This window comes from Homo sapiens, chromosome 2, assembly GCF_000001405.40.
Source record: "Homo sapiens chromosome 2, GRCh38.p14 Primary Assembly".
NCBI classification, from domain to species: Eukaryota; Metazoa; Chordata; class Mammalia; order Primates; family Hominidae; genus Homo; species Homo sapiens.
Genome location: NC_000002.12, coordinates 63071704 through 64225136, shown reverse-complemented (window position 1 = coordinate 64225136; position 1153433 = coordinate 63071704). Strand labels below are relative to the sequence as shown.

Sequence of the window (1153433 nt, the reverse complement as noted above, 5' to 3'; positions counted from 1 at the left end):
ATGTGAGGAATTGGCAGAGATAGTGCCAGAGTACTTATAAACTCTCAAGAAAAGGGAGGATTTTTATTAGTAAGCAGAGTGGCCAAAGAGAAGCCAATAAGAGACTAAATTACAATGTTCAAAGGTATTAGCAAACTTAGATTTCAAACTAATGGGTGGGCAGCAGGAGGTACTCCTGGAAGGAGTCCTGGTTGAAGACAGGTGGATGGCAGCTCATATTTTGGCTCCCTAGCTAACAATTAAGAAGAACAAAAATTCCAATTTAACTCCCAAAGAGAGGGAAGAAGGTGCAAAGACAATTCAGTGAAGAAAAGATAGTCTTTTTGATAAATAGTGCAGGAATAATTGGATATCAGTATGCAAAAACAAAATTGAATCCTTACTTCTCACCATTTAGAAAATTAACATGAATCACAGACCTAGATACAAAACTTATTAACTATAAAACTTGACATTTTCTTTAAAAAATTAAGGTATTTAATTTCAAAAGTGAGTCCATTTAAAGACAAATATAAGTAAATAACAGTATGTACAAGTGGTATACAGATATGCAAAAATGATGAAGTTGGCACTCCCCAACTGCCCTTTAACACACTGCCTCCGAGGGCTGAGAGGTATCATAGCCCCAGCCAGGCAGGATGGTGTTTAATAAAGAATTCAGTTTCAGGAGGAATGTCTGTCAAACCAGGAAACTCTGCCAGAACCTCATCATATGGGCATGGGAGACTGTTGGATGAGGATGTGGAGAAGCTGCCATTTGCAGCCCAGCGTTTCCCTAGACTCCCAGGATCTCAAGTTTAGGAGACAGGAACATGAATTCTAGTTGTCACTAGCCATCACTTGTGCAGCTACTTTTCGGCAGCCCGGCCTGAACATAGTGGGCTCAACTGGCCAGACAAAAACCTGAAAAGTAAATGTATCAGCACCTGCAACTAATTGAGCTGAGTAAGGCAGGAGGAAAGTATGTGCTTCTCATCTCATGTCTTAAATTCTTGGACCTTAAATTATTATGTCAGTTACAACAGCTTCCTTTATTCAGATCAAACTCCACTCTCCAATATGTCAAGAATTCTTTCTTTTTTTTTTTTTTTTTTTTGAGACCGAGTCTCACTCTGTCACCCAGGCTGGGAGTGCAGTGGTGTGATCTCAACTCACTACTACCTCTGCCTCCCTGGTTCAAGCAGTTCTCCTGCCTCAGCCTCCCGAGTAGCTGGGATTACAGGTGCTCGCCACCATGCCCAACTAATTTTTGTATTTTTTGTAGAGACAGGGTTTCACCATGTTGGCCAGGCTGGTCTCGGACTCCCAACCTCAAGTGATCCACCTGCCTTGGCCTCCAAAGTGCTAGGATTACAGGTGTGAGTCACCGCACCCGGCCCAATGTCAAGAATTCTAAAAGAAGGTATGTAACAAATTTTTTAAGAGATCTCCTGACAATTGATTTTCTAAGAAAGTTACAAAATATTCCTTCCTTCTTTACCCATAAAAGTCTTAGACATATAAAGGCAACATAAAGCTTAAAAGCATTATCTATGGTGTCAGGTTGTCTGGGCTCAAGTTCTAGCTCTGCCTCCTAATAGCTGTGTAAGCTTGGCCTGGGTTCCTAAGCTCTCTGAACCTTAGTTTCCTCTTCTGTAAAGTGAGGATTCCACCGCGCAACACACACACACAAAGGAAGTGTTTATTTCAAGGTGCATTTAGCACATAGCGAACCAGAGTTACAGAGCAGGAGGGGAGTTGAAAATCTTCTAGAATTTCTCTCTCCTCTGTTGTACTAGTAGAGCAAGGCCCAGAGACATTGGTAACTTACCCAACATCTCATAGCTAAATTAGGGGCAGGCCTGTTTTTCAGAAATTGAAGTACTATCATTTTTCATTTCAGTTTCCTTTCCTCTCTTGGTGTTTGGTACAATTTCCTCGGTACCTCCTCTTCTTGTGCCAGACTGACAACAACTTGCACCATATTTTACTCTAGGATTTTCCACGGCTTTTCTGTGACCCCACATCCTTTAGCACTCCTACATTGTGAAAGCTGAACACCATCTGTCATTGATCAGCACACAATGGTCCCTCAAGAGCTTGGTAAATGTCTTTTCTGTAAAGCATCCTTCTCCTTTATGCATAATGCAATGTTATAATTTAACTTTCAAGATCCACTCAGGGTAGAAGGGATGATAAGACAGGTCCATACATAAACATTCTCCCCACTGGACAGTATGACTATAAGTATACCACAATGTGCTCTTCTTGAGCTAACAACACATTACCTAATGATCTTCCACTTCCAGGCTTTTAAGAGCTCTTCTCCCAGAAAGAAAAGATAATGCATTGGTTTCTACATCGTTTCTTTAAATTATGGGCAGAAGCTACTATTCTAAAAAGATTAGCTAGTTAACACAAGCTAATTCAGGTGGGAAATCTCCATTGCTTTCCTGATGATTTTCCCGAAGTCTATAAGGTAGAGTCATAAACTACAGCAGGTTTTACTAATAACAGCTAACCAGAAGGACAAGCTATTTGGAAATTAGGTCACATCTTAGGGCTTTCTGCCAAACTCACACACAGGAATAGTAACATCTTTGCCAGAATATCTCTGAACACAAAGAACAATGATAGATAATGTTGTTCTGCTGGGAATGCTGAACGGCTGGATTCCTTGTGTGTAGGGTGTCTTGGAGTAAGTTTCCTGACCAAAAGAAAAAGGTTGAGGGGAATGCTTTCAGTATCTGCATTTCCAAAATAGACTTTTCTATACCACTTTTACTATATTTTACATTTCCTGCACCTAAAATGCCTGGTATGGAGTAGGGGATTCAAATGTACAGAACAGAGGAATGAATGATTGATTTTCTTTCCCTTCTTCTATTATCCCATTCACGTACTGCCTCAGAGATACACATAAAAATGAACAAGCTTTATCAGTGAAGAGCTCAGACTCTCCTTTTTGGTTCTATTGCTGGTGTTTGTGGGACATTTGTTCAGGGCTCTGTGTCATCAAGTGGCCTTTGAGTGCCTAGCACTCTGCCCTTGTCTCACACCTGTCCTTTCTACCTTGAAGAGGAATTCTGTCAGGGAAAAGAGTTTAAAGTCCTGCCACAGGTAGCACCTGGGAGCCTGTTGAAAATGTAAAATCTGAGACCCCACCCCAGAATCAGAATCCACATTTTAAGGGGCTCCCCAGGAGAGTTTGAAAAGCGCTAGGTTAAGCCTGCTTAAAAGTGGATCCTCCAAACACTGCTGCCTGCTAGTCTCTGAAGATGTACAGCCTAAGATTGTATCCCAGGTTGACAATGGTTTTTAGAAAGGGAAGAAAGACAAGAAGCCCACCAGACTTTGGAAGTTTGCAAATTAACAGTAGTCCTTAGATTCATGGCAAAGGACAGAGCATCTGCTTCAGGGGACAGAGGTACACTGTTGGCACAGGCAGGCAATCGAAATTCGCTTCTGTACATCTTCGCAAGACTTTGAAACTATCCAGGGCCCCTTCTTGTTTTTCTTCTGTGTGTTTCATAAAAACTGTTGCCAAAGCATTTCAAAACCTGAAATTACAACTGATTGCCTAGTTGCTTATTAAAAGAATAAAGCTCCGTGGAGTGTGCAAATTCCCATTTCAGAAGAAATCAATAGAAATTGCTAATCTGTCAGTGATAAATGATTGTATGTATTGATTTTGGGGCTCTTAGCATCAGCGAGGAAAAGGCTGATCATTCCGGAATGTGTGTGCACTTACAGCATAGCCCCAGGGAGCAGAGAGCTTGCCTGTTAGCCCAGAATATGTTATAAACAAATTATAGGCAAAAAAATTCCTTTACTGTGGTAGAATTCTCGGTTTCAGCTCTCTTTAGCATTTACAAGGCAAACAATACCAGGGATGGAACAAACATTTAACAGCCATCTGCTTTGTATGCAGAATTAGATAGACAGAGTCACATGCAGTGTGACACTTTAATCTTTCTTTTAAAATACTGCCAGCAGCATTGTTCAATGAAACCCTGTCCTTCAATGCAAACTCTAAAAAACATGCCATAACTATTCTACTGGTTATGTCATAAGAGACTGCCACATAACTGATAAAGGATGAGAGAAACCACTGGAAGCATCTATATGTCCCTTTGTAGATGGAATTTGTTCATGGGGCTTCCACTGTCTGCATGCTTCCCTCACACATCTCCACTGGTTAAAATCTTGTTTATTCTTCCTAGCTGTCTATGGAACCTTCCCAGAGCCTACAAACTAGACTTCTCTTTGCTTCCTCTGTGTTCTCTGTGTTCTTATAGCAAGTTATGTGATCTTCTAGTACACCACAGGACTCTTTCTACCTTACAGTCTAGCTGCTTGGCATGCTTCATCACTATTGCTACACTGTTTGCTTCTTTAGAGCTGCACCCTTATTAATCTGTGTGGCTTTCCATCTAGCACAATGCTTGGGATATTGTGTGCCGTCCATTAGTAGTGATTGATTTGAACAACTGAGGATTTATTGTGTTCTCATTATCCAGTATTTCATATCCCAGTTCAACCAAAGAGCAATCAATATGGAAAAGCAAATATTAGGGGAAAGGCAATGGGACTCCACTAAGGTCTTAATTCTCTTTGTTAGCCAGTCAACAAACAAAATTAGCACCTATCATGTACTTGGAAAGAGGAAATTACAAAATGAGGAAGAGGAAGTTCCAATCAGATTATGAAGTAAAAATTGGGGGGTGGGAGCAAGTACAAAGCAAAAACACGAAGCAGGCAGAGTTTCATCCATCATCTTTCTACACCATCTGTCCTCCTCCCTCTGATTTCCTGCTGTCTGCAGTTTCTTTGTTCCTTTCCCATGTCCCTGTATGTGCATCTAGTATAGCTCTTATCATGCTAACTGGTAATTAAGTCAGGAGATTAAGTTTGAGCCTAGGCCATACTTGGGGTTCAAGTATGTCTGTTTCCCAGCAGTTACTCAAAGACCAAAACTGTTCTTACAAAAAGGAGCTGATGCAGAATTTGAAAAGGGCTATGATCATCAAGGATTTTGGAAGAAGAGGGGCCCAGATACCTTTGCATTGGGACGCAGAAAACAAAATGTTGCAATGAGCAAGGGGAGAGTCATTCTCCCCATTTCTGCGTAGAAGATAACTGGGTCACAGTGAAATGTGGATTGAAGGACTAACCCTATTTTGACATTTGTTCATTCAACGTTCACATATGTATTGAGCAGCTAGTAAGTGTCGGGCACTCTTCTAGGTCTGATGAAGACATGAAGAAAATGGACAAAACTTCTGCCCTCATGGGGTGTGTTGCTGCTGTGTGATGACCAGGGACCACTATCTGTAGCAGAGTATTTATGTTCTTTTAACCCCTCACTCCAAAAGAGGGGGCAGCTTGCTGAGCTTCAGTAGAAAATGTCTGTTACTCTGCTGTCCCTATTTTCTTCCTGTCTTTTGGCTCCACATTTGCTCACTGGGTTAAACTAGCCTCTTCCTTTTTACAGCAGATCAGTTTAGAAAACAGTAAGCATTCTCTACGATAAGCTATTCGAGAGACACTGGCTGCCAGTCAGGCTGCCTACTGCAGCGATTTCTCCCCTGTAAAATGTTTTCTAGAATTTTTTGAAAAGCTTTAAACTAGTATAATAAGTAGTATTTTTTCTTCCATCATTTAATAAAAGTTTTAAAAGTAAAAAAAAAAAAAAAGATGAGGAAGAAGTACCAGATACCTGGAATCCTTGAGGCTTGAAAGCAGCAGCTATGAACAGGGGAGAGCTGAACTAGAGAAGCCTCAGGGGTCAGTGTGGGAGTCTCTGTGAAAAGGCTGGCAGGAAGCTAAGTTCCTATATACGTAAGTGGGCCAAAGCCTGTGAAATCTGGGTTATTTTTCTTATGAGGACCATATTTGCACTCATAGACTGGTGAAGCCTGGACAAATTTAGGTTATATTATAACTTATTTTGTTATTTTCTCCCGTATTAAAATATGAACACATTGATGATAAGGACTTTATCTTGCCAGCATCTTGAAGGGTGACTGGCATAGCTAGGTGCCTATGAATTATGTGAGAAAGGAAGGAAGGGAAAATATTCAATGATTTATAAATATTAAGATAGATCTATTTTTTAGGCTGGGTGCGGTGGCTCACGCCTATAATTCTAGCACTTTGGGAGGCCGAGGTGGGTGGATCACCTGAGGTAGGGAGTTCGAGACCAGCCTGACAAACATGGAGAAACCCATCTCTACTAAAAATACAAAATTAGCTGGGTGTGGTGGCACATGCCTGTAATCCCAGCTACTCAGGAGGCTGAGGCAGGAGACTCGCTTGAACTCAGGAGGCGAAGGTTGCAGTGAGCCGAGATCGCACCATTGCACTGCAGCCTGGGCAACAAGAATGAAACTCCGTCTCAAAAAAAAAAAAAAAAGAGAGATCTATTTTTTTTTTTTTTGAAATGGTAGGACTCTATCCAGAGCCAAGCCTGATGACGATGTGATATATCTTTATCAATATCAGATGTTAAAATAAAGTGAGGAGATTGGAGGAATTCTAAAGATATTTTGAGAAATGGCAGCATTACTGGGATATGAGTCCCAGTTGTGACTTCATTTCACAAAACACATTGGATTTCTGAACTGTGGCATGTATGCTAAAATCTTTCTGGTATGTTATGCTCACACCTCATCCTGTCAAGTGGTAGCTTGTGTTTTTGATCATAAGGTCTGCAGAGATTCATTATCGGGAAAAGTTTTCACATACCCATTTTGTTATTGTTGTTGTTGAGACAGGGTCTCACTCTGTTGCCCAGGCTGGAGTGCAGTGACACAATCATGGCTCACTGTAGCCTCCAACTCCTGTGCTCAAGTGATCCTCGTGTGTCAGCCTCCTGAAAAGCTGGGACTACAGGTGTGTACCATCATGCCTAGGTAATTAAAAAAAATTTTTTTTTTGTAGAGATGGGGTTTCACTGTGTTGTTCAGGCTGGTCTCAAACTCCTGGCCTTAAGTCATCTTTCCACCTCAGCCTCCCAGAGTTCTGGGATCATAGGTGTGAGCCACCACACCTGGCCCAGATACCCGTTTTTAAAAAGAATCAGTAATGCCATCCTGGCCTTGAAATTACTGAACTAAAGAAATGGAGAACCCAAAAGAAGAAAGATATAAAACTGATCAGCATTTTAACCAAAAAAATAAGTGAAATGATTAAAGTAGTACCCAAAAAGAAAATCTAAAAAGAACAGGGAAGGATGCCTTTGTTTAAAAATAACAGAAATAAACTCTGACTAGTTTAACTAACAAAGAGGACTTGTTGGAGGGATAACAGCAGAGTGATATTTAGCTGATTCACCCCAGCATGGTTATCCTACATGTTTATGGTTGGTTGGTGTTTATGCTCTACTCTTTGTTAAATATCTTGCCCAGCAGCCGTGAACACTGGAGTTCCTCATATACTCTAAGAGCTAGATGCAGCCGGACCCCGAAAATGAGCAAGAACCAGTGTATCGTATCTGCTAGTTTTGGCAACAAGTCATGAAAACTCAGACTTAAACTGGCTTATAACACGGGTTGGCAAATGATAGCCTGTAGATTAGCTACTTGTTTTACTGGGACACATTCACATCCATTCATATATGTATTGTCTAGTACTGCTTTAGAGCAAAACAGAGGACTTGACTAGTTGTGACAAAGACCTTACGGCCAGCAATCTTAAAATATTTACTCTCTGGCCCTTACAGATAAAGTTTGGCGACCCCTGGCTTCTATAATGGGTCATTTACTATCTAATATATTGGCTTGAGTGCCAAGGTGGACTCAAAACTGCCATCAGAGGTCCAGGCTTTTTAGAATTCTTGCTGCCATCTTCAGTGTTGCCCTCAAACAAGCATGGTCACGTTCATGATGGCAAGAAAGCTGACAATGGCAATCAGAACTATGCACTTCCTTGTTCACGTCCAGCATAAGACTAATTTCTCCCCTAGGAATGGAATACAAATCTTCAATCAGATGATTGGGCCAATTTAGGTCACATGTCCATCACTGGATCAATACAGTTGCCAGGGCATTGCCATGCACATAGTGTCTTGGACCAGTCTGCAACCCTCTCTAAGGATGGATGGATCCAGAAAAACATCAACATTAAGAAATGAAGAGTGGGCCGGGCATGGTGGCTCACACCTGGAATCCCAGCACTTTGGGAGGCTGAGACAGGCAGATCACTTGAGACCAGGAGTTTGAGATCAGCCTGGCCAACATGGTGAAACCCCGTCTCTACTAAAAATACAAAAATTAGCTGGGTATGGTGGTGCACATTTGTAATCTCAGCTACTTGGGAGGCTGAGGAAGGAGAGTGGCTTGAACCTGGGAGGCAGAGGTTGCAGTGAGCCGAGAGCATGCCATTGCATTCCAGCCTGGGTGACAGAGCGAGACTCTGCCTCAAAAAAGAAATGAAGAGTGATTGTTAAGTTAAGTGAGCAACAGTTCCCACACAACCAGGCACTGGAGGACTATGGAGGAACCTAGGAATGGTTTCTCTCTTCTGTCTCTAAATCTTTGCTTCTCTCTTCGACTCTGATTCATTTTTTTTTTTTATATCACAACCTGGTTTCTGCTACTTCTCCCAACATGGTGGCAAATACAGCTACCAATAGCTCAGATATTTACTATTACAGTCTTACGGCTCAAAAAAACTAAGCTCTCTTTTTCTCCGTCTTATTTTCAAGTACCTGGGGAAAGATTTTGACTGGCCCAGCCAGGGTCAAGATTATCCTTTAACCAAAAATGGGGTCATGTTCTTGAGTTTGGAAACTCCCACTATAACCACCTAGACACTAGTACAGAGTCAGTTAATTCTGAAAAAGAGTGTTGGCAGATAAGCCAATAGGTGTCTGCTACAGTATGTTGGTTTCTTCATGTCAGATAAAATCTATCTTTTCCATTATTCGTGATTGTATACATTAAGATTATTTTTCATTTTGAGAAACATAGACACAAAAGAACAGTCATTTAAACAAGACAGTTTATCTTTCATACAAAGCTGCAGAGGTAGACAAGCTTATTACATTTCTGTCCACTCATCTGCACTGTTACCCTTGTCTTCATGGTCCAAGATGGCAGCCAGAGCTCCTGCTTGCATGTCCATATTGGAGGCAACAGGACAGAGAAGTTGCCATATACTTCCATTAGTACTTTGCAAGGGAAATTGGAAAACAGCTGCTTTTTTTTTTTCTGAACAGCTACATGCCTAGCTTAAAACTCAGGGGTTCGGCCGGGCACAGTGGCTCACGCCTGTAATCCCAGCACTTTGGGAGGCCGAGGCGGGCAGATCACGAGGTCAGGAGATCGAGACCATCCTGGCTAACATGGTGAAACCCCATCCCTACTAAAAATACAAAAAATTAGCTGGGCCTGGTGGCGGGCACCTGTAGTCCCAGCTACTCAGGAGGCTGAGGCAGGAGAATGGCGTGAACCCAGGAGGCGGAGCTTGCAGTGAACCGAGATAGCGCCACTGCACTCCAGCCTGGGCGACAGAGCGAGACTCCGTCTCGACAAAAAAAAAGAAAAAAATCAGGGGTTCTATCACTATGGAAGAAAAGAACACATATTAGGGGACCAATAGCAGTCTCTGCATTTTGATTGTTCATTTTTAGAATACATAAGGCTCTTAAGCTAGAATAGTTTCTTATTTATTTTTAATTGACAAAAATTGTGTATATTTATGGGGTACAATGTGATTGTTTGATCTATGAATACATTGTAGAAAGAGTCAATCAAGCTAATTAACATATCCATCACCTCATCAACTTACCAATTTTTTTGTGGTGAGGATGTTAGAAAGCTATTCTTTTAGCAATTTTGAAATATACAATACATTGCACTGAATGGTGACCACAGTTAAAAGAGTTTCTTTTTAATACAGAAAGAAAAAGAGTAGTCATCATCAAGTAACAGAGTTTAAAAATACAACTCATGTTTTATACCCACATAATTGAAATTGAAATACATTAAAGTAACAGAAAAAATATACAAAACACTGCCATTGTTTACTTATGTCATGTGTGGCCTTCAAATAAAGGCAATTTTGTGTCATAGTGAGGAGCTATCTGCCAGACAGTGACAACCAGTTCATGTCACTTTTGACAAAACTCTGTGTAAATTCTGTAGGTTTGTGGTATAAAAGGAGACAGATTAACATTCCTTTAATTCAGTCTCAGTCTTAGAAACATGAAATGCTGAAAAGTTATTTTTTAAGCCCAGGAATCTTCTCCCACCCATTAAGCTATCAAAATGGAAATGTCCAAAATGACCAGGTGTGTTTGCTCAACGAAAAAAAAAAGTGTTTCAGTTCTGCTTACTGCAATGACAGCTTGTAAAGCCTTCATCAAAGGAGGCTTTACAAGTTACAAAGCAAGCCTTTGTAACTTGCTTTTTCAAATTATGATTAATGGGCCTACTCTTTTCACAGCCAGTTTCCGATGGAAAGAAGATTCAAGTAATATTCTCCATGCTACTGTGGTCTGTTCTTAGTGGTGACTACTACAAGCCTGACTCAGTCAATTTAGATTTAGAAAAAATAATAAAGCTCCAGTCTCATGCCTGTGAATGAATGGGGAGTAGAGAAAGGGATTTTTTTTAGTACCTGAAAAGTTCCAGCAAAACTAAGCTTCATTGCTGAGGGTGTGTCAGCTGTTCAGGGCAACACCCTTCCTGCAGTTCGGGAGTACAAGAGCACAGACGTCAAGTATTATTTGGTGACAAGAATAGAACATTATTCTGAGCAAAAAAGTGTTATTCAAATTCTACCAAAGCACACAGATGCTGTGACATGGTAATTATTCTAAGAGTGATTAATTTAGAAATTACCTAACCTTTTTGGTTTCTATTTTCGATGACATTTGTAATCTAAATGAGCAACAAACCTGTGCCTCTCCAGCTTTTACATCAAACTCCAAACCTGATTTCCACTTTTATTTTAGGATCAGCAACTCATTTATTAGCGTCAGTCTGTATCTCAGAGATATAAGGCCATTCTAGGGCCAGGTGATCTGCAGACAAGGAATGGAGAAGTAAGAGAAATTACTGCTATCGTTTTCGAGCAAAGCAGGAGAGTAACACATCACCATTTGACTGTCCCCTTCCTCTCCCGTGCTGCCCCTAGAGATCTGAGCAGAAGAGGAGGTCATAGAATGGCTGATCTTTGCTGAGGGTTGGGACTTTGGCCTCTTCTTGTGAATCAACAAAATAATCAATCCAGCATTGGTTGTACTTAATTAAGTTTTAGATCCTCAGCAGATCTGCTTATTAATCCATTCTTTTGCAATAATTTTTCTAGCATCTGCCTCTACTGGGCTCTGTGTTAAACTACGGGTATACACAGAATCATCAGAAAGGGGCCCCATTCTCAAAGAACTTACCATCCAGTGATACTGGTATTAGTTTCAGTTATAGGAATAAGCAGCATGCATTTAGGAAATGACTGACAGGAAATATGTACAAATGATCATAATGGTTAGATGAAATTATGGGTAATTTTTAAAACTTCCCCAAATTCCTACAATGTTATCATATTCCTATAATTATATTCATCTAATGGTTTGAATTTAAAAATACAACAGTAATCTCAAGCCCTAGTATTGAAATTGAGTGATGAATTTTTATTTCTTCAAATAAAACTACTTTAAGTAATATAACCTCCATTATAAATTGTAAAAGTTACTTTTTATAAACAGACGTCAACTATTTAATCATAACACAGATTCTATCTATCATAGCATAACACAGTTATTACAGCAAATCCACTTAAGTCTTCCTGGGACAAGGGAAAAGGGCATAGGTGAAAACCACAGAATAAAATATCTTGGACTATTTTAGGCCTTCCAATGAGGGCAGTGAGATGAATGGCCCTTTTTAACCTCTATACAAACCATGTTGTCATTTACCATGCACCTATGATGTAGTGGCTAGGCTTACCAGAAAACACTCTTAAGCAGCCTCAGAAATGTTGAGTCATTCGTACATGTAATCTACCTCATAATACTGAGAAAAGTACTTGAAATGTCTCAAAAAGAGAAGCATTAGTACAAACTTGTAACAGCTACAGTGGTCATCAGACCCGGACCAACTGTAGTCAATGGTTTTACCCACAAGCCAACTTGTGAGTCAGAATCCCACTTGTTTTCAGCTGAAAACACAGGTGATAGGAATTCAAGCCCTCTACCCAGTGCTATGAACACTGTGAGTACTCTCCAGATGGGAGCTATGGGTATTGTCCTTCAAAGATACAGAATAAATGTTGAGGTGTCGTTTTGACCATGAAACCTGATCAGTTCTATGCTTTAGCTACATGCCTTTCTGATGCCTTCAGAGTACAAATACCCAGATGGTTTGAGTATTTAAAAGGAGGCTTATCAAAAAAAAAAAAAAAAAAAAAAAGAAGGGTTGAAAAGAAAAGGCACTTATTGAGTTCTTCAAAAACAACAGTTGAAGTGAATAAACTGTCATGGGTGCTTTTAATATGTAAATTTGCAAAGTCATATGCTTATTTCTGTTATCAGGAAGTAAGTGAAAAAATTCCTTTTAAATTCACTGAATCAACACAGATATGATGTGTTTTGTTTTGTTTTTTTTTGGGGGGAGTGCGGTTTTTTTGACACAAGTTCTTGCTGTTGCTCAGGCTGGAGTACAGTGACACAATCATAGTTCCCTCTAACCACAAACTCCTGGGCTTAAGCAATCCTACCACCTCAGCCTCTCAAGTAGCTAAGACTACAATGCTATGCCACAAAGCCCAGCTAACTTTTGTATTTTAATTTATTTTATTTTAATTTAATTTTATTTTTTGGTAGAGATGAGGTCTCACTATGTTGCCCAGGCTGGTCTCAAATTCCTGGACTCAAGCAATCTTCCTGTCTCGGGCTCCCAAAGCACAGGGATTATAGGCATGAGCCCGCATGCTGGGCCCACAGATATGATTTTTATAGACTTTTCTCATTTTTGTCGTTCCTGTCTCTGAAGTTCTGAACTTTCATTTATTCAAGCATATTTACTGATTTCCTACCATGTGGCAGACATTGATCTGGTGCTTAGAATACATCAGTGAACAACAACAACAAAAGATCTCTGTCTTTATAGAGGTTACATTCTAGGTAGAAGACATAAAACAAACTATAAACACAATAAGTAAGTAATTTCAGTAGGATATTACATGCGATAAATGCTTTGGGAAAAGGAAATGTTAGACCAGGGTAAGGCATCAGGAGTGCCAGCTGTGGAGAGGGAAGGCAAGTTCAGTTTCAGCTAGGCAGCAGGGGAGGCCTTGCTGAGAAGGTGAGAACTGAGTGAACAGGTGATGAGGATGAGGGGTGGGTCATGTGCTGTGGGGGAAAGTATCCCCGTCTGAGGGAACAGACATAGCTGGGGCATTTGAGGAACAGACATAGCTGGAGTGTTTGAGGAACAGTCAGGAGACCAGTGTGGCTGGCATGGAATGAGTGAAGGTGAGGTTAGCAGGAGATGAAGCCAAAGAGGTAATGAAGAGTTGGTCATCTGAGTGGTGTAGGCCTTTGTAAGGACTTGTATTTACTCTGAATGAAAGAGGGCACTATTGTGAGTTTTCCAGCAGAGGCGTGATACGATGAACCTACACATCTGAAGCATCTCTCTGACCAAATCCCACAGTGTGGCAAGGGTAGAAGTGGAGAGACTTGTGAGGAAGTGAATGTGATCATCCAAGAGAGAGATGACAATGGCTTGGAACAGATTGGTAGCAGCGGAGGTAGTGAGAAGTGGTTGGATGTGGGATATATTTTGAAGAGGAAGCCAACAAGATTCGGATGTGAAAAAAGAAAAAAAGAAAGAGGAGTCCAGAAAGACTCGAAAGGTTTTGAATAGAGTCACCATCGACGGATGGGGTGCAGACTGGGAGTGGAGCCAACTTCAAAGGGAAGAACAGAAGTCCAAGTTTGGACTTGTTAAGTTTGATATATGAAGCAGGCAGCTGGATAAAGCTCTGGAGTTCAGGAGAGAAATCTGAGCTGGAGGTGCACATTTGGCAGCTTCTGATGATATTTAAGGCTATGAAACCAGGTGAGATCACCAAGAAGGTGAGTAAGGAAGAGAACAGGACTAAGATTATGAGGTCAGAGGGAAAAGGCGGGACCAGCAAAGGAGTCTCAGAAGGAAGTGAGGAGGAGGAAAATAAAGAAAGGGTGTGTGCTGGAAGCCAAGTAAAGAAGCTGTTTCAGAGACAAGTCAGTCATCACTGTGTCGGATGCTACTGACACACACCTCAGATGTTGCCTGAGAAGCGAGCAATGGGCTTAGAAAAGTGTAGGTCAGGCCAGGCACAGTGGCTCACACCTGAACTCCCAGCCCTTTGGGAGGCCAAGGTAGGCAGATTGCTTGAGGCCAGGAGTTTGAGACCAGCCTGGCCAATATGGTGAAACCCTGTCTACAAAAACATACAAAAATTAGCTGGGCGTGGTGGCGCATGCCTGTAATCCGAGCTTCTTGGGAGGCTGAGGCAGGAGAATCACCTGAACCCGGGAGGTGGAAGTTGCAGTGAGCCGAGATCGTGCCACTGCAGTCCAGCCTGGGTGACAGAATGAGAATCTGTCTCAAAAAAACAAAAGAAAAGTGTAAGTCATTGGTGACTTTGAAAAGACAAGCTTCAGTAGAGGATTCATGGGAGAAAAACTTGTCTGAAGAAAGATTAAGAGGTGATAAAAAGAGAGAAATTAGAGGCAGCAAATATCGATAACCATTTAGAAAAATTCTGCTTTCAAAAGGAGATGCAAAGAATTGGGGCTGTAGCCCCATTTTTCTTAAGTGTTTTTGTTAGGCATTAGTATGTAAAATTAATACTTGCTAAATGAATGTCCTATTTTTTCAGACAGGCAAACATGTCTAATAAGTGTCTACTAAATACTATGTAATTACTAGAACATTATTGGAAAATTAACAATTTACAATGGAATTAACAAACTATGAATTTTCTTTTCTGTACAAGGTCTTTTTAGAGATTATAATATCATCTCCATTATAGAAGAAACTGTGCAGGCCAGACACAGTGGCTCACGCCTGTAATCCCAACACTTTGGGAGGCCGAGGAGGGCAGATCACTTGAGGTCAGGAGTTTGAGACCAGCCTGGCCAACATGGTGAAACCTTGTCTCTACTAAAAACACAAAAATTAGCCAGGCGTCTTGGCATGCGCCTGTAATCCCAGCTACTCGGGAGGCTGAGTCAGGAGAATCGCTTGAACCTGGAAGGTGGAGGTTGCAGTGAGCTGAGAATGCCACTGGACTCCAGCCTGGGTGACAGATCGAGATTTCATCTCGGAAAAAAAGAAAGAAGAAAGAAAAGAAGAGAGAGAGAGAGAAAGAAAGAAAAAGAAAGAAAGAAGAAAAAGAAAGAAGGAAGGAAGGAAAGAAAAAGAAAGAAAGAAAGAAAGAACGAAAGAAAGAAAGAAAGAAAGAAAGAAAGAAAGAAAGAAAGAAAGAAAGAAAGAAAGAAAGAAAGAGAAAGAAAGAAAAGAGCAAAAGAGGCCTTCTCAAATTGATATATGTTTTAGGATCTTCACTCCCATCCTTCTCAAAATGCTACCATTTATCTCAGCAAGAGCACCTTGTGAAGCATAAGCACAGCAACCTTTGCCACTTATACCCAAGACCTTGCAGCTCTTAGCATCCAATGTCTTACTTCCAATAATACTGTACGATGGGGAAAGGCAGTGAGTTGGTATGTGGGTGCTGTGGGTGTGAGGAAGATAAAGACAGAGGAGGAAGCATGTCTTAAAAGTCAGATATAACTCCAGTGACTAATTTTGACTGTAATTTTGGTGTTTTGTGCTAATAACAAAGGCTAACTTCAAACCCAAAGGTGCATGTGTGTTTGTTTGTTTTTAAGACTTTTCTTTTTTGGAGAGGTGAGAACAGCAGGAATTTTTTGCTATTTTGCTCTTTATTCAAACTATACCTAAGCCATATCATGGTATCTAAATCACTGGTAATATCCTGAAACTTGCATTTTAAAAATCTGATTTAATTTAAATAGCTCTGAAAATATCCTCCAAAAGAGATAACATTTATTGCACCCACAATCATAGTAAAGATCATCTCTAAGTAAAAAGAACATGTTCTATCTTATGCCTTTCACTGACACAGATCATTCCTCACCTAGCTGTATAAGTAGTTTCCTTGTGCAAGAATAAATGTTGAAATTATGTTTAATATACTATGGAAAAGAATGTATTGCTAATCTCTGTGTGAAACTTATGTCTGTGTTAGCAACATTCCAATTGTAATATAATATAGCAGAATGGTTAAGAACACTAGTTTTGAGACCTGCAATGACAGTGATGGCCCAGGAAGTGCCGATGAAGGGGGAGGCATGCCCTCCTGAGTTCATCTGGGCACTGGAGAGACAGGTACTGCGCAGGGTTGGGTCTAGGATGTGGCAGAAAGACAGAACATGAGGAGGATGCAGGGCCTCCTGCTCCCATGCAGCGCTGGCTACCATGGGGGCAACAATGCCTCCATGCAGCAGAAAAAGTACTGCAGGGAAAGCTGCATCCTCAGGCCCTGGTGACCTGCAAGTTGGAGAAGTTCCAGGACCAAACAACCCAATGCACCTGCAACAACACAGTCAAAGAGTTGATGGATACGGGGAGCAAGAGTGTGGATGAGCACATAAACCATATCTATGATCAAAAATATAAAGGGTTCCCTCTCATCCACTGGAAAATAAGGATCTTTGCCCATGACCATCAGGGTTAAGAACAAGAACTATTTAAAAGAATGAAATATTTTGTCTTTTAAGAAAAATTAAGGAATGAAGCAATCAAGAATTGTATTAAGTTCAAATAATACGTTAACTTGCCACTGGACATTTGGCTCCATCTTACATTTTGATCCATAGGAATAGAAATTGAAGAAAGTGATGATAAATTTTGGGTCAGAGCCTGGGCACAGTGGCTCACACCTATAATTCCAGCAATTTGGGAGGCCCAGGCAGGCAGATCACTTGAGGTCTGGAGTTCGAGACCAGCCTGGACAATATGGTGAAACCTGACTCTACTAAAAATAGAAAAATTAGCTGGGCATGGTGGCGGGTGCCTGTAGTCCCAGCTACTCAAGAGGCTGAGGCAGGAAACTCGCTTGAACCCCGGAGGCAGAGGTTGAAGTGAGCCAAGATGGTGCCACTGCACTTCAGCCTGGGCGATGGAGTGAAAGTCTGTCTCTAATAAATAAATAAATAAATAAATTTTGAGTCAGTAGTAGTGCAAGATTTTTCTAGAGCCAGATTTCATGCAGTAAGAGCTTATTTTAGCAGTATGGGTTTCCCCTGTCACACCAAGCCAGAGCCCTCTGAACCAGTTGTTCTTGGTACACAGGTAGCAATGAACTAGAAAATTCCCCTAATCTACCTGTGGTCTGATAGAATTTGAAGAGGGTAATTCTGTTTGTTGCCAAACTCCCATATACCAGGATGTGCCACCACACCATTTTCCATAGGCCATGAAGAAACCTACATGATGTCATTTCTAATTTGAAAAGAAAAAATATTTTCAGAGTATTTTTGTATGGTTTGGTTTGATTTTTATGTTTGTTATGGTTTGAACGTGTCCCATAAAGTTCATGTGTTGGAAACTTAATCCCCTACCCAACAGCATTGAGGAGTGAGATCTTTAAGAGATGACTTTAAGAGACAGGCCCCCTTCCTCACCCTCTCTCCTTCTCACACTGTCTTGCTCTTCTGCCTTCTGCTATAGGATAACACAAAACACAGGCTCTTGCCCGGTGCAGGCCCCTGACCCTGTACTTCCCAGCCTCCAGAACTGAAAGAAACCTGTTCTTTATAAAATACCCAGTCTCAGGTATTCTGTTATAGCAGCACAAAATGAACAGGGACAACATTCAAGGGATTGAAATTGATTAAGATGTGGCACTTGGAGAGAAGGGTAACGATTAGAACTTGGACAGACTCCTGATAGAAGTGCCTTTCTTTCCACCAAGACACAGCTGTGCTTTTCTCGAGGTTCTTGCACATTACATCTTTCAGCCTGGACCCCATGTGATACATGAGAGGCATACATCATAGTGGGCATGGGAAGCAGAACTTTTCTCTTACCTCCATGATGGACCCTGGTGCTTCCTTCCCCTGCTCTTCTGCAGGAGAATAGTGGGAAAGGCAGTGATGCTCTGCTTTGAAGGGAAAAGGGATTTTGATTATAATGTGTACCAGTGACTGGGCACAAACACTGAAAGACAGATTCTTGGCTGCTTAATTATGAAGTGTTGTAAAGTACTAGATTTGGGAAGACTTGTTTTTTTCTCAAGCACAATGGGATGAAAGCCTAAACCTGGCGTTGCTTGTTTAGCCCTCTCTAGTTGCAGAGCCACCACTAAGAAGATGCCTTGGAAACAGTGAAGATAAGAAAACCATGTCCCCTTTAGCACAAAAGAGGATCGGTGCCCCCTTTTCCAAATACCACTTTTGGTCAAGCCAGGGTCCTCTGGGTCGCGCCACGTTCCTTCCCTGGCCTGGGCATTGTGCTGATTAGAATCTTGCTCTCTTTCTACCACCTGATTATTTGAAATGATAACAGCCTGTATATTTGCAACTTCAAGGCTAGGATATAGTTTCCTAGTGATTAAAAAATAAATAAGATTTACTCCACTCACCCACCCCTGGCCATAATAAAGCTACAGCTATGAATCAGACCCACCAATATTTGAATCTCAACCCCTTGACTTACTAGTTAGGTAGTTTGGGCCATTTTTTGTTTGTTTGTTTGTTTGTTTGTTTTTTCAAGACGGAGTCTCACTCTGTCACCCAGGCTGGAGTGCAGTGGCGTGATCTCGGCTCACTGCAAGCTCCACCTCCCAGGTTCACGCCATTCTCCTGCCTCAGCCTCACGGGTAGCTGGGACTACAGGCGCCCGCCACCACGCCCGGCTAATTTTTTGTATTTTTAGTAGAGACGGGGTTTCACTGTGTTAGCCAGGAAGGTCTCGATCTCCTGACCTCGTGATCCGCCCGCCTCGGCCTCCCAAAGTGCTGGGATTATAGGCGTGAGCCACCGCGCCCGGCCGGTAGGTTTGGGCCATTTTAACCTTCCAGGGCCTTGGTCTTCTCACTGTTTTTGTTTTGTTTTGTTTTAAACGGAATCATTTTGCCTACCTTCATGGGTGAGGATCAAGTTAAGTCAATGCAGGTAAACTATTAGGCAACTAGTCAACTCTCAACATTTGGTGGTTATCAGAGTTCACTATGTGGATGAAGACAATACAGCTAGGAGCCCTCCTAGACAAACCCTGGAGAGGAAGAGCTGCTGCAAAGTGTGCAGGAAGCAGGGGGCACCAATGCAGATTTTGCACCCCCTTTCCTCAGGAACTCCCAGGAACAGCCAGGTCACTCCCCAAGCTGCTTCCAGCACCCCCTCGTGTATGCTGATCACTCCTCCAGTGGAAGTGAAAATATTTAATACTTGGAGAACTTTGCAAAGGTCAACTGTGGCTAATAATCCATCCCCCAAGAACCTCATACCACAAGAACACAGACACACGTGCACACATGCATGCACAGACACTCATCTGGCTTAAGAGCATCAAGAGTCAAGGAGGTAGAGCAATTCCAGAACATTATTTTCTCTAGATGTCAACTTCCACAGAGCAGGGCCAGAGAGATTCTGGGACCTGTCCCCAGGGGAATTATTTCTAATACCCTTGATAAAATGTACAAAGCTAGGGTAGGAAGTAGCAAGGTGACAGCAGTGGTTAGGTGGAAAGTTTCTCTAAGAGAAAGAACTAATGAATTCGTTCAATTGAAGCTTTTTAAATATATTTATTCCTGTCACCTTTCAAGTCAGCAGCTTTTTCCAGGTGACATGGCAAAAGGGCCTGGCAAGTGCACAGGGTTAAGCCAAGGACTATCAATACTGCTCCCTAAAATATTTTCACCTCTGGTTTTGGGGATCTGCTTCTTCTCGGGGTCTCTCCTGCTGCTTTCCTGGTAATAGCACCTAAGAGACCCATGAAACAAATCCCCAGTTCAATACAAATTTATAGCTGAGTAAATATGAGCATAGGCTTTAGGAATCCACAGAATTGGAGCTTTGCTTAATACCAGCCGGGAAAATGTGGTTGTCAGTTAACCTCTCAGAGCCTCTTCGAGGCTTGGTTCGCTCATCTATTAAATGAGTCTGAATAAGCCCTACTCCTCCAGGTTGTTGCTAGCATCAGACGAGAAATGTATGCAAAGCCCCAGTGCCATGGCTGACACACAGGAAACATTCAACAAGTGGTAGTGCATTTTCACTAAGTAAAAGGAGTAATGATTTCTTTAGTGGTTTCTTTTAACACAGGGGTTTCTATCCATCCCAAATAGAGGATAGATATTCTAATAAAACAATCATTTATGTGATTTGTGATTACACCGTACAACTCAAGTTCCTGTGGAATGTTTAGCGTAATCAATCCGAAGCTCTCAGCAAGCTCCCTGGGCCTGATTTTCAAATCCAATGTTACTGTAGCAAAGAACTAAAGGAGGGGAAGAAAAGCACCACTGTATTAAATACACCCTCCTCCCCTTTTTCCTAAAGGCTGTTTGTCCCCTTCTCTTGATAAATCTTCAGTTCCCAGAGAGCAGAGACTCTTGGGAAACAGGAAGTAGCAAAATGCCAGTGAGAAAATCCCCAGATGAAGAGCAGCAACAAGTCTCCGGGCAACAGTGTGGTCAAAAGGGGGAAATTCCCCCATCAGCGCTCAAAAACAGTCCCTCAGGAAAGCTTAGTGAAGGTTAATTTGGGAAATTCCCTCAGAGGCCATAGAACAGAAACGGAAAACTGCTGTTTAAGAGAAATCTGAACGGAGCAAGCCAGTTCGTGGCTGCCTGGGGTGCTCTCTGCGTGAACCGCGCTGCTGCTCCAGCCTGACTTCCCCCTTTTCATCCTGATCCTGAGGGCAACCCCGAAGGGGTCCAGTTGCCAGAGCCACTTGACACCCACCCTGCCCAGGCTCCCAACCCAGGAGAATTAATGCCGCAACACCCAGCCTCTTGAAACGAGCTGCTGCTAAAGCAGATTTGCCTCCCCGTTAGGACCTCCTGTGACCCACCCTCATTCCTGTCCCCATGGTAGACTAGCAAGCCACAGTCATCATACTGTGAGTGTCCCTCACAGTCACTTGCTATAACAAGTCCATCAGGTTTTACTGGGTTTTAATCTAAATGTGACCTTAGGATGACATTTCTTAGTGCTGCTAAGCTCCAAGAGGCAGGGAGGAATCCTCCCCACAAAGAAGAAGAAAAAAAAAATCACATAAACATTGTCCCATGAAAGGCTTAGAATGGAATATCCTCTGATCAGCTGAAGCAGAGAAAGCATATAAACACTGCTGGAAAGGGGGCTGGGTCAGGGGCAAGTACTGGCTCTACAGAGCCCTGATCTCCAGATGCAAGCGAGGCCCAGTTCCCTGCTGCAACCAGCTCTCCGTGAATCATTTCCATTCCCATAAAACTTCTATTTGCTGTTTTGTTTTGTTTTTTTATGTGTGACTTAAAATGACCATTTCAAGAAGATGACAAAAAGGAGATTTCAGTAGAAGAGAGAGGAAAGTAGACTCCATCATGACAGCCTAAATTTGTTTTACTGTACACTTACGCAAAATAGGTATCAAATTTTGGAAAAGAGATTTTAAAGGAGAAAGTACTCTGGGTTTAAAATTCTATTAAAAAATATGCTCTACTAGAGCGTGTGTGCCTTTTTTATGTAATCAGGACCCACTGCTGTATGAGTCACAATTATAGATTCTACTTTCAAATATTTTTTGACTCCTAGAAAACAGCCCTGACAAAAACCACTTTTCTGATGTCTTCAAACAAACAGGTTCTTATTCACTTTCATTCCTGTGGTTTTGTTAAGATTCTTTTCTCCAAAAATTGTAAAGATTCTCAGCCACCTAGTTTTTCCTATGCTTGAAAAAAAGCAATAAACCTCCTTTTTAGGTTTGCATGTTTCCTAGCAATTAGAATAGTCCTTAAATTCATTTTGTATACACAAATAGTAATTACAATCGTTACATTTAAGCTACTTTCAAAGTCTCCTACACTTGAAAATTCTAGACAGACTGTCAACATACTCTCAAGAAGTATTCTTTCCATTTTTCTTCTGGGAAAATAGCAGGTATTCAATTCTTAATTCCTAACAAGGAATATTTTTTATTTCGGGGAAAATTTTTCACTGGCTTTCAGCGCCACTATAGTTGTGAATGTGAAATCAATTAAACGAATATGTGGGTCAGCAAAAAAAAAAAATCTCTTTAATGCAGGCACAGATGAAACAGATTCCAACATGGGGCTGAGAGTAATAAATAAACTAATAAAAAAAGGAAAGCATGGAGCAACTTTGATAGAAGTAAGCTGTTTGCCTTTGCCCTGGAAAGTTTATAGTGTTTTAAGCAATTGTAAACATGTCAGTATACGTGGATACCGTTTCCATAGCAGCATAGCAACAGTTAGGAGTTTCTCCAAACATATCCAAAGGAAACTAAAAATAGTCTGTCTTCAATATCAAAATACATACGTATACATATTCAGACAACAGTACATAGAATGATGTGTAATGAGAAGTTCTGCAAACACCAACCTTTCACAAAAGTACATTGCGGATAGTTTTAAAAACCATTGAGTTGGGTGTTTTTAGAAATGGAATAGAAACCAGAGTCTGAGGGAAAGCCACATGCCACATTGAGTTCTAAGATCAGAGGTCCTTGACAACAACTGCCTTCAGCCATTGCTTTGGCTGCTCTACCTGACACTGCTTTTGCCCTTAAAGACCTCTGTGCCCTATTCATCTTTGGCCTGTACCAAAACTGGAGTTGAGTATATGATATGATACATACTCTGATCTCCATTTATTGCAGTATTCTCTCATCTTCTTAAGTTTTCTAGCCATTCATTTCTTCCTCCCTATAGAGATTGGACAGCAGCTGCATTTTGTAAAATAATGTAAAACCACAACAAAAATAATGTGAACCAAGTTCACATTTTCCCAATGAACTGACTTAAACTGACGCTCAGTGACAGAAATAGTGATTCCAAAATGAAGACAGAGTGTCAAGTACATTTTTGGTCCTTCGCTGTTTGTACTTTTTATTTATATCCAAGAATTACAAGTATTTTAAAAACATCATCTAGTGGGAAATATTATTACTAGGGTATATATAATTTATCATCTAAAAAGGAACACTTGAGAGTGAAAGGGGTTGCTATTTATACTTACATTGGGAAAACAGGTGTAAACCAAGACTGTCTCAGGAAGGCCCAGATGAATGGTCACACAGTGTTACACATAAGAGTGTAAGTGTCTTGAGGGCAGGAATGTTTTATTTATTTTTGTATCTTCAGAATCTACTGCAGTGCTTGACACCTAGAAAGAATTCAACAAATGCTTTTTAAATGAATAAAATTTATCATTGGATTATGTTTTTGTAAAACTTTGAAAAGTATTTCTTATACATAATACTAAGCTGAACATATTTCTTTTTTTAGGTCCATAGTCCACATGTTAGGGTAAAATAAAATCTTATGTAGCACTACAGGGTGAATCTTCTTCATCATCTGATCTTCTCCCTCAAAGTAAAGAGGATAAAAATGGCAAAGTAAAATATATCCATGAGTCATAAAAAAGATAATTCTATCAGTCTGGGAGGGGTTTATGAAAGCACTAAAGAAAGGTTAGAATATGAATTCAGATAGGAAGCAATTTTATAATCTGATTTCTATGGCTATGATCCTGGTTTTATTTTTCTTTGCCAGGAATTTTGGCCCCTAGGGAGAAATGCAGAAGGAGTAGCAAATGAGCACACTGACTGGAAAGAATGCTATTTGTCTTTCACTATGTGGAGTTCAGAAGAGCACTGGCCATTGGCGAAGTCCCAGAAGTGAAGGTAAGAGCCTCTTCTCTTTCTGCCCCTATCTGCCAGTTTTGCAAGGAGTGCCTTAACACAAATCATTTTTCCATTTGATGGGCCTCTAGTCAGTTCTTGGTTTTGTTCATTTGTTCGTTTGTTTTGTTTTGTTTTTAGATGGAGTCTCACTCTGTTACCCAGGCTGGAGTGCAGTGGCGTGATCTTGGCTCACTGCTACCTCTGCCTCCTGGGTTCAAGTGACTCTCCTGCCTCAGCCTCCCAGGAAGCTGGGATTACAGGTGCTCACCACCACGCCCAGCTAATTTTTTTTTTTTTTTTTTTTTTTTTTTTTTTTTTTTTTTTTGTATTTTTAGTAGAGACAGGATTTCCTCATGTTGGCTAGGCTGGTCTCAAATTTCTGACCTCAAGTGATCCGCCCACCTTGGCCTCCCAAAGTGCTGGGATTACAGACATGAGCCACCACATCCAGCCTAGTTCTTGGTTTTTAAACCACACCAGGCAGGGTGCAGTGGCTCACACCTGTAATCCCAGCTACTCGGGAGGCTGAGGTATGAGAATCCCTTGAACTTGGGACACAGAGGTTGCAGTGAGCCGAGATGGCATCACTGCACTCCAGTCTGCCAGGTACGGTGGCTCATACCTGGAATCCCAGCACTTTGGGAAGCCAAGGCAGGCAGATCACTTGAGGCCAGGAGTTTGAGACCACCCTGGCCAACATACCAAAACCCCATCTCTACAAAAAATACAAAAAAAATAGCTGGGCGTGGTGGAGCATGTCTTTAATCCCAGCTACTTGGGAGGCTGAGGCAGGAGAATCGCTTGAACATGGGAGGTGGAGGTTGCAGTGAGCCGAGATCACGCCACTGCACTCCAGCCTGGGTGACAGAGAGAGATTCTGTCTCAAAAACAAAACAAAACTATAAACCACACCAAAGGATTGCTGGGGGAAGTTATCATTACATTCAAGCAAAGCACTTAGTGATCCTCCTATGAAAAGGTCTTGCTATCAATCTGCTACCCCTTAGTGGAGAGGCAGCAGAGTTTGGGAGATGGTATTACCTGTCCTTATCATCTCAGACTCTGCAGTCATTCTGTTTGTTTGGGTTTGCAGCCAGATTATTCTACAGGATGTTGCCTAGCATATCTGGATCCCAGTTTCTTTATCTTTCAAAGGGGAAAATAATAATAGTATCCCTTCTGGGGTTATTTGTGAGGGTTAAAAGATATCCATGTAAAACACTTGCGACATGAATCTAAGCTATTATTATTGTCTAGCTCTATATTTCTTTGGACATTTAGCAAGAGTACTACTGAAAAAAATATGTAATTAAAGGCAAAATTTGTACTTTCATGTTTCTAATCCAAATCAACCCAAATGTATGTAACCTAAGGCCAGAAGGAATCTGCTAGGCCTTAGGCCACTTAAGGACTAGATCCTATTTTCATCTCTTTCCCAAGAATTTAATTGTTTATTGCTCTCACACCAAGGAGACCTGGCGTTTTATTATTGTTGTTGTTGTTATTCATTAAATTCCATCAAACTCTAGCCAGTTTGTATTCTGGGCCATACCTAGCCACTACATTTTAGGGAAAGCCGAAGGCCTGTCCCAAAAGAATGATATCTCTTCTTTAATACCTAATTTAGAGGCTAGGAACATTCCAGATAAGTGAGTTTATTTACAGAATTATGTAAGGCTTTACATTTAATGAATTTCTGGTGTCTAAGGGTAGGAGCAGGGGGAATAGGCTCTTTATAAATACCAAATCATGCTGTTATCTACAGACTATGTGCCCGTTGGTTAAATAGAGCCAAAGTCTGTTCAGTTTGATAATTACTAAATTTGACATTCATAGAGGTTCTTTTTAATTCTGGGAGTAAGAAAACCACAAACTCATTAAATTATGATATGTTTCAACCCTATTATCCTAATACAATTACCCCACAGACTACATTGCCACAGGAAGTCTTTGGGACAGCTCCTAAGGGTTAGAAAGTCTCAGTAAAAGGGATTTGATTCACCTAAAAGCCACCACCGTGTGTGTGTGGTTTTTTTCTTTTTTTGACAAGGTCTTGCTCTGTCACCCAGACTGGAGTGCAATGGCATGATCTCGGCTCACTGCAACCTCCACCTCCCAGGTTCAAGCAATTCTCGTGCCTCAGCCTCCTGAGAAGCTGGGACTACAGGTGCACACCACCAAGCCCAACTAATTTTTTGTATTTTTATTAGAGACAGGGTTTCCCCAAGTTGGCCGGGCTAGTCTCGATCTGATCTCAAGTGATCCACCCACCTTGGCCTCCCAAAGTGCTGGGATTACAGGCATGAGCCACCACATCTGGCCTGGTTTAAAAAATAAAAGTGAACATTAATCCACTTGATATAAAGTTATGGTTAATGATTCTAAAGAAAGATATTTTTACTCATGCCCAGCGGAGTCTTTATCCAGTACATCTACACTGGCATTCAAAGTGACAAACAGCAAAGGAAACAGGATCCAACTTCTTTAAGAATATTTGGGGGCAGGAAACTTGGCCATACATCTGTTTCTTTTGAGTAACAATAGCAATAATTTACTTATCTAGTAGTATTGCCATTTATTCTTTAGCCACATCAAGGGAAATCTAATTATTTCCCACAAAATGAGAACTTCTAATGAAACTTTTCTTATTCAATTCATTTAATAAACTATAAAGGTCTAAATAGCACCTAGATTTTCTTAGCACCCTGACTTCTCCAAACCTCTCCTGAAATGTCCATGTACTATGAATGGGACAAGTGTGGCCGGGTGGAAGTGCATGAGACTGAGAATAGGAGATATTGCTTCCTACCACAGTCACGGTTCTGTGACTTAGTCGCTATGAAACTGGGTAAATCTTTTGGCATTAAAATGTTGTCAGAAAACAGGAAATTCACATAGCTTCAAAATGTCACCCCAGGCCGGGCGCAGTGGCTCACACCTGTAATCCCAGCACTTTGGGAGGCCGAGGCAGGCAGATCACGAGGTCAGGAGGTTAGCCATCCTGGCTAACACAGTGAAACCCCGTCTCTACTAAAAATACAAAAAATTAGCCAGGCATGGTGGCGGGCGCCTGTAGTCCCAGCTACTCAGGTGGCTGAGGCAGGAGAATGGCATGAACCCGGGAGGAGGAGCATGCAGTGAGCCGAGATAGCACCACTGCACTCTAGCCTGGGCGACAGAGCGAGACTCCGTCTCAGTTGCAAAGAAAGAAAGATATCTACACAATGGAGAAATTTGTCCTTCAAAATTAAAGTTTATTCCTGTAAACACTCCCAGTGGTGGCAAAGATACCTCCTTTAAGGTTGAATTTGTGCTTAAATGTCACCATTCCCATTCCAACCCAGCCTACATTTCTCTTCTTGTTATTTCTCTAGCTCAGTCCCTTATCTGTTGCCTTCATACCTCTTATCCCAACTCTGAAGTGTTTTATTAATTTGTTTGTTAGATGTTGTGGCGGGGGTGGTTTTGGTCTGTCTTTCTTATTATATCAGCTCCAAGAGAGCAGGAACTGTATCTGTCTTATGCATCACAGAATCCTCAACTTCTAACACAGAGCCTGACATGCAGGGGCATTCAATGAGTACTTATTGAAAAAATGAATCTATGGATGAAGGAGTAAATGAATAGATTTAATTTTTTTAAATACCCCAAGTTATTTGGAGTTAAATCTAGAAGGGAGAAAAATAACTAATCAACCTTCTGTGTCGTGGCTAAAAATTGAAGTAAAACACTAAGTATTTAGTCCCGAGTGGTCTGCAGACCCTAACCTTGGTTCTGAAGGCAACTCTAAGATAAAGAGTTCCAAAATGCTTTGCAAAATGGTGTCTTTACTAGGATAAGTTCATATCTCCCACTATGATTCCTGGAAGAATAGCACTAATTTGAATGTATAAGCTATGCCATTTTTTTTAGTTGTGTCATTTTTTAAAGCAAACTGTATTCCTTACCTCACAGTCCTACATACCCCAAATATCTCACATAACACCTGGAGAGGAATTTTCTCACTGTAAGTCTCACTTTAGAAAACTCCCTGGTCATCAGCTGACCCCATGAACAAAGCGTCCTTTCAATGCCGAGAGCAACCACAGCTGAATAGCAGATCGGATGAACCCATACTGCCATGGCTGTAATGACATCCTTAGAAACGCAAGAGTCCTCACTGAAAGAACAAAGATCAATATTTAGTTTCTTGCGTCCCTACAGGCTGTTCATCAATTTTATAGCCTCCTGTTTTGCCACTTCCCTCACCTCTAACTCCAATTTGCTCTTCTAGGAAAAGAGAAAGGTCAGGCTGGAAGTACATAATAGTAATACGAATGCAAAAACACTTCCAACAAAATCCAAAGTTTGAATTACAATAATTGTGCTATGTTGACACCAATATTTGGTATTTAAAAAAAAATAAATCTTTTGCTGTATTTTAAAACATTTCAATGCATTTTAAAAGAATAAATCTTTGGCTGTAGTTTAACACTTTTAAATGCATTTTTGGTAGTAACTAAATGGACTTTATTAACTACCTTACAAGTGAAAGAACAGAAAGAAAGGGGCAAAACTATTGCCTAGTTATCTTTTTTTTTTCTTTTCAGACAGAGTCTCACTTATCGCTCAGGCTGGAGTGCAGTGGCAATCTAGGCTCACTGCAACCTCCACCTCCCGAGTTCAAGCAATTTTCGTGCCTGAGCCTCAAATGATTTTCGTGCCTCCGCCTCCTGAGTAGTTGTGATTACAGATACCTGCCACCTTGCCTGGCTAATTTTTGTGGTTTTCTTTAGAAGAGACAGGGTTTCACCATGCTGGCCAGGCTGGTCTCGAACTCCTGACCTCAAGTGATCCACCTGTCTTGGCCTCCCAAAGTGCTGGGATTATAGGAGTCAGCCACTGTGCCTGGCAGCCTAGTTGTCTTTATATCCGTTTTATTCCCTGAAATCCGCAATACTAAGCATTGCACGGTCTGACTCTTGGCCTCAACCATTCCCAGACATAGACTTTACATGCTGCTGCCACGGTTTCAACTCCCATGATACACTAACCTCCTAATTTTCATACATTTAATTTCTTAATAAAACAAGGAAGAAATTAAGACTAGTCTCGTAGTAATATAGTTAACTTTCCATATAAATTTCTTCAAATAAACTTTGGAGCTGATGGCATGGTTCGGGAGTGTTTTCGATGATCAGCCAAAATGGGATGTGATATGATATGCAGTGAGGAGCTAAGCCAGGTCCTTGTCACCATCCACCTTTCCTGTTTAGAAAACAACCATTAACATCGCAAAGAGGCTGCCAAGTTAAGTAATTGTAAAAGACTGTCACTAGGGTAAAAATGGAAGATATCTGCCAAATGGAATATGTTGAATGAATGGTCAGTGTCACCCAAGGGAAACCACAGCCAGAGTATGATGTGACAGAGCCAACCAGATTTTTAAAAGAGCTGGGTAGCACCGCGTATGACAAGACCCCCTCATCCCACATTCCTGTGGTGGAGAGCATGGAGGTGACTGAGCTGTTGGTGGCAAACTCATGCCTTCTGCAACTCAATCAGACATCACCAAGGACATTATTATTCTCTAGCTTATGAATAACTATTTTTATGTCTTCACTATTTTTTATAAACTTATTGTTTGTGGAAATAAATTCCCTGGTCATAATGAAATAAAGGAAAAAAGAAAACAATACAACAGACTTTTTTTCAACCAGCGGAGCATATTTTCATTTTTTTTTCTTATGACAACATTTTTAAATTATATTTAAAATTACTCATCTCTTATTCATAACCATCCTGTTGATCAAGTGAGGGACAAGAGTAACCTGCCCAAGGTCCCCAGGTATCAGCTGATTAGGGCCTCTGGGCAGTTGTATCACTTTGGTTCCATCACAAGCTTTTCTTTCTACCCCTTCCCACATCCCATCTCCAGACACTCACCAGGTATGCCATCTCCAGGTGTCCTGGAGCTCCAAAATGACCCTGCCCTTTTCTTCAATAGTTAGTCCCTGTGAAGGTTTCAGTCTTGTGCAAAAATGACAAGTTTAAATGCATCTTTGTTGCATCACCCTATCTGTACCCTTCTGGTATCCTTCTCCTATGACATTCCATGAAGGGAGTTGTGGGCAGAGTCAGGTTGTACTGGGGTTGCAGAAACAGAGGAATCTTTATAGGATCATCTCTATGTTTAGGCATCAATCCACCCACCTCTTCAGATTCTGCCAAGAACTTTCAATTGGCAGAAGTCAGATAGCTCCATGGAGCCAGAGAGTGGTCCATTACCTTAATGTTGCATTATTCAATTTGTGTTTGAAAATGAATTTATTGGTCTGCCGTTTTACCAGGTTGTGATTTGTCAATTAATATTTAATAATTTTTTTGAGACAAGGTCACACTTATTGCCCAGGCTGGAGTGCAGTAGCACAATCAGGGTTCACTGCAGCCTCAACCTCCTGGGCTCAAGTGATCCTCCCACCTCATCCTCCTGAGTACCTGGGACTACAGGTGTGTGCCACCACACTTGGCTAAATTTTTTGTGTTTTTTTGTAGAGATAGGGTCTCGCCATGTTGCTCAGGCTGGTTTACTATGACTTTTAATTCCATTAGAGTATTTTGCATTTAATTGTACTTTAAAACAGAAATGTTTTATGATATCTTGTTCACTGTTACCCACTTCCCAGTTTACCACACACTTAATCCTTCTAGTTTGGTAGGGTAACACCAAATGCTAGCCTAGATAACTATTAAAATGTCAGTGGTTTAGCACAATCTGTTGGTCAGCTTTTGCTAGGTTATTCTCCTGTGACAAGCAATCCCCATATCAACCGCAAAGGTTTATGTTTTGCTATGGAATATGTTAGCTACGTGTCAGTCGCTCCTCTGCTCCACTTGTCTTCTTTATCTGGGATCCAGCCTAAATGTCCCTTCTGTATATGGGATCCAGGCTAAATGCTGTTCTAGAACAGGAGAAAGGATCATGGTGGAATCATGCAATAGCTCTTGAAGCTTCTGCTGGAATGTGGTCTACATCACGTCTGCTCACATTCCACTAGCCAAAGCACGTCAGATGACCAAGCCCAACATCAGTGGACAGGAAGGATGCTCTTCCTCCAGAGAAGCTCACCACAGAAGACCCCTGTAGCTCTACAGGTAGCAGATAAAATTTACCTAAAACTAGAATTCTGTTTCTCATTCACGTAATACTTCAATGCAAGTGTGCCTGGTTTGTAGGCAGCTTTCCTTCATGTGATTATTAAAAAACCCAGGCTATTTCCATCGTGTGGTTCCACCCATCTGCATTCAGCCAGCAGATGGGGAAGAGAAAATGAAGATGCCCCCACTCATTTCTTAAAAGTCTGGGCCTAGAAAAAGAGACATGCACACCTTCTGTCACATTTTATCGATGACCACCTGGATGCAAGGAGTCAGGAAGGTAGGACATGCTAAAAAATGTAGCCTCCATCTTAGAAGCCACCTCCCAGCAATAACTCCACTATGAAAAGAGGAGGGTAAAGTTTTGATGAATCATTGGCCATCTCTGCCATACAAAACCTCAAACTCGCTATCCGGGGTGTGCCTAGGTTTTATTTCTAGACCCATTTATACTGAAATGGAATGGCCAAAAATATTCCAGATCTTGTGATTTGGGTTTTTGTTGTTGTTGTATTTTTTCATTTTTAATGTAGACCCTACTGAGTCAAATAACAAGGCATAAGCGACTTAGAAAATCACCATGTCCTGGCCAGGTGCAGTGATTCACACCTGTAATCCCAGCACTTTGGGAGGCTGAGGCAGGCGGATCACCTGAGGTCGGGAGTTTGAGACCAGCCTGACCAACATGGAGAAACCCCATCTCTACTAAAAATACAAAATTAGGCGGGCGTGGTGGTGCATGCCTGTAATCCCAGCTACTTGGGAGGCTGAGGCAGGAGAATCACTTGAATCCAGGAGGCGGAGGTTGCGGTGAGCCAAGATCGCGCCATTGCACTCCAGCCTGGGCAACAAAAGCAAAACTCCATCTCAAAAAAAAAGAAGAAAAGAAAATCACCATGTCCTTTGCCTAAGGAAACTTTCTACCCCATCTATCATGTTCCAAAAACCAAATAAATAATTTTATTTCTTGATAGTTCAGAAAGAAAACGTTAGTAATGATTTTCACAGTTGTCTCTTAGTTTTTCCATTTCCCAGTTTGGAGTTACGCAACCACTAACACCGCACCGTTGTGTTTGTCTCCAAACCCCTGAATTTGCACATGCAATCCTTTTGTTGCTTAACTGCCCAAGTGAAAAGAACAACTGGTCATTTACAAGCACAAATTTGTGAGTAGGAAGAGGGATTTCACCAAAACTAGGAATGCAAATACATAAACTAAAATTGAAAATTGACCTCGATGATGACAAATGACTACTTAGAAGTAGCTGCTTCTTCAGTCAACGGAAAACCTCTCTATCATCAAATCCCCCAACTACTTCCACCTACTCCCTAGCATAGGCCCTTCACTTCTGCCTTCTCTAACATCTGATAGTGGCCCAAATGCACAGGATACTGGCTAAGAGCTCATTTGCAGCCATAGCCTCAGGCTTCCAGAGAACTTTGTTTTTAACTTTTTAATAGCACAGTCACATTCTGTCTTGTATCTTTGTAGTTTGTATACAGCTCTCTCTCTGTCTCCTAGATAATAATAAATCCCTTGAAATCAGAATCCATGTCATATTTGTCTTTCTATTTCCTACAACACTTACCTGGCACATAATCAAAGCTTACTATTTTTTTATTTTGAATTAGGTCAAGTTACAGCTTAATCTGGGCTCATACCCTGCAACTGAGTCCACCTTCAGATGGTGCTTCCACTAAGAAAGCTGTGGGATGCCTACGCTGCATTCATTAGGTCAGGCACGTCAAGGTCGCTAATTCCTCTCTCGTAACCCCTCCACTTCTGTCTGCCTTTTCACCAAAGATGCTGATGTCATTGAATCTTGCTTCTAGAGTTTCACATGCTAGAAGAGGAACTCGAGAAGGAAAGGGAAATCTGTCCTGCCCTCACCCCTAGCTTCCTTTTTTCCTTACTTAGTTTTCATGTTGGCCATACGGCAGCCATAGGAAGATGTTTTGGGGTTCTCACTCTGAGGCTCTTGAAAACATAGGAAAGCTGTCCTAAACTTCCGGGTCTCCTTTTTGGTCTCTCCTACCCCCACTCCAATTCATAAGCCAAAAAGGTCATCCTGCTTCTTTTAATTCTTCAGGAAATTGGAGCCTAAACCCAGACAGACCTTTCAGATTTTTCTGTTGTAGATTTAACACATCTCAGCAATATCTGTGAAGAAACCATAATCCTGACTTTACCACAAAGGAAGAAGGAAATGGAGGAAGTGTCCTGGTGTGGTAGAAAGAACCATCCAGTAGCCTGGGCAACATAGCAAAACCCCATCTCTGCAAAAAATAAAGAAAAAAATTAGCCGAGCATAATTGGTGTGTGCCTGTAGTCCCAGCTACTTGGGAGGCTGAGGTGGGAGGATCGCTTGAGCCCAAGAGGGAGAGGTTGCAGAAGGCTGAGATCTCACCACTGCACTCCAGTCTGGGCAACAGAGCAAGAAAGACCCTGTGAAAGAGAGAGAGAGAAAGAAAGAAGAGAGAGAGAGAAAGGGAGAAAGAGAGAAAGGGAGAAAGAGAGAAAGAGAAAGAAAGAGAGAGAGAAAGAAAGAAAGAAAGAAAGAAAGAAAGAAAGAAAGAAAGAAAGAAAGAAAGAAAGAAAGAAAGGAAGGAAAGAAAGAAAAAGAAAAAGAAAGGAAGGAAGGATCCACCCAGGTAGGAATCAGATCTTAGTTTTGAGCTCTGGCTCTTTTCCGTTTCACCTGGCTGACCCTGGACAAACCATGTTATGCCCCTCTGGATCTCACTCCTCAGTATAGATGAGCAAGCTCAATTAGGATACCTTTAACATCTTTCCTAGGCCTGGAAGTAGGAGTCACTAACATGGCAGGTTGACGTTATTGTAATAGAGCCACCGTTTCCGATCTGCTAGAGATATGATTTTCAGCCCAAGCATTTGCCATCTGCCTCTTTTGAGTCTTGGCTGGTAATCCATCAACTGTGCTAGATATAAGATCTTATCCAATGAATTAAGTGATATTTCTTCCATTTTTCCATTTAGAAGAGGCACAAAAGTACATATACCATCCTAATAAAACAGACTTCCATTTTTTAAAAAATGTGACTAGCAGCACAATACTTTCCTAGCACACCACCTGCCATTATCTCTCCAGGTGTTTACTGTGGGCAGCAGGCTAACAAGGCCTAAGCTTCCTCTTCTACTTTAGAGCTCACTGAAGGAAATAATGACCCCAAGTGAAGAAAAAGCTCTAATTTCCAGCTCCAGTTCTAGTTGGGGTAGAGGGTTCTGTTGTTTGTCAAGATGTTCTAATGGGCTTCTCACAGCAGGAGTTAGGGTATTATCTGGCAACAGGAGAAAGGAAATGAAAGTGTTCTGCATAAAAAAATGTAAAAGTCTGTCTCCCTTGTGGGCACAGGAATTTGGACAAATACTCCCAATTGTATTTAGGAAAAAAAAAAAGGTTTCTATTCAGTCTCTGAGAATTGTTGCTTTTTCTTTGTGCATGCTTGCATGTGTGTGTTTGTGGTGTCTGTGTGTGGGGAGGGAGGGTGTGTCGGGAGAGGGAGGTGAAGGAGATGTTCTCATATTCACCCCTACAAAGCTTGCAGGGAGAATGAGAAACTTCTGCACATCTCGGCAGTGAAGAAACCTTGAGGGGACCTTTCCTGAAGGGTTGGAGGTTCCCATTGACTGTCCTGATAAAGTCCCTATGGGGCTATTCTTGATTGAATAACTCAGACCTCGGGCAATGCTGTTGTGGTATCATTAGACTACCTGGTCAGACAAAAGGAGGAAAGCATCTGGTACTGATTTTAATATAATTTCCCTCTTTGGCAGAGTTTCATCCCTGAAGTCAGTTGGTAAGGAACTAAGAAGGAAAACAGAGAGTTGTAGATCTCTTAGGTGGCTTTATTCTTCCTCTATCACTTTCTAGACCTGAGGGTAAAAGAATGGGATGGAGTTTTTCTAAAAACTAGAGCAGCAGAGAAGCAGCACTAAGAAAATTGAAGAATAGGCCATTCTCAGACAGAAGAGGCAAGAGAAGCCTTGGTAACATTGGAGCAAGGTTGAGAAGGGCAGTGTGCCTACAGAGGAACCCATGAACAGTTCCCATTGTTTACTGATTTTACCTTGCTAGACTAGAAAATGCATTTGTCAATAGGAATGTTATCATCTCCAAGGGGGCAAATATTGGTTCTCAGTGGATGAACAAAATCTTAGATATTATAATGGCTTGTGGCCTTCCCAATGGCCACAGTAAATAAGCAAATATACAGTGTATCTGTGGAGTTTAAATTTCATGAGTGGAGTAAAGGTTGGGGTGGAGTACAATTAGGAAAAAAAAATGTCTAAAGGTCTCCTTTGGGGGAAGGGTGATAAGGAAAAAAAAAAGGTTGAGGAACAGTGTTCCAGAGCAATTATATTTAGTTTCAGCTTCAAATTATTCACTCCTGCTTGTAATTCCCTTTTGTTCTCTATCCTTTCATTTAAAAACATATAAGTTATGTGTTTGAGGGGGTGTGGGGAATTAGGCCTCCTGCACCTTACCTCCCAGCTGGGAGCTCCCAGGGAGGCCTGGGATCCACGTGGAGACAGGCAGTGAAGGAAGCAAGAGCCCAAGGCAGAGATGAAGGCTGTGGGTGGATCCACGGCCACGGGGGCGATTCAGAAACTGACAGGAGGCCAGTTCCGTCTGTGGGTCTTGAACTGTGGTGCCTGGACCAGCAGCAGCGGCGGCATCACTGGGAACTTGTCGGAAATGCAAATTCTCAGGTCCCACCCCAGACCCGCTGAATCAGAAACTCTAGGGGTGGGGCCCAGCCTCCAGGTGAGTCTGATCCTCCCTCAAATTTGAGAGTCATTGGTTTAGAAGTGAAACAGGTGACTCAAGGAAATGAGGAGGTACGCTTTGGGAGAAAGGAACAAGAAAGCAGAGTTTCAGTAAACTAAAATTTCCCACTCTCTAGTTTTTTAATCATCTTTAAAAATTTTCTTTTAGACCCTAGCAATATAAATATTGCTCGTTTCCACTAGGGAGGAAAACAACTCTGCTGTCAAATTTGCTGAGCACAAAGTGAAAGGAAGTCTGCAATCTGTTGGCTAATTAAGACCCATGTAAGTAATCAAGGCAGACAAGTCAAGGACAATGAATCTCAGGCTTGTCTTGGCTGATTCTGCCAACTTCACCGATCACCTAAACTAAATAATCAGCAATCACTTTATTTTGTGTTGTGTAAACACAGTAGAAATGTTCACAAAGTATTCCTAATGTGTAGCAGAAAGATTGTTACTTACTCAGCTTCCTATGTAGGGAAGCTAACATATCTATTCAGGATCACACTGTCACTGATGGCAAGATCCAAGCTCCCAGGTTCTGACTCTAAACTTTCAAATGAAGAGTTCAACTTCTTTTTCTTTTTAATTCTCTCCTTCCTTATGAACTACAGCAATTTGATTTGTAACTTTATTTTTTTTTCTATTTATGAAGCATTAGCAATTATTTGCCCTGAAAACATTTTTAATAAGAAGAAAACTAAGGTTGAATGCAAACAATTTAATAACAACCCACCTCAGTTTGGTCCTTCTGCGCCTTAGGCCACTGCCAGGTGCATGAACTTGCAAAACCCTAGATTAAAACCCAGGTTCTCCACAGCGCTTTTTGCAGAGTTAATTTCTGTCAGAGACATATTAATGACAGACTTTAGAAGAAACACCAAATAACAGTGACTTTCCAGTAACTTCAGTACTAGTCCTGCCCCTAGGTTACCCTATGAAGCTAGACTCCAGTGAAAATACGCCAACGATTCTTTTCCTGACCAAAACCATAACTGAGTCTCTAGAAAAATTTGTTTGCTGTGATTTGTATTTTTGATATAATAATTATGCCTCCATGCTATTTCTGGTTTATATCTAAAATGACCTTGTACCAACTCTTTTGACTACTCTGGCAAGGAGACACCTAAGATTAACCCTAAACAGGTTAGCTATCTCATAAGGAAGTAAGTCTTCACTCCCTTATGATTTAATAAATCCAAAATACATTTTTTAAATGGTATTGCCCTCCGTCTCTTACTGAACCAGTTAATGTATCACCTTTACAATAACTTTTGTCTGTGTTTCTCAAAAGCCTGTGCTGGCCTTGATCACATGTCAAATTTCAGGTCCTATGAGTTCTTGACCGTGTAGTTATTTGGAAGCTCATAGCATCTTTCTCCTTCTGGTGGGTTTTTAGATCATCTCTCTTTGCAGATTTGTACAGAGAGGTCTGTTTCAAACCAACACCCTCCCAACTCCCAGATGCAGGCTGAACTAAGAGCTAATGAGAAGGCATTCCTGCAGAAGAAAGGAACTGCTCTCAAGATATGCACAGCCTCAGTGTTGTTTTTTTTTTTCTTTTTGAAACTGAATGTTTTGTAAAGTTCTTTAATTGCCTTTTTATTTTTGAGCAAATCAGAGAGGGAGACCCTAAGTGTCCTATTATATTATCAAGTGAGTACATATGTAAGGAAAGTCTTTTCTTCTATTGTTTTTTTTTTTATTTGAAACACTGAATTAGACAAATAATTTACACTTAGTGGCAGGTGTAATCCTTCTTAAAGACATTTCTTAAGGATCTCCAAGCTTTCCCTGAACAAGCATACATTTTATTCAAACTATGAAGTAATACCCACTAGAGCCTCTCTGGGTATTGCAAAACACTCTCTGCATGTTCCAAAAGAGCCTTCTTTTAGTACAAACTGTAGGTAAACTAATGAAACCACATCATAAGAGCAAGCCTGAGCCACAGATACTAAAGGCTAATGTTTATTGAACACTTACTATTTGCCAGGCACAGACCTGAATGTTTTACATGTATTCATTTGGACTTCATTAAAAATCTGATGACCTAAGTAGACTTATCATCCTCATTATACAAATGAGGAAAGTGAGGCCCCGAAAAGTTAAGTAACATGCCCAAGGTCACCCTGCTGGTGAGTGGTCAGGCCAGTAAACAAGAGCTCTCATATATGGCTTGGAAAGATCTTCCCCACCCCCAACCCCCACTCTTTTATCCCACTGCCTCCCTTTCATCCTCCTTCCCACTTGCCTCTTTATGCATTTTATACTGTGGGGTTGGTTAAGCTGGAGCTCTGGTTGCCTTCAAATTCCTTTCTTTCCCTAAACCCTGTCTTAACCTACCCACAGCCCTGCCCCTGACTGGAGTCACACAGAAAGCCTGAACATCTGACACTCATTGGTCATGCTTCCTCCCACTAGGGACTCATTTCACGCTGTGCTTAGAGATGCATGCAAAAGCATTATCTTCTGCTGCAAGCAGCAGCCCCTAGGATGTACATGTGCTCTCTGCTGATGGCTAAATTTGGGGAAACTGAGACACTCTAACACAGCAGGAGCAACTTAATTTCTCAACTGCTTACATTAAAGATGAGACCAAGGATGAACATACTTGGACTTTTTCAACCTGATGTTTCATCTATCATGCTGCCCCTCCTCCCAAGACTTTCTCTTCCTGAGGACCTCTTGGTGAGAAGTTGCCCACCCCATACCCAAGCCAAAGTGGAATGGCAGAGCCCTGCCAGAAAACCAAGCAACATTTCTACTAAAGGCAGGTGGCTACTGCTCCTTCCTCTTTCTCCTTATCTGAGATGATTAGAAGTCCAGGTACAGAGGAACTGACCCATGTGTCCTACCTTGAGGACCCTGCAGTATTAATTAGTTATCATTGTCTGCAGAATGAAAAAGAAAAGAGCCTGTGCATGAATAGCAAACAACACCCTGTCCTCCTCCCCACCCCACCAAATACTTGTGTCAAGAGCAACTGGAGGCAGCAATTGTTCTATTCAACATTTGTCTAGTTGAGACCATTTTGGGGTCTGCTTTATCTCTGCCAGAGTTCAAATCCATGGGAAGTTTTAGGAGATGCAATAATAATATTGGAGATTTATATTTGCTGCATACAACTTAGATCATATCAAGGTTATCATCCAAAACTTATTTGAAGAATGTTTCATGTAACATCCAGGAATTTGAGAGCTTGTTAAGGAAAAGTTTTCAAATGTAAGAACAAACACAAAGCCAGACTCCTGGTATGGCTGAACCGTGGCAGAGATAATTTCCCTCTCATTTCACAGTCAACATGGGTTTATGGTGAGAGCCAGAGACAAAGATTCCTGTCCTCATGAGACTTTCCAATGGCTTATTTTGGGAGATTCTTGGATACCAGCTATTTACTTTCAAAAAGTTCAGTGGGAATTATTTTAATGTAAGAAATACTCATGACAGCCGGTTCGGGGGCAACTTTTCCAAACATGCTGTAACAAAATTGGCACTTTTAGCTAAATCACACCCTGTTCTTCAGACATTTGACTCAGATTTTTCTTTACTACAGTAAATCTGTACTTGGATCATGGAAGCTTGTAGGGACTAGCCATGTCAGTCCCACCTTGAAGACAGAGTTCCAGGCTGGATTGCATTTTCTAGAACAAATCCTTTAAATATTTTCATTCAAAGAGAACAGTAATGACAGCTTCCAACAATCAAACTGAATATTTTAGTAGAAGCTTTTCTAGACATTTGTGTTGGGATAACTAATGGAACTAATAGATTTAAGAAATTTCAGAACTCCTAATTAAGCCCTGGATACTGCCTCAGATTCTGAATGACTGAATATATTGGGCATTTTATGCCTCATCCTTCATGTAGTCCAACAAACACCTATTCTATATTTATTCTAAAAAACTTTACTAAAAACTTTACTAATATTAAATTTTCTAAATACTTTCTAAAACTTTACTAATATTAAATTTTTTACTTAAGATCTTCAGAAAATTTTCCAAATTTTATAAATTGTATACATTTTTGATGCTGCTATTGCTATAGATGTCTTCTGGAAGTTGAGTTGTGCCTTTAGGAATATTTTCCCACTACATCACTGTAATGAGTGTTACAAAAAAAGTCTCTGTACATTCTGCATGCCTTGATTAAATGTATTAATTTTCTACCAAATCACTATTCCTATAAGTGTTTAAAATAAAAATGAATATGGTCTTCAAACATTCATTCTAATACTATTTACTCTCCCCGTTTCAAAAACTCCCAAATACTCAAAGTTGCATATTTCTCAGATTCTGTTATATATGATTGCAACAGCAGTGAGTGATTGAAAGACATTTTCCCTAGAGTTTTAAGTCCTTTTCTATGCAAAGTTTCAACAACAAAAAAATTTTTTTTAAATAGAGACAGGGTCTTGCCATGTTGCCCAGGCTGGTCTCAAACTCCTGAGCTCAGGCAATCCACCCGCCTCAGCCTCCCAAGTGCTGGGATTACAAGTATTAGAGCCACCGTGCCAGCCAGTTTCAAAGAAATTATAATGAAAGAAAGTTAGGCAGCACAGTAGGAACAAGAATTCCACTTCCATGTCATAAAGACTCAGGATCAAGTCTTCTAGAGCCCTAGCTCTAACTAGCTGCGTGACCTTGAGCAAGTTACTTAATTTTCTAGACCTCAGTTTCCTCATGAGCAAAATGAAAATATTAACACCATCCTCAAAGTTACTGTGAGGACTAATTAAAATAATACTTGTATCCTGCTTAATCCAGTGCCAGCACATAGTAAGCTCTGAATAAGTGGTTGTTAGAATTATTACCAACACGTGGGAGGACCAACTTTACATGAGAGACAGTGCTGGGTGGTCTCACATATGCTACCTCATTTAATCCTTCACAATCCTGAGAAACAAGGAAAAACTCTTCCCATTTTTATGGATTAGGAAAGTAAGGATCAGAGAGGCTGAGTAACTTATTCAAGGTCATATAGCAAAGTGACAGGGCTGGAATTTGCAACCAGGTCTGCCTGACCCTAAAGTTCATTTTTACATGGAAGTTCATCCTTTCCAAATTTCTTTTACTATTTCATGCAAAAATAGAGATTTCCATTTTCAAGTTTGTGTCCTTTAATACATAGCTACATGAAACTGCTTCTTTTATATTATCATAAATAACAAATATATCTTCTGCCATATTTAGTTCTTTATTCAATTCGAGATAAACATATTTTGTCTAAAGGTTTTATTGGCATTTGGAAGAAACTCAAAGTCTGTACTCAATTAAGATCTGTAAACAGAAGCCAGATCAAATCACAGAAAAAAGAGATTCCCAGTGCTGGGTATGGATCTGTCTTGATCTAAATTTGGATTTCAATCATTGTAACCCATCTTTATATATTCCTGTCTTCATTCAATAAATATTTATTGAATGCTGTATGAGTTAGTCATGGAGCCTGCCTTCAAGGAGCTTAGGGTTCAATAGGAAAGAGAGATATACAAAAAGACGTATAATTCCAGGCAAGAAACAACGGTAGGTGCTAGAAGAAAAATAGGGAGAAAATGATGGGGAGTCTCAAGGGTGGCCGTTACTTCCTACTGGGGAGCAAAGGATCAAAGAAGGCTTTGGGGGAAAAGTGGCCTCCTCTATTAATTGCTCCATCCATCTGTAAACTATTCACGAATTTGTTTTAAAATGCAGCAAGTCCCCGGATAATGCTGTTTCGTTCAACATTGTTATAACGTTGATGAGAAAGAAAAAATGGCCTCTGCGCCAGGGCCCCTGTCTGTGTGGCATCTGCATATTCTCCCCATGTCTGCATGGGTTTTCTCTGGGAACTCCTACTCAACTTTCCTCCCACATCCCAAGATGTGCACATTAGGTAAACGGGTGCATCTAAATGGTCCCCATATGAATGAGTATTGGAGTGTGATGCACTCTGTGATGGGATGGTGTCCTGTCCAGGGCTGGTTTCCATCTCTGTGCTCTGAGGTGCTGACATACGCTCCAGTCACCTGTGACCCTGAACTGGAATATGCAGGTTGGAAAATGAATGAATGAATACAAGTTATTATAAAATAAAAATCTGAAAAGTGTTCAATAATCACACAAATGCACAACAATAAATGATGCAGCACAAAAGCACTTAGCAAGCCTACCAGATTTGTCCTTGTTTGATTTTGAACCGTATTGGTGGGAGAAGATGCTCCTTATGATTTGTACTTTGCAAACATTTATTCTTTGATTTAACCCACTACCTTTATGCCTACCATCACTCAGTGATTCACCAAAATTGGGTAATTATCCTGTTTATATTAATCTTCCTTAAATGTAGGTATAACTCACGTTTATTTCAGTGTTTAATATTATAAGTGTTTAGGGTCTTTATTTATAAGTCTGGTGATGTTTCTGTGATCAGAAATATGCCATAGAAACTTAATTCTTTTTAAAAAATGTTATTTTCATACATTTAGGAGGTACAGGTGCAGATTTCTTACATGTATATAGTACATAGTGGTGAAGTCTGGGCTCTTAGTACATTTTCAACCCTCACCCCTCTCCCACCTTCCCACATTTTGGGGTCTCCAGTGTTTGTTATTCCACTCTGTATGTTCATGTGCACCCACTGTTTAGCTTCCACGTGCAAGTGAGAACAGGTGGTATATGACCTTCTGTTTCTGAGTTATTTCACTTAGGATAATGGCCTCCAGTTCCATCCATATTGCTGCAAAAGACATGATTTCATTTTTCTTTATAACTTTATTCCATGGTGCATCTACACCTCATCTTTATCCAGTCCTCCATTGTTGATTCCCTATGTTTGCTATTGTGAATAGTGCTACAATAAACATGTGAATGCCGGTATCTTTTTGATGTAATGATTTATTCCCTTTGGGAATATACCCAGTAGTGGAATTGCTGACTGGAATGGTAGTTCCATTTTTAGGGATGTAACTCTTGTTTATATATCAATTACCCTATGACAAAATTGGTTTTCTTACACATTGTTTCTCAGTTTCCAAGAACCTATGGATGAAGTTAAGTGAAGACTTGTTGTGTAATACAGAAAGTGGTGAATAGGTGGGGCTGTGAATGAAACAGGACTGGCCATGAGTTGATCATGTGAAAGCTGAGTGATGGCAGTACATAGAACTTCATTACACCAGTGTGTCTGCTTTAGGATATGTTTGAAATTTTGCATTATAAAAAGTTAAGGCCGGGCGCGGTGACTCACACCTGTAATCCCAGTACTTTGGGAGGCCGAGGCAGGTGGATCACGAGGTCAGGAGATCAAGACCATCCTGGCTAACACGGTGAAACCCAGTCTCTACTAAAAATACAAAAAATTAGCCGGGCGCGGTGGCGGGCGCCTGTAGTCCCAGCTACTTGGGAAGCTGAGGCAGGAGAATGGTGTGGACCTGGGAAGCAGAGCTTGCAGTGAACTGAGATCGCACCACTGCACTCCAGCCCGGGCGACAGAGCGAGACTCCATCTCAAAAAAAAAAAAAAAAAGTTAAAATATTCTACAAGCTAACTTACCTGTAGGACTTCCACAAGTCATTTACATGTACACATGTAAGTGGCTACAGAATGTATGATAATGGTTTGGGCCTGGAAGGACATTAGTGACCACCAGAGTGAAATGAACTGAATCTCCCTGCCTCCCGCTCCATACACACAAGCCTACTCAACAAGATCTCTTTAATGTAAAGCCACAAGTCAGAAAGGGTGAACACAGGGTAATAACCCAGGGACTTGCCTAGAGGCAATGCTTACCTCTGGGCAAGGACTGAGCACATATCCTAATGAAAACAATTTGTGTGTGTTTGAAAGAAAATTGAATTCAGTACAATCGATAACGTTCAGAAGCTTCAGGGGATCTGCAGATGTGGACTCATGGAGCAGCATCCTATCACTCCTATCACTCATGGAGATTTTACACATAGGCCTAGGGAAAGACATGGTATCAACTTGTCTCGTGTGGGTGAGACAAAAGCATCCAATACTGCGTCGACCCAAGAGTTCTCACTGGCTCTATGTAGCACATATCCCCAGAATATTCAGGTGTGTTATGTAGTGATTTCTATTGAATGCAATAAAATTTTGTTATAGTTATTACGCATGTCACTTAATTCACATACTCTCAGGCATACCAAGAAGGGAGAAGAAAGGGTGAAGGATAGAGTTCAGCCACCTGGCAGCATTCCATAAAAACTGGGCAGATTCATGAAATATTACAGTGGGAGAGGTGCTCAAAATAGTTTTTGCACACTTTTGAAGATAAGAGAGTCTATCTGTCTTAGATATTCTGCCTGGATATGTTACTAGCATCAGGATGTTTTGAGGAGGCCATGCCACCCTGACTCCAACCCCAAATTAAAATTACAGCAGTCAAAATTAGAGTGTCACACGGCCAGGCACGGTGGCTCATGCCTGTAATCCCAGCACTTTGGGAGGCCAAGGCGGGTGGATCACGAGGTCAGGAGATTGAGACCATCCTGGCAAACATGGTGAAACCCTGTCTCTACTAAAAAATACAAAAAATTAGCTGGATGTGGTGGCGGGTGCCTCTAGTCCCAGCTACTTGGGAGGCTGAGATGGGAGAATGGTGTGAACCTGGGAGGCAGAGCTTGCAGTGAGCGGAGATTGCACCACTGCACTCCAGCCTGGGCGACAGAGTGAGACTCCATCTCAAAAAAAAAAAAAAAATTAGAGTGTCACATGCTACTTTAGTTCTGTGTTGTGGTACTTCAGTGGCTTCTCATTTGAAAGTGTTGTGGTACTTCAGTGGCTTCTCATTTGAAAGTACATAATTATTTTCAAATTATCATATATCATTTCATGGTTAAATTAGATTATCAGCTAGAACTTCCAGGGGGATTGGAATTCTACATGCAAACTAGATTTCAATCCCTATTTATGATCATTTTGGACATCTTTGTTTCCTAAACCCTCAGATCAACTGTTTCCCTGGATAACCCTAAGGCACTGGGAAAAATCTGAATGGAAGAGATCAGCGCTGTTTTTTATGGCATGTTTGCAAGAGACATATTTTGTCTATGTCAGAAACCTAGCTATTCAGTAGGGATATATTTTTCCAAGAACATCTCAAAATATTTCTTTAAGAAAATGTAATTCATCTGACCACTTTCCTCTTAATTAAACCCAGCTGCGTGTGTGTGTGCGCGCACGCGCACGTGTGTGCGTGTGTGCGTATATGTGTTTTCTGTACCTTATTTCAATAACAGAGAAGGAAGCTCTTAAGGGCACCTCTGCCTTACACACTATGAGTCAAAATGACTTGGAAACTCCCTGGCTATACTGTGATCAGTTGTTCAACTTTCAGTTTTGACAGCTTTAATAATTCTAAGCCACCACGCTCCTGATATTCTTCTTTCTAAAGAGAAACAGTTGTTTTGTTTACATATGTAGTCAGTATGATAATTATCTAAATTTGTTCCTACAACCTTGTTTGATCTCTGTAGTGTCAACTGATAAAATCCATCCATTTTGTAGAGCCAAACATCTTTTAGATCTCAGGTCAGAGGTCATTTCCTGGGGGAAAATCAGAAGACTTTAAAGAGGTTGCAAAGCCTGGACTTCCTCACAGAAATCACCACACAGGATAATCTTACAACCTTCAGTTCTTCTAATTTCTACCAGCTGTGTGATTATTTGATTGGTATCCATCTATTCCATGAGACTATATAAATTCCACAAGAGTAGGGCCTTGGTCAGTTTTGCTCACCATTATGTTCTCAATGCCTGGAACAAAGAAGGCCATCAATAAATATTTGTAGAATGAATAAATGAACGTAAAAATATATAAATGTGTCCATGAATAAGTGAGTAAATTACAGAAATTTCACAAAGCGGTTTTATCAATAACACTTTAGAACTGCACTGTTCAACACAGTAGCCACTAGCCATATATGACTATTTAAATTTAACCTTAAATTAATTAAAATTAATAAAACTAAAATCCAGTTCCTCAGTTGCACTAGCCACATTTCAAATGCTCAATAGTCACACATTGCTGTTCACTACTATATATGACAGTGCACAATATACAGCATTTCCATCATTGTAGAAAATTCTACTAGCACAACTCAAGCAATTCTAAAATTCAAGGCCAAAGACAGCATTATTTTTTCCAAAATGAGTCAGATCATTATTATTGGTGCCATTGATAATATTAATTGTGCAACTTAAACCTCTTTCCCCTAAAACTGTTCCCCCTTGATGACTGAGCTTAAACCAAGTATTTCACCTCTTTTTCTTTCAAAATATATAACAAATAATTTGTATTTGTCTACTTTGATTTGTAAGGCTCTATATATAGTTTTATATACTTTCCTGAGTACTCAAAAGAATCCTTGAAATTGGGAATATATACTTTTCTACAAGTGCATTTTTTACACAGGCCAGGCCTCTATGCACTATACGTTGGATAAAAATGGGAAAGATATGTGTTCTAGAAGCCATCATTAGTATATGAGGAATTGGGATTTGTATTAATTTCCCTAATTATGTTAAGTGCGTGATTGCACACATTCTGGAATTGTAATTATGTGTAAATTGATATAGTTTTCCAAATGAATAATATTCAATATGTTTGGTGAGATCCTTTAATTTCAACAATTAAGCTTTTTTTTAAATCAAAGACTCTAGTTACAGTCATCTTATTCTGTAAACTATAAACAAGCATTTTGTTTGTGAAAGCAAAGATCAGAACATTGCCAGAGTTAGGAAAACAAGATTATACATTTATACTTAATTTAAAGCAATAATTTGATTTAAATACCCATACAAGCAAAAGCATCTTTAATTATATAAGTTTGAGAAAAAGCATAAGAGAATAGTGAAGATATAAAGGAATGGGGCAGATCCTCAGATTCAGGTACACATACTGGGAAACTGAGCACACCAGGAGAAATTCACAAATGTAAATTCCTACAAGGCTTCTCTTATAAAGAGCAAGGTTTTATGTCTCCTTTTAGCAAGTTAGACTCTATAATCCCATTTATCTCCATATCTTCATAAAAAAGGAAGATTCTATTCAATAAATCTATGGCTACCTTAACTACACCCAGGTGTTTTAAATTATGCCACAAATTTTTGTCAATCTTTACCATAAAATACCAAATCCAGCTTTTGCTTGTCAACATAGCTAAAACATTATCATTTATCATATTCTAGTACCTTCAAGTTTTCATACCACGTGTGTTCCAAACTCTAGGAAATTAAATATTTGCCTAATACCACACTTTAAAACTTCAAGCCCTACAAATTAAGAAGTACACAATTAACCCATTTTCAAGTGTATTTGCAGAGATTGCACCTGTGCCTACTTATGAACAAATCCTAAGTTTTCTGTTTCCCTCTTTTGGTGCTTAGTCAGCCTTTATATCTCAGGACTTTTCATTTACAAAATGCATGTCACATTTGACAAAGGTGAAATTGTATGGTTTCAGCACTTGGTTTTTTGAGCAATTCAGGTCTTAATTCTTAGAAGGTAAACGTAGCCGTTGTCAGAATGCCACACAACAAGTTTATCCATAAAGAACTTTCAGGAATGAGCTGGGAGGGAAGGGGTCAGATGAGTAGAAAATTGAATTGGGAAGGTTCATGCCCCTTGTCTCTGTTGATTTCCATGTGGAAATTCAGGACCAGCCAATCCCTTTGAAATCTGTCCTAGAAATCATGACTCTGCAGGAGCTGGAAGCTCACATGCCTTCTAGATTGAGGCATGTAGCATCAATAAGTGAAGGAAGGCTGGGAGACAGATAAGGAGAGATGATTAGAAACTGTGATAAGCCCCATCTGAAAACATTTAGATAGGCTTTTTTTTTTTTTTTTAAGTTTTAAAAGATTGCACAAGCCCATTCCATGCAATCTGTAGAGCTGCCAATTTGGAGTTTCTGCTTTAGGAGACAACTCGAGCTTAGGGCTAGGGTAAGAGAACTACTGGCTGTAATAATTTAAGGAACTTTTTTTTCCAGTAAAAGTCACAGGCCATGCTTTAAAAGGGCCTAGGAGTCTATTTAGAGCAAGTTTTTCATGTTTTATGTTGTAAAACTGTATCTAATTATGAGCCAACTTTAACCTTTCTTCAACTTTTCTCCATCTCTCTTCCCAACTACTTCTACGTTTTGTTGGCTTGAGCAAGGCTACTTTGTTAAACACTGCCTCATACCAAGTTCTTTCCCACCACTGGTCTCATTGCAAACCATAGAGGGCAGATTTATAATTTGCCCAGATTTTGTGTGAAACTATAACAACCAAAAAGGAACTCTAAGATCTGTTGTAAGTTTTGAAGGTGCTGTATTTCTGAAGATAATCTTCCTACAGGAGGTATTCCTGTTAACAGAAACAGATTATTTGAAATGGTTGGGTTTACATTACTCCAGAGTAAACTGGCACTGTGTTTAATCCTGTGTAATTTGGGGGCAAGTAAATAATCTCTCTACTTCAATTTCCTCATGTTTTAATGTGAATGATGATGGTCACAAGATTGCTATAAGTATCATGTGTGCTAAAGCATGTAAAAGTACATTGTATGTTACCTACTAAGTACTCAATAAATATCTATTTTATTGTTACACATCCCACAATCATTCACTAATTATCCTGAACATTGATGATACATACCATGGCAATGACACTGATAAATTTGGTAATAGTGCTTAAGTAGAAGAGTATCATGAGAGGAAATGGATTGAAAGCAAAGCATAAATGACAACATTTATTGGGTGCTTACTATGTGTCAGACTGTGAATAGTGCTTTCTTTGCATGTATTAAATCTCATTTACTTTTCACAACATCCCCATGAGCTATGAACTCTGAATAACTACATTTTTAAAAACGATTCACGTGGTGATATTTACTCCTTCAATCAGCTAAGCTAGACCTTCTCCAGAAGGTTCTCCAGAATCCTCTCCCCAGTATGATTCTGGTGTTGATTTTGCCAAAAGTAGAATTTGCAGGAGATTTGGAAGACAGAAGTAAAGCAGCAGCCATTACTCTCTGAAGATTGTCATCTTTCGATACAGCAGTGGACAGACATAAAGGTGCCAGTGGGCTCCAGCTGTCTGCTCTCCTCTACTCCACGTCCTGCCATTTTGGGAGGCCTCTGGCATCAATGATTAATTGCAGTGCCACCTTATACTTGAATGTGACCCTTCTGTGGCAACAGCCCCCCATAGATTTCTCCACCAGCTCCCTATTCACAATCCTATTTCAGCAGCTGGGCGTGTCTGCCTTCTCAGGTGAACTGATGGGTGGCCCCTCTGATCTTCTAGCTCCCCCTTCAGACCCTCTCCTCCCCAGTGCCTCCCATAGTAGCGGCTCTGTTTTTCTGGTTGAACCCTGATTGATACACATGTTTAAGATGAAGTAGCTTACCCCAAGATCACTCAGTCTGAATGGCAGAACCAACATTAGAAGCCTTAATTAGCTTCCAGAACCCATGCTCTTCATAACCACAAGGCAGCATTGTCTGAAGGAGAGGGGAAGAAGAAGGAGATAAGGAAGAAAGAAAAGAGAGAAAGCATGAAGACTATAGAGAAAGAGGAAAGAAGCAGAAAAAAAAGAAAAGGAGGATAGAGAAGGCAGGAGGGAGGACTAGATGATAAGCAATGGGGAGTGGGAGAAAAGCGAAGAGGAATAAAAAATAAAGAGAGGTAGGATAGTGCAATGTCAGCTCTACTTGCTCTGCCAATGCTTTAGCACAAAGCGGGGAATTTCAAGCACAGCTAACATATGCCACAGGACTGCAGAGTTCTAGCACTCGGGTGTTGAGGAAGCAAGTTCCCTTTTGGTTTTACTCTTCTATTAGGAACTAAATCTAAATTTTCATAAAAGTTTGTTTTCTTTTTTTAACAGAAGACCTAATAATTTCTCTAAGTATTCACTCTTTTTTTTGGCCATTTTTAATCTGTTTTTTACAAACTTACATAAGCCAGTGATAAATAACAACTTGCAAAGCAGCGATCGTTACTATAGATTTTACCCCTGAGTTGAAAAATCAAATATTTTTATGCAACAGAACAATGGCTAATAACTTAATTATAGATCATCATGTTCAACTGGGGTAGTTATCAATTTAACTCTGTATTATTCAACAACACAGATGTGGCAAATTTTGCACATAATTCCAAAATAGAGGTGTGAAATATCATTTTCCCATGTGACTATTTGGTTTAACCTAGATATTTACTAAGTATAATATTACAGCTGCCAGGGAGACATAGAAATTAAAAACAAGATAAAATCTTGTTGAGTTTTATTTTCTACTCTGAGGCAGCTAATTTTTAAAATATCCTGCCCAGGGTACAGGAAGTGCTCCTCAGATGTCCTGATGTGCATGGAGGCAAGAGGACATTATGCCTGATTTAAGGACAAACCATCTCACCCACTGTCATCCTGCATGACTGCTCATGCACTGCTCCTGACTTGCATTTTAAGCACTGGTCAGTTTGCTTTTGGCAAGAGTGTGCTAGAGCAGGTTTTATGAGAGGACAGTGATAGAAGATGTGACAATCTTGTCCCAAAATGCCCCTTCTCTCCTTAAGGACTTATCTCTCCTTGAAGCTCCAAGATGCCACAGTCCCTGACCAAGGGATCAAGCTATAGAGGGAGAAGGGGACACCAAACTTGCTCTTACAATGGGTTACCTTCTTGCTTTCCCAAGATGGGGTTGGGTAGGGCAGGCCTGGCTCAATATATTATTCAAAAGACAGTTATTTTAAAAGACTCTCATCTAAATTTACTTCACTAAATGGCAGTGAGTTTTGCCCCTTAAGAGGCTATTCCAGGCTCAGAATGGTATCAGAAGGCAAAAATTGGATTTTTAAAATTTTTATTATAAATAATATAGTGACAAATTATGATTATTATATATGCAACACATATAACTAAATATATAGTTATAGATAATATATACTATTATCTGTAACTATAATAGTAATATATACTATTATCTATGACTATTTTTATAATATATAAATATATTTTTATAATATGATATATGTAACATATATCATTATATTATATAAATTATAACAAATAATTGTTAATTATTTATTATCACTGTGAATCAGAAGAGGCACTGTTAGTTCCCTGAGACATCTGGGGCTGGGCCTGGAGAATCACCCTCAAGTCCACTCCCTCAGCCATCACCACATGTAACTGTGCCCATGGAGTGCTAATACCCTCAGCCTTTGTCTTACTTCATAAACACCTTCCCACCCTCCTTTTCCTACTGGTTCTCAGTCCTCCCAGATTCTGGCCTCCTGGTTTATTTTCTTCTCTGTCGCCTCGGACATGACTCAGGTTACTGCTGCTGGAGCCCAGGCCTTTCACTACCCTACTCTGCCAGAAGGCTCTCTCTGACTAGTGATGACTGGGGGTGAGTTCTGTTAGGATTCTTATCCTTTATCCCAAAAAGAATGAAGGCTCCTCAAGCTTCAAACCAATTTCAGAACCACTTGGGGCAGAGATGACACATGACAGCCACTTGTTGCTTCTTTAGCACTGACTTCACACCATCCCCTGGCTATGAAAAGGAATCCAGATATGCAAATAACCTGTAATTATTATGTGGGTGGATTACCATAGCAATGGGTCTGGGTATTTTAGCTGCCTTAGATTATCCCCTAAGGAAGCATTTTACCCTTTGTTGCAACCAGCCTTCTCACTCTGGTTCCAGCCTTCTGCCATGAGCTGAGGTTTTGGTTTCTGTGAGAAGCTGAGTTGAAGAGTGTGTCTTCAAGACAAGAAGTGGTTTGTCAAGGCAAGGCCTCAATCACGAATGGATATTATCTACACATTTTCGTCTGGACCATCAACATATTTACTGAGGTCCTCTCCTTTACCTCCTCCTCAAGTCTCTGACAGCTTTGACCTCAGATTTGCCCCACACTGTGATTCTTCCATTTGCCCTATAGTAATCAAGATTCTTGTATGCAGACAACTGAAATGGACTTTGTCTTAAGCAGATAAGGAATCTATTGGCAGACTAATAAGTAGCTCCTAGAATTGATGAGAAGCCTGAAGAACCAGCTGCAAGAAATGAGCCAGAACCAAGAGAGATTAAGAGATCAGAACAGACGAATCTACATGTCTGGTCAGGGTACACTGGACTGCTATCACTGACAACCTCTCCCCTACCTCCACAAGACATAGAAATGACCCTGGAAGCCCCATAGACGCTGTTGTCACTAGACATTGGATGCTGCTGCCACTGTCACTTCTGCCAAAATGAGTTATTTCTAGACCTTGCTTCTCCAGTCTAGAGTTATTAGTGGTCTAGATCACATGGCATGCCCTTATTGACAAGAATATGGAAACTGAGTCACTGGCCTTGCACTTTAGTGATGGAAAGTGGGTCCTATAGCTACCAATTGAGAAAAGGGTTCGACATTGAATACTAAAGACAAAACTACTATATACCTTTACTCAGACATTCTATTTTGGCCCAATATTTAGCCCCAGAAGACTGCAGACTCCGATTTTGTGTTATGGATCAGGTTTGGGCATTCCACATTCCATGAAGCTCCAACCTGTGCCCATCCTGGTTTTCAGGGTTTACTACTCTAGCTAGACATTTATAGCTTGTAATGACTTTGTCCCAGTAGGCATCCCAAGTTAAGACTATTTTAGTTTCTGCTTAAAATGATCAGGTCAAATTCTGCCCCTAATATACACTTAATTTATATTGAGGCATTTGAGTATTTTGTACAATTACCTAAGGGTTGATAAATTATTTTCTTTTGTGTTCTAGGGTTTGAATAATAATATTTATTAAAGGCCTATTATGTATAGACATATTATAATTGTTACTATAATCTTGTATTATCACTCGTTTTTACAAATGAGGAAACTGAGGGTCAGTGAGGTTAAGTGATTTGCCCACAAAACTAGTAAAGCCAAAATTTAGATTATATTCTGATTCCTCAGCCTGTATTTTCCCCACTGTACCATGCTGCCTCACCAGAAAAACTAAGAGTTCTATAGATACATTATTCCATATGCAGGTAGAGCTAAAATTATGCCTACCAATTTTGCTTCAGATTTTAGATGTGTGCTTACTGTTTCTTGCCTGACAATTTACTTTCCATACTTGCCTGACAGAGAAGGTAGTAGATGCACTGTGTGAGCAGAAGAAAAACAAAATGTGTCCTCATGCCAAAGTCAAAATTAACTCTAACGAGAGGGAAAAGTTGAAGGCAATTTGCTTTGTGATAGGGTTTGCTTTAAATCGTCCATGTTTCTACAACATTTTACAAATCATAGATGCTATAAGGAATCTACCTTTAAAAAATTGTTTATTTAATGAAAAGGTTTGCAAATTTTTTCAGAGTAATAGTTAACACTTCTTACTTATTCGCTTACACTTTTTCTTTCCCTACTTGACTCTGTGATCCATGGATACCATGTATCTTATTCATCTTTTTATCCCTAATACCTGACAAAACGTAGGAACTCAAAATTTAATGATTTAGTGAAGGGAAGAAGGAATAACAAGCAAACTATTATCAAGGCAATAATAGTATAAAGGAGATTAGGCAGTCAAGGCTAAGATCTTTTCTCTCCCAACCAGAGTTCTTTACAGTCCTCTGTCAATCTCCTTAATAGGACAGGAGTCTCTTTCCTGAAGTGTAAAAGGATACTTAAAAGGAGGTAGATTCAAATTCAGCTAACACCCACTGAGCACCTGCTGTGTGTCAAGAGCTTTTCATGTACGATATCTTATGCAAAACATCTAATAAGCTCATAGCTATTATTATCTCCACTTTTCGGATGAAATCGCTTGGGCTCAGAGAGGTTAAATGCTTTGCCCAAGGTTACACAGCTAATTAAGGGCAGGGTTGGAAGTCAAACCTGGTCTCAGTGAAAGCTCAGCCCTCATTCTACTCCCTCACTGCTCCGTCCCCATAGTGCATCAACCCATGTACAGTCATACGTTGTTTAACAACCTGAATACCTTCTGAGAAATGCATCGTCAGACAATTTTTTCATTGTGTGAACGTCATAGAGTGTGCTTACACAAAACTAGATGGTATAGCTTACTATGCACCTAGGCCATATGGGATAACCTGTTGCTCCTGGGCTACAAACCTGTACAGCATGCTACAGCCTACTGAATACTGTAGGCAATTGTAACACCATGGTAAGTATTTGTGTATCTAAACATAGAAATGATACAGTAAAAATATGATATTATAATCTTATGGGACCACCGCATATATGCAGCCTGTTGTTGACCAAAATATTGTTATGTGGTGTATAACTGTATCATATTTCAGTAGAATTTTTAGCACATCTTTTTCACAGCTTAGCAGCCCTGCAATAGAGATGAGTTTTATAAATAATAGTCTCTTAAATTATATGAAATATGGTCATGGTTTCCCAAAACATAGTAAGTCCACCATCCCTATTCTATACCATTATCTCTAACCAAGAGTTAGTGTTGGAGACCACCATTCTGTTTGTACGTTAAAAGAAATCAGGAATGACCTGTAATAACTTAAAGACTGTTAGGAAGATATCTCTGATTTACAAAAAAAAAAAACTGGTTTTTTTTTTTTTTTTTTTTGGATAACTACCAAAACCTGTAGCTTAGTATATAGTCATTTAATTGGCTTATTCCCTGTAAACCACCTAATGGAGATCACTTCAGAGGCAGCAACGGCTTTGATTGAGAGTTAGATGCAGATCAATTGGGGCACTGAAGCCATTTGAGAGGACAATGCAGTACTTTGGAAAATATAAAAGGTGCCTTAAAAGAAGGTTAAATGAGAAAGGATTGGGTTGAGGAGTGGAGTTTAAAATGGTAGTAAGCATTTTAAGAAGGTAAATAAATAAATATACGCCAAACACAGACTAACTTAAATTTTAAAAAGTATTCATAAAGAGACAATAGCCACTAGGATGGTGACATTAAGAACAAAGGGAAGCTCTAATTTCACATTTATGAGTTAACCAAATGCCCAAGGTAAAGTGAAATAGTCCATAAATTATATTTTAACATCAAAACAATGTTAAGTCACTGATTATTACATTGTCCTAAGAAAAAACTATTGCCTTTTGTGCATATTATCAACCAAAAACATTCTCAAAGTTGACTATTTAGGTCATGACCAAGAAGTATCCAAAAGGCAAGAAATCTGCATTTGACCCTGGGTCATTGGGCCCAGTTCCTGTCTCATCTAGGAAGACTTCTCAGTTCAACAAAAATTTTGTCCCGACCCAGAAGCCACTAGCCAATTTCCAGGTCAATACCAAGACATTTGTATAACCAGTTCTAGGCCCAGCAGTTACAGTGACAGAATAATAGCCTCTCTGTCGCTGACCTGAAAAGTCTGTATCCCAGTTTACTGAACAGGCCAATATGGTGCCTACCATATTGACAGCTCCTGTCTAACAGGACTCCAACTCACAGCTCCTGTTAGGAGGAAGAGGCCCCAAGGTTTCCTCAAGGATACATGGCCATGTTTTGTATTTCAGGACCCAACTCCATGGTTGTTGCTAATTGGACCAGGGGAAGGTAACTGAAAGAGCATTTTCGGTTCCCCAGTAGCCTACGAAGTAGTCTGGTTCAAGAGAAATTTCTGATTCAGTATCCAAATTGTACTTACTGGGTTGTATCTGTCTGCAAGATATGTAAAATACAACGATGCAGAAAAAGACAACTGGCAATTGGAAGTGGAAGCAGAAGTAGACACAGAAAGAAGCAGATCTAAAGGGAGAAGCTAAGTTACTTTAGTGGTGGAGCAGTAAATCAACAATGATCCTAAATAACCTTCCAGTTCTATTTTCTGAGACAGCTGGCTGTGTTTCCTGTTTTTCCTGAGATATATTATTTATTTAGATTTTCCTGAGTTCTTCTGAACCCAATGCATCAGTTAGAAGTGCCTAATTTTGTGATGGTAATAAGTAACATGAATATTTCAGAGTTTAACACAACAAAAGGTTATTTTATTTTTGCAGAAAAATCTGCCCCAGGTCTGGGACAGTGTCTAGGGTTTACATCCTTCAATATCACAGACTGTTTCTAGCTGGGAACTGATCACTGGCTCTTAAATACTTCTTTCTACATGTGATATATTACTTCTACTCCCAGCCAATTGGCTGGAGCTCATCATGTGGTTCACCCAATTGCAAGGGAACTAAGAAATGTGATTTTTCCAAGTACTGAGAAGAAGAAAACTGGATATATGGCTGAATCAGTGGGATAACTTGCTACCATCCCTTTAACCCTTCATTGTGACCTTATGTTAATCATTTTAGCTCCTCCTACACATCAGTGAAACCCATCAGGTAGTATTACATTCATGTGATTTACTCGCCTTTGATTCACTCTGAGACACACCTAGACACATACCTCTTGCCACTAGCAAATTTGATGCCTCATGATAAATAAAATTTATAGCAAGAAGGGACTTGCATTGTTGAGTAGATGATTTCAGCTGTGTTTTTTTTTTCCTTCTAAAATCAGAATAGTAACAGAGAATGATGGATTTCTGCCATGTGGGGGAAAAAAAGATTATGAGAGCTATTGAGATCATCTCAGCAGGACCAAACTACTATAATTTATTTCTTTGCAAGTTATTATAGATGGGTAAATTCAATCTAAAAAGAAGAAAAAGAGGAAGGAAGCTAAAATTTACTGACTATCTACTATGTGCCATCACTTTACACAGATATTATCTCATTTATTTGCCACCAGGCAGTATCTGTGGGCTAGATAGTGCTGTTTTTCAGTTAATTAAACTGAGACATGAAGAAGTTATATGATTTGGCCAAAATCACACAACTAGTACATGGTGCTCCAAGAATTCAACCCAGGTTTCTAAATCCAGACCTCCAAATCCATGCTTCTCATAATTTCATGAAGCATGAAAAGCAGCAAACCTAAAATACACCCTAGGAGAGATGACCCAGATTTTCTGGGGCTATTCCAAAAAGAAATAATGTTCAGGAAGGGCTGAGCTGATTTTAGGAAAGCCCCCAAAGCTTTTGAAGATGGAAATCTCTCTTGCATTCATTTATGCTTTCATTTATTCAAACAGATTTAATGAGTCAGGGTAAAAAGGAAATAAGGATAAAAAGACAAGATTGAAATCCCTGTTCTCTAGTTTCCTCACTATATTTAGGCATAGACCCATAAGTAAACAGACAATTATGATATGGGTTGGCAGCGGGGGGACAAGTAAGAGCTGTGATAGGAGTAGGCAAATGGTATTAAGGGTCCTGGCCCAGTGCTGCTCTTCAGTTCCCTGGGAAACAGACTCAGAGGGATATTTGTGTGCAGGAGGCTTGCTTTCAGAATTAGCACCTATAGGGTGAAGTGAAAACAGCTGAACTGGGCAAAAGGCGAAGTGGGATTATGATGTGGTTGCCACAAAGTCCTCAGCCTTTCTATGGGAGAATTATGGAGTTAGGATGGCCTACAGAGTTGTCCCCACTGAAGCAATGGGACCAGGCTTATAAAAGTATAAACTTCTGAATCAATTAATAATTGTAGTCATTCCTGGGCTGGCTCTAGGAAGGAATGCGTGATCTTAAGCTCTCTTCAACCAAGGGCAATCTCTAGAACAAAATGTTGCCAAGATCTATCCGTTACCAACATTCCCAGCAGTTAGTGAAATCTGTGCTTCAGTCCCAAGGACATAGAGAAATGCAAGCAGCATACCATAGCATCCACTACACCCATCTCCAAGGAAGATTTCCTGGAGAAGATGGCCTTGGAGCTGAGTCCTAAAGGACTAGCAGGAGTTGTTCAGGAGAATGCCACATACAAAAACATGGTGGGTCTGAAGAGACTGTGTCCAGGGAGGTTTATCACACCTGTGGAAGCACGTAATGCATAAAGGAAAGTAGCAAGTGCTGAGGTTGAAGAGGTGAGCAGAGGCCAGGTCCTGCAGAACCATGGCATGTTCTGCTAAGAGGTTTGGATTTTTTCCTGACGGCAAAGGGAAGGCATTCAAAAACTATTCAGAAAGAGACATAATTGGATTTGTTTTGTAGAAAGATCATTCTGGCAGCAAGTGGGGATTATGTTCGATGGGGATAAAACTGAAAGAAGAGAAGCAGACTCATTAGGAGGCTGTGACAGTAATCCCGGAAAAAAAGAATAATACTTGAGCTGACAAGTAGCAGTAATGGTGAGAATGGATGGATAGAAAAGGACAGATTCCAGGGATATTAAGTGGGTAAAACTGAGAAAACTTAAGAAATCAACTGCATGTTATGGGTAGGAAAACTTAGACTTAAGAGTGACTCAGGTTGGTTCCAGCCATTTGTTGATACAAATCTGGAGGGAAAGACGGTAATTTCAGTTTTGAACACCTTGTCTGTGGAAACTTCATGTAAAGATCTCCAGCAACCCTTTCCTGAAGCTAAGGAGAGAAATAAGAGTTGGATAAAAAGTCAGAGTCAATACATAAGTGGTAGGTGGAAGCCACAGGAATGGATGAGATCATTGGAGGAACATATACTTTTGAGTGTACAGAGACACAGGAGAAAAACAATGTTTAAGTTGGAGAGGAGTCCACAAAAAAGTACTAGAAATGTACAAAAAAGTGCTAGAAATGTAGGTAGAAAATCAAAAGGAGGAAAATTAGAAGTGAGAAGAGAGAGTATCAAAAAGTACTAAGTGCAGTTAAATGCCACTAAAAGAAAAAGGAAGACAATTTTCCAGAATATTGAGGAAGTAGAGGGTCACAAGTGACCTTGGCAAGGAATGTTTCAATGACATGGAGAAGACAGGTCATAATAAAGAGAATAAAGAAAACATAGACGAACTTTGAAGACATTCTGCTAAGTGAAACAATCCAGTCACAAAAGGACAAACTGCATGATTCCACTTTTAAGAGGCACTGAAACTTCTCAAACTCATACAGACAGAAAGTAGAATGGTGGTTGCCAGAGGCTGGGCAGAGGCGGAATAGAAAGTTATTGTTTAATGAGTAGAGGGTTTCCATTTGGGAAGATGAAAAAGTTCTGGAAATGGATTGTGGTGATTGTTGCAGAGCAGTGTGAATGTACTTAATGCCACAGAACTGTACATTTAAAAATGGTTACAATGGAAAGTTTTATGTATATTTTAGTACAATAAAAGAAAGATACTAAACAAATGAAAGAGAGATAAGAAAATGGAAGGACTGAATGTAGCCCCCTCTCAAGAAACTTGAATGGGAAGAGAAGGAGAAACAGACTAATAGCTAGAGAAGGGGATAGAGTCAAGGGGTGCATTTTTGGGAGACAGCCAGTGGAGAGGGAGATATTAAATGTACAGCAAAGAGAGATGCAGTACTGTGGGCTGAGCAAGACAAAATGATGTTGAAACAGGGCCTTGAGAGCTGCCTCTGAATCCCTTTCTAGTGAACACTGAGGGAGGTAGGATGACATAATGGAAGCATGATCATAAACAATGGCAAAAGGTCTTGCTCTGCCTAGATGAACTTAGGTTGGAAATATTTAGGAAACCACTAATGCTCTCTTTAAGTTTAAAAACAATATCCCGTTCATTGTGACTGTTTTAAACCCTGATAAGTCACCCACACAAGTCATTTAAAGATAAAATTGATCAATCACATAATGTAGTGCCTCATGTACAATGAATACAATGAACAATATTATCATTGTTTCCATCGCAATATGTAAGTTTTTATTTTCCAATTACATGTTAGATGATGTTTTATTCAAGAAAAGGAAAAAAGAATTTATGAATTTTGAAGCTCACTATCAAATTTCAAGAGAAGAATGCTGTGTAAACGTGGCATTTTTTTTTTTAATGGAGTCTTACTCTGTTGCCCAGGCTGGAGTGCAGTGGCGCGATCTCCGCTCACTGCAACCTCTGCCTCCCGGGTTCAAGCTATTCTCCTGCCTCAGCTTCCGGAGTAGCTGGGACTACAGGTGCCTGCCACCACACCCAGCTAATTTTTGTATTTTTAGCGTAGATGGGGTTTCTCCATGTTGGCCAGGATGGTGTGGATCTCCTGACCTCACGACCCACCCTCCTCAGCCTCCCAAAGTGCTGGGATTACAGGCGTGAGCCACTGCGCCCAGCCAAAACGTAGCATTCTTAATTAAATATTTTTCGAATTAAATTTGAATTTACTGCGTGTTATTTTTATGGTATATTATTTAAAATACTTACAAGAAAAATATATACAAATCATGGAATCCTTTAAGTCAAAGAAAAAAAATATTTAAATAAAAGAGTAAATTATTTTTTCCAGAGTGAGAAAAGTGGGAAGGAGTTTCTTTAGAAGCACCACATCTAATTCACGTATTTTAGGTCTGTCTAAATGGTCCCTGCAAATTATCATCACACATATGAAAAATAATGCTCAAATACTGTACTGTATTTTCTTCTGTCTAGACATAAAAGTTTAGGAATTACAAATATAGGAATCCTTAACATATCTACTCATGAACATGCACATACACTCAAAGTGCCTGTGGAAGATTTGGCTGTTGGTTATGGTTAAATGAATTTGCATAATTTCTTAGTTATATAAAGATACAAGACCAGGAAATCAGATACAAGCAGAAATGCTCTCAATTTTAGAGCCCTTACATGAATTGAGTGTTGGGCTTTCTCCAGCAACCTTTAGAATCCTGTTTCAGATACATGTATGATCTCATCATTAAAAGAAACCTTCAGAGTCATAATATGAGTCCATAATAATGATACTAATATACACATAATCTGTGCAACTATATACATTAATCCCAAAAAATAGGTAAATTTAAAAATCCTGATTTTATATATAAGAAGTATGTTACAACCACCACAAAATATATGTAACCCAAGTATTACACAAAAGCAAGTATGTTTTAGGAGCCACCACCTATATTGTACCAAAAGAATAGGCATTAGGGTATTAAGGATATACCACATTAAAAATGAAAGCTGGCATTGTCCTCTGAGGTCTAAAACATATGAACCAATTAAAAGTTGTAAGAAAAAAAGAAAGGAAATTAAAAGACTGGTCTTTGCTAAGAGGATGTCAAGCAAGCGAAGATAAGGTCTCCTTTCAGCATTTTCTTTAATAAGCAAGAAATAGGGATGTCCTGTATTTACACCATTACTGCTAAAATGCTTCCTTTTCTTTAAAGGAGTAGAAAACAAAACATTATGTTCTTTTAATGAGTCTACTATCTGAGCTTCATCAAGGTGTGCAAAGTACTATTCTAGGCCAATTACTTAATTGTTGCTTTGACAAGGCCTGTCATACCGATTCAATATTTAAATAATTACTTTCTTTTTCTTTTCTTTTTTTTTTTTTTTTGAGACAGGGCCTCATTCTGTCACCCAGGCTAATGTGCAGTGGCATGATATCAACTCACTCCATCCTTCACCTCCTGGGCTCAAGCAATCCTCCCACTGTAGCCTCCCAAGTAGCTGGTACTACAAGCACATGCCACTACACCCAGCTCACTTTTGTTTTATTTATTTATTTACTTATTGTAGAGATTGGGTTTTGCCAAGTTGCCCAGGCTGGTCTTGAATTCCTAGGCTCAAGCAATCTGCCTGCCTCAGCCTCCCAAAATGCTGGGGTTACAGGTGTGAGCCACCATGCCTGGCCTAAATAATTTCTTAGAAAATATAATTATAGGCTGGGTGCGGTGACTCACGCCTGTAATCTCAGCACTTTGGGAGGCCAAGGTGCGTGAATCACCTGAGGTCAGAAGTTCAAGATCAACCTGGCCAACATGGTGAAACCCCATCTCTACTAAAAATACAAAAATTAGCTGGATGCGGTGGCGCATGCCTGTAATCCCAGCTACTCAGGAGGCTGAGGCTGGAGAATAGCTTGAACCCGGGAGGCGGAGGTTGCAGTGAGCCGAGATTGCACCACCGCACTCCAGACCGGGTGACAGAACGAGACTGTCTCCAAAAAGAAAGAAAGAAAGAGAGAGAGAAGTAAGGAAGGAAGGAAGGAAGGAAGGAAAAAATAATTATAATAAATGTTTTTTAAAAGGAGAAATATATTCTACATTGTTGAAATACTGTCCTAGTAATAGATGATAAACTTTTTCTAACTTACATATTAATCAGTATATATGTGCTATATGAAGCCTTAAGTTGGAAGAAAGAACTTTCAAAGTAGTTCTGGCACAATGAAGCTTCAAAAATAGGTCTCTCTATGGTTTTATAAACCCAGACCATATCTCATAAAATTTCTGAGGCCAATGAGAAGGCCTATCCAAAGTCAATTACTCTTTGTTACTTAAATATTCTAAATTTTTTGGAATCCACCTTTGGAAACTCTCTGATATTACATTTGGAATCAAAGTAAAAGTAAGATTTTCCTAAAATTGTCAGACTGTTATCCCCCATGGTGTCCAAACATTTTGAAACAAAAATGAGAGTGAATGGTTTAATATGGTCTCAAAATGTAATATTAAAATTTGAACTGTCTTGAAAAATCTGGAAAAAGTAGTTGTAGCTATATAGCCTCCATCCATCCACCAGAAAAGTGCCTAGGAAGGAAATAATGTTTTTCTTTCTCTTGTACTTTAAACTACACTCACTTCTTTGATTTTTTTAAAAAAACTTCCCACAATTAGCAAATAGGCTTGGTCAAAACTAAGCCTATTGCCTAATTACATTTTTGTAATCAACATAAAGTGCCACTTTCCAGTGCACATATATTCGGATCTAAATTAAGTAATTATCTCCAACACAAAGTTTTCTTGCAATACAATTAAAATGTTAGAACTATTCAGTATCAAATGGTATTTTGCTTGAATGTTGTCTATGATCATTAACCAATTGAAAAATTCTTACTATTTTTAAATCGTTAAAATTTTTTGGCCATGCACAGTGGCTCATACCTGTAATCCCAACACTTTGGGATGCTGAGGCAGGCGGATCACCTGAGGTCAGGAGTTCGGGACCAGCCTGGCCAATGTGGTGAAACCCCATCTCTACTAAAAATATAAAAATTAGCCAGGCATGATGGCTCCCGCCTGTATCCCCAGCTACTGGAGAGGCTGAGGTGAGAGATTGCTTGAACCACAGAGGCGGAGGTTGCAGTGAGCCGATATCAGGCCACTGCACTCCAGCCTGGGTGACAGAATGAGACCCCGTCTCAAAAAGAAAAAAAAAATTTTTTTCATTAAAAATATGTCAAACTCCTAAGCAGGACATAGGACTTTAAAGTCAATGGAAGTCAGTACAAGTAACTGTGCAATCAATGAAAACATGGTTTTCTTATATTTCTAGGAAAACTTTCCAAAAATTTTTTCACAAAAATTTTTAATCCCAGCACTATGGGAGGCCGAGATGGGTGGATCACAAGGTCAGGAGATCGAGACCATCCTGGCTAACACGGTGAAATCCCGTCTCCACTAAAAATATAAAAAATTAGCCAGGCGTGGTGGCACGTGCCTGTAATCACAGCTACTTGGGAGGCCAGCAGGAGAATCACTTGAACCCGGGAGGCAGAGGTTGCAGTGAGCCAAGATCACACCACTGCACTCCAGCCTGGGTGACAGAGTGAGACTCCAACTCAAAAAACAAAAAAAATCTAAAGAATTAATAATTAATATTTGAGTTATCTGAAAGCTACCAGATAAGCAATAATTGACTAATTTTTAAATATGGAAAACAAGGCTGAGCTCAGTGGCTCACACTGGTAATCCCAGCACTTTAGGAGGCCGAGGCGGGCAGATTACAAGGTCAGGAGATCGAGACCATCCTGGCCAACATGGTGAAACCCCATCTGTACTAAAAATACAAAAATTAGCCAGGTGTGGTGGCGCGTACCTGTATGCCAGCTACTCGGGAGGCTGAGGCAGGAGAATCGCTTGAACCAGGGAGTCGGAAGTTGCAGTGAGCCGAGATGGCACCACTGCACTCTAGCCTGGTGACAGAGTGAGACTCCATCTCAAAAAAAAAAAAAAAAAAAAAAAAAAAAAATATATATATATATATATATATATATAGAAATCAAATATATTCTTCTTCAATTGCAGTGAATGTAGTTTATCTTTTTGTTCTTTTGTAGCTTAGAGAACAGAATGTATATCATGATTATCATTACGGGACCAATCATCAATACAGTAATATAGATGGGGAAAGTGTAGGAAATGGAGTTAAACATGCATTAAAGATGTAAAATATACATTGTTCTTTTAAGTAAATGATTTGTTTACTTGGCTGAATACCTGAATTTAAAGTTTGGAGGTTTTCTGAAGAACATCTCATGTCCTTTCTTTCTCACCAAAGTATACTGCAGGGGAAAATCCAATTATTTTACCTTTCTAATAGTTTGAATTCCTGATAAATTATAATTTCTTATAATTTGTAAAAACATTTAAAAATACTGTATGAATCATCATTAACACATAATCTAAGTTGTTATTAAAGGGCTGGGACTACTGTTGTTTTATTTTTTATTTTTTCTAGGAAAACATGAAACAAGGAGGGACTATTTTTTATTGGGCCCTTATTTATTTTATTAAATAAAGGTTATTTGGCCTTTATTTTTATTGGACCCTTTATTTATTGTATTAAATAAAGGTTAACACAAAATAGCATAAACCTTTATTTAATATGTCTATTTCTACTGTTTCTCTGTATTGAAAACTTTATCTGGTATCATTAGAAAATAGATATTCCACATAGAAGAATTTTCTAAGTACTTGAAACTCATTCCTTTAAATCCACAGATTAGTTTTATTTTAACCATATCTATTTTTAGACTTTAAAAATATACCATACATTACCCTGTTTTCTTAAACGGAGACTAACCAACAGAATGCAGTTGTTTCTCAATTATTAGAGTCTTAATTTTACACATTCATTATAGTGCCATTTTTATATTCAACCATTTATGCATTCAACAAAGCCCTCAATGACTAGCATAGTATGTTCAGTACTGTTTCCTTCTACACAGAGTGGCCCAGACTGAAATGTTTTTTAAGCGCCTGTGTTTGTAGTTTTTTGTTACAGCAGTGAGGTATAGTGAGAAAAATTAAGCTTTGGTGTCAGACAGACCTGGATTCAAACTCCAGGTCCACTGTTTACTAATTGTGCAATTTGGGGAAATGTATTTGACTTTTTAAAGCCTTAATTTCTTCATCTAAACAATGATGATGGTAACTTGCAGAATGGTTGTAAAGAGTAAATGAGGTAATAACTGTAAAGAGTCCAGTGCTCCCCAGTCTTCAGCTCCCATCCCTGTTGTTCTGCTCTTCACAGTTCTTGCTCCTGCCAGTTCACGGCTCTCTCTGTCTTTTTTTTTTTTTTTTTTTTTGAGTCGGTGTCTCACTCTGTCGCCCAGGCTGGAATGCAGTGGTGCGATCTCGGCTCACTGCCTAACAGGTTCAAGCAATTCTCCTGCCTCAGCCTCCTGAGTAGCTGGGACTACAGGCATCACCATGCTGGCCAGGCTGGTCTCGAACTCCTGACCTCTTGATCCACCTGCCTTGGCCTCCCAAAGTGCTGTGATTACAGGCGTGAGCCACCGCACCCGGCCATGGTTCTCTTACTGTTCCCTGTTGCTTCTCAACCGTGAAAACAGGAACCTCTGATGCTCTGTTCGTTGCTGTGTCCATAGACCCTGCTGTTTGCCAGTAGTACCTGAAAGTGTGGACACCAGTAGAAAACTTGTGTTTGAATCCTGACGCTACTACTTTCTACTGTGTGATCTTGGCTAAATTAATCAACCTCTCTCCACCTCAGTTTTCTCATTTGTAAAATGAGGGGAGTCATAATACTTACCTCAGAGGATAAAATCAGTTGCTTGTGGAATTATCCCTCACACATAGTTAACACACAATAGATGTTAGAATCTGTAATGAATGGAAAATTTTTGTTGTTTCTAATCTTCTATGGCCCGAGGAATGAAATAATCAGGTTTCTTTCAATGAGTTTAAAACATAATAAATTTTTCTATTAATCAAGTTTCTGAGCTTCAGTATATAGCTTTTTAAACCTTTTCTTTTTTTTTTTTTTTAAAGCAGCTCAGAGGTTTTACTTTGACTTCTGGGTTAGTGAGTCCTATTTTGATTGCTGGATAAAGATCTCAAGGTAATTGGGATTTTTACCACATAGAACTGCGAGATAGCCTTTTTTTCTTTCTTTTCCTTTTTGTTCTGTTTTGTTTTGAGACAGTTTCCCTCTGCTGCCCAAGTGGGAGTGCAGTGGCATGATCATGGCTTACTGTAGCCTTGACCTCCCAGGCTCCAGCAATCCCCTCACCTCAGCCTCCCAACTAGCTAGGACTACAGGCATGTGCCACCACACCCAGTTAATTGTTTTTCTTTTTTTTTAGAGGCAGAGTCTCACCACATTGCCCAGGCTGATCTGGAACTCCTAGGCTCAAACAATCCTCCTACCTTGGCCTCCCAAAGTGCTGGGATTACAGGCGTGAGCCACCATGCCTGGCTCTTTTTCTTTTTTTCTTACTATATGATTGAACTCCATTTTTTTCTGTTCCACTTGTAAAGATAGATTTGCAGTTTTATGCTAAGCCAACCAGTTTGCCTGTGTTTCCATGTACAAATGTTTGCCTTTTATTCACGGATAGCCAACCGTATCAATAGCCAAGTCCATAGTTCACCATGTTATCAGTAAAGCCGTGATATTTATAAATCTTAACACCTAACTCATTTCATAATCTACTAAAACATCAAATATTTATATTATGTATTCCATTTCCTTGTGTCAATTATCACCTATTTATCTTCAACTACTAGCCCAGTCTAATCCTCTAGCTGAATAATCTGTTGGAATTTGGAAATGGAGAGTAAAAGATGAGGGTAAATAGCTATTGTTGAGTAGTGAATAGCAACAACTTTTTTAGGATAGCAAAATTATCTCATAAACGTTACATATTCATGGTTCTAATTGAACAATGAAATCTAGCAATTGAATAAACAAATGTTTTAACTGAATCTCAAATTACAAAAGGGCTTATTTTCTTATTTTGTATCAGTTTCACTGCTCTATACCTATAGAACAAGGTTTCTATGGTTCCTTTTTATGCTTATTTATCAAGACATAATATGACCATTGATTCCAACATTAGTAGCATTCTAATGGCAATTTTTTCTCTCTGTTGTGTCAAAAGTCATACATAAGCATATGTATCTATGCTGTCATTCTCTTCTGTTCCCTGGACATTTTTGGTTACCCAAGCAATCTAAGGGACTGCTTGAATTACACATTTGTTAGGGTTGGTTGGCCAGGATTTAGGTGTAGCATGCTAGAGACTAGAAATTCTAAAACTTTCCCACACAATGGAAGACAGCTTGGGGGTGAGGGAATTCTTGGCAGTATCAGACTTTCCCAGAAGGCATTTGGCATTTGCTCAGTGATTGCAACATAGCAGACACTTTTCCAAGGGGAAAGGTGAGATGCAATAATGACTGCCAGCTAAACACCATTCCCAAATCTTAACATTACACACAGTCACTAATCTGGCCCTTTGTTACCTCTCAAAGCTGTACATGGGGACCTGTCTTCAGAGTAATTTGACATGTTCTGATTTTATTATTAAGTATCAACTAACAATGGTCTGCAACCCCTAGCCCAGGCTGATACTCCAGTTGAATAATCTATAGGAATTTGGAAATGGAGAGTAAAAGATGAGGGTAAATAGTTATGGTTGAGAAATAAATAGCAACAAATTGCTCAAGATAGTAAAATAATGTCACAAGTGGTAATATATGATTGTAATAGAAGAATTAAATTTAGAAATTGAATAAACAAAACTTCAAGCTGAACCTGAATTTATGAAAGGGCTTAGTTTCTTATTTTATATCAATCCTACAACTTTTATGAACAAAACAAGTTTTTCACTGAATTCTGTTTTATTCTTATCAATCAGTAAAACTACTTCTGAATGATGGGGCTTTCTTGGATGTCTAGTCTTCTAAGAGAAAAAAAATCACTTCTCACAAATTTCCTAAATATTAAGTCTGGTCAGTGAGAAACTAAAATGTAGGTATATATCATAGTGATGATAATCTGATTAGCCAAGTTGTTTTCTTTAAAAATACATACTCGTGGGCTTTTCAACACCTTTTCTCCCTCCATATGAAGGGACTTTTTAAACCGTCTTCGTATAGTCTTTGAAATTCTTATATCCAGATAAAACTGGTGAGTGCAAGCAAAATATCCAATAAACAAAGAATTGAGACCCAGGCTATGGCTTAAGGCATGCTGTTATAAGTTCTCAATGTAAGAACATCTTAGGAGTGGGGATGATAGGAGAGCTTTATAGGAATTATGGTTTGAGGTTGGGAAGGAGACTGGATTCTGTCAGCATAGAGATGTAAGTATTGTGGTCAAGGATCCCAAGATAGTGGTAGGATAGCTCTATGACTTGACTCCAAGAAGTATCTTAGGTTGGGTATCTGAGCTAGAGGGAAATTTTAAGGGTGAGAGTGGAACAAAAGTCAGGTGACTTATTTTCTGTTGTCATCGTCAAAGAGAATAGTAGTAGAGGTTAGAGGTTGGAAAAGGTAATTGTGATGCTAGTATTTGGAGAATATGATCTTCATCTTATGCATTTCTTGTAGTATCCCTGATAATGTTCTTCAGTCCAGCTCTTGCTTAGTAAGTCAAATACAGAGCAAAAATATATGACTACAATTTATAAAGATCTTGGGGGGCATAAAATCTATTTTCAAATGTAAGTCACAGATAATTCGTTTTTTTAATACAAATTTGATGTTGATAAATTAATTCTTCAGATCCTTAATAAATTGTTCTCTAAGGTACACAACCAGGTTGAGACAATTTCCTTTACCCATATTCTGGAATCACTTAGTCTGTTCTTACTAGGCCTTCCCATGCATATACCTTCAATTCCAGGTCAGGACTATTTTCCCTTTCATTGGTGAGGCAACGTCATTTCTGTTTGTGCCCCATCTCTACCTCTCAGCTCCCAGGTAAAACTGATTCTTGCAGTCACCTGACATCTGTATTAGGCAAGTCTCTCATTTTCCATTCATTGAAATACCTTAGAACTGCATCCTTTATCTTTATTGAGTATACAACTATCAGTCTCCTCTTTTTTTCAAATCAGGTTTTTAGTTAAACACTTTTATATTTCTCTTTCTAGAACACATGTCATTCCTACCTCTATATATTTTTTTCTCACTTTGGCAGGAATCTTTGTTAGTAAAAATGTTAGCATATCTAAAACCCAATTTATTTACATTTTCTCCTCTCACAGTGAGTTATGGTTACCCTTACATCCACACATATTTTGGGGTAGGATACCCCATCAAGCCCAAGTCTTCTGGAATATAGTCCCATCAAGTTTACTGAAGGTAGGAAGCTTATTCTTCTTTTTAGTTCCCAAATTTCAAGGCAATAGAAATAGATGATAACCTTGTTTCATATCTATACATATGTGCAGATGCTTCTTGACTTACAGTGGGGTTATGTTCTGATAAACCCATTGTAATTTGAAAATGCAAGTCAAAAATGCATTTAATACACCTAACGTACTAAATATCATAGCTTAGCCTAGCCTACCTTAATTGTGCCCAGAACACTTACATTAGCCTACAGTGGGGCAAAATCATCTAACACAAAGCCTGTTTTGTAATAAAGTGTTGACTATCTCATGTGATTTATTGAATACTATACTGAAAGTAAAAAACAGAATGGTTGTATGAGTACTCACCATTAACACACACAGCTGAAAGTACACTGGGCCTCAAGAATGTTTGAAGTATTGAACTAAAATTAATTGCTGGATGATGAGGATGCTACATCAACAGGGTCATCAATTTGTCTCTCTTCTGATGAGGCTGGAGAATCATTGGTAGAAGGCACTGGGGCAGAGACACTTGTTGATATTAAATTCAAAGTATGGTCTCTACTGAATGTGTATAGCTTTCACACCACCATAACGTTAAAAAATCATGTGTTAAGCCATCATAAGTCAGGGACCATCTGTACATATGCTGATACACATATGTACAGTTGCTACTCATCATTAATGAATTCAGTATTCGTGAATTTGCCTGATCGCTAAAAGGTATTCATAACCTCAAAATCAATACTGTTGTGGTCATTCATGGACACTCACAGAGTGGCCAAAAATTGAGTCACCTGATGCATATGTTCTCAGATGAGGTCGTGCTCTCTACCCACTTGTTTCAGCTCTCATACTGTAAATAAACATCTTTTTTGCAGTCTATTTAGTGCCATGTTTTTTGCTTTTTGTTGGTGATTTCACTGTTTAAAATGACTCTCGAGCGTAGTGATAAAGTGCTGCCTAGGGTCCCTAATCACAAAAAGACTGCGATGTGCCTTATAGAGAAAATACATGTGTTAAATAAGCTCAACAGAATAAATATATTGTAGTAGTTATAGCAATGAAAAGAAACAAACTAATCCAACAACATGAATAAATCTCACAGATATTATAGTGAGAAGCAGCTGGATGTAAAAGAGTATAAAGTTGTGGAACAGTCACTAATCTAAGGTTAAACAAAATCAAAACACTGATTGCCTCTGAAAGAGTAAGAGACACGAGACAATCTTCTGGAGAGATGAAAATGTCCTGTGTTCATGATAGCATTGTGGGTTACATTAGTATATCCATTTGTCAAAGTTGTACAACTAATACACGTTACTTCAAAAAAAGCTGTTAAAAATAACAATTGAGTTGGGGAGTGGGTGAAGGTATAGATGATGTAAGAGTGATAGACAATTGATCATTGTTGAAGCTAGATATAGAGTACATACATTATTCTGTTTGCTTTGTATATGTTTGAAACTTTCCATAATGCAAAGATTTTTTAAAAAAAGAGAGAGATAAGAGATACATCAACCAATGTCATGTATATTCTTTATTTGGATCTCAATTTTTAAAAACTGGATATTGACAGTATTGAGAAATATTTGGGGTTTTTACTTTTAGGTATGATAGTGTTATTGTGCTTATGCTTTTAAAATAAGATATCCCCCCTTTTAGAATCACATATGGATATACAAAATAAATTTTAGGGCAACTGGGATTTGTATCAAAATAAACCAGTGGAGGTAAAGATAAAACAAGATTGACAAAGAATTGAAACTATGGAAGTTGGATGATGGGTACACGGGTTTCATTAGACTATTCTTTCTCCTTCTGTGTGTTTTGAAAGTTTCTATAACAAAAAGATTTTTAAATTGTGCATTAAAAAAAAAAATATCCCATCAACTGAAAAACTCCAGGCTGGCTAAGTCTAGCCAAATGGATAGAACTGCACTTATGCTAATACTACATGATACTGATTTTATCTGAGAAGAGACAAGACGCAGGGCAGGAGCCTGAGCTGGTAACACTAGAAGGGGGCGTGGGGTGACTCAGGTTGGGAGGCTGGAGCCTGGGTGCTTTTTATGTTGACGCAGTGGGGTAGAGTTGTGAAGAAATATCCCTGAGAGGTAACTGTGGAGGCTGAAGGAGCAGGAGAAGACACAGGATGATTAAGGCAAAGCGTGAAACTGCTTGGGGGGATTATGTGACAAAATATTAAAAGCAGTACCATTCGGGAAAGCTAGTTCTGAGGAATCAGTCTCCAAAAAGGCAGAACTCAAATAGGAAAGTTTAATTGGCAAAATCCAGGATTCCTGTACTCAGGTCTATAAAGAGATTTAAAACAAAAACTGAGGCGTTTAGGGCATAACTTGCTACTTTAGTTTCTAGAGTAACTTGGAGAACTAGAGGAAACTAACGAGAAAGGATTGGGTTATGTGGGCACCCAGCTGGAGGGATGAAATAGGGAGAATTAAACTGAGCTTTATGAGTTTATATTCTTTTAATTTACCAAATTTAAATATAGTTGTTACCCTAAGCTCTCTCCCAACCCTGTTCCAGATCTCCAGGATTCTCTAACAATGTAATAAGAGTTTCTACATTACAAATCTGGAGATGGGGATGCCTAACCAACAGTATGTTTCTTTTCTACTTAAACACGAATAAAGTAGCATTTTAGAAAGTCAGATGTGTTCTTACAAGTATCCCTGAAATACTTTTAGAAAAAGAGTAATGTAGGTAGTTATGGCAAAGTGTCTGAAATAATTTTCAGAAATGAATGGTAAATAGGTTCCTACATCATGGCAGACTGAGCTAATGGAAGCCACCTTTTCTGATACGAATATGTAGAAACACTGGGTAAATATAACCACTAAAACAACAATGAAATACATAACTGAGCTTGAGAGAAATAAAAATTTCTGTTATGAGAAAAAAAAAAAAAAAAGCTGGGGATGGTAGAGTGGGGGGTAGGGAGAGACTCAAAGCCAGAAGCCTGAATATATGCCCTGGCAGCTGGTAGCCAGGGTTTTAATGCCCACATAGGGACAAGACATGTGCTCTTGCATCTGCAGTGCAGGGGCTACAACTGGGATTTCTGCTAATTCCAGGACATAAAGTCCTATAAAAGCTACATGGTCAGCGAAAAGGAGCCAGAAAAGTTTAGTCTGTCAGACTGGACAAGTACCAAAGTAGTTTGTTGTCTGCCCTGAGCTCTAGAGAGAGAAAAAGTATTCTCCTGGGAGAAATCTAAACCCAAAGTTGCATAGCTGGTGAGTGTAGGGTCTAAATTTCCATTGCCTTTGTGGTAAGAGAATCCCAAGCTGAGAAACTTAGATAAAAGCTAGTCTACATATATATATATACACACACGCATACACAGACACATATTTGATGAATGACTGGTAACTAGAATATATAAAGAACACCTGTAAATCAATAAGAAAAAAAAGAAAGACTATATAATTTTTAAATGGGCAAAACTAAACAGCCTCTTTGAAGACAGGATTTCCAAATGACCTTATAAAACATTCTTATAAAAAGTTACTCAGTTGCATGCACAATCAAGGAAATGTAAATTAAAACTACAGTGTTGGGGATGGGCACAGTGGCTCATGCCTGTAATCCCAACACTTTGGGAGGCCGAGGTGCAAGTATCAGTTGAGCCCAGGAGTTTGAGACCAGGCTGGGCAACATAGAGAGACTCTGTCTCCACAAAAAATCAAAAAATCTTATCTGTATATAGTAGCACAAGCCTGTGGTCCCAGCTACTCAGGAGGCTGAAGTGAGAGGATTGCTTGAGCTTGGGAGGCCTCTTCGCTCTAGCCTGGGCACAGAGCAGGACCCTGTTTCCAAAAAATAAATAAATACATAAAACTACAATGAGACACTGCATACTTACTAAAATGAAACCAACAGAAAATAAAATGTTGGTAAGACTGTAAACACATGAATATAAATAAGTATTGACTGCAAAAAGCAATAAAAAGTTGCTTTTCCTCTATACTAATGAATAACTATAATATATAATGCCCAGCTACATGACCAGAAACCTCCAAATGATCCTTCCTTTCTCTTTCCTTCACCTCTTACATCCAATCAATATATCAAGCCCTATTCATTTTATCTCTTGAAACATCACTGGTATCTGCCCCCTTCTTTTGATTCCCCACACTTACTTGGTTTGTCCATCATCTCTCACCTGCATTACTGCATATTCTCTTAGCTAGTCACTCTGTCAAATACTAGCATGATTTTATAGCACTCCTCTGCTTAAAATCTTTCAACAGTTTCTCATTGCCAAACTCTTTGTCATGACATGGCATATACGACTTCTATGATCTGGTCTCAGAAACTTCCTGACCTGGCCCATGTCACACCCTATGATCTGGCCATACTGAACTGCTTGTAGTTCTTTAAATGGGCTGTTACTTCACTCTTCCCATGTCTTTTTTAACATCACAAGCTCTGCTGAAATGTCTTTGTTCAGCTTGTGAGCACCTACTCATTTTTTAGCATTCAGCTCAATTGCCACCTCCTCTTTGAAATGTTTTTCTGACTTTATTCTCATGTAAAATTGATTATTCCCTTCTCTGCATTTCCCCTTTCCTAAACATCAAAAAGCTTAGGACCAGCTGGCGCGGTGGCTCACGCCTGTAATCCCAGCACTTTGGGAGGCTGAGGCGGGCAGATCACGAGGTCAGGAGTTTGAGACCAGACTGGCTAACATGGTGAAACCCCATCTCTACTAAAAATACAAAAATTAGCTGGGCGCGGTGGTGGGCACCTGTAATTCCAGCTACTCCAGAGACTGACGCAGGAGAATTGCTTGAACCCGGGAGGCGGAGGTTGCAGTGAGCAAGATCGCGCCACTGCACTCCAGCCTGGGTGACAGAGCAAGACTCCATCTCGGGAGAAAAGTTAAAAAAAAAAAAAGCTTAGGACCAAGACTAATTAATCTTTGTATCCATAGTCTGGCACCATAGTATGTGCTCAGTAAGTATTCCACGAAAGAATACATGAAATTTGAGATACAAAAATTTAAGTAGTCTATCAGCAAATACATCTATTTTAGGGATGAAAACACAATCTAAATGTTCTCTTCATGGGTTTTCCAATTCTCTCAATTCACAGTATTATTTAAAATTCCAAAATAACTGCTTGTGTATATGTTGACTGCACTAATACTGAGAATTTGTAGGCTGCATTCTTTGGTGTACAAGCAGACTCCTTTAAAACATTGAAATTTTAACTGGCTTGTCTTTGACATTTTCTAAATATATCTAAAATGTCAGAGCCAGCATTTGGGGCCTACAAATCTTTTGAGTGAAAGCCCAGGCCTTCAAATTATGTGCCATTCACAGGTTTAAAATAGGAACATGTGCTATGTTGACTATGAGCTATTTGGAGACTTTGAGGACATTAGGAGAAAATAATTTTATTTTTGGGAGAAATATTGGAGGTAAGAATTCTGAGAGATAACCTACTTAAAATCTGAATATTAAACACACACACACATGCACACACACACACACACAACTTTATCACTCTCAAATCCCAAGAATGTCAGTAAGAGTCCAATAGGCAGTCTAGGGTCAGTATAAACCATGAGAAATTTGGACTAAACATGGGAAGATATGTTCATTTGAAGTGGATGAAATATTTGCAGTGAAAGGAGAAAAATAAGTTTGCAGCAGTTTCTTCAAGTTATAAGAAAAGACGTGTATCTAATTTCCTCTTCCTCATTTACTAGCAAATTATATTTATTTCATGTTGTTTTAGAAATGACATCAATATTGTGATTTTTCCTTATGTTCTTATCCCAAGCACTGCTTTCATGTTTGTTTGAGGAAAGAGTAGAAACACAGTTTTAGTTGATTTTGATATAGTCAGATTGTACAGGAAACTTGAAGTTTACTGAGCAACATCCACAGATCAAAAACTTTTTAGAATTTAAGAGATCCAAAAAACTTTAGTCCCCCAGGATTCACTTTCTTACTGAAATGACTAGATGGCTGAATATACCAAATTGGAAACTGCAGATAAGCAACAAAAGGATAGCCCCTCTGGTGAAAGAAATGTAGGTATTTAACTAGATATGTAGACTGAGCATATGGTGATTGGAGGTGCACTCATTTTCCACGACTGAACTGTTCTGAATTCAAAGGACTGTAGATTCTGAAGAACTGTACAGAACTGTATGGTGGAGGTAAAGTCACAATTTCACAAAGGAATCTACAGATTTTGATATATAAGTGAATGTCACCATGATTTTCTACACCTGACTTTGGAGAACAAACCCGAACATATGTCTAACCTGTGGGCCATCTACCTCATTATTGTGGTTTGGTTTCAAAGTACTACATATTGACTGAACATTTGCTGCATTCCAAGCCTGGGCTAAGCACTTTACATGTATTTTCTCCTTCAAGAAAAACTAATTAAACTAATAGTAAATGATGCCCACACGAAAGATGCTGTATCCCTGGAATTTTAGTGACAAATATAGGAACCTCAGAACTATGTTGAAATGCTGGCAACACGTGGATCTACCTGATTCTGAGAAATATACTCTATTTCATGAAACTTCTATAGGCTTGTGAGTCTGATTAGGTTCAGCTATACATAACACAGTACAAAACAGCAATGTCTTTATACAACATAGAAGTTTGTTTCTTGGCTGGGTATGGTGGCTCACACCTGTAATCCCAGCACTTTGGGAGGCTGAGGAGGAGGATTGCTTGGGCCCAGGAGTTCAAGACCAGCCTGGGCAATATAGCAAGACTCTGTCTCTATTTTTTTAATATAAAAAATTTTAAAAAATAAAAACAAAACAAGTTTGTTTCTCACTTAAAAGAAGTCAGGAGGTAGAGTCCAGAGCTGGTATGTCAGCTCCATGGTCATTAGGGACATAGATTTCTTCCTTATTTCTGCTTCTCCATTCAAGCTTTTTATTCTTAAGATTTCATTTTATCTCCACTATTGACTTCTTAGCCACATCTGTTTTTTTCATTTTGACGACTGCTCTAAGGTTTAGCTTATGCATTTTTAACTCATCACGATTTACCTTCAAATAATAGTATAATACTTCATGTGTAATATAAGACCTTTCTATATAATTCCACTTCTTCCTTCCATCTTTTGAGCTATTGTTATCAAACTTTACATGTTTGAAGACTTCAGCTAGAATTTTGTCCCTTATATATAAATGCTGACAGAAATCTTTAATTATGAACCTGATAATACAGTCTTGTCATTTTTATTTTAAAGTCAGTTATCTTTTTTCAAAAAATTTTAAGTCAGGGGGAGAAGTTTTTTATAATTACTCATATATTTATCATTTCTGGCACTCTTCATTCTTTAATATAAATCCAAGTTTCCAAGAAGTTGCTTTAACATTTCTTGAGGTGCAGTTCTGCTGGTGACATCCTCACAGCTTTTGTTGTCTTAAACTTCATTTTTGAAAGATTATTTTCTCTAACTATAGGATTCTATGTGTCAGGGTGTTTGTTTGTTTGTTTTGAGACAAGGTCTCGCTCTGTCACCTAGGCTGCAGTGCAGTGGCGCATTCACAGCTCACTGCAGCTTCGACCTTCTGGGCTCAAGCGATCCTCCCACTTCAACCTCCGGAGTAGCTGGGACTACTGGCGTATGCCACCACGCCCAGCTAATTTTTGTATTTTTTTTGTAGAGACGGGGTTTTGCCATGTTGGCCAGGCTGGTCTCAAACTCCTGAGCTCAAGGGATTCACCCGCCTTGGCCTCCCAGAATTCTAGGATTATAGGCTTGAGCCACCATGCCAGGCAGGTTTTTTTTTCAGCACTTTGGAAATGCCTTTTCATGGTCTTCTGACTTGCACAGTTTCTGATTAGAAGTCTACTGATATTTGGCCGGGCGCGGTGGCTCATTTCTGTAACTCAGCACTTTGGGAGGCCGAGGTGGGAGGATCACAAGGTCAGGAGATCGAGACCATCCTGGCTAACACGATGAAACCCCGTCTCTACTAAAAATACAAAAAATTAGCCGGGCGTGGTGGCGGGCGCCTGTAGTCCCAGCTACTCCAGAGGCTGAGGCAGAAGAATGGCGTGAGCCCGGGAGGCGGAGCTTGCAGTGAGCCGAGATCGCACCACTGCACTTCAGCCTGGGCGACAGAGCAAGACTCCACCTCAAAAAAAAAAAAAAAAAAAAAAAGGTCTGCTGATATTTTGTGTTTATTCCTCTATACATAATTTGCCTTTTTCCTCTGGCTGCTTTTAATATTTTCTTATTATTGGTTTTCAACAATTTAATAGTGACGTATTTTGCAGTGGTTTTTGGGAGTGTGTGTTTACTCTGCTTAGGGGTCATTGAGCTGCTTGAATCTGTGGGTTTATAATTTTCATCAAACGTGAAAATATTTTCAGCTATATTACTTCAAATAATTTTTCTGTCACCCCTCTGACCCATCTTTCATCTGGAACTCCAATTACACAAATATTAGACACTTGGTATTATCCCATAGATCACTGAGACTCTGTTTTGGGGGGTATTTTTTCATTTTTTTTCTTTGTGTGCTTTCTTTTGGCTAGCTTCTACTGCTATGTCTTCAAGTACACTAATCTTTTCTTCTGAGTGTCTAATTTGCTCTGTGCCTAATCTGCCTCTGAGTGTTAATCCCATCCAGTGAAATTATTTCAGAAATTGTCATTTTAATTTCTAGAAATTCCATTTTTTATATCTTTGATTTCTCTCTTTCAGCATACTGAGCATACTTATTGTAATTGTTTCAACATTGTTGACTGCTAATTCTATCATCTCTGTCATTTGTGGCTTTATGTTGACTGACTCTCCTCCTGGTTGTAGATTACTTTCCTGCTTCCTTGTTATGTCCTAGTTCTCTTGCTACTTCCCAGGCATTTTCACGATCTTCCTGCCTACACCTTAAGTGCTGATGTTCTCTAAGGTGCTATTATTGACTCCTTTTTCTGCTGTGCATACTCTCCATGGGTGATCTCATCCATTGCCATAATTTCAACAGCCATTTATATGATGGTATATTCCAGTTATATCTTCTGCTGCCCAAATCTGTCTCCAGGGCACAAGAGTCATGTACATAACTGATCACTAGCTCATAAACACACAATCCAAAAATCTGGGATCCATCATTGGCTTCTTCCTTGCAGTAGACACTGTGGTCCACTTCTCAGACTCCATGCTTCTTTTTCTGAGTAATCAGCTCAATTTTCACTGGGATATTTGCACCTCCTCATCACAGCTTTGGTAGAAGCTGACTTCTATGGCTCTAAGGGTACGCACATGTCTTCATCCTAAGATAATTATCCTTGTGCCATCTCCTGGCAGCCATTTTTGGTTTATGTAGGGACATGTGACTAAATCATTGAGGCTTCTGGGAAAGGAGTTTTCTTTCCTTTACAAAAGAGCTTCCAAAAGTGAATCTTTTTCTTATTTCTTCTTGGACCTAAATAGCGAAACTTAAAGCTACACAAGTTGTTGGCAACCGTCATTTGACAATAAAGCTAACAATAAAGCAATTAAAATGAGGGAAAAAAAGTGCCTTTAATGACATCTCTGATTTGTTGAATCAGTCATCCCTATAGACTGCCTTTTTCCTGAACTTTCTAGCTAGATGGTTCAATAAATCTCCTTTATTGGTTAAGCCAGTTAGAGCTGGGTTTTCTGCTGCTTTCAACCACAAGCATCATAATTCATAACTTTACTTTTCCCTTCACCCCCAAACCTAGGCAATTAGTCACTATGTTCTATATTCTATCCCCTGAATAGTGTCTGATTACCCTCAGTTTTCTCTTCTGCCACTGCCTTACCTTAGTTCAGTCTCTCATGGTTTTTTCCCCTGTAATACTGTAACAGGTCCCATACATACCACACTCCATAGAGTGATCTTTCTAAAATGCCTATCTTATCAAAATTCCATCTGCTTACAATCCTTGTGTGGCTTCCCATTGTTTCCAGGAAAAGGTTCATGTTCCTTAGCATATTGTGCAAGATTCTTCATTACCTAAGCTGTCTCCCTTACCTTTTTCAGTGTCTCCTCTTGCCACTCCCCCAACTCCATTCTACTGCCAGCAATGCAACTATTTGCTGAACCAAAATACGTTTGGGTCTCACACCTTTAGGTATTTGTGCTTGATGCTCTCCCCAACACCACCCCCAATGCTCTCACCCACCTCTCTCTTCCTCCTCCCCTACCAAAATACACAAACATGTTAATTCCTAGTTATCTCAAGTGATCTTTGAAGCATTTCCTGATTTTGCCCACATCTGTGGGTAGCTTTGCATTTTCCTATTGTAGTACTTCTCAAATTAAGTCTATTTACCTGTCTCCTCCTTTGCATAGTAAGCACTCTGAAAATAAGAATGTTTCTTTTACATTTTTGTATCTCTATTTCTGGGGCTCAAAACAGTGCCTAGCACAAGTAGACACTCAACAAGCATTTTTTGAATGAGTGTATAATTATATAGTCTGTAGATATAAGGATTTCTGATCTTGAGACTCTCTGAAAGCCTTGCTCCAAAAGTGTGTCTGATTCCTAAGCATTAATCTTTTTCTTCCAGGGTGTGGGGTTCTAGGTAGGTGGAGAAGGAAAACAAAAGCGCTCAGGACGCGTTGCCTTTAGCTCTCCGGAGAGCCAGTAATGTGTCCTGCCTTTCTCCACCCTCCTCCCTACCACCTTTCCACACCTGGGTGCCCAAGATGGGTGTAGACTTAGCTGACCAGCCCAACAACATACTCATACCTTGGTTCAGACTTCTCTTATTACCAAACTAAAGTTGGCCAATACACATAAACAATTTTCAACTTGTCTTTTGAACGTATACTTTATGAAATTTGTATGTCTTAAAAATTGTAGGCCTTAAAATGAACGAACCCGGATTCTTTTATAGTAATCAAGTAAAATATAGGGGTCTTAATTCTGTACTTTGCCTTTGCTAATCTTAAAGTTAGATGTGACTAACTGAGCAAAGTAATTAATTACGGGACTTTGATAGTGGTGATATTCCTAAGTTTTATAACCTAATTGTTCAATTACTGGAAACAACTACATTTCGACAAGTCTTAGGTAAAGAAAATTGAATTTAGCCGGAGAAGATTCAATTGAGGGAAGTGAGGGACAGAGGTATTTGTGATTTAGGGTTTGTGGAAGATAAATTACGCAGCAGGGAAGACTGAAATATGGAGAGAAAGTCAGACCTCACTGGGTACTTATGACTGGTAAGGCTAGGAGTTGGAGGTGGAGAAAAGTAGGAAGGACCGTCTAAGGGTTGGATCCCCAACAACACCATAATACAAGACCGTCCTTGTTCAGCCAACAGCAGCACTGAACACGTTCGCTAAGTGTGTCGGTGACCATGGTAACGGTGGGAGGGGGCGGTCCAAACCTCGCCCTCGAGCATGCTCAGTGCAGAGCGAGCCTGGTAGGGTGCTGGACAACAATGAATCCCTTTTTTCTTCAACCGGAGAACTACAATTCCCAAGAGCCTTCTCGGTGCGGCGACACCGCCTTCCGCTGTGGCCCTGCCCGGTCCCCTCCCTCAGGCCCCGCCCCCCGGCTAGACCCCTCCCCTCCTTGCGAGTGTATGTCAGTGACCCAGAGGCGGTGTGAGGCGGAGGGACCGTCGGGGGGCGCCGCCGCCGCCTCCACTAGCAGCAGCGGCAGCAGCCCTAGTCCCGCGGTGCGGTCGAATTGGTCCCCAGCCCTCCGGGAGCGCACCACAAAGCAGCCCCAACGCCTCTCCCTGCGTCCGCGGCTCCTCAGCGCTCGGCTCCGTGGTCAACTTCCCCTCGCTGGGCTCGGCTGGCGGGCGCGGAGGGCAGCGGCGGAACGGCGGGCTGTCTGCTCGCGCTCCCCGCGCACAACACTTCACCCTCTCGCCTCGGGTCTCGGGGGCCGCTCTGGGATCCCGGCCACCAGCAATTGTCCGGTAAGTGTGACCGCGGGGCGCCGCGGGATGGATGGCGGCGGGGCCGCCGAGGGGCGCGGGGAGGGCGGGCGCGCAACTTCCTCGGCGGCTTCCCCGGCGGCCAGCAGCCGGCTCTCCCCGCCCGCCTGCGCGCCCCCGCTGCGGCGGGGAGCGGAGTTTGCGGCGCCTGCATCCCGCGCCCTGGCTCGAGGAAGCGCCTTTGTCAGGAACCGGCCCTACGCGGCCTCCCCCTCCGCCCGGGAGCGGGGCGCGCGGCGGCCAACTCCGAGCCCCGCGCCTGGCTGGCCGCGCGCTCCGGCTGCGAGAGGGGAGCTCTGCGGGTGGCGGGGAGGAGAGGGAAATGGGAGAAACAAAAGGGGCGGTGGGTTTCCCTTTTGTTTGTGCGGATCTGATAACTTCTTTTCCTCCCTTACATAACGCAGACTTCAAGTTAGTCATTCTTTTTATTGTTATGATTGTTGTCATCATCTCTGCGCGTCTTTCACATTTCCTTTCATCTTTGGATCTCAGAGCATTTTAAACACGCTAATTAATTTCACCCCCGGGTCCCCTAGGAAACAAGTTAATACGCCCGTTTCCCTAAGTGGGTAAACTGAGGTCGTGAAAAGCTCTCAAATTGATGGATACGCTTGATCTTCTACCGCGCCTCGTGTCTGAGTATATGAAAGCGTTTATGAGGAAGAACCCGTTCTCCAAAGCCCCGTGGAAAAGTTAAAGATGCTCATTTTACTTACAGGTTAACTGAAGTCCAAAAGATGTCTAGGTAATTGTTACGTAGTTCAAACCATAATTCTTCTTACATAGTGTTTGAATCTTAAAACCTCTAAAGACTTAGTGAAAAATGCTCCGAGTAGGGAAATTAATGTAAATCATAAACTCACGTCACCATCTACTTTTATTTTTGTACGTGCAGGTCTGTTAGAGGCAAGAGAGCAAGAAGGGGACAGAGGGCAGAGGTTTTTTAAAAATGTACATTTAACAGATTTTAATCACTACACACAAGGAAATGTGCCTTGGTTTTAACAGCACCAACAATATTCCTGTCGTTTAGTCATCAAACAGTATATCAACAAATGTTATTGAGAACTTTATTCATAAGGTGCTGGTTGTGCTAAAAACTGAAGCTTTATATATAAGAAAAGGTCATCTGTTTCGGTTCACAGGCTCTTTACTTTTTCTTACTCTGCAAAATGTTACTTTGTTTTCATTGCACATGATCTTTTGTTTCAGAAATGGCATTGTCCTTTACTGTGTCGAATATGTATTACTCTTACACTTAAGGATAAATGAATTTATTATTAAGTTTTCATAATAGGGTGAATTTAAAATATTTTAATTGTGGTAAAGGTTCACTTTATTCAGTTCTGTTTCAGTTTACGATGCGTTTTCTTTATAGCCAACAAAATATTTTCTGAGTGATAAGATTTACATGTCTCAAAACATTGTTCTTAGTGTACAAATACAGCATATGAATTCCTTGTTTTTTTTATTTATACCAACAACCTCTTCTGGGGAAAAGTCTTTAACTCTGAGGACCTTATTTATTTTGTGAGTTTTTATTTCTTCGGTACCATACTGGAAAGCACCAAAAATTTAAACCAAGCATCACTTCTACTAGCTCTTTCCTCAGGTAAATAATAATCAGAACTGTAGTAATAGTGAATAGTTTCACTTACTCTAAATTCTCTTAAATTTAATTTTGTACTATATAGTTGTCCTTACATTTTAGATTTTGGTGGTTGCATCAGAAAATGAAAGTGAGATGTTCGTTATTTTATTTTTTTTCCCAAAGCCTTCTAACCTGTTCCCTTTCTATAGTATGTTAAAAGAGATCTTGAGTTTAAAATAAATAATTGGAAAGTAGAACAGTTATATGTATGGAAAGTTGCATGTAGTGAAGTGGTTATAGTGTCTCATGTAGTGAATGTACAGGTTTTAAAGAGGAAACTATCACCTAGCTTTTTATTAGCATGGTAGAAGTGCTGTAATGTAATAGTAGTAGTATTTATTTGCTTCTAAAAAGTAAGCTGGAAATTTGCCTCAGTGGAATTTGTAGGGGGAGGGAATCCATTCTTTCCTTAAGATTGGCATTTAAATGTTCTTACAGTTGGTTATGTTGAACTTTTTCTGTGGTATTTTCAAGCCAGATTTACCAGGAACATTTGTACTTCAAGGAAGCTACTAACACTGTCTTGGCTCAGTCACTGGAATCCACAGGCAGAAGTTAGTGTTGACTGGCAAAGTCTGGCTTTGCAGGTTTCATAATTTCTTTGAGACCCCTTAAAGGAAATGACTGAAAAGTACGGGGTAGGAAGTTAGTCTAGTACTGCCAAATGCCACTGAGGCAAGTTTCAAAGGGGAAGCCAAAGGATGTTTCCATTTGATTTAAGTTCAGCCTCTTCTGGGTTGTCAGAATGTCACTTTTGTATTTTAAGAGTTCTATCATTTCAGAATATGATGTATTATGGTTTTCTAGTAGGTCAGGTGGTAAGGACTGTAGATAGTCATTATGCTTCGTGGACAACTAATGTTTTTAGGCAGAAGCTTCTATAGCTGATAAAGATTTTAAGCCAAAGACTTAGAATTGAAAACTAATATATACATACACATTTTACCATAATACATCAATGTAGACCTATCCTAGTATTTATTAGGTTAGAAAGGCTTTTTGGATTATTTTATTATACAGATATATTTAACTGTAAATATTAAAATTTCATAATGACTAATATATGATGGCACTGAGGTGGCTTTAGGAGCTCCTTTGGGGTGGGGGCGGGAAACATGTTATTCCAAAAGTTACATTTATGTCTTTGAGGACAGTAAAGCAGATTTAAAAGCCAGTGAGAAAAGGAAGAAAATCAGCAAAGTGAAGAAAACCTGATGAAGATGTTTTTAAATAATACAATGTAAAGATTGTTGGCAGCATTTATATATAAGGGACAAAATTCTAGTTGAAGTCTATAAACAGTGAATTCCACTTAGCACTTTCTGTTTATAGATTTCTAGCCATCTTTTCCAGATTCCCTCTGAATATATTACACAGGCAAAGTAAATAGAAGTCATTCTTTCAAGGGATTTGGGTTCTTGGAGATTTTTTTACACTTGTGGTAGTGGGGGAGGGGAAGTGCTTATTATATTTTCTTAGTTTTAAGTGTGACCTGTGCCATAGAATATTTCCCTAGACTAATGTGTGGGAACCTCAAGACAAGAATTATTGGTCATTGAAAGATCTGGATATGATTTCAAGTTCTGCCCCTAGGTTTTTTTTTGTTTGTTTGTTTTTTTTTTTTGCATGTTGTCTTGAGTAGATCACTTCTATTTTTCCTTCAAAGGCTGAAAATAACTGCCTAACATACTATGTTTAGTAGGTCCTAAATACTTTTTGTTGTTTAATGAATTTACAGGTAATAAAGAGAAAGCACAGTGTTTCTTGAATGGATGTCAGGGAATTTCTAATTTTTTTCTTTTTTGATAGAAAAAAGTAATCAAAACATAAACATCTGATTGGAGTCTTTCAGTTAGCTTACCTACCTTCAGAAATAAGCCTAGAGAAAGAGAGCTTCATCTGGTAGTTTAACAGAAATGAATTGTAAATGACTCTTAAGAAGAATTGACAATTTTTCGGAATGTTGTACTAGATGTTTTAGATTCTTTTTGCCACATAAACTCCACTTCAGAGAAATGGGGTTCTACATAGTACTCTTGTATCGCCCCTGTAATACCTTTACACCTCAAAATACCAGTTGCAGAAAAATAGAATGTGTTGCTGATGCCTATAAATGGGAAAATCCTGACATCTGTCTTCATCCTCCAGTTAATCTTCATGTAGTTTTTAAAAAAATTAATTCAACACACATGTAATTTACTTCCTTTTCAGAAAATTTGTTGCTAATTTTTATTTTATAATGAGCCTCTTGGGATGTTGCTAATTCTAAAAATATGTAATACCCGCGGTTTCCCACCATCTTCTGCAGTTTCTTTTTCTATTATTTTTTTGGCTACAGTTTTCTTTTTCCCCTAAGCTGTCTAAAATAAGCTAAGAAATGTTTAAATGTAGTTGACAAGAAACACAGTCAGTAATTTATCATGCTAAAATTTCAACATACAAGGTGCAATGAAATCTGTTTTAGGGATAGTACACTTTTGAAGGGGGCTAAAGCAGGGACAGCAAATAAATTTCGTTTGGGGTACCAAATCTGATTGTTTAGTGGTGGCTGCCTAGAGTGCTGTGTTTAGAAAACTGGGAGTCCTTGTTCAAACTTAGCAGGAAAGAGTACTGTGATTAGCAATTTCTGCTGTTGGTGAGCGGTGGACTTTTGGCATGGATGCCAAATACATTCAGTGTTTATTGATGCCGTTTACATGTCACAGGTCTAGATGCTGATACCTCATAGACTAAAATCTCTGCTTTCATGGTGTTTACATTCTAGTAATAAGACACAAACCATAAAATAAATAAAATACATTGCGTTTTAAGAAAAATGGCTGGGCGCAGTTGCTGACACCTGTAATCCTAGCACCTTGAGAGGCTGAGGTGGGAAGATCCCTCTTGTCCAGGAGTTCAAGACCAGCCTGGGCAACGTGGTGAGACCTTGTCTCTACAAAGAAGTTTCTTAAAAAATTAACTGGACGTGGTCCCAACTACTCGGGAAGCTGAGGTGGGAAGATCACTTAAGCCTGGGAGATTGAGGCTGCAGTGAACCATGATTGCACCACTGCACTCCAGCCTGGGCAACAGAGCGAGACCCTGCCTCAAAACAATAGAAGTTAAAAAATAAATAAAAGAAAAATGACCTGATTTATTCAAAAAATTAATAGCAAGAAATAGGGAGGGAGAACTATAAGATTAAAAGAGACTTAAGAGGCTTTTCCACCAAATGCAATGTATGAAGCTTAGTTCTATCCTGCTTTGAGCAAACTAACTGTAAAAAGACATTTATTCAAAATTGGGGAAATTTAGACTCTGGATATTTAATGAAAAGGATTTGTCCATTTTTTCAGGTGTGAGAATGTACTTTTTAAGTGTTCTTTTAGAGATGTATAATGAAGTGTTTACAACTTAAAATGTGATGTGTGGGTTTTTACTTCAAAATATTGAAAGGGAGAGGAACATAGATGAAACAAGATTGGCCATATATTGAAAATTGCTGAAGGTAGATGCTATATGGATACATGAGGTTTCTTACTTCCTCTTTATTTTTGTGTATGTTTGAAATTTCCCCTAATAAACAGTTTTACACACAAACAGGAAAATAAAGCAGGGAAGGGGAAGGGAGAATAAATGGGATATGTGTATGAGGTTCGGAGGAGGATGCAGTTTTTTGCTTTTTGTTTCTTGTTTTTTGTTTTTGAGATGGAGTTCTGCTCTCATCACCCAGGCTGGAGTGCAGTGGGGCGATCTCAGGTCACTGCAAATTCTGTTTCCTGGGTTCAAGTGGTTCTCCTACCTCAGCCTCCTGAGTAGCTGGGATTACAGGCACACGCCACCACGCCCAGTAGAGTTTTGTATTTTTAGTAGAGACAGGGTTTCACCATGTTGGCCGGACCGGTCTGAAACTCCTGACCTCAGGTGATCACCTACCTCCGCCTCCCAAAGTGCTGGGATTACAGGTGGGAGCCACCACACCTGGCCAAGATGCAGTTTTAAAGGGTAGTGAGAAAAGACTTCATTGAGAAGATGATAAATAGTTAAAGTGAGTAATGACCTGAAGGAGGTAGCACAGCAAGCCTTGCAGGTCTCCTTGGAGCAAGACATTATACACAGAGGGAATAGTAAGTGCAGTGGCCCTGAGATGGGAGCGTGCCTACAACTGCAAGAAACTACAAGAAGACAAGGGTGTGAGCCAGGCATAGTGGCTTGCACCTGTAGTGCCAGCTACTCAAGAAGCTGAGGTGGGAGGATCATTTGAGCCCAGGAGTTCCAGACCAGTCTGAGCAGCATAACCAGATCCTGTCTAAAAAAAACAAAACAAAACAAAAAAAACTAGCGTAACTAGATCAGGGTGAGCGTGAGTACATAAAATCAGCATCAGCATGGGAAAGGAAGGTTAGAGAAGACTAAATTGTGTAGGGCTGGTTATCCATCTTTAAAGGAAAAATATTTTATACACTTATCTAAAATAAGTCTTATACTTTAGAGTAGTCACCATGGAAGCTATACACTTAACAATACTAGCATTACTCAATATTTTTAGAAAAAAAAATTTTTTTTGTCGTCTAAGCCAGTTTAAGAGCCACACGTGAAAATAGCTCATTACTTTGTATTTGCTCCTTGTTTTTAAGGAAAAAAGGGGTGATTGGCCACGTGATATTTCATGTTATTTATCAGATATGACTCACAGAGGATCTTGACAGAAAGAAAATGGGAAGTAACTTGAGGCTATTTCTAAAAATCAGATCCAGTCTGAGAAGGCAGTTATTGTTTGTAAAAGTCAGATCCACCCATAGACTAAAAAGGAATTTTAATAATGTTGTGGATAATTGTAGCATCATTTGGAATAAGGGTATATAACCTCTGAGAGTGACTAGTATGGAAGGCACCATACTAATTTGGATATTTTAAGGTCTCACAAAATGCGCACACACACACACACATACAAGATCATATACAATTCTTAATACTAAGTATCAAAACAGTAATTTCAGGTAAATTTCATTTATATTCTGCATTCAAGACTAAAGGGATGGTATTTAAAACACAGTGAAATTGTTTAAGTCTTGTCGCTATGGCATACACTTGGGGAAGGAACTAAAAGACTAACACATGTTAGTGTTAAGAGATGAATCTGGTTCTTAAGTCTTCTTATATTCATGCTTCATTTCTCAGATTAGTAGTTGTTTTGAGAACATTCTGATTTACCATAAGAACTGTTTTTATTAAAAAAGGCATAGGAAAAATTGGATCTCATCTAAATGTTTAAATGCCCCCAAAAACCTCAATAAATATGGATTGTAAAAATCTACTCTCAGGACAATATACATGTAGGATTACTAATTTTGAACAATTACTATACTAGTTCATTCTTTAGAGGTACAGTTTTTCCAACCTGAGAAACTAAACATTTCAGTGATTTTTACTCTCCTGATAATATTGAGTAAAGAAAGCCATTCTTTTTCTTGTTATTTATGTCCAATGGTGGGGGAGCACAACGTTTTCATTTGTTTTGTTTTGTTTTTGAGACAGAGCCTTGCTCTGTCACCAGGTTGGAGTGCAGTGGCACAATCTCGGCTCACTGCAACCTCCACCTCCTGAGTTCAAGTGATTCCCCTGCCTCAGCCTCCCAAGTAGCTGGGATTATAGGCGCACACCACTACGCCCAGCTAAATGTTTGTATTTTAGTAGAGACAGGGTTTCACCATGTTGGCAAGGATGGGCTTGATCTCCTGACCTCGTGATCCACTGCCTCAGCCTCCCAGAGTGCTGGAATTACAGGCGTGAGCCGCCGCGCCCAGCCTCATTTGTATTTTTAACCAATCATTTAAAATGTAATGCCATGAAGTAGAACTTATGAACTTTTATTATGTAGTTAATTACATAGTGACCACTAAGAATATAAGTATATAACTGTGTAAGGAATACTTTAACAAAGCTTCCTATTTTAAACATTTTTCAGTAAATTGTTAGGAATCTAGTTCTTTAATTCACTCAGAGTTTTTGTCCCTTTAGTGTGTGTAGATGTATGTATGCATGTGTATGTATAGATAGCCAGACTCTCTTACCATATACTGCACATACTATCAGGGCTGAGCTGCTAGACTAGATTATTTAACGTATTTTAAACACTAGTTTGTTAACATGGAACAACTGAGCCCATATTTAATTCCTGGGCTTTCCATTAACTCTGAAAGTCTTTTAAAACCTTTGATTCATCTAAAAAAAAAAAGTGGCAGTGGTTTTTCATAAAGATCTTTGAACTTCTATGATGATGACCATACTGAAGTGTAACTTATTTTAGAAAGCTTTCATTCAGGCTGTTGATTTGCTGGTAAGATCATGAATCTGTTTTTCATTTCCATTTTTGTGGAATAAATGAATAACTTCTGACGGAAGAGAAAGAGAGGGAAGGCAGCAAGAGAAGGAAGGAAAGGAAGAAATTGGATCTCACAAAATAGTAAATATAAGTATGGATAATTCTCTGAACTTGGATGTGCTTAAGTGTCTATGACCTAATGAGCTAAGGCTCAGATGTGTAAATTAAGTAGAGAATAGAAGTAATAATACACCTTGCATTTGAAGAGAAGTTATTGCTTTGCAAAAGTGCATCTTACATTTCATGTTGACTTAAACCTTATGACCATGATAAAATCTATACTTAATTTTGGAAATAATAATGAGTAACAATAATTGAGAGATTATTTGAAAATTCAATCTATTAAGCTTTGTAGATTTTTACAGCAACAGGTTCAAGGTTATTCTTCTCAGCTTGTGCATTGCAAGATACTTGTAATTTCCTGCCTGTCTCACTTTCATCTATTCATTACTCTGCCAATAGCTCTCTTTATCATCCTTTGCCAGCTTTAGTCATGCCTATTGCTCTTCAACAGCGTTTTCTATGTTTGTCTGCCATTTTTATACTTATAAAGTAGACTTGGAATGAATTAAGGTTATAAAGTAGTAACCTGTGGATGGCAAGTACAATACTTTTCCTATTTGTGCCATACTTAATCTTTTTAAACTTTCCTTGCCTATTTCTGGTGTGTGCCTTGGTGGAGATCTCTCATCAGACACTAAGAGATAACTACATGACCTGTAGGATGCAATACTTTTTTAACTCAATAATGTAGGAAACAGTAGGAAACAGTTTGAGTTTAAACTCAAACTCATTGAGTTAATCCTGCATCCATCCAGAACCTACATACCTAAACTAGCAAAGTTTGATAGTAAAATTAACAGCCTAGTGGAATTTCAAAAACTATTTTCAGCTCTTGATGTTTGTTGTCTTTTCTAAAAATGTCAAACAATTGGGGACCTCATCATTACTGTAATACTAACCATATATGACCTTAGGGGAAAACTGTACTTCTGTTGAGCATCTCTTTGACAGTCAAGAGGAAAAGATAAAAAGATAAGTAATGTGGTAAAGAAGGTTATAACTTCTTCCTTCCACAAGAATGAATTATGAAGTGACTGGCCCTGATATTTTTCTAGTAACTCATTGTAGTGCTCAACATATCATTTGGCTTAATCTTTAGAAGGCACAGTTTAATTTTATTTTTTAACAATAAGTGAAAACAATTGAAAGTGCTTTGTTGGTTTTTCAAAACTTTAATGTTGAATTCCTGGTTCTTGGCAGATACTATCCGTAGTATTTCATGTTCCTCTGGGTTTATTTCAGATTTAATGAACTGCATGTACTGGAAGCACTAAAAGCTGATTGGCTTTAATTTAGACTACAGTTAGCATGATGGATTTTTCTTTGAATTGTTCTCACTGTCATTCTTTAAATTTACCATCAAAGGATCAAAACATCCAAATTACAAAACTAAGTTTATCATTCATGAGAAAATGTGTTAAATACGTATCTTTTGTAAAGTAGCGGCTGCTTCTAATTAGAAACCGGTCCTATAGACATACCTTATGTATCAAAAAGCTTTTTAAATATACTTACTGCTTTACTGTTACTTTCATTTAAAATAGGATGATTCAGTTTCTGAACTAGCCCTGTCTGTTCTCCAAAGGAACTAGGATGAATTTTGAGGAGGGGCTCTTAAACTTTGAGCAGATCTGTAACTTCATTGAGAGCAGACATTTTTAAAAATTCATCACTGACATTTATTCAACAAAAAGAAGATCAGATTTTGCTAAAGCCTTTTGGTTGTGTCTCTTTTAGAAATAACGTGTTGATTTAGTTGCATATAGTTCAGCTCTTAAGGACCAGTCTTTAAGGCTTTAGCCAGAATTTGTCTCCTAAAGCTGACTTTAAAATGGCTTCCAAAAGGATTTGCTGAGTTTCAGAACTGAGTAGGCTGCTAATGATTCAGTAGGCCCCCTCATTTTCCTCCTACTCCTTAAATTGAAGGCTCCTTCATACCATCTAGGTACCCTGAGTCATCATGGATAAACTCTAAAGAAGAATTGTCATATGGAAAAACTCTACATGAAGTAAGAATGTCAGAAAGCAGTCTGAGTCAGAGATCATTCATTGCTCACAATGATAAAATCTATAGGTTGTGGGCTTCATTTTAAATCTTTTAACATACTTCCATGTATGTCCTTATTATAGGATTATAAATCCTATAATGCCCATAAAACCATCTGAGGTGTTTATTCCCAGTTAATTTCTAATTGGTTTGGTTTTTATTATCTATTACATGAAAAGGATTTTGTATTTTTTATTGAATAAATAGAGAGGAGAGGCAATATGATACAGGATAAAAACCACTATATCAGAAGTTAGGGGACCTGGAGTTCTGGTTTATCTTCTCAATATGTGACCTTATATATTTCATTTAACCTCTTTGAGCTTGAGTTTCCTTATCTTTACAAGGTCAGTAACTCCATCACTCACACCCTCTTTGGAACCAACCCATGGCAGATACAGCTAGTAGCTGTATCTGTATCGGTATCTGTATCCCAAACCAGTTTCAGGTAACTTTTTTATACAGCACTGTCAGAAACTATATATATAATTGCCATTCTGATGAAATCTCTTTGTCATCTCAGCTATATTGGGTCTCTTCCAGCTCCAGGATTCTATGACTTTAAATAATTTGCCTATAGAAAGTCTCTCTCTTCTATCTATACTGTCTCTTCACATTGAGTGCTCAGGGTTGAAACTCACTGTATGAGCTTAAGAATTCTTTGTAGTCAGGGATAGCATGTTTATGTTTCATTTAGTGATGTTAAAACAAATGATTGAAGAAAACTCATGGGGGTACTTAAAATTCCAAATGAAATGGTAACAAATAACAATGTTTAGTGCTAATTTGATGGAAACTCATTTTAAGTTCTAAATGTTTATGGCACAGACCTCAGGTTAGTGAAATTCGAAGTGATGTATTTGTCTGGAGGGCACATGATGAAGACATAGGAATTCTAGACCAAGAAATAAAGAGGCCTGAGTTCTAGCTTTGCAAACTGTTTTTTTAACCTGGTTAGTGTCTTCATCTATTGTAATGGTATCAGACCAGTGTTTTTCATTAATGTATTATACAAATTACCTAAGGATCATATTATAATGCATATGCTAATTCAGTAAGTATGGCTGGGGCTTGAGATTCTTCATTTTTAGCAGGCTTCTGGGTGTGCTACTGCTATAGGCCATGGACCACACTTTACTTATAAAAGTACTATGCCATTTCCAAGGCTCCTTCTGGTTTAAAGGGTCTTTAAACTATAACTCCACTTCTTTTTCTCCAGCTCTTTCGTATCACTATTAAATTTGTACTTTTTGAAACCACATATTCCTAGACTTATTCCCTATTTTCTCAGTCTGAGAGCTCCATTAATTTTGTTGTTTTTCCCTTTCCAGAATGAACTTGACATAGGTGGTCATTCAAGTTAAAGCTAAGGTAGTATAATAGAGTCTTTAATAAGAAGAAAACTTTATTCAGATGCCTCCCCCACTAATTGGTAGCTCTTTTGCCTTGGACAGTTGACTCAGTTTACTTAATCTCAAGGTTCTGAGAACAAGCCTCACCGGGACTTATTAAATCCCTTATCCAAAATGCTTGGGGCAAAAGGTGTTTTGGATTTCAGATTTTTTCAGATCGTGGAATATTTGCATTATACTTGGAAGAGCATTTCCTTTGAGAGTTGTGTTAGCACTTGAAAAGTTTCAGGTGTTGTAGCATTTTGGATTTCAGATTTTCAGATTAGGAATGCTCAACCTGTATCTTCCTGGTAAGGTTGTTGAAAGGAATAGAGATAATATATAAAGTTCTCAGCACGATGTCAAGCATAAAGTAGGTACTCAAGAATTGGAAGCTATTTTTATTATTTCTACTGGCATCCTGACTTGGTCTAGTGGAAAGAGAAAAAGGAGGGGGAAAGATCTGTTGCCAATTCAGTACCTTTCTCTGTGAGCCAATTTAAATTTTCAACTGCTTATTAGACATATTAACTAAAATTCTTCAAACTTACCATAGTGAAAAAGACCTCTGTTTTCTTTCCATATCTGTTCTGCCTCCTACAATACTGGTAGAGATTACTGTTTCTGGCTGGGTGCAGTGGCTCATGCCTGTAACCCCAGCACTTTGGGAGGCCAAGGTGGGTGGATCATTTGAGGTCAGGAGTTCGAGACCAGCCTGGCCAACATGGTGAAACCCCATCTCTACTAAAAATACAAACATTAATTGGGCGTGGTGGTGTGTGCCTGTAATCTGAGCTACTCCTGAGGCCGAGGCAGGAGAATTGCTTGAACCTGGGAGGTGGAGGTTGCAGTGAGCCAAGATGGCACCACTGCACTCTAGCCTGGGCAATGGAGTGAGACTCCGTCTCAATTTAAAAAAAAAAAAAAGAGAGAGATTACTATTTCACTCTCTACATGCCGGTTAGGATCCTGTCGTTTCTGCCTTTGTTTCTCGAGTACAGTTGGCCTTCTGTATCCATGGAATCTGCATCTGAGGATTGAACCAAGCATGGATCAAAAATATTTGGAAAACAAATATAATAAAAAATAACAATACAACAATAAATACAACTAAAAAGTACAGTATAACAACTATTTTCATAGCACTTACATTTTATTAGGTATTATAAGTCAGAGGTCCCTACCCCCAGGGCATTGACCTGAACCTATGTGTGTATATATATATGTGTGTATATATATATATGAATTGCTAGAACTTTTTGACCCCTGAGAGCTTTAAGAATATATCAAAATTTAAAATTTGGCACTACTTTAACAAATTTAATATAATATCTTATTATTAATTTTCCTATTAGCTTTAGTAATGAAATTTGTTGATAGCTAGTTTTTTAATGTCTTAAGCAAACTGTGCTTTTGGACCAAGAAATTCATAAAGAACCATGAAAACGAAGGTTCTCTCCTAGGTACTCAGGGCCTCAGGGAGAGATAGGAGTAAAGGGTTATGAAGGGCAGTAACAACAGAGTCTTTATGTGTTGATTTCTAGAACTGATTTTAGTCTGAAAATGAAAACCCAGTTCTTACCAAAAAGGAAAATAAGTTACCCATTGTGTTTTACTCTTCCTTTTTAACACCCAAAGTATGAAATGAAATAAAAAATAATACATTATGGCTTCTAATATCATTTAGATAGATTCTTCTATTTCCTGTGTTATATTACTGTGTATATGAATGAGCACATCTGTTCCCAAAAGGCTTTAACATTCTATAGTCTCTAGGAAATTTTATTTTTTTCTTCAAAATTTCTTGAATAAATTTTATAGAAATATGTATGCTTTTTTATGCACCAAATTAAAATGAAGATTTCGTAAGATCTAATTTAGCAAACTTTTTAATGTCTTTCCCTTATTTCTTCAATATTAAGTGCTGCAAAATGAGCAAGACAGTTTCTCCCTTGGAGGAGTGTTCAGCTTTAATAGAAGATAGCACAGGGTCATATGTAACTATAATATAAAACTGGATAAGGCCCATAAAAGAATTGCAGATAAACTATGGGAGCTCAAAAAAGATTATACCCAGTTTAGGGAATAAGGAAAAACTTTCAGACTGGGAAAAGAACATCAAATGGGCCTTGAAATACTATTAGAATTTTTTACAAGTGAATAGTGATAACGTTAACAACACTTGTTTGCTGAGTATTTATTACATATTCAGTTTCATTTTTTTCAAAAATGTCTGATATATGAACGTAGCATAGTGGCATATGCCTGTAGTCCCAGCTACTCGAGTGGCTAAAATGGGAGTAACCCAGGAGTTTCAGACTAGCCCGGGCAATACAGCCAGACCTTATCTCAAAAGAAATTCTTTTTTTGATATATGTGATATAGAGAGTAACAACCATGTCACTTTAAATTGGGGGGAAAAGTTGGGAAGAATCTGGAATTATGGTGGATTCAAAAGACACATGATTCAAAATCTCAAAATCAAAAGTCACATAGCTTATTGGGACACATCAAATGAGAAGCTTTCTACTGCAGCCACCACAATAATTTTTCGTAGTATATACTAGAGTTGAAAATCATTTCTAACAAAAATTACATTGTGTCTCTGGAGAGGTAATCAGTGATTTGCATGAAAACTTAATAGTACATACATTGCCTTAAAAAGTGCTACTTTAATCTTCTATCATTTAAGAAATTCCTGTGACTTTATGTGGATCATCAATACAAGCAATTGTAGACTATATTCTATTATACATATTCTAGAATCAGCAATGTATTTATTTGTTTGGTGTTTACGTAAGTCTTAGTGTGTTTTATAAATAATAGGAGGGTTTGTTTAAAGTGGGCTTTTGAAGATACAGTGTGACTTTAAAAGAATGGTCTTAGAAAACTTATAAATAGCCTAAATATGTACTGAAGAACATTTCATAATCACAAAAAAAGAAATAATATATCTCATGAATTATTAAGAATTTGTTTTTTAAATAAAGTCCTCTTTTTGAAAAGGTATTAAGAAGAGGAATTAGACAAAACTTGTTTGAATATGGTTGTAATTGCAGTTTACTGAGTTATATATAAAAAAGCCCAATTAGTTTAAACAAATACAGTATCTGGGTTTATGGTATTCTGAGCCTCGTATTTTTTCATTGAATGTCAGGGGTATATTAAAATGCCTCCCTTTATGTTTCTATACAAAAGATTGTTCTGACAGTAAGTTTAAGTGATTTTCACAACTTATTGCTGTCTAAAAATTTCCCTTGACTTCACATTTTGTTCTGAATATGTTGGTTTCTTTCCTCCACCCACACAATGTTGAAGGCAAGGGAAGCAAGAGTTGCAAAGTAATACAGTGAATTTGAGAACCCTGGCTTTTTTTCAAAACAAAATAAACCTTTATTATAAGATTGCTTTTTATTGATACCAAAAAAGGGTGGCACTTTGGCAAATGGTCAGTAAGTGTATGAATAGCCTAATTGATTTAGCTGGAATGAATAAGAAGCTTTGCTATTTGTCCTTGTAGATAGTTGGCTCAGTAAACATTGTGATGGTGATAGACCAAATTTTCCATGGTGAAAGGTAAAACAGAACAGCAACAAAAAACTCATCAAACTTATAGATCCAAATATCAGCAATTTTGTGTCTGTGTCAAGGTCTTCAAAGAAGGAGCAATGTGTTAATTAGGATCTCATTTGAATTTCTATAGTGAAAAAATAATCATTTTAACTTACATAAAACCCAAGAGTTTGACAAATGTTACTATGTGAAAATATTAATAGAGGAGATCCTTGCTGAGAATTTAAATCTGCATGAAATTCATAGATGTGTGTAGAAATTTAAATTTATCATACACTCCGCAGTAAATGCCAATAAAGGTGGATGGCATAATTAGGACAAAGATAACAGTAGAAGCAAAATAAGAATTTTTTAAAAACCTTATGGATGTCACATTAGTCTGACTCAGTCTGTAACTCTAGTTAGAAATGTAAAATTTTAGGGATTTTTGGGCTACTGTAAGAAAAGAATCTGCTTTGGGGGTGGGATGTGAGGAGAAAGAAATGTTTGTGGCAATTAAGATGTATATAGTATATTTAAGAAGTACATTTGCAATTCTAATCACTTAGTTCAAAAGGAGAAAAATATATCATGTGTAACTTTATTTACTTTTAATACTATTATTATTATTACATGATTGAAAATAGAAAATCTTGAAAAATTCTAGAGGGTAAAAGTGTTATTTCTAATTCCATTAGCTCCTTTTAAGATAGGAACATTTCATATTAGTCTCCTAGCACAGAATCTGAACCATAATAGGCACTCCATAAATGTTTACTGAACTAACCTGAATTTTAGAAATATCAGGGTGCAAAGCAGAATTATTTTTCTAGGCTTTAAAACTATACCACTGCTCCTTACCCCTGTACACACCTTCGAATCTCAGTTTTGATACAAATAGGTTCTCAGTTTTGGGTGTGAAGAAAACTGGTTGATATTTTTTTTTAATCTACTAAATGTTGGCCAGAGCTGAAATTGCCTGAAAGGGAACTTGATTTAGCAGAATTCCTTCTTTTCAGAAAGAAGGACTTAGACTAAATTATATGAACGGGAGGAGCCTGTTTTTATCTGAGATGGTTGATTGGAAAAAGAATAGATAAACTAAGGTGGAGAGTTGATTTGAAAAAAGGAAAAAAGATAGTCCTGTCTAGTGGTCAGTCCTAACAGTGTGGTTAAAGGGGAGCTAAATTTCAACTTTCAGGGGTCAGCTGAGACAACCACCTAGATTTTCCAAGTTAGTTCCAATTTCAAGTACAATAATCCTTTGACAACATAGAAAAGAATTATAGTTAGCAAAATTGCAATTGTCACAGTCAAGGTCTTGTTGGTAATAGAGGGTTGGGGAAAAAGTTAAAACAGCATTAAATGAATATATTTTTAACATAACAAAAGTTCCCAGAAGACATCCACTTCAAATTCAAGCCATATTCATCAATGTTAAAAACCTTACTCTTCTCCCTGATAGTGTGAGGAAAAATAAAATAAACTTAAAATAAAAAACAAGAAAACCTCACTCAACATTGTTTGAAAAACATAACTGTGATGTTATGATCTACTAAAGCATGGTATCCCAACAAATTTCATACAGAATCATGCCTGTCTGAAACTTTACATTTTTTGTAGAGACAAGGACTCACTCTGTTGCCCAGGCTGGCCTCAAACTCCTGTGCTCAAGCAGTCCTCCTGCCTGGGCCTCCCAAAGTTCTGGGATTACAGGTGTGAGCCACCTTGCTCGGCCTCAAATAAACTCTTAATGGCTTGGAATTTAACAGGTCTTGTGCTTTCATTCTCCTTTATTTTGTTGTTGTTGTTTAATAAATATCAGCACAAGTGTTATTTAACAACCTGGACTTTTACAAATTAATAGGCGTTAAGGGAATCTTTTCTTTGGTCTTGGTAGTCTATCCATCTTTCTAAGAGTATAAAGAGATTTTTCTTTACTATACAGATGTAAAGAGGAGTTAATAATTGTCATACTTTTTGTTTTTTGATTCAGCACTTCCTAACAGTCACTGAGCTTACAAAGCCATGGTTCATGATTTCCACAAACTTACTTTTTATTTATCTCCTAACCAAACTCCAGGGAACCTACTGACTTACCCTTTCCTGAGAACACAATATACTTTTTACCCCTTGTCTTTTTTATCTTTATGCGATTGTTTCTTCCACCTAAACTGGTTTTTTTTTTTCACTTATCAAAGTCCGGTCTGTCTCTCAAGGTCCAAATTGAATACCTCTGCTATGAAGCTTCCTCTTGTTCCTCTTCCTCCTAAGTAATAACACTTTTCTTTGAAGTCTTACGGTATTTATGGTCTTTTGCATTAATATGATATCTGTTCTATACTGATTTAATTTACATCCTTTTTTAGTAAACATAAGTAAACAAATGTTTGGTATAGGGAGGCATACCTTTTGCATTAGTTTGAATACTCCCATAACTTCTGACCTTATAGTGAATGCTCAGTAATATTTGTTGGGTTAGTAATTGTGTTGTTGGTGACTCTAGATGCACTAAATTAAAAGTAGGGAGACCCGCTGGGCACAGTGGCTCATGCCTGTAATCCCAGCACTTTGGGAGGCCAAGGCAGGCAGATCACGAGGTCAAGAGATCGTGACCGTCCTGGCCAACATGATGAAACCCCGTCTCTACTAAAAATACAAAAATTAGCTGGACATGGTGGTGTGTGCCTGTAGTCCCAGCTACTTGGGAGGCTGAGGCAGGAGAATCGGTTGAACCCGGGAGGCAGAGGTTGCAGTGATCTGTGATCGTGTGACTGCACTCCAGCCTGGCAACAGAGTGAGACTCCGTCTCAAAAAAAAATAGGGAGACCACAGCCCTTGGTTTAAGAACTGCTCCAACATCAAAGCAAATTAAACTGCAAAGAAAGCTCACAATGGTTATTAATAGAAGAAATCATTAATTAGCATTTTATGGAGAGTATAGGTTGAATATATCCCTTAACCAGATCCTTGGGACCGGAAGTGTTTTGGATTTTGGAATACTTGCATATATATTATGAGATATCTTCGGGATGGGACCCATAAAATTCATTTATGTTTCATATACACCTTATACAAATAGCTTGAAGACAATTTTATACAATATTTTTATTAATTTTGTGCATGAAAGTTTGTGTTAAGTACTTACATGTGGAATTTTCCACTTACGATGTCGTGTTGCTCAAAAATTTCAGGTTTTGGAGCATTTTGCGGATTCAGATTCGGGTTGTTCAACCTGTACTAATCTAGGTACTTCTGTGGTGAAGGGATATCATCATCTGTTAACCTAGGTATATTAGTTATTAGAAGATTTTGACTTCTAGCTATTTAACCAAATAGAACTATTAGCTAGCTAGAGGGACAGGCTAGGTAATTAATTAAAACATTGGGTATTTATATTAAATACCAGGCATTGGATTAAATACCAAATCTGTTGGTTTGGTAATGTCTTTGTCCTCAGAGGGATCAAGTGAAACTTATTGGTCATGGGATTATATTGAGCTATGTATTTGAATATTCAGCTTACTTCGATGCTGTTGCTGTGGTGTAATACAAAAATCTATTTGGTCTTTCTACCACGCTGTCTTCCTGGCACAGAGTTCCTATAATGCTGAGAATTTTTTTGAGTGATAGGATGTCTTTTATTATTTATAACAACCCCCTTTCTGATCATAATAGGTAACTTAGGGTGGGGCCCTGAGATGGCATCAGGATGGGGCTGGTCGCCAGAAGGACCAAGAAATTAAGAGGGTTGGGACTTTTGTCTCACCCAGTGACCTCTGGGAAAGGGACAGAGGCCTGGAGATTGAGTTTTTGGGTTGGTGAACACATCAAGTTGCTGGGAGGGTGGCATTCCTGGACAGGGCATGGAAGCTCCACTGCTCTACCCTCCCCGCGCCCCCGCCCCCACCCCCACATACCTTGCCCTGTGCATCTCTTCCATTTGGCTGTTCCTGGGTTGCATTCTTTTTAATAAACCAGTAAACATAAAAGAAGTGTTTTCTTGTTCTTCTGTGAGCTGTACCAGTAAATTATGGAACCTGAGGAGGGGGTTGTGGGAACCCCCAATTTATAGCTAGTTGGTCAGAAGTCAGGTGGTTTGGGACTTTGATTGGCATCTGAACTTAGGGGAGTCTTGTGGCATGAGCCCTTTAACTTGTGAGATCTGACACTAAAGGTAGATAATAGTGTCAGAACTGAATTGATTTGTTGGATGCCCAGTTGGTGTCAGAATTGGAGAGTTGGTGGTTGATGTCAGAGAGAACACTCATTGAACATGATGCAAGATTATCAGCAAAAACATAAACAAAAAAGCACATGTTTATGATTAAAGCTAGTCTGAAACAGATTATGAGATTTAAAATTCCAAACCTAAGTGTCAATTTCATAATTTCTGGTACAAAAAGCACTTCATTTGGGAAAGCTTTCAGTTTTGCTTGTGAAAATTTATCTTGTAGAATGTTCAAATGATTAGTTTCCCTCAGTTTCTCTGGCCAAGAAGTAGGAGTTAACAGTATCTAGAATTTTTAAAATTTATGTAGGTTATAAAGTTGCATAAGATCGGTAATATATTTGAATTCCAGAGGTATGTGCCAGCTTCCAGTGAACCTTGAGTCTATAGCAGGCTTTTGTTTTTAATGTGCTAGAGCTTTATTTGCTTGCTTGCTTGCTTCGCTTTATTGAGGTATAATTTTTATACCATTTATGTAAACACTTAAAGTGTACACTTCAGTGGTTTTTAGTATAGTCTCAGAGCTGTGCAGCACAATCAATTTTAGAACATTTTCACCCGAAAAACAAATCTCATGTCATAGCCTTTAGCTATCATTCCCCAATTTCCTATTTTCTCCCCTTTCTTTCCCCTCCCAGGCAACCACTAATCTACTTTCTTTCTGTCTCTGGATTTGCCTTTTCTGGACATTTCATATAAATGGAATCATACAATATGTGATCCTTTGTGACTGACTTCTTTCACTTAGCAGAATGTTTTCCAGGTTCATCCATGTTGTGGTATATATCAGTAATTCATTCCTTTTTATTGCAAAATAATATTCCATTATATGGATATACCACATTTTGTTTATCCGACTGTTGATGGACATTTGGGTTGTTTCTACTTTGGGGCTATTATGAATATTGCTGCTGTGAACATTAATGCACAGTCTGTGTGTGGACATAGGTCTTCATTTCTCCTGGGTATATACCTAGGAATTGAATTCCTGAGTCACATGAGAACTTAATGTTTAATCTGGAGGAACTGCCAGAGTGTTTTCCAAAGTAACTACACCATTTTACTTTCCCACTAGCCATGATTGAGGACTCCAGCTTTTCCACATCCTTACCAATATTTGTCATTATCTGACTTTTTGATAATAGCCATGGGTTTGAAGTGGTCATTGTGGGTTTGATTTGTATTTCCCTAATGGCTAATGAGCATCTTTTTATGTACATATTGGCTATTTGTATATCTTCTTTGGAGAAATAAATGGATCTTTTACCAAATTTTAATTTCATTTATATTTTATTGAGTTATGAGACCTTTTTAGGTATTCTAGATATAAGTCCTTTATCAGATACATGATTTGCAAATAATTTTTCCCATTATGTGGGTTACCTATGGCAGTACTTTTGATACCTAGCTTTCTTTTGTTCGTTTAAAGAGACTGCCAGGTAAACACAGCCCACAAAGTGGGAGTATGAACAGCCAATTTAGGAAGGCAGTGCTCTATCTGGTGAGCAAAAAGAAACAAATCTCCATGGTATGCCTTTCATTAAATTTTTGTCTGATTTTCAGCTTTTTCTTTGTGGTATAAAATTATAACAACATATAGAAAAGAGTGGAGCTAAAGTTGAACACTTGGCCATCTCCTGTAATAATACACAGTACAAGGTAGGAGTTACTTATTGGCTGACTGCTCTGTTCTTTAGTGCTTGTGGTATTGCCTCCAAAATTAATGAAACAGACGCCAACATAGGAGTCCCAAGATCAGTTAGCAAGCTGCACTACTTAGCCCTATGACTGTCATCAAATAACTTACCCTCTCTGAATATAGATTTTTCTCATCTATTATAAAATGAAATTGGAAGGAAAATTGAACAAATTGCACAGTATATTCTTTAAGGTTCTTTCCAGCTTTAAAATGTAATTATATAATACAGTAATACAGTGATTATTTTTCTTCTTAAACCTTGTTGAAAAATCTTAGGCCTAATGTACATTTTCTCAAAAGGATTGGAGTTAGATGGATTTGACAAGTAAAAAACTGGGCATGTTTCGATATTCAATACAAATGTACTGTAGAATAGCAAATGCCATCTGCGTGAATTTGCATTGTGGGATGGAGGAACGTGACCTAAGAGTCACCAGTGGAGTGGAACTAAAGGAAGAAATAATTTATGCACCTGCTGAGGGTGTGGCTAGAGGTAAAGGGACTGTGACGAATGAGTCCTTGATTGCCTTCTTGGAAGTATTCAGAGATCATTAAAGAAGCAGGACGTTCTCAGAGGTCAGTGTGTCCAAGGGTGAAACAAAAACCTAATAAGAAAAATAGGTCCGTAAGAAAAGAGACATCTGAAAAGGCCTAGAAATTGTGAGGTAAGTACACTTTGTTTTGTTCGTTTTTTTTTCTGGAGTTTTTTTTTTTTTTTTTTTAAGTTTCAGAGTACTGAAAGTTTATCATTTTCCCTGAGCTCAACTGAGGTAATTGCTAGAGGTTCAGACATCGTAGAGGAAAATACGGAAGTTTAAGACTTTTGTAAGCCAAGCAGGATATGGAAGAGTAGGGGAAAGTCATTGAGATTCAGGTTCATTTGCCAAAGTTTGGTAACTTTGATTCCCACCAAGAACACTACTTCAGGTTTTGGTTATGTTTTGTTTTTGTATTTGACTGGCCTCCATGATGTTATTAATTAAACATCATTGTAAAGAAAGCATATATGAGAAGCAAAAAGAAAGTTGTCTTTTTAAAAAATGTAGTTTTGAAAAGAAAAGCTTAGAAATTTTATTCTAACCCTTTTTTCTTTATGAATACGATTATTTGTCCCATTATAAAAATAGGTCATTATAATACTCTTTTTTTTTTTTTTTTGAAGACGGAGTTTTGCTCTTGTTGTCCAGGCTGGAGTGCCATGGCGTGATCTCGGCTCACCACAACCTCCGCCTCCCGGGTTCAAGCTATTCTCCTGCCTCAGCCTCCCAAGTAGCTGGGATTACAGGCATGTGCCACCACGCCTGGCTAATTTTATATTTTTAGTAGAGACGGGGTTTCTCCATGTTGGCCAGGCTGGTCTCGAACTCCTGACCTCAGGTGATCCACCTGCCTTGGCCTTCCAAAGTGCTGGGATTACAGGCGTGGGCCATGGCACCTGGCCAGCTCATTATAATACTTAGAAAATATGGAGATTTTATCTTTAATGTCTTTTTAGAACTTTTTAAGAAAAAAAATATTTCCTCAAGAGATTATTTGATATAAACACAGATCTTTAAAGACATAAGGAATTTTTATACTCTCAGTGCTCTGTTTTTAATCATTAAGATGTTAATGATGATATAAGGACTATTGATATCTTGGTTTCCCTAGGATTAAGCAGGAAATATACTTCCAAAGTTAAGAGAGTTGGTATGTTGGTCCAAAGAATGGCAGGACCTCAGGTTTTGTTATGGAATCAAGTATAAGACATTGAGAGTCAGCTACAACTACATTCTATTTAGTATGAATATTAAATTTGTCATGTCCGGCTTCTTGAGCAATCTCATCAGCCCGGAATCACATGACAAGGCAGGATCATCAAACAGCAAACCCTAGAATATGCCCCGATCATTTTTGCAGGTATGTTTCCTGGACTGAACAGGTATCAACATTGGATATAAGCAGCCTACCTGCGCAGATTTATTTCGCTGTAACCTAAGTGGGCCTGCTGCCAGCACAAGGAGCAAAAGAAACATTAAACAGATTTACAGAACTGCTTCAGGGGATGGGACAGTTACCGAATGCTGGGAAGCAACAGAAGTAAACTTGTAGCTGTGTGATAAAGGGTGGTTCATTTTGTGCCAAGGCATTAAGTTACTAGGTACTATTATAGTGATGTTCTCTTAAAAATGATAGCCTTACTGTGAACCAGAACTATTGTCCTGTGGACACATTGTAAGAAGGCTTTGCAGATAAACTTAGCACCACCAAAAGTATTTTTATACTACTTTTTTAAAAAAAGATAACAATGTATTTATAGGTGGGACTTTGAATGATTCCAATTAAGATCACCAAGGACACTTACTGACTCTCCAGTCAGGTTTTATTAGCAATGTATCATTCAGTATAGTGTAATTGAATTAAGGCTGAAATTGTCTGGATAGCCATTTACTTAGGTGGCTGTGAACTATGGGTATCAATACTAATTTTAGGGCTCTGCTGTAATAACTAGTAACTTTTTACAAAAGGGTTGAACACTTTAGGGCTACTAAAGAACTTTAATAAAAGAATATCAAGCATCTAGACTCAAGTTGAACTTTAATGGGTGGAGATTATCGATGATTTGCATGGGCAAATTATTGAACAAGTATGAACAGCATTTACTTGTGACTTAATTTTAGTATTCTTTTAAATAATCTTAAATGTAATTAATCAGGTTCGCCTTTGGCTATTTGGAGGATTAGACTAGCTCTATGTGTAACCATTCACTATAAGAAAACACAGTTCTTTTCCTGAGACAGCATATGGGGAAATTTGGAGTAGCAGGCAGTACTTTCTAGAATGGAATTTACAAGTGGGATAATCTGAGAACAGCACATGTCAGTATGTAGGTGCTTTCCATAGCTATTTGATTAAGCTTGTCCAATCCCAGCTTACCTCTGGCTACTGCTGTAGTTCCTCCGTATTCATGAGCATCAAATGTATCTAATTTATTTTAAAATTGTAAAGAATAAAGCTGGAAATAAACAAGTGTGATCAATTGAAAATGTGATTGAATGTTCACCTATTTTTATGCCTGGGATAATATAGTATTTTATAACCAGACCACAAAAATCAGTTTCACTTAATAGTGCTAAAGGGGCTTCTTTCTTTACATATGAATTGTATTGATTTTTGTGTTTTTTTTAAATGGAGTGTTGCTTAACAGATTGAGTACTATACTAAATCTGTAAAAATAGGTTTACTAATATGAAAAGGTGCTTCAGTATCATAGTTATACTTCTGACATTTATAGAATATGTAGTTAATTCAGGCTGCTTTTTAAGAAATGGAATATCATACTCTTTCTGGAAGTACCTTACTCTATAACTTGATATTAAGCCTGTGTTAAAAAATTGCTCTGTGCTTCCTCTTACTTCTGTTTCTTTCCTTTTGGGCCACAGACTTCCTTAGGGAGGAGGTGAGGGAGAAGTGAATTCTCACTTCAGTCAATGGAATCTAGAATTATGTAGTGTTTACCTATTTTGCGTAACATAGGCCCACCTACACACGTTACGAGGTGCTTAAGTGAAAGAACTGTGAACAGACAGCCAGCTATTCAGTGTGTGGTTCCAACTGTAACTGGCAGATGCTTTAATACAATCTGGATTTTATTTTTCTGTGAGAAGGTTTTCTGTATAGCTTGTGGTGCTAACGATGAAACAGAGAGGTATGTGTTCTGTGGCTTCATTTTAAGTGTCACATTGTCAATGCTTCAGGTTAAAGTAAGCTTGCAAAGGGAATAATTTGAAGCATAATTCATCAGATCTTTTCTATTTAACTTTTCACATTTATTTTTTCATATTCAGTTTTAGGAAGTATGTTGTATGGATTACATTTCCTTCCATCTTAGGGAAGAAGTTAAATAAATCTCAAGCTCCAAGGCTTTTGTGTTCTTAGAGAATATTTACACTATGAATCTCATCTCTCATCAGCCTTAAAGCCTAAGAAATATCACTACAGGTGTATATTGCCTGTTGATTATTGGTTAACAGAGAACTGAAAGCTGTTCATTTTTAATATTTTTGCAATCAAGCTACAGTACTTAGGGCTTTAAAAAAAAAAACAAAAACATATTTTAGAACTTAATGTTGTTCATTGCTTACTTTTCCGTTACAAATTTGAGAATTATGTTGTTGTTTCGTAGCCAGAATGGTGATGCTGTCATTGTACTTTAGTTAGCTGTAGACAGCTTATTCAGAAGCATAGTTTTTCAGCCATAAATCTTTTCCCAAGATCTTCTCAAGAAAGAGATCTGGACCTTTGAGACAACTACAATTTAATATTTAAATATTATCATAAGGTGGGAAAAATTATGAAGAATTTGTTAAAAATATTGACAGTCATACTTTGTAGAGATTTTAAGTAATATTTCTACCTGAATATTCTGTTTGTTCTTCCTCTGATATGGTTGGGAGAGATTTAATAATTTTAGGTCTGATAATTGATTAGGGGGAGTCTTCCTGCTAAAAAATGAATACTTGTTAGTTTCCCAGCAGTGTTCTTTTTTGAAACATTTTATTTTCACCAGAAGAAAAAGTATAATTGAACTTTTTTTCTTTCTATAGGAAATTCATGAAAAGCTTAATCTGATTTCTAGAATACAGACATGCGCTGCTCAGTAATGTATGATTGTTTTGGATCCAGTTTTCTAATCTATTTGTGAGAAGGCAGTATTCATTCTCTTGTGTAGGTATAAAATGGATGTTAAGTTAGTGATGAGAAAAGTTGTAATTTTGGGGAGAAAGTTGTTCATAATAATTTACCTAATTGGGGTATTTTTAATGTGCTAACATAACAATAATCAAGAGTGGATAAAGAGGGAATTCATAGAAATATCCCAGCTGTATATATTTATTGTTTTCTTAATGAAAAGGGTTAAATAAGAATATCATACTGAGTGATTTAAAATATTCACTCTGTTTAAACAAACAAAAGGGCCGGGCACGGTGGCTCACACCTGTAATCTCAGCACTTTGGGAGGCCGAGTTGGGCAGATCACGAGGTCAGGATATCGAGACCATTCTGGCTAACATGGTGAAATCCCGTCTCTACTAAAAATACAAAAAATTAGCTGGGCGTGGTGGCATGCACCTGTAGTCCCAGCTACTTAGGAGGCTGAGGCAGGAGAATCGCTTGAACCTGGGAGGCAGAGGTTGCAGTGAGCTGAGATCGCTCCACTCCACTCCAGCCTGGGCAACAGAGCAACACTCTGTCTCAAAAAAAAAAAAATTATTGGGAAAACATTATGATTTGGTTAAAGAAAGATTAGATGCTACTTTTGAAAACTTTTTGTGACCCAAAGAGAAAATTAGAACTCTCATAAGATGAAACCTTTTTTCATTAGAGTAGTAATAATTGTCATCTTTTAATAATGATTTCTCTCTATTAGTAGTCGACTTTACTACAATATTGGAGACTTATTTGTAATTTGAATTTTCAACTACATTTTTCTGTTTTCATCCCTTTTGAATGGAGCTTATAATGGAATTTCGAAACTAAAAGGCTTAAAGTTAGCTTCTCTAAAAGAGCAGAGAATATATGCTCTATTTAGATATTTGATTTAGATGTAGTTTTCCCTCCCCATGGAGAATCAAACATTTATACAGCATTCTACCTTGAAACTAAGTGCAATGTTTCTTGAGGTCTTTGATTGTATTTCCAGGTCTATTATATATTAAGAGTGGTAAAAAAAAAAAAATAGAACTTACTTCATTGTATCAAAAGTTATCTACAAAGAACAGATTATAAACATTTCTTAAGATACTGAAAAATATGAATCTCTGAGAAAATAATTAAATATTAAGTGATGGAGCAGCATCACCATAAATCAAGCTTTTGATTTAAAGGGAGAGAGACTTGCAACTCTTCCTTTCCCTTAAACAGTTAGAGGCCACTGTAGGAGTATTAATTGGCATAATTTCAATATTGTGTCCCAGGAAATAGGGAGGCTTAAGGAGAGTGAGCAGAGATGGGAGAAACAGTAGAGCAGTCAGAACCCACTCAGCATTTATCAATTAAGTGTACCACCTTATATGGACACAATTCAGGGCACCCCCAAACAGTTATAACAGTAACATCAAAGATCACTGATCACAGACCACCATAACAGATACAATAGTAATAATAATAATGAAAAAAGTTTGAAATATTGTGAGAATTACCAGAATGTGACACAGACATGAAGTGAGCACATGCTGTCAGAAACTTGGCACCAATAGACTTGGCCATGCAGGGTTGCCACAAACTTTGAATTTGTAAAAAACACAGTATCTGCGAAGCACAGTAAAATAAAGCAAAGTGCAATAAAACCAGATGTGCCTGTACTTTAAAACTTTAAAACTCAATTGTTTCAGCAATTCCAGAGTGCTCATTTGTAACCTTAGTTTTATTATCTGTAAAATGTGGGTTATAATAGTTCCTATCTCATAAGGTTGTCCCAGAGATTAAATCACTTAATACATGTAAAGTGCTTAGAACAGTGCTTGGCACAGAGACTGAATTCAGTGTTAGCCATTATGAAAAGGGACTACCAGTGTGGGATGCTGACTTTAGAAAATGATAGGATTTCCCATGAATATCCTTTTATCTCATGTTTTTGTTCCAAATAACTGCCAAATCCCACTGAATTTGCTGCTTTATGCAGAATTTTATTTGGGACTTTAATGGTTAAACCTAGAGGACTTTCTAGTCTTGCTTTGTGAGGATCATTTTGTCATTTTAGGAACTTTGGTAATCTAAAATTGTTGAATACAAGCTAAGAATGGGCACAGACAATAAAACTGTTTGGGTTCTTAGTTGTGTGTTTAAAAATGTATTTTCTAGGTGTGGAGAATTAAGTGATTATTTGTGGGTAAGGTTGCAAGACTATATAAACAGCTCTCCTTCCACAATCAGGGAGCACGTGACCCTGTCTGTTCCTAAACTGTCTGGACTCACTTCTAATGTGTATGTTTTTCTTCCTGGTAGTACCAGGAATTTACCTTTGTGAAATACCCTGATTTTCCACCCTTAGGTTCCTTTCTGTCCTCATTTTTAAAATAAGCACACAAAGTCCACTTTATTTACTGAAATATTTGTCGTTGGTCACTACCAGGAAATGGTTGACAAATACAATGAACATTGAGGAAGTGACAAAGGTTCAGATAATCTCAGCACTACTCATAATTGAATAGTTGTTACTAATCTATGCTGAAGTATAACTTTTTTACAGTTTATTTTACATGTGAATACATTCTAGTCTTCTAAATGGTCCTGTAATAGGGTCTTTTAGTCTGTTTAGGAATTAGCCCCATTCTACCTTGTCTAGGGTGTGGAGTAATGACATTAGAAAATCTGGACCACTTTACCTCTGGTAGCTTCAGTTTCTCCATTTATAAAATGGGGACAAATGATTGTACTTTATAGTTGTAATAGAAATTAAATGGGGTAATGTATGTTGAGTTAACATGTGGATCTCAGTCCTAGCTCTGCCAGAGTTCTTTGGCCTTCAGTCACTGGGCTTTTCTGACCTACTCAGTTCCCTTATCTGGAAAATAGAGTTCAGACTTTCCTACCCAATTCACAGGGCTATTATGGGGGTCAAATAAAATAATCTTACGTGAAAGCATTTGGCTAATTACCATTCTATGCAAGTTCAAGATAGACCTTACCCCAAGGTTGATTCAAATTGACACCCTCTGTTGACCTAAAAGAATTCTCCCATGCTTGCCAAAACCTGCTTTTAATTTTTCTAAATATGGGCCCCTTAGTCCAGAAGATACTTATCTAGCCTCCAAAGATTTGCCTTTCTCTAAACAGCAGGCTACCCAGCAGTAGCCTTATAGCTACTTCTGTGGCCACTCCAGCTCTAGTCGCTTTCCTTCAACCATTTGAGAGAGGTAGCCACAATATTAAAATATTTTAAATGTACAGAAACATTAATCATTAATTGCCATCAAGGCAAGATTCTCATTCTCACTCTCAGCCCCTATCAATTCTAGTAAAATACTGAAACTACACCCGCCTTCAACTACACGGCCTTTACTAACACAAGTCTTAGTATAAATAACCTTTTATTATCAGTATCAGTATAATGTTAGTAAGCAAACATTAAGTACCTTACTGTGTGCCAAGAAGTATGCCAAAAAAAGGGGAAATTTCCATCCTAAGAACAATGTATGTTGTCTTCAAGATTAGAGCAGTGGTTCTCACAAGGTAGGGGAGTGAGTAGTGGGGAGATAGGAAGTTGAGGCATTTTTAAAGTCACAACTAGAATGTTCTACTGGCATCTAGGTAGAACAGAAAGGCCAGAGATACTGCTGAACCCCCTACAATGCACAGGCCAGTGCCCCACAATGTCAAAATGTCAGTAATGCCCAAGTTGAGAAGCCCCAGTTAAAGGAACAAATACTGTCCCTAGGAAAGATGTTAACTCCTTTTCCATCAGGATGAAATAAGTTATCCCTGTAGGTGATATACTATCAGCATGCTATTTGGCTTCTCTAAGAGAGGAGGGTGGGAATTTACACAGGTGGTGTCCTGTATCTTGGGAAGGGGAACATAGACTTCACTTCCTCCACTGCTGTGTTGAGAAGCTAAAAGACACTAGCAGAAAGTAGTAACCTCCAACTACTACTGCACACCATTATTTCTCCTTTTATGTAAAAATGCTATGTGTTACTCCTGCTGGTTGCAAAAGAATGAAGAAGGTGATTAAATTTTCACTCTTATCAAGAAACTGCTATGAATTAAACTCCAGTCATCAGCTGAATTGGTTTCATAAAATGGTTCCACCGCAAACATACTAAAGCAGTTCTTTCTGTTTGAGTCATCCTTTTGAAATCAGCCACAAGGAAACTCTAGTATAGATGGAAATCTGTTTTATCTGAGATAATATATGCAGTCCACATTGTTTTTCATCATAAAAAAATGTTATAACATTTTCATGTTTTAAAACATTTTCCTTTTTTTCTCAGTACCCCATTATGCCTACCCACTTGCCCACTAAAATAGAAGTGCTCAGAAGATATGTAAACAATCTGCATAAGATTTGTTTTGTCCCTTGCTTAGTATTTGTTTTGCTTTTTTTTTTAGGGCAGGAATTTTGTACTTGTGTTTAGTAGGTAGTAAGCAAAAGGCTGTGTGTGATGTAAATAATGAAAGAAAACATTTGTTAGGTTGAGAGACAAAGATTGATTTCTCAGTTTTTCTTCTTTAGGTGAAACTGACAGATATTATACAAAGTCTTTCCTTTGGGAAGACTTGATATGAAAATAATTGTATTTCACTGGCCCTTAAAAAGGAAATGATTAGAATGTTTAACAGTCAAATTAATAATACTATTCCTAATAAATACATATTTTATGAGTAACTTTTCATGTTCTCCCAGCCCACAAAGAAAATAACACTATTCCAGAATATGTTTATTTTAAAATTTTTTTTTAACTCTGGAAGTTTAGTTCCTGCTAATGAGAGCAACATGCTTTCGAGTATCAAGCAAAGTTTCAAAGTAATAGATAAAATAGAAGACAGTTTTATTAGGAAGATTTTCTTTAGCATTTCTTCTAGTCTTGAGTAGAATTAATGGTGCTATTTCATGTTCTTGGTGCTAGATAACATTGGGATAGGGCTGAATACATGAGGTCAAACTAACTTAATTGAAGACCAACAAATGAAGCCAGTAATCGAGACATTCGGATGTTTTTTATGTACATACTCATTTAAAGTTCTCAAGTACATGACTTCAGGAATTTTTTTTTTTTTTTCTTTTTTTTTGAGACAGAGTTTCTCTCCGTCACCCAGGCTGGAGGATCACAGCTCACTGTAGCCTCAAACTCCTGGGCACAAGTGATCCTCCCACCTCAGCTTTCTGAGTAGCTGGGGCTATAGGTGCATGCCATGACATTTGGCTAATGTTTTCTGTTTTTACTTTTTTTTTTTTAAATCTTTTGTAGAGACGGGAGTCTTACTATGTTGCGCAGGCTGGTCTCAAACTCCTGGCCTCAAGTGATCCTCTCACCTTGGCCTCCCAAAGTGCTGGGATTACGGGCATGAGCCACCATGCCCAGCCTAGGAATTCATTTTGAAGAATTCTTTTACTCAGATTTTAAAATATAGAGAGAATATATAAAGACAGTGAGTAGGAAAGCATTGTCTAGGTACTGGTCTTTGTTAAAGAGTATAAACCTTTGGGAAGATCATGAATCTTTCTTCAGAGAACACATAAAAAAAAAAGTTCCAGGAAGAATAGCTGTCACAGCATTTTATTTGCAGTTTAATAAGGCCAGTTGTATATTGATTGATTATATGCCATTTTTAAATTTTGAAAACTATCTTGGGTCATTTATGTATATAAATAACTGGTACTACAAAAGTGTTTTATTTTGGGTTTAGATTATCAAATACAGAAGTAGAAGCCAAGATTGAATGTGTTCCTGTGATTGAAACTTTGATGTCACTGATAAAATATCCCCAGATAAGGCCTTCTAAGAGATCTAAGCAGAGTAAGAATATGTCTGATTGGAAATATATTGTTTTTCTTGGCTAATTTGACCAAGGGCTCTAGAAATTATATGGAGGGTATATGCCAGCCGTACTCTTGTTTTTTAGTTTCTTGTCTAAGCAAAAAAATTGTTCTTTTGCTATAGACGCAATAGAACTAAATCTATAGTGTTATGCACGTTACTTGTAAATTCTTATGTCAGGACCAAATGGTCGCTTATATTTTTTCCAGCTCCCAAATTCCCTTTATTCCACTTTAGTCCCTTCATTTTCAGAGATGAGGAAACAGATTGCTTTGTTCAAAGACAGCTAGAACTAGAACACAGGCTAATACTTGCTAGCCATGTGATATACTAATGTCAGCCAAATACGGGCATTTACACTTTCAGATGTTTGCCATATCTGTGCACTTACTAATTCTATTTAATACAATTTAAATTGACTCCTTTAAATAAGCTTATTTTAAAGGAAATTTTTTGCTACTATAAATAGAAAACCATTATATCCTTTAAATAGTAACTCTAAATAGGAATTCAAAACAAAGCAACGTTATTAAAATTTAATTTAAAATTAATTTAAATTTAATTGTTATTAAATTTTTAATTATTGCTGTTCTTCGTCAGAAATGTGTCAAAGCATTGTTTTCATGTTTGATGTCAGTTCCTTAATTGTCTAAACAGAAAAAGCACAGCTAATGCCTCTAGTTAAGCTTCTGTATAACTTTTTTAAATGAAATGCTTCTTAGAGGGGAAATGAGAGGGCATGAATACATGTTTATATACTAAAGTATGATTTCATGTATATCAGAAGATCTTATTATATGGAACCAAAATTATTCTTTGGTTGATTTAATTGTTCTTGAAACTTCAGTTTTTACCTTGAAGGTTTTAGTTAGCTTAGCATAAGTTTATTTTTCTAAATAAGGAATCTGATTGCCTCACAACTCAGATGTATCACAGTTATGGTGAAATAGCAATATATTGGTTTCTGTAACCTTTTAAATACCGTAATGAATTAAAATCTCTTCAGCAAAAGCAAATATATCTAGGGTGACGAGAGGTGTTTTTAGTGTATTTGAATGATGGAAATGTTTTTCTTAAAATATTTCTGAAGCATTTTTTAAAATAATTTTTTGAATTTATTGATGATAGTAGTTGTGTGTTAGTGTGAATGACTGGTCTAAATGTGTATGTCACTTCCAAGGGATTAGTAGGGGTCAGAATGATTTGTTTTATTCATTGACTTTTCCTTTGACGTGTTCTTATTCATTGGGCTACATACATTCCCTGTTGCCTTCTCACCAAAAGTGCCACTACACAGGCTGTATTTCATTGTACTGTAGAAAAAGACAAGTAGACCTTTTTCATTCATGAGATTCCTATGAAATCTGTTGGTGGAGGTATAAAATGAGGAGACTTTTATGGGCTAGCTAGTAGGAGTTTTGCTGTGAAACCTTTGTAACAGGTCTATCAGGAACTAGGGAGAGAAATAAATGCAGGAAATACTTGATCCCATTAAACTGAGGATGAAAAAGACATGATAATATTTTGGGGATTATTTATTGTGTGATTTTCCGGCTGATCAGAAGTGTTAATTTTTTGTTATACTTGTGTCAAATACATATATATATATATATTTTGAAATGGAGTCTTGCTCTGTCACCCAGGCTGGAGTGCAGTGGTGCGATCTGGGTTCACTGCAACCTCTGCCTCCAGGTTCAAGTGATCCTCCTGCCTCAGCCTCCCGAGTAGCTAGGACTACAGGCACGTGCCACCACGCCCTGCTAATTTTTGTATTCTTAGTGGAGATGGGGTTTCACCATGTTGGCCAGGCTGGTCTTGAACTCCTGACCTCAAGTGATCTTCCCACCTTGGCCTTTCTGAACTATTTCCTTTACACACATTTAGAACTACATCTAACTGTATTATAGTTTTCACTTTCACCATCAGACAAAATTCAGAAGATTCAAGAGAAGGAAAGTCGATTGTATTTACTCATATTTTTGCTACCGTGTTTTTACATCTCATATTTTAAGGTTCTTTTATTTATTTATTTTCTGTTTAGTTAATTTCCTCTAGCCATTCTTTATTTATAGTGGGTCTGCTGGTAACAAATTCTCTCAATTTTTCCTCGTCTGAGAATGTCTTGACTTCCCTTCCATTTTTGTCAGCACCTGAAAAATACTATGCCACTATCTTCTGGGTTCTGTGGTTTCTGATGAGAACTCCACTGTCAGTCTAATTGTCGTTATAAATGCAGTGTTCTCTCTCTCTCTCTGCTTCCAGGATATTTTTTCTTTTTTTTTTTTTTTTTTTTTCTTGAGACGGAGTCTCACTCTGTCGCCCAGGCTGGAGTGCAGTGGCGCAATTTTGGCTCACTGCAAGCTCTGCCTCCCGGGTTCAAGCGATTACTCCCACTTTAGCCTCCCAAGTAGCTAGGACTACAAGGCACACCACCATGCCTGGCTAATTTTTGTATTTTTAGTAGAGACGGGGTTTCACCATGTTGCCCAGGCTGGTCTCGAACTCCTGACATCAAGTGATCTTCCCGCCTCCGCTTCCCAAAGTGCTGGAATTACAGGCGTGAGCCACTGCTCCCAGCCTCTTTATTTTTTCAGCTTTACTCTTTCTTCTGTCTTTTTGACATGTGTGTCCAGTGACACACGTGTTAGATTTTGCTATAGTCTCACGCACGGGTCTATAAGGCTCTGTTTTTTGTTTCATTTTGTTTTTCCTATTTTCTCTCTATTCAGATCGAGTAATTTCCACTGTTCAGTTTTATCATAGCTGCTTTTAAATCTTTGTCAGGTAATTCTGTCATCTAAGTTTTGGCACCTATTGATTATCTTTTGCATTGTTTTTGTTTTTGTTTCTGTTTTTGTTTTGAGATGGAGTCTTGCTCTGTTGCCCAGGTTGGAGTGCAGTGGCACTGATCTCGGCTCACTGCAACCTCCTCCTCCCGGGTTCAAGTGGTTCTCCTGCCTCAACCTCCTTAGTAGCTGGGATTACAGGCATGTGCCACCACGCCCGGCTAATTTTGTATTTTTAGTAGAGACCAGGTTTATCCATGTTGGTCAGGCTGGTCTCAAACTCCCAACCTCAAGTGATCCGCCTGCCTCGACCTCCCAAAGTGCTGGGATTACAGGCGTGAACCACTGCACCCAGCCTATCTTTTGCATTGTTTTAAATCTTGTTCTTGCTAGGATGAATGATTTTCTGTTAAAACTAGATATTTTCATATTATGTTCCTAGGCTCTGGATATTATCTAAACCTTCTGTTTCCACTGGCTTTTATTGACACTGCTTTGGCAAGGTCATAGGGGGTGCCTCATTACTGCCAGGTGGACATAGAAGTCAAGGGTCCCTACTCAGCCTCTACTGATGCCTCAGGAAGAGGATCCTTCTTGTTATTGCTGGGTGGGGGTGGAAGTCTAGCTGACACCTACTGAGGTAGGTGCTGGGGCATGCCCGGCCATCAGGGTGAAAGTCCTGGCTCCCTAGTTGGCCTACTTTTACATTGCCCTAATAGGGCATTGGAGCTCCTCACTATGGTTTATGAGCTGGAAGTCAAGGCTCCTCACTTAGCTTTCGTTGGTGTGGGTGGTGGTGGGGCAAAACTGTTTTCTGGGTTTGGCTGGAGTGGAGCAGTTACTGTCAAAAGTTTTCTGTCTTGCCAGGCTGTCCCTTTCTTGTTTCTTTGGCTAGAGAGAGCAAGCTTTTGTTGTGGCTCTTTTTGTCTGTGCCAGTTGGCATTTCCAGGTTGCTGCCTTCTTTAGCTCCAAGTCTGGGATATATTAGGCAAAAAGAAAACCCAGAGAATTTACACCACCGTGTCATTCCATGGGTCCTGAGGTCCCTTACTTAGTCTGCCTTCTCTCCACTTTTCACAGTCTTCTCATGTTTTGTATATAATGTCCAGGGTCTTTAGTTATACTTAGCAGAAATAAAAGGGAAAAGTATGTCTGCTCTATGCTTCTGTAAGTGGAAGTCTTCAAATTTGCATTTTTGATTCCTTTAAACAGTTTTGTAAAATATATAATCATTATTGGGCAAAATGTCCCATAAAATGTATATACCTTGTGATGGTTTGCATAATATTGTGTTCAAGAGGACTGCTGAAAAATAACATCTTTATTTAAACTGAAACGAATTGTTCACATTATTAATGAAAACTTTTCCCCTCTAGGAAATAATGCAAAAGGTGTCCCAAGGCTCCTGACCAGTGAACAAAGATTTGAGAAAGACAGCCAAGCTCATGTTTTCTCCTGATCAAGAAAATCATCCATCTAAAGCACCAGTAAAATATGGTGAACTCATTGTCTTAGGGTAAGGTTTCTCCATTTGATGACACACACAGTTTAATAATATATGCTAACTTTGGCATCTAGGCTAAAAGTACTTTTTTTTTTGGAATTTATATCTTACCTGCTTCCAAAAAGAATTTAAAGCTACAGGTAATGTTACCAAATCAAGAAACTCTTTTACTTCTCATATTCATGCCATCTTTTAAAAGCACTCAAATATGACATAAGCTTTGTCTCACCCTTACCCACAGAAAGGGCAGAGTTTCTCAAAGATGAAATGGAAAGTCCGGGCATGGTGGCTCACGCCTGTAATCCCAGCACTTTGGGAGGCCAAGACAGGCAGATTACCTGAGGCCAGGAATTCGAGACCAGCCTGGCCAACATGGTGAAACCCCATCTCTACTAAAAACACAAAAATTAGCCGGGCGTGATGAGGCATGCCTGTAATCCCAGTTACTTGGGAGATTGAGGCAGGAAAATTGCTTGAACCCTGGAGGCAGAGGTTGCAGTGAGCTGAGATCGCGCCACTGCACTCCAGCCTGGGCAACAGAGTAAGACTCTGTCTCAAAAAAAAAAAAATGAAATGAAATGAAAAATGTTATTTATCCACTGTCACAGTCATTCCATTTGTCTTCCCTATCCCATGTTTTGCCTCAGCTGACTTTACCAAAAATTCCCTTTCCCTTCCCTGCTTTAAGTCATTTCATGTAGGTTAGTCTTCATTTATTCTTTTGCCTCTCTACAGTAGTTATTGCTTTGTGCTGTACATTTGGGTTAAAGGAGTTGTATATGTGTATGGTGACAGCATAATGCCTCTGAAGCCCAGGACCTAGCTACTTCTTAGCTCCTAACGTAATTTCATCCATGTAACTCACAGAAATAGAATCTGAAGATTGAGGAATAGATGATTCTGTTATTCCAAATTATTTCAATTTATTCCACTTAAACTTGCCATTAACTATCAAAATGGAGACACAGTATTAGCCTTTCCTAACTAGAGATCTCAGAAACTAGAAAATTGCTCATTTTAGGCCAGGTGCAGTAGCTTATACCTGTAATCCCAGCTTACAGGTGGGAGGCCTAGGTGGGCAGATCACCTGAGCTCAGGAGTTCGAGACCAGCCTGGCCAACATGGTGAAACCCCATCTTCACTAAAAATACAAAAATTAGCTGGGCATGATAGTGCATGTCTGTAATCCCAGCTACTTGGGAGGCTGGGGCAGGAGAATCACTTGAACCCAGGAGGAGGAGGTTGCAGTGAGCTGAGATCAGCGCCACTGCACTCCAACCTGGGCAACAGAGCAAGACTCCGTCTCGAAAAAAATGAGAAAAAAGAAAATTGCTAATTTTATTTTCCCCCTACTGTTTCCCTCCTTTTGCCTAAAAAGCAACTCTAGATATTGCGGTATGTTTGAGAGTCAGGTTGTTAAAGTGAGAATGCGTTGTTTCAGTTGAGATAGTAAGAGAAACTGGGGAAATCATATGGAGTTACTGAGCTTGACTGGATGTTAGGAATCCTAGAATCCGGTGCTTGTTCAGCACTGCTAGCTGTGTGACCTTGGGCAAGTCACTGAACCATCCTGGGCCTTAGTTTCCTTGTCTGTAAAAATGACAGATAAGATCATCTAAGGCCCTTTGAGACTTAAAATTCTTTTCTCAGAAACAAAGCTTTAAAAGATCATAAATTTAGCATAGTAACTACAGTATTAGAACTTCAAATCACATAGATTTTAATGGTATCAATGACAAACAGCTCTTAACTACCAAAAACTTTTCCAGATTAAATTCTTCTAGCAGGAAATTTGAGAGTCATTTGAAGAATAGTTTAATATTTAGCTTAGGGTTTTAAACCGCCAGTCTTAGCCTATGGGTTCCTCAGTTAATCATTAGCAACAGTAATTGTCTCTGTGTCTGGTACTTGGTGTCTTAAAATGCAGATAATTTTTCTTCTCAACCCTCTAGAAGTGAAGCTGGACAAGGTTTCATGCTGTTGCTGCTTAGAAAAGAGCTTTGAACTACAGGAACGCAATGTGGGACTAAAGAGCAAGATCCAGAAGTGGGATGAGTCATGCAACTCAGAGGACAGTAGTGAAGGGGCAGTGAGGAATCGACAGAGGGTCTGGGGGCAATACAAAGCCTAAAATAGCTAAAATAATTATTAGCTAAGGGGCTGTACTTTGGACTTACAGCAAGGCTAGCAACATTACCAAGGGCTTTCTCCAATACAAAGTATTTTATTTTTTATAAAGGGTCAATGTAGTTTCTATATATGGCAGTCATTGAGTAAACTCTCTTCTCAGCTTTAAAACATTCTTCCTTGCCAGCCACAATTACAGGCCATTTTATAATCACTTCCTCCTCCAGCCTCAAAACTGTCCCTGTTCCCTGCTTCCTTTCCCCCTAGATTGACCAACTACATATGGTAGATCATCAAACCCAAGATTTGTCAGGGGGCGGGGGCAGGGGAGGTGGACGGTGAATGAGGAAAGATTATTATTAAGCTACTGCTCATGCCTCAATGAAGCAGTAAAGAATGACATAACCACATGACAAACATACTTAAATTCAAATTCTGGCTTTGCCAGTGTCACTTCAGAATATAATTCTTCTGAGTCTGTTTCCTAATGTACAAAAATGGGGACAGTGATTTCAATCTAGTAGAATTTTTGCAAGGGTAGATTTAGTGAGGTGATGTGTATGGGATAGCATTCAATAGTGCCTGGTACATAGTAAACACCCAAATATTTTTATTTTGTTTTTAACTTGTTTCCATTGGTTTAGTACTTGCTTACCTTTAGGATGTATATGTGTGTGTGTGTGTATGTGTACATGTTATGGAGAAATGGTCATAAGATCTGAACAACAAAAGTATGTTTACTACTTAGCAAACATGTCTGTTGGACAGGTTCTGCTAACATAATGAGAGTGCATTTGTACATTCAGGTAGCTAAGACTTAACAAATCTAAAAATTCCTTACTTCAAAAGTTCAGCTATTTAAAGTGTTTGGTTCACAATTAAAGGAGATTGTGTTTTAAACAATACATACTGTACTTTTTAAAGGTTGTATTAGCACATGCAAACAGTTCACCTTAAAAAAACAGAATGAGTCATAAGGAGTCAGACATGCCATTAATCAGCTCTTAATTATCTTCCATAAAAGAGGGAAGGAAAAAAATAGAGATAACACGAATCTGTGTATAATCCAAAAGGTTCTCTGTGACTTGGAATGAAGCCAGAAAAAGAATCTCATTTTGTTTCACACACTGGCACCTGGTATGGAGATCAACAGTTGCTCAAAGGAATTTTAAATAATTATAATGTGTTAATAGATAATTAATTGGGAATTGATTCTGCAAGGCAAAGTCAAACATTTGTTTTATAATTGTGCAGTTCTTGCAAGAGATCACCTATACTTTTTTTCCCCCATCAGGTATAATGGGTCTCTCCCAAATGGCGATAGAGGAAGGAGGAAAAGTAGGTTTGCTTTGTTTAAAAGACCTAAGGCAAATGGGGTGAAGCCCAGCACTGTGCATATTGCTTGTACTCCTCAGGCTGCAAAGGTAAAAAAAAAAAAAAAAAGCTACATAAATTAACTTGGAGAATTTGAAAGACTTTTATGTGTTGTTTGTATTCTCTAGCATTCCCCTTACATTTCTATTTCAGAAATTGCCTTTTGTTTGGATTGGAGAAGAGACTTTGGAGACATGGTATTTGAAGAGCTGCCATATGGAAGGGGAATTGGACTTTTAAAAAAAAAATGACAAACCAGGATCAGTGGGTGGAAATTAGAAGGAAACACTCTGTTTCCTTATTAAAAGAGGTGGGATGGGGGACAGGGCTTTATCTAGTACTTAGAATTATGCAGCTGTCTGCCCTGAGAAGTGGGAAGTTCCCACTCTGTTACTAGAGGGGTCTCCCTGGACTGGATGAAGAATGTGATGTATAATATGTGTATTCAGGTATTAGAAGCACATTTGGATGAGGTAATTTTTAAACTAAGGGTCTTTACTTAAGATTCTTTGTATTGGTTGTATTCATTTTTGGTTTATAACTTCATATATTTGAGCATAGTACCTTGCACAAAGTAGACCTCAATAATTATTAAGTTGAATCAAAGCTATGAAGGCAATATCCAACTGCATCTACAATATAACTTCTCAACCCCCTAGCCTATTTCATGCTTCTAGCCCCCTTGTATTCTTCTAACAAAATTTCCAGAAGCTGGACCACCATTTCAGGATACTTGGGCTTTTCCTAGAGTGACAGACAAGGAGGGGGAATTTCACATCTTTATATTTTCTGTGAATTCATCTGCCTCCAATTTTATAACACTGACTTTGTGTTACAAAGAATTTAATATTGTAATGAGCAAATAAGAAAAATTAGAAAGAGTTCTTTGACTCCTGGAAGTACCTGTATCTTTAGCTAAGTAGCCCTAGGATGTACATTAATATTATACCATCTGAAGCATATCTTTGTAAATTAAATAAACAAGAGACAGAAAAATTGGCATATGATGTGGTTTTAGGTTGCAGCTTCAGTGTCTGAAGGTAATTGGCTTTTCAGCTTTGTTTTATATCCAGTTTGATTTGTGAAAGAATCCTTAGGCCTTGACTAGGACTCCTCTGTTACTATTTGGGAGCCAGTTGGTGCAGAAAAGGGACAGTTTCTTTTTGCTCCTTTGGCGAGAAGGAATATACTAAGCAGGTGGTGGAAGTAAACCTCAGATTGATTGAATCTGAGGAGCTTCTTACAGTAGCTCCCCCCGGAGTGCTCTTGACATTTTGGGTATGCCACTTTTTCATTGTTCAGTACTTTCCCACATACTACAGGACATTTATAGGTCCTTCACCCACAAAATGCCATTTGAGCCTGCAAATCCTCGTAACAGCCAAAAAATGCACAGCATATTTTCAGATGCCCCTTAGACTGCTAATACTACCTCTGGTTGAAAACCACTATCAGGGAAAATATTTCTAATCCCTGCCTCTGTAATACCATATTCTGTACTTTTCTTCCTATTTTACTCTGCCATGCCCTCATGTTTTCATTGTTATCTCTTTTTCATCTTTCATCTTTACTAGGCAATAAGAATCTTAGGGATCACAGATTGACTCTTGGCTGGGTGCGGTAGCTCACACCTATAATCCCAGCACTTGAGAGGCCAAGGTGGGCGGATCACTTGAGCTCGGGAGTTCGAGACCAGCCTGGGCAACATGGTGAAACTCCATCTCCACCAAAAATACAAAAAATTAGCCAAGCGTGGTGGCATGCCCCGAAGTCCCAGCTACTTGGCAGGCTGAAGTGGGAGGATCACTTGAGCCCGGGAGGCAGAGGCTGCAGTGAGCTGAGATCATGCCACTGTACTGCAGCCTGAGTGACAGAGTGAGACCCTGTCTCAGTTTAAAAAAAAAAAAAAAAAAAAGATTGACTCCTCCTCTTTAAATTTTGGAGGAATGTATTTGTGAGGTCATGATGAAAATTAAGCATTTAGTCTGGCAGTCATCTGGGATGAGTAGTTAAAACCCTGCGTTCTAGGCCAGTGAGACTCAAACGTAACTTGACATAGTTTTTATTCTCAGTCTTAGAGTAGGTTTAATAACTAACAAACAAAGATTACAATTTCAAAGCACATAAAAACCAATGTTTTAAAATCTCTTTAGCCACTAAGAATTAATTTTCAAAATACTGAGTAATTGTTTCATTGAAAAGTGAGCTGTTTAACGGGGCACAGTGGCACATGCCTGTTAGTCCCAGCTCCTTGGGAGGCAGAGGCAGGAAGATCACTTGAGCACAGGAGTTTAAAGCTGTAGTGTGCCATTTTCCTGCCTGTAAATAGCCACTGCACTTCAGCCTCTGCCACATAGCGAAACCTGGTCTCTTAAACATATATATATGTATATGTGTGTGTGCGTGTGTATATATATATGTATATATATGTTTAAAACTTGTAAAACAATTATATAGTATATATGAATACCTAAATGTGTAGAAAGAAATATGTAAAACATGCATGTAAATGATCTACACTGCATTCTTGAGGTTGGATACCTCTGTAGAGAAAAGGGAACTGGGAGAGACATGTAGGCAGCCTCAATTGTATCTGTAGTTTAATTCCTTAAAAAAATCAGACGCAGGCCAGGCACAATGGCTCACGCCTGTAATCCCAGCACTTTGGGAGGCCGAGGTGGGTGGATCACGAGGTCAGGAGTTCGAGACCAGCCTGGCCAACATGGCAAAACCCCGTCTCTACTAAAAATAAAAAATTAGCCGGGCGTGGTGGCATGCACCTGTAATCCCAGCTACTCAGGAGGCTGAAGCAGGAGAATCACTTGAACCTGGGAGGCGGAGGTTACAGTGAGCCGAGATAGCACCACTGCACTGCAACCTAGGCGACAGAGCGAGACTCTGTCTCCAAAAAAAAAAAAAAAAAAAATCAGAAGCAAAAGTGGCAGTATTAAGCTTTGATAAAGCTGAGTCGTTAGTATAATCTCTTCTATATTTGGAAATAGGGTATTTCTGTATTCTCTTTGTATATTTGGAAATTTGACAGTCTTAAAGCTGTTGTTTTAAGGCTTTATCTATTACAGATTAGTTGCAAATTGAAACCAAGTAAAAGCTTATGATGCCAAACTTCTAATTAAGAAGGATTTTTTCATTTAGCTTCTTTGCTGTATATAATTATTCTCTTCTTTGTGTCTGTTTTATGCAGCCCATTTCTACTTCCTTTGTGTGATGACTAGATTTTTCCCCTCCTTTGATATTATCTTCAACTCATATACATAGAAAACACTTGAAAACAAAACTGAAAAGTTCTTTTTAGCAATGTTTTTAGTTTGAGATAAATCAGAAGTACAGTCATAAGCATTACATCCCTTTCCTTTGGTAATGTTTAATCATTCTATGAATGTTTCTTTTGTTTTTTTTTTTTAAATTTTTTTCTTTTATCTCCTGGGACCAAATCCCAAATGCATTTTTCTGTATCTCACCCAGCATATGGCCAACATTTGTCATCTGTAGAGTCACAAAATGGTTAGAAAACCAGTTAACTTGGCTTATGAGTGAACTTTATAGCTCTCTGAATGACTTCAAAAATAAGATTCCTCTTATTTTGCAAGATTTTCTTATCAGAGCAGTACTATTGTTTTCTGTTTTTATGTGGGATTTGGTTTTGATTATAATTTAAAATACTTAATAAGGGAGTCTAGTGGTTTGATAAAAGAAAATTATGGGCCGGGCGCAGTGGCTCACGCCTATAATCCTAGCACTTTGGGAGGCTGAGGCAGGCGGATTGCCTTAGCTCAGGAGTTCAAGACCAGCCTGGGCAACATGGTGAAATGCCGTCTCTACTAAAAATACAAAAAAAATTAGCCAGGCGTGGCAGCGTGCACCTGTAGTCCCAGCTGCTTGGGAGGCTGAGGTAGGAGAACCACTTGAACCTGGGAGGCGGCGGTTGCAGTGAACCGAGATTGCACCACTGCACTCCAGCCTAGGCAACAGAGCAAGACTCTGTCTTTAAAAAAAAAGAAAGAAAGTTATGTTTTTATTCTGTAACTGCTTCTAAATATTCTTCAGTACCCCATTCAACCCGAGAAACTACTGTCACAGCTGACAGGAGTTATTAACCTCTCTAAATTTCAGGGGGAAAATGTATAAATATGTCATGTATTTGATAAATAGTTTTCCCTTTTTTTAATGAAAAGATTATCTGATTGGATTGACCTGCCTACTAATTTTTGCTATTAACTTTTTCATTCTTAGGCAATAAGCAACAAAGACCAGCATAGCATATCATATACTTTATCTCGGGCCCAGACTGTGGTGGTTGAATATACTCATGACAGCAACACCGATATGTTTCAGGTATTACAACATCTTAAATTTTTTTTCTTAAGAAACGAAAAAGTTAAAAATCTATTGTTGGTGACTTTTGCTGAGGTCAGAGGATTATCAGATTTTTATATTGTATTTTATTAAAATATAGATTGATTGCTAACCCTTATAAATAGAAGTCAATCTAGCATGGTTGAGATGGGCTCCAGAATAAGAATTACTGGTAAATATTACATAACCATTATATGCCTCAGTTTCCTCCTCTGTAAAGTGCAGATAATAGACTCTCCCCTATGACTGTTAAGAGGCTTAAATGATCTAGTACATGTAGAGTACTCAGCACTGTGCCAGGCACTTAGTAAAAACACTTAGTGAATAGTAGCTATTATCCAAAAAAGAAAACAGTAAATACTCTGCATACATTTATGACTTTTTCTACCACTACCTCCCACCTTCCTCTCTAGACAATAAACAATCCAGGCACTTGCTAACTATTTGTATTATCTATGTGAAATCAAACCTTTTTCTCAGCATGTATTTGGTCAATGCTACTCATGCAATAAAAGTATTTTTCTCTTACTTTTTGTACCAATCCAGTGCTGATATTTTATAAACTGATAGATTTTAGGACAGTCAGTTCCAAAGATGTAAATAGAATCCTTGATCTTCTCCCTTAATATTGAGCTCTCTGAAGCTTAGGCTTTTTAAAAACAAACTTAAGTACAACATAAATTGCCTGATAATGTTGCTTTTATAATTATTGTCACATTGACTTCCATTTTTCTTTATTTTACAAGGCAAATAAAAGTGAAAAGACCTGGAAATATATTTAATTTCAGTCAATAGTGAAATATTTCTTTGAAGCCACTCCCTCTGCCCAACCCTTTTAATGAGATGAGATACTGAATTTCTTTTCTCTAGTTAATATTAGAATGTGGGCATTTATTATGTTTTCCTCACTTTTACCAAAAATAAATAAGATCTTTAAGGAAGATTAATGTTTAGATCCAAGAAAAACCGAACACAAAGCTTTAGGATGATTTTTCACATTTTGTTTCACTGACAAGCAGTGAAAATGAATGAGCTTAGCTTTTTTTTAAAATCAAGATGCTACTAGGCCTGTAGTCTCAGTTACTCAGGGGGCTGAGGTGGGAGGATAGCTTGAGGCCAGCCTGGGCAACATAGTGAGACTTCGTCTCTTTAATAAAATATAGATAAATATATATGTGTGTGTGTGTGTGTGTGTGTGTGTGTGTGTGTGTATCTCCAAGATATTTGGTCACAGGCTAGAATTTTAGCTTCAGAAAGTACGTTATATTTATTTGTTTACCGCTTATCTTTTGTAGATGAGGTTAACTGAAATCTTGTGAGTTAAAGATGATAGAGTTACTTGGGGGCAAAACTGAAATTAAACCAGGCATCCTGAATTCTGAAACAATGTCTTCACCATCTAATGAAGGCCCTTGAATAAGTTTTAACAGTTTGGGTTTTGTCTTTTTCATAAAGTAGAGAATTTTCCCCAGTATCATAAACTGATTATGCCCTTTCTACAGGTATTATACCTTTGGAAAATCCAAACATTTCTGCATCAAAAAGACTGTGATGTATCAGAAACTACCTTGATAAACTAGCCAGTCTTTGAGGAATTGTACTGGAAACATTCTAGGATTGTCTACCCTGTAAACTGAACAAGAACATTTATTGTTCAAGTCATCAGATATTCCAACTCCAACTCTATGCCTTGTTTGTCACTATGAAGTACATAAGGGAGACATTACAAGCTGATTACATGCCTAGGTGCTGTACTGACCCTGTAAATCTTAAGCACATTGATTGTGTTGAAGAAGGATGGAGAAAAGACTTTACACTGGTGCCTTTTCATGTAGATCTTTTTATCAGGTTAAGTAGGATTTTTGCCAGCAACCGGTAGAAAAGCATTCTAGCAAAAGAGATGGCAAAGAAGCAAAGAAGTAGTACACAGTGTGGTGAAAGATTGACGAATAAGCTGTTGTAGCTTGTATACACAAATAGCAGGAAATTCGGCTGGATTGGTAGATGGGAGGCAAATCTTGAGTCAGTTTCTAACTATTATCAGAAATAATAAACTACAAATTTTGGATAAGCTATAAGGAACCATTGAGTTTTCTCATGAGGGTAAGGGAGAGTAACAAAAGAGCTGTATTTTTAATGCTAATAATAGCAGGGGAAGAATTATTAACAATCATATTTTGGCATCTGATCACATTCATGGTGGTTTTTTTCTCTTTATAGATACTTAAGTTTCTTCCTTCTCATTGTCATTACAAATATTGCTTCAGTGTCTTAAATATTCTCTTCCAAGACCCAGTTGAAATGTCAGCTCTCTGGAACAGTCTCTTTCCAAATAAGTGCTACTTCTGTTGATTCTGAATATTAGTTCAATCCTTGGCCTATATCTTTTAGCTTTTAAAGAGCCTTTTTATTTGGGGGAATATTTTTTGTTTCAAAGATCTGAGGCCATTTAAGGTATCTTTATTTTTAAGAATAAAGAAAAGGAATATCCAATCTTATATTTGTTAACTAGTTTCCCTCTAAAACTATCCAATCTAAATAAAAAGACTTTATACTTGACAGTTGGACAAAAACACTAAAGAGGTTTATCTGAAAGTGTGCCGATATGAGGAACTTGAGGCTAAAATATGTAAAGAATGACTTTTAAGAGTCTTTATCTTTGTAGAGGGTCAGTATTTTTTCTCAGTACCCACATTCTTCAATTTTATGGTACTACTTTATAACAAATACATTCATGAACTGATAATTTCCAAATGTTTGCTTTAAAGCCCCGTGACACTTGTCACTTTTGTCATCTCCCCATTGATTTCCTTTTTTCTTTCAACTTTCAAAATGAAATTAACTTATTTACTAGCTAGTACCTCTGAAGATATTTTTAAATCTCTGACACCTCACTCATCCAGAACTCTTATCTGGGAACCTTGTCTCTCTGAAATATCCCTAAGAACCAGGAAGAGTATATATATAAAATAAATGCCACAAAGTTGATGTAGTGAAATTCCTTTTCTATTCTCCCTAGAGGATCCCTTAGGCTCTCACCAGAACCTTTTGAAATACTTTTCTCTGAAATAGGTTATTTGATTTCTCAACCCATAACAGAGTAAGAGTAGCCAGTTAAAAGAGGGGCTTGTTGCTGGAAACAAGCATGACCAAAAACAAGGAGTGATAGCTGACAACCTGACAGAAAAGAAACAAGAAAATATATGAAGTATACATAAGACCTCAAAGCAAGGCTGTGTAAGCCCTTGACATAAGGACCAGCAGCCTTGTATACCTCTTGTAGCACCTGAAGACATCACTGCATTTCAGCTTAACGTAAGTGGTATTTATAGTGTAATGTTCTGCAGTCATCCTAAAAGATTTACTTATATATGTTCACTATATTCTGTTAAATAAGGTAGAATATCTCTTTAAATATCTCTAAAGAGAAAAAAACTACATGATACACATATTTCCATCCAAAAGGGTTAAAATTAAAATCTGCAGCCATCTAGAAATCTCAGCCGTTCCTGAATTCTTCATTCCCTAAGGGTTTCGTATATTATTGTAAGTTCTCATTTAATTCCATGCTCTAAGTGATTACTTCATCAGAGACAGTCTGACTGATTAGTTTTCAAGAGTATAGATGCCCCCAGCGTTAAGTATGGTAAACTTCAACTTTAGAAATTTCAGAGACCTAATGTTCTCTCCTTATTGTGCCCTTCTTGAATGGATTTTCCACTGTGCTCTTTGAATGGGTTTATAGGTATTTTTTTTTTTCCCTCAGATTGGCCGGTCGACTGAAAGCCCCATTGATTTTGTAGTAACTGACACGGTTCCTGGAAGTCAAAGTAATTCTGATACACAGTCAGTACAAAGCACTATATCAAGATTTGCCTGCAGAATCATATGTGAACGGAATCCTCCCTTTACAGCACGGATTTATGCTGCAGGATTTGACTCATCAAAAAACATCTTTCTTGGGGTAAAAAGCTTTTTTTCTAAATGATGCTTTCTTTTATACTAGCTTTCATTCCAAGTTACAAGTTACAAGTTGGAAGCTCACTGCTATTATTTCTACTAGGAGAAGGCTGCCAAATGGAAGACATCAGATGGACAGATGGATGGCTTGACCACTAATGGTGTTCTTGTGATGCATCCACGCAATGGGTTCACAGAAGACTCCAAGCCTGGAATATGGAGAGAAATATCGGTGTGTGGAAATGTATTTAGCCTACGTGAAACCAGATCGGCTCAGCAGAGAGGAAAAATGGTAAATACTGAATGGTATTTTCTTAATTAGCTACAATAAACACATAGGATGAGTAGAACTGAATGCATTACATACATTCCAGAAAACTCTTAAATCTATTGCCAACACAGAATACTAAGTCTATCAAACACTGACTACCAAATTCTATACTAGAGGACAGTCTCTTTAATATTTCGTTTAGTAGCCGGGCGCGGTGGCTCACACCTGTAATCCCAGCACTTTGGAAGGCCGAGGCAGATGGATCACCTGAGATCAGGAGTTCGAGACCAGCCTGAGCCACATGGAGAAACCCTGTCTCTACTAAAAATACAAAATAAGCCAGGCATGGTGGCGCATGCCTGTAATCCCAGCTACTCGGGAGGCTGAGGCAGGAGAATAGCTTGAACCTGGCAGGCAGAGGTTGCGGTGAGCCAAGATTGCGCCATTGCACTCCAGCCTGGGCAACAAGAGCATTTTAGTAAACTCTGGAAGTTCATTCTTCTGTCATATCATGTTAATATATTTTAAAACCTAAGCTTTCTTAAACTAAACAGCACTCCCTCTGATCTTTTCTGTTGCCATCTGTATATCTTAAACCATATTTACCTCATTAAAAATATTAGACTTATTGATTAGCCAGATGTTTTAATCATAAGTTGTCTTTACCATAAGGCTAAAAAGAAATATGTTAATGTTTGATATTTTATCCTTGATTTTCAAACTTAACATTTTTCATAACTACTGTCAGTTTCTTGAATATTTAGTGAAAATCCTAGGAAACCTCATTTCTTGAGTAAGGAGTACTTAAAACCAAAACACTTATGTAAAAATCCAAAACAGAGTGGTGAATATGTTTTTCAACTCTTGTCTCCTCTAGGTGGAAATTGAAACCAATCAGTTACAAGATGGCTCGTTAATTGACCTCTGTGGTGCAACATTGTTATGGCGTACTGCAGAAGGCCTTTCCCACACTCCTACCGTGAAGCATTTAGAAGCTTTAAGACAGGAAATCAATGCAGCACGACCTCAGTGCCCTGTAGGGTTCAACACACTAGCATTTCCTAGTATGAAGAGGAAAGACGTTGTAGATGAAAAACAACCATGGGTATATCTAAACTGCGGCCATGTACATGGCTATCATAACTGGGGAAACAAAGAAGAACGTGATGGAAAAGATCGTGAATGTCCTATGTGTAGGTCTGTTGGTCCCTATGTTCCTCTGTGGCTTGGATGTGAAGCTGGATTTTATGTGGACGCCGGCCCTCCAACCCATGCGTTTAGCCCGTGTGGGCATGTGTGTTCAGAAAAGACAACTGCCTATTGGTCCCAGATCCCACTTCCTCATGGTACTCATACTTTTCATGCAGCCTGTCCCTTTTGTGCACATCAGTTGGCTGGTGAACAAGGCTACATCAGACTTATTTTTCAAGGACCTCTAGACTAACAGACCATTGTCTTGCAGGACTACATTATAAATTTATAAGCTAAGTGAGTTGGGTTTTCGAACCTGTTGTCCACGTCACAGTTTTTCTGCTCTGGTCATTTGCATTAAGATGAAGAATTTTTTAAAACATTTATAATAAATAGTAGCAATTTCTGAGCAAAAATCTGGGAAACTCAAGCAAAGGAATTTCTGAAAGTATCAGTCTTCTGAATTCTGAGTTTTGAAAATATATTTTGAGGAGAAAAAGACATAGTCTAATTTGATGCCTTCCTTTTAGTGTTTTTGAATCACCTATCCTCAGTGCTGAAATTGTTTTGTATAACTGAGGGTACTGTTGGTTCAAACTATGTTAGTTTACAGTTTGTTGCAAACATTGTAAAATACAGCGACATGTATATTAACTTTTTTCTATTTATCTTTATTATAGAAAATACCTTAGAATGTTCTTGATAGAGTAGCATGGTAACGATGGTGTCACACCCTTGGTGTGAATGGTAGCTTAGTGAGCAACCTAGCTCAAGGATTTGCAAAGTTAGGAAGAAGGACGAGAGAGCCTCTCTCCCCACCCCAATCTAAATATGGAATTTGGTAAATTAGAATACTTTGTAATTTGTAAGACCAAATTCATACTAATTACCCGCGTGAAAGGTGTTTGTTTTTAACAACATTGAAGATAATCAGGAAAGATTTTTTCTTAATGTTTCTCTCGAGCGTAGTACTATAACAAAAACTTAATGCTAAGAAACATTTTATATGCTCCTTTGGATATGCAATTTAATCTAGATTATCTATTTTTCTCCCATGATAACTAATCTGTTTTTAGTATCAGCAGCATTTGGCAAGTTTATTTTTTGGATATAAACTGTGGTTCATCTGTTCACTGTTTCTAGAAAAAAATCATTGCCATAAGAAAAAGTATAAATTAGCAAGAAAGGAGAGTGACTTGATTTGCTTTTGGAAAAAGAAATGCTTAATTAATTATTCTGTATTTGGCCTTATTCGGGCATTAGGAAATCTAGAGATCTAAAGGGTTGAATGACAATAGTGCCCCCGTTTTTAGCAGACCAGCCTTAACTCTGGGTTTGAATCCTAAGGAGATTGCCACAGTGAGACTTAAGGAAATGTTTGGTTGGCAGATGAGCACCAATGACTGCAGCGTGGAGTGACGCACTGCATGGTCTGTTTATTCTCTAATTCCAATATGTCTTTTGCTTCCAGAAGCAAGAAAAGTTTCTTCTCTCCCCTCCTTCCCACCCTTTTTTCAAAGGCACCACAAGTATAGACAGTTGCACTACATCAAATCTTTTTTTGACACTTGTAGAAACCAGTACACTTTTAGATTAGACAGTATCTTCTTTTAATATTTTGATTTGTTTTCCTTTAGTTTGAAAAGTTGTATAATACTTAACTGACTGTAGCAAAGTTTTATATGTGGTAGCATACCTTTAATTTATCCTATTACAAAACTGTTCTGAATTTTCTTTTGGTTTTTAAAAAACAAAACTTGTTGCTTAGAAGCCATGAATTATTTTATTTTACTTCAACTGTCGAAACTTCCTTGTTTTAAAAAATGATCATTTGGGTTCACTCAGGAAATGCATGTCAGGAAACTTGTATTATAAGTTTATTAGTTGTGATGTATCAGTAACTGCTGTTACCCCTTTTTCAAAGAAATGTAATTGATTTTGAAGTTTTCTAGATTGTCACATGCTTTGTGACTAATGCAAGAAAGCAAGTCCTGTGTTGTATTTGTTCTAGTCATTTTTATTCAGGCTATATATTGTAGCTTAATTTTTATTTGCAATTAATTTATTTAAACTAAGTAAATACTTTTCAAAATACATAATTGAATTCGTCTCTGTGAGTTCATTTTTGCATAATCGAGAATGAGAAACCAGAAGTGAAAACTGTGAACAACTCTATTCCACACTCCAAAAATACTCATTTGAAATAGATGAAGAGTTTGCATTTAATGTAACACTTTAAAGTATCTGGTTCTTTTTTAAAAGCATCTCTTACTAATAAAGGAACTTTGTTAGTGGTTGAATAATTGAGGCCTTTTCTAAGTTAAGCCTTGCTAGGGAGTTGGCACCTGTAAGTTGCATGTTAGACTATTTAAATAGTGGCTTCGTAACCATAAAAGTTGCACGTCCTTCCCAAAGTTGCCTGCATTTTCTTCTAACAGGTAAAAACAATCTCTTCTAACAGGGAAAAACCTGGCTCATTTTCTATCAAATTCAAGTTTTAAAAATTCAGGCAATTTAAATGATCAGTTGGGTGTTTGCTGTTCAAGCAGAACTGTTATTTTGTCATGGCCTAATAGAACACTTTTACTTAGTTGTATTAAGGGAATGTCAGTATTCTGGCCAAGGAGGAGAAAAAGTTGTATTTAGGTCTTCTAAATGCATTCTCAAGAAAGATAATCTTTATGGCTTAACTCTTTTATCAAAGTAATCTTTATATTTAAATGCTACTTAATTTGTTCAAGGAATTAAATTTCCCTTTATCTAAAATGTTAGGGTAATGAAGCAAGACATGAAGGGAAGCCATTCAGACATCAGAGTTCTTTTACTAGGTTATCCTCTTGCAACCTTCTTTGCTTACTTCCCTCATGTAAAAGTCTTCTAGTACATGTAAAGCAGGGTAGGAATAAATAATAATGTAAGTATGTAATTACTTCTTCTTTTTTTTTTTTTTTTTGAGACGGAGTCTCACTCTGTCGCCAGGCTGGAGTGCAGTGGCGTGATCTCGGCTCACTGCAAGCTCCACCTTCCGGGTTCACGCCATTCTCCTGCCTCAGCCTCCCAAGTAGCTGGGATAACAAGCGCCCGCCACCATGCCCAGCTAGTTTTTGTATTTTTAGTAGAGACAGGGTTTCACCATGTTGGTCAGGATGCTCTCGATCTCCTGACCTTGTGATCCGCCCACTTTGGCCTCCCAAAGTGCTAGGATTAATTACTTCTAACATTTGAGTGTCCCACTTCACTCTTCCCGTCTGACCCAGACTGAGGGCACTGGTGAAAGTCCACTTATTATGTCTCTAAGGTTATAAGCTCAACATAACTCTAACACTTTGGCCCTTCGTTGCAATGGATCATCTTGTGCTACCACTTCTTTTTTTGTTTAAGACAGGGTCTTGCTCTGTTGCCGAGGCTGGACTGCAGTGGTGCAATCACAGCTCACCACAGCCTCAACCTCCCAGGCTCAAGCAATTCTTCCACCTCTACCTCCTGAGTAGCTGGGACTACAGATACACACCACCATTCCTGGCTAATTTTTTTCATTTTCAGTAGAGACGCCGTCTGACTAGATTTCCCAGGCTGGTCTCAAACTCCTGCTCTTAAGCAATCCTCCTGCCTCAGCCTCCCAAAGTGCTTGGATTACAGGTGTTGAGCCACCACACCCTGCTGTGCTACCACACTTTAGAGACCACTGGTTAATAAACCTATGTTCCATTCCCTTCTCTGTTTTCTCTAAGCACTGCCCTATAGCAAATCAGAACAGCAAAACTCTGCATCACTGAACTCTGTTATTCTGTCTGTCACCCCCACTTTCAGAATTACTCTTATATAAGTATTCTTTAATGTTTTATCCTCAAATTTTATCTACTTTTTTTTTTTTTTTTTTTTTTGAGACGGAGTTTCATTCTGTCGCCCAGGCTGGAGGGTAGTGGTGTGATCTCGGCTCACTGCAACCTCTGCCTCCCGGCTTCAAGCAATTCTCCCTGCCTCAGCCTCCCCAAGTAGCTAGGATTACAGGTGCCGGCCACCACACCTGGCTAATTTTTGTATTTTTAGTAGAGACGGGGTTTTGCCATGTTGGCTAGGCTGGTCTCGAACTCCTGGACCCAAGTGATCCACCCACCTCGGCCTCCTAAAGTGCTGGATTTACAAGCGTGAGCCACCACGCCCGGCCTCTGCTTTCTTAAAACAGATTTTTGTATACCCACTGTGTGCCAAGCCCTGTCCTAAACCGGGTGATATAGCAGGAAAAAAAAAATCCCTGCCTTCATCGTGTTTGTATTCTAGTGTACAAGATAGAAATAAGCAAGAAAAAGTAAATATATGTATATATACAATATGATAGTGAACTGTGCTGAGGGGGCAAATAAAGTAGAAAGAGGAGATGCAGATGCAAAATGTCATATGCTGGGGCAGGAGGAGAAGTGTTTGCAATATCAAACAGGAAGGCTAGGGAAAGCCCCACTGGGAAGGTGGTATTTGAATAAAGCTCTAAAAGAGCTGAAGAGAGAAGGGAGTGGCCACTTAGAGGGGCATTTAGGCAGAGAGCTCTACAAGGCCCTTGCAAGGGCCCTGAAATAGAAGCATGTCTGGGATATTTCTACAATAGCAAAGAGGCGTGTGATGCCAAGTGGTATGAATCAAGGAAGAGTAGCAGGTAAGGTCAAAGAAGTAAAACGACAGAATTTAAGTGACAGATGGGGATGACAATAGATTATGGAGAGCCCCCTGGGATTTATGGCTTTAATTCTGAATGAGATTGGGACATTGGAGGGTTTTGAGCAGGTGAGTGACTTGATGTGACATATTTAATAGGATCTGAATACACTGAAGGTGGGATCAGGGAGAACATTGCAGTAATCCTGGAGATAAATCATGGTTTGGATAAGGTGGTGGCAGTGGAGGTGGTTTGAAAAGTGATCAGATTCTGAATGTGTTTTAAAGGCAGACCTGACAGCATTTGCTAGCAGATCAGCTACAGGGTTTGAAAGAAGAGGGATCAAGGATGACTCCACTCAATCAGCCTCAGCAACTGGAAGGATGGAACTGCCATTTGTTGAAGTAGAGATTATAGGAAGAACTGTTTAGGGGATGAGGCTCACTGGTGGAGGAATCAGGAACTCCGTCCTGAGTGTTAGACTGAGGCACCTGTCAGACGACATTTGCCAAAGGAAGGACAACTCCACTTATAACTACTATCAAAGTTCTCAACCATTATGATCAGTGTTCTCTGTATACCCCACGCTAGCTTAGAAACAAACAAAAAAGTATCCCTCCTGATGAATGGTGAATTTCCTTTCATTGAAATAGAGAGTTGGGACACGTCTCATGGTTCTCTCTTTGCTTTGGCTTCCCTCTAAGGAAATGAAGTTTTGTTTTCAACTATAATCGCTTCATTTAGCGAAAGCATTCTGATAAAGTTTTTCTTCCTCCTCGCCATATACACCTTTTTCCTTGGCTCTTGCCTTTAAAAAAAAAAACAAAAAAGAGTCTTCAGTTTTCCTGAATCTTAATATTTTGCTGCTTCAAATCCTTTTTGGCAGTGGCAGAGCACAAGTTGTGCTTTGCTTTTAAAGTTTTTGAAAAAATATTTGAGTGCTTATGGAAAACAGAATTCTTAAACCTATAAGTTCAGATTTTAATGTCCAGTTTCCCTGAAGGAAATAGGCCTGTATTTGATAATTATCAACAAAAAAAAGTAATAAGATCGAGTTTTCCAGGCCGGGCGCGGTGGCTCACGCCTGTAATCCCAGCACTTTGGGAGGCCGAGGCAGGCGGATCACGAGGTCAGGAGATCAAGACCACGGTGAAACCCCGTCTCTACGAAAAATACACAAAGTTAGCCGGGCGTAGTGGCGGGCGCCTGTAGTCCCAGCTACTTGGGAGGCTGAGGCAGGAGAATGGCGTGAACCCGGGAGGCGGAGCTTGCAGTGAGCCGAGATCACGCCACTGCACTCCAGCCTGGGCGACAGAGCAAGACTCCGTCTCAAAAAAAAAAAAAAAAAAAAAAAAAAAAGATCGAGTTTTCCTAATAATCGCCATAAAATACCATGTCCATGCATTGTGTTAGATGATGGAACAGGAATGTTGGGTTATTTAGGTTGACATTAAATTGTCAACTCGGCTATGTGTGTGAATATTAAGCCACAGCGTACAAGCATTCCTCACAGCTAACATGTGCGTGTATGCTATGTGTCAAGCACTATTCTAAATGTACCCTACTAGGAATATTACTGATATTATTTTAAAAATCAAAGCATCCCTGTGAGGAACCAACTGTTAGATTCATTTTACAATGGAAACCAGCCATAGCAATGTAACTTGCCCGAGATTCACATGTCTTTTAACTGGGGGACTTGGAATTTGAACTTTGGAAGTCTCACCCAATTTGTGTGTACATAATCGCCACATTTTGTTGCTTCCCCATTTTAATGATGGAACACATTGAAGGAATTCTTTTGCGAGTTGGTAAATAAGTATGATTTCTGGCACATGACAGATATTCGAAAACTATTTCTTGGATGATTGAACAAAACTGAGAACTCTGGACCTTTAAGCTACTTAATACTGAGTAGAAGCATTAATAAAAATAGTCAGAAGAATAAAGGTTACATACAAGCTATTATTTGATCAGAAAATATGCTTTCATTGGCTGAAAAATAGGAAGGGAAAAGGTGAAGATACTACAAAAAGTGGCACTAACTGGAAAGTTGACAAGGCAACAAGAAGAAAATCGATGGTGCCAGAATAGAACAAAAGGATTGCCCTGGAGGAAAGAGAAGAAATATCAATGACAGCCAAAAAGGATGTCATCCAGACATTCAAATTTTTAAGAACCTATTTTAATGAGGAAAGGCACAACAAGCAGCCAATATTTAAAGGGAAAATTAAGATTTCCTGAAGTTATATCGTATTACTGTATAACTATTAATAAAAATAATAAAATATAAACTAGAGAGGATCTTGGACATCAAGTTACAGATGAGGAAATGAAGGCCAGGATGAACTGATTACTGATTGACAGATCTGGTATTAGAACTTCCATGCCTATGTCTATCCTCCAAGACTCAGTTATATTTCCACGTTTTGTTTGTTGAAGCAGAGGTAAGAACATTGCATTTTAAGTTTTTGTTTTTAAATTATAAGTGTCTGCAGAGTAAAACTATCAACTCTTGTTGTCATGTAAACAATGATTCCCAAATGTAAGGAATGATCTGCTTCAGATTTCATTTAACTAAAAGGCTGCTTAGTTTGGAAATGAAAGACAAAAGCAGGGAAAGAGAATCGAGAGTTGTCCAGTAGACTCACTTACAGTCCTTTGGTATGCTATATAAATCATTATAAATCATTCAGCTAATATGAGTGCTCATTCAATGACAAGGCTCTTATTTTACTCTACTATTTGTTATGGAGTTAGGACAGTTATTTTGCCTAGCATACCTCTGCAGGAATGCAATGTATTCAGATACTGTTCACTTTCAATTGGCTTGTCAAATGACCTTTGGGAAATTAGTTATTTGAAATGGAGATGGTAATGTTTTATTAAAATGTTAAAATCACTATACTATCAAGCAATTCAAAAAAATCTTTCTCAATTCACAAAGTAGTTGAACAATAGTAACCTGAACCATAGCGACCATAAAGTTGTCTAAATTTGGGGCCTGGCGCAGTGCCTCACGCCTGTAATCCTAGCACTTTGGGAGGCCGAGACGGGGGGAGGGTCACCTGAGGTCAGGAGTTCAAGACCAGCCTGGCCAACATGGTGAAACCCCGTCTCAACTTAAAAAAATAGGAAAATTAGTGAGGCATGGTGGTGGGCACCTGTAATTCCAGCTACTTGGGAGGCTGAGGCAGGAGAATCACTTGAACCTGCGTGGCGGAGGTTGCAGTGAGCCGAGATCACACCACTGCACTCCAGCCTGGGCGACAGAGCAAGACTGTCTCAAAACAAAAAACAAAGTTGTCAAAATCTGGAATCGTGAGGGGCAGGAGTTGAATTGGACCAGGTGTATAGGGACAAGAGAATGAACGGTTCACACAGGCTGTCTGCTATCTACAGCCAGGAGCTCCCAAAGTAGTATGGGCTCAGGTGGCAGCTGCGGAGGGGTAGTGGGAGGAATCCCCTACTGCGAGTCTTCCCAAGTTGTTTTGCACAGGGGTTGGGGAAGAGAGAACAAGCAGTTTTTTGGAGATTGGTCTCTCTCCCCAACTCCCATCTCCCTCTTTTTCTCTGTCTCCCTCTCCTCTCTCATAAACACACCCACCAAAGAAATCCTCCAAATTCTGGAATAAGTATAGCTTCTCAAGGTGACTAGGTTGAAAGAAACAGTGTTCACTTGAGTGTGTAAATTCTAACATGTTTCTTAGTGTCATTTCTATATTAGTCATACTGCATGAATGCAAATGTTGATTCTATTTTTCATTGATTTTATTCAAAGAACTCAACTGTGACAGGAATCCCTGAATCAAGTATACTATGCAAAGTTGGTATCTTGTTGCAAAGGTAATACAACTGTGAAGTGATACTTGTTATGATGAAATTAAAGTCAAAGATATGACTCTTGGGATGTAACCTTTTGCAGAGAAGCATTAAAAGAATGTTATTCTGCTTTGGTATATGCTATAGGACTTTTAAAGTTTGAGAGTTAACAATCAAGAGTTTCTTTGCAGCTGCTTTTATGGTTTCATTATTGCTACTGATTTCAAATATAGCCGTATTTATTTACCAAAGTGTTTTAATTCCTCTTTAAATACAAAAGGACCATTGAAAATGTTGTCTGGGTGGAATTTCACAAATACAAGGAATTCTTCAGACAAGGCATGGGTCCAAGCCTTAATCCAGTCTGGCCTCAGATACCAGTCCTTAAATGTTCCTTTATCAAAGTAGGTAACAATGGGCAGTTATTCACTGTAAATAAACTAGGGACTGAGTGAGGGGAGTTAGAAAATATCAAGATAAGCAGTTTGCCCTTCGGAGAGGACTCAGTTGTACTGAAGCCAGCATTTCCTATCATTTTGTAACATACTTTTATTTTTAACTCCTTGGCTCTGTGGTCATGAATCTCATTACCTACCATTCTATGGGAACAAAGTAATTCAACCCTTTGGCATCAATGAATTAATACTTCTTCTACCCTATTTTAGTTCCTTGGGTCTTTGGTGGTGGCCCTATGTATGGAATTAGACTTGCAACAGTAGATGGTCTCAGACTAACAAATTTACAGCCTCTTCATTTTGGGAGCTCAGTGGGCTCTTTGAAATAAAACAAAATCGGAGCTTTTTTTTTTTTTTTTGAGATGAAGTTTTGCTCTGGTTGCCCGGGCTGGAGTGCAGTGGCGCAATCTCAGCTCACCACAATCTCTGTCTCCCGGGTTCAAACAATTCTCCTGCCTCAGCCTCCCAAGTAGCTGGGATTACATGCATGTGCCACCATGCCAGGCTAATTTTGTATTTTTAGTAGAGACAGGGCTTCTCCATGTTGGTCAGGCTGGTCTCAAACTCCTGACCTCAGGTGATCCACCCAACTCGGCCTCCCAAAGTGCTGGGATTACAGGCGTGAGCCACTGTACCCAGCTGGAGCATCTTAAATGTATTTTAAAGTTATCCTCAGTCTAAGGAGCTTTTTAATCATTCAATGGCTAATGGAAAGGATAATCCAAATTATCTGTAGCTGAAACACTTTTGAAAGGATATATAGTTTGGAGGACAGAGTACAGAGCAATGACCCAACATATCAAATTCTCTAACAACAAATTCCAAGGAATTTGTTCCTATTAGCTTGCATTGGAATGTAATTCTGTGTTGATCTGTGACACTAGTTCAAACATCTTTTTGATCTGCAAAAATGTTTTGTCATAATGGGAATTAAAATAGAAAGTTGATCTTCACCTTTTCATTCATTCCCTCATTACGATGAGTTAAGCCTGCTGACCAATGAAATGTCCTACAAAATAGGAGCAACATGAGCAAAATAATTGACATAACAAGGAGAAATACACACTTTTACTCTGAGAATATTACATTAATTTGACCTTTGTCATTATTGTTGTTTGTTATGACTGACATTTTGGACTGCTGATTAACCTGGATTTCCAGATATCCTTGGCTTGTAAGTACATCTGTAACCACAGGACCCAGCATCTACTAGAGAGGGTTTGCAACAAGAAGCTCATACCTCACTGAGTGAAAATATTTCAAAAACATCTATTTTGTCACTTTGTTTCTTTAAAGTTTCCCTTTATGTGGAAAGGTGATAAAAGGCTTTATTTAGAGAACTAGGTATAATTAAACAAAAGGGAATCTTATGTAGTGACACTATTTTCCTGGCTGGAAAAAACACATTGACTCTTAAGGTTCTTTATGTGCTTCTGTTTGCATGGTTCATTTCCAGCTAACACAGCATTTCTGAAATGCCAACATTTGCTTTTTGTTTTCTGGTGTTGTGTCTAAGCAAACTAATATGGGTGCCAAGAAGATAATGCTGGGTTTTTAATGGAATGCCAGATCATCAGTTCTTTTTGAAGTGGGGTTTGAGTTAGTTATTATGTTAATAAATCTAAATTTTGATCCCCTTTGTTGACCAATTATTTTCTCCTGAAGAAAAACTATCCTATGACCAGCAATCTTGCACATATATATTGGGGCTAATATATACTGGAATGAATAGATAAAAGAGTGTGAATAATGCAATACATCACAATCAATCTGATTAGAAAAACAGCTCAGAGCAAAATTATCTGATAATTTAAGATACCAAAATTCTTTTTTTTTTTTTGGTATTTGTATTGGAATTTAATTATATATTGACCCATGACAGCTTTCCATTAGCCATTACCAAAATCTCTTTTTTGGTATTTTAAATTAGTAGCATGATTGGTACCTGTATGATTGGAAGTTAAACTATCAGCTGTTATTCTGCTTCTTAAAGGCTAGGGGGGCTTGTCAATAGAGTAAGGGTCTCCCTCTCTTAAACGGAGGTCTGTCCAAGAGAATAAAATACTTACAGGAGACCTGAGGAGATTATGAGAAATAAGATGTCTTGCATACAGTCAGCCTGCAGTTAAATATTCATTGAATATTTGAGCAGATTAGAACTGGAGCCTTCATCCTTCATGTGTTGAAGAACTATTTTTAATTTTCTAGCAACCTTAAGATCACTGGATAGGAGAGGAACTCCACTCTTGAGTGGAGAAGTAAAGTAGGAAGAGTCTAGACTGACAGTTGTGATAAGCCTTTTTCTCTCTCCTTGTCCTGTGGGACTCCTGGGGAAACCTCAAACACAGAGGCCTGTTGACAACTTAAATTGGAAAGCAAGAGCTGATTTTAATTTGATCTTTTTTTTCTGCTTGAGTATCACAATTTACAATGCTCTGGTAAAATTAGTGATTTTTTAAAAAATCATTAAAGATGTCTAGAGGGGAATTCTTTCTTTTCAGTCACCATGAGAGTGGTTGTTATATAGAATATTTCTTAATTGCCTGACTACCCAGACATGTTTATCCACTAGGAAAGTGAAGCATGTATTAAAAACTGAATACCTACTTTGGGTTCATTTATTCAGTAAAAATATATTGAGCTGAGAGGCTCTGGAAATACAAAGATGAATAAAATAGACATGGTCCTTACTCTTACAATGCTGCAGTCTTGCAGAAGGTAAATAAGCAATTACAATATGGTGTAAGTGCTATAGCAGAAGGAAAGATCTTTGGAGAACAATTTGGAAGTTCCTCAAAAAACTAAAAATAGAACAACCAGATGATCCAGTAATCCCACTGCTGGGTATATACCCAAAATAAAGGAAATCAGTATATTGAAGGGATATCTGCACTCCCATGTTTACTGCAGCACTGTTCACGATATCCAAGATTGGAAACAACCTACATGTCCACCAACAGATTAATGGATAAAGAAAATGTGGTCCCCATACACAATGGAGTACTAATCTGCCATAAAAAAAGAATGAGCTCCTTTCATTTGCAACAACATGGATGGAACTGGAGGTCATTATGTTAAGTGAAGTAAGCCAGGCACAGAAAGACAAAGTTTGCATGTTCTCACTTATTTGTGGGAGCTAAAAATTAAAACAGCTGAACTCATGGAAATAGTAGAAGCATGGTTACCAGAGTCTGGGAAGGGTAGTGGGGATATGGGGGAGAAGTGAGGATGGTTAATGCGTACAAAAAATAGAAAGAATGAATAAGACCTAGTATTTGCTAGCACAACCTGGTGACTATAGTAAAAAATAATTGTACATTTAAAAATAACTAAAATAGCAAAATTGGATTGTCTGTAACACAAAGAATAAATGCTTGAGGTGATGGATACTCCATTTACCCTGATACAATTATTACATATTAACACGCCTGTATCAAAGTATCTCATGTACCCCATAAATCCATATACCTATTATGTACCCACAAAAATTAAAAATTAATTTTAAAAAAGAGGAAGAAGACCTTTGGGAGCACATAGAAGGGGCACTGAACCAGACTCTGGAAATCAGAGAAGATGCTGTAAAAGGAAATGTTTGGAATCAGGGACTTGAAGGAAAAGGGAGATAGCTAAAGATGGGGGCAGAGTGGCAGGTGGGGACAGTGGGAAGAGGATTCCCAGCAGAAGGAATGTCTTAGTTTTTGCAGTGACTCAGCACCAATAGAGAGTAGTGCATACTTGAGAAAATGGAATTGAATGTGGGTAAATGGAGAGTAAAAGGAGGTGAGTGGCAAGAAAAGAGGCCAAAGACACAGGCAGAAGACACATGGACAGGCTTTTGTAAGCCAAGTCTAGATGTTGAGCTTTATCCTATGGGCCATAAGGAATCAGAGAATGGTGTGATTAAATCTCAATGCTTCAGGCCAGGCGCGGTGGCTCACACCCATAATCCCAGCACACTGGGAGCCGAGGCGGGTGGATCACCTAAGGTCAGGAGTTCAAGACCAGCCTGGCCAAGACGGTGAAACCCTGTCTCTACTAAAAATACAAAAATTATCCAGGCGTGGTGGCGGGCACCTGTAATGCCAGCTACTCAGGAATCTGAGGTAGGAGAATCACTTGAACCTGGCAGGCGGAAGTTGCAGTGAGCAGAGATCACACCACTGCACTCCAGCCTGGGTGACAAAAGGGAAACTCTGTCTCAAATAAATAAATTACCACGTTTGAAAGATCACTGTGGCTGTACTGTGGAGAATGGGTGTGGAAGACTGGAGGCAGAGAGACAGAAAGTTATAGAATAGCCCAAGTGAACGATGATGGGGAACTGGAATAAGGGAAGTAGCAGTAGGAATGGAGAGAGATGAATGGGTCTGAAACATATGTAACATATGTAAAAGTAAACTTGGCAGGGCTTTATGATTGTTTAGATGAAAGTGTATCCGTGACAGGCTTAGGCAATTAGATGGATGGTGGTTTTGATATAGGAGTTAAAAAGAAATTATTTAGGCAGATAGTGACAGTAAGAAAGTCCTAGATAAGGTTTTCCTTTTAATGAAAAGCAGCCCACAAATCATTTTCTTTTCTAACAGAGTGCAGCCTGTAAAATAAAGCTGCAGACATACAAAGGCAAGCTGGAAGCTTGCACGGGTGAATGCCGGCAGCTGTGCCAATAGGGAAAGGCTACCTGTGGGTTGGCATGTTCAACATGGCGGCTCCATCTTCCGTTTTTCTTGCCGACCACATGTACAGTAAGGAGCAGAAAACATGGCGCCGGCCAAGTAGAAAATTCCTTTGCATGATACGAGGATTAGGGTGGGGTGATTAGGATTAGACTGAGATTAACATTTAAGGGGTAGGATGAAAGAAAAGAAACCCATAACAAAGACCAAGGGGAAGAGCTGTCAGAAAGAAAAAGAGATAGAAAACCAGAAGAGATCAATAGCACACAAGCCAAGAGACAAGAATCATTTAAGGAGAGATGGTTTGCGATGTCACATTACTGAGGAGCAAAGTAAGCTGAGGACTGAGAAATGTCCAGTAGATTTAGCTACAAGGGAAGTTGGCAACCTTGACAGCATTTTCATGGAGTGACAGAAGCTGAAGCCATACTTCAGAAGTTTTGAGAAGACCCTTAAGGATGAAGAAGTGGACTCAGAAAAGTCAAGTAGTTTGACTATGGTTGGGAAGAAAAGGAGAGGGAGAGGGCTCACTGAAGCTTCCACCTCCTGGGTTCAAGTGATTTTCCTGTCTCAGCCTCCCAAGTAGCTGGGACTACAGGCACCTGCCACCACACCCGGCTAATTTTTTGTATTTTTTAGTAGAGACGGGGTTTCACCATGTCAGCCAGGATGGTTTCGATCTCCTGACCTCATGATCCGCCCGCCTCAGCCTCCCAAAGTGCTGAGATTACAGGCGTAAGCCACTGCGCCCAGCCTGAAGGGGTAAGTTCTTATCTAATGGTTTCTTATATGTTCCCTCTGAAATAAGCAGAGGTCAACTGCTGAGAAGTGGGAGAAGGAGAAGTGAAAAGTTTGAGGAGCATAAATGCCTGAAGTGGCTACCAGAGAGAATTGGAGAGACTGCTATGCAGCACTGAGGGCCCAGTTGAGGTTGGTGAACATACCTGATATCGGAACTGATCTGCTTAGTCATGTAATTTGATCATCAGCATTTAGAACTCCCCATATTGGAGTGTGAGACAGTTAGATTAGCCCAATATTATCATATTAGTTGTGTTTGGCTACAAATGACAGAAAAGCCCAAGTAAGAATTGCTTAAATGGGAAAGAGGTTAATTGCTCTCTTACATAAAAATCCAGGTAGATGAATAAGGCCAGAATGGAGGTCTATGATGTCAGGAATCCAGATTATTTGTAGCTCCTTGCTTTGTCATCCTTGGTGTTTGGCTTCTATGTCATAGTTCAATACAATTTCTCCAGCTCCATTCATTTTGTTTGCATTCAGCCAACAGGAGGAAGGATCAGAAGAGGGGCATATATGAAACTGCCTTTGCAAAAATTATAACAGTGAGAAAATATGACAGTAAAGGATATCTGACCTAACCCGACTCCATCTTGCCTTTAACCTCCAAGCTGCCTGTCAGGCCTCTAAGCCCAAGCTAAGCCATCATATCCCCTGTGACCTGCACGTACACATCCAGATGGCTGGTTCCTGCCTTAACTTATCTTATCTCTGCACCCCAATCCCTTATTTCCGTGCCCTGACCTCTTTGCGCCTCAACCCCTTATTTCTGTGCCCCGACCCCTTTCCTGCTTTTCTGGAGGGTAAGAACCCCCAAACCCCTTCCCTCCGTGTCTCTACTCTCTCTTTTCTCTGGACTTGCCTCCTTCACTATAGGCAACCTTCCACCCTCCATTCCTTCGTCTCCCTTAGCTTGCGCTCTCAAGAACTTAAAACCTCTTCAACTCACACCTGACCTAAAACCTAAATGCCTTATTTTCTTCTGCAATGCCACTTGACCCCAATACAAACTCGACAGTGGTTGCAAATAGCCAGAAAACGGCACTTTCAATTTTTCCATCCTGCAAGATCTAAATGATTCTTGTCGTAAAATGGGCAAATGGTCTGAGGTGCCTGACGTCCAGGCATTCTTTTACACATCGGTCCCTCCCTAGTCTCTGTGCCCAGTGCAACTGATCCCAAATCTTCCTTCTTTCCCTCCTGCCTGTCCCCTCAGTCCCAACCCCAAGTGTCGCTGAGTTTTTCTAATCTTCCTTTTCTACAGACCCATGTGACCTCTCCCCTCCTCCCCAGTCTGCTCCTTGCCAGGCTGAGCTAGGTCCCAATTCTTCCTCAGCCTCTGCTCTTCCACCCTATAATCTTTTTATCACCTCCCCTCCTCACACCCGGTCCAGTTTACAGTTTCATTCCGTAAGTAGCCCTCCCCCACCTGCCCAGCAATTTCCTCTTAAAAAGGTGGCTGAAGCTAAAGGCATAGTCAAGGTTAATGCTCCTTTTTCTTTATCAGACCTCTCCCAAATCAGTGAGCGTTTAGGCTCTTTCATCAAATATGAAAAACCCAGCCCAGTTCATGGCTCATTCGGCAGCAACCCTGAGACGCTTTACAGCCCTAGACCCTAAAAGGTCAAAAGGCCGTCTTATTCTCAATATACATTTTATTACCCAATCTGCTCCTGACATTAAATAAAACTCCAAAAATTAAATTCCGGCCCTCAAACCCCACAACAGGACTTAATTAACCTCACCTTCAAGGTGTACAATAATAGAGTGGAGGCAGCCAAGTAGCAACATATTTCTGAGTTGCAATTCTTTCCTCCACTGTGAGACAAACCCCAGCCACATCTCCAGCACACAAGAACTCCAAACACCTGAACCGCAGCTGCCAGGGGTTCCTCCAGAACCTCCTCCCCCAGGAGCTTGCCACAAGTGCCAGAAATCTGGCCACTGGGCCAAGGAATGCCCACAGCGCGGAATTCCTCCTAAGCCGTGTCCCATCTGTGCAGGACCCCACTGAAAATCGGACTGTTCAACTCACCGGCAGCCACTTCCAGAGCCCCTGGAACTCTGGCCCAAGGCTCTCTGACTCCTTCTCAGATCTTCTTGGCTTAGCAGCTGAAGATTGACACTGCCCGATAGCCTCAGAAGCCTACAGGACCATCACAGATGCTCTAGGTAACTCTCACAGTGGAGGGTAAGTCTGTCCCCTTCTTAATCAATACGGAGGCTACTCCACATTACCTTGTTTTCAAGTGCCTGTTTCCCTTGCTTCTGTAACTGTTGTGCGTATTGACGGCCAGGCTTCTAAACCTCTTAAAACTCCCCAACTCTGGTGCCAACTTAGACAATACTCTTTTAAGCACTCCTTTTAGTTATCCCCACCTGCCCAGGTCCCTTATTAGGCCGAGACACTTTAACTAAATTATCTGCTTCCGTGACTATTCCTGGACTACAGCTATATCTCACTGCCGCCCTTCTTCCCAATCCAAAGCCTCCTTTGCGTCCTCCTCTTGTATCCCCCACCTTAACCCACAAGTATAAGATACCTCTACTCCCTCCTTGGCGACCAATCATGCACCCCTTACCATCTCATTAAAACCTAATCACCCTTACCCCACTCAACGCCAATATGCCATCCCGCAGCATGCTTTAAAAAGATTAAAGCCTGTTATCACTCGCCTGCTACAGCATGGCCTTTTAAAGCCTATAAACTCTCCTTACCATTCGCCCATTTTACCTGTCCTAAAACCAGACAAGGCTTACAGGTTAGTTCAGGATCTGCGCCTTATCAACCAAATTGTTTTGCCTATCCACCCCATGGTGCCAAACCCATATACTCTCCTGTCCTCAGTACCTCCCTCTACAACCCATTATTCTGTTCTAGATCTCAAACCTGCTTTCTTTACTATTCCTTTGCACCCTTCATCCCAGACTCTCTTTGCTTTCGCTTAGACTGACCCTGACACCCATTAGGCTCAGCAAATTACCTGGGCTGTACTGCCGCAAGGCTTCACAGACAGCCCCCATTACTTCAGTCACGCCCAAATTTCATCCTCATCTGTTACCTATCTCGGCATAATTCTCATAAAAACACACGTGCTCTCCCTGCTGATCGTGTCCAATTAATCTCCTAAACCTCAATCCCTTACAAAACAACAACTCCTTTCCTTCCTAGGTATGGTTAGTGCGGTCAGAATTCTTACACAAGAGCCAGGACCGCACCCTGTAGCCTTTCTGTCCAAACAACTTGACCTTACTGTTTTAGCCTAGCCCTCATGTCTGCATGCAGCGGCTGCCGCTGCTTTAATACTTTTAGAGGCCCTAAAAATCACAAACTATGCTCAACTCACTCTCTACATTTCTCATAACTTCCAAAATGTATTTTCTTCCTCATACCTGACACATATACTTTCTGCTCCCCGGCTCCTTCAGCTGTACTCGCTCTTTGTTAAGTCCTATAATTACCATCGTTCCTGGCCTGGACTTCAGTCTGGCCTCCCACATTATTCCTGATACCACGCCTGACCCTCATGACTGTATCTCTCTGATCCACCTGACATCCACCCTATTTCCCCATATTTCCTTCTTTCCTGTTCCTCACCCTGATCACGCTTGATTTATTGATGGCAGTTCCACCAGGCCTAATCGCCACATACAAGCAAAGGCAGGCTATGCTATAGTACAAGCCACTAGCCCGCCTCTTAGAACCTCTCATTTCCTTTCCATTGTGGAAATCCATCCTCAAGGAAATAACTCCTCAGTGTTCCATCTGCTATTCTACTACTACTCAGGGATTATTCAGGCCCCCTCCCTTCCCTACACATCAAGCTCGAGGATTTGCCGCCACCCAGGACTGGCAAATCAGCTTTACTCAACATGCCCCGAGTCAGATAACTAAAATACCTCTTAGTCTAGGTAGACACTTTCACTGGATAGGTAGAGGCCTTTCCCACAGGGTCTGAGAAGGTCACTGCAGTCATTTCTTCCCTTCTCAGACATAATTCCTCAGTTTAGCCTTCCCACCTCTATACAGTCTGATAACAGACCAGCCTTTATTAGTCAAATCAGCCAAGCAGTTTTTCAGGCTCTTAGTATTCATTGAAACCTTTATATCCCTTACGGTCCTCCATCTTCAAGAAAAGTAGAACAGACTAAAGGTCTTTTAAAAACACACCTCACCAATCTCAGCCACCAACTTAAAAAAGAATAGACAATACTTTTATCATTTTCCCTTCTCAGAAGTCAGACCTGTCCTCAGAATGCTACAAGATACAGTCCTATATAGACGCTCCTTTTTATTAGGCCCCAGTCTCATTCCGGACACCAGACCGACTTAGACTGTGCCCCAAAAAAACTTGTCATCCTATCTTCTGTCTAGTCACACTCCTTTTCACGCGCGTCCGTGTGAAGAGACCACCAAACAGGCTTTGTGTGAGCAATAAAAGCTTTTAATCACCTGCGTGCAGGCGGGCTGAGTCTGAAAAGAGAGTTAGCAGAGGTTGGTGGATTATCATTAGTTCTTATAGGTTTTGGGATAGGCGGTGAAGTTAAGAGCAATGTTTTGCGGGCAGGCGTGGATCTCACAAAGTACATTCTCAAGGGTGGGGAGAATTACAAAGAAACTTCTTAAGGGTGGGGGAGATTACAAAGTAACTTCTTAAGGGTGGGGGAGATTACAACGTACATTGATCACTTAGGGTGGGGCAGAAACAAATCACAATGGTGGAATGTCATCAGTTAAGGCTATTTTTACTTCTTTTGTGGATCTTCAGTTACTTCAGGCCATCTGGATGTATACGTGCAAGTCACAGGGGATGCGATGGCTTGGCTTGGGCTCAGAGGCCTGACACTCCTATTCACCATTCTCAACTACTCATACATGCCCTGCTCTTGTTTACACTGCCGGTTTACACTGTTTCTCCAAGCCATCTCAGCTGATATCTCCTGGTGCTATCCCCAAACTGCCACTCTAAACTCTTGAAGTAAATAAATAATCTTTGCTGGCAGGACTATGCTGAATCTCCTTAGGCACTCTAATCAGATGTCCTGGGTCCTCCCAATTCTTAGACCTTTTATACCTGTTTTTCTCCTCCTCTTATTCCATTTAGTTTTTCAATTCATACAAAACCGTATCCAGGCCATCACCAATAATTCTACACGACAAATGTTTCTTCTAACAACCCCACAATATCACCCCTTTACCACAAAATCTTCCTTCAGCTTAATCTCTCCCACTCTAGGTTCCCATACCGCCCCTAATCCCGCTGGAAGCAGCCCTGAGAAACATCGCCCATTATCTCTCCATACCACCCCCAAAAATTTTCACCGTCCCAACACTTTACCACTATTTCGTTTTATTTTTCTTATTAATATAAGAAGACAGGAATGTCAGGCCTCTGAGCCCAAGCTAAGCCATCATATCCCCTGTGACCTGCATGTACACATCCAGATGGCCGGTTCCTGCCTTAACTGATGGCATTGTCTTGTGAAATTCCTTCTCCTGGCTCATCCTGGCTCAAAAGCTCCCCTACTGAGCACCTTGTGACCCCCACTCTGCCCGCCAGAGAACAACCCCCCTTTGACTGTAATTCTCCTTTATCTACCCAAATCCTATAAAACAGCCCCACCCTTATCTCCCTTCTCTGACTCTCTTTTCGGACTCAGCCCACCTGCACCCAGGTAATTAAAAGCTTTATTGCTCACGCAAAGCCTGTTTGATGGTCTCTTCACAGGGACGCGCATGAAACTGCCTTTGTTCATTCCTGGGCACAGGCCAAACTAACTTTGGGAGAAATTTAGTTTATAGTTTAACTTTGAAATAAAGATGATAATGAAACCATCTTTGCAAAAATTATAACAATGAGAAAATTAATGACAGTAAAAGATATCTAATTGGCCAGGCGCAGTGGCTTATGCCTGTAATCCCAGCACATTGGGAGGCCAAGGCGGGCAGATCACAAGGTCAGGAGATTGAGACCATCCTGGCTAACACGGTGAAACCCCGTCTCTACTAAAAATACAAAAAAATTAGCCAGGCATGGTGGCAGGCGCCTGTAGTCCCAGCTACTCCGGAGGCTGAGGCAGGAGAATGGTGTGAGCCCAGGAGGTGGAGCTTGCAGTGAGTCAAGATCACATCACTGTACTCCAGCCTGGGCTACACAGCAAGACTCCCTCTAAAAAAAAAAAAAAAAAAAGAGATCTAACCAATCCCCATCTTTCCTTTAATCTCCAAACTGCCCTTAATCATTCCTGGGCTTGGGCCAACCTAACTTTGGGAAACATTTAGTTTATAACTTAAATGATAATAGCCCCTCCCCAAATCTAAACTGTCTTTGTAAAGCTAATAAAAGACCACCAGGGTAGGAGGATATCAGGAGCATGAATTCTGCTAAGGTGTCTATGTAAACAATTACCAGCCATTATTCCAGAGGTCACAAGATTTACAGCTTCCTCAATTACTCCTGCAGATAACATCACTATTGTAGAACCTAAGATTGGCCTTTTGAGATGTCTTTTCAGGTTTGCATTTCTGACCACAATGGCTCCATGCAGACCCATCAAGCAGTCTTGTGGCCTCACCTGAAAGAAAACTATTTTCCACATCCCTATGATTGCATCCCCAACTAATCAGCAGCACCCATTCCCTGGCCCTCCAAAGTATCCTTGAAAAATTCTAGCCTTGGAATTTTCAGGGAGGCTGATTTGAATAATAATAAAACTCTGGTCTCCTGTTCAGCCAGCAATGTGAATTAAACTCTTTCTCTATTGCAATTCTCCTGTCTTATAATTGGCTCTATCTGGACAGTGAGCAAGATGAATCTATCAGGTGGTTACATATGCCACTTCTACTTAAATCCATTGACCATAGCTTAGTCCCATGGCACATCGAGCCACAAGAGAAGCTGATAAATATAGTCTTTATTGTGGATGACCATGTGCCCAGTTAAATTTCTGAGGTCCTATTTTTCAAGGGCAAGAGAAGGGGAGCCCCTGGGAGATACTAAGAGTCTGTCAACCTAAAGAAAGAAACTGAGGCAAAATTAATATAGGCTGAGAGTTTGTTTGGCCCAAGGTTGAGGACTGCAGCCTGGGAAACACTAGGAAGTGCTCCAGAGGAGAAGGAGAGGCTCAAAGTCTTAAAGAAAAAAGGATGAACCAGGAGAGGGGGCAATTTACAAAAGTTTTTGGTCAGGAATTCTCACTGGTTTACAGAAATAACATTGATACGTGATTGGCTATACGTTGTTGTACAAAAGGGTATGAGTTATGGTGTCCAGCATATGGCATTACTAGATTAATTTATAGCTATTGCTGGAAACACTCCATCTAGAGTCCATACAGCAGGCAACTATGAAATGATTACTAAACTCAAGGGCACAGCTGAGGGGGGAGATGGGATGTGACTGTCATCATATTTCAATGCCTCTCTGTTCCTGATCATTTAAAGGAGGCTTGCATTCCTCAGATTAAGTTTCTTTTCTTTTTCATTTCCCCCTTTTGATCAAAAATCTTTTTTCTTGAAAGCATTGATGATCAAAGTCTGAGTGTCAAAGTGTTCCTTGTCACTGGGAAGACTCATTCCCATATAGTCCTGTCTTACATCAGAGATAAGGAGGACACATCTTAGGGAAGAAATCTTAAGAGCGCCCAAAAGCTGAATTGTGATAGAATCAGAGACTGGCAAGAGACCTCAGTCAAATCATTGATTTATATAGCTATTATCACTTGTTGAATCATCTTTAGTCTTTGGAATATCATGATTTTAATTTTCTCAGAAATAAAACAATGAGAGATATATAGCATTAATAATTTGAATACTAGAAATATAATGTGCAGAAGGATTATAATCAAAAAGAGAATTCGGATGACAGAACAATAACAAAAAGAAACTATTCCATTAGGGAGCCAACTAAAAACATCAAGAAGAAAATTAAATCCAGGGTGTTTTGTAAGAGTCTTGTTGTAGCCAGAAAACGATTCCAAATTCAATCCAAATTTTAGGTGAACAATAAAAAGTCAAAAACAATGGTCAGGGCTAAAATCTAACAGTAGGCATACTATTAAAATACAATTTTTCTCTTCCAGTTCCCCCATTTTATCAAAGATAAATCATAGTAAGACCAATTTACTTGTAAAATAAGTTTTAGTCTTACTATACTTTGCCTGATTATTTACATAAAGTTCAACAAGAATACTGATTGGCCATAGTCTCCTTTTAAATTGGCTTTGCTGGAACATTTGCATAAAGAATTAGACTTTTAAAAGCCTCTTGAGGCTACAAAGCCAAGCCAAGAATTCACCATCAGACTATGCCTGTAATACCTGTACAAATCAGGTGAGTTCCTTTCTTCTCAAGGTCTCAAAATATCTTGAAGTTCCTGGGCCTGTCAGAAAGTGACATTCTTTACTTACCACAAGGTCAGGAATCTTGTAAGAAAACTGTGTAGGCAAGGTACCAGGTCAGTCTTTTTCTAAGTCTATTGGCTTTCTAAAGTCAATTTCGATCCCTCAAAGACTGGTGATATCTAAAATATATTATTCCAGTCAACGCCTTGGTAAAATTACCAGTGTCTCCAACTGTGTCCTGTTACAAAAAAAACCCCAAATTCTTATTGAACTTATGCAAATTACTATATTGCTAGAAAACAAGGATATTCATGAATAGTTTCTGAATTCCAGAGAAGACAGGTAAAGAGAAAGGTAAATGTCTCAATTTCTTCACAAAAGTATACATTACCTGGCCAGGCATGGAAGCTGACACCTGTAATCCCAGCACTTTGGGAGGCCAAGGCCAGTGGACCACCTGAGGTCAGGAGTTCGAGACCAGCTGGAACACATGCTGAAACCTCATTTCTACTAAAAATACAAATATAAGCCAGGTGTTGTGGTGGGCTAATCCCAGCTACTTGGGAGGCTGAGGCAGGAGAATCACTTGAACCCGGGAGGCAGAGGTTGCAGTGAGCCAAGATTGTGCCACTGCACTCCAGCCTGAGTGACAGAGCAAGACTCCAACTCAAACAAACAAAAAAAAAGGTATACTTTACCCGATTGCTGTTGGCCATAAATAACTCAAAAGCTAATATATCTTGACTCTGGAAAACAAAACATAAAAAGAATCAGCAATTTTTTTTTTTTTTTTTTTTTGAGATGGAGTCTTACTTTCTCTCCCAGGCTGGAGTGCAGTAGCGTGATCTTGGCTCACTGCAACCTCCGCTTCCTGGGTTCAAGCGATTCTCCTGCCTCAGCCTCCTGAGTAGCTGAGATTACTGGAGCGTGCCACCACGCCCGTCTAATTTTTTGTATTTGTAGTAGAGACGGAGTTTCAGCATGCTAGCCAGGATGGTCTCAATCTTCTGGCCTTGTGATTCACCCACCTCAGCCTCCCAAAGTGCTGGAATTACAAGCATGAATGAGCCACCTTGCCTGGACTTTTTTTTTTTTTTTTTTTTGAGATGGAGATTTGTTCTCGTCGCCCAGACTGGAGTGCAGTGGCTCGATCTCGGCTCACTGCAACCTCTGCCTCCCGGGTTCAAGCAATTCTCCTTGCCTCAGCCTCCCAAGTAGCTGGGATTTCAGGCACCCACGACCATGCCTGGCTAATTTTTGTATTTTTAGTGGAGACAGAGTTTCGCCATGTTGACCAGGCTGGTTTCAAACTCCTGACCTCAGGTGATCCACCCGCCTTGGCCTCCCAAAGTGCTGGGATTACAGGCATTAGCCACTGTGTCCAGACATAATCAGCAATGTTTTAAACAAAAGGACATGAAAATAATTTCACTACTCCATCAATTCAGTCCCATGAAATTGAATCTTGTTCTGCTTAATGTTGGGTTAGCAATCTTCGTGAACCTGTCAGGTTTATATTAGAGTTCTGGAAGTTTTTTTGTTTTTTGTTTTTTGAGATGGAGTCTCGCTATTGATGCCCAGGCTGGAGTGCAATGACACGATCTCGGCTCACTGCAACCTCTGCCTCCAGGGTTCAAGTGATTCTCCTGCCTCAGCTTACCAAGTAGCTGGGATCACAGGTGCCCACCACCACACCCAGCCTGCCTCGGCCTCCCAAAGTATTGGGATTACAGGCATGAGCCACCGTGCCCAGCCTCATGTCTTTCTTATAACCTTCCTTATTAAAAACACATCTTACTTTCCTGCTATATTCTGTATGTAGAATTGTTTTCCTTCTTTAGTTTTAGTTACCATGTGTTAGAATTTTAACTCTTTGTAACCTTAATTTATGGTGAAAATCTAAAAAGTAAGCAATTTTTAACTCTCAGTCAAGTACCAACTTGAATTTATGAATCTTTGGAGATGGAGTCTCGCTGTGTCGCCCAGGCTGGAGTACAGTGGTGCAATTTTGGCTCACTGCAACCTCCGCCTCCCGGGTTCAAGCAATTCTGCCTCAGCCTCACGAGTAGCTGGGACTGCAGGTGCACGCCGCCACGACCGGCTAATTTTTTGTATTTTAGTAGAGACGGGGTTTCACTATGTTGCCCAGGATGATCTTGAACTCCTGAGCTCAGGCGATCCACCCGCGTCGGCCTCCCAAAGTGCTAGGATTACAGGCGTGAGCCATCCCGCCCGGCCTGAAACTTAGGCTTTTCTAATCGAACAATTTTTTAATGTGGAACAGAACATTTTTAGTGTATCTAAATACCTTTTGTTTTCTGAAGTTAAAAGCATGTAAGCTTAAACTCATGATTAGTAATTAATGTCTTAGCATTATATCTTATTTGTGGATGATTTAGATTATCATATGCAATGAATATCATTTAGTTTAGCAAAATTCTAACGCTATAGCTCAAAAAGATTTGAAAACCCTTTTCAAGTAAACATTTTATAAAACATAATAATTATTAAAAGTTCATTTATAAATTTCTACCTCATTTACATCTATTTTATTTATTTATTTGTTTTGCGATGAAGTCTCGCTCTTGTCCCCCACGCTGGAGTACAATGGTGCGATCTTGGCTCACTGCAATCTCTGCCTCCCGGGTTCAAGCGATTCTCCTGCCTCAGCCTCCCGAGTAGCTGGGATTACAGGCGCCTGCCACCACAACTGGCTAATTTTTGTATTTTTAGTAGAGACAGCGTTTCACCATGTTGGCCAGGCTGGTCTGGAAATCCTGACCTTAGGTGATCTGCCCGCCTCGGCCTCCCAAAGTGCTGGGATTACAGGCATGAGCCACTGTGCCCGGCCTATTTATTTTTAACAATCATGTTTGGAAAATTTTACAATTGGACAAATCTATCCATTTCAAGTTAAATTTTCTATTCACCATTTTTATGATTGGGCAAGAATCTTAAAGTTAAATATATATATATTTTGTTGCTAACTCAGAAGACATAGTTGTTTTTATTAAACCAACAATATTAAACTAGCCTTATTTACCAAAAGAGTTACTCGAGTCAATGGGAACTTTGGAAAGCATTTATTTGGGCTTACTAATTTCTGAGTGCTCATTTATGTATAAGTGCATTTGGTATCATGAAGACAATATACAAACACATGGATGTGCACAGGTATACATGAAATACAGACAAAGGGCCAGGTGCAGTGGCTCACATCTGTAGTCCCAGAAATTTGGGAGGCCAAGGTGGGAGGACCGCTTGAGCCCAGGAGGCGAAGGTTGCAGTGAGCTGAGATCTCACCACTGCACTTTAGCCTGGGTGACAGAGAAGGACTCTGCATAAAAAAGTCAAAAAGGCCAGGCACAGTGGCTCACGGCTGTAATCCTAGCACTTTGGGAGGCCGAGGTGGGTGGATCACAAGATCAGGAGATCAAGACCATCCTGGCTAACACGGTGAAACCCCGTCTCTACTAAAAATACAAAAAATTAGCCAGGTGTGGTGGCGGGCACCTGTCATCCCAGCTACCCGGGAGGCTGAAGCAGGAGAATGACATGAACCTGGGAGGCGGAGCTTGCAGTGAGCTGAGATCACTCCATTGCACTCCAGCCTGGGCAACAGAGCAAGACTCCATCTCAAAAAAAAAAAAATTTTTTTTAAATATTATATAGATTTGATTTTTTTTTTTTTTTTTTGACAGAGTCTTGCTCTGTCACCAGGCTGGAGTGCAGTGGCATGATCTCGGCTCACTGCAAGCTCTGCCTCCCGGGTTCAAGCAGTTCTCCTGCCTCAGCCTCCTGAGTAGCTGGGACTACAGGCGCATACCACAAAACCTGGCTAATTTTTGTATTTTTAGTAGAGACGGGGTTTCACCATGTTGGCCAGGATGCTCTCGATCTCCTGACCTTGTGATCCACCCACCTCGGCCTCCCAAAGTGCAGGCATGAGCCACTACACTGGCTTTTTTTTTTTTTTTTTGAGATGGAGTCTCACTCTTGTCGCCCAGGCTGGAGTGCAGTGGTGTGATCTCTGCTCACTGCAACCTCCGCCTCCCGGGATCAAGCGATTCTCCCGCCTCAGCCTCCTGAGTAGCTGGGATTACAGGCGCCCACCATGACATCCAGCTAATTTTTGTACTTTTAGTAGAGACAGGCTTTCACCATGTTGACCAGGCTGGTCTTGAACTCCTGACCTCAGGTGATCTGCCCCACCTGGGCCTCCCAAAGTATTGGGATTATAGGCATAAGCCACCACGCCTGGCCTATAGCTTTGATTTTTAAAAGGTTTGAAAGTATCTTTCTCAAGTCAGTGTCACTATAGGATTTATCTGGGTAGGTACAGCAGAATGGGGCTAGGAAGTAAATGACATTGTCAAGAGATTAGTTAAAAGTAATACATAATAGGCTGAGCAGGGATCTAAGTAAAGATAGAAGGGAGTCAATAAAGATTAGGAAGGAGCCTGAGTAGTCTAGTCATTTTTGTTTAGGTGTCCATCCTGCCCCAGTATGGCTTATGTACCTAAGGGAAAACAAACTCCTGTTTCAGAAGTGTGCCCTGATGTTTTAAGTCAGTGTTTCTTCATAGAGGCACTATTGGCATTTTTGGCAGACCAAAATTCCACACGACTGTCCTGTGTCTCCCCTCCCCCATCCCTCTTCCAGTAAAAGCCAGTGGTACTCCCAGTCAGAGCAACATTTCCAAATACTCTGAAGGAGGCAGTGCTGCTCCCAGTTGAGAACCTCTGATCTAAATCAGTCATCATAATCTCAACTCCCTTGTCACTGTAATTGGCTCAAAAATGGATAACTTAGTTCAGAGCTAAGCAAATTAGCACATGGCATTCCCCTAGTCACCATGATTGGTTCAGGTTGTTCTAATTAATGAAAGGCCAGGATTTTTGTTTGATGGTTAAAGACTCACTCCTCAGTTCCTCTGGACTTAATGCAGAAGCATGCAGGCTCAGTTGCTGCTGACCTCCAGCCTGTATAACCACGAGGGGAGCCAATCCCAGAATGAAGCTCACGTTGAGGGTGCGAGAGTAGAGAAAGAGAAGAAACAAGGCCCTTGGTATGTCTGTCTGGCAGGTAACCCAAGGCCTTTGCCACTGCTGAATTTTCAGTTACTTGAGTCGGTAAATGCCCTTAATGTTTAAACCAGTTAGACTTGAGTTTCCTGTAGCCTGCAAATGAAAACATACTACTTAAAAGAGGGAAGCAGAGGGAGGTTGAGTCAAGGGAGTGAAATACGGGGAAGGATATAAATGAGAGTAAGGGATACAACAGATGAATGAAGAGGCTTATGTCTTGGGTAGAAACTGAGGAATACAGGGACAATAGGTATGCTAAGTTTGGCTGGATGCGAGATTTTACAAAAATTAGTCTGGTCTCTTAGACTGGGGGTTGGGGTAATCAGAACAGTTCTAGTATTGTGTTGTGATAACCCAGTGAGGTTTGTATTACTCCAATGTATAGAAGAAGAAACTTGAGACCCACCCAAGTACCTAAAGCTAGTAGCTGGCAGAGGTAAGCCCTAGCAAATTTGATTCCAGCACCTAAGTTCTTTCCACTGCTTCCCCATTGTTATGTGATGCCAATGGGGTGGAAATAACCAGGGTGAGAACAAAAAACCCTTATTAATCCTTCCCACACCTCAATCCAGGATGAAGGGCAAGACCAAATGGGTCAGTGGGATTGTTTTCCCCTGTAAAAGCGATGGGCCACCTGTAGGGTCGGTGGTACAGTGTTTGGAGTACCATGCACAAATGGGTCATGGGCTCGCTGGAAAGGCAAGACAGACAGCTTACCCAACACCTACACAAATGAAGGGAATAACCACAAGGTACACTGAGGAGAAGTGGCTCAAAGATTCTGGTGAGATGAAAACTATTTAAGGTTAATTGCCAAGCACTGAATATCACATTCTGTGCATCTGCATGCTTCTCATTTCAGAAACTTATTTTTCCCCTTTTAATTTATTTTTGAATAGTTCATGCATGCATATGGAAAAAATGCAAAAGGTACAGAAAACGTTCCATGAGAAATAGGTTTTTCTTCCTTCTCTGTCCCTCAGTTATCTTCCCTGGAGGTAACTACTGTTGACAGACTCAATCTTTCCCCTCCGTCTCCTTCCTCCCCCTCTCTCCATTAGAGGCAGGGGTATGTCAAGCTGAGTTCTCTTTATTTGGTAGCAATACAGACCTTCCTAATGTAGCAGGGTTTAAATGTACTCACTAAAAACTAGATTTACAAAAAAAAGCAACTTCATTGTCGATAATGATTTCTTGCTGGAAAGCCCCCATTCCTAACGTAGGTGGAAACACTTGATCTTGCCAATTAAAGGTAACACAGTCTCTTTACGTTTACAACAGTTTTCCTTGGAAACTCACTCAATCTTTCAAGGTTTCTCCCTGATCCAATGGTTCTCCTCTCCCACTTCTCTTTCTTAAGATGTCATTCGGGTCTTGAAAAACTGGCAGAGCAAGTCTGTCTGCCATCATCCAGGCTCTCCCGGCCTCCCTTGATGAGGAAATTATCTCCGGCTTTTGGGCCTAGAACCATTTCCACTACTGACAGCCACGGCCCCTGCCATGGCTCTCAGTGGCAAGGACCATAAGCCTCACAACTTCTTGGCCCAAGGGCCAGGCCTCTTCCAGCCCATTCATCCCATTAGCCTTTATCATTCTACCACTGGATCTCCTAAAGACCATGCATGACCCCAAAGAACAGAAATCACTATCTCAAGCTACTTCTCTGTAGTTACCCCGGTTCCAAACAGAAAGCAGGATACATGCCTCCTCTTCTTTTAGTGCACCCTCCACTCATCTGGGGCAACCCTGTGCTGGTACTCTCTGAATGTCCCAAATTCCTGCCTGCTGCTTTTTTTTTTTTTTTTTTTTTTTTGGGACAGAGTCTCGCTCTGTTGCCCAGGCTGGAGTGCAGTGACGCGATCTCAGCTCATTGCAACCTCCGCCACCCAGATTAAAGCAATTCACCTGCCTCAGCTTCCCGAGTAGCTGGGATTACAGGTGCCCGCCACCACGCCCAGCTAATTTTTTGTATTTTTAGTACAGATGGTTTCACCATGTTAGCCAGGATGGTCTCGATCTCCTGACCTCATGATCCGCCCACCTTGGCCTCCCCAAGTGCTGGGATTACAGGCGTGAACCACTGCACCCGGCCTCTGCCTGCTGCTTTTATCTTCCCTTCCAGTCATGAGAAAGTGGCTCTGACATCATATCCTGTGTTCTTCTTGGCTGTATCTGTGATCTGTTCAGGGGCACTTTTCCAAGTTCTGCCTCACTAGCATATACAAATACATTTTTTTCTTTCAACAATGTCTGGTTTTTGACACTCAAAGCCCTTGATTTCAAACTATTGTTTTGCTATGAATTAATCCTATTTTGAAATTCTAAGCTAAGGGATGACTTATCCAATCTTGGCTGGGTTTTTTTTTCTCCCTGTGACTGAATGCATGCCATTGACTCAAGGGGGAAGCCATGGAGACAAAGACTTACTGGGCAGGCAAATACACTGATTTAACGTCTCACAAAGGTTATCTCCATTACATCAGCATAAGGTTCCCAGAGCCAGCTGAAAGGAAACCAACGTCAGTGTGGCAAATGCTACTGAGTTTTCACATTGTAACAGGGGGTGCAACCGCTGCATGGGAAAATTTCACGGTCCTGAAAGTGAACATGATCAGAATTGAACTACTGATTCCATAACTCTCCAGCCAATTATTGAGGTGCAAACTTGAGTCATTCTGGATTCCTCTCTTTTCTTCACACCTCACATTTAATCCATCTGCAATCAGGGCATCTAATGGAAAGAGGAGCCTTTTTCTAATTTTCACAAAGGCACCGTATGAGCCGGTAGTGGCCTGTTGATGAAACCCTAGGCCAAGCTGCCAGTGTCTGTCACCCGGACTTCTGCCATAGGCTCCTCCCAGATCTCCCCACTTCCGTGTTTGACCTCCTACAATCCATTCTCCACAAAGTAGCCAGATTAAATACAAATGAGATCACACCACTTCCCAGCTTCCTTTCTTTAACTCCTCCTCCAGCTTGTCATCACTCTGATCCGGCTCTGCTTCTTTCATCCTGGCTCCTGTTCAGCCTTATCTCCTTCCAAGCTTTCCCTCTAACTACTTGCCTGTAACCACACTGCCCATCTTGTTGCCTTCAAGTACACGGTACACAAGGCTTGTTTCTATCCCAGGTCCTTTGCACTTACTGTTTCTTTGCTAGCAGAGCTCTTCCCTGGATGCTCACACTGCTGCCTCCTTCACAGCCTTCAGGTCTCAACTCAGATGTCACTAAGCAGCCAAACCACACCCCAGGTACCAACTACCATAGTACTCCGCTTTATTTTCTTCATAGTCCTTAGTTCCTGAAATTGTATTATTTATTTGTTTGTTTACATGTTTATTGCATATCCCCCTTCCCTTAGAATGCAACTGCCTTAAACAGGGACTTGTTTTGTCTTTTTCAGCACTGTGTTTCTAGCATTAAACAGTTGCCTGGCACATTGTTAACACTCAGTAAATATTTGTGGACTGAAACCAACTAATGTCAACCAGGGGAGGGAAGGAGGAAGACAGTATTTTTTAGCTGCACAAGCACCAGTGGATACCATTTTATTTCTTTGCTAGGGAATATTAATTTCCATGTCAGGAAATCATTAAGGTTAATGTGGCTTTCTCGTGAGATACTTAGCTGCGAGACAGAACTAACATCTATATTTATGTCACAGAAAAGCAGTTTTTTCAAATAATCAAGTCAGTCAAAATATAAATTGTTAGCCTTATTTGCCAGGTACAAAATTTGACTGATTTGCATGTATGTTGGTGTGTGCTTAACCTGCTGCAGATCACCTGCTATTTTAGGGTGCCCTGATTGCTAAAAGTTGTTTACTTGATTTCTTTCATTTGAAGTGTGGCTGAGGAGGCAGGCCTGATCAGAGGCAAGTGGTCTAAAGAGAGACAATGTGAAAGATTTGTTTGGGTGTGCTATAAAATAACCACCAACAATCTTTAGGTCTTTCTTGGACTTTTGAGACTGAAAACTAAGCTCTCTTTGATAAGTGCTTTAAAATTTGAATAACTGATACACTGGAAAGTCCTGAACAGCTGTACAAACACTGAAGCAAGGACTTTCAAATTCTGCCCTGGGTGCTGGGCATGGTGACTCACACCTGTAATCCCAGCACTTTTGGAGGCCAAGACAAGAAGATTGCTTAAGCCCAGGAGCTCAAGACCAGCCTGAGCAACATGGCAAAACCCCATCTCTACAAAAAATTAGCTAGGTGTGGTGGCACACATTTGTAGTCCCAGCTCTCTGGGAGGCTGAGGTGGGAGGATTGCTTGAGCCCAGGAAGTTGAGGCTGCAGTGAACTGTGATCATCACATCACTGCATTCCAGCCTGGGTGACAGAGTGAGGCCCTATCTCAAAAAAAAAAAAATAAATTAAAAAAAAAAATCTGCTCTGAGTTACATGTTTTGAATAAAGGTGCAGAAAAATTAAGCCTCATCTTGATGAGAATAAACAAGATCAAACATCCTTCTCCATCCCTGGTTCATAGTGTCCACAATTTCTATCATTAGAGCTCTATATTTTTATCCTGGAGTCCTTTTTTAAAATGCGTCTATTCCTGGCAATATATTAGACCAATTCATGAAGACACTGAAACCACTTAGATCCATGTTCGTCCCTATTAGCCCTGAAACAGTAAGAAAGAGATGCATCAGGGGAGGCTAGATGTACCAACTCTGACTTTGCCGAACCTAGAATGGACCCAGTACAGTACAGTAGAGTACAGTAGTTGTTGAGCCTTTGGATAATGATATTGTGGAGCAAATTATAAGTTTTGCGATGTGAGTTACTTAATCTAAGAAAATAGATTTTTTGGCCGGGTGCGGTGGCTCATGCCTGTAATCTCAGCACTTTGGGAGGCCAAGGTGGGTGGATCATGAGGTCAGGAGTTCAAGACCAGCCTGGCTAACATGGTGAAACCCTGTCTCTACTAAAAATACAAAAAATATATATATTAGTCAGGTGTGGTGGCACGTGCCTGTAGTCCTAGCTACTCAGGAGGCTGAGGTTGCAGTGAGCCGAGATCGTGCCACTGCACTCCAGCCCGGGTGACAGAGTGTAACTCCATCTAAAAAAAAAAAAAAAGAAAATGGATTTTTTAAAGTTCAAATGTTGCTATGCAGTATAAATTTTGATGGATTTTTTTTTCTAGTGAGGGTCCCAACAGGCAACAGATGACACACTTGAATTAGGATAATTTGAGGAGAGTTTATTATTATTTTCTATTTATTTTTCGAGACAGAGTCTTACCCTGTCACCCAGGCTGGGGTGCAGTGGGAGAGAGTTTATTTTTAAAGAGACTATTTACAGGAGAGCTGGTGGGGTGTAATGGAAACATAAGGCTAGTCTAGAAACCAGGGGTTAGAAGCCTCAGAATGGCTTATACCCTTAGGCCCTAAGGAGTGATGATCAGAACCTGGAAAGGGAGTGTCATTTGGAGGAGACCACCTTGAGAGGAGCAGTGACCTTTACTCAAGGGACACAAGGCCGGGCGCGGTGGCTCACGCCTGTAATCCCAGCACTTTGGGAGCCGAGGTGGGTGGATCACAAGGTCAGGAGTTCAAGACCAGCCTGGCCAAGTTGGTGAAACCCCGTCTCTACTAAAAATACAAAAAAAATTAGCCAGGCGTGGTGGCACGTGCCTGTAATCCCAGCTACTCCGGAGGCTGAGGCAGAGAATTGCTTAAACCTGGAGGGGTGGGGGTTGCAGTGAGCCGAGATTGCGCCACTGCACTCCAGCTGGGGTGACAGAGTGAGATTCCATCTCAAAAAAAAAAAAAAAAAAAAAAAAAAGAGTGATCAAGGGACACAAACAGCTAGAGTCAACCTCTCTAGGAAAAAGCCAAGGAAATAAAAACTTTGATCTTGCACTTCTCGCTTTTCTGCCAGAGCTCCTCATTGGCCAAAACTAACTTGAAGCCAAAGGGAGATGGAGCATATTCACATTAGTGGGGCAGAGGGGGAGGTAGAAAAGGGTGGAGAGGAATCTGGAGGAGCATAATGACACCCCCATTCACTCCACAAGAAGCGCTGAGGAAGAGCCATCCACATCTCTCCCTTTCCCACTGCAAGCTTTCAGAGTGAAGCAGTCTTGGGCTGGAAGAGTGGAGAGGATGTATCCTTAAAATCAGATTTGGAGTATTGATTAATATCTTACCAGATTTGGAGTGTGTGTATTTATATATATATGTGTATATATATACGTGTGTGTGTGTGTGTGTGTATGTGTGTGTGTGTGTGTATATATATATATTTCTTTTTTTTTTTTTTTTTTTTTTTTTGAGATGAGAGTCTTGCTCTGTTGCCTAGGCTGGAGTGCAGTGGTGTGATCTCGGCTCACTGCAACCTCCACCTCCCGGGTTCAAGCGATTCTCCTGCCTCAGCCTCCTGAGTAGCTGGGATTACAGGTGTGTGCCACCACGCCAGGCTAATTTTTGTATTTTTAGTAGAGACAGGGTTTCACCATGTTGGTCAGGCTGGTCTCGAACTCCTGACCTTGTGATCCACCCACCTTGGCCTCTCAAAGTGCTGGGATTACAGGTGTCAGCCACCGCACCCAGCCTGATTAATATCTTACACTGGACATTCTAATCTCCGTATCAAGACTGTGTTTGTAATTGAAAGTGATAGTCTATAGTGATAGCAATCATTATAAGCCAGAAAATTTAAGGGCTTGCCAGAATTTTCATACTAGAACATATCTATAGATGTCTAGATAGATAGATGGATAGACTTTATATATGCAAAGGGAAAATAGGGACAAAAATAAAGTTGCTTTTTTTTTTTTTTTAATTGAGACAGGGTTTTGCTCTGTCACCCAGGCTGGAGTACAGTGGCACAATCTCAGCTCACTTGGCTCACAGCCTCGACCTCTGGGCTCAAGTGATCCTCCCACCTCAGCCTCCTGAGTAGATGGGACTACAGGCATGCACCACCACACTGGCTAAGTTTTACATTTTTTTGTAGAGACGAGGTTTCACCATGTTACCCAGGCTAGTCTTGAACTCCTAGGCTCAAGTGATCCACCCGCCTTGGCCTCCCAAAGTGCTACAATTACAGGCGTGAACTGCTGTGCCCAGCCTAAAGTTGCTTTTTTATTACATCAGAGAATTCTTATTCAACATAATGTTTTCCAACTTTCTCACTTTACAGGCAATGAAACTGAATCCGAGAGAGCTTGATTCACATACCCCATCTCAGCAAGCCACTTCACACCAAAATCCAAACTAGAAGCATAAATCGAGGCATCTATAGGACATGCCACTGTGGGCTTATGCAAGAAGTTAGCACTGTTGCAAATTTCAAAAAAGGTCTAAGGCAAAATTTTAAACAAGGTCTATGAGCTATCTTTGCTGTATCGCTTGGCAGCAGACATTACCCTTAGGTCGTGTGGTATCTGGTAGTTGGAGAAGTCTCACTGGCCAAGCCAGGCTTCCTTGTTACAGTGACTTATACCTCTCCTCTGAGGTTTAGACCTTAGTTCTGTGATACAGAAATTCAATTTCATCTTTTCACCCAAGAATAATCAGGTTCCAATGAATTGATCTACTTGTCAACCTCACAAACAGAGTTACTGGTAAATAAAAATGTTCATTCAATTATGCTGAGAAATGTTACTGTCAAAGAAATAAGACTGATATCAGCTAGTCAGCATATTCTCTGGCTGAATTGTTTGGAGGGAAAATATAGATAAATCAGACATTCATTTTCATTCTCAAGAAAATAACTTCAAGTGTAAGTCCCACTGACAGTGGGTCAAAGACATAAACTTCACACATAAATGACAACATATAATAACAATTTGCTTTACTAAGCATATGCTCTGCATTTTTTTTTTTTTTTTTTTGAGATGGAGTCTCGCTCTGTTGCCCAGGCTGGAGTGCAATGGCGCAATCTCAGCTCAGTGCAAGCTGCACCTCCCAGGTTCATGCCATTCTCCTGCCTCAGCCTCCCGAGTAGCTGGGACTAAAGGCATCTGTCACCACGCCCAGCTAATTTTTTTGTATTTTTAGTAGAGACAGGGTTTCACCGTGTTAGCCAGGATGGTCTCGATCTCCGGACCTCGTGATCCGCCCGCCTCGGCCTCCCAGGTTCAAGCGATTCTCCTGCCTCAGCCTCCTTAGTAGCTGGGATTGCAGGCATATGCCACCATGCCCAGCTAATTTTGTGTTTTTGGTAGAGATGGGGTTTCTCCGTGTTGGTCAGGCTGGTCTCGAACTCCCAACCTCAGGTGATCTGCCTGCCTCAGCCTCCCAAAGTGCTGGGATTACAGGCGTAAGCCACAGCGCCCAGCCATGCCCTGCATTTTTACAAATTCCTTGGTGTTTTGAGGTGCATCCTCCATAGTGTGGTAAAACCTTGGCATCATAAAACTTTGGTTAGACAGAAATTAATTAGAACACTTCATTTAAAAGAATTTCTTTGATGCATCAACTTCTTTCCTCTCAGCTCCAAATCTCTGCACTGCTCTGTTCTGTGATGCTGGAGCTGGGCCCTGTAAACATTTCTCCTTTGCAGCTGGCAGAATGTTAAGCTTTGTCTACAGGGCTGGGAGGCCACTGCAGGAGGAAAGTGCTTCTCTCTTCTTTGTTCCCATGTGATTTTCCTTCTCTTGGGGTACTTGGCAGCCAGTGGGTGCAGGAATCCCAAAAGTGCTCAGCTGCCCAGGGAGTCTCACAGGCAACCCGGAAGGTGGTTTCTTGCATCCTGACGCTGACTTGCAGAACCTCGGTGAACTTCTTTACCATCTAGGAGGTGATAGCTACATCCGAGTGAAGTGACTCCAGTGAAGTCAGTCTTGAAGAGAGGGCTCTTCCGAATTTGTTCCTTCCTTGGGTACTCAGCCATAGCCCTGGGGCAAGCATTCTCAGTGGGGGTGAAAATTGGTTTTTGTGGGGGTAGGGAGTGTGTGTGAAATAATCTTAGGTTATTCCTCCAAAGGGCCACAGTAGACACACAGATATACTGTGTACCTGTAGAATTAAGGTTTCATGGGGATGTAGGGACAGGTGGTGATAAGGGGCAAAAAATATCTAAAAATATCTCCTTACAGGGGCAAATTTCTTTTTATAAGTTGAGAAACTCTGGTCTAGAGAGTAGCAGCTGCTCTTTATATCCACCATTCTTGTATTCTTAAGAGTTATGTTTATCCCTTAGTAGTTAATCCCATTTCTAGTTAATATACTTTCAATTTTCCCTGTTGGACTTACTGTGTGATTGTCTTCTGGCTGGACCTTGACTGATACAGTGCACTTGACTTTTATGGAAAAAAGGCAAATAATAATTGAAAATATGCTAAAATCAAAGGCTTGAATTTTTAAAATTCTAGGACATTGTCTTTTTTTTGTTGTTTTTGAGATGCAGTCTTGCTCTGTTGCCCAGGCTGGAGTGCAGTGGCATGATCTGGGCTCACTGCAACCTCCGCCTCCTGGGTTCAAGCGATTCTCCTGCTTCAGCCTCCTGAGTAGCTGGGACTACAGGCACTTGCCACCACCCCCAGCTAATTTTTGTATTTTTATTAGAGACGGGGTTTCACCATGTTGGCCAGGATGGTCTCAATCTCTTGACCTCATGATCTGCCCACCTCGGCCTCCCAAAGTGCTAGGATTACAGGCGTGAGCCACCGTGTCCAGCCCTCTAGGACATTTTCTATAGCCTGTAGAGCTCAATCCCCAGCTACTTACATCTTGCACAGTTTGGAATGATGACATTGGGACCATGACAGATGATGAATGGCCAAAGTTAGGTTGCTAGTCTGTACTAGCCTTTCACTAGTACAATGCATTCTATATGGATACTGAACACATTTTTCGTTTATAACTATTTTATAAAGTTCTTATAAATGCTAAGCTCCATAATAACAATAATAATAATAATAATAATAATCATCATCATCATCATCATCATCATAACTAACATTTATTGGGCACTTACTATGTGCCAGCACTAATCTAAGCTCTATCACTCTGGTAACAGGGCTGCAAATGAATGGGAAAAAGCTGAAAATACATAAGCCAGGAAGCCAGTTAGGAGGTTGCTATAAAATTCCAGGTATGAGATGACAGTGGCTTGGACTAGGGTGATAGCACGGAGATAGCATGCTGTTGGCTTAGTAAGGCCCAGAGCAGAAAGAGCTTTCTATCCTCTTCAGCCACAAAACAGTCTGTAGCAGAGGGGTCATTCAATCCACTTACCAGAGAAACAGGGCTAGAGAAAGAAACAAAATTTATTTGTTAAGTTCCTATAATATGGCCAGTACTGTGTTACACAACATTAGGGGTACCAACAATAATCATATATTTATGAGTACCTTATGACTTGGTATACAGCTATAAAATGATAAAGCTAATAGAAGAATATATAGAATATATGTAAGACTTTGGAATGGGAAAGAATTTTGTAAATTAGACCCAAAAAGCACAAGACATGAAATTTTGACTGCACGAAAATTACGGATTTCTGTTCAGTGAAGCCCATCATAAACAAACTTACACAGACAGAGGATAGACAGAAAGAAAACATTTGGAAGATATTTCACGCCAACAAGGAATTCAAACCCAGAATATACAATAGTGCTCCTTATCTGCAGGGGATACATTCCAAACTTTGCCAAGTGTATGCCTGAAACTGTGGATAGCACCAAACCTTATATATACTATGTTTCTTTCTTTTACATACATACCTCTGATAAAGTTTAATTTGTAAATTAAGCACAGTAAGAGATTAACAATAACTAATAATACAATACAACAAATTATAATAATATAATAGCATTACTACTCTTGCAATTTGTGGCCATTATTAAATAAAATAAGAGTGACTTGAACACAAGCATTGAGATACCACAAATTATTCTGAGAACCGGCAGGGCTACTAAGTGACTAAGGGGTGGGCAGCATGTGGTTACATGCTAGACAAAGGAATGATAAGGGCCTTGGGCAGGATGGAGCAAGATGGCACAAGATTTTATCTCACTAGTCAAAATGGCATGCAATTTAAAGCTTATGAATTGTTTATTTCTGTAATTTTCCACTTAATATTTCTGGACTAAAGATGGTAGGTAACAAAACTCGGAAAGCAAAACCTCAGATAAGGGGGGACGACTTTATAAGGAACTCCTATAAATCAGATAAAGTACCCAAGAGAGACATTGACAAAAAGTATGAATAGCCAACTCTCAGAAGTGGAAAACCAAATGCCTAAGAAGGATTGAAGAGAAGTTCAGTGTCACTAGTAAACAGAAGAATGGAAATTAAAACTATTTGACATACCGCCTTACATTACACCCAATAGATTTATAAAAATTAGAAAGTTGGGAAATCTTGGCAATCTTGGCAAAGGTGTGGGAAACAAAAACCCTCATGTGCTGCTGCCGGGAGTGTACACAGATACAGGTATCCTAGAGAGCACTGTGGCAGTATCTCTGTGTGTGTGTGTGTGTGTGTGTGTGTGTGTGTGTGTGTGTGTGTGTATTTGTGCGCATGCGCACATGCACACACGTGCATGCTCACTGACAACCTACAATCCAGGAATCCCTCTCCACACAGGTTCATGAAGAAATACACACAAACATGTCTATCACAGGATTGTTTGTGGTACAAGAGAGTTCGGGGCAGTCTGGGAGTCCACCACTAGGGGCCACAGATATGTTAAGAGGATCAGATGATCATGACATGATCATGACACATAATATGGAATCTTATGCAGCAGTTAGAAGAAATGCGCTAGCTGTGCATAAAGGAACATGAATAGAGCTTAAAAACAGCATTGCATCAAAAAGCAAGAAACAGAATGAGAGCCATTGAACATTACAGATTTAACACATATATTCATAAAGCAGCATTATAGAAAAAACAACCTGGGGGTACACTCATATCCAAACACTTATTAATACATCAGAGTGACTGCCAGTGCTGGCAATCAAGGAGGAAAACAATGAAGTAAAATAAAACAAAAAGGTCCTCTCATGGATGATCACATACAGTGATCTGAGGAAGGCGATTAACTCAAATCTTTGCACTTTAAGTCCAAAAGAAGAAAAAAGGAAAGATCTAAATCCTATCTTCCTTTCTTGAAGCTTTTTCATCCCATAAATGAGATGCAACATCTGATTTTTGAGATAATCCATGTAAACATCTGTGCAACTAGCAACTCAAGGATCATCCATCTAGCTGGTTCTTCCGGGTCTCTGGGGACACTTGAGCAAAGCACACATCCATGAGATGCCAGAGGGTAGAAATAAAACAGAGTGAAGGATACCCTTGTAAACTCAATTCCATAAACCAAAGCCTAAATACGGCCTCATTTATGAAACTAGAAGTGCAGTGTAAAACCAAGAATAAAGAGATTGCAGTGTCAGATCAGTGACCCTAGCGTGGTTATTTCCATCAAACAAAATGGAAAGTTATCTAACAATGAAGCACAGAAAAGAGAAAACAAACAGGTAGCTCTGCGTCATCTGCAAAGACAATGTAGTTGGTAAAGTCAGATTATTTGGCATAATCAGGCAATATAAAATGTATATATGTACATATATATATATATATACAATTTTTAAAGTGAGTTGATCTTAGGATTTTGTTCACTTCAAATTGCTTTCAGCCAAACAGGAAACACAAAAGAGCCCGGTTTGATTCCAGAACTCTTCCTTTTTAAGGCTGCCAGGTCTGTCCTCTTGCAGGGAATGAAAGTGAACAAGGCTGAATATTTCTCTGTGTTTCTGAGAAGGGCTTGTCTGACCCAAGTCCTTGCACCTGCATGCACCACCTGTGGCATGAGTCTGTTGCCCTTTTTCAGTTTGTTCTTTCTTGTCTCCAACTGTCTGCCTAGACAGATGACTGCTGGTAATTCACATGTTTTTCCTTCTCCTTAGCTTTAATACTATAGCCACTCCACTTAAATTACACTCCAAGGTAAGCAGGAATTGGTTTTAAATGGAACCCTGAGAGATGGGGAAGTGAGGAAGGTGGGGGATGACTTCTTGATTCCTTGGTGCTGTATTATCACTTGATTCTTCCTCTGAGTTATCTTTTGTACTTAAAATTCCTTTATTTCGCCATTAAAGTGAGTGAGCCTATAAACTGTACTCACTCTGGATACTTAGGTATTTGAAAATGTTTTTGGCTACCATTTCATTTGGCTAGCATTTTATAGTGGACTCACCTACAGATTTAACTAAAAGTCTAAGATACCCTGTAGCAGCACATCAATTTAGGGAAAACTAGCTTTAAAATGTATAGAAACTTAAGAGTACATAACTTTAAAAGTATATAAAGACATACTACTAAACTAAAACGATCACAAAATCTTAGAATTTTGTAGGAGAAAAGAACCTTAGCAAGCACTGACCAGTTTTCAGCCTCTTTTTTTTTTTTCTGCCTCCATACTGCTTATATTTGCAAATTCTCAGTAACATGGCTTCTACTTAATGAGTCTCACCTGGGAGAACAAACATGCACTGTAGCTTGAAAAGATCACCTCTCTCTTTCCCCATGCCAAGTTTATTAGTTTTCAGAGACCATTTGTTGCTAATTGATGATAAAAGTAATATTGTGATTCATGACTTTCCCTGTTTTTTATCTACCAGCCTGTGCCTCACTTTGAACTGTGCGACATAAGACAGGACCGTGGCTGGGCACGGTGCCTTAAGCCAATAATCCCAGCACTTTGGCAGGCCAAGGCGGGCAGATCACGTGAGGTCGGGAGTTCAAGACCAGCCTGACCAACATGGAGAAACCCCATCTCTACTAAAAATACAAAATTAGCTGGGTGTGGTGGCACATGCCTGTAATCCCAGCTACTCAGGAGGCTGAGGCAGGAGAATCGCTTGAACCTGGGAGGCGGAGGTTGCAGTGAGCTGAGATGGAGCCATTACATGCCAGCCTGGGCAACAGAGCGAGACTCCATCTCAAAAAAATAAAAATAAAAAAAATTTAAAAGACAGGGCCATGAACACAAAACAACTGTGTCTCCATCTGCAGAGAAGCACTGAGTATCTGGACATTGTTTAGTGTCCTTTTTAACCTTATAATTAAATTCCACACTTCCCCTGCTATTGTTTAAAGTATTTAGCACTCAACCAAATGTATTTTTATTGGCTATTAGTACTAAAGTAGTTACTATCTTATCAAAAGCCTATTAACAAAAGCCAAGGCACAATTTTTTCCCATGCAGTCTCTGGCTTTGATTTTTTAAAAAAAATTTTTTAGACATATTCATGTAGAAAAGTTACAGAATACGGATGAATAGAAAAACAGTTTTTCTTAATCTCACCACCTAGAGAAAAGAGCATCTCCCATGTACACTTCTAGTCTTCATTTTCATCTTAAGAATATTTTACTTAAAAAATGTCACCCAAACAGACTTGTGTCTACAAAGGTGAGCTTCTGAGAAACCAACTTCCCTTGTGCAGCAGCAGACTCTGCTTTAGAGGGAAGGAAGCGGCTCACATCCTGACTAACAGGGGGTCATTGTTACTCTCTCAGAATTGGCATAATGCCTTCTTCTTCAGCCAGAAAGACAATTATGTGACAGAAAATCTAAGAGGTGGGCCTGCCTTAGGGAAAAGTGGCTTAAAAGCAAATTTGACTCACATAAAGAGAGTGCTAGGTATTTTCCTTGCTTGCTTTCTCTGTAATTGTTACAGCCCAGAAAGACATGGGTTTGAGTCCCAGTTATTCCTTACAAGCCAGGTAACCTTGGATAAGTTACTAAAGTCCCTCTCTGCTACAGTTTCCTCATTTGTTAAATAGGAACAATAATAGTACCAACTTGACTGAGTTCTTGCAAAGACCAGCAAGTTACGTAGGGGCCAAGGGAGAGCTTTCCTCGTGGCCCTCAGAAGGTTTGCTGAAAAACCAACTCAAAAAAGGTAGACTAATTGGAGAAAAGACATTCAAATTTATTTAACGGGAATACACAAGAGCCTTCAGAATGAAGACCAAAACACGCAGGGGAAATTGTCATTTTTATGCTTAGGTTCAACAAAGTATGGCCAGCTGTATAGGAACATGACTGGACAAAAAGGGTAAGATCTAATGGCCGGAGTGGGGAAACCCAGCAAGGCCTGTCCGTCTAGATTCTTCTTGGCGTCTCTGAGCACGCATTCCTTCCTTCTGGGTGTGGGACAGGACCCTCTCTGGAACCAGGGTCTTATGTCCTACAGTCAAATAAGGGAGGTCAGATAATTTCTTCATGGCCAGTTTTTATACAGAAAGGTGGAGGGAAAGTTAGAGTAAAATTGTAGGTTTTATGACTAGCTTTGGGTAAAGGGGTTCTGGTTTCTATGACCCACCTTCGGGAAGAGGGATTCTAGTTTCTGCGGCTGGCCTCAGTGGAGAAAGGATTAAGAGACAGGAGGGCAGGAGAAGGTCAAAGAAAAACTTCTGTTTCTGAGGTTGCTTTCTGAGGTCTTTGTTTTAGGGTATTGTTTTCCGAGCCCAAACAGTTCAACAGAGTTTTTAGTGCCTGGCCTGCAGTAGTAAAAAGGTTTCAACAAATGTCAGCAGCGTTACTGTGGTTGTGGATCAGTATGAGGATTATATGAGATACTCTATTTGAAACTCCTGCCACACTTAGGAATTAGTATTTCAATAATTAGCATTACAGGGAGGGTTTGTTCTTAACTACTCACCTTTTCACTTGGCCACACTCCCTGTTTTTTTCTTCTAGTCCACTGCTATCTGGTAGCAGTTTCTGTGATGATAAAAATGGTCAATTATCCGTGCTGTCCAACATGGTAGACGCTAGTCACATGTGGCTGTTGAGCTCTTGAAATGTGGCTAGTGCAACTTAGGAACTGAATTTTTCATTTCAATTTTAATTAATTTCAATAGTCCCACCTAGTCCCTTGATTTCTGTCTGCTCCTATCCCTGTCTAATCACCCATATTTCCTTTAGGCATAAAGTAGATTCATCTATAGGGACTTCGGTCAATCTCTACTCATTTACGCTAAGTTTTGAATAATGTTTTCTACATAGCACTTTATTGATAAATTATACATACAATCCTACCATTAAGAAATCAGAAACAGACCTGGCACAGTGGCTTATACCTGTAATCCCAACACTTTGGGAGGCCGAGGCAAGTGGATCTCTTGAGGTCAGGAGTTCAAGACCAGCCTGACCAACATGGTGAAACCCCGTCTCTAATAAAAATACAGAAAACTCCTATGGGCATGGTGGTGAGCGCCTGTAGTCCCAGTTACTTGGGAGGCTGAGGCACGAGAATCACTTGAACCTGGAAGGCGAAGGTTGCAATGAGCCAAGATCATGCCACTGCACTGCAGCCTGGGTGACAGAGTGTGACCTTGTCTCAAAAAAATTAAAATTAACAAAAAATTAAAAAAGACAAAAAAGAATTCAGAAACAAATTGGATGTATTTCCAGCATCAAGCTTCTCCACCAAGTCTGCCTTTCCTTTTATTAAGCACTTTGCAAATTTGAATGCAAGTAACTGAATAACCTTAAGAAAACCATTTGGCAGATTAGTTTAAAAGGCTGCGGCCAGGCGCAGTGGTTCAAGCCTGTAGTCCCAGCACTTTGGGAGCCTGAGGCGGGCGGATCACGAGGTCAGGAGATCAAGACCATCCTGGCTAACACGGTGAAACCCCATCTCTACTAAAAATACAAAAAAATTAGCCGGGCATGGTGGTGGGCGCCTGTAGTCCCAGCTACATTGGGAGGCTGAGGCAGGAGGATGGCGTGAACCCGGGAGGTGGAGCTTGCAGTGAGCCAAGATTGCGCCATGGCATTCCAGCCTGGGTGACAGAGCAAGACTCCATCTCAAAAAAAAAAAAAAAAAAAAAGGCTGCTTTACACATCTGGAATGGAAAGGGGGGTACTTCTGCTATCAAATGCCCTCCTTCACAAAATACAGCAGGATAATTGTTGATCTGCTTCAATCTGTGTCTCCCTGCTCCAATCCGTGTCTCTCTGTGGGCCCTTGCTCAGAGATGCCATGTGGTGTCTGAACTTGACCAGACTCCCTGAGGGCAGCCACCAGTTTCTTCAGAGGCAGCAGCTGTGGGATTGAGCCCCAGAAGTGAGTTTACACTCCCTTTTCCAGGGCTTAGGATCTCTGCTTCTCTTCCCTCTGTGATAAAGCCAATTTCAACTTCAGGGTCAGGTAATCACTTGACACGTCTATCAAGGAAAAGCAATAAAACCCTAAACAATTTTGCATTAGATCAGACTAGCTCTGTCTTCTCTCCCAGGGAAAGGCTGCCACCTGCTGTAAAACATCAGCACTGGGCTTTTCCAAGGTCACTGAACAACCACTTCCTCCCATACAAAATTAACGAAAGCACAACCACACTTGCCTTCACCTCTGCATGTCAAGAGTGTAAAGAGGAGGGCAAACCAGGAGGCACTGATGTAGAACAAGAGGCAAACTCATGCATATGAATAGTGCCCAGAAGGAACTGGCATAGCCATAACTCTGAATAAAAGAGCAGCCTCTCTTCAGCAATTAGCAACAAGGTATCACAAATTAGCTAATTCATAGTAACCTTTAGGAAATCTCCCATGACAGCCTCATTATTTCCTCCATCCTTCTAGTTCTGTGTACCTTTATGTATTCTCCACGCCCCTAGCAAGACAGGCAGGTGAAAGGATTTGATCATTTTCAGGACAGCATTCCTGAGCCTTGTTCCTGATTTCCTACAAAAATCCCAAATTGCAGCCGGGCGCAGTGGCCCATGCCTGTAATCCCAGCACTTTGGGAAGCCGAGGCAGGCGGATCACCTGAGGTCAGGAGTTTGAGACCACCCTGGCCAACATGGAGAAACCCCGTCTCTACTAAAAATACAAAAATTAGCCAGGTGTGGTGGCGCATGCCTGTAGGCCCAGCTACTTGGGAGGCTGAGGCAGAATTGCTTGAACCTGGGAGGTGGAGGTTGCAGTGAGCTGAGATCGCACCATTGCACTCCAGCCTGGGCAACAAGAGCGAAACTCCATCTTAAAAAAAAAAAAAAAAAAAATATTCCCAGGTTGCTCCTTGGGATTTTTGCAGGAGGCCAAAAATGGGAGCAGGCCTAGCACAGTGTCTATCTCATTGCATAAAAGCTTGAATTGTTTGTTTGTTCTGTCTTTGGTGGGGACAGTGTGCCCAAGAAAAGGAAGAACATTTCCCAAACTCAGAAAAAAGAAAGCAAAGGCATTTGGGACATGCCACCCCAAAATATGCTACTTTGGTATACTAATTATTTGAAGCTGAAGACACTTGAAAGACAGCAAATGCAGGGAGAGGCTTTCTCTGAACTCTCCCTTACCTGCCTGAAGACAGATCCTCCAAAATGAACTCAGTTGTCATTAATTCCCCTCTCTGGTAGGTTAATCAACCAGGAAGATTGACTATTACAACAGGACAGAAGATTAGAAGTGGACACCACTTCTATTACATCTATAATAGAATGTAAGAGTTTGCTACAAACGATTCCATCTCCCTAAGGGCTCATTCTTTCCCCCAAATTATTTACCCTCTCCTAAGTTGTCCATATCCCTCTTCTTCTTTCCCCTACGAAGACAGTATAAGCTCCCAAATCTCACCACTTTTTTGGGTATTCATTTTTTTTTCTCTTGTGATGCCCCATCCATGCAATAAATTTGTATACCTTTTCTCCGGTTAATCTGCGTATTGTCAGTTTGTTTCACAGACTCAAATTTTAAACCTAGGAGGGTAGAGGAAAAGTCTTTCCCTCCCCTGTAAAAGCAAGAATGAGGTGCTAGTATAGGGCCCATCATTTTATGCCCCAGAGCCTCCTCTTCCTTCTCCATTCTCCACTCCCACCCTGAGACCATTCACCATCCATCAGCTACTGTGGTCTACCCCCCAACACAACTTTTAAGAGTAGGTTTTGCTTACCATTATCTTCCTGCAAAGGGTACTCACGACTCTAAACTCCTCTCCCTGAATTGTGCCGTTGTATCTGGGAATTTATCAAACTTCAAGAATTCCTTAGGGATTCCAATGTTGAGTAAACTCAAATATAAACAAGCTGACATTTACAACTAAATATCCAATATCCAAAAAGTTTACAATATAAGAAAATAAGGCCAAACACCAATAACTTCTAAGCAAAAATAGCCGAAAGACAAATGCCTTGCTGCCTGGTTTTTAGCCTTGTAGAATCTGTGGCATTGTTATGGTTGATACAATTGTAAAATATCTGCAAAACATTTGCCAGCCTCTTGATGAAACTGAGTTATTTTCTTCACTGTAAACCACGGGAGAGCCCCAGATTGCCACTCCAACATCTCCTACCTGTATTCACAAACAGGAAGATGTAGGCTATGAAAGCAGGAAAGGACAAGAATATTTTTGTTGGTGTAAGAGAAGGCTTTTTAAAAGTTGCCTCAACAGCCAAAGAAATGAAATGAAGCCTTGTATTATCTGATCCTTCTACACATTTGTGTGTGTGTGTGTGTGTGTGTAGTTTTTCAAATAACTTTTTTTTTTTTGAGGTGGAATCTCACTCTTGTCACCCAGAGTGGAGTGCAATGGCGCGATCTCAGCTCACTGCAACCTCCGCCTTCCAGTTTCAAGCGATTCTCCTGCCTCAACCTCCCGAGTAGCTGGGATTACAGCCGCCTGCCACCACACCTGGCTAATTTTTGTATTTTTAATAGAGACAGGGTTTCACCATGTTGCCCAGGCTGGTCTCGAACTCCTGACCTTGTGATCCGCCCGCCTCGGCCTCCCAAAGTGTTGGGATTACAGGCATGAGCCACGGTGCCCAGCCTCAAGTAACTTTTAAGGCAACATTTTATTTAAAATTCTGCCTCTTTAACTTTCATTTTTTTTTTTTTTTGCTTCTATAGTTTTTTATTTGCATTCATTTAACACACAATTTTATAATTTACACATTTTTAATGTCTTGAATTATTCCTTTGAGTTGTTATATAAAAATTTACCTAGTTGTTGAAGTTTAGTTTCCTATGTTTTTCATTTTAGTTCATACTGAAATAAATATGTTTGTGGAAAGTGCTTTTCTCCTTACTGCAAGTTAATCTACAATCCATTACAGTGAAGAGCATGTGGCAATGCTCAGCAAATATTATAATTTTGTATAATAAATTATCAAGAATGAGAATATGGGGTAAAACAAACATTGAAACAATTCTGGTGTAAAAAAACAACATCTTGATACAGATTACTAAATAGCTTTCTAAAATAATTCTACTTATTTGCTATGTCAACAGATAAGTTGTTTAACACATTATTTCCATCGATACATCTTTTTAAATCTTATTCATTAAGAAGAGATTAAGGTATGACAAGAATACTGGTTAAATCAAAGGACATAGAGAGTATGAATGAATATGGAGAGTGTGGGTCACATTTTCAATTTTTTTTTTTTTTTTTTTTTTTTTGAGACACAGTTTCGCTCTTGTCTCCCAGGCTAGAGTGCAATGGTGCGATCTTGGCTCACTGCAACATCCACCTCCCAGATTCAAGTGATTCTCCTGCCTCAGCCTCCCAAGTAGCTGGGATTACAGGTGCCTGCCACCATGCCCAGCTAATTTTTGTATTTTTAGTAGAGATGGGTTTCGCCATGTTGGCCAGGATGCTCTCGAACTCCTGACCTCAGGTGATCCACCTGCCTTGGCCTCCCAAAGTGCTGGGATTATAGGCATGAGCCACCTTGCCCAGCCTCAACTGTTTTTAAAATCTTGACTATAGTTTAATTTTTCATTTAAGTCCGCATTCTAACTTGCAGGGCAGAACATGTAATGGGATCAGTTAACCATCCCAATTTGAACATCTTAAATCTTGGATCGGTTTTAGCCCAAAGGACCAAAGTGGGTTTGAATTTGTTATAAGGTGAATTTCCAGCTAGCAGGGAAGGACAAGAGGCCACAGAACTTGGCCATTCAAAGTGTGGTTTGCAGACCAGCTGCGCCAGCACCACCTGGAAGCTTGTTATTAGGTTGGTGCAAAAGTTATTGTGGTTTTTGCCATCAAAACCGCAATTACTTTTGCACCAGCCTAATAGAAATGCACAGTCTTGGGCTTCAGCCCAGAGCAACTGAATCTTAATCTGCATTTCAACAAGAGCTCCAGGTGCTTCTTATGCACATTGAGTTGGAGAAGCCACCTTCTAGACAGTGAAAATTGCTACTGCCAGTTGTCTAAGGGCTTTAGTAGAAAAGATAGTTCACCATGAATATTAAAACATGAATCTAAAGGTAACAAAAAACCTTCTATAATTTTAATTTGGCTGGTTCTTTTGAAAACATTCTTTATAGTATAGTTCGGCTTTTAAAAAAGTCAAATATAGGCCGGGTGCGGTGGCTCACGCCTGTAATCCCAGCACTTTGGGATGCTGAGGCAGGAGAATCGCTTGAACCTAGGAGTTAGAGGTTGCAGTGAACTGAGATCGCACCATTGCACTCCAGCTTGGGCAACAAGAATGAAACTCCGTCTCAAAAAAAAAAAAGTCAAATATATTATGGAGAGTTTTAATACAAGCTTCTTTTATTTAAACCATCCTAGCAGATAATGGATTATCTGATTTCTAAAACCAAGCTCCTCAGGACCTAGAAGAGAAAGCTTGGCAGATCAGGAACAAGAAAGTCTGGGGAAGGATGGGTATATGTGAATAGGCACAAAGTGGGCATGAAGATTACATGGTAATGCCTACCAGCAAGCACCATCTACCACCAAAGAGGCACTAAACAACCAGAAGTCAAAATGACACGGCTGGTTGACTTCAGCTAGCTTTCATCATCAGCATCTAGTGCTAATATGTTATATACAAACAGTGTACATGGCCGGGCATGGTCGCTCACGTCTGTAATCCCAGCACTTTGGGAGGCCAAGGCGGGCAGATCATTTGAGGTCAGGATTTTGGGACCAGCCTGACCAACATGGTGAAACCCCATCTCTACCGGAATACAAAAATTAGCCAGGCATGGTGGCAGGCACTTGTAATCTCAACTACTTGGGAGGCTGAGGCAGGAGAATTGATTGAATCCAGGTGACAGAGGTTGCAGTGAGCTGAGATCATGCCACTGCACTTCAGCCTGGGTGACAGAGCAAGACTCCCTTTCAATAATAATAATAAATAAAAATAAACAGCGTACCATCGTGGCAGAGTGCAGGGTATGAAAGGTCTTAAAAACATGGGCTCTTGGGAAGTCGAGGCTGCAGTGAGCTGTGATTGCACCACTACACTGTAGCCTGGATGACAGAGTGAGACCCTGTCTCAAAAAACAAACAAAAAAAGGGGCTCTCTATGGGGTCAGCTGAAACATTAGTTGAAACTGCACCACAGCCCAACTTCTGCCTCTGTCCAATTTTGCCTCTGCTCCATCCCTTCCACAGGTGTTAATCCCAAGAGCAACCCCTAATATGTTTTCTACATGATAATCTCCTTGGAGTCTATTTCTCAACTGACAATGCCAAGTGTTAATAATGATGTGGTACAATTGTTAACAACTGTTAACTCACATACACTGTTGGTGGGAATGTAACTTCGTATAACCATTTTAGAAAACTGAAAGAATCTACTAACACTGAATATAGGAATACCCATGATCTGGTGGTGCAACTCCTACAACAGAAATGCAGACATATGTGCAGCAAAATATTTGTTTAAGAATGATCATAGCAGCATTATTTTCTTTCTTTTATGCTTTTTTTTTTTTTTTTTTGAGATGTCCAGGCTGGAGTGCAATGGCTTGATCTCTGCCTCCCAGGTTCAAGCCATTCTTCTGTCTTAGCCTCCTGAGTAGCTGGGATTACAGGTGTGCACCACCACACCCTGCTAATTAGTAGAGACGGGGTTTCACCATGTTGGTCAGGCTGGTCGCGAACTACTGACCTCATGATCCGCCCGCCTTGGCCTCCCAAAGTGTTGGGATTACAGGCGTGAGCCACTGCACCTGGCTGCAGCACTATTTTCAATGGCCAAAAAAGAAAACAACCCAAATACCCATTAACAGTAGAGTTAAAATCTATGGTATATTAATACAATGAAATACTCTAGAGAGTCTTCATAGCATATAGATAATCTACATACTAGATTATAGTAAATACGGTATGTATGAACAAACCACTGCTACACATGACAACATGGATAAGTCTGACAAACAAAATGTTGAGTAAAGTGAGCCAAACACCAAACAATGTGATACCATTTATATATGTAAAGTTTGTAATGCAATTCTATGTACATAAAGTTCAAAAATAGGAAAAACTGATTCAAACTGATAGAAGTCAAGATAGTGCTTAACTTTGAGTAGTGACTGCAAGAAGATGAAAAGGGGGCTTCTAGAGTGTGGTAATATTCTATTTCTTAATATGGGATGTGGTTATATGAGTGTTTTCATTTTGTGAAAATTATTTGAGCAATATAGATATATTTTTAGACAGGGTCTTACTCTGTTACCCAGGCTGGAGTGCAGTGGTGCAATCGTAGCTCATTGTAGCCTCAAACTCCTGGAACTCAAGGGATCCTCCCACCTAGGCCTCCCAAAGTGCTAGGATTACATGCATCTGGCTGAGCCATATATTTTAATGTATATATTACACATCAATAAAATGGCCTTACCTGTTAGAGAAACATTAAAATATTAATGAATGAAATGGTATGATACTTGAGATTTTCTTAGAAAACTTCAGAAAAATAATTAGGCATGGGATAGATGAAACAAAAATATAGACTGCTAATAATTCTTCAAGCTGTGATAGTTACATGAAAGTTCACTATTCTACTCTCTCTACTTTTGTGTTTTGGAAGAATGTTTTTATAATAAAAAGCTACAAAAAAAACCCACAGGTACAATTTTAGTCTTAGTGTAGAAAAGGACATAAAACCCAAAAGTCATAAATGAAAAAAATGTTGATGGCTTTAGCATCCATTCCAGCTCCCTTCCTCCCTGCCTTCCATTGTAAAGGCTACAAAGTGAAATGTTGGCATTGCTAGCCCCCTGGCACTGAGCCTGTCCATATGACCCTTAATGCTAGTTAATGAGATTTAGGCAGAAATATATTCTGCCTACATACATAAGCAATACAAATCAAAATCACAATGAAGTGCCATCCATTTTTCACCTATTAGATTGATAATGATAAAAAATTTGTCACTCCCAACTGTTGTTGACAGTTTGAAGACACATTCTTCTACACTATTGGTGGAAATATAAGTTCATATAAAATCCCTTGGAAGAGTAATTTGGAAGTATCTATCGAAATTTTCCTGAAAGCAACAGCAACATTTGAATGGTAAGAGCAAGAATGGAAAGGAAACAACAGATATGAAGCCTAAGTAGAGTCTAATTTAATTAATTTGTTGACTGAATATGGAGGAAAGGGTCAAACATTACTAGGGGCATTCATAGAAATAAGGAAGTCATACGCACTTGTTCAGGCAAGCACTTAATAATTCAGTTTTTCTGTTACTGCACAATGAAGACAATTTTTTAAATTCTCTCTAGGTCCAGAATCTAGATGTTAATACATATGTTTATATAGAAGATTTGTAATTTCATCAAGTATTAATCTAGGAACTCAAAAGGAAGGAAACAGAATGCCACTTAGCCTTAGCTACAAGTAGGACCTACTCATAAAGAAAACACACTTCAGCTCTCCCTCTCCCTCTCCCTCTCCCCCTCCCCTTCCCCCTCCCTCTCCCTCTCCACGGTCTCCCTCTCCCTCTCTTTCCACAGTCTCCCTCTGATGCCGAGCCGAAGCTGGACTGTACTGCTGCCATCTCGGCTCACTGCAACCTCCCTGCCTGATTCTCCTGCCTCAGCCTGCTGAGTGCCTGCGATTGCAGGTGCGCGCCGCCACGCCTGACTGGTTTTCGTATTTTTTTGGTGGAGACGGGGTTTCGCTGTGTTGGCCGGGCTGGTCTCCAGCTCCTAACCGCGAGTGATCCGCCAGCCTCAGCCTCCCGAGGTGCCGGGATTGCAGACGGAGTCTGTTTCACTCAGTGCTCAATGGTGCCCAGGCTGGAGTGCAGTGGTGTGATCTCAGCTCGCTACAACCTCCACCTCCCCGCCGCCTGCCTTGGCCTCCCAAAGTGCCGAGATTGCAGCCTCTGCCCGGCCGCCACCCCGTCTGGGAAGTGAGGAGCGTCTCTGCCTGGCCGCCCATCATCTGGGACGTGAGGAGCCCCTCTGCCTGGCTGCCCAGTCTGGAAAGTGAGGAGCGTCTCTGCCTGGCCGCCCTCCCATCTAGGAAGTGAGGAGCGCCTCTTCCCGGCCACCATCCCATCTAGGAAGTGAGGAGCGTCTCTGCCCGGCCACCACCCCGTCTGGGAGGTGTACCCAACAGCTCATTGAGAAGGGGCCATGATGACAATGGCGGTTTTGTGGAATAGAAAGGGGGAAAAGGTGGGGAAAAGATTGAGAAATCGGATGGTTGCCGTGTCTGTGTAGAAAGAAGTAGACATGGGAGACTTTTCATTTTGTTCTGTACCAAGAAAAATTCTTGTGCCTTGGGATCCTGTTGATCTGTGACCTTACCCCCAACCCTGTGCTCTCTGAAACATGTGCTGTGTCCACTCAGGGTTAAATGGATTAAGGGCGGTGCAAGATGTGCTTTGTTAAACAGATGCTTGAAGGCAGCATGCTCGTTAAGAGTCATCACCACTCCCTAATCTCAAGGACCCAGGGACACAAACACTGCGGAAGGCCGCAGGGTCCTCTGCCTAGGAAAACCAGAGACCTTTGTTCACTTGTTTATCTGCTGACCTTCCCTGCCAAATCCCCCTCTCCGAGAAACACCCAAGAATGATCAATTTAAAAAAAAAAAGAAAGAAAACACACTTCAAATAGTGGTAAAAGACTTTTTTTTGCCTGGCCAACTGGCAAAGTTTTTTTTTTTTTTTTTGGGACGGAGTCTTGCTCTGTCACCCAGGCTGGAGTACAGTGGCTCAATCTCAGCTCACCGCAACCTCTTCTTCCTCAGTTCAAGTGATTCTCCTGCCTCAGCCTCCCAAGTAGGTGGGACTACAGGCGCCCGCCACAACACATGGCTAATTTTGTACTTTTAGTAGAGACGAGGTTTCACCATATTGGCCAGGGTGGTCTCAAACTTCTGACCTTGTGATCCGCCCATCTCAGCCTCCCAAAGTGCTGGGATTACAGGCATGAGCCACTGCGCCTGGCCAAAGATTTTAAAAAATAACCTAGATTAGCAAAGATGCAGAGAAATGGGTACTGTCATATACTGCTGGTGGGAGTGTGAGTGATTACAACTTTTGGAAGACAATTTTACAGTAGATAGCAAAAACTTTTTAAAAATGTTAGGTCTTTTGATCCAGCAATTCCAACTCTATCTGAAAAGTATATGCAGATATGTTTAAAATAATTTTTTAATCAAAGTAATATATGCACATCGTTGGGTTTTTTTGTTCTGTTTTGTTGTTGTTTTTAGAGAAAAGGTCTGGCTATGTTGCCCAGGCTAGCTTCAAACTCCTGGGCTCAAGAAATCCTCCCAACTAGCCCCAGCCTCTCCAGCAGCTGGGAAAACAGGCATGCACCATCATGTCCTGCTTGCACATGGTATTTTTAAAATTAATTATTCTGGAAGATTTAGATGGGAAAGCAGTGTACCTCTGCTCCATTTCTTACCCATACTGCTCTCCAATCTGCCACTTTCAAGAACGTTTCAGCCATTTCATCTACTACTTACGTCTTTGTGTTTAAATAATTTGCTCATTCAGGCTTTTTCTTGATTTATCAACTTAAGACATTGTCTATAGACATCCTGTTAAAGTAGTTGAGGATTTCGCTCTCTTATTCAATCTCCACTTCCTTTCCCCACTTCCTCTCACTATAGCTTTATCATAATCTTTAAATGTCATAAGGCAGGACTTTTTGGTAAAAACAAAAACTTTTTTTCTTAGGGCAAAAGTGTTTTGATTAATTTGGTAATAAGTATTCACATAATTATGACTATGTAAAGATTTCTAAATATCAAAGGGCTAGCAATATTTTTTTCCAAATCTCCAAACATAAAAACATCCAACAACCTAGCAGTTCCATTTTTTCTCAAGACCTTCCTCTCATATCCCTCTAACTCCTCATCTAATCAGGACGACTGCTCCATAGACTTGGGGCATGGTTGTCATTCTAGGACTTCCCCTCACTATCCTCTGTGTTAGCTCTCTCATTTCCTGGACTACTTTTTCTTTCTCAGTTTACTCTCCAGTATTCCTGAAATAGACATTTCCTAAGAAAAGGTACATATAGGTAAAATTTTGAGTCCTTGAATCTCTGAAAATGTCTTTTTTTGAGACAGGGTCTTACTCTGTTGCCCAGACTGGAGTGCAGAGGCACGATTATGGCTCATTGCAGCACCCATCTCCCAGGCTCAGGTGATCCTCCCACCTCAGTCTCCAGTGTAGCTGGGGCTTCAGGTGCACGGCCCACCATGCCTAGCTAATTTTTTTTTTTTTGTATTTGTAAAGACACGGTTTTGCCATGTTGCCCAGGCTGGTCTCGAACTGCTGAGCTCAAGCCATTCACCAGCCTTAGCCTCCCAAAGTCCTGGGATTACAGGCATGAGCCACCACACCCGGCCAAAATGTCTTTATTCTATCCTCATACTTTATTGGTGGTTTGGTTGGATCTAAAATTCTTAGCTAAACCTAATTTCTCTTCAGAATATTGAAGATAATAGTCCTTTGCTTTCTAGAATTCAGTGACAATATTGAGAAGCATGAGGTTATTGTTTCTCCTTTCTTTTGATCTGATCCTTTTTCCTCTCTTTGGAAGCTTTGATGGTGTTTATTCCCAGTGCTGTAGTTTTTTTCTTCTTCATTTTTGTTCGATACTCTCTGGACCTCCTACTGGCTAAACAATAGAATTTCTGATTGATTCTTTAAGTCTCTTACCTTTTTTCTCCAGTGTTCCATCTCTTTGTTTCCTTGTTTGACTTTCTGGGAGATGTCATCAATGTTCTCATGCTTTTCTTTTCTGCTTTTAAATTCAGTGATTGTATTGTAAATTCCCAAATGCTTTTTAAAAATAATTTTCTTCAGTACCCTGCATCATCTTGGTTTCCTCTGAGTTCCTTTCTGGTTCGTTTGTTACCTTTGATACTGTGAGCTTTTCCCAATTACCTGGTGATTCTTGGGTTTTTGTTCTTTTTGTATGTGCATTTACATGACAGAAATAAACTAAAAAGATATATTGGAAGGCCTTGCTGGAGTGAGGAGGACAGGTCAAATGGTGGGTTTCACTTATGGTGATCGGTTGGTACACCAGCCTTTTTATTGGCCGACTACCAAATGTCAGTATGAGAGAGTAAAGCAACTTAGTTTCTCCACAGAAGAAACTAAATTCTCCCATCTTAAGTTGCATTTTGTGAGCAAGGTGTAGAAATGAGTCTGACCGTCCACCGTTCAGCCAGAACATTTAGGCTGATGCAGCCAAGGTAATTCAGATTAGATGTCTGTAACATGTACATCTGCATTAAAAAATAGTCTGAAAGTACGTATACCAAAATGTTAAACTAGTTATCTCTTAGTTGTGGATTCATGGGTTATTTAAATTCTCTTTTTTTCTTATCTAAATTTTCTAATTTTTCTACAAAATTAACTATTTGATTTTTTAAAGTATTTAAATAAAATCAAACCATAAAAAACACCCAATTTCTTAAATGGACAAAAGATTTCAACAGATATTTCATCAAAGAAGAGATACAGATAGCAAAATAAGTACATGAAAAGATGCACAACACCTTTTGTAATTAGAGAAAAACAAATTAAAACCACAACGAGATACTACTATATACTCATTAGAATGGCTTTTTTGAAACAACGCATATACTACCAAGTGCTGGTAATGGTGTAGAGCAATTTTCATACGTTGTTGATGGGAATGCAAAATGGTACAGCCACTTTGGAAAGCAGTTGGCAGTTTTCATGAGGTTATACACATACCACATGGCCAATAATCCTACTCCTAGATATTTACCAAAGAAAAATGAAAGCATATGTTCATACAAAAAACTGTACGTGAATATTTACAGTAGATTTATTCATAATAGCCAGAACCTGGAAACAACCCAAATATCCTTCAACTGTATGATATTCCTTTGATATTCCATAGTATGAATATCTCCATACTATGGAATACTACTCAACAATGAAAATAAATGAACTATTGATACATATTACAACAATATGAATAAATCTCAAATGCATTATGTTAAGTGAAAGAAGCCAGACTCAAAAGGCTGTATTCTTTCTAGTTCCATTTATATGACATTCGGGAAAAGCAAAACTATAGGGACATAGGACAGATAGGTGGTTGCCAGGGGTCAGGGACAAAGGGACAAGCTAACAAAAGGACAGTATGAGAGAATTTTTTGAGTGATGGCACTTTCTGTTTCTTGATTATATGACTCTATGCATTTGTAAAAACACATGGTGTCATGTGCTAAAATGAGTGACTTTTACTGTATAGAAATTTTTGGGGCCAGGCGAGGTGGCTCACACCTGTAATCCCAGCACTTTGGGAGGCCGAGGTGGGTGGATCATCTGAGGTCAGGTGTTCAAGACCAGCCTGGCCAACATGGCGAAACCCCGTCTCTACTAAAAAATCCAAAAATTAGCTGGGCATGGTGGCAGGCGCCTGTAATCACAGTTACTTGGGATGCTGAGGCAGGGAGAATTTCTTGAACCTGGGTGGCAGAAGCTGCAGTGAGACGAGATCACACCACTGCACTCCAGCCTGGGTGACAGAGCGAGGCTCCATCTAAAAAAAAAAAAAAAAAAATAAGAAATTTTAAAAAATACAAATATAAAAAACACTGCGTATTAAAATTACAACTTACAAAACTCTTAAATTAGAAGCTAAATATTTCAGAAGGATCCTATGTATGGTTCCTCTAAATAGCAAGACCCCTCTGGCATTAAAATATAATGAAATTTGGCTGGGCGCGGTGGCTCACGCCTGTAATCTCAGCACTTTGGGAGGCCGAGTCAGGTGGATCATGAGGTCAGGAGTACGAGGCCAGCCTGGCCAACATAGTGAAACCCCGTCTCTACTAAAAATACAAAAATTAGCTGGGTGTGGTGGCATGCACCTGCAGTCCCAGCTACTCAGGAGGCTGAGGCAGGAGAATCACTTGAACCTGGGAGGCGGAGGTTATGGTGAGCCGAGATCACGCCACTGCACTCCAGGCTGGGCAACAGAGCGAGACTTCATCTCAAAACAAACAAACAAACAAACAAAAATATATATATATATATATGAAATTTATAAAATGTATAAAATTAACTCACACATAAAGATTCTGGCACATATCTATTGTACACTGTCTGAACACTGGCAATGCTGAGTCCATGAAGTCATAAGAACTACATCTTTATCCTTGGAAAAGATGAGACATTGGTCAAAGAGAGCCTGATGTGACAAAGTGAAATTAATACAACTCCATTCCTACTATTCCATTAATTAAACACATATTTATAATTATTTATAAATATTTGTTCGTTGCTTATTATATAAAAGCTTATGACAATGCAGAGAATACAGAGATAAATAATGAATCGTATGCAAAGATCTAGTAAGGGAAACTAACCACATAATAAGTCACATAGCCACATTACTAGGCAGGAAATGACTAGTGCTGCATGAGAGGTATGGAGGAGGGATTCAGAGTAGAAGATTACTCTTTCTTAGTAGTGAGGTCAGAGATTGCTGTTTGCACTACACTGCATTTTTAAAAGGGTATTTGAAGAAGAGGTCAAATTTGAATATGCAGAATTGGGCATGTGGGAGCTGGGAAGGAGCCCAGGGAAGGCAATTCAAGCAAAAAAGAAAACAAAACAAAATGAAACTCATATAATTTTTCTTACAAATAATGGGGAAGTAGCTGTAAACACACTAGCTATTATCCTTATCATCATCATCATTATGTGGACACTATGTGACACACGGACCACTTTGCCCACCATGTTAATTTGCTCCCAACCTTACTTATTGTACTAGCCATTGTGTTCTTCCAGCAGAATCTTCAGTGTTAGCCCAAAAGTTCTTGGGGTCTAACCACCTGAAACATGATTTTGTTGACTCTATCGCTAAACGTTAAAATGTGTGATTATTCAGTAAAAAATATATACCTTCTGTCACTTTTTTTCCCCATGATTCCTTTGCCATTGTGAATAATATCCTCTTAAAATGCCACATAAAATCATACATCTCTGGTATTCTCATTAAAACTAAAATGTATTTTAAATTCTCTTGTTCCTGTATTCAACCAGATAAAAAGGAGGAACAGATCAATTTTCACGTGCCCTCTGTAATTGCAATTTTCAGTACTTCAACCATGTCCCTTTATACTCTTTTCTATTTTGCAGGCTAAATAATCACTTTGAGTCAGTTGCCGCAGTGAAACTTGAAACCTGATCATTGAAGAAGCCTGCAAGTTAGCAGAAAACAAGTCATACCAGGATCTGCTGCTCCAGCTGCATATTGAAGATTCAAGTCTGTTTAAAAATACCCTTATATTTCCAGTTAGTTTCATTGCTATAATATAATTCAAGCCTTAAATAACTTTCCAAAGTTGTTTTCTTGAAGAATATTATATAGTCATACCTACCCACAACTTCTAGGTGGCTCACCATAATCTTATAAGATTATAGTGATGTGATATATAACTATATAGTGATATGATATATGATATAGTGATGATGTATAACTATAATCTTATAAGACTATAGTGATATGATATACAACACTGCTTAAGCATAATTTGTGGGAAATGACATGTGCTGGTTACATGAATTTTCTGGTTAAGCCCTTTTATCTTTCAATCTTGTCACATGATTCAGGATTTTGAGTTGCTTCGTTTCTGAAAATGATGCTGTTATTGAGAGCAGAACCTATGCGGCTAGATGCTGTTTTGATATTATTTTGCTGCTGTTTCATTTGTTGTTGTCATTTGTCTCTATTAAGGGCAGATCCTTTCCCCTTCTCTCTTCTCTCTGTCTCTTCTCTCTCTCTCTCCCTTTTTCTGTCTGCTTTATGTATGTGTGTGTGTGTGTGTGTGTGTGTGTGTGTGTGTATAATTGAGGTGCCAATTAATGCAAGTTAATCGGGTTCTGATTAACTTGGGGTTTTACTGTTAGCAGGCCAAATTACCTCACCCCTAGAAACACCTGGAATATATTCCCTTCTTTTTCTTGTCCCAGTCACTATTCCTTCTTAATGAAAACGAAACAAAACTTATTCACAAAGCCATGTCTCCCAACTACTTGTGAAAACCCATTGTTAACAGCTATCAAAAGCCCATTTATACTTAAATTTGCCAAGCTGATATTTGGTAGTTCTGAATATATAAAACTCCTTTGGTTATCAAGAGAGAATACAGCCTATATTAGTTTGTTCTCATGCTGCTATGAAGAAATGCCGGAGACTGGGTAATTTATAAAGGAAAGAGGTTTAAGTGACTCACAGTTCCACAGGGCTGGGGAGGCCTCAGAAAACTTACAATCATGGTGAAGGGGGAAGCAAACACGTCCTTCTTCACATGGCAGCAGGAAAGAGAAGAATGAGAGCCAAGTGAAGGGGGAAGCCTCTTATAAAATCATCAGATCTCATGAGAACTTACTATCATCAGAATAGCATGGGGGAAAATGTCCCCACGATTCAATTACCTCCTACTGGGTCCCTCCCACAACATGTGGGGATTATGGGAACTACAATTCAAGATGAGACTTGGGTGGGGACACAGCCAAACCATATCACAGCCTATAAGGTATGAAGAAATAGGGCAGATCTAACAATGATTTGCACAGTCCTAAGCCCTAGACAGTGGGGGAAATGGTTGGCATACCAAAAAGTCACCACTACCACCATTAATTTATTCAGCAAATTTGTAAAAAGTCTACTATGTGCAAATCACTATACTAAGGGCCATAAAGAGGACAAGGCATGATCTAGTAGTTTAATATGGAGACTAATAGTTTGAGCAGAGCTAGTATGTCACACATGCCATGTTCATGGTTCAGGAAATAATATGACAATTCAAAGGAGGATGATGTCACTTCTGGGTATGTGATAAAGGAAAATTTTGTAAAAGAGATGATGTCTGAGCTGATCCTTGAAGAAGGTGTAAGAGTTTAGTAAGCAGAGTTGACAGAGTCCAGTGAAAACAAAGAGGCAGGAAAGCCCAAGTCTGTTCAGGGGCTGTGAGGAAAGATGCGTGAAGGAGAAAAATGACAAAAAGGGTTAGAAAGGCAGGTAGGATTCAATCAGGGAAAACTACTCCCAGCTACATTTTGAACCTTATTCCAAATAAATGAACAGTTTTGACCAAAGCCCTGGTCAAGGGCTCAGACTTTTTATCAGATAGATTTGAGCTCCAATCCTGATTCTACTTACTATTTATGACCTTAAGCAAGTCACCTACCTTACCTCTCTAAGCCTCAGGTTGATCACCTCTATCTCACAGGGCTGCTATCAGGTTTAAGTATAACTGGGATATGAAACACTCACTCATTCTGAAAATATTTACTGACCCTTCACTGTATATGTCCCAGACACTGAGCTTTGTAGTGCTAATACAGAGATAAAGGTAGAAACCCTTCCTTCAAGGAACACATGAGCCAATGCGTAAGGCAGATAAGTAAACAGAAAACTACAATATAGTATGAGTGAGCACAGGGGCAGAGGTGTTCAATAACTCAGATCAGGGGTGGGGGTGGTAAAGAAAACTGACCAGAGGAGGTACTCCCTGAGGCATCTCAAAGGATCCTTTGAAGAGGGATAGAAATAGAACTTACTTTCTAAGGTCTGATTATTTTTATTAGCCTTTATGTTAACATGCAGTTTCTAGCAGAAACAAACATTTAAAACTCTAAATAAATTTTTGTTGTTATTGTTATTCACTTTCATCTGTCTGGTTAATTGTTTTTGTCTTATTTCGAAGTCAGAAAAATAGAGATGGAGTAGGAGAGAGTACCTTATTTCTCAGGTGACCAAAGAGAAGAAGAAAAGAGTCCATTTGCAATCATGATAGCAGTGGAAGAGCCAAATCCCTGGGACATGTGATAAAATGAAGGAATTAAAGGGAAGTTAGCTTAACACGAAGTAGGAAATCCAGGTTCTCATTTGCAGGAGATCTGTTACAGACATTTGTTGGGTTTACAACCCATATTTATTTCCTCTTTTGAAACAGGGCCACAGTTTTGTTTTGTTTGAATCTTTACCTATTTTTATTATACGTGTTCTGGTGAAGCTGACTCCATTTGACTCTGGCTTCATGAGTTGGCTGTGATTCAGGCTTGGCCAATTAGAGTCTCACACTGGCCACGGTGATTGGATCAGAGATGAAGGCATGCTCCAATTAGAGCCAGTCAGAGGCAACGTGGGACTTTTGCTGAACTCCTAAGACAAGTATGCCTTGACTTCTACTTGTTTGAACGTGGGAAGTTGTAGACTAGGAGCTGCTGGTCGCTACTTTGCCACCACTTGCAGCCTTAGATTGAAGCCAGTCAACAGGGAGGAGAGCAGGGATCCTCATAGAAGAATGTAAAGTCCATGGGGGCAGGAAGCTTGGCTTTATTTTTAAATCTTTTTTTATTGGCACATCATTCACATACAGAAAAAAATGTACAAAACAAATGTTTGGGTCAAAAATTATTACAAAATGAATACACCCATTTGTCTACCACCTAGATGAAGAAATAGAACATTACCCCCTCATGCTTCTCCCAATCACTATACCTTCTCTCCTGCTAACTAGTAACATCATAGTTTGACAGTTTTTAAGTTATATAGATAAATGGAGTATATACTTGTGTGTCTGGCTTCTGTCACTCAACATTATTGTAAATGTCTTTGGTACATATATGCCTTCATTTCTATTGAATATATTCCTGAGGATAGAATTGCTGGATCCTGGAGTATACAAATGTTCTGCTTTAGAAGATCATTGCCAAATTATCTTCTGAAGTTATTGTGTCAACTTACTCTCCTACCCTAGTGTGTACCTGTTATTGCATATCCTAGGCAACATTTGGTGTTATAAGTCTTTAAACATGAATGTACAGTATATCATATTGCACTTTCCTAATTACTAATGAGGCTGAATACCCTTTCATATGTTTATTGGCCATTTGTATGTCCTTTTTTGTGGAGTACCTATTCAAGCGTCTATTGAGTTACCCATTTTTTTTCTTTTTTTTTTTTTTTTTATTATACTTTAAGTTTTAGGGTACATGTGCATATTGTGCAGGTTAGTTACATATGTATACATGTGCCATGCTGGTGCGCTGCACCCACTAACTCGTCATCTAGCATTAGGTATATCTCCCAATGCTATCCCTCCCCCCTCCCCCCCATTTTTTTTTCTTTTTTGATTTGTAGGAGATATTAAAATTTTTATCTTTTAAAATATCCTGAATATAAGGCCTTTTTAGCTACAGGTGTTGCAAATACCTTCTCCCACTGGGCTTGCCTTTTTATTCTCTTAATGCTGCCATTGGACAAACATGTTACTAATTTTTTTTTTTTTTTTTTGAGACAGAGTCTCGCTCTGTCACCCAGGCTGGAGTGCAGTGGCACAATCTCGCCTCACTGCAACCTCTGCCTCCTGGGTTCATGCCATTCTCCTGCCTCAGCCTTCCGAGTAGCTGGGACTACAGGCGCCCGCCACCACGCCCAGCTAATTTTTGTATTTTTAGTAGAGATGGGATTTCAACATGTTGGCTAGGATGATCTCGATCTCTTGACCTCATGATCCACCCACCTCAGCCTCCCAAAGTGCTGGGATTACAGGCATGAGCCACAGTGCCCAGCCTTCTTCTCAATTCTTATATTGTTAAAAATGTCTTTTTCTTGAATTGTTGCACTGACTAGAACCTCCAGTGCAATGCTGAAAAGAAGCAGTGATAGTGGACTTGCTTGTCTTTTGTACCACTGCATCTCTAGTGTCTAAAATGGAGCATGGGACTCAGTAGCTTTTCAATAAATATTTTTAAATGAATGACAGTAAAGCTGAGAGAAGTGGGAAGATTGGTTCCTGCTTGATCATTTAAGCTTCCAGATCCCACCATGTCTTAAGTCATCCCTAACCTTGGACTTCTTAATGACATGAAGCAATAAATTTGTTCTCCCTTTTTATGTTGTTTTCACCACGTTAGCCAGGATGGTCTCAATCTCTTGACCTCATGATCTGCCAGCCTTGGCTGCCCAAAGTGCTGGGATTAGAGGCATGAGCCACTGCACCCAACCTGAATCATCTTTAATCCCTACCCATTTCTTAGCTTCTTTGTCCAGCCAATCACCCAGTACTGTCAATTCTGTCTCCAAGGATATCTCTTCAATCTGTTGTTATGGACTGAATGTTTGTGTCCCACCACCCAAATTCATATGTTGAAGCCCTAATCCTCACTGTAATGGTATTTGGAGATGAGACTTTGGAAGGTAATTAGGTTTAGAAAGGGTCAGGATGGTGGGACTCCCTTGAAGGGATTAATGTCTTTATAAGAAGAGGAGGAGACTGATGTTTCTCTCTCTCTCTACCATATGAGGACATAAGTAGAAGGCAGCCATCTACAAGCCAGGAAGAGAGCCCTCACCAGAAACCTGACCATACAGGCACCCTGAGTTCAGCCTCTGGAACTGTGAGAAATAAATTTCTGGTGTTTAAGCCAACCAGTCTATGGTATTTTGTTACGGCAACCCAAGCCAACGAAGACATCTGTCTAACTGGTCTTAGTCTTTACCTGACACCTGGACCCCTTGGATAACCTTCTAATTGCAGGTGCCACACCTTCTTTTGGTCATCTCCACTAATTCACTTTCCACATAGTGGGTCAAACCGATCTTTTAAAAACATGCTTATGTCACCTCATTGCCCAAAGCCCTATTATAGTTTATAATAAAGCTCAAACTCCACCAAGACCTACACCTTCTTGTATGCTCTGGCTTTGGCCCAATTGTCTCATTTAATGCCAGCCACATTGGTCCTTTGTTTCCTCTACTAGCCTACTAGTTCTTCATGCCTCAGAGCCTCTTTCTGCTGGCTGTTTCCTCTTCACCACCACTACTCCTCTACCCTGACCAACTCCTATTCATTTTTCAGTTTAAATGTTGCTTTCTTGGGCAAGGATTCTCTATTTATCTATGTTAAATTATACTCAGCTTGACAAGCTCTCCTAACTTCTGCCTTCTCATGATACATATCCTAACTGTTGTCGAACAATTCCTATAATTGTTTAATGTCTCTCTTCTCACTCCAGATTGTAAGTTCTATGACAGCATGAACGGAACCAGTCTTGCTTACTGCTAGCTTATAGGACCCAGAACACCCTTGATAAATATCCATTGAGTGTGAATGGATATCTGGATATTTATTTAAGAATGAGGATGTGTGCTGGGGGTTAAGGAGTTCTTGTGTAGAAATATTTTTCCTACCTCTTCATTACAATAAAAGATTTAGAATGAGAATCACAATATTGGTTCCATCATTAAGGGGAATCATAATTTTGACAAATTTAACCTCATTCTGGGGGCAAGTAGTGAGTAACTGAGGTAGCCACCAATATACTGGAGCAAAATATAGGTAGGTCGGCAGGCAGTAAAGAATCAGCAATTTCCTTCTTGGATGCCATTAACCAGAGAGATATGCTGACCACCTGGAATCAAAGCAGCACTCCACTGGCATGCATGAGTGAGCCAGTTTAATCATAAAGACAAAGCCATTTATACAAGCTTTTTGTTTGCTCATTGATTTGATGTATGCTTGTTGTAGAGCTCTGCAGGGGGAAAAACTGTCAGTTGCCTGACTTTCAATTTGTAATAGACACAGAAATATGTATGCTTTGTAAATGTGTCCTTTATGCTCATTTTACATTTCTTTTGCTATGCATACTGATCTGCAAAGTAAAGTTGGGACAAACTTAGAAGAATAGAAATAGGCTTTTGCATATTTATGAAGGAAGAATACACGAAAATAGGCTATACATTTTCTAAAATACTGGATTCTTGCAACCAAACAAGAGATCTATCTTTGGACTTAAGAACTGGTAAAGAGTATTTAAAATAATAAATTAATGTATGTTGATTATTTCCTAAGTTATTAAACATCTGTTACCAAGCAAAATCTTTCCTACAAGATGGTTTTTTCTTACAAGTAATGAAAAACTTCATATTTTAGTGAAAGTTCTAACTTTTCCTTTGGGGACAGTGAGAGGAGAATACAATTTTTTTTTAATTCAAGTAATAACTAATTTCAGTTAACATAATTCTTACTTTTCCAGCTATTTGTTGTTATAGCATTTCCTCAGTATAGTGCGAGGCAAAGATCACTAGTCTTAATGTCCTTAAACCTGGTTTCTGATTGGAAATCAGCTGCCACCACTAAAACATGATCTGTCTCAGCCCTCGTCTGTCAAATGAGAGGCATCTGCTGTCCTAAAAGTCTGATTTCAGTGATGTTTTCTTTCTTTTGAGTTTATTAATTCTATTTTATATATTGGCTTAAAAGCTATTAAATAAAAGCATGGAAGGGAAAAAAATGCTGTTCTAAATATAAAGTAAGATTTTTGGAAGTAAGACTTCTACATTGAAACCAGATTCTGATTGAGAACTTTTTATTAGAGCTCAGGAATTCATAGCAGTAAAGAGAGTAAAAAAATACAGATGTTTTACTGCCTGGTGTAATGGGAACCAAAATGACCAGACAGTGGCATGAGAATTAAATGACCTTTATAATGCATTTTGGTATCCAGGAAAATCCATTACATAATTGCAATCCATTCTTATATTAATCTCTTACTTTGGATTATGTTGTTAAATTTGCCTAGTTTTATGATGCTCAGGGTTGTTTTGTCTCTATTTGGCTTGCAAAATTTTCCTCACTGCTTGATTTTTATTTTTTTCCATTTAAAAATATTATATAGTGGGGTAAGAATTTGTATCCCTTGTATTTCTACCCCTTAGGGGGTTCTTCCTGAGCAACGGCTGGTGTTGTCGCATACCCAGTTGATGTATAAGGTGGTTCTTGAGAAAATCCTTTAGGAGGCCAACCCTGGCTTCTGTTTCTCTGGCAATGTATGGCTTCTAAATTGCCCACAATTTTCCTTGAGAAGTTTTAAACAAAATTTCTCCTCTCCTGAGATAAGTTTTAAATGAGAATTTTTTTTTCCTGGCTGGGTGCAGTGGCTCATGCCTGTAATCCCAGCACTTTGGGAGGCCGAGGTGGGCAGATCACCTGAGGTCAGGAGTTTGAGACCAGCCTGGCCAACATGGCGAAACCCATCTCCATTAAAAATACAAAAAAATTAGCTGGGCATGGTGGTACGTGCCTGTGATCCCAGCTGCTCAGGAGGCCAAGGCAGGAGAATCGCTTGAACCCAGAAGGCGGAGGTTGCAGTGAGCTGAGATCATGCCACTGCACTCCAGCCTGGGCAACAGAGCGAGACTTTGTATCAAAAAAAAATGCTTTTTTCCTAATAAATGTTTGACTGTTATATCCTTATAGTTCTACTTCATTACAGAATTGCATATTTAAAACACTTTTCTAAACATTATTACTTAAATTACTCCAAATGTAAAATGAGCCAAGAGTATCATCTTGATCATAAATATAATAAATTAATAGTGGCTTACAAAAATCTTGAGTCCTATAACATATCAATGGCAAGTTGTTTTCAAGATATTAGACTAACTGGTTATTTATTCTGCTTAGTGCATGAAAGAAAGTGGTGTATACTTATAACAGCTAGTTTTTTTTTTAGTCATTCATTCATTATTTCAAGTATTTATTGAACTCTTACTTTGAACAGGCACTGTTCCAGGTGTTGCGTGGTAAAGTGGTAAGCAAAACAGAAAAAAATCCTTGCCCTCAAAAGAGCTTGCATTCATGTTAGGGACAGATAAACAATAAATAAGTAAAACATATGGAGGGTTAGATAATAATAAAGGCTAAGAGGTGAAAGTGGAAAAGCAGTTAAAGCCTAGTGTTGTAATGAGAAATATGCATGTCAAGAAATGCCTCACTGAGAAGGTGATATTTGAATGAAGACCTGAAGGAAGTAAGGGAGTTAGCTATGCGGACAACTGGGGAAATTCCAGGCAGAGAGAGGTGCAAGTGCAAATGCTCTAGGTCAGGGCCATGTCTGGTGTTTCCCAGGAATCGTGAGGAGTTCAGTTGTCAGAAATAGGGGGAGCAGGAGCAGATAAAGTCAGAGAGGTAACAGTGGGATGAGATCACCTAGGGCCTTGCAAGAACTTTAACTTTTCTCTGAATGAGATGGGAGCTTCTGGAGGAATGACCTGATCTGACTTAAGTTTCAACAGAAGCAAGCTGACTATCGTTTTGAGAATAGACTGGTGGGGTCGGGGGAAGAAGGCAGAAATGGGGAGATGGCCTAGAAGACTTTTGCAAAAATCCAGGCAAGTAGGATCATTGCACTGCACAACTCCAAGAAGCATCATTCGCCCTGCCGTCTGTATGAATGGTGCCTTCGGTAATAAGCAGTATATTATAGTCCAACAGCCACAGTCAGGGGCCCTGCGGGCAAGATGGCTTGGATCAGTCTGGATGCAGTGTGAATGGTGAGAAGTCTTTAGTCTAGATATATTTCAAAGGTAGAAATAACAGAATTTGCTGACAAATTAGATGTGGTACATGAAAGTCAAGAATGATTTCAAGGTTGCCCACTAGTTTTATACATTATTAAAATTAATTATGCCAAATACCATTTACTAAGGATGGGTAATTCATAATTATTTTAACTCAACAAGCATCTACTGAAAATCTACTATGTAGTATACTGTTCCAGATTCTGTAGGGAAATTTTTTAAAAGTACCCTGCAACAACAACAGAAAATCCTACCCTGGAAATAGTTACAATTTAGTTCATTAGACATATTCTCCATAGAATAAAGAACCAAATACTGTATAAAGCAACATAAAGCAAAAATATGATAGCAGGACTAACAAAATGGTATATATAACTACTTTTCTAGGGAAATTGTTCAATTTGAAAGTAATCTTATATTTGTCAAGATATGCCCATATCCTCTGTTCTACTCAACAATGTAGTCACTATTTTCCTATAGGAACATGACTCCTGTGTTTTCCATTCAAAATAGTTATTGAACTCTTACTTTGTACCAGGCATGGTACAGACACGTACCAGATATGCTCTGTGGTTGACTCCTGCTCCAGCAGGAAGTATATAAAAGGCTTCATGTTTGAAGTACGAATTATTTGTTTCATGTGCTCTTCTGTTGTGTCTTGGGTTGCATTTTTCGGTTTGGTTGAGAATTCATAATTTTACCTTGGCCCCTAGTTCCTATTTGTCCAGTTTCTGACCTGTCAATGTTCTCTCTCTTTCTCTCTCTCCCTTTCTCTCTCTCTCTGTCTCTCTTTCTCTCTCTCTCTCTCTCTCTCTCTCTCTCTCTCTCTCTCTATATATATATATATATATATATATATATATATATATATAACTTTTTAAAATTATTTTAAGAGATGAGGTCTCACTATATGGCCCAGGTTGGTCTCAAACTCCTGGGCTCACGTGATCCTCCCACCTTGGCCTCCCAAAGTGCTAGGATTACAGGCATGAGCCACCACACTTGGCTTTGACTTGCCAATTTTTATACCTTCTGACCACTGATCTTACTTGCAGCCCATGGGCTTATAAGGACTTTTGAGATCTTGTGGCTTCTCATGCCTCACCTCAACCACCTCATTCATAGTCAAATCTTGCCCCTTCCTATTTTGCGGGTTTCATTAAAACAGCTTTCCTAATAATAATGATATAGTGAAGATTATAATAATAATTATGATAGTTAACATTTTAAAGTACCAACTATGAACTAAGCATTAAATTATGCTATTTAAGTACAATCGTCCCTCAGTATCTGAGGACGATTGGTTCAGGGACTACCCCCTCCTCTGCAGTTACCAAAATCAGGGATTTGAGTAAGTCTTTTATATAAAATGGCAAAGTACTTGCATATAACCTACACACATCCTCCCAGATACTTTAAATCATCTCTAGATTATTTATACTACCTAATGCAATGTAAATGCAATGTAAATAGTTGTTATACTGTATTGTTTTTTATTGGTATTTTTTATTGTTTTTAAATATATATATATTCAATACACAGTTGGTTGAATCTATTGATGTGGAATCCGCAGATATTGAGGGCTGACTGTGCACTTTAAACGTAATCCTCACAGCACATCTACGAAGTCTAAATACTATCATTACCCCACAATGAACTGAGCTTTAAAGAGCTTAAATAATATCCCAAGGTTACTTAGAAAGTGGCAAAGCTGGAATACAAACTCAGAGCCCAGGAACACTATTATGCCAGAACACGTCCTTTTGTACCTTGTACCTATTGAACATGATTCAGAGGGAGAACTGAAGCCAACCCCAGCAACGTTCTCTAAACTCTCAAAGCCTCTATGTCTAATAATGATCTTTCTAATGTTATGCATTTATCATTTTATTTATTTTTCCAAGCTCAAGTTGGAAATAACATTTGCAATACTATCCATCCTTTTTTTTAAGGTGTTGATACTAGAATTGGTTTTGAATGGCCCTAGATACAGGTGTACACACATGTACATGAACTCTGGACCCAGGGTAAATACATAGCAGTTGAAAGGGTAAAAATGCCAACTGGGACTTCTAACAGACCAGGTTCAAAATAAAAAGAGATGAGGGAAAGAGGGGGAACAAAAGGAGAAAACTAACAAGTGTTTATTGAGTATTTCATGTTACCAGTTACTGTGTTAAAATGCTCATTTAATCCTTAAACTCTATTATTAGTCCCATTTTACATGGGAGAAAAATAAAGTGCAAAGAGCTTGTTTTCCCTCTTTGCAGATGAACAAGCTATGAGTTAGAGGCTGATAATAAAGTCACATAGCTAAAGTGTCACAGCCAAGTTTAAAGCCCAAGGTTGGCCAAACTCCAAAGCCTGTGGTATTAACTATAGGCTCGAGGGTAGCCCTTCATGATTGCTACCATCAAAGGCAACCATGATTGTTCACACTTTTTGTAATCCCCTCTCCTCAAGTGTGAGTGAAACTTGTGACCTGCTATAAACCTAGAAAATATGCTAGGATATCACTCCATTTGGCTAGCAGATTCACTTTAGAGACTTTAAAGACACTCCTCACTGGCTGATGAAGTAAACAGCTGTGTTAGGGAAACCCACAGGGTGAGGAACTGCAGGTGGCCTCTAAAATCTGAGGGCAGCCTTGAGCCAGCAAGGAGCCAGGGCTCTCAGTCTGTAAATGCAAGAAAATAAATGCTGCCAACAACCTGAAGGAGACTGGAAGCAGATTCTTCCTCAGTCAAGCTTTCAGATGACAATACAGGCTGATGGATGCTTTGATTGCAGCCTTGTGAAACCTTAAGCAAAGTTAAGTTGTGCTGAGACTCCTGACTCAAGAAACCATGACATAATAAACGTGTGTTGCTTTAAATTGCTAAATTGGCGATAATTTGTACATACCAATAGAAAACTAATATACCATAGTATCTTGGTTTTTCCCTATGCTTGGGGTGCAGTAAATTCTTAGTAGATTACAGCTGCTATTATTATAATAATCAAAATGGAAATCTGAAATATCGAGGTCAAGAAAAAAGTTAACAGAGAAATTTAACAGAGTTAAATAATTGCTTCCAAAGTAACCAAGCGGCTGGTGTAGAAGACAAAAAGATGATATGTTGAAGACTTGTATATTACTCCCAACAAGTATTGAGTACATTATCATCACCACATAAAATATTATAAATTTTCTAGTGGTGCTTATATCTACATTTAGCTTTAATATCTTACACCATACTCAAAGTAAACTGGAAAGTTTTCCTACATTAAGATAGTCCTATATTACCTATGAAGAAATATCAAAACACAGTTTCAGGTTAGAGTCATATTGTTATAAATTATCATTTATATTTTTATATACTATATATTAGCTGTATCAAAAATTGTAAAATTTTTTAAATTATAAAAACACATATAATTATATATTTATATATATAACATTTAAGAATAGCTCAAATATGATGCATAAAATAATTCAGGACATTATTGGATCCAAACCCTAATGAAACAATTACCAGCTTGACACCTTCAGTTCATTAGTGCATGTAAATCTTGCTTATCAAAGATAGCTTATTTATACTAAACACACAATATAATTACACATATTTAGCTGTAGAGTAGGTTAAGAATGTGGATGGGTTTCCATTGCATAGATTCAAGGTTTGCTATCACAGAAAAAAGAAGCTAGTGCTTCTATCTTACTAAATTGGAAAATTATTTTTCTCATTGTTCATTCTATCAGTGCCCCCTTTCCCCTCTGTATTTATATAGCACGGGAATGTATAGTTTCTATCAAATAAATCATTAGAAAGGCAATGTTCAGGCCGGACATGGTGGCTCACGCCTGTAATCCCAGCACTTGGGGAGGCCGAGGCGGGCAGATCGTGAGGTCAGGAGATCACGACCATCCTGGCTAACACGGTGAAACCCCGTCTCTACTAAAAATACAAAAAATTAGCCAGGCGTGGAGGCGGGCGCCTGTAGTCCCAGCTATATTGGGAGGCTGAGGCAGGAGAATGGTATGAACCTGGGAGGTGGAGCTTGCAGTGAGTCGAGATCGTGCCACTGCACTCTAGCCTGGGTGACAGAGCAAGACTCCATCTCAAAAAAAAAAAAAAGAAAGGCAGTGTTCAGTGATTGAGTAGCTATGTTAACCTTACTACTGCCACCTATACAAATATGCACAGAATACACAGTAAACATAAACATAGCCCTTTTATAGGTGTTATGGCATTAGAAAATTTGCCATTCTCCCTCTAATTAGAACATATAACCTTGATGGACTATCACTTTTCATGTGATTGGTCGGTAACAGATATAATAAATATGCCAAATACAGTGTTAGTGACATGGTAGCTAAATATTTTCTTCCTGATTCCTTTTTTTGAAGGCAATGATGGAATCTTAACTCCTATCCATTTCTTAATTTTGTATTAATTTCTTAATTTTCTATCATCTGTGCTTTCTGGAAATGTACACTAATAATATATCTATACCTATTTATTTGTGATTTGGCTTTTAGCTCTCATACTGACTGAAATGATTCAAGTGATAGCAAGTGAACATAGTAATTAATTTGAAATTTATCTAGGTTTAAATGAAATTGCTTGCCCAGTTTACACACTTTAAAAAAATTTTTGCAAACCTGATCATCAGCATTTACTTTCCTGTTTAGATTCAAGATTATGAATTGTTCTGTGGAAAAGTAAAAGTAAAAGTAAACATTGAGCTGGATCTCTGAAAGAACTAAGCACGACACTCAATGTGTATTTTCTTCCTATGGTATGTTATCAACAGATGGATAATGAGGAAGCAAACCAGACTGTCTTGTTCTAGTGTCTGGGAGACAACTGACGGCTATCATTTAGTCCAAGTGCCAAGTTGGAATCTTTTCTGGAACAAGGTGGGGTATAAACACAAATATTTTTTTAAAGGCCAAACCAGCCAGGCTTAAGGAAGTTTTTGAACTGTTGTTGACTTCCTGAGGGGGGTCAAAATATAAGAATTTGCTAAATCCAATTCCTAGCATAATCTATGAACTGATTCTAGACATAAAGAAAAATTATTTTCCTTTCTGGCCTTAGATAAAACTTGGTTAATCCTCTTGTTAATATTTTCACAGTATAAACACATCTTTTTTAATAAAAAATTTTTAAACTGACAAATAATAATTATATATATTTATAGGATCCAATGTGATGTTTTGATATATGTACACACTGTGGAATAACTAAACCAAGCTAATTAACATATCTTTCACCTCACCTACTTTTTTTTTTTTTTTTAAGAGATGGTGTCTGGCTATGTTGTCCAGGCTGGACTCAAACTGCTAGTTTCAAGGCATCCTTCCACTTCAGCTGAGACTACAAGTGTGGGCCACTGTACCCAGCTTATTTTTTTTATGGTGAGAACATTTAAAATGTACTCTTGGCTGGGCGTGGTGGCTCATGCCTGTAATCCCAGCACTTTGGGAGGCTGAGGCAGGTGGATCACGAGGTCAAGAGTTTGGAGACCAGCCTGGCAAATATGGTGAAACCCCGTCTCTACTAAAAATACAAAAATTAGCTGGGCGTGGTGGTGCGCGCCTGTAGTCCCAGCGGCTCGGGAGGCTGAGGCAGGAGAATTGCTTCAACCTGGGAGGCAGAGGTTGCAGTGAGCCAAGATCATGCCACTGCACTCTGGCCTGGGCAACAGAGCCAGACACAGTCTCAACAAAACAAAACAAAGAAAGTACTCTTTTAGCTATTCTGGAATATTAAATACATTGTTATTAACTGTGGTCATCGTGCTGTGCAATAGATCACTAAAATTTATTCCTCCTACCTGAAACTTTATACCCTTTGACTCACATTTCCCCTTTCCTCATCACCCTTTACCCCCCAGTCTTTGGTAACCACCATTCTACTCTGCTTCTATGTAAACTCATCTGGTTTTATAAGTGATCAGGGATTTAAGAGGACTTCACTCTTTTACAGTTAAATTTATTTCATATTGGGGAATGATTTTCTCACTTTGTTTCTTACATAATTTTAGAGGATTGAACTTAGAAAAATATAATGTAAGAGTTTTCTCTCAACTATTTTTGATGCTTCCTTACTTTTTGTCCTCTTTCCCCAACTTTAGCTCTTTGGTGGGGAAAATATTATTTCATAAAAGTTATGTTTGCAGTTTTCAAAGTGACTTCTTAGAAGTGAAACTTGGATCAACATTTTTTTCAACCCCCCAACTATAAGAGTTACATTTTCACTTTTGATTTGTTAAAACATACTATGTCTTATAAATGCTTGAAATTTATTTTTAGGCAAGAATTTCAACATTGAATAAAATCTTCCCAAAATTAAGTCACAAGCACTCAAAGGATTGAGGATCTTTTTCTTCCTAAAATATATGTGTGTGTGTGTGTGTGTGTGTGTCTTTATATTTATATACTAAGACCTTCCCTTTCTTGTGGACTGTGTTTTATTGGTTTAAAGTTGCAAGTCCTGTGAAACCAGGCTGAAGTCAGAATTAGAAGGTATTAATTATCATACACACTCCAAGTATCTCAGTCAAGTAACAGGAATAACTGATTACAGTGTCTGGGAGGAAGGCCTGGAACTTGGGGAAGACTTGGAGGGGAGGACTGGATGGGGAAAAGGCCTCAATAGAGAGAACTGGGTTGTTGCGGAGGGGTGACCTTTAACCTTTGGAAGGGCATTTACTAGGGAACAGCTGAAAAGCATTTACTTCGAGGGGGTGGGGGAGAGGAGGAATCTCGTGGAAGTATTTGCTTTAATAGGTCCCGGGTGATTTAGGGATGTTTCGAGTCGGTTGGTCTTGGGGGTGGCGAGGGCTACGCTGGAGGGGTCGCGTCCCAGTCCCGGGGAAGGCGGCAGGAGGTTTTCTGGGTGTTCCTGAAAACTGGGAGTTGGGGGGAAGGGTGGTGGGGAAAGTGGAATTCAGCGTGGATTTGTCTGCGTGTAGGACTATTAGAGGAGGCGCAGGGGAGCCACGCGGTGTATTCCCCGCCCCGAGAGAACTCTGGCTGCGCCTGCGACGGGCACGCCGGCCTGCGCCAAGGCCGCTTTCCCCAGGCGGCGGGCGCTCCCCCCGGCCCGGGCCGCGGCCCTCCCGCCCCGGCGGAGCCGCGCGGTGGATTGTGGGCTGGGGGCTGCGGCGGCCTCCGGCGCTGTCTCCCCGCACCCGACCGGGCCGAGCCGGCTGGGCCGGCGGGGTGAGGGAAAGCAGTGGAGTCGGGAGCAGAAGCGCTAGAGGCAGTGGTCGTGGCGCGGCGGCGGCGGCTCCCCTGGAGGCCGGGGATGTGGGAGAGGCGGTGGCAGCAGCGGCGGAGGCGGCGCTGCGGACCCGGGGGAAACTGCTGGCTGACAGGACACCCGGGAGAGACGTGAGGGAGCCGCCGCTGCCACCTCTCACCCCTGAGTGAAGCTGGGCTCGAGAGGGCGGCCCTGTGCTCCCCGGGCCGACTGGCCAGCGGGCGCGGGGCGGGGGCGGGAACCCGGGCTCGGGCCCGGCCGGGCGCCGGGCGGCGGCGGCCGTGGAGCAGCAGCCTCGGTGCGACGTGGAGGGCTGGAGGCGGCGGCGATGCACTAGGCCTCGCTCAGGGCGGCTGCCCCGGGACCCGCAGGTAGGTGTGCCCCGCGGCCCCCCGCGCGTCTCAGCCCACTCTCACCCCGACCTACAGCGGAGAGAGGGACCGAGACCCCACCCCCTCGGCTCTCCTCCCCAGCCCCAAACGGACCGAGTTTCGGTCACAGCTGACCGGCACTGAAGCTTCCATGCTCCTCTCCGCCACTTCCTTTTTTTTTTTTTTTTTTCCTTTTCACTCTCCCTCCGGGATCGGGGCTGGCAGCTGTGTTCCCTGCCTCCTGTCAGCGACCGCAAACGCCGCTCTTGCCCCTCTCTTATCTTTCCGGGATCCCAGCTCTGGAACTTCCATCACCCCCTTAGACGCTGCCCCCAAACTTTCCTTTTCTTTTTCCAGCCAGGCCCTTAGTCCTATTGGATTCTACTGGAATCGTTAAAACATTTGTTTGTTTTTCTCTCCGGGGAAGGCTAACCCAAAGAGTTACTCAGTATTTTGCATTTTGGCAATGTAGCTTGAAATAATTTGTGCAATAATTTTCTTCAGTTCTGCCTCCTTCCATCTCTGCATAGACAGAAAGGGCAGGCCCTCTCTGCCGTTTCTGCTCTCCCGTCGTTGACTTGGGAACTTTGGCTTGCCAATTATAATTAGCCGTTTGGTCTGTTCATGTGTTGAGTTCAAGATGGTATTTTTAGCATTTTGACTGACAGGCGTTTCAAAAAAAAATTTTTTTCTTCTAACCAGCTTTATTTTTTGGTCTTTATTGAGGCTCTTTCGAAGAATTAAATTGTTTGGACTGTTTTTGTTTTTAATTGGCTGTATTTCTGATTTGTCAAATCAAGGGCGGTCTTAATACTAAACGCCTTTAAGTAATACCGTGATAAATTACTTGTAGTATACCGAGAAATATTACTGCGATAACCTAAACTGCAGATTTTGATGTACATTCACTTTTATAAATCCGAAGGGGAGTTCTAATTGGAAAAAGCACCTTCAGAGCCTAAATGATTTCTAAGCAGTTAAATGATGGAACAGAGGGAATGATGGGATTTGTTTGACTGTATTTGTAGTGTAGTCAGAATCGGATTTCCTAGAAATGGATGTTGATGGTTCGTAGTGCTCATCATTGCTTATGATAGGTTACCAGTAGCTGTAATTGATAGTTGTTTGGGACGACAGTAGATGTTTGCGATTTTATTGTAATTTGGCTATTTTTAAATTATGTTCTGATAACTTAAGAATTATTACACTACCAATCTAAGAGGCAGTCTGAGGATCACTTTTTTAAATAAATGAAAAATGTTTTAATGGGTTTTTAAAATAAAGAATGCATCACAACCAAATCGTAAAGACTGTTTTGTTGTTGATATTCGTATATTTTGTTCTTGTAGAAGTATTGTTACTACAGCATTTGGCTTTCTGAAGTGTTTTTGAAATTAGAATTTAATACTAAAAGTTTACTAGGAAAAGGTGATTACTTTTGCATATGCTTATATTTTCTGGAAAGTTAAAATTGATTTCTGGATAAGATAATTTTTTGTGTCAGAATTAAAGTCAATTCCTATATAGCCCATGAAACGGCAAATTTTGCAGAATTTCTTCATCACACTCTTTTTTTTTGTTTCTTTTCTTTTTTTTTTTTTGAGACGGGGTCTTGCTCTGTTGCCCAGGCTGGAGTGCAGTGGCGCTATCTTGGCTCACCGCAACCTCCGCCTACCGGCTTCAAGTGATTCTTCTGCCTCAGTCTCCTGAGTAGCTGGGACTACAGGCGCCCCCACGCCTGGCTGATTTTTGTATTTTTAGTAGAGACGGGGGTTTCACCATATTAGCCAGGCTGGTCTTGAACTCCTGACCTTGTGATCCACCGGCCTCGGCCTCCCAGAGTGCTGGGATTAGAGGTGTGAGCCACCGCCCCGGCCCCGGCCCATCACACTCTTTTTTTTTTTTTTTTTTTTTTTAATCAACAAAAGTTAATTACAATTCCTCTTTCCTGCTCTTTGCTTTTTAAAAACTGCTTTATTGAGATAAAATTAACATACCATAAAATACACCCATTTAAGGTGTACCACTTGGCCGGGTTCAGTGGCTCACACCTGTAATCCCACCACTTTGGGAAGCCTAGTCAGGTAGATCACCTGAGGTCCAGAGTTCGAGACCAGCCTAGCCAACATGGTGAAACCCCGTCTGTACTAAAAATATATAAATTAGCCGGGCATGGGGGTGAGCGCCTGTCATCCCAGCTACTGGGGAGGCTGAGGCTGGCGAATCGCTTGAACCTGGGAGGTGGAGGTTGCAGTGAGCCAAGATAGCACCACTGCACTACAGGCTGGGTGACAGAACGAGACTCCATCTCAAAAAAAAAAAAAAAATATACAATTCAGTGGTTTTTAGATTAAATAATTGTGCAACCATCACCATAATCTAATTTTAGAACATTTTCATCATTCCCTCAAAAAACCTTTATCCATTAACAGTTACTCCCCATTCTCTTCACCCCACCCCCAGCTTTAGGCAACCACTAGTCTACTTTCTGTCTCAATATTGGCCTAATGTGGGCCTTTCATATAATGCTTCTTGGCTCATAGCTTCTTGAAAAGCTTTTCCTTTAAAATCAGTGTACATGTTAAAATTTTTTATTTGAGCTAGGGAATAAGCAACTGATCACCAATATTAAAAGTGATGTTGTAAATAACTGATACACTTTTTGGTTGTATTCAGCATAAAGTTGGAGAAGGCATGAATGGCTTCAGTAACCTCAAGAGGTAGTTTGGTCAGCTCGGAATCAATAAGTAAAAGTGGGCATTTTTGTCATTGAATATTAGAATATCAGGGAAAAGATCTTAAAGGTCATCAGCTTACTTCCTGCTTACCTCGCTATTAGTTGGCAGCAACCAGATGAGGAAACATGGAGATTAGAAGCTTGAATCTCTAGGATGTGTGGCTCAAGAACCACAGCGTGGCCATGTAAAGCAAGAAATGGGACTTTGGAAGTTAGAATTGTTTAGATTCTTGTATATATGTATGTATTTGACATTTTGCTAGCAGAGCTGAGAAAGAACTGGACATTCCCCCAACTTTGGGGGAAAAGTGGGTGACTATATGTAGCTACATTGATGAAACCCATGTTACAAAATCCTCTAAAAATGCTTTAACCTAAGGAAGGGTAGCAAATGTATTATTTAGATATCTTCTTATACTATTAATGTCTTATTTTTTTAAATCCAAATTTTAAAAAAATATAATTAACAGGGCCAGTTGGAGGTTTCCTTTTTCAAATATCCAGTGCCCTAACATCTAAAACAATGGCTCTGCGAGGACGGTTTTGACTCCAAGGGAAATTTGGCAGTGTCTAGAGACATTTTTGGTTGTCATAGCTGAAGGAAATGGTATTGGCCAAGGATGTTGCTAAATACCCTACAATGCACAGGACATACTTCTGCAAGAAATTATCCGGTTCAAAATGTCAATGGTACCATTGTAAACCTAGGGGCTGCACGATTTCTGGTAAGGACCTAGTGTTTTTGATTCCTACCAGGTGGGAGAATAGTCTCAGTGGGCGATGTTTGGTGAATTAGATTAACACCTTAGATCCTCTAGCAACTAACTCTATTTCTTTGCAAGAGGAGGAATTGAGGGAAAAATAAAAGGAAATCTGTTTACGACATGACGCAGATACTGTTTCGTATGTTTAGGTTGTCTTCAAATCTGAAAAAAGAACCCCTTTTTTTCTAAAAACAGACTTAATTTACTGCAAATTTGGACTACTATTGTTTTGAATTGTTATTTTTGCATATGTTTTTGAAATTGTAAATAGAATATAGTCATATCTTTTTTATCCAGAAGTGATTTTTTTTTTTCCTGGCAGCTTCAACTACCAAGAAAGGAGAAGTAAGCTAAGTGTTTAACTTTATGGATAACACTTATGTTATATATGTATGTATAACACTTATGTTATGTATGTATGTATGTATGTTGTGAATGTCCAGAAAAATTCCAAGCTTATAATGAATCTTTTTTTCCCCTATGAGCTCCACTTTAGACTATTTAATGTTTTTAACAAGCTTAATTTGTTGATGAAAGAAGGTAATTGACAGTTGAGATCACTTTTGCTATTTATCATCCATACCTTATGGATAAGTTACTCAAGTTATTCTTTCTGAGCCTCAGTTTTCTCATCTATAAAATAGGGGTAGTGATAATCCATGTATTACAAGGCTATTGTAAGAATTATTAAATGAGGTAATATGTATTAAGATGCAGTGTCAACTATAATATACTGTAGAAGAGTTATTCGCTTCAGAAGAATCAAATTAGGAAGGAATATAGAGGTTGTCAAAGGCAGGAATGTAGATAGTAAGGCGGAGAATAGTGATGGCTGACAGCCTCTCTAGGGAGGAGAGAAGCACTAAATACAAATATTGATAACAAACTAGTAAAATAACTAGTATATCACTATAATCTGAAACTCCTTAATATAGGGGCAAACTGACTTCCTTCTGTAGCACCTGAGAGTATCACCGTTATAGCACAGTAAAATAACTGATTATTATAATGGTGAAATTAACTTATTAAGAAAAGATTACCTTGTTTTCAAATATGCTATTTGAGAAGACTTGAAAATATATATATTTTACTTCAGAGTTAAAATTTTTGGAAGTGACTTATTCAAAAAGTTTTAGTGTTTTTAAGAGTATGCTGTCGTTATTTGGATTAATTCCCTTTTGGGGAATAATCCTTTTGTCTTCATTTACTATGCCTGCCTTCCTGTGTATTTGAAGGGTTTTTCTATTATCTGAAGGTAATTATTCTTCAGATGTGAGAATTTAACTGAAGAAATAGGGGTTGTAAGCCTGCTCACCATTTGTAAAATCTCATTTCCTTCTAGATTTCTTTTAAAATTATTTTTCATCTTTCTGGCGTGTCACTACGCCCAGCAAATTTTTGTATTTTAAGTGGAGACAGGGTTTCGCCATGTTGGTCAGACTGGTCTCGAACTCCTGACCTTGTGATCTACCTGCCTCGGCCTTCCAAAGTGTTGGGATTACAGGTGTGAGCCACCGCGCCTGGCTGGTTTCTTAAAATTTTGTTAACTGGTCACCTTTCTTTCAGAATCATATAAAAATAAGGGTAGAGGTGGTCAAAGGCCCAGCTATTCAGTAAGATTTTTATGGGGTAATTTGAGGGTGGAATAGTTGCAGACAATATTCAGAATAAGTAATGTGGTATTGATTGGTATTATATATGATATATATATATCTCTCTATATGATATATATATCTCTATATATGTGATATATATCAATATATAGATATATATATCAATATATATCTATATATTGATATATATTTATATATAAATGCTGATATATATCATATGATATATATTGATATATATTTATATATAAATGCTGATATATATATCATATATATATATCAGCATTTACTTAATAACATTATTTGATGTATACTCTATACTTAAATCTTCCCATTTGTCCCAAAAATCTTTATAGCTTTTTCCCCCCTCAAATGCAGGATTCATTCAAGGTTAATGCATTGCATTTGGCTGGTATGTCTCTTTAAGTCTCCCCCAATCTGGACTAGTCCTACCGCCTTCCTCTCTTCTTTAGGTTTATCCATTGAGAAGTAGAGACCATATGTCCTGGAGCATGTTCCACATTCTGAATTGGTCTGTTCCTCATGATTAGATTCTAGTCAGACATTTCTGGTGAGACCATCACACAGATGATGTGTATTTCTGCTGTATTACATCAGGAGGCACATGATTTCAGGCTATCACTATATCGGTAATGCAAGTTTGATCACTTGGTAAAGGTGAACTGACAGATCTCTCTACTGTTTAATAAATAATTTATAGAGGATACTTAATAGCCATGTAAATATCCTATTCCCTGACAACCCTTTAACCAGTGATTTTGGTACCCATTAATGATCCTTGCTTGAATCAGTCATTATGTTGGAGGATTACAAATGGTAACTTTTCTTTTTGCATTCCTTCTACTTTTATTACCTTCTTTGACTTTTTCAGGGCATTGAGGTCAGGTTAGATAAATTCTGAATATAGGCCACGGAATGTAGAAATCAGGTCATTCCTAACCTTTTCTGGAGCCAAGTAAATGGTGAAGATGGAAGACAGCTAAGGAAGTAGACCAAAAAGAGAACGGAGGTTTGCCAATGAAGGGGAGGTGAGAAGTAGTAGCTGGAGGAGGCAGGGAGGAGGGAAAGGGCCTTCATTTGGTGCTTGAAATTTTCTTTTCTTTTTTTTTTTTTTGATGGGCCGATGAAGAGATTAAAGATAGAATTGGGGAATAACTAATAGAAAAAGGTCCCAGATGAAGCAGGAAGAGGTAAGATCAAAAACAGCTGTTGGGGGATTAACTCTGGAAAAGAGTAGACACCTATACTCTATCTCAGAAAGTTAAGAGTTGTGTATAGATGAGAATTAGGTACATTTGGATATGAACGGAAAAAACTACATCTGGGGACTTTTTTTTTTTTTTTTTTTTTAAACAGTTACTTTTTGAGCCTTGCGTTGTTGGAAGTAGGCTAGGGGACTTGAGGAGAGTGATGAAAATGTTCCACATATTGTGGGGAATGGAGAAGAGAAGTGTTTCAAGATAAATAAGTGAAAGAATTGCTGAGCAGCATCAGAGGCTCATCTGAGATTGGAACTCATAAATTTGTAATCAGCATATTTTACTGTTTTTTCTGGCAGTGTTCTGCAAGCAGGAGAAAAGCAAAGACACACTGTATTGAAGGTGGATGAGGGAGGAGAGATGCAAGGGAGATGAAGTAATGGGGATGTAGGCTAAGTAATGAAGTTAGTAAAGTAGAGCAGGGCTAAGATAGCCAACCAGTGGTGAGAGATGCAAGGGTAATGCCAAGGAGTGATTAATTAAAATACTAATTTATTGTTTGTTTGAGGTTATAGTAATCATAAACCCTGTATTTACTTTTCCCTTAAACTAACATTTAATATTTTTATTTGTAAACTATTTACTGACTTATTGCAGATGTTTCTTAGCTATTTTGCTTTATTTTCCCTAAAATGAAAATTCCTTGAAAGCATCATCTTTGTTACTTAATAAGTATCTAATAGTTTATATATTTGAGACATATTTATTCTTCAGTACCTCTGAATGAGAGATTTTAAGATTATCTTGCTAATATTTTTGGCTGGGACACCAAGAAGAGAATACCAGTGTCTAATATGGTTCATTTTGACTGACAAAAATTTCACTAGTAATACAATCGTATCAGTGGCCCAAAGGAGTAAGAAAGCATCCAAGCTATTTTTTGTTGTTGTTGGAATTTTTACATGCTAGAGACAGATTTTATCTTAGTATAGTTTATTCATATTCCAGGCCTGTGACCCTTAATCAATTTTTTTTTTCTTTTGAGATGGAGTCTGGCTCTGTTGCTAAGCTGGAGTGCAGTGGTATAATCACGGCTCACTGCAACCTCCCCGTTCTGTGTTCAAGCGATTGCTCTGCCTCAGCCTCCCGAGTAGCTGGGACTACAGGCGTGCACCACCATGCCCGGCTAACTTTTTGTATTTTAGTAGAGACAGGGTTTTACCATGTTGGCCATGATGGTCTGGATATCCTGTCCTTGTGACCTGCCTGCCTCAGCCTCCCAAAGTGCTGGGATTACAGGCATGAGCCACCGTGCCCGGCCTCCCCTTAATTTTAATGGCTGCTATAATGTTATAATTCTCTGAGTGCTGGGGAAAAAAAGACATTGCTTTTATTTGGAATAATATCTAGACTTAAAAAGTATATATTTTATGAGGATATTTATGATTTTTCTTCCTGATAAAGATATCACATGAAATAGCATTTGTTTTATAAGCCATTTAAAAATATTTAAATTTAACATTACAAATTGTTATAATTTTTATCCTCCTAGTCAATATTATTTCTTATTGTTTCTTGTCACTAAATAAAAAGTAAATAAGCAACTTTAGGAAGCGCATGCATTCAGAGTTTCCTGCAAAGCACAGGGTTTCATAAATGCCATATGAGGATGTAAAGAAAAAGAAAATTAGATTACTACAACTTTGTTCTTATTTTCTGGGTTCCTTAAGCCTCTTCCATACTTCTTTAATGCTCAAGAGGACTATAGAAGTACTTATTTATATGACAGCCCCAATGTTAGTATTTCTTGAGATTATGTTTAAATTGTACCTTCAATATTGAGATTTTTGTGAGCAATAATATGTGATACGCATTTTAAAAAAATTTAAAGATTTTTAAAAATTATGATTAAACTAGATTTTGTCAAATGATAAATAGTGTAGAAGTATATTGCTATTTGTGTATAGGTAGTATGAAAAACTTACATTTGCCAGAAATTGGCTTTTACATTTCAAAAATGTTGTGGAAAGTACTTCTTAGAACATGAGATATTTGATGTATTTTGTAGGCAAACAGCAAGAAACCAACTGAAGGATGAGATTAAATAGGAACAAGAAAAGGTGGTGGAGAAAGGAGGGGGCAGAGTTTTTACTATGGTAACATAAACTCCTGAGTTCTGTCAAACTGATCTTTGGTAGGACATTACAGTGTGGTTAAGTTTTTCTTGCATATTATCAGTACTTGTAAATTTGGAGAAATGAAATTTGAGATTTTTTTGTTTGCTTTTAAAAAAACAGCAGTCAGTTGTGGACTTTTAAAAAAATTAGGTCCAAAATTGTATCAAAATTATGTCAAAAAAGCTCTGTCCAGCTCCAGTGTTAAAAAGAAATTCCACTTTATCCATGTTTTCTCAAATTATAAATAGACTTTTTTTAAAAAAGTTCATTTATAAGTCAATTATATGGGGCCAGGCGCGGTGGCTCACGCCTGTAATGCCAGCACTTTGGGAGGCCGAGGTGGGCGAATCACCTGAGGTCGGGAGTTTGAGACCAGTCTGGCCAACATGGTGAAACTTCGTCTCTACTGAAAATACGAAAATTAGGCAGGCAAGGTGACAGGCGTTTGTAGTCCCATTTTCTTGGGAGGCTGAGGTAGGAGAATCAGTTGAATCCAGAAGCAGGAAGTTGCAGTGAGCCGAGATCACGCCACTGCACTCCAGCCTGAGTGACAGAGCGAGACTGTCTCAAAAAAAAAAAAAAGGGTCAATTATATGGAATTCAGAAGTTGTTGTTGTTGAAATGGCCTCTCTCCACTGCCTTGGTCAGAGTGCAGTGATGCCATCACAGCTCACTGCAGCCTCAACTTCTTGGGCTCAAACTTTCTTGAAAGTGCTAAAATGATGCGCCAAAGTAGTATATTTATCCCACGTTACAGGTGCACAATTACTCCTTTGGTAAGAAAAATGCAGTAAATTACACTGATGAAAATGTAGGCTGGGCATGGTGGCTCACGCCTGTAATCCCAGCACTTTGGGAGGCTGAGGCAGGCGGATCACCTGAGGTCAGGAGTTTGAGACCAGCCTGGGCAACATGGTGAAACCCTGTCTATACTAAAAATACAAAGATTAGCCGGGTGTGGTGCTGGGTGCCAGTAGTCTTAGCTACTCAGGAGGCTGAGGCAGGAGAATCGCTTGAACCCGGGAGGCGGAGGTTGTTATGAACTGAGATCTTGCCACTGTACTCCAGTCTAGGCGACACAGCGAGACTCCATCTCAAAAAAAAAGAAAAGAAAATGTATAGTATCTTTTTTCTTTTGGAATAGTCCTGGTCTTATAAAATTGTCACAATTAGATGTTAATTATTTCTATCATTCAATAGAAGATGAACATAAGTAACAGTTATGAGAGTAAATAATTATTGATTCAGTCATTGATCTGATAAGGAGACAAAGACAGAAGAGGAAAGCACCAGGAGCCTGAAATGGGTGGGAAGGAGTAGTGACATAATTTAAAATTTTTTTATTGGTGCAGAGACAGAGGCATGAAACTTAGAATCAGAAAATCTGAATTCAGATTCCCTCTTCACAGTTAACTCACTGAATGGTCTGAAATCAAGTTACTCTAGAACTTGTTTCTTCATTCATATAATGGAGATCGTTGATTCATTGATTCATTCAGAAATATTTTTCTTACTAGGTTATTTTGAAGATGAACAAAAACATCTGAAAGTAAGCTATTATGAACTGTATAGTGTTCACTGTATTTGACTGTATAGTCAGATATTAGTGATGATGCAATTCTTCTTGTCTTTCCATTTCATTCTTCCCTGTCATCCTTCCTTCTTTCATTGATAGCGTATTTTTACATGCTCTTGATCTAGCGCTTCACAGAACCTTCAGAGCCTGCAGTCCCAGCTGATTTCCACTCCTCCTCCCACTCACACATTGGGCACAGGAGTAGGGTGTGAGGCAACTTTTCTAGGTCAGCCTGCTTATTTTCTCACTGTTGACTGACAAAGTCCTGTCTTTCTCAAGGTGTGACATAAACCTGAGGTGCCTTTTAGTCCCTGGGCTTGATATTCTTTCTTTCTCACTTTGCCTCTCCTTTTCCCATCCCCTCTCGCCCCATTCCTGTGTGTATGTAACTCTGACCATCTCCTTTCTCCACCACTTACTTGTTCCTTTTTTTTTTTTTTGAGACGGAGTCGCGCTCTGTCACCCAGGCTGGAGTTCAATGGCATGATCTTGGCTCATTGCAACCTCTGCCTCCCAGGTCCAAGCGATTCTTGTGCCTCAACCTTCTGAGTAGCTGGGATTACAGGTGCATGCCACCATGCCCGGCTAATTTTTCGTATTTTTTGTAGAGATGGGGTTTCACCACGTTGGCTAGGCTGATCTTGAACTCCTGACCTCAGGTGATCTAACCACCTCGTCCTCCCAAAGTGCTGGAATTACAGACATGAGCCACTGCGCCCGGCCTCTTGTTCCTCTTTAATCTCACCCTTCAATTGGCTTCTTGCTGTTTGCCTACAAATATGGTCAGGTCTCCGATAGCCTAAAAGATTCTTGCTCAACTCTTGTTCTTTTTTTTTTTTTCCTTTTACCACCAAAGAGATGTTGATATTGTTGCCTTTATTACTTCATCACTTACCTCTTAACCTCAGTGGGATTGCTTCTTCCCTAACCACTGTCCTGAAACTGTTCTTAATCCAGTATCCTTTCTAAAGTTAGTAATCTCCTTGATCTCTTTGCAGCATGTTGATGCTACTTACTGTTCGCACTTTACTTCCTGACACATCTTCCCTGTGTAAGGATGGTATTTCTGATTGCCTTTGTCTTTTCCTCTAAACATATTTGCCCTACCCCTTCTTCAGAGCTTTCATTAGCTCTCTTCTTCGGCACTTTCTCCATTTGTAATATCACTTTCCTGTGACTATCTGTAGTTATCTACTAATTCATTCCTGTAATGTAATTGAACTAGAAGCAGTAATGGAAAATTCAGGGAAGCAGGATTCTGTTCACTACAAGAATATTTTTTCTCCAAAGTAATTATGGTTGTTTTACAGTAGTACTCTGCTTTTAAAGTAGTTAATTCTTCATTATTGAAGTTTTCAAGTAGAGGCAAAAAGACACCTTGTAGAAAGGATTTATATATGAAGTAGAAAGTCAAGCCAGATATTCTTTTAAAGTCTTGTCCAACTCAAAAATTGTAATTTTTATCTCGTCTACTCTACTTCCATGGACTTAACTTTGACCTATGCTCAGATGTCTTCCAAACCATTATTTCCAGTCACTCCCCTACCACCTCCTCGTCTGTCTTCTCTCCCACGGGCACAATTTTGTCATCAAAGTTGCTTATGTTCTAGGCCACCATATTTTCTAGCTTCATTATCACTTTCCAATATTCTTTTTACCCCCTTTAGTGGCAAGGCAATGAGGATCATTTTTCTATGCTTTGGTGACTTTTCTGAAAGTAAGTTATGTCTGCCCATATTGGTTTAGTTTGTTATTGCTGTTTTCCCTCTACTTTCTCCTACCCACCACCTCTCTCTCCAGGATTAGGAATGCTCAAGCAAAGAAAAGGACGCCAGAAGAGGAGGCTCAGGATCCTAAAGTTTGCATTTATTTTAAAATTTTGCATGGCACAGTTGAAATGTTAATGTTTGCTGACCATTTAAAAAGTAAGATGTTTGCCGGGCGTGGTGGCTCACGCCTGTAATCCCAGCACTTTGGGAGGCCAAGGCGGGTGGATCACCTGAGGTCAGGAGTTCAAGACTAGCCTGACCAATATGGCGAAACCCTGTCTCTACTAAAATTACAGAAATTAGCTGGGCGTGGTGGCATGCGCCTGTAGTCCCAGATACTCAGGAGGCTGAGGCAGGAGAATGGCTTGAAACTGGGAGGCGGAGGTTGCAGTGAAGCCGCGATTGCACCACTGCACTCTAGCCTGCTGACAGTGAGACTGTCTCAAAAAAAAAAAGTTTATAATAATAGTTGTTGCAATTATTTATTGAATGTCTACTATGTACCAAGTATTATGCTATGAACTCACATAAGTTATTTCATTTAAATCTTATGACATTCCTATGAGGAAGATACTGCTGCTGTCCCATTTTACAAATTAGGAAACAGACTTAGGAAGGTAAGACAGTTGTCACACAACTAATAAATGACAGTGATCTAACTGATTGTATGGCCAATACTCTTAACTAGTATATCGTTTTACAAGGAAGGTGGAGATCTAGAATCAAATTTCAGAAAGTCAAGTAATGTTAATACAAACAAGGAAATATATTTTGGATTTATATTTTTAGATTATTTGAAATGTATGTGAACCTTTTGAGGTATTGTGTTAGTGGCTTGTGTGTCTTACACACTTTCTGTGATATTCATTCATTTGCTCATTCGTTCATTGAATAGTCATGCAGTTTATTGAATGCTTAGACTTTGTATTGGGTGTGGTATAGGAAAGTGAATGAAACAAATATAAGTAAGTAAGTTTACAGTATAGTGGGAGAGATAGGAAACAAGCAGGTAAATAATCACATAATTTATTTTAGTCTAGAGTAGTTTCCCACCTTTTTAAAATGACTGAGTATCCAAGCCATTTTCTTAATAGACTATCTCATACTCTTAATTTGTCTCATTGTTTCCTCATATATGGTGGTTTAAACCTTACTATCCTACTTCCTTCTATTTACTGTAAACTCAAAGGTAGGTCTAGAGCAAGGGTGCTGAACCTTGAGTTCACAGACTCTTGTAGGGTCTGTAGAATTCAGGGAATCTGTGAACTTTAGATGGGGAAAAAATTACATCTTTATTTTAACTTATTCCCTAACTCAGTGGTTCTCAACCGGGGTGAGTTTGTCTTCTCCTTCCCCAACCCTAGGACATTTTTGATTGTCACAGCTGGGTGGGTACAAGATAGTCCCTGATAACAGAATTATCCCTTTCAAAATGTCAGTAGTGTCAAAGTTGAAAAACTCTGCCCTAACTGGATTTTAGCATTTCCTTTAATTAGGAATATAAGAAACGCTTCATGGATACAGTATGGACAGTACATTTACAGTACCTGTAGCTTTGTCACCAATAGAAATCTCAGGTATTCTCATATCACATTCAATTGCTACAGATATCTTAAGATTTAATTTATGCTCATTTATTGCCTATAAGGTAGTTACTAGATTCGTATTAAGAAGCAATAGTAGGCTGGGCGCGGTGGCTCACGCCTGTAATCCCAGCACTTTGGGAGGCCGAGGCGGGCGGATCACAAGGTCAGGAGATCGAGACCATCTTGGCTAACACGGTGAAACCCCGTCTCTACTAAAAATACAAAAAATTAGCCGGGCGCGGTGGCGGGCACCTGTAGTCCCAGCTACTCGGGAGGCTGAGGCAGGAGAATGGCGTGAACCTGGGAGGCGGAGCTTGCAGTGAGCCGAGATTGTGCCACTGCAATCTGGCCTGGGCTAAAGAGCGGGACTCCGTCTCAAAAAAAAAAAAAAAAAAAAAAAAAAAAAAAAGAAGCAATAGTAGACTGGGCATGGTAGCTCATGCCTGTAATACCAGCACTCTGGGAGGCTGATGTGGGAGGACTGCCTGAGCCCAGGAGTTCAGGACCAGCCTGGACAACATAGTGAGACCTCGTCTCTACAAAAATACAAAAATTAGCCAGGTGTGGTAGTGTGCACCTGTGGTCCCAGCTACTCAGGAGGCTGAGGTGGGAGGATCGCTTGCACCCAGGAGGTTGAGATTGCAGTGAGCTGTGATTATGTCACTGCACTCCAGCCTGGGTGACAGTGAGAGCCTGTCTCAAAAAGAAGAAATAATACTATGTTATAATTTAAACAGTTATTATTGTAGCTGTAGTTCAGTATAATTGTCCATTGTAGTGTTGTGTGTTTTATGCATTTAAAAACATTATTCTAAGAAGGTATCCATAAACTTCGCCAGACTGTAAAAGAAATCCACAGGACAATAAAGCTTAACTCCTGATCTAGAGATTGGATTGGATTGGATTGGATTAAACATTTTTGAAGAGACTATTTCATAGGTAATGATGTTTATTTCCTATTTTGTCATTTCATGAATTACATAATATCAGGTTGTCCTCCTGTTATCAGTAATGTTAACTTTAATGACTTATGTAAGGTGGTGACAGCCAGGTCTCCATTTTAAAGATACATTTTCCCCTTTGTGTTGCTAAGTAATCTGTGAGGTAATACTTAGGCGCCATGAGAATATAATGTTTTTAACAACTTTTCACCTAATGGCCTTAGCATACTTTGGTGATTTTTGCCTGAATTAGCTTTTACATTGGGGGTTGCAAATTGGTGATTTTCTAATTTGGTTATTCCTTTTATATTTATTACTGGCATTCTTCAGTAGAGATTTTCTTTCCCCACCCCCTTTCCTTATCTTTTTTTTTCTCCCTTAAGTATCTCTATGTATCCATTAATTTTTACTTATTCCATATGTTATACTCTATTACTTTTAAAAAAATATGCTCAAGTTGTCCCAAATGTGGCCAGTGGGAACCCCCTTTTAACTTGGTCCTTTGTCCTCTTGATAGGTCCTGCTGGTCTTTGAGCATATCTTGCTTTCTGACACAAGAGTGCTCAGGGTAGACTTATTCTTTCTGTATTCCATGTCTGGAGTTACATATTCTTTCAAAGAGTCCTGGTTCTTTTAGTTGGAAGTGGTATTTAGAAACAGAAGTCTGGGCACCACGTGTGTTCATTGCTTGGTGGGGTTCTGGCTGGTGGTTGGGGTTGGGGGAGGCAATGCTTCTAGTGCCTTTCAAAAGAAGTTTTTAACTGAACATAAAAAGATATTTTGAGCTATAAGAAAGAAAATCAAATCTCTATTTACTCATCCTTGGAAATCCTTTTTTTTTGGAATGGATGATTGTTTTTTCTTTTCCTTATTAGCCCAGACCCATTCTGTTATTACTTAAGTATTATTGGCAGCTGTCTGTCTGTTTTGTCTGTCTGTTCTGATATGTTCTACATACCATCCATTTCATTCATCTATAAAATTTTTATTATATGTATGACAGGAACTGTGATAAGCAAATAGAATACACAGAAAAACAGAAACATCAAGAAATGCAAAGCCTGATAGGGAAGAACTGTATGAAAAGCAAAACCTCAGTATGATTGATGCAAAAATTGAAATACATAGAGTGACTAAGTGTGAGAAACCAAAGAAAGCTTCAAGAGAGAATAATATTTGAACATAGTATTCATACAATTATAAGGAGATTACCATGTGAAAAAGGTAGAGCTATTTATAGATTCTCATTACAATTGTTAAAATGCCAAATTTGTTTCTAGATGGTAGTTAACTTGAACTATCAGAAATCAGTAGTTCCCTGTGTTTAGTGCTTAGAGCTTTCCGTTTTCCTGTATTTTGTGTATTTTGTTTGCTTGTTTGTTTTTTCGAACTGATTTTTTTTCTGAGTAGACAAACTATCATTGCTTATCCTGAAACCTTCTTAAGGTTTCTCATCATTTTTGTTCTTTAGCCTTTCAATGAAAGATTATTTCTTTGCTGAAATTTTGTGATTCAGATGCCATGTACATTTGTTGTATTTGTCTGTACATCTACATCTTATGAATAAATCCATGTTTTCTTACCAGTGATTGTACTTTTATAATTATGTGATGATCAGTACAAAGTTTGGTTCTTACTGTAGGGAGATCTTTTTAATAATAAGCTGTGGATGGTGAAGGCAGTGAAGAGTCAAATGTTTGGAAACTGGGACTCATCTTTATAGGCAGTCCACTAGTTTTATGTAATCCCCTTTTACTAGAGATCTTCCCTCTTGTTATAAGAATTAAGAGTGGTATAGGAAAAAAGAGAATGTGCATATGTTTTCCAAGTCAAAATCTTTAAAGAGTAAACCATGTGTTTTTCTCCTCAGATACAGAAATAACTTAGAAGAATCTAGAAATATTTTTCTGCCATCTCCCTGCATATTTCTAGGTTTCTAAAATGGCACTTAGGATTTTTTTTCTGTAAAAACAGCATGGTAAATAGAATAAATCAAGATATCAACATAGTATTGTCAGAATGAATATCTAATTTATCTGACATTAAGCAATGGATGTTTAACATAAATACATTTTCCACATGTCTGTGGCTTAACACTTCATGTCAAAATGTATTTATTTTAGATTTGGGGGTACAGAGCAAGATGGTGGACTAGAAGGCTCCACTGGATGTCCCCCTCCATAGGAACACCAAATTTAACAACTACACACCAAAAGCACTTTCATAAGAAACAAAAATCAGGTGAGCACTCACAGAACCTGATTTTAACTTCATATTGCCCAAAGAAGCACTGAACAGGATAGGAAAGACAGTCTTGAATTGCTGACACCACCTCTCCCCCATCCCCCATGCAGCGACTATGTGGTGTGGAGAAATTTGTATGCTTGGGATAGGAGGAGTGCAGCAATTGTGAGACTTCTCATTGAATGCACTATAACAGCAAAAAGCAAAACCAGGGTGAACTCAGCTGATGCCCACACATGGAGGGAGCATTCAGACCAGCCCTAGCCAGAGGGGAATTACCCATCACAGTGGTTGGAACTTGAGTTCTGGCAAGCCTTGCCACTGTGGGCTGAGGTGTGCCGGGGTCCTAAATAAAAGGCAGTGTAAGCCAAAAGGACTGCAAGTCCTAGTGCTGAACTGGGCTCGGCACCAGTGGAATTAGGGGCACATGACTTACTAAGACATCAATTGGAACACCTAAGGGAGTGCTTGTGCCACCCCTTCTCCAAGCCCAGGCAGCCCAGCTCACAGCTCTAAAAGATATCCCTACCTTCTGCTTGGGGAGAGGAGAAGGAAGAGTAAAGAGGACTTTTGTCTTACATCTTGGATATCAGCTCAACCACAGTAGGATAGGGTACTGGTCAGGCCCCCATTCTAAGCCCTAGCTCCTGGATAACATTTCTAGACACACGCCTGGGCTAGAAGGGAACCTGTTGCCTTGAAGGGAGGGACCCAGTCCTGGCAGGATCCATCCTGTGCTGACTAAAGGGCCCTTGGGCCCTGAATAACTAGCAGTGATAACCACGTAGTACGCCATGGGCCTTGGCTGAGACTCAGACATGCTGGCTTCAGGTGAGACCCAGCACATTCCCAGCTGTAGTGGCTACAGTGAGAGACTCTGCTTGAGAAAAGCAGATGGAAAAATAAAGGGGACTTTGTCTTGTATCTTAGGTATCACCTTGGCCATAGTGGGTTCAAACACCGAGTGGGCTCTTGGGGTCCCTGATTCCAGGCCTTGGCTCTTGGACAGCATTTCTGGACCTGCCCTGGACCAGAGGGGAGCTTACTGAAGGGTGAGTCCCAGGCCTGGCAGCCTTCACCACAAGCTGACTGAAGAGCCCTTGTATCTTGTGAACATTGACAGTAGCCTGGCAGTACTCCCTATGGGCCTTTGGTGGTGGTGGCCACAGGGTGAGGCTCCTCTGCCTGTGGAAAGGGGAGAGAGAAGTGGGAATGACCGTGTCTCATGATTTGAGGGCCAGCTCAGCTGCAGTATAATAGAACACCAGGTAGACTTCTAAGGTTTTTGACTGATTCCTAGCTCCTGGAGATAACTTCTGGACTTACATGAGGACTTGGGGGCACTTGCTGTCTTGAAGAGAAGGACAGAAGCTGGGCTGGCTTTGCCACCTGCCGATGGTAGAGCCCTAGGTCCTTGAACAAACATAGGCGGTAGCCAGGTAGTGGTTACGGTGGGCCTTGGGTGAGACTCAGTGCTGTGCTGGCTTCAGGTCTGACCCAGTGCAGTGCCAGTGTTGACCACAGGGTGCTTGTGTTGCCCTGCTGCAAGCCCCATGCAGCTCAGCAGAAAGAGACTTCATTTGTTTGGGAGAAAGTAAGGGAAGAGAACAAGAATCTCTGCTTGGTAATCCAGAGAATTCTTCCAGATTTTATTCAAGACTACCAAGGTGGTACCTCTACAAGTCTGCAAGAACCACAGCATTACTGGGCTTGGGGTGCCCCCTAAAGCAGATACAGCTTAAATCACAACACCCAAATCCATTAGAGTATCTGGAAAGCCTTCCCAGGAAGGACAGGTACAGATAAGTCCAGACAGTGAAGACTACAATAAATAACTTCAATGTCCAGACACTGAAGAACATCTACACCCATCTACATCATCCAGGAAAATATGACCTCTCCAGATGAACTAAATAAGGCACCAGGGACTAATTCTGGAGAAACAGAGTTATGTGACCTTTCAAACAGAAATCAAAACAGCTGTGTTGAGAAAACTCAGAGAAATTCAAGATAACACAGAGATGGAATTCAGAATCCTATCAGATAAATTTAACAGATTGAAATAATTAAAAATAATTAAACAGATATTCTGGAGTTGAAAAATGCAATTGACATACTGAAGAATGCATCATAATGGCTTAAAAGCAGTTGATCGGCCGGGTGTGGTGGCTTATGTCTGTAATCCCATCAGTTTGGGAGGCTGAGGAGGGTGGATCATGAGGTCAGGAGTTCGAGACCAGCCCGGCCAACATGGTGAAACCCTGCCTCTACTAAAGATACAAAAAATTAGCCGGGCAAGGTGGCACATCCCTGTAATCTGAGCCACTTAGGAGGCTGAGGCAGGAGAATTGCTTGAACCTGGGAGGCAGAGGTTGCAGTGAGACGAGATCGTGCCATTGCACTCTAGTCTGGGTGACAGGGCGAGACTCCATCTCAAAACAAAAAACGGCAGTTGATCAAGCAGAAGAAAGAGTTAGTGAGCTTGAAGACAGGCTTTTTGAAAATACACAATCAGAGAAGACAAAAGAAAAAAGAATAAAAATAAGCACACCTACGGGATTTAGAAAGTAGCCTTGAAGGGGCAAATCTAAGAGTTATTGTCTGTAAAGAGGAGGTAGAGAAAGAGATAGGGGTAAAAAGTTTATTCGAAGGAATAATAACAGAGAACTTCTCAAACCTAGAGAAAGATATTAATATCCAAGTACAAGAAGGTTATAGGACACTAAGCAAATTTCACCCAGAGAGGACTAACTCGAGACATTTAATAATAAAATTCCCAAAGACAAGGATAAAGCAAGGATACTAAAAGGAGCAAGAGAAAAGAAACAACATACAATGGAGCTCCAATATGGCTGGCAGTAGACTTTTCAGTAGAAACCTTACAGGCCAAGAGAGTGGCATGACATGTTTCAAATGCCGAAGGAAAAAACCTTTTACCTTAGAATACTATATCCAATGAAAATATCCTTCAAACATGAAAGAGAAATAAAGACTTTCCCAGACAAACAAAAGCCAAGGGATTTCATCAGCTCCAGACCTGTCCTACAAGAAATGCTAAAGAGCTGGCCAGGTGCAGTGGCTCACACCGGTAATCCTGGCACTTTGGGAGGCTGAGGTGGGTGGATCAGCTGAGGTCAGGAGTTGAAGACTAGCCTGGCTAACATGATGAAACCTTGTCTCTACTGAAAAACAAAAATTAGCCAGGCATGATAGATAGTCCATGCCTGTAATCCCAGCTACTCAGGAGGCTGAGGCAGGAGAATCACTTGAACCTGGGAGGTGGAGGTTGCAGTGAGCCAAGATGGTGCCACCGCACTCCAGCCTGGGTGACAGAGTGAGACTCTGTCTTAAAAAAAGCTAAAGGGTATGTACTTCAATAAAAAAGAAAAAGATTAATAAGCAAAAAGATACCATCTGAAGATGTAAAACTAACTGGCAATATAAGTACACAGAAAATCATAGAATATTATAACATGATAACTGGTGTGTAAACTAGCCTTAATTAGAGAAATTAAAAGGGGCCAATAAAAAATTATAACTATAATTTTTTCAAGACATAAGGATAGTAAAATATAAATAGAAACAACAAAAAGCTATAAAGTGGGGGGACATAGTTAAAGTGCAGAGTTTTATTAGTTTTCTTTTTGCCTATTTATACAAGCAGTGTTAATTGTTATCTGCATAAAACAGTGGGTTATAAGATAGTATTTGCAAGCCTCATGGTAACCTCAAATCAAAAAACATGGAACAGATACACAAAAAATTAAGAAACCAAGACATTAAGTCATAACACCAGAAAAAAATCACCTTTACTAAGAGGAAGACAGGAAGGAAGAGAAGACTACGAAACAACCAGAAAACAAAAAACAAATGGCAGGAGTAAGTCGTTACTTATCAGTAATAATATTGAATGTAAGTTGACTAACTCTCCAATCACAAGACATAAAGAGGCTGCATGGATAGAAAAACAGGACCCAGTGATCTGTTGCCCACAAGAAACACACTTCACCTATAAAGACACACACAGACAAAAAAAGGGATGGAAAAAGATATTCTCTAGTAGTTATCAGACAAAATAGATTTCAAGACACAAACTATAAGAAGAGACAATGAAGGTCACCATATAATGATAAAGGGGTCAATTCAGCATAGGATATAACAATTGTAAATATATATGCACCTAACTATTGGAGCACTCATATATAAAGCAAATATTAGAGCCAAAGAAACAGGTTGGAAATAAAGAAGACAATTCAAATAATATCAAGCATCTTCTCTGACCACAATGGAATAAAACCAGAAATCAATATTAGGAATTCTGGAAACCATACAAACACATGGAAATTACATAATATGTTCCTGAATGACCAGTGAGTCAATGAAGAAATTAAGAAATTGAAAAATTTATTAATAATGGAAACATGACATACCAAAATCTATGAGGATACAGCAAAAATGATACAAAGAGGAAAGTTTATAGCTATAAGTGCCTACATCAAAAAGAAGAAAAACTTTAAATAAAAACCTAATGATGGATTTTAAAGAAAGGGAAAAGCAAGAGCAAGCCAAACAAAATTAGTGGAAAAAAAGAAATAACAAAGCTCAGAGCAGAGATAAATGAAATTGAAATGAAGAAACAGGACAAAAGATCAATAAAACGTTGGGTTTTTGAAAAGATAAAACAAAACAAAACAAAACAAAAACTGACACATCTTTTGCCAGACTAAGAAAAAAGAAGACCCCAAAAGATCAGAGATGAAAAAAGGAGATGCTAAAACCGATACCACAAAATTCAGAGGATTATTAGCGGCTACTGTGAGCAACTGTATGCCAATAAATTGCAAAATCTAGAAGAAATGGATAAATTCCTATATACGTACAATCTTCCAGGACTGAACCATGAAGAAACCCAGGGTGTGAACAGACCAATAACAAGTAATAAGATAAAAGTTGTGATGAAAAGTCTCCCAGTAAAAAGTCCAGAACCTGAATGGCTTCACTGCTGAATTCTACCAAACATTTAATGAGGGTCTAGTACCAATCCTACTCAAACTAGTCTGAAAAATAGGAGGAGGGAATACTTTAAAACTCATTCTACGAGGGCAGTATTACCCTGATACCAAAACCAAACAAAGACGCATCAGAAAACGAAACTGCAGGCCTATGTCTAACGGGGGAACCAGCCCCCTGTATTTCAACATAGGTTCTCTTCTATTTTCCCTAAGTGTCGGCCAGTCTGAGAAATAAAGGGAAATAGTACAAAAGAGAGAAATTTTAAAGCTGAGTGTCTGGGTGAGACATCACATGTCAGCAGGTTCCGTGATGCCCCCGAGCCATAAAACCAGCAAGTTTTTATTAGCAATTTTCAAAGGGGAGGGAGTGTATGAATAGGGTGTGGGTCACAGAGATCACATGCTTCAAGGGCAACAAAATATCACAAGGCAAATGGGCAGGGCAAGGTCACCAGGCCAGGGCAAAACTAGAATTACTAATGAGGTTACTAGGCAGGAATTTCCTAATCCTAATAAGCCTGGGGGTGCTGCAGGAGACTAGGGTGTGTTTCATCCCTATCTACAACTGCATAAGGCAGACACTCCCAGAGCGGCCATTTTAGAGGCCCCCCTCCCCGGCCGGGAATGCATTCTTTTCCCAGGGCTGTTAATTATTAATATTCCTTACTGGGGAAAGAACTCAGCAATATTTCTCTTACTCGTTTTTGGCAATAAGAGAAATATGGCTCTGTCCTGCGTGGCTTCCAGGCAGTCAGACCTAATGGTTATCTCCCTTGTTCCCTGAACATCGCTGTTATCCTGTTCTTTTTTCAAGGTGCCCAGATTTCATATTGTTCGAACACACATGCTTTGGGAACAATTTGTGCAGTTAACGCAATCATCACAGGGTCCTGAGGTGACATACATCCTCAGCTTATAAGGATGATGGGATTAAGAGATTAAAGTAAAGACAGGCATAGGAAATTATAAGAGTATTGATTGGGGAAGTGATAAATGTCCATGAAATGTTCACAATTTATGTTCAGAGACTGCAGTAAAGACAGGCATAAGAAATTATAAAAGTATTAATTTGGAGCACTAACAAATTGTCCATGAAATCTTCACAATTTATGTTCTTCTGCCATGGCTTCAGCCGGTCCCTCCGTTCAGGGTCCCTGACTTCCTGCAACATCTCTCCCTTTCTTTTTATATAAATGTGCCATGGTGATGAAGGCTTGTTCTCTCGATTTTGACGCAGGATTCTTTGACTGGTCCAGCACACTAAAGACAAGCCGATTAAACAGGGAAACATAATTCCGAAATTTACTACAGTGGAGCCCCCAATAGACTTAATCCAAGTTGTGGGGTTTAGTCCAGAAAGATTTTCTGCCACCTGATCTAACGCCTCAGCTCCAGGCACAATGGATAAATGAGCTTGAGAGACTTCAAAAATTTGTTTATTTAATTTAGTCATGTCCAATGATAAATTATCTTCCCTACCCAGAAGGTGTCCTTTGACCATTTCCCATGAATGATCAGTCTCGTTATAGGAATACAGGGTGATACGGAAATCTGAAGTATTCCAGTCGCACTGCATTTGCATGTGATGTTCGAGACTCACTACCCGATCTCCAAGCCAAATAACAGACTGTCTTAAATCATTAATTTGATTAGCCAATTTTTGGTCAATGCCTTGTTGAGAATTCAACATTTGGTGGAATTGGCTTGCCAGTCATTAACAAAATGAGCTGTTTGAATAGACTGATGTAACGCCATTCCGGCAGTGGTGGCCATTGCAGTGACTGTAATTAGGCCCATGATCACAGCAATTAAAGTGAAAACAAATCTCTTAGATCTTTAAAGAATTCGCTGTAACACTTCATTAATTAAATGTATTGAGGGGGAGGATTCCCAAGGTCTGGGCAAAGTTACCGGAATCCAGATTTCTTCTCCAGCTCGAACCAACATTATACTTTTCCTGGAGTCAAAATGGGAGTTAATACAAGTGTATAAATGACAATGCATTGGACAGTTTGATTCTTCGTCCAAATTTTGATATTTCCCACTAATGGCATGTAAGGAGGCTTAACACAACTCTTTGTGGAAACAGGTTGGAGGTAAGTAAAACAGAATGTCTGGATCTACGTTGATAGTGAGAGAGGGGGACGGTAGCAGGGACAACAGACAAAATAGTTTCCCCTTCCCATACTTGCAGTCCAGACATGGCAATAGCCAATTTCTAAAGTTGTGGGTGTTCTGGACTCAGAATGGGGAATATCATACGAGGCCTCAGATGGGGGTAATGCCTTTATCTTCCCATTTTAAGGAAAAGAATGAGCTGAACCTCCTATGCAAAGTAGAATGATGATTCTCGTTCTCCCAATAAGAAATAAAATAAGTAGCCTCCAGGCATTCCCTTCCACCAGAAGAGCACTTGTTTTTTAAATAGCCCTTTGGTGCCCAGTCTATTACTAAACCATATGAGTCATTTATAAACATTACTGCATGTGAGTTAACACAATCTTCCCAAATTAAGGTTTTAGATGGGCCCTCAAAATTTTTAGGGCATGGTTTTCCTGCAGGTTTATATTGAAAGTATGGGATATCTCCCATTACTCCCCCTTTCATTTGTCTTAAAGGAGAAAGGGAGAGGCTGGAGACCAAATGTCCTGGTTTCTCTGTAGCTGATCTCTCTGGAAGATAAGCAGCCCAGACTTGAGTTTCTAGATGGATACAACCAGGTGCATGTCCGAGGCACAGAGGTGGGTGTTTGTAACCCATGGTAACATTAAATGCAGTGCCGCCTTTTCCTGATTGAGCGGGGCAACGGTCATCTGTAGCTCCAGGCATCCACACACTATCATTAGTGTAGATTTCTGCAGGAGCGTCCATCCAGGTGAGTGGTCGAATAAGTGGAGGAAAAGGCACATAAGCCCAATAAGAATAATTTTGTGTAGCCGGTAAATCAGTGTGAAAGGAAACTGGTGAGACAGAAAGTATAAGGAGGGGAATCATTAAATAAAACCTAGTGTAAGCGAGATTCAGTGCCGAAAGAGGAAGAGAAGAACAGAGGGATGTTATTTTCAGGCTAATATAAATGGTGAGATTTTTAGGTTTGTAAGGAGAAAAAGAAAGGTAATTAGGAGAAGTGGGATTGGTTAGATGGGTCTGTGTTGCCATCAGGGAGGATTGAATGAGACCCATTGTGATTTGGTGGGCCAGCTTCTAAGGAGTTGGCACAGATCTCACCACATCTGAGGGCGGTTTTTGACGCGGACGTCTTTTCCCTGTGGTTTTCCTTTGATGATCTCCTGGTGACACACAAGCATATTCTCTTTCCCACGTTAACTAGAATCAGAGACAATATTTAAAGGTTTTGGGGAAATCCTATAAGGCAGTAATTACAGCAATTTAACTCTGCCTTTTGAGCAGAGGTATAAGGGGTAGAAATAAGCTTGTTTGTAGGACCTACATAACCAGCATTTCCATTACTGGAGCCATCAGTGAACACTGTAACAGCCTCAGGAATGGGCTGATCTTTGGTCAATCGAGGGACCACCCAAGAAGTCATTTTTATAAAATCAAACAATTTGTTTTTTGGATAATGAATGTCAATAATGCCAATAAAATCAGTCAAGTGAATTTGCCACAGTATGGAATGTTGAAAGGTGACTTGAACTTCGAGCCGATTTAAAGGAACTACAATTAAATTCGGATCAAATCCGGAAATTTTAAGTATTCTACACCGAGTCTGTCCAATTAAGATGGCCAGTTGGTCCAGATAAACAGACAAAGTTTTTGACACAGAATGAGGAAGAAAACACCACTCCGCTAAATCATTATGTTGAACTATTAGCCCAGTAGGGGAGTGCAATGAGGCGAAAACCAGAAGCTGAAAAGGCTGAAACGGCTGTACTCTAGATAACTGGATGGTCTGAATTCTTTACGAATTCCAGTTCTAGTGAAGCCTCAGGGGTCAAAGTCCTGGGACTGCGGAGATTGGAATCTCCCCGCAGCATAGAAAACAAGTTAGTGCATAGGTCGGAATGCCTAAAGTAGGTGTTAAATAATTAATGTTACCCAAAAGTTTTTGGAAGTCATTTAAAGTTTTCAAATAATCTCTCCTAATTTGAACTTTTTGAGGTTGAATATGTTTATCGACCATGATTCCTAAATATTGAACAGGAGTGGTCTGTTGAATTTTGTCCTGAGCGATGTGTAATCCAGCCTCTAACACAGCAGCTCAAAATTTGATAACAGTCAATTCTTTATCAGTGGGGGCAGCAATTAAAATATCAATATAATGAAGAATATAGGCCTGGGGAAACTGGGCTCGAACTGGTGAAAGCACTTGCCCAACATAAAGCTGGCAGATTGTAGGGCTATTTAGCATTCCCTGAGGAAGTACTTTCCATTGATAATGAGCTGCAGGCTCTTGATTATTGATAGATGGTACAATAAAAGCAAATTTTTCACAATCTGATTTATGTAAAGCAATATAAAAAAATCAATAACTATGAGAGGCCAATTTTTAGGTATTAAAGCAGGGGCAGGCATGCCGAGTTGGAAGGCTCCTATAGGTTTAATTACAGCATTAATGGCCCTTAAATTGGTTACCATCCACCACTTGCCTGATTTCTTTTTTACTAGAAACACAGGAGAATTCCAGCGGGAAAGAAGGTTCCAAATTTCTAAGTTGTAACTGTTCAGAAACTAATTGAGTTAAAGCCTCCAGTTTTTCTTTAGAGAGCAGCCACTGCTGAATCCAAATGGGTGTGTCAGATTTCCATTGTAAAGGAATAGGATCAGGAGGCGTGGCAGTGGCCGCCATTAAAAAGGATAACCTAAACCAGCCCTGTCTTCTTTTATAGTAATTGGGAGGGGTTTAGTAATCCCTTCATGTTTTGGACGGAGACGGAGTCCAGGAACATACCGCATGTTTTCCATCATATGCTGACTGGGAGTACTATAAGAGTTAGGTGGAATGTTAATTTAAGCCCCAGTATCTACTAAACCCTCAAACTTTTTTCCTTGAATGTGTATGGAGGTAGGCTGTTGTTCAGAAATTACATTAATCCAATAAGCGGCCTTTTCGCTGCTGGAGCCCCTTCCAGGGCCACGTGTCTTATCTCCTTTGTTTAAAACAATATTAAGTAGTAAAAGCAATTGAGCAATTGAGTCACCGGCCGGAATGGAAACAGGAAGCTTGGCAGACACGATTAGTTTAATCTCGTCAACTGAATCAGAATTAATGAGACCAGTATGAATGGTGATTCCTTTAGCAGAGGTGGATGCCCTACCTAACACCAGGCTCACCAAACCTTGAGGTAAAGGGCCAGTGACCCCTGTGGGGACAATTAAAGGCAAAGAGTTAGGTAGTAAATTTAGAGGAATAGTGCTACAGAGATCGACCGCCCCAACCCCTAACGTGGAGGTGGACAAGCATTGTACTGAGAAGAAGAGGCTGGGACCCATCTGGGTTGACTGTAGGTAAATTTGTTTGTGGTGGGGGCTGCGTTGGGACTGCCTGAAGTGGAAATGCAATGTTGGTCTGAGTCTGAAGCATCCCATTTGATATTGGGGCCTGGGACTGGTCCCACTTCCCATTTCCCTGGTTCTGTGGTAGGGGGTTTCCATCTGTATCATACTTAGAGTGGCAAGTACTTGCCCAATGTTTACCTTGCGACGACGTGAGCAAACAGTAGCAGCAGCATTTGGCCATGTTTGTTGAGCCGGCTTGGCCGCTTTTAAGTTTTTAACAGTGCAATTTTTCTGAGTATGACCAAGTTGACTGCAATTATAGCAGGCTCCAAGAAAAGAATTAGTGGGGCCAGTTTGATTGGTCCTTCATGGCCCGTGCCCACAGAATAGCTTTGTGGGTGTCTGATCCAATGCCTTCACAAGCTTTAATATATGCAGGGAACACCTCGTGATCAGGTAAATTTTGTCATTGGATGGAATGCATGGCCATTTTACACTCATGGTTCACATTTTCAAAAGCTAACATATGAAAAAGAATACCTTGAGCATGCTCATCAGACAGATTTTTCAATGGCATCTTGTAATTTAGCTAAAAAATCAGGGTATAATTCATCATGACCTTGTTTAACCATAGTAAAAGAAACAGGAGCTTGGCCTGGGGCGCATAATTTATCCCAAGCTCTCATACACACCTTTGTTACTTGTTCTGTGGTAAGAGCATCAAAGTTTAATTGGGCATAAGTATCAGAGAAACTATCGGAGCCTGTGAGCTGAGCCTGAGTAATTAGAATACTATTAGTCCGATTTAGCTGAGCCTGCAGATGGGCCTCTTGTGACCACCAGATACGAAATTGTAAATGCTTTAATGGGGTTAGAAAAGCTTTTGCCAAAAGGTCCCAGTCTAAAGGAAGCAAAATGACCTCAGTACAAAAAGTTTGTAATACCATTTAACATAAGGAGAAGTAGGACCATACTGAGTACAAGCATCCTTAAATTCTTTTAAAAAGCTAAGATTAAGAGGTACATAACGACACATTTGTACCCTTTGGAAGATAGGAGGTTCTAGTGTGACTGGGTAAGCCCACGTGTCTAATCCACTTGTTTCTTTGTTTTGGCATAATAAGTGTTGCATTGAAGTTTCAAGAGTAGGTATCTGAGACAGAGTTGGCATAGAAGTGATAGGAAAAGCATGTGTAGATAAGGGAAACTGAGGTTGAGGGGGTCGGACCAGGATGAGAGTGTGAGAAAGGGGCATTGAGGGAGCAGAAGGAGCAGAGGTATCCTGGTGATTACTGGTGTGCATGTGTGAAGAAGGGTACAGAGAGGCAGGCTGAGTGGATGGCAAAGTGACCGGTTGAGGAATGGAAATGACAGGAGAGTGAGGGGCTGAAGTGGATGGGGTAGGGCCTGAAGAATTATAGGTAAATTGTAGTTTGGTCCTGGAGCCATTAGGTGACTCCGGAGGTTTGAAGAGAGAAGAATTAGCGTATATGGTCCCGGGCTGTCTGAGTCGTGGCCGCGGGAGCTTATAAGTACTGGCTCTTCGTGAAAAGAAACAAGGTCAGCAGGGGGTAACGTTAAGCCAAAGTCACCAGAGTTAGACATTGAATTTTCAGCATCGTTAGGTGGGGGAGGAGTAGCTGAAGGGAGAGGCTGATCAGATAACGAAGTCCATGCGGGAGAGGAAAGTTGGAGAAGAGGTGGAGGGTCCTCACATTCAGAAAATTGTGTTAACTGTAGGGGGTCACGGGATTGGTATGTCATTAGGACGACATGTACCAAGGCCCAATCACCCCAAAAAGTGACAGGAACACATTTCCCTGCCGGGAACAGCTCCTGGAATGTTGCACCAACACGATCCCATACTTTTACATATGGTTCCCTTTTCAGGAAACCAAGGACAGTATTTTTCCACCGCCTTGAATAGAGTGACCATATTTTCCATGGTTACTCGGACCCTTCCCTGTTTTAACAGGTCCACATCTAAGGTTGCTTTTTTAGGAAACCAAGGACAGTATTTTCCCACTGCCCTGAATAGAGTGACCATTTTTTCCATGGGCACTCAAACCCTTTTCTGTTTTAACCAGAGTGTAATATAGAAGAGATAAGCATAATTTTTAGACTCCGTGTGACCCGTAGTTAACCTGGACAAATTCACAGACTACTCACCAGTTGTCAGGGAGTCGAACAAGCATTTCTGTGGACCGAACCGATGACATTTCTCCGCACCTACCAAAGGGAATCGGGTTCCCACGTGCACTTAGGAAAAAAAGAAAAACCATGCTGGGCACCAGATATCGGGGGAACCAGTTCCCGATATTTCAACGTGGGTTCTTTTCTATTTTCCCTAAGTGTCAGCCAGTCTGAGAAATAAAGGGAAAGAGTACAAAAGAGAGAAATTTTAGAGCTGGGTATCTGGGGGAGACATCACATGTCAGCAGGTTCCATGATGCCCCCTGAGCCGAAAATCCAGCAAGTTTTTATTAGCAATTTTCAAAGAAGAGGGAGTATACGAATAGAGTGTGGGTCACAGAGATCACGTGCTTCAAGGGCAACAAAATATCACAAGGCAAATGGACAGGGCAAGGTCACAAGGCCAGAGCAAAACTAGAATTACTAATGAGGTTCCCGGTCCCGCTGTGCAGGCACTGTCATTGATAAACATCAGGAAACAGGGTTTGAGAGAAGATAGCCGGTCTGACTACAATTTACTAGGCAGGAATTTCCTAATCCTAATAAGCCTGGGGGTGCTGCAGGAGACTAGGGCGTGTTTCATCCCTATCTACAACTGCGTAAGGCAGACACTCCCAGAGCGGCCATTTTAGAGGCCCCCCTTCCCGGCCGAGAATGCATTCTTTTCCCAGGGCTGTTAATTATTAATATTCCTTACTGGGGAAAGAACTCAGCAATATTTCTCTTACTCGTTTTTGGCAATAAGAGAAATATGGCTCTGTCCTGCCTGGCTTCCAGGCAGTCAGACCTAATGGTTATCTCCCTTGTTCCCTGAACATCGCTGTTATCCTGCCTGTTCTTTTTTTCAAGGTACCCAGATTTCATATTGTTCAAACATACATGCTTTACGAACAGTCTGTGCAGTTAACGCAATCATCACAGGGTCCCGAGGTGACATACATCCTCATTTTACGAAGATGATGGGATTAAGAGATTAAAATAAAGACAGGCATAGGAAATCATAAGATTGTTGATTGGGGAAGTGATAAATGTCCGTGAAATCTTCACGATTTATGTTCAGAGATTGCAGTAAAGACAGGCGTAAGAAATTATAAAAGTATTAATTTGGAGAACTAACAAATGTCCATGAAATTTTCACAATTTATGTTCTTCTGCCATGGCTTCAGCCAGTCCCTCGGTTCGGGGTCCCTGACTTCCCGCAACACATATCTGTGACTATTGATGCAAAAAATCTTCAATAAAAATACTAGCAAACCAAATTCAACAACAATTAAAAATATTATTCATCATGACCAAGTGGGATTTATTTCAGGAATGTAGATAGTTCAACATGTGCAAAGGTGATACATCATATCAAGAGAATGAAGGAGAAAAAACATATCAATTGATTCTTAAAAAGCATGTCATAAAATTAAACATCCTTTCATAATAAAAACCCTCAAAACTGGGTATAGAAGGAACATTCCTCAAAACAGTAAAAGCCATGTATGACAGACCCATAGCTGTTATCACACTGAATGAGGAAAAACTGAAAGCCCTTCTTCTAAGATCTGAAACACAGCAAGGATGCCCACTTTCACTACAGTTATTCAACGTAGTATTGGAAGTCCTAGCCGGAGCAGTCAGACAGGAGAAAGAAAGAAAGCATCCAAATTGGAAAGGAAGGAGTCAAATTATCCTTGTTTGTAGATTATATGATCTTATGTTTGGATAAACCTAAAGAATTCATCAAAAAATGATTAGAAGTGATAGATTCAGTAAAGTTGCAGGATACAAAATCAGCATACAAAAATCAGTATCATTTACATATGCCAACACTGAACAATGTGAAAAAGAAATCAAGAAAGTAACAACAGCTAGATTTACAACAGCTAGAAATAAAATACCTGGGAGTTAACCAAAAAAGTGAAAAGTCTCTACAGTGAAAGCTATAAAATGTTGGTTCAAGAAATTGAAGGCAAACACACACACAAAGGAAAGATATTCTGTGTTCATGGATTGGAAGAATCAATATTGTTAAAATGTCCATACTAACCAAAGCAATCTACAGATTCAGTGTATTCCCTATCAAAATACCAATTAAATTCTTCAGAGAAATAGAAAAAACAATCTTGAAATTTATATAGAACCACAAAAGACTTGGAATAAACAAAGCTATCCTATGCAAAAAAAAGAAAATTGGAAGAACCGCATGATGTGATTTCAAATTATACAACGTATTGGCATATAACCAGACACATAGAACAGTGGAACCAAGTAGAGAACCCAGAAATAAATCCATTCATCTACAGTGATCTCATTCTTAACAAAGGACAATCTTGGGGAAAAGGACAGTCTCTTCAATAAATTGTGCTGGGAAAACTAGATATCCATGGATAGAACAATGAAACTGGACCCTATTTCGCCATATACAAAAATAAAATGGATGCAAGACTTAAATCTAAGACTTCAAACTATGAAACAACGAAAAGAAAGCCTTGGGGAAAATGTCCAGGTCATTGAAGTGAGCAAGGATTTCTTGAATAAATACCCCACAAGCACAGGCAACCAAAGCAAAAATGAACAAATGGAATCACATCAAGTTACAAAGCTTCTGCACAGCAAAGGAAACAACAAAGTGAGGAGACATCCCACAGAATGGGAGGAAAATATTTGCAAACTACCCATCTGACAAGGGATTAATAACAAGAATATATAGGGAGCTCAAACAACCTTATAGATAAAAATCCAATATGTTGATTAAAAGATGGGCAAAATATCTGAATAGATATTACTCAAGAGAAAACATGCAAATGGCACATGGGTGTATTTATCATCAGAGGAATGCAAATCAGAAGTACAATGAGCTATCTCACCCCAGTTAAAATGGCATTTATCCAAAAGACAGGCATTAAGAAGTGCTTGCGAAGATGTGGAGAATAGGGAACCCTCATACGGTTAGTGGTAATGTAAATTAGTACAATCACCGTGGAGAGCAGTTTGGAGGTCCCTCGAAAAACTGAAAACGGAGCTGTATGATCCAGCATTCCCACTCCTAAGAATATACAATAAATGAAATCAGTATATTGAAGAGATATCCATATTTATTGCAGCAGTATTCACAATAGCCTCGATTTGGAACAGCTGAAATGTCCATCAACAGACGAATGAGTAAAGAAAATGTGGTACATATACACAATAGAGAACTATTCAGCCATAGAAAAGGATGAGATCTTGTCATTTGCAACAGATGGATGGAAGTGGAGGTCACTATGTAAGCCAGGCACAGAATGAGAAACTTCACATGTTCTCCCTTATTTGTGGGAGCTAAAAATGAAAATAATTGAAACTCGAGTGATGGTTACCAGAGGCCTGGAAGGATAAGTGTGGGGGAAGGGGGCCTGGAGGAGAAGGTAGTGGTGGTTAATAGGTACAGAAAAATAGAAAGAATGAATAAGACCTAGTATTTGCTTGCCTAACAGGGTGATTAGAGTAAAAAGTCATTTTTATTGTACATTTTAAAATAACTAAAAGTATAATTTGATAGTAACACAAAGGATAAATACCTACTGTGTACTCACAAAAATTGAAAAAGTTTCAAAAATGTTTTTTGCTGTTTTATTTGATTAATGAGAAAGTTAACATGGTCAATCTTAAATGTAGAATTGTCTTTATCACTTAGTACAGTGTTTCTGTGTTGTACAGTGTTTCTTACCCTTTAGATAAGTATGTGTATTATCCTTTAGATAAAGATACATGTTTATCTCTCTTAAATATGTGTAAACTTTTATACAGAAACAACCATACACTTAATGTGTGTGGATATAAATGACAGAGGCCTTTCAAAGACTCTTAATTTTCCCAAAATAGCATTTTCATCACAGAACTTTTGCCACCAAACCTCTGATGTCTCCTTATTGCATAGAGAACCAACTACAATTTAACTATACTGTGTGTGTGTGTGTGTGTGTGTGTGTGTGTGTGTGTGTATAATTTGTCACTTCTTCCCAGTGTAAACATTTCACTTAGGTCAGTTTCCACTATAGTCAGTTCCTTAGTCTTATGATTGATTATTCAGTGTTCATTATCTTTTGTTCATGTTATTGTAGGCTTTCTGTTTAAGCACCTTGAGGAAGTTGTTTATCTTTGTGTATTTTTAAAGCAGCTTGTTTCTTACTGTTTCAGTGAATGGTATATTTGGTTATGTTTCCTTTGCTTTGAAAGTACTGAGACAGATACATATTTTTAGTTTTCCAGCAAACTAGAGGGAAGTTAGAACAGATGAACTATTTGTCATGGGTTCTTGCCTCATATCTCTGCTCCTTATTTTTTATTTATTGTTTGTTTGTTTGAGACGGGGTCTCACCATGTTGCCCAGGCTGGAGTATAGTGGCGTGATCTTGGCTCACTGCAACCTCTGCCTCCTAGGCTCAAGCAATCCTCTCACCTCAGCCTTCTGAGTAACTGGACTACAGGCATGCACCACCACGCCCAGCTAATTTTTGTAATTTTTATAGATACGAGGTTTCATCATGTCGTTCAGGCTGGCCTTGAACTCCAGGACTCAAGTAATCCGCCTGCTTTGGCCTCCCAAAGTGCTGAGATTTACAAGCATGAGCCACTGTGCCAGCCTCTGCTCCCCATTTCCTACTCTTATTTATCTTTTTGCCAGATTTTCTAACTTGGCTTTTTGTTTTGTTTTGTTTTTTTAGACTTGTTAAACCTCATATTCTTTCTGGGCCTTTCTATTCTTCTCTGTTTTGAGAGAACTTAGACTAGGTGATCTCTAAACATTTCAGTAGTAAAACAATGCATGTTCTTTAGTGTCCAGTTTCAATATTGCTTCATTTATAAAGTCTTACCTGACCCTGTAGCCTGTATTATGTTGTCTTGCTCCACAAATTATTTCAGTATTTACTTTAAAATGTAGACATAGGTTAACTTGTGTTTTGCTTACATATATTTGTTTTAATTACTTAATACAGTTGCAAGCTCTTTGAAGAATGACACTTCCTTTTTAAAGAATTTAATTACTATTTATTTTTTAATCATTATATTACTATGTAGCAGTCACATCATAGTAATAATTACAATGACAGTAACCTCTGAATACTAACTCTGAGGCAGACATTATTTTAAATGCTTTACTTATTATGTCCATTCTCATAATTGGTAACAGGATGTTGATGAGATAAGATCTCGTTTCATCTCCATTTCACTGATGAGGAAAGACAGATACATAAAGGTTAAGTAAATTTCCTCACCACTAGTGAGTAAACATAGATGGACCTAAGCAGGGATACTTCAAAACCCATGCACTTATCTGTTTTGCTATAATGCATAACTACTGTGTACTTGCTGAATGAATAGAGTGTTTTTAATCTTTAATATATGTTGGGTACAACCTTGGTATTTTTTGTACTTTGAATAAAATATTAAGGGTGTTTCACTTTTTTAAAAATGGGGACAAATAACTATCTTAGTAAACTAAATATTGTGATCAATTTTCCCAATTAAGAGCAAATATTCAAATTGCCTACTTTGAGGTATTTTGAAAAATTCTTTTGCTTTTGAAAGAAAATTTGTGACATGTATAATACTTGGATTTTGATTTGCGGTGTCTTAATTAGTATTTCTTACTCATTTTCAGTTGAGTGGTGATTTTATGCAATGGCTTCAAGCCACAGTTCTTCACCAGTGCCTCAAGGAAGCAGCAGTGATGTTTTCTTTAAAATAGAGGTAGATCCGTCAAAACACATTCGACCTGTGCCATCACTGCCAGATGTGTGTCCCAAGGAACCCACAGGTAATGCTTTTTTTTTTTGTAGGATTTTTACTGATGATTTCTATTATCTTTAAATGAGTAGTCAGGTTTTATATACCAACGTTAGAAGAGTAAATTTTATGATGTTAAAAATCATTTGGGGGGGCCGGGCACGGTGGCTCACGCCTGTAATCCCAGCACTTTGGGAGGCTGAGGTGGGCGGTTCACGAGGTCAGGAGATCGAGATCATCCTGGCTAACATGGTGAAACCCTGTCTCTACTAAAACTACAAAAAATTAGCCGGGTGTGGTGGCAGGCGCCTGTAGTCTCAGCTACTCTGGAGGCTGAGGCAGGAGAATGCTGTGAACTCAGGAGGTGGAGCATGCAGTGAGCTGAGATCGGGCCACTGCACTCCAGCCTGGGTGACAGACAGACTCCATCTCAAAAAAAAAAAAAAAAAATCATTTGGGGCCCGGCGTGGTGGCTCACGCCTGTAATCCCAGCACTTTGGGAGGCCAAGGCAGGCAGATCACTTGAGGTCAGGAGGGAGTTCAACATCAGCCTGGCCAACATGGTGAAACCCCATCTCTACCAAAAATATAAAAAATTAGCTGGGTGTGGTGGCGTGTGCCTGTAATCCCAGCTGCTTGGGAGGCTGAGGCAGGAGAATCACTTGAACCTGGGAGGTGGAGGTTGCAGTGCACTCCAGCCTGGGTGACAGAACGAGACTGTTTCTCAAAAAAAAAAAAAAATCATTTGGAAATGATTGGGAAATTGAAATTTTTTTTTAATGTATTTCATGCATTACTTATATAAACTGAAAAAGTGTTGAAAATGAAGGTACAGATTGAAAGCTGCTTAGTTAAAACATGGTACAGTCAGCCCTCATCATTTGCATATTGTGTATTTGCAAATTCTCCTGACTCCTTAATATTTATTCATAATCCCCAAATCACTACTTGCGGCACATTTGTGGTAATTTGCAGTCATGTGCAGAGCAGTGAAAGATTTGAGATACCTGACACATGCATTCCCAGCTGAAGTTGAACAAGACAAAGCTCTGCCTTTTTGTTTCAGCTCTCATACTATAAACTAATGTTCTTTTTGTGGTCTGTTTTTACTTGGTGCCACATGTTTGGAGCTTTTTGTTGGTGATTTTGCTGTTTAAATTGCCCCTAAGCGCAGTGCTAAAATGCTATCTGGAGTTCCTAAGTGCAAGAAGGCTATGATGTCCCTTATGGAGAAAATACATGTGTTGTGTAAGCTTCATTCAGGCATAAATTATAGTACTGTTAGCCACAAGTTCGGTGTTAGTGAATCAATGATGTATACTGAATAAGGCGTCTTTAAACACACAAAACAAGGTTATGTATTGATCAGTTGATGAAACTATTGTGACCAAAGGCTCGCAGGAACCTAACTCTTTAGTTTCCCTACAAGCAGTGGTTCAATATTTGCTAATTCAATATTCACAATAACTTTATAGAACAAATACACTACTAATAATGAGAATAGAGTAAAATTTTCCTTCTTGTATGGTTAATGCCACAGCAACATTTATGTCACCTAATTATAAGCCAAAGGATATTTTATCTAGGAGATCCTGCCATGATATAATAGAAAAGAGGCCTACCTCTAAAAAACAGTGGGGTATTAAAGGATAGAAAATACATAATAGAAAGCAGCATAGTTCTGATGTTGAAAAAAAAAGATAGAGTAATTGTACATTAAGGAAAGGAGTTCATGAAAGACTTTCTTTACTATTCACTCCACCCTGCAATCGTAGTTCTCAAATTTTGCATATCTTTTATCTCGTGCATATTTTTCAAAGCCTTAGTAATTGATGCTGCCAGCTGAAGGTTATTCAATCAGATTGATTTTTATTAAATCATTTACTGTGGAAGATTAGTTGGTTTGCGTAAGATGGAATCTGTGCATTTTTAGTTTTCTAGTGTGTACTTTCAAACATAGAACCAATTTTACAGCATTTACAGAGTTCTCTTGTTTACTTTTTGCAGGTGATTCACATAGTTTATATGTTGCCCCATCTCTAGTTACAGATCAACATAGATGGACTGTATATCATTCCAAAGTAAATCTCCCAGCAGCATTAAACGATCCTAGATTAGCAAAAAGAGAATCTGACTTCTTCACAAAAACATGGGGATTGGACTTTGTGGACACTGAAGTCATACCTTCATTCTACCTCCCACAGATCAGCAAGGAACATTTTACAGTATATCAACAGGAAATCTCTCAGGTAATATCTAATCTTGGCTAGTTACAGTCAGGTCAAAAGTAATAGAAATATTTTTAGTATGCTTTATTATAGATTTTTGACCAGTAATGTTTGATGAACCTATAGTATTCTTTTCGTTCATACAAATTGTACTGTCCTGGGTTGCATTTAATTCTTTGCTTAAATATATTTTAATACATTTCTCTTACAGTAGTGATTTTTCAGAATTACACATTCCAAATAATGCTAAGATTCAACATGAAACCTACCCTGCTTACCAAGGAGAAAATGATTCTGTTAGGCCTATAAAGTCCAGATGATTTGTGAGGTTTGAGAAATTGGCAGAATATTACTGTTTCTGTGTCTGATTCACTGCATACAATTCTATAGAGCACCCTAGCTCTAGCAGATAGTTATAATATCTCCAGACATAATTATAACTTAATATATTACTTTAAACCCTGTCTGAGAGCAAGAACTGAGTATAGTGCAGAGTTTTAGATGGTCTATCAATTCATCTTCAGATTATTAGTAAGTGGCTGTTATCAATACAATTAAAATCATTAAAGTGGTACAGGGGATATTTATATTTTTATAACCATTCCTTTTTATACTTTTTTCATTAGCAAGCCTAATTTGAATTTAGCTGGTTTTATTTTACTTACTTTGCACTTTTTTGAATATGGCTGTATTAACATTAATACTATATAGCATCTGGTTCATTTTTATTCCTATCAAATATTTTTATACAGAACCTATATATTTTATTTGCCTTTGTGTGTATATATTGCCATATTAACAATCACTTAGATCTGATCATTGAAAACAACACAAAAACTGTTTTCAATGATCAGATCTAAGTGATTAAGTAGATGAACATTAATATGCCTTTGTAACCTATAATTTGGTTTTTCTATTTGTATATTGATCAAATATTTATTGAGTGCCTTCCATGTGTCAGGTAGTCTTCTAAACATGAGGATACAGCAGAGAACAAAACTGACATCCATTCCTTCCCTTACAAAGCTATGTTTTTAGCAAGGGGTTTAACAATAAACCCTAAAGCAACCACTAAAATAGCAAAACAAAGAATTACAGCTAATAATGGAAGACAGAAATGGAATTTTAAAAATTCTCAATCCAAACAAAGCCATAAATAGAAAAAAAAGAATGGATAGGACATAAAATAAATTTCAAGATGATAATCTTAAACCTAATCATATCAGTAATTACACCAAATCTAAATGGTTTAAGCATCCCAATTAAAAGGCAGAGATTGTGAGATCTGATGACCCAAGTATATGCTGTATATAAGAAACATACCTTGAATAGAAAGAAAAAAGCATTTGAAAGGAGGAAAAAATATATACCATGCTTAACAGTAGTCAGAAGAAAGCAGAAATGGCTGTATTAATAACAAAGTAGATTTCAGAGCAAAAACTATTAGTATGTATAAATAATGTTATTTTATAATGATAAAAGGGTCAGCTAACCAAGAAGACATTACAGTTTTAAGCATTTTTGCCCCTAATAGCATGCTTCAAAACATGTGAAGCAGAAGCTGAGAATTTTATGGCAAAGTAGCTATTCATAATTACGGAGATTTCAATACTCTTTCAATAAATAATAGGACAAGCAGAATATCAGCAAGATTATAATAGACTTGAACCATTAACCAACCTGGCCTGACTTGAAAGAGCACTCCATATAACATAGAAGAATATACTTTTTTTTCAAGTGTTCATGAAACATTTATGGACATAGACTATATTCTAGGTTTGAAAACAAATTTTAATACATTTAGAAGACTTTACCTCATACACAGTATGCTCTCTGACCACAGTATAATTAAAATAGAAATTAATAATGGAAAGGTTGGTGGAAAATCCACAGATATTTGGAAACCAGAACTTTATGCTTCTAAATAAAATGTGAGTCAAAGAAGAAAGAAAAATCAGAAAGTAGTTTGAACTGAATGGAAATGAAAACACAACATATCAGGATTTGTGGGGTGATGCTCAGTTAGCACTTAGGGAGAAATTTGTAGCACTGAATGCATATATTATTGAAAGAAGAATGATTTCAAATCAGTGACCTCAGCTTCCACCTGAAGAAGCTGGAAAAATGGCTGGGTGCAGTGGCTCATGCCTGTAATCCCAGCACTTTGGGAGGCCAAGGTGGGTGGATCACCTGAGGTCAGGAGTTCAAGACCAGCCTGGCCAGCATGGTGAAACCCTGTCTCTATAAAAATACAAAAAAATTAGCCAGGCATGATGGCAGGTGCCTGTAATCCCAGCTACTCAGGAGGCTGAAGTGGGAGAATAGCTTGAAACTGGGTGGTTGAGGTTGCAGTGAGCCGAGATCGCACCATTGCACTCTAGCCTGGGTGACAGAGCGAGACTCCGTCTCCAAAAAAAAAAAAAAACAAACAGAAAAAAGAAAGAATAAACATCAAAGTCAAAATTAGAGAAACAACAGAGAAAATTAGTGAAACAAAAAGCTGATTCTTTGAGAAGATAAACTCGATAAGCCTTTGGCATACTGATTAGGAAAAAAAGAGAAGATAAAAGTCACCAATAACAAGAATAAGAAAGGTGATATCACTACAGATTCTACAGAGATTAAAAGCCTAATAATGAAATTTTATGAATAACTTTGTGCCAGTAAATTCAACAACTTAGATGAATTTACAGATTTCTTGAATGACACAAAATACCAAATCTCTTTCGAGAAAAAATAGATAATCTGGCTGGGCATGGTGGCTCACGCTTGTAATCCCCACACTTTGGGAGGCCATGGTGGGCAGATCACCTGAGGTCAAGAGTTCGAGACCAGCCTGGCCAACATGGTGAAACTCCGTCTCTACTAAAAATACAAAAATTAGCCGGGTGTGGTGGTGCGCGCCTGTAGTCCCAGCTACTCAGGAGGCTGAGGCAGAAGGATCCCATGAACCTGGGAGGTGGAGGTTTCAGTGAGCTGAGATCATGCCATTCCACTCCAGCCTGGGTGACAGCAAGACTCCATCTCAAAAAACAAAACAAAAAGAAATAGAAAAATCTGAAATAGCTTTATATTTATTACACTGATGTATAGTTAAATACCTTTCCACAAAGAAAGCTCAGATCCACATGGCTTCACTGGTGAATTCTACCAAACATTTACAGAAAAAGTAATTCCAAATCTACACACATTCTTTCAAATTTTGGTAAAGATGTAGAAGACAGGTCTGGTTCTAGGATAAGGTGAGGCAGGTGAGCAAAATTTGAGAGGCACTGAAATCTGAGAGTGGGTACCTCCTTAAATATTGTACCGTATGCTTCTTGCTTGCTTCATCCTACTGCCAGCCTTCATGGAGTAACTGGAACTCTCATATACCGCTGGTGGGAATTTAAAGTGCTACAACCCCTTTGGAAAAAAGTTTGGCAGTTTCTTAAAAAGCTAAACATACTTCTGATCTGTCATGTAAGGAGCTTGGAAGTTGTCACTTCCGTTCTCACAACAAAAAACCTTAGCAAACTGAAAATCAACAACTGAGAAGCACCTGTGAAGGTCGCAGCCCAGGGGCACAGGCTCACTAAGACTGAAACCTAATCATAAGATCATAGAATGCTTCCCCTCCCTTCACGCATTACCACCACATCAGTGGGGTGCTTGAATAATGAGAATACAACGGAAAGGACTACATGTCTCAGACCTTATTTAAGAGGTCTGCAGGGAAACCTGAAGATAGTAGGAGAGGTGAAAAACAAGGACACAAGTGGAAATTTTAGCCTCTGACACCTGCAGCTATAGCAATCAGTAAATAAAGCCTAACTCTTAGCCAGATAAACAAAACTTCATACTAAAGGCCTATTTACCTCAGTTCTTTTTAACTTTGGTATATCATATCTGGCTTTCAGCAAAACATTACAGTGCATACCAGACAGAAAACACTGTTTAAACAGACAGATCAAGTATCAGAATCAGACTCAGATGCGGTTGTGATGTTGGAATGATCAAACTGGGAACTCAAAGTAACTATGTTTAATATACTAAGGGCTGTAGTGGAAAACATGGACAACATGCAAGAACAGATGTAAGCAGAGAGATGGAAACTAAGAATCAAAAGGAAATGCTACAAATCAAAGATAGTATAACAGAAATGAAGAATGCTTTTGATGAGTTCATTAATAGACTTGAAGTGGCAGGGGAAGAAATCAGTGAGCTTAAAGAAATGCTGATACAAACTTATAAAAATGTGTGGGATGCAAGGGAAGTAAGGCTTCAAGGAAGTCTTGCTTAAATAAGCACTGAAGGCTTCATTTAATGCTTAAGAAGAAAATTTAAAATTAATAATCCAAGCTTCTACCTTAGGAAGTTATCAAAAGAAGAGCAAATTTAATCCAAATTAAGCAGAAGAAAAGCAGTAATAAAAATTAGAGCAGAAATCAGGGAAATTGACAATAGCAAATCAGTAGAGAAAATCAACAAAAGCAAAAGCTGGTTCTTTGTGATCAATAAAACTGATAAACATTTAGCTAGATTAAGAAAAAAGAGAAGGCTGGGCATGGTGGCTCATGCCTGTAATCCCAGCACTTTGGGAGGCTGAGGTAGGTGGATCACCTGAGGCCAGGAGTTCGAGACCAGCCTGGCCAACATGATGAAACCCCATCTCTACTAAAAGTACAAAAATTAGCTGGGTATGGTGGTAGGCACCTGTCATCCCAGCTACTTGGGAGGCTGAGGCAAGAGAATCACGTGAACCTGGGAGGCGGAGGTTGCAGTGAGCTGAGATCGTGCCATTGCACTCCAGCCTGGGTGACAGAGCAAGACTCTGTCTCAAAAAAAAAAAAAAAAAAAAAGAGAAGATATAAGCTACTAGTATCAAAAATGAAAGAGGGGCTGTTTCTACTGATCCTGCAGACATTAAAAGGATAATAAGAGAATATTGTGAACAGTTCTATGCCCAGAAATTTGATAGCCTAGGTGAAATGGACCAATTTATTTTGAAAGACACAATTTACCAAAGCTTACACAACAAGAAATAAATATTCTGAATAGGCCTATATTTATTAAAGAAATTGAATCAATCATACTGCTCAAAGCAGAAATCACCAGGCCCAGATGGGTTCCTTGGTGAATTCTACCAAACATTTCAGTAGGAAATTATACCAATTATTTATAATCTATTTCAGGAAATAGAAGCTAAGGACATACTTACTAATGCATTTGGTGAGGCTGTCATGAAGCTAATACTAAAATCAGACAAAAGCATTATAAGGAAAGAAAACTTTAGACCTCTTGTGTGTTTTTTTGTTTTTTGTTTTTTTTTTTTTTGAGACAAGGTCACGCTCTGTTGCCCAGGCTGGAGTGCGGTGGCAGGATCACAGCTCACTGCAGCCTCAACCTCCCGGCTCGAGCAATCCTCCCATCTCAGCAACCCCCAAGTAGCTGGGACTGCAGGCGAGCACCACCACAACACCACGCCTGGCTAATTTTTGCATATTTTGTAGTGACGGGGTTTTGCCATGTTGTCCAGGCTGGTCTCAAACTCCTCAATTCAAGCAGTCTGCCCGTGTTGGCTATTCATTATTTTTAAAAAAAGAACTCTTAGCAAACTAGGAACAGGAAGAAATTTCCTTAACTTGATAAAGAATGTACCGGGCGTGTCGGCTCACGCCTGTAATCCCAGCACTTCGGCAGGATGCTTGAGGCCAGGACTTGAGACCAGCCTGGCCAACGTGGTGAAACTCATCTCTACTAAAAACACAAAATTTAGCTGGGCATGGTGGCGCATGCCTGTAATCCCAGCTATGTAATTGCCAATGGGTTCACCTTGCCTGCTGCTGGCTAGGCAGCTGATTTATTGAGACAGGGGAATTTCAATAGAGAATGAATAATCCACACAGAGCTGGCTGTGTGGGAGACTAGAGTTTTGTTATTACTCAAATCAGTCTCCCCGAGCATTCGAGGATCAGAGTTTTTAAGGACAACTTGGTGGGTAAGGGGAATCCAGTGAGCCGGCAGTGCTGATTGGTCAGGTCAGCGATGATATCATAGGGAGAAGCCATCTCCATGTGCTGAGTCAGTTCCTGGGTGGGGCCAACAAGATCAAATGAGGCAGTTTATTGATCTGGGTGGTACCAGCTGATCCGTCGAGTACAGGGTCTGCAAAATATCTCAAGCATGGATCTTAGGAGCAGTTTAGGGGGAGGGTCAGAATCTTGTAGTCTCCAGTTGCATGACTCGACTCCTAAACCGTAATTTCTAATCTTGTGGCTAATTTGTTAGTCCAACAAAGGTAGTCTAGCCCCCAGGCAAGAAGGTGGTTTGTTTTGGGAAAGGACTGTTATCATCTTTGTTTTAAACTATAAGCTAAGTTCCTCCCAAAGTTAGTTCACCCTATGCCCAAGAATGGACAAGAACAGCTTGGAGGTTAGAAGCAAGATGGAGTTGGTTAGGTCAGATCTCTTTCACTGTCTCAGTTATAATTTTGCAATGGGGATTTCAGCTACTTGGGAGGCTGAGGCATGAGAATCACTTGGACCCAGGAGGTGGAGGTTGCAGTGAACCAAGATCACGCCACTGCACTACAGATTGGGTGACAGAGTGAGACTCTGTCTCAAAAAAGAAAAAAAAAATCTACAAAAACTCTGTAGCTAATGGGGAAACTAGATGCTTCCCACTAAGAACAGGATCAAGGTAAGGATGTCCCCTGTCACTGTTTCTTTTAACATTGTCTTGGAAGTCCTAACTAATGTAATAAGAAAAGGAAATAAAATATATAAAAATTAGGAAGAAGTAAAACTGTTTCCAGATGAAATGATCGTCTATGTGGAAAATCCCAAAGAATCCAAAAAGAAACTCCTGGAACTAATAAGTGACTATAGTAAGCTTGCAAGATACAAGGTTAATATATAAAAGTTAATTACTTTCTTATATACCAGCAATGAACAATTGGAATTTGAAATTAAAAACCCAATGCCATTTACATTAGCATCAAAGAAAATGAAGGCTTTATGTATAAATCTAAATAGATATAAGATCTATCTGAGGAAAACCACAAGACTGATGAAAGAAATTAAATATCTAAATAAATGGAGAGATATTTCATATATGTGGATAGGAAGGCTCAATATTGTCAAGGTGTCTCTTTTTCCCAACTTGATCAATAGAGTCAACATAATCCTGATTAAAATCCTAGCAGTTGGTTTCTTGGATATTGAAAACTGACTCTAAAGCTTATATAGAAAAAGACCCAGAATAGCTAACACAGTATTAAAAGAGGAACAAAGCTGGAGGACTGATACCACTCAGTTTGAAGTTTTGCTATAAAGCTACAGTAATCAAGACAATGTCATATTGGTGAAAGAACAGACATATGGGTCAGTGGAACAGAGAACCCAGAAATAGACCCACACAAATACAATCAACTGATTTTTAACAAAGGGGCAAAGGTAATTCAGTAGAGAAAGGATAGTTGTTTGAACAAATGGTACTGAAACAACTATACATCCACATACCAAAGAGAAAGAATATAGACATACCACCTTGCACTATTCATGGAAATTAGCTCAAAGTTGATGATAGACCTTAATGTAAAATGCAAAACTATAAAACTTCTAGATGATAACATAGGAGAAAATCTAGGTAACCTTGGGTTTGGTAATGGCTTTTTAGATATGAAAGAAAAGCACAATCCATGAAAGAAAAAATTGAAAAGTTGAACTTCATTAAAATTAAAAAGTTCTACTCTGTGAAAGACACCTTTAAGAGAATGAAAAAACAAGCCAAAGACTGGGAGAAAATACTTAGAAAACACATATCTGATACAGGATTGGTGGTCAGGTGTGGTGGCTTACACCTTGTAATCCCAGCACTTTGGGAGGTGGAGGTGGAAGAATCACTTGAGACCAAGAGTTCAGGACCAGCCTGGGCAACATAGTGAGAACCCATCTGTACAAGAAAAAATTAGAAAAATTAGTCAGGCATGGTGGTGTGGACCTGTAGTCCTAGCTGCTCTGGAGGCTGAGGCAGAAAGATTGCTTGAGCCCTGAAATTTGAAGTTACAGCCAGCAACTTCAGCCTGGGCAACAGAACTAGACCCAGTCTCAAAAAACAAAAAGGGACTGGTACCAAAAATAAACAAAGGAGTTAAAACTCAACAACAACAAAACAAACAGCCAAATTAAAAAATGAGTAAAGGACTTTGAATAGACCTTTTCCCAAAAAAAGATATAGAAGTGTGCAATTAGCACATGGAAAGATGGTCAACATAGCAAATAATTTTACGTGATAAATTTTATGTTATATGTATTTTTCCTTAAAAAATATGAGCAAAAGATCTAAATACCTCACCAAAGAAGATAATGCAGATGGCAAATAAGCATATAAAAAGATGCTAAATATCAAATGTCATTAGGGAATTCATAATTAAAATGAGATGCCACTACATATCTATTAGAATAGCAAAAATCTAAAACACTGACAACACCAAATGTTGACAAGGATGTAGAACAACAGGAACTCTTATTTATTGCTGGTGGGAATGAAAAGTGGTATGGCCACTTTGGAAAACAGTCCTGTAGTAACTGATAGAATTGCTACCAGAACTCTGAACACTGCTGGCCTGCTGCTTTTCTTGTTACCACACTTCACTTTCTCAGGTATCCTTTCGGTGATATCTCTGAAAAGATAATGACATTGTTAGTGGTCATCTAATTCTAAATCAGAGTGAGATTTTTTTTTTTTTTACTCAGAACGTGTCAATAACTAATTTCTATCTTTCTTTCCTTTTTTTCTTTTTTTTTGTGATAGAGTCTCACTCTGCCACCCAGGCTGGAGTGCAATGGCATGATCTCGGTTCACTGCAGCCTCTGCCTCCTGGGTTTAAGTGATTCTTGTGCCTCAGCCTCCCCAATAGCTGGGATTTCAGGTGTGCGCCACTACTCCTGGCTAATTTTTGGTAGAGACGAGGTTTCACCATGTTGGCCAGGCTAGTATTGAACTCTTGACTTCAGGTGATCGGCCCGCCTTGGCCTCTGAAAGTGCTGAGATTACAGGTGTGAGCTACCGCACCTGGCCTAATTTGTTTCTATCTTAGATATATAGGTTTTTGAATTTTCTTTCTTGATTCAAATTATTCTCCTAATTCATACATAAATATTTTCCATTTGCTTTCTCACTTTATTCTACATATGGAGATTTTACTATAATTATATGAGATGGAATGGATGTAGGTATATAGATGTGCATAGATCTCATAGAGGTATTTGGTTTATTAACCGCTTGTTACTTGTATTTAAGTTCAGGAGGCTAGTGATTTCATATTAAAAGTCGTAGGACTAATTTGGCATATTCTGATATTCTGTTGCAAAACACTTTCATGCTTTGAATACTCATGTTTACACATACATTGATGATGTTATTTGTCTTTTTATTAGAGAGAGAAGATTCATGAGAGATGCAAGAATATTTGTCCTCCTAAAGATACCTTCGAAAGGACTCTTTTACATACTCATGGTATGAATATGTGTTATTTATAGATAATAAAGCATAGCATAAATATTAGTGAACAAAATCTTTATTTTGGGACCTTATTGCCTGTTATATCTATAATTTTTATTTCTAGTAAAATTTTTATAACCTATGATTATAATATTTTCTAAGAACTTCTAAGAGAAAAAGTAGATCTGATAGTAGTATAATCCTTTAGTTCAACAAATATTGATTGGATATCTTCGTGGTTGGTATGTTCCTTGTTGCTTAAAAATAGATGAGTAAGCTAGACATGATGGCACATGTGTGTAGTCCCAACTACTTGGGAGGCTGAGGTGGGAGGATTGCTTGAGCCTATGAGTTTGAGAACAGTAACGTAGTGATACCCTAAAGTAAATCTATAGATAAGTAAAAAGTAGCTTTGGTCCTCAAAGAACTGATGTTGTCCTGAATAAGTTTAAAGAAAGAAACCAATAATTGTATCACTGTATATTAAAGAGTAAGTTCAGTGTGGTAATGTTTTATAACATGCGTAACTTAGCTTTAGAAGCATTCCTAGAGTTGACAGTGATTACATGTGTTTTAAAGTCGTTAGTTTGAAACATTTATGTGGGAGAAGACATTCCAAGAAAAGGGAATAGTTTATACAAAGCCATAGAATAAAGAGAGAACAGAATATTCAAGGAACTGTAAGAGTTTAATATATTGGTTCTACTGGGAGCAAGAGATGAGACTGAAGCATAGGCAGTGGTCAGATCATGAAGAACCTTATATGCTGTGGTAAGGAATTTTACCTTTTCTGAAGACACTATAAAGCTACATAATATTTTTAACTAGGCATGATCAGATTTATGATTATACATTTATGTGAAAATAGTTGTGGATAGTGAATTATGGGATGATGATTAGACTAGAGGCAAGGAGACAGTTGGAGGCTACTGCAGTAATACAAATGAGAAATGATATTCCAGTAACAGTTACAGTGGAGATGGAGAGGGAATTAGGCCTTTGAGAAGTAACTCAGAGATTGAGACACAGGTTTTGGTGGCCAGTTATTGGTAATGGAGCAAAATGATTCAAGGACAATTCCCAGGTTTCTTGCTTGGACAACTGGGTGGGTGACAGTGCAATTCAGTGAGAGAGGCAATATAGGAGGAGGAATTTTGAGGGAGATGGAGGCAAGTTTAGTTGCAGATTTGCAGTGAAGAACATGCCTTTTTGGCAACCTGGAGCTCAGGTTGAAGATTTAGGCTGAAGATGTAGGTATGGTAGACATCATCATAGACAGGTATGCTGGACAATAGCATGGTAGTTGAATCCAAGGACGTTGGGTGAGATTGCCCAGGGAAGATGTGAACAGTGAGAAGAAAACGACTGGTGATGGAGCACTAATTAAGCTGTCTCATTTAAGGGGCAGACAGAAGATGAGATACCTGTGAAGGAGACAAAAAGTGGTCAGAGAGATAGGAAAGTCAACCAAGAGAGAATTGCACCTTAAAAGTTAAAGCTAGTGAGGATTTCAGAAAGTAAGAACAGTTAGTTGGTCTGTAATGTCAGAATAGTTCGGGATAGATCAATTTGTACACTGAGAAGTCTCCTTTATTTTGGCAATCAGGAGATCTTAGAGCATTTATGGCAGTTCCAGAAACCTCAATACTATATATTAAGGAGTGAGTACAAGAGAAAGAAATGTAGACTACCAGTATTATGTCACTAGAAGATTTGAGATAGATTATTGACTACAGGGAACAGAGTGGAAGAATATTTTTTCATGGCCAGGACTAGATCGGGTAAGAGGCATTTGACTATCCCTGAGAGTGAGTGCTTTTGCATCTGAGGTCCTGCCCTTCCCTCAACCTGGTCCTGGCCTGGGTTTTATCTATATCTATATATATCTATATATATCTATATATATCTATATATATCTATATATATCTATATATATATTAGAATGTGTGTGTGTGTGTGTGTGTGTGTATATATATATTTTTTTTTAATGGGAAAGAACTGAGCATGTTTATATACAAAGATAAGAGAGCTAGTACAAGGGAAGAGGCTGAAGATACTGAGATGGAGTAAACTGATTAACCAAGCTCACAGCAGAGGCAGGAGGGAATGGAGTCTAAGTGCAGAAAGATTGGTTTTGAAGAGGAGAGTAGTACCTTATCTGAGTTGGGATTGGCAGGATGAAAGTAAAGTAGGTTCATTTGAAGATAAGTGTGTATCTCAGCCTTAAGATGTCTGAGAAGAAAATTAATGTAGTATAAAAAAGCAACCTTTGATCATAAGAAATTCTGGATGGGATGATAGATCTTTTAAACAATAAAAACAATATTCCTACTTTAGAATTTAATTCATTTTTTAAAATTACATAGCATGCCATATTCAGTCTTACCAAAACTTGAAAAGATAGCACAGCAGTCCTCAATCTTTTTGGCACCAGGGACTGGTTTCATGGAAAACAATTTTTCCATAGACCAAGGGGTTTGCGGGGAGATAGTTTTGGGATGAACCTTTATTATGCACTTTATTTCTACTGTTATTACATTGTAAAATATAATGAAATAATTATACAATTCATCATAATGGAGAGTCAGTGGGAGCCCTGAGCTTATTTTCCGGGAACTAGATGGTCCCATCTGGGGGAGATGGGAGACAGTGACAGATCATCAGGCATTAGATTCTTATAAGGAGGGCACAACCTAGATCTCTGACATGTGCAGTTCACATTAGGGTTTGTGCTCCTATGAGAACCTAGTGCCACCACTGATCTGACAGAAGGTGGAGCTCAGACGGTAATGTGATTGATGGGGACTGGCTGTAAATACAGATGAAGCTTTGCTTGTGCCCACTGCTCACCTCCTGCTGTGCAACCTGGTTCCTAACAGGCCATGGCCCAGGGGTTGGGGACCACTGAGATAGCATAAAGCCTTTTATGTCTGATTAAAAAGATTTGAGATGTATTTTGCTGTTTTATTGCTGCTATATAATTGATTACAATTACCTGAAACATTGTTTTGTTCAGCGCTTTGCCTACTACTAGGCATGTAATAGGTGCTTGATAGATAATTTGTTGAAGGAATAAACTTTAGTTATTTGGATGTGACCCAGTACAATACTGAATCTGTCAAAATGTATTTTACGGAGTTAAAATGAAAACAAGTTTTAAAAATAATATTTCCCTTCTTTTTTAAATAGATAAATCCAGGACAGATCTGGAGCAAGTACCTAAGGTAACAAAGCTTAAACATGAGAAAATTGCCTTATAATATTTGATCTTTAATTTTGCCTTACAAGCAGATTTCATTTGGCTTTTTTTTTTTTTTGACCCTTTGGCTACTTTGTCTCTTGTGGGGCTGTGTTGCATCACTTTTCTTCTTTCTTTCTCACTTTTCTTTTTTTCTTTCCTTCCTTCTGTCTTTTCTGTCTTTCTTTCTTTTTCTTTCTGCTTTTCTGTTCTTTCTCTTAACTTAGACAGAATCTTGCCCCGTCTCGCAGGCTGGAGTGTAGTGGTGCAATCTCAGTTCACTGTAACCTCCGTCTCCTGGGTTCCAGTGATTCTCCTGCCTCAGCATCCTGAGTAGCTGGGATTACAGGCGCATGCCACCATGCCCAGCTACTTTTTTTGTTTTGTATTTTTAGTAGAGATGGGGTTTCACCGTGTTGGCCGGGCTGGTCTTGAACTCTTGATTTCAAGTGATCCGTCCACCTCAGCCTCCCAATGTGCTGGGATTACAGGTGTGAGCCACCATGCCTGGCCTTTTTCTTTTTTTTTTTTTAAACGAAAAAATGTTTTTAATTGACAAATAAAAATGATGTATATTTATGGTGTTTTTTCTCTTTTGCATCATCAGTCTCTTTCTCATCACTGAAACCTACAAATATTTTAAAATCTTTCCATTAAAAAAATTTTGCTGATCATTCAACCTCTTCAAATTATTAAGAGATACTTACTTTGTATGAAAAATTTTGTCGAGATGTATAATCCATTTTTTTCTGGGAAGAGAGTCAGTTACCTTCATCAGATTCTCAAATAGGTCTGTGACAGTTGTTCTTTAGGGTAAGAAAGAGATGAAAGACACAAAAAAGGTAGAAGGATATCATTTATATCATTTATTTGATCCTACAAAATAAAACTCAAAGTTTGTCATTTAAGGCTCAATGTTCACTTCATGTAATCTTTACACATTCTTTACTTCAGCCAAACTTTTTTTTGATGGCTCTGTGCTTTACTTACACTGTTTCTTGATCCTGGAAGACTTTTCCCTCATCTTCCCATATCTAATTCTCTGTAATCTTTTGCTTAAAATGGCAGCTTTACATGGGTACTTTCTTGTTCTTTCCAACAGAAGATAATTGGCCCTTTTGCCAAATTCCCATAACATTTTATCTGGGACTCTTCCCTCATCCCTCTGCTACCCCTTTAAGGATTTGTCCCTCTTCTCCTTATAAGATTTTTTTTTTTTTTTTTGAGGCAGAGTCTCTCTCTGTCGCCCAGGCTGGAGTGCAGTGGCACAATCTTGGCTCACTGCAACCTCCGCCTCCCAGGTTCAAGCAATTCTGTTACCTCAGCCTCCTGAGTAGCTGGGATTACAGGCGCCTGCTACCAGGCCTGGCTAATTTTAGTATTTTTAGAAGAGACGGGGTTTTGCCACGTTGGCCAGGCTAGGCTGGTCTCAAACTTCTGACTTCAAGTGATCCGCCCACCTGGCCTCCGAAAGTGCTGGGATTACAAGCATGAACCACTGGGCCCAGTCTCCTTATAATATTTTATCACATCCCTTGGATTGAAGCTTCATGAGATTGGGGTCTCTTTAATAAATTATCTTTGTTTCTCCCTCAGTGCCTAGCATCAGAAGTAGTCAGTAAATATTTATTGAATTAATCAATACTTTTAGTTATAATACCAAAGCAGGGATTAGAAAATTTACTCATGTCTCTAGTTAGATTTTTTTCCTACCATATTCATTCTAATTTTTGTATATAGGTAAAATAAATCAGTAAATAAAATATAGCATATAAATAAATACATAAATTGATTAAACCATGTTTTAGGCCCTATGCTAGGTGTTAGAGGTACAAAAATAAGCTATAAATTTAACCCTGCAAGAACATATGGTCTCCAGAGGGAGATATGCATACTAAATAAATAATTTCTATAAAGTATGAGGTAAATAATTAAGTATGCATGATATATTTGTGTTCAGAGATGGGAGTCATTATGTCATGCACAACGACACATTTGCCCTTTTGATTGGGTCATGTTCTTCAGGAAGATGTACAAGAAAAGGCGTTCTAGGCCAGAAGTATGTATGTAAAGATATGCATACTTTATGTATTAATACACTCATTGTAAAAAGAATAAGAGTATGGAAGAGAATTGAATATTGCTAGAGTGTAATGGGTAAATAGTGGGAGTGACAAGATACAAAGAGGTAAGTGGGTCCAGAAAAACAATGAAGGGTTTTGGATGCCATTCTAAATAGTTTGGTCTGTGGGTCATGGGAATCTATTGAGAGTTTTAAACAGGGAAGTTAATACAGTTATACTTGACATTGTAGAGGAGTATCTCTAACAGTAGTATAGGGGATAGATTAGGGAAGGATATCAGTAAATAGCTATTGAAGAGCTGAACTACTGAATGCTGTGGAGATACAGGAAAGCAGAGATTCAAGGTATATTTACAAAATATAACGGGTAGGCCTTATTGCTTAGCTGGTCGTGATATGTAAGGGAAGAGTAGTCTATTCATAAAATTGAATTTGTTTTGGTTTTAATATTTATTGTATGCTTAATCTAAACTAATTTTAAAACAATTTTGAGCAGGAGAAAATAGAAATATAGGTTAGAGAAATTGATATTTGGCATTTTAAAAAACTATCAGTGGGAAATAATGTGGAAATTTTAGGATGAGTATTATATCTGCCTCTGGTATGTACCTGTAGGACTGCATGAGTGAGTATGATCATGTAGTAATAGAATGACCATCTCCATTGGTAAAGGCAAAAAACATTTTGTATCTTTTATGAGTATTTTAAGCTTGGTGAGAAATTTACACATTTTTCTTATAGATATTTGTGTAAAGAACTCAACTGTTATCACTTGCTTTTGCTATTCATACTCAAGATCCACGTTAATTTTGTTTAATGATCATGATGTTAGAAGAGATAATGGGTATAAAGAAAATACTTATCTAATTGAGGGAAATGCATTTTTTTAATAGATTTTTATGAAACCAGATTTTGCCTTGGATGATTCCTTAACTTTTAATTCAGTTTTACCATGGTCTCATTTTAATACTGCTGGTGGAAAAGGAAATCGTGATGCAGCTTCCTCAAAGTTGCTTCAAGAAAAGGTAATTTCTTTTTGACTTTTTCCATGTAGGAAACTATTCTAGTTAAGCGGTACTGTTTGCTTGGGTTCAGATTTAGTTATTTAGTAAGCTGTACTTTTAAATTCATTTTTGTTCTTACTGATAACTATAAGCCTCCCAATCTTAACTGATAAACTAACAGCATTTTGGTTCAATGGAACACAAGTTGTGCAGATGAACAAGGAAAAACTTACTATTTGAGTGCTTCTTACCTGAAAGAGCAGTTGATGGAATTTTAATTGAAAGGCTATATTAGCTAACACAATAAATTGCTTTGCATTTGTCCCAGATATTTTATTTACATACTGGCTAATTTTATTTATTTTTATTTTTATTTTTTTGAGACGGAGTCTCGCTCTGTTGCCCAGGCTGGAGTGCAGTGGCACGATCTCCACTCACTGCAACCTCCACCTCCTGGGTTCAAGCAATTCTCCTTCCTCATCCTCCCAAGTAGCTGGGACTACAGGTGCGTGCCACCATGCTTGGCTAATTTTTTGTATTTTTGGTAGAGATGGGGTTTCACCATGTTGGCCAGGCTGGTCTCGAACTCCTGACCTCATGATCCGCCCACCTTGGCCTCCCAAAGTGCTGAGATTACGGATGTGAGCCACCATGCCCAGCCCCACATTGGCTAATTTTATAAGAATGATTTAAAGCACAGAAAACCAATATTTTCCGAGGTACTGTTTTTCATTTTCACCTAGGGATGATTATTTTGAAACAAAAATATCTTAAAGAATACAATATTCCTATTGTTTTTGTAGCTTTGCAAAGCCTAGTCTTTTACATGTTACTAGTCAGCAGTTCTTTACGTTTTACAATGTCATAGTCCAGAAGTCAGCACCTTGAAAGTCATTTAATATTTAGATCTTTAAATATAATTTACTTATCAAGAGTCTTCTAAAGACATTTGATCTCTGTTCTTTCTTAGCATTCAGTTTAGAGCTCGTCTAAAACTGAAGGTAGTTCTTAAAATGAGAAGTAGTGATTTTGTTTTACTTTAGTGATATCCCCTGGCAATCTGAAAGCTTGTCTCAGGAAGACATCAATAATATCAGGTTCAGTCCTCATCAGGAACTGAAGAAAAGACTAGCTTGGGGAGGAGAGAAGAAGAAATGTGGGGAAGGAATCATGAGTATTCCTTTTCTCACAATTGAAAACGAAAATGAGCTTTTTCCTTTGGCAACATTGTCACCTATAAAAAGGTTTTTCCATGCATAAGAACAAATTGATAAATCTGACGAAAACCATGGGTTTAGAGACACAGGCTTGCTCATGACACAGGCTTTCATATTCTAAGTATATGCCCTGAGAGAATAATACCTTAAAAAGAGAAAAACAGCAAAAGCCAGTAAAAGTCTCATCAATGTATACAGGTACTTTTAATACAGATAATTTAAAAATTATTTCCTTTATAGCATTTTAATAGGAAGTAAACTATAAAAATGTTATGCCTTGAAAAGAGTAAATCAATGGATTATTGAAAATTCAAAAAATCTTTGAGACTCAAATGCTTTTCTTATGCTGAATGTTTAAAGTGACTAAAATAATGGAAATTTTTTTTATTTGTAAATTGCAGAATCAGATTTGCTATATTTACATTCTGACTCCTTTTCGTTCTGCTCTGTTCTTAGAATAGGAATAGAAGACAGGATTCCAAGAGAGCACTTTGAAACTCCTTTTATGATGGACAACAGCTGGTTTATCATGTTCGCTTTTAAGAGCAAGGATGCTATAACTAGAATTAAAGAAATTTGTATTCTATTGTACTGTGCAAAGTGCTGGTCTGCAGTAAAATAAGGAGTTTGCACTGGAATGCAAATCACTGCACTGCTTACTTCATTAAGAAAGTCTGAAAAAAATACAGTGTGCTTAATGATGTAGTTGATTTACTTTCTAGCAAAATTCTTTATTTTATTATGGCCCTGTTAAACAGTCCACAGATTGGCAGCAGCATATAAATCACATTCTGGGTAGCACTGTCCTAAAGTTATCTATTCTCCATTTACTATTCTGGGAATTGAGTCCATGTTACCTTGCAATTTACCCTAGTATATTTGTGCCCATTTTGCTTTTTTAGTGAATAAATGAACAGCCATATTGAAGATGAAAGAGCAAAAGGGCATAAACTCAAGATTTAAACTGTGGAAAAATTTCTTGTTTGTAACCTATTTAGATATTGTAAGATTATTGAAGGAGCATTATTGAAGATATGAATGATACTCTGTGTTTCCTTAGGGAAACAGATTTGATGACCAAATAGTCTCTTCTAATCTTATGAGACCTAAATGTTGAAAGTTCATTAACCCTTTGAAACTATGAATTATCCCAAGACATTCAGAGATAATGCCCGAAGTCTGAGCTGTGGGTTAAAAAATCTCAAAGTAAAAAAATGGGTGAATAATGGAAAGATAATATAGCCAAAAAAGGCATATGCAGTTAGAAAGGAAGAAAAGGCAAAACAAGTTTTAGAAGTCCATATTTGAAATTTAGAAAGCATTTTAAATATATATTACCATAAGAATTAATCTTGGTAATGCTACTAAAAAAATATATATGAGCTAATTGTTTAAGGTATTTGTCGAACTTTTAAGAGGAAAATTCATTGGAAATAAACTGAATTTTACAAATTGATAAAAGAATCACTTTTGAAATGTAAAATAAGCAGCCTGAAAAAAATCCAAATGAATTTTAGTACCTTATCTATAATTTGTGACTGAACCATCAGTCTATCTTGGATTATTCAGCATTTTGAGGCAGAATGGTATAATAGAAACAGCTTCAGTTTTTCAGTCAGAGATATACCAACATTTTAGTTTTGCTACTTAGTAACTACATGACTGTGTTTCCTCATCTGTAAAATGATAATAATACTACCTATATTTCAAGATTGTTAAAATTAGAAAAATTAGATGTGTATAAAATACCTGTGCCTAATCCATAGGAGGAGGTCAATAAATGGAAGGTGTAATCATCTATTTAGTCAGATAAATGATGTGCAATGATATTGGGGGCTAAGGAGATCATTCTCTTTCTCTCAGATCTTAGAACATCTGAAACTGGAATTGTAATTTGAGATGTCTGTGGGGTACTCTTTTAGAAAGCAGTTGGTGTTTGGAAGGTGATAATGACAGGAACAGAGGAGGAAAGTAAATGACCTTGTACTCTTTTGTCTTACATTTATATCTTTGGGGTGTACCCTTTATCTTCCTTCCATTTTGTTGTGCCCAATTTCAAGGATCTCACAATCAAACAATTCACACAATGGAATTTAAAGTATATGTAGAAATCTTTTATCATTGTCATAAAGTATTTGGATAATCAAGGAAGGTATGCTCATAGTACTTCATATTTTTTTTCCTTCTCTTTTAAGCTGAGCCATTATCTGGATATTGTGGAAGTAAACATTGCTCACCAGATCTCTCTACGTTCAGAAGCATTTTTTCATGCAATGACCTCTCAACACGAGTTGCAGGACTACCTCAGGAAAACTTCCCAGGCTGTAAAAATGCTTCGAGATAAAATTGCACAGATTGATAAAGTAATGTGTGAAGGATCACTCCACATTTTAAGACTGGCACTTACCAGAAATAATTGTGTTAAAGTATACAATAAGCTGAAGTTAATGGCCACTGTACACCAGACTCAGCCTACAGTACAGGTGTTATTATCTACTTCTGAATTTGTTGGAGCATTGGACTTAATAGCAACAACACAAGAGGTTCTACAGCAGGAACTTCAGGGCATTCACAGTTTCCGGTATGTTCATTAAGTAAGCCACTAGAAATAATGTTAGAAATTTTTAAAGGATAAAATTGAGCATGTAATGTTAAAAGTGTGAATATATTCAAAGTTAAATGGATATTTTTTCTTCCAGATTGATCATTTGTTTAATAATGTTATTCTGATATTGTAGTATTAGCAAAACAAAAACCATAAGGAATAATATTTTCAGAGACATTTGGATGGAGAAGCAAAATTAAAATTTCTAGGAGATGAGATAAATGCAAGGCCAGTCACAACATTAACATTTTGAAAGTGTTGAAATAGCTTTGTGTCACAATGGTAGGTCAAGGTGGAGAGAATACCAGCATATTTAAAATTAAGTTTGTGTTGAAAGCCTTTAATAGATTTAAAATTGAATAATTATTAAAATTCATTTCTGATTTGCAGTCTGTTTATCAAATTGCAAAAGAAATCCACATGGTGATAGAAAAGACCCAATTTCTCCTGTTATTATTTTGAAAATACCTTAGGTTTTAAATATTTTATATGAAATCATTCCAAAGTGTTTATTTTATAGACTAATTGCAAGCCATCAAAATTTCGTTCCATTAAGCAGGCTTGCAGTATCCTTGTAGAAGTTCATATCTGCTGGGAAAACCATCCAAACCACGTACTAGTAAGTGACTATAAAGTTTTATGGAAGATGTGCTCTGTAACTTAATCCATTATGGAAAAGTTAGCTTCAAAATACATTTATTTTAATTGAATTATAAATCTTATTGACTGAAGATATGTAATTGGAATGTTTAGGATATATTTTTAAAGCTGAAACCAAATTTAATTAGATGAACAATTGATTGATTCATTCAGTTAAGGTATGGCTGTTGAGCACCTATTACATGTCAAGTACCAGACAGAATGAATACTGGGAATATAGTCATGAATGAAGTAGAGATGTTCAGTGCTCTAAAAGTCTCTACAATTTATTTGGCATGGGGAAGGAAGCAGACAAATTACTGCATAGTTATGATATAGTGTAATATAGTATGATGAATGGAAAGATTGCTGTGGAGCTCTGACCTTAGGGGTGGAACCTAATCCAGACTTGGATGGTTAAGAAAACGTTCTGAGTCACAAACTTCTTTGAGAATCCATTGAAAGGTACTGTTGGACCATCTTTCCACAAAAATATACCTGTACATAAAATTTTGCAATCAATTTTGGGTGATTCATGTTTTTTTGAAGTCTACTTTGAATTCCCCAGCATGGAACCCAGGGCAACTAAATTATTTTTAATTTTTCCTTCACCTTTGAAATTATAAGGATTTATCTTTGAATTTGTATGTCGTATGTATTTTTTCAATAAATGTCAATTTTGTCATTGCCTTAGAGAAATGGATTTCTATAATGACAGAAGCTGTGTTTTTAACTTATCACTTACTGTATAATATCATGAGTGTTGATGAATATTGGGAGCCAGTATCCCATAGATAGTACAGAGCTGAGAAATAGAATCAAAGATTGAATGCCGCCTTGGCAAACACAAATTCTCAAATTGTTCTAATTTTTACCTCAAAGTTCATGCAGTTTACTTTTACTTTCCTTGACTCATAAGTTTATGGTCAATACTCATGAAAAGTAATTTTAAGAAGAGGGTTGGATATTTATTTATTCTCAGTAGTTTATGATTTATTGGGTTACAGAATAAAAATTTTATAATCTTGTATTTATTATGAGCTCAAGGAAGAGCTTACCTTTGTTTTCAACCTTACTTTTTTTGTTTGTACCTTAAGTCAAAGTATAAAATATTCTTCATTTAAAAATGTCTATTATTTACGTATGTATTTATTTCGAGACAGGGTTTTTATTCTGCTGCCCAGGCTAGAGTGCAGTGGTGCGCTCTTAGCTCACTGTAACCTCTGCCCCCACCCCCAGTCCCCTGCTACCCTGTTAACTCCCCACCCACCACCAGCTCAAGCCATTCTCTCACCTCAGCCTCCTGAGTAGATGGGATTAAAAACACACACCACCATGCCCAGCTAATTTTTATTTATTTATTTTTTATTTTTTTGAGATGGAGTCTAGCTCTGTTGCCCAGGCTGGAGTGCAGTGGCACGATCTCGGTTCACTGCAACCTCCTCCTCCCGGGTTCAAGCGATTCTCCTGCCTCAGCTCCCGAGTAGCTGGGATTACAGGTGCCCGCCACTGTGCCCAGCTAATTTTTGTATTTTTAGTAGAGACAGGTTTTCACCATATTGGCCAGGCTGGTCTCGAACTCCTGACCTCCGGTGATCTGCCCATGTCGGCCTCCCAGAGTGCTGGGATTACAAGTGTGAGCTACCGTGCCTGGCCTGATTTTTATTTTTAGTAGAAACGGAGTCTTGCCGTGTTACCCAGGCTGGTCTCGAACTCCTGAGCTCACGCCATCTACCTTCCTCGGCTCCGCAGAGTGCTGTGATTACAGGCATTAGCCACCATGCTCGGCCAAAAATGTTTATGATTTTTAAAAAGACTTTCAGATGTTCTGATTTTCTACATTTTGCTCAATATCTTTCTATTTTTTTTTAGAACCACATGTGTAAAGAGTGTTATTTCTTCATGTAAAACATTTCTGTAAAGTTTCCTATCAAATGTCAGTTCCAATATATTTATAACTGTTTAAAAGTTTGGTATCAGAACTTGAGTCTCTGACTTCCAATAAACATATAGCAATTTATTTTCAAAAACAAAAGTACTCTAAAAGAAAATGTTTTTATAGTCAAGGAAGAATACTGAATCATACGTGAAGTAGTTTAAGACTTGTTATTATAACCCCATTCTTTTGTTTGTGTTTTGTTTTAAATTTGTGTCAAATCCTATATGATGATTTACTTTCTTGACTTTATCTTTCCTTTTGCTAAAGGTTGTTAAATATCAGCATTAGTTACTTTCTTATATAGTTTCACAGATGTTTTTAAGACCATTTAACTTTATTTAGAAGCATAAGAATTAGTTTTGGACGCTTTATAGATTGATTTTTATCCAGTACAATATGTATTAGAGATCTCTTATGGTAACATAAGCATTAGGTTATAAGCTGTTCTCCTTAGTTTATTAAAATAATTACACTCTCCCATTAGGAAATAAGAAATATTCTACTTGAATTTCACACGTTTTTGTCTTTTTTATATCAGAGTCCATATTTTAGTCATTTCGTGGGCCATATACTAAGCCATAGGGTCTTACTTGAAATAAGAAATCTTTCAGTAGGACAAGCAAAGGACTCTTTTAAATTTATTTGTTAATAGTCTTTCCATTTTATGAATCTTAGTCCAAGTTTTGCTTTTGGCTATACTGTTCTTTGTATTGCTTTTTTAAAATGTTCTATTTAATATATATATGCAGTCTTGCCCTGTCACCCAGGCTGGAGTGCAATGGTGCGATCATAGCTCAACTATAGCCTTGAACTCCTAGGCTCAAGTGATCCTCCTGCCCTAGCCTCCTGGGTAGCTAAGACTGTAGGTCTGTGCCACCACGCCAGGCTAATTTTTAAATTTTTTTGTAGAGATAAGGTCTTGCTGTGTTGCCCAGACTGGTTCTATTGCTTTTAAAGGGAACTTTCATACCACAATTTTCCAGTAGTTAAATTACCACAAATGCAAATCTCTGTTTTCAAAAAGGAATTTTAATAGTTGTATTTGTCTGCCATTTTTCTGTGTACTATTAACCTAACATCACATTTTTTCTAGTCATTAGTAGCAAATAATGCTTACGTGTGTCTTCTTTTTTCTCATTCCTTCTGTATTTTTTGACTTTGAAATTATTTTTCATGTAAACTTTTTTGGTGACCTCTGAGCTCCCAGAACACCTTGTTTATATTCTGTAATGAAATTTTACAGTCTCCTACCATGTTTTGTCATGGTTTGTGTTTTTATTTTAAATCTTTCTATTGGGCTTTGAATTTAAATGTCTTGGACAAGAGCTATGTTGTACACATCTTAATATGTATTTGTGAAATCTGTGAATTATTCAGTATATTACCAAATGTATCTTGACACTTTATTCCACTCTTTTTTTTTCCTGTCTATAATCATTGTCCCTAATTTCCCATTTATAATCTATATGACTATAATTCTTAATCCTGGCTGCATAATAAAATCTCCAGAAGAGCTTTTAAAAAAGTGTGCCACACCTCACCCAAGCCAATTAAGTCAGACTTTCTAGAGGTTAAGGCTTGAGCATGTGTATTTTTTTGAAAGCTCTCTGGGAGATTCTAATGTGCACCATAATTGAGAAGCCTGGTTTATAACTACTATTGGATACTCAACTTTTTCATGATTTGTAATTAAAGTGGTAGCATCTTCCTACATACATTTGTTCTTTCTAAAATGAAATTTTCAACTAACACATCTTCCTGTCTCTATTCAAAGAGGTTTCTACTAATGGATTTGGGGGTATGATGTATCTGTATAAGTTCCAAGTTTGATTTCCCCTCTTCAGAACTTGAAGGGTAATTTTGACTCATTGCATAACTCATAATTATTATTATTCTTTTGTACATTTGTAGAATTTTTAAATTTAAAAAATTTTGAATGATTGTACTACCTGAATTGTTGCAAAATTGGGCAATTTTAATTATTAGGACATAAATTTTTTTTTTTTTTTTTTTTGAGATGGAGTCTTGCTCTGTTGCCCAGGCTGGAGTGCAGTGGTGCAGTCTTGGCTCACTGCAAGCTCCGCCTCCCGGATTCACGCCATTCTTCTGCCTCAGCCTCCTGAGTAGCTGGGACTACAGGTGCCCGCCACCACACCTGGCTAATTTTTTGTATTTTTAGTAGAGACAGGGTTTCACCGTGTTAGCCAGGATGGCCTCGATCTCCTGACCTCGTGATCCGCCCGCCTTGGCCTCCCAAAGTGCTGGGATTACAGGTGTGAGCCACCGTGCCCGGCCGGGATATAAATATTTTTAACCATTACATGTGAAATGAAATTTTGCTATCTATTACCAATAAAAATGATAATCATTGAAACAATATATATCATTTATATACTAATTTAACTAAAAGTATTGCTGAGGCTAATGGCATTCAAATGCTTAAGCAGATGTAGTACATAAGTCTCGTGAGCCCAAGAATGCATTCGAATGTTGATATCTTGCAGGTTTTGATACAGAAAATCTTTAGTTACCTTGAAACTTAGGGCTGTGGTGTCGTTATTTGCTCTTACTGTAAAGCTTTGTGTAGAAACTCTTAGTTTTCATAATTGTCGTTAACACTCTATTCCTACTACTTCATACCATGATTACTACCACCGCCATTCTACAACAGAGGACATATATTGAATACTTGAGTATTCTGTACCAGATACTGTGCTAAGTATATTGACATCGCCCACTCCCCAAAAAACTGTGAGATAGGGAATGTTACCCACACTTTACAGATAGGAAAACTGAGGTCATATAGCAAGTTAAGTAACAGTACAGTAGAGATTCAACTTGGGTCTCACTGGGCTTGAGAGCTATGCTTTTTAATATATTTGTTTGAGGATCTTATGGGGCCTCAAATAGATCACTCTGAACATCAATACTAATTTGATTGTACAAACTGTGGGCAATTGAGCTATAGGTTTGCTCAGCAGCCAGGAACTACCATATTAATGGATTTTGGCGTAAAAATTACTGCAGCTAGCTTGTTTTCTACTTGTAAGCCTTTTTTTGTTTTGTTTTGAAAGAAAAGATGCAAAACACTCAGTTTATTATAGATTCCAGTTTATTATGATTTCATTGATCAGTGGCCACTGTGAGATTCCATTTAAGGGATCTTTATTATTGGATGTATCAAAAGGTATTTAACATGTTATTTGACCTTAAATCTCCTATAATTTAGATTTTAAAATATTGTAGTAAGAAAACATCCACATTGTATGTTTTGTGATGAAGAAATCAGACTTCTTACTATTTGATGAAACTAGAATTCTACAGAGTTTATTGATATACAAGGTTTTCTGATAAGAACAGCACAGAGGTCACTGTATTGAACATACAGCTTAGTAGAAGGTCTGAATTAATGTGCAAATTGAGGCATATCTAAGTAGAAAGTATTGGGATTGTTTCAGTTTACTTAGCTGGATATATTTTTCAGAAAGTGATATTTTAGTTGTCATTTCAGTAGATTCACCACTCTAAATTACTGTATGTGATTATTAGGATACATACTTTTAAAACAAGGTGTTAGCAGATTTATCTTAAATATTTTTGTTAAGGTTAATAATAATGCATACATCATTATTATTGCATCTATTGTCAAAGTAGCCAAGAATATACAAGAATAGATTGAGGATGAATAGGTGAAACTTGTAAAATATTATAGTTCTGAAAGTTGCATTTAAGGATTTGTGTAGACAAATTCTTGCATATATAAAATACCTGTGATTATAAAATAAGTACTGTTTGGTGTTAGTATTGAGGTTCTTTATTAAATTAATTATATAGCCTGTATTAGATAATTGAACTTTAAAATTACTGTAAGGATACATAAAAATGAAGCTATTCAAGTTGTTTAAAATAATATCTAAGGTCAAATAGAACATTGCATTTAAGTTGTGCCGAAATGAGGGAAAGTTTTATTATTTTGATGCCCAAATATCAGTAGGTACAGTCATATGGACCTCCCACCATAATTCTTTATGGAGATTTGTTGAAGATTATTTATACTTGAGGTAACACATACCTGAGTGCTAACCTCTAGTCTGCATTAAAAAAGAATCAATGATCTTCATAAAAATAATTGAGAGCCAAGCAATATTAGGTCTAAATTTATATCCTACACTGTCACTGTTTTTTTTTAAACTTATACTCAAACATACACAACAGTAAAGGAAATTATATGAAAAGAATTATAGGAAGCTAGATGAATTGTTTATCTAAGTTGTCAATGCAAAGCAAAGTTTGTTTTATCTGTATCCTGTATTATTTTGTAACAAACCCTGAACATTTTGTTTCATTCATAAATATTTCATTAGGTATCTTTGAAAGATAAGGATTTTTTAAAAATATAACTCTAATGTCATTTATATTTTCAAATATAGCTAGTCAGTGTTCAGATTTTCCTGTTAGTCTCAAAATTCTTTCTTATGGTGTGTTTATTGTAATCAGGGTCCAAATAATATCTATATATTGCAATTGGTTGATATGTCTCAAGTGTTTTTTGATCCATAGTTATCCATTCTAATTTTCTTTCAAAATACTAATCGAAGAAACTGGGTTGTCTTATAGTGCTTCCCATAGTTTGGATTTTGTAAACTATGTTTCCATGTTTAGCATGTTATTTTTTCACCTATATTCTCTGTAATTGATAGTTAGTTTTAAAAGCTTGATTAGCTTTAAATTTTACTTTTTAACAAGAGCACCTAATAGACAGTGGTGTGTATTTCAGTCAAGAAGCATGAAAAGTCTCTCTTTTGATGATTAGCAGCCATTTAATAATTGCTGTCTAGATTTATCATTAATTGTGGGCTACAAATTATGATACTCTAATTCTATCCCACTTTCTTTACTTATTCACTGGAATATTTCTATGAATTGATGTTTCCCTATAACAATTATTTGGTCACCCTTTGAAGGACAATTCTTACAAGATTAGACAGGATAAATGCTAGATTCTTTTCCTTTATTTAGCTGTTTTCAAAATAACGAATTGGAAATCTAGCATCCTCCAAAGATAACTGATGAATTTTTAAAGATATTATAAATACATGGATTTATATGCAAAGTGTTTTAAGTTCTTTCTTTTTAATTTTTATCAATGTTCAAATTGAATTATCATTTGTAGGAACCTCCTCAAGTTCATTCTTGAGTCTTTTTGACATGATTTCCTAAGTAGTTATTGACAGTTTTCTTACTTTGTGTTATGACAGGATGTTTATAGTATGCATTTCCTACCCCAGACCTGTAATCTGCCATTTGTCTAGGGAGCCCTACTTTCTTTTAGTAGGAAATAGTATTTAGAAATCCATATGGGTAGTAGGCATGTTCTTGCTACTGGATTGGCCATTATTTCTAGGCTTTTGTAGTGGACAGAACTGGGAAATAATTTTCTTTTTTAAGTGACTTTGATACATCTTAAGGAAAAGAAGAGGAAAAAGTCCTATATTGTTTGTATTAATAATATTGTTCTGAGACAATCTGTGTATGTTGTGGGATAAAACAAGTGAGGAATTATGTTAGTGTCATTAGTAATCACAGTTTTCAGCCTGATTAAAAGGAGACGCATATGTAAGATTGAAGAAGTGAAAACCATATAGTCTTGAATTTAAATGGAAGTATCAGTATGACCTCAGTTTTTCTCCCCCACAACCCCTACCATAAGTCGCCATTTAAAAGTTTTAGTTTGTATCTATCTATCCATCCATCTATCTGTCTGTCTCTCATCTTAGATAAGTGTTAGCGCACTGTACATACTGTTCTCCACCTTGCTGTTTTTACCTTAAAATATACTCTGGATATTGTACATGCGCTACAGCATGCATTCTCAATGGGAGATACTACCGCAAGAGGGCAAATGTTGACTCTTGAAAGGTGAAAAAAAATCTTGAATATAACAATGGTTTTTGACCCTTCAAAGGGCCATAGTACATAAACAGATATATAATACATTTGTGGCATTAAAGTTTCCTAGGGGTGGCTGGGTAGCGTGGCTCATGCTTATAATTCCAGCACTTTGGGAGGCCAAGGCGGGTGGACCACTTGAGGTCAGGAGCTCAAAACCAGCCTGGCCAATATGGTGAAACCCTGTCTTTTACTAAAAACACAAAAATTAGCTGGGTGTGGTGGTGCATACCTGTATTCCTAGCTACTTGGGAGGCTGAGGCACGAGAATTGCTTGAACCTGGGAGGTGGAGGTTGCAGTGAGCTGAGATTGCACCACTACACTCCAGCCTAGGCAACAGAGGGAGACTCTGTCTAAAAAAAAAAAAAAAAAAAAAAAATTAAAAATTTCATGGGGTTGTGTGTGTGTGAGATTAGAAAAGGCTTCTAGAGGGGAAATAATGAAAAAAAAACTGCTCTATAGCTGTATGTATAGGTATTTATCAATTCTTTTAAAAGTGAGTAATATCTATTTAAAATAAATGCATTGTGATTTATTCAACCATTCTCCATTGGTCAGCATTTGGGTTGTTTCTATTCTGTTACAGTTATCAACAGTAGGGCAGTTAATGTATGTTCTTTGGTATTTTTGCTCATGCATCTTTGAGACAGATTCTAAGAAGTGAGATTCCTAGGTCAAAATTCCTCTGTGATTTTGCTAGATACTGCCAAATTCCTCTTGTGACAATGTTTTAGTTTGTACTGGTGGAAATATTCTAAATTAGTCTACTGTAAGATATTGATGCCATTTATGAGAACGTTTTTAGTCTATTAACTATAAGAAATATAATTTCCTGTTGTAAGATGCAAACTTACATGTTATTTCACTTATCAGATTTGTTTCATAATTATCACTACTCCTACTTACCATATGTTGTTTATAAAACAAGAATAATGCATCTACCCAAAAGGTCAAATGGTTTTAACTAATTTTTTAAAAATTGTGTTATATCTCATCTTTCTTAGTAAATATAGTTGCCAGTATTAAGGATTTGTTTTTCAAGTAAATGTAGTGTGGATATAGTTTAAATGTTTTTTAAATTTTAATGTAATATAAAATTTAAATGTTTTAAAACTGCCCCTCAAAATAGAGCTTAAAACATTTTTTTCCCTGAGATATAAACATATTTTCCATTGGACTCTTTCACTTAAGTTTTGAAATTCTTTGGACCAACTAGGTTATCTAGGCTTCTTTAGCTCATTGCTTTTACACAGCTATTTGAAAGTATGGCAGAAATCCCTTTGTATGTGAAAGTACTTCATCCTTACATTTTTCAGTCTTGTGTTTCAATGACTTTCAGTTTAATGACTTAAGCGATGTTGCACAGTAACTCAAACTGATTATAAGAAAGATTGAATTGAGTCCATCTGTACATACAGTCCTTCAGATATTTATTTGCACCCAGAACAGGGCCTAGCGCAGGGTAGGCACAAATGTTTGTTGAATAAATGAATGACTAGGGAGCTACCACCATTGATATTCAGTAAATAGTTAATAAGGAAAGGACTTAGAATGTCAATATTTTGTCTGTGGAAAACAATCATAAATGTACCCAGTAACCAGGTTTTCTAGAACACATTTATTTGGAGGCTAAAGGTACACCTTTGACCTTGAACAACATGGGTTTGGACTTGTGGGTCCATTTATACACAGATTTTTTTTCAGTAAATATATTGGAAAAGTTTTTGGAGATTTGTGAAAGTTGAAAAAACTTACCACATAGCCTAGAAATATATATGCCATGAATGCATAAAATATATGTAGGTACTAGTCTATTTTATCATTTACTACCATAAAATATACACAGCACTATTTAAAAAGTTAAAATTTATCCAAACTTGCACACAGACTGTATATGGCCCCACTCATGCAGTATTAAATCATAACTGCAGAAAACTAACTGTGGTACATATTGTACCACTGTAATAATTTCATAACCACCTCCTGTTGCTACTGTGGTGAGCTGAAGTGATGCTAGTCATCTATGTTTGAGCAGTTCCTCTCTCCAGTAAATTGAGTATCACAGTAAAAGGTGATCTCTTATAGTTTTTGCATGGTTTTTATTGTCTTTAATACATACTATACACCTTAAATAACACCATGGGACCCATACTAAGTTCACTGGTGATGCTGGAAGTACTCCCAAGAAGCAGAGAGAAGTCATGACATTTACAGTAAAAAGTTTAATTCCTTGATGTGTATAGTAGATTGAGGTCTGCAGTTGTGGTTGCCCATGACTGTAAAAAAAAAAAAAAAAAAAGGGAAATTTGTGAAGTCCTCACTCCAGCTACAACAGCATTTACAAAAACCTTTTCTTTTTGCAAGTACCTTTTTATCCATTATTGAAAATGCAGATTTTATGCAGGTGCAGGCTTACTATGAGAAAGGCATACCTATAGACTCTAATATTACTTGAGAAAAAGCTAAGATATCAAGTGGTAATTTAAAGCAAAAGGAAAGTGAAGGATCTAAAGCTGGAGAACTTAATGCCAGCAAAGGATGGTTTGATAATTTTAGAGGTTTGGCTTAAAAAAATGTCATGATAATAGGAGAAGCAGCTTCTGCTGACAAAGAGGCAGCAAATGAGTTCCTGGATACCATTTAGAAAATAATGGAGGAGAAAGAATATCTACCTGAAAGGTTTTAATGCAGACAAAAGTGCCCTACTCTGGGGGAAAAAAAAAGCCACAAAGAACATTTATTAGCAAGGAAGAGATAGTGAGCACCAGGATTTAAGACAGGAAGGGATAGGCTATCTCTTACTGTTTTGTGCAAATGAAGTCAGGTTTCTGATCAGGACTGCCCTTATCTATAAAGCTGCTAACCCACAAGCTTCAAAGGGAGAAGATAAATAACAGCTGCCAGTCTTCTGCTTATACAACAAAAGACCTGGATGAGAACCCTTTTTCTGGATTGGTGCCATTAATGCTTTGTCTCTGAAGTCAGGAAGTACCTTGCCAATAAGAGACTGCCTTTTAAAGTACTTTTGGTGTTGAACAATGCCCCTGTCCACCCAGAACCCCATGAATTCAGCACCAGAGGCATTAAAATGATCTCCTTGCCCCAAACACAACATCTCTAATCTAGCTTCTAGATCAGAGAGTCATAAGTACCTTTACAGCTCATTACACACACTACTCTATGGAAAGGATTATCAGTGCTATGGAAGAGAACCCCGATAGAACATCACGAAAGTCTGGAAGGATTACACCATTGAAGATGCCGTCATTGTTATAGAAAAAGTTGTGAAGACCATAAAGCCCGAAACAATAAATTCCTGTTAGAGAAAACTGTGTGCAGATGCTGTGAGACAATCAAGGAAATCATGAAAGAGATTGTGGATGTGACAAGGGTGAGGAATGAAGGATTTCAAGATAAGAATCTTGGAGAAATTCAACAGCTAATAGGTACCACAACAGAGGAATTAACAGAAGATGACTTGACGGAGATGAGTGTTCTCAAACCAATGCCAGACAATGAGGAAAAAGAGATAGAAGCAGCAGTGCCAGAAAACAAGATGACATTAGACAATCTGGCAGCAGAGTTCCCATTATTCAAGACTTCCTTTGACTTCTTTTATGACATGGACTCTTCTATGGGCACTGAAACTAAAGCAAATGGTGAAAGAAGGATTGGTACCATATAGAAACAAACATTTTTAGAGAAATGCAAAAGTAAAGTCAGAAATTACAGTGCATTTCGGTAAAGTTATACTGAGTGTGCCTGCCTCTTCTGCCTCCACTTCCACCTCCTCTGCCACCCTTAAGATAGCAAGACCAACCTCTCCTCTCCCTCCTCCTCCTCAGCCTACTCAATGTGAAGATAACTTTTATGATGATCTGATTCCAGTTAATCAATAGTCAATGTATTTTCTTTTCCATAGGATTTTCTTAGTACCATATTTTCTCTAGCTTTATTGTAAGAATATAGTATATGGTACACATAATATAGAAAAGAATGTGTTCACTGACTTTATGTTATTGGTAAGGCTTCTGGTCAACATAAGCTATTAGTTAAATTTTTGGGGAGTCAAAAGTTATACACAGATTTCTGATTGCACTGGTGTTTGGTGCCTCTAACCCCCATGTTGTTCAAGGGTCAACTGTAAAGAGAAAAATGGAATTTAGAAGATGAAATGTTTGCAGTTATTTTGGTAAGTTAAAGGACTTCATTTTTTGAAAACATTGCATTATTGCACAGGTACTGTCAACTGAAAAAGTTTTACCTACTAGTTCCCTTGATTGTGGAGCGAATTTGTAGTTTTTAGTGAATATAAATATAACATTTTTCTCTTCCTTTTTAGGCATTTGGGATCACAGCTTTGTGAATTAGAAAAACTGATAGATAAAATGATGATTGCAGAATTTTCTACTTATTCTCACAGTGACTTAAATAGACCACTGGAAGATGACTGTCAAGTTTTAGAAGAGGTATGTGTTTTAACTGTGGAATGAAGTTGATGCCATTGCTTAACAGTCTTGGCTTAGAACACATTTTTCTCAGATTATAGGAATCAAAATTATCTTAAATTTCAAGGGCTATCAGACCTATGAAGTCCTTCACTAGCTATGTGACTTGAGCAAGCACCATGATTGTTCACTATCCTATGGAATTAGAGAATAAAATAATTGTATAGCTTAATTAGAAATTAGAGTTAAAATGAGCTTACAGACCAAGTTAAAAATACAGATATAGGATGAATTAATTTATATTCTGTGTTTATGTGTGCGAGTGCTGGAGCTTGTCTTTTATAAAAAGTGATCATAGTTGGGCGCATTGGCTCCATGCCTGTAATCCCAGCAGTTTGAGAGGCTGAGGTGGGAAGATTGCTTGAGCCCAGGAGTTTGAGACCAGCCTTGGCAACACAGGGAGACTCCATCTCTACGAAAAATAAAAAAATTAGCTGGGTGTAGTGGTGCATGCACACCTGTAGTCCCAGCTACTTGGGTGGCTAAGGCGAGAGGATCACTTGAGTCCAGGAGTTTGAGGCTGTTAGTGAGCCATGATTGTGACATAGCAAGACCCTGTCTCAAAAAAAAAAAAAAAAAAAAACCGAAAAAGTGATCATTATCATATGGTAATTACCCGTCATTCAAATTTACTGAGTACCTATTATGAACATGTTTTTTATATATGTATATACAAATACATAATATCCAGGCTTCACTTAGCTGGTAACTTCTCAGTGTTAATCACTGACAACAACTAGTAAAAAATCCCAGAAACCCTGATAACTGCCTAAGTAAAGAAACTTTTGTAGATGTTAGCAGTTGACTTCCCACTGTGAGAGTCTAGGTCATTATTTCAGTCTTCTAGACTATGCATTACAAAGCATGGGTGAGGTGCAGTGGGTCAGGCCTATAATCCAAGCACTTTAGGAGGCTGAAGCTAGAGGATCGTTTGAGCCCAGGAATTTGAGACCAGCCTGGGCAACACAGTGAGTCTACAAAACAAATTTAAAAATTAGCCAGGTGTGGTGGTGCATGCCTCTAGTCCCAGCTACTCGGGAGGCTGAGGTGGGAGGATCACTTGAGCCTGGGAGATCAAGGCTGCAGTGAGCTGTAATCACCTCACTACACTCCAGCCTTGGCAACAGAGTGGAACGCTGTCTCAAAACAAAGAAGCAAAAACCAAAAAAAACCCACAGGGCCCATGGAGTATTTATTGGTCATCAGGGTGTGAGAAGGATATTTTTTACTTGTTGAAACTAGAACAAAAAATACCCTTGTATTGTTTTGCCCGAAAACCAGCTTCATTGGTTCACTGTGGTGGGGTAGGATTTATCTGTTTTACAGCACTGACTCCAAAAATCTCATGATAAGATTGCTGTGGGAGGGGTTTTCAGGCTGCTAGAAAATACTTTGTGCAGGATAGAGATCTGAGGATCAAACAGAACTCTTGATGCTGAATATTTCTACCTCTAAGTAAAATTACTTCATATTTAAAATGTCAAGTTACATACTTTTATTTTAACAGGAAAGACTAATATCTCTTGTATTTGGACTTTTAAAACAAAGAAAGCTTAATTTTTTAGAAATCTATGGTGAAAAAATGGTTATTACAGCAAAGAATATCATTAAACAGGTAATTATGCATTTTTATTTGACATATTTTGGTCTGGAACCTTTGTGAAGTTTATTTTTATGTTATCCTAGTAATAATATATATAGTGTAATAGTAATATAGCTCATTTATGTAAAAACTGAAAATTTAGAAAAATGAAAGTAAAACATAGCCTTACCAGCCAAAAGATTATTGCTATAGGAATATTTCCACGTGTAGACTGATTTTCTTATGTTGTCATTATGTGTATATGATTTTATACATATATTTCAGTTACAATCATAAGCAGTTTCTCATATTATTATAAAAGCTTTCAGAAACATCATTTTTAATGATTGTGTAAAGTCCCATTAACATTATGTTAAATCTACTTAACTTTTCCTCTGTGTTGAATATTTAGGTTGTTTATAATTTAATACAATAAATAGCACTGTGACAGACATCTGTGGTATAAAGTTATTTTGTTTGTTTTTCGTACTTAAGAATGTTTGTTCTTAGACTGATTCCTAGAAGTATTGGTTAGAGAGTGAAAAGTATTTTTAAGTTATTTGATGTATAGAATTTAATTCCTATTTAAAAAGATTTGCCAATTTATACTCCCATCAGCAGTAGACAAATGTTCATTTCCTTTTTATCCTAATCTCTAAGAAATTATAAACTAGAATCCATGTGTTTTTCAGTATTCCCTGATCTTTGTTTTGACTTTTTTTAGTCAGATAAATCTTATCCACTGAACTTCAGTTTTTTAATATATGAAAAAGATAATATGATTTTAAAGGTATTTATTAGGCTTAATTGATTATTATCATTAGGTTGAATGTACATATATGAGTTTTTAAAGTTTAAGTTTAAAAGTTAAATAAGCAAAAAAATTATAATCATCCCCTCTTTCAAGCACTGATTAAAACACTATTTTTAAATTGGTACAACCACTTTGAAAAATTGTTGGCAATATATAGTAATGCCAAATTTGCATACATGTTGTGACCCAGCATTTCTATTCCTAGGTATGCACCCAACAGAAATATGTATATAAGTTCACCAAAACACAGCAGAAGAATGTTCCTGGCAGTACTATTTGTAATTTTAAAAACTGGAAACAGCCCAAATTCCATCACCAGTAGAAAGGATAAATAGAATTTTGATGTATTTGTACAGTGGAATACTATACATTAATGAGAATGAATAGATTACACAGAATAACAAATGAATATCATAGACATAACGTGGAGCCAAAGAAACCAGACACAGAAAAGTATACATTGTATGATTCCACTTATGTAAAACTCAAATGCAGGCAAAATTATTCTATGGTTTAAAAATCAAGATAATAGTATATTTTGGGAGGAAGTAGTAACTGGTAGGGGAATAGGGGAGGAGCTCTGGGTATTAGCAAGGTTGTTTCATGAGCTGAGTTCTGATTACACAGATGTACTCCATTTGTACAAAAATATTGAGCTGTAAACATAATTTGTACAATTTTCTGTATATATATTTTAAGCAATTTCTAAAAACTGGTATGTTTCAATTCCCAGACTTCAAATCTAAGCATTTATTTTTTAATTTTAAACTGTTGCATGTATCACAAGGAAATGTAACTTCTAATACTAATTTCTTTTGGGATTTTAATATGGGGCTTACACCTTGTTCCTAAGTATTATAGTTCTGCTTTTCTGGTGTAGGATTTTGAACAGTTTTGAATATTAGGTGATTTTAATTATTACAATTCAAACATACTCTGAAATAATTATTTAATTGGCTAATTGTAATCAGCTTTTCAAACACTGTGAGAGATACATAAGAGATAAAAATCTGGTAAAATAATTATTGTAGCCAGTAAGAGCCTTTAAAATTTTTTTTTATCTTAAGTTCAGGGGTTCATGTGCAGGTTTATTATGTAAGTAAACATGTGACATGAGTTTTTTTGGTATAGATTATATCATCACCCAGGTATTAAGCCTAGTACCCATTAGTTATTTTTCTGGTCATTTCTCTCCTCCCACCCTCCACTCTCCAATAGTCTCCACCGTGTGGTGTTCCCCTCTATGTGTCTGTGTGTTCTCATCATTTAGCTCCCACTTACAAGTGAGAACATGCAGTATTTGGTTTTCAGTTTCTGTGTTAGTTTGCTAAGGATAATGAGCTCCAGCTCCATCCATGTTCCTGCAAAGGACATAACCTCATTGTTTTTTTTATGGCTGCATAGTATTCCATGGTGTACGTGTACCACATTTTCTTTATCCAGTCTATCATTGATGGGCATTTAGGTTGATTCCATGTATTTGCTATTGTGAATAGTGCTACAGTGGACATAAGTGTGCATGTGTCTTTAATAATAGAACAATTTTTATTCCTCTGGGTATGTAACCAGTAATGGGATTGCTGGATTGAATGGTATTTCTCTCTTTAGGTCTTTGAGGAATCGCTACACTGTCTTCCACAATGGTTGAACTAATTTACACTCCCATCAGCAGTGTATAAGTGTTCCCTTTTCTCTACAACCTTGCCAGCACCTGTTATTGTTGACTTTTTAGTAATAGCCATTCTTACTTGTGTGAGATGGTATCTCATTGTGGTTTTGATTTGCATTTCTCTAATGATCAGTTATGTTGGCCACATGTATGTCCTTTTTTGAAAAGTGTCTGTTCATATAGTAAGGGCCTTTTTAATGTACAAATGGAACATGGAATACTTAGGATTTGAAAGACAATTAATCAAATTGTTTTTGTTTTTTCTTAAATTTTGCAGTGTGTGATTAATAAAGTTTCACAAACAGAAGAAATAGACACAGATGTTGTTGTGAAGTAAGTATAAATATATAGGTTGGTGGTTATCAGTCAGAGAAAAGATGATAGATGTAAATTAGAATAATTCGAAGTAGATTTCGTTAAGGAATTATTTACTAAGGTGTGAGCAGGGTGTAGGAAAATCACAAGTGACAGTGTGGAACGAAGACAGTGCTTAACAGAATTGAGGAGAAAGGTAGTTGGAAAAAAAGCTGTGACCTTGAGTAGAGGGAAGCAGTCACCCTGAGGCAACCCTTGAGAGAGACAGGAGAAATAGGTACCTTTACTAGAGAGCTAGAGGAGTAGGTACCTTTACTCCTTCCAGTTTTTGTAAGGGCTCCTCAATGGCCAGGCCCACATGTTAGCTTCCCAGAGCAGAGAGCAGGATGGACAGGGACAGAACATAGATATGGAGAGGTGAAATTGGAGATAATTCATTACAGGGGCATAGCAAGCATTATGTTTAAATTTGTAGCTATGTAATTAAAATCAACTTTTAATTGGCTTTGAGAAGTTTGAGTTAATGATTTTGAATTGCCCATGTTTGTATTTTTTTTTTGTTTTCACCCTAGAAATTCCTATTCTTGGCCAGGCGCATTGACTCACACCTGTAATCCCAGCACTTTGGGAGGCCGAGGTGGGAGAATCGCTTGAGCCCAAGAGTTCGAGACCACCCTGGGCAATAAAGTGAGACCCCATCTCTACCAAAAATAAACATTAAAAAAATAAGTTGGGCATGGTGGCACATGCCTGTAGTCCTAGCTACTCAGGAGGCTAAGGTAGGAGGATGGTTTGAGCCTGGGAGGTCCAGGCTTCAGTGAGCCATGATTGTGCCACTGCATTCCAGCCTGCACAAGGAAGTAAGAGCCTGTCTCAAAAAAAAAAAAAAAGAAAGAAAGAAAGAAAGAAAAGAAAAATTCCTATTCTATTATTTTAAGAAGAATAGTGATAATATTTTATGACTGAATTTCTTGTTCATATGGATATTTAAATGTTTTTAGCTGGCTTAGATATGACTAGCAATATGTACGACTGTGAAACTTTCTTGGGCCAAACTCACAGAATGGAGTATTAATTTCCACACTATTATCTAGGGAAAACTCAATTTCAGAATTAGTTGAAGCAAACTATAATAATCAGAGAATTGTTAGTGGTTGGAAAACATAAGTCATTGGGACACTATTAGAAGCTCCATGGATGTGGAGAGTCAGTTTTTCTTCTTCCCTAGGGAATTTTCTCCATAGAAGTAGAGAACTTCCTGTATATCAAGTGTTGTAGTATCTTTTTAGAATAAACTCTTAACTGAAGCTGCGTTTATTAAAAATTTAGAGTAATAAGTCATTTTGGTACTATAAAATATCTTTAGGGAATGAATTTGTATTACTTTTTTTCACCTTGAAGTTAATGATTTCTGTCAACTATCAAAATAATATTGGCTGCTGCTTACATGGTACTTTTAAAAATGTGTCATGAATTGTTCTAAGTATTTTTTATTAACTCATATAATATTTACAACAACCACATAAGGTAGGTTCTGTCAGTTTCCTCATGTTAGATGAGAAAATTGGAGCGTGGAGGGGTTAAGTCACTTGCCAGAGCCACATAGCTAGCAATTCCAATAAGCTGCTGCTATTTTAAACCAAGGCATTGTGTTGTGGTTCCAGGGCTCTTAACTCATGCCATATTACTTCTCATATGGTATTTTTAAAGTTGTAGTTAGAAAAGCAGATTATTAAATTTTGGGGAGAGATGTATGTTTCCATTTTTATTCCAGAGTATATCTTCACACTTATTTCTCTATGGTTTATTCATTCAATGATCATAAAGCTTGTTCATATGAAATTGATATATGATATAGTTAACTTACCAGTCTTAAAAATATTTAAATAAGCCATAACTCTTTGGTAATTTACCTCTTCAACATTTTAGTTAGGTATCTAGATGAAATTGCATTTTATCACTAGATAGTATTTAGTCTCATTTCTTCCAGTTTGTAGATGTTATATTGATTGGCCCAGAGACAATCATTATTTTTGTTTGAATTATTTTTTTCTAGGCTTGCAGATCAGATGAGAATGTTGAATTTTCCCCAGTGGTTTGATCTGCTCAAGGATATTTTCTCTAAGTTTACAATTTTCCTACAGAGAGTGAAGGTAAGCTTATAAATTAGTTTGTCTAGAATATCCCTAAAATTAAGTCAGCTTTCTAGATACATAATATGTAAATAAAGACTCAAACTAGAATAAAACACAGTTTCTTTGTTTTTGTAATTTTTCTAAAGAGGCTTGTTTTTAAATAAAAATTTAGGTACCTCAGAGTTTGACAGTTTTAAGAATTTAATAAGTTATAATTTTATAACTTAAAAAGAAATATGCTCTTACTTTACATTAAATATTATACAGTAATATTTCCTCTCGTGATTTTTTGTTCTCCTAGGTTATCTAGAGGTACAATATTGTTAAACACCCCAAAATCACCCCAAACTATCAATTTTTCTATAAAGTCAATGTTGATATAATGGTGTTTTAAAATATATTGTTTATATTCAAATTACCTTGCTAATTTACTTTTTTTTTTTTTTTTTTTGAGGTGGAGTCTTGCTGTTACCCAGGCTGGAGTGCAGTGGCGCAATCTTGGCTCACCGCAACTTCTCCCTCCCGGGTTCAAGTGATTCTTCTACCTCAGCCTCCCGAGTAGCTAGGATTATAGGCGTGTGCCACCACGCCTGGCTAATTTTTGCATGTTTAGTAGAGATGGGGTTTCACCATGTTGGCCAGGCTGGTCTCGAACTCCTGACCTCAAGTGATCTGCCCGCCTCTGCCTCCCAAAGTGCTGAGATATAGGTGTGAGCCACTGTGCCTGGCTGCTAATATTCTTTATTTACATTTTTATTCACTTTTTGGGCACGAATCCAATCAAGCATCATGTGTTACATTTAATTATTTTGTCTCTTTAGTCAAGCCACTTAATTTTAAACCACTTAGTATAACAAAAAGAACAGGTCACGTATCATTTTACAGAAGATGTCAGACTCTAATACATACTGGTTTGAATCACCAACATGTCATAACTTTGGTTTAAGAAGAATACAGGCTGGGCACGGTGGATTACACCTGTAATCCTATCACTTTGGGAGGCCAAGGCAAGAGGATCACTTGAGCTCAGGAGTTTGAGACCAGCTTGGGCAACATAATGAGACCTCATCTCTACAAAATAAATTTTTAAATTAGCCAAGCATAGTGATGCACACCTGTAGTCCCAGCTACTTGGGTGGCTGAGGTGGGATGATCACCTAACCCCAGCAGGTCAAGGCTGCAGTGAGGCATGATTGTGCCACTGTACTCCAGCCTGGCCAACAGAGCAAGACTCCATCTCAAAAAATGAAAAAATAAAAATAAAAAAAGAATACAATCATTAGGAATTACCATGTGTAACAGTTAAAAGGGACCATTTGTGAAATTAGATATTTTTTGAGTTATCAAGTGTTAACATTGTGTTTTATGTACTAGTTAACATCCCCAGCATCTCCTGAGTACCATGTTAAATAGTGCAGGGGACTTTGGTACTTGTGTATGACATTAATTTTCCTTTATTCACATTGAAGCAATGCTAAGTCACATGTGTAAGCTCTCCAATCAGGTTCACAAAAGTTTTATAGAGTGGGATTCACTGTGCTTAATTTAGACTGCTTCTAAAATGTTGATCCTACCTATAGATAGTGACAGACACAAACTTGTATCTATAGGTGTTCAATAACAAAACCATGTTTTCACTTCTTATATTCTGACCATGACCTCATCATCACACACTTCAATTATTGCATGTCTAGTTATATAGAACTCTTACATTGCATAGTGTAGAATTGGCCAACTTTTTGCCAGAAATTTTTTGAAGTACAGTAAGTCTTCAATGTTATGGATAGGTCTTGGAAACTGTGACTTTAAGTGAAACAACTTATACCAAAGCTATTTTTTTCACTCATCATTATAGTGAAACATTTCCTTCAATGTTTTTTTCAATAACACTGAAGGAAACAGTGTTATTCAAAAACCTGCTGTACGTGGTTTCACTTAAAGTTATAGTCTCCCAGAATCTATCATTCAGATTAAGTGAGGATTTACTGTAGTTATTCCACTATGTGGAATGGCTCTATGTCAGTTAAACTAAGTAGAGTTATTATTTTATGTATGTGCTATATGAAAACTGATTGATTATAGTTGTAATTTCTCATTTTCACATTTGGACCACTTAAACTAGTACTTATGTACAACATCTTTACAGATGACATGAAATATGGTACTTTTTTCTGTGAAAAAAGTTTGTGATTCTGTCAAGTATTACTTCACTGAAAAATAATGTTAATTACAAGCTGTTCATTTTTATTGAAGAATTTAAAAATAACTAAAAATTGGAAAGAACCCAGATGTCTAACAATAGAGAAATGGTAAAATAAATTATGCTTGACACATTCTTTACCATGGAATATTATATACAGCCAAGGATTTTTAATGGTAGGAGAAAATACATACATTATGATATTCAGTTAAAAATGCAAGATACAGGGCCAGGCACCATGGCTCACACCTGTAATTCCAGCACTTTGGGAGGCCGAGGCAGGCAGATCACAAGGTCAAGAGATCGAGACCATCCTGGCCAATATGGTGAAACCCTGTCTCTACTAAAAATACAAAAATTAGCTGGGCGTGTTGGTGCATGTTTGTCCCAGCTACTTGGGAGGCTGAGGCAGGAGAATCACTTGAACCCGGGAGGTGGAGGTTGCAGTGAGCCAAGATGGTGCTACTGTACTCCAGCCTGGTGACGGAGCAAGACTCCGTCTTAAAAAAAAAAAAGGCAAGATGTAGATGTACTTATATAGTGTGATCTCAGCTATGTCAAAAAGAATTTTTTTTAACCCTTTTATCTTCCTAGAACAAGGAGAAACTTTGGGGTTTTTTGGTGGTTTTCTTTAGCTGGTCAGATTAGATGTCATTTAGATTTTTTATTCTTTTCTATTTTCCCTGAATTTTCTACAAAGAGAAGTATTACTTTTATAATCAGAAAAAGTTGTTTTGTTTTTTAATAGAATTTACCACATTACAGGAATAGACTATTTGAATTTCTTGTTTGATTTACCAGGGTTAATAATTTACTCTCCTACATTGTTGCATTTATTTCTCAAAGACAAAGGATATCCAATTCTATATGTCACTTTAGTATTACGCTTTTTTTGTTTTTTTGTTTTTTTTTGAGGTAGAGTTTCACTCTGTCGCCAGGCTGGAGTGCAGTGGCACAATCTCAGCTCACTTCAATCTCTGCCTCCCAGGATCAAGTGATTATCTTGCCTCAGCCACCTGAGTAGCTGGGATTATAGGCGCACGCCACCATGTCTAGCTAATTTTTGTGTTTTTAGTACAGATGGGGTTTCACCATGTTGGCCAGGATGATCTCAATCTCCTGACCTTGTGATCCACCCACCTTGGCCTCCAAAAGTGCAGGGATTTAGTATTATACTTTTTAAAAGAAATTAAAGGGTACATTTTCAGCCAGAATATTTCAATAGTATTTTTATTTTGAATGGATAAATAATAAGCTATTGGGATTTATAAATTTCATATTTGAGTAATTGTTAACAACTTGAGGATCTGTTGCTGTTATTTGTATTTTTTTAGTGTGTATTTTTTCTTCCTTTTTGGTCATGGTAAAAATAAACATAAAACTTAACTGATTTTAAGTGCACAATTCAGTGGCATTAAGTTCATTTGCACTATTGTGCTACTGTTAACAAACATCCATCCACAGAACTCTTTTTATCTTGCAAAGCTGAAACTCTGTACCTATTACATAATAACTCTGGGCCTGGCGTGGTGGCTCACGCCTGTAATCCCAGCACTTTGGGAGGCTGAGGTGGGTGGATCACCTGAGGTCAGGAATTTGAGACCAGCCGGGCCAACATGGTGAAACCCCATCTCTACTAATAATACAAAAATCAGCTGGGCATGGTGTCTCATGCCTGTAATCCCAGCTATTCCGGAGGCTGAGGCAGGAGAATCGCTTGAACCCAGGAGGTGGAGGTTGCAGTGAGCCAAGATTGTGCCACTGCACTCCAGCTTGGGTGACAAGAGCGAAAGTTTGTCTCAAAATAATAATAATAACTCTGGCCAAGGTGGGGCTGAAAGTCCCAGTCCTCTAATCCTGCCTTAGTCTTTCAGGTGACCAGCCTTCATCCTGTGGCTATGTAGGGGCCCTCGGCTATTTGTCATCTCTTTAGCATATGAAGACATTTTTACCACTCTGGAGATTCCAAGAGTTTAGGGAGCTGCATGCCAGGGAATGGGGACAAAGACCAAATATAGGCCTGACATAGTAGCTCATGCCTATAATCCCAACACCTTGAGAGACTGAGGCAGGAGAATCGCTTGAGACCAGAGTTTGAGACCAGTCTGGGCAACCTAGGAAGATCCTGTCTGCACACACACACAGCCACGCACACATGCACACAAGTCCTGGGCAAACCTAGCAAGATCCTGTCTAGACACACACACACACACACACACACACCACACACACCACACACACACACGTTTCCACTTTCCCCAATCCCCTGGCAACCACCATTCTACTTTCTGTCTCTATGAGTTTGACTCATAGAGCACTCATGCTGTGCACCGATTATTAGGTATTTCATATAAGTGGAATCATACAATATTTATCCTTTTGTGACTGGCTTATTTAATGTAGCTTAATGTCCTCAAGGTGCCATCTGTGTTGTAGCATGTTAGAATTTCCTTCCTTTTTAAGGCTGAGTAATATGAATAATATTCCATTATATGTGTATCTACTACATTTTGCTTATCCATTCATCAATGGACATTTGTGTTGCCTTCAACTTTTGGCTGTTGAGAATAATAATAATGCCATGAACATGCATATGCAAATATCTCTCTGAGGCCCCCTTTTAGTTCTTATTTTTGTCAACCCCAGAATTGGAATTTCTGGATCATACGGTCATCCTATTTGTAATTTTCTGAGGAACCTTCACACTGTTCTCCATAGCAGCTGTACCATTTTACATTTCCACCAATAGTGCAGGGTTTCAGTTTTTCTGCATCCTTGCCAAAACTTGTTATTTTCTGGATTTTGTGAGACTAGCCATCCTAATGGGTATGAGGTGGTATTTCCCTGTAGGTTTAATTTACATTTTTCTAATGATGAGTGATGTTGAGCATCTTTTTTATGTGCTTATTGGGCATTTTTATGTCTTTTTTGGAAAAATATTTTATTTGCCTATTATTTAATGGGGTGGTTTGGTTTTTTTGTTGTTGAGTTGTAGAAGTTCTTTACATATTCTGGATATTAACCTTTTATCATATACGTGATTTACAAATATTTTCTCCCATTCCGCAGGTTGCCTTTTTACTCTGTTAATGGTGTCTTTTGATGCATAGAAGTTTTTCTATTTTGATGTAGTCCAATTTGTCTATTTTTTTGTTGTCACCTATGTTTTTCATTTCATATCCAAGAAATCAATGCCAAATCCAGTGTCCTGAAGCTTTTTCCCTGTATTTTCTTGTAAGAATTTTATATTTTTAGAGCTTATATTTAGGCCTTTAATTGACTTTAGTTTGTTTTTATAGGTGGTATAAGACAGCGGTCTACTTTCATTCTTTAGCATGTGGATATTCAGTTTTCCGAGTATCATTTGTTGAAAAGACTGACCTTTCTGCATTGAATGGTCTTGCCACCCTTGTCAAAAAACATTTTACTGTATATGTGAGAGTTCATTTGTGGGCTCTCTCTATTCTATATGTCACTCTTTATGCCAATACCACACTGTTATGATTACCATAGTCTTGTAAGTTTTGAAATCAGGATTATAAGACTTCCATACTTCATTCTTTACGATTGTATTTTGACTTTTTATTAAATTCTTGTTTATTGTTAGCACCCTATAGATTAGGCTAATTTTTATAGGTAAGAAAGATAACAGCCTTTAAATGCAGCTTACCTTCTTTTCAAGGAATTCTTAGCTTTTAAATTTCATTTTGTTGTATGGATAAATAATCCTAGTCTGTCATTTCAGAATGACAATATCAGTTGTCATTATGGTTATCAATATGGCTACCAGATATTTCATTAACTCCATTCTCAAGATTGGAAAATTATATTTGGCTTAGCTGTCCTGGTGTTTTTGAAACATGAACTTGTCTATAGACTGTGTAATAGTTCAGAAAGTAAACCATGTATCTACTGTTGAAAGTATTATGTATTTTAAAATCTTATTTTTTGGATACCAGTCTTCTGGCATTCTTAAGAATGGCTTTGGATTTGGAAAAAATAATCAGCAAATCTTTAAAAGTGTAGATACGGTGAAAACAGCAAAGAAGAATCCCTAGAATACCTGATATACTTTATGTGGAAAATTTTAATAACTGTATAAGCGAAGATGTTATTAAAAGGAATGAAGTATTCAAATCAAACTGGTTTAAACAGTACAAGGAATGTATTGGCTCTGGGAATTAAAGAAAAGTCCAAGACTAGGAAGGGCTTCATGCATGGTTTTGTCTTGGTTCTCCAGCTTAGTTTCTCTGTTTCCAATTCAGCTTTGCCTTTCTCTTTCCTCTTGGCTTCATCAGTTCTAGGTCTGCCACATTTGCCACAATTCTATACCACCTAGAAGTTTTCTATTTTTTACTTAGAGTTTTCCTTCCTCAGTCACCAAATGAAATTCCTTTATCGATTAAGCCAAATTTAGAATTTTTCACCTGGAGTTTTTCTTCTTCAGTCATCAAATGAAAGTCCTTGGCTTTAATTGATTGAACCAGTTTAGGTCACATGTCCAGTCACTGTGATCAGGAAAATGCTGTGCACTGATTATTAGTTTAAATCTGGATTTTCTTCTCATCTCTAAGCTAAACATTAGGCAAGGAGGTTGGGAGTACACTGAGTGGGCTATTTAGAACTGATACTTGAAGCTGGAAAGTGGGCTTATTTCTACCCAAATTATATGGCTGTTGTACCATGGGAAAAGTGATGTAGAATAGATGTTGGATAGGTCTGTCATGTCTTTTTATTTTAAAAAGTTAAGAAAGAAAATTAGCAAGACAGAAGAGATAAGGAAAAAGACGCAAAACAAGATGGGGGAACTAAGTATATCCAAGATTGGACAGCAGTGAGGATTAAAGCAGCAGTAGTGGAGCAGCAAATTTGTGACAATACAGAAGAAGCTAGTGAGCAATGAAGAAAGAAAAAAAATGCAGTATCCATAGTAGACACTTTGGTCCTAAAGCTCTTGAAGGCTCTATCTTCGGTATACTGTATGGGCTATTGACTCATTTAAAATGCTTTCAGTTCCAAATAACAGGAAACACAACTCAGAGGGTCTCAAACAGTTAAGAGGATTTATTAGCTCATACAACTAAAAAAATACACAGAGGTAGGTCAGCCTTAAGGTCTTTCATAAAGAGGTTGTTGGTGTCATCAAGCTTTGGCTTTATTTCTTTGCAATTCTCTCTTCTATGTACCTTACTAATAATTAAGCTCAGATTGTGGTGGTTCCATGTACTAATTGGACTAGCTTAGATCCTTTTGTTGATTTTGGAGACCCGAAGTTAGAGTCTGCTTCCCTAGAACCATGTAGATTCCAAAAAAACTAACCAAGCGTTTTGAGAAAGGGAGAAACAGTTGTAAGACTGCAACTGTGAATGTTAAAATAGGCAAGCAGTCCTTTATTTCTTAATTGTCCATAAAGACATTAGTTTACATAAATTTACTCTTCATTTGCCTAGCTTTCAATATTTACTGAGCACCTCCTATTTGCCAGGCACTATTCTAGGCATTAGGATTACAGTGTCATGGAATGGAGCTGACATTCTAATAGAAGGAGACCTAGAATAAACAAAGATAATTGTACATAATGATAAATGGGTTTTTTTGTTTTTTGTTTTTATTTTTTTACAAAAACTGGATAATGGGATAGAGTTGCTGGGTGGAGATTCAGGGAAGGCCTCTGAGGAAGTGACCACTGGAGCCAGAACCTCAGTGATGAGAAGGAAATATGTGCAAAGATCAAGGTGAAAAGCATTCCGGATAGAGGAAACAGCAGAGGCACTGAGGTGGGAACAATCCTGGAATGAGGGAAGAGTAGAAAGAGAACTAGAATGTCTGGAGAGTAGTGAATAAGTGAGAGAAGATACGAGAAAAGGAGAAAGAGAGGTAGGGGCTAGGCATGGTAAGTAACACAGATTCCTTTTCTTTTAGACAGGCATATCAATGTATATGATTCTCTGATGGGCAAGTTATGTTTAGTGTAACCTTTTTAAGAGGTCAGAGAAATATGCAACATATTTTAGGGAGATTTCCATTTTAAAAATTAGTTAAAATATAGGAAGTTTATTTCTAAGCTTTAGTGAACCCATTTCTCCTGGCCAGTTCTTTTTCACATCACTTTTCCTATGTAATAAAAGATCGGTAGAAATTCTGATATACATGACTTTGACTCATTTATGATTATAGATGTCCAAAATTACATGCACAGAATTCTCTTTTGGGAACTTCAGGTAAGAGACATTTTACGTCCCTTAAAAGTGTGTCCTATTTTCTTGTAGGCAACATTAAATATCATTCACAGTGTTGTTCTCTCAGTTCTTGACAAAAACCAAAGGACTAGAGAATTGGAAGAGATTTCACAACAGAAGAATGCTGCAAAAGATAATTCACTGGACACAGAGGTGGCTTATTTAATCCATGAAGGCATGTTTATAAGTGATGCATTCGGTGAGGGTGAGCTAACACCTATAGCAGTTGACACTACCTCTCAAAGAAATGCATCTCCAAATAGTGAGCCCTGCAGCAGTGATTCTGTATCCGAGCCAGAATGTACTACTGATTCTTCATCCAGCAAAGAGCACACATCATCATCTGCTATTCCAGGAGGTGTGGATATTATGTGAGTATAGTGGCTACTGCCAAATTGACAAGATTTTGAGTCATCTTATTAATGGATTCAGTAAGATTGATTATTCAGTTTATTGAAAAACCATGTAAATTTTAGAATTTAACAAAAATATATTAATTTTATGAAACGTATCTCTATAAAAATGTATGAGAAGTAAGGAGGTGAGCATTGGAAGTAATTGAAAATTATAGAGTTTTAAGATTGCAAAAGAACTTTAAAGACCATTTTATTAAATGCCCTCATTTCAGTGATAAGGTAATTGATGCCCAGAGAGCTTAGATGACTTGCTTACAGTGACTAGTGGCAGAACATATACTGGAACCCAGGTCAGTTTTTGCTTTGGTCATTTTTCTTTCTTCTGTGTCACCTTTGTGATTTATATGTTGTGAAGATCTGTTTGATTTATAACTTTTGGTTTTTCAAAGACATGAATTTCCAAATGGATCACATCTTCTCTTAAACCTTATTTTAAAAACTTCTTATTTTGAAATAATTTCAAATTTACAGAAAAGTTACCAGAATAGAACAAAAAACTCTCATATAACCTTCATCCAGATTCCCCAGGTGTTAATACTTTACCACATTGCACTCTGCCTCCCTCCCTCTCTTTTTCTCTTTCTGTCTCCTTTTGTCTTTATCTCTTATGTTAATATTTTTTCTGAATCCTTTGACAGTAGGTTACAGACATGATGCACTATTATCCCTGGATACCTGGTGTATATTTCCTAAACACAAGAACACTCCTATATAACCTTAGTATACTGATTAAATACAAGGAAACATTGATACAATAAATTATTAATATTACTGTCTGATCCACAGATCCCATTTAAACAAAGTTTACCAATTGACCCAGTAATCTCCGTTATCAAAAAAATAGAACCAATAAAATATTTCTGGTCCAAGAATAGTTTGGATTTAGTTATTGTTAAGAATAACAATATTTTTATTATCTTTATATAAATCAACTCAGTACTTTATTATTACTTCTTTTTCTGTTTTTTTTTTTTTATACTTTAAGTTCTGGGTTACATGTGCAGAAAGTGCAGTTTTGTTACATAGGTATACATGTGCCATGGTGGTTTGCTGCACCCATCAGCCCATCACCTACATTAGGTATTTCTCCTAATGTTATCCCTCCCCTAGCCCTCCACCCTTCACAGGCCCTGGTGTGTGATGTTCCCCTCCCTGTGTCCACGTGTTCTCATTGTTCAGCTCCCACTTATGAGTGAGAACATGCAGTGTTTGGTTTTCTGATCTTGTGATAGTTTGCTGAGAATGATGGTTTCCAGCTTCATCCATGTCCCTGCAAAGGACATGAACTCATCCTTTTTTATGGCTGCATAGTATTCCACGGTGTATATGTGCCACATTATCTTAATCCAGTCTATCATTGATGAACCTTTGGGTTGGTTCCAAGTCTTTGCTATTGTGAATAGTCCCCACAGTAAACATACGTGTGCATGTGTCTTCATCGTAGAATCATTTATAATCCTTTGGGTATATGCCCAGTAATGGGATGTCTGGGTCAAATGGTATTTCTAGTTCTAGATCCTTGAAGAATCGCCACACTGTCTTCCACAATGGTTGAACTAATTAACACTCCCACCAACAGTGTAAATGCATTTCTATTTCTCCACATCCTCTCCAGCATCTGTTGTTTCCTGATTTTGTAGTGATCGCCATTCTAACTGGAGTGAGATGGTATCTCACTGTGGTTTTGATTTGCATTTCTCTAATGACCAGTGATGATGAGCATTTTTTCATATGTCTTTTGGCCACATAAATGTCCTCTTTTGAGAAGTGTCTGTTCATATCCTTTGCCCACTTTTTGATGGGGTTGTTTGCTTTTTTCTTGTAAATTTGTTTAAGTTCTTTGTAGATTCTGGATATTAGCCCTTTGTCAGATGAGTAGATTGCAAAAATTTTCTCCCATTCTGTAGGTTGCCTGTTCACTCTGATGATAGTTTCTTTTGCTGTGCAGAAGCTCTTCCGTTTAATTAGATCCCATTTGTCAATTTTGCCTTTTGTTGCCATTGCTTTTGGTGTTTTAGACATGAAGTCTTTGCCCATGCCTATGTCCTGAATGGTATTGCCCAGGTTTTCTTCTAGGAGTTTTATGGTCCTAGGTCTTACGTTTAAGTCTTTGATCCATCTTGAGTTGATTTTTGTATATGGTGTAAGGAAGGGGTCCAGTTTCAGTTTTCTGCATATGGCTAGCCAGTTTTCCCAACACCATTTATCAAATAGGGAATCTTTTCCCCATTGCTTGTATGTGTCAGGTTTGTCAAAGATCAGATGGTTGTAGATGTGTGGTATTATTTCTGAGGCCTCTGTTCTGTTCCATTGGTCTATATATCTGTTTTGGTACCGGTATCATGTTGTTTTGATTATTGTAGCCTTGTAGTATAGTTTGACGTCAGGTAGCATGATGCCTCCAGCTTTGTTCTTCTTGCCCAGGATTGTCTTGGCTATGCGGGCTCTTTTTTGGTTCCATTAGTAGTTTTTTTCATTTCTGTGAAGAAAGTCAGTGGTAGCTTGATGGGGATGGCATTGAATCTATAAATTACTTTTGGCAGTAAGGCCATTTTCACAATATTGATTCTTCTTATCCATGAGCATGGAATGTTTTTCCATTTGTTTGTGTCCTCTCTTATTTCCTTGAGCAGTGGTTTGTAGTTCTCCTTGAAGAGGTCCTTCACATCCCTTGTAAGTTGGATTCCTAGGTATTTTATTCTCTTTGTAGCAATTGTGAATGGGAGTTCGCTCATGATTTGGCTCTCTGTTTGTCTGTTATTGGTGTATAGAAATGCTTGTGATTTTTGCACATTGATTTTGTATCCTGAGACTTTGCTGAAGTTGCTTATCAGCTTAAGGAGATTTTGGGCTGAGATGATGGGGTTTTCTAAATATACAATCATGTCATCTACAAACAGAGACAATTTGACTTCCTCTTTTCCACATTGAATACCCTTTATTTTTTTCTCTTGCCTGATTGCCCTGGCCAGAACTTCCAATACTATATTGAATAGGAGTGGTGAGAAAGGGCATCTGTGTCTTGTGCCGGTTTTCAAAGTGAATGCTTCCAGTTTTTGCCCAGTCAGTATTATATTGGCTGTGGGTTTGTCATAAATAGCTCTTACTATTTTGAGATATGTTCCATCAATACCTAGTTTATTGAGAGTTTTTAGCATGAAAGGCTGTTGAATTTTTTCAAAGGCCTTTTCTGCATCTATTGAGATAATCATGTGGTTTTTGTCATTGGTTCTGCTTATGTGATGGATTACATTTATTGATTTATGAATGTCAAACCAGCCTTGCATCCCAGGGATGAAGCTGACTTGATCTTGGTGGATAAGCTTTTCGATGTGCTGCTGGATTCGGTTTGCCGGTATTTTGTTGAGGATTTTCTCATCGATGTTCATCAGGGATATTGGCCTAAAATTCTCTTTTTTTGTTGTGTCTCTTCCAGGCTTTGGTATCAGGATAATGCTGGCCTCATAAAATGAGTTAGGGTGGATTCCCTCTTTTTCTATTGATTGGAATAGTTTCAGAAGGAATGGTACTAGCTCTTCCTCGTACCTCTGGTAGAATTCAGCTGTGAATCTGTCTGGTCCTGAACTTTTTTTGGTTGGTAGGCTATTAATTATTGCCTCAATTTCAGAACCTGTTACTGGTCTATTCAGAGATTCAACTTCTTCCTGGTTTAGTCTTGGGAGGGTGCATATGTCGAGGAATTTATCCATTTCTTCTAGATTTTCTAGTTTATTTGTGTAGAGGTGTTTGTAGTATTCTCTGATGGTAGTTTGTATTTCTGTGGGGTTGGTGGTGATATCCCCTTTATCATTTTTTATTGTGTCTATTTGATTTTTCTTTCTCTTCTTATTAGTCTTGCTAGATCAATTTTGTTGATCTTTTCAAAAAACCAGCTCCTGGATTCATTGATTTTTTTTTTTTTGAAGGGTTTTTTATGTCTCTGTGTCCTTCAGTTCTGCTCTGATCTTAGTTATTTCTTGCCTTCTGCTAGCTTTTGAATGTGTTTGCTCTTGCTTCTCTAGTTCTTTTAATTGTGATGTTAGGGTGTTGATTTTAGATCTCTCCTGCTTTCTCTTGTGGGCATTTACTGCTATAAATTTCCCTCTACACACTGCTTTAAATGTGTCCCAGAGATTCTGGTACGTTGTGTCTTTGTTCTCATTGGTTTCAAAGAACATCTTTGTTTCTGCCTTCATTTTGTTATTTACCCAGTAGTCATTCAGGAGCAGGTTGTTCAGTTTCCATGTAGTTGAGTGGTTTTGATTGAGATTCTTAATCCTGAGTTCTAATTTGATTGCAGTGTGGTCTGAGAGACAGTTTGTTGTGATTTCTGTTCTTTTACATTTGCTGAGGAGTGCTTTAGTTCGAGTTATGTGGTCAATTTTAGAATAAGTGTGATGTGGTGCTGAGAAGAATGTATATTCTGTTGATTTGGGGTGGAGAGTTCTGCAGATGTCTATTAGGTCCGTTTGGTCCAGAGCTGAGTTCAAGTCCTGGATATCCTTGTTAATTTTCTGTCGTGTTGATCTAATATTGACAGTGGGGTATTAACGTCTCCCATTATTATTGTGTGGGAGTGTAAGTCTCTTTGTAGGTCTCTAAGGACTTGCTTTATGAATCTGGGTGCTCCTGTATTGGTTGTATATATATTTAGGATAGTTAGTTCTTCTTGTTGAATTGATCCCTTTACCATTATATAATGGTCTTCTTTGTGTCTTTTGATTTTTGTTGGTTTAAAGTCTGTTTCGTCAGAGACCAAGATTGCAACCCCTGCTTTTTTTTTTTTTTTTTGCTTTCCATTTGCTTGGTAGATCTTCCTCCATCCCTTTATTTTGAGCCTATGTGTGTCTTTGCATGTGAGATGGGTCTCCTGAATGTAGCACACCGATGGGTCTTGACTCTTTATCCAGTTTGCCAGTCTGTGTCTTTTAATTGGGGCATTTAGCCCATTTACATTTAAGGTTAATATTGTTATGTGTGAATTTGATCCTGTCATTATGATGCTAGCTGGTTATTTCGCCCACTAATTGATGCAGTTTCTTCCTAGCATTGATGGTCTTTACAATTTGGCCTGTTTTTGCAGTGTCTGGTACCAGTTGTTCCTTTCCATGTTTAGTGCTTCCTTCAGGAGCTCTTGTAAGGCAGGCCTGGTGGTGACAAAAATCTCTCAGCATTTGCTTGTCTGTAAAGGCTTTTATTTCTCCTTCACTTATGAAGCTTAGTTTGGCTGGATATGAAATTCTGGGTTGAAAATTCTTTAAGAATGTTGAATCTTGGCCCCCACTCTCTTCTGGCTTCTAGGATTTCTGCAGAGACATCCGCTGTTAGTCTGATGGGCTTCCCTTTGTGGGTAACCTGACCTTTCTCTCTGGCTGCCCTTAACATTTTTTCCTTCATTTCACCCTTGGTGAATCCGACAATTATGTGTCTTGGGGTTGTTCTTCTCAAGAAGTATCTTTGTGGTGTTCTCTGTATTTCCTGAATGTGAATGTTGGCCTGCCTTGCTAGGTTGGGGAAGTTCTGCTGGATAGTATCCTGAAGAGTGTTTTCTAACTTGGTTCCACTCTTCCCATCACTTTCAGGTACACCAATCAAACGTAGATTTGGTCTTTTCACATAGTCCCATATTTCTTGGAGGCTTTATTCATTTCTTTTCACTCTTTTTTCTCTAATCTTGTCTTCTCGCTTTATTTCACTAATTTGATCTTCAGTCACTGATACCCTTTCTTCCACTTGATTGAATCGGCTATTGAAGCTTGTGTATGCTTCACAAAGTTCTTGTACTGTGGTTCTCAGCTCCATCAGGTCATTTAAGCTTTTCTCTAGACTGGTTATTCTAGTTAGCCACTCATCTAATCTTCTTTCAAGGTTTTTAGCTCCCTTGCAATGGGCTAGAACATGCTCCTTTAGCTCAGAGAAGTTTGTTATTACCGACCTTCTGAAGCCTACTTCCGTCAGCTCGTCTAACTCATTCTCCGTCCAGTTTTGTTCCCTTGCTGGTGAGGATTTGTGTTCCTTTGGAGGAGAAGAGGTATTCTGGCTTTTGGAGTCTTCAGCATTTCTACTCTGGTTTCTCCCCATCTTTTTGGTTTTACCTACCTTTGGTCTTTGATGTTGGTGACCTGTCGATGGGATTTTGGTGTGGATGTTCTTTTTGTTGATGTTGATGCTATTCCTTTGTTTGTTAATTTTCCTTCCAACAGTCACATCCCTCAACTGCAGGTGTGTTGGAGTTTGCTGGAGGTCCACTCCAGACCCTGTTTGTCTGGGTATCACCAGCAGAGGCTGCAGAACAGCAAATATTGCTGCCTGATCCTTCCCTTGCAAGCTTCACAGAGGGGCACCCACCTGTATGAGGTGTCTGTCGGCCCCCTACTGGGAGGTGTCTCCCAGTCAGGCTGCACGGGGGTCAGGGATCCACTTGAGGAGGCAGTCTGTCCGTTATCAGAGCTCGAACACTGTGCTGGGAGAACCACAGCTCTCTTCAGAGCTCTCAGGCAGGGATGTTTAAGTCTGGAGAAGCTGTCTGCTGCCTTTTGTTCAGCTGTGCCCTCCCCAGGGAGGTGGAATCCAGAGAGGCAGTAGGCATTGCTGAGCTGCGGTGTGCTCTGCCCAGTTTGAGCTTCCCTGCTGCTTTGTTTACACTCTGAGCATAGAACTGCCTACTCAAGCCTCAGCAATGGCAGACGCCTCTCCCCCCACCAAGCTCTCACATCCCAGGTGGATCTCAGACTCCTGTGCTACCAGTGAGCAAGGCTCCGTGGGTGTGGGACCCACCGAGCCAGGCACGGGAGGGGATCTCCTGGTCTGCCTGTTGCAAAGACCATAGGAAAAGCACAGTATTTGGGCAGGAGTGTACCACTTCTCCAGGTGCAGTTACTCACAGCTTCCCTTGGCTAGGAAAGGGAAATCCCCCGACCCCTTGTGCTTCCCAGGTGAGGCGATGCCCCGCCCTGCTTCAGCGCACCCTCCATGGGCTGCACCCACTGTCCATCCAGTCCCAATGAGATGAACCAGGTACCTCAGTTGGAAATGCAGAGATCACCCGTCTTCTGCGTCGATCTCGCTGGGAGCTGTAGACAAGAGCTGTTCCTATTCAGCCATCTTGGGAGCGACCGGTCAGCTCAGTACTTTATGTAAATCAACTTATGGTCCTGGAGCTTATAAAGGTCACAGTTACAGCATAAAGTCAGCTATAACACTGCTCTTCAGTACAAACAAACCAAACCCTGAGCTATATATTAATAAAGTTTCTTCTGTGTTCAGGCTGATATTTTCACATTTACTAGTTAGGGTGCAGTCTAAAACTGCTATAAAAAGAGATGTAAAAACTCTGTAGCTTAAACAATGTAAAATTTTATTTCTCTCATGTAACATTTCAGAGGTAGGAGATGGTCAGCTGAGAAGACAGTTCTACCATTCTCATGTGTAGTTTTCATCTGTGTCTAAGGTGGCTGTTCTGGCTTTTAGCATTTCATTTTCATCCGTAGCAGCAGGAAGGAGAGGACAAAGGGCTGATACCTTGCTTACTTTGTTTTGCTTGTTAAACATTTTAACAACAGCCATGTAATTTGGGTAGAACTAAGCCCACCTTCCATCTTCAAGTATCATTTGTATTCATCTTCCTCTCAGCCCTTTTATGATCCATTTGGAACATAAGGCACATATGGGAAAATGTAGCAATTATAAAGTGCTCAGCTCAATTAACTAGCACAAAGTGAATGTGTTGGTGTAATTGTCACCCCCCTCAAGAACTATAACTTTACCAGCTCTTCAGAAGCCCCTCTTGCTGCTGTAATACTACACTACTCCTTCCCATAGGAAACCATTAAAACAATTGGTTTTTCCAGTTTTTAAACTTTATGTTAATGGAATAATATATTTGCTCTTTTGTCTCTGATTTCTTTCGTTCAGCATTACAGTTGTGATATCTATCCAGGTTGTTACATGTAGCAGTGATTTTATTTTTTGTGTACAAATAATCCATTTTATGATACACCACAATGTATGTATGTATTTTACTTTTGATAAGATTTGGGTTATTTTCATTTTGGATTGTCACGAACATTCTTCTAGATACCTTTGTTGCACATGTTACAAGCATTGCTGTTGAATATATACCTGGAAACAAAGTATGTGAATGGTCAATTTAGCTAATGCCTAACAATTTCTCAAAGTGGTTGTACTCATTTATGCTCCCCTCAGAAGTGTGGAGCAGTTTGTGTCACTCCACATCTTCCTTCACTCTTAATATTGCCAGTCTTTTACATGTTAGCCATTCTGTTGGGTATGTTGCAAGTGTAGTAATTTTATTTCCCTGATGATTGTTAGGAGAGCACCTTTTCATACATTCATTGGCTTCTGGGATGTCCTTTTCTATGAAGTGCCTATTCAAGGCCTTTACCCATTTTTCTGTTGGTTTGTCTTGATCTGTGAAGGTTGTTTATATTATGTCAGCACAAACCTTTTGCCAGTTGTCCATATTGCAGATATCTTCTCCCACTTTCTGTATTGACTTTTCACTCTTATTGGGTTTTTTGGTGAACAAAAGTTCTTAATATAATTCTATGATTCATTACTTTCCTTTATGATTTATGCTTCTTTGTGTCCTGTTTAAGAAATCTTTCTCTACCTTAAAGACTTGAAGATGTTTTCTGGTTACTGTCTAGAAACTTTGTTACTGTCTTTTTCACATTAAGACCTACAATCCATCTAGAATTGATTTTTATGTTTAGTATGAGGGTTAAGATTTTTTTCCCATATGGATATGTTTTTGACCTTGCACCATTTATTGAAAAGGCTGTCTTTCCTACTGCTCTATAATGTCACTCTTGACATAAATCAAATATTCAGATAGGCGTATCTGTTTCTGGACTCTATTTCGTTCATTTTTCTGTCTTTACACCAGTACCATTAAGTAAAATTGTCATAGTTACTGTAGTTACGATAGCTTTTGTTTTCTTAAACAATTAGTTTGTAGAGATGGGGTCTTACTATGTTGCCCAGGCTGGTCACTCCTGGCCTCAAGTGATCCTCCTGTCTCAACCTCCCAGAGTGCTAGGCGTGAACCACCATGCCCAGCAACTGTAGCTTTTTAATCCATATTAATATCTGGGAGATTAATTTCTCCCAATTTTTCTTCTTTAGGATTGCCTCAACTCTTCTTGGTCTTTTACAAATCCATATACATTTTAGATTTCTTAGTTCTCTGTTACCTTCATGTAGATTTGTTTATATTTTATTCTTTCTTTTTAAAAACAAGCACAATCCAGAATTCACACTTATTACTTCCACTCACATCCTAGTGGCCAGAATAATTACATGACTATGTCTAGCTATAAGGGAAGCTTGAGAAATAAGTCTTTAGCTTGTGGACTATTTGCCCAGCTAGAGCTGTCATTGTGGCAAAAGAGAGAACAGATACTGAAAGATAGTTAGCTTTCTGCCACACCATTTGAGATCCTTTTAAACTGGATGCAGTCTCACAGTTTTTATCCTTCCCCTCCTACCTCCATTGTGGCTCACTTTATACATTGAACCTTCTCTGGCTTTCCCCAATTGCATCCTCCTACAGCATGAAGCATAGGTTCTGTAGATGGTTCTTTCTATGTTCAGTAGACACATAAATGTCTGGGAACTACCCAACCCAAAGGGGCAATGAATTGAGTATACTTATATGTGTGAGTCTAACTAGTTCTTTCATACAACGGCTCTGACTATTCCTGTAGCAAGTGTTTTTGTGGTATATAATTGAATCACTGATATAGAACATGCAAAAATACGTCTGACGTTCTAACTTTGTTAGTGGTAGATTTTCCCTATTTTCTTACTTCAAAATAACCTGCAATTTTGTAAGTTTATTGCAATGCAAATAAGGCACAGAATAGGAAATACTTTTCTAGGCAGGAAATAGGAAGAGAAAAACAATGGAAAATATTAGAGTTGCAGAGCATAATGTCCTCAAGTTTCATCCATGTTGAAGCATATATCAAAATTTTCTTCCTTTTTAAGGCTGAATAATATTCCATTCACATGTATGTGATATATACATACAAGATGTATATGTATATATCACATTTTGTTTATCTGTTCATCCATTAGTGGACACTTGGGTTGCTTCCACGTCTTGGCTATTTTGAATAGTGCTGTTATGAACTTGAGTGTACATATAAATCCTAGAGATCTTACTTTGTTATTTTGGATATATACCCAGAAGTAGAATTGCTGGATTATGTTTGAATTCGTTTGTTTTTTCCCTATTGACGTGAAAGTTAGAGATCTAACTGAAGTTAAAAAATAATTTTTTTTTCTTTTTTTTTTTCCTCACTCCTTTGCCCAGGCTGGAGTGCAGTGGTGCGATCTCGGCTCACTGCAAGCTCTGCCTACCGGGTTCACACCATTCTCCTGCCTCAGCCTCCCAAGTAGCTGGGACTACAGGCGCCTGCCACCACGCCTGGCTAATTTTTTTGCGTTTTTAGTAGAGACGGGGTTTCACCATGTGTTAGCCAGGATGATCTCGGTCTCCTGACCTCATGATCTGCCCGCCTCGGCCTTCCAAAGTGCTGGGATTACAGGCGTGAGCCACCGCGCCCCAGCCCCAAAAAATCTTTTTAAGAGCAGAATTACAATGAATGAAATTATTTTAAAAAACTAACTTTGGGCTTTTTGGATTAATTCACTCTTTTTTTTTTTTTAAGGACTTGAGTTGTTTTTATTTGCTATTTTCTGTTTATATTTTTGTGAATTGGTAGGATATTGCCAAGAGTTTCAAATTCCTTAATCATTCTGTTACATGGGGGAAATTTTAAGTAATGTTTCAGGAATTAAAAATTTACTTCAGTAGTAAAGTTGACTTTGAAATTTAAGCAAGAATTTTGCAGGTATCCTGTTTTGAAATACTACTAGACTGTTTATATAGAAATGTCGGAGCAGAGGAAGCTTAATCGATTAGAAGTAGACTAAGTCTAGGTTCTAGTTCTACTCTCTTAATATTCTAACCTTGGATAGGTCACTTTAACTTTCTAAGATTCAGTGTTCTCCTCCATAGGTGGTTATTTATCTACCTACCTCAGAGTGTGAGAATGAAACGAGATAATGTTTCTGCGAGTACTTTAAGAATATTAATTCTTCTGTTATTTTGAAGCATTAGTAAACAAATTTGGTGATATTATGATTTTGAAGGATAGCAGGTAATAACCTTCTTTAATACCATAACCAATTAGAATGGTAGTTTGCCTCAAAGTAATATACACCAGAGCCTCTTTGTAGTATCTTTGAAAAGTATTTTAATTCAACTGAAAGAGAGAAAAATGAGGTTAAGGTACTTCACTTGGCTCATGGTAACACTAAACTGAACTGATGGCATGGAATCATTGGTCTTTATATATGCCCCTGGGGGAAAATGTTTAAAAATAGAAAGTTTTACATTCCCCCTCAAAATTGAAAAAAAGCACATTATGTCTTATAAATACTCCTCTTTGAGTTTAGGTTCCTTGAAAGCAGCAACCTATTATATTCCCTCTAGTGCCTAGCGCTTAAGCATGGTAAATGCTTAGTAAATATTAGTTCAGTTGAACTGAATATTTATACTCATTCATAATTATAAGTAAAAAGAGAGCCTGTTTGTCATGAAATAACATTCCTTCCCTCTTCTTGCTTCCACTGTATCATCCTAGGTGCCTATGCACAACTGTCCCCTGACATAGCTACTACCTTGTACCTAATCTAAAAATTTAATTTTGCTATAGTTTCTGCAGACTTTCCAATTGGAGTCTGAACCAAGTGTTGAAAATACTACAGTGGAGAATGAAAATTCTTATTTAAGGTTATGACAAAATACATTTGTGGATGGGCACAGTGGCTCACACTTGTAAATCCTAGCACTTTGGGAGGCTGAGGTGGGAGGATTGCTTGAGGCCAGGGATATTTGAGACCACCCTGGGCATTGTAGCAAGACTCTGTAGTCCCAGCTACTTGGGAGGCTGAGGTAGGGGGTTTGCTTGAGGCTAGGAGTTTGAGGTTTCAGTAAGCTCTGAATGTGCCACTGCACTCCAGCCTGGGTGACAGAGCAAGACCCTGTCTCAAAACAAATAATAATATAGATAATAGTTGTATTATCTGAGCATGTTTAAGTAATGTTTCACTATAAAAACTATAAGATATTTGGTACATCATAGAATTTTTCTTCAAATGTGAATTTTACAGCTTTTTCATCCTTTTTATTGATAGGTCACCTGTGGAGAATACTATGTTTACAACTTTCCCTGACTAAATCTTATTTTGTTATTTTCAGGGTCAGTGAAGATATGAAATTAACTGACTCAGAGCTAGGAAAGCTGGCAAATAATATCCAGGAATTATTATATAGTGCCTCAGATATATGCCATGATCGAGCTGTCAAATTTCTCATGTCAAGAGCAAAGGTAGCTATTTTCATAAAGCTTTATATATTTTATACGTAATAATTTTGAAGATCTGGAATTATGTCTTTGCTTCCTGTGTTCCCCATAATGCATATTATATTTTTAACATTTAATAAAGTCAGTGTTACCACTGATGTGGTCTACTAGGGAGATGTTGAGATATGAAGTAATCTAAAATAAATAGGAGTTATTAAAGCATTATTTTCAGATAAATGATTAAATGACATTTTGAAATATATGTTAATAACTAATTTGAAATTAATGTTGTTTTACATATATAGTAAGTCTATATATGTATACCTAAATATATGTAGTTAAACAAGTTTATAATAAAACTCCAACATTGTGAAAATTTTATAGTATGACCTAAATTCATTTGAACTACTATATTAGTTATAAAGGGATCAGAATCAAATTTGGACCTCTTAAGCATTTCATGCTCAATTTCTGGGTCTGAAGTATTGGGAAATATTATTAAAATAAAAAATATATAGATTATAATAATCGTTAAACTAACTTGGTTTCATAACTCAATTTGGTGTTACACTAACTCTCATGATTTTTGTATTAAAATTTAGGATGGTTTTCTTGAGAAGCTAAATTCCATGGAATTCATAACACTTTCTAGATTAATGGAAACATTCATTTTAGACACCGAACAGATCTGTGGAAGAAAAAGCACGTCATTACTTGGAGCACTTCAGAGCCAAGCTATTAAGTTTGTAAATAGGTTTCATGAAGAGAGAAAAACCAAGCTCAGGTATCATCACCATGTCCATTCTGTTGTTTGATTTTTTCATTTTTCTTTGTGAAACACAGTTATGTTTAAAAGAGGAAACCTAATTGGCCAGTGAAAATGCCTGATAAAGGTTTTTTTAATTAAAGGCAGATTGTGGAATTAAAATCACATTTCTTGGCTTTTCAAAGTGGAGTTAGAATGTTTACTTCTATTAAAGTACTTATCAGGAAGATCCTCAGTAAGTTGACTTTTGTTCCCACTCAAAGTTAAGTAAATTGTTTCATCATTCTTTTTGATTAGGCTGAGATATAAAAAGGGAACTATTTTCTAAGTATTGGTCCTGCTTATTAAAGTGTTCAGCACTTTTTAAGTCTTATGTTCTCACTCAGCTCTTCTTCCTTTTCTTTTAAACCAAGGAAGATGGTATTGAAATGTTAAAGTTTACCTTCTTTTCTCCTTACTGTGGACTAGCCTCCTCTTAGACAATGAGCGCTGGAAGCAAGCAGATGTTCCTGCAGAATTTCAGGATCTTGTTGATTCTCTGTCAGATGGGAAGATTGCTTTACCTGAAAAAAAATCAGGAGGTATGTGTATTCATTCACACATTCTCTTTCAATTTTATATTGTTTATTTATTTTGTATTAATGCTTAATATTTCTTTAGTTGACAATGCCTATTTCAAAGCTAGAACCAATATTTCCAGCTTAGTAAATACTTGACAGGAAAACTATGGTAATTTATAATAATTATTTCAAATATTTATTGCGTGTTATAACCATATGCCAGACACTGGACCATGTTCTTTACATGCATTACTCCAGTTCATTCTCACAACGATCTGTGATACAGGTACTATTGTTTCTTTGTGTAACAGTGAGGAGGCTTGAGGCTTAGAAGGGTTAAGGAATTTTTATACAAATGATGAGTTGGGATTTGAAACCAGCTTTATATAATTTCATAGCTATGTTCTTAGCTACTATACCGTATTGTTTACATACATGAATTGAGTAAGCGCTAGTTAGCTTCTACTTTGTGTCCTATATTGAGACAGAATTGAGACAGAGATAACAGCTGTATTTCTGCTTTAAAGAGGCTAAGTCTAATGAACAAAACCAAAAAATACATAAGCAATCACAAGTAATGTAGTTACATGATAGCGAAAATCCAAACGTAAAGAAAGAAAACCATGAAGGAGACAAAAAAGGAAGAACCAGAGAGGCAGGGAGAAATCTAGAACATAGAAGTAAAATGATGAGAGAGTTTTCATGTGGAAGAGATGGCTGGGAAATATTTTTGTACCCTAGTTCAGGTGGAGTCATCATGTGATAATAATGTAAATTTATTTATAATAGTCCTATAAGATTTACAATTATGAAATTCTTGAGTATTTCTAATAGAGAAGGTAGTTGAACTATTTCAGATTTTATGCATTTAATCAAAGTTTTAAATTGTATACTTCACATTCGCACAAAATGCAACTAGACTACAAGAGAAAGACTTGAGTAAAACACCAACAGTAACCATTAGTTTGATACATAGATCATTTGCAATCTCAGTAATTCAGTGGAGTGATAGTCAAATTGCAGTTCAGTGCTTAGTAACTGGAAAAGTGAGGAAGGGTAGACAAGTATAGCCTACTTTTTCAACAGATTTGGCATGCAGGAAAAGTGAGTGATGAAATAGTAGCTAAAGAAGTTAGAGAGAGAGGGTGATTTACAGGGCAAGGTGCATGGAATCGAATCTAGAGTTTAAGAGAAAGGCTACTACTTCTGCCCCTGTGACAAGGGGAAGAGGGTTAAGGACAAGTATAAAATAGATGAGTTGATATAGGGCAGAGAAAAATTGAAGGAATTAAGTAAATTTTTGTCATATGACAGTTTTTAATAGGTAATAGTGTTGGGTGGTAGAGTTTTCTACTTGATGGTATGATATTGGCACAACTAAAGCATTCAAGTAGCAAGAGCTGATGGAAAAATAAAACTCTGACCACTCCAAATCACTAGTTTAAAATTATAAGACTTATCACTCATCTAGTCTTTCAAGCTATATTTAATTGACTTCCCTCTATGTGAGGTGCTGTGCTAGATGACTAGGATATGTTTTCTGTCCCTGAACAGCTCATGGTCTTTTGATTCCACTGTTAAGCAAACAGAATGATTTCTGAATTAAAATCATAAATGTGGAATAATTGAATTACTCATGTGTTTTGTTTGAAACATGAACTACTTATTTTCACTTCTTTGGAGGATATTGATGGTAGGAGGTTTCTTTTACATACCTTGCTTCATCTCAGTCTTTGTTTTCCTCTCTGAATAGCATAGGTGTATGCTATTAGAAGTCCATTAACATTTTACTAGTTCTTTTCAAGTTAAGGATCCTGGATTATTACCCATTTATCCATGATAAATTAATTGGGTTACTATCCACTCAGCTAGGCATTGGGGAAATGAAGATTAATGGATAGCAGCTAATATTAATTGAGTGTTTACTTACACTGTTTTGTTCTAAGTATTTTACATGTGTTATCTCATTTACAGGTCCATGAGCTAGATATTATTAGTATTCCTATTTTACAAATTTAGAAACTAAGGCACAAAGAGGTTAAGCAACTTGTCTAAGGTTACATAGCTAGGAAGTGGTAGAGCTGGGATTCCAATCCAGGCAGACTGACTTTAGGGCCATTTCTCTTTTCTACGATGCTATGCCACTTCTCTGTAATATAGAGAAGTGATGAAGACACAGTCCTTAACCTCAAAAAATATACTTCTGACATACATAGTAAATTGTGATTGCAATATATATAGCTCTCAAATAGTCAAATATATTTACAAATCCTAAAGGGATTTGAAGCTTAGGGAAGCATAATGAGCTGCCCATGGTAATCTAATCAATTTGGCGTGTCCAGGATAAAATCCAGTCCACTGTTCTTTTCACCTCAATATGCTGAATTTTGTTTAAAGAAATATCACATGCTGAAAATAAAGTAACGTCTGGGTTGAAGTATTAAAAATTAAATATATAATCTTTCCATCAAATTTAGAAATTAACTTGTATTCTATAATGATAATAGTAAAGACAACCAATTTAAATGCTAGTTCTGCCTTTCCAAAACTAATAACTTTTTAAAAAACTATTTGCTGATCATTTACCTTGTGCCAGCCCTAAGGGATAGGCAGTTTGTGATAATTATTTCTACCATTAACAACAACCCTGAAAGATATTGTTGTTCACATTTAATAGATACAGATAGTGATACTCAAAGAGGTTAAATAATTGCCCCAAAGTCATGTATCCAGTAATTGGTAGTACTGGTACTCAAATCCAAATCTCTCCAACTTCCAGTATACTTTATTTACTGTGTGCCAAATAGTTTCCCAGGAAGTAGATGTTTATTTTCAGAAATGAGAGTTTTTGGCCTTAAACAGGAATTATCTTCTTCAGCTTTTTCTCTATTTTGTTTCGTCTGGTACTCTTGTCTCTCGTTTATTTGCTTAACTCTGTAGCCACAGAAGAAAGGAAACCAGCTGAAGTTCTTATTGTCGAGGGACAACAGTATGCAGTTGTTGGGTGAGTGACACATTTTTCTTTAGTAGTTGAGTCAACTATTTAAAACACAAGTCTTCTAGTTCTCCCTTGAAGTGAATTGGAAATTTTGGATTAACAGTTTTAACAGTGTTAAATTTGGATTAACTGTTTTAAATCCTGCAAAGAACTTAAAGGAAACTTTATGGATTTCTTTATCTTCTCTCTTCTGTAGCATACATTATTAAGGACTGCACTGGCTTAACACAAAAAGCTTGATTTTTCTCATATAACAAGAAATCTAGACAACCCAAGAGTAATTGTAGTGGATCCATGATATTATTGCTATCCCAGGCTCTTTCTATCTTTTCTTCTGTTGCTTTCTTAGAATGTATTATAGCATAATAGTTTAAGTTGTGAACTCTGGAACCCACACAATGTGGAAAATAGTACTATACACAGAATTATTGCGAAAATTAAGTAATTCATGTAAAGCATTTAGCACAGGTCTAGCACCTAATAAGTTGATAGTTGTTGGTAGTTATTCTCATTGGCATCATTTGATTCACTAGATCTTTTACCAATAAAAGTATCTCAAATTCAAGTTAACTAAGAAGCATACAAATTCCATCTTTTTTTGTCTAGTACTATGTCTTTTATTAAATTGGTAATTAAAATATATCTTCATATGCTTTAACAGTACTTCACAGCTTAAGTGTTTTCATATATATGTGATCTCATTTGATCTTTACAACTACATTGTAAAATAAAGATATTGGGGATTATTCTTTCCTTTTTCCACTATGAGAATTGAAGCTTAGAAGATTAAGTGGTTCAAGTGACCCAAATGGAGCCAGAATTCAAATCTAGGTCTAACTGCCAATATCTAGCCCAGCATTCTTTTTCACTTTTCTTCTTGTCAAGTGTTTTTTGAAATGACCACCACCTCCAGGAAGAATGTAATTCTATGTTCCTCAATCATGGCACTTACCGTAGTATAATAGAATTGTTTATTTATGTATATGTCTTCTAATTTGACTCTGAATTCCTCAAAGGTAGAGATGAGGTCTTACCGTTTTTATTTTTCTTGGCACCATAATAAGCACTCAAAAAGTATGTATAGAATTAATCCTTTTTCTGTATCTGTATTCAAATACCTGAAGTCCACACATTCTAAACTAAAGCCTCCATTCTTTTCTCTTCTGAAGTCCTTCCCTGTTTCTGGTAGGGAAAGCTTTCTTCAGTCTTCCTGTAATCCCATCCCTTCAATATAATTATGATTTCCCTCCTTAACTACTGGTTATCTGGTCACTCTTCACTTGCTTGATGGATATGGTCCCCTCTGGCCATCTTGCTTTTGGCTCTTTAGGCAGAGAGTCTGTTGCCAAAAAACTAAATTCCCTGGCTAAAGGGGAACTATTACAACTTCTGAGAGACAATTACAAAAGATAAGCAATGGACTCATGCTCATTTAGGCAGACTCTAGGAGAAATAAGCATAGAGACCAGTATGCATATATGGTCTGACAAGGTGTTATAAAGGCTAGACACCATCTTTCTTGAATCATTAGTTCCTGATATCTTTCAGGCTCTTATAAATCCTTATTTTACGTAGATCTTATTTCTGAGCATGTCATTGAACTTAGATATCCTATGATGAATGGCTTTCTCCTTAATTTCAATCTTCTTTAACTTCCCAGTAGTGTGTCTTTTTAACGTGTGATTTGTCCTTCTATGGAGGTGATAACTTTATCATCTTCGGAAAACTTTTTTTTTTTTTTTTTTTTTTTTTTTGAGACGGAGCTTTGCTCTTGTTGCCCAGGCTGGAGTGCCATGGCATGATCTCAGCTCACCACAACCTCCGGCTCCCAGGTTCAAACGATTCTCCTGCCTCAGCCTCCCCAGTAGCTGGGATTACAGATGTGCAGCACCACGCCCAGCTAATTTTGAATTTTTAATAGAGACAGGGTTTCTCCACTGTCAGGCTGGTCTTCTCCATTGTCAGGCTGGTCTCGAACTCCCGACCTCCAGTGATCTGCCTGCCTTGACCTCCCAAAGTGCTGGGATTACAGGTGTGAGCCACCGCGCCCAGCCAGAGAACCTTTTGTGACCTACCAATAAAATTCTTAGGAGACATGTTTTCCTTAGAAGCCATTATAGATTTTTTTTTTTTCCATCTCACTAAGAAAATCTGGACTAGGTTTTCTTCATCAATTCATTAGTTATGATGGAGGACCTACTATGTTGGTAATCAGAAACACTGGATAGGCTTTTTGTCAGTGTTTCTGAATTGGCTAATGAATGCAATACCTGTCTTACTGAAGCGACTCCCTTACTTAATAAGAATGCCATACAGAGAGTATTATGCCTGTTGTACAGAATTTAAGGAGCCACTCATTCTCAGTGTTGTGCAAGCTGATCCTGCAATTGCACAGAGTAAGAGCCTCTTTAAATTTTGCATTCTAGACACCTCTCTTGTCTTGTGTTAGTCAAGAACCTGCTGTACTAGTAGGTAAAATGCATACTTTAACATAGTTACCAAGGTCATTATATTCTCAGAGATCCTTTGTGCCATTAAGTAATTTGATTTTTATATGCCAAATCCTTTTGATTTTTCTTGTTTTGATTTCCTATTGGGCCATTTTTCTTTTCTTGTAGAACCGTATTGCTGTTAATAAGAATTATCCTTGAATATTGCCAGTGTGTGGATAACATCCCATCTGTTACTACTGACATGCTTACTCGTCTGTCAGATTTATTGAAGGTATGTATGACTTCACTCCATTATGGAAAAATTTTTCGAGGAATTAATACATTAGGGTGTGACTAATCTTAACTCAAAGACATTTCAAGGTCAAATTAACTTTAAGACATTAGTTTTATAACATTTGATTGTGGTTGAATCACAACATGTTATTGGAAACAGGCTGCCTGCTTCCTTCTTACTCCACAGTTAGTGATCCTCATTCACCCATAGAGTTGTTAATGACATTGGAGACAGGAGATGATTTGTTCGTTAGGTGCTGAACATGACTGAGGCCACTTAGGTCAAAAAACCTGGACTGGCTTCAAATGTGCATGGAAGGAATTCACTGAACTTTACAAAATTCATCTCACTAAGGTTAGAGATTTTTCTTGCATCATTCTTTCAGAACCATTGATATAAAATGAAAATGTGATGATTTTATTCAGCCATTTCATATTGAGATATTTTAAACTACCAGTACGGAGGAAATGCTTTATTATTTTTTTCAAACCTCTAATCTGTTAATTATGTTCTGACTTGAGTTGTCATGTTTTAGCCAAGACAGATTTTTATAACTTTTGAAAATAGGACTTCCCAACAAGAATGACTGAAACCGAATTTGTTTTGTACATGCAAATTAAAGATTAATTTCTGCGAACTGATTTTTAGAATTTTTCAACTTTTTTCTTATCAGTAAATATTATCATTTAGAATCTCCCCTTCTCATTTCTTTTTCATTAAATAAATAGATACTAATTGCTTCTACTAGATAATTCATTTGGCCATTGAATGAGAGGAAAGGGGAATGTATTTTTATAATAGCACATTGCCAGGATATAAAGAACAGTTTTTAGTAAATTTTGGGGTTTTTTTCTCCTTCTTTTGTTAGTACTTCAATTCAAGAAGTTGCCAGTTAGTTCTTGGAGCTGGTGCACTGCAAGTTGTTGGACTAAAAACGATAACTACAAAAAATTTGGGTATGGATTCTTGCGTTTAATTCACTTGCTGAAGTGTTAACAGTGATGTCACTGTTCTCATCATGTTTTTTTATACCTCATGTTTTCATGGCTCTAACCAAAGTGGCATTACTCTAAAAATAAATGCTACTTACTCTTTTATGTATACTCATCACTGAAAAAAACTAACCATGGGGAAAAGGTTACGATGCATTTCCCCTCCAAGTATAAGTTACTTGGAAGTTACACCACTCTAGAAAATATTAAGATATAATGTGTATAAAGTATTTGGGGGTGAAAGCTATCTGAATGTCATAAGAGAATCAGTTGTCTTGTTATTGTGATACTGATAATACTCACAACTTGAGTCCTTTGTGAAAGCAGCATGTTCATTACATTATTCAGTATCAAATTATTAGACAAAATGAAATATGTTGCCTTCTGCCATAGGGCTCTTCGTTTATGAAATAAACTGGTTCTTTATAAGTGATGTTTTTTATTTGATTTGATTTGTAATTAAAATCAACTAATACCTTTTTTTTTTTTATTTCTCCATTATATATCTACTCCCTGGATCTTCAGCTCTTTCTTCACGATGTTTGCAGTTAATTGTGCACTACATTCCTGTGATCCGGGCTCATTTTGAAGCTCGACTACCACCTAAGCAATATAGCATGCTTAGGCATTTTGATCATATCACTAAGGTACTTTTTCATATATTTTCTATTGGCGTTTCATAAGTTTAGATCCTTAATTGTTAAGTATTTTAAAAATGTGTCCCAGGGACTTAAAAATACAATTATCATTTCTCATTGCAGGACTACCATGATCACATAGCTGAAATATCAGCTAAGCTTGTAGCGATAATGGATAGCTTATTTGACAAGCTGTTATCTAAGGTAATGATTTATAGAAATTATTAGACTTTGTTCAAAGACATTATGATTTTCTATTTTATAAGGAGTACTTTATAAATTAAGATGTGAAAAGATAATCTAAACTTTCATAGGATATTTACCAATTAGTAGAATTTTAAATTTTTTTTCAGGAAAATGTGACCATGTGCTGTGACCAAGACCCCCCATAGTGGTCTAACCTGCAGTTATCTAACAAATTATTCAGGGTTTAGAAAACAACTCAACAAAATTTTCGGATTTCCAAAACAGTTGATATTCTAAGGGGCTGGCAGGAGTAGGAGAGATGATTCTAAGGATGGTAGAAATCCTATGCAGAAGTATTTTTATGTTAATTCATTTCAACATTCATTTCTTGTTTGTTTTTCATTCCCAATATGTCATTAAATGAAGCAGTGTTCCCCAAAGAATTCGCAGTTATACTGGGAGAGTATCTTCAGAAAAATATCATTTAGTCAGCCCCAATCACGCTTGATCTATCTTTCACTGTTTACTTTCCCTAAGTTTTTCAATTCACGTCTTAGTGGGAAAGCCAAAATTTCGTAACTTGAAAGTCTGAAAGTTTACTCAGTGTATACTGTCTGTCCAAGATCATATTTGGAATAACCTTAATAGCAAAGAACTTTGATTTGCTTTTTATCCTACTTGCATCCTTCAGATTCCGAAATGGCAGGAACAGCAGGTACATAAGAATCAAAAGGGCAAGATAAAGTGGTGTCCATTCACTCACACACAAGACTACCCAAACACATATTCTATTAGCCTTCAGAATAATGATATCACAAGTCATCTAAAAATCCCCACTGTTCAATCATGAGAGAATGAGAGTAAAATAGATAAATAGCATCTTATTAATAATATTATTATGAAAGCGGCTTTTACTTCCCAGATTCCTGGAAAGGGTCTCTGACTTCTGGGAATCCCCAGACTACACTACACCTCTGGTGTAGTTGGTAATACAGGTGTTTTATGCTTCACTTTTAAGAAGCTTAAGGAATTTGTATTTATGTACAAACATACCTATACTATGTTATGCCTATTTAAATTAGTTTCTAGTTGTGAAGGGAGAAAAATTACTGTTTAGAGATGCTTTATTTTCTTCACTGGTGCCAAGTACAAGCTACATTCAAAAGCAATTCTATTCTACCAGTTTCCTTTTTGATATACAGCATTCTTCTGTGTACCAAAAGTCGGTAACATATTGTGTCTGCTCTCAAGAAGCTTACCATCTAACAAGGTTAGAAGACTGTAAACAGCTAACAGTGGAGAATAGAATATATGTTAAATAGTGGAACTAGGCTGGGAATAGTGGAACTATGCTTGAGTCCAGGAGTTCCAGCCTGCAGTGAGCTGTGATCACCCCACTGCACTCCAGTCTAGGTGACAGAGCAAGACCCGGTCTCTAAAACAAACAAACAAAAATAGTGGAACAATTAATAGGCTGTGGAATACAATGAAGAAAAACCAAAGATGTGCTAGTACTCTTAAAACTCTGACTTTAGTCTGTCACTTTGGTCATCCACAGAGTTTTTGAATAAGAATTGTCACAGTGACTAGACTTTTTCCTATGACAACTTACTTTTTTTTTCTGTAAAGAAAAAAGAGAATTGTTTAATTAACTTCCCATGTATGCATGACCTATATTCGTTATTAACAATTTGCCTTTTTTGCTAAAATATTTTATAATAAATTTGAGGCATTATGGTATTTTATCCCTAAATACCTAAGTATGCATTTTTAAAAACTAAGAACATTTTTACATAACCACACTATTATCACACCTAACAAAATTGATAATTCCTCAAAATCATCTAATATTTATTCTCCTATTTGAAACTTATTAATTGTCCCAAAAATGTCTTTTTATAATAATTTGTTTGGACAAAGGCTTCTACACGGTTCACAGATTGCATTTGGTTATTACGTCTCTTAAGTCTTATAAACTAGAACACGCCCCTCCTCATTTAAAAAAATATATATCATTGACCCGTTGAAGAATATGGCCAGGCTTTTATAACATAATGTTCTCTCTAGTATCTTCTCCATTGATGACTTTTCCTATTACTCTGGCATATTACATTCTTCCTGTGTTAACAAGTCTCTCTTTGCCACTCCCTATTCTGTTTGCTTTCATGTGTTGCTCAGGAGTTTGACCCTGTTTTTAATTAATATCAAAATAGCAGACAGTGTTTGGTTTGGGTTTGCCTTTCAGTTTTTAACCTTTCATGTTCTAATCTGAAAATATAATTTTAGGAAAGGATGACACAATAACATATGGGTTGATTCTAAGAAGCTAATAAGTGGCCAGGCACGGTGGCTCAAGCCTGTAATCCCAGCACTTTTGGGAGGCTGAGGCAGGTGGATCACCTGAGGTCAGGAGTTCAAGACCAGCTTGGCCAATATGGTGAAACCCTGTCTCTACCAAAAATACAAAAAAATTAGCCAGGCGTGGTGGTGGGCACCTGTAATCCCAGCTACTCGGGAGGCTGAGGCAGGAGAGTTGCTTGAACTCAGGAAGCAGAGGTTGCAGTGAGCCGAGATGGCACCATTGCACTCCAGCCTAGGCAACAAGAGTGAAACTCTGTCTCAAAAAAAAAAAAAAAACCAAAAACGGCCAGGCGAGGTCGCTTACGTCTATAATCCCAGCACTTTGGGAGGCCGAGGTGGGTGGATCGTGAGGTCAGGAGTTCAAGACCAGCCTGGCCAAGATGGTTAAACCCTGTCTCTACTAAAAATACAAAAATTAGCCGGGCATGGTAGTGGGTGCTTGTAATCCCAGCTACCCGGAGGCTATGGCAGAGAATTGCTTGAACCCACGAGGCGGAGGTTGCAGTGAGCCAAGATCACGCCACTGCACTCCAGCCTAGGTGACAGAGTGAGACTCCATCTCAAAAAAAAAAAAAAAAAAAAAAAAAAGGCAGCTAATAAGTAAGGGTACCATTGCCTGGGTAGGATGAAACAATATCTAATTGTACTAACAGCTAGACTAATGTTCCAACCACCATTCATTTATTCATTCATTCTGTAAGTTATGTATTAATATAAACTGTTTTGTTCAGTATCAGGGATACACAAGGGTGAATAAGCCTTTGATCTTGTCCTCCAATAGCAAAATATTTGTCAGGGAAGTACATCAATAACTATGACAGGATGTAGGATATATGTAAAGTGTTACAAATAAGGAGCTAATTTAGTGCTGGAGCTTTTAAGGCTTTGGAAGAGATGGTGTCAGCTGGTGAAGGAGATCTGGGAAAGTTTTATGAATGAGGCATGCATGTAAATTTTGCTTTTAAGGATAGATAAGATGAGGGCAAATGAAGTTGAGGAGAACAGATCTCTGAGATAACAGCATAAGCAAACATGTTGGTAGAAATTTTAAGGCAATTCATTGTCAGGGTTTTGGAGTCAGGTAGACCTAAATTCAAATCCCATGTCTGTCACATACTAGCTATTGAAGGACCTTGGGCAAATTATTAATCTCCTTAAGCCTCAGTTTCTGCCTCTAAAGAGGATAATAGTGGAGCCTACTTCATACAGTTGTATTAATGAGATAATATATGTGGATTGCTTTCCTTTTATCATGTATCTGACTATAGCAAGTTCTAGTAAATATTGACTGCTAATGCTTTTGCTGTTGCTGTTACTAATAATAAAGGTAATAGTTCCATTTGGCTAATGCATCAGAGTGGGCACACATGAGTGGGAGATATGGTGGAAAGATAATAGAGCGCTGTGACTACCAGTAGAAAACTAAGCAATTCATATCAGGTTTATTGAGGTATAATTTACAGTCAGTAAAATTCACCTTTTCTAAGTGTATGTATACTATCTGTATCTAAATACAGATAGTATAACTGCAAGTTATAGAACATCATTGGTAAGCATTCTCTTGGGCACTTTTGTAGTCAGTTCACTCCCCATACTCAGCCTCTGAAAGCTACTGATCTGATATTTGTCCATGTAGTTTTGCCTTTTCCAGAATATCCTCTAAGTAGAATTATACAGAATGTAGTCTACTGTGCCACACTTCATTTAACATAATGTTTTTGGAGTTCATGGATGTTACAGCATGTGTCAGTGGTTTGTTCCGTTTTATTATAGAGTAGTATTCATTGTATGGATTCACTGCTATTTGTTTATCCATTCACCAATTGATAGACATTTGAATTTTCTCCAGTTTTTGGCTGTTATGAAGAAAGCTGTTATAAGCTTACATGTACAGTCTTTGTGTAGGTATGTGTTTACATTTCTTTAGTATAAATACCTTGGAATAAGATTGGCAATTGTGGATTATGGAAATATAAAATTTTATGGTAACTTTATAAGAAACTGCAAAATTTTTCTAAAATTTTCTAAAACGCATCATTTTGCCTTTTTACTTGCCATGTAGAAGAGTTCCAGGTGCTCTTCACCATCACTTTATTTTTTAATGTTCGTCCTCTTGTAGGTGTGTATGGAGTGATACTCATTGTGGTTTTAAGTTACATAATTACAGATATGTTAAGCATCTTTTCATGTGCTTGTTTGCCATTCATATCTTTGGTAAAGTGTCTGCTCAGATTTCTTGCTCATTTAAAAATATTAGGTTGTTTGTCTTATAAGTGTTCCTTATATATCTTAGATACAAATTCTGTATCAGTATGTGGTTTCTAAGTATTTTCTCCCAGTTTGTGGCTTGTCTTCTCCTTTCATGAACAGTGTCTTAGAGCAATTTTTGATTTTGATGAAATTCAGTTTATTTATTTATTTTCTGTTCATGCTGCTTGTGTCCTATCCTGAGAAATCTTTTCTTTTCTTTTTTTTTTTTTTTTGAGATGGAGTTTCTCTCTTGTTGCCCAGGCTGGAGTGCAATGGCGCGATCTCAGCTCACCGCAACCTCCGCCTCCCGGGTTCATGCTATTCTTCTGCCTCAGCCTCTTGAGTAACTGGGATTACGGGCATGCACCACCACGCCCAGCTAATTTTATATTTTTAATAGAGACGAGGTTTCTCCATGTTGGTCAGGCTGGTCTCAAACTCCCGACCTCAGGTGATCTGCCCACCTCGGCCTCCCAAAGTGCTGGGATTACAGGCATGAGCCACTGCGTCCGGCCAAGAAATCTTTGTATAACCCAAGTTACAAAGATATTCTCCAATTTTTTTTCTAGAATGTTATTGTTTTAGGTTTTATATTTAAGGCTATGATTCATTTCTAGTTGATATTTATATATAATGCAAAGTATAAGTCAGTGTTCATTTTTCATAGTTCCAGCACCTTTTGTTAAAAAGACTATCATTTCTCCACTGGCACCTTTGTTAAAAATCAACTGTTTTTGTTTGGTTTTGAGATTATATTCTGTTCCAGTACCACACTGTCTTAGCTACTCCAGCATTATTGTAAATCTTGAAATAAGATAATGTGAGCTCACTAATTTTGTTCTTTTTCAAAATTGTTTTGGCTATTCTAGGTCCTTAGCTTTTCCCTATAAAATTTTATATCAGCTTATCAAATACTACCAAAAAGGCTGCTCAGATTTTGATTGAAATTGCGTTGAATGTATAGATCAGTTGGGGTGAAATTGACATTATTGGGTCTCCTGATCCACAAACAAGGTATATCCAGTTTTGTACCAGAGCCAGATTGCACCTGCTAGCCAGAAACTATGTTGTGTATCTCTTCCCAATACTACATTCAGTAACAGCACACTGGTAACTTTGCCAGTGGTGTGAATATTTACACCATGGAAATTAACAAATACTACAAACCAGTGCTTTTCCCCCAGTGAGCCCATTAAATGTTTACCACACACCACTGGACCTATCTCTTTACTCCTTACATCTTTAATTTCTTTGATCAAAATTTTGTATTTTTCAGTAAACAGATAATGCACACATTTTATAAGTATTTCTTCATTTTTGATGCTATTGTACATGGTATCTTTTTTTAAGATTTACGTTTCCAATTATTCAATGCTAATATATTGAAACACCTTGGATTTTTCTATATTAACTTTGTGTCCTGCATCCTTGCTAAACTCACATATTAGTTACAATGCCAATTTTGTAGATTCTTTGGGATTTTTCTGCATACACACTCATGTTGTCTGCAAATAGAATCTTGCATCTTTTTCAATCTGTATACCTTTTATTTCTTTTCCTTGCTTTATGGCACTGGCTAGGACTTTCAGCACAACGTTGAATAAAATTGGTGAAAACAGATATGCTTGGTTTCTCCAGTCTTGGGACAAAATGTTCAGTCTTTAACCATTAAGTATGATGTTAGCTGTAGGTTTTTTTTAAGAGGCCTTTATCAGGTTAAGGAAGATTCTTTCTGTTCAAGTTTGCTAAGAGGTTTATATGATGAACAGATGTTGAATTTTGTCAAATACTTTTTGTGCATCTGTTGAGATGATCATATGGTCTGCATTTCTTAGTCTGAAGAAATTAATTTCTAAATTTCTAAATATTTTAGGATTGCCTTTAGGATTGCCAAGGTGAATTACCTTCATTGATTTTTTAAGGTTGAGCCAACCTTGCATTCATAGGATAAACCTACTTAAGGATTTTTTTGTGTGGTGGAGGGGTATTATGAAGGATATTGGTCTATAGGGTTATTTGTTTTGTTTTGAAGTGCCTATTTGATTTTGGTATCAGAGTAATACTGGACTCATAAAATGAGTTGGACAGTATTCTTCCTCCTATATTTCCTGGAAGAAGAATTTGTGGGGAGTTGGTATTATTTTTTCCCCAAGTTTTAGGTTAGAATTTACCCGTAAAGCCATTTGGTCTTTGTTCTTACTTTACAGGCAGGTTTTTAATAAGTTCATTAAAAAAAAAATACATATAGAACTATGTGGGTAATCTACTTGAGTACACTTTGGAAGTTTGTTTCTTTGAATGGATTTATCTATTTCATCTGTTATTAACTTGGAAGCATTAACTTGTATATGATATTCTTTTATTCTTTTAATGTCAGTGAGGATCTGTATTATCTGCTGTTTCTTTCATGATATTGGTAATGATGTTAATTTATAAAGTCTTCCTCACCTCCCCCTTTCTGGCTAGAAGTTTATCACATGTTTTGATCTTTTAGTAAAAGTAAATATTTCCTGCTCTTTTTCTGCTTTTTATTTTCCTGCTCCAGTCTGTGTTATTTATTTTCTATTTTCTTTTAACTTGCTTTGGATTTAATTTGCTGTTTTCTAATTTCTCAAGGTAGAAGCCCAGATTTTTGATTTGAGACCTTTCTTTTCCTTTTTTGAATATAAGCATTTGATAATCTGTGTTTTCCTTTATGTACTGCTTTTGCTGTGTCCTGCAAATTTTGATACTTTGTGCTTTTATTTTTATTTATTTCAAAATATTTTCTAATTGCTCTTGTGATTCTTCTTTGGCCTTGGGTTATTTGGAAATCTGTTACTTAATTTCTAAATATTCTAGGATTTTTCCAGCAATCTTTGTTTTGATCTCAAGTCTAATTCTGTTTTGGTCAGCAAACAGACTTTATGTGACTCCAGTTATTTTATGTCTAAGATTTCTTTTGTGGCCCAGAATGTGGCCAAAGAATATCTTGGCTAATGTTCCACATGCACATGAAAACAATGTGTATTTTGCTGTTGCTGGGTAGAGTGTCCTGTGTATATCAACTAAGTGGTGTTGGTTGGTAGTGTTATTTAGGTCTTTTCTGTCCTTACTGATTTTCTGTCTACTTCTTATATCAATTACTGAGAGATGAGCACTGAAGTTTTTTACTGTAATTGTAAATTTGTCTGTTTTTGTGTTCAGATCTTTGCAAGTTTTTGTTATATGTATCTTGAAGTTCTATTGCTGGATACATGCACATTTAGGATTACTATGTTTTCTTAATATTTATTTTGTGATCTCCCTTTTTTTTTTTTTTTTTTTTTTTTTTGAGACCAAGTCTTGCTCTGTTGCCTGGGCTGGAGTGCAGTGGTGCAATCTTGGCTCACTGCAACCTATGCCTCCCAGGTTCAAGTGATTCTCCTGCCTCAGCCTCCTGAGTAAGTGGGATTACAGGTGCCTGCCACCACGCCCAGCTAATTTTTGTATTTTTAGTAGATGTGCGGTTTCACCATGTTGGCCAGGCTGGTCTCAATTCCTGACCTCAAGTGATCCGCCCACCTCGGCCTTCCAAAGTGCTGGGATTACAGGCGTGAGCCACCACGTCCGGCCTGTGATATCCTTTTTATGGCTGGTTATGTTCCTTTTTTTGAAGTGCATATTATCTAATACAAATGTAACCATTCCAATTTTTTTGAATAGTGTTTTTATAGTGTTTCTCTTACTATCCTTGTGTTTTTAACATATCTATGCCTTATTTAAAGTTAGTTTCTTATACCCAGAATGAAGCTGGATCTTGCTTTTTTCCCTTAGTCTGACAATTACTGTCTTTCATTGACCTATTAAACCATTTAAATTGTTTTTATATAGTTAGATTTAAATCTGTCATCTTGCTAGCTGTCTTCTGTTTGTTCCTTCTGTTCTTTGACTGATTTTCCCCTTTTTTCAGATTAAATGTTTTTTATAGTTTTATTTTGTTTAATCTTTAAAGTTGGTGTACTAGCTATATTTCTGTTTGTTTCTAGTGGCTGCTCTAGGGATTATAACATACATCTTTCAGTTTACCTTTAAATAATATGACATTACTTCCCTGATTGTGTAAGAACTTTATGACAGGATACCTGTTTTCTCTCTCTCCTGCTGTGTGCTATTATTGTCATACATTTTACTTCTACGTATTTTATAAAACCTGTGATACCTTGCCACTGTTTTTGCTTTAGATTATCAGTTATCTTTTAAAGTGATAAAAATGAGGAAAACAATGCCTTTTATATTTATCCTCATTTTTATGAAAAAATGAGGATAAATTTTTGGAGTTCTTCATTACTTTGCTTGGATCCATCCGATACCATACTGCCTGAAAACATTCCACTCATATTTCTTGTGAATGTATCTGCCAGCAATGAATCATCTCAGTTTTTGTTTGAAAAAGCCTGTATTTTCTCTTCACTTTTCAAAGATATTTTTGCTAGATGTAGAATTCAGTTCAGTTGTCTTCTGGCTCGCATAGTTTTCAACAAGAAGTCTGCTGTAATTCATTGTTTTTTGCTCTATTTGCCTTCAAAATATTGTCTTTGATTTTCAGCAGTTTCACTATGATGTGTCTAAGTTCTGTGTGTTTTTGATCATGCTTGAGTTTCTTCTGCACTTCTTGGACCTGTTGTGTGTTTCCTTTTTTATAGTTTCAATTTCTCTCTTGAGATTTCGGTTTCATTAGATCCTTTAACATGTTAATCAGTTATTTTATTTTTGTTATGTTATGTTGTGTTATGTTATGTTATGTTATGTTGTTATGTTATTTTTTGAGACAGTCTCACTCTTTCGCCCAGGCTGGAGCACAGTTGCATGATCTCAGCTCACTGTGACCTCCACCTCCTGAGTTTAAGCAATTCTCAGGTCTCAGCCTCTGGAGTAGCTGGGATTATAGGCATGCACCACCACACCCAGCTAATTTTCATATTTTTAGTAGAGATGGGGTTTTGCCATGTTGGCCAGGCTGGTCTGAACTCCTGACTTCAGGTGATCCACCCGCCTCAGCCTCCCAAAGTGGTGGGAATACAGGCTTGAGCCACTGTGCCCGGCCTAATCAGTTATTTTTATATCTCCCTCTAATCGTTTCAACATCTGGATTCTCTCTCAGTCTGGTTCTGTTGGTTGCTTTATTTCTTGACAGTGGGATATTGTTTTCTTTTTTGTATATTTTGTTTTTTTTTTAATTAAATGCTGAACCTTGTATGTAGAAGAACAGTAGAGACTGTGAGGTAAATAGTGTTTATGCATGGAAATGGACATGCCTCTTCTGTCAGGCTATGTTTGTTATGGTTTGAATCAAGTTATTCAATAACCAAGCTAGGTGTCTGTTTTGTTGTTGCTGCTGTTACCCTTAGTATGCCAGAGGCTTCCAACTCCTTCAGTAGTAGGCTGCTACTACCTTGTGTTTAATGTAGGGCCTGAGGTGTTGTTAGAGGGTTTTTCTCAGTGTTGGTTTCACCCTCATCTTTTAGTCATCTCTGTACATCTCCACTACAGAATAGGAGTCTTTCTCCAGACTCTCATTGCTAGGCTCTTAAGGGTAATAGGGGAAATGCTTGTTCTTCTTGTCTGGTCTCCATCTTAGGTAGAGCCTGTATCCCTGGCCTTGAATGTGGAGCCCATACTTCTGCTCTCAACTTCTGCTGGTGCAAGATCCTGGGCTTCAGGTGTTTTTGTCCCTTTCTTCAGCAGCAGGCATGTTTTTTCATTTTGTTTTATTTTGAGACGGAGTTTTGCTCTTGTCTCCCAGGCTGGAGTGCAATGGTGTGATCTCAGCTCACTGCAACTTCTGCCTCCCGGGTTCAAGCAATTCTGCTGCCTCAGCCTTCCAAGTAGCTAGGATTACAGGCATGCACCACCATGCCCAGCTAATTTTGTATTTTTAGTAGAGACAGGGTTTTACCATGTTGGCCAGGCTGGTCTCAAACTCCTGACCTCAGGTGATCCACCCTCCTTGGTCTCCCAAAGTGCTGGAATTACAGGCATGAGCCACCATGCCCGGCCCAGGAGCAGGCATGTTTTGTTCCTGGCTTCACACCGTGACCCCAGTGGTGAGAGTTTGGTGCCCCTTCTCAGTGACTTAGGCCTTTTACTTTGTATGAGAATAGGGTTTGGGGGAAATGGATGATGGCATTTGTTTCTATTTCCTTGTGGCAACTAATCACCTCCTGAATACCTGTGCTACTGGGAGTGGATCTATATGATCTTCTCCCTTTGATCCTCCTGTTTCTTCTGAGTACCTCCTGGAGGCCGTGAAGTAAAACTTGTGCATGAGTGCAGACTCTCCTTATGGCTAGGGTTTTCAGTTATCCTAAATATATCCTAGCCCACGTTTGGCCTTTAAGAATTTGTTAAAATTTTACTTATTTTCATCTTACTTGCTTCTCTTGTGGTTACCTCTTCTTTTTATGCTCTGCCAAAAGTGAGACAGTTCCTGTGTATCACCTCTCCTCAGAGGGCCTTTTCAGTCTTTGGAATTAGTTCCCCTGATCTCTGTTCTCTGATGTATGGTCTTACAGATTATCTGTTTTTTGTATTGTTAAGGTAGTAGCAATGTTCTATTGCAGCTTTCTAAATTTTAAATAAAAGTAGAACCGAAAAGTTTTTTAATGAATTAATCATACGATTAGAATGGTACTTTAGAAGTATTAATCAGATAGTGTATAAAACGGATTTGAGGTCGGACGTGGTGGCACACGCCTGTAATCCCAGCACTTTGGGAGGCCGAGGCTGGTGGATCACGAGGTCAGGAGATCAAGACCATCCTGGCCAACATGGTGAAACCCTGTCTCTACTAAAAACAAAAAATTACCTGGGCGGGGTGGCAAGTACCTGTAGTCCCAGCTACTCGGGAGGCTGAGGCAGGAGAATCACTTGAACCTGGGAGGCAGAGGTTGCAATGAGCTGAGATTGCACCACTGCACTCCAGCTTGTCATCAGAGTGAGACTCTGTCTCAAAAAATCAAAAAAAACAAACAAAAAAAACCAGATTTGAGATGATATGGCCTGTCCTCTACCTGGAATATTTTCACCTGTTTATTTTCCCTTTGAAGACTGAACACCTCAGGTGGGCAGCTCGGGAAGCCATTAGACATCATTATGTAAATATCCTTCACTTGAGTTCCTATAGCGTTCCTTGTCCACTTTTTGGAACACCAACCAGCTTTTAGACAGTTATCTCCCCAAAGGGAGATATAGTATTTAGCCCAAATTTGTCTTATAAATAAAACGGTATATAACTTCAGCTGTGTGAATTCTAAAATATAAGCTAAAAGATGGCTTTTAAAGTCATACTACCATATTGTTTCATATGTAAGAATAGTAAAATGAATTTACCTAAGTTTAAATTTTTAGCACAGAACATTGCTGAAAAAAATCCTCCTTTTAATGTTAGGGTAAAATATTACTATATTGACCCACCTACAAAATAAAAAACATATTTATTCTGCCAGATTTTTCTGTTGATTTCAGATACGATCATACTGACACATTCTTTTTTTTTTTTTTTTTTTTTTTTGAGACAGAGTTTCACTCTTGTCGCCCAGGCTGGAGTGCAGTGGTGCGATCTTGGCTCACTGCAACCTGCACCTCCCAGGTCCAAGCAATTCTCCTGTCTCAGCCTCCTGAGTAGCTGGGATTGCAGGTGCCTGCCACCATGCCCCAGCTAATTTTTAAATTGTTTAAAACGTAATCTGTTTATTTGGAGTGGCTATATTGTATATTGAGCCAGATTAGTAGCTAACAATTTTTTGAGTACTTACTTTGTATCAAGCACTGTCTTGCTTTCTTATGAGTCCTCTTTTTTAATCCTCACAGCAGCCCTTTGGGATAGATAAATTAAATAACTTGCCCAACATCACCTAGCTTAGAATGGGAGGAGCTGGGATCTGAACCCAGCAGTCTGTTCTAAGATTGGAAGCAGGCTTTGTTCTTAGTCACTGAGCTATTTTAGTTCCTTCAAAGTGAATTAAGATGTTGAATGAAAAGTTCTCAAGATTTGTATGAGTAGCGCAGATCACAGTTGAAAAGTGTAAGCTTAAGTACTATGCCAGAATTGGATATGTGGAGGGACAGTAAATATATGTCTCAGGGAATGGTGGAGACATTATGCAATTCAGAGGACATGAACATAATTCTCATTATTTTTTCCTACCAGTATGAAGTGAAGGCTCCTGTTCCTTCTGCCTGTTTCAGGAATATTTGTAAGCAAATGACAAAAATGCACGAAGCTATATTTGATCTCCTTCCAGAAGAACAAACACAGGTGAGAAGTAATTCCTAAAACTATTCATGTATATATAACATACAATATCTGTACAGAATTGGGGTGTTTTTACATGCTTTTGGCAGTTAAGCTGTTCATGTTCCAATATGATTATCATTTTTTTACATTGTTATATTGACTGGTAGAACATGGATAAAAATTTCTAATTTCTAAGTGCTCCTTGCAGTGACAGACCAGAGCTAGAGCTTTACTATATTATAAACAATTCTAAAAAGTAGGTTTTCCATTTGTCCATGATCAGTAGTCCCAGATTCTGCTTACATCATTTATTACGCTGTTCTTGGAAAATTAGAGTTGGCCTTTATCAATGAGTAGCAAAATATGTTACGGTGATTGTAATTCAAATTGGATATGGAAAGAATTAGTGATAGAGTTAATAAGATTAACACATATAATTAACTCAATCTGCTTTATTGTTATGTCAGCATAAGAGATCTGTAGTAAAGACAAACTAGGAAAAAGAGCAAAATGGAGGGTGGGGGAGTCTTTGACACCTCTCAGCTATGAAGTATCCACCCTTCTATCGCTACTGTATTCCCTTACAAAAGTATTATCACAGAGTTCTCTTCACTCCTCAGTAACAGCTCTACCCGCTACAGCCCTGTTGCGCTCTCCTGGAACTTTGAAGTTTTCAGTATTCCCTTTTTTACCAGTTTTGTTTTTTTTTTTAATCTCAGCTTATTTCCTCTGAACTAAGTGTGCCTGGTTTGTAGAATAAATGGTATAATATTAAAGTCTAGTTGCTGTATGACTAATGAATTTAACTTTCACTGAGATTTCTGCTATTCAGACAAGTTTGTTTATTTCAGTTTGTCTCTCTTACTTGGTTGAGTGCGTGGAAATGGTATTTGGGAGCAGAGGGTGGCTTTCTTAGTGTCTCTTGCCTACTGTTGGTCCTGCTGGTCTCCTTTCCTATGCTACCTCAAACTTCCATCCTATACTAGCTGTTAACATTTTCTTCGTACTTCCCTAGGTTTTCATAAATCATACCAAACTCATGAATAAATATCATGTAACTCCTTTGGGACTCACTGAGGACTGAAGGGGAGCCGTAAAATACGACGTACCCACTAGGGTCGTCTCCTTTTTCCTTCTAATTTCTTCTTAGCCAAGCCATCCTTTCCATTCCACATGTAAGATCCTCCACCTCTGACATTCTAACCTTCTGGATTTGCCATCTGAGTTCTAATTCTAGAGCAGGACTTACCCAGGTCAGGGAGCTGGGCATACAGGTACTTCATGTGTTTTATCTGTGGCGTAATTTAAAGGGTACTCTTGTCAATGCTGGGCAAATGTTATTTTATGTCACTATTGCCACTTGAATACTAGTAATTCCACAAAACTTCCATAGATTATTATATATATTTTTCCCACAGAAAATGTTATTTCACAAAATCATTTCATAATTTCATTGTATATAATTTTAGGTTAGGTATTTCCCAAAGAAATATTGGGTCATTGCATGCAAGAACAATAAAATGCTTTGAAGTGATTTCACTAGATTAGAAGTACGAAGGTATCTTTGCCTCTATCATTATGACATTTTTTCCCCTACCAACTTCCTACTTACTATGTTACAAAATTCCCCACTACTTTTTATTATTTTTACCTGTCACAGTTGATCCCACTTACGGGAATTTTTCCAAAAAGGAGTACTGCTAAGGAGGGTAAAAAGGTTTTTCCAACTAAGGAGAAAAAATGTAGTGAAATAGCAATAGAATACTTTCAGAGGAGGATTTTAAAAGTATATGTCAAAGCAAAGGTTTTGGTTTTTAAAAATACTTTCTCTAAATAATATTGATAACTCAGATATCTTCTATTTCAGTAGAACTTTAAGAAACTTAGTTTTATTTCTTTTTCAGATGTTATTTTTAAGAATTAATGCAAGTTATAAACTCCACTTGAAAAAGCAGTTATCTCACTTAAATGTGATAAATGATGGAGGACCTCAAAATGGGTATGTTTTTTAACGTTTTCACCATATACTCCCATATCGAATTGTTTTAATGATCAGTTTTGATTATTTGTGCCATCCTTTTCTGCTGTAATCACACTGAAGACCAACGTTGTAAAATCAGCAAGCTTTTGTGTTTTTTTTTTCCCCTGTGGAAATATCTGTTTCTATCTAACTATCTAAAAGGGGTTTATACATGGACAATTGCTTACCTGACGTTATGTATCTGTTTTGAGGCAGTGTGAATTAGTAGCACTTCCTTAGTTACCCAATAGCTTTCCCTATTCCAAACAGGATTCAGAAGTCCTACTGTGTGACCATGTGAATGTCACTTAACCTGTGTGCCACATTTATAAAATAACAAGGATGAAATCTGTCTTAATTCTTTCACAGGGTTATGAAAAATAATATATGTGTGTATATGTATATATTTTATTGTAAGCTATTGAAAGATTGTATATATTACTGTAAAATAGCATAGTACATAGAAAGCATAGGGTAGGACTTAGAATCTGAAAACTTGGGTTAAGTTCTAGTTCTGTCACTTACTAGCTGTTGTAACTTTGGGCAAATCACTTACTCCCCCTCAGCTTAGGTTTTTTAGATTTGAAAATAGGGATGATGATAAAAGTTTCCTTAATAGGATTTTTTGAAGAGTTATGTAGATAAAGATATGGGGAAGAGATTTTATAAAATTTAAAGCACTGATCATTTAGTTACGTATTAATATCAATTCTTTAGTGTTCTAGGGTTTTTAGGAATAAAATTTTATTTCCTGTTAAAGGAATTTCAGGCTCAAATTTCAAACTTATAAGAACAAATGGAAAATGAAAAAAATGTATGTTGGGGTCAGAAGTTGGCCCTGCCATTTAAGAAGAAGTACAGTGAATCAATTTTGCAAAGAGCTATGTGAAAGCTTCATTCTGTTGAATCTGTTAGGCTGAATTTAAGAGTTTTATGCAAGAATGATAGTCTTATTATCTGATTCTTCTTTTTCTTTTTAAAGAATTATTTGTTTTCAAAAATTTCAAAGCCATGGAACACTTAAAGGACAATAATGAACACTGAATAGCTTTTACCTAGATTTATCAACTGTTAAAATTTTGCCACATACTCTCTGCCACTTTTGCTCCTTCTCCCTCCCACCCCCATACCTCCCTTTTGACAAACAACCAAAAAAGTAGGCTGCAGTCATAAAATTTAACCCTTAAATACTTTGGCATGTGTCTCTAAAAACAAGGACATTTTTATACAACCGTAATACCTGAACCCCACCTAAGAAAATCAACATTAATAGCGTTATACCAACATAGAGTCAGATATTTTCAGCAAGAACATCACATGTGGTGACGCTGTGTATATCTCTCACTTGATGTCAGATGATACAAATGGTACATACATAAGAGACCTGCTCCTGAAAAGATAATAGCATATTAGAAACTTAGGAGACTCTTGGTAGAGATGTATACTGGGTACCTTAAAGAGGCTGTTCAAAAAAAGCTAATAATATTTTTAAGGCCTAACCCTGCTCATACCCTTTTACTTTTATTCCCATAACTAAATCTGGGTTGGTTAGTTGGGTTTTTGTAGACCAGTAGTTCTGAAGCACCCAAGCTAACTCGTTAGCTGTTACTTTTCTTTCTTAATATAGCTATTTGGAAGTCAGTCTGACCTTAGAGAATCCTCACTGTCACATGCTAACAGAAACTCATTCTTTATAAGTCAATTCATGTCTTTGAAATATCCCTGAAGATTAACCTCTACCCTGTAGCCAAGGACATAAACTACCTGCTTAAAAGTTTTTGTTTCTGAAATTGCTCTAAAAATGTAGCTTTTGACTTTTTTTGAGGTGAAATTCACATAACATAAAATTAACTATTTTAAAGTGAACAATTCAGTGGCACTTAGTGTCTTCACAGTGATGCGTAACCGCCACCTCTATCTAGTTCCAAACATTTTCACTACTCCAAAAGAAAATCCTGTACCCATTAGGCAGCTGCTTCCTATTTCTCCCTCTCCCCAGCCCTGTACTTTGATTTTATTTTGAGATGGAGTATCACTCTGTCACACAGGCTGGAGCGCAGTGGCGTGATCTCAGCTCACTGCAACCTCCACCTCCCAGGTTCAAGCAATTCTCCTGCCTCAGCCTCCCAAGTAGCTGGGATTACAGGCACGTGCCACCACGCCTGGCTACTTTTTGTATTTTTAGTAGAGACGGTTTTACCATGTTGGCCAGGCTGGTCTTAAACTCCTGACCTCAGGTGATCTGCCTGCCTCGGCCTCCCAAAGTGCTGGGATTATAGGTATGAGCCACTGCACCCGGCCCAGCTCTGTACTTTTTAATGTGATTTTTTTTCCTCTAAGATATTTTAAAAATAGACACATACAGAGAATAATAAATTATTTATATTTCTACTACCCAGAATTGATCAACATTTGTCATTTTCTCTTGAAAAAAATATTTATTGTATTTTTAAAATGGTATTCAAAAAATTGCATTCCAGATGAAGCTAAGTACACCTTTACACCCCATCTGCAGTCCGATTCCCTTTTTCTCCCAGCCTTTAGGTAACATTTCCAGTGAATTTAGTCTACATTCTTTTAGTCTTATTTATTGTACCTAGATTTATGAAAAATATGTAGTGCTGTTTTGTAAATTTACTTATATGGTATATTGCATATATGCAGCTTGCTTTCTACTAGGCATTTTTACTGATTTATCTATGTTGATATATGTTTAGTAGTCTGTTTTTGACTGCTGTACAGTATTCCATCAAACAACCTTTTTTTTTTTTTTGGAGACAGGGTCTCATGGTCACACAGGCTGGAGGGCAGTGGTGTGATCATGGCTCACTGCAGCCTCAACCTCCGTGGCTCAAGCAATCCTCCCACTGCAGACTCCCCAATAACTGCGACTACAGGTGTGTGGCACCACACCCAGCTAATTTTTTTAATTTTTTGTAGAGACGAGGTCTCACTATGTTGCCCAGGCTGGTCTTAAACTCCTGAGCTCAGGTGATCCTCCTGCCTCAGCCTCCCCAAGTGCTGGGATTACAGGTGTGAGCCACTGCTCCTGGCCATGAATCAGCCATAGATAAATTAGACATTTCCCCTAGTGATAAATTGCTAAGTCATTACTTTTTTCCATTATAACCATGCCATACTGAAGATCTTTATACATGTCTAATGGTGTGACCATTTCTTCAGGGCATATACCTATAAGTGAATTGGAGCTAATACACTTTTCATATTGTTAGGTATTGACAGTGGCTGTACCAACTCCCACATTAGTGGAGTAGTTTGTGAGAATTTGTTTCCCACATCTTTTCAACATTTGCTGTTAGATTTCCTAATTGTTGCTAGTCTGATGGGGGATAGTAGTACCTTGTTTTGATTTGCATTTTCCTGACGTTTACCATTTTTTCAGTTTATTGGTTATTCAGGTGTTTTCATCTGTGACTTCTTATGTTCTTTCCTATTTTTCTCTTGGGTTTTTAAAGAAATATCCAGTATCGCTTATATACATGAATACTAGTCTGTATTTAACGCCTTAGATGACACTTAGAAACCTAGCCTGCTTTTCCCTTGAGTTTACTATTTTAGTCAGCACTCCCATACTCTAGTGCTAACCAATCAAAAACATTTTAGTTTAGCCTGTTATTTTCTCTGTATATTAATTCATGCTGTTTCAAGATAAATCTGATTTTCTTGGGCTGAATTTATCATGAAACTGACTCTAACAGCCATTGGTTTATTCATTTTCCAAATATTTATTATTGAAGTACAGCATTAAATGGCCTACTTATTCATAGCAGGAATCCTGCTAAGTAAAGTATTTGGACACTTGGGCACTAAGAAATCTGAATTTTAGATAATAGGACTCTGACTCGGTGAGCACTGTTACTTTAATTATCTGAATAGAAAGTTTGAGATTTAAAAAATAATTTTCTCTCCATTATTTAGGTTGGTCACAGCAGATGTAGCTTTTTACACTGGAAATCTTCAAGCCTTAAAAGGCCTTAAAGATTTGGACCTAAATATGGCCGAAATTTGGGAGCAGAAGAGGTGATGTCATCCTGGAAAACTGGGTAGTTCATCTGACCATGGGATGTGTTTGTTATGAAGAAAATCTGGATGCCTGTGATTCGAGAATTGAACCTGAAACCCAAAGTGAACTGGGGTGGGGGAAGGGAAAAAGGAAAGTATCAAGTGTTGGGAAACTGGATTCAGTGGGATCTACAAGGAATGTCATTTTTGTGCATCCTACAGTGAGGAGTAACTGATCAGGTGTCTATAACATTTTTCATTCTCTCTGGAAACAGACTCAGGTTTCTTTGGACCAAATCCAAAAGAACACATAGCTGTAACACAGCTGTAGTTGACTAGAATGCTCTGTATACTTTATATTAAAAAATGCTTTGCATTTCTTCCAGTGCAATGAAATTCATATGGTGTCCCACCTTATTTAATGATGGTACAATTTAAAATCTTAGTCAACTTCTGTAGAAAGTTTTCTCTATGAAAGTAAAGCTGTTTGAAAAATTATTATTTTTTTACAGATCTTTCTATAAAAAATAAACATCTTTTGATTGCTTGGATTTAGGAATTCAATTTTTGTTTCAGTGACCAATGTCAAGTTGCAGGCTTTGTGTGTTGCATATTTAATATTTCTACTACCACCGTATGTCAACTGGGTAAAGCCTTCCAGAGCTCTCTAAATACCTGAAAGACTTAAGCCTTTTTTTAAGTAATTAATACTTAAAAAAAAAGATCCTGGCATCTATTTATGCAACTAAATACTTTTCAGAAATGGTATATAAAAGGCTACAGTTTAATATCTGTATTTTTATAAAAGTATGATGAAGGGTTTGGGGTGTTTTTATTTGTAGCAGAGGTAAGAATATGTATTCATATAATCTGCCTACTTTTGAGTTCTCATATTAACATTTAGATAACATATGAAGTATGGCCCCCTTGGATCCTTGTTTTTAAGTTACTTTCGATGTGTATACGAACAAAGACCAGGGAGAAACAGAACTTTTAAAACTATAGGCTGCTGTGTTGGGGCCAGAAATAAGGTGACAAGTAAAGACTTTTATAATACCTACCTTCAAAATTAGAATCAGCAGCACTGTACAAATAAAGTGCCTGTGCTTCACCTCACACCAAGAATCTTGCCTAACCCTGTCAGAGTGCCTAATATCCTGTGGTGATTATGTATAATGAAACAGTCTTATTTTGTGCTCTTTGGTTTCTTAAAAGGAAAGCTTGTTTTCTTTCCTTTATCATTACAGAGGTATGTCTTTGGTTCTTAAACTATCTGTCTAAAATAAAGCTGTAAAAAATTAACAGACTTTAAAAGGCAACTTTTTTTTAAGTGGTATATTGTGAACTTTAAACAAGCAGCCTACTCAAAACAAGTATGGATGAATTTAAAGAAAAGGCATAAATTGAACTACCAGCAGACCTGAATGGAAAGATTATTAATGATCATTTTTTCAGTGATAATAAACAAGCTTCAGGAAATGAAGCTTCAGGGAAAGGGAACTTTTTATGAAGCTATACCCCCTACCTCACTATAGAAGAGTACAAGGATGTGAAGAAATGCCTTCCCTTTGCCCACCCCCGTCAGCTGGGAAAATAAATGCCACTTTGTTTCAATAAATGGAGAGTTTGTGGAAAGCATGGCAGGCATCCCAGTTTTAGAACTAGATGAAAGGTAGGTACTAAAGAAAATACCTTCAGTTTAATTCCTGTGGAAATAATGGTATGATTAAGATTCTTAGAAATGCCAAAAACTGGACTCATTAAGTACACACTGGCTAGGTAACTAGCCAGTGTGTACTTAAAGGGCAAATCTTCCAACTAATATAGTAACTGTCTAACAACAATAAACCAGTTTATAGTTAGCATTATAAAGTACCAGTGTACACAAGTATTGCTTCACTGCTTTATTTTTGAAATCACAAGCAATTCAAAGTGATCATCATTGAGGCTTCTGTTAAAAGTTCTTCCAAAGTTGCCCAGTTTTAAGATTAAACAATATTGCACTTTAAGATGAACTAACTTTTGGGATTCTCTTCAAAGAAGGAAAGTATTGCTCCATCTGTGCTTTTCTTAGACTAAAAGCATACTGCAGAAAACTCTATTTTAAAAATCAACACTGCAGGGTACAGTAACATAGTAAAGTACCTGCCTATTTTAGAATCCTAGAGAACATTTCATTGTAAGAAACTAGCCCATTATTTAAGTGTCCACAGTATTTTTCATTTCAGTGGTCCAAGATGCGAAGGTTTCCAGACACAATCTTGTTCTCTAATACTGCTCCAGGTGGGATATCAATTCTGTCACCATGATTTGCAATGATGATAACCGTTCCCTAAGTGACAGGGAAAACAAAAGAGTGTACTTGCAACTGAAATGCAATTTGATTATCTTACAGTGATCAAGTTTATGTACAACTTTTTTTTTTTTACAGTGAAGTAACTTTTTTTATAAACAATATTAAACATGAAAAACAAATAACAGTTAAGGAAAATTGTAATGTGTCCTTCTGTAACAATCCTGGCAGTAGTTCTAGATTCTCTGTCTCCTTGTTAGAGGTAGAACTAAGAGCGGGAAGTGGACCCGGTGCCACAGCATGGCCAGCCCCTTTTGGAGGCCTACTTGCAAGGCCACCAGCATTATCTAACCTTCATAGAGAAATTAAAAGGTGCTTGGTTTACATTTACATATAGGGCTTTTGTTGTTGTTTTTATAACAGTTTACTGATAAGATTTTTCATGTCTTAAGTCTTTAGGCAGTCTCAGCAATAAAATTCAATATATGTATTTGTTTTTTCAAGATCTTCATTTAAGTAAGTAGCTTTAATGGGAGGAGTATATGAAATCTAGTTAGGAGATTTTTTAAAAAATTACATGATTTGGAAAAAGCTATTGTATCTTTGGTGAGCTTTAATACTTTTATACCCCCGTTTCCCTCCTATTTCTTACGTGAGGCTGGAATGACACTGAAGAGTACCTGAGTACTACAATAATGTAAATGAATATTCTTACAGTGATAACATTCCTTTAATAGGTTATATTCAGTACAAATTGTCATTTTTTTTCTGCTTTTACTCAATCATCTTTAGTAAGCTAATGCTAATAGTGATCCTATTTTAAAGATTCTCATTTCAGTAAAATAATTACACTAGTAATTAAGGTGGCACTAAGACTAACAAGTATTCCTTAAAGTAAATGTAAATTTATGACTAGAAAATGAGACCTATATTGTAAGCTGTAAGAAATATAATTTTCATTGTAACAACATACCTTTAATGAAACATTTTTTCCAAATGTCACATCTCCTGAAACTGTGAGGTGATCCAATTCAAGCATATCTGGTATACTTTCAAATCTTCTTAGATAATCTTGAACCTTACAGAAAAGGAGAAACATAAAAATTTGTCTCAAATGGGTTCAAAGAAAGACAGGAAAAATATTAACAAGAAAGTTTAACTGAACTGTAGAAACCTTTTTTGGCAAAGCTCAGGTCCTCTGTGGGAAGCACCTACTTATTAAGCACTCATTATATGCTAAATGCCGTGCAGGAAAGACCAGGAGCTACAAACATTGTTTTTACACCAAGCAATTTACAAGATAGTTGAGCAGATCTAAGGGTTTTTTTTCTTTTTTTTTTTAAAGATAATCAACATGCCAAGAGCCAGATGAATAGTTCACACAATCTGAATTTAACTGAAAAAAAGAGATCATGCTTTGAAGCAGGCTAGACTGGAGCTGGACTTTAGTGGATAGGTCGGATTCTGAAAAATTAGAGCACATTTTAGGAAGAGCAACAGCACAAATTATTATGTTATCACCATCTTTGTCTTTTTATTTCCTTAGATTTACAAGCACTAGAGATTGTCCTATGTGACCCCGTTTCCTATTTTGCTGGGAAAATGGGAGCAATTAGAAAACTTCCACTTGTTTCCATCCACCACCACCACTACTTTGCCCCCATTGCCCATTACTCTGCCTTCCTAGTACTGGAATTGGACTGCTTCTATTCCTACTTAAAGCCAGCCTCTCCATTTGTTCATCAGATCCCTTCTTATGGCCTATCAAGTGTTGTTTCAGCAACTCTCCCTCTTCAGTCTTTTTTCCCTCCTGACTGCATTCCCATTAATGTATAAACATCCTCCCATTAAAAAAAAACAAAAACTCAAATCCTATATTCCTTTCTACCTATAGCCCCATTTCTCTGTTTCTCTTTAAGGCAAAACTCTTGAGTTTTCGATATTCATATCTCCAATTCCTCGTTTTTCATTCTCTTTTAAATCCATGCCTGTGAGGCTCCCAAACCTCCATACTGATAAATCTAATTCTCATCTTACTTGAATCAGCAGCAGCATTTGACACATGATCAATCCCACTTGAAATATTTTCTTCATTTGACTCTGAGGACACATGCATTCATAGTTTCTAATTCCCCATCTGCATTCTACACATCCACAGCAGGTGGCACCAAACCACACCTGCTGTGGACTAAAACAGACTTGGATGGCAGAGCAGGACCCCATAGGCCAACCACAAAGGCTCACAGTGTCACATTTCATTGATTAAATTTTTTGGATTTCACTTATCAGGCTAGGTTGGAGTTTTACAGCAGGTCCACAGATAGTGCTGTTTTGTTCAATGTTACTTTGTTATAACGCTGATGAGGGGAAAAAAAGGATTGCCAGCCAGGGCTACTGTCTGTGTGGAGTTTGCACGTTCTCCCCACATCTGTGTGGGTTTTCTCCAACTATTCTGGTTTCTTCCCACATCCCAAAGATGTGCATGTTAGGTGAACTGGTGTGTCTACATGGTCCCAGTATGAGTGTGGATATGTGTGAGTGTGCCCTGAGATGGGATGGCGGCCTGTGCAGGGTTGGCTCCTGCCTTGTGCCCTGAGCTGCCGGGATAAGCTCTGGTCACCAGTGAACCTGAACTGGAATAAGTGAGTCAAGAATTATCTTGTTTTTATTAATCAATGTATGTACAGCTCACATTTATTTCAGAGTTTAATATTAGAAGTGTTTTGTTTTTAAAATTTGGTGATATTTTTGTGACCAGAAATAAACTGTAGGAACTGAACTCTTGTTTATATCAATTAGCCTATGGCAAAATGTGTTACACATTGTTCTGCTTACTGTGGCAGTTTCCAAGAACATACTGATGACACTGAGGATGTACTGTACTTGCTATTCCACCTGTCTAGAACACTTTTTGCACTAGATACCGATTTGTCAGACTCAATCAACTCAATGAGGCTGCCTGTGGCCACTCAATGTAAAATTACACCATCAACACCACCCCGCCACCTCCCCAGGCATTCCCTATTCTCCACCCTTGCTTTGTTTCTCCATAGCATTTTCCACCACTTGGTATATCATACATTTACTTACTTATCATCCTTTCCCCACTAGAATGTCAATTCCGTGAAGACAAAGATTTAGTCTGTTTTGTTTACTGCTAAATCCCTAGAACCTAGAACACTGCCCAGTACATGATAGGCATTCAATAAGTATTTGTTAAGCCAGAATTAACCTTTTCCCACTGATGAAAGCAGTACTGGTCTTGGAAGAGACAGAAGATAAAATGCCCCAAAATTTAAAGATTATTTTCTACTCTCCATATGGCAATCATGTTTCAAATGTGAAGTAAAATATTTATCTTCTATGGTCAATTCCCTTTAAAAGGTATCAAAGACAGAGGAATACAACAGGTCAGTGGTAGAGACTGTAATTAGTCTCCAATTCACATGTATATCATATCTTTATAATTACACATTTAAGAAATATGAACTCACATATCTTTATAGTTACGTACCTTCGTAAAAGAACTGCCTAATTTAACCAAGGGCACTGTAGGAAATTCCCGCTTTTCACTCATTGTCAGAGATCCTGCATTAAGACTATAGAGGTTTGACATCACCAGCAAGAGATCTGATGTGGTTTTGACAGGCAGAAAACGGCTCCTTGGCACATTAATACCTAGAGAATTCTCAAAACTTTTGATGGCAGCCCCTACTGCAGTTTCTAATTGAATGACATTCAGGCCTCCATCCAAAGTCTGTAAGAAATTAGGGGTGGGGAATAGAAAACAGAGGTTTTAGGCACCTACAACTTAGTTCCATGTAGGTTAGTTAATATTTGGGAAGTGATTTCAGAGATCCATTGATGGAAAAAAAAAAATTTTTTTTTTTTTTTGAGAAGGAGTCTTGATCTGTCACCCAGGCTGGAGTGCAGTGGCGCAATCTCGGCTCACTGTAGCCTCTGCCCTCCTGGGTTCAAGCAATTCTTATGCCTCAGCTTCCCGAGTAGCTGGAATTATAGGCATGTGCCACCTACCCAGCTAGTTTTTTGTATTTTTAGTAGAGATGGGGTTTCACTATGTTGGCCAGGTTGGTCCTGGCCTCAAGTGATCTGCCGGCCTCGGCCTCCCAAAATGCTGGGATTACAGGTATAAGCCACTGAGCCTGGCCAGAAAAATAATTTTGAGAACTGACATTTATCAAGCACCTATCATATGCCAAACTCTTAAACATGTAATCTTTTTTCAGTCTTAAAACTCTTCTGTTCAGTAATATCATTTCATGATAAACCATAGGTTCAGAAAACTCATGCAAAGTACCGATGGCCAAATGACCTATGAGTGTCAGAGCAACAACTAAGACTGAAGTAGGTTCTCTACTTTTGAAGCCCAGTGTTTTTGCCACTACCACAACCCAGGGTCAAATATAGGGCACCATAACTTGGCACACTAGAGGGGTGACAGCAGATTCTGGAAGACAGGGCTAGGAACTAGAGTCTGAAAAGGCAAAAGGGAGTGACCAATGGAATAGATGGGACAGAGGGAGTGGGCGATGGGGTCTGTGTGTAGCCTACTATGACCTTAGGAACCAGGAAGCTCAATGGGCCACAACCTTGGCTTACCTTTGCATTCACAATGATTTCCATGTCAATGGCATTTTGCTCCTGCAGTCTTTTAACTGCTGCAAGAGAAATCCATAGGTTGTTTGTATTAAATATTTTGAACTTTGATACAGACTTGAACTCGTCTACATGTGCTTTTGGCACTTGAGCAATTTCCACCAGTCTCAGTTTGCCTTCATATTGAGTGAGTGTCCCGCCCTAGAAAGGCAGAAAATAGTGAGTGCCTCCACATCAGTCTCAAGTGCATTTTTTTGTAAATACAAAGATAGTGATTATACAAAAAATATATAAATACATTATGTAGAAACAGAGTAAATTTTCATAAAAGGGACAATGAAATAACATTTAAATGCCAAACTAGAAGAGTATTAAAGGTTTGGACAACTTTACTGAAAGATTTCACATGTTTCAGATTTTTGCCATAAATATGTATGAAATTATTTTAGTTAAAATTACTGATGTAGCTTATCCAAAAAAATAGAGATGATTTTGATACTATTTATTATGGATTTATGATACATACTATTATGTCAAACAGAACATATTAAATGTGTTGTTTAACATAGAAACTTTCAAATAAAAAAGTCTTTAACTTCATAACTTACGAAATGTGAAAACATGAAGCCCTAAACTGCTTCCTCTCGGTATTTACCTTTACATCTGCACGTGTTTTATTTGTGACTTCCATGACAAATTCACAGCGTTTTCCATTGGGTGGGTTCATTAGATGATTAAGAATATACAGATCCACTGTGGCACCCAGATTATCTATGTTAGACACAAAAATATACTCTTTGCCTTCTCCTATAAAGGTATCAAGCAATCCAGAGTTGTAGAAACTGGCGTAAATATCACCATGACCTGGAGGGTACCAAGCTTCTGTATTTTCCCCTGAGTAAGACACGTCCTTTGCTACAGGAAGTAAAGATTCTTTATTAATCCTCGGGTACCTTTAAAAAAAAAAAAGTTCTTTTTCAATATTGACCCTGTAGAGCATTTCAGGCCTTTAAATAAAATAATACATTAAAGTTAAATAAAATTTCACTTCTTTTCAGAGTCTATCAATAAGTAATTTAATTATAGGTGAATCCATTTAAGAAAATCTCTCAGTATCTGTGTTGTCCAAAATCTGTTTTCCAGATGGTGATAGCTGCTGCAAAAACATGTCTCTATGGTCATACAGATGGGAGGACCCATCATATTTTTAAGATATTCATGTTTTATGACTCTCCAAAAGAAGGGATGTATCAAGTAAATTTTCTCAAACTTATGTAGTTGTGAGATTGTTCTTTTCCCTGAAAACCTATCTGGGAAATACTGCCCATTCTTACAAATGGATATATTCAGGGGTGGATCTCTTTCTTTCCCAGAAAATAAGCACCAGGTTAGCATTCCAAGATGTCTGCTTCCCACCACTAGTAAGAAAGGTAAAGCTGGTGATGGGGCAAGAGGAAAACGGGAGCTAGCACCGCAACAGACTAAAGACTAGAAAATAAAGGCAAAACATCTGCAAAGTAAAAAAAAAAAAAAAAAAAAAAAAAAAAAGTAACCATGGGAAATAGATCTTAAAAACAACCAAACAAACTAATGACACAACTTTAGAAATGTCCTTCTTTTTTATTTTTATTTTTATTTTATTTTTGAGATAGGGTCTTGCTCTGTTGCCTAGGCTGGAGTACAGTAGCACAAACAGCCTCGACCTCCTGGGCTCAAGTGATACTCCCACCTCAGCCTCCCAAGTAGCTGGGCTACAAGGGCACACCACCAATGCTAATTTTTAAATTTTTTTTGTAGAGACGACGTCTCATTATGTTGCCCAGGCTGGTCTCAAACTCCTAGGCTCAAGCAATCCTCCTGCCTTGGCTTTCCAAAGTGTTGGAATTACAGGTATAAGCCACCACACCCAGCCTCAAAACATCCCTTCTGTACAAGTTCATGTGGACTGATGTCCATCCCTTAAATGGAAGTCTTATTTCTCCAGTTTCCTGGCCTTCAATCAGAATTCATCATCTGAATTTACTTTTTACTCACTATTCCCCAAAGATTTCCTCCAGAATTTATTAAATTACCCCAAGCCCATAAAAGGTGTTGAAGAAATTCCTTTCCATAGGAAAGGTTATCAATAATGTAGGAATATAAAAAGATTTTCACAGACCCACCTGGAGACCAAATATGCTCTCAGAAAGCAAAGGCTTAAACTATCCCCAAATATTCTGGACATGGAACAGAGTCTCAAGCAGACTGAATTTTAAGAACTGGAAATTAGAGAACCAGAGTGATTATAACAATCACATATCAACAAATGCTCAGCTTTTATGGGCATCAAACACTTGTGAACATCAATATTTGGTACCTGTACATCTTGAAACTGCTCTGTTATAAACAAGATAAAGAAGTCCTTTCCCAGGAGTAACATACCCAGAGTTAATTTTTTACTCATTGTACCTGCTTTGATTGAAAGTGTAGATTTTCACACGACAATGATTGTACTTCTGTAGTATTTTTTTGGTATCTTCATCCGTGTTAAAAGAGTTCATTAAAACAAGAGGAACATCTGTATTGTAGGTTTTATTCAAATGCTAGGGAGGAAAATGACAATTAGATTACCCAGACTCACTTTTCTTTTGCTCAAATATGCAAAATTAGTTCTTAATGGTTAAATCATAAAATATCTAAAACATCATCTGTACGTAGCCAAATATACAGATTTGACAAAAAACTGCTCAGCACGAGCCAGACATTTTGCTAAGCAATTCACCATGCACTTGCTCATTAAATCACTACCCTCTGAGATAGAAACTACTGTCTGCATTTTACGGATGTCTAAACTAAGGCCCAGATAGGTGGTGGGTCTGGCAATGGCAGAGGCAGGACCCCCACCTCCCCACCCTAGGCAGTTTGAGTCTGGAGCTTGTGTACAGCCACAGTGCTCTGTGGCCTTACTGGGTAGGCAAGTGCTGATTACGCATTTACTCTATGTTAACATCTCTGTAGGGATGAAAGTATAAATGTGACAAAGACATGGCTCCCTACTCTCAACATTAATGATCAAAAATTTTGAATCACACCCCAGCTGAAATCTTTTCAACCTCAGAAGAGCTACGAGGCAGCAGAGTGTGAAGAAAACAGGGTCTTAGAAGTCACACTGCCCTATGTTAAAATTTTAATTCTGCACTTACTAACTATCTTGGGAACCTTGGGCAAGTAACCAACCTCTTGTGCTTTGGTTTCCTCATTGGTAAAATGGGGATAACAGTACTTACCTCACAGAGTTGTTGAGAGGAACAAATGAGTAAATTCATATAAAGAGCTCAGAATAATACTTGGTGGACAATAAGTGCTGAATACATGTTAGCCACTGCTACAACTTGCATTAGGATTATAGTTGCCAGCACCATACTAGGCATTAGGATAAGGAGATGGAAAAAATAAGGCCACTGCCCCAAAAGAGCTTATGGTGTACGATTAATGACTTTGTCCTAAGAGAGAAGCCAAGAACAGTTCTTAGCATGCATGACCTGCAGCCAAATACACAGCATCCTCCCCACCACCCTCCCAAAAGGGGTTAATAAAGCAAGATCATCCCAGCCTTGATGAAGGCTGCCACCAGAAAGAAAGTGGGTAGAGCAGTGGGAGATCAAAAGAGAATCTCAACAGACCCAGAGATTTCAACAACCACAGGTGCTATTTAAGATCAAAAGCCTTTACATAACCTTAAGGATTTGCCCTTAAGAACACTAAACCTTTTTTCCACCAATAAAGAGATTAAAGATAGCAGGCTCTTTGGTTAGCTCAAATTCACATCTGCTACATTTTATAACATTTATGATAACTTAAAAACTAAAAACTATTTTAGTATCTCATGAGAAAGGCTAAATGTTACTCACTTCAATTTGCTGAACAGTCAGATCCAGAAAGGTATTCTCATTCCTCACACCAATCAGACTTTTAGGGCCTTTGCAGCCCATGCTGGTTCCCAAACCACCATTGAGTTTCACCACCACTAGTTTGTTCAACACGGAAGATATATTATCAGGCAAGCCCCTGGCCTTTATCTTTTCATAGGGTTGAATCTGAAAGAAAAATAACATTATAGGAGTAATTTAAACAGCTTTAAGGGACGTTAAAGCATATCAATCCCAGGGTTATTTCCATGCTTCCATAAAGTTTCGGTTTCTCTGTGGAAAGTTTTAATCAACTTTTCTTTAATGTCATAGGCCCTTGTGGTTCAAAATCAAGTACTTTAACAGGCAACTTCCCTTGCACACAGTAGTTCAGTGGCTCATTTACTTTACAATGGAGTACGAGAAGGGGGAAAAAGTTGTAGGCCCTATATATTGTCTGGCTGGTTAAGAACATCCAGATCTCTTGGAGTATCTTCAAACACTCAATTCCCATTTTGCATCAACATAGCAAATGATCAAGTCATTTATTTAGAATCATCAAGTCTAAATATTTCTGTTGTACTGTGGCTCTACTTCAATTCTGGAGAACTACATATAAAATTACACATTATTCCTTCTACCACAGGAGGCAAATACCAAAACACACTTGTTCTTTGCCATTCTCCTCTATGCAGTCATAAGTTTGCCTTTCAGAGGAACGTAGCATAGACTTTTTGTCAAACTTCTAGGTATGCACAAGGACAGAATTCCTTCCTCAAGAATTTAACTTTCAGGTGTCACCATATAAAAGCCAATACTGGAAAATTAAGTGTTGTCACTGTTCTAAGAAATGCCCTGGAAGGGAGGGAAAGGGCAAGAGGTGGGGCTGAAGAAAATCCCAACTCAATCTTCTCCCTAGCATCCTCATCTATTTCTGTGAGCAGAGGGCCTTAATCTATAACTTCTCCCTTACAGGAAAGGAACAGTGACACAACTTACAGCAGAGGCCCAGATTCTTTTCTTCAAAGCAGAGGCACAAGCAAGTCTAAACATCTTACAGTAAGAAGGAAACCTTTCAGAAAGATCACAATGTATTTTCTATCCATTTATGTGACATGTTTGCTGTTATTTTGCTTTAATGGAATAGGTCCTCAAATTGACTCTTCAGTTACATCATGGTGTACAACAGCTAACACATAATGGACTGAAAAAAATAAAACTACCCCTTAAGTGCTTTGTGGATGTTAGCTGTTATTTGTTCTGCTACCGTAGGAACGTGTGTGTGTGTGTGTGTGTGTGTGTGTGTAATGGGTAGGTGTGACTGGGAAAGAACTTGACAGGCTCACACTCCAGTGATCTAAGCCTATGGAGGCAAAAATCTCTTTATGCTTGGTCAGATGAACATACATACATATATCATATGTTGCCTCCTGATAACAAAATTCTTGTTTTTAACAGCTTTCCACAAAAAAACTAGTCTGTGGTTCTTATTTCTTCTACCCTGCAATATACTATGTTAACTGCCAAGTGCAAATTAATACACTTTCTTGTTTGGTGTAAATACAGAAGAACATGAAGCACTCTTCTCCAAGGCTCTCTACTTGTTATTGCTCCAATCATCACTAATGATCAATTCTTTCCTCATGTGGTAGGATTGTCAATCTTCCTGGTAAGTGCTGCTAAGTAGCTTTCTAAAGCCATTCATATTCATGAACCAAAATAAGGGCTGGTTACAGAAAAGATAAGAGGAGGGGACAGGCCTGTGGGCACTCCAGGGGGTGCTACATAAATATTGGGATGTGAAATGACAAGGAAGAGGAGGGAGGCAGGAAAGAACGCAGACCACACCGATGGCTGCAGACCACACTGATCGCTTCCCCTGCAGCATGTGGTCCAGGTGAGGACAACGCAGGGGTGATAACAACTTGACCCCCCAACACACACACAAAGCACCCTGCAGAGTTGACAATCCTTGAAGGATGTTTTCATTTGACTCTACTGCCATGACCATCATTTGTTCAGCATTTCAAAGAAACTGGTAATATTGCTTAGGAGAGAAAAACTTCCAATTTATGTCACACTGCTAGAAAAATAAGAGTAGATGACAGTAGAATCTTTGTCACCCTGATATAACAGGGTAGCTTATAATCTTTTCTAGCCCAGCAACTGAGAGCAACCAGTCACTAAAAGAAACAGGCTGGATGCGGTGGCTCACACCTCTAATCCCAGCAATTTGGGAAGCCAAGGCAGCCTAGGGGTTTGAGACTAGTCTGGGCAACATGGTGAAACCCCGACCCTACAAAAAATACAAAAATTAGCCAGGCATGGTGGTGCATGCCTGTAGTCCCAGCTACCCAGGAGACTGAGGTGGGAGGATCACCTGAGCCCAGGTGGTCAAGGCTCAAGTAAGCTGTGATCATGCCACTGTACTCCACAGAATGAGAACCTGTCAGAAAGAGGAGAGGGAGGAGGGGGGAGGGGTAGGGGGAAGGGGGAAGGGGAGAGGGGAGAGGAGAGGAAGGAAAGAAAGACCACTGTGATCAATGGCTGTAAGTAGCCTATTATTAGTTTACAAGAGTCAGCAAGTGGGACCAGGCCAATTATTTTCCAATTATTTTGTAAAAGCCAAGAATTTCCATTTATCAGTTATTTTTCACTTCCTAGCAAGGACCTAATATTTACAGAGGTCTCACAAGGATGTGAAAATCAGTTGAAAGTCACCGAAAACTCCTAGTTCATGCATTCATTTTAGGTAAAATTTTTAGTTCAGAGACAGTCTTACCTATTTATGTTTTGACTACACTTTAAAAAAAGAGTACACAGCAGCAATTTTCCACATGGTAGGACAGGCCTGTCTTCCAATTTTACCTAAAATTTTTAATTGTGGTACATCGCATACATAAAAGTTTATAAAATATACATATACAGTTGAAAGAATAACATTTTTAAAAAAGGAACACTGCCATGCATCTGCCCCTAATCACATTCCTCTTCTACCCCTACGGGTATCCGGACTTTCATTCTATAGTTTTACCACCTATGTGTGTAACAATATTGTATGCCATTTTATTTGTCTCAAAACTTTTAAATAAATTGAATCGTACTATAAAGTATGACCCATCTTGTCATTACAATATCAGGAACTTAAACAAGGGATATCATTGAGTTTGTTGTTATTTGAATATTCTATTTCAAATAGAGGTAAACGTTATCTAGATGTAACTTGGAGTGAAAATTTTCATGTAACATCAATATTTTATCAAAGTATAAATGCTTATTATAAAAGTAAAAATGCTACAATAATTCTGAAAGCTATTAATTTTATATATAACAATGTTTTCAAATAATTCAATAAGTTGGAAAACAGAATGACAATAAACATAAAACTCAGTACATTAGATAGGTATCTTTAGGAAAATATTCCCTTTTTGAGGGAACAAATATTTATACAAATTTAAATAATAACGTGAGGCAGAAAACTCTAGATTACACCTTAATTCTAATCTTTACAGAAATGTTTGGTATACTAACATTCATAGCATTAAACAAAGTGAGCTTTAGGAACCATGTTTAATTTTGAGCTATTTAATTTGATTTAGGACATAAGTCATCAAGAAAAAGTACTAACAGGAACTTTTTTTTTTTTTTTACCTCCAGTGAAAATGAATTAAAAACCAAATGTCAACCTTGCTGCCTTAAAATTTCACCAGAAGAAAACAGAACTCCAAAATCATATGTATTCATGCTAAATCAGCTTTGATCCACACACCATAAATAATAGAAAGTTCTGGCTGGATGCAAGGGCTCACATCTGTAATCCCAACACTTTGGGAGTCTGAGGCAGGAGGATCACTTAAGCCCAGGAGTTTGAGAACAGCTTGGGCAATATGGTGAGACCTTGCCTCTACAAAAAAATTTTTTTAATTACCTGAGCATGGTGGTGCACACCTATAGTCCCAGGTACTCAATGGGAGGCTGGAGTGGGAGGACTGCTTGAGCCTGAGAGGCTACACAAATAGACTGCCAACCCTTTTAAGTAGAAGAAAACAAATATCTGCCCACGTTCTGAGTCCTAGGTACAAAGTTCCTTGTAGAAACATGTTACTGGAAAGTTTTATTATAAATTTTAGTTAATGAAATTAAATGTGCTGCTTTTCTTTCCTGTACTTAGTCATGGAGACATAATCAGAGCCTTTTTTAAGTGTGAAAGCAAAATACAATGATCAATTCAACAATGCTAAAAACATACCTGATTGAAGAAATATTAAAGACAAAAGTGTTATGCAATTATCAGTGACAAATAGGGTGAGAGAACGATTTAGGAATCATCAACATTCAGTGTTTCACTCACACTTTTCACCTGCTGGCTATGAGCTAAGAGGGTGGGCCACTCTCATAATTCTGCTTCAAAGACAAGCTATCAGAGAACATCTGCTTACATGAGATGTTCATACAAGATGGAACAGCACTTAATACATTTTATATAGGCTGTTTGCACAAAAAAATAGTCCCAAAATTATGCTTTGGAAGTAACAAAACCAACATAGCAGGACTTACTAACAACAGTTCAATCGCCAGAACTGCTAAGAAATAACCAACTTATGTGTCCTAAGCATGCAGACTTCTTTTTTTTTTTTTTTTTTTTTTTTTTTTTTGAGACGGAGTCTCGCTCTGTCGCCCAGGCCGGACTGCGGACTGCAGTGGCGCAATCTCGGCTCACTGCAAGCTCCGCTTCCCGGGTTCACGCCATTCTCCTGCCTCAGCCTCCCGAGTAGCTGGGACTACAGGCGCCCGCCACCGCGCCCGGCTAATTTTTTGTATTTTTAGTAGAGACGGGGTTTCACCTTGTTAGCCAGGATGGTCTCGATCTCCTGACCTCATGATCCACCCGCCTCGGCCTCCCCAAGTGCTGGGATTACAGGCGTGAGCCACCGCGCCCGGCCGCATGCAGACTTCTTACAAGACAAGCTGTGAAGATCTTCCACTCATTCTGTTCTAGAGAAAATGTAAAAATTTATGTTTATGCAATGAAAACTGATGTTCAGAGACACACTTGTCATGAGAGCCATTACTCCATCACCAAATTTCTAGATCCAAAATGTAAGATCTCAAGTGACTGTGTGAAGGAACAAGTGCATGCTGAAATATTTTTGAAAACGCACACAAAATAAGGTAATATAAATGAGAAAGTATTCAGAAATTATCCGTCGACATGCACAAAACTTCAGTTTGTGAGATAACTTCAAGGAAATGGCATCATTGCCATAAATTAATGAAATTTACAAGCTCAGGATACTGAGAGGACAGAGCTTCACTTCAGTCAGTTACTATTAGAGAGGAAGGAAAACTTGACATCATGGCAGCTACATCATAATCAGCACATTCAATACTAGCAAAAATAGTTGGAAAATATCTTGCTCCTCCAACAACCTCCGTTGACCAAAGTAAGTCCATTTACTGTTATAGATGTGCATTATGGTGACTGCAAAAGCAATCTACCAGATAACCATGCTGATGAACTATTGTTCTTGCACTGTAACATCAACATTTTAAAGCTTGGTTACTAAATTTCTAAATAGAACTGTAACAACTGCAATTTCTTTGTTATCCCAAAAACTTATTCTATGATGGTGATATAGATTCTCAGCCTCATATTGATTTTAACACTAGGCCATTTGGCCTTCAGCCAAAAGGTATACTAAATATACTTCTAGTTTTAACTCGAATATCCCCAAGGTTGGCATCTTAAGAAACTGAGTTTGAATTTAAAATGTAATTCTGAATACTGTTCAAATATTTGGTATAAAATAAAATGAGCTGATCCACGGACAACATTAAGAATTCAAAAACCAAGTCAATAAAGACTTCTGGGAACAGGCCCTGGCAACTCACAATACAGAGACTTATGTACCATTCAAGTAAGTGCCAGATTTCTCTGTGATGTGTTGTATTTATAACCTTGCATGCTAAGTTAAGGGGGCAGAAAGCCGCCCCACCTCTTAAAATGTCAAGGAACCATGGTTCTTTATGTAGTGCTTTCAATAATACCTTCTTGTCTTGCTATATCTAACCCTTAAAAGCAGCTAATTAAATGTAGGTCCTGCCGAGGAATTTGTTAACCACAGAAGACTCTCAGAATAACTGTGGAAAGGAAAAAAAGAAGTAACAGCGTATGAAGACGGGAGAAATATTTCAAGTGGTCAAGATAACGTTACTGTTGGAAGCCTCCAGGGGAGGTCTTTCACTGATGTTTCCTGACATACCCAGCCCCTACCACCACCACCCCTCAAAAGACACAGGGGTGTGCACAAAGGTACTAGTCATTTGATTCCAGGAAGCCAGGACACTTTCTGTCTAAAGCTTATTACATGTTAAATTTGGTGGTAAGCACAGCTTTCCATCACATAAATCACCCTATTATCAGCAGAGGTGTTCTCTCTTGGTGACACTGTCCACACCCTCTACCAGGCACCTAACCAAGCAGTCCCACAGAGCTTGGTTTAGTTCAACAAGCCAAGGGGATATGTGTTAGAAAATTGCTTAGCAACAGCTAAAGTCACACTGGACACACCTAGTCACAGAGACAAGTTTTAGGCCTGCCTTCCACTTTCCCTACTTAGCTCCCCCAGGAGAATGCACAAAGACATTTACTCAAGCAAAGATGGCTAGTGTTCAGAGACAACACAGGGAACATCACATACTACTGGATACAGCCTCAATGTTACTCTGACTGAATCACTTTAGTCAGTCACCAGTGCGATCTTTGTGCTTTCAATTCTAATCACCCTGTTTCTCTCTTTCCCAAAACATGAATAAAATTCAGTGTTCTAAGACCTCTACTGCAACTAAACAGACAGGAGGGAAACTCCATAGGTGAGGTGGGGCAAACCGCATGAGGCTCCTGGCAAAAAGTCCAGAGGAGGCCAGGCCACTCATGTTCTCTTCTCACTGGTGGAAAAGAATTGGCCAAATAGCTAACATCCTCTGGGGGATAAGTGAAAGAAAGTTAATTGGCAATCTACTGAAGAACACGCTCTAAACAACATTCAGCCCTCTAGGATGTCAATCTAGTTTTTCTGCAGAAAGTGGAATGAGATTTTTAAAAAGATCTTTTTAAAACTATCTACCATGATCTGTACCTTGCCAAGTTTGTTCACAACTTAGTTTCCAGTTAGAAGAAAAGCCAAATTCATCACACAGTCATAGACACACTGTTCCCATTAGTAATAGGATAACCCAGTTCTTGGTAGCATATTTGTGCTATTCCTGGAGACACTGCCAAACACCCAAAGCAAGCTAACAGTACCTGCCCTGTATGCTTCACAAGGGTATGATTATTGCAATCTGAAAGAATTTTTTTTCAACAAAAGCAAGTTTGCCTGAAGGAAAATGAGCTGTGTAAACAGTTAACGAATTAGGAATGCCACTCCATATGTACAGAAAGTGTTCCAAGAACACTGGCTTATTCACTAAACCCTTACTGCTACTGCACAGGGTTTGTGTGCCAAATTCTGTGCTAGTCACTTTCATGTATTGTCTATTTCACATTTCTAAAGGTAATAACCAAAATCTGGATCATTTGAAAGATCCTACAAATTTACTTTATAACAGAAAAGTCATACCTAGAATAATGTCTTTGTCTGGTTGTGTTGCCATAAAGGAATCCCTGAGGCTGGGCAGTTTATAAAGAAAAGAGGTTTATTTGGTGCACAGTTCTGCAAGCTGTACAAGAAAGAAGCATGGTGTCAGCATCTGCTTCTGGTGAGCACCTCCGGAATCTTCCACTCATAGTGGAAGGCAGAGGGGAGCTGGTTTGTAGAGATCACATGGTGGGAAGCAAGAAAAAAAGGGAGGGAGGTACCAGGCTTTTTTTTTTTTTAAACAATCAGTTCTCACTATAACTAATGAAACGAGAACTCATTCATTACCACAAGGACAGCACCAAGCCATGCATGAGGGATCCGTTCCCATGACCCAAACACCTCCCACTCTGCTAAGTTGCTAAATCCTATCAATAACATCAGTACTTCTTATCTGCACTCTCAGATACATCTGACACAACAGACCAGTCCCTAAACCTTGAAGTGCTCTATTCCCCTTGACCTATGAAACACCATACTCTGTTTTCCTCCTCTTTCTGCCTGCTCCTTGAAAATCTCATTCTAAGTAGACCTCCTCTTCTACGCAGTCAGCTTCAATTACTCCTGTCTCTATGGCAATATAACATACTCGGCTGCTAAGACAGAAGCCTGCTCATATGTGATCAATGACCAAGTCCTGTCACTCTCATGACCTGTGTTATTGCAGTGGTCTCTATGATCCTTTACCTCTTTCCAACCCACCCTCCATCTCTCAAGTGGCAGTCTTTTAAAAAAGAATTTGAGCATGTTTCCCTCCTTATTGCATCATTCATAAAATAAAGCACTGGCATGGCATGGCAGAGATTATTAGCTGCCTACCCCAACATCATTTTTTTCCCCTTTCACTTTAGAACCCTGACTTTCAGCTGGGCACACTGCCATCCAGAATAAAAGACTCAATTTCCAGCCTCCCTTGCAGCTATTTGTGCCAAAGTTCTGGTCAATATGATTAACTAGAAGTGAATTAAAAGATTTCCAGGAAGTCTCTGTGAAAGGGCAGGGTCTGTGCCATCTTCCTTCTTCCTGCTGTTTGGACTAGAGGCATGATGAATAGTGTTCATTCTGGTGGCCATCTGGACAATGAGGAGATAAGGGTGGCAGAGCAGCCAGACAGAGAAGCCCAAGTTTCTGATTACCACATAATTGTCTTACTAACTCTGGATTGCCTCTCTCCAGATCTACTGTGTTATTCTGGGTTTCTCTATCCTATGTAGCTGAATCTAATCCTAAGCGGAAGATAGGGTTTGCAAGGTCCTTAATGATTTGACCTTTTTTACCTTCCACTCTTTCTTCTACTCCCCCTAACACGCTGCTCCAGGAACATGGAGCATTGGGTTCTCTAACATACCACATCTCTTGCTTGTAAGGCCTTGCGCTTTTTCCTCTCATACAACTTCATTTCACCAACTACTTTTTCTTTCTCTTCCACATCTCAGCTAAGACCGGCGATTTACAGGCTTTATGAGCCAACGGGTACTTGCGAAGATAAAAAAATGGAGCCTCTTTCAGACTAGTTCACCACCCCCAAAAAAACAAAATGTTTGCTTACAATTTACTTCACTACATTGGAAATGTCATTCACAGAATATAAAATTCATCTTAGTAACAGAAGTCATTCATTTCCCAGTGAAAATTAATGTGCAAATAGAGTAAAAAATAAACTTTACCTCTCTCCAAACTAAGTTTCAATGAGAAGGCTTCTGTTTGGCTTGAATAAGAAGCTGATGCTGTGATGTGGTTTGAGATGATTACGTGCATACCATCTTTAATTGCCATTCCATTTTGACTTTTCTTTTTGATGGTCACAAGTGCTGAAAACCCTAATGTGCTCAAAAGCAAGCTTCCACAACTTTTGTTCTGTTAGTTGTATGCAGCCTGTGCTACAAACACCAGAATTCTCTAAGACTGAGAGCTGAGTGGTTCATGTGTGTCCTGTATCTTTGAAAGTCAATAAGGTCATCTTTGCAGAAGTCTGCATCATTCATACAGGATTGCACCATCCTGGATGTAAGGCTCACGGATGCAGAAGAAGGTGAATTACAGTAATACGTGGAGCTCACTCTCCTCCTCTGCAGCAGGACCAGAAGTGCTGGCTAGCATCACAGACACTCTACTGGCATACAGAGCACCAACACCTCGTCCAGCATGTTTTGCTTGGCTTAGACATGTTATCATTTAAAAAACACTTTCAGAAGAGGTTCATAAATCTTTTTTTTTTTTTTTTGAGGGCACTGGCATGCAATAGCTGGCTGCAGTGAGAAATGTCTGAAATTCCAAGGACATGCTAAAGGGAAATTATGTAGTTGCTGTTTCCTCCGTGACCCGATTCAATAAACTACATCAATTCCAGCATGAATGATATCATTTGACAAAAAGCCTCCTTTTAAATCAAATGAGACAGTAAAATATAGTAAGTGAGAGAGAACACAGGCTTTAATGCCAGGCTACCTGGGTTTCTTAGAATCTACCACTTACTATGGCAAATTATTTAACTGCTCTAAGTCTTTTTCATTTACTTCATTAATTCGTTATGAAGATAAATGAGATAATGCATATAAAGTGCTTAGCAAAGTGCCTGGCCCCACAGTAAATATTCAAATGTTGGCTGATATTATTACTACTTCACTGATTCAGACACACTCCCTCACCCGTACCCAACATTTTAACATCTCTGAAAGCAGGATCCACCATATAACCAATAGGTTCTTACAATTAATTGGTTGATTTCTTTTCTTTATTAGTGGTACATAAAAGGTGTAACTTATAATCAATGGCCCAAATTTGATGAAATATAGTATTGAATTTCTAGGTTTCAAGTCACGAACTAGCTGAATGATCTCCCAGACATGGGCTTCAGCCAAAGTTTCTCTCCAGTCATGTGTAGCCTGAGGATGTTAAGACAGAGGTCAACAAACTATGGTCTGTGAGAGCTGCCACTTGTTTTCATAAAGTTTTATTGGAACATAGCCATACTCATTCGTTTACATATAGTCTACGGCTATTTTCATGCTACCATGGCTGAATTGAGTAATCATCCCCAAATTGTATGGCCTATAAAACCTAAAATATTTACTATCTGCCCCTTACAGAAAACGTTTGCCAACCCCTGATTTAAGAAAGCCTTCTGGAAAAAACCCAAGCTTTGATAATATTTCTCCCTTTTCAAACCATGCTTCTTCTCCTAAAATAGCTCCATACTGCCTGAGACGCCTCAGGATGGCCAGAGAAAAGAGGGTCTCTCTAACTAAGGCTATATGTTGGCTTCGTGCTTCCACTGGCAAGAACGCTGCCATATAAACAACCCCCTAGGCTTTTGTATGTTCTCAAATTTCTCCAGGAAAGCAAAACCAGTAATATGTAATTGGTAACAGAAATCAGGCAATTTTCAAAACAACAGAAAGAAAACTTGAGATTTAAAAAGGTTTTTGTGGCCGTGCACAGTGGCTCACGCCTGTAATCCCAGCACACTGGGAGGCCGAGGCGGGCGGATCACCTGAGGTCAGGAGTTCAACACCAGCCTGGCCAACACGGCAAAACCCCGTCTCTACTAAAAGTACAAAAATTAGCCAGACATGGTGGCGCATTCCTGTAATCCCAGCTACTCAGGAGGCTGAGGCAGGAAAATTGCTTGAACCTGGGAGGCAGAGGTTACGGTGAGCCAAGATTGCACCACTGCACTCCAGCCTGGGCAGTAAGAGCAAGGAGGAAAAAAAAAAGGCTTTTGTCCACTAGTGAGTCATCAAAAGTAATCAAATTCATACAGACAGAAACCAGAATGGTGCTTGCCAGGGGATTAGGGGAGAGGGGGTAGAAGGGAATGGGGAACTGTTCTTTAATGCTACAGAGTCTCAGTTTTACAAGATGAAAAAGTTCTGAAGATTGGTTGCCAAATAATAAAAATATACTTAACAACACTGAAGGATACATTTTAAAATAATTAAGATAGTAAATTTTATGTTATGTGTATTTTACAATTTAAAATTTAATTTAAAAAATATTTTGTGTGTGTATGTGCAGTCACACATGTATGCCCCATCAAGGAGTTCAAGAACCAAATGGCAAAACTATCACTTCCTTTAGAAGCCATTTGTGACCCTCAGCCCTAGTAGTGAATCTGGTGCAGCTCTTGGCTTTGGGAGCTACCGCCTCCTATCACAGCAATTCTTACAGTCTCCAAACTGTCTGCTAAGTTCTCTGGCTCTATTATAAGACTGTAAACTCCATAAGGGCAGAAACTTCCACCTGATACTCCCCACCATATTCATCATCTTTAAACGAACAGGTTAGCTCCCCAGCGTTGGCAGCACTCAAACATTTGTGAATAAGCGAATAAATGAATAAAACAAACGGCTATTAATTAATGAAATCTGTTCTCTGAAAATTATTTCTTGTCCTACTTTTAAATCCTTAGTTTAAAATAAAAGTGGTTTGATCACTGATTAGAAACCAGATTACAACCACCCACTACTTTAATTCAAAAAATAAAATACTGGATCAATAGACGTTATATACAAGTTTGATGAAAGAAAACCTAAATAGAAAACTTTGTTTTGCATAAGAAATTTTATAGGTCATAAAATTAGTACAGGAATTACAAAGCAATCCCCCTATAATAAACAAATAGAATGAACAATCACATATCACAAGCCCGGAAAAGCAAATTTCCTAAGAAAGTTTTTTGTCTTCTACCACTTATAAATTATAAGCAAAGCAAACTATCAGATCAAGTACATATTTTTATTTTCCCAGCTATTAACTCCCAAATCTTTGGGGTTTTTAAAAATTAATTTTAGGGGCGGGCACGGTGGCTCACACCGGTAATCCCAGCACTTTGGGAGACAGAGTCAGGTGAATCACAAGGTCAGGATATCGAGATCATCCTGGCTAACATGGTGAAACCCCATCTCTATTAAAAATACAAAAAATTAGCCAGGCATGGTGGCCGGCGCCTACAGTCCCAGCTACTCAGGAGGCTGAGGCAGGAGAATGGTGTAAACCTAGGAGGTGGAGCTTGCAGTGAGCCGAGATTGCGCCACTGCACTCCAGCCTGGGTGACAGAGCGAGACTCTGTCTCAAAAAAAAAAAAAAAAAATTAATTTTAATTACTCTAAAATAAATGTTACTAACACTATGGAAAGGAAAACACGAAGGCAATTTTTCCAGTGATGGATGAGTCCTCACAGTCCAAAGGCAAAAATTTGTAACATTTTTACATGTAAGTAAAGAGGTCTTTTCAAAGAGCTAGTTAGAAATCTTGGCACCAACACTGTCCTCCAAACAGCTACATACACCAGTACTAACACAATCATTCATGCTCAATATCCTTCAATATAATCTGCTACTTCAGTTACTAAAGTCAGCCTTAGTAAAACTCTAAGCAAAAACCACGTATTTGTGAGCCAGAATCATAAAAGTCACTCATTTTCAGCCTAAATTTTGCGCTGTCCTCTCTAGGAAGCCAAACTTGAATAGTGTGCCTTTTTGTTATATTAAAGCATCATAGCAATTCAAAATCCAATGACCAATTACTACAAATAAAAGGTTAGTTCTCTATTAAATGTTTCAAACAGCAGTTAATACAACAGCCAATGGAAAAAAGATCAACCTGCTAATAAATAAAAATCAAAGAAAAATCTAGAAATTTAAAAATATTTTTCATCTCAACTGGCAAATATGTTTTAAAGTGATAATATTAAATGCTTTAATAAATACAGTGAGATTGGCAATAAAACAGACTGTAGGTCTCTACTCAAATGTCAACTTAGAGACGCCTTCTCTACCCAGCCTATCTAAAATATTACCTCTACCCCTTCATTCTCTGTTCATCTTTCTTTTTCTTCATTCACTTACCGCTACTTGAAATCACGTTACATATTTTTTATTGTCCACTTCTTTACTAGATTGTAAACTAGAAACTAGATGAATGGAGGGTTTTATCATTATGGTTCTCTACTAATATACATACAGTTGGTGCTCAAAAAACAGCTGTTGGACCAACAAATTAATATGAATGGGAGTGCAAATTGATATACTTTCTTTTTTTTTTTTTGAGATGGAGTTTCACTCTTGTCGCCCAGGCTAGAGTGCGATGGCGTGATCTCAGCTCATTGCCTCCCAGGTTCAAGTGATTCTCCTGCCTCAGCCTCCCAAGTAGCTGGGATTACAGGTACATGCCACCACGCCCGGCTAATTTTTGTATTTTTAGTAGAGATGGGGTTTCACCATGTTGGCTAGTCTCGAACTCCTGACCTCAGGTGATCTGCCCGCCTCAGCTTCCCAAAGTGCTGGGATTAAAAGTGCTGGGATTACAGGTGTGAGCTACCGCGCCCAGCCTGATATACTCTTTTTAAAAAACAATCAGAAATACAAAACAAAACCTTTAAAAAGTGCATATCCTCTGAAGAAAACACCATTTCTGAACATTTATTCTTAGAAAATTCAGAAATGCAAAGTTTTATATTCATTACACGGTTTTAATAACAGGAAAAAATCAGAACCAACCTACCCAACTATAAGAGAATCCCCAGAAGTAACAGGAGCTGATATGCTCACACTACCGTGAACTACAATATTTCCTTCAAGTGATTAACTGAATCCACTGTCTTATTTTCCACCATCAAAAAATTAAGAAAAGACATTTCCAAGGTTTTGCCATGCTTAATGATAGATGATCAAAGATCCTATGATGGCCATCAACCATCCTTCCTAAAATTTCACCCAAATTTTGACAACTTAATGCCAAGGACACTGTGCAAAGCCTCCTTGGCCCACTAAACACCACATAATGAACACACACCAACTCTTTAAACATCTCCACCTCCATACAATATGAAAACGGGTACTTAATTATTTTAATAGCTACAATAGTCCTCTAAGACAAGGCCTACCTCTTACATTTATCTTGAGTTTGGTAGACATAAAACCTATAAACATGGTTGGAGTTGCTGGTTAAAGGTAATTCTACATATAACCTAGGGCTTTCAGTATGTGAATCTAGATATCCTTCAATAAAACTCATTAAACAAAATAGTCACCTAAGCATGTTCATAATGTTGTTTATTCTCATTGACCTGACAGACTAGAGGCCTCCTGCAATCCTGAAGTTTAAAGAATTAGCTAAAGTGTATCTTTGCAATAACAAAAATTTGTTAGGCTAGATGAGTTATTTAATACAATGAAAACTGCAGACTAACAACACATTTGATAAAGAAAATTATAAGAATGTAAATATGGTTCTTCTACTTGATAGGATATCTTGCTAAAAATAAAAACAAAGTATTAAATTATTCATGAATCATAAATGAAACATACATCAAATTAAGTACACTGATAACAAACATATAAAAATATATTTAAAACCAAAGGCAAAGAATAAATATGAAAGTCACAGAATTTTAAAAAGCACAATCTAGACTCTTAATTCCATTGTTTTTACTGTGCCCAGCATAATACCTGACATAGAGGAGGTACTTCATAAATATTTGTTGAATGTGTAACGATAGCATCCTTTGCTGTGGTTGAGCCTTTGCCAAAATGCCTGGCACACAGTAAATGCTTTTATGAATATTGTTAATAATCCTCACTAAAATCCTATAAAGTAGGTTCTTTTATTATTTCTACTTTTTATGAGTAAGGAAACCGACACTTAAAGCAGTTAAATAACTTGCCCAATGTTACATGGTTAAGGAGTAATGAGGCTAGGACAAATCTCTTAAGCCTTTTTATCTCACTGCCATTACTAACAAATTGGAAAAAAAAGTGTTAAATACACTGAAGGCAGAATGAATTCAAAATGTATATGTAGGTGGTCTTTGTAATGGTAGGATTTTTTAGTGATTTACATAGAGCTTGAAGTAATTTCTCAGATACCTGTTGACTGTGCACTTGGTTAAGAATATTATAGCTCTCTATCATAAAATTAGGGATTTTAAAACTATAAAAATTCACACAATAAACAACATAAATATACAGAAATTAAACCACAAGCTCAGCTATCCCTGAGAAATGGTGTTAAAAATAAAAAATTTAAAAACAGGTAAATGTCAAAGTAGCCATTTCAGTAACAGTGACCAAGAACCACGAGAAATCTGTATTTCCTATGTAATTTGGGGTTTCACACTGAGGAATTTAAAGCACAGCTACTCCCTACTTGCTTCCTAAAAAATGCATCCGCCTAGACTGCTATAAGGCATAGGATCGTCCATCCTGTGTTTTCCAGCATCTTATTTCAGCCAAAATGATCCCCCAATTGACAATGAGCTTGCAGCATGGCCCCCACTACCTTGCCTACCCTCATTTCCCACCTATTTGCATTCTTATTCTCCAGGAGTACTATAAAAATTATAGTTCTTAGAGCACGTTCTGTTCTCTCATGCCTGTGGGCCTTTGCATACCACATTCTCTTAAACCTGGAGTATCTGCATACCACATTCTCTTAAACCTGGAGTATCTACCCCTGATTTTTTGGGCAAACTCTTACTCATACTTCAAGTCTCAGCTCTAACATTACCTCTTATCCTTAACTTGATTAGGACTTCACCAACTCACCAGCTGCTCCTTCTCCTGCTACACTGAGCACATATACCAGAAACCCACTTATTTAATTATTTAGAACATCTGAACAAGTAGTCAGTTAATTTTAAAAATAAGTGCAAGCATAGAATCATGAAAAAGTTTTAGACACATTAACTGTTTTAACTTTTTACAAATAAGTCTACATTCATTCACCAGGGTCTTTTCCTTATTTATAGCACGAATCTGTTGACCCAGAGCTGTGTGTCATCTTTCTTAAATAAACCACATCAATAATATACATTCTGTGATTTTCAGTTTCAGTTTCTTCCAAGTGGACCAAGAGCTTAGACATTTGTGAAACAATCTGCATGCAGAAGAATCATTCTAGATTTATGAAATTTTCCCAGTCTTTCTTAGTTGTCACACCTATTCAACATTTTTTTTTGCTATTACTCTTTATCCAAGTTTCCCAAAGCATTCAATTCAGTTTTCTTAGAAAGAGCTTTTTTAAACCCATTTCACTAGTTTGTATAAAATTTAATTATATTATGTCATTATAACCAAGATAACTAGCATGAACACATTTGAGAACAAGCACAACTGACTTCGGTAAGCAAGCCACTCACTTTGGTGGGAGAACATATGCATAATAAAAAGTAGACCCAAGGCCAGGTGAGGTCACTCACACCTACAATCCCAGCACTTTGGGAGACCTAGGTAGGAGAATCGCTTGAGCCCAGGAGTTACCAGCCTGGGTAACACAGCGAGACCTTGTCTTTATAAAAAATTTGAAAATTAGGTGGGCATGCTGACACGTGCCTGTAGTCCCTGCTACTCAAGAGGTCGAGGCAAGAGGATCCCTTGAGTTCACAAGTTCAAGGTAACAATGAGCTATGGTCACACCACTGCACTTCAGCCTGGGCAACAGAGTGAGACCCTGTCTCTTTAAAAAAAAAAAAAAAAAAAAATAGACCCAAGCATTCTGAGAATGGAGAACACCAGTTATTCATTCTCTCTAGGTAGAAGCCTGTTAGTGAAATATCTCCTGAACCACATTCATAGCTATTACTCAGTTGCACAATAAACATATTTTTGTGCAAACATCTCCTCACTAAACCAAAAGTTCTGAACTGGCTTGCTATTGCATGCCTGTGTTATTGATTCCTTCAGCCCTCTAGGCAGCTGGGCAGGGCTGGAGGCAGCCACAGCCTCCTTCCCAACTAAACGGCCTCTTACATTTACCCTACTCATTTTCTACGGGAAAATTTGGGAAACACTGTATGGTCCAAATTTTAAGTTCTTTGAGGGGAGTGACTGTCTTTATTTTTGCATTCCCAATAATTAAAATAAAACAGTGGGTATTTGATAGGTCTGTAGAATAAATGTAATGAATAAAGGAGACTTCGACAGCCTCACATAGTGACTACAGATAAATCAGAAAAAAGTACTTCAGACAGGGAGATGTGACTGTTGGGGGTAAGCCTGGGCCAGAAGAGCAGTGATGGGAAATTAGTCTTCTAAATTATTTTACTTATTTATGAATTTATGTTTTATCTCTCCCACTAGAATAGAGCTCTGTTAGTATTAGGCCCTTGACTATCTTGTTCACTTGTATCTCAGTGCCCAGTGCCTATCACACAGTAGCTAGTCAATAAATATTTGTTAAATGTATCGTGGGAAGAACTTCAAAGAGAAGTGAGGGTATTTTAGGCTCTAAAGGAAGGAATGGAGCCTGCTCTACTCTACCCAAAGATGGAGAACTGATGGAAAGGCCATACTTTAAAGACTTTCAAGTTTCTTTCAAACACTGGTGGTAACTGGTGGGTGTTCTACAATACATCATAGTGATTAGGAATGCGGGCTCAGGTAGACCTGGGCCTAAATTCTGCCTTATTAGCTAAGGAAAATTGTGTGGATAACTCAATCCCTCTCAGCCCCCACTGTGTCTTGCATTATGAAAAAAAGGATAACAGTGAGCTCCTAGAGTTATCTGAGTATCATGTAAGAAAACACATGTAGAAGAGTTGAGAAGAATGCTTATTAGTGCTGAATAAATGTTTGTTGCTATTGTTATTACTACTGTTGTTGATAAGCACATAAAATATGCCACATTCTGTGCACTAGAGATAAACATAGGGATGTACTCCTTGTTGTTACTACAGGATACCAAAGAACCAGGTCTTAGGGCCTGACTATCTACACCTGGTTCATCAGGGCCCCTTCTCTTAGGTGACTTACTCTGAACTTCAGTTTCCTCTTTTGTAAAATGACATAACAGTACCTATCTTCCAGGTCTGTTATGAATATTAAATGAAATCACAAACATAAAGGATTCAGCACAAAGCCTGACATGTCAGTACCCAAACACTGGCAATAATCATTAACTACAGAATATAGAGCTTTGCATACACAGCTTTTTACAAAGTTTTAAAAAAGGAAAAATGCTTAAAGCTTTGCTTCATTAAAAACCAAAAAACCCTTTGAAATGGTGTTTCTTGTTCTTTTGAAATAAGAGAATATTTTCCAATCTGCTGTTGGCATTAGGACTATGTACGATGAAGACACTTGTCTTAAATAAGCCCATCTATAAATAGAAATCTGTATTTAATGGCCTACTTCTACTTCTTTCCATATTTAGTCTAGTCACAGGTATTCTCCTGGCACATCCAAGTTTCTTCTCAGCTATCTTTCATATATTTTCACTTCTGACCTTGAAAGAAAAATTCCATCAGTACTCTTAGTTATTACCTTGTCCTTCCTTTGACTCAGTGGGAATTTTAAAAATGAGATACAGTAACAAATTAGCTTGGATAGCTTTATAATGTTTCTAGTTAAAAATAGTGTATCTTTGCAACTTTTTTGTAAATCAAACTATTCTAAAATTAAAAGTTGATTTTAAAACACATATTGTAAGTTGCTTCTCACTTATTCAATGCTCATGTGTTAACCTACTTACAGCATTTTATTTCTTCCTCTTGATATATTTGCCTCTCAAACTCATGTAACTACTGCCCTTTCATTAAAAATTGTAGCAATTTCCAAAATGCTAAAGAGATGTAAAATTATAATGCTCCCAACTGTGCACTTTAAACCTGGAAAACTAGAGAAGAGATGACAATAAAAGAATTGGCAGAAAACCCAGATGAAAAAAACAAGAAATAAGTAAAACACTGTGGTTACAGATGGCAAACGATCCTACAAAGTAGATGGTACCTATGAAGAGAAGGTACCAACTGCTCCCTAAACCTTACTGTATCTAGAATTTTTATAGAAATTTTAAGAAGTTCAAAGACTTCTGAGTATTTTTTAAGTGTAAAAGGTAAAAGTGATACACAGATGGTTTAAAAAAATTCAAACACTACCAACAGTTATGTATATTCATCACCTTTTTATAGAAGTCAGCTGAAGTCATAAAATTAGTCAACCTTGTGGAACATCTGACCCATATCCTTATCAGCTAAGAAGATAGTTTTAAAAGAACACTCCACTTTAGTATGATTAGAAAGGACAAAGGTAGATGACTCAGGGAGCTGGAAAGGTATGCTAACAGAAATGGAGTTCCAAATACCAACCTGCTTACGTCACAATCTGTTCCAGTAAAGTCCTTAGTAAAGGACTCTTTACTAAAATCATCTTGTATCTCCCTTCTTGTTAGCCTGCCTGTGGGCAAAAGAAGTTTCAGAAACTTTAACACCATTTCTTTAACACCATACTTTCTCTGTGGGGTGGAAATTGGAATTGGAGGGACTGGCAATGTTCAAATAGTAGTATTACCACCTAAACCCACACTCTGATTTTCCTAATGAATTCAATTCTGTGGGACTGGACTGTCCTCTACTTTGGACACAAAGGCAGTAGTTAGAGACCCTGGTCCAACAATAAAACCGGGAGTCTATCAAATCAAATATGTAACTGCCATTAAAGTTCCATGTATTTGCTATTGCTATTTCTAAAGTGAAATTATAGACATGTAACCAGTATGGAATTAATAATCATGGGCTTGTTGTCAGTTCCTTTATCAGGTCCCCATTTCTGAAAGTCCTGTACACGAAGGAATGTGAAGGAAGGTAATCCCGAGGGAAATTCAAAAACTGTTCAATTCATCATGAAATCAAAAGTTGAAGCTTTGGCAATATTTGCTAAATTAGTATGTCTGCTTAGTGTCAGTATTTCTATATATTACTGTTTTAAAACTTTATGTCAAAGAAATGATGAGACTCTTTGGTATTCAGCCATGTCCTCAGAGCCATTTCTTTAAATGCCACTAATTCCTTTTTGTGGAATACTTTTTAGAATCTCATTTGTGTGTGTATCTCCACATACACACAAAACAAGTCTCTAATGGCTTTATCATTGGCTAGTTGCAGCTGGGAAATCTTCACATGCTCAAAGCAAATCATCCTATATGGCATACTATATCAGATGCTTGGCCAGATTGCCTCAAGATTTTTTTCTTTTAATGTGCAAACTTTAAATGCACAGTGTACTACGGTTCACCTTCAGAAAAAAAAATGCTATGTATCTGTACTCTGCACACATAAACTGTAACTTCCTCAGACTTCCTTATAAATAAACAATAGCTTTTAATGTTTTTTGTATTGATAGACTAAGAAAAAGTCTCAGCAATTTTATGGAACAAAACAAAAAATCCATTGGAGCTAAATACCACATTGATGCATGCTATTCTCTTCATGCCAATTCTCTACCCTATGACCCTACATAACTCCTCCCTGTTCACAAATATACCTTCACTCTTTTGATCCTATTAAATATTGAAATGAAAAAGTCGTTTTTTTGTTTTTTTTTTTTTTTTGAGACAGGATCTCACTCTGTTGCCCAGGCTGGAGTGCAGTGGTGATATCATAGCTTACTGTAGCCTCAAACTCCTGGGCTCAAGTGATCTTCCTACCTCAGCCTTCCAAGTAGCTGGGACTACAGGTAGATGCCACCATGCACAGCTAACTAAAAAAAAAAAATTTGTAGAGGTGAGGTCTATGTTGCCTGTGCTGGTAAAAAAGCCTTCTTTAGAGAATATTTTGTATAGAAATGAAAATACATCACCACCAGGGGTCAGTGCCAGCCATGTGACTTCAACAGGTTTTAAATTAGCGCTCAAGAGAACTCGTCAGCTCCAATACCTTCTTGAACAGGCCCCGTACTTCCTCGTAACTCTGATCTATTTCCCATCCCTGTCCATGCCCAACGTGTAAGCTTGGCCAAGACCAAGACACTCTCATAACCTCTCTGGAAAACAATGAAATGGTCAAATAAGCTACATATGCTGGCTTGTCCTTTCTTGCTCTAATTTAAAACATTAACCTTTATATATATATAAAAATTTTTTTACTTATGTAGTTAAATATCAAGATAATCTTATTATTACATTTAGTTAACATTTACAAAGAAGGAGCAGAGCATTATCCATAACGCTATAAACTGGGTTCTTATTAGCCATAATTCATAAAACATGAACTCAAAAGACTTCTCACAAAACATCTATGTACTCACTGAGAGCTAAAACAAAGCATTCAACACAAAAGGTAAGAACGAGTAAAACCTCACAATATAAAATTTCAATGCCTATCTATAAAATATGTCCTTCAATCTAGTATTTATGAAAAACTATTTTTATCTAAAAAGTGGTTAAGGCAGGAGGATCACTTGAGGCCAGGACTTTAAGACCAGCCTAGACAACATAGGGAGACCCTGTCTCTACAAAAAAAAAAAAAAAAAAAAAATTAGCTGGGCCTGGTGGCACAATGCCTGTAGTCCTGCCTACTCAGGAGGCTGAGGCAGGAGGATCCCTTGAGCCCAGGAGTTCGAGGCTGTAGTGAGCTATGACTGTGCCACTACCCTCCAGCCTGAGTGACAGAACAAGACCTCATCTCTAAAAGAAAATAAAAAATAAAGATAAAAATTAAAAGTGATCATCTGAAATGACAAAGGCATATGAGGTCAGTTTTCTGAGGGCCAAAGAAATAAAGAAAGCTACCAAAGATGTTCTGAAAATACATACACTAAAATGGGGTCAGTAAATAGGCTAGATAATAAGTATTTCAGGTTTTGTTACAAGCCATACTGTCTCCACTCCAACTATTCAACTCTGCCATTGTTGCAAAAAAGCAGTTATAGACAATACATAAATGAATGTGTGGGTGTGTTCCAATAAAACTTTACTTACAAACCAGGTGGCTGACTCTGCTAATTGTCAACTCATACACAAAAATATAGATCCACTGGTATGACAATGTTTATGTCACACCTTTGATATAAGGCTGACATGAGAAATGTTACTCTAAATGGCTGTTCTTCCACAGTAATTTCTTTTTACTTAGGAATATAAAATATTATTTGCATTTTTTTTAAAAAAAGACCTATGTTCACTTTTAAAAATTACATTTTGAAAGGAAAATTGATCTCTATAATAATCTCTAAGACCTGAGAAAGGAAACCTATGGGAAAGAGAAGAGTAGGACGAGGAGGCTAGAAGGAGGAATCCAAAAGAACCAAGGTGAACAAACATTAGCTCAAGATTTGTATTCTCAGAACTATCTGCAAAAGCTGGTAACATGCATATCGTATATAAAACACATTTGTGCCCTCAAGAAACTCATGACGTAGTTGAAGAGCAAACTTATTTTTTGCCTCTGCATTCCAAAATTTTCAAGATTAAGGGCATATGGGATTGCAAATACATTTTCTGAAGAAGCTTAAAACTTATGCTTCAAAATAAAGACACTTTTAATGAAGACTTACACTTTTATAAACAGAAAAAGACGGCATAAAATCATGTTACATCTAGAATTTATTTTATATTTCTATTCTTTTGTCCTATATCAATTCTGTATTACTATCAGTAACTATGGCTCACTACATGGGCATAGCCTCCTGAAAGAATTTATCAGAACTTTCCTGGGAATGGGGTAGGGTAGTACTGAACCGAAAAAATCCCATGATTCCTCTTCTCCTTCCTTCTCCACCCTCTGACCCCCACTTCAAGAATCCCTACTATATATCATGATCTCTCAAAGTACAAAAGATAGATTTCTCCACTGAAAAAAACTAATTCTTGAACCCTAAAATATATTGAACATAATAAATCTGCGTACCTTCCTTCAAGTAGGCTCTGTCTCCGAAAAGTTAAGTTTGTACAGTAGAAAACAAAAAATTCCCAGGTCTGCAAGCAAGAATTAAGACCAAAACCACTGTCAGGAACAGTGGTTCATGTCTGTAATCCCAGCATTTTGGGAGGCCAAGGCAGGTAGATTGCTCGAGCCCAGACGTTTGAGACCAGCCTGGGCAACATGGCGAAACCCCATCTCTACAAAAAAAATACAAAAATTAGCCAGACATGTTGGTAAATGCCTGTGGTCCCAGCTATCCAGGAGGCTGAGGTGGGAGGACACAAGCCCAGGGAAATAGAGGCTGCAATGAGCCTTGATCATGCCATTGTACTCCAGCTTGGGTGACAGAGTGAGACTGTCTAAAAAAAAAAAAGAAAAAAGAAAAAAGGAAACTACACTTCTACACCCAGGTCCATCATAAATTATATAAGTGAGGTTACTTAAATTAGGGTAATTCCTAAGCAAAAGTTATAAGTGTTTCGGGGGGGCGGGGGGGTGTGGGAATAAATAGTGCCTAAATTTATTATAATTTTAGGCTGTTCCCAAACATTTTTAAGAATCTGACTGAATTTACACCTACTTATTTTCTTAAACAACATACCTATCCAGAAGAATTCTAACTCTTTCTTGGAAGAAAATACTATTAAATCTACTACTTAAAAGTAGAAAAATAAATCACAATTCATTCACTAGGGTCAAGGAAATTAAAGACCAAAATAGACCCTAAAAAAAAATGCATATTGTAACTGTTAAGCATTACAGCCAAGAGGAATTTTAGCTTTAACATCAAAAATAAGAGGCTCCTCAGAGAGAACATTACGTGAGATTTTTATTTTTTAGCTTTTTTTTTTATAGTGAGAATGTTATGTATAGTTTTTAAAACATTAAGAACTGAAAGACATTTTCCACATATGCAAATAAACGTACCTCTAACTAGGAACTATATATATAATTTTCTCATTAGGAAAAAACAAGAGAGATTCATTAGCTTAAGCTATGATAAATAGTATATAAATTAATGAGTGAAGCTGTATTCCAATAAAATACAAGAAGAGAGCTTTAAGGTCTGGCTAAGCATCCATGACCCTACGGGCAATGAGAAATCAAATGTTTTGGGAGAGAGAAGGAAGAAACAAAGTAAACGAAGCTCTTATGGGATATTTAGTGCTTTGCAAAAGTCATTTCATATCCAGGGATACTGGGTACTGCCACAGGGAGATCAGACTGTTAGAGGACCTCAGCAAGACTCAGAGGTCTAAAAGAAGGGAAAGGAGCTGAAGGCTGTCTCCATAGTTTCAGGATGAGGGGTCAGAGAATTCAAAGCAAGTCCTGTCTTGTCTCACATGATTGTTATAGGTCCCCTACACTACCCAACCGTCCTAAGTTAAAACCAGTGCCCAAGATTACCCTACATTTTCCTACATTTTATCTAAAACTTACCGAATCTTCAGGGGGTCTCTGGATTTTTCCCCAATCCACAGAAGGCCCCTTTTCTTGCAAAAATCTATGAAATAGCTTCCGAAATCCATCCAGGTCTTTTTTGGTGTGCTGTGAAAATAGAAGTCATTGTTACAACCAGCAGAATGCTTAATATTTAATAAAAACATAAAGACAGATACAAGTTACACATTTAAAATATCGTTAAATGAAATTCTTACACCATTAGGACATGGAGGGAGCAAGACTTTTTCACATCCTAAAAGCTAATACAGGCTGGGCGTAGTTGGTGCATGCCTGTAATCCCAGCACTTTGGGAGGCTCAGGCCAGCTGATCGTTTGAGCTCAGGAGTTTGAGACCAGCCTCGGCAATATGGCAAAACCCGGTGTCTACAAAAAAAATACAAAAATTAGCCAGATGTGGTGGTGTGTGCCTGTAGTCTCACCTACTCGGGGGCTGAGGTGGGAGGATCACTTGAGCCCAGGAAGTTGAGGCTGCAGTGAGCAGAGATTGCACCACTGCACTCCAGCCTGGGTGACAGAGTGAGATCCTGTCTCAAAAACAAACAAAAACAAACAAACAAACACCATTTGTTTAATGGGAATTCCAACTGGCTCTGTACTTTTTTTTTTTTTTTTGAGACAGAGTCTTGCTCTGTTGTCCAGGCTAGAGTGTAGTGGCGCAATCTCGGCTCACTACAAACTTCACCTCCCAGGCTTAAACTACCCTCCCACCTCAGCCTCCCCAGTAGCTGGGACCACAGGCGCATACCACCATGCCTGGCTAATTTTTGTATTTTTTGGTAGAGACAGGGTTTCGCCATGTTGCCCAGGCCAGTCTCAAACTCCTGAGCTCAAGCAATCCTCCTGCCTTGGTCTCCCAAAGTGCTGGGATTACAGCTAAGAGCCACTGCGCCTGGCCGCTACACTTACTTACCAATATCTTTCTCTACTTCTCAATGAAAATTAATCTTCACTAAAAGAACAAAAAGAAATAAAACACAGCTAGCTTCAAAACATTAAGTATAAATTGAAATATAAAAATGAAAATACTAACCTATTGATTTACAAGTAAAAAAGTAAATGCCTCCCAGTTCTGGAAAACTTCTATGACAATTGTCAAAGTAGCATGGTTCTATCAGAAGTGACTCTCTGGAAAAGGCATGCAGGACATATGAAGCTAACTTCTCTCAATTACAACTGAACACAGGTATGCATTTCTCCACCCAATGACATCAAAACACAGAACAAAGTATAATTTGGTTCTGATTATTTTAATGACTTTGAAAACTTCCTAGGCTTAAATGAAAAAAAGATAATGGATTTACAAAGGGCAAATGTTAAAAGCCGGTAATTGTTAAGCAATTCTAATTTTTTTGTTTTTGATGTTATCGTACATCTTGTGCTGATTTGAGGTGATGATTATCATCATCACCGGCAGCAACTCAGCATGAAGACAGATGAAGGGAGGGGCGGGGGGGTGGAACACTGTAGAAACCTCCTTACCTCAAATTCATGTGATGATGCTGTGGTGAGTATTTTTTCTAGTTCCTTCTTCACAGATAATTCTAGCTCTTGCCGAATGACTTCTTGGAACTGAGAAGCACCATCTTGAGACATTGCTTTGCTAAGATCTTAAAACAAAAACATAAAACCACCAACTGAAAACTCCAGGAAGCCATTCAAACAGCTGGTAAGCTATAACTGATTTCTGGTATTCAGCAAATGAAAAGGGCTCAATCCCAAGGTCCCTTTATCCTGTGGCAGTAATTCAGTGGTGTCAACTAGTTAGGACTCGTTTCACTCCAGTTTCATATTCTCCACTAAACAAGAACCCCTTGAGAGGTATTGGCAATTCCAAGGTGCCTCTACTTCCCTGTATCGACGTTTTCATTTTAAAAGGAGAAGGGCATAGGGCTGCCTGCCATCTTCTGGTTCCCAATTTCAGCCAAGACTTTCCACTGCTTACGTGTGTCAGACTAGACTTTTAATGCTTTTGGCATAGCCGGGCACTTCTGTGACAGATGGATCTCACTAAAGGTGACGGAAATCCCTCTTAGATAAATACAAACAACAAAAATAGAAAACTACAGAAAAAGGCTGGGCAATGGCAGCTCATGCCTGCAATCCCAACACTGTGGGAGGCTGAGGCGGGTAGACCCTGGAGCCCAGGAGTTTGAGACCAGGCTGGGCAACACGGCAAAACCTCATCTCTACAAAAAATACAAAAATTAGCCAGGTGTGGTGGCGCTTGTCTGTATTCCCAGCTACTTGGAAGGCTGAAGCAGGAGGATACCTTGAGCCGAGGAGGCAGAGGCTGCAGTGAGGCGAGATCGCGCCACCGCACTCCAGCCTGGGTGACAGAGGCAGATCCTGTCTCAAAAAGAAAAGAAAAGAGAAAAAAAAAAAAAAAAAAAAACAGAAAAAGAAACACCCCAGACCCAAACACTTTGGCAGAAAAATACCAACACAGGCTGTTTTATACTTTATCTAGAAAGTAATCATCTTATTTACTTCTCATAAAATAGGGACAACTGGATTATTTGTCCACCCTTCCCCTTCTATCCTTAGTATTTGATTCAATCTTATTTTAAAAATGTATTTGTAAAGTTTCTATTCAAATAGTTTGATAACTAGTTATTTTTACAAATGCCTGTTAATTTAGCAGAATCACATTTCAGTAAGGCTAAAAACTCTTTCCCCTTATATACTCCACCTACTATAAATTCTTTCACTTATATTTGAATAAAAGACATTTATACAGATAGAATTAAAGACAACATATAAGATAAAACTAAATGTAACTACAAAGTTTAGAAGTAACTAAAGTAGCTGTTTGAGATTTGTCTAAATGAGAACCATTTGAAAACAAAACAAAACATTTTAGAAGCTCCCTCTGCAGAACAATAACTTATTAATTTACATGATTTAAGGTCAAAACACACAGAACCCAAGTCACTATCCTATCAACCCAAGCTAAGAAAGGCTGGCTGAAAGACTCACATTTAATATTGCATGTGCTCTCTGTCAACACAGGTCTAAGTTTCAGAGGCAGACTTGAAAAAATCCCAGACACAGGATCAAACTCGAGAAATGTCTCTAACCTTTGTTTCTTTCTTTTGTTTGATACAGCACCAATGCACATGAAGAATAATTTGTTTTCTTCCACCCTCTTTATAAATATAATCGGCTTAAACAAAAGAACATTACAACAAGCCTGTCACCTCTTCTACCCCTCTAAAAGCTCTGTTTTTAGTGATTAAAGAATCAGGAAGGGCTTGTAACGAATAAAAAATATTCAAGAATAAAGAATAAGGAAGAGTGCTTAGACAAGAAGCGTAGCTATCTTAAGCATCTGGGCACAGACCAGGAGGCACAGAGCAGGGAACCATTTCCCTTAGTGGTGACTTCTTCATCCATCCTGAATTTTTTAAGAAAGGTCTGAAATTTCTGGTAGGAAAAGTAGTACAGATGTTAGAAGCTTTCTTGGATTTAACATTCTCAGGTTACACTTCTGACAAGGACAGTTGTGTTTCTAAAGGAAGGTCAACTAAAATCCTCTGAATAATCCAAGATTTCTAACCTCATGAAGTGTTTTGTCCCTATTGCCTAGCAATATAAAATTGATTCCCCACGCCTTTAGACATAGAGTGGATTGGGAGTCAAACATTTCATTACCTTAGTCAAACATTTTTATAGATGGGAGGGAGCATTTAACCTACTCTCATCATTTTACAGACGAGGAAACAGGTTGAAAATAGTTGAATGACTTATCCAAGGTCACAGAGCAGGCCAATGGTGGAGCCCAGAAGCAAAGCCATGTTTTTTTAGTCCCATTCCACCACAGTGAGGCAGAAATACCTTGCTAATGTTTTTTTCCTGGCCTGGCTCTCTTTAACCTTGACGCAAAAATCCCTAAATACCACACTCTCCTCCAAAAGCATTTATATCAGAACCTCTTCTTATGTTCAATCAACAGACAAGATAATTCCCCACCACATAAAACTGGACTTACTAGACACTTTAAGTCAATTTCAGATAGAACAGGCAATAACTTTTTTTCACAAGTTCCTCCTTTCCCCCAGTTTCCTAATTCTTCCTGTTCATAGGAACTAAAATTTCAACATCATGGGCTTTTTTATCCAGCTGGAGCCAAAAAAGAGAGAGGGCTACAGTCAATCTGACAAGTGAATATTTTTGTTTCTTAATTCATGGATCTCATTTCATGTATTTCAGCAAGTAAGAGGGATACATAATACCCTTCCCTGACACCCTGACACTGGCGCAAACAAAATAAGTACACAAGCTAGTTTCATAATGCACAGGCCATGGAAAAACCACAGGGAAGGCACCAAGAGCAACAGAGAAGTTGAAGAGCCATCCCTAGGCCACCTCTGTCTGATCAGTCCCAACCTTCCTGGAAAACCCACAATGAGAGATACTCAAAGTCAGAGAATTGGAGAGCGCACTTAATCTTAAATCGGGAAATGACTTGTGATCCAAATAACCATAGAACTCCAAGAATTTAATGGCAACTGGAAATAATCAAGATAAAGCTATCTTGATTATTTCAAGACATAATCAAGAAATAATCAAGATAAAGCTATCTTGATTATTTCAAGGAAATATGAACTATGCCGGCTAGATTTACAACCAATTCAAGCTAACCAGCTTCTTCTGGGCTCACTACAGTCCTTTAAACCCAGTTATTTGTGAATATTCCTCCTAGAAAAGCTCTTTATGGGGTTCCATTACTCAAGTGTATCCTATATCTTTTCTTACCTCTCTGACCACACCTCAGTTTCCCTAACTGGCTCCTCCTTTCCTCTCCTGAGATTCCTAAAATTCTGTCCCCAGACCATTTTTTCTCCTCAATTCTCATGCCACTCTCCTTACTGATCACTCAAACATGTGCCTCTCATCCTAAACTTTTTTCCTGAGCTCCAGGATCACATTCTTTACTTCCTTAAAGACTTCTGACACCTGGATACCCAGCTGGGTACCTCAAACTCAACATGTCCAAAATATGACTGATCATCCAAACTAAATTACTCTTTTGCCCACCCTGTTCTCCACGGCATTAACATTTCCGTAGAAACTAAGGTTTATACCTCACAGTCACAGTTGGCTCTTCCCACCTTTCCCCTCACATTGGACAATGCAATATCAAAACTTCTTAAATGATTGCTGTAATTCCATTCACTGTTTTCCATTTCCATTACTGCTACCTTAGTTCCCCTAGCATTTTTACTCTCCTAGTCATGACAACAGCTTTCTAACTAGTCTGCCCATCACTCTAATCTAATAGTGCCAAGGAGGATGGATTGATCTCCTTAAGCTGCAACCCCCATCATATCACTTCTCTTCCTTGTTTGATGAAATTCTCATTGCCTATGGAAATAAATACAAATTCCTTATCCAGGCATGTCTCAAAAGCCAAGCTGAAGTATCTTTTGGAGTAGCCAAAGCTAATGAAAGTATGAAAGCAGACTGCCTAAAGGCTGCAATTTCCTATTCCATTTGGGACATCTAGAATAGTTCTTCTAAAACTTTAATGTACATACAAATCACTTGGAGGCTGGTTAAAACACAGATTCCTGGGTAAGCTCCCAGAGAGATTCTGATTCAGTAGGTTTGGGGTGGGAAAGATATGCATATCTAATAACCAAACATTGCCAGTATGGCTTTGAGTAGCTCTGGTAGATTATACTCCATTTATCTTAACATATTTGTAACAGCCATATTCTTCATCCTTCTTGCTACTCCAATGCTATTCTGTCACCAACTCCCTGCCCCAATGCCCTGTGTTTCAGAGATGGCACCAGGCCCAGATTGGTCCAAAGCCTTCCTAGTGATTGGTTTAAGCATAAAATGTAATATGATTCTGGCCAGTAAGCCATAAGGGTATAATCTGTCACAGCACTTTGGAGAAAGGTGTTCCTCACTGAAAAAAGACATACATGAGAAAAGATAGTATTTTTTCTACTCACATAATGAGTATGTGTCCACCAATCACCCCACGTTTCTTCTGCCATGATTAGTGCCCTTGAAAGAAGCTGACCCAAGAATGAGGCAGATATGTCAAAGATAGCACAGCAGAAGGAAGGTCTGATAAGCTTTTGTACTGAATTAACCAACCCTGCATATCCTACTTCAGGATTTATGGGATAAAAAGACCCTCATTTTTGAAAGCCAAATGAATTGGTATTTTTCTACTCCATGAAGTTAAAAGCATCCTAACTATAAGATTGTTCGAAACCATGCACTTCAAATACCACTCAACACTTTCAGAAAAGGGGAGGCAGAAATGAGAAAAAAAGTAGAAAAATAAGAATGGCCCAGTATGAGTTCCAGAATAATGAGAATCATCCCAATCTCTGGGAAACCGCCCTGATCTCTCAATCCCCAAAGACTCAAACTGTTTTACTTGATTTGCTTCTGTCATTTTGATGGTGGTATTCCTAGTGTTCTAAGCAGTGGCTTCTGAACATTCCAAGAGGCCTTTCTTTCTACCACAACTGATTTGGGAGTTTTAATCACTCCTGTCTCTGTATTATATCAAACACCCCTCAAAACCCCAATTCTTTAGTTAAATGTCTGCAATCCTAGAACATATTCTCTTGAGGGGGAAAAAACTACATTATGTCATGCAACTTTGTTTTCCCAAAACCTACCTTAGCACCTTGCACAGTACAGGTGCCTAATAATGGTATGTAACTAAACTGTAGATCAGGACTTAAATTCTCATATAATAGTAGTTTGAATAGCTCCTATTCATTTGTCAGAGTTCAGTTTAAATATTACCTGAGATTATCCTCCTAGAAATCTTTCTAAACTAAGTTACCTATTACATGCTCATATGCTAGATCCTTGTACCTCTCCTTTATAACATCATAATTTTAAAAATTTATTCAATGTTTATCTTATCCAACAGACTGTAAATTCTGTGAAAGTATATGTCTGTAATGTTCACAGCTGTATTCCCACTGCCAAACACAGAGCCTGAGATATAGTAGATACTCATGTAACATTTATTAAATGAGTAAGAGCCTATTATGATCCAGCTATGCTCTGGGTATACAGAAGGCAAAGTCTAGTCTAGTGTAGGTAGTGCCTAGTAAGCCCAAAGTGAAACTGTACAAGAGCCATGATGTCTGGTCACAGAAAGGCAGAGTTAAGATAAGTATAGACTGTCATAAGTATCTGAAGCCCCAGTCCCTAAGGCTTCTCAAGCAGAGGCTGATTTATTAGTCAAGTATCAGGGATATGGTCAAAGAAGTTTCACACAGATAGGTAGTCTAGACAAATGACTACTAAATTTCTTTTCAATTTTATTAACCAATATAAATGCCAATGTAATGTTTTCACTAACTTTAGAGATTAAACAAAATTGGGCAATTTATATGTTTACATTTAGTTTAATTTAGGGAAAAATATAGAAAAAATATTCCATGTCATTCAATGATAAATTAAGAAAAGTAAATTCAATTAAGTTGCATCTTACATAATTTTATATGATCTTTTCATACTAAAGTTATTAGACTGTCAACTATGACTACACTGAGATATATTTTTAGATGACTCAGCTTTACATTCATATGAATGGTTAATAAATGCTTTTTGATAACAAAAATAAAAGGATATCAGGCTTTCAAGAACTGTTGCAGCAACAAATATGCAGAGCAGCTCGCTAAAAAAGATTTTTGCTAATCATGCATTGCTTTACTTAAAAAAAAACTGCTACAATTTATATATAAACCAGTCTTCTGATTAACAATTAAAATTAACCCTACTCTTATACAATAGAGTAGCTCTTAAAATCTCAAAGGAAAAAGAAAACACTACTTATGGAAAACAGAACATTCAGAAGAGATTTGTTAAATAATACCACTTTGTTTTATGTTTAATGGATGAGAAGAAAGTCATCACAAAAGGCCTCACACTCCTTTGTTGAGAAGAAGAGAAAGAGGTATAACATAAAATCACGATGAAAAGCCAAAAAATGATCCGGTAGTCCTGCCGTGTAACTTGCTATGTGTGCATTTAGAGAAACTTTTATGCTTAGAACGGCTTTAAGGTCAGTGAGTCCAATTCCTTATTTTGGAGATAAAGAAACAGGGGCCCAGAGATGCTGACTTGCCTAAGGACACAATGCCAAGCTGGAACTCAAACCCTGTTGCCTGGCGCCCTGTTTCTCATTCTTCTGGAGCAAGGTCTCTCCTTTCTCAGTTACAGTGTATTTACATGGTTTACCACCTCCAGGTGTTTGCCACTAAATCTGAATGAAAACCGGCAGCTCAACTATGTCTGCTATGTGAGGTTAAAACTACAATTAGAATAATACTTTCTTACTGCATCTCATGCTCTTCAACTCTTCCTTATACACTGTGTTGTCTAAGCAATGAAAAAAATCGAAGAATGCTTTTATGCATTCCATAAATATTTTATTACCAAGGCAAAGCATTTTACCATTAGCACAAATGAACCCAAAACAGTGGATATAACTATGTTGTTCTGTTTTCTTGTGCTCTTTGGAAGTTTTAAAATTCTAGGCAGGCATATAACACAAATGAAATATTACATCAGCTTCTGCCAGAGCAGCAAATAGAAGAAAATACAAACTCCAATCACATTTTCATTGTGGCCAAGGAGCAAGAAGAGCTACTGTCAAAGAAAGGATCCCCTAAAATAGTATTTTTACAATATGTTGACTAGCAAGTAAAAAGGAGACTAAGCATAATACAACTAATTTCTGGTCCATGAAGACAATTAATGGCTTTTTGTTTGTTTTTTAGGACACAAGCGAAATCACAAAGAAACAATTCTCTTGATTTACACAGAAAAAACTAACAGAAATATCTAAAAATGTTTACGGAAATGAAACATTTTATTGTTTATGTATATTAACGAGACAACATAGCCAATTTCTCCATGTTTCTCAAAAACAATCCTTAATTGTAAAATGGATTGGGGGCACAATCGATTTCATTTGTTAATGACTGAGAAAAATAAACAACGGAACTGTTGGCAGAGGCAGTATTTGAGTCTTAGACAATTACTGTGCAACAAATTAAAGGAGATGCCTGCATCACCAATCAAGAAAACTGGGAAACAGCTTTCAAACAGAGTATTATCTTTTTTCTCACACATAAGTCACCCAATCAAAAAACACACAAAGTTTAATTTTCTTTGATAGCTTCATAAAGCCAACTTTCAAAGAACTTGTTATTAATAGAAGGACACGTGCCTGGCAGTGGAATTTTAAATATCTAAGAATTGGCTGGGCGCAGTGGCTCACACCTGTAATCCCAGCACTTTGGGAGGCCAAGACAGGCGGATCACATGGTCAGGAGTTCAAGACCAGCCTGGCCAACATGGTGAAACCCTGTCTCTACTAAAAATACAAAAATTAGCTGGGCATGGTGGCGTGCACCTATAATTCCAGCTACTCAGGAGGCTGAGGTAGGAGAATCACTTGAACCTGGGAGGCGGAGGTTGTGGTGAGCCAAGATCGCACCACTGCATTCCAGCCTGGGCAACAGAGCAAGACTCCGTCTCAATGAATAAATAAATAAATATCTAAGAAGTATGGTTTCAGTTAATAGTCATTGTGCCTGGGACAATCCATTCAATTACCAAGACCAAGATGGCCACAATTTCAAACACTATTACTCCAAGTTCAAAATATGATATTTAGAAAAGAAATTGTAGGCTATGTCAAAACGGCAACAGTCTTTAGAAAAACTCTGTCTTCTAAAGAGATTCTATCCAACCAAAAAGGTAGTAACTGAATCATATTTTCTCATCCATTAAACCCCAAGCCAGAGAACTTGCCCTACTAATTTATTCATATTGCTGGAATTTTCTCCAACAGTATAAATGCTGGATATCAGGATGAATGGCATTACAGAAAGTTAACACACTCTTCTTCATTTTCACAGATAATCCAGGTTGACTTTCAAATATCTGTTTATGTTAACTTTTCAGTAATTAATATTGCTAACTTTCTGAGAACTCATAATGCCTATGTCAGGCCTCTGAGCCCAAGCCAAGCCATTGCATCCCCTGTGACTTGCACGTATACGCCCAGATGGCCTAAAGCAACTGAAGAATCACAAAAGAAGTGAATATGCCCTGCCCCACCTTAACTGATGACATTCCACCACAAAAGAAGTGTAAATGGCCGGTCCTTGCCTTAACTGATGACATTACCTTGTGAAAGTCCTTTTCCTGGCTCATCCTGGCTCAAAACCACCCCAACTGAGCACCTTGTGACCCCCACTCCTGCCCGCCAGAGAACAAACCCCCTTTGACTGTAATTTTCCTTTACCTACCCAAATCCTATAAAATGGCCCCACCCTTATCTCCCTTCACTGACTCTCTTTTCGGACTCAGCCCACCTGCACCCAGGTGAAATAGCCATGTTGCTCACACAAAGCCTATTTGGTGGTCTCTTCACACGGACGAGCATGAAAGCCTATACTTCTGCAAAAAGCTTGGTGGGAACTAGGAAACTACAGTATATTTCTTTTATTTGAAACACTTTCATTATTAGGCCAACTGATGTTCCTCACACAATCTAAGTATCCCATTATTTTAATTAAACTTGCTATAATTCATCTATGAAGGGAAAAATAATACATACCAACAAAGGGAAGGGTCTCTGTGAAACATATTACAAGAAAATACCTATGGACTAAAATAACACCTGAATTTCCTTTTAAGGTCATTTTTCAATTTATTCAGAATATTAAAATGGCACTCCCAAAAAGAGTACCAGTTAATATTTCTAATTTCTCTAATGTCCCTTATCAATTTTTTTTCCTCAGTAGACTTTCACAAATGAAAATCATCCATCTTATTAGAAGAAAGGCTGAGTTAGCAAGAACACGGACAATTTAACCACAGAGATTACAAGGTCCATGTTGGAAAACAGCACTTTTCATCAGCTCAACTCTTCATTTTAAATTTCTTTAGAATTTTTTTTTACATTTATAACTGTGACTGAATTTAACTAAACCCTTCTCTTCAAATAATATAATAAATCTTAAATCAGATCTTTAAAAAATGAGGGGTATGCCCTAGTCATTATTTTCATGGCTCTTGTCCTCACTCAAATCCATGCCACTATCCCTGTGCTAAAAGTGTCCTCATCATCTAAATAATCAGCAACAGGCTAAATTTGGTTTTAGGATTTGAGAAGAACCAGGCCCCAGAATGCTTCTCATCTCTGTATTCCTCGGAGACCCCTCCAGTTATAATTAGCTCAGTAATCTTCCCTGGCTAGCTGCCATCTATCAAATAGGAGTCACCAAAAAAGTTATGAAAAGAATTTTAACAAATGGGAAAGCTGATAGGCCTCAAGCATTTTTTAAGTGACAGAGGTACTTAAATGACTTTCCCTGAAATGTAAGTATGTACCTCAATTTAAGAACATCAGGGACATTTTTACATAATTTAGATAGATAATGGCACATTTAGAATCATTTTTTTTAAAAAAACAATGCCTCTAATATTAGAGCATTAGCATCCATTATAGCCTTAGCTGGCTAGACAACATTACTCTCTTCACTATTTATTAAGTTTCAAAACATTTAGAGTGATTACCCCATAACTCTCAGAACTTTTTAAAAGCAAAATTCCAAATGGCACCCACTGACAAACCTGACAAAAACCCACAGCTGCTGATGACCCCCGCCCCTGGTACCTTAAACTATGACAGGGAGCCCCCTTTCTCACTCAGCTAGGGAAGAGATGGTACTCACATCCATTTAGAATAACTGGGGGCCCTGGAACAATCCCTGGAGCAAGGAAGAGCAGAAGGAATGTCACAAGTAGGCAGAAGGTGACCCAACAGCAGAATAGCTAGGAATTATGCTGCAGATCCAGTAAAGAAAGGTCTTCCTAAGAGAAGGAATGTTAAGTGCCTGAGGGACAGAGACTTGGGGATGTGACCAAAGAAACGTGAACCTTTTTTTTTGACCAAGAAATATATACTAAGAACTCTCCTGCCTACCTCAATATTTTTATTAATTGAACATTTCCACCTAATAGTTTACGGTCAATATGCTTGAGGATGGAGATACCCAGCTTTCCTCTAAGGCACAATGCCTAGGATTTGGAGAAGGAGATACAAGCCAAGTATAGCAACCATCCTACTACATTCAAAACAGGTGTACACAACACTTAGGTGTAATGCCCAGATCTGCTGAACTTCAGTGCCTACCATAAGGGATATGCCAGAAATCCTAATACAGTACATCATACATAGTAAGAGCTCAAAAAAAATTTTGTTCACTGTATTCAGAAGAAAACCGTCACCAACTTGTACTCAAGTTGAGAGGTTATAAAAACTACAACCAAATTCATATTGTCCAAACGTTACCTTGCCCCACCCCGGCACTTTTTTTTTTTTTTTTTAACATAATAACACCTAGGCCTGAACATGAAACCTGGAATAGGAAAATAAAGAACTTTCATACCTGCCTTTTTTCTTTTAGTTCTGTTGATGACATGTGGTTATATTTTGGGTGGCAATGCTATCTGAAAGGCCACCATCATTTCAGGAAAGAAAAGTAAAATTGACTGGCTACCTAATATGTGCCTAGCACATCCACATAGTTCATCTCATTTCAGCCTCTCAATAACCCTGAGGCATAAGCATTACTGCCCAATTTTTATCTAAGAAGAAACTGAGGTTTGAAAGGTATGTGCCTAAGATCACCTGCTAGTAACGGTATTCAAATCTAAGTCTGTACCTTTCCATCTTTCTCAACATTTATATAATCTAAGAGGTGTTATAAAAACTACAACCAAAAATGTAAGATAAGCTACTAAATAGTAGATGGAAAATGCTAAGCTGTGGGCTTCTCATTTGTCATCCATGACAAATTCATTTAGAGTATCGTCCACTTACAAAACACTGTATTTCTCCCAAGGATATAATATTATCTTTGCCCAATGGGAACTGACAGTCTAGCTGGAGAAACAGGCCATTTCCACAGTTGTTAATGTTAGAAGCAACAAAAGATGTCGGGAAGGACTAGGGTTTTAGACACACTCATGTAAGAATTTCAGTGCTGTGCACTAGCAGCTCACACCTGTAATCCCAGTACTCTGGGAGGCTGAGGCTAGAAGATCGCTTAAGACCAGGAGTTTGAGACCAGCCTGAGAAACATAGGGAAAGCCTGTCTCTTTAAAAAAGGAGAAAAGTAGCCAGGCATGGTGGTGTGCACCTGTAGTCCCAGCTACTCAGGGGGCTGAGGTGGGAAAATTGCTTAAGCCAAGGAGATCAAGGCTGCAGTGAGCTGTGATCGCACCACTGCACTCCAGCCTGGCAACAAAGTGAGACCCTGCCTCAAAATCAATCTATCAATCAATCAGTGCTTTATACAAGCTGTGAACTTTGGACAAGATACTTAACTTTCCTCACCTGTAAGGGCAGGATAAAAAATCTACATCTCAGGACTCTTATAAAGCTTGAGAAAACCCATGAAAAAAAAAAGTTAGAAACCTAACATTTGTTAACTCTTTCCCCTATGAAGGAGCATGAACTACTAAGTGCCAGTGATTGGAAATATCAATATTTTCTGCAGCAAAGATCAAAGAATTTGATTTGCTTAAAAAAATAATCAAAACCAAAATTTCCAACCCTTACACTTGAAAGCTCTTTTGTGGAGACAGCTGTGTCATTTGCCAATTAGGTTTATCATTTACAACAGCAGCAGAGTTAAACATATAGAGGGCTCACACTGTACAAAATTTAAACAATGATAAACAGGAGCACATTCATGTCAAAAAATTTTGAGGAGGTGTCATATTCTTGTGCAAAACTGCCCATCTTAAAAGGAAAACTACCATTTAAAGTAAAAATGTATGACAACTATAGGCTATGGCATATGCCTAAGTCCCATCTACTCAGGAGGCTAACGCAGGAGGACAGCTTGAGCCCAGGGGCTTGAGGCTGTAGTGCACTATGATTGTTCCTGTGAATACCCACTGTACTCCAGCGTGGACAACACAGTAAGACCTTGACAAAAAAAGAAGAAAGAAAAAGAAAAAAGAAAAAAAGTGGCTGGCAACTAAGTGCAATCTGGTATCTTAGAGTGAATCATGGGAACTGTAATCTGAACAAAGCCTTTAGTTAACAGTAATGTACCTATGTTAATTTCTTAGTTTTGACAAATGTGCAACTTTTCTATAAATCCTGAAGTATTCCAAAATATAAAAAGTTTTTTTAAAAAAAGTGGATGACAAAGTAATGACAAACATACACAGCAACTCTTACCACTTGATTTTGAATCTTCTGAGGACAAGTTGGCATTACAGCAAAGGCTGTGAAATCAGTCAATGCTTGCCAATTCTGCAACCTATTCTAAAGCATAACTCTACATGGAACACCTTGGGTTTATTAATATTTCTAACTTTTAAAGAGAAGTAACTTGTCCACTTTTACCTAGCATATTCTTGCAAAATACCGCCTTTATGGTAACTGAATATTGTTATTACAAAACCAGTACGTTTCTAACAGTTCTGCCTTTCTATTCTTGAATAAGACATTTACTCAATCAGAACATAAGCATCTCTTACCACATATAAGGTATAACATGAATTTGAAAGTCTAATAACAAGTGACATTTCTGAGCTTAGCGCTAAAGGCAAGCATAGCGTTCGATCTGTTTCGATAATAACACAGGCAGTCGAATTCTCTTACTTTAATCTACTACACAAAATTTAAAGAAGAGTTAATAAAGCGATGTAGAACTCAGTAGGGCATTTTTATTCCCAGGGTCAAATGATGGCCATTACTGACACAACTTTTTTTTTCCAAAAGTACACCTACATTTATCAGGAAGCATAATAAGTGTTTGTGAACTTTACTAGCTGTGTGTTCATCAAGATGGCTGAAGCTTTCACACACTGGAGTCTACAAGGAAAGAGTTTACTTGCATACCAGAAGGCAAATCTCATGCTACAAACTGGTGTCAAAGGTTTATGCCAGCACCAATTTCAGTGAGTACACCGTACACACATGCATTCATATACACGTTACTGATAATCTCAGTTGAGGCATTCCCTAACCCTTTTTAAATACACATGTGGAATTTAGAGAGCAGTTTTCAAACTTCAAAGGAACCTTAATCATCTTTTCATAGTTCAAAAAAGGAAAAAATAAACACAGCAATGCAGCAAAGTCATTTCTCCAGCTGAAATGACCTCCAGCTTCTTCGGGCTACTCCCAGTTTCGCAATAAGTGAATCTGAGACGCAAACCACGTACACACAAACGAAGTAGAAGCGGAGAACACTAAAGCTTCCCCAACAGTCCCGGCAAAACCCACCCGGCTTTTCTCAGTCCTCCCGCTTCCCCAGCCCTTCCCGTCTGCGTGCACGCACAGGTACCTTGACACAGACCAGGAAAAGAGAACAAGGATTAATTAGCAGCCAAAAATCCTGTTTTATCACTTACAGCCACTATCCAGGAAAGCGACGGTACTACTAACCTGATTTCAGGGAGGCAAAACTAAACCCAGCAGGGTACAGGAGCATAAATTATACGCGTCTGGAACGTCAACCCAGCAGCTCAAGGCAGCTCAGATGACAATTCAACGAAAAGGGTTTCGCAAATGTTATCTCAAATGAACATTTCCACTTCCAAACCACCCACCAACCTCTCCACTGTCAGTACCCAAATTTGCCTGAAGCAACTCGGGATATAAGCAGCAGCATTTCTTACCTTGTACAAATCTCGACATTTTAGGGGCTTAGTAAAATACTCCGGCTTTTTTTTTTTTTTTCTAGAGGAGTCACGCTACAGGGCAGGTCTCTCTTCCTCTCCTGCTTTAACAACCGATGTATTCTTTCTCCTCCTATATTTAACTACTTAAGGGAGTATTTATTCAAAGCGATTAAAACTGGCTCAAGAAAAAAGAAAAGAAAGAAAGAAACTCCTTCCCCAATTCCAAAAGACGGAAACTTGGTGCGACTGAGTCGGTTTGGGAACTCCTGAGCTCCGGACACAAATGAGGGCCAGCTGGAGACTCCCGGAAAAGGTAAAACCACACGAACTTAAATTTCTTCAATGAAAGAGGCGGACCTACAGCGGCTATTTCACCGCCCCCAAGTCCCCACGCCCTCCAGGGCTGTACTGCAGGAGGCACTGGCAGGCCGCGCCCCTAGCTGCCCCCTCCCCGCGCCGCCGTCCAGGCCCCAAACGCCTCCCCCGAAAACCCCGGTTAACAGCGGCTCCCGCCCAAGCAGGGGTCGGGGAGGCGGGCGAGGCCGGCCAGCGGGGGCAGTGCAACCATTTTCACCAGCCATAAACATCCTGGGACTAGGAGGCGCTACCAATTCCACGCTCTGGCTGGCCGACCGGTCGGGGCCTCAGCTCCCCGCCTTCCCGCCTCGAGCAGTGAAACCCGGCCGCAGCTTTTTCTCGGTAGGGGCCGAAGGCTACGCTGCCCCTCCCCCGCAGCGGACACTAAGGGGTCACCGGCTAGAGGCAGACCCGTGCACCGGCGCGGGAGTCCCAAGGGAGGGCACCGACCCTTCCCGTACATATTCTCGCCCCGCCTGCCCTGCGCTCCTCAGAAGCCCAAATTCCGCCTCCGAGACCACACAGCGGGCCAGCGAGAGCGGGAAACACACTCATCCAGGGGGTCGCCGGAAGCCCAACCCCGCCCCTCCTCAAGCCGCCAGCGAGACCCACCTTCCTCTTCCTTTAGCAGCTGGGAAATTGGGGGCGTTTATGGCGCCCCGGGAAGAAGGCTCGCAGGCTGAAAGTCACCTCTGAGGCGCCCTTCTCTCTCTCTCTCTTCCCTCACACATGCACACCTTGAGCCCCTCCCTAACGGTCGCAGCCCAGCTGCTAACCCCCCCTTGTCCACCCGTCAGCCGGCTCCCGACACCCACAGCCCCTACTTTCTCCTAAACACCTCCCCTCCCCCTCCATTCGGAGCAGCCCCTTCAATGCGGAAATGTCCCTGCCGCACGGACCGACAGGCGCAGCCGCCAGTCAGGAGCCGAGGCGGACGCAGGCTCTGGCCAATGAGACGTGTGGAGGTGGCAAGGGGCGGGGCGTTGCGGCACTTGAGAGCCCGTCGGAGTTGGGCACTGAGCAGTACGCGGGGATACCGCGCGTGGGAGCAGCACTTACGGCGGCGTTGCGGCCAGGGAAGCCTCGCCAGTATATCTCAGTGAGGGAGAGCACCTGAGCACGACTGGTTATTTTTCCAATCAGTAAAAATATTCCCGCTGACTAGGGACTAAAGAAAGCCCTGCGGATAGAGCCGGAGCTCCCCACCGCAGCTGCCCCGAGGGAGCCCAGACGCTTCTCAGGGGACGCTTGCTCCCCTCATCACATCTGGTTGGGGGAGGGTGAGGATGCGTTAGGGAGTAGGCATTGGCCTGTGTGGGCCAGCTAACAAAAGGAGGGTTTAGGCATTGAAGAAAGTGACAAGTGAAGGCTCCCTCACCGGAACCACCACCATCCCCATTGCCCCGGTTCCTAATCCTGTAGAGCTGCTGTGATAGGCGTTTACTTTTCTCTTCAACGTGGAACTGGCCTAAGTTACTCCTCAAGAGATGCTTTTCTTTTGGTAGATTCTTGAAGTCCTCAAGGAAAGAGGATGTTACACGGAACTTGACACTAGCCTGGGGACTGTTACAGGGCCAGCCCACGGCTTGTCAAATCACACCTGGTACCGTCAACCCCACCTGCATCTAAGACTCAGTGTGCCTGGCAGCGAGTGCATTTCAGACTTTGCATTTCCACTTTAAGACTCAAATAGCCCGCACCAGGGCAGATGATTTGCCAGCGCCTTCTCTTAAGTGCCTTCAATAAACAAGTACGGTAATTACAGAAGAGTTTGAGGCTTTGGGCAGCACTAATCAACCAAGGTAAAGTGAGAATTTTTTAATGACTCATTGTCTAAACAAAGGAACTTTGATTTTTTGGTTCTACGTCTTTATATGGAAATGTTATTAGAACAAACAACACAGAAAAGGCTAGTGAAAAATTGTTATACTAGAGAATGACAACCATTGGTACTGTGTTTCTTACATGAAATCCAAAAAGATTACACTCAAAAACCTCTCGGCCGTAAAACGAATTTTCCCCAGACAAAACAAGTGTCTAAAATCCAGATGTCTACAGTTTAATAACAGCATTTGGAGACTGAAGATCTTAACAAAATCTCTACATCCTTTGTATACAGTACAAAAATTGTTCCAGCACTGAAAAAGCAGTCTTTACCAATGAGCATTAGTACCAAAATAAAATACTACCGAAAGATTTGGGCCACGTAGGGTTACTTAGCCTGCAAAAGATGAAGGACAATGAAGAGATTTATTTGTTGTTGTTGTTTTGTTTTTGTTTTTGTTTTGAGACGGAGTCTTGCTCTGTCGCCCAGGCTGGAGTGCAATGGCACAGTCTAGGCTCACTGCAACCTCCGCCTCCCGGGTTCAAGCGATTCTCCTGCCTTAGCCTCTCGAGTAGCTGGGGCCGCAGGCTCGTGCCACCGCACCTGGCTAATGTTTGTATTTTTAGTAGAGGCGGGGTTTCGCCATGTTGGCCAGGCTGGTCTCAAACCCCTGACCTTGTGATCCGCCTGCCTCAGCCTCCCAAAGTGCTGGGATTACAGGCGTGAGCCACCGCGCCTGGCGAGTTTTTAATTATACAAGGTTTATTATAAGAAACGATGATCAGTTACTGTATTTTCTGCCTTCATGGAAGATTAAAAAGGAAATGGGTTTTAATTGCAGCAAGAGCATTTGTTAATATCTAAGAATGGCATCTTGATTTATGAGTGATTGAATATTGAGATATAGTACCAAAGGTTGTTGTACACTTGCTGCCTCAAGAACTCTCCAAAAAGTAACTAACTACCCATCTTCAGGGGCTACATCTGTAACTACTCAGTCACTAGTTCTTAGAGAAGTAGCACTCTAGAAGCTTAGTTTCCAAATATTTCCAAACAGTACTTATAAAATGAAATTTCTTTATACATCGGTATAAATTTAAATTTTGAACCCACAAACACTTTGTAAGCGAGCTTCCCACTCTCTCAGAGCCACTAAGAACAACCTCACTTGACAAATCCTGTGGAGATAGGAAAGAAAGAGGTGGAGTTCTTAATGGCCATGGAGCAAAGACATGCTTAGAAAGCAGTTACCTATTTCCCTTTATATATTTCAGTCATTGAAAAATTGCTTTCTCTGGGCAAGTATGTGTATCTTTAATCCTTTTTTTCATAAGATACTACTCTGGAATATCCCTTCAAGGTGCATGATGTTGATAATCTGTATCATTAGAAATCTGTAACATCGGTAGATTTATAGATTTTACCTTTGCAGAAACCTGGGGTGGGGGGATCCAAAGAATGAAGATGGGGGCTGATAAGAGTGTGTACAGGGTTAAGGAGCTGGAGTGAAATGGATTGTGAATTAGAAAGAAAGCCTGGAAGCCAGTTTTTGTCTGGTTCCATATGCGACCATCCACGGATGATACAAATTCTGCCTATAATTTCTTCCTTCTTTCTACTTTCCCATAGAAACTTGAGGAAACTCAGTTTGGTTTACCCAGTCCCATATCCTAGGATGTATAACAACCTCACCATATCTTTTTCCTTTGCTTTAGACAGGAGCTCTCTATCAACAGCAAGGAAACCATGTCTGTGGTCCTATTTCTAAGCATCTTTTTTGGTGCCTTTTTAGATTTAATGCTTGGCACAGTGTCTGGTACATAGCGAACATTCCATAAGTATATATTGAATGACCAGTTTAGTGCCACTAAATCATTTTAACTCACAGTGTTGTATCCTACTCTCCACTCTTTTTTTTTTTCTTTGAGATAGAGTTTCGCTCTGTCACCCAGGCTGGAGTGCAGTGGTGCGATCTCGGCTCAATGCAACCTCCACCTCCTGAGTAGCTGGATTCTCCTGCCTCAGCCTCCTGAGTAGCCAGGATTACAGGTCCCCACCTGGCTAGTTTTTGTATTTTTAGTAGAGACAGGGTTTCGGCGTGTTGGCCAGGCTTGTCTCAAACTCCTGACCTCAGGTAATCCTCCTGCCTCAGACTCCTCAAGTGCTGGAATTACAGGCGTAAGCCACAGGCCCGCCCCTACTCTCTGCTCTTTGAGAGCCATATAAAACATAAAAAGTTTATATTTAGAGATAACGTTTTTTAAGTTTCAGTTATTTCCACCTAGGAGATGAACCTGGGCCAAATTATAAGAATAATAGCAGCAAATGCCCTGATGACTTTACAATAAGCTGTGTTAACTACCCATGAGCATTATCTAATAAGGAGTGGTGTAGGAATTGTTAAAGGTATGAAATAAGTATACAGATCATCAATGTGTGTGGTCCTTTATTTTTTCTTGCCTATCCTCTACATTCAAGAAAATAAAGCAGTGTAGTTTGAGCGAACATGTACTAGACATAAAAATTTCTGTGTCATGCCCAAAGTGTTTAGCCAAGAGACCAGGCAACAGTTATCCACTGGACTGTTGCCCATACTCAATATTGGCTCCCATCTGTACCCATCTAAATCCTAGGCCACCCACATGAGAGAGGAAAAAGGGGCTACTGTTACTCAGTCAGCAGTTGCCAGTAACTGACTACATCTAACAATAGGGCATTTCACTTGAGTAAAAAGGTAACCAAACGGGCTTAACTGGAAAAAGATATCAAATTATATCTATGAGATGGACTACTAATGAATGAGTTGTCTAAAAATGAATGGGTTTCCAAATACTTGAGGAAGAGAAAGACTTCATTCTTTCCTGTTGCCAACACCCTGTTAATGAACCAGGAAGTTTGCTGAAACAAGTTGTGAATTTAAATTATGACATATCCTTCCATTTGTTCACAGTATGATTTTTAAGTTATATTTGAGAGTTATATAACTTTTACATCAGAGCAGTAGCAATTATTTCAAATAACTGAGATGCTTTAAAAAATGAAGTTAGTTCACATTATGGATAGTTAATTAAAGGTTCATAAACCAATCTTCTAAGTGGTTTTAAAAGTCATTAGGCTCCCAAGCATGTTTAATCAAAACATACATTATCTTGTTCATGTTTATCAATAATTCCCCTCTAGATTCTCCTTTGAAAGTTGAAGGAAGCAGGTCCTTACTATTTTGTTTTCTGTTTAGTCTGTTCTGCATGTTCCCCAGAGGAGAGTGTTGGTGAGAAATGGTGACACCCATGAGGTTGTTGTATTTCTCTCATGTGCAAAACTGTATCTCCAAATTGTGTCCGCCCCTTTGATGATAGAGGCAATAGAGCCATTCCCTTTAGTGAATGGCCCAGGAAAAAACATAAATAAACTCCCTATATTCTCTCAGGGTTTTTAACAAGCGTAGATTGTTATGTGATTATAATTTGAAAAGATAAAAAAACTAATAAGAAACCATCTTTTACCAAACTCATAGAATAAATATTATTTTGATTTACTGTAGTGATATATGTATAGAAGTTCAGGTTACTTATTGACTTTCAAATCCTCACAGAGAAGAGTTGTGAAAGAGAAAAGCATTCAGTTTAATTCTATTTTTTCTGCCTCTTTCAACTATATGAAAGATTCCCTGTTGTGCATTCCATCAAATGACTTTTGATGGTTTTCTAAACATCTCTGCCTCTGGTCTAGTTTATTAAATTTCCTGCTAGTGCCACCACTGGAAAGGAAAGGATAAAGAACTTCTGTTTCCTAACTTAGTCTCAGGGAATGTATTTTAAGCATTTCACACCCACCAACCTAACGAAATATTAAAGAGAAGATTCTCAGCTGGGTGCAATGGCTCACAGCTGTAATTCCAGCACTTTGGGAGGCCAAAGCTGGTGGATCATCTGAGGTCAGGAGTTTGAGAGCAGCCTGGCCAACGTGATTAAACCCCCTTCTCTACTAAAATACAAAAATTAGCTGGGCTTGGTGGCAGGCGCCTGTAATCCTAGCTACTTGGGAGGCTAAGGCACAAAACTCACTTGAACATGGGAGGCGGAGTTTGCAGTGAGCTGAGGTCACGCCACTGCACTCCAGCCTGGGCTACAGAACAAGACTTTGTCTCAAAAAATAAAAATAAAATAAAGAGAAGATTCTCAGGACTGCTTTTTGGGTGAAGATTAAATAATTGAATAATTCTATGTCATTAGATGGATAATATGATTAGAGAATAAAAGGTAACTACTTTTTCTCTCTAATGAAAAAGAGGAGGTATGTCATATTTAGAGAAAAAACTACAGGAAAAAATATGAAATACTAATGTTAAGTTCTGGTGCCATTTTATTATTTTTTTTATTTAATTTTTTTTTTTAGATCACATAGCTACTATGTGACAGAACCAGGATCTGAACTGAAGCTATCTGACTCCAAAAACCCACAGGGAGGAAAATTTTCTCCCTTCGGTTTCTGGAGGTTGATTTGCTACCCCTCTCCATCAAAACAGAAAGGAGTGCAAATGGTCAGGCCTTTATCCGGGACAAGTAATCTCTTAATGACTGAAGTTCTCTAGTAATACTGTTTTCTTCTTTTTTTTTTTTTTTTTTTTTTTGAGATGGAGTCTCGCTCTGTCACCCAGGCTGGAGTGAAGTGGTGCAGTCTCTGCTCACTGCAACCTCTGCCTCCCAGGTTCAAGCAATTCTCCTGCCTCAGTCTCCCAAGTAGCTGGGATTACAGGGGCCTGCCACCTCACCTGGCTAATTTTTGTATTTTTTTTGGTAGAGACAGGGTTTCACCATGTTGGCCAGGCTGGTCTCAAACTCCTGACCTCAAGTGATCCGCCCACCTCGGCCTCCCAAAGTGCTGGGATTACAAGTTTGAGCCATGACGCCTGGCTTCTGGTGCCATTTTAAATTGCACTTCAATTTTTTTTTTAAATTTCAGTAAGAATACACAGCTTAAAAAAAAAATCCAGATAGTACCAAAATGCCAATAATGAATAGCAGTACTTTTTTCTAGAAAGTACTTTAAAATAATGATGAAGCTTTAATTTATAAAACATGCATGCATTGTTGGATCAGTCAGACCAAAACTACTTTGGATGCCACAAAAAGGGCACTTCAGCTGCTAACGAAAAATATCCGATGTCTACGAAATCAGAGTTTCAGAGCCACCAGAGCTGCACCATCCAGGAGCTCCATGTTGGCTGCAATGTGCTGAGCACAGCCAAGGAGGTAGGTGTTCCATTATCTGGACATCTACTTCAGGAACCAGCTACTGAACATACCACTCTTCACCTTGGATAAGAGGCCTGTGGAATTATTAGATGTTTTTTTATCATCCACTCTACCTGTAGAGATGCTGCTCCTCTTGGCCACCTTCCAGGAAGCTCTGGTAAATGCTGCTAGCAGCTGGACTGCAACCAGGCCAGGGGCTCCCAACTTGCGTGCCCCAGGCCTGAAAGAATCAATATGCTTCACAGCGTTAAGTCATTCAAAACATATAATTAGAAAATTCTGGTCTATATTACCTCTCTCACAACTGCTGAGCAGCATATTAAAAAAAAAATGAGAATTTGGAGCAGAGAGCAGTACTAGGAGAAAGACAGAGGCCATTCTCAATTATCAGTGACTTACAACAAGAGTTTACAAAGAAAATGTTAAGAGGTCAGCAACTTACTGAAGTTCTAGCTTTGCATGGATCTGTACAGCAACAAATTAAAAACAGACTATTTGGGTAATAGAAATTTATTGAAGACTGCTGTCTGGATTTGGAGCATCACAGACAGACTGAGAGACGTTCAGCTGTTTGATATGTAAGTCTTTCTAACACAGACCAGCATGGAATGGAGACCAGATAAAGTCACAAATGGAGTAATAGGATAATGAAAGAAAAAAGAATACAGATAGACCTTTGCTTAAGCTATGTTAGGCTGAAGGTTTTACCAGTTTCCTAGTGAGAAGGAATAAAACAGTGATAAAACCACATTGATAATTATTTGAAATTTGTGTGTGTGTGTGTGTGTGTATGTTGGCATACACTTACACATGTTCATATATTTATTTATAATTTATATTCTTTCTTATTCTAAAGAGAATTTGAGGCCAAGCAAGGTGTATATATTCCTAATTAAGTTCATTGCTTAGTAAACTGACCATACTATAGTTCATTCTTATAGTGGAAATTCAATTTAGTCATTCTCATCTAAAATCCTTTTTGTTGTCTTTAGATTGTCATGTTAAAGAACCTCTTCTTATATTATTTTTTAAATGACTTTTTCTCAACCCAGTGAACCCAAGTGATAACAGTCTAGATTCTGGGTCTAGAAAGAGTTAGGAAGTAAGCAAAATTCCTCAACATTATAGATGATATTCTAGATTAGGTATGCTATATATTACATGGTCAATCTCTGAAACTGTAAACACTGAAGTCTCTTCAAAAGAATCTCCACAAAATATGTACCATCATGTAAGGGTTCGTTGGTTGGTTTTAATTTATTGGTGTTTTTCTGTTTTCGCATATTGGTGTCTAGGGAAGCAGAGGAGTACATTGGAAAAAGCAGAGTTTGGAAAATAGGTCTTTTTTTTTATTTCAAATTTTGTCACTTAGAACCTGAGTAACCTTGGATAAATTACTTAGATAACCTTATGAACCTTAATTTCCTCACTTAAAGATGAGAATAACAACTAATAGCTTGTCTCACCAGACAGAGAGTTATTATATAATACAGAGGTGTTTGTTTGTTTTTTGAGATGGAGTCTCACTCTGTCACCCAGGCTGGAGTGCAGTGGCATAGCCTCAGCTCACTGCAACCTCCACCTCCCGGGTTTAAGCGATTCTCCTGCCTCAGTCTCTTGAGTAGCTGGGATTACAGGCGCCTGCCACCACACCTGGCTAGTTTTTATATTTTTAGTAGAGATGGAGTTTCACCATGTTGGCCAGGCCGGTCCTGAACTCCTGACCTCAAGTGATCCTCCCGCCTTGGCCTCCCAAAGTGCTGGGATTACAGGTGGGAGCCACTGTGCCCGGCCTGAGTTATTATAAAGATCTTCTCACTCTGTTAGCACAGAGTGTAAGTTCAGCTAATGATTATTCCCTGTATTGCCATATCATACGATTAATCTCAAGTTATTGTTATTAATTGATTTACTATTATAACTTATTAAATATTTATTTCCCCTTCATAGACTATAAGCTCTTTAAGAGCAAGGACCATGTCTCTCTTGTATCCCCAGAGTGTATCATAGTGCTTGACACATAATAGGCACTCAAAAGAAATTTGTTCAATGAACTATCAAATGAGATATTTATGAATGAATTTAAAAACTGTAGAGTACTGTATAGGTGTATATTAGAGTTTTCCCATTATTTCTATTGGAAACATGTTTTGGATGGCAAATAATCAACTTATAAATGTACTTTTATAACACAAAAGTGATCACTTCTAAGCAAGTCCTGCAGTAATAGATTGTTTGCAGAGATGGCCACAATTCTTCCCATCCCTGTGCCCCTTGCTCTTTTGCAATGTGACTTTGTCACTCCTCCCATTAGGAGGTGGAATTTCCCCCCCCCACCCCAACACCTGGAGTCTGTGTTGGCCTGGTGATTTTCTTTGACCAATAGAATACAGCAGAAGTAATGTTATGTGACTCAAGAAGCTTTTCAGCTTTCAACCTCATGCCTTGGAATACTGACCTGAGACTGCTGCATGAGGAAGGCCATTATTACCTGATGGAAAATGACAAGCTACATGAAGTAGAGATGAGTTTTTCCAGTTGAGGCCCCACTAGACCAAACAGTACAGACAAACAGGCTGCCAGATGCGTTGTAGCCCATCTTAGGCTATCCAGCTCTCATTAAACTGCCTAATGAGTCAAACTGGCCACATGAGTGAACTAGGTAAGACTAGTAGAAGAATCACCCAGATAAGCTATATCCAGTGCAGTGTATTGATACATAGTAAAAGTTAATTCATACCATAATTGTAGTCTCAAAGAAAACTCAAACCACTCAAACCACACTCATTTGCTCTTTGCTTAGTCCCAGAACTGCTCTTCATCTTTCCACAAGATGGGACTATGTTTTTCAGTCCACACATTTTTCACCTGTAAACTGTATTCTCCAAATCCTTCTGAGGAAGAGATCTCCTTTTATCACTTTCCTTGTCAAATCAATGCCCCCAAACTTAGAGATGTGCTTTTCCTCTACAGTTCTGAAGATTCTTTAAATGAAAAAAGATTGGTTTTGATGTTAAAAAATATTTTTACCCATGATTTAAATATATTGCTTTTGATATTCACTATATATATATATATATACACACACAAATATTCCATGCAGTGTTTTAATAGTTTAAAAACATTTTAAACATTTAAAAACTATTTAAATGTTTAAAAACGAGGATACAATTCAAATATCACTAGTATGGGCATTTAAATTATGTTAAATACATTTAGCATCAATATAAAAGGATAGTATCACTCATTAAAAGATGTGGTGGCAGTGTGTATTGACAAAGATATTCTTTATGTCTCAAGTGGAAAAAAGTTCAGCCATATAATGACCTGTGGAGCAAGTATGCCAGATAGAAAGGCAAGAACCGAGGCTCTGAAACAGAGCATTGTGTATTCTAGGAGAGAGGAGACTGGAGTGAGGAAATGAATAAGTGCAGAATGGCAAGAGGCAAGAAATGAGTTTGGAGAGACAAGATATAAGTTTGGAGGCCTGGCTGTGTATGTTTTAAATTTATCCTAAATGCAGTGGAAAGCAATCTAATCATTTTAAACAGAGAACTGACATGACCTGATTTACATTTTTAAGAGTTTAGAGATATATTTTGAAAGTGGAAATAACAGGAATTACTGATGGCTTAGATGAGGAGGGAGTTGTTAGGAGGAGGGAATGAAAAGGAAGAGTCAAGGGGAACAGTTAACCATGGGACCATTTTTTGAGTGGTAAAGGGTGAAGGAGATCCAGATTTAGAGATAGAGATCCATTTTGGTCATTTTAAGTTTGAAATTCGTAGGAGACAGACAAGACAGAGGTCAAGAAGATATTTAAAGATGTGAGTCGGAACCTCAGAAAAAAAATCTAGCCTGCTGGTATAAATTTAGGAATTGTCAACATATAGTTTTTTAAACCATGAGAATGGATAAGAGCATATAGGGAGAAGACACAGAATAGAAAAGTGGGTATAAACTCCATCATTTAGAGGTCACATAGAAAAAGGAAAACTGAGAGAGAATAAGGAAGAATAGCCAATTATTTAAGAAAACCAGGATAACGTGTGCTATAGAGCCCAGAGAGGAGAGTATCAGATATGGCCAGTTATGAGAATTCAGTTAACTGTGGAGAGAAAAGAGAGTCAGCCAAACAAAAGTCAGTTACCCTTATAAGAGCAGTAGAGTGATAGGAAGATTAAAGTAGATTGAATTTTGTCATTTATTAGCACCATTGATTATTAGATGACTATTATTAGATTATTCAAACAGCAATATCTTTATAGTTCCGAGAGAAAATTATTCTAACCTAGAATTCTACAGACAAACAAAACATTTAGGGATGAGGATAAATTAAAGATATTCTCACCTTTTTTTGACTTTTTACCCATTTCAGGGGAAAAAATTGCTTAAGAAATGTTCTAGCAAAATAAGAAGAGAACTGAAGAGAGAACATGAGATCCCAGTAATGAGATCTCAGTAATGAGGTTCCAGTAAAGATCTGTTGAAGGTGTGCAATAAAAAGGTATTTCAGGACCACAAATATTTAGGCCATCAAGATAATTAATAATAATAGGACAAGAAGCTGGAAAATTTCAGAGAATGGCTTTAAGAAAAAAGTAAATTTACTTTATGAAATATCATTATTAAAAACCTTAAACATATTTATGATAGGCTGATGATGCTTCTCTTGTCATCAAGACAGAAGAAATAGAATCTTTAGTAAAGGCAAAAAAATTGTATAAGCCATGGCTCAAAGACGAAATGAACTAAAATGTGTCATTATTATGAGTAATCAGTGGACATAATAAGAAAAGAAAATCCATTTGACATTGACACCTAGAACATTCTCCTTCAATAGGTGTAGATTTAATAACACGGCTTACATTTCTCTTCCCACACGTCCATTCATACCACTTGATTCTGCAGTGAATAAGATGTACAAAATTGTAATACTGAAAAAATCTTTAATTTTCAAAATAAAAGACAAAATTTAAGACAAAATGCACAAGACGATTATTCTAACAGAGCAAATAATACAAATATCAACAATGTAAAAGTACTGGTGTAACCCATGGTACTTGGGAAATGGAAGGAAGCGAAAGGATAAAATTTTTTAATCTTACACAATGGAAAAGTCAGGAGACACTTTCTAAATTAAGTACATCAAGAAATAGGTTTAAGTATTCTTTAAAGGAATAAAGTAGCAAATAGAATGTAATATAATATAATTTTAAAAATTGCAAAGAGAAGACTAAGGGAAGAAAAATGGAGAGTACTGGAACTGAGCTAAATTCTCATTGTTCATTCTCAAAATGTAGAGTCAATTTGTTAAAAAAGCAAGGAGTTGAACCAAACAGTGGCAGTGCAGTGCGTGCGTATTATTTTAAATTATGGAGTAACTATCAGAAGAGCTAAAAACAGTTTGATGTTGGCACCTTTTGGGCAGTGTTTTCAAGCTGTGGCAATGAAATCAATTTAGTAGGTTGCCACCTACATTAGGAGACAAGAAGGAAAAAGAAATATCAGGTTGCATTGCACTAGTAAAGACAGTAAAGATGAGTAAAACGTGTGAAATGTTTTTCAGCTTTCTGCATACCTGTAAAATGTATTTCCTACTTGAGTTTTGGTCAATAAAGTACTGTAGGAAGTAGAATTGGATTGTAAGACAGTTGTTTGGCTGCATTTTTATGTTTTATTTTTCTGCTCATCTATAATGTTTGAGTTTTTAAACTCGTGTATTACTTTTATCATAATAATTTTAAATGTTTCTGTTTTAATACATAAAAATACAAATTTATAAGCTTTTATAACACAAAGTGATATACATATTTTCTAACAAAAGCAAATATTAAGCAATTTTCTTGAGTAAAAAAATGATAGTCAATCTTACCATTGCTTAGCAAAATAGAAAAAGTTAAACTTAATAATTTTTAAAGATTATTTAAGGCTCACAAGAGGGAAGGCTAGGGCAGGGGCAAGAGTTTAAAACATTAGAATCCAGGCAATGGATTGAATAGGAAGAAGACAAAGCAAAAGAAATAAAAAATCTTAGGTATCATTGTCACAAAGAAAACCAATGCTAAGGATGATCTTGAATACAACCTTGATGATTGTATGTAGTAGTGTTCCATCTGACAGTGAAAATATTTGGGCCATCTGCATAGTTACACAGAAAACCTCATCTGCCTAAAAAGGAGAAAATGAAGCATAGAGGAGAGGTTATTTTTTCATTAAGTCAACAAATGTTTGAGCCTTAGGCACCGTTCTAGGTACTAAGTATATAGCAATGAGTAAAACGGTCTCTCCCCACATAGATATATATTCTTGGGGGAAGGAGAATGATGAACAAATATTTCATATAATATCAAGTAGTACTAAGTTTTATTTAAAAAGCAGGGTAAGGGATAGAAAGTTTGAAGAAGTTGGGTTCAGGGAAGCCCTCTCTGAGGAAATAGTTGGAGCAGAGGTTTGAGCCAGTTGGGAAAGCAAGCCAAAAATATATCTGGAAGAAATGCTTTCAAGCTGCAGTGCTAGGACATGCAAAAACTTTGAGTTGGGAGCATTCTGGGGAAATTCAGGAGACACAGTGGCAAGAAGAATGAAAAAAAAAAAAAGTAAATCCACACCTAAATAAAGATAAAGAAGAGATCTAAAAAACATCCAGGGAGAAAAGACAGATTTCTCAATTGTTACATAAATGGGTTAAAGATGGCCCCTGTGTATTAGCCCAATGTTTACTTCTTTGCAGCAGGCTAGGACCAGTAGATCAAAGCCTGTCAGTGCCAGACTCAAATTCTTGCATGTCTAGTTGCTTTAAATATAGCTCAAATGAGCATATTTTAGCCATTAGGTCATACCTGCTTGGCATACCCCCATGAAACTGCACCCAACATCTTCTGGCCATAGATAAGACAAACTCTGTGGCTATAAAAGACCACAAACAGCTGCTGCCCTTCAGAGCTATTGACCTAGAGATTCCTCACCTTGCTGCTTAGTGATGTTACCTAGACATGTTAAGATCCCTCTTGTTAGGAATTCCATGAAGCCTGAAAATGAAGCCAGCGTAGTGGAGAATGAAGAGACAGAGTTTTGATTACAAGGTTTGAACCGTTTAACTGAGATCCGCCTCTGCAGGCTATCCATGGACTTTTAAATTATGTAAGCCAATAATTTTTTTTATTCGTTTAGGCCATTTTAAGTTGGATTGTCTGTCTTATGCAAATGAAATGATCATGTTAGAGATGGTAGACTCAGCTCACTTTCTTAAATAAATTATTATAGAATCCATGATCAGTGAATTTCTTAAAATGTTGCTGGCTATAAAGATGGCTGTGACTAATAAGGCCAATATGCAATCAACATGTATAGGAGACCATAAAACCTGTGCACTGGTTTGATTGAACTATTTGAATCATAGTAATATTACATCTTTTGAGAATTCTAAGAAAAACAAAGAGAAAAGAAACAAGAAAAATATTGAGCATATTTTGTTTAATAAAACAAAGCTGAAGGATTGAGAAGAATACAATGACACAGGGTCAGAAGGAGGGCTTAATTTTGTTAGCCAAGTAACAGGGGTAACAGGGGATTGTATAATAGAAAATAAACTCTTGCCTCATTTTTTTGGGTTTATTGAAGGAATTTTAACAAATATGCAGTATAAGCTGCTTTTAAAATTTGCACATTTTGTTCACTAGGGAGTCTTTCTAGGATGACTTACAAGGAAGAAAGATTCAAGGAAGTCTGAAAGTCTTGAGACACAAGAGATTACATTTGCATTTTTAGAAGATTTTTCAAAAGATGGGAGACCTAAAAGTCAAATAAATACCAAATGGATTTGTGACAAAGACAATGGTCTATAGAAGTAGTTCTCAAAATTAATTTTAGCTTTGGACCATTTTTCCAAATTAAATCTTACAGAGAACTTCAAAATTAGAACTTCAAAGTTAGAAAAATGATATATTTGTTAGTACGGATTTATTTTTTAAGTTTAACTGTATAGCATTTATTTTTTAAAGAGTAGAAGAGGGATGCTATTTGGTGAACATGCAAAATATTTAAAATCAGGAGTTATGGATGACAGTTCCACTCTTATCTGCATTATCATTTAATTTATTTCTCTATTTTGGTTATGCAAGAGTAAGGTAAGTATTTCCAAATGATAACTTCAGGATACTTCTCAATTAAACTAACTTAGAAGCCTAAGAAAGAAGTAGCAGACTTTTTAAAAATTTTATTTCAAAGTTACACCACTAGTGTGTCTGTTAGTGGAATTAATTTTCATAAATATAAAAGAGAAAAAAGAACTAAAAGTTAACAAGGACTGCTTAAAATACCTATAATAGGACACAGTATTCTGGTGACAAGATGTCACCATAATGAATACTGAGAATTGTGCTAAGTCAGAAGATAAGAGCCTTTTAATATATATTGCCAAATATTACCCACTAGCGAGGCAGAGTGGCCTTTTCACAGTACTCTTGAACCCTGATTCTGAGGATATGTATTAAATTAAGCAAAGCAAAAACTCTCCTAGTAGGCAAAAAAGAAAAAATAGGATACAGTATCCTGTATCCTATTATAAGAAGTAAGACACCATACTTGTTAATGTGTTATTTTTGGTACGTAAGTGACTATTTTTCCTCAACAGAGAATTTGGCAAACTGATGCATCTGAACTTTTAATGGCATTGAATTGAGCAAGATACATGTGTATGTTGGCTTTTTGCTCATTTTTATAATTTTGTGTCAGGAAATATTTGTTGATGTGTTTTAATTTTTTTAAAAAAAGATAATGCAGGACTGTAACTTTCCATTTAATCCACATTTACAAGAAGTTTAAGTGAGCACACAAAGATGTAGATAAGGAAATCATAAGGACTGTTCACAAATATTCCAATTCTCCTCCTGGATATTTGGTAAGATTGCTCTTCCTTGTCTTCTTTGGAGTTAGTTGTAGCCATGTGCCTTGCTTTGGCCAGTGAAATGTGAGCAGCAGTAATAGGTATCATTATGGGGCAGACATTTTAAGAACAAGTGTCAGTGCACAATTCTCTGTTTCCTTTCCCCTGTCACATGATTAAAGTTCACTTTTGAGATGGAGTCTCCATCAACCTCAATTCCTGGGTGATGATGAACAGAACCCCCTGCTAATCTGCACTGGATGTATAAAATCAGAAACCATGTACAAGCAGAAGAATGTAGTTTGTTAGCAGAGAATAGAGAGTGGGACAGACTTGCAGAGAGAATTGGAGATGCCATCAGAGAAAGAGAGAGCAGCTGATCCCTAGAACTCTTTTGGCTCGAGGTGCTTCCCAGGTCTCATGGGTTCTAACACTAAACCTCATATTATCCTATGAAGCTTGAATAGGACTCCCAATCCTTGAACAATAGCAACAACAAAAAGCCTATATAAAACATTATTTCCACTCAGCAAGATATCACCGTAATGAATACTGAGAACTGTGCTAAGTCAGAAGATAAGAGCCTTTTAATATATATTGCCAAATATTACCCACTAGCGAGGCAGAGTGGCCTTTTCACAGTATTCTTGACTCCTGATTCTGAGGATATGTATTAAATTAAGCAAAGCAAAAACTTTCCTAGTAGGCAAAAAAGAAAAAAACTGTATTCACCGGCATTTATTAGTGAGACTGAAATTTTTTCAAATGTTTCTAAGTCATTCACCCTTTCTTTTGTAATTTTAAAAATTTATCTCGCGCCCAAATTTATTAAGGTCTTAAAGATTTCTTAAGGATTTATATGAGCTTTTTGTATTATAATACCTTTCACAAATATTTGCCCAATTTGCTTTCAGCTTTCACGTTTTTATTATGTGAAAATGTCAATTATTAACTGTTATATTGTAAAATACGTATTTTCCTTTGCTAGTTCACCATTGTGTCTAAGACTAAAAGTTTTACCTAACCAAAGATTATTCATTTATTTTTCCCTTTACTCTCTTTTTCTCATCTATTTGATTCTCATTTATATTGTACAAAAACCTTATATCAATTGAAGAAAACTGTAAATACAAAAAGAGATACACAAATGACCAAACTATTATTTTCTCTTTTAATGGTAAGATTTAAGATTTTTAACCTATAATTTATAATATATTTTAATTTGGCATACAGTATAAGATAAAGATTTGATTGATTCTTTTAAAAAATGGCTAATTATCCTGGCATTTTATTGAACAACCCTTCCTTTTCCTGTTTTTTTTTTTTTTTTTTTTTTTTTTGAAACATGGTCGCCCAGGCTGGAGTGCAGTGGCGTGATCACAGCTTACAGCAGCCTGGACCTCCTGGGCGCAAGCAGATCTCCCACTTCAGCTTCCCAAGTAGCTGGGACCATGGGTATGGGCCACCATGCCTGGCTAATTTTTTTTTTTTTTGTAGAGATAGGTGCATTAGTGCATTTTTATACTACTGTAAGAACTGCCTGAGATTGGGTAATTTATAAAGAAAAGAAGTTTAATTGATTCACAGTTCCACGTGGCTGGGGAGTCCTCAGGAAACTTAAAATCATGGTAGAAGAGGAAGCAGGCATGTCTTACATGGTGGCAGGAGAAAGAGAAGATGTGGAGGAGGAACTGTCAAACACTTATAAAACCATCAGATCTCATGAAAACTCACTATCATGAGAACGGCATGGGGGAAACTACCCCTATGATCCAGTCACCTCTCACCAGTTCCCTCCCTTGACATGTGAGAATTAAGGGGATTACAATTCAAGATGAGATTTGAGAGGGGACACAGAGCCAAACAATATCAACAGGGGTCTCCCTATGTTGCTCAGGCTGGTCTCAAACCCCTGGGCTCAAGCAACCCTCCTGCCTTAGCCTCCCAAAGTGCTGAGATTACCAGGCATGTGCCACCATGCCCAGCCCATTTCCCACTATTTTGTTGTGCTTTTCCAGTATCATTTTTGACCAAATATAATGAAGTCTTTATTTCACTGTATCCATTCTACAGTTCACATTTATCTGTTTCTTTGTTTCATGGTGGCTTTTGAAAGATTCCATTGAGTATAACAAAATTTGGTTATCAAAATATCCCTTAAAGGTTACTGGTGTATTTAGGGGGAGAGTGTATTTAGGGGGAGAGTGTGATGATGTCTATGATGTTTGCAACTTAATTTCATTTGGTTCTGGAAAAAGAGACAGAGAGAAAACAAACAACAAAATGTTACTCTAGTGATTCTAGTATTCACTGTACTATCTTCTATCTTTTATGTAGGTTGGAAAAGTTTTTTTTGTTTGTTTGTTTTTGTTTTTGAGATGGAGTCTTGCTCTGTCACCCAGGCTGGAGTGCAGTGGTGCAATCTCAGCTGACTACAACCCCTGCCTCCCAGGTTCAAGCAGTTCTGCCTCAGCCTCCTGAGTAGCTGGGACTACAGGTGCGTGCAACCACGCTTGGCTAATTTTTGTATTTTTAGTAGAGACGGGGTATCACCGTATTGACCAGGCTGGTCTTGAACTCCTGATCTCATGATCTGTCCACCTTGGCCTCCCAAAGTGCTGGGATTACAGACGTGAGCTACTGCGCCTGGCCAAAGTTTTTTGTTTTTTTTTTTTTTTGGGTGAAACTTTTTGTTCCTAAATGAAATTTTTTAAATTGAGGTATAATTTACAAACAGTAAAGTAGGCTTGAAATTTTACAAAATGAAAGTGAGGAAAAAAACAAAAACAAGACATTTTAAGTGAGATTTGGGATTTGGTTCAATGTTTAAGACAAAAAACTTGGTATCAGAGTTTTTCTGATGAGTTATTTGTTGTGCCATTTTTTCAAAGATTTAATTAAATTTGTCAATGGGTGTTTTGTATTTTTACAGACACCAAGATAGGTTAATAATAACAGAAGCAGATCTGATCAAATAAATGAATATATATATACCAAATATATATATCAAATATATATATATATTTAGAGACAAGGTCTCACTCTGTTGCCCAAGCTGAAATGCAGTTGGCTCAAGCAATCCTCCCACTTCAGCCTCCTGAGTAGCTAAGACTACCACTGCGTGCCACCACACCCAGCCAATTAAAAATTTTCTTTTAGAGACAGGGTCTTGCTATGTTGCCCAGGCGGGTCACAAACTTTCGGCCACAAGCAGTCCTCCCACCTTGGCCCCCTAAGGTGCTGGGATTATAGGTGTGAGCCACTGTGCTCAGCTGACTGAATACTTTCCTCTGTCACTCATATTTTGAGATCTGTGTAAAAAATAAGAGCTACTTTTAATTACTGTTTGACTTTTTCAAATCTGTGAGTTATATGTTATTCATATAATAAAGTAAAATCCAAATTTAGTGTGTGCAAACTGATACTTTGAAAGTTTTAAAATAAATCTCCAAAGCTGAATTTTAATATAAAAATTCTACAAACTCTAATTTCTTTTAATTATGTCATAATAAATAGGTAACATATTGGCCAGTGCTTTGTGTTTTGACAACTTCAGTGTCAACAGTACAGAGAGTGGACCATGGTGAACTACCTCAGACAAAAAGTCTAGTTAGGATGCGGTCACAACAGGCCGTCTATTGCTATTTCCAGTGTTTGACTCAATATTAGTCTCAAATTCTATTTTAAAATTGTTACATAAAACAAAACAGTCATTTTACATAATAATTTTAAAAACAGAGATAAAAAACAGGGAATAATTTTAAAAAACTGGGAGTAACTATTAATATTATTCCCCATATTTTCCCTTTGAAGTTCAGATTGATTGATTCACAAACCCCATCTCTTTTCTATTTTCTTTAATAAAACATTGAATTGTTTCACAGTATATCTCAACAATCGTAATCCCTCTTCCCTCACACAGAGGTGGTTCATATTTTAGTCTTATGTTAATTAGCTGAGTGACTGAAAAGGTGCTGAAAACCTATCCTTACTACTTAACTTCATACCTTAAGTGTGCGTTTGTGTGTGTATTTTTTTCTGAAATCCTTTGATATCCTCAATTTTGAGCTTTAAGCCTTTGAGTAGGGCCTATAGTTTTAGCTCATTTTCACTGACTGTTATCATTTTATGTAACAATTTTAAAATAGAATTTGAGACTAATATTGAGTCAAACATTGGAAACAGCAATAGACGGCCTGTTGTGACCACATCCTAACTAGATTTTTGTCTGAGGTAGTTCACCATGGTCCACTCTCTGTACTGTTGACACTGAAGTTGTTGTCAAAACACAAATCTGATCTTGTCACTCTGCTGCTTACAAAGCTTCCACGTCTCCCAGCCACCTACAGGTAAAATCAAAACTCCTTAGATGAGAAAAAGAACCTTTCACTATCTGGTCTCACCTAACTCTACCCTCCTCATTTGTACTACACTCAAAGGAACACAGGAGCTGTAGCCACGCAGTGATACTTGTAAATCTTAACAATTATTTTCCATGTCAGTGCTTTTGCACTTATTCTGTTATTTCCATTTAGATTGTCCTGCCCTTCTCTCCCTACTTCCTCACCCCAAATCTTAGTATCCTTCAAGAGCCAACCCAGAGTTCACCTTCTTAATGACACCTCCAAGTTCAGACTCCCTGGCAGAGTCAGTCACCTCCTCCTCTAGGGACTAGACAAATCATAGTCTAGTGGGTGAGAGAGACATGGAAACAAATAGTCAAACACATGGTCAGAAGAACTGTGAACTCCTCAAGGACAAGGACATCATCATTTATTCATGTCTGTGTCTCCAGTACCTACTAGTCACATGTCGAATTAAATGTAACTGAATCATGTGGAATGAATTTATAATTGCATTTTCACTTCTAAGAATATTGACTATGTAGATTTTCAAAAGCTATAGTCTCATAATTTGGCTTTAAAAAACAAACCACAAAATGGTTGCTAAAGTTTTAGAAATAAGTATATATACTATAGTTTTTAATAAATTTAAGTTAAATTTATATGGGATTTTTGTTTGTTGTTTTTTTTACTTTAAGGTTTGTGTAATTCCTAGAACCTAGGTAAATGCCTCAGAGTAATTTGAAAGCGTATAAAGCATAGAAATAATATTGGTATGGATAACTAAGATACAAATATTAAGTTTGTCCCCAAAAAACCACCGTTTCCTAAAAAGAACACACGTTTTTTTGCAGAGACCAAAATGCGGAAATATTTAATGAGGCATTGCAAAATATACAAGCCCCCGCTTCTAAGGGAGGCAAAGTCAAGGTTCAGACTGAACTTTGCTTAGCAACTTTGGAACCATGTGTTTAAAGAATGAGATAGGTTTGTCAAGACTGTCTGCCAAAGTACATCACAAGCTTAACATGTGCTTACTGCCTGCTCTCAAAAACGAGTCTCTGTGAGCCAGCCAGCTGCTAGCATTTGTGTTATCCTCTAGCTAGTTAGGTCTCAAACTGGGTTGCATCACTATTTCCCAAAAGAAGCTCCACAAGCTTTCTGTTGTCTCCTCTGTCTCTCAGATTACTAATCTGGTCTGTTTTATAAAATTCCTCAACTTTAACCTTAGAGCCATGATACAAAAATTTATCAATATGAAAATAAATATAAAATTTATAAACATTAAAATGTTCCTAACTAAACTATTCATTTTCCTGACAAACCTGTTCATCTCATGTACTGTTTCTGTTATGATGCAACCATCTTTGCAAACATCCACTTCAAAAAAGTTGAAGTCATAACAATGACAGTAACATTTATTAAGTACTCTTAATGTCCCAGACATCATGCTTTTATCTCCCTTAATTCTCACAGAAGAAGTTTTTGGGAAGAAAATGAACACATGTTCCTGATCTCTCTCTTCCCACAGTTCCTTACTGGAGCAACTCAGGGACTAAAAGCAACTGCCAGAGTCCCTTGGAAGTAATCCATGCTTCTGAGAAAATCTGTGAGCTCTCATAGGAGAGGGTAAATGAGCGACATATGAAGTCTGTAGCTCAGGAAGGCTGACCCCTGTCTAAGAGGAAAAGGGGGCCTGCATAGGTAGATAGAGTCACTCTCTTGCCAAGTGTCTGTGAAAACTGTCTCCTTTGTACTTGGAGAGCCTGAGAGCAAAGAAGCTCCTTCCTCTCTCTTTTAAGTGAAGGGGACCCAGTTTACCAACTTTTCTGACATTGGGCTAGAATAGAGGTTCTAGAAATACTGTGCCTGGACCAGAAGCAACAGTATCACCCGGGAACTTACTAGAACTTGTTAAATAAATGCAAATTCTCATGTCTTACTGCATGTCTATGAATTAAAACTCCGAAAGTGGAGCCCAGCAAGCTGTATTTTAATACAAGTCCTCCAGGAGATTGTGATAAACACTCATGTTTGAGAACCACTGGGCTTGCAGAGCAGAAAGCTTAATATCCTCCACCTGCTGGTTTATGACTATTAGGGAAACCCAAGCCACCTGACCTGTAAACGTGCTGAGGAACTCACAGCCATTAGTAAAGCACAGGAAATAACAATGCAGGTAATAACTTTAGTAAATTGAGGGAGATCCCTCAGCTGATCAATCAGAAAAGGTCACAGAAAAATAATCAGACAGATCAAAATTTTAATCCTAATAACAGCCCTGTTAGTTCCCCTGATAAAAATTGAGGCTTAGACAGGTTAAATAACTTGTTCAAGGTCACACTACTAATAAATAACCAAGATTTGAACCCAGAGCTGCTTTGCCCTCCATATCCTAATTAAGTCATAATTAAGTGTACCTCAGCTGTTTCTGTACAATCTTTTTTAAAACCTTGATTTAAACTGTGATATATGGAGAAAACATATATAAGAGTGCATATATCTATGTGTGTATATTATATATATGTGTGTATACATCTATTTATAGTAAATATATATCAAGAGACGTTTGTATTTATGTATATTTATATGTGTTATTGTTACACAGCCAGCACCCATATAATCGCCACCACTTAGGGCAAAATAGAACATTGCAGCCCCAGAAGCTCATATATGCCTTTCTCTTCCTCCTGGAAGTAACCATTAATTTGACCCTTGTGATAATTGTTTAATCACTTTTTCTTACTAAATCACCTCTATAAGGATTCTCAAGCAACATAGTTTGGTGGGTTTTTTCCCCTGTTTAGCACCTTATGTGAAAGGAATCATACTTTTTATATTCTTTTGTATCCTGCTTCTTTTGCTCAATATAATGTTTGTGAATGCATCCGTGTTGTATGTAGCCATAGATCATTTTCATTGCTAAGTAGTGATGCATTCAGTGGGTCATAAACATTTTCTTTATCCTGGAATTCATTTCTTTGTTCCCACTGTCACTCTCCTAATTCAAGAATTCAGTATATGTTTTCTTAGTAATTAAATTATCCCAGTGACCCCTAACTGTTCTCCTCATCTCCAGGCTCTCTCTGACAGCTGGCAGAGTAATTTTTCTGAAGGTCAACACTGATTATGTGTTGACATTATTCAAGGCATTGGTGACCATTTTAAGGATTGTGGTTTTTATTCTAAAGGCAACGGAAAGCCCTTTCTGGCTGATAGCTTTGACTTTCTAAGTTCAGTTACTCCTACACCAGAGTCCCTAGACCATCAGCTTAGATCCTTTTAATAATTATGTCTGCAAGAATACAACCAAGTGTGCTAGGCCCTTATTATGCTCTGCATAGTGCCTTGGGATTGCTTAGGCTGCTAGTTGGTTCTGTCAGCCCTGGCCCCATTGGTTGCCAATTCTCTTTCATTACTCGCCAATTCTCTTTCATTACTCTGTAATGAACTGTTGTGTGCCTAGCATATCTCACAGATGAGGCCATATAAGTTAATGCATTTATGGATAAAATGTGATGACTTTTGATAGTACAATAGTGAACTATTAATTTTGCTAAAAATGGCAAGTGAAAGAAAAAAATGGAATAACTAAGAATTGTAATATTTAGCTGAAAATCTCACCTAAGTGCCCTACGGTAAAGACATTTCAAGTGTCTTAACAGACATCTCTGATTCATACCATTAAATATAATGAGAATCACAGAATGTTAGAGCAAGAAGAGGCTTCTATAGTTATAAATGTAGTCACAGACTATAATTTTTCCCCCTCACTCTTGCTGTCATCTTACAGACTATAACTTTAGTAGAGAGGTTGGCAAACTTTTTTTTGTAAAGGGACGGATAATAAATATTTTCAGCTTTGCAGACTGTCTGGTCTCTGTCACAGCTACTGAACTCTGCCTTTGTAGAGTGAAAGCAGCCATAGACAATATGTAAATGATTGGGTCTGGCTGTGTTCCAATAAAATTTTATTGGTGGCAGGCAAGATTTAACCCATGGACTATAGTTTGTCAACCCCTACCTTAATGTGTAATTTCAGTCCTCATTGCTGTTTGTTGTTTTGGTTTATTCCTTAGTTTTTAAAAATTAAGTTGTAATTTACAGTCAATAAAATGTAGTAGCTTGGCTGGGTGCGGTGGCTCACTCCTGTAATCTCAGCACTTTGGGAGGCCAAGACAGGTGGATCATGAGGTCAGGAGTTCGAGACCAGCCTGGCCAACATGGCGAAACCCCATCTCTACTAAAAAGACAACAATTAGCTGGGCTTGGTGATGGACACCTGTAATCCCAGCTGCTCAGGAGGCTGAGGCAGAAGAATTGCTTGAACCTAGGAAGCAGAGGTGGCGCTGAGCCAAGATTGCACCATTGCACTTCAGCCTGGGTGACAGAGCGAGACTCTGACTCAAAAAAAAAAAAAAATGTAGCAGCTCTTGAGTGCAGTGTCTGATGAGTTTTTGACAAACTATTCGCCTGTGTAACCCCACCGTCCTAATCAAGATATAGAATATTTCCATTGCCCCAGAAATTGCTTTCATGCCTCTTTCCCATCAGTCCTTACCCCTGCCCCCAGAGGTTAACCACTGTTCTGATTTCTATTCTCATAGAATAATTTAGCCTGTTCTTGAACTTCATATAAATAAAATTACACAGTGCACGTCTGAGTGTATGGCTTCTTTTACTCAACTTGTTTGTGAGAGTCATCCATGTTGTTGAGGGTGTCAGTAGTTCATTCCTTTTATTACTGAATAGCATTCCATTTTATGAATATACCACATTTTTAGGAATATCCCTGTATTAGTTTCCTAGGGCTGCCTTAACAAATGACTACAAACGTGGTGGCTTAAAACAACAAAAGGTTATTCTCTCATAGCTCTGGAGGCCAGAAGCCCAAAATCAGGGTGTTGGCAGGGCTGTGCTCCCTCTGAAGACTCTAGGGGATAATCCTTCCTTTCTTCTTCCAGCTTCTGGTGGCTCCAGATATTCCTTGGTTTGTGGCAGCATAACTCCAGTCTCTGCCTCTGTCTTTATATGGCCTTTCTCCCTGTGTCTCTGTGTCTTTCTTATCTTCTGTCTCTTATATGGACAGTGTCATTGATCTCATCTCAAGATCCTTAATTTCATCTGCAAAAATCCTTTTCCCAAATATAGGCACATTCACAGTTTCTGGGTGGAATCTTTTAGGGGGTCACTATTTAACCTACTATAATATCACAGTTTGTCAAGTCACCTAATAATATACATCTGAAGTATTTCTTTTTTGTTGTTATTATAAATAAAGCCGCTATGAGTCATACCATACCAGGCTTTTTGTAGATTTGTTTTCAGCCTCACAGTTTTTGAATTCCAGTTTTAATTATCTTAATATAAAATGTGATTAATTTTCTTTTTAGTGATAATTACCCATAATATTTTTAATTTTGGCAGGAATTTCTGTAAGAATTGTTCAACCTGTATACATCTGACTTAGATATTTTGTACAACTGAAAACATAATAATGCCAAGAGACAAGATACAGAATTCTACTATCTTCATTTTTGTTTCTCAAGATAATATCAAGAAATGAACAAGTTCCATGAGGCAGTGCCTTTAACTCATTAAAATATCAGGAGTACCTGATTAAAGTGAAAAAAAAAAGCAAAAAATAAACAACAACAACAACAAAACAAAGACAGTTTGACTCCATTGTGTCTTTTGTTTTGTTACGATACTTTATTAGTACTTGCAGCTATCACCTAGGCTAAATTTGATACATTTATCTCATATGGGAATGACTAATACTGACCTTCCACTGTTTTGGAATTTAAATGCAGCTCCTTAATAAACAACCAAATAAAGCCATTCATCTGGGCTGCCCTCCCACCCTTAGATTCTGATAGGCCAACTATACTACTGGTCCGTGGTGTGGAGACTCTCCAGCTGTATTTAAGAGTATGTGTCTGAATGTCACTTTGCAATGAAAGCTTCTTAGAGAGCAAGAACTAGGTCTCATTTGTCTATGTATCTCACAACTCTAGGCCCAGCTCAATGCTTTCTTAATCTTACAAGTGTTTCCTGACTAAATAGTACCTGTTAATAAAAAATAAGGAAAAGAGTATCTTATTTCGTAGTAGAGTAATTCCACTAATGTAGAACAATTCCAGCTAATGAAATTTTTAGAAATAGTTTTAATGAATGATTCCTTTTTTTAATCCACTAGAAAGTCTCTGATTATTATTTATTACGCTGGTGGTTTCTTATTGAATATTTGTTCCCTTTGTTCAAAATTCTAGGAACTGGTGAGTGGCTTCACTACTCATTTATAAAAGCAATTTAAAACACTTCTCAGTCCCTGTTGACACTTGGCAAATCTAACAGAGAAAAGTGTAGAGTTCTCATTATACTTTTTAGACAGCTTTAAAACATGGTCTTGTAAATGGTTTGGAGTTTTTTTTAATGGGCACAGAATTATGTAATGTGCTTTGTCATTACCACTCCAGTCTTTTGCAATGTCTATAAATCGAAAATCTCATTTAACTGTTTTAGAAAAGTATAGATACAGTTTCATTATTTGGAATAGAATTACTTTGAAACTTCTAGGTAAATAAATTTGGAAGTTTATTCTGTTCCTTTCATTTCCCTTTTGGTTGTAATAGTTCTACCTCTGAAATCAGAGTTGACAAACATATCCTATTGAAACCATATTTTCTTCATTTTTGACCCAATTATCCACAGGATGAGGTGTAACAGAAAAGACAGTGAAGACTATGATAACACAGCCACATGTAGATAGTGTAACTTATGATAAATATATTTAAAGACACATAGTGCTGTTTTCAAAAACACAATTTAAAATCAAATAGGCATTTTAAAGTCATTTCGTGTGTGGCATTATTAACCAGATAATATTATTAGCCAGGATTTCTAAGATATCTTCCACTAGTTCAGGAATATTTTCAACTATAAGTAACAGAATAACAGACTAACAGATCTTAAACTAGAGGAGTTTGTCTAACAACAAGAGTTAGGTGCCTTCTGGCATTGGTGTAGTGGCTTAATGTGAGGGCTCTGGATTGGTATCTCTGTGATTTCCTTTGCCTTCTCTTCATAGTCACAAGATGAATGCAAAAGCTCCAAGCACCAAAATTTTCAAATGTAGGAAGCAGGAGATATGACTGGACAGATCTTTCTGCTTTTTTTTTTTCAAACCAGGAAAGACATATTTTTTTTTCGAATCATCCATTGAGTAGATTTCCCCTTGCATTTCAATGACCAGAATGTGTCACATGACTATCTCTAGCTATAAAGGAGGCTGGGAAAATAATTGTTTACTTTGATCTCTGTAATTAGAGGGAGGCAAGGAAGAAGGGGTTGGGAATAACTTTTGGGTAACCAGTCACATATTGCATACACTAGGTGTTTGGTAACTATATGTTAAGTGATCTATACTCTTAAACAGAGCTAATGTTCCAGGTATACATCCACCCCTTTGTTATCTTTCCTATCAAATTTATATTTTCTTTTCCTCATTTGTTCAGAAACAGAAGTTCTTAGTTGTACTACTAGTTATCAGCAAACATTTATGATATGGAATTTATCAGCAAACATATCTATGATATGGAATACATTGGTATTTATTAGAAAACATATTAGTATTTATCAGCAAACATATTAGTATTTATTATCAAACATATTAATATTTATCTGCAAACGTATCTATGATATGGAATATGTTAGTATTTATTCTGTGACTGGAGAGAGAATAAGGAATGGCTTTATATAAGACATTTATCCATTCATTCAATAAATATTTATCGAGTACCTGTTATATTCCACACACTGTTCTAGGTTTTTGAGACATCTGTGGACAAAACAAAGTGCCCTGCCCTCAAGGGAGCCCACATTCTAACAGAGCATATTGACATTTTTAAAAGGTGAGTAGGATTTTTATAAATTTGATGAGGGGGAATTGCATTTCATTCAAAGTGAACAGCATCAGCAAAGACATGGACTTGTGCATAGGCATGTCCTGTTTGTGGATCACCAAGTAGCTCCATGAAGTGTAGAACACATGATGAGGACTGAAAGGGCAGCTTGCTGTCAGGTTGTGACCAGAGAAATATGAGTTTTTCCAGATCAGAACTAGCATCTTGCAAAGTTAGTACTGAAGCTTAGTAGACATCTTCACCTGGAGGACCTATGGACACTTCAAATTATTATGTCCCAAATATACTCGGTATATTAATACTTCTCCTGAAACCTGTGCTTCTCCTTTATTTCCTAACTTGGTAAATGGCACTGCTATTTTTCTGGTTTAGGCCTTCACCATTTCTCACCTGGGCTATTGCCATTATTTCCTGCCTTTTGAATCCATTCTCTCTTAAACTGCCAAGTGATTTTTGGCTGAGCATGGTGGCTCATGCCTGTAATCCCAGCACTTTGGGAGGCTAAGGTGGGAGGATCACTTGAGCCCAGCAGTACAAGACCAACCTGGGCAACGTAGTGAGACCTCATATCTACAATTTTTTTTTTTAAATTAGCTGAGTGTGGTGTTATGTGCCTGTAGTCCCAGCTACTCAGGAGGCTGATGTGGGAGGATCAGTTGAGCCTAGACTGAACCACTGCACTCCAGCTTGGGCACCAGAGTGAGACTCTGTCTAAAAAAAAAAAAATAAAGTGATTTTTTTTCTAAAACTTACGTGACCCAGAAGTTAGATGGGGGACATAGATTATGGAATATCTGTAAACTTGAGGGATGGGGTACAGTAGCGGGAGCAAATATTTGTATTAGTTTTCTATTGCCATGTAACAAATTACCACAAATTTAGAGAGGTTTGAAACAACACCCATTGATTATTCCACAGTTTCTGTGGGTCAGGAGTCACAGGCACAGTTTAGCTGGGTCTTCTGCTTAAGGTCTCACGAGGCTGCAAAGTGTGGACAGGCAGAATGGCTATTATTAAAAAATTGAAAAAAACCAACAGATGTTGGTGAGGCTGTGGAGAAAAGGGAATGCTTATACACTGTTGGTGGGAATGTAAATTAGTTCAGCTACTGTGGAAAGCAGTCTGGAGATTTCTCAAATAACTTAAAACAGAACCATCATATGACCCAGCAATGCCGTTAGTGGGTATATATTTAAAGGAAAACAAATCATTCTACCAAAAAGACACAGCCTTACCTGTTCATCACAGCACTATTCATAATAGCAAAGACATGGAATCAATCTAGGTGCCCAGCAATGGCTGGCTGGATAAAGAAAATGTGGTATATATACACAATAGAACGGTGCCATAAAAAAAGAACAAAATCATGTCCCTTGCAGCAACATGGTTGGAGCTGGAGGCCATTATCCTAAGCAAATTAACACAGGAACAGACAACCAAATACCAGCCAGGCATGGTGGCTCATGCCTGTAATCCCAACACTTTGGGATGCCGAGGCAGGAGGATCATTTGAGCCCAGGAGTTCGAGACCAGCTTGCGCAACATGACAAAACCCCGTCTCTACAAAAAAAAATACAATTAGCTGGGCATGGTGGTATACGCCTGTAGTTCCAGCTACTCAGGAGACTGAGGTGGGAGGATCACCTGAGCCCAGAGAGGTTGAGGCTGCAGTGAGCCTTGATTATGCCACTCTACTCCAGCCAGGGTGATAGAGTGCGACCCTGTCTCAAAAACAAAAAGAAAACCAAATACTGTATGTTCTTACTTGTAAGTGGGAGCTAAACAGTGGGTACACATGAACACAAAGATGAAAACAGTAGACACTGGGGACTCCAAAATGGGGAGGGAGAATAGGGTACAAGGAATGGAAAACTGCCTATTGGGTACTATGCTCAGTACCCGAGTGACAAGGTCTTTCATACCCCAAACCTCAGCATCAAGCAATATACCCAGGTAACATACCTGCACATGTACTCCCTGACTCTAAAATAAAATTTGAAAAAAAAAAAAAAAAGTGTGGACAGGGCTCTGTTCTCATTTGGCAACTTGACTGGGAAATAATCTGCTTCCAAGTTCACTCAGGTTGTTGGCAAACTTCATTTCCTTGTGTTGGTAAGGCTGAGAGCCCCAGCTTCTTTCTGGCTATTGGCTGGAGGATGCCCTTAGCACCTAGAGACCACCTGTAGTTCCTAGAGGCTACTTACATGTGGCCTTTTCCAACTTGGCTGCTTACTTCATCAGACCAGTGAGGAAAGTCTCTAGAGTGAGTCTGTGAGCAAGACCGAGCAATGTAATTATGGGAGTGACATCCCATCACCTTTGCCGTATTTTATTAGTTATAAACAAGTTAAAGGTCCTGCCCACACTCAGAGAGGTATGAATAGCAGAGATGTGAACACCAAGAGGCAAAGATCATGGGGAGCCACCTTATAGTGTGTTTGTCACAACATTTTCACAGTCTTCTCTGTCCTTGGGTTCCGCTTCATGAGTACTATCTCTGGGACTGATCTTGAAGTGAAGCCTGGTTTCTGCCAACAAACAAACCAAAAAAACAACCACTCAAAGTGTTTATGAGTTAGTATTTTATAGAAGACATAGGAGTCCTCTGCCTTTGGCAATTTTGCTGGTTTTTCTCACTTGTCTCCTATTTTCTTACAATTGTCCTAGGAAATTCCTTCTCCCTCTGGAAAGCACATCAGTCCAGCTTTTCTAGGCTTCCACTCACAAACATGTACAGTCAAATTGCTTCAGGGCTCAGCACAACAAATTTAGTCCATATTGTTTATAAAGCAATAGGGATTAAAATAGAAAAGCTTTTCCGTACATTATATCCAAATTTGATCCTGTTTCTCCTTTGCTTAAAAAGCCCTTTAATGCTTGCTTCCCTATTGCTACATAATAGGTATAAAAAATATGGAATAAATTTGAATTCCCAAGTATAACATGTGAGACCTTCCCTGATTTGGTACTTGCCTGGTTTCTGGTTACCCCCACCTTGTACTATAAGGCCCAGATTTTAGGGAATTCTTTTATAGCTTGCTTCCTGGTTCAGAAACTTGACTCCCACTGTTCTTTTTCCCTCCAATGCCTGTCATCTGTCTCCCTTTCTGTCACTCCTTCCTCTAGACATCTACTGAAGTATTATTTCCTCTAGGAAGCTTTTCCTGTCTTCTTATTTTGTAAACTCACAGAACCTTGTATGAACTGATACTAGTACCTATAACACTTTTATAACTTTTTATATGCCTGTATCTTTTTAGAAAACTTGAAGAGGTTGTCCTATCACAAAGATAAATACAGGTCAACACAGCAGGACAGAGGTGATAGCTGGAGTATATATTTGAAAGTAGTCAACATAAAAGATGGTATTTGAAGTCATGGAGTGGACAAGATCATCCAGAGGAAAATAGAAGAGGGCAGAACAAAGCAATATAGAACCTCTAATTAGGATGCCCAGTGAAGTATAAAACCAACTTCTGTTTGCAGTTCACCAGGTCTTTAGGTGCTCTTTGTATATTGCTTATTTTTTGAATTACTTTTTGTCTACACTAAATAGATTAGCCAAATGTTGTAGAGTAGTGTGGATTCTGACTACAGTCTAAATAAGGTATACAATGAAAAATTTCATTTAAGGAAAAAATATTTATCATGAAGGAATTAATTTTTTTTTTAATTTAATTTTATTTATTTATTTATTTTTTATTGATCATTCTTGGGTGTTTCTCACAGAGGGGGATTTGGCAGGGTCATACGACAACAGTGGAGGGAAGGTCAGCAGATAAACAAGTGAACAAAGGTCTCTGGTTTTCCTAGGCAGAGGACCCTGCGGCCTTCCGCAGTGTTTGTGTCCCTGGGTCCTTGAGATTAGGGAGTGGTGATGACTCTTAACGAGCATGCTGCCTTCAAGCATCTGTTTAACAAAGCACATCTTGCACCGCCCTTAATCCATTTAACCCTGAGTGGACACAGCACATGTTTCAGAGAGCACAGGGTTGGGGGTAAGGTCACAGATCAACAGGATCCCAAGGCAGAAGAATTTTTCTTGGTACAGAACAAAATGAAAAGTCTCCCATGTCTACTTCTTTCTACACAGACACGGCAACCATCCGATTTCTCAATCTTTTCCCCACCTTTCCCCCCTTTGTATTCCACAAAACCGCCATTGTCATCATGGCCCGTTCTCAATGAGCTGTTGGGCACACCTCCCAGACGGGGTGGTGGCTGGGCAGAGGGGCTCCTCACTTCCCAGTAGGGGCGGCTGGGCAGAGGCGCCCCTCACCTCCCGGACGGGGCGGCTGGCTGGGCGGGGGGCTGAACCCCCACCTCCCTCCCGGATGGGGCGGCTGGCTGGGCAGAGGGGCTCCTCACTTCCTAGTAGGGGCAGCCGGGCAGAGGCGCCCCTCACCTCCCGGGCGGGGCGGCTGCCGGGCGGAGACGCTCCTCACTTCCCAGACGGGGTGGCTGCCGGGCGGAGGGGCTCCTCACTTCCCAGACAGGGCGGCTGCCGGGCGGAGGGACTCCTCACTTCTCAGACGGGGCGGCCGGTCAGAGACGCTCCTCACCTCCCAGACGGGGTCCCGGCCGGGTAGAGGTGCTCCTCACATCCCAGACGGGGCGGCAGGGCAGAGGCGCTCCCCACATCTCAGATGATGGGAGGCCGGGCAGAGACACTCCTCACTTCCTAGATGGGATGGCGGCCGGGAAGAGGCGCTCCTCATTTCCTAGATGGGATGGCGGCCGGGCAGAGACGCTCCTCACTTTCCAGACTGGGCAGCCAGGCAGAGGGGCTCCTCATGTCCCAGACGATGGGCGGCCAGGCAGAGACGCTCCTCACTTCCCAAACGGGGTGGCGGCCAGGCAGAGGCTGCAATCTCGGCACTTTGGGAGGCCAAGGCAGGCGGCTGGGAGGTGGAGGTTGTAGCGAGCCGAGATCACGCCACTGCACTCCAGCCTGGGCACCATTGAGCACTAAGTGAACGAGACTCCGTCTGCAATCCCGGCACCTCGGGAGGCCGAGGCTGGTGGATCACTGGCGGTTAGGAGCTGGAGACCAGCCCGGCCAACACAGCGAAACCCCGTCTCCACCAAAAAAACACGAAAACCAGTCAGGCGTGGCAGCGCGTGCCCGCAATCGCAGGCATTCGGCAGGCTGAGGCAGGAGAATCAGGCAGGGAGGCTGCAGTGAGCCGAGATGGCAGCAGTACAGTCCAGCTTCGGCTCGGCATCAGAGGGAGACCGTGGAAAGAGAGGGAGAGGGAGACCGTGGGGAGAGGGGAGAGGGGAGAGGGGAGAGGGAGAGGGGAGAGGGAGAGGGAGAGGGAGCGAAGGAATTAATTTTAAGGAAACAGATAAAATGTTCTCTATGTTTTATAATTTGAGCAACTTAAATAATTTTTCAGTCTCCTGCCAGTTTAATTTCAGTAAATTCCTGTCCTAAATAGCATTTCTATTACACACCATAACATATAAACTTACAGCCTTGTGGCCTCAGTTATTTTCTTGAAATGATGAGCCCTGAGTGAATTAAAGGTCTTAATGTTCAGAGATAAGAGCTCAATTTCTCCAGATTTTATGTAGTCACTCTTTGTAATAATTCAGTAAGTACATTGAATATCTATCATATGAATCTGTTATTGCCTTTGTTGGTTTGATTGTTTTCTGACAGATGGCTTCCATAAGATACTTGTAAACTTCAGCAACCTAGTATAATGTCACTTCCTCAAATTTAATTTTTGGTTTTAAAAATACTATAAATTAGAATTAAATTGCAAGCAAAACTCAGTTTTAATCTTCAAGTTCTTTCATACAGAACAGTCTTGTATTTAGTATTCCTTCCTTCAAAATAAGTTTATTGCTAAAATTATTCACAATTTGAGAAGTGAGACAAATTGTTGTGATAAGATTTTGAAAGAGGAAAACATACTTATAGTGATTTTAAATTTATTAACTTTTTTGCTAATATGTTTGTGAGAGATTAGTAAAAGTGTTTTATATTTATTTATTAAGAATAGAGTTTTATGTTATTCCACTTGCATTGCCATAAAGAAATACCTGAGGCTGGGTAATTTATGAAGAAAAGACGTGTGATTGGCTCATGGTTCTGCAGGATATATAAGAAGCGTGGTGCCAGTATCTGCTTCTGGTAAGGGCCAGAAGCTTCCAATCATGGTGTAAGGCAAAGAGGGAGCAGGCACATCACATGGCAAGAGTGGGAGCAATAGAGAGAGATGGGGAGGTGTCACACTCTTTTAAAAAACCAGATCTCTTGTGAATTCAGAGCTGGAACTCACTCATTATCTCAAGAATGGCGCTAAGCCATTCATGAGGGATCCCCTCTTATGGTCCAACACCTTCCTCTAGACCCCCTCCTCCAATAATGGGGATTACTGTTGCGGGAAGTCAGGGACCCCAGACGGAGGGACCAGCTGAAGCCATGGCAGAAGAACATAGATTGTGAAGATTTCATGGACATTTATTAGTTCCCCAAATTAATACTTTTGTAATTTCTTATGCCTGTCTTTACTGCAATCTCTAAACATAAATTGTACAGATTTCATGGACACTTATCACTTCCCCAATCAATACCCTTGTGATTTCCTATGCCTGTCTTTACTTTAATCTCTTAATCCTGTCAGCTGAGGAGGATGTATATTGCCTCAGGACCCTGTAATAATTGCATTAACTGCACAAATTGTACAGCATGTGTGTTTGAGCAATATGAAATGTGGGCACCTTGAAAAAAGAATAGGATAACAGCAATTGTTCAGGGAATAAGAGAGATAACCTTAAACTCTGACCACCAGTGAGCCGGGCGGAACAGAGCCATATTTCTCTTCTTTCAAAAGCAAATGGGAGAAATATCGCCGAACTCTTTTTCTCAGCATGGAACATCCCTGAGAAAGAGAATGCGCACCTCGGGGTGGGTCTCTGAACTGACCCCCTCCCCGGGGCGTGGTCATTTTTTATGGTCGAGACTGCAGAGGTCAGATAGACTCGTCTCCCATAGCGCTCCCAGGCTTATTAGGAAGAGGAAATTACCGCCTAATAAATTTTGGTCAGACCGGTTGATCTCAAAACCCTGTCTCCTGATAAGATGTTATCAATGACAATGGTGCCCGAAACTTCATTAGCAATTTTACTTTTGCCTCAGTCCTGTGGTCTTGTGATCTCGCCCTGCCTCCACTTGCCTTGTGATATTCTATTACCTTGTAAAGTACTTGATGCCTGTGACCCACACCTATTCGCACACTCCCTCCCCTTCTGAAACTCCCTAATAAAAACTTGCTGGTTTTTGTGGCTTGTGGGGCATCACGGAACCTACCGACATGTGATGTCCCCCCCGGACGCCTGGCTTTAAAATTTCTCTCTTTTGTACTCTGTCCCTTTATTTCTCAAGCTGGCCGACGCTTAGGAAAAATAGAAAAGAACCTACGTGAATATCAGGGCAGGTTCCCTGATAGATTACATTTCTTTTCCTTTTCGTTTTCTCTTTTTTTGAGACAGGCTCTCACTCTGTCACCCAGGCTGGAGTGCAGTGGCGCAATCCTGAATCACTGCAACCTACGCCTCCTGGGTGCAAGTGATTCTCTCACCTCAGGCTGCCCTGGGACTACAGGTGCTCACCACCACGCCTGGCTAATTTTTGTAATTTTTGTAGAGATGGGGTTTTGCCATGTTGCCCCGGCTGGTCTCAAATGCCTGGACACAAGCAATTTGCTTGCCTCAGCCTTTCAAAATGCTGGGATTACAGGTATGAGCCACTGCACCCAGCCAGGGATTACATTTTAACATGAGATTTGGAGGGGACAAACATCAAAATCATACTAAGTTCTGTATTAATAATTTGTGGTACATTCCTGTTATACTGCTCTCAAATTATTTTGAAATGAAATGGAGGATTTTATTCATCAGAATTCCTATGGCATTGCCCCTCCTAATGTTAGGAGATGGTGTGCTTATCCCTACTCTTCTGTTTTCATGTGGAGGGACTTCCCCAGAGTAGTAGCACTCTGACCTCTTATTCCACCTGGTTGGTGGCTGACAGCCATTAATCTGCAGATCATAATTGGGTGGAGTGAATCTATCAAAAAAATCATATAAGCACATAAATGTTCAGTTCTGAACCAAACTGAGTCAGTTTCAATTTCTGTTCTGGGGTCTGATTTGGGGACAGAGTATGAGTGGGATAGGGCAGAGTATGTTAGGAAATATTAGCTAGCTCATTTAGCTCTCAGCCCTAACCCTCATTCCACAAACAGTTTTATCAATATTAAAAGTGACATTTTGACCTCTAATTTCCTAGATTCCTTCCAGTTCTGAAATTCCATGATCTTAAATGAGATTAAGTGGGTGGGTACACTCACTGAGCATATGGGTTCAAAACCCAGTAGAAAGCAATATGCTTATCAAAAGTACATCTACTTCTTGATTTAAATTGTAAATTGTCCCTGACGCTTTTCTTTCTATAAGGGAGAATAAAACTTCAAAAATTTGACATGAAATGGGTAGCTTTTGTTTTGCTCCTATCTTCCGCCAGAGACACCCTGGCATGGACTCTTTCTTTTCTTTTCTTTTCTTTTTTTGAAATGGAGTTTCACTCTTTCATCCAGGCTGGAGTACAGGGGTGCCATCTCGGCTCACTGCAACCTCTGCCTTCCAGTTTCAAGCGATTATCCTGCCTCAGCCTCCCGAGTAGCTGGAATTACAGGCACCCACCACCAAGCCAGGCTAATTTTTATATTTTTAGTAGAGACGGGGTTTCACCATGTTGGCCAGGCTGGTCTCGAGCTCTTAACCTTGTGATCTGCTCGCCTCGGCCTCCCAAAGTGCTGGTATTAGAGGCGTGAGCCACCGTGCCCGGCCCAACATGGACGCTTTATATGACAAATCTAGACCATCAGGAGATAGGCCTGAGGGAGAGGGAGTTGTAGGAAGAGAGATCTTGAGTCCTTCTAAGTTATTCTAGTCGTTCACCAACATTATCTTGCAAAGGTGGGATCTGGCCACCTTGCAGCAAGGAGAAGGACACATAGAGTTAGGATAAGTGTCTGGCTTGGGTCGGGCGAGGTGACTCACACCTGTAATCCCAGCACTTTGGGAGGCCGAGGCTGGTGGATCACGAGGTCAGGAGATCCAGACCATCCTGGGTAACACGGTGAAACCCAGTCTCTACTAAAAACTACAAAAAAAAATTAGCCGGGTGTGGTGGCAGGTGCCTGTAGTCCCAGCTACTCGGGAGGCTGAGGCAGGAGAATGGCGTGAACCCGGGAGGCGCAGCTTGCAGTGAAGCCGAGATGGTGCCACTGCACTCCAGCCTGGGCGACAGAGCGAGACTCTGCCTCAAAAAAAAAAAAAAAAAGGAGTATCTGGTTTGTTCTTCAGGGCATTTCTATGCTTCAAAAAGCCTAGGAAAGGAACTGAGAAAAACACTTCTCCTTAATGTACTGGGTAAAGTGTGATGCCACCCCTGCTCTAGATACGAAGGGAATAATTCAGCCTGATAAAATTTCATAGTCACAAGCCCATTACCAAGTGAAGTATCATCTAGGATGAACCTGGTTTTAAATGAAAATTCCCCCCTAGAGGCAACTATTTCAATTCAATGCCAATTTTTCTCAGTCTATCACATGTAGTTTTCTGGTAATAGAAGAAATATGGAAATAGATAATTGAAAGAACAATGTGAAACTAAATATAAAAGCATGGCATTTAATTGTCAGTAATGTTAAGTACATATCTAAAACTAAACACTGAAATTATGTGTATTCATGTTCTGTAACTTAAATTCCCAAAACATATCTGAAAATGCCTTACATGTAGTAGAACACTGAGGTTCATACATGGTGAGTGAAATTGAGGAGAGCCAGCCCTAGTTGTAGCCTCCTTAGTAATAATAAATAGGTAAGTTAATAGGAAATAACATATTTTTTGTGTGTCTGTTTTGTAAAAATAATGAAACAATGAATAAATGTAATATTTAATAGCTTTCTATATTTTTATATAATTCCTATATTAACAGCCATTAAAAAGTACCCCAAAAAGCCAGAAAAATAAAGAGGTAAGGGTTACAGCAGATGGTAAATGCTGGCCAATTATGTAACTCATTACTCAAAGTTACTTAGGTAGAGAGCCAAAATTTTCTACATTTGGAATATGCTAGTTCCATATTATTTAACAATATAATATGATAAGATGGTACTTTTCTGGTTTATATTATACAAATTCTCCCAAAAAGAAATACCATACCAGTTTTAGTGGGTATTCCATATATTTATTGCAAGAAATAAATCCAATAACCAAATTTTTTTTCAGTATTAAAATCGATTTTTCCTTGTATGTTTAAAATACACAGGTCATACTTAACAGCATTGTCTGTCTTTAGGGTTGGTATCTCTGCCAGAGTATGAATGTCAAAGTGAAAATGTCTGAAATCTCATGACTCAGTTTCATAACAGCTTAATTATTATTCATGATAAATACCTATAGATTGAAAACAAATGCTGGTGGGCAGGCATGTGTTCCTCTGATCACCTATATGAGGTGTCTGTGTTACTCCATATATAGCTTGTTTGGGCCTGTGAAATGTCAGGGTCTCTAGAAATGCTATAAAGGAGCTCACTACAAAATGAAAACCTTGAACTTTTTGTGTTATTACAATGTAAAAAGGGTTCACTCCTTGAACAGGTGCAGTGTTTCAGATGGGTAGAGTTTGAGTAATGCCCCAAGCTATATGTGTAGAGTAATGTCCCAAGCCTACTTCTAATAATCAGTTTAAAATGTCCTAAAGAAATCTAAGAATTAGAATTCTTCAGAACTCTTGCTGTTTCTCTTTTAGCTGGAAGAAACATAATACATCTCTATGTGTCTTTTTTTTTAAAGCTGTACTATATAGACTAACAATAATATAGACAATTTCCTAATTCATTTGCCAGACTAGGTACAATGCAGCAAAATTCTTAGGTGAGATGTTGTGAATTCTATGCAATTAAAAAAATCATCATCTGTAGGAAATGTTCCTTTAAGAAATTCAGTCCAAAATTCTTCACAATTTTTTTACTTTCAGTCACAGCTAGAAAAAATCCAGCAAGGTAGTTCTTTAGGACAGTACTATACCTTGTGGCATCTGTAAACCTTATCATGAGACTGAAATATCACTGGAAATATTGTTATATGGAGAAAATAGTGTAAATGGTGTTTGGTATCTATGGGTTAAAAGAAATATTTTGGTAAACTACTTGAGGCTGGTGAGTGGGACCTCCTTCCCATAGGGCATGCTGAGAATAATAAATCTTTTTTTTTTTTTTTTTTTTTTTTTTTTTTTTTTTTTTTTAAGAGAGAGGGTATCATAATGTTGCCCAGGCTGGTCTCAAACTCCTGGATGCAAGTGATCTGCCCACGTTGGCCTTCCAAAGTGCTGGGACTACAGGCGTGAGCCACCATACCCAGCCTACTTTGAATGATGATGTTAGAATATACAAGTTTGAGGTTAAAGCTAAATCATTCAGAAAAAATAGAGGAGATGCAATGTGCATGTTCTTTGCTATTTGTTGTGGTTAAAATGTGTCCACAAATTCTTTGATAACCTTTCTTGAAGAGGTGGTGCTTACTAACCTTCCTCTTGACTTTATGGACTTGCTTTCCCTTGCTTGACTTTATGGACTGCATGACTTGCTACTTACAGATAGAATATGGCATAAGTGACAATGTGTGACTTCTAAGACTAAGTCCTAAAAGACAATGTGACTTCCTCCTTGCTCCTTCTCTTGGATCGCTTGCTTTGTGGGAAGCTAGCTACCATGTCATTGAGAGGTGAGGCCAGCTGGACTTTCTGGGTAGGGTGGGAACTTGGGGAACTTTCCTGTCTTGCAGGAGGATTGTAAAACGCACCAATCAGGAACTTTCCTGTCTTACCAGAGGTTTGTAAAATGCACCAATCAGCACTCTGTAAAACGCACCAATCAGTGTTCTGTAAAATGCACCAATCAGCAGGATTCTAAAAGTAGCCAATCGCAGGGAGGAGTGAAAAAAGGGCATTCTGATAGGACAGAAATGGAACATGGGCGGGGACAAATAAGGGAATAGAAGCTGGCCACCCCAGCCAACAGCAGGAACCCGCTGGGTCCACCTTCCATGCTGTGGGAGCTTTGTTCTTTTGCTCTTCATGATAAATCTTGCTGCTCCTCACTCTTTGCCTCCCTACCACCTTTAAGAGCTGTAACACTCACAGTGAAGGTCCACGGTTTCATTCTTGAAGTCAGCGAGACCACGAACCCACTGGCAGGAACCCACTCCAGACACATCATGAGACACTAAAGGAGCACTATGGAGGGGCTCACATGGGTGAGGAACTGATTTCTTTGAGCCATCTTGGAAATGTATTTTTTAACCTGAGGCAAACCTTCATATGATTCCTGCCCCAGCTGACAGATTGACTGCAAAGTTATGAGAGATCCTGAGCTGGAACCAGCCACCCAGCTAAGATGCTCATCAATTCTTGACCTACAGAAATTGCTAAAGAATAAATGTTTGTTGTTTTATTTTTATGTATTTATTTATTTCAAAACATGGGCATACTCTGTAGTCCAGGCTGAGTATAATGGTCTAATCCCGGCTCTCTGCATCCTTGACCTGCCGGACTCAAGTGATCCTCCCACCTCAGCCTCCGGAGTAGCTGGGACTACAGGCACACACCACCATGCCTGGCTAATTTTTAAGTTTTTTGCAGAGATGGGGTTTCTCTCTGTTGCCCAGGCTGGCCTTGAACTCCTGGGCTCAAGCAGTCCTCCCACCTCAGCCCTCCCAAAGTGCTTGGATTACAGGCGTGAGCCATGATGCCTGGCCTGTTTGCTATTTTAAATTGCTGAATTTTAGGGTAATTTGCTATGTGGTAATAGGTGCACTGTTTTCCAAGAAGCACTTAGTGTTACCTATAAGTAAATGTTGAGCATTTATTTTTTAGATATCGCTTTAAAAAATGCCAAATTAGTACTCTGCCTAGGGGACCCACATATTTAACCCTGGAGTTATATTCCCCAGATTCATATCTGCTATGGGCAGTAATCTTTCCAACATACTTCTGAACTTTTGATTGTTTTATTTTGTTCATTTATTTATTTAATTAGAAAAAAATACAACTCTCCTTACTATGCTTGATGCTGTGGGAATATAGAAACATGGAAAAAACATGGTCTCTGTCTTTAAATAATTTACAATCACTTTTCTTATGTGACATCATAATAGGAGAGACAGGTCTGAAGAAAGGCTACTTCCACTGTGCAAGAACCAGAAATGCAGCTGTACGGAGCTCCGTTACTCACTATACAAAGTAACATTTTATCACACAATAAAAGGAACTCAAAAGTTTCTCAGTGGTTCTGAAATAATTGCCAGAATTCCATTGGGTTTTTTTTTAGAATTAAGTTATATGTTGCCATTCAGTTGTGAATCCTATTTGGATACATTCTAAAAGCCTAAGATGCCTTATTTGGGATCAGTGAATATTCACAAAGACTCTTAGATGTTGAGATTTCAGGGAATAATAATATATGTGTAATTTTCAATTAGTTATATAGACCAATACTTTTTTTTAACCAAGGAAGAACATAAAAAACAGAACAAGCAAAATCTTACTGTCTATGTCATCACAATTGCATACAAAAGAGAACATTTTAATGCTTCTCCATCCCCCACAATGGAGGAAGGGCATGATTTCAGAACAGAGGATAGTCCTTTATACTGAACGAATTGAGTTCATTACATTGCCCTTATTTTTTTCATTTTGCTGGGCTAATGAAAACTTTACTGACCAACACTCTCTGACATATAACAGGTATTGAAAAACTACTAGCCTAGGGGATAAATCTGGCCTTTCAGCCTATTTCTTAACAGGAACTCAAGCTAAAAATGGTTTTTATATTTGTGAAGGGTTACGAATTTAAAAAAGAAGAATATGAGACAAAGACTTTTTGTGGCCCATGAGACCTAAAATATTTACTATCTAAGCCTTTACAGAAATGTTTGCAGATGTCTTGCCTACATCACCCTAGAATTATATCCCTTGAGAAAAGACTCTGATGTTGGTACAAACCATTGAGGCTACTATTGAGTGGTTGTCTCCATCAGGGCTAGTGTTAAGGAAAGACTGAAGTCAAGGCTACTTTGGTATATTCCAAAAACTGCCACTAACTCTGAGATCTTGGGCAAATCACTGAATCTCAGTAAGCTTCAGTTATCTCATTTATAAGTTGATAATAGTTGAGGTCACTTCCAAATCTAAGTCTGTTTCTAGAATACCAATTATCTTCTATGGTTCACTCTCCTTTATATTCAGTTTTTCCCCCTGAATTCAACAACTAACAAGATATTGGTGATCCTTCCTAATTTCTTCATAGGCTAGATTTCTTGGACTTTACTGTTCACTTTGAACAACATAGCTTTTCAGAAATGTAGTTGACATACGTAATAGGGAAAATTCCAGGAACAGAAAACTATTAGTTGTATTGGCAGACTCTAAAGTGTGAAACATTCTTAGTAGGTATGGTAATTAAGCAAAGGTAAGAAACACACATTTGCTCACTTTTAAAGTATTTCAGATCATGAATAAATCTTAGATGTAGGAACACTGATAACCTACCAAAATTCAAAATAAGTAATTCTTGAAATCTATTTTGTTTGATATAAGTATAGCTACTCCGAATCTGTTTGTTTGTTTTAATTGGCATGGAATATATTGTTCCATTCCTTTATTTTCAGCCTCTGTGTGTCATTTTAGGTGAAGTGTGTTTCTTAGAGGCAACGGATCACTGGGTCTTGATTTTTAATCCATTCAGCCACTCTCTGTCTTTTGATTGGAGAGTTTAGTCTATTTACGTTCAGTGTTATTATTAATAAGTAAAGACTTACTACTGCCATTTTTTATTTATTTTCTGGTTGTTTGGTGGTCTTCTTTTACTTTTTTTCTTTCCTTCCTGTCTTCCTATTAGTAAAGGTGTTTTTCTCTCATGATATGATTTAGTTTCTTGTTTTTTATTTTTTGTGTATCCATTATATGTGTTTTGGCTTGAGGTTACCATGAGGCCTGAAAATACTATCTTATAATTCATTATTTTAAGCTGATAACAACACTGTTTGCATAAGCAAACCAACAAACAAGCAAAAAGAAAACTAATGAAGACTATGCCTTAACTTCTTCCCCCTGCTTTTTAACATTTTGTTGTTTCTATTTATATTTTATCATACTATGTCTTGAAAAGTTGTTGTAGTTATTTTTGATTGGTTCATTGTTTAGTCTTTCTACTTAAGAGTAGTTTACACACCACAGTTACAGTGTTATAATAGTCTGCGTTTTTCTGTGTACTTAATTACCAGTGAGTTTTGTATCTTCAGATGATTTTTTATTACTCATTGACATTGTTTTCTTTCTAAGTGAAGTTTAGCATTTCTTGTAGGACAGGGCTTGTGTTGATGAAATCCCTCAGCTTTTATTGTTCTGGGAAAGTCTTTAGTTATTCTTCATGTTTGAAGGATATTTTCACCAGGTATATTATTCTAGGGTAAAAGTTTTTTTCCTTCAGCACTTTAAATATGTCATGCCACTCTCTCCTGGCCTGTAAGGTTTCCACTGAAAAGTCTTCTGCCAGACATATTGGAGCTCCATTGTATGTTATTTGTTTCTTTTCTCTTGATGCTTTTAGGATCCTTTCTTTGCCCCTGACCTTTGGCAGTTTGAGTATTAAATGCCTTGAGCTAGTCTTCCTTAGGTTAAATCTGCTTGGTGTTCTATAACCTCTTGTACTTGGTATTGATATCTTTCTCTAGGTATGGGTTAGTCTCTGTTATTTTTCCTTTGAGTAAACCTTCTATTCCTACCTCTCTCTCTATTTCTTCAAGGCCAGTAACGCTTAGATTTGTTCTTTTGAGCCTATTTTCTAGATTTTGTAGGTGTGCTTTATTCTTTTTTCTTTAGTCTCCTCTGAATATATATTTTCTTTTCTTTTTTTTTCTTTTTCTTTATTTTTTTGAGACCAAGTCTCAAAACACTGAATGTAAATAGACTAAACTCTCCAATCAAAAGACAGAGAGTGGCTGAATGGATTAAAAATCTTTGGTCAGTTTGTGGTGAATGCTGCCAGGCCTGGGACTCTTCCTTCAGGGTAGTGTGCTCCCCTCTGGCCTGGGGTATGTCCAGAAATGCCGTCCAGGGGCCATGGTCTAGAATCAGGAACCCCAAGAGCCACTTGGTGCTCTGTCCTACAGTGGCTGAGCTGATACATAAGCTGCAAGACAATGTCCTCTTTACTCTTTCCTCTCCCTTTCTCAAGCAGAAAGAGTCCTCCTCGTAGGAACTGCAGCTGGGAATATTCTGGGTTACACCTGAAGCCAGCACAGCTCTGAGTCTCACCCAAGGCCCATGGCAAGTACTCCCTAGGTAGTGCTGCTGATTATTCAGAGTCCAAGATCTGTTTAGTTAACAGGTAATGAATCCTGGAAGTTTGGTTTCTTCGCTTCAAGGCAGCATGTTCCCTTCTGGCCCAGTCATGTCCAGGAGATAGGGCCTGGAATGGAGCCTCAGGACTCTGCCTAGTGCCCTTTCCTTCTGTGGCTGAGCTGGTATCCAAGTGGCAGGACAAAGTCCTCTTTAATCTTCCCTTTCCCTTTCTCAAGCAGAAGGAAAGAATCTTTCCTGGAGCTGCAAGCTGCGCTTCCTGGGGTTGGGAGAGGGGTGGTGCAAACACTCCCTTGGCCACCCCAGTTGGTGTCTTACTAGATCTTGTGCCCCTCAAGTCCACTGGCTCCAAGCCCAGCACAACACGAGGACTTGCCTAGGAATTGGAGTCCTTGCGGCCTAGACTGCCTTCAAGTTTATTTAGGATCCCAGAGCATTTTATCCTGTGGTAGTAAGAACTCGGTTAATTCTCCTCTGGCTACTGCTGCTCTCCTCTGGCTGGGGCTGCTCCCTCTGTGGGCTGGCTGACTTCTGCCCCATGTTGCTTTCCACTATGACAGGGCAGCACTGAGTTCCATTGCAATGTTTCACAGTCACTGTGGCCTCCTTCTCCCAAGCACACAGATTATCTCTTTGTGCCACACAGCCACTGCCAGGGGATGGGGGAGGGGGTAGTACCAGCAATTCAAGACTGTCTTACACTCTGCAGTGCCCCTTTCAATGATATGAAGTTAAAGCCAGGTACTGTGATTGCTCACCTGATTTTTGGTTCTTATGAAGATGCCTTTTTAAGTGGATAGTTGTTCAATCTGTTGTTCCTACAGAGCAGACAATTGGTGGAGGCTTCTATTTGACCATCTTGCTCTACCTCCTCCTGCTCCGAGACTGCTTGATTAAATGTCTGAAGAACACTGTTTCTTTCCATTGTTTTCCTCTTCTTAGCATGTCAGCTTCGTACTTAGTATAAGGCTCTCCTCATGTTCACCTGATAGCTGCAGCAGGTCCATGTATCACAACCTGACATGATAAATTACAGCACACAGAGAGAAGCTATAACTCTCTTGTATCTTTTTTAAAAAGTAGAGAAACCTTTACCAGAAATCTTCTAGCAGCCTTCTCACGTCTCATTGCTCAGCACAACCATGTCTAAAACAATTACTTGCAAGGGGAATGGGAGAATCATGATTGGTCTAGACCAGTCAGGATTTACCTCTTTGGAGAGACCAATCTCTCCTGATGCACATGGACACATAGAAGGGAATGGGTACCTGAACAAAAGTAAGATTCTTTCAATAAGGAATAATCGGAGATGGATGTGTAGTAGAGAGCCAGTAGTATCATACATGGTTAGTAAAGTTTCATGCCACACATACTATCCTGCCACACATACTATCTTTAAAGATGCCCAGCCAGGCACAGTGGCTCATGCCTGTAATTCCAGCACTTTGGAAGGCCAAGGATTCTTGACCTTCTTTCCTTCTTTACTATGGGTTTTTAGTGAAAGCCCTAAGAAATAGCCAGTACACACCAGTGTTTTTCTTTCTTTCTCTTTCTTTCTTTCTTTTCTTTCTTTCTTTCCTTCTTTCTGTCTGTCTTTCTTTCTTTCTTTCTTCCCCCCTCTCTCTTTCTCTTTCTCTTTCTCTCTTTCTTTCTTTCTTTTTTTTTTTGAGACAGGGTCTCACTATGTTGCCCAGGTTGGATTCAAACTCCTTGGCTCATGTGATCCTCCTGCCTCACCCTCTCAAGTAGCTGGGATTATAGATGTGCACCACTGCACCTGGCTCAACATTCTTATTCTTACCATTTTCCCTAATACTAGAATCTCAGAAGGCTGTGCTCAGGTACAAAGTGATAGTTCAATGAAATGTTATTAACCACAGAACAAGAGTGACCATCCTCTCAGCGTGAAAACAGTGGGATCCTCATTGTTGTTCCACTCATCCAACTCCACAATTTTGGGGTTGTTATTTGCAGAATTCCACATTCTGGTAGCAAATTCTTTATCATTTAGGTTATTTTCAAATACAAACAACAGAATGCCCTAACTCAAATTGTATTAAACAATGAGAATTTCTGTTAATCAGATAATAAGAAGGCTGGAAGTAGAGTATTCCAGCAGTTAAATGACTCAGAGCTTTTTCCACTTTTCTGTGTTGTCATTTTCAGCATATTGACTTTGTCCTCAGGTGAGCTTCTCTCTTGGCTACACAAGGTTCATATAACCTGTCCTACATGATAATGTCTAGTGGGAGAAGCTATGAATAAATATTGGGTAGAAAACAAACAGTGTTTACTATAAATGACTAGATAGAAGAGTGCTGGTGACTAGAGCTAAGAAAGCCAAATGGTGCACCTGATTGGAAGCAAAGATGGTAGTCAAAAGTGGTAGGAAATTGCATCACTTAGAATGCTTTCAGCTGCAAGTAACCGAAAACCCAACTCAAAGTGGTGGCTTAAACAGTAAGGAAATGTAGTGGTGCACACAACTGGAAGTCTAGAGGTAGAATAGGCCTTGGGCTTGGCTGAAATGCAGTTCAACAAGGTCATCAAGAACCCAAGATAATATCAGGCTTATCCTAAGGTGGTTTCCTAGTGGTCATAGGATGATAGTAACAAATACAGCTACGTGCTTTGTTCATGCCAGCAGGGGAAAAATGCCATCCCTTTTTAAGAGTGAGGAAACTTTTTCTTTAGCAGTCTTTTTGACATGGCTCATTGGCCTAGATACTGTTACATATCTGTTCCTAAGTCAGTCAGCCTTTTTCTAAGGGAATGCCATGTGCTACTTGGTTTAAGCATGGGTTCCTAAACCAGTTACAGGCAAAGAGGATTTTCTTGATTGAATCAGACTTATCTGAGGCTGTCTCCATTGCTGGGGTCAATTCCTTAAAACATATGGCTACTGTACATTGTGGGAGGGGTGGAATAGATGTTGAAGAGATGACCTCAGTGTCTACTACACAAGTAGAAGCCAACCTTAAGGAATAAAGGAGAAATGGCAAAGTACAAACATGAAAGAGAGCAATTCAGAATGGGGCTTTGGCTGGAATATGTCTTTTTTTGCATGACATGGCCGGGTTGACCACATGAAAAATAGAGGTTTCAACAACCAGTATCTAACATCTTTCACCTAATATTTTATCTGTATATATGATTCAATAGTTGTCTTTAATTATAATTCAGTTTCCTTAAGTTCTTTTATAATCACTTCTTAAAAATTAAATTTCCTGCCTGCATTCTAAAAATGGCAATATGATACACACACACACACACACACACACACACACACACACACAATGTAAGTACTAAGTATTTTACAAAATTGAGATTTCTTAAATTTCTTGATATAAATTGTCAATAATATTTATAGAGAGTTCAGTGTAGACATAGGTTTACCCTGGTCCCGGAAAGAATAAACATTTCACATTAATTTCCATTCATAGTCATTTTCAGTCAGACCTGTGACTATCGGGGATGCATGTATAGCTATTAAGATCATAGATTTGGGAGCACATGTAGGGATCCTGATATTTCATTTTATTATTTTATTAAAATAATAAAAGAGTCTTGCTCTGTCACCCGGGCTTAGGTGCAATGGCACAATCATAGCTCACTATAATCTTGAACTCCTAGGCTCAAGCAGTCTTCCCACCTGGGCCTCCCAGAGTGTTGGGATTACGGGTATGGGCCACTACACCTGGCTAATTAAAAAACTGTTTTTAATAGAGATGGGATCTTGCTATTTTGCTCACGTTGGTCTTGAACTCCTGACCTCAAGCAGCTCTCCCACCTCAGCTTCCCAAAGGGTTGTGACTACAGGTGTGAGCCACCATGCCCAGCCTCATTTCAATCATTTTGGAAAATGTATAGTTTTATTCTTAAAAAGAATCAAGAAGCTCAGCCTGTGGTCCCAGCTACACAGGAGGCTGAGGCAAGAGGATCACTTGAGCCCAGGAGTTTGTGGCAATAGTGTGCTATAAATGTGCCTGCAAATAGACACTGTACTCTGGTGTGGGCAATTTAATGAGACCCTGTCTCTAAAAAAAAAAATCAAGAAGCTCAAACTGAAAGACTTTTTATTCTAAAAATGTTTTATTTTCATTATCCTATTGTCTTTGAAATTATTCTGTGATGACATTTACATTTCAAAATTAAGAAGAGGAGAGCATACCTCTTGAGTAGCACAGGAAGGAGGAATTGTCAAACACTTTTAGGCTTCTACCATGGTAGTTCTGCCTTTTTTTTTTTACACTGTTATTTGAATCTATGATGTTATTCATGAGGCCTTTGGAGTGATTTTTTTTTCTAAAACACAAATCTGATCATTTTGTTCCTCTGCTTAAAACCCATCATCTGCTACTCATAGCCCTCAGGTCTGATCCTACATTCCTTTGCCCAGCCACAAGGGCCATGATGAGAAACCCCTACTTAATTTCCACTTCCTGCTCTGACTCACCTCCCTGTCCTCTGTCTGTATTCCAGCCATGTTGATAGACTACTTGCAATTTCTCAAATGCGTCAAGCTCTTTCATGCTCTGCCAGGAGCACCTTTTATCCCTCTTTTCTCCTAATCAGCTCTTTTCTTTAGGATACTCTTCCAGGATTGTCTCTCCTGGTTTAGATGCCCCTCATATGTATAGCCGTATCACTCAGGGCTGACATGTTGATATGGTTTGGCTGTGTCCCCACCCAAATCTCATCCCAAATTGTAATCCCCATAATCCCATGTGTCGAGGGAGCGACCTGGTGGGAGGTGATTGGATCATGGGGGCAGTTTCCCCCATGCTGTTCTCATGATAGTGAGTGAGTTCTCATGAGATCTGATGGTTTTATACGTGTTTGACAGTTCCTCCTTCACATGCCCTCTCTCGCCTGCTGCCATGTAAAACATGACTGCTTTCTTTTCTGCCATGATTGTAAGTTTCCTGAGGCCTCCCCAGCCATGTGGAACTGTGACTCAATTAAATTTCTTTTCTTTATATATTACCCAGTCTTGGGTAGTTCTTTATAACAGTGTGTAAATGGACTAATACACATGTCATTGCACTATTCACAGCACACTGTTTTGAAGATGTCTATTTACTGATTCTTTTTCATGTCATCACCTTTGTACCTCCAGAGCTCAATACAATAATTGGCAGCAAATAGGCAACTAAACATTTGTTGGATGAATTAATATAGTTTTTTTCCCTTACATTTGCTAATAACTAAATAGCAATGATTTAAGCAGCGTTTACATGCAGGCACCGTAGTAAATGCTTTATATTATTTATCTCATTTAATTTCATAGTTATTATGTGAATAGGAATCATTATCCTCATTTTTGCAGATGAGATAATAGGTCTAGAAACATTCAGTAATTTATCTAAAATTAAGTGACAGAGCTAGGATCAACCCTACGTCTGTTAGGTTCCAAATCTTTGCTTTTATCCTCCATGCAACACATTATGGAGATCCTCCCTGATACCCTAGGTGAAGAAAGAGACTGGAGACTCTGGTCTGATGGCCTTCAGGATCACTATTCAGTCAGCTCCATTCAGTGTCCAAGGGTGTAATGGTGCTAATCTCAGTGTTATTCTAGGCAAATATTCAAGCAGTAAGCAGTGCTCTAAGATAAGCAAGCACCATTTCCATGGCTTTAGGGTTATCATTTACCTTCCAAGAAGAATGCTAGGTGGAGGCTATGGGTATAAAAAGCAGGATTCAGTCTTTTAGGAGACAAGATCCAGAGCTAACAATGCATCAGATGCCCAGCTAGGAAGACTAGGTCTTGGTATAAGTCTCCATCCCATAAAGAATTGGAATACTAAGTAAGGAACGGAGATTGGAGCAGTGATAGAAACTGAGCCAACATGGCAGCGTTAGGGACTAATATGTGGTCATCCTGAGCTTGTCAGACACCAAGTCTATGCCAACAAGGCAAATTCTAAATTCCACTTACAATATATTGAATCCTTTAAAGTATTCCCCACCCTAGACCCAGGAATTGAGCAATTATATGTGGGGCTAAATGATAGACCCCAGTGACGTCCAGAATTGGAAACAGCCTATCTCCCTGGTGAGTCAGGCAGTGAGTCAAGAGAAAAAATGTGCTGAGCAGCTTCCTAGGTGAGGAATTCATGTCAAACAGTTGCTAAATCAGTATTAGAAAGAGAAAGCAGCTTTCTTTATCCTAACTTAATTCTTCCTGAATTTTTAAAAAAGAGTCCTTAATTATGTTCTCTATTGACAGTTACTTTCTTGCCTTATTATATGTAAAGGAAAACTAAACAATGTGTGTTTTAAAAATCTGATTATTTCTTTCTCCCACTAAAAATATTTCCCCTTACTAAGAGGTCTTCTCTTTCTTAGAAGTAGCATAGAAGAGTCCAGTTATTTTCCTTATGTCATTAAGTTTTATTTACATGTTCTCTTTTGATGTTTTATTTCAAAAGTCCTGTACAGAAATAGGACTTTCCTTTATTTCATCATCAGTTAGTTCTCGCTTGGCTCCAAGTTTCTGCAGTTCCCTTCTTCCCTCATCAAAGGCTTCATGGTCCTAACCATGAGCTGAACTTATCCTACTGTCTATTATACGACTTGAACAGAAGAGGTTTAAGGGGCTGTAGCCCAATACTATGGGATTCAGCATCAAGTCACCCATGTTGCCAGGCCAACTCTGACTACCTGCTCAAGTTCTGATTACAAGTCTCTGTCTCATCCTCCAAGATCCACTTGTGCACCTGCTTGTGCTTCAGTTTAGTTAACGGAGTTTCTGCCTTGCTTCCCTGTGGCTGGTACTGACTCTGTTATTGGTTTGGTTTCTTCTTAGTTTCATATTTTCTCCCATTTGGGGCACCCCACTCTGAGTATCAGAATCCATAGCATCAACTGTGTGAATTTATCGATTGTTATACTCCTTAGGTATCATGATGCACTATAATTTCGCCCAGCACCTTGAGTGAGGACTGGCTACCCCATCTCTCCCATCAGGCTCTGGGTGATCCCACCTGGTCTGATGGGTGGCTCTAGATCTAGGTGCTGGTGCTTCAGAAGCAGCTCCATTATGAAGCAGTTAACCCAGCCCCATATCTAGATTTGACTTTATCTTTAGTTAAGGGAGTTTCCTAAACTTCTAGCACTTGATGAAGCAATCTAGAAATTTTGAGGTTAAACATTATTTTAGGGTGGAAATAGTACAAACATAAATAGAATAACAATATCACAATTCACAATTCACATGCTAATTCAAGTAAAGTATTTTAACTTGGAACTCTATGTGGAAGACTTCAGTCACTTCCAAATACTGATATCTTGGGACTTGATGTAATCCTATTCACATATGTTTCGCATTATACAGTGTAAAGGGAAGGGTGAGTAACCATATTCTTCAAATGAGAAACATAACTCAAAAGAATAAATTTCCAAGCACATGAAAACTAATTTGCATACTCTTTGGAGACAGAAAGAGTTTCTTTTCATTAATTTCAGTACCTTTCAAAAATGAAAGCATAAGGAAAAATATTGTTTCTTGACTGTAAAACAACGTGACAGTCTTCGGCCTCATTTTCTCTGCCTTTGCTATCTCGGCTTCCCACTAGCTGAGTTTAGGATCTCTGCTGGCAGGTGTAGTACTACCACTCTGCCGAAACTGGTCCAGTCTGGAGGCTGGATATGCTAAAGAACTCTCAGCATAGGCTGACTCTACTTTCACTAAGCTGAGTATGAAGTCACTACCCTTGGGTTGATAGAAACAGAGTGTTCCTTTCAACAAATACCTAATTTGCCAGGTTCTGAGCCAGGCACTGGGCAAAGGCAGACCCAGGTTTTGTGTGGCCTGAAGATTATTAATTTGGGGGCCCTTGCTAAGAAAAAAAATACTTAATTGCAGACCAAAATTGGTATGAAAATGAATAAGAGAAAAAAAATTGTGACAAATTTAAGTTTTCAAAAACTGACAAATACCACTAAAAATTACAAAATCCAGAAAAATGATATAATGTTTTTATTGACTTATCTGGCACATCTCTGTTATATTTTTCTATATTTTTGTCTGCATATTCTTTAACCATCTTTTCATATAACAATAATTATGTGAATTTTTTATAGAAATAAAAATAGTTGTGAGAATGACAATGTTAAGCCAGGCACAGTGGTGTTTACCTGTAGTTCCAGCTACTCAGGAGGCTGAGGTGGGAGGATTGCTTGAGCCCAGGAATTCAGGACCAACCTGGGCAGCATAGTGAGGATCTATGTTTAGTGTTTAGGGTCTGAATGCTCAGAATTATAGGCATACTCTATAGATAGATATGTGTGATACTGAAGTCTGACAATGCCAGGAGCAGAAGGTGATATCAGTGGATAGGTAAAGAAAGAAAAGGGATTTGAAAATGTGAGGTCAACCAAGGCAGATAGAATTTATGTGCACCTAATCATAGCTTTTGAAAACCATTTGCAGAATTGGTGCAAAAAAATTAAGGCAATATTTTTTCTTTGATTTATTTCTTTTTTTAAATCAGTAGCACAAGGAACTTTGGCAGTTTGTTTCTCTTGGTAAAAATAAAAATGTCCTTTAGATAATATTCATGTTGATTATAATGAATGATACAAGTAAGTAAAATAGAACTAAGTATGTATTTAGCATTAGAAAAAGAATAAGTCCTTAAAAGAGTTCTGAGAGAAGTCCTAAAGATGTGCTCCAAGTTGTAGCTGCAAACAGTTTTCACAGGCCTCCCACTACTGCTAAGTCTGTAAGTACTGAACCATATGTTTCTCTCAAGTATAAAAATATGAAGTTGTAAATTTTACTAAGAAAAATTCTGTTTAGCGTTATATCTGTTGAGTAGACTCCCTATTGGAAAATTGCATTAGCTAATGCCCTGCGAGTCATACCCACCAATGACATATTGCTCATTTTGTTTTTTTATGGTACTTGACTGTACTGGAACATCATGGTCTGGAAAATTATACTACTTGTTTGTACGTGTGTCTTGAAGGGCTGTGTAGTCATTCTAGCTACAAAATGTTGCAACATACAGCTACAGATATGCTAGATATCATGAGTTCTTTACAAGATTAAAATAAAAAGAGATAATATGGTATTGGACTCATTTTTTATTTTATTTTATTTATTTTATTTTATTTTTTGAGACAGAGTCTTGTTCTGTTGCCTAGGCTAGAGTGCAGTGGCACATGATCTCAGCTCACTGCAACCTCCGCCTCCCAGTTCAAGCCATTCTCCTGCCTCAGTCTCCCAAGTAGCTGGGATTACAGATGTGCGCCACCACACCCAGCTCCTTTTTGTATTTTTAGTAGAGATGGGGTCTTACCATGTTAGCCAGGCTGGTCTTGAACTCCTGACCTCAGGTGATCTGCCTGCCTCAGCCTCCCAAAGTGCTGGGATTAGAGACATGAGCTACTGTGCCTGGTCTGGACTCAATTTTATCAATCAAATTAATGTAGTATTTTGGTTCCATAGTTTAGTAATTATTTATATTTACTATAATTTTAATTGACAGAAAGTGGATTATGGTCAGTGCCCAAACTTACCTATAATTTTAGACAATGCTGCTCCATGATATATGTTTTAAATATATCTTTTTAATGTAATGTGTTCTGGAACAGCCAACGAAAATCAGTCACATTTGATTCTTCATAGTTTCAATGCCCTTAATTAATGAGGCCCTTAAATTTTTTTAAGTCAAAATTACTTTGGTCTAAGATAAGACAAACCCTCCCCAAGACTGCATATTTCATCTTTTTGTCCAGTAGTTTTACCAGCAGGTATAAGTAGAGAAACTTCTCCGTCTATTTTTCCACTCTACTTGCTTAAGCGCACTTTGCTTATGGTGTAGGAATCTGGTTGACCCTGGCAAAATTACAAAGAAGAAACATTTGTCTTGGATGCCTGTCTCTTCTATCCTGAAGGCACACTTCCCCACAGGGGCCCATCTCCAGCACTCTGTCCTTCTAGATTCTTCCCTCCAATTCCTAATACCTTATTCTTTAAAATCACAAATACCATAATTTCTTTCTCCATTTAAAATTTAGCTATTCTGTGTTTATTTTCTTAGGATCCAAGGGTATCCTAGTTTATATAATTTTTTTAAATGTCAAGGCAGATTTACTCATAGGAGAGGGTTAGAATTGTCATGATCAACGAATGTAAGAACCTTCTAGAAATAGTACCCTTTCCTCATTCATATTGTCTCAGTCATTCGTTCATTTGACATATATTTATTGACTGACTATTGTGTGCCAGATATATTTGAGGCACTTGGAATACATCAAATAACAAAACATAAAATTCCCTGTGTTTGTTTTTCATATAACAATAATTTTGTGATTTTTTTTCTGTGTGCTCACATTTGTTCAATTTTATATCTCTTGAGAGTATGAATCATTCTTTTTCATTTTGTAAGTTGTTACATCAATGCATGCAATTTGGATTTTTTGCAGTCTGTTTCTGCGGATCATGCTTTACGTATGTCTGTATTACTTGATGAAACACAATTTAGTGTCTCAGATGTGGCCGTGTAAGTGGCCAAGTCACATACTTGCTTCTCACCATATTGAAAACAAAGTGAGAGGCTGACACTTAAAGGTCACCATTTTCATGGAGGTAAGGATATAGATCAGAATTTAGTGAGAGGCTGTGCTCAACACACATATGGCACTGGCAGTATTGTGAACAAATTCTAGACCTTAAAATTTTTCCAGGACTCCTGTAGCTTTGGACTAAAATGGTTACTTAGATGCTCTCTTCCAAACTGCATAGAGCCATTCTCCTAAAGACATTCCATAATGGGACTTTTTAAAAAAAATTCAAATGTTTCACTTTCTGCTTAGTTGAATATCACATAAAAAAACAAAATGAGGCCGAGTGTGGTGGCTTACACCTGTAATCCCAGCACTTTGGGAGGCTGAGCCAGGAGGATTGCTTGAGCCCAGGAGTTTGAGACCAGCCTGGGCAATATAGTGAGACCTCGTCTCTACAAAAGAATTTAAAAATTAGCCAGATGTGTTGAGGCTAAGGTAAAAGGATTGCTTGAGTCTGGGAGGCAGAGGTTGCAGTGAGCTGTGATTGCGCCACTGCACTCCAGCCTAGGCAACAGAGAGAGACCCTGTCTCAGAAAAAAAGAAGAAAAAACCAAAGAGAATCATAAATATTTTGAATGAGGAATTTATCTGTGGAAAACACATAACTCTTTTTTAAAAGTTTAGCTGAGCCATGTCAGTGTGGTTAATCTTGTTTGCAATACATGAAGCTATGCTACCAAATGTGTACTCTCTTTTTCATAGTAAAAATGTATCAGTTGTTATTGTGATCATACCGTCTTAATAAAGTCTTTTAAAAAATATCTTTGTCTTGCTGCACAATCATATAAAAACTAGATGTTAAATCAGGTTTCTCCAGATGACCTAATTTAAAACTTGTAAGCCTCCAATTTGGAGACAGAAAGTGAATCTAAGAAAATTGTAGTGGTTGTTTTGCTTCAGTTAAGTTGAAGACTGCATGCATTTATAAGATGCCTGATTTTCAGCTAACCAACAACAATAAAATATAGAATATAATAAAGAGAAGAACAGAGAGGGTTTATCATATTTCCTAAACCTTTCCTAAAATATGGCCCTCTAGGGAAAAAATTATCTGCTGGAGTGTTACATGAAAACTTTATAAATATTAAAGCAGAAAAGTAAATGTATATAATATAATATTTACACGTTCTTAATTTATAAATGCCAATGTAGTATCCTTTCAAAGTAGTGACTAAAAAAAAATGACACTACCCTTCTTCAATAATGAATGAGTTCAGCTCTCCACACCAGAGAAAGGGAAAAGCAGTGAATGTGAATTCATGCTAAGTAGCCAGCCTAGGTGTGTACAAAAGAAGCAGAGGGGGAGAAGGGAGGAAGGAGGAGTAACTCCTCTGGTGTGAAAAGAACCTGGGAACAAAAAAGACATTTTCTCTCCTCTCTGCCTATGGAACATATTTTCACTAGCTTTGACTAGGAAGAATATGTTTAAATATTCTTCTTGTGGTTGAGGGAAAAAACCAACTCAGTGTAATTAAAGAGCAAAACCAATGGAGAAAGACTTTTAAGAAATATTTTTTAATGTTTGAAGGAGATAGTTTCATTTGTTTAACAGTAATTGTCATTTATTGAACTCTCATAGCGTAAGCGTAGCCAAGCTCTGTATATATTGTTTCATTTAATCTTTACAACTTTATGAGGTAGCATGATTATTTTCATGGTCCATATTAAGAAACTGAAGTTTTCAGAGATGAAACCAACTTAAAGCATTAGGATTTATACCCAGGTTTGCCAATTTTAAAGCCTGTGTCCCAAACATAACATTGGTTCCTCATATAGTTTCAATACTTAGATTTGAATTCAAGTACTACAATACAGTTGTATACATGGGTTGTGATTTTAAATTTATAAGAATATAATCATCTTAAAACATCTCAGATTGCTAAATTTGTATTGAGTAATTGGGCCTAAATTTTGACTTGTTTCTTCACTGTCTTTCTTTATTACAGCAAGATCTTTGTCAGAATTTCCCTCTAGAAGTTTCATATTCACACACACACACACACACACACACACACACTCCAGCTAGAGATATTTTTTCAAAAGTTCAGAATTTTAAAATCATCTTTGAAGAGTTGTCTTTCACATGTTGGTGACTCTTATTTGTAATCTCTATTATTAACATTATAGAAAGAATAAGAGCTTTTTTGGACCCACATTCTCTTATGCCCAAATTCTGCTATTAAGTGCAGGCATGTTTCATTATTTTCAAAAGGAATTTCATATGCCAGCTGACCTAAGGCAACATTATTTTAGTCTTGGGCCAAAATTTGTCTTTGGGACCCCTTCTCTCTTCCTTTGAATGCCCTTCTAACTGCTTCAGAGGTCCTTTCCTGGGACCTTCTTGATGATACTGGCTGCTCAGAGTACCCCACCCTTCCTTGACTTTTTCCTGCTTGCCCTCATTGATACACTTTTGTTCATTCACACGACAAATATTTATTGACCATATGTCTCAAGTACAGTGCCAGATGCTAGATATACAATGATGAGAGAAGAGACATGCTCATTGCCCTCATGGAGTTAATGATGTAAAAAGGAATTAGGTGCTAATCCAATGAATAAAGGTTACACAAACAAAAGCAACACTGCAAATGTGAAACGGTGCTGGAGATTTGGTACTGGGATTTGGCTAAGTCAGGGAAATCAGGCTAAACTTTTTTCTTTTGATTTGTATAAATTTAAGGGGTACAAGTGCAATTTTGTTTCATAGATATATTGCATAGTAGTGAAGTCTGGAATTTTAGTGTCTCCATCACTTAAATAATGGTCATTGTACCCATTAAGTAATTTCCCATCATCCAGCACCCAAACCTGCCCACCCTTCCAAGCCACCAATGTCTGTCATTCCACACTTTATGCCAAGGTGTACACATTATTTAGCTCAGACTTCTAAGTGAGAACATGTGGTATTTGTCTCTTTCTGAGTCATTTCACTTAAGATAATGGCCTCCAGTTCTATCTATATAGCTGCAAAAGACATTATTTCATTCTTTTTTATGGCTGAATAGTATTCCATTGTGTATATATACTTATACTTTTTTTATCCAGTCATCTGCTGATGAACACTTAGTTTGATTCCATTTCTTTGCTGTTGCGAATAGAGCTGCAATAAACATATGACTACAGCTATGTTTTAAAAGATTATTTATTTATTAAAATTTTTTTTTTAGAGACAGAGTCTTCCTCTGTTTCCCAGACTGTGGTGCAGTGGTGCGAACATGTCTCACTGCAGCCTTGAACTCCTGGGTTCACTAATCTTCCCACCTTAGCCTCCCAAGTAGCTAGGACTACAGTGTGTACCATGACACCTGGCTAATTTCCTTTTTAATTTTTTTTTTTTGTAGAGACAGAGTCTTGCCATATTGTCCAGGCTGGTCCTGAACTCCTGGCCTCACGTGATTTTCCTGCCTAGCCTCCCAAAGCACTGAGTTTACATGCATGAGCCACTGTGCCTGGCCAGGTATCTTTTTGATGTAATTATTTCTTTTTCTTTGAGTAGATACCCAGGAGTGGGATTTCTGGATCACATGGCAGTTCTATCTTTAGCTCTTTGAGAAACCCCCATACTGTTTTCCATAGAGGTTGTACTAATTTACATTCCCACTAGGAGTGTATAAGCATTTCCTTTGCTCCTTCTTTTAATAAGGAAGTGACACTTAGCTGCAGTTTGAAGGATGAATTAACACTGGAAAGGAGAAGGAAGGGCTTTTTTGGACTAACTGCCCATTTCTCTCTCCATTTTCCATTCCTGAGGGAATGTGATGGCTCCAGGTTGTCCTTTTATATATTACACACACACACAAACACACAAACACACACACACACACACACACACACACACACACACATGTTGCCTGTGGACTGACTGCTTCAGATTAGGTGGCCAACTTTGGCCCACCTTTGCCAACATTCATTATTTTTTGTCTTTTTAATAATATAATAGAATTTTAAAATTCTGACTGGTATAAGACAATATCTCATTGTGGTTTTAATTTGCATTTCTCTAATGATTAGTGATGTTGAGCATTTTTTCATATGCTGCTTGGCCATTTGGATGTCTTCTCTTGAAAAATGTCTATTCTTGGCCTTTGCCCACTTTGCCCAGTTTTTAGTTGAGTTGTTTTGCTGTTGTTGTTGAGTTCCTTCTAGATTCTGATATTAGTACCTTGTTGGATACATAGTTAGCAAATCTTTTCTCCCATTCTGTAGGTTGTATGCTCACTCTGTTGATTATTTCTTTTGCTGTGTAGAAGCTTTTTAGTTTAATTAAATCCCATTTGTCTATTTTTGGTTTTGTTGCTTGTGCTTTTGAAGTCTTAGTCATGAATTCTTTGCCTATTCAAATGTCCAGAAGAGTTTTCCCTGGGTTTTATTCTAGTATTTTTATAGTTTCAAGTCTTACGTTTAAGTCTTTAATCCATCTTGAGTTGATTTTTTAATATGGTGCGAGATACAGGTCCAGTTTCATTCTTTTGTATATGCAAGCCAGACTTCTTAATAAGAAAGTGATACTTAGCTGCAGTTTGAAGGATGAAACAGTTTGAAGGATGAACACTGAAAAGAGGGGAAGGAAAGGCTTTCTGGGCTACCCAATTCTCTCTGCATTTCCCAGTCCTGAGGGAATGTCATTGCTCTAAGTTCTCCTTTTATATACACACACACATAGGTTGCCTGTGGACTGACTGCTTCAGATTAGGTGCCCACCTTTGGCCCAGAGAGCTGTGGCTGGGTGAGGGAGAGTTCCTGGGTCCTGGGCTCCTTAACAAGATCTAAGCAAGTGACAACTTCACTTACTGGAACTATGGCTGTAATAATTCATTTCGGGGACACGCTGCTGCCTCCAAGAAGCTTCCCTAGTTCCCCCAAGCAAAGTGATTGCTCCCTTCTCTTTTCTTCTCTTGTATCTTATACCTGCTTCTGTTGGTTGCACATATCCCACAGATTGTTTCGTTTCTGTTGTTAACATGACTCTCTGCCTCCCAAGTAGGCTGTACTTCTTGAGGACAGAAAATATGTCTTATTTATGTCTGTTTTCCTAGAATCTAGCATAGTGACTGTACAGTGCCTAGGGTAAGCACTCAATAAATGATGCTGAATGAATGAATGAAATGACAAACTGCTACTGGAGTACTTCTCAAAAATGAATGAAATAAAGAACAGGAGAGTAGGCACTCTATCCCTTCCTTCTCTTTCTCTTCCCAAGTCACCCCACAAATATGTGTCCCATTCAACATTTCTGGTACACATATTTGGCACATGTGACATATGCTATATGGACAGGCAAGTGTGATGGCAAATATATACCAGTCATGGAATGCCCGTGCTCAGCAAATACCTACATGGCATTTTAGAGCCAACCCAAGTCCTGGCATTTGGACTGGGATTGAGTATGGAAATACTATAGGAAATAAACAGCAAGATCTTATGGTGCCCACCAGTGGTGCAGATTTGAAGTAATAATACAGAGTGGGGGGAAATAGCACTAATTAAGCTGAATGGCTCAAAGAGCAATACCCTTTCTCAAACCAATTCTGTAACAGACCTGGTTCTTCAATTTTCTATTGTTGGCTCAATTCTAACTGTGCTGAGATTCCATCCATTTCTGAAGTGGTTTTATTTGGTGAGGGAGGAATGCAAAATGACTACTTGGCCCGGTTTTCAGGTCCCACATGTTGTTTGGTTTTTGTTTTGTTTTATTTTGGATTTTGTTTTAAAGAGTCTAAAAGGGCTTCATTACACTGGAATCTAACTACCTATTTATTTTCTTTACTGCTTCCATTCTGCCTGAAGTTAGTTACCATAATAAATGTTGTTCTCCAAGCTGTGCATATATTATCCATCACTGCTAGGAAACAAAGAAAGATGTGTTTTCCTGAGAAGACTGCTGTTGTTAAACAAAGCAGCAGGTGTCTTGAATCAGACCGTGTGGGCTGATTAAAACACTGTGATTCTCCTCCTGACTTTGCCTTTCATTTCTTACACTTCAGCTCCTACTTCTGATTAGACCAAGTATGTCCTTGGGAGTTACGTGCTTAGAAGGAAAAACATGTAACAGGAAAAATACCTACTTCTCTATAATTGAGGATAATAATGTTCAGCTTGGTTCATTAACAGGGTATCCTTCTGGTAAGGAGTAGAATAATCCTTCTATCTCTTTCTTCCAGATTGTATTCTGGCAGTCACAGCCCTCAAAGACCTGCACGAGAACCCTTTCCACTAGCTTCTTTTGGTGGCTGGGAGTTTCTCTCAGGGTACAGTGATACATGCAATATGCATTCATCAAACTAAAATGTGTTGAACCAAGCCTCCTCTGGTCCAGGTACTGTACCCAGGACTCGAAGGATCATCGACTGCCAATCACTTTTTGGCACCATACATTTGTGACTTCTGCAAGATGGAAATAAACAGCTGTGCATAGCTGAAAATGTGAGTGCAGGGCACAGAGCTAGAAATAAAAATAAAAGACAACATCCCTAGATTGCTGGGAGTTTACAAAACAGCCGTGAGGGGGTTATAGGTAGGCAGGGGAAAGACTAGGAAAAACCTGAGAACAGGAATTATGTGTTTATTCACCCTTGCATACCAAGAACCCTAACTATTTGATAAATTATTAAGAAATATGTCAAAGATGAGGATGGCATCTTGACTCTAAGAACTAGTTTTTGGAATCTTTTTGGAAAAAGAAATGAAAGTATAATTTAGATCTTATGTATCACAAAACTAGATTAAGCTTTAAAATCCTTTGCTCACACAGTGAATTAGAAATTGAGGCTGAGTGAGGTTTAAGGGTTTTTTTAAACAGTATTTTCAGCCCATCTGAGAAAGTGATTTGAAAAACTTTGGTGAAACTGCCTCCTCTCTTTGCACTCAAGAATGGAAAGCATCTGCTATTTATTCCTCACAAGGCGCTTAATCAACATCAAGCCCTCTTCTCTGCCCCAAGGATATACGCACCTAGAGATCGATGGTGATTTATCCTCAGAAGGGAGGTGTGGGCACCCCTCCCCACCAAAGAGGGTTGAACAGCCTTGCTCAACCATAGAAGCACTGTGTTGCTTCTCAGCCTCAAGTGGAATCAGAATAAACCAGGACAAGCAATGCCTTATTTCTCTGAAATTTTATTTTGGCTCTTCTCAACTTAATATAATTACCCCAAGTACTCTAACATCCTACCTTTTACTGTGGGAATGAAAGTGAGATTCCAACATCTGTTGTTCCCTGAGTCTCTGCTGAAAGTATGTCTTATGTTTGGAGGCCATAGCAATACATCCTACCATAAAGTAGTCATTTATACGATAGGTTACGTGTTTTGGAAAACAGTTCCAGCATTTTCACAGTTCCTGCTAGGTCTTTCAAATTCTTGAGAGGATGCTTGTTTATCCCAGTGATTTATCTAAAAGTATTTTGTTGCTTAGTTTTGAACCTTCTTGTGAATTTACTGTTATTTTCCTATTGAGCCTGTCCCCTCAAAATATAGTTGCAATTCAATTAGATTTTATAAACCTTCATTGAGAGTTTACTGTGTGTCCAACATTGGGATTCAAAGAAGGAAAAGATACATTCCCCTTCTTTAGTGAGGTGTTTCTCAATTGGGAGAGAGAGGGATGTATGCCAAAATCTAGGCAGCAGAAGGGAGGGAGAAACACATATAACTTGAAAAAAGCATATTCAATGATAAAATATTATCTTTTATTTGGAAAACAAAAATATGTTATTTTATAACACAAATGACAGAAAGTAAAGCTTGAACAAAAATTTCGGACTGGCAATATTATATAGAGGATGCGGAGATTCTCAGAACCAACAGTGAGACTAAAGGTTAAGACATTTATGTTTATCAAAAGAGAGCATAGAGTTTTTAAAAGCTGAACAGTGCTGCTCTGGCCAGTGGTAGAGTTTGAGATATAAAAAGAACATAGAATCAGTGTGTTGTAAGTTTGAAAATAGTGTTTATGCAAACCATAACAGGAACAACATAAGACACAGGAACTTTCAGAAGGAAGTTAGGAGGCCATCTCAGAGGTCGAGACATTTTAGTTGGCTCTTGTAGGATGGGAAGAAGTTCAACAAGTGGACAAGGGAGGCTGGGCACAGTGGCTCACGCCTGTAATCCTAGCACTTTGGGAGACTAAGGTGGGTGGATCATGAGGTCAGGGGTTTAAGACCAGCTTGGCCAAGATGGTGAAACCCTGTCTCCACTAAAAATACAAAAAATTAGCCAGGTGCAGTGGCAGGCGCCTGTAATCCCAGCTACTTGGGAGGCTGAGGAAGGAGAATCGCTTGAAGTTGGAGGGTGGAGGTTGCAGTGGGCTGAAATCGCGCCACTGCACTCCAGCCTGGGAGACAGAGTGAGACTCTGTCTCAAAAAAACAAAAAACAAAAAACAAGTGGACAAGGGAGAGACAACCTCTAGCCAGAGAAAACACCATGTCTAAAGACTCAGAGACATGAAGGAAAAGGCATAATCAGAGCATGTAAGCAGCTCTGTGTGCCCATAGCACAGAATGGGTCAGGTGGAGTTGAAGGAAATAGGGTAGAAATATTGTAAAAGGCATTGCATACTAGGAGTTCAGTTTTTATCCCAAAGTCCAATGGCTCTCAATCTTACCTCCTTACCAGAATCATCTATACAGTTTTTAAAGACAGCTTTATTGAGGTATAATTGCATACAATAAACTGTGCATATTTCAAGTGTATAATTTGATGTTAGACATGCATATATACCCATAAAATTATCACCCCAGTCAAGATAATAAACATCTCCATCACCCCTTAAAGTTTCCTTATGCTCCTTTGTGATTCTTCCCTTTCACTCTTTTTACTCCCCTCATCTTCAGGCAACCACTGATCTGCCTTTTGTCACTATAGAACAGTTTGTATTCATTAGAATTTTATATAAATGGACTCATACACCATATATTCTTTTTTTGTCTGGCTTCTTTCAGCATAATTATTTTGAGATTCATTCATATTGTTGCATGTATCAACAGTTTATTCCTTTTATTAATAAGTGAGATTTCATTTTATGGATATACTACAATTTGTTTATTCATTCACCTGCAGATAGACATTTGGGTTGTTTCCAGTTTTGGGCTATTACAAATAGAGCTGCTGTGAACATTCAACTACAGGTCTTTGGATGTATGCTTTCAATATGGTAGCGGTATGTTTAACTTTTTAAGAAACTGCCAAACTGTCTTCCAAAATGGCTGTGACATTTTACGCTCCTATCAGCTGCAGAGAGTTCCAGCTGTTCCACATCCTCACCAATTGTTGGCATCTTCAGTTTTTGAATTTTAGACTTTCTAGTAGGTATGGTTTTAATTTGCATTATGGTTTTTTAAAAGTTTTAATTGACAATTATTTTTTAAAAGTTTTAATGGACACATAATAATTATACATATTTATGGAGTACAATATGATATTTCAATACATGTATATATTGTATAATGGTCAAATCATGGTACTTAGGATATTCATCACATCAAACATTTGTCATTTCTTTGTGGTGGGAACATTCAAAATCCTCACTTCTAGCTATTTTGAGATATACAATACCATATTGTTAACTGTAGTTATCCTACTGTGCAATAGGACACCAGAACTTACTCAGTCTTTCTAACGGTAACTTTGTACTCATTGACCAACCTCTTCCCATTCTCTTCTATGCACTACTTCTATGAGATCAACTTTTTTTATGTATGAGTGAGATCATGTAGTATTTGTCTTTCTGGGTCTGGCTTATTTCACTTAACATAATGTTCTTCAGATTCGTCCATGTTGTCACAAATGACAGGATTTCATTTTTTATGGCTAAATAGTACTCCATGGCACTGTGGTTTTAATTTGTATTCCCTAACAACTAATGATGTTGAACATCTTTCATGTGCTTGTTTTCTATCTTTATATCTTTTTTTTTTTTTTTTTTTTTTTGAGACAGGGCCTCACTCTGTTGCTCAGGCTGGAATGTAATGGCACAATCATGGCTCACTGCAGCCTTGACCTCCCAGGCTCAGGTGATCCTCTTATCTCAGCCTTCCTGGTAGCTGGGACTATAGGCATGCGCCACCACACCCAGGTAATTTTTTGTATTTTTTGTAGATATGGGGTTTTACCACGTTGCCCAGGCTGGTCCCAAACTCCTGGGCTCAAACAACCTGCCTACCTTAGCCTCCCAAAGTGCTGGGATTACAGACATGAGCCACTGCACCCAGCCTATCTTTATAACTTCTTTGGTGAAATGGCAATTCATATCTTTCCGTGTTTTATACTGGGTTGTGTGTGTTCTTATTATTGAGTTTCAATAGTTCTTCATGTATTCTGGATACAATTCCTTTATCTGAGGTGTGATTTGCAAATATTTTCTTCCTGTCGGTGGCTTATCTTTTCATTTTCTTAAGTTTCTTTCAAAAGTTCTTTTTTTTTTTTGAGATTCAGTTTATCAGTTGTTTCATTTGTGGAGCAACTTGTGTATGTATGTATGTATGTATGTATGTATGTATGTATGTATGTATATGTGTATTTATAGGCAGAGTCTCACTCTGTTGCCCACGCTGGAGTGCAGTGGTGCAATCATAGCTCACTGCAGCCTCAAACTCTTGGGCTCAAGCAGTTCTCCCATCCTAGCCTCCCAAAGTGCTGGGATTTTAGGTGTGAGCTGCTGCACCTGGCCTGTTTTTATTTTTTAATACTAATGCCTGGGCATCTTCCCTTAAGATCCTCATTCAGTAAGTCTTGAAATAAGCCTGGGCATCTGGGTATGTATAAAACTTCAAAGATGATTTTGATGTCAGCTACTGTTGGGAATACTGCATAAAACAACAGAAGATAGTAGGATTTTGTATTTATTTATTTGAATGTTTGTGTATTTATTTAGTTATCTCCTTTTATTTCACCTTGTTCCAGAAAGACTCTAAGATAGTTTATAAGGATCCAGGATAGCATAATTTGAAAGTAAATAGAAGAAATAAAAGCGAAGTGGGACTGAAGCTACTAATGAAGCTAAAGATGCATACTTTAATGATGTATACATGGACTCTGAGCAGGACACAAATTTGCCTTCAACCTTTCCAACAATTCAATGTGTATAAGACACAAACAAGCCAACTGCTTAGGAGACATACTAGTACTAAAACTATATATGAATTTCCTCCAAAGAACCTCATAAAGAGGGAGGAGCAGTGTTGTAGACAGCAACAGTAAGTTTCAAAGGGCAGTTTGTTATAACAATGTTCAGTATGGGCTGACCGCATTACAATTAGGTGCAATTCAATAAAAGCCATTCTTTCAGAGAGCCAATACAATGAAGAATAGGTATCCAGCTCACTGCTGATCTAAATTGATGCAAGAGTGTACTTAAGACTATCTGGACTATAAGAAAGGGTAAATAATCTTCATTTCAGACAATAATCCACATTTTCTCTTAAACAAGTTTTTGAAAATATCGGTTGGGGTCTGTGACGTTGAGCCCAAGATTATGCTCCCTGCTTTTCTATGCTGCTTGTTGAATATATACTTTATATATTAAGGGAGACAGTTGGATTTGGGATTAGCATCTCTTTGCAAAGGCTATTGCCTAACAGAGTCATTCCACCTATGCCAGGATATCAAGGAAATCTTATAGTTAGGGACAAGAACCATTAGAGGTCTTAAAGCATGAGATTGATGTGACTTATATTTTAGACAGATGAGTTTGTTAGCAGTGTGAAGAACATATTGAAAGGCGCAGAGAAGTTAGGGAGATGGGAGACTATTGAAACAGTCTACGAAAATGAAAATGAGGGGCCTGCTCTGAGACCATTGTAGTGGAAACTGAGAGGTGGGGATTCAAGAATGACTTGAAGAAGCTGAAGAAGAACTTGAAAATGACTCTAAGATTATTCTAGGCTGGCCAACTAGGAGGACTGTTGGCCAAGTCACTGCAATTTAGAACAATGGAGGAAGAACTGGGTATGCCATAAATGATCATGAGTTTAGCTTTTGACATTTGAAGGTTATGTCTTTAAGTTATTCAAGTGAAAATAGCAGTAGAACATTAAAAATAAATCTCTGGAGCTCAGAAAAGAGAGGTGGCTGGATATAAAGATTTGAGGAAAAATATACACACATAGGTGGTGGGTCAAAATCTTGGGAAGAGTTGAGATTTCCTGGGGAGATTTTGTAGAGAAGGAACAGAAGAGAACTGAAGTGAGAAAATTGATACTAGGGAGTTTAGATATAAGATATTTTCTAAAATATTTTTCAGTAAAGATGAAAGCAAAAAAAATTCTATCTGCAGCTATGCCTTCATTTTACATTCGCTCCATAATGCTGACCTGATTCCACTGATTTTCAGTCTGATTTTGAATATTTTCTGTCATAAACTTTTGTTATTAGATTTTATGGCCCTGGAAAGATATTTCCATAATTGCTTGGCACTGTGTAATTTCTGACCTACAATTTCCTAGGCTTTACTGATCTCACTTAAAATTATACCTGTTTTACTTTGCATATAGCCATGGCATATTTTTCTTAGAGTAGGAGGTCTTTTAATCTGAGGTTCAATTTTTCCCAGACTTTTCAAATATTTTATATAATCCCTAGAATATACAGTGACTTACTATATTTTTAAGTCTCCATACCATTATTTCCTCACAATGCTAGTATTTTTTTAAAAAATCTTATTTTTTTGCTGCTCCTTGTGGACAGGGCTAACCCATAGCCAGTGTGCTCAGAGTCAGCCAATACTCAACGTTTTTATCAGTTTCCAACACTAAAACAACATGATGAGATTTAAAAATTTTTCTCTCTTTCAGAATAATGTTGAACTGAATTACATTCATTAAATTATATAGCTCTTTTGGCAAAATTTGATTTATCTCAAAAATATTTTGGCATTGAACCTGGTATTTCTCAAAGACTTCTTATTCAACAGCCATTCATTTGCATGTACAAGTAAAAAAGATTTCTTCTTTAGTATCTTGTACAAGTATCTTTATGAATTATTTTATTGAAGTATAATATATACAGAAAAGTACAAAATTCTTAAGTACTCAGCTTAATAAATTTTTATACAATGGTTATATCCATGTTATGTCTACTTAGATGAAGAAATAAGGCACTACTGGCACCTCAGAAATCCCCCCTTGTGCCCTTCCCAGTCACCCTTCCCTGCTTTCTAAATGGTAATTGGTCTTCTGACTTCTGATCTCATAAATTAGTTTTGTCTGTTTCTGAGTGTCATATAAATGTTATTATACAACATTTACTCCTTATGTCTGGCCTTTTTCATTCAACATATTGCTTATGAGATTCTCCATATTCTTGCATCTATCATTAGTTTGTTCCTTTTTGTTGCTATATAGTATACCATTACATGAGTATATCTCAATTTATTTTTCCATTATACTGTTGTGGGCATTTGGATTATTCCCAGTTTTCTGGCTATTATAAATAATGCTGCTGTAAATGTCTTTTGGCATACATATGTACATATTTTATTGGATATATATATAGGAGTGAAATTATATAAAGAAATGCAATGCTAATGGTTTCTCTAAAGATTCTTTTGGATTTTGTACATATATGATCATATCATCTGTGAGTAATAACAGTTTTATCATTTTTCTTTCATTCTAATACTTTTGTTTTTCTTGACTTATTGTAGTGGCTAGGCCATTCAGAAAAATAGTGAATCACAGTGGTGACAATAGGCATCCTTGACTTGATCCCAGTATCAGGAGGAAAACTTTCAAAGTAATAAGACATTTACTGTAGGTATTTTGTAACTACTCTTTATCAGCTTAATGAAGTTTACTTTTATACCTCATTTGTTATGAGGTTGCTGTTGTTTTATTTTATGTCATGAGTAATTGTTGAACTTTTTTATTGTTGATGCCTTTTCTGCATCTACTGAATTGATATAGTTGATATCTTTTATTCTATTAATGTCATGAATTACATTGATTGATAATCAAACATTAAAGCAATATTGCAGTCATAGAATAAACCCAATTTGGTTTTAGTGTATTATTCTATTATGCATCCTTGGATTAAGTTTGCTAATCTTTTGTTTAGGAGTTTTGCATCTGTCATAGAAGAGATTGACCTGTGTTTCTTTCTTGTATTGGCCTTGTGAGGTTTTGGTACCAGGTTATGTGGTCTCATTAAACAAGTTGTCTATTAGACATTTATATACAGAATCTATAAGGAATAATTCAGCAAGCAAAACCAAATAACCCCATTAAAGAGTGAGCAAAGGACATAAACACTTCTCAAAAGAAGACATACAAGCGACCAACAAACATGAAAAAATGCTCAACATCACTAATCGTCAGAGAAGTGCAAATCAAAACCACAATGAGATGCCATCTCACATCAGTCAGAATGGCTATTATTAGAAAGTCAAAAAGGCAGATGCTTCAGAGAAAAGGGAATGCTTATACACTGTTGGTGAGAATGTAAATTAGTTCAGCCACTGTGGAAAGTAGTTTAGAGATTTCTTAAAGAACTAATAGAACTGCAATTCGACCCAGCAATCTCATTACTGGGTATATACCCAAAGAAAAATAAGTCATTCTACAAAAAAGACACATGCACTCATATGTTCATCGCAGCACTATTCACAATAGCAAAGATATGGAATCAAGTCAGGTGCCCATCAGTGGTGGACTAGATAAAGAAAATGTGGTACATATACACAATGGAATACTATGCAGCCATTAAAAAAATATCAAAAGTAAGTCCTTTGTAGCAACATGGATACAGCTGGAGGCCATTATCCTAAGAATTAATACAGGAAAAGAAAAGTAAATACATGTTCTCACTTATAAGTGGGAGCTAAACATTGGGTACACACAGACACAAAGATAAGCACAATAGACATCAGGGCCTCCAAAAGAGGGCAGGGAGAGTGAGGGGGCAAGGAAAAACTACCTATCAGGAATTATGCTTGCTACCTGGGTGACAGGATCAATTGTACCCCAAACCTCAGCATCATGCAATATAACAATTAACCCAGACCTGCACATGTACTCCCTGAATCTAAAATAAAAGTTGAAATTAAAAAAAAAACAAGTTGGCAAGTTTCCACTTTTAGTTTATTCCCTTGAAGAGTTTGTGTAAGATTGGTGTTATTTATTCTTTAATTGTTCGGTAGAATTCACTGACAAAGTCATCTGGGCCTACAGGTTTTGTGTATACCAGAGAAAGGTTTTAAATTATAGATTAAATGTTTAAATAGATATAAATTATTTGTATTTTCTATTTTTTTTGTGTCGCTTGAGTTTTATATTGTTAGGAATTTATCAATTTATTAAAATTTCAAATCAATTAACATAAAGATGTTTATAATATTTTATTATTTTTTAATGTCCATTGACTTTATAGTGATATCTCCTTTTCATTCTCGATATTAGAGATTCATGCCTTTATTTCTTTTTTTCTTGATCACCATCACCACTGATAAATCAATTTTATTAGCTCAGCGATTCTCAGGACTCTCTACACTTTTAAAAATTATTGAGGACCCTAAAGATATTTTGATAAATATTTATGTTACAGGTTAAAAATGTGAAAAATTTAAAATATTTATTTTTAAATTTACTTATAACTATTATACTTTAGCATAACATTTTATGTTATTTTTAACATAATAAAGATAATAGAGATAAAATGTTTATCTCAAATGAAAACAGTAATTTTTTTTAAAACAAGAAATTGGGAAGAGTGACATCGTTTTACATTTTAAATCTCTTTTAATGTCAGGCTTAATCGAAGACAGTTGGAGTCTTTCACCTATTTTTGCTGTCAATCTGTTGCAATATTCCCTGTCATGCATCCACTGGAAAACTCTGTTGTATACTTGTGAGGGAATAAGGATGAAAACGAACATATTATTATTGTTATAAAAATAATTTTGACCCTGTAGACTCCTTGAAAGGACCTCAGAGATGTCCAAAAGTCCTCAGACCACACTTTGAGAACCACTGTATTAGTCTTCATAAAGAAGCAACTTTTGGTTTTGATTCACACCACTATAATTTTGTTTTTTTGTTTGTTTGTTTCATTATAGCTTGTTAAGTTCTGTGATTTATTATTTATTTCCTTCTATTAAATTTAACAAAATGAAATTGCTGTTTTTGTAGGTAAAAAATAGTTGAATACAGATAATTTAATATGCTTCACTTTAACACTTCCTTTAGGTTTAATTTGGTACTCTTTTCATGACTTTTTCAAATGATTTTCACCTTCTTTTTGAATATATTCATTTAAGGATACAAATATTTTTCTGAGTACAACTTAAATTGCACTCCAGTTTGAATATGTTGTATTTTCCTAATCTGAAACAAAATATTATTTTCAGATGAGATTGGACACGTTCAGGGTGGTATGGTGGTAGACTAAAATATTATTTTCAGCTCAAAAAGTTTCCAATATTTGTTGAAGTTTCCTTAGAACCGTAGGTTATCTAGAAGTGTATGTGTAATTTCCAATGACTTAGCAATTTTTAAATTATCCTTTATTACTGATTTCTAGCTTAATTCCACTGTAGTTTGAGAACATGCTTTGTTTCATTTCAATCATTTGAAATTTGTTCAGACTCATACATGGCATTTGTCTTGGGGGGACTCTACCTGCTTAAGGCTCTCAAAAGGAATGAGCCGTGTTGAATAACACAAGGAATGACTGAAGGAAATAGTGACTCTGAACTTAGAGAAAAACTAACAGAAACTTAAAGAAAAACTAATAGAATTCTGTATCCCTCACACAGAATTAGTTACCCACCAGCAATGTATTCATTTTTTTCCCCATCAACCTTGAAATGTGAATTATGATATACCTACAGTTGTGACCCAACAGTATAATGTAGCCATTTCATGAAAGTTTCATGAAAAATTTTAAAGAACTATTTCATGGAATCAGAAACTCAGAGTAGTTACCAAACTCAGAGTAGTTCTTGCTTGTTGAATTATTCCGTATAGATTCTGTATATAGAGGTCTAATAGACAATTTGTTTAATGAGACCACATAACCTGGTACCAAAACCTCACGAGGCCAATACAAGAAAGAAACACAGGCCAATCTCTTCTATGGTCCAGAATATGGTCCATTTTGGTCAAGGTTCCATATGCCCTTGAAAAAACTAATTATATTTCTAAATCTGTCAAATATTTTAGCTGCTACTTTAACTCCATACAAACTATACTCCATATAAACTTTACATTATCCTGGTCATGTGATCAATGCAATAGATTCACCCCACATATTTTTATGTTATTGGAATTTCCTACCCACAGAAGTTTCATGGTTCTGAGCTTCTTTTTCTCAGTGAGACAGTTGCATTATTACTATTTCTGTTCTCTGTCCTACATAATGCATTATGTCCTACATAATACATACCCACTGGCAATGTATTCATTTTTTTCCCCAACAACCTTGAGCTATGAATAATAAGAAAGCCTACAGTTGTGGCCCAACAGTACAAAGTAGCCATTTCATGAGAATTTCATGAAGAATTTTCAAAAAGTATTTTATGGAATCAGAAACTCAGAGTAGTTATCAAACTCAGAGTAGTTCTTCCAAGAACTCTTCTGATACTGAAAAGCCTCTGCAACTTTCTTGTCAGTACATTGTAGGGAGCTGGTGAATGTTTAGTGAATGAATCCCACTAATCTCTAGGACCAAAGAGATCTCCCCTCCTAGAAAGCCCATTGTTTCTGAGGACATCATTGACTGTTGAAAGTACCTCCTTGGGCTAAGATAATGTCTGATTCCCTGAAGTTTCTGTCTGTTGGGTTTGCAAGAGTCTAATTCCTCTCCTGTATGATAGCCTTTCAAGTCCATGTCTCCTTGAAAGTTTTTCTCTAAGCTCAGTGTCACTATTTCCTTCAATTATGCCTTGTGTTATTCAATATAGTTCATTTCCTTTGGGAGCATTAAGCAGTCAGAGCTGCCTGCAAGACAGATGCCAGAGATCAGTGTTCACAACTCTGGCTGTACATTAAAAGCACCTGGGGAATTTCTTAGAAAATACAATGGCTTGTCTTGTCCCCAGAGATTCTGATTGAATTGGCTTGGAGTAACCAATACCCAAATGATTGAAGACTTGATATTTTTAAGACATCAATTATCCCCAATTTCATCTATAAATTCAATGCAACCCCTATCAAAATTTCAGCAGATTTTTTAAAAGTTGACAGATTGACTCTAAAACTCATAAAAATGCAGAGGACCTGGAATAGCCAAAACAATTTGGAAAAAAAAAAAAAAGGAACAAAAATGGCACACTTATACTGTCTGACTTAAAGATAGTGGCATAAAAATAGTCAAATAGTTCAATGGTATAAAATAGAGACTTCAGAAATAGGCCTACACATGTATGGTCCATTGATTTTTAACAAAAGTACAAAGTCAATTCAGGAAAAAAGCATAGTCATTTTCAACAAAAGGTACTAGAACAATGGGACATTTATTTGCAAATAAATGAACTTTGGTCCATACCTTCTACCATAAATAAAATCAACTAAAAATTGATCATAGACCTGAATATAAAACCTAAAATATGAAACTTATTTTTTGTTGTTTTTAAATTTGTTCTTTTTGGTTGTTGTTGTTATTTTCCTAGGCATCAACCTCAACTTAACTAAAACTATAAAACTTCTGTAAGGAAAAATTAAGAGAAAATCTTGGTAACCTTGGGCTAAACAAAGCTTCCTTAGATACCATATGAAAGAGATGATCCATTTAAAAATTTTGATAAATTAAACTCTATCAAAATTGAGACATTTTGCTGATAGAAAGACACCAAAGAGAGTGAAAAGCCACACAGACAGGACAAAATATTTGCATATCACATATCAAATAAAGGACTTCTATCTAGAATACATAAAGAATTCTTGAAACTCAACAATAAGAACACACATACACAAATAAACCTACAGATAAGATATTTGAACAGACTTTTTGTCAAAGAAGATATTCAGATGGCAAATAAGCACATAAAAAGATGTTCATCATCATTGATCATTACAGAATGCAAATTAAAACCACAATGATATACCTATACCCACTAGAATGTCTAAAATTAAAAAGACTAATCATACTAAGTTTTGGAGAGGTTATGGAACAACAGGAACTCTCATACAATTCTGATGAAAATGTAAAATGTTATCGTTGTTTTGGAAAATGGCTTAGCAGCTTTTTAAAAAGTTAAGCCATACATCCACCAAATGACCCATTCAACTCCTAGGTATTTGCCTCAGATAAATGAAAACTTACACCCACACAAAGACTTATACATGAATATTCACAGCAGCTTTATTTGTAATAGCTCAAAACTAGAAACAACCCAAATGTCCATGTACAATGAATGAATAAGCAAATTAAGTATATATACAATGCACTATTACTCAGTAATAAAAAGGAATAAATTATTGATACAAACAACAACATGGAGGAATCTCAAAGTAATTCTGTTGTATGAAAGAAGCCAGACTTGACAGAAAGTGTACATTATAACTCCATTTGTATGAAATTCTAAGGAACAAAAACTAATCTATAGTGATATAAAACAAATCAGTGGTTGTCTGGGGATGGGGTGAGGGTGGGGCAAGAAGGTGGCATTAAAAAAGGACAAGATGAACTTAGAATAGTCAAAATCATAGACAGAAAGTAGAATAGTGGTTTCCATGGGCTCGGGATAGAAGGGAATGGGAGTTATTGTTTAATGGCTATGGAGTTTCAGTTTTACAAAATGAAAAGAGTTATGGAGTTATATGGTGGTGATGGTGCATAATTTTATGAATGTATTTAATAACACTGAACTGTATACTTAAAATTGTTAAGATGGTAAATTTTATGTCTGTGTATTTTGATAAGAAGAGTCTTTTGAGAGTGATGCATATATTCACTGTCTTGATTGTGGTGATGTTTTCACAGGTGTATTAATGTGTTAAAATTTTTCATAGTGAGACTTTAAACATATGCATTTTATTATATGCCAGCTATACTTCAGTAAAGCTTTTTTTTTTTAAGTAACATACAGAAATCCATAGATTAAGTATATCCATAGAGTAAGATAACTATACATAATCCTATTGTCAAAAAATTAATATTGGCTAGGCATGGTAGTACACGCCTATAGTCCCAGCTAAATGGAAGGCTGAGGTGGAAGAATCGTTTGAACCCAGGAATTCAAGGCTTCAGTAAGTTATGATCATGCCACTGCACTCCAGCCTGGGAGACAACACAAGATCCTGTCTAAAAAAAAAAAAAATTTAATATTTGGGCATATTTACTTCCAGCCTAATTTCTTTATAAATATATTTTAAAAACATACCTTAAATAAAACTTATATGTATGTAATGTATATGTTCAGGGAGGGATGAGACTCACTGATTTAGCTGCTGGCTTTTCACATCTCTGCAAGCAAAGAATGCTAATCTTTTGGGTTAGCTGAGAACTGCTTTAGCAGAACTGCCTGCTCTGTGCTCTACCTCCACTCATCCATTACAGTGATATTTCTTGATTTCCTAAAATGCACCTAGGTGCATGTGCTAGGTGCTAGTGCTCTAAACAAGATGGACAACTTTTGAGGCTCCCTGGAGCTATGGATGGTTGGAGGTGCTATCCCTACTCATAGAAGTTCTGCCCAAATATCTGATAGGAAGCCTGGCCCTGATGTGACTGAGAGATGTATGGCTCTTCACGCAGCTCATTCCTGGTAAAATGTTTCTGCTAGGTAAAGCACAAGCATGGCTGCATCCTTCCTACAATAGAAGAGTCAGTGTCATGAGGGGTTTCCCATGCAGATGAACAAACACATGTGCCCCCGAATTGAGCCAAAATTTTTAACCAGGCAGTAGGCCAACCCTGTCAGTACCACATGCCTTAGCTGTGGTTCCTGGTCTGAGACTTGATCCAGAGTCCAGGATAATTTTGGAGTTTCTGGAAGGGATTGAATCCATGTCTTTGGGACAATGTTGCATAGAAGCCAGAGGCATGTGACCTGGCCACACAAAAGGCCTAGTACATCTAGCTAGAGGGGTAACCAGACACCTGCCTAATCCATTTACCAAGCCCCTCAAGGCCCCAGTTCAATTCATACCCCACAACCTTACAACAGTGAAGGTCTCTCTGCCCTGCCTGTGGCTGGTTTGCTTGCTGGCAGAACAGTCCACAAGTGCAGGGAAGTAGCCAGCTCCTTCATAAACTGTTCTGCTGCTTTTCTCACTGGCCCCTATGCTTAAGCCCGCTGGCCTCAAACTCCAGCTCCTCCCACCTCAAAACATTTACACACACTGTGCCTACTGCCCCCACCCTCTTGCCTTCCCTACCCTTTATTGTTCAGATCTCAGCTGAAATGTCTCCTCAGGAAAGTCTTCCCTGTCTTTCCAGACTGGGTTAGAGTTCTGCCATTAAACACTGCCGTTGCCTAGTGAACTATTCCTCTGTAGTCTTTATTGTAGTCAATATTTATGTAGTCCTATTTTAAATATCTACCTTTAGACTGTAAAATTCTTGGAGACAGGGAGTATATCTGTCCTGTTTACCATTGTATCTTCCATGTTTAACAAATGCCCAGCACATAGTGCTTTCCACACATCTTTGTTGAGTGGAAAAGCTACCTTAGCCTAGTTTAGGACTCCCTCTTAGATAAGCAGCTCTTTCCATTTTCAATTTTTTATTTACCATGTTCCTACTCTACCCCATCCAAACATGACCTCAAAGAGAATCTGGGCTAGGAAAGTAATCTGAATGACAATATAACCCTGGAATCAGAAAGGTCACACCCCTTTGGTGACTTAGCCTTTGTTTCCAGCCCAAACTCCTCCTTCATGGTCTTGCCTTAAAATAGATTTTCTCCTCAGGAAGCCTCTCGGTCCATCCCCTAAATAAACGAAAGCCCCTTTACCAGCACAAATTCCTCATCAAGAAAGTCAAGGTTGTAAAGAGGCATTTCCTAAAGGCTGTCAGTGTGTAGTGTTTGTGGCTTTTTTCACATTTCAATCCATTTATATTTAATGTGCTTTTTTAATCACTTACCATATCTACTCTTTGCGTGGTGTTTGACAATTCAAAAATCATTTAAGTCTGAAAACCTTAAATACACTTAAAAACTCAGTTGACATTTTGGTCTTCCAGGATCATCCCAGGTAGCTTTCTCAGAGGCCTATGCAGAGATACACCTGCTGCCCATCTGGAGGTCAGACCATGCCCATATGTTCAGCATCAGAGGTCACCACGGCATCACTCAAAGGATCACAGGCTAGCCCTTGACTGGCCTTGCAAACCCTATTATTAAAGTTACAATTTTTATACTTTTTGGAGGAAAATACTTTTCCTGTTATTTTTCTATTACAGAGCTGATAGGATTGGTGCTTATTATGTGGAGCCAGAGATTAAATAATTCTCAGGGTGACTGCTTAATGGGTATGAGGTTTTCTTTTGGGGTGATGAAAGTGTTTTGAAACTAGAGAGAAGTGATAGTTGTATAATATTGTGAATGTACTCAAAGTCACTGAATTGCACACTTCAAAATAACTTTATCTTATGTGAATTTTACCTCAATAAAAAGTAATAACAATAACTATCAGGGAACAAGAATTGATAATTATCAATAATTATCAACTGTAGAATTCCTCTCACAAGAAAAGTCCAGGAAAAGTCCAGGAATTTTAGTCAGTCATCACTGAGGTCATAGAATTCCCTAGAGATCTGGCCATCTGTGACCCTCCCCCCAACACCACCACCCTGTACCGTTTGAAGCCAGCTGGATTTAATGTACCACTTAAAGATTCTATTTTTAAAAACAACTTCTAACAGCAATTTTTTGGCACAAATAAATAGCCATAATGGAAGAAAATGAAAATAACTCCTGACTATCTCTGAATATATCCTTTTTAGGTATATTTTTCTACATAATTTCACTAATCAAAACACTTTTTTGTGCTACATTTCCGAATATATGAGAGGAATTTTGGTTTCATGAAGTTTTAGTAATGCTAAATTAACAACATGTGTATTTTGGATGCATTTCATGAGTTATGTTATTCTTACTGCAAATGAATTCACTTATTCCATCAACAATTTTTTTTTTTTTTTTTTTTGAGACAAAGTCTTGTTCTGTTGCCCAGGGTGGAATGCAGTGGCGCAATCTCGGCTCACTGCAACCTCTGCCTTTCAGGTTCAGGTGATTCTCTGCCTCAGCCTCCTGAGTAGCTGGAATTACAGGTGTGCCACCATGCCCAGCTAATTTTTTGTATTTTTAGTAGAGATGGGGTTTCACTATATCGGCCAGGCTGGTCTCAAACTCCTAGCCTCAAGTGATCCACCCTCCTCAGCCTCCCAAAGTGCTGGGATCACAGGCATGAGCCACCGTGCCCGGACCATCAACAAATACCTTTTTGTACTTTCTGTGTGTCAGTCAGGGTATTAGGTGCTAGGAATACTGAGAACAATAAGGCATACCCCCCAACTCAAATAAGTATGGTCTTGATAATCACATTAAATATATAGATGATCATGTTTCAAATATAGAGAGAGCTGCATCAGAAGATGAAAGTGAGCTTCAAGATATCAAGACTCTGTTTGTCATGGTCACTGTTGTATCCCAACATATATAACAGGTCTGGTATACTGGAGAAACTCAGCAAATTTTTTTTATAAATGGATGAAGCTTTCCACAATTATATACCACCTTCATTGTTTTACTTAGTTCTTATTGCTGTGGTTTGAATAGCCCCTCCAAAATTCATGTTGAAACTTAATCCGCAATGTGGCAGTATTGAGAGGTGGGGTGGAGCCCTTAAGAAGTGATTGGATCATGAAGGTTCTGCCCTCATGAGTGGTTTAATTTATTCATGGATTAATGTGTTATCATGAAAGGAGAACCAGTGGCTTTATAAGACGAGAAAAAGATCTGAGCTAGCATGTTAGTACACTCAGCTTCCTCACCAGGTGATAACCTCCTTCGGGACCCTTCAGAGAGTTCCCACTAGCAACAAGACTCTCACTGGATATGGCCTTTCAACCTGGGATTTCTCAGCCTCTAGAATTGTAAGAAATTAATATATTCTTATAAATTACCCAGTTTCAGGTATTCTGTTATAGGCAACAGAAAATGGGACTAAAGACCATACATTGTCCTGCATTGACTCAAACCAAAAATGCCCAGTTTATTGGCATAATCTGAAAGGGGTAATGAGTGCATTTTTTCTTACCCTCCTCAGTGTACAAATGTTATTTCGTGTTAGATTTTCAGATTTTCTGATTTTAATTCATTTAGCTTGCTCACATAATGATCAAAGGGCCACAGAAAAACCCTTATAGAAAAAGGCATCCATCCTCCTCTGCAGCCTCGTTGGTCCCCTCAGTCACCAACTCTTCTCTTTTCCCCAGTGATTCAGACTCCCACATTTACCTCTTCTCCTGCCCGACCACTTGGACTTAGTGGTTTGGTTTGAGGCTATTTGCACTGATTTGGGCCATAATGCCCCCACTCAAGGCAACTTTTAGTATCTCAATCCTGTCCTGAACCTTGGCCAGAAAGAGATGGCAATCTTGCAATGGTCTTGAAGAACCACGCTAAGACTTTTACTAATATCTCTATTTATCTGATGCACGTGTTTTTTTTAAATGTAAGTATTATTGTCCAGGAATTAGTAACTAGACCCCCAGCCCAAAAGAAGATGTGTTAATACCATGTTATAAGGCAGCCACCAGTAATGGGGACAACATATATGTGATGGTTAATACTGAATGTCAACTTGACTGGATTGAAGGATACAAAGTATTGATCCTGGGTGTGTCTGTGAGGGTGTTGCCAAAGGAGATTAACATTTGAGTCAGTGGGCCGGGAAAGGCAGACCCACCCTTTAGCTGGGTGGGCACAATCTAATCAGCTGCCAGCATAGCTAGAATATAAGCAGGCAGAAAAATGTGAAAAGAGAGACTGCCCTAACCTCCCAGCCTGCATCTTTCTCCCATGCTGGATGTTTCCTGCCCTGGAACATGAGACTCCAAGTTCTTCAGTTTTGGCACTTGGACTGGCTCTCCTTGCTCCTTAGCCTGCAGATGGCCTATTGTGATTGCGTGAGTTAATGCTTAATAAACTCTCATATATATTATATATAATAGTATTAGGATGATGCTAGAAAAAGGAAGAATATCAGGCTTGTGGTTTGCCTTAGTCCATTTTTTGTTGCTATAACAGGATGCCAAAGGCTAGATAATTTATAAAGAAAAGAAATTTATTTCTCATAGTTCTGAAGGCTAAGAAGTCCAACATCAAAATACTGGCATCCGGCAAGGACCTTCTTGCTGTGTCATCCCATGGCAGGAGGCAGAAGGGCAAGAGAGTGTGAGAGAGCAAGAGAGGAAGGGAACCAAATTCATCCTTTTATCAGAAACCCACTCTGAGATAATAGCATTAATCCATTTATGAAGGCAGAGCCCTCATTACCTAATCACCTCTTAAAGGTCCCACCTCTCAACGTTGTTGCATTTGGGATTAAGTTTGCAACACTTGAACTTTGGAGAGGGGGACACGTTCAAGCCATAACATGGTTCATCCTCCCTTGAGGGAGAAGAGGGAGCCTTCACCTCCCACCCCAAGCCAAGTGGGCAGGGGAGGAGCAGGAGAGCCTAGTAGTAAACCCAGTAATAATAGAGTATTGGATGTACCACTGAGTGGATGGGTGATGGCTGTGGATGAGGTGGGGTGGCGTCATCTGCATTGGAGATTCCTGTGGTGGGCAGGCCTTGACTCTGAAGAACTCATACATGTACCCCACAAGGAAAGCAGAATTTAGGGACTGTCACACAGAGGGCATCCTTAGAACCACAGTGTTAGTCAGAGAGAAGTGACAACCCACCAAGTTGGAAGAGATTCTTGTCCTAGACCTTCGCCCTTTTCCTACCTAATGCTGGAGACTTCAGCTTTGGAAAAGGTAAGAAGGAAAGATGTTGCAGAAACAGATTCTCTAATAATCAGGGTCCCAGGTCAGTTCTACCCTAGGAGGAGGGGAAAATGAGATTTAAGTTGAGGATGAGATTAAAGTCTTTAAATATACCGAGTTTTAATAGCCAAAATGAGTAGTTATGGAATCTGAAAGTTAGGAATCTAGTTTGCCTATAAGTTCTAGAAGTTGTTAGGGGCAGGAAGGGAAATATTCCACAGATTTCATGTTGAAAGGAAGAATTGGAGAAAAAGAAATCCTTTTCGTGTGTAAACGCTCTGTGTTATAGATGCAATCAAGCCCTCCTGGAACAGAGTTGTAACACTGATATGTAACAGTGGATATCAACATCAACTCTGGGTGTCGTATTAAACTCTCAGGCAAGGCTTCCTTCATGGATGCAGTCTCATAAGGCCTCATGCTCAGAAGGGGGCTTTATGCTTGGGGTTTAATATTCTGTTGTCACCATCTTAAAGTTCTTAATACTTTATCTTCAAATTTGTGTTTGGTAAGTGAAGTCTGGTAAGACAATGGAGCACGTACTTGGGGCTTGGAGCCCAGGCTCATTCACAGTCCTGCCTCCCACCACCTTCCCAAACAGCTTCTTCACTGCCCACTCCCCTATTCCCTGAAGCCCAGAGACTCATCCAGCCTCCCTCTTACTGCCCCCACCCAGTGACAGCTATCACCCATCACCCCCTGGGTGTAGGCTTGGGGAGGGTTGGGACCAGTTGGGCATGGGCAGTGCCATCTTCATCCTGTACTGATAGTGCCACAGTATATTAGGCAAGAACTTGGCTGAATGAGCCTCTAGCCTAACCCTCATCCAGGTATCTGGTATATCTGGAGGTTCTGCTGTTCATTGTGGATTGTGGCAGCAGGCCGGTGAGAAGGAGAAATGCTTGACTTAAATTTCTCACCCTGACTGTGGGCAAAACGTTGGTTTAGTGGTTGGTGGGAGGAGAAACCCAGTAGTTGGTGTATCATGTTGGGGCAGGGGCCCCTGGCTGCTTGAAATCTCCATTCACACCAAGTCTGCATGAACATAACATTAAATGGCAAATTTAAAGTACCATGACAGGTTGAGAGAGAGAAAGTGGAAGAAAGGAAAAAGATTTATATATTAGTTCCTGTAACAATACATGTTTCCTGCTTCCTGGACAAAAAGCCTCACATTTTTGTTTTGTACCAAGCCCTGCAATTGTGTAGCTGGTCCTGTACTCAAGTCCCCTTTCCCAGGGAAGGATTAATTTCCTAATATGGAGTGTCCTCTACCTGACTCCCAGTGCCTGAAGCTGTGACAAGACTTTCCATGCCAGCTTACTGCCTCCATACAGAGGCCGATACAGGTTGCATGGACCTGAAGCTCATATAATTTAGGGGGCAGTCCTTTAAAAAACTACAAATACAAGATTGCTAGGTCCCCTCACAGGACCTTAGAAAGGGCCTGTGCAAGTGAGGGGTCCTAAAGCTTATGCCTTATGAGCTTCATGGTAACTCCACCCCTGCCTTCCCAGCATGCCTTCTATTCACTCCTGGGTCCACTTTAAGAATCTGGAGCTTTTTTTTTTGGCCGTGCATGGTGCCTCACGACTGTAATCCCAGCACTTTGGGAGGCCAAAGCGGGTGGATCACCTGAGGTCAGGAGTTTGAGGCCAGCCTGGCCAACATGGTGAAACCCCGTCTCTACTAAAAAAATACAGAAAATTAGCCCAGCATGGTGGTGCACACCTGTAATCCCAACTACTCGGGAGGCTGAGGCAGGAGAATTGCTTGAACTCGGGAGTCTGAGGTTGCAGTGAGCTGAGACTGGGACACTGCACTCCAGCCTGGGCAACAAAGTGAGACTCTGTCTCAAAAAATAAAAATAAAAAAAAAGAATCTGGAGCTTTTTTTAAAGACTCCAGAACTGGGCTGTACGCAGTGGCTCATGCCTGTAATCCCAGCACTTTGGGAGGCCGAGGCAGGCAGATCACTTGAGCCCAGGAGTTTGAGACTAGCCTGGGCAACACGGTGAAAGCCTATCTCTACAAAAAGATACAAAAATTAGCCAGCCGTGGTGGCATGTGCCTGTAGTCCCAGCTACTTGGGAGGCTGAAGTGGGAGGATCACTTGAGCCCAGGAGGTCAAGGCTGCAGTAAGCCAAGATGGTGCCACTGTACTTCAGCCTGAGTGACAGAGCCAGGTGCTGTCCCAAAAAGCAAAAACAAAACAAAACAAAAAGATTCCAGAACCTCTCCTGATTACCCTGAAACCCACAAATTAAAAGCTAAGCAGTCATTTTTTTTTTGGTAAACTTTCATTGAGGCCCTCATAATTTCAGTGTTTTTCTCTCCTGTCTTTCACTCTTCTTTGCTGCCACGGAGTACTTATTTGTGGCCTCCTCGAAACACCTCTTCTGCTGAACCAACCCTAGACTTCTTTATGAGAACTCTTTCCAATTCAGTGGTGCTGGGCTGCTGAGTTGAGATGGTTGACTTTATTAAATTTTTGGCCAACAATTTTACCTAGTACTGGGAAATACAATTTATTAGGTTGGTTATAAAAAAAAAAAAAACCAACAACACTTTATCTCAGGTTGATTGACATTGATCCTACTTGTCTTTGTGAAGGAAATAATTTCAATGAATTAATAAAATGTGTGCTTGTGTTAATAAAAGTCTACTGCCTTTTACTGTAGTAACAAACAACTTTCATATCACAGAGGCTTGATCACAATAAATATTTATTTCTTGCTCACTCTACATTCAGAACTCAGGTTAGCAAGGAGGTCTCTGTTCAACTTAGTGACTCAAGGACCTGGGCTGAAAGAGGTTCCATCTATACATGTGTTTCTGTGATCGCTATGGTAGGAGAGAAGAGAAACATGTGAATAAATGAATTTTGCCTGAAAGTGACACATATCATTTCCACTCACATTTCATTGGCCAGAGTAAATTACCTGTCTATGTCTAACTTCAAGGGGCAGGAAAGTACAGTCCCATCATATCCCCAGAAGAACTAGAATATTTAGAATAGCTCTAATGGCTACATGCCTTTTGGTCACCAAATGTTTGATTTGCTCTATTTCTGAGATGCAAAATATACCCACCCATTCCCTTAGGGAGAAAGCCCCAAAGTCCTAGGCAAGCATAGCATCAAGGTCATAATCTGTGACATCTGGGTGAGGTATGGTAGTTTCTAATCATGATCTGCTTCTGTAGATCCTACTTACACCTGTGAAATAAAAAAAAGACAGATTTTCTGCCTTCTCTCACCTGATACATAAGGGCTGATACAGGAACAGGATAATTGTAATATTCTCCTTGGGGAAAATGGAAAACACACAGCAAATACATGTCTATAGAATTCTGAAATCCTGTTGGGAACAACTTTTGAGGGCCCCCTACCTGTGTTTGAGGAATGTTACCTGATTAATTCTGATTTTGAGATGCTCCTTTTGCTTATTGGTCTCTGTAGCCCCTGGATCTGCCTTCTGAAAGTTTTGTCCTTTTTCATTTTCTTCTTTGACTGAATCTAAAGTGGACATTGGGAAATATGCCTTCTTTCAGGACAGAGCAAATTTCTCATATATAACCAATTTGGACTAAGCTTTTCCTCAGGGTGCTAAAATACTCCACATTGTAGTACCCCCAACTCCCACTACACATGTATAACCAACCAGTAAGGTCCCATACCTCCTGCAATTAATTGGTTTATATGTCCCCTGCAAGAGACTTTGATATGAGCACAGTGTAGTGATAAGTGCACTAGAAAATTTCTTGGATATATGATCTTAAGCAGGTTACTTGACTTCTCTGTCTGAATTTTCCCATGTGTGAAATTCTATTTTTAGATTAACAGGATTAAAGGACCAATAAACAAAACCTTTATGTGCCATATAAATGTTGGCTAAGTTCTTTTACATTTTTCCCTCTTTTAATCTATACACAGTCTTAAGAGGTTGTTAGTATTTGTTTTTATATGAGGAAACTGGAACTCAAATAGACTAGATGACTTGCCCATGTAAGAAATGATATGGCTTGCCCATATATTAAATGATATGATAAAGCTAATAAATGATAGAGTCAAGATTCCCAACTTGATATCTTGTGTACATTCTACTCCCACACAGCTGCTCCTTGTTTTGAGGTAAATGTTATTAAATTCTATAGAAAATATATAATGTATATTTGGTTTTTTATCATGAATCAAGATGTCACAGAGTGATCATAATCATTGACAAGAATTTTGCCATCTGATTTACACATTTCTGCATTACAAAGAACTGATGGACCCTGAAATAAGGCTATTGCTTTCTTAAATTGTTATAATAACAATGCAGGATGCAGCAATTCAAAGGATACAGAATTTTTTATAATGTGCTACTTCTATCATTCCAATCAAGTGTAGTCAAGCAAACTTACTTTAAAAAGAATGAATATATACTATCTTCAGTGGAAATGTGGGCAAGACTAGTTCTGAGTTGTTAAATGTTTAGGAAAAATCAATAACATTCTGAATTCCAGTTCACTGATGCAGAATATGACTCAAAGCCAAAACAGAATGTTTGGGACAAATTAGGAAGAAAACTATTTTTCACTTGAGGTTCTTGTTACAACTGAGATTATCTCTTCCTCATTAAGCAAAACTAATTAAAAAATCTTTTGGTTCAATATTTAATCTTCTATCTGAGATTTTACTGTTTTAATAGGAAATGCAATGAGAATTACCTGGTCTCTGACCTAAGTCAGTGCATAGGAAACATTTCTGCAGGGGAGATTCTTAAAGAAGGGATAGAATATTTTGCACCTTGGTTACTAATTTTCCAGGCAGCGAGTGTGTAGACAAATTATATTTTCCCTATTGTATATGTGTCTTGGATTTCACTAATGGACATTAGTATTTTTTGCACTATTTTTAAAAAGTCAGTTACTTAAATTGAAAACATTTGTTAAGGCCATGCATGACTAAGATGTTGGATTTTTAAAAACAATCTATCAGAATTTAAGAGCTTTTGCCTATGAGATTCTATAGACAAGAACAATTTTATGAAATCAGAAAAAAAATTTAAGCATTATGTAGGTTTGGGTACATAAAGAAATTTGCTCACTAACGTCAACTTTTGTTGTTATTTTAGTTATTCTTGTCTTGAAGATTTTTTCTTCCTGTTTCATTTTCCCAATTGTAGCAGAAGCTGCCAGATGTGCATTTAAATACTTCCCTCCTCCTTCCACTGTAATAAAAGGCACATGGCTAACCAACTATACGACATGTCCTTGCGTCTCCTGCTATTAGATGTAGCCATGCGAGTAAGTGTACTCCAATGGAATGCAAATAGGATTTGTCCTTAAAAACCTCCCACACGTGCTCCTCTAAGATGATAGCGCACCTCTGAGATGGCTGTCAGTGATTCTTGGCTCATGGTCCCTGTATAATTCCCTCCTCTACTGAATATAGCAGACCTGTGTAACGAACAAGATAGTGCAGAAATGATGGAATGTGATTTCCAAGTCAAGGCCATAAAGGACATTTAGGCTTTCATCTTGTTCTCTTAGATTACTTTCCTGAGGGAGGTCAGCTACTACGTCATGAGGGCATTCCAACAGCCCTTATAAAGAGGCCTGAGTGTCAGGAAACCAAAGCCAGCTGCCTATAGCCAGGACTAAGGAAGCCATATTGGAAGCAGATACTTCAGCCCTAGTCAAGCCTTCTTATGACTGTACCCACAAAACACATCTGATGGCAAACTCATGAATGACCTTGAGCCAGAACCATTCAGCTAAGAAATTGGGTCCAAATTTCTGACCCAAAATAACAATGAGATAATAAATATTAATTGTTGTTTTAAGCTGCTAAGTTTGTTATGCAGCAGCAGATAATTAATACACCCAGTCAGCTGGATGGCAATACTCATGAGAGTCTTGGAAATCATGTCTTGAAGATTGCAGAGCTGCTGTCAGCTCAGGTGCCTGAATGATTGTGTAAAGGAGGGCCCTTTCCTCTAGTTTCTCCACTCCCCACATCAACCTGGACTGTTGAGAGAGAAATAAACTTTAGAGCCATTACATGTTTGGGGTCTAAAATTTGTAACAATATAGCCAGCCCTAACAAATACACCAACTTTGTATTCTATTTCTTCCTTACATCAAGTCTTATTCATCTGTGAGAGTATTATTCCCCTGAACAAGGATTATTATTGGCATAGTTCTTCAAACACTATCAAAAATATTGTATTGGCTACAAGGCATTACATTAAATATTCAAAGCACTTCCCCCACCTGCAAATCCTATTTTATTTGCCTAGGACTCTATGTTTACTATCAGAGTTGTGGTTGATACTGTGGTGCCCTGTTCAGATCCTGTTCACTTGGTTAAATCTTCTATCCCCAAGGTCCTATGAGTGGTGGCTGGTAATAGCTTACAGCTAGCCCTCTTCTCTAGAGAATTGCCATCAACTGATAGGAGCCAACTTACTAGGGAAGTTGTGCTCCCTCCATAGATGACCCACAACAGTGGCCAACTGACATGATGGCATAAAAGTCCAGCCCTTGCCACCAGGGATGACAACTCTGCTGTGCTGTTTGTATTTCAGATCCCTCCCTTCTGTGGTTTGGGCCAGGACTAGACTTTACCTAAGACCAGATCCTTGCTTGGCAGCTCTTTTCCCTTCCCTATCGTGCTCCTCTCCTTCACTTACAGGTTTTTCCCGAGGAGTCCCTCAATAAACCACATCCACCCAAATCTCTGTCTCAGATTCTGGTTCCAGGGAATTTTATCTAAGGCTACCTACTTCCATAAAACTGAACACGAGAGGTAAGATCCTCTTCTCAGGTACTTCCATAACTTATATTGTTTGGATCTGTGTCCCTACCCAAATCTCATGTCGAATTGTAATTTCTAGTGTTGGAGGTGGGGTCTGGTGGGAGGTGATTGGATCATGGAGGTGGTTTCTCATGGCTTAACACCATCCCCCTTGGTGTTATCATAGCTAGAGTGAGATATTGCAAGATATGCTTGTTTAAAAGTGTGTAGCACCTCCCACCTCTCACTCTTCCTCCTGCTATGGCCATGTGAAGTGCTGGTTTCCCCTTTGCCTTCTGCCATAATTGTAAATTTCCTGAGGCCTCCCTAGAAGCTGCTATGCTTCCTGTACAGCCTGTGTAACCATGAGCCAGTTGAACCTCTTTTCTTTATAAATTACCTAGTCTCAGGTATTTCATTTTTTGTTGTTGCTGTTGTTCGAGACGGAGTCTTGCACTGTCACCCAGGCTGGAGTGCAATGGCGCAATCTTGGCTCACTGCAACCTCCGCCTCCTGGGTTCAAGTGATCCTTCCACCTCAGCCTCCTGAGTAACTGGGATTACAGGCACCTACCATCATGCACGGCTAATTTTGTATTTTTGTAAAGACGGGGTTTCATCATGTTGGCCAGGCTAGTCTTGAACTACTGACCTTGGTGACCCGCCCGCCTCGGCCTCCTAAAGTGCTGGGATTACAAGCGTGAGCCACTGCGCCCAGCCCCTAGTCTCAGGTATTTCTTCATAGCAGTGCAAGAACGGACTAACACAATACTGATATATTTTATGCATGATAGGAAGAATATATATTCAGTCCAAAACTTTGAAAAAGACTTAAAAACAGAAAAACAATAAAGAATATTAAGAAATCTAAAAGTTGGCCGGGTGCGGGGGCTCATACTTATAATCCTAGCACTTTGGGAGGCCGAGGTGGGTGGATCACTTGAGATCAGTAGTTTGAGACCAGCCTGGCCAACATGGTGAAGCCCCATCTCTACTTAAAAAATACAAAAATTAACTGGGCTGGTGGTGGGCGCCTGTAATCCCAGCTACTCAGGAGGCTGAGACAGGAGAGTTGCTTGAACCTGGGAAGCGGAGGTTGCAGTGAGCTGAGTTATCAACAAAATTGATAAATCCTAAAATGGATTAAGAATATAACATAAGGATACATTCATTAACTTACTTCTTTCTGCCTGTGGTCGCTACCAAGGAAGAGTTGCTAAAGTCTCTTCCCACCGCCACCGTCATGTCTAAATCAGTATCCTAAAGAGCCTGAGCAGCTCTTCACTGGAAGGCTGAGCTTTGAAACAACTGATGAGAGGCTGAGGAGCCATTCTGAGCAATGGGGAATGCTCACAAGCTGTGTGGTCATGAGAGATCCCAACACCAAGCGCTCCAGGGGCTTTGGGTTTGTCACCTATGCCACTATGGAGGAGGTGGATGCAGCCACGAATGCAAGGCCACACAAGGTGGATGGGAAAGCTGTGGAACCAAAGAGGGCTATCTCAAGAGAAGGTTCTCAAAGACCAGGTGCCCACCTAACTGTGAAAAAGGTATTTGTTGCTGGCATTAAAGAAGACACTGAAGAACATCACCTGAGAGATTATTTTGAACAGTATGGAAAAATTGAAGTGATTGAAATTATGACTGATTGAGGCAGTGGCAAAAAAAAAAAGGAGCTTTGTCTTTATAAGCTTTGATGACCATGACTCCGTGGATAAAATTGTCATTCAGAAATACCGTCGTGTGAATGGCCACACCTGTGAAGTTAGGAAAGCCCTGCCAAAACAAGAGGTGGATAGTGCTTCACCCAGCCAAAGAGGTTGAAGTGGTTCTGGAAACTTTGGTGTTGGTTGTGGAGGTTGTTTCAGTGGAAATGACAACTTTGATTGTGGAGGAAACTTCAGTGGTCATGATGGCAGCTGTGGTCATGGTGGATATGGTGGCAGTGGGGATGGCTATAATGGATTTGGTGATGGAAGCAATTTTGAAGGTGGTGGAAGCTACAATGCTTTTGGCAATTACAACAATTAGTCTTCAAATTTTGGACCCATGAATGGGAGAACTATGGAAGCAGAAGCACTGTGGTGTTGGAGGCCAATACTTTGCCAAACCACAAAACCAAGGTGACTATGTCAATTTCAGTAGCAGCAGTAGTTACAGCAATGGGAGAAGATTTTAGTTACTACCAGGAAACAAAGCTTAGCAGGAGAAGAGAGCCAGAGAAGGGACATGGAAGCTACAGATTACAACAGATTTGTGAACTCAACCAAGCACAGTGGTGGCAGGGCCTAGCTGCTATAAAAAAAAAGACATGTTTTAGATAAATACTCATGTGTATGGGCAAAAAACTTGAGGACTGTATTTGTGACTAAAGGTGTAACAGGTTATTTTAGTTTTTGTTCTGTAGAAAGTGTACAGCATTCCAAGAAAGGGTTTTAATGTAGATTTTTTTTTTGCACCCATGCTGTTGATTGCTAAATGTAATATAGTCTGATCATGACGCTGAATAAATGTGTCTTTAAAAAAAGAATAGAACATAAATCACCAGTATCAGAAATAAAAGAGAGGTTATCACTATAAACTCTACAGGCATGAAAAGGATAATAAGATACCATTACTAAAATTTTATACTAAAAATATGACAACTTAAATAAAATGGATAAGTTCTTTGAAAAATGCAATTTACCAAAGTCAATACAGGTTAAACAAAAACATTAATAGTCCTATATCCATTTTTAAAATTAAATTTATTGTCAAAAAATTCCACAGTGTAAATCTAGATTCAGATGGTTTCACTGATGAACATTCACTGAAGAAATAACACTAATCTTACACAAACCCTTATAAAAAACAGAAGGAGGGAACACTTTCCTGCTTGTTCGTGAGGCCACCATAACTCTGATACTAAAACCTAACAAAGAAATTACCAGAAAAAAATTTGCCTACCAATATTTTCCATGAACATAGACATAAAAATCTTTGAAAACTTAATGCATTGATTGCAGCAATATATATCAGTAATAATATACAGTGACCAAGAAGGGTATGTCACAAAAATGTAAGATTGGTTTAACACCCACAAATTTATCACTATAACCACATTAACAGAATAATGAAGAAAAAAAACATAAGATCATTTCCATAGATGCAGAAATAACATTTTTCAAAATCCATCACCCAATTATAAGAACACTTTTAGCTAACTAGGAATAGAAGGGAACTTTCACAAAAACCTAGAGCTAACCTCACACTTAATGAACATACATTGAATGCTTTTCCCCTCAGATCAGTAACCAAGAGTGAAGGCCCACCCTTACAACTTGTACTCAACAGTGTTAATGAAGGTCCTAGTTATTGCAATAAGACAAAAACAGGCAGCAGTGGGGAGAATAAAAACTTGAAGTAAAACTATCTCTGTATTCAGGTTTTTTTTTTTAAGTATATGCTTTCCTATTTATTTTACCAAGGTTGTGCGTGAAATAAACCAAAATATTTCAAGAAAACTTGAGTTTAGATAGGCTTGCCTTCTGAATTAGAGTTTTTAATTTCATAGGAATTCTGTTGTAAGTTATTCTAGTTATGCTTATATAACTAAACCTAGGCAAAATTGTGAGGCAAGAGAAATTTATTTTAGTGCCTTCCTATCTTTGGGGATTTTAAGTATATCTCTCATCCATTCTGATGCCTCCCTGTGTCTCCCAATCACCGATTGCCCAGAGGTAACATACCATTCCAGTCTATTTTTCTTCAATAATATCTCATTCTTCAAAATCACTTCTCTTTTCTTACCTATTTTTATCACAAATATATATATTCTCCCACTGTTTCAGAGTTCTAGTCACTGTTGTCAGAGGAATACATCTCAAAAACTATTTCAAACTAGTAAGTTCACAGTTAATGTGTTGTCCCTCCCAAGGATATTTGCATTGGAAGAGCATATTTATAAACAATAATAGCAAAATTAAGATAACAGCAAGACTATAGGATGGGGATATAAACATTTAATACAGTAATTTCACATCATGTGGAAGAATAGGCACCTAGTTTGTCCTTTTTTAAGAAAACAACAAAAAATTCTAGATTATGTGTTCAAGAAATCTTAAAAGCATCAATGAACTACAGATGCTTCTTATAATGGGGTTACTCCCTGATACACCCATTGAAAGTTGAAAATATTGTAAGTGAAAAATGCATTTAATACACCTAACCTACTAAACATCATGGCTTAGCCTAGCCTACCTTAAACAGGTAGTTGGGTGCTAAAACGCCTACATTAGCCTACAGTTGGGCAAAATCATCTAAGACAAAGCCTATTTTATAATAAAGTGTTGAATATTTTATGTAATTTATTAACTCGTGTATCGAATATGAAAAACAGAATGGTTGTATGGGTACTCAAATGGTTTCTACTGAATGCACATCACCTTTGCACCACTATAAAGTCAAAAAATTATAAGCAAACCATTGTAAATTGGGGACTGTCTGTACAAGAAAGTAAGGAAGTCTCAGATCAGGGACTAAAAGAGGAAGGGATCTTGGAGAAGTGTAGTATTTTAGCCAGTTTTCTTTCTGAGTCTATTTGTTAACTTGTGTAAATTTGAGCCTTGGTTATCCTGAATCTACAGAGCCCACAGAGCAGGAAACAAAGACAAGGACTTTCAAAAGGTAGCAATTTATTAGCTCATCCCTTACTTTAAAAGAGCTGAAATATCAAAGTTCTAAACAGTCAGTGTAAGCATGACCTGGAAATAAACCCATCCCTTTCTTGTCCCTGAGGTCTAAAAAGAAAATATCCTTGACCTTTAGCAAAGAGTACAGGAGGTAAAAATAGTTGCTGAAAATTTGGAATCACAAGATGGTCCTCACACAGATTTGTAGCGCAAATTCACAGAAACTGTGTGTTACCAAAAACCACAAGTTAAGAATTTAAATTAGAGCACCCCAGACTTGTAGTGCCTTCATATGGCTGGTCAGAAACAAATGCAAATTAATCTATAGTATCCCACCATCATCTCAGTCTTCAAAGACTTCAAAGAAATGAAACTCTAAGTAAAATGAACAACTCACAACAAAAACACAACAAAATATACGAGTGAACAAAAGCACCATGAGTGATACACAGCAAAAGCAAGAGCTACAAGGAATATGTCCATATGTATTTCACATACCAGCTATAAAGTTAAAATGTTTACTATGCTTAAAGGAATAAGGGATAAGCTTCAAAGTATATGCCAGTAATAAAATATTACCAAAAACATACCCAGCAATGGGTATGAGATAATATATCAAATTAGGTTTATCCTAATAATTCGGGATTGGTTTATACTAAAAAATTAGTAATGTTGTTCACCATGTTAACAAATTAAAGGAGAAAATTTATATGATCATCTCAATAAATGCAGAAAAGGTGTTTGATAAAATTTAACATTCATTTATAATAAAAACATCTAGTTAACTAGGAATAGAAGGAGCTTCCTCAGTCTAATTTAAAAATAAATAAAACTAAGGAAAATATTATATCTTGTGGTTATTCAAATAATTTTATCTAAGATTAGGAACAAAACAAGGATTCCCATTTCTATTTAACATTACACTGTATGTACAAGTCACTGAAGAAAAGCAAGAAAACATAACAAAAGAATAAGGATTGAAAGAGGGATAATACTATCATTGCTTTCAAATAATACTGTTAATATGTAAAAAAATTCAAAATGAACTACCAATAAATTTTTTAAATGAATGTAAATTTAACAAAAGTTGTCAGATACCAACTCAATATAAAACTCTATTTCATTTCTATATAGCAGCTAGAGTTAGCAAATAACACATACACTCTTTTTCTTATTCTCTTTCTATTTCCCTCACTCTCTCTCTCTGTATATATATTCATTCCATCCACATGTATTTTTAATGGAAAATACCTATGTATTAATCTAACAGAATATACAAAACTTTTAAGAAACAATAGAACTAGAAGATTCTATATTATAAAGATATCTGTTGTCCCTAATTTGATCTACAGAATCAATGCAATCTCAATCAAATCTCTGATAGATTTTGTTTAAAAAGTCAAACATGACCATCATATTCTAAAATGTATATGGAATAACAAAGGACCAAAAATAGCCAAAACACTCTTAAAGAGGACAAATGAGTTTGTCCTACCAGCTTTCAGGACACTAATAAAGCTGTGGTTCTTAAGATAGTACAGTATTAGTGCTGGATAGACAAATAGATCTATGGAACAGAATTAAAGCCCAGAAATAGACACTGACATATATAGATACTAGATATATGATGGAAGTGGTATTGCAGATGACAGGAAAATGATGAGTTTTTCAATAAATGGTACTGGATAAAGATATCCATATGGGAAAAAATTATATTGAGTCTCTACCTCACACTATAAACAAAATAAAATTTTGGGAGAATCAAAGACCTAAAAGTAAAAGGCAAAACCAAAGCCTTTAAAAAAATACATAGGAAAATATCCTCATGGCAACAGAGTACAGAAGGATTTCTTGAACAAAGTACAAAAAGACAAACAGGTGAAAGATTGAAAATTTAAACTAAATTAAAATTAAGAATTTTAGATATGTTTCAGATCATCAAAGGACAACATAAAAAGTGCAAAGACAAGTTACAAATTAGTAGAAAATATTTGTAGCATATGTTACTAAGATCTAACATCTATAGTATGCAAGAGCTGCTACAAATCAGTGGGAAAATGACAAAATAGGACCAGACATTTTATCAGGGAAAATTCAGCCCCCGATATTTCAACGTCGGTCCTTTTCTATTTTCCCTAAGTGTCAGCCAGTCTGAGAAATAAAGGGAAAGAGTACAAAAGAGAGAAATTTTAAAGCTGGGTGTCTGGGAGAGACATCACATGTAGGCAGGTTTCATGATGCCCCCGAGCCATAAAACCCAAGTTTTTATTAGCAATTTTCAAAGGGGAGGGAGTGGGTCACAGAGATCACATGCCTCAAGGGCAACAAAAGATCACAAGGCAGAATGTCAGGGCGAGATCACAAGTTCAGGGCGAAACTAGAATCACTAATGAACTTCCATGTCCCGCTGTGCACGCATTATCATTGATAAACATCTTAACAGGGTTCAAGAGCAGAGAAACGGTCTGACTAGAATTCGCCAGGCTGGAATTTCCTAATCCTAGCAAACCTTGGGGCGCTGCAGGAGACTAGGGCGTGTTTCATCCCTATCTACATCTGCATAAGGCAGACACTCCCAGGGTGGCCATTTTAGAGGCCCCCCCTGGGAATGCATTCTTTTCCCAGGGCTGTTAATTATTAATATTCCTTACTGGGGAAAGAATTCAGCGATATTTCTCTTACCTGTTTTCGGTAATAAGAGAAGTATGGCTCTGTCCTGCCCAGCCCACAGGCAGCCAGACTTTAAGGTTATCTCCCTTGTTCCCTGAAAATCGCTGTTATCCTGTTCTTAAGGTGCCCATATTTCATATTGTTCAAAAACACATGGTCTACAAACAATTTGTTTAGTTAATGCAATCATCTCAGGGTCCTGAGGCCACATACATCCTCAGCTTACGAAGATGACAGGATTAAGAGATTAAAGTAAAGACAGGCATGGGAAATCACAAGAGTATTGATTGGGGAAGTGATAAATGCCCTGAATCTTTACAATTTATGTTCAGAGATTGCAGTAAAGACAGGTGTAAGAAATTATAAAAGTATTAATTTGGGGAACTAATAAATGTCCATGAAATCTTCACAATTTATGTTCTTCTGCCATGGCTTCAGCCAGTCCCTCTGTTTGGGGTCCCTGACTTCCCACAACACATTTCACAAAAGAAGAAACTCAAATGGCCCATAAACATATGAAAACATGCTCACCTTCATTAGTGATTAAGAAAATGCAAATACAATGAGATATTTCCTATCTATCAGATTAACAAAAATTTTAAAATAGCCAATACCATGGGTTGATCAGCATCTGCCTTAATGGGAACTCAGCTGTGCTGGTGGGAACATAAATGGGCACAAAAACAGTTTGGCAGTACTTCATAAAGAAGAAAAGAGGCACAGTTTTTACCCTAGTAACTCCAGTAACTCCCTCATACTCATCAGGAGTCATACAGAACATTCATGGAAACATAGTTGATAATAGCCCCTATATTAGTCAAGATTCTCCAGAGAAAGGGAGCAAATAAGATGGAGTACAAGTGTGTGTGTGTGTGTGTGTGTGTGTAAGTGCGTGCATGCGCATATGATTTTAATCATAATGCAGAGCTATAAGACCAATACCCAAACTCTAGGCCTTCCAGATGAAAGAGCTGTAATAAAACAACAGTTGAAAAATCATTACCTTGTCTAATTAAAAATATCTAAAACCAACAACTATGAGTTCTAAACTATGAATGTAAATACATATGTTTTTAAATTTAATAATGATAGTAATCAACCAACAGTGTAGAGAAACTGGTACTCATAGTTGTTGGCAGCATTGCCAGTTGATACGATCATTCAGTGGAATAGTTTTAACCATATTAGAAATATGAAATGAGATATTAAAACATTGCCATTCTTTGACTCAGGTTTCTGCTTTGGGAAACTTAAGGTTATTTAAGAAAATAATTTTTAAAGGGCAGAACAAACCAATGTGTAAAATAATGTTTAAGGCAGAAATATTTATAAAGGCAAAACTTAAAACAATTCAAATTCTTTACTCTTTATAAATCCTCAAAGTAGAGTACATTACTTATGAAAATAACATAAATATATACCTTGTATTGATATATGGATATATTAAACAACATCAAATGAACAACCAGACTAAACATAAATTCACATATTGTTTATATGATTAAAAAGATCTGCAGAAGCACTGAAAATATCAGAGAAATTTAAAGTAATATAAATAGTTGTGTTAGGCTTATGGGAATGTTCAATGACGTGATTATTATTTTTAAAATAAGTGGGTATATATTTAATCTGAAAGAATATATTTAATGATGAAATTTCAGGCAGTGTTATAGACAGATGGTGAAACTATTTGTGCAGGAGGTGGGGTGGGTAGGGGAAAGGGGGACCTAGAATCTCACCACATGGAAGTTTCTATAATCAGAGGGTTTTCTCTGGGTTGTGCAGACTGTGGAGCCAAAAGGCAGACTCATACAGAAGACTTCTCAAAGGGGAAAAAAGAACTGAAAGGACTATAATTAGAAAAATGTGATTGTAAATTAATTTCCCTTTAGGATGTAAGCTGCTTTTCTTTTCTTTGTTTCTTTTATTTGTTTACGTTTAAAACAATTGCAACTTAGTGATTTACTACAGTATATGAGAGACGTTGTTTTCCAGAGAGTCTGAGTTCTGTGTCCTTGGTCTGACTAATTTGTTTGATTTAACATTGAGAGAAGTATGGACAGTGTAACTATGGAAGAAGCTTATCAATTAACTGGCATCCAGTTCCTTTGATGGCAGCAACATTACGGTGGCTGTCTTCTCAGAATCTTGTCTCATTTACTGAAGACAAAAACGAGGAATGATGTGCCATTCTGAACCAAAGGCCAGCATAAAAGAAGGTCAGTGAGCAAGAGGAGAGGGCTGCATTGCTGTTGCAGCTTTCAGGTTAGAGTATATTGGAAACAAAGAAGAAGGCACCATTTCCTTAAACTGAAGCTGTAAAGTATGAATATTCTGCTCGAGAAAAAGTGCAATGCAGCTAAAACTGTATTGTGCATCCAAGAACACTATGACTGCAACAGATCACTTCTCTATTTCACTTTCTCCAGTTATAAAACAAAATGAGAAATAACTCCCTCTGTCTACTATCCCTCCACACCCCCACCCTTCATACATCTGGAACATGTTATGACAGATTAGAAAAATCAATAATTTCTTTTTAGAACATGATGTGTATAAGTTGCCCCTGCCATTAAGGGGCTTATTACACTTTAATTAGTACTGCTTTCTGTTTTGTACATTAAGTTATGTGATTTCTACTCAAGTGTTTTGTTGAGAGATCTTAAAGTCACAAAGAGTGATAAGCAATGAATAAATTTTTTAAACATAATTTTCCATGTTATTAAAGTTGCAATAAATATATCACAATCAGTTGTTACTTTTAAGCAGCTCATGGTATTTTTTTTAAAAAGCTTTTAGTATCACAAGGTCTACAATGTAATCTCCCTAATAAGATCACTTGATATCAAGTTGCTCAACTGTGCACATGGCCTTTCAAATAGAATGCCATCTCTTAATGCTGTGGACTGTCATGCAAGTATTCATAACTTGGGATTAACTTTCATATGAATTATTTGAGAAGTCTACATAATGCCAACAAAATAATTTTCTAAAAACCTCATTATCTTATTTCCAGGTATATCTTGATGTATTTTTTTAAAAACTGTAGAATCAACAAATCCCTTTGGAATCTAAAGTTTAGATAATGTCACAAGCTATTCAAAGGAATTAGCAAATCTTTCCAGCAGCTGTTCTTCCATTTTCCCTGGCAGCATCAGGTGGCAAGGACAGGCGGTAACCAAATCCATTTAGTGTTAAGTGTGACTCTAACATTGATGACCTTACTGAAATAGTTGGGTCTGATGCTCTGAAGAATGATTAGGTAGGGAAGCCACGTAGCAGGCTGCACATACCACCTTATCACAGAGCTCATTTAGAATATAGTTTGAAATTTTGTTGGAATAACAACTTGCAGGTAGGAAGAACAGCTCAGGAGAAAGAGCACTGGAATGGGACAGATCTGGATTCAAATTCCAGCTCACCACTTACAACATCAATCCCTCCAAGCCTTGTTTACTCATCTGTAACATGAAAATACAAACAATATCAATTCCACGGGGTTGTTTGGGGATTAAAAAGATGTAAACATCCCTTTTGGCATAAAATAGAGGCTCAAGAAATGTTAGTTCCCTTCTTTCCGTTCACCTGCGTCATGTGTCATGCTGGCCTTTCTTATTAAATTTTCAGTTCATTTTCAATTATAGCACCCTTAAATTCTTTACAGGCTAGTAATAAAATGCAACTGATAACATTGGGCTCTGTGTTACTGAGGCAAGGACTGGGTATAGAGTTTCCCTGGTGCTGCTTGGCACGTTACCCAGATGTTCTAGAAGGTCATGGTCTGTGGCATTGTGTGGAACATACAATAAACAATCCACCAACGTTTTTATGTCATCTCGTATGGGTCTTTTGTTAGTTATCACTGCTCTCAAGTTTTGGGTTGATAATCTACAGATAATATCATTAGAATTTATAAGAAAAAAGAACCCTTGTAGGCATGGCAGACTGCATAAAATAGATTGAACAAGACGAGGCTTTTAATGCAATCTACCTCATTAGTGAGAGGATATGGATCAGGCAGGGCACGATAAATTCTGAGGACCATCCCAAAGTGATCCCTGGGACCTATTCTGTAATGAAGTAGGAAGGCCAGACCTATCTTAAAACACTAAGTCTCCCTATAATGTTGGGTGAGTATCATCCACAAGTTACATGGCACTTTAATTAAGAGGACCACTAAAATTATAAGCTAGAATACAGACATTGAAATAGAAACTTTCCTTCCTTTCTCCCTTCCTTCCTCCCTCTCTCCCTTCCTTCCTTCCTCCCTCCCTTCCTTCCTTTTCTCTTCTTCCTGTTTCTTTCTTTCCATTTTATCTTTTTACAGAAAGAACAACAGGCTACTGACAAAAACACTTACACTGTAATAAGATGAACTATTAGAGATAGGGGAGACTAATATTCCTGGACATACAGTCAAGAAATTCCTCTGGGTTTATGCCAAGAGATAGACATCAGACTGAGTCAAGCCCAAGCACACATGATTGAGATCTCTAAAATATGCCTGACATGTGAGAAAAAATTTATCTGGAGTTCAGCTAATCCATATCATTCAGTTTTCTTTTTCTTTTGTTAAACTGAAGTAAACTTTAATAGTTCTTTATTAACCACCAGCTGTTGTATGATCCAATTTTAATAACGTTTTCCATTTATCTTGCTTTTTGTTTGTCTAATCTTTTATCTGTATATAGGCATAGAGAAGTCTGGAATAATATTCACCTAAAGTTAGCAACAGTCATTTTCTGAGTGGTAAGAGGGGGCTTTATTTGTTGTGCTTTTATAAATTGCTTGAATTTTTAAATGATTTATTTAAAGAAATCAGAGGGTTTTTAAATAAAATAATCCACAACACTGATTTTTCACTTACCCAGTTTCTGATTAAAAGTGGCAAATGAGGAATGACGTTACATTGTTAAGCCATTAAATTTGAAAAAAAAATGCAAATATTGTAATCATGCAGGTAAACCAAAAAAATTTAAGATGCAATTTATCAAAGCCAGAAATCATTCAAAGTAGGCAAGCAAAGAAAGTAAACATTAAGCATAGTGAAATACAAGAGACCAACTCTACTTAAACCATTTCCCACTCAATTAAACAATTAAATAAAACATTTATTTCTAACAGCTGGCTGCCAGAGATGCCCAGGAGAAACCCAGCTCTGTGCAGGTATCTTAACTCAGGGTGTACAGTGGATAAATGAGCCTGAAAAAAAAAATAAATCAAAGAAGGTCCGAGGGACCTGAGACTGACTCCCTAGCTAGTGCTTAATGGTGCCACAAAAGATGTCTTTATTAAGTGCTTTGTCTCAGTATTTTTGAAGGATCAGCTTACAGCAAAGTAAGAGACATTGCACAATATCAGAAATTTGTTACTGATTGTTAGAGTCAACCTTTATCCAGAAAATTCCAGCTTCCTTCCCTAAAGGCAGACATTATCCAGAAACATCTGACTTCCTGGATATCCCATTAAGGATATAAAATTTCTCAGCAATAGCTTTCCACATACCACAATTTTGATTAATACCAAAATTGGTTAATACCAAAATCATCAGGACAGAATTTCACAAAATAGATGTGCCAAGAATGCATGAGCAGAAGAACTAGAAGTAAAGCAATTATATATTCCTCATGGACAGGAGAAAGAACTATGTTTTTATACCAAAAGACAATTAACTGCTCATGTGTTGGGCATGGCTCTGGGCTGTAGGAACTAGGAGCAGCAAATGGACAAATTACCTTGTACAGTAAGACTAGAGTGAGGTCTTAAACTTCTTAATGTATTATGGAAATTGTGGTTTGAGGAAGAGCATCACCTGCAGGAAGAGTTGCTACAAATAACAACTGCCTGTTACCAAATGCAAAGTAATGTTGGTTACACATTTAGATTACAGCTGCAAACACAGAGAATAATCATTATCTTCCCATTCATAATATACTTTGTGGCTTAAAAACAAACAGATAATTTATGGCAGGAGGAATATTCACTTAGACAGCAAATTCACTAAGGTATCTATTTACAAATTGGTTGCGAAGCCCAATCATTTATTAAAGAAAGATGTATGCCTTGATTGCTTGAAAGTGATAGAAGGTGTGCAGTGAACTTAAGATGTATGAAAATTAGATAAAGACACTGATAACTTAAATCTAGTCAAATCTCTCTTTAGAGTAATAAGTAAAATCCAAAGTGTTGGAAACAATGTGGAGAAACTGGAACTTTGATACACATCTAATAGAAGTATAAATTGGCACAATCACTTTGGAAAACTTTTGGGCAGAATCTCCTACAGCTGAATATACATATATCCTCTGACTCAGCAATTCTACCCCAAGCTATATACTTAATAGAAGTACACATATATGTGCAGCAAAAGACATATATGAGAATGTTTGTAGCAGCACTTTTTCTAGCCCCATCAAAATGTAAATAATCCAAATGCTCATCAATAGTAGAATGACTAAATTGTAGTGTAATCACATAATGGAATACTATACAGCAATGACAGTGAACAAATTATGATTATATATAACAATGTTAATGAACATAATGTTCATTAGTGATGTTAATGTTTATTAACCATGTTAAATTTACAAGAGAAAAACAAAAACCCATTAAATAGTGGACAAAGGACATGAATAGACACTTCTCTAAAGAAGGTATACATGTGGCCAACAAGCATATGAAAAAAAAGCTCAATATCACTGATCATTAGAGAAGTGCAAATCAAAACCAGAGTGGGATACCATTTCACACCAGTCAGAATGGCTATTATTAATAAAAGTAAAAAAATAACAGATACTGGCAAGGTTGTCAAGAAAAGGGAACACATACACTGTTGGTAGAAGTGTAAATTAGTTCAACCATTCCTCTTTGAGGAATCACCACACTGCTTTCCACAAAAGTTTGATTGCTGCTATCCACAAAAGCAGTGTGGTGATTCCTCAAAGAGCTAAAAGCAGAACTACCATTCAACCCAGCAATCCCATTACTGGGTACATACCCAGAGAAATACAAACCATTCTACCATGAAGATATATGCATCCGAATGTTCATTGTAGCACTATTCACAGTAGCAAAGACATGGAATCAACCTAATTGGATAAAGAATTAGGATTGGATAAAGAAAATGTGGTACATATACACCATGGAATACCATGCAGCCATAAAAAAGGATGAGATCATGTGTTTTGTGGAAACATGGATGGAGCTGGAGGCTGTTATCCTCAGCAAACTAACGCAGGAACAGAAAACTAAATACCACATGTTCTTACTTATAAGTGGGAGGTAAATGATAAGAACTTATCAATGCAAAGAAGGAAACAACAGACACTGGGGTCTACTTGAGGTGGGAGGAAGGAAAGGAGCAGAAAATATAGCTATTGGGTACTGGACTTAATACTGGGGTGATAAAATAATATGTACAACAACCCCTGTGAAATGTATTTACCTATATAACAAACCTTCACAAGTACCCCCAAACCTAAAATAAAAGTTAAAAAACAATGTTAATAAACATAATGTTGATCAAAAAAAGCCAGACACATAGAGTACATATTGTATAAGTTCATTTGTACAAATTACAAAAATAGGCAAAGCTAATCTATGCTGTTAGAAGTCAGCATAGTAGTAACCTTGGGAGTTAATATTTGAAAGGGTTGTCGGGGGGATTTTGGGGAGCTGGTAATGATCTCTTTCTTGCTCTAGGTGGTAGTTACATGAGTGTGTTCAGTTGTGAAAATTCAATGATCTGTACATTTATGATGTATATACTATTCTGTTTATCTGGTAATACTTCAATAAAAAGTTTAAAAAACATAAACATTTATCCTTTATGACAGATTTAAATTATCCTCACATATTACTATGCCTATAGCTATGAATATAATCAGTATTTGGTTTTCAGGCAATGTTTGGTCTTTGACCAAGGTATAGATTAAAATTTCAAATACAGATATGCTTGAAAAATCACCATTTAATTCTAAAAGTGACATGATCAAACAGACAAAAATGAAATTGCTTTCTCATTTGTCATAAGCATTCTGGCCTTTCTCATTTTCCACTTCTGGATTGGGCTGATATCAAGCAGATCTATGTGCACAGGAGAAGGAGTGGGGGTGGTCCCCTGAACAAGCAAATGTCAATAGTAGCCCTGATAAAAAAAATAAGAACCTGAGTATTTGCTGAACATTCTGTTGTGAGGCCATAGATAAACCACGTATTACAAGTGAAATAAAGTGGATAATATTATACAATCATCTCCATGAGTCATGCTGTAAAAGGGATTTCACCTGAAATATTGAGACTCACAGAATTTTCAGACTCACAGGCCAAGCAGTTAGTAATAGAAATGAATAAAACGGGTCAGATGAAATGCAATGGGGACTGGTGAGGGGTGTGGGAAAACTACAGAGCACCTAAGCACTGGTTGTCAGAATATGTCTCCAGACCAGCTACATTAGGAACTAGGTAGACATTCAAGTTATCTGGCCCCCAACCCAGAGCCATGGAATTAGAAATGCTGGGGGTGGGGCCCAGCAATCTAAGTTTTAACAAGCCCTGGAGTTGTAACAAGCTTGATTCTGATGCACATTCAAGTATGAGAACCACTGATCTAGATGTATACTAACTCAAACAAAATTTTTTAAAATCATGTGTGCTTAAAAAAAAATCATCTGGCCAGATTCAGCCTACAGGCTGCCAATTTGTAACTCCCAATGAGATTCAAATGAAAAACAAAAACTTGAATTATTTGTATAATTATGTCAGTTCTGTATTTCCTTTTTTAAGATGAAGAAAGATAGTATGTGGTAAAGGTTGAGCCTAAGTTTTATCTTCCCCAGTATTCAGGCATATCTGGACATGCCTGGTATCTAGTGGGATGGGCCTTCTGGAATTCTACTTATAAGACAACTCAAGTAGCCTCCAGGAAAGAACTCATCCCAGTGGAAGGAAGAACCAAAGTACAGAGGTTGTATTAAGACAGCAGATGAGGTTGAACATGTCTGAGTACACATGATGTCTGCCACTCAGGTTGCTTCTAGCCCAGCAAGGAGGACTAATTCATTCTTTCAACAAATAGCTATTGAACATCTACCTCATCTGTCTCTGAGTTCTGTGACCCCAAAGTGTCTGTAATATAAGACCTAGTAGAAACTAAAGGAGTTGGTGTTTGCTAATCTTCTTAGGACATGGAGAGTGCAGCTTGTTTGTGTCATGAATATTGGTGCCAGCAGCAGCAGCCTTGGCTCCAGGACTATCAATATCTTTGATGCCCTTGAAGTTGAGCTTTGAGCCTTGGAGGCCTGCTTGCACACATCAGCAACTGCAACAGTGGTGGTAGTGCTTTTGGTGGGCAGTGGGACATGGCTTGAAGGATTGCCAGCAGCTGCTTATATCAGGCATGGAGAATTGTGAACCACATGGCAGCCAAGAGAACTGTTTTGGGAGTACACATGAGACATCCCTGTACATTTTTGGAGGATGAGAGCCCTCCAGGAGAGGTAGAGAAATGGTAGTTTATAGCTTGTTTTTGTGCTGTCGTTTGAGTCTATAAGGTAATATATGGTTTTTTTTTTCTTTGTCTTTGGCAGCATTTAAAGAAATTACATGCTGCATCTTGTAATAAGATTGACATAATATGCCTGCAGTGAACATGGTGGACTCAAAATCAAATCTCAAACATTTGGTTTTGTTTTTTAAAAATAAAAAGCAGCAAAATTATTATAGGTTTTGGGATATGAGGTTTAAAAAATCACAGCATTCATTCCTAATTTTTTTTTCTCTTTCAAAACATCCCTACAAAATCAAACAACATTGCTGATGAGCTGTTCTTTGGCACCAGCAAGCAGCTTATTCCAGAGGAAAAATAACTTTGGAGATAGCCACTCCTTTCCTGCCAGAATTTTGAGAGACTGATGCCCTTTTCCTTCATTTCTGCAATGCCTATAGGCTGCAGATTTTCAGTTACTTCCTGAAATCCTAAATTGAATTCTATTAAAAACATATTTGGTGTTCTCAATAAAAAAAAGTTTGGTATTATATTTTGGAGACCACAAGTTCTCTGTAAGACCTAAGGAATTCCCCTAAGTAATCAGAGTTTTCCACAGAGTTAAGTGGTTGCTACATTGCATTTAAGCCAGTGTTTTATGATACCTGATAAGTAAGGCATGTGGTACATCAGTATTTCATCCAGACAGCAATACCTTGCAGGTTTCCAATTTTCTGATGGAGTCATATTTTTTGTTTGCTATTTATTTGAAACCAATTTTTTAAGCCCATGTGAACTAAAAGAGTCACTTTATTTTGATACTTCAGTTCTAGCCAACATAGAATATCCACAGCAGAATATGCATTAATGAGATGAGGGTCAGAGATCAGGAGATTTGCATTCTAACCAGCAATGTTTTCCTGGAGAAGTCATTTCCTCTATGGTGTTCAGTTTCACTGTCAGTAAAATTGGAGGTGGGGAAACTGGCCTAGACTTCAGTGTCTAGAATTCTGCAATCCTTAACCTCTGGATTATGAGAACTCTCCCTGGAGAATCTTAATGATGGATTAAGTATTTCAAAAAGAAAAATTTAACTGGAAAGGACTCTCGAAAACCATTGGTATTATAAGTTTCTTTTTTAACAGAGAGCTAGGGTTATTTTCTGTGTATCTTTGGGTACAGGTGCCTGATATTGTCACCAGTCAGTCAAAGCTTGTTTCTATATTAACTTAATAGAATTTAGCTTTCTGGAACACAATTAACAACAAGAATATGAAACATTTATTCGATTCTGATTTCATAATATTTCTTTCTTCCATGCCTCTAGTCTGACGGTGTCTCTCTCTTTTGGACCATGGTAATAGACTCCTAACTGGTTTTCCCACTTTGGGCCCCTTCCTCCGACCCTTTTTACATGATTTTATACTTGGATTACAAGTTAATCTTTCCCACATACAGCTCTTCCCTATTACTTCCCTGCTCAAAAACCTTAATAGCTCTCTGTTGGCTACAATATAAAATATGAACTCTTTCTCATGGCATCCAAGACCTTGCACTGTCTGACTCAACCCTGTTTCCCATCCTGTGGCGCATTGCTCCTTGTCCCACAGTCTTCTGAGCTTCCTGTTCTTCCTTCACATGCCCAGAAATGCTCTGATTTTGTCCCTTTGTCCCACCGGTTCTTGCTCCCTCTTTCTACCTGTTCAGATTCTACCTCTCCTTACAGTTTAAGGCCACGGTTCTGATATCACCTTCTCTGCCTGCCCAGCTTTTCTTGGTCTCTCTTAACTGCAAGGGACCTATAATTTTTCTGAACTCCTGTAACAATTTATCTGCATCTCTATCATAGGAGCTATCACTTCCACTCTATATTATAGATATTTGTATTCATATCTTACTTTCCTCACTAGATACTCATTTTCATGAGGTCAGAAGCAATATTGTTCTGTATTTGTAGCCCTCAAGATACCTGGCACATAGTAAGTAATTCTTCTATAAATGTTTGCTTAATGAATAAATGATATCAGAGTTACCATGGAAATCTGAACTTACCCAAACTCCTTCAACTAAATTAGAACCACTCACAGGGCATATTTTTTAAGTGGGAAATTTCTTCATCTGTCTATCATCTATCTATCTGTCTGTCTGTCTGTCTGTCTGTCTGTCTGTCTGTCTATCTATCTATCTCCATCTATCTATCCTTCTGCAACTTAAAATTTCTCAGCCTATGTTTGGTTTCAGTGAGGAAAACTAAGAAAAAAAATAAAAAGGTGCAATAACTTAAACTGCAGGTTTAGCAAGTAATTTTTATCCAGCTCCTTTCTTTCATGCATTTTGCCATGGTCAGCTTTCAACAATGGTTTAGGTTCACATTTGTTTGCATACTGTGATGTTCAAATGTTTGTTAAAGCTGATGCAACTCTGAGAAAGATCAACACTAACTCTGTAGATGGAACATACAAGTTTTAATCCAGTGAAGTGAAGATTTACTCGAGGTATTGTTTCATGTGGGGCACTGAGAAAAGTCATGGCCTTTTAATTAATTAATTTATTTTTTTGGCAAAGAGCAGCCATTCGATGGAAAATGTGTACCTAAATAGGGAAAGTTAGATGTAGATAACTGGTCACAAGATCTCATTATATAGACATTATATGCATATATATGTATATATAATAAAGTGGTTATATATGTAAATACATACATAAAGCCACTTTATTCATTTCTAGGCCTTTTGTGATGTTTGCCAATTTTTATACAAATTCTTTATCTTAAAATTAATCTTAAGAACCTTATATCACATACTTGGAATTTGTCTAGTTGAATGTAAGAATAATTTCCAAATATCTGCACACTAGAAAAAAATTAAAGGAAATTTAAAAAAACTGAAAATGTTCATCAACTGGTGAATGGATAACAAAATGTAGTTTATCTAACAATGGAATATTGTTTTGCCATAAAATGGACTGAGTACTCATACCTACTACAACATGGATGGACATTAAAAACACTAAGTGAAAGAAACCAAACACAAAAGGTTACATATGGTGTGATTCTATTCATGTGATATTTCTAGAATAAGCACATTCATAGAGACAAAGTAGATTCTTGGTTGCCAGACGCTGGGAAGAGGGGGAAATGAGGGGCTACTTATGGGTTTAGAGGTTTTTTTTATGGTGATGAAAATGTTTAGAATGAGATAGTGGTGATGGTTGCACAATTTTGTGAATATACTAAGAGCCACTGAATTGTACACTTTCAAGGGGTGAATATTATGGTAGGTGAATTATATCCCAATTTAAAAAAAATACAAATTGAAGATTCTGCACAAGAAGAAGATTTTCCAGAGGTTTTCTTCCAGCCAGCACTGACAAGTACAGAGAAGACAGTCGTTGGCAATCCCAGTCTTCAACACACTTGCCCTTGCTAGTCACTGTGTTTTATGGTAACCGAGCAGGACCAGCTAAATGCTTCTGCCCTCTTTGCCTGGACTGTGTGAAAGCCCATCACTGCTATGCTCCAGTGAGATAAAATCATTTATTTGGCGGCCGGGCGCGGTGGCTCACGCCTGTAATCCCAGCACTTTGGGAGGCCGAGGCGGGTGGATCATGAGGTCAGGAGATCGAGACCATCCTGGCTAACAAGGTGAAACCCCGTCTCTACTAAAAAAAATACAAAAAATTAGCCGGGCGCGGTGGCGGGCACCTGTAGTCCCAGCTACTCGGGAGGCTGAGGCAGGAGAATGGCGTGAACCCGGGAAGCGGAGCTTGCAGTGAGCCGAGATTGCGCCACTGCAGTCCGCAGTCCGGCCTGGGCGACAGAGCGAGACTCCGTCTTAAAAAAAAAAAAAAAAAAAAAAAAAAATCATTTATTTGTATATTAGCTTGTAATTTTTAAAGCACTTTCACTCCCACTAACTCATATGGTTCTCAAATGTTTTCTTTCCAAACATACTTATATTTTATACCCATTTATAGTTGTTCATCAAAACAGAAAAGTTTTATTTCTTATAAATGTAATGGGTTTCTCTTTGCTGTCTTTGCTGACACTTTTGTTTCACTCTCCTCTTTCTTCTAATACATTTTGCCCAGTTCTCCAGTACTGTGCATGTATGTCCAATTCTCCTGACTTTTTACATATCTGTAGTTCTTCATGTTTCTGCCTCCTGAGTCTTTATTTTCAAGTTTCAATGATTTACTCTTCATCATTCACCCTTCCCCTGAATAAGCTCAATAAGCTTTTTCTTCAAAACTGTAATTCAATTCTTTCTTTCCCTTAATCTTGGTTGAGTGACTCCAAAAATAATGTCATATCCCATGCAATGGTATTTGCTGCCCCTATCGAATATTTTTATTGTAGAACCATCATTTCTTAAATAAATAAAACATTTTGTAAGATATTTCTGTTTTATATTTACTATAAACTGGTTATACTTATTCCTTTATTTCTTGTAGACTCCTATATGTTATTTTTATATAGTACTCAGGTTTATTATTTATTCTCTAATAAGTATATATCTCCTTTAAGAGTACTTTGATAATTTCTTATTATAGTTTTTAGGTCCTCAATATTTACATTCCATTGATGATCTTCTGCATTTTATCTTATGGAAAGATACCCCTCTTCTATATTTACAAATCACCTTTTTTTGTAGCATGATTTGCCATTTCATCTTGGCCAGGGTGGAATTTGAAGCTTAGTCTCCAGCAGTTGCATTTTCTTCCATCTTGGGGCATAAGCCTAGTCTTTATAGCATCAATGCTATGGTACTCTTCTTTATGTCCCATTTTAATTTTGTTGGCATCCATAACAGCTCATGTTGCTCATTCTTTATATGTCTTAAATGCACAAATGATGCCTTGAAAGCTATGATTGCATAGCACCCTCTTTTCATTTCCCCCCATCTGTGTCTTGGATTTGGCTTCTACTTTATTGTAAGAGTGTCTACACACCATAAAACCATAAAGACCAATAGTCACATGGAGCCTTAACTATCTCCCCTCTTTCCTCATTTATTCCTAGGGAGTGGGGATTCACTTCATGTGCCCATGTAACATTTGCCTTGATTTTAGCAGTTTGTCTGGCATCTGCTTTTCATAGTCTTACAGAGAAAATCATCATTGGCTCAAGAACTAGACTTTGCTTAATCTAAACAGAACAAATATACTTCTTATCACCTTCCTTTGGTATCTTATCCTTTCTCTATCCAGTCCCTTGTCTCTTGCTTACCTTGTACCATTGATGACATGTCTGAATTCATCTTGAGATTACAAGCTCTTTTGAAGACTAAAATCAGATTGCATTCATATTTGCTACCTTCCCTATCCTCCCTCCAACCACAGTATCCAACACTCTGCACAGTACATTGTACATTATAATGTTCCAGCAAAAATTTGTTAAATACGATTTTTAAAATATTTATTTTTATATTAATCCATTAGCTACTTCTCACTTTTTGCCATACCACTGGATCTTAGTATCTTACTTTCCTCCATTTTGCCAACTTTCCTAATAGTATTTCTTCAGACTGCATTGTTATGGGTACAGGGTTGCCTTGTGGGGTGATGAAAATTTCTTGGGAGTAGTTAGAGGTGATAAGTTGCACAACATAGTGAATATATACTAAGTGTCACTGAATTGTACATTATGGTTAATAGGTTAATTAATGTTATGTGAATTTTACCTCAGTTTTTAAAACTGCACTACTATGAGTTAATAAAACAAAAAAACCCCCAACAGTTTATAAACAGTCTTATTCTTGTCTTTTTTTTTTTTTTTTTGAGACGGATTCTCACTCTGTTGCCATGCAGGGGTGCAGTGTCGCAATCTCAGCTCACTGCAACCTCCGCCTCCCGGATTCAAGTGATTCTCCTGCCTCAGCCTCCCAAGTAGCTGGAACTACAGGCACGTGACACCACACCCAGCTAACTTTTGTATTTTTAGTAGACACAGGGTTTCACCATGTTTGCCAGGATTGTCTCGATCTCCTGACCTCGTGATCCGCCCGCCTCGGCCTCCCAAAGTGCTGGGATTACAGGCATGAGCCACCGTACCCGGCCTCATTCTTGTCTTTTAAGATAGTGCTTGTATTTTTTTTTTTTCATGTACTTGGCTATTTTACCTTTCTCCCATATATCATTGAAAATAACAGCAAAAGGTGAGTCCAGCCAACTTTCTAAAGATTGGAACTCAGCAGTGAGGACATCAACATTTAATCACTGCTTATTTTTTGGCTGTAATTCCTACTAGTAAATCATTATCTTTTCACTCTTTTAATGATACTCTCCTCTAAGTGCCCATTTTTTCTTTTCTCTTTTCTCAGTACCTTTTCTTGCTCTTGAATTGAACTTTGCCTTACCACGGTGATCATGTCATATCTCCTGGGGATGCCATAAAGAAGACAGTAAAATAAAAAAATTAGCCAGGTATGGTGGTGGGCACCTGTAATCCCAGCTACTCGGGAGGCTAAGGCAGGAGAATCACTTGAACGCGGGAGGAGGAGGTTGCAGTGATCTGAGATTACGCTGTTGCACTCCAGCCTGGGCAACAGAGCGAGACTCCGTCTCAAAAAAAACAAAAGAAGAAGACAGTATTACTAGAGAACTTCAGTCATTAAGAAATTACTTGTCCCTGATAAAGGCCTGACCATTTGCACTCCTTTCTATTTTGATAGCGAGGGGTAGCAAATCAACCTCCAGAAACCGAAGGGAGAAAATTTTCCTCCCTGTGGGTTTTTGGAGTCAGATAGCCTCAGTTCAGATCCTGGTTCTGTCACATAGTAGCTGTGTGATCTTGGGTCAGTCACTTTGTAAGTCAAATTCCTCATGTAAAAAAAAAAAAATGAGAATAACAATAGTACCTACTTCCTAAGGTCCTTGTGAAGATTGCATGAGATAATGCATACAAATGTCGCTTGGAATTACACACATGCCTGTGTATAAGTGTCCATGTTCACACTTACTCTTTTTCTACTTGTCTCCTAGTATCTGAAACTACTCTTTCCCTCCCTTACAACAAACACTGAGCTACTTATGCCCCTGCCTGGGGAATGGCTCTTTCTCCCATTCTCACTATGCGTAAATAAATGCCAGCCAATGAAGCACCAAGTAGAAAAATGAGCATGGACTATATTTGATGAATTTCAGCATTATAAGAAAATAATACAGGAGCATGTGTCAGGCACAGGAAAAACAAACAACCTAATTCCTCTTTGTGATCCTTACTTTTGACTGTATTTTTTTTTTCACTACATAAAGCAGCATAGGAAACATAACTAGTGTGCAGAAATTTGGTTAAAACTGCTGTATCCCTTTAGTCTGGGGGAGAGAGTAGCCTTAAACTATAGATGAAAGTTATTCCACATGTTAAATAAGAAAATAGAAAATTGAGTTGTGCAATATTTCTGGGTTTTTTTGTTTTGTTTTGCTTTGTTTTGGCATGAAGGTGAAATCACCTGATGTGCTATCAGGAGGCAGCAGGGTTCAGAGGAAGCGCTTTGAATTGGGGGTTAGGAGATGTGGGTCCTGGCCCTGCCACTAACTGGATGACCTTCAACAGGCTACTTCTCCTAACTGGGGCTATGTGTTTCCTGAAAAATACAAACTGAATCTGCAACCCCCACCACCACCTATTCTGTTATTCATTTATTTTTACTCCAAAACTCCTTTCCACAGAACAACTCCACTTCTTAGGAATTAAAATATATTTTTTTTATCATTTTTTGTGGTGTATTACAAAATGGTTTTAGGTTAAAAAATTTTTAGATCAGATTTAATACAGCATCTATTAACATAATTTTAATAAAATCATTAATGTATAATCAGAATCCTATGTTTCCTTTTGTGACAACACTGGGTTAAAAAATACTGAATCATATTATCTCCAAGTCAGTGTTTGATGTAGAAAATATTTTTTTCAGGAATAATTTTATTCAGTGACATATGGCACTGTGATTGATTGATATTTACTTGGACCTTCATATTGAAGAGAATATCATGAGTGTGGATAACGTGGAGTGGCCTCTTTGAGGGGCATAATTAACTCTTGGTCAAAAGCCATTAAAAGTGTCAGTGTATGTTCTTAGAAAATATGAATCAAGGATTCTTTTTGTTAGAAATACGTAACTCTTAGTGCTGGTCCTAAATAGCGATTGGATGAATAGTTAGATGAAGAATGAGTTTATTTTAACTTCCCAAATATTTTCAGTTCATGTTCATGAGACTGTATATTGAAAATTTCCTTGATGCCTGCTGGAAGGAACCCCTGTGGAACTCAGAGAGAAGCAGTCCATGATGGCATGGGAATGGAGCACTGAGTGGAAGGATGCCAACACTAAAGTCACAAAGCCCACGTTCAAGTCATGCTATTCAACTTGCAGTGGGATAACTGCAAGTTATCACTTAACCTTGAGCCTCAGTCTCCTCATCTGTACAATGAGGATAATTATATATTTACTTCCTAGGGTTATCATAAGATGTAAATAAAATTTAGTATATGACATTACTTTTAAAAAGTATCACATTTGTCAAAAAGCATTTTCACAGGACAAGGGTGAGGTGATTAAGATGCCAGCCAGCCTAGTGGTCAGAATTTAAGGAGGCCCCTTCACTCTCAGGATCATACAAGTGCAATGTCAGCCTTGAAAGTGAGCACCTACTCAAAGTTTGAGCCCAGGCTCCTCACTTCTCTCACCCTCGTCCAGGTCCTGGTGTTTGGCCAAGTAAGCTCCTTTGAATAGGAGCCATACAGCTTCAGATGTGGGTCCAGTTTCTGAAAGACCGTTTTTGTTCACTTACACTTAGTAGGTCAGGAGCAACTTTTCCTGCTAGTTTCCAAAAAATATAATGCTACTGCTTGTATTAAACAATCTTCCTCTAACTTCTTTTTTCTTTTAATTGCCTTATTATGCTACTTATATCTCTGTGCATAGTTAGATGTTAGAAGATACATTAATTTTGTCTTCAGATATTCTCCTGGAGGTAGTATTTCATTATGACCTATTGATAAACAGTACCATGTCTGCATTATTATTTTCTGAAATTTGTAGTACTGAGGGGGAAGATCTTTTAGCTTTAGCTTCTTTAAATTGCTTACTTTCAAAAAATAAGATTGATAGACTGCTAGCTAGACTAATAAAGGAAAAAGAGAGAAGATCCAAAAAACACAATCAGCAATGACAAAGGGGACAGTGCCACTATTATGAGCACCTCTACACACACAAACTGGAAAACCTAGAAGAAATGCATAATTTCCTAGAAATATACAACTTCCCAAGACTGAACTAGGAAAAAATTGAAACTCTGAACAGACCAACAATGAGTTCTGAAATTGAATCAGTAATGAAAAGCCTACCAACCAGGAAAAGCCATGGATCAGACAGATTCACAGCTGAATTCTACCAGACATATAAATAAGAGTTGGCACAAATACCACTGAAACTATTCAGAAAAATAGAGGAGAAGGGACTCCTATCCAACTCATTCTATGAGGCCAACATCATGCTGATACCAAAGCCTGGCAGAGACATAACAAACAAATAAAGAAAAATTCAGGCCAATATCCCTGATGAGCATAGATGTAAAACTCCTCAACAAAATACCAGCAAACTGAATCCAGGAGGACATGAAAATGCTAATCCAATACGATCAAGTAGGCTTTATTCCTGGGATGCAAGGTTGTTTCAACACATGCAAATCACTAAATGTGATTCAATACATGGACAGAGCTAAAAACAAAAACTACATGATTATCTCAGTAGACTCAGAAAAGGCTTTCAATAAAATTCAACATTCCTTTATGTTAAAAACCCTCAACAAACTAGGCATCAAAAGAACGTACCTCAAAATAATAAGAACCATCTATGACAAACCCACAGCCCACATCATACTGAATGGGCAAAAGCTGAAAGCATCCTCCTTGAGAGCCACAACAAAACAAGGATGCCCATTCTCACCACTCCTATTCAACATAGTACTTACTGGAAGTGTTAGCTAGAGCAATCAGGCAAGAGAAAGAAATCAAATATATCGAAATAGGGAGAGAAGTCAAACTTATCTCTTTGCAGACAGTATGCTTCTGTACCTAGAAAATGCCATAGTTTCTGCCCAGACTTTCCTAGATCTGATAAACAACTTCAGCTGTTTTAGGACATAAAATAAGTATACAAAAATCAATAGTATTTCTGTGCATCAATAACATTCAAGCTGAGAGCCAAATCAAGAACTCAATCCCATTCACCATAGCCACACAAAAGGAATAAAATGCCTAGGAATACATATAGCTAACCAGGGAGATGAAAGATCTCTACAATGAGAATTACAAAACACTGCTGAAAGAAATTAGAGACAACACAAAGAAGTGGAAGAACATTCCATTATCATGGATAGTAAGAATCAATAGTGTTAAAATGGCCACACTGCCCAAAGCACTTTACAGATGCAATGCTGTTCCTATCAAACTACTGATGACACTTTTTACAGAACTAGGAATAACTATTCTAAAATCATACGGAATGAAAAAAGAATAGCCAAAGGCAATCCTAAGCAAAAAGAACAAAGCCAGAAGCATCACACTACCTGACCTCAAACTACAGTACAGGGCTACAGTAACCCAAACAGCATGATATGGTACAAAAACAGTCATATAGACGAATGGAACAAGTTAGAGAACCCAGAAATAAAGCCACACACTTACAACTGTCTAATCTTCAACAAGTTCAACAAAAACAAGCAACGGGAAAAGGACTCCCTATTCAATAAATGGTGCTGTCATAACTGGCTAGCCATACGTGGAAGATTGAAACTGGACCACTTCCTTTCACCATATACAAAAATCAACTCAAGATGTATTGAAGACTTAAATGTAAAACATAAAAGTATAAAAACCCTAGAAGAAAACCTAGGAAATATTAATACTATTCTGGACATATACCCTGGCAAATATTTCATGATGAAGCCTCCAAAAGCAATTGCAACAAAAGCAAAAATTGACAAGTGGGACTTAATTAAACTAAAGAGCTTCTGCACAGCAAGAGATACTATCAATGGAGTAAGCAGACAGTTTACAGAATGGGAGAAAATATTTGCAAACTATGCATCCAGCAAAGGTCTAATATCCAGAATCTATAAGGAACTTAAAAAATTAACAAACAAAAGAAAACCCATTAAAATTAGCAAATGACATGAATGGACACTTCTCAAAAGAAGGCATACACGCAGCCAACAAGCATATGAAAAAAATGCTCAACATCACCAATCATCAGAGAAATTTAAATCAAAACCACAATGAGATACCATCTCATACCAGTCAGAATGGTTATTATTAAAAAGTCAAAAAAATAACAGATGCTGGCAAGGTTGTGGAGAAAAGTTAACACCTACATACTGTTGGTGGGAGTGTAAATTAGTTCAGCCACTGTGGAAAGCAGTTTGGAGTTTTCTCAAAGAACCTAAAACAGAGCTACCATTTGACTCAGCAATCCCACTACTAGGTATATACCCAAAGGAATATAAATCATTCTACCGTAAAGATACATGCATGTATATATTCATTGCAGCACTATTCACAATAGCAAAGACATGGAATCAACCTAAATGCCCATCAGTGTTGGACTGGATAAAGAAAATGTGGTACATATACACCATGGAATACTATACAGCCATAAAAAAGAATGAAACTATGTCCTTTGCAGCAACATGGATGCAACTGTAGGCCATTATCCTAAGCAAATTAATGCAGAAACAGAAAACCAAATACCACATGTTCACACTTATAAGTGGGAGCTACATTGAGTACACATGGACACTAAGGGAACAATAGACATGGGAGCCTGCTGGAGGGTGGAAGGGTGGGAGGAGGCTGAACATCAAAAAACTATCTATCGAGTACTGTGCTCATTACCTGAGTAAAGAAATAATCTATAAACCAAAACCTTGTGACAAACAATTTCCCCAGGTAACAAACCTGCACGTGTCCCCTCTGAACCTAAAATAAAAGTTGGAAAGAAAAAAAACTGGCTGCTTTCAAGGTAGAAGCCATTTGCTTGCCAAGTAAAAAGATGTCACAGGTTATTATTTTTTAAAATCCCGTAGGAGAATGGATATGAAAGCAGTTCTTCCAGGCTCAGAGCCAGAATTCAAGAAGCAAATATGAGTTGCCCCTCTGTACAAACAGATTTTTCAAGAGTTGTTCACATGCCCACATGTGCTGGCAGAGGTGGGCTTTTCAGGATAACAGTTCAGTGACAAACCTCTCAATGAGTTATTTAAACAAGAGAGGCTAGTGTTACTAGTTACAGTTTCAGAGCTTTCTAAATTGCTTGCTAGTAGAGTTTTAAACTTTGTTGCCCACTTTTCCATTTGGGTTTCCTCATGCTGCTGTTAAAAGGTTTGACCCACTCTTAAATTTTGCTTTATGATGCCCCATACTTGTCTTTTAAATCTTTGCAGATACCCAGGTTTTATATCCTGAAATTTTATATTTGTCTCTGATGCTCCCATAAGCATTGGTGTGATTTTATTAGTGATATTTTGAAGCTAAATCTGTCAGAGAGGAATTGTGATTTTTTTAAAGATATGACTATTTAAGTCAGGCGCAATGACTAGCAAAATCCGTAGAAGCAGGAGAACTGGCAAGTAGGTTCCTCAGAAAATGTGATCAACAGTGTAAGTATTGATGAAATTCTTTCAAAGATTGCATTTTTTGCCCTTCAGTAGTTTAGAAGATGAAAAAAAAAAGGCTGAAGACCATTTTTTAAGTCTATTAATTTAATGGAAATTTAGGACATAGATGAAATGTGGTACTTTTAGCCCATTTTTGTTCTGTTGTTAAAGGTAGATATATTTATGGGTAAGAATTGCAGCACAGCAATGAACAACTATGTATCTACATCAAACTAAATATTTATCATTCAGGCATTTTCCTTTATTACTCAGCATTCTGCATGTTTTGGTTTATAAATTATCTCTCATAGAAACTGCTCAAATTGGGCAGGACATAGCTATATGCTAGATGTGTAGGTTGTTAGTTAAAGATGAAAAAATTTCAAATTGAAACTTAGGTAGCAAATCTGAAATGGGTATGAAAGCAGTTCTTCCAGGCCCAGAGCCAGAGTTCAAGATGAGTTGCCCCTCTGTACAGATTTTTCAAGAGTTGTGTAATACCACACAAATTTATCAGAAGTCAATGTCCTGGATGTCGAAGTTATGGGAAATTTTTCTTCTCCTTTTTTTTTTAACTTTGCCAAATTTTCAAAATGAGAATGTCATTTAATAAGGATTTATAATCCATGTTGCCTCAGCTTTCTTGGAGATGTGCTAAGATCTCAGTGGTGCTGCAAACCAGCATTGGGTGGGGCCAGAGGTGTCACTCATCAGCAGTTTAAGTTGTTGGGAGAAAGGTAAACTTGAGTACTGTCCAAACTGACATTAATATATATTCATTTGTCCATAATTCAACAACTATCTGTAGAATGCCAACTATGTGCAAAGCATTGTGTGAGGGGTTAGGCAGCCACTGATGAGCTCCAACATGGAGATTCTGTTCTGGGAGAATTCTTTAGATGCATTATGATAATTTCTACAAAGAAATTATAAGATTCTAAAAGAGCTTATAATAGCAGAATCTGACCAGGGAAAAGGGCAGAGAGACACTGGATGGTGACTATGAAGAAGTGACATATACTTTGAAATCTGAAGAGTAAGCAGGAATTAGCCAAATATGAGGGTGAGAAAAAGGGAGCATTCTTTTTTTTTTTTTTTTAATTTTTTATTGATAATTCTTGGGTGTTTCTCACAGAGGGGGATTTGGCAGGGTCATAGGACAATAGTGGAGGGAAGGTCAGCAGATAAACAAGTGAACAAAGGTCTCTGGTTTTCCTAGGCAGAGGACCCTGCGGCCTTCCGCAGTGTTTGTGTCCCTGGGTACTTGAGATTAGGGAGTGGTGATGACTCTTAACGAGCATGCTGCCTTCAAGCATCTGTTTAACAAAGCACATCTTGCACCGCCCTTAATCCGTTCAACGCTGAGTGGACACAGCACATGTTTCAGAGAGCACAGGGTTGGGGGTAAGGTCACAGATCAACAGGATCCCAAGGCAGAAGAAGTTTTCTTAGTACAGAACAAAATGAAAAGTCTCCCATGTCTACTTCTTTCTACACAGACACGGCAACCATCCGATTTCTCAATCTTTTCCCCACCTTTCTCGCCTTTCTATTCCACAAAGCCGCCATTGTCATCCTGGCCCGTTCTCAATGAGCTGTTGGGCACACCTCCCAGACGGGGCGGCTGGCCGGGCAGAGGGGGTCCTCACTTCCCAGTAGGGGCGGCCGGGCAGAGGCGCCCCTCACCTCCCGGACGGGGCGGCTGGCCGGGCGGGGGGCTGACCCCCCCCCACCTCCCTCCCGGACGGGGCGGCTGGCCGGGCGGGGGCTGACCCCCCCACCTCCCTCCCGGACGGGGCGGCTGGCCGGGCGGGGGGCTGACCCCCCCCCACCTCCCTCCCGGATGGGGCGGCTGGCCGGGCGGAGACGCTCCTCACTTCCCAGACGGGGCGGCTGCCGGGCGGAGGGGCTCCTCACTTCTCAGACGGGGCGGCCGGGCAGAGATGCTCCTCACCTCCCAGATGGGGTCGCGGCCGGGCAGAGGTGCTCCTCACATCCCAGACGGGGCGGCGGGGCAGAGGCGCTCCCCACATCTCAGACGATGGGCGGCCGGGCAGAGACGCTCCTCACTTCCTAGATGTGATGGCGGCCGGGCAGAGGTGCTCCTCACTTCCTAGGTGGGATGGCGGCCGGGCGGAGACGCTCCTCACTTTCCAGACTGGGCAGCCAGGCAGAGGGGCTCCTCACATCCCAGATGATGGGCGGCCAGGCAGAGACGCTCCTCACTTCCCAGACGGGGTGGCGGCCGGGCAGAGGCTGCAATCTCGGCACTTTGGGAGGCCAAGGCAGGCGGCGGGGAGGTGGAGGTTGTAGCGAGCCGAGATCACGCCACTGCACTCCAGCCTGGGCACCATTGAGCACTGAGTGAACGAGACTCCGTCTGCAATCCCGGCACCTCGGGAGGCCGAGGCTGGTGGATCACTTGCGGTTAGGGGCTGGAGACCGGCCTGGCCAACACAGCGAAACCCCATCTCCACCAAAACCAGTCAGGCGTGGCGGCGCGAGCCTGCAATCGCAGGCACTCGGCAGGCTGAGTCAGGAGAATCAGGCAGGGAGGTTGCAGTGAGCCGAGATGGCAGCAGTACAGTCCAGCTTCGGCTCAGCATGAGAGGGAGACCGTGGAAAGAGAGGGAGAGGGAGACCGTGGGGAGAGGGAGAGGGGGAGGAGGAGGGGGAGGGGCAGGGGGAGCGGGAGGGCAGGGAGCATTCTAAGTAGAGGGAATGGCTTGCTGGAAGGCCCAGAAATAGGAAAAAGAGTGGCAAGGCCAAAAAATGGAAAGGCCATTATAGCTGGAGCCAGGAGAATGAGAAAGTTACTGGTTATGAGATTTTAAAAATTTATTTATATTTTTTTAAAAAAGACACTCTGACTGCTCTGTGGAGTGAGATTAGAAGGGGTAAGAGGGGTACAGGGAGGAAGAGGCTATTACAGTTGTCCAAGTGGGAAAGATGGTGGTCTGTGTGGCAGTTGGGGCATCAGGCTTGGGCCATAATAGACAAGTTCCAGAGATAACACAGGAGATAGAGTTGACAAGATTGCTGTCTGGTTGGTTATGGGAAGTTGTCAAGAATGATTTCCATTAGCTGGCATATACAACAGCCAGAGCACCTCCCCTCATGACACCACTCTGAAGTGGACAGATCAAGAACGCTCACTGTCATTTTGTAGATTTGCAAACAAATAAATCAAGCAATTGAATGACAGCCCCATTTATGCAGTCATGCCAATTTTCCTTGACTCATGTATCTAAATCAGTGTTTGAACTGTGAAAACAAAAATTGTCAAGGTAGTTTCTGCCTTGTATAAGGAAGCCTGTTAAAGAACTGTTGTTTGCTTCAGGGTTTTCTGTTCAAATGTCCCTATTAACACTTGAAATGTCAGATGAGATATTACTTTGCTATTGACATTTCAGGCTCCAGGTTAATGACTATCTGTCAGGTATGGCAGCATACTCAGAGAACTGCTAGCTGTTTCTGACTGGGGGAACTTGGCTTAAAAATGTACAAGGTAATTTAGATACTCCATTCTTGACATTCATTTCAGTGGGCTGTGTTAATATTTAGTTCCTTGTTCTGATGATTTTATTTTTCCTCTGTATTGTTTCTGTTTAACTGCCATGGGAGTGACTGCCATCCCTAGCAGAAATTCCCAAAGAACAAGACAGTATGTATATGCAGAGATCACAGGAATGTTGTTTGTGTTCAGAAGTTCAGCTTTTATTTTTTCAGATATCACCTCAACCTAGGGGTCAATGGAAAGAGACACATTAGACTTAATAATGTTATTTTCTATGTAGGAAAAAAAATCAATGGGGAGGGTAAGTGGAAATTTGGCAGAGCACCGGGTAAGCCATGGCAGCTCTTAATCATGCTACAAAACTAGCTAAGGAGTCTGCCTTGAGAATTGATTTTTTTTAATTGAGGATAGTACTTTTTTGTTGTTGTTGTTTTGTTTTGTTTTTTTTTTTTTTTAAGGTAGAGTCTTGCTCTGTCACCCGGGCTGGAGTGCAGTGGCGCAATCTCGGCTCGCCGCAACCTCTGCCTCATGGGATCAAGCAATTCTTCTGCCTCAGCCTCCCGAGTAGCTGGGACTACAGGCGCACACCGCCATACCTGGCTAAATTTTTTTGTATCTTATAGAGATGGGGTTTCGCCATGTACCCAGGCTGGTCTCGAACTTCTGAGCTCAGGCAATCCACCCGCCTCAGCCTCCCAAAGTGCTAGGATTACAGGCATGAGCCACTGCGCCAGGCCTATTTAGCAATTTTTAAACTAGGGCTTTATTTGTTGTTTTCTTGGGATTTTTTGTTCTTTAGTAATGACACAAATATTATAAAAGATTCAGAATACCAAAAAGAAGAAAAAGGTCAATTACCCATCTACCCCAGAGGCAACCACTATTCATAGTTTCTTGGGTATCCAGGTATTTTCTGTGCATATATAAGTAGAGATAGATGATTGCTATATAAATACTAGTATAACATAGGTAACATTCCACATCTTGCTTTTTTCGCTCAGAAAGGCTAATTTCTAAGGCTAATTAAGGTTAATTTCTGCATTTGATTTTCTTATAGCCTAATATATGGTAAACTTTTAAAAACTTTTATAACATAAACTTTTATAAATTATAAGCCTTATAATTTATAAACTTTTATAAATATTTCATTATGCTCCGAAATATTTCATACGCTCAAAAAGAATGTATGGGAACATACATTCTTGGGAACAAGTTGTCTCTCACTCTCTCCACACAGCCCACCCACCACACGTCTATTAAATCAAACTTGTTAATTGTATTGAACAAATATTCTGTATCTGCCTAATTTTTGATCACTTTGTCTATCAGTTTCTGACAAAGTGATGTTAAAATTTCTCACCATGATTGTTTTGCCAGTTATTCTCCATTTGTACATCAGATCCATTCTTGGCCTTTCTCTACCAGCCTCTTTTGCCTCTGATTTTCAGCTAGGTTTTGTTGGTGGGCTTGGTACTATCAAATCAGAGAGCAGACAGAAAAAGAGGTCAGGGTATTTAACCTCTCACTACTGTCGCTTGCCCTGTCCCACATTCCCTCCCTGCACCACCCAGGGTTCTGGCTGCCATCCTCTATGGCTATAACTCATTCTAAGTAGCCCCTCCTCCACATTTCCAGTTCTCTCTGGCTCCAGTAATACTGTCCTCACCTCTTGTACTGTCATGCCTGAGAGAGTAATGTCATGCCACTCTTGCTAGTTCTTTGGTCCCTCATAGTCCCTCTTGTTCCTTCAACCTATACACCTCTGTAAATAGTACATTCATTACATTATCTTCAGTTAAATCTCTTAAGCTTGACAACTGTTTCCTTGTCAAGACTCTGACTAAATTTTCCATATCTTCTTTTAAGTCTGTTCATTTTTGTTTGTAAATTTCAAGGCTATATTGGCAAGTACCCATAAAATTATGACTAATGTATCTCCTTGGTGGATTTCTCCTTTTATATATTAATTGTTTTTTAAAAAATATTATTTTGTCTAACAGTAACTGATAAGCCAGTCTTCTTTTGGTTTGTATTTACCTAGCATAGTTGAGTTTTTTCATCTTTTGTTTTTCAACCTTTCTGTATTTTTTTGAAGTACATTTTTGAAGCATCTTTTAGAAAGTTTACAGACTTCTACAAAGCACAAGAAATGATCCATAAAGTAAACAGACAACCTACAGAATGGGAGAAAATATTTGCAAAGAATGCATTCAACAAATGGCTAATATATAGAATCTACAAGGAACTCAAACAACTCAACAAGGAAAAAAACAACCCCATTAAAAAGTGGGCAAAGGACATGAAGAGACATTTCTCAAAAGAACACATGCAAGTAGCCAACAAACATGAAAAAATGCTCTACGTCACTAATCATCAGAGAAATGCAAATTAACACCACGAGATACCATCTTACATCAGTCAGAATGGCTATTAATAAAACGTTAAAAAACAACAGATGTTGGCAAGGATGTGGAGAAAATGGAAGACTTATACATTGTTGGTAAGAACATAAATTAGTAAAACCCCTATGGAAAATAGTATGGAGATTTCTCAAATAACTAAAGATAGAACTACCCCTTGATCCAGCAATCTCACTACTGGCTATCTACCCAAAAGAAAAGAAATCATTATATAAAAAAGATATTTGCACCCTTATGTTTATTGCAGCAATATTTACAATAAGATATGGAATCAACCTAAGTAGTGTCCATCAATGGATGATTGGAGAAAGAAAATGTGACATATATATATCATATATATCATATCATATATTTATCATATATATGGGATCACTATTCATTGTTTAATGTTTTAATATATATTTTTACCTCAAATGTATTTTCAGTGCCTCAGATACAATTTAATCTTAAGTTTTCAAAGGCCTCCTAAAATAAAAAAAAAGTACACTTTCTTTTTAAGCTTTCTTACTTTCTGGTAGTCAGTTTCCCCCACAGTCTTCAATTTTACCCTTAGAATTCACAACCCCTCATCAGACCATCTGTGCTCATGGACTTGGACCTCTCTAGAGGGAGGCCTCGGGCTCGCCTTCAAATGTGCTGTGCCAGTATACCCACTGCTTATGACACCCCAAATAGGACTATGTAGTAATTCGTCTCCATCATACCGCAGTACTGGAGCAACACCCAACTGTGGGCATCAACGTTGGGCCAAGGATTCTTGGCCTTGCCCTGCTCTAAGAGGATTTTGGACAGAATCTTGTGCAGTTGAGCAGTCAGCTTAACATGGGGTCACTAGGCAGGTGTTTCAGAGCAAACTCTCACTGACAGGTATACCATGAATCAGTCTTCCTTAGAAGACTGCATGGCCAGAGCCTGGGACAACCTGTCCTGAGTTTGTTCGAGATGTATTCTCTTAAATGCTCATCTGACACATCTTTGCCGCCCTTAATTCTTTCCCACCTTTAGTTTTGGGCAGCAGCCTCTGGCATTCAGGGATACCATGACCTTAAAAAAACAGACACTATCATCAGGATCAAGAACTGACATTTCATGTACCAGTCCTTGGTGCCTATTGTGCCATCATTTTTCATGTTCACAGTGATTTGGCCTGCCACCATCTTGCCATGTTGCTGCCTGAAGGTCTTAATTCTGGCCTGCTTCTTACGCATCAGGTCAGCCAATATGTCTTTCAAATTCGTGGAGGAAGCACTGGCATGCTGGACAGCAAGAATACAAAAAGATGCATTCTTCATTTCCAAGAGTCAGGTGGCAACAGTGAGTAATGCCATGGCAGGTGAACTCCAGAATATAGTGGAGACAGAAGGAGGGAAGAGAGCTGCCTCAGGAATGGGAACCACCACTGCCTCTCCAGAGGTCATACCGATGAAGTGGACAAGGTTGAAAGGAGACACTTCATAATATATTTATTTTATATTAACTGAGCTTCCAAATGTGGGCAGCCTAGTTCAGTACATGTAGCACTGAATTCGTAATAAAGTACTCCTAACGTCAGTTCTGCTACTGATTGGCTGTGTAGTAGTAAGTAAACTATTTGTTGTTTCTTTGCCTCACTCAATCCTTTGGCCTTTAATTAGTAAAATATAAATGTAGCACAAGAGTTCTGGTCAGATCAGTCTTTAATATTTAATTTGAGGAATTCCTGGCCCCAGGGCCAGTTTTTATTTTCCAATAAAGTCCTCATGGGGCAGTGCATCAATACCATCTCCTTCTTGCTCCCTGTCCTCCCGTCGGCCCCACACTGCACACCCCAACCTCTTCCAAACAAGGGTTTTTCTGTGACCCTATATAAAATGATAGCAACTAGAAACAAAATGGGTGGACAACTCATGCATTCTATTATTTTTGCATATTTATTCAAATAGCACTTACACTTCCTTTCAAAAGTTGGGCTCCCCCATCATAGAGATTACTTCTGAGGACAATAAAGACGTTTAAAATAATGACAAAAGTGCCACAGAGATGATCAAATAGATTTGTGAGAGAAAAGAACTAAACCAGAGAACGCAAAACTTAGCTGGGGTAGGGAGGAGCTTACTGCAATAGTGACTTTGATCCTTGTCCTCACTAAGGTTAGGACAATAAGAAAGTAATCATGAAGCAATTAATTATGTTAGATACAGGCAGAGAGGTCTATTAAGTTACTAGAGGTCTATTAAGTTACTAGAAAGAAAGTTGTCCTTTCTGTCCTGATCTGTTACAGCCTTCCCAGAGTCAGAGAAGTGGACTGTCCCTTCAGAGCTCATCAAGTCCACCAGCTTCTCAGAGAAACGCTTACTAACCTGAGTCTTAAAAATGTCTCCTGAAGAAACATTATACTCTCCTTTAGTGTCTTATTTTGATGTCTTTTAATTCTTGCAGCAAGAACACATTAATGCCAAATAGAAACCCCTCTGCAGTTAAGCACATTTCCTCTTTCCTCTGGGAAGGAAGAACAGAAGATCACCAACCTCGACCTCGTGTGACATCCCTCAAATAGTAAATTCCTATACCATGTCTTTCTTTTCTTCCTGTATTTCCCTAGCCCTCACTGGGTCTAGGTCCCAAAACCTTAAGTATTGTTCTTGCCTCTCTGATTTTATGACGAATGGCAATCCTGACACCTCCTGATGCTGAGAAGTAGAGAATTCTTGACTTTATCTTTGTATTAAAAATTTAAATGCAATGGAATGTATGAGCAGAAATAGGCTATTTTTCTTCTACAGATCACTAATTGCAAGATTCTTTTCATAAAAACAAATATACCATTTTTCTATTGAAAGTACATTTTTTGTGAAGCATGAAAAAATTTAATCTCAAGCTCTGTAGCTGTCAGAGAAAAGAATGGCTCTTCTATTTTGAAATGGCTGTCAACAAATATGAGGACTGGGTATTGTTTCTCTTTTTGGTGAACTGTCAGGCTTCTCTTTATGAAGCTGGCATGTTACAGGTAGCTAAAGTAGCTTCTCATTGTAAGGAATTGGTACAAACAGTTGTTTCTCTACCTATGGCTTATAGTCCTCTTGCCTAAGGCTGAAAGGGTATTCTGAGTTGCATCATACTTAATGCAGAGAATTGAACAAAGTGCTGTTTTGCATTTATTTGCAAATTATTTTATTGGGGCAAAATTTGCATAACATAAAATGAACCATTTTAAGGTGAAAAACTCAGAGGCATTTAGTATATTCACAATATTTTGCAACTACCATCTATATCAAATTCCAAAATATTTTATCACCCCACAAAGAAAATCCATACCCACTTACCACAAGGCCCTAGAAACCATCTATCTGCTTTCTATCTCTATGAATTTACCTATTCGGGATATTTCATATAAATGGAATCATCCCATATGTGACCTTTGTGTCTGGCCTCTTTCCACTTAGCCTAATATTTTCAAGGTTCATCCATGTCACAGCATTCTTTTTTTATGACTGAATAATATTCTATCGTATACATATATCACAATTGGTTTATTCATTCATCTATGGATTGACACCTGGGTTGTTGCCACCTTTGACTATTGTGAATGTGCTGCTATGAACATTTGTGTACTATTATTTATTTGTTGTTTGTTTGTTTGTTTTGAGACGGAGTCTCACTCTCTCACCCAGGCTGGAGTGCAGTGGTGCAATCTTGGCTCACTGCAACCTCTGCCTCCTGGGTTCAAGGGATTCTCCTGCCTCAGCCTCCCAAGTAGCTGGGAGTACAGGTGCGTGCCACCATGCCCGGCTAATTTTTTGTATTTTTAGTAGAGACAGGGTTTTACTGTGTTACCCAGGATGGTATTGACCTCCTGACCTCGTGATCCGCCCGCCTCGGCCTCCCAAAGTGCTGGTATTTATTTGAATAACTGTTTTCAGTTCTTATGACTGGAATTGCTGGGTTGTATGGTAATTTTATGTTTTACCTTTTTAGGAACTGTCAAACTATTTTTCTATTTTTATTTTTGAAAGAGAAAACCCACAGCATTAATGAAATGAACTTATCTTATAAGGGAGGTATAGTCCCCTGAACCTGAGGAGGATTTTCTGAAGAATAAAAGGAAGGCCAGGCGCGGTGGCTCAAGCCTGTAATCCCAGCACTTTGGGAGGACAAGGCGGGTGGATCACCTGAGGTCAGGAGTTCGAGACCAGCCTGACCAGCTGGCCAAGATGGTGAAACCCCATCCCTACTAAAAATATTTTTAAAAACTAGCTGGGCATGGTGGCGGGTACCTATAATCCCAGCTACTCGGGAGGCTCAGGCGGAAGAATCACTTGAACCCGGGAGGCAGAAGTTGCAGTGAGCCAAGATGGCACCACTGCACTGCAGCCTGGGCAACAAGAATGAAACTCCGTCTCAAAAAAAAAAAAAAAAAGAATAAAAAAGATACATAGTTGTTCGCAGCGAAGATATTTTAGCTGACTGTCCTCTGCTCCTGAACAGACAGAACCAAAATATACTTGGAACAACAACAACGACAATAACCACAATCTCTATAAATATCAGGGGAAGGAATCTCAAATTAGCCGCAAAGCCCACTTAAGTTTTTGCCATGTTGTTTCTCTGAGATACTTCAATCAGCACAAATCAATTGCCCTTTGGCTATGTTCCTACTATAATTAACCTCAAACCTAACGATGAGAATTGGTTTAAATGAAGAAGCCAATTCTGATGAGGTATATTCTAAGGAAAACCTGAAAAACATTCTAGTTGGCAGAAGTCAGGTTTGTGCCCCTTTCTTCTTGTCAGCATAAGTATCTACCCTTTGAGTGTTTGACTAAAGTTAGCAAATTAATTACCATTTAATTATGATGTAGAAAGACATCTACCTATTTTCCAGAAACTGCTACTCTGTTATGGGTAAATTGGTATGAAGATTAATCTAATTTGCCTATTGTAGAAATAGGCTGGACTTTAAAAATTCATGCCTTATGTTCAGTTTTCAGAACGTTCCCATAGACATTGCCTTTTATATGACATTGCTATTGAAGATGTAGTGGAGCCCTGAATGATACTCATCCTACAGTGCCAATGAAAGGTTGTAGGAGACAATTCACCATTCCTATCCCTCTATGCTTGATAAAGCTGTGCTGGTCATAAAATGAACTTGTCTTGGTAAGGGAGGTACAGCCCTTGGAACCTGAGGAGGATTTTCTGAAGAATGAAAGGACCCAAAGGGGTGTGTATGGAATGGAGGTGTGTGATGGAATTAAAACTGTAACAGGATCAAAATGGAAACATTAGAAACAAAGACCTCACTCTTTCTTGGAGGTTTTGTTCAAGTCAGTATAATTGAGACAATATGCCCACATAGTGCACCCAGAAGATGAGCTCATCCATTGTGGATCCTGCCATGTTGTAATTCAGAATTACTCCTCAAAATTACAAAGCTGTTACAGTCTGAGTGGCAGCGTTGCCAGAGAATGAATCCTTAGAGAACCCTGGCTAGCCCAAGTCAGAGGAACCACTCCTTGGCTGCTAATCCACTGTGTCTATAATAGTTCAGCCCTGATCCCTGACATTATGCTGCCTGAGTCACATGCTCTTGGAGAAGATGACATCAGGTTTAAGTAGAAAGGTCAAAAGAGGACAGGCAGGCAGGGCAACTTGGGTGTAGGCAGATGAACCCTCGATCAGATTATTTAGAAACAGATTAATGAGAACACACTACAGGGGGTCTCACTGTCTTCACACAGAAAAAGACTTCTCCTTGAGGAGGGCTCACAAATTCCTGAGAGTAATGATTATGCCTGTGGAGAAACAAAATGTCCCTGAAGTGGAATTTTTGAACCCACTTATAGATAACTGGTAGTGGCAGACAGGAGAAAGCCTGATGCTGCAGGCTTCAAACATATTCAGGAAGATGTAGTTCATAGAGTAATTCATATTAAAACCTTAAGTCTCAATCTCTCCTTATCCCAGGTTATCACTTTAAGATATTAGGCTAGTTAGATCTCTAAAGTTTGATTAACATTTTCCAAGGACAGGAGAAATTATTCTTGCTATGGGAGTTGATATTCGTCTTTCAGTAATTTATCTCCTTGAGCTATTACAAAACACTGAATATATTGCTACTTTTAATATTTTCAAAAAATATTGGAAAATGCATCTGATGCAAATTGGTAACTCATGGCAATATTTTTGGATAACACCTGGGTTCACTGCCCACATGAGCTGAGCCCAAGCCCACATTATATGGTGGAAGTTGTCAGGCAATATCCTTTCAGCTGGCACACTGGGCCCTTCCTTTTCTCACCAGAGCATAGAACAAGTTTTTGGTAAATGTGCGAAGCTCATATGACTAATGAGACTTGGTTTGGCCCCTAATGAGATTCTAAGTCCCATTACGCCAAAATAGAAATCAGAGCATCACATCAACCTTGTGAAAGCCCCAAGAACTATTCCTCTCTCTGATATAGGGAGAATGAATTGCACAACCTCAATAAAAAAAAAATCCTTAAATGTTGCCATACTCACCAAATCCTGCATTCTGATCCCAGCAGCAGTAGCAAGGGAGTTTGTGGGAGGGCCCGGTTTCTCCAGTATCAATCCAAAAGGTCAGGAATGTGTTTCAGCTCCCATCAGGAAAGTACTATCAATTTACCACACATAGGGTTTACCTAATCCATTAGAAGCTATTTCTGTTTTGTTTGTTTGTCGGTTCGTTTTAAGAACTGTGTCTTGCTCTGTCACCTAGGCTGGAGCACAATGGCACCATCACAGCTCACTGCAGCCTCGACCTTCTGAGCTCAATGGATCTTCCCCCTTTAGCCTCCCAAGAAGCTAGGACATTTGCACACCACCAGACCCAACTAATTTTGTTTTGTTTTGTTTTTTAGATAGATGGGGTCTCACTATGTTGTCCAGGCTGACCTGGAACTCCTGGGCTGAAGCGATCCTCCAACCTTGGCCTCTCAAAGTTCTGGGATTATAGGTATGAGCCACTGCGCTTGGCCTAGAAGCTATTTCTGTAACCCATTTATTCCCAGATTCCCAGTCTATAACTACTATGGAAAGTATCCTTCCATTTCATACCAAAAATATTACAGTATTCTCTCCTATGAACCCACTTGCTGGAAATTCACCTCTCTCAAAGTGGTTTCAACTATATGTGAAACTTTACTGGTACTACCTTATATTTGGTCTAAAACAGAGCTCTCCCATGCTTCCTCTCTCATTTTTTTCAACTCATTGTTTTCACCTTCAGGAGAGCTCTGCTGTCATGTTCTCATATCTACCCACTGAAGCCCACTGTTATCCTGACTTCAGCCTCAGGAGAGATAAACTTTTTCCTTTGGTCCAAAGAAAACATCCTGATAATGATTCCTGCTTTTTGGTGGGGCTAGGATGAAGATGTAATACCTTTTGGGCCTAGGGGTTCTTTACCTGGCGTTTCTTATCAAAATATGCTGGTTGTTTCCTTCTCTGAACTGCTGTTGTCCCTGTTGCCACTCTGACAAAAATAGAAGCTTGATGTTGCAGCTTCCCTGGGCACAGCTTACTCCAGCATGAGCCTGCCTTTTCATACCTCAAAGTCCAGGATGAAATAGATCCCTAATACAGAGACAGGTGGAGATCCCTCCTTCTACAGTCCATAGTTTTAGTTTATTTCCCACATGGGGATTATCCACTTCCAAGGATGACTGATAGTGGGAACATTCATTCTCTCAAAAGAAAAAGCCTACTTCCACCCAACCATTCAGCCCAACAGGTGCTCCTTGGCCCCAACAATACAATCGCAAAATGGTCTAATATTCACCTCTTTCCCAAAGTCAGGGCTAGTGTCTTATCCATGGTCACTTTTTAAACATTTGTATTTTCTACGCTTATTATTTCTTAGTTACAGAGATCTCTTGGTCCATTAATTAGTACATCAGTCAGGGTTCGGCATGGGTCTGGAAAGAGAGGGCATACTCTATGTGTGCAATTGAGAGTAGTCAAGGCACTGTTTACAAGGCCCGAGCAGGGTTTGCAGAAATCAGCAATAGCATATAGTATCTGGAATTTGCAACAATGAGGGGCTATTACTGCTCATAATTCTGAAATGGAAAGGAGAAGATATGTTTACCAGAACTCACAAAGCGTATGGAGAGAACTGTGTGTCACAAGTGCTAGCTTTCAGTAGACAAACTCAGCCAACCTTGGGCACCCTGGTGGGGAGGAAGCTGGGGAATAAATACCCCGATCTTACTTTCCTCCATTTTCCACTTTCCTGCCACAGTGCTGCTCATCGCCACCCCACTCACCAAGCCCATCACTAAGCCAGAAGGCAAAGGTGCTTGTTGATGTGGTCAGTGTAGAGCAGCCTCCTAGGACCAGAGCAGGGTAGAAAAGGACAAAAAGTAGATCCGGAGGGGCAAAAGAAGTTACCTAATGAAATTTCCTATTGTGAAACTCAAGCTTTTTTTTCTCAATTTATTTCTTAAAAGTTGCAAGAAATCTTCTAGTGTTAGTGTAAGGATACTACAATTAGATTCACCTCATTTTTACCCCTTGATTTTAAAAGCTTTAACCATGTGCCCTCTGAATCATTGCTTTCACAAACCCAAAAGCTCTAATCATTTTTGTTGTTCCCTACTCAGCAGTAGCCCTTCGTCAAACATTTTATTGTAACTCTCTGCTCCTGAATATCTTCAATAATTTCCTTAAGTTTCAGCAACTAAAACTGCATACATTATTCTAGAAGCATACATCCCAAGGTAGGAATGGAAAATATGCTAATTAAATCATGAGAACTTTCAGGACAATAAAAGTTAAAATAAAACTTAAGGAAATAAGAAAATATAGCAATGTTAAGAATTGAAACAATTTAGAGGCAGTTAGGAATTATTAGGAATTAGCACCACATAGACCATAGACTTAAATTCATAGCAGGCCTTGGGGTGGAAGTTTCCATAAGTTTAATGTATTTCTGGTGGCTTGAAATTGATTCTATTTATTGGGAATATTTTTCATAGCGTAATCCAATACCACCCATGACTAGATATGAAATGTGCATGAATCTAGCCCCCAAATAAAATGTCAAATATGATAATACCACCAAAGCCTGAAGGGGATGGGACTGAGGGTAAGAATGGAGGAGGGAAAAAGCAGCTAAATTTTCCATTCTTTTTTTCGGGACGGAGTTTCGGTCTGTTACCCAGGCTAGAGTGCAGGGGCAAGATCTTGGCTCACTGCAACCTCCACCTCCAGGGTTCAAGTGATTCTCTGGCCTCAGCCTACCTAGTATCTGGGATTACAGGCATACATCACCAAGCCCGGGTCACACCTCCAGGGTTCAAGTGATTCTCTGGCCTCAGCCTACCTAGTATCTGGGATTACAGGCATACATCACCAAGCCCGGGTCATTTTTTTTTTTTTTTTTTTTTTTTTTGTAGAGACAGGGTTTCACCATGTTGGCCAGGCTGGTCTTGAACTCCTGACCTCAAATGATCCACCCCCCTCGGCCTCCCAAAGTACTGGGATTACAGGCGTGAGTGCCCGGCCAAATTTCCCATTCTGTTTAAGAATGGGTAGCTATTGGCCAGGCGAGGTGGCTCATGCCTGCAATCCCAGCACTTTGGGAGGCTGAGGTGGGCGGATCATGAGGTCAGGAGATCCAGACCATTCTGGCTAACACGATGAAACCCTGTCTGTACTAAAAATACAAAAAATTAGCCAGGAGGGTGGAGCCAAGATGGCCAAATGGGAACAGCTCCGATCTAGAGCTCCCAGCGTGAGCTGGGACAGCTGATTTCTGCATTTCCAACTGAGGTACCGGGTTCATCTCACTGGGGAGTGCCGGACAGTGGGTGCAGGACAGTGGGTGCAGTGCACCGTGCATGACCCAAAGCAGGGCGAGGCATCGCCTCACCCGGGAAGCGCAAGGGGTGAGGGAATTCCCTTTCCTAGTCAAAGAAAGGGGTGACAGACGGCACCTGGAAAATCGGGTCACTCCCACCCTAATACTGTGCTTTCCCAACGGGCTTAACAAACGGCACATCAGGAGATTATATCCCACACCTGGCTCGGAAGGTCCTATGCCCACGGAGCCTTGCTCATTGCTAGCACAGCAGTCTGAGATCAAACTGCAAGGCAGCAGCGAGGCTGGGGGAGGGGGGCCCGCCATTGCCCAGGATTGAGTAGGTAAACAAAGCGGCCGGGAAGCTCAAACTGTGTGGAGCCCACCACAACTCAAGGAGGCCTGCCTGCCTCTGTAGGCTCCACCTCTGGGGGCAGGGCACAGACAAACAAAAGACAGCAATAACCTCTGCAGACTTAAATGTCCCTGTCTGACAGCTTTGAAGAGAGTAGTGGTTCTCCCAGCACACAGCTTGAGATCTGAGAATGGACAGACTGCCTCCTCAAGTGGTTCCCTGACCCCCAAGTAGCCTAACTGGGAGGCACCCCCCAGTAGGGGTGGACTGACACCTCATACAGCTGGGTACTCCTCTGAGACAAAACTTCCAGAGGAACGATCAAGCAGCAGCATCTGCAGTTCACCAATATCCATTGTTCTGCAGCCACCGCTGCTGATACCCAGGCAAACAGGGTCTGGAGTGGACCTCCAGCAAACTCCAACAGACCTGCAGCTGAGGGTCCTGACTGTTAGAAGGAAAACTAACAAACAGAAAGCACATCCACACCAAAAACCCATCTGTACATCACCATCATCAAAGACCAAAGGTAGATAAAACCACAAAGATGGGGAAAAAACAGAGCAGAAAAACCGGAAACTCTAAAAATCAGAGTGCCTCTCCTCCTCCAAAGGAACGCAGCTCCTCACCAGCAACGGAACAAAGCTGGACGAAGAATGACTTTGATGAGTTGAGAGAAGAAGGCTTCAGAAGATCAAACTATTCTGAGCTAAAGGAGGAAGTTCGAACCAATGGCAAAGAAGTTAAAAACTTTGGAAAAAAATTAGATGAATGGATAACTAGAATAACCAATGCAGAGAAGTACTTAAGGGACCTGATGGAGCTGAAAACCATGGCACGAGATCTACGTGACGAATGCACAAGCCTCAGTAACCGATGCGATCAACTGGAAGAAAGGGTATCAGCGGTGGAAGATAAAATGAATGAAATGAAGCGTGAAGAGAACTTTAGAGAAAAAAGAATAAAAAGAAATGAACAAAGCCTCCAAGAAATATGGGACTATGTGAAAAGACCAAATCTACATCTGATTGGTGTACCTGAAAGTAACGGGGAGAATGGAACCAAGTTGGAAAACACTCTGCAGGATATTATCCAGGAGAACTTCCCCAATCTAGCAAGGCAGGCCAACATTCAAATTCAGGAAATACAGAGAACGCCACAAAGTTACTCTTCAAGAAGAGCAACTCCAAGACACATAATTGTCAGATTCACCAAAGTTGAAATGAAGGAAAAAAAGTTAAAGGCAGCCAGAAAGAAAGGTCGGGTTACCCACAAAGGGAAGCCCATCAGACTAACAACTGATCTCTCGGCAGAAACTCTACAAGCCAGAAGAGAGTGGGGGGCCAATATTCAACATTCTTAAAGAAAAGAATTTTCAAGGCCGGGCACGGTGGCTCATGCCTGTAATCCCAGCACTTTGGGAGGCCGAGGCGGGTGGATCATGAGGTCAGGAGATCGAGACCATCCTGGCTAACAAGGTGAAACCCCATCTCTACTAAAAATACAAAAAATTAGCCGGGCGCGGTGGCGGGCGCCTGTAGTCCCAGCTACTCGGGAGGCTGAGGCAGGAGAATGGCGTGAACCCGGGAAGCGGAGCTTGCAGTGAGCCGAGATTGCGCCACTGCAGTCCGCAGTCCAGCCTGGGCGACAGAGCGAGACTCCGTCTCAAAAAAAAAAAAAAAAAAAAAAAAAAAGAAAAGAATTTTCAACCCAGAATTTCATATCCAGCCAAACTAAGCTTCATAAGTGAAGGAGAAATAAAATACTTTACAGACAAGCAAATGCTGAGAGATTCTGTCACCACCAGGCCTGCCCTAAAAGAGCTCCTGAAGGAAGCACTAAACATAGAAAGGAACAACCGGTATCAGCCACTGCAAAATCATGCCAAATTGTAAAGACCATCAAGACTAGGAAGAAACTGCATCAACTAATGAGCAAAATAACCAGCTAACATCATAATGACAGGATCAAATTCACACATAACAATACTAACCTTAAATGTAAATGGGCTAAATGCTCCAATTAAAAGGCACAGACTGGCAAATTGGATAGAGTCAAGACCCATCAGTGTGCTGTATTCAGGAAACCCATCTCACGTGCAGAGACACACGTAGGCTCAAAATAAAGGGATGGAGGAAGATCTACCAAGCAAATGGAAAACAAAAAAATGCAGGGGTTGCAATCCTAGTCTTGGATAAAACAGACTTTAAACCAACAAAGATCAAAAGAGACAAAGAAGGCCATTACATAATGGTAAAGGGATCAATTCAACAAGAAGAACTAACTATTCTAAATATATATGCACCCAATACAGGGGCACCCAGATTCATAAAGCAAGTCCTTAGTGACCTACAAAGAGACTTAGACTCCCACACAATAATAATGGGAGACTTTAACACCCCACTGTCAACATTAGACAGATCAACAAGACAGAAAGTTAACAAGGATATCCAGGAATTGAACTCAGCTCTGCACCAAGCAGACCTAATAGACATCTACAGAACTCTCCACCCCAGATCAACAGAATACACATTCTTCTCAGCATCACATCACACTTATTCCAAAATTGACCACATAGTTGGAAGTAAAGCACTCCTCAGCAAATATAAAAGAACAGAAATTATAAAAAACTGTCTCTCAGACCACATGCAATCAAACTAGAACTCAGGATTAAGAAACTCACTCAAAACTGCTCAACTACATGGAAACTGAACAACCTGCTCCTGAATGACTACTTGGTACATAACGAAATGAAGACAGAAATAAAGATGTTCTTTGAAACCAATGAGAACAGACACACAACATACCAGAATCTCTGGGACACATTCAAAGCAGTGTGAGGAGGGAAATTTATAGCACTAAATGCCCACAAGAGAAAGCAGGAAAGATCTAAAATTGACACCCTACATCACAATTAGAAGAACTAGAGAAGCAAGAGCAAACACATTCAAAAGCTAGCAGAAGGCAAGAAATAACTAAGATCAGAGCAGAACTGAAGGAAACAGAGACACAAAAAACCCTTCAAAAAATCAATGTATCCAGGAGCTGCTTTTTTGAAAAGATTAACAAAATTGATAGACTGCTAGCAAGACTAATAAAGAAGAAAAGAGAGAAGAATCAAATAGACGCAATAAAAAATGACAAAGGGGATATCACCACCGATCCCACAGAAATACAAACTACCATCAGAGAATACTATAAACACCTCTATGCAAATGAACTAGAAAATCTAGAAGAAATGGATAAATTCCTCAACACATACACCCTCCCAAGACTAAACCAGGAAGAATTTTAATCTCTGAATAGACTGATAACAGGCTCTGAAATTGAGGCAATAATTAATAGCTTACCAATCAAAAAAAGTCCAGGACCAGATGGATTCACAGCCGAATTCTACCAGAGGTACAAGGAGGAGCTGGTACCATTCCTTCTGAAACTATCCCAATCAATAGAAAAAGAGGAAATCCTCCCTGACTCATTTTATGAGGCCAGCATCATCCTGATACCAAAGCCGGGCAGAAACACAACAAAAAAAGAGCATTTTAGACCAATATCCTTGATGAACATCGATGCAAAAATCCTCAATAAAATACTGGCAAGCCGAATCCAGCAACACATCAAAAAGCTTATCCACCATGATCAAGTGGGCTTCATCCCTGGGATGCAAGGGTGGTTCAACCTATGCAAATCAATAAACGTAATCCAGCATATAAACAGAACCAAAGACAAAAACCACATGATTATCTCAATAGATGCAGAAAAGGCCTCTGACAAAATTCAACAACCCTTCATGCTAAAAACACTCAATAAATTAGGTATTGATGGGACGTATCTCAAAAAAATGAGCTATCTATGACAAACCCACAGCCAATATCATACTGAATGGGCAAAAACTGGAAGCATTCCCTTTGAAAACTGGCACAAGACAGAGATGCCCTCTCTCACCACTCCTATTCAACATAGTGTTGGAAGTTCTGGCCAGGGCAATCAGGCAGGAGAAGGAAATAAAGGGCATTCAATTAGGAAAAGAGGAAGTCAAATTGTCCCTGTTTGCAGATGACATGATTATATATCTAGAAAACCCCATCATCTCAGCCAAAATCTCCTTAAGCTGATAAGCAACTTCAGCAAAGTCGCAGGATACAAAATCAATGTGCAAAAATCACAAGCATTCTTATACACCAATAACAGACAAACAGAGAGCCAAATCATGAGTGAACTCTCATTCACAATTGCTTCAAAGAGAATAAAATACCTAGGAATCCAACTTACAAGGGACATGAAGGACCTCTTCAAGGAGCACTACAAACCACTGCTCAATGAAATAAAAGAGGATACAAACAAATGGAAGAACATTCCATGCTCATGGGTAGGAAGAATCAATATCGTGAAAATGGCCATACTGCCCAAGGTAATTTATAGATTCAATGCCATCCCCATCAAGCTACCAATGACTTTCTTCACAGAATGGGAAAAAACTACTTTAATGTTCATATGTAACCAAAAAAGAGTCCACATTGCCAAGTCAATCCTAAGCCAAAAGAACAAAGCTGGAGGCATCATGCTACCTGACTTCAAACTATACTACAAGGCTACAGTAACCAAAACAGCATGGTACTGGTACCAAAACAGAGATATAGACCCATGGAACAGAACAGAGCCCATGGAACAGAACAGAGTGAGACTCTGTCTCAAAAACAAAACAAAACAAAACAAAACAAAACAAAACCCCATCAAAAAGTGGGCAAAGGATATGAACAGACACTTCTCAAAAGAAGACATTTACGCAGCCAAAAAACACATGAAAAAATGCTCATGATCACTGGCCATCAGAGAAATGCAAATCAAAACCACAATGAGATACCATCTCACACCACTTAGAATGGCGATCATTAAAAAGTCAGGAAACAACAGGTGCTGGAGAGGATGTGGAGAAATAGGAACACTTTTACACTGTTGATGGGACTGTAAACTAGTTCAACCATTGTGGAAGTTGGTGTGGCGATTCCTCAGGGATCTAGAATTAGAAATACCCTTTGACCCAGCCATCCCATTACTGGGTATATAACCAAAGGATTATAAATCATGCTGCTATAAAGACACATGCACACGTATGTTTATTGCAGCACTATTCACAATAGCAAAGACTTGGAACCAACCCAAATGTCCAACAATGATAGACTGGATTAAGAAAATGTGGCACATATACACCATGGAATACTATGCAGCCATAAAAAATGATGAGTTCATGTCCTTTGTAGGGACATGGATGAAGCTTGAAACCATCATTCTCAGCAAACTATTGCAAGGACAAAAAACCAAACACCACATGTTCTCACTCATAGGTGGGAATTGAACAATGAGAACACATGGACACAGGAAAGGGAACATCACACATTGGGGACTGTTGTGGGGTGGGGGGAGAGGGGAGGGATAGCTTTAGGAGATATACCCAATGCTAAATGACGAGTTAATCGGTGCAGCACACCAACATGTCACATGTATACATATGTAACAAACCTGCACGTTGTGCACATGTACCCTAAAACTTAAAGTATAATTAAAAAAAAAAAGTAAAAAAAAAAAAAAATTAGCTGGATGTGGTGGTGGGCGCCTGCAGTCCAGCTACTCGGAAGGCTGAGGCAGGAGAATGGTGTGAACCCCGGAGGCGTAGCTTGCAGTGAGCCGAAATCGCGCCAATGCACTCCTCCCTGGGAGACAGAATGAGACTCCGCCCCCTACACCAAAAAAAAAAAGAATGGGTAGCTATTAATTTTTGATGTTGATGTAAAAATGTAGGCTTAAATATGTCAGGGCAACCATTAGCACTGTAAAGATGTTAATTAAAACTTTTTTAAATTCTACTTTTTATTGATATATACTAGGTGTACATATTTTCAGGGTATATATAATTTGTAAAGATCAATTCAGTGTAATTAGAAGATCCATCACCTTAAATATTTGTCTTTGGCTGGGCACGGTGGCTCACGCCTGTAATCCCAGCACTTTGGGAGGCCGAAGCAGGCGGATCACCTGAGGTCAGGAGTTCAAGACCAGCCTGGCCAACATGGTGAAACCCCATCTCTACCAAAAATACAAAAATTAGCCGGGTGTGGTGGCATGCGTCTATAATCCCAGCTACTCGGGAGGCTGAGGCAGGAGAATCGCTTGAACCTAGGAGGCGGAGGTTGCAGGGAGCAGAGATCGTGCCATTGCACTCCAGCCTGGGCAACAAGAGCGAAACTCCATCTCAAGAAAAAAAAATCGTCTTTTCTTTATGCTAGGAACAATTGAATTATTCTCGTCTAATTATTTTGAAATATACAATAGATATTGTAAACTATGATCATCCTATTTATCTATGAAACACTAGGTTTTATTTCTTCTATCGAACTGTATATTTGTACCCATTAGTCAACCTCTCTTCATCCCCCTCACCCCACCCTTTCTGGTGCCTGTGGTAACCACCAATCTGTTCTCTATTTCATGATAGTCACTTTTTAAGCTCCTACATATGAGTGAGAACATGTGATATTTGTCTTTCTGTGCTTGGCTTGTTTCACTTAATATAATGACCTCCAGTTCCATCCATGTTGCTGCATGTGACAGGATTTCATTCTTTCTTATGGCTGAATAATGTCCTGTTGTATATATATAACACATTTTCTTTATCCATTCATCCATTAATGGGCACTTAGGTTGGTTCCATATTTTGGCTATTATGAATAGTGCTGCAATAAACTTGGAAGTACAGAAGTGTCTTTGATATGCTGATTTCATTTCTTTTGGCTATATATAACTAGAAAAATTGCTGAACATATGATAGCTCTATTTTTAGTTTTTTGAGGAACTTCTATACAGTTTTCCATAGTGGTTGTACTAATTTACATTCCCACCAACGGTGTATGAAGGTTCTCCTTTCTTCACATCCTTGTCAGCATCTGTTATTGCCTTTTTGACAAAAGCCAGTTTTAATTGGGGTGAGAGATCTCTTTGTGATTTTGATTTGCATTTCTCTGATGACTAGCAATGTTGAGCATTTTTTTTTATATTCTTATTGGTCATTTATATGTCTTCTTTTGAAAAATGTCTATTCAGATCTTTTGCCCATTTTTAAATTGTATTATTTGTTGTTTTGCTATTGAGTTGTTTGAGCTCCTTATATATCCTGGTTATTAATCCTTTGTCAGATGAGCAGTTTGCAAATATTTTCTTCTATTCTGTGGATTGTCTCTACCTTGTTGCCTCCTTTGCTGTGCAGAAGGTTGATGTAATCTCATTTGTCTTTTGTTTTGGTTGCCTGTGATTTTGAAGTCTTACACCAAAAATTCTTTGCCAAGACCAATGTCCTGGAGTATTTCCCCAATGTTTTCTTCTAGTAGTTTCATAGTTTCAAGTCTTAAATTTAAGTCATCAATCCATTTTATTTGATTTTTGCATATAGTGAGAGATAGAGGTCTAGTTTCAATCTTCTGCGTATGGTTATCCAGTTTTTTCAGTGCCTTTTATTGAAGAGCCTGTTCTTTCCCCATTGTATGTGCTTGGTGTCTGCGTTGAAATGAGTTGGCTGTAAATACATGGATTTATGTCAGGGTTCTCTATTCTGTTCCTTTGGTTTGTGTGTCTGTTTTTATGTGAGTACCATGCTGGGTATCAAAACTTTTAAACACTGTATGCGAGAGAAAAAGAATAACAAAATTTTACCATTTAGAAAAAAATCAGTAAAGGAAAAAATGTTCAGCACGAAAGCATAATGAGTAGGGAACATAAATTACAATGACAGGCATACCACATTTGTCTTCGTTATCCATCTGTAATTGATTTTTGACTCCTCTCTCACTCACCATGTCTGTGCAGTTGACTCACTTGATTTTTCCTTGGAAAAGTCTTGTATCTGACCTTTTCCATTCCCACTACCACTTCTCTAGTTCCCTGGAGCCTGTACTAATTAAGTAGCTCTAGCACAGCATTTTTTTCTTTTTTTCTTTTTGTTTTTTTTTTTTTTTTTTTTTGAGACAGGGTCTCACTCTGTCACCCAGGCTGCAGTACAGTGGCACGATCGTGGCTCACTGCAGCCTTGACCTCCCCAGGCTCAGGTGATCCTCCCACTTCAGCCTCTCAAGTAGCTGGGACTACAGGTGTGCACCACCATGCCTGGCTAATTTTTGCATTTTTTGTATGAGGTTTGGTCAGGTTGCCCAGGCGGGTGTCAAACTCCTGGGCTCAACACATCCATCTGCCTCAGCCTCTCACCATGCTAGGATTACAAGCGTGAGCCACCAGGCCCAGCCCAAAGCATATTCTACCTTGGCCTTACCCACAGCAATGAGCAATCTTCATAAAACATAACCTCACACCCCTGCTCAAAAGCCTTCAGAAGCTCCTCATTTCTCACCATCTACCCTCTTAGCTGGTTTTTGAGACCTTGTATAATACTATCCCAGTTAACTGTGTTTTGTCAATTCTAAGACACATTTTTTTAAAAGACCTTTGAAACACCTCTGAAATCAGAGTGCATGTTACAATCGATGGCAATCATGGTGTCTTAGATTCAATATTTCTTTTCCCAGTTTGCCCTGGCTATGGGATACCTCTATGTTAGAAAACGAGACTTCTCGCTTTGTTATGCCATGACTCATTCTTTTATAGCTCCAAACTTTTTTTTAGACTTCTCCCTCTGTCTGGGTATCCCTCTTCCTCTGCCTCCCTTAACATATCTCCCTGTCAAAATCAGCTCATCTTTAATAAGGCCCAGCTCAAAGGCCAGCGCCTCAAAAACTGCTTTATACACCACCTTAGTGGGAACAACCGTCCCTCTGAATCCTCTCAGTTCCTTCTTTGTAAGTCTAGCATCTGTTATCACATAGTTCTTTTTAGTTAAATACTTGCATCCAGATTCGGTCCTGCAAATTGCTTGAGTGGACAGCTAAAATTGTGACATTATATGAAAGAACATGGGTTTCTTTCACGAGGACATTTTGAATAATTTCATTACAATCTGTGAAGTACTACCATTACAGAACTCAGTGAGAATCCTGCTTTGAACTGCCCTCTAGAGGTAGTACATTATCAGTGAGCCAGAGAGAGACCTACAACCATGGATGGGTGAAAGACAGTGGCTGCTAACCAGCTGGGAAGGGGAGCTGCTGAGAGTGTTCCTTCATCAGCAGGACTCGCTAATTGGCCCTGTTTGTGGGAGTAGCTGTTGGAAGGGTCAAGCTCTGGGAAACCGTGTTGCTTGGAGATTGCCAGCCCTCTCCAGTTTGCTCAGATGAGTCACTGTGATGTCTTGGAAGGGTGGGGCCTGACTAAGTAATAGCTTCCCTCAGGAAATCCAGACTGGGCTGGAAGTCCAGGAACTCTGGGTCATTTTCCAGGGAGATACTGAGTATAACTGCATCCTGTCAGAGGGTGTAGTCTGGGAAAAGATGGCTACATGTCCATGTCATTGTCTGCAACAGGATTCTTCTCCATCACAGCTAATTTTGAACTCTCCCAAGCATAAATCTTTACTGCAATACATTCACAAAGCTTTATTCCCCCCTCCCTCTTTTTCTGAGTAAACTTCTGTGGCCACGAGAAGATAAAAGTCATCTCAGGTGTTCTCTTGCTAGCCAGGAAATTCTGTGACTAAATTTTAAATGACTTGTGAAATTTCCTGCTTACTTCTGCTTCCTAGGGCAAATGCCATTTTCTGTAAGTGCCTCCCTGTTACCTGACTTGACTTTCCATAGGCATCCCCTCCAGCCTCAGTCTGTGCCAACAGAGGGATTAGATTCTAGAGGCTCCAGGTCCCTGCCAGCTTCAACATTCTAACATCTGCTTGGTGCTCAACATAGCTTGCCTCCCAGGCACTGAGTTTACGCATTAATGAGTTTGAAGTTCATTTTCCTCTGAGGCAAATCAGTTGGCATGATGTGATCTGGGAATGTCCTTTGAAAGCTTTCCATAGGATGTGACTTCTCTCCATGTCTTCATACCAGAAGACCTTGCATAAAGGTCACAATTGTTGAGCTGATTTCACCTCAAGAAATCATTTTGTCTTAGAATTTTTTCCTCATTAAAAAAGTCGAGCACTTTGGGAGGCCAAGGTGGCAGATCACCTGAGGTCAGGAGTTTGAGACCAGCCTGGCCAACATGGTGAAACCCCGTCTCTAATAAAAATACAAAAATTAGCCAGGCATGGTGCTGCACATCCATAATCCCAGCTACTCAGGAGGCTGAGGCACGAGAATCACTTGAACCCAGGAAGTGGAGGTTGCAGTGAGCCGAGATCACGCCACTGCACTCCAGCCTGGGCAACAGGCGACAGAGCGAGACTCTATCTTAAAAAAAAAAAGTCATAGGCTGGGCATGGTGACTCATACCTGTAGTCCCAGCACTTTGGGAGGCCAAGGTAGGAGGATCACTTTTGAACTCAGGAGTTCAAGACCAGCCTGGGCAACATGGCAAAACCCCATCTCTACAAGAAATACAAAAATTAGCCTGGCATGGTGGTACACCCCTGTAGTCCCAGCTACTCCAGAGGCTGAGGTGGGAGAATCACCTCAGCCCAGGAAGTCTAGGGTGCAGTGAGCCAAGATCACGCCACTGCACTCCAGCCTGGGTGACAGAGTGAGACTCTGTTTCAAAAGAAGAAATCATAAAGATTTATTATAGAAAATATAGACATTATAGAAAATTATTAAAAAGGAAATAAGAATCACTTAAATGCAACTTCTCAGAGGTAATACTATTAACACCATGGCAGGCAACACAACAAATTTTCTTTGTGTGTATGATCATACGATTTTTTAGTGCTTGATACGGAATTGGAATCACACTTTTCAAACTGTTTTTTAGCCTGCTTTTTCCTATAATTATAAATGATTAACATTTCATTTGTCATTATGCAACAGTTCATAGAGTGGACTCTGGATCTATCTGAATTTGAATCTTGGCTCATCACTTACCGTGTGACCCTTGGGCGTGTCCTTTAACTGAAATAATTTCTGCAAATTCCTCATCTGTAAAATGGGGATAATAATGGCTCCTACTTCACAAAATGTTGTAAATATTTAAGTGAGTCAACATTTGCCAAGTACTTAGAACAATGCTGGCAGGTAGTGTGGGCTTTATGGGGCCCACACTACTACAACTACTATAACTACTACTACTACTACAGCTACTATAACTACTACTACATTTTCTTCTACAACATCATTTTAAGACTGAATAGGATTACATTGTTTGGTTGTGGCGTAATTTATTTAGTCAAAGTCCCATTCTTGAATAGAGTGTTCTGCTTTTTTGGTATTATAAATAATACTGCAACAAATACCCTCTTCTGTAACAGGACAGACTATGTACCAGGTAGGGGAGGAATGCAGTGATGGGGATGGAAGAACTATGTTTTACCTTCTTTGTTTTGAGCTTGGTGGAGAGGCAAATATTTTGATATCTCACTTTTGCCTGGAAGGCTGCTACTGAGAAACCATTCAGACTTTCTGGCATCAGCCAGTTAAATATTTGGTGGTCCTTGCCAAACTGAATCACCTGGATTCCTAACCTAAGATTCTGGTCAGAAAAGGATTCTTAACCACCCAGGTCATATACTCTGACTCTTTACCCAATTACCCAATTGCTACCATGGGTGTCTCAGCCACGTGGGCTCTGCTCCAAGGAAGCATTGGTGTGTACTCAGTGAACTGTAGTGGGTCCCTGGAGCCTCATTTTCCAGGCTGGTGGAGGTGAAGGTCCTGCTCTGCCTTCTCTTGGAGCTCTATTCCTGTGGTCTTCCCCCTCAATACTACTGGAGAGAAGGGGAAGGGACCCCTTCTGGTTTCTGTCCTTAGTTATGGTAATGATAATGATGCATTCTTGTAGAACGGGCGTAGTTATCTGTCTACAAACTGAGGGAATGACAGAAAAATTTCATGGCTTCATGGAACAACTTTATACAACAAAGCTGTGCCATTGCAGACCAACACTGCCAAGAAGAAACTTGCTGGGGTATTAGCAACGGATCGGATCACTTCCATGAAGATGTGCATGCGGGAGTGTGTCAAATGCCTAGTTCTTACAGTCTCTCAGGTGTCATCAACCAAACCACCTGCTTGGTTCTCAGCCCCTCCTAGCCAAAATTTATAACCTGACCACATTCTGGAAGACCCACAACTTCTAGATTTCTGCCTTTATTATCTCTTAGGTCCACCGGAAGGTTCTACCCACCTGCTACCCACTGTGGGGTTCTAGATAAATACCACTTCCTAGAGAATTCCCTTAATACATGGAGATGGAAGAGCTGTCCCCCAACCTCAACCATCTCCAAATCAAATGGTCAGTTAACCTGGTGCCAGGGGGTCTTTGTTTCTATCAAGTGAGTGGATATTCTTTTAGAATACAAGGATGAGGCCACTGACACTAGATAAAAATAGTTGTGAAATAAGCAAAACTAGTTTATACTTTTAGAAGTCAGGATAATGATTACCCTTAGTGGAAAGGTCAAGCTCTGGGAAACCATGTTGCTGGAAGAGGGTACAAGGGAGGCTTCTAGGGGGTGGATAACATTTTGGGTTTTGACCTGGGTGCTGGTTACATGGGTGTGTTCAATTTGTGAAAGTTCAATGAACTATACACTCATGATAAGTATACTTTTATCTATTAAAAAAATTTAAGTAGGAGATATTGATAAACCAAAAGAGCCCAAGGAGATCCACCTCTCTTAAGACTAGTGGTTCTTTCCTAGTAGGGCTACCAGATTTAGCAAATAAAAATACAAGACAGACAGTTAAATTTGAATTTCAGGTAAACAATGAATAATTTTTAGTTTAACTGTGTCCCATGCAATATATGGGACATATTTATGCTAAAAAAAGTATTCATTGCTTACCTGAAATTCAAATTTAACTGGTTGTCCTGCATGGCAGGATTTGATCTAGCAACTCTAATCTTAAATCTTCTAAATAAGTCTCTTCATCAATATAACAAAGTAAAAAAAGGATATCTATTGAATTATATATATGAAGCATATGTAGTCTTGGAAGGAAATACTAAAATCTGTAAATAAAGCATAGGAGACAAAGAAATGAGAAAATAAATGTTTTAATTTTTTGTTTTATCTATTCCTCATTCATTTCATATTTCTCTTCTGTTGTTCCTTGGTTTCTCATTCCCACATTCATATCAATGAAAATAAGGGAAATAAGACAAGTAAGAGAAATAAGATAATGCCAAATACTTCACACTTTCATTTAGTAAGTTTGAATTCACAACTCTGTTGGTCAATGTTTCTGAAAATATTGTTCCTGTATTTGTCTGTGTTTTTGTTTCTTATTTTTGACTGAACTATTTCCTCCCTATTTCACTCTCTTTTAGAACTTGGCCTGCAAACTTTGACCAGACAGAAGTTGAACCCTTCTCAGTCTAATCAGTGTTTTTCCTGCCTTTTCTTATCTTTAGGTTTCATAGGCTAAATGTGAAAAATCTATTTGTTGTTGATCTCAAAAAGGCCACATTTTCCTCTCCAACAATGTTAACTTATACATACCTGCTACATTTCAATTGTTTTTTAAACAAATATGAACCAAAGTCAGAATTCCATTTCATTTCCTTTTTTATGCTTCCTACTCTTAAAGATGAAGAAATTCTGGTACAAATTATTTGGTACAACTATGCTTTATCAGTACATGGAATTGAGTCCCCAAGATTTTGTGCTTTGATACATTTTCAGTATATATTGATGAATGGTAATAAAATAAAATTATTTCCTGCTTGAAAAGGCTCCTAAATTGTGACTTTGTCACCAAGAGTGTCATCCACTTTATTCAGAGTAAAATACTCAATAATTATTTTTATCATTTTTTTCATTTAAACAATAAATACATGTCCTACAATACTTGAGGAGAGAAAGAAGGGGAAAAGAGGGAAGTTGCATCAACATCAAAGAAAGATTATAAGGTACCTCTCAACAACCCGCCTTTGAAATCCTAACCATCTAAAGGCTAACTATCCTAGTCTTTTCAAGTTAGTAGTTTCCTGCAATATTGTCAACTAAAAAGTATATTTTTGATTGAATCACTTCACCAATCATTGATCTATTCTAAATGACTTCAGACAATAGTTTTCCTTTATTATCTTAGACACAACTGATTAACTCTTTTTCTATACCATAAAACAGACATATTTAACCTTAAACCCTCTGTTCATAAGTTTTGCTGTGAAAATACAGTAGAGAAGAGGAGGGAAGAATGATAAAGGTTTAATATGTGCAGAGAAGAATTTAAAAATATACACAGACAAATTAGTATGAAAGCATTATAAATAAGGTAGAAAACAACACTAATTTTCAAGAAATGGTATTAGCAGAAATACATAAATCAAGTAGCTCTGGATTTTTCAGAACACTCCATAAGCATTAGTGAATGGTCCATTAATCAATAAATGATGTATACAATTGCAGAATCCTTAACAACTCTAATAGTATTTTCAACTCTAATATTCTACAGCAAATGCAATAATGACTTTAGCAGCTAAATGAGCTCCCAGGAATGTGCTGGGTTGTTAGCAACAACTTATCAATTACTTGCCCTTGTAGTCTCTAGCATTCCTAACATTCAAAGGTCTCCAAAATCTGCTCCCTCCTACTTGTCCAACCTTATTTTCCACAACCCGCCTTGGGGGTCTGTTCTGATCAGGTCTTATTGGTTTCTAATCTCTGTACTCCTGGGGCTGTCAGAGTAGTACCTTTCCTACTTCCTCCTTGTCCCCTCAAATCCTCCCCACTGTTCAGGCCTAGCTCCATTCAACTCCCACCACCTCCATTAAATTCTATCTATCTATCTATCTATCTATCTATCTATCTATCTATCTATCTAATATCTATATCTACTGTAGTCTATAGCCATCTTTTCTTTTGCTTGGTTATATTTTTAAATTACTATCTGTACCACTAATATGGTATTTTATTATACATACCAGCTTATACCATCTTCTGCACTGTTTTCTTGAAGAGTTACTTAATATTCATGGGTATACGAACATATTTTTGTAAACTATAAAACATCTTACCAATGTAAAGTTTATTCCCTAGTTTATAGTCCCCTTGTGCATATATTTTTGTATGACATCTAGGAGAGCGCTGTATTCTCCAATTAATATTTTCTGATGAGTGAATGCATGGAAGACCACTGGAATTGGAGCTAAACCACCAGAGTTTGCATTTGCCACTTGTCACCTCTCTGACTTTGAACTAGTTATTTAATCTCCATGCCTCAGTTTTTTATCTGTAGAATGGGGATAATAATGGTATCTACCTCATAAAGTTGAGAATTAAATGAATTTATACATTTTAAGTGCCTAAAACAGCTTGCTTATGTAGCACATAGCCAGTGCTCAATAAATGTTAGTTGAATGAATGAATGAGACAGAATGCATTTCAATTAAAATCTAGAAACAACAGTGTTATATTTTATTATCCCTGGAACTGTCATTATAAGATAGTACATAATACATAAGAATGTCAAGGGAAATCAGTATATCTGTTTGAGATATAAGCCATTATGTATATATTTATTCCTAGATATATTTTTCAGAATGAAGCTTATATTCTATATTACTTAATTTGTACTTCTTAAATTTCAAAAATCATTTAAGGCCTATCTAAAAGAGATTTTAGTACAGTCACTTTTCTAAACATCACATTACTTTTAGATCTGAATAAATAATGATTGCTGAATATTCTTGACCTTGGTTTATACTGTTTAGAAGATGACACTTAAAAGCAGCAATTAATTCCAGTCAATTTGCTCTTGATATCTGTGTTGAACTACTTTTGCATATATTATGGGTAAATTTTGATGTAGAAGTTGACAGTAATAACTTCATGATGAACTTCTTGAAAACTATTTTCTTCTAAAATTTTACCAAAACATTTAACTTGCCTAAGTTAATTTAACAAGTTAAATGTTTTCATTTTTACCATTCCAGTTTCTCTCATACACACACATACACACACAGAGAGAATGTAAAAAAGATTTCCTGTAGTAATGATTTACACATACATCAGTTTTAAATTATGTCGTGATTTTTTTTGTTGTTGCTCTGTAGAGCCATCTGCTGGTCAATGCTGTGTTTTATATACTTATATTAAAGTTTTTCTCTGTGTAATGTAAGGCTCTAACAAAATCAGGCACTCCCAGTAAGAGTAGAGCTAGAAATCTGTGGCTCAAACAAAACTTGAAGAAAATGTCCTTCCAGGAATAATTATTGAGAGTAACTTGTAATAGTATACTGGAGAAAATAATCATTTATAGACAATGAGTAGGTCCTATATTTTTTTATAATTATTTCATTCATTCAGTAAATATTTGTAAACTTCTTCCTGCTAATAGAATAGAAAAATACACACACACACACACACACACACACACACACACACACACTTTGTAGTATATAATTTTTAAAAATCTTGTATAGATCATACCTTTCTACTTATTAAAGTTAACAAAGTAAACCAAAACTTTTTTATTCTCCTTTTGTATGTCAGTTACATTTTTATCACTTATAATTGGCATTCCTCCTTCAGCATCAGTATGAACTCACAGCCTTTTACAGTCTCAGCTGGTTTCAGTTACCCATTATTATTGATATTACTACTTCTTTTTCTTTTTTTCTTTTTTTGAGATGGAGTTTAGCTCTTGTTGCCCAGGCTGGAATGCAGTGGCACAATCTTGGCTCACTGCAACCTCCGCCCCCCAGGTTCAAGCGATTCTTTCACCTCAGTCTCCCCAGTAGCTAGGATTACAGGTGCCCACCACCACGCCCAGCTGATTTTTGTGTTTTTAGTGGAGGTGGGGTTTCAACGTGTTGGCCAGGCTGGTCTCCAACTCCTGACCTCAAGTGATCTGCCCGCCTTAGCCTCCCAAAGTGTTGGGATTATAGGCATGAGCCACTGCGCCCAGCCTACTACTTCTTTTCTGATACACAAATGTTCATAACCTGTTCAGGGGAGGCGTCCTTATATAGTGCCTTCTGTCCTCTAAGCATTTCTATCCTTGTATCCTATCCAAACATCCTGATGTTTCAGATCCAACATAATTTTTTCCTGCCCTCAAACTATGGAGTCAACCATCCCCCAAATTTCCTGGTTCATATTAATGGATAATAGAGACTAAAAGCTGGATGCTAAGGGTGCCCACGTGAGATTTAGTTGAGAGCAAAAATGCTATCATTGATGTTATTGTTGCTTATAACAGATCCAGATAAATATATGTTTTAAGGTTATGCATGTACATTCATTTCTCCCCACTGATATACATTTGCATTACATTTCCCTACCCAACTATTCTTGAATTATGTGGTTTTTTTTTACTATTACCATGGCATTCCCCTATGTAATTTAATGTGCCACCTTTGGTAGATATTTATATTAATTCCAATCTTTTGCTTTTAACAACTACGCAATGGAATCATTACAGGTAAACTTTACACATATTCATAATTATTACCTCGGAGCAATCTGCTTGAAGTTTTTTGTGGGTTTTTGTTTGTTTGTTTGTTTTGTTTTGTTTTCTCGAGACAGGGTCTCACTCTGTCACCCCAGGCTGAAGTGAAGTGGCACGATCATGGTTCACTGCAGGCTCTGCCTCCTGGGCTCAAATGATCCTCCCACCTCAGCCTCCTATAAGCATGCCCCCACCACACCTGCCTAGTTTTTGTATTTTTTGTAGAGAGGAGATCTTGCTATGTTGCCCAGGCTGATCTCAAACTCCTGGGCTCAAGCGATCTGCCCATTTCAGCCTCCAAAGTGCTGGGATTACAGGCATGGGTCACGGCTCCTGGCCTGCTTGAAGTTTTTGCTGTTACTGCTGAACTACAGAAGGCTAGGATGTTCCTAAGTGGGACTTACTGGGATGGTGTGAAAAAAGCACAGAATCAGGAATTAAATAGGGATTAAATATCTAGCTCTACATAAATCACTTAACTTCATTGTGTCTCAGTTTCCTCATTTATAAAAGTATGATAATGATAATTAGCCTTTCCAGCTGAATTTAACAGTTTTAAATAAGGTTTTACAATAATTTCTCTCCAATCTACTTCATGGGAAATTGTTTTACAGGTTAATTAAAATAACCTGTTAGAAGTGCTTTGAACAGGGTAGAACAGACTGGAAGAGACAGATGGTTCACCTCATGACTGTCCTTTGTGCATGGGTCCACTTAGCTGGAGTTGTCTGGTTTCTCCTCATGCCCTCATTCTTGACATCTTTAAACACTCATTCAGGGGTATCCACCACCATCTGAATGCAAAGGTGATAAGTACATACATTATAGGATATTGCTCACATCTGTCTTAGCTCCTCTTTGAAGTCTGTGCTAGTCACTTTGCAATGATGTTTTATGGCTTTTATTATTGCTTCTGTGCAGTACACTGGGTTAATAACGTCAAGTTGACCCCTTGGCAAGGAAGATTGAATAGGCCCTGGAAGTTTCTGGAGGTCTTTATTTCATATGATACTGAGCAGCTGAATTATGCACTCTGCATAAATAAGAATAAAATTTATTTCTATTTCAGAGATCTTATATCTGAAGAAATAAGAGAGGATGATGAGGAAATGTTGGATCGGGCCTACTTTAAAATTAAGAAACTAGGCATCAGAAGCAATGATGCTGTTTTCTCCACTGAATAAGGTTAACCCCCAACAGGCATTTTTCCCCTCAACCCCTTAGAAGTATCCCTCCTGAATACGTCTGTACTACTTGCATCAGGAGTTTCAGTTACTTGGGTTCACCACAGCCTGATAGAAGATAGTTGAAAGCAGATAATTCAAGAACTATCCGTCACAATTACCTTAGGTATTTACTTCACCCTCCTACAAATCTCAGAATATTTCGAGGCCCCCTTTACTCCACTGAAAAGCTTTTCAGTGGAGAAAACAGCATCAAAGAGTCTGATGCTTAGTTTCTTTTCTGAAGTTAGAGGGTTTGACCAGATTATCTAAATTTGTGAATTCTTCTGCTCTTTGAAGAAAAATTTACAGAGAAGAATAAACTAGTTGCTGACAATACCCTGGATCATTTTTTTAAAAAAGAAATTGATCCATTAAAATTAGATTCCCCCTCCCCATCCCAAAACAGACCCTAGTAATAATGCTTTGCCACTTTCCACAAAGCCCTGCAAGAGGGATGTCTTAGCACATTTTCTGTTGTTAAAACAGAATACCACAGACTGGATAATTTATAAAGAACAGAAGTGTATTTGGCTTACAGTTCTGGAGGCTGGGAAGTTCAAGAACATGGCCTTCATCCCATGGCAGAAGGCATCATATAGTCAAAGAGGGCAAGAGAGAGAGGGCAAGAGCTCATGAGACAGAAAAAGGAGGGCCCAACTCCTGAGATAGCTGATCCACTCCCACAATAATGGCATTAATCCATTCATGAGGACAGAAACCTCATGACCTAATCACCTTTTAAAGGCCCCACTTCCCAACATCATTATATTGGCAATCAAATTTCAACATGAATTTTTTTTTAATTTTTAATTTTTGTGAGTACATAGTAGGTATATATATTTATGGGGTATGTGAGATATTTTGATACAGGCATGCAATGCCTAATAATCCTATCAGGGTAATGGGGGTATCCATCACCTCAAGCATTTATCCTTTGTGTTACAAACAATCCAATTACACTCTTTTAGTTATTTTTAAATGTACAATTAAATTGATTTCTTTACTATAGTCACCCTGTAGTGCTAGCAAATACTAGTTCTTATTCATTCTTTCTAACTATTTCTCTCCCCAACCCCGCAATAACCCTTCCTAGCCTCTGGTAACTGTCCTTCTACTCTCTATCTCCATGAGTTCAATCGTTTTAACTTTTTTTTTTTTTTAGATGGAGTCTCGCTCTGTCACTCAGGCTGGACTACAGTGGAGCGATCTCGGCTCACTGCGAGCTCCGCCTCCCAGGTTCACGCCATTTTCCTGCCTCAGCCTCCTGAGTAGCTGGGACTACAGGCGCCCACCACCACGCCCGGCTAATTTTTTTGTATTTTTAGTAAAGACGGGGTTTCACCGTGTTAGCCAGGCTGGTCTCGATCTCCTGACCTCGTGATCTGCCCGCCTCGGCCTCCCAAAGTGCTAGGATTACAGGCGTGAGCCACCGCGCCAGGCCAATCGTTTTAACTTTTAGCTCCCACAGATAAATAAGAACATGTGATGTTTGTGTTTCTTTGCCTGGCTTATTTCACTTAGCTATAATGATCTCCAGTTCCATCCATGTTGTTGCAAATGACAGGATCTCATCCTTTTTATGCTGAATAGTACTCCATTGTATGTAAGTACCGCATTTTCTTTATCCATTCATCTGTTGATGGACACTTGGGATGCTTCCAAAATCTCGGCTATTGTGAATAGTGCTGCAATAAACATGGGAGTACAGATACATCTTCGATATCATGATTTCCTTTCATTTAGGTATATACCGAGTAGTGGGATTGCTGGATCATAGAGTAGCTTTATTTTTTGTTTTTTTGAGGAACCTCCAAACTGTTCTCCATAGTGATTGTACTAATTTACATTCTTACCAACAATGCACGGGGGTTCTTTTTTCTCCACATTCTCATCAGCATTTCTTATTGCCTGTCTTTTGGATATAAACCATTTTAACTGGGGTGAGATGATATCTCACTATAGTTTTGATTTGCATTTTGCTGATGATGAATGATATTGAGCACCTTTTCATATGCCTGTTTGTTGTTTGTATGTCTTCTTTTGAGAAACGTCTATGCACATCTTTTGCCCATTTTCTTTGATGGGATTATTAGATTTTTTCCTATTGAGTTGTTTGAACTCCTTACATATTCTGGTTATTAATCCCTTGTCAGATGGGCAGCTTGCAAATATTTTCTCCCATTCTGCTAGTTGTCTCTTCATTTTGTTGATTGCTTCCATTGCTGGGCAGAAAGCTTTTTAACTTCATGTGATACCATTTGTCCATTTTTGCTTTGGTTGCCTGTGCTTGTGGGATATTATTCAAGAAATCTTTGCCCACTCCAATGTCTTGAAGAGTTTCCTCAATGTTTTCTTTTAGTAGTTTTGTAATTTGAGGTCTTATATTTACGTCAAGCTTGTCCAACCCATGGCCCTTGGGCTGCATGCAGCCCAAGATGGCTTTCAATGTGGCCCAACAGAAATTTGTAAACTTTGTTTAAAAATTATGAGTATTTGTGCGATTTTTTTTAGCTCATCAGCTATCATTAGTGTTAGTGTATTTTATGTGTGGTCCAAGACAATTCTTCTTCTGATGTGGCCCAGAAAAGCCAAAAGATTGGACTCTCCTGAATTGTCTTTAATCCATTTTAATTTGGATTTTGTATATGGCAAGAGATAGGGGTCTATCTGAATATGGATATACAGTTTTTTCAGCACAGAATGTGGATCTGAATATGGATATACAGTTTTTTCAGCACTATTCATTGAAAAGACTGTCCTTTCTCAAGAGACTGTATGTTCTTGGCAACTTTGTCAAAAATGAGTTTACTAAAGATGTATGAATTTATTTCTGGGTTCTGTATGCTGTGCCTTTAGTCTATGTGTTTGTTTTTATGCGAGTACCATTCTGTTTTGGTTACTATAGTACTGTAGTATAATGTGATTCCTTCAGTTTTCTTCTTTTTGCTCAGGATAGATTTGGCTATTCTGGGTCTTTTGTGGTTCTGCTTAATTTTAGGATTTTTTTTCTATTTCTCTGAAGGATGTCATTGGTATTTTGATGGATTGCATCAAATCTGCAGATTACTTTGGGTAGTAGGACATTTTAACAATACTGATTTTTGCAACCCATGAACATGAGATATCTTTCCATTTTTTAATGTTCTCTTCAATATCTAGAATCAGTGTTTTATAGCGTTCATTGCAGAGATCTTTCCCTTTTTTGGTTAAGTAAATTTGTAGGTATTTTATTTGTAGCTATCATAAACAGGTTTACTCTCTTGATTTCTTTTTCAGATTATTTGCTATTGACATATTGAAATGCCACTGATTTTGTGTATTGATTTTGTATGCAACTTTACTGAATTCGTTCATCAGTTCTAATAGTTCTCTGGTGGGGTTTTTAAGTTTTTCCAAATATAAGATCATATTTGCAAACAAGGATAACTTGACTTCTTCCTTCCACTTTGGATGCCCTTTCTTTCTCTTGTCTGATTGCTCTAGTGAAGACTTCCAGTAATATGTTCAATAACAGGGATGAAAGTGGGCATCCTTGTACTGTTCCAGATCTTAGAGAAAAGATTTTCAGTTTTACCCCATTCAGTATGATAATAGCTATGGTTCTGTCACATATGGCTTTTATTGTGTTGACATATGTTTCTTCTGTACCCAGTTTTTTGAGGGTTCTTATCATGAAGTTATGTTGAATTGTATCAAATGCTTTTTCAGCATCAATTTAAATGATCATATGTTTTTTGTCCTTCATTCTCTTGATGTAATATGTATCACATTTATTTATTTGCACAAATCAAACCATTCTTGCATACCTGGGATAAATCTCACTTGGTCATGATGAATGATCTTTTTAATGTGTTGTTGAATTTGGCTTGCTAGTATTTTCTTGAGGATTTTTGCATCAATATTCATCAGAGATATTGGCCTGTAGTTTTCTTTTTCTGATGTGTCTTTTCTGGTTTTTGGTATCGGGATTATACTGTCGTCACAGAACGCATTTGGAAGTATTCCCTTCACCTATATTTTATGGAACAGTTTGAACAGGATTGGTATTAGTTCTTCTTTAAATGTTTCGTAGAATTCAGCCGTGAAGCCACTGGGTCCTGGGCTTTTCTTCGCTGGGAGACTCTTTTACTACAGCTTCGTTCTTGTTACTTGTTATTGGTCTGTTCAGGTTTGGATTTCTTCATGGTTCAATCTTGATAGGTTGTACATGTCTAGGAATTTGTCCATTTCTCTTATATTTCCTAATCTAGTGACAAAAGTTGCTCATAGTAGCCACTAATAATCCTTTGAATTTCTGCTCTATCAGTTCTAATGTCTGCTTTTTCATCTCTGATTTTATTTATTTGGGTCTTCTCTCTCTTTTTCTTAGTCTGCCTAAGGGTTTGTCAATTTTGTTTATGTTTTGTAAAAAACAGCTTTTCCTTCCATTAGTTATTTGTATTGTTATGTTCATTTCATTTATTTCTATGGCCTTGATCTGTATTATTTCTTCTACAATTTTGAGTTTGGTTTGCTCTTTCTTTTCTAGTTCTTTATGATGCATTGTTATTTGAAGTTTTTCTTTGTTTTTGGTGTAATCACTTATAGCTATAAACTTCCCTGCTAGTACTGCTTTTGCTGTACCCCATTGGTTTTGGTATTTTGCATTTCCATTTTCACTTGTTTTAAGACATTTTTAAAATTTCCTTCTTAATTTTTTCATTGACTCACTGGTTATTCAGGAGCACATTGTTTAATTTCCATGTGATTGTATAGTTTCCAAAATTCCTATTATTATTGATTTTTAGTTTTATTGCATTGTGATCAGAGAAAATGCTTGTTACTATTTCTTTTTCTTATTTTTTAATTTTTAATGACCAAAACAAAGCATCTAAAACCGCAGCTTCTGGAAGAACCACTTGTTCTTGCCTATCTTGTATCTCTCTTCAAACTTGACCTTGACCTCTCGTCAGGCCTTGCGTTTAAGAGCAGGATCTCTGAAGACATCCTTACTGATGACAGTTTTGTTCAAGGGGATATCCACAGAGTACCTTGTGGGCATTAGGTGATTATAGTTATAAACTCTCACAAAAGACTTGATCTTTGACCTCTTGGCGATCTTCTTCTTGCCCATGACAGCTATCACTTTGCGGGGGTAGCAGTCAATTCCAGCCACCAGAGGTGGCTGTAGGGGCGATCTGAGGTGCCATCATCAATGTTCTTCATGATGATGGCTTTGCGTCCAGAGTAGTGTCCAGCCAGGACAAGCGACACCTTCCCAGGTTTCATGAACTTGCCCATTTCAGCAGCAACCACTTGGGCCTACAGCAAAAAGGGCGTTTCTTACTATTTCAATTTTTTGAATGTTTTAAGACTTGTTTTGTGACCTAACATATGGCCTATCCTTGAAAATGATCCACATGCTGGGGAGAAGAATACGTATTCTGCAGCTGTTGGATGAAATGTTCTGTAAGTATCTACTAGGTTTATTTGGTCTATAGTGTAGATTAAATTCAATATTTCTTTGTTAATTTTCTGTCTGGAAGATCTGTCCAATGCTGAAAGTGGTGTGTTGAAGTCTCCGGCTATCATTGTATTAGGGTTAATCTCTCTCTTTAACTCTAGTAATATTTGCTTTATATATCTGGATGCTGCAGTGTTGGGTGCATATATATTTACAATGGTTATATCCTCTTGCTGAATTAACCCCTTTATCATTATATAATGACCTTCTTTGCCTGTTCTTTTTTTTTTTTTTGAGATGGAGTCTCACTCTGTCACCCAGGCTGGAGTGCAGTGGCACAATCTTGGCTCACTGCAACCTCCGCCTCCTGGGTTCAAGCGATTTTCCTGCCTTAGCATTCCAAGTAGCTGGGACTACAGGCGCATGCCACCGTGCCCAGCTAATTTTTGTATATTTAGTAGAGATGGGTTTTCACCATGTTGGCCAGGCTGATCTCCATCTCTTGACCTTGATCCACCCGCCTTGGCCTCCCGAAGTGCTGGGATTACAGATGTGAGCCACTGCGCCCAGCCCTTTGTCTCTTTTTATAGCTTTTGTCTTGAAATCTACTTTGTCTGATATAAATATCATATTATGATAAATATAATGTGATAAATATCATAATATGATATTTTAAATATGACATTTTGTCTGATATAGCTATTCCTGCTCTCTTTTGGTTTCCATTGGCATGAAATATCTTTTTCTATCCCTTTATTTTCAGTCTATGTGCATCTTTATAGATGAAATGTGTTTCTTGTAGGTAATAGATTAGTGGGTTTTGCTTTTTTTATCCATTCAGCCACCCTATGTCTTTTTATTGAAGAGTATAGCCCATTTACATTCAATGTTACTACTGATAAGTAAGGACTTGCTTCTGACATTTTGCTATTTGTTTTCTGGTTGTTTTGTGGTCTTCTCATCCTTTTTTCCCTCCTTCCTGTCTTCCTTTTAGTGAAGGTGATTTTCTGTGGTGGTATTATTTACTATCTTGCTTTTTATTTCTTGAGTATCAGTTGTATATTTTTTTGAGGTTACCATGAGGCTTGCAAATACTATCTTATAATCCATTATTTTAAACTGATGACAATTTAACACTGATTGCATAAAAAACACAAGCAAAGAGAAAACTAATAAAAACTATAACTTCATTTCTCTGCTTTTTAACTTTTGTTGTTTCTATTTATATCTTAGTGCAGCATCTATGTCTTAAAAAGTTGTTATAGTTATTGTTTTTGATTGGTTCATCTTTTAGTCTTTCTACTCATAATATGAATAATTTACCCAACACAATTACAGTGTTGTAATATTCTGTATGTTTTTTGTTTCTTTTCTCTTGCTGCTTTTGGGATCCCTTATTTATCTTTGATCTTTGGGTGCCTTGAGGTTCTTAAATCTGCTTGGTGTTCTATAAGCTTCTTGTACTTGGATATTTATATCTTTCTCTAGGTTTAGAAAGTTCTCTGTTATTATCCATTTGAATAAACTTTCTATCTGTATCTCTTTCTCTGCCTCCTCTTTAAGGCCAATAACTCTTAGATTTTCCCTTTTGAGACTATTTACTAGATCCTGTAGGCATGCTTCATTGTTTTTTATTCTTTTTTCTTTTGTCTCCTCTGATTGTGTATTTTCAAATAACCCATCTTCAAGCTCACTAATTCTTCTTCCTCATCAATTCTGCTATTAAAAGATTCTGATGCGTTCTTCAGTATGCCTATTGCATATTTTAGCTCCAAAATTTGCTCAATTCTTTTTAATTATTTCAATCTCTTTGTTAAATTTACCTGACAGAATTATGAATTCCTTCTCTATGTTATCTTGAATTTCTTTGAGTTTCCCCAAAATAGCTATTTTGAATTCTCTGTCTGAAAAGTCACATGTCCCTGTTTCTCCATGATTGGTCCCTGGTACCTTATTTTGTTCATTTGGTGAGGTCATGTTTTCCTGGATGATCTTGATGCTTGTGGATGTCTGTCAGTGTATGTTTGAAGAGTTAGGTATTTGTTTTGTCTTCGCAGTCTGGGCTTGTTTGTACCTGTCCTTCTTGGGAAGGCTTTCCATGTATTCAAAAGGACTTGAATGTTGTGATCTATGTTGTATCTGCATTGGGGGCACCCCCAAACCCAGTGACACTGTGGTTCATGCAGACTTGTGGAAATATCAGCTTTGTGGTCTTGGGTAAGATCTGGAAGAATTCTCTGGATAACCAGGCAGCGACTCTTGTTCTCTTCCTTTACTTTCTCTCAAACAAAGGGAGGGTCTCTCTCTGTGGTAAGCCACCTGGAGCTGATGGTGCAGTGATACAAGCACCACTGTGGCCACCACTGCTGAGACTGTGCTTGGTCAGACTAGAAGCCAGCATAGTATTGAATCTTGTCCGAGGCCCTCTGTAACCACTGCCTCCCTACCGCCTATATTCACTCAAGGCCTTGGGGCTCTACAATCAGCAGATGGCAAAACCAGCCAGGCCTGTGTCCTTCCCTTCAAGGTGGTGAGTTGCCCCAGGGAAATCCATAGGTACCATAGAGGTGTCAGGGACTAGAGACAAAAACCTTAGAAGTCTGTCGGTGTTCCATTGTTTGCAGCTGAGCTGGTACTCAAACCAAAAGATGCAGTCCTTCCCACTCTTCCTACCCCTTTCCAAAGGAAGAGGAGCCCCACTCCATGACCACCACCACCATAGGCCCATGGGGAGTACTACCAGACTACCACCAATATTTCCTTAAGGCTCAAGGACTCTTCAGTCAGCTTGTGGTGAATGCTACCAGGCCTGTGACTCACCCTTCGGAGCAGTGGGCTCCCCTCTGCTCCACAGCAGATCCAGAAATGCCATCCAAGAGACAAGTCCTGGAACTGGGAACTCTAAGAGCCCTGTTGGTGCTGTACGTCCCTGTGGCTGAGCTAGTAGCTAAAGTGCAAGACAAAGTTCCCCTCAGTTTTCCTTCTGCTTTTCTCAAGCAGAAGGAGCCTCTCACCATAGTTAATGCAGCTGGGAATGTGCTGGGTCTCACCTGAAGCCGGTACATCTCGGTCTCACCCAAGGCCCATGCTGTACAACTAGGGTATCATTGCTGGTTTCAGGGCCCAAGGTTTCTTTGGTCAGCAGGTGATGAATCCTGCCAGGACTAGGTCCTTCCTTTCAAGGCAGCAGGTTCCCTTCTGGCCCAGTGTGTGTCTAGATATGTTGTCCAGGAGCTAGGGCCTGGAATGGGTGCCTCTCAACTCTGCCCAGTGTGCTATACTGTGGCTGAGCTGATATCCAAGATTCAAGACAAAGTCCTCTTTACTGTTCCCTCTCCTCTTCTCAAGTAGAAAGAAGAAGGAGTTGCTTTTGTTGCTGTGAGCTTTGCTGCCTGGGGTTGGGGAGAGGTGGCACGAGCACTTTTTTAGCCACCCCAGCTGGTGTCACACTGGGTCACATGTCCCCCAAGTCCCACTGGCTCCAAGCCCAGAACAGCACTAGGAATTGCAGTCCTTGTGGCCTAGATAGCCTTTCATGTTTATTTAGGACCCCAGAGACTTCATTCAGCCTGGAGTGACAAGGCTTGTGGAAACTCAAATTCTGACCACTGGGATGGGTGATTCCCTTCTGGCCAGGGCTGGTCCAAATGCTCCCTCTGTGGATGAGTGTTGGCTGACCTCAACCTGGTTTTGCTTTCCACTGTGACAGGGCAGCACTGAGTTCAATGCAGGGTCTCACAATTGCTGTGCTGTCTCTCCTGTAAGCACACAGATTCTCCATGCTGTGCAGCCGCTGCTGAATGGGGGAGGGGGTGGCATCAGCTATTCAAGACTATCTTTCTTACCCTCTTCAGTGCCTCTTTCAGCTATGTAAAGTTAACTTTCAGCTATTTAAAATTAAAACCAGGTACCGTGATTGCTCACCTGATTTTTGGTTCTTACGACAATGCTTTTTTGTATAGATAGTTGTTCAATTTGGTGTTCCTCTTGGGGAGGTGATCAGTGAAGGCTTCTATTTAACCATCTTTCTCCACCCTGTCTCACTATGAGTTTTGATGGGGATATTCAGACCCTAGCAAGGGATGAACTTGGCCTAGAAGTAGCCAGTGTAGAAAAGATGAATGAAAACATAGTTTTGCTGAGAGAAGTGGTCTCTGCCTGCTGCCTACACTCTAAATTGCCTGCAAATGTTACAGTTTAGAACCTTGTAGTGGGGGCTTTAGGCCTTTCTCAAGCATTTTCCCTTAAAAGCTCTCTACCAGTGAGAAGAAAGAGAGGCCAGTCCCTAGGGAAAAAATTGATTAAAGGTGATATCTTTCCATAGAGGGCTATTGATTCAAAGTGCTCCATACAGTGGCCATGAAGCTTAGGGACAGAGACTATGTCCCTAAGCTATGAGTAACTATGGTTACTCATATCTGGGATCAGCAAGAATCCGACTAACTAGAAACCTACTAACGAGGTCGTGGAAGCTGCAAAGAAATGCTGGCCTAGCTTGCTGTCAGCCAGTGACTAACTGCTCAGCCCTCAGGCTCCTAAATCCACCTCAAAAGGAGATGGTTTATAAAATCTGTATAGGAATGGAATGCTCTCCCAAATATTAATAAGATGTGGCTATGGGGGATAATGAGAAGATTCTCCCATAGGGCAGAACCAGGACTGTCAGACAGATGGCTCAACCAAGGAAGTGACTCCACTGTCAGCATAGAGTACTCACCACTCCTGCCCAACAGGATTCTGCATGTGCCATGACTACTGACAGCTCCGTGTGTCATGTTCATAGTGTAGTCATTCTAATTCTCCACACACTGTACACCGAGAATGTAGAAGACAGATTAATTCCATGACTCCATGGGGAGCCCATATAGGAACTTGACAGGAATAAAAATCACTCAAGCTGATTGCAAGAATTGAGTTTAACCTGAGGGAAGGGATGACTCCCTCTAAACCAAGTATATATTTGATTAAAAGATTGAGTAGGGGTATTGGGAACCTAAAGAGATGAATTGAGGCAGATTATATAGGCCAGAGTCAACTGCAGAAACATAAACTAGATATTTTAAGCAAAGGTATTTAATGCACGGGATTAGAAATTTACGACATTTTAGGTAGGAGCAAGCTCCAGGCTAGGTCTTCAAAAATAAATCCTAGAATGACCCTGCGGAAGTAGCCACCAGAGATGTCATTTCTGCCACCATCATTGGAACTGTTGGTTTCAGAAGCATGTAGCAGGGATCAGGTAGCTCCGGCCACCACCGCCACTACTGCTAGCTCTAGAACTATGCTGACTCTCTTAGATGTGCATGCTCTACATCAGGCACATCCCTACCCATGAAGCTAGCGACTTGCCACTGAAATGCTGGCACAGAAAAAGCCAGTGCTTCTCTGCCTGACTGTGCCTGCCAGAAGAAAGAATCAAAAGAAATAGCAGAATCGCTTTCATCCTATCACTTCCAGGTCCCAACTCTTGCACAAGTGCATCTGATTAGCAAAAGCTAAATCACACAGGAACCTAGTTGGGAAAAGTAATTTTTAGCTCCCTAGCCTCTGCAGTACAAAAAGGTGCACTAAAAGGAGGGTAGAGTCAATGTTTAGTGAGCTAGTTGACCTTATCCCCCATGCAGGTACTGTAGGCTGGCTTACTTCAAATTAATTCCCTGCCCCATTCCCTTTTGTCTTCCTGTGCATTAGAGGCTGGAAAGATAAATCAATCAATTCTTAATCAATTCTCCAACCTCTTTTGCAATTGGGGTGCCCTGTGAAACAGTCTGACCAAGAGGATGTGAGTAGCAGTTTGATATGTGGTTTTGGGAAAGTATTGTTTCCCCCCTAAATGGAGAACAAATTAGCTGATGCAGCCTTTTGCTCTTCCCTTTTCTTCCTGCCTAGGATGAGACTGTGATGCCTGGATGTACAGCCATCTGTTGACCATAATACTGAAAGCCAACAAACTAAGAACGATGGAGCAGAAAGAAAAAGGCTGAGTCCTTGATTACTTTCGGCAACTGCAAATACCATAGATTTGGCATTTGCATTAATTTCTTGTTATATTAGAAAAATGAACCCCTATTTTCAAGCTTTATTTAGTTTTCAAATACTTGCAACCCACATTCCTAAATGATACACAGACTTTCCTGTCATAGAAAGATTATGAAGATGATATATCTTATATGAGAATACTTTTTTGAAGTGTTGTTACATAAACAAATATTTTGAAGCATCTACCAAAAATATATTTAATAAAATATATACAGGCAATATTCATGTAGATTTACCCACGCATTTACCCTATCCATTGCTTTTTCCAAGTTTCATCTGGATTTGTTTTCCTTTTGCTAGAGAACACTCTTTCATATTTCCTTTAGTGACAAATTCTGTCAATTTATAGTAGTCTGAAAATGCTCTTATTTTACTTCATTTTTGAGGGATATCTTCATCAGGCATAGAATTCTAGGTCGGTAGTAATTTTCTTTTAGCATTTTGAAGATATCACTGCATTTATTCTGACTTTCCTATTTCTGTTAGGAATTCAGCTATAAGTTTAATCTTATGGCTGTTTCTTTATAGTTTTTATTCTGTGGCTGCTTTTAAGACTTTTTTTCTTTGATTTTTAGTACTTTTATCGTCACGTGCATAGGCATGGTTTTCTTTGTACTTTTTTCTGCTTTGAATTTTTTTCTTTGTGGCTTTTCTGTTTGTATAGCTATTTTAACTATGGTTATTTTTAAATCTTTGGCTGATAACTTCAGTATCTGGATCTTCTGTGGATCTGTGTCTATTATCTGTTTTTATTCTTAGTTTTGTATGAAGTCTTGTCTTGATGTATATTGAGTATGAAAAACCATAGAGATAATTTGTGATCCTGAATGATGTTATCTTCTTTCACAGAGGATTTACTTTTGCTCTGAAGGGAATGGGCCTAGTGATAATATTAATCTATCCAAGTATTGAAATTATTAAAAGTGCCTTCATTCCCTGTAAGTCAGTGGTTCTCAATACTGGTTGCACATTAGAACCACACAGGAAGCTTCAAAAATATGCATGTGCCTGGACTCTACTTCAGAGATCTGATTCAACTGATCTGGAGTGAAGCATTGATTTTTTGTGGGGGAGTAGTTTTTAAAAACATTTTTTTGAAATAATTATGGATTCACAGGAGGTTGCAAAAAATGCACTGAAAAGCTCACGTAGCCCTTCCCTAAAGCTTACCCCACTGAATGCAAACATTTCACACAACTATAGTACAATGTCAAAACCAAAAAACGAACATTGGCACAATCCATAGAGCCTATTCAGATTTTACCAGTTATACATGGACTTGTGTACATATGTGTGTGTGTGTGTGTGTGTATGTGTAGTTCTATGCAATTTTTTCACATCTGTATCCTCCCTAAAAAGCACCACAAATGAGATACTCAACTATACCGTCACTCCCTGTGTTATTCCTTTATAGCCATACCCATCCTCTTTCTTTTCTAACCCCTAGCAACCACTGATCTGTTCTCCATTCCTGTAATTGTTCCACGATTGTTAGACAAAAGGAGTCATGTAATATGTATCCTTTTTTTTTGTTTTTGGTTCTTTTCACTCAGCATAATTTTGTAGAGATTTTTTGAACTATGGGGCACTGATAAATTTTTTAATCTTTGTAGGTAATTCTCATGTTTATCCATGATTGAGAACCACTGCTATAAGGGCTGGTCTGTTTCTGGTTCACTGTTACTCTTAGATCATAGCCTTTAAAAGTCCCAAACAAAAGGCTGAGGTGTTTTCCAGGGTCACTCCTCCTTTGTGGGCTTTTCCTAGCTCAAGAATCTTGCCAAAAGTTCTGCTCAACTTCTCATGCACTTAGATACCTTTCACTTTCAGAATTAGCAATTGCCTTGAAAGAAATGGAGACGAAATGCCCGGCTCCCCTTTGTAAACTTTCTTCTTCTTTTGGATTCTTGGCCCTGTAAATTCTCATTCCCTCAGTGGCTTTCTGATGTCTTTGAACAGATGTTTATTTTATATTTTGTCCATTTTGTGTGATTCTTATCAGTGCCAGGATTACTCCAAAATAACCTAGCCAGCTATTGCCAAAGATAGAACTCTATCTAATAATATCTAAGTAAAAGTAAAAAAGATTAGTCCTAGAGAAAATATATAGACCAAAGGGAAAGTAATCGTAAACTATGAGGAAGAATTGGTCATAGAGTATCTGATCATAAGGTTTTAATATTTGGTATAACTAAACCATAAATTTGTCTGTGTTGTATTGGGCAATGCTTTGTTATTAAATTATAGTTTCTATTCATCACATCACTACATTACACTTAAATAAATGATATTATTTCATATATTTGGTCTTGAAGGGGAAGATGGCTATCTCTTAAGACAAAACATGGCAACTGAATTCCTAAATAAATTATTAAACAGATTGAAACAATAGGCTGAAAACATTTTTATTTGCAAAACTTAGTATTTGTTAAAAGAGAAAACATTTTCTTACCATTCCACACTAGATTTAAATAGAAAATGCCAAATTTGGAGGACTAAGCATAATTTATATAAAACTGGAGTTGAAAGGAGTGCATGACAACATATAATGGAGATTTTTCTGCCCTTGCCACCCCCCTACCCCGCGAAGAAAGGAAATGAGAGAGCTTGAACAGCAGTTAGAGGATATTTTGGAGGGAACCAAATAAAGCATAGGCTTTTCACTTTAGAACCATTCCCTTACCTGCTCCATTATATACATGCCACCCACCTGGACTTAAATAAAGCCCAGATGGAGAGAGTATGATAGAAACACCCAGAGAGCTTTGAGGGAATCCCAGCCAAGGAGACTGCAGAACTCATAGGGAAGCCTAGAGTTAAGTGAGTTCAGCCAAGATTCTGAGAAACTCACTGCCTGGGTGGTAGAAGAGTCCCAATGAAGGAGGCATGTAGGCAGATGGGCCTAAGAGGGGCTTGGCAGAGTCTCACAATCCTGAGTAGTTCCAGAAGGCACTGAAAATTCCTGAGCTCCCAGCGGAGGTTAAAAAAAAGTGATGAGAGAACCAGAGGACAAAAGGAAGTTTGGGGTGGGGTTCAAAAGGAACCCCAAGACCAGGGCAGGTGAGAACCAGTTATACTCTCATGTAGACATAGGCTGGCATAAGAACAAGAGGCTGCTGCCCCATGCCAGGACATCTGCTCTGTCCCCAGGATAACTTAGATCACAGACACATACATACCTGTCAAGAAGGTGGGTATTCTCAGATCTTAGGGTGGACCAGATATTTACTTACAAGGAACTACATTTTAAACCAAACTTACTGAGCTAAAATATGAGGCAAGATTGAGTATTTTCCGTCATCAAAGAAAATGAGAGTCAAAATTTGAATTCATTTATAACACACATATTATATAAATTTTAAACCATTGAATGCTTTTTTTTTTTTGTAGCGTCAAGAACACTTAACATGAGATCTGCCCCTTAACAAGTTCCTAAGGGTACATAGAATACAGTATTGTTAACTATAGGCTCGATATTACACAGCAGATCTCTAGAACTTATTCATCCTGCATAACTGAAACTTTATACATATTGAAGAGCAACTCCCCATTTCTCTCTGCCCCAAAACAAAATTATCATTCTACTCCCTGCTTCTTATGAGTCTGACTATTTTAGATACCTAATATAAGTGGAATCATGCAGTATTTATCCTGCTGTGCCTGGCTTATTTCACTTAGCATAATGTCCTCTAGCTTTACCCCTCTGTAGCTTTTCTTTTTCAGGAATGTTTTGACCCTTGCTCCTTTTTCATTCTACCTGATAAACTTTGAACCAGTTTGTTAAATTTTCCAAAAACCCATGGCAAGCTTTGATTACTCTACATAGGTCTATATAGTAATCTTGGGAATTTTTTAAATGAAACAAAAAAAAAGTTTTAACCTGTTAAAGTTGCAGCCAAAGGAAAAAGCAAATACGTAAAATCAATCGCATTGTTCTTTTTATCCATGAGGAGAAAATATTTGTTTTCCCCAGACCAATGTGGCCTTGGGACTCTGATGTGGATTTGGCTCCTCGAAACCAGAGTTGTGATCAAGAACAGGGCAGGGCTGCCTGAGGCTTTGGGGACATGAGACAAATACAGAAGCAATGACAGTATTCTGGGGAAAAGTCAGACCTGGGAGCCAATAAAGCATACCCAGCTTCACGTCCAGCAGGAACTAGGTAGAAAGGCAAATTCCACAGCAACTGGAACTGGAAAATGGAACAGGTTCCTGAGGACAATTAGAAAAACATTTGGTAAGATTGCCTCAGATGGGGATGCAGAGTGCCAAGTCCTTATGAAATTTTGCCTGTATTTGGGGAAGAAGTTTTTATAGGGACCAAGTTTGTTGAGACACTTAGGAAGACTTTCTCAAATAAGACTTTTTATAGACTGTACAGATATATGATGGAAATGTTTCTTATCCTCACAGCAAATGCTGTAAATGAGTAATGGGTTTTTGATATGCTGTTATGGGGCAGGGGCATGGAGATGTGCTTTTCAGGTGTCCTGTTAGAAGAACCTCTTGTGGAGAGTGTAGCTGACCAATAGCCTCCAGCCTCTCCCACCAATGACTGGTGGCACAGTGGAGATACTCAAATCAGGCCATTCCTGCCTGATGGGGATTCCTTTAATGGGCAACTCTGGCTCAGGGACTCCCATCAGCCTGGCCAAAACTTGCTCAGAACTGCAGTATTTGAGACTCTTCCTACCCAATCTTCTTTCCTTCTCTCTCTCCTTTCACATGTGTCAAGCTGATATTGTGGTCTGAAAACAATTCCTACTTCAGCTCCCTACCACTTTATCCTTCACAGGCATTTTCTCCAATAAATCTCCTGTGTATCTATCTAATCCCACCTTGGCCTCTGTTTAGAGGAGTCAATTTGACACTATTTTCTAAGTGGTTTGGTATCTCCTCTATACTTTACCCCCACCCACACACATCTGCATACTTGTACATTTATCAAGCACTTAGGTACCTTATGCACTTAAGGTATTATGCTAATTAACACATATTTATATTATATTTAATCCTTGTAAAGAAGTGCATAGTTTAAAATGGTTAAAATGGGCCAAGAGCAATGGCTCACACCTGTAATCCCAGCACTTTGGGAGGCTGAGGCAGAAGGATCACTTGAGCCCAGGAGTCAGAGACCAACCTGGGCAACACAGGGAGACATCCCCACCCTGTACCTACAAAAAAAGTTTTAAATTAGCCTGGCATGGCGGCACATGCCTATGGTTCCAGCTACTCAGGAGGCTGAGGTAGGAGGATGGCTTGAATCCAGAAGGCTTCAGTGAGCCAGGATCATGCTACTGCCCTCCAGCCTGGACAACAGAGTGAGACCCTATCTCAAAAAATAAAATAAAATAAAATAAAATAAAATAAAATAAAATAAAATAAAATAAAGGCTTCAGTGAGCCAGGATAATGCTACTGCCCTCCAGCCTGGACAACAGAGTGAGACCCTATCTCAAAAAAATAAAATAAAAATGAAATAAAATAAAAAATAAAGTAGTTAAAATGGTAAATTTTAGGTTATGCATATTTTACCACAATTTTAAAAAGTAGAAAATCTTGGTCTCTCAAGAAAATAAAATGTCTTCTTGTTTAGACATTTATATTGTTGGAAATTTTCTTTAAACAGGAGAAAACACTATAGTTTGCATGTTTTCTATGCAAATATTTCTATGACAATTTCCCCAAGTATGTTTATTGTGTTCACATCCTCTGATTTATATAGTAATTATAAGCTCATTAAAGTAATGCTTCTCAGAAGAACAAAACAAAACTGAGGATATAGCCTTAGAGTAAACTCAGTTCTTTCTTTTTGATCCAAGATGAGCTGTACAAGTATTCAGCTTTCTGACAGATCTAATGACAAATTTTAGAATCTGCAGGATTGGCTGGACAAACAAGACTCCCCGTGTGTCATTCCAAATAGGCTTCCTCTCTTTGATGGGGCAGTTCAATGTCGAGGCCTCCAAAAAGTCCTAGAGGGCAGGTACTCTATGTCTTGCTTAGGTTAGACCCCCTATAATGTAGAGATCATACATGTTAATGCCACAGTTGACTTCTTTCTAGTGGAATTTGAGGAGTAAAATCAAGCCTTTTACTTGGAAAAATGGATATCCCACCTCCCCACAGAGACGGACTGAGAGAGTGCCCACTGACAAAGCCAGAAAACTGGGTTTATTTGAGCATGGGAGTGACTAGCCAGGTCACCGAAGTGTTTACATCACACTCAGAGCATGGTAAGGGTCTGTTAGTATAATTGAGTAAGCACTGATTTAGGCCTTGCATTGTATATAACGAGTATTGAGAGCTGGGATTTTATGTTTCTGCTAGTTCTTGGATATTATATTAGTCTGAAAAGCAGGTACCAATTTGGGATTAAATATGCAAAGATTGGCGGGGTGTGGTGGCGTGCACCTGTAATCCCAGCTACTAGGGAGGCTGAAGCACGAGAATCACTTGAACTTGGGAGGTGGAGGTTGCAGTGAGCCGAGATCGCACCACTGCACTCCAGCCTGGGTGACAGAGTGAGACTCCGTGTCAAAAAAAAAGGCAAAGGTTATATTAGGGGGACCACTTGTGAAAGAAAATGAAGAGGGAGCCAGACAAGGCTGGGTGAGCATCGGCTAATAAAGCAAGTCTGACGCTGGGTGAAGGAGATAGAGAAGGTAGGTTGGGTAGAAGCATCCTACACTGCTGGAGTTTAAGAAAACTTCAGTTAGGCTGTTTGGGAGTCCCTAAGCCAAAGTAGCCGTCAGAAGACTCCCGTGCCTCTGAGAAATGGGACTGTTAGTATCCCTGCTGCACTTTGTCATTGGCTAGGAGCAGCCTGTGGGAAGCATGGCCTGGGAACAAACGTGATGATGGATTTCAGAGTCAGGAGCTGGACCCTTAATCAATTACACTCTATGTAGTTGGAGGTCTAGTAGGCACACCTCATGGCAGTCAGAGATAGGAGAGAATCATGCCAGCAGAAGAAAGAGGATCCCAGCTACCCTCCTGGGCAGTCTAGGAATTACTCTAGCCTCTCTAAAAATCTCAAAGCTGAGCCTGAGTAGGGACAGAATTAAAGGTTCGAACTGTGCAGTGGGATTCCCCTCTTTCATTCCCTTCTCTGAGGAATACTTTATGTGTAGCAGTGGCAACTATGCCTGTTACTGGTTCTCCAAAAGCTGAACTTTTTATTTAGCCTTCCCTTTTCCCTAATTTTTTCCTACTTTTTTTTCCTCTCTTTCATTTCATACTTGTGCCTTAGATGTGCTCCCACTACCCCAAGGTAATAAGAGATTGCTACCCTTGTTATTTACGATGTTAACTTGGTCTGAAGGTGAGTGTGATTAGTAACCTCAGATGCCATTTCTGACCAGGTCCCAGACCTTGAGGCAAGTTGGCAAAGGGCAGATGGGAACATAGTCTCCAGTAACTGTTGGTTCTCATCACCGCTTTCCTCCATCTCATTTTCTCTCTTCCTCCCTGTTTTTTATACCATATACACTTTACCTCTATACACACTCACCCTTGGGCACTCACATTCCTATAATCTTCCTGCTGCATTGCTATTTTGCTCTGTCTGTAATTTTCCCTCATGGTCCCAGACCTGGCATTCAAGGGCAAGAAATTAAAAAATCTAGAAGCCACCTTTCCCAATGTACTTGGTCCTGGTACTTGTAGCTACTAGATCCCAGGATCACACTTTCCTTAGGTTCTAACTCTGTTCAAGATTCATATAGATTCTCCATGGTGGGCAGTCACTGGGATGGGAGAACAGAGGAAAAGGGGCTCTGTAGCCAGAGCCAAAGTATACCAGACAGCACTGGCTGTGTAGCAACGCCACGACTGCAGCAGAACTGAGGGAAGACCTGGTGATATAAAAGCCTGGCACCTTGAAAGAGCTCTCTGGAAGTCAAGATTCATAAAATTACATCATGTTAGAGCCTTTGAAAAGCTCTCCTCCCCTATGCAAATGTTCCATTTTATCAACGTTACAGATTGTGCTCTCTGTGGCTGAGATATCAGAGAAATGGTAAGCTTATTTGTTATTTTTATCAATAATACCTAACAATTATTATCATTTTCTTAACTACCTCATTTAATCCTCACAGCAATCCTAAGGGGTAGATACCATTATCTACCTTTCTATAGTTGAAGAATATGAGCCTTATAGAAAATAAAAAACTTCCCTGAGTTCACACAGCTGGTAAGTAGCAGACCAGGATTCAAACCAGGAGCTCCATGTACTGTCCTGCAAGCTGTGCACTGGACAAATCCTGGGGTTGCTATTCACAGACCATGACGTGGATGGTGCTTCCTGGAGTTGTACAGTGCAGGAGCCCTGACCAAGCAAGAATGCATAAGCACAACACTGGGGTTTTGAGCAAATGCATGTAACAAGAGAAGAGCTTTTTAAATGTATCTAACAAGAGAATATACTCTTTAAATTAAAAATTAGGCTGGGCACGGTGGCTCACACTTGTAATCCCAGCACTTTGGGAGGCTGAGACGGGTGGATCACCTGAGGTCAGGAGTTCAAGACCAGCCTGGCCATCATGGCAAAACCCCATCTCTACTAAAAATATGAAAATTAGCTGGGCATGGTGGCACGTACCTGTAATCCCATCTACTCGGGAGGCTGAGGCACAAGAATCGCTTGAACCCAGGAGGTGGAGGTTGCAGTGAGCCAAAATTGCACCACTGCACTCCAGCCTGGGTGATAGAGTGAGACTTAGTCTCAAAAAAAAATAAAATAAAATAAAATAAAAAATTAGACATTGTAGAAGAATCGGGTTGCTTAGATTGCATTTAAGCACATATCCATGTTGTGCTTAGACATTTTACTACTTTGTACTCTGCAGACTTTAGCTGCTATTTATATCCTGCCAGATTTCATAGTTTTACCTTCTGGATTTCTAAAGAAAATGGGTAGAGTTCAGAGAAGCTAATGACGAATCTTTCTCCCTAATGTTTTGCCTGAGTATGGATCTTGGGACATCACTATCTACTTCATACCAGAAAAGAACAGATGTGTTACTGACCTAAGCATTCGACAGAAGTTTACCTAGCAATGCTAAGTAAGTGTTAGTGTTTTGTGTAACTCGGTGCTGTTGACCAGGGTCTAGCCAAAAGCATGCTGGCAGTAGTTCCCAAATCCTGTGCTTTCTCTCCTGGGAAAGAAGGGTTATTCTAGAAAGCAATTTAGTGTCCCTAAAATTACACCAAGCACTAATATATGGGTGATATGCCAAAATCAGATTTAGATCTAATTCCTGCCTATTAGAGTCTGTCACAAAATAAGAAAAGATATAAACCTAGAAGAGAACCAGGAGTGTACAGAAAGGAGGAGGGGAGAGAGGGAGAAAGTTGTGTAGAAACAGAAGAGGAAAGAATCGAAGTCTTCAGTTTACCCTGGAAAGCGGGGGCAGGGAGTAGTGTGGGTGATAAATCTTCTACCATCCTATTCTCACCCCATTTGTGGGACTGCCAGCAGGGGAGGGAAGCACAGACCTTGGTCTTGTGTCCTGCCCATGAATATATATTTACGTTATAAATAAAAAGTATAATTTCACACTTTTGGTCAGTACCCTGTTTTACTAAAAGTACAGATCTGGATTTTCTTTTGGGGTAGACGGTTCTTTTGGGGTTGGGTTAGGAATACTCTGAATGGTTCTTTAGTTATGCTAAAACCTAATCCAGAAAAAACAGGTATAGAACAATATGAGCTAAAACTTTCCTGCTGGTTATTGTAAAACAATTGGTTTATGGAGAGAATCTTTTTTGTTGTCTTCTCCATTTTTCTGGGAACACTGAACCTGCAGTTTTGAGGCTTGGGGAGTGGTGGGAGAGGGGATGCAGGAGAGAGTTAGAGATGACCCCAGCCAGGGAGAGATGGCCAGGGACAGCCAGGGACTCCTGCAAAGGAGGGTAGCCAGTGGGCTCTAGGAACAGAGACATCTGACATCTCACTTTGTGTCCTGTTCTGCCGTATAGTGGCCACCTATCTGTTGCCATTCCACTCACCAAAACCCTTTAAAAGGCTTTTGTTAATCATCACAATTTAGTATTAGACTTGAATTAGCACTCATTGCCTTAGGGAATTCCAGTTTTAGAACAAAGAGAACTGGAGAAAGGGCCCAGCATCCTGGAGAAGCACTAATCAGATAGAGAAAAGTGGGGAGTAGGAAGGCATCCAGAGTGTGTGAACATTCCCTGGCAGCCCTAAGAAACATATGAGAAGGGACTGGAGCATGGGGTTTGAGTTACTTTATTTGAATATTAAAGGAAGGAAACCTGGATAACATGAAGACTACTTGGGTTTCCCTAGCCAGAATCCAGAGGGTGCAGCAAGTATTAGCTAAAGCCAGCAGCTCTTCCTCCTGGGATATCATGGGACCCTATCCCTATATATTCCCTGTTCCTCTGCATTCTCCAACCTACCCTGCAAAAGAGACCCACAGAGGCTTTCTAGAGTTTAATGTAGCTCTAGAAGAAGAAGGAAAGAGAAGAAGAAAACATGATAACAGGGAGAGAAACTCCAGAAATGTTCTGAACTGCTTTTGAATGTGCGTAATATAACTCCACCTTGAAAAGTGGCCAAAAAAACTGAACAAACAAAAACTGGCAACAACAAAACAACCAAATCCACAAGCAATTAACTATTACTGTTAAAATGCTAGCAAAACATCATTTCAGAGTTCCATCCAGAAGTCACTGGATTGCTTGTTCAGGTTTTTGCAATGACTTTGCATGTGGTTTGAAGTTCATACCTATCCCCAGGATCTCTGCCAGCGCTGTTCTGCCCTAGAGGACAAACCTATGCCAGCCTCACCCCATGGCGAATAAATGGGTGTGTGAACATCACTTGCCAAATTCTGAAATACAACCATGTCAGTGAGAGACCACACACAAAAGTAACAGACAAGTTTGTTCAGGGGCCCACACATTTTCATAACAGTTTTCTTGGCATATACTTGACATAAACTGCTCTTATTTAATGCATATAATTTAAGTTTTAATGTATGTATGCACCCCTGAAATCGTCACTACAATCAAGATAGAGGACCACCACTTTAAAAAGTGTTTATGGGTGTTTCCAGGAGATGGTTCCATTTAGCAAAGTATCTCATCAAATGAAATAAACTTCCCCAAAAATATTTAACGAAAAGCATCTGCATTGTGATTACTTAAGCTGCTCTTTTTTATGGGTCTGTTGGGCTATATTGGTGGGAAATTTGACAAGGTTCCAATGCTGATTTCCTTGATTCTCCAGCAATGAATGTCTGTGGAATTGAGAGTGTGGTGTGGACATATTGACATGGGGTAGGATTTGTGGTAAGGTTCCGACACGTTCAGCATTTCCACTCCCCATGTTAAGCAGATGAAAATGGTGGGGTAGAAAGAGAAGGAAGTGAAAAATGCCCAGCACTGAGAAAGCTTGGCCATAGCAGGAACTTCAAAAGATCCTGGCAGCCAGGTGGTCACACCCTGGGAGAATCAGTCATTAGCACACAGGACTAAACTGTTTGCAGCCTGAAGGCAGCGGCACAAAATTCAGTTCTGCAGGATTATGCGTGAAATGAATTCACCAAAACAGTAGGGAAGTTTGAAAAGGAATAAAGCATTTCTTTCAAACTGGAGTTTTAAACATACACGGAGAACCAATTCCATGTTCTCAGTCACACATCTCTGCTTTCAGAGCTTCTCTGTTTCTGAAATACAGCAACTGACCCTAGCAAAGTGAAATGAAAACACACAGCAGGCAGTGAAATCAGCCTTCTAAATCCTAACTCCTTCCTGCTAGCAGTAGAGCTCAAAAACTATTTGAATTTGCTCTATTTGAGCTCTTGCATTTCAGAAGAGTATCTCCAGGCAGAGGACATATTTCATTTTCAGGAAATGAAAAGCATTTCATTTTCAAGGAATGAAAAAATGTCTGAAGTGTTCTATTACTCATTTAAATAACATTAACATTCAGGAGGGATATATGTAAAGGTCCTTAGTATCTAAAATTATGTCTTCATTTTGAAACACAGAAGTTTCAGTGTAAATATCCTACCCTGAATTCCTCAGAGTAACAATCACTATGGCAATACCACCACATGTTGTGCAGATGTCTGCCCAAAATCAGTTGTTGACTTAAACCACAATTCCTAAAGATTTGGATTCACACGTAGGAAGTGACACCACCAAACCATAAAATTTCTGTTTATAGTATCAAGTATCTTGGTAAAGGCTATGCAGGGATCTGCCTTCCTGTGTAGGGAAAGTCTACCTTTCTTGACACATCAAACTTCTATAGAGAATTGTCTATGCTTATTCCCTCATGTCCTCCCCTAAGCCCTTCCTCCATGTCAACTTCTATAATATATGTGTACCAGCACCATGCTACTGAAATTGTTCTTGCCAAATCTCCAGCCACCTCCTAGTTGTCAAATTCAATAGTTTATTTGCAGCCAATATCCTTCTTTACCTTTCTGTCACATTTGTGCAGTTGACCACTGCTATGGGTTGAATTGGGTCCTCCAAAATTCACATGTTGAAGTCCTGACTCCTAGTATCTCAGTATGTGATCTTATTTGGAAGCAGGATCATTGTATAATAGATGTAATTAGTTATGATTAGGTCATACTGGAATAGGGTGGACCCCCATATCAATATGACTGGTGTCCTTATAAAAAGGGGAAATTTTGAGACAGACATACACAGAGTGAAGATTGTGTGAAGAGATACAAGGAGGATGCCATGTGAAGGCAGAGATTGGGACGATGCATTTACAGGCCAAGGAACATCAGATTGCCAGCAAACCACCAGATGCTAGGAAAGAAGCCTAGAACAGATTCTTCCCTCACAGTTTTCAGAAGAAACCAACACTACTAACACCTTGATCTTGGACTTCTAACCTTGAGAACCATGAGACAACGCATTTCTGTTGTTTGAGCCACCCAGTTTGTGATAGTTTGTTACAGCAGCCCTACTGAACTAATAGAACCATAATTCCTTTAAACTCTCTTATCCTAGGCTTCTGATAGAGAGAGCACTCTCCTAAGGGATTCTGTCCAGCTCTACAATCATTTATTTCTTCTCAGTCCATCTCACTTTCTCTATCTGCTCCCTAAATGTATGTTTGCTAGAATGCCATCTTCATCCTCTCCATGCAGAGGCAGTGTAGTGTAGTGGTAAGAGCATAAGTCCTAGAGTCAGATCTCCTTGTTGGGTGACCTGGGGCAATGTGTTTGATCACTCTGTTGATTCAGTTTCCCTACATGCAAACCAATAATTCCTACTTGAAAGGGTTATTCTAAGAAGTAAATTATTATATATGTATATAAAGTGCTGAACATATAGGTGCTCAACTAACTTGCTATAATTATTATCTTCTCTTCTTATTTTCACATTTTCTCTCTCATAATCTTAGCTTCTATTCTGGTAGTGGACATTTGTTATATCTTTTGGCTACACTGCCCATTTCACCCCCTTCCCTACATTAACAGCTTCTGCCTCCTGTAATAGACGATAGACTGCTAGTCATGTTTCCAGCCTCACTTGCAGCTATGATGCAAGCATTTCAGTTGTACCCACCATAGACTGAATTGGGAGCCGGTGCAGAAAGAAGGAGTCCCTCATGGAGCTCTTTTGCCAAGGATGGAAGCAGCACCTCCAGTATCCAGGGGCAGTTGCAGCAGAGCTGATGGTAGTGCCCAATCCCACATATTGGCAGTGTTGATGGTACCAGCTGCAGAGACAGAGCCCAGTCCTGCAATGTGATTTGAGAATTGTTTCTTGTCATATAGTCTCTAATCTTGGTTCTCTATCTTCCTGGACATTCTTCCAGCCACCCATTTTCACTAGTAAATTATTTTCCTACTTAAACTAACCAGGATTGGTTTCTATTGTTTGAAACCAAGAACTTTGATGGTCACAACTTTGGTTTTAATGACCACTCACGTACTGATGATGCCTAAACTGAGATTGTCAGCTTCTACTTCCCACTTGGAATTCCATCTGAGCCTCTCTATCTGCATGTTCTAAAAATGATATTGAGACAAACATGTGCCTAACCAAATGTAATGATTTAATTATCTCAAACTTCCCTAAACTGTATTTTCTCAATTTAATGAAATTGCTAGATGCTCAAATGCCCTTCAGTACTGCTTGGGTTAAAGGTGCGGTGGTTGTTGATATATGAGGGAAAATGCCCTCTTGACTTCTCAAACTGTGATGTCTGTTTCTATTAAAAACATGAAAAAAAATCCACAAATGCATGATGTGAACATCAATTATCAAATTTAAAAATTCCCATTCTAGTTCTTCCATGATAGCATGATCGAGTATTTTTATCTAAATATGAAAGTGCAACATTACAACATCCAATTAATCTATAACCTCCATCCAAATGTTTTAGTCACACAACACTCAGCTTAGAAACTGAATTCACCATGAACTCTGCCCTCTTTCTCAAACTGTATTCAGTCACCAACTTTTATAAATCACACCTACAAAATCTTAAATCCTCCATGTCCTTTCTCCATTTCTATAGCCAGAGTTCAAATGATCATATCTCATCTATAATCTGCAATTGCCACTTTACAGGAGTTTCCATCTCTGCTTCCTCTCTCTCTACTCAGACTGAGTCAGGCTGGGAGCCAACCCACGCCAGCATTCATGATTGCTTTCCTCTCTGATGTTTCCTTCCAGTTATCTGTATCTAGTCCTAAGATAGAGAAGGAGTACATTATGCAACTGGTTTTATAAAGTTCCAAGTATGTGCTTCAAGTGTGAACCAGAGATATTGAAGAAGTTGGCCTCTTTGTTCTCCAGTTCCCTTATAATAAAATTTCCCAAAATAATAGTCGTCCTGCATTGTAGCTGCCAACAGTAGCAGAGGGCAAGGGGCAGGGTACAGGGAAGCTACCAATTAGTAGTTAAAATGGTTAGCTGTCCAAACACAAGATACTCTCCAGAATCTCTAATCTACAGAAATTATATTTATGAAAGAAGCCCAAAAAAGCAGCCAACAGATTGTTGTGTTGTAAGGCAGGAAATGACCAAATGGAAGCAGGTATGACATAACATGGCTAGGGCTGTTCACCTTGAGGTACCTCATGGCTGGTGAGCTTTTTGTCTCTCAACAACAGTGGCATGGGCATCTGTGGGAGAAGGTTTAAAAGTAAAGAGCACTGTTTTCAGACTCATGAAAGAAGATAACCTTTACTGACTACCTACTGTTGGGATGCAATTCTCCATGAATATTTTCACATTTCTGCACTGTTTGGGCTTTCTGAACAAAGAACACTGGCAAACTCGGTTAAAGAATGATTGAATGGCAAACACACCTAGGAAATTAGAGATATAGTACTGTTCTGGAGAGATTTAGAGGCTTATCTTTCCTGGAGCCACCTACCCCTCTCTCCAGGAGACATTTGCTTAAATTCCAGAGCAAAGATAAGCTCTCTCTCTCTCTCTCTCTCTCTCTCTGGAAGAGATGATGGGCAGATAATCAGCAGCCCATATAAAGCTCCAAGTCTCATGACTTTGGTATTCCTCTCCTGTGCTGCAACCCTGGCTCTTATCATGGGCTTAACATGGTAGGCTCTTCCCATGTTGCTCTGTAGGGCTTGGGGAACCAGTGCTAAGATACTGTGTGAATAATGAATGGTATGTTCTCTGATCCAGAAATCTCGTGTTTTCTGTCATAAATATGAATTTATGTGTGTGTATGCATACATACATATACATATATACACAAACAGACCATGTGGTAAACGTAGCACTATCTAATTTAATCCTCAAAAAACCCTGCAAGTGGTATAAACTATTATCACCATTTACAGATGAGGAAACCAAAGTTCAGAGAGGTAGCTGTTTGCCTAAGGTCAATCTGATAGGTGGCAGAGCTATGTTTCAAATCCAGCTATTTACCACCAAAGTACGTGCTGTTTATACTCTAATAATTTGTACTCTGTACTGGCTTGTTGTGGCACATAGGGCAAGTCATTTGACCTCTTTGTGCCTCATTTTCCCTGTATTTAACATGAAAAGATTAGATTATGTGACCACCATGATCCATTCCAATTTCATCATTTTAAGATTTTATGCTTCCCCTCTTACCTTGTCTCTAAGTTCTCCCTAAAGGCAATTTCTCTCTTGCCAGCTGTTCTATTATGGATCCCTATGCACAACATATATACCTTCGCCTTCACATCTTTGTCCCAGTGATTTTTGCCACCTGGAAGCTCCCCTTACTGACTTCCATTCATCAAGGTCCTGTTCATCAATCAAGGAACAGGAATCATTAAGATAGCCTTGGTGATGGCTCTCCCCACAGCACCCACTGTCTGCAATATTCAATTACCCTGTATTGTATTTAGCATCTATTATGTCAGCTACTATTTTGTTTGTTTCGTAGATAACTTCAAAACACAATGTCAGTGTATAGCTATTTATCTCCATAGATTGACAACCGAACATTGTAACAGAAATTGTGTGTGTATTTAAGATGATTCAAGCAATACATGTCATGAATGATACTTAAATATCCTTTTGTTTTGTTCAAGCAGCAATAATTACAGCAAGTATGTTCATTCTATCATTATTTTGACAAGCATGTATTAAGTCCCACTTTTTGCCATGCATTGTACTAGGTGATAAGAACATTGTCATGAAAAATAGATGTGGTCCTAGCCTTCAAAAAGTTTACAGTCTAATGAGTAGGATATGGAGGACAGACATTAACTGAATACTCACTAAGGAAACAGCATGTGGCAAGAACCCAACAGCTTATAAGGAATTGAAGCCTCAATTCTGTAGTCTGAGAGGAAGTGAATACTACCAACAACTATTTGAGTAGGCTTAGAAGTAAATCCTCCCTAGTTGAGTCTTTAAATGAGATGTTCCCAGATGACACTTTCATTGCAGCCTTGTGAGAGATCCTAAAGCAAAAGACCCAGCTAAGCTGTACTCACAGAACCCATAAAAACTGTGAGATAATAATTGTGTGTTGTTTTAAGCCAGTAAATTTTGGGGAGATTTGTTGCATAGCAATAGATAACTCATACATTCACACAAATGAACTACAGATGATGTTAAGTAAGTGCTATGAAACAAAAGTCAAGAATGGAATGAGAGATTATAACAGGATTTCCTAATTTAAATTTAGGTTTAGATCTCCACTAAATGGAGTTAAATTTTATCAAATAATGTCATTAAATGGTCATGTTTAGTGATAAGGAAAAAATATTTGCAATAATAATTTATACTTTAATTCTTATATGAAGAGTTCTCACTAAACTCCACTACTAAATCTTTTTGAAAATAATACTGTGTTACTAAAATGTTATTCAAAATTAACCATACTTCTGTGTCCCTGAAATTTTCATTATCTGATAATACAAACATGTTACTTAAACACAGAAATCAAAAATAGTTTAGAATTTGATATCTCATTTTGGGACTATTCAAGGAGCTGTAGTTTTTTTATATTTCAACTTTTATTTTAGATACAGGGGGGTACATGCATAGGTTTGTGACATTGAGCTTTAGTTTTGAGGTAATAGAATAACAATATAGAGCAGAGGAGATAAATTGGACTGGGAGGCAGGAAGCCTGTTGGAATGGACACTTGTTTTCATCTGCCTATAGCCCATCCCTTTCTTACATCCATGTTCTTAGTAAAACTACTCTTCTCCTACTCTCTGTAATTTTGCTGCAACTACCAATTGCAATTCAAGCAAGCCTTATCAGAGTTCTTCCCTGGAATTCTTTGCCTTGAAACTGGGAAAGGAATTTTTTCTTTCTCTTTGATTTGTGAATTTTAAGGGTGGAGCTTAGATTTACCAGTGTGGAGGTAGGGGCATCCCAGGGACTTTGACCTTGAGTCCCAACTTAGAAATTGATCTAGGACTTGTAGTCCTGGTAAATTAATTAATAATGAATTTTTTTAAAAAAAGAAAAAAGTAAACAAATCAACTCCAAAATATCTAAGTTACAGCTTATCATTATATTGCCAAAGATAAAAGGCTACATTTACCTTTGGGAATCAGAACTCTTGGTTTTGTGAAAAATACTTTAGTGGATCTTTGGCTGTGAAAAAATAATCTAAAAAGAGATAAGGGTAAATATAATATACAGCATATTATTTAAAAGCCAAATTGTGGCCAGAGTTGTATCTTTGCAAAGATTATTAAAATGATTGGATTATTAAAACGAAAAGTTTTCTGTGTTCTTCAGAGTAAAAGAGAAGTTGGGATCCTAGACCATGAGAGAGCAAGCTGGTCCTACAACCTTGCCACAGACCAGGGGCTAAGGATGGAGGTGGCCATTAGAGGATACTCTGTGGAAGCTCACGGGCTCATATATAGTTGTATCTACTGTATTAGTTCCTCTAGGGCTACTCTAACAAATTGCCACACACTAGGTGACTTAAAACAACAGAAATGCATTCTCTCACAATATAGAGGCCAGAAGTCCAAAATCAAGGTGTCCTCCCTCCCAAGGCTCTAGAGGAGAATCCATAGCTTGCTTCTTCCAGCTTCTAGTGTGTATAGGCCTTTTTTGGTTTGTAGCTGCAATACTCTAACCTCTGCCTTCCTGGTCACATTGCCTCCTCCTCTTGTTTGTGTGTCTGTCTCCTGTGCTTTTTTGATATAATATCCCTCTCTTTTATAAGGATACACGCAATTGCCCACCTGGATAATCCAGGATAAGCTTCTCCTTTTAAGATGCTTAACTTAATATCACATCTATAAAGTCCTCTTTTCCGAATAAGGTAACATCACAAGTTTCAGGGATTAGGATGTGTCATTTAGGGGACCACTGTGCAGCTCACGATATCTAGTTTTAATGTTTTTCTCTCGACCATTATTATAAATTCTTTCTGATATCCTGAAACTTCCAGTTAAACGTGGTTAGACCTAGTCTTATTTTGACAGAAGAGCTCACTTAACTCTTTTAGCTCATTTCTGGCCACAATTTAGCTTTTAAATAATATGCTGTATGCTATATTTACCCCATCTCTTGTTAGATTTACTTTTTCACAGCCAAAGATCCACTAAAGTATTATTTACAAAACAAGAGTTCTGGTTTCCAAAGGTGAATATAGCCTTTTATCTCCAGCAATATGATGACAACTATAGCTCAGATATTTTGGAGTTGATTTGTTTACTTTTTTGTTTTGTTTTTGTTTTAAATCAAGACGACGAAAGTCCTAGATCAATTTCTAAGTTAGGATTCAAGGTCAAGTTAGTGAGAGGAGAACTGAGGAAACAAAAGCAGTGGACCAGAGCCTGTCGGCCAGCTGAGATGATCAACAAAAAGTGGCTCATACTTGTGGAACATGTCAGCATTTCTCAGGGATTCCCAGAAACACTTGGATCCAGCAACCCAATAAATCACAGGACTTCCTGCCATTACACAGGTTGGGGGTGCAAACTATTGTTATTTGAGCATTAAAGGCCAGGGTAGCTCCTGACCTTGGGAATTGCTAAGTTACATGTTTTCCTAAATTTTTCATAATGTTTTGATTTTCTGATAAATAAGAATAAATATAAATTTTGGGGTCCTGTTTGATTGAAATACCACACTCAGTGCTTTTTTGAGTGGTTTCTTCTTTGGTATTCTCTGCTGTTTGTCCTATACAGCTATTTTTACTAACTACTGATCTTTCTGCATAGTTGGTACATAGGTCTGATTACCCCATCACAGAAATGGAGAGGAAAAGTACCTGGCTGACAAACAGCTGACACATCCCCATAAGGACTTTCTGAAGCTATTTTACTCTGTCTTTTTCCAGGGATGCATTTTGACATTAGACAGAGATTATCCAGGGCAGAGATTATCTGGACCTTGTGTACTCTCCTTGCACTGTTTCAGGGTATATATGAAGCAACTCTATTCAAGCCATATAAAACACACATTGGAACTTTTCTTAAAACCAAGAATCAGAATCAAAGGTATAATGTGAAGCAAGATTACGGCAATGGAGTTGTAGAACACTACTCAGACCCATAGAGAACAATGGGATGTTCATAAAGGGTGAACCTTCAGTTTTTTGAAGCTAAAAAAAATGCCATTAAAAAAATTATAGATTGTCCTTTATCTTCTAGAAGGAAACTAGAATTTGTCTTGGGGGAAAACCAGTTAGGAAGGCAACTTTGATGGAACCTTTTAAATTAAGCAGATATAAAGCAAGGTTTGTGCTCCACAAACCTAGAGATGCCTGGGTGTTGTAGGTGGTGAGGGGTGGACAGGTCCCTGCCAAGCAGAGGCCAGCTGGACAGGGAACCAGACTGAGGGACTCTACTGTAAGGATGGGCCTGTGGGTTCTGAGAGTAGCTACCTTCACAATACTTTTATAACTTTTTTCTATTTACAAACAATGGGAAATAGACTCAGTGTTTTTGCACTGAATGTTTTCAGGAACAAATTAATGACAGTAAGTGGGAAATGCCAGTATATCTCAAATCCGCCCGCTTACCACCACCTGCACCACCTACATTCTAGTCTGTCATCATTTCTTGCCTAGATGATTGCAGTTGCCTTTAAATATTCCTCTTCCCCAGTCTATTCTCCACAGAACAACCAGAGTGACTTTTTAAAAATATCACTCAGAGGCCGGGCGCCGCGGTGACTCACGCATGTAATCTCAGCACTTTGGGAGGCCGAGGCGGGCAGATCACGAGGTCAGAAGATCGAGACCATCCGGGCTAACACGGTGAAACCCCGTCTCTACTAAAAAATACAAAAAAATTAGCCGGGCTTGGTGGCGGGTGCCTGTAGTCCCAGCTACTCAGGAGGCTGAGGCAGGAGAATGGCATGAACCCAGGAGGCGGAGCTTGCAGTGAGTCGAGATCGGGCCGCTGCACTCCAGCCTGGGTGACAGAGCGAGACTCCGTCGCAAAAAAAAAAAAAAAAACATCACCCAGAACCTGTCTCATCTGTACGCAAAACCCTCCCCAATAATTCACAGCCATAATTATAATAAAGTAGCCCTTACCATGGCTTGAAAGCCTCACACAACCTGGCCCTTACCACCCTCCCCAGCTTCAGCTCTTAGCACTCTGTCACTAACTCCACTCCAGCCATCCAGGCCTTCCAGCTTTTCCTTTACTTTGTGAAGCATGCTTCAACCTCAGGTCTTTGGCACTTACTTGGAATTCCCTTCCCTAGATAGTCTCATGGTTATTTCCCCCACTTTGTTCATTTCACCAAATGCCATCTTCTTGTAAAAGGCTCTCCTGACTACTCTTGTCTTAAAAGGCAGACACCTTTCATTCCTCAGCCCCCTTGCTCTTCTTCACTTTTCCTTCATTGAACTTTACTACCTTGATAGCCTTTGTTTATTATTTTATTGTCTGTCCCTACGTTGAATGTAAGTTCATGAGGACAGTCACAGTCTTGTTTCATTTATTGCTCTGTCTTCAGCACCTTGAATAGTGCTTGGCACATAGTAGGTACTCAGGACATTGTTTTTGATGCTGTTTTAGTTGCTCAAGTCGGCTTTTAATCTTGACTTTGTCTTCTCAGTCTCCATTCTATACATGGCTCCTGAGTAATTTCTGACTAGCTGCTCTTAGCTCTTGAAATATATCCCAATGTTTGTGTGTCTCCTTGGCTTTGGCCCATTTCTGGCTTCCAGTCAGTTTCCATGGCCCTCTCAGCCCGCCTGTAGCCCAGGTATTTGGCCTTGGCACTTCCCAATGCTAATGCCAGCCATTCTCCATGAATCTCAAGAATCGTGAATTTCTGTGACTTCCAAGCCACCAACCCAGTCTGCATCTGGGGCCAACCAAGCCTGACCCACTGTAGGGCTCTAGGTCTGAGGCAGGGAGGCAATCAGGGTATGGCCTCACTCTTCACTGGAATTGGGGAAGTAGACAGGTTGTTGCAGCAAGATCTTAAGATACTGATACCCAATGGTCAAAAGTGCTACTTGGGATCTTCCTGTTTTCCCAGAACTGGCAACTGGAACTCACAGTTGAGAACAAAAGGCACCAAGTACCTGCATTCTAAGTTCAGAGAAATAGGAGCTGTGATGTCAGCCAATTCCCCACAGGGCTTGCAAAGAGGTTCTTTTCAGCAGAACCAGCACAATAATCCCCCGTCCTTCATCAGATTAATTTATATTAAAGGGTAGGAAATCCTATTTCTGAGAATACATCCTACAGAGTCATTTGCACCATGTGATTTGATGTATATACAAGGTTACACATTGCAGTTCATAAGGAACTGGGGAAATAAATGATATGATGCATACATACAATGGAATACTGTACAACTGTAAGGAAAGAATGAGAAAGTTCTTCATGTATTAATGGGGAAATATCTTCAAGATATATTGTTAAACTTTAAAAAAGGTTTAGAACAGCATATATAGTATTACACCTTTTGTGTAAAAAGGTAGTAAACAAGGACATATATAGATTTTGCTTCTATGTGCATCAAGAACCTCTGGAAGGATGCACAAAAGCTAATAATAGTGATCACCTAAGAGTGAGGTGTGTGAACAGACAGAGGACAGAAGTAGTTTCTCTTTTGAATCATGTGAATGTATTAAAATATAAAAATTAACCCCTCTTAAAAATGAAAAATAAGAAAATTATCATGTACTGAGATGGAAAGATCTCTAAGACATAAGATTAAGCAAAAAAAATTATAGAAGAGTGTATAGCAAGGTGTTATTTAAATATATATATATATACGTGTGTATATATATACACATATGTAGCATGTATATATGTGTTTGTAATACTAGAATTTCTGTGGCAGAAGACACTGGTAATAGGCTTTCCACTGGAAAAGTAAACCAGATGGCTGGAGAAAGGGAAGGGGGTAATACGAAGAGAGAGCAATGCTCACCAAGTTCTCATTTGGTGAAAAGCCAAAATGTGTGAAAATGTGAGTTATGAGTCACACTTTCTCTGGGTTATGAGCCACACTTTCTTTGTGTCTCCCATTTGCTTTTTAACATTTCCTGGCCCCTTTGCAATTGGGCAGACCCACATGCATGGTTTTGGCCAATGAAGCATGAGTACAAATGACATGAGCCATTTCTGAGCTGAGATGGTGAAAGTCTGTGAGTGATTCTCTAGTCTCTCATCTCTGGCTTGGTCTGGTTACTAGAATGGGGCTGAATATTCTGTGGGAGATGAGTGGGCTCAGGCATGAGGAGCTGAGAGCAAAGGCAAAGCTTAATCCCAGTACAGTCAGTCCCCCATATCTGTGGTTCCACATTCACAGATTCAACCAACCATAGATTCAAAATATTTGAAAATTAAAAAAAAATAAAAATATACAAAATTTAAGACCAATACAGTATAACAATTATTTGCATGGCATTTACCTTGTACTAGGTATTATCGGTAATCCAGAGATGATTTAAAGTATGTAGGGGACGGTGCATAAGTTATATGTAAGTATTACACCATTTTATATAAGGGCCTCAACTATCCATGGATTCTGCTATCCCTGGGGGGTCCTGGAACCAATCTCCCACAGACACTGAGGGACAACTGTGCATATGTGGCTAAAGAACATGTTCCTTATTGTGGAAAGTTTGTCCTTTCACATCAAGCTTTTCCTCTGAAAGGAGAAGACAAGAGAGTGAGGAAGGAAGAAGGCATCCAAATATTCAGCAACATGAGAAAAATCCATCCTCTGATCAGTGGACATCTCAGCCTGATTGTCCACATTTTCATCTTCCAATTAGTGACAAATGCCTTGCCCATCTAGACCTACGGTCATTTTTTAAGTGGACAGAAATAATTTTAACTATTTTAGCCCCAAGAACCTCTATTCTGCCACTGCTTGTACCATAATGTTACAATCTTTTTCTCTCTGTGCCTCGTTTTAGATTATTTTTATTGTCTTCTCTTTAGCTTCATGGTTTATTCTTTTGCAATATCTAACCTGCTATTTAATTCTGTCCAGTAAAATTTTTACTTCAGATATTTTATTTTTCATCTCTAAAAATTTATTTTGTTTTTTACCCCAAGGTTTCTGTGTCTTCCATTTATCTCTTTATTGTGCTCATATATTCTTTAAAATCCTTGAGCTTATTTATATTATTTCTGATAAGTCTTTTAAAGTTCTTGTCTAACTAATTTCATCATCTGTCATTTCTGGGTCTGTTTCTATCAACTGATTTTTCTCTGGGTTATGAGCCACACTTTCTTGTGTCTTTGCATGTCTAGTAATTTTTTTTTTTTTTTTGAGATGGAGTCTTGCTCTGTTGCACAGGCTGGAGTGCAGTGGCACGATCTCAACTCACTGCAACCTTTGTCTCCTGGCTTCAGGTGATTCTCGTGCCTCAGCCTCCCGAGTAACTGGGATTATAGGCACCGCCATTACACCTGGCTAATTTTTGTATTTTTAGTAGAGACGGGGTTTCGCCCTGTTGGCCCGGCTGGTCACGAACTCCTGACTTCAAGTGATCCACCTACCTCAGCTTCCCAAAGTGCTGGGATTACAGGCATGAGCCAACGTGTGTGGCCTCTAGTAATTTTTATTGGATATTGGACTTAAATTTTACATTGCTGAGTGCTGGATATTTTTGTATTCCTTTAAAGATTATCTTTACACTAGCAGAAAGTTATTTTCAGATTAGCTTAATCTTTTCCAGACTTGCTTTTAAGGATTTTTGTCAGGGAGTTTATCTGGAGTAGCCTTACTCTAGGTCTAGTTTAGTCTCCCTATTAAAGTAAGTTTGACCTATCTGGGGTGTCTACCGAATTCTCCATGTATTCAGCAAAGTCTCTTCACTCTAGTTGGTGGGAACCTGATTCAGTCCCAATCCTGTGCAAGCTTTGAGTTATTTGGCTTCCAGTGTCCCAATAATTACTCTTTCCCAGCTCTTTGTTCCACCTCATAAAGTTTCCTCCTTTACATGCACAAATTGATAGTCAAAGTCTGAAAAGGACCTCTATATAGATTTCTGGATCCTTTTTCACTGTAAAGCTCCCTTCTGTCCACTATTTATGATCTCTGTCTCTACTCAGCAAGACCACCAGGCTCTGTTTGGGTTCCCTCTTCCTGAGCTACTGCCAGGAAATTGCTTCCAGGAAGAAAGCCAGAGCAATTGAAGGATTCATCTTATTTATTCCTTTCTCTTGAACATCATAGTACTGCACTGCCTATTATCCAATATCTGAGAATGGTTGTTTCTTTTTTGTCTCGTTATCTAGGTTTTTTACCGGTAGTTGGGGAAGAGTGCAGACTTCTAGTAGTTACCCCTTAAGGGCCACAGTCTTACTTTAAACTCCCTTATCTGGGATTGCATCCATCCATATGCTCTACATTTTTGCTGAGAACAAATAGGATAAAGATCAATGGCCCACACTGAGTTGGACTTAAGTTTTCCAACCAGGTACTAAGAGCAGTTTAACTTGTAGTAAATTTGGCACATTTTATCTTCAGAGCCAACTGCATTTCATTTCTGAATCCTTTTATCCTCAGGTTCCTGCATTTCTATCAAATCTTTCCTCAGAAAGCCTAAAACATTTTAGAAGTGATCAAGCCTTAGCAGAAGAAAATGAAGCTCCAGTGCTGATAAATTGCAGCAGATGGTAGAGACTTTGTGGCAGGCGAGGAAGCCATCTGGTGGGATCCTTCCACACAGTTGCCTACTTGTAGACCCAGTGACAGTCCTGATTTCAAGCAAGTGAATTCTTTCCTTCTCTTCTCAAATAAAAACACACCTTTGCTTGCGTTGAGATCTGCTTCAGCTGAGGGCTTTCCTGTTTCTCAGTAATAAGTTCAAGTACTTGAATTTTACAAAAGTTTGTGAATTGCATAAGTGTTGTGACCCACCTTCACCCAGAGGTTGTGCCAACCAAGTTGCTGGAAGCCATACACAAGCCTCCAAAGTTAACTGGACATTGTGTCTGTGTCTGTGTCTGTGTGGGTGGCCAGGGAGCTTATACTGGGCTAATGTTCTGTTCTTGCTAGAGCTTCACAGAAGCCTTCTGCAAATGCATCATGCCAGTGTCCATGTGTGGAACCATCAGGGCCACTTGCATCTTTCAATATTGCATTATCTGAACAAATGGCCCTTCAGAATTGCAGCATTTAACTCACTGATTAAACCAGACTGTGGGTTTAAATTAATCTTTTTCTCCATATGGAGCCACGGCTTAAATTAGGCTGTTTATATCCTTGAGGAAAGTTATTATAGCTCCAGGAACACACGGCCAGATAAGAAGCATGCAAAAATCATCCTGATATAAGTCATGTGCTTATTGAAATTGTATTCATTCTTCAAGGTTAAGCTCAGATACCACTTTTTATGAGAAGTTGTGATGGGTAGTTTTACATGTCAACTGAGTTAGGTTATAGTACTGAGTTATTAGATCAAACATTAATGTAGATGTTGCTGTGAAGGTATTTTGTAGATGTGGTGAACATCTACGATCAGCTGACTTTAAGTAATGATTACCCTCAGTAAGGCCGGTAGACCTCATCAAATCAGTTGAAGGCCTTAAGAGCAAAAACTGAGGTTTACCCAAGAAGAAATTCCATCTCAAACCTGCAACATTAACTCCTCCAGAGTTTCCAGCCTGCCTGCCTGCCTACCCAATGGATTTCAGACTTGCCAGCCCCCACATTGCACATTGTATGAGCCAATTTCTTATTTCTTAAAATAAGTCTCTCTGTGTGTGTGTGTGTGTGTTGTACACACATATAAAATAGATTTTGTTTCTCTGGAAAACCCTAATTGAAACGGAAGCCTTTTCTGACATCTCTAGACCAGAGTGACTTCCCCTTCCTCTGACTTAGCACTTAACTGTACACTACCTTTATTTTTATAATTTCATGTCTTCTATCCCCACATATTTTTGGTATGTATTTATAATATACCCATACTTGTTAAAGGACAGACTAAACTGCTATAATTAAGAAATTCAAAAGTATAGTGGCTTTTAAAAAAATAGAATTTTCCTCTCTAAACATTCCAGAGGATGAGCAGTCCAGGCTGACAGGGTGGCTCTGCTCTACACGGTCGGAAAGCAACCTAGGAACCATATTGTTGTTCTATCATCTCCAAGGGTGTTGTCTTTATTTATAAATGTCTTTATTGATAATGGTCTCAAGTTTGTCTCTTTGTATTCGAGGGAGACAAATTTCCAAAGCCCTGTACATCCAAGTCCACTGGGCTACTGCCAGTTCCCCACACTCCATCTTTCAGCCTTCTTGGCAAGGCATCTGGCAAAGTATTTTAAAAGTACTTATGTTGTTTTACCTCTTACTAACAATACTACAATTGTAATCATGTCTTTCCACCACAGACTTTGCCAACCCCAATGCATTGCACCTCTCATTGCATGTGAATGATGGCTCCTGTTCTATTCTCTCACCTTCCAACACCATGAAGTCCATGCCAGCTGGTCAGTTGCTAAGAAAACTACCTATGGTTACCAAGAAGGACCTCCAGGAAACTTCAGATTGCCCAAGGATCACTATAAGAAGTAAGAGCATCAATTCAGGATCCTTTTCACTTCACTTATCTTCCTCCAATTTTTACTCACAGCTTCCTGAGTCATACTAAGAACATATTTTTTCTTCTTTATCCCAGTTATCTCCCTAAAAGAAACTTAAGTAGGGTGAACATATGGATCATATAAGACAAGTAAAGAAGCCATGGGAAACTCCAGTACTAAAGTCACTGGGCGGGGCAAGTCCTGAAGGAATGATAGTGGGGACCACCTCCCTTCAAAATGTTTTTCAGTGGGATAAAGTCATTCACTAAAGCAGAAGTTCTCAAAGTATGTGTGGTCCCTGGACCAGCAGCATAAGCATCATTGGGGAACTTGCTAGAAATACCAATTCTCAGGCCCCAACAGTGTCCTGAGTTTGAGTCATAAACTCAGGGAGTGGGGTCCAGCAATCTGTGTTTTAATAAGTCCTCCAGGTGACTGACTCAAGCTAAAGTTTGAAAACTACTGTACTGAACAAATCTTGGGAAACTTCATGTCATTCCATCTTGAGCAAAGGTCTTGGACGTAACATCCAAGCTGGTTATTCCATTATCTCATTCCAGACCCAGAGAAGAAGGCACAGCCTCTGCTGGATTCTTGGCTGTACACACCACTGTCTCAGGGGATCTCTCTGTAACACATCAACTGGTCTTCTCCTCTTATTGCCTTTGCTTCTCATTCCTGACCCCAGAGGTTGTCTGTCAGACTTGGTTTAAGCCTCTCTGGCCAAATACTGTATCTGTTGCTTTATCTGGTCTGTCTCTTTGGTTTCTGAACAAACCTTTCCCTTGGATCCTATATCTGTTTCCCTTTTGCTCCAAGTCCTGTAGCCATTGATCATTTCTGCTCTACTCCAGACCCCTCCCCACAAGCCCCCCTTTCTGGGAAAAGGAGTCAGAGTACCAAATTAAATTTTTCCATTAAAAAAGCAAAACAAGTTAATAGGCTGGCTGAGCAGGGGAATGATATTTGATGAATGATGAAATTTAAGAAGGACAAATATTAGGTATTTCTATGGAAAACAGTTATTCAGTTCCTTAGAAAATTAAGCAGAGTTATCTTATGACCTAATAATTTTACCATAGCTGTATATACCCAAGGTGTTTGAAAACATATTCCCACAAAATCTTGTACACAAATGTGTTTATAGCATCACTATTCACAATAACCAACAGGTGGGAAAAAATCTAAGTGACTATCAACTAATGAATGGATAAACAAAATGTGGCAAATACATACAATGAAATATTATTCAGTCATAAAAGAAGTCCAGTTGTTACATGTTACCACATAAGTGAACCTTGGAAACATGCTAAGTGAAAGAAACCAGACACAAAAGACCACATGTTGTATGATTCCATTTAAATGAAATGTCCATGAAATGAAATGTCCAGAATAGACAAATAGACACAGAAAGTAGTTTAGGGATCTACTTTCCCCATCCACCAAGGGATGGGGAAGGGGAGAATAGGGACTAGCTGCTAATAGGTATGGGGTTTCTTTCTGGGGTGATGGGAATGTTCTAGAAGTAGGTAGTGATGATAGTTGCTCACCATAGTCAATATACTAAAGTGTACATACAAAATGGTGAATATGTTATATGAAGTATATATCTCAATTTTTAAATGCTATCAAAGAAAAAAAAGTTGTGTTAAGTATTGTACTTGGGCCCAAAACATCATATGAGTCCTAGCAATTGGTAAACAGCAATCCATGTGAAAATGATATGGGATTTTTAGTTAACTGGAGCCTAAACGAGGTAATTTTGCAATCTAACTGCTGAGAACACTAAGTTGATCTTTGATTGGAATTGGCAGTGTTCCACTTAAGGAAGAAGGTAGTCATTCTTTCTGCTGTGTTCACCAGAGTGGACCATTTCTAAGGTCTTGGATTCAGTTATGGGCATTTAAGAATGTTGCCAAAATTCAGCAGTAAAAAGAGATTAACTACTTATTCGTGCAACAAAATGGATGAATCTCAAAAGAATTATACTAATGAAAAAAGCCAGACACAAAAGTCTATACATTTTTTGGTTTCCATTTATATGACATTCTGAAAAAGACAAAACTATAGGTACCCAAATCATATCAGGGGTTGCAGGTTGTCAGAGGATGGAATTGACTGACTAGGGGCACCGTATTTTGGGATGATGTAAATACCTTGATTGTGGTGGTAATAATTACACAACTATACATTTCCCAACTCATTGAATGACATACACTTTAAAAGGATTAATTTTATTGTATATAAATAATACTTCAAAAAAAGAATACTGATGAATTTTAAAGTGACCAACGAGTCCAGATTTGGCCAGTATTTTCATTTTAGCACATGAAAGTCCCACATCCCTGGGACACCCCTAAGCCTCAGATAAATTGGAGTTAGAGTGGCTAGATAGTGAGGAGTTTGAAACCATGAGAAAAACTTAGGGGGATAAGAGTAAAGATTTGTCACATGCCTGACAGATTGGCCCACAGGGAAGCCCTAGATCATACAGAGAGGCAGATTTTGGCTCAAAAACCAAAGAATGTTCTATGATACTCTCCTATAGGCAGACGGGCTGTCTTAACCAGAAGAGTGTTCCTTTTCCTAAAAATATTCAAGGAGCTATCCGGGGCACCTGTAAGGGAGGTTTTTGGAAGGAATTCATGCATCAGTAAGAAGTTGGGTTACATCATTCATTCTCAAATGGTAGTATGCAGAGCTAAGGAAGTTGTTAGAGATATAGATTCTTGAGCCCCATTTCTGGAGTTCCTGATTGGTCAGGTTTCAGATGGGGCCCAAGAACCAAGTTTTTTTTAATTAAACTTTTTATTTTGAGATAATTATAAATTCACATGCAGTTGTAAAAAAAAAATGATAATACAGAGAGGGTCTTGTATCCTTTACCCAGTTTTACCCAGTGGTTACATCTTGCAAAAATATAGTACAATATCAAAACCAGGATATTGACATTTATACAGACAAAATAAAAAAAGGTTTCCATCACCTGAAGTTGTCCTTTTATAGGCAGTCACTTTCCTTTCACTCTCACCCACTCTGGAAACCACTAGCTTGTACTCCATGTCTATAATTTCATCACTTTATGAATGTTATATAAATGGAATCATACAGTATATAACCTTTGGGGATTGGCTTTTTTTTCACTCAGCATAATTCTCTGGAAATTCATCCAGGTTGCTGTATACATCAAGACAGGCTATTTGAAAATGCATAGGCCGGGTGTGGTGGCTCACGCCTGTAATCTCAGCACTTTGGGAGGCCGAGGCAGGTGGATCATGAGGTCAGGAGTTCAAGACCAACCTGGCCAAATGATGAACCCCATCTCTACTAAAAATACAAAAATTAGCTGGGCGTGGTGGCGGGCACCTGTAATCCCAGCTACTCAGGAGGCTGAGGCCAGAGAATCGTTTGAACCCAGAAGGCAGAGGTTGCAGTGAGCCAAGACTGCACCATTGCACTCCAGCCTGGGAGACAGGGTGAGACTCCATCTCAAAAACACAACAACAACAACAAAATGCATGATCAGAGGAGACAAAAGGAAAAAAGAAGAAAAAACAATGAAGCACACCTACAGGATATAGAAAATAGTCTCAAAAGGGCAAATCTAAGAATTAATGGCCTTAAAGAGGGTGTAGAGGAAGAGATAGGAGTAGAAAGTTTATTCAAAGGTATAATAAGAGAAGTTCCCAAACCTAGAGAAAGATCTCAATATCCAAGTACAAGAAGATTATAGAACACCAAGCAGATTTAACCCAAAGAAGACTACCTCAAGACATTTAAAAATCAAACTCCCAAAGATCAAGAATAAAGAAAGGATCCTAAAAGCAGCAAAAGAGAAGAAACAAATAAGATGCAATGGAGCTCCAATATGTCTGGAAGCAGACTTTTCAGTGGAAACTTTACAGGCAGGAGAGAGAGGAGTGATATATTTAAAATGCTGAAGGAAAAACAAAGTTTTACTTTAGAATAGTATATCTGGTGAAAACATCCTTCAAACATGAAGGAGAAATTAAAAACTTTACCAAGCGAACAAAAGCTGAGGGATTTCATTAACACCAGACCTGTCCTACAAGAAATGCTAATGGAAGGACTTAAATCAGAAAGAAAAAAAAAATGTGAACAAGCAGTATGTAATCACCTCAAGGTACAAACTTGCTGGTAATAGTAAGTACACAGAAAAACACAGAATATTATAATAATGTAACTATGGTGTGTAAACTACTCTTAAGTTAAAACATTAAATGATAAATCAATAAAAAATTGTAACTATGACAACTTAGACATAGAGAGTACAGTAAGATACAAATGGAAACAACAAAAAGTTGAAAAGCATGGGAGGAAGGGTGAAGTTAAGGCATAGAAATTTTATTAGTTTTCTTTTTGCTTGTTTGTTTATGCAGAGTTGTTATCAGCTTAAAATAATAAATTATAAGATAGTATTTGCAAACTTCATGGTAACCTCCAACCAAAAACCATACAATGAATACACAAAATATAAAAAGCAAGAAACTAGATCATATCATTAGAGAAAATTACCTTCACTAAAGGGAAGACAGGAAGGGAAGAAAGAAGGAAGAGAAAACCGCTAAACAACTGGAAAACAAATAACAAAATGGTAGGAGTAAGTTCTTATCAGTAATAACAATGAATGTAAATGAACTAAACTCTCCAATCAAAAGACATAGAGTGGCTGAATGGGTGAAAAACAAGAACCAGTGATCCCTTGCCTACAAGAAACACACTTCACCTATAAAGACACACATAGACTGAATGTAAAGGGATGGAAAATGATAGTCCATGCTAACGGAAACCAAAAAAGAGCAGGAGTAGCTATACTTATATCAGACAAAATAGATTTTAAGAGAAAAACTGTAAGAAGAGACAAAGGTCACTAAATAATGATAAAGGAGTTAATTCAGCAAGAGAATATAACAATTGTAAATATATATGTGCCCAACACTGGAGCACCCAGATATATAAAGCAAATATTATTAGAGCTAAAGAGAGAGATAGACTCCAATATAATAATAGCTGGAGACTTCAACTCTCCACTTTCAACATTGGACAGATCTTCCAGACAGAAAAATAAATAAATTACACCAGACTTAATCTGCACTATAAACCAAATGGACCAAATAGACACTTTCAGAACATTTCATCCAATGGCTGCAGAATACACATTCTTTTTCTCAGCACTTGGATCATTCTCAAGGGTAAACCATATGTTAGATCATAAAACAAGCCTTAAAACATGCAAAAAAAATTGAAATACTATCCAGCATCTTCTCTGATCACAATGGAGTACAACTAAAAGCTAATAACAAGAGGAATTTTGGAAACTATGCAAATATATGGAAATTAAATAATATGCTCCTGAGTGATGAGCGTGTGAATAAAGAAATTAGGAAGAAAATAAAGCATTTCTTGAGACAAGTTATAATGGCAACACAACATACCAAAACCTTTGTGGTACAGCAAAAGCATTACTAAGAGGGAAATTTATAGCTGTAAGTGATTACATCAAAAAGAAAAAAAGCTTCAGGTAGACGACCTAACAATGCATCTTAAATAACTAGAAAAGCAAGAGCAAAGCAAGCTCAAAATTGGTAGAAGAAAAGAAAAAATAAAGATAAGGGCAGAAATAAGTGAAATTGAAATGAAGAAAATAACACAAATGATTAATGGAAGGAAAAGTTGGTTTCTTGAAAAGATAAACAAAATGGATAAACCTTTAGCCAACTAAGAAAAAAAGAGAGGAGATCCAAATAATCAAAACAGAGATGAAAAAGGACACATTACAGCTGATACTGCAGAAACTCGAAAAATCATTAGTAGCTATATGAGCAACTATATGCCAATAAATTGGAAAATCTAGAAGAAATGGACAAATTTCTAGATGCATACCACATACCAAGATTGAACCATGAAAAAATCCAAAACCCAAACAGACCAATAACAGGTGACAAGATTGAAGTCATAATAAAAAGTGTCACAGTAAAGAAAAGCCCAGGACCCAATGGCTCCAATGCTGAATTCTACCAAACATTTCATGAAAAACGAATACCAATCCTCCTAAAACTATCCTAAAAAATAGAGGAGAAGGGAGGCCGGGCACGGTGGCTCACGCCTGTAATCCCAGCACTTTGGGAGGCCGAGGTGGGTGGATCACGAGGTCAGGAGTTCAAGACCAGCCTGGCCAACATGGTGAAACCCTGTCTCTACTAAGAATACAAAAATTAGCTGGGCATGGTGGCAGGTGCCTGTAATCCCAGCTACTCGGGAACCTGAGGCAGAGAATTGCTTGAACCCAGGAGGCGGAGGTTGCAATGAGCTGAGATTGCGCCACTGCATTCCAGCCTGGGTGACAGAGCAAGACTCTGTCTCAAAAAAAAAAAAAAAAAAAGTAGAGGAGAAAGAAATACTTGCACATTCATTCTGTGAGGCCAGTATTACCGTGATACCAAAACCAGACAAAGATACATCAAAAAATAAAACTATAGGCCAATATCCCTGATGAACATTGATGCAAAAATTCTCAACAAAATACTAACAAACCAGATTAAAAAGATCATTCATCACTCTTTCTATGCCTAGCACAACCATGGCTTTGGTCCTAAGAAGCATCTGAAGTGAGTACCAGCTCCAAAGCATTGGATGCTGGATAAATTGATTGGTGTGTTTACTCCTCATCCATCCACTGGTTCCCACAAGTTGAGAAAGTACCTCCCTGTCATCATTTTCCTAAGGAACAGACTTAAGTATGCCTTGACAGGAGATGAAGTAAAGAAGATTTGCATGCAGTGGTTTATTAAGATCAATGGAAAGGTCCAAACTGATGTAACCTACCCTGCTTGGATTCATGGATGTCATCAGCATTGACAAGACTGGAGAGAATGTCCGTCTGATCTATGACACCAAGGGTCACTCTGCTGTTCATCATATTACATCTGAGGAGGCTAAGTACAAGTTGTGCAAAGTGAGAAAAATCTTTGTGGGTACAAAAGGAATTCCTCATCTGGTGATTCATGATGTTCACACTATCCACTACCCTGATCCCCTCATCAAGGTGAGTAACAGATTCAGATTGGTTTGGAGACTGGCAAGATTACTGATTTTATCAAGTTCAACATTGGTAACCTGTGTATGGTGACTGAGGGGTGCTAACCTGGGAAGGATAACCAGGGAGAGACATCCTGGATCTTTTCATGTGGTTCATGTGAAAGATGCCAGTGGCAACAGATTTGTCACCCACCTTTCCAACATTTTTGTTATTGGCAAGAGCAACAAACCATGAACTTCTCCTCCCTGAGGAAAGGGTATCTGCCTCACCATTGCTGAAGAGAGAGACGAGAGACTGGCAGCCAAACAGAGAAGTGGGTGAAATGGTCTCTAGAGACATGTTAGAAAGCTTTTTGTACTTAATTAAAGATAATATAGCATGAAGAAAAGATCATTCATCATGACCAAGTTGGATTTATCCCAGGAATGCAAGGATTGTTGAACATACACAAGTCTATGAATATGATACATCATACCAACAGAATGAAAGCCTAAAACCATATGATCATTTCAACAGATGCCAAAAAAAGCATTTGATAAAATTCAACATCCCTTCATGATAAAAGAAAAACCTCAAAAAACTGAGTATAGAAGGAACATAACCTCAACATAATAGAAGCCATATATAACAGACCCACAGCTAGTATCATACTAAATGGGGAAAAACTGAAAGCCTTTTCTCTCAGATCTGCAACACAACAAGGATGCCCACTTTTGTCACTGTTATTAAACATATTACTGGAAGTCCTAGCTACAGCAATCAGAGAAGAGAAGGAAATAAAGGGTCTCCAAAATGGAAAGGAAGAAGTAAAATTATCATTGTTTGAAGATGATATGATCCTATATTTGGAAAAACCTAAAGACTCCACACACACACAGACATATGCACACAAAAACTGTTACAAGATAAACAAACTCAGTAAAGTTGAAGGATACAAAAATCAACATACAAAAATCAGTAGCATTACTGTATGTTAACAGCAAGCAATCTGAAAAAGAAATCAAAATACTAATCCCATTTACAATAGCCACAAATAAAATAAAATCCCTAGGAATTTTCCAAAGAAGTGAAAGATCTCTATAATGAAAATTCTAAAATAGTGATGACACCAAAAAAAAAAAAAGAAAGAAAAGATACTTCATGTTCATGGATTGGAAGAATCAGTATTGTTAAATGTCCATACTACCCAAAGCAATCTACAAATTCAATGCAATCCTTATCAAAATGCTAATGGCATTCTTCGCAAAAACAGAAACAACAATTCTAAAATGTATATAAACCACAAAAACCCACACTAATCAAATCTATCCCAAGCAAAAATAACAAAACTGGAGGAATTACGTTACCCAACTTCAAATTATACCACATCAAGATAGGGTAAGAAAAAAAATTATACTACAGCGCTATAGTAAACAAAACAGCACGGGACTGGCATAAAAACAGACATATAAACCAGTGGAACAGAATAGAGAGTCCAGAAACAAATCCCCATATGAACTCATTTTCAACAAAGGTGCCAAGAACATATATTGGGAAAAAGTCTCTTCAATAAATGGTGCTGGGAAAAATGCATATTCATATGCAGAAGAAAGAAACTAGACCTCTATCTCTCACCATAAACAAAAATCAAATAAAAGTGGATTAAAGACTTAAATCTAAGATCTGAAACTATGAATCTACTAAAAAAATATTGGGGAAAGTCTCCACGACATTGGTGTAGGCAAAAATTTCTTGAGTAATACCCCACAAGCACAGGCAACCAAAGCAAAAATGGACAAATGGGATCACATGAAGTTAAAAAGACTTTGCACAGAAATGGAAACAATCAATAAAGTGAAGAGACAACTACTAGAATGGGAGAAAATATTTGCAAGCTGCCCATCTGACAAGGGATTAATAACCAGAATAAGTAAGGAGCTCAAACAACTCTATAGGGAAAAATCTAGTAATCCAATCCAAAAAATGGGCAAAAGATGTGCAGAGACATTTCTCAAAAGAAGACATGCAAACAACAAACAGGCATATGAAAAAGTGCCCAATATCACTGATCATCAGCAAAATGCAAAACAAAACTACAGTGAGATATCATCTCACCCCAGTTAAAATGGTTTATATCCAAAAGACAGGCAATAAGAAATGCTGGCAAGGATGTGGAGAAAAGGGAATCCTCATACACTGTTGATGAAAATGAAATTAGTACAACTACTATGGAGAACAGTTTGGAGGTTCCTCAAACATCTAAATATAGAGCTGGGTATATACTCAAAAGAAAGGAAATCAGCATATTGAAGAGATATCTGCACTCTCATGTTTATTGTAGCACTGTTCACAATAGCCAAGATTTGGAAGCAACCCGAGTGTCCCTCAACAGATGAATGGATAAATAAAATGTGGTACATATACACAATGGAGTACTATTTAGCTATAAAAAGAATGAAATCCTGTCATTTGGAACAACATGGATGGAACCAAAGATCATTATGTTAAGTGAAAAAAGGCAGGCACAGAAAGACAACCATCCCATGTTCTCATTTATTTGTGGGATCTAAAAATCAAATCAACTGAATTCATGGAGATAGAGTAGAAAGATGTTTACTAGGGACTGGGAAGGTTAGTAGGAGGTTAGGAGGAAGATGGGGATGGTTAACGGGTACAAAAAATAGTTCGAAAGCATGAATAAGACCTAGCATTTGATTGCACAGCAGGGTGACTATAGTCGATAATAATTTAATTGTACATTTAAAAATAACTAAAAAAGTATAATTGGATTTTTTGTAACACAAAAAATGAATGCTTGAGGGGATGGATACCCTACTCTCCATGATGTGATTATTACGCATTGCATTCCTGTATCAAAACATCTCATATTCCTGATAAATATATACACTTACTATGTACCCACAAAAATACAAACAAAATATTTTATTTCTTTTTATTGTCAAGTAGTATTCCATGGCATGGATGTGCCACAATATGTTAAACCAATTATTCACCTGGTGAAGGACATCTAAGTTTGTTCAAGTTTTGGACCATTATAAAGAAAACTATATAAACACTCATTTGCAGGGTTTTGTTTGGTTTTGTTTTGTGTTTTTCAGAGAGTCTCACTCTTTTGCCCAGGGTGGAGTGCAGTGATGTGATCACAGCTCACTGCTGCCTCAACCTGCCAGGCTTAAGCAATCCTCCTGCCACTGCCACCTGAATAGCTGGGACTACAGGGGAACACTGCTACATGCAGCTAATTTTTCATGTGCAGGTTTGTATATTAACATTACATCTGGCCGGGCATGGTGGCTCACACCTGTAATCCCAGCACTTTGGGAGGCCGAAGTGGGAGGATCACAAGGTCAGGAGATCGACACCATCCTGGCTAACACGGTGAAACCCCGTCTCTACTAAAAATACAAAAAATTAGCTGGGCGTCGTGGCGGGCGCCTGTAGTCCCAGCTACTCGGGAGGCTGAGGCAGGAGAATGGCGTGAACCTGGGAGGCGGAGCGTGCAGTGAGCAGAGATCGCGCCACTGCACTCCAGCCTGGGAGACAGCGAGACTCCGTCTCAGAAAAAAACAAACAAACAAACAAACAAAAACAACATTAAATCTTGATCTCTCTGGAATAAGCGCCCAAGAATGCAACTTCAGGGTGATATGGAGGTTGCATGTTTAATTTTTCAATAAACTGCAGTATTGTTTCCATAATGTTTTCCATAATGACTGTACCGTTTTACTTTCCTACCAGCAATGTGTGAGTGATCTAGTTTCTCCACATTTTTGACAGCATCTGGTTTTGTCACTATTTTTTATTTAAGCCATTTTGTTACGTTTGTAGTAATAACTCATCATGGTTTTAATTTGTATCTCTAATGGCTAATGATGTTAAATACCTTTATATGTTCTTGACACCTGCATATCTTCTGCTATGATTTAAATGTTTTTGTCCTGTGAAACTCATGTTGAAATTTAATCCCCAATGTAACAGTATTAAGAAGTGAGGACTTGCCATGGATTAGTGGGTTACCATGGTAGTGGGTTAGTTAACATAAGAATGGGTCTGTTATAAAAGCCAGTTTGACTCTCAGTGTGCCCCTCTCACCTTGATCTTAGACTCCTCAACCTCTAGAACTATAAGAAATAAACTTCTAGGCCAGGTTAGGTTGCGCACACCTGTAATCCCAGCACTTTGGGAGGCTGAGGCAGGAGAGTTGCTTGAGGCCAGGAGTTTGATAGATCAGCCTGGGCAACACAGTAGACCCTGTCTCCACAAAATTATTTTTTAAATTAGCCAAGCATGATGGCGCATGTTTGTAATCTTAGCTACTTGAAAGGCTGAAGCAGGAGGATCTCTTTTTTTTGAGATGGAGTCTCACTCTGTCACCCAGGCTGGAGTGCAGTGGTGCAACTTGGCTCACTGTAACCTCCGCCTCCTAGGTTCACTCCACTGCACTCCAACCTGGGCAACAGAGGATTTTGAATTATGAATTCAGTTTACTTAGTAGCTATACAATGTTTCAAATTCTCTATTTCATATTGGATGAATTGTGTTTTTTAAGAAATTGATTCATTTCACCTAAGTTGCCAAATTTCTGAACATAGAATTGTTCTTAATATTCCCTTATTATTCTTTGAGTGTATGCAGGTTCTATAATGATATCCCTGTTTTCTTCTTGATATTACTAATTTGTGTCTTCTCTCTGTTTTTTCTTTTCAGCCACCCTAGAGGTGTGTCAACATTACTAATGTTTTCAAGGAAACAGTTCTTTGTTTCATTGATTTTTTCCTTTTTTTTTTTTCTTTTTTTCGAGACAGAAGCTCCCTCTGTCACCCAGGCTGGAGTGCAGTGGTGTAATCACGACTCACTGCAACCTCAAACTCCTGGGCTCAAGTGATCCTCCCACCTCAGCCTCCTGATTAGCTAGGACTACAGGCATGTACAACCATACCTAGTCAATTTTTTAAATTTTATAGAGACAGAGTCTCACTATATTGCCCAGACTGGTCTCATAATCCAGGCCTCAAGCAATCCTCCTGCTTCTGCCTTCCAAAGTGTTGGGATTACAACTGAGAGTCACTACACCCAGCCCACTTTTTCATTTTTTAAAAGCTTTATTGAGGTATAATTGATAAAATTGTATATATTTAAAGTGTACAAGATGATGATTTGATATATGTATAGATTGTGAAATGATTACCACAATGAAGTTAATTAACATAATCATCGCCTCACATAGATACCTTGGATGTGTGTGTGTGTGTGTGTATGTGAGAGAGAGAGAGAGAATGAGAGAGAGAGAATGCTTAAGATGTACTCTCATAGCAAATTTCAAGTATACAGAACAATATTTTTAAGTATAATTCTCACACTGTACATTAGAACCTCAAATTGTATTCATCTTATTACTGAAGGTTTGCACCCTTTGCCCACCATCTCTTCATTTCCCACAGCTCCAGTCCATGGCAACCACCATTCTACTCTGTTTCTATGAGATCACAATGGCAGTATTTCCTTCATTTTATGACTCAATAATATTCTATTGTACATACATAACACATTTTTTATCCATTGATAAAATCCAATCCAATGTTCATCCATCCAATGAACATGAGAGTGTAGATATCTCTTTAAGATACTGATTTCCGTGACTTCAGAGCTATACTCAGACTTGGGATTGCTGGATTATATAGAAGTTTTATTTTTAGTTTTGTAAGGAACCTCCATACTGTTTTCTATAGTAGCTATACCAATTTACATTCCCACCAAAAATTTGAGACAGTTTTCATTTATCCACATTTTTGCCAACGCTTGGTATCTTTTGATATTTTTTATTAGAGACATCCTAACAGATGTGAGATTATCTCTCATTGTGGTTTTGATTTGCATTTCCCTGATGGTTAGTGATGTTTAGTACCCTTTCCTGTATCTGCTGGCCATTTGTGTATCTTCTTGGAAAAATATTCATTCAGGTCTTTTGCCCATTTTGAAACCAGATTATTTGTGTATTTATTGTTTTTTTGTTTGTCTGTTTGTTTTGCTATTGAGCTGTATGAGTTCCTTATACATTTTAGTTGTTAGTCCCTTATATCAGATATATTTTCTCCCATTCTGTAGGTTGCCTTTCCATTTTGTTGATTGTTTAGTTTGCTGTGCAAAAGCTTTTTTTTTTTTTTTTCTGTTGTAGCCACTGGTTTTTTTTGTTTGTTTCTTTGTTTTTGTTTTTTTGTTTTTTCTTTTTTTTTGTGAGACGGAGTCTTTCTCTGTCACCTAGGCTGGAGTGCAGTGGCATGATCTCGGCTCACTGCAACCCCCATCTCCCAGGTTTAAGCAATTCTCTGCCTCAGCCTCCTGAGTAGCTGGGATTAAAGGCACGTGCCACCATGCCCAGCTAATTTTTTGTATTTTTAGTAGAGGTGGGGTTTCACCATCTTGGCCAGGCTGGTCTTGAACTCCTGACCTCATGATCCACCCTCTTTGGCCTACCAAAGTTCTGGGATTACAGGCATGAGCTACCGCGCCCAGCCGCCACTCTTGTTTGTTTTTGCTTTTACTGCCTGTGCCTTTCGTGTCATAGCCAAAATATCACTGCCAAGACTAATGTCAAGGAGCTTTTCTCTTTTTCTTCTAGGAGTTTTACAATTTCGAGTTTTACACTTAAATGTTAAATCCAATTTGAGTTAATTTTTGGAAGTGATGTAAAGTGGGGATACAGTTTCATTTCCTTGCATGTGGATATCCTGTTTCCCAACACTGTTTTTTGAAGATATTATCTTTCTTCATTGTGTATTCTTGAAGCCCTTGTCAAAGACTGGTCGACTGTACATGTGTGGGTTTATTTCTGGGCTCTGTATTCTGTTCAATTGCTTGGTGTGTCTGTTTTTAGGCCAGTATTGTACTGTTTTATTACTATTTGTAATGTAGTTTGAAATTAAGAAGTGTGATGCCAGCCTGGACAACATATTGAGACCCTGTCTCTACAAAAAGTGAAAAAAGATTAGCCAGGCATGTGGTATGTACCTGTAGTCCCAGATACATGGGAGGCTGAGATAGGAGGATGTCTTGAGCACAGAGATTGAGCCTGCAGTGAGCCATGATTGCACCATTTCACATTGCCCTCCAGTCTGGGCGACAGAGTGAGAATCTGTGTCAAAAAAATAAAGGAAGTGTGATGCCACCAGCTTTGTTTTTTCTCAAGATTGCTTTGGGTGTTTTGGGTCCTTTGTGGTTCCATCCAAATTTTAATATTGTTTTTACTATTTCTATGAAAAATGATGATAAAATTTTGACAAAGATTGTATTGAATCTATTGATCACTTTGGATAGTATGGACATTTTAACAATATTCTTCCAATCCATGAACATGGGATATCTTTCCATTTGTTTATGTCTTCAATGTCATCGTCAACGTTTTGTAGTTTTCAGTGTACAGAGCTTTTACCTCCATAGTTAAAATTATTCCCAAATACATTAATTTTTTTGATGCTATTGTAAATGGGATTGTTTTCTTGATTTGTTTTTTGGATAGTTCCTTGTTGAAATGTAGAAACTGATACAACTGATATTAATATGTTGATTTTCTATCCTGATATTATATTTCATTTGTTGATTACTTCTAACCAATTTTTGGTGAAGTCTTTAGGATTTTCTATGTACAAGACCATATCATCTGCAAACAGCAATTTTACTTCTTCCTTTCCAATGTAGATATCTTTGATCTGTTTTTCTTCCCTAATTGCTCTGGCTAGGACTTCCAGTACTATGTTAAATAGAAGCGGCAAGAGAGGACATCCTTGTCTGTCTTGTTCTACTTCTTAGAGGAAAACCTTTCAGATTTTCACCGTTGAAATGATATTAGCTGGGAGCTTGTCATATACGGCCTTTATTATGTTGAAATACATTACTTATGTGCCTAATTTGTTAAGAGTTTTTATCATGAAACATGTTGATTTTTAAAAATGCTTTTTCTGCATCTATTGAGATGATCATATAATTTTTATCCTTTATTCTGTTAATCTGGTGTATCATCTTTATTGATTTGTGTCTATTGAACCATCCTTGCATCTCACTTGATTATGGTGTTTGATTCTTTTAATGTGCTATTGAATTCAATTTGCTAGTATTTTGTTGAGAATTTTTGCATCTGTGTTCATCAGGGATATTGACCTCTAATTTTCTTTTTTACAGTATCCTCATCTGGTTTAGGTATTAAGGTAATGCTGGCTTCATAAAATGAGGTTGGAAGTGTTCTCTCCTCTTCAATTTTCTGGAAGAGTTTGAGAAAGATTGGCATTAATTCTTCTTTGAACATTTGGTAGAATTTGCCAGTAAAGCTACTGTTCCTGGTCTTTTCTTTTTTGGGAGATTTTTGATTACTGATTCAATGTTCTTATTATTTATGTCTATTCAGATTTTCTATTTCTTCATGTTCCAGTCTTGGTAGTTTGTATGTTTCTAGGAATTTATACATTTCTTCTAGGTTATCCAATTTACTGATGTATAATTATTTATAGTAGTTGCCTATGATCCTTTGTATTTATGGAGTAGCAGTTGTAATGTCCCCTGTTTATGATTTTCTTTATTCAAGTCTTCTCTGTTTTTCTTACTTAATTTAGCTAAATGTTTGTCAGTTTTCTTTATCTTCTCAAGAAACCAGCTCTTAGTACCATTGATCTTTTCTATTGCTTTTCTACTCTCTATTTCACTTATTTCTGCTCTGATCTTATTTTCTTTCTTCTGATAACTTTGCACTTAGTTTATCCTTTTTTAGTTCCTTAAGGTATAACATTAGGTTATTTATTTTGTTACATTCCATAAGTTTTGGTATGTTGTGTTTTCATTTTTATTTGACTCAAGATATTTTTAAATTTCCCTTTTGATTTCTTCTTTTATCCATTGATTGTTCTGGAGTGTGTTGTTTAATTTTAACATATTTGTAAATTTTTCGGCTTCTTAAATTTGTTAAGACTTGTTTTGTAGCCTGACATATGATCTACCCTGGAGAATGTTCCATGTGTGCTTGAGATGAATGTATATTCTGCTGCCATTGGATGGAATGTTCTGGATATGTCTGTTAGGTACATTTGATCTAAATTGTAGTTCAAGTACAATATTTCCTTATGGATTTTCTGCTTGGATGACTGTCCATTTTGAAAATGAGATGTTAAAGTTTCTACTATTATTGTATTGCCATAGATTTCTCCCTTTAGGCCTTTAATATTGGCTTAATATATTTGTGTGTTCCAATACTGGGTGCATATTTACAATTGTTATATCCTCTTGATGAATTGACCCCTTTATCATTATTTTGACTTATAGTTTATTTTGTTTGATATAAGTATAGCTATCCCTGCTCTCTTTCAGTTTCCATTTGCATGGACTATCTTTTTCAATTCCTTCACTTTTTCAGCCTATGTGTTTTCTTAAAGTTGAAGTGAGTCTCTTGTAGGTAGCATATAGTTGTATCTTTTTTGTTTTTGTTTTTGTCTACTCAGGCAGTCTATGTTTGCTAGTTGACTGGGGGATTTAAATCCCCCTTTTTTCGAGATGGAATCTTGCTTTGTTGCTGGAGTGCAGTGGTGTGATCTCAGCTCACTGCAACCTCCACCTCCCAGGTTCAAGTGATTCTCCTTCCTCACCCTCGTGAGTAGCTGGGATTACAGGCATGCACCACCATATCTGGCTAATTTTTGTGTTTTTAGTAGAGACAGGGTTTTACCATGTTGGCCAGGCTGATCTGGAACTCCTGAACACAAGTGATCCACCCGCCTTGGCCTCCGAAAGTGCTGGGATTTCAAGCATCAGCCACTGCACCTGGCCGAATTTAACCCATTTAAATAAAAAATAATTGTTTATAGGTAAGGACTTACTATTACCATCTTGTTAATTGTTTTCTGGCTGTTTTTAGTTCCTTTGTTCCTTTCTTCCTTCTTTCCTGTCTTCCTTTGTGGTTTGATGGTTTTTCCATAGTGGAATGCTTTGATTTTTTTCTGTTTATCTTTTGTGTGTCTACTATAGATTTGTACTTTGTTGTTACCATGCGGCTTCCATAAAATATTATATAATTATAACAATCTATTTTAAGTTGATATTAACTGAACTTCAACTGCATACAAAAACTCTACTCTTTTACTCGCCTCCATTTTATATTTTTGATGTCATAATTTACATTTTTTGTTTTTATATTATGTATCAATGAACAAATTAATGTAGCTTTAGTTATTTTTAATGCTTTTGTCTTTAAACCTTTATACTATTACAATAATTAGCACATTCTGAATTTGACTATATATTTACCTTTACCAGTCAGTTTCATACTTTCTTATGTTTTCATGTTTCTATTAGTGTCTTTTCATTTTAGCTTGAATAACTCCCTTCAGTATTTCTTACATGGAAGGTCTAGTGGTAATGAATTCCCTCAGCTTTTGTTTGTCTGGGAATGTCTTTCTCTCTCATTCATTGCTGAAGGACAGCTTTGCAGGGTAAAATATTTTTGATTGGCAGATTTTTTTCTTTCAGGACTTTGAATATATCTCACTCTCTCCTGGCCTATAAGGTTTCTGCTGAGAAGCCTGCTGGTAGCCTTATGAAGATTCCCTTGTATGAGATGAGTTTATTTTGTCGTGCTACTTTCAAAATTTTCTCTGTCTTTGATTTTTGACAGTTTTATTATAATGTGTTTTGGTGAAGTCCTCTTTGGATTGAATCTGTATGGGGATCTATGAGCTTCATATTCCTATATATCCATACATATCCCCAGACTTGGGAAGTTTTCAGACATTATTTCTTTCAATAAGCTTTCTGCATGCTTTGCTCTCTCTCTCTTCTCCTTCTGCAACTCCCATAATGTATACATTGGGCTGCTTTTTGGTGTCCTATAATTCAAATATATTTTCTTCACTTTTAAAAATTTCCTTTTTTATTTCCCTAACTGGATAATTTCAAATGACCTGTCTTTGAGTTTATACTTTTTCCCCTCCACTTGTTCAAGTCTGCTGTTGATGCTCTCTATTTCATTTTGCATTTTATTCATTGCATTCTTCAGCTCCAGTATTTCTGTTTCTTTTTTATAATTTCTATCTGTCTGTTGAACTTCTCGTTTTGCTCGTATATTGTTTTCCTGATTGCATTGAGTTGTCTATCTGTGTTCTGGTATAGCTTACTGAACTTCCTTTAAACAATTATTTTGTATTCTTTGTTTGGCAGTTTGTAGGTCTTTATTTCTTTGGCATTGGTTCTTGTAAAATTATTGTGTTCCTCTGGTGGTATTGTGTTTCCTCTTTTTTGTTCTCATGTTGATGTCTGTGTATGTTTCCACTATTTTTGTTGTTGTTGTTGTTCTCATGTTGATATCTGTGTATTTTATGGAGCAAGCCTTTCTTCCAGATTTTACAAATTGGTTTTTGTGGGGAAAGACCTTCAACAAGGCGGTGCTGTGCTGGTGCAAGGGCACTGGAAGAATGGGGTGATGGTTTCAGCTCTATAGAAGGAACAGTGGTGTAATATCTGTGCAGCTCTGTCAGCTGAGATCATCATCAGTAACGATTGCAGGGGTCCTCAACATACATAACAGCCTATCCTTTTGTGGGGGTGCTCAGCAGTATCTCTCTCTCTGGGGAGTCTGTGGCAGCAATGACTGTTCATTATCTCAATAATGAAAGATGCCAGTGTCCTCTGCAGAGCAGGATGCTGGGGTTGGCACCAATGAACACTACAGGGTTCTCCACAGTGAAAGCTGCACAGAGTCTGTGGCTGTCATCAGGGCTATTGAGTTCCTGAGCAGCAAAGGTTGCTGGAGTCCTCCATTGAGCAGGCCACTTGGGGTTACAATGGCACCTGCAGCATGGCTGATAAAGATAGCCCCTATGCCTTGCCTTTACTCCCAGCCATCTCCAGATGTCTCTAATTAGCTAATCTCCTTAGCAATCTTTTCTGTATGGTTATTATCTTTTTTTGCTCCACTGTATTGCTGTAGTTTTTAAACGGACATTTGAGCCCTCTCAGGGCTATTTTTATCCTTGGATAGCTGTTTAATTATTATTTTTTGTTAGAGGAGGGAGGCTGTTATCTCTTACTCCTCCATCTTGCTGACATCATTCCTCTCCCTATTGTTTTTCTATTTTCAATTTTATTGGTTCCACTTTTATGTTTATTTTTCCCTTCTGCTTGCTTTTTTCTCTCTTCTTTTTCTAGCTTCCTTAGGTGGAAACTTAGATCATTAATTTGAAACTCTTCTTTTCTAATGTATGCATTTAGTGCTATAAATTATTTTCTCAGCACTGCTTCAGCTGTGTTTCACAATTTTTTTAAAATTTATTTTGAGATGGAGTCTCACTCTGTTGCCTAGACTGGAATGCAGTGGCGCAATCTTGCTCACTGCAACCTCTGCCTCTCGGATTCAAGTGATTCTCCTGCTTCAGCCTCCTTAGTACCTGGGATTACAGGTGTGCACTGCCACACCCAGCTAATTTTTTGTATTTTTAGTAGAGATGGGGTTTGACCATTTGGCCAGGCTGGTGTCGAACTCCTTACCTCAGGTGTTCCATCCACCTAGGCCTCCCAAAGTGCTGAGATTATAGGTGTGAGCCCACAATTTTTGATATATTATATTTTCATTACTTGTTTACTTTCCAAGTATTTAGTGATTTTCCTATTGTCTTTCCATTGTTGATTTCTAATTTGACTTCACTGTGATCAGAGAACATACTCTGTATTATTTCAGTTCTTTTAAATTTGTTGAGGTTTGTTTTATTGCCTAGAATAAGGTCTATCTTGGTACATATTCAGGAAAACTTGAAAAGAATGCATACTTTGCTGTTTGGAGGGTAGAATTCTGTTGGTTGATGTTGTTGAGTTCTTCTGTAGCTTACAGATCTTTCTGTCTCATTGATCTATCCATTGTTGAGAAAGAGGTGCTGATATCTCCAACTATGATTGTGTATTTGTCTATCTCATTAATCCTATCAGTTTTTGCTTCACATATTTTGCATCTCTGTTGTTTGGTGCATACATATGTAGGATTGCTATGTCTTCTTGGTGGAATGATCATTTTATCATTACATTAAAGGCCTTCTCTGTCCCTGGGAGTTTTTTTCTCTTTATCTGATATTAATATAGACACACTTGCTTTCTTTTTGATTAATGTTTGCATGATATCTTTTTTCATTCTTTTACTTTCAACCCTGTCTCTATCATTATATTTGAAGTAAGTTTCTTGTAGACTGTATGTAGTTAGGTCATCTTTTTAAATCCCTTCTTTCAATCTGTCTTTTAACTGATGCCTTTAGACCATTTTCCTTTAAAGTAATTATTGATATATTAGAGTTTAAATCTGCCACTTCATTTTTGCTTTCTATTTGTTTCCTCCGGGTTTTGTTTCCATTTTATTTTTCCTTAATTCTTGTGGGTTACTTGAATACGTTTGTGAATTCTATTTATTTAGATACAGTTTTTTGAGTGTATCTTTTTGTTATAATTTTTTCATGGTTGCTGTAGATATTGCACATCACTTATGCTTAGCTTTTCTGATTTTTCATTTGTTCCAAGCATGTTCATAATTTCTCATTGAAGCATTTATAATAGCTGCCTTTAAATCCTTGTCAGATTTAAATCATAACGTTTCTGTCATCTCAGTATTGGCATCTATTCATTGTCTATTTTCATTCAGTTTGAAATTTTTTAGTTCATGGTGTGACAAGTAATTTTCAATGGAAATCTGGACATTTTGAGTATTACATTATGAAACTCCAGATCTTAGTTACATGTTTTGTTTTACATGGCTTTCTCTGACAGTGCTACGGCAGGAAGGGTGGGGGCACCACCGCTTTATTGCCAGCTGAGGGTAGACATTTAGGTCCCTCCCTCAACCTCCACTGATACCCAAGTGGGGTTGAGGGCTCCTTGTTACTGCTGGGTGGGAGTGGAAGTTCCAACTCTCCACTAAGCCTTTACTGATACTTCCTGACTGAAAGGGGTAGGAGTGTGTCATCATTGCTTCCCGCATGGCCTCCACTGCCACCAGGAGGGAGGTGGCTTTCTTTGCTGATATAAGTCCTTACTGTCCACTAGCTCTCCTCTGATACCACATAGCATGTAGGTGGGAGAGGAGTGCCTCATTAATACCGAGTACGGTGGAAGTCCAGACTTCCCATGTAGTCTCCACTGATACCGTAAAATTTCTCAAATTTCCTAGTGGGATGAAAGTCATAGAATTCTACTTGGCCTTCTCTGATACTTCCCCAGTGGTGGGGTTATGATGCCTTTTTACAGCACGGCCTGAGGGGAACTTTGGGCTCCCCATTTGGCATTTGCTGGTGTAGCTAAGATGGGGTTACAGTTCTTTTCTGTGGTGTAGAGCAATTATTGCCTAGAAGTTTTTTCTGTTGCAAAGCTGCCCCCTTTCCTGCTCCTTTGGCTAGAGAGAGCAGACTTATGATGGGCTTTTTTCTTTGTTTGTCTGTGCCTGTTGGTGTTTCCACTTTGCTGGCTTCTGGGATCTATACAAGGTAAAAATAAAGCCCAGAGAACTCACCACCATGTTACTCCTTTAGTTATACTTAGAGGAAATAATAGATGAAAGAATGTCTACTCTACCTTTCTAGAAGCTAAAGCCCTGTGAAACTTTTTGTTTTGTTGGGTGGTTGTTGTTTTGTTTTGGAAACTCATTGTTGAGTCCAAGTGTGGGACCACTAGACTAGGTAACTGTGAAGCCCATTCCAGCTCCAAGTTGGTTTTCTGTATTGTGGTCCTGGATCTGGGTTCTTAGGAGGCACTTTGCAGGCATTAGGTCAATTGGTTGCTAAGCCAGTTGCCATAGGATGTGCCCTTCTCTCAGACCCCTGTGATTGTCTATTAAAAAGTTGAGCAGCTGCTGTAAAGGACATTATTACCAACTCCCTTAGGCCACATACCAAGATGTCAAATTGGGAGCTGGTCCTTTGTATGGAAAAACTGAGGCCTCCTAAACCAGATGGTATCTAAACTCACAGCTGTGAATTTCCTCATAGAACAGAAGCTTGAAAAATTTTCTGTTTTGAATCTTAAACTGAAACCTCTCTATTTTAAGATCACTCTGTCTTAGTTTTTCCTCAGTTGAAACTTATGCTTTTTAAATCGATTATTTTAAGATAGCTCTGTTGTGGTTTCTGTTTAGAAAGTCATACATAGAATTGTCAGAAGGTATGTTCATTAGCAAAATATTTTATATTATATTTGATATTATACAAAAAAGATGATATCTATTCTCTCTCACTGAGTGAATGTAATTATCTTTATGATATTCATTTTGTTTTGAAAGTGGAAAATAGCATTTTTTTCTATTGAGAAAAAAATTTTTTATCGCTATAAAATAGAAAAATAGTAGTTACCATTATCCTATTTTGTAGAGCAGAAAGCTGGTATATAGACTATATATAACATTACTGAAACAGGAGATTTTCCCTGACCCCTTTGCGGGCCTCGGCGACAAGGCTGCCTCAGCTTTCTCAGCCCACAGCTCTCAACCCCTAGCAGGACCAGGAGCACGCAGGTGGGCGGGTGCCAGGAGTCCTCGCGGCAGGATCCAGTCTGGGGATACCCATGACCCCTAAAGCCCCAGAGGGTGTGCGTTACAGTGCGCTCTTTTAGTTTTGCCGTCCGAGGACGGCTCAAGTGTTAAACAGCTCAGTGGGCCCTCTGCGTTTTTGCGTCAGGCAGTTGCTCTCCACCAGGAGGGCAGAGGGTCAGTGTGACAGCCTTTAGCATCTGCAGACATGGCACCCAAGCTCTTGTTCGGCGTCCAGGAAAAATCAGGTCCCACGAACAAATTGAAGGGTGGTGAATGCAGAGGATTTTATTGCCGATGGAAGTGGTGCTCAGCTGGAAAGGGAATGGAGCGGGAAGGTATTCTTCCCTTCAAGTCTGGCAGTCTCTGGAGGGACTCTGCTCCGAAGTCCCACTGTCAAGCCGTCCCGTTGAAGTTAAGCTGCTTCTCTCCAATGTTCAACTACTCCTTCTCTTTTCCCTTTATCTGCTCTCTACCAGTGGAGCCTAGGGTTTTTATGGGTACAAGATGGGGGGCAGGTCGGGCCATGGGTGGTTGGAAAAGGCAACGTTGGAGTGGTAAAACGGGAATGCATGTTCTCACTTTGGGCTGTGGTTCCAGGCTTGAAAGTGGAGCTTCGCAAGGGACCCCGCCCTTTTCTGCCTAGAATTTCTCTGCCTCCTGTCTTTATCATTACAGATATGATTTTCAGTATTTTTAAAGAACGAAAAGAAGTTTCTCTATGTCTCTCTAATCTCTGTGTCTCTCTAATCTAGTCACTGACTAGGGTGTAAAAATCGTCAGTGGAATACTCCTTGAATATTATAACTCCAGATCATGACAATCTTGGGGGAGGTTGACAATACATGAGCTTTGTCTTTTCAACTAAATGTTGTGTTCTAGCAATCCTGTTATTGGAAAACTGAGAATAAAAATTATAGCATTTGAGATTAATGTTTTAGAAAACAAAATAACTAAGGTCAAAGCAGAAAAATTACTTATTAATGGAAGTAGTCACCAAATGTGTCATTCAACTAATTCTTGGATTTTGTTGTTGTTGTTGTTATTTATATATTTTATTCTCTTGGGCTTTTTTTTTTTTTAATTATGCTTTAAGTTCTGGGATACATGTGCAGAACGTGCAGGTTTGTTACACAGCATGACATGTGCCATGGTGGTTTGCTGCACCCATCAACCCGTCATCTACATTAGATATTTTTCCTAATGGTATCCCTCCCCTATCCTTGCACCCCATGGCAGACCCCAGTGTGTGATGTATTGTATTTCTGGTTCTAGATCCTTGAGGAATGGCAACAATGTCTGCCACAATGGTTGAACTAATTTACATTCCCACCAACAGTGTAAAATCGTTCCTGTTTCTCCACATCCTCTCCATCATCTGTTGTTTCCTGACATTTTGATGATTGCCATTCTAACTGGTATGAGATGGTATCTCATTGTGGTTTTGATTTGCATTTCTCTAATGACCAGTGATGATGAGCTTTTTAAAATATGTTTATTGGCTGCATAAATGTCTTCTTTTGAGAAGTGTCTGTTCATATCCTTTTTTAATGGGGTTATTTTTTCTTGTAAATTTGTTTAAGTTCTTTGTAGATTCTGAATATTATCCCTCTGTCAGATAGATAGATTGCAAATATTTTCTCCCATTCTGTAGGTTGCCTGTTCACTCTAATGATAATTTATTTTGCTGTGCAGAAGCTCTTAGGTTTAATTAGATCCAATTTGTCAATTTTAGCTTTTGTTGCCGTTGCTTTTGGTATTTTGGTCATGAAGTCTTTGCCCATGCCTATGTCCTGAATGATATTGCCTAGGTTTTCTTCCAGGGTTTTTACGGTTTTAGGTCTTACATTTAAGTCTTTAATCCATCTTGAGTTAATTTTTGTATAAGGTGTAAGGAAGGGGTCCAGTTTCAGTTTTCTGCATATGGCTAGCCAGTTTTCCCAACACCATTTATTAAATAGGGAATCCTTTCCCCTCTGCTTGTTTTTGTCAGGTTTGTCAAAGATCAGATGGTTGTAGATGTATGGCCTTATTTCTAAGGCCTCAGTTCTGTTCCATAGGTCTATATATCTGTTTTAGTATCAGTACCATGCTGTTTTGGTTACTGTAGCCTTGTAGTATAATTTGAAGTCAGGTAGCATGGTGCCTCCAGCTTTGTTATTTTTGCTTAGGATTGTCTTGGCTATATGGGCTCTTTTTTGGTTCCATATGAAATTTAAAGTAGTTTTTTCTAATTCTGTGAAGAAAGTCAATGGTAGCTTGATGGGGATAGCATTGAATCTATGAATTACTTTAGGCAGTATGGCCATTTTCACGATATTGATTCTTCCCATCCATGAGCATGGAATGTTTTTCCATTTGTTTGTGTTCTTTTATTGCCTTGAGCGTGGTTTGTAGTTCCCCTTGAAGAGGTCCTTCACATCCCTCTTCACATCCCTTGTAAGTTGTATTCCTAGACATTTTATTCTCTTTGTGGCAATTGTGAATGGGAGTTCACTCATGATTTGGCTCTCTGTTTGTCTATTATCCGTGTATAAGAATGCTTGCGATTTTTGCACATTGATTTTGTATCCTGATAGTTTGCTGAAGTTGCTTATCAGCTTAAGGAGACGTTGGGCTCAGACGATGGGGTTTTCTAAATATACAATGATGTTATCTTCAAACAGAGACAATTTGACTTCCTCTCTTCCTGTTTGAATACCCTTTATTTCTTTCTCTTGCCTAATTGCCCTCGCCAGAACTTCCAATATGTTGAATAGGAGTGGTGAGAGAGAGAGCATCCTTGTCTTGTGCCTGTTTTGAAAGGGAATGCTTCCAGCTTTTGCCCATTCCGTATGATATTGGCTATGGGTTTGTCATAAATAGCTCTTATTATTTTGAGATACATTCCATCAATACCTAGATTATTGAGAGTTTTTTGCATGAAGGGGTGTTGCATTTTACCAAAGGCCTTTTCTGCATCTGTTGAGATATTCATGTGGTTTTTGTCATTGGTTCTGTTTATGTGATGGATTACGTTTATTGATTTGCATATGTGGAACCAGCCTTGTGTCCCAGGGATGAAGCTCACTTGATAGTGGTGGATCAGCCTTTTGATGTGCTGCTGGATTTGGTTTGCCAGTATTGTTTTGAGGATTTTCACATCAATGTTCATCAGGGATATTGTCATGAAATTTTCTTTTTTTGTTGTCTCTGCCAGGTTTTGGTATCAGGATGATGCTGGCCTCATAAAATGAGTTAGGGAAGCGTCCCTCTTTTTCTATTGTTTGGAATAGTTTCAGAAGGAATGGTACCAGCTCCTCTTTGTACCTTTGGTAGAATTCGGCTGTGAATCCATCTGGTTCTGGGCTTTTTTTGGTTGGTAAGCTATTAATTCCTGACTGAATTTCAGAATTTGTTATTGGTCTACTCAGGGTTTGACTTCTTCCTGGTTTAGTCTTGGGAGGGTGTATATGTGCAGGAATGTATCCATTTCTTCTAGATTTTCTAGTTTATTTACACAGAGATGTTTATAGTATTCTCTGATGGTAGTTTGTATTTCTGTGGGATCAGTGGTAATCTCCCCTTTATCTTTTTTTATTGTGTCTATTTGATTCTTCTCTCTTTTCTTCTATATTAGTCTGGCTAGAGGTCTATCTATTTTGTTAATCTTTTCAAAAAACCAGCTCCTGGATTTATTGATTCCTTGAAGGGTTTTTCTGTTCTAATCTGCAGTTCTGCTCTAATCTTAGTTATTTCTTGTCTTCTGCTAGCTTTTGAGTTAGTTTGCTCTTGCTTCTCTAGTTCTTTTAATTGTGATGTCAGGGTGTCAATTTTAGATCTTTCCCACTTTCTCCTGTGGGCATTTAGTGCTATAAATTTCCCTTTAAACACTACTTTAGCAGTGCCCCAGAGATTCTGATACGTTGTGTCTTTGTTCTCATTGGCTTCAGAGAACTTACTTATTTCTGCCTTAATTTCGTTATTTACCCAGTAGTCATTCAGGAGCAGGTTGTTTAGTGTCCATGTAGTTGTGCAGTTTTGAGTGAGTTTCTTAATCCTGAGTTCTAATTTGATTGCACTATGGTTTGAGTGACTGTTTGTTATGATTTCTGTTCTTTTGCATTTGCTGAGGAGTGTTTCACTTCCACATATGTGGTCAGTTTTAGAATAAGTGCAATGTGGTGCTGAGAATTTATATTCTGTTGATTTTGGGTGGAGGGTTCTGAACATGTCTATTAGGTCCACTTGGTCCAGAGCTAAGTTCAAGTCCTGAATATCCTTGTTAATTTTCTGTCTTGTTGATCTGTCTGATATTGACAGTGGGGTGTTAAAGACTCCCACTATTATTGTGTGGGAGTCTAAGTCTCTTTGTAGGTCTCTAAGAACTTGCTTTATGAATCTGGGTGCTCCTGTATTGGGTTCATGTATATTTAGGATAGTTAGCTCTTCTTGTTGTGTTGATCCCTTTACAATAATGTAATGTTCTTCTTTGTCTTTTTTGATCTTTGTTGGTTTAAAGTCTGTTTTACAGAGACTAGGAATGCAACCCCTTCTTTTTTTTTTTTCTGCTTTCCATTTGCTTGGTAAATATTCCTCCATCCCTTTATTTTGAGCCTGTATGTGTCTTTACACGCGAGGTGGGTCTCCTGAATACAGCACACTGACAGGTCTTGACTCTATCCAATTTGTCAGTCTGTGTCTTTTAATTGGGGCATTTAGCCCATTTACATTTGAGTTTAATATTGTTTTGTGTGAATTTGATCCTGTCATTATGATGCTAGCTGGTTATTTTGCCCATTGATGCAGTTTCTTCATAGCGTTGATGGTCTTTACAATTTGGTATGTTTTTGCAGTGGCAGGTACCAGTTTTTCCTTTCCATATTTAGTGCTTCCTTCAGGAGCTCTTGTAAGGCAGGCCTGGTGGTGAAAAAATCTCTCAGCATTTGCTTGTCTGTAAAAGACGTTATTTCTTTTTCATTTATGAAGCTTAGTTTGATTGGATATGAGATTCTGGGCTGAAAATTCTTTTCTTTAAGAATGTTGAGCGGGGCTGCGCCGGAAGTGGCGCGCGGTCGGACAACTCATGGCGGCGGCAGCAGCTGCTTGGGCGCCGTGCGGTGGTGACTGAGCTACGAGCCTGGCAGCAGGTGTGCGCCGAGCCCCGGCCTGGCCCGGCCCCCGCGTGCCTCCCAGGCTCCGCACCCCTGATGCTGCGCGGGTGCTGAGCCCACTTCGGCCAGGACGATGGTTAAGTATTTCCTGGGCCAGAGCGTGCTCCGGAGTTCCTGGGACCAAGTGTTCGCCGCCTTCTGGCAGCGGTACCCGAATCCCTATAGCAAACATGTCTTGACGGAAGACATAGTACACCGGGAGGTGACCCCTGACCAGAAACTGCTGTCCCGGCGACTCCTGACCAAGACCAACAGAATGCCACGCTGGGCCAAGCAACTATTTCCTGCCAATGTTGCTCACTCGGTGTACATCCTGGAGGACTCTATTGTGGACCCACAGAATCAGACCATGACTACCTTCACCTGGAACATCAACCACGCCCGGCTGATGGTGGTGGAGGAACGATGTGTTTACTGTGTGAACTCTGACAACAGCGGCTGGACTGAAATCCGCCGGGAAGCCTGGGTCTCCTCTAGCTTATTTGGTGTCTCCAGAGCTGTCCAGGAATTTGGTCTTGCCCAGTTCAAAAGCAACGTGACCAAGACTATGAAGGGTTTTGAATATATCTTGACTAAGCTGCAAGGCGAGGCCCCTTCCAAAACACTTGAGACAGCCAAGGAAGCCAAGGAGAAGGCAGAGGAGACGGCACTGGCAGCTACAGAGAAGGCCAAGGACCTCGCCAGCAAGGCGGCCACCAAGAAGCAGCAGCAGCAGCAACAGTTTGTGTAGCCAGCCCACCACCACCACAGCAACCCAGACAGCTAGGCTTAGCCCCTCTGCCCTCCCTCCATTGTACTTTATCATTAAAAATCAACTTCCAAAAAAAAAAAAAAAAAAGAAAAAAGAAAGAATGTTGAGGGGTGAGGGGAGTGGGGAGGGGGGAGGGATAGCATTGGGAGATATACCTAATGCTAGATGACGAGTTAGTGGGTGCAGTGCACCAGTACGGCACATGTATACATATGTAACTAACCTGCACATTGTGCACATGTACCCTAAAACTTAAAGTATAATAAAAAAAAAAAAGAATGTTGAATATTGGCCCCCAGCCTCTTCTGGCTTGTAGAGTTTCTGCAAGCAGATCCACTGGTAGTCTGATGGGCTTCCCTTTTGGGTAACCCGACCTTTCTTTCTGGCTGCCCTTAACATTTTTTCCTTCATTTCAACCTTGGTGAATCTGATGATTATGTGTCTTGGGGTTGCTCCTTTTTAGGAGTATCTTAGTGGTGTTCTCTGTATTTCCTGAATTTGAATGTTGGCCTGCCTTGCTACGTTGGGGAAGTTCTCCTGGATAATATCCTGAAGAGTGTTTTCCAACTTGGTTCCATCCTCTCCATCACTTTCAGGTACACCAATCAAACGTAAGTTTAGTCATTTTACATAGTCCCGTATTTATTGGAGGCTTTGTTCATTACTTTTCATTCTTTATTCTCTAATCTTGTCTTCACATTTTATTTCATTAAGTTGATCTTCAATCTCTGATATCCTTTCTTCTGCTTGATCAATTCGGCTATTGATACTTGTGTATGCTTCACGAAGTTCTTGTGCTGTTTTTCAGCTCCATCATGTCATTTATGTTCTTCTCTAAACTGGTTATTCTAGTTAGCAATTCCTCTAACCTTTTTTCAAGGTTCTTAGCTTTCTTGCCTTGGGTTAGAATGTGCTCCTTTAGCTCAGAGGAGTTTGTTATTAGCCACCGTCTGAAGCCACCTTCTACATCAGTTAATTTGTCAAACTCATTTTTCATCCAGTTTTGTTCCCTTGCTGGTGAGGAGTTGTGATCCTTTGGAAGAAAAGGGGTGTTCTGGTTTCTGGAATTTTCAGCCTTTCTGTACTGGTTTTTCCTCATCTTTGTGGATTTATCTACCTTTGGTCTTTGATGTTGGTGACCTTCGGATGGGGTTTTGGTGTGGGTGTCCTTTTTGTTGATGTTGATGCTATTGTTTTCTGTTTGTTAGTTTTCCTTCTAACAGTCAGCCCCTCTGCTCAGGTCTGCTGGAGTTTGCTGGAGGTCCACTGCAGAGTCTGTTTGCCTGAGTATCACCATCAGTGGCTGCAGAACAGCAAAGATTGCTGCCTGTTCCTACCTCTGGAAGCTTTGTCCCAGAGGGGCACCTGCCAGATGCCAGCTGGAGCTCTCCTTTATGTCTGTTGACCCCTGCTGGGAGGTGTCTCCCAGTCAGGAGGCAGGGGGTTCAGGCACCCACTTGAGGAGACAGTCTGTCCCTTAGCAGAGCTCAAGCACTGTGTTGGGAGATCTGCTGCTCTCTTCAGAGCTGGCAGACAGGAACGTTTAAATCTGCTGAAGCTGTGCCCACACCCACCCCTTCCCCCAGGTGCTCTGTCCCAGGGAGATGGGAATTTTATCTGTAAGCCCCTGACGGGGGCTGCTGCCTTTCTTTCAGGGATGTCCTGCCCAGAGGGGAGGAATCTAGAGAGGCAGTCTGGTTACAGTGGCTTTGCCAAGCTGCAGTGGGCTCTACTCAGTTCGAACTTCCGAAAGGCTTTGTTTACACTGTGAAGGGAAGACTGTCTACTCAAGTCTCAGTAATAGTGGATGCCCCTCCCCCTACCAAGCTTGAGCATCCCAGGTAGACTTCAGACTGCTGTGCTGGCAGTGAGAATTTCAAGCCAATGAGTCTTAGCTTGCTGGGCTCTGTTGGGGTGGGATCCGCTGAGCTAGACCAGTTGGCTCCCTGGCTTTAGCCCCCTTTCCAGGGGGGTGAACGCTTCTGTCACACTGGTGTTCCAGGTGCCACTGGGGTAGGAAAAAAAACTCCTGCAGCTAGCTCGGTGTCTGCCCAAATGGCCACCCAGTTTTGTGTTTGAAACCTAGGGCCCTGGTGGTGTAGGCACCTGAGGGGGTCCCCTGGTCTATGGGTTGCAAAGCCTATGGGAAAAGCGTAGTATCTGGGCCGGAATGCACCATTTTTCATGGCACAGTCCCTCACGGCTTACCTTGGCTTGGGGAGGGAGTTCCCCGACCCCTTGCGCTTCCCAGGTGAGGCAATGTCCCACTCTGCTTTGGCTTGCTCTCCATGGGCCGCACCCACTGTCTAACCAGTCCCAATGAGATGAGCTGGGTACCTCAGTTGGGAATGCAAAAATCACCCACCTTCTGCATTGATCTGCCTGGGAGCTGCAGACCAGAGCTGTTCCTATTTGGCCATCTTGCCAGCCACTTCCTAATCCTTGTATTTTTATGTGAACCAGTTACATGGTGCTAATATTTGAAATCGATAATAATTATTGAAAGATCTCCTTAGATACAAAGCATGGTGCCAGGCACTGTTAAAGAATAGAAGATGTAGATCCTTTTTTTCAGGTGCTTACAATCTAGTAAAATAGGACATAGACCGAGGAAGAGTAAATAATGACAGCAGTTAAGTTCAAAGGGAGGCAATGCTGCAAGGAAGTGCATGACCAGTGGCCACATGAGTTAGCTGTACCAAAAATCTATGAAAGCTTTGAAGAGGAAGGCTCATTTTAGATTGAGCTTTATAGAGTAGATGATAATTGAATCAAGTCATCAAGGGTAGGAGGGATGTGGATATATGAAGGTAAAGAAGGTTGGGTACTCCAAGTCTTGAAATCCCTTCTGTTAAAATCTTTTAAAAGGAAGCTGGATAATTTTCTCTGATGATCTGTTACCCATGACCCAACATACTGATATCAGTTTAAAACTCCTCTCTGCCCTTCACTATTTTTGCGTGCTCCCTAAATGGCCAGCCAACTAACATGGATTGGAGGAAGGGAGTGGTGGTCAAGAAACAAAGAAGATGACAGAATAAAGTCCTCCTGGGAGACCTGATAGTGGTTCTGTTTAATTTTACATTTTAACACGGATCAGGATGAAATAGATCCTCTTCACACCATACAATTTACAACCCATTTAAAACAAAAAATGATTATCCAGGCTGGACGCAGTGGCTCATGCCTGTAATCCCAGCACTTTGGGAGGGTGAGGCGGGCGAATCACTTGAGGTCAGCAGTTTGAGACCAGCCTGACCAACATGGAGAAACCCTGTCTCTACTAAAAATACAAAATTAGCTAGGCGAGGTGGTGCATACCTGTAATCCCAGCTGCTCAGGAGCTGAGGCAGGAGAATTGCTTGAACCTGGGAGGCAGAGATTGCGGTGAGCGGAGATTGCGCCATTGCACTCCAGCCTGGGCAACAAGAGCGAAACTCTGTCTCAAAAAAAAAAAAAAAAAAATTACTATCCCACTTCTATCCTTCTATCAAAAGTAACACATTTTAAAAGGCCCACAGTACCCATGCTTCAAAAAGTGAACCAAGGGCATGCAGAATTGTCAACTAGAGCTCAAGAGTGTTGAATAAGAAATCGTTCCAGCGTGGTGGTATCAGTATCTAAGGGAGGAACATAGGGGATAATCACTGATCATTTCACAATTGCAGTAAATGAATTCAGGAAAGAAAAAGAAAATGCTTAACACCTGGGCAATTAAATTCTTAATAATAAATTGGTGATGAGACTCGAATGTACTTTGTGTGTTGAAGGAAAGCAATGAAGTCCATTTCTACCTTAGTTGCCGATTGTACTTCCCGTTAAGCTATTAAGTTCAAAGGTGCAGTTTCCCCCCAGGAAATAAAACCTTCCAGATAAAGCTTTCCCAGTTCTTCATTCCACTCTGTGCTGGCTGAGTTTTCATTCTAAGCACTTGCTTGAGCATTTTGGGGAATCTTCTTCTCAACAGGGCGTTGATATTTGAGCAGAAAAGAAAATTGTTCTTATTTCTGACTCAAAGGTGGTATATTTACATAAGCCCCTCTTTCATTTAAATCTGTCTTAATCCTCAAGGATTTAGTAATTGAAATGCAAAATGCATTTTTTTATCAATGGAAAAAAAACATAAGAGAAAACAAACAGTACAGATAAAGAATTTTTAAAAACTATTTTCTTTTTTATTTTCATGTTGTCTTGCCTAAAAGCAGTGTGGTTTCAAGATAAGTGTTTGTATTTACCTGATCTGGGTTGAAAACAAATGTGTACATATATGCATATGAAGGGGTTCAGAACATGCCATTCTAAAATATGTTGCTTTGGCATGCTGATTATTTTGAGCTAAAAGAAATTGAGAACCAACTCTTTATCTCAACTGCCTAAAATAAAGTATAAATTTCCTCTTTTATAAAGGAAATTTACATTTATAAAGGAAATTTTCATTAGTAAAGGTATTTGTTCCAGGAAGATGGCCATCCCTGAAGACAACTTTTATCACCTGAGAGACTCTTATCTGTATAACAAGGCAGGCAACTTTTATTCACTATACATTTCCTCCTCTAGCCTTCCCACAATTTGCCTCCACCACCCCTGAGCAGCCCCAAACCCCTATTCCTTTCTGTAACCGCAGACAATATGAAAGTCTCAATCACCTGGCTGCTTAGTTTCATATATCTGTGGGACTCCTATGTGTACATATGTAATTATTTTTCTCCTATTAATCTATGTCAGTTTAATTCTTAGACCAGCCACAGAACCTAGAAGGGTATAAGAAAGCATTTTTCCCTCTCAAACACGTATGAAATAAGGAAGATATGAGGTTATAATTTCATTTGAAAGTACAATGTAATCATTTTAATCTTATTTTCAACCCATCTCTAAGTTCAAGATAATTTTGAAAATCCTTATTTTCAATTTCATAGCTGAATTGAAAGGCAGCTGGTCTACATTATCACTCCAACAAATACATTAAAACATGGTTAATTATCTCTTATGGCTGCAAGAGCATGGCCAATGTGGAATTTATTCTGTGTCTTGAATGGCTTTCTTGAGAGTTATTACAAATTTTTCCTGTGGTGAGGTGCTAATTACAAGTGCTCAGTTCTGCCCCAGAAGACCTGCTGCCAAATCAGAGACAAGGCAAAAGCTCCTGGTTTGCATCCATTTCTAAATTTGTTTTTCCACCTACTCCAGCTTTATTTTTACTTTTGGGGATGTTAGAGAAAGGCATTTTGTTTTTACAAACAAAAAATTCTTAAACCGTAAATATCCTTGTCATTACTTCAATTAAAAAAAAGCATTTTGTTGGATAATCTCAAAGTTTCTTCTAGCTTTAAAATCCTTCTATGGATTGTAATTTTATTTAGTCCTTTTCACATTATCACTAATATCCTTATTTGCATATACTTTTTAAAATAATGATTTTTTTCTTCTCCACGTGGGTTGCTGTGTTTAAATAATGCTACTTATTTGCATTCTAATATAGGAGGAAGGGAGGAGAGTAATATGGTCTCTTTCCACATAAGCAAAGTTGTCCACTAATCAACATTATTGGCAATACTAAAGCCACTAGAATCTTAAAATTATTTCGTTTTTGTTTTATATTTCTTATTTTATGCTATAGAGTAAAGGATATATAAAAGACTCAAAGGTGCACATTAGACTTACTTTTGCATGTTAAAAAGAAATCTAGCCTATTAGGCTAAGGTGAGGGTCTAGCATGGACTGGCTCCTACTTACCTCTCCAATTCCATTTTCAGCCCCTTTACCCTCCCTCCCTTAATTCCCCCAGTTTGTTTTAGGCCTAAACAGACCTTTTCTTTCCTAAAACAGGAGGAGTTTTTTCCAGGCTCAAGGCTTTTCCATTTATAATTCCCTTTGTGAGGTAAGGAAGGAACTCCCCCTCTCCCTTCTTATTCTTCAGATCTTGGCCTTAAATATCAATGCCTCAGAAAGATTTAGAGAACCATCCCTATCTAAGTAGATTCTCACCTCTGTAAGTTTCTTAACATTGCACTATTTCCTGCAAAGAATTTATTGTACTATATGTGTGTTATTTATAGTATGTTCCATAAAGATAGAATTCATCAATGTACCTGGAATTAGCACAATGCCATGCACAGACTAATCTCTCTGTTGAAAAAATAAATGAACAGGAGAGCATTAACTCTGAGCAACTTTATTCTGGAAATGCCCCAGCTCAAGCCTGAGAATATTATTATTACCAAGGTAACTTCCAGCTAGAATAAGTAGTGCTATGAATTTAGCTCTATGGTGAAACGAGAAAGCTTATTCTCAGGGCCACAAAGTAAGAGAAGAAGCATGAGTAGAAAATCATGCACACATAAATCATGTGCAGAACCCAGGTGTAATCCTAAGGGTTGTGGCTGACACCCCTCTTGAAATGGCCTCATTGCCTGGGGTGGCACCTGAAGTTCTTGGTCTTGTGGCCAAGGAAAGCAAGGACACAAACACACCAAGGGTGAGGTTAGAGCAGAAGTTTAATAGGCAAAAGAAACAGCTCTCTGCTGCAGAGTGGGGTCCCCAAAAGTGTTGCCATTCTGCAGGGAAATGCAAGGGTTTTTATAAATGAGTTAGTGGGGAGGGGGTATCTTATTTACCTAGGGCATGAAAAACAGGTTAGAACCAGGTGTGCCATCTGCACAGAGCACAAATCTCTGGCAGCCCCCACCCCTACCTTTTATTATGCAGACGGCTCCTTGGCCTGAGCTTCTTCGCATTGCTTATTTCTTTCCTACTGTGCATGTGCTGAAAAAGGGGAGGTAGATCCCGCACGGTGGACATGCCTGGCCCCAGGTACTCCTTTTTTGTTGGTGCGGCTGCAGGCATCTCCCCATGAGTATGTCGTAAAAAGGAAAGGAATGTGCTCACTAAGGCCCATTGTGTTTACTGGGATCCACCGTATGTATGTGAAACTTGCCAATTACCCAGGAAGCTCCACCTCTGTGTCATAGCTGCTTCCTTATCTGTGTTTGCAGCCTGATCTTCCAGGCTGCTCTTTGTTAAAAGGTAAGTGATTTCCTGGGCTGCTTTTTGTTAGAAGGGAAGTTCTGCCGAGAACTCTTTGCCCTGTCTGCCTAGCTAGTGTCTTTCTACCTCCTCTCTCACTATAACAAAAACAGGTTAACAAGAGAAAAGCCTAACAAACTTATTTTATCAAAGTTTTATGTGATACGGGAGGCTTCAGAATGAAAATCCCCAAACCTAGGGAAAATTGTCTGTTTTTATGCTTAGGTTCAATGAAGAATAGACAGTTGCGTAGAAATGTGATTGGATACAGGGTATGATCTAATGGTAATCAACTGAGGGGAGAAACCTAGCAAGGCCTGTCTGTTCAGATTCTTGAAATTCCTCTCTGGGAAGCATTTCATCCTCCAAGGTATGGGGCAGAATTCCTATGGAATGAGGTTCTTCAAGTGAAAAGGGAAAAAGAGGTCTTTCTAGGTTTTATGACTTGTTTTGGGGAACAGGAGTTTTAATTGCTATGAGTCACCTTGGGGAAGAGGAATACTAGTTTATAGGCCTGCTTTGGGGAGGAAAAAGGATGGGAGACAAGAGGATAAGAGAAGGTCAGAGAGAGACTTTGCTTCTGTGGTTCTTCCAGCCTCTTTCATTTCAAAGTACTCAGCATACCAAAGACATCATACCTTGGGCTGTTGTGTTCTGAGCCCTAACAGTGCCATCTCCCTCTAAGTATAAAATGATAGAGTTCATCTAGGCTTCATTAGGAGTAAGACTAAGTGGGTAAACATAGGAGTGGAGGGAAAGTTTGCCATTTGCCTTCTGAAGGTTTGCTGAAATGAACTGACAGTAGGGAGATTAACAGGAGAAAAAGGCATACAAATTTATTAACATGCAAGTGTGTACAGAAGCCATACAAAATATGAAACTCAAAGAAGGGTCAGATGGTTGAGGTTTAAAAATCTTCTTCATAGGGGAGAGGGAATGGGGGATGTGGGCAATTTTGAGGGGTAGTAAATGATTTTCAGGATAATTGAATGAGCCCAAAGAACAGACATTGTTCTGGAACAAAACTTCATTCTGAGCACTAGGGGAGGTGGTGGGATAGTGACGGTCAGAACTTCCCTGTGAACGGAGGTTCTTATATTATGTAAATAAAGTCTCCCAGGTAATCTCTTGGAGCTGCTCTCAGAAAAATGAATAAAAAGTCTGTCCGAGCATGGTGATGATGTTTAGTCTTTTCTCCAGTGGTTAATCTTGCCTAGTTATTTGATGAGATTCCTAGGGAGGGGGTCTTAAGACAATTGCATTTCTTTTGAAAGAAGTTTTCCTCAGTCAGACAAGGGAAATACCAGAGATAACCTCTCCCTGTGCTTGGGGTTTGGGGTAGAAATAAGAGAAGGCTAGAAACTCCTCGGTTCTTAGCCTTTCCAAGTTCCTTTAATTCAGAAGTGTTCGGCATGACAAAGCATCATACTTTGGGGTATTGTTCTCTGCACTCCAACAGTGGAAGTGGTGAATAATGTTGGTGTTTCTGCCCAGATTCCTTTTAGCACCCATGCTCCCATTCCCTTGGACTTTCCTTTGCTTCTAACAGCTAGCATCTGGGGTTCTTTTTGGAGGACTGTGCCTGTACTGCTACAGCCTGCTTTGCTGGCAGCATAGAGAGCAGGCAATGGCTGGGAATTACATTCTCCACCCCCATCCCATGATTGGGAGGTTTGGGAGTATGAAATAAAAGCCCCAGGCTCCTTGCCTAAGAACAGAAGTTTCCCTGATTTCATCAGGCTGGAGCCATCCTTGGCTAGATGCACCATTGCTTGGCTTCCTCCTTTTCCCTGCTCCTGCTCTTCTTCCTTAGAGATTTCTCCTGGGAGCACTGCCTTAGTAAATCACATGCATTTGAATCCTCAGAAACCTCATTTTAGGGTCTACTACTGGAGGACTAGTCTTAAGACAGTGGGACAAAAGTTCTTGGGATTTTCCCCCCTTAATCAATATGCACATGTTGACTACCTATGTGTAAGGCAGTCTAGAGAAGCAGAGAAGAGCATTCTAAGCAAAGAGAACAGCCAAACAAAGGCATGGAGCCATGCACGTGACTAACTGTCCAAGTACTTTAACATGGCCAGCATGGAAGGTATGGAAGGTACAGGGAATAATAGTCAAAGACGGGGCTGGAAGGTGTCACTTGAGGCCACATTATAATAGACTTTGAAGTGATGCTAAGAAGTAAAAAAAAAAAAAGAAAGAAAGAAAGGAAAAGAAAAGGAAAAAACCTATGGGGAGAAAAAAATAACATTTTTCCCCTACCTGCCTAGGTCCTAGCCTCCATCTCGGGCCCTGGAAATCTAACTGACAAAAGACAGATTAACAAAAGAAAAACAGAATTTACTAACACATGTAGTACACATACATGTGGGAGAAACTCAGTGATGAGTAACTGAAAACGATGGTTAGAATTTGAGTTTATATAGCATCTTCACAAAAAACCAGCCCATTTAGATGTGACAAGACAAAGGAAAAGGTTTTAAGCTTTCAAGGGTGGTAAACTGTGGAAAGGTAAGTGTATGGGGGAAACAAAAGGAATAAGGTTTGTTTTCATATGTCCATGTCAGTGCCAACTTTCTGTCTTCTTCATGGTCATGAAACTTCCCTAGGAGAGAGGATTTATGGCAGTCCTTATTTTCAGAAGTTTCTGCTTTTAGTCAGACAAGGGAGGCGCTGGGAAGGCTGCTTCTGTATCTGTTGAATCTGAAATGACTTTAGCTCAAAATACTTCTTATGCTAAAGTGGCATATTTTGGGGTGGCGTATTTCGATCCCCTACAAACCCAATAAGTAAATTGAGCCCTTACCATGTGCTTTCCATTTAAATAATCCTCACAAAAACATTTTAAAGGTTGTACTATTAATATCCCCATTTTGTATCTGAGGGAGTCAAAACGTAGAAAGGTTGTTTAAGGACACCTAAAAAGAGTCAGAGCTGGAATCCAAGCTTGTCTGACTTCCAAGCCCATGAGTTGGTCTATTCTTCAAAAAACGTGAAGTAAAATGTCGTTGTTAATCAGTAACTCTAGAGCAAGTCTGGATTGGACTAGGGAGAGAGGGGAGGCATAGACTCCAAACTGAGCTCCCATTTCCATTGTTATTGCAGAAGTCTTTTATGAAGAAATAATGATGGCTTGGACCAGGGTGATGGTGGTAAGGACATGAGAAAACTGGATGGTTTTAAAGATGTCTATTCTGCTTAAAAGTGCTTTACTCAATTGTGCTACCCAGGTCAGGCTATGAGTTTGATTTAGAATACGAGTCTATTCCCAGCAGAGTTAGAGGGCAAATTGACAAGAACCCATTTATTCAACAATGTGTATTGAACTGTCACTATATTGTGCTGGATGATACCAATTAGGTGACACTACTGGAATGAAAGCGTATATATTTCTACTGAGTCAGTAACCATTTTAGTTTGTCTAAGAACCCACCAATATTCAGAAATCAAAACAGATATGTTTCTTGTTTTGAGGTTTGTTTAAAGCCATCAAGATCATAAAGATGATGAGTTCTCATACCAATTTCACAAGGACAACTAGGAACTTATTTTTGTTGCTTTTTGTTTTTCATAGTCAAATTCTTAAGCTTACATACCAAAAAGGTACTTTCTAATATATTTTTCCCCTGGTCAACATTTCTTGAGAAATATTGTGGCTGGTTTAATCAAGGTATTGTTAAAAAAAAGTGGGGGGTTAGAAAGGACAGTTAAAATGGTATTAAATGTACATATAATATCAAATCCAGAAGGCTGCTGCTTTCATAACAAACTAGATTCAACAGTATTAAAAAAAATCTGCTGTGTTTTAGGAATTTATCCTGCAGATACACTTGTACATGTATGAAATAACCAACTTACAAAAATAGTCCAGCATCTTTATAGTAGTAAAAGATTGAAAAGAATCTAAAAGTCCATCAATAGGAGACTGGCTAAATAAAGTTTGGTATATCCATTCAACAGAGTACTACATAACTTTAAAAATGAATGGGGTGGCTCTGCAGGTATCTATATAGCTTTTATGGTTTTTTTTGAGACAGGGTCTTGCACTGTCACCTAAGCTGGAGTGCTGTGGCATGATCTCAGTTCTTTGCAACCTCTGCTTCTGGGGCTCAAGTAATCCTCCCACCTCAGCCTCCCAAGTAGCTGGAACCACAGGTGTGAGCCAGCAAACTGGGCTAATTGTTTTATTTTATTTTTGTAAGACGGGGTCTTGCCATGTTGCCCAGGTTGGTCTCGAACTCCTGAGCTCAAAGCGATCTGCCTGCCTGGGTCCCCCAAAGTGCTGAGATTACAGGCATGAGCCACTGTGCCTGACGCTAAGTATCTATATAGCTTTAAGATGTATTACTAAAGGAAAAACACAGAGTGCAGAACAGTGTGTTATAATTTATGTACAAAAGGGGATGGTTACATGCACACACATATATTTACATACATACTTTGGTTATGCATTGAATGTTTCTGAGCTATAGGCCATGGGACAAAAACAAGGCTTAAATGGGTGGGAGTCAGGTGAGCAAAGAACACTTCTTTTCACTATGTATTCCTTTTTTTTTTTTAATTCTCAAAATAAATATGTGTATTTTTTTCCCTGTAAGGATAAACAAAAATTTGGTTTTCATTTAACACCATTTCATTGATTTTCTAATGTATATATAACTTTTATTTAAATTATGATTTAACTGGCAGTGGAATTATAGGGTTTTTCCCCCACTCCTTCTTTATGTTTTATTAGAATTAAATAAAGCTGCACTGGCTATCCACTTGTTGTTCAGGAAACATTACCAGGGTCATGATCTGCAGAGGTCAATATTCCCTTAAGGTTTAGGTTTATACAGATTGTACCTCTTTTGGAAAGCTTCTTAATCTAACTTTATTGGCTTAAAATGTAATGTCTTTTGCCCTGTAATGCATCCATGTATCATTTCCTCAAGTACTAGTAAAAATGCTTAGGAAAGGCATAGGCTTTTCACATATTATCATGCTGCTTGAAGACACAACTTCCTGGGCCTGGACTCCATTAAGAGAAGGAGCAACAAAATGCTTTGTTCTCTTGGTAAAGGTGATGGAAGTGAAGAGCATTAAAAAAATGGCATAAAGAGATAATCAGTTTCACAGTGTGAATATTCAAACCGAAACCCATGCTTCAAAGGCAAAGTTGGTGAAAAATTACTTGTTTCTACAAGTAATCTAGATCTCTCCAATAACTTTCATATATACATACTTTCTTCATATAACATTTTCTTTTGTTTTTTAAAAAGACAATCTTGCTCTGTCACCCAGACTAAAGTGCAGTGGCATGATCATGGCTCACTGCAACCTTGACCTCCCGGGTTCAAGCGACCCTCCCACCTCGGACTCCCGAGTAGTTGGGACTACAGGTGTGCACCACCATGCCTGGCTAATTTTTTATTTTTAGTAGAGATGGGGTCTCACTACATTGCTCAGGCTGGTCTGCAATCCTCCCACCTTAGCTTCCCAAAGTGTTGGGATTACACGCATGAGTCACTGCACCCAGCCAAGATTTTCTTTTTAATTCTACATGAAATTAGTTTTCATGCTTCCAACTAATTGCTCTTCTAAAGATATGTTTGATTCATTTGTTTTTTTCTTTTCTGGCTTATATAAAGTGGATAGAAGGTAATGATAGAGGAAACCAACAGGAAGGAGTAAGAGCATGTTTTCTTTCTCTTCTGCCATCCAGTCCCCCTCTAGTACCCTTTATTAGTGTGTGTATATATATATATTTTGTTGTTGTTGTTTTGTTTTGAAATGGAGTCTTGCTGTCACCCAGGCTGGAGTGCAGTGGCATGATCTCGGCTCACTGCAACCTCCCAGGTTCAGGTGATTCTCCTGCCTCAGCCTCCTGAGTAGCTGGGATTACAGGCATGCGCCACCATGCCCGACTAATTTTTGTATTTTTAGTAGTGACAGGGTTTCACCATGTTGGCCAGGCTAGTCTTGAACTCCTGACCTCAAATGATCTGCCCGCCTCGGCCTCCCAAAGTACTGGGATTACAAGCATGAGCCACCGCGCCTGGCCCATTAGCACATTTTTAACAAGGAGCAGCTGGTAAAGAAATGTGGCTTGCCAAATTCCAGTCCTAATGTCACGAGAATATAGAAGGGAGTGTTTGGAACTGAAAGAAAATAACAACTGGTACAATTCATACTTACTTTATACAAAATTTTGTTCATTCTATATGAAATTTTGTTTTTATGCTTCCGATTAATAGTAGTCCTAAAGGTAGTTTTACTCAACTTGCTTTTTCTTTTCTACATCATAAAATGATCTAGGTAATTTTTAATTTTTTAAAAAGGAGATGGTCTCGCTCTGTTGCCTAGGCTGGAGTGCAGTGGCGTGATCCTAGCTCACTGCAGCCTTGAATTCCTTTGCCTAGGTGATCCTCTTGCCTTACTTTCCGGAGTAGCTGGGATTACAGGAATCCACCACTGCACTCAGCTAATTTTTAAATTTTTTTGTAGAGATGGGGTCTTGTTTTGTTGCCCAGGCTAGCCTTGAACTCCTGGCTTCAATCAATCCTCCTGCCCTGGCCTCCCAAAGTAGTAATTTTAAATAAGTCCAACCAACAAATATTTGAGCATCCATGAAGAGTACTATGTTAGGCCTGGAGATATTTATTAATACAATATTGCCTATTACATGTGGACAGTGTGTTAAGCATGAGGATGAAAAGATAGAAAATGCCTTCTGCCATCATAGGTTTGGGGAAAAAACAAGACTATTAAAAAAACTCCACTATTTTTCTAGTAATAAGCTTAGTTTATTACTTACTTCTAACATCATAACACTATGCTAGTGTTACTCCTAACACTAGCATAAACTTCTGTGGTATTTAGTGGTTTTGAAATATAAATGATTCCTTATCTGCTAAAAAGTAATACCTCCAGTGAAAACCTATTACCATTTTTTTAATATAATGAAAATATTCTAATTTCATCCAATGGCATAACACTGTTAACAATATTATCTGCAACTTATTTAATATTAGTAGCTAGCCTTAAAATCAAATTATCTACAAAGCGTAAACCTTTAAGATTTTAAAAATATGGTATTTGTTCAACGTAGGTAATGTTTACAAATATATGCTGAAATAGACTGATTCATTATCACAAGGTGGGTTTCTATATTCTATTTAAATACGAGATTTATGCTTTATCTTTCTAGCCTTACTGCCTTCCCCTGGTTAAAAAAATGTATATATATCTATCTCAAAATTATTTAGGCAACCTGGGAAACATTCGAGTTTGTTTTCTTTTCTTCTTTTTTTTTTTTTTTTGAGACGGAGTCTCGCTCTGTGCCCAGGCTGGAGTGCAGTGGCGCCATCTGCTCACAGCAAGCTCCGCCTCCCGGGTTCACGCCATTCTCCTGCCTCAGCCTCCCGAGTAGCTGGGACTACAGGTGCCCGCCACCACGCCTGGCTAATTTTTTGCATTTTTAGTAGAGATGGGGTTTCACCGCGTCAGCCAGGATGGTCTCGATCTCCTGACGTAGTGATCCGCCCGCCTCTGCCTCCCAAAGTGCTGGGATTACAGGCGGGAGCCACCGCGCCCAGTCCTCTTCTTTTTTTTGAGACGGAGTTTCCCTCGTAGCCCAGGCTGGAGTGCAGTGGCGCAATCTTGGCTCACTGCAACTTCCGCCCCCCGGGACAACCTATTCTCCTACCTCATCCTCCCAAGTAGCTGGGATTTCAGACCTGTGCCACCACGCCTGGCTAATTTTTGTATTTTTAGTAGAGATGGGGTGTCACTATTTGCCCAGGCTGGTCTCAAACTCCGGACCTCAGGTGATCCACCCATCTCAAGCTTCCCAAAGTGCTGGGATTACAGGTGTCAGTCACTGCGCCTGTCCGCAAGTTTGCTTCCTGAATAGACACTAAATATTAGCTAGAAACAGAGTCTGAGTCACTTTCATTTGAATATATATTTATTTAGAATGCACACTAACAGCATGACGATAAACTGTCATTCACAAACCTGTACCAAGAAGCACGTAATCTTTAAAATGTGTTGTTTTTCACAAGTAATTTAAGTATAGCATTATTATTATTTGGTACTTGAGTCAAAGACGACATTTAGATTCTTCAGCTTTGAAGCATTTAGTAACATCATTGTCTAGTCAGGCAGAGGAAAGAAATTCAAAAGCACTTTCTTTTTCTTCTGTCAGTTCCTTTGCAGTAAGATCCATCTTCTCACGTGAGAAATCATTAATAGGGAGACCTTCAACAAACTTCCAGGTCTTATTCTGTTTGAAAATAATGCAAATAAGAGATTTAAACTGGAACTGATCTTTCAGTAAGCAACAACCTTGTTTGAACTTATATTTAGAGGTATATCGTTTTAAAGTCTGATTCTAAAGTAAATAAAAATCCAGATTTTAATTAATAGATAATTCTAATAAAAACTCAACACTTGAATTTTAAACCCCTTGAATCTAAAAAAAAAAAACTTCAAAAATGACTGACTTTAGCACAGTTATAATAAAGAACAACAACACTGAAAACCATTGCTTCATTTAGAAATATACTATTTGTAGGTCTCTAATACTAGAGGCATAATAACATAGTGTCTAGTGGGAAGAGCTGAATCTTCCTTTCCAGATTAATTTCAATCATAAAAACTTTCAATGACCTGAAGCTGAAATACATATAGTTTTAAAGCTGAGAAAAATGTCTATTTTAGTAAAGGAACAATTTTCTAGATTAAGTGATAACATTCTGTTTTCTTTTTTGGGGGACAGGGTCCCGTTCTGTTGCCTGGTGGAGGGGTACTGTCATGGTTCACTGCAGCCTTGATCTCCTAAGCTCAAGTGATCCTCCTACCTCAGCCTCTCAAGAACCTAGGACCACAGATGTGTGCCACCATGCCCGGCTAATTATTTTATTTTTGCAGAGAGGGGGTCTCACTATGTTGCCCCGGCTGGTCTTGAACTCCTGGGCTCAAGCAATCTTGCCACCTTGCCCTTCCAAAGTGTTGGGATTATAGGCGTGAGCCACTGTGCCTGGCCAATAATACCATTCTTAAGAGAAACATATAACTACTTCCTCAAAGAAGGGAAATAGCTCCAAAATACCTTACCTTGATTACAACAGGGAATGAGTAGAGCAGATCATCAGGAACACCATAGGAGTTGCCATCAGAGATAACACCCATGGACACAAACTCTCCCTGAAAATAACAATGTTTCACATACTCATGATGATTAGTTTACACAACTGACACATGAACTAATAAAATTAAACCAGGTGACCCTTTCTTACTATGTTCATAACATCATTACTGTGTAAGGAACTATCATCAGCACCAGGTACTGGTGACAAGGTAACTTTCATGGATATTATTTCATTCCACGCTTCCATATCATATGTGAAGTAGGCCAGGGAAACCTAATCCTCATTTTACAGATGAGGAAGCTGTGGCATAGAAGAAAAAAATTCACCCCTACTATGTATCAGGCATTGTGCCAGGTGTTTTCCATGTGCAATCTCCTTTAACCCTCACAACCCTGTGTATAATAGTAATGTCATGTAAAAGATGACAAAACAGCTCAGAAAGGTCAAGGCTAACAAACCCCGAAGTTTACTTGTTAATAGGCAGCTGAGCTGAGAAATGAACCTAACCTGACTGACTGCTAAGGCTATATTCTTTTTATATTATATCATCAGGCAACAAAAATAAAATAGAGTGACCTGTGCAAATCACTAAATCCTTACCTCTGGGGTTCCAAACCAGATGTCCCTGACGTGGTCACAGATGGCTTTTGCAGCAGACATGGCACTGGATAGTTTTCGAGCCTTGATGACAGCAGCGCCACGCTGCTGCACAGTCTGGGAAGGGGGCAGGTGAAGGCAGCAGTATTACTTGGTCATGATAGCAAAGTTTTCATTAATTCCAAGTCGACCTTGGGGTGAAAAGCTATGACCAGAGCTTAATGTTTCCCCTCCAAAATCATGCAACAACCCAATGTCAGCCTTACCAATCCTTCTGGAAAAAGGAAACTATGTATCTCCATACAAAGTTTATCATAGGTCAGACAAAGACATGGATCTTGGTATAAATCTCAACTGCTGTCACATCAGATCACACTAGATCATGACTGGCTTACTATGATCCCGAAAGTATGCAGTCATCAGAGCAACTGTGAAAGACCTGCCCTCTTTAAGGTTTTCTGTCCTAAGAGTCTCTCAAGAGTTCTTTACGCTCAGTGTTAAGAAGGCTCACAGATTTTTCTTACCGTGACAAATTCTCCCTTGAGCCAGCTGTCATCTTTCAGAGCTTCATAAACACCAACTTCCTTTCCTTGCAATTTCACCTTGGCATGGTTGACATCTGGATACTGAGTCGAGGAATGGTTTCCCCAGATAATGACATTCTTTACATCATTAGCAGTCACACCAAGTTTAAGAGCAATCTAGTTAAATTGAAAACAAATACATTACTGAGACAAATGGTTTTTATTTCCAATTGGGACCTGTTTTGACAAATGCCCTTAAATAAAGATAAAAAGCTTCTGAAATTTCAAGAGAACACAAGAGTTATATTGACTTGTAAAAAATGTAAATTTATTGCTTGGCAATTTCCTACAACAGCTTAACAGTGGTAACAACTGTGGACTTGAAACCTTATGGAGTAGAATGTTTAAGGGTATGAAGCATCCCATAGTTTGTGGTTAACTTATTAGTACAGTAGGTGTATCAAACATAAAACATTAATCGTTACTATTATTTATCAATTTACTATTTCTTGAATATGTAAATGTGATCTTTTGTTTCACTGTTAATGTTTACTTGGAGATGTCTTCTCAGTGCTTCTGAGTAATCAGGTATTTAGGCACTTTATATTTAGGTAAAATTTTTATTATATACCATATAGAAATTAATTTTCAAATAACCCTAAATATGAAATTTTAGAGTTGGATAGGACTCAAATTACCAAGATATGACTGTCCTCATTTTATATATCAGGAAACTGAAGGAAAGAGGTTTTATATATGTGTATGTGTGTGTGTGTACACACATATATACACTCTAAAATTATAACATATGTAACAATCTCTAGCTATAACTCCAGAAAGCACTTTAGGGTCCTGCAATGCCTTGCAATCACATGTAGTACAGTAGCCACAAAAAAGGTTAGAAAGTTATGTCTTGGGCTGGGCATGGTGGCTTACGCCTGTAATCCCAGCACTTTGGGAGGCCAAGGCGGGCAGATCACCTGAGGTTGACAGTTCGAGACCAGCCTGACCAACATGGAGAAACCCTGTCTCTACTAAAAATACAAAGTTAGCCGGGCTTGGTGGCACATGTCTGTAATCCCAGCTACTTGGGAGGCTGAGGCAGGAGAATCGCTTGAACCTGGGAGGCGGAGGTTGCGGTGAGCCAAGATCGCACCACTGCACTCCAGCATGGGCGATGCAGCGAGACTGTCTCAAAAAAAAAAAAAAAAAAAAAAGAAATGTCTTGGTAGATTTAAATAAAATCAGCCTGCTTGTTATTTGTCTGATAAGTTTATGTGCAGAAAATAAATTATGATCAGGTATATGTATAATTTGTTCCTAACTAGACAACAGAATTTATGATGAACCAGAAGGGAATGTGGAAAAATATTTTAAGAAGCTGATCTGTTTTGGTGACATTGTGGGCAATTCTTCCTTCCTCTGTGTCCCAAAAAGAATGGGAGAAGAAACTAGTTGTGCCAGAGTCTGTAGCTTTAGCACACATAAATAAAGCATTTGAGTATTTACCATGTAAGAAAAGGAATACACTTTGATATTTTAAGGAAAATTTTAAAATAAGGGTAATAACAGCTCCAAACTGAAACAACTCAAATGTCGTTCAAGAATGGTTAAATATGCCAGGCGCGGTGGCTCACACCTATAATCCCAGCACTTTGGGAGGCCGAGGTGGGAGGATCAGGAGGTCGAGATGGAGACCATCATGGCCAACACGGTGAAGCCCCGTCTCTACTAAAAATACAAAAATTAGCTGGGTGTGGCAGCGTGTGCCTGTAATCCCAGCTACTCAGGAGGCTGAGGCAGGAGAATCTCTTGAACCTGGGAGGCGGAGGTTGCAGTGAGCCGAGATCGTGCCATTGCACTCCAGCCTAGGCGACAGGGCGAGACTCTGTCTCAAAAAAAAAAAAAAAAAAAAAAAAAAAAAAAAAAAAAAAAAAAGAACGGTTAAATAAACTGTATTATGTCTTACATAGGCAATGGAATAAATAAAAGGGGTAAGTGGAAAAACAACAAAAAGAAACAAACAACAACCTGGATGGATCTTAAAGGCATTAAACTGAGTGAAAAAGAGCCAGTCTCAAAAGGTTCCTTACTGCATGATTCCACTTTTGTAAATTCTCAAAATGACAAAATTATAGAGGTGGAGTGCAGAAAAATGATGTCAGGGACAGAGGGTGGTGTGACCATAAGGGAGAGTATGAAGGAGTTCTTTTGTGAGTGATGAAGAAATTCTGTACCTTGACTATGGGGGCAGTTACAGGAATCTACACTTGTAATTAAATGTCATAGAATCATTCATAAAGACACAGAAAAAAATAAGTGAATATAAAACTGGTGAAACTTCAGTAAGTCTAGTTAATAGTATTGTGTAGTTCATCAACTTCCTGGTTTTGATAATACTCTGTAGTTATGTAAGGTACCATCAATGGGTGATGGGTACATGGGCCTTCTCTGTACTATTTTTTTGCGACTTTTGAGTCTAAAATTATTTCAAAATAAAAAGCAAAAAAAAAAAAAAAAAAAAACCCCAACCAACCAACCGAAAAGGATAAAGATGAAAAAAAAGGCCATTACCTAAAATGTCTGCAATGACTCGACTGGTCTTCATACTAATTTATTCAGTTAAGTAAGAAGTAAACTGTCTTTACTTTCACTCCCACTCTTAAACTAGTTGAGACTGCTTTCTTAAATCCTAAAATAGTTAAAAGTTTACTTAAAAATTTATGTTTGTGATATTGTAAATCACTTTTGACCGATCTAATCCCTGCAAGTCTTGCAAGTATTAGGACTATTATCTACAATATTTGCATTAGTCTCCACAAATTAGTTCACAGTTGGGTTTCTGGGGTACCCAGCTATTGATCTGCTTAGCCTGTGGGATAGGGTAGAGTGGCACGCTGTTCAATGAGTACCATTTTTTACGTCTGCCATGACCAGAAAGAACTGGGGAAGAAACTGCTCTTATATTTATACTTAAATTTAGCTGGTATGGTATATAGAAAAAGATAAATTTATACCTTGAACAATTAACTCAAGATATATATTACCAGGAAGTTAGAGCCTATAACTTCCCTGAATGTCTGCTTCAATGCTCCCAAGTACAGTGAAGACAAAATGCCTCTAGGCCTCTCCACCCTCAGTCCTCCTTGGCTCCCATGCCTTCCTTTGTTCTTGTTGCCCTCCTCCTCTTGCTCCTTCTATCTCTTGAGCTAATCCAGTTCTGTCTGGACAGCAAAGGCCAGGTACTTTGCATCCAGCAGATATAGTTTCTTAATATGATTCATGTCACAATTAGTCTAAATTAATACATACCCAGGATAACAGCTCTTTGCTCCCTTAGACACTCATGTCTGTCACATAGGTCTGTTAAAAGTTTTTGATTAATTCTCCAGCCCTAGTAATTTTCTTACAAGCTAACTGGTATCATTGTCAAATTACCTTATCTGGTATCAATGTCAAATTACCTTATCAGCAGACATAAATACAGCACTGGTTTGCAAATACACAGGCAAGTTCTGCAGGTGTTAAACAGTCCCTAAGTCGCTAAGGCCTCTGAATTCCAAGACAAAAATATCTAGCAACCAGTCCTGTAAGAAAAACTTATCTTTGGGTTTGTTATTTTTCTCACTGGATAAACAACTTCTTCTAGAGGAAGAAAGTGCTTCTTCAATGACTCCCTAAAAGCTCTCACTATGCCAGATTGACATGCTGAAACAATGCCTAGCCAAGGTCCCAGGAGTAACAAAGAACATGTCCCCAAGTGAAGGTTAAAGTCTGAGGAGATAGCACTTTCTTTCCTCTTTGCTCATTCAGACTTGAGCCCTGCAGTGAGAACTGTTTCAGGCACCAGGACAAAGTATCTCTTTGAAGTACCTTTGGAAGCAGAATTTTCCAATGCCTGTCTCCACCAAAGCCTCAGGTGAAACAACAAAAAGTGGTTGTTAGTGTCATTGTTGTAGGAACTTTCTTGTTGTAGGAACTAAATAAGTCACTTTCTGGCAATCCAGAGTTTGCAACTGTAACATGTATAATATCTCTTCCTTTACAACTGTCCCACAGAACTCAAACTGCCTGCCATTCAAACAAACTCCTATTCGTTCTCAGCTACCACCAGACCCAGCTCACAGCCTATAGCCTCTCAGGGAATATTTGCACTTTAAGCTAAAAATTTAAGGGTTGTTATCCAACAACCCTCTAAATTAGGAATGTTTAGGCTGTATGCTTCTTAGAAAGAAGAAATCAACTAATAATAGCAGCCAACCTTTCTTGTATTTACTATGTGCAGGCACCATGCTAAGGGCTTAAAACAGATCTTATTTAATCCTCATAAGAACTCTCTGAGGTAGATACAATTATTACATTTTAAACATTGAATATACTTTCTCAAAATCACAGAGCTAGTAAGTGGACTAAGGTTAGTTGATACCATTAGGTAAGAACATACATAAGGGTTTGGAGTCAGGCAAATCAAGGTGGCTCCGTAATTTATGAGCTGTATGACTCTGAGCAGGTTCTCTGACTTCCCTGGGCCTCAGTTTTCTTACCTAATGCAGGGATAATATGAGATACCCATATGGTTACTATAAAAATTAAATGGAAAATTACATGTATAGCATTCAATTTACAGTAGATGCTTAACAAATGTATATTCTTTTCTCTTTCACTAGGCATTCCAGAGCTGAAGGATTATTAATTCTCAGGTTAGGGCAGTAGTGCTTCAGCTTAGACCTCACAGCATCTTCTGGTTAACAACAATTTTTTTTTGAAACTAAAGTTATCTTCTCTAGAAGAAAAAGCACTGAACTCATAGACCTATCTAGCAGTGATGACCTACAGACAAGAAGGGATGGCCAGAAAAGCATTAGGGCAAAGGAAAGAGGTTCTGTCCAAGAACGGGCACCAGGACCAGTTAGATCTGAAAAAGCCTAGGAAACTAGCTCAGATCAGTTGCCTGGCTTCTAATTTTTTGAAAAGCTATTGTTAATTCCCTGGTCACTGGCTCCTTGGCATACTTATCTATGGCTCTAAGAGTAAAGAAAATTAGCAACAGACTTTAGCTCCTAAGTAGTGAAAGGAGGAAATTTTACAGATACACATAGAATATTAAAAAGACATAAAATGAAAATTAAATATAAAATTAAAAATTAAAATCTGAATTTGATGGCTTAGCTGCAGCTAAAATAGAAGCAGAACCACACAATCACACAAAGCTCAAGTCTTTGTTTATATGAGATTATATGTATCTGAAAAAATTAAACTAAATTATGTACCATCATGTATAACTAATTTTTAACCACTGTAACAAGAGAACATTAGTAACTGCATTTCATTATAGTTAGCAATTGAAATATAGTTAAAGACGAAATCAAGTAGGAAGTCCAGCCTCTGGTCCTTTAAGAGAATACATTTAAAGACTCCCTAACAAATGAATAATAATTTACTTTTAATTTAATAAAAGTAATAGGTTCCTACTAAACAAAAACAAGAAAAAAGCACAAACTCAGATTCAGTTATTTTAAAAGTGAGAGAAAAATGTTTTAAAGTTGAACAACCACAAGATTTAAAATATATTTTTCTTACTTGAGCTTTAGCTCGGTTGTGATCCAAACGAGTCAAGCAACTGAAGTTCTCCTTGGGGATGGATGGAGCTGACTTGGAAGCAGTCAGGCAGTTGGTATTGGCTGGATTACCCACAACAATAACCTAGGAGGAATGGAAGGCACTGAAGAGTTACAGACTATATAGTTACTAACTAATCTATGTTAAAATTTGACTGAAAATGTCTAACAGGTAGCCTTTGTACAGGGGAGGCTTGGGAAACACCAAATACAATATAGCATAGGAAAATGCATTTTAAGTTATAAAAATCTTTTATAAAATGGTAATAAAAAATTTTGAAATAATATCAGATTTATAGAAAAGTTACAACCATATTACAGAGACTGACTCCCATATATCTTTTTTTTTTTTTTTTTTGGTACCTCTTTTGACAAGCTGTAGACAAGATACTTCATTGTCTCTAAGTAGTGCAGTGCTGGCAAATATTTCTCACGAACAAGGACGCTTTGAAGAAGTGGAATTACTGTGCAAGGAGTACTTTACCTCCAAATAGCCTGCAATTTAGCAGTCTGAACAATCTTCTAATCTTTTACTGGCACCTGTGGATTTCTATTAAACTCATTTATACTATTTTCTGTGATGACAGAAAATAAGTTAACTATTTAAAATGAAGTGCACAGAAAGCAAAAAATGCAGATATCTATGAAATGTTATTGATAGAACATTATAATGGGCAACTTAAAAAATCTTAAAAAATTTTCTTTCACCTTTTTTTGAAAGATAGGAAAGTATATGGAAATCAGTTAAACCTTTAACCGGCAAGCCTATTTGCTGGGTGACAATTAAGTTCTAGTTAATTGATAGTTCACTAATAAAAGAAGGTTTGGCTGGGCGTGGTGGCTCACACCTGTAATCCCAGCACTTTGGGAGGCCAAGACAGGTGGATCACCTGAGGTCAGGAGTTCGAGACCAGCCTGGCCAACATGGTGAAATCCCGTCTCTACTAAAAATACAAAAATTAGCTGGGTGTGGTGGCGTGCAACGGTAGTCCCATCTACTCACGAGGCTGAGACAGGAGAATCGCTTGAACCCGGGAGGCAGAGGTTGCAGTGAGCCAAGATTGCACCACTGCACTCCAGCCTGGGTGACAGAGCAAGACTCCGTCTCAAAAAAATTAAAAAAATTAATAAAAAATAAAAAAGGCTTACTGTAATATTAAGACATATTAGAATCTAAAGTAAATAGTTTGAACACAAAGAGAGAACTATAAGTCATACTGACTCAATTCTTCAAGAGACAAGCATATTAAAATTCCTCTGCATTAAGAAAATCTGAGCATTCAGAAACCACTATCTTCTATTCCTGAGAATAAACTTACCTTACAGCTAGCTATCTCCTTTCACAATCACACACAAATTTAAATGTCTAAATAAATATTCCCACGCAGCAAAAATGCACCAGAAGATCCTGTGCCTTCTCTATATGTTTAAGAACTAATACTAAATTTTCACGTTATACTAATAGGAAAAATATTTTTGAGCACTCTGAATATAGATTTCTATACTGTAAGAAAAAACCCAGAAAGGGAGAGCTTATCAAGCAAAACTCTAGAGCCGTATTTACTGATGATTGTACAGAACTAGAAAAAAGGGCAAATAATTTTGGTTTTGCTTAAATGCTAAAAGCATAAGTTTCAAATGCTAATAATGAAAAATCCCATAAAATACAGCATTGGTCACCTTAACTGACTTCTTGGCGTATTTATCTAAGGCTGCACCCTGGGATTTGAAGATTTTCACATTTGCTTTCAGTAAATCTTTTCTCTCCATGCCTTCCCTTCTTGGCATGGAGCCCACAAGAATGGCCACATCCAGGTCTTTGAAGGCAACGTCTTCTTTATCTGTTGCGATGACATCTGTGGACATGGCAATAAATACGCAGAGCTACTTAAACATCAAAGTTTGAAGTTTTCTTTTTCATATTGAATCTACCCATTAATTCTTTCACTTGTTGCAAGTGTTTACATATCACACTGATATACATTTCAGGAGCCTGAGAAAGATAATATATTAATTTAACAATCATAACATTAGAAATGTCAATAGATTTATTTTGCTTTTCCTGTTTCAATAATTACTTAAATGTCAAAACTCCATAGCTTTTATCTTTTATAATCATATATGATGCAAGGTATAATGATGACTTTTGAAGTGACACTTGTTATTCACACTAATTACCACACAACACAAAAGAGCAACTAATTCACCTAACCTTTAAATTACAATTACTTTAAGGTCTAAGACACCAATCACAAATTTAAAAATAATAAATGTTTATTGAGGAGTTTTGTGCCAGGATAATGCTAAGAGATTTATATTACTATCAAATTTAATCTTCTGATTTTATAGATGGAGACACTGAGGTTTAAAGAGATTAACTCGCCACCATCAAAAGATAATGGAGCTGTAATTCCAGCCTAGGTTGGTCCAGAGTTCAACCACTATGCTCCAGTGCTAGTACAATAAGCAAACATCACTTGCTTTTTGACTAAAGAACATAAGTCATCGCACTTCTTTGTTGATTGTATTAAAAAAGCTATGACCAACATTCAGCATTTTCACTGGAAAATTGGCTAGTTGCATCATAGTCAAGGCTGCCATAAGTCTGAAAATGGGCATAGACAGGAACACCAGTTGGAGAAAAAAAAATTATCTTCCTCTTTCCCAGTCACATGTCCTTATTTGCTGAACTTTCCCTTCCCTGTCATATTCATATCTGGCAGAGGACAAACCAACAGCAATCTGGGCCCTTTAGAGAAAAAGCACAGGGAACTCAGCAGAGAAAGGAATACAAATGGGAAAAAGCAGCAAAGCTGATTTGGAAAGAGCTGTGGGTGAGAAAAGGGAACCAACAGAATAGTGTGGGCAGTCATGTATTCTTCCACAGAACTTTGCAACCAAAAGACTTAGATGGCAGAGTATCCCTTCTAGCAAATGTTTATTCAACAGATGAAGAATTTTAAGGAAAGTTTTTCTTGGAAGGTATGTATTATTTTGCTTTGTGCAAACTTCTAGGAGAGTATCATTAATTAATCCTTACCAAAAGAAAGACTATGATGAAGAAATAGCTGAAGAAAAATATTTAAATTAATTTAGAATATTTTAATAAACTTTTCGATCAAATTTAAGGCTTCCTTATTATATCTGTGTTATAGTTCAATGATTTGCAAAGGCCCTTAGCTGAGCTCTTCTGGGTTTTTTCAAACTATAGAGCATATGGTAAGGACAATTTACACTATGTCTCAACCTGATGATTGGTAGATGGGATGGGGACCGTGTAAGAGGAACCAACCAACTTCCAGAGCAATGTATAGCTATGAAGGACATCCTTCAAAACTGAGAAAGTTTTCCATTACAGGATGCTACTATTACCAGTTAAGCAGACTCCATAACAACACAATGTAGACAATTCCTACGTTGTCTATAATGTGTGTGTGTGTAGACAATTTCAGGTGTATAACCCTTGTGCAATATTACACTTAACTGGTATAATAAATTATATACACACACACATTGGGGAAAAAAGGATAGTCCTTTACCTGACATTGATTGTTGCTCATTTCTTACCCTTATTTATCCTTGGTATACATAAGTAGTTAATAAACAGTGGTAGTTCAAAATAAAAAAATCCTCTTATGAAATAATTTCTAATTGAGAGCCTTTAACAAAAACCTAAAACCTGTATTTTGTAAGAAATCAAATACCATAAAATCCCTTCTCTACTCCCCAACCCACCTTTCAGGAGGGGAAGGGCACAGTCTTGCAGTTCCATTAGGACACCGTCCAGGACACCCATCATGGGGGTGATATCCAACAGCACAAGAATTATAGGCTACCAAATAGCAAGGACAGCATCTGTTAGTGTAGGCTATTTCATTTAGACACAAGAAAGTCTTTTCACATAGTTTTTATTTGGTATGTACATGCATGTAATTCCCATTAATTAGTCATGATGATTATTTTAGGAGGTCAGGTATCTAGCACTATGCCACTTTCAGAAAGAAGGATGCTATAAAACCAGCATTGGTTTGCTAACAGACACAGTGAGAGGAATCACCACTACTCAATTTTAACAGTATATGAAAAAAACATTAAACTGAGTGACATGCTATAGCTTGCTCTTATTGTTAATAGCTGTATATTTGATTTCAGTTCATGGAAAGCTAAGTACAGTATCTGACATGAAAGAATAATTCAGTATCCATGGGTCAAGAAACTGAATAAATGAATACCTTAGAAAAGGATTTTAGTGTATATTAATCAGGCTTGCTGGAAGTCGGAGTGCCTGCTTCAGCGGGGAAGCAGATTTCCTTACTCTTTTGGTTCCAAAGGCCATTTATGAACAAGGGAGTGCTTACTGAGTAACTCTCTCCCACATGACTGTAAGTTACTGTCATTAGTGATATCTCCCATTGACTGACACCTGCTGGTTGCACCAAGTCAACTGAGTACAATATATGGAAGAGTTCTCATTTGCAAAGTGTTTTCAGTGCCTGGAGGCGTACATATAAATACCTTAGTAGCTTCCATTTATAGCAATGTGCCTATTACATTTACTGGGATTACATATTCCTTCACTGTTTAACAATTTGTGTACAACTAAATACAGATTTTTATTAACCATATTCTTACTCTAATAACTTAAGATTTATAGACACCTGTTCCTACCTGATCTTTACCAAAGACAGATCCATTTCCAATACTGTACAGCAGTGAATATGCAATTTGACCAGCTGCTCCAGTCACAAGGACTCTGATTGGTTCAGACTGTAATGAAAAAGACCCATTAACATCTTTAAGTACTACTGTACCTTAAAAATATCCAGGATTTTAATCTATAGTAAGAAATCCACATACTTTAAAAGTGAATGTAAAATTTTAAAGTCCTTTTGCATCTGGCTCAGTAGAAAATGAATGTGCTGCATATTTACGTGGTGTTATTTAACTCTCACCATGTAGGGAGCTAAAAGTGTTATCCTGGATTTACTTACATAATCTTATCCACCTTTTTTGGGATATTTTACCACTAAAATAGGCTCAACAATGTTGATGTGTTCAGTATGTGGTGATCCAAACCCTGGCAGCCACTAGAGCCACACAAATCCTTATTATGCAAAGCCCCCACTCCCATCTGCTCAATAGAATCTTCATACCAAGAAGAAGAGTGAAAGAGGCTAAAACTTTCCATTTACATTGAGCCAAAACATTTAAATAAGACAATTAATCGTGCTTCAACTTTGTCTGGAGGAGGAAAAACAAGATTTTTTATTTCGGGAGAAACAACAGCAACATGTAGTGACAGACAGCTGACAACCTGATTCCAAGGGAAAATTATTTTTAAAAGCAAGGAGGGAAGACATACAAACAGAGATTTCAACAGTTCCTGAACAAAATACAGACATAGAAACAAAGATAACTGATATTCAAAGTGATGACTCTGAGTAAAAAAAGACTAAGCTGACAGAATTTTAAAAGATAGAAATATATCTATTAAAAAGAACAAAACAATAATGTTTAGAAACGTAATGGGTAGGTTTAGTTAGACAGAAAAATTCAGTTAAGGTGAACCATTCCTTTCCCCGATAATGCTGGGTAAATGTACTTCCACTGTCACCTTTACCCCTACCTGCATGGAGAAATGGTCCACTGATGTGACTAAGCCCAGAAGTGTTTGGTTTCTTTTTACTTAAAGTTCCTTCTTCCAGATGAGAGTCACGTCTCTGAGACGAAACAAGGATGGATAGCCTCGAAGGCTTCTTTCAAGCTTCTGACACTAAGCTCTGAAAGTTAGCAGCACTCAGCAATTTGGTACTCACTCATAGAAGTCAAAGAAAAAAAAAAATTTCAAAAAAGAAGTGTCAGGCCAGGGATGGTGGCTCATGCCTGTAATCTCAGCACTTTGGGAGGCTGAGGCAGGCGGATCACCTGAGGTTGGGAGTTTGAGACCAGCCTGACCAATATGGAGAAACCCCGTCTCTACTAAAAATACAGAATTAGCTGGGTGTGGTGGCAGGCATCTCCCAGCTATTTGGAAGGCTGAGGCAGGTGAATCACTTGAACCCGGGAGGCAGAGGTTGAGTGAGTGGAGATCGTGCCATTGTATTCCAGCCTGGGCAACAAGAGCGAAACTCCTTCTCAAAAAAAAAACAAAAAACAACAAACAAAAAAAACAAAAAGTGTCAACTGGTGTAGAGAAATGAATTTGATCATAGCCAACTACATACTACACAATTTTTTTTTTCTAATTTATTACTATTTATAGAAAAATCTTTAATGGCCTACACGTTTTTCATTCTGTCATTTTCCCTTCTTTCCTTGAAGTAGAGTAGGTGAGGAAAAGGGAATACAGGAAGAAATTATTACTCCCTTTCCCTTTAGAATACGAGATCCTTAAGGACAGGAACTTTGTCTATTTTATTTACTGCTGTATCTCAATTGCCTAGAACAACACCTGTCCTGTAGTTGGAACTCTGGTATTTGCTTGAAGGAATAGCTGGGTCCTGTAAAACTATCAAAAAGATGGAAATGTATAAGAACTGTTTGAAAACATATGTAACGTGCTTTAAAAAATTTTTTAAGATATTTTATTTATTTAAGCTATTTCAGGCTGAGTGCAGTGGCTCACACCTACAATCCCAGCGCATTGCGCGGGGGGACAAGGCGGGTGGATCACTTGAGCCCAGGAGTTCGAGACCAGCCTGGGCTACATAGTGAAACCCTGTCTCTTAAAAAAACAATTTAGCTGGGTGTGGTGGCAGATGCTGTAGTTCCAGCCACTCAGGAGGCTGAGGTAGGAGAATCACTTGAGCCTTGGAAGTTAAGGCTACAGTGAGCCATTACTGTGTGAGTGCACTTCAGCCTTGGTGACAGAGTGAGATCCTGTCTCAAACAAAAACTTTTTCATATATACTATGAAAACAAAAGGTATTTTATTCATATATATTATGTATTGAGAAAACTGGAAACTTAGTGACCACAATAGTTCCAACTATAGCTAACAAAATTGTCATTAGTACTAATGATATTACCTTATAAATCCACTGATGAACTGTTTTCTCATTTAATTCATTCATTAAACAAAACATCATTAAGTTCCTATCATGTACTTGGTACTATTTTAGGCCAGGGAATCCATTGGTGAATCACGTGAAGGAAACAAAAAGGATACACCAATTTTCTAAAACAGGGGGCTAGAGAAGCAGTAGAGAGTAGTAATTAAAGAGATGGACTCTGGAGCCAGACTTTCTGTGTTCAAGTCCTGGCTCCACAACTCATTAACTGCATGCTCTAGGACAAGTTACTTAACCTTTCTGTATTATTTCCCCATAGTAAAATGGAGATAATAATAGCAATTACCTAACAAACAGAGTAGTTTTAAGGATTAAAAGAGTTAACACACAAAGCACTAAGAACAGTACGTAGTGAGTATTTATAAATATCATCACAGAATTTTCCTCTAAAGACTTTAATAGCCTGTGGTTTTCTATTTACATTTCTGTTGCTCTGTATTAGGCCATGAAGCGCTCTTGAGAACAGTCTGTCTTTGATATGGATTTGCATTTCCACAAAAAGTATTTGTTGAATGAAGGAAGGTTAGGGTATAAAGTATGAACAGATACTACTTCAATGAACAGCAAACTAGGATAAGAAAAGGGGGGCTGAAGAGAGTGAAGATCACTATCTATTAAGTTTAACTTCCCATAAGGTCACCTATATGGTTAGAATAATGCAGTCAATTTTAGTAGCTACTTAAAAACATGTTCACAGTATCACAGTCCTTAGTGAAGGGGTTGTGGCCACCTAATGAACAGTTAATTCCACCTCAGCAGTTTTCTTCTGTGTCTTTGGGGAAATTACTTTCCCAGGTAGGTAATTCCATCTTATTAATGGTAGTATGAGGCTTAGTGTTTGAATGTCTGAAGATGAAACAGAGAAAGAAAAGTCCATGTATGGTTCTTTCTGCTCTTCTGCAACATTGCAGTTGAAAAGCAGGAGGGTGGGAGAGTCCTGCTGACTTTCACAATGTTATAGTGTGAACATAGGTTACTATTCTTTGCTCAGATATCTGGGCAGTGTGCCAAGGTCCAAAAAAGGAACGTCTTTGCTCTTAGCAGGGCACCAATGACTTTCCTGCAGATGCAGGCTCTGTGCTAACTTCTCAGCTATAAAGATTGAATTTAAGTGTCTGTTATTCCACAGACAGAGCCACATATTTCTTTTTCACTTTCAAATTTATATATATTTCTAAATTACATGTATTTCTATAACACAAAAAACTAAGCAGTACCATTTAGATTCCTTCATACAGTTTATTTTGCTGTCACTCCCTACAGACAACAAGCAAAGAATCCTCCGCTTTGAATGAGCTTACAGAAGAAGGCTCTTTTCTAACTCTGTCCATTCACACACCCTCCTGAGGGGGCAGGGAAATTGAGTCATGTGTGAGTTTGCTGTCAGTTCCAGCAAACTGCCAGACAAATTCTTCCTCATGTTCTGTCTCTGTGTTATCTGGCACCCCAGTGACCTTCCAACGGTGGGGCCTTGCTAGGGAAACTAGCTAAGAATCTGGGGCCCAAAATCTCTGTGACCTTGGGAAAATTATCTGACCTCACCAGACTACATTATAAGAGTAGATAATATAATCTCCAAATTCCCTTTTAATTCTACAATTCCAGTATTTTGAATGGCAAGGAATAAAGCTATCAAGTAATCTACATGCTGATAACATATTTGAGTTTGTATATGCAGTATGAACTGGTAACTTCATCCGGAATCTCAGCTAGTAAAAATAAGTTTTCAGGGAGTTGAGTACACTGTCTCTCCCCCGCTGCGAGACCTCACTGCGGTGGTCCCTATAAAAATAAAAATTCAGAAAGACTTGGTAAGTGTAAGACACAATATAGAAAAATGGCAAGAGTGTGAGACTCTTGGAGCAAATCACATTCTCTTTGGGTCTCGATAAACTCCATTTTAAGATCTGAAGTGGGGAGATTCGTCAAGATGACCTTTAAAAGATCCCATTCAGTTCTAAAAGCAAAAAGTCCAAGGTTATCAGATAATAAGTACCTCTGCTTTCTAGCTAAGGTTATTAGGACAGAAACTACCGAAACCATAATTTAAATGACTAATTATGTGACAAAACATTTAGGAAACCTAGGTTTAACACCTACTGGAAATTAGTAGCTGTCTCCACTGGCCCCGTTAGACAGGCAGAGAGAGTAATGCCCTTGCCTTGAAAACGTGTCTTTTCAGGTTCTGGGAAATTTCCAATTCATTCAAACATTTCTCCACATTCTCCAGCCGTTTTAGTATTTTGCAGATAAAGTAGGAAAAACAGTCGCAACTATAAATACAAGCCATTGTATTGATAGTATGAAGCGATTTCTCTGAGTTTGATGACAAATGTCACCTTCAAGCAGTACGCAGATTATTCCTACGCCAGAGTTCCTTCACCAACTCTCCCCCTCCCCCTCTCTTTCAGCAGAGACAAGCGATGGAGATGCAGGTTACCCAGGTCTTCCATGACAAAATGGTTACTCTGTTACATTTAAGAGAGGTGCTTCTGGAATTCACAATATACAGTTCAATAAAGAATATTTGCAGTAGTTATTTAGTTAGTGATGCTGTCACTTCAATATATCCTGGCATTACAAAAAAGGTCAATGAACGGGTTCCAAATAACATTTTGAGAAATTAGATATGGCGGAAACACGTCTGCTGCAAACGCAGATCGTAATCTGGAGCACCTGGTAAATACTACCTTTCCAGCTTTTTGCTTTCAAGGTCCCTGTGACAAAAGCCGTTATAAACACTGTGGGCAAATGAGGAGAAAAAGGGGTTAGGACCCAACCTTTCCCTCCCATCGCAAACCTTATCGTCCTTATCAAACACCGTAACGTCCTTTGGAAAATAGCTGCAGCGTCGCATTTTGTCCTCCCGTCATGCAGCAGGATTAAGATCGCTCCTCTCCCAGGACAACTACTTCTCCAGAGTCCTCCTAAGAGCGCCCCATACCCCGCAAGGTGGAAATCAATCCCTTCCCATTACTGGGTCACTGCGGCAATCCCCAGAAGATGAGTCCGAGCTTGCCAAAGGGCGCGAAGGACAGTGCCTTGCACAGCTGCCTCCCAAAAGTCCCTAAAGTGCAAGAAACCCCACTCAAGGGCGCGAGGGCCAGAGGTGGGCAGGAACCCGGGGCCCACACTCACCATGATTGAAAACTGCGGGGACAATTTCAACAACTGCAAAATGAGCCTCAGAGAGTCAGGTCACCTCTACCGCGGAACTGACTCGGAGAGGGCGAGCGGTGTTAGCGAGAAAAGGCTCCGCTCCCGACGCGGCGCTCTCTGGGAACTGTAGTTTACGCTGCCCTGGTTGTGGCGCAATCTCCAAAGCATTTCCTTCAAGTGTTGAACTACACTTCCCGATACCAGAGGTTTTTTTCAAGCTCTTCTCACTGCGCTCTGCGCCGATTGCAAAGTAGTCCCTGAGGATGAGCCCCTGTGATTGGAGGACGACAACAAACGGATGGTTTGGGCTCAGGAGGAAAGGACCTGCCTGATGGAGCCCGGCAATTGGCGGGAGAGATAGCGTGTGTAACTCTAGGGAGGGGAGAATCACCCCTTAGCGACATCACCCCCACGCGCGTGACTGAGACTGCATCCTCCCATGAGGGTAAACGTGGGAGGTAAAGAGACCTTCCGCTGCGTAAAGCTGGATCGACCCGGAAACAAAATCTTTTAAAAAACGATTGACACTCTGGAGGGGCGGGGGAATTGATAAGTTGGGACGACCGGACAGCTTCTCAGGTTGCTAAGCGACGAGGCGGGAGCGCACGCACACCCTGGCTGCTTTGTAGCACCTGAGGAAACTGTGGCGGCGGCGGCGGCGTCCTGGAGACCCAAGAGACCAAGCGAGCGTGTCGCTCCCTCTCGGGTCCGAGGACCTAGCCTAGGAACCTTCTGCCCGGGGTAGTGTCTGGTGATGAGGCGAGAGTTTTGCTGGGACGCCTACTCCAAAGCGGCCGGGAGTCGCGCTTCTTCCCCACTCCCGAGACAGGTGAGCCCTGGCCCGAGGGCAAGGGGTTTTCTTTTAACCTTAGGATCCGGAATGCGGTTGGTGCGCCGTCCCGCTTTGCTTTTATCCGCTGTGCGGATGCCTGCAAGCTCGCCGGTCCCTTTTCTGAGCGGAGTATGAGGGCTGTGGGAATGCAGCTATTTTGGAGGGGGTGGTGCCCTGGAGTAGGTGCACCCCCGACCCCAAATGGAGCTCTTCCAGAGTTATATCAAAAATATTTATTGAGCATTTACTTTGTAGGAGGTGAGCCTCTCCCTTCCAGGAGGTCACAGTATACGGTTCTAATTTGCTCTAAGCCCTCCGTGAATGTTGAGTTTTGTCCATTCCCTTTTGGAAGAAACAGGATGCGCCTTAAACCATCTTGAGTCTTAAAGTTATGCCAAACAGGCATTTCTAAGGAAAGACTGGCGACTGAAGGGGAGACACTGGTTGTTTAGTCAGTCAGTCTCAGCTGGTAAAACAACTTAAGAGGTTCTCTTTAAAATTAATGCTGCCAAGAGAATTGCTGTGCTTTTTGAAAGCTTGTTTCTTGTGGATGTTAAAAGGAAGATATGATGCTCGGGAGTAGCATACACAGCATATACGTAATGAAAATGAATAAAACATCTCTATTAGATAACATTGTTAGAACTTCCGTTTTTTCTCTGTCACTGATAAATGAATGCCAAGTAATATCTTTCAATTTTTCTCTATTTCAGTTTGGAGGATTTGCTATTTTTGGAAAGAAATGTAATGCTTTACTTTTAGCATTTATTAATATCATACCTGAATGACTCTCCTTGTATCTCTTTATTCATTTGGCTCTCAGACAACATACTTTCCTGGTTTTCCTCTTTTGTTACTGGTTCTCAGTTCTGCGGAGTTTCTAAATTTTTTTTAGTTGTGATCTCTTAACATTGGGGTGCCTGTATTCTCTGTCTATACTAAATCCCTCAGTGAGCTAATTCATAAGTTGCATCACTTCAAATGCTACTTTTAATGTCAAAAACTCTCAAATTTATGTGTCTAGTCCTGAATTAGTAGGTGTGCATTATTCTCAAACCTAGGTTCTCTGAGTTTTACTTTTTACTCTGAGCAGTTACGAAAAATTTCTTCCATTATCCTCCTAAATGAATTCTTCTACTAGCTGCTAACAGAAAGATTTTTCCATGTTGTTGTCCTTAAAAATATCATGATTTTACCTAATGTAAATGACGAGTTAATGGGTGCAGTACACCAACATGGCATGTATACGTACATATGTAACAAACTTGCACGTTGTGCACATGTACCCTAGAACTTAAAGTATAACAAAACAATCTCATGATTTTTGTCCTCGATTTACAGTGAATTTTACAAGGGAGACTTTTTATAACCAGAATTCTCACTGCAGTCCTATAGCAGGACAGGACATTCCCATACTCCAAGAAGGCCACAAACATGTAAGCCCCCGTATTCCCATCCAGTCCAGATATACAGAATTGAAGTCACCTGTGTGGTAGTTCACGGGCCTTGTTCTGTTTATTGCTAGTTGCCCTTGTAAATCAGGTTAAGGAGCATATTAGCACTGATTGTAAGTTACTTTTCTCAGGTAATATAATACACTGCAAGAGAAGATGTTTGGTAAGGTGGGTATATCAGCACATTTCCAATTATACTAATAAGATTGTCTGTGTTCTCTTCCTTTTGAACCGTCTTTGGTAATAGCTAATGTCAAGTAGCACAATATGTCATTGCACTTTCACTGTGAGTTTGAATCTCCAGGTGGTTTGTGAATGTGTTGCAGACATTCATTTTTTGTTAAGGCAACAAACAGAGCATTAAACTGTTATGCTATATTTGGAGTTATGCTTAACATTTTTTTTGCCCAGCCTCGCGTTATTTAGTAAGGTAATATTTAATTCAAATTGTAGAAAATGTTTGAAATACCATTCTAACAACATCCAGCAAAGATATTAAAGGATCATTAAGTTTCAAATCTCTGAAATAGAATGTTGGCTCTTGATACCCAAGGCACTTTGGAACTCACAAGATCTTATGCTTTTTTATAGTATACAATTATTTAACCACAGCTAGGCGTGGTGGCTCACACTTGTAATCTCAGCACTTTGAGAGGCTAAGGCCGGAGGACTGCTTGAGTCGAAGAGTTTGAGACCAGCCTGGGCAATATACTGAGACCTTGTCTCTACAAAAAATTTTTAAAAAATTAGCTGAGTGTGGTGTTGTGCACCTGTAGTCCCAGCTCCTCAAGAGGCTGAGGTGGGAGGGTTGCTTGAGCCCAGTAAGCAGAAGTTGCACTGGCATCACTGCACCCCAGCCTGGGCGACAAAGGGAGATCCTGTCTCAAAAAAAAAAAAAAAAAAAGAAAATTATTTAACCTCATATTAATTTTATCTCTAGCATATATAAAATTGTTATAGATCTAGTTAAAACTCATTCATCTTAATGTTTTCTTTAATGAAGTTCTATTACACTTTTAAGCTATTTTATAACAATTTTGTTATAATCTGGTTCCTTTTTGTTGAAAGTAACAATGTAATATTTAGAGAGTACTATAATGTAAAGATGCCTTTACATTGCTGTCTGTCTAAGTAGCTACATTTTTAGAAATATGTACTTTACCATAGGATCATGTATTTAGTAAACAGCCATGTTAGATAATGGAGTGTGATTGAAAATAGGATTATTTATAAAGCAAGGTTAAGACTTGTGAAATAAATCAGAGACCAAATTATTACAAATATTTTTTAAAGGAAAGATTGCAGAGCTAAATAGTTGACCTTAGCTGAAAAAAAAAACTTTGGCTTTTTACCCTTTTTAAAATTTAAGTGTAATGCTAGGTATCTTGGAAATTATTTGTTGGCTTAAGTGACATGCAGGACATTTTTGAAAGTATTCTCAAGTAATTTCTTAAAATGAATATGTAGTATTTTAAAAATAATTATTACATTCACTTTAGTGAATCTTAAACGTAGTAATTCCAAATTTAGTTATGGCAAAAATAAAAGTGCTTGTAATTTAATTTAAAACTGTAGTCTCAATGAGAACCACTTTATTACTATGTCTTACAATTTTATACATACACAATTTGTACACATTTTAAACTATAACATTTGACTGGAATTTTCAGGAATGGTGAAATACAGGATATTTTAATAGGATAAAAGTTTTAATCATGATCATTACGTAGTCAAGTTGCTTTGAGTGGTCAAGTGGTAGAATTGAGTGGAATAATTTGCTAGGACCTCCTCTTTTAACTTTAGTTAAACAAGATAAAACATTATTCATCAGGATTCTGTTTGATAATTACATGTTTCCAGAAGTATGAGCTACCTAACCTTGAGTTTTTTTCAAGTGAAAGGAGCAGAATTTATTGGTCTTAACTTTACTACCTAGCTGTGTGACCTTGAACAAGTTTCCTGGTCTCTATAAATCTTCATTTATTAATACAATGAGGCTAATAACACAGAGTGATCATTATATCTGGAAACGTAATGTAGCAATTCCATTCCTTTACATACCCATTTAAATCAAGAGATGTACAAGATGTTCATAAGCACTGTTTCTAAGAGCACAGCTCTAGAAATTACCCATATGGCCATCAATAGGAAAATGTAAAAATATATTGAAAATGAATAGAACATAGCTACACACCAACATGGATTCATTGAAATCCATTGGATTGATTGAAAATGAATTCATTTTCATTGGATTCATTGAAAATGAATATAGCTACACACCAACATGGATGAGCATCAAAAATACAATGTTAATTGAAAAAAGCAAACCATATAATAATATATACATTATGATTTAATTTTTATAAAAATTAAAAATTTGCAACAAATACTGTTGTTCACGATTTCAAACCCATCTGGTAAAACCATAAATAAGAGCAGAGGAATGATTAATCAGAATTCAGGATAGTGGTTGCTTGGGGAGGAGAGTAGGAGACGGGGTACTGGGGTCTTCAAAATATTAGTGATCTACTTCTTTTTAAGCTGTGTTAGTATGTGGGTATTTATTCATTCATTTATTTATTTTGAGGCCATCTCACTCTGTTTCCCAGGCTGGAGTGCAGTGGTATGATCATATCACTGTAGCCGCGATTTCCTGGGCTCAAGTGATCCTCCTGCCTTGGCCACCCAAAGCGCTGGTATTATAGGCATGAACCACTGCACATAGCCTGGTTTTATTTTTTGTTTTAGTTTAAGACATACATATATCTCTGGCCACTCTTTTTTTTTCTTATTCTTCTTTGAGATGTGGTCTCGCTAGGTTGCTGAGGCTGGTCTAGAACGCCTGGGCTTGAATGATCCTCCTGCCTCAGGCTCCCAGGTAGCTGGGACTACAGGCACTGACCACTCATATGTATCCTATTTTATATGAAACATGGTGACTTAGAACTTTATCTTTTATTATTGAACAACAAATTTGAGAGAGAATACAGTCACTCATGACACTAGTACCCTAAAATAACTATTTACATTTTTCAAAATTTCTTTCTTTTTTTTTTTTTTGAAACGGAGTCTTGCTCTGTCGCCAGGCTGGAGTGCAGTGGCGCAATCTTGGCTCACTGCAAGCTCCACTTCCTGGGTTCAAGCAATTCTTCTGCCTCAGCCTCCTGAGTAGCTGGGACTACAGGCACGTGCCACCACACCCAGCTAATTTTTGTATTTTTATTGGAGATGGGTTTTCACCATGTTGGTCAGATGATCTCGATCTCTTGACTTCCTGATCCGCCCGCCTGGCCTCCCAAAGTGCTTGGATTACAGGCATGAGCCACCGTGCTCTGCCAGGTTTTCAAAATTTCAAGGTTAAATTTAAATGACGTCTTGCTATTTGTCTTCAATTTGTCCCATTTGTTCTCTGTTCTCTCTTCTTTTCTTCCTTCTTTTTGATGAATTGAAATTTTTTACAATTCCATTTTATCTCCTTTATTGGCTTATTGACAGTAACTTTATTTTAGTGACTGTTGTAGGGTTTATAGCATACATCCTTTATCATAGTGTATTTTCAAGTGATATTATACCATTTCATGTATAAAAACCTGCCAATAATTTACTTCCATTTCTCCTTTCCTGACCACTTTACTTTTACATGTTATGAGCCCCATACAACATCATCGTTATTTTTGCTTAGTCAATTATTTTTAAAAGAGATTTAGTGAGAAAATATCTTAAATATTCATCAATATGGTTACTATTTTCAGTCTTTTAATTTCTTTTTATAGATCTGTATTTCTAATATAGTATGATTTTTCTTCTGTCTAATGTAGTTCCTTTTTAAAAATGTTTCTTGTGGTTAGGATTGGCTACTGAAAAATTCTCTCAGCTTTTGTATGTGTGGAAAAATGTTTGTTTGAAAGATATTTTCACCGGATATAGAGTTCTAGATTGATAGTTTTTTCTTTCAGTACTTTGAAGATCTTGATCCACTGTTTTTTTTCATTTGCCTTGTTTCTGATTAAAAATCTACTATCATCTTTATCTTTCTGTATTTGTACTTAAGTGTCTGTTTTTCTCTGGCTGCTTTTAACATTTTTCTCTTTATTACTGGTTTTGAGTAATTTCATTATGATGTGCCTTGCAAGTGTAGTCTTTTTTATGTTTCTTGTGCTTGGGGTTCATGGAGCTTCTTGGATCCATAGGTTTATAGTTTTCAATGAATTTGGGGAAATTTTGACCTTGTTTCTTGAAATACTTTTTTCTGTGTGCTCTTCGATTCTTGCGCTGTTTTGGGGATGACAGTTATATGTATTTTGAGCTGATTGAAGTTGTCTCATGGCTCATTGATGCTCTGTTTATTTTTAAAATTATCTTTTCTTTCTAGGTTTCATTTTGTAAAGTTTCTGTTGCTAGGTTTTCAAGGACACCAGTTTTTTATTTTGCAATGTCTAATATGCTATTCATTCTATCCAGTATATTTTTTATTTCACATATTGTTTTTATGTGTAGAAGTTGGATTTGGGTCTTTTAAAAAATATCTTTCATGTCTACTACATTTGTTTAACATGTGGAATACAGTTATAATCATTGTTTTAATATTCTAGTCTCCAGGTTATAACATGTCTGCCAGTCCTGGGTTGGTTTTAGTTAATTTTTATTTCCATTATGGGCCATATTTTTATGCTTCTTTGGAAGTCTGGTAATTTTTTTTATTAAATGTCAGATTGCGAATATTACATTTCTTTTTTTTTTTTTTTAAGATAGGGTTTTGCTCTGTTGCCCAGGCTAGAGCTAGTGGCCAGTGCAGCCTCAACCTCCTAGGCTCAAGCAATCCTCCATCCTCAGCTCTCAAATAGCTGGGACTACAGGTGTGCACCACCATACCTGGCTAATTTCTTGTAGTTTTTTGCAGATACAGGGTTTTGCCATGTTTCCAGGGCTGGTCTCAAACTCTAGGACTCAAACGATCCACCCGTCTCAGCCTCCCAAAGTGCTGGGATTATAGGCCTGAGCCACCATGCCCAGCCTGAATGATTTTTATCTTTCTATAAATAACTTTGAGCTTTATTCTGTGATGCAATTAAATTATTTGAAATTAGTTTAATTCTTTCAAAACTTGCTTTTAAGATTTATTAAATATTAGTCAGGATCTGAGTATTGCTCAGCTACTAGGGGTAATAATTTCCTACTCCTGAGCCAAGACTTTTCTGTGTACTCTACCCAATGACTGTGAATCACAAAGTTTTTCTGTCGGGCTGGTGAGAACAGGCACTATTCCCAGCCCGATATGAGTGCCAAGCACTGTTATCTGTAATCATTTCTAGTTGCTCTTTCTCCAGCCTCATGGTTTGATCATATGCATGTGCTGTGAGTACTCAGCTGAATTCTCAAGCGGAACCCTCTGAAATTCTCTGGAGTTCTCTCTGTATGATTCTCCCTCTCCAGGGAACTAACTACCTTGTCTTCTCCAGTTTTTCAGTTCTGTCTGCTCAACTCAAGTTTGCCGGGCTACTCCTGGTTTCCCCTTCCTTGCACTGTACATTCTCTCACACAAAGACATATGGAAATATGTCTTATGGAACTAAGCTCTAAGACAGCTTTGTATGCCTTCTACGTTGGTTTTTAGTTCCTACTTTTTGGTGAAGAGAAGTGCTCTCTCTTACAAGCTCAGCTATTTTTTTTAGTCTTTTATTTTGAAATAATTTCAAATTTACTGAAGAATTGTAAGAATAGTAAAAAGAACTTCTAAGGCCCCCTCAGTTAGATTTACCTTTTAAACATGTTGTCACATTTGCTTTATCACATGTTCCCACCACACTATCCCCTTGATTTTTTCTGAATCATTCGAGAGTAACTTGCAGACAATGTGTCCTTTTATATTCCTATATTCTTCAGTGAATATATTCCAAGAACAAGGCATTCTTTTGCTTAACCATTATACAGTTAAGAAACTTAACATTGATGTGTACAAGTATCTAATATACTCTCCTGTTGACACGCTGCCAGTTGTCTCAGTAATGTCTCATAATGTTTTTCCCCTCATACAGGATTGTGCATTTAATTTAGATGTCATATCTCTTTAATCTCCTGTAATCTGGAACAGTTTATTGGCCCTCTTTGTCTTTCATGACATTGACATTTCTGAAGAGTATAGGCTAGTTTTTTGGAGACCATCCCTCAATTTGGGTTTGTTTGATGTTTTTTTGTGGTTAAATTCAGGCTTGCATTTTTGGGAGGAAGATTACATAGGTGATGTTGTGGCCTTATCAGAGCATTAAATCAGTATGTCTTATTATTTATGATGTTGATTTTAATCATTTGGTTAAGGTATTCACCAGATTTCTTTACTATAAAATTACTATTTCTTCCCCCTATAATTAATAATCAGTGGGGACATACGTTGAGACTACATTAATATCCTGTTTCTCACCAAACTTTTACTCATAGTTTTAGCACTTATTGATTATTTTTGCCTGAATCAATTATTACTATGGTTGTAAAATGATTTTCAAAGTCTGTCATTTTTTCACCACTTAGTAAATGGCATTCTACTGTAAGTTTGAGTTTTTCCTTCTCATCTGCCTTTGTTTGCTGCTCCTACATATAACAAATACTACAGACTGAGTGATTTATAAAGAATAGAATTTTATTTGGCTCATAGTCCTGGAGGCTTGGAAGTCCAAGAGTGTGGCATTGGCTTCTGGTGAGGGTCATCTCATGGCAGAAGTCACCACATGGCAAGCAAGTGTGAGAGACAGAGAGGAAGGGGGCTGAACATATCAGGAGCCCGCTCCCACAATAATTAACCCATTCTCCTGATAGCAACATTAACCAGTTTATGAGGACAGAACCCTCATGACCTAATCACCTCTTAAAGTCCCCACCTTTTAATACTATTACAATAGCATCAAATTTCAACATGAGATTTGGTGTAGACATCCAAACTAGCATTATCTATCTTGTCTGTCTGTCTGTCTGTCTATCTGTGTATCTACCTACCTGCCTACCTACCTATCTAATCTATCTACTCCATTTGGATTCATGACTTCTCATTTTATTCAGTGGATTGCATCAGTACGAAAGGCTTTGTTTTTCTTTAAGTGATTGTTGATGATTTTTTCTTTTTCTTTTTCTTTTTGTTTGAGATGGAGTCTAGCTCTGTTGCCCAGGCTGGAGTGCAATGGAGTGATGTTGACTCACCACAACCTCTGCCTCCTGGGTTCAAGTGATTCTCCTGCCTCAGCCTCCTGAGTAGCTGGGACTACAGGTGTGTGCCACCACACCCAGCTATGTTTTGTACTTTTAGTAGAGATAGAGTTTCACCATGTTGGCCAGGCTGGTCTCAAACTCCTGACCTCCAGTGATCCACCCACCTTGGCCTCCCGAAGTGCTGTGATTACAGGCATGAACCACTGTGCCCAACCAGTTGATGACTTTTTTCTAATTTGGCATGACTTAATAAGAGGAAATGAGCTAAACATCAAGACAGATGATCTTTGATTTAGCATCTTTTATTTAACACTTATTTACTGGCCTCCAGACTGTGTGAGGTGCCCATTCCTAGTCCATTCAGGTTTATGTGTGGGGCACTGTTGGAGAAGACTTATGTTTAGAGCACACATGATCTTCTATTTAGCACTTTTAGTGAAAAGTGATATAAGATGCCCTTTCAATTATTTTCTGGAGAACGTAAGGAACAGAGACCACCTCAGATGCTTTGTCATAGGATGCTATAGTGTAAGGATATGCATGATAATAAGAGACAAATCTTGGCCACTTAGGAAGACCTCAGGGGAACCCAGGGAAAGCCAAACTGTGAGATTCCAATCCTATTCTCTCCTCTCCTAAATAGGAACAAATAGGGCCATTATTTGAGCCTCATTAAGAATAAGTGAATCTCATGGAGAATAGAATCGATAGGCCATTCTAGAATCTCAAAATGTTATGGGTTCTGTGTTACCTGTCCTAGCTTCGGCAGTCCACAGATCTTAATTCTAGTGTTTTATCAATAACCTAACTTAATTTTTAAAATCTTTCTGCTTTTCTTCTTGCTCTTAATTATCTGGGTGTCCATAGTTCCTTAGAGAGACAGAGGTAGATTGGCCTGGGAGTTCATCGCTGCTGTTGTTTTGGCAGAGCTTCCCCTCCTAAGTTTCCCGTTTTACTTACCAACCTCCAGGCTATGTCAGGTGCCCATTCCCAGTCCACTCAGGTGAGGGCACAGTTGGAGAGGAATCATGATGTTTAGAACACATATTTCTTTTCATGGAATATCTTGTGGCTCCCCTTGTGGTAGGGTTGGTGGAAAGTGCAGTTTTCATAAGTTGCTACTATAGATATAATTGGCAATATGGATTTGCATCCTGTTCTTCATCCTAAAGACAGAGTCCTACTCAGAGCTGTGCGCTGTCTGTAGGTAATATAAGCTAAGTGGTTTACTTTTTGAGTTATTTTCGGGATACTAATATGGTGAGATTTATTTAAATTTATTTTAAATAATGATAATGCTGAAAATTGGTATAAAACTGGGACAAGGATTTCCAGTAATTTGATACCTTGTATTATTCACTAAAATTGTTATGAAACCATGACTGTTAATTGAGTCTGCCTTATTAATTTGGCCTGATTAAGAGATATAAATATAACACAGTGTATTTTTTTAACTTTTCTGTTATTACCGCATCATTTAGTATTTCCTTAAAAGAGCTATTCAGTATTTCTGTGAACATCTGTGTAGATTGTTTGCAGTTAACATTTTCCTGAAGCCAAAACTAGACTTCCCACAATGTATAATTTACCTTTGAAGATTTCCTGTGTTGGGTATCACTTGTTCATGTGTTCTTGTTATTTAATATGAATGAAATATTAATAACTAATTGTTTAAAGTGCAGTATTTAAGTTAATTCCATGTATAATTAAAAAATTTAAATACATTAACATTTCACAACATAGTCTATGATTGGGATTAGGACTGTTTGTGTTTGCTGTTCAAATATTCAGTATAATATTTGATATTTGGATAAACTGCTATTTTTCATATCAAGTATATTTGTTTAAAATTTTAGAGGGGATATACCAGGGAGCTTGGAAAATTTGTATTTGACATAAAATTATTTGATTATTTTCAGATATTAAAAATGTAGAACAGTTTTTGGCAATCTCACAGGCTTACATGACTATTAGATTTTGCAGGTTTGCATCCTTTAATGATATGTTACTTTTTCTGTCTACATAAAATATTTAATTTCTGGGTCATGCTTGAAATGGGATAAAGGAAGGGAAAAATGAGATGAGATGCCTTTTCACTTCTTTTCTAGAGAACATAAAGCTGCTTCATTTCCATTCAGCAAACTCCCCCAAACAATAAACTTTATTTAGAGGAAACATATCTTTAATTTAAGGTACAATACTTTCCATGTACATTGTGTGAATTGTTAAGGGTGTTGACAGTTAAAAAGCTGTCTGACTGAACCAATTATTTACAACAAGCCCAGGCCAGCCAGAACTACTTTGGGAAGGGATATAGACTTACTAATATAAGGCAAGATTACTCTAGAGACATGAAGTCTGGGTTTTGGCTTCAGGAAATATCACTTTGGAAATTACACTTTAGGTCAGATTAAATATAAAAAGTTGAAATATGCATCTAAAATGAATTAAGTTACCATATTGACTAGAACTTCTTGATTGCAAAGGGATCTTTAAAAAGCATTTTTATTACTGTTATTTGAAATTACATTCAGAATGTTTGAAACTGCATCGTGGAACTACCTTATAGTGAAGACTTCAAAAGAACATGGTCTTTTCTGGCTATGAAAATCTGATTTTATTATTAAGTTGCCTGTGAGAAACCTGTTAATGATGGATATTTATATATCATTTATGATATAATTAGAAGTATATATTTGGTCTCTGCCCCTGGTTCCTGGCACACAACAACCCAAACCCTTGGAATCTCTAAAGTGATAAGTGTTTTTTGTATGCTAGTGAGATGACTGGTAGCTGGAGAGTCCTGGATAGCCTCAGGATTGGGGGGCTGGTTGCCAGAGGAGCCAACTGTGATTAGAGGGTTGGCTCTTTCAGCTGAACCCCACAACCTCTAGAAGCTGAAGGTTGGATAGATTCTCTCATGACTATTGATCTAATCAATCATGCCTACATAAAGAAACCTCCATAAAACCCCAAAAGGACAGGGTTCAGAGAGCTTCTGGATAGTTGAACAGCTGGCGGTGCCTGCAGAGTGGCATGCCCAAAGAGGACATGGCACTCTGTGCCCCTTCCCACATGCCTTGCCTTATGCATTTCTTCCATCTGGCTGTTCATCTGTATCCTTTGTAGTAACCTTTATAATAAATGGATAGGTATAAGTAAAGTGTTTCTCTGAGTTCTGGGAGCCACACTAGCAAATTAATTGAACCCAAAAAGGGGTTCATGGGAACCCTGATATATAGCCAGTTGGTCAGATGCGCAGGTCACAACATGGGGTTTGTGATTGACATCAGAAGTGGGGGGTGGGGGACAGTCTTGTGGGACTGAGTCGTTACCTGTGGGATCCGATGTTATCTCTAGGTAGATAATGTCAGAATTGACTTAAATTATAGGACAACGCATTTGGTATCTGCTAGAGGATTGCTTATAGTGTGCAGAGAAATGCACGTACATCTGGTATGAGAAATGTGTTGAGTGGTGTGTGAGGGTAGGAAAAACACTTTGGTTTGTCCTGTCTCTATACTGTGTCTAATTGAAAAAATAAAATTACTTAACTGTGTGCCTGTAAAAAGGAAATAAACTCTTAATGCCAAATTATGAATTGTGCTTTCATTGTATTAAAATAGTTTACAACTAGATGAAGAGTTAAAATGCCAGAGTTAGTCTAGGATTCATGTTATTTACTGGATTCATATTCTAAATAATATAAATTATCTCCCATTTAAATATTGGCACAGTTATTTTCTATATTGTCTATTATATACATACGCACACATGTGTTTGTATATGCTGAATGCTGTATACTTTATATGTGTCTCTATATCATATAGTAAATAAGACATTTTTAGTAGTATACAGTATACTGTATAGTAAATAAGATATATTTAGTAGTATACAGTATATATACTGTATAGTAAATACCTTTGGTAGTATACCGTATATATACTATAGTAAATAAGAGATCTTTAGTTATATAGTATATATACTGTATATACTATATATACAGTGTATATACTGTATATACTATATATACAGTGTATATACTGTATATACTATATATACACTGTATATACTGCATATATACTGTATATACAGTGTATACACTGTATATACACTGTATACAGTGTATATACTGTATATATACTGTATATACCGTGTATATACTGTATATACTGTATATACTGTATATACCATATACAGTATATACCATATATACTGTGTATATATGTACATACTATATATATACATACTATATATGTGTATATAATATGTATTATGTATAGAGAGACATACTATCTATAGTAGAGAACAATACATTTCTAGACTATTTCTATTATGTAACATAGAGAAATAATCATTGTATTGATCCCAAGTCTGTTTTGTTATGGTAGTTGTCCCCTAGGCAGCCCTCCTTTGCCATGTTTTTCAAGGTTGCATTACAGAATTACTGATGACAGATATGTATGTTGTCTTTCTATTTTAACCCTCTACCAAGCAGACCATTTTTAAAGGATAAGGTTAAAAAGTGAATATGATCATGATTCTCAAAAAAATATAAAATGATAATTTGTCAAAGATTATATTTAACTCAATAATGATATTATGCCAGTTGAAGTACCACGTATTGAATGCAAAACTGGCAAAACTGATGAATATCCACTGAGAAATAATCAGTTCCATTTTACAGGACATAATTTGCATTTCTATGGACAGGAATTATTTGTATTATTATCAGTTTTCTACAACTTTTCTCTCTACTGAGTTGTAGCATGGCCTAGTCAATGACAGACAAATGGACAAGCTAGCCAAAACACTCACTGAATTTCAGTCTTTTACATTTTTTTTTCTTATTGTTCAATACTGGTACCCCTGGTACTTCATATTAGCTTGATTTTAGTAGCTTCAGTAGAGTAATTGATTCATGTCTACCCATGTTTTTAAGTTATTCATGTCTACCCAAGATGGAAATTCTGTGAGGGTAGGCACCTTAAAATAAAATGCATGAATCTATAAATGAATAAAATGATGTTCTTGGTATAAAAGCACAAATTGATTGGTTAAAAACTGTGTCCTGATTCAGAAAGTAGAAGAAAATAGGGATTTTCTAAATCTAATCTTATTTCAGTTGCTATCGGGGGAAATTCAGCCAGATATCGGGTAAAATTCACCCCCGATATTTCACGTAGGTTCTTTTCTATCTTCCCTAAGTGTCGGCCAGTCTGAGAAATAAAGGGACAGAGTACAAAAGAGAGAAATGTTAAAGCTGGGTGTCCGGGGGAGACATCACATGTCGGCAGCTTCCGTGATGCCCCCTGAGCTGTAAAACCAGCAGGTTTTTATTAGTGATTTTCAAAAGGGGAGGGAGTGTATGAATAGGGTGTGGGTCACAGACATCACGTGCTGCACAAGGTAATAGAATATCACAAGGCAAATGGAGGCAGGGTAAGATCACAGGACCAGGGTGAAATTAAAATTGCTAATGAAGTTTCGGGCACACATTGTCATTGATAACATCTTATCAGGAGACAGGGTTTAAGAGCAGACAACCAGTCTGACCAAAATTTATTAGGCAGGAATTTCCTCGTCCTAATAAGCCTGGGAGTGCTACGGGAGACTGGGGCTTATTTTATCCCTACTGCTTCTACCATAAAAGACGGCTGCCCCCTGAAGCGGCCATTTTAGAGGCCTACCCTCAGGGACGCATTCTCTTTCTCAGGGATGTTCCTTGCTGAGAAAAAGAATTCAGCGGTATTTCTCCCATTTGCTTTTGAAAGAAGAGGAATATGGCTCTGTTCCATCTGGCTCACTGGCGGTCAGAGTTTAAGGTTATCTCTCTTGTTCCCTGAACATTGCTGTTATCCTGTTCTTTTTTCAAGGTGCCCAGATTTCATATTGTTCAAACACACATGCTCTACAAACAATTTGTGCAGTTAACGCAATCATCACAGGGTCCTGAGGCGGCATACATCCTCCTCAGCTTACGAAGATGATGGAATTAAGAGATTAAAGTAAAAACGGGCATAGGAAATCACAAGGGTATTGATTGGGGAAGTGATAAGTGTCCATGAAATCTTCACAATTTATGGTCAGAGATTGCAGTAAAGACAGGCATAAGAAATTATTAAAGTATTAATTTGGGGAACTAATAAATGTCCATGAAATCTTCACAATCCACATTCTTCTGCCATGGCTTCAGCCGGTCCCTCCGTTCAGGGCCCCTGACTTCCCACAACAAGTTGCAATGAGGGAGCCAGTTATATAAAGGAATCCAGCAACGAATCCTTTTTTTTTTTTTTTTTTTGAGGCAGGTCTTGCTCTGTTGCTCAGGCTAAAGTTCAGTGGCATGATCATGGCTCACTGCAGCCTCTACTTCCTGGGCTCAAGTGATCCTGGTCTCAGTCTCTTGAGTAGCTAGGAGTACAGGCACATGCCACCAGCCAATTAAAAAATTATTTTTTTTAAGAGACAGGGTCTTGCTATTTTGCCTGGGCTGCTCTCAGACTCTTGGCCCCAGTCAGTCCTCCTGCCTTGGCCTCCAAAAGTGCTGGGATTATAGGTGTGAGCCACTATGCCTGGCCAATGAATACTTTTGAAGAGCAGAAATCCTCTTCTAACTAAAGTTATTTCTTGCCTTATGTGTTTTAAAAATGAGAACTTTGTATATCAGATTTTAAGTTGGGCATAACTTTTCACTCCAAAATAATTAGAAGCATTGAACCAAGGAAAAAACAAGCATGACAAGTTATTTTTACAAATTTCTCATATTGCATGATTTTGCCCTCTTTACTCTCTTGCTAGTGATTTATGCTGTCCAACTTTTTTTTTTTTTTTTTTTTTTTTTGAGACAGAGTCTCACTCTGTCACCCAGCTGGAGTACAGTGGTGCAATCTGGGCTCACTGCAACCTCCACCTCCCAGGTTCAAGCGATTCTCCTGCCTCAGCCTCCTGAGTAGCTGGGATTACAGGCGCCCGCCACCATGCCTGGCTAATTTTTGTATTTTTAGTAGAGATGGGGTTTTGCCATGTTGACCAGGCTGGTCTCAAGCTCCTGACCTCAGGTGATCCGCCCACCTTGGCCTCCCAAAGTCCTGGGATTATAGGCATGAGCCACCATGCCCCGCCTACTGTCCAATTTATAATTAATAACAACATATTAGAAATAACTTACAGCTGGATACCCTTTTTATCTGGGGCAAATACTACACATGATAAGGTAGTTTCTACCTATCTACTCCTGGCAGTTAGACTGAGCCAATCAGATAGTTCTGCCCAGAGAGCTTACTCTTAAGGAAACAATTGGTGTTAGATTAGTTAGATTAGATGAAGTAGCTGTGGAATAGTTGTGAGTCTAGCAGTATGGTGGTAGGGAGTGAGGAAAAGTATTCAGTGGGTTAAGGGATATGGGACTGGAATACACGATATGGGATTTTTGCCATTCCTTGCCTCCTTTGGTTTCCTCTGGAGCCTGATTATCTATACGTCCACTGCTTCTGTGATTTGCCTGATTTCTTTGCAGTAATTTTCCTTTCTGTTAAAGTTTACTGGAGTTGGTTTCTGTTGTTTTAAACAAAGCGAGAAGAAGAAAAAACCAAGTACATGATTATGTGTCTGGGCAGATGATCATTATCAAGTTTACATGGGAGAGAGTAAAATATATATAAAATATATGTGGGAAAAATAGAAACAGTGCTGAAATAATTAGGTTGCTGAATTATAACCCAGTAGACTACATGAATTAATTTATGGTATGATACGAATAACTATGAATATATCATGTTGAAGCATTGTAGTTCATCTTTCACCTGATGGTCTTGTGTCCAAGAATGTTTGAATATTTAAAACTTTTCTGGCATCTTAAAATACGAGCCACTTCTAGTAATGGTGGAGTAGGTCATATTGAACTAATCCTTTTACAGAAAACCATGATAAATTCTGGACAAAATACAGAAAACCCACAACTCTCTGAAGGCACTGGAGAGTGACCATAGCAGGCATAAACTGAAAGGAAGTCTATACTTGGAAAGAGGGAGTATCACCGAATAAACAAAAATGAGGTTTTGTTGCCAGCAGACCTTCACTGCAAGAAATGCTAAAGGAAATTCTTCAGGCTGAAAGGAAATGATACCAGATGGAAACTTGGATCTGAGGAATGGAGAACTCCAGAAATGGTAAGTATATGGGTAAATATATTTATTTCTCTCAATTAAAAAAATGACTAAGTTTAAAAATTATAACATTCTTCTGTGAGGTTTGTGGCATATGTAAATATAGTACACTGATTTATTTTACACATGAGGAAAGTGACACATGGTAATGTTAAATAATTTACCCTGACCAGGCGCGGTGGCTTATGCCTGTAATCCCAGCACTTTGGGAGGCCGAGGCAGGCGAATCACGAGGTCAGGAGATCGAGACCATACTGGCTAACACGGTGAAACCCTGTCTCTACTGAAAAAAAAAAATACCAAAAATTAGCTGGACCTAGTGGCACGCACCTGTAGTCCCAGCTGTTCAGGAGGCTGAGGCAGGAGAATTGCTTGAACCAAGAGGCGGAGGTTGCAGTGAGCTGAGATCGTGCCACTGCACTCCAGCCTGGGTGACAGAATGAGACTCCACCTCAAAAAAAAAAGAAAAAAAAAATTTACCCAAAGTTTCATAAAGTGTAAGTGGCAGAGCAAGGATTTGAACACAGTGTGTCTAACTTCAGAGTTTATGCTCCAAGCTACTATATTATACCACCTCAGAAAATGAAAACTGAATTAAACTTCATGACTAGCATATGGCAAATAAAATACAATATATGAATAAACTAAATTAAAGTATTTGTCAAAAATATGAAATATGAGAAACATTTAATTCCCATCTCTAGTGTACTTGGCATTCTGTTTTTCCTACATATAATATATACACTTCAATTTCTCCCCTGTAAACATGATAATGATCATCTACCTAGATGTATCCCTGTGGTTAATCCCTAGGGCAGGTAATACCTATCCCAAGTTCATCATCCCTTGGCTTTATTTTGTCACTTAGCCCTTCCTTTGCTCTCACAACCCCTATTTTAATATGTTTGACTGGAAAACAAGAGCCAACAGCCTAGAGTAGGAAAGCTAAGGGAAAAGTTGATGAGGTGAAGGTTAAGGGGAGGATAGAAAAATCAGGCTATTCTTTGGTGGGGAAGGACATAAACATCCATCAAGTTCATAAAAATTCTCTGCGTTTTGTCCAGTTTGAGAATGCATGATAATACATATGTTTTCAGACCTTTTTTAAGTAGCAAAGAACCCTTTTTCCAAGTTAAATATTTCATTTTATTGCAGTGTATAAAACAAATATATTGTTTACACGGGTGTTTTTGTACTTTTACATTTATAAATATTTGCATCAAGTTAATGGGATTAGCCATTTTTTGAAAAAGGCCAAATTTGAAAATGAGAGTTGTGGATGTCAGTTGTGATTTTAGTCTCAGCACCCAGTTATTTCTGTAGTTTTAGTGAATAAGTATTGAGATAAGTGGTGAAAATGGCCCTACTAACAGAAGCAGGGAGCCAGTCATTCAACCACATCCTTAACCCCTTTTCTTGAGCTGTCTTTTGTGATTTTAACTATATATAGGTACTCAGGGTTCAAAGCATATGAGAGAGTCTGAAGGTGTTTTAAAACTACCCATTGGGGTACTTTCAATGCTATATATAGTCAGATAGTCCTTTCTGAGGGCTTCTAAGTAAACTGAAAATATGCTTGCTAGCCCCATCTACCAGGATACAGCAAATTTCATGTAGGTGGGGAATTTGGGGGGAAATAGTTATCAACACAGTGTTAACTGGCTACTTGATTCTGCATGTCAGTGGTAGCTCTGACCCACTGAGCCCTTGCCCACGTGAGTTAGCAAATGTTTGTGAGGAAATTGAGTACAGGCTCCCAGCACTAAAGCTATAGAAGGAAGAAAGCCAGGTGTTCAATATCAGGTAGGATAGTGCTTGTAATCTTTGGACCTTCCCGTCTTTTTTTTGAATGACATTGCTTCCTTGGGCTTTCCCATTTTGCTGGATCTTTCTTTTTTGCATTGGTGACATAGTATAGCTTTAGCTAGATATATGTGAAACAACACATAACATATATAAGGCCAAAGGAAAAAAAAATACATGTATCTGCTCTCCAGCTTAAGAAATAGAACATTAACAGTGCTTTTGAATCACCTACAGATCCCTTCCCAATTGCATTCTTCTTTTTCCTCACCAGTGATAACCATTGTCTCAAGTTTTTAGTTAATTATTCTCTTGGTTTTCTTCATAGACTTTTCATTTGTATTCTAAATAGAAGGTTTCATTTTGATCATTTTTGAATTTTATAGAAATTAGCGTTTTTCTGCAGCTTGTTTCTTTGTTCAACATTGTTTTTGAGAGTCATCTATGTTGTTTTCTACCTTATACTTTATTTGTTCTCCATTTTCCATTTAATGATATTTAGGTTGTTTCCAGTTTTTAACTATTTCTAACATTGGTACTATGAAAAATAAAGTAGAGATTCCTCTTCAAAGACTTTCCTCCCCATTTAATTAGGAATAAATAGTAACTTCTCTTAGAAGCAAAATTTGTTCAAAGACCTGTGCTAACATTCTTAAATATCTGCTAGCCGTGATAAAGAAATCAGTGTACTTTATGTTGTTAGCTCTCACAATTTAGCCTAAATATTTGCCCTGGCATGCTTATACTGGTCCAAGCAAGCATTAAGTCATAGCCTGTTTCTCTTCCTTATTTGAAGGTGTTTTTACCTTTCTTAGCATTCCACAAGTTACTTCCTCCTTCCTTTGTTCTCCTCTGCCTTTGCCTCTTTTAACAAGTTCTAAGTTGCTAGCCAGTCGGGACAAATACAAAATGTGAGGTCCCATTCCAGCCAATGGAAACTGGACACAGCAGTAGGGTGGACGCATCAGGTTATAAATGACCCTGTCTCCTTTGTTTGGTGTACTCTCGTGGCAAAACTGCTGGTGAGTGTACCCTTTCTGCAGGAAGTAAAAATGGCCTTGCTGAGTAAATTAAATTTATGTTCAAGTGCTATTTCTTTACGGCAGTGGGAAACAAGCGTTTCAAATAGTACTATGTGCACTTTTATAAATATCTCCCATTACAAATGAGAGGCTGTTGTGGAATTTTTAGAGCTCTTTAGAGAGAGAGGTTTTTTTTTGTTTTTTTTTTTAGGAATTTATTCAGCATTTATAGTCAGAGACTTCTTCCTTCTTTCTAACCTAAAGTAGTTATATTACTCTTAAACTTGTTTCCTTTTATTCTAGAAGGCATAGTAGTTGAACTAGATTGCTTGGGTTAAAAATTCCCAGCTCTCTCATGTTTGTTTAGTCTAGGGCAAGCTAATTAATCTCTCTGACCTTGTGCCTTCACCTGCAAACAACCTCATATGGCTGTCATAAGGATCATTGAATTAATATATGTAAGTGCCTGAAACATGGCAAACTTTCAGTAAATGTTAGCTCTTATTATTCTTAATCTACCCATAATGGAAGTGGAAAAAGCTGTCATTATTTTTTATGGGATACCCATTTGTACACTTAAATTCAGTACTCCTCAACCCTATTCTAAATTCAAAGACATACTTATTGGATTTTAATTCAAATTATATCAAAATGAGGTATATAAAAAATTATTTATTCAATGAGTTTAATATCTACTGGATGCCTGGCATCGTGAAAGGCACTGGCCAAACAATGGTCAACTAAATTGACATGGTTTCTGCCCTTAAGAAACATCAGAGTCTAACAGAGAATAAAGATCAAAAAAAATACACAAATATCGAATTTCAAACTGTTATTAGTGCTATGAAAATAAAGAATATGGGCTATGAAGGGGAAAAAAACAAGGGATGTCTACTTTAGAGGGAAGGATTGGGGAACGCCTCTTTTAGCAACTGATATTTAAACTGTAACTGTAGCTAAGTAGGGGGAAAAGTGCTTCTTACAGAGGGATCAGCATGTGTCCAGCTCCTCAGGTGGGAGAGAGCCTGGCGTATTGGGGGCTCAAGAGAAGCTAGAGAGGCTAGAGCTTAGTGAACAAAGTGGGAGCTGCATGAAGTTAAGTTGAGAGTGTGATATAATGGGAAATGAAATATATACTTGGTCTTTGTTCTTGGTTTTTAGCACATAGCTTCTAAAACCCTTGCAATCTCTGCAGTTGATAAGAATGTCTTTTGTATGCTAAGATGACTGGTGGCTGGGGGTCCCTAGATAGTTTTGGAATGGGGGCTGGTAGCCAGAAAGACCAAGGGAAGGATAGGGTTTGAATTTTCAGCCCCACTCCCTGACCTCTAGGGGAGGGGAGAGGGGCTAGAGGTTGAGTTCAGTCAGCAATGTCCAGAGATTTAATTATTCACGCCTATTAATGAAACCTTTAACGCCACTAAATAACAGAGTTCAGAGCTTCTGGGTTGGTGAACACATTGCAGTGCTGGGAGGGTGGCAAGCCAGTAGAAGGCATAGAAGCCCTGTCCTAACCTTTCTCCCCACAACCACACCACCCCCGACCTCAACTCCACCCGACCCCTGCTGCCATTTGCCCTGTGCATCTCTTGCATTTGGCTGTTGCTAAGTTGTATTCTTTATGATAAACTGGTAACAGTAAGTAAGGTTCCTTTCTGAGTTCTATGAGCCATTCTAGCAAATTACAGAACCTGAGGAGGGGGTCGTGGGAACCCTTGAATATATAGCTAGTCAGTCATAAGTATCAGCAACAACATGGGACTTGCAACCAATATCTGAAGTGAGGACAGTCTTGTGGGACTGAGCTCTTAAACCTGTAGAGTCTGTTGCTAATTCTGGATATTGTCAGGATTGAACTGAATTGTAAGACATCCAGTTGGTGTCCAGAGAATTGGAGAATTGCTTGGTGTGGACAACCTCCACACATTTGGTGTCAGAAGTGTGAACCCAGAAAATCTGAGACAGGTCTCAGTTAATTTAGGAAGTTTATTTTGCCAAGGTTGAGGACGCGCCTGTGACACAGCTTCAGGAAGTCCTGACAACATGTGCCCAAAGTGGTCACAGCACAGCTTAGTTTTACACATTTAGGGAGACATGAGACATCAATCAATACAAGAAAGAAGTACATTGGCTCAGTCTGGAAAGGCAGGACAACTTGAAGCAAAGGCAGGACGACTAGAAGTGGGGAGAGCTTCCAGGTCACAGATAGGTGAGACACAAATGGTTACATTCTTTTGAGTTTCTAATTAGCTTTTCCAAAGGACGCAAATCAGATATCCATCTATCTCAGTGAGCAGAGGAGTGACTTTGAATTGAATGAGAGGCAGGTTTGCCCTAAGCAGCTTCCAGCTTGAGTTTTCTTTGGTGATTTTGGGGGACCAAGATATTTTCTTTTCACAGACGTATAAAAACAGATCAGAGTGGTACATTCAAGGTCCTGCAAACCAAGTAAAGGGAAATGGATGGGAATTCTCGGAGAATTTGAGGTTGGAGAAGAGAAGGATCCATTTTATATCTTAAAGGATCTGTCTGTAGCATAGAGAAAGTACTGAGTATAGATGAGTTAGGAGACTGTAATAGATTGTTGAGGTAGAAGATGATGGTGGCAGTGGATATAAAACTAGACATTCAGAAATATTTAGGATATAGAATAGACAGGACTGGGCGATGGCTATATATGTACCTGCAGATGGTGAGAGAGAGGGAGATGTCAAGGATAAGAGTTTTGACTAATCAATCTCCTTTGCAAAGTTTTAAATTGTGTTTGTGGTTTTTTATTCAACCTGCTCAGGTTTACAACTTTTCTCTTTAGTTATATAACCTATAATATAATTCAGTATTTTTTCAAAAATAGAGGCTTAACTAATGTGGGATTCCAGGTTATATATGGTGATTTCCTGCTTGCTTTTTAAGATTATCTATCAATATAGTAATTTATTCATTAATTCCTTGAGAATTTACATTTAGCAAGGCATTGGTAAGATACAATGATTCAGAAGTGAATTGAATGAAAGCACAATGCTCAACCACTGACACCTTATTTTTCTCAGTGACTCCTTGATGTTTTATTATACTATAATTCATATCCTATAGAGTTTAAATATTTCTTTAATTTTCTAAGGTTATTTAAAATACATACCTGTGTATTTTCAAGGTGTATATCTCCAGCTTATATTCTGTTGGTTCTGACCAACAGTCATCCATACATTTATTCAAACTCGTATTGAAGCGAATTGAATTTTCAGTCTATGTATTCATAACAAATTCATAAGTTTTATAAAAAATAACGCATTACTTTTTTTGGTCTTAAAACAATATCCTGCAAGCTTTGAAGGTTGAAAATTTTAAGTCTAATAATCTGGGATTTGATAATCATTCTGTGTTCAGCCTTTTCATGACCTTAATGCTTTAGGATAAATCTTGTTTTGCTTTCATCATTCTGGACAGTAGTCTGATCTTTTTAAAAAGTGCAGTTTTGGCCAGGTGCCATGACTCACGCCTGTAATCCCAGCACCTTTGGAGGCCAAGGCGGCAGATCATGAGGTCAGGAGATCAAGACTATCCTGGCTAATATGGTGAAACACCATCTCTACTAAAAATACAAAAAATTAGCCAGGTATGGTGGCACGCGCCTGTAATACTGACAACTCGGGAGGCTGAGGCAGTAGAATTGCTTGAACCTGGGAGGTGGAGGTTGCAGTGAGCCAAGATCGTGCCACTGCACTCCAACCTGGGCGACAGAGCAAGACTCTGTCTCAAAAAAAAAAAAAAAAAGGTGCAGTTTTAAGCTTTAGTAACATCACAAGTATAAATACTATAGATTTAGAAAGAACATCATTTGAAACTTTAATTATTTACATTTGTTTTATAGTCATTTATCTTTGTTAATTTTGAATAACGAAATTTTAACTTTGATTTTTCATTTCAGTTGATTGAAGATCAGCAAACATTGAAAAAAAGTTAATTGTGCTATCTGGTTAGCCGAACTCAAACTCACGATGACAGAAACAAGAAAACTCACTTCCTGTCGTAAGAAGGAGGTTCCCCACAGACATTGAATTAACAACTGGATGAAAACTTCAAGGAAACTGGGTCCATAGTTCACAACAAGCCTAGATCTGGGAGATGCCAGCAAGCAGAAAAACTGTGGCTGAAATTGAGGCAGTGTTAGCAGAGTCCCAAAAGCATGCACTGCACATTTGCTGAATTGAATATTCCAAAACCACAGGTTACAGAATTCTAACAGTGAAATTCCGAAGCATACCTAAATGTATAAATGCTACAAGTTAACCAGGCTGAACTTGGCTTCTGTCATCTAATGAAATGAGAAAATGAAATTTCCAAAAATATTCTTGACAAGTTGACCCTTATAATGAAGCACCTTTCCACCTAAGTGACAGTGTTTTCTGTCAAAAGTACTTCGTTTTATGTACAGAGAAGCCACCAAAGTTTAGCAACATGAGAATCCCCAAAAGTTAATGTTTGGTGGGCCATTAAGGAATCTTGCATTACCAGCCCTCCATTTTTATTGTGATATAATTCATATACCCTAAAACTCACCCTTTTAAAGTGTACAATTTAATAGTTTTTAGTATACTCAAAAGTTTGCCACCATCGCCACTGTCTTAGCCCATTTTCTGTTGCTAGAACAGAATACCTGAGAGTGGGTAGTTTATAAAGTGAAGAAATTTATCTCTTACAGTTCTGGAGGCTGACAAGCCCAATTTCAAGGGGCTGCATGAAGGATGAAGTCCTTCTTGCTGTGTGGTAGAAGGCATCATATGGTGAGAAACAGGGAGTGTGTTTTCTTTCTCTTTTTTAAGGCCACAGTCCTTTTGCACTAGGGATCTACCCTTATGACCTCAATTTAACCTGAATTGCCTCCTAAGAACCTATCTTAAGGGATACATTGAAACCATAGCAACCACTATCTAATTGAGAACATTTTTATCAACCCAAAAAGCAGGCCTATATGCATTAGTAGTCATTCCCCATTTCTCCCTCCCTGCAGTCCCAGCAAGTAATCTACTCAGTGTCTCTATGGATTTGCCCCATCTACACATTTCATATATATGAAATTATACAATATGTGGCTTTATGTGTCTATTGGCTTTTTCTTTTTGAAGAACCTCTAATCAGTGATAAATTTTACTTGGCAGTGCTTCCGTATTTTTTCATTTCCATACTACAGTGGTTATTCCATTAAATGATGCTATTTTTCAACAAGCAGAGGACTTGTTATACGTTCCATATGTGGCATTTTCTGGATGACACTTTTTCAGACTAGTGAATTAGTAGTAGAAGAGATCGTGTTGCTTGCTGTTCTGTGTCTCACTTGTTCTATTAACATTACAATTTTTTGATGGAGTTATGTTAAAACTGTCGTATATGCATCAAAACCTTGTTCTTTGGATGGTCTTAAGACTAGAATTAGAAATGCAATCCTTTCAGTCATTGCACCAGCAGTGGGCTGTATGTATGTATGTATGTATGTGTGTGTGTATTTGTGTGTATACCTACATATATTTCCTACCTCTGATCTCTGAGAGGACTTAGAAGCAATGACAGTCTAGTAGCAGTGAGCACACTAGTGTCCACATCTCTATTTTTAACTATCATTTTCCACTAAAAGGGTTCAGGGCCTCTTAGAGAAATAGCTTGCTGTGCCAGAAAACAATGAAATGTTGAGAGAATGATAAAACCATGTCAAAAGCACACAGGAGCAAGCTTGAAGGAACTCCAGTGGCCAAATCTGGGACATTTTGAATGTCAGAATAAATAATAATACATTTAACTCATTAAGTAAGTTGAAATTCACAAGTACATACATGAAATTTATAAATAAGTTTCAATTGGAAAGCTCTACCTTACAGTATAATACCAACTTATGTAGAAAAATGTTGGAATTAGAAAATCATCTTTGGCAATTCTCATAGTAATAATTTATTTGGGCAGAATCATCAGTGGATTCTGTAACTGGTAGGTGAAATTTTTGTTGGAAATTTTTTATTTTTAAAAATTTTATTATTTTTAAAGTTTTAAGTTCCAGGATACATATGCAGGATGTGCAGCTTTGTTACAAATGTGTGCCATGGTTGCACCTATCAACCCATCACCTAGGTATTAAGCCCCACATGCATTAGTTATTTATCCTGGTACACTCCCTCCCACCACAACCCCCGACAGGCTCTACCCAGTGTGTGTTGTTCCCCTTCCTGTGTCCATGTGTTCTCATTGTTCAGCTCCCACTTATAAGTGAGAATATGTGGTGTTTGGTTTTCTGTTCCTGTGTTAGTTTGCTGAGGATAATGGCTTCTGGCTTCATCCATGTCCCTGCAAAGGACATGATCTTGTTCCTTTTTATGGCTGCATGCTATTCCTGGCATACATGTGCCACATTTTCTTTATCCAGTCTATCATTGATGGGCATTTGGACTAATTCCATGTTTTTGCTATTGTGAATGGTGCTGCAGTGGAAATACATTTGCATGTATCTTTATAACAGAATGATTGATACTCCTTTTGGTATATACCCAATAATGAGATTGCTAGGTCAAATGGTATTTCTGGTTCTAGATCTTTGAGGAATCATCACACTGTTTTTCACAGTGGTTGAACCAATATGCATTCCCACCAACAGTGGAAAAGCTTTCCTGTTGCTCCACAGCCCCGCCAGCATCTGTTGTTTCTTGACTTTTTAATTACTGCCATTCTGACTGGCAAGAGATGGTATCTCATTGTGGTTTTGATTTGCATTTCTCAATGATTAGTGATGTCTAGCTTTTGTTCACATGTTTGTTGGCTGCATAAATGTCCTCTTTTGAAAAGTGTCTCTTCATGTCCTTTGTCCACTTCTTAGTGGGGTTGTTTTTTTCTTGTAAATTTATGTTCCTTGTAAATTCTAGATATTAGACCTTTGTCAGATGGATAGATTGCAAACTTTTCCCATTCTGTAGGTTGTTTGTTCACTCTGATGATAGTTTCTTTTGCTATGCAGAAGCTCTTTAGTTTCATTAGATCCCATTTGTCAATTTTTGCTTTTGTTGCAACTGCTTTTTTTTTTTTAATTATTATTTGAGATGGAGTCTGGCTCTGTTGCCAGGCTGGAGTGCAGTGGCATGATCTTGGCTCACTGTAACCTCCGCCTCCCGGGTTCAAGCAATTCTCCTGCCTCAGCCTCCCGAGCAGCTGGGACTACGGGTGTGTGCCACCACGCCCAGCTGGTTTTTTGTATTTTTAGTAGAGACAGTGTTTCACCATGTTAGCCAGGATGGTCTCAATCTCCTGACCTCATGATCCGCCTACCTCGGCCTCCCAAAGTGCTGGGATTAGAGGCGTGAGCCACCGTGCCTGGCCTGCAACTGCTTTTGACATTTTCATTGTGAAATCTTTGTCCATGCCTATGTCCTGAATGGTTTTGCCTAGATTTTCTTCTAGGGTTTCTGTAGTTTTGGGTTTTACATTTAAGTTTTTAATTCATCTTGAGTGAAATTTTGCATAAGGTGTAGGAAAGGGGTCCAGTTTTAGTTTTTCTGCATATGGCTAGCCAGTTCTCTCAGCACCATTTATTTATTATACTTTAAGTTCTAGGGTACATGTGCACAACGTGCAGGTTTGTTACATATGTATGCATGTGCCATGTTGGTTTGCTGCACCCATCAACTGGTCATTTACATTAGGTATTTCTCCTAATGCTATGCCTCCCCCAGGCCCCTACCTCCCAACAGGCCCCAGTGTATGATGTTCCCCTCCCTGTGTCCATGTGTTCTCATTATTCAACTCCCACCTATGAGTGAGAACATGCAGTGTTTGGTTTTCTGATCTTGTGATAGTTTGCTGAGAATGATGGTTTCCAGCTTCATCTATGTCCCTGCAAAGGACATAAACTCACCCTTTTGTATGGCTGCATAGTATTCCATGGTGTATATGTGCCACATTTTCTTAATCCGGTCTATCATTGATGGACATTTGGGTTCGTTCCAAGTCTTTGCTATTGTGAATAGTGCCACAATAAACGTATGTGTACCTGTCAACAGCATTTATTAAATAGGGAATCCTTTTCCCATTGCTTATTTTTGTCAGGTTTGTTGAAGATCAGATGGTTGTAGATGTGTGGTCTTATTTCTGAGATCTCTATTCTGTTGCATTGATCTATGTGTCTGTTTTTGTACCAGTACAATGCTGTGTTGGTTACTGTAGCCTTGTAGTATAGTTTGAGGTCGGGTAGCATGATACCTCCAGCTTTGTTCTTTTTGCTTAGGATTATCTTGGCTATACACACTTTTTTTTGGTTCCATATGAATTTTATTTTATTTTATTTTATTTTCTTGCGACGGATTTTTGCTCTTGTCACCCAGGCTGGAATGAAATGGTGCGATCTTGGCTCACTGCAAGTTCCACCTCCCAGCTTCAAGCGGTTCTCCTGCCTGAGCTTCCCAAATAGCTGGGATTACAGGCATGCGACACCACGCCTGGCTAATTTTTTTTGTAGTTTTAAGAGACAGGGTTTGGTCAGGTTGGTCTCGAACTCCTGACCTCAGGTGATCCACCTGTCTTGGCCTCCCAAAGTGCTGTGATTACAGGTGTGAGCCACCATGCCTGGCCCCATATGAATTTTAAAGTAGTTTTTCTAATTCTGTGAAGAATGTCAATGGCAGTTTAATGGGAATAACATTGAATCTATAAATTACTTTGGGCAGTATGATCATTTTCATGATATTGATTCTTCCTATCCATGAGCATGGAATGTTTTTCCATTTGTTTGTGTCCTCTCTGATTTCCTTAAGCAGTGGATTGTAGTTATCCTTGAAGAGGTCCTTCACTTCCCTTGTTAACCATTATGTTAAATATTCCTAGATATTTTACTTCCTTTATAGCAGTTGTGAATGGGAGTTCACTCATGATTTGGCTCTCTGCTTGTCTATTGTTGGTGTATAGGAATGGTTGTGATTTTTGCACATTGATTTTGTATCTTGAAACTTTGCAGAAGTTACTTATCAGCCTAAGACACTTTTGGGCTGAGGTGAAGGGGTTTTCTAGATATAGGATCATGTCATCTGCAAACAGAGACAGTTTGACTTCCTCTCTTCCTATTTGAATACCCTTTATTTCTTTCTCTTGCCTGATTGCCCTGGCCAGAAATTCCAATACTATGTTGAATAGGAGTGGTGAGAGAGGGCATCCTTGTCTTGTGCTGGTTTTCAAAGGGAATGCTTCCAGCTTTTGCCCATTCAATATAATATTGGCTGTGGGTTGTCATAAATCGCTATTATTTTGAGATAGATTCCATCAATACCTAGTTTATTGAGAGTTTTTAACATGAAGGGATGTTGAATTTTATCAAAGGCCTTTTCTGCATCTATTGAGATAATCATGTGGTTTTTTTCTTTAGTTCTGTTTATGTGATGAAATACTGATTTGCATATGTTGAACCAGCCTTGCATTCCAGGAATGAAGCTGACTTGATCGTGGTGGATAGGCTTTTTGATGTGCTGCTGGATTCGGTTTGCCAGTATTTTATTGAGGATTTTTGCATTGATGTTCATCAGGGATGTTGGCCTGAAATTTTCTTTTTTTGTTGTATCTCTGCCAGGTTTTGGTATCAGGATGATGCTGGCATCATAAAATGAGTTAGGGAGGAGTTCCTCCTTTTCAGTTGTTTGGAATAGTTTTAAAAGAAATGGTACTAGTTCCTCTTTGTACCTGTGGTAGAGTTCAGCTGTAAATTCATTTGGTCCTGGCGTTTTTTTGGTTGGTAGGCCATTTGTTGCTGCCTCAATTTCAGAACTTGTTATTGGTCTGTTTAGGGATTCAGCTTCTTCCTGGTTCAGTCTTGGGAGGGTGTATGTGTCCAGGAATTTATTCATTTCTTCTAGATTTTCTAGTTTATTTGCGTAGAGGTGTTTATAGTATTCTCCGATGTTTGTATTTTTGTGGGGTCAGTGGTGAGCTCCCCTTTATCATTTTTTATTCTATTTGATTATTCTCTCTTTTCTTTTTTCTTTTTCTTTTTTTTTTTTTTTTTTGAGACAGAGTCTCACTCTGTTGCCAGGCTGGAGTGCAGTGGTGCGGTCTCAGCTCACTGCAACCTCTGACACCCTGGTTCAAGCAATTCTCCTGCCTCAAGCCTCCCAAGTAGCTGGGATTACAGGCACGCACCACCACGCCCAGCTAATTTTTGTATTTTTAGTAGAGACGGGGTTTCCCTGTGTTGGCCAGGCTGGTCTCAAACTCCTGACCTCAAGATCTGCCCGCCTCACCCTCCCAAAGTGCTGGGATTACAGACGTGAGCCACCACGCCTGGCCTCTTTTCTTCTTTATTAGTTTAGCTAGCCGTCTATTTTGTTAATTTTCAAAAAACCAGCTACTGGATTCATTGATTTTTTTTTTTAAGAGGTTTTTATGTCTCTTATCTCCTTCAGTTCTGCTCTGAACTTGGTTATTTCTTGTCTGCTTTGATTCTCTAGCTCTTTTAGTTGTGATGTTATGGTGTTGATTTGAGATCTTTCTAGCTTTTTGATGTGGGCATTTAGTACTATAAATTTCCCTTATGACACTGCTTCAGCTGTGCCCCAGAGATTCTGTTATGTTTTCTCTTTGTTCTCTTTGGTTTCAAAGAACTTCTTGATTTCTGTCTTAATTTCATTATTTACCCAGGAGTCATTCAGGAGGAGGTTGTTCAATTTCCATGTAGTTGTATGGTTTTGAGTGAGTTTCTTAATCTTGAGTTCTAATTTGATTGCACTGTGGTCTGAGAGACTGTTTTTATAATTTCACTTCTTTTGCATTTGCTGAGGAGTGTTTTACTTTCAATTATGTGATAGATTTTAGAGTAAGTGAATGTGGCACCGAGAAGAATGTGTATTCTGTTGTTTTTGGGTGGAGTGTTCTATAGATGTCTGTCAAGTCTACTTGATCCAGAGCTGAGCTCAAGTCCTGAATATCCTCGTTAATTTTCTGTCTAATATTGACAGTGGGGTGTTAAAGTCTCTAGCTGTTATTGTGTGGGAGTCTAAGTCTCTTTGTAGGTCTCTAAGAGCTTATTTTGTGAATCTGGGTGCTCCTGTATTGGGTGCATATATGTTTAGGATAGTTAGCTTTTCTTGTTGAATTCAACCCTTTACCATTATGTAATGCCCCTTCTTTGTCTTTTTTGGTCTTTGTTGGTTTAAAGTCTGTTTTGTGAGAAACTAGAATTGCAACCCCTGCTTTTTTTGCTTTCCATTTGCTTGGTAAATTTTCCTTCATCGTTTTATTTTGAGCCTTTGTGTGTCTTTGCACGTGAGATGGGTCGCTTGAATACAGCACACTGTTGGGGTCTTGATTCTTTATCTAGCTTGTCATTCTGTGTCTTTTAATTGGGGGCATTTAGTCCATTTACATTTACGGTTAAATGAGTGAATTTGATTCTGTCATTGTGATGCTAGCTAGTTATTTTGCAGACATGTTGTAGTTGCTTCATAGTGTCATTGGTCTTTGTACTTCAGTGTGTTTTTGTAGTGGTTGATAACGTTCTTTCCTTTCCATATTTAGTGCTTCCTTTAGGAGCTCTTGTAAGGAAGGCCTGGTGGTGATGAATTCCCTCAGCATTTGCTTATCCAAAAAGGATTTTATTTCCCCTTCACTTATGAAGCTTAGTTTGGCTGGATATGAAATTCTGGGTTGGAAATTCTTTTCTGTAAGAATGTTGAATATTGGCCCCCAATCTCTTCTGGCTTGTAGGGTTTCTGCTGAGAGGTCTGCTGTTAGTCTGATGGGCTTCCCTTTGTAGGTGACCTGGCCTTTCTCTCTGGCTGTCCTTAACATTTTTTCCTTCATTTCGACCTTGGAAAATCTGATGATTATGTGTCTTGCGGTTGATCTTTTCATGGAGTATCTTACTGGTGTTCTGAAAACTAAAAAAGCCAGAGTGCCTCTTCTCTTCCGAAAGATTTCAACACCTCTTCAGCAAGGGCACAGAACTGGATGGAGGCTGAGATGAATGAATTGACAGAAATAGGCTTCAGAAGGTGGGTAATAACAAATTTCACTGAGCTAAAGGAGCATGTTCCAACCCAATGCAAAGAGGCTAAATTTGAATGTTGGTCTGCTTTGCTAGTTTGGGGACATTCTCCTGGATTATATCCTGAAGTATGTTTTCCAACTTGGTTCCATTCTCCTTATCTCTTTCAGGTACCCCAATCAATCGCAGGTTCGGACTTTTTACATAACCCCATAGTTCTTGGAGGTTTTGTTCGTTCCTTTTCATTCTTTTATCTCTAATCTTGTCTGCCTTTCTTATTTCAGCAAGATAGTCTTCAAGCTCTGAAATTCTTTCCTTCACTTGGTCTATTTGGCTGTTAATACTTGTAGTTGATTTGTGAAGTTCTCATGTTACGTTTTTCAGCTCCATCAGGTCATTGATGTTCCTCTCTAAACTGGTTATTCTGGTTAACAGCTGCTGTGATGTTTTCTCATGGTTCTTAGCTTCTTTGCAGTGGATTAGAGCATGCTCCTTTAGCTTAGAGAAGTTTGTTATTACTTACCTTCTGAAGCTTACTTCTGTCAATTCATCCATCTCAGCCTCCATCCAGTTCTGTGCCCTTGCTGGAGAGGATTATTTGGAGACGAGGCACTCTGGCTTTTTTATTTTTCAGCATTTTTTTCACTGATTCTTTCTCATCTTTGTGAGTTTGTCTAGCTTCAATCTTTGAGGCTGCTGACCTTTGCATGGGGTTTTTTGGGGACTTTTTTTGTTGATGCTGTTGTTGTTGTTGTTCCTTTCTGTTTGTTTTTCTTTTAACAGTCAGACCCCTCTTCTGTAGGGCTGCTGCAGCTTGCTGGGGGTCCACTCCAGACTCTGTTTTCCTGGGTCCCTCTCACACTGGAGATGTCACCAGTGGAGGCTGCAGAACAACAAAGATGGCTGCCTGCTCCATCCTCTGGGATTTCCATCCCAGAGGGGCACCGACCTGATCCAGTGGGAATGCTCCTGTATAAGGTGTCCTGCAACCCCTGTTGCGGGGGGGTCTCACCTAGTCAGGAGGCACGGGATCCGGGACCCACTTAACCAAGCACTCTGGCTGCCCCTTGGCAGAGAGGGTGTGCTGCACTGGGGGGAATCCCACTGGCCTGGACCGCCTGGATTCTCTAGAGACAGCAGGGGAAAAACTAAGTCCGCTGATCTACGGAGATCATGGCTGCCTCTCCCTGCAGGGGTACAGTCCCAGGGAGACCAGAGTTCTGCCCATAAACCCCTGGCTAGAGTTGCTGAAATTCCCTCAGGGAGGTCCCCCCAGCTAGTGAGGAGGGATGGGTCAGGGTCCGGCCTCAAGAGGCAGTCTGGCCACAATCTGCCACAGGCACTGTGCTATGCTGTGAGGAATTCCTCCCGTGTCCAAACTGCCCAGTCTCCTTGGCACTGGCAGGGGAAAAATAGCAGACCAGAGCTGCAATGATGGCTGCCGCCCCTCTCCCTGGGAACTTGGTAGTCTTAGGCAGTCTCCAGCCAAGTGGCTGTAAAGAATCTGCACATCTCTGTGCGTTAGACTAAGGCCCTGCTGGCATGAGCTCATGAGGGGATCTCCTAATTTGTGGACTGCTCAGATCTGTGGAAAAAGTGTGGTTTCTTGGGCAGGGTAGCACAATTTCTCACCCCCTCTTGGCTGAGGGGTGGGAGCTTCCTTTCCCCCATGTAGCTCCCAGGTGGGCTGTCACACCACCCTGCTTTTCCTCAGTCTCCATGGGTCTCACCAGCTGCCTAGTCAGTCCCAGTGAGAGAACCTGGATACCTCAGTTGTTGGTTCAGGACTCAATCACCATTTTTGTTCTTCTCAGTAGTAGGTGAAATTTTGATGAGGAGGATACTTGCATAATTTCATAATATCTGCCCACAAAATATTTATTAATCTTTTTTTTTTTTGAGACGGAGTTTCGCTTTGTTACCCAGGCTGGAGAGCAATGGCGCAATCTTGGCTCACTGCAACCTCCGCCTCCTGGGTTCAAGTGATTCTCCTGCCTCAGCCTCCAAAGTAGCTGGGATTACAGGTGCCTGCCATCATACCCAGCTAATTTTTTGTATTTTTAATAGAGATGGGGTTTTGCCACGTTGGCCAGGCTGGTCTCGAACTCCTGACCTCAGGTGATCAAGTACAACATATTTATTAACTGGGGGAAATCATGGTAGACACCAATTTACCAAGTGACATAAGTTGCCAACCCCAATAATGGGACAAGTTGACATTGTGTGCCTCCTGATATAATGAACCTAGAAGAGCATGGCATCATTTCTGCAGTATTCTTGCCAAAAATACATAAGCCACATCTAATTCCAAGGAAACATAAGAAAAATTCAAAGCGAAGAAACTTCTATAAAGTAACCAGCTTTATGCATCAGAAATGTCAAAATCAAGAGACAGCAGGAAGTGTTCCAAATTGAAGTGGACCAAAGAGACATAACAGTGAAATGCAAAGCATGATCCTGAATTGGATCTAAACATTATTGGAACAATGGGTGAAACTGGCATTTGGTCTCTGGTTTAAATGGTAAAATTGTGTTGATAGTAAATTATTAATTTTGATGGTTGTACTGTGGTTATGTGAAAGAGTGTCCTTGGTTTTAGGAAATACACACTGACATATCAAGGGGTAATGGAGCATTGTGTCTGCAACTTAATTTCAAATGGCTTGAAATAAATTTGTGTGTGTTTGTGTGTATAAGAGAATGTTAAATTGAATGAGGTAAAATGTTAATTGGGGAATCTGGGTCAAGGGTATAGAGGAGTTTTTTTTAAAAATCATTTTTGCAACACTTCCATTAACTTGAAATTATTTCACAGCAAAGCTAGAAAAACAACCCTCTTTTCTTCTAAAATTGAATATCCCTATGACCCAATTCACATTGAATGCTCTACTTACCAAGAAAAAAGTTTTTTTTTTTTTAAAAGCATCAGATTGATGTAAAGGTGAGCTTAAATATTTACACAAAATAGAAGAATGGAAAATTATGTCTTGAATATGTTGAGGTCAACATGAGACATGTTGATATTTTAAATCTTGAAAAAAATACCCTGCACTCCAAAATGCATAAATCATTTCCAAACAGAGATGAATTGAGGAAAAATAGCATCCTGGAGGACAAAACACCTCAGGCATTCATCCCCTGACCTAACCAAATGACAGATCTTGAAGCAACTTCAAAGCTGCAAAAATAACTGGCTCTAACACGTACCAGGATCGGGAGGATGGGCGGGAAATACTTCCCACAACCTTGAAATAAATGATTAGTTCAAAGAGAATAAAAGAAAATGTTGTATCATATTTCATAAATGGAATTTAACAGTTGAAGAGTTCACATTACTCATTTGTAATTTTATTATTCCTTGGCAAAAGCTCGTAAAATTAAATCAAGCTTATTTTTATATCAGTTCTTCCTCTCTCCCCCTTACAGTGGTGTGGGGAGAACTAAACACTTAAAAAATACTGTTGCTTTCCCCAAGTGTCAGTGAGTCTGTTGGATGCTTTTCCTTCAGTGCCATCAGGCCCAGAGAGGTTAAATTTCATTTCATAATTCTTAGTTTGGCATGCAAGGCCTTCTGTAGTTTAGTGGTAACCTATCTAACTTTTCTTAACTTCACTGCTTAGTAGAAATCACCTTTAGACACACTTGTATTTATTTTACGCTGAAAACAATCTTTGGTTTTTATTATGTGTGATTCTCTTATCTCTGTTATTTTCTAAAAGTTTGCTACTCATCTGACAAAACACAGGTTCTATTCCTTCCAAGAAGCTGTTTCTAATCACTGCTGGTCCCTAATGATTTCTCTGTATTAAGTGATTTATAGCTTTTTTGTTAGTGCCTTTTATTTGGCATTTAGTCACACATTTCCTATCAAATATCCTGTATTATTGTTCTGCTGTTTGTATCTGTGTCCTTTGTCTTCTCAACTAATTTGTAAACCCTAAAAGAAGAGATACCCAGCATCACGCAATATACCCATATAACAAACCCACACATGTACCCCCTGCATTTAAAAGTTGAAATAAAAAAAAGAGGAGATACTGTGTTTATACCTTATAATCTTCCTGACAGTGTCTAGCTATTTTTTAAGTTGAATTACTTCTTTATTACTTTTTAAAATGCAGATATCTTTTAAACACTTGTTACTTAATATGAGAATAAATCTTTAAAAATTGGCATTTTATTACTGCTTTCTGGAATCTTTAAAATTAAATAATTTTTATGCATTAGAGTAGGTGTATATATATCTCTGGGAATAACTGGAATAAACAACATAAAAGAGAAAGAATAGAGAAAATTTATTTTTTATAAGTCTTCATTCTGCTCAGTTTAACAGTGCCCAAATACAGAGTAAATATTGATACTAGTGAAATAACTTTTCACAACTTTTTTTGGGTACTATAATAGAATACTTGGATTTTAAATAGAATATAGAATATAAAATATTGTTTTAAAGAAAGCAGGGCCAAGTGTGGTGGCTCACACCTGAAAATCCAGAACCTTAGGAAGCTGAGGTAGGAAGATCACTTGAGCCCAGGAGTTGAGACCAGCCTGGGCAACATAGTGAGACCCTCTCTCTTAAAAAAAAAAAAAAAGAAAATGAAAGCAAAACAGAATATTCATATTTAGGTTTATACTAGGATAAGAAGATTTAAGAAGGAAAGACTGTGATGGGGATAGGTTAGAAAAGGACAATGACAAATCTGGCACATTATAAAAAAATCACCCTTTTCAAATGGGTGCCTTTTATGTAACAAATAATTCACATATGTGTCTTTGGTTTTAGAAAACAAAAGCATTATGCCAGCATTTTGCTTTTAACATATTTTGAGTCTTATTTGCCTTAATATTATCTAAGAGCAGTGTGTCCAACATGTCCTTGTCATGATAGGAGTCTGTATTAGTCCATTTATGTTGCTATAAAGAAATATCTGAGGCTGGTAATTTATAAAGAAAAGAGTGTTATTTTGGTTCATGGTTCTGCAGGCTGTACAGGAAGCATGGTGCTGGCATCTGCTCCTGGTGAGGCCTCAGGAAGCTTTCAATCATGGTGGAAGGCAATGGAGTCATTGTCATTGTATCACATGGCAAGAGGGGGAGGTTCCAGACTCTTAAATAACCCGATCTCACTTGAACTCAGAGTGAGAACTTGCTATCTCAAGGAGGGCAACAAGCCATTCATGAGAGATCTGCCCCCATGACCCAAACACCTCCCGCCAGGCCCCATCTCCAACACTAGGGATTATATTTCAACATGAGATTTGGAGGGGACGCAATCCAAACTATATTACAGTCATATTTTTTACTAGTGGATTTTTTTTTTGTATTTATTTATAAATGAAAGCTAAGCTAATTTTTCTTGTGGATTAGGAAAGTTTATATTGTACATAAGAAATGATGAATTTGAAGGTCTTCATTTTTGAAATCTTGGAATAAATGCTGATATTTCAGAGAAGAGATTTAGATCATTTTGAAAGACATTTATAAGGTAGACTTTAGTGGGTAGTGGTTGACTGGATGTGAGTAGCAAGGCAGAAGGAGGACAAAAGACTTATACGTAGGTTTCTGCCTTGAGCAATTGAATGAATGATAGTATTGTTTACTAAAACTGGAATCACAGGAAAATAGACAGGTTTGCCTGGTGAAGAGAAGTTCAATTTTAGTCCTTGGTAAGTAACGTTATAAGGAATTCTTATTTCAGGAGTTGGGGGTAGATGAAAGGGAAACAGCTTGCCTTTCTATGGGTGTGTATATATATATATACATATATATGTACATATGCACATATATATGTGTATATATATACACATACATATGCACATATATATGTATATATATACACACATATATGTATATGTATGTGTATGTATATATATATAATGCTTGAGATTTAATTTTGTAGATGGAAATTGAAGCTGTGGAAGCAGATATGATCACCCAAGGATAGCAGATAGAAGAGGACCTAAGACAGAATTTTGAGGAATATTAGACAGAAACAGAAAAATGGTACTTAAGGAAAAGTGGTCAGAAAGATAGGAAGTAAACTAGTTTGGGAGCAAAGAGAAGAAAATAGTACTAGAAAAAAGAGATGTTAACAGTGTCAAATAATAGGAGAAACCTCAAGTGAGATAAGGCCTGAGAAAGGTCCATTAGCTTTAGGAACAAGGAAATCATTGGTGATCTTAGCGAAAGCAGTTTCCTTTTGTGGTGAAAATAGAAACCATAGTGCAGGGATTGTGAATACATGAAGAAAACTCTTTCAAGACTTGGTTTTTAAACCAAGGAGAATGGTGGTCATTGGAATTAGAGGAAGGGTGTGTGTGTGTGTGTGTGTGTGTGTGTGTGTGTGTGTGTGTGTGTGTTTCTTAAGATGGGAGACAAATATAGTTAATGCTGTTGGGAATGTGTGAGATAAAGAATCTACGCATGAGAACATAGGAGAAGCCAGTATAATGGCAGAACTAAGTTTTATAGAAGACAAGGAGAGAGAGAGAAAGCATTGGTTGATGCATTTGAAGATGTTTAAGACAGAGCGGAAGGAAGTTCAGAGAGTACTGCAGAAAGGTCTGGAGTGGAGGGAAGCAGTGGGAGATGGCCTAGGAAAGAGAGGGAGTGAGCACATTATTACTGCATAAACAACTAAATTTCACATCTCCCTTTCTTACTATTTGGAGCAACAAGATCAGAACCTTGAGTGGAAGTAGCCACTGATGTGGGTGTGTTCTTATGTCCGTCTTCCTAATTCCTGTTTATGAGAATAGTTTTGTTGTTGTTGTTTTTGTTTTTTTGAGATGGAGTCTCACTCTGTCGTCCAGGATGGAGTTGCAGTGGCTCGATCTCAGCTGACTGCAACCTCTGCCACCCTGGTTCAAGTGATTCTCCTGCCTCAGCCTCCCGAGTAGCTGGGATTACAGGCTTCTGCCACTATGCCCGCTAATTTTTGTATTTTCAGTAGAGATGGGGTTTCACCATCTTGGCCAGGCTGGTCTTGAACTCCTGACCTTGTGATCCACCCGCCTCGGCCTCCCAAAGTGTTGGGATTACAGGCGTGAGCCACCGCGCTTTGCTGAGAATAGTTTTAAAATTTCTTTTATGCTAATGACTTGGTAATTTTTTTTTCTAGTTTCCATTACAGTATAAAACAGTTTCTTGACTGTGGTGTTTTTGTTTCTGAATTCATTAATTCTGCTAATTTTATTATTTCCTTCCAATTACTTCAAATTTCCTTTGAGGCTCTTTTTATTTTTAATTCCTTTAGATGGATGCTTAGCACAAATGCTATTTTCTTTTTTTTTTTTTTTTTTTTTGAGACAGTCTCACTCTATTGCCCAGGTTGAAGTATAATGGCAGGATCCTGGCTCACTGCAGCCTCCGCCTCCCAGGTTCAAGTGATTCTCCCTGCCTCAGCCTCCTGAGTAGCTGGGATTACAGGCGTCAGCCACCATGCCCAGCTGATTTTTATATTTTTAGTAGAGACTGGGTTTCTCCATGTTGGCCAGGATGGTCTTGAACTCCTGACCTCAGGTGATCCACCCACCTCTGCCTCCTAAAATGCTGGGATTACAGGTGTGAGCCACCACGCCTGGCCAACAGATGATATTTTCATCACTGTTTAACATACATACTTAAAACTTTTTCTGCCGGTATGTTTCTTTCACCCATGGTTGTTTAGAAGTGTGTTTCCTGATTCTTAACATATAGACATTTATTTTAATTATTTTTTGGTTGAGTTCTAGCTGAATTAGTTAGAAAATGTGTTTTGCTGGGCATGATGGCTCATGCCTGTAATCCTAGCTACTCAGGATGCTGAGGCTGGAAGATCGCTTGAGGCCAGGAGTTCGAGATCAGCCTGGGCAACATGGCGAGAGCTCGGTCTCAAAAAAAAAAAAGGAAAGAAAATGTATTCTTTATGATCAAAGTACCTTAACATTTGTCAAGACTTAAGATGCGGTCCATTTGATTTTTTAATGTCCAAATTGAGTTTTAGAAGAGTACATATTCTTTAGCTTTTGAGTGTAGTGTTCTCTACATGCCAATTGTGACAGATTTGTTAATGCTGTTCTAAAATCCATATCTATTATGATTTTTTTTTTCTGATTGCCATTCAGGAAACTAAGAGTAGATTTACTTCTGTTAGTTTTTGTTTTATATATTTTGAAGGTATGTTATTGGATGCATATTAATTCTAAATTGTTTTTTCATGGTGAGTTGAACCTCTGTCATTATAAACTGACTGTCTTTAGAAATAATTTAAAAAGCCTTTTTTGCTTGATATTAATACAACTGTACCAGGTATCTTTTTGTTAGTATTTTCATGAAAAATCATTTTTCCTTCTTACTTTCAGTCTTTGTGTTTCCTTATATTTTAGATGTGTCTCTTATAAGTATTATGTAATACTTACATTTGCTTTTTAAAAAAATTTGGGATTGCTTCTAGTATTTATTATTTTTGTTTTGAGTTATATGTCTTAAGTTTTTCATTAATATTTTTTATTGATGCATAATAGATGTACATATTTTCAGAGTATGTGATAATTTTGATACATTCATATAATCAAATCAGGGTAATTAGAATATCTCTCACCTTAAATATTTAACTTTATGGTAGAAATATTTGAATTATTCTCTTCTAGCTATTTTGAAATGTGTAATAGATTACTGTTAAGTATAGTCATTCTACTGATCTGTGAAACACCATTTGTATCTATTAATAAACTGCTCTTCATCATCCCCCACCCCACCTTCCCAGCCTCTGGTACCCACAAGTCTATTCTCTATCTTCATGAGAGCCACCTTTTTTTTTTTTTTCTTTTTCTACCTTCCACATATGAGTGAGAACATGTGATATTTGTCTTTCTCTGCTTGGCTTACTTCACTAACATGATGACCTCCAGTTCCATCTATGTTGCTGCAAATGACAGAATTTCGTTCTTTATAATGGCTGAATAATATTTCAGTGTGTGTGTCTGTGTGTGTATGTGTGTGTGTGTGTGTGTGTATACATACCACATTTTCTTTATCTGTTTATCCATTGATGGGCACTTGGGTTTATTCCATACTTTAGCAAATTTTGTATAGGGCTGCAATAAAATGGGAGTGCAAATATCTCTTTGATATATTGATTTCCTTTCTTTTGGATATTTACGCAGTAGTGGAATTGCTGGATCATACGGTAGTTCTATTTTTAGTTTTTGAGAAATCTCCATACTGTTTTCCATAATGGCTGTATTGATTTATGTTCCCACCAGCAGTGTTTAATAGTTGAGCCTACTCTCCTTTTTGTCTACATCCTTGTCAGCATATGTTGTTTTTTGGTCTTCTTGATAATAGCCATTCTAACTGGGATAGGATGATGTCTCTGTGGTTTTGATTTACATTTCGTTGATGATTAGTGATGTTGAGCATTTTTAATATATTTCTTGGTCATTTGTATATCTTTTTTGAGATATGTCTTTTCATCATTTGCCTATGTTTTAATAGAATTATTTGTTAAACTGTCTTTTAAACTAGCTCACTCTTTCATGTTTCCCAGCTCTCTAATCTGGAATTAATTCTTTCTATTGAGTTTCTAATTTCAAGTATTATATTTTTCATTTCTAGTTTATTTACCTTCTCAGAAATCTTTTGTCTTTTTTTTAAAAAAATAGTTTTCTGTTTTCTGCAGTATTTCCAACCCTGTTTTTTATGTCTTTAGATATAAATATAGTTATTTATTTTCTGTGCCTGATTCCAATATATTAAGTTTTTGAGTTTGTTTCTGCTTTCTAATACCTTTACTGGTTCTTTTTCATGATACCTTGTTTTATTGTGTCATTTTTTAAATTTGAAAAATTAAATAAGGCTTTGGGCTCTGGAATGATCTTGTAATTATTCTTCCAAGAGGAACTTTGTTTGCTTATGCTGTGCATTTGAGGTCACTTACAAGCCTGGCACCAGTTTGGGCTAAGTCAAGATTTAAAATGTTTTGAATACACCAGTCAAGATAATTTGGACTGTAACTGTATGCAGTGGCTTGCTTCAGGCTATGGTGTCTCAGGTACAGAATCCCCTGGCCTCCTTTCAGTGCCAAGGCAATTTTAGTTGGAGTTCTCTAGAGTAGGAAAGATTGGGTGAGTTTACTTTTCTTTCCCTTTTATGTTGAGAATTCAAACTTGTTGTTAGAATTGGATTGTCTATTAGATCCCCTACCTTGAGCAGGCCTGGACTCTGTCTTCTTTCCTCTTGAATTTAAAAACTACATTACTGTTTTGCTCTGAGTTCATATTAAAGGCTCTGAGTTATCTATTTCCACATACGTCATGCATAAAATATCTCCTTTTACCATTTTCACTTCATTTTATTCTTTAGGCGGAACAGTAATGAGTGTTACCCCATTTCTCCATTTTGCTGATCAGAGGAGCTAATTACAGGCTAAGGCCCTCCCAAGCGTGGCTCTCATTTTTCTGCTTCAGTGAATATAGTATCCCACAATATTTTTGTAGGTATAGTTCCTTGGTGTGCTGGGTTAGACTTAGGATCCTGAGAGGTATGGCTGTCAGATCTTAGGAGACTGTATTGTTACAGTTGGTCTCTAGGATCATGGGAGCAAGACCCTGCATCAGTCTAGCAAAGATAAAGGTTTTGGTAAGTTTTATGTGAGTCAGGAAAAGCCTTCAATCCACAGGCACATTTCACAGTACTTTTTTTTTTTTTTTTTTAAATCTGAGCGCCTCGTTCAGAAGAAACGAGAGGGGCTGGAAGAGCCCTTTGTAGACCATTGCACCGTTTTTTGCCAAGGAGGTGTGTCATATTCTTGTGTACCTTCAGCCTCTAGAGAATACACTGTGGTCCATGAACACTTGAATGTTTCTAGGTGGATCTGAGTTCTACTTGACATCATGGCACCAAGAAAATCACTTGGATTGTTTTTTTTATACCCTGCTTTAGAGGAACAAATTATATAAATCATACCTCGACTAGAAAGAAGGTGAAAAATAAAATGTTCGGGTAGATTATCACAGGGTGGATAAGAAAATGCATCATTATAGAAGCCTGATGCTGGAGAACAGAGGGTAATAGACACTATCCAAAGAAGATTTGATTGCATACCTTTGCAGTTTAAATGGGAAGCCTGGACTAGTTTTCAATTTGGATTGAAGCCCTCCATTTTCATTCATCTGTCTCTTTTTTTCTTTCTCTTTCTCTCCCTCCTCTCTCTCTCTGTCTCTCTCTCTCTCTCACACACACACACATACACACACATACACGTGCACACACACACACACATTCTACTCACACACTTTAACACTTAGGACTACTACTCTAAGCCAAATTGTATTTGGCTCTCTCCTGGCTTTCAACACTGGAGGTTGGCAAGTTGGAGAACTGGTATACTTACCAGCCAGGGAATTCTGTAATCCATGGCCGTGGCACCCTGCTGCTAGAAAAGGAATAGGATTGGCTCTCCCAAGTGTAGATAATGGATCATAAAGTCTTTGGAAAGGCCTTAGAGTACCTTTCTGTTTTGCCTGAATTCCTCTTTTTCTCCCTCCAGCTTACTTTATGAATTCTTAGTTTTAACTATGTAAAGTCAATGTTGATTCTAGTAATTCACATGAATAGTTTATCACTTATGCCTGATTAAAATGTAGAACTGCAATAATGATTAGTAATAATCAGGTACATTATTAAATAAGTCTCAGGTTAATATTTTAAATTTCATATAATATGGTAATTTATCATTCACAGATGCACATTTAAAAAAGTTATTGCTCAACACTGTAACAGGAACATTAATTTTAAAAAATCTAATAACTATTGAGGAAACTAATAGTAGCATACCTTTCCTTATATACAGCTTTTAAAATATGATTCTGAGTGAAGAACAGGCAAAAGAGCCTACTCTGCCTACTACTCTGTTGTCCTCAGGAAGCCAAAGGAGTAGAGAGAAGAGGAGATATACACCATTATCGCTTTTGCCCATGAAAATGGTAGGCCACCTACCATTCTCATTTTTGTCTATTAATTTTGACATTGAAATACATTCTAGATTTTTAAAAGTGAGTCTTTTTGAAATAATAGAGAATCAGTTTGAACACATTTGAAATATGTATTTCAGTGTACACTCAGAATATTTTAAATAGATTATAATTAAAATCCAAAATTTTAATATATCCCAAACTTAATAGTTTATAAGTCTTTTATAAGTCAAACAAAGTTAAACTTTATAAGTTGAAGATAACAAAGTTTAGATGGTTGATGTAGTATGGTGGTATCATGGTGGTGATGGTAGGGGTTTTTGTTTTGTTTTAAATGCTGAGAACTTTATTAAATTTGTGGAATTACTGAGTAAACACTAGGTGGTGCAGTTGTGCAAGGACCATATAATGAAGTATGCATTTTTTGAAAAAAGGTGTCAGGATGAAATTAAAATTATAGTTTGAAGAAACTCTTTGGAAATAAGAATTATCAAAATACTAAAATAGAATGAATGAATCTTGCTTTGCTATTACTTGGTCTGGGATTTAAATGGGGACCTATCTTGTGATTTACACTAGAAGTCTCAAGCTATTGGTATATTGTTTGTATTGCATTTTAAGCTCAGCTAACCATACCACCCTCCCCAGAGTACAAATAAAGTACATAAAATATAAAAGAAAATACGACAACAAAAAACTGATCCAATTTGGTTTTCTGTAAAATTTAAATATTAAATTGCTCTCTGACTACAATTAAAGAGGCTTACCTTCTACTATTTCAAATTATTCTAAAATGCCCTAGGATTTGAGTAATTTTCTGTAATATTATATCTCATCGAGTAATTGTTGATCAGTTAAAACTTGAAAAGTAGCTTTCCTTTTGGCCTATGTGTCTTCTTTTATTCACTGAAAAAACCCTTGCATTCCTATGTATATTCAAGTCATTAAATTATTAAAGAATCAGCTTCTGCAATGAAAAATAATTATTATTGTTTTATTTATATGTTGAAATAAAGTAAAAAAAAATTATATGGATAATAATTTAAAGCCTTAAGTCTTAATTTGGAGAGGTTTTATTTTCCTTTTAAGTTATTTTCCAATTTGAGACACAATACTTTTTGGGAATTAAAAAGAAAAGCCATCTGTGTTTTCCCGTGATTTTGTGAATAATGTTTCTGTTACATTTGTATTTAAATATTTTTCAATATTTTTGAAGCACAAAATAAGGCTGTCTTATCATTTCAAAGCATTCAATGGTCATCACAGAAAATCAGGATCAATTTAAGTACTTCAGTAGGCTATTATAACTGACAGAATTACACAAACTATATGTGTATTCGTATATGTTATTTTTCTGTGAATAAGATAATGCTCTCTCAGATGCAGAGTCATACAAAACTGATTTTTGTACTTCACTAATGTAGTGAAACAATATAGGATATAAATGATTTTCTTTTAAAACTTATTTTCCATTAACAAACAACTGTACAAAAATCACAGCATTTTTGGAAATCTAGATTTATGTTTTATGAAATTCTTTCACTATAATGTTTTACTACTTCTCTTCAAAACTACCACCTTTAGTATTTTTCTTTTGAATATTTGATATTTTTATTTTGAGGTAATGTTTCATTGCTTATGAATAAATTATTACACATTTATTTCAGAATATGTTCAAGTTTCCTTATATATAAGAATAATTAGATTTTTTACTAGTAATTAGCAGAGGAGGTTTGAAGGGAAGAGGTGTTTTCCTTCTGTTTGTGAAACAGATGTATATGTGCACAGACTCATGGACATACATATGCGTCAGAGACTGCCTGGGATTACTGTAAGTCCAGGTGGCTGGGCCATTGCTCATGGTTTGTTTGATGATATATATTTTCATTTTAAATTTATTTTAAGTTTCCTTTGAAACTTTTGGAATGAAACATGTAATTAATATTTTAAAAATACATATTTAGTATTTGAGTAATGCAAGCCAGTTTTAGACAAAATGTTACAGAAATAATTTGTGGAATTGTAAAATCACTATTTTTGTAATAGTTGGAGCCTTTATAAAGTTACTTGCTGCTTTGCAGATATAACCATTATCGCAATTGCCACTATTTAATGGTACCCATGGTAGCTACATTACCCAGGGGGCTGAATAGCCATGAAAATGGGAGTAACCTCTGACCTCAGAAATCGTTCTTTTAAAAGAGGATTGAAACATTGGTGATAGGAAATTTGAATTGCTCTTGCAGCTGCAGTGTTTGTTCTGTGAATACTTAATTTAGTTTAGAGCTATACTTTCTCGTCCAAATCTGTCAGTCTTTCAGAAGCATCAAATTCACTTCAGGAAGAAAAAAAAAATGCTTCCTTCCCAGGCCTGTATTATTGAATGCAGTATTCAGGCTTCAAATAGTTTCATTTAGGTAATACATATAGTCTCAAGAATGGGAGTCCTCACATTTGACACGCTCTGTTAAATATATAGTTCATTCAAACCCCGTCCAAGATATTGCTATGCAGTCACTTATTTTGGATAATCCTTTTAATGACTATAACTCAACTCCTTAGCTATATAGAGAACTGATAGAGAGTGTGTGTGTGTATGAATTAATATATAAACATATATGTGTACATATACATTATGTAAATATGTTTAGGCTTTATAAAGAATTTAGATTTTTTTATAAAATTTGAAAGATAAACTATGTATAAACTGTGAAGGCCTTATGTTGGGTGCATAGAGAGTTACACATAGAATACTCATTAAGGTAATGGGATTGCTATGATTAATTCTTACATGCTGACTGAAAATGTAGCCCAAAGAGATTTGGAAGTGATGTCAAAAAAGCAGGTTGGTCTGTGGTCTTATTAGTTTGATGTTATTAACTAGTTGGTATGGCACTGGCTTTTACATGACTCTTATCGCCTTACCTTTAACATTAAATAATGCATTTATTGATAAGAGAAGGGGGAAATAAGGGCAGAAACCCAGCATTTGCTGGTTTAATAACAAACGGGCAAAATGGAAACATTTGCTATATACTTCAATATTTGTTATTTTACTTTTCATTATGATAAATGGTTTTGAAAAAACAAGAAAGGATGTTATGGTGGAAAAACCAGTATTTATGAGAGTAATCTGAAATATGCTTCTTTTTCAACATTACACAATTAAGAATAATGTGAAATGAAAAACCATGTATAATTGTAACTTATTTTATTATACACTGTATTGCATTATAAATCTTGATAGTAACAAGCCATTTGTTTACATGCAGTTTTGAAAAAAACAAAGGACTACTGAAGCCCATTTGGGTTAAAATGCTTATTAGGCTGGGCATGGTGTCTCATGTCTGTAATCGCAGCACTTTGGGAGGCCAAGGTGGGTGGATCACTTGAGGCCAGGAGTTCAAGACTAGCCTGACCAACACGGCAAAAACCTATCTCTACTAAAAATGCAAAATTAGCCAGATGTGATGACACATGCCTGTAGTCCCAGCCACTCAAGAGTCTGAGGGAAGAGAATCACTTGAACCTGGGAGGCAAGGTTTCAATGAGCCGAGATCATGCTACTGCACTCCAGCCTGGGCCCCAGAGGGAGAGTCTACCAGAAAACAAAAAAACAAAAACCACCAGCCTGGGCAACATGGTAAAACCCCATCTCTACAAAACAAAAACAGAAAAACACAAAAATTAGCCAGATATTGTAGTGTGCACCTGTAGTCCCAGCTACTTGGAGGGAGGATCACTTGAGCCTGAGAAGTTGTGGCTGCAGTGAACTGAGATCGCCCCACTGCACTCCAGCCTGGGCAACAGAGTGAGACTCTCAAAAACAAACAAACAAACAAACAAACAAAAAAACCACTATATCAAAATGGATCCAATTAAAAACTGAAATATAGAATTTAATCGTTTTAATTAGGAAAATGTATAACAGTTCTAGTTTGCTACTTTTTGCATTTCATATTTAACATAAGCAGTTACATACAGAGACACGTTTATAAACACATATAATATAAAACAGTCTCATATATTTTCTGGCACATCATTAGTATCTCCTTATGTCTTAAGGTTTAGAGGTGCTTCTTGGTGAACACTGAGTGCATTCCTTAGACAACCATAAGGGGGGTCTTCTATGTCAACAAGTTGCTCTCATTACTCTCCTTATCCCACCATGAGAGGAGGTCTTTATACCAACAAGCTGCTCTGTTTGAACAGTGTGTACATAATTATCTACTCTGAAGGTGAACGTTTTGTGTAATGAATTTTCTGAATTCCATAACTCTTAATTCATTAGAATAATTGTGTTTGCACTAATTGTTTATACTCTGACTTTATATGAGTTTAAATAACCTAGTAATAAAACAGAAATATTTTGATGTTTTAGAAGAATATTGAGGCCAAATAAATATTTGTCTATTGTTTATAAAAATAATTAGTAAATTAAATACTATTTCTAATGTAGAAAACTTGTTTTTGTCTTGAATATACTTATACATAGCATCTTTAAGTCACCTTTAAGTAGTGATACCGAAAAGTTTCTATGTAGTTAATAAAAGTAATTGTTTTTAAAATTTAATTCTCAAGAGACTATTCATTGCATAGCTCTTGGAACATAACCTTTTAATGGAATATCCTGCTTTTATTTAACATTCCAATGAGAATGGCGAAATTATTAAATTAAGTACTAAAGAATGCAAAACATGTCCTGAATAACTCAAGAGATGACTAATTATTATTTATCTACTCATCCATCTATCTATAAATAAATGGCAATACTTAATAGAATTATTGGTTCACATTCTGTGATTATCTATAGATGATAGAATAGTTTACTGGAAAGAAATATATTACTAAAAACTTAAGTTGATACATAATCAAAGTTTTACCTGAGTTTTATTTTTTTATTATTTTTTTTGAGACAGAGTCTTGCTATGTCACCCAGGCTGGAGTGCAGTGGTATTATCTGAGCTCACTGCAACCTCCTCCTCCCAAGTTCAAATGCTTCTCGTGACTCATCCTCGCAACCAATTACAGGCATGCGCCACCACACCTGGCTAATTTCTGTATTTTTGAGACAGGGTTTCACCATGTTGGCCAGGCTGGTTTCAAACTCCTGGCCTCAAGTGATCTGCCCTCCTTGGCCTCCCAAAGTGCTGGGATTACGGGCATGAGTTGAATTTTTTTTTAACCATCATTTGTGGAACAGATATTATTCAGTGAAGTCAGTTTAGTTTAACTACATGTTACAGAAGCATTGGCAATGCAAAATAATTTCTGTCTGCTTTCACCTTGTAATATCTGTACAATTTTTACTTCAAGTGAAAAAGGGGCTTTAGCTATCAAAAGCCAGATTATGATGAGATAATGCAGTTTTTCACATAAATGTAAATTATGGGTTAACTGTCTTAGTAGAAAATATAAATTTTTAAAAACTAATCTAATTGCATATTGGGGAAAGTTTCACTTTTCATCAAATACTATTTTTGATAAAATATGTTTAAATATTTTAGCAACAAACATTTAAACAATATTCTTTAATGGTATGTTAAAGGTCTAGGAGACTTGGATTCAAGAATTGCAAAGGAGAAAATTGAGAAAAGTCTGAGAAATAGACACCAGCTGTGAATTTTAATGACTGGTGTTATATTGTTTTGAAAATATTTTCACTAACCACAGTTATTTTGCAAGTCACCTTACATAATTTTTCAGAAGAGAATAAAAGTGACTGATTTCTATTGATAGGATACTGACTCTCAGAGCTATTATATAATGAAATTCTATCAGACTAGTTTTATCTTTTCTGCTACTTTATTACTCTGAAAAATATAAGTCTTTATAACTGCTGAGTTCTTGTCAGTTTGAAAATACATGTCAAAATATATATGCTTTAAAAATATTTTCCTTGAATGATGCATGAATGTTTTTAAAGGAGGTGTTGACACTAGTGATTTTGATGGTTGATATTAAGCTATAAAGAAAATATACAGAATGATGCAATATATTTAAAGCAGATTTATGTTAGTATATGCTAAAAGTTAGGATATGGAAATCATCTTTATAGCTGGGCAAACTTGCTTGTATGAATTTCTCTCCCATAGAATGTGCAAAACAATTTGTCAAAGGCAATTTTTTTATTATAAAGGGATGGCTTCAAATATTTTAAAGTTATGAAAGCTCTAAACTCAAGTAGATTTCAGCATTCTAATTCTGTGGGATACTCACATTTCTCAGTGTTTCTTCTTTTTCTACACTAGCATATTAATGAATTCATGTAGAGTAAGTCAATTTTTATTTTAATATCTTATTTGGGGTTCTGTACATCTAATTTTGTAATTTTTCATGTTATTTTTAATAATATTGCTGACAGTAATTTATAAATACTTGATTACAGCTGAGGGATTATCTTTTATTTGTTTAAAGGCAGGGGCTTGAATTGTGTTACTCTTGAGATCTCTTTCTCAACATTATAAGTATACTTTTCTATTGTACATAATGTTCTTTAAAGTTTAAGATTTATTTTGACCTATCTGAAATTAAAAAAACCCCAAAACCTTGTTTTTTAGCGCATATTATAAGATGATTGCAAATTTATCAGATTCAGATTTTGCCATGCGGGACTTATGCTCTTGTTCGGCAGAGATGGCATTTGTTTATTCATTCATTGATTAATTTATCTGACAGCAAATATTTATAGAACATTTACTATGTTTAAGAACCTGGGTATAAAATAGTAAGTTACCTGTTATGGCTCAAGTTGCTTACAGTTTTGTGCAGGAGACAAACAAGTAAATACGTAGTTAAAATCTTAAGTGTGTAAGATGATGTTATGATTGAGGAAAGCACAACCCATCTAACTGAATCCTAGTGGGGCCTGATGTTGGGGAAAGCTCCCTGGAGAAAGTTTTGGCTAATCTGAGGCCTAGCGTGTGTAAGCATTAGTCAGGAGAAGGGTTGGAAGAGGGAGGAAAGCAGGGATAGGTAAGTGCATTTCAGATTAAATGATATGTAAAAAGGCAAAGAGTCTAGGGAACATGGTATGACTCATAGGACCCTAAGACTTCAGTGTTCAGAGGTGAGGCCAGAGTTGTGAGTAAGGATCATTTCATGCATGGTCTTGTGTATCATCAGAATTTCATCCTTGGTGCAATGTGTAGTCATTAAGGCTTTTCAGAGAAGTGACATAATTGTTTTTTGGAAAAATTGCCCTGGCAACAATGTGGAGAATGGATTCGAAAGAGTCAAATTAGAGGCAGGGATACAAACTTTCTGAGTTATTACTTGAGAGGCATTATCAGCATAAACTATGATGGTAGCAGTAGGGATGAAGAAAACTAGATGTATTTGTGAAATATTTAACTAGTAACAGCAAGAGAGTTGATTTACTAGATATGGAGGTTTGTGGAAGAAACAGTAGTAAAGGCGGCACAAATTTTTGTTAAAGATAACTAGGTGGTTGGTGCTTCCATTCAATGGGATTGGAACCAAGGAAGGAGTCTGAAAGCAAAAAATGTGAATTCAGCTTTAGAAATGGTGAGCTGGGCTCCACAGCTCAGGCTCCTAATTCCAGTACTATGGGAGGCTGAGGCGGGTGGATCACTTGAGGCCCAGAGTTTGAGGCCAGCCAGGCCAACATGGCGAAACCCCATCTCTCTTAAAAATACAAAAAAATTGGCTGGGTGTGGGGGTGCATGCCTGTAATCCCAGCTACTTGGGAGGCTGAGGCACAAGAATCATTTGAACTTGGGAGGCGAAGGTTGCAGTGAGCCAAGATCGCGCCACTGCACTCCAGCCTGGGTAACAGAGATTCCATCAAAAAAAAAAAAAAAAGCATGAAGAATCTGAGATTTTTACCATTTTTTTTTGGTTGTTTGTTTTTATCTTTCCATTTATTTATCTTCCACCTATCCATTAATCCGTCTTATGTTCTGATGCACTTCTGATGCACTTCAAAGTATATTACAGATAATTTTTTTTTATATTTAATTTTCTGTCCTTGCGATAGTTTGCTCAGAATGATGGTTTCCAGCTTCATCCATGTCCCTACAAAGGACATGACCTCATCCTTTTTTATGGCTGCATAGTATTCCATGGTGTATATGTGCCACATTTTCTTGATCCAGTCTATCATTGATGGACATTTGGGTTGGTTCCAAGTCTTCGCTATTGTGAATAGTGCCGCAGTAAACATACGTGTGCATGTGTCTTTATAGCAGCATGATTTATAATCCTTTGGGTATATGCCCAGTAATGGGATGGCTGGGTCAAATGGTATTTCTAGTTCTAGATCCTTGAGGAATCGCCACACTGTCTTCCACAGTGGTTGAACTAGTTTACATTCCCACCAACAGTGTAAAAGCGTTATTTCTCCACAGCCTCTCCAAGACCTGTTGTTTCCTGACTTTTTAATGATCGCCATTCTAACTGGTGTGAGATGGTATCTCATTGTGGTTTTGATTTGCATTTCTCTGATGGCCAGTGATGATAAGCATATTTTCATGTGTCTATTGGCTGCATAGATGTCTTCTTTTGAGAAGTGTCTGTTAATATCCTTCGCCCAGTTTTTGATGGGATTGTTTGACTTTTTCTTGTAAATTTGTTTAAATTCCTTGTAGATTCCAGATATTAGCCCTTTGTCAGATGCGTAGACTGCAAAAATTTTCTCCCATTCTGTAGGTTGCCTGTTCACTCTGCTGGTAGTTTCTTTTGCTGTGCAGAAGCTCTTTAGTTTAATTAGATCCCATTTGTCAATTTTGGCTTTTGTTGCCATTGCTTTTGGTGTTTTAGATATGAAGTCCTTGCCCATGCCTATGTTCTGAATGGTATTGCCTAGGTTTTCTTCTAGGGCTTTTATGGTTTTAGGTCTAACATTTAAGTCTTTAATCCATCTCGAATTAATTTTTGTATAAAGTGTAAGGAAGGGATCCAGTTTCAGCTTTCTACATATGGCTAGCCAGTTTTCCTAGCACCATTTATTGTAATAGGGAATCCTTTCTCCATTTCTTGTTTTTGTCAGGTTTGTCAGAGATCAGATGGTTGTAGATGTGTGGTATTATTTCTGAGGGCTCTGTTCTGTTCCATTGGTCTATATCTCTGTTTTGGTACCAGTACCATGCTGTTTTGGTTACCGTAGCCTTGTAGTATAGTTTGAAGTCAGGTAGCGTGATGCCTCCAGCTCTGTTCTTTTGGCTTAGGATTGTCTTGGCAATGCCGGGTCTTTTTTGGTTCCATATGAACTTTAAAGTAGTTTTTCCAATTTTGTGAAGAAAGTCATTGGTAGCTTGATGGGGATGGCATTGAATCTATAAATTACCTTGGGCAGTATGGCCATCTTCACGATATTGATTCTTCCTATCCATGAGCATGGAATGTTTTTCCATTTGTTTGTGTCCTCTTTTATTTCATTGAGCAGTGGTTTGTAGTTCTCCTTGAAGAGGTCCTTCACATCCCTTGTAAGTTGGATTCCTAGGTATTTTATTCTCTTTGAAGCAATTGTGAATGGGAGTTCACTCATGATTTGGCTCTCTGTTTGTCTATTATTGGTGTATAGGAATGCTTGTGATTTTTGCACATTGATTTTGTATCCTGAGACTTTGTTGAAGTTGCTTATCAGCTTAAGGAGATTTTGGGCTGAGACGAGGGGGTTTTCTAAATATACAATCGTGTCATCTGCAAACAGGAACAATTTGACTTCCTCTTTTCCTAATTGAATACCCTTTATTTCTTTCTCCTGCCTGATTGCCCTGGCCAGAACTTCCAACACTATGTTGAATAGGAGTGGTGAGAGAGGGCATCCCTGTCTTGTGTGAGTTTTCAAAGGGAATGCTTCCAGTTTTTGCCCATTCAGTATGATATTGGCTGTGGGTTTGTCATAAATAGCTGTTATTATTTTGAGATATGTCCCATGAATACCTAGTTTATTCAGAGTTTTTAGCATGAAGCGCTGTTGAATTTTGTCAGAGGCCTTTTCTGCATCTATTGAGATAATCATGTGGTTTTTGTCTTTGTTTCTGTTTATATGATGGATTATGTTTATTGATTTGTATATGCTGAACCAGTCTTGCATCCCAGGGATGAAGCTGACTTGATTGTCATGGATAAGCTTTTTGATGTGCTGCTGGATTCAGTTTGCCAGTATTTTATTGAAGATTTTTGCATTGATGTTCATCAGGGATATTGATCTAAAATTCTCTTTTTTTGTTGTGTCTCTGCCAGGCTTTGGTATCAGGTTGATGCTGGCCTCATAAAATGAGTTAGGGAGGATTACCTCTTTTTCTATTGATTGGAATAGTTTCAGAAGGAATGGTACCGGCTCCTCTTTGTACCTCTGGTAGAATTCGGCTGTGAATCCACCTGGTCCTGGAGTTTTTTAGTTGGTAAGCTATTAATTATTGCCTCAATTTCAGAGCCTGTTATTGGTCAAGTCAGAGATTCAGCTTCTTCCTCATTTAGTCTTGGGAGGGTGTATGTGTCCAGGAATTTATCCATTTCTTCTAGATTTTCTAGTTTATTTGTGTAGAGGTGTTTGTAGTATTCTCTGATGGTAGTTTGTATCTCTGTGGGATCGGTGGTGAGATCCCTTTTATCATTTTTTTTGCATCTATTTGATTCTCCTGTCTTTTCTTCTTTTTTAGTCTTGCTAGCAGTCTATCTGTTTTGTTGATCTTTTCAAGAAAACCAGCTCCTGCATTTATTGATTTTTTGTAGGGTTTTTTTGTGTCTCTATCTCCTTCAGTTCTGCTCTGATCTTTGTTATTTCTTGCCTTCTGCTAGCTTGTGAATGTGTTTGCTCTTGCTTCTCTAGTTCTTTTAAATGTGATGTTAGGGTGTCGATTTTAGATCTCTGCTGCTTTCTCTTGTGGGCATTTAGTGCTATAAATTTCCCTCTACACACTGCTTTAAATGTGTCCCAGAGATTCTGGTATGTTGTGTCTTTGTTCTCATTGGTTTCAAACACATCTTTATTTCTGCCTTCATTTCGTTATGTACCCAGTAGTTATTTAGGAGCAGGTTGTTCAGTCTCCATGTAGTTGAGCAGTTTTGAGCGAGTCTCTTAATCCTGAGTTCTAATTTGATTGCACTGTGGTCTGAGAGACTGTTTGTTATAATTTCTGTTCTTTTACATTTGCTGAGGAGTGCTTTACTTCCAACTATGTGGGTCAATTTTGGAATAAGTGTGATGTGATGCTGAGAAGAATGTGTATTCTGTTGATCTGGGGTGGAGAATTCTGTAGATGTCTATTAGGTTCGCTTGGTGCAGAACTGTGTTCAGGTCCTGGATATCCTTGTTAACTTTCTGTCTCATCGATCTGTCTAATATTGATGGTGAGGTGTTCAAGTCTCCCATTATTATTGTGTGGGAGTCTAAGCTCTTTGTAGGTCTCTAAGGACTTGCTTTATGAATCTGGGTGCTCCTGTACTGGGTGCATATGTATTTAGGAGAGTTAGCTCTTCTTGTTGAATTGATCCCTTTACCATTATGTAATGCCCTTCTTTGTCTCTTTTGATCTTTGTTGGCTTAAAGTCTGTTTTATCAGAGACTAGGATTGCAACCCCTGCTTTTTTTTGTTTTCCATTTGTTTGGTAGATCTTCCTCCATCCCTTTATTTTGAGTCTATATGTGTCTCTGCACATGAGATGGGTCTCCTGAATACAGCACACTGGTGGGTCTTGACTTTTTATCCAATTTGCCAGTCTGTGTCTTTTAATTAGAGCATTTAGCCCATTTATATTTAAGGTTAATATTGTTACGTGTTAATTTGATCCTGTCATTATGATATTAGCTGGTTATTTTGCTCGTTAGTTGATGCAGTTTCTTCCTAGCATTGATGGTCTTTAGAATTTGACATGTTTTTGCAGTGGCTGGTACCATTTGTTCCTTTCCATGTTTAGTGCTTCCTATAGGAGATCTTGTAAGGCAAGCCTGGTGGTGACAAAATCTCTCAGCATTTGCTTGTCTGTAAAGGCTTTTATTTCTCCTTCACTTATGAAGCTTAGTTTGGCTGGATATGAAATTCTGGGTTGAAAATTCTTTTCTTTGAGAATGTTGAATATTGGCCCCCACTGTATTCTGGCTTGTAGAGTTTCTGCTGAGAGATCCGCTGTTAATCTGATGGGCTTCCCTTTGTGGGTAACCCGACCTTTCTTTCTGGCTGCCCTTAACATATTCCTTCATTTCAACCTTGGTGAATCTAACAGTTATGTGTCTTGGGGTTGCTCTTCTTGAGGAGTATCTTTGTGGCATTCTCTGTATTTCCTTAATTTGAATGTTGGCCTGCCTCACTAGGTTGGGGAAGTTCTCCTGGATAATATCCTGAAGAGTGTTTTCCAGCTTGGTTCCATCTCCCCATCACTTTCAGGTACACCAATCAGACGTAGATTTGGTCTTTTCACATATTACCATATTTCTTGGAGGCTTTGTTTGTTTCTTTTCACTCTTTTTTCTCTCAACTTCTCTTCTCGCTTCATTTCATTCATTTGATCTTCAGTCCCTGATCCCCTTTATTCCACTTGATGGAATAGGCTACTGAAGCTTGTGCATGCGTCACGTAGTTCTCGTGCCATGGTTTTCAGCCCCATCAGGTCATTTAAGGTCTTCTCTATGCTGGTTATTCTAGTTAGCTGTTCGTCTAATTTTTTTTCAAGGTTTTTAGCTTCCTTATGATGGGTTCGAACATCCTCCTTTAGCTCGGAGAAGTTTGTTATTACCGATCTTCTGAGCCTACTTCTGTTAATTCATCAAAGTCATTCTCTGTCCAGCTTTGTTCTGCTGCTGGCGAGGAGCTGCGATCCTTTGGAGGAGAGGAGGTGGTCTGATTTTTAGAATTTTCAGCTTTTCTGCTCTGGTTTCCCCCCATCTTTGTGGTTTTATCTACCTTTGGTCTTTGATAATGGTGACCTACAGATGGGGTTTTGGTGTGGATGTCCTTTTTGTTGATGTTATTCTTTTCTGCTTGCTAGTTTTCCTTCTAACCATCAGGACCCTCAGCTGCAGGTCTGTTGGAGTTTGCTGGAGGTCCACTCCAGACCCTGTTTACCTGGGTAGCACCAGTGGAGGCTGCAGAACAGCATATATTACAGAATAGTAAATGTTGCTGCCTGATCCTTCCTCTGGAAGCTTCATCTTAGAGGGGCACCCAGCTGTATGAGGTGTCTGTCAGCCCTACTGGGAGGTGTCTCCCAGTTAGGCTACTCAGGGGTCAGGGACCCATTTGAGGATGCAGTCTGTCCATTCTCAGATCTCAGACTCCATGCTGGGAGAACCACTGCTCTCTTCAAATCGTCAGACAGGGATGTTTAAGCCTGCAGAAGTTTCTGCTGCCTTTTGTTCAGCTATCCCCTGCCCCCAGAGGTGGAGTCTACAGAGGCAGGCAGGCCTCGTTGAGGTGTGGTGTGTTCCACCCAGTTCAAGCTTCTGGGCTGCTTTGTTTACCTAGTCAAGCCTCTGCAATGGCAGATGCCCCTCCCCCAGCCTCGTTGCTGCCTCACAGTTCGATCTTGGACTGCTGTGCTAGCAGTGAGCAAGGCGCCGTGGGCGTGGGACCTGGCGAGCCAGGCGTGGGATATAATCTCCTGGTGTGCGGTTTGCCAAGACCATTGGAAAAGCACAGTATTAGGGCGGGAGTGTCCCGATTTCCCATGTACTGTCTGTTACTGCTTCGCTTGGCTAGGAAAGGGAATTCCCCAACCCCTTGCACTTCCTGGATGAGGCAATGCCCGCCTTGCTTTGGCTCACACTGTGTGGGCTACACCCACTGTCCAATAAGTCCCAGTGAGATGAACACGGTACCTCAGTTGGAAATGCAGAAATCACCCGTCTTCTGTGTCGCTCATGCTGGGAGCTGTAGCCTGGAGCTGTTCCTATTTGGTCATCTTGGAACCTGAGCTGACCATATTTTCAAACCAACAATTTGGCCTGCCAGTTGCATGGATCCTGTTAGAAAATATGACCTTGGGTCAGAGATGAAGGACAGTTTATTACTCACAGTAACAGAGTAGCTGAGGTATCAACATTTTTGCACTGGCTCTCTGAACCTTAATTACCTTAAAGTGACATGAAAAGGGCCAGATAACACATGTACATACAGTGGGCTGCATTATAGGAGGGGAACTCCAAGCTTAAGAAACCCAAGTCTTTTATACCGTACATAAAGCATACCTGCCCTGAAATAAAGATGTTCTTTGAAACCAATGAGAACAAAGACACAGCATACCAGAATCTCTGGGACACATTTAAAGCAGTGTGTAGCAGGAAATTTATAGCACTAAATGCCCACAAGAGAAAGCAGGAAAGATCTAAAATTGACACCCTAACATCACAATGAAAAGAACTAGAGAAGCAAGAGCAAACACATTCACAAGCTAGCAGAAGGCAAGAAATAACTAAGATCAGAGCAGAATTGAAGGAGATAGAGACACAAAAAACCCTACAAAAAAATCAATGAATCCAGGAGCTGGTTTTTTGAAAAGATCAACAAACTTGATAGACTGCTAGCAAGACTACTAAAGAAGAAAAGAGAGAAAAATCAAACAGATGCAATAAAAAATGATAAAGGGGCTATCACCACCGATCCCACAGAAATACAAACTACCATCAGAGAATACTATAAACACCTCTACACAAATAAACTAGAAAATCTAGAAGAAATGGATAAATTCCTAGACACATACACCCTCCCAAGACTAAACCAGGAAGAAGTTGAATCCCTGAATAGACCAATAACAGGGTCTGAAATTGAGGCAATAATTAGTAGCCTACCAACCAAAAAAAATGTCGAGGACCAGAAGGATTCACAGCCGAATTCTATGAGAGATACAAGGAGGAGCTGGTACCATTCCTTCTGAAACTATTCCAATCAATCCCTAACTCATTTTATGAGGCCAGCATCATCCTGATACCAAAGCCTGGCAGAGACACAACGAAAAAAGAGAATTTTAGACCAGTATCCCTGATGAACATCAATCAAAAAATCCTCAATAAAACACTGGCAAACCGAATCCAGCAGCACATCAAAAAGCTTGTCCACCATGATGAAGTCGGTTTCATCCCTGGGATGCAAGCCTGGTTCAACATATGCAAATCAGTAACCGTAATCCATCACATAAACAGAACCAAAGACAAAAACCACATGATTATCTCAATAGATGCAGAAAAGGCCTTTGACAAAATTCAACAGCGCTTCATGCTAAAAACTCTGAATAAACTAGGTATTGGTGGGACATATCTCAAAGTAATAAAAGCTATTTACAACAAACCCGCAGCCAATATCATACTGAATGGGCAAAAACTGGAAGCATTCCCTTTGAAAACTTGCACAAGACAGGGATGCCCTCTCTCACCACTCCTATTCAACATAGTGTTGGAAGTTCTGGCCAGGGCAATCAGGCAGGAGAAGGAAATAAAGGGTATTCAATTAGGAAAAGAGGAAGTCAAATCGTTCCTGTTTGCAGATGGCACGATTGTATATTTAGAAAACCCCCTCGTCTCAGCCCAAAATCTCCTTAAGCTGATAAGCAACTTCAGCAAAGTCTCAGGATACAAAATCAATGTGCAAAAATCACAGTCATTCTTATACATCAATAATAGACAAACAGAGAGCCAAATCATGAGTGAACTCCCATTCACAATTCCTTCAAAGAGAATAAAATACCTAGGAATCCAACTTACTAGGGATGTGAAGAACCTCTTCAAGGAGAACTACAAACCACTGCTCAATGAAATAAAAGAAGACACAAACAAATGGAAGAACATTCCATGTTCATGGATTGGAAGAATCAATATCGTGAAGATGGCCATACTGCCCAAGGTAATTTATAGATTCAATGCCATCCCCATCAAGCTACCAATGACTTTCTTCACAGAATTGGAAAAACAACTTTAAAGTTCGTATGTAACCAAAAAAGAGCCCACATTGCCACGTCAATCCTAAGCCAAAAGAACAAAGCTGGAGGCATCATGCTACCTGACTTCAAACTATACTACAAGTCCACAGTAACCAACAGCATGGTACTGGTACCAAAACAGAGATATAGACCAATGGAACAGAACAGAGCCCTCAGAAATAATACCACACATCTACAACTATCTGATCTTTGACAAACCTGATAAAAACAAGAACTGGGGAAAGGATTCCCTATTTAATAAATGGTGCTGGGAAAACTGGCTAGTCATATGTAGAAAGCTGAAACTGGATCCCTTCCTTACACCTTATACAAAAATTAATTCAAGATGGATTAAAGACTTAAATGTTAGAGCTAAAACCATAAAAACCCTAGCAGAAAACCTAGGCATTACCATTCAGGACATAGGCATGGGCAAGGACTTCATGTCTAAAACACCAAAAGCAATGGCAACAAAAGCCAAAATTGACAAATGGGATCTAATTAAACTAAAGAGCTTCTGCACAGGAAAAGAAACTACCATCAGGGTGAAGAGGCAACCTACAGAATGGGAGAAAATTTTTCCAATCTACTCATCTGACAAAGGGCTAATATCCAGAATCTACAAAGAACTCAAATTTACAAGAAAAAAACAAATAAACCCCTGAAAAAGGGGGCGAAGGATATGAATAGACACTTCTCAAAAGAAGACATTTATGCAGCCAACAGACACATGAAAAAATGCTCATTGTCACTGGCCATCAGAGAAATGCAAATCAAAACCACAATGAGATACCATCTCACACCAGTTAGAATGGCGATCAATAAAAAGTCAGGAAACAACAGGTCTTGGAGAGGCTGTGGAGAAATAAGAACGCTTTTACACTGTTGGTGGGAATGTAAACTAGTTCAACCACTGTGGAAGACAGTGTGGCGATTCCTCAAGGATCTAGAACTAGAAATACCATTTGACCCAGCCATCCCATTACTGGGCATATACCCAAAGGATTATAAATCATGCTGCTATAAAGACACATGCACACGTATGTTTACTGCGGCACTATTCACAATAGTGAAGACTTGGAACCAACCCAAATGTCCATCAATGATAGACTGGATTAAGAAAATGTGGCACATATACACCATGGAATACTATGCAGCCATAAAAAAGGATGAGGTCATGTCCTTTGTAGGAACATGGATGAAGCTGGAAACCATCATTCTGAGCAAACTATCGCAAGGACAGAAAACCAAACACTGCATGTTCTCACTCATAGCTGGGAATTGAACAGTGAGAACACTTGGATACTGGAAGGGGAACATCAGACACCAGGGCCTGTCGTTGGTTGGGGGTGGGGGGAGGGAGAGCATTAGGACGTATACCTAATGTAAATGACGAGATAATGGGTGTAGCACACCAACATGGCACAGGTATACATATGTAACAAACCTGCACGTTGTGCACATGTACCCTAGAACTTAAAGTAAAAAAAAAAAAAAAAGCATGCCTGCCCTTTGCTCTGTTAGTAAACTAGCTTGATTTTCTAAGACTGCTTGCTATTTTTGAAAAAATAGTCAAGAACAAAGCAGTGCCTTGCTTGCAGGAATGTGAGAGACTTCTAGAGAATTATTGTCCAGCACCTCAAAACATAATTTTTATCCTTATTTCACTCATATTCTTAAAAATAAAAGTTATTTCTTTTCATGGCTGACACTCTAAGTTTATGAGGAAGCCTTGTTTCATTGGCTGTGTGTTCTTTTCCCTAATCTCCGTTCATCGAATATTTATTGAATACTTTGATACATTGGGGAATATTATAGAGCAAATTTATGTGGCATGCATTCTAGTTCATGTACTCAGATGAGTAAGCAAAGAAATAATCAAGGTAATCCTGGACTAGGATAAGCTCAATAAAGTTAAAACCAAAACAGAATGTGACAAAAAACTGGGATTGAAGTATGGGGGTTATTGGAGAAGACTTTTAGGAAGAAACAACATTTGCAAAGAGATCTGAATCATGAGAAGCAGCCAGCCATGTAAAAACCACAGGGAAGAGATTTCTACATAAAAGAACATCAAATACAAAGGCTCTGAAGCAGGAATGAGCTTGATATTTTTTGAGGAATAGAAAGCACAGGTTTCTGGAGGATAGTCAGCTATGGAGGAAAATGGTAAAAGGTGAATTTGGAAAGGTAGGTCATGGCAAGAGGTTTGAGTTTTGTTCTGATATCTTTAACCTTTGTTACTCCCCTGTATCTTTCCTCTTAATTTACAAATATTTTAGGCCTTTTCCCTTTAAAAAATTCCTTTTCAAACAGTTGCCACTGCTTCTCCTTTTCACCCCAAATATTTTAAAATAGAGGAGAATGAAAAGATACCCATAATAGTGTTGGACAACACGAAATAGTGCCATCAAAAATTGTGAGGAATTCCTGAGAGACAGAAGCAGAAGGCTGGAAAACAAGTACTCAAAATGACACACAAGAAAAAACAACTGTACGTGAAAGTAGAGCCTCAAAAACTTCAAGACTTGGTTATAGGGATCTGTGCCTTAAATAGAAGGGCTGGTATGGCTTTTTTTCTCAGTTCCTCCTCTGTTCTCAAGTTATGCACGTGCATGGGAGAGCACATGTATGTGTGTGTACACACACACACACACACACACACAGTAGCAACAGCAACAACAGAAGTATTTGCCCTTTCCTGAAATTCAAAAGCCGTACATACATAAGGTAAGCCACTTATCTGGGAAAGACTTCTGGTGTGGCTGTTGCAACCTGAGGAAAGCATAACCTGAAGTGACTTGGGACTTACCTATATTACAGACACAGATGGGAGGAAAAAATGAAAAGGAAAGGCAGCCTTGCCCAGGAGGAAATTACATTAAAGTACTCCAGTGTACTTTACCAGTGTAAAGCTCTTCTTTTTTGCAGTTACGGTGCCCTCAACTTGCCTCCCTTGGCCCACACATCTTAATGTGGCCACGGCCACTAACATAACGGCAGTCAGCCCTTCTCTCTAGGAAAGAGACCAGATGGAGGAAACAGAGCCCTGTGTACTCATCAACTTAGACCTTCATTTATAAATATGAATGATAGCCCAGGATCATCAGACACTAAGAAAACCAATAGCTGGAAAAAGAAGAGCCAAGATGAGCAGACAATGGATTTGGATGAAACTTGGAATTTAAAGAATAGAAGAATACATAAAATGTATTTTAATCAATGATTCCAGAAGTGAATAAAATAAGAACAGATCACTATCCAAAAGAAGCAATGAGAGAAAGAGACTTTTTATTCTTTTTAGTTTTTATTTTTTTAAATTTTATTTTAGGTTCAGGAGTACATGTGCAGGTTTGTTATATAGGTAAATTGCATGTCACAGAGGTTTGGTGTACAGATTATTTTGTCACCCAGGAAATAAGTATAGTACCCAATAGGTAGGTTTTCTGTCCTCACCCTCCTTCCACCCTCCACCCTCAGGTAGGCCTTGGGTCTGTTGTTCCCTTCTTTGTGTCCATATGTACTCAATGTTTAGCTCTCACTTATAAGCAAGAATATGTAGTATTTGGTTTTCTGTCCCTGTGTTAGTTTGTTTACGATAATGACCTCCAGCTCCATCCATGTTGCTGCAAAGGACATGACCTTTTTCTTTTTTTTGGGCTGAGTAGTATTACTTTGTGTATCTATACCACATTTTCTTTATCCAGTCTACCATTGATGAACTTTTAGGTTGATTCTCTGTCTTTACTATTGTGAATAATGCTGTGATGAACATAAGCATGCATGTGTCTTTGTGGTAGAATAACTTATATTCCTTTAGGTATATACCAAATTGTGTGATTGCTAGGTTGAATGGTAATTCTGTTTTAAGTTCTTTGAGAAATCATTATCTCCCATTGTGTAGGTTGTCCATTTACTCTGTTGATAGTTTATGTTGCTGTGCAGAAGTTCTTTAGTTTAATTAGATCCCATTTGTTAATTTTTGCTTTTATTGCATTGCTTTTGCCATCTTCATCATGAAATCTTTGCGAAGTCCTATGTCTAGAATGGTATTTCCTAGGTTGTCTTCCGTGGTTTTCATAGTTTTAGGTTTCACATTTAAATCTTTAATCCATCTTGAGTTGATTTTTGTATGTGGTGAAAGGAAGGGGCCAAGTTTCAATCTTCTGCATATGGCTAGCCAGTTATCCCAACACCATTTATTCAATAGGGAGTCCTTTCCCCATTGCTTGTTTTTGTTGACCTTGTCAAAGATCAGAGAGTTGTGGTTGTATGGCTTTATTTCTGGGTTCTCTGTTGTGTTCCATTGGTCTCTCTGTCTGTTTTTGTACTAGTACCATGCTGTTTGGTTACTGTAGCCTTGTATTATAGTTGGAGGTCAGGTAGTGTGATGCTTCTGGCTTTGTTCTTTTTGCTTAGATTGCTTTGGCTATTCTTTTTTGGTTCCATATGAATTTTAGAATAGCTTTTCCCAGCTCTGTAAAAAATTGTCATTGGTAGTTTGATAGGAATAGCACTGAATCTGAACATTGCTTATGGGCAGTATGGCCATTTTAACAATATTTCCTATCTGCAAGCATGGAATATTTTTTCATTTGTTTGTGTCATCTCTGATTTGTTTGAGAAGTGTTTTGCAATTCTCATTGTGGAGGTGTTCCACTTCTCTGGTCAGCTTTATTCCTAGGTATTTTATTCTTTTTGTGTCTATTGTGAATGGGATTGCATTTTTGATTTGGCTCTCAGGTTGGATGTTTTTGGTGTGTAGGAATGCTACTGATTTTTATACATTGCTTTTTATTTTTATTTTTTTGAGACAGAGTTTCACTCTTGTTGCCCAGACTGGAGTGCAATTGTGCGATCTTGGCTCACCACAACCTCCACCTCCTGGGTTCAAGCAATTCTCCTGCCTCAGCCTCCCGAGTAGCTGGGATTACAGGCATGTGCCACCATGCCCAGCGAATTTTGTATTTTTATTCGAGATGGCGTTTTGCCACATTGGCCAAACTGGTCTCGAACTCCTGACCTCAGATGATCCGCCCACCGCGGCCTCTCAAAGTGCTGGGATTACAGGTGTGAGCCACTGCGCCCAGCCTGTTGATTGCCTTTGTATCCTGAAACTTGCCCAAGTTGTTTATCAGATCAAGGAGCTTTTGGGCAGGGACCATGGAGTTTTCTAGGTATAGAATCATATCATCTGCCAACAGGAATATTTTGACTTCCTCTCTTCCTATTTGGATGCATTTTATTTCTTTCTCTTGTCTGATTGCTCTGGCTATGACTTCCATTGCTATGTTTAATAGGAGTGGTGACAGATGACATCCTTGTCTCCTGGTTTTCAAGGAGAATGCTTCCAGCTTTTGCCCATTCAGTATGATGCTGGCTGTGGGTTTGTCATAAATGGCCCTTATTATTGTGAGGTACATTCTTTTGATGCCTAGTTTGTTGAGAGTTTTTAACATGAAGGTATGTTGACTTTTATGGAAAGCCTTTTCTGCATTTATTGAGATGATCATGTGGTTTTCATTGTTAGCTGTTTATGTGATGAATCACATTTAGTAAATTTACATATGTTGAACCAATCTTGCATCCTAGGGATGATGCCTACTTGATTGTGGTGGATTAGCTTTATGATGTGCTGCTGGATTTTGTGTGCTAGTATTTTGTTGAGGATTTTTGTGTCTCTGTTCATCAAGGATATTGGCCTGAAGTTTTCTTTTTTGTGTGTGTCTCTGCCAGGCGTTGGTATCAGGATGATGCTGGCCTCATAGAATGAGTTAAAGAAGAATCCCTTCTCAGTTTTTGGAGAAATTTCAGAAGGAATGGTACTAGCCCTTCTTTGTACATTTAGTAGAATTTAGCAGTGAATCTGTCTGGTCTAGGGTCTTTTCTGGTGGGTAGGTTTTTTATTACTGATTCAATTTTGAAACTACTTATTGGTCTTTCCAGGGATTTAGTTTCTTCCTGGTTCAGCCTTGGGAGGTTGTATGTTCTCAAGAAGTTACTCATTTCTGGTAGATTTCCTAGCTGTGTTCATAGAGGTGTTCATAATAGTCTCTGAGGGTTTTTGGTATTTCTGTGGGGCAAGTGGTGACATCCTTTTTGTCATTCGTGATTGTGTTTATTTAGATCTTCTCTCTTTTTCTTTATTAGTCTAGCTAGTGGTCTATCTATCTTATTAATTCTTTCAAGGAACCAGCTCCTGGATTCATTGATCTTTTGTATGTTTGTGTGTGTGTGTGTGTGTGTGTGTGTGTGTGTGTGTGTGTCTGTCTGTCTGTCTGTCTTGATTTCCTTTAGTTCAGCTCTGATTTTGGTTATTTCTTGTCTTCCGCTAGCTTTGGGGTTTGTTTGCTCTTGTTTCTCTAGTTCCTCTAGGTGTGATGTTAGGTTGTTAATTTGAGATCTTTTTAACTTTTTGATGTGGGTGTTTAGTCTTATAAACTTCCCATTTAGCATGTTTTCACTCATAAGTGGAAGTTGAACAATGAGAACACATCGACACAGGGAGGGGAACATCACCTGCCGGGGGGTGGGGGGCTAGAGGAGGGATAGCATTAGAAGAAATACCTAATGTAGATGACAGGTTGATGGGTGCAGCAAACCACCATGGCACGTGTATACCTATGTAACAAGCATGCACATTCTATACATGTATCCCAAAACTTAAAGTATTAAAAAAACCAAAAAAAATTGCTTTGGCTGTGTCCCAGAGATTTTGGTATGTTGTATCTTTGTTCTCATTAGTTTCAAAGACCCCCTGATTTCTGCCTTAATTTCACTGTTTACCAAGAAGTCATTCAGGAACAGGTTGTTTAATTTCCATGCAATTGTGTAGTTTTGAGTGATTTTCTCAGCAATAATTTCTATTTTTATTGCGCTGTGGCCCGAGAGTGTGGTTGCTGTAATTTTGGTGTTTTTTAATTTGCTGAGGGTTGTTTTATGCCCGATTGGGTGGTCAGTTTTAGAGTATGTGCTATGCCCAGATGAGAGAAATGTATATTCATTCTTTTGGTTTTGGGTGGAGAGTTCTGTAGATGTCTATTAGGTCCCTTTGGTCCAGTGTTGAGTTCAGGTCCCAAATATCTTTGTTAGTTTTCTGCCTTGATGATCTGTCTAATACTGTCAATGGGGTGTTGAAGTCTCCCAGTATTATTGTGTGTTTATCTAAGTCTCTTTGTAGATTTCTAAGAACTTTACTTTATGAATCTGGGTGCTCCTGTATGGGGTGTGTATTGAGCCTTTTACCATTATGTAATGCCCTTCTTTGTCTTTTTTGATTTTTGTTGATTTAAAGTTTGTTTTGTCTGAAATTAGATAGCAACCCCCTGCTTTCTTCTGTTTTCCATTTGTTTGGTAGATTTTTCTCCATCCCTTTACTTTGAGCTTATGGGTCTAATGCCATGTGAGACGAGTTTCTTGAAGACAGCATATCATTGGGTTTTGCTTCTTATCCAAGCTGCCACTCTATGCCTTTTAATTAGGGCATTTAGCATGTTTACATTCAAGGTTGGTATAGATATGTGTGGATTTGATTCTGTCATGTTGTTAGCTGGTTATTATGCAGATTTGTTGGTGTGGTTGCCTTATAGTATCACTGGTCTATGAGTTTAAATGTGGTTTTGTAGTGGCTGGTGACAGTCTTTCCTTTCCATATTTAACACTCCCTTTAGGACCTCTTGTAAGGCAGGTCTGGGGGTAACAAAATTCCAAATTCCCTTAGAGTTTGCTTGTCTGAAGAGGATCTTATTTGTCCTTTGAGTATCAAACTTAGTTTGGCTGGATATAAAATTCTTGGTTGAAAAATCTTTTTTTTTTTTTTTTTTTTGAGATAGGGTCTCACTCCATTGCCCAGGCTGATGTGCCGTGGCACAATCATGGCTCACTGCAGCTTTGACCTCCCCAGGCTCATGTGATCCTCCCACCTCAGCCTTCTGAGTAGCTGGGACCACAGGTGCATCCCACCATACCTGGCTATTTTTTTATTTTTATTTTTGTAGAGATGGGATTTTGCCATGTTGCCCAGGCTGGTCTCAAACTCCTGGGCTCAAGTGATCCATCCATCTTGGCCTCCCAGAGTGCTGGGATTACAGGTGTGAGCCATCACGCCTGGATGAAAATTCTTTTTTTAAAAAATGCTTAATGTAGGCATCCAATCTCTTCTGGTTTGTAGGGCCTTTGCTGACAGATCTGCAGTAAGCCTGAATGGGATCCCTTTCTAGGTGACCTGCTCCTTCTCTCTAGCTGCCTTTAACATTTTTTCTTTCATTTTGACCTTGGAGAATCTGATGACTATTTGTCTTTGGGATGATCTTCTTGGGTAGTATTCTGCAGGAGTTCTGTGCATTTTCTGAATTTGAATGTTGGCCTCTCTAGTGAGGTTGGGGAAATTTTCATGGATGATATCTTGAAATGTGTTTTCCAAGTTGCTAGGTTTCCCTTCCTCCCTTTCAGAGATGCCAGTGAGTTGTAGATTTGGTCTCTTTATATAATCCCATATTTCTTGGAGGTTTTGTTCATTCTTTTTTATTGCTTTTTTCTTTATTTTTGTCTGACTGAGTTATTTTGGAGAACCAGTCTTCAAGCTCTGAGATTCTTTCCTCAGTTTGGTTGATTCTTCTGTTAATATTTGTGATTTAATTATGAAATTCCTGTAGTGTGTTTTTCAGCTCTGTCAGATCAGTTTGGTCTTTCTTACAATGGCCATTTCACTCATCAGCTCCTGTATTGTTTTATTATAATCTTAATACTCCTTGGATTGGGTTTTGACTTTCTCCTGAATGTTGATAATCTTTATTCCTATCCATATTCTGAATTCTGTATCTGTCATTTTAGCTAGTTCAGCTTGGTTAAGAACCATTGCTGGGGAACTAGTATGATGATTTGGAGGTAAGAAGACACTGTTTTTTTGAGTTGCCATTTTTTGTGCTGATTCTTTCTCATCTTTGTGGGCTGATGTTCCTTCAATCTTTGAAGTTGCTGACTTTTGATTTTTTTTTTCTTTTATCCTCCTTGATGTCCTTGGGGGTTTGTCTTGTGGTGTAAGGTGGGTTCAGTTGACTTCTGGATAATTTTAGGGGCCCAAGGCTCAGCTCCTGATTCCTGGGCTGCATGCTCTGACTCTGGGGAGCTGGTATCAGGCCCCCAGATTTGTTCTCTCACCCCTTGAGGTTAGGAAACTTCTGTGCTGGAGGGGCTGAGGTGTTCCAGACTACTGATCACTAATGGTGGTGCCAGCCAAAGCTCTTTGGGCAGTGTCAGTGGGATCCATGCCCGTTTGCATTTGCCAGCCACATGGCAGCATGTACTCTCACAGTCTGTGGCAGGGCACTGGCAAGTGCAGGAGTGCCAGCCTCTCTGTGGGCATTTGCAACAGTGGTGATATTGGCATGGGGGTGACCCAGGGCACTGGCAGGTGTGGGGTTGGGATTCTCCATGCCAATGTTCCTGCGGGTGGCAGTGGCTCTGCAGGGCAGAGGGCAGGGCTACTGGTCTCTGTGCGCAGGTTTACAGTAATGGTCGACATGGGGCGGGGCGCTAGTGGAAAAGAGTCTGGTGATCTCTTTGTGCATGAACGTGCTGGTGACAATGATGGTGCAGTTTGGGGGCTGGGGCAACTGGTTTCCTTGTGTGCCTTTAGGTTGGCAATAGCAACATGGGGGGGGGGTGGCAGGATGTGCACATGCTGACAGTGGTGGTACAGTGGGTGCATGTGTACCATGCACTGGCAGTGAATGGGAGGTGAGGTTTGCCCAGGTGCACATGTACCAGCAAAGTGATATGGGGGTGGCCATGGGCGAAGGGGAGTCTGTGGGTGGGAGGTGGGCATGAGCAGGTTAGTGTGCATTTGTGGGGGCCGCTCTGCTGGAGTGCTCTAATGGTCAGATCCAGTTTGCCCCTGCAAGAGCTATGATGCGAGCCCACGTGGTACCCTAGTGGGGTATCCAAGGCTGCACTGTAAGCAGGCGTGGTCAGGCTGGGGCCCCAGGAGAGGCCAGGTGAAGGGGGCTGCTCAGGTTGGACTGGCCCTGTCTCATGGGCAAGATTGTCCTGCACTGTTCAGGTCTGACAGTTCCCCTAAGGCTAAAGTCTCCTAGGGGTGCCTGGTGAGCTTTGCGGGGTGTGGGCATCCATGGCCATGCTCCACTACAGATGTTCCCACACCAAACCCTCTGGGCTCCCCACTGGCTTTAGTTCTGCCCCTACCACTCCTGTATGCAGCTCTCCCTGCCAGTTCAAGTGTCTGTGGGGATTATGGGGCCTCCTGCTACCAGAATTCCAGAGGTTCCTGGTGAAAGCAGATGACCATTTACCTGCTCAACTCACCCTGTCTCTAGGAGTCACTGGGGACCAGGAACAGGTCCTGGTGTTGGTAGCCATGTGCTGTGTTCCCAGCTTCCTTCCCCTTCAGATCAGGATTTGTGTCTTCCCTCTGTCCACTCCCAGTGCCATCCCTTCATCCACCCAATGCCTTCCCTCTGAAGATCAGAAAGAGGTCTTTGAAATTAAAAATATAATTTTTTAAAATATGAAACTAGGCCAGGCGTGGTGGCTCATACTCATAATCCCAGCACTTTGGGAGGCCGAGGCGGGTGGATCACTTGAGGTCAGGGGTTCGAGACCAGCCTGGCCAACGTGGTGAAACCCCATCTCTACTAAAAGTACAAAATTAGCTGGGTGTGATGGCACATGCCTGTAGTCCCAGCTACTCGGGAGGCTGAGACAGGAGAATCGCTTGAACTTGGGAGGCAGAGGTTGTAGCGAGCTGAGATCACACCGCTGCACTCCAGTCTGGGCAAGACAGAGGGAGACTCATCTCAAAAACAAACAAACAAAAAGAAAAGAAAGAAACTAAAAATAATGCTGTGTGTGTGTGTATGTACATAGAGAGCAAAACAATGTAACAGATCTAACTACAGATTGAAGTAGTAATATGACATGTAAAACAAAGAAACATTTACAGATTTAAAGCTAAAAGACAAAATGTGACAGGGAAGTTGAGACTTAGAAGGGCCATCCTGTAAATGCAATACAACTAGAAATTAAGAAATAAAGGATGGCTTCCTGCATCTAACCTAAGGCCTTAGGGAACTATTCATATTAGTGGTTGGAATGGGGCCCTGGACCTTGCTTCAACCAGTCTTTACTTGTACAAGTTTTATATATTGGAGTCTTATATAATGTTTTATTATAAGAAAAAGTGTTCTGCTAGAAAAAATGTTTGAAAACTATTCATCTGTGGGATACATTTAGACTTATTGCATTTTATCCTAGGTTCTTTATAATTTCACCCCAATTTGTCTTTTTTGGGGTAATAAAGGGAGATTATGTACAAGAGACAGGCAGAGGCAATCTCACATGGGTATATAAGCCAGTATAAGGACTTGAAACATAGGAAATGAAAATCTTTTGAAGGGCCTTAGACAAATGATCTAATTCATATATTTAAAATATACTTTTTATTAAATATTATACATAATATATGAACATATAAAAGTGTTATATTTTTATAGGAAATGGATTATAGGTACTCAAAAGTCAAAACGGGAGTCTAGTCAGAAAGCTATTGAAGTGCTCTAGGCAAGATAAGATGAGGGCATAAACTACAGTGGTAATAGTAGAGATGAAGAAATAGAAAGATTAGGATGTAGTTTAGAAGAAGACGAGCCAAGAAGGGAAAAGAGGACATGAAGTGGTGACGGATAGTGAGATAGAGTTCAAAGGGTAGGTTTTTGTTTTTCTTTTTTTCTCTTTCACTTCTTTCTCCCACCTTCTTCCCTACCTCCCTGTTTCTCTCCCTGTCCTCATCCCCCTATATAAAAGAGTAAGCAATTTTATGTAGCCACCATGTTGCTGGGAAAGGAAAAAGAGTTTGTGTTAAGAGTGGGAAGATTGCTCACATTTAAGATGCATTACTCATATTTTAGAAAAGAATATCAGAACTTTAAAAAAAAACCCATTATCCTCACAGTTTCTGTGCATCAGGTATTTGAGAATGGACCAGATAGGCCATTGTGGCTCAAGATTTCCTATGAGGTGGCAGTCATCTGAATGCTGGCCTGGAGCTGGTGGATTTCCATCCAAGGTGGCTCATTCACATGGCTGACAATGATGTGCTGGTCATTGGCAAGAGTCCAGCATCCCCTCCTCTTCACATGGGCTTCCCCACAGGCTGTTTGAGTGTCCACAACACAGTGGCTGGCTACCCCTCTCACTCTGGTCAGAGGAGACAGGTGTGTGTGAATGAAGGCTCTGAGCCTCACAGAGGGCTGTAGCAGCCCCATCATGAGGCAAAGTAGTCAGAACTTTAAAAGTAGGTAGAAGAAATAAGACTAGTGTTTAATAAATCAGTAGAGTGACTAAATAATCTATTGTATATTTCAAAATAGCTAGTAGAGAATAATTTGAATGTTCTCAGCATAAAGAAAAGATAAATTTTGAGGGTGATGGGTATCCCATTTACCCTGACTTGATTATTACACATTTATGAATGTATTGCAATATCACATGTACCCCAAAATATGTCTATTATGTGTCAAAAAATTGTTCTAAATACCTTACAATGAAGGAAGCATGTAGTGACAAAATGATGGGCTTTGGAATTAGACAGATTTGTGTTAAAAATATAGCTACATCACTTTTCCACTTTATAAAGTAGGGAAATACTACCTTATATGGTGATTAGAAAATCTTTTTTTTTTTTTTGAAATGGAGTCTGGCTGTATCGCACAGGCTGGAGTGCAATAGCGTGATCTTGGCTCACTGCAACCTCCGTATCCTGGGTTCAAGCGATTCTCCTGCCTCAGCCTCCCAAGTAGCTGGGATTACAGACGTGCACCACCACGCCCAGCTAATTTTTGTATTTTTAGTAGAGATGAGGTTTCACCATGTTGACCAGGCTGGTCTCGAACTCCTGGCCTCAAGTGATCTGCCTGCCTCGGCCTCCCGAAGTGCTGGGATTATAGGCGTGAGCCACTGTGCCCAGCGGTGATTATAGAATCTAAATGAGAAAATGCATGTAAAGCATTCAACACATAGTAGGGGCTCTATAAATAACTGAGAAGAGAACTTTCTCCTTGATCAAACATAAAATGGTAACATTAAAAGTTTTGGCGATTTTCCAAATTTGCCAAGATTTAGAAACAAATAAATGCAATCTCTAAAGGCAAATTGCACTTTTCCTAGCACAATCAGTTATTTAAATTATAAGTGAGAGGTTAACAACACCTCACACAAATGCAGTTTTTAGGAATTGACCATTTCTTTGTAACAGCATTCAACCTTTTATTGAGCATCTTTAATAGAAAGTACTTTTGAGTGTGCCACATATTGGATAACGTGCAAGTCACACAATGAAGTTTATATTTGAGATAACTAAATCATGTTCAGATATCAATTTTGTAAATTAGGCACTTTACGTAAGTCTAAATTGGAGTGTTCATCAAAAGAGAATGTATAGTTATCAGTGCTTGTGCCAAATCTACCACACACTCATATGTATTAAGCTGTACCAGAAGAAATTAATACTCCTCTGGTATAGCTTACTGTAAAGCTTTTAATTTATAAATATATTAAAATATTTTACAGTTAAAATATGTATATCATCTAATTTTCATTAGAAAATAACTGACAAACAGTATTTATTACCTATTGAAAAAATGGCAAACTGTCCTTTGAATACCTAGACATCTTCTCATTGGCTGGAACCAACTGTGATGATTTACAGACACACAGCTGCAGCCTGAATTGGCACCAAAACCAATTACTGATGCTGTGTTATTTGCAGCCCTGGCCCTGGCTAATTTTTCTTGAAAGGAGGGTATGGGAAGAGAGGTTGCAAATACAGGAGTGGCAAGAATAATTGATAGTTCATATCTATTCTGTCTTAAAATATAAACCCTCCCTTTGTCTTGAGAATCCTCTAGCTATCACTCTCTCTCTATCCACATCTGTGGCTTCAATTGCAGGGTTGGCTCCTAAACCCGTATTTTCATTCCAGATCTAACTCCTGAGCTCTATATCTGTATTTAGGTGTTTAACGTCTATCTAGAGCTATAACTTAGCCTGCCATTCTACAGAGCATGTAACTCCTAAATAATAAATGCTAACTGTGGGCAGCCCAGCAGTTTTGTACCTATTTTTAAGTGCCAGGTGACATCATGGAATGTTGCAAAGCCAAAGTGCTGAATTATCCTGGAAAAATTCCTGGTTGCACTTCTAATAGAAAATATTCTTTCATGGAAAGTGCCTGTCAAGGTAATATGATTAGCTGTATCAATGGTGCAACCCATGTAGTTAAACGGACCATCAGTTTGAAGGAAGGATAAGGGATGCTCACCAAGACATTAAAGGCATTAGCACAGGAGAGGGCAAAGCACCTGGGATGAGGCATTTACTCAGTGTTCACTGCTATTCCCATCTTCTAATGTGTTCTGAGTGAACTTGGTAGGAGGTGGGGCACTTAAAAAAATCCATATAGCCCATATATATAGTATAAAAGGCCAAAGAGTTCTACAAGGCTCATTACTAGCAACAGCATTCATCTTTCCCAGCTCTCTCCAGAGGCAACCAATTTTAATTCTTCAGTTATTTCTTCTGGTATTTGCTTCCATGTTTATAAACAACATGCATATACTTATTTCATCATTTTTAAAATTTTAATTTTTAACCGATTACCTTCTTACTTTGAAAGAAGAGAACTTAACTCTGGAGAGAGAGCAAGGGGTGATACTTTTCCTCACCCATTATAAGAGTTATAGCCAACACTCCTTTAACAAAGGACAGGTAAACAAGAGAAAAGCACAGTAAATTTATTTAACCAAAAGTCTTATGTGACACAAGAGCTTTCAGAAATGAAGACCTAAGGATCCAGGGAAAACTGTCTATTTTCATGCTTAGGTTCAATGAAGAATGGACAGTTGTGTAGAAATGTGACTGGACATAGTGGGGAATAATGGTAATAGACTGAGAGGGGAAACCCAGCAAGGCTTGTCTGTTCAGATTTATCTTGGCCTCTCTGTGTAGCATTCCTTCCTTAGAAGTATGGGGCAGGACCCCTGTGGAATGAGGGTCTTCAAGAGAGAAAGGAGATAGTAACCTTTCTAGGTTTTATGGCTTGCTTTGAGGCAGAGGAGTTCTAGTGTCTATGACACTTGAGGAAGAGGAATTCTGGTTTCCGTGAATCACTTTTGGGGGAAAAAGAGGAGGGAGACAGGAGAGCAGTAGAACGTCTGAGATACCTTGCTTCAGAGACCTTCAAATCCCCTTTAAAGTGCTCAGCATGCCAGAGTGCCATACTCTGGGGTCTAGTGGTCTGAGCCTCAACAACCCCTACTTCAGCACTCATCCTCTCCCCAACATACTTCCTTTCTCCCCTCCAACATGGTTATGCCACCATTTTTGGTTAATCAATATTGTATGTTTACATTTTTCTAACGATGTAAATATTCAAAGCAAAGCCCATATAATCATGTAGCATACTATATTTTTTGTACAACTTTTTTCTCTGCAGTAAATAATTGCCTTTACTTTTTAAATGTGCTTTTTTAATAGACCTATTATTTCTTCATTCCCAACTTCCCCAGAAGTGTAAGTCTTCTTTAAGTAAGTTCAGAAGCCTCAGGCCTCTATTACTCTGTAAATTTTATTTTTCCTTGAAGCTATCCCTCTGAAACTTCTTTGCTCTCCTGCTTAAACCTGAATTTACTGTCTTCCTCATGAGACACAGATATCCTTGTAGGATTTCCTTTCATCATTATTCTGGAAATTCTTTTTTCTTTGTTCTTGTGTTGAATCCCTTATTTCCTGGATTCTTTTTTTTTTTAATTTTTAAAAATTATACTTTAAGTTCTGGGATACATGTGCAGAACGTGCGGTTTGTTACATAGGTATACATGTGCCATGGTGGTTTGCTGAACCCATCAACCCATCATCTACATTAGGTATTTCTCCTAATGCTATCCCTCCCCTTGCCCCCCAACTCCCAACAGGCCCCAGTGTGTGACGTTCCCCTCCCTGTGCCCATATGTTCTCATTGTTCAACTCCTACTTACGAGTGAGAACATGAGGTGTTTGGTTTTCTTTTGCTGTGTTAGTTTGCTGAGAATGATGGTTTCCAGTTTCATCTATGCCCCTGCAAAGGACATAAACTCATTAGTTTTTTATGGCTGCATAATATTCCATGGTATATATGTGCCACATTTTCTTCATCCAGTCTAACATTGATGGGCATTTGTGTTGGTTCCAAGTCTTTGTTATTGTGAATAGTGCTGCAATAAACATAGATGTGCATATGTCTTTATAGTAGAATGATTTATAATCCTTTGGGTATATATCCAGTAATGGGATTGCTGGATCACATGGTATTTCTAGTTCTAGATCCTTGAGGAATCGCCACACTGTCTGACACAGTGACTGAACTAATTTACACTCCCACCAACAGTGTAAAAGCGTTCCTGTTTCTCCACATACTCTCTAGTATCTGTTGTTTCCTGACTTTTTAATGATTGCTATCCTAACTGGCGTAAGATAGTATCTCATTGTGGTTTTGATTTGCATTTGTTTGATAACCAGTGATGATGAGCTTTTTTTCATATGTTTGTTGGCTGCATAAATGTCTTCTTTTGAAAAGTGTCTGTTTATATCATTTGCCCACTTTTTGATGGGGTTACTTTTTTCTTGTAAATTTAAGTTCTTTGTAGATTCTGGATATTAGCCCTTTGTCAGATGGATAGATTGCAAAAATTTTCCCCCATTCTGTAGGTTGCCTGTTCACTCTGATGATAGTTTCTTTTGCTATGCAGAAGCTCTTTAGTTTAATTAGATCCCATTTGTCAATTTTGACTTTTGTTGCAATTGCTTGTAGTGTTTTAGTCATGAAGTCTTTGCCCATGCCTATGTCCTGAATGGTATTGCCTATGTTTTCTTCTAGGGTTTTCATAGTTTTAGGTCTTACGTTTAAATCTTTAATCCATCATGAGTTAATTTTTGTATAAGGTGTAAGGAAGTGGTCCAGTTTCAGTTTTCTGCATATGGCTAGCCAGTTTTCCCAGCACCATTTATTAAATAGGGAATCCTTTCCCCATTGCTTGTTTTTGTCAGGTTTGTCAAAGACCAGATGGTTGTAGATGTGTAGTATTATTTCTGAGGCCTCTGTTCTGTTCCATAGGTCTATATATCTGCTTTGGTACCAGTACCATGCTGTTTTGGTTATTGCAGCCTTGTAGTATAGTTTGAAGTCAGGTAGCATGATGCCTTCAGCTTTGTTCTTTTTGCTTAGGATTGTCTTGGCTCTACGGGCTCTTTTTTGGTTCCATATGAAATTTAAAGTAGTAGTTTTCTAATTCTGTGAAGAAAGTCAATGGTAGCTTGATGGGAATACCATTGAATCTATAAATTACTTTGGGAAGTATGGCCATTTTCATGATATTGATTCTTTCCATCCATGAGCATGGAATGTTTTTCCATTTGTTTGTGTCCTCTCTGATTTCCTTGAGCAGTGATTTGTAGTTCTTCTTGAAGAGGTCCTTCACATTCCTTGTAAGTTGTATTCCCAGGTATTTTATTCTCTTTGTAGCAATTGTGAATGGGGGTTTGCTCATGATTTGGCTGTTTGTCTATTACTGTTGCATAGGAATGCTTGTGACTTTTGCACATTGATTTTGTATCCTGAGACTTTGCTGAAGTTGCTTATCAGCTTAAGGAGATTTTGGGCTGAGATGATGGGGTTTTATTTATTTATCTATTTTTTGAGACGGTGTCTTGCTCTGTCATCCAGGCTGGAGTGTAGTGGCTTGATCTCAGCTCACTGTAACCTCCACCTCTCAGGTTCATGCCATTCTCCTACCTCAGCCTCCCAAGTAGCTGGGACTACAGGCACCCGCCACCACGCCTGGTGAATTTTTTTTGGTATTTTTTAGTAGAGACAGGGTTTGCCATGTTGGCCAGGCTGGTCTTGAGTACCTGAACTTGTGATCTGCCTGCTTTGGGCTCCCAACCTGTTGGGATTACAGGCGTGAGCCACCATGCCAAGCCAGATGATGGGGTTTTCTAAATATACAATCATGTCATCTGCAAACAGAGATAATTTGATTTCCTCTCTTCCTATTTGAATACGCTTTATTTCTTTCTTTTTCCTGATAGCCCTGGCCAGAACTTCCAATACTGTGTTGAATAGGAGTGGTGAGAGAGGGCATCCTTGTCTTGTGCCGGTTTTCAAAGGGAATGCATCCAGCTTTTGCCCATTCAGTATGATACTGGTTGTGGATTTGTCATAAATAGCTCTTGTTATTTTGAGATGTGTTTCACCAATACCTAGTTTATTAAGTGTTCTTAGCGTGGAGGAGTGTTGAATTTTATCAAAGGCCTTTTCTGCATCTATTGAGATAATTATGTGGTTTTTGTCATTGGTTTTGTTTATGTGATGAATTATGCTTATTGATTTGTGTATGTTGAACCAGGCTTGCATCCCAGGGAGGAAGCCGACTTGATCGTGGTGGATAATCTTTTTAATGTGCTGCTGGATTCGGTTTGCCAGTATTTGTATAAGGATTTTTGCATTGATGTTCATCAGAGATATTGGCCTGAAATTTTCTTTTTTTGTTGTGTCTCTGCCAGGTTTTCGTATGAGGATGATGCTGGCCTCATAAAATGAGAGGGAGGAGTTGCTTTTTTTTTCTGTTGTTTGGAATAGTTTCAGAAGGAATGGTACCAGCTCCTCTTTGTACCTCTGGTAGAATTCGGCTGTGAATCCATCTGGTCCTTGGCTTTTTTTGGTTGGTAGACTATATATTACTGCCTCAATTTCAGAACTTGTTTTTGGTCTGTTCAGGGATTCAACTTCTTCCTGGTTTAGTCTTGGGAGGGTATATGTGTCTAGGAATTTATCCATTTCTTCTAGATTTTCTAGTTTATTTGTGTAGAGGTGTTTATAGTATTCTCTGATGGTAGTTTGTATTTCTGTGGGATCAGTAGTGATCTTCCCTTTATCTTTTTTTATTGTGTCTATTTGATTCTTCTCTCTTTTCTCCTTTATTATTCTGGCTAGTGGTCTATCTATTTTGTTACTGCTTTCAAAAAAACCAGCTCCTGGATTCACTGATTTTTTGAAGGGTTTTTTGTGTCTCTATCTCCTTCAATTCTGCTCTGATCTTAGTTATTTCTTGTCTTCTGTTAGCTTTTGAATTTGTTTGCTCTTCTCTAATTATTTTAATTGTGATGTTAGGGTGTCAGTTTTCGATCTTTCCTGCTTTCTCTTGTGGGCATGTAGTGCTATAAATTTTCCTCTAAACACTGGTTTAGCTGTGTCCCAGAGATTCTGGTACATTGCATCTTTGTTCTTACTGGTTTCAAAGAACTTATTTATTTCTGCCTTAATTTTGTTATTTACCCAGTAGACATTCAGGAGCAGGTTGTTCAGTTTCCATGTAGTTGTGCGGTTTTGAGTGAGTTTCTTAATCCTGAGTTCTAATTTGATTGCATTGTGGTCTGATAAACTGTTTGTTTTGATTTCCATTCTTTTGCATTTGCTGAGGAGTGTTTTACTTCCAATTATGTGGTTAATTTTAGAATAAGGGCTATGTGGTGCTGAGAAGAATGTGTATTCTGTTGACTTGGGGTGGAGAGTTCTGTAGATGTCTATTAGGTCCGCTTGGTCCAGAGGTGAGTTCAAGTCCTGTATATCCTTGTTAATTTTCTGTCTTGTTGATGTGCCTAATATTGACAGTGGGATGTTAAAGTCTCCCACTATGATTGTGTGGGAGTCTAAGTCTCTTTGTAGGTCTCTAAGAACTTGCTTTATAAATCTGAGTGCTCCTGTACTGGGTGCATATATATTTAGGATAGTTAGCTCTTCTTGATGAATTCAACCCTTTACCATTATGTAATGCCCTTCTTTGTCTTTTTTGATCTTTGTTGGTTTAAAGTCTGTTTTGTCAGAGACTAGGATTGCAACCCCTGCTTTTTTTGCTTTCCATTTGCTTGGTAAATATTCCTGCATCCCTTTATTTTGAGCCTATGTGTGTCTTTGCATGTGAGATGGGTCTCCTGAACACAGCACACTGATGGGTCCTGTCTCTATTCAGTTTGCCAGTCTGTGCCCTTTAATTGGAGCATTTGGCCAGTTTACAGTTAAGGGTAATATTGTTATGTGTGAATTTGATCCTGTCATTATGATGTTAGCTGGTTATTTTGCCCATTAGTTGATGCAGTTTCTTGATAGTGTCAATGGTCTCTAGATTTTGCTTTGTTTTTGCAGTGGCTGGTACTGGTTTTTCCTTTCCATATTTAGTGCTTCCTTCAGGAGCTCTTGTAAGGTGGGCCTGGTGGTGACACAATCCCTCAGCATTTGCTTGTCTATAAAGGATTTTATTTCTCCTTCACTTATGAAGCTTAGTTTGGTTGCATATGAAATTCTGGGTTGAAAATTCTTTTCTTTAAGATAGTTGATTATTAGCCCCCAATCTCTTCTGGCTTGTAGGATTTCTGCAGAGAGATCCGCTGTTAGCCTGATAGGCTTTCCTTTGTGGGTAACCCGACCTTTCTGTTTGGCTTCCCTTAACGTTTTTTCCCTCATTTCAACCTTGGTGAATCTGACGATCATTTGTCTTGGGGTTGCTCTTCTCGAGGAGCATCTTTGTGGTGTTCTCTGTATTTCTTGAATTTGAATGTTGGCCTGTCTTGATAGGTTAGGGAAATTCTCCTGGATAATACCCTGAAGAGTGTTTTCCAACTTGCTCCCATTCTCCCCATCACTTTCAGGTACACCAATCAAATGTAGGCTTGGTCTTTTCACATAGTCCCATATTTCTTGCAGGCTTTGTTCGTTCCTTTTCATTCTTTTTTCTCTAATCTTGTCTTCACACTTTATTTCATTAAGTTGATCTTCAATCTCTGATATCCTTTCTTCCACTTGACCAATTTGGCTATTTATACTTGTGTATGCTTCATGAAGTTCTCGTGCTGTGTTTTTCAGCTCCATCAGGTCATTTATGTTCTTCTCTAAACTGGTTATTCTAGTTAGCAATTCCTCTAACCTTTTTTCAAGGTTTTTAGCTTCCTTGCATTGTGTTAGAACATGCCCCTTTAGCTCGGTGGAGTTTGTTAGTACCCACCTTCTGAAACCTATTTCTGTCAGTTTGTCAGACTAATTCTCCATCCAGTTTTGTTCCCTTCCTGGATTCTATATCATCCGCCTTCTTGGGTTTATTTCATCCTTTGGTGTGACACATCCTCCAGTAACTTCCTTAAAAATAATACATGATTGTTAATTTTTGAGACTTTGGTCCTCTGAATGTTTTTTTCTAACCTCACACTCAAGTGACAATTTGGCTAGATATAGAATTATAGGTAGGAAATAATTTTCTTTCAGAATTTGAAAGCACAACTCCTTTGTCTTCTAACAACTCCCAGTGTTGCGATTGAGAAAGTCTGTTGCCCTGATCCTTTTTATGTGACCTATTTTTTTTTTCCTTCTCTGCAAACTTTTACTATATTTTATTTATCTCCAGTATTTTGAGATTTCACAATAATATGCACAGGGATTGTATCTTTTGTAATTCATTGTATTGGGTACTTAGTGATTTCTTTCAACAGAGAAAATCATGTACTTCAGTTCTGGGGAATTTTCTTGCATTATTTCTTCATAATTTATTTCCTTCCATTGTCTCTGTTTTTTGTCTTAGTCTGATGTCTGACTAAGAATCACTGTGACTGATCACCCAAACTCCTTCTCTCTCTCTCTTTCTCTGTACGTTTCTTTTTTTCTTCTGGGAGACTTCTTCAAAAGTATCTTTCAAGTCTTCTTTTGTCTGTTTTTGTTTTGGCTCTCATATTTTTATTTCCAGGAGTTCCTTTTCTCCCTGTTTTCAGCATAGCCTTCTCACTCTCAGCAATGTTTTACTTCTAAAGATGCTCTGATATAACCTCTCACGAGTCCATTTTCAATTTTCTTCTGTGGTAGGGAGAGATCATTGGCCAACTGTGTTGGCAGGGAAGAGCACCTAGAATTCTAAGTATTATATCCACAGACTTTCAAACAGTTCTCTTGTTTTCAGTTCTAAGCAAAGCCATTTCTTCAGAAGTACTTGGTGCTTCCAGTTTCTGAGCTTTTCTAGGGTTCCAGTACGTGTGCTTTTTGACTTCCTCCACCCCGCCATTGGTACTTGCTTTCTGCTTTCTCAGATCTATTGTCAGTTATCTCTTGCCCATCTGCTTTTTACCCTCCAAAATTTTTATGACATCTGTTTTGTGGTTATCTTGCCACTAGTTCCTTTGCCTTTTTTTTTTCTCCTTTATCATTTTTGTGAGAGTTTGGGAGGGAGTGCAAATAACTACATGTGCTCAATCCCCCATCTTTTCTTGGATGGTCCTCTGTGTAGGACTTTGTATATGTTGCCAAGTTATTTGGAGCCGGTCTTGCTGCCAAAGGAAATCAAGCATTGGCATATACCATGTTTCCTTGCTTCTAATCTACTATTGGTTGTAAGGTACTGTTCATTTAGGTGCAAGTTTGATGAAAAAAAGCAACACTATATTAAATGTACACCTTGATTATAAGATACATAAAATTTCAGAAACTATCAAATGTGAATTACAGTGACTTTAGAATTAGTAAATTTGTGTGGATCACATGCTTGATATTCATTTTCTTTAAGGAAGTTTCAGGTTCTGAAAATGAATATATGATTTCTATTTTTATTGCGATAGAGATTTTGTTAAATGCTAGAAATTTTAACTCTCTTCTTTGTACTAAATTCCTGGACATGGTTCTGTTTTATTTGCCATACTCTGATGTAATTGTATTCATTATTTTTCTCCTCCATCCCAAGCTCCCCACTAAGTTTTGATATCCTCAAGAACAAGTTCTTTGGTTTGTTAACTTCATATTGTGAATGCCTAGCATGGTGCCACTCAGTGGTTGCACTTAGTAGATGCTTTGTAAATGTAGGTTGAATCATACTAAAAATAATTAGAAGATAAAATGATATCCAGTGAAACTCCTTTTTTTCAGGTAGGTATTTTTGAGATCAGACTCATTATTTTAAGGATATTGAATGTTCATGAAAGAGAAGCACATTTATTGAACAGTTATTTGCCACAAATTTTCAAATATGTTTTTCCATTTACTCTTCTATGTCTTAATATAGAATTAAAAAAGCATAGGAAACATTTTTTATTAATCTGTAACTTGTTTGGGCTTTAGGGCAAAACATGGTCATAATCTAGAATCTTCCTTATTTTATTCTACTGATTTTTAAATATCAGGTAATAATTTCCTACTATATTAGGGAATTAACATTTTAAGCTGTGATGATGTATGCCTGTGTTAAATATAGTACGGCGAAATTGATCTCTTCTCAGGGGACCTTGGTGGTTTATTCACAGGCTTTCATTTCAATAAGAAAAGGCTGTTCTTTCCTAAGTTATCTACTTTGGTTCTCTATTCAACCATTGAAACAAAATACTAAAAATTTTATGTAAGTACGAACACTGTGACAAACCGTTAGTAAAGTTGAAAGCAAACAATCAGGGAAGAAAGAGTATGAAGGAAGATCCAATTACAATATTAAAGAATTCACTGCAGAATTCTTATAAATTGTGACTATTTAGGGCTTGTTTACATTTCATTAAGAACTTGTCATAAAGACTAAGGGGCTGAGAACTTAATGGGTGCCACTACCAAATAAGGGTAGTCAAAATAGAAATAAAGCTTCTGTGATGTAACACAATAACTTAACAGGAAGACCTTAATTTATTGACCAATCGGCCATAAATATTAATAATTCATATTGGAGCTTACTTTTATATCATCTGTGAAGTTTGCTAAGCAATAGTGGGAAGATTCTTTAGGGCATAAGAAATATCAAATTTAATCTGATATTTAGATACATCAATTTACTTATAAACTATTGATATACTAATTTAAAACACTCCTTAGTCATTCAGTTAACTTTCTCCAAGAGCTTTCTAAGCAAAGTAAATTAAAGTAAAAGTTGGTCAGAAGATAGTTTCCATCCATATCCCTTTCCATGGATTAATTATACAAGTCTAAACTGACATTTGTCTCAGGGGTCAAAAGGCTCCATTTAGCACAGCATTTAGGCAGAGGGAGAGAGAGTTGAAAGAGCACTGCACAGATAATTTGTGGACAGAAATTTTAGTCCTAATTGTTCCTCTAATGAGATGATTGAATTTGTGCAAATTACTTTACCCTCATAGATTTCAGTTTCCATATTTATAAATTAAGGGGTTTAGGGTCTCTCAGAGTTGATTTATGGGAGAGGAGATACATGGACTCTGGAGAAACTGCTATTCCCTGCCCAGAAAAATATTTTTAAGAATATGTGAATAAAATACATCACACACACACACACACACACACACACACACACACACACACACAATTTAGTACGTAATTTCAGAAGGCTCTTGTGAGGATTAAATGAAATAATGAATATAAAGTGCATTTAGTAGGTATTTTAAAATGTTACCCACGTTTCTATTCCCCATGTTAGGAGGGTTCTTTAGCTTCTAAGTTTTTCTAGAAGCCATAGAAAAAAGGTTTTCAGGTCTCTTTTGGAAAAGAAATATTTAAAAGTATACAACTATCAAGTTGCATGAGATATTTCACTTTTTATAAGAAGCCATTTCTTTCAGCAGTTACTAGAGTTTGTTTTTCAGAGGAGTGGGTAGCAATCTGTCATCAAAGTGTTGACAAGTGAAATCTGACAAGGTAGAGGTGGTATAGCTGCGGGCCACTCCAAAATTTTCCACTATCTTTTCTATTTGTAGATAAAGGATTTCTGTTTTTTTTTTTTTTCATTTGAGCTCACTTCATAGCAGTCTTTGATTTCTAACCTTTTCAAAACAATAACCCTGAATTGACAAATTATTTTGGTATTTAAGCATTGGTTTAGATAAGAGCATTTCAGTGTTCTCTTGCCTTTATTTTAGCTATTTAGGAGTTATTCCTGAAATTCAATTTATTTTCTCTTCAAAGTTACGTTTTTTCAATTTATTCAAGTATGGCATAAAATTATATTTATAGAGTTTTAATCTAGAATTAATTATCATTGTTACATTGCTAACATTTCTGTTTTCCTTGTCCTTTTATTGTTGTGGTTGAGGTACATCCTAAAAAGAATGAAGTTCATATTTTTGAAGATCAGAAAAGTAGGTATCTGTGTTGAGTGGAGGTGGTGAGAGGTGATGATGATGATGATTATTATTTGCTTATGCAGGCATACCTCCCCCCAATGCCTGATATAAACTATTGCAATTATTTTTTGAGGTCATGGAAAAAATGCACTTCAACTAGATACAAGTCTCTTTGGGATAATGGAAAATTGTGTGCAGCAAAATATTTAAAATGAGCATTAGCAAACAAGATGTTTGTATTAATAGGAACCTAGAAAATGACTATGCAAAGGTCAGCACCGATCTTTAAATATTAGTGAAATTTAATTTGTTGCATGTAATGAGTAGAAAGAAGAGGAAGCAGACCACAATGAAGAAGCCATTGATAAATTGTCTAAATGTCAAAACTGCTTATAATACGGAAAATGTTAAATTGACAAGATCTATTTAACTAAGTGAATTAAACCGTTTGAACAATGCCCTAGAGAAATATTTTCCAAATTTAACTAAAACAAAAGATTTTAAAAGATTTTTGCCACAATTCTTTGATGAAAGTGAAGGGATTCCTACTTTTCTTTCGAGGCATAGAATTTGTTCTAACCTCTTTTAGTAAGAACGGTGCACAGATTATCTTGGAACATAGAAATCTGTCACCTTTTGCTTCATGTTGAAATAGCATCATCTGACCAGTGGTTAGCAGCTGTGAAGAACCACAGTCTGGCTGGGGTCTAAATCTCTTTGGCACTTTGCACAGCACTAGCTTAATTGAGTTTAAAGAGCTTTTTATGTTATGCCCAGTTTTTTTTTTTTTAAATCAGATTCTACATTCTCTTATTTTCTTCATATATGTTAGTGAAAAAAATTTTAAATGACTAAACATGCACAAACTTCATAACAAAGGATTAATATTATTCATACACACATAGGGATAAAGAACTTAATAGAAAGATGAGCAAAATATAGGAACAGGTAATTTATAGAGGGAACAAATTGTTTTAAAAATCCATGAAAAGATGTTTGGTTTCATTAATGAATGGAAAAATGAAACTTAAAATTACAAGATAAATTTTCACCTACCAGGTTGGCAACAACTTAAAACTTGGATAATGCTGCATGCTGTTGAGGATATAGGAAAAAGTACAGTCATGTTTTGGGTGGAAATGTAAATTTACCAATCATTTTGGAGGCTAATTTGGCAATACCTATCAAAATGTAAAGTGTGTATGTATATTTTCATGGTTATATTATTTGTAAGGTAAAAATTAGAAACAGATGGTTATTTATTAAGAGAATGGATAAGTCAATTATGGTCACTATTCAATTGAACATATTGTGGCTATTAAAACATCAGGTAGATCTATCTGTTTATGCTAACAGAGTATCCATGATGTGGTGTTCAGTGAACAAAGCAAGTTGTATATATAGTAAAATTTTATCTTTATAAAAACACAAAATGAACAAGTCAGTATGGGTGTGCACGTGTTGTAAGTACATTTAGAAAGTCTGGAAGGCCGCATGCCACACTGTGCAATGGCTTCCTTCAGAGTGAGGAGGGCAGCTTGGAGGAGAACACATTAATTTTTACATCAAATACTTCTGTATGTTTGCATTTTTTAAAAAACAATAAGTATGTGTTGCTTTTGTAATTTTAAAACCTGAGAAGAAACAAAAGACCAGTCAGGCACGGTGGCTCACACCTGGAATCCCAGCACTTTGGGAAGCTGAGGCCAGTGGATTACCTGAGGTCAGGAGTTCGAGACCAGCCTGGCCAACATGGTGAAATGCTGTCTCTATTAAAAATACAAAATTAACCTTATGTGGTGGCTCACGCCTGTAATCCCAGATACTTGGGAGACTGAGGCAGGAGAATTGCCTGAATCCGGGAGGTGGAAGTTGCAGTGAGCTGAGATCGCGCCGCTGCACTCCCGCCTGGCTGACAAGAGTGAAACTCCATCTCCAAAAAAGAAAGAAACAAACAAAGGACCAGACAGAGGCCTAATGCATTTAAAAGTTTTTTGTTTTTTTGAAACTTGGTCTTGCTCTGTCATCTAGGCTGGAGTGCAGTGGCAGGACCATAGCTCATTGCACTCTCCAACTCCTGGTCTTGAGCCATCCTCCTCTGTCAGCCTCCTGAGTAGCTAGGAGTACAGGCAGGTGCCACCACACCTGCCTAATTTTTATTTATTTTTTGTAGAGACAGGGTCTGACTATGTTGCCCAGGCTGATCTTGAACTCCTGACTTAGAGCAATCCTTCTACCTCGGCCTCCTAAAGTCCTTGGATTATAGATGTAAGCCTCTGCACCTGGCTTTCTCTCTTCATTTTTTGCACACTTTTAGGTTCTAAAGCTTGTTTTAAAAATAGGGACTTAGATAGTATTTTGAACATAATGCTTTGTGCTTTTTGCATTTTGCTTCTATTTAGTTGCTTAGTGTTTTTGGTAAATCTGAAATTTTATAATTAAAAATACTACCTTTGGTATTTATTGAATACTTGCAGTGGGTGCTCATTTTCAAATAAATATGTCCTGAATACTTACATTTAATATTTAGGTTGAAAAAGTGTCCTAGGCTTCTGAACTGATTTAGAACTTTATATGCCATGAGATGACAGTTGTAAAATAGATCTAGATACACATTCAATAATAAATTTAATATTAACATTAGAAGCTAAATGTCACTAAGGGAGCTAGAACATTTATTTGATAACTGCTATTTGCCTAAACTTAAAGGATAACATTTTTAGTATTATAGACAATTAGTTATGTAATACTCACTAATAATGCTCAGCACTTTTAATCTTCAAAGCATTATACACACTAGTTAATCCTTACAACACCGTTACAAATGTAGGTCAATATCATTATCCCTGTTTTTGCAGGTGGGGAAATTGAGGCAGAGGTTAAATGATTTGGAGTAAGTTTGTCATAGCAGGATTAGAATGAAGGCATTTTTGGCTTACAGCCCAGCATTCAGAACAGTAGAACCACACCTTTAGCAGACTTAACCTCTATGTACTTGATAAAACATTACTTCTCATTAAATCATATTGAGGTCATCTCTGCATTAAAATTCAGAACCAACAAGTTTGATCACTGTATAACCACTTTACACACACACACACACACACACACACACCCCCACACCATTTTCTCTTTCAAGGCTTTCTTGACACTATATTATCTTAGTCTGTCTTTTAAATTGACTCTTTATTGGAGAATTACCAGACTATCTATCTTTGACTTTATTTTTCTTCTGTGATCTTACTCAATGGCTTTACTCTCTATTTAGAAAATTCCAAAGTAGTTTTTATGTAGTCCAGGCCTCTCTTCTGTATTTCTAGCTACCAGCTAGACATATCTACCCAGAGCATTTCCTTGTACCTTTATCTCCCACTGAGTCTAAAATTCAACTTATTAACAAAACTTGCTCTTCTTCTAGACTAACCTGTTTCTATGTGTGTTTCAATCCAAGTCCTGCCCTTGAAACTAGGATCAACTAGGTGGGAACAAGTCTGGGTAAGGGGTTCCTGGGAACTTGATGTGGCCAAGAAGAACAGTATTCATGGGTCCTTTGACAGGATGAAGAAGTTGAATCACAGTTTAAGAAGAAGAGCCAGAGTTACAAACTGAGGGGCAAGGCAGAAGTAAAACAGGAGACCACGTAGCCAGGTTAGTAGCTAGGAACATTGATGTGTGTGGGTTCAGTAGTTGAGGCAGTCATTGTGAACAGATGGAATGCACTGGTACCCATTTACTGGGCACATGATGATGCAGGCATGCCTGTTCAGTGACGGCATGGTCAAGGCAAGGGTCACTATATGAGCAGTAACCAGATCCCCATCCATTGATGGTCACTCCAGATTCTTCTCTCTTACTCCCTTACACTGTCTCTTACAAATCATCAGTGCCCATATGCTGTCGATTCTTTCTTTACAAGATCACTTACATCCCTTTCTTTTGTTATATTCCAGCTGCCACCACCCCAATTCAGGTCCTTGTTACTGAATATTAGTGTTGTCTGTTCCTTTAATACCTTTCTAACAGGTCACTCATATCAAACTTTCCTTCACTCCTCCAATATTTTACCCACCAGTTAATCTTCCAACAATAATTCTGATCTATTAATTATTCTTTTTAAAAATACCTTCCCAGATCAGAAACTTCATTGTTCCTAATTAGCTACCTAGCAAATACAAAGTCCTAATTCCTGAGCTTGGCAAAGACTTCCTTATTATGGCTCTGATTTATCTCTTCTACCTGTGCATCAAACCAGATTGCTTATTATTCCTCAAATAAGCCTTGCATCTTTCTAATTTATTCTTTTGGGTATTGTTCCCTCCTTTTTATCTATTTCCCTCTAGCAAAATCTGACAATCCTCAAATGCCCTTTGAACCCCCCTAGCCCATTGTGTATGTTACCATATTAGCACTTACTACACACTTCGTATTGTTTTTGTGATTATTTTATCTGCTACCCTGATTATATGGTGTTTGATAGTAGAGGCCCATTCTATAAAACTTTGTATCTATGACTCAGTAAACATATACATAAAGTGCTCAAATTGTGATATTTAATTGGTATTTAGATCTCATAAGGCCCTGTGAGGTACAAATGAGCCATTGTTTCTAGTACTCCATTCTTTGGGTACAATAGGTTAGTCCAAGCTTGAGGTCTCCTTATTTACCTTAGGTTCTTTGCAGTCTTCTGCTCATATACCTCCATGTTAAATGTCTTATGGATGCCATGCTATCATTTATCCTTATTATAACTACAGCAATGTCTTCTATTTCTTAATTCTTTCTTTGCTATCATGTTTCACATTTGGGTTTTCTTTGCCCTCAAGCTTCCTGTCCTTCCCATGGCTACCAAAATAGCTGACTTAAGAAACCGGGGAACTGCATAGCATACTTTACCCGGGCAGAGTACAGGTATTTTGCAGATTTATTCAGTGGCAAGTAATCTCTACTTCTAAAACATTTATTTTTCAAAAGGAGATTATCAACAGTATAGTAGTGAAACTATTTCTATTTTGCATGTTACTTTCTCAAAATTTAGTCTATATGGTAAAATTATTCTTAAGACAAATAAATATTAATTTACTCTAGTGTAACCCAAATTGGAGTGAAGGTATTAAAAATTGAAATTTTTTAAGGATGTAAGTATAAAGTGAAAAGGGGCTTTCTAGAATTCTTACATCTCTGTCCTCAAAATTTGGGCAATCATAGATTGTCCCCTGTATAAAAAAGAGCAGTCATTCTAAATGTATGTGAAGCTCAATTTAAATCATGCTGTTTATTGTCTCATGTAGGAAGCTTGGATTCAAAATGGCCTTCTGAGACTGTCATCAATGCCTTATGTAATTAAAGAGGAAATTGTAAAAGTTAGAAAGGTGTTTAAAAATAAATGAAGTTACATTATGGGTGATTTTTTGTTTGGGTTTTTCATTCTACTATTTTCATTTGGATAATTCTTTTTCTGATTCAATATTTAATAGTTGGACAACTTGCTATATATTTTATTCTTTCATTCTTTCATTAATTTCTCCCAGTACAGCTACTTTTATTACAGTTCTATGCCATGTGCATTGGGTTATATTGCTCAGGGAAATGTACAAGGGCACTGAGTGGGGCAGCATTGCTCAGCTTACTTTGGTAGATGCCCCCTGACTATTTCACTACCTTTTTAATCCCTGCCCGCACCCCCTTCTGAAAATGCAGAATCCAGCATTCTTCTGACATTCTTTTCTTCTCTCCTTCAAAACAACTATTTATGCATGAATACAATATTTGAATAATACAAGCTCAGTCTTGACTACTTCCTCCAGGCGTATTTTTCAAACCAGGAAATTACCAGCATTCTTTTTAACTGGTGGCACACTTGAGTAAGATTCAAGATGTTTAGAGCTCTTTAAAAAACTTGTGTCTTTCAGAAAACCTGCATGACATATAATGCTTGAAGACTAAAAAGGATGTTGATTTGGTCCTCTCCCACCTTGCCCATCTAGTTATTATTAAAGATTTTTACAAACTTGTTTTATTTACTCCATTGATTTTCTTTAGTTTTACCTGGTTTTCTTGGCAGATAGTTGAAGTTAAGGAAAAAAGAAGGATGAATAACCCACATTTGACTATCTTCCTCCCGCTCCCCTGTTAATGCATGACCACTTGCAAAGCCCCCTCCTTAATCACACAGATCTTGGGGAATCCACAAGAGTTTTGACATTTTGTTCACAAACCAGTCCAGTTATCTACTAATGGACATTGGCCATTTTCTTCTCATTGATGTACCCAATACTTGCTAATTATTGCTGCTGTTTCTTCAGATGATACAGGGCACTCCTTGACCACCCATGTCTGCTTTTGCTGGATACAGATTCTGCTTTGTCTGTATACCACCACATTCACCATTCCTGCTTACTTTCTGCTGCACACCACTTCCTGCAGCCACTTCTCCATTCTTTTTTTTTTTTTTTTTTTTTGAGATGGAGTCTCACTCTGTCACCTAGGCTGGAGTGCAGTGGCATGATCTTGACTCACTGCAACCTTCGCCTCCTGGGTTCCAGAGATTCTCCTGCCTCAGCTTCCCAAGTAGCTGGGATTACAGGTGCATTCCACCATGCCCAGCTAATTTTTGTATTTTTAGTAGAGATGGGGTTTTGCCATGAAGGCCAGGCTGGTCTCGAACTCTTGGTCTCAAGTGATCCGCCTGCCTCAGCCTCCCAAAGTGCTGGGATTACAGGTGTGAGCCACTGCGCCTGGCCTGCTTCCCCATCCTTATATGATAGATTCCCTGTGGGGCCACAAAAGGGTCATTTTTAAAGTAGGAGAAGAATGTCTCTCTCCTTCTTTTGTCCTGTGCTTTTTAATGGGAAACTAGAGCAGTGTTGTTTGTACATCAGAGCATTTTGAGAAATACCTTGTACATTTTTCTCAGTCCTCCCACCACCATTGGTCCTAGATATGGATCGTTTGGTGCTGAGCTGGAAGACAAGTCCAGGTCATAGACTCTATACTGTACTATGCTCAGGATTTCCCATGTTCAAATGTAGAGAATTAATGGTTTGACTCTTGGCTTTGAAGCTCTTCACAGATCTCATTTTGCTTATTCTCCTTGAAACACTGTAATTTTTGATTAATTTAGGACTTTCAAACTTAGTGAAGATATGGGGAGTGGACCTATCAGTTTTTCAAGTAAAAGGTGTTTTTCTGCCTCGTAGAAATAGTCAGTGTAGACTATAGTGGAAACTACACTACACTCTCCAGTTCTGTTATCAGGAGGAAGTTTTGACAAATTATTACTAAATTGACTTAAACTGAAATACAGAATTTCAAGTGTTGTCTTCTTTTGATATGTAAGTAAAGGTGCAGTCTTTTGGTTTCATCTATAAAATTTTATCTGTATTTAATTTACATAAGACATTTTTATATAGCAACAAACAGCTAAACTTCAGCCTTGTCTTATGCAGATTGTCATAAATTAGTATTACTGGTATCTGAATAAAAACTAAATTGAAGAATATGATTTTTATTTTTCTAGTATAGTCTAGAAGTTGGTGACTTTTGATGCTCAATGTCAGAGGAAGTATACACCTGTTTTACCATCTCTTTTCTTTCTTACTTGCAATGGAATATTAACCAATTTGCATGTCCTAATTCAAATACCTTCTCTTGTGTAGTAACTTCTCCACTTCTGGATGTTTTTCCTTCATAAACCTCCTGTTGTGCTTAGTACTTATTTATTTCATACTGTGAGATTACCATATAAGGTCAGAGATCATATTTATTATTTTATTTTTTTCCATACAAATTTGCGTAGTGATGGATATACTGAGTAATAGCAAGCAGCAACTGCAGTGTTAAGGTAATTGAGTAAGTGTACCTTGAAAGCAGTCCTGATGTAGGTACTTTATTATACCCATTTTATAGCTGGGGACTCTTAGAAATAGAGAAGTTAGGTAATTAGTCCAAGTTAGCTACTAAGCTGAGAAATTAGAAAAGAGGCAGGCAGATTCTAGAATGCACACATTAAGCTAAATAGATGCAAAATAAATATTTAATTCACTAACTGATATTTTAAAACAAACATTCCAGTCCTCACATTTCCATATGAAAAGTCTGCAGTTTACTTATTCTAATACAGTAAGTATTTTAGTTAAGAAAAAAACTTAACTGTAAGATGACAATTCTAAAATAAGCCTCATAAAACTAACTGAAAGCAATTCCAAAGAACACTGCATTGGAAACATTTTGAGTAATAGTAGGCTTACTAGAGTCACTTCCAAAGTGATAATACTGAAAGATAATACTCAGTTGAACTGAAAAATTAGTAACTAGTTTAATATCCCTTTTTCTCTACTGCTTGCTGATAATGAACTGCATTCTTTCTCTTAGTAATGCATTCCACTAGCTTTCCAACTTCATACCTGTATACAATGGCAGCCAGCATCTAGGCACAGCAGGGCAGATCTGGGGATTGAGGGGTTCCTTATTTCATCTCTTAGCTTTAAAGGCATTTAATGCACGGAAGAAAGTAAATTCAGATCAACCCAAAATTTACTATTGTAGCCTGTTTCCTCCTTACCCTTTCCTACTTCACCTATCACTATCCACTGTGCACTTTAATCTACTGTCATACTTGGGTCATGCCATCTTTTTTTTTTTTTTTTTTTTTGAGACGGAGTCTCGCTCTGTCGCCCAGGCTGGAGTGCAGTGGCGCGATCTCGGCTCACTGCAAGCTCCGCCTCCCGCGTTCACGCCATTCTCCTGCCTCAGCCTCCCGAGTAGGTGGGACTACAGGCGCCCGCCACCACGCCCGGCTAATTTTTTGTATTTTTAGTAGAGACGAGGTTTCACCGTGTTAGCCAGGATGGTCTCGATCTCCTGACCTTGTGATCCCCCCGCCTCGGCCTCCCAAAGTACTGGGATTACAGGCATGAGCCACCGCGCCTGGCCGGGTCATGCCATCTTTTTACTCAAACATCTGTATATACTCCCTCCCACAACTCTGCCTACCCCAATACGGTAGAGTACTGTGGTTGCAAACAGACTCCGGAGCTAGTCTGTGTAGATCCAAAGCCTGCCTCCACCACCTGCTAGCTATGTGACCACTCTGTGCCTAAGTTTCCTCATTACAGGAATGCTGATGGTATTACCTCAAAGAGTAGCTATGAGGATTAAGAGAGTTAATACATGTAAAATGTTTGGAACAAGTAAGTGTTATCTGTTGTTATCACCATCATTTTCTTCCTCATCTTTTTCTCCATCATCATCATCATCGTCATCATCATTGTCGTCGTCGTCGTCATCATCATCATCATCATCATCTGGTGAAATCTTATCCTTCTTTGAGGACCCACTAACGTTTCACAACTTGTCTGAGCTTTCTCACAGCCCAGCTGTTCAGGCAGGATTGGGCCCCTCTTGTGTGCTGCCACATTTTTCACTCTGCCATTTCAGTCCGTAGCATACTATATCTCATTAGTTCAACATGCATCTGTTTCTTGATTGTAAGTGCATTGAGGTCAAATAAATGTAAGGATGAAGGGCGGGCCGAGGAAGTTTGTACTATGTCTGAAATTATTTTAGATTATCACCCATATGGATACTATGGGAAATATTTTTAGTCACTCCTAATGTTAAAGAAGCTGAAGGATTTTTCCTCCATTAAAATATGTCTTAAAATATTTTTCAAACTTTGTCATTCGGAAGTTTACTGGAAAGAACATTTCTTTCCTGATTCTATAAAGAAAATGTCCATAGTTTAAATTATTGTATATATTTCTAATATGTAGTATAACATAAATACAGTATAGTACTATGTTTATTTCCAAGCAAACATTTGAAAATTATATAAATTCCTTTCAAACTTTTGTAAAATGTTGACCTTTTTTCTAATGCAGACTAGCCTTCTCCCAATCAGTCTAAATCGATGAGGTAGTACTTGATTAAAAAAAAAAAGTATTCATAGTGTCCATCCCTAGCCCCTGCTAGGGGGAAGACAGGATGTATATTATTACCATTTTGTTTTTTCAAAAAAAAAAACCCCATAGAATAAAATATCTGGATCCATCATGACATGCAGATTAACATACTAAGTTGAATGCTAATGTGGTTTCAGAGTTTACTTTTAAGTAATTATGTTTCTTATAATAGTATAATAGTAACTATATACCATTTACCTTGCAAATTCCACTTTAATTAGCCTGTTTGTATGTAGGATATTGTAAATATTTGCTTTATATACCAAAAATGCACCACAAAATGTGCTCGTACTTAATAACTACCAACAGATGTTTCCTTTCCTTAAAATAAAACTTAAAAAAATGCTTAAATACTAAATAATTCTAAATATACTCAGAGCCTTAACCAAACATATGCTATTGAAAACCCAAATACTATATATATTCTTCTTACCACATTTCTCAATGTGATGACATACTAAATCCAGGAAAAGAAGTGTATTTTTCCTCTTTCTAGAGTTTATTTCTGGATGGTTAACCAAGGATACACTAGAGTATGTTTATTCTAATGGGCCATATTTCAAATAACAGTTGTGGCGAATGATTCTTTTTACTATTTCTAAGGTATCTTGGTTTTATTGGCAATAGAAGATAATTAATTGGCACCTCTTTTTAATTATTTTTTAAACAGGATAGAGATTCCTTCTGCCATCAGATGTCTTTCTGCTTGACTGAACTGCACCTGTGGTCTTTGAAGAATACCTTACACATTGCGGGTAAATGAGCTCTGGATTAATTTCAATATTTTTCAAATATGTTACACCATTATAAATAAGTACTAGCAAAGGTTAGAGCCTGAATTCTCCAGCTGGAGTTGCATTCTTTCTTTATTCTTAATGAAAAATTGGTTAATGGAAAATAATTCCTTTTAATTACTCTTACTAACAATATTTACAGCTTGAGTTAGGTTTTCAGTTTTGAAAATTAATCTTATTGGCTTAATATTTGTTCTCTCTTAAGATACACACGAGCCTAGGAGGTTGACGCTGCAGTGAGCCAAGATCGTGTCACTATGCTCTAGCCCAGGTGACAGAGCGAGACCCTGCCTCTAAAATAATAAATAAATAATAAAATTTATTGAATGGTAAAAAAAAAAGATACATATTCAATTTTTTTTCTGGGATTCTTCATAATAAGATTTATATTCATAAATATTTACAGGATAGCTAATGGTAAAGGCATTTCTATTTGATATTAAAATAACATTTCAAACATATAGGTAAGATGTACGATTATTTTCATGTTCTTTGTTTTTCACAATTTTGGGGGGGGAGAATAATATGTGTGTTTTAACAATGCTTATTAACATACGATACAGTGTACTTTATAAGAAATATCTTTAAAAAATCTTTATACGAAGTAACACTTGTATTTAGGAGAAGAATATTATTTATATCTTTTAAGCATCATTACTAAGAAAATGATTTACCTTACAAAGTATTGTTTCTTCATATTAAATATAGAATTAAGGATGACTTTGATATTTTCATCAAGTTTATCTGCTTTAAAATGTATAAAGATTGAAATTTCAGTTAAAGTAGATTTAACATTTGTTTGCTCCCTCCTAAAACTCTTCTAAGATGCCAATAAAGGAATAAAAATAAAGAAGGTATAAACCCTTTCGACAGAGGGGACAACTGAAATTGGACAAATTTTGGAAGATGGGAGGGAAAGAGGAATTAGCAGAGATGAAAAACCTGAATATAAATTGCCTGCAGAGGAGAGTTCCAATGACAGCCAATTTATGACTCAAAATTCTGGAAAGATACAGAAATTTGAGGAGCCAGATATTGTAGAAGATGGTATGTGTCATCAGAGTGACAGTAAAGGGACATGAAAGTTTGCAGAAAAAGTTGTGAGATACCTTTCATGCTGTGGAAATATTTAATTAAGGAGGCTCTAAAGTTGGGAACACCAGGGGCAGTAGAAGACGACCTGCTGAACTGAAAACAGGCACGAAATGGAAGGAAGCCTACATACTGATGGGTGAGGTCTTCTTAATCCCACTTGGTTCTGAGAATGTCATACCTATTTGTACACTTTCCAAGAAAGAAGGAGCTTGAGATATTCCTCTCTGGAATGACTGCAAGACCCGAGAAAGAAGACCTAGTATATAGACGTTTGAGGGAGTCCTTTGGTGAAATACCCCAGTCCTTGGCTGATCAGTGAAGCCCACCAGTTGGCAAGCTCTATGTGTGTACACAGGGCTTCCAATCAGTTTTTTAGTGCCTCACTTGTAAATACAAACAGAGAACTAAGGATCACTAGATATTTGAGGAATATCTTCAACAGGAAAGAAAACAAAATGAATAGGTGAATGGGTCTCTGAAGAAACAGAGATAATGTAGGAAGGGGGGAAAAAAGTACAACAGAGACCTAAGGAAAAATACTAAATCCATGAAGCAAGAAACAAAAACAGAAGCTTCAGAAAACATTTGAAGTTATACAGGTCTCTTGGAAATTAAAAATATGTTGCAGAAAAAATTCAAAATTCAAAAGTGTAAAAGAAATCTCAGAAAATAGAAAAAAGAAATCCCAAAGTGAACTTATTTTACTGCTGGTCAAAATTTTTAATTGAAATGTTTTCTTCTTTAATCATAATTGCCCATTTTTCATATTATTCCCTTATTCTCATATAACTAGGTTTTATGCTTCTTTGAGATGGTCAACCTTTTAATCACTTGACATTCTCCTAGTCCATTGGGTCTTCTTCACTTATCTTCCTACCCAGCTTGGACCCCATGGTTGGAAGTCTGAGCTATTCCATCTTGATCCCCTTTTACCCCTTGTCCTCTGTTCATGCCCAGCAAATTCCTTCCCTGTCCCTCCATGTGTCCTCAAGTTTTCTGTCCCTGTTCCTTCTATTCTGAGTCAGTGAATGGTTTTTAGAGAAGAATCACACAGTGGTGCACAGTAGCCCCATGAGAATAGTCTTCAACCCCAACTGCATTTTTGCAGGGCCTACCCATTCTCTCTATTGGGACATTCTTCTATTTAACCTTTTATGAATCCTACTTCTTTAGGGCTCGGCTTTATTAAGTCACTTAGAGAAGCCTTTCCTGCTATCTAGACTAAATTAGTAACCCTGTTAATGTGCTCTCATTATGCTTGATGTTTATTTTTTAAATGTTTGAAATAATCACAAACTTATAGAAAAATTGTCAGTACAGAGAATTTTTTTTCTTGAACCGTTTGAGAGTTGTAGCCTGATGCTTTATCACCTCCAAATACATTCATGTATATGTCCTACAAAAAGGATTTTGTCCTGCATTACTGTATAAGCCATTGAAATCAGGAAATTAACAATGATGTACTTCAGTCTAAATGGACCAGTTTACCAATTGTCCCATCATTGTTCTTTTTTTAGGAAAAGGATTTTTGTTCACAGTAACATATTGCATTGTTATGTTTCTTTAGTGTCCTTCATTCTGGGTTATTCTTCATCCTCCGCCTTTTTTTTTTTTTTTACATTTTCATGACCTTAATATTTTTGAAGATATTAGGTGAGTTATTGTGTAGGATGATTGTAAATTTGGTTATATTTGAAATTTCCTCACAATTAGATTCAGGTTATGCATTTCAATGCATCCTATCAGGTGGTGCATAATTTCAATTTGTCCCTTTCCTGATGATATTCATGATTACCTGATAAGATAGTGTCTGCTCGGCTTCTCCACTGCAAAGTTACTTTCTTCTTTGTGATTAGTAAGTATTTCATAGGGAAATACCTTGAAATTATGTAAATATCCTGTTCCTCATGCTTTAAATATATTATTATATATGATCAATTTATTTTATCTCTGTGGACTCAAGTTTTCCACTTTATGGAGTTGTTATAGTCATATCATTATTTTATTTCATTATGTATTTTGATGTTTAAATTGTCCCTGATGTGGCCAGAGGGACCCTCTTCAAGCTGGCTTCTGTGTCTTTTTGACATGTCCCTGTCAAAATCTGAGCACTTTAATTCTTTCTGGTACAACAAATGTTCCAGACTCATGTTGTAATTTCCTTTCCCTAGCCTAGGAATCAGTCACTCTTCTAAGGAGCTTTGTTCCTTTTAGAGGGCAAGGGTTCTAGAAGCCAAGTTCTGCTTTAGGTGCACTCATTATTGGAACATTGCTGCTCCCAGGCCCTCTCAGTGGACAGAGCTTGCAGAATGTATGTATCTATGTATACACACATATTTACATCCATATTTATTTCTGTATCTATCTCTCTATATTGAAACCATGAGTTTACATTGGTACATCTCATTCCTATCTACCACCATAGGGTTCATTCTAATTTTCTCCCTTTCCATATTTGTATTTTTCTTCTCAGACAGTGGGAAACCTGGAGCTCCCCTATTTTTTATTTATTGACTTATCAGTCACCCTGTTTGCAGTCAATCCCCTATCTCTGTGGCTACTCCTTCCCTGTATAGATACCCTTCTCACCCCATGTGGGATTTGATATACCATGTTGGGTTGCCCCCATATGTAAATGTCCTCCTTACCTTGTTTAGCCTCTAATACCCTACACCAGGCTGTTGCTTCATGTGAGTGTTCTTACCCTGCTGGAGTTCTAACACACCATGTCAGGCTGACTCTCTGAATGGACACCTTCCCCATCCAGCTCTGGTACCCACTGTAGGGCAGGTTTTCTTAACTGGATGCTCTCCTTATTCTGCTTGTGTTTTGACAGTTTCCACTCTGGGCCAGATGCAGTAGGTCAGACTTGTGCACATAATTCAGGATTCTTTATGATCTTCATAGTTCTATTCTAGAGTTATGATATATATTTGGATGTATGGAATGATGAGTATAATTATAGGGTGGAATATTTTAATGGAGATATTGTCTGCATATGTAGTGCCTGTGGTTCTTAGATTTTTTAAAAAAGCCTTTTTATTGAAGTATAATATATGTACTGAAAAGTGTAAAGATCATAAGATTATGTTGTGAACCATCAGAATATGAAAACACCCATAAAATCACCATCCAGGACAACAAATAAAATATCAGTATCCAAGAAGTCCTACTCATGATTTTTCGCAATAAATCCTTATTAGATATATTCAGTCTAACCAGTAGACATAAACTGCATTCTTTAAAATTGTATGCCTCTACTAATGGCATGATGAATAAAATAGAGCTTTAACAAGTACACGCAATTGACTATTTTGAAAGACTATATTTGAAAAGTTAATTATAGCAGTAATACTTTTTTTTGAAGTTTTATCATTCAGTTTGAGAAAGTCTGGAGCAGTCAGTCACTAGGGGGCAGCCTGTACTGCTTCCACCTCTTTAGAAACAGTTGTATACTCTTTATCCTTATGTTAGTAACTGAGAATTATTTTGCATTGAAGAAAACAAATGTTCCTTCAATGAAAGAAATATTTTATTATTCATAGATATGAAGAAAATGGACAAAATTATTTTGTTCTCTTATATTTAAACTGGAATAATTCCTTGGTTAAATGAATCTTGACATCTGGGAAGCCCAGCTTTGCTTCTTAGGTAGCCCCAGCAAAGTGTCCGAATTTAGGTTTAGAAGGGGTTTTCCCTGTCTAAACAAGTTTCAGATAATAATGTATCCAAACGTTCCTCTAATCTTCCCTTTCTCGTCTGTGGATTTCTCCCAAATGCCGTAGAATAGGAACTAGACTCTTGAGCTAAATTGGAGAAAAGAAAACCACAGCTCAGAATCCAACAGGGCATTTTCTTCCATCCACTGATTTCATCTGGCATTGCTTAGTGGCAGTTCCTTTTGGTAGAACCCTGTGAAAAATATCAGAGGATGTGTGAAAGAGAAAACTTGGTGTTTCTTGATTTCAGTTCTTTACTAATCTTTTTCTCATGCCATTCTAGTTTTGTGTAAATCTTTTCTCATTAGATTGATAAACTTTCCAGTTTCTGCATATCCCTAGAATAGACGAACTCATCTCCGGATGCTTTTGAGCCATTTTATTTCTAGTAGCATAAGGAGACTGTTTCTGCTTTTCTCCCTATCCTTCCCCTAATATAGTATGGCTTGGCTTCTTATTCTCTGGGACTTTTAAATCATAATTTAATGTTATTTCTTCCTTTCTATAGATAGAGACATTGGGATCTACCAGTATTATGACAAGAAAGATCCACCAGGTAAAGTACCTATTCTGTGCAATTAATTTTTATTAACTAAATATTCTAAACCATGAAATACTGACCATTAAAAGCTCTCTTCTCATGAGCTTTAGATAAATTCTAGAATTTTAAGAAAAGTCCCTTCAGTTCTTTAGAAAAATGCTGAGGTTGATATCTATCTGTTCTATATAAAATAAAGTAGTATCGAGAAAATGCTGTAGAAAGACATGAAAATTTTCATTTTACTGCTGATCAGGCTGATTATAGGGCAGTCTATTCACATTTATTTATCAGTGTCCCAGTAGAGGGCATTGTTAATGCATGGGTCCTACTGATGCTGGCCTCCTGGATCCTCACCTGATATCTGAAATAGGCATTTCTGAGTGAATGATCAATTTTCTTTATCTGATTAATCCTGCTAATCCCAGAAGTTTTATGATGGGCCAAAAGGTCTTTCTAGCTAGAGTTACTTCCTGTTTTGGTCTCCGTTGAAGTGGGCTTGTGTGAGCAGCCTGTGTGCTTAGCTTAGTGGTTAATAGGCTGACTTCATGGTTCTGATGACAGACTGAAGCAGCTTCTGTTCTGGGCTCTGTTGCAGTTCTCTTTCCTATCTGATCAGATTGGAAGCTCAGGATATTGGTCCACCTTTTGTGCCCTTTCACTGCAAATTTAGGAAATATCTCTATGAAATGAAAACATCCAAATTATGGCATTTTTTTCAACTGTCCTTTTAGAACCTAAGCATAATTTATTAATCTCAATAATGCATGTAATGTTAATAATACCTTATACATGTACATATTAAAATACAAGGCATTATAATAAAAATAAATTCTACTTTTGTTTTTTTCTTTCTATCCCTTCTGCCACAATATCAGCGACAGAGCATGGTAACTTAGAAAAGAAGCAGAAGCTGGCAGAGTGTAAGCTTACTTTATATTTTTTGGAATTATTATAAAACTGTAAAGTTCAGTATTATAAAATATTCATCTGGAACAAAGAGGAAACTTTATTCCCTCCAAATTTTTTAAATTCCTATTACTTAGGAATATAAACATATAAGTAACAATTGTATTTGTCAGGCCTTTCTAATTTAGATCGTTGAAATCTCTATTCAATTTTGATAAAATGTTTGTTTATATAAACATAAAATTTCATAATGAACTATATATTAGTATATTTAGGATAATTATACCAAGCTTAAATTCTGATAGTAACATTTAATTATTCATACTTTGCCTAAATTGTTAACATGTCTTACCCATTTTTAAGAAAATAGTATTTGTAATATCAGTATTAGCATTTTATTCACTCTAGTCTTTTCTGATCTCCAGTATATAAGTATGTTGTATATATTATGGCGACAATGTAATACGGTTTTAATGACATAGAATTAAACATACATTAAAATTTTTTTGGATTATAGCTAGAGCTGAAAATCCCATTTGTTCTCTTGTTTTTTAAATGGTTGAACTGACATTTAATTTTAAAAAATAATGTATTAGTAGCTGCAACACAGATTTAAAAATTTGCATATACGTTCTACATCAAAATTGTTTATAGACCCAAATTCATTTGCTGAAATAAGATGTATAGCAATTCTACTCTTAAATTTAAGTATCTATGTATACTATGTATATGTATATGTACATATAACACACATGTAAGCACAAATACACATATAACTCATTTAGAATTATTAATGAGGAGAATCCAAAGATGAATTCATTTTTCTGATAAAATAGACATGTTTAACATTTTTAAATTATTTTAAACAGAACTATTTTTAATTTATTTTAGGCTAACATGACTCTACTAAATAATTTTATCCTTCACTTAATTTATTTAAAGCAAAACGAAGGCTTATCATTATTCAATTGTGGTGTATACTTTAAAGATAACTGTTTTAAATTAAAAAGAGCACTATTAGGGCCTAATTTGTTAAAACTTGGATTTCCCTCAGATTTTTCCATAGTTTTAAAATGTGGAGCTTTAATGCTTAACTTCATATATTTTTACATACAGTTTTATTTTTTATTTCTTTTCATTTTATTTCTTTGCTCATTATATTCATTTACTCATGATAATTTTTTTTTTTTTTTAGGTCTGAGTAGGTTACTTGTAGAATTTGGAATTTCTTTTGGATTGAACATTTAATTATTTACATGAAAAAGTTAGTAAAGACTACATCATTTACCATGAATTACTAGATTCACAAGCCTAGCAAACTTTCCCAGGGATTCTCCAAGCCTTGTTGGTTGTCATTGTAAAATTATGGTTAGGGAGATTGTTTTGTGGTAAAAATCCTGTTCCTATGACAAAGCCTTTCATAAGGCTGTCATTTGATGATGGAAATGAAGCCCACTTCCTCTCGATTATAGAGGTGTTTTATTTTAATCTCCCTAAGGCACACTGCTAAGCAGAATTTCCTTTTTAAATCTTGTTTAACTAACTGTAGTACATGTTTTATTTGCCAGCACGAGATTATCCTTGGACGCTCAAAAACAGACGCCCAGAAAAACTCCGAGACTCGCTCAAAGAGTTGGAGGTATCTTTCAAAAAGTTTCAAAAATGGCAACAAACAAATCTGTTTTTAAAACATCTTTCAACAGCTTTAATTTTCATAAAGGATCAACTCTCATGGTGATGATAGCTTTGCTTTTGTCCAGTGATGAGTTCCAAAACAGTTGGATCTTTGTGTGGCATGTTGATCTTTTTTTGCTTGCAAATCAGAGGCACTTTAACTGATAATGACAATGTGTACAGCCAACTACGCTCTCTCTTTTTCTGTTGTGCTTCAGGAGCTGATGCAAAACAGTCGGTGTGTGCTGAGCAAATGGAAGAACAAATATGTCTGTCAGGTAAAATGATTTGACAAGCCTTTGCAGTGTTTAACCAATGGAGCTGAAAACTATGTAGTAATTGGTATTCTTGTGTTATGTTAGGTAATGGACAAAAACTTTTTTAGCAGTGGTTATTTCATAGTTTGAATTCTAGTTGTTCTAGAGCTAACATTAGACAGATTGACACAGGCCACCAGGCTCATTAATCAGTATTAACCAGTATAGTTGTACTGACATACAAACACTAATAAAAATCTTTTCATATTGTATTTTTTTGTTTGAAGTTGTCTGAATGTTGTAGTAGATGTTTGCTGGCATAGATTTAATAATATTTTTGAGTGAAGATGAAACCACAGGGCAAAAGACTTTTTGGCATACTACTCTTGTAAGCATTTGTGAATATCATTGCTTATGCAAATCAACAAGCCGACTACATACAGTTAGACCTATCATAACAAGACATTTAGTCTTACTTTTTGAACCCTGTAAGCTGTGCTGTTTACTATGGTAGCCACTAGTCATATGTGACTGAATAATTAAATAAAATAAAAAATTCAGTTCTTCAGTTGCACTACCCGCATTTAAGTGTTCAATAGCCACATGTTATCATATTGGACAGTGCAGATACAGAACATTTCCATCTCAGACAGTTCTATTGGACAATAGTGTTAAGGCCTAGACAAGTGATCTAAGTATTGAATGGGTAGATTCAGAACATAATAATTAGTGTACACTGATTACAAGATAATGACAAATGCTTTAGCTTTGCTGATAGGCTTAAAAAGTACTATATGCCTAGAAAAATTTAATATACTTGTGATAAAAAGAATAATTATTAGTCATCTGTGGAATTGAAGTTGCATTAGTTCTAATAATAATTGTAACTGATGTATGGAATCAAATATTCCTATATTAATTTAAATTCTTTTTTACAATGTGATTTATTTTGTGTAATCATTCTTGTTTGTAGTTTAGGCCCATGGTTCTATTCATAAAGCTACAACGTCAAATTTGTAGCAATTATAAACAGATCTTAATCTACTATTTGAATATATATACTATCATTTTTGTGGATGCTAGTTTTTCCTCATTTTTTTGTCTAGTCTACCTTTACTCATGGAGGCAACTATTTAGTTACCTTCTCAACTGGCATAAACTTATTTTTCAGAGGTCGTTTACAAGGGTGAATTAGCATTTTGAGAATTATAATACTTCTTAAATTTGCCTTAGGATACTATTAAAAAGGATGGCATTTAAAAAAATTATAGCTTATTTGCATAATAGTACATTTCAATCAGACTTTAAAACTTGAATACAAAATACGCTCCAGAAAGTTTCAAACTTAGTACCAAACTTGTAGTTTTTAATGCCATTACTCACGTTAAAAACAGGCTCAGAATTATTTGACCAGAGGGCCAGCCTGCCACCTATAGTAAGAGGCATGTCTCATGGCCTCCACCCTTACCCATCACACAGGGTAAATTGGAACATGTCGGGCATCTTAAAATATGCAGTGGAGCATCCCAAAAGACAATCCTTTTTAGATAGAGTTTAATGAATTTTAATTTAATAGTAATTTTGTGTGTGTGTCTGACGAAGGGATGTCTGGAGAAGAATGTCCCTCACTATTACATTAATTCAACTCAGAAAGGGAATTTTCATGATAAAATATATATATAATTACTTTTGTAATTTACAGTAATCTAATCGGTTAATCAGGCTGGTGTACCAATGAATCTGCTTTTAACGTTTCTAATAGGACTTATCTTTTTTTGTTGTTCTGTTATATTCTGTGCTTCATTTCTATGATTATAAAGATATTTCTAAAATAGACCTTATACTCTCAGCACATTCTTGATGTGGTATATTTTAACAAGATAACTTCACCTCCACCCTGCCCACAGGTCTAGGTTAGTCTTCACATATTTAAAGTCTTTGAGAGACCTCCTAACATTATCCCTTCACTTCTTCAGTTTCTAGTTAAGACTGTTAGCTAGTTCTTCTAAAAATCTATGTAGGTTCTATTTCAAAAGATCTCTGGTATCGCAATAAATTAAAATTTTGATGTTCAAGCTACGTTATTAGCTTAAGGGAATGAACCCCTTAGCCCTTTTAGTTAAATTTTTGTTAAATTTTCCTTAGTTATAAAGTAAGTAAACCACCTCAACAGGCTCCCCAAGGGACCTCCTTTTGTGCACATATCCAGTATGGTGGTTCCAGAGATAACATGTCAGCTGACTGCAACATAATGCTCTATAACTCTTAGAAAAGGAGTGAAAAAGTTCATCAACATCTTCATGCTAACATGTTTGGACGCTCAGTCTTTTAATTTGGCTACTCCTCTGCTAATGTACGTCATTTTCTCCCAAGAAATGGTAAATTTAGGATTTATGAATTTATTTTAGTTGTCATCCCTTACTGCTTTAAAAAGTCCAATTGTTTAAAAATGAGCCAGGCAACCACAGCAACATAAGATTTCAGAGGATGCAATCTGAGGTTGGATCTTTCTCTGTGTCAAACAGTGAGTTTTCATCATTTACCAAAGCTTAGTTGATGTTGTCAATCCAATGATCTGCACATTGTACCATTTAAAAACTAATTCCCGTCACCTGTAAATTCAGAATTATTTTCTTTCTTTTTTTTTGGAGGATAGTAGTTTATTTTATTTTTCAGGATGTTTACTTATTTTTTCTCCTGTTTTTATTTTTTAATTTTATTTTTGTTTTTTATTTCCATAGGTTTTTGGGGGAACAGGTGGTGTTTGGTTACATGAATAAGTTCTTTGGTGGTGATTTCTGAGATTTTGGTGCACCCATCACCCGAGCAGTATTCACTGTATCCTATTTGTAGTCTTTTATCCCTCACCCCCCTCCCACCCTTTCCTGTGAGTCCCCAAAGTCCATTGTATCATTCTTATGCCTTTGCATCCTCACATCAAACTCCCACTTATAAGTGAGAATATACAGTGTCTGGTTTTCCATTCCTGAGTTACTTCACTTAGAATAATGGTCTGCAATTCCATCTAAATTGCTGTGAATGCCATTATTTCATTGCTTTTTATGGCTGAGTAGTATTCCATGGTATATATTTACCACAGTTTCTTTATTCACTTGTTGATTGATGGGCATTTGGGCTGGTTCCATATTTTTGCAATTGCGAATTGTGCTGCTGCAAACATGCATGGGCAAGTATCTTTTTCGTATAATGACTTCTTTTCATCTCGGTAGATACCCAGTAGTGGGATTGCTGGATCAAATGATAGTTCCACTTTTAGTTCTTTAAGGAATCTCCACACTGTTTTCCATAGTAGTTATACTAGTTTACATTTTCACCAGCAGTGTAAAAGTGTTTCCTTTTCACCACATCCCCACTAAATCTATTATTATTTTTATTTTTTGATTATGGCCATTCTTGCAGGAGTAAGGTGGTATATCACATTGTGGTTTTGATTTGCATTTCCCTGATCATTAGTGATATTGAGCGTTTTTCCATGTGTTTGCTGGCCATTTGTATATCTTCTTTTGAAAATTGTCCATTCATGTCCTTAACCCACTTTTTTTATGGGATTGTTTGTTTTTTTTCTTACTGATTTGTTTGAGTTCATTGTAGATTCTGGATATTAGTCCTTTGTCAGATGTATAGATTGTGAAGATTTTTTCCCACTTTGTGGGTTGTCTGTTTACTCTGCTGACTGTTCCTTTTGCTGTGCAAAAGCTCTTTAGTTTAATTAGGTCCCAGCTATTTATCTTTGTTGTTATTGCATTTGCTTTTGGGTTCTTGGTCATGAAATCCTTGCCTAAGCCAATGTCTAGAGGGGTTCTTCCAATGTTATCTTCTAGAATTTTTATAGTTTCAGGTCTTAGGTGTAAGTCCTTAATCCATCTTAAGTTGATTTTTGTATAAGGTGAGAGATGAGAATCCAGTTTCATTCTTCTACATGTGGCTTGCCAATTATCCCAGCACCATTTGTTGAATAGGGTGTCCTTTCCCCACTGTATGTTTTTGTTTGCTTTGTCAGAGATCAGTTGGCTGTAAGTATTTGGGTTTATTTCTGGGTTCTCTATTCTGTTCCATTGGTCTATGTGCCTATTTTTATACCAGCACTACGCTGTTTTGGTAACTATGGCTTTGTATTATAGTTCGAAGTCAGGAAATGTGATGCCTCCAGATTTGTTCTTTTTGTTTAGTCTTGCTTTGGCTATGCGGGCCCTTTTTTGGTTCCATATGAATTTTAGGATTGTTTTTTCTAGTTCTGTGAAGAATGGTGGTGGTATTTGATGGGAATTACATTGAATTTGTAGACTGCTTTTGGCAGTATGGCCATTTTCATGATATTGATTCTACCCATCCATGAGCATGGGATGTATTTCCATTTGTTTGTGTGATCTGTGATTTCTTTCAGCAGGGTTTTGTAGTTTTCCTTGTAGAGATCTCTCACTTCCTTGGTTAGGTATATATCTAAATATTTTTTTTCTTTTGCAGCTATTGTAAAAGGGTTGAGTTCTTGATTTTATTCTCAGCTTGGTAGCTGTTGGGCTACTGATAATAGCAGAGCTACTGATTGTATACATTAATTTTGTATCCTGAAGCTTTACTGAATTAGTTTATCAGTTCTAGGAGCCTTTTGGAGGAGTCTTTAGGGTTTTCAAGGTAAACGATTGTATCATCAGCAAACAGTGACACCTTGACTTCCTCTTTACCCATTTGGATGCCCTTGATTTGTTGCTCTTGTCTGATTGCTCTGGCTGAGACTTCCAGTACTATTTTGAATAGAAGTGTTGAGAGTCAGCATCCTTGTCTTGTTCCAGCTCTGGCTGGGACTTCCAGTACTATGTTGAATAGAAGTGTTGAGGGTCAGCATCCTTGTCTTGTTCCACTTCTCAGGGGAAATGCTTTCAACCTTTCCCCATTCAGTATTATGTTGGCTGTGGGTTTGTCATAGATGGCTTTTATTACATTAAGGTATGTCCCTTCTATGCCAGTTTTGCTGAGGGTTTTGTCGAATGCTTTTTCTGCATCTATTGAGATGATCATGTGATTTTTGTTTTTAATTCTGTTTATGCAGTGTATCACATTTATTGAATTGAGTATGTTAAATTATCCTTGCATCCCTGGTATGAAACCCACTTGCTCATGGTGGATTATCTTGTGATGTGTTGTTGAATTCAGTTAGCTAGTATTTTGTTAAGGATTTTTGCATCTATATTCATCAGGAATATTGGTCTGTAGTGTTCTTTTTTTTGTTATGTCCTTTCCTGGTTTTGGTATTAGGGTGATACTGGCTTCATAGAATGATTTAGGGAGGATTTCCTTTTTATCTTGTGGAATAGTGTCAATAGGATTGATACCAATTCTTCTTTGAATATCTGATAGAATTCAGCTGTGAATTTGTCTGGTCCTGGACTTTTTTTTGTTGGCAGTTTTTTATATTACCATTTCAGTCTTGCTGCCTGTTACTGGTCTGTTCAGAGTTTCTATTTCTTCCTGGTTTAATCTAGGAAGGTTGTATATTTCCAGGAATTTATCCGTCTCTTCTAGGTTTTCTAGTTTATGGGCATAAAGGTGTTCATAGTAGCCTTGAATGATTTTTTTTTTTTGTATTTCTGTGGTATTGGTTGTAATATCTCCCGTTTTGAACTTATTTTGATCATCTCTCTTCTTTTCTTGGTTAATCTTGCTAATGGTCTATCAATTTTATTTATCTTTTCAAAGAAACCGGCTTTTTGTTGCATTTATCGTGTGTGTTTTTGTTGTTGTTGTTGTTTGTTTGTTTCAGTTTCATGTAGTTCTGCTCTGATCTTTGTTATTTCTTTTCTTCTGCTGGGTCTGGGTTTGGTTTGTTCTTGTTTCTCTAGTTCCTTGAGGTGTGACCTGAGATGGTTTGTGCTCTTTCAGACATTTTGATGTACGCATTTAAGGCTATGAACTTTCCTCTTAGCACCATCTTTGCTGTATCGCAGAGGTTTTGATAGGCTGAGTCACTATTATGGTTCAGTTCAAAGAATTTTTAAATTTCCATCTTGATTTCATTGTTGACCCAACAATCTTTGAGGAGCAGGTTATTTAATTTCCATGTATTTGCATGGTTTTGAGGGTTCCTTTTGGAGTTTTATTCTACTGTGGTCTGAGAGAGTACTTGATATAATTTCAGTTTTCTTAAATTTACTGAGACTTGTTTTGTGGCCTATTCTATGGTCCATCTTGGAGAAAGTTCCATATGCTGATGAATAGAATGTATATTCTGCAGTTGTTGGATGGAATGTTTTGTAAATATCTGTTAAATCCATTTTTTTTCTAGGGTATAGCTTAAATCCACTGTTTCTTTTTTGACTTGGTCTTGATGACCTGTCTAGTGCTGTCAGTGGAGTATTGAAGTCCCTTGCTAATACTGTGTTGCTGTCTATCTAATTTCTTAGGTCGAATAGTGATTGTTTTATAAATTTGGGGCCTCCATTGTTAGGTGCATATATGTTTAGGATTGTGATATTTTTCCTGTTGGACAAGTCATTTTATCATTATATAATGTCACTCTTTGTCTCTTCTGTGCTGTGTCTGCACTCCCAATTCACCCCCTCCCTTGAGTTCTGTCCAGCAAACTTCACATTCACATTTGGTTGAAATTGTTACAAAGTTGAGCTGGAAGTTTCCTTCTCCCTGTGGTCTCTTCCCAGGGAGCCCTTCCCAAGGATCTCTGCAAGACAAAAGTCAGAAATGGCTTCCCTGGGGACTGAGAGCCCATAGTTCTCTTCCCACTGCTGCTTCTACCCTTTTGTTTTGCTTGGCTCTCTAAAATTGTCTCAGCTCCAGGTAAGGTGAGATCCTTCTCCTGTGATCTAGACCTTTAGGTTCCCTATTTAGGGTGTGTGTTCGGGGGTGGATGATCCTCCTTTCCCACTTTCACACTTCGGGCACTCACGGTTTTGGGGCTGTTTCCCAGGGCCTGCAGGAGCAATCTACTTCCTTCAGAGGGTCTGTGGATTCTTTTGGCTTTTCTGTTAAGTTCCTGTGGTAGTTCTTGGAGCAAAAGTTCATGATGTGTGTCCCCACGTGCTGCTCTGTGTGTCTGAGTGGGAGCTTTAGTTTAGTCCTGCCTCCTATCCACCATTTTCCTTCTACCTCCCAGAATGGTTTTCAAATCAAGACTTACCTATACATATGTTGAGGATAAAAATTGTCTTTTAAAGTTGATTTTCTTCAGACAATGCCTGTCCCTAGTTTGGGATACATTAAAAGGTATGAGATATATAGTTTTAGTTTTACCAGCTATTTAATATATTTCTCACATTTTTTTTGTCTCCTAAAATCATTTCACTAAAAGTGTTTAATAATTTCTTGCTTTGAATTTCTTAAATCATTATAAATCTGTTCCTAGAGAATAATAGTTTTAACATTAATATACTATTAAATTGTTCATTAGTCTGGTGGAATTTTTGAATTTAATAAAGTATTATGGTTTAAGTCACATTCATGTTTGTAGATTATTATGCAATTAGTTTAAAACAGTATTATCATTAAGTATAGATGTAACTTCATATATGTTCATTTTGGATTAAATTATTTGAATTGTGCATGTAAATTTAACTATAAAAGTATATAATATAGTCAGCTGTACCATGGTTTCCATCCATAACAATTCTGCATTTTCAGGCACAATCATAAAAGGTCAACTAAAGATAGTTTCCTTTTTAAATGCCTCTGGTAAATTATTTGACAGGCTATGTAAAAGTACAAATTATTTTCCAAGCCTATCACAGATAAATTGTGACCTTATGAAACTCATTTGATCACAACTCCCTTAATTGTAGAACTTGATTTTTCTTTTTGTCAAGTTGTGCGAAACTCAATTTGCTTTTCTCATAAAATAATAATAGACATACCATGTTTTCAAGTTATAACTATTAATAATAGCTTATTATTTATACAAAACTCATCACACAGTATTTATTGATTTCAACCATTGTGGGAAGAACTGTGGGAGTCACTAAAGAAATATAAGGCATGGACTGGGTCCACAGCATAACCTAGTCAAGGAAAATAGACACATGAAATCACTAGGACACTAATGAGTGCCAAATTGTATGACACTGAGTAAAATGATGGTAGAAGTTTAGAGAAAGCATAGCATAAAATAAGAACAAATTTGTGGAGAATTTATAACTTTACTTAGACCTAAAAAGCTGTGTGAAATTTGGTTAAGCCGAAAGGAAAAGTATTCCAGAAAAAGGGAATTATATTAATTGAGACTTAAATAGGGTGTCTACATAGTATTGAGGAGGTGAGCCCATTTAGAAATACATGGTTCATGTTGAAGAATGAAGGGACTAGAAAGGCACCTTGGAACTTCCTCGTCGGGGACTTTGAATGTTATATTAAGGAACTGACACATTGTCCTGTAACACTGTAAACACTTTCATATTGCGGAGTACCATATTAAAATTAGGCTTATAGAAGGATTAGCCTGGCAGTGGGATGTAGGGTAACACGTGAGAACCAGAGGCCCTGAAATCATTTCAAATGATAAGTACAGTGAGCTTAAGGTGCAGAGGGTTTTGAAAGCCAGAAAAATTTAGAATGACAGGTAAAAAATTTAGTTTTGACTCTGTTACATGTGAAGTGACCAGAGGTAATCAAATGATGATATTATTGGAAGTATGGAACCGCAGTGAAAGGTTGGTGTTGAAAATTTGAGAGGAGACAGCCTCCCAAATCACCTAAGAGGTGATACTAAAACCATCTAAGAGGGTGCCCTCAAGAAGGAGTAGATGAGTATCTTGGGAGAAGAGCTAGAGCCAAGGATCTTCTCATTTGGAGGACAGGAGAGGAAAATTAAGCCAACAGAAGAAACATAAAGATCAATTAGAGTAATGAGGAACTGTGGAGAAGTTTATTTCCCTAAAAATTAGAGGGTTTAGAAGTCAGAGGGCCTGAAAAAGCCTTAACTTATATTTTGATTCCTGTTTTAATATTTAACTACTTACAAGTCTCAATGTTGTTATTATTAAGCTCTCTATCAACAGGCATTTGTTGAGGCTCAACAAGAAACCCATCTTTATGTTAGGGACTAGTGAAAATATTAGATGGAAATTTGAAATATATTTGGGAAATGAAACTAATGTATAAAATATTAAAGGATAATTTGATATTAAATGTTATATTTGTTGATACAGTATCTAAAGTTTAATATCTAAAGTACAGTATCTTAAGTTCAGAGGTTGTTGCTGATTAAAGTAGTTGGTTAAGATTTCATAAAGGAGACTGGACATAGCTGGACTTTGCAGGAAGGACATAACTTTAGGCAAGCAGAAAGAGAAAGGACAACATTCCTAGTCAGGGGAAATGTACCATCAAAGAAAAACTGTCTTTTGATAAGCACAAATTAAGGGCTAGAAAGGTAGTCTGAAAAGATTGCTCCATAGATGTGTATTTGATTTCCTCTTTTGACATACTCTACAACTGTTTTGTTGCAGGGTTGGGCTAGTTTCACTATTATGATAAACAAATAAATAATACTGTGTAGGGGCTACTGAACTTAGCCAGTATGTGGCAGCTTAGCACTTTATATTTTCCCACTTAAAAAAAAAGTATTTACTGGTTTTCTTTAAAATTATGAAAATAACAGACATGCTTAAGGCAGAAAATTTGGAAAACACAGAGAAGCCCAAAGGGACATAAATCATCTAATTCAGCCACTCAGTATTACCCACTATTCACCATTTGATATTTATCTTTTTACTGTGCAGACATTTACTTACAAGTATTTGCTTAAAAGATTACATAGTTGATATACATATACTGTACATATGGCCTAATTATTTTAACACATAATATTTGAACTTACATTAATACATTACATATATTCTTTTTCATGTGTCATAAAATAAACACGTGAACCCAACACTGAACTAATGAATTAGATTATTACCAATATTGTTGAATCTGCCTATTATTCTTCCTCCACCCAGTTGCCCATCCCTCTCAGATACAGATGGTTTTAAAGAGCTTTTCCTACCAATCATTAAAATGTACAAATTAAAATAGCAGTGAGATACTACTTTTTCCACTCAGGAGATAAGCAAATATTTAACAGCCTCAGATATTAATGGTAAGTTTATAGGAAAATGAGTATTTTCATAAATCACTGGTCAGAGTGTACAATTGCCAATTGGAGGGCAATTCTATTGTTAGATATGTATACTAGAGAAACATTCACATAAATGTCCAATTAAAGTAAATGTTTAAAATTGAGAACCATCTTATGTCTGCCAATTAGTGCAGAACTTTTTATGTATACTTTGATTCCATTTATGTAACATAAATTTTCTAATTTGCCATGGATATGTATTTATGTGTGTAAAATTATTAAAAAATGCACTGGAAGACACAATTCTAGTTACCTCTGATATCCTGTAATTGGATATTCTTCAATTCTGTATGTATTTATTTAAGTTCTATATTACCTGAATATACATTTTTTATTTAAAATTTATATAGCATTTCCTATGTGCCAGGCAATCTTTGAGTATTTTATAAATATTAACTCATTTTCATTTCTCATAGAACAAATATTAACTCACTGTACTCCTCACAGCCCTTAGAGATAGCTATTATGTCTCCATTTAATAGATGATAAAACAGGAATAAGGATTAATTACACAACTAGTAAGTCATACCAGGATTCACACTCAAATAAGGTGGCTTCAAAGTTCATGCCCTTAGTCACTGTATATCATACTGTTTTTCAGCAAAACGTAATTATAGAAAAAATATTCAAATAAAAATATCCTCAATCACAGTAAGATATGGAACACACATAGGTCTTCCCATTAAACATGGGTAATTAAAGCTATATTATTATTCTCATTTCCTCTTATAACTTCACTAAATTATAGTAAAGCAATGGGAAAAAAAAGATGTAAAGTCATGAGGACAAAGAGAATAAAAAGGCTGTGAAAATAGGAGATATCGGTTTTTGGAAGTTGCAAACCAGATGGCTATGTGGTACCTGACTTTACAGACCACAGGCTTTCCTGAAATATCAGTGGTTGCAGCAAAAGATACCAATGGGGAATAAAAGTTTAGTACTATAGAACCCCAGAAAGGCACAAATATTGGGATGACCAAGTGCATTAGGAGGTAGAACTTAAAATAAGGGGGTATGTTGAAAGTTTGTATAAAGAGAAAATGAGATGGAATAATTTTTGGGAGACACCAACCCACAGGGTTTCTGGACTTGAAAACACTAAGCACATTAAAAAGTAAACATGAGGTGGCTAGACTGAAAATAAGGTGATTAATTGAGTCTGTATCCAGAATAGTGAGGTTTTTCCCAACTCTTTCCCTGCTCCAGCAACAAGGCTTATGTCTCTATGTTACTTGCTTAGAGGATCCTTCTCTGGAAAAATAGATTATTCTTCCCAGAGTAAAACGTATACATACTGATGTTTGACAGTTCTCTCTGAAAAGGTAGCTGTGCCAACTAACCTCCTTACAATGAGGCTCAAGTTAACAAGCCTACCCATGTAAACCAACTTTCTAATCACCTTTAAATGTAATCGGAGAGCCAGAGATCACCATACTTTTGTGGAAATTCTCCATCTGTAAATCTCAGATCTGTAAGTCTAAGGCTTCAGAAAATAGAATCAGGGACAATGCCGTAAATGGAACTAAATTCAGAGAATTAAAATGTGTATCCACAGAGAAATAAGAGAAGATGTTGCATCCTGGAAACAAGAATGGTATGCTGTTTTTAACAAGGAATAATTGGCTGGGCACGGCGGCTCACGCCTGTAATCCTAGCACTTTGGGGGGCCAAGGTGGGTGGATCACCTGAGGTCAGGAGTTCCAGACCAGCCTGGCCAATGTGGCAAAACCCTGTCTCTACTAAAAATACAAAAATTAGCCAGGCGTGGTGGCACACACCTGTAATCCCAGCTACTCGGGAGGAGGCGAAGGTTGCAGTGAGCCAAGATCGCACTACTGTACTCCAGCCTGGGAGACAGAGTGAGACTCCATATCAAAAAAATAAAAAATAAAAAATAAAAGTAATAATCAGGAAAAAGGGAAAGGAATTCTTGCAAGAACATGACAGCGTAAATAGAAAAATTAATACATTTGAAAGATAAAGTTGAAATATCCCTATAATGTGGAACAGAATGACAAAGGGACATGATAATGAACCAAAGGTGATAGGAGATAAAAAAAATTAGAATATTAAGTCAAAAGATGTAATATCTAACTAATAATAGAAAACAGAAGAGAAGAATAAAAGAAATAATAAAAGAAAATTTCCCCGAACTGAAGGCATGTCTGTAGTTTGAAAGGACCCAATGATTAAAAAAAGATTAATAGGCATATTTTGTGAATTTTAGAAAAGGCATTTTTGTTAATTTTAGGAAATCAAAGAGAGAAAAAAAGAAAATCCAAAAAACTTCTAGAGTTTAAAAAAAAAGAAAAGAAAAAACAGCAAGATACATACAAAAGATTGGGAATCAGGATTATATCAGACTTCTCAACAGTAACACGAGGAGTTAGAATACAATGAGGCCTTCAAAATTCGGAAAGAAAGTGATTTTTAGCCTATAATTCTGTATCTAAAATTCTAAATTGTCACATGTATACATATGTAACCTGCACATTGTGCACATGTACCCTAAAACTTAAAGTATAATAATAATTAAAAAAAAAATTCTAAATTGTCATTCAAGCCAGACACTTTCAGACTTAGTAGCTCTCAAAAAAATTTACCTGCCAAGAACTTTTCTCAGGAAGTTATTGAAAGATGTGATGCCCTAAAGCCATAGAGTAAACAAGATTCTTAGGAATCAAGAAACAGTGAATTTCATACAGGAAAGAGGTGAAACAAAGTTTTAGAATGACTGTGCCTTAGTCTCAGAGAGCAGCTAGTCCAAATAGGGGCAGGGAATGGGAGGTTCCAGGAAGGATGTTGAAGAGATGGAAAGCAACTGATAGATCATTTAATGTAAGATAATTAATAAGAGATAATAAGAGATATGGTAAATCTGCATATATGGTAATGGGAAGTCAATAAGTAATGACTAAATCAAGAAACAGCATCTATTGAAGACACTACTCCTTGCTTGTCCATCATCCATTTTTCCTTATGAACTGACTTTGATGTTCAGAGTAGCAATATAACCAATTAAAAATTCTTGGCTTTCCTATTCCCCTTCCAGCTGCAGTTGGCCATATGAAGCACGTCTTGCTTTGCTAAGCAGAGGTTACTGGTGGGACTTCCAAGAATTGGGTTATAACTTCTCCGCTTCTGCTCTTCGCCTTCTTTTAGAAGTCTGAATCTGAGATATGATCCAGAAAGGGTAGGGGCAGCTTGTGACCATTCATTCACTCAATGCATATTTATTTAGTACCAACAATATGCCAGATAGTATTCTATGTGCTGGGGATAGCAGTGAACAAAAGGGACAAAAGTGACCAATATCCCTGTTCTCATGTAGCTTATGTTCTAAAAGAGGACAGAGTCAAGAAAAGATGAATAAGGAAAATATGTAAGAGAGTGCAACTACTAGAGAAAAATAAAAGCAAGCAAGAAAGCATGATGGGGGATGGTAGGGCAGGCTGGGCCTCATATTTGGTGGCCAGGAAAGGCCTTAATGAAGTATCCCCAGATTGAGATTAAGATATGAAGGAAGTGAGGGAGTAAACCATGGAAGATACCTGCGGAAGAGCGTTCCAGGTAGAGGGAACAACAGGTACAAAGGCCCTGAGATGGGAGTATACCTGGCATGTTTGAAGAATAGCAGGGAGTTGATATGAGTGGGGTGAAATGAGCAAGAAGAGTAGTAGGAATTGAGGTCAGAAAGGAAATGTGACACTAGTTATATGTCTTCTAGGTCATCCAGAGGGCTTGGCTTTTACTCTAAATGAGAAGAGAAGCTCTTGAAGAGTTTTGAGTGGAGAAATATGTTTCAATTTACTTTTTAATTGGATCACTGTAGCTATTGATGGGAATAGATTGAAGACAGTGAAAAAGATGAGTTAGAAGGCTGTTGCCGTAGTCCAGGGTAAGGTGTGATGGTGGCTTTGACTGGATGATAGCAGTGGAGTGGTGAGAAATGGCCAGATTCTGGGTATATTTTGAGTGTTGAGGCATCAGAATTTGCCGATGGATCAAATGTGGGGTATAGAGGAAATTTCTGAGGAATTGGAAGAATGGAGTTGTCATTTACTGATGTGGGGAAGATTGAGAAGAGATATTTTTGAGGGACTTATCAGAAGTTCAATTTTGGACATGGTATGTTTGAAATGCCCATTAGATAGCCAATTAGAGAAGTCAAATAGATTGTTGATTATTGGAATTTGTAGTTGAGGGAAAGATTTGGGCCAGATGTATAAATTTGAGTGGCAGCAACACAGATGGCACTAAAAGCCAAAAGACTGGTGAAGATCACCAAAGGAGTGGGTGTAGACAGAGAAACAGAGGAGACTGAAGAGTGGAGCCCTGGAGTCCACTAACATTTTAAGATTAGAGAGACGGAGAAAAGGGAAGATGAAGAAAGGAGACAGAATGGAGTAGCTAGAGAAGTAGAGCACAATGAAGGGAGTGTGGTGTCCTGGAAACCAAGTTTCAAGAATAAAGTGGAGTGTTACTAGTATGCCAAGATACCTGTAACAAGATGGTGGCCATTGGCCACTGCATGGAGGAGCATGCAGGTCATTCATGATCTAGATAAAAGCAGTTTCAATGGAAGGTGATGGTAGAAGCCTGATTGGAAAGTATTTTTTAAAAAACTTTTATTTTAGGTTCAAGAGTACATGTGCAGGTTTGTTATATAGGTAAATATGTGTCATGGGGGTTTGTTATACAGATTATTTTGTCATCCTGGTACTAAGCTGAGTACCCAGTAGTGATTTCTTTTGCTCCTCTCCCACCTCCCACACTCCATCCTCAGGTAGGCCCCAGTGTCTATTGTTCCCTTCTTTTTGTTCATGTGTTCTCATCATTTAGCTCCCACTTACAAGTGAGAACATGTGGTATTTGATTTTATGTTCCTGAGTTAGTTTGCTAAGGATAATGGCCTCCAGCGCTATCCATGTTCCTGGAAAGAACATGGTCTTAGTCCTTTTTATGGCTGCATAGTATTCCATGGTATACATGTACCACATTTTCTTTATCCAGTCTACCACTGATGGGCATCTAGGTTGATTCCATGTCTTTGCTATTGTGAATAGTGCTGCAATGAATATATGCATGCATGTGTCTTTATGATAGAACTATTTATATTCCTTTGGGTATATCCCAGTAATGGGATTGCTAGGTCAAATGGTATTTCTGACTTTAGGACTTTGAGGAATCTCCACACTGCTTTCCCCCAAGTGGTTGAACTAATTTACACCCCCACCAACAGTGTATAAGCATTCCTTTTCTCTGCAACCTCACCAGCATCTGTTATGTTTTGACTTTTTAGTAATAGCCATTCTGACTGGTGTGGGATGATATCTCATTGTGGTTTTGATTTACATTTCTCTAATGCTCAGCGATATTGAGCTTTTTCTCATAGAGTTGTCGGCTGCATGTATGTCTTTTTTTTTTGAAAAGTGTCAGTTCATGTCCTTTGCCCACTTTTTAATGGGCTTTTTTTTTTCTTGTATTTAAGAGAAAATGGGAGGAGAGAAATTAGGGGCTTATAAAAAGGGTTAATGTTGTAAAGGAAAATGGAGAAATAGAGTAGGAGCTTGATGGAGAAATGGAGTCAAAAGAGGTTTTAATTTTTTCTTTCTTTTTTAGATGAGAGAAATAACAGATATTGGTATGCTAATGAGAATAATCCAATGGAAAGAGGGAAATCAATGCAGGGAAAGGGGAGCATTAATTGCTGGAGCTGTTGGCAAGAAAGAAGGAGAGAGACAGACAGAAAGAAAAACATACCTGCTAAGGGGGGAGGGAATAGAACGTAGGTGCCTGGTATCTGATGACATCATGGAGATGCTTTATAGTCCTGGACTGCTCAACTTCATATTTCTTTCTAAGTGAGAATAACAAGCCCTATTTGGTTAACTAGTGAGTTTTCAGGTTTGTGTTACATACACAAGAATGCATTTCTAACTAACATATCATGTTACTTAGAAGTGTGAGGTAGCAACAGAAGAAGCTGCTAAGAGAATTGAAAATGATTATCTTTGAGAGTGGGATGAGAGGCTGTGGGGTGGAGGTAAGACAGTAAACAGCTGTTTTAATTCCAAGTATTCTCTGACATTTTAACAATTTATACATGCATTCCTTTAATTGAAATCCTTTTCAATCATGCTCAGTGTCAGTTTGGGTCTTCTAAGAAGCAGATGGCAAGATAGTACTAGCCATGTGAGAGATTTGTGGGGGAGATGTGAAAGATGATGAAGAAGGGAGCAGGAGTAGGTGGGGAGAGCTTTTAAACTATGATGCTAGTCTGAACATGTGAAAGGAGAGAGAAGGAAGGAGGGTTGGATAGAAAGAGGTGCAGGCTGAAGCATGGTGCTGAGAAAGTTTCAGCCAGGCCAAATGTTATTCATTAGAGGAATCCCCTGTTGGACAGGATTGGGCTGGCCCTAGTACCCAGTGATGCTCAGTCGTTGGCTGGTAGCCACCCAGGGAAAGTGTGGCTTCTCTCCATCAACTTTACCGCCAGCCTCAGTTCCTCTTGAAGGAGTTCTGAGTGGCATACAGCCATAGCCATCACACTCACAAAGATTTACATTAAAGGATGTGTGTATGTTTGTGTATACACACAACATTGTACCTGAGGAATCTTAAATGTTCAGCTAGTGAGTTTAATATCATGCCCTTGATAATTAGTCTTCCTTGGGCAATTTTTTTTTTTTTTTTTTTTTTTTGGAGACTGAGTCTTGCTCTGTCGCCCAGGCTGGAGTGCAGTGGCACAATCTTCGCTCACTGCAACCTCTGCCTCCTAAGTTCTAGCAATTCTCCTGCCTTAGCCTACCGAGTAGCTGGGACTACAGGCGTGCACCACCACACCTGACTAATTTTTTATTTTTAGTAGAGATGGGGTTTCACCATATTGGCCAGGGTGGTCTTGAACTCCTGACCTCATGATCCACCTGCCTTGGCCTCCCAAAGTGCTGGGATTACAGGCCTGAGCCACCACGCCTGGCATTTTCTTTTGTTTGTTTGTTTTTTTGAGATGGGGTCTCCCTCTGTTGCCCAGGATGGAGTGCAATCTCGGCTCACTCCAACCTCCACCTCCTGGGTTCCAGTGATTCTCCTGCCTCAGCCTCCTGAGCAGCTGGGATTATAAGTGTGTGCCACCATGCCCGGCTTATTTGTGTATTTTTAGTAGAGATGGGGTTTCACCATGCTGGCCAGGCTGCTCTCAAACTCCTGACCTCAGGTGATCTGTCCACCTTGGCCTCCCAAAGTGCTGGGATTACAGGTGTGAGCCACCGCTGGACCTTGGACAAAATTTTTATTCCTTTCCAAGAAAAACAGGAAATTTACATTGTATCTTGACTACTTCAATCCAAAATTCAATGACCTATGATAATTGACTGATATATTATTTATGCTTAAGAATACAGTAGAATATTTACCCGATTTTGCAACATGGTTGTGACACAAAGAAACACTTGGTCTTCTTTTTAATAATATATCTTTGTATCATCAATCAACATTTTCTTCCTGTTCTCTTCATAAATGGTTATTTCTTTGCTTTTATTAATTGTTTTCATTTTAAAACATTTCTTTAAAGAAACTCTTAATTTCCTGGCTCCACTGTTGGCATTCATGACTAATAACGTTTTGGAAGCTTCCACGTATTTTGCTACAAAGGAAGCCAGTTCAGGACTATTAATTTTTCTCATATTTATTCAGTTATAGTTAATCATATGTGTCAAGCTAAATGAGTTCAAATCTGAATAATCTAACTCCTCTCTTGTTGTTTTTCACGTGTCTTTTACAAACACATACCAAATATTTATCTAGTTTTTAAAGGGAGGGTAAAGTTGTACTTCCATAGTTAGCTAATGAGAAGACTTTAATAAATTATATTTAAATACTAGTACTGATTTTTTAATCAGGTTTTATCAGTTTTGTAGAAACTTAAAAAGTGACTTATTTTAAATTTATAACTTTGTATTAAATGTACAAGTTAGAATGTGATATAAATGTATGTATAAACTAAGCATCTAAGGTTAAGTGTGAAAACACAGCAAATTTATATTCGTGATATTTGAGAATATTACGTTTTATATATATATATGTCAATGTAACTAATAGAGAAAACACATAAGGTACTTTTGCCAAATTGTAATTTATATGTCCCTTAGTTTTTTTAATAAAGTGTTTTTTTCAAAAATAAAAATATTAACTTAGCAGATAAACTACTTAACAAGTGACTGTGAAATGAAAAGCAGTTATAACTACTCATAAAATAGTATTGTATATAAAATGTTCACAGTGGCTCTCCACAGTGAAGAAGTACCTGTCCTTTGGTAGTCCTGTTGGTCTTAGTGGAATCCTAGGTTGAATTGTGAGGCCCCACTAAGCATATAAATTGGTCTATTTTTGTGTTCATCCTTCTCCCATAATAGAACAGTCCCTTGTTTTATCTGAGCCAAGTCTTCCACCTAGACCTAAAGTTCCCAAACTAGGCACAGAGGCACCCTGGGTACTACAGTGAATTCACAGGCATGCTGCAGGATATTTTTTAAAGTCTCAAGGAAAACACAGAGACTACTGTCGAAGATACAAACTATTAGCCCCAGATAGTTCAGAGTTTCAATGTTAGTTTATGCTACATTCTTTTTCAGGTTGTCATAGCTATTTGAAGCTGGGTTTTCAGGGCTTGCTGTGATAAAAAGCAGCTACTACACAATAATCAGCATAGAACAGGAATTAGGGTGAGGATGTCCAATTTGATTTCAAAATTTGACAAGTTTTGTGGTGCCTGTCTTCTGTTAGTACACACAACTTGTTAGTAAGTAGTTATTTAGGAATGAAATAAAAATCTTTTTCTTTCAATCTCTGTGTATTATATTTCCAAATGGCTATTAACTTATTAGGACATAAATACTTATTAAGTTGCTTTAATCTATTTAATAAATGGAACTATTGGTATTTCTTTTGGCCTAGGGGCACTGTAAAAAATTAGAGAGACACAAATGGTACTGTGAACTGAGAAAGAATAGGAACCTGTGGCCCTCACTTTGGATCCCAAAGTGGGATCCAAACCTTCTCAAACCTAATGTGACTGTCACTTCTCTGATGTGCAGCATAGTAGTGGAAAGCACAGACTGCTCCATTTTTTTTGGTGTCAAATTTTGGCTTTCCCAGCTGTGTGACTTTGGGGAAGTTACTTCATCTATTTGTGCCAGTTTTTATTTAGCTATCAAACAAAAATAAAAATACCTAAGTCATAGGTTTATTATGGGAACTCAGTAAGTTAACACATATGAAATACTTAGCACAGTGTCTGGCACAGGTACCTGCTTTTTAAATAAATAAATAAATAAATAAATAATAAATAAATTTAACCTGTCAGTTTGATCTTCCCAGTCAGCTTTTTTTTCAGTAAAAAACTTTAAATTAATTTTTTTATTGTGATAAAAACATATGGTACTGTGTTTTTAAAACACAATTGCCCATCTTTAAGTGTACAGTTCAGTGTGTTAAGTATATTCACATTATTGTGAAACAGATGTCCAGAACTTTTTCATTTTGCAAAACAGAAACTCTATACCCATTAAACAACAATGCCCCCTTTTCCCCCTCCCCTCAACCCCTGGTAACCAGCATTCTACTTTCTGTTTCTATGAATTTGACAACTTTAGATACCCCATCTAAGTGGAATCCTACAATATATATCTTTTTGTTACTGACTGGTTTCACTTACATAATGTCCTCAAGGTTCATCCGTGTCGTAGCATGTGACAAGATTTCCTTCTTTTTTTCAGGCTGAATAATGTTCCAGTGTATGGGTATCTACATTTTTTTTTCTCCATTCATCCATAAGTGGACATCTGGATTGCTTCCACCTCTTAGAGTTTGTGAATAGTGCATCTATGAAGATGAGTGTGCAAATATCTCTTCAAGACCCCGCTTTCAATTCTTTTGGATGTATACCCAGAATTGAGATCACTAGATCATACGCTAGTTCTATTTTTAATTTTTTGAGGAAACACCATACTGATTTTCATAGTGGTTGCACCATTTTACAATCTCACCAGGAGTGCATGAGGATTCTAATTTCTCCACATCTTTGCTAACACTAGATCTTTTCTGATTTGTTGTTGTTTGTTTTTGTGGTAGTAATCATTCTACTATCAAGCTATGAAGTAGTATTTCATTGTGATTTTGATTTGCAGTTATCTAATGATTAGTAATGTTGAGTATCTTTTCATATGCTTGTTGGGTATTTATATATCATCTTTGTAGAAATGTCTATTTAAGTCCTTTGCCCATTTTTAAGTTGGATTATCTGATTTTTTCGTTGTTGAATTGTAGGAGTTTTAAAATGTATTTTGAGGATTAACTCTTTCATATGTTTTGCAAATATTTTCTCCCATTCTGTAGGTTACCTTTTCATTTTGTTGATTGTGTCTTTTGATACCTAAAGGTTTTTAAGTTTGATGTCCCATTTGTTTGTTTTTGCTTTTGTAGTATGTGCTTTTGGTGTCATATGCAAGAAATCATGAAGTCCACCCCAATGTCATAAAGCTTTTCCTCTCTTTTCTTCTGGAAGTTTTATAGATTGGGTCCGTGATACTTTGCTTTTCCAGGGTTCTCTCTCTACATTTCTGTCTTTAATCCATTTTGAGTTAATTTTTGTATATTATGTAAGGTAAGGTTCAACTTCGTTCTTTTGCATATGAATATCCAGTTTTCTCAGCATCGTTTGTTGAAAAGATTGTTCTTTCTCCCCATCGAATAGTCTTGGCACCCTTGTGGAAGATCATTTGACCATTTATGTGAGGATTTATTCCTGGGATCTCTTTTCTGTTCCACTGGTTTATGTGTCTGTTTTTATGCCAGAACCACACTGTTTTTGATTAGTTTTGTAATATATTTTGAAATCAGGAAATGCGAATCCTCCAACTTTGTTCTTCTTTTTCAAAATGGTTTTGACTACTGGGGGGCCCTTGATATTCCCAGTCAGCTTTTAAACAGGCTCAACTCTTCTCCATTTAAACAAATGAACCCAACTCTTGGTCAGTACCACATTCTCCTCCAGGTACCATCATATCATATCCTTCTCCTTCCAAATCAGATTTCTCAACAAAATTGTCTGTATTTAGAGTCTCCATTTCCTTCTTGCTTACTCAGCATTCACCAACTTTAATCATGCTTTTTTCCTGATTATTACACAGCCAAATCTTCCACTAAGGTTGTAGAAAACCTCCATATCACTGAATCTAGTAGATGTAAAAAAAATCTTATCATCTTAAATACACAGTAGCAGTTAACATTACTGAGTACCCCTTGTTCTTGAAATTTTTTTTTTTTTTTGGTTCTTTCAGTGTTCTCTCTATTTCTTTTTCAGGTCCGTGTTCCTTTCCCCCGTCTTTGAATGTTGGAATTCCTCAAGGCCCAATTCTGAACCATCTGCTCTCCATTCTGAACTTCTAGATTATCAAATTTATAACCACAGCTTCCATGGTTCCTCCTAGAGCTCAAACCTCTCCCCTGTGCTCCAAGGTTATAAATCCAGCTGACTACTTAATGTCTCCCCTTAAGCAGCTCAAAGATAGCTCAGACAGTATCTTTAAAATGAAACGCAGAGACCCCTCTTTGGTCCTCTTCCACCATTCCCAATCTCAAGGAATGGCCCTGACTTCCATCCATTTATAGAAACCAGAAACCTGGAAGTCAGCTATTTATCTTCGAAATTATCCTCTTCTTTATCCAACTCCTTCTTTCCCCCCATATCCAACTAATCTCTGGTTCTTGTTGATTTTAGTTTCTAAATTTCTCTCACCTCTGCCAGAGGTTCTCCATCCCTTTCTGCATATTTTTAGCCAGAACCTCCTCACTTCTCTCTCTAGACTACTTCAAAACTTCCTAACCACTCTGTCTATTCCGTGTGTGCCCCTACCAGTCTGCTCTCCACATAGTAGTCAGAATGATTTTTTATTTAATTAATTATTTATTTATTTTTTATTATACATTAAGTTCTAGGGTACATGTGCACAACGTGCAGGTTTGTTGCATATGTATTACATGTGCCATGTTGGTGTGCTGCGCCCATTAGCTCATCATTTACATTAGGTATATCTCCTAATGCTATCCCTCCCCTCTCCTCGACCCCATGACAGGCCCCGGTGTGTGATGTTCCCCACCCTGTGTCCAAGCATTCTCATTGTTCAGTTCCCACCTATGAGTGAGAATATGCAGTGTTTGGTTTTCTGTCCTTGTGATAGCTTGCTGAGAATGACGGTTTCCAGCTTCATCCATGTCCCTACAAAGGACATGAACTCATCCTTTTTTATGGCTGCATAGTACTCCATGATGTATATGTGCCACATTTTCTTAATCCAGCCTATCATTGATGGACATTTGGGTTGGTTCCAAGTCTTTGCTATTGTGAATAGTGCCGCAGTAAACATATGTGTGCATGTGTCTTTATAGCAGCATGATTTATAATCCTTTGGATATACACCCAGTAATGGGATGGCTGGATCAAATGGTATTTCTAGTTCTAGATCCTTGAGGAATTGCCACACTGTCTTCCACAATGGTTGAACTTTTTAAAAAACAAATTTGTTACTCCTCTGCTTAAAACCCTTCTACAACTTTGGAGGACAGGTGGGAAACTGGAAACTGATTAAAAGGGATAGAGAAACGTGGGTAAGGGGATACAGGGATGAGAAGAAGACTTTTAATGGTACACCTTGGTATAATCTGCTGTTGTGTTCTTTTGGAGCTACATGAATGTATTATATATTCCAACATGAATCAATAATTTGAATTTTAAAAATTATAACATCAACAAAACTGGTCCCAATCTACCTGCATTTTAAATTTCATCCCTTACTGCACTCTTTTTTAATCTCATTGGCCAAGCTACACCAGGTGTATTAGGCCGTTCTTGCATTGCTATAAAGAAATACTTGAGACTGGATAGTTTATAAAGAAAAGGGGTTTAATTGGCTCGTGGTTATGCAGGCTGTACAAGAAGCATGTTGCTGGCATCTGCTTGGCTTCTGGTGAAGCCTCAGGGAGCTTTCAATCATGGTGGAAGGCAAAGGGGGAAGCCAGCATCTCACATGGCAGGAGCTAGAGCAAGAGAGAGTAGGGATGGGAGGTGCTACACATTTAAACAACTAAATTTAGTGAACACTGTCTCACTATTGCCAGGATAACACCAAACCATGAGGAATCTGCCTCTGTGACCCAAATACCTCCCCGCAGGCCCCACCTCCAACACTGGGGATTACATTTCAACATGAGATTTGGGTGGGGACAAATATCCAAACTATATCACCAGGCTTCTGTCAATCCCTTATATTCTACATACTATCTCTTGCTACCTGGCCTTTGCATGCACCATTCCTAGCTCTGCCTAAAATGCCCTTTGCTTCCCCTTACATGGAAGTAACACATTCTCAACCTTAGATCCCAGACTATCAGTTGTCTCTTCCTCAAGGAAGCCTTCCCAGAGAAGCTTTATCCTTTATTTTGTGGTTTTAGAACATCATGTATTTCCTTTTTTTCTGCTTATAAGAGACTTAGTGGCTGGGCGCAGTGGCTCACACCTGTAATCCCAGCACTTTGGGAGGCTGAGGTGGGTGAATCACGAGGTCAGGAGATGAAGACCATCCTGGCTAACATGGTGAAACCCCGCCTCTACTAAAAATACAAAAAATTAGCTGGGTGTGGTGGCAGGCACCTGTAGTCCCAGCAACTCAGGAGGCTGAGGCAGGAGAATGGTGTGAACCTGGGAGGCGGAGCTTGCAGTGAGCCGAGATCGAGCAAGACTCCGTTTCAAAAAAAAAAGAGAGACTTACTTTATTTTCATGTATTTTTTGTTTTGTTTTTTTCTCTTTTATTGATACATAATTTACATATTTGTGGGGTACATGTGAGTGTTTATATGCAAAGAATGTGTAATGATCAAGTGTGAGTAATTGGGATGTCTGTTAACTTGAGTGGGTAGTATTTTTACATGTTGGTATTACTTCAAGTTCTCTCTTCTAATTATTTTGAAATATACATAATATTGTTGCTAAGTATAGTCATCCTATTCTGCTATCAAACATTATAACTTATTTCTTCTATCTAACTATATGTTTGGACTCATAACCGAACTCTCTCCCCCACCCCCGATTCCCAGTCTTTGGTATCTGTGCCTTCTATTCTCTATGTCCATGAGGTCAAGCTTTTAGCTCCCATATATGAGTAAGAACATGTAGTACCTGTCTTTCTGTGCCTGGCTTATTTCATTTAACATACTGACCTCCAGTTCCATCCATGTTGCTACAAAATGCATGATTTCATTATTTTTTATGGCTGAATAATATTCCATTGGTTATATACACCACATTTTCTTTATTCATCGATCTGTTGATGGGCATTTAGATTGATTCCATATCTTTGCTGTTATGAATAGTGCTGTGATAAACATGTGAGTGCAGATATCCTTTTGATATAAATATATTTCTTTTTCTTTGGATAGATACCAAGTAGTAGGATTTCTGGATTGTATGGTAGATCTCCTTTTGTTTTGTTTTTCTTCTTTTTTTGAGACAGAATCTCACTCTGTTGCTCAGGCTGGAGTACAGTGGCGCAATCTCACCTCACTGCAACCTCCCCCTCCCAAGTTCAAGCCATTCTCTTGCCTCAGCCTCCTGAGTAGCTGGGACTACAGGCACATGCCACCACTTCTGGCTAATTTTTTGTATTTTTATTAGGCACAGGGTTTCACCATGTTGGCCAAGCTGTTCTCAAACTCCTGAGCTCCGGTGATCTGCCTGCCTCAGCCTCCCAAAGTGCTGGGATTACAGGCGTGAGCCACCATGCCAGGCCTCCTTTTGGTTTTTGATAAATCTCCATACTATTTTCCATAGTGGTTGTACTAATTTACATTCCAACCAACAGTATATAAGAGTTCCCTTTTCTTTCTTGCCAGCATGTTATTTTTTGTCTTTTAAATAATAGCCATTCTAACTGGGGTGAGATGAAATCACATTGTGGTGTTAGTCATATACCTCTTGTCTATATGTATGTCTTTTGAGAAATGTCTATTCATGTACTTTGCTCATTTTTTTAAATGAGTTTTTTTTTTAACTGTTGAGATGTCTGAATTCCTTGTATGTGCTGGGTATTAGTAGTCCCCTATTGGATGAGTAATTTGCAAACATTTTCTCCTATACAAGAGGTTGTTTCTTCACTCTGTTGATTGTTTCTTTTGCTGTGCAGAAGCATGTAAATTTAATATACTCTCATTTGTCTATTTTTGTTTTTGTTGCCTGTGCTTTTGAGGTCTTAGCCATAAAATCTTTGCCTAAACCAATGTCCTGAAGAGTTTTCCCTAGAACTACTACTATTTCTAGTAGTTTTATACTTTTGGGTTTAATCCATCTTGAGTTGACTTCTGTATATTGTGAGAGATAGGGGTCCAGTTTCATTCTTCTACATATAGAAGAATAAGTGGTTATCATTTATTGAAGAGGGTTTTCTTTCCCCAGTGTATGTTCTTGAGGGCTATGGAGAAGATCAGTTGGCTGTAAATATGTGGATTTATCTCTGTGTCTCTAGTCTGTTCCATTGATCTATGTGTCTGTTGTTACACGAATATCATGCTGTTTTGGTTTCTATATCCTTGTAATATGTTTTGAAGTCAGGTAGTGTGATGCCTCCAGATTTGTTCTTTTTGGTCAGGATTGCTTTGGCTGTTTGGGTTCTTTTTTGGTTCCATACAAATTTTAGGATTATTTTTTCTATGTCTGTGAAAAGTGGCATGGGTATTACATTCAATCTGTAGATTGCTTTGGATAGTATGGTCATTTTAACTATGTTAATTCTTTTAATCCATGAGCATGGTATTTTCTTTTCACTTGTTTGTGTCCTCTTCAGTTTCTTTCGTCAGTGTTTTACAGTTTTTCTTGTAGAGATCTTTCACTAAATTAGTTAAATTTATTCCTAAGTATTTTATTTTTTGTAGTTACTGTAAATGAGATTGTCTTCTTGATTTCTTTCTCGCCTAGTTCATTATTGTTGTATACTGATTTTTACATGTATGCTGATCAGTGTACTACTGATTTTTATATGTTGATTTTTGTATCCTGCAACTGAATTTGCTTATCAGTTCTAAGAGTTTTCTGGTGGAGTCTTTTGGTTTTTCTAGATATAAAATCATGTCATCTGCAAAGAGGGACAGTTTGAAATTCTGTTTTCCAATTCGAATGCCTTTGATTTTTTTTTTTTTTTTCTTGCCTGACTGCTCTGTCTAGGACTTCTAGTACTATGTCGATTAGGAATGGTGAAAGTGGGCATTCTTGTCTTATTCCAGTTTTTTTTTTCTTTTTTTTTTTTTTGAGACGGAGTCTCACACTGTCGCCAGGCTGGAGTGTGGTGGTGCGATCTCGGCTTACTGCAACCTTGGCCTCCTGGGTTCAAGCGATTCTCCTGCCTCAGCCTCCCAAGTAGCTGGGACTACAGGTGCACACCACCACACCTAGCTAATTTTTGTATTTTTAGTAGAGATGGGGTTTCACCATGTTGGCCAAGATGGTCTTGATCTCTTGACCTCATGATCTGCCTGCCTTGGCCTCCCAAAGTGCTGGGTTACAGGCGTGAGCCACCGTATTCCAGTTTTTAGAGTAAAAGCTTTCAACCTTTCCTTATTCAGTATGATGGATGGTCTTTCTATGCCTAGTTTGTTGAGAGTTTTTATCATGAAGGAGTGTTGAATTTTATTACATGCTTTTTCTACATCTTTTGAGATGATCATATAATTTTTGTCTTTCATTCTGTTGATGTGATGTATCATGTTTATTGATGTGCATGTGTTGAACCATCCTTGCACCCCTGGGATACATTCTTCTTGATCATGATATATTATCATTTGATGTGCTGTTGGATTTGGTTTGTTAGTATTTTGTTGACGATTTTTGCATCTATTTTTATTTAGGGATATTGGCCTGCAGTTTTACTTTTTTGTTGTATCCTTGTCTGGTTTCGGTATCATGGTAATGCTGGACTCATAGAATGAGTTAGGGTGAATTCATTCCTCTTCAATAGTTTGAGGAGGTTTAGTTCTTCTTTATACATGTGGTAGAATTCTGCAGGGAATCCACCTGGTCCTTGGCTTTTCTTTATAGGGAGACTTTTTATACTGATTCAGTCTTGTTATTGGTATGCTCAGGTTTTCTGTTTCTTCCTGATTCAGTCTTGGTGGGTTGTATGCATTCAGCAATTTATCCATTTCCTCTAGATTTTTTAGTTCGTTAGCATATAATTGTACCTCTTAGTCCCTGATGATCTTTTACATTTCTGTGGCATCAGTTGTAATGTTTCCTTTTTCACTTATGATTTTATCTGGGTCTTCTCTTTTGTTCTTGGTTATTCTAGCAAGTAGTTTATCCATTTTGTTTGTCTTTTTGAAGAACCAACTTTTCTTTTTTTGTTTTGAGATGGAGTCTTACTCTGTCACCCAGGCTGGAGTGCAGTGGAGCAACCTCGGCTCACTGCAACCTCGGCTCACTGCAACCTCCACCTCCCAGGTTTAAGTGATTCTCATGCCTCAGCCTCCCTAGTAGCTGGGATTACAGGCATGTGCCACCAAGCTCGGCAAGTTTTTGTATTTGTAGTAGAGACAGGGTTTTGCCATGTTGCCCAGGCTGGGCTTAAAGGCATCAAGTGATTCGCCTGCCTCAGCCTCCCAAAGTGCTGGGATTACAAGAGTGAGCCACCGTGCCTGGCCTGAAGAACCAACTTTTCATTTCATTGATCCTTTGTAATTTTTTTTAGTCTATTTTGTTTAGTTTTGCTCTGATCTTTATTATTTTCTTCTCTCTGCTAATTTGGGGTTTGATTTGTTCTTGCTTTTCTTGTTCCTTGAGGTCTATCATTAGATTGCTTATTTGAAATCTTTCTGTTTTTTTGATGCAGGTGTTTATTGCTATAAATTTCCCTCTTAGCACTGCTTTCACTGTGTCCCAAAAACACAGCACAGGCTTGGGTATATTGTGTTTCCATTTGCATTTATTTATTTATTCATTTATTATTTATTTATTTTAGACAGAATCTCACTCACTCTGTTGCCCAGGCTGGAGTGCAGTGGCGCAATCTTGGCTCACTGCAACCACTGCCTCCCGGGTTCAAGTGATCCTCCCACTTCAGCCTCCCAAGTGGCTGGGATTACAAGCATGCACCACCACGCCTGGCTAATTTTTGTATTTTTAGTAGTGATGGGGTTTCACCGTGTTGGTCAGGCTGGTCTTGAATTGCTGACCTCAAGTGATCTCCCTGCCTTGCCCTCCCAGAGTGCTGAGATTACAGCGTGAGCCACCTCGCCTTGCCTCCATTTGCATTTATTTTGATATATTTTTCAATTTCCATCTGAATTTCTTTATTGATCCAATGGTTGTTTAGGAGTATGTTATTTAATTTCCATGTATTTGTATGCTCTTTAAAGTTTCTCTTGGTAGTGATTCCTCATTTTATTTCACTGTCTGAGAATATATGTGATATGATTTCCATTTTCAAACTTTTGTTGAGACTTTTTTTGTGGCCTAACATGTCTAATCCTGGAGACTGTTCCATGTACTGATGAGAAGAATGTGTATTCTGCAGGTTTTGGATAAAATGTTCTGTAAATGTCTGTTAGGTTTGGTCTAAAGTCTGGTTTAAGTCCAATATTTCTTTGTTGGTTTTCTGTCTAGATGATCTGGCTAATGCTGAGAGTGGACTGTTGATGCCTCCTACTATTATTGTGTTGGAGTCTGTCTCTTTCATTAGATCTGGCAATATTTGCTTTATGAATCTGGGTGCACTAGTGTTGGTTGCATATATATTTAGAATTGTTATATCCTCTTGCTCGATTGATCCCTTTATCATTGTATGATGACCTTTGTTTTTATTTTTATTTTTTTACTGTTTTTGAGTTAAAGTCTGTTTTATCTGATATAAATGTAACTACTCCTGGTGTGTTTTGTTTTCCATTTGCGTGGAATATCTTTTTCCATCCCTTTACTTTCTGTGTGTGTGTGTGTGTGTATATATATATATATATATATATATATCTTTACAAGTAAAGTACATTTCTTAGAGGCAGAATATTGTTGGATCACGGTTTTTAAAAATCTGTTCAAACAGTCTATATCTTTTTAAGTGGAGAATCTAATCTGTTTACATTCAGATTTATTGCTGATATGTGAGGTTTTGTTCCTTTAATATTGTTAATTGTCTTTAGGTTGCTTTGTATAGTCTTTGTTCCTTTGTTTTTTTCCTTTCTGACTGTCTTTGTGGATTGCTGTTTTTCTGTGGTGGTACCATTTGAGTCTTTCCTCTTTCTCATTTGTGTATTTGTATTACCAATGATTTTTATATTTTCATGTGTTTTGATGATGGGAATTAATCATTCTTTCACTTCCAGGGTTAGGACTCCCTTGAGCCTTTCTTGTAAGGCAGGTCTAGTAGTGATGAATTGCTTCAGCATTTGCTTGTCTGTGAAAGTATTTCTTTCTCATTTATGAAGGGTAATTTTGATAGTATCTTTGGGTGGTTATATTTTTCTTTCAGCAATTTGACTATATTTTTTCATTCTCTCCTGGCCCATAAGGTTTCTGCTGAGAAGTTTGCTGTTAGTCTGATAGGGGCTCCTTTATGACTAGATTATTTTCTGCTGCTGTTTTTAGAATTTTCTCTTTGTTAATGACTTTAGACAGTTTGCTTATAATGTGCTGTGGAGAAGACCTTTTTGCATTGAATCTGATTGGGGTCACTGGATCGCCAGTGTCTGGATGTCTAAATCTCTTGCTAGACTTGGGAAGTTTTCATCTATTATTTTAAGTAAGTTTTTGAACTTTCTCATTATCTCCACACCTTCAGGAATACTGATAACTCCTGTACTTGGTTGCTTTATGGTATGCTATTTATCACAGAGACTTTGCTCATTCTTTATTTTTTTATTTTTTTATTTTTATTTTTTATTATTATACGTTAAGTTCTGGGGTACATGTGCACAACATGTAGGTTTGTTACACAGGTATACATGTGCCATGTTGGTTTGCTGCACCCATCAACTCATCATGTATATTAGGTATTTCTCCCAATGCTATCCCTCCCTCAGTCCCCCACCCCCAAACAGGGCTCAGTGTGGGATGTTGCCCACCCTGTGTCCATGTGTTCATTGTTCAATGCCCACTTATGAGTGAGAACATGCGGTGTTTGGTTTTCCATCCTTGTCATAGTTCTCTGAGAATGATGGTTTCCAGCTTCATCCATGTCCCTGGAAAGGACATGAACTCCTCCTTTTTTATGGCTGCATAGTATTCCATGGTGTATATGTGCCACATTTTCTTTCTTTTTTTTAATATATATATATTTTTATTATACTTTAAGTTCTAGGGTACATGTGCACAACGTGCAGGTTTGTTACATATGTATCCATGTGCCATATTGGTGTGCTGCACCCATTAACTCATCATTTACATTAGGTATATCTCCTAATGCTATCCCTACCCCCTCCTCCCTCCCCCCACCCCACAACAGGCCCCAGTGTGTGATGTTCCGTTCCTTACCCTGTGTCCAAGTGTTCTCATTGTTCAATTCCCACCTATGAGTGAGAACATGCAGTGTTTGGTTTTTTGTCCTTGCGATAGTTTGCTGAGAATGATGGTTTCCTGCTTCATCCGTGTCCCTACAAAGGACATGCACCCATCCTTTTTTATGGCTGCATAGTATTCCTTGGTGTGTATGTGCCACATTTTCTTAATCCAGTATGTCATTGTTGGACATTTGGGTTGGTTCCACGTCTTTGCTATTGTGAATAATGCCACAATAAACATACGTGTGCATGTGTCTTTATAGCAGCATGATTTATATTCCTTTAGGTATATACCCAGTAATGGCATGGCTGGATCAAATGGTATTTCTAGTTCTATATACTTGAGGAATCGCCACACTGTCTTCCACAATGATTGAACTAGTTTATAGTCCCACCAACAGTGTAAAAGTGTTCCTATTTCTCCACATCCTCTCCAGCACCTGTTGTTTCCTGACGTTTTAATGATTGCCATTCTAACTGGTGTGAGGTCATATCTCATTGTAGTTTTGATATGCATTTCTCTGATGGCCAGTGATGATGAGCATTTTTTCATGTGTCTGTTGGCTGCATAAATGTCTTCTTTTGAGAAGTGTCGGTTCATATCCTTTGCCCACTTTTTGATGGGGTTGTTTGTTTTATTCTTGTAAATTTGTTTGAGTTCATTCTAGATTCTGGATATTAGCCCTTTTTCATATGAGTAGATTGCAAAAATTTTCTCCCATTCTGTAGGTTGCCTGTTCAGTCTGATGGTAGTTTCTTTTGCTGTGCAGAAGCTCTTTAGTTTAATTAGATCCCATTTGTCAATTTTGGCTTTTGTTGCCATTGCTTTTGGCGTTTTAGACATGAAGTCCTTGTCCATGCCTATGTCCTGAATGGTATTGCCTAGGTTTTCTTCTAGGGTTTTTATGGTTTTAGGTCTAACATTTAAGTCTTTAATCCATCTTGAATTAATTTTTGTTTAAGGTGTAAGGAAGGGATCCAGTTTCAGCTTTCTACCTATGGCTAGCCAGTTTTCCCAGCACCATTTATTAAATAGGGAGTTGTTTCCCCATTTCTTGTTTTTGTCAGGTTTGTCAAAGATCAGATAGTTGTAGATGTGTGGTATTATTTCTGAGGGCTCTGTTCTGTTCCAATGGTCTATATCTCTGTTTTGGTACCAGTACCATACTGTTTTGGTTACTGTAGCCTTGTAGTATAGTTTGAAGTCAGGTAGCGTGATGCCTCCAGCTTTATTCTTTTGGTTTAGGATTGACTTGGCAATGCAGGCTGTTTTTTGGTTCCATATGAACTTTAAAGTAGTTTTTTCCAATTCTGTGAAGAAAGTCAATGGTAGCTTGATGGGGATGGCATTGAATCTATAAATTACCCTGGGCAGTATGGCCATTTTCACGATATTGATTCTTCCTGTCCATGAACATGGAATGTTCTTTCATTTGTTTGTGTCCTCTTTTATTTCGTTGAGTAGTGGTTTGTAGTTCTTCTTGAAGAGGTCCTTCACATCCCTTGTAAGTTGGATTCCTAGGTATTTTATTCTCTTTGAAGCAATTGTGAATGGGAGTTCGCTCGTGATTTGGCTCTCTCTTTGTCTGTTATGGGTGCATAAGAATGCTTGTGATTTTTGCACATTGATTTTGTATCCTGAGACTTTGCTGAAGTTGCTTATCAGCTTAAGGAAATTTTAGGCTGAGACGATGGGGTTTTCTAGATATACAATCATGTCATCTGCAAACAGGGACAATTTGACTTCCTCTTTTCCTAATTGAATATCCTTTATTTCTTTCTCCTGCCTGATTGCCCTGGCCAGAACTTCCAACACTATGTTGAATAGGAGTGGTGAGAGAGGGCATCTCTGTCTTGTGCCAGTTTTCAAAGGGAGTGCTTCCCGTTTTTGCCCATTCAGTATGATATTGGCTGTGGGTTTGTCATAGATAGCTCTTATTATTTTGAGATACATCCCATCAATACCTAATTTATTGAGAGTTTTTAGCATGAAGCGTTGACTTTTGTCAAAGGCCTTTTCTGCATCTATTGAGATAATCATGTGGTTTTTGTCGTTGGTTCTGTTTATATGCTGGATTACGTTTATTGATTTGCATATGTTGAACCAGCCTTGCATCCCAGGGATGAAGCCCACTTGATCATGGTGGATAAGGTTTTTGATGTGCTGCTGGATTCGGTTTGCCAGTATTTTGTTGAGGATTTTTGCATCAGTGTTCATCAGGGATATTGGTCTAAAATCCTCTTTTTTTGTTGTGTCTCTGCCAGGCTTTGGTATCAGGATGATGCTGGCCTCTTAAAATGAGTTAGGGAGGATTCCCTCTTTTTCTATTGATTGGAATAGTTTCAGAAGGAATGGTACCAGCTCCTCCTTGTATCTCTGGTAGAATTCAGCTGTGAATCCGTCTGGTCCTGGACTTTTTTTGGTTGGCAAGTTATTAATTATTGCCTCAATTTCAGATCCTGTTATTGGTCTATTCAGAGATTCAACTTCTTCCTGGTTTAGTCTTGGAAGGGTGTATGTGTCGAAGAATTTACCCATTTCTTCTAGATTTTCTAGTTTATTTGCATATATCTTTTTTCTTTATTTTTGTCTGACTGGGATGTTTTAAAAGTCCCTTCTTCAAGTTCTGAGATTGTCTCTTCTGCTTGGTCTAGTTCATTACTGATGCTTTTGACTGTATTTTGTATTTCATAGAAGGAATTCTTCAGTTTCTGTATTTCTCTTTGGTTCTTTTCTATATTTCTCTCTTTGGTAAATTTCTCGTTCATATCTTGAATTCTTTTTCTTATTTCGTAGTATTATTTTTCAGGATTCTCTTGTATCTTACTGAGCTTCTTTAGTATCATACTTTTGAAATCTTTTTCTGGAAATTCTTGAATTCTTTTTGATTGGAATCCGATGTTGGGGGATTATTATATTTCTTTGGAGGTTTTATATTTCCTTGCTTTTTCATACTTCCCGTGCTCTTACATTGATAGCTGCCCATCTGGTGTAATAGTTGTTTCTTCCAGTTTTTTGAATTTGTTTTTGTAGGGGATGACTTTTTCCTGAAGTTATATCAATTCTCTTGGTTGGATGGGGTGTTTTGGCTTTGATTCTGAGTGTGTTCAGTAGTATAGTCTCTCTATGATTTCTTCATCTGGAAACAGCATCAGTGGTATCTGTGATTTCCTCAGTGGTTTAGGGTGTGGTTATTTGTGGGGGCTATGGTGAAGTTTTGCTGAGGACAGGGGTGCCAGTTGGGCTAGTCTTCAGGCCCCAGTGGTAGTAGTGGTGGGCTGAGTGTGCCTGATCTTGGGTCCTGGGGCTGTGTGCAGTGGCACTGGTGTTAGCAGTACCAGGCAGGTCAGTTACTGGACCTTCAGATGGTTTGTTTAAATGTTAGTAGTGGCAGTGGTGGGCCAGGTGTGTGAGTGGGTTCATGAGTCCCCGGGCAGCTGGCATGGTATGGGTGATGCCAGTAGCAGTGGTGGGATGACTCTTTCGGTCCTGGGTGGTGCATACTGGTGTTGGCTGTGGCTGCAGTGCGGGGTTGCCACCCACAGCCCCAGACAGGTAGCAGCACCACAGTGCTGCTCAGCAATGGGGGAGGAACCCTGTCTCTCACATGTAAGCCTAGGCATGGAGGCCATTCCACTGTTGGGGACTCAGTCACCACTCATAGCCCCAGACAGGCAGCCCTCCAGCTCACTTACTGACTATGCCTGCAGTGGTGTGTGGAAAGGAAGAAGGAGTCCTGGTTTCTATGTGTGAGCCCAGGAGCAGAGTTTGTGCTACTGCTTGAGGCACGGTCACTTCTCACATCCCTAGATAGGGAGCTCTGGGGCTCTGGAAAGCATGCACTTTGCTTTCCTTTGTCCTGGGGGCTCCCTTTTTGGTGCACTGCACTCTTCTTTCCCCGAGGATTAGTACTCTCTGTAGGCTAAAGTACTGGAGACCCCATGGCACCTTTGGGACCAACCAGTGCTGTATTGCTGTAGCCTTCTGAGTGGACACTGGGATGTCAGTGGAAGCTGTTAGGATGTGGATATATGGGGGCTGTGGTTTTCAGGGCAGGATGCAGTCCTGTGACAGCTGTGTAATGGTGCCCAGCTGCAGCCACTTAGGTCTCAGGGGTAGGGTCCATGACCCAGTACAAGTTTTCTGTCTGGGGTAGGGTCCATGACCCAGTACAAGTTTTCTGTCTGGTGTAGTGCCCTCTCAGGGTCTCCAAATCACACCATGCTAATGTCGGGGTTTGTGTGGGTAGAGGAGGTCTCTTGTGGTTCAGATTGCAGCAGTCCATAGTGGGGATGTGGACCGCTGAAGTTTTGTGACTTACTCTTTCCTGGCATTACCAAGCCCCTCAGGGTCCCAGTCAATCTTGGATGAGGTGGCCACTTGCTTTCTTTTCCTTCTGTACCTCAGGTGTTTCCCATGACTTCTCTGTTAGACTCTAGTTCTCTCCTAGATTTTCTATTCAAGGTGCAATTATCTATTCATAATTTTGGTCCTTCTTTCTGGAAAGTGGGGGGGTATCTGATGTCTCTAATCAGCCATATTGAACTGCATTTCATGTACTTCTTGACACTTATTGCAGTTCCAGCTGGACATTTATTGTGTGACCATCTAATTACTAACTACCTCACTGACTTGACTGAAAGTTTCAGGAGAGAGGTTATCAAATATTTGGGAGGAGAAGTTGTAAAACTCCCTGCAAATATTTTGTGATAGATTTTTTTTTCACTTTTATTCAAGTTGTTAATTGATAAATAATAATTGCATATATTTATGGGGTACAATGTGATGTTTTGCTATAGGCATACATAGTGGAATGATTAAATCAAGCTAGTTAACATATCCATCATCTCACATACCATTTTTTTTTGTGGTGAGTACATTTGAAATCTGATACTTTAGCCATTTTGAAATATACAACACATTATTATTAACTTTAGCCACTGTGTTGTACTATAGATCTCTAAAATGTATTTCTCCTGTCTAACAAAAACTTTGTACCTTTTGACCAGTATCTCCCCATTTCCCCTACCCCTAGCATGGTAACTACCATCATACTCTCTAGTGCTATGAGTTTTACTTTTTTAGATTCCACATGTAAGTGAGATCATGCAGTATTTGTCTTTCTGTGCCTAGCTTATTTCCCTTAGCATAATGTCCCACAGGTTCATCCATGTTCTCACAAATGACAGAATTTCCCTTTTTAAAGGCTGAATAGTATTCCATTGAGGATATATACCACATTTACTTTCAGTGATCGTTTTTATTCTCAAAGATTTTGGGGTTTCATATTTCTAACTAAACAAAACATAATGGTAACAATTTAACAGTACTCACTCTAAGAGATTTCTGCTGTGCTTAAACTCACCATAATACTCTATGCTGATAAATGAGGAAGCATATCTCATTGCATATTAAGGGTGTGTGTGTGTGTGTGTGTGTGTGTGTGTGTTGATGTATTTTTAATTAACTCAGGTAGCATGGTTGTAAGTCTTTGAGAGGGGCCTGTTATATGAAAAGTTGCCAAGCTTACTTTCTTGAAACATTATTCAAAGATTATTATTTCATGGACTCTGCTTTGAGAAATGGTCTTTTTTCATTTATTCTTTTTTCATTTATGCCACATTAGTATGGATTATGGAGGAGAACTGGAAGTTGTAAAGGGCAACGGTTGAGTGTGGTCCTAGTAAAAGAGAATGGACAAGGAGGTATATTAAAAGTGGTAGATCTGAGCTAAATGGAACAAAGAGTATCAGCAGAATTTACTGATGAATTTGAAGTTTGTTAGCTAAAGGTAAGAGATTAAAAAGTGCGATCTCATACCAAATGAACTGAAAAGAGATTTAGTGGAGATCTTTATTCCCTCTTTTAATGTTTTTAAATTTAAAATAATAAAATGATTTCTGGTAATCATAAAATGGCATAGTATACAAATAGATATATAGTAAAAACTATATGCCTACCCGAAACTCATTCCCTTCTCCAGTAGTAACTGTGTTCAGCAATTTGGCTTATATCTTTTTTCAAACACTCATCTGTGTATGTGTATGTATACACACATTTAAAAATAATGGAATCACTCTATACATATTTTTCTCTAACTTTCTTTACGTAACAATATATGACCATCTGTCAATGATCTATATCTACCTCCCTATTTTTACTAGATACATAGTAATCCATAATTTGTATATACCATACTTTACAATTATTAATGGCAATCTTTTTAGTAAATATGGAAATTGGACATAGATGAGTAATCAAGGCAATGTAATAAGAACAAAATGGTCTTAAAATTTTTTAATAAGTTAAATAGCAGAGACGAGGGACTCATTTCAGTTTCTTATTTGATCCTTTTAGTGAGGAACAACTCTTAGTGCATTTTCAGTATTCCGACTTTTGAGAAACACATTTCTAGCATCTCTTTAAAACCATAAAATAAGAAGTATATTTGTGGCCAGATATTTTAAGCGTTCCCTTTTTTGAAAATTTTTATAGAAAAATACTGAATAACACACAAAAGTTTTAAAAAATCATCCCTAATATCAATTTTTAAAAATTTTATAAGGCAAGAAGTTGAAGTTTGTGCTCTCTGGGTTCCAATTTTATCTCTGTGAGATGCCTGCTATCAACAGCTTTGGTTTTATTTTTTCTGATATTTTCTTGTGTTTCTACAATTTCTTTATACGTATATGTACCCATACTACTCTTGTTTTTTTCCTAGTAAAACAGAATGATGCTACTTGTGTAGGTCTGTAACTTTTAAAAATGCCTCCCCCCACCTTCAACAAGGTATCATGCAGTTGGGAAAAAATTTCTGATTAATTAAACTTATTTATCTTTTATGTTATCTCCATTTATTTTCTTGTACTAACAACATTAACAATAGCCAAATTCAGATGTGACTGATTTATTAACTGGAATGGCAATTTATTAATTTACTATGTGAGATATATTTGGCATCATAGACATTGCTCATTTCCTTGGGGCATTACCTCACGGATAAGTTATTCAAGAGACTGAAGTATAAATAAGAAGGCTGATTGGTGAGCAGAGAATGAGAACAAAGGCAAGAAGGTGTTCTAACAAGATATTTCTTTCAAGCTAAGGTAGCTCAATTACTTGCTATGGGGCACTTTCAATCTTGAAAAGTAGCATTAGTCATCAAAGTGATAGCCCTGAACATGGTTAGAGACACACAGGGTGGGTTTCCTGTGGACTGCTGATCTGGACTGTGCACTGCCCACCACTCCATTTGAGATATCTGACCAGGCTGTCATACATGAGAGAGGATAGCTTATCACATTACCCTTTCTTTATGTGAGAAAAGGATTGATTAAAATTTGGGAAGTTTCCAAATCTGCCTAATGAAGACATGGAAAACATCTTTGCTTCCACAGCAACTCATTTAAAAGCACTCTTTTAAAGAGAGGCTCTGGGAAGATGGCTAATATATAAAGGTGGTGACAGCTGCAGTGTCTCTAGACGTTGCCAGATGTCATGTCTCCTGGTGGCCAAAATCATCCCCAGTTGAGAACACATGCACAGTTCCCAATAGGGTTTACCTCCTATGAGAATGTAATGCTGCAGCTGATCTGACAGGGGGTAGAGCTCAGGCGGTAATGCTTGCCCACTCACCGCTTACTTCCTGCTGTGTGGCCCGGTTGCTAACAGGCCACAGATGGGTACTGGTTAGTGGCTTGGGCATTGGGGACCCCTGGTTTAGAGGGAGACTGGTTTGAGTGAGGAAAAGAGCTGGAGAGAGAAAAATCAGATGGGATATTGCATGGAAGTCAACTGAGAAGTGAGAGTTAAGGATATTAGTTCCTAAATAGTGGTGAAGGAGTATATAGGATTTGTCATTAATAGACCTGTCTTGGTCTCCACTTTCCCACTAATTATGAGACCTTTGATTAATTGCTTTACCTTTCTGATTGGGAATTAGTATGAGCATGAGATTAACCTTATTACTATTGTTTTTAAAACTTGCATACTTATTTTGTATCAGTTATACTGTCATTTTACATGCATTATGTTGCATATAAAAGTCTTCTGTAAATTACAAAATAATATACAAAAAAAAGTGTTATCTGATTTGCCTTTCTCTTTACTTCTCACCACTGCTTTTAACTCTTTAGATCTTTAAAACTACTGACAAATACAAAATCTACTTTCGGACCTTGTTTTATTTTGAGATGCCTCCCTTTACCACCTTGCCTGCTCTTTTTTATTTTCTGAGCTACCAGAAGCCTCCCTCCAACCCCTTGCAATGGAATAGAACACTGTCTTGGTGCTCTTTTTCTTTTTTGTCCTACCAAATTTGACCATGTTTCTGTGGTCAAATACTTTCTAGGAATGATCACTTTTCTTTTATGGAAATATAGTTAGCAGGATTTTAAAGTTACATTAGGGATTGAAATATGGCATCATTTGTTTTATAATGAGAATAAGTGAGAAAATTAGGTTTATTAAATTGAAATAGACTTTGCAGGCAGATTTCTAGGTACGTTGTATTCCATATATTGAATAACACCGTACAAATCTTTGGGAAATCCCACTGGGAGACCCCAGTGAGGAACCTCACTTCTCTATCCAGAAAAATACTTGTTTATTTCTTGTTCTTTTGTTTTTTCTCCTTAAGTCAGTTCTCTGTAGTAAATCAACTAATTTTTTTTTAATTCTTAACTATATTTACTTTTGTTTCCTGACATGTAGGAGGCACTTACGTGTTTTTTTTTAACTTACTGAATGAACAAAACTCAGATGTTATTTATGTTTTGTTTCAATTAATGATGTCATCTGATATAATTTTCTCATTTCCCTCAAAGTACCGTTTCACTTCCAATTTAATCCCCAATCTAAGTACTGTAGACTTTAGGGTTAAGAGAAGCCAATTTGAAGAGCCATCTGGGGATTGTGAGAATCATTTCTGAGTTTCTTAAAGAGAAAGCTCACCTTCCCAGTATGAGCTTATTTGAAGAAAATGAAAAGGAGCAAATGAGAAAGGCAACATAAAGAGACATGGTCAGAGCAGGAATAATAAGGAAGGTACTTTTTGTCTGGCGGGGTGTCAAAGAAGAAGAAGAGTTTCGGTTTCTATTTGCCTCAGTTATCTCCTGCACAACATTTAAACAACATTCAAATTGGGACAGTGTTGGGAGATACCACTGGCCTTCTCGTTGGTTCATCCTGCGGGTCTTTTCAGTTCAGATCTGCTTCAGAGATGCCTCCCTTTACCACCTTGCCTGCTCTTTTTTATTTTCTGAGCTACCAGAATCCTCCCTCCAACCCCTTGCAATGGAATAGGACACTGTCTTGGTGCTCTTTTTCCTTTTTGTCCTACCAAATCTTACATAGACCCTTTCCATTTTGGAGGTCTTAAGGACTAACCACTTTGGGGAAACAGGCAGAGGTGAGAATAGCACTTTCCTGTCTGGGCTGGAATATTCTTTCCTTGACTATATTTTTCTAACTCTAGTTGTCTCCTTTACAATATCCAGGAGTATTTTTGGCACCAGTATTTGGCAACTCTATGCTTCCCCATAGGCTGTTTTATAAAAATGCATTAATTAGCTTATTAATTGATTTATACCTTCTTATTCCAAAATCTGGTGTCAGGGATGCCTCTAGTCCATAGGACATTTGGAAATATGAAATGATGGACATACTTGATCTTTCAAGTATCCAAACTCAGGTTCAATAAGAGGGCTAAACTGATCTTTTGGGTCAGAATGTCCCAGAGCTCAGACCTTAGATCTCTTTCTGTCTTTCCACTCATTTTTTAAAGGAGAGCATGTCCAGTACCATGGCTTTAAATACTACCTTTGTATTGTTGATGACTCCCAGATATACCTCTGTAGTCCCCCATGAAGTTCAGACACATTTCTGATTATGTACTAGATCTCTCCACTGGTATGTCCATAAATACTTTAAACTTAACGTGTCAGAATCAAACTCTTGATTCTCCATAATCTAAATTTGCTTTTCTTCTAGCATTCCCAATCACAGTAAACTGTTGCTCAGGCCAAAAATCTTTGAGTCTTTCTCTCATGTGCCACATTCAATTTTTCAGCAAGTGCTAGTAGATACTTTTTAAAATATATCTCAAGTCTGCCCACTTATCATTTCCTTCAGCATTACCATTCTAGTCCCAAGCCATCATCTCTCACCTCAACCACTGCAATAGGCTTGTGATGGTCTCCTTGCTTCACTCTTGCCCTGATCCCCCGCTTTAAAACATAAATTATATTATAGTTCTGTGCTGCTTAAAACTCAGTGACTTCTCATCAACAAGGTCTAACCTAATCTGGTCCTTGACTGCCTCTCTGACTTCATCCTCTATGAATATCCCTTTCACTTACTCCCCTCCAGCCACACTGGCCTAGCTTTCTTCAATCAGCCTAGGCACATTGCCACCTCAGAGTTTTTGCATTAGCTCTTCTCTCTGCCTCGAACTCCTTTTCTCCAGATATTTATGTGGCTTGTTCTTTTACTTCATTTGAGTCTATATTCAAATGTTATTTCCTCAGAGAGGCTTATTTCTTTATTAGCCATCTTGCTTAAAGTAGCACCCTCCTAAATTTGCTCTATAGTTCTTATTGCTATTGTACATTATATTAAAACTATTTGTTTTATTATCTGTGTCCACACTTGAATGCAGGCTCCATGAGGCCAGGGAGGGCAAGGGCATTGTCTGTTTTGTTCATTGCTGTATTCTCAGCACTTGGAACAGTGCCTGGCTCATATGATATACTAAATATATATATTTTGGGGTAAATGAGTGAATTTATGAAAAAGTGGCTGTACCTATTCTTTGAGAAGGATTCTGAAGGAATGTCCAACCTCACTTGGCAGGATCCATAGTCTCCAAATCACTGCTCCTGCCTCCATGCATAGATCAGTTATCTAACCAGTGTATGCATGCTTTTGGCTCCATGACACTCACCCCTCTGAATCTTTTCCGGCATAAGTTCCCTCATTTACTTACTCTCACAGGCTGTACTTTCCTTCTTCATCTCATAAAAGTGGGTTTTTAAAAGAATTTTATAACAAACGCTCATACATAGAAAAAGCAGTTTTTGTTAGGATATGAGATTTATTTCATGAGAGCAGTGGTGAGAACAGAAAACAAGGTAAAAGAAATTAGACACTTGGAAAAATTAAATTCCAGAGTTCTGAAGGAACTTGCAAATATTTTGGAGATAATATCCTTGTGAAATCATAGCCAATGGGAGAGGCAACAAAAGATTGCATTTTTTACTAATTGTAACTCACCTGAGTGTCACACATCTAACATTGAGTCCAACCTGGGTTACAAGGTTTTTAAAAAGACAAATGTGCTCAGAGTTGGTTAACAACGTAGTGAGGATATTTGTTATTTGATATAGGATTCAAAGGGATGAACGTCATGGAGGCAAGAGCATGCATACATTGGTTAGATAACTAATCTATGCCTGGAGGCAGGAGCAGTGATTTGGAGACTATGGACAGCATCCTACAATTAATGGTTGAATAATAATAATAATTGCAAACACTGTGTGCCAGGCATTATTCTAAATGTTTTTTGTAAAAAGTTATTTAATCCTCATCCTATGAAGTAGATACTATCATGTTTATTTTCAGGTGAGGAAATGAAGGGACAGAGAGGTTAAATTACACTGTCAGTGTCACACAGCTAGTAACAAGTAGCCAATATTGATTTTATTCTGATTTCAGAGTCTGTGCTCTTAACCACTGTGTTATTATCCTTGAATATTTGAGGTGGGTGCTACTGAAGAATAATTGGGGTGACTGTTGAAGTTGTAGGGAGTCAGTTGTATCCTCAGCCTCAATCTCAAGAGTCACCACCTCCTTCTCAGTCAGACTCTGAGTCTACCCAGTATGTACTTCTATAATAGGTCTGGTAAACTGGTAACAGCACTTTATTAGTTATTTGCTTTGATCTCGACCTCTTTCTATTAACCTACTTTATTTAACCTACTTTAAGAATTATATTTGATTTCTTTTTGAGCCCTTAAATTTAATTTAGTGCTTGGCATATAATGAATATTCAGTTTTTGGTGAATTAAAAAAATGAATGAAGGATCTTTAAATTGATTACAACTGACCCATGGTAGAATAGTTTTCCTGTGAAGCAGTGAGCTCCTGATCACTGGCAATATTCAAGCATGGGCTAGATGCTTGAAGGGATGCTGCAGAAGGAACATCCATGTCATATGAAAATGGAAAATTAGACCAAGTTTTTTTTTTTTTGTAACTGCAAATTATCTGGTGTTCCATTGAGTTAGTTGTGATTCTTTCTCCAAACATTTGTTGAGCACCTACTGTATTCCTGGCACTACAAAGATAAATGTGGCCAAGCCAACATCCATAAGGAGCTGGTAGTCAGTGAGTAATTAGGAAAAGAAGTGCTTAAGAGTATAGGTGTAAAGCTTTAGTAGATAAAAATAAATAGAAAAGGGTAGATTTTAGAGATGTTTTGAATAAAGGAGGAAGGGGAGAAGTAGATATAAAAGATGTCCCTAAAATTGCCCGTCTGAGAAGGAATTTGGGGAGTTAAGACCACCTGCTGTGTTGCTATGGGGGGATTCTTCAAAAGGGAAATATCACCATTTGCCATTAAGGTATGTGGTAGGGCTGGGTGTAATTCAGTAGAGATTAAGTTGTGAAGCATTTTAAATTTCTTGAAACAAATGTGCCTTCTCTTAGTAGTCTCCAAAACCCATAAAGATGATTAAGTACCCTCCCCCCAACTCTCTGCCCCTGTAGAGGTATTAACGCAAAATGGAATAATCTGTTAAGTCAAATAAAGGTAAGCTTTCTGGTGACTAGGACAAGAGTTCTAACAGTAAATGCAAAGCAACTCTTCAGTTTCTTTTCTGAATCATGTGCCTGGAATCTGTTAGGCAGTGAGGAATGGTGGTCTGTCTTTATATTACCCTGGTCCCTCATGCTGCTTATCTTTCACACATGTCCAAATATGTCTCAACACAGAATCATCCTCTCTAGCTGGGACATGATGCCTAGGTGGGTGGGGGATTCCCCTGTTTTGTTTAAAATCAAAGTTGTCTTTGAATTTGGCTAGCATGTTTGTGATTAGTTTACTGACAATTGGTTTTTTTTCTTCTTATACCATATGTTATTCCATGATTCATCAGCTTTGAGTCTGTTGCCTTGAAGGTGAAACAATTTCTTCCAATGTTGATATTTCATAATCTCATAGATAACAAGCATACGCATATGCATAGTCCTTTCAGAAGTTTTAAACATTTGGAGATGAATGAATTATGCTGCCACAAATGGAAAGGAGCAGTATAAAATTATAATGGTGATATCCAATCATCTTTTGTTGAGTGGTTTTGTGAACACTGACATTGATAAAGCCTGGATGCTCTACTATATTCCTTTATTTCTCCTTGTGAAATTGTTTCTGATATGTGTTGTTTATGATTTTAAAAATTTAACATTTTACTTAATTGCCTTGATTTACATGTATTTTAACATTTTAGACTGACAAGATCTTTATTTTTAGAAGTAAATAGTGTTTAACTTCCAAATAAATGCATAACATTAGCTGTTTATATTGTAATAGTGGCATCTCTTCTATATTTAATGTGTAGCAATGACTATTCAAACCTCAAGAAATGTTTTAGTTTATAATAGTAATTTTTCAAAATAATAGAATACATTACATTTTCTGAATCCAAAACAAAGCAGTTATGTCTGCATATGTGCTTTCTAAGTATTTAGAAGATTAGATTTCTAATAAACATGGCCTAAATTAGGTTTCTGCATGTAGCTTTAATCAATGCATTTATTGTGTTGCATCCTTTAGCCACCTTTCTCTTTTTACTCACAATGTCAGTAATTGTTTTTCAGTGAAGAAAATCTTTATAATTTTGTAGTGTAGATGCATGTGTAAAATATCTGTATAAGTTGTATATTTGGAGAGAGGTTTTTTAAAGATTCTAAATCACAGCATGTCTTCCTCCCTCTCTCCCCCACTTACCTGGTTTTAGCTCCTTTTTGGTTCAGGTGTGCTGGTGTCTCTAAGCCTTTCTGGGCCGCAGCTGGAGAAAGTGGTGATTGACAGAAGCCTGGTGGGGAAGCTCATCTCAGACACCATCAGTGATGGTAATTACCCCCATGTGCAAATCAATTGCCTACATTAACAGTGGGGCAGGAGAAATAGTGTGTCAACAGGTAGACTAATTATTACCACTGGGGACTTGCAAACACAACAAGTAATTGCTTGTAATAGCGTACTTACACCCCCTGGGACCAATACAAGTTTCGACTAATATTTAATATCAAAGTTTTTTTCTTGTCAACTGTTAAGCTTATATTCTGAGTTGTTTTTTACTTTTTCCTTAAAAGAAGTGAACATTTTTTCAAAATAGGGTTTTGTTTTCATTCTTTCAAAATTATTTCTCTATAACTGGCACTTCAAATATATATTTTATTTCCAAATGAATTTTGAATAAATAACACAAATATATCAACACAACCACCAGTACACAATTGATGCTTTGGCTCTCATAGGAAGATTCTTTGTTCCTAAAGTCTTAGAGAGATTTTGGGCTATATTTTCTAAATAGTAAAGACCAATGCCTAATATACTGGACAGTCAGGTCCTATTAAGTGACATCTCAATCAGTCTGTAATTGGTACAAAGCACATAAGAAAAAGATATTAAGCCAGTTATTGAATAGGAAGGATACTGACATTTATTGAACCAAAAGGCTCTATATGCTGGGTTCCTAACCTACCTATTTAATACAAGAAAACAATTGTATAAGGTATAGTTATTTCCATTTTTACACATAAGGAAACGAAGCTGAGCTACTAAGGAACATGTCCAGAGTCATATAGCTAGAAAGTGACTGAGCTAAGATTTGAATACAGGTTCGGGCTGTGAAGCCCATTTTCCTTTCACTATACTGTTCTGACTCCTGAATTTTTAAAGATTATATTCTTTTATTCAAGGTAAAAAGGTTGAGAAACATTGTATTATCATGAAAGATTGAAAATGGTCAGTATCTTAAATTTAGTAATCAAAGGAAGTATGTCCTAGTGGAAAGGACAGAGGTGAGAATAAAGAAATCTTCCGTCTGCTGTGTTCTCTCACTAGCTACCTCTGAATAAATCAGACACAATCACATCATCTTGAAGAAAAGAACTCTGCAGGATGGCCATAATTAGCAACATTACTGATAGTAATAAGCTGGGGGTAGGATTGTAAGCATGCCATTTTCCCTTCCTTACAGGAGTAAGGTGCTGAGGAAGCTTCCCTGTAGAAGAGGTTCCATTTTCATATGTCTAATAATTGACCCCTTCATTGGTACTGCAAATAAAATACTGGCTGTGATGATTTTGTTATATTGATGCTCCTCAATGAGAATTAAAAGGAAACTTTCAGCACAATTCGTGTCTCTGAGTTATCCTTTTTCATGTATTTCTTTTATTTGTACCCAAAATAATACACTCTCATGGGAACATGGTAACAATGTGATTTCTTGGCAGTTCTCCAGATTCTCTTGTAATTGTGTAGATCCACTGTTGGTCACTGTTTGTATGGTCAGGGGTGTGAAAGTAAAGGAAAATGTATAAAACATTTAATAATTTCTTTATGCTAGGAACAATGCAAAACATTTCTCAAATTCCTGTAACATGTTTTTATCAATAATTTTATGTAACATTAATAGCCCTTTATATAATCCACAAATATTAGTTATTTACCTACTTGTGTGCTTTGGTGACAAAGCTGTAGAAATATTGTGCTAATTTTCATTATTAGATATTAATTTATGTAATGTACATATTGGTCATAATATGCTTTATTTCATCCAGCTTGTATACCCCTAAAAGAAGATTCACTGATGAAAATTTTTTAAATAAATAGACTGGTAGAGAACACTGATCAGTATCCCCTAATAAATCCACTTTATCCTCGGATGGTTTCTATCATGTAAACATAGGATTAAACTCTTAGCACAAATAAAATGGAATGTTTTCGTCTCTACATTCAGGTGCGAAATAGTTTTTTAAAAATACCTTTATAGCCCTGTTTCTAAATACATCTCATCCATTGGTGGTCCCCAAATATCAGTGTATATTGAAATAGTCACAGGAAAAAAAATCACATATGATTAGATTGACAATTATTGTTTATTCCTAATATCTTTAATATTTTTATAAAATGCTATAATGATATTCAAGAGACTTTAGTGATTTCAGTTAATATGTATGTTTGAAAATAGCTTTTTGTAACATATCAGTGGAAAAATCTATTCATTATTTTATTCTAACTTGGTAATATCTAATTATGTTTTTTAGCTCTTCTCACAGACAGTTTTATCATCTTATCATTTTTGGCACAAAACAAACTATGTTTTATTCAGTTTACCAAGAAGATGGAGTCTTCTGATGTAAACAAAAGACTGGAAAAACTCTCAGCCTTGGATTATAAGGTAGAGATTTTGATTTATATAGTCATATTATTAATTATTAAGGTATATGAGAGTATCACATAAGTTGGTATTCTGCTCATTATTCTTCAACATTTCTGGATTTCAGAAAAACTGGAAATATTACAGGATTAAGCTTAATTAACTGTAAACAGTGGCCATCCTAAGTTTTCTTTTATACTCTCACTATGGGGGGTTGTCTAACAATGGCACGTTTGGAGCAATTTATATAGTATTTATAGACATCAAAGACAGATAATAGAGGCAAGTTACACTTTTGAAAATGGTTTTCGTGCCAGTGGTAGTATATATACCATTCTCATTTTCCCCTAAGACCCCATATCATCTTTCTAGGGTAGGATAGCTTTCTAGGGTAGGATACTTTCCACTTCACAAGAAAAGAAAGATGAAGGCACTTTGAAAGGTTAATAGAAAAGTGTAATAAACAAGGAGGGGGAAGAACCCTCCCCCTCCAGCTATAACTGGACAAAATGCAAAAAGAAATCTTCATGTGTTAGTATCTCACCCTTCACTAATTCCAGGTAATTTGTTTCCTTCCTGTATCAGGAGCTTTACATCTATTAAGGCAGAATTTTTATTTTAAGTGATGTGTTTAATTTGAGTTTTGCCACATTACATTTTAACTGCTGGGAAGGCATATTCTCTGCTAGGATGAGTAATACATTTTCCAGGCTGTTTCAGTTCAAGGCCTCTTTTCAACAGTGACTTGTGTTTGCAAGATTGATCCAACCTCTATGATGTGGATTTGAGACAGTTCACTGTTCACTGGGAACAGAGCTGATATACAGCTTCCTTAAAAAAGATGCACACTTATGCCATACCTAGAGCATCTGTAGCAAGAGCAAAGAGTTTGAGAAGCTAGCTCTGTAGCTTGAAATGTGTGTGTGTTTTTGGCAAAGTAGTATTTAACCTAACCTTTTGCCCTTTGGGATTATTACTTATGAATGAGGTGGTGGTAGCATGGGAGGATTTAGTTTTATTTAGTAGGAACATTTATTCTTAAAAAAAGATTTTTAATGTGGAATAAAATAAATGAGTTTTTCATTGTGGTGATAAACTACCATCTAGTTTCGTTTGCCAGCTTTGTGAAACTTCTATAAAACCTTAATATAGATTTTTTAAAACTGGAAATTAGTGCTACTTATTATATTTGGTTAGCCAAAACAAAAATGGTATTAGCATTCTTAAAGGGATGTTAGTTCTAGAATGGCTAACTTCAGATTTACTTGAAATACTGTTTATTTACTAAAATTGATCGGTCTTTAAAATGCACCAGTGTGCATTAACTCAAACCATTTAAAGTAAGTATATATAAAATTCTGGATGAGTAGTTTCTTTATCTTAGGTGTGATAGCTTGATAAAATCTTCTCAACTGAAGAGTAGTAGCTACCTGAGAACAGAGAGAAACTGTCAAGATGTCATCTTTTCTTATGAAAAGATGAGGAAAAGACATCTAGCGTTTGGGTCCTTAAACCTTAAGTAAGGGAATTACTTACTTGCTTATTCGAATATGCCTTTGGATTTAGGAAAATAGGAACATTGGCACTCCATGTCATTCCTATACATTAGAGAAGTAATCTGTTTCCCTTCGGAAAACTCATTAATTTCATTTCCTGGTTTAATATTTAAAATGTATATTTTTAATACTTAGTCAAATCTGCTATTTGTCCATTGGAAGGATATTTTAAGAAATTTGTTTATTTTACATTCCCTCTTGGTCATCATGACAGAATACTGATAATATTAAACTCATAGGAAACATGAAATTTCCTAACATTTCATAACGTAAGTGATTTGCATTATGTGACAACTGAAAATGTCAGTCACTCATTGTGACTCAATTTCCTCATCTAGAAATTCATAGGTAACACACTTATGCAGCAAATCAGACATTGAAATAATGTATGTGTATTTTTAAGTACTTAGCAATTTCATCGTGGTATTTCTCTCAAATAAGAAGACTTAATGATATTGAGAGCTTAAATATAAGAAATTACACTTAATAGCATAAAGTACATCTGTGTTGTCTGTCATTGCCCATTTGGATTTTAAAACAAGGAAGTGGTATAGAGTATTGTACTTTTGCTTTTCTTTACAGCTGTACCATAGTTTAATTCTTTCAGATTGACATAATTTTGGCAAAGAAAATTGCAGAGTAAACATCCTTAAACTATTGACCTTTAACAAGTTTTCCTGTCTACATCTGAAAAAAATCCAATTCAATTTATTTAACAGTGAAGGGACACTGTGAGGAGTTAAATGTTTACCATGAGAGAACAACACTGGTAATTACTTTGATTTCAGTTCCTTTTGATGTGCATTCAGAGGATGAAGAGGTCAATAATATTATGGCCATGCAAATAGAAAAGGGTTCCTTTTGACCATATTGAAAAAAAATAGCAGAGGATTATTAAAGCATTAACCTTGGTTTTAATGGCCTTGGTTGAGTGGTGAGATCACAATTTGGATGAGCCTGATTATTTACTAAATACAATACATAAATGCAACGGGTTCTTAACACCCGTTGCACTCTGGCATTATCGCATTACTGCCATCCTTTGTTGCCTTGCAGACAGGAATATGAAAGCAATCTGTCATGTAGTGAGACTGGCTCCAGAAGCATTTCTCTGATAAGAAGACCCCCTGCCCTTTGCTAGTGTCTGGTCCAGTAGGCTTAGCCATGCGCTTAATCCCCAGAAAGTGGTTCGATTATTGCTGACCAGCAATGGCAAGATAGTTTTTTTTTTCTTCCAAGCTATCAACCTTCCATTAATTCCTTAAGCAGAAATACGGTGCAATCTATATTTCCTTGGCATGTGTCACACAGATGGTGCCGTGCTTATGTTTTCAAATAACCATGTTCCAAAATAACATAGTTTGAATAATAAATTCTACAAATCCTGCCTAAGAAAGAGAAGCATAATTCTCAGAAGCTGCATAAACTTTTATGCATGATGCTGTGGCTTATCCCTTTTATGCAGAATATATGTGTATACGTCGCATATATTCTTTAAAGAGATATTTGCCTCAAGTTGTTTTTCCTTTTTTTGTTGTCAGTCATTGTTAACACGTTATGTCTTAAACAGTAGTGAGACTCTCTTGGTCAGCAGTACTGAACTTGTCATTTTATACAGCTGGTCCTAAATCATATGTGTAGGTCGATGCTGTCAGGCAACCATGACTGTACATTTTGGTATTGATTGGAATTGCTACATTCAATTTCTTCCTAGCTCACATTTCTCCTTTTCCTTCCTTTGCTAAAAATGGGGAGAATTTTGAACATATGTCTTTTTTATATATGTGTCAGAAGAATTTGGTAAATTCTGACACCTTCTTACGCACATGTTTAACATGCATATTTACTTGCATGTAACTACATTTCCAGATGCTTTAATTTTTGTAATACTTGAGGATTTTGCATCTTTTAAAAGAAATGTTTCATGTATGCTTTTTTAAAATTGTTAGATTTTCTATTATGAAATACCCGGCCCAATAAACAAGACAACAGAGCGACATCTAGCTATCAACTGTGTTCATGATAGAGTTGTTTGCTGGTGGCCACTGGTCAACGATGATGCTTGGCCTTGGGCCCCCATTTCTTCTGAGAAGGACAGAGCCAATCTACTCCTCCTGGGTTATGCTCAAGGAAGACTAGAGGTAAATCTAAAACAAATATGTACATTTTAATAAAGTGTAAATAAAATAGAATTATTAGATTTTCTATTCTGAAATAAATGTGAATATTTTTTACCTATAATTTATGTTTTTCAAATATTCAAAAAGTATCATATCTAGAAGATACCCAGACAATTCCAGGGCTGGCTAGAATAGTGTAGTAATTAAGAGTCCAGGCTTCCAGGTTCAAATGCTAGCTCTGCCACTATGTAGCTTCCTGTCCTTGACCAAGTTACTAACTTGTATGTGCTATAGTTTCATTATTTGAAAAATACAGTTCATGATGATAAATGAGTTAATACATGCATTTAGAGCAATATCAATGTATAGTAAGCCCTGAATCACTGTTCACTGTTATGACTCTTGTTATTATCATTATTAGTTCTATTATTACTGTTTACTCATGATATCATGCCTGTGAAAGCTTTTATTACCAATTACTCTCTTCAGACTTCAGTCAATTAACAAACATTAGTTAAATGCCTATATTGTGTAAGGCCCTGTCGTGCCAGACCGCATTTGGCGCAAGGATATTTAAGGAGAGCTATAGATTATGAGGTGAGGACAGTATCCTCTATCAATTCATGATAATGGTTTGATCATCCATTCATATATGTGAACCTATGTGTATTTTCAGTTTGTACTAGTACTTTGGTTACAGAATTCTCTGTTTTGTTGTATTATAGCTGTAAAAAAAGCTCCCTCTCCCCCACTTTCTTATGTAGGTAAAATAGTATGTTCCTATATTTGCCTCTAAATCAGTTATCTTTTAGACTTTAAGGAGTATTTCCCAGAATTAGTATTCGAGATAAGATGAATACTCTAAGCTTCTGCCTGCTTCTAGCTAATTCTGTGTTCTGTGCCTTTGAGTAGATCACCTACCCTATCTGACTTTAGTTTTCTTATTTTTAAAACGATTGATTTAATTCAGTTAGGTCACCTCGAGGTCTCTAACAGGTCTAAAAAGTGCTTCTATGGATCCTGAAGCACAGATCTGATTTAGACATTGCCTGCTTAAAAGTCTTCTGTAGATGCTAAAACCAAACTCAGCCTCAGCACTAAAAAACCCACCCTGATTGCCCTTGGCCTGCCTTTCCAGTGTTGTTTCCTTACATAAACCATGTCTTAGTCAAATGAATTTACTTGCTGACTCATTATTTCCTACCTCTGCATGTGCACATTAATGGTATTTCTACTTGAAATAGCCATGTCATTTAGCAACTACATATCCCCTGGTATGAAAAACACTGTATTTCATACCAGGGGATATGAATAAGAAACTGTCCCTGCCTTCAAGGATCTTAGTGTCTGCCAATAAGAGACAAATATGAAAATGTGTAAGTGCATTAAAGTGTTAATGGTGCTGTGGGTAGAGTATGTGTAAGCTATAGTGGGACCCAACAGAAAGTGGTGATCGATTCTACTTAGAGAGATGTTAAGTAGGGAAGATTGAAGAGGCTTCCCAATGTGCTTAAATATGAGCTTGGCACACAATTTTACTTTTTAAAATTATCCTTTCTTATCTCACCTTTCTAGAGTTGATATTATTAGCTCTGTGGAACGATTTGGCTAGCTTTTTCCTTTTCTCCTCTCTGTAACAGTACCAAAAGGAATTGATACTTGAAAGTTTGATAAAACTTACCTGTAAAACTTCCTGGGTGTGACGTCTTTTAAGGAGGGTAGATTTTTTTCATTACTGATTCCATTTTTAAAGGGTTGTTTTTTTCCTTTTTTTTCCACAATTGGTGTTTATAGAAAATTATTCATTTTATGCATTTGAATATTTTTTCATAAAGTTGTATGCAAATTTCTACATGATTCTTTATTCACCACTGATTGTATAATTTCCTCCCTTTTGATCTTATTAAGATATATAATTCATTTTTTTCTCAAGAGCTTTTGTTTTAGGAATTGGCCCTTTTAGTTATTCTAGCAACTGGAAAAATTTGTAAAGATTTCTTTTTTAGAGCTTCATGTGAAAGTCATTATGCAAAAAGTATAATCTTGTAGAAGAAATTTCTAGGGCATTAATTGTTTTTCTTGTGTGTGTGTGTGTGTGAAGACATAATCTTTAAATACGAAGTATAGAATTTTTTTTAGAATATCGTGAACCAAAAGTACCAGTCTATTAAAGTAGTATTCAGGCATATTCCTTTAATTTTTTTTTTTTTTCAGTAGCAGCCAAGGGACTTCTTGGACTAATCATCAGAATAAAGATACAATATGCTCTTAAACCCTAAAATTCAAACTAAAAAAAGAAAACAGCCTTGTAGAGAAGAAATTTAATCATTGGATCTACTATAGAATTTTTAAAAAGCATTTACCATCTAGGTTCTATCAGAAAAGATAAGCTTTTATTTGGACAATGGCAGGATCCTAGAGCAGTAGTTCCTAGCTTTGACAACACATTAAGATCACCTACAGAGCTTTTAAAAGAGGCCCACCCAGACCAGTTACATCAGAATCTCTGGAGGGGAGGGAGTATCAGTATCTTTTACAGGTTCCCTAGGCGATTTTCGTGGGCATCCAAGTTGAGAACCACTGCTATACAGCAAACTTAAAAAAAATGTTTTTTAAGCCATCTTTTTTACATAACAGACCATGAAAAGGATAAAGCCCACATACTGAACCAAATGCGAGTTTTAACAGTAGATTCTAAGTAGAAAATTGGCTTACCAAGCAGCTGAAAACAAAACAAAACAAAGGAAACATAGAAATAAGCTCTCTGTGACTGAATTATGTGATTTTCAGAGGAGAAACATTTTTAAATTATTTTATGGATATTAGAAAACTGCTGGTCTAATTTCACACCACAGAACTCTAAACAACAGTCCACACATATATTTTAGACGTAGTCTCGCTCTGTCACCAGGCTGGAGTCCAGTGGCGCAATCTCAGCTCACTGCAATCTCCGCCTCCCAGGTTCAAGTGATTATCCTGCCCCAGCCTCCCAAGTAGCTGAGACTACAGGCATGCACCACCACGCCCAGCTAGTTTTTGTATTTTTAGTAGAGACAGGGTTTCAACATGTTGGCCAGGATGGTCTCGATCTCTTGACCTCATGATCTGCCCGCCTCGGCCTCCCAAAGTGCTGGGATTACAGGCATGAGCCACCACGCCCAGCCCAACAGTCCATATCTTAATTAGAAGAACAGAACAGAGAGAATTATGTAGTCTAAGAAAAAATTCTTTTGAAAAATATACAGTAAATAGTACAGAAAAAAATTTTGTCAGTAAATTCATTTAAAAATATTAATATATTTTAATGTTCTCTATGTAGATCATCACATATAACATGGTAGTTGTTTTCATTTGAATTTCCACATACTCTTTCTTTTATTTTTCAACTTATTTTAGAATTGGGAGGTACTTGTGCAGGCTTGTTAACAAAGGTATATTGCAGGTTGCTGTGGTTTGGGGTATGATCGAAACCATCACCCAGGTAGTGAGCATAGTACCCAGTAGGTAGTTTTTTAGTCCTTGTCCTCCTCCCTCTCTCCCTGCTCTACTATTAGTCCCCACTGTATATTGTTTCCCTCTTTATGTCCGTGTATACCCAGTGTTTAGCTCCCACTTATAAGAGAGAACTGTTGTATTTACCTTTCTGTTCCTGCATTAATTCACTTAGTGGCCTCCAGCTGTATCCCTGTTGCTAGAAAGGACATACTTTTGTTCTTTTTTATGGCTGCATAGTATTTCATGGTGTGTGTGTGTGTGTGTGTGTGTGTGTGTGTGTGTGTGTGTGTGTGTATAACATTTTCTTTATCCAGTCCACCATTCGATGGGCACCTGGGTGGATTCCATGTTTTTGCTATTGTGAATAGCACTGCAGTGAATTTACAGGTGCACACGTCCTTTTGGTAGAATGATTTATTTTCTTTTCAGTGTATACCCAGTAATAGGATGGCTAGGTCGAATGGTAGTTCAACTCTTAGTTCTTTGAGAAATTTCCAGACTGCACTCCACAGTGGCTGGACTAATTTACATACCCACCAACAGTGTGTAAGTATCCCTTTTTTTCTGCAGCGTCACCAATTTCTGTTATTTTTTGACTTTTAACAAAAGCCATTCTGACTGGTGTGAGATGGTATCTCATTTTGGTTTTGATTTGCATTTCTCTGATGATTAGTGATTATGAGCATTCTTTCATATGTTTGTTGGCGATTTGTATGTCTTCTTTTGAGAAATTCATGTCCTTTGCCCGCTTTTTATAGAGGTTATTTGTTTTTTGCTTCTTGATTTGTTTATGTTCCTTATAGATCCTATGTATTAGACCTTTGTTGGATGCACAGTTTACAAATATTTTCTCTCATTCTGTAGGTTGTCTGTTTACTCTCTTTATAGTGTTTCTTGCTGTGTAGAAGCTCTTTAGTTTAATTAGGCCCCTCTTAATTTGTGTTTTTCTTGTATTTGCTTTTGAGGACTTTACCATAAATTCTTTGCTAAGACTGATATTGAGAAGGGTGTTTCCTAGGTTTCCTTGTAGGATATTTATAGTTTGAGGTCTTACCTTTAAGTTTTTTAAGTGAATTAATTTTTGTTTAATTTAATCGTGAATTAATTTTTGTTTATGCTGATAGGAGGGGTTCCAGTTTCATTCTTCTGCACATGAATAGCCAGCTATCCTAACACTATTTATTGAATAGGGAGTGTTTTCCCCATTGCTTATTTTTGTCAAGTTTGTTGAAGAACAAGATGGTTGTAGGTGTGTGACTTTTTTTCTGGGTTCTCTATTCTGTTCCATCTCTAGGTTGCTTTGGGCATTATGGCCATTTTAACAAGAATGATTCTTCCAATCTCTGAGCATGGAATGTTTTTCCATTTATTTGTGTTGTCTCTGATTTCTTTCAGCAGTATTTCGTAGTTCTTATTGCAGAGATCTTTTACCTCCCTTGTTAGCTGTCTTCTTAGGCATTTTATTCTTTTTGTGGCTATTGTGAATGGGATTGCAATCTTGATTTGGACATTACTGGTGTAGAAAAATCTTGCGTGATTACCCTGGCAAGGACTTCCAGTACTATATTGAACAGGAGTGGTGAGAGTAGGCATCCTTGTCTTGTTCCAGTTTTCAAGGAGAATGCTCCCAACTTTTGCTCATTCAGTATGATGTTGGCTGTGGGTTTGAAATAGATGGCTTTTATTATGTTGAGGTATGTTCCTTCGATACCGAGTTTGTTGGGTGTTGTGAAAGGATGTTGGATTGTATTGAAAGCCTTTTCTGCATCTATTGAGGTAATCATGTGGTTTTGTCTTTAGTTCTGTTTATGTGACAAATCACATTTATCGATTTGTGTATGTTGAACCAACCTTGCATCCCAGGGATAAAACCTACTTGATTGTGGTGAATTAACTTTTTGATGTACTGCTGGATTTGGTTTTCTAGTGTTTTGTTGAGGATTTTTGCATCTGTGTTCATCAGGGATATTGGCCTGAAGTTTTCTTTTTTTGTTGTGTCTCTGCCAGATTTTGGTATCAGGATGATGCTGGCTTCGTAGAATGAGTTAGGGAGGAGTCCCTCCTCCTCAATTTTTTTTTTTTTTTGGAATAGTTTCAATAGGATTGGTACCAGTTCTTCTTTTTACGTCTGGTAGAATTCGGCTGTGAATCCATCTGGTCCAAGGCTTTTTTTGGTTGGTAGGATTTTTATTACTGATTCAATTTCGGAACACATTATTGGTCTGTTCAGGTTTTCACTTTCTTTCTGGTTCAATCTTGAGGGGTTGTGTGTTTCCAGGAATGTATCTATTTCCTACAGATTTTCTAAGTTTTATGCATGGTGATGTTCATAATAGTCTCTAAGGATCTTTTGCATTCCTCTGGGATCAGTTGTAATGTCATCTTTGTCATTTCTGATTCTGCTTATTTGGATCTTCTTTCTTTTTGTCTTATTAATCTAGCTAGCACTCTATTAATCTTGTTTATTCTCTCAGAAAACAACTTTTGGTCTCATTGATCTTTTGTATGGATTTTTGTGTTTCAATTTTGTTCTGTTCTCTGATTTTGGCTTTCTTTTCTACTGCTACCTTTGGGGTTCATTTGTTATTTTTTTACTAGTTCCTCTAGGTGCAATGTTAGATTGTTAATTTGAGAGCTTTCTAACTTCGTGATGTAGGCATTTACTGCGGGAAATTTTCCTCTTAACATTCCTTTCACCCAGAGATTTTGTATGTTGTGTCTCTGTTTTCGTTGATTTCAAAAAATTTTAAAATTTCTGCCTTAATTTCATTGTTTACTCAAAAGTCATTCAGGAGTAAGTTGTTTAATTTCCATGTAATTTTGTGGTTTTGGGAGAACTTTTGGTATTGATTTCTATTTTTATTGCAATGTAGTCCAAGTGTATAGTTGGTATGATTTTGATTTTTAAAAAAATTTATTGATACTTGCTTTATGGCTAAGGAGGTTGTCAGTTTTTCAGTGTGTCCCTTGTGCAGATGAGAAGAATGTATGTTCTGTGGTTGTTGGGTGGAGTATTCTCTTATATGTCTATCAGGTCCAATTGGTCAAGTGTTGCAATTTAGTCCAGAACTTCATTTTTAATTTTCTGCCTTGATGATCTGTCACATGCTATCAGTGGGTTGTTGAAGTCTCTCTATTATTGTGCGGCTAAGTCTTTCACATAGGTCAAGAAGAATTTGTTTTATGAATGTGGGTGCTCCAGTGTTGGATGCATATATATTTAGGATAGTTAGATCATCTTGTTGAATCGAACCTTTTTTTATTGTTATTATGTAATACCCTTCTTTGTCCTTCTCGACTATTGTTAAAGTCTGTTTTATCTGATGTAAGAATAGTGGCCCCGGCTCTTTTTTGATTTCTGTTTGCATGATAGATCTTTCTCCATAGTTTCTTTCCCCTTTCATAGATCTTTCTCCTTAATTTGAGCTTGTGGGTGTTGTTAAATGTGAATTGGCTCTCTTAAAGACAATAAACACTTGGACCTTGTCTTTTTATTCAACTTGCAACTCCATGCCTTTTAAGTGGGATGTCAGGACCATTTACATTCAAAGTTAATACTGATATGTGAGATTTTGATGCTGTCATTGTGTTACTAGCTGGTTGTTTTGTAGATGATGTTTAGTTGCTTTTGATGTGTAGTTGCTTTATAGTATTTGTGGGCTATGTGCTTACTTGTGTTTTTGTGGTAGCAGGTATTGTTCTTTTGTTTCTATGTTTAGCACTCCCTTAAGGACCTCTTGTAAGGCTGGTGTACTGGTAATGAATTCCCTTAGCATTACTTGTTTGAAAAGGATTTTATTTCTTCTTCACTTATGAAGCTTAGTTTGGTGAGATATGAAATTCTTGGTTGGAATTTCTTTTCTTTAAAGTTGCTGAAAATAGGCCCCTAACCTATTTCTTCTGCCATTTGTTTTGTTTTGTTTTTTTTTGAGACAGAGTCTCACTCTGTCACCTAGGCTGGAGTGCAGTGATGTGATCTTGGCTCACTGCAACCTCCGCTTAAACTGGGTTCAAGCGATTCCCCTGCCTCAGACTCCTGAGTAGCTGGGACTACAGGTGTGCGCCACCACGCCCAGCTAATTTTTGTAATTTTTAGTAGAAATGGGGTTTCACCATATTGGCCAGGCTGGTCTCGAACTCCTGACCTCATGATCCGCCTGCCTCGGCCTCCCAAGAGTGCTGGGATTACAGGCGTGAGCCACCATGCCCGGCCTCCTCTTTTGCCTTTTAAGTTTCTGCTGAGAGGTCTGTTGCTAGCCTGACGTAGTTCCCTTTGTAAGTGACCTGACCCTTCTGTCTAGGCCCCATTAAGATTTTTTCTTTGATGTTGACTTTGGGCAATCTGAAGAGTATGTGCCTTGGGGATGGTTGTCTTTTATAGTATCTTGCATGGGTTCTCTGTATTTCTTGAATTTGCATATCAGTCTCTCTAGGGAGATTGGGAATGTTTTCTTGGACTGTATTCTCAAATATGTTTTCCAAGTTGCTTACTCTCTCTTCTTCCCTCTGAGAAATGCCAGTGAGTCATAGGTTTGATTTCTTTACATAATCCCATATTTTGTAGAGGTTTTACTCATTTTTAAAAATTCTTTTAAAAATTGTTTGTCTTACTGAGTTGATTTGAACTGGTCTTTGAGTTCTGAGATTCTTTTCCTAGTTTAGTCTATTATGTTGTTAATGCTTCCAATTGTATTTTGAAATTCTTGTAGTGAATTTTTCAGTTTCAGAAGTTTAGTTTGGTTGTTTCTTAAAATGGCTGTTTTATCTTTCTACTCTTGAATCATTTTACTGGATTCACTGGGTTCTATTGGGTTTCAACTTTCTGCTGAATCTTGATGAGCTTCATTGCCACCCAGATTCTGAATTCTATGTCTGCCATTTCTGTTGCTTCAATCTGGTAAAGAACTGTTGCTAGGGAGCTAGTGTACTTGTTTGGAGGTAGGGGGACACTCTGACTTTTGAATCACCAAAGTTCTTGTGCGGATCCTTTCTCATCTGAGCGGGCTGGTATTGTCTTTTTGGATTTGCTGTCGTTGAATGGGGCTTTTTGTTTTTATATAATTTATTTCCCTTGAGTTTTTAACTGTGGTTCAAGTTGAGTATAGTCAATAGGCTTTGTTTCTGGATGCTTTCAGAAGGCCAAGTGTCTGCACAGGATCTTCATGTGTGGCTAGATTCTTGCTCTCGGTTTCACAAGCTATGTATACTGGAAGAGTATTTTTTGTGTTGTAATTTAGGCTGCAATCCAGTAGATGGCGCTTAAGAGTAATGACTGGCAGATAAGTTCTTAGCCACGTGGCTCTTGTATTTCAGCACATTCGCAGCATCTCTCTGTGGTGTAGGGGGAAAGATAAGCCCCTCGCCAGATCCATTCCCGGGCCTTGGGGATCCCCCTCCGATCACTCGCACCGCGCCCAATACCTTTGTTAGGTATTCTAGGCCTCAGGCTTTCTTAGATAGGGGCTGTGGCTGGCAGACAGGCTATACCCTTCCCAGATAACCCTGTGGAGGGAGGCATGCCCCAGGCCCACACCAGCCCACGAATACCCATGTTTCACTCTTCTGAGTGTTCTGAAAGTGGGAGCTCTTCCCCCGCTTACATGCTGGCCACAGATCTCAGCTTGGCTCCCCTGAGCTGTGTGCTGTAACCCTGGGGGATTGGGACTGGGCCTGCAGCTTCGCTCTCTGGCCCCTGGTTTGGGTACCGGCCATATTGGGGCAGTCAAAGTGCTCCAAGGCCACCAGCAAAGCACTCAGGCTGGGCAGTGGAGGCTGTGCTATGTACACACTCTTGCAGGAGTGGCCAAGCGGGGCCTTGGGAGGGGCTGGTGGACAACGAGGGTGTGAAGAACAGTCATGCCTCAGTCTTATGAGAAAGACAGTCCTCTTCTCTCCTGGCTCAGTGGTCAGTTGGGGGATAGAACTACCTGGAGGAAAATGGAGAACCTATGACCACATTTTGCTGCAGCTGCCCCACTTACAAGGGCTGACGCACACCCCCTCTCCCACCCCCGCCCCCAACACACACCGCGCGCCTCCCTGGGCTCCATGCTGGCTGAAGCTTTGTCTCTGCTTACTCTCTGGGCAGATACCCCTGCCAATTCAAACGTGTATGGGGGTTGTGGGATCTCTTGTAGCTAGAATCCCAGAGGTAAGCGGCGAGAGAGCGTTCCCCTGCCATCACTTCACTCACCCCTTCCTTAGGAGCTGTTCAGGGCCAGGATTGCTGTCCTGGTGCTCAGCAGTCCTATGCAGGGTTCCTAGTTTCTTCCATCTTCAGCTTCGTGTCTATATCCCTCTCTATTGAATGTCAGTGTTTTTTCTCTGAAGATCTGTTCCAAGTACCTTGGCTTACTCAATATTTTCGTCTCTCTCAGTGGTAGAGGTACGTCCTGGCTGTGTCTAGTTGGCCATCTTATCCCTCATTAATCTCCACATACTTTTAATATTTCTTTTTGGAAAGTTATTACCATCCTCCTAGAACTAGTATTTTATTCATTTGCTTTGTCACCTAATTCATTTGTCAACAAACACCTTCAGCTTGAACCAACTTTTATCAGTAATGTGAACCAGTATCAATCACGTGATGGCAACTTATTCTGCCCTTTAGTATCTAAGCAGGTACTTTAACTTTTCAGATGTGTAGACTTGATAATGCTTTCTGAGTATGGTGGTAATTTCATGATCTCTTACTCAGAACAGGTCCTTGAATTTGTTTACCAAATTAACCAAAAATATATAAGCAGAGCTATTAAACCTTAAAATATGTTGTCAGGGAAACATAACATTATGAAAACAATTTTCCCATAAGAAGAAAAAACTAATTTTCCAGGGATTTTTCAAGAGCAGTAACTTATGGGAAAGTAATAATGTAACCAACTATTAATGTAATTTGTCACAATAGGCATTCAGAAGGCATTATAAATGCATCCAACTGTAAAGGCAAAATACTTAAGAAACCTGTCTTCCCCAAAAATGCATATACTGTGTTAGCTTTCAACCAGTGACAAAGATATTCTGCTTTAGGGATGGCAATTTTTAAAGAAACCTCTTTATTATAAAATAAAGCACACATAAAACCACACAAAATAAATGCATAGTTTAATGAGCTATTACAAAGGAAACACTCCTGAAACCACCACCCAAGTGAGGAAATAGAACTGTGCAGGCACCCAGAAGTACCTCCATGTGCTCTGTCATGATCTTAACCTCTTCCCTGTCCTCCAAAGTAACTACTATCATGACTTTTTATCACTTTCTTGTATACCCATATAGCTTTTATCACCGAGTGTGCATCCCCAGAAACCATAGTTTAATATTAGCCACTTAAGACATTTTAATGTATATCTTAAATCTCTTTTAATGTAGAAGTCCCCCATCCATCCTTTCTTTTTCTGTAAAATTTGTCTGTTGAAACTGTAGTGTCCCACAGTCTGGATTTTATTGCTTGCATATTCATGTTTGGTTCAATATGTTTCTCTGTTATTTGAAAATTCCTCAAGTTAGTAGTCAGTTTTGGCAAGACTATATGAGATGGTGTGTCTTTCGTCAGGAGGCACATAATTTCATATTTTCTCTCAGTTCTTTCTCTTTTTTGATGTTAGCAGCTATTCAATGTTCAATGCCTAGATCCATTAATTCATTAGGGTTGCAAAATGGTAATATTATAATTATGTTATTTATTTTTCATTGATTACTTGGGATACTTCTATAAAGAGACACTTCCACTCAACTCCTATGTGTTTCCCAATGGTTGTACTTATATAGGGTAAACAGGACAAATGTCTGTTTATTTTCTATTTACCAGTTTTTGAGATAATGAATTGATTCTCTAGTACTTTCTGAAGGTGCCCTGTTAGCTTTTGTTTTTAAAATAGCATTATTAATTCATGAATTTTAATACATTTGATTTGATGGGGTCCTAAATTATAATTGTAATCCTTTGGAAGCTCAGATTGTCCCATCTTAGGCCAGTGGGAGGCTCTTCAGGTTGGCTGTTCTTTTTGTATGGCCTCAGCAGTCTTGGGTAGCTTCTCTGCTATCTGGTGTGATAGTATATTCCTTGTTTATCTTGTATATTTTCTGCCCCACACCTGGAATTAGTCATTTCTCCAAGACACTGTGGTTTCCTTTTTAATGGAAAATGGTATTTTACGCCTGAGTCAGGGTGTTAGGGATATTAGGCTGTTGTTTTTGGGTTGATTATTGTTTCTAGGTTTCTTCAGTAGAAAGAGTTGGAGATTTTATACATATACATATTCGTAATGAGTCCATGCCAACACTTACAACTCAAATTCAGGACTACAGAGTTTTTAATTTAACCTCTTCTGTATTACATTTATATCTCCTTCTTTCTGTATCAAAAATCCTAGTTTGTAGGGACACGGGATGAATAGGAATATCCCATAATTTCTCATTTACTTTAACCCACAGTACACACTTAACAGTTTCAAGATAATCATGCTATTACTACCACTACATGTAATGTTCTCTTTCTTTTAATCTTCATCTAGTTGTCTGTAGGTTTTGGGTTTTGCCCTTTAGTTTAACTGTCTGTTTTATGTGGGGACTTAGAGACATTAAAAATCTGTAGTACTCCTCGTGACAACTCTCCAGAATTAGGGATGCCGTGTTTATGGTCATGATGAACACCTTTAGTTTGAACCAACTTTTTGTGAAAGCTTAAGGCCTGTGTTTAGATTCACATTTTTGCATGTGGATGTCCAGCTGTTCCACCACTATTTCTTGAGAAGACTATCCTTTCTGCATTGAATTGCCTTTGCTACTTTGTCAAATATCAGTTGATTATATTTGTGTGGGTCTATTTCTGGGCTTTCTGTTCTGTTCCATTGATCTATTTGCCTGTTTTTTTAATGAAATAAAGTTTTTAATATATTGTGTTGACTGTTATAACAACTAGTTCTGTGGATTGGAGGATTTTATTAATATAAACATAATTTGTAACTTTCACATGCCCAAAAGTATGCATAAGAAAATGCTTATACTTACTAGTAAATATGTATGTTTTTCTAAACTTTTCTTTTTATTCTGGTAAGACATTTATATATTTATCCTGTATACAAATGACAGATTTCATTGAAAACGATTACAAATAAGAGAGGTATCCATTTGAAAACAATTGCTACTATTTTGTTTTTAATTGATAATTTGAATAAGTAAAGATGTAGAGCAATAGGGAACTCTCATTCACTATTATGGTAGAGTAAATCAGTAAACTTTAATGGAGAGCAGTTTAGCAATAGGTAATATAATTGAAGGTGAGTGTCCTACACTAAGAAAAACTGGCCCATGTGCACAAAGAGGCATGTACAATAGTGTTCATAGCATCACTGTAATAGTAAAAATACATTAGAAACAACTTAAATGCCTACCAACAGGAAAATGAAAACATCTTGTGGTGAATTCAGAGGGTGGAATGCTCTACAGCAGTTTAAATGACTGAACTAGAGCTATGTGATCATGTGAAATCTGAAAAGAATAAGTTGAGCAAAAAAATTACAGTATGACAAAATACAATAACATTTACATAAAATTTTAAAACATTCAGGATAATGCTATAACACATTGTTCTTGATTGATGATGAAGTAGTAGTATGCATAGGATTAAATACCAAATTCATAATAGTGTTGCATCTGGGGAGAGAGGCAAGGGAATAGGATTTGGCAGGCCTTAACTTTATCTATGATATTTCTTTCATTCTTTTTTTTTTTTTTTGAGATGGAGTTTCACTTCTGTTGCCCAGGCTGGAGTGCAATGGTGCCGTGTCGGCTCACCACAACCTCCACCTCCCGGGTTCAAGTGATTTTGCTGCCTCAGCCTCCCGAATAGCTGGGATTACAGGCATGTGCCACCATAGCCGGCTAATTTTTCTGTTTTTTTTTTTTTTTAAGTAAAGATGGGGTGTCTCTATGTTGGTCAGGCTGGTCCCAAACTCCTGACCTCAGGTGATCTGCCCACCTTGGCCTCCCCAAGTGTTGGGATTACAGGCGTGAGCCACCATGCCTGGCCAATATTTATTTCATTAAAAGAAATGAAGCAAAAGGATAGTATTTCATGAAACTGGTTTTCACATTTATCATATTATTCTGATTTTATGTGTTTTGAATGCATCATGGTAAAAAAGTAAAAATAAAGTGTACCTTTTAAAAAAGTAAAAATAAAGTGTACCTTTTAAAAAAGTAAAAATAAAGTATACCTTTTATCTCCTGTTTCTAAAAATTTCCACAAAGTAAGGAGGGAAATAGATTTCAGAAAAAAATTCTGCTGATAAGCTAAGAACTTTTGGTTGCTGCATAATATTTTAAATGATTGTAATAGCAAAAAATATGTAATAGCAAAAAATAATCGAAACATTAAATGTTTACCTACAGGAAAATGAAACATCTTGGTTACTTACTGGCACTTACTGGTGAAAGTTTTCAGTTCCAGAAAAGGCCACTCTTTAAGTAATTTTTTTTCCTGATTTATATATCAGGTGACCTTAAAAGGATTATAATAGATATATTCCATACCTGAAACATGAAACATGAGGATCTTAAGCCTATCTCTGACTATTGTTTTTCTGCTTTTTGTGTTTTCCTGATTTTAAATATCTTCCAGAGATTGGCGTCAATCATGTTGACTGATTATTTTTCTTCCATCTTTGATGGCATTTGGATCAATTCTAACTACATTTTTCAAATGTAGCTTTTTAAAAATGAAAATGAATCATTTCAGTGATGCATTTTTCAGCAGGTTTCAACCTTAAATAAGACAATGTATGACTGATTTATAGTTGGCTGAAACAATCACTTTAAGATACACTTAAGGGGCCGGGCGCAGTGGCTCACACCTGTAATCCCAGCACTTTGGGAGGCCAAGGCCAGTGGATCATGAGGTCAGGAGTTCAAGACCAGCCTGGCCAAGATGATGAAACCCCGTCTTTACTAAAAATACAAAAATTAGCTGGGCATGGTGGTGGGTGCCTGTAATCCCAGCTACTCGGGAGGCTGAGGCAGAGAATTGCTTGAACCCGGGAGGTGGAGGTTGCAGTGAGCCAAGATCACAGCACTGCACCCCAACCTGGGTGACACAGTGAGACTCCATCTCAAAAAACAAAAACAAAAACAAAAGATACACTGAAGGATAAACTACTACCTTGTTCATCTTTGAAATTGGGAAATCCCAGGACTTTTAGGGACTCTTTATCTTTTCTACTCTTTGTTAGTTTGAATTTTTCAGTTCTCACCATTTCTTTCTTTACCACACAGTTTTCTTTAAAAGCAAAAAAACAAACAAGAAAAACAAAACACTGGACGCTGGCCATCCGTTTCTTGTGTAACAGTCTTCCCTCCCTGGCCATTTTTAATACTGCGTAGCCTGTGGTTTAGCTAACTCACTGCCTGTGTTTCTGTGCTTTTCTTCTTTGTCCTACCCTATTGCCTTAGAATTAAAACAGAGATATTTTCCTTTAGATTTTTAGACTTTCATCAGACTTTTCACCTCATAAAAGTTTTTTCTTCTTCCTTTAATTATCTATACTGTTTTTCCCCTTCTTACTGTTTGCCTTTTCACCATGCCTTTGTTAGAACTTTTTACCCTGTTCGTTATCACAGGCATTCTCTTTTGAATTCTAATGACCAGTTCCTGAAATCCCCAACATGTATTTTAAGACTCTTTAGTTATTAGATTTCAGAATTCACCAAGTCTAGGAAGTACCTGAAGACAGGATTAAGACCAAGAACCCAGTAAGTGAAGGAATTCTTGATCATGAGGTTTGTTGATAACAATAAGCATGCCTCATGGAAGATGGGAGTAGACTTCAAATTAATCTTGATAGATTACACTAATGTCACCAACCACTATCCTATCTTTTTGGATTCTTCTTTCTCCTTTGTGCTTTTGTTCAGATCGTTGTCATTTAGCATTTCTCCCTTCATTACACACCATATATTTCGTTCTTTTTTCTTAGCATCATATCTTGGACTTGGTCATCTCTTGACTAGTAATTCAACCTAAGCTGATTTTGGGAGAAAAACCAGCTGCATGAATATAAGATGAGAGATGTCTTAGTATGGACAAGTTTGGATTTTTAAAAGTCTGGTTTTTTCTAGGTATTTTCAATAACTACATAATTCTATTTGATGTTTTCACCTTCTTATTTGCAAGGATCTGCTAACAGAAAGTCTTATAGCTAGGAAATATATTCACATATTTTTGTCTTTATATAGTTCTTTAGTCAACAGAGTATACTCTAATAACTTTAAAGCTGCTAAAATGCAGGTATTTGCACTTTATCATCTTGGTCTATCACATTAGCATTTTCCTAGAAGAACTGAATGAATTTTCTTCTATTGATTGCCATATTTTATCTGAGCCCATTTTTATTGATGATTGTCCATTTCTCCCTACTTTTTAAATACAAAATGTCTTATTTCAAAATTTTAATTGAAATTCCAATCTACTTTTTCTTTCAATTAAAAATATTACTATAATTTAATATATAAATATATATTAATATTAATATAATTTAATATAATATAATTTGATGTCATTTCAGTCTTCTTGATCAACTTAAACTTTTGCACCAAGGGTCTGTGCTGTGTGAATCAAATTATTTATAAACATTTCCCTGTGCAGATTTATTATCTCTATATGCTTATTCTTGTTTCTTGTTTATTATAGTACATGATACCTTTATCATAGCAGTATACAAATTTATTATTTTCATAGACATTATTTTCATTATTTCATAGACATAGAAACAGAAATATTTCATTCTAATAATATTGGTTATCTTTAAAAATCACATTGTTAAGTATGAATAAAAATAAATTTAAAATTATGAAATTAAAGATGAAATGTATATTTTATTTGAAATGTATTCCATCAATAGTGTTTTATTGAGCTACTACCATATGCCAACTACAGGGTTAAATTTCATAAATCAATTAAATGAGTTTAATATTAACTTCCAAGCTACATCCTTACTATGTTTAAAACAGTTTGCACTATATAAATATCAGCCATAAATTCTAAATAACCAAATATGGATTTTATTTAGTGTCTGTGTTTTTCATTCTTTTTTTGTTTCATTCTGCTCTTCTTGCCAAATAATCCAGGGCTTTCTCATTAGAAACAACAATAATAGCCGCTATTTACTCAGTGCTCCTGTCCCCTGCATTTAGTTACATTATTTTTAATTTGTGCAGCAATCTTGTAACACAAGTGAATAAATCCTTATTTTAGAGATGAGAAAACTTCAGTTCTAAGAGATGATCTTGCTCAAGATCCCAGCATTCTCTATTGTCAAAACAAGGGGTCAGGCCCTGTTATTTGCCTTTTTAACTGTACGGTGTTGTCTGTGGCTGTTATACAGGGTCAGGTCCAACTTGGAATTATATTCTGAACCCAAGTATTTAAAATACTTTAAACATAAAAGTATTTTGGGCCAGGTGTGGTGGCCTACACCTGTAATCCCAGCACTTTGGGAGGCCAAGGTGGGCAGATCACGAGGTCAGGAGTTCGAGACCAGCCTGGCAAACATGGTGAAAACCCGTCTCTACTAAAAATACAAAAATTAGCTGGACGTGGTGGCGGGGACCTGTAATCCCAGCTACTCGGGAGGCTGAGGCATGAGAATCGTTTGAACCAGGGAGGTGGAGGTTGCAGTGAGCTGAGATTGTGCCATTGCACTCCAGCCTGGGCAACAGGGCGAGACTCCGTCTCAAAAAAAAAAAAAAGTATTTTTGGTGTTAATGCTAATGTCATATCCAAGTGTGGTGGCTCGCACCTGTAATCCCAGCACTTTGGGAGGTTGAGGCAGGTGGATCACTTGAGGTCAAGAGTTCGAGACCAGCTGGGCCAACATGGCGAAACCCTGTCTCTATTAAAAATACAAAAATTAGCTGGGTGTGGTGGTGTGCACCTGTAATCGCAGCTACTCGGGAGGCTGAGGCAGGAGAATCACTTGAACCCGGGAGGCGGAGGTTGCAGTGAATGGAAATTGCACCACTGCACTCCAGTCTGGGTGACAGAGCGAGACTCTGTTTCAAAAGAAAAAAAAAAAAGGAAAAAAAAGATTTCATGCAACAGCATAGGACGAACTTAGTTTTCCTTTTTATCTTCTATATAAACAGATGCAAAACTAGCAATAATGTTTTGTATTTGTATAATTTTTGTTTTGAGGAGATAATTTAGTTTTTATTTGGTTCATTTTAGGAATTTTTTTCATTTACATTTACAAAGCATTATCTTTATTTTTAGTACAAATCAATCAATAAAAGAATGAAGCATCTTTATGAGAAGTCAGCTTATTAAGAACTTCCCCTTCCAAACTTTTTCAACCATTCAGAGCAAAGTTACCTATATTATTAGCTACTGGACAAAAAGCACAAGCTTCTTTCTTTTCCACCCCAAAGTTAACAGGCTCTACTATCATTTGCCCTCTTTTCAGTCCCTTCACCTTTTTCTCACTCTTCTTTCTTCTGTGGGGGCTCCCTCAGCCTCACTTAAGGTTCCCAGTGCCCTGTGGTTCCCATTTCCTCTCTCTGATTGTATAAAGGAAAAGCTGATACAGTCATGTAAACTTATTAGTTACCTATGCTTGACAACATGCAGCATGTCTTGCAGAGATCTTAGTTTTTAGAGTCAGACAGACCTGGATTCAAACTGCAACTCTATCACTTATTAGTGGGACCAGGTGCAATTTATACCATCTCTGACCCTCACTTTCCTTATCTTTAGAATGCAGATTATAATACCTAACTTTGGGGTATTGAAAATGTTAAATAAGACAATGCATGAAAAGTCAAACAGTATCCTATTTTCTTGCTTACTACTATTATTATTGGTGAGGTTACTCTTTACGGAAACTTATGCACATTCAAGTATTTTCCTTTGTTTTTTTATAGACAGTCTTGCTTTGTCACCCAGCCTGGAATGCAGTGGCATGATACTAGCTCACTGTAGCCTCAAACTCCTGTGCTCAAGTGATCCTCCCACCTCAGCCTCCTGAGTAGCTAGGATTATAGGTACGTGCCACCGTGCCTGGCTAATTTTTTAATTTTTTTGTAGAGACGAGGTCTTGCTAAGTTGCCCAGGTGGGTCTCAAACCCTTGGGCTCAAGTAATCCTCCCGCCTTGGCATTACAAAGCACTGGGATTATACTAAAGTATTTTTTTAATCTTTAAACTTTTATGGTATCTTTAATTATGCTGTGCAAGACATTTTCCACCCTTAAATGAGTGTTAGCCATCTATCATTACGTGGACAGTTAGTTGAGAAGACAGCAAGTGATCCTCTGGCCTTGACTGGCTTTTAAGAGTAATCTAGGATTGGCAGCTGGGGAAAGGGGGTACATAAGTCCATGGTCTTACTCCTCTTTTTATTATTTTCCCATAACTTATTGGGGTAAAGGTGGTATTTGGTTATATGAGTAAGTTCTTTAGTGATGATTTGGGAGATTTTGGTGCACCCATCACCCAAGCAGTATACACTGCACCATATTTGTAGTCTTTTATCGCTTCTCCCCTTCCACTCCTTCCTCCAAGTCCCCACAGTCCTTTGTATCATTCTTAGGCCTTTGCATCTTTATAACTTAGCTCCCACATATCAGTGAGAACATAAGATTTTTGGTTTTCCATTCTTGAGTTGCTTCACTTAGAATAATAGTCTCCAATCTCATCCAGGTCACTGCAAATACTGTTAATTCATTCCTTTTTATGGCTGTGTAGTATTCCATCATATGTATATATGTGTGTGTGTATATATATGTGTGTGTGTGTGTGTGTGTGTGTATATGTGTGTGTATATATATATCACAGTTTCTTTATCCACTTGTTGATTGATGGGCATTTGGATTTGTTCCACGATTTTGCAATTGTGAATTGTGCTATGCAAGTATCTTCTTAATATAATGACTTTTTTTCCTCTGGGTAGATACCCAGTAGTGGGATTGCCGGATCAAATGGTAGTTCTACTTTTAGTTCTTTAAGGAATCTCCACACTGTTTTCCATAGTGGCTGTACTAGTTTACGTTCCCAACAGCAGCATAGAAGTGTTCTCTGATCACTGCATCCATGCCAACATCTACTGTTTTTTTATGTTTTGATTATGGCCATTCTTGAAGGAGTAAAGTGGTATTGCACTGTGGTTTTGATTTGCATTTCCCTGATCATTAGTGATGTGGAGCATTTTTTCATATGTTTGTTGGCCATTTCTGTATCTTCTTTTGAGAATTGTCCATTCCTGTCCTTAGCCCACTTTTTTTATGGGATTTTTTTTTTCTTATTGATTTGTTTGAGGTCGTTGTAGATTCTAGATATTAATCCTTTGTCAGATGTACAGATTGTGAAGATTTTCTCCCACTGGGTTGTCTGTTTACTCTGCTGACTGTTCCTTTTGTTCTTTGCAAAAGCTCTTTAGTTTAATTAAGTCCCAGCTATTTATCTTTGTTTTTGTTTGTTTGTTTGTTTGTTTGTTTTTTGAGACAGAGTCTCACTCTGTAGCCCAGGCTGGATCTTGGCTCACTGCAACCTCCACCTCCCAGGTTCACACCATTCTCCTGCCTCAGCCTCCTGAGTAGCTGGGACTACAGGCTCCCGCCACCACACCTGGCTAATTTTTTTGTATTTTTAGTAGAGATGGGATTTCACCATGTTAGCCAGGATGGTCTCGATCTCCTGACCTCATGATCCGCTCGTCTCGGCCTCCCAAAGTGCTGGGATTACAAGTGTGAGCCACCATGCCCGGCCTTATCTTTGTTTTTATTGCATTTGACTTCGGGTTCTTGGTCATGAAATCCTTGCCTAAGCCAATGTCCAGAGGGATTTTTCCAATGTTATCTTCTAGAATTTTTATAGTTTCAAGTTTTAGGTTTAAGTCCTTCATCCATCTTGAGTTGATTTTTGTACAAGGTGAGAGATGAGGATCCAGTTTCATTCTTCTACATGTGGCTAGCCAATTATCCTAGCATCATTTGTTGAATAGGGTGTCCTTTTCCCACTGTATGTTTTTGTATGCTTTGTCGAAGATCAGTTGGCTGTAAGTATTTGGGTTTATTTCTGGATTCTTTATTCTGTTCCATTGGCCTGTGTGCATATTTTTATACCAGTACCATGCTCTTTTGGTGACTATGGCCTTATAGTATAGTTTGAAATCAGGTAGTGTGATGCCTCCAGATTTGTTCTTTTTGCTTAATCTTGCTTTGGCTATGTGGGCTCTTTTTTGGTTCCATATGAATTTTAGAATTGTTTTTCTAATTCCATGAAGAATGATGGTGGTATTTTGATGGGGATTGGATTGAATTTGTAGATTGCTTTTGGCAGTATGGTCATTTTCACAACATTGATTCTACCCATCGATGAGCATGGGATGTGTTTCCATTTGTTTGTGTCATCTATGATTTCTTTCAGCAGTGTTTTATAATTTTCCTCGTAGAGATCTTTCGACTCCTTGGTTAGGTATATTCCTAAGCATTTTTTTTTTTGCAGCTATTATAAAAGGGGTTGAGTTCTTGATTTGATTCTCTGCTTGGATGCTGTTGTATAGAACTACTGATTTGTGTACATTAATCTTGTATACAGAAACTTTGCTGAATTCTTTTATCAGTTCTAGGAGCTTTCTGGAGGAGTACTTACAGTTTTCAAGGTAAACAATCATGTTGTCAGCAAACAGTGACAGTTTGACTTCCTCTTTACCAATTTGGTTGCTCTTTATTTCTTTCTCTTGTCTGACTGCTCTGGCTAGGACTTCTAGTACTGTGTTGAAGAGGAGTGGTGAGAGTGGGCATCCTTGTCTTGTTCCAGTTTTCAGAGGGAATACTTTCAACTTTTCCCCATTCAGTATTATGTTGGCTGTGGGACTGTCATAGATGAAATTTATTACATTGAGATATGTCCCTTGTGTGCCAATTTTGCTAAGAGTTTTAATCATAAAGGGGTGCTGGATTTTGTCAAATGCTTTTTCTGTATCTATTGAGATGATCATGTGATTTTTGTTTTTAATTCTGTTTATGTGGTATATCACATTTATTGACTTGCGTATGTTAAACCATCCCTGCATCCCTGGTATGAAACCCACTTGATCATGGTGGATTACCTTTTCGATATGCTATTGGATTCAGTTAGCTATTATTTTGTTAAGGAGTTTAGCATCAATGTTCATCAAGGATATCGGTCTGTAGTTTTCTTTTTTGGTTATGTCCTTTCCTGGTTTTGGTATTAGGGTGATGCCGGCTTCATAGAATGAAGTAGGGAAGGTTGTTCCTTTCTCTATCTTGTGGAGTAGTATCAAAAGGATTGGTACCAATTCTTCTTTGAATGTCCGTTAGAATTCTGCTGTGAATCCGTCTGATCCTGGACATTTTTTTGTTGGTAATTTTTAAATTACCGTTTCAATCTCACTGCTTGTTATTGGTCTGTTCAGGGTATCTAATTCTTCCTGACTTAAGCTAGAAGGGTTGTATTTTTCCAGGAATTTTTCCCTCTATTCTAGGTTTTCTAGTTTATGTGTGTAAAGGTGTTCACAGTAGCCTTGAATGATCTTTTGTATTTCAGTGGTGTCAGTTGTAATGTCTCCTTTTTCGTTTATTAGTGAGGTTATTTGGATTTTCTCTCTTCTTTTCTTGGTTAATCTTGCTAATGGTCTATCACTTTTATTGATCTTTTCAAAGCACCAGCTTTTTGTTGCATTTATCTTTTGTATTTTTGTTTGTTTCAATTTCATTTAGTTCTGCTCTGATCTTGATTATTTCCTTTCTTCTGCTGGGTTTGGGTTTGGTTTGTTCTTGTTTCTGTAATTCCTTGAAGTGACCTTAGAATGTCAGTTTCTGCTCTTTCAGTCTTTTTGATGTAGGTGTTTAGGGCTATGAACTTTCCTCTTAGCACCACCTTTGCTGTATCCCAGAGGTTTTTGTAGGTTGTGTCATTGTTGTTCAGTTCGAAGAATTTTTTAAATTTCCATCTTGACTTTGTTTTTGACCCAGTGCTTATTCAGGAGCAGGTTATTAAATTTCCATGTATTTGCAAGGTTTTGAAGGTTCCTTTTGGAGTTAATTTTAGTTTTGTTCTACTGTGGTCTAAGAGAGTGTTTGATATTTCAATTTTCTTCAATTTATTGAGGTTCATTTTATGGACTATCATGTGGTTTATCTTGGAGAAGGTTCCATGTGCTGTTGAATAGAATGTGTATTCTGTGGTTGTTGGATGAAATGTTCTGTATGTTAAGTCCATTTGTTCCAAGGTATAGTTTAAATCCATTTTTTCTTTGTTCACTTTCTGTCTTGATGACCTGTCTAGTGCTGTTAGTGGAGTATTGAAGTCCCCCTCTATTATTGTGTTGCTATCTATCTCATTTGTTAGGTCAATTAGTAATTGTTTTATAAATTTGAGAGCTCCAGTGTTAGGTGCATATATATTTAGGACTGTGATATTTTCCTGTTGGGCAAGGTCTTTTACCATTATATAGTGTCCCTCTTTGTCTCTTTTAACTGCTGTTGCTTTAAAGTTTATTTTGTCTGATATAAGAATAGCTACCCCTACTCACCTTTGGTGTCCATTTGCATGAAATGCCTTTTTCCATCCCTTTACTTGAAGTTTATGTGAGTCCTTATGTGTTAAGTGAGTCTCCTGAAGGCATCAGGTAGTTGGTAGGTGAGTTCTTACCCATTCTGTAGTTCTGTATGTTTTAAGTGGAGCATTTAGGCCGTTTACATTCAATGTTAGTACTGAAATGTGAGGCACCCTTGCATTCACAGTGCTATTTGTTGCCTGTGTACTTTTGGTTTTTTGTTTATTGTTTTGCTTTATAAGTTGTATTTTTGTTTTATAGGTCCCGTGTCATTTATGCTTTAAAGGTGTTCTGTTTTGATGTGTTTCCAGGATTTGTTTCAAGATTTAGAGCTCCTTTTAGCAGTTCTTGTAGTGGTTGCTTGGTAGTGGCAAATTCTCTTAGCATTTGTTTGTCTGAAAAAGACTGTATCTTTCATTCACATATGATACTTAGTTTCAATGGATACAAAATTCTTGACTGATAATTGTTTTGTTCAAGGAGGCTGAAGATAGGAGCCCAATACCTTCTAGCTTGTAGGGTTTCTGCTGAGAAATCTGCTGTTAATCTGATAGGTTTTCCTTTTTAGGTTACCACGTGCTTCTGTCTCACAGCTCTTAAAATTCTTTCCTTTGTCTTAACCTGATGACAATGTGCCTAAGCAATGATCTTTTTGCGATGAATTTCCCAGATGTTTTCTGTGCTTCTTGTATTTGGATGTCTCTAGCAAGGCTGGGAAAGTTTTCCTTGATTATTCTCCCAATTTTGTTTTCCAAACTTTTCAAATTCTCTTCTTCCTCAGGAACACCAATTATTCTTAGGTTTGGTCATTTAACGTGATCCCAGACTTCTTGGAGGTTTTGTTCATATTTTCTTATTCTTTTTTCTTTGCCTTTGTTGGAAGACTTTGTCTTCCAGCTCTGAATTTCTTTCTTCTACTTGTTAATGCTATCGCTGATACTTTCCACAGCATTTTGCATTTCTATAAGTGTTTCCAATGTTTCCTGAATTTTTCACTGTTTTTTCTTTAAGCTCTCTATTTCCTTGAATATTTCTCCTTTCACTTCTATCGTTTTTCGAATTTCCTTGCATTAGGATTCACCTTTCTCTGGTCCCTCCCTGATTAGCTGAATAACTAACTTCCTGAATTCTTTTTCAGGTAAATCAGGGATTTCTTCTTGGTTTGGATCCATTGCTGGCGACCTAGTGTGATCTTTTGGGGGTACTAAAGAGCCTTGTTGTGTCCTGTTACCAGAGTTGGTTTTCTGGTTTCTTCTCATTTGGGTAGTCTCCGTCAGACGGAAGGTCTAGGGTTGAAGGCTGTTGTTCAGATTCTTTTGTCCCTCTGCGTGTTCTCTTGATGTAGTACTCTCCCCCTCTTCCTATGGATGTGGCTTCCTGTGAGCCAAACTGCAGTGATTGTTGTCTCTCTTCTGGGTCTAGCCACCCAGGAAGTCTACCTGGCTCTGGTCTGGTACTGGGGGTTGTCTGCACAGAGTCCTGTGATGTGAACCATCTGTGGGTCTCTCAGCCGTGGATACCAGTGCCTGTCCTGGTGGAGGTGGTGGGGGATGCAGTGGACTTTGTGAGGGTTCTTAGCTTTGGTGGTTTAATGCTTTATTTTAGTGGTCGTTGGCCTCCTGCCGGGAGGTGGCGCTTTCCAGAGAGCATCAGCTGTGGTATTATGGAGAGGGACCTGTGGTGAGCAGGGCCCTAGAACTCCCAAGATTATATGCCCTTTGTCTTCCACTACCAGGGTGGGTAGGGAAGGACCATCAGGTGGGAGCAGGGCTAGGTGTGTCTGAGCTCAGACTCTCCTTGGGTGGGTGTTGCTGTGGCTGCTGTGGGGGATGGGGGTGACATTCCCAGGTCACTGGATTTGTGTACCTAGGAGGATTATGGCTGCTTCTGCTGAGTCATGCAGGTTGTCAGGGAAGTCGGGGAGAGCCGGCAGTCACAGGCCTTACCCAGCTCCCACACAAACCAAAGGGCCTGTCTCACTCTCACTGCCTCACACAACAGTCCCAAGTCTGTTTCCAGGCAGTGGGCGAGCCAGGCTTGAAAACTTGCCCTAGGCTACCTGCCTCCTAGCTGTGAAAGAAAAGGGCTTGCTTCTCCCCCTGGCTGTGGAGTGTGCATCCCGGATGTCTTGTCCTGTTCGAATTGTTACACAGTTCAGCTAGAGATTTCCTTCTCCCTGTGGAGTTTTACCCGTCTTCCTTCTGGCCACCCCCTCAATGGATCCCTATGGTATCAGGTTAGGAATGGCCTGCTTGGGGACATAGTGAGCTCCCAGGGCCTTTCTGCTACTTGCACTACCCCTGTATTTTGCTCCACTCTCTAAATTGACTCACTTCCAGTTAAGGTCAGAAACCTCTCCTACAAACAGACCTTCAGTTTCTCCATTCTGGGGGTGTGTTCAGGAGAGGAGGCTCTCCCTTTCCCACTCCGCAGTTGGGGCACTCACAGTATTTGGGGTGTCTCCTGGGTCCTGCAGGAGCAGTCCGCTTCCTTCAGAGAGTCTGTGGCTCTTCTTGGGACTGCTGGTTTGTTCTTGCAGTCTATCTGGGCTAAAATTCACAGTGCGAGCCTCCACACACTGCTCTGTCTGGAGGTGCACTCTAGATCTGCCTCCCATCCACCTCCACTTTTTACCCCGTTTTCTTCGTGAAACTACAGAGCCTATTAGAGAGCATCTCACAAACTTTGCAAACAAGGAGGCCTGGGATCCTTTTTTCTGGATCATGAACGTAACTTGTTCAAGTCCAAGACTGCCATCTGTTTGGGCCCCTTCTTTTAGGCTGCCCCTTTGTGAGTACAGGCTCTACTCGACATGACCTGGCCTCTCAATCATCTGCCCTAAGGCTTCCTTTGCAAATCTTTAAGCTTTCTGGAAGTATGATATTTCAACCAGCATTACAATTTTCTTTTAATTCATAGCTTAAGAAACTTCCTACCAGCACAGTTTTTGGCTAGCTGCTACACAGGTACAAAAAAGTGTAAAATATATAAGACAGATTATTTTTTTAAAGATGCCAGAAGCTAGAAGGAATCCAAGAAATGAGGATACTTTTGGTGTAGCATATATGTAAGTACGGTTAGTTAAGTATGGTTGGTAGGACAAACAGAGTGTGTAGGTGAAGACTGTGGATTTCAGGCAAAAAACATGAATGAAGTTATAGAGCAGGGAAAATGTGGGGCAGGTTTTAGTTTGAACTTGGAGTAGGGGTCCTGGAGGGGAGACTGTAGGAGATAATACTGGAATTTGCAAAGCAGATCATGTCCCTCCTTTGTTCAGAACTTACAGCCTCTCATCTGATTTAGAGAAAAAATCAAAGTCCCTAGTGGCCTACAAGCTATCACACAATATCCTCCCTGTGCCTCAATTCCCATTTCCCATGACTTTCTTCCTTGCTTCCCCTTCTCTAGCTATATTAGTCTCCTTGATCTGGCCAATAGAGATTCCACCTCAGGGCTTGTTTCCTCTGCTTGAAGCTCTCCTTTCCCACATGGCTGCATGGCTCATGCCTCTTTCAGGTCACCTTTATGAGAGAGGTCTGTCTCGATCTCTCTGTATCACACCCCGAGCCCCACTCCAGCCACTCCCTATTCCCTGTACTTTGCTTTATTTTACTTCATAGTGTTTAGGATATCTATATGCTTTTATTATTATTGCCTCTGTTTTTGCTATTAGGGTGTGATGGTGTGTGGAAAGTGCTACCCCCAAATAACGGCATTTTTGGCATACTGAATGTTTAAAGCTGAAGGAAATTGAGAAAACCACAGAAGCAGAAAGGTCCCTTTGTCTTTGTCATTCTCTTTCTCTGACATCCTTCCACCTTTCTCCCCTGAAGCCATGAAAAGAATTCTCTGACCTAAAAGTAGATCATAAGACCCTCATGTGACAAGTGTCTACCCTGTACATGGAGGAAAGGAATGAGTACACAGAGACACAGAGAAAAATCTGAACAAATAGGACTTGCTAAGTTCCCCTCAGTACATTAGGTCATACCTGCTTTTTGTCCAGTCATACTTCTATATGACTATCAATTCTTCATCAAACCTAAGCATAAAATAGAGTTTTCCCTGGTTCTTTGGGTCTTCATTTCTGAAGGCACCTATGTTGCATAAAACTTTGGTTACATAAAATCGTTAAGCTTTTCTCTTATTAATCTGTCTTTTGTTATAGGGGGTGTCAGCTATGAACCTTGTGATAGGAGGGAAATGTATTACTTTTTCTCCTTTACAAGTGTATGCCCCTGATCGAGAAGATTTTATGCAATGTCATATCCCTAGCCCCCAGAACCAGTGCCTGGCACATGGCTCATATTCAAATATTTATTGGACAAAAAAGAAAATGACTGCAGCAAAAAGAGTGTGAGGGAGGGAAGGAGTTGGATATGGATCCTATGGCAGTTTATGTTCAGGCAAAGGAATAAAAATTTAACGTATTAGTCAGTGGGTAGCCATTGAACGGTTTGAAGAGTGGAGTAAAGGCAAAAGCATTTAGTTTAGGGAGATTAATTTGGTGATAAGGTGTAGGATGGATTTTTTTTAAGTCACATCAACTCCCCACCCCTCCCCAATCCAGCACTCTGCCACACAGCTCTATGTGCTTTTTTAAAAAATGACTTTTAATCTTGAAATAGTTTGACTCACATGAAATTGTTAAACAGTACAGTAAATGCTCTTTCTGTACTTTCCCCCAGTTTCCCCAGTGACATCTTACATTACTGCAATACACTGTCAAATACAGGAAAATGACCTTGTTACTATACTGTTAACTCAGGTGCAGACCTTAGATGGATTTCATCAGATTTTACATGCACCTTTTCTGGGGGATGTACAGTTCTATAAAATTTTAACGTGTAGATATATGTTTTTTAATATTTCTGGGTCTGACCTTCTTTAATACCACTCTCCTGGTTCTTGGACTCCTGTCATTTACATATGAATAAAGTGAATGGCCTGTGGTTTTATTTGATGTTCTTCTGCATTGTGTTCCATGTTGGTAGATAGCCTTTCCTTTCTATACCAAAGATGCTTTTAAAATTTTACTCCACCAGGATTGACAAATCATATTGCAGTTGTCCCTCGATATATGTGGATGATTGGTTCCAGGACCACCCCCGCCAACACACACACACACACACACACACACACACACACACACACACACACACACACACTATACCAAAATCTGCATATACTTAGCCTTGTGGAACTCAAGTATATGAAAAGTCAGTCCTCTGTTTACATAGATTTCCCACATACTGGGAATACTGTATTTTCTATTTGCATTTGGTTGAAAAACATCCACCTATAAGTGGACCCTACAGTTCAAACTCATGTTGTTCAAGGACCGACTATATATACTAGGTCTTAATTTTTTAATGTTTATTTTAAAACTAGTACATTACATTATTTCTTTCTATTGGTCACTTGTCTACTTAGAATTCCTATATATCCTTTCTGATAGTAAAATATTTCCACAAGATTGTTAACAGGTTTCTAAAGTTTTTTCCTTTGTCTACCCAGCCCTACTAATTAGAAATATATTTCTAATAAGCAATTTACCAATAATTTCAGAATTGACAAGGGTGGTAGGTTGAAGGAGATTAACTAATCATTTAAAGTCCAACTTTGTGTTGGTAAGTTCTTATTCATTCTTTTTAACTTTTTAAGATATTCTGCTAACCATATGATATTACTAAAAGCTGACTTTCTTAGTTTTTATGTACTGTGGAACATATTTAAAGTGATTTACAGGCCTTCCAAAACAAATTGTTAAAGTTAAAATCTTATAGTTTAATTCTTGCAGCTGTGCTATATGTATATTTTTTATTTTTTTAAGACAGGATCTCACTGTGTCACTATATATATTTGTATACATGCTGTATATGAGATAGATGTGCTATATGTACTTTATATACTTGTATGTTGCTGATGTTTAAGATAGTAATTGATTTTCTTTAATAGGTTTCTGAATAAATATGCAGTCCTAGGTGTGAAGTTGAAGAAAAACCAAAGTTTATCTGAATGTACTTGATATATTTCTTAACAGGTTCTGAGTTCTGTCCGCACAGAATGGGACCCACTGGATGTTCGCTTTGGCACCAAACAGCCTTATCAGGTGTTCACAGTGGAGCACTCCGTAAGTGTAGACAAAGAGCCCATGGCTGACAGCTGCATCTATGAATGCATTCGGAATAAAATCCAGTGTGTGTCAGTCACCAGAATACCACTAAAGTCAAAGGCCATCAGCTGCTGCAGGAATGTTACTGAAGACAAACTGATTCTGGGCTGTGAAGATTCTTCGCTAATTCTTTATGAAACTCACCGTAGAGTGACTCTCTTAGCACAGACTGAACTTTTGCCTTCATTAATAAGCTGCCACCCAAGTGGTGCCATTCTGCTAGTTGGCAGCAACCAAGGGGAGTTGCAAATTTTTGATATGGCTCTATCCCCTATTAACATCCAACTGTTGGCTGAAGACCGCTTACCCAGGGAGACTCTGCAATTCAGTAAATTATTTGATGCCTCCAGCAGTCTTGTTCAAATGCAATGGATAGCTCCTCAGGTTGTTTCTCAGAAGGGTGAAGGTAGTGATATCTATGATCTCCTCTTCCTCAGGTTTGAAAGAGGACCTTTGGGTGTGCTGTTGTTTAAACTAGGTAAGTCAAGGAAAGTGATGAGTAAGTAAATTAAAATGTTTAGGATAGTGACATAATTAAGGCAATAAAACTATTCTTAGAATGTAGATTTTTCTATTTATCATCCCATAAATATGTTTGCCTTTCAAATATCCATATAGTTCCCTTTTGTGGATGACTTTCTAACTGCCAAAGGAACACTAGATATTGAATAATTTGTAAATTGCACTAATTGTCAATCATGATGCTTCAAAAGCCCTAATTTTTACATTTGATACGCTCTAAAATAAACTACACTACTAAATAATTCCTTAAGAAATAGACATGTGAATATTTTAGAAGGACTTACTTTGTCCATTGAAAAATTCTGTGTTGTAGGAATGGAATAATTTTTCTATAAAAATTATTTTAGATTATTGGTGTCTGTTGCTTCCCAGACTGGAATTGTGTGAAGCAAGTGTTTTAAAAGAAAAGAAAGCAGATATTTAGTTAGAATTTGCTGAAGATACCTGTATAACTTTTAGTTTCTCTTTTGGATAAAAATATTCAAAAGGATAGGTATTTTTATAGATGTTGATAAGTTAATAGCTATAAAATTATATATTAATATAGCCCATTTCAACCAAGAGAATTTTTTTTAACTTTTATGTAGGTTTGTGGGTACACATGCAGGTTTGTTATATAGGTAAACGTGTCACGGGGGTTTGCTGTACATATTATTTCATCACACAGGTATTAAGCCCAGTACCCAATAGTTATCTTTTCTGCTTCTCTCCCTCCTCATATCCTCCTCCCTCAAGTAGACCCCAGTGTCTGTTTTTTTCTTCTTTGTGTTCATAAGTTTTTATCATTTAGCTCCCACTTATAAGTGAGAACATGCGGTATTTGGTTTTCTGTTTCTGCATTAGTTTGCTAAGGATAATGGCGTTCAGCTCCGTCCAAGTTCCTGCAAAAAACATTATCTTGTTCTTTTTAATGGCTGTATAATATTCCACAGTGTACCACATTTTCTTTATCCAGTCTGTGATTGATGGGCATTTAGGTTGATTCCATGTCTCTACTATTGTGAATGGTGCTGCAACAAACATTTGTGTGCATGTATCTTTATGGCAGAATGATTTATATTCCTCTGGATATATACCCAATAATGGGATTCCTAGGTCAAATAGTAGTTTTGCTTTTAGCTCTTTGAGGAATTGCTATATTGCTTTCCACAATGATTGAACTAATTTACACTCCCCCCTCACAGTGCATAAGCATTCCCTTTTTTCCACAACCTTGCCAGCATCTGTTATTTTTTTACTTTTTAATAATAGCCATTCTTTGTGGACCTGGGAGGCGGAGCTTGCAGTGAGCCAAGATCGTGCCACTGCACTCCAGCCTGGGCGACAGAGCAAGACTCCGTCTCAAAAAAAATAGCCATTCTGACTGGTGTGTGATGGTATCTCATTGTGGTTTTGGTTTGCACTTCTCTAATAATCAGTGATACTGAGCTTTTTTTCATATGCTTCTTGGCTGCATGTATGTCTTCTTTTGAGAAGTGTCTGTTCATGTCCTTTGCCCACTTTTATTTTATTTTTATTTTTATTTTACTTTAAGTTCCAGGATACATGTGCAGAATGTGCAAGTTTGTTACGTAGGTATACATGTGCCATGGTGGTTTGCTACACCTATCAACCTGTCATCTAGGTTTTAAGCCCTGCATGCATTAGGTATTTGTCCTAATGCTCTCCCTCTCCTTGCTCCCCACCCCCAACAGGCCCTTGTGTGTGTTGTTCCCCTCCCTGTGTCCATGTATTCTCATTGTTCAACTGTCACTTATGAATGAGAAAATGTGATGTTTGGTTTTCTTTTCCTGTGTTAGTTTGCTGAGGATGACGGCTTCCAGCTTCGTCCATGTCCCGGCAAAGGACATGATCTCATTCTTTTTTATGGCTTCATAGTATTCCATGGTGTATATGTACCACATTTTCTTTATTCAGTCTATTATTGATGGGCATTTGGTTGGGTCCATGTCTTTGCTATCTTAAATAGTTGTGTAATAAACATGCATGTGTCTTTATAGCAGAATGATTTATATTCCTTTGGGTATATACTCAGTAATGGGATTGCTGGGTAACATGGTATTTCTGGTTCTAGATCCTTGAGGAATCACCATACTGTCTTCCACAATGGTTGAACTAATTTACATGCCCAGCAGTGTAAAAGTGTTCCTATTTCTCCACAGCCTCACCAGAATCTATTGTTTTCTTGACCTTTTTTTTGAGACACAGTCTCACTCTGTCACCCAGGCTGGAGTGCAGTGGCGTGATCTCAGCTCACGGCAACCTCCACCTCCTGGGTTCAAGCAATTCTCCTGCTTCAGCCCCCTGAGTAGCTGGGATTACAGGCATGTGCCACCATGCCTGGCTAATTTTTGTATTTTTAGTAGAGACAGGGTTTTACCATGTTGCCCAGGCTGGTCTCAAACCAGCCTCAAGTGGTCTTGAGCTGGTCTCAAATCCTGACCTGAAGTGATCTGCCTGCCTCAGCTTCCCAAAGTGCTGGGATTACAAGTGTGAGCCACTGCACCTGGCCTCTTGACTTTGTAAATAATCACCATTCTGACTGATGTGAGATGTATCTCATTGTGGTTTTGATTTGCATTTCTCTAATGATCGGTGATGATGAGCTTTTTTTCATATGTTTGTTGGCTGCATAAATGTCTTCTTCTGAGAAGTGTCTGTTCGTATCCTTTGCCCACTTTTTGATGGGGTTGTTTGTTTTGTTCTTGTAAATTTGTTTAAGTTCCTTGTAGATTCTGGATATTAGACCTTTGTTAGATGGGTAGATTGCAAAACTTTTCTCCCATTCTGTAGATTGCCTGTTCACTCTGATGATAGTTTCTTTGGCTGTGCAGAGGCTCTTTAATTTAATTAGATCCCATTTGTCAATTTTGGCTTCTGTTGCAATTGCTTTTGGTTTTTTCGTCATGAAGTCTTTGCTCATGCCTGTGTCCTGAATGGTATTACCTAGGTTTTCTTCTCGGGTTTTTATGATTTTGGGTTTTACATTTAAGTCCTTTATCCATTTTGAGTTAATTTTTGTGTAAGGTATAAGGAAGGGGTCAGTTTCAGTTTTCTGCATATGGCTAGCCAGTTTTCCCAGCACCATTTATTAAATAGGGGATCCTCTCCCCATTGCTTGTTTTTGTGTCAGGTTTGTTGAAGATCAGATAGTTGTAGATGTGTGGTGTTATTTCTGAGGTGTCTCTTCTTTCTCTTCCATTGGTCTATATATCAGTTTTGGTACCAGTACCATGCTGCTATGGTTACTGTAGCCTTTAGTATAGTTTGAAGTCAGGTAGTGTGATGCCTCCAGCGTGTTCTTTTGGCTTAGGATTGTCTTGGCTATATGGGCTCCTTTTTGGTTCCATATGAAATTTAAAGTAATTTTTTCTAAGTCTGTGAAGAATGTCAATGGTAGTTTTATGGGAATAGCATTGAATCTGTAAATTACTCTGGCTTTGCCTACTTTTTAACGGGTTTGTTTTTCTCTTGTAAATTTGTTTAAGTTCCTTATAGATGCTGGATATTAGACCTTTGTCAGATATACAGTTTACAAATATTTTCTCCCATTCTGTAGGTTGTCTGTTTACTCTATTCATAGTTTCTTTTGTTGCAATTGCTTTTGGCGTCCTTGTCATGAAATCTTTGCCTATTGTCCAGGATAGTATTGCCTAGTTGTCTTCCAGGATTTCTATACTTTTGGGTTTTATATTTAAGTCTTTAATCCATTTCCAGTTGATTTTTTATGTATCAACCAAGAGACTTTAAAATAAAATGTTATTATGATGATTCACTTGCCTATTGTAGCTTTGCATTACTAGCTGTGCCCTGAAATATATGATATACTTTAGGTAGATTTCTACAATTTAACATTCTTGAGAGAACCTCACTTAGGTGTAAAAAATAAATTTTAATTAATGTACATTATGGCTATTTGAAAACATAGGTAAATACATTTTAAAACCCTTTATGGAATTTGGCTCTATGGTACAAAGTTAGATTTTTAAAGACATTGTAGTCTTTGTTAAATAGCTTTCAATTTACTTTATTTTTTCATGGATCTGCTTGTCTCTGAAGTTGAATACATGAAATAAATCTAGTGAACATGATTTGATTTACCTGAAAGATATAATACATACAATGTGAGACCTATGTTCTTTTCACATAATAAAAATGCAGCTAAATCTATTCATAATGTTAATATTGTTCAAGAAAAAAATGTTTGGAGTCTCATTTATTACGAGATAATCCAGTTATACTTTGCCTAACTACATGTTTAACAGTTGTATGTCTCCATACACAACACTAATTAAAGTGGATGTTTGATGTTTTGCATGTCTGTTAAAACACACACACATGCATGCACTCATGCTCTCTCTTTCTCACATACTCTGTCTCTCTCTCTTCCCGCCCCCCGCCCTTCTTCCTCTCTCTCTCTCTCTCAATCTCTCCTTTCACCCTCTAAATTACCCAGTTACCTGTCAAACAGAAGGCTTTCTGCCCATGTACACCTAGCTTTTCTTCAGCCCTCCCTTGTGGGCCTACTCACAACAGCTTTGCAAAAAGCACAGCTTTCTCTTCCTATCTCTAGCACATTTGCCTTCTTACTAAAGTAAACAGGCTCTCAGTGTAGGGATTTAGAGGGCTTCCTGCTAATTGCCAGCTTGTAAACTTAATTGGACTGTCTCCCTGGGCACTGTTCCTAAATCAATTAGGCAATGAGTTGGCTGTCACCTCTTTTTCCCAAGAAGGTCTCTTGGAAGAGAATTATCCAATAGAAGTCAAGCATTCAAATGAAAAGGTGATAACTTTTGCAACTGACATTTATCATTTAAATTTTATTTTCAATATGACTCTTAAGTTTTATAGAATAGGGAAACTGTACAGTCTTATAGGCTCTTTAAAAGATCTAAATGTGGAATTTCCAAGGATTTTTTAAAGTTTTGTTTCTCATTTTTAATGTATAAGATTAATATTTATTACAAAGTATTTTTCCTCGGAAGAGTAGATTCCTTGAAATAGAAGATTCCAACTAGCAGATTTTTAAAAGAAAACCCAGTATAAAGAACAGATTTTTCTTATGATCTGCTACTAAATACATCCAAAAAAATTAATATACTTCTTGAATTTGTCAGTGCTGATTCTGGGCATCCATGTGGAGTTTTCATGTATAATTCAAGTTACTGCATATATAAACAGGTAGTTGCATGTGCAGTTTTCCCACTAGGGAGCATTTATGAGATTTTTTTTTTTTTCAGATGCTTGTTATGCAAGCCTTTGGAAAATTTGACATGAAAGGTGTAGCTTACAATTTAAAATTGTAAAGATAGATCATGGGTCGTAGTTTAAAATAGAATGCTTTCATATGTAAACGTGACAGTGCCTAATGCCAATATGCTAAGATTTTTGGAGTTAGACTCTTAGATTAGGTCAGTTAGTGTAATGTTGAAGGAACATTGCTCCAAGGCTAGAGCTTCCATTTCTTAATCCTTACAATGATCACACAAATGTGTTGGGCATTAAAAGTCCATCATTCTTGTCATTAGAATAATTCAAAGATTATGTCTTCCTTAGGAGGTAATTAGAAGTGTCATTACATGGAAGCCAAGAAATGTTGTTTTATAGAAAGCAATATGTATTCAGAATCTCTTTATGTGGCAATAATTATAACATATTTCTTCATATATAGACTGAGATTAATTTTAAAAAGTGGAGGCCCTAATTATACTATTAAGATATTAAAGCTTTTCCATTCTCACCAGTACCTTTTCCAACCTTCACTGCTCTCCTTAAACTCACATTATCAGCTCCCTATTCCTCTCAACAGAGCATCTCACCTTTTGTCAGTTCATTAAGTTTATCTGCTTCTTACGACGCCCCCACTCAACCACTTATCAATATGCACATGAATCTTTCCCTCTCAGTTCAGTGAAAAAGAATCCCTTCCTCTTGTCCAAGACTAGCGCCACCACTATTTGCTCTGTGGATCCCATAACATTCCCTTTGACACCTTTACTTTGTCACCCTCCCCGGCCCCATCTATCTTGGAACAGCAGCAGATAAACAGGCCCAAACTACACCATAAAAACAGACTAACAAAACTCTTCCCTAAAATGGTTTCCCATCTGTTGCTGATCTAATATTCACCTTCCTTTCATAGCCAAACTCATTGAAATAATACTGAACATTGCCTTTTCTCTGCTTCTTCACTTCTCACTCCTCAGAACACTGTGCTCTGGCTGTATCTTCTGCGGTGTCTCAGAACTGCTCTTGGAAAAGTCACCAGTCACTTCCTACTTGATAAATACATGTCTCTTACATTGTTTGATGACTTTTCAGCATTTGATGGTTGCTGACCACTCCCACTTTCACAGAACCCTCATCAAACAGCCTTCTATGATCCCAAATGCAACTTTCTATCACATTTTTATGCTCTTCTTCTGCCTACTCATGAAAATGTTGGGGCCATCCAGGCTTCCATTTTTAGCCCTCACTTTGTGCAGGTTTATACTTTATTTTCAGTTTTGTTATCTGATCTCTGACTCCAGCCCAGACCATTCCTGACTCCACATCCACATATTCATCTGGCTTGCTGAATAACTTCTCTTGGATGTACATGTGTGCCTTAGACTCATTATGTGCAGACATGAAGTCATCTTTTTTCTCTCCAGACCTGCTTTTCCTCTCGTATTCTTCTTTTTGGTGAATGGTACAATTATTCAGATGGAACGTCCAAGTCAAAAGTCGTTCTAGAATCCTCCCTCACTCCTAATGCCACATCCAATTAGTGACCAAATCCTATCGATTCGGCCTTCTAAATACAGTCAAAACATTTCATTCAATTCAGCGTCACTGTCATTGCTTTAATGTAGACCTTCTCTATTTTACCATGATCAAGCAGAGGCCCTGTATCTATATTCTTCTGCCTTCCAGTCTTGTCATCCTACTCCGCAGTTAATCCCCTGAGTGCTATCCTAGTGATCCTTCTAACAGTACAGATTTGGTCATGGATTCTCCAGCTTGAAATACTTCATGTCTTTTGTGGGAACATGGATGGAGATGGAGGCTATTATACTTAGCAAACAAATGCAGGAACGAAAACCAAATACCACATGTTCTTACTTATAAGTGGGAGCTAAATGCTGACAACTCATGAACACAAACAAATGAACAGCAAACACTGGGGTCTACTTGAGGGTGGAGTTTGGGAGGAGGGAGAGAAGCAGAAAAGGTAACTATTGGGTACTGAACTTAATACCTGGGTGATTAAATAATCTGTTCAACAGGCCCCCATGATATGAGTTTACCTACGTAACAAACCTTCACATGTATCCCCAAACCTAAAATAAAAGTTAAAAAAAAAGAGAAATACTTTAGTGGTTGATAAGCCCTTTCCTGCCACTTGGTCTTTATCTCCCCAGCTGAGTTGCACTAGTGTAGCTTCCCAGCCATGGTGTGTGCTCTCACGCTCACTCCTTCCATGTTGGTGATGATAGTATTCCCTTTGCCTAAAGTGTCCCCACAATGCCCTCATAGAGTGTGCAAAGTTAGGAAAAGGTTACATGTTCAAGTGATGATGTTAAACAAGAGGTAATTAAAGCTAACATCTTCACTCTCATAGAATTTTTAAAATCACAGGCAACGTGTGTATGTGTGTGTATGTCTGTCTGTCTCTCTTTCTAAAAAACAAACAGTATGATTTTTCTCTTGGAAATTTGGTACAAAGCAATTTTCCTCAAGAGTTATTTTCAAAGAGTTATTTTAACATTATACTTTACCCAAGTGGTATTAGGTTATTTATTGCTGAAAATGCTAGACACTTTGTTAGATGCCTACTCATCTTAAAATTGGATCTCATATCATTTAAAATGAACTTTTATTCTAGACAGGCTTCTACTTTCTTCAAACTAGAGTGATGATGAATTTTAAAAATCAAGTTTATTGAGGTATAATTTACATAAGTAAAATACACACATTTAAAATGTACAGTTAAGGCCAGGCACGGTGGCTAATACCTGTAATCCCAGCACTTTAGGAGGCCGAGGTGGGCGGATCACCTGAGGTCAGGAGTTTGAGACCAGCCTGACCAACATGGTGAAACCTGTCTGTACTAAAAATACAAAAAAATTACCTGGGTATGGTGGCACATACCTGTAATCCCAGCTACTCAGAAGGCTGAGACAGGAGAACCGTTTGAACTTGGGAGGCGGAGGATGCAGTGAGCCGAAATCGCGCCATTGCACTCCAGCCTGGGCAGCAAGAGCAAAACTCCTTCTCAAAAAAAAAGTACAGTTCAATGAGTTTTGACAAATGTATATACCCTCATGATTACCACCACAATCATAATATAGAACATTTCCGTCATCCCAAAAAATTCTCTCAAGGCCCTTTTCAGTTAATTCCCACCTCTCCGGAAGCTGATGAGCATTGATACGCTTTCCATTATTATAGATTATATTTGTTCATGTCCTTTGCAGCAACATGGATGGAGCTAGAGGCCATTATCCTAAGTGAAATGGCTGTAAAACAAAGTCAAAAACTGCACATTCTCATTTATAGGTGGGAGCTAAACAGTGGGTACACGTGGACATACAGAGTGGCGTAATAGACACTGGAGACTCCAAAAGGTGAGAGAGTGGGAGAGGGGTGAGGGATGAAATACTGCCTATTGAGTACAATGTTCACTGTTTGGGTGATAGGTACAGTAAAAGCCCAGACTTCATCAATGCAATATGTCTATGTAACACAACTGCACTTGTATCCCTAAATCTATAAAAAACATTTTTTAGATAAAAAAATAGATTCGATTTGCCTTTTCTAGAATTTCATAGAAATGGGATCATGTAGAAGGTACTCTTGTGTCTTGGTACTTTTGCTCAGCATTATTCTGTGACAATCTTCAACGTTAGTATGTATTTCTGTATTTTTTTGTTACATTACTGAGCAGTAGGTCATTATGTCAATACACCACAATTTTTTTAACTTTTAGGTTCAGAGGTACATGTGCAGGTTTGTTTTATAGGTACATTGCGTGTCTTGGGGGTTTGGTGTACAGATTATTTCGTCACCCAGGTAATAAGTACAGTATTCAATAGGCAGTTTTTCGATCCTTACCATCCTCCCACCCTTCACCCTCAACTAGGCCCTGTTGTCTATTGTTCCTTTCTTAGTGTCTGTAAGTACTCAATGTTTAGCTCCCACGTATAAGTGAGAAATGTGGTGTTTGGTTTTCTATTCCTGTGTTATTTCATTTAGGATAATGGCCTCCAGCTGCATCCATCTTGCTGCAGAGCATATCATCTCATTCTTTTTTATGGCTATGTAGTATTCCATGGTGTATATGTACCACATTTCCTTTATCCAGTCTACTGTTGATGGGTATTTGGTTTGATTCCAAGTCTTTGCTATTGTGAGTAATGCTGTGACAAACATACGTGTGCATGTGTCTTTATAGTAGAACAATTTATATTTCTTTGAGTATATACCCAGTAATGAGATTGTTGGGTTGAATGGCAATTCTGTTTCAAGTTCTTTGAAAAATGCCCAAACTGCTTTCCACCATGTCTGAGCTAATTTACGTTCCCACTAGCAGTGTATAAGCATCCTCTTTTCTCTGCACCCTCACCAGCATCTGTTTTTTTTTTTAGCTTATTAATAATAGCCATTCTGACTGGTATGAGATGGCATCTCATTGTGGTTTTGATTTGCATTTCTCTGATAATTAGTGATGTTGAGCATTTTTTCATATGGTTGTAGGCTGCATGTATGTCTTCTTTTGAAATGTCTATGTTCTTTCCCAATTGTTAATGGGGTTGTTTGTGTTTTGGTTGTTCATTTGTTTAAGTTCCTTAAGATTCTGGATACTAAACCTTTGTCAGATGCATAATTTGCAAATATCTTCTCCTATTCTGTAGGTTGTCTGTTTACTCTGTTGATTGTTTCTTTAGTCTCATTTGTCAATGTTTGGTTTTGTCACAACTGTTTTTGGCGCCTTTGTCATGAAATCTTTGCCAGGGCCTGTGCCCAAATGGTATTTCCTAGGTTACCTTGCAGGGTTTTCATAGTTTTAGGTTTTACATTTAAGTCTTTAATCCATCTTTAATTGATTTTTCTGTATGGTGTAAAGATGGGGTCCAGTTTCAATCTTCTGTATATGGCTAGCCAGTTATCCCAGTACAATATACTGAATAAGAAGTCCTTTCCCTGCTTGTTTTTGTTGACTTTGTCAAGATCATATGGTTGTAGGTGTGTAGCATTATTTCTGGGCTCTCTATTCTGTTTCATTGGTCTCTGTGTCTGTTTTTGTACCAGTACCATGCTGTTTTGGTCATTGCATCATTGTGGTATAGTTTGAAGTTGGGTATGTTGTGATGCCTCCAGCTTTGTTCTTTTTGTTTAGGATCGTGTTAGCTATTCAGACTCTTTTTTTGGTTCCATATGAATTTTAAATTAGTTTTTCTTTTTTTTCCCCTTTTTTATTTTATTTATTTTTATTATACTTTAAGTTCTAGGGTACATGTGCACAACATGCAGGTTTGATAAATAGGTATACATGTGACATGTTGGTTTACTGATCAACTAGTCATTTACATTAGGTATTTCTCCTAATGCTATCCCTCCCCTAGCCCCCCACCCGCTGACAGGCCCCAGTGTGTGATGTTCCCCTTCCTGTGTCCAAGTGTTCTCATTGTTCAGTTCCCACCTATGAGTGAGAACATGCAGGGTTTGGTTTTCTGTCTTTGTGATAGTTTGCTGAGAATGATGGTTTCCAGCTTCATCCATGTCCTGGCAAAGGACATGAACTCATCCTTTTTTATGGCGGCATAGTATTCCATGGTGTATATGTGCCACATTTTCTTAATCCAGTCTATCACTGATGGACATTGGGTTGGTTCCAAATCTTTGCTATTGTGAATAGTGCCGCAATAAACATGTGTGCATGTGTCTTTATAGTAGCATGATTTATAATCCTTTGGGTATATACCCAGTAATGGGATTGCTTGGTCAAATGGTATTTCTAGTTCTAGATCCTTGAGGAATCGCCACACTGTCTTACACAATGGTTGAACCAGTTTACAGTCCCACCAACAGTGTAAAAGTGTTCCTATTTCTCCACATCCTCCACAGCATCTGTTGTTTTCCTGACTTTTTAATGATCGCCATTATAACTGGCGTGAGATGGTATCTCATTGTGGTTTTGATTTGCATTTCTCTGATGACCAGTGATGATGAGCATTTTTTCATGTGTCTATTGGCTGCATAGATGTCTGCTTTTGAAAAGTGTCTGTTCATATGCTTTGCCCACTTTTTGATGGGGTTGTTTGTTTTTTTCTTGTAAATTTATTTGAGTTCTTTGTAGATTCTTGATATTAGCCCTTTGTCAGATGGGTAGATTGCAAAAATTTTCTCCCATTCTGTAGGTTGCCTGTTCACTCTAATGGTAGTTTCTTTTGCTGTGCAGAAGCTCTTTAGTTTAATTAGATCCCATTTGTCAATTTTGGCTTTTGTTGCCATTGCTTTTGGTGTTTTAGACATGAAGTCCTTGCCTATGCCTATGTCCTGAATGGTATTGCCTAGGTTTTCTTCTAGGGGTTTTATGGTTTTAGGCCTAACATTTAAATCTTTGATCCATCTTGAATTAACTTTTGTATAAGGTGTAAGGAAGGGATCCAGTTTCAGTTTTCTACCTATGGCTAGCCAGTTTTCCCAGCACCATTTATTAAATAGGGAATCCTTTCCCCATTGCTTGTTTTTGTCAGGTTTGTCAAAGATCAGATGGTTGTAGATGTGTGGTGTTATTTCCAAGGCCTCTGTTCTGTTCCATTGGTCTATATCTCTGTTTTGGTACCAGTACCATGCTGTTTTGGTTACTGTAGCCTTGTAGTATAGTTTGAAGTCAGGTAGTGTGATGCCTCCAGCTTTGTTCTTTTTGCTTAGGATTGTCTTGGCAATGCAAGCTCTTTTTTGGTTCCATATGAACTTTAAAGTAGTTTTTTCCAATTCTGTGAAGAAAGTCATTGGTAGCTTGATGGGGATGGCATTGAATCTATAAATTACCTTGGGCAGTATGGCCATTTTCACGATATTGATTCTTCCTATCCATGAGCATGGAATGTTCTTCCATTTGTTTGTGTCCTCTTTTATTTCCTTGAGCAGTGGTTTCTAGTTCTCCTTGAAGAGGTCCTTCACATCCCTTGTAAGTTTGATTCCTAGATATTTTCTTCTCTTTGTAGCAGTTTTGAATGGGAGGTCACTCCTGATTTGGCTCTCTGTCTATTATTGATGTATAGGAATGCTTGTGATTTTTGCACATTGATTTTGTATCCTGAGACTTTGCTGACATTGCTTATCAGCTTAAGAAGATTTTGAGCTGAGATGATGGGGTTTTCTAAATGTACAATCATGTCCTCTGCAAACAGGGACAATTTGACTTCCTCTTTTCCTAATGGAATACCCTTTATTTCTTTCTCTTGCCTGATTGCCCTAGCCAGAACTTCCAATATGTTGAATAGGAGTGGTGAGAGAGGGCATCCTTGTCTCGTGCCGGTTTTCAAAGGGAATGCTTCCCGTTTTTGCCCATTCAGTATGATATTGGCTGTGGGTTTGTCATAAATAGCTCTTATTGTTTGGGGATATATTCCATCAATACCTAGTTTATTGAGAGTTTTTATCATGAAGTGCTGTTGAATTTTGTTGAAGGCCTTTTCTGCATCTATTGAGATAATCATATGGTTTTTGTCGTTGGTTCTGTTTATGTGATGGATTACGTTTATTGATTTGCGTATGTTTAATCAGCCTTGCATCCCAGGGATGAAGCCAACTTGATCGTGGTGGATAAGCTTTTTTGATGTGCTGCTGGATTCGGTTTGCCAGTGTTTTATTGAGGATTTTTGCTTCGATGTTCATCAGGGATATTGGTCTAAAATTCTCTTTTTTGTGTGTGTCTCTGCCAGGCTTTTGTATCAGGATGATGCTGGCCTCATAAAATGAGTTAGGGAGGATTCCCTCTTTTTCTATTGATTGGAATAGTTTCAGAAGGAATGGTACCAACTCCTCTTTGTACCTCTGGTAGAATTTGGCTGTGAATCCGTCTGGTTCTGGACACTTTTTGGTTGGTAGGCTATTAATTATTGCCTCAACTTCAGAGCCTGTTATTGGTTTATTCAGAGATTCAACTTCTTTCTGTTTTAGTCTTGGGAGAGTGTATATGTCCAGGAATTTATCCATTTCTTCTAGATTTTCTAGTTTATTTGCATAGAGGTGTTTATAGTATTCTCTGATGGTATTTCTGTAGGATAGGTGGTGATATCCCCTTTATCATTTTTTATTGCATCTATTTGATTGTTCTCTCTTCTTTATTAGTCTTGCTAGCGGTCTATCAGTTTTGTTGATCTTTTTGAAAAACCAGCTCCCGGATTCATTGATTTTTTTGAAAGGTTTTTTTGTGTCTCTATCTCTTTCAGTTCTGCTCTGATCTTAGTTATTTCTTGCCTTCTGCTAGCTTTTGAATGTGTTTGCTCTTGCTTCTCTATTCTTTTAATTGTGATGTTAGGGTGTCAATTTTAGATCTTTGCTGCTTTCTCTTGAGGGCATTTAGTGCTGTAAATTTTCTCCTACACATTGCTTTAAATGTGTCCCAGAGATTTTGGTACATTGTGTCTTTGTTCTCGTTGGTTTCAAAGAACATCTTTATTTCTGCCTTAATTTCATTATTTACCCAGTAGTCAGTCATTCAGGAGCATGTTGTTCAGTTTCCATATAGTTGTGCGGTTTTGAGTGAGTTTCTTAATCCTGAGTTCTAATTTGATTGCACTGTGGTCTGAGAGACAGTTTGTTGTGATTTCTGTTCTTCTACATTTGCTGAGGAGTGCTTTACTTCTAATTATGTCGTCAATTTTAGAATAAGTGCAATGTGGTGCTGTGAAGAATGTATATTCTCTTGATTAGGGGTAGAGAATTCTGTAGATGTCTATTAGGTCTGCTTGGTGCAGAGCTGAGTTCAAGTCCTGGATATCCTTGTTAACCTTCTATCTCATTGATCTGTTGAATATTGACAGTGGGATGTTAAAGTCTCCCATTATTATTGTGTGGGAGTCTAAGTCTCTTTGTAGGTCTCTAAGGACTTGCTTTATGAATCTGGGTGCTCCTGTATTGGGTGCATATATATTTAGGATAGTTAGCTCTTCTTGTTGAATTGATCCCTTTACCATTATGTAATGGCCTTCTTTGTCTCTTTTGATCTTTGTTGGTTTAAAGTCTATTTTATCAGACCCTAGGATTGCAACCCCTGCTTTTTTTGCTTTCTATTTGCTTGGTAGATCTTCTTCCATCCCTTTATTTTGAGCCTATGTGTGTCTCTGCACGTGAGATGGGTCTCCTGAATACAGCACAGTGATGGGTCTGGACTCTTTTTCCAGTTTGTCTGTTTGTGTCTTTTAATTGGGGCTTTTACCCCATTTACATTTAAGGTTAATATTGTTATGTGTGAATGTGATCCTGTCATGATGTTAGCTGGTTATTTTGCCTGTTAATGGATGCAGTTTCTTCATAGCATGGATGGTCTTTATAATTTGGCATGTTTTTGCAGTGGCTGGTACCAGTTGTTCTTTTCCATGTTTAGTGCTTCCTTTAGGAGCTCTTGTAAGGCAGGCCTGGTGGTGACAAAATCTCTCAGCATTTGTTTATCTGTAAAGGATTTTATTTCTTTTTCACTTATGAAGCTTAGTTTGGCTGGATATGAGATTCTGGGTTGAAAATTCTTTTCTTTAAGAATGTTGAATATTTGCCCCCACCCTCTTCTGGCTTGTAATGTTTCTGCAGGGAGATCTGCTGGTAGTCTGATGAGCTTCCCTTTGTGGGTAACCCAACCTTTCTTTGTGGCTTCTGTTGACATTTTTTTCTTCATTTCAACCTTGGTGAATCTGACGATTATGTGTCTTGGGGTTGCTCTTCTTGAGGAGTATCTTTGTGGTGTGTTCTGTATTTCTTGAACTTGAATGTTGGCCTATCTTGCTAGGTTGAGGAAGTTCTCCTTGCTAATATCCTGAAGAGTGTTTTCCAACTTGGTTCCATTCTCCCCATCACTTTTAGGTACACCTATCAAACCTAGATTTGGTCTTTTTACATAGTCCCATATTTCTTGGAGTCTTTATTCGTTTCTTTTTACTCTTTTTTCTCCAACCTTGTCTTCTCGTTTTATTTCATTAATTTAATCTTCAATCACCAATACCCTTTCTTCCACTTGATTGAATCGGCTATTGAAGCTTGTGCATGCATCACAAAGTTCTCGTGCCATGGTTTTCAGCTCCATCAGGTCATTTATGTTCTTCTCTACACTGTTTATTCTAGTTAGCCATTCGTCTAACTTTTTTCAAGGTTTTTAGCTTCCTCGTGATGGGTTTGAACATGCTCCTTTAGCTTGGAGAAGTTTGTTCTTACCAACCTTCTGAAGCCTACTTCTGTCAACTCGTCGAAGTCATTCTCCGTCCAGCTTTGTTCCACTTCTGGCGAGGAGCTGCGATCCTTTGGAGGAGAAGAGGCGCTCTGGTTTTTAGAATTTTCAGCTTTTCTGTTCTGATTTCTCCTCATCTCTGTGGTTTTATCTACCTTTGGTCTTTGATGTTGGTGACCTACAGATGGGGTTTTGGTGTAGATGCCCTTTTTGTTGATGTTCAATTCCTTTCTGTTAGTTAGTTTTCCTTCTAACAGTCAGATCCCTCAGCTGCAGGGCTGTTGGAGTTTGCTGGAGGTCCACTCCAGACCCTGTTTGCTTGGGTATCACCAGTCGAGGCTCAGTTGGAAATGCAGAAATCACCCGTCTTCTGTGTCAGTCACACTGGGAGATGCAGACTGGAGCTGTTCCTATTCAGCCATCTTGGAACGGCTCTCAAATTAGTTTATTTTTTTTTCTAATTCTGTGAAGAATGTCATTGGTAGTTTGATAGGAATAGCACTGGATCTGTAAATTGCTTTGGGCAGTAAAGTCATTTTAATGATATTGATTCTACCTATCCATGAGCTTTGAATGTTTTTCCATTTGTTTGTGTCATCTCTGATTTCTTTGAGCAGTGTTTTGTAATTCCTGTTGTAGAGATCTTTTACCTCTCTGTTAGCTGTATTCCCAGGTGTTTTATTCTTTTTGTGGCTTTTGTGAATGGGATTGTGTTGCTTATTTGGCTCTCAGCTTGGATGTCGTTGGTGTATGGAAATATTACTGATTTGTATACTTTAGTTTTGTATCGTGAAACTTTGCTGAAATTGTTTCTCAGATCTAGGAGCTTTTGGGCAGACTATTGGGTTTCCAGGTATAGAATCATATTTTCTACAAACAGAGATAGTTTGACTTCATGTCTTCTATTTGGATGTGTTTTATTTCTTTCTCTTGCCTGATGGCTCTGGCTAGGACTTCCGGTTCTATATTGAACAGGAATGGTGAGAGAGGGCATCCTTGTCTTGTTCCAGTTTTCCAGCTTTTGCCCATTCAGTATGATGTTGGCTGTGGATTTATCATAGGTTACTCTATTATTTTGATGTATATTCCTTCAATACCTAGTTTGTTGAGGTTTTTTTTCTTTTTTTTAACATGAAGCGATGTTGGATTTTATTGAAAGCCTTTTCTGTGTCTATTGAGACGATTGTGTGGTTTTTGTTTTTCATTCTGTTTATGTGATGAATCACATTTAGTGATTTGTGTATGTTGACCTAACCTTACATCTAGGGATAAAACCTACTTATTTGTGGTAGCTTTTCATTTTGATGTGCTGCTGGATTTCATTTGCTAGTATTTATTGAGGATTTTTACATCTACGTGTATCAAGGATATTGGCCATAAGTTTCCTTTTTTTGTTGTCTCTCTGCCAGATTTTGTATCAGGATGATGCTGGCCTCATAGAATGAGTTAGGGAGTCCTTCCTTCTCATTTTTTTGGAATAGTTTCAGTAGGAATGGTACCAGCTCTTCTTTATACACGTGGTAGAATTTGGCTGTGAATTGTCTGCTCCTAAGCTTTTTCTGATGGTAGGCTTTTTATTAGTGATTCAGTTTTGGAGCTTGTTATTGGTCTGTTCAGGGATTCAGTTTCTTCCTGATTCAATCTTGACAGGGTGTACGTTCCCAGAAATTTATTCATATCTTCTAGGTTTTCTAGCTTGAGTGCATAGAGGTGTTCCTAATATCCTCTGAGGGTTTTTTTTTGTATTTCTGTGCCACAGTTTTTTAATCCTTTCACATATTGATGGACGTTTGGTTTGTTTCCAGATTTTCGCTAACAGATTAAAAATGCTATGTACTTTCATCTACAAGTCTTTGTATGAACATATATTTTCATTTCTCTTGTCAAAAACCTACAAGTTTAAAATGGCTGGGCCATATGCTAAGTGTTTGTTCAACTTTAGAAGAAACTGTTTTCTAAAATGATTGTGTCATTTAGCATATCAGCAATTTATGGGAACTCTAGTTGCTCCAAGTTCTAACACTTGAAATTAATGGTCATTTTAATTTTAGCCATTCTAGTAAGTGTGTTGTGGTACTAATTTGCATTTCTCTGGTGACTGTTGGAATCAAGCATCTTTTCATGTGCTTATTTGTTGTATATCTTGTCTGATGAAGTATGTCTTCAAATCTTTTGCCCAAATTTAATTGGATTTTTTCTTTACTTATTCTTGAGTTGTAAGAGATTTTTTATGTATATTTTATGAATACAAGGCCTTTGTAAGATACTTGTATTGTGAATATTTTCTTTCAGCCTGTAGTTTACCCTTTCATTATTTTACCATTGTTTATAAAGTAGCAGAAGTTTTTAATTTTAATGAAATTCAGTTCATAATGTTCTTTGTTTTATGGCTTTTGCTTTTCACGTCCTAAGAAAACTCTTTGACGCAGGGTCACAAGGATTTTCTTATAGAAGTTTTGTGGGTTTAGCTCTTACATTTAGGTTGATGGTCTACTTCAAGTTAATTTTTTGCATATGGTATGAGGTATGGGTTGAGATTAATTTTTAATATAAATATTTATTGTTCCAGCACCAATTGTCAGAAAGAGTATTCTTTCTCCCATTGAATTACTTTGATCTATCAATAACTGTATTGTCTTTTAGTGAATTAAATGTCTGTACCTTAAGCAAGTACCATTCTGACTTGATTCCTGTGGCTTTACAGTAAGTGGCTTTACAGTAAGTCTTGAAATCAGGTACTGTTAGTCCTTCAACTTTATTCTTCTTTTTCCTATTATTTTGACTATTCTAGATCCTTTCCATGTCTATATAAGTTTTGAAACTGGCTTGTTTCACCTGATGGGATTTTGACTGAGATTGTGTTGGATCTATAGATCATTTTAGGGAGGAATGATTCTTAACAATATTGAGTCTCCTAATCCATAAAAGTAGTACCCTTCTCCAATTATTTAGGTGTTCATTAGTTTCTCTCTGCGTAGTTTTATAATTTTAAGTGTAAAGGTCTTGTACATGCTTTGTTATATTTATCCCTAAGTATTGCATGTTTTTGGATTATATTGTAAATATTTTTATTACAATTTTTATTGTTCATTGGGATTATGTAGAAATAAATTTTTAAAATATTGACTATGTATCCTGCAATCCTGTTAAGCTCATTCTTAGCTGAAGTAACTTGGAATCCTTAGGATTTTCTACATAGATGACCATGACAACTGGATTTAGAAGTGTTACATCATCTTATCTAAACTGTGTGCTTTTTATTTTATTCTCTTCACTTCTTACAGCTAGGACATCTGGTACAATATTAAATAGAAATGGTAAGAGAGGACATCCTTTCTTTGTTTCCAATCTTCGGTGGAAAACATTCAATCTTTCACTATAAGTATGATGGTATTATATTGAGGAAGTCCCTTTCCATTCCTAGTCTGCTGAGATATATTAAGTGGATGTTGAATTTTTTTTCCAAGTGCTTTTTCTGCAGCAATTGAAATGATTATAGGTTTTTTCTCTTTTTTCTCATCATAAGGTAAATTATATTGATTGGCTTTCAGATGTTTAAGCAACCTTGCATTTGTGGGAGTAATCTTGCTTGTTCATGGTATATTATCTTTTTAATATATTGCTGGATTTGCTAATATTATGTTAAGGGTTTTTGTGTTTGTTTATGGGAAATATTGGTCTGTAGTTTTCTTTTTATTTTCTTGTAATATCTTCATTTTTGGTGTCAGTGTAATTCTAACCACATGAAATGAGTTGGGAAGTATTCTCTCTTATAATTTGAGTTGTATTGAATTTATATTATTTCTTCTTTTGTTAATTTTTTTTTTTTACGTATTACTATTTTTTTTTAGAGACACAGTCTTGCTGTCTTGCCCAGGTTGGACTTAAAACTCTTGGGCTCAAGCAGTCCTCCCGCCTTAGCCTCCTGTGAGGCTGGGACAATAGGTGTATGCCACTGTTCCTGGCTTTATTATTTCTTCCGTTAATGTTTGAGAGAATTCACCAGTGAAGACATCTTAACATGCAGGTCGTGTTTAATTATGTGTGTGCATTGGTGCACGTGTGTGTGTGTGTATGTGTAAAGGTTTTTTTAACAATGACTTCAAACTTAAATAATATAGAGCCATTCAAGTTTATTCCTTCTTGAGTGAGCTTTGATAGTTTGGGTCTTTCAAGGAATCCATTGCATTTAGGTTATATTTGTTCATATAAAAACTAATTATTCACTGATTTTAAATGTCAGTAGTTCTGTAGTGATCATTCTTATATTGGTAATTGTATCATCTCTCTTTTTTTCTCAGCTGAGACAGAAGTTTGTCAATTTTACTGATCTTCTCAAAGAACAAGCTGTTGAATTCATTGATTTTTCTATATTTGTTATTTACTATTTACTGTCTTTATTATTTCCTTCCATTTACTTTGGGTCTTACTTTAATTCAATTAAAAATATTTTCTAATATACTTTGTGACATTTTTTTCTTTGACCCATAGGTTATTTAGAAGGATGTTGCTTAACTTCTAAATATTTGGGGATTTTCCAGATAATTTTTCTGTTACTGATATTTAATTCTATTGTGGTCAGAGAAAATGCTCTTACGATTTTAAAACTTTTAAATGTATGTAGCTTCATTATATTACTCAGAATATGCTCTATCTTGGTCTGTGTTATGTGTGCACTTAAAAAGAATGTATTTTACTGTGGTTGGGTGCAGTGTTTTATAAATGTCAATTAGGTCAAATTCATTGATAGTGTTTTTCAAGTATTTCCTATACTTACTGATTTTTTGCTTACATATTCTCTTGATTATTAAAAGTGCTGAAATCTCCAATTATAATTTTATTGATTGATTGATTGATTGAGACAGAGTCTCACTCTGTCACCCAGGCTGGAGTGCAGTGGTGTGATCTTGGTTCAACGCAACCTCCACCTCCCAGATGCAAGCGATTCTCCTGCTGCAGCCTCCCGAGTAGCTGTGATTATTGGCCCCTGCCATCATGCTTGGCTAATTTTTGTATTTTTAGTAAAGACTGTTTTGCCATGTTTGCCATGCCTGTCTCGAACTCCTGACCTCAAGTGATCTGCCTGCCTTGGCCTTCCATAGTGCTCAGATTACTGGCATGAACCACTGCCCCTGGGCACCAATTATAATTTTAGATCTGGCTTTTTCTCCTTTTAGTTCTGTCAGTTTTTGCTTTATTATTTCACAGCTCTGTTATTAGGTGCATTTAAGGATTGTTATCTTTCTTCATGAATTTTGGATCATTTTTATAAAGGTATAGAATTCTAGATTAATTTTTTTACCTCTCAGTACTTTTAAAATGTCTTGTTATTGTTTTCTGGATTACATAATTTTAGATGCAAAATCTGTAATCATTCATATCTTTGCTTTTTTGTACATCCAGTGTATTTTTTTTCCTGTGGTTGCCTTTTAAGATTTTCTCTTTATCACCTTTCAATGATTTTATTATGATTATATGTTAGCTTTTCTTCTCAATAGATGAGTTCTTTCTCTTGTTACTAGTAGAAGTATTACATAGGGTATAGGTGGAGTCAACAGACTTCAGATATTTTTGGTTTCCTGCAAAGTTCCTATGAATTAATATCTACTGCCAAGGAACCACCCTGATTTATGAGGACTTCCAATGCCTGACTGCAGGCTCATGAAGGCTGTTGGACGGTCACATTCTTTGATTTTACCAACACAAAAGGAATAGTAAAGTTTTACTGCTTAGTATAGTCAGGGCAATTCCCCAGATTCCCTATCAAGTTGAGTCCTGTTAATAGCACAAGTTTTCATTTTGATGTGATTTGAAGTTAGTATGAAGAATTTTAGCATCTTTCTCATGAACTAATACATTTTTTAAAATCCTGAAGCCTATAACTATTCCAGTTAAATGATGATGATGATGATAGTAATAAAAAGAATTACAGTAATATTTTATACTACTTTGTGGCTTAAAAGTAATTTCACATACATTTTCTCATTTTCTTTCATGATTATTTGTACTGAGAGGAAGTTTTTTAGACTTTAATCAGTAAACATTGAAGAAAAAAAGATTTTGTAACCTACCATTTTGAAAAGATTTAAAAAATTACATAAAACAAGCAAAAAACCTTGGTTTTTTTTGCTAGTACTTATTGTCATTTAATACACAGAAATTATTAATTTCAAATGAGGTCAGCCATATTTAAAAGACAATAAAACCAGAACAGAATGCCACCCCCCAATCTTTGTTTTATGCTCTTGGTCCTAAGAGTAAAAGTGAATTTTCTTTCATTTTAAAAGGATCAACAGATGTGTTTTTGTTGTTATCAGTGTATCTTATAGCAAATATTAGTTGAGAAGGAGATCAGTCCCACATTTCTAGCACTTAATGCAAGCAATATAGGTTTTTTTCTTTATGGAAAAATTAACTCTTTTTGTTATTCTATTTTATTTTAAAAGATTCACCTGGTTTTCCATGTTTTGTGATAGGCGTCTTCACTCGAGGACAGCTGGGCCTGATAGACATCATCTTCCAGTACATTCACTGTGATGAGATCTATGAGGCAATAAACATCCTGAGCAGCATGAACTGGGACACTCTGGGCCACCAGTGCTTTATCAGCATGAGCGCCATTGTAAACCATCTTCTTAGACAGAAGCTCACTCCAGAGAGAGAAGGTCAGACTTGAAATATTTTTCATTGATGAGTTTTGTATATACATGAAATAGATTTTATTGAGTTATTTTTTGAGGTTGTTTTTGAGTCATGGTATTGGAGATTAAATGATAAAAATGTTAGTGCTCTATTAAAACTGAAAGGATCAGATATCAAATAATTGCTCCCATATAGTACTTACTGTATAGTATTTGTCAACATAAAGAACAGCTTTTCTGTATATGCTTATGTTGGAGCTTACAGTGCAGTCATTGTACAATTCAGTCTAAGCTCACAGACAGAACATGCTCAGATTTCAAACTTTGATCAAAAATTTCATGTACTCCGTGGGGTCTGCTAGACAAAGGGCACCAAACAAAAGTCTTTATTCCTCCCTCACATTAGATATCAATATTTTTTTCTCACACCGAAGTCCTCTGTCCAGACAATAGTCCTTAACACTTCCTTTTTTTGTATATCTGAATTGTAGCCCAGGCCGCTCCTTCTTGTTTTCCTTATTCTGACTTATAGTTGTAACACTCTTCTCTCTTCTGCCTGCTTGGATTTCCTTACCTTTGCCCAATAAGTAATTTTGTTGATATATATCTAAGATGTTTAATTTTAAAAGAGAAGGTAAAAAAACTAAGGTCAGGGGGTGGGGCAGTGGGGAATGCTGTGACACATACAATAATGAAATAAATCTTTATATTTGCCAATTATCTAATAGTATTATTTTTCTTATAAGTTATTTACTTAATGTACAATGCACCTAAACATTCTAACATTTGCATCTTTCATATCTTTGTGGTAAGCATTGACATTAATGGTGGAAAATCATGGTGAATGAGAAACTGTCCCTAGGTAATTTACAAGATAGGAGGAACAGGAAATATGTCAAAAGATCTTTACTTGAAGAGCTTTTCTTTTCTACTTTCTTTGCATTTTTATAGATTTTTCTTATCCCACTTTATTACATTGCCAAAATAAACAAGTTGTTTGGATAGAATTCTGTAGGTAACCTTCATTTTAGTAATTTTAGAGAAGAATAATTAGTAAGTACATGCTTTTCCAGGAAGTCTGTATCGTGGGTCTTGGCCCAAGTCACACGTGGCCCACAATACATATTTATTTAATGTTAATTAAATGTTCTTTTTGGAGGTAGTCAAAATTTATCTCGGGAAATTCCGATATTTTTCTTTTTTTATTTAGAGACAGTCTCACTCTGTTGCTCAGGCTGGCATGCAGTGGCATGATCTCTTCTCACTGCAATGCCTGCCTCCCAGGTTCAAGCGATTCTCCTGCCTTAGCCTCCTGAGTAGCTGGGATTACAGATGTGCACCACACACCCAGCTAATTTTTCTATTTTTAGTAGAGGGATTTCACTATGTTGCCCAGGTTGGCCTCAAGTGATCTGCCTGCCTAAGCCTCCCAAAGTGCTGGGATTACAGGCGTGAGCCCGTACTGCGCCTGGCCAAGAAATTCCAGTATTTTTACAATGAGAAAATGCCTAGTGCATGGCCCACTACTTCGGTACTCAATGAGTATTAGTTAAAAATAAAAAGAAGAGTATAACTCCATAATTTTTAGGGTACAAGGTACTACTATAATATTGCTGCCTGCAGTTATCTTAACTAATTATTTCTTAGTATTGATATACTGTAATGACTGAGTGTATACTTAAAAAAAAAATGAAAGAAAAAATTTTAAAAAGCAGGGTCCCTAAAGAATGCTTATGTTATACACAATTTATATAAGAGATCATAAATTTACAGTTAAAGAAGAAATATGAAAAAGATAAAATATTGACCCTCAGCACACTGAAAAATTGCTAGCACCTTAGTGAATTTGTCTTGTAAGATTACTGTGTTATAGGAAAGATTATTAGGGAATACACAAATGGGCATTATCAGATTCTTGCCTTAATAAAGTATATTTTCAAGGAACCATATTGGGGAGATAGGGAAATAAAAAGCTTGTATGATACTAGGCTATTAAAATAAAATTTTTGCATGATGCTGGGTTATCAGAATATGTACATTTTAAGTAGGTGTGTGCGTTTTCCTCCAAGTAACTACAAAACATATTTCTAAAACATTCACAATTTTTTTTCTCTCTTGAGACTTATTCTATCTGAATCTAACAAATTTGACGTGGTAATTTGTTTTCCTTTTATTAGTGGAACCCAGTGAGCTCTTTTATTTGTAGCCGTATTGTAGTTATCTTTGAGATCTTCATTTCTGCCTTAAACATCAAGCTGGGCTATCTAATGAATCTACAGCTGTGCTGGGAGTTATGAGTATTCCATGTAGGTTCGAATATTTCAGATGTACGAAACATGCTGTCAAGAAAACAAGCAATGGCAAGAGAATCTGGCTTGTTTTCACAATAGCATTGCTGTATTCAATTGTAATCTAAATTGACTGCTGCTTTGAAAGAAAATACCCCTAAAGTTCATCTTACTTTACTGTCTAGATTTGAGATTAAAAAAAGAAATTACTAACAGCTTAGCCAAGTCCATAGTAATTACTCTGATGAGGTATTTAATACTTTCAAACCCAAATATGCCTAAAACTAAAGAGTTTTGCTAAATAAGGAATTGTTTATTCAACTCAGTGCTAGTAGCATAAAAATCAGAGAAGTCTTACTGTGAACTGTAGTGTTCTCGTACATACTCTTACTCTCACCATTATGGTAATTACTTAACTTCCAGGTATTTCTGGGAAAAAACCTAGTCCCATGAGCATGTCTTGGTAAAATTCTGAAACAGGCAAAATGTGCCCTTTCCCCCAGTCTTAGCCCTCTAGTTTATCAAAACCTGCCTCTCCAGTCCTTGTTTCCTCTCCCAGAGGTCTTAGTTTTCACACTTGGATAAAACCAAGACTTTTGCTGTTTAGGGCAGGACTTAGGGAAGATATAGGGACTTTCACGGTTGTCTTAAAATTGCAATAGAGATATATTTCTACTCCAATATGCCTGTTTATTTGTATTATTTTAAAGAACATTTCTGCTATATCGATTTCAGTTCCCAATGAAGAAAGGTCAGTTTTCTCCTTTTAGCCAAAGACAGTAAATGTTTAGCACACTGTGAGTTGATTTTACTGGAAGTACTAGTTCAAACTGTGTTACTTTGATGAGTCACTGTTTTAATTACCCATTTGTGGTGAGAGGTTGGTTCATTATGGATTTCTTCAGTTTTGACAGCTTTTTGTTGCTCAGAGTCATTGTCAGCTTTGCCTCAAGTGAAAGTTTATACACAGGTTTGTTTTTGTACCAGCTGTCATATTTTAATTTTATCTTTCCTGCAACAAGTTCATGTTTCATCCAAGTCTGCAAAACCTGACTGACTGCAAACATGAGTATTTTGTTGTAATTGAAGGAGTTTTCACTTGTTTTAGTGCTGCTATGTTTGAATTCCACAGCACAGCTTGAGACAAGCCTTGGAACCTTCTATGCTCCAACAAGACCACTTCTGGATTCCACTATATTGGAATATAGAGATCAAATCAGCAAATATGCAAGGAGATTCTTCCATCACTTGCTCAGGTGAATGATATGTTTGGATTGATTAGCGTCAGACTAATTACTTATTTCAGGAGACATCCTCTTTAATTAAAATATTCCATAGTAAGGCTATGTGTTTCCTAACAGTCCATCTCCTCAAAGAAATATACATCTTCTTTTGGTCTTATTTAATTTGTTATTGTTTTCATTTTAAGGAAATATTTGAATATTATTTGGGGGTTTTATATAACCAATACTTTTTAATATACCTTCCTCTTTAATATGAAAGCTATGTAAAGTCAATGTAGAAATATTAACTGAATTGTGCTACTCGCACTAAGTAAATATTTTCTTTTTAATTGAAGCTAATGATGTGAATGTTCTGTAAAGCTCTGAGACAGTCATTAGTTTGTTTTTCTTTAAGAATTACTGTAGAAAAACTTGTCCATTGTCTGCTTATATAATGTGGCAAGTTTCTAGCTTCACCATACCCCATTTTCTCTGCTTTAAATGGGTATAATAAATTTTGTTAACCTAGAAAATATGTGAAAAATAATGTCAAGAGATTTCTCTAAGAAAAGTATTGCAGAAGTTAAAGGAAAAATACAATAGCATGTATATATATATATATATACATGAAGTTCAGAAAGCAGGATTAATGGATGGAAAGAAGGAAGATGAATGCATGGATAATTTAGGGATACATATATAAATGTGGCAGTACTATAAGTAAAAGCAAGCAAAAAAATTAGCACACAATTTAGAGCAGTCTGGAGTGAATGAAAAGAAATATGATAAAATAAGCATATAATAGCCTCTAAGGTATTAGTAATGTTCTGTTTCTTAAGATGAGTGGTAAATATCAGGGTATAGTAAATTATTAAATAAATTATTAAATTATTAAAAATAAAAAATTATTTTTAAACTGTGTATATATACACATACATATACATATGTATGTCTGTGTATGTTTGCATATATGTATACATATATGTATAGTATTCTTTTATATATGACATGTTATACAATGGAAAGTAACAGAATTTTCAACTGTGTACCAAAAAGGAGGATTACATCAAGGAGTTGATTTTAGACTTTTAATTTTACTAATAATATAATCTGTTATAGTGCTTTTCACTCTTTCAAGGGCTTTGATGTATATTCTCTTATTTTTTTCTCAGAAACTCCTGTTAAAGTAGTAGTATCATTTGACAAGTGAGTAAACTGAGGCATAGATAAGTGGCTTGCTTAGATCAAATAACAAGTTATTGGTGGTGTCACATCTTTGAACTGATTTTGATTCCCTGTTCCTTACTCTTCCCTTAAAACCATTTATCTATTATTGATTGTATATTTTTTAGATCCTAGCTTATAAAATACCTGGAAATTTTTATTCACTTAAGAGTAGACTGTTTGGTAACTATTTTTAACTGCCAAAAAGAAGGGGGAAACTTCAGATTGGTCAAGATTTGAGAATTTGTGTTGTTGTGTAGATATTCATGTTCTATCATTAGATTTTTATATATAAAGTGGCATTTTGAAGTCTACCAAGCAGTGAAGCCTCTGGAAAACAGCAATTTTAGAAGCTGAGAAACATTAAAATATTGCAAGGGTTATGATATGTAATTGAATCTTGCCTTTTCATCTGAATGACATTAGCATATTCCAGGACTCTTCATATAAATGAGGCTGTCTTCTATGAATGAACACATGGTAAAAGTGCTGGGGTTAATGTCACATTTATTTGGACTTAGAGCTTTGTTCTTTGCTCTTATTGCTAATATTTGTTTCTCTGTTTCTGGGGAAAATTAATGAATTCTCCTCCTGCCTAAAGAGCCCAAAAAGGTGAAAGTGAATGAAACAGAAGTTTTGGAAGCCTATTCTTTGTGTCCTCATTGTCTCTGGCCTCTGAGATTTTATGCAGTGATTTAGTTTTCACATAAGCATCATATTTGTAACCATCCTGCTGGCTCTAGGATGCTCTATTCTACTAATGTGAATTTTTTGTTCATTGGTTTTTCTCAAATGGTTTTCTAATTATTTTTTGGACATACTTTGATAAGGTCACTATTATTGTTATCAAAATTATTATTCTCCAGCTTTTCTATGTGGTTACATCTGGAACTGGATGTTTTCCCTTGGGGCATACTAGCTTTTTCATGTTTCTTCTTTTGCATACTTTGCTACTGTTTCAATTATAATGAGTGTTTTATTAGTTCTTCTTTTGATAGTAGGCTATACAGTATTATGAAAAAAGAAACAAAAGTTTTGAAGAAATTAAATGAGATAGCTTAAGTTGGAACCATTCTTTTGTTTAATGTGCTACCAAGAAGTTCTCATGCTCAGGGGAAGAGAAACAGGCCAAATACCTTTTTGTATTTGTGAAGTGCTAGAATTACATTACTCCCTGTCCTTTGGCTAGTCAATATTTTAATACTCTGAAAAAAGAAACCATATTAGACAATGGAATATCCCTAAACAGTAAAGACCATCATAGGGAATTTTAAATTAAAGATGAGGAAAAGTTGCCCCACAGAGATTAGGGGTGTGCCTAAAATTACTCACATGGAACTCAGATTGCCTGAATTTGGATTGGATTATTTTGATAAAGAGTAAAATATTACATTGATTTTAATTTCATCTAGCATATGAAGGGTAAGGTCATAGTATGAATTTGTGATAATAGACAAGTATACCATGTAGATTATTAAAATAAATGTTTTATATACAATTTTATTTTTGTCTTGAGAGGAGAGGAATTCTATAGACATTGCTTTACACTTTTTGGTCTTTTTTGTCTTTAACAAATATAAAAAATTATCTGAAAGCCTTTTTCCAAATCCAAACAAATCTAAACTTTAAAATTCACTTCTCATCTTTTTGTATGCATTCAAAGTGATCAATTTTCATAAAGAAATGCTCCCTAGAAATGTAAATTAAGCTCCTAACGTTAAAGATAGGAAAACAGTAGAAGCACAGTCTTGATATGGTAGCTAATAAAGTATTTATTATAATAAAATTTTAAAGAGATGATAGAATCTAATTTATAAAATCATTAAACTGGAAGACACTTACCTACAGAAGGTAAATGCAACTTTGCCTAAACTAAGTTTAAAAGGTAATTAGTCAGCTGCCTCCATGAAATTGAATAGTCTTCCACAAGTACTGAACAGGGAAATGATGGCAAATGAGAGCTTTTCATCATAAACAAATAGAAACTATAGTAGGAACCCCTAAATATTGATGAAATGAAAGGGCAAACATTTCAAATGAATGTGCCACATATGAAGCTTATTACTAACATGGAAATATAATGTATTATAAAGAGTTAATAATTTATTTTTAACTTTTCCCCCTTCTTAACTGTGAGACTGTTGTTTTCTGACTCAAATAGTGTTATGTGATTGTGGCACAGAGAGTTGTGCTTTTTAAATGCTTATAAAAATATTAAGCAAAACTTGGGGAATTTGAGATTTATTGCCTAGAAATAAAATTTTTTGGTTATGAAATATTGGTGGGGTAATGTATTGATGTCTGCATTTTCCTTTGTAATGTAACAACAAAAAGTAATATGAATTGATGGATAAACAGAGAGATAGGTAAATATGTGATAAGCAATATTGTAAAACGATAAAGTCAGAATACATGTGGTAGATAATCTTTTAACTTTGCTCTATGTTGGAAATTTTTACAGTAAGATGTTGCGGATAATATACTGGAGTCAATATTTACACTTAGAATTCAGAAAAAAAGGGCAGTCTTTTGGAAATGGCTTTTAGCTTATGTAAAATATATATGATAGGCAAAACAAAAATCATTTTGTGACTAAAACAGTTCTTAAGCAATTCCATGTATACATGGCTTTTTCAGTTATACTTTTCGCTGATAGAGCATATATAGTAAATACAACATTTGTATGAAATCATTTTAAAGAACATGAATACTAAAAAAGTTAACCTAAGAACATTCAAGGCAACAAGATAGAATGATTTTTAGAGAAAATCTCCTGGTCAGATCATCCAAAAATGCTAGATAATATATTCAAAATATTTATTGAAAGCATGGTTGAGCTGGCAGTAAAGTAAGGGAAACAGGCTGAAATGATAAGGATGCTTGATTCCACAAGAGTAAGCAAACTCAACGTTCTCCTGGAGGGCATCCTCTGGCTCACAGTAAGATAGGTGCTTGGTTTACAAAGGTTGTGTACTCAGAGGATAGGAGACATAACTGAGAGCTCATGCAGAATGGGAGGTTGTATCAGACATCCATATATAAATCTAGAACCCTTGAATGGGACAGCATACTTCCTGAGAGAACTGGAATGAAGGAAGTCATGAGATGCAGAAAGGAATGGTAGACAAAAAAAAAAAAAAAATCATAAACTTGTGGAAACCTAAACAAAAATTGATCATATAAAGCATATACACTAATGTCTAATTCAGGGGGTTAAAAATTAAAATAAAATCTTGGACAATAACAACATATAAATCAGAAGAGGAGTGAAGAGAGTTAAAGCATTCTAAGGTCCTTATACTTTTCAAGAGGAAGATAAAGATATTCATTCTAGATTTTAGTAAGTGAAATACAGAATTTCTAGGGTAATCACTAAAAGGAAAGAAATAGAGTATATAATTTTCAAGGAAGGAGAGGGAAAATGTTGGATAAAGAAAAAAAATTAACCCCAAAGATGGCAAGAATTAGGGGTAAGTGGAGCATGCAGGGGAAGAAACATGGGAAAAAAGATGGAAAATAGAAAACACACAATGAGATACTAGCAATGAATCAAAAACTCAATAATCATTGTTAATGTAAAACAGATTTTTTTCCTCAGTTTTTTTTTTTTTTTTAAAGACATCTAAAACAGAGAAGGTGGCTGGGTGCTTTGGCTCACACCTGTAATCCCAGCATTTATGGGAGGCCAAGGCAGGAGAATCGCTTCAGCCCAGGAATTTGAGACCAGCACAAGCAACACAGTGAGACCCCGTCTCTACAAAACGTTTTTTAAAAAATTAGCCGGGCGCATGGTGGCACACGCCTGTAGTCCCAGCTACTTGGAAGGCTGGGATGGGAGGATTGCTTGAGCCTGGGTGTTCAAGTCTGCAGTGAGCCTTGTTCCTGCAATTGCACTGGGCGACAGAGCAAGACCGTATGTCATTTAAAAGAAAAAAAAAAACAACAAAAAAATGAAAACAAAGAAAATTTAAATGTCAGAGAATATAAAAAAGTTTATACCAGATAAATACTCCAAAGAGGGCTAATATAGTAGTAATGGGTTTTTTTGTTTTTGGTTTGTTTGTTTGTTTTGATATGGCGTTTCACTCTTGTTGCCCAGGCTGGAGTGCAATGGAGTTATCTTGGCTCACCGCAACCTCCGCCTCCCAGGTTCAAGCGATTCTCCTGCCTCATCCTCCGAGGTAGCTAGGATTACAGGAATGCGCCACCATGCCCGGCTAATTTTGTATTTTTAGTAGAGATGGGGTTTCTCCATGTTGGTCAGGCTGGTCTCAAACTCCCAACCTCAGGTGATTCACCCGCCTCGGCCTCCCAAAGTGCTGGGATTATAGAAGTGAGCTACCGTGCCCAGCCTATATTGGTAATGTAATACAAATAGTCTTTAAAGCAAAATCATTAGTAGAGATTACTAGAGATCAATATTGACAGAAAAATCAATTCTCTGGGAAGATAAAACAATTCTAAATGTGTGTAACATAGCTTCAGTGTACACAAAAGTCCACTGTCAATAGTTAAAGAATTTTAACTCCTTTCATTTAGTAATTGATAGATTAAGCAAACAAAGTGTCAGGAAATAGGAGATTTGAACAATACTGTATAATTGAAATCTTGATTTAATGGACATGTGTAGAGTCCAACAAGTGGAGACTATACTTTTTTCCCATGAATAAACATTTATATAAATTGACCATATTCTAGGTAATAAAATTCATGAAAATGTCAAGGAGTAATTTTTATTTACTCCACAATTAATTACTGAGTACTACATGCCAAGCACTTAGCTAGGAATATGGCAAAGGGCAAAACAGACCAAAAAAACAGAAGTTTGTATATTTGCCCCTGCCTAAATCTCATGTTGAAATGTAATCCCCAGTGTTGGAGGTGGGGCTTGGTAGGAGGTATTTGGATCATGGGGGTGGATTATTTATGGCTTGATGCTCCCTGTGATAGTGAGTTTACAAGGACAGCACCAAACCATAAGGCATCCACCCTCATGACCCAAATGACCATATTTGGTTGGTTAAACATTGGTGGCTCTCCCTCCTCTTGCTCCAGTTCTTGCCATGTGAGATGCTGGCTCCCCCTTTGCCTTCCGCCATGAGTGAAAGCTTTCTGAGACCTCACCAGAAGCCAAGCAATTGCTAGCACCATGCTACCTGTATAGGCTACAGAACCATGAGCCAATTAAACCTCTTTTCTTTATAAATTTCCCAGTGTCAGGTATTTCTTTATAGCAATGCAAGAATGGCCTAATACAATAAATAAGTGGGTAAAATACATAATATGTCAGGTAATGATACATGCCATGAAAGAGAACATGCAGGGACAGGGCTAGGAAGTATTAGATGATGGGTGAGTAGACTGCAGTTTTAAATAAGATTGCCAGATTTCTTAAATTTTAATCCTTAGGTAAATTCTCTTGTTCTCCCTCATTCATCTCATCCTAGCCTTAGCCTTGGCCCTGGCCCTGGAAAATACAAATTGTTATGAAAAAGGTTTTTTTGGAGGAGTGGAGGCTTGTTTTACAAAATAAAGAATCATACTATTAAAAAAAAAAGATTGTCAGGGAAGGCCTCACTAAAAAGGCAAAATATTAGTTAAATCCCAGCAGTTTGGCTGGAGCAGTGAATGAGAAGGAGAGGAATGAGACAATGGGTCAGAGAGGCAGCAAGTGGCCAGGTCATACAGGACTTTGTAGATTATTGTAAGGAATTGAGAGTATTCTCTTGAATAATAGGGGAACTCAATAGATGATTTGAAACTACCTAGTGAATGGATAACTCAGATCCTGTGTTGAGAATTGTCCTTAGAAGGTCAAGGAGAAGGAGACCCATTGGGAGGCTATTGCAGTAATTGAGTAAGCGATGGTGGCCAGTTACAGATTGGTAGCAAAGGGAATGAAGATAGAGTGGTGGATTTTGAACATATTAAAGGTTCTGACAACAGGATTTTCTAACAGATTGGACAAAGAATATAATAGAGAAGTCAAGCATGACTTCAAGTGTTTTGACCTGAGCAATTGGAAAAACAAAATTGTTACTGACAAGATTGATAAGACTCCAGAAAGAACAGGTATGTGGGAAAAGACCAGGAGTTTGGTTTTGGAAATGTTGAGTTTGAGTGAGAAATTCAGAAGTGAGTTCTGAGACAGGGCTATGAAGGGAAATATATATATTTAAAATGTTTTTCTTGGAAAAGAAGAAAGACTCAAAATTTATGAGCCACGAAATTTTTAAAACTTGCAAAAAATATCAGTAAAATAAATCTGAAGAAAGAAGGAAGGAAGTTTAAAAATAAATGTAACAAAAACCAAAATTATAAAATAGGATTAATAAAGCTAAACATTTCTTCTTTGACAAGATTAGTCAAACAGAAAAAAAAGCAAAGGGAATACAATGAACAATTTATGACAACAAACATGAAAAATGGGGAAAACTGAAAATTTCTTAGGTAAATAAAAACCAAAACTGACTAAAAAAGAAATAGAAGATTTAAATAGTCCTATACACATGAAAGAAAATGGTAATTAATGTTTCTCCTATAAAGTAAACTACAGTCCCAAGATGTTTTTTGCAAGTGAGGTTCCATTGCTATATTCGCACAATTCTTTTCTATGTTGTTTTTTTTTAGTCCTTTTTATCAAATGCATTTTTTACATAGTTGTAATCATTGAATACATGAAATTTTAACATCTTTAAAAAATTCTAAGAAGTTTGATCCATTATGATGACATTCCAAGAGACTTGTACTCTTTGGTATGGTAGTTGGATTTAAAGGTTGTTTAAGCCTAGAGTGGTCTGCACACATCTGAACAGACCCTTGGTTAGGGAAAGGATGAAAAGGCAAAAGGAGAAATAAGCAGGAGGGAACAATAGCAAAACCTCAAGTCTTTTAACTGGAAGAACCTAGAAAAATGTGATTTTATAGATGAAGTAGCTGGTTTTTATGTGGGCACAGTTAGGGCCATTTAGGAAGGAATACCATGGGTATAAGGGCTCTTTAGATTCCTGCCAAGGGATGAGGGTTCCTTTACCATAATGGCAATTTGAAGAAAAGTTGTTATACTAATCAGTAAATTAAGATACCAAACAAAATTGACATAATATAGGTATAAATAACTCGATGGTCATTATATGAACAAATTTTGTATACCTTGCTTTTCTTCCTTAAAGCCCCTTTCATAGCTAATTGGGTGTGTGAGTGAGGGGTGTCGCCCAAAGCATCCATGCTGTTTTTCATCTGGCAGTCTGGTTTCCTTTAACAGCATTGCCTCCTAAATATAGCAATAGCAGTAAAAGAAGTCCTTATATTTTGCTTATGTTGTTCGTATTCTAAATTATGAATGGTATTTTGTCTAAAAATCAAATGGGTAAAAACTGCAGTGTTAAAAAGGGAATATCATGATTATGTAAGAAGCTACCCTAATACCCACTCTGTTCCATTTGCATTGCTGTGATAACCTTAACAACTCTTTTTTTCTGTTGTGAGAGAAATAGACTGGATTCATTGTACAGATAGAGGTAAGAGTGGGGATAGTCTGCTTATTAGGCGTGACATTGAACAAATGAATCTTAAGACTTTTCTTCACCCTAGACATTAGTTATTTTTTTCATTTGGGATGTACAAAATGTGTTTTCTGCCCAAATTCTAGTTGAGGTATCTGTTTGGAATTGTTTATTACTCTCATTTTCTTTTGCTTGTAACTCCTCGCTGTCTTCTCTGGTACTTTTATTCAGTGAGTGAGGACCTGGGTAGAGGACCACTTTTATAAGAGAGTGAACTGCATCTGCAGACCCACCATACTCCTGATCAAGACAGTTGTTGACCTCAAACTCCAGACTGTCCCCTGCTGATGACCTCATCATGCTTCTTGTCAGCAAGCTTGGCTCTCTTTAGTTTGGCAAGGATTAAAAGACATACAGTGCCTATATTCACTGTATTAAGTAACTGGCCTTTAAGGACATTTGATTATAGTACCAGCAGAAATTAGTATGTACTGGAGATGGCTATAGACACTTCTGTTACAAAGCTACAGTTGTATTAAAGCTGTGGGATGAGGACAGCCTTTACCAACATGGTCAAAATCAAAGATTTTTTTTTTTCTACTATGTAGTGAAGGGCATACATAGTATGTGCAAACTGCAGCTATTAAGAGAGATATGATGATTTTTGGCTGTTTACATTCATGAATACTTTATAAAATCCAGGAAAAATTTTGTTAGATATTCTACTCTATTGAAGTCTGAAAAGAAACATGCAGAGAAAATATAATCAAGAATTTATTTGGCAGATTTATAACATCTGCAGAGCTCAGAGCTCAAGGAAAGACCATAACACATAAAATATGAACATCAATAAATGTTCAGAATGTGTCACTGGATGTGAAATATATTTGTATTTCCTTTGTGTTTAATACAATGTAGACACAACCTTAATAATCCTTTACACTTTTATTACATATTTAAACTTAACAGAACTTGCCAGGTGTATGCCTGTAGTTCCAGCTACTTGGGAGGCTGAGGCAAGAGGATTGCTTGAGTCCTTTTTTTTTTTTTAATTAAATAAAATTGGCTGGGCGTGGTGGCTCACGCCTATAATCCCAGCACTTTGAGAGGCCAAGGTGAGTGGATCACCTGAGGTCGGGAATTCAAGACCAGCCCGGCCAACATGGTAAAACCCTGTCTCTACTAAAAATACAAAAATTAGCCAGGCATGGTGGCATGAGCCTGTAATCCCAGCTACTCAGGAGGTTGAGGCAGGAGAATCACTTGAACCTGGGAGGTGGAGGCTGCAGTGAGCCGATATTGTGCCACTGCACTCCAGCCTGGGCGACAGAGCGAGACACTGTCTCAAAAATAAATAAATAAATAAATAAATAAATAAATAAATAAATAAATTAAAAATAAACTTAGTAGAACTCAAAAAACTATTGACAGGTGATGTAATCTTTTTCTCCTTCTAGTAAGTTAAGTGCTCTCAAGCATCTGTCTCCTAGAGGAGACAAGGATAAGTACAACTCATTTCTTTTGAATTCTCCCTCTTTCCTTTTCCTTCCCCACAGATATGCATGTGTAACTAAAAAAGTATTCAGCTTGCTGTAGATTCTGGTCCTTATTCTCTATCTCATTACATTTTATTGAAAAAGGTATTTGAGTTTTGTCAATACCTGGAAACTGAGGGTCATCTGTCTAAATCTGAGGTAACAAATATTAGCTTTCCTCAAAGATCACATTGTTTGTGGGCCTCAGCAGTGTTGAATTAGTTGAAAAAAATACATCACTTTTGTGAAATCTTTAATGAACACTTTGATCACATGTGGTTATTGCTGTGGAAGGATATGTATTTGTCTTTTGGTTCATAGGTTTAATAAATAAAAATTGTTTAAAACTAAAGCCCTCCCATTAATTCAAGTTTTCCTGATCCATAGACTGCCCAGCCACTATAGTTCTTTGGAACACTTATGTTTTTTCTAAAGCAAAAATAACTTTCTGATTACAGGAGTAACACATGATTTTTTTGCAAGACATAAATATTATGGCCTTCTATTTATGTTAATAAACATAGATCTATATCACACATTTATTAAGGATAGACTACCATAATTTATTCAACTATCCTGCTATATATAGACATGAACAATTTCCAGTGTCTTGCTACTATAAACAGTGCTGCAATAAACGTTGTATTTGTGTGTGTATAAAACATTCACACATCACACATATCTCTGTACATTTATCTGATTATTTCCTGAAAATAAATTTCTATAAATGGAATTACTGAGTCAGAAGTGTGTATACATTTTAAGGAATCTTGATATGTATTGTCATATATTCCTGTCACTATTTTTTTGTGAAATTTACTTACTACACCCACAGTTGAAATAATCAGTATTTTTAAGTGTTGACAGTTAAACAGATGAAATTTGGCATCTTGTTGTTTTAATTGTTTTAATGTATGAGATTCTTACTTTTTTATTGGTCTTTAAGTAATTATAAGCTTTATTTTTAGAGTAGCCTTAGGTCACAGTAAAATTAAACAGAAAGAACAGAGAATTCCCATATACTCCCTGTTACCACCTGCTTTAATTTTTTTTTTACAAATGATGATTGCATATATTTCATATATATAAATGAATATATATATTCATATAAATATATGGATTGAATGACTACTATTTAATGTGTGCTAGTGAAAGGTAAGGGCTTTATAAACATGATCACATTTAAACCTCACATTCTACTATGTAACCATATATAATTCCTATTTTATAGATGAGTACACAGATTAAATAACTTGCTCAATAACCACAATGTGTGATAGACTAGAATTAGAACTTCAGTCCATGTGTGTGATGTGTGTATGTTTTATGTGACCTCAAAGTCTACACCTTTCACCTTCATACTATGAAATAAACCACTTCAGGATACAAGGAGTTTTCTTCTAGAGGTATTTGATAAGAAGGGAGATACATACTGATGTAGAGGGCAGTATGGTATAGAGTATAACAACATGAAAGTTTGAATATGAGGACATTCTTAATATTTCTTAGCTTCAGTTTCTTAATTTGTAAGTAAGGACAATCATGGTACCTGTCACACTGGGATGTTGTGAGAATTAATATGATAATCCATGTAACAAGAATTTAAGCGAAAGTCTGGAAGATAGATAGATAATAAGGGCACAATGAGTGCTAACTATTATTGATGACAGTGTTGTAGAGATACACAAATTAGATAAAGGTAGACTAAATGATCTTTAGAACAGCATTTCTCAACCTTTTTTTCATTATTGCCTCTCAAAGGAGGAAAAATATACTTAAATTAATTTTAAATTAAGTGATTTTAATTTCTAACAAGATCAATTAAATGCTAAGGAATAAGACTTTTCATGTAGGGTTGGGCTTTGGAGGGACAGAAATCATTGTTATTAGCTAAGAGTTTTTTCATTCCTTAAAGACCAACTTTTGCTCCCTTGAAGGTGATGCTGCCCTTCATTGACAATATATATTTTGAAACAAAATGCCTCCTTTTGAAAATTAAACAGAACCCCACATATCAAACTAGTAAGAGAGTCATCCTGGATTTGGGAGAATTAGTGGAGGTATGTGAGATTTCCTCGTACTTTTAAGGTTCTTTCCAACATGAGATTCTATGATCCTATTTATCAGGCACCTTTGAGTAGACAAGTCAAGTCTCAGTTCCCTAAGCTAACCTCCTGTCTAGTGGGTTCAAAATTTTCCAAGTTCTCATTGAACAGTTAAGGAATATCTGTAATAAGTCATGAAGAATGACACACAAATAGTTTAGGGTTAAATAAATTTACAACAGTGTTTATCTGAGACATCCAATAATATTTACAACCATAGCTTGGCTACATGCTACTAAATGAACTTATATTTTTTACAATGAAACTTAGTTCTGCGAGTGGTAAGGTAAATGGGACCATGTGATGTCAGTTGAGGATGCTGCTCCACATTGAGCCATTGTGGCAGTTGTCTAATGTCTGCATAGGGCCATTTTCTCTTACTTTGGGCTGAGCGAACCTGTAGCGAGGAGCTTTCAAAAAATATTGGTGCTCTGATTAGTCTTACCATTAGGAAAAAAGAAGGGCTACCCCAAAAATGCCAGTCCTAAGAGATCAAAGATTATGGTTTTAGGTCCTAGTCTACTCCTAATCTGCTGTAAGAATGGGAATTTAATTTTTTTTGTAGTTCTCACTTTTCTTAACTTTGTCATGGAAAGAACACCTACCATGCATACTTCTAGGGTAGTTATTGAGCTCAAATGAAATATTTGAAAGTTCTTAGCAAAAGGTAACTGAATATTATTACGATTTTTGTTATAGCTGTAGTAAATTCCTGCCATTCTTTGGGGTTACATACAGCAGAATAGTCTTCTGAATCCCTTTAGTAGAGCATAGCACTGGTTAGAATCCTGGTGCTGAAGAGACCTTGCTAGGTCAGCACATTACCTACATTGACTTATTCTTCCACATGGGCCATGTGGTGCTGAGTTCAAATTTGTGCTAGTTGGCTATTAATATAATCCTTACAACAACACTATTTAAGTCCACCCATTCCAAGTCAGTACATGGCCGGGACCTTTACTTTGACTGCAGTTGCCAAAGTTGATTGTATAAAACAGGAGTCAGCAAATTACAACCTGCCTCTCATCTTTGTAAATACAGTTCTTTTGGAACACAGCCAAGCCCATTTGTTTGCATATTGCCAATGGCTGCTTTCATACTATAATGGCAGGGTTTACTTGTGATAGGGTTCATATATCCCTCAAAGTGTATTACTGTTTGGCCCTTTACATAAAAAGTTTGCCAACTCATTATAAACTAAACAGCAAGAGATAATTTTTTGGAGCATGCAGTCTGAATATGAAAGGAAAGAGAAGGAAGATGTAAGAAGAGTTCCATTTGTAATATTGTGTTAATTTCTTCATAAGTAAGAGGTTATTGAAAATATTGAAATGACTTCATAGGTCCTAGCACTCTGTTGAGAGTTTTATTGTGAGAATGGATTAAGAGGTAATTTTGACATACAAAACACTACAGACATGGACCAACCTAGGTGTGCTATCACAGTGGTGGGTTTGGGTCCACATATAATAGCACTGAGCTATGTGTCTTGGGGAAGAGGTAGGACAGGTGACAGGCAGGGAATAAAGACAAACAACCGTGAAAATCAAGACAGACTTGAGATAATCACAGTGAATGCACATGAAAGACAGATTAAGGCAATTAGAAATATGTATTTGATATAGAAGACAGATGATTCAGCATTAAACTAATAGGAACAGAAGATGTACTCAAAGATATAATTCAATAAAAAGTCTCTGAAAAGAAAAAAGAATCTAGAAGTGTGACCCGAGAATATTATACTCGGTTGAGATTTTTGTCACATTTAGAGGCAACAGGCAAATATTCTCAATCATGTAAGTCTTCAGAGAATAATAGCATCTGTGAGTCCTTCGTGAAAAAACTGCTTAACGATGAATGTAAATAGAAGACTTATCAGAAATGGAGAATCTGAATGAAAAAACAAAGAATCATGGTGTTGAGCAATCCACTTATGAGTAACTAATGCTAAACAACCATAGATATTATGATTAGAAAAGAAATTGAGTATTTTTTTTTAAAGACAGGGACTTGCTGTGTTGCCGGAGGTGGAGTGCAGTTGCTATTCACAGGCATGATCATAGTGCATGTCTGCCTTGAACTCCTGGCCTCAGGCAATCCTCCTTGCTCTGCCTCCAGAGCAGCTGGGACTAAGGCACAGGACACTGTGCCTGGCAAAAATTGGGTATTATCTTGGTTAATGTAAAAATACAACTATATGATAAAAAGTGGAATTTGGAGGAAAGAGAAATGGAGAAAATATCAGAGTTATCACTTTCAAAACAAAGAGTCCAGAATACTGTTTAAAAGTCATTAAGTAGTTAAAAAAATATATTCTTCCTAATCTCCTAACTTTAGAGGGATCTTATAGAAAATAAAATATGGTCAGGAAATACGTATTTGAAGGTTAATAATTCCTATAAAATTTCGCTTTTCTTTTTTAAGTAAAATTAAATTTAATACTCTATATATTTTTTGAGACAGGGTCTCTGTTGCCCACTCTGGAGTGCAGTGGCCTGTTCATGACTCACTGCAGCCTCAACCTCTCAGGCTCAATCAGTCGTCCCACCTTAGCCTCCCGAGTAGCTGGGACTATAGGCTCACCCCATCACACTTGGCTAATTTTTAAATTTTTTGTAGAGATAGGGTTTCACCATGTTGCCCAGGCTGGTCTCAAACTCCTGGCTCAAGCATTCTGCCTAACTCTGCCTCCCAAAGTGCTGGGATTACAGGTGTGATCCATTGCGCCCAGCCATAATATTCTTTATTAACAATAGGACGTATAACATAAACCTATTAACATAGAAGAATCCCTTCGTATCCTTCCATCTGCAAGATATGGAGGGTGATGCATATCTAATATGAACCATGTTAATTTCTGGGTATTGCAAAGTGGAAGTGATATATATTTCCATCTTTGTGCTTCTTGTATTGTTTGAATTATTTTTTATGAACATAGATACATTTTACAAAAACAAGAATAATTATTTTGTCCATATTAAAAAAAAATCTAAATAAGTGGAAGTATATATATCCAGATGTGAACAGTGGTAATTAAGTTGTTCTTTGTATTTTCTTATTTTCAAAATTTTTAAGTTTTTAAATTACAAATGAATAATAGTACTAAAATTGTACTTGAACTATAATCTTAAGGACTTTCATGTTATAGGGAAACTGAAGCAGAAAGTATGCCTAAGAGTAACCTAGTTTGTAAATAAAACATTTTATCATACTTGTTAAGAAAACTGATTTTTAGCAGGGTATGGTAGTTCCAGCTACTTAGGGGGCTGAAGTAGGAGGATCACTTGACCCTAGGAGTTTGAGGCTGCAGTGAGCTATGATTGCACCACTGCACTCCAGCCTGGGTGACAGAGTGAGACCCCATCTCTTAAGAAAAGAAAATTGATTTAATTTATAGAAGCAAAAATTTTCATGTTCATGTAAAGTAAATTAATTTCTGAGAGAGCCAGCTCATTTTTCAAATCTATGGGAACACCTTAGAGATTTCATACATCAGGCTCACTCAGACCACAGGGGACAAGCAGAGCTAAGAAGACCAGTATTATTAACATAATTTGTTCTCCTGGCAGTACTGGGTACTATTCATAGTCTTGGTGACTACAGTATTAATAAACACCACTGATGACCCAAATAATAATAACAAATTTTCTAGTCACTCTGAGCAGAATATTGTTTTACTTTCTATTTCCAGATAATCTGCCTCTTTCCCTCCCTCTCTCTTCCCCTCCCCTCACCCACTTCCTTTCTACACACACACACACACACACACACAACCAAAAAAAAAAAAAAAAGGGATTCTACCGATTTTACCAGGATATGCATGTAACAATACCTCATTAAAGAGGAAAAAATTGGGTTGCAAAAAATAGTTAGATGGAAAAAATAAGTTCTGTTATTCAATAGTACAGTAAGGAAATTATAGTCAACAGTAACTTGTATATTTCAAAATAATTAATAGCTAGAAGAGAAGTGAAACATTCCCAACACAAAGAAAAGATAAATGAGGTGATGGATATCCCAATTACCCTAATTTGATCCTTACACATTGTACACAGGTGTCAAAATATCACATGTACCTCCAAAATAGATGCAACTATGATATATCAATTTTTAAAAAGTGGGAAAAAAGGAAAAGCTCAAAACCTTCCTCCTCAACCCCAAATTTTTAGGTGAAGCTTCTATGCCCTGAGATACCGTGAATCTTGGAGCTTGGATGCCTCACCCCTCCCGCTCTGAGAAGCACAGCTTTAACCTTTGTCAGCCTTGTCCTCACTGCTCCTCTCTCTTTTCACCTCTTCACTTGCACTGTTTGCAAAAACCAAATAAAGAAAACAACAACAACAACAAACAAATGAAAGAATCAGGCTAGTGCTTGGAGCAGGTCATGTGCTACCAACATAAAATTAAGTAGGGAGAGTTTTCTACCCTAAATGGTGACACATGTGCATAGTTTAGATGGCACTAGACTTAACTGGCTTTATTTCCATGTTCCCTATGTTATTCTTGCTTTCCTCATAATCTTCTACAAATTTTTCTTTAGATTTTGCAAACATCATTAACTCAATAAATACTTGTTTACTATATGCCTTGCACTATGCCAAGAGTGAAGAATAGGCTCAAAAGTCTACTTTTTTGTAGCTATTGAGGCTGTAACCCCATGCTTGGTGTAATTTAGGATTAGTGGCCAGTGATCAGTATCAGAATATTCCAATTTATACATGTATTATCTCAGTAGCTATTTTGGCCACAATAATACACTGTTTAGTCTTGATTTCTTGTTTGATCCACTCTGTAAATGTTTCTGAATATTCTCATCTAGTCCCTCCCCATCTTAATCAATTTTATGCATTTTATTTCCAGTGACTCACAGTTACTTTTAAAGAACTTTAATCTGTTCTAACTACATGTGCTAGGTGATTAAGGTCACTATGAATTCTGACCTGGTCCTTCTCCTTTCTTCCATCTTATCTTGTCACGAAAACACTCTACTAAGATCTGCGGCTGGAAGACGGACATGCATTTAGTTAATTTCCCAAGTTCCTGTTCTTATAGTTAAAATTATTCAGACACTGCATCCAGATAACTGACATTTATCATTAGAACATATTTCATTCTTAAATTAGAGCCGTGACTTAGGGCTGCCTGCATTGACTCTGTGTAGTCATCCTGATAGTTTTGCTCAGTAAAACATGGCTTTTCTGTTAAGTTTGAATGATCATCACAGTGAAAGACCTGCAGCTGGAATGGAAGAAAAGCTGCAGAAAATTATTGAAATAAAAGATGGGATTTGGACCACTGGGGCTTGAGCAAAAGAAGTGTGAAACAACAGGTGCCATGGGATGTTATCTACGTTTTTAAATTAACATCTGTTTTTAGCTGAAAGCAATTTGCAGAGAATGCACCACGTGCCTTTATTCAGAGCTAAACACTGACTACTGAGACGCCGCTAAGTAGTAAGGGTTTAGTAAAATATAAAGATTTTCCTTGGGAGGAAAGAATAATGGAGATTATTCACTGGATATAGATGTCTAAGAGAAATCTCTGTTAAACCTATGTTTGGCATAAGGTATGGTAGCAGTTTAAGAATTTTTTCATTTGGGAAAATTGAAAGAATCTAGAGAATTGAAAAAAAATAAAAACCAACAAGGGTTTCTGGAAGGGAGTCAAAGTAGTCTTCTTGATTAGCTTTTGTCAGATAGCGAAATATGTACTAGTTGAGACTAACTGTGCAATATTGGTGCTTAAGTTTCTCTGCATAACCACTGCATAACTGCAATTATAACAAGACACAGACTTCCATTATTCAGCCTAAAATCGAATTCAAAGCTAAGGTTTGGTTTGGTTTGTACTGTTTGGAGGAAAAATGATTCTTAGAAATGTTTTAATAGATACTTCTTTTTCACACATATATAAAGCTGCTAGTCTGACTCTCCTAAGAAATGTTATTTTATAAAGTACAATTTTTTTTTTTAGATGGAGTCTTGCCTTGTCGCCCAGGCTGGAGTGCAGTGATGTGATCGCGGTTCATTGCCACCTCCATCTCCTGGGTTCAAGCGATTCTTCTGCCTCAGCCTCCCGAGTAGCTGGGACCACTGGCATGTGCCACCACACCCAGCTAATTTTTGTTGTTTTTAGTAGAGATGGGATTTCACCATGTTGGCCAGGCTGGTCTTGAACTCCTTACCTTGTGATCCACCCGCCTCAGCCTCCCAAAGTGCTGGGATTACAGGCATAAGCCACCGTGCCCGGCCATAAAGTACAATTTTTAAAAATCATGGAATTCACTTCTCAGGGGGTATTTTGGTTGTGGCCAGTTTGGGGCTATTACAAATAAAACTTCCATGAACATTCATGTACAGGTTTTTGTATGGATGTGATTTCATTTCTCTGGAATAAATGCCTAAGAGAGTGATTGCTAAGTCTGGTGCTAGGCCATGTATGGTTAGTTCTATAGGAAACTGCCATACTGTTTTCCAGAATGTCTGTGTCATTTTGCATTCCCACCAACAATGTGTGAGAGATCTGGTTTCTCCTAGCATTGCCATTTTTTATTTTAGCTATTATAATAGATATGTAATGATACCTCATTGGGGTTTTCATTTGCATTTTCCTGATGGCTAATGATATTGAACATCTTTTCATGTACTTATGTTCTATCTTTATGCTCTCTAGTGAAATATCTTTTCATGTCCGTTGCCTATTTTCTAACTGAATTGTTTGAACATATGCTTCTAAAAAAGTTTATGGATTTTTCCTTGGAAATGCAAGGTTGCACGTCTTAAGCATGAGAGAAATATTGCAAGACAATTTGATGATATTATAGATGTTTAAATGTAGATGTCGGAACTAGAATGTTGTGATTGGATTATGGTAAGACTCAAATATTGGCAAAGTAGTATTGAGATACGAACATACAAGGGAGGGAGAAGGAAAAAGAAGGGAAGGGAATGAGGGAAAGTGGAAAGAGGAAGGAAGGGAGGGAAGGAAAGAGAGAGTGCAAGGACAGGGAGAAGAGATAGGTATACATAGAAATAAGAAAGCGGATAAGTAAGGGAGAGAGTGGATCCAGGGAAGAAAATGAAATATGTCAAGTCTAAGTATAACCTAGGAACAAGGGCTTTTGTCAGGGACTAGAAAGTATTTATGGGACTAATGGGCAGTGAGACTGGGTAGTCTGTATAGAAATTTTGGGGATTTAAAAAATGAGTTATAATCTGTGATAGTGGAAAAGAATTTGACTTCCTTTAAATTGCATCTATGCTGACCGTTAGTGGTAGAGTTAAGAGAGCATTGGAGGCCATCCTGGTGGCTCACACCTGTAATCCCAGAACTTTGGAAGCCTAGGTGGGAAGATTGCTTGAGGCAACTAGTTCAAGACCAGCTGATGCAACAAAGTGAGACCCCATCTCTACAAAAAATAAAATAATTAGCCAGGTGTGATGGTGCACACCTGTAGTCCCAGCTGCTCATGAGGCTGAGGTGGGAGGGTTGCTTGAGTATGAGGCTGCAGTGAGCTGTGACTGCACCTGCACTGCAACTTGGGTAACAGAGCAAGACCCTGTCTCTACCAAAGAGTAAGAGATCTTTGACAAGCTACTTATCTATATACTGGGAAATCAAATCATCTGAATCTCCTGTATTTCTGGAGTGTTGTATCCAATAAGACAATTACTAGAAAACATTTTTAAATCTGTAAGGTGTTCTGTAAATAAAAGCTGTGAGTGCTAGTTAAAAAAAAAACAGGAATATAGTAACAGGACTGAAATATTATAAGAATGCAAATACAACCATGATTTTTTTTTCTTTTTTAAAAAACTTTTAGGTTCAGAGATACATGTGAAGGTTTGTTACATACATAAACATGTGTCATGATGGTTGTTGTACAGATTATTTCATTACCCAGGTATTAAGCCTAGTACTGAATAATTAGCTTTTCTACTCCTCTCCTTCCTCCCACCTCCACCCTCAAGTAGACCCCAGTTCATATGTTTGTATCATTTAGCTCCCACTTATAAGTGAGAACATGCAGTATTTGATTTTCTGTTACTATGTTAGTTTGCTAAGGATAATAGCCTCCAGCTCCATCCATGTCACTGCAAAAGACATGACCTCGTTCTTTTTTATGGCTGCATAGTATTCCATGGTGTATATGTACCACATTTTCTTTATCCAGTCTGTAACTGATTGGCATTTAGGTTGATTCTATGTCTTTGCTGCTATGAATAGTGCTGCAATGAACATTTGCATGCATGTGTCTTTATGGTAGAATGACTTATATTCCTCTGAGTATATACCCAGTAATGAGATTGCTGGGTCAAATGGTAGTTCTCCTTTTAGCTCTTGGAGGAATCGCCAAACTGCTTTCCACAGTGGTTGACTAAATTAACACTCCTGCCCCCAGTGTATAAGCATTCTCTTTTCTCCGCAACCTTGCCAGCATCTGTTGTTTCTTGACTTTTTAATAATAGCCATTCTGACTGTGAGATGGTATCTCATTGTGCTTTTGATTTCCATTTCTCTAATCAGTGATACTGAGCTTTTTTTCATATGCTTCTTGGCTGCATGTATGTCTTCTTTTGAGGAGTGTCTGTTCATGTCCTTTGCCCACTTTTTAATGGAGTTGTTTTTCTCTTGTAAATTTAAGTTCCTTATAGATGCTGGATGTTAGACCTTTGTCAGATGCATAGTTTGCAAATATTTTCTCCTATTGTGTAAGTTGTCTGTTTACTCTGTTGGTTTCTTTAGCTGTACAGAGGCTCTTAAGTTTAATTAGATCCTACTTGTCAATTTTTGCTTTTGTTGCAGTTGCTTTTGGTGTCTTTGTCATGAAATCTTTGCCTGTTCTTATGTCTAGAATGGTATTGCCTAGGTTGTCTTCCATGGTTTTTATAGTTTTAGGTTTTACATTTAAGTCTTTAATCCATCTTGAGTTGATTTTTGTATGATGTAAAGAAGACCTCCAGCTTCAATCTTCTGCATATGGCTAGCCAGTTATCCCAGCACCATTTATTGAATAGATACTCTCTTCCCCATTGCTTATATTTGTCCTTTGTTGGAGGTTAGATGGTTGTGGATGTGTGGCCTTATTTCTGGTCTCTCTCTTCTGTTTCACTGGCCTATGTGTCTGTTTTTATACCAGTAGCACGCTGTTTTAGTTACTATAGCCCTGTAGTATACTTTGAAGTAGGATAACATGATGTCTCTAGCTTTGTTCTTTTTGCTTAGGGTTGCCTTTCAGTGTGGACATTTAGTGCTATGAAATTCCTTCCTAACACTGCCTTAGCTATGTCCCAGAGATTCTGTTATGCTGTATCTTTGTTCTTATTATTTTCAAAGAACTTATGGATTTCTGCCTTAATTTCATTGTTTATCCAAAAGTCATTCAGGAGCATATTTTTTAATTTCCATGTAATTGCATGGTTTTGAGCGATATTCATAATTTTGACTTCTATTTTTATTGTGCTGTGGTCCAGGAGTGTGTTTGGTATGCTTTCAGTTTTTTTACATTTTTTGAGGATTATGTTCAATTATGTGGTTGATTTTAGAATATGTGCCACATGGCAATGAAAAGAATGTATATTCTGTTGTTTTGGGGTGGAGAGTTCTTTAAAGGTCTATCACATCCATTTGGTTCAATGCTGAGTTCAGGTCCTGAATATCTTTGTTAATTTTCTGCCTTGATGATCTGTCTAATACTGTTAGTGGAGTGTTGAAGTGTCCCACTATTATTGTGTGGGAGTCTATTTCTCTTTGTAAGTATTCTAAGAGCTTGCTATATGAATCTGAAGGCTCCTGTGTTGGGGTCATATATATTGAGGATAGTTAGGTCTTCTTGTGGAATTGAATCCTTTACCATTATGTAATGTCCTTCTTTGTCTTTTTTGATCATTGTTGGTTTGAAATCTGTTTTGTCTGAAATTAGGATTGCAACCCCTGCTTCTTTCTGTTTTCTATTTGTTTGGTAGATTTTCCTCTATCCCTTTATTTTGAGCCTATGAGTGTTATTACCTGTGAGTTGGGTCTCTTGAAGACAGCATACCATTGGGTCTTGCTTTTTTATCCAGCTTGCCACATTGTACCTTTTAAAAAGTGGGGCATTTGGCTTGGTTACATTCAAAGTTAGTATTGATATATGTGGGGTTTTTTTGTTTGTTTGTTTTTTGAGACAGAGTCTTGCTCTGTCACCCAGGCTGGAGTGCAGTGGCACAGTCTCAGCTCACTGCTACCTCCATGTCCTGGGTTCAAGCAATTCTCCTGCCTCAGCCTCCCAAGTAGCTGGGATTATAGGTGTCCGCCACCATGCCCAGCTAATTTTTATATTTCAGTAGAGATGGGGGTTGGGGGGTCTCACCATGTTGGCCAGGCTGGCCTTGAATTCCTGACCTCAAGTGATCCACCTGCCTCAGCCTCCCAAAGTGCTAGGATTACAGGCATGAGCCACCGTGCCTGGCTGATATGTGGGTTTGATCCTGTCATTGTGCTGTTAGCTGGTTATTATGTTAGCTTGTTTGTATGGTTGCTTGATAGTGACACTGCCCTGTGTGTTTAAGTGTGTTTTTATATTAGCTGGTAGCAGCCTTTTCTTTCTATATTTAATGCTCCTTTCAAGATCTCTTGTAAGGCAGGCCTGGTGGTAATGAACTACCTCAACATTTGCCTATCTGAAAAGGATCTTATTTCTCATTCACTTTTGAAGCTTAGCTTGGCGCAAACAAGAATTTCAATTCTTGTTTGAAGATTTTTTTCTTTAAGAATGTTGAATATAGGTGCCCAATCTCTTCTGGCCTGTAAGGTTTCAGCTGAGAGGTCCACTCTTAGCCTGATGGGGTTTGCTTTGAAGATGACCTGCCCTTTCTCTTTAGCTGTCTTTAACATTTTTTTCCTTCATTTTGACCTTGGAAAATCTGATGATTATGTGTCTTGTGGATGTTCTTCTTGTGTGGAATGTTGGAGGAGTTCTCTGTATTTCCTGAGTTTGACTGTTGGCCCCTCTAGCAAGGATGGGGAAGTTTTCATGCACCATATCCTGAAATATGTTTTCCACATGTTTGCTTTCTCCCCCTCCCTTTCAGGGATGTCAGTGATTCATATATTTGGCCTCTTTACATAATCCCATACTTCTCCAAGTTTTTGTTCATTCCATTTTATTCTTTTTATTTTTGTCTGACTGTCATTTCAGATAATCGATCTTCAAGTTCTGAGATTCTTTCCTAAGCTTGTTTTATTCTGCTGTTAATATTTGTGATTGCATTGTGAAATTCTTGTATTGTGTTATTCAGCTCTGTCAGACCTGTTAGGTTTTATATACATATACACACACACACACACACACACATACATATATACATACATACACACACATATATGTACACACACACACATATATATACACACACATATATGTGTGTGGGGGTGTGGGTGTATGTGTATATGTATTTTTAATGTTGAAGCTTTGGGGTGTGATCCAGCTGGTGGCACTTAGACTTATTGGTCAGTTGGTAGACTCTTGCTTAATGATTGTGACTCCCCTATGTTTGCTCACAGTTGCAGCCATTTTCCCTATTAGTGCTCTGAATGTGTGGGTTCCTTTCCCCCTTGAGTGCTGGCTGTAGATCATGACTTGGCACTCCTGGGGTGCCTACTTAAGCTCTGGAGAGATCTCAGTGTTTATGTTCCTTCCCCAACTTGGAGGCAGCAGAGGAAGGGACCTCATAGTGGTTATGGCCAAGTGTTGTATGCTTGTCTCCTGGAGGCTCTTCTCCAGAGAGATGCAGGTCAGCAATCACTCAGTGCAATCAGCCCAGGATGGAAGGTCTGTGCTGTGGGCCCAAGCCAGGGGTTCCTTGTCTGGTGACAAGCACTTGGGGATGTGTGGGATTGGTGGGAGACGGACTGGCCTCTCTTTGGGTCTACTGCAGCTTGTAAGAGGTGTGGATAAGGCATTTAGGGTCTTTGCCCCTTTGTTAGTCTGAGGGTGGCAAGGGCGGTTCCACTGTAGAGGCAGTGGCAGAGAGGCTTTCAGTTGCCCCTGAAGGCTCTGTTCAGGGAGTTGCTGACTTGCTACTGGCTCAATAGCTCTGGCAGGGGATGACTGGAGGCTCAGACCTGGAGGACCTGCCCAGTGAGGAGATATGGGAATGGGCAACCACATATAACAGTTTGGCCACTTTTCTATAGGGCTGCTGCAGTATTCTGGGGGCCTGCTCCCGTCCCTTGTCACTTCGGATTTTCCAGTACCTGGAGGTATCACCAGGGAAGGCTGCAAAACAACAAAGATGGCAGCCTGCCTTTCCCTCTGGGAGCTTCATCCCAGGGACATACGGTGCTGTTGCCAGCCCAAAGACACCTGTAGGAGGTGGATGGAGACCCTAGTTGGGAGGTCCTGCCAAGTGAGGAGGAACAGGATTGGGAAACTGCTTAAAAAAGCACCCTGGCCACGTTTTGGTAGAGCAGCTGTGCTGTGCTGGGGATCCTTTCCACCCCTGGTCAGCTTGGACTCTCCAAAGCCTGACTGGAGCAGCTAAGGCACCCAAATAGCAAAGATTGTGGCCTGCCCCTCCCACCAGGAGCGCCTTCTCAGGGAGGTGCAATGCTACTACCAGGGGCTGGCTGGAATTCCAAGCCAGTGGGTCTTATCTTTTGAGGTGCTGTGGAAGTGGGACTTGCAGGCTGTTTTTGCTCAGTCCCTTGGATTCAGCCTCTTTCCTAGGGGTATGTTCCAATGTCTAACCTCCCACTTTGCTGGAGCCGCAGCTACTTTTGCCAGAAAGCCCAAGTATCTAAGGCTCCATGGTCTCTACGTGTGCCTTAGGGACTGTTCTACAGAGACTCCAGGTAGCTCTGTCTGTCAGACTGAAGGCCCCGGTGGAGTGGGTTCACATAGAGATCTCTTGACCTGAGGGTTGCAAAGATCTGTAGGAGAATCGTGGTTCCCTGGGGTCACACATTCATTCACTGCTTCCCTGGCTCTGTGTTGCTTCCGGGTGGGCCATCGTCCTGTTGTGCTTTTCTTTGTTCTCCGTGGGTCAGGTTGTTTCCTTGATTAGTCCCAATGTGAGTATACAACCATGATTTTTTTTAAAAAAGGACTTTACTAATTTTTATTAGAAAGGGCCACTACCTTACTAGTTTTTTTATTAGCATAACCATTATTACACACCAATAGGACATAGCAGGAGTCAGTAAATTCATGTCATATTCACATTATTTGTGAAGTATGAATACCAGCATCCAAGGCACAGAGCTTGCACCCTCAAGTAGAGAATGTGTCATTCCTTTATGTATGTTCCTAGCCTTAATGGAGGCCAGGGAAGGTGTCTGGCACCAAGATCATATGCTCAACAGCTGCCTTTCCACTGTAGGAGATACTGGCTCCACGTTCTTCTCCTCTTTGCTTTTGAACCCAGATTGAATTAAGAATATTGAACTGTATTCAGGCTTCTGGCTGTTGTCTTGTCAAGTACAACTTACTATGATTCCCTGAATGCATTCATCCCATGATTCAGTTAAATATCCATTTAGTTTATATTTTATCATACTACTAAGTTATAAAGTATCGGCACTCAACATTGAAAATGGTTTCACATTGATTTCTGAAGCATATTTATTGCCATACATTAATTTATCACTGTAATCTCATGAATTTGTTGGGAGCAGAAATTATATCATTCTTGCCTTTTAGATAAGAATATGAAGTATAGGAAAGTATTGAAACTTAACACTTTTTAAAAACATTTTCAACTTTTAAAAAAACAAAAATAGACAAGTGCATCCTGATTAAATGAAAGAGCTTCTGCACAGCAAAAGAAACTATCAACAGAGTAAACAGACAATCTATAGAATGGGAGATGATAGTCACAGATTATGCATCCAACAGAGGTCTACTACCCAGAATCTATAAGGAAATTAAACAAATCAACAAGAAAAAACAACCCCATTAAAAAGTGGGCAAAGAACATGAACAGACACTTCTCAAAAGAAGGAAGACATACAAGCAGCCAACAAACATGAAAAAATGCTCAACATCACTAATCATTAGAGAAATGCAAATCAGAACTATAGTAAGATACCATCTCACACCAATCAGAATGGCTGGTATTAAAAAGTCAGAAAACAACAGATGCTGGTGAGGCTGCAGAGAAAAGGTTATGCTTATATACTGTTGTTGGGAGTGTAAATTAGTCCAGCCACTGTGGAAAGCAGTCTGGAGACTTCTCAAAGAACTGAAAATAGAGTCACCCTTTAATCCAGCAATCCCATTACTGGGTATATACCCAAAGGAATATAAATCATTCTACCAAAAAGACACATGCACTCCTGTGTTCATCACCGCACTATTCACAACAGCAATGACATGGAATCCACTCATGTGCCTATCAATGGTGAATTTGATAAAGAAAATGTGGTACCTGTATACCATGGAATACTATGCATCTGTAAATAAAGAAATCATGTTCTTTGTAGCAGTGTGGATGCAGCTGAAGGCCATAATCCTAAGTGAATTAACAGGAACAAAAACCAAGTGCCACATATTCTCATTTATAAATGAGAGCTAAACATTGAGCATACATGGACATTAATATGGGAACGACAGACACTGTGGACTACTAGATGGGAGAGGAAAGGACAGGTCATTGGTTGAAAAACTACCTATCAGGTATTAGGTTCACTACATGGGTGATGGGATCCATACCCCAAACCTTAGCATCACACAATATTCCCATGTAGCAAACCTGCACATGTACCTCCTTTATCTAAAATAAAAGTTGAGCCGAGCACAGTGGCTCATGCCTATAATCCCAGCACTTTGGGAGGCCGAGGTGGATGGATCACTTGAGGTCAGGAGTTCAAGACCAGCCTGACCAACATGGTAAAACCCCATCTCTACTAAAAATACAAAAATTAGCCAGATGTGGTGGCACACGCCTGTAATCCCAGCTACTTGAGAGGCCGAGGCACAAGAATCACTTGAACCCAGGAGGTGGAGGTTGCAGTGAGCTAAGATTGAGCCATTGCACTCTAGCCTGGGCAACAGAGTGAGACTCCATCTCAATAATAATAATAATAATAATAAATAAATGTTGATATTTAATAAAATTAGAGACAAATATTTAGAAATTTTCATTGTTTCAAAATATTTTATTATTTAATTAGATTTCAGGATAGAAAGCAAGGGAGGGAGGAAAGGTCTAAAAAGTATATAAATTGGCTATTTGCATTTAGTAGGTAAACAAAGCACCATAGAAGCTTATAATTTGCCTTGCCGTGCCACAGAAATGCTTGCAAATTGCCAGTAGACATCCAAAGCTTTACATAATCCCTACACTAAGCAAGAGTACAATTTAGAGCCAAAATGGAGTGGGAAGGACTATTACAGTCCTTCCTCTTTCAACATACCCTATACTGTGCCCTGCAAAGAAAGGGCTTAGACCTCAGATCAAATGGACAGTAGCTCACAGTGTAAGCCTTAAACCCGCAACTTCCAGGGACTGACAATGGGTTGGCTCAGATATGGCTGTTAGAGAGAGGAGGGTGTATGCAAAAGAGAAGCACACAGTATTTTTTTTTTTTTTTGGGTTTCGTTGATTTTCTCTATTTCCTATTTTCTTTTTTTATACTCTAAGTTCTAGGATACATGTGCACAATGTGCAGGTTTGATACATAGGTATACATGTGCCATGCTGGTTTGCTGCACCCATCAACTAGTCATTTACATTAGGTATTTCTCCTAATGCTATCCCTCCCCCAGCCCTGCACCCTCCGACATGCCCCGGTGTGGGATGTTCCCTGCCATGTGTCCAAGTGTTCCCATTGTTCAATTCCCACCTATGAATGAGAACATGTGGTGTTTGGTTTTCTGTCCTTGTGATAGTTTGCTGATAATGATGGTTTCCAGCTTCATCCATGTCCCTGCAAAGGACATGAACTCACCTTTTTTATGACTGCATAGTATTCCATGGTGTATATGTGCCACATTTTCTTAATCCAGGCTACCATTGATGGACATTTGGGTTGGTTCCAAGTCTTTGCTGTTGTGAATAGTGCCGCAGTAAACATACGGAGAAGCACACAGTATTAAGGAGAGGAAATCCTATACCCCATGAATTCTTCCATTTCAGTCTTTCAGAAAAGGAGGGCTGGAATCTAGCCTATTCCCTGAATGTGATCTGGGAGAGCCTGCAACTAAATTGAAATAATCCTGCTATTTTTTTATTCAGCAGAGATGAGCAGTGCTGTAAGAAACCAGGGGGTAGAGCTAGCCTAGTAAATTAGTTTTTATAAGCCTCCCTTTTCGTAAAGGTATTTTTCTCTTCAAAGGATGAAAATAAGACTGTTCCTAAGCCAAACAGCTTCAACTTCAAATGTGTCATTTTAATGCAGATTTATATACCTTTTTTATATGGGGGCTAAAAAGGAAAGAAACCAACTTGGGTTTTTTTTCCCCAGAGGATTCTGACTACCATTCATTATTAATTGATTAATGAAAATGCCAATAAACCTTTAATTTTTGTATGATGTTATAATTTAATCAGAAATAATTTATCTTTGAAAATAATTCATATAGAAAGAGATAGTCTAGAGGTACAAAATAGTCATGAGTAGTGGTTAATTTGATACAGCTTAGAATAGAGTGAAATTTAGGATGGGTTTTAAATTAACTAAAATAAAATTAAAAGAAAATAAATTTTTAGTACTTTATGACTTAGAATAATAAAATTGTACTTCTATACATTTAAACTAAGATCTGAATTATTTTATTTTTGAAATTTATGCCCTATATATACAAAAACAATGAGTTAAAATTTCTAGTAAAGAAACAGGTACTTCCAACAACCTCATATTTCTAGAAAAAAAAACCAGGAACTTTGACTAAATCATTACTTCTATTCATACTTCACAGACAAAATTTAACATGAACAACCAATCCATGTAAATTTTTTACAGATTTATTAATCACAAATTTTCATCCCTATACTAAACACACAGGCACACAGACCTCTCCTACTTCAACAGGAGAACTCGGTTGTAGTTTCCATAAGTGGCCATGAGAAACATTTCTGAAAACTTCTATGGACATCTCACTATCTCAACATGTTTTCAGGTCCACAATTTATACTGCTATTTTATCAGCTCAGCTTTTCTGAATATCCCTGATGTCTGAAGAGCCAGAATATGTTCCCACTTGTTAACAGTTTTCTCCAGAGGCATATCCTTGGTTAAACAGTAGTGTTGAAACTCTCCTTTGTTGGGCCTTATCTTTTTACTCATATTCTTATTTTTTAAATATACTTGCTGCCATTAATTTGGAGTTTTCTATTTTAATTTATTTTAGACTGATTTACTGTCATGGAATTATTCTTCAACTTAGTATTATTTTTCATGTAATTATAATATCCGTAGTCATTTTGCAACATTATATCATCAATACCCATATAAGCACAATTAAATATACATGGTATCTCCTACCATTATTATATGGTAATAGAGTCAGTCTATTACCAGTTTCCTCATCATTGCTGTCAGAAAAAAGTCTTAGAAATAATGTCTTTAGAAATATAACACCAACAATAAGATTAATTGGTACATGTCATCTCAATAATCAACAGCAATTATAATTAAGAATAGCCCCTCTACTAGGTATTGAGGAGGATGCACTAGTTATGAATGCTTCACTAATTCTTCATTGACAGCTCTGCTATAGCACTTATAGTCTGAAGTTTAAGTCAGTTGTGGAGATAGCATGCAGTAATTTTTGAAAAGTCCAAGGCTTGGAGTCAAACACAACTAAGTTTGAATCCCAGCTTCCTAATTTATTGGATGGGTAACTTTGGGTGAGTTACTTAAGCTATTACTATTATTTCCATCTTTATAGATGAAGAACTTACCAAACTTTAATTAAATGCCAAGATTATAAATAATAAATAATAAAGTGACTAGCATGTATTAAGTACTTTGTAAGTGATAGCTATTATCATTGTGTTTGTGGCTATCTCGCCTACTAGACTGAGTTTCTTAAGGTGAGAAAGACTAATGTCATTAGTTTTTCTAAACTTTTTAGTCCTACCACAGGACATCAAGCATTAGGGGATTTTGAAAATACCCTATAAAAGTAAATGTAGTTATAGCTGACATCTAGCTGATGATAACTTTTGAATGATACTAATTTTAAAACTTGCAAGGTCCAAAATGACAGAAGTTTAGGTCCCTAACATATAAGTCAAAGAGGGGGCTGGCATTAGGGAGGGCCACAATCAAAAGTCAGGGCCATAGCTGGGACTCAATAAAGCTCAGATGAATATCCAGTCGGGGGCGGGGGGGGCAATTTCCCCCTCTCAGAAGTTATTTCTTCAACACCCAATGACCCCCCCACAAAAACAGCCCAACATGGGAGCTACTTGATCATTCTTTTTCCATGACTACAACATGGCATTTCTAATCTTGAATTCTGAAAACCAAAGAACCAGATCTAAAGAAGGATCTATAAGCCTGGGGCAAATACTTAATTCTTTTCCAATGACAGTAGAGCAACACTATGGTAAAGAGTGTGAGTTTTGGAGCAAGACTGCCAGGCTCCATGTCCTACTATGCAATTGAGTAGCTATGGGAGCTTGGACAAGTTAAGGGTTGCCAGATTTAGCAAAAATACAGAATGCCCAGTTAAGTCTGAATTTCAGATAATAAATAATTGTTTCATATAAGTATGTCCCAAATATTGTATCAGATATACTTATAATCAAAAATTATTATTCATCTGAAGTTCAAATATAACTAGGTGTCTTGTGTTTCACCTGGCAACTCTTATTTAACATCTCTGTACTTGAGTTTTCTCATCAGTTGAATGGGGATAATAGTACTACCAATTTAACAGGGCTGTTGTCAAGATTAAATGAATTAATATATGTAAGGTACTTAAAATAGTAACTAGTACACAGAAGATCCTAATAAATATTACCTGTTGTTGTTACTGTGGCTATTGTTGTTAGGGTTGTAATATTTAATGAAAATATTATTTGAGAGTTCCTGCTTTCAGCTATGATAATTATTTGGAAACAGACTGACCCTCTTGCCATAGACAATTATTAAACTGGACAAAATGCACTGAAAATTTGTCTTTAGATATTAAAAGATTGACAGTATAGGACTCTGATCCCTGAGAATTAAAAACAAATGAGGTCAACCTTATGATCCTCTGGTTTTATGATGAGAGGCACTTTCTAGACCAGAGAGCAAAGAGAGGGAATGCAAGTGGAACATGGCAGTTTTTTGAGTTAGTTGGAGTTCAGGGAAGATGAGGCAGCTTGAATTTGCAGGTTTGTGTACTGGAGAGGCAGGTGCTTTGTGGAGAAAGAGCTCCATAAATCTACATAAGAGTCACCTTGAGTCTTTGGCTGAACTCTGAGCTATGCATTCATAGAGTGAGATGACTTGAGGCTAGGAAAAGAACAATAACAGGCAGTTCCATGTCTCCCAGAAAGGGAGCTGCCCTAGAATCCCTGCTGGGGATTGGCTGGGAGCAGCCTGTGGGAATTATATGTTCTGTGCAGATGCACTAATGGATTTCAGACCATAGCAGCCAGGGCTGCTGGTCTATTTTGTTGAATGAAGTCAGAAATCTGAGGGGTGCATTCTCAAGATCTCCACTATCCACCTATTGGCTGAATAGGTCTACTTTTCCACATAGGCTCAGCTATTCCATAGTAACTGAGGGGAGGTGAAATGGGAGGTTCATAATATAAACTGAACCCACTGTCACTGCATCTCATCTCGGCTTCAGATGATTCTTACTCTCCCTGCTATGCTTTCCATTTTTTCTTGTGCCATAACAATTGGGGTATTTCACTTCATTGAGTATTGGACATTACTTTTTCCAGGCATCTAAGAGCCATTCCAGCAGCAATTAGCTCCATCTCTTGGGCTCCTCAGTAAGGTGTTAAATCCTGTGTCCTGAAAAAGTACCTCCACATAAATGGACTCTTACCCAGTTTTCCATTCCAGCTCCCATGTTCAAGCATCCTCTTAATCCAATCCGAGAGGTGCTCCCCTATTTTTGCTGGCACATAGTGTCGAATTCTTGCAACTCTTTAGTTGTATAGTCTCCTACCTTATCAGGTTCATCATGTCCCCAGCTGGATTGTGCTGAGATTTGACTGTAGTTATCAGCCTGGCAGCCAGGATAAAGGTAGAGGCATTTCCTGAGAGAGGGGAGTAGGTACTACATTGTGGGGAAAGGTCTCTGAGCTTCTTCTAGTACAGTGGAGTGCTGGCTCAGATTCAAGAGTTCTGCAGTATCAGAATACTCAAGGGCATCTATTCAGAGGTACCCATTTCATATTTCAGGATTCCAAGTGTTACTAAGCAGTTCCCTGACTTTAGTAAAGCAGACCTGCCTTGATGTTGCATCTTAACATCTCTAGAGTTCTGATCAACAATTAGATCTTCTACTTGTCTACTATGTCTGCCCTTCAAATTAAGAAGATAAGAACCTCTGTGAGCTACCAGAGAGATTCTCTGTCACATTTAGTCATTACCTGTAAATAGCACTCAGTCTTTCACTAGCCTTCCTGAAAGCATATACAGCTTAGTAGCAATCAGCAAATTCCACTGACTTAGTGAGACTTGCCTATCTGTGTCCTGCCAACTGCATGTACTGCAGAGCGGTTCTACAGAAAGGGCACTGGGAGTCTTCAAGCCAAAGTTGCCCAACTAAAGTGCCTTATGTCACCTAGAAACAGACTGCATTAGTATTGCTCTTTCTGAATAATCACCCATTGCCTAGGAGCAGCTTATGGAAAGTGTAGTCCTAACATGAAAATACAGTGATAAACTTCAGAATGCAGCAACTGGGGCTGTAGTAAATTTTCTGTGTAATAGGAAATTGGAGATGTATATGGTAGTAGATGCCACACTGCGGTTTATAAATAGAAGCAGGAGTGATATCATTAAACACAGCTGAGTAAGAAGCTCCAAGAATTAATGCCTCCACTGAAGCAACTGTTAAGTAGGCAAAAACTGACAGAATCAATTTTTTGAAAATTAGATTATAAAGAATCTAATGAAACAGAGCAATCAGGTGAGTGCTTAATGAAGATAGAAGCTGCTAAATTTTGGTTAGAAAGCATGGTGGCATTTTGGTTACCTGTGTATCACCCCCAGTTCCCAGTGTGATAGTGGCCATAAGGACATTTCTGGTGTGGTTAGTTGGTGCCAGAGGGCCATTACAAACCTTGTTCTCAGAAACTGTGGTTGTGTATTTTGACCAGTCTGGTGGTTTCCAGAGGAACTGATACAGAGGTTCGGTTTTTTCACATCCCTCAGGCTGGAATAGCATTTCTGGCAGTGTGTATCTAAAGCATGTAAAGACATGTAATACCTATATGTCTGAGAAAATACCTAGCTGTCTCAGTCAAGGGATGGCAAATGGGGAAAGCAGCAGACAGACCAAAGAAACCTGGGAAAGAAAAGGATGAGGAGAAAGATATTTGGGTGAATAGGAGCCATGAATAGCTACTTGCATATGTTAGTGAATTGTGTACAACACCATGCCCAGAGCTGGACACAGGCTCAGAAATAATGAGATGCACCCTGGGTTTACACCTCTGGAGGACTTTCAGAGTCTGCACAAGTAAGAAAGAAATGGTAAGGCAGAATGTCAGGCAGCCTGGCTAAACAGTGAAGGAGTGCCCTAGTTCTCGGAAAATTTTTGTCTTTGTTCATTTGTTATTGTGCTTCAGGATTTAAAGGCATCTCTGTTAGGTCACCAGCTAATGACAGAGATAATGAAATGGAGACTTCACCGACCACAAATGACAAGGAATACAGGCTTTGCAAGATTAGTTTGGGAATGTCACTAATAAAATGGGTGACTGCAGCCCTCAGCAGTAACAATAGCAAACCATGGAGAGGGAAATAATCTGATTTCCAGAGTTATAACATTAAAATATTTAAAATGTCAACAAAAGTTTAAAAGCAGGAAGGTATGGCCCATTCACATAAAAAAGAAAAAAAAATAGAACGTATCCCTGGGGAAGCCCAGACATTGAAATTACTAGACAAAGACTTAAAATCAACTGTCTTCCTTTAAACTCAGAAAGCTAAAGGAAACCATGGACAGTAAACTAAGGGAAACCAGGATAATGATGCCTCAGCAAATAGAGAATATCAATGAAGAGATAGAAATTATAAAAATGAACCAAATAGAAAAGTTGGAGCTGGAAAATATAAGAACCAAAATGATAAATTTGCTAGATGGCATTCATCAAGTTTGACCTGGCAGAAGAAGCATTAAAATAGGACATGAAAATAGGACAATTGAAATGATCAACTCTGAGGAATAAAAATTTTAAAAATGAAGAAAAATGAACAGAGTCTGTATATGCAGCATAGCAGCATATATATTATGGGAGCCCTAGAAAAAGAAGAAAGACTATCAGAAGAAATTATGGTAGAAAAATCCCAAATTTGATTGAAGACATGCATCTGCACATGCAAGAAGCTCAACAAAATTCAAGCAGAATCAACTCAAAGATCAATACCAAAACACATTATAATCAAAACCAAATGACAAAGAGAGAATCTTTAACAGAAAGTAAGAAGTATTTTGTCATGTAGAAGGGATCCTCAATATATTAACAGATATTCTCATTAGTAATCCATGTAGAAGGGATCCTCAGTATGTTAACAGATACTTTTCTCATTAGTAATCATTGAGGCCAGAAGGCAGTGAGAAGACATATGCAAACTGTTTAAAGAAAAAAAAAAAATCACCTGTAATCCCAGCACTTTGGGAGGCCGAGGTGGGCAGATCACTTGAGGTCAGGAGTTTGAGACCAGCCTGGCCAACATGGCAAAACCTCATCTCTACTAAAAATGCAAAAAAAGAAAAAAAGCCAGATGTGGTGGTACAAGCCCGTAATCCCAGCTACTCGGAAGGCTGAGGCAGGAGAATCGAACCTGGGAGGCAGAGGGTGCAGTGAGCTGAGATGGCACCACTGCACTCCAGCCTGGGTAACAGAGTAAGACTCTGTCTCAAAGAAAAAAACCAACAACAAAGAATTTTATATCCAGCAAAATTATCTCTTAAAAATGAGGGAGAATTAAGACATTCTAGATAAAAGATGAGGGAGTTTTTGCTAGTAGACGTGTCTTATAAGAAATGCTAAAAGGAGTTCTTCAGACTGAAATGAAAAGACACTGGACAGTAACTCAAAGCCATAGAAAGAAATAAAGAACGTGTAAAGATAACTACATAGGTAAATATAAAAGACAATACTACTGTATTTTTAGATTGTAAGTTTTCTTCATGATTTAAAAATTAATACATGAAACAATAATTAAAACCTATGTAAATGGGGATACAATATATATACATGTAATTTATGACAATAATAACAGGGTAGATAGAGCTATAGAGAAGCAAAGTATTTGTATGTTATTGAAGCTACGTTGGTGTGAATTGAAACTAGATTGTTATAAATTTAGTACATTAATTATAATCCTTAGGGTAACCGCTAAGAAAATAACTAAAAATATATACAGAAAAGGCAATGAAGATTAAAATGGTACACTGGAAAAAATTTGCAAAATAAGGCAGTATTGGAAGAATTATATAACAAAACACATATGATTTATGGAAGACATAGCGAATGGTAGATGTACTTTCTTATCAGTAATCAATTTAAATGTAAATAGATTAAATTTGATACTTAAAAGGCAAAGATTGAAACAACGGATTAAATCAGGGCTCCCCAATCCCCAGGCCATGGACCTGGTTAGGGTCCCCAATCCCCAGGTACCATGGCTTGTTAGGAACCAGGCCACACAGCAGGAAGTGAGTGGTGGGAGATTGAGCATTACCACTTGAGCTCTGTCTCCAGTCAGATCAGTGGCAGCATTAGATTCTCATAAGACCATGAACCTTATTGTGAACTGCACATGCAAGGGATCTAGGTTGCATGCTCCTTATGAGAATCTAATTCCTGATGCTCTCAGGTGGAATGGTTTCATTCCAAAACTATCACCCCCTCCCCACCCCATCCATGGAAAAATTGTCAAAAAAGTTGGGGACCACTGGATTAAATAACATGATCCAACCATATATGTTCTAGAAGTGACTCACTTTATATCCAAAGACACAAATAGGTTCAAAGTGAAAGGATGAAAAAATATATTCTATGCAGTGGTAACCAAAAGAGAGGTGGGGTGGCTGTACTAATAACAAATAAAATAAGATGCTAAGACAAAAATTATTACATGAGGCAAAGAAGAACATCATATATTGATGAAAGAGAAAATGCATCAAGAAGATATTACATATTTAACATGTGTGCACCAAACAGCAGAGACCAAGATATATGAAGCAAACATTGATGCAATTGAAGGGAATAGAAAGTTATACACTAATAGTTGATGACTTCAATAGCTCTGTCCCATCTCTCTAGATGTCCCACCTCTAGAGAGAAAGTCAATAAGGAAATTGAGGGTTTGAACAATGCTATAAACTAACGACACCCAATAGATACATAAACAGAATACACTACCCACTACCCACAACAGCAGAATATACATTTTTCTCAAGGGCATTCTGCAGGATAGATCCTATATTAGGTCACAAAACAAGTCTGGGGCTGGGCGTGGTGGCTCACGCCTGTAATCCCAGCACTTTGGGAGGCCGAGGAGGGTGGATCACCTGAGGTCAGGAGTTCGAGACCAGCCTGGCCAATATGGTGAAACCCTGTCTCTACTAAAAATACAAAAATTAGCTGGGCATGGTGGTGCGCTCCTGTAGTCCCAGCTACTCAGGAGGCTGAGGCAGGAGAATCACTTGAACCTGGGAGGCGGAGGTTGCAGTATGCCGAGATCACGCCACTGCACTCCAGTCTGGGCAACAGAGTGAGACTCTGTCTTTAAAAAATAAACAAGTCTGAATACATTTAAAAAGACAAATCATACAAAACAGTTTCTGTCAGAGTAGAATGAACCTAGAAATTAATGAAGGAAACTGAAAAATTCAGAAATATATTGAAATTAAACAAAAGACTCTTAAGAGGTCCCAGAAGAAATCACATTGTCAAATTTGACAGAAATTAAAAATGAAAACAGTGAAACTTACGGGGTACAGCAAAATTCATGCTCACAGGGAAATTTATAGTGGTAAATGCCTACATTTTTAAAAAGGAGGAACTTCTGGATTTAAAATGGCAGTGTAAATGCAAGCTGCCTTAACTCCCCCTCCCACAGAAAACCAGAAATAAATATACAACGGTGAGATTTCTACCAACAACAACCCAGAACTCAAATATGAGGATGATACAGATCCCAGGGCCACAGAGAAGTGAAAACATTCTGAGCAGATGGTAGGAGAATTGGACTTTCACATCCATCATACCCCTTACTCCTATTCTGCCTGGCAACAAGTGAATGGAAAAATCTTCACTTCAGTTCACAGTTTCTATACTGGAAAAAGTAAGATTAAGGTGGTCAACCAGCAGTCACACTATATTGGGGTCCCTGGTAGGAGACCTGCCCTTGTGTTAATCCACAAGAAGCATCATGACTGCTTAAATGAAGAAATATCCCTTAGGAGAGGCAGAGACAGAGTAGGTAGGCAGGACTACTATCCTCCACCCTGGAAACTCTGCTCTGGAACTTGGCCAAAGGAGACGCCAAATCACGGTGGTTATTCAGCAGCACCACACTTTAGGAGGTATGTTTCACAGGTCCCTTGGACAGGAACTCCTTGCCAGCCTTCACATACTGCTGGGATAATCCCTTTAGGACCGCACCATTTGGGACAGGCAGAACTCTGATCATTTACTATAGCTGAGGAGAACCTGGGCTTAAAGAGCCACCTTGAGCCAAAAAGGAGGCAGTGACCTACCAGTAAAGATAGGCTAAGCAAATATATTCAATAAAAAACAAAACAAGCTGGACAGAAAAAACAGGAATGAATAATCCTTCAATGCAAAGACGTAGATGTATACCCGTAAGAAACACCAACAAAGAGAACCATGAGCTTCCCAAAAGGACTAAGTAAAAATCCAGTGACTGACGCTAAACATGGTATATCACATTAACAGAATAAATAACAAAAAACATATGATTATTTCAATAGATGGCAAAAAAAAGCATTTGATAAAATTCAATATACCTTTATGATTGAAAACCCTCATCAAAATAAGTATAGAAGGAACATACCTCAAAATAATAAAGGCCATCTATGACAAACCCACAGCTAAAATCATACTGAATGGGGAAAAATTGAAGACTTTCCCTCTAAGCATTGGAAAAGACAAGGATGCCCACTTTTCACCACTTTTATTCAACATAATATGGAAACTCCTGGTGAGAGCAATTAGGCAAGAGAAAAGAAGAGAAAGGGCATCCAAACTGGAAAAGGAGAAGTTAAATTAGCCCTGTTTGCAGATGACATGATCCTATATGTAGAAAAACCTAAAGACCCCACCAAAAAACTGTTAGAACTGATAAACGAATTCAGTCAAGTTGCAGGATATAAAATTAACATACAAAAATCAGCAGCGCTTATATATACCAACAGCAAACAATCTAAAAAATAAATCAGGCTGTGCACGGTGGCTCACACCTGTAATCCCAACACTTTGGGAGTCAGAGGTGGGCGGATCACTTCAGGTCAGAAGTTTGAGACCAGCCTGGCCAACACAGTGAAACCCCGTCTCTACTAAAAATACAAAAATTAGCTGGACGTGATGTCGTGTGCCTATAGTCCAGCTACTCGGGAAGTTGAGGCACAAGAATTGCTTGAACCCGGGAGGCAGAGGTTGAAGTGAGCTGAGATTGCACCACTGCCCTCTAGCCTGGGTGACAGAGTGAGACTCCATCTCAAAAAATAAAAATTAAAAAAATAAGAAATCAGGAAGGCAATCCCATTTATAATAGCTACAAAAAAAAATTAAGTACCTAGGAGTCAATATAACCAAAGAAGTGAAAGTTCTGTACAAGGAGAACTGTAAAACTCTGATGAAAGAAATTGAAGAGACACACATACAAAATAGATATTCCATGTTTGTAAATTGGAAGAATTAATATAGTTAAAATCACAATACTGCCCAAGGCAATTTACAGATTCAATGTTATCCCTATCAAAATACCAATGACATTTTTCACAAAAATAGAAAAAAAACTATAAAATTTATATGGAACCACAGAAGACCCTGAATAGCCAAAGCAATCCTGAACAAAAAGAACAAAGCTGGAGTCATTACACTACCTGACTTCAAAATTTACTACAAAGCCATAGTAACTGAAACAGCATAGCACTGGTATAAAAACAGACACATAAACCAATGGAACAGAATAGAGAACCCTGATATAAATTCACACTTTTATAGACAAGTCATTTGCGATACAGACACCAAGTACATATAATGGGGAAAGGACAGTCTTTTCTAATTATCCATATATATATATATATATATATATATATATATATATATATATATATATTTTTTTTTTTTTTTTTTTAGATGGAGTTTTGCTCTTGTTGCCCAGGCTGGAGTGCAGTGGTGCGATCTCGGCTAACTGCAACCTCCACCTCCTGGGTTCAGGTGGTTCTCCTGCCTCAGCTTCTGGAGTAGCTGGAATTACACACACCCGTCACCATGCTTGGCTAATTTTTGTATCTTTAATAGAGACGGGGTTTCACCATGTTGGCCAGGCTGGTCTCAAACTCCTGACCTCATGACCTCAGGTGATCCACCCGCCTTGGCCTCCCAAAGTGCTGGGATTATGGGCGTGAGCCACTGTGCCTGGCCCTAGGAGAGTCTTTTCAATGAATGATGCTGGGAAGACTGGATTACTCTTTGAAGAACAATGAAGGTAGACCCCATCTCTCACCATACACAAAAATTAAATTAAAATGGATTAAATACTTAAACCCAAGACCTGAAAGTATAAAACTACTAGAAGGTATCATTAGGGAAAGGCTCTGGGATATTGGTTTTTGAGAAGACATTTTGTGTAAGACCTCAAAAGCACAGGTAACCAAAACAAAAATAGACAAATGAGATTACCTCAAGCAAAAAAGTTTCTGCATAGCAAAAGAGATGATCAACAAAGTGAAGAGCCAGTCCACAGAATGGGAGAAAATATTTGCAAATTATTCATTTGACAAGAGATTAATAATCAGAATATATAAGGAGCTCAAATAACTTAATAGCAAAAAAAATCCTATTTTTTTTAAATGGGCAAAAGATCTGAATAGACATTTTTCAAAAGAAGACATACTAATGGCCAACATATATGTGGAAAAACTGTTCAACATCACTAATCAGAGAAATGCAAATCAAAACCACAATTACCTATCATCTTATCCCAGTTAAAACGACTTGTATCCAAAAGACAATAACAGATGCTGGTGAGATTGTGGATAAAGGGGAATTCTTATACACCGTTGGTGAGAATGTAAATTAGTATAGCCACTATGAAGAACAGAATGGAGGTTCCTCGAAAAACTAAAACCAGAACTACTATATAATTCAGCCATTTTACTACTGCTTTAAATATATACTACTGCATATATATCCAAAAGAAATGAAATCACTATATCCAACAGATTTTTGCCCGCCCATGTTTATTACAGAACTATTCACAATAGCCAAAATATGGAAGCAACCTAAGTGCCCATTAATGGATGGATGGATAAAGAAAATGTGGTATATATACACAATGGAATATTATTCAGCCATCAAAAATGAAATCATGTCACTTGCTACGACGTGGATGGAAATGGAGGTCATTATGTTAAGTGAAATAAGCCAAGCACAGAAAGACAAATACTGCATGTTCTCACTCATAAGTGGAATCTTAAAAAGTGACTCTCATGGGCCGTGCGCAGTGGCTCACGCCTGTAATCCCAGCACTTTGGGAGGCTGAGGTGGGTGGATCACGAAGTTAAGAGATTGAGCCCATCCTGGCCAACATGGTAAAACCCCATCTCTACTAAAACTACAAAAATTAGCTGGGCATTGTGTCACAGGCCTGTAATCTCAGCCACTCAGGAGGCCGAGGCAGGAGAATCACTTGAACCTGGGAGGCGGAGGTTGCAGTGATCTGAGATCATGCCACTGCACTCCAACCTGGTGACAGAGCGAGACTCTGTCTCAAAAAAAAAAAAAAAAAGTGACTCTCATGAAGATAGAGAGTAGACTGGTGGTTACCAGAGGCCAGGAAGGGTAAGATGGAGGATAAAAGGGGAAAAATATATATATAAATATATTTATTAGCACTGAACTGTACACGTAAAAATAGTAAAGGTGGTAACTTTATATGTATATTTTACCTAAAAATTAAATTAAAAAAAGAGGAGAGATCTGAAATCAACCTAATGGGTAGATTTATCACAGGAATACAAGGGCATTTCAACATAAGAAAATCTGTCAATCATGAGTGGAAGCAACGAGGAAAGCCATACAATAATCTTAATTGATGCAGGAAAAGTGACCACATTCAATACCCATTCATGTTAAAAACACTCAGAAAACTAAGAATAGAGGTGAACTTCCTCAACATGATAAAGGCCATTTATGGAAAACCCACAGCTAACCTTATATTCAATGGCTGAGTGGTTTCCGCCTAAGATTGGGAACAAAATAAGGATGTTCGCTTTCACCACTACTAGTCAATATTGTTCTAGAACTGCTAGTCAGAGCAATTAGGTAAAAGAAAGAAATAGCACCTAAATTGGAAAAAGAGTAGAAAAACTATATTTGCAAATGACATGATTCTATTTTGAAAATTCCAGAGAGTCCACATAAAAACCATTATGTTACAGGAAAGCGGTCCTGATCCAGACCCCAAGAGAGGGTTCTTGGATCTTGTGCAAGAAAGAATTCAGGGTGAGTCTGCAGTGCAAAGTAAAAGCAAGTTTATTTAAAAAAGTAAAGGAATAAAAGAATGGCTACTCTATAGAGCAGCCTTGAGTGCTGCTGGTTGCCCATTTTTATGGTTATTTCTTGATGAAATGCTAAACAAGGGGTGGATTATTCATGCCTCCTCTTTTTAGACCATATAGGGTAACTTCCTGATGTTGTCATGGCATTTGTAAACTGTCATGGCGCTGGTGGGAGTGTAGCAATGAGGATGACCAGAGGTCGCTCTCGTTGCCATTTTGGTTTTGGCAGGTTTTGTCTGACTCCTTTACTGCAACCTGTTTTATCAGCAAGGTCTTTATGACCTGTATTTTGTGCTAATCTCCTATCTCATCCTGTGACTTAGAATGCCTTAACTTGCTGGGTTGCAGCCCAGTAGGTTTCAGCCTCATTTTTACCCAGTTCCTATTTAAGATGGAGTTGCTCCGGTTCACGTGCCTCTGACAATTAGACCTAATAAATGAATTCAGCAAGGTTGCAGGATACAGGATCAACACACAAAAACAGTAGCATTTTTCTACACCAGCAATGAACAGTTTAAGAAGGAAATTAAGAAATCCTGGCCAGGTGTGGTGCATGCTTCTAATCACAGCTACTTGGGAGGCTGATGTGGGAGGATCTCTTGAACCTGGGAGGCTGAGGCTGGACTGATCTGAGGTCGTGCCACTGCACTCCAGCCTGGGTGACAGAGCCTACACCCTGTCTCAAAAAAAAAAAAAATCTTTCATTCTATTTACAATAGCATCCAAAAGAATAAATTACCTAGTGTAAATCAAATGAGCAAGGAGAGTCTCAATCATTTTAGGAGGTTTATTTGCCACAGGTAAGGACATGCCCAGGAAAGAATACAGATTCACAGGAAAAATTGTGGTCCATGCTTTTTCCAAAGAGGGTCTGGGGACTTCAGTATTTAAAGGGAAAAGGGCAAGTATTGGTGAAAGAGGAAGAAATTTTAAAAGGGCATGGGTAGATAAGAGGCAAGGGGTTGCATTCTTTTGAGTCTTTGATTACCCATATACATGTGAAAGGGGTAGAAGAATAGTCACTTACGCATCTAGCTCATTAAATCTGCATTTTTTAAATAAGATAAACATAGAGCAGAGGAAGCAATCAGATATGCATTTGTCTCACTCAGTTGGGCAGAGGGATGACTTTGAGTTATGTCCTTTGTCCCTTACCTGTGAAGATAAGCTATCAATTTACATTGTCAGGGTAGAAGTCAACAGAACTGTTTTAGGGTAAAGATCTTGGGGCCCACAAGAAATTTCCTCGTGGGCAAATTGTGAAGGAGGTTTATAGCTTTTAAAAATCTTTGTATCTGTCCTATTTAGGAATAAAATTGGAGGCAGGTTCGTGTGACTCAGTTTCCAACTTGACTTTTCCCTTTGGCTTAGTGAGTTTGGGTCCTAAGATTTACTTTCATTTCACACTAGCAATAACTATAACCAAGGAGATTGTGAAAGGAAAATAAATCTTGGGGCCCCAAACTCACTAAGCTAAAGGGAAAAGTCAAGCTGGGAACTGCTTAGGGCAAACCAGCCTCCTACTACTCACTCTACTCACTAAGATAAATGCATATCTGATTGCCTCCTTTGGAGAGGCTAATCAAGTTCTAAAGAATGCAACCATTTGTCTCTTGTCTACTTATGACCTGAATGTCCCCTCCCCATCTCCAGTTGTCCCACCTTTGCTTCAAGTTGTCCTGCCTTTCTGGACCGAACCAATGTTCATCTCACATATGTTGATTGATGTCACATGTCTCCCTAAAATGTATGAAACCAAACTGTGCTCTGACCACCTTGGGCACATATCAGAACCTTCTGATGCTGTGTTACAGGCACGCATCCTCAACTTTGGCAGAATAAACTTTCTAAATTAACTGAGACCTGTCTCAGTTAGATATTCAGGGTTCACAAGGTGAAAGAAATAAACACTGAAAGCTATAATACATTCCTGAAAGAAATTAAGACTTAAATAAATGTAAAGACACCCCATGTTCATGGATTAAAAGACTTGGTATTGTTAAGCCGGCAATTGTAAACAAAGTAATGTACAAATTTGATGGTACCCCTCCCAGAATTCCAATGGATGTGTTTTTTGTTTTCTCAAAAATAGGGAAAGCCAATCTATGAATTCATATGAAACTACAAAGTGCCCCCAACAATCTTGAAAAAGAACAAAGTTTGTATATTTCCCCTTCATTATTTCAAAACTTATTACAAGTGGGTTTTTATTAACTTGTCAAGATAATTCTATGTGGAATGTGTTGTTGAAAAGAGTCAAACTCTGTAAAATATTTTAAGAGATTTATTCTGAGCCAAATATGAGTGAACATGGCCCATGACACAGCCCTCCGGAGGTCCTGAGGACATGTGCCCAAAGTGGTCAGAGTGCAGCTTGGTTTTATATATTTTAGGGAGGCATGAGACTTAAATACATTTAAGAAATACATTGGTTTGGTTCAGAAAGGCAGGACAACTCAAAGCAGGGGCTTCCGGGCTATAGGTAAATTTAAACATTTTCTAGTTGACAATTGGTTGAGTGTATCTGAAGACATGGGATCAACAGAAAGGAAATGTTCAGGTTAAGATAAAGGATTGTGGTGACCAAGTTTTATTGTGTAGCGGAAGCTCTCAGATAGCGGACTTCAGAGAGAACAGGTTGTAAAATGTTTCTTAGTGGACTTAAACGTGTTCCTAGCTCTTAGTTGATTATCTCCTGGATCTGCAAAGGAAGGAAGGAAAACAAAGGGGAAAAGGGAAAGGGGATTCTCTACAGAATGTGAATTTTTCCCACAAGAGACTTTGCATGACAATTTCAAGGTATGACAAGGAAATATATTTTGGGGTAAAACATTTTGATTTTCTTCCTTGTTATGACAGAGTCAGATTGGAAAGTAAGTCATGATATACAGGGTTTAATAAAACCCATCTGATGAGAATTTTTGGTTTGTAGGGCATGAGTCCCCAGACCCCTTATACAGGAATTTGGGCAAGATAAAAAAAATCAGAGCTTAGTCATCAAATGAGTAATCTTTTCAATAAATGGTGCTAAAACAATCGGATATCTGTGTGGGCCAAAAAAATAAAAAATCGTGTTCTCATACCAATATAAAATGTACTTGAAATGGGTAAAGCCTAAATATAAGAGGTGAAACTGTAGACCTTCAGGAAAAGTGGATAGAAGATTAACATTAATGATTTTGATATAAAGATTTCTTAGATATAACATGGAAAAAATAGGTCGAGTGTGGTTGTACCTGTAATCTCAAGTGCTTTGGGAAGCTAAGGTGGGAGGATCACCTGAGGCCAGGAGTTCCAGATCAGTCTGGGCAGCACAGTGAGACCCTGTCTCTACAAAATCAAATAAGGAAAAAATAAAGAATAAAAAAGACAGATCTTCATTAAAATTGGAAGCTTCTGCTCTTCAAAAGACACCATTAAGAAAATGAAAATGGAAGCCACAAACTGAGAATATTCTCAATATATGTATCTGATAAAACAGTATCTGATTAGAGTATTGTATCCAGCATATATAAAGAATTCTTACAACTTAACAGTAAGATAACGCAATAAAAAATGGACAGAAGATTTGAAGAGACACATTACCAAAGAAAAAATATGGATGTCTAGGTAGCACATGAACAATGTTCAACATCATTAGTCATCAGAGAAATATAAGTTTTACATATAATAAGAAGCCACTACAGTAGGAACCATTAGAAGGATAAAATTTAAAAGACAATACCAAGTGCTGGGGAGGATGTGGATATACTGGAAATTTTCTGTGTTGCTCTTGGATATATAAGATGTTATAACCATACTGGAGCATTGTTCAGCAGTTCCTTTTAAGAATACATTTACCATATTACCCAATAATTCTAACCATTCTAATCATACATATATATGTATTTCTGTTAGGGGGGAGATATATATTTATATTTATACATTCTAACCATTCTAATCATATGATTAGAATTATTAGAATATTATTAGAATGGTTGGAACATATACATAAAAATATATATATACATATATATACACACACACACACATATATATATGTATCTCCCCCCAAGAGAACTGAAAATACATCTCCACACAAGAACTTATACATGAATACTTAAAGCACCATTATTCATAACAGGCCCAAATGGGAACATCTCAAATGACCACCAGTTGGTAAATGTATAAACAAACTGTTGATTAATGCTACTCAATTTTTTTTTAAAAGCTAGCTACCTGAAAAAAATGGATGAATCTCTAAAGATTTATGAAAAGAAAGGTAAAAACAATACATTCTGCACTATTCCATTTATGATATTATTGAAAAGGAAAAGCAAAGCCTGATACATTTTAGACTATATTCTGTTTGATATCAAACATATGACATGCTAGGAAAAAAAGCAAAAGTATAGTGACAGAAACAAGGTGGATAAATTGTTTTTCAAAGCCTGAAGGTGGGTGGACTAAGGGCATTTGCTGCAAAATAGCACATGGAAACTTTTTTGAGATGATCTAAAAAATACTTATCTTGATTGTAGTTATTGTAACATAACTATACATTCATCTAAACCCCTTGCACTGTTTAAAGTGGTGAATTTTATTATAAATGAATCATATCTCAATAGGTGATTAAAACATTCGAGATATCTTTCCTGAAATAGATGACTTGAATGTACGTACTGAAAGAACTCACAATGTACCTGGAAAATTAACCCAAACAGTCAGACTGTTCCATGAAATAGCTTAGTAAAACAGACTTTAAAGATAATATATCCTCCCAGTCTCCAGGCCAAAACATTAAATCATTTTGAAAGGGTAAAAATAATCAAGTTAACATCAGATTTCATACCAACAAAAGAACACTGGTGCAGTGACTACAAAATACTCAAGGAAAAAGGGGATGGGCCAAGGATTTTATATCTTTCCAAGCTGTTCTACATGGTGTCAAATCTGGCTTTAAAAAAATATGGCCGATGGCTTTAAAAAAATTAGGCATGATGGCTTATGCCTGTAATCCCAACACTGTGGGAGGCCAAGATGGGTGAATTTCTTGAGCTGAAGATCAGCTTGGACAACAGAGCAAAACCCTGCCTCTACTAAAAATACGAAAACTAGCTGGGTGTGCACATCTGTAGTCCTGGCTACTTGGGAGACTGAGGTGGGAGGATCCTTGAACCTGGGAGGTCAAGGCTGCAGTGAGCCATGATAGTACCTCTGCATTCCCACCTGGGTGACAGAGCAAGACCCCGTCTCAAAAAAAAAAAAAAAAAAAAAGCCTTGGGGAACAGTGAACATATGCATCCTAAGGATGAAACACACAATATACCAAAACATAACTAGATGCAGCAAAACAGTTCTAAGAGGGATGCTTCTCTTATACCATACAAGCAAGTTAACTTAAAATGGATTAAAGACTTAAACATAAAACTGTGAAACTAAAACTGCTAGAAGTAAACAAAGAGGTAAAGTTTCTTGCCATTGGTTTTGGCAATGAGTTTTTAGATTTGATATCAGAATCATAGGCAACAACAGGAAAAATAAAGAAATGAAACTACATGAAACTAAAAAGTTTCTGTACTGCAAAGAAAAAAAAAATCAGCAAAATGAAAGGCAACCAACTGAATGAGAGAAAATATTTGCAAACCATATAGCTGGGAAGGGAGTCAATATCTAAAATATATAAGGAACTCATACAACTCCATAGCAAATAAACAACCAAATTTTAAACTGGGCAAGGGAACTGAATAAACATCTTTCCAAAGAAGATACACAAATGTCCAACAGGTATATGGAAAGATGCTTGACATTACTAATTATCAGGAAAATGAAAATCAAAGCACAAAGAGATAACACCTTACATCTGTTACGATACCTACTAACCAAAAAGTCAAAAGGTAACAAGTGGCTGGCAAGAATGTGCATAAAAGGATACCACTTGGGGGGAATGTAAGCTGGTATAGGCCCTGTGGAAAACAGTATAAAGGTTTCTCAAAATATTAAAAACAAAACTATCATATGGTCCAGAAATCCTACTTCTAGGTATATGTCAAAAGGAAATGAAATCAGTATCTTGAAGAGACATCTATACTCATGCTCATTGCAGCATTATTCACAACAGTTGAGATACGGAAACAACCTAATTTTCCCTCAAAAGTTGAATGGATAAAGAAATGAGATACATATCTATATAATGGAATATTATTCAGCCTTTAAAAAGAAGGAAATCCTGTTACTTACAACAATGTGAATGAACCTAGAGGACATTATGCTAAGTGAGTAAGCCAGACACAAAAAGACTCCATGATCTCACTTACATGTGTAATCAAAAAAAAGTTGCACTCATAGTAATACAGAATAGGATGGTGGTTACCAGAAAGTTAGGGAAATGAGGCATTCTGGAAAAGAAGAGATGTTAGGCAAAGGGTACCAAAAAAATTCAGTCAGCCCTGAAAAATTTGGATATTTCACATTTAAAATTTTTTTAAATGAAAAGACCTTTGGGGGAAGGGTAATAATGAAAAAAATTGAGAAACATTGATATACAAAACCAGAATAATAAAATTCAGACTACCAACTTCATCTACAAGGCAAATTAGGAAGTTCTGTGAGGATTAGTCAATCTCTAATTCTTAGCAGAATTAAATAGAATTCAAATACTTACAAAGTTCTATTAATATCATCTGTATCTTTCACTTATATTGCAGTATAATCAATAAAAGCAATGTACTTGCAAAAAAAAAGTGCGGTATGTACATAAATAGAGTATCATTTTGCCTTATAAAATAAAGGAAATTATAACATGGATGAACCCGGAGCACATTTTGCTGAGTAAAATAAGCCAGGAACAGCAGACAAATATGACTTATTCCACTCATATGAGAAATCTAAAGTCAGACTCATAGAAACATGGAGTAGAATAGTTATTGCCAGGGCCAGTGGGAGGGGGAACAACATGTGTTAGTCAAAGAGCACAAAGTTTCAGATATGCAAGATGAGTAAGACCTAGAGATCTAACGTACAGTGTAATACCTATCATTAACAAATACTGTACTACATACTTAAAAATTTGCTAATAGGGTACATCTTAAGTGTTCTTATCATGAAAGTAAACAAATTAAGAGGGCCAGGCATGGTGGCTCACGCCTGTAGCACTTTGGGAGGCCAAGGCCAGCAGATGGCTTGACCCAGGAGTTCGAGACCAGCCTGGCAACATGACAAAACCCCATCTCTACAAAAGATAAAAAAAATTGGCCAGGCACAGTGGTGTGTACCTGTAGCCCCAGCCTACTCAGGAGGCTGAGGTGGGAGAATCACCTGAGCCCAGGAGTTTCAGGCTGCAGTGAGCCATGACTGCTGTACTCCAGCCTGGGTGACAGAGTGAGACCCTGTGTCAAAAAGAAAAAGTAAAAATTAGAAAACAGAATAAGAGGAAATTTTTGGAAGTGATAGATATGTTTATGGCATTGAGTGTGGTAATGTGTCTGGAATTGGTGGGTTCTTGGTCTCACTGACTTCAAGAATGAAGCCGCGGACGCTCGCAGTGAGTGTTACAGTTCTTAAAGATGGTGTGTCCAGAATTTGTTCCTTCATGGTCTTGCTGACTTCAGGAGTTAAGCCACAGACCTTCACAGTGAGTGTTACAGCTCTTAAAGGCGGCACGTCCAGAGTTGTTTGTTCCTCCCGGTGGATTTGTGGTCTCGCGGACTTCAGGAGTGAAGCTGCAGACCTTCGCAGTAAGTGTTAACAGCTCATAAAGGCAGCGCGGACCCAAAGAGTGAGCAGCTGCAAGATTTATTGTGAAGAGCGAAAGAACAAAGCTTCCACAGTGTGGAAGGGGACCCGAGCAGGTTGCCACTGCTGGCTCGGGTGGCCTGCTTTTATTCCCTTATCTGGGCCCACCCACATCCTGCTGATTGGTCCATTTTACAGAGAGCTGACGGGTCCGTTTTGACGGAGTGCTTATTGGGGTGTTTACAAACCTTTAGCTAGACACAGAGTGCTGGTTGGTGCATTTACAATCCTTTAGCTAGACAGAAAAGTTCTCCAAGTCCCCAACCAACCCAGAAGCCCAGCTGGCTTCACCTCTCAATCCCCTCTCTAAACAGGACACCCCAATTGCTGTTGGGAATTTGGCCGATGACTGCTCTAGCTATTTCCTGCCGGATAGGGGCGAAGAAGGGACCCTGCAGTTGTAGTGTCCTTCAGAGGGGAACTCTTTAGGCCAGTGGAAGGGCCAGCGGGTTGGTCCAGGGGTCCTCAGTAGAAGTTGTTAGTCGAACTCATTTGGGGTTCCATTTGTAAGACCATCTGTAGCTTGATGGCCTCGATTCTAGAGGAAACAAATTTGACAAGGAGGTTAAAAATACAGGGCCCCGAAGGCAAGTAATAATAAGATGGCTGTCTTGGGACCTAGAAAGAGGAGAAGACGTGTTGCCCAACTCCAGAGGTTGGTTTACGAGTTTGAAAGGCGTCTGATTTCAGAAGCCTTTTCCTGTAAATGCCGGGCGATATCTCATACTGTCCCTGACTGGTTAGTATAAAAGCAACGTTCTTCCCCTAAGAATGTGCAAAGTCCTCCTTTCTCAGCAGTGAGGAAGTCTAGGCCTCGGGGGTTTTGGAGAGTCACTGCTGCCAGAGTCTATTTGGGATTGTAGAGTAAGGATAGATTTAGTTATTTCTTGCAAACTGTCTGAGAAATCCTTTGAGAGTGTGTGGTAATAGGATAATGCATGTTACACTGTTAAGTTTTAGCAAACTTTAGTTGAAAACCTTTTAAGTTTGGGATTTTAATTTTTCTTTGATATTAATAAAACCTCATTCAGTCCATATTAACTTAGAATTGGTATAGATGGCTCCTTCCTGATTCTGTAAGTACTTTAAGATTTGGCTGAGTGCAAACAACTCGCAGGTTTGAGCAGATCAATTATTAGGCAATTTTCCTAAGTCTGCTTCTACAAGAGTTTCCTTATCACTTACTGAATACCCATTGTGTCTTTTTCCCTTAATCGCCTGGGAGGAACCATCTATTGTCCTGTCCTGAAGGGAGTTCTGCCCAGATTTGGTCAGAACTTTGTATGGTAATTAATTAAGATTTAGATCCCCTGTTAGGAAACCTGTTAGGTTAAGGATTTTTGATAGGAAGGCTATGGGTTGTCAGTGGCCTCAGTGCTTTCAGGCTACACCCTTGTTCACACTGACAACAAGGTGGTATTGGAGTGTTGTTACAGGGTTACAGAGAAGACCTTCAATTATCAATTAGAGGTTTTAAATTTACCTGGCTTTTAAAGGAATAGGGTACACTGTTTTTTCTTTACTACTTCCATCTCTCTTTCTCTTTGACATCTTCGTCTCTCTTTCTGACTCCCTCTTTGTCTGTCTCTTCCTCTCTCTCTCTGACTTTCTTCTGTTCCTTCCTCTCTCTCTCTGACTTTCTGTCTGTCTCCTTCTCTTTGACTTCCTATCTTTCTCTCTCTCTGTCTCTCTGTCACTTCCTCTCCCTCTCTCTCTGTCTCTCTGTCTCTTCCTCTCTCTGTCTCTTTCTCTCTTTCCTTCTTTGACTTTGTCTCTTTCTTTCTTTCTGACTCCCTCATTGTCTCTCCCTACCCCTCTCTGTCTCTTTCTCTCTTTCCTTTCTGCTGGTCTTTCCCTTTCCCAGTTCTAAGGCTCAGGTAAGTGCCACTAGTTCTGCTAACTGGGCGCTGGTCCCTCGGGGAAGAGGCTTACTTTCAAGTACAGTTACATCACTAACTATGGTATAACCTGCCCTTTGCATCCCACTCTCCACAAACGAACCTCCATCAACATATAGGTTAAGGTCAGGATTAGCCAAGGGGACCTCCAAGAGATCATCTCGGGCGGCATAAGTCTGGACTATAATTTGTTGGCAGTCATGCTCGATTGGTTCCTCATCCTCTGGGAGAAAAGTGGCAGGGTTGAGGGCCACGAACTTATGTATTTGAAGCACCAGTCGCTCAAGGAGTAGCGCCTGTTATCTAAGTAGGCGGTTGTCCGATAGCCATAAACTTTTTTTAGCACCTAGTACGCCATTTACATCATGAGTTGTCCAGACAGTGAGATCCTTTCCTTGTATTATTTTGATAGCCTCTGACACTAAGACAGCCACCGCTGCAACTACCTGTAAACAGTGAGGTCAACCTTTTGCTACTACATCAATTTCCTTACTTAGGTATGCCACTGGTTGTGGGGTTGTCCCACGAGTCTGAGTAAGGACTCCAAGAGCTATCCGTGCTCTCTCTCTGACATATAAAGAGAAGTTTTGTCCTGTGGGAAGGCTTAAAGCTGGAGCTTCAGTTTGTTCCTTCCACTGCCCAGACTTCAGGGTTGATTTTCTTTTCAAGTAAGGGGCAACAAATGGGTAACTTGTTCCCCATATTCGTGTAGCTAATAGCTCCAGCTTTGGCTAATATATCCCTCCCTAATAAGGGTATGGGACTTTCAGGCATAACAAGAAAGGCATGTGAAAAGAGCAAAGTCTATCAATTACAACTGAGGAGGTGGGAGAAATACCTGGTTACAGGCTGTCCCAGGATTTCTCGGACGGTAACGGACCTTGAGGACAGTCATCTGGGACAGAAGGTTAACACTGAGAAGGCCACACCAGTGTCCAGGAGGAAGTCAATTTTCTGGCCCTCAATGGTTAACCATACCTGGGGCTCAGTGAGGGTGATGACATGAGCTGGCGCTTTCCCGAGGCACCCTCAGTCCTATTGTTGGATCATCTGGTTGGGGGCTTTTTTCTGGCCCAGAGAACCATTGCACTCTGGGACAGTGTGCCTTCCAGTGATTGCCTCAGCATAGCGGACATGGACGAGGGGGTGGCTTGTTTCTCATTGGGCAATCTTTTTTAAAGTGTCCTTGTAAACCACACTGATAACAAGCCCTACCAGATGATTGGCCTGCTCCATTTTCTGTTCTCTCTGAACCACCAAGGTTTGTTTGTCTGAGGGCCATGACAAAGGCTGCAGCATTTCTCTGATCTTGCTTTTCCTTTTGGGCCTGTTCCTCTTCATCCCTATTATAGAACCCCGAGGTTGCCAGGTTTAATAATGCCTCCAGATTTTGTTTAGGGCCTGGGGCTTGCTTTTGGAGCTTTCTCCTGATATCTGCAGCTGATTGGGTAATAAACTTATCTTTTAGAATCAATTGACCCTCAAGTGATTCAGGTGATGGGAGTATATTTTCTTAAGGCCTCCTGTAGCCACTTGAGGAAAGCAGAAGGATTTTCTTCCTTTCCCTGAGTTATGGTGGACATCATTGAATAATTCATGGGCTTTTTCCTAATTCTCCTTAGTCCTTCTAGAACACAGGTCAACAGATGTTTGTGACTCCAGTCCCTATGATCTGAGTTGAGGTCCCAGTGGGGATCCATACTGGGGACAGCTTGCTGACCAGTAGGGAATTTTCCCTTTCTTTGGCTGTCATTTTATCATTTACTTGACTAAGATGCCAGGTATCTCCAAACTCTTGGGCTGCAGCTAAAGCTGCATTCTTTTCATTAAAGGCCAGGGTTTGATCTAACAAAAGCATGACATCTTTCCAAGTGAGATCGAAGGTTTCCCCTAGACCCTGTAGGACATCTATGTACCTATCAGGATCATCTGAAAACTTTCCCAGGTCTGCCTTGATCTGCTTTAAATCAGAGAGGGAGAAGGGGACATGTACCTGGGTTGGGCCAAATTCCCCTTCCCCTACAGCTTGAAGGGGACGTAACCGATAGCCCGGGGGTTTTTGTGGTCCTTTGGAGATTTCTTTGCTTATTTCCTTCTGGGCAGGGGAGATTAGAGGAGGCTTATCATTAATAGGAGGGGGAGCCATAGGGAGGCTAGGATATGGGACTAAGCTGAAAGGTCCTCCTGGGGGATGTAAATTGCAAGCTTTGCATAGTCATGTATTCTCCTTCAATGAAAAGAGTTTGGACATAAGGTATTTCACTCCATTTGCCTTCCCTCTTACAGAAAAGGTCAAGCTGCAGGATAGTATTGTAATTTATACTTCCCTCAGGTGGCCATTTTTCCCCATCAGAGAGAGAATATTGGGGCCAGGCTGTAGGGCAGAAAAAAATGAGCCACCTCTTTTTCAGGGTTTGTGGGTCAAATTGGTCCCAATGGCTTAGGATGCATTTCAAAGGTGAGCCTGTTGATGCCTGAGTGTTTCCCATCTGAAAGACAAAACCGCCTGTGGTTTTGGTTTGTTTTGTTTCTCCCCCACCCACAAACCTGCAACGGTCCCTGGACCCTGCTGATCGGAATAGTTGTGCTCCCTGACGCAGCAGCAAAAATACTAGTTTTCCTCCCAGACCACAAGGGGGACTGAGAAAGGTCGGATTTAGTGGCCCTTACCAACGCATTCTCGAAAACCTGCACCCTTGCCTGTCCTCCTAGACCACAAAGAGGACCGAGAAAAATCGGATTTAGTGGCCCTTACCGACACATTCTCGAAAACCCATTAGAGTCCTAAGCATTCACCTGTTAGTATTGGGACCTTAACCATGTCCTATAAAGATGTTATGCCCCCCAAATGAAGTGGAGGGCCATACCCTGAGGGAGGGAAGGGATGTCCAGGGTTGGAAGAGTGACACCTTTTGTCCTTACTTATATGAATAGGAAGGATACAATTTCTGAGGCTCCCCATATTCTAGCTTCAGGAATAGCTTTTGTTAGGCCTGCTAGTCTGAGGAGGGATCCTAAAATTCCAGATAGTCCCCCCTACGATGGGGCTTTGGGCAAAAATTACGTCTTTCTGATTGGTGAGCCTGGGTGCCTACAGAAGGTAACAGAATCCCAAATTTATACTAGAAATCATTCTTATAGGAGAAACTAGAAAAGCACCAGAGACAGGGAGTGGTTTTTAGAAGCAGGACTAGCCTGGAGAAGAGAGGCAAGGGGAAGTTTGTCTGGCAGGCGTTAGGACCCAGGGGGCAATGGTCAGGGTAGATAGAATAGATGGGCAAGTCTCGCTTGGGCGACATGACTTTGAGAGTTCCACTCATGGCCACAGGGTCAACCAACTTGTTGTTGGGACCCCGGAGCTGAATGGCTTTCCTCTCTGTCGACCCTGGGCTCAGTCCAGAAGTACAGGAAAAGCGGAAGCTGGTTCCAGGCAAACCAACGCTACCAACTCTGAAGAGTCAGGGATTGTTAGAAAGGCCTTTCCCAGAAAGCCTGACACCTGTGTCTTTAGTCTGGCAGCTGCGCTAGTAGCTTTTAACTGGCCGACAGGTGCCTGGTATTTAGACCCCGAATTCTAAGGAAAAATAGGAAAGAATAGCAAGCGAAAGGGGTCCGATGGTACTCACCACTTGGCAATAGGCGATAGTCTCACTTCTTGGCGATAGGCGATGGTCCCATCTGGGTCGCCAAAATGTGTCTGGAATTGGTGGGTTCTTGGTCTCGGTGACTTCAAGAATGAAGCTGTGGACCCTTGCGGTGAGTGTTACAGTTCTTAAAGATGGTGTGTCCAGAGTTTGTTCCTTCTGATGTTCAGACATGTCCAGACTTTCTTCTTCTGGTGGGTTCATGGTCTCGCTGACTTCAGGAGTGAAGCCGCAGACCTTCGCAGTGAGTGCTACAGCTCTTAAAGGTGGCACATCTGGAGGTGTTTCTTCCTCCCAGTGGGTTCATGGTCTCACTGACTTCAGGAGTGAAGCTGCAGACCTTCACGGTGAGTGTTACAGCTCATAAAGGCAGCATGGACCCAAAGAGTGAGCAGCAGCAAGATTTATTGTGAAGAGCGAAAGAACAAAGCTTCCACAGCATGGAAGGGGACCCGAGCGGGTTGCCACTGCTGGCTCAGGTGGCCTGCTTTTATTCCCTTATCTGGGCCCACCCACATCCTGCTGATTGGTCCATTTTACAGAGTGCTGATTGGTCCATTTTACAGAGAGCTGATTGGTCCATTTTGACAGAGTGATGACTGGTGCATTTACAAACCTTTAGCTAGACACAAAGTGCTGATTGGTGCATTTACAATCCTTTAGCTAGACAGAAAAGTTCTCCAAGCCCCCTACCTGTTAGCTAGACACAGAGTGCTGATTGGTGCATTTACAATTCTTTAGCTAGACAGAAAAGTTCTCCAAGTCCCCACCCAACCCAGAAACCCAGCTGGCTTCACCTCTCAGTAATAGCTTCAGTGGTGTCTACTTCCCTCCAAATTAATCAAGTTGTATACATTAAATATGTACAGCTTTTTTTGTGTCAATAATACCTCAGTAAAGTGATATGTAAAAAGAAGACAATAGAAATAAAGAAAAAGGAGCTCAAGAGAATTACATTAATTATACATACTTGAGTTTATAAAAATGTAAACATTCCTATATACAAAACAAATATGAAATCAAAACAATTTTTTAAAAAGTAAAGCAAAGTTGCCATATGGCAAAAAATACAAACTAAGCAGGGATTATTATATACTGTATAACAAGACAGAATTATGCCACAGATTATTAAACAGAACAAAGAAAGTCACTCTACAATGCTGTGGGCTACCTTTCATAATAAAAAAAAGTTATATCCGTGTACCAAATAAAATGATAGGAATCTTCGTAAAGCAGAAATTGTAGGAGATATAAGAAGAAACAGACAAAAGCAAACCAGTAGTTAATTTGCACGTAACATTTTCAGTCTAAGATGGGCCAGAATGACAAAAATGAGGAAATAAATCAGCAAAGTAACAATAAGGAGCTCTCATGTGGGTGGATACACACACACACACACACACACACACACACACACACACAGAGTGTATATATATGTCTATACACACAAAGTACATATCAAAATGTATATATATATATATATACTCTGATAATAGAGACACACTTCAGTACTTCAGACTGATATTGTTCTATAATATCAGTTACATGAATATAGAGATCATCTATTACTTTATTTGTTTAACTTTCCATTTGTTTATCTTGCTGATTGAGGTGTGCTAAAAGCAACTGTTAATATAATTGTCTTCTTTATTTCTGTCACCTTTTTTTTGTTTCATATATTTAAGACACTCACAGTCATGATTGTTGGGTCTTCCTGATGAATTGGTGTTTTTATCATTATGAAATGTCCCTCCTTTAATACTGTTTTTTAAAGTATATTATATCTGATAATTATTGCCATTCTAGCCTTTTCATATTTACATTTTTCTATTTATGTACTTTCAAACTATCTGTGTTTGTATATTTATAGTGGACTTCTTACAAACAGCATATATTTGGTTCTTGCTCTTTTATGACAGTCTTTGTCTTTTAATTGAAATGTTCAGTTCATTAACATTTAATGTAATTATGGATGTAGTTGCAATTCAGTCTGTCATTTTGTTTTTTGTTTGTACTAATTTTTACTAATTTTTGTTTCTTCACTCCTCTTTTCCTTCCTTCTTTGGATTATTTTAATATTTTCCAGATTTTTTATTTATTTGCTTTTTCAGTCATACCTACTTGCACTGTTTTTTTAGTGGTGCTGTAAGGGTTACATTTATATCCTTAGTGTTCTACAGTCCACTTAGAATTAAAATGTAGAAATCTTCATGCAGTCCACTTCATGGAAAATGTAGAAATCTTGCAATGAACTGTATCAGTTCATTTACCCACCTTACCCCATCCTTTATGCTATTGTATAACCTACATGTTACAACCCTCACAAAATGTTATAATTTTTGCTTTCAACAGACTAGTGTATATTAAATAAAGGTAATGGAGTTCTTTATATTTGCCCAGGTATTTACTGTTTCTCTTACTTTTCATTCTTTCTTGAAGATCTGCATTTCCATCTAGCATTTATTTTAGCCTAAAGAGCTTCTTTTAGTCTTTCTTACGGTGTAGTTCTACTTGTGATAAATTTTCTTGGTTTCTTCCTGCAAATGTCTTTATTACACCTTCATTTGTGAAAGAGTCTTTGCTGCATATAAAATTTTTTGTGTGTTTCTTCCTTCCAGTACTTCAAACATGTTATTCCACTGCCTTCTTGAGATTATTCTGCTATTGTTTTTTTAAATTATTAAGTTGGATGTTTAGTTTATCAATTTTTAACCTTCTTTTCAATATAAGCATGTAAGGCTATAGATTTCCCTTCAAATACCTCATTTGCTCAAGTTTTTTTATAGTATTAGCATTTATTTAAGTATTTTAAAATTTCTATTATGATTTCTTCTTTGACTAATGACTTCATTTCTAAGTACATGTGCATATATTGCTTATCTTTTTGTCAATTAATTACATTGTTGATGGATTAATTATAATGTTTAAAATGTATTGAGACATGCTTTTTTACTTACTACATAATATAATTTTGTAGATATCCCATTTGTGCTTAAGAAGAATGTGTATTCTCTGATTTAAGATTTAAAGTTCTCTGGGCCAGGCACAGTGGCCTGTAATCCCAGCACTTTGGGAGGCTGAGGCGGGTGGATCACGAGGTCAGGAGATGGAGACCATCCTGGCTAACACAGTGAAACCCCATCTCTACTAAAAATACAAAAAATTAGCCAGGCGCGGTAGTGGGCCCCTGTAGTCCCAGCTACTTGGGAGGCTGAGGCAGGAGAATGGTGTGAACCCAGGAGGTGGTTCTCTGATTTAAGTTCTGTGTATCCAATAAATATAACTTTGTAATTATGTTGTTTAAGACTCCTGTTTCTTTCTAATTTACTCAATGCTTAGACTAGCAAAAATTTAGAGATAACCCTTAGTCTCACACAGTGATGGTAGTCTGATCATTTGTTTTAATTCTATTCATGTTTTGCTTTATACATTTTTGAGCCTATTTTATTAAGTACATTCAAGTTTAGAATTTTTGTATATACAGAAGATTGAAACTAGGCCCTTTCCTTTCACTGTATACAAAAATTAACTGAAGATGGATTAGAGACTTAAATGTAAAACCTACAACTATAAAACCCTTAGAAGAAAACCTAGGAAATATTGTTCTGGACATAGGCTCTGACAAAGACATCATGACAAAGACTCCACAAGCAATTGCAACAAAAACAAAAATCGACAAATTGGAGGAGTCGCTGCACAAAGACTTGATGCTTATTTTTCCTCCATAATTTGAAGATATTTTCTGTCTTCTACCTCCCATTGTTGCCAATGAGAAGTCTAGGGTCAGTCTATTTGTAGTTCCTTTTTAGATGATATGTCTTCTCTCTGGCAGCTTTTTCTTTTTTTAAACTTTATGTATAAGTTATTCTTTTTTTCTTGCACTTTTAGGGTCAAGGGTACATCAGCCGGTTTGTTACAAGGGTAAATTGCATGTCATGGGGGTCTGGTGTACAGCTTATTTCATCACCCAGAATAACTATGCTACTAATGAGCATAGTATTCGATAGGTACTTTTTCAATTCACCCTCCTCCCACACTCCAGCCTCAAGTAGGCCTTGGTATCTACTGTTACCTTCTTTGTGTCCCTGTGTACTCAGTGTTTAGTTCCCACTTATAAGAGAGAACATGGGGTATTTGGTTTTTTGGTCCTGTATTAATTCTCTTAGGATAGTGGCCACCAACTCCACCCATGTTGCTGCAAAGGACAATCTCTTTCTTTTATATGACTGCATAGTATTCCATGGTGTATATATACCACATTTTCTTTATCCTGTCAACCACTGATGAGCATCTAGGTTGATTCCATGTCCTTCCTATTGTGAATAGTGCTGTGATGAACATACACTTCACATATCTTTATGTTAGAACAATTTATATTCCTTTGGGTATATACTCAGTAATGGGATTGCTGGGTTGAATAGTAGTTCTGTTTTAAGTTCTTTGAGAAATCTCCAAACTGCTTTCCACAGTGGCTGAACTAATTTACATTGCCAGTAGGGGTGTATAAGTGTTCTTTTTTCTCTGCACCCTTGCCAGCATCTGTTGTTTTCTGACTTTTTAATAATAGCCATTCTGACTGGTTATGAGATGGTATCTCATTGTGGTTTTGATTCACATTTCTCTAACGATTAGTGATGCTGAGGATTTTTCCATATGCTTGTTGGCTGAGTGTCTTACTTTGAGAAGTGTCTGTTCATGTCCTTTCCCTATTTTTTAATGGGGTTTTAAGTTTTTTGCCTGTTAATTTGTTTAAATTCTTTATAGATTCTGGATATTAGACCTTTGCCAAATGCATAGTTTGTGAATATTTTCTCCCATTCTGTAGGTTCTCTGTTTACTTTTTTGATAGTTTCTTTTGTTATGCAGAAGTTCTTTAGTTTAATTGGTCTTTCCATTCATGAATTTTTTGTTTTTGTTGCAGTTGCTTGTGGAGTCTCTGTCATGACATCTTTGCCAGGGCCTATGTCCATAATGATATTTCCTAGGTTTTCTTCTAAGGTTTTTATAGTTTTGGGTTTTACATTTAAGTCTGTAGTTCATCTTGAATCGATTTTTGTATACAGTGAAAGGAAGGGGCGTAGTTTCAATCATCTGTATACGACTATCCAGTTACTCCAGCACCATTTATTAAATAGGAGGTCATTTCCCCATTGCTGCTGTTGTCTATCTTGTCAAAGATCAGATGGTTGGTTGCAGGTGTTTGGCTTTATTTCTAAGTTCTCTAATCTGTTTTATTGGTTTATGTGTCTGTTTTTGTACCAGTACCATGCTGCTTAGTTTACTGTAGCTTTGTAGGAGTTCGAAGTGCATAACCTGATGCCTCCAACTTTGTTCTTTTTGCTTAGAATTGCTTTGGGTGTTCAGGCTTTTTTTGGTTCCATATAATTTTTTTTTTTTTTTGAGATGTAGTTTCACTTTTGTTGCCCAGGCTGGAGTGCAATGGTGCGATCTTGGCTCACTGCAACCTCTGCCTCCCAGATTCAAGCTATTCTTCTGCCTCAGCTTCCCAAGTAGCTGGGATTACAGGTGCCCGCCACCACGCCCAGCTAATGTTTTGTATTGTTTTTTTAAGTAGTGCTGGGATTACAGGTATGAGCCACCATGCCTGGCCTGGTTCCATATAAATCTAAGGTTTTTCTAGTTCTGTGAAAAATGTCAGTAGTAGTTGGATAGGAATAACATTGAATCTGTAGTATGGCCATTTTAACGGTATTGATTCTTATTATCCATGAGCATGAAATGGTTTTCCAATTGTTTATGTCATCTCTAATTTCTTTCCACAGTGTTTTGTAATTCTCATTGTAGAGATCTTTCACCTCCCTGGTTAGCTGTATTCCTGCTTATTTTATTCTTTTTGTGGCTATTGTGAATGGAATTGCATTCTTGATTTGGCTCTCAGCTTGGACATTATTGGTGTATAGAAATGCAACTCATTTTGCACTAATTTTGTATCCTGCAACTTTGCCAAAGCTGTGTATCAGATCTAGGAGTCTTTGGGCAGAGACTATGGGATTTTGTAGGTATAGAATCTTATCATCTGAGAAGGGAGATAGTTTGACTTCCTCTCTTCCTATTTATTAATAGATGCCTTTTATTTCTTTTCTGGAAGCTTTTAGTTTTTTTTCTTTTATTTTTATTTATTTATTTATTTATTTTGAGGCAGAGACTCACTCTCTTGCCCAGGCTGGAATGCAGTGGCACAATCTCAGCTCACTGCAACCTCTGCCTCCCAGGTTCAAGTAATCCTTGTGCCTCAGCCTCCTGAGTAGCTGGGAATACAGGCACCCACCACCATATCTGGCTCAGTTTTGTATTTTTAGTAGAGGTGGGGTTTTACTATGTTGCCCAGGCTGGTCTTGAACTTTTAGCCTCAAGTGATAAAATCCATCTCGGCCTCCCAGAGTGCTGGGATTATAGGCGCCCGGCCTTATTTTCTTTTTTTGTTTAGTTCTGCATTTCCATTACAAATGTGGATATTTTAAATTTCCTTTTTATATCTCCTGCCTGATATACATTGTTTCTTTTGTGTTGATTGTCTCATATCATTTATCATCTCTGGAAATTCTTAGCCATTAACTTAATTCCCTGTGTAGTCATATTAGACTTTTTCATTTTCTGTAATTTGCTCAGCCTCTCTTTATATTTTTAATCTCTTTTTCCTCTGTGTAACATTCTGTGTAATTCCTGACTTATACATAATTTATGCACTTTTATTTCACCAATTCTTTCTTCAAATGTGTCAAATTGACTGAGCACAGTGGCTCACACCTGTAGTCCCAGCATTTTGGGAGGCTGAGGCAGGAAGATCACTCGAGCTCATGGATTCAAAACCAGCCTGGGCAACATAATGAGACCTCATTTCTACAAAAAAAAAAAAGTATTACCCCAGAACGTGGCACATGCTTGTAGTCACAGCTGCTTAGGAGACTCAAGGTCTTCTAAGACACTCGAGGTACTTATGAGGTTGATGTTACAGTGAGCTATAATCACGCTGCTGTACTCCAGCTTGGGTAACAGAGCAAGACCCAGTCCAAAACAAAAAAAAAATCAAATTATTTAACTTCAATAATTAGATTTTTATTTCTAAAAGTTCTGTTTTATTCTTTAAAATAGTAACCTGATTATTCTTTATTGTATCATATTACATGCTTATTTTCATGACTCCCTCATTTCTTTAAATATTTTATATTGAATTATTTTATATGCCTACTTTAATAATTCAATTATTTGAAATCCATGGAGATCTAAATTTGTTATTTTTCTAATTTTTAGTTATAGTGCCTTGTTTTCTTGTGTTTTTGATTATCTTTATGAACTCATACTTGTTTGATTTTAATTTATGTTAATTTTATGTTAAAAAATCATTGAGGGCCTCTATTAGGCTTTAATCCAGACATGAATTTGTTTGTTTCTGTGAAAGTTAGGGGCACTACTAACCTGGGTCTCTTTTAGCCCCTGGCTTAATCAGAATTCTTGGGTTTAGCTCTTTTACTTGCCTTAATCAACAGTCTGAGCTTATCACCTTTAACTTGAGTTTTGTTCAGGCTTATCTCCTAAGGGTGATGGCCCTGTAAGTAGTTCTGCCCTGTTTTTCCCCCTTATTTGTTGTCTGCTGAGTGATCCTTACTCTGATTTCTATCAAGGGATTTTGTTTAATTGGTTATTTTTTTATGGAGGATATGGCCCCCTTGGTATTTACTTACTTTTCATAGTCCTATGATTTACTTTAACTAAGTATTTTATAAACAAGCTAGTTGGGAGTCTCCTTTTGTTATTTCTGTTTCACCATGCTGCCAGATGCCAATGTCAGTTTTTTAATTTTACCATGTATCATTACCATCTACTGTCTATCATTACCTCTTACCTAGAAAGAAGAGCACATCCTAACTTATCCCCCTTAATTTCACTCTCTCCAATTTCAGTTTGCCCTCTATGATTGCCAAATTGATGTTTCAGTGAACATGTTAGACATGTTAACTTTGAGGTGCCTTGAAATAATAATTTGGAGATCAGGGAAGAGATGGATCCCGGAGGTGTAGATTTGTAAGCCACTGATAATTGATAAGCAATGCCCTGGGTGTGGTAAGGTTATTGAGGAGATTGGAGACAGTGGGTAGAAATAAAAGAGGATCATAGAATACTGATTTCATGGGGAGGCAGAGAAAAATGAACTAGCAAAGGAGACTAAGAACACATCTAAGGAAGGGAAAACAAAAAATTAAGGAAAGCAGGGCAAGCCAAGGTAGGAGAGGGTTTCAAGGAAGGGCAATTTATAGAATTAGATGGGACCAAAGGGGCACAAAAGGTAAGAATTTACCTTTAAGTTTGATCCTAAGAAGATGGATGACAATGGCTCAGGCCTATAATCCCAGCACTTTTGGGACGCTGAAGTGGGTGGTTTGCTTGAGCCCATGAATTTGAGACCAGCCTGGGCAACATGGCAAAAACTCCATCTCTACAAAAAATACAAAAAATTAGCTGGGCATAGTGGCGTGCACCTGTAGTCCCAGCTACTTGGCGGGGCTGAAGTGGGAAGATCATCTGAGCCCAGGAGGTCAAGGCGATGATTGCACCACTGTACTCCAGCCTGGGTGACAGAGTGAGACCCTGTATTAAAAAAAAAAGAAGATGGGGCCAGGCACAGTGGCTCACGCCTGTAATCGCAGCACTTTGGGAGGCTGAGGCAGGCGGATCATGAGGTCAAGAGATCAAGACCATCCTGGCCAATATGGTGAATCACCATCTCTACTAAAAATACAAAAATTAGCTGGGCATGGTGGTGCGCGCCTACTCCCAGCTATCGGGAGGCTGAGGCAGGAGAATCACTTGAATCAGGGAGGTGGAGGTTGCAGTGAGCCGAGATCATGCCCCTGCACTCCAGCCTGGTGACAGAGCGAGACTCCATCTCCAAAAAAAAAAAAATATATATATATATATATATATATATATATATATGTATGAATAATTAGTATTGCCAGATAGTTACAATGGAATGGGGACAAATGCAAAACTGCAGTGAATGCATGGACAAATAGTACAATTTGCTAATCCTCTGACCTCTTCCTTAGTATATCCCATCTCCACTGAATATATAATGAATCAATAAGCTTCCTAGTACAAGACACTCTTCATTCACAAAATAAACACAATTGCCTTTTGATTTCTATAGCTGAGAGGGATTCAGGCAAATATAGGAGGTACTAACAAGAAGAGGCAACGTATTTTCTAAGCTATCATAGTCAGCAGTGTCTACTTGGGGTTATGTTTATTCTTGAAAGTTATACTTAAGGCCTCCACAGGCTCTGCGCCTCAGCCCCTCCTAAATGTAATAACTTTGCACATATGGAAGATCCTAGTAGGCCAAATCCCTTCTGTTTGAAAATATTTTTCCAATCAGAAGGACAAAAACAGTATCACAGATATATGTTAAATAAACAGCTCTTTTCTTTTATATATTCTTGTTCACAACTAACATAATATTTTTTTCTGCCTTGTAGGTACCAGAGGTTTGAAAAGGCATTTCTCCTAGCTGTTGACGTTGGTGCTCGTGACCTCTTTATGGTGAGTCATTTTCAGAGATGATTTTGTGCCTTCAGTTCTAAGGCTAAGTTGTCAGCTTTTGTGACCATAAAAAGGATTACTGTCATTTTGCAGCCTTAGACACAGGGTGGGAAAGCATTATTCCATCTTGACTTGCAGGTTTGCTTTCGTGAAACTGGTCAATAACCATCTAATATCTTTTGATTTGTTGACATTTTGTTTGCTGGCTCCAATGGATCTTTTGTGTTTTCTAAGAATTTATAATTCTTGAACTTTTCTCCTCATGTACCTTGATGCAAGGGGATGACACCTATCTATCTAGTAAGCTTAAATGTCTTTCTAATCCATTCTCTGAAGAAAAGCTATAGAATCCAGGACATAGGGCAAAAGATGTCCCACAGATCTCGAATGTGCTCAGTTTGTCCCTTATATTTTAGTGTAGAGTAACAAAGCAGGAATGTTCTCACATGTATTTTTTAAGTAACCATAGTACAAAGTGGATCCAAGAGGTTAAATTCATGTACACTCTGGCCCTCCCATTTATTAGCTACAGAACAGTAAAACTGACCAGTTTCTTACAAATCCTTGTACTCTGTATCAGGTTTCTGTTTTATAAGATCTTGCACTACAGTGCCACATTGAGATCAAATGAACAAAGGAAAAGTCCTTTCCTCGTTTCCCAGCATATTCTGTTAGACAGCAATTTCATTGTTTCCACAGAAACAACAGAGCAAAAGGTTCTTGAAAGAAGAAATACTTCTAGAAGGTGCTTTTGCCTGAATCTTTTGCACAATTAAGACATTTTGTAGTTTAAATTAAGCTTTGATGTTTCAGATATTCTGTTATACAGCAATTTCATTGTTGTCACAGAAACAATAAATCAAAAGCCTCTTGAAAGCCAGAAATACTTCTGGAAGGTGCTTTTCCTGAATCTTTTGCACAGTGAAGACATTTTGTAGTTTAAATGAAGCTTTGATGTTTTAGATAATATTATGGATTCATCACATTAGATCAATCATCTTTGGATTGAGTTTGATATTTAAATTCTAAATGTATGTCATTCAATTAATTATACTATTATTGATCATAAAAAATCTAATTTCAAAAGTGTGAACATTCTATTGTTCGTCATCTGCATTTTGTGATGTCTGATTGAGCAGGCATATGACATTGAGGGAAGATTTTATTATTTTCATCAAAATCTATACATGCAGAGATCACAGTGTCAGAAAATTAATTACACTTTTTAGATTTTCCAGCCCCATTGACTTTTTTCCTTATCTCCACCTTTTCACCTTTGCCACTTACCCCAATAATGGTAGATTTTCCCCACATTTCTTTATTTTTTATGTCTATAGTTTCAGTCTTTTTTCTAGCCAAGATAAGAACTAAAGAGATGAATATTTAAATGTTTGGTGCCTGGTAAAATTTCTCTCTCAAGGTATTATGTTCTTTAATTTCTAATGTTGTAATAATTAATAGAAACATCACGAAAGGCACCTTCTAAACTTTTCTCAAATCATATCTCTTTCAGCTTTCGGTCTCAGTTTAGCCAATAACAATATAAAGTGTCCATGTTAGTTCAAATCACCTTCATCCAGTAGCCTTTCTACTGATAGGCTAATCCTAAACCATGATGATTTTTACACATAAAAGATGAAAATCTAAAATAAGGGAAGTATAGAAGTGGTTTTACTGTCCTTTTTATTTGCAAAAGCAAACAGTCATTATTCAGAATGCTGCATTGTTACTCTTCATACATAACTTTATTGATAGCCCAAGGTCTGCTTTAAAGAAGCTCAAAATATTGAGAGCATTAAAGCCTCAGAGTTCTATTTAAGCTCATGAATCTACTATATACATTTAAGGTTCCATGTAGAAATTGCCTAAAAGGATTTATTTTTTTAATAGATTCATTCTTACTATCTAAATTTCATCTAGCCAGAGGTCTATAGCCTATAGATTGAAAAATGTTACCTCTTTTGAAATTAAAAGCTTGTAGATTAAACAGGATTATTCCTATTTATACATGATTTTCTACCCTTGAGATATCTCTTGCTAAAAGACTAAAAATAATAACATATGAATCACAATGGGATCACACAAAGGTGTATCAGTTAACCTGAAAATAGTCCTTTTTGCATTAGCATATTATCAGTGGTAAAAAGTTACAAGGCATACAACATGATAAGAAAGTTGATATGGCTGGAAAGCAGAGAGACTAAAGGGGCTTACATTCCATATAAAGGAGTTAGAATTTATCTCAAAAGCAATAGGAAGTTACTAAATCATTTTAAATAGAAGAGTGATATTATCAGTATTTTGGCTAGGAAACTTTTCCTCTAAAGGGCCAGGTAGCAAATAGTTTAGGCTTGCTTGCTTGCTTGCTTTATTGATTCATTCATTGATTGAGACAGGGTCTTGGTTTTTCACTTAGGTTGGAATGCAGTGGTGTGATCATAGCTCACTATAACCTTGAACTCCTGGGCTCAAGCAATCCTCCTATCTTAGCCTCCAAAGGAGCTAAGACTACAGGCATGTGCCACCATGCTTGGCTTAGTTTTGCAAATATTTTAGACTTTTTACAAGCCATACGGGCTCTGTTGCATCTACTTAATTCTGCCATTATAGAGCAAAAGCAGGCATAGTCAATAAATACAGAAATAAGTTTGGCTGTGTTCCAATAAAAGTTCATATATGGACACTGAAATTTGATGTCACATAAAATTGTTCCTGTGATTTTTTTTTTTCCAAAAACCATTCTTAGCTTGGGTTAGACTTGGATGGCAGGTCACAGTTTGCTGATTCCTTGTTTAGAGTATGATCACTTAAGGCTGCATTGTAGAAAATAAACTGAAACGAGACAAGGCTCCTAGGTACAAGTGTGAAGTAAACAAAGAGGTGGGTTCTTTCAGGCCCATTTCCTCAGGTCCAGCAACCTCATAGTAATTTTCTTATATTTAAGGCCTGTTGATTCAACTCCAAGCTCTCTCAGTTATTAGCTGCATAATTTTGTATAATTTACCTAACTTTGCTTGCTTTCATTTTATTACCTGTGGTGATGATAATGCATAAATCCCTAGTGTGCTTTAAGTATCAAATGAATTAATAATATATATGAAGTGCCTGGCATATTGTAATGACTTAAGAACTACAGTTCTAGTATATATTTTATATTACTCACTTTTCAAATATTTAGGTAGTACTTCACTTTACATTGTTTATACATTTGTCAGATTAACAATGCTGGAATTTAGGTAGCTATTGATATTTGGGTGTTTAAAAACAAGTAGTCTCTACCTGAAAGATTGGAATTGAATCAAGGCAGCCTAGTTTCAGAGTACATACTCTGTGTTTTCATTTTTATTTGTCTCTAAGGGAAATTTTCTAATTTCCCTTGTGGTTTCTTTTTTAATCCATTAGTTGTCTGAGTGTGTTATTTACATGATTTCCAGAAACTGGGGTTTTTTTTTGTTTTAATTCTGTTATTGATTTGTAACTTCATCCCATTGTGATGGGAGAAGATACTTTGATGTCTATCGTTTTAAATCTATTGAAACTTAGTTTATCCTAGAAAATGTCTTATATAGACATGAGAATAATGTGTATGTTTTGGGGAAGAATATTTTGTATTTGTACAACTAGTTGATTTATTGTGTTGTTTAAGACTTCTGTTTCCTTCTGTCTGGTTTTCTAGCAATTATTAAGAGTACGGTATTGAAGTCTCCAACTACTATTGTAGACTATTTCTCACTTCAATTCTGTTTGGTTTATTTTAAGAGACAGGGTCTCACTATGTTGCTCAGACTGGACTTGAACCCTTTGGTTTATGCAATCCTGCCACATCAGCCTCCCAAGTAGCTGGGATTACAGGCATGCACCACCGTACCCCTCCTGTCAGTTTTTGCTTCATATATTTGATGATACGGTATTAGGTACATAAATGTTAATTATTGTTATTTTTCTTGCTGTATTTAAATTTGCATCAGTATATGCCATCTTTTAACTTTTTTTAGTTTTACATTCAGAAGTACATGGACAGGTTTGTCACATGGATACACTGAGTAATGGTGAGGATTGGGCTTGTGGTGTACCCCTTATCCAAATAATAAACATTGTATCCAATAGGTAAATTTCTAACCCTTACTCCTCTACCAACTTTGGAGTCCCCAGTGTCTGTTATTTCCATCTTTATGTCCATGTGTACCCAATATTTAGCTCACACTTATAAGAGAGAATATGTGGTGTTTGATTACCTCAGTTACTACAACTAGGATAATGTTCTCAAACTCCATCCATGTTGCTGCAAAGGACATGATGTCATTCTTTTTTATGGCTGAACAGTATTTCATGATGTATATTTACCACATTTTCTTTGATTATACTTTAGGTTCTTGGACACATGTGCGGAACATGCAGGTTTGTCACATAGGTATACATGTGCCATTGGTTTTCTGCACCCATCAACCCATCATCTACATTAGTTATTTCTCCTAATGCTGTCTCTCCCCTAGCCCCCGACCCCCTGACAGGCCTCAGTGTGTGATGTTCCCCTCCCTGTGTCCATGTGTTCTCACTCTTCAGCTCCCACTTATGAGTGAGAACATGTGCTATTTGGTTTTCTGTTCCTGTGTTAGCTTGCTGAGAATGATGGTTTCCAGCTTCATCCATGTCCCTGCAAAGGACATGAACTCATCCTTTTTTATGGCTGCATAGTATTCCATGGTGTATATGTGCCACATTTTCTTTATCCAGTCTATCACTGATAGGCATTTGGGTTGGTTCCAAGTCTTTGCTATTGTGAATACTGCTACAATAAACATACGTGTGCATATGTCTTTATAGTAGAATGATTTATAATCCTTTGGGTATATACCCAGTAATGGGATTGCTGGATCACATGTTATTTCTAGTTCTACATCCCTGAGGAATTGCCACACTGTCTCCCACAATGGTTGAACTAATTTGTGCTCTCACCAACAGCGTTAAAACGTTTCTATTTCTCCACATCCTCTCCAGCATCTGTTGTCCTGAGTTTTTAATGATCACCATTCTAACTGGCGTGAGATGGTATCTCATTGTGGGTCTGATTTGCATTTCTCTAATGACCAGTGATGATGAGCTTTTTTTCATATGTTTGTTGCTGCATAAATGTCTTCTTTTGAGAAGTGTCTGTTCATATTCTTTGCCCACTTTTTGATGGGGTTGTTTGTTTGTTTTCTTGTACATTTGTTTAAGTTCTTTGTTTAATTTCTTTGTGTTTAAGTTCTTGGTAGATTAGCCCTTTGTCAGATGGATACATTGCAAAAATTTTCTCCCATTTTGTAGGTTGCCTGTTTACTCTGATGATAGTTTCTTTTGCTGTGGAGAAGCTCTTTAGTGTAGTTAGATCCCGTTTGTCAATTTCGGCTTTTGTTGCCATTGCTTTTGATGTTTTAGTCATGAAGTCTTTGCCCATGCCTGTGTCCTGAATGGTATTGCCTAGGTTTTCTTCTAGGGTTTTTATGGTTTTAGGTCTTACATTTAAATGGTTAATCCATCTTGAGTTAATTTTTGTATAAGGGGTCCAGTTTCAGTTTTCTGCACATAGCTAGCCAATTTTCCCAACACCATTTATTAAAAAGGGAATCCTTTCCCCATTGCTTGTTTTTGTCAGGTTTGTCAAAGATCAAATGATTGTAGATGTGTGGCATTATTTCTGAGGCCTCTGTTCCATTTGCCTATATATCTGTTTTTGGTACCAGTACCACGCTGTTTTGTTTACCGTAGACTTGTAGTATAGTTTGAAGTCAGGTAGCATGGTGCCTCCAGCTTTGTTCTTTTTGCTTAGGATTGTCTTGGCAATGTGGGCTCTTTTTTGATTCCATATAAAATTTAAAGTAGTTTTGTTTCTAATTCTGTGAAGAAAGTCAATGGTAGCTTGATGGGGATAGCATTGAGTCTATAAATTATTTTGGGCAGTATAGCCATTTTCATGATATTGATTCTTCCTATCCATGAGCATGGAATATTTTCCATTTGTTTGTGTCCTCTGTTATTTCCTTGAGCAGTGGTTTGTAGTTCTCCTTGAAGAGGTCCTTCACATTCCTTGTCAGTTGTATTCTGAGGTATTTTATTCTCTTTGTAGCAATTATGAATGGGAGTTCACTCATGATTTAGCTCTCTGTCTGTTATTGGTGTATAAGAATGCTTGTGATTTTTGCACATTGATTTTGTATCCCGAGACTTTGCTGAAGTTGCTTATCAGCTTAAGGAGATTTTGGGCTGAGACGATGGGGTTTTCTAAATATACAATCATGTCATCTGCAAACAGAGACAATTTAACTTCCTCTCTTCCTATTTGATTGCCCTTTATTTCTTTCTCTTGCCTGATTGCCCTGGCCAGAACTTCCATCACTATGTTGAATAGGAGTGCTGAGAGAGGGCATCCCTGTCTTGTGCTGGTTTTCAAAGGGAATGCTTCTATCTTTTGCCCATTCAGTATGATACTGGCTGTGGGTTTGTCATAGATCGGTCTTATTATTTTGGGCTATGTTCCATCAATACCTAGTTTATTGAGAGTTTTTAGCATGAAGTGGTGTTGAATTTTATGGAAGGCCTTTTCTGCATCTATTGTGATAATCATGTGGTTTTTGTCATTGGTTCTGTTTATGTGATGGATTACGTTTATTTATTTGCATATGTGGAACCAGCCTTGCATCCCAGGGATAAAGCTGACTTGATCATGGTGGACAAAGCTTTTTGATATGCTGCCAGAGTCAGTTTGCGAGTATTTTATTGAGGATTTTTACATTGATTTCCATCAGGGATATTGGGCTGAAATTTTCTTTTTTTGTTGTGACTCTGCCAGGTGTTGGAATCAGGTTGATGCTGGCCTCATAAAATGAGTTAGGGAGGAGTCCCTCTTTTTCTATTGTTTGGAATAGTTTCAGAAGGAATGGTACCAGCTCCTCTTTGTACCTCTGGTAGAATTCGGCTGTGAATCTGTCTGGTCCTGGGCTTTTTTTGGTTGGTAGGCTATTAATTACTGCCTCAATTTCAGAACTTGTTATTGGTCTATTCAGGTATTCAACTTCTTCCTGGTTTAGTCTTGGGAGGGTGTACGTGTCCAGGAATTTGTCTATTTCTTCTAGATTTTCTAGTTGATTTGCAGAGAGGTGTTTATAGTATTCTCTGATGGTAGTTTGTATTTCTGTGATCATTGGTGGTATCCCCTTTATCATTTTTTATTGTGTCTATTTGATTCTTCTCTATTTTCTTTATTAGTCTGGCTAGCAGTCTATGTATTTTGTTAATCTTTTCAAATAGGTCCTGGATTCATTGATTTTTGAAGGGTCATTTGTGTCTCTATCTCCTTCAGTATGCTTTGTGAAGTTCTTGTGCTGTATTTTTCATCTCCATCAGGTCATTTATGTTCTTCTCTAAACTGGTTATTCTAGTTAGCAATTCCTCTAACTTTTTTTCAAGGTTCTTAGCTTCCTTGCATTGGGTTAGAACATGCTCCTTGAGCTCGGTGGAGTTTGTTATTACCCACCTTCTGAAGCCTACTGTCAATTCGTCTCACTCATTCTCCATCCAGTTTTGTTCCCTTGCTGGCAAGGAGCTGTGATCCTTTGGAGGAGAAGCAGCTTTCTGGTTTTTGGAATTTTCAGCCTTTTTGCCCTGGTTTTTCCTCATCTTTGTGGATTTATCTACCTTTGGTCTTTGATGCTGGTGACCTTTGGATGGGGTTTTTGTGTGGACGTCTTTTTTGTTGATGTTGATGCTATTTCTTTCTGTTTGTTAGTTTTCCTTCTAGTAGTCAGGCCCTTCTACTGCAGGTCTGCTGGAGTTTGCCTGGGTATCACCAGCAGAGGCTGCAGAACAGCAAAGATCGCTGCCTGTTCCTTCGTCCCAGAGGGGCATCTGTCAGATGCCAGCAGGAGCTCTCTTGTATGAGGTGTCTATTGACCCCTGCTGGGAGATGTCTCCCAGTCAGGAGTCACGGGGGTCAGGGGCACACTTGAGGAGGCAGTCTGTCCCTTAGAGCTTGAGTGCTGTGCTGGGAGATCCACTGCTCTCTTCAGAGCTAGCAGGCAGGAATGTTTAAGTCTGCTGAAGCTGTGCCCAAAGTCGCCCTTTCCCCCAGGTGCTCTGTCCCAGGGAGGTGGGAGTTTTATCTATAAGCCCCTGACTGGGGCTGCTGCCTTTCTCTCAGAGATGCCCTGCCCAGAGAGGAGGAATCTAGGGAGGCAGTCTGGCTACCGCGGCTTTGCTGATCTGTGGTGGGCTCTTCCCATTTTGAACCTCCTGGCAGCTTTGTTTACAACGTGAGGGGAAAACTGCCTACTCAAGCCTCAATAATGGTGGATGCCGCTCTCCCCACCAGGCTCGAGTGTCCCAGGTGGACTTCAAACTGCTGTGCTGGCAAGAATTTCAAGCTAGTAGATCTTAGCTTGCTGGGCTCCATGGGGGTGGGATCCGCTGAGCTAGACCACCTGGCTCCCTGCCTTCAGCCCCCTTTCCAGGGAAGTAAACGGTTGTGTCTCACTGGCATTCCAGGCACCACTGGGGTATGAAAAAAAACTCCTGCAGCTAGCTCGGTGTCTTCCCAAACAGCCACCAAGTTTTGTGCTTGAAACCCAGGGCCCTGGTGGTGTAGGCACCCGAGGGAATCTCCTGGTCTGCAAGTTGCGAAAACCATGGGAAAAGTGTAGTATCTGGGCCTAAATGCACTGTTCCTCACGGTACAGTCCCTCACAGCACAGTCCCTCACAGCTTCCCTTGGCTAGGGGAGGGAGTTCCCCGACCCCTTGTGCTTCCCATGTGAGGCGATGCCCCACCCTGCTTCAGCTCGCCTTCTGTGGGCTGCACCCACCATCTAACCAGTCTCAATTTGATGAATCAGGTACCTCAGTTGGAAATGCAGAAATCACCCACCTTCTGTGTTGATCTCACTGGGAGCTGCAGACTGGAGCTGTTCCAATTCAGCCATCTTGCCAGCCACCCATATGTCACATTTTCTTTATACAATCAACCATTGATGAAGACTTCAGTTGATTCCATGACTTTACTATTGTGAATAATACTGCAATAAACATATGAGTGCAAGTGTCTTTTTTATATAATAATTTATTTTCCTTTGGGTAGATGCCCAGTTGTGGGATTGCTGGGTTGAATGGTAGTTTTATTTTTAGTTCTTTGTAAAACATCTATACTGTTTTTTATAGAAGTAGTACTAATTCACATTCCCACCAACAGTGTACAAGGGCTCCCTTTACTCCACATCCCTGCCTACATCTGTTTTTTTTTTTTTTTTGACTTTTTACTAATAGCCATTCTGAGTCATGTAAGATGAAATGTCAGTGTGGTTTTAATTTTAATTTCTCTGATAATTAGTGATGTTGAGCATTTTTTCATATGTTTATTGACTGCTTATATGTCTTCTTTTGAGAAATGTCTATCTCTTTTGCCCACTTTTAATGGGATTGTTTGTTCTTTTCTCTTGCTGGGTTGTTTACCAAGGCCTTCTTTAGCATTCCCATTGCCCCAGAGAGCCAAGACCAATATGCATTCATCTGGGAAAAGAGAACGGTGAATCTTTACCGTGTTGCCCCTGGTATCTTTACTTAGCCCCACTGTCTGTTGTGGCCAAAAGGCCTCCAACCTCAGTCAGTGGACCACTCCAGAGGGGTATGTGTTTTCCATTATACTGATGATATCATGCTAACTTCTGAGTCTTTTTCTAGCTTAGAAACTGCAGCCCCAACCTTGCTGTCTTACTTGACCTACAGAGGTACAATGGGTGGTCAATGCAAAGTCCAGGGTCCAGGCGTATCAGTCAAATACCTGGGTTTCATCTAGTGGGGTGAGACTAAATTTATTCAGTCTACCATTATAGAATAAGGTAAAGGCCAACCCACGTCCTACCACACCAGAGCAGCTGCAAACCTTCTTAGGCCTTCTAGGGTATTGATGTCCTTTTATTTCCCCATTTGGTACAACTCCTTAGGCCCCTAGATGGCTTAGTCAAGAAGGAGGGCCACTGGAACTGGTCCACAAAGGAGGATGTGGCCTTGAACAAGCTAAAATCGCAGTGAAATAAATGCAGGCCTTGGAAGTTATAGTGCAGGGATAGCCTTGTAAATTGGAGGTAGCCAGTTACTCTGAGGGGCTTGGGTGGGGCCTGTAGGAAACACACGGACATATACATGTGCCTTTAGGATTCTGGTACCATCTATTGAAGTGGCTACTTTGGGGTATATACCCTGACCCCACTCAGAAAACTGGCTTCTGATTTTGTGGCCCTCACCCAGGAACTGACTTAGCACAAGAAGATAGTCACCATTGTAAAATGGCAGAGACTAAAACAAAATATTGCCATGTGTTTACAGGTCATGTTCCCAAGGACATGAAACAAGATGGAGGCCTGTAGCCAAGTTTGTTACTGATCATTTTGTTGGGCTGGCTTGAACAGCAGTCGTATGGGGTCCTGGGTCTACATCTTAACCTAAAGTACCCTTTCTTCTGACAGAACCATACAGAAAGACACACAAAGCACACAAGAGTGTCTACAGCTTGACACCAACCTCACAAATCCTTTTTCATTAAAACTTTACAGAGAATATTAGCAATTATCCTTATTTATCCCTTTTACCAATTTGCACAGGGAGAGAGAAGCCAAAAGCCCAACTGGTAAGAAATTTTTACCCTTTTGTTGGCATGTCAGGCTTCTGGGTTCCCTTCCTCCTAGCTCAACTCTAAGCCAAGCATTTTAATGGTTGGGAAATTAATTTTTCCAAAGTTGGAAGAACATTATAAAAGAGAAGCCATTTTAAACCATGAAAGAAGGAAAAACACCATAGAAAAGTCTGGTAGTTTCAATTAAGATTGTGAACAGGTATTTCCTATCCTACTGGGAATGGTATTTGCTGTATTTCTTCCCCTTTTCTATTTTCTCTTTTCTCTTTTGGCCCACTATAGGAGACATATTGCTCATCTTTGATATTCTCTGATGCTTGCAGAGCTGCCTGCTTCTCAGCTGTGGTTAGGGTTTGGCTTAGGAGCAGCCTAACATCCTTCTATGAGAGGTCAAATACATGAGTTAAATTTTGGAAAGCTTCTATATACCTATCAGAGTCGTTAGAAAATTGACCTAAGTCTCCCTTTATTTGCCTAAGGTCCTGTAATGACAAGGGAACTTGAAGGGGCCCCAAATGAGGGGGATCATGAGGTGGTTCCCTTCGAAGTTGCTTCTCTAATTTTGGAGAAATATTCTTTTTGGGTCTGCCCGATATGATTGCTAAAAGCACTAGGTTGATTTTGTAACACTTGCAAAGATCTAGTAAAAAGGCCATGCCCTTGTGCAAAAGAAAATGAGCTGCTTTTTCTTTAAAGTCTCAGGGTGAAAGAAGTCCCAGTGCTTCAGAATGCACTCCAAGGGAGTGCAGGTTTCAGATAGTACCCATCTAGAAAGAAAAGTGGAAAAAAAAAAAAAAGGCATCCCTTTGTCTCCTTCCTTTTGGTGTGACTCAGTGTGGAGAGGAAGACAGTGGGGGTGTCCCCTTGCTGTTTTCCCTCTATAGTTCCTGGGTCCTGACACCTTGTTGAACATGCTGCTCATGGTTGCTGGCGTGACCCCCAGCCATGGAACCAGAGGAACTAAGAGATTGGGATTAGTCATGCTTACCCAAGTGGCTCTAGTTCTCTGCCTGTGATTTCCCTTTGACTTCCTAGATTTGTGTGACCTGCCTGGCTCCCTGAAAAATGGATCTCCAGAAAAACTACATAATAGTTGAAGAAGGCCACTTTAATGGAGGGGGTATGCTAGATTGAACTTTATATCCTGCTATTATGGCCTGTGCTGAAGCGTTTACCCATAGAGAATGGTTCAGGCTAACTTCTGAACTTAAAATCCCCTTACTAATTAAGTGCCACTCTAATTGGAGGCAGAACAGGTACCTTAAAAGAACGTAGAGACTGAATGGCCATTTTCCTGCTGATGGGACAGTATCAAGACTAAAATTTGGCTTTGGAGGATATTTTAATGCAATTGTTGAAGGCAGAATTTTCCCGTTTACCAAAGCAGCAGAAAGCCTGGTTTCCAGTAGAGAGGCTCAAAAAGGGAAGATAATTGAGAGGCTAGGGTATTTTGTTGAAGGACCAACAATGTGCCTCATGGATCCCTGTCCCACTAGGTGGCACTGTTGACCTTGAAACACCATGTGCTCTCTAGACCAAGGGCAGAGTGACCTTGACATGCCATGTGCTCTTCAGACCAAGGGCAGATAGAGACCTGGAAATGCCATGTGCTCTACAGACCAAGGACAGAGAGAGACCTGGAAATGCCACATGCTCTCCAGACCAAAGGCAGAGAGAGACCTGGAAATGCCACGTACTCTCTAGACCAAGGACAGAGAGACCTGGAAATGCCATGTACTCTCCAGACCAAGGGCAGAGACCTGGAAATGACATGTGCTCTTCAGACCAAAGGCTAAGAGAGAGACAGTCACTGTGGTGGGGGGAACCCTCTGTTCCTAGAAAATCACAAAGACATCTTCCCTTGAGCTATATCCCCAGTTACTAGACATTCTCTGATATTGCCAAACAATATTACTTACCTGAACTGTAAAACTTCCCACATATATTTCATACACAGGATAAGAGATATGATAGTTGCAAACAGGAAAGGAGGAAATTATGATAGGAAAGTTGGGGATCCTGTTGCTGACACCCCATCAGGGCAGTCAGAGGCTGGGGTCAGTCCAGAAGCCTTTGAATAATACCAGGTGGGAGCTCTGGCCAGAAGAAATATTCATTTGCCCTAGGACTTCTTTCAGTCCCATGCAACAACTAAGTCCTCCATGAAAGGTCTAAAATGGAGGCTGAGAGCCTCAGAAGGAAAGGACAGAGTTGGAGTTCGCTCCCCTCTACTCACCATTTTGATGAATGTTGTACTTGGTATCCTAGACAAGGTTCCCATTATGAAGTGGCTACATTGTCTGGGTTATAAACCCTGGGGTTCATTGTCATGCACCAGGAAAATTTAGGGCACAGACACACATGAGGAGTTTAGGAACAGAGGTTTAATAGGTAGAAGAGAAGAGAAAGAGCAACAGCTTCCTCCGTAGAGGAAGAGGTCTCCTAGCAGAAAGGGCCAGCTGGCCAAGTTTATAGTCCAGTTTGAGGAGGTGGTGTCTGATTTATATAGGGCTCATAGATTGGTTCCATCAGGTATGATGTTTACATAGCAAGCAGGGAAGGCTAGTTGTCCCAGGGCTTTCCAGTTGATCAGTGCCATCTTATCTGCTCCTTACAGCACACGTGGCTGGCAGAGAAGGGAAGATGGAGCCGCCATCTTAAAAATGTCCAGTCCTTAGTTCCTGCCGGCATTCATCCATGCAAGCTCCCAGCTTGCAGGCTGTTCTTTGTTAGAAAATGATCGGGGCTGCTTTTTATTAAACAGAAAAGCCTTTCCAAGGACTCCCATGTCCTTGCTATCTGCCTAAGGGATTTCTTCTTAACTCCTGCATCACTATGGAAGGGGACTGGAGTTAAATGTAATGTCGCAGAGCAACAACTTTGTGCTACATATTATGCCTTACAAGTTGAGGACATTACAAAGAGGGTCTCGAGGCTCGTATGCACCCCGTACCTCACAGCAGGTTGGCTGAAGGGTACCTTCCAGAAACCAAAGTCTATGAATGCCCAGACTGGCCAAATGTGAAGCCTGCCTTCAACAGAGGAGCACATGAACTAATAGCCCCTTGATTGCAGAGCTCCATTTGATGCTTGGACCTGTCACTTATGTTACAACTGAAGGACAGTCTTCAGTGGAGGATGCTGAGCCTCCACAAATCCCTTCCTTTTTACAGTAGGGACAGGGTCCAATTCCTAACCAGGCCTGGTACACAGATGGCTCATCACGATGCAATCCTTGCAACTAGACAGTTGTGGCCACTCAGCCATCCACTGATAGTATCTGGTTTGATACAGGTGAAGGGCATAGTAGCCAATGGGCTGAGCTGTAGGCAGCTTGGATGGTCCTCCTTCATAAGCTGGACCCAGTAGTCCTATGCACTGACAGCTGGGCTGTCTTTAAGGGACTCACAATGTGGCTACTATGGTGGAAAACACAGGATTGGTCAATAGCAGCCTGTGCCCTTTCAGGTGCTGACGTGTGGAATGACGTTCTCCATGCATCCAGAGGATGCATGTAACAGTCTACCATGTGGATGCCCACATTGCATCTACACCACCTGGAAATCAACAGGTAGACAAGCCTAGCCTACATTCTCCTCCTCAAGGAAGTGCCCACAAAAGATGTGGCTTACTGGCTACATAAAAAGACAGGACATTGGGGACCACATACCTTTTGGGACATAGTGAAAATTGAGGACTACCACTATGATATAAAGATATAGTACTCATCTATCAGCAATGTCCTACCTGTGCACAGCAACACCTCAGGCCCTTTCCACACAATACTGAACAGATAGGCCAGGGCTGCAGCCAAGTGCAACAGTGGCAGGTAGACTACATAGGACCTTTGCCTCTATGTAATGGCTGCCAAGGAACCCAGTAATGGCTCAGCCCAAGTCCCAAAACCTCAAAAGTAAGGAAGTCAACATTGTGGCCTCACAGCTGTGGCTGAAGGCCCGAGAGCCCCTGGCAAACCACTGATGTAAGTCCAAGAGTCCAAAAGCTGAAGAACTTGGAGTCTTGAGAGCAGGAAGCATCCAGCATGGGAGAAAGATAAAGGCAAGAAGACTCAGCAAGTCAGCTTCTTCCACCTTCTTCTGCTTGCTTTTCTAGCCATGCTGGCAGCCAATGGGATAATGCCCACCCACATTGTGGGTGGGTCTTCCTGAAGGTGGTTCTTCCTCTCCCAGTCCACTGATTCAAATGTTAATCTCTTCTGGCGACACCCAGAAACAATACTTTGCATACGTCAATCCAATCAAGTTGACAATATTAACCATCACAGATGGCTATCCCCACAGCAATGTAACCGATCCCTTCAAATAACCAAAGATATGTGGCTGGGTGGCAGTATAACTCTCTCCACATGGGGGCCTATCCCTCCCCTTGGGGATTGTTATGGGCCGTGACACCCACAGCTGGCCTTACTTACCCTCTAATTGGACTGGTATATGCACCTGGTGGCATCCTTGTCAGTATGCGTTGTGTCCCGTTTAGATACCATGCATTCCTATTCACTGGGAGAGTGTAAAAGTCAGGTACTGCCAGAAGCATGCATTCTGGAGGTTTTACCCTTTGGCCATTTTTTCTCCCCAAGTGGCAACAATAGATATAGATAGAGCTGCAAGTTGAGGCTAAACATATGGCTGCAGCCATTAATGATACCAATCATGCTATTCTTCTTCTTACTGTAGAGACCACCCAAATCAGACACATTACTTTGCAAAATGGCATGGACATCTTAACTGCTGCCCTGGGTAGAACCTGTGCATTAGTTAAAACTGAATGTTGTGTATATATCCCTGATTACTCTCACAGTGTAACTAGGCCATGCGGGTCCTAAATACCAGTATTTAGGTCTACCCTGTGCATTATATTCTATAGTGTATATTATAATAACACTATAGAATCTCTGTCTTACACCCCTATAACAACATGGTTAAATCAACTCCCAAGCACTTGGTAGAACTTTCTATCCAGTGAGATTGTCATTATATTTGTTATTCTTTTTTGTTGTTGTAGTTTGTATTGCTGCTGTAGCATCTGGCTGAAATGCTCCTCCACATACCTGACTGTAGGAGAATAATAGAGGAAATGGCATGATAAGAACGAGAGGGCCATTCAAGAGTATGTTAGGGTGGAGTGTATGGCACATGCACCTGACAGCAATAACTTAAGTATACCCTGAGAATGATCCTGTTGTCTTACAAGAATGTGTGTCTGGAGTCCTAAGCTAAGGAATCCAAGAGTGACGAACCTGAGGATCTATTCCATATTTACGGAGGACATCTGAACCCCCAGCCCACCCCTTGGAATGCAGGCTGTACCGGGGATTATTTTGGCCAAGTGGAGGTTGTTAAGTGAAAATGCTATATAAACCACATGCTTTTTACAAGCGGTAACAGTTCTCCTGTCCAACTCACCACCTCTGGACCATCCTTTTATGTAAGTTCCTCACTAAATGCTGTGCCTCGTTTGCTGGCTCCGGGTCTCTTCTTCAGCCTCTCAGACATGGTGCCATCCTTATTGGAGTCAGTAGGCATCCAGAACAACAGCATTCAGATAATGTGATGCTTTCAGCTTCATTCTTTTTCCTTAGGATTGCTTTGGCTATTTGGGCTCTTTTTTGATTCGATAAGAACTTTAGGATTGTTTTTTCTAATTTTGTGAAATGACATTGGTACTTCGATAGGAATTGCATTGAATCTGTAGATTGCTTTGGGCTGTGTGGTCATTTTAACAATACTGATTTTTCAAATCCATGAGCATGGAATGTTTTCCCATTTTTTTTGTATCATCTGTGATTTCTTTTATCAGCATTTGTGGTTCTCCTTGTAGAGATCTTTCACATCCTTGGTTAAATATACTACTAGGTATTTTAATTTTTATGGCTGCTGTAAATGGGATTGAGTTCCTGATTTGACTCTCAGCTTGAATGTTATTGGTTTATAGAAATGCTACTGATTTCTGTATGTTGATTTTGTATTTGGAAATTTACTGAAGTCATTTTTCAAGTCTAGAAGTCTGTTGGAGGAGTCTTTAGGATTTTCTTGGTATAAGATCATGTAATCAGTGAATAGAGATAGTTTGACTACTCTTTTCCTAGTTGGATACGTTTTATTTCTTTCTCTTGCCTGATTGCTGCAGCTAGGACTTCCCAGTATTATGTTGAATAGTAGTGCTGAGAGTGGAAATCCTTGTCTTGTTCCTGTTTTAAGGGGGAATGCTTGCAAATTTTCTCCATTCAGTATGATGTTTGCTGTGGGCTTGTCATAGATGGCCGTTTTTATTTTGAAGTATGTTCCCTCAATGCATAGTTTGCCAAGGGTTTTTATCATGAAGGGATGCTGGATTTTATCAAATGCTTTTTTTTTTTTTGCATCTACTGAGATGATCATATGGTTTTTGTTTTTAATTCTGTTTATGTGGTGAATCACAATTATTGATTTGTGAATGTTGAACCATCCTTGTATCCCTGGAATAAAGCCCACTTAATCGTGAGTTACCTTTTTAATATGTTGTTAGATTTGGTTTGCTAATATTTTGTTGAGGATATTTACATCTGTATTTATTAGGAATACTGGCCTGTATTATTAGGAATATTTGTTGTGTCTTTGCATGATTTTGGTATCAGGATGATACTGGTTTTGTAGAATGAATTAGGGAGGAATCCTTCCAACTTGATTTTTTTTTTTTTTTTTTTTTTTTGGAATAGTTTCACTAAGTTTGGTACCAGCTCTCCTTTGTATATCTGATAAAAGTAGTCCATGAGTTCATCTGGTCCTGGGCTTTTTTGTTGTTGTTGTTGTTCGAAGATTTTTTTATTACTGATTCAATTTCAGTACTCTTTATTGGTCTGTTCAGGATTTCTATTTCTTCCTGGCTCAATCTTGGGAGGACGTATAGGAATTAATATATTTCCTCAAGGTTTTCTGGTTTATGTGTGTATATATGTTCATAGTAATCTCTGATGATCTTTTATATTTCTTATCAGTTGCAATTTCACTGTTATCACTTCTGATTGTACTTATATAATATTCTTTTTTTTATCTCTTGTAACCTTTTTAAATTTAAAGTCTGTCTTTTTTCTGAATATTAGTATTACCATACCTGTTATTTTGGTTACTATTTGCATGGAATATCTTTTTTTTCATCTTTTCATTTTTAATCTATTAGAGTCTTTGGCTCTATAGTAAATCTCTTACAGCGTATAGTTGAGTCAGTTTTTATCTATTCTGTTAATATGTCTTTTGATTGGAAGTTTGATCCATTTGCATTAAAATTACTAATACAGAGGGTCTTCTGTTATTTTGCCAGTCGTTTTTTATACCATACAGCTTTTTTTGTCCCTCATTTCCTGGATGACTGTCTTTTTCATGTTTGGGTGATTGTTTTTGTAGTGAAATATTTTTTTCTCTCTCTTTCATTTGTGTATATTCTATAGCTATTTTCTTTGCAGTTATCATGGGGATTACATTTAAATATCCTAAAGTTATAAGGCTATAATTTGGATTTACACCTGGTTAATTTTCAGTAACACACAAAAACTCTGCTCCTTCATGCCTTTCTCTACACCCTTTTTGGTTTTTAATGTCACAAAACTACTTTGTTACAAGTTGTTTACTCTATAACATAAACTAATAATTCTTTTAAATGTATCTGTCTCATATAAAATATAAAATGTAGTATTACCAACCAAAGTTACAATAATGCTAGCTTTTAGACTCATAATTTTTAAAATGAATTAGTATCTTAATTTGTATAGAGAGCAAAAGGTGGAATTTTGAACCATTGTTACAATAATGCTAGCTTTTATAATATACCTGGTAGTTAATTTTATTGAGTTTTTTTTTCTTTGTATGGCTTTGAGTAGCTGTCTAGTGCCCTTTTATTTCACCCTACAGGACTCCCTTGCACATGTCCTGCAGGCAAGGTCTAGTGGTAATGAACTCCCTTAGTTTAGGTTTATCTGGGAATTTCTCAATTTCTTCTTCACTTTTGAAGGACAATTTTGCCAGATACGGGATTCTTGGTTGACATTTTTTTTCTTTCAGCACTTTTTTTTTTTTTTTTTTTTTTTCGAAACAGTCTTGTTCTATCACCCAGGCTGGAGTGGAGTGGCATGATCTCAGCTCCCTGCAACCTCCACCTCCCGGGTTCAAGTGATTCTCCTCCCTCAGCCTCCCAAGTAGCTGGGATTACAGGGGCTTGCCAAGATGCCCACCGAATTTTTTGTATGCGTATTTTTAGTAGAGATGGGGTTTCCCCTGTTGGCCAGACTGGTCCTGAACTCCTGACCTCAAGTGATCTGCCTGCCTCAGCCTCCCAAAGTGTGGGGATTACAGGCATGAGCCACCATCCCTGGCCTCTTTTGGCACTTTTATCAGCCCAGTGCTTTCTTACCTCCAAAGCCTTTGATGGGAAATCTACTGGTAGTATTACTTAGGGGCCCTTGTATGTGAAAAATCACTTCTCTCTTTCTGCTTTCAACATTCCCTTTGTCTTTGTATTTTGAACATTTAATTATAATGTGTCTCACAGTGGGTTTATTTGAGTTCATCTTACTTGGAGTTCATTGAGCTTCTTGGATGTTTGTATTCATACCTTTCATCAAATTTGGGGAGTTTTTAGCCATTATTTCTTTTAAGATTTTCTCTGGCAGTTTCTCTTTTCCTTCTGGAGCTCCCATGCTGCATATGTTGATCAGCTTGATGGTATGTCTCAGGTCCGTTAGGCTCTATTCACTTTTCTTCAGTCTTTTTTCTTTCTGTTCCTTAGGTTGATAATGTTTATTGTCCTGTCTTCAAAGTTCCTGATTCTTTTTCTGTCTGCTCAAATCTGGCTTTGAAATCATCTTGTCATTATATTTTCCAGCTCCAGAATTTCTTTCTGGTTTGCTTTTAGGTTTTCTTTTTATTGATGTTTTCATTTTGTTCATTCATAATTTTGACTTTCCCCACATCTTCCTTTAAGTCTTTGAGCAGATTTTAGACAGCTGTTTTACAGTCTAGTAGGTCTGCCATTAGGTCTTTTTTTTTCAGGGACAGTTTCTGTTTATTTTTTCCTCTTAAAATAGGCCATACTTTCCTATTTCATTATATGCCTCATGATTTTTTGTTGCTGAAAACTGGACATTGGAATCTAATAACATGGTAACTGAGAATCAGATTCACATCCTTCTCCAGGGTTTGCTGTTTTTTATTACCGTTTTAGGGTTTTTACAATTGTTTTAGGCTGACTGTGGGCCAAAGATTATACTAAGGTGAATCTTAAGGTCTTCTCAGGCCTTGTCCAAAACTATACTTTTCCTGCCCTTGGAATGTGTGGTAACTTTCTAATTTTCCCCATATATGCAGTTGCATTTCAGAGTCCTAGTCTTTAATGTTTGGTTCGCAAAGGGGCAAGAAAGAAAAATGAAGGGGGTAATGAGAGCACAGCTCCTTAAATCTACTACAAGTCACTTCAGGCAAGGAGGAGGGGTTTGCAATAATGAGGGGTGAGGTGCAATGAGGGGTCAGGTGCCCTGCCTCCCTGTCTGCACCTCTGCAATCAAGCATCAATTCACAGAGCACAGAACCCCTATGTTTTGCTCACCCTCGTTCCAGACAGCTGACCACCAGCTGCTCTGGAAGGTGTGCACAGTTGCCCACCATACAGCTGGGGTGGTGGATGTGTAACAGATACTGTGCTAAGAGCTGAAATTGAAAATTAACTGCAATTTACCATCCAAGCCTTTCCCTAAAAGTTGCAAGCCTCAGTAGACTCCATAGTTCCAAAACAATTACATCAGACAGATTCTGCCAATGCAATTATTATTTAGGTTCCAGATTCCTGGTGCTTTCTACTCTGTCATCTTCCCAGAGATCAGTGTTCAGAATCCAGGGATGATAAGGGATCTAAAATTTTTGATATATCAGAAAGGGGGAATCCGTGTGAAGAGGTGAGACCCAGAAGTCTTTATTGTGGTCCCCTTTGGGTCCTTAATGGAGAGCTAGACTATAGGTAGACAAGGCATAGCAAAAAGCCACTGCTGTGAGATTAAGGGCTAAATGGAGATGCTAGAGTTTTCACAGTTCTGAGAAATACTAGAATTCTGACTCATCCAAACTTAAGCATCCTCATTGGGCATTTGTATAAAATCCCACATTAAACATGTCTTATATTTACTAAAAACAAAAAATTAGACAATTTTTTGTTCTGTTGTGAGATTTTTTTTTTAAATAAAACTGTTAGGATAGAAAATCCAGCTGCATTAAATGATGATAATGTTGATATCCTTCTCCATGACCCTCAACCTGATAATTCTATTACAGGGTTATTTTGTGGTCTTTTTAAACCTTCTCATAAATTCATTATGGAGACTAAAAGAGCCAACTTTCAAATTGCTAACAAGATCTTTCCATTTCCTCTTTGGGTTTGTCTTTTCTTTTCTTTTTCTTTTTTTTTTTTTTTTTTTGAGCCGGAGTCTTGCTCTGTCGCCCAGGCTGGAGTGCAGTGGCGCGATCTCGGCTCACTGCAAGCTCCACCTCCCGGGTTCACGCCATTCTCCTGCCTCAGCCTCCCGAGTAGCTGGGACTACAGGCGCCCGCCACCGCGCCCGGCTAATTTTTTGTATTTTTAGTACAGACGGGGTTTCAACGTGTTGGCCAGAATGGTCTCGATCTCCTGACCTCATGATCCGCCCTCCTCGGCCTCCCAACATGCTGGGATTACAGGCGTGAGCCCCCGCGCCCGGCCTTCTTTTCTTTTTCTTTTTCTTTTCTTTTCTTTTTTTTTTTTTGTAAGAGAATCTCACTCTGTTGCCCAGGCTGGAGTGCAATGGCACAATCTCAGCTCACTGCAACCTCTGCCTCCTGCATTCAAGTAATTCTCCTGCCTCTCCCTCCCAAGTACCTGGGATTACAGGCATAAGCCACCATGCCCAGCTAATTTTTGTATTTTTAGTAGAGATGGGTTTTCACCATGTTGGCCAGGCTTGTCTCAAACTCCTGGCCTTAAGAGATCTGCCCACCTTAGCCTCCCAAAGTGCTGGAATTACAGATGTGAACGACCATGCCCAGCCTCCTCTTTGTTTTTCATTTCCCTAGATTTGTAATCCAAAAATCAGAGACACAAAAACACCATCACTATGGAGACATTAATTTGCCTTATTCTTCCTTCTCTTTGACAGTGAAAAATAAGTCTGTGTAGCACATACAAAACTGTAATTGACTCTCTGGTGCAGCTGCCATTGGGTCTTTCCTATAAGAAACTGTATTAGCCTTCCTTTTAAATGTGTTCTGGGTAATAAGTCATCAGAAATGTTCAAGGATTTTCAAGGAAATGATGAACATAATGATTGAAAAGATAGGGATTCTCAGGAGAAACATAGAAACTGTATTTTTTTTAAAAGCAAAATAGAAATTCTAGAAGTAAGAAATATAAAACCTGAAATGAAACATTTACTCAGTAGAAGATTGGACATAATAAAGGGTCAGTGAACTTAAAGACAGATCAGTATAAAGTATCCAGTCTAAAGAAAACAAAAATATTTCAAAAAATGAGCAGAGTCTCAGTGACTTATGGAACAAAATCAAATAGTCTAAAATACATGTAATTGGAGCTTGGTGAAAAATATTGGCCTACAGATCCAAAAATCTCAGTGAATTCCAAATATAAGAAATCAATACCTAGGCACACCATATCTTGGCACAGCATAGACAAATTACTGAAAACTAGTGATGAGAGATAAATCTTTAAAATACCCAGGAAACAAAAAATTGTATCTTTAAAATACCCAGGAAACAAAAAAGAGCAACAGCTAATACGAATTATGACTGACTTCAAATCAGAAACAGTAATGCCAAAAGATAATGGAACAGCATCATCAACATGCTAAACAAAACTAAAACTCTCAACTCAAAATCTTATATCCAGTGAAAATCATCCTTAAGTGAGGGTGAAATAAAGATACTTTTAAATTAGTGAAATTAAATTGAAATTAGCAGCAGCACTACTAGAAAAGCTGAAGGAGGTTTTTCAGATAGGACAAAAATGATACCAGATGAAAACTCGTCTCTACATGAAAGAATGAAGAGTCCTAAAAATCATAAGCATGTGACTAATATTAAGTCTTTCCTCATTTTAAAATTTCTTTAGTATATAATTATTTAAAGCAAAAGTAATAACAATACATTGTGATAATTATGTCTACAAGAAATGAATAACAGCAACATCAGAGGAGGGGGTAAATGGAATTATATTATTGTAAGATTTGTGCCTTTTAACTGAAGTGGTGCAGTATGAATTCTAGGTAGACTGTGATAAGTTAAAATTGCATATTATGGTGCCAAGAGGATTTTAAAAAAAATGTAAATAGGTATGTTGCTTTAAAAAGTCAAAAGAGGAAATTTTAAAATACTTTTAAAATATTCAATCCAAAAGAAGACAGAAAAGGAGGACAAACAGAAAACAAATAATAAGATGTTACACTTAACCCCAAATATATTAATAAATAACGACCGTAAGTTCAAACTGGATGGATACTCAAAAAGCAGACATGAATTTTTTTTTTTAAAGTCAGAGATTGTCAGACTGGATAAAAAGCAAGAACTAATTATGTTTGGTGTATAAGGGAAGCACTTTAATTATTATGACACAAATAAATTTAAAGAAAAAATGTGAAAAATATATATCCTGCAAACAGTAAATATAAGACAAAGTGACTTCAAAAACAAAGAAAGTATCACCAGAGATAAGAGAGACATTATAATGACAAAAGTTTAATCAGGCAGACATGACAATCCTAAAGAAGATAACTGAGCTTCAAATGCATGAAGCAAAAGCCGACAAACCAAAAAAGAAATAGATAAATATAATAATTCATAGAACATGTCAAAAAATCATGAATATATAAAATATGTGAACCAACTTGATCTGACATTTTTTGAACCTATATCCAACAACTGCAGAATACACATTCTTTTCAAATCTACATGGCATATTCCCTAAATATAAACTGTATTCTGGTTCATAAAATAAAGCTCAACAAATTCTAGAAGATTGAAATATGACAAGAAAGGAATTAAATTACAAGTCAATTACATCCAAATATCTATGAAGTTCCCAAATACAAAGTAAATAATACTTCTCTAAAAAGATCACGGATTAAAGAAGGAATCACAAGAGAAAATGAGAAATATTTTGAATTGAATTTTAAAATGAGAACATAATATATCAAAATGTGTAGGATGATTATAACATGTAGCATAAAATAAGGCACCATGACTTCATAATGATACAAGTAAATAAATCCAACTAATAAATATAAAAGTAAAGATAGAATTAGAAAATGACAATTTGGCAAACATCATAGTGATAATTTTCTAAGACAAGAATCCATAATGGATGCTATAACTGGTGAGAAAAAGTTTCATGAAAAACAGGATATTTACATAGCCTCAAAATATTTTCTCATGAAATATCTATGATTTACAAAGGGAAAAGGAATAACTTTGCAGTGGAGAAGGCTGGCAGATGCCCTGTTAATCAAGTAATCAAAATTTATATTTATATCGTCAATAATGGAAGAAATAAAAGTAATTTGTCACCTCATATATTGCAGTAAGAACACAACATCCGTTCCTTGGTATTCTTGAAAAAAAAATGCATAACCCAAATCTAGTCATGGGGAGTATCGATTGAACCTACATTGAGAGACATTCTAATAACCAGCCTATACTCTTCAAAAATGCTAAGTTCATAGAAAGTAAGAGCAAAGAACTATTCCAGATTAAAGGAGACTAAAGAAGCATTACAACTAAATGCATCAAGAAATGGATATTTGTGATAGGAAGGACATTATTTGAACAACTGGTGAAACTTCAGTGATTAAGTTTGAGTAATGATATCAGTGTTAATTTCATGATTTTATTGGTTTGATTGTGGTTATGTAAGTGAATGTCCTAATTTGTGGAAAAGAAACGCTGAGGTATTCAAGAATATGTTGGCAACTTACTCTGAAATGGTTCAGAAAAAAAGTGATCTTTGTACTGTACTTGAAACTTTTCTGTATCTTTGAGATTACTTAAAAAATATAAATTTTCACTTACTATCACAGATCTAGACTCTACTATTACATGCATTCTCTCAATAGATGCTGTGTGGTTTGGAAGTCGATTTGGCCACAGAAATGCTGCTTTTAATTCTTTGTCTTTAGGACATTATTCTGCTTTTGAAAATTCAGGTAACCTCTCCAAACTCATTATTACTGTGCCATAAAAGCTACTCATTTTACTTTACTCATTGTGGCATAAAAGCCACCCAAGATTGCATCTCTGGCTTCATGTTGGATGGCATGAGGATGAGTATGCCTTCTGAACATTCTCATGTTGGCATCCCTAATTACCTTGGCCATTGGCGCAGGTCCAGTTGGAATGTCAACTGTGCCATCTGATAATGCTATAAAAAGACCTATAGCTGCTGCTCTCCAGCCATCTGTGCCTTCCCTTGGCATGATACTGTTGGGTAGTTTGTCTTTCATTGGCATGATTTTTGTAGGATGGCTTACATCTGCCACTCCTAGGCACTTGCTTGGTGATCAAGTTGACATAGAATTGCTTTGTTGGCACTGTTTTTATATAGAGGAGTTTTATACCTGCTAACTTCTGAAACAAGACTTACCATTTATTACATACCTTATAATTGCAATTTTAAATATTATGAATATAGACTCGTTTTTGCCTCTGTTGACTCAAACCTAGCTTGGACTTTCAAGTTTAAATTCTCCCAATTGGAACTCTCCAGTCAGAAGAATTAACTATGAAATGAAATGTACTTCTGTTTTAAGATATTAGATTGAGTGTACACATAAATCTCTTCTACTTCTGTGCCAAATCTCTGGAAATGATGGAAGATGCATGTGTATGCATGTGTGTTTTAAAAATTTATAACTGGAATTCAAGACAAGAAATTTGATGGACCAGAGTTTGTGAGGAATCTATTGAAAACTGTAAAACAGAATGAAATAGAAGAAACAAAGCAGAAACCAAAATGTCAAGAGGAGAAGATTGCTACCAAAATTGGGAGGAGCACTAAAAAGTTCTTCATGCCCTGAGGAAAGGAATACTAGGAATGGGAAAGTGTTCCTGGGCAAGCAAGGATGAATAATTAGGGTGTTACAACAGGAAGAGTAGCGTGAGTGAGTGGAGAAAAGTCAGAATAAGTGGATACTGATTAAACCCTAGGTATTTTTAGAAAAATAAGTTGATATGAGTATGTTGAAAATTTAAGGATATTCAGCCAAAAAAAAAAAAAGAATGGATGGTGTCATGGACTGAATTATATCCACCCTTCCCCAGTTCATATGTTGAAGCCCTGACCTTCAATGTGACTATATTTGGAGATAGAACCTTTGAAGGAGGTAATTAAGGTTAAATGAGGCCATGAGGATGGGCCCCTTATCCAATATGACTGGTGTCCTTACAAGAAGTAGAAGAGACACCAGGAATGGGTGTGCACAGAAGTAAGACCATGTGAGGACACAGCAAGAAGGTGGCCATCTACAAGCCAAGGAGAGAGGTTCAGGGAGAAACCAAACCTGCCAGTTTGACAATGAATTTCCAGCTTCTGGAACTGTGAGAAAATAAATTTCTGTTGTTTAGGCCGCCCACTCTGTGGTATTTTGTTATGACAGCCTTAGCCGACTACTATAAATGCTATAACTTTAGAACTAGTAAATAGGAAAAACACAACAAAGAAAACTTGATAAAAAATTAAAAAGCAAATAGGAAATAATCAAAAGGAAATAGTTAAAGGTATGGTAAGAAACCACAGAATAAGCTAGCTAGAATATCTAAACATCATAAATTATAATAAATGTAAATGAATTAAATTCACTTGTTGAAAATCAGTGACCATAAGATTGGATTTTTAAAATATCCATGTCACGTGTGTCTGTGTGAAGAGACCACCAAACAGGCTTTGTGTGAGCAACAGGGCTGTTTATTTCACCTGGGTGCAGGCGGGCTGAGTCCGAAAAGAGAGTCAGCAAAGGGTGGTGGGATTATCATTAGTTCTTACAGGTTTTGGGATAGGCGGTGGAGTTAGGAGCAATGTTTTGGGGGCAGGGGGTGGATCTCACAAAGTACTTCTAAAGGGTGGGGAGAATTACAAAGAACCTTCTTAAGTGTGGGGAAGATTACAAAGAACCTTCTTAAGGGTGGGGGAGATTACAAAGTACATTGATCGGTTAGGGTGGGGCAGAAACAAATCACAATGGTGGAATGTCATCAGTTAAGGCTATTTTCACTTCTTTTGTGGATCTTCAGTTGCTTCAGGCCATCTGGATGTATATGTGCAGGTCACAGGGGATATGATGGCTTAGCTTGGACTCAGAGGCCTGACAATCCAGATATATATTACATTTAGAAAATTTAAAAATTTGAGTGTGGTGGTGTGCGCCTGAAGTCCTAGCTACTTGGGTGGCTGAGGTGGGAGGATTACTTGAGCCTAAGAGTTCGAGGCTGCAGTGAGCGATGATTGTCACTGCCCCTCAGCTTGGGTGACAGAGAAAGACCCTATCTAAAAAAAACAAAATGAGAGAGAGAGAGAGAGAAACTTGTTTCATGACCTTGTGTTATTATTTAATGTTCCATGTGTACTGAAAGAATGTATATTTTGCTCTTGCTGGGTGTTGCTCTTTAAATGATAATTAGGTCAGTTGGTTAACAGTGAAGTTTAAGTCTTTATATCCACTGACTTTCTGTTTGTTCTCTCAACTACTTCGAGAGGAGTGTTTAAATCCTCTTTACTTTAGAACTAGTAAATAGGAAAATCTATTTTTACTATTTACTATAATTGTGGATTTCATTACTTCTACTTTCAGCTCTTTCAGAGTTTGCATCAACTATTTTAAAGCCATTGACCTTTTTCATGAAATGGCTTTTTCCCCCAATAATAGTTACTGTTCTGAAGTTTACTGGTCCTTTATTAATATAGGCATTTCAGCTTTCTTTTGATTGGTGTTTGCATTATATATATTTTTTATTCTATTATTTCTACCTATCTTTGTCTTTAAAGTGGGTCTCCCGTAGACAAAATGTAGTTGATTCCTGCTTTTTCATCTAGTACAATAATCTCTGGGGTTTTATTTTTGGACTTTTTTTTTTTTTTTTTTGAGATGGAGTCTCACTCTGTCACCCAGGCTGGAGTGCAGTGGCACGATCTCAGCTCACTGCAAGCTCCACCTCCCGAGTTCACACCATTCTCCCGCCTCAGCCTCCTGAGTAGCTGGGACTACAGCCACCCGCCACCACACCCGGCTAATTTTGTTTTTGCATTTTTAGTAGAGCCGGGGTTTCAGCATGTTAGCCAGGATAGTCTTGATCTCCTTACCTCGTGATCCGCCGCCCTTGGCCTCCCAAAGTGCTGGGATTATAGGCATGAGCCACCTCACCCAACCTTATTTTTGGACTGTTTAGACCATCTTCATTTAATGTAATTATGTATTTCGATTTAAACCTGTCATTTCATTTTTTTATCATATCTGTTCTTTGCCTTTTCTTCTTTTTACCTTTTTTGGTGCTTCATTTGAATTAATTTGTTTTTGTTTTGTTTTGTTTGGTATTCCAATTTACCTTCTATTTTGGTTTATTAGCTATACTTCATTTTTAAATTTTTTTGTGTGTCTATGTCCATGTGCAAATGCTTGTTCTAGGGCTTAAAATACAATAGTCCCCTCTTATTACCAGCAGCTTCACCTTCCATGGTTTCAGTTACCCACAGTCAACTGCAGTCTAAAAATATTAAATGGAAAAGAAAATTCCAAAAATAAACAATTCATTTTAAATTGTGTGCCATTTTGAGTAGCATGATGAAATCTTGTGTTGTCCTGCTCCATCCTGCCCAGGATAAAAATCATCCCTTTGTCTAACATATTCATACTTTATACAGCTACCTGCCCATTTGTCACTTAGTAGCCATCTTAGTTATTATATCAACTGTAAAACTATTACAGTGCTTGTGTTCAAGTTACCTTTAGTTTGCCAAATTATGGCCCCAAAGCTCAAAAGTAGTAATTCTGACAATTCGGATATACCAAAGAGAAACCTTTTTAAAGTGCTTAATTTAAAAGAAAATGTGCAAGTTCTCAACATAATAAGGAAAGATTAAAAAATCATATGCTGAGGTTGCTAAGATATATGGTTAGAACATTTTCTGTCCATGAAATTGTGAAGAAGGAAAAATAAAACCATGCACAGTATATATAGGATTCAGTATTATCCATGCTTTCAGGCATCCACTGGGGACCCCCCACAGGTAAGGGGGGACTACTTTATGCATGTTTAAGTTATAACCATCTGCTTTCAAATAATATACCACTTCATGGATAGTGTAAGAACATGACAACAGTATATATTCATTCCTCCTATCTTCTGTGCTATTGTTATTAATTTCACTTTTATATATAATACATGCCATAATACATTGAAACTGTTTTTGCTCCTAGTTTTTAATGTAAAAAAAAAAGTCTTTTATATGTACCCATGTATTTACCATTTTGGTACTCTTCATTCCTTTATATCATTCCAAGTATCTATCCGATATATTTTCTTTTTTGACTGAATAACCTTGTTTAGTATTTTTGTTGCACTGGCCTTTACTGATAAATCCTCTCAGCTTTGTATCACCTTCATTCCTCATTAGAATTCCTCATTGTTCTCTAAGTTACTCCTAAGATACAGGAGCAAACAGAATCGAAACAACACAACTACCTCGTTGGTCATAATATACAGCACTGCCCTAGCACTGTTTAGAACCTTAGTGCCAGTGATACGGAATTACAGACAAAAAGTCACAACCCTAATTCCAAAGTACTCAAAATGTTACAGATTTTGAAGCATTTTGGATTTTTAGATTTGGGATGCTGTGCTTGTCCTGAGCGTGTTATTGTATTGGAGAAAGAGCTAGAACAGAGGTTGGCAAACTTTTTTTGTAAAGGCCAGATAGTAAATACTTCAGGCTCTGCAGGCCACAGTCTCTGTCACAACTATTCAACTCTGCCACTGCAGCTCAGAAACAGCCATCGGCAATATGTAAACAAATAAGTATGGCTACGTTCTAATAAAACTTTATTTACAAGAACTGGTCATAGGCTGTATTTGGCTCACAGGCTGCGCTTTATCAACATATATACAATGTTTATAGAATGTTTGAATAATTATACAAATATTAATCCTACTTGTAAAATTATAAAAGCATTCCAAAAGCTGGGTGTGGTGGCATGCACCTGTAATCCTAGTGACGCAAGGGGCTTCAGGCAGGCGGATTGCTTGAGCCCAGGCCTTTGAGGCCAGCCTGGGCAATATAGCAAAACCTCTTAAAAAAAAATTCTAAGATTTCTTTGCAGTTCTTTTCTTTGTAAATGCATCCCACAAGCGATTAAAAAACATTTATATTTTAAAGTGACTTGAAATCATGTTCTTCATAAAGTTATGCCACAAATTTGATACACAGTCAGGCCACTATATCTGTTAGTTCCCCATCCATGGATTCCACCAACCATGGATCAAAAACATTCAGAAAAAAAAATTCCACGAAATTCCAAAAAGCAAAACTTCAATTTTTCCCAAGCCAAACGCTATGTTGAATCCACATTAAAGAAATAATGTGTAGGAATTATAGTAAGTGTTATAAGTAATCAAGAGATGATTTAAAGTGTTTTGGGAATATGTGTGTAGGTTATGTGGAAATGCCAGGCCATTTTATATAAAGGACATGAATATCAGTAGATTTTGGTATTCTTGGGGGTGGGGGAAGTCATGAGACAAATCCCTCATTAATACTGAGGGACCACTATACTACTAAGTTCATTTAGTTAATTTTGCTTCTGATTATTGAGAACTGCCTTTCACTTTTATTTATTTTATAATTATGTAAAAATGTATATGGCTGTAAAGTAACATCATCAAAAAAATTACATTCAGAGAGATCCAATTTTAATCTATGTTTTATAAATCAGTTGGCTGTAAAGATGTAGATTTCTTTCTGAGTTCTCTATTCTGTTCCATCGATCTATGTGTCTGTTTGTTTGTTTATTTATTTATGAGACAGAGTCTCGCTCTGTCGCCCAGGCTGGAGTGCAGTGGCGCGATCTCGGCTCACTGCAACCTCTGCCTCCCAGGTTCAAGCAATTCTCTTGCCTCAGCCTCCTGAGTAGCTGGGACTACAGGTACGCACCACCACGCCCAGCTAATTTTTGTATTTTTAGTAGAGACAGGGTTTCACCATGTTGGCCAGGCTGGTCTTGAACTCCTAACCTCATGATCCACCTGCCTCAGCCTCCCAAAGTGCTGGGATTACAGGCGTGAGCCACTGCGCCCGAGCCCATGTCTGTTTTTATACCAGTTCCATGCTTTTTGGGTTACCATAACTTTGTATTATATTTTAGTAGCGTGCCTTCAGCTTTGGTCTTTTTGCTCACATTGCTTTGGTATTTAGAGTTGTTTGTGGTTCTATAATACTTTTAGGATTATTTTATCTATTTCTGTGAAGAATGTCATTGATATTTTGATAAGGATTGCAGTGAATCTGTAGATTGCTTTGGGTGGTATGGTTCATTTTATTTTTTTTTTATTTCAATAGGTTTTAGGGAAACAGGTTGTGTTTGGTTACATGAATAAGTTCTTTAGTGGTGATTTCTGAGATTTTGGTGCACCCATCACCCAAGTAGTGTCCATTATACCCAATTTGAAGTCTTTTATCATTCACCGCACCCCCACCATTTTCTCTGAGTCTCCAAAGTCCATTGTATCATTCTTACAATATTGTGTCGTCATAGCTTAGCTCCCACTTGTGAGTGAGAACATACGATGTTTAGTTTTCCATTCCTGAGTTACTTCACTTAGAATAATAGTCTCCAATTCCATCCAGGTTGCTGCAAATGCCATTATTCAATTCCTTTTTATGGCTGAGTAGTATTCCATAGTATATATATATCACATTTTCTTTATCCGCTCGTTGATTGGTATTTGGACTGGTTCCATATTTTTGCAATTGCAAATTTTGCTACTATAAACATGCAGGTGCAAGTATCTTTTTTGTATAATGACTTCTTTTCCTCTGAGCAGATCCCAGTAGTGGGATTTCTGGATCAAATGGTAGTTCTACTTTTAGTTCTTCACAGAATCTCCACACTGTTTTCCACAGTGGTTGTACTAGTTTACATTCCCACCAACAGTGTAAAAGTGTTCCCTTTTCACCACATCCACACCAACATTTTTTTAAAAAATTCTTTTATTATGGCCATTCTTGCAGAAGTAAAGTGGTATCACATTGTGGTTTTGATTTGCGTTACCCTGATAATTAGTGATGTTAAGCATTTTCCCATATGCTTGTTGGCCATTTGTTTATCTTCTTTTGAGAATTGTCTATTCATGTCCTTAGCCTACTTTTTTTATGGGATTGTTGGGTTTTTTTTTCTTGCTGATTTGAGTTCTTTGTAGATTCTGGATATTAGTCCTTCGTTAGATGTATAGATTGTGAAGATTTTCTCCCTTTCTGTGGGTTGTCTGTTAACTCTGCTGATTATTTCTTTTCCAGTGCAGAAAAACTTTTTTAGTTTAATTAAGTCCCATCTACTTATCTTTGTTTTTGTTTCATTTGCTTTTGGGTTGTAGTCATGAAGTCTTTGCCTAAGCCACTGTCTAGAAGGGTTTCTCTGATGTTATCTTCTAGAATTTTTATAGTTTCAGGTCTTAGATTTAAGACTTCAATCCATCTTGAGTTGATTTTTGTATAAAGTAAGAGATGATAATCCAGTTTCATTTTCTGCATGTAGCTAGCCAATTATCCCAGCACCATTTATTGAAACGGGTGTCCTTTCCTCACTTTATGTATTTGTTTGCTTTGTTGAAGATCAGTTAGCTGTAAATATTTGCCTTTATTTCTGGGTTATTTATTCTGTTCCATTGGTCTATGTGCCTATTTTTATACCAGTACCATGCTGTTTTGGTGACTGTAGTCTTAGGGTATGGTTTGAAGTTGGGTAATGTGATGCTTCCAGATTTGTTCTTTTTGCTTTGTCTTGCTTTGGCTCTGTGGGCTTGATATGGTTTGGCTGTGTCCCCACCCAAATCTCAACTTGAATTGTATCTCCCAGAATTCCCACGTGTTGTGGGAGGGACCCATGGGGAGGTAATTGAATCATGGGGGTCGGTCTGTCTCATGCTATTCTTGTGATAGTGAATAAGTCTCACAAGATCTGATGGGTTTATCAGTGGTTTCCGTTTTTGCTTCTTCCTCATTTTTTCTCTTGCCTCGGCCATGTAAGAAGTGCCTTTCACCTCCTGTCATGATTCTGAGGCCTCCCCAGCCATATGGAGCTGTAAGTCCAATTAAACTTCTTTTTGTTCCCACTTTTGGGTATGTCTTTATCAGCAGCATGCAAATGAACTAATACAGCGCTCTTTTTTGGTTCCGTATGAATTCTAGGATTGTTTTTTCTAGTTTTGTGAAGAATGATGGTGGTATTTGTAGACTGCTTTTGATTGCTTTTGACAGTATGGCCATTTCCACTATATTGATTCTACCCATCCATGAGCATGGGATGTGTTTCCATTTATTTGTGTTGTCTATTATTTCTTTCAGTGGTATTTTGTAGTTTTCCTTGTGGAGGTCTTTCACCTCCTTTGTTAGATATATTCCTAAGTATTTTCTTTTTTTTCTTTCCTTTTCCTTTTTTTTGCAGCTGTTGTAAAAGGGGTTGAGTTCTTGATTTCATTCTCAGCTTGGTCACTGTTAGTATATAGCAGAGCTACTGATTTGTGTGCATTAATTTTGTATCCTGAAACCTTGCTGAATTCATTTACCAGTTCTAGGAGCTTTTTGGAGTGTCTTTAAGGTGTTCTAGATATATGATCATAACATCAGCAAACAGCAACAGTCTGACTTCCTCTTTACCAATTTGGATGCCCTTGATTTCTTTCTCTTGTCTGATTGCTCTGACTAGGACTTCCAGTAATATGTTGAATAGAAGTGGTAAAAGTGAGCATCCTTGTCTTTTTCCAGTTCTCAGGGGGAATGCTTTCAACTTTTCCCCATTCAGTATTATGTTGGCTGTGGGTTTGTCATAGATGGCTTTTATTACATTAAGGTCTGTCCCTTCTATGCTGACTTTGCTGAAGGTTTAATCCTAATGGGATGCCGGATTTTGTCTAATCCTTTTTCTGCATTTATTGAGATGATCATGTGATTTTTGTTTTTAATTGTGTTTATGTGGTATATTAAACCATCCCTGCATCCCTGATATGAAACCCACTTGATCATGGTGGATTATCTTTTTGATAGGCTGTTGGATTCAATTAGCTAGTATTTTATTGAGGATTGTTGCATCTATGTTCATCAGAGATATTTGTCTGTAGTTTTCATTTTTTGTTATGTCCTTCCCTGGTTTTGGTATTATGGTGATACTGGTTTCATAGAATGATTTAGGGAGGATTCCCTCTTTCCCTATCCTCTGCAATAGTGTCAGTAGGATTGGTACCAATTCTTTGAATGTCTGATAGAATTCAGCTGTGAATCCATCTGGTCCTGGACTTTTTTTTGTTGGCAGTCTTATTACTATTTCAATTTCACTGCTTGTTATTGGTCTGTTCAGAGTTTATATATCTCCCTGGTTTAATCTAGGAGGGTTGTATATTTCTAGGAATTTATCCATCTCCTCTAGGTTTTCTAGTTTACACACAAAAAGGTGTTCATAGCAGCCTTGAATAATCTTTTTCTGTGGTATCTGTAGTAGTATCTGTCGCCCAGGCTGGAGTGCAGTGGCATGATCTTGGCTCACTGCAAGCTCTGCCTCCCAGGTTCACACCATTCTTCTGCCTCAGCCTCCTGGTAGCTGGGACTACAGGTGCCCGCCACCATGCCCGGCTAATTTTTTGTATTTTTAGTAGAGACAGGGTTTCACTGTGTTTGCCAGGATGGTCTCAATCTCCTGACCTCATGATCTGCCTGCCTCAGCCTCCCAAAGTGCTGAGATTACAGGCATGAGCCACCGTGCCCAGCTGGATGTTCTCCTTTGCTTGGTTAATCTCACTAATGTCTATCAATTTTATTTTTTCAAAGAAACAGCTTTTTGTTTTATTTATCTTTTGTATTTTTTTTGCGTTGTTTCAATCGATTTCATTTAGTTCTGCTCTCATCTTCGGTACTTCTTTTCTTCTGCTGGTTTTGGGTTTGGATTGTCCTTCTTTGTCCAGTTCCATGAGGTGTGACTTTAGATTGTCTCTTTGTGCTCTTTCAGACTTTTTGATGTAGGCATTTAGTGCTATGAACTTTCCTCTTAGCACCGCTTTTGCTGTATCCCAGAGATTTTGATGGGTTGTGTTACTATTCTCATTCAGTTCAAAGAATTTTTAAATTTCCATCTTGATTTCATTGTTAACCTAAAGATCATACAGGAGCAGGTTATTTAATTTCCATGTATTTGCATGGTTTTGAGGATTCCTTTTGGAGTTGATTTCCAATTTTATTCCACTGTTGTCTGAAAGTACTTGATAGAATTTAGGTTTTTCTTAAATTTAGTGAGACTTGTTTTGTGGCCTGTCATATGGTCTTCATATGCTCTGTCTTGGAGAATGTTCCATGTGCTGATGAATAGAATGTATATTCTGCAGTTGTTGGGTAGAATGTTCTGTAAATATCTGTTAAGTTCATTTGCTCTGGAGTATAGTTTAAGTCCATTGTTTCTTGACTTTCTGTCTTGACGACCTGTTTAGTACTGTCAGTAAAGTATTAAAGGCCCCCACTATTATTGTGTTGCCATCTATCTCATTTCTTAGGTCTAGTAGTAATTGTTTTATAAATCTGGGAGCTCCAGTGTTAGGTGCTTATATATTTAAGATTGTGGTATTTTCCTGTTGGACTAGCCCTTTTATCATTATATAATGTCTCTCTTCGTCTTTTTAAACTGCTGTTGTCTTAAAGTTTGTTTTGTCTGATATAAAAATAGCTACTCCTGCTCACTTTTGTTGTCCATTTGCATGGAATATCTTTTTCCACCTCTTTACCTTAAATTTATGGGAGTCCTTATGTGTTAGTTGAGTTTCCTGAAGACAAGAGAAACTTGGTTGGTGAATTCTTATGCATTCTGCCATTCTGTATCTTTTAAGTGAAGCATTTAGGCCATTTACATTCAACATTAATATTGAGATGTGAGGTACTATTCTATTCATCATGCTGTTTGTTGCCTGAATACCTTGTGGTGGTTGTGTTTTTGTTTTTTGTTTTCCCATTGTGTTATTGTTATGTAGGTCCTCTGAGAGTCATGCTTTAAGGAGGTTCGATTTTGGTGTGTTTTGAGGATTTATTTCAAGATTTAGCTTTTTTTTTTAGCAGTTCTTGGCATGCTGGCATGGTAGTGGCGAATTCTCTCAGCATTTGTCTGTCTGGAAAAGACTGTATCTTTTCTTCATTTATGAAGCATAGTTTCTCTGGATACAAAATTCTTGGCTGATAATTGCTTTGTTTAAGGAGGCTAAAAATAGGACCCCAATTCCTTTTAGCTTATAGGGTTTCTGCTGAGAAATATGCGTTACTCTGATAGGTTTTCCTTTATAGGTTACCTCATGCCTTTGCCTCACAGCTCTTAAGATTCTTTCCTTCATCTTAACTTTAGATAACTTGATGACTATGTGCCTAAACAATGATCTTTTTGTGATAAATTTCCCAGGTGTTCTTTGAGCTTCTTGTATTTTCATGTCTAGATCTCTAGCAAGGCTAAGGAAGTTTTCCTCGATTATTCCCTCAAATATGTTTTCCAGACTTTTAGATTTCTCTTCTTCCTTGGGTACACCAATTATTCTTAGGTTTGGACACTTAACAAATCCCAAACTTCTTATAGGCTTTCTTCACATTTATAAATTATTTTTTCTTTGTCTTTGATGGATTGGGTTAATTTGAAAGCCTTGTCCTCAAGCTCTGAAGTTCTTTCTTCTGTTTGTTCAGTTCTATTGCTGAGACTTTCCAGTGCATTTTGCATTTCTCTAAGTGTGTCCTTGATTATCAGAAGTTGTGATTGTTTTTTATTTATGCCAGCTATTTCAGTGAAGATTTTTCTTTTCATACCCTGTGTCATGTTTTTTATTTCTTTAAGTTGGACTTCACCTTTCTCTGGTACCTCCTTGATTAGCTTAATAATTAACCTTCTGAATTCTTTTTCTGGCAATTCAGATTTAATCTTGGTTTGGATCCATTACTGGTGAGCTGGTATGTTCTCTTGAGGGTGTTAAAGAACCTTGTTTTATCATATTACCAGAATTGTTCTGGTCCCTTCTCATTTGGTGGACTATATCAGAGGGAAGATCTGGAACTCAAGGACTGCTATTCAGATTCTTTTGTTCCATGGAGTGCTCCCTTGATGTGGTGTTCTCCACCTTTCCCCTAGGGATGGGGTTTCCTGAGAGTGGAACTGCAGTGATTGTTTTTGCTCTTCTGGGTTTAGCCACCCAGTGGAGCTACTGGGCTCTGGGCTGGTAGTGGGGAATGTCTGCAAAGAGTCCTTTGATGTGATTTGTCTTCAGATCTTTCAGCCATGGATACCCGCACAGTTTTTCAGTGTCTCAGGGAGCCTGCAGGGTGATCAAGTTCCTTCAAAGAGTCTATGGATTCTCTCAGCTTTCTTGGTATGTTCTTGCAGTAGTTCTTGGAGCAAAAGTTCATGATGTGAGTTTCTATACACTGTTTTGTCTGTCCAAGCAGGAGCTGCAAGCTAGTCCTGCCTCCTATGCACCATCTTTCTGGTGCTCTCTGATTCATTTTAATGAGATTAAATCTTCTGATCCATGAGTATGGGATGTCTTTCCATTTGTTTGTGTCCTCTTTGGTTTTTTTTACTGGTGTTATTTCATTTTCCTCATACAGGTCTTTCACCTTCTTGGTTAAACATTTCTTGTGTATTTTTTTGTGGCCATTGCAAATGGGATTTCTTTCTTGATTTATTTTTCAGCTAGTTCATTATTGATATATAGAAACTCTGATATTTATATGTTGATTTTGTAAACTGAAACTTTACTGAGTTCATTTATCATTTCTAATAACTTTCTAGGTATAAGATCATGCCGTCTGCAAATCTGACTTTGTTTTTTCTAGCTTTCCTTCTCTTGCTTGATTGTTCTAGCTAGTACTTACAGTACTGTACTGATCAGGAGTGGTGTAAGTGGGCATCCTTTTCTTGTTCAGTTCTTAGAAGAAATACTTTCAGCTTTTGCCTATTCAGTATGATGCTAGCTGTCTGTTTTTCATATATGGCCTTTATTATATTGAGGTAGGTTCCTTTTTTGCCTAACTTGAGAGTTTTTACCAGGAATGGATATTGAATTTTATCATGTTTGTTCTGCATCTATTTGATGATCAAATGGTTTTTGTCCTTCATTCTGTTTTTTATCGATTTGCCTATGTCGAAGCATCCTTGCATCCCTGGGATAAATCCCACTTGATCATGGTGTATTGTCTTGTTGATGTCTTGTTGGATTCAGTTTGCTAGTATTTTGTTGAGGATTTTTGCAACTGTGTTCATCAGGTATATTGGCCCGTAGGTTTTTGGCCTATAGGTTTTTTTCTTTGTCATATCCTTGTCTGGTTTTGGTATTGAGGTAATGTTGACCTCATAGAATGAGTTAGGAGAATTTTTGCTCTTCAGTCTTCTGAAATAGTTTGAGAGGAATTGGTATTCATTTCTAAGTTTGGTAGAATTCAATAATAAAACAGTTGGCTTTTCTTTGTTGGGAGAGTTTTTATTACTGATTAAATCTTGTTAATGAAGAAAAAACTCGCTCTCTTCAGGTTTTCTATTTCTTCCTGGTATAATCTTGGTAGGTTGTATATGTCCAGGAACTTATGCATTTCCTGTAGGTTTTCCAATTTGTTGGTGTATAGTTGTTCATAAAAGTCTCAGATGATCCTTTCTGTTTCTTTGATATCAGTTGTAATGTCTCCTTTACCCTTTCTGATCTTATTTCAGCTTTTCTCCTTTTTTCTTGTTAGTCTAGCTAGAAATGTATAGATTTTCATCTTTTCAGTGAACCAATTTTCTTGTGTTATTTATTAGTCTCTATCTTGTTTAGTTCTGTCCTGATCTTTATTATTTCTCTTTTTCTACTAATTTTGGGTTTTGTTTGTTGCTTTTCTAGTTCCTTCAGGTGCATTGTTAGGTAGTTTATTTGAAATCTTCTTACTTTTCTGATGTACAAAAAAGTACTTCTTAGCACTGCTTTGGCTGTATCCTATTGGTTTTAGTATGTTGTATTTCCATTTTCATTTGTTTCATTTTTTTATTTCCTTCTTAATTTCTTATTTGATTCAGGGGTCATTGAGGAACATATTGTTTAATTTCCCTGTATTTGTACATTTTCCATAGTTCCTCTTGGTATTGACTTCTACTTTTCTTCCTTTGTGGTCTGAGAAGATACTTGATACGATTTTTTTAAAATTTGTTGAGAGTTGTTTTGTGGCCTAACACATATGGTCAATCCTGGAGAATATTCCACGTGCTGACGAGAAGAGTACATATTTCGTAACTGTTGAATAAAATGTTCTGTAAATGTCTGTTAGGTCCATTTGGTCTGCAGTGCAGTTTCAATCCAATGTTTCTTTGTTAATTTTCTATCTAGATTATCTGTCCAATGCTGAGAATGAAAAGTGTTGAAGTCTCCAACTATTGTATTTAAGTCTGTCTCTCCATTTATATGTAACAATATTTGTTCTGTGTGTGTGTGTGTGTGTGTGCGTGTGTGTGTGTGTGTGTTTCTGCGTTGGGTGCATACATATTTAGAGTTGTTAGACCCTCTTGCTGAAATGATCCCTTCATCATTACATAATCACCTTCCTTGTCTCTTTTTAGTTTTTTATTTAAATTCTATTTTACCTGATATAAATATAGTTACTCCTATTCATTGTTGGTTTCCATTTGTGCAACACATATTTTTCTATCCCTTTACTTTGTTTATTGTACCTTTACAGGTGAAGTCAGTGTCTTATAGGAAGCATATAGTTGGGTCATGTCTTTTTAATACATTCAAGCTGTCTGTATCTTTTAAATGGGGAATTTAATCCATTTACATTCAAGGTTTTATTGTTAGATGAGGACTTATTTCTGGTTTTTTTTTTTTACATGTTTTAAGTTTGTTTTGTATATTCTTTATTCTTTTCTTCCTCTCTTACTGTTTATTATTGTAGTTTGCTGGGATTCTGTAGTAGTAACATTTGACTCCTTTCTCTTATTGTGTGTCTGCTCTACCAGTGAGTTTTATACTTTATGTGTTTTCATGGTGGTAGATATCATCCTTTTGCTTCCAGATCTAGGACTTCCTTAAATATTTCTTGTAGGACCAGTCTAGTGGTGATGAATTCCCTCAGTTTTTGCTTATCTGGGAAACATTTTATTTATTTTTCCTTCATTTTTGAAAAGCAGCTTTTCTGGGTACAGTACTCTTGGCTGACATGTTTTTTTTCTTTCAGTAGTTTGAATATATCATCCTATTCTCTCCTGTCTTGTAAAAAGAGAAATCCAGTGTTAGTCTGATGGGATTCCCTTATATGTGACTTGACACTTTTCTCTTGCTGTTTTTAGAATTCTGTCTTTCTTTGACTCTTAACAGTGACTATAACGTGGCTTGAAAACCTTTTTGGATTGTATCTATTTAGGAACGTTTTGATATTCCTGTATGTGAATGTCCATGTCTCTTGTAAGATTTGGGAAGTATTCAGCTATTATTTTGTTAAGTAGGTTTTCTATACCTTTGCCCATATTGTCGCCTTCTGGGACTCTGAAAATTCAAATATTTGGTAGATTTATGGTGTCAAAACTGTCTTCCAGTTCTTAGATTATTTCTTGTATTTGATCTAATCTGTTGTTTAAATCCTCAGTTGTGTTTTTTATTTCATTCATTGAATTCTTCAGTTTCAGAATTTTTTAAATGATATCTCTGTTGAATTTCTCATTCGGATCATGAGTTGTGTTTCTGATTGTTTTAAAATTTTTAGCTGTATCTCATTTTGCTTTAACATTTTTATTTTGAATCCTCTTTCAGGCATTTTACAGATTTCTTTTTCATTGCAATCTGTTGCTGGAGAATTATTATGTTCTTTTGACAGTGTCAGGTTTCCTTGCCTTTTCATGTTTCTTGTGTCTTTATGTTGATATCTGCACATCTAGTGAACAGTTGCTTCTTCCAGTTTTATAGATTGGCTTTCATAGGGTAAGACATTTTCCTAAATATGTATCTATAGTGTTGGTTGGGTAGGTTGATTTGGCTTTGATTCTGGTTGGGCATACTCATGTAGTTGTCATATGATTTCATTGGCTGTCATCAGAATTAGTGGTGTCTGTTAATTCCTCAGTTGCTTGGGCTGCAGTTGTTAGTGAAAGGTATAGTGAGGCTTTGCTGAGGATGGGAATGTCAGGAGGGCTGGTCTTCAGGCAGCAATAGTGGTGGTGGTGGTGGGCTGGATGTGCACCAATTCTTGGACCCCCAGGTGACATATGCGGGCACTGGTGGTAAGTCCATGCAGGCTAACCCTTGGACCTCCAGGTTGCTTGTTCAGGGACCAACAGTGGCAGTGGTTGGTGGGTGGGTGGGTCCTTGGGCAGCATGTATGATGTTAGCAATGACGGTAGCAGTGTTGGGACAACCTAGAGGCTCATAAGCAATACATACTGGCACCAGTGGTTGTAGCAGTCTGGGCAAGCCAGTTTCCTGTCTCCCAGGTGGCACATGTAGGTTGATGTTGGCAGCAGTAGTGGCAGCAGGCGGGGTGGGCCTGATGTCATGCTCTCAAAAGGCAGGTGCAGGTGCTAGTGTTGGTGGGTGGGATGGGTTGATTCCCCACGTCCTCAAATGGTGTGCTTGGGCAGTGGAAGCAGTGGCAGTGGGCAGAGTAGACCTATCTTCAGGTTTCTTTATGGTACATGCAGTCACTGGCAGTGGGCAGGGCAGGCCTGTTTTCAAGCCCCCTCCCCCGCACCACAATGGTGCATGTAGGCACCAGTGACAGTGATGGGATGAGTCAGTCCCAAGGACCCTAGATGGTGTACTCAGATGCCAGTGACCAGGGGAGACCTATTCTCAGGCTCCTCAGTGGTACATGTGGGCACCAGCAGTGGTGGCCAGATAAGCCAGTCCTGAAGCTCCTTAATGTTTCACTCAACCACAGGCTGTGGCAGACAAGCAGATCAATCCTCAGGGCCCTGGACAGTGCACTCATGCAGTAGTGGGTAAGATGGGCCTGTCCTTAGGCCTTAGGATGGTGCCCAGGTTGGCTGGTCTCTGGGCTCCTCAAAGGTATGTGCAAGTGCACATTGGCTTTGCTGCTGGGAGCAAGGAAGGGCTGCTGTCAGTGACAGTGGACCTAGGAAGTTGGCTCTCAGGCTCTGGTGAGCACACACTTTGGTTCTGGTCCCATTGTCCCAGAGGCAGCCTCCCCAGTACACATCACTGCCCATTTCCCAGGTGCAGGACAGTATGTGGGCTAGAGTGCTGCAAACCTGGGCATACCTGAGTCTAGCCGGTGCCTCAATGCTACAGCCCTCTGGGCTGATGTTGGGGGAAATGTCAGCAGGGCTCCAGTGATGTGGACATTCAGGGGCTATTGTGCCCCAGAGAAGCATATCATTTCTTGTGACTGGGCTCTCAAAGTGACATCATGCTACAGCTGCTTGAGTCTTGGGGGATGTGGGATGCAGCGCAAACTACCTGTCTGGAACAGTGCCACTGCATGGACTCCGAGAAGTCCCTATACTAGTCTCAGGGTCCATAAGGACTGAGGGGCTCTCCTGTGACTAGGACTGTAGGAGTCCATCATGGGAGAGCAGACTGCTTATAAACCTCTCACTTTAACCTTTTCCCTGCACTGGGGAGTTTCTCTTGGCTCTTTGTCAATCCTGGCTGGCTGGCAACTTTTCTTCCCTCTCCTTCTGTGTCTCAGAGGTTCCCTGTCACTTCTCTCTGAATTCTAATGTTCTCTCTTAAATGCTGTATTCAATATGTGATTATCTACTTGATATTCTGGTCCTTCTTTGTGGAGGTGGTGAGTGCTGGTGCCTCTAGTTAGCCATCTTGAAAGCCTCCTCCCCACCGTGAATAATTTCCAGAAAAATATAAATGGCTAAAATCGACATAAGAAATAAAAAAAAATTAAATAGTCCAGTAACCCCACAGAGAAAATTCAAACAGTAATCAAAAATAGAACTCCTGAAAGGAAGCACTTGGTTTTATTTACGAGTTCTACAAAACCTTCAAAAACATGTAATTCCTACAAGCTTATTCTAACATGAGAATATACAACAAGCCAAGTAAATTCTTAATTTGGTAAAATAAAATATCAATTCTTTCCATATATTTTCACTTTTAAAATGATGATTCATTGTTGTGACCTAATACAAGAAAGACTGTGGAACATTTATATAAATGTTAACAATTGATTACTAAAATTTTTATTTCTATTAACGTAACTCTGAGGTAAGTTATTTAACATACTTCCTTATCTTGAAAGTTACATTCATTCTCCTCAAAGCTACAAAATATGGTGCTTCTAAAATACAGCATTAGAAACGATATTTTTCCCCAATTCTTAAAGCTGCTTATTGATCAGATTTGTCCAAAGGAAATGTTATTTTAAAATAAACATAAAGAGGATTGTATCAATATTTTACACATTTATGTGTAGGTGAAATAGCATGAATTTGAATGTGTTGAAGGCAACTTTGACCAGGGTTTAAACCTGTAAAGCTGTAGAATACGAATAAAATTTTTCAATTATCAATGGATTTGAACTAATCAAAGCATCATACAGGACAAGAACACAGTAATCATAAATATGTATAAGCTGTTGCATGTCTTTGTTAGTGCTTCCATATCTCATAGAAACCTATCAATCCTAGGAACATTTCACAAATTAGAAAAGGTTATAACAACATCAATATGTTATAGTACTTATAATTATCTGTCAATAACTGATCCAAAGTATGATTTAAGATGAAACTCCATTCAAGATTTTTTTAGCTTTAAATGCTTTTTTTGCTGTAAATTTGCATATTCATTCTGGTAGCACATTCAGAAGTCTTCTGTGAAAGGTAATGAAGTCCCAGGAACAGCAAGTTTTTTATTTAGATCTTACATGTATAGACAGAATATGTGTACATTTTGAAATCTGGATCAAGTCCAGAGACTGTCAGTTTGTCATCTTTTGTTGAGTGGAAGCCAATTTCATTTAATAGTGCTAAATGATGATGCTAATATAAGTCAAATTGGCAAATGATAAATTATAAAATTGTCATTGAGAATGACAGAAACTAAGTGGTATTCATTCTTCTGAATATCTTTCTGAAAACTTGATTCCAAGTTAGTAACACTTTTATAAGTTAACCATCTATCAACTAAGTAACACTGGTTGGGTTGAAGTAAAAGTTAAAAATTGTCAATATGACACTTTTCAAATCTGTTATGTATATTGTCCATTTAGACTTGTGATATGACATTTTAATTTTATAAAGTGACTCCAAAAAGGGGCCAACAAATAAAAAAAAAAGACTAAACATCTTACAATGTTTCATGATGGCTCTCTCCAAGATGCATGATTCTTTTATATTTTTAATTGACAGATAACAATTGTGTGTGTTTATGGGGTACAATGTGATGTGTGTATATTTGTGGGGTACAATGTGATGTTTTTATCTATGTATACATTGCAGAAAGATTCCCTTGAGCTAATTCACATATTGTTACCTTACCAATTTATTTTTTATGATCATAACATTAAAAATCTTTTTTGAAGGCCAGGAGCAGTGACTTATGCCTGTAATCCCATCACTTTCTGGGAGGCTACAGTGAGAGGATCACTTGAGCCCAGGAGTTTGAAACCAGCCTGGGCAACATGGCAAACTTGTCTCTACAAAAAAAAATAAAAACAAAAACAAAACAAAACTAGCCAAGTGGGGTGGCATGTGCCTGTAGTCCCACTACTTGGGAGGCTGAGATGGGAGGATCACCTGAGCCCTGGAGGTCAAGGTTGCAATGAGCCATGGTTGTGCCATTGTACTGCAGCCTGGGTGACAGAGTGAGATCCTGTTTTACAAAATAAAATAAAAAGATAAAAAATAAAAATCTATTTTGAAATATACAATACATTGCTATTAATGCTGGTCATCATATAGTGTAAATGATCACTAAACTTATTCCTACGGTCTAACTGAAACTTTGTATGTTTTGATCAGCATCTTCCCTTTCCCCACCACTATCACCTCCAGCCTCTGTCATCACCTTCCTGTTTCTATGAAATCAATTTAAAAAAAATCCATATATAACAAGTGAGATCATACAGTATCTTTCTTTCTGTACCTAGCTTCTTTCACTTAGCATAATGTCCTCTAGTTCCATCCATATTGTCACAAATGAAAAAATTTTCTTATTTTTAAAGGCTATATATATAATATCTCATTGTGTTCATATACCATATTGCCTTTATCCATTCAACCATTGATGGACACTTAGGTTGCTCCATAACTTGGCTATTGTGAAAAATCTTGAAATATATGGGAGTACCAACATCTGCTTGACATATCAATTTCAATCCCTTTGGATATATACCCAGAAGCGCAATTGCTAGATCATATGGTGTTTTTAGTTTTTTTTAAGAAACCTCCATACTGTTTTCAAAATGGCTGTACTAATTTGCATTCCCAGCAGCAGTATACACAGGTTCCCTTCTCCTCATATCCTCACCAACACTTGTTCTTTTTTTCTTTTTTGACATTAGTAGCTATTCTAACAGGCATGAGGTGATATCTCGTTGTGGTTTTAATTTGTGTTTCCTTGGTGATTAGAGATGTTGAGTGTTTTTCATGTATCTGTTGGCATCTACCTCTCTTTTGAGAAATGTCTGCTCAGATACTTTTACCAGCTTTTAACTGAGTTTTCTTACTATTGAGTTGTTTGAATTCCTTATATATTTTGGATATTGGCCCCTTATCAGATGTATGGTTTGTAAATATTTTCTCCCAATACATGGTTTATCTCTTCACTGTTACTTCCTTCTTTTGCTGTCCATAATCTTTTTCATTCATTGCAGTCTCATTTATCTATTTTTGCTTTTGCTGCTTGTGCTTTTGGAATCCTAGCCAAGAAATCATTGCCCAGGCAAATGTTGAGGAGTTTTTCCCTCCTCCTCAAGTTTCAAGTCTTGTGCTTAACATACTATCTTTTATCCATTTTGAGTTGATTTTTATATGTGGTTTGATGTAAGGGTCCAATTTTATTATTCTGCACATGAATATCCAGTTTTCCCAACACCATTTATTAAATAAATTGGAAAGGACAATAAATTGTTCTTTCCCATTGCATGTTCTTGGCTGCTTTGTTGAAAATCAACTGACCATAAATACTTGGATTTGTATCTGGGCTTTCTATCTTGTACCATTCTTCAATGTGTCTGTTTTTATGCCAGTACTATGCTGCTTTTGTTTCAATAGCTTTATAATATGTTTTGAAGTTATTGTGTTGCCTCCAGCTTTGTTCCTTTTGTGCAAGATTGTTGGCTCTCTAGGGTATTATCTGGTTCCATATTGATTTTAGGACTGTTTTTTCTATTTTGCTAAAAAAAAATGACATTGGAATTTTGATAGGAATTGCAATGAATTAGTACATTACTTTGGGTAGTATGAACATTTTAACACTACTGTTTCTACTAATCCATGAATATGGGATATCTTTCCATTTATTTATTTTTTAATTTTATTGATTGATTGATTGATTGAGACAGAGTCTCACTCTGTTGCCCAGGCTAGAGTGCAGTGGAGTGATCTTGACTGACGGCAGCCTCCACCCCCCGAGTTCAAATGATTCTCCTGCCTCAGCCTCCTGAGTAGCTGGGATTACAGGCGCCTGCCACCGCACCCAGCTAATTTTTGTATTTTTAGTAGAGATGGGGTTTCACCATCTTGGCCAGGTTGGCCTTGAACTCCTGACCTCGTGATCCACCCGCCTCAGCGTCCCAAAGTGCTGGGATTACAGGCGTGAGCCACCGTGCCCAGCCGATATCTTTCCATTTATTTGTGTCTTCTTTAATTTCTTTCATCAATGTTTTACAGTTTTCAGTGTATAGGTTTTTCATCTGTTTGGTTAAATTTGCTCCTATGTATTTTCTTTTTTGGTGCTAGTATAAATGGAATTGTTTTCTTAATTTTTTTTTGGATAAGTTTTTGTATGTTGATTTTATAACCTGCAACTTTACTGATTTTATAAGCTGCAAAATCAACCAAATTTGGTTTTGCAACCTGCAAATTTATCAGTTTGAACAATTTTTTGTTTTTTCTGTATGTAAGATTGTGTCATCAACAAACAGAATTTCACACCTTCCTTTCCTATAAGGATACTTTTTATTTCTTTTCCATGTATAATTGCACTGGCTAGGATTTCCAGTGCTGTGTTGAATAGAAGTGATAAGAGTAGGTATCCTTGTCTTATTTCTGATCTTAGAGGAAAAACTTTCAACTTTTCACAAATGAGTATGACATTAGCTGTGGGCTTATCATATATGGCCTTTATTGTGTTGAGGTATATTCCTTCCATATTTTTTTGAGTTTTTATCATGACCAGATGTTGAATTTTGTCAGGTGCTTTTTCTGCATCTATTGAGATGGTCATGCAGTTTTTGTCCTTCATCTTGTTAATACACTGTATCACACTTATTGATTTATATATGTTGAACCATACTTGCGTTTCTGGGATAAATACCACTTCATCATGGTGAATGATCTTTTTTAATGTGCCACTGAATTTGGTTTGATAGTATTTTGTTGAGGATTTTTGCATCTGTGTTCATCAGGGACATTGGGCTGTAATTTTCTTTTATTGTAATGTCTTTGTCTGGCTTTGGTATCAGGGTAATGCTGGCCTCACAGTGAGTTTGGAAGTACGTCCTCTTCAGTTTGTTGGAAGGGCTTGAGAAGGATTGGTTTTACTTTTTCTTTCAGTGTTTGGTATAATTCAGCAGTGAAACCATCAGATCCTGGGCTTTTCTTTTTGATTATTTATTCAGTCTCCTTTCTCATTATTGGTCTGTTCAGGTTTTCTATTTCTTTCTTTCCTGACTTAGTAGACTGCATGTTTCTTGGAGCTCATTCATTTCTTCTGGGTTATCCAAGTTGTTGGTATACAGCTGTTCATAGTAGTAGTAGTATGTTGTGATTCTTTGTATTTCTGTGGTATACAGTTATAATGTCTCCTCTTTCATTTCTGATTTTATTTGAATCTTCTCTTTTTTCTTTGTTAGTTTACCAAAAGTTTAGTCAGTTTTGTTTATCTTTTCAAAAACCAACTTTTAGTTTTCTTGATCTCTTCTGTTATTTTTCTAATATCTATTTTGTTTCCTTTTTCTCTATTATTTCCTTCCAAGTTTGGGCTTATTCTTCTTTTTCTAGTTCCTTGAGGTGTAATGTTAGATTGTTTATTTGAGATATTCTTTTCTGAAGTAGGCACTTTTTACCATATACTCTCTTAGGACTACTTTTGCTGCATCTTATATGTTTTGGTATATTGTGTTTTCATTTTTGTTTGTCACAAGGTATTTGTAAATTTCATCTTTGGCCAATTGGTTGTTCAGAAAGATGCTTCATTTATACATGTTTGTGAGTTTTCCAAGATTGTTCCTGTTACTGATTTATAGTTTCATGCCATCGTGGTCAGAAAATATATGATTTCAGTCTTCCTAAATTTGTTAAGACTTGTTTTGTGGCCCAGCATATCATATGTTCTGAAGAATGTTCAATGTACTCTTGAAAAGAATTTATATTCTGTTTCTGTTGGATGCTGATGCTGTAAAATATCTGTTAGGTCCATTTTTTTAATTGTAGTTTAAATTGATGTCTCCTCATTGATTTTCTCTTTAGATGATCCAGTGTTGAAAGTGGGGGTAATGAAGTCTACTACCATTATTGTATTGCAATCTCTCTCCCCTTCAAACTTATTAATATTTGCTTTATATATTCATGGGCTCCAATGTTTAATGCAAATATATTTACCATTGTTATAACTTCTTGATGAACTGAACCCTTTATCACTATAAGATGACCTTCTTTTTCTCTTTTCATAGTGGGGTTTCACTGTGTTAGCCAGGATGGTCTCGATCTCCTGACCTTGTGATCCACCCGCCTCGGCCTCCCAAAGTGCTGGGATTACAGGCGTGAGCCACCGCACCCAGCCTTTTTACTAAAAGTATATCTTGTCTGATGGAAGTATAGCTATCTCCAATCTTTCCGTTTCTATTTGAATGGAATATCTTTTTCCCATCCATTTACTTTCAGTCTGTGTGTCCTCAGAGGTGAAGTGAGCCTCTTGTACACAGCATGTAGTTGCGTCTTCCAGACAAGTGATTCTAAACAAGTAGCATATAGTAACATAGTCCACTAGTCTGTTATAACCATGATAGCTAGGCATCTGGCCGGGGGTACATCCATGTTTTACAGGGCCTGAAGCTGATATAATTTGAGGAATTTTTTTTTTAAGAAAAAGGATTTACATTTTCAAATACAAAATTAGATACCAGAAAGGACTTCTACAAGTAAGTGGAAATGAAGCTTAAGCTTCATTAGCTTCATGGAAAATTCATCTCTGTATCTGGCACATAGTAAACATTGCATAGTTATTTGCAGAATGATTTTTGATTAGCTAATATCTGTTGATTAAAACTAATGTTACAATGAGTATGACTACCCTGCTGGTGGCCACTTGTTTGCAATTTCTTCAGTATATTTAGACTTAACAGTACCTTAGCATTAGTCTCAATGAGCTTTACTCCATGTCCATTATTCCTGTATGTGCTAGCCTACTCAGGTAAAGGACATAAAAATGAAATATACAGCCAAGTGGGTTTTATTTTCTTGATTCATTTAGACTATGACCATTTCCCAGACATTTGTTGTCTTAATCCGTTTTCTGCTGCTACAACAGCATACCACAGACTGGGTAATTTATAAAGAAAACAGATTTATTCAGTTAACAGCTCTAGAGGCTGGGAAGTCTGAGAGCATGGTGCTGGGATCTGGTAAGAGTGATCCCATGGTGAAGGGTAGACGGCAGAGTAAACACATGAGACAGAGAAAGGAAATTGGGCCAAATTCACTTTTACAACAAACCCATTTTTTTGATAACTAACCCACTCCTGTGATAACAGCATTAATTTGTTCATGATGGCAGAGACTTTATGACCTAATCCTCTCTTAAGGGCCCCACCTTCCAATACCATTGCATTGGCAATTAAGTTTCAACATGTGTTTTGGTGGGACATTCATATCATAGCATTTAATTGTGTAAATCAAACATTTAAACTAAATTCCTAGGCTAAATCTATCAAAAATTATTAAACGAAGTCAGAAGATAGCCACTTGAGAGGTGATATAGATACTAGATATGTCTTTCACCAGATCCTAAAGCTTAATTAACTCTGTCAGACCTCAGGGGCATGGAATTATAGAGATATACTCTTGAATGCATTTTGCTTAAGTCCACATTCAAATATATGAATAATGAGGAGGTCCACAAGTGAATCAGCAAATAAATGGACTGCATAGTATGTTTCCAAACAGATTATGAAATTAAGACTTTCATGGGAGAGATATAATATCAATTTAAGAACTATTAATGTTTGCCCTCTTAGCCAGTACCTGTAGTCCCACCTACTCAGGAGACTGAAGCAGAAGGTTCACTTGAGCCCAGGAGTTTGAATCTAGCCTGGGCAGAGTAAAACATGATCTTTTTTATTTTTATGTTTTAATTTGCCCTCTTCAAATCGACGACCCCAATTCCCTAGAACTTTTTTTAAAATACAGGGGAGAAATCAGAGAATTAAGGAAGAATGCAAAAATAAGAGACAGAAAATGTTCCAGAAATCATTTGTTGACCACAGATCTTATAGCCCACACTTACGTCTAAACATAAAGTACTCATAATAGTACCACAAATAGAACCATCTATATATGGGTATGTTTCTTGTTTCTTTTCTTTCTTTTTTTTTTTTTTTTTGGCTTATATGGTTGTATATCAGTGTTCTATAGTTTTAAAATTAACTAGAATAAGTTTTAGATATTCTTGACCATTTGTTTTGACCTATTAATTTTAAGATCAGTTTATCAAGTTGAGGGGATTTTGATTAGAGCTCCACTGAGTTTTACAGAATATATTGGGTCAGAATTGAAATCTTCATAAATGTATTGTCTTCCTAGGTATAAACATGTGTATGTCTGTATTTTAATCAGATGTTCATTTATGTTCTTTAGTAATGGTTGGTAATGTCTTCTCAAATGTATTGCATATTTTTTGCTTTCCATAATAAATACAAAGTTTATCAAAGAACAGAAAACAGGGAAAGCCACCTAACTCATTTTATAAGGCCAGTGTAATCTTGATACCAGTCAAGGGCAGTCCAAGTAAACAAAGTCACAGACTATTCTTAAGAGCATAGATGTAAAAATCTTAAATATTAGCAAAGTTGAAAAAAGTATATATTTTCAACTTACCAAATTCTTCTCTGAATATAAGGATCTATTATGAAAGTATCATGCTATTCTTGGATTAAAAATTAAAAACCACATGATTATTTTGATTGTACATTTTAGTTGCCCCCAGTTTTTCACTGTTATAAACAATGCTTTAATTACCAATCTTGGACACTGTCCCATCATTTCCTTAGGGAGATTTACCAAAAGTATATTTTAAATTATGATATATTGTTAAAATACAGGGCCAGCAAACCTTCTCTACAAAGGGCCAGATAGCAAATATTAGAGATTTGTGAGCCAAGAGGCAAAACTGAAGTTATCATGTAGGTACTTATATAACAAGACAGAAAATTTCCATAAATCTTTATTGATGAAATTAAAAGAGGACAATTTTTGTGATATAGCTCTATATATGTGAAGAATGGAATCCTTTTCAGAGGAGGTAACACTTCACTTAATTGGATTTGAAAGCTGGTGTTTCCTATCATCAAAATCTTTAGCTGACGTTCATCTGTTAATGCTTATCTACAATGAGATTTTACATACTTCACCTTTGAAAATGTCTTTCCACATATATAAGTACTGCCAAATACTGATATCAATCCATGAGTATATGCTTTTAATTGAGTATATTCAACAGACTGGCAGGCATTTTTAGAATTCTATTAGCTAAAAGGCTAGAATGCCTTTTAGCATGTCATTACATTGCAAATCACTTCCAATTAAAGTTCCTCAATTGCACAGTTAAATGGATTTTGGAATATGTAAATTTCCTTTGCACTTGCATCAAGGTCTGAAAAACACTGCTGTAGTTTGAAATCAGAAAATATATTGCTGAAAATTTGTGTAGGAATGGAGATTAAAAAAAAAAAAACAGAAAAAAAAAAAACCTTTCGACAGTGCAGGAAGTATGTGATGCAGCCTGACATTACTTGCAATTCAAACAATGTTCTCGTTGAAATGAAATGATTTTATCACAGTATGTTTCACGTATAAGCACTGTTTTACATTGTAACTTTAGCTTGAAACCTTTTCAAATCTGCAGCAAAAGCTAATTTCAAAGCCACTCAGCATTCAATAGCAGTGATTGAGCACAGTTCTTCCAACCATTAAAAATGTAAAAACCATTCTTAACTTGAGGACTGTATCAAAAGCAGGCTAGATTTGGCCCATGGGCCATAGCTTACTGATCCTTGGCTCTATAAAGTCTTTACCGGCCGGGTGCTGGTGGCTCACGCCTGTAATCCCAGCACTTTTGGAGGCCGAGGCGGGCAGATCACAAGGTCAGGAGTTTGAGACTAGCCTGATCATCATGGTGAAACCCCGTCTCTACTAAAAATACAAAAGCTAGCCAGGCGTGGTGGTGCGTGCCTGTAATCCCAGCTACTCAAGAGGCAGAGGCAAGAGAATCACTTGAACTGAAGAGGCAGAGGTTTCAGTGAGCTGAGATCATGCCACTGCACTCCAGCCTGGCAACAGAGTGAGACTCTGTCTCAAAAAATAAATTAATAAATAAAGTCTTAACCAATTATATTCCCAGTAAATGTTACATGCCTGTTTTCCCAAAACTTTGCAACCTGTAATTATTATTTACTTTTAAAGATTTATCCAATTTGAAATTACATTTTTCAGCTTGCATTTATTTGCATAAGGTCACATATCTTTTAATGATAAGCCATTTATATTTATTTCTTCACTGTAAACTGGTTGTTCATATTCTTTTCCCATTTTTATTTCAATAAAATTTTCATTCCAACAATCATTCCGCGTAGCAAAAAGAGATCTAAATCCTTTTTAGTGACTCCACTTGTTCAGTATTATTTTTCACTGCTTTCTCCCACACATCCAACACTCCTTCCATATCGAAAGATCTGCCATTGTCAGAGAGAGTTGTGTTTTCTCAAGCTTCTCTGCATATCTGCACCAGATGTCATTCATTCCCTGTCAGTCACCTTTTCTCCATTTTCCCCCTCTTATAGTGACTCTTATTCACCCTTCAAGACTACCATCAGAGATCAGTTCCTCCTCTTTGGCTCCACAGCACTCTGCACATATGTGCTATAAAATCTATCATACTTTTTTGTAATTAACTATTGGTTTACAGTGGTCTCTCTCCCCACTGGGCATACAGCTTTCTGAGATATGGTATTATAATTGATCGCCATACTCCAAAACAGTGCCCAGCAATTAGTCAGTACTAATTATTTGAGTTCAAAATACTAGTAATATTAATAATAACAAATATATGCCATATGCAGCAACAAATCTGTTTAGTATCCCTTGTATCGTGCTTAGCATAATATACAATTAAAATTTGAAGACACACTCTTGGATATTAATGTCTTACCAAAGAAAAATAGCAATTAACATTTTTATTCCCTGACAAAACTTTGTCAAACACTTTATTAAAAACTTGTATTTTCCCTCACAGCTTAAAATAATTTATTTAAATACTTGCCTTTAGTTATAGCTGTGATCTCCAATTCAGAAAAATTTGCTTATACTAGAAAACTAAGAAACTTAAAACACAGAAAAGAATATTTACAAACTGTTTCTATTTTGTAATCTGGACAATAAGTTTCCTTCAAAATCCTCCTTGTAACTTGGGCAAGGTTCATTTTGAATCAATCTTTTATTTTGCTTTATTTCCTCAGGATATTCATTACCTTGCACTAGATAAAGGTGAATTGGCACTAGCTGAAGTGGCAAGAAAAAGAGCTAGTGACATTGATGCAGAATCAATAACCTCTGGGGTTGGTAAGAATTAACGCTATTTTTAAGTGCTTTTTATTTTAATCAATAGTTAGTATCATTTCTATTTATGTTTGGAGGACATGGATGGTTAATTTGAATTACTTTGTTTGTAAAGACAGTGCCTTATAAAAAGAAGAATTAAGCTTTGACAAACAGCACAATGTTGATACACAAGTTGGAATTGTGTTTATGTGAAAATTTCTAATCAGTGATTACTATAGTCATCATTTAGCAAAAAGTCAAAAGGATATTCTTTTCATAAGATTTTGGGAGAAAGAGCTTAGTATTATCATAGTGCTGTTACTAAAATTAACCAACACAGAAATTTATATAATCCTTTATTTATACACAGACATGTCATTTCTCAAAAGAATTCTCTCCTATATCAGGCAAAGTATTTCATATGAGATTTTGGGTTTGATGGGTGATTGTTTTTGTTTAGAAGCTGCTAGAATCATTTTAAACCATAGTATTCTGAAGAAGACAGATCAGAAGCCTTAGAATGAATTTGAAAGTCCATTTAAATTTTATAACATAAAAAATGAAAGTTTATAAAAATTACTGTAATATCAATGCTAACATCTTTTTTTAAAACTCAGTTTATCTAATGCTGCTAAATTGAGCAATATTGATACTTACAAATCCAATTCCTTTTCTTCCTGAGTATTTATTATTCCTAAAGTAGGCAAAGAACCCTCAGGATTGTACTAGAATTCATTTTTCTGTGGAACTCCTCTGAAACAAATAAGTTTTAAAAAGATTTCCACTTTTAAGTGCTTGAAAAATCTTATACAAGCCTTTCCATTGACAGATCTTGTGCTTTGTTTTTGTAATGCTGTTTGCAGCCAAAGGGACCAATTGTCAGCTTCTCTCTGATGCCACCACATAGATCTAATCTTCAAGGTGGTACTGAAGGACTCAAAGCCATTCCAGCAGGGTAGCTCTAAACCTGAATACCAGGGCTGACAGGTACTAGCAAGATAATCCCATTCTCCTTCCCCCATCCTGAAAGAGTTCCAGATTGATTAGACCACTTTCATATCTCTGTTTCTAATGGATAGGGAATACTCACTATTAATGCAGTATTGGATAAGAATAACTGTAATTGACCTATCACTATATCTTGTTACTTTCTAGGGAGGGATATTAATGTGTGTACTACTACTAATAATAGCACTTAATATTTATTGAATGTTAAGTTACAGATAACTAATTTTCACCACAACTCTGTGAAGTAAGTACAATTTATATTTGCTATGAGAAGTCACTTCTAACTAAATGATGAAAGCATACCATGTTTATAGGAATGATGACGTTATATGATGGGGAAATATCCTCCATCCCTATCCCTCTAGCCATTTAGGAAAACAAAGCAGGAAGTTAAGTCCTAACCAATTTTCTGGGAATTTTCCTTAGTTGTCCTGTACCCTGCCTTTTATTCCAGGGTATCAGATATAATGAGGGCCATCTTTGCATTTTAAAGCTATTTAAAATTAGTAAGAGTGAAAGAGAATGTGAAGAGATTATCACAAAATTTCAGCAAAATGAAGAAACTCCCCAATTCACCAAAATGCATCTCACTTCCTGTGTATTCTCTGATGAGGTTACTGTGGCCAGCGGATAATTCCTAGCCAGAAAGCTTAGTGTACCCACTTTGAGCCCTGCGTCATTTCTAGCAAATATATTTTCACTGATACCCTGTGACTTCCCTTTTCTCAGCCTTGTCTCAGGCCTCAGCCTTTGACCTAGATTACTATGTTTTGACAAAGATACTATTAAATAACATCAGTAACTTTCAAGAGGTTGCCCTATTACATGAATGTTCTACTCCAGTTTTGCTGCAGAAAACTGGGTGATTCTCACTCATAATTCCGAATGGAATTAACAAAGAATTTCTTGTTTCCTCATCATGGTCTCTACCTAGTTCTTTTTTGCAGCCCACATCATGCTGGGGAAAGCTAATTTTCTTTCAAATTCCCTCAATTTAATTCAATTATTCTCTTAAACTTATCCCAAAGCTGAAAGTTATTAAATTTTTGGCTTTCAAAGTGGTTCTTTGATGCAAGCAAGGAGCCAAATTATGTGAGATAGCAAAAGAGTAGTTCCATTTACATGGGAAAGTCTGTAAAAAAGCATCAGACATAAATACTGCCACCATAGTTAAAAGCAAGAGGCGCCAAAGGAAAAGCTGGATGATGATAATCTGAACAATTTGGTAATTTTTTAAACTTTTTATTGAAGTCTAACATGCATACAGAAAAGTGCACAAAACATAAGCATGTGACTCAATGAATTTCACAAAGTGAACACATCCTTGTAAACAGTATCCTGACCAAGTAACATATGTTACCAGGACCCCAGAAGCCTTCCTATACCCACTTCAAGATGCTATAATCTCAGCCCAGCTGTCCAGATTTGTAACATTATAGACTAATTTGCCTTTTTTCAAACTTAAATGGATTCATACCTATATTCTTTTGTATTTGGCTCCTTTTATTCAACATTATGAATCTGAGAATCTTTCGTATGTTGCATATAGTTATAATTCTTCCACTCTTCTTGCTGTATAACAATATTCCAATGCATGAATGTACTTCAATTTATTCTACTTTAGATGGATATTTGGGTTGTTTCAAGTTTGGGGCTAATGCGAATAGTGTTGCTATGAACATTCTTGTGTATGTCTTTTAATGGACATAGGTAGGCAGATCTGTTTGACTGTGCTTAGAAGTTGAACTCCTGTGACGTAGGATATGCAGCCTTAGTAGCTACTTCCAGTTTTCCAAAGTAGTTGTTAACAATTTCCCTTCTCACCAGCAGTATGTAAGAGTTCCAGTTTTGGCCATCCTCAATGATGCTTGATATTGTCTCTCTTTTTTATTTTAGCCATTCCGGTGGAAAAGGTATTGTAATTTTGTATATGTGACAGTATAATATATAGGCTGTTTCTGGATCATGTTCTATTTTATTACTCTGTTTGTCTATACTTGCACAAATATCTCACTGCTTTAAGCAACTCTGGCTGTCAATGTTATTATTTAGTAGTGAAAATTGCCCAGCTTTGTTCTTTAAGATAGACTTGGCTATCCTTCCATATAAATCTCAAAATCAGCTTATACCCTGACTCACTCAAGGAAAAAAAAGAAACAAAAACAGTGGGGGCTGAAATTCTGGTTAGAATCTCATTTAATTCATAGATACATTTGGGCTGAATTTATTTCTTTATAATATTGTTTTCCAATCCATGAATATGATCTATCCCTCCATTTATTTAGGTCTTCTCTATTTCTTATGAAAAATGTTTTGTAGTTTTCATAGTAGTGGTCTTCCACATCTTCCTTTAGATTTAAGTATTTCTTTTTCTCCTTTGTATGTGGTAATCTTATTTTTAAATTTCATTTTCTGTTTTATTTCTGGTATATATACAATTGACTGTTGTATATATTGACCTTATATCTAGCAATAAGTGATAAATTCGCTTATTAATGCCAACAGTTAGTAAATTCTTTTGAATTTTCTGCATCCACATCATGTCGTCTGGAAATGTGTTAGTCTCTTTGCATTGCTATAAAGGAATACCTGAGACTGAGTAATTTATAAAGAAAAAAGGTTTATTTTGGTTCAAGGTTCTTCAGGCTATATGAGAAGTATGGTGCTGGCATCTGTACCTGGTGAGGCCTCAGGAAGCTTCAAATCATGGTAGAAGGTAAAGGGGGAGATGCCATATCACATGGTAAGAGGGGAAGAAACAGAGAGAGGAGGAGGACCCAGGCTCCTGTAAACAACTAGCTCTCATGTGAACTAACAGAGCAAGAACTCAGTTCTTACCATGGGGAGGGCACCAAGCCATGTAAGAGGGATCTGCCTTCATGACCCAAACACCTCCCATGAGGCCCTACCTCCAACATGGGGGATTACATTTCAATATGAGAGTTGGAGGGGACAAACATCCAAACCATATCAGCAAATAAGGACATTTTAATTCCTTCCTTTCTAGTTCTTATGCTTTTTACTTCTCTTTCCTTATTATTGCACTGACTAGAAGCTCTAGTATAAAGATAAGTAGAAGTTGTGACCGGCATTATTTTCTATTTCTTGATTCTTAGGGAAAGCTTTCAATAATTCACCAGTTAGCATAAAGTTTTCCCCAGGTTTTTAATAAACCTTTTATTCATATTAATAAAGTTCCCTTCAGTAACTAGTTTGCTAAGAGTTTCTATCATGAATAGGTATTGAATTTTATCGAATACTTCTCCTGTGCCTATCAAGATTATCATGATCTTTCTCCTTTGTTCTATTAATATCGTGAATTGCATTGATTTTCAAATGGCAAACTAACCTTACGTTCCAGAATAAATACTTCTTAATTGTGATGATGTATTTTTACATATTCCTGCATTTCATTTACTATTTTTAAATGTTGGCATTTACATTCATGAGGGATCAGACTTACAGACTCATGGTTTTGCTTCAATATCTCTGCCTAGTTTTGATATCTAGATTATTTTGACCTAATGCCTAAATGTCAAACATCTAGAAAGGATACATTTGAACATGTAATAGTACTTTATGATCCAGCTCTTTATATATGGCATATGTAACACTTCCTACAACTTAAAAATTTTACATTAATCTTGACTGTATTAATGTGAATATTTTGGTTGTAACATTGTATTAAATTTTTGTAAAATATTATCATTGGAAGAAACTGGATAAAAGAGACATGGGACTTCTCCATTATTTCTTAGAACTGCATATTAATATATAATTATCTTTAAAAGTTTAATTTTTAAAGTTTATATTAATATAGTGTCCTATGTTAAGTACTGTGACAAACATTACCTTATTTGGTCCTCCCAAATTATCTCTAAAGGAGAAACTACTGTATTGGTGAATTTTTTAGAAGTTTTTTTCTTTAATAATTTCAACTTTTATTTTAGCTTCAGGGGGCATATGTGCAGGTTTGTTACATGGGTATATTGCATGATGCTAAGATTTGGGGTATGAATGATCCCCATCACCCAGGTAGTAAGCAATAGTACCCAAGAAGTAGTTTTTCAGCCCTTGCTCCTTGCCCTTCTATTAGTCCCCAGTGTTTATTATTCCCATCTTTATGTCCATGTGTACCTAATGCTTTACTCCCACTTACATATGAGAATATGTGGTATTTGGTTTTCTATTACTGAGTTAATTCACTTACAGTAATGGCTTCCAGCTACAACTATGTTGCTGCAAAGGATGTTATTTCAGTCTTTTTTATGGCTGTATAGTTTTCCATGGTGTATATATACTACATTTTCTTCATTCAATCCATCATTGATGGGTTCCTAGGTTGATTCCATGTCTTTGCTATTGTGAGTAGTGCTGTGATGAACATACAAGTGCATGTGTCTTTTTGGCAAAACAATTTATTTTCCTTTGGGTATATACTCAGGAATGGGATCAACGGGTTGAATGATAGTTCTCAGTTTTTGAGAAATCTCCAGACTGTTTTCCACAGTGGCTGAATTAATTTACATTCCCACCAGCAGTGTATAAGCATTCCCTTTTCTCCACAACCTCACAGCATATGTTATTTTCTGACTTTTTAACAAAAGCCATTCTGACTGGTGTGAGATGGTATCTCATTGTGGTTTTGATCTGCATCTCTTTGATTAGTGACATTGAGCATTTTTTCATGTTTGTTGACTGCTTGTATGTCTGCTTTTGAGTAATGATTGTTCATGTCATTTTCATGCTTTTTAATGGACTTATTTGTTTTTATCTTGTTGATTTCAAGTTTTTCATAGATTCTGCTTATTAGTCCTTTGTTAAATGCATAGCATAGTTTGCAAATATTTTCTCTCATTCTGTAGGCTGTCTGTTTACTTTGTTGATAGTTTTTTTGATGTGCAGAAGCTCTTTGGTTTAATTGGGCCCCACTTGTCAATTTTTGTTATTGTTGCATTTATTTTTGAGGACTTACTTAATCATAAATTTTTTACCAAGGCCAATGTCCAGAAGGACATTTCCTAGGTTTTCTTCTAGGATTCTTATATGGTATGAGGTCATACATTTAATTATTTAATTAATCTTAAGTTAATTTTTGTATATGGTGAAAAGATATGGCTAGCAAGCTATTCCAGAACCATTTATTGGATAGGGAGTCCTTTCCCAACTTCTTTTCTTGACTGTCGAAGATCAGATGCCTGTAGATGTGTGGCTTTATTTCAGTGTTCTCTATTTTGTTACATTGGTCTCTGTGTCTGTTTTTGTACTACTACTATGTTGTTTTGGTTACTGCAGACTTGTAGTATAGTTTAAAGTTGGGTAATGGTGATCCCTCCAGCTCTGTTCTTCATGCTTAGGATTGCTTTGGTTATCTGGGCTCTTTTTTGGTTCCATATGAATTTTAGAATGGTTTTTGTTCTATTTCTATGAAAAATGACCTTGGTAGTTTGATAGATACAGAGTTGAATCCATAGATTGCTTTGGGCAGTATGGACATTTTAATGATATTGATTTTTCCAATCCAGGCACGTGGAAGTTTTTCCATTTGTTGGTGTCGTCTGTGATTTCTTTCAGCGGTATTTTGTAGTTCATTCACTTCCTTGGTTAGGTGTATTCCTATGTATTTTATTTTGTTTGTGTATTGATATTGTAAGTGGGATTATGTTCTTGACTTGGCTCTCAGCTTGAATGTTATTAGTATACAGAAATGGCACTGATTTTTCTGTTGATTTTTGTATCCAAAACTTTACAGAAGTCATTTTTCAGGTCTAGGAGTCTTCTGGTGAAGTCCTTAGGGTTTTCTATGTACAGAATCATATCATCAGCAAAGAGAGATAATCTTTTCCTATTTGGATGCCTTTAATTTCTTTCTCTTCTCCTGATTTCTCTGGCTAGGACTTCCAGTACTTTTTTGAACAGGAATGATGAGTGTGGGCATCTTTGTCTTATTCCTGTTCTTAAGGGGAATGCTTCCAGCTTTTGCCATTTAGTATGATGTTGGCTATGGGTTTGTCATAGATGGCTCTTACTTTGAGGTCTGTTCCTTCTATGCCTAGCTTGTTGAGGGTTTTTTATCAAGGAGGATGTTGGATTTTATCAAAGGCTTTTTCCATGTCTATTGAGATAATCATATGGTTTTTGTTTTTAATTCTGTTCATGTGGTGAATCACGCTTATTGATCTGCATATGTTGAACCAACCTTGCATCCCAAGAGTAAAGCCTGCTTGATCATGGTGAATTAACTTTCTGATTTGCTGCTGGATTCAATGTGTTAGAATTTTGTTGAGGATTTTTGCATTTATGTTCATCAGGCATATTGGCCTGTGGTTTTCTTTTTTCATTGTGTCTTTGCCAGGTTTTGGTATCAGGGTGGTTCTGGCTTCATAGAATGAGTTATGAAGGAGTTCCCTCCTACCTGATTTTTGGAATAGTTTCAGTAGGATTGGTACAAGTTCTTCTTTATACATCTAGTATAATTCAGCTGCAAATCCATCTGGTCCGGGGCTTTTTAAAAATTGGTAGGCTTTCTGGCTAGGCACGGTGGCTCACGCCTGTAATCCCAGCACTTTGGGAGGCCGAGGTGGGCAGATCATGAGGTCAGGAGATCGAGACCATCCTGGCTAACACGGTGAAACCCCGTCTCTACTAAAAATACAAAAAATTAGCCAGGCATGATGGTGAGTGACTGTAGTCCCAGCTACCTGGGAGGCTGAGGCAGGAGAATGGCATGAACCCAGGAGGCAGAGATTGCAGTGAGCCGAGATCATGCCACTGCACTCCAGCCTCGACGACAGAGCGAGACTCTGTCTCAAAAAAAAAAAAAAAAAAAAAAAGGTAGGCTTTTTATTATTGATTGAATTTCATAACTTGTTTATTGTTCTGTTCAGGGTTTCACTTTCTTTCTGGCTCAATCTTGGGAGGTTGTGTGTTTCCAGGAATTTATCTATTTCCTCTACATTTTCTAGTTCATGTGCATTCAGATGTTTGTATTAGTTTCTAAGGATCTTTTGTATATCTGTGGGATCACTGATAATATTACCTTTGTCATTTCTGATTGTGCTTATTTAGATCATCCTTTTTTCCTTTGTTATCAAATGAGTGGTCTATCATACCTGTTTATCCTTTCAAAGTATAAACTTTTGGTGTCGTTCATTCTTTGTATGGATTTTTGGATCTCAAGTTCATTTAGTTCTGCTCTGATATTAGTTACTTCATTTCTTCTGCTATCTTTGGGGTTAGTTTATTCTTGTTTTTCTAGTTCCTCTAGGTGTGATGTTAGATTGTTAATCTGAGATCTTTCTAACTTTTTGGTGCAGGCGTTTAGTTCTATAAACTTTGGAGAGATCTTTTTTGTATAGGCAATGAAATGAGGTTACAGTGGAAATGCTCCATAAATTGCAAAAAATTGAGAGCCAGTGCTCTATAGCAATTCTAATCAGTTTTCTATGGATATAGTTCCCAGATTGAACTCCTTAATATAATAGTGCCATAAAACACTCAGTAAAATAAAATATATATGGCTAAATACTTGAAGGATATATTAAGACAAACTAATTTCTTTAAAAATTTCTGGTGTACATGAAATGTTCTCAGAAATCACAAACTTAACTGTTTGTTTATCTTAACATTTCCAAAAATTTTGACCATACAACCCTCATCTTTCTCATTGTTCTAGGCAAGAGCTATAAATTCACAGAACTTGAGATTTTTATAATTCACATGGGGAAACTTATAGCTTAATTGCACAGCTGTAAATCTTTATCCTTACTAATAGGCTTAGCATGATGGTACTAGCCATTAAAATAGTAATAATCATTCAATTGAGGTAAAGAACTCAGATATTTATACTGCTATTATAGTAGTCTCCCCTTATCTGCTAATTTCCTTTCTGTGGTATCAATTACCTGCAGTCAACCACAGCCCAAAAATATTATATGGAAAATTCCAGAAATAAATAATTCATAATTTTTAAATCGTGCACTGTTGAGTAGTGTGATGAAATCTCACACTGTCCTATTTTGTTTTGTCCAGGATGTGAATCCCTTTGTCCAGTGTACCCACACTGTATATGCCACCTGCCCATAAGTCACTTAGCAGCCATCTTGGTTAAAAGATGGACTGTAATGGTGTAGCACTGCTTGTATTCACGCAACCTGTATTTTACTTAATAATGACTCCAAAGCACAAAAGTAGTGATGCTGGCAATTCAGATATAACAAAGAGATGCATCTTATGGTGCTCTCAGTGAGTAAAAAGGTGAAAGTTCTCAACTTAATAAGGATATATATCATATGCGGAGCTTGCTAAGATCTATGGTACATTACATATGAATCCTCTATCCATGACATTGTGAAGAAGGAAACAGAAATTCATGAGTTGTGCTGTTGCACCTCAAACTGCAAAAGTTACAGCCACAGTGTGTGATAAGTGCTTAGCTACGATGGAAGTCATTACATTTGCAGGTGAAAGACACAAACAGAAAGGTGTTCGAATTGACAGCCATCAGATTCGGTAATATCTGCTATTTCAAGCATTCACTGGGGGTCTTTGAACATATACCCCATGGATAAAGGAAGACTACCATACCTGGAAAATTCCTCTCCCCTCAGCCTCTTCCTTCTTTCAGTTCCACACTCTGAGTGACATACAGCCAAATTTCAGAATAGGAAGCTCTTTGTCCTTGTTACCCCACAGTTAACATAAAAAATCAGAGGTAAAGACATGTGCAGCTGGTAATGTCTCAGACTTTCTTGACAAAACTGGAGAGATTAAATAAGCATTCTCATGAGGGGTTATATTGCCAAAACCCATGATCACTGTAGAGGCTAGATAAACATCTTTATTAGGGATTATCTATGCTACAGGCATTGTCTAAAGAACTTGCTGCAGAACACCTTGGTATGTAGGAGTCAAACATCCGTCATCATGTCAGTTTTGCTTCAAGATGACATCACTGTTGCCATGCAACAGGCCATTTTCTTACAGAAATTAAGGCATTCAAAAGCAGCCATGTATACAGGGGAATTGAGAAAGCCACACACAGGCCCAGTCAACACACATTTCAGAAAAGACCTGACAAGACCATAAGCTTTTACCTCAGGCCAATTCCTATGCTCAGAGCAAACCTAGCTAATTAGTGGGACTGTCCCGGCACACAGCTAGTCTGCAAAGACCGGGAAAGATGGCTTTTTCAAATGCCCAGTTTCACACACACACACCCCACAAGGCATACAAAGAAACAGGAAAACATGGCCTATTCAAAGGAGCAAAATTAATTGGTAGAAATCAAACCTGAGAAAGCACAGACATCTTACTAACTAGGCAAAGTCTTTAAAACAGCTGCCTTAAATATGTTCAAAGAGTGAAAGGAAACCATATAAAGAACTAAAGAATATTAAAAAAAAAACACATAAGAACAAAATGAAAATATCAAAAAAGAAAAATTATAAAAAGGAACCAAACAAATCCTGAAGCAACTGAAAAGTCCCATAACTGAATTTAAAAATTTACTAGAGAAGTTCAAGGTTTGAGTAGGCAGAAGAAAAAAAATCAGCCAACTTTATGATACGATATTTGAAATTATCAATTCTAAGGACCAAGAAGAATTATGAAAAGTGAACTAAACCTATGAGATTTATGGGACATCATCAAATATACCAATATATACATTATGGGAGTCCCAGAAGGGGAAGAGAGAAAGGATCAGAAAGATTATGTGAAGAAATAATGACCAAAACCCTCCCAAATTTTAGGAAATACATGGATCCACAAATCCAAGATGCTCATTGAACAGAGAAAGGATCAGAAAGATGATCTGAAGAAATAATGACCAAAACCCTCCCAAATTTGAGGAAATACATGGATCCACAAATGTAAGATGCTCAATGAACTTCAAGTAGAATCAACCCAAAGGATACCTTATAATCAAATTGTTGAAAGAGAATCTGCAAGCAGCAAGAGAGAATAAACTCATCATATACAAGGGATTCTCAATAATGAGGGATTCTGACTTCTCAGCAGAAGCTTTGGAGGCCAGAAGGTATAATTAAAGTGCTAGAAGAAAAATAAAGATTAACCAAGAATTATATGTCCAGGAAGACTGGGCAGTCAAATATAAAAATCAGTATTATTATAATTTTAGTTTGTAACTCTACTTATTATTATCAACCTGAATTAAAACACAAAGGCATAAAAATAATTATAAAGCTCTTTAGTAGGTACACAATATATAAAGATGTAATTTGTGACATGAATAACAAAGTAGGGGAAGTGACAATGCTTTATAAGAGTTTTTGTATACACTTGAGGTTAACTTGATATCAATTTAAATTAGATTGTTGTAACTTTAGAATGTTATATATAATTCCCATGATAACCACAGAGAAAATAACTATCGAGTGTGTACAAAAGGAAATGAGAAGGGAATCAAAACATGTCACAACTAAAAACAAAAGAAGGCAGCAATGGAGGAAATGAGTAACAAAAAGCCTATATGTAAAAAACAAAACAAAACAAACAAAAAAACAGCTCTAAGACATAAGTCCTTCTCTCAGTAATTACGGGTTAACTGTTCACTGTCTGAAATGCTTGTTACCAGAAGTATTTTGGATTTGGGGTTTGTTTGGTGGTGTTTTTTTTTTTTTTTCAATTTTGGAATATTTACAGGTACATACTGAGATATCTTGAGGATGGTACCCAGGTCTAAACACAAAACACCTTACACACATAGCCTGAAGGCAATTTTATATAATATTTTTGATAATTTTGTGCATGCAACAAAGCTGTCTACATTGAACCAATGGAATGTAAAGGTGTCACTGTCTGAGCCACCCATGTGGACAATCTGTAATTGTTTGGCATCACCATCATTCCTGACTGAATTTATATGCTACCAATAAGCAGTCATTTTCTTACACATTCATTCATAAGTACTTAAGAGTAAACGTGTGACATACCATTACTACAGTAAAAAAATGTGTTCAGGATAACTAAGTAGTACAGTAGCATCATCAGAATACCTGTTATCAGCTGTTACACAACAGCAACAACAAACAATGGCAAGCTTTCTGCCTCTACCTACAATGTTGTGTTCTGAGTAAAAGATTACTGCATAGGGCATTTTATTTTTCTGGGTGAGAAAAACAGCAGCAGCAGTTAAAGAATCCGGAAGTGGGTCATCTAGGGATAAGAAGGAATCCTGTTCGATGGCATTTTGAAGTGTTTCCTTTAGAGTTATCTGCCTCATTAACAAAGGTTTTTGTCTTACAAATTTCTTTTTGGTTTTATAAACTGACATGATTTCTTGTTCATGCTGCTCTAGTCTTTCAATAAGCCCATCACACATTTTCACAGTGTCACTTCCAGGCACTTTTTCTGCAGTGTTAACAGTTTCATCATCACTATTATCATAATCACCTTGATTCAGAACCATTTTGGCTATTTCACCATTGGTCAATGAATGAACAACTGGATGCTCATTAGTGATGTTAAAAACCACTTCAATATCCATCTCTTCCAGCTTACTGATGGACTCTGAAGGTATATTTGTTGCATATGTAAGGAGGTCAGACATTTTTCTCTCACTTGACATACAGAATCCTTCAAAGTCACCACCTTGTTTATCATCATCAGTTAACGTAATCACAGGCCAGAGATTGTGCCAGTCACGCACAACTGTGTCTTTAGTCATGTGTTCAAAGTGTTGGCAACAGCACATGTGGCATCCTTCATGCTAAACATCCTTTTGAAAACCTTCTGCACCCATGCTTCTGCTCACTGCTGATAGGATGCTCTTTAAGAAAGTGTTTTTATATTTACTCTTCATTGATCTAAGGATACCCACCCTGGTCACATGGCTGAATTAATGAAGTCACACTTGGGGGAAAATACATGGCATGAACATTTTTTAATGAGAATTTCAGATGGAAGATGAGCAGAAGTTATCAAGGAATAACAAAATCTTGCAGTCATCACCCAGGCCAGCTTCCCTGCAGTGAGCACAAACCACTGGTGTAAAATGTTTATGAAACCGACCAGGAAAGATGGCCCTGGTGATCCATGCCTTTTTGTTAGCATAATAATGGACTGGTGAGAAATTCACTCCTGGAAAATAGCAAGGATGCAAACTTTTGCCTATCATAGCAAGTTTATAATTATGTGGGCCTGCTGTATTAATATATCTCAGCAGAGTTCTTCTGTCATTGGTATCCTTAATTCATATAGGGGCTGTCTCACCTGGGGCAGTAACAAAAACAGTGATGTTTCATCAATATTATAGACTTGTTCTGGTGTCAGATTTTTATTTCTGATGACCTTAGTGAACTCGTCAGTGAATCTGTCCACTGCTTTATAATCAGCAGATGCTTTATCACCACAAATTTTTAAAACAACTAAGAAAGCAGAATTGTAATGTTCCTAACACGAAAAATAGTAAGTGCTAAGGTGATGGATACCCCAGTTATCCTGATTTATTACATATTTTATCCCTATATCGAACATCACATGTACCCATAAATATATAGAACTATTATGTGCCCATAATTAAAAGTAATAATAAAAATTTAATGCCATATCTTCCTTAAATTTCTGCAACCAGCTTATTGAATATCCACAGTTCCCTTCAATTTTTAGTTCATCATGATCTTTGCTGGTTTCATGATCAGTATACCATTAAGTGGCATGTGTTCACTGCAATACTGATGGATCTACTCAATACATGATCAAAATCTTCATTTTTAGCTTTATGGCATGCATTGTTTTTCTATTTTTCATTAACTTAATCACTTTTAGCATAAAACAACAGTTTATCCTCCTGTGTATACAAGTCATTTATAGTGGTTGTTCCAACACCCTTCTGCTCTCCAAGATGTTTTACAGTTACACCACTGTCCTTTTCTCAAAAAGCTCGACTTTCTGTGCAATAAATATAAATGCTTCTTCTTTTTCTTATCACTGTTACCCGTACAATTATTTAATATAGACTATTTGGACATTTCATGAATATCTTTACAAAGAGCAGAGAATACACAAAACGACACAGTGAGTAATACACATAGGTCTTGGCCTTATGCAGGGTATCATGGGGAACCTGACATTGGCACACCTGGCTTGCACTTGTGCCATTTTATTAACCTTTGTGGGTGTGCTTGTGTGAGGGCATCTAGCTGTGTCTGGAAAAGATATGACAGCTGAGGGGGCGGGGGAAAGTCTTTCTTCCTTGGGAACATTTAATAAACTGTGCGTGCATGCATTTTTATTGCCACCTGTCACAGGCGGTCAGATGTAGAATTTCCACTTATGCCATCAATATTGGCACTCAAAAAAATATGAGGTTTTGGATCACTTCAGATTTTGGATTTTTGGATTGAGGATGCTCAACCTATGCTTTAAATGTAATGGATTAAACTCTCTAGTCAACTTCACACTGATAGAAGTTGCAGATAGGACTTGGCTTGTGAGTTATGTGAATAAGGATAACTGACCGACACCCATCTCAAAATAAGTGAAAATGGGAATACGTCACTGCAATCATGGGATACATACTAGCAGCAAAGAGGGGAAATGTGGCTGTACCTCAGAAATAGCTGGACTTATTAAAAATTACTTATTTGATTTCGGAATTTGTTATTGGTCTGTTTAGGGTTTTAATTTCTTCCTGGCTCAGTAGTGGGAGGTTGTGTGTTTACAGGAATTTATCCATTTCCTCTAGATTTTCCAGTTTGTGTGCATAGAGGTGTTCATCGTAATCTGTAAGGATCTTTTATATTTTTATGGGATCAGTTGTAATGTCATGTTTGTCATTTCGGATTGTGCTTATTTGGATCTCTCTTTTTTTCGTTGTTAATCTAGCCAAGCTAGCAGTCTACCAATCATTTATCCTTTCAAAGAACCAACTTTTGGTTTCATTGATCTTTTGTATGGATTTTTGCCTCTCAATTTTGTTCAGTTTTGCTCTGATATTATTTCTTTTCTTCTGCTATCTTTGGGGTTAGTTTTTTGCTGTGGTTGTTGTTCCTCTATGTGTGATGTTAGATTGTTAATTTGAACTTTTTCTAACTTCTTGATGTAGGTGTTTAACTATAAACTTTCCTCTTAATACTGTGTTTACTGCACCCAGAGATTTCGGTAAGTTGTGTCTCTGTTTTCATTAATTTCAAGAAATTATTTGATTTCTGCCTTAATGCCCAAAATAATTCAAGAGTAAGTTGTTTAATTTCCATGTAATTGTGTGGTTTTGAGAGACCTTTGATATTGATTTCTATTTTTATTGCACTGTGGTCTAAGAGTGTCGTTTGGTATGATTTTAATTTTTTTTTTCATTTATTGAGACTTGCTTTATGGCCAAGCATGTGGTCAATCCTATGTGGTCAATCCTAGAATATGTTGTGTGTGCAGATGAGAAGAATGTATATTCTGTGGTTGTTGCATGGAGCATTCTGTAGATGTTTATTAGGTCTAATTGGCCAAGTGTCGAGTTGAAGTCTAGAAGTTCTTTGTTACTTTTCTGCCTTGATGACCTGTCTAATGCTGTCAGTGTGCTGTTGAAGCCCCCGAAGTCCCCCATTATTATTGTACAGCTGTCTTAGTCTTTTCATAGGTCTAGAAGTACTTGTTTTATGAATTTGGGAGCTCCAGTGTTGGGTGTATATACATTTAGGATAGTTAAGTCTTCTTGATAAATTGAACACTTTATCATTATATGATACCCTTCTTTGTCCTTTTTGATGCTTGCTGGTTTAAAGTCTGTTTTCTATGATCTAAGAATAGCAACTCCTGCTCTTTTTTGTTTTCTGCTTTCATGAAAGAGCTTCAGCACAGCAATAGAAACTATCAATGAAGTAAACAGGCAATCTACAAAATGGGAGATGTTCACAAACTATGCATACAACAAAGGCCTAATATCCAGAATCTGTGAGAAAATTAAATAAATCACAAGAAAAAAATAACCCAATTAAAAGTGGGCAAAGGACATGAACTATGCAAAAGAAGACATACAAGCCCCCAAGAAACATGAAAAAATGCTAATCATCACTAACCATCAGAGAGATGCAAATCAAAACCACAATGAGACACTCTATCAATCACACCAGCCATTTGTGTGAGGAAAGTAATAGAGATGGCCATTCAATAAGTTTTCCCTTAAATAAGACTGTATTTTTATATTGTGTCATTTCTAGCATAAGCCTGAGAAGTCAGATTGACATATGTCTACAGTACAATACAGTTATGAAGTGAAATAGTCTAAGCTACTGTAAAACAAGAGACCATGAAACCCAGTAACTTCAGCAAGAGAATTTTCTTTCCTTCTTGTATAACAATCCTGGGACGTGTTCCAGGACTGGTAAGGCATGCTGGTATTAGATTACTAGGCCTTATCTATTGTGTTACTTTGTCATCTCTAGGGTAAAGCCTTCATCTACATCATTGAAGATTTGCATCCCAGCCTACAAAAGGAGGAAAAAGGAGGCAGGCATAGTCCTATCTTGTTCAGGCTACAACCCAGGAGTTGTTACATATCACTTCTGTACATATCCCATTGGACAGAACCTGTTCCTAAGGCTACACTAACCATAAGAAAGTCTGGGGTGATTATGCACCCAGCAAAACACCAGTTACTGTAAAAGCAAAAGCCATTTGGGGACAGCTAGCAGTTCATCTGTTACACTGAGATTTGAAGAATAGCATTTATTTATTTTTTAGAGACAATGTCTCGCTCTGTTGCCACGGCTAGAGTGCAGTGGCGCCATCATAGCTCACTGCAGCCTCAAACTTCCAGGCACAAGCAATCCTCCTGCCTCAGCTTCCTGTGTAGCTGGGACTATAGGAGTGCAACACCATTCCTGGTTAACTTCTTATTTGAAGAATATTATTTAGAAAAAGAAAAACATGGAGAAACAACTTCTTTTATATAATCCTCATATGCAGAGAAATGAAAATATAAAAGAAATCCTTTTCAAAGACATCCCAGCTGTACTTAATGTGGCGGTCTACAAATTTGCATATTATGAAATCCTTCCAAATGCATTATATTTCCAAATACATTTATCATATATGATCTTGCAGATACTATGCTATAAAAAAGCTGTAGCATTATAAGTTGCCATCTCCTTTTAAAATGTATTTTAAAATTCTGATATAAAAGCTTATTCATGCTTAAATGGGTAACATTAGAGAATGTAATATAAAGAATGTAAAAGATAAAGATCACTCATATTATTACCTGGAGATAACTGATAAAAAGAGTTATTTTAGTGTATTTAATTCCCTTTTTTCTATGCATATATTTAACAAAATTGGAATCATTATTTATCTTCCTATTTGTTACCAGAGACATGTCATCACTACATTACCATGTCATTTTAAAAATCATTCAAAAGCTTGATTTTTTATGTTATCTTCTTCCTAAAATGGCATTAAAGTCATGAGCCTAGGTGCAGTGGCTCACACATGTCATCCCAGCACTTGCAGAGGCTGAGGCAGGAGGATTGCTTGAGCCCAGAAGTTTGAGACCAGCCTGGACAGCACAGTGAGACCTCATGTCTACAAAAATTAAAAATTTAGCTGGGCATGGTGGCAAACACCTGTAATCTAGCTACTTGAGAAGCTGAGATAGAACATCATTTGAGCCCAGGAGTTTGAGGTCACAGGGAGTTATGATCAGGCCACTATACTCTAGCCTTGACTACAGAGCAAGACTGTCTCTAAAAATACTTTAAAAATTAAAAATCATGGTACCATTGTAAACATATATAAAAATTCTATCCAAGAGGTGATACATGGATGAAGGTAAAGATTTGCTCTTATACTTTAAATATCTTATTGTAAATACAAAATTCTTCTAAACTGAAGCTACAAAAGCAGTTTTTAATTCTATAAACAATTGAAACTGCGGCCAACTCTTTAACTTCCTACACTGTGCATTACAGGGTGCGTTATATTATTTGTTTGACTTAGGTATATTCCTGCCAATCTACTTTTGGCTTCACTTCACCTTTCCTCCTTTATTATGTAATGATGTCAGTTTTGATCTAAACCTTACTACCTATAGGCATCTTTCCCTAAAGACATCCTAAATATTTCATAATTATGAGCACATCAAAGACTAACTGCTTGCTTGACTGCAGAGGTCTATACAAGACTGTATTACTTGTATATCTTAAGAGATGTACAGTTTTCAGTAATCTTATTAAGTATGCTATGATTATCAAACCTTTGTTCCTTTCTTTGTGGTGACATAATGTCAATCACAGAATGTGACATATGGTAATTAAGAATTGGTGTTATTGAATAAGTATGGATTTTCTCTAAATTAGTTATTTTCAGATGGAAACTTTCCATAATTTAAATGTTATTTAACATATTTTTGAATTCTGAAATACTAGATTACTATATTCCAAAACAAGTTGTCAACTCTTCAGAACTTACCTAGTCATAAAATGACAGTTACTAAGCAAAAGGTAGTGGTCTTTTCCTGTGGAGAAAGGTACAAATGTTAAATGTTATGCTTTTAGCCCTTCTGTTTTTCTTTCTGAGACAGGAGTTGAAAGTCTCAAACCTCTTTCTCTGCTTTACTTATTAGACTAGCAAATTATGCCAATCTGGGGCAGAATAACCCGTATTCACATTTTCTATAAGAAAATAATGAAAGAATTTTGCTCAAGGATTGGTATATAACATTAAGGGTAACTAATGAAACTATGTAGTTAAAGAATAAACAGAATACGTGTCCAATGTAGCTAGTGTGGAGTATAACAAAAATATCTTCTATCAATAATTCCAAAATGTGGATGGACAAGTAGATTTATGCAGTTATATGGTACAAACTAAGAATATACTAAGGATGGGCCAGTCATGGTGGTTCATGCCTGTAATACCAAAGACTCAAGAGGCCAAGGTGGGAGGATAGCTTGAGGCCAGGAGTTTGAGACCAGCTTGGGCAATATATCAAGACCACAACTCTACCAAAAATTTTAAAGCTAGCTCGGGGTGGTGGCACGCACCTGCAGCCCTAGCTACTTGGGAGGCTGAGGTAGGAGGATCACTTGGGCCAAGAGTTTGAGGTTACAGTGAGTTGTGATCATGCCACTGCACTCCAGCCTGGGCAACAGAGCGAGACCCTGTCTATAAAAAACAAAAAATACTAAGAGTGATGGGAAAGCTGAGGTCTAGTCTTGGCTAAACTAGTAAAGACTAGCCAAATAACACTTCAACAGTCCCTTTTTGGGGTCTCAGTTTGCTCTATTATAAAATAAAGATACAGAAGAGTCTGTCTTTTCCAGCAGTAAAATTTTATGCATGTGATTAGATATGACAAAATAGAATCCAAACTCAGGCACTATAAAATTCTAGCCAACATATAACTCTGTGAAAAAATCATTTATTCATATCCATTTAATAGTACAAACAAACCCATACTAAAATAATAAGCTTGAATATTCTCTTAGAGGATTTCCTTAGAGGGGAAATTGCTTTATTCAAAAGATACTTTTAAATTAAATCCTCTTAGATACTGCCTTTAAAAGACGTTATACTAAATTTAAAAGTGTAGCAAAAAGCATAACATTAAAGTGCCCAAGCAGAGGAGCTATTATAGAAACAAGAATTTCTAAATAAACAGAATGATTTAACATATATTAGCTAACAAAACTCATAAAATTATCGAACTTTAGAGCTAAATTTGGACCTCTTACAGATATTTTACATGTATAAAATTCTCAGTATGTCAGAATTTATATCAATTCTGAAGGTAATCTTCCTATGCCCTTATTATGTCCCTAGGAAATCTCTATTCACAAATGTTTGTTATGTAGTTGGCCTACTAAGTTTCTAAGTTACAATCATGTATCTTGTTTTATCAAAATTAAATGTCTTCACCTGTTTTTACCATTTTACAATTTACAAAATGGCTTCATATAACCATAAATCTATATTCTCAAGGGGAATTTGGAAAGAATCAGAGTTTTTATAGTCACTTAGTTTCCAAAGGCTTAAAGAAAATGAAATGCCCTGAACCCAGGAGGCGGAGCTTGCAGTGAGCAGAGATCACGCCACTGCACTCCAGCCTGGGTGAAAGAGCGAGACTCCGTCTCAAAAAAAAGAAAAGAAAATGCCCTACTTTCATAGAAATAATAATCCTATAATACTTTTTTGCTATAGGGCAGAATTTAATTTAAAGCTGATCTATTTCAGCTCCCACATACACCCATATATACACACACATATCTTTCAAGAATATAGATGTCAGCAACTCAAAGTATTCCAGTGCTGCACTGAGGCTGTATTCTACGGCCTCATGAGTGCCAATTATGTGCATCTCTTCCCAACTGTATGTTCAGTGACCATGTTGGTAGCTCAAAATTGGCCCTGGTAGGAATATTTATGTCGTGGAAATTGGCAAACTCTACAAATTGGTTGTTTTTTGGTTTGGGTTCTGGTTTGGTTTGTGGAGAGCTAGTTGTTAATCATTTAATAGTGCATAACTGAAGTAATGCCAGGTCATAGTTCATGAAGGCCATGTCTTCACCTATCAAAGAAAAGACCTATTACTCCCCTATTCTACAAATACAAGAACTGAAATTTTTTACTTTCACATATACTATTCCAACTTCCTAGGTTTGGACTAGAAGGATTAAAAAAGGGAGTAAGGTCCATGTCATATATGGTTTGTTGTGTGTCTTTAAACCTGTGTAGCAATGATGTCCAATAGAAATATAATGCAAGCCACAGACAGAATTTTAAATTATCTGATACATCTTAGGGTACATCTCAAATCAGATGTTAAATTTTCATTGGAAATACATGATCTATATTCATATTTCATAAAATTTACAGTTGAAGTAGTTTGTTACCCAAGTCGTTGTACACATTCTTTAAAATTTCACAATTACTAGATAGAATATCAATTTTTTAATTTAATTGAAATTAAATAAAATTTTAAAATGTAGTTCCCCAGTCACATGAGCCGTGTTTCAAGATTCAGTAGTCACATGCAGTAGTGTCTACCATATTGGAAACTGCAGCTTTACAACATCAATAATTCAGGAGTTTCCCAGAAGCTTAGGCCTTTTTCTGTGCTAGCTTATATTGTAGAATCAAAAATGAATTATTTCACTTTTCAGTGGTGTAATTATCTGAGACAAAAATAACCTTTGAAGAATGAGTTGCTAATAGTTATTAATAGCTGTCTAACAAAAAAATTTGTATTATTGCTATAATCATGAAAAGGTTCACATGATATACCACCTGCCATTTTGGGCATGTCATCTTATTTAACAATTAACTCATGAAGCTGTAGCTGCATTTTGTTGTTTTTTTTTTTAGAAAATATTTATTTTTAATTTTCATTTGAGACTAGGGGAATGCATGTACAGGTTTGTTACAAGGGTATATTGCCTAATGCTGAGGTTTCGGCTTCTATTGACCCTGTCACCCAGAGAGTGAATATAGTACCTAACAAGTTTTTCAGCCCTTGCCCCTCTCTTTCCCTCTTTCCTTTTGGAGCCACCAGTGTGTGCTGTTCCCATATTTACATCTGTGTATACCCAGGGTTTAGCTGCTCCTACTTTATAAGAGAACATAGAATATTTCATTTTCTGTTTCTGCATTATTTCACTTATGATAATGCCTCCAGTTGCATCCATGTTGCTGCAAAGGACATGATTTCATTCTTTTTTATGACTGACTACATAGTATTCCATGGTGTATATGTACCACATTTTCATTATCCAGTTCACCATTATGGGCACTAAGGTTGTTTCCATATCTTTGCACTTGTGAGTAGTGCTACAATAAGCTTACAAGGCCGGGTATCTTTGGTAGCACAATTTTCCTTTGGGTATAAACACGGTAGTGGGATTACTGGATGTAATTGTAGTTCAACTCAGTTTTTTTAGAAATCTCCAAACTGCTTTCTACTGGGGCTGAACTGATTTTTGCATTCCCACCAACAGTGTATAAGCATTCCCTTTTCTCTGTAGCCTTGCCAACATCTGCTGTTTTTTAATTTTTTAACAAAAGCCATTCTGGTTGGTGTGAGATGGTATCTCATTGTGGTTTTGATTTGCATTCCTCTGATGATTAATGATATTAAGCATGTTTTTAATGTTTGGCCACTTGTATGTCTTCTTTTGAGTAGTGTCTTTTCATGTCCTTTGCCCACTTTTTAATGGGGTTATTTTTTTTTTCTTAATGATTTGTTTAAGTTCCTTATAGATTCCGGATATTAGTCCTTTGTTGGAGGTGTAGTTTGTAAATATTTTCTCCCATTCTGTAGGTTATCTATTTATTCTGTTGATAGTTTCTTTTGCTGTGCAGAAGTTCTTTAGTTTAAGCAGGTCCCGATATTTCATTTTTGTTACTGTTGTAATTGCTTTTGAGGATGTCTATCAAGTCATAAATTCTTTGGCTGTGTCAATTTCCACAAGAGTATTTCTTAGGTTTTGTTCTAGGATTTTTATATTTTGAGGTTTTACATTCAAGTCTTATTCATCTTGACTTAATTTTTGTATATGTTGAGAGGTAGGGGTCCAGCTTCATTCTTCTGCATATGGCTAGCCTATTTTCCCAGCATCATTTATTATATAGGGAGTCCTTTCCCCATTGCTTATTTTTGTTGGCTTTTTGAAGATCAGTTGGTTGTAGGCGTACAGCTTTATTTCAGCATTCTCTATTCTGTTCCACTCTATTCTGTATATCTGTTTTTGTACCAGTACCATGCTGTTTCGGTTACTGCAGTCTTGTAATGTCGTTTGAAGTCAGATAGTCTGATGCCTCCAGCTTTATTCTTTTTGCTTAGGATTGCTATGGCTATTCAGCCTCTTTTTAAATTCCATGTGAATTTTGGAATAGTTTTTTCTAATTCTGTGAAAAATGACCTTGGTAACTGGATAGGAATAGCATTTAATCTGTGGATTGCTTTGGGTGGTATGGACATTTTAGTGACATTAATTCTTCCAATCCATGCACATGGAAGTTTTTCCATTTGTTTGTGTCATCTATTATTTCTTTCAGCAGTGTTTTGTGGTTCTTGTGGAGACCTTTCACTTTCTTGGTTAGGTGTATTCTTAAGTATTTTATTTTGTGTGTGGCTACTGTAAGTGGGATTAAGTTCTTGACTTGGCTCTCAGCTTGAACGTTATTGGGATATAGAAATGGCACTGATTTTTGTACATTGATTTTGTATCCAAAACTTTACAGAAGTCATTTATCAGGTCTAGGAGTCTCCTGGTGAAGTACTTAGGGTTTTCTACATACAGAATCATATTATCAGCAAAGAGAGATAATTTGACTTCCTTTTTGGATGCCTTTGATTTCTTTCTCTTCTCCTGATTTCTCTGACTAGGGCTTCCAGTACTTTTTTGAATGGGAGTGTGGGCATCTTTGTGTTGTTCCTGTTCCTAAGGGGAATGCTTCCAGTTTTTGCCCACGCAGTACGATGTTGGCTGTGGGTTTGTCATAGATGGCTCTTATTATTGTGAGGTTTGTTCTTTCTATGCCTAGTTTGTTGAGGGTTTTTATCAAGAAGGATGTTGGATGTTATCAAAGGCTTTTTCTGTGTCTCTTGAAATGATCATATGGTTTTTTTTTAATTCTGTTTATGTGGTGAATCACATTTATTGATTTGCGTATGTTGAACCAACCTTGCATCCCAGAAATAAAGCCTGCTTGATCATGGTGAATTGACTTTTTAATTTGCTGCTGGATTTGATGTGTTAGAATTTTGTCGAGGATTTTTGCATATATGTTCATCAGGGATGTTGGCCTGTGGTTTTCTGTTTTCATTGTGTCTTTGCCAGGTGTTGGTATCAAGGTGGTTCTGGCATCATAGAATGAGTTAAGAAGGAGTTGCCTTCTACTTAATTTCTGGAATAGTTTCAGTAGGATTGGTACAAGTTCTTCTTTGTACATCTGGTTTAATTCACCTGTGAATCCATCTGTGCCAGGGCTTTTTTTGATTGGTAGCCTTTTTATTACTGATTCATTTTCACAACTTGTTGTTTACTGTTCTGTTCAGGGTTTCACCTTCTTTCTGGCTCAATCTTGGGTGGTTGTGTGTTTCCAGGAGTTTATCTGTTCCCTCTACATTTTCTACTTTGTGTACATTGAGGTGTTTGTATCAGTTTCTGAGGATCTTTTGTATATCTGTGGGATCTGTTGTAATGTCTCCTTTGTCACTTCTGATTGTGCTTATTTGGATCTTCTCTCTTTTTTCTTTGTTAATGTAGCTAGTGGCCTATTAATCCTGCTTAGCCTTTCAAAGAACCAACTTTTCGTTTATCCTTTATATTATTTTTGGTGTCAGTTTCTTTAGTTCTGCTCTAATTTTAGTTATTTAGCTTCTTCTGTCTTCACAGCATTTTGAAGAAGAGCTTAATGATGTTTATATTAGTGGTAATAAATGCTAAGCATTTATGGAGTACTTTTCATCTTTGAAGGGCTTTACAAATAGTTATTAATCTGATAACATAAAAATATATCATTTCTGTTAGAAGTGAATTATAGAGCCAAAGAGGGCATTTCTTCTCAACAAAAACCATGAGTACGCTTGTCATACATTCTATACTACAATGTACATAAACTTGTGTTAATATCTTATTCCTGAATAAGACAAAATATTCATATTAACTAAGTTTTCTGATTCTAAGTACCATAATAAACTAATCACAGAGAAAAATGATTCTTCTTTAATGTTTATCACCTGTGTATTGTCTACAAAATTAACAAAAGCCAGCCACAGCTTTCTTGATTATATGTACTTTAAAATGGCATTTTTATGTTATTTATCCTCTCAACTGCCATCCAAATTATTATATCATCCATTTTGTAGACATTCCAGCTTTCAAAGGGATTACTTGCATCATTTTTTTAAGAGATGAAATCTTGCTCTGTCACCCAGGCTGGAATGCAGTGGCATGTTCATAGCTCACTGCAGCCCCAAACTCCTGGGCTTAAGCAATCATCCTGCCTCATTTTCCCAAGGATCTGGGATTACAGGTGCAAGCCACAGTGCCCACTTCATTTAATATTGTTATCTCAACAACACTAAAAGATAGATGGTAACAGGTGTTGTTATACCCATTTATTCTTTTCGATGAAACTCAGGCTAGGTGACTTGCTCAAAGTTAACATACTGATTGGTGCAAGAACTAGAGCCAGAATCTAGGTATTGTGATTTTAGCCACCCTTATTTAGTATTTACTGTATGATGGAGAATGTGTTGAACACTGTTCATACATTATCTCATTTTATGGTTACGGCCACCTCACAACATATCTATTTTACCCATGAGTAAAAATTATGATGCTGAGAGACTGTTACATATAGGTCTTTTTACCCTAAGCATATGTTCTTAATTTTTATAATACTATGCTGAATCTACAAATGGAATACTGGGTAGGTTGGCTGGGCACAGGAGATGGCTGCACCTCCTGCAGAGTTAACCTTGGCTGAGCAAGAGGCTCCAGGGCTGGGCACCAGATCAACCTCATACCCCTAAGTGAGGGCATCATTAATGTCTGTGGCCTGCAAGTCGAGGCATGCAGGCAGTCACTGGGTCAACATCTGAGCACTCCTGGACCAGAACCAGTGCATTCCAGAATTCTTGAATTGAGGATACTAAGACAGGGATTCATAATGCCCTCTGCTTGATGTGCTGGTGGTTGCCAGGAGGCTTGGCTTCAGATTCAGAGGAAGATACCAAAAAACTGATCGTTTCCTTGAATTGGCTTTTCTATTTACTTCGTCTGTGTCTCTCATATTGAATATCCTAAGAGAGATGCTGGAATATTTTGGCGTTCCTCTAGAAGAAGTTTTACCGATTGGAGAAAATAAAGAATGTGGATCAAGTAGGAATATCATTTGTATTATTGGGAAAATACTTCCATTAGAACTTTGTAGAGGACTTAATTTTGAGTTGGTCCCACTCTTGAACTGTGTAGACTCTGTGGATTTATGGTTCCATCTTTTGCTGATATTTTCTGTGTGGCAAATGATGAAGAAGCCAGCTAGCTCTGATTTTTTAATAGTATACAGAAAAAAGAAAAGAACAAAATTGAATTTTTCCATATTTTGCAACTAATTTGGGATCCATTGTCCCTACCCTAAGACATAACAAACCGGTGAAAAAAGATCTGCCTGCAAATGAAGCTGCAATTTAAAAAAGTAGTTGTCCTTGAAGTTAATTTTTGTTTTGGCTGTCACATTGCTGCAATTGTGGAAATGCAGGAACTTAAAAAGAGTACAAATTCTAGCTCCTTTGGCTTGAACGACAGGCCCATTAGTTTGAGACAAATGCCAACATGGGGGGCTGCTCAGATGAGTTTCCAACTTAAAGTCAGATCAGTTTCCAAGTTCAATGCTTTCTTTTCCTCCTTGCTTCCTTCTCCACCACCACCACTTCCTCCTCAGTTTTCTTCTCTCCAGCCTCCATATTCCTCCCGTACAACCAGGATCTAATATTTGTAACTCAGATAATCCAGCTACTGAAATAAACAAAGAGCATGCAGGTGCTAGTAAGACCAATTATAATTATCATTAAAAAAAGCCAGAGAAATATATTCCAAACATATTGGATGTTCTAAAGGATATGAAAAAGGTTAAGCTTAATGTGATTGAATGGTCACCTAGCAGCAAACCCATTCATAAGAGGAAAAGACAAAATTCATATTAGGACCCGATGTCTTTAATATCTCATGCACTTATGCAGAAATTTGCATTTCAAGATTCTTTTGAGAAAGTAAATACATCTTGAGAGTCTTCCCCATTTTCTAGTTCAATAACTTCAAGGTTTGGACATCACATTTCGCAGTAAGGACAGTGAACTAAAGCAAAACTGATAAACACAGCAGCTGTTGGCCAAGGTATCAGCAACAAAATCTGTGTCTAAACTTAGAAGGAAAGATTGCAAAAATACACCAGCCTGTCTTTCACTACATTTCAAAGGATCTTCTCTTCTGTTAAATGAAGTTAAAGAAACTCTGTATGCTGGAATATGCTAGTGTGGAGGTCCGAAAAGTCTGGACTCTTAAGAATACCTTGTCTCAAAGTCCTTGGCCATGCCTATGGTCTGAATGGTATTTCCTACGTTTGCTTCTAGGGTTTTTATGGTTTTAGGTCTAACATTTAAGTCTTTAATCCATCTTGAATTAATTTTTGTATAAGGCGTAAGGAAGGGATCCAGTTTCAGCTTTCTACCTATGGCTAGCCAGTTTTCCCAGTACCATTTATTAAATAGGGAATCCTTTCCCCATTGCTTGTTTTTGTCAGGTTTGTCAAAGACCAGATGGTTGTAGATGTGTGGTATTATTTCCGGGGGCTCTATTCTGTTGCATTGGTCTATATCTCTGTTTTGGTACCAGTACCATGCTGTTTTGGGTACTGTAGCCTTGTAGTATAGTTTGAAGTCAGGTAACGTGATGCCTCCAGCTTTGTTCCTTTGGCTTAGGATTATCTTGGCAATGTGGGCTCTTTTTTGTCTCCATATGAACTTTAAAGTAGTTTTTTCCAATTCTGTGAAGAAAGTCAATGGTAGCTTGATGGGGATGGCATTGAATCTATAAATTACCTTGGGCAGTATGGCCATTTTCATGATATTGATTCTTCCTATCCATGAGCATGGAATGTTCTTCCATTTGTTTGTGTCCTCTTTTATTTCATCAAGCAGTGGTTTGTAGTTCTCCTTGAAGAGGTCCTTCACATCCCTTGTAAGTTGGATTCCTAGGTATTTTATTCTCTTTGAAGCAATTGTGAATGACAGTTCACTCATGATTTGGCTCTCGGCTTGTCTGTTATTGGTGTATAGGAATTCTTGTGATTTTTGCACATTGATTTTGTATCCTGAAACTTTGCTGAAGTTGCTTATCAGCTTAAGGAGATTTTGGGCTGAGATGATGGGGTTTTCTAAATATATAATCATGTCATCTGCAAACAGGGACAATTTGACTTCCTCTTTTCCTAACTGAATACTCTTTATTTCCTTCTCTTGCCTGATTGCCCTGGCCAGAACTTCCAAAACTATGTTGAATAGGAGTGGTGAGAGAGGGCATCCCTGTCTTGTGCGACTTTTCAAAGGGAATGCCTCCAGTGTTTGCCCATTCGGTATGACACTGGCTGTGGGTTTGTCATAAATAGCTCTTATTATTTTGAGATATGTCCCATGAATACCTAGTTTACATGTGGTTTTTGTCTTTGGTTCTGTTTATATGATGGATTACGTTTATTGATTTGCATATATTGAACCAGCCTTGCATCCCAGGGATGAAGCCCACTTGATCGTGGTGGATAAGCTTTTTGATGTGCTGCTGGATTCAGTTTGCCAGTATTTTATTGAGGATTAAAACGCCAAAAGCAATGGCAACAAAAGCCAAAGTTGAGAAATGGGATCTGATTAAATTAAGGAGCTTCTGCACAGTGAAAGAAACTACCATCAGAGTGAACAGGCAACCTACAGAATGGGAGAAAATTTTTGCAATCTACCCATCTGACAAAGAGCTAATATCTAGAATCTACAAAGAACTTAAACAAATTCACAAGAAAAAATCAACCCCATCAAAAAGTAGGCAAAGGATATGAACATACACTTCTCAAAAGAAGACATTTATGCAGCCAGCAGACACATGAAAAAATGCTCATCATCACTGGCCATCAGAGAAATGCAAATCAAAACCACAATGAGATACCATCTCACACCAGTTAGAATGGCGGTCACTAAAAAGTCAGGAAACAATAGGTGCTGGAGAGGATGTGGAGAAATAGGAACACTTTTACACTGTTGGTGGGACTGTAAACTAGTTCAACCATTGTGGAAGACAGTGTGGCGATTCCTCAAGGATCTAGAACTAGAAATACCATTTGACCCAGCCATCCCATTACTGGGCATATACCCAAAGGATTATAAATCATTGCTGCTATAAAGACACATACACATGTATGTTTATTGTGGCACTATTCACAATAGCAAAGACTTGGAACCAACCCAAATGTCCATCAATGATAGACTGGATTAAGAAAATGTGGCACATATACACCATGGAATACTATGCAGCCATAAAAAAGGATGAGTTCATGTCCATTGTAGGGACATGGATGAAGCTGGAAACCATCATTCTGAGCAAACTATCACAAGGACAGAAAACCAAACACTGCATGTTCTCACTCATAAGTGGGAATTGAAGAATGAGAATACTTGGACACAGGGTGGGGAACATCACACACCAGGGCCTGTTGTGGGGTGGGGGGAGGGAGGATGGATAGCATTAGGAGATATACCTAATGCAAATGATGAGTTAAGGGGTGCAGCACACCAACATGGCACATGTATACATGTGTAACAAACCTGCACATTGTGCACACGTACCCTAGAACTTAAAGTATAATAAAAAATAAAAATAAAAACTAGTTACGCTTATTTTTTTTGTCTTTTTTTTTTTTTTTCCTTTTTCTGGAGAACAAGGCATCATGCTACCTGACTTCAAACTACACTACAAGGCTACAGTAACCAAAACAGCATGGTACTGGTCCCAAAACAGAGATATAGACCAATGGAACAGAACAGAGCCCTCAGAAATAATGCCGCATATCTACAACTATCTGATCTTTGACAAACCTGACAAAAACAAGAAATGGGGAAAGGATTCCCTATTTAATAAATGGTGCTGGGAAAACTGGCTAGCCATATGTAGAAAGCTGAAACTGGATCCCTTCCTTACACCTTATACAAAAATTAATTCAAGATGGATTAAAGACTTAAATGTTAGACCTAAAACCATAAAAGCCCTAGAAGAAAACCTAGGCAATACCATTCAGGACACAGGCATGGGCAAGGACTTCATGTCTAAAACACCAAAAGCAATGGCAACAAAAGCCAAAATTGACAAATGGGATCTAATTAAACTAAAGAGCTTCTGCACAGCAAAAGAAACTACCATCAGAGTGGACAGGCAACCTACAGAATGGGAGAAAATTTTTGCAACCTACTCATCTGACAAAGGGCTAATATCCAGAATCTACAAAGAACTCAAATAAATTTACAAGAAAAAAACAAACAACCCCATCCAAAAGTGGGCAAAGGATATGAACAGACACTTCTCAAAAGAAGACATTTATGCAGCCAAAAAACACATGAAAAAATGCTCATCATCACTGGCCATCAGAGAAATGCAAATCAAAACCACAATGAGATACCGTCTCACACCAGTTAGAATGGTGATCATTAAAAAGTCAGCAAACAACATGTGCTGGAGAGGATGTGGAGAAATAGGAACACTTTTACACTGTTGGTGGGACTGTAAACTAGTTCAACCATTGTGGAAGTCAGTGTGGCGATTCCTCAGGGATCTGGAACTAGAAATACCATTTGACCCAGCCATCCCATTACTGGGTATATACCCAAAGGATTATAAATCATGCTGCTATAAAGACACATGCACACGTATGTTTATTGCAGCACTATTCACAATAGCTAAGACTTGGAACCAACCTAAGTGTCCAACAATGATAGACTGGGTTAAGAAAATGTGGCACATATACACCATGGAATACTATGCAGCCATAAAAAAGGATGAGTTCATGTCCTTTGTAGGGACATGGATGAAGCTGGAAACCATCATTCTCAGCAAACTACCGCAAGGACAAAAAACCAAACACCATATGTTCTCACTCATAGGTGGGAATGGAACAATGAGAACACATGGACACAAGAAGGGGAACATCACACACCGGGGACTGTTGTGTGGTGGGGGTAGGGGGGAGGGATAGCATTAGGAGATATACCTAATGCTAAATGACGAGTTAATGGGTGCAGCACACCACCATGGCACATGTATACATATGTAACAAACCTGCACGTTGTGCACATGTACCCTAAAACTTAAAGTAAAATAAAATTTGAAAAAAGAATATAGAATCAATCAAAAAATTCAAAAAAAAAAAAAAAAAAGAAAAAGAAAAAGAACAAAATAAAACAAAAATAAAAGAATACCTCATCTCTTGTTTTGGAAGATCCAGCAACATATTACTGATTATAGTTAGGTGTAAGGATTTTTTTTCATGTGTTAATATTACTGAAAGTTGAATATATACTTCAAATAGTTTTCCTAAGCAATTGTGACTTGCTAATTTAAGAGCCTTTGAATCTTTTAAAAATTGGCAGTGATCTGATGTACATGACCTCCAGCAACTTGGAGATTTTCAGAAGATAAAAGTAAACTTTTTTCATTAAGAAAGTCATAGTTTGAGTCATATATGTTGAGCCTTCTAAAACTTCTTCCTGAGATGATAAATTATTCTTAGCAACTGATTTTGACTATTAAATGATACAAGTAGTAACATTTAAAGAAAGACTCTTCTCAACAAATTTTGCTATACTTGGTATGTAAATATGTATGCCTGTCATTTTTGTTTCCTTTGTTCCCTGTTAGATTTATACTCTGTTCCTTTGTAAATACAGTGTAAAATAAATGTACCTTTTGAACTTGAAATAAATAAAAATGGAATATTATCAAGGTTAGGGAATATAGGAACCAATCTTCATTAAAAATAACTACTATTAGCACATGCTATTTGCAAGCCATAATGCTAAGCTCTGTAATTACTATCATATTTCATATTTACAACTACAGAGTTAAATATTAGTTTTCCCATTTACAAATGAGGACACAGACTCAGACTGTCAGTGGCAGATTTTGAAACCATGCCTGTTTGACTACAAATCTCATACTCTAAATCACTTTACTAGTCTGCTTTTTAAGTCCACTGCCATTTCCCATATTTTTTACCACCATAATGTTGCATGTTACAGATTAGTTGTGTGGTTCTTTTTTAATTTTGGCATAGAAAAGATAGCAAGAAAGGTTTTCTTTGTCTTGTTTACCATATTATATTAACAATGCTACAAGCAAGTGCTTACACCACTTACATAGCACAGTGCAGCAAAGTAGCTTTGAGCCCTGTATCATACAATCACTGTAACACCTTTGCATGGTATCATACTGACAGGTTTTAATACTAATGTGGAACTGGAGGTTTTTACCTTAGACCTTGATCTAAGCAATTCCTTCAGTTATGAAATGGAAACTTCTACAATTCCTCTAGAACTAAAGGAAGTTGTTCATTCAGTGGGCATTTTAAAGCTATATTTATAATAAAATATGAGATAGAGGATAAAACATTGCTTATCATAGCTAAATAATTTACATTAATGGGGACTGTTAATTATGTGCATAGAGTGATTCCTTTTCCTTAGGAAAATTTTTTTCTACATTACCTGAATATCCTTCTGAGAGCCTCACTTTATTTTGCCTTATTAATCAAAAAAGAAGTGTTTGGAGCTATTCTAGGTTACTTAGATGTTCATAATAATGCTTTTTCATAACAAATCATGTGTTAAGTTCCATAAACACTTTCTGGCCAAATTTTCTGTTAACTTTCAATTAGTTCTTTCTTCTTTATTTTCTGGCTAAATTCCACTTACAGTAGATAGTTACCATGTTGTGCATAAGACTGCTTCCAAGAAAGAAGTAAAACAAGTTTGTACATGTACATTCATATGAAAAGACAAAATGTGAAAGAGAAACATAATATTTCTAGTAAAACTCTACCCTTATCTAGAATTAAGTATACTCATAAATGTATGTTCTACAGTAATACAGAGAGATTACTCTTCCATTATTTTGTAAAGTGTGTAATTTTTCCAAGCTAATAATCTAGGTATTTGAGATGCATTCATTTAAGCAGAAGGAATAGCTGGGAAATATTTTCATGTCAGGTGGTATGCATGCTAGGTTTTTATAACCTTTCTTCTGTTTATTCGATGTAAGGTAACTTAATGTGACAGGGTGTGACACATCACAAAGATGACTCAGGTCAGGAATTTCAAGAAATCTTGAAAACAATACCTTAAAATGATTTAAATAAATAGTATTTTAAGGTTGTATAGAATATATAGTCTTTTTTTTCCTATCAAAGAATTTAGTTCAAATGCTTAGGAAAATCTTTTACTCAAAAAAAGGAAAATATATGGCAATTGAAGGGAGGAATCCCTAGGTTTCTCTGGGTTAGAGTCCCTTCCAGCAGACACAGCTATTTAGTTAGAGTTTACACATTCCATTGTTGACCAAACCATTCTAGTAATAAAATTATGTTTTCCTCATCTACCTTTATTTTTCTAAAGCCTCTGCAGTATATTTAGCTGTCATCACAAACTCCTGTTCCAAAGCATGGGATTTCAACATAGAGTATGGGTAGATGAGTTGATAACAAGATTTGCTTTGGAAGAGCCAAATTTTGTTTCTATTATAGTGAATATACATATTGTAAGTGTTCAACTCAAAGAATTTTGACTAAGTGAACACACACATATAATTGGCATCCAGACCATGAAACTAAATTTTACCAGCACTCCAAAAGGCTCTTTTGTCCCATCTTCTTATACTGCAAAGGATTAAAGTTCCTGCCTTCTAATACTATAAATCAGTTTCACCTGGTTTTGGAAGAGAATTACACATCCTTATCCAGAAATAAGTTCATTCATAAATATATATACTGTAGTAATACACACAGATGACTATTTGCACCTTTCTGTGTGTTGGCAGAGGTAGATGAGGAAAACATAATTTTATTACTATTATGTTTGTGAAATGCACCCATATTGTTATGTATATTATCCCACTGTATACCACAATTTGTTTATTCATTTCATCATTAAGAAACATTTGGGTTGTCTCCAGTTTGAGGCTATTATAAATATTATCCTGCATGTCCTTTGTGAATGTATATACCCATTTCTTTTGGGTATAATATCTGGGACTTGAATTGTTGGGTCTTAGGGCATGTGTTTTTTCGGCTTTAGTAGATACCTCTTAGGATTTTTCCAGAGTAACTATAGCAATTTATGTTCTCACTGCCAATACGTGAGAATTCTCTTACATCCCCATCCTTGCCAACACTTGGTATCCTCAACCCCCAACCACCACTACCATTTTACTTAATTTGTATTTTTCTGATGATTCACAAAGTTTCTTTTTATATGTTTATTGGGAATTTGGATATATCTTTTGTGAGGTGCCCTTTCAAGACTTTTGCCTTCTGCCTATTGTTCTATAGAGTTATCATCCCTATTCTTACACTTTCCAAGAGTTCTTCATATATTCCTTATACAAATCTTTTGTTAAATGTATGTACTGCAGAACAACCCCAAAGTCTGAAAAGTATTTTTTCATTCCTGAGTATCTTTATAAAAATTATTTTAATAGGTTTCTTTTTTTTTTTTTAGTCATTGTAGGTTCACAGCAAAATTAAGCTGAAGGTACAGAGATTTCCCCTATAACCCCAGTTCCCACACATATAACAGTCTTCCCCTATAACAACATCCCCTTCTAGAATGGTACATCTGTTACAATTGGTGAGCCTATATTTATACATCATTATCCTCCAGAATAATAATTTAATTTACATTAGTGTTTGCTCTTTGTGTTGCATATTCTATAGGTTTAGACAAATATATGTACAATGACATATATCCACCATGTAATATCATATAGACTAGTTTCACTGTCCTTAGAATCCTCTGTGCTCTGCCTGTTCATCTCTCTCTCCTCCCTAGTCCCTGGTAACCACTGATGCTTTTATTGTTTCTATAGTTTTGTCTTTTCTAGAATGTCACATAGTTGGAATCATACAGCCTTTTCAGATTGGCTTCTTTCACTTGGTGATATGCATTTAATAAGGTTTCTTCATGTTTTTTTCATTGCTTGATATCTCGTTTACTTTTAGTGTTGAATAATACTCCATTATCTAAATGTACCACAGTTTATCTAGTCATCGACTGAAGAACAACTTGGTTACTTCTGAGTTCTGGCAGTTATGAATAAAGCTATGATAAATATCTGTGTGCAGGATTTTGTGTGGACATAAGTTTTCAGTTCCCTTGGGTAAATATCAAGGAGTGCAAGCATTGGGTCATACAGTATGAGTATGTTTAGTTTTGTAAGGAAGCACCAAACTTTCCTCCAAAGTGACTGTACCATTTTGCATTCCCACCATTGATGAATAAGAATCCTTGTTGTTCCACCGCATTTTATGTCATGAGTGTGCTAGATTTTGGCCATCCCAATAGGTGTGTAGTCATATCTCCTTGTTATTTTCATTATTGAAAATTGCATTTCCTTAATGACATATGATGTGGCGTATCTTTTCCTATGCTTATTTGCCATATGTATATCTTCTTTGGTAAGGTGTCTCTTTAGGCCTATAACAGTATTTTTGGTGTAAACTGACAACTGATTATAAGATGAAAATGGAAATGCAAAGGACCAAGAATAGTTAAGGCAATTCTGAAGAACAACAAAGCTGGAAGACTTACAGTGCTGGAAATCAAGAACTTTTACAAGTCTATAGTAATTGAATAGTGATATTGATGCAAGAATAGACAAACAGACCAACGGAAGCAAATAAGCCAGAAACACACCCCATATATAGTATGGCCATATGATTTATGACAAAGGTGACACTGTAGTGCAGAAGAGAAAGGATAATCTTTTAAATAAATGGTGCTAGGTTATTTGGATATCTATGTGATTAAAATGTAAGTTTTTAAACCCCCGCCTAATAGCATACACACAAAGCGATTCCTTATGGATTAAATAGTTTAGAAGCAGAGGGCCAATCTCCTGAAACATATTGCTGCTAGGTATTTACCTGGCCATGCTATAGCCCTGCCACCATATGCCACAATTGTAGTGAGTCTTATGTTTCGCAGAATTCACTCAATCCTTGCCCACTTACTGCCCTGGAATAAGGCCTCTTGTAAGCTCCACAGAAAAGCACAGACTGGATTATTACTATTTAGTTTCTCTTTGCCAGGGGAGCCTTTATGTAACTGTACGAATATTGCCTTTATAATGGCTAGTTTGTGAGTGCCAATCAGATTTTCACAACCAAACAATATGCTATCTCGGGATTCTCACACGTGAGGGTGGTAAAACGTTCTCTGATAATATCATTAGGTTAATGAAGAATCTAGGTCTTTGCTGATTGCCATCTGTGTATAAGAAATTATCCAAATAGTTGCAAATGCATTGCCCAATTTAGTCAAAACTCACCCAACATTCAAGTATGAATAGAATTCATAATCATATTTGATAGCAGGTGAGTTGTTTCGTCAAATAGGAATTGCTAGCTTTCTCATTTAAAATGTAAGACATCCTACATATAGACATATTTATATTTAGTACTGATACAGTCATATTTTGTTTAATTAAGGACTAAAAGATTATACCCATTTTATCTTATCTGGTTATAGATAATTGGTTTGTTAGGATCATTTTCCCATATTTTCTTATGTTTTATATCAATCAGGTATTCTTAACCCTCTTAGACCTTTTCCCCCTTTTAAAACATATTTCAAAGAAGATCAATTTTACTTTACTCAAATCGAACTCATAATGAACACATGTATATGTACACATATTATTAATGACAATGAAATGTCATAACTTTATAGAGAAGAGATAAATGGAAAATAATTTATAAGTTAAAAAAATAGATTCATGTAACAATTCTATACTAAAAGACATAAATTATTTAGTTGCTTATACCTGTACACAAAATCACAGTAAATGTTACAGCTACAAATGCAGCTGATACAGCTATGTGTAGTGCTGACTTAAACTATGATAAGCTTCACCTCCAGGCACTGCCTTAAGCATAGTCTGCAAACTACCTACCTAGATGTGCCATCTGCTCTATCCACTCCTAAAATTCTAACCAAATGTACTGCTTCCTATAGGTCTTCTCAGATGAGGAGACAGAGGAGTTACGTTGTCACCAGAACTGCAGGTGAAACACTAGGTGCTTGACATGATAAACAAACAGTGTATTTAATATCTAAGCCAGAGGCCCTTGCTCCCACATTCCTGATCTATGGCCACGCCAGTGTCTTGTTTTTTAAAGGTTGGGAGTTGAGGGAATCCTGTTGTGCTAAATCCCCACAAGTCTGATGGTAGAAGTTTTAAAGAAGCTAAACTTAAACAGTAGAATTGTAAGTGAGGAAGCCTTCCAGACACTGTTAAAAGTGTCTGTTACTAAAACTAACTGGTGATGTTCTTAAGTCCATAAAATGCTATAGGCACATTACAAAGGTTGGTCTGTAATATTAGGAGTAAACATATATATAGAGAGATGAAACTGCTTTCTCTCTTTAGCCTCAACTGCATATGAGTCTCTGTCCAGGCACAGGTGAATTGCCTGCAAGAGTACTACCACTGGACCAATCCCTAAAATTGTATCTTTGAGAGCCTGGTGGTGACTCTTATAAGTAATGTTCTCTCCAACTATGGGAAAGGATCCAACCCAGAATGGGACAGCCCGCACCCCTCCTCAAAGATATTTAAATGTTCCTAGGATTTGCAGGTTATTTCATCACCCATTTTTCTAATGTCATTGCCCTACCTGATGAACTTTCTCAAAAAAATACAAGGTTTTGCTTGAGTTCTGGTCATAAATTCTCTACACAATTTTAATTAACTGAGATAATTAGGAGGAAACAACAAGTGGACACCTACATATAGCAATGCCTGACCTAATGGAGAACCTTTTAGAGTCAAGCCCCTGAAGATAAGGAATGCAGGCCAGGAAATGGAGGGGAAGTTATCTACCAATACACCTGGTTCTATGTATCTTTTAAAAAGCTCCAGCAAAGCTTTACTTTTGTGATACATGTACCTCCAGCAAAGACCCACAACGTCCAAGAAGTTGCTACATCTGAACTGTCTTCTAAATACCTTTAGGAAACTGTTGCTATGGATGTTATAACAAACATGTCCTCTCAAGGATGACCTTTAATCCTGATAGTGGTAGATGTGCTTATCGAAATGGCTCTATTACCTTCACTGGGCCTATTGGCTCCTCTGTTCTATTAGTATATCATTCATCAAAGTTTTCTACCACTATTAACTTCCCCACAGCCTATTCCCTTATCCCACAGTTTATGTATGCAATTGTGGAAAGCATTACAAAACAGCTGCTTTAGCTGGAAGAATTCATATTCTTCTATTCACCATTCAGATGAAGGGAAGAGAAAACTAATACTACATGAATCCTGGAAAAATAGTTCTACAGCGACATATGATATAGACAACACTCCTGGTTCTCTTATCTCATTGTTGAAAAATAGGCATATACTATTCACAATAGCAAAGACATGGAATCAACCCAAATGCCCATCAATGATAGACTGGATAAAGAAAATGTGGTACATACACAACATGGAATACTATACAGCCATAAAAAGAATAGGATCATGTCCTTTGAGGGACAGGGATGGAGCTGAAAGCCATTATCCTTAGCAAACTAATGCAGGAACAGAAAACCAAATACTACATGTTGTCACTTGTAAATGGGAGGTGCACAATGAGAACACATGGACACAGGGAGGGGAACAACACACACTGGGGCCTTTTGGTGGGCAGGGGGAGGGAGAGCATCAGGATAAATATAGCTAATGCATGCAGGGCTTAGTACCTAGGTGATGGGTTGATAGGCAAACCACCATGGCACATGTTTACCTATGTAACAAACCTGCACATCCTGCACGTGTATCCTGGAACTTTAAATTAAATTTAAAAAAAGAAAAATATGCATATAATAATGTACTACATTCATTTATACATCACTGCATAGTAACTTTAACTTCCATACCTGCATTTTGTCTGCACTACTGGGTAATTTCACAAACCCTTGCCAATCGACAGCTAGAAAGAACTTCAGACAAAAAAAAACTACAACGACTCAGAGTAAACCTTCTAATATGCCAAGCAATAAACAGTAGTTATCAGAAGACATAATCCAAGTTGGAGACACCATTTTCCTCCAAAACATATCCATACTATCAATTTTAGCTAAACATTTCCTAGAGCCATTCAGGGTCACAGATGTAACCAACCACCTAATATTCAGCCTAGAGTTGTTTATGTTCAGTCAGATTTAGCCCCCTTCTCTTTTTCTGCTGATCCCTACTTCTCTCATTAAGTTCTCACCCCATTCTCCAATCCCAGAAGCTAACAAATTCTCAAAAACTCCATGGCCAGCTCTGAAATTGATGATAATGGGAATCAATCAGTTTTCTAAAACCAGAAAGTGCTAAAATACATGTGCAACTTTTATTGGCTTAAAATCTGGCTTCAGCTACCCAAATCTATGCCTTTAAGTTAAAACTTAAGGATGACATATTTCAGGTAGCAGAAGAAGGAGGTGCAGTCAATGTCGCCAAAGGCTTTTGTTGTTTGTTGTGTTTTTACTATACCTTTTTATTTTTTATTTTTTTTTGGGAGACAGAGCCTCACTCTGTCGCCCAGGCTGGATTGCAGTGGCGCGATCTTGGCTTACTGCAACCTCTGCCTCCTGGGTTCAAGCGATTCTTCTGCCTCAGTCTCCCGAGTAGCTGGGACTATAGGTGCTGCCACCACCCCCGGCTAATTTTTGTATTTTCAGTAGAGATTGGGTTTCACCATATTGGTTGGCCAGGCTGGTCTCGAACTCCTGACCTCGTGATCTGCCCGCCTCAGCCTCCCAAAATGCTGGGATTACAGGCGTGAGCCACCGTGTCCGGCCTGTTTTTACTATATCTTAATATGCATACATTCAGTGAAAATGATACATATTTTAATTCATTCACATTAGAATTTTTTAGATGTGTAAAAATTATAGAAAATGTTGGAAGCAAGATAAATAACCAAAGTTTTAACAATTTTGTTAAAATATTAAGTTTTTATCATTCTTACATCAATCACTTTAAGAAAATACAAGACTACTCTTTTAAATGGAAGAAAAGTATCTGCTTGAGGACTTCAACTTTAATCTGGGGTTTTCAAACACTGATATGGTTGCATGGCCTTTTAAAAGCCTTTGGGCACAAAACTGATAAAATGTGGTTTTACTTATTGGCATGCCTGTGCAACAAAGCATTTGAGAGGCATGACTGACAGGCCGGAAGTATGTATGAGGGAAAACCTATGCTTATGTCTGCTTCAGTGACTTTTTTAGCCACACCCTACTTGTAAATTGTAAACTGTCATTCAGAGTAGCATAGTGATGTTTCAAACAAGTCAGGTTATAATACCTCTACTTCTTTTGTCTTAATGCCCAGAGGTGAATTCAGAAAATGTTCCTATGTTTTGGCTCGTAAAAGCATCCATCTGGAAAATACTAAATAACAAACCCTAATAGTAAAGAGCATTGCAAAGATTTATGACACTATGCATACATGTAAATTGTATATTTAAACATCATAATTAGCTAACTCAGCCTTCATTGTAGTTCAGCACGTATTTCAGGTTGAGGACAAAGAAAAGCATTCTATTGTTTTGTGTCAGGTTTTAAGCCATATTTTAAAACATACTATTAACCCTATATACTGAATTAAAATTGCAATTAATAACAAAAACTTCATTGGAGATTTTTAGTATCTAAAAAGAACTATAGAACAATCTGTATTTTCGCTAGCTGCAGTGGCTCACACCTGTAATCCCAGCACTTTGGGAGGCCGAGGTGGGCAGATCATGAGGTCAAGAGATCAAGACCATCCTGGCCAACCAACATGGTGAAACCCTGTCTCTACTAAAAAAATACAAAAATTAGCTGGGCGTAGTGTCGCACGCCTTTAGTCCCAGCTACTCAGGAGGCTGATGGAGGAGAATCGCTTGAACCCGGGAGGCGGAGGTTGCAATGAGCCGAGATAGGGCCACTGCACTCCAGCCTGGGTAACAGAGCGAGGCTCCGTCTCAAATAATAATAATAATAAAATAAATAAATAAAAGAACAATCTGTATTTTAAAGCATGCTGTATTTTATGAGAAACATCCAATTTAACTTTAAGATATTAAACAGAAACACATATATGTTCCCATCATACTTTTCTTACAACTGTACAGTTCTGAACTGAAATAAGGCATGAAAACAAATATTAGTTTGACTTTTATTAATAGTGCTAATATCCCTTCCTGAATATAAGATAACGCTATCATATTTCTAATAAAAGTAATATATATTCATTTGTAAAATTCATACAGTACAGGAAAGCATAATATATTCAATAAAAATGCCCCATAATCCCCTCCTTCACTGACCAGAAACTTTACTTAAAACAAAATAATTTTTGTGGTCTAAATTTCAATAAGGGTAGTAATTCAAATGTATAGCTTTTAGATAAGTATTAAAGGTTTTAATCCATTTACCATAAATTATCAAATTGAATTCTCATTAGTACTCAAATTTTAAGGTAAAGAGCATTCTGTATAACTGCTCAGTAAATTAGTACTCAATAATGATACTTCAAATTTTTCATTTCTGAAGGATATCTCCACAGAGGCAACCTTAAGGGGACAACCTTAAATAGCCTAATCTTTATCAAGGAGTTCAATTGTGGGATTCTTGGGTTTTTCTTTTTGAGGTGGACCAAACTGCAAAATGATGTCTCAGGAACCCCATTTATCTGACAACTAAGAAAAGATAAACACCTGTAAGTCGATGTTTAAAGCCCAAACTAGTTTTGAAGTAACAAGAAAGAGAAAGCTAATAGTTCAAATTTCAGTCGCTTTTCATCTAAACCCATCAATGTGTGCACTGGTCCATTAATTATGTGGCTCAGCACAAAATGATATGTTAGTCTTCCCTTTTACTCTAAGATGACAGCTGAGAGGTAAAGTTTTAGTTCAGGAGAAAGAAAGCTATTTCAAATACTTTATTTGTTGGTCTCAAGAATGTACCTAAATCATGAATGAAAATGAAAAATTTTCCTAATTGAGGATCAAACCAATTATTTCTTTGATCACTCTGTTAGAACCTAAATAATACTAAGGTCAAGGATTTAAAACTCATGATACTAATACACCCAGCTTTTCCAGATTAATGAAATATTTTAAAGCAGAGGTAGGCAATTTATTTTTCTGTAAAGGGCCAGATAGTATTTTAGGTTTTGTGGGCCACACAGTTTCTGTCACAACTACTTGACTCTGCCCTTGTAGTCCAAAAGCAGCCATAGATGATAGATAAATGAATAATCAAGGCTGAGTTCAATAAAACTGAATTTATGGACATAAATATAAATTCTATATAACATTGACAGATCTCAGAAAATTCTTTTGATGTTTTTCCAACCATTAAAAAGTAAAAACCATTCTTACCTCAAAAGTTAAAGACTAACAGGCATCAGCCTGGATTTTGTCTGAACTTAGTTTGGTGAACCCTGTTCTAACAGATTGTTTTGGTTCTTGATTTATAGACTGTACCTATGCTTCAAAGGAAAAACGTATCACTGAGGTATTTTTTTAAATTTTGTTTAAAGTATTTGATAGGTTCAAGAATCCTACCAATTGCCAGAATAATTATTGGAAGTAATGCCATTTAAAATATTTCTTTCAGGTGAACCCAATTCAGTGTCTTTAGACCACATTTTCATTATAGTAGTCCTTAGTAGAAAACATCAGTTTTCAGTATAAAACCTTTTGTTCCATTTACTTCATTAAAAAATTTCCTAAGCTAATAAATTTTTAGGAAAAAAATTAAGTTTGGCCATGTTCTACATTAACTATTTTATTTATTTTTTTTTAGTTTTTTTTTTATTAAACTTTAAGTAAGTTCTAGGGTACATGTACCCAATGTGCAGATTTGTTACATATGTATCATGTGCCATGTTGGTGTGCTGCACCCATTAACTCATCATTTACATTAGGTATGTCTCCTAATGCTATCCCTCTCCCCTCCCCCAATACCACGACAGGCCCTGGTGTGTGGTGTTCCCCATCCTGTGTCCAAGTGTTCTCATTCTTCAATTCCCACCTATAAGTGAGAACACATGCGGTGTTTGGTTTTCTATCCTTGTGATAGTTTGCTTAGAATGATGGTTTCCAGCTTCATCCATGTCCCTAGAATGGACATGAACTCATCCTTTTTTATGGCTGCATAGTATTCTATGGTGTATATGTGCCACATTTTCTTAATCCAGTCTATCATTGTTGGACATTTGGGTTGGTTCCAAGTCTTTGCTATTGTGAATAGTGTTGCAATAAACATACGTGTGCATGTGTCTTTATAGCAGCATGATTTATAATCCTTTGGGTATATGCCCAGTGATAGGATGGCTGGGTCAAATCGTATTTCCAGTTCTAGATCCTTGAGGAATTGCCACACTGACTTCCACGATGGTTGAACTAGTTTACAGTCCCACCAACAGTGTAAAAGTGTTCCTATTTCTCCACATCCTCTCCAGCACATGTTGTTTCCTGACTTTTTAATGATCGCCATTCTAACTGGTGTGAGATGGTATCTCATTGTGGTTTTGATTTGCATTTCTCTGATGGCCAGTGATGACGAGCATTTTTTCATGTGTCTTTTGGCTGCATAAATGTCTTCTTTTGAGAAATGTCTGTTCATATCCTTTGCCCACTTTTGGATGGGGTTGTTTTTTTCTTGTAAATTTATTTGAGTTCTTTGTAGATTCTGGATATTAGCCCTTTGTCAGATGAGTAGATTGCAAAAATTTTCTCCCATTCTGTAGGTTGCCTGTTCACCCTGATGGTAGTTTCTTTTGCTGTGCAGAAGCTCTTTAGTTTAATTAGATCCCATTTGTCAATTTTGGCTTTAGTTGCCATTGCTTTTGGTGTTTTAGACATGAAGTCCTTGCCCATGCCTATGTCCTGAATGGTACTGCCTAGGTTTTCTTCTAGGGTTTTTATGGTTTTAGGTCTAACATTTAAGTCTTTAAATCCATCTTGAATTAATTTTTGTATAAGGTGTAAGGAAGGGATCCAGTTTCAGCTTTCTACATATGGCTAGCCAGTTTTCCCAGCACCATTTATTAAATAGGGAATCCTTTCCCCATTTCTTGTTTTTGTCAGGTTTGTCAAAGATCAGATGGTTGCAGATATGCGGTATTATTTCTGAGGGCTCTGTTCTGTTCCATTGTTCTATATCTCTGTTTTGGTACCAGCACCATGCTATTTTGGTTACTGTAGCCTTGTAGTATAGTTTGAAGTCAGGGTTATTTCTGAGGGCTCTGTTCTGATCCATTGGTCTATATCTCTGTTTTGGTTACTGTAGCCTTGTAGTGTAGTTTGAAGTCAGGTAGCATGATGCCTCCAGCTTTGTTCTTTTTGCTTAGGATTGTCTTGGCAATGCGGGCTCTTTTTTGGTTCCATGTGAACTTTAAAGTAGTTTTTTCCAATTCTGTGAGGAAAGTCATTGGTAGCTTGATGGGGATGGCCTTGAATCTATAGATTACCTTGGGCAGTATGGCCATTTTCATGATATTGATTCTTCCTATCCGTGAGCATGGAATGTTCTTCCATTTGTTTGTGTCCTCTTTTATTTTGTTGAGCAGTGGTTTGTAATTCTCCTTGAAGTGGTCCTTCCCATCCCTTGTAAGTTGGATTCCTAGGTATTTTATTCTCTTTGAAGCAATTGTGAATGGGAGTTCCCTCATGATTTGGCTCTCTGTTTGTCTGTTATTGGTGTACAGGAATGCTTGTGATTTTTGCACATTGATTTTGTATCCTGAGACTTTGCTGATGTTGCATATCAGCTTAAGGAGATATTCGGCTGAGATGATGGGGTTTTCTAAATATACAATCATGTCATCTGCAAACAGGGACAACTTGACTTCCTCTTTTACTAATTGAATACCCTTTATTTCCTTCTTTTGCCTGACTGCCCTGGCCAGTACTTCCAACACTATGTTGAATAGGAGTGGTGAGAGAGGGCATCTCTGTCTTGTGCCAGTTTTCAAAGGGAATGCTTCCAGTTTTTGCCCATTCAGTATGATACTGGCTGCGGGTTTGTCATAAATAGCTCTTATTATTTTGAGATACATCCCATGAATACCTAGTTTATTGAGAGTTTTTAGCGTGAAGCACTGTTGAATTTTGTCGAAGGCCTTTTCTACATCTATTGAGATAATCATGTGGTTTTTGTCTTTGGTTCTGTTTATCTAATGGATTATGTTTATTGATTTGCATATAATGAACCAGCCTTGCATCCCAGGGATGAAGCCCACTTGATCATGGTGGATAAGCTTTTTGATGTGCGGCTGGATTCGGTTTGCCTGTATTTTATTGAGGATTTTTGCATCAATGTTCATCATGGATATTGGTCTAAAATTCTCTTTTTTTGTTGTGTCTCTGCCAGGCTTTGGTATCAGGATGATGCTGGCCTCACAAAATCAGTTAGGGAGGATTTCCTCTTTTTCTATTGACTGGAACAGTTTCAGAAGGCATGGTACCAGCTCCTCTTTGTACCTCAGGTAGAATTCGGCTGTGAATCCATCTGGTCCTGGAGTTCTTTTGGTTGGTAGGCTATTAATTATTGCCTCAATTTCAGAGCCTGTTATTGGTCTATTCAGGGATTCAACTTCCTCCTGGTGTATTCTTGGGAGGGTGTATGTGTACAGGAATTTATCCATTTCTTCTAGATTTTCCAGTTTATTTGTGTAGAGGTGTTCATAGTATTCTCTGAGGGTAGTTTGTATCTCTGTGGGATCGGTGTTGATATCCCCTTTATCATTTTTGTTGTGTCTATTTAATTCTTCGTCTTTTCTTCTTTATTAGTCTTGCTAGCAGTCTATCAATTTTGTTGATCCTTTCAAAAACCCAGCTCCTGGATTCATTGATTTTTTGAAGGGTTTTTTGGTTCTCTGTCTCCTTCAGTTCTGTTCTGTTCTTAGTTATTTCTTGCCTTGTGCTCGCTTTTGAATGTGTTTGCTCTTGCTTCTCTAGTTCGTTTAATTGTGATGTTAGGGTGTCAATTTTAGATCTTTCCTGCTTTCTCTTGTGGGCATTTAGTGCTATAAGTTTCCCTCTCCACACTGCTTTAAATGTGTCCCAGAGATTCTGGTATGTTGTGTGTTTGTTCTCATTGGTTTCAAAGAACATCTTTATTTCTGCCTTCATTTCATTATATACCCAGTAGTCATTCAGGAGAAGGTTGTTCAGTTTCCATGTAGTTGAGCGGTTTTGAGTGAGTTTCTTAATCCTGAGTTCTAGTTTGATTGCCCTGTGGTCTGAGAGACAGTTTGTTATAATTTCTGTTCTTTTACATTTGCTGAGGAGTGCTTTACTTCCAACTATGTGGTCAATTTTGGAAAAAGTGCGATGTGGTGCTGAGAAGAATGTATATTCTGTTGCTTTGGGGTGAAGAGTTCTGTAGCTGTCTATTAGGTCCACTTGGTGCAGAATTGAGTTCAATTCCTGGATAATTTTGTTAACTTTCTGTCTCATGGATCTGTCTAATGTTGACAGTGGGGTGTCTGAGTCTCCCATTATTATTGTGTGGGAGTCTAAGTCTCTTTGTAGGTCTCTAAGGACTTGCTTTATGAATCTGGGTGCTCCTGTACTGGGTGCATATATATTTAGGATAGTTAGCTCTTCTTGTTGAATTGATCTCTTTACCATTATATAATTGCCTTCTTTGTCTCTTTTGATCTTTGCTGGTTTAAAGTCTGTTTTATCAGAGACTAGGATTGCAACCCCTGCTTTTTTTTTTTTTGTTTTCCATTTTTGTGGTAGATCTTCCTCCATCCCTTTATTTTCAGGCTATGTGTGTCTCTGAACGTGAAATGGGTCTCCTGAATACAGCACATTGATGGGTCTTGACTCTTTATCCAATTTGCCAGTCTGTGTCTTTTAATTGGGGCATTTAGTCCATTTACATGTAAGGTTAATATTGTTATGTGTGAATTTGTTCCTGTCATTATGATGTTAGCTGGTTATTTTGCTCGTTAGTTGATGCAGTTTCTTCCTAGCATCGATGGTCTTTACAATTTGGCATGTTTTTGCAGTGGCTGGTACCATTTCTTCCTTTCCATGTTTAGTGCTTCCTTCAGGAGCTCTTGTAAGGCAGGCCTGGTGGTGACAAAATCTCTCAGCATTTGCTTGTCTGTAAAGGATTTTATTTCTCCTGCACTTATGAAGCTTATTTTGGCTGGATATGAAATTCTGGGTTGAAAATTCTTTTCTTTAAGAATGTTGAATATTGGCCCCCACTCTCTTCTGGCTTGTAGAGTTTCTGTGAAGAGATCTGCTGTTAGTCTGATGGGCTTCCCTTTGTGGGTAACCCAACATTTCTCTCTGGTTGCCCTTAACATTTTTTCCTTCATTTCAACTTCGGTGAATCTGACAATTTTGTGTCCTGGAGTTGCTCTTCTCGAGGAGTATCTGTGGCGTTCTCTGTATTTCCTTAATTTGAATGTTGGCCTGCCTTGCTAGCTGGAGAAGTTCTCTTTGATAATATCCTCAAGAGTGTTTTCCAAGTTGGTTCCATTCTCCCTGTCACTTTCAGATACACCAATCAGACGTAGATTTGGTCTTTTCACATAGTCCCCATATTTCTTGGAGGCTTTGTTCATTTCTTTTTACTCTTTTTTCTCTGAACTTCTCTTCTCGCTCCATTTCATTCATTTGATCTTCAATCACTGATACCCTTTATTCCACTTGATCGAATTGGCTACTGAAGCTTGTGCACGCATCACATAGTTCTCGTGCCATGGTTTTCAGCTCCATCAGGTCATCTAAGGTCTTCTCTACACTGTTGATTCTAGTTAGCCATTCGTCCAGTATTTTTTCAAGGTTTTTAGCTTCTTTGCGATGGGTTCAAACTTCCTCCTTTAGCTCAGAGAAGTTTGTTATTACCGATTTTCTGAAGCCTTCTTCTCTCAACTCGTCAAAGTCATTCTCCATCCAGCTTTGTTCTGTTGCTGGCAAGGAGCTGTGTTCCTTTGGAGGAGAAGAGGCACTCTGATTTTTAGAATTTTCAGCTTTTCTGCTCTGGTTTCTCCCTATCTTTGTGGTTTTATCTACCTTTGGTATTTGATGATGTTGACGTACAAATGGGGTTTTGGTGTGGATGTCCTTTCTGTTTGTTAGTTTTCCTTCTAAAAGTCAGGACCCTCATCTGCAGGTCTGTCGGAGTTTGCTGGAGGTCCACTCCAGACCCTGTTTGCCTGGGTATCACCAGCGGAGGCTGCAGAGCCATAAATATTGCAGAATGGCAAATGTTGCTGCCTGATCCTTCCTCTGGAAGCTTCGTCTCAGAGGGGCACCTGGCCGGCTGTATGAGGTGTCAGTCAGCCCCTACTCAGCGATGCCTCCCAGTTAGGCTACTCGGGGGTCAGGGACCCACTTGAGGAGGCAGTCTGTCCATTCTCAGATCTCAAACTCCATGCTGGGAGAACCACTACTCTCTTCAAGGCTGTCTGACAGGGACGTTTAAGTCTGCAGAAGTTTCTGCTGCCTTTTGTTCAGCTATGCCCTGCCCCCCAGAAGCAGAGTCTACAGAGGCAGGCAGGCCTCCTTGAGCTGCAGTGGGCTCCACCCATTTCGAGCTTCCTGGCTGCTTTGTTTACCTAGTCAAGCCTCAGCAATGGCGGGTGTCCCTCCCCCAGCCTTGCTGCCCCCTTGCAGTTTGATCTCAGACTGCTGTGCTAGCAGTGAGCAAGGCTCCGTGGGCATGGGACCTGCCAATCCAGGCATGGAATATAATCTCCTGGTGTGCCATTTGCTAAGACCATTGGAAAAGCGCAGTATTAGGGTGGGAGTGATCTGATTTTCCAGGTGCCGTCTGTCATGGCTTCCCTTGGCTGGGAAAGGGAATTCCCTGACCCCTTGCACTTCCTGGGTGAGGCAATGCCTTGCCCTTCCTCGGCTCACAGTCCATGGGCTGCACCCACTGTCCTGCACCCACTGTCTGACAAGCCCCAGTGAGATGAACCCAGTACCTCAGTTGGAAATGCAGAAATCACCTGTCTTCTGCATCACTCACGGTGGGAAATGTAGACTGGAGCTGTTCCTATCCCGCCATCTTGGAACTTCCCCCTACATTAACTATTTTAAATGAGTTTTAAATGTGTGTAAAGTTAATTTACACAAATTTTAATTTAAAAAATTTTAATTTGTGTAAATTAATTACACCAAAGAAGTTTTAATCTGTGAAACTTTTAATTTTAAATTACATTTAATTTTTTGAATAATAAATACACACATGGCTCAGAATTCCAAAGGTTTCTAGTTAAAGGGTCTACTGCCAAACTTGTTCTGTAGTCATCCAGTCTTCTCTTCAGAGGCAAATAATGTTAACTGTTAGAAACCTAACAGCCTATATTAGGTTTGCAATTACATATGTATATTCTGTAAATATATAACATTTATAATTTTATATGTATATTAATTTTATCTTAATTTTATAGCATAGCCATTGTTTTCAAAATGTACTCTTCTTTCTAATGACAAGTTAATACATTCACATTACATAAAACTCAAACATTTAGAAAATAAGAGATCTGTATAATGCCACCAACCAGAAAAGGAATCTTAACACAGTACATATTTTCTAGCTTTTCCCCTTTCACATATTTTTAACAAAATATAATCATGCTTCCTGTTTTGCAAAATGACTTTTTAAAAATTTAACAAAATATTTTGGAACGCTATATGTCAGTATACGTTGACTGACCCCTTCTCTTTTTTATAGCTATATTATTCAATTGTATGAATATATTACAATTTAATCAGTATCCAATTAGTGGGTGTTTGGATTATTCCTTGTTTTTACTAAAATCTGTGCTGCTAGATAATTCTAAAAAGATGCTGTCATTGAAGTATTTTAATCCCCTGGAACCTCTCTTAACAGAAAGAGCAACTACAATAATGAACACCAATATCCATGGACAGCATCTACAACAAGCTTTAGTGACAACATATTCTTATAAACCCCAAAACATAAGTGGACAGGGATAAATCACCAACAGCTACAGGACCCACTAAAAACTTCATGAGGTCTAGAGGGTCCACAGTGGGTGTTGAAGCAATGTGATTTCTGTGCAGTCCTCTGAATGCCAACATGAAAAAATTCAATGAGGCTCAGGTAAGTGGCAGTAGCAACTATAGGTCTCTCAAGGAACCCTAAAGCTTGGTCATTTAATTAGTGACACGCATGAATGGATGACCAAGATTCCTACTGTTCCTACCTACTGTCCAGTGAAACCTCAGCCAAGGGAATGAGTATGGCAGAAACAGCTATGAAAGGTGAACAATAAGTGTGAGGGAGAACATTTATTCTATTTTATGGAATAAAGTGTTATGCAATTCTACAGTTACAAAAAGTAAAATAATTAGAGGCACCCCTGTGAAGGAGTGGGATGGAGGCAGCCTTTTGGGCTGCCTGTGAAATATATCACTACTCTTACTGTTTTTGTTTTTGTTTTTTACTGGCCCAGTATGGGGAGAGTAGAAAGCAAGCCCTAATGGGCTGTTACTTCTGGCTGTAAGCACCCAGTCACACCAGCCAGATACAACCCTTGCCAGAGCCAGGGCCAAATGGGGAGTTAAACTGGGGGGAAGCAGTGTGGGAGGGTGCAGGTATACCTATGAAATAATAATGCAGGTGTTCCAAGGCAAGCTCAGGGAGGGTATAAACCTCCTATGGAGCAGAAGGGCAAAAGCTGACTTGATCTTGATTTTCAGTATAAATACAGACCATGAAAGCAGAGTCTCACACAAACAAAAATAACAACAACAACAGCTTCATGGGAGAAACACACGGAAGGTAGGGGGACTTCTAATGGTCCAGACAGATGAAAACTTCAACTACTAATTGGAAGATTTTGTGAAGTCATTCTCAGAACAGCAGCAGAAAATAGAGATGATTCTGTAGATTCCAATTTGTGGATACAAGAAAACTGTAGAAAGTATGGAGGTGCTGGGATGGTCTAGATTCTGGATCCTATAAATGCTTAAGACTAACAAATCAAAATAATCTTTCTAGATGAATCCCCAAACTTAGGAGAAACAGTTCAGAGTAGAGCCCAAATTGAGCACACCAGGCACAATGGGGGAAAAGGAAAAAGAATGTAGAAATTAAAGGGGTAAAATAGAAGACCATATTTTTCTCTATATGATGAACACAACAAACTCAGAAGCTCCAGACCTATGCAGATAAGAAAGCTTTCTTGGCACACTCACCCCCTTAAAGGTACAGAAAAGGCAGTTTTCCATAAAAATGAACAAGAACAAAGGGTTGCAATCACATCTCATACAAAGCAGCATTTGAAAAACAGAATAAGAATAATAATTTCCCTATCAACAATGAAAGCACTCTAGAAAGACATGCCCACAAATAGATGAGAATTGACCCCAATATTTTAAAATAATCTTAAATACAGTGATATAAGTTATGAAAGAATAATGTAAATAAGGATAACAAACTCAGAGGTGATTAAAGAAGATTTTTTAGAGAATGAAAGAATAAGAAACAAAAAAATCATGTTAGAAATGAACATTAACTTAGAAGGATCACAAGACTAAGTAAACACAATTGCTTATGATAACTAGAGAATTTAAAAGAGGAAACACTTAAAAATGAAAGATAAATGAAAATGGACTCAAGAAAAAGTGCTAGAGAAAGATGATAGGCAAAGAAGATCCAACATACATAAAATGAGAATTCCTAGAGAAGAAAAACCAACGCAATACAGCAGAATCCTGAAAAACTCTTAAGAAAAATTTCCTGAAATAGAAAAAAACTTTATAGTAGTAATGAAAGAGCACATCATGACCTGGAAACACCAGCCCAAGTTGGTCGACATCAAGACATATTCTAATGAAATCCTCTGAGCATTCAGATGAAAAGACCAAGTTCTTATAAATGAATGAAAATGGATTATGATCACTTTTTGTCAGCAACACTTTATGCCAGAACGCAATACAGAAATATATTTAAGATACTCAAGAAAAAGGTGAGCCAAAACGACCTATTTGCATTAGGTCCATTCTCACATTGCTATAAAGAACTACCAGAGACTGGGTAATTTATTAAGGAAAGAGGTTTAATTGACTCATAGTTCCGCAGGCTGTACAGGAGGCATGGCTGGGGAGGCCTCAGGAAACTTACAATCAGGGTGGTAGGGTGAAGGGGAAGCAAGCTCCTTCTTCACATGGTGGAGAGGGAGAAAGAGAGTGAAGGGGGAGGTGCTACAGAAACAACCAAATCTTGTGAGAACTCACTGTCATGAGTTTGACATGAGATTTGGGTGAGGACACACAGTCAAACCATATCACTATTATTTCCATGAGCCACTACTAGGAAATCTATTGGATAATGAGATTCAAACAGCCAACATGACTTGAGACATCTATGTAAGGACTAGTGATAAGCATAATAAATACATCTACATTTAAAACTAACTGATGAAGCCAGTCACAAAAGGGTAAATACTATATGATTCCAGTCATATGAAGTAACTACAGTGGTCATAACTCATAGAAACAAAGTGGTGGTTGTCAAGAGCTGGAGAAAAGGGAGGAGGAGAATTAGTTTTTAATGGGTTTCAGTTTTGCAAGATTAAAAAGAAGTTCAAGCAATTTGTTGCCCATCAATGTGAGTATAGTCAACACTACTGAAGTATTCACTTAAGAAAAGTTACTATCTTAACCATTTTTATGGGTTTTTTACCACAGTAAATGAAAAACTATTAGCTTGTAAGTAAATTAAAAATAAAACTAAATGATGGTTAAAGTGAGATAATGATACAACCCAAAACAAATAAAAATATAGGGAGAATAAGAAGAGTAGAATAAAAATACAATAAGTGGGATGCTGAGACAGGAGGATCACTTGAGCCCAGCCTGCGCAACATGGCAAAACTCCATCTCTATAAAAAGTACAAAAATTAGCCAGGCATGGTGGCACACTCCTGTACTCCCAGCTTCTCAGGAGGCTGATGTGGGAAAATTGCATGAGTCCAGGAGGTCAAGGCTGCAGTGAGCCATGAGCCACTGCACTCCAGCCTGGATGACAGAGTGAGACTGTGTCTCAAAGAAAATGAAAAAAATAAAATTAATAAAGGACTGCCTTACAGATGCTGGCTAGAAACAAGAAGTGTATTACTTCATATCTGACACTGGGAGAGAAAAAGGATAAAGGGGGAAATTGGTTACTAATTCGAGTAATGCTCATAGTAGAGAACCAACAGACAGTACTCCTCTAAAAATGACAGGAAAAAAAGAAAGCAACTGGTGAATATCTCTGATGAATATTGATGCAAAAATCCTCAACAAAATACTAGCAAACCAAATTGAACAATACATTAAAAAGAGCGTTCATCATGACCCAGTGAAATTTATTCCTGGGAGGAAAGGATGGTTCAAAATACACAGATCAATGAATGTGATACATCATATCAACAGAATGAAAGACAAAAGCCGTATGATCATTTTCATTTGATGCCAAAAAAGCATTTGATAAAATTCAACATCACTTCAGGATAAAAACCATCAAAAATGGTGTAGAAAGAATATACCTCAGCTTAATAAAAGCCATATATGACAGACCCACAGCTGGTAACATACCGAATGAGAAAAAAACGAAAGCCTTTCCTCTAAGTATGGGGACACAACAAGGATGCCCGCTTTCACCACTGTTACTCAACATAGTACTGGAGGTCTTAGCAAGAGCAATCGGACAAGAGAAAGAAATAAAGGGCATCCATATTGGAAAGGAAGAAGTCAAACTGTCCTTGTTTGCAGATGCTATGATCTTACACTTGAAAAAATTTAAAGAATCCACACAAAAGAACTGTGAGAACTGATAAATTCAGTGAAGCTGCGGGTTACAAAATCAACCTACAAAAATCAGTAGCATTTCTATATCCCAACAATGAACAATGTGAAGAAGAAATTTAAAAAGTAATCCCATTTATAATAGCCACAAATAAAATAAAATACCTAGGAATTAATTTAACCAAAGAAGTGAAAGATCTGTATAATGAAAACTAGAAAACACTGATGAAAGAAATTGAAGAGAACACCAAAAAGTAGAAAGATATTCCATGTTCATGGATTGGAAGAATCAATATTGATAAAATGTCCATACTACCAAAACAATCTACATATTCAATGCAATCCATATCAAAATACCACTGACATCCTTCACAGAAATAGAAAAAAAATCCTAAAATTTACATGGAACCACAAGAGACGCAGAGTAGCCAAAGCAATCCTAAGCAAAAAGAATCATATTACCTTACTTAAAATTATACTACAGAGCTATAGTAACCAAAACAACATGGTACTGGCATAAAAATAGACATGCAGACCAATGGAACAAAATAGCTAACCAGAAACAAATCCACGCACCTCCAGTGAACTCATTTTCAACAAAGGTGACAAAAGCATACACTGGGGGAAAGACAATCTCTTCAATAAATGGTACTGGGAAAACTGGATATCCATATGTAGAAGAATGAAACTAAACCTGTATCTCTTGCCATATACAAAAATCAAAATAAAATGACTGAAGACTTAAATCTACAACCTCAAACTAATACAAGAAAATATTGGGGAAATGCTCCAGGGCATTGGTCTGGGTAGAAACTTCTTAAGTAATACCCCACAAGCACAGGTAACTAAAGCAAAAATGGACAAATGGGATCATATCAAGTTTAAAAGCTTCTACCCAGCAAAGGAAACAATCCACAAAGTGAAGAGACAAGCCACAGAATGGGGGAAAATACCGCAAACTACCCATCTCACAAGGGATTAATAACCAGAATATATAAGGAATTTAAACAACTCTGTATGAAAAAAAACATGTAATAATCCTATTTAAAAATGAGCTAAAGATTTAAATAGACATTTCTCAAAAGTACAGGCCAGGCGCAGTGGCTCATGCCTGTCATCCCAACACTTCGGGAGGCTGAGGCGGGCAGATCACCTGAGTTCAGGAGTTTCAGACCAGCCTGGCCAACATGGTGAAACCCCGACTCAACTAAAAATACAAAAATTATCCGGGCGTGGTGGCAGGTGCCTGTAATCCCAGCTACTCGGGAGGCTGAGGCAAGAGAATCGCTTGAACCTTGGAGGTGGAGGTTGCAGTGAGCCAAGACTGCACCATTGCACTCCAGCCTGGGTGACCAGAGTGAGACTCTGTCTCAAAAAAAAAAAAAAAAAAAAAAGGCAAACGGGCATATAAAAATGTGCTCAACATCACTGATCATCAGAGAAATGCAAATCAAAACTACAGTGGGATATCATCTCACCCCAATTAAAATGGCTATTATCCAAAAGACAGGTAATAAGAAAAGCTGGTGAGGATGTGGAGAAAAGGGAAAACTCATACACTGTTGGTGGGAATGTAATTTAGTACAACCACTGTGGAGAACAGGTTGGAGGTTCCTCAAAAAACTAAAAATAGAGCTACCACATGAGTCAACAATCCCACTGCTGGGTATCTACTCAAAAGAAGGTACATTAGTCTATCAAAGAGATATCTGCACTCCCATGTTTGTTGCAATGTTGTTCACAGGAGCCAAGACTTGGAAGCAACCTAAGTGTCCATCAGCAGATGAATGGATAAAGAAAATGTATATATGCACAATGGCATACTATTCAGCCATAAAAAAGAATGAGATCCTGTTATCTGCAACAACACGGATGGAACTGGATGAAATAAGCCAGGCACAGAGAGACAAACTTCTCATGTTCTCATTTATAAGAGCTAAAAATTAAAATGATGGAACTCAGAGAGAGTAGAAGGATGAAAGACAAACTTCTCATGTTCTCACTTATTTATAAGAGCTAAAAATTAAAATAATTGAACTCAGATAGCGTAGAAGGATGGTTACCAGAGGCTGGGAAGGGTAATGGAGGTAGCGGGGAAGTGAGGATGGTTATTGGGTACAACAAAATAGAATGAATAAGACCTAGTATTTGCTAGCACAACACAGTGTCTATGGTAAAAAATAGTTGTACATTTTAAAATAACTAAAAGAGCATAATTGGATTGTAAAATAGAGAGTAGAAGGATGGTTACCAGAGCTGGGAAGGGTTAGTGGGGAGTTGGAGATGGTTAATACATACCAAAAAAAGATAGTTAGAAATAATGAATAAGACATAGTATTTGACAGCACAGCAGGGTGACTTTAGTCAATAATAATTTAATTGTACACTTTAAAATGACTAAAAGAGTATAATTGGATTGTTTGTAATAGAAAGGATAAATGCCTGAGGTGATGGATACCCCATTTCCACAATGTGATTATTATACATTGCATGCCTGTTTCAGAACATCTCATATACTCTGTAAAGATCTATACCTACTATGTACCCACAAAAATTTTTTTTAAAATTAATAAAAAAGACAGGTGCCAAGGGTATTATATAAAGCAACTGATATAAATGCAACTATTGGAATAAATACAAACTTTACTAAGTATTAAAAGTTTATACACACACACATATGCACCCCAAATAAGGCAGACAACACAGACTCTGTACGTGTGTACAATGAAACAATATGACAAATTTGAGGCCCGATATAAAGATCTTATCAATGAATGTAAATGGGCTGAACTCACTTATAAAAAGTTCAGATTAGTAACAGAGCAAAATCTAAAACTAGGCTGAATGTAAGATACACAGATAGATACACAGACAAGGGAAGGAAGGAGGAGGAGGAAGAATGAGAGATTGATTTAGAATGGTTGAAAATAAAGGATAAACAAAGATGCAGACAAATGTAATGTGATGCGCAGTCTTGGTATCTGAGAAAGGTATATAATTCAGATCAAAAAGAGACAGAAGGAGGGCTTTCATAATGCTAAATACTACAATTCACAAGGAAGATGTAACGCTTTATGGAATCTCCTAATAACACAGCAACAGCTTTCATTAAGCAGAAGTTACAGGGCTGCAAGTAGAGATAGAAAGAACTGCACTATAAAAGGAAACTTTAACATACCTCTCTCAATTTAAGAAAAATCACGTGGAAAAAAATTATGGAGGAAATAGAAAATCTAAACAACATAATCAATGAGGTAGATCTTTTAGATCTGTAGTAAACTCTGAATTCTGATAATGGAGGATATGCCTTTTTTTAAGTGCTGATGGGAACATTCAGGAAAAGTTGGCCATATCTTAGGCAACAAATGAAACTTCAATCATAAGTCAATTTCAAAGAACAGAAACAATAGAGAAAAATACACCCTGATGTGAAAGCAATAAAATGAGAAATGATTAACAAAATACAATCAAAAGGCCTGCTATGTGGCATCTTAATAACTATTGAATAATTCTTAAACTGCAGAATTTCTTGAAAATAAAACTAAAGAAAATCCTATATATATATAAAATGATTGAGTTATTAGGGTAAAATATATAGTACTTAATGTTTATATCAATAAAAATGAAATTTAAGAAAATCAGAAAATCTTAAAAGCTGTGAAATAGAGCAGTCCTCAAAAAAAAAGGCAGAAGGAAGGACTGAATTAAAAAAGCAGAAATTAATGCTAGAATTTATAGAAGTTAAATCTAGAAAATAGAAAAACAACAGAACTAACAAATCCCAAATTTAGCCACTTGAAAAATGAATCACAAAAATAATCAGCTGTTGGAGGAAGGGAAAAGGCACAAATATACAAAATAGAAATGATGAATAATTACCAAACAGAAAATTTTAAGTATTATAAGAGAATACTTCATACAACTCTATGCAAATATATTTGAAGAGTCACATTGGATGGATAATTTCTAAGAAAATTACGGTTTACCAGACTAACATTAAGTCCTAAATGACAAATTACCTTAGAAGAGAATAAGAAACTTAAAGTGCTCCCCCCACAATAATAGTCCTGGCTCAAAAAGTTTAGTGATGAAATTCTACCTAACCTGTAAAAATCAGATTACCTGTGGTTCTTAAACTTTACTAGAACATTAAAAAAGAGGAAATTGTCAAAATTGATATTATAAAGTACAACATTGATCTAAAACCTTAAAACCTATTGTACTGCAGATCATTCTCACTCAATGAGTATCAGTGTAAAAACTTTTAAGTATTAGCATGTGGAATCCAAAGCACGTTTTTAAAATACTATATCATGACCAAGTGGGGTTTATTCCAGTTTGCAAGTATGATTTTTGTATTTGTCCATTCTCACATTGCTAAAAGGCACTACCTCCTGAGACTGGGTAATTTATAAAGAAAATAGGTTTAATTGACTCACAGTTCTGCAGGCTGTACAGGAAGCATGGCTGGGGAGGCCTCAGGAAACTTATAATCATGGTGGAAGGCAAAGAGGAAGCAGGCATGTCCTACATGTCTGGAGCAGGAGGAAGAGAGTGAAGGTGAAGGTGAAGGTGCCACACACTTTTAAACATCGAGATCTCATGAGAACTCACTCTCTATTATGAGAACAGCAAGGGGGAAATCCTCCCCCATGATCTAATTACCTCCCACCAGGCTCCTCCTCCAACATTGGGAAATACAATTTGACATTAGATTTGGTAGATTTGGGTGATGACACAGACCCAAACCATATCATTTAGCCCCTGGCCCCTCCCATATCTCATGTCCTTCTCACATTTCAAAACACAATCATGCCTTCCTAACAGTCCCCCAAAGTCTTAACTCATCCTCACCTCCCCACTACCCTTCCCAGCTCTAGTAACCATCCTTCTACTGTCTATCTTACATACAATCCAATTATACTCCTTTAGTTATTTTTAAATGTACAATTATTTTTTACCGTAGATACCCTGTTGTGCTAGCAAATACTAGGTCTTATTCATTCTTTCCATTTTGTTGTACCCAATAAACATCCTCACTCTCCCCCACTACCCTTTCCAGCCTCTGGGTTCCTCTGGGTTCTATTCTCTCTGAGTTCCATCATTCTAATTTTTAGCTCTCATAAATAAGTGAACATGATAAGTTTGTCTTTCTGTGCCTGGCTTATTTCATCCACTTCCATCCGTGTTGTTGCAGATAAAAGGATCTCATTCTTTTTTATGGCTGAATAGTATACCATTGTGTATATATACCACATTTTCTTTATCCATTCATCTGCTAATGGACACTTAGGTTGCTTCCAAGTCTTGGCTCCTGTGAACAACATTGCAACAAACATGGGAGTGCAGATATCTCTTTGATAGGCTAATATACCTTCTTTTGAGTAGATACCCAGCAGTGGGATTGTTGAATCATATGGTAGCTCTATTTTTAGTTTTTTGAGGAACCTCCAACCTGTTCTCCATAGTGGATGTACTAAATTACATTCCCACCAACAATGCATGAGTTTTCCCTTTTCTCATCTTAAAAAAGACAAGTCCCTTCCACCTATGAACCTGTAAAATCAAAAACTAGTTACTTCCAAGATACAATGGGGGTACAGGCATTGGATAAATACACCCATTCCAAAAGGGATAAATCAGCCAAAACAAAGGGACTACAGGCCCCATGCAAGTTTGAAACCCACCAGAGCAGTCATTAGCTCTTAAAGCTCCAAAATAATCTCCCTTGACTCCATGTCTCACATCAAGCACATGCTGATGCAAGCAGTGGGCTCCCAAGGCCTTGGACAGCTCTGCCCCTTTGGCTCTGCAGGGCTCAGCTCCCATGGCTGCTTTCATGAGCTGCTGTTGAGTGCCTGTGGTTTTTCCAGGTGCACAGTACAAGTTATTCGTGTATCTACCATTCTGGGGTCTGGGGGATGATGGCCCACTTCTCACAGCTCCACTAGGCAGTGCCCCAGTGGGGACTCTGTGGGTCGGTTGGGGGGCCTCCAACCCCACAGTTCCCATCTGCACTGCTGTAGTAGAAGTTCTCCATGAGGGTCCTGCCCCTGCAGCAGACTTCTGCCTGGACATCCAGGCGTTTCCATACATCCTCTGAAATGTAGGCTGACGTTCCCAAGCCTCAACTCTTACACTGTGCACCTGCAGGCTTAACACCACATGGAAGCCACCAAGGCTTAGGGCTTGTACTCTTCTGAAGCAATGGCCCAAGCTATACCTTGGCTCATTTTAGCCATGGCTGGAGTTGGAACAGCCACAATGAAGGGTGCCATGTCTGGAGGCGGCACAGAGCAGCAGGGCCCCGGGCCTTGCCCACAAAACTATTCTTCCCTCCTAGGCCTCCAGGCTTGTGATAGGAGGGGCTGCTGCAAGGGTCTCTGAAATGCCTTGGAGGCATTTTCCTTATTGTCTTTACTAACATTCAGCTCCTCTTATGCAAATTTCTGCAGCCTCCCAGAAAGTAGATTTTTCTTTTCTACCACATGGTCAGGCTGCAAATTTTGCAAACTTTTACACTCTGCTTCCCCTTTAAATATAAATTCCAGTTTCAGATCATCTCTACTCACTCATATGACCGCACATTGTTAGAAGCAGCTGGGCCAAACCTTGAATGCTTTGCTGCTTAGAAATCCTTCCACCATATACCCTAAATCATGACTCTCAAGTTGAAAGTTCCACAGATCCCCAGAGCAGGGGCACAATGCTGTCAGTCTCTGCTAAAGCATAGCAAGAGTGACTTTACTCCAGTTCCCAGTAAGTTTCCATCTCCATCTGAGACCACCTTAGCCTGGACTTCAACAATTTAACCAGTCTCTAAGAAGCTCCAAACTTTCCCTCATCTTCCTGTCTTCTTCTGAGCCCTCCAAACTGTTCCAACTTCTGCCCACTACCCAGTTCCAAAGTTGCTTCTACATTTTCAGGTATCTTTATAGCAATGCCCCTCTCCCAGTACCACTTTTCTGTATTAGTCCTTTCTCACACTGCTATAAAGAACTATCTGAAACTGGGTAATTTACAAAGTTAAGAGGCCTCAGAAAACTTATAGTCATGGCAGAAGTTGAAGGGCGAGCAGGAGGAAGAGAGTGAAGGTGAAGGTGCCACACATTTTCAAACAATCTGATCTCCTGATAACTCACTCACTATTACTAGAACAGCAAGGGCAAAATCTGCCTCCATGATCCAATCACCTCCCACCAGGCTCTTCCTCCAACACAGGGGATCACCCCTCCCAAAGTTAACTTACAAATTTAACATTATGCATATAAAAATACCATCAGACTGTTTTTCCCTGGCATCCACAAGTTAATTGTAAAATTTATTTGGAAAGCCAATTAAAAAAAAATCTGGGAATATCCTGCAAAAGAATAGTAAAAAGAACCTAGCCCCATAGACATTTAAACATACTGTAAAAACTCTTTAATTAAAATTCCAGAGTATATTGGTATCCCAATGGAAATGAGCAGAAAATCTGTATGGAAATTTAGTGTATGATAAAAGCAGTTCAAATCAGTGGAGAAAAGATGAACTTCAGCTTTTTAATAAATGGAATTTCCATAAGTGTATTAGATTTTTTAATGATAAAATTGGATTCACTCCTCACACCATAATAAATTCCAGAAGGATGAGGGATTTAAATGTAAACAAACGAAACCATATAAGTACTAGAAGAAAACAAAGGTCAACTCTGGTATAACCTGTAAATGGGAGAACCCTTCCTAAAAATGAGCAGTAGACAAAATATCTCCCCTGAGAGATGTTCACATTCTAATCCCTAGAACCTGTCAATATGCTACGTTACATGGCAAAAGGGACTTTGCAGATTTAACTAAGATTACAGAGAAATTATTCTGTATTATCCAGGTGGGCCCAATCTAATTAAATGATCCAGAGAACTTTCTTTGGCTAGGTAAGATGTGGTAGAAAAGGAGGTCTTGCAGCAACATGGATAGAACTGGAGGCCATTATATTAAGTGAAACAAGTCAAACACAGAAAGACAAATATTGCATGTTCTCACTTATAAGTGGGAGCTAAATAATGGCTAGTTTCAGATATGTTGAAATTTCCATAATAAATAATGTATGTTTAATCACAAGCTTCCATAAGTACCCTTATACATATCTTCATGCTCATTCTATTGATGTTTTTTACAGGATGTACTTCAATAGGTAGGCTTTCTAGGCCAAAGAGTATGAATATTTTTATTTTTATTCTTATTAATACTGCCAAATTGCCCTTTTAAAAGTACAACTAACCCTTGAACAAGGTGGGGGTTTAGGGGCACCCCCATGAAGTAGAAAATACATGTATAACTTCTGACTTTACCAAAGCTTAACTACTAGTAGCCAACTGTTGATTGGAAGCATTACCAATAGCATAAGCAATCAATTAACATATGTTTTATGTTATATTATATACTATCTTCTTACAATAGAGTAAGCTAGAAAAAAAGAAAATTTTATTATAAAAATCATAAGGAAGGGAAAATACATTTACCATTAAATGAAAGTGAATTATCATAAAGGTCTTCATCCGTGTTGTCTTTGTGTTGAGTAGGCTGAGAAGGAGGAAGAGGAGGGGTGGGTATTGCTGTCTTGGGGTGGCAGAGGCAGAATACATGAAGGAGGTTGAAGGAGAGGCAAGAGAGAGGTAGGCATACTTGGTGTAACTTTATGGAAATACATCATAATTTGTTTATTTCTTTTTCATTTCTCTAACAATGTTTCTGTATTGTACCAATCCTTCTTCCATTGTTTGCTTTAGTTTCAGTGCTTGTTTCATAGAAGGGTCTGTGTCAGAAGTAGTCAAAAGCAGTCTTGAACAGTCAGAACCCTTCTGCCAGATTGTCTGTCAATTTGTTTTCTGGCACTGGTTCTTCTATGTCTTCTTCCTCATGGTCTGACTACTCATAGTCGGAGGCACTCATGTCTTCCTTACTAATAAATGTCCTTTGTGGCATTTTTTTCCCCAAGAGTCAAGCACTTTTGTCTACATTAAACACCTCAGGTAGATATCCTTTCTTCTCAATGATTTTCTTAATGGTGGCTGAGAACTTGTCTGCTGCTTCTTGGTCAGCAGAAGCTGCTTCTCTTGTTATCTTGATATTTTTAAAGCCAAACACCTGTCTAAAATTATCAGACCATCCTTTGCTGGCATTAAATTCTCCAGCTTTAGATCCTTCACCTTCCTTTTGCTTTAAGTTGTCATATAATGACTTCACATTTTCTCAAATCATTATAGTCTATGGATATGTCTTTCTCATAGGAATCCTGTACCCACATGAAAGCTGTATTTTCAAAACAAGATAAAAGGGTATTTTGCAAAAAGTGCAAGATTTTAGCACCTGCTGGCATAGCTTCAGTGACAGCTTCATGAATTTCCTTTTCCTTTTTTAGAATGGTCCTCATGCTGGATTCATTTATCTTGAAATGGTGAGCAACCACAGCTGCAGATCCCCAGTCCATTGTACATATCAAGCAATTCAACATTATTCAACATTTTCTTGTAACGTCAGGACTTTTCTCTGCTTCTTGGCAGAAATTCCAGCATCACTAGTGGCACTTCACAGGGAACTGATAGTGTTATTCAAGGTTTCTGGTATTGCACTAAATATAATGAAAAATACACAAGAATCACAAAAGATCACTTTTTACTATGATACACAATTTACTTAAGAGACAAACTGCTCATGCATAGATGATTAGCATCATGCAGCATTTTAAGCAGATACTCAAAAACCTCAAATCCACCACAGTAGCAACAGGAGGTGGCTATACAATTATTACAGTAGTACATTATGTGTACTACAGTTAATTTGATGCTATTATGACTTAATGTTCAATCTTTATATTTGTTAACATTTCTTTTGATTGAATGGTTCCATGTATGGTCTATAAGTGTGTGTATACATTTTGATAAATTTTAACTTTTTATAACAGATTGTATTTATCTTAGACTAGTATCTACATGTTTTTTTGAATTCATGAAATATCCTTTTCTTAATTTTTTTGGATATTTTTAGCCTACGTGGTTCATCTGTGAGTTTTTTCAAATTGTCACAAACCTCCAAAAACTTTTTTTTAATATATTTGTTGAAAAAATCTATGTCTGTCCTGGCATGGTGGCTCACGCCTATAACCCTTTGGGAGGCTGAGGCAGGAGGATCACTTAAGCCCAGGAGTTTGAGGCTGCAGTGATCTGTGATCACTGCACTCCAGCCTGGATGCCAGAATGAGACCCTGTCTCAAAAAAAAATCCATGTATAAGTGGACCCATGCAGTTCAAACCCATGTTGTCAAGGGTAAACTGTATTGATTTACCAATAATATGTAAGATGCCCACTTCTAAATGCCACTTCCAACAATCTGAGAGATTACGTGACCTGCTTAAGATCACATGGCAGAGTCTAGAATAAATCTCATAATTATCAGTAATTATTGTTGCCTGACTCAGTACAGTTTATTTGAACAGTTTGTAAATTTGCGTATATGAAACACTGAATAAAAAGGCTCATCAGCCTTTGACTCCTCTACCAATTATAAAAATGTCATCTTGGTTTTGAGTCAATAAAAATTTAAAGAATAAGTGCAAAATAAGTTAAATATTAACTCTAAAAGAAAAAATTTCTGAAATGTAAAGATTAAGTCATTTAATCAAGACTAGTCACTTGTTTATATATTTCCTAGCCCTATATTTAACTATAAAATTACCATACATTTTTGAGAAAATATATTTTAAAAAAACAGTAATAACTAGTATCCTACCAGTACATTTTAGATGTAAAAAACCATCTGATTACTACTGAAATACAATAAACAGATTTTGTGATTCCTGATATTGATTTTATTTTCTACTTGCAACAAGCAATGAAAACTGAAATCTGATCTTGTTTAAGAAAGTTTCTTTTCCTATCAAGTTATGCTGGAATAAACTGGTTCAAATATCTACTTTTTCCTGTGATATGCTTTGATAATATATAGACACTGAAACTCAATGTATCAATCAATACATAGTAATGATAACTGAAAATGAAATTTTTAGAAAATACTTTAATCTCAATACCTTTACATCTCCCCAAAGAATGACTACTTATTTCCATATAGGCACATCAACTCATATCAAAGATTTCTAAGATGAGAAGGGAAAACTCAATGTTAAAGACAAACTTTTGTACATAAATATAACACATTATAATTGCATATTTTTCCTGTTTTGCTTACTTATTTTTCTAATGAAAAGAACTGTCAACAATATATATGTGGGTATTTCTTACACAGGAAGGCATAACTTCCATAGAGATCACATCAACACTTTGAAGTAACTAAGACCAACAGTATGGGACTTCATAACATTTACCCTAAAAGATAAGTTGCCTGTTATCACCCTTTTGGGTCAAGGTAACACTATTTTTTTTTCTTTCTTTCTTTTGATAAGCTGCTGACACTTATTGAACATCCTAACACTTCCTCCATCATCATCTTAGTCTCTTGCCTTCTTCTAGTTCTAAAAAAATGGAAAAATATTATTTTCTTTAAGAGCAGCATGGAAAATACTGTATTTGGAAGGACAACAAAGTGTGAACTAAGTGAACTTGAAGGTAGAAAAAATAATATCAAAACATTTTTAAAGGTTTGTAATAATTCCATAATTTATAGGGATATTTAAAAATGAAAGTATGTGGTTTTCTCAAGCTATTAGTATATCACAGATTTAGAAATCACTACCAGAAGGTTTTCTTTCTTTTCAATCTAATGGTCTTACCAGTAAGTAGAAGTCATTAAATAAATCAGCAAGCTCATGTTATCAAGGATCATGACCAGTATCATTCTTCCATTAACTCAAAATTTCGCAAAAAGCCACCTTCACGTACATATAAACTTTTTTCCTTATGAATAAACCTGGGTTGTAAAAGTTACATATGACTGCTCTATTTTGATAAAATTAATTTTACCCAACAATGCAAATTTTTAATGTTTACTTTTTTAAAAAAAATCACTTAGCTTATATATAAAATATCAAATTACTAGCCTAGGCAACATAGTTAGACCCCATATCTACAAAAGTAATTTAAAAATTAGCCAGGCATGGTGGTTCGTGCTTGTACTTCCAACTACCCAGGAGGCTGAGCTAGGGAGGATTGCTTAAACCTAGCAGTTAGAGGTTGCAGTGAGCTGTGATCATGCCACTGCACTCCAGCCTGGAAAACACAGCAAGGCCTTGTTTCTAAATAAATAAATAATGTCATATGAACAGATAAAGGCATAAAATGCAAATGTTCAGTTACTTTTAAACATTTTTGTTAACATATGTTGGTTTGCTCTCTTGATCTATTTTCCACAACTTCTAATTATTTATATAAGAAACTTGGCTGTAATTCTAGTAGAATATAAAATGCAACTGAGTTCAATAGAGATTCATTCATATGTAACTATCTTCTAAAGACAAAGCTTTTTTTGGAAAAAAATAAAAAACACCTAAAATGTAAAGCTTATTAAAGGATTATGTTTGGGGGTTCCGTAAATTGTTTCCAAGATCAGTATGGAAAATTCTTGTAAACAGTTCAGTTCTTACTCAGCCTGTGTCCTTTTAACTTAAAAGGCTTTGTAGTATAATTGCTGTGTAAATATCAGAATTTTCCATATATTGTGCAATGTACATAAAGAAGTCACCAAATGGCTTATCTTGTACTTATCAACTAGTTTATTTTTATGCCTCCAAAAAGCTGTATTTTTTTACAAGAGCAGCTGCTACTTTGTAAATATTTTAATGGTTTCTGTTAAGTAGAGCTGTCAGTTTAACAAACAATATTATAAAAGATTTTCATTCTTCCATGTGATTGAACATCTTGAAAAGTGTTTTACCTTGAAAATCCTTTGGAGATTTTAGACTGGAAAGGATATCTCCTTTGAAGGCACAAAGCCAACAAAAGAATAGATAGGTTTAAAAAATAATGTATAAGATCACCAGAGAAACAGTGCCATTTATTTCAGAAGACAAATGTATAACAGCAATAAGTTCTCTTAGCTCACTTCTCTTCTTTTGACTTCAGCAGTTTGTTGAAATGGAAGAGCACTGGCTTTGTGCCAGACATTTCAGGTATGAACCTTGATTCTTCTGCCACTTAATAGATATTGGTTTAGAGCAAGCCAATTAACCTCTTTGACCCTCAGTTTCTGTATCTGCAAATGGGGTAATGATACCTACCTTAAAGGGTCATTATGAGAATTAGAGATAATATATGCAAATGGGCTAACTGAATAAAGGTGGCAATTATTATTCTATCCTACCTACCTAGCAACCAGGAGTCTCCCAATCATTCTTTAGTCTTTGTCCTTTACATTTTTTTTCACCCAGCTTATCTCTTCTTTCTTTTTTGTCTACTTCATGGAATTGAAAGTAAGAAATATTTTAGAGATGATCTAATTTAGCACTTTTGTTGAACAAATGAGGAAATAGAAGCTCAGAGAGATTAAATGACTTGTCTAAGATCACAGATAGTTAAACACAGAGATCAGAACCCTGGTCTCCTGAGTTTTTCACTGTTTTCATTCTTGCTGTGAAATGGAATTTGATAAGGTAATTCTAGCCTGGATCTAAAGGAACATGTTAAGATAGGATAGCAAAAAAACAGTGAAAGAGACAAGAAAAGGAAAAAATTTAAAGGGGGGTAAGGAGAGCTTTTCCTTTTGTTCTGCATCAAGGCTGAGCAAATTTTTTAAAGGGCCAGATAGTAACTAGTTTAGGCTTCTCAAGTCATATGGCCTCTATCTCAACTACTCAACTCCGACACTATAGTACAAAAGCAGCCTTAGACAATATGTAAACAAACAAGCATGGCTATGCTCCAATAAAACTTTATTTGGACACTGAAATTTGAATTTCATATAATTTTCACATCTAAAAATATATCTTTCTTGTATTTTTTCAACCATTTGAAAATATAAAAACCATTCTTAGATTGTGGGCCATAAAAAAAACAGATGTAGGGCTGCATTTGGCCCATGTGATCTATAGTTTGATGCCTTTAGAAGTATAAGCCTGATAAGTAGAACAGATATTCAGCCTTGATGTCATAGAAATAATAGAGTTTAATGGGGACTGGGATGAAGTGGAGTGTGCCTGCCCCACTAAAGTGGGCAGTAGCCATTCTGATTAAGGAGACTGTGGCTCTTAGGAATTGGAGGCCAAATACTGCAAAATCTGAGTTTTCAAAAAGCCTGAACACTGGATTTTTATGCTAAATCCCTCCATTTTTTTATGAATTAGGGTAGCTTCCATTGCACAAAACAGAATGAAAGGTCACCTAAATGTCCCAATTTTTTCTTTTTTTTCTTTTGAGATGGAGTCTGGCTCTGTCACCCAGGCTGGAGTGCAGTGGTGCAATCTCAGCTCACTGCAAGCTCCGCCTCCCGGGTTCACGCCATTCTCCTGCCTCAGCCTCCCAAGTAGCTGGGACTACAGGGGCCCGCCACCACGCCTGGCTAATATTTGTAATTTTTAGTAGACACAGGGTTTCACCGTGTTATCCAGGACGGTCTCGATCTCCTGACCTTGTGATCCGCCTGCCTCAGCCTCCCAAAGTGCTGGGATTACAGGCGTGAGCCACCATGCCCAGCCCTAAATGTCCCAATTTTTAAGTGTTGGTAAATAATTCAAAATAGTTGTTAAATACTGTAGATCAAACATCTATAAACTGAATTTGGCACATGGACTCCCAGTCTAAAATCTGTGTTCTAGGAAGACAAAGCAAAATTCTAGGTAATTCATGCTTCCGAGCAATAATTCAAATTTACCCAATTCAGGATCTTTCAGACCAAACACTTAACCTTTCCATAAACTGAACACAAAGGTGATTATAAAGTAATAGGTCATTCAGGCTATAATCACTCCCTATCCCATCCTGTACCCCACCCCCACCAAAATTCTGCTTCTTTGTAGTTCATTAGTTTAAGACATTAAGCTTTGTTTAGTAGGTGGTACCAAAGTACTAGTCACATCTAGAACCTTTCCTGGAATTGAGTACACTCAGTATTATATTTCAAAAATATAATCACATATTATAGCTGTAATCTAAGACTATCAGATTTAAAATAGTTAATATAAATTTTTTTTCTAACTCTTGGTGTCCTTTCTAAAAGTTATAACCATATTAAGTTGCTGCCACTATGGATCTTACTTTCATTTTATATTGAGGAAAACACAATTTAAACATATTTACAAATATAAAGGACCCAAAATATGTCCTTTAGCATCTTCTAAAAACTTTTCTCCTCTACTTTTTTTTTTTTTTTTTTTGAGACAAGGTCTCACCCTGTCACCCAGGCTGGAGTGCAGTGGCATGATCACGGCTCACTGCAGCCCTCAACCTCCCCAGGTCAGGTGCTCCTCCCATTCAGCCTCCCAAGTAGCTGGGAGTACATGTGTCTGCCACCATGCTTGGCTAGTTTTTGTATTTCTTTTTTTTAAGAGATGGGGTTTTGCCATGTTGCCCAAGCTGGTCTTGAACTGCTTGGCTCAAGCAATCCGCCCGCCTCAGCCTCCCAAACTGCTGGGATTATGGGCGTGAGCCACAGCACCCGGCCTCTTCTCTACTTCTATGTTGTCACTATTTGTTTATTTTTTTCTGCCCCCTCTCCCCACCCTGTTATCACACTGTAAGCTCATTAAGGATGGGATTATGTCTGCTTCATCTTTATATCCCCCAATCAGTAAAGATATCTGCACAAAATAGACCTTCAATAAATGTTTGCTTTTAAGAATGAACAATGAAACCTAATTTTCACATTTGAAAATGAAACCATCTAAGAACTCCATTTACTGGTAGAGATACATTTTCATTTTATCTTACTGAATAGCAAAGAGTACAATTGATCCATGTAGTGATATTCTGGAAAATAAGTATGTTAATAGAAGGACCTACTACACTTTTCATCCTTAAAATAGTACTAGCATATCCAAGCAGAATGTATTACAGAAAGTTTTGGGAGGAGACAGTCCATATGCTATATGTATCTTCTAATGGAATATAAAAAGAAATTCAATAACAGTAAGGATTGGGAAAAGGACTCAAGGTGAGAATAAGTACAATGTTTTGTCTGTCAAGGAAAAAGCATTTAGTCCTCACCTGCTGCAGTTTTCAAATATATATATCTATGTAGATCTATATACACACTGTGGAAATAATATACATAAGTGACATTAGCAAGATGGCAGATTAGGAAGCTCCAGGCCCTCATTTTTCTATGGAGACAAATCACCTGTAACATATACATAAAAATAGCTTTGTGATAAATCTAGAAATTAGTTAATGGACTACAGGACTCAGGCAAGTGCAAAAACAAGAGAATGGATGGTGCCTGAGAGGGTAAGAGAGTTCATTGCATTTTGCTTGCCTGACACCTCCCTTGGAACAGAAGAAATAGAGTGAAACTTAAGTCCAGCATGCTAACTTGTTTGTGGGTTGCAGTGCTTTGCTCAGGGAACTGATGAGAATGACAGTTTGCATAGTTTGGGTACAAGATTAGAGGCCACTGAAAACAGAGGTTAATGCCTTAGCATGTTAGACAGGAGAGACTCTGCGGTTCTGCAGGCAGGCTCTAGGGGGAGCAAGAGATTAAGGGCAGAGGACTACAACAGAAACGGCTCCCGCGAAGACACAGGAAAGAAGACAGTCAGAAGCACCCAGATACACTAAAAGTAAACATACAACCCCAAAGAAAACGCATCCCCAGGAAAAATCTGAGAGGTCTTAGAACCTCTAGCCAGCCTGACTGGTCACAGTTTTCCCCTAAGTAAAAGTAGTTCATAAAGATTGAGAAAGGTGGCTGTTTCTTCAAATGCTCAAATCCCAACAAAAGACGACAAGGCATACAAAGAAACGGGACCATGGCCTGACCAAAGGAACAAAATTAAGCTCCAGAAATTTGCCTTAAAGAAATGCAGATCTGTAAGCTTCCTAAAAAAGAATTTATAATAACTCTCATAAAGATGATCAAGACCTACAAGAGAACACAGAACTGCACAGAAATCAGGAAGACAATGCATGAACAAAATAAGAATATCAACAAAGAGAAACTATTTTCAAAAAATTATAAAGCCAGGCATGATGGCTCAAGCCTCTGATCCTAGCACTTTGGGAGGCTGAGAAGGGAGGATTGCTTGAGCTCAGGAGTTCAAGACTAGCCTGGGCAACATAGCAAGACCCTGTCTCTTGAAAAAAAAACAAAAATAAACTGTGGACCTGAAAAATATAAGTGAACTAAATAATTCACTAGAGGGGTTCAATGGCAGACTTAAGCAAGCAGAAGAATCAGTGTTCTTGAAGTTAGCACATTTGGAATTATTGAGACTGAGGAGAAAAAAGAAAAAAAATGAAGATAAATTAACAGAACCTGAGCAGAATAATATATGTAGTATAGGAGTCTCAAAAGGAGGAAAGAAAGAGAAAGGGACAAAGAGCTTATTTGAACAAACAGTGGCTACAGACTTCCCAAGGCTGATAAAAGAAATGGACCTACAAACTCAAAACTCAATGAACTCCAACTATGATAAACCTGAAGAGACCCATACCAAGACACATTATAATCAAACTGTTATGAGTCAAAGGAAGAATCTTGAAACCAGCCAGAGAAAAACAACTCATCACGTACAAGTGAGCCAACTAAGGTTATCAGCAGATTTCTCAATAGAAACCTTGAAGGCTAAAAAGAAATGGGATGATTAAAGTGCTAAAAGAAAAAAAAATCAACTAAGAATACTGTATCCAGCAAAACTGTCCTTCAGAAATGAAGAAGAAATGAAGACCTTTCCAGATAAACAAAAGCTGTTTAGTCAATGTTACTAGACAATAAATACTAAGGAGAGTTCCTCAAATTAAACAAAGGATGGTAGGCACCAACATAGTAATATGAAATTATAAAGTTCTCCACTAATGATAAACATTTAAATAAATATAGAATCCTATATTGTAATTCTAGTGCATAAATCCACTTTTAATTCTTGTATATACAAGTCTAAATGAGTAAATCACAGACACACACAATTATAAATCTATGTTAATTGGTACACAATATATATAACAGGTAATTTATGACAATAACATAAGGGGGGAAATGGCAGCTGTAAAGGAGAATTTGTGTATGCAATTGAAATTAAGTTATTAGCCTAAAATAGATTTGTTATAACTTTAAGATACTTTCTGCAATTGCAGTGGTAACCACAAAATATCCATACAATGCACACAAAAGGACAAAGAAGGGAGTCAAAGACAGACAGTAACAGAAGAATGAGGGTCCAAAAAGCCACAAGATATACAGGAAACAGGTAACAAAATGGCAACAGAAAATCCTTCCATATCGGTAATTACTTTAAAGTGAGGCAATTAAACCCCTCAGCCAAAAGACATATTGGCTAAATGGATAAAAAAAATAAAAATAGGATCCAGTGATATGCTGCATAGAAGCACTTTAGATCTAACACCACATAAAGGCTGAACTTGAAGGATGAAAAAAGATATGCTATGCAGACAATAACCAAAAGACAGCAGGGATATCTATACTAATATGAGGCAGAATAGACTTTAAGTCAAAAACTGTCACAAGAGACTAAGAAGGATACTATATAATGATTAAAGGGTCAATTCACCAGGATGATATAGTAATTATAAATATTTATGCACTAAATATCAGAGCTCTTAAATATGTGAAGCAAACATTGACAGAATTGAAGGGATAAATACATATCAACACAGTAATAGTAGGAGATTTCAATAGCCCACTTTCAATAATGGATAGGACCACCAGATATAAGATAAGATCAATAAAGAAATAAAGGACTTCTCTTTTTTTTCCCCCAAGGCGGCAGATCAGAGACTCTTTTAGCATGCTTCACCTATTTGGAAGCAAAAAAAAAAAAAAACACACACACACACAAAACAGTGCACAGTCATATAGTGCTCTTTTATTCAAGAAGGAGCACAGAAATTCAAATCCTGGAAAATAAAAGGTGAGAAGGCACCCTGAGTAGCAGCATCTGGCTGAGAACTGTGAGTGAAGTCCCCGATATGGTAGAGGAGCAAATTGTGTACCTCTGTGATCTACCTTTCCTCTGAGAAACCATGCCACCCAGGCCATGGGAAACTACCTCGGCCCTTCTAAGCCCTGGGGCTAACATGGCGAGAGGCCAGGAGACTGAGAAAGAAAAATGCTGGGAAATGCTCCAGTATTTTTCTCAGACCTGGGATCTAACAGGAGGATGCTCTTCTCAATCTTGGCTCACAACAAACTGGGCAGGATTCAGTAACCTGGCAACAGTAGCCATGGGCATTAGAGATTCTTGGGCTGGAGAATGGAGTGCTGGGACTGGAGGTGGGGAAGGGCCCCCACATCCAGAACTGAGTGGTGGTTGTGGAGTGCATTCAAGCCATGGGTTCTGAAATTGGGCTTTCCCCCTTTGTGGAACCAGAGAGGGAGGAGATTTGCTAGAGAGCCATGGTTTTCCCCAAGTGGCAAGATTTGTGGACAGGGATGGCACTGTGATCTAAAGCCAGTCTGCACTGACTTTCCTGAGTGCCCCAGCTCATGCCAGGGTGGGATTCAACTCCATTGGTTCTAAGGAGTGAGAGGGAGGCAGATTCCCACACCAGCTCACCTGGTCTAGGAGCTTTGGCTGCCCTGGTCTTCACATGTGAGGAACCTGGTGCAGCAGCAGTGTTTCTACCCTTTACTGGGCATATCTCCAGGCATTTGGTGACTGCTCCCTAAACTCTCCTCAGAGATAGTGGTTGCATTCACTGTTTGGGAGGTGGGGGGGCCGGGAGGTGGGAGCAGCGAAAGTGCAGGGTTGCCTGGTCCAGCTCTGCCCAGCTTCACACACTCTCTCAGGCTGAGGATAAAACCCAAACCACTGAGCATTCCATAATCCAGCCCATTGCCTGGGACACTGGAGAGTTTCTCTTGGTAAACAAAGATCAAGCATGAATTTTACTACTACCACCACAGCCAGCTCTTACTTACAAGTGCCACTGACTGGCCTGGAGGTCAACCTGCACAATACAGGACAAAATCTGGTAACACAAGCCCATAGCACTTATGAATGAGATGAGCTCCTTGTGACCTATAACCCTGGCTTCACAGGAGGTCATGCGCCTGCTCACCTGCCTGGTATACCGCTACTACAAACAGCATTTGAAAAAGCCACCACATGATGGTAATTTACAACCAAGGAATTCATACATAGTCTTTGCCACTGAATGCACCCGGAAGCAAAGCCAAACAGCCCTGCACAACATATATTACAGTCACATCCTCAAGGATTTGGGGGTGGGGGAGAGGGGGGGAAGTCCTGTCCAAACCCAAGTAAATTCAATAATAAGAAGTGACTATTTCTCCAAATGAGAAAAAATCTGCATAATACTGGAAGCATGAAAAGTCAAGTCAGGGAGTTATGACACCCCTCAAAGGATTACACTAACTCTCTAGCAATGGATGCTGACCAAAAGGAAATTTCTGAAATGCCAGATAAAGAATTCAAAATATTGATTTTATAGAAGCTCAATCAGATCCAAAAGAAATCCAAAAACCAATAGAAAGAAATCAGAAAATTAATTCTGGATATGAATGAGAAATTTATCACGGAGAACTTCACCAGTTTTTTCTTATCTAAAAATGAACAAACATAACTTTTGGAAATGAAAAATTCACTGAAGGAATTACAAAATATGGCTGAAAGGGTCAATAACTGACTAGATAAAGCAGAAGACAAAATCTCAAAATTTGAAGAAAATCCTTTGAATTAATCTAGTTAGACAAAGAAAAAAGAATAAAATAGAATGAATATTTTGAGAAGCATGGGATTATATAAAGAATCTAAACTTACGAATCATTGGTGTTCCTGAGGGGGAAGAAAAAACAAAGTTTTGAAAATCATTTAAGGAAATAATAGATGAAAATTTCCCTAATTTTATAAGAGATTTAGACATGCAAATACAAGAGGCCAAATGAATACTAGGAGAACACACTGCCAGGTGGATTTCACCACAACGTATAGTCATTAAATTGTCTAAAATTAATATAAAGGAAGAAATCCTAAAATCAGCAAGAGAAAATCATCTAGTCACTTGTAAAGGAAGCTCCATCAGACTAACGGTGGACTTCTCAGTGGGAACTTTATAAGCCAGTAAAAGATTGGGATTCTATTTTCAATGTGCTTAAAGGAAAAAAAAATTGTCAACCACAGATTTTGTATTCTGCTAAAATAAGTTTCATAAATAAAGGAGAAATAAGGTACTTCCCAAACACTGATGGAATTTATCACCACTAGACGAACCCTATAAAAATATTCAAAGGAGTTCTAAACATGGAACAAAATGGTCAATGTTTGCCATCATAAAAAATACACAAAACTATAAAACTCACAGGTCTTATAAAAACAGTTAGTTACACAAAGGAGGAAGAGAAAGAAATCAAATTACAACAGGACAGAACTCCACCAAACAACAAAGACAAACAGAAAGAGGGAAAAAAAGATGCAAATAATGTACAAAGCAATTTGATAACAATTAACATTATGATAGAAACAAACCTCACATATAACTATGAACATTGTACATAAGTAGATAAAATGCTTAATTTAAAAGGTATAGATTGGCAGATGGGTTTTTTAAAATATGAACCATATTTTCATAAGAACTATAAGAAACTCCCCATATTGGTAAAGATTCTTATAGCCTGAAGGTAAAGGACTAGAAACAGATCTCCTGCACAAACAGAAACTAAAAGTGAGCAGGAGTATCTACGCTTATATCAGATAAAACAGACTTTTAATCAACAAAAGTAAAAAAAAGACAAAGTCAGTCATTATATAATGTAAAGGGATCAATTCTACAAAAGGACATAAAAATCCTGAATATATACACACCAAACACTGGAGCAGTCAGAGTCACAAAACAAATATTACTGGACATAAAGAGATAGACAGCAATATAATAATGGTGGGAGACTTCAACACTGTACCTGTAGCAGTTCACAGATCATTGAGACAGAAAAACAAGGAAACACTGGGCTTAAATTGATCTTGAGACCAAATGTACCTGACAGACATTTACAGAACACTCTACCCAACAACAGCGGAATATAGATTCTTCTCATCAGTGCATGCAGCATTCTCAAACACAGACCATATATTAGGTCACAAAACAAATCTCAATAAATTTTTAAAAATTGAAATCATACCAAGTATTTTCTCAGACCACAGAAAAATAAAACTATAAATCAATACCAGGAGGAACTGTTGAAACTATACAAATACATGGAAATTGGATAACATATCCCTGAATGGTCTTTAGGTCAAAGACAAAATTAAGATGGAAACTTAAAAATTTTTAGAAATGAATGAAAATGAAAACAACATACCAAAACCTCTGGGATACAGCAAAAGCAGTGCTAAGAGGGAAGTTTATAGCATTAAATGCTTACAGCCAAAGAACAGAAAAATCAAATTAACAACCTAACATCACACCTCAAGGAACTAGAAAAAAAAGAACAAAGAAAACTCAAAGCTAACAGAAAACAAATAACAAATCAGGGAAGAAGTAAATGAAATTGTGAACAAAAGAACATTATAAAGGGTCAAAGAAACAGAAAGTTGGTTCGTTGATAAAATAAAGTTGACAAACTGCTAGCTAGACTAATCAAGAAAAGAAGACAGAAGATCCAATAAACAATCAGAAATTTAAAAGGAGACATTAGAACTGATACCACAATACAAGTGATCATCAAAGACTACCATGAACACCTCTACACTCACAAACTAGAAAATCTAGAAGACATATAAATTCCTGGAAACATAAAACCACCCGAGATTGAACACATAGAAATCCTAAGCAGACCAATAACAAGTAGTGACACTTAATCAGTAACAAAAAAGTCTCCTAAGGAAAAAAAAAAAAAAAAAAAGTCCAGGGCCAAATGGATTCACAGCCAAATTCTACCAAATCTACAAAGAACTGGTACCAATGCCCTCTGAAATGCTTCCAAAACTTCAATGAGAAGGGAAGCCTCCCTGACTCATTCTACAGAGCCAGTATTATTCTGATACTAAAGCCGGACTAGCACACAACAAAAAATGAAAACTATAGACCAAAATCTCTGATGAACATAGATGCAAAAATCTGCAGCAAAGTACTAGCAAACCCAATACAACAGCACATCAAAAACATAATACATCACAATCAAATGGTTTTATTCCAAAGATGCAAGTATAGTTCAACATACTCAAGTAAACAAATTTGATTCATTACATAAGGAGAATTAAAAACAAACTATATAAATATCTCAATAGATACAGAAAAAGCATTTGATAAAATTAAGGATCCTTTTGTGATAAAATCCTCAACAAACTAGGCATAGAGGGAACATACTGCAAAATAATAAAAGCAATATATGATAAGACCACAGAAAACATTATACTAAACAGGGAAAATTTGAAAGCAGTCTCCCGAAGAACTGGAACAAGACAATGATGACCACTTTCACCACTCCTATTCAACATACTAGAAGCCCAAGCCAGAGCAATCAGGCAAGAGAAGAAATAAAAGGCATCCAAATTTGGAAAAGATGAAGTCAACTTATCTCTGTTTGCTCATGATATGATCTTATACCTAGAAAATCCCAAAGACTCCCAGATTTCATAAGTTCAGTAAAGTTTCAGAATATGAAATTGGTGTACAAAAATCAGTGTCATTTCTATACATCAACAACAAACTGAGAACCAAATCAAGAACTACAATAGCTACAAAAAAAGTAAAATATTTAGGAATATATTTTAAACAAGGGGGTGAAAGATCTTTACAAGGAAAACTACAAAACACTGATGATAGAAATCATACATGACACAAATGGAAAAACCTCCCATGTTCATGGATCACAAAAATCAATATCATTAAAAAAAAACCATACAGATGTATAGATTGAATGTAATTCCTATTTTTAAAATGTAATTTTTCATAGAATTAGAAAAAACAATCCTAAAATTCATATAGAATGAAAAAAGAGCCTGAATATCCAAAGCAATTGTAAGCAAAAAGAACAAAGCTGGAGGCATCACATTACCTGACTTCAAATTATACTATGAGGTTACAGTAACCAAAACAGCATGGTACTTGTATAAAAATAGACATACAGATCAATGTAACAGAATAGAGAACTCAGAAATAAAGCCATATACCTACAGACAACTGATCTTTGACAATGTCAACACAAACATACCCTGAGGAAAGGACATCCTTTACAATAAGTGGTGCTAGGAAAATTGGATTACCTGTGCAGAAGAATGAAACTGGACTTCTGTCTCTCACCATCTACAAGCCAACTCAAGATCAATTAAAAGCTTAAATGTAAGACCTGAAACTATAAAAATACTAGAAGAAAACCTACGGAAAACTCCTCTGGACATTGGCCTAGATGAGCAATTTATGACTAAGGCCTCGAAAGCAAATGCAACAAAAACACAAATAGACAAATGGGACTTAATTCAACTAAAGAGCTTCTGCAAAGCGAAAAGAAATAAGAGAACAGACAATGTGTAGAATGGGAGAAAACATTTACAAACTATGCATACAACAAGGGACTAATATACAAGGAACTCAAACAACTCAACAACAACAAAAACAAATAAAAGAACATAAATATTTTCTCATCCTTTACCCACCTCCTACACTACTGAATGGGCAAAGAACATGAATATTTTTTCAAAAGAAAACATACAAATGTCTAACCTGCATATGAAAAAATTTTTAACATCACTCACAATCAGAGAAATGCAAATTAAAACCACAATGACATATTTCACGCAAGTCATAATGGCTAATACTAAAAATTCAAAAAATAACATGTTGGTAAGGATGCAGAGAAAATGGAACACTTACACACTGTTAGTGGGAATGTAAATTAGTATAACCTGTATGGAAAACCGTATGGAGATTTCTCATAGAACTGCAAATAGAACTGCCATTCTAGGCAGCAATCCCACTACTGGCTATCTACCCAAAGGAAAAATAATTAGATCTAAAAGATACCCACACTCATATGTTTATCACTGCACTATTCACAATACCAAAGAGATGGAATCACCTACGTTTACATCAGTGAAGGACTAGATACAGAAAATGTAGTATATATGTGCAATGGAATACTACTCAGCCATATAAAAGAATAAAATCATCTTTTGCAGCAACATTGATGGAACTGGAGGCTATAATCTTAAGTGAAATAACTCAGAAACAGAAAGTCAAACACCACATGTTCTCACAAGTGAGAGCTAAATAATGTGTACATATGGACATAAAGTATGGAATAATGGACACTGGAGATTCAGTAGTGTAGGAGGTGGGTAAAGGATGAGAAATAAATTAATGGGTACTATGTATATTATTCAGGTGGTGGTTACACTAAATGGCCAGACTTTACCACTACACAGTATATCCATGTAACAAAACTGCACTTGTACCCCTTAAATGCATACCAAAAAAAAGTAATAGAGGTCTTCAACAACACAGTTACCACCCTCCCACTGTTCTGAGGCTCCAGTGTCTATTATTGTACACTCTATTTCCATGTGTTCACAGTATTTAGCTCCTATTTATAAATGAGAACATATGGTATTTGACTTTCTGTTTTCTGAGTTATTTCACTTAAGATAATGACCTCCAGGTCTATATAAAGAACAGAACATATACAGAACACTCACCCATCAACTGCAAAAAAAACACATTATTTTCAAGTGCACATGGAACATTCTCCAAAACAGACCACATGAAGGCCACAAAACAAATCTTAACAAATTTTAAAAGACAGCAATCACAGAAAATATCTTCTCTGATTACAGTGAAATGACACTACACATCAACAACAGAAGGAAAACTGGAAAATCCACAAATACATGAAAATTAAGCAATGCACTCTTAAACAACAGGTCAAAGAAGAAATCACAAGGAAAATTAGAAAGCCTCTTGAGACAAATGAAAATGAAAAAAATGTTCCTGTGTTAGGCCATTCTTGGATTGCTATAAAGGAATACTCCAGACTGGGTAATTCATAAAGAAAAGAAGTTTTATTGATAGTTCTGCAGGCTCTACAAGCACAGTGCTGGCATCTACTCAGCTTCTGAGGAGGCCTTAGGGAGCTTTTCCTCATGGCAGAAGGTGAAATGGGAAGAGCAAGGGAAGGCTGGAGAAGGAGAAAGAGAAGGGGGAGGTGCCACACACTTTTAAACAGCCAGATCTCATGAGAACTCACTATTGCAAAGACAGCACCAAGGGGATGGTGCTAAACCATTTATGAGAAATCTGCCCCCATAATCCAGTCACCTTCCATTTCACCTTCCTCCATGAGGAAAAGTTCCCTGAGTCCTCCCCAGAAGCTGAGCAGATGCCAGCATCATGCATGTATAGCCTGCAGAACAATGAGTCAATTAAACCCCTTTTCTTTATAAATTACCCAGTCTCTGATATTTCTTTTTTTTTTTTCCCCCCGAGACAGGGTCTCACTCTGTCACCCAGGCTGGAGTGCAGTGGTGCAGTCTCAGCTCACTGCAACCTCCATTTCCCTGGTCAAGCGATTCTCCAGCCTCAAATTCCTGAGTAACTGCAACTACAGGCATGAGCTACCACGCCTAGGTAATTTTTGTACTTTTTGTAGAAATGGGGTTTTGACATGTTGCTCAGGTTGTATGGTATTTCTTTATAGTGATGCAAGAACAGCCTAATACAAGGTCCCACCTCCAACACTGGGGATTACATCTCAACATGAGATTTGGAGGGAACATCCAAGCCATATCAGTGCCCAAACTTGTGAGACGCAGTGAAAACAGTACTAACAGAGAAGTTTATGGCTATGTTTACATTAAAAAAGAAGAAAGATTGAAAATTAATAACCTAACTTTGTACCTTAAGAAACTGAAAAGAAAGAAAAACAAACTAAACCCAAAGCTAACAGAAGAAAATAATAAAGTTTAGAGCAAAGATCAATGAAATACAGAATACAAAAGCAATAGAAAAAAATCAACAAAACTTAAGAGGTGGTTTTTCTAAAATATCTACAAAACTGACCAATTATTAGGTATACTAATTAAAAAAAAGAGAGAAGACTCAAATAACTAAAATCAAAAGTGAAAGAGGGGATATTACAGCCAATACGACATAAAATAAAGAGGGTTGTAAGAGAATATTACAAACAGTCATATGCCAACAAACTGGAAAACTTACATAAATGGACAAAATCTTTTAAACACACAACTAACCAAGATTGGATAATGAAGAATTACATAATCTGGACAGACTTACAACTATTAAAGAGATTGCATCAGTAACCAATACTCCACACAAAGAAAAGCCCAAGACCTCATGCCTTCATTAGAATATTCCAGCAAATATTTAAAGAATTAGCACCCATTCTCCTCAAACTCTTCCAAAAAAATTAAAAGAAGGGAAAATCCCAAATTCATTATATAAGGCCAGCATTACCCTAGTAACAAAGCCAGATGAAGACAAAGAAAACTACAGACCAACGTTCTTGATAGATATTGGAGCAAAAGTCATTAACAAAATACCAGCCAACGAAATTCTTAGGCATAGTAAAAAGATAATACACCATGATCAAGTAAAATTTACTGATGTAAAGTAAGGATGGTTCAACATAAGAAAATCATTCTAATCACATTAACAGAATGAAAGATGAGAACTACATAATCATCTCAATTGATACACACACAAAAAAGCATTTGACAAAATTTGATGTTCTTTCATGCTAAAAATGTTCAACAAACTAGGATGTAAGGAAACTATTAATACTCCAACATAATAAAGGCTATACATGAAAAGACCACAGGTAACATCAGTCTCAATGGTGAAAAACTGAAAGCCCTTTCTCTAGGATCAGGAACAAGACAAAGATGCCTGCTTTCACCCCTTCTATTTAACATAATACTGGAATGTCCTAGTCAAAGCAATTATGCAAGTGAAATAAAAGGCACCAAAATCAGAAAGGAAGTAAAATTGTCTCTGGTTATAGATATCTTAATTTCCTATGCAGCAAGCCCTAAAGATCCCATTTAAACTTTAGAATAATTGAATTCAGCAAAGTTGCAAGATACAAGTCAACATACAAAAATTCATTGCATTTCTGACACTAAAAATGAGCAATCTGCAAAGGACAGCAAGAAAACAATTTCATTTACAATAGCATCAAAAAGAATAAAATACTTTGGAATAAACCTAACCAAGGAGGTAAAAGACTTAAAACTAGAAAACACTGCTGATAGGTATTAAAGACACAAATAAATTGAAAGACATCCAATATTCATGGATTGGAATACTTCATGTTGTTAAAATGTCAGTATTGCCCAAGGTAATCTACCAATTCAGTGCAATCCCTATCAAAATCCCAATGGCATCTTTGGAAATATAGAAAAATCCATTTAAAAATTCATATGGAATCACAAGAGATGCTGAATAGCCAGAACAATCTTCAAAAGGGAAAAAGAGGTCTTTCTGATTCAAAACATATTACAAGGCTACAGTAATCTAAACATTAGTACTGGCATAAACACAGACATATAGACCAACAAAAATGAACAGAATTGAGAGCCCAGATATAAACCATTAACCATATGGTCAAACAATTTTTGACAGATGTCAACACCATTCAATGCAAAAGGAACTATCTCTTCAACAAACGTTGCTGGGAAACTGGATATCCCCATGCAAAAGAGCAAGTTGGACCCTTTTGTTACACCACAAACAAAAATTAACTCAAAATGAATTAAAGACCTAAACATAAGAAACAAAAGTATAAAACTGCTAGAAGAAAACATTAGAGAAAAGCTTCATGATATTGGATATGACAATGATTTCTTGTATGTGACACCAAAAGCATAGGCAACAAAAGCAAAATAGACAAATGGGACTACAAATGGGGCTTAATCCAACTTAAAAACTTTTATGCATTAAAGGACACAATAAAGTACCAATAAAGTGAACAGACAGCCTAAGGAATGGGAGAAAATATTTGCAAATCTGACAAAGCATTAATATCTAGACTACATACAGAGCTCCTACAACTTAAAAACAAAAACAACCTAATTAAAAATGGGCAAGGGGGCTGGGTGCCATGGCTCATGCCTGTAATGCCAGCACTTTGGGAGGCAGGATTACAGGCATGAGCCACCACAGGAAGTGGGAAGATTGCTTGACCCCAGGAGTTCAAGACCAGCCTGGGCAACCTAGTGAAAGCCCCTCTCTACAATAATGTTTTTTTTAAATGAGTCATGCATTGTGGTACACACCTGTAGTCCCAGCTACTCAAGAGGGCTGAGGTGGGAGGATCACTTGAGCCTGAGAGGTCAAGACTTTAGTGAGCCATGATTGTGATACTGCACTCCAGCCTGGGCAACAGAGTGAGACTCTGTCTCAAAGAAAAAAAGGACAAGTGACTTGAATCCACATTTCTTCAGTGAAGGTATACAAATGACCAACAAGCATATAAAAAGATGCTCAGTATCACTTATTAGAGAAATGCAAATCAAAACCATAAGGTAGCATGTCACATTCATTAGGATGACTAGTTTTAAAAAAACAGAAAATAACAAGTTTGTCAAGGATTTGGAGAAATTAGAATCTTTGTGCACTGTTGGTAGGATTGTAAAATGGTGAACCACAATGAAAACAGTATGGCATTTCCTCAAAAATTTAAAGATAGATCCACTGTATGATAGGCAATCCCCCTTCTGAGTATATGTCCAAAAGCACTGATAGCAGGGTCTCGGAGATATCTGCACATCCATGTTCATAGCAGCATTATTCACAATAGCCAAGAGGTGGAAGCAACCCAAATGTCAATAGATAGAGAATGGAAAAACAAAGCATGGTATATACATACAACAGCTTACTATTCAGTCTTAAAAAGGAAGAAATCTTGTCACATACTACAACACGGATAAACCTTGAGGACATTATGCTAAGTGAAATAAGCCAGTGACAAAAACGTGAATACTGTATGATACCACTTATACAAGATCTAAAGTTATCAAATTCATAGAAACAGAAAATAACACGTTGGTTATCAAACTGGGAGAGGGGCAAATGGGGAATTGTACAATGGGTGCAGTTTCAGTTTTGCAAGACAAAAAAGTTCTGGAGATTTGCTTCACAACAATGTGAATACACTTAACACTATTGAACTGTATGCTTTAAAATGTTTAAGATGGTAAAAAATATGTTTTGCCATACACGGTGGTCCTAAGAGGTTTTTTTTTTTGGTTTTTAATAAGGTTTATGTTTCTTACAAAAAATATATTTTTCACAGCTTCATTATGTTTCAAACAACATTTTTAAACAATGCCCTGTCAAAGTTGCCAATATCTCTCTATACACCTCTGTACATCTCTAAGATATGGGAGTATATATCTCCCTATAAAGTTTAAAATGCTAATTGAAAGCAAATATTGGGAAAGATATTTTCCTTTTCTTTTCAAGTTATGTGCTATATGTGAAAGAGTAAAATCACTTCCTGCAATATTCCAAGATAAAATATTCCAGTAATTGGCTAACAAAAACAAAAAAATTTTATAAATAATATGCTCGTTAAAAACACTACACATAAGCAAGATATAAATGAATTTTTTAAAATCTATACTTGAAAACATTCACTATTCTGTTATCAAACTGCTGAAGTAAGTATAAGAATGACAGAAGTCATAGGGAACTAGGACAACAAGATTTTGAAATTGACAAAGAAAAAAGTTCCACTGGGATATGTGAATGTTGTTCTGTAATCTTACTTATAAGGGAGTTAGCAGAAATTGTACTTAGTATTTCACTCACATATTAATCATTTTCAACAGAACTCCTGGGACCCTTGGACAGAGGGGATATGCTAAATGAAGCATTTATTGGCCTGTCTTTAGCACCTCAAGGAGAAGACTCATTTCCAGATAACCTCCCTCCCTCTTGCCCAACCCACAGACATATTTTACAACAAAGAATACTGAATGGCTCTTCTAACAGGTAAGAAATGTTGAACTGAGGAAATTGCTCCATAAAGTATTTAGTATTACCTGTTCAAATGCGAACTAATAGCAAAGCAAGAATATTTCAAAATGTCAAGGAGAAAAATTTGCATTTCTCATGGCTCAGACTTTGCAGTAGTTTGGTTATTTGGAGCAGGCATAATGAATGGCAGAAGTGAATGTAAAAATAATATTGCTACAATAAATGTTACTCTGGGCCAAAATGAAATTACTATAACATATTGAATTGTTTGTATTCTGCTGTTAAATTCTAGGATTGTTAGGCTACCTTTAATAAATATTAATTTTTAGAATATGTAGTTTGAATTATAATTTATATAATATTTATTTAATGCAAGTTTACCATTAGTTTTTGAAATCTGATAAATGATAGTTTAAATATCTGATATCTGTCCAGTTTGCTACATGGGGTTATTGAGAAGATAAAGAATAAATATGAAATTTAAAAAACAAACAAAAGTAATAATGTTATTTAAAGTGATAATTATAATATTAATTATGATAATGATTCTCTCAAGCAAGGGTCAGCAAGCTTTTTGTGTAAAGGGCTAAAGAGCAAATATTTTAGGCTTTGCAGCCCAGACAAACTTTTGCAACTACTCAATCCTGCTGTTACAGTAAAAAAGTGGCCACAGACAATATATAAATGAATGAGAATGGCAGTGTTACAATAAAACTTCATAAAAATAGGCAGTGGGTCAGATCTGTTCCCTGGTTTATGCATAACATCCCTGCTTTTGAGGATCCTATTTTCAGTAATTGTAAAGAGGCCACATTAAAAAATACGTATATATCAATTATACATACCCACCTATAATACCCTCAAGAAAAATGCCTCAAACTGTACACATTAACAGCAAATAAAGAGGGGGAGGATTTCCAAGTATCAAAGAGTTTATTTGGATATCAGCAAATCCTCTCCCCAAGAAACAAATATAAAACTAGACAAAAGCCATCATTTCTGGGCTTTGGAAATCACACAAAGGCAAACAACAAATTGAGAAGCATTTATTCATGAAAAATTGCTGAACTTCTAGTAATAAAGTAGAAGTCTCTTATTTTCTTGCCTGTAGCTGCTTCCATCCTCCTGCCCATCCCCAAACTAATTCTACCATGGTAGGACTGGCTTTGAAAACCAACAGCTGACTTGAGCTGAGGGTGGGAGAACTCTGCCTAGCAGCATTGTCTAATAAAAGTAGCAAACTATTGTCAGTAAAATTGACAAACTTGATAGGAAATGCCAGTTCTGCTCGCCTCATTAGGGCAAGTGACAGAATGGCAAACTAGCCAAAAATTCAACAGGGAGAGGCTGGAAATGAGAAAAACAAAGAGGGGCTAATTAAGCTCTCCACAATTTTTTCTTTTTTTTTTTTTTTTTGCGACAGAGTTTCGCTCTAGTTGCCCAGGCTGGAGTGCAATGGCATGACCTCAGCTCACTGCAACCCCCACCTCCTGGGTTCACGCGACTCTCCTGCTTCACCCTCCATAGTAGCTGGGATTACAGGTGCCCACCACTGTGCCCTGCTAATTTTTTATTTTTTATTTTTAGTAGAGACAGGGTTTCACCATGTTGGCCAGGCTGGTCTCAAACTCCTGACCTCAGGTGATCCAGCCGCCTCAGCCTCCCAAAGTGCTAGGATTACAGGCATGAGCAACCACACCCAGCCCACAAATTCTTGATGGGATTGTATGACCTCTCATTTTTTGGTTTTCTCTTGTCCAGTATTTTCCTCCTTATGCTTCTTTCTTCCTTCACACCCAAATGCCAAAAGTGCCCCTCTCTTTCTGCCTTTTCCCTGAGAAGCTATCCTTTTTGAAAACTGCCTCTTCAGATTGCATGGTACTTTATAGCGTCTTCCCTGTAGTCCATGCTCCGATGTACCAGAATATCAGGAGCTAGAGAGATCATGCATTGGCATTTGGTGTTTTTTCCATTTTATTTACAATTATTTTGAAGTTTGGACATTCTCTGTCTTCAAGTCATGCTAAGAACATGATTGTCATGTAGTTTCATTTTTCCTTGTATAATGTTCTGTATTGTTTATAAAATAAGTATTGGGAGCTAGAACATAGGCTACTGCTGTTATCTTCAGCTACCTAGAAGTCCTACCTCTTTATTATTATTTTTTGGAGGGGTGGGGGGCGGCATCTCAGTCTGTCACCCAAGCTGGAATGCAGTGGTGCGATCATGGCTTACTGCAGCCTTGACCTCCCAGGCTCAGGTGATTATCCCACCTCAGCCTCCCGAGCAACTGCAACTACAGGCACGTGCCACCATACCGGGCTAATTTTTGTATTTTTTCTGTAGAAACAGGGTTTCACCATGTTGCCCAGGCAGGTCTCAGACTCCTGGGCTCAAGTGATCCTTTTGCCTCGGCCTTTCAAAGTGCTGGGATTACAGGCGTGAGCCACCATATCTGGATACTTCTTTAGAAACAATTTTACTGAGATATAACTTACATATACCATAAATTCACCCATTGTAAGTATACAAGTCAGTGATATTTGGTAAATTTATAAAGCTGTATGACCATCACCACAGTTTAGGTTTAGAGCATTTCCATCACCCCCAAATAGTTCCCTTATGCCCAATTTCCACTCTCCTAACCCAGCCTGAGGCAAACATTGCTCTGCTTTCTGTCTCTAGAGAAATTTTATAAAAATGAAATCATATAATCTGGACATTTCATATAAATGAAGTCATACAATATATTGTCTTTTGTATCTGGCTTCTTTCACTTAGCATTATGTTACTGAGGCTCATGTAATGTGTAGTTTATTCCTTCTTAATTGCTGAATAGTATTCTATTACATGGATGTGCCACATTTTGCTTATCCACTCACCAGCTGATGGTATCTGGGTTATTTCCATTTTGGGGCTATTATGAATAATGTTGCTGTAAACATTCACATTTAAGTTTCTAAGTGGACATATATTTTCATTTCTCTTGGGCAGATATCTAGGAATTGAATTGCTGGGTCTTATTCTAAGTTTATATTTAATTCGCTAGTTTTAAGAAACTGCCAAATTGTTTTCCAAAGTGCCTGTAACATTTTACATACCCACCAGCAATATATAAGGGTTCCAATTTCTCAGTATCCTCACCAATATTTAATATTGTCAATGTTTTTTTATTATAACTATTCTGTTGGGTGAAGAATGGTATCTAATTGTAGCTTTAATTTGCATTTCCCTAACAACTAATGATGTTGAACATTTCTTATTTGCTCATTAGCATTCTTTGTTGTTATAGCTATTCAAATTTGTTGTCCATTCTTTAGTTGTCTTGTTATTGAATTGTAAGATACTTCTATGTATTCTGAATACAAGTTCCTTATTAAATACCTGATGTGCAAGTATTTTCTCCGTCTGTGATCTGCCTTTTCATTTTCCAGTAGTGTCTTTTGAAGTGCAAAAGTTTCCAAATTTTGGTGAAGCCAAGGATAGCAATTTTTTCTTTTTTTGATTGTCTTTTATGTGTTGTACTTAAATTTCTTTCTAATCTGAAAATGTGGATATTTTCTCATGTTTTCTTCTAGAAGTTTTATAGTTCCAGCTCTTAAAGTCCATTTTGAGTTAATTTTTATGTAGGATGTGAATAAGGGTCTAAGGTCATTATGTAGTACATAGAAATACACGTTTCCCCAGTATTTTTTTGAGGAAGAAAAAAAACTCATTTTCCCCACTGAATTGCCTTTACACCTTCATCAAAAATCAACTGACTATAGGTGTTAAGTGTTTATTTCTGGATTTGTCATTCTGCTCTATTGATCTATATGTCTATTCGATGAATATATGCTAACAAGTGCCTAGACTTTGCTCTACTGAGGACCCCACTGAACTAGGATCTCACAAAACATAGCCAATACCACAAAAATAAGCAGGAAAAAGATGAACAGTTTCATACAAAGTAACAGAAAATGAAAACTACACACATCAGTTAAGGAAAATTATCCTCCCCCAAAACAATCATGATGTCAAAGAAAACTGTATAACACCACACCAGGCAGAATTAGATACATTGGAATAAGCAACTGGGTATATTGAAACCCACTCTGAATTATAAAGACAAAATGAGGCCAGGCACGGTGGCTCACGCCTGTAATACCAGCACTTTGGGAGGCTGAGGCGGATCACCTGAGGTCAGGAGTTCAAGACCAGCCTGGCCAACATGGTGAAACCCCATCTCTACTAAAAATATAAAAATTAGCCTGGTGTGATGGCACATGTCTGTAATCCCAGCTCCTTGGGAGGCTGAGGCAGGGGAATTGCTTGAACCCAGGAGGCGGAGGTTGCAGTGAGCTGAGATTGCACCATTGCACTCCAGCCAGGGTGACAGAGTGAGACTCCATCTCAGAAAAAAAAAAAAGAAAGAAAGAAAAAGAAAAAAATGGAAAATAGAAATGGACAGGAGAGGAGGAGGGAGGGATGGAAGAAGACACCAAGAAAATTGTCCAGGTGTGGTGGCTTGCACCTGTAATCCAAACACTTTGGGAGGCCAAGGTGGGAGGATCCCTTGAGCCCAGGGACTCAAGACCAGCCTGGGCAACATAGCGAGACCTCATCTCTACTGAAAAAAAAAAAAATTAGCCTGGCATGGTGGTCCACGCCTGCAGTCCCAGCTACTTGGGAGACTGAGGTAGGAGGATCGCTTGGGGCCCTAAACATTAAGGCTTCAATGAGTCCTGATTATGCCACTGCACTCCAGCCTGGGTGGCAGAGTGATAGGGTCTCAAAAAAAAAAAAAGTCCACTGAAACAAATAAATGAAAATAAAAAGCATAATATTATCCAAAAATGAAAAATAAGTTACAGGGTACCCAAATGAGAATAAACTCATAATAAAACTTAATTAAAAACATTGAAAATGGCGGAAAACAAAAGAAAATGAGAAGTAAAAAAGTCAAAGAAAAAGTAATGGAATGGGAGATAAGACAGAGAAGCAACAGCGTTTGTATAATTGGATTCCTTGAAAAAGAAAAAATAAAACAATGTAACAGATACTTGAAACTAAAAATCCAAGAAAATGTTGCAAAATATATTCATGTACTTTTGCTTATGTAAGTTATTTGATCTTTTTACCAGAAGGCCCTAAACATTTTTTAAATTAATCATTGAAATATAAGAGTATAGCTAGGATATTTCTTGGAGCTGATTGTTCTAATTTTTCTCAGACACCCAAAGTGCACTTTCAGGAAAAAAGTATCGAACTTTTCAAACAAGTATCAAACTTTTCAAAAAAATAAAATATAAGGCAAGGCAAAAGCAGAACTACAGTTTTCAAAAACTCAGTGACTGAAAGTGTGAACCAAGGATAGTATAGTCATCCATGATCTCCTTCAAGTATGAACGCTAAAAGAAACAGTTTTCAATATAGGAAATTCTGTACCCATGAACCCTTCTTGAGGAATACTAGAGGAAGAGTTTCATCTAACCATGAGATGAGTAACAAAGTGTCAGTACAAGGACTGACTATATTTTAATAAATATAAATGTAGGCAGAAGATAAAAGGGGTGGAAGACCCATATACAAATACTGTATGTTAAGTAGAAGTAATACAACTTTAGAAAATGGGAGTGGAACAGAGAGTGAAAGAGTAAGATAGAATAAGCTCACTGATGGTTGTATAGCCAATAGTTGGGAGTTAAAAGAGACAATAAAATCTCATATGCCACATAATAAAAGGTTAACTAGGAAAAGAAGAGACTAAAGGCATTAGAAAAGACACAAGTACAAAGGTAACCACTAGAACAAAACCACAAGCCTTACTAACTACCATTTACTTTTTATTTTTTAAGAGACGGAGTCTCACTGTGTTGCCCAGGCTGGAGTGCAATGGTTATTCACCAGGCACAATCCCACTACTGATTGACCCCCTTTCCAGTCTGGCCCGGTTCACCCCACCTTATGCAACCTGGTGGTCCTCAGCTCCCAGGAGGTCACCATATTGATGCCAAACTCAGTGTGGTACCCAATGGGCATTTTGCAGCCCACAACTCCTGGGCTCAAGTGATAAATAAGTGAGAAGAAAGGAAACACATACCTCAGAGAGAAACACAGCAAATATATCAAAATTCACAAAATTATAAAATATTAGTAAAAGAGTTGAAACCTAGCATATCAGTCATATCAATTGATGTAAATGGACTCACCTCACCTATTAAAAGAAAAAGATTCAATTTGCTCATAAAGCAAGATCCAGCTATGTACTGTAAGAAAGACATACATCTAAATAAAATGATTCAGAAAGGGTAAAAATAAAGGAATGGGGAAAGATATTCAGGCAAATGAAAATAATAAGAAACCAATAGTAACCATACTAATTACAGAATTCAAGCCCAAAAGCATAAAATCCAACAAATAAAAAAAAAATTAATGCAAATTTCACATAGATAAAACACTTAAGAATATTTGTACAACAAATAATATAGAAGTCACCTTTATAAAGGAAAATCTATAAAAGATGCAAGGAGATATAGAGAGATATGAATAATAGGAGATTTTAACTTACTATTCCTTTTTTTTTTTTTTTTTTTTTGGCAGGGTCTCACTCTTGCCTGGCCTGGAGTGCAGTGGCGTGATCATGGCTCACCACAGTCTTGACCTCCTGGGCTCAGGTGATCCACCTCAGCCTCCTGGGTGGCTGGGACAACAGGCATGTGTCACCACATGCAGCTAATTTTTTGTATTTTTTGTAGAGATGGCGTTTTGCCATGTTGCCCAGGCTAGTCTTGAACTTCTGGGCTCAAGTGATCCACCTGCCTTGGCCTCCCAAAGTGCTGGGATTATAGGCGTGAGCCACCACACCCAGCCTAACTCACTATGCTTACTACAGAATAGATCAAGTAGGCAAAAAGTAACAAGAAATAATACCTAAACATAATAATGTAGATATTATGAATATTCATCAAATTCTATTCCTTGATAAAAGAAAATAAGTTTTCTTCCTAAGAATTCATGGACTATTTACAAAAAAGGTATGTTACTTGCTAAAATATATCATTAAATTTCACTAAATATTACAAACACTCTCCAATCACAATGTAATACAACCAGCAATGTTTAACAAGAACCAACATGCCCTTTCTTGTGGAAATTTTAAAACCTTTTATTAAACAATTTTTGGATGAAAGAAGAAATACAACATGAAATTTCTAAGAAGTAATTATAATAAAACACTACATATCAGAATATATGGGATGTATTTAAGTAATAATCAGAGGAAAACTGATACCACTAAGCACTTTTACCAGAAAAAAAAATGAGAAAAGGGAACAATTGTAACTCAAAAGCTTTAAAAAATAACAAGACACTACACCAAAATAAAGCACAAGGAAAGAAATAATAAAGATAAAACCAGAAATTAATGAGGCAGAGCAGGGATTGGCAAACTTTTTTCCTAAATGGCTTCAGTGTAAATATTTTAGGCTTATGGACCATATGTTCTCTGCTGCAACTATTTAACTCTGTTGTAGCACGAAAACAGTCATAGACAATACATAAATGAACCGATGTGGCTGTGGTCCAATAAAACTTTATTTACATGGAACTGGAGAACATTATGTTAAGTGAAATAAGCCAGGCACAGAATGACAAACTTCACATGTTCTCACTCATTTGTGGGAAGCTAAAAATTAAAACAATTGAACTCATAGAGATAGTGAATATAATAATGGTTACCAGAGGCTGTGAAAGGTAATTGATGGCGGTGGGGATGGTTAATGGGTACAAAAATACAATCAGATAGAATGAGTGAGATCTAGTATTTGATAGCACAACAGGGTAATTACAGTCAACAGTAATTTATTGTATATTTTAATAAAAATAAATAAATGAGTATAATTGGAATGTTTGTAACACAAGGAAATGATAAATGCTTTAGGTGATGGACACCTCATTTACCCTGATGTGCTTATTACACATTGTTTACCTATATCAAAATATCTCATGTACAGCCAGGCACGGTGGCTAATGCCTGTAATCCCAACATTTAGGGAGGCTGAGGCAGGCAGATCACTTGAGGCCAGGAGTTCGAGACCAGCTCGGCAAATATGGCGAAACCCTGTCTCTACTAAAAATACAAAAAAATTAGCCAGGCGTGGTGGAACACGCCTCAGGAAGAGTGAGGCATGAGAATCGCTGAAACCCGGGAGGCAGAAGTTTTAGTGAGCTGATCGCGCCCCTGCACTCCAGCCTGGGTGACAGAGCAAGACCCTGTCTCAAAAATTTCATGTACCCCATAAATATATACACCTACTACGTATCCAACAAATTAAAAATTAGCCAGGCACGGTGGCTCATGCCTGTAATCCCAGCACTTTGGGAGGCCAAGGCAGGCGAATCACGAGGTCAGGGGTTTGAGACCAGCCTGGCCAACATGGTGAAACCCCGTCTCTACTAAAAATACAAAAATTAGCCAGGTGTGGTGGCATGCACCTGTAGTCCCAGCTACTTGGGAGGCTGAGGCAGGAGAATTGCTTGGACCCGAGAGGCGGAGGTTGCACTGAGGCTAGACTGCGTCATTGCACTCCAGCCTGGACGACTGGGCTAGACTCCGTTTCAAAATAAAAAAATTAAAATTAAAATTAAAAAAAAGAAATTTACAAAGCAAAAAACAAAACAAACAAAAAACTTTATTTACAAAAACAGGCAACCAGTCCATAAGCCATAGATTACTGACACCTCAGGTAGAAGACAAAGAACAAAACAAAACAAACAAACAAAAAACTGTAGTAAGATATCAAATCCAAATGTTTTTGAAACAACAAAATGGACCAACTTGATCAAAAAAAGGAGAGAAAACAAAACATACAAAATTAAGAAATGGCAGAGGGAGGAAGGGAGAAATTAACCATTTAAACAAGGGAGGGTTTTTTCTTTTTAATCATAAGAGACTACTTCGCAAATTTCTATGCAAATGAATTTGAAAACTTAGAAAACAATAGATAACATACTAGATAAATACAGATTGCCAAAAGTGTCCACCACTGAATTTAGAAATCTGAAGCACACCAATTTTCATAAAAGAAATAGACAAGATTATTAAGAAATTACCCTGTAAAAGAGCAAAAGGCCCAGATGACCAGGTAGAATTCTACCAAAACCTTCAAAGATCAGATATTCTGAATGCTCTATAAATTATTCCAAAGCATTGAAAATAAAGAAAAACTTTTCCACAGAAAAATGACAAGCCAATATCATTCATGTAAAAAATATTAAGTAAAATATTAGTGAAAAAAATCCAACACTTGGATCCACCCTGAAAATACAAGGTTGTTTTAGTGTTACCAAATCCATTAATATCATATACCATATTAATAGATCTAAGGTTGATAAAAATCATACAATTATTTATATAGATGTTGAAAATGCCTTTGACAAAATTCAGCTCAATTCAGCTCCCAGTCCTGATGAAAACACAACAGGAATTGAGGGACACTCACTTTACGTAAGAAAAACAATATATTTTTTAAATTCTCTTTTAAAGTTTCCACTTTGTCTCTTACATAGTGTCACATATCTTAAAAGATTTGAAAGTGATTCTTTTTAAATTCATTCCACCAATCTCTTCCTTTTAATTGGAGGGTTTAATCCATTTATTATTAATGTAATTACTAAATAAGTCAGGATTTACATCAGTCATTTTGCTGTCATATTCTACATTCCTTGTAGCTATTCCTCTATTCCTCACTTATTGCCTTCTCTTGTGTTAAGTAGGTATTTTAATACCCTTGTAATTTCTTTGGAGGATTTTTCTTTTGTGGTTCACCTGATGATTATAAATCTTAATTTATAACAACTTAGTTTGTTTTAATATCAATTTAACAACAATAGTATATAAAAACTTTGCTCCTGTATTGCTCCATTCCTCTCTCTTGCTCCTTTGTGTTGTTATAAATTACGTCTTTATACATACACATTTGTGTGTAATAAAGCCTTAAACATTATATTGGTTTGTCCTCACATTCTTATAAAGAAATACCTGAGACTGGGTAATTTATAAAGAAAAGATGTTTAATTGGCTCACTCTTACTCAGGCTGTACAGGAAGCATGATGCTAGCATCTGCTCAGTTTCTGGGGAGGCCTCAGGAAACTTATAGTCATGGCAGAAGGCAAAGGGGGAGCCAGCACTTCACATGGTCAGAGCAGGAGGAATAGAGGGGTTTGGGGGGAGGTGCCACACACTTTTAAACCACCAGATCTCATGAGAACTTACTTGCTATCACAAGAACAGCACCAAGGGGACAGTGCTAAGCCATTCATGAGAAACCACTCCCACGATCCAATCACCTCCCACCAGGTCCGACCTCCAACTCTGGGGATTACAGTTTGACATATCTAATGTCAAATTTGATTTGGTGAGGACACAGATCTAAACCATGTCAGACACTGTATAAACAAAATGAATGATCCTAGGACTAAATTAAAAATAATTAGATTAGGTACAGCCCTAAACTAGTTCTTGTATTTCAAATAAGTCAACTTCTCTGGTTGCCTCAATTTTCTCATTTGTATTAGATTATCCTTTCCAAGGTCTAAAATTATTTATTGTAGAACAAATAAACCTTGTATTTGCAGTAAATATATCTACTTTGATATTTACAGCTAGAAATTAACTACAATACTGGTTGGTTTCCTGCTATTATAATGAACCAGTATTGAATTCATACATAAGAAACTCCAAATGAAATACTATCTTGTTAAAAGTTGTTAAATTTTGGCGTGATTTTATTTGATTCATGTCTAAGCAGTTTTCCTTTAAGTTGGAACAAACCAAAAATACTGATCTATTCAGAATCCTGGTGTGTGCCTATAAACAATATAATGGATGAAAATTTTCAGTGTTTACAAAACAAAGAAATTGTCAACAGAATGCCTGGCAGTAGACTTACCAGAAAAAAAAAATTACAGCCTATAATTCATGAAGATTGGCTCAAAACAAACTGTCCCTGCCAACAGAAAATCTGACAATTATTCTGTTGTCTAATTTGGCTCAGCCTAAGTTGACCTTGTTTATTCATCTCAGTCTTTTAATTCTTGTTAACTTGGCATGAGAGGAGAACATATGGCATATGTCTAGGAGTCCATTTCTGTATCTTAAACTGAAATAAATGTAGAATATACTAAGCATTTCCAGTGTGTTGAGCTCTTAAGGTAGCTTTAATGTATATTACATAAAACTGTAAGTTCATATTGTGCCCACCAGGTGCTTTATGTTTGCTGCCTATAAAACCAGAAACTCACTAGAGACATCCTTTTCTAAGCCTTGGTATATGATTAAATGTGTCTAATTTTAAACATCTTTCCAAAGAAGATAAACAATCTTAAGCTCTTTTAAAACATAAAAATGAAAGGGTATAATCAATTTGGCAATCTAAAGATGTTTACACGTTTTCACTGACTCTATAGCTATTTTTAAGAAAACTGATAATGTGAGAAAGACAATGGGAGTTGAAGAACAAAAAGATTTCCATTTTCTCTCCAGCTTAATCTGGCCTATTTTCTTAGTTTCTTTTTCTGATCCACTAAAGCTTATTGAGTAAGAGAAGTTATATTTTATTGTGGCTTTAATATGTCTCAAGAAAAGCTGGAAGGAAATGAGCTGCTTTATAGATTCACAGCTCTTTTATGGAACTGCAGTTAGTTCTCCAGTACCAGAACTAGACAAATGAAAAACTTAGAAAATCTAAGGCACCAAAATTTATGTATTTTAAGAAGTGTTTTCACTTGGAATGTTTCATTTTCTTTTTAGTAACTAAGTCAAATGAGGTATAATTTCATGTATAAAGCCTTATCTATATTACATATTTTGAAATCCTTAACCTTTATTAGTGGACTTTATGTGACATTTACTATTTGCATAGTACTTTTATCCCACAAAGCTCAGAGCATTCAAACTTCATAAGTTGCATTCAAAGATATAATTTTTTAACTACAGGGGTTCCTAATTACCCAAATATTCATTATCTGAGACCCTGTAGTTATGAGTTTACATAGAACAATAGTCCTTATAACATGAAATATTTAATAATAAGTTAACTACTTGTAAACTCAGTCCTCTCCCCATTCAAATATCCCTCCTCAGTGAAGACTAGCATTTATCCCCACCTATGAAATATTAGTTTATCAGTATTTTCACTGATTGTCAGCTCTTTAAATACCCAACACAGCAATACAAACATATTTCAAAACAACTAAAAATCTTGCAAAAACAATGTTTCATGAAGTCAATGAAAGAGATGTTACAGAAATGTCCAGATCTCATGTAAAACTATTGATAAATCAGGAAAAGGAACTTAGACCAATTAAAAAGAGAAATTCAACAAGAATAATAAAACTGCAAATGAATTTATCAAAGTATTAATAGAATCCCTCAGAAAAGTGATTAAGTCCTTGAATATTTTTTGAAAAAAAAAATGGTCCTCTTTCTGAACTTGCATGCTGTGCAAGTCGAATATGAAGTTAAATATGCCATATCATACTGTAAGACAATTTGGTCAGAAAAAGTAGACCCATTCCCCACTCTCCAGATCAAACTGACTGACTTTGTTCCATCTAAGAATTTACGCACAGATGGCTGGGCACAGTAGCTCACGCCAGTAATCCCAGCATTTTGGGATGCTGAGGCACACAGATCACTTGAGGTCAGGAGTTCAAGACCAGCCTGGCCAACATGATGAAACCCCACCTCTACTAAAAATAAAAATACAAAAATTAACTGGGTGTGGTGGCACATGCCTGCAGTCCCAGCTACTCAGGAGGCCGAGGCAGGAGAATCGCTTGAACACAGGAGGAGGAGGTTGCAGTGAATTGAGATCGTGCCACCGCACTCCAGCCTGAGCAACAGAGCAAGACTCCGTGTCAAAAAAAAAAAAAAGAAAAAAATGAATTTATGAACAGTTGAAATTACAACATATATTTTATTAATACAAGTAAAATAAGCTTATCTATATATTTTTACCTCTTATTTTTAGTCAAATTATATTGTCACCATTTATTATGATTTTCAACCCCAGTTTAAATTGATTCACTTTAAGGGGCTTTTTTTGTTTTATTTTCTGAAAGCAGTTATTCTCAGATATGGACCTCCTGCAGCTTTGTTAGTGAATAATGAAATATTGAAGTGTGTGTTTCAAAATCATGAAATATTGCCATTGCAGAACAGCCAGAAATGTCCTTTTCACTATTTCTTTGGGTCTATTTATTATCTCTGTGCCATATTCTTTGAATCTAGGTTCACATACCTTTCTGTGTCAAGAAGGAGTGACAAAAAGGTTAAGAAATTCAGACTTTCAGAGAGGGAATTATGGAAAGTGAAAAGCACATAAGGAATATGGCGCCATTTATATATATATATGCAAAAATTATAACTAAATAATAGATGCTTTTGTCTTTGGTGTTTCCTGCACAACTGAAAATGGAGCTAGACAAGGGTACTGAACTGCCTTCTGCAGATATGGCAGAGGCCCAGAAAATTCCTTAAGTATGCCCTGACTCACTTCCACAGCATCATGTAGTATTTTCCTTACAGACCATATCTATTAACTATGGTTCAACGTACATCAAGCTTTGTATGCTTCTTCCCACAGATACACTGCATATCTGGAACAAGGGAGAAGAGCACATGTCATCTGCAAATCCCCTATATTTATACATTTTTATTATTTTGCTTTCTTACTTATGGTTCTATAAGCAAATTTGGGGAAATTGTTGCTTTGTGTCCCAAGTAATGCATAGTAGATGGTGCTGTGGGCTTCCTATTACATCACAACATGAGATATATAATGTATTTTAGTGAAGCAAAGACTGATTAATGGAATTCTCCATTATAAACTTCCCCATCAACCTTTCACCTGATGTTTTTTAAATCACTGATGAACATTGCCTAGATTATTTTATTAGGGGTTGTGAAATGATGATTTTCTAATTTTGTAACTCCTTCTGCATTTATAAGTTTGAGTACTTCTATACATAATAAAAGTTTCCTTATCAACTATTCAGTTACCTCGAAAGGCAGAGTAAATGCTTGATAACTTCCCTAGATTTATCAGTTTTTAGGATAATAAATTAACCCAGCAACCCCCAGTAGTGGCCACTGTTTGGGTAGTAGGGGAGGGGAGGTTCATATGGATTTTTAAATATCATTTGATGTATTTTAATGAATTGTGGTCAATATTCTTTGTGATAGTCAAATTTGTAAATCAGTATCAATCTTTCAGAAACTAATTTTAGCAACATATAACAAAAGCCCAAAAATGCCATAACTTTAAATTTCATTTTTGTAATATAAACATAAAAATGTTAATCACATTGTTATTGTATAAGTGAATGACCTAAAAATATATGTGGGGAATTAATGACTAAATTACAGTATATCTAAATAACAGATACTATATACTCACTTAAAAATCACGATTATCAGGTTCTGGTTCCTGGTAAGATGGAGTAAGCACATTCCTCCTGTCTCACCCATTGAATGCAGCTAAAAATCCTAGGTAGAATATATTGGAGCAGCTGTTTGGGGAGTCTGAAAAGTAAATAATACAGAAGAAATAAGGACGAAGACAAGAACTTAAGGTGCCTCTGAACCTATGGCAAGTTTACTAGTGTGTTTTCCTTTAGTTCACCACCACTTGGGCCTAGTCAAGTGCAACCATGGAGGTACATGGAAGCATAAGATAACTAAAGATGCAGCTTCCTGGATCCAGAAAGCACCAAAGGAGATTGCAGACATGAAAGCTTGTGAAAACAACCCCATTAAATTGTTTATAAACTCCAGGGCTTACCCCAAGGTATGCATGTGTGGATCTGATTCTAACCAGTATATAAAAGACTTTGAGATCTAAACTGATAGATAAACTATCACCCAGGTTATATATTTGCTACTGGATGGTACACACACTGACAGCACTGCAGATATCACCAAATAGCACGACAAACAGCCCTGCAAAGAGGCTTTGAAAAGTAAACTGACATACCATAGCTCACAGAGGAACACTGTAACTTGAAGCCTAAACATAAGATAATTGCTTGCTAAAACAAAAATAACATTCATCACAGAATTTTAACAAGATCAAGTCTTAAAATACTCAAAATGTCCAGGATACCAAAAATTACTTGATATATAAAGCGGCAGGAAAATCTCAACTCACATGAGAAAAGATTAGTAAAAGACAATAATGCTGAGATGACAAATGTTGGAATTATCTGACAAACTTTAAGGAGCTCCAACAATCATTAAAATTACTGAAACAAGCCAGGCATGGTGGCATGCACCAGTAGTCCCAGCTACTTGGGAGACTGAGGCAGGAAGATCACTTGAGCCCAGGAGTTGGAGGGTAGCCTAGGCAACTAGTGACACCTCATCTCTTTAAAAAACCAACAAACAAAAAAAAACCCAAGTATCAAAAAGAAATAGAAGGTATAAAGAAGAAACAAATAAAGAATTCAAAAGTAAATTAACCAAAAAAAAAAAAAAAGTTTTTTTTTGAGATAGGGTCTCATTCTGTCTCACAGGCTAGATTGCAATGGTGCAATCACAGCTCACTGCAGCCTTAACCTCCTGGGCTCAAGCGATCCTCCTGCCTCAGCCACCCAAAGAGCTGGGACTACAGGGGCATGCCGCCACACCCTGCTAATTTTTGCTTTTTTTTTTTTTTTTTTTTTTTTTTGTAGAGATGAGGTTTTACCATGTTACCCAGGCTGGTCTCGAACTCCTGAACTCAAATGATCCAACCACCTCAGCCTGCCAGAGTGCTGGCATTACAGGTGTGAGCCACCATGCCTGGCCCCCACAAAATTTTTTAACTCATTGATAGGTTTGATAATAGCAGAATAGAGATAACAAAGGGAAGTCAATGAACTTGAAGACAGATCAATTGAAAGTATCCAATGAACAACAAAGAAAACATATTTTTTTAAAAAAATGAACCGAGGGACCTGTGAGGCAATGCCAAAAGGTCTAACATTCATGACATTAGAGCTGTAGAAGGAGAGGATAAAGAATGCAATGCTGAAAAATATATATATACAAAGAATACCTGAAAACTTCAAATTTGGTGAAGGAAAACTTAGTAAATATGTTTCCAGTAGATTTGTTACTAAAGAATTACTAAAAGTTCTTGAGACATAAGGTAAATGATACCAGAGGGAAACTTGGGACACCAGCAAAGAAGGAAAAGATGATAAAAGAGCCAATTTATCAAGAAAGCATAACAATTCTAAATGTGTTTGCATCTGACAAGAGAATGTCATAATATATAAGAAAAAATGATAGAGATCACAATGGGAACAGACAAATCTACATTTGCATTTGAAGACTGCATCAGTCCTTTCTCAACAACTGATAGAACTAGTGACAGAAAATCATTCCACCCAGAACACACATCCTTTTGCACGTGAACATTTACCAAAACAGACCATATCCTGGGTCATAAAACAAACCTAGAAGAATATACAAAGTATGTCCTCTGACCATAATGGGAATAGATTAGAAATAAATAACAGAAAGAAATAGAGAAAATTCTCCAAACGCTTAGAAATTAACAAACTTCTAAATAATCCCTAGGTCAAAGAGATGGTCTTAAGGAAATCAGAAAAGATTATAAACTGAAAAAAAAAATCACAGCTTAAAATAAGAATTTTACTCAATTAAATGCTTATATGAGAAAAGAAGAAATGCCTCAGTCAACAATCTAAGCTTCCATCTAAACAGACTAAAGGAAGAAAAGCAAAGTAAACTCAAAGGAAGCAGAAGAAAGGAAATAATAAAGAGCATATATCATTGAAGTTGAAAACAAAAAAATTAATGAAGTCAAAAGCCTGTTTGAAAAGATCAACAAAATTGAAAAAACTCTAGTCAGACAAAGAGAAAAAGAAGACATAGATTATTGATATCAGGAACGAAAGAGGGTACATTATCTTAAACTTTACCGACATTAAGTAGATAAAAAATAATGTCATGAACTACTGTATGCAAATAAGTTTAACAACATAGTTTGAATGGAATAATTCCTTGAAAGCCACAAACTACCAAACTGGCAGAAAATGAAAGAGATCATCTGAATCCTATGGCTATTAAAGGAATTAAATTTGTAGTTTAAAACAAAACAAAAAACTCTGTAAAAGAGATCTCCAGGTCCCGATGGTTTCACTGGTGAATTCGTTGAGAGAAAAATATACTAGCAATTGTGCACATTTCTTTCAGAAAATATGAGATGATAATTCAACACATCCCAGCTCATTTTCTGAGGCTATTACCCAAAGACAGTACAAAAAAAGATATCAAGCAGTCCCATGGAATTTTTTACAAAACGAAAGAAAAAAAAGTACAAAAAACTATAGACTACTGTCTCTCATACATATAGAAGTAAAAATCCTCAACAAGGATTAAGAATTTAGTAATATATAAAAATAATAGTATACTAGAATTAAGTGGGATTTACCTTGGGAATGCACAGCTTATTCAATATTCAAAAATTAATGTAATCCACAATTTTAGCAATATAAATAAGAAAAATCAACTGATCAAATCAACTGGTACAAAACGCATGTCTGACAAAATTCCATACCCATTCATAATTAAAAAAAAAAAAAAAGCCCAGAAAACTAGGAGTAGAAGGGGGCTTCCTCAAACTATAAAGAGTTTCTACCAAGAAGGAAAAAGAGAATACTACAGCTATTATCCTACTTGATAGAGAAAGACTGAATGTTCTCCTCCTAAGATTGGAAACATGGTAAAAATGTCCACTTTTACCACTCTTATGGAACACTGTACTAAAGAAGAAATGAAACCATCCCTTTTTGCAGACAAAATGGTTCCTACAACTAATAAGTGCATTTAGCAAGGTCACAAGATATATGGTCAACACATAAAAATCAATTGTATTTCTTTTGTTTCTTTTTTTTGAGACAGAGTCTCGCTCTGTCACCCAGGCTAGAGTGCAATGGCACGACCTCGGCTCACTGCAACCTCCACCTCCCTGGTTCAAGCAATTCCCCTGCCTCAGCCTCCCTAGTAGCTGGGATTACAGGTGCATGCCACCACGCCTGGCTAATTTTTTTGTATTTTTAGTAGAGATGGGGTTTTACCATGTTGGCCAGACGGGTCTCGAACTCCTGAACTCAGGCGATCTGCCTGCCTCAGCCTCCCAAGGTGCTGGGATTACAGGCATGAGCCACCGCTCCCGGCCCAATTGTATTTCTATATACTAGTAATGTACAATTGAAAACCAAAAAAGCTTTTTAAATTACAGTAGCTCCAAAATAAAAGAAATACTGTGTTATAAGTCTAACAAAACATTCCATCTGTATGCTAAAAACTTAAGAAGATTAAAATAAATGGGCCTGGCATGGTGGCTCATGCTTGTAATCCCAACACTTTGGGAGGCCTAGGAGGGCGGATCACATGAGGTCAGGAGTTCGAGACCAGCCTGGGCAACATGGTGAAACACCGTCTCTGTTAAAAATAAAAAAAAAATTAGCCGGGTGTGGTGGCACACGCCTGTAGTCCCAGCTACTCGGGAGGCTGAGGCAGGAGAATCGCTGGAATCCGGGGGGCGGAGGTTGCAGTGAGCCAAGATCCCGCCACTGCTCTCCAGTCTGAGCAACAGAGCGAGACTCTGTCAAATAAATAAATAAACAAATAAATAGACGTGTTTACGGTTTGGACTCAATATAGTAAAGATGTCAGCTGTCTCCTGACTAATCTAAAGATTTCTGATTAATCTAAAGATTTGATAAAATTCTGATCAAAATCCCAGAAGGATTTTTTAAAGATATCAACAAGCTGATTCTAAAATTTATACAAAGAGACAAAGAAGCTAGAATAACAAAAAACATTTTGAAAAAGGAAAATAATGTTGGAAGGATCATACATGATCTTAGGACTTTTGCTAAAGCAGGGGTTGACAAACATTTTCTGTGAAGGGCCATTTAGTAAAGATTTTTGGTTTTGCAGGTCACATAGTCTGTCACAACTACTTAACTGTCATCATAGCAAGGAAGCAGCCATAGATAATATAAAATGAAGGTGTTCCAATAAAACTTTATTTACTAAAATATGTATGAACTGGATTTGGCCTAGGGACTGTGGTTTGCCATCCCCAAAGCTATAACTAATCAAGAAATTACAGTATTAGTAAAAGGACAGACACACAGATTAATGAAACAGAACATATAACCCAGAAATAGACCCATATAAATATGCCCAGCTGATTTTTGACAAAAGTACAAAGGTAATTCAATGGAGAAAGGATAGTTTTTCAACAAATGGTATTGGCACAATACACATCTATGCACACACAGACACACAAAGAATCTCAAACTAAACCTCACACATTACTCTCAAAAATTAACTAAAAATAAATCATAGATCTAAATATAAAATGTAAAACTATCAAACTTTTAGAAGAAAGCATAGGAGGAAATATTTGTGACCTGGGATTAACAAAGAATTCTCCAACTAGACACCAAAAGCATGATCCATTTTAAAAAAATTGGTAACTTCATCAACTGTTGTTCCTCAAAAGGCACTATTAGGAGCCTGAAAAGACAAGCTACATGATGGGAGCAAATATTTGCAAGTCACATATCCAGCAAAGGAGTTGTATCCAGAATATATACAGAACTCTCAAAGCTCAACAGTAAGAAAACAAATAGCCCAACTACAGTGGTCAAAAGACTTGGACGGACATTTCAATAAGGAGATATATGGATAGCAAACAAATAAATTTAATATCATGAGCTATTTGGGAAATTGAAATTAAAACCATGATGAGATAGATACCTCTGTACACCTATTAGAATGTCAATAATTTTTAAAAATACTGACAATTCCAGGTGCTGGTGAGGATGATGCAAAGTAACTGAACTCTCATTCATTGTCGCATGAAATGTAATATAAAATGGTACAACTCTTCTGGGAAATGGTTTTGCAGTTTCTTATAAAGTTAAACATGTATTCACCATATGATTCAACAATCCCATTAAGTATTTACACTAGAAAAGTAAAAACAGGTTCACACAAGAAACTGTACATGAATGCTTGTAGCAGTTTTATTCATAATTTTCAAAAACTGAGAAAAATACCCTTCAACAGGTGAATAAATAAACTGGTACACACATCTGTAATGGAATACTGCTCAGCAATAAAAAGCAGTGAACCATTGATACACGTTTAACAACTTGGATGAATATCAGGGCATTATACTGAATGACAGAAGTCAGTCACAAAAGTTTATATGGTATAATTCCAATCATACAACATTCGTGAAGTCAAAACTATAGTTATGAAGAAGATATCTGTGGTTGCCAGGGTGTATAGGTTGAGGGGGTGTGACTATAAAGTATATAAGGGAGGGTTTTTTGGCATGATGAAACTGTTCTATATTCTGTTTGTAATGGTAATAACAGGAATCTAAACATCTGTTAAAATTCACAAAACTCTATACCTTAAGAAAGTCAGTTTTAACATATAAACAGTACAAATTTTAAAACAAAAAAAAATAAGTGAAAGATGATGACATGAAATTTCACAAGACCACATTATCTCAGTTTTATTTTTTTAAAAGATACATAATAATAAGTAGTGGAGCTAAATATCCAGAGAACAACTCTGGATATTTATATTATTCTTTTTCTATGTTTTGGTGGGGGGTTTTCTACATCAAAAGTGAATTACTTTTACAAGTTTATAAAACTTCATCATTCATTTTAATTTTGTAATAACCATGAGTTCAGAGCATCACATTTGGTTTCCATGATTGTTTCTCTTAAAACTTCATATGTAAAATACATTATCTGTATGTTAAAGTTTAATTTAACTGCTCTTTGAAATGTCCGGTAAAATATTTAATGGTGGAAAAATTAAAAGTGGCTTTCTCTGTTTTTAAATATAATGGTATTTAAATGATTACTATATTGTTGAAAGTTTCCAAAGAAATTTTTTAATTACATTTTTTAACCCAGAAACTTTAAAATATTTTAATACTTTAAAATCTATAACTTATACCTAACCTTAAAATTTTCTTTTTTAATCCTTTTTCCAATTAAAAACACCCATATACTGCAGACAAATAATTGACAGAAGGAATGAACTTGAAAAAGACATCTGTTCTGGATTTTTGATGACTAATACCTGTAATGCAGAAGGTAATGGTATTCAAGACACCCAAGTATTCAAAGTATAACAGAAAAACTATGTTATAGCTTGCAAGAACTTTCAGTAAATTAATAAAAATAAGAAAACTCTGAGCATTTCTAGTTGGTATAAGACTGCTTGTCATTGATATAAAATACCAAGTTGCCTGATTATTACAAAGGTGAAATTTCAATGATCATACAAATAAATATAGATAAATTTGGAGATCTTGTTAAAAAGTTGATTCTGATTCAGTAGATCTGGGCTGGAGCCTATGGCTCTGCATTTCTAATAAGCTCTCAAGTGATATGCTGCTAGTATATACTATAGTATATACTGTACATAGTAAATACTGTAATGCAAGGTAGCCATACACATATATATGAAAATGATTGGCACTTTCATACTATGTTAAGGTTTGGTTTTTTATTTCTCTAGAGTTCTCAGCATTGTAACTTGTTATTATTTTAAGCATTTCTGTTTTTAGTGTTGTAAAAAAATTTTCTTAAGGTCCATTATTAGACTTTTAAGATAATTAATGTTTTAATCTTTTACTTTAGACGGAGAACTGAGAGAAGACGGCAGAGAACAGGTAAAACACTTTCTCTGTTTATTACTAGACATTTAAATTCTAAGAGAAAAGCATAATGTATGTGATTATTTTGAACTCAAGAAATGCTATCTATTGGTCTACATTAACTGGACTACATTAACTAGATTAACTGGTCTATATTAACTACACTAACAGCTTCTAAAAAACTATTCAGCTTTTCAGTATTCCCAAGTTGTAATTATTATTTAAAAGCTATTTTAAAATAAAATTGTGCATAACAGAGTAGGTACAAATGAAATTACACATCTTCAAGTTGACTCAAAATGATTCAGTAGGGAGAAAGTAGAAGGGATATAGGTGAATTAAGAGTAACCAGATGTTGGCAGGGCGCGGTGGCTCATGCCTGTAATCCCAGCATTTTGGCAGGCCGAGGCAGGTGGATCACTTGAAGCCAGGAGTTTGAGACCAGCCTGGCCAACATGGCAAAACCCTCCCTACTAAAAATACAAAAATTAGCCAGGTGTGGCGGCTGCACCTGTAATCCCAGCTGCTTGGGAGGCTGAGGCATGAGAATTACTTGAACCCAGGAGGAAGAAATTGCAGTGAGCCAAGATCATGCCACTGCACTCCAGCCTGGGTGACAGAGCAAGACTCTGTGTCACAGAAAAAAAAAAAAAAAAGAGTAGCCAGGAGTTGATAACTGATGAAGCTGGGTAGCGGGTAATACAGCAGTTTGCAAATGTCATTCTCTCTTTGGTATATGTTTGAAATTATCCAAAGTAAAAAATTTAAAAATAAAAGGTGTATAATAATGATTAAATTATTCAATATATTTTATTACATATAATTTTTATAAATAATGCATATAAAATATCACATCTGACAGGTAGTTCTGAACCCTTCTCCCTCTCTGTCTCTGACATCGCATCTCAGTTCATTTTGAGAGGAAATAGCAATTCCCTGTTATACCAATTACAGAAAGGCTAGGATTTATTGTGAGACTTGAGTCTGAATGATAGTCCCACAATTTCTAGCATTATAACTTTGGGCGAGTCATTTCATCTCTCTAAGCCTCAACTTCTTCATTCCTAAAATAGAGATAATGCCACACACTCCACGGGATTTTTATGAAGCTCTTTTGTGAACACAAATGTGATAGGACTTTGCTAATTATATGGAACTATACTAATGATAGTAATGGTCAATATCATTGCTTCAATCTACTTCTTTCTGGACATACCTGCATTGAAAATAAAAATAATAATCTTTATTTGCTTGGAGGGAAATACGCCATATTACAGTTGAATATACATGCCTAAGAATTTGTTTAATTTGCGAAAGCTTCAAGAAACTTTACCATAAATTGTATATATTTTAAATAGCTTATTTTTTTAGAATACTTGTTTTAAAAAAAGAACAACAACAACAACATCCTGGCCAGGTGCAGTGGCTCACACCCAAGCACTTTGCGAAGCTAAGGAAGGTGGATTGCATAAGCCCAGGAGTTCGAGACCAGCCTGGACAACATGGCAAAACCCCATCTCTACTAAAAACACAAAAAGTAGCCAGGCACAGTGGCGTGTACCTGTAGTCACAGCTACTCAGGAGGCTAAGGTGGGAAGATCACTTGAGCCCAGGAGCTGGAGATTGTAGTGAGCTGAGATCACACCACTGCACTCCACCCTGAGCAACAGCAGAGTAAGACCCTGTCTTGAAATAAGCAAACAAACAAAAAAACAGCATCCTGTCACAACTTTACAGACACATCCACTTGGATAAACAAGTGTACATGAAATTCAATCAAGAAACTGACTTCCCAAGGATCTTTCTGGAAGGGTCTTTATAGAGAATAAGGGAAATATCAGTTTGTGTACTAAAGTATAGGATGGTTTTTGTAATGTAATCTGTCACAACACTGAGTTCAGTTACTAATATAGCTTAAATTCAGATTAGCACTAACTCATATACACTTTATGTTCAGTGCTCTGGTTTCTTGTTTAGAAATTGCTATTAAGTACAGATAAGATACAGATTATAACAGGCTGTCATTGTTTGCAAAGTCTTCTTGTGAAATTTCCACATGCTACATTTTAAAGTAGGGTTTCTGCATATGTGTGTCTTTGCATAATTTTCTATTGCTATAATAACTATTTTTCAACATATTTCTCTTAATCAACTTTTTTCTCAACCAATTGAATATATTCAACAAAAATAATAATAAAACATTATTGTTAGAATTTATCAAGTACTTCTTATTTGTCTGGTTCTGGACTCAGTACCTTATGTTTTAATTCAGTTAATTCTCACAACAAACCTATGAGATGGATACTACTATTAGCCTCATATAAACAATGATACTGAGACATAGAGATTAGTAATTTCCCATAGTCTCCCAGGTTGTAAAGTGCAAAGCTGGAATTCAAACCCAAAGAGTCTGGCTCTTAGAACAGGGTTTCTGAACCTTAGCGCTATTGACATTTTGGGCCAAATAATTATTTGCTCTTGGGCTGTCCTGTGCATTGTAGGATGTTTAGCAGCAATCCCTGGCCTCTGTCTACTGAATGCCAGTAGTTTCCCAACCCCAGTCACGGCAACCAAATAACTCTCCAGACATTGCCAAATGTCTCCTGGGGGGAGGAAGATAGTAAAAAGTCATCCTTGGTTAAGAACCACAACCCTAGAGAAACCCCTATATGACATCACCTCTCTGAAAGCCACACATACAAAAATATGGAAAGCCAGAAAACAAAATAAAAATCACCTTCATCCCACCATTGAGAGAAAAATCATTAACATTACCGGTACCTTTGAAGTCCCCTGGGTGTCCCTCCTCAATTACATTTCTTCTTCCATCTACTCTCAGTCTTAAATTTTGTCTTAACCATTCCTTTGCTTGTCTTTATGGTTTTCCCATATGAGGCAAGTTCCATAAATAAAATCTTTTTTTTTTAAGAGAAAGAGTCTCACTCTGTCACCCAGGCTGGAGTGCAGTTGCATGAATACAGCTCACTGTAACCTCAAACTCCTGGGCATAAGCAGTCATCCCACCTCAGCCCTCTGAGTAGCTAGAATTATAGGTGCATGCCACCATGCCTAGCTAATTTTGGGCTTTTTGTAGAGACAGGGTCTTGCTATATTGTTGGTCTCAAACTCATTTAACAACTTGTTTAGTTTTACTTCTTTCTGAACTTTATATAAGTGGAAACATAGTGCATTCTTCTTGTTACTTACTTTTTTCACTAAATATTATTTTTGAATATAGCCATGCTGACATATGTAGATGTAGGTATGTTCATTTTCACTGCCTATAGTATTTCACCGACTGAATACAATTTATTCATCCACTACTCAGTTTATTCATTCTTCTGTTAGTGGACATTTATGTTGATTCTAGCTTTTTCTATTACAAACAGGGCAACTATATATTCCTAGGGTATATACTTAGGAGTGAAATTTCTGGTCACAGGCAATACACATCTTTAATTTTAATAAATAATTCCAAATATTTCCTAGAGTAGTTTTGCCAATTTATATTTCCACTAAACAAGTATAAGAGTTTCCATTTCTCCACATCTTGCTAATACTTAAACACTCAGGTTTTTAAATGTTTGCCATCCCTAGTAGCTGTGTAGTGGTTTCTCATTGAGGTTTTAATTTGTATTTGCCTGATTAATAATGAGGTTGAACATCTTTTCATATGTTTCTTGTCATCTTGTTTCTTCTTCCTTGAAATGCCTATTCCTATGTTTTACTCATTTTTCCACTGAGTTCTTTGCCTTTTTCTCACTGATTTGTAGTAGTCTTTATATATTTTAGAAACTAATCCTTTGTCAGTGTTACAAATAACTCCTCCCAAGTTGTTGCTTATCTTTTTCCTGTCTTTGTGGTTGACGAAAAAAATTTTTGACTATATTAAAGACAAGAATGCACCATTATACCTTTATGGTATGCTTTTATATCTTGTTTAAGATGTCCTTCCTTATTTCCAATCTCATACAGATAATCTCCTTTTATTAAAGTTTTTACCTTTCACATTTGTCTTTAATCCATTGGGGTTTGGGATGTGTGTGTGTGTGTGTGTGTGTGTGTGTTGGCTCCTGTGTCCTTTTAACCCTATTAGTCTTTGGCAGCAGCTTAACTTTTATGGCATGAGATGTCCCAGACTCATCTTGTAAATTCCTTGTAAATTCCCTGTCTTACACCTAGAATCTACTATTTCTCCATTTCTTCTGTTTTCTCTGGGTTAATCTTGGCTTTTAGACTTTTTTAGTGGACAGAAAAGAAAATACTTTTTTTTTTTTTCTCAGCCAGGAGTAGTGGTTCACACCTGTAATCCCAGCACTTTGGGTAGTGGGTGGATCACGTGAGGCCAGAAATTCAAGACCAGCCTGGTGAACATGGTGAAACCCTGTCTCTACTAAAACAAAAACAAAAACAAAAACAAATATTAGCTGGCGTGGTGGTACACGCCTGTAATCCCAGCTACTCGGGAGACTGAGACACAAGAATCGTTTCAACCCAGGAGGCAGAGGTTGCAGTGAGGAAAGGTCATGCCACCGCACTCCAGCCTGGGCGACAGAATGAGACTCTGTCTCAAAAGGAAAAATGAAAAACTTTTTTTTTCTTGATACAGTGTCTCATTCTGTCACCCAGACTGGAGTGCAGTGGTGTGATCACAGCTCACTGCAGCCTTAACCTCCCAAGCTCAAGCCATCCTCCCACCTCAGCCTCCTGAGTTGCTGGGACATTTTTATCAACTCTCAGGAATCAGCAACAGAAAGACATTAATTGGTATCTCCAGTCCAGGCTTCATCCCAGGCTTCAAACTGATAATACCTACAAGCCAATGTTAAAATAACTGTTCCTTCTAGGAAGTTCCATACCATCTTGTACTTTTCCTATCACCATAAATATCACTTTTTATTATAACTCTGGTTTAATTATCTCCTTCACTAGGCTGTAAGTTTTTTTTTTTTTTTTTTTTTGAGACAGAGTCTTACTCTGTCACCCAGACTGCAGTGCAGTGGCACGATCTTGGCTCACTGCAACCTCTGCCTCCGGGTTCAAGCACTTCCCCTGCCTCAGCCTCCCAAGTAGCTGAGATAACAGGCACGTGCCACCACTCCCAGCTAATGTTTGCATTTTTAGTACAGATGAGGTTTCACCATGTTACCCAGGTTGGTCTCGAACTACTGAGCTCAAGTGATCTGCCCACCTTGGCCCCCCAAAGTGCTGGGATTACAGGCATAAGCCACCGCACCCAGCCTATTAGGCTGTAACTTTCTAAAAGGCAGTATCTGTATCCATTTTGCTCAACATCTTACTGTTAGCAACAGACATGGAATTCTATCGTGAATGTTTTTAAAATAACGTAGGCAAAAATGCATGGATAAAGAAGTCTTTGACTAGATAATATCCAAAACATAAGATGTCTTAAACTAAACTCATCATTTTCCCCTCAAACTCCAAACTTGCTCCTCCATATGTGGTCTCTGTCGTTCTTGATTCTCTATAACCCACTTACAATTAATCCAACCAATCAAATTCAATTGATTAATGCTCCTAAATATTTCTAGAAACTAGCCCTATAACCATTGGAATTTAGGTTAATCAATCATCTTCACTTGGAGTACTGCTTCCTAATTATTATCTTTGTCTTTAGTCTATACCCACTACCACCACCACCACCTCCTGAAATCTAGCCTCCACAATGCTGCTAAAGTAACCTACCTAAGTATCATTCCCCTCCCTAAAACCCCATAGGATAAAGTCCAAGCTCCTTATCATGGTGTATAAGACTCTCCATTAACTAACCTGTGCTTTCCAGTTTTATTTCCTGCCACTCTTTACCTCAAAGAGTCTGAGTTACTTCATTCTTACATCCCTAATACTTATTATATCACTTTGAGCACTATAGGTGTCACTAAATGTTGACTGAACCAAACTAGACCTATGCAGGCTTAGGTACCTTCTCAGTAACACTAGTTTTACCAAAATTTTATTATGAAAAGTTTTAAATATACAGTAAAGTTCTAAGAAGGTACAGTAAACATCCGTATGCCCACTATTTGGATTCGACCATTAATGTCTTACAATAATTGCGTTATCACTTATCTGTCCATTAACCTGTCCCTTTATCAATCCATCTTATTTTTTTCAACTTTTATTGCATTGAAACATCTTATTTTTGATACATTTCAAAGTAAGTTGCAGATATCCATACACTTCGCCTCTTTAGCCACTTTAGCATACATATCATTAACATGTTAAAAACTCTCGGCCGGGAACAGTGGCTTACGCCTGTAATCCCAGCACTTTGGGAGGCCGAGGCGGGTAGATCACGAGGTCAGGAGATCAAGGCCATCCTGGCCAACATGGAAACCCCATCTCTACTAAAAATACAAAAATTAGCTGGGCATGGTGGCGTGTGCCTGTAGTCCCAGCTACTCAGGAGGCGGAGGCAGAGATTACAATGAGCTAAGACTGCACGACTGCACTCCAGCCTGGGCAATACAGCAAGACTCTGTCAAAAAAAAAAAAAAAAAACACGCTCTCAATAAACTAGGTACTGAAGGAACATACCTCAAAATAATAAGAGCCATATATGACAAACCCATAGCCAAAATCATACTGAATGGGCAAAAGCTGGAAACATTCCCCTAGAAAACTGACACAAGACAAGGATGCCCTCTCTCACCACTCCTATTCAACAGAGTATTGGAAGTTATAGCCAGAGCAACCAGGCAAGAGAAAGAAATAAAGGGCATCCAAATAGGAAGAGAGGAAGTCAAACTATCCCTGTTTGCAGACAACATCGTCCTATATCTAGAGAACCCCATAATCTCAGCCCAGAAGCTCCTTCAGCTGATAAACAACTTCAGCAGTTTCAGGACACAAAACCAATGTACAAAAATGACTAGCATTCCTATACACCAACAATAGCCAAGCCAAGAGCCAAATCAGGAACACAATCCCATTCACAATTGTTACAAAAAGAATAAAACACCTAGGAATGCAGCTAATCCAAGAGGTGAAAGATCTCTACAATGAGAACTACAAAACACTGCTCAAGGAAATCAGAGATGACACAAACAAATGGAAAAACATTCCATGCTCATGAACAGGAAGAATCAATATTGTTAAAATGGCCATACTACCCAGAGCAATGTATAGATTCAATGCTATTTCTATTAAACTACCACTGAGATTCTTCACAGAACTAGATAAAAACTACTTTAAAATTCAGGCCCTTTTCTTTTGCAGCTGGGAGGCAGGTAGCCCAGGACAAGTTTTCAAGCCCATCATGCCCTCTGCCTGGAAAAAGACTCAGGACTGTTGTTGGGGGGCATGGTGGGAGTGAGACAGGCCCTTCAGTTTGCATGGGAGCTGGGTGAGGCCAGTGACTGCCGGCTTTCCCCTACTTCCCTGAGAAACTGCATTTCTCAGCAGAGGCAGCCATAATCCTCTTAGGTACCCAACTCCAGTGACCTGGGGATCTCACCCCCATCCGCCACAGCAGGCACAGCAAGACCTGCCCAAGGAGAGTCTGAGCTCAGACATGCCTAGCCCCACCCCCACCTGATGGTACTTCCCTATCCACCCTGGTAGTAGAAGACAAATGGCATATAATCTTCGGAGTGCCAGGGCCCCACCCACCACTGGTCCCTCTCTATATTACTACAGCTGATGCTTTCTGGAAAGCGCACCTCCTGGCAAGAGTCCAACCAGCCCAAAAATAGAGCATTAAACCACCAAAGCCAAGAACCCTCACGGAGTCCATCACACAGCCCTGCCATCTCCACTGGAACAGGCACTGGTATCCATGAATGAGAGACCCATAGATGCTTCATATCACAGGACTCTGTGCAGACAACCCCCAGTACCAGCCTGGAGCCAGATAAACCAGCTGGGTAGCTAGACCCAGAAGAGAAACAACAATCACTGTAGTACAGCTCACAGGAAGCCACATCCATAGGAAAAGGGGGAGAGTACTACATCAAGGGAACACCCTGTGGGACAAAAGAACCTGAACAGCAGCCTTCAGCCCTAAACCTTCCCTCTGATAGAGCCTACCCAAATGAGAAGGAACCAGAAAACAAACCCTGGTAATATGACAAAACAAGGCTCTTCAACACCCCCAAAAAATCACACTAGTTCAGCAGCAGTGGATCCAAATCAAGAAGAAATCCCTGATTTACCTGAAAAAGAATTTAGGGAGGTTAGTTATTAAGCTAAAGAGGGATGGACTAGAGAAAGGTGAAGCCCAATTTTAATGCGAGGAAATCCAAAAAGTGATGCAACAAGTGAAGGGAGAAATATTCAAGGAAATAGATAGCTTAAAGAAAAAACAACCAAAAAATCAGGAAACTTTGGACACACTTTTAGAAATGTGAAATGCTGCCCAGGCATGGTGGCTCACCCCTCTAATCCCAGTACTTTGGGAGGGTGAGGCGGGCAGATCACAAGGCCAGGATTTTGAGACCAGTCTGGCCAACATGGCGAAACCCCATCTCTACTAAAAATACAAAAATTAGCTGGACAAAAATACAAAAATTAGCCAGGGAATCACTGGAACCCAGGAGGTGGAGGTTGCATTGAGCCATTGAGCCGTGCCACTGCACTCCAGCCTGGGTGACAGGGCGAGACTCCGTCTCAAAATAAAATAAAATAAAATAAAATAAAATAAAATAAAAAGGGTAAATGCTCTGGAAAGTCTCACCAATAGAATTGAACAAGGAGAAGAAAGAAATTCAGAGCTCGAAAACAAGGTCTTTGAACTAACCCAATCCAACAAGGTCAAAGAAAAAAGAAGAAGAAAATATGAAGAAAGTCATGAAGAAGTCTGGGATTACGTTAAACAACCAAACTTAAGAATAATCAGTGTTCCTGAGGAAGAAGAGAATTCTAAAAGCTTGGAAAACATATCTGGGGGAATAATCAAGGAAAACTTCCCCAGCCTTGCTAGAGACCTAGACATCCAAATACAAGAAGCACAAAGAACACCTGGAAAATTCATTGCAAAAAGATCTTCGCCTAGGCACATAGTCATCAGGTTATCCAAAGTTAAGACAAAAGAAAGAATCTTAAAACCTGTAAGACAGAAGAACCAAGTAACCTATAAAGGAAAACCTATCAGATTAACAGCAGATTTCTCAGCAGAACCCCTACAAGCTAGAAGAGATTGGTGCCCTATCTTCAGCCTCCTCAAACAAAACAATTATCAGCCAAGAATTTAGTATCCAGCAAAAGTAAGCATCATGTATGAAGCAAAGATATAGTCGTTTTCAGACAAACAAATGCTGACAGAATTTGCCATTACCAAGCCACCACTATAAGAACTGCTAGAAGGAGCTGTAAATCTTGAAACAAATTCTGGAAACACATCAAAACAGAACCTCTTTAAAGCATAAATCACACAGGACCTATAAAACAAAAATACATGTTAAAAAGCAAAAACAACAAAAAAAACAAAGTACGCAGGCAACAAAAATCACAATGAATGCAACGGTACCTCATATTTCAATACTAACATTGAATGTAAATGGCCTAAATGCTCCTCTTAAAAGATACAGAACCACAGAATGGATAAGAACTCACCAACCAACTCTCTGCTGCCTTCAGAAGACTCACCTAACACATAAGGACTCACATAAACTTAAAGTAAAGGGGCAGAAAAAGGCATTTCATGCAAATGGACACCAAAAGCGAGCAGGGGCAGCTATTCTTATACCAGACAAAACAAATTTTAAAGTAACAGCAGTTAAAAGAGACCAAGAGGGACATTATATAATGGTAAAAACCTTGTCCAACAGGAAATATCACAATCCTAAAAACAGAGGCACCTGCGGTGACATGTGCCTGTAGTCCCCGCTACTCCACGAGGCTGGGGCAGGAGAATCGCTTGAACTTGGGAGGCAGAAAGTGTAGTGAGCCAAGATCGCACCACTGCACTCCAGCCTGGATGACAGCAAAACTCTGTCTCAAAATATGTATATAGATGGGTGTGTGTGTGTGTGTGTGTGTGTGTGTATATGTATGTGTATATATATGTATGTGTGTATATATGTATGTGTATATATGTATGTGTGTATATATATGTGTGTACACACACACACACACACACACACACACACACCCCTAACACTGCAGCTCCCAAATTTATATAACAATTACTAATAGACCTAAGAAACAATTACTAATAGACCTAAGAATAGACCTAAGACCTACACTACTCCACTGACAGCACTAGACAGGACATCAAGACAGAAACTCAACAAAGAAACAATGGATTTAAACTATACCTTAAAACAAATGGACTTAACATATATAAACAGAACATTTCATCCAACAACCACAGAACACACAGTGCATGGAACTTTCTCCAAGATACAGCACATGATAGCCCATAAAACGACCCTCAATAAATTTTAAAAAATTGAAATTATATCAAGCACGCTCTCAGATCACAGTGGAATAAAACTGGAAATCAACTCCAAAAGGAACCTTCAGAACCATACAAATACATAGAAATTAAATAACGTCCTCCTGAATGAGCATTGAGTCAAAAATGAAATCAAGATGGAAATTAAAAAATTATTTGAACTGAATGACAATAATGACACAACCTATCAAAACCTCTGGGATACAGCAAAGGCGGTGCTAAGATGAAAGTTCATAGCCCTAAGCACCTACATCAAAAAGACTGAAAGGGCACAAACTCACATTCTAAGGTCATACCTCAAGGAACTACAGAAACAAGAACAAACCAAACTCAAACCCAGCAGAAATAAGAAAACTGCCAAGATGAGAGCAGAACTAAATGAAATTGAAACAAACAAAAAATACAAAAGATAAATGAGACAAAAAGCTGGTTCTTTGAAAAGATAAATAAAACTGATAGATCATTAGCAAGATTAACCAAGAGAAGAAGAGAGAGAAGCCAAATAACCTCAATAAGAAACGAAACAGGAGATATTACAACGGACACCACTGAAATACAAAAGATCATTCAAGTCTACTATGAACACCTTTAGGCACATGAACTAGAAAACCTAGAAGAGATGGATAAATTCCTGGAAAAAATACAGCCCTTCTAGCTTAAATCAGGAAAAATTAGATACCCTGAACAGACCAATAACAAGCAGCGAGATCGAAATGGTATTTTTAAAATTACCAACAACAACAAAAAAAAGAGTCCAGGCCAGATGGATTCACAGGAGACATTCAGATTCTACCAGACATTCAAAGAAGAATTGGTACCAATCCTTTTGATACCATTCCACAAGATAGAGAAAGAAGGAACCCTCTGTAATTCATTTTATGAAGCCAGCATCACCCTAATACCAAATCCAGGAAAGGACATAACCAAAAAAGAAAACTATAGACCGATATCCTTGATGAACATTGATGTTAAACTTCTTAACAACTACTAGCTCTAGCTAACCAAATCCAACAACATATCAAAAAGATAATCCACCATGATCAAGTGGGTTTCATACCAGGGATGTAGGGATGGTTTAACATATGCAAGCCAATAAATGTGATACACCACAGAAACAGAATTAAAAGTAAAAATCAGCTGGACATGGTGGCTCATGCCTGTAATCCCAGCACTTTGGGGGGCTGAGGCGGGTGGATCACGAGGTCAGGAGTTTGAGGCCAGCCTGACCAACATGGTGAAAACCTGTCTCTACTAAAAATACAAAAATTAGCCGGGCCTGGTGGCGCACGCCTGTAATCCCAACTACTCGGGAGGCTGAGACAGGAGAATCGCTTGAACCCAGGAGGCGGAGGTTGCAGGAGCCAAGATTGCACCATTGCACTACAGCCTGGGCAACAGAGTGAGACTCTGTCTCAAAAAAAAAAAAAGTAAAAATCACATGATCATCTCAATAGATGCAGAAAAAGCATTCGACAAAATCCAGCATCCCTTTATGATTAAAACTCTCAGCAAAATCAGCATTCAAAGGACATACCTTAATGTAATAAACTCCATCTATGACAAACCAACAGCAAACGTGATACTGAATGGGGAAAAGTTGAAAGCATTCCCTCTGGGAACTGGAACAAGACAAGAATGCCCGCTGTCACCACTCCTGTTCAACATAGTACTGGAAGTCCTAGCCAGAGCAATCAGACAAGAGAAAGAAATAAAGGGCATCCAAATCAGTAAACAGGAAGTCAAACTGTCACTGTTTGCTGATGATACAATCGTTTACCTTGAAAACCCTAAGGACTCCTCCAGAAAGCTCCTAGAACTGATAAAAGAATTCAGCAAAGTTTCTGGATACAAGATTAATATACAAAATCAGTAGCTCTTCTATACAACAACAGCAACCAAGTGGAGAATCAGATCAAGAACTCAACCCCTTTTATAATAGCTGCAAAAAAAAAAAAAATACTTAGGAATATACCTAACCAAGGAGTTGAAAGACCTCTACAAGGAAAACTACAAAACACTGCTGAAAGAAATCATAGATGACGCAAACAAACGGAAACACATCCCATGCTCATGAATGGGTAGAATCAATATTGTGAAAATGACCATACTGCCAAAAGCAATCTACAAATTCAATGTAGTCCCCATCAAAATACCACCATCATTCTTCACAAAATTAGAAAAAACAATTCTAAAATTCATATGGAACCAAGAAAGAGCCCACACAGCCAAAGCAGACTAAGCAAAAAGAACAAATCTAGAGGAAGCACACTACCTGATTTCAAACTATAATATAAGGCCATAGTCACCAAAACAGCATGGTACTGGTATAAAAATAGGCATACAGATCAATGGAACTGAATAGAGAACCCAGAAATAAATGCAAATACTTACAGCCAACTGATTTTCAACAAAGCAAACAAAAACATAAAGTGGGGAAAGGACACCCTTTTCAACAAATGGTGCTGGGATAATTGGCTAGCCACATGTAGGAGAATGAAACTGGATCCTCATCTCTCACCTTATACAAAAATCAACTCAAGATGGATTAAGTACTTAAACCTAAGTCGTGAAACTATAAAAATTTTAGAAGATAACATTGGAAAAACCCTTCTAGACATTGGCGTAGGCAAAGATTTCATTACCAAGAACCCAAAAGCAAATGCAATAAAAACAAAGAGAAATAGCTGGGACCTAATTAAACTAAAGAGCTTTTTCACAGCAAAAGAAACAGTCAGCAGAATAAACAGACAACCCACAGAGTGGGAGAAAATCTTCACAATCTATACATCTAACAAAGGACTAATATCCAGAATCTACAACAAACTCAAATCAGTAAGAAAAAAACAATCCCATAAAAAAGTGGGCTAAGGACATGAATGGACAATTCTCAAAAGAACATATACAAATGGCCAACAAACATGAAAAAATGCTCAACATCACTAATGATCAGGGAAATACAAATCAAAACCACAATGCGATACCACCTTACTCCTGCAAGAATGGCCATAATAAAAAAAATCAAACAGTAGATGTGGGCGTGGATGTGGTGAACAGGGAACACTTCTACACTGCTGGTGGGAATGTAAACTCATACAGCCACTATGGAAAACAGTGTGGAGATTCCTTAAAGAACTAAAAGTAGAACTACCATTTGATCCAGCAACCCCACTATTGGGTGTCTACACAGAAGAAAAGAAGTCATTACTCAAAAAAGATACTTGTACATGCATTTTTATAGTGGAGCAATTCACAACTGCAAAATCATGGAACCAACCCAAATGCCCATCATCAACAAGTGGATAAAGAAACTGGTGTGTGTGTGTGTGTGTGTGTGTGTGTGTATACACATATATACATACACATATACACACACATACATGTATATATGTGTATATATGTGTTTATGTGTATATACACGTATATATATACACACACATACATACATACACAGTGGAGTACTATGCAGCCATAAAAAGGAGTGAATTAATAGCATTTGTAGTGATCTGGATGAGATTAGAGACTATTATTCTACGTGAAGTAACTCAGGAATGGAAACCAAACATCGTATGTTCTCACTGATATGTAGGAGCTAAGCTATGAGGACACAAAGGTATAAGAATGATACAGAGGACTTTGGGGACTTGGGGGGAAGAGTGGGAAGGGGGTGAGGGATAAAAGAGTACTAATATGGTGCAGTGTATACCCATATTTGATGGGTGCACCAAAATCTCCCAAATCATCACTAAAGAACTTACTCATGTGCCGGGCACGGTGGCTCATGCCTGTAATCCCAGAACTTTCGGAGGCTGAGGCGGGTGGATCACGAGGTCAGGAGATCGAGACCATCCTGGCTAACATGGTGAAACCCCATCTCTACTAAAAATACAAAAAATTAGCCGGGCGAGGTGACGGGCGCCTGTAGTCCCAGCTATGGGGGAGGCTGAGGCAGGAGAATGGCATGAACCCCGGGGAGCGGAGCCTGCAGTGAGCCGAGATTGCACCACTGCACTCCAGCCTGGGCAACAGCGAGACTCCGTCTCAAAAAAAAAAAAAAAAAGAACTTACTCATGTAACCAAATACCACCTGTACCCAATAACGTATGGAAAAATTAATTAATTAATTAAAATAAAATAGCAATATCTGGCGTTGCCAAGGTTGCAAGGAAATGGGCACTGGTATACACTGCTGAGCATGCACACATTAGCACAACCTCTCCTCAGGGCAGCTTGACACTATGCATTGAAAGAGTTAAATGTGAACTGTAATTCACTCTCTGGAAATTCATCCTAAAAAGATAATTAAGGATGAGTACAAAAATTTAATCATAAGGATGCTCACTGCAGTGCAATTTTTTATTACAAATAAAAGTGGGAAATAATCTAAATCACCAAACAGAGGAGTGTTAAATAAACTATGTGCACCAAAAAAAAAAAAAAAAAAATCATATGGAACCTAAAAAGAGTCCAAAAGGCCAAGGAAATCCTAAGGAGAAAAAAAGAAAAACAAAAAGCTGGAGGCATCATTGCTACCCAACTTCAAACTATACTACAGAACTACAGTAACCAAAACAGCATGGTACCTGTACAAAAACAGACACATGGACCAATGGAACAGAATAGAGAATGCAGAAATAAGACTGCACACCTACAACTATCTGATCTTCAAAAAACCTGACAAAAACAAGCAACGGAGAAATGCATCCCTATTCAATAAATGGTGCTGGGATAAGTAGCTAGCTATATGTAGAAAATTGAAACTGGACCCCTTCATTAGATCATATACAAAAATTAACTCGAGATGGATTAAAGACTTAAATGTAAAACCCAAAACTATAAAAACCCTAGAAGAAAACCTAGATAATACCATTCAGGACACAGGCATGGGCACAGATTTCATGATGAAGATGCCAAAAGTAACTGCAACAAAAGCAAAATTGACTAATGGGATCCAATTAAACTAAACTAAAGAGCTTCTGCACAGCAAAAGAAACTATCAACAGAGTAAACAGATAACCTGCAGAATGGGAGAAAATGTTTGCAAACTATGCATCTGACAAATGTCCAACATCTATAAGGAACTTAATATACAAGAAGAAAAAAAATCTATTAAAAGTGGGCAGCAGACACAAGCAGATACTTTTCAAGAGAATCATACATACAAACAACAATCATGAAAAAATGCTCAACATCTTTGATCATCAGAGAAATGCAAATCAAAACCACAATGAGATACCACCTCACACTAGTCAGAGTGACTATTAAAAAGTAAACAACAACAACAACAACAACAACAGATGATGGCAAGTTTGTGGAGAAATGGGAATGCTTATACATTGTTGGTGGGTGTGTAAGTTAGTTCAACCACTGTGGAAGAGAGTGCAGTGATTCCTCAACGTCCTACAGCCAGAAATGCCATTTGACCCAGCAATCCCATTACTGAGTATACACTCAAAGAAATATAGATCATTCTGTTATAAAGACATGCATGCATATGTTCATTGCAGCACTAGTCACAATAGCAAAGACATGGAGTCAACCTAAATGCCCATCAATAATAGACAGGATAAAGAAAATGTGGTACATATATACCATGGAATACTATACAGCCATGAAAAAGAACAAGATCATGTCCCATTCAGGGACATGGATGGAGCTGGAAGCCATATCCTTAGCAAACTAATACAGGAACAGAAAATCAAATTTTGCATGTTCTCACTTACAAGTGGGAGCTAAATGATGAGAACACATGGACACATAGAGGGAAACAACAGACCATGAGGCCTATTGGAGGGTACTGGAGGGTGGAGGGTGGGAGAAGGGAGAGGATCAGTAAAAATAACTAATGGGTACTAGGCTTAATACCTGGATGATGAAATAATATGCACAAAAAACCTCAAATCCCCACTACACAAGTTTACCTATGTTACAAACCTACACATGTATTCCTGAACCGAAAAGTTAAAAAAAAGAATATTTGTTTATACTCCTTTCCCTCCCCCGTAAAATGCACCCATCTTAAGTGTTCTATTATGTGTCTGTATATAATAGATAATACATTATATATTTTATTATACCCATATTATAATAGATTGTCTCTTTCTCTTCCTCTCTCTCACTCTCTCCATCAATCCCTGCAGGGCTTTTTTCCCAAATAATTTTCTTAAATTTCATATTCTGCTCAGACCTGAAGTTAGTTTACAATTAAAGTAAGCAATGAACTATTTTTAAAATCACTACTTATTTTAACCATTACCTAGCTCTAGGCTTCATGAGATTATAAACTTTAATTCTAAGAAAACTGTTTGGGTAAAAGTCCTCTGGGGAATATATATAGAGAGAGAGAGAGTAATTCAAGTATAAAGTTCTCTGACACTTTGAATTAGTTTACTAAACCTTTGGTACTACAATGGCTACATCTTTAATAGAATACATTACTGCCTGTTCACTTCTCAAGAAAAAGTATGTCCCTCAGATTTCCTTGTTCAGTGCAGTGGCTCACACCTGTAATCCTAGCACTTTGGGAGGCCAAGGTGGAAGGATTACTTAAGGCCTGGAGTTTGAACCAGCCTGGGCAACATAGCAGGACCCCATCTCTAAAAAAAAATTTTTTTTAATTAGCCAGACACGGTACACGTGCCTGTAGTCCCAGCTACTCAGAAGGCTGAGGCAGGAGCATTGCCTGAGCCCAGGAGTTAGAGGCTGCAGTAGGCCATAATCACACCTCTGCACTCCAGCCTGGATGACAGAGTGAGACCCTGTCTCAAAACAAACAAACAAAAAAACTTAATTTCCTTGTTCATATTCTCTTTTGTGGAAAAACATAAAGAGAGGATTATGTTGCCATAATTATGAGAATTTTATTAACTTGAAATAATAACATTTGGCTGGGCACAGTGGCACATGCCTATAATCCTAACGCTGGGAGGCTGAGGTGGATGGATCACCTGAGGTTAGGAGTTCAAGATCAGCCTGGCCAACATGGTGAAACGCTGTCTCTCCTAAAAATGCAAAAATTAGCTGGGCGTGGTGACGCATGCCTGTAATCCCAGCTCCTCGGAAGGCTGAGGCAGGAGAATCGCTTGAATCCGGGAGGCCGAGGTGGCAGTGAGCCAAGATCGCGCCACTGCACTCCAGCCTGGACAATAGAGCAAGACTGCATCTCAAAATAAAAGAAATAACGACATTTGAAGAACAATTATATTAGCCTTTGTGAAAACAAAAATATGTTCTGACAGTGCTTGGCTAATTCCTCCTTAAAGTTTATGAACACGTTCACTGAGATCTTAAAAACATCACGTGCCCTGAATTTAGTAGACTATTCTCTGATGGATGTGGTCCATTTTAAGATTTTTGCACACTTTATCCAGAGCTTTTTGTTTTCTTTTATTTGAGACAGGGTCTGGCTCTGTTGCCCAGGCTGGAGTGCAGTGGTGCGATCTCAGCTCACTGCAACTTCTACCTCATGGCTTTAAGTGATCCTCCCACCTGAGCCTCCCAGGTAGCTAGCACTACAGGCCCGTGCCACCACACCTGGCTAATTTTTGTATTTTTTGTAGAGACAGGGTTTCACCTTGTTGCCCAGGCTAGTCTCAACCTCCTGAGTTCAAGCAATCCACCTGCATTGGCCTCCCAAAGTGCTGGGGTTACAGGTGTGAGCCACAGCGCCCCCCAATCTTGAGCTTTGAAAAACACATTTAAATGGACCTTAACTGAGATACACAGCAATTTCCCTATACTCAGCCACAATGAAGAAAAAATAAGGAAATTCATAATTTTTTAAATACATACTTCAAAGATGGACACAATATTGACTTAATCAGAAGCCATCAGAGGTCACTAATAAATGAAGCAATTTGCATATGTGAATTTTACAAGTTTCATATTTGATACCAAGAACAAAATGTTCTCAGAATTTCATATTAAAAACACCAGTGTTCAAAGTGCTCATAGTATAAGCCAAGTATCTAAAACCTTTGAAAACACAGCATTCTATGAAAACAATATGTGTACATGTATGTGTATGTCTGTGTGGGTGTTTGTGTATGCATATATATAAATTTACTAAATACTTTTCTGGCATTCTGTGAAACTTAGCCAGAATTTAATTTTTATTTCCTTTATTTACATGCCGAGTGGGTATTATTGATCATAATTGTGATCTATTATATTGGAGCAGGAAAGGATATGAGTTAAATCATAGAAATAAAATGTGAATTTTGGAGGAAAAATAAAATAAAACTGGGAAAGAGAGATACTACAGAGAAATTACATTCTATAACCACAGAAGTGGGGTGGGCAAAATAACAAGGATTTGACCAGGTGGGATTAGAATTTCACTAAAGTTCTCACACTGCATATATTATTCAGGGTTGTATTGACAATGGAGTCCCCTTCCCATGCAGTAAGGAAACCACATACAACCAGAGGAAACAACGATTAGAAAACCCCTAGGAAGAATGACATCAGCAAAATGTGACTAAGAAGCTTCAGACCCTCATTCTCCTTAATAAACATTAAAGAAACAACTATACAGTGACTAAATAACTTTATAGGAACTCTGGAAAACAGTCAAAGGTCTACAGAAACCAAGTAAACAATCAAGAACAAGCTACATCCCGAACAGTAGGACATGTCATGGCATTTTTGCTCACCCTTGTTCCACTCCTCCCCAGCCGTTGTCTTGGTTTGGAGGAGATGGCAGTTCCTAATTCCACCTGTATTAGTCCATTCTCATGCTGCTATGGATAAATATCTAAGACTGGGTAATTTATAAAGGAAAGAAGTTTAGTTGACTCACAGTTCTGCATAGCTGAGGAGACCTCAGGAACCTTATAATCATGGCAAAAGGCAAAGGAGAAGCAGACAGGACAGAGTGAATGCCAGCAGGAGAAATGCCAGACGCTTATAAAACCATCAAATCTTGTGAGAACTCTTCACTATCATAAGAACGGCATGGGGAAAACTGCCCCCATGATTCAGTTACCTCCACCTGGTCCCACCCTTGACACGTGGGAATTATTACAATTCAAGGTGAGATTTGGGTGGGGACACACAGCCAAATCATATCACCATCCCTTGAACCAAAACGAACAAGGCTGACCTTATTTGCAACATTCTAACTTGTCTAAAGGCTGCCTGAAGAATTGATCCCTGATTCACCTAACTCAGATCTCTGCTAGGAGACAAGCATGGCCTTAATCTCAGATGAGGAGAAGCAGTAGTCATGGCTCAGAAAGCTGCAGAGAGACCCTACAGATTCCTGGGGCAAAAGATTATAGGTGGAGACATATGACAGACCATCAAGACCCCACAAAGATCTCTTGGGAAATTTAAGACAATTAAAAGCAGCCATCTATACAGAGATTCAAAAAACCACAAACAGGTCCAGGCAAGATGCATGCTCAGTAAAGACCTGAGAAGACCTTTAGCTTTCTCTTTGATGTGATCTCAAAATTCAGAAGCAAGGCCAAGATAATTAGGAAAGGACTTCCATGGCAAAGAGCCAGTCTACAGAGAATGGGAGAAGTAGCTGTTTTTCTTTTTGTTTTCAAATCCCCAACATAACTATTGTGAATTTAAAATCCCAAAATCACAATGCATAAAAAGAAACGGAAACATGGACCATTCAATAATAATAATAAATTGGCAGAAACTATCCCTGAAAAAATACAGGTATCAGACTTACTAGAAAAAGATTTTCAAACAATGTTTTAAATATGTTCAAACAGTAAAGAACAACATGGACAGAGACCTAAAGGAAATCAGGTAAATTATATGAACAAAGGGGAATTTCAACAGAGATAGACATTATTAAAAGAACCAACCAGAAATTCTGGAAATGAAAAATATAATGGGCACACTGGGGATAGTCAAACTTAAAAATTCACTAGAGGGATTCAATAGCAGACTTGGACAGAAGAAAGAATAAACAAGCTTAAAGATAACTTATTTGAAATTATCTAGTATGAGGTACAAAAAGAACAAAAGAATAAAAAAGTGAACAGAGCTTAAGAGACACTATCAAGCAGGACAATATATCCATTATGAAGATCCCAGAAGGAGAAGACAATAAGAAAAAGGTAGGGAACTTATTTGAAATATAATGGCCAAAAACTTACCCAATCTGAGGATAGAAATAGACATATAAACTCAAGAAGTTCAACAAATTCTAAGTATAATAAACCCAAAGAGACATACAACAAGACACATTACAATCAAACTGCTGAAAGTCAAAGACAAAGAGATAATCTTGAGAGCTACAAGAGAAAAATGACTCATCACATACAAGGGAGCCTAATAAGATTATCAGCAAAGTTCTCAGTATGAATCTTGCAGGCTAAAAAGGAATGGGAAAGTATATTCAAAAACATCAACTGGGCCGGGTGTGATGGCTCACACTTGTAATCCTAGCACTTTGGGAGGCCGAGGCAGGCAGACCACTTGAGATCAGGAGTTCAAGACCAGCCTGGCCAACATGTTGAAACCCCATCTCTACTAAAAATACAAAATATTAGCCAGGCATGGTGGCACACGCCTGTAATCCCAGCTACTCAGGAGGCTAAGACAGGAGAATAGCGGAACCTGGGAGGTGGAGGTTGCAGTGAGCTGAGATCGCACCACTGTACTCCAACCTGGGAGACAGAGCGAGACCCCATCTCAAAAAAAAAAAAAAAAAAAAGAATACTGTATCTAGCAAAACTGTCCTTCAAATGTGAAGAAATGATGACATTCCCAGATAAAAGATGTATAGTCAACACCACTAGATGTTCCCTACAAGAAATGCTAAAGAGGGTCCTTCAAATTGAAGCAAAAAGATACTAGACAGCTATACAAAGTCACATGAAAGTATAATGTTCTCCATTAAAGGTAAACATATGGGCAACTATAGAATCCTGTGTTATTGTAATTCTGGTGCACAAATCCACTTTTAATTCTTGTATAGAATCTATAAAATTACTCACACAAAAAATCTATAAATCTAAGTTAATAAGTACACAATATATAAATGTAAGTTTTAACAATAAAAAAAGGAGGAACTGTAAAGGAGAATTTTTGTATGCTAATGAAGATTAGTTGTTATCAGTGTAACATAAATTGCATAAATTTGAAATGTGTTACGTAATCACAATGCTAGCCACCAAGAAAAATATCTATATAGTGCACACAAAAGGAAATGAAAAGGGAATCAAAGTATGTCACTATAAAAAAAAATCAATGGATTACAAAGGGAGGGCAGTAAGAAAAGAAATGAGGAACCAAAAAGCCACAAGACATACAGAAAACAGGTGACAAACCAGCAATAGTAAATCCTTCCATATCAATAATTACTTTAAATATGAATAATCCAACTACTAGTCAAAAGACATATTGACTGAATGGATTTTTTTAAAAACTCTAACACTCTGCTGCACACAAGAGACTCATTTTAGATTCAACACATAAGCTGAAATGGAAAGGATGGAAAAAATATTTCATGTAACTAGTTACCACAGGAGAGCAGGGGTACCTATAATGGTATCAGATAAAATAGACTTTCAATGAAAAATCATCACAAGAGACTAGGAAGGATAATACATGATTAAAGAGTCAATTCACCAAGATATAATTATTATAAATATGTATGTACCAAACATCAGAACTCTTAAATATATGAAGCAAACATTAACATAATTGAAGAAAGAAATAGACAGCAATGCAGTAATATTAGGAGACTTCAATAACCTGCTTTCAATAATCGATAGGACAACCAGACAGAAGATCAATAAGGACAACAGAAGACTTGAAAAACACTACAGACCAACTGGATGGAACAGACACATACAGAACTCTCCACTCAATTCCTATCAAAATCTCAATATATCTTTGCAGAAATAGAAAAAAAAAATACTCATCCTTAAATTAATATGGAAAATCAAGGGACCTTGAAAAGCCAAAACAATCTTGAAAACAAACAATAAAGTTGAAGAACTCACACTTTCTGACTTCAAAATTTACTACAAAGCTACAGTAATCAAAATATGGTGCTAGCATAAAGACAGACATATAGAACCATGGAACAGAATCGAGAACCTAAATAAAACCTTTGTGTATGTGGATAAATGATTTCTGACAAGGGTGCCAAGACCATTTAATGGGGGAAAAGACAGTCTTTTCATCAAATATTGCTGGGAAAACAGGATGTCCATATGCAAAAGTATGAAGTTAGACTCTTACCTTACACCATATACAAAAATCAACTCAAAATGTATCAAAGATCTATACACAGGCCTAAAACTATAATTCTCTTGGAGAAAACGTAGGAGAAAATGTAGCATTGAATTTGGCAACGATTTCACAGGTAAGACACCAAAAGTACAGGCAATAAAAACAACAACAAAAAAACAGATAAACTAGACTTCACTAAAATTATTGTTTGTCCATCAAAGGATACTATCAACAGAGTAAAAAGGCAACCCACACAACAGGAGAAAATACAGTTGGCCCTCTGTATCCATGAGTTCCTCATCTGTGGATTCCACCAACAAGAGATTGAAAACATTGGGAAAAAAACCATCTGTCCTAAACATGTACAGACTTTTTTTCTTGTAAATTATTCCCTAAATAATACAGTATAACAATGATTTACATAATAATTACATTGTATTAGGTATTATAAGTAATGCAGAGATTATTTAAAATATATGTGAGGATATGTATAGATTATATGCAGATACTACGCATTTAATATCAGGGACACAAGCATCTGCAGATTTTAGTATCTCTAGGGGGTCCTGGAATCAATCCCCACAAATACTGAGCGACAACTGTATTTGCAAATCACATATATAATAAGTGACAAATAACCAGAATATAGAAGAACTACAACCCAATAAAAAAATGTAATGTGCAAAGAACTTCCAAGATATACAAATGGACAAAAAGTACATGAAATGATGTTCAACATCACTAATTGTTAGAAAAATGCAGATCAAACCACAACGAGAAACTACATACATTGGAATGGCTATTATTTGATTTTAGCCAAAAGGCTGAGAAGCAATAAGATGGCCATTATCAAAAAACAGAAAGCAAAAAGTGTTGATAAGGATGTGGAGAAACTAGAACAATTGTACATTGCCAGTGGGAATATAAAATGGTGTTGCCCCTGTGGAAAACAGTATGGTAGTTCCTCAAAAAATTAAACATAAAACCATTATATGATCCAGCAATTTTACTTCTGGTATACACCCCAAAGAATTGAAAGCAAGGACAAGAACAGATATTTTCACACCTGTGTTCATAGCAACATTAGTCACAATACCCAAAAGGTGGAAACAACCAAAATGGCCACTGACAGATTAATGAATAAACAAAAGGTGGTATATACATATAATGAAATATTATTCAGCCCTAAAAAGGGAATGAAGTTCTGATACCTGCTACAGCATGGATGAACTTTGCAGACATTACGCTAAGTGAAATGAGGCTCAAAAGGACAAATATTGCATTACTCCACTTATATGAAGTACCTGGAATAGTCAAATTCTTAGAGACACAAAGTAGAACACCGTGCACAGTGGCTCACGCCTGTAATCCCAGCACTTTCAGAGGCCAAGGTGGGTGGATCACCTGAGGTCAGGAGTTCAAGACCAGCCTGACCAACACGGAGAAACCCCATCTCTAATAAAAATACAAAATTAGCAGGGCATGGTGGCACATGCCTGTAATCCCAGCTACTCGAGAGGTTGAGGCAGGAGAATCGCTTGAACCCAGGAGGCGGAGGTTGTGGTGAGTCAAGATTGCGCCACTGCACTCCGGCCTGGGCAACAAGAGCAAAATTCCATCTCAAATAAGTAGAACAGTGGTTATCAGAGGCTTAAGGAAGTATGAAATGGGAAATTGTTATTTATTGAGTACAGAATTTCAGTTGAATGATTAAAAAGTTCTGGAGATGGAGAGCGGTGATGGTTACATGATGATGTGAATGTGCCTAATCCCACTAAAGTATACACTTAAAAATAAAGTGGTAAATTTTATGTTAAATATATTTTACCACAATAAAAAATAAAGGAAAGGGAAAGGAAAGAAATGAAACCACTAGTGATCTAGTTACCTCTTGGGAACATTCTGGAAAAAATTTGTGGTAAAGACAGAAACGGAAGGAAAAAGTTTTAATTATCTTTTAAACTTTAATAGGTAAATTTAGAGGTTATCTTGGGGCTACATGTTTGAGTGAGTTTCTAGGTATGGGGCAAACCTCTTGTTTCCTCCCACTGACTTTGCTCATAGTCAAGGGTAATAAATCATGTAGTTACCTATCTACATTGTCTTGTTTGTACTATTCATTGGCATACTGTCTGAAAGAAATCTTATATTTATTTATTAATTTTTTTTGAGGTGGAGTATCATTCTGTCACCCAGGCTGGAGTGCAGAGGTGTGATCTCAGCTCACTGCAACCTCCGCCTCCCGGGTTCAAGTGATTCTCCTGCCTCAGCCTCCAGAGTAGCTGGGATTACAGAAGCACGCTACCACACCCGGCTAATTTGTTTATTTTTAGAAGAGACAGGGTTTCACCATGTTGGCCAGGCTGGTCTTGAACTTCTGACCTGAAGTGATCCAGCCGCCTTGACCTCCCAAGTGCTGGGATTACAGTCGTGAGCCACCATGCCAGGCCACAGAAATCTTGTATTTAGAAATGGCAGAAACCCATTCTTTTAATGTGGAATTATGGTAGATATAGCAACCTGCTGCACTTCCTGTTTTTACTATCACCCAAAGAGGGGAGTAATACATATAGAATAGGGAGTGTGTGCATATATATATGTGTGTGTGTGCGTATATATATATATATATATATATATATATATATGCACATACACATACACGGTATTTACATGTTGACAATTACATTAATAGAGCATCTTGAAGTATAAGTGTATAACCTCTAAAAATGATAAAGTAGCAATTTTTGTGTTTGCTACTACTTCTATCATAAGTTTATCAATTTACTTGATGGAATACAGTATCTTCAAGTATTGGTTGAGATGGAGTAATTGATAAACTATTCTCATTCTTTCCTCTAAAAATTGATTTTTAAAAAATATTTTCAGGCCGGGTGCGGTGGCTCACGCTTGTAATCCCAGCACTTTGGGAGGCCGAGGCGGGCAGATCACGAGGTCAGGAGATCAAGACCATCCTGGCCAACATGGTGAAACCCCGTCTCTACTAAAAATACAAAAAAAATTAGCTGGGTATGGCGGCTCATGCCTGTAGTCTCAGCTACTCGGGAGGCTGAGGCAGGAGAATTGCTTGAACCTTGGAGGCGGAGACTGCAGTGAGCCAAGATTGTGCTACTGCACTCCAGTCTAGTGACAGAGCGAGACTCCATCTCAAAAAAAAAAAAAAAAAAAGTTAAATATGTCAACATACTTTATCTCAGCATTTATGATCTATTTACTTTCTGAAAGATTTGGGGCATTTCACTAAAGTATTTTATATATCATATCTAAAATAAATTATATACACAGCAAAAGTCAATTAAAAGTTGCAGGCCAGGCATGGTGACTTACGCCTGTAATCCTAGTGATTTGGGAGGCTAAGGCAAAAAGTTCGCTAGAGCCCAGTAGTTTGAGACTAGCTTAGGCAACATAGCAAGACCTTGTCTCTACAAAAATAAAAGTTTAAAAAAATTATCCAGGCACAGTGGTGCACACCTGTAGTCCCAGCTACTTGGGAGGCTGAGGCAAGATCACCTGAGCCCGAAAGTTTGAGCTGTACTTTTGCTGTGAGCTATAATTGTGCCACTGTTCTCCAGCCTGGGCAACAGAGCACAACCCTATCTCAAAAAAAAAAAAAAAAAAAAAAACACAAAACAAGTTGCACAGTTATGTGATGTTGAATATCGGGCTGTTTTATACAAGTTAAAACTGTGTTTAGCTCTGAATTTGGGAAGGCAAAGGCAAAAAAGTGAAATAGGTTTACTTTGAGAAGCATCATGGTATAACAGAAAGAATGCAGTATTATAAGCAAACTGTCTCAGTCTAATTTTGTTCCACTACCTCCTCACTGCTACACACCTCTATACCTGTTTCTTCATCTGTAAAATGAGAATGGTTATGTTTAATTTAGTAATATTACATGATTAATCTGTCAAATTAGGTAATGGAAAACCATTCTGTTCTAAAACATGGTTCATGATTATTGTTTTTATTAATTTTTTAACACATGCAAATAGTAAATTTATCTAGATGGAAACACTTTTTCAGCATTCTATATTCACACTCAAGAATGTTTGTGCAGCCCAGGTGCATTGGCTTACACCTGTAATCCCAGCACTTTGGGAGGTCAAGGCAGGCGGATCACTTGAGGCCAGGAGTTCAAGACCAGCCTGGCCAAAATGGTGAAACCCTGTCTCTACAAAAAATACAAAAATAGCCTGGTGTGGTGGTGCATGCCTGTAGTCCCAGCTACTTGGGAGGCTAGGGTGGGAAAATCACCTGAGCCTCGGAGGTCAAGGCTGCATTGAGCCTTGATTGTACCACTACACTCCAGCCTGGGTGACAGAGTGAGACCTTATCTCAAAAAAAAAAAAAAAAGCTTGTGTAAAAAAAAACTGAAAAGCAGCCTGGCGAGGTGGCTCACGCCTGTAATCCCAGCACTTTGGGAGGCCAAGGTGGGGAGATTGCCTGAGGTCAAGAGTTCAAGACCAGCCCGGCCAACACGGGAAAACCCCATCTCTACTAAAAATACAAAAAAATTAGCCAGATGTGGTGACGTGCGCCTGTAGTCTCAGCTACTCAGAAGGCTGAGGCAGGGAGAACTGCTTGAACCCGGGAAGCGGAGGTTGCAGTGAGCCGAGATCACGCCACTGCACTCCAGCCTGGGCAACAGAGCAAGACACCGTCTTATTAAAAAACAAAACAAAAAAAACTGAAAAGCAAGCTGGGTGTGGTAGTGTATCCCTACAGTCCCAGCTCCTTTGGAGGCTGAGGTAGGGGAAGTGCTTGAGCCCAGGAGTTTTAGGCCAGCATGGAGAACCTAGCAAGACCCAATCTCTAAATTTTTAACTGAAAAACAAACTAAACATGTCTTAGAGTTTTGAAAAGGATAGACATTCTAGTCACATAGATGTTTCTTATTATAACTCCTCTTTATAAGGTAAAATACTTAAATCATAATTCACTAAAGGCATTCCTGTGGAAAGGTGAAATGACAAGTTCTAAGTACACTCCTTTCTGATGGCTTACTTAACACAGAAGTTAGAAAGTTAGTTAGCTTATCTATAAAACTTGTCTCTCGTATGTACCAGAAGCCTCAAGCCAACCTTTGGCAAGTGCTAGACTACAGTCAGTTTGAGACTGCATTTTCTACAAAAAATGTCAAGTACCAAACTCTGCCATGTTGATGAAAAAGAAACCTATATATGATACCAAATATGCAAGAAGCAGAGTTCAATTTCACAATGTTCAGTAGTGAAACTTGAATAGCTGGTCAACTTACTCAGAAAAGCGTCTCCTGCCACATAGGGTGGACCACTAGCTAGCATGCTTATAAGCAAAAGCCTTAAATGAGAGGAATAGGGAATCAGAGAAGTTAATCATAAAGCAGCCTGTGGAACAAGTATTGTTAGTACATTAAAAAACTATAGTGGAAAAAAAAAAACCCTTTACAGAGAAATACGAACAAAATTATAATCCCAACTCTGCCACTAACTGACTTTGGACAAAACACTTAACCCATATGAGCCTCAACTTGTTCATCTATAAAATAAAACAATTTCAGATTAGGGAGTTTTAAGATTTCTTCCATGTCTAAAATATTATACTTCTGGGATTTAATTATTATTAAACCAAATCAGAAACTTCAAGACAGACTGTTAGTAACACAGAGGAAACCTAACATAATAAACTGAGATGATCACTTACTGTATTAAAATTTAAAAATCTGCATTAAGTGAGCCACAGGTCAAAATCCAGTTTATAGCAAAGCAAAGCTTAACTTGTCTGCTGAATTTACTTACAAAAGTCTGTGTACATTTAAAGGAAAGTGACCTGATATCACCCAATATTAGGTAACAGCAAAAGGGTGTGGCTCAGAAAATGCACTTAACCACATGTAGAAAGCAATGAGGGACTGGGGAAAACCCTTTCGTTGCTGTAAAATTACTACAAGAATTAACACGTAGTTTCATTCAGTCAAGGCTGAGCACAATTTCAACACATTAAAAAAAAAAATGAAGATCAGTCTTCCTTGGAACCACAACTTCCTATTATTGAACAAAATCACCTCCTCCCAAACTAGGAAACAAACAAAGCAAAACTACCAATTCTACAGTGTTTATCCAGAAGCTTAAAATTTCATAGCTTTTGGTCCAATAATTCTATTTCTACAGTTCTATACCAAGGAAATAATCCTACAAACAGAAAAAAAAAAAAAAACTTCATGCCTATCTATCATAGGGTTATTTATGAAAAAGAAGAAATTGGAAACAATATAAATTTAACCAAAAAAGGAGTGGTTAAATAAAGCTATAGTATTTAATGGAATAATAAAATTCAGCCATTAAAAACAGACTATGTAGGAACATTAAAAAGTTTTGAAGTGTTATAAGGCCAAAAAAAAAAAGAAAAGAAAAGATACAGAATTATATATATATATACACAATATAATTCAAGCTGTGTTTAAAATAAATAAATAAAACGTGGAGAAAAAGAGACTAGAAGCAAATTCATGTTAACTTTAGTTTTGTATAACTAGTAGGACTATGGGTAAATTTTCATAGTTTCCTGTTTTCCAAATTTTATTTAATGATTATGTTTTACTTCAAATAATGTTTAAAAACTTGAATGTAAAATAAATTATTTTATAAATCTTCAAAATATCCGTCTAAGGTACGTAGAGTATAAGTCAAGGTTATATAGCAATGGAAACCTTGGAAATGCCCTGAAGTCTTTTTAAAATGCAATGGATTTTAAAGAAAATCCCCCAAAGGAATATTTTTTGTTTTGTTTTTTTAAATCCTGGAAGATCTTGAGAAGTTAATTCTATGATTCTTACTTTTTAAAATGTAATTCCTAAGGTAAGAGAGGATTAAATCATGGATAGAAGACACTACATAACAACAGCAACATGGCTGAACGACACGATAGTTCTTAGGTATGCCATCAGCCTTCTAGCAACAAGTATATCTAGATATTAAGAAAATAAAATAATTTACCTAGGATCTCTGCCAGTTGATGAACAAGGCCAAAACCTAACTCATTTTCTCAATGACCATTCTCGTGGTATAGAAACTAGACTTTGGTATGGTAGTTTATAAGCCAAGAGTTGAAGCTTATGTTTTAAAAAATGACAGTGCTTAGTTTTCTTTTTAAATTGAAAGCTACCTAAAAGCCTGGAACTTGCCAGCACACACTCAAGCCTCAGGCACTATTAAATTACGCATTCTTCTTGCTACCTGTTTTTCCAGGTTTTTTTTTTTTTTTCAATTTTGTGTACATCAAGGTCTACAGGCACATACCTACATACATGTGTTGCCCTTATTTTTTAGCCGCATATCTGTTTCCTTTGATATGTGACTACTTAAAATAGTATAAATGCAGACTTTCTGAAAGGCTTTTCTTAGTAAAAATAACTTTTAAGATATAACTTACAGAATAACTTTAAATTTATTTTTTAAAATTACTTTCACCTATACTTTAAGTAAAATGTCTCCAATTATGACATGATAGTGTAAGTGCTGTTATCCCTACTCTCTTTACCTTTTACTTTTACCATTTCAACTCTAAGTAGGTTATCTTCAAATTTTAAAAACTGTCCCCACTGTATTATTTTTCACATAATATCACTCATCTTTAGTCTTATCTTCACACATCATCCAACTTCAGAAGCCCATAAGATCTTCTGTTTTTCTGTAACTGACAGGGATGGGCAGAAGGTGCAAAAGAAAGAATAACAAATGGGAAATAGATGAAGTTGTTAATATTTCTTTGCAGCTTCATAAAATGTTATGAAAGTCTTATAAAACCACAATCTTTTCTATTTTATAAACTATTATCTCAATAGCCATTATCAAATACTCAGTAAAACACCAAAATTAGGAAATATATGCTATATAATACCTTTTAGAACACACAGTATTTTAAAATCACACTGTAGAATCCAAATGATGACCCACAGTTTGCAATTTTTCATTGGAGGAACCCTCAGATGCTTCTAAATTTCAATTAACATCCTGTCCTTTCTTTGCCTTTTAATGCTTATTATTTCTTGACTAGTTTTTATAAATATCGTATCAAAATTTTGATGACCAAGTCAGGTAAGTATACAGTTATCTTATGTATCTATGTGCAGTACATTTTAAACTATTTTATTTTGTTTCACTATTTTTCAGTACTTAAAAATAATAAAGATACAAATGTTAAGTCAATTACTTTTTACTCTGCTTAAACATTATTTTTATTTGTTTATTTGCAGGAAATCAGAGATGGTGGTTCTCTCAAAATGATTCACTTTGGTCTGGTGTAAACATTAAGAAAAAAAGAAAACTGCCTTCTTCATATCTAAACTTTTCATGGCCTGATACAGACTTAAAATCCCCCGTGTGGATTTTTAACAAGAGACAGTATGAATCATATAAATTAGTTAAGAGTTTTGAGTTGAGTGTTTGTTTTCAAAATAAAGTTTTATTATTTCAAAAACATGCAGCATAACAGCAAAGTGATCGTAAGTAAAAGTCTTCAACCTACTTATTTTCAATAATGTAAAATTTTGAAAGTGTCTTAAATTGTATGTTAATTAGGTGCTACAAAAATAGAATATTTAAACTTTGTTCTCCCAGGTACTTTAAAAAAGGGGCAGTAGGGGGCAGGCATAGTGCTCATGCCTGTAGTCCCAGTGCTTTAGGAGGCCAAGGCTGAAGGATCACTTGAGCCCAGGAGTTCAAGACTAGCCTGTGCAACATAGTGAAACGCTGTCTCTAGAAAAAATTTTAAAAATTAGCCAGGCATGGTGGTACATGCTTGTGAAGCTGAGGCAGAAGAATTGCTTGAGCCCAGGAGTTCAAGGCTACAGTGAGCTGTGATCGCGCCACTGCACTCTAACCTGGGCAACAGAGAGTGACCCTGTCTCCAAAAAAAAAAAAAAAAAAAAAGAAAGAAAAGAAAGAAAGAAAGTCCTCTTCTGCTCTTGTTTACATTATTAATTTACATTACAAATACAGTATTTATTATGCAAATTTTTCAGCCCAGATCCATTGTTAGAAGACAATTCTCCATGGTTCTCTCGAATTACTGCTATGAGTAATTTGCCCTGACTGCCCCTTAGAACACAGATACTGTTTCCCTCTGGAGAAAGGGGCAGGCATGCTTATCAACTTTTATATGAGATTTGAGTTCTTTAAACTCAGAATGCCTCTCCTTTACACTGCCCATTGAGTGTGCAGGTGTCATCTAGCCCTCTTAACATTGCTCTATAGGAATAGGGCTCAGAGAATCCATGAAGAAAAGAAAAAAATGCCGATACCCTGGTTACTATCATTTGTCTCTGACTCAGGAGTCTCATGTCTTCTAACAGCATCCATGAAACTATAGTGTGGTAACTTGTTAGCTAGTAAGTAGGGTAAAATCTCATACCCTTCACAGTTATTGACACCCATTCTTTAGCAGATAACTGATATTTCACAATTATAGACATCTATAGGCCAGGCACGGTGGCTCACGCCTGTAATCCCAGCACTTTGGGAGGCCAAGGCGGGCGAATCACGAGGTCAGGAGATGGAGACCATCCTAGACAACATGGTGAAACCCCGTCTCTACTAAAAATACAAAAAAAAAAAAAATTAGCCGGGCGTGGTGGCGTGCACCTGTAGTCCCAACTACTTGGGAGGCTGAAGCAGGAGAATGGCGTGAACCCGGAGGGCGGAGGCTGCAGTGAGCTGAGGTCGCACCATTACGCTCCAGCCTGGGTGACAAAGTAAGACTCCGTTGCAAAAAAAAAAAAAAAAAAAATTATAGACATCTATAATAATAATCAACATTGTTTAATATTAGACAATAATTACATTATATAATTAAATCTTAGAGTTCAAAGTTAATCAGACTGAAGGCTTTTATACTTCAAATTTTTCTTTCTACTTCCCATTTATCTGTACCTCTACCAGAGGGTATGACAAAAAAAGGTGAAACTCAAATTAGATTTTTCATTTTGTTATTGCTCTGAAAAAATTTTAATAATGCATAACATGTAAGCCAAACTGAGTTACCAGCAAATTTTCATTCTCCTATTCCCAACCTTCTTTATCACACAGATAATCAAAAGTTAACTAATTTTTAGAGAAAAAATTGTATTTAAAAAAATAGGGTTTTGTCAAGATTGCAGAATTTTCTCCAGATTTTCCGGGTAAATAGTCATTAACCCAAAATACCTTTCCTGTGAGATACTAAAGATAAAATATGGATATTGATACATCTATGTTTTTCTACATAATGATAATAATAATGAAAATGTTTGCCAGTTATGTAGGTGAAAATTAAACAAATCATAGTTCTTAAAGTACCCATTTTCCCCACTTCACATACCTCTAGAAAAGTTAAATGTACAGAAAACCAAGTTTAGATAGTAAGAATATATTATGAATGATCTTTGATAATGTCCATGATTTATAAATGCTGTTATTTCCCAGATGTTGTAAATCTGAGAATATTAATTAAATTGATATTCCTCCTCTGCTAGAACCTGAAAGGATTATGAAGGGGCTACCATAGCTCTAAAGTAAGAAGAGTGGTATAGGCAGGAACAGCTAGGTAGTATCTGTCCTAGCACTGACAGGTTCACAGGTTGTCCTTTAGGAATAGACCCATGAGCTTTTTCAACTATTTTCCAGATTTCTCAGATCTGAGGTAATTTCCACAGTAATTTATATTAGCTGTCACATTGTGTCTTATTGCTAGAATAAACTTTGCTTGGAATGCTAATGTCTAAAAGTTTTTGCTTCATTAAAAGGCTGTGTAACCAAAACTTGGTATTATACTTTCTTCTTAGTATCTTGAAATGTTTGTTAAGGAGTTATAATTATACCACTCTCTACTGAGAGTTTGATCAGTGCTACAACACACATAGCCCTGTACCTACATAGGGATTCTCAATGAAACTCAGTGAGGAAGATACATCATCATCATCATCCCTACTCTATCGATGAAGAAACCTGATGAGCCTTCTAGCACCAGGTGTCACCTAGAAAGGACAGAGGGGCCTGGCCTCCCCTCCCACAATGTGCCAAGTGGAGTTTGAGCTGGCCCACACTGCCCTCAAGCAGCTGAAGGGTACTGTGTGCGATCAGGAGAAAACTGCTGGTGTACAGCTTCTGCAAACAGCCCACCCAGAGCGACTGCAACATCCCTGCCCCTTCAGCCTCAGATGTGAAAGCCAAGGCCAAGTAGGAGGCATGGAATGTGAACAAAGGGATGTCTAAGATGGACACCATGAGGATCTATGTTGCCAAAGTAGAAAAGCTGAAGAAGAATGAGGCTGGCTAAGGACACATTAGCAAACACAAGGAAAGCAGCATGGCTCCTCTGGTACAGAATGCTCTTCCTTAAAAACCTTGATGGCTGAAATGTCCTGAAACCAAAGCAAGTTTAGCTGAGACATCAATAAATCACTTAAACTGCATGAGAGTGACTGTCTGCTGCTGGAAAAGAGAAACACAGTGACTGTGAGTGCTCGGGAGGTGTCCAAATGTACAAACTGGTTTTTTGTATGGTTTTGAGTGGAGTTCCCAGCTTTCCTATTATAAGAGTTAGGTAGGCATTTGGCAGGAGTAGAGGGGTTAGGGGGAAAATGTGCTATGGAAATGCCCAAGGGCTGAGGTCAGTGAGACCATTCTCCAGTGACAGCCTCTTGGGAGGCTGAGGCTCCAACCCTTTACCTCTTCAGGGTTGATTCACTAATAACCCAGCACTATAAGGGGAAAGGGACTCTGTCCTCCAAAAAGCTGAAGTCAAGTCCAAAAGGCCCCATTGGCACACAGGCCCTAAGAAGTTAATGTTTTTAGGGAGACCAAGTTTTTAGTGATAATGTGGTGAAACAATTGATGCAGCACAATACAGCAGATGAGAAACAATGGAGCACATAGTGTCAAAATACCAGCCTCAGAAAGACGCATCTATGGCCTAGCAACCAAAATTTTCTTGAGGTTATTCTGCCCCTAACTCTGGTTTCTGCTTGGGGATGTTTGTGGAACAATATGCATATGTATGTATATGTGGGATTTGTTACAAGAACACAACATACCCCTCGACCTATGCAAGAGCCAGAGTGTCTAAGCCCAACTTCTACTCCTCACTGTTAGTTATCGTGGAGGCATCATTGCACAACCAATATGCCTGGTGGCTGGAGTATAGACTGCTAAATGGTATTCAGCGAAGCAGGTCTATAGTGACATGAGATTTCCTGGTACTTCTTCCTTAATTAAAAATTATATTCATAGATCATGACATCAGGTCAGTTCCAGTTCTTGCTGGGAACAATAATAGAAACAACAACCGTAAAGACTTCAGAGAACAGACCGGGCGTGGTGGCTTATGCCTGTAATCCTAGCACTTTGGGAGGCCAAGGTGGATGGATCACGAGGTCAGGAGATTGAGACCATCCTGGCTAACATGGTGAAACCCCGTCTCTACTAAAAATGCAAAAAAAAAAAATTAGCTGGGCCTGGTGGCACGTGCCTGTACTCCCAGCTACTTGGGAGGCTGGGGCAGGAGAATCGCTTGAAGCCAGAAGGCAGAGGTTGCAGTAAGCCGAGATCATGCCACTGGCCTCCAGCCTGGGCGACAAAGTGAGACTCCATCTCCAAAAAAAAAAAAAAAAAAAAGACTTCAGAGAACAAAGGCAACCAAACCTCACCATGTATCTTCAAGATATTCTGTTCACATATACATATTTGCAGGGAGTTAATATAGACAAAGTACATTACTTAAGAATGAAGCCTACCCAGGGCATCACAACAACTAAAGAACTATTTCTTGTAACTATAGACTGGGCAAGAGCCACAGTGTAGAACAGCAGTGCTGTTCTGTCTTCCTTGTAGGATGTTATGAAGACATTTTGATGCTTTTAGGATCATGATTCATGTTAAATGTAAATAGTAGAAATAATAATACATTTTGCTCCAAAATATGGTAACAACTTACAAGCTGTAATACATAGCCATACCACTCTTCAAATCATAGAACCTAAAAAGTAAAAATGTGCTGTAATTAGGACAGTAAAAAGTAACTGTAAGATAGATTAAGTTTAAAAAAGGAGAAACAATAGGATTTATATATGTGTATTTCCTTATGACGTCGTTACCTATAGGATGCAGGGGAAATGGGACTGATGCAGATGGGGTAGGAGCAAGATTTTTCTATGGTTACTGTGAAAAGAAAAGAAAATCTCAGGACTCACTAATGAAAAAAATTATACCATTCTGGCATATTAACTATTTAAGTTAATAGAGCACTTGAAAAGCAGCAGGTGAAAAAAAGATCGCTATGACATTCATGCTGGTTCCTAAGGCAAGAAATGAAATTCCTATATAAAAGATGCAACATTCTTACCATGGAGGACAAAAAGCTGAGGCCAAAGGAATTGTGTACAAACAAACCTAGTTACACCAACGCTTATCTTCCTGGCTACTTACCTACACAATTAGCTATCCTAGCCTAATCCCCTTTGCCTTATCACATTTTCCCAACTTACTGTTCTTTGTCCAATTCAGTATTTAAGTAATTGACTCTAACAGCTTCTTCAGTTCTTCATTTCTTTATGAAGGCTCCCATGCCACATAAAACTTATATTGAATAAATGTGCATGCTTTTCTCCCGTTAATCTAACTTATATCAGTTTAGTTATTGGGCCCAGTCAGGACCCTAAGAGAATGTAGGTGAAGTTTCACCATCTCTACATTAGTAAAGACTATCAAATTTACAACTAAGACTTTATTTTAAAACATACTAATTGGCCAGGCATGGTGGCTCACGCCTGTAATTCCAGCACATTGGGAGGCCGAGGTGAGCAGATCACCTGAGGTCAGGTGTTCAAGAACAGCCTGGCCAACATGGCGAAACCCCATTTCTACTAAAAATACAAAAATTAGTTGGGCATGTGGTGCGCACCTGTAGTCCCAACTACTCATGGAGGCTGAGGCAGGAGAATTGCTTGAACCCAGGAGGTGGAGGTTGCAGTGAGCCAAGATCGCACCACTGCACTCTAGGCTGGGTGACAGCATGAGACTCTCTATGAAAAAAAGAAAAAAAGAAACAGAAAGAAAGAAAATACTAATTAATTAATTATATTATTTAAATATATATATATATATATATACAAACAGACATATAGACCAATTGAAGAAATACAGAGCCAAGAAATAAACCTTAGAGTATATGGTCAAATTATTTTTGATGAGGGTGCCAAGACCATTAAATGGGGAGGGAAAGGGCAGTCTTTTCAACATATGCTGCTGCTGGGAAAACTGGATATCCACATGCAAAAGAATGAAGTTGGACCCTTACCTTATGCCATATACAAAAATAACTCAAAAGTGATCAAAGACCCAAACATAAGACCTGAAAATATAAAACTATTAGAAGAAAACACAAGGAAAGCTTCTTTACATTTGATTTGGTGATGATTTCTTGGATATAAAGCCCAGCAACAAAAGTAAAAACAGATAAACTGGACTCCAAATCAAAAACTTCTGTGCATCAAAGGACACTACCAGCAGATTGAAAAAGCAGTCTATGAAATGGAAGAAAACATTTGCAAGTCATATCTGATAAGGGCTTAATATCTAGACTATATAAAGAACTCCTACAACTCACACAAAAAATAGCAAAATATTTTTAAATGGGCAAAGAACTTGAACAGACATTTCTCCAAGGAAGATATACAAATGGCCAATGAGCACATGAAATAATGCTCAACATTGCTAATGTAGTCGCCAGTGGAAATGAAAATCAAAACCACAATCACATACTACTTTACATACCTTAGGATGGCTATTACATTATAAAAGAAAGAAAGAAAATAACAAGTGTTACCAGGGATGTAGAACATTTATACACTGTTGGTAGAAAGTTAAAATTGCACAGCCATTACAGAAAACAGTACGTTCATTCCTCAAAAAATTGAAAATACAAAGATCATATGATCCAACAATTCCACTTCCAGTATATACCCAAAAGAATTTTAAGCAGTGACTCAAATAGATATTTGTACACCCATGTTAATAACAGTATTGTTATTCACAATGGCCAAAAGGCAAAAAGAACCCAAATGTCCACCGACAGATACATAAACAAAATGTGGTGCTTATGTATGTCTGTACACACACACACACACACACACACACACACAATAGAACATTGAGCCTAAAAAAGGACGTAAATTGTGACACATGCTACAACATACATGAACCTTGAATATATTATGCTAAGTGAAATAAGTTAGTCACAAAAAGACAAATATTTTATGATTCCACCTATATGAGGTATCCAAAATAGTCAAATTCATAAAAACAAAAATAGAATGGTAGTTGCCAGGGGATGAGGGGAGAGGAAAATTGTGAGTTGTTATTTAATTGATAGAGAGTTCCAGTTTTGCAAGATAAAAAAAGTTCTGGAGGTTGGCTGCACAGCAGTGTGAATATACATAGCCCACTAAGCTGTACACTTAAAATGGGTAAGATGGTAAATTATATGTTATGTGTATTTATCACAATTTTGAGAAATATATATGTAACATAGTTTTTCCTTAATATGACTTTGAAGACTGAAATTCACTGAGATCTGCTATCTCCTAAAATAACTCCAAAAAAGCTGACTTTCAGAAGTAGCAAGATTTTGCTAAGAATATTTCTATATTTTAATAATCTACAACTATAACCCTAGTTACATAACTACCAATTTGCTTTTTTAAAAAAAATCATGGAAGAAAATCCAAAAGAATTCACAAGAAATCTGGAATAAGCAATTATAGCAAGATTGCAGGATACAAAGCTAATATACAAAGGTCAATTGCTTTCCTATATACCAGCAATGAACAAGTGCAATTTGAAATAAAAAACACGATACCATTTACATAAGCACCAAAAAACTGAAATACTTAGGTATAAATCTAACAAAATATTTAGAAGATCTATATGAGGAAAACTATAAATAAATTGGAAGATATTCCATATTCATAGATAGGAAGACTTAATATTATCAAGACATCAGTTTTTCCAACTTGATCTATAAATTCAATGCCATCCCAATCAAAATCCCAACAAGTTATTTTGTAAACATGAACAAACCAATTCTAATGTTTATATGCAGAGGCAAAAGACTCAGAATAGCCAATACAATATTGAAGGGGCATAAAGTTAGAGGACTGACACTACTCAACTTAAAGACTTACTGTAACACTACAATAATCAAGACAGTGTGGTACTGGTGAAGGACAAATAGGTCAATGGAATAGAATAGAGAGCACAGAAACGGAGCCACTAAATACAGTCACCTAATCTTTGACAAAGGAGCAAAGGCAATACATTGTAAAAAAAAAAAAAAAAAAAAAAAAAAATATATATATATATATATATATAGCCTTTCCAATAAATGATGTTGGAACAATGGACACCCACATGCAAAAGATGAATCTGGGCCGGGTGCAGTGGCTCACGCCTGTAATCCCAGCACTTTGGGAGACCGAGGTGGGCGGATCACCTGAGGTCAGGAGTTCGAGACCAGCCTGGCCAACATGGTGAAACCCCATCTCTACTAAAAAAGATACAAAAATTAGCTGGGCGTGGTGGCAGGCGCCTTAATCCCAGCTACTTGGGAGGCAGAGGCAGGAGAATCATTTGAACCCAGGAGGCGGAGGTTGCAGTGAGCTGAGATCAAGCCATTGCACTCAAACTTGGGGGACAAGAACGAGATTTCTCTTATTAAAAAAAAAAAAAAGATAAATTTAGAGGAAGACCTTCACAAAAATTAACTCAAAATGTATCACAAGCCTTAATGTAGAATACAAAACTATAAAACTCCTAGAAGATAACAGGAGAAAATCTAGATGACCTTAGATTTGGTGATGACTTTTTAGATGTGACACTGAAGACATGATTTATAAAAGAAAAGAGTCAATTAGCTGGATTTCATTAAAATTAAACATTTCTGCTCTACAAAAGACACTGCCAAGAGAATGAAAACATGGTCACAGACTAGGAGAAAATATTTGCAAAAGACCTATCTCATAAAGGACTATTATCCAAAATATACAAAGAATTCCCAAAACTCAAAAATAAGAAAACAACCCAATTAAAAAATGGACCACCATCCTGGCTAACACGGTGAAACGCCGTCTCTACTAAAAATACAAAAAATTAGCTGGGCGTGGTGGCGGGCACCTGTAGTCCCAGCTACTCAGGAGGCTGAGGCAGGAGAATGGCGTGAACCCGGGAGGCGGAGCTGGCAGTGAGCTGAGACCGCACCACTATACTCCAGCCTGGGCGACAGAGCGAGACTCCATCTCAAAAAAAAGAAAAAAAAAAAAAGAAAAGGACCAAAGACCTTAACAGACTTCTCACCAAAGAAGACATAGAGATGCAAAAAAAAGCATATGAAAAGATGCTCCACATCATATGTCATGAGGGAAATGCAAATTAAAAAAAGAAGATAACCACTGCACACTTATTAGAATGGCCAAAATCCAGAACATTGATAGCACCAAATGCTAGCAGGGAGGTGGAACAAGAAATATCATTTATTGTACATGGGAACACAAAATGGTACAGGCAGTTTGGAAGAAAGTTTTGTGGTTTCTCAACAAAACTAGACATACTCTTACCATATATATCATTCAGCAATTGAGCTCCTTGGTATTTATCCAAAAGAGTGGAAAAATTATGTCCACACAAAAGCTGCACATGGATGTTTATCAAAGTTTTATTCATAAGTAACAAAACTTGGAAGCAATCAAGACGCCCTTCAGTAGGTGAATGGATAAACTGTAGTACATCCAAATAATGGAGTATTATTCAACACTAAAATAAATTAGCTATCAAGCCATGAAAAGACATGAAGAAACCTTAAATGCATAATACCAAGTGAAAGAAGTCAATCTGAAATGGCTACATAATGTATGATTCCATCAATATGACATTCTGGAAAAGGGGACTCTGGAAAACTATGAAGACAATAAAAAGATCAGTGGGTTCCAGGGGTTACAGGAAAAGGAGGGATGAACAGGTGGAGCACAGAGGATTCTTAGGGCAGTAAAACTATTTTATATGATACGATAGAGTAGATACAGCTCATCATACATTTGTCAAGACCCAGAGAATGTACAACATCAAGAGTAAACCCTAATATAAGCTATGGACTTTGGGTGATGATATATCAATGGAGAGTCATCATCTGTAACAAATACACCATTCTGGTGGGGGATGTTGATGGGGGGAAGCTATTGCATCTGTGGGGACAGTACATATATGGGAAATCTCTGTACCTTCCTCTCAACTTTGTTGTGAACTTAAAACTGCTCTAAAAAAATTAGGTCTTGCCAGGCGCGGTGGCTCATGCCTGTAATCCCAGCACTTTGGGAGGCCGAGGCTGGTGGATCACAAGGTCAGGAGTTCGAGACCAGCCTGGCCAATATGGTGAAACCCCATCTCTACTAAAAATACAAAAATTAGCTGGGTGTGACGGCATGTGCCTGTAGTCCCAGCTACTCGGGAGGCTGAGGCAGGAGGATCACTTGAACCTAGGAGGCGGAGGTTGCAGTGAGCCGAGATCATGCCACTGCACTCCACCCTGGGTGACAGAGCAAGACTCTTGTCTAAAAAAAAAATTAGGTCTTATAAAAAATAAGTCATGAAGTTTACTACTCAGGAGGCTGAGACAGGAGAATCGCTTGAACCCAGGAGGTGGAGGTTGCAGTGAGCCGAGATCATGCCACTGCACTCCAGCCTGGGTGACAGAGTGAGACTCCGTCTAAAAAAAAAAAAATTAGGTCTTGTAAAAAACAAGTCATGACGTTTAAAATACAATTCATTTTAAAAATCAGATTTTAACAATCTAGTTCAGTATTCTACTTTTATTCTCAACTTTTCGAAAAAAGCAGTATTCCTTTATCCTCTTACAATGGATTCTAACATAAATTACATAATATTGTTCATGTGTTATGTAAAAGTTTATTAATACTTTTAACTTTTTTTTTGAGACAGAGTCTTGCTTTGTCACTCAGGCTGGAGTGCAGTGGCACGACCACAGCTCACTGCAGCCTCACCTCCCAGGCTCACACAGTTCTCCCGGCTTAGCCTCCTGAGAAGCTGGGACTATAGGTGCATGCCACCACACCTGACTAATTTTTAATTTTTTTATAGAGACAGGGTCTCACTATGTTACCCAGGCTGGTCTTAAACTTCTGAACTCAAACTATCCTCCTGCCTCAGCCTCCCAAAGTGCTGGGATTACAGGCGTGAGCCACTGTGCCCACCTATTTATTTTCAACTTTTTAATTAATTTTTTATGTTAATATTTCTGCTCTATAGCTGAACTATTTACCTAAATATGATACATTTAAATTCTTTCATGCAACCTCCCGTTAGGACAAAAACACATTGCTTTACTTTATTTAAATTTCCTTTAACTATTAAATACACATTAATTTCAAACTATAATCCTCACTGCTATCTTTATTTTTCACACTCCCTTTTAACATTCATTTATATGCATATAATTTTACCTATTTCATTCAAAAACATATAAGCAAATGGAGTAATGTTCTCATAGTATTAACTATTTTGTTTAAATGCAAAAGTTTATCTGTACTTGTTTCATGAGAAAATTTAAGTTTAAAATAATGCAGAAACTTTTATATAAAAATACAAAATTATCCTCATTCAGTAACTTTAACACACTTTAAGCCTAATAAAGTGGGAAGAATCACAGAATATGTATATTGTTCTATTTCACCACATAAGCTATCAGAGATACCTTTTCCATGAATCCTTATGAAACTCTGAGAAAAATGCGTGATTATGAGGTTTATTTAAATTTAATTTGGAGAATTATACAATCAGTCAAGAAGCATACATTCTTCATTCTACATAAAATAATGAAATGGTTACTTATCCATTGAATTTTTTTGGTGAATTACAGTCATATTTCTATCAGGTCAAGTGACAATCTATGTTTGAGAGATTAATCTGACACAAGACAGTGAAGCTTAATCCTTCAATATATCATAATCTACTTACTCTGTATGCTAGAAGAATTTCAGATTTTAAAATTACACAGGAAGTAATGCTAAACATGTACATAGAACAAAAGCAATTTTCCTAAAATATTTAGTTTTAATATCTACATACCATGAATGGACTTATTTTAAAAGGTGAAATACAATGCTTATTTAATTTTATGGGGTAGAATTAAAATCATCATTTGATAACATTTTATAATTTTTTAAAACTTTTTAAAATTTTTGAGGGTACAGAGTAGATGTATATATTTACAGGGTACATGAGATGTTTTGATACAGGCATGCAATGTGAAATAAGCACATCATACAAATGGGGTATGTATCCCCTCAAGCATTTATTCTTTGAGTTACAAATAATCAAATTACATTATTTAGGTTATTTAAAAAATAAATTTAAGTTATTATTGACTATAGTCACCCAATTGTGCTATCAAATAGTAGGTCTTATTCATTCTTTCTATTTTTTTTTTTGTACCTATTAACCATCCCTACTTCCTCCCTAACCTCCTACTACGCTTCCCAGCATCTGGTAACCATCCTACTACTCTCTGTGTTCGTGAGTTCAATTGACATGATTTTTAGATCCCACAAATAAGTGAGAACATGCTGAAATCTTCAATCCAGAGATTTACTTAAGATAATTCTATCTAGACATCAATATGTTCTCATTTTGTGACCACTCTATGAAGCTACCATTACTGTGTTCACATAATTCACAAGTACAGTGGAAGACACTGAGACTTAAAAAAAAATCCTTTGCTTTATCTGTGATTATTCACATTACATATAAAAATTAAAATTATTCACAACATGTATCAGAGATGCCAATAATTTCTTCTTTGAGAATCTGTCCTGCTTATAACCCTGGAAGGAACAGATCCTTTGTACTATTTGACCCTGTTCCTTCACTCCCAACCCTGTCCCCAGAACATAAATGACTGAAGCAATTAGATACTCTTTCTTGGGGATTTGGAATTAGAACATGAACACTTAATTACGTGTGGGAGAGCCAGAAGTCATGTAGACTGTGGGTCTGAGGCTATCATTCTGAGATGGTCACGATGAGACCGTAACTAAGAACTTCCAAAAACATGACAACAAAGAAACAACCCCAAAACTCCTTATATTCCTTTTAAAATATCTAAGAGCTGCTGCTTTTTCAAGTGTGAGAAACCAGGGGAAAATGGCACCATTAAATAGATATTGTCTTCTACCTCTCAGCAATCTTCAGACAGTCACTAAAGCTATGAAACTTCCTCAGCTCAGAAAACTCTTTTTATTCTCATTCTTACAGAATGTTAACGTGAAGATTTAATCTGGGTATCTACCTTATTTACTTCTTTCAGTTTAGTGTGATTTTGTTTTTAAAATTCATTAATATTAGATTATTTTATTATATTATTTAAACATTGTATCACTTTATTATTCAATCTTTTACCTTCTGGTTTTAATTGGCTTATATTGATTAATCTTAGCATACATTATTGTCTTACCATTTTTGCTATCTTATCACTTTAAACTCATATTTTTATCCTCTTATGAATACTTAAGTTTGCATTCATTTCTTTTTATTTCTTTCATATGCAATAGATATCTTAAATTTGTTTATTGATAATTATACAAATGTATGGAGTACATATGATAGTTTTATACATGCATACAATGTGCAATGATCAAATCAGGGTAATTAGGATATCTATTACCTCAAACATTTATAATTTGTTTTGGGAACATCTCAAATCTTCTAACTTTTTTGAAATATACAGTTAGCAGAAGTGCCCCTTCTTCCTTTCTGATGTAGGCCTACTTGGTTGTTGTCGAAATGGGCAAGTTTGTGAAACCTGGGAGAGTGGTGCTGGTCCTGGCCTGATGCTACTCTGGACTCAAAGCCAACACATCATCATGTAGAACATCGATGACGGCACTTCAGATCACCCCTACAACCGTATCTCTGGTGTCTGGAATTGACCACTGTCCCTACAAAGTGACAGGTGCCATAGGCAAGAAGATCACCAAAAGGTCAAAGATCAAGTCTGTTGCGCAAATTTATAAATACAATCATTTCATGCCCACAAATACTCTGTGATATCCCCTTGGGCAAAACTGTCTTCAACAAGGATGGCTTCAGAGACCCTGCTCTTAAACACAAGGCCCAGTGGGATTATTGTTAACTATAGTCATGCTACTGTGCTATACAACCCTAGCACTTTTTCCTTCCATCTATTTTATACCCATTAACCAACCTTTCTTCCACTGCAACCCTTCCCAGCTCTAGAACCATCAGAGAACAGATATCTCTTAATCTTATTATTTTTCCTCTAAATTTAAGAATATATATTCATGATGGAACATTTGAAAAAATTACGTAAGTTATTAAAAAATAAAATAAAAAATGTGTGCTTCCTTTCATTGTCATTATAAATATATTTTTCTTATAAAACTAGGGTCACATAATATGTATAGTTTACCATCCTGTTTTTTGTAATGAGCATTTTGTAATTACACTTAAACATTTATCTGTTGATTAACATTTTAATCACTTTTCAGTTTAAGGTTTATATTAATACTAATGTCTTTTTGTTGTTTATATATACATATTTCTGGTTATTTCCTTAGGACAAACTGGAATGTTGTGTGAAAGAAAATAAGTATTTTTAAGAATTGTAAAATACATTACCACATTGTTTTCCACGAAGTTTTATAAATTCTGAGGAAACATGTTTGTATGTGGCATTTTTTAAACTGAATCCTCAATATATCGGTTTCATTTTTCTTTGTAAATTTGACAAGCTATTTTCATTGCACTTATTATATTGTGAACAATTTTTCAAATATGTCTCATTTTATTTTTTGAAAACTTTATATTCTACCTTCTAAAGTAGAAATATCTTTATTAATTTTTCTAAGTACAAAAATTATAGGTCTTCCGAGAGCTGGTTGGAAGGCAGAGTAAAACCACATCACAGTTTCTCTTTGTCAAAGCCTAACAAAAGCAATTTAAGAGTACTTTAAATGGCAAAAAAAAACAAACAGTAAAGGCTAAACGATATGCTATGAATCTTCAAAAAATAATAACTAAGGAAATGTGTGGGATGGCTATAATCTCTATCCCAAAGAAGAGGTTCTAAGAAAAGAAGCAGCTTCAGAAAAATCATGAGGCGAGTTGATTCAAGATGACTGACTAGATCCTACTAGTATGCACCTCATCCATGGAAAGGAACCAAATATCATATAGATACTTACAGTTAGAATAGATCCTCTAGGAGAAAACACTGGAATTCAACCGAGAAGTTCTAGGAAGCACCGAAAGCAAGGAAAGGACAGAAATGAGGCAGCCTCCTTGGCCAAGATGCACTGGAAGCCAGGAGAAGCTCTGTGACACAGAGAAAAGGTAAGTCAGAGACCCCAAGGGTCCACACTCCTGCCACAAACTCTTACAATCCTAGCTAGAGGAGAGCCCCTTGACACTCATGGGCCTTGAGACTCACATAGGGAGCTGCCTAAAGATTGTGCAGAGGCATTGCTACAGAGAGGGAGCTGACACTGTGACCCACAGGCCCCTAAGCCTTGAGTAGCTACCACAAGGCACCATTCTGAGACCCTAGTCCCGAAAGGACTGTGTCCTGCCCTGGAGCCGATGCTACTGCTGCTACTCCCAGGCCAAGGAGGGAGAGGGGAGGCTGAGCACTTTCATGTGCCCCAAAGACAAATCCGATGACTGCTGCTGCTGCAAGCTGTTGCAGGACTGAAGTGCAAGAAAATCATACACTCCAGAACTGTCTGCGTTTGCTGCTCCCACTGAGAGTGGCCCCACTTTCCCCAGTGGCAGGCTTCTGCAGCACAGTTGCCACTGTCCCTATCTGAGCATTTTTCCAGTGGCCTAGAGACAACTCCACCCCTATTATCATAGCTAGTGCCTAAACACACTACCAGGGACCTGATAACAAGTCTGCTGGACCAGTGTGTCCCCCTAACACTTGAGCATGCTGTCCAGGTGCCTAAAAATTGCCCAACCCAGCCCATCACTGTTGACATCTGAGCACTCCTCCTGAGGTCTGAGATCAGGCTGATGCAACTGGTCAATACCACCACAGCTGGCACCCAAACACATATGCCACCTGTGGATCAGAGGATTGGTCTTCCCAACCCATTGCAGCCACCACCAACAGCAGCTTGAACCACTTGGGTTCCAGTGATTTGCCCCACCACTGCCACTACCATCACCCACATCACACCTGCTGCCCAGGAGCCCAAGAACATCCCCACATGCCTGGCCTACCACTGCCAGTGCCAGCATCCAAGCAAACCACCTGGAGGCCCAGGAACCAGCCATCTGGACCCACTAATGCTAGAATCAGCATACACCACTCCAGGGCTCGAGGATAATCACTTCAGTCTACCACTGCCACCCCTGGGGCCCAAAGACTGGCCTACCTGGCATCCCAGTCCTGAGCAAAACTTCAGCACAACCTCCACTAATAATTGCACCTAAGCTACACAGAAGTCACAGGTACCACTAACACTGTTTATAGCCAAAGAAACCATACAGGAACTACACTACTGCATGCACCTGAATCAACACCAAAGTGCCCTACCCAACCAAGGTCATAGATACATCTTCAGGAAAAAGTCCTCCACTACAAAGGCAAATTCAAAAATGTGGAAGAAGCAACAGTTACACCAGATGTACAGATATCAATAAAAGAACATAAGAATCACAAAAAGCAAAGAAATATGACACCCCCAAAGAAACACAATAATTCTCTAGCAACAGATACCAATTAAAAAGAAATTCGTTAAACCTTAGACAAAGAATTCAAAATGCTCATTTAGAGAGGCTCGATGAGATACAAGAAAATTCTGAAAAACAATACAAAGAAATTCGAAAAACAATTCAGGATATGCATGAGAAATCTACCAGATAGATATTTTTTAAAAGGATCAAACAAATTCTGGAATGGAGAATTAATTGAAATACAAAATACATTCAAAAGCTTCAACAATAGACTAGTTTAAGCAGAAGAAAGAATCTCAGAACTTGAAGACGGGTTTTTTGAAATAGTCCAATGAGAGAAAAATAAAGAAAAAATAAGGATTTAAAGGAATAAGCAAAGCCTTTGTGACATCTGGGACAACATAAAGCAACCAAATATTTGAATGACTGGTGTCCCCAAGGGCAAAGGGAGAATGAAAGGCCTAGAAAACCTATTTGACAAAATAATTGATAAAAACTTCCCAAGTCTGGCAGGAGACTGACATGCAGATCCAGGAAGTTCAGAGATTCCCCCAACAGATAAAATGCAAAAAGGCTTACTCCACAGCACGTTATAATCAAAATGTCTAAAGTCAAAGACAAAGACAGGATTCTAAAAACAGAAAGAGGCAAGTATCGATATATCTATAAAGGAAACCCCATCACTGGATTTCTCAGCTAAAACCTTACACCCCAGAGGAGAATGGAATGACATATTCAACAAGCTGAAAGAAAGAAACTGCCAAGCAAGGATACTATATCCACCAAAATAAGCCTTCATAAATGAAGAAATAAGGTCTTTCCCAGACAAGCAAACACTAAGGGAATTCATCACCCCTGGGCCAGATCTATAAAAAATGCTCAAGGAAGTCCTAAACCTGGAAATGAAAGGATGACATTTATCATCAAGAAAACACATGAAACTATAAAACTCACTCATAAACCAAATACAAATAAAGAAGAGAAAGGACTCAAAAGGTATCACTATAGAAAACTATCAAACTACAATAACCAGCAATAACAGAAAAAGAAAAAAAACACAAAGAATACAGAAAACCACAAGAAAACAATTAACAAGAACAAATAAAAAACCTCACATGTCAATAATAACCTTGAATGTAAACAGATTAAATTCTCCACTTAAAAGATAGAGACTGGCTGAATGGATAAAGAAACAGGGACCAACTATATGCTGCCTACAGGAAATGCACTTCCCCTGTAAAGACAAATATAGACTCAAAGCAAAGGAATGGAAAAAAATATTCCGTATACACAGAAACCAGAAGCAAGCAGAAGAATCTATACTTACATCAGAGAAAACAGACTTCGAGTCAAACACATTTTTAAAAGATGTAGAATGTCATTATATGATGATAAAGGTATCAATCCCACAAGAGGATATAATAATTCTAGACATATGTGCACCCAATACTGCAGCACAGATTCATAAAGCAATATTACTAGATCTAAAGAGAGAGATAGACTCCAATTTAATAATAGTAAGGAACTTCAACACTCTATTCTCAGCATTAGTCAGATCATGTACACAGAAAATCAACAAAGAAGCATTCAATTTAAACTGGACTTTAGACCAAATGGTCCTAAAGACATTTACAGAACATTTTATCAAACAACTGCTGAATATACATTCTTCTTATCAGCACATGGAACAGTCTCTAAGATATGTTAGGCCACAAAAGAAGTCAACATTTTTAAAAAATCTAAATGATATCAAGTGCCTTCTCAGACCACAATAAAATAAAAGTAGAAATCAACACCAAGAGGAACTTTGGAAACTATGCAAATATGTGGAAAATTAAACAACATGCTCCTGAACAACCATTGGGTTACAGCAAAGAGGGAATTTTATTACAATACCTACATCAAAAAGGTAGAAACATTTCAAAAAAAACCAGCCTAACAATACAATTAAAGGAACTAGAAAACCAAGAACAAGCCAATCCCCAAATTGGCAGAAAGAAAGAATAAAGATCAAAGCAGAACTAAACAAAATAGAGACTAAGAAAACAATACAAAGGAGCAACAAAATGAAAAGCTGGTTCTTCAAAAAGATAAACAAAATTGCTAAACTGCTAGTTAGACTAACCAAGAAAAAAAAAGAGAGAAGACTCAAATAAACAAAATCAGAAAAATGAAACAGTACAACTGATACCACAGAAATACAAAAGATCACAGACTATTATATACAACTCTACACTAACAAACTGAAAAACCTAGAGGAAATGAATAGATTGCTGAAAATATACATGCTACCAAGACTGAATCAAGAAGAAATAGAAAACCTGAGCAGGCTGGGTGTGCTGGCTCATGCCTGTAATCCTAGCACTTTGGGAGACCAACAGGGGCAGATCACTTGATGCCAGAGGTTTGAGATCAGCCTGACCAACATGGTGAAACCTCATTTCTACTAAAAATACAAAAATTAGCATGCATGTTGGTACATGCCTGTAATCCCAGCAACTCAGGAGGCTGAGGCAGGAGAATTGCTTGAACCTGGGAGGCAGAGGTTGAGTGAGCCGAGATCATACCATTGCACTCCAGCCTGGTTGACAGAGTGAGACTCCATCTCAAAAAAAACAACAACAACAAAAATCAAAAACCTGAGCAGACCAGTAATGAGTGTCAAGATTGAATTAGTAATAAAAAGTCTCCAAAGAAAAGCCCAGGACTGGATATACTCACAGTCAAATTCTATTACTGTAGAAAGAAGAATTAATACCTATCTTCCTGAAACTATCCTAGAACACTGAAGAGGAAGCTCTCCCTAACTCGTTCTAAGAGGCCAACATCACCCTGATACTAAAACCAGACAATAACACAATAAAAAAGGAAAATGACAGGCCAATATCCCTGATGAACATAGATATAAAAATCCTCAACAACATTGTAACAAACTGAATCCAGCAACCCAGCAAAAAGGCAATAGACCATGACCAAGTGGGATTTATACCAGTGATGCAAGGATGGTTCAAGATATGCAAACGTCAATAAATGTGACATATCACATCAACAGAATGAAGGAAAAAAAAATATGATCATCTTAATAGATGCAGAAAAAAGGCATTTGATAAAATTCAACATCCCTTCATGGTAAAAACTCTCAACAAACTAGGAATAGAAGAAACATACCTCAAAATAATAAAGACCAAGTATAACAAACACATTGCTAACATCATACTGAACGGGAAAAAAGCTAAAAGCCTTTTCTCCAAGATCTAGAAAAAGACGAGGCTGTCCACTTTTACCACTTCTATTCAATGTCATAATGTAAGTCCTAGCCAGAGCAACCAGGCAAGAGAAAGAAATAAAAGGCATCCAGATTGGAAAAGAGGAAGTCAAATTGTACTCCTTTACTGATATGATCCTATATTTAGAAAAACCTAAAGATTCCACCAAAAACTTCCTGGATTAGATTAATAAATTCAATAATTGTATGCAAAATCTGCATAAAAAAATCAGTAGTTTCCATATACCAATAATCAACTAGCTGAGAAAGCAATCAAGAAAGCAATCCCATTTAAAATAGTTACAAAAAAAAAAATCTAGTAATGCTTCTAACCAAGGAGGTGAAATATGTATACCAGGAAAACAACAAAACATTAATGAAATAAATTGAAGAGTACACACACAAACAAATGGAAAGACATCCCATGCTCATGGACTGGAAGAATTAATCTCATTAAAATGACTAAACTGCCCAAAGCAATCTATAGATTCAATATAATCCCTATCAAAATACCAATGTCTTTTTTATAGAATTAAAAAAAAATCCTAAAATTCATATGGAACAAGAAAGGAGCATGAATAGCCAAAGCAATCCTGAGCAAACAAAGTGAGAGGCATCACATTGCCTGACTTCAAAATATATTAAAAGGCTATAGTAACCAAAACAGCATGGTATTGGTATAAAATCAGACATACAGACCAATGAAACAGAAGAGGGAACCAAGAAATAAATCCACATGTTTACAGCCAACTAATTTTCAATGAAGGCACCAAGAACATATATTGGGGAAAGAACACGATCTTGAATAAATGGTGCTGGGAAAACTGAATATCTATACACACAGGAATGAAACTGGACCCTTCTCTACGTGTAAAATCAACTCAAGATTAATTAAAGACTTAAATATAAGACCCCAAGCCATAAAACTACTGGAAGAAGACATAGGGGAAACACTTAAGGACAATTGGTAGGCAGATTTTATGCCTAAGACCTCAAAAGCACAGACAATAAAAACAAAAATAGACAAATGGGACTATATTAAACCAAAAAGCTCCTGCACAGCAAAGGAAACAATCAACAGAGTGAAGAGGCAACTTGTTGAATGGGAGAAAATATTTGCAAATTATTCACCTAATAAACTAACATCCAGAATATACAAGAAATTCAAACAACAGGAAAAAAAATCCCCTGAAACAATGGGCAAAGGATCTGAATAGACATTTGTTAAAAGAAGACAAACAAATGGCTAAGAAGTTTATGAAGATAAAAGTTCAACATCACTAATTATCAGGGAAATGCAAATGAGAACTTCAGTGAGAGATCATCTTACCCCAGTTAGAATGGCTGTTATTAAAAAGACAAAAAATAACAGATGCTGGTGAGGGTGCTGAGAAAAGGGAATTCTTATACACAGTTGGTGGGAATGTAAATTAGTAAAACCACTATGAAAACCAGTATGGACATTTTTTAGAAAACTAAAAACAGAACTACCCTATGATCTGGCAATCCCACTAATGGATATTTATCCAAGGAAAAGAAATCTGTATATCAAAAGGATACCTGCACTGGCATATTATATGGCACCATTATATGGAACCAACCTAAGTGTCTATCAACAGATAAATGAATAAAGGAAATGGTGGTATATATACACAATGGAATACTAGTCAGCCCGAAGAATGAATTCCTGTCATTTGCAACAACATAAATGGAACTGGAGGACATTATGTTAAGGGAAATAAGCCAGACACACAAACTCTCAGGCACATCATTTAAAATACAGGCAGTGCTAACTATCCCCAACAATAAACAGGAATTTAGCAAAACCAAACACCAAACACACAAAGACAGATAATGTGTTCTCACTCATATGTAGGAGCTAAAAATGTTGGTCCCACAGAGGTAGTGAATAGAATGATAGATACCAGAGAGTGGGGTGAGTGTGGGTGGGAGAGTGGCATAAAGAGAGGTTGGTTAGTAGGTACAAACATACAGTTAGATAGAAGAAATAAGCTCCAATATTTAATAGCAGAGTAGGGTGACTATAGTTAGCAACAATATATTGCATATTTCAAAGTAGCTAGAAGAGCAGATGTGAAATGTTCCCAACACTTAGAAATGATAAATACCCAAGGTGATGGATACCCCAAATACCCTGGCTTGATCATTATAGTCTATACATGTAAAAATACTCATATGTATCCCATAAATATGTAAAATATTTTATTGCTGCACATTATAATTAATTAAATTTATTTATTTTGGTAACAAAAATAAAAATTATGAGGTTTCTCACTGGTGCCCCAATTTGGAAAAAAGCAGACTGAGGAAATGAATAAGTGAGTAAGTGGCTCATGGAAAAGAAACCAAAACTATCTTTTTATTTATATTTATTTATTTATTTATTTATTTATTTATTTTGAGACAGAGTCTCACTCTGTAGCCCAGGCTGGAGGGCAGTGGTGCAATCTGGGCTCGCTGCAACCTCCGCCTCCCAGGTTCAAGCAATACTCTTGCCTCAGCCTCCCAAGTAGCTGGGACTACAAGCATGCACCACCACACCCAGCTTATTTTTGTAGTTTTAGTAGAGACAGGGTTTCACCATGTTGGCCAGGCTGGTCTCAAACTCCTGACCTCAAGTGATCCACTCACCTTGGCTTCCCAAAGTGCTGGGATTACAGGCGTGAGCCACCACACCCAGATGAAAATATTTTTAGAGTAGACAAACTCTACATAAAAAAGCTAGATTCTAGCGAGGAAATGAGGTACTCTCAGACGCATCATTTAAAATACAGGCTATTTTACCCAACATTAAATAGGAATTTACCCAACCAACTATACCCAACATTAAATAGGAATTTACCAAAACCAAACACAAAAGGAATGTGAATTGTTATAAACTATAAGTATTGAGATGGAAATGAGTAAGTAAAATGGGGTAGGATGTTTTTCCCTAATGGAAGAAAAGGCACTAGAGTTACATAACACATTGGAGGAAAACATGTCAACCCTGAGCACATCCCACACAGGAAAAGGATACCCACTCATCAGGAGGAATGAACCCTGGTCAAGGACACTTAATAAAACCTGAAAGAGGAAACAAAACCCATGTCCTTTACAAAAACTTGCAAAACCTCAGCTGAATAACTCTCCCTACTCCCCTCACATTCCCAACTTTACGAGTACAGAAAGCAGGTACAAGGCATTATCCAACCACCAAACTGTAGCTCAGAAAAGACAAACTGGTCACAGAGAAGTCTAGAAAAATTCATCCATATTGCAGTAGAGCAAATAGAAAGTTGGGGTAAGGACCCAGACCTTAAGAATGAACAAGATAAGGCCGGGCGCAGTGGCTCACGCCTGTAATCCCAGCACTGTGGGAGGCTGAGGTGGGCAGATCACGAGGTCAGGAGATCAAGACTATCCTGTGAATGGTGAAACCCTGTCTCTGCTAAAAATACAAAAAATTAGCTGAGCGTGGTGGTAGGTGCCTGTAGTCCCAGCTACTCAGGAGGCTGAGGCAGGAGAATGGCATGAACCCAGGAGGCGGAGCTTACAGTGAGCCGAGATCGCGCCACTGCACTCCAGCCTGGGCAACAGAGCGAGACTCTGTCTCAGAAAAAAAAAAAAAAAAAAAAAAAAAGAATGAACAAGATAAAAGGAATAGCAAATCAACTAGAAAATCATACAGTAGCATAATGAAAAGAAGAAAACTGTCTATATGGAAAATCCAAAGACAGAAGCTTAGATTATTGAGTTGAGTTGTTTTTTTTTTTTTTTTGGAGATGGAGTCTTGCTCTGGAGTCTCGCTCTGTTGCCCAGGCTGGAGTGCAGTGGTGCGATCTCAGCTCACTGCAACCTCCGCCTCCCGGGTTCAAGCAATTCCTCTGCCTCAGCCTCCCGAGTAGCTGGGATTACAGGTGCGCACCACCACACCCTGCTAATTTTTGTATTTTTACTAGAAACGGGGATTCACCATGTTGGTCAGGATGGTCTCGAACTCCTGACCTCATGATCCACCCACCTCGGCCTCCCAAAGTGCTAGGATTACAGGCATGAGCCACCACGCCCAGCCAAGTTGTTCTTTTCTAAGTGTTACAGGAAAGGCATCTGGATCCAGACCCCAAGAGAGGGTTCTTGGATCTTGTGCAAGAAAGAATTCAGGGAGAGTCCATAGAGCAAAGTGAAAGCAAGTTTATTAAGAAAGTAAAGGAATAAAAGAATAGCTATTCCATAGACAAAGCAGCCTGAGGGCTGCTGGTTGCCCATTTTTATGGTTATTTCTTGATTATACGCTAAACAAGGGGTGGACTATTCATGCCTCTCCTTTTAGACCATATAGGGTAACTTCCTGATGTTGCCATGGCATCTGTAAACTGTCATGGTACTGGTGGGAGTGTGGCAGTGAGGACAACCAGAGGTTACTCTCATCACCATCTTGGTTTTGGAGGGGTTTGCTGGCTTCTTTACTGCAACCTGTTTTATCAGCAATGTCTTTATGACCTATATATTGTGCCAACCTCCTATCTTATCCTGTAACTTAGAGTGCCTTAACCATCCGGGAATGCAACCCAGTAGGTCTCAGCCTCATTTTACCCAGCTCCTATTCAAGATGGAGTTGCTCCGGTTTAAACGCCTCTAACATAAGCGTTTAATTCTATTAATTTCCCTCTATTTTTAGGCCAGGCACAGTGGCTCATGACTGTAATCTCAGCATTTTGGGAAGTCAAGGTGGGCAGATCACCTGAGGTCAGGAGTTTCGAGACTAGCCTGCCCAACATGGTGAAACCCCGTCTCCACTAAAAATACAAAAATTAGTCAGGCATTGTGGTGGTGCGTGCCTGTAGTCCCACCTACTTGGGAGGCTGAGGTACCAGAATCACTTGAACCTGGGAGGCAAAGGTTGCAGTGAGCTGAGATCATGCCACTGCACTCCAGCCTGGGAGACAGAGTGAGACTCTGTCTCAAAAATAAAAATAGAAATAAAAATAATAAATTTCTGTCTATTTTTAGTGCTATAAATTTCCCTGTATTCTGTATCCCACAAATTATGTTATGTTGTATTTTCATTTAATTCAAACTATGTCAATTTCTCATGAGATGTCTTTGACCCATGAGTTATTTAGAACTATGTTGTTTACTTTCTAAATATTTTCAGACTTTCTAGATATCTTTTTTTGATATTTTTCTAGTTTAAATCCATTACTGCCAGAGAACAGACTTTGCAGGATTTCAATGTTTTTAAATGTGTTAAGGTTTGTTTTATGAACCAGAATATTGTTTATTTTGGTCAGGGGAGTGCAAACTACGGCCTTTGCACCAAACCCAGCCGCTGACAATTTTTGTATGGCCCATGTACTAGGGATTATATTTATATTTTAAATGACTGAAAATATCAAAAGAAGAATATTTCATGATGTGAAAATTACATGAAATTCAAATGTCAGTGTCAATGTATAAACTTTTATTGGAACATAGTCACACCCATTTATTTATGAATTATCTAAGGCTGAGTTTGCACTACAATGACAGAACTGAGTAGTTGTGACACAGACCACACGGCTCACAATGCTTAAAATATTTACTATCTGGCACTTTACACAAAATATTTGCTGACCCCTTATCTTGGTATGTTCCATGAGTATTTGAAAAGAATATATATTTGGCTCTCTTGGGTGATATGTTCTTTAAATTCAATTAGATCTAGTTGATTGATGATGTTATTCAATTGTTGATCTTCTCTTTTTTTTTTTTTTTTTTTTTTTGAGGCAGACTCTCACTCTGTCACCCAGGCTGGAGTGCAGTGGTATGATCTTGGCTCATTGCAACCTCTGCCTCCCAGATTCAAGCAATTCCCCTGCCTCAGCCTCCCGAGTAGCCGAGACTACAGGCATGTACCACCACACCTGGCTAATTTTTGTACTTTTAGTAGAGACGGGGTTTCACCATGTTGGCCAGGCTGGTCTCGAACTCCTGACTTCAAGTGATCTGCCCACCTCGGCCTCCCAAAGTGCTGGGATGACAGGTGTGAGACACCATGCCCGGCCTCTCTCTTCTTTCTTCATCACTTAGGATAGTGATTGGAGTGGATAGGAAAGGAGTCTTGAAGTCTCCACCTACAAGTGGATTTTCCCATTTCTCCTTTCTACCAGTTTTTGCTCCATGAATTTCAAAGCACTGTTGTTAGGCACACAGTTGTTTTAAATTGGTAGAGTCTTCTTGGCAAATAGACCCCTTTATCAGTACGTAATGCACCTACTAATTTTCCTTGTACTGAAATCTATTTGGTGAGGTATCATCCAAGTATCTTTTGATTAGTATTTGCAAGGTATATCTTTTTCCATCCTCTTGTTTTAATCTGTCTGTATCATTGTATTTAAAGTGGGTTTCTTGTATAGACAGATATTGTGGGGTCTTTTTATTATTATTATTGAATCTGACAATTGCTGTATTTTAGTTCTTGTATTTAGACCACTTATATGCATATAGATATAGATACAGATATGTTTGGATTTAGGACTACCATTTTATTGTTTTCTGTTTGTCTCTGTTTTCTTCTGTTTCCCATTTCCTGCCTTTTTGACAATTTGAATACTATTTAGTATTTGATTTAAATTTATCTATTGTGCTATTACTATATATCTTTGTATCTTTTTTAGTGGTAGCTTTAGGGATTACAATAAAAACTACTCAGTCTTCTTAGAATCACAATTTAACAATTAAAGTAGACTACAGAAACATTACCATCATATAGGTCCTTTTGCTCTCCCCTTTGTGTTATAGTTATCTATATATCTATACACATTGAAAACCCCATTAGACAGTGTTATTTTTTATTTCAACTGTAAAACATTTACTAAAGAACTAAAAAAAAAACTGTTTATGATATTTACCATTCCAGTTGTTCACACAAATGAACAGACTGGTACCACTGAAAATGCACAGTTACCTATCTCAGTTTGGTTCTCAGCTCTACCAAACAACCCTTCTTCACTTCCCTAGTCAGTTCCCTCCCATTCTTCTTTACTTTCCTGACACCTCCCATCCTGCTGTTTCTCTGCTTGGTCTCAGCAAATGACCTTGCCTGCTATTTTAGTAAAAGACATCAGCTAAGAACTCCTCGAATTCTCGCTATCACACTTAAAGTGACATATACCCATAACTATCCATTTCTCGGAGCTGGATTAAAGGGTTGACTGACCAAATAGAAGCCTGAGCACCAGTCTTCAAGTGGCACTATAACATCACTGGAATAAACTGATAATAAAGAACCATTTAATGCAACTGCTTCATAACCAGGCAAATGTGTAATGGTCCCTAAGTCCTCAAAGTTGAAAGCATTTTTAAAAAAAATTTTAATACCTCTTGCCAACATCAACCTATCCTCATCAAATATTTTTGCAGACTGTACTATACAGTACTACTGAAGGTTGTACCACCAATCCTGATCCAGATGGTTAACAGGGACTTAAAACTGATAGTCACAATCTCCAGAAAACTTGAAATTAAACCATGCATTGCACGGTGCTATTTACCAGGAGCAAGTAATTTATTTTTTAAATTTAAATTTGAAATCTTTAATATGCCTCACAGGAAGCTGTCTGGTTCAGAAAACAGCACAAGAAAACTGATTAAAGAAAAAAATACAGAAAAGTGAGAAGCATGTTGCCAACACAAAAACCATAAAAGTAACCTGAAAATATATTTTGAACAAGAGTTTTCGACTTTAATAATGTATTCAACAATATTATTGAGCACCAATTATATACCAGGTACAGTTCTGGGAAACCAAGGATATAATGGTAAACAGGACAAACAAGGTCCCTGCTCTTGTGGGATTTACATTCTAGGAGGAACAGATACCAAACTTATAAATGAAGATGATACATAATAAACACTATTTTTAGAATAACATAGGGGGACACATAGAGAAGACTGGGGATAAAGAAGTTGCCAATAGAGATTAAAAGTAAGGAAAAGCCACACTGAGGTACAAAAGACCTAAAGGATAAAAAGGAAATAGCCATGCAAAGATAGAGAAGAGTAGAGAACAGCACATTCTAAGCAGAGGAAAATGGCAAGTACCAAAAACAGAAACAAGGACCTCTCTGTGGCTGAAATGAACAAGGAAGTAAATTACAGGAGATGACTTCAAAAAGGGAGGGAGGAGTCAGATCAAGTATAGGCCACTACCCCAATCCTTAATGAGTGTGAATAAATAATGTTACCTAATTTTCAGTGGTAGTATATCAATGAGTTTTTAAAAATACATATAAATTAAAATATTAAACTATGTTCTGTGCATGTTAATAAATCTTTTATTATGAACATACAGAGGTATGCAATATTTCTTACTAGAAAGTAAATATCTCCTTACTCTGAATAAAATATTAAACAAATATTTGAAGGAGACTCTTTAGATTTTCCTTTCTACACTCCTACTATCATTACGGAACAGGAATCAATCACTTCTGGCCTCTGGAACTCATCTCTGTCCACCAGAGCCTCTGAGGGCTCATGCTGTTACACTTTGTTAAGAGAAAGGCTCCTCCTCTAGGTACACAATCTCTACACAAGGGCACAGGTTTAGCAGACAAAGCACACAATTTCAGTCCCTCCTCACCCACTTGGCCCAGTATCCTTATGCACAACCATTTAAGTTGGCCTTACTAACCACCTCCTCAGAAATCTTATTCTACCAGTTAACTCCTTTAGGCTGTAACTTCAACTACTCCCTCATGGGTAAAAGATACATATGTCAGAAACTGTCCAAAGTTATACCTTTTCCCTCAAGAAATGCTGAGCATTACTGTACTGTATATATACCATTATGTACTGCCAAAATCTTGACAGAGTGCTAAGACTTTGAATGTTTTGTTAACTTAAAATAATCAAAGTTATAATAGTTCAAAAGCTCTCATCTTTTTATTAGGCTACCTATTTTTATTTGGGTAGCTTTAAAACCACGTACACACCTAGTTATTTGTAATCTACACCCTACTTCCTATGGTTGTGAGATAAATCACAGTTTGAGAATGAATTTTTGGATCATCTATAACTCCAACTACCATATATCTGAATTCTGGCATTACAGCTAATTATCCTGCCAAAAATAATGATGCAAAACCTGGCAGAGATGCTGATTTGTCTGTCAAGAAAATCTTTTTCAGATAATATAACATTTTAAAATTTCCTAGTCAGCACTTAAAACTTTCAAATGTTTCTAAGCAGAATAGCTTCCTTAACATGGAACCTATAAATTAATTACAGCAAAGAGCAATTACAGCAAACAGCCCATTTGTTATTACACTTTCACAACTGGTAAGCTAAGAAAATAATGAAGACTAAATTTAATAGTCTAATAATATATTAAAATTCATACGTAACATAGTTCTCTAATTTAGAACATTTTAATTAACTGTAAAATATTTATTGTAATAATGTGCAAATTATGACAGTTATACAAAATGTTTGCTTCCTCCTCCCCTCCCCAATCTAAAAATATACTTATGAATTATAGGGGCCTGTAATAATTATCAGCAAATTAAACACTCTGCCTTTGGTCATACATTGAGACTGCCTGAAGTAACCCCATAGCACAGAGAGAATTTAGGCTTGAAAAATAAGCTGTAACATTTCAGATAAAAAAATCACAGCTAATTGGCTCTGAACAAAATGTTATATCCAGCTCTTCTTCAGGCATTTGTACAACAAAATTGACCCTTCTCATGCACCACTGATTTGGTCATCTCATATTACACAGATAAGCAAAGAACCCTCAATTACAAAACACTTTCTACTTTTAATAGTAATCGTAAAGATAGTCCAATTTTTAAAAATTAACTATTACCCATAATCCCACTACCCTAAAAACAAATAGCTTTTATGTACCATATCTGAAATATGGTAATATGTGAAAAGACCAAATCCACGTCTGATTGGTGTACCTGAAAGTGATGGGGAGATGGAACCAAGTTGGAAAACACTCTTCAGGATATTATCCAGGAGAACTTCCCCAACCTAGTGAGGCAGGCCAACATTCAAATTCAGGAAATACAGAGAATGCCACAAAGATACTCCTCGAGAAGAGCAACCCCAAGACACACAACTGTTAGATTCACCAAGGTTGAAATGAAGGAATACGTTAAGGGCAGCCAGAGAGAAAGGTCGGGTTACCCACAAAGGGAAGCCCATCAGATTAACAGCGGATCTCTCAGCAGAAACTCTACAAGCCAGAACAGAGTGGGGGCCAATATTCAACATTCTTAAAGAAAAGAATTTTCAACCCAGAATTTCATATCCAGCCAAACTAAGCTTCATAAGTGAAGGAGAAATAAAATATTTTACAGACAAGCAAATGCTGAGAGATTTTGTCACCACCAGGCCTGCCCTGAAAGAGCTCCTGAAGGAAGCACTAAACATGGAAAGGAACAACCGGTACCAGCCACTGCAAAATCATGCCAAATTGTAAAGACCATCGAGGCTAGGAAGAAACTGCATCAACTAATGAGCAAAATAACCAGCTAACATCATAATGACAGGATCAAATTCACACATAACAATATTAACTTTAAATGTAAATGGACTAAATGCTCCAATTAAAAGACACAGACTGGCAAATTGGATAAAGAGTCAAGACCCATCAGTGTGCTGTAGTCAGGAAACCCATCTCACGTGCAGAGACACACATAGGCTCCAAATAAAAGGATGGAGGAAGATCTACCAAGCAAATGGAAAACAAAAAAAGGCAGGGGTTGCAATCCTAGTCTCTGATAAAACAGACTTTAAACCAACAAAGATCAAAAGAGACAAAGGAAGGCCATCACATAATGGTAAAGGGATCAATTCAACAAGAAGAGCTAACTATCCTCGATATATATGCACCCAATACAGGAGCACCCAGATTCATAAAGCAAGTCCTGAGTGACCTACAAAGAGACTTAGACTCCCACACAATAATAATGGGAGACTTTAACAACCCACTGTCAACATTAGACAGATCCATGAGACAGAAAGTTAACAAGGATACCCAGGAATTGAACTCAGCTCTGCACCAAGCAGACCTAATAGACATCTACAGAACTCTCCACCCCAAATCAACAGAATATACATTCTTCTTAGCACCACACCACACTTATTCCAAAATTGACCACATACTTGGAAGTAAAGCTCTCCTCAGCAAACGTAAAAGAACATAAATTATAACAAACTGTCTCTCAGACCACAGTGCAATCAAACTAGAACTCAGGATTAAGAAACTCACTCAAAACCGCTCAACTACATGGAAACTGAACAACCTGCTCCTGAATGACTACTGGGTACATAACGAAATAAAGGCAGAAATAAAGATGTTCTTTGAAACCAACGAGAACAAAGACACAACACACCAGAATCTCTGGGACACATTTAAAGCAGTGTGTAGAGGGAAATTTATAGCACTAAATGCCCACAAGAGAAAGCAGGAAAGATCCAAAATTGACACCCTAACATCACAATTAAAAGAACTAGAAAAGCAAGAGCAAACACATTCAAAAGCTAGCAGAAGGCAAGAAATAACTAAGATCAGAGCAGAACTGAAGGAAATAGAGACACAAAAAACCCTTCAAAAAATTAATGAATCCAGGAGCTGGTTTTTTGAAAGGATCAACAAAATTGATAGACCACTAGCAAGATGAATAAAGAAGAAAAGAGAGAAGAATCAAACAGACGCAATAAAAAATGATAAAGGGGATATCACCACTGATCCCACAGAAATACCAACTACCATCAGAGAATACTACAAACACCTCTAAGCAAATAAACTAGAAAATCTAGAAGAAATGGGTAAATTCCTCGACACACACACCCTCGCAAGACTAAACCAGGAAGAAATTGAATCTCTGAATAGACCAATAACAGGCTCTGAAATTGTGGCAATAATCAATACCTTACCAACCAAAAAGAGTCCAGGACCAGATGGATTCACAGCCAAATTCTACCAGAGGTACAAGGAGGAACTGTTACCATTCCTTCTGAAACTATTCCAATCAACAGAAAAAGAGGGAATCCTCCCTAACTCATTTTATGAGGTCAGCATCATCCTGATACCAAAGCCGGGCAGAGACACAACCAAAAAAGAACTTTAGACCAATATCCTTGATGAACATTGATGCAAAAATCCTCAATAAAATACTGGCAAACCAAATCCAGCAGCACATCAAAAAGCTTATCCACCATGATCAAGTGGGCTTCATCCCTGGGATGCAAGGCTGGTTCAATATATGCAAATCAATAAATGTAATCCAGCATATAAACAGAACCAAAGACAAAAACCACATGATTATCTCAATAGATGCAGAAAAGGCCTTTGACAAAATTCAACAACCCTTCATGCTAAAAACTCTCAATAAATTAGGTACTGATGGGACATATCTCAAAATAATAAGAGCTATCTATGACAAACCCACAGCCAATATCATACTGAATGGGCAAAAACTGGAAGCATTCCCTTTGAAAACTGGCACAAGACAGGGATGCCCTCTCTCACCACTCCTATTCAACATAATGTTGGAAGTTCTGGCCAGGGCAATTAGTCAGGAGAAGGAAATAAAGGGTATTCAATTAGGAAAAGAGGAAGTCAAATTGTCCCTGTTTGCAGATGACATGATTGTATATCTAGACAACCCTGTTGTCTCAGCCCAAAATCTCCTTAAGCTAATAAGCAACTTCAGCAAAGTCTCAGGATACAAAATCAATGTACAAAAATCACAAGCATTCTTATATACCAATAACAGACAAACAGAGAGCCAAATCATGAGGGAACTCCCATTCACAATTGCTTCAAAGAGAATAAAATACCTAGGAATCCAACTTACAAGGGACGTGAAGGACCTCTTCAAGGAGAACTACGAACCACTGCTCAATGAAATAAAAGAGGATACAAACAAATGGAAGAATGTTCCGTGCTCATGGGTAGGAAGAATCAATATCGTGAAAATGGCCATAGTGCCCAAGGTAATTTATAGATTCAATGTCATCCCCATCCTGCTACCAATGACTTTCTTCACAGAATTGGAAAAAACTACTTTAAAGTTCATATGGAACCAAAAAAGAGCCCGCATCGCCAAGTCAATCCTAAGCCAAAAGAACAAAGCTGGAGGCATCACGCTACCTGACTTCAAACTATACTACAAGGCTACAGTAACAAAAACAGCATGGTACTGGTACCAAAACAGAGATATATATCAATGGAACAGAACACAGCCCTCAGAAATAACGCCACATATCTACACCTATCTGATCTTTGACAAACCTGAGAAAAACAAGCAATGGGGAAAGGATTCTCTATTTAATAAATGGTGCTGGGAAAACTGGCTAGCCATATGTAGAAAGCTGAAACTGGATCCCTTCCTTACACCTTATACAAAAATTAATTCAAGATGGATTAAAGACTTAAACGTTATTCCTAAAACCATAAAAACCCTAGAAGAAAACCTAGGCATCACCATTCAGGACATAGGCATGGGCCAGGACTTCATGTCTAAAACACCAAAAGCAATGGCAACAAAAGCCAAAATTGACAAATGGGATCTCATTAAACTAAAGAGCTTCTGCACAGCAAAAGAAACTACCATCAGAGTGAACAGGCAACCTACAAAATGGGAGAAAATTTTTGCAACCTACTCATCTGACAAAGGGCTAATATCCAGAATGTACAATGAACTTAAACAAATTTACAAGAAAAAAACAAACAACTCCATCAAAAAGTGGGCGAAGGATATGAACAGACACTTCTCAAAAGAAGACATTTATGCAGCCAAAAAACACATGAAAAAATGCTCACCATCACTGGCCATCAGAGAAATGCAAATCAAAACCACAATGAGATACCATCTCACACCAGTTAGAATGGTGATCATTAAAAAGTCAGGAAACAACAGGTGCTGGAGAGGATGTGGAGAAATAGGAACACTTTTACACTGTTGGTGGGACTGTCAACTAGTTCAACCATTGTGGAAGACAGTGTGGTGATTCCTCAGGGATCTAGAACTAGAAATACCATTTGACCCAGCCATCCCATTACTGGGTATATACCCAAAGGACTATAAATCATGCTGCTATAAAGACACATGCACACATATGTTTATTGTGGCACTATTCACAATAGCAAAGACTTGGAACCAAGCCAAATGTCCAACAATGATAGACTGGATTAAGAAAATGTGGCACATATACACCATGGAATACTATGCAGCCATAAAAAATGATGAGTTCATGTCCTTTGTAGGGACATGGATGAAATTGGAAATCATCATTCTCAGTAAACTATTGCAAGAACAAAAAACCAAACACTGCATATTCTCACTCATAGGTGGGAATTGAACAATGAGAACACATGGACACAGGAAGGGGAACATCACATTCTGGGGACTGTTGTGGGGTGGGGGTAGGGGGGAGGGATAGCTTTAGGAGATATACCTAATGCTAATTGACGAGTTAATGGGTGCAGCACAACAGCATGGCACATGTATACATATGTAACTAACCTGCACATTGTGCACAGGTACCCTAAAACTTAAAGTATAATAATAATAAAATAAAATAAAAAAAGAAAACAAAGATGTCTCAACTCTTAAATGGTGAGAGAAGTAATGAGCCATTTAATTAAACACACTTACAATTTCTTTCCTGGCTGGAGCATCTCCCCTCAAAACAACTGCATTTAGGATAACTTAAACTTTATGTTCCCCTTTGTGAGTCCTGGAGTAGAAATAACATGGTCCTGTCATTAACATTTGGTAGAATTATCTATTTTGCTATCCTGGGAGAGACAAGCTATGATTTTACTTAACTCAACAGGAAGGATCCTGGGACCAACAACCTGAAGTGTCCACACTCACATTCCTTTACCTGCATTTGATCTTGGTGAATTTCAATAATGTTTTTCACATATTATTGGTACTGTGGATCATTTACCACTGATGATCAGAGTTTCACAGTAGCCAAGAGGTTTTCTCCACTTAGGCAGTTTTGCTACCTTTAAATTTTTAGGAGATATGATTTCTAGCTTGGACACATGTGCCTCAAAAGTACAATCACTTTTAGAAGCAGCTGCTCTTATTGACAAACATTCCAAATAATGTTTTGGAGAATTTGGTGAATGGAATGACCCTACATTTCTCAGATAAACTCACCATGCTAATAATGCTAATCCTATGGATGGATTCAGGACATGGAGCTGCCATAGTCACTATTTCCTTCTCATTTTCTTCTAGCAAATCTGTATATGAGAATGATAACCAACCCCATGCCTAAATTCCCATAAAATCAGCCACCTTTTCCTTCAGAGACAGTGTGATGATGATGTCACCTTGTACAAAGTTAAGGTCTTATCAGCAGTATGTGAAAAAATCGATTTTATGTTTTTTCATCATGTTCAGTCCAGTTACAACAGAAACCAGTCACTGTTAACAAGGATAATTTGAAGTATTTGTGGATTATTTATCCTTTCTCAACCCTCTGGAACTGTTAACATGCTGTTAAACTTATCAGTCAAAGATCTGGTATATGTTCTGGCTAAAGGAGCTGGGTACTTTCAATGGAGAGGTAGGGTGGACATAAGTGTGTAGTATGCTTTTGATCTAATTATGTTGTTTCTATTACTGATGAAGGTTGATGCGTTCTAGATATTGAGAGAGAGACTAAAGTCTTTATTTTTGCCTATCATATTCATTCATTATTTTTTCTGGTTCTTTGATATTATCATCACAGATTGTTTGCCACCAAGGCAATGTGAAATTAAGTAATTCTGCACACCGTGAGTGATGATAATGTATGTAATTCATAAAACTACAATGTTTGTCAGCCAAAAAACAGACTCCCTTGTTCTTCAAGTGGAACTTCTTTGAAAACTTCTGTAATAAATTTCTGGACTTCACTTGAGCAACAAGTAATGGTTTCCAACAAATACATGGAAACTAAAAAACTGCCTCCTGAATGACATGTGGATAACAACAAAATTATGGCAGATATGAAAAAATGCTTTGAAACAAATGAAAATAGAGACACAATGTACCAAAACCTCTGTGATGTGGCAAAAGCAGTGTTAAGAGAAAAGTTTATAGCACTGAATGCTTATGTCAAAAAGATAGAAAGATCTCAAATTAACAACCTAACCTCACACCTAAAGGAACTAAAAAAAACAAAGACAAACTAAACCCAGAGTTAGCAGAAGAAAAGAAATAACTAAAATCAGAGCAGAACTAAATGGAGACCCAAAAAAAACATGCAAACGATCAATGAAATGAAAAATTGGTTATTTGAAACAATAAACTAGACAGATCACTAGCCAGATTAACAAAGAAAAAAAGAGGGCGTATCCAAATAATTACAGTTAGAATGACAAAGGAGTTATTACTACCAAGCTCATAGAAATACAGAAGACCCTCAGAGAGTACTATTAACATCTCTATGCACACAAACTAGCAAATCTAGAGGAAACTGATACATTCCTGGAAACACACAACCTTCCAAGATTGAATCAGGAAGAAACAAAAATTCTGAACAGACCAATAACAAGTCATGGAACTGGATCAGTAATTTTTCTAAAAACATACCAATCAAACAAAGCCCTGGACCAGATGGATTCACAGCTGAATTCTACTAGACATACAAAGAAGAGCTGGTACTGACCCTACTGAAACTATTACAAAAATTCAAGGAGGAAGAACTCCTCCAATAACATTCAAGCTGAGAACCAAATCAAGAACACAATCCCATTTATAATAGCCACAGGAAAAAAAGTACCTTGGAATACATCTAGCCAAGGAGGTGAAGCAACTCTGTAAGGAAGACTACAAAGCACTGATGAAAGAAATCAGAGACAACATTAACAAATAGAAAAGCATTCCATGCTCATGAGTTGGAAAAATCAATATGATTCAAATGTCCGTACTGCTCAAATTAATATACAGATTCAATGCTTTCCTATCTAATTACCAGTAACATTTTTCCTAGAATTAGAAAAACTACTTAAAATTCATATGGAACCAAAAAATTAGACCAAATAGCCAAGGTAATCTTAAGCAAAAAGAATAAAGCCAAAGGTATCACATTACCTGACTTCAAACAATACTACAAGGCTACAGTAACCTAAACAGCATAGTACTGGTATAAAAATATACACATAGACCAATGAAACAGAATAGAGACCCCTGAAAGAAAGTCACACACCTAAACCAACTGATCTTCAACAAAGTTGACAAAAATAAACAATGAGGAAAAAATACCTTCTTCAAGAAATAGTGCTAGGAAAACTGGCTAACCACACGCAGAAGAAAGAAATATTGGACTCCTGCTTCTTACCATGTATAAACATTAACTCAAGATGAATTAAAGACTTAAATGTAAGACCTGAAACTATAAAAAATCCTAGAAGACAACCAAGAAATACTCTTCTAAACAGTGGCCTAGGCAAAAAATGTATGATGAAGATCCCCAAAGCAAATGCCACAAAATAAAAAATAAACAAACAGGACTTAATTAAACTAAAGCGCTTCTGCACAGCAAAAGAAACTATGAACAGAGTAAACAGACAACCTACAGAATGGGAGAAAATATTTGCAAACTATGGATCCAACAACAGACTAATATCCAGAGTCTATAAGGAACTTAAATCAATAAGAGAAAAACAAAAATCCCATTAAAAAATGGGCAAAGGATATAGACACTTCTCAAAAGAAGACATACAGCAGCCAACAAACATATAAAAAATGTTCAACATCACTAATCATCAGAGAGATGCAAATCATAACCACAATGAGATACCACCAGTCAGAATGGCTATTATGAAAAAAATTTTAAAGTAACAGATAGGCCAGGTACGGTGGCTCACGCCTGTAATCCTAGCACTTTGGGAGGCCGAGGTGGGTGGATCATGAGGTCAGGAGTTCGAGACAAGCCTGGCCAATATGGTGAAACCCCGTCTCTACTAAAAATACAGAAATTAGCCAGGTATGGTGGCAGATGCCTGTAGTCCCAGCTATTCAGGAGGCTGAGGCAAAAGAATCACTTGAACCCAGGAGGCAGAGGTTGCAGTGAACTGATATCACGCCACCGCACTCCAGTCTGGGCGACAGAGTGAGACTCCGTCTCAAAATAAATAAATAAATGAAAAATACCAGATATTGGTGAGGTTGAGAAGAAATTCCTGTGGCAGGAATGCAAATTATTAATAGTTCAGCCCCTGTGGAAAACAGTTTGGAGATTTCTCAAAGAACTAAAAATAGAATTACCATTCAACCCAACAATTCCATTACTGGGTATATACCCAAAGGAAAATAGATCATTCTACCAAAAAGATACCTGCACTCACATGTTTATCACAACACTATTCAAAATAGCAAAGACATGGAATCAACCCAAGTGCCTATCAATGGTGGATTGGATAAAGAAAATGTGGTACATATACACCATGGAATGCTATGCAGTCATCAACAAGAATGAAATCATGTCCTTTGCAGCAACATGGATGCAGCTGGAGGCCATTATGTTAAGAGGACTAACACAGAAAAAAAGCCAAGTAAGGCAGGTTCTTACTTGTAAGTGGGAGCTAAACACTGGGTACACATGGACACAAAGATAGGAACAACAGACATTGTGGACTCCAAAAGTGGGGAGGGAGGGAGGGAAAGGAACAAGGGCTGAAAAACTGCCTATCAGGTAGTATGCTCAATACTTGGGCAATGGGATCATTAGAAGCCCAAACCTCAGCATCACTCAATATATCCACAAAATAAACCTGCACATGTACCCCCTGAAACTAAAATTTTTAAAATGTAATGGTTTCCACCTATTTCATTGATTTGTTTTCTTTGTGTTCTTTTGTGTGTTTCACTGATATTTCTATCTGATCATCAATTTTCCTTCAGATTTCTCCAAAGAATCTAATTTATTTATATGTCCATTTTAGTACATTTTTAGAGATGCATTCATATATTTTTCATTGAATGCGCTGTCTCCTCTAATTTGCATATAATCCCGTTATGAAAATTATTTGAACTATTAACAGAAGAAAAATTTTACCAGTATTATCAACATAGGAAACCTAGGGTTTACTTATTTTGGCCACTCCATCTTCCTGCCACTTTTAGGTTGATATACAATATAGTTTTGCATATTAGTTTTCCATAATTTTTTTCATAACTTTTCCTAGGTTTATTAAATTTCACAGCTCAGGGTTGAATTATTCCATAACCTTCTGGTAGAACAGACATGCTTACAAATAATAGCAAGACATATGCAACTCAAAGTTCTCTAGGTGACCAAAGGCTGCCTAGATCCTACTGTAAATGGAACACATTACAGACATTCTTGTCTTTATCTTCAAAGTGCAACCCACAGAATCTAATATGCCTACAGGGGTTATATTTTAAACAAGTGAGTTCAGCAATTTCCAAAGGAATCCACAATGAAATTGTTTGGGGAAATAATGCATCTTCCTCTAGTAAATTGAAAAATATTCATTGACACATTAAAGGCCATGAAAAATCATGCAATTAGGAGAAAAAGAAAACTATTTTAATTCAACCTTAGACTATTCCCTGCCCCCCATGGGTATTCTGTTAACATGTCAAAAACTAGTTCATCACAAAACACAATCTGGGAAGTCCTGATTTCATCTGAAAATCAAAATCGTTTTTAAAATTATTCTCAATGGGGCAGCATCCCCTAAGAAAAGGATTTATTTTCTATGGAAAATAAAATTTTTTTGTCTTAAAAATTTGGTGGTGATGGCTGGGCACAGTGGCTCAAGCCTGTAATCCCAGCACTTTGGGAGGCGAAGGTGGGCAGATCACTTGAGCCCAGGAGTTCGAGACTAGCCTGGACAACATGGTGAAACCCCATCTCTATAAAATAAAATTTAAAAAAAAATTAAAAAAAAAAATTTGGTGAGGAGCCAGGCATGGTGGTTCATGCCTGAAATCCCAGCACTTTGAGAGGCTGAGGGGGACAGATCACTTGAGCCCATGAGTTTGAGATCAGCCTGGGCAACATGACAAAACCCTGTCTCTACAAAAAATACAAAAATTAGCCAGGCATGGTGTCATGCGCCTGTAGTCCCAGCTACTCAGAGGATCGCTCGGGCTTGGGAGGTCAAGGCTACAGTGAGCCATAATCACACCACTGCACTCCAGCCTGGGCAACAGAGTGAGACCCTGTCTCAACAACAACAACAACAACAACAACAAAATAATAATTTAAAAAATACAGGCCGGGCACGGTGGCTCACGCCTGAAATCCCAGCACTTTGGGAGGCCGAGGCAGGAGGATCACGAGGTCAGGAGATCAAGACCATCCTGGCTAACATGGTGAAACCGCGTCTCTACTAAAAATACAAAAAATTAGCTGGGTGTGGTGGCGGGTGCCTGGAGTCCCAGCTACTCGGGTGGCTGAGACAGGAGAATGGCGTGAACCCAGGAGGCGGAGCTTGCAGTGAGCCAAGATCGAGCCACTGCACTCCAGCCTGGGTGACAGAGCAAGACTCTGTCTCAAAAAAAATGAAAAACGAATCTGGTAGGGGCATTTTTGGTTGCTACAATCACAATAATCAGTTGCTACTGATATTTAATGAGCAGTAAGCAAGTGGGCAGGAAGTGGTAACTACACAGAACAAAGAATAGTCTCATCACTTTCAACTCCTGATGGATGGTCATATAAGGGAAAAACGTGTTTATAATTATGTGAGCTTAGACTCTCCATGTTACATATAAACACAATATATTCTTGTACAGCATTGATATGTGCTGAATTTTTCAGGAATGAAAAGTTTGGAACTTTGTAGTTATTCACCATTTCAGAAAATCACACTACTGAAAGAAACACTACTCATTATACTCATTATATTTTAAACATCAATACAACTTACCTCAATCAGTTTGTATACATAGTTGTCTATTTCATGGTGATTCTGTGTACAAACATCTGACTACTTCATTGGGACTTCCAGTGTGGTCATGCCTAAGCATTTACATATAGAAATATCTAATATTTTATTATAAAACAGTTTCCTTTATTGCTTCTTAGTGTGATTTCAGGCATTCTATTTTATTTTTATATTAGATATATAAATAGGTTGTATTGTCCATACATTTTTTTCAGGATAATAAAGTGATTGTTACAAAGTATTTAATTTTAAAAAGGGGGTTGTTCATCCCATTAAGATTGAGAATCACTGTTCTATACGGAACCTTTGGTTTCCTAAAGGTGAGGATTTGAATTAGGACAACTTATGACTGACCAAAAACCTGATTAAATTAAATTGACCCACAAAAATGGTATGGTTAAGGTAGGTATTGGAAGATACTGTATGTTTAAAATAAAACAACTTATCAGCAAGCCATTTCTATGTACCTAGCATTTGATTACACTGGAGCAAACACAAAGAGGTATAACATAGGTCTGCCTGCCTTCACGGAACTTACAGGGTGCTAAAGAAAACAGGCAATAGGAAAAACAAAGAATTACACGTCAGTCACTTTCTAAACATTTGTGAAATAAATGTTCATAATTCCTTCAGCTGTGCATTCTATAATTAAATGGACAGCATCAGCAAGGTGTGTTCACCATGGCAAAGAGGAGACCAGCCTAATACCAAGGGGTTAGGGGCAGGGTGACGTTAGATCCTGGGAGGGACCAGTGAGAGAGAGATGACCGAACTAGATAATGAAACCTTGAAAGCACAGGAGCCTGAACTTAAAGCAATGGACAAAATGAAGCCCCTATAAACTTCTAGGGAAAGTAATAAAGGTGAATTACTTACTGGGAGTCAACTAAACCTCTTTACATTATATTTTTAAAATTTAAATTTAAATTATATTATTGAGAGTAATATATATGACAGACACACTTATGGAGAGAAAGACAGATACAAATGACCTTGGGTAGTTGGGGAAAGGAGTCTGACACACAAAAATGAATTAAGCTTTAGATTTGATGAAATTGAGATAATCAGTCTGAACAGACTGCTTTAAAAGTCAACATAGAAGTAATAGCTGAATCTTTCACCAGAATGAATGAGCTCAGGAAGAAAATGAACATGGCGAAGGAAAGAGGTAGAAAACAGGGCCTTGGGAAACACCCACAGGCTAGGGAACCAAAAGAAGGGCTGGCAAAGCAGCCAAAGAAGGCAAATATGACTTTCCATTCAAATGTTAAAACAATGAAAAGCTTTAGTCTTGCCAGGGGGGTTGCAGAAACTAAAAACATGATAAACCAATCATCTTTTAAGATTTAAGAAAGGTTATGGACCACAGAATCATGATTGTTTACCAATATGTTATGACAGAAATTCCTAAACTTTTAGGTTGATATCAAAGATTATAGCCCTGTATATAAATAACACATACATCCATGAGGGAGGCTATTCTAAAAGGAAGACATACTACCTACAGAAAACAAATCCAGTTATATATAGGTGAGTCAAATGGCTCATAGATACTATTATAAACTCAGAAAATAACAGTAAGCAAAAATGAGCTATAAATTCATCATCAATCATCACTGAAAGTTGCATTACCACAGGATTACTCTGACTCAATCTAATAGGCAAAGAAATTGCCTAAAGGGCAGTATAGCTTTGAGCATAAATTTAGTTGTATGCAATAGCAGAAGCAACTGCAACATAAATCCCTACATTCTTCACAAATTATCCTTTATTTTCTATGTTCATGTGTGAACTGAAGCTATTTATATTAAATGTCTCAACCTTATGAATCCACCTCTAGCAGTTAATTATTAACAGAATAATTAACTGTTTTAGCAGTTAATTATTAACAGAAATTAACGTGCCATCATGACTAAACATTCCCAAGATTAAATGCTAACTACAGTTGCCATCTAAGAATGTGAAGAACTCTACAAATAGGATATCCTGTGTCCCAGTTTGCCTGGGACAGTCAGTTTATACCTGCTTTTCAGGAAGGATCATTAATAGTACCCCCTTTCACTCTTAAAGTATGGATGGTAAATCACATGGACCCTATATCGATGAAGACAAGCACACAGGAAATTATTATTTTCTACTTCATGTTTATTCCTAATTTACAAAAATATCTGTCATATCCTATGAACATCCATTATAGTTGCTAGTACTCATAGAATGCTGCTCATACTTTCAGAAACTAGCCCTGAAACAGCTAGGGACTGCCTCCTAGTGGTGGGGTGAGTCTCGGATGTCCCTGACCCCTTGACAAAACAACATTTTGTCAAGCCTAGTGAGGTTCTCCCATACCTACCAATCAGCTTCGAAGGGCTCTTTCCATCCCATACTTTTCCCTCTTGTGCTTAATAAGCTCTTATGTTTCCTCATTCAAACCAAGCTAATGAGAAGTGTATCCCAAATATGACTTTCTCCACAGATGGAAATTTTTACTTTATAGAAAAAAATAGGCTTGATTTCCTGTAAGATCAGGAACAAATCAGGGGTGCCTGCTTTTGTCACTTCTATTCAAAAAGTACTGGATTTCTAGCCAGAGCAATTAGGGAGGAAAAAGAAAATTACAGGCATTCAAGTTGGAAAGGAAGAAGTAAAACTATCTCTGTTTGCAGATGAAATGATCTTCTGTATTAGTCTGTTTTCATACTGCTACAAAGAACTGCCTGAGACTGAGTAATCTATAGAAGAAAGAGGTTTAATGGACTCACAGTTCAGCATGGCTGGGGAAGTGTCAGGAAACTTACAATCATGGCAGAAGGTGAAGGGGAAAAAAGGCACCTTCTTCACAAGGTGGCAGGAAGGAGGAGTGCCTAGTGAACGGGGAAGAGCCCCTGATAAAACCATCAGATCTTATCAGAACTCACCCACTATCTCCAGAACAGCATGGGGGAAACTGTCCCCATGATTCACTGACCTTCACTTGGTTTCTCCCTTGAAACATGGGGACTGTGGGGATTACAATTCAAAATGAAACTTGGGTGGAGACACAAAGCCTAACCATATCATCTTCTATGTAGAAAAAACCCTAAAGGATCCACATAAAACCCAGGCATGGTGGTTCATGCCTGTAATCCCAATACTTTGGATGGCCAAGGTGAGAGGATCACTTGAAACCAGGAGTTCAAGATCAGCCTGGGCAACATAGTGAGACCCCATCTCTACAAAAAAAAAAAAAAATTTTCAACCTGTCAGAGCTAATAAACAAATTATGCAAAGTTACAGGATACAAGATCAACACACACAAAAATCAGCTGCATTTCTACAGATTAGGAGGAAACAATACAAGAAAGAAGAAAATAATTTCATTTATAACATTATCAAAAAGAATAAAATGCAACCATTAGGAAGACTATTATTAAAAAAACAGAAAACAATAAGTGTTGCTCAGGATGTGTAGAAATTGAAACCCCTGTACACTGTTGGTGGGAATGTAAAATGGTATAGCTGCTCTGGATAACAGTACAGTGGTTCCTCAAAAAATTAAAAATTAAATTACCATATGAACCAGAAATTCTACTTCTAGGTACGTACACAAAAGAATTAAAGCAGAATCTCAAACAGATATTTGCTGTTATACACTAAATTGTGTCCTCCTCAAAATTTACATGTTGAAGTCCTAACCCTCAGTACACCTCAGAATATGTCTCTATATTTGGAGACAATACATTTAAAAAGGTAATTACGGTTAAATGAGGTCACATGGATGGGACTTAATCCAATATGACTGGTGATCTTAGAAGAGGAGACACCAGAGATGTGTCCACATAGTGAGAACATGACCATCTGCAAGCCAAGGAGACAGGCCTCAGGAAAAACTGACCCCGACAACACCTTGATCTCAGACTTCTAGCCTCTAGAACTGTGAGAAAATTAATTGCTGTTGTTTAAGCCACCCAGACTGTGGCATTTTGTTATGCTGCTCCTAGTGAACTAATACATTTGTACACTCATGTTCAGAGCAGGATTATTCGGAATAGCTAAAAAGTGCAGGCAACCCAAGTGTCATCTACCAGTGATACATATATTGTTTATCTCATATATATATCATATATATATCATATATATATATACCCACACAATAGAATATTATTCAGCTTTAAAAAGGAATAAAATTCGGCCGGGTGCGGTGGCTCACACCTATAATCCCAGCACTTTGGAAGGCCAAGGCAGGTGGATCACGAGGTCAGGAGATCAAGATCATCCTGGCTAACATGGTGAAACCCTGTCTCTACTTAAAATACAAAAAAAAAATTAGCCAGGCGTGGTGGCGGGTACCTGTAGTCCTAGCTACTTGGGAGGCTGAGGCAGAAGAATAGCGTGAATCCAGGAGGCGGAGCTTGCAGTGAGCCGAAATCGCGCCACTGCACTCCAGCCTGGGCGACAGAGCGAGACTCCATCTCAAAAAAAAAAAAAAGAAAAAAAAAGGAATAAAATTCTGACACATGCTACAACATAGATGAACCTTGAGGACATTATGTTAAGTGAAATAAGCCAGTCACACAAAGACAAATATTTTATGGTGCCACTTATATGAGGTAATTAGAGGATTCAAATTCCTAGAGACAGGAAGTAGAAGGGTGTGTGCCACAGGCTGGGGGAGGAAAAATGGAGAGTGGTTGTTTCATAGATACAGAGTTTGTTTTGACAGATGAAAGGAGTTCTGGAGACTGGTTGTACAACAACGTGAATACCTAAATTGAACTGCACACTTAAAAAATGGCTAAGATGGTTAATGTTATATGTATTTTACCATAATTAAAATTTGGTTTAAAAAATAAAATACTGAGGAATCAATTTAGCAAAGGAGGTGCAAGACTTGTACACTGAAAACTACAAAATTTTGCTGAAAGAAATTAAGGAAAACATAAATAAATGGAAAGACATCCAATGTTCATGAGTTGGAAGACTTAATACTGCTAAGATAATACCACCCAAAGCAATACACAGATTCAATTCAAAGACCCAATAGCATTTTTTGCAGAAATAGAAAAGTCCATCCTAAAATTTATATGAAATTCCAAAGGTCCCAGAAGAGCAAAAACAATCTTGAAAAAAAATGACAAAGTTGGAGGACTTGCACATTCTGATTTCAAAAGCTACAAATATGCCTTAAATATACACAATAAAATTTATTTTTTAAATGCTATAAATAATGGAAAAAGTATAGTACTGGCATAAAGACATACATAAAGACCAATGCGATAGACAGCCTAGAAATAAACCTTAGAGCACCTTGTCAAATGATTTTTGACAAGGATGCCAAGACCATTCAATTGGTAAAAGACAGTCTTTTTCAACAAATGGTGCTGGAAAACCTGGATATCCACATGCAAAAGAATGAAGTTCTCTTACTTTACACCACATACAAAAATTAACTCAAAATGGATCAAAGACCTAAATATAAGACCTAAAATTACAAAACTCTTAGGAAAAAAAAAGGGAGAAATCATCATGACACTGAATTTAGCAATAATTTATTGGATATGATACCAAAAGCACAGCCAACAAACTAAACAAATAGATAAATTGAACTACTTCAAAATATACTCTCAGCAGAGTGAAACAGCAACCAACAGAATGGGAGAAAATATTTCCAAATCATATATCTGATAAGGACTTAATATCCTGAACACATACAGAATTCCTACAATTCAACAACATAAAAACAAACAATCTGACTTTTAAAATGGACACAGGACTTAAATAAACCTTTCTCCAAAGAAAATATACACATGGCCAACAGGCACATGAAAAAGATGCTCACCATTACTAATCATTAGGAAGATGAAAGTCAAAATCACAATGAGATACCACTTCCTACCCATTAGGATGACTATTATTAAAAGGAAAAAAACAAGTGTCAGCAAGGACGTGGAGAAACAGGAACACCTGTGCATTGCTGGGGCGGGGGGAATGTAAAATGGTACAGCTGCTATGGAAAATATGACGGTCCCTCAAAAAATTAAAAATAGAATTACCACATATTCCAGCAATTCCACTTTTGCGTATATACCCGAAAGAATTCAAAGCAGAGGCTTGAACAGACATTTGTACACCCATGTTCACACCAGCATTATTCACAACAGCTAAAAGGAAGACACAACCCAAGTGTCCAACAAAGGATAAATAAACAAAATGTATATATGTATACAATAGAATATTCAGCCTTAAAAGGAAGAAAATTCTGACACACGCCACATGAATGAATCTTGAAGACATTATGCTAAGTGAAATAAACCAGACACAAAGGGATAAATATTGTATGATTTCACTTACATGAGAATCTAAAATAGGTAAATTCACAGAAAGGGAAAGTATATTAAGGGTTTCTAGACTCTGGAGGAAGGGGAAAATTACAGTTCATTGTTTAATGACACAGAGGTTCTGTTTGGAATAATGAAAAAAAAATTGGAAACAGACAGGGGTGATGGTGGCACAATATTGTGAATGTAATTAACACCACTAAATTGTACACTTAAAATGGCTAAAAGGGGCCAGGCACAGTGGCTCACGCCTGTAATCCCAGCACTTGGGGAGGCCAGGGTGGGCAGATCACCTGAGGGCAGAAGTTCGAGACAAGCCTAGCCAACATGGTGAAACCCCATCTCTACTACAAACACAAAAATTACCCAGGCATGGTGGTGTGCACCTGTAGTCCCAGCTACTCAGGAGGCTGAGGCCAGAGAATCACTTGAACCCAGGGGGCGGAGGTTGCAGTGAGCCATGATTGCGCCACTGCACTCCAGCCTGGATAGCAGAGTGAGACTTTGTCTCAAAAAAAAAAAAAAGGCTAAAATGACAAATCTGTATTTATATATATTTCACTAAAATAAAAAAAGAATTTAAAAAGGCATGAATTTAGGCTTTTATTTGGATTGATATGATGAAATGTGAATAATCTGAATTCACTCATCCATTTAGTAATTCTTATTTTTTTTTATTTTTATTTTTTTGAGAACAGGTTTTGCTCTGTCACCCAGGCTGGAGTGCAGTGGCATAATCACAGCTCACTGCAACTCTGAACTTCCGGGCTTAAGCAATCCCCCCATTTCAGTCTCCTGAATAGCTAGGACTACGAGCACACACACCACACTTAGCTGATTTTTGAAAATATTTTTGTGGAGATGGGGGTCTCACTACGTTGCCCAGGCTGGTCTTGAACTCCTGGCTTCAAGCAACCCTCCCATCACAGACTCCCAAAGTGGTGGGATTATAGGCATGAGCCACTGCCTCTGGACTCACTGGCATCCCATATAGCACATATTATGTTGTAGGCACTTTGCTAGACTCTAAAGTGATAAACAGACACTTATGGTAATGTTTTTGTTGTCGCTTTTTGAGACAGGGTCTTGCTCTGTTGCCCAGGCTGGAGTGCAATGGCACAATCTCAGCTTACTGCAGCCTCAACCTCCTAAACTCAAGCAATTCTCCCACCTCAGCCTCCTAAGCAGCTAGGACTATAGCGGGCACCACCATGCACAGCAACTTTTGTTTATTTTTTGTAGAGACTAAGTCTCACTATGTTGTTGCCCAGGTTGGTCCCGAACTCCTGGCCTCAAGAAATCCTCATGCCTCGGCCTCCCAAAGTGCTGGGATTACAGGCATGAGCCATTGCACCTGGGCTGTGATAATGTTTTCACAACATTAATAATCATTAACAGTTTTTGGGTTTTTAAAATTTCAACTTTTCTTTTAGATTCAAGCGGTATATGAGCAGGTTTGTTACTTGGGTATACTGAGTGATGCTGAGGTCTGGGATACAAATGATCCACCCAGGTAGTGAGCATAGTACCTAATAGTTTTTCAACCCTTGCCTTTCTCCCTCCCTCCTACCTCTAGTAGTCCTCAGTGTCTATTGTGCCATGTTTAGCTCCCACTTGTAAGTGAGAACACAATATTTGGGTTCCTCTTCCTATGTTAATTCACTTAGAATAATGGCCTCCAGCTGCATCTATGTTGCTGCACAGGACATGATTTCATTCCTTTTTGTTTTTGAGACAGAGTCTCGCTCTGTCTCCCAGGCGGGAGTGCAGTGGCGCGGTCTCGGCTCACTGCAAGCTCCGCCTCCCGGGTTCACGCCATTCTCCTGCCTCAGCCTCCCAAGTAGCTGGGACTACAGGTGCCCACCACCACACCTGGCTAAGTTTTTGTATTTTTAGTAGAGACGGGGTTTCACCATGTTAGCCAGGATGGTCTGGATCTCCTGACTTCATGATCTGCCTGCTTCGGCCTCCCAAAGTGCTGGGATTACAGGTGTGAGCCACCGCACCCGGCCGATTTCATCGTTTTTTATGGCTGCATAGTATTCCATGGTATATGCATACCACCGTTGATAGCCACCTAGGTTGATTCCATGCCTTTGCTTAATGATAGTTAACTGTTTTTGAACGTTCTTACATACTCCCAACAAACTTATGGGTTAATTTATATGATTATCCTCATTTTCCTGATGAAGAAACTGGAGGCTTACAGAGAATAGGCAACTTGCGAAAAGATCACTGCTCAACTATGTATTCTCAACCATTATTCTGCCAGCAAGTGTATTTGCTACTATGAGAGTACATTAGCAATGCAATTAAATTAGTCACCTAGGATTTTAGGGATGTCTAAGCAAAAATTTGAAAGCTAAGTAGGAATTTTGGTAGGGCAAAGGTTATAAGTTAAATAAGAAAATGTTTCTAGGCCAGGTGTGGGAGCTCACGCCTGTATTCCCAGCACTTTGAGAGGCCTAGGCGGGAGGATCACTTGAGGCCAGGAGTTCAAAACCACTCTGGGCAACACAGCGAGACCCTGTCTCTACAAACAATTTAAAACTTAGCCAGGCATGGTGGTGCATGCCTGTAGTCCCAGACAGTTAAGAGGCTAAGGTAGGCAGATCACCTGAGCCCAGGAGTTCAAGGCTACAGTGAGCCACGATTGCACCACTGTACTACAGCCTGGGTGACAAGGCGAGACCCTGTCTGAAAAAAAGAAAAGAAAAGAAAATGTTTCTAACAGTGGGCACAAAAAGCCTAGAAGAAAAGGCAGAGGGGATTCGGGGAACTTCAAGCAGCTTAGTGAAGGAATATCTTAAAGTGTCAAAGGTAAACTGTCAGAGATGAGACTGGAGTAGTAAGTACAACAAAGAGAGGTTTAGTTTTGGCTTTGGCTTTACCTATTGTGAAATAAACCACCACAATGTTTAGTGGTTTAAAACAACAACCATTTTGTTATTTGTCATTATTCTGTGGATTGATTAGGTTCAGTTAGACAGTTCTATAACTCCATATGATGCTGCCTGAGGCTGAAGTCATCTGAGGGTTTCACAGATGTGGAACATCAAAGATGGCTCTCTCACACATATGGCATCTTGTCAGGGACATCTAGAAGGCTAGATTCACCTGGGGTACCGGGATGCCTGAGCCCTTCTCTTCCTCCATCTAGTTTCAGGCACAGTCTTTCCACTTTCTAGTCCTCCAGCAGGGGAGCTGGAGACTTACTATGAGGCACTTTAGTTGCAAAAGTTAAAGCTATCAAGCATTCAACTTTTGCTATATGGCGGAGGCCTGGAACTGACACAGCATCCCTTCTACCA

At 38.0% G+C, this 1153433-nt stretch overlaps 5 protein-coding genes, 3 long non-coding RNA genes and 9 pseudogenes across 58 annotated transcripts, besides 43 other annotated features; 11 read left to right on the top strand and 6 right to left on the bottom strand.

Moving 5' to 3' along the window:
• Positions 1-19651: 19651 nt before the first annotated feature.
• Positions 19652-40059, top strand: LINC00309 (long intergenic non-protein coding RNA 309). The gene is made up of 6 exons (NR_033837.1): positions 19652-21847; positions 22049-22144; positions 23779-23909; positions 32679-32781; positions 36005-36120; positions 39395-40059. It is a non-coding gene; the product is annotated as a long intergenic non-protein coding RNA 309 (long non-coding RNA).
• Positions 20558-20887: an enhancer, noted in NCBI's record as "active region_15884". NCBI's record gives its function as "activates an Ori minimal core promoter by ATAC-STARR-seq in GM12878 lymphoblastoid cells {active_cell/tissue: GM12878}" and the evidence as "EXISTENCE:reporter gene assay evidence [ECO:0000049][PMID:35858748]".
• Positions 45217-45316: an enhancer, noted in NCBI's record as "active region_15883". NCBI's record gives its function as "activates an Ori minimal core promoter by ATAC-STARR-seq in GM12878 lymphoblastoid cells {active_cell/tissue: GM12878}" and the evidence as "EXISTENCE:reporter gene assay evidence [ECO:0000049][PMID:35858748]".
• Positions 80490-80549: a silencer, noted in NCBI's record as "silent region_11551". NCBI's record gives its function as "represses an Ori minimal core promoter by ATAC-STARR-seq in GM12878 lymphoblastoid cells {active_cell/tissue: GM12878}" and the evidence as "EXISTENCE:reporter gene assay evidence [ECO:0000049][PMID:35858748]".
• Positions 80640-80829: a silencer, noted in NCBI's record as "silent region_11550". NCBI's record gives its function as "represses an Ori minimal core promoter by ATAC-STARR-seq in GM12878 lymphoblastoid cells {active_cell/tissue: GM12878}" and the evidence as "EXISTENCE:reporter gene assay evidence [ECO:0000049][PMID:35858748]".
• Positions 80717-132485, top strand: PELI1 (pellino E3 ubiquitin protein ligase 1). Of its 7 annotated transcripts, XM_047445137.1 has the most exons (9): positions 80717-81056; positions 81611-81819; positions 112465-112574; positions 116758-116897; positions 120307-120436; positions 124638-124739; positions 128527-128724; positions 128824-129012; positions 129869-132485. In XM_047445137.1, the coding sequence occupies exons 4-9, from the start codon at positions 116827-116829 to the stop codon at positions 130433-130435; spliced, it is 1257 nt and encodes a 418-aa protein (XP_047301093.1). In that variant the 5' UTR covers positions 80717-81056; positions 81611-81819; positions 112465-112574; positions 116758-116826; the 3' UTR covers positions 130436-132485. The 7 variants fall into 7 exon arrangements, with proteins under 7 accessions (XP_047301093.1, XP_016860009.1, NP_065702.2 ...); XM_017004520.2 differs by lacking the exon at positions 112465-112574; NM_020651.4 differs by lacking the exons at positions 81611-81819; positions 112465-112574.
• Positions 80910-80979: a silencer, noted in NCBI's record as "silent region_11549". NCBI's record gives its function as "represses an Ori minimal core promoter by ATAC-STARR-seq in GM12878 lymphoblastoid cells {active_cell/tissue: GM12878}" and the evidence as "EXISTENCE:reporter gene assay evidence [ECO:0000049][PMID:35858748]".
• Positions 81120-81189: a silencer, noted in NCBI's record as "silent region_11548". NCBI's record gives its function as "represses an Ori minimal core promoter by ATAC-STARR-seq in GM12878 lymphoblastoid cells {active_cell/tissue: GM12878}" and the evidence as "EXISTENCE:reporter gene assay evidence [ECO:0000049][PMID:35858748]".
• Positions 81200-81269: a silencer, noted in NCBI's record as "silent region_11547". NCBI's record gives its function as "represses an Ori minimal core promoter by ATAC-STARR-seq in GM12878 lymphoblastoid cells {active_cell/tissue: GM12878}" and the evidence as "EXISTENCE:reporter gene assay evidence [ECO:0000049][PMID:35858748]".
• Positions 110934-111013: an enhancer, noted in NCBI's record as "active region_15882". NCBI's record gives its function as "activates an Ori minimal core promoter by ATAC-STARR-seq in GM12878 lymphoblastoid cells {active_cell/tissue: GM12878}" and the evidence as "EXISTENCE:reporter gene assay evidence [ECO:0000049][PMID:35858748]".
• Positions 119926-120126: a silencer, noted in NCBI's record as "peak3731 fragment used in MPRA reporter construct". NCBI's record gives its function as "represses an SCP1 promoter by STARR-seq MPRAs in K562 erythroleukemia cells {active_cell/tissue: K562}" and the evidence as "EXISTENCE:reporter gene assay evidence [ECO:0000049][PMID:32103011]".
• Positions 138204-138393: an enhancer, noted in NCBI's record as "active region_15881". NCBI's record gives its function as "activates an Ori minimal core promoter by ATAC-STARR-seq in GM12878 lymphoblastoid cells {active_cell/tissue: GM12878}" and the evidence as "EXISTENCE:reporter gene assay evidence [ECO:0000049][PMID:35858748]".
• Positions 144139-145338: an enhancer, noted in NCBI's record as "MED14-independent group 3 enhancer chr2:64306933-64308132 (GRCh37/hg19 assembly coordinates)". NCBI's record gives its function as "activates an origin of replication core promoter dependent on BRD2, BRD4, P300/CBP and CDK7 cofactors, and independent of MED14, by STARR-seq in HCT116 cells {active_cell/tissue: HCT116}" and the evidence as "EXISTENCE:reporter gene assay evidence [ECO:0000049][PMID:35650434]".
• LOC124907774 (uncharacterized) lies at positions 146634-165619 on the top strand. Its single transcript, XR_007086337.1, has 2 exons — positions 146634-146778; positions 165174-165619. It is a non-coding gene; the product is annotated as an uncharacterized LOC124907774 (long non-coding RNA).
• Positions 147847-148427: an enhancer, noted in NCBI's record as "H3K27ac hESC enhancer chr2:64303844-64304424 (GRCh37/hg19 assembly coordinates)". NCBI's record gives its function as "activates a minimal SCP1, AML or CMV promoter by ChIP-STARR-seq in primed H9 embryonic stem cells {active_cell/tissue: H9 hESC(primed)}" and the evidence as "EXISTENCE:reporter gene assay evidence [ECO:0000049][PMID:30033119]".
• Positions 148428-149009: an enhancer, noted in NCBI's record as "H3K27ac hESC enhancer chr2:64303262-64303843 (GRCh37/hg19 assembly coordinates)". NCBI's record gives its function as "activates a minimal SCP1, AML or CMV promoter by ChIP-STARR-seq in primed H9 embryonic stem cells {active_cell/tissue: H9 hESC(primed)}" and the evidence as "EXISTENCE:reporter gene assay evidence [ECO:0000049][PMID:30033119]".
• Positions 154183-154683: an enhancer, noted in NCBI's record as "H3K27ac hESC enhancer chr2:64297588-64298088 (GRCh37/hg19 assembly coordinates)". NCBI's record gives its function as "activates a minimal SCP1, AML or CMV promoter by ChIP-STARR-seq in primed H9 embryonic stem cells {active_cell/tissue: H9 hESC(primed)}" and the evidence as "EXISTENCE:reporter gene assay evidence [ECO:0000049][PMID:30033119]".
• Positions 162072-162161: a silencer, noted in NCBI's record as "silent region_11546". NCBI's record gives its function as "represses an Ori minimal core promoter by ATAC-STARR-seq in GM12878 lymphoblastoid cells {active_cell/tissue: GM12878}" and the evidence as "EXISTENCE:reporter gene assay evidence [ECO:0000049][PMID:35858748]".
• Positions 188638-188717: a silencer, noted in NCBI's record as "silent region_11545". NCBI's record gives its function as "represses an Ori minimal core promoter by ATAC-STARR-seq in GM12878 lymphoblastoid cells {active_cell/tissue: GM12878}" and the evidence as "EXISTENCE:reporter gene assay evidence [ECO:0000049][PMID:35858748]".
• Positions 205586-206295: a silencer, noted in NCBI's record as "silent region_11544". NCBI's record gives its function as "represses an Ori minimal core promoter by ATAC-STARR-seq in GM12878 lymphoblastoid cells {active_cell/tissue: GM12878}" and the evidence as "EXISTENCE:reporter gene assay evidence [ECO:0000049][PMID:35858748]".
• VPS54 (VPS54 subunit of GARP complex) lies at positions 205709-332987 on the top strand. 10 transcript variants are annotated; one of them, XM_047444728.1, is made up of 24 exons: positions 205709-206199; positions 223754-223875; positions 241118-241273; positions 243250-243491; positions 252893-252971; positions 256146-256180; positions 259171-259302; positions 262694-263079; positions 275974-276100; positions 277647-277754; positions 280482-280537; positions 282576-282672; positions 291124-291464; positions 303802-303931; positions 304510-304691; positions 305142-305254; positions 308174-308237; positions 310850-310955; positions 311827-311914; positions 312476-312597; positions 312712-312792; positions 325556-325663; positions 327547-327641; positions 331602-332987. In XM_047444728.1, exons 3-24 carry the CDS (start codon positions 241138-241140, stop codon positions 331705-331707), a joined length of 2934 nt encoding a protein of 977 aa, XP_047300684.1. In that variant the 5' UTR covers positions 205709-206199; positions 223754-223875; positions 241118-241137; the 3' UTR covers positions 331708-332987. The 10 variants fall into 10 exon arrangements, 9 of the variants coding, with proteins under 9 accessions (XP_047300684.1, NP_001005739.1, NP_057600.2 ...); XM_047444727.1 differs by lacking the exons at positions 205709-206199; positions 223754-223875 and adding exons at positions 212683-218669; positions 220478-220577; NM_001005739.2 differs by lacking the exon at positions 223754-223875 and having other exon boundaries at positions 243286-243491.
• Positions 206456-206525: an enhancer, noted in NCBI's record as "active region_15880". NCBI's record gives its function as "activates an Ori minimal core promoter by ATAC-STARR-seq in GM12878 lymphoblastoid cells {active_cell/tissue: GM12878}" and the evidence as "EXISTENCE:reporter gene assay evidence [ECO:0000049][PMID:35858748]".
• Positions 297988-298282: a silencer, noted in NCBI's record as "tiled region #742; K562 Repressive non-DNase unmatched - State 15:Elon". NCBI's record gives its function as "represses a minimal TATA promoter and a strong SV40 promoter by Sharpr-MPRA in K562 cells {active_cell/tissue: K562}" and the evidence as "EXISTENCE:reporter gene assay evidence [ECO:0000049][PMID:27701403]".
• Positions 333577-384168, bottom strand: UGP2 (UDP-glucose pyrophosphorylase 2). Of its 9 annotated transcripts, NM_001377529.1 has the most exons (12): positions 383905-384168; positions 382538-382598; positions 368704-368831; positions 367419-367587; positions 367201-367308; positions 342486-342671; positions 341044-341177; positions 339251-339548; positions 338599-338796; positions 337493-337735; positions 334952-335056; positions 333577-334017 (listed from the first exon to the last, which is right to left on the bottom strand). In NM_001377529.1, the coding sequence occupies exons 6-12, from the start codon at positions 342564-342566 to the stop codon at positions 333910-333912; spliced, it is 1167 nt and encodes a 388-aa protein (NP_001364458.1). In that variant the 5' UTR covers positions 342567-342671; positions 367201-367308; positions 367419-367587; positions 368704-368831; positions 382538-382598; positions 383905-384168; the 3' UTR covers positions 333577-333909. The 9 variants fall into 9 exon arrangements, with proteins under 9 accessions (NP_001364458.1, NP_001364454.1, NP_001364455.1 ...); NM_001377525.1 differs by lacking the exon at positions 367419-367587; NM_001377526.1 differs by lacking the exon at positions 382538-382598.
• Positions 336028-336322: a silencer, noted in NCBI's record as "tiled region #3928; HepG2 Repressive DNase matched - State 25:Art, and K562 Repressive DNase unmatched - State 12:CtcfO". NCBI's record gives its function as "represses a minimal TATA promoter and a strong SV40 promoter by Sharpr-MPRA in HepG2 and K562 cells {active_cell/tissue: HepG2 | K562}" and the evidence as "EXISTENCE:reporter gene assay evidence [ECO:0000049][PMID:27701403]".
• Positions 374711-375490: an enhancer, noted in NCBI's record as "OCT4-NANOG-H3K27ac hESC enhancer chr2:64076781-64077560 (GRCh37/hg19 assembly coordinates)". NCBI's record gives its function as "activates a minimal SCP1, AML or CMV promoter by ChIP-STARR-seq in primed H9 embryonic stem cells {active_cell/tissue: H9 hESC(primed)}" and the evidence as "EXISTENCE:reporter gene assay evidence [ECO:0000049][PMID:30033119]".
• Positions 375491-376270: an enhancer, noted in NCBI's record as "OCT4-NANOG-H3K27ac hESC enhancer chr2:64076001-64076780 (GRCh37/hg19 assembly coordinates)". NCBI's record gives its function as "activates a minimal SCP1, AML or CMV promoter by ChIP-STARR-seq in primed H9 embryonic stem cells {active_cell/tissue: H9 hESC(primed)}" and the evidence as "EXISTENCE:reporter gene assay evidence [ECO:0000049][PMID:30033119]".
• Positions 377051-377831: an enhancer, noted in NCBI's record as "OCT4-NANOG-H3K27ac hESC enhancer chr2:64074440-64075220 (GRCh37/hg19 assembly coordinates)". NCBI's record gives its function as "activates a minimal SCP1, AML or CMV promoter by ChIP-STARR-seq in naive and primed H9 embryonic stem cells {active_cell/tissue: H9 hESC(naive and primed)}" and the evidence as "EXISTENCE:reporter gene assay evidence [ECO:0000049][PMID:30033119]".
• Positions 383135-383184: an enhancer, noted in NCBI's record as "active region_15879". NCBI's record gives its function as "activates an Ori minimal core promoter by ATAC-STARR-seq in GM12878 lymphoblastoid cells {active_cell/tissue: GM12878}" and the evidence as "EXISTENCE:reporter gene assay evidence [ECO:0000049][PMID:35858748]".
• Positions 383285-383594: a silencer, noted in NCBI's record as "silent region_11543". NCBI's record gives its function as "represses an Ori minimal core promoter by ATAC-STARR-seq in GM12878 lymphoblastoid cells {active_cell/tissue: GM12878}" and the evidence as "EXISTENCE:reporter gene assay evidence [ECO:0000049][PMID:35858748]".
• Positions 384055-384234: an enhancer, noted in NCBI's record as "active region_15878". NCBI's record gives its function as "activates an Ori minimal core promoter by ATAC-STARR-seq in GM12878 lymphoblastoid cells {active_cell/tissue: GM12878}" and the evidence as "EXISTENCE:reporter gene assay evidence [ECO:0000049][PMID:35858748]".
• Positions 384311-1105578, top strand: WDPCP (WD repeat containing planar cell polarity effector). Of its 24 annotated transcripts, XM_047444626.1 has the most exons (21): positions 384311-385094; positions 411430-411515; positions 546884-551270; positions 574299-574478; positions 653511-653762; positions 732197-732281; positions 737643-737690; positions 738551-738595; positions 740150-740220; positions 740474-740533; positions 785266-785380; positions 787583-787716; positions 791201-791392; positions 820480-821089; positions 843043-843231; positions 846628-846751; positions 911826-911889; positions 965728-965830; positions 1050305-1050467; positions 1072192-1072223; positions 1103081-1105578. In XM_047444626.1, exons 5-21 carry the CDS (start codon positions 653760-653762, stop codon positions 1103314-1103316), a joined length of 2274 nt encoding a protein of 757 aa, XP_047300582.1. In that variant the 5' UTR covers positions 384311-385094; positions 411430-411515; positions 546884-551270; positions 574299-574478; positions 653511-653759; the 3' UTR covers positions 1103317-1105578. The 24 variants fall into 24 exon arrangements, 19 of the variants coding, with proteins under 19 accessions (XP_047300582.1, XP_047300587.1, XP_047300583.1 ...); XM_047444631.1 differs by lacking the exons at positions 411430-411515; positions 546884-551270 and adding an exon at positions 1071563-1071642; XM_047444627.1 differs by lacking the exon at positions 546884-551270.
• Positions 444169-444670: an enhancer, noted in NCBI's record as "NANOG hESC enhancer chr2:64007601-64008102 (GRCh37/hg19 assembly coordinates)". NCBI's record gives its function as "activates a minimal SCP1, AML or CMV promoter by ChIP-STARR-seq in naive H9 embryonic stem cells {active_cell/tissue: H9 hESC(naive)}" and the evidence as "EXISTENCE:reporter gene assay evidence [ECO:0000049][PMID:30033119]".
• Positions 458962-459777: an enhancer, noted in NCBI's record as "H3K27ac-H3K4me1 hESC enhancer chr2:63992494-63993309 (GRCh37/hg19 assembly coordinates)". NCBI's record gives its function as "activates a minimal SCP1, AML or CMV promoter by ChIP-STARR-seq in naive H9 embryonic stem cells {active_cell/tissue: H9 hESC(naive)}" and the evidence as "EXISTENCE:reporter gene assay evidence [ECO:0000049][PMID:30033119]".
• HNRNPA1P66 (heterogeneous nuclear ribonucleoprotein A1 pseudogene 66) lies at positions 472429-473639 on the top strand (annotated as a pseudogene).
• Positions 478097-478748: an enhancer, noted in NCBI's record as "OCT4-NANOG hESC enhancer chr2:63973523-63974174 (GRCh37/hg19 assembly coordinates)". NCBI's record gives its function as "activates a minimal SCP1, AML or CMV promoter by ChIP-STARR-seq in naive H9 embryonic stem cells {active_cell/tissue: H9 hESC(naive)}" and the evidence as "EXISTENCE:reporter gene assay evidence [ECO:0000049][PMID:30033119]".
• CSP1 (CS pseudogene 1) lies at positions 507674-508132 on the bottom strand (annotated as a pseudogene).
• RPL27P6 (ribosomal protein L27 pseudogene 6) lies at positions 540391-540866 on the bottom strand (annotated as a pseudogene).
• Positions 556399-556900: an enhancer, noted in NCBI's record as "NANOG hESC enhancer chr2:63895371-63895872 (GRCh37/hg19 assembly coordinates)". NCBI's record gives its function as "activates a minimal SCP1, AML or CMV promoter by ChIP-STARR-seq in primed H9 embryonic stem cells {active_cell/tissue: H9 hESC(primed)}" and the evidence as "EXISTENCE:reporter gene assay evidence [ECO:0000049][PMID:30033119]".
• Positions 568816-569016: a silencer, noted in NCBI's record as "peak3729 fragment used in MPRA reporter construct". NCBI's record gives its function as "represses an SCP1 promoter by STARR-seq MPRAs in K562 erythroleukemia cells {active_cell/tissue: K562}" and the evidence as "EXISTENCE:reporter gene assay evidence [ECO:0000049][PMID:32103011]".
• Positions 581069-581945, top strand: RPS4XP5 (ribosomal protein S4X pseudogene 5; annotated as a pseudogene).
• PRELID1P6 (PRELID1 pseudogene 6) lies at positions 602128-603053 on the top strand (annotated as a pseudogene).
• Positions 608982-609844: an enhancer, noted in NCBI's record as "OCT4-NANOG-H3K27ac-H3K4me1 hESC enhancer chr2:63842427-63843289 (GRCh37/hg19 assembly coordinates)". NCBI's record gives its function as "activates a minimal SCP1, AML or CMV promoter by ChIP-STARR-seq in naive and primed H9 embryonic stem cells {active_cell/tissue: H9 hESC(naive and primed)}" and the evidence as "EXISTENCE:reporter gene assay evidence [ECO:0000049][PMID:30033119]".
• Positions 609845-610707: an enhancer, noted in NCBI's record as "OCT4-NANOG-H3K27ac-H3K4me1 hESC enhancer chr2:63841564-63842426 (GRCh37/hg19 assembly coordinates)". NCBI's record gives its function as "activates a minimal SCP1, AML or CMV promoter by ChIP-STARR-seq in primed H9 embryonic stem cells {active_cell/tissue: H9 hESC(primed)}" and the evidence as "EXISTENCE:reporter gene assay evidence [ECO:0000049][PMID:30033119]".
• On the bottom strand, positions 617940-636174 carry MDH1 (malate dehydrogenase 1). 4 transcript variants are annotated; one of them, NM_005917.4, is made up of 9 exons: positions 636091-636174; positions 630551-630649; positions 629618-629714; positions 627563-627738; positions 625845-625967; positions 620265-620441; positions 619744-619857; positions 619109-619198; positions 617940-618275 (listed from the first exon to the last, which is right to left on the bottom strand). In NM_005917.4, the coding sequence occupies exons 1-9, from the start codon at positions 636091-636093 to the stop codon at positions 618150-618152; spliced, it is 1005 nt and encodes a 334-aa protein (NP_005908.1). In that variant the 5' UTR covers positions 636094-636174; the 3' UTR covers positions 617940-618149. The 4 variants fall into 3 exon arrangements, with proteins under 4 accessions (NP_005908.1, NP_001303303.1, NP_001186040.1 ...); NM_001199111.2 differs by lacking the exon at positions 636091-636174 and adding an exon at positions 635753-635991; NM_001199112.2 differs by lacking the exons at positions 629618-629714; positions 636091-636174 and adding an exon at positions 635753-635991.
• Positions 636144-636463: an enhancer, noted in NCBI's record as "active region_15877". NCBI's record gives its function as "activates an Ori minimal core promoter by ATAC-STARR-seq in GM12878 lymphoblastoid cells {active_cell/tissue: GM12878}" and the evidence as "EXISTENCE:reporter gene assay evidence [ECO:0000049][PMID:35858748]".
• Positions 636975-637495: an enhancer, noted in NCBI's record as "H3K27ac hESC enhancer chr2:63814776-63815296 (GRCh37/hg19 assembly coordinates)". NCBI's record gives its function as "activates a minimal SCP1, AML or CMV promoter by ChIP-STARR-seq in naive H9 embryonic stem cells {active_cell/tissue: H9 hESC(naive)}" and the evidence as "EXISTENCE:reporter gene assay evidence [ECO:0000049][PMID:30033119]".
• Positions 780361-780470: an enhancer, noted in NCBI's record as "active region_15876". NCBI's record gives its function as "activates an Ori minimal core promoter by ATAC-STARR-seq in GM12878 lymphoblastoid cells {active_cell/tissue: GM12878}" and the evidence as "EXISTENCE:reporter gene assay evidence [ECO:0000049][PMID:35858748]".
• Positions 800021-800140: an enhancer, noted in NCBI's record as "active region_15875". NCBI's record gives its function as "activates an Ori minimal core promoter by ATAC-STARR-seq in GM12878 lymphoblastoid cells {active_cell/tissue: GM12878}" and the evidence as "EXISTENCE:reporter gene assay evidence [ECO:0000049][PMID:35858748]".
• Positions 888837-889338: an enhancer, noted in NCBI's record as "NANOG hESC enhancer chr2:63562934-63563435 (GRCh37/hg19 assembly coordinates)". NCBI's record gives its function as "activates a minimal SCP1, AML or CMV promoter by ChIP-STARR-seq in primed H9 embryonic stem cells {active_cell/tissue: H9 hESC(primed)}" and the evidence as "EXISTENCE:reporter gene assay evidence [ECO:0000049][PMID:30033119]".
• Positions 900472-901047: an enhancer, noted in NCBI's record as "OCT4-NANOG hESC enhancer chr2:63551225-63551800 (GRCh37/hg19 assembly coordinates)". NCBI's record gives its function as "activates a minimal SCP1, AML or CMV promoter by ChIP-STARR-seq in primed H9 embryonic stem cells {active_cell/tissue: H9 hESC(primed)}" and the evidence as "EXISTENCE:reporter gene assay evidence [ECO:0000049][PMID:30033119]".
• Positions 901048-901624: an enhancer, noted in NCBI's record as "OCT4-NANOG hESC enhancer chr2:63550648-63551224 (GRCh37/hg19 assembly coordinates)". NCBI's record gives its function as "activates a minimal SCP1, AML or CMV promoter by ChIP-STARR-seq in naive and primed H9 embryonic stem cells {active_cell/tissue: H9 hESC(naive and primed)}" and the evidence as "EXISTENCE:reporter gene assay evidence [ECO:0000049][PMID:30033119]".
• On the top strand, positions 991107-992804 carry MTFR2P1 (MTFR2 pseudogene 1; annotated as a pseudogene).
• Positions 1005797-1005997: a silencer, noted in NCBI's record as "peak3728 fragment used in MPRA reporter construct". NCBI's record gives its function as "represses an SCP1 promoter by STARR-seq MPRAs in K562 erythroleukemia cells {active_cell/tissue: K562}" and the evidence as "EXISTENCE:reporter gene assay evidence [ECO:0000049][PMID:32103011]".
• Positions 1023902-1030603, bottom strand: LOC107985769 (uncharacterized). The gene is made up of 3 exons (XR_001739097.2): positions 1030472-1030603; positions 1027907-1029015; positions 1023902-1023941 (listed from the first exon to the last, which is right to left on the bottom strand). It is a non-coding gene; the product is annotated as an uncharacterized LOC107985769 (long non-coding RNA).
• Positions 1039056-1039557: an enhancer, noted in NCBI's record as "H3K27ac hESC enhancer chr2:63412715-63413216 (GRCh37/hg19 assembly coordinates)". NCBI's record gives its function as "activates a minimal SCP1, AML or CMV promoter by ChIP-STARR-seq in naive H9 embryonic stem cells {active_cell/tissue: H9 hESC(naive)}" and the evidence as "EXISTENCE:reporter gene assay evidence [ECO:0000049][PMID:30033119]".
• Positions 1105595-1107286, top strand: DBIL5P2 (diazepam binding inhibitor-like 5 pseudogene 2; annotated as a pseudogene). The gene has a single exon (NR_036635.2). The product of NR_036635.2 is annotated as a diazepam binding inhibitor-like 5 pseudogene 2 (transcript).
• On the top strand, positions 1116708-1117041 carry RPL27P5 (ribosomal protein L27 pseudogene 5; annotated as a pseudogene).
• LOC100420499 (BAR/IMD domain containing adaptor protein 2 like 1 pseudogene) lies at positions 1137815-1138827 on the bottom strand (annotated as a pseudogene).
• Positions 1145889-1146183: an enhancer, noted in NCBI's record as "tiled region #3143; K562 Activating DNase unmatched - State 13:Ctcf". NCBI's record gives its function as "activates a minimal TATA promoter and a strong SV40 promoter by Sharpr-MPRA in K562 cells {active_cell/tissue: K562}" and the evidence as "EXISTENCE:reporter gene assay evidence [ECO:0000049][PMID:27701403]".

Coding starts and splice junctions, on each gene's coding strand:
- PELI1 (NM_020651.4), top strand. CDS start 116,827: ATGTTTTCTCCTGATCAAGAAAATCATCCATCTAAAGCACCAGTAAAA. Junction 128,725..128,823: donor CAAAAAACATCTTTCTTGGG/GTAAAAAGCTTT, acceptor TATTTCTACTAG/GAGAAGGCTGCCAAATGGAA. Junction 129,013..129,868: donor CTCAGCAGAGAGGAAAAATG/GTAAATACTGAA, acceptor TGTCTCCTCTAG/GTGGAAATTGAAACCAATCA.
- VPS54 (NM_016516.3), top strand. CDS start 241,138: ATGGCTTCAAGCCACAGTTCTTCACCAGTGCCTCAAGGAAGCAGCAGT. Junction 276,101..277,646: donor ACTGTCAAGTTTTAGAAGAG/GTATGTGTTTTA, acceptor TTATTTTAACAG/GAAAGACTAATATCTCTTGT. Junction 310,956..311,826: donor GTCTGTCAGATTTATTGAAG/GTATGTATGACT, acceptor TTCTTTTGTTAG/TACTTCAATTCAAGAAGTTG.
- UGP2 (NM_006759.4), bottom strand. Junction 367,309..368,703: donor CATCATCACATGAATTTGAG/GTAAGGAGGTTT, acceptor CTATTTTCACAG/CACACCAAAAAAGACCTGGA. Junction 339,549..341,043: donor TACACTTTCAATCAAAGCAG/GTACAATGAGTA, acceptor TTTTTTTTAAAG/GTACCCGAGGATTAATAAAG.
- MDH1 (NM_001199111.2), bottom strand. CDS start 635,809: ATGCGACGCTGCAGCTATTTTCCAAAGGACGTTACGGTGTTTGATAAG. Junction 630,650..635,752: donor TGTTTGATAAGGACGATAAG/GTTTGCGATGGG, acceptor TTTTCATTACAG/TCTGAACCAATCAGAGTCCT. Junction 620,442..625,844: donor ACAACCGAGCTAAAGCTCAA/GTAAGAAAAATA, acceptor CAATTTAACTAG/ATTGCTCTTAAACTTGGTGT.
- WDPCP (XM_005264348.5), top strand. CDS start 636,866: ATGAGGCGAGAGTTTTGCTGGGACGCCTACTCCAAAGCGGCCGGGAGT. Junction 740,221..740,473: donor ACTCGCTCAAAGAGTTGGAG/GTATCTTTCAAA, acceptor GTTGTGCTTCAG/GAGCTGATGCAAAACAGTCG. Junction 785,381..787,582: donor CTCAGACACCATCAGTGATG/GTAATTACCCCC, acceptor TATGTTTTTTAG/CTCTTCTCACAGACAGTTTT.